Here is a 1,153,433-nt window from a genome sequence, read left to right on the forward strand (position 1 = left end):
GCTGGCAGGCTGTGTCAGCAAAGTCTCACAAGTTTCTGCCTGTGCTGACTCTGCCTGAGGATTCTAACAGGGCAGCCATCCCAGAGCCTCGTCAGTTGTGTCATGTTTGGCTGCGGTTCATCCTGTGCTGACACAGACTTGAAGATGTGTCAGCCGTGGCAATGTTGGCTTCTTGGAGTCTCACATGGTGCTTGTGACCAGGCTGCAGAAATTGCCAAAGAAAGCCTTGCACATCAGTTATAATTTTAAAGAGAGGGAGAGAAAATTGCACAGAACTGCTTAAGCAGGCCACACCCTTGGAGAAGCAGCGTGGAGCCGGGCTGACTGGGTTTGAATCCCAGCTCTGTCATTATTCCCTGTGTGATCCTAAATAAGTTACTTAAGTTACTTGCCTCTCCATGCCTTCCTTTCCTGATCTGTAAAGTGAGGATCATAGGACCTAACTCTTAGGTCTATTATGAAGACCAAAGGAGTGAAAATTTGTAAAGCAGCTGGAACAATGCCTAGCACATGGTAAGAATTACATAAATGTGTGAGATTAACATATACACACTACTATATATAAAATAGATAACCAACAAGGACCTACTGTATAGCACAGGAAACTATACTCAATATTTTGTAATAACTTATAAGGGAAAAGAATCTGAAAAAGAATATATGTGTGTGTGTGTGTGTGTGTGTGTGTGTGGTGTATAACTGAATCACTTTGCTATACACCTGAAACTAACACAACATTGTAAATCAACTATACTCCAATTTAAATAAATAACTTATAAGTAAATACATTTTTGTTTGTTTCACCCATTAGAAGATGCATCCGAGTCCTAGTTTCTTACATAGAAATGGGCCTTTAAATTCTTGTATGGCTTCTCATAAGATTTCAGTCCTGTTTTGAATTCCCAATATAAAATGCATCTCACATAAATAAGAGCCAGTGTAGCTCATTTCAGCTGATTTCTACAGTACCATCAATGAACAAGGCACTGGGCTTTGCAGAGTGTGGCATGGCAGGTGAGCCACGATGCCCGCCCTCAAGGACATTATAACCTACTAGGAGGAATAAGAAATGATATGATCTTAATCAAGTCACATAACCTCTCTCTCTGAGCTTGGTTATGCATGTCCCTGTTTATAATTACTCTCAGAGGTATCTTCCAGCTTTAACAATTTATAAACCAAATAACTTAAAAGGCTGAAAGCAATAAACTACAGGAGAAATACAAAGTATTATGAGGGCCCACAGGACGGAAGATTATTTGTTAATGTTTCTCCAGGTTTAGTTATCATATTACACACTGTCTCACCTTAAATTGTTGGTCCTTCTGTACTAATTCAAATTGTTTAAGGCGTGGTGATTAGGCCTGGGAAGTATTCTTTAGTACAAACCAGTACAATTTAAATCATGAGGTATTTTCAATTTTTAATTCCAGAGCTTTCAGTTATAGAGTTTATGGAGCAGAAGTTCTTTTCTTAACAGTGACAGGGAACGTTTTGCACCTGGCCTAAGCCATACAGGTCTCTACCTTAGGGAGTCTACATTGCTCTGACTCTGGCTCTCGCCAACTTATGCAAGAGCTCTGGCCCACAGTAAACTCCCTGTCTGGGGCATCCTCAGGCAGGGTCTCACATGTGCTCGACCTCCAGCCTACCCACCACTGTCCAGGCTGCTCCCGCAGACACTGCTGTTAATCTGCTCAGCTTTGCTCCTTAGACTACCTGCTGTGCTTATCGGGATATAGCCGTCTCCCCGTACTCAGCTGGGACCAGCATCTTCAAGGCATAATGTTCACTGCGATGCTAATAACAGTTTCACCAAACACCCAGGCTGCCTTGTGTTGCCTCCACCTGGAGGACCCCTCCCTGGAGGTCCCTCAGACGCCACAGTCCCACACAGGTGCGCTCCTTGTCTGCCAGGTATCAAAGTTTGTGTTCATTATAGCACAATGGGAGGAAATCGGCGCTCTCACTCATGTGAAAAACTATTAGAATGGTCCCCAAAAGGAATGTGTCTTGGGTCCAAAATAGTTACAGAGTTCTTTTGGGTGTTAGTTACACCTTGCTCTTCCCCTCAAGGACCCAAACATGCTGTCAGTGATTCGGGGATAATCAGCACCCTGCACTAGCTGGGGGTACCCTTCCAACGGGAAAGCCCTCGCCAGCAGGCCCAGCTGGCCTTGACAGGCTTCTCGTTTTAGGATGAGACCTCCCTGGGAAGGCCCTTCCCTCTGCACACAGACCTCTGTCAGGACATTCACCAGTTCCCCCACATGCCTAGATGTTTCTTAAACTTGACAGTGAACACAGGTTAAGTCCTTTACCAAGCATCTCCTCAATCCTCAGGAAATAGCCTTCAAATGATATTGCTCAAGCTTTGAGAAGAATACTTGATATAAGTCAAATCTTCAGGTAAACCTCTAGAGAGGCAGCTGGACAAACTTAAGAGGAAAGAAAAACGTAAAGGAAGTGTGGCATCTTGCTAGTTATTCATCCAAAATCCATTCTGCCCTTCTTCCAAATTATGAGAGTTTAGTAGGGCTTGCGTTTGCCCAGCCAGGACAAAATTACCCAAGCTCCCTTGCATCCAGGAGGCACCACATGGCTGAGTTCTCGCCAACTGGACATGAGTGAAAGTGAGGTGGGTAACACTTGTGCCATTTGCTTAAAATGCAATCTATACTTCCCTCCCCCTCCCCCCACACTGAGAGTAACCAAGCTTCAACCAAGGGAAAATGAAGCAAAGATGTGGAAAGGAAGGAAGGAAGGAGGGGAGGGAGGGAGGAGGGATGGAGAGAGAAAAAAAGAGTTACTTTCTTAAGCTCCAGAGTCTGTAGACTGAGATGAATACCTACCACAATTGCTTGTTTAGAGACAATGTTAACAATACTGTATCATATACTTGAAAGTTGCCAAAAGAGTAGATCTTAAATATTTTCACCACACACACAAAGGTAATTACATGAGGTGATGGAGCTGTTATCCATACTGTAATAATTTTACAATATATATGTGTGGCATATATATATTGTACACCTTAAATTTACACGTTATATGTCAATTAAATCTCAGTAAAATTGGAGGGGAGAAAAGAGACAATGGTGGAGGCACACAAGCAAGATCAACAACATTAGTGTAAGGATATCTCTTGAGAGAAGAAAACCTCTTTCCCTGTGAGCTGAATATTTACGCTATTGGTTCTCAAACTTCAGTGTGAGTGTGAATCACCTGGGAAATTTGTTAATGTAGATTCAGAAATTCCATCCCCTAGGATTCTGATTTCAGTCAGTCTTTGGTGGAAGGCCGCCACCACAGCTGCAACATCAAACACCCAAATATACTTTCAATGGCTGGAAATAATAGGATCATTTATTATCTCCCAGCCAAGCTTTACTTCTAAGATGCTCTTGTGAGAAAATAACATTTCCTATATTTTCTTATAAAAAGTATTTTCGACAGAGTATGAATTATTATTTCAATATTTTTATAATTTGCTTGTTTACAGTTCTTCTTGTGATCAAAACTACAAAGAAATGTCATTCAATCATCTCCCCAAATTGTTCTACATTCCTAATTATAGAAGCCTAATTATGAGGTTCCCTCCACCTCTCTCTGCCTCAATGACCGAATCATTCATGGAAAATAAAACTGTGTGATGTTTAAGACCTTTTGATATTAGAACCATGATAATATGATATTAGTCCATATTAGAACCAGAGACTTGACAAATCATAAGCTTCCTATCTAACCACTTATTTTGGTACAACTTATTTATAACTCATCAATAAGATTGCTGCTGATTCGGTACTTGTCTCAACTTCTAAAGTTCATGGTAGAGTAGATTTAAGCCATCACTCACCCAAGGCAGGGTCCTACAAGTTACCTCGACCAGGCTTTCTCAAAGTGTGGTACCTAGAGCAGCAACAGCATCACCTGGAAATGTGTTAGAAATGCAAATTAAGCCCCAGCCCAAACTACTAGGGGTCTTTTCAGGTAGTTCTGTGGCTCAGGAGAGTCTGACAGCCTCACCCTAGACTTCTCTCTCTTTTCTGCTTTTTCTGAACAGTAAGCGTAGCCCATCACTGTACTTCCCTATTTTTCACGTCAGTCCCATTCTTTCCCATATCCCAGTCCAATCCCTTATCATATTTCACCCACGCTATGGAAGAAGCCTCTGTATGGTTTCCCTGTCTTTAATCTTTGCTCCTTCTGCATCCAGCCTTCGCTAAGAGTCAAGAGCTAGCCTTCCAAATGCTAATTTGCACATGAATTTTCCTAACTAAAGTTCTTCAAATGCCTGCAGAATAAAATCCAAACGCCTTAACTTGCTGTCATAAAAGCCCTTTATTATCTGCCCCACCTTCAAGGCCGTGTACCTTGAAAAGCAACACTCCTTTCCCCATTCTCATGTCTCTTGACCCTTGCATATATTGTTCCCTATGCTTGATATGAATTACTTAAACCGGAAACTTGGATATATAAAATAATATTATTCTCATCTATTTACTAAAGCAGAGTTTCTTCTTAATCTTCCTCACTCCAACTACTGCCCTCATCTTATGCACAATGTACAGCAAAGCAAAATTCTATTTATTCATATAGACTCAGTAAAGTCTCACTTCCTCTGAGCAGCCTCCCATGATCACTCGCAGCAGATTCAGTTGCTGTGTCCTTTTAGCTCTAATGCACTCTCTAAAAGAGCTATTCTAAGGCCTCTCCTGGACCATTACAGTGTATAAATATGATGTTCTTTCTATTAAGTACAGGGACGATGTCTTGTTCCTCTCCAGCACCTTTGGACCACAGTACATGGTCCAAAGACACTAAATGATATTGTTGCTTGGTAAAACCAATGAATGAAGGAAGGAATAAATGAATATCAAACAATATGTGGTAAGGAAAATAGCTTGGGCCTTGAAGTCATTTACAACCTGGATTTCTATTTTCTGCTATATTACTTTCCAGGTGGCAAACCAGTGACCAGCAAGAAAATATTTTCCAAGGATGTGTCTTATTTGGTCAGCACAGTATTTTAAAACAATTTAAGTGATTTGAGTTGAGTCATGTACCCCCTCTCCAGTATCTAGTCCCCACCATCCATTTTTGTCTTGCTTCTACCAGACTCACACATTCATGTTACCATCTGGGCTCATGAAGGCATGTGAGTCAGCCACCAGCCTTATCTGCTTTTCTGGACCTTGATTCTCAGCTCCTATTTCTCAGCTATAGCTCTTGCACTCCATCCCAATTGCTGCCCAAGTCCTCCCCTTCACCTCCCACTGGTAGCCTTAGATAAGGTATGTATACATTCCAGAACCCTCAGCATCTCTTTGGCACTCACCTTGGGCCTCTCTGGCTGAGTTTTTAAATCCACTGTTTCTCTAATTGGATGCCTTCTCACGGTCCCAGTTCAGGGTTCTCTTCTCCTCCAAGGCATGTAGGGTGATCTTTAGGGCACAAACACCAGCTCTGACACATTCAAACTGGGTGACCTTGGAAGAGTATTTCTAAGCCTCAGTTTCCTCATCTGTAAATGGAAAATCATAGCTTCCTTGTAGATTTGCTGGAAGAATTAAATAATGAGAAGGAAGAAGTTAAAACTCTGAACGTATAGTTTTGGCAAACTAGAAGGTCTTTATTAAACTCTCTCTTCTACAAGTTGGTTAAACCAACACTAGCTCCAATAGCATAACTAAAGAGGTATTTATTAGTGAGCTGCTCTCGTGTGTTAGTCTGTTAAAATACATTATTCGATGAATCGTTACAGAACAACAATCATAAACCGAGTTAAGTACTATTAGTCCCATTTTACATAAAAGGAAATTGAAGCTCAGAAAAGTTAACATGTTTGCCCATCATAATAAATGTTGTACATCAGTAAGGAATGCTTTTGGCTACAAGCAATGAAAGTTTTTTTTTTTTTTATCACATTATAAGGAATCAGAAAGCTGATAACCCCAGGATTGGGTCAGTGATTCAACCAGATAGGGGTGCAGGTTGCAGTCCTGGCATCTTCTTGTTCTCTGCTTCTTGGTCAGAAGATAACTACAACCATTTTATCCATTTACAGATGCAATACAGGAAGAAGTTGGGCTGGTGGCAAAAAAGAAAATGACTTTCTCCTCATGTTGTTCTGTCTTTTTTAGGAAAACATTTCCTAGAAATGCCCTGGAGCCTTCCCCTTACAGCTTAGTGGACAGAACTGGGACATACAACTTCTTTGGAAGAGAGTCTGGGGAAGCTGGAACCTTACTTTCTCAGCTGCTCTGTGGGAAGTTGGGGAGAGGAAAGGAAGCTGGGAAAGGCAGTTGGGTGAGCCAAACACGTGTCTGCCACAGGTGGATTGGGAGAACAAGGATTCCATGCAATCCTGTTAGGTTTCGAAGGCTACATCCCTGTCACTAGTCTATACTATATCTTGTTACATGAATGTAAACTATTTTATAGGAATTTAACATGTTAGTAAAAGAAATCCAAACTGTTTCTATTTCCATTCTGAACTCTTTCAAAAAAAAGCCTGATTTCTCTCTCTGGTGACCTATGATAAAAATGGCATGTTATAAATAAACCATTGTACCTTTACGGAATAGAGATACTAACTTTCTTGAAAATATGTTTTCCCTTTGATATCAAAAATATAAGTGATGTTATAAAGCAGGAGTCATCAAATTGACAACTGACTTCAGATAAATTTAAATTGGAGGAGGATGGATTCTATGCTTTTAAAAGATCCATTTTATATTTTTGATCATAAATTCATGTAACCTAGGTAACATGTTTCCACTACATCTTTCAACCAAATATGTCTTCAACATTTTCAAATTTCAGCCAGAATCTTATTCCAAAGGATTTTTGTGTTTGTTTGAAGACTACAGTGGCATTTCAATTTATTTTAGCAATCCACTGACATTTATCAAAATGTGAATATATAGAAGACTAGAATATTTCAATCAAAATTTTTAACGATACACATTTACTTATTAAATCAATTTCACTTTTGAAATTTAATTCAAATCCAAGTTTTATTTCAGTTAAAATTGCTAGTCACTCAGTTTTGCAGGAAATAATTGTATTTGATTTATTAAAGGCAAAAAGAAATGAATGTCTGTTTATCTAAACATTAGCAAAGAGGTTAGGTTAATTACTTTAGGGCATAAGAGAACAACCTCCTCTTTTAGTCTAAAAACTCACCATGATTAACTATACTAGTTGTCAATGATGGAGTAGTTTCTCTGGTTTAGTATTTCCCATTTTGATTTATGGAATCACCTTTTCTCTGTTATGAATATGTAAGGAAGGGGTGGGTTATAAATATTGTGCTCAGATTTGTCATCTAAAAACAAGACGTTTATATTATAAAAGAGCACTAAAGCTATTTTACCTGCAGGGGTGCTAAAAACTCTGCCATTAAAGAAATAAAAAACCTTCAAGTATCTGATAGAAACAGTTTATACTGGAGATGGTTACAAAATACTGACTGAAAGCCAAGTATGATTAGATTATTGACCTCAGAACTGCCTGATGAGCGGTACTAGTATAAGGCTGCATTCATTAAAACTGCATTCAGCTCTTTGCAACAGAAAACCAACTAAAAGTAGCCTCACTATATAAGAGTGTATTGTTTCACACAACCAGAAGTTGAGAAAAAGCAGTCGAGGGCTGGAATGGCACCTGAGTGATGTCATCAGGGGCCCAGATCCCCAAATCTTAATGTACAGGCCTTCATCCTCATGGTCACAAGGTAGCAGTTTTGGCTGCCAGGTAATCAGTCTCATTCCAGGTAGGATGAAGAAGGAAGGGAGGTGTGAGGTCTGACCAGTAGTCCTAGGAACACCACTGTGAAATTTTATAACATAATTTTAAGACCATCAATTCTAGTCCCCTAATTTTTTCTAGTGAAAAAAAAAAAACCTCAAATGCTTTGTGAGATCAAATGGCTTTCCCTAGGTGGCCCAGCTAGTTATACTTAGAACAAGAATAAGTCCTTTTAGTCCTTGGGCTAATGTCCCCGCTAATTGTACCCGCTCCCTCCCCCCTCAACTTTCTGGCTATTGGGTAGGCTTCCTTTGGAATGCTAAATAATGATGGCACTGGAGACCACGCTATATCCTGAAGGAGAAAGGTAAGGAGAAGGTTGGGTCACTGACTTATGAGAACTTTTACCATATGGCTACCAGACCAGCAGAGCATCCTCCTCTATGACCCCATCCTTCTCTATCATCCAAAGAATCAGCTCTTGGCTCCTTGGCATCAAAAGACAGAGCATAAAGAGATCTTGAAGAGAGCAGTGATCACAATTATGATGACCATGGTGGCGAAGGTGGTGGAGATTATATGGTGAAGGGAGTGGGAGATGAGGAAAGAGGAGGAACGAGGATCCAATTCATTTGAACATGGAAAGGTTCTTAGTGTCTATTTTTCTTAGCTTTGTGCACCACATCAAAGCACAGAGACGAACGCAAAGGTCTTATGTGACATCCATTACTACATAAACAGAGAAGAGAGCTCATAATTATCATTGAAATTATACAGGTGGCCTAATACTTTAACCACTGCCAAGCAGATTAAGTAGTTCTGGTTTGACTGAGATGAGTACTGAATTCTTGTTGTCAAAGTAACTGGGTCACGCAGCCCAATAGGATGACTATCGTCTGAGAGTGGAGCCATGTAGTCAGAATTCTACTTGAAGAGGCGGAAACCCATCCTGCTATGTGTGACGGCAGATGGCCTCAGCATGCCTTCATGCTTGGTCAAATGTTATTAATCTATGACCAAAGAAGCAGGTGGCAACCGGAGACCGCATGATTTCCTTCACAAGTCACCCGAGCCACAGAAAAGCATGAATTGTATCAACGTGTTAGACTCTCCATACTGCTTATTTTTAATAATTGTACTTTTTAAGCAAATGGAAATGAGGAACTGACATTTTATCACCGTTTTCCTGATGTCTATGAAGGGCTCCATAGAATATTTAAGTGAATAATCCCTCACTCAAAGACTCACTGTTCAAACATAATTCTAAAATAGGACATTAACTCCACATTTAAAGAAAAATTCATTAAATCTGAGTAGTTCATTGCCATGAAAGGCATGTGATTATATTTTATAGCATGAATACGAGTTTCCCCAGTATAAAGCATTCAGCCAAACATTTTTCAGATTAACATGCATTAGAAATGCAAATTATTCTAAATCAAAGACTATTTCCTTTGTGGTTCACTTCTGTGCAGCCCTAGATATCACCCTAGGGCCTGATACATCAATATCTCCCTGAATCTTCCTGGAGGAAGGGTCCTAATAGGCCTCAGCAGTTCACACTGGTATATTTCTTAAAGCAGTTAAAATACCAGCATCGCAAATTAAAACCTTAAATTTATTACCTACAGTTATTAAAATGCCATTGTCAGATGTTACTCAGCAACATCACAACAGCTTTCCTTTCATATTATTATTTGTATTACTTAAAGCCATTTAAAAACGAAATCCCATTTCAATTTATCTTTGTGTTTAGATTGGTGGTCTAGCTTAAAAAGAAAAAGCAGAAAAAAAACCAAACAAACCCTCAATCCCTTTACAAATGAAAATTGCCTTCTTGTGTTCTGAACTAATTTAATCTGAATTGTTACCTCTGCAGAAGTTGCATTCCAAAGAGAGAAATCTCATCCCAAGAGCTACAGGGTTATCTTACTGATGCGTCTGGTGCCCTAATTCATGAGACTCTGAAACTCTGGACTTACCACTCATAGCTCACGGCCAGCAGTGGCTCCCTTTTATTCAATAAATTCTGCAGTGGCAAAGCAATATGATAATAAGCTCAACCCAGAGGAGCGTCCAAGATAAATACCGAGCGACGACATAAACCTTTAGGAATTGGAAAGGAGCAGCTGTTGGAGATCACGGGAAACTTCCTGGAGTTGAAGTTTGGGAGGTAGGAGGGAGGGGAGTTGGAGAGACAGCACCTTTATTTCACCCAGTTTGCAAAGGGAAAACACAGCCTTCCAAAGCAAACAGCTCTGAGTCTTAAGTGTAACGTGTTTTTTTTCCCATGTGCATGATGCCCTAAATCTGTTTATTTGTGTTTCAGACTCACCTCTGCAAAAAGAAACACGTGGTTGTTAAACTTTTATATTTGGAGCAAAATACTGAATGCTCTCTTAGATGAATCCACCCAATATCTGTTTCTCTGTTATGTATCAACAGAAGGCTTCCACATGGATGCCTTAGCTCGCTTCTTTTCCTCTCCCCACACAGAGCAGCCTTATATTTGGGATTTAGAAACCAGGCCCTGGCAGGTGTTTTAAACAGTGTCAACACTTCTTCAGTCTATAGGGGATTAGTTCCTTGCACTCTGCCTCTATAAGCTTAGCTCATAACACAGGCAATTAGGAAACCCCATTTAACCAGATTGTGGTAAAAGATTCCATCATAATTTGCTTTCTAATCTCAACTGGATTGAAGGAGGACACATGGAAATCACTGTGAAAATTTTCCCCAAACCTAGACCTTGAATGAAGCGTCCCAGGCAAGTTTGTTCCTGCCTGAATGTTTGTTTCGTAGCCCTTGCTTGTTTCTGTCCAAATAAAGCTGTTGGACAGGTTCGTGTTTAAGAGCCTTGGTAAACTCCGCTCTTAGCAGCAATTCCAGCACCTACTAAAGATAATTCAGACCCACACAAAGTGCACGTGAAGGTGAATAATTGCGATGTTTCCGCCTCCTGTAGGCAAGATAAACAATTTATCATTATGATTGATTAATTCCGTGAAACTACTGAAAACATGATGAACTCGGAAGCAGCTTAGATATTAAGTTAGGAGATATGTGTTGTGCTTTAGCTACCAGGGTGAGAGTATTTTCCCCCCCTTTTTAATTAAGGAAGTCTACATGCACCCATGAATTCAGGATAGTCAGGACTACAGGTCATGGTCTAGAATCATCTCTGTCCTCACCCTTGCCTGTCACCACAGCTTACAGTAAAGGTGCCTTCAACAGAGAACGAGGAACTTAAGCAGACACCAGATGGGTCCAGCGCATCTAGGAGAGCAGATTATGTTCACTGGTTAACAGAAGATCAGTGAGGTTGTAAATATGATGGGAGGTGGCTGCTGAGAATTAGGACTGTTAAATCATCTGCCAGATGCTGGTTCTGTAATCTCGGACGCGTCCTAAGTAAGGAAACTGCTAGTTTCCTCATCTGTGAAAGGTGGACAACAATACCTTGTAAGCTTGTTGTCAGGAATAAATAAGCTGGTACACAATGTACTCAGCATGGTGTCTGGTTCACAGAGGGTGCTTTACAAACCTTACCTTTCCACTAAATCAGAGAACACTCCCTCCCTGTAGTAGGCTGAAAAACAAACCCTCCAAAAGCTATCCATATCCTAATGCCTGAAACCTGTATATGTAAAGTATTTGCTACAAAGAGAAATATGATTAAGGATTTTGAGATGAGGAGATTTTCCTAGATTATCTGCGTGGGTCTTAAATCCAATCACAAGTATCCTTGTAAGAGAGAGGCAGAAGGAGACTATATACACAGAAGAGAAGGCAGCAATGGCCACAGAAGTAGAGATGGGAGTGATGCAGCCGCAAGCCAGGGAAAGCTGGCAGCCACCAAAAGCAGGAAGAGACAAGGAGGGATTCTTCCCTAGATCTCCTGGAGGGACGCAGTCCCGCTGACATCTAGATTTTGGCTAGTGAAACTGATTTCAGATTGTGGTCTCCAGAACTGTGAGAGAATAAATTTCTGCTGGTTTAAACCACTAAGTTTGTGGTGATTTGTTACAGAAGCTATTGGAAACTAATACCATCCCTAACTTCTTCAATGTCACACACTATGGTACCAAATAGTGTTCACCCTCCTTTTAAGGACACCAGCAATTCTTTTCACTGTCCACAAAGACAACCATCTTGTTTATGTCATGAAATGAAGCTCACTTTGGTTGGCACACCCAAATAAAAAATGTCTGTTTTCCCTTTAATTGCATACATTTCACCTCAAAGTAAAAAAGAAAACCCTGGGTAGTTTGTGATATACGACACCATAGGTTGTGCTGGTTAGGAGGCATTTATGCATGCTACACAACTGGATTCCAACTGTGAAAGCCCACCATTTGTTTGCCCCCAAGCCCTTCATCATTAGGGTAGCTCCAAAAGTACTCCAGAACCTCTGGTTGGGTGAGACCGGACCAGCTTGTCCTGGGGAGAATAGTTTCTCCTAAATTGATATTTCTATAGTCATCAAAAAAATTTGTTGAGATGATATTAAGTAATATAGCAGATGGTCTTCAGTGGTACATGGACACAGAGTTAGTCTCATTGCCTTTTCAACTCTCTTTCAATCCAATTCACATCAAGGAGGAAGTCTAATGGTATTTATATTGATTATGAACTCCTATTTTATGGCAAAGATTTCTCTTTTTTAACCATTTATGAAGATCATACAAATGTTCCCTCTTAAACAAATGTATTTAAGTAAACATAGTGAATCAACCTAAACAAAAGTATTCAATAAATAACACTACAGGTGGTCATAGTGAAAACTGTCCTCCAATGCTTAAAGTTTAGGACATACCACCCTATAAAGATAGAAACTTCTATAAAGTCCATGAAGGACTGCACCCAACCCCAAAGTTTCCCAGACCATAATAAGTCAATTAATATCAAACCTTAACCCCAGGTCTGTCTAAGCTCCAAACTGCTCTCAAGGAGTTCCAGTAGATTCTGCCTGAGAATCCCAAAGTGTGATTGAGTGCTTCTTTTCACCTGGGAAGCACCCTGGGCATTCATAACATCCTGCTGAGTCAGGCTCTGGCTCATCTGAACTGCTCTGTCCACCCACTCCCTGGACCATCTCCTTAACAGTCAAGAGAGTCTTTGTCGAGGACAAATCTATACAATTCTTAAGTTAAGCAACTGTCTTATATGATCTTACTATTCCCTATCCTTCCAAAAATAGAAAGGTAATTGGCTCTCACATTAGCCATCAGAATAAACTGGGTGGCATAGAACACCACTGTGTTCTAATGATCACTTTAAAAGAAAAATGCAGTTCAGTAACCTTAAATAATTTGAGTCATGTAATTACAGTAATTTTCACATAGAAAACAAAACAAAAGCACTTAGATAATTTTGGTTGAGTCATACTTCACTCTGGTTAGTGGAAAATGATAATAATACGTCTAGGGTTTATTTTTCCCCCCATGTATGATGACAAAGCTATACTCCAGTACCTTTAATGTGCAGAAAAAGAAAATTACTTCAGTCTTTTGGGTACTTACATTACATTCACATGTGCAGGAAAATTCTTCTACCTTACCTCCTCTATAACAGATTCAGCTTCCCACCTGAGCCCCGCCCACATGACGGCAGAGAAAATAACTAGATTTTACTGCGATAGAGTAACCCCAGGCCAAGCCCATCACTGATCAGCTTAGGTCACACGATCATGTTTGGTAAAGGCTGTTCTTCACCCTTCTCCCTTCCTTCCTCAAGTTGGCAGTGGGTATATAACAGAGAATGACATGCTCTTGGAGCAGCAGGCATGTCATATACATATTTGTACTCCCTGTGCAACTCTCCTTATCACCGAGCCTTCTAGCATCTCCTATTGAATAGTAAAGATTAGTCCATCACTTAACTGCCTCTTCATTTGATCAGGATTACACAGGTTTCTCTAGTTGATTCTTGTTGGTGTTCGGGGCATCCTGAGGTCTGGCCCAGGCAGTTTGTCCTATAGACCCTGGTTATAGGACCACTCCACTCTGAACAATGACCGTCACCCAGGATATGACACCAGATTGTCTGTTTTCAGATCACTGCTTACTATCTGTGACCTTAGGCAAGAAACTGAATATCTTTGTGCCTGGGTTTCCACATCTATAAAGTGGAAGGGGGATAATAGTATCTACCTCTCAGAGTTTCTCAAAGGATGAATTAATAAAGGTGAAATACTTTGAGCAGTGTCTAGCACCTACAAGTGCTATATAAGTAGTTCTTACCATGACTGTCACTGCTGTGCTAGGAAGGTGTGCAGCCAGATCGCTTACTTCCACCTCCCGCGGGAGCTTGTGAGGACCTCCAGATTCTATTCAGATCACACACCAGCCAAAGGCAGCTCAAAGGGCTAACCTCGGTGGTCTTCCCATGCTATGCTATGGGGCATTCTCAGTTGTGAGGAGATCCAGGTCAGCACGATGGCAAGCTGTGAGGCAGCCTTCTCTTAGAATCCCAGAATGAATCAAGGGGAAACTCCACCCACGTCATTCCCTTTGGTTTGTCTAATCCCCGTGCCCAGGCCAAAGCCAAAGAAAGGAGCTGGGCTCAGTCTCACTTGTCTCTCTCATCTCTCGCCCTCTTCCTCCTCCAACAATCCTTCTGAATGAAACTCTCTTAGGAGCTTTTCTGTTACTTTTCTTTCCTGTCTTCCTTCCCTTGCACCACACCTTCCTCTTCCAGACTCTAGCTTTTTTGGACATGACACAGTGGTGGACAGAGTGGAGGAGAACTTACCAACGAAGAAACGCACATCAGGAAGCTTTCAAAAATATCATACGTATCTTACACTAGCTTATAACCTAAAAAAACAGCAAGAATTGTCTTCCAATACTCAGTGATGGAAGAAGAAAAGTAAAAACAGCCATATTGGATTGAGAGTAGCATTCAGAGAAGTAGTGGAAATTTACTGTATTTCAGCTCATGGAAGTGATTTCCTGAAGAGAAGCCTTCCAGCCTCTCCTTCAATGATATTTGGAGGAGGAGGAAACCTTTTAAGTCGAAATAAAGTGTGTTTCCAGGTAATTATAAACTAAGGTTTTCTGGGAAAATTGACCATAAGATGGATCTTTCAAAACTACAGTGAACAAAACAGGAGACACAGTACCTTAATGAAAAACAACCTGAAGTCAGGGTTCTTTTCTTTTTAAAAAAATTTTTTGGCCATGCCCTGTGGCACGGCGAAGCTTGAGGGATCTCAGTTCCCCGACCAGGGATCAAACCCACGTCCTCTGCAATGGAAGCACAGAGTCCTAACCACTGGACAGCCAGGGAAGTCCCTCGTGTTCTTTACAGACACTGTCAGCAGGAAATGCCAATTTCTAGAGCTCTTGATGAGTAAGCTTTTTTTTTTTTTTTAAATGTAATGCCAAAAAAAAAAAAGTCCTGAAAAAGGAGAATCACTTGGCTCTTTGCAGAGGTCTCCTGTGAAATATAAAGGTAAGACACACACAGAGGTTCAGGATCTGCCTAGTCAACGCTCTGCCAATACCAAGAAGCAAAGCATGCTGTTCTACTACAAGGGAAGTGCTTTGGGACTTCCCCAGGCTACTCCTACTAAAGTATAAAAACAGAGAATATGCCATAGAATATATAAATCTAGAAATACAGACATCTCCAAACTTAATAACTGTAAATCACCATGAGAACCACTTGTCAACAAGCTGCAGTGTCTCCTAGTAATCAGACAACTGCTGATTGCTTCAGGTATAAACTGTTTTGTCTCTTCTATTAACACTGAAGCCATAAGCACATTATTTCATTTTCAGAGGCCTTATGTGTGTGTCCACGCACATGATGAAAAGGTTAAACTGGCTCAGAGTCGGAAAGAAAACTTTGGTAACTCTAATTGTGTTGCCCATTTCTGTCTGCAAGGTCATTCATTAGCTGCAATTTTATGAAAGCGGCAGGCCTAACTCATTAAAGGTATTGGTGTTTTTTAAATGGAAATGGTTCATAAAAGTTTAACAGAAGAAAAAAGCCCTGGAGGCATGCAGAAGTTTCTTCATTAAAAGAAAATTAACCCTGAATTTGGAGCACTGTGATTTAATGAGCAATGCTAATGCTTGCCCAAAATATACAAGATCAAAAAGGTACCATATGGCTTGATTATAGGCAGTAATTAGGATAGAATTGGGAAGGAATGAAATCATAGAATTTTAGACCTAGAAGAGTTGGAACAGGTCATTTCATCTAATCTGTCGAGTTTCTCCCTCCCAACCACCCACATCCCTTTCTCCCCACACACATTTTACAGATGAGGCAACCGAGTACCAGAAAAATTAAATTTCTTTCTCTAGGTTACATACTTATTAAAACTGAAAGTCCACATTCCCAATTCAAAATACAGGAAAAGGCAAAAGAAATTCTAGTGTAAATGACAATCTAGAACAAAAAAAATTGTATTATATAAGATAAAGATGCTAATACCCTTAATATGTAAAGAATTCTCTACTAATCAATAAAAAAAGTTAAGCAGCTTAAGGGAAAATAAAGGACGTTAATAGACAACTTAATGAAGAATTCATAGGAATTCTTGATAAATGTTCAATCTTAATAGAATGTAAAAAAATGCAGTTTGAGACAATAAAATCACATGTTCAACTATCTACTGATAAAGATTTTTTTTAAGGTTAATATTCAGTATTCCTGAGGGTTAATGAAAGGAGTCCCTTTATATGCTGCTGATAGTCATGAAAACGGTGCATACTTTCTGAACAGCAATATGTCAAAATCCTTAAAAATATTTCTGTCCTTTGACCTATTAACTCAATTTCTAACCACTTATCTTAAGGAATTACTTAGAGATGTACACCAGTAATTATGTAAAAGGATGTTTATTGCAGTGTCATAGCAGTGAAGAGTTGGAATCTAAAAATCAATCTAAAATCCAGTAATAGGGAAAAGACAGTCTCTTCAATAAGTGGTACTGGGAAAACTGGACAGCCACATGTAAAAGAATGAAATTAGAACATTCTCTAGCACCATACATAAAAATAAACTCAAAATGGATTAAAGACCTAAATGTAAGACCGGATACTATAAAACTCTTAGAGGAAAACATAGGCAGAACACACTTTGACATAAACTGCAGCAATATCTTTCTGTATCCACCTCCTAGAGTAATGAAAATAAAATCAAAAATAAACAAATGGGACCTAATGAAACTTAAAAGCTTTTGCACAGCAAAGGAAACCATAAACAAAATGAAAAACAACCCACGGAATGGGAGAAAATATTTGGAAACGATGCAACCGACAAAGGATTAATCTCCAAAATATACAAACAGCTCATGCAGCTCAATATCAAAAAAAAAAAAACCCAATCCAAAAATGGGCAAAAGATCTAAATAGACATTTTTCCAAAGAAGGCATACAGATGGCCAAAAAGTACATAAAAGGTGCTCAACATCAGTAATTATTAGAGAAATGCAAATCAAAACTACAATGAGGTATCACCTCATACTGGTCAGAATGGCCATCATCAAAAAGTCTACAAATGATAAATGATGGAGAGGGTGTGGAGAAAAGGGAACCCTCCTACACTGTTGGTGGAAATGTAAATTGGTACAGCCACTATGGAGAATAGTACGGAGGTTCCTTAAAAAACTAAAAACAGAGCTACCATATGATCCAGCAATCCCACTCCTGAGCATATATATGGAGAAATACGTAATTTGAAAAGATACATGCACCCCAATGTTCACTGCAGCACTATTTACAATAGCCAAGACATGGAAGCAACCTAAATGTCCATCAACAGGTGAATGGATAAAGAGGATGTGGTACATATATACAATAGAATATTACTCAGCCATAAAAGGAAAGCAATTGTGCCATTTGCAGAGGCGTGGATAGACCTAGAGACTCTCCTACAGAGTGAAGTACGTCAGAAAGAGAAAAACAAATATAATATGGTATCACTTATATGTGGAATCGTAAAAAAAAATGATACAAATGAACTTATTTACAAACCAGAAACAGACTCACAGACTTAGAAAACAAACTTATGGTTACCAGAGGGGAAAGGCAGGGGAGGGATAAATTAGGAGGCTGGGATTAACATATACACACTACTGTATATAAAATAATCAACAAGGACCTACTGTATAGCACAGGAACTCCACTCTATATTTTATAATAACCTATATGGGAAAAGAATCTGAAAAAGAATATATATATATATATATATATATATATATATATATAACTGAATCACTTTGCTGTACACCTGAAACTAACACAACATTGTAAATCAACTATACTCCAAAATAAAATAAAAATTTTAAAAGAAGTAGAGCAATAGGGATTGAGCAAATACATTTTTGTATATTTGTATATTTTCAATTGACTACTACCCAGTAACCATGTTATATGACAAAGTACATTTAGTGTCATAAAAATGTTTATAAAAATATCAGGTTATAGAAGAAAAGTACAGTGTGATTTAATAAACTGGTCTACCAATAAAAATTAAATGTATGGAAAATAGTCACCAAAATGTAAAGCACTATCATCATGAGTGATTTTTTCTTCTTTATTTCTTTCTTCATGAGTGATTTTTTCTTATTTCTTTTTGATATTTGTTCAAATCTTTACCAATGAACATGCATTACCAAAAAATAAAATCTTATCTACAAAGATAAATCTCACTTCTTTATCAACATGAAGGTAGAATTTTATAATCTCTAGGAACCCGTCCAAGGATATCATTTATAGTTCAAATTGGAGCCTTCAGAAAAACACACTCTGTTGAATTCTGCTTCAATGAGTAAGACAAATGCTCACATACACCAAAAAAACCTAACAAGGAATATTTTAATACTGCATTTAGCCTTTTGGAAGTATGGAGAGTGGGAAGAGGACCAAGTGTTCCTTTAAATCTTTTCTTTAATTGAAGTAATATTATAACATTATATTAGTTTCATGTGCACAATGTTATTTTTTACTTCTGTATATACTACAGCATATTCAAAATCAAAAATTTAGTTTCCATCATCACCATACAGTAGACCCCCTTTACCCATTTCACTCTCCCCCTCCTTACCCTCTGGTAACCACTACTCTATTCTCTGTATCTATGTGTTTGTTTGTTTGTTTTTTTACATCTTAATTGGAGTATAATTGCATTACAATGGTGTGTTAGTTTCTGCTTTATAACAAAGTGAATCAGTTTCTGTGTTTGTTTGGTTTGGTTTGTTCATTCATTTTTTTGTTTGGGTTTTTTTTTATATTCAACATATGCATGAAATCATATGATATTTATATTTCTCCATCTGACTTATTTCATTCAGCATGATACCCTCAAGGTCCATCCATGTTTTCACACATGGCAAGATTTCAACTTTTTTATGGCTGAGTAGTATTCCAGTGTGTGTGTGTGTGTGTGTGTGTGTGTGTGTGTGTGTGTGTGTGTGTGTGTGTGTGTGTACCACATCTTTATCCATTCATCCATCGATGGGCACTTAGATTTTTTCCATATCCTGGCTACTGGAAATAATGCTGCAATGAACATATCTTTTCCAATTAGTGTTTTTGTATTCTTTGGATAAATACCCAGAAGCTGAATAGCTGGAACATATGGTAGTTCTATTCTTAATTTTTCAAGGAATCCCCATACTGTTTCCCATGCTGACTGCACCAATTTACATTCCTACCAACAGTGAGCATTCCCTTTTCTCCACATCCTTGCCAACGCTTGTTAATTCAGGTGTGAGGTGATATCTCACAGTTTGATTTGTATTTTCCTAATAATTAGTAATGTTGAACACCTTTGCATGTAGCTGCTGGCCATCTGTATGTCCTTCTTGGAAAATTTTCTATTCAACAACTCTGCTCATTTTTTAATCAGGTTGTTTGGTTTTTGTTGCCATTGAGTTATATATTTATATATTTTGAATATTAACTCCTATTGAAAATATGATTTGCAAATATCTTCTTCCATTCAGTAGAAGGGCTTTCATTTTGTTGATGGCTTCCTTTGCTGTGCAGAAGCTTTTGAGTTTGATGTAGTCCATTTTTTAATTTTAATTTTTGTTTCCCTTACCTGATGAAACTTATCCAGAAAGATATTGCTAAGACCAATGTCAAAGAGCATACTGCCAAAGTTTTCTTCTAGGAGTTTTATGGTTTCGGGCAGGTCTTACATTCAAGTCCTTAATCCATTTTGGGTTGATGTTTGTGCATGGTGTGGGATAGTGGTCTAGTTTCATTTTTTTGCCTGTGGCTGTCCAGTTTTTCCAACACTATTTATCGAAAAAACTTTTTTTTTTTTTTTTTTGGCTGCACTTTGTGGCCTATGGGATCTTAATTTCCCAACCACAGTTCGCTCCCGTGCCCCCTGCAGTGGAAGCACAGAGTCTTAACCACTGGACTTCTGGGGAAGTCCCCAAGACTCTTTTCTCCATTGTATTTTCTCTGGTCCTTTATCATAAATTAATTGTCCATATATGTGTGTTTATTTCTGGGCTCTCAATTTTGTTCCATTGATCTATGTATCTGTTTTCGTGCCAACACTATGCTGTTTTGATTACTGTAGCTTTGTAATATAGTTTGAAATCAGGGATTGTGATACCTCTAGCTTTGTTCTTTTCGATCAGGATGGCTTTGGCTATTCAGAGTCTTTTGTGGTGCCATATAAATTTTAGAATTTTTTTGTTCTATTTCTGTGAAAAATGTTGTTGGGATTTTGACAGGGATTTGCACTGAATCTCTAGATTGTTTTAGGTAATACGGACATTTTAACAATGTTAACTCTTCCAATCCATGAGCATGGGATATCTTTCCATTTCTTTGAGGCTTCTTCAATTTCTTTCAACAATGTCTTATAGTTTGCAGTGTACAGGTCTTTCACCTCCTTGGTTAAATTTATTTCTAAGTATTTTTTTATTTTTGTTGAGATTATAAATGGAATTGTTTTCTTAATTTCTCTCTCTGTTAGCTCACTTTAATGTATAGCAATGCAACAGATCTTTGTATATTGATTTTGTACCTTGCAATTTACTGTATTTGTTATTTCTAATAGTTTTTTGGTGGCGTCTTTAGAGTTTTTTATTTGCAAAATCATGCCATCCACAGAGAGTGACAATTTTACTTCTTCTTTTTCAATTTGGATGCCTTTTATTTCTTTTTCTTGCCTAATTGCTCTGGCTAGGGCTTCCAATACTATGTTGAATAAGAGTGGTGAGAGTGGGCATACTTATCTTTTTCCTGATTTTAAAGGGACAGCTTTCAGCTTTTCACCATTAAGTATTATGTTACCTCTGGGTTTGTCATATATGGCCTTTATTATGTTTCTTCTATACTCACTTTTTACTGTAAATAAGGGTTGAATCTTGTCAAATGCAGTTTATGCCTCTATTGAGATGATCATATGATTTTTATCTTTCATTTTGTTAATGTGGTGTATCATGTTGATTGATTTGCAGATGCTGAGCCATCCTTGCATCCCTGGGATAAATCCCACTTGATCATGGTATATGATCCTTTTAATGTACAGTTTAAAACTGAGCCTTCAGAAAACCACACTCTCTCTGTTAAATTCTGCTTCATTGAGAATAAGAGAAATGATCACACACACACACACACCCCTAACAGGGAATTATTTTAATACTGCCTTTAACCTTTTAGAGGTGTGGGGAATAGGAAGAAGGACCCAGTGTCCCTTTAAATCTTAAGCATGACTTTGTAATTTCCATTGCTGAAACAGGGTCATGGGTTTAATGTCTTTAGCACCTGATTAATTAGTAATCAGGATAGAGTTAGATAGTTTTTATGCTTCAGAGCTGGTAATTATCATTCCTGACACAGAATTCAACTTTTGGAAGGCAGCAGGCACACTGCTGTCACCATTATACTCTGCTCCACACTCCAAATTTATTTTAAGGTTCTGTTTGGAAAAAAAGAAAAAGAACTCTTGTGAAGATTTTACCTAAAGCAGCCTCTTGGAGTCTTTTTTTTTTTTCTTTCATAGGATCCCTGTATTCATAGGTGATGTAATTAATTTTTTAATGAAAACAAAGAAATTGTGGGTAGCTCAGGGACATATTAAACATTTTAAAAACTCATGTTATGATTATTTAAAAGCAGGGCTGGATTTTGAAAAGACTATTGTATTTTAAGAAAGATTCCTAAAGTATCATAGAAAAATAAGAAAATCTGGCTTTTTCCTTTTCAATTTTAGCATTGTGCCTGTAATCAAATGTGTGTCCAAAATTGTCTAAAGCCATGATTTATCTAGGGCCTATTAATTAAGAATTAGTTTGGAAAAACATATGTAATAATTTAATTGATACTCACATTTGGAATGTAAGTAACCAAATTACCAACTATAATAAGTCCATTTTTCCACTGTCAATGTTGGATGCCAAAAAAAAAAGGTGAGATAACCACGACAGAAAACATCTTAAAATTCCTGTAATGAAAATTTATCACAGCTGATACAGCCATATATTCATGAATAAACACACAAACAAGAAAACAGACAAATACAGTGCACTGTGACAATACTATATGCATGGGTGGTCCTATCTGTGGTGAACCTCTAGAGTGAGGTGCTATTCTCCTATTCTAATTACAGTACCATACCTTTTGTGCTCCTCTGACATTTGCTGTTTTCTTTTTTTAAAAATATTTATTTATTTAGGCTGCACCGGGTCTTAGTTGTGGCACGTGGGATCTTTTAGTTGCAGCATGCAGATTCTTAGTTGCGGCATGCATGCGGGATCTAGTTCCCTGACCAGGGATTGAAGCCAGGCCTCCTGCATTGGGAGCGGGGAGTCTTACCCACTGGACCACAAGGGAAGTCCCAGCATTTGCTGTTTTCTAGTTAGAATTTTAGGATACGGGGAGCCAGGTTTAAGAGACATTTCTTTTTTAAGTAGTGTTGTTACTAACTCCAAGCACATACTGCTCACCGCACAACAGGCCCATAAATTGAGAGGTGAGGTGTTGGGGCAAGGAATAGCGACTTTATTCAGAAAACCAGCAGACCGAGAAGATGGTGGACTAGTGTCCCAAAGCACCATTTTACCTGAGTTAGCATTCAGGCTTCTTTTATAATAAAAATGTGTGTGTGTGTGTGTGTGTGTGTGTGTGTGTGTGTTTGGGGGTGCTGGCTGTTGCAAACTTCTTGATTCCGGCCAGACCCCAGAAGGGATGTGATAGTCCTTTGTACTTGCACCTGTCCATGTAGGTCTGGTCACAATGTTCCTGTAAACCTCCAAGACAAATGCTATTCTCTGTTCTGTAACTTTTTATCTCTATATGAATGAAAAGTGCTATACCTTTAAAGGCCAGGACTGGGAGGCAGAGCCTTGAGAAAGGGCTATTACGTATATTTCAGGCTACAGGCAACAATCCTTTACAAAGGTGCAGAGCCAGCACAACTAAGCATGGGCAACAGAGCACAAAGGTTAGAGCTAAAGGAATAGATCCACTATGGAGTCAGGTTTGTTCTTCTCTGTTACAGTGTAAGCAATGTAGGAGTCTATGTGATCCAAAAGTTCTTTTATAAGAGTTTAAATCCATTGACTCTGGAATAGGACATTTCCCATTTCTTTCAGTTGCTGGTGCTCTCAAAGGAAAGAAGGAAGTATGTCTGATGCATAAGTGATGTCTTGATGCTCAGAAACAGAAAAACAAGTCCCACGCCAGAGCTGCAGGTGTAGCAGTGATACTGCAGGAGCCAGGCAGTGGTAGGAACATGCTAATGAACAGCACAATGACCCTGTGCCTTTGTGTAGGAGCATTAGACAAAGAGCATATGATAAATAGGTTGTATTGGAATCTAGCATGATATTAATGATTGCTCTTGAAAATGCTGAGAAGGCAGTTAAAAAGAATTCTTGGAAGTCAAGTTATTGGGGAAATGAAGGTATCAGAGACATACCGAGGTAGTTAGCATAGTTCGCCAAGTATGTCCAGTTTTCCATGTTCCAGGAATCTCCAGGTGTCCCTATGGGTGGAGTCATATGACTATTTTGGTCAATGAGTCATAAGCCCAAATGAAGTATGTCATTTCCAAATCAGAGCATTTAATAGCCAGTGGGAGACACTCAAGCTTTCTTTTTTCCATCTGGCATGGTGGCTAGCTGCATTCAAGGTGGGCAGCCACTCTGTCAGTCTGAGATCCTAAAGAGATGATGAATCCAACCCACTCTAGACCCATAATACACATTATTGAATGAGAAATAAATTTGGGTTATTTGAAACCACAGATATTTGGAGTTGTTTGTTACCTCAGCATTACCCAATATTCTGACTGAGACATAATTGACTTCCAAGTGGATTTGGCCTAATGATAAAGCTTTTAATGGTCTTTCAAGAAATCAGATATAAATCATAAAAGTCATAAAAAGACACAAAGGCCATAAATATCCTAGAATGGTTAGAAGTGAACAATGTAAAATGTACAGCAAAGCAGACTTGAACAAGTATATTTCAGGGAAAAAAATAATTGGAGGGAAGCAGTGAATCAAGAGCTACAAGAATAATCCTCATAAATAAAATTTTCCTTGTGTTTGCTACAGTTCTTCAAGCAAAGTAAAAATAATTCATAGAATAATTTCTTATCATAAGCACTTGTAAATAATTTCCTTGCTTTTGGTACATTGTCCTATACATAAAATGCACCATTCCATTATTCTGATAACACTGTCATTTTTCCCTGTGAATCAGCAATTGAAAAGCTAAAGGCTCATGTTTTTATTATATAGACAATATAAACACACTGGCAACAAATTAATCATTCATCCTAAACCAACTTATTTCTCAAAAACATGAGATTAAAAAATAAAGTAAGAAAATAGATTATATAAATGTCCATAAAACATTTAATTCTGCTTTTCCTTGTTAACAACAAAAATTCTCTGTTGATTTTGATAAATAAAATGTGTGCTACTTAAGTTATGTGCCTTCATCATAAAAGCATATTTGAACTATGATACCTATGCTATCCCCATTTCATAAATGAAGAAAGGGAGGCTCAGAAACATTATAAAGCAAACTAACATGAATTTAGGAGTCCATTTTTTAGTATTATTTGAAGTTTCTAAGGACTTGACATTCACTTGGTCATTCAATAAATATCTAATGGGACCCTCCCAGGAATCACACACTGGGTTAGGTGCGCAGGACACACTCTAATTGGGAAGGCAACCATCAATGAGTAAGTAAAAAACAGAATGGAACGTCCCAGCTTGAAGTACAGCAAGGGAGCTGTGGGGGTAAACAAAGGGCCTGCAACACAGGTGAGCGGGGGCAGAGGAAGCCTTCCTATTGGTGATGCATAAAAAAGACTGGGCTACAGGGGGCTGAGGAAGAGCAAGACAAGAGAAAGGTTTAAAAAAAAAAAAAAAAAAACCTGAAGCAAGAGAGAGCATGGGGCCTTGGTCAAAAGATTGGTGTCCTCAAAGGCAAATGGAAAATGGACATTTGAAACCAAAGAGGTAAATTTGACAGGATTCGGATCTTGAAGCTCCTTTTAGACCACATGAAGGGACCTGTGTCTTTGGTTAAAAACCAGAGAACCATTGAAGGATTTTAAGCAGAGATTGCTGTAATGGAATCTGAGTTTCAGCAAGGTCATCCTGACTATGGTCTAGAAAATGGATTGGACAGGACAAGCCTGGAAGCAGAGTGCATGACTGGGAAGCATTTTAAGTAATTCTAGTTCGGTAAACTAGGACAGTGGCAGTAAGGTGGAGAAAATTGAACAGTTTGAGAGAAAGACAAGAGAATCAAGAGAATGTCCACAGGTCAGAGGATGGGAACTACAGTCAAGGACATCCCTCCAATGGCTCTGGGCTCACCTGCCTGCCTTAGGAGCCTGGCTTCATGATTAACTATTGGGTGACCTTGAGGACCTTCCCCAACTTCTTTCACAATAGTTTCCTCATGTAACAAATAGAGATAAAAGTAGTACTTACCTGATAGATTGTTGTGAGGTTATCAGTTCCATTAAGGCCTAAAACATAGTAATCTCCCAATAAATATTAGCTATTAGGTTGCAAATGAAATTAAGCAGGATTAGGACTGAAAGTATCCACTAACTTATTGACTTTGGGTAAAATAACTCTATCATTGGAGGGCAAAGACTGATGTCAGCTTGCAGTGACTTAAGGAGTAAAAGAGATAAAGAAGGAGAGATGGCGAGTGTGGATAAGTCTTGGAAGAAGGAGGAATAAGAGGCAAAATAAGGACTTTTAAAACCAAAAATTTTAAGATGATATCTGTGTATAATTAAGTGCTGATAGGAAATAGAAAAATAGAAAGGGTGACACTGAAGTTTCAGGAGAGAAAGGGCATATGTGATGGTACAAGTCCCATAGGAAGGAGAGCAAAATTGAGATCCAGAGCACAGCTGGAGAAATGAGCCACAGAGGAAAGAGAAGAACACTCTTTCAAATTCAGAAAGACTAGCTATACTGTTTTTCAGACAAACTGTTTACATATGGGCAATCAACAGAACATTTTTGTTCAATCTTATCACAGAAAAGAGGACACTAACATACATGGCACATATGACTCAAGATAAAAAATCACATAATGTGAGCAAAGTGAATGAAGCAGGACTGTAGTTTCTTTTAAGCCCCTCATTGCCAGACTGTACCCTGGTCCTCTGGATGTCACTGACACAGCCACATTAGGTCACTGTTCAAAGAGTCCTTGTGAGGTCAAGACGAGGGGACAATGACGGACTATTGAGCAGCCAGGAGGATTCAGCAGCAATTTAGCAAATGATGCCAGACCAAGAAATAATATTCATGTGTCCAGAAATTAAAGTCAGAGAGCAAGGCTTTATAATATAAAGAGAACAAAGGATATATTTAGATGCAGTGAAAGGCTAGGACAAGAACCAAGGTGGGAATTCTTGCATGAAATATTTACCAGTATGGAATATTTAAGTTTCTATATTTGCCAAAAAAATATTCTCCCAGGCTCTGTTACAAAGCCAAAGCCCTTAGGAAGCCCAGGCTCACAATGCCTTCCAGGGTCAGCATTCTATCAAGGAAGATATTAATTGAAACTCAGGCATGATCACTTGCAAGGCTGTTGGTAATACAGTAATGAAAGAGCCACTGGTATGCAATTGATTTTTAAGACGACAGTAAACATATGTCAAACCTCACAGTCTTATGCATGACTATTTCTGATTCCTCTGTAAGGCAACATATTAGAAACCTACTTGAGTAAGTCTAATTTATATTTTGCAGAAATTTTTCTAATGAATCACACTCTGAAATATGAGGAAAATGTAAAAATATCCTTTAAAATTATAGTAAAGCACAAAGATAATAACAGTGCTTGAATTTTAAAAGATCAAAGAGATAGCTCATTAGAATAACAGGAGTATTATAGATAATTTTTTTCTAAATATTAGGTACTTTTAACTGTAAACCAGTTTGGAAGTCAAGTTAATGATATGCTTCCTGAATTATTTAGGAATGAAAAGTACTGATATCTGCAAACTCTTTTGAAATGCATCAAAAATATTAGATGCTTTGTTCGATGGATAGAAGGATGGATAAATGAGATATGTAATAAAGCAAAAGTAGAAAATGTAGCAAAATGTTAATGCTAGAAACTAGGTGATAGATATATGATTGCTAACTTTATAATTTTTCAACTTTTCTGCATGTTTTAAAATTTCGTACTAAGATGTTGTAAAAAGTACTTTTATAACTAATCACTTTACTCAAGTTCTTGGTTTCATCAGCTACCATCCTCTCGAGGGCCTTGTTTCATCAATTATGAATTACTTTTGGTCTATCTTATACCACTTTCTCATTTTCTCCCTACTGGTTCTTAACTTGATTTCAACACTTTGAATAGATTGTGTGCGTGTGTTTTGTAAAAACAGAAATGTATTCCAATTAGTCTTATAGAAGAAAGGTTTGGACTACGCACCATTTGCAAGTTACAAAGACCTAACTCAATCTGACTCAAGCAAAATGGAGAATTCCTCACTTAACTCAAAAGTCTCGCTACAGAGGTGGGGAATCTGGAAGCCTCAGGCAAAACTGGATCCAGAAGCTCAAATTATGCTGTCAGGAATCTACTTTTTTCTCTCTCTCTGCCTTTCTTTTACTATGTTGGTGTCTTTTCAGCCACTGTAAAATTATTTGAGAAGCCGTTATATGAGAGGTAGGGTCACAATATTGTTAGACATATTCCTTATAAAAACCTCTCTTATTCTGGAAAATCCCACCCTTGAATCTTTGTCTCCTTATTACTTGCCACGCATTTTGGAAGCTCCATCTATACTCATTTCCTTCTTCCTCACCTCAAAACCCCTCCATGGTTCTCTGCGACCTGGATTCTGCTGTCATGGCTTCGTTGAAACTGCTTTTACAAAAGTAACCAATGGCTTCCATATTGAGGAAACCAGGGGAGACCGTCAGTCCTCTCACTGGTCCTCTGGGCAATATCTGACCCTATTGACCATGCACTTCTTTTCTTACTTTGGATTCTCTCAGTCGCAGACCCTTAGACAAGAACTTGGGTTCAAGAAGTTTATTTGGAAGATGATCTCCAGAAACACAATTGAGGAAGTATCAATAGAAAAAAAGTGAGATGGGGAGGAGAGAGATGCTAACAGAAAGGCATTCATTTAAAAAGGCCATCATCAGCTTCATTTTCACCTGGACTGTGACAGCAGTCCCCTAATGGGTCACCTTGCCTGGGTTTTGCTTTTCTAAATCCATCTCAACATGCATTCAAGGAAATTTACCCAAACGGACACCCCTCCCTTTTCAGCTTTCCAGATCCCTACCAGATAAAATCCAGCTGCTTAGCATTCGGCACAAGGCCTCCCAACACTTCACTGTTATTTGCCTTTCTTATCGCTTCTTGCTCTGGTCTCCATCTGTAGTTTTGGACTCTAGGACTCAGCTACTATGGGACTCCCAATAAGACAGGCTCCTTCACAGCCTCTTGTTTTTGCCTCTGCCTAGAGCACACCTCCCACTCTCTGTGCCTAAAATGCCTTATGCATCCTTCATGACTGGATCAGGCAGCCTTGCTCCACGACATCCCAGTGCATTTTGGGCAAACCTTTACATTGGCACCGTGTATTATTATATCAACATAGTCTGTTCCCTTTTTCCATCTCCCATAATAGACCATAAGAACCTCAAGGGTAAAGGCCATTTACTATTCAGTAGGCACTTAATAAATATTGAACTGAGCTGTAAAAATACTAGTAGTACCATTCCTGACATCTCTCGACTTAAGCATATAAAATTGATTATAATTTATTGGGGGACATGAAAGTACAAGCACTGTTTACTGAGGGAGTGAGGAAGAACTCAGCAAGGAGGTCTGCTTTACTCTAGTATGTTGGAGCTAGCCAAGCGCCCACGGCATAAATTGCTGGAGCTGGTGAAGGGGAGAGGCCAACAACCCCACTCTGTGCTCCTTGGCACTCTCCTTGGTGAATTGGCTAGGGTTTCCAAGATCTGGATTGGGCTTCAGCCCCTAGGCTGAAAATTTGCTTTTATTAATAGGTAGAGAGAATTTAGGCTGCTGTTTATCCTACCTACTTTAACTAGATGTAAGCTTCTACCACAAAAACGGGTGACCCGATCTTACTTTCTTGAGATTCTCAAAACAGTCTGTTAATAAAGAACTTTTTGTCAACATTCATTATTCATTCATTCATTGAACTAATATTTTGTTTCATTTTAGTTAATTTTTTGAAAAAATATAATATGAACATGGTATGAATACTAAACAGTAAAAAAAATATATAGATCAGTGCTATACAAAACATCGCTCTGCAAAGATGGAAATATTCTATTTCTGTGTTAGCCAATATTGTAGCCACTATGTACATGACACTATGAAGCCTTGAAATGTGGCTAGTACAAATGAGGAACCGAATATTTTATATTTTAATTAAGTTAAATGTAAATAGCCACATGTGACTAGTGGACAACGTATTAGTGTAAAATAGATAGTAAAACCTCTCTTTCCCAATGTTCCCCCTCAGCCACCAAGTTCCTCTCCTCAAAGGAATCCATTATTATCAGATTTTTGAACGTATTTCCAGTGATACTCTACACATTTACAAACACACATAGATGTGACTGTGCACAAATAGCAGCATAGAAAGTTATACAAACCACTTGGAATTCTGGTTTTTCCCTTTAGATATTTTACTAACATTTCCACATCAGAATATAGGATTGCCTCATATAGGAGTACTGTACAGTATTCCTTTTTGTGACAGCTAGTTCTCTTTTCTTGGATATTTTACTTGTTTTAATATTTTTCTGTGAAGACAATTTATAATAAATGTTTCACACGGCCCCACGGCCATCCGCATATTCCATGATTCACTAGACGGACTCTCAGCTCTCAGAATATGGTGGTTCTCACAACCAAGGTTTATTACAGCAAAAGGCTCAGCAAGGGAAAAAGACACAAGCAGAGTCTGGAGAAATCCATGCATAGGCTTCCTATGTTCTCTTCCTCCTGCGAGGGGACACACAGAGTGTGTTCCTTCCTTCAGCAGCAAAAAATGTAGTAACATGCATGCAGTGTTTCTGCCCAGAGAAACCCATTAGACACTCAGTACAAGATTTTCACTGGGGACTGATCACATACGTACCCCCTGCCTAGCCACTACCAAAATTCCAAATTTCTAGAAGGAAAGCAGTTGATTAATGTCCCAAGTGGGTATAACAGCCTTATCACTTAGGAAAAGTTTTGCATCAGTGCAGGTAACTATTTACCAGCTGGGTTCTCAGATGCCAACCAAGGGCCACCTTGTAAGCAAGTCCTTCTAAGACAGCAGCCTCAGGCTTGCTATGTTAATTCTTTTCTGCACCATGAATATCTTTTCACGTACCTGAATTTTCGGATGTGCAAGTATATCTGTAGGATAAATGCCTAGATGTAGAAACGCTGCATCAAAGAGCATAAATAACATTTCTAATCCTGATAGATACTGCTGAGCTGCACCAATCTACACTTGCACCGCCAGTGTATGTGAGTGTTTCCCTAAATCCCCACAAACACAGTGAAACAAATATTTTTAAAAATTTACTATGTACAAGGCAATATTCTAGGCACTGGCCATAGAGTGTTAAACAAGGCAAAGGGTTCCTGCTTATATTCTGTTTGAAGGAAGGCAGGGAAAAAATAAGTAAATAAGTGAACAAAAAAGTTTAAAATAATGATAAATCATAAGAAGAAAGTAAAATAAGATCACATAATATATGGGGGCAAAGAGGACTATTTTGGATTCGATAGTCAAGGAAGTTCTCTCTGATCAAATGATCTTTGAGATGAGATCTGAATTACAAGGAGACAACTACCCCAAGACTGGAGGCACAGGCCTACTAGATAGACGTAATGGAACCATCCATAGGCCTCAAGGCCCAAACAGAAGGAAGGTCACTATGGCCAAAACACAGTGCTGGACCAAGGGGGAGAATATCTCAAGTTCAAGCCAGAGAAGACAGCTGGGGCTTTCTATGTCAATGCAAGAAGTTTGGGTTTCATGCTGAGTGTTGGAGAAGGCAGTCTCATGCATATGCATGTTGTCTGCAACCCCCTCTCAGCCACATAACAATGGGCCATGAACTTGCAGACCTGCCTTACCAAAAGCAAGAGTCCTCACAACCTCACAGCTCTCGATGGGCTTATGACCTTATGTGAGAATATCTTTCCCTGTTTCAGACTCAGTCATGTACTGCTTTGTTCTGCCTGGGTGTCATATGACACCCAGTCAGCCCCACTACTATATCTGTTACCTGCAGGGGGAGGACAGGGTCCTTCCTCTGTAGCACAAGAAGGGTGCGTGCAGGCCAATTGCCCTGCATGAGCTGCTAGGAGGAACCTGCTGGCCATGGGGGTATGACACTCATCACTGAAGCTGATCTTGCTCTGTCTCCCCTCTAAGTGAGTAAAGCGTTGTTTCATCCAGTGCCTGACAGTGTTGTTTTCCCTGGACTCTGCTACCAAGATGCCAAGGCAGAAGTGCAACAGATACCACTTGCTCAAAAAATGCAATGTGAAACTTTTGGAAGATTTTAAGTAGGAGACAAGAGTGATCAGTTGACAATTGTGTAAAGAGTTTTGAGAAAAATATAAGAAAAAGAAGAAAAATTTGGAAATTATAAGGTGAGAGATGATGGTGATGAAACTACAGGTGTAGCAGTAGGGACAGAAGAAGTGAAGCCAGCAAGAGTTGCTGAGAATTTGGATGTGTATATACGGGGGACTGAAACCAACATAATCTCTGCCCCTGTGTTAAAGGATCCTGGAACAGGCATAATTTCTTTTCTCCATGTTAAATAGTAATGAGAACAAGCATAAAGTAACAGCTAACTGCTTGAGGAAATACTAGCTTCTTAAAGACAAGACTATAGAACCAACTAAATAGCTTACTCGTCAAGACTAACAGCTTCAGGGTGGGGGGATGGTGGTGGGATGAATTGGGAGATTGGGACATATATACACTAATATGTATATACATATATACACTAATATGTATAAATACGACATATATACACATATGTATAAAATAGATAACTAATAAAAACCTGCTATATAAAAAAATAAAATAAAATACAAAAAAAAGACTAACAGCTTCAAAACTATAGCCTTGACATAGCTACCAAACCAAAATTATGTTATAAACTCTATCTAATCTCAACGAGTTTCTTGCCTTAGAAGATTCACCTTAAAAGTTACTCAGTCCACGCCCTAAAATCCTGTAAATATCCTCCCTGACTTCAGAGACATTGCTAAAATGTCAAGGTGATCTTCTTATTCACTACAGAGATCTAATAAACTCAGCTGTTCTTGATCAGCAGTTTTTTTTCACGTTTTCTTGTAGTGTTAAAGGCTCAGAATATGTTGGGAGAAAGGGAGAAAGAAGCAAAGAGAGTCTCATGGAAGATTACTATCCTATCCCTATTACTGTAAGGTTTTCAGAATCTCAGTGTGAGATCCCAGTAGAATGAGTCCTAGATTAAAATTCAAAATGCTTAGTCTATGGCAAACCCATCGACTTAAACCTCTCAGTGCCTCAAGCTCTTTTTTCTACTAAATCATGTAAAAATAAAAAATTAAACTCTCGTCCACCTTCAAAAAGTGTGAAATTATATATGTAAAACACTGAGTATATTGAGGGGAAAACTGAACTTTATGAAGGAAAGGAACTGTATTATTTTCTTTCTTTCTTTCTTTTTTTAAAGTTATACTTTTTGTTTATAACTTTATTTACTTATTTATTTATTTTTGGCTGCGTTGGGTCTTCGCTGCTGCATGTGGGCTTTCACTACTTGCAGTGAGAGGGGGCTACTCTTCGTTGCGGTGCGCAGGCTTATCATTGCAGTGGCTTCTCTTGTTGCAGAACACGGGCTTTAGGTGCACAGGCTTCAGTAGTTGTGGCTCGCGGACCCTAGGCACGCCGGCTCAGTAGTTGTGGCGCACAGGCTTAGTTGCTCCACAGCATGTGGGATCTTCTCGGACCAGAGCTTGAACCTGTGTCCCCTGCGTTAGCAGGCAGATTCTTAACCACTGTGCCACCAGGGAAGTCCCAGAACTGTATTATTTTCTGATTGGAGTGGAACTTTTAACTCACATTCAACCAACTCTCCCTTTGAAGTACAAGATGAGATTTTCTGATTCCTTAGGAAGTGCCTTGAAACCAATTATGTTTTACAAGAATTTAGATTCTATCAAAATAGGTGACAGAACTAGCATCTGGGTGTTAATTTTCTTTCAAATGGTAGGAAACAGATTATAATCCCAGAGCCAGCAGGGCCTTAGAAACAGACATAATCCTAAATTACACAGAATAATGGTACATAAAACAAGGAGCAAAAGTATCTGCAGCTAGCCATACAACACTTTATTCCAGTTATGCAAATTCAATTTTAAAATATTGCTTTTTCCAAATGAACCCATGCTTGTTATTACAGACACATTAAAGTTTTGCTGACTTTGAAATACAAAGGAAATCTTTGTTCAAAAGGGGAGGAAATAGCTATACTTCTCTCTTGGTTTGAATTTTCTTTTTCAGTATTTCTCATCAACTATTTGTAATTTCCTTATACATTGCATGGACCAGGTGCTACACAAACCAGTATAAACCGTTTCAGTGAAAACACGATAGTTGCTCAGAAAATGAGAGCCTATAAACAGTATGTTGTGGTATATCATCTTGCAACATCTAAATATAGGGCAGGGTCAACTCCTGTAGGTCACTAAATAGAACTGCTGGCAAATCCAGATAATTACTTTTTGTATTTTTCCCCCAAACATTTGCACCACCTGTCTTCATGTCTGACCTGTCCAGTCATTTCAAGCAGTTCACAAAGAGAAGAAGGAAAAAAACCTGGCAAGCCCATATGCCAAACTAAATCATATCCAGGAGACCAAATGCCTTCTGAATCCAAGAAATGGCTATTTATAGACCTGTAATTAGTGATTAAAACCCCAGGGAGTATTTTGTTTTCCTTTTAACCTTAAACTCCTCTTAGCTTCCATGTATTCTCATACTAAATGTGATGCTGCACAGCTCTGCCATTTACTGGCAAACAACCTAGTAATTATTGTGAGAAATGTGCTCTTCACAGTATGTCTAGTTTGCCTCATGTTTTTAGTGGCCAATTATTCTTTAAAATAAGATCAAAGCCTAATTTTTCATGGTCAACCATCAGGAAACTCAGTAATGTAGAAATTCGGAGATACATTAAAAATGAAAAGCAACTTTTCATTAGTAGGGATATTTCTGATATCTTTAAGCTGAAAGAGAGATTTAAGAAATGGGTGTTCAAGTAGGAAAAACAGAGCCAAGCTCACTATATTCCCATAGATTTAATAACTGAGGAGTGAGTAATGTTAGATTAAAAGTGTTTATCATCAATTGTTCTGAATATTAATGAGTGAAGGCCTATATATTTGCTTAATTAAAATTTGCCCAGGGACTTCCCTGGTGGCGCAGTGGTTAAGAATCTGCCTGCCAACGCAGAGGACACGGGTTCGAGCTCTGGTCCGGGAAGATCCCACATGCCGTGGAGCAACTAAGCCTGTGCGCCACAACTACTGAGCCGGCATGCCTAGAGCCCATGCTCCGCCACAAGAGAAGTCACCGAAATGAGAAGCCTGCACCACAACGAAGAGCAGTCACCACTCACCACAACTAGAAAAAGCCCGCACACAGCAAAGAACCAATGTGGCCAAAAATAAATAAATTTAAAAAAAAATTTGCCCAATATAAACAGACACCTCACTTCTAGCATTGAAAAACAAAGATCAGAAAACAAACAAACAAATAAAAAAATGATTAAAGATGCCATGCAAAGAATTCCAAATAATTTATGTAGATACTCTGTCCTCAAGGGGGAACACCATACCCATTGCTTAAGTATGGGCTGCACATAGTAACTTCTTCCAAAGAGCACAGTATTTTCCAGGAACAAGGGGGAACAAGAGAGTAACTTTAAAGTCGAGAAACTTGACAAACACCACCTCAGCCAGGGGATCACAGTCAGTATCAACGGTGTAACTCATGTTGATAGTATTACCCTTGATATGATGTGATGAGAATGGTACTTCAGCTCTGGATATTACTCCTCCGAACACATAATCACAGTCTAATGAGAAAAACACCAGCCAAATTCCACTAGAGGGGCATCCTACAAAACACCTGAGCAGTATTCCTCAAAACCATTAAGGTCATCAAAAACAACAAAAGTCTGAGAAACTGTCACAACCAAGAGGACCCTAAGGAGACATGACTACTAAGTGTAATATGGTATCCTGGATGGATTCCTGGAACAGAAAAAAGACATTAAGTAAAAACTAAGGAAATCTGAAAAAAAAATATGGACTTTAGTTAATAAAATATCAATGTTGGTTCATGAATTATAAAGAATACACCATACTAATATGTTAATAATAGGGAAAACTGTGGGGTATGGGGGTACTTTCTGAACCATTTTCTCAATTTTTCTATAAATCTAAAACTGTTATAAAAGATAAAGTATATTTTTAAAAAAATAATAATACATGCGAGCACATTTAGCACCCAGATCTTGGTTTCTAGTACCAAAGACTCCTTGGAGAAGTGGCTGATCCTTGGACTAGGGCAGGAAATAAAACCTGGAGCATGAAAGGAAGAAAGTGCTCAAAAATAAATAAATAAATAAAAATAATGAGTATATGTCAAAAGGATATATGAGCTAACTAAAAGACCTCCTAATGGCCAAAGATGAAAAAAATTAATCGTTTAGCTTTTGCCACTGACAAAGGGGAAAGGAAACTAATATTGACTGTAGGCTGTTTATGAACCAGGCAATATGTTAAATGCTGAGCATTCATGCTGCATTTAATCTGAGGTACCACTTCGCGAGGTAGATGTGATTATCGCAACTTTACAAACGAGGAAGCTACAGGTCAACGAGTTATGTTACCTTGCCCAAGGTCACACAGGTTTCAAAAACAAAACCAAGAGAGCAAGCAGCCCCGCCTCCCATGGGGACACGGCCTGAGGAGAAGGGGCGGGAGCTCTGAGACTAGGGTGGTGCCAAAGAATTGGCCTAATAGATGTGCCATTAAAACAGAGCTTCGGGGAGGAGCTTCAAGATGGCGGAAGAGTAAGACACGGAGATCACCTTCCTCTCCACAAATACGTCAGAAATATATCTACCTGTGGAACAGCTCTTACAGAACAGCTACTGAATGCTGGCAGAAGACCTTAGACCTCCCAAAAGGCAAGAAACTCCCCACGTACCTGGGTAGGGCAAAAGAAAAAACAAAAAACAGACAAAAGAATAGGGACGGGACCTGCACCAGTGGGAGGGAGCTGTGAAGGAGAAAAGGTTTCCACACACTAGGAAGCCTCTTCGCGGGCGGAGACTGCGGGTGGCAGAGGGGGAAAGCTTCGGCGCCGCAGAGGAGACCACAGCAACAGGGGTGCGGAGGGCAAAGCGGAGAGATTCCCGCACAGAGGGTTAGGGCCGACCGGCACTCACCAGCCCGAGAGGCTTGTCTGCTCACCCGCCGGGTCGGGTGGGGCTGAGAGCTGAGGCTCGGGCTTCGGAGGTCGGATCCCAGGGAGAGGAGTTGGGCTGGCTGCATGAACACAGCCTGAAGGGGGCTAGTGTGCCACGGCTAGCCGGGAGGGAGTCTGGGAAAAAGTCTGGAGCTGCCAAAGAGGCAAGAGACTTTTCCTTGCCTCCGTGTTTCCTGGTGCGCGAGGAGAGGGGATTAAGAGCACCACTTAAAGGAGCTCCAGAGACGGGCGCGAGCTGCAGATAACAGCGCGGACTCCAGAGACAGGCATGAGACACTACGGCTGCTGGTGCCGTCACCAAGAAGCCTGTGTGCGAGCACAGGTCACTATTCACACCTCCCCTCCTGGAAGCCTGTGCAGCCCGCCACTGCCAGGGTCCCGGGATCCAGGGACAACTTCCCCAGGAGAATGCACGGCATGCCTCAGGCTGATGCAACGTCACACGGGCCTGTCGCCACAGGCTCGCCCCTCACTCCGTACCCCTCCCTCCCCCCAGCCTGAGTGATCCAGAGCCCCTGAATCAGCGGCTCCTTTAACCCCGTCCTGTCTGAGCGAAGAACAGATGCCCTCAGGCGACCTACACGCAGAGGCAGCTTCATCCAAAGCTGAACCCTGGGAGCTCTGCAAACAAAGAAGAGAAAGGGATATCTCTCCCAGCAGCCTCAGGAGCAGCGGACTAAAACTCCACATTGAACTTGATGTACCCTGCATCCGTGGAATACCTGAATAGACAAGGAATCATCCCAAATTGAGGAGGTTGACTTTGGGAGCAATGATATATGTATTTTTTTCCCTTTTTTACTTTTTGAAAGACTGTATGTGTATGCTTCTGTGTGTGATTTTACCTGTATAGCTTTGCTTTTACCATTTGTCCTAGTGTTCTGTCTGTCCATTTTTTGTTTTATATTTTTATTTTTTAATTTTTTCTTAATTATATTTTATTTTTTATTTTAATAACTTAATTTTATTTTATTTTATCTTCGTTCTTTTTTCTTTCTTTTTTTTCTCCCTTTTATTCTAGGCCGTATGGATGATAGGCTCTTGGTGCACCAGCCAGGCGTCATGGCTGTGCCTCTCAGGTGGGAGACCAAGTTCAGAACACTGCTCCACAAGACACCTCCCAGCTCCATGTAATATCAAATGGCGAAAATCTCCCAGAGATCTCCATCTCAACGCCAAGACCCAGCTTCACTCAACGATCAACAAGCTACAGTGCTAGACACCTTATGCCAAACAACCACCAAGACAGGAACACAATATCCATTAGCAGAGAGGTTTCCTAAAATCATAATAAGGTGACAGACACCCCAAAACACACCACCAGACGTGGACCTGCCCACCAGAAAGACAAGATCCAGCCTCATGCACCAGAACACAGGCACTAGTTCCCTCCCCCAGGAAGCCTACACAACCCACTGAACCAACCTTAGCCACTGGGGACAGACACAAAAAACAACGGGAACAACGAACCTGCAGTCTGCAAAAAGGAGACCCAAACACAGTAAGTTCAGCAAAATGAGAAGAAAGAGAAATATGCAGCAGATGAAGGAGCAAGGTAAAAACCCACCAGACTTAACAAATGAAGAGGAAATAGGCAGTCTACCTGAAAAAGAATTCAGAATAATGATAGTAAAAATGATCCAAAATCATAGAGAAAATGCAAGGAACGCTTAACAAGGACCTAGAAGAACTAAAGAGAAAACAAACAGTGATGAACAACACAATAAATGAAACTAAAAATTCTCTAGAAGGGATCAGTAGCAGAATAACTGAGGCAGAAGAATGGATAAGTGACCTGAAAGATAAAATAGTGGAAATAACTACTGCAGAGAAGAATAAAGAAAAAACAATGAAAAGAATGGAGGACAGTCTTACAGCCCTCTGGAACAACATTAAACATACCAATGTTCAAATTATAGGGGTCCCAGAAGAAGAAGAGAAAAACAAAGGGACTGAGAAAATATTTGAAGAGATTATAGTTGAAAACTTCCCTAATATGGGAAACAAAATAGTTAATCAAGTCCAGGAAGCACAGAGAGGCCCATACAGGATAAATCCAAGGAGAAACATGCCAAGCCACATATTAATCAAACTGTCAAAAATTAAATACAAAGAAAAAATATTAAAAGCAGCAAGGGAAAAAAAACAAATAACACACAAGGGAATCCACATAAGGTTAACAGCTGATTTTTCAGCAGAAACTCTGCAAGCAAGAAGGGAGTGCCAGGACATATTTAAAGTGATGAAGGAGAAAAACCTACAACCAAGATTACTCTACCCAGCAAGGATCTCATTCAGATTTGATGGACAAATTAAAACATTTACATACATGCAAAAGCTAAGAGAATTCAGCACCACCAAACCAGCTTTACAACAAATGCTAAAGGAACTTCTCTAGGCAACACAAGAGAAGGAAAAGACCTACAATAACAAACCCAAAACAATTAAGAAAATGGTATTAGAAACATACATATTGATAATCACCTTAAATGTAAATGGAATAAATGCTCCCACCAAAAGACACAGATTGGCTGAATGGATACAAAAACAAGACCCGTATATATGCTGTCTACAAGAGACCCACTTCAGACCTAGACACACATACAGACTGAAAGAAGGGGATGGAAAAAGATATTCCATGCAAATGGAATTCAAAAGAAAGCTGGAGCAGCAATACTCATATCAGACAAAATGGACTTTAAAATAGACTATTACAAGAGACAAAGAAGGACACTACATAATGATCAAGGGATTGATCCAAGAAGAAGATATAACAATTGTAAATATTTATGCACCCAACATAGGAGCACCTCAATACACGAGGCAAATACTAAAAGCCATGAAAGGGGAAATCGACAGTAACACAATCATAGTAGGAGACTTTAACACCCCACTTTCACCAATGGACAGATCATCCAAAATGAAAATAAATAAGGAAACACAAGCTTTAAATGATGATACATTAAACAAGACGGACTTAATTGATATTTATAGGACATTCCATCCAAAAACAACAGAATACACTTTCTTCTCAACTGCTCATGGAACATTCTCCAGGATAGATCATACCTTGGGTCACAAATCAAGCCTTGGTAAATTTAAGAAAATTAAAATCGTATCAAGTACCTTTTCCAACCACAACACTATGAGACTAGATATCAATTACAGGTAAAAATATGTAAAAAATACAAACACAAGGAGGCTAAACAATACACTACTTAATAACCAAGAGATCACTGAAGAAATCAAAGAGGAAATAAAAAAAATACCTAGAAACAAATGACAATGAAAACACGATGACCCAAAACCTATGGGATGCAGCAAAAGCAATTCTAAGAGGGAAGCTTATAGCAATAAAAACTTACCTTAAGAAACAAGAAACATATCAAATAAACAACCTAACATTACACCTAAAGATATTAGAGAAAGAAGAACAAAAAAACCCCCAAAGTTAGCAGAAGGAAAGAAATTATAAAGATCAGATCAGAAATAAATGAAAAAGAAATGAAGGAAATTATAGCAAACATCAATAAAACTAAAAGCTGGTTCTTTGAGAAGATAAACAAAATTCATAAACCATTAGCCAGACTCATCAAGAAAAAAAGGGAGAAGACTCAAATCAATAGAATTAGAAATGAAAAAGGAGAAGTAACAACTGACACTGCAGAAATACAAAAGATCAGGAGAGATTACTACAAGCAACTATGTGCCAATAAAATAGACAACCTGGAAGAAATGGACAAATACTTAGAAATGCACAACCTTCTGAGATGGAACCAGGAAGAAATAGAAAATATGAACAGACCAATCACAAGCACTGAAATTGAAACTGTGATTAAAAATCTTCCAACAAACAAAAGCCCAGGACCAGATGGCTTCACAGGTGAATTCTATCAAACATTTACAGAAGAGGTAACACCTATCCGTCTCAAACTCTTCCAAAATATACCAGAGGGAGGAACACTCCCAAACTCATTGTATAAGCCAACATCACCCTGATACCAAAACCAGACAAAGATGTCACAAAGAAAAGTACAGGCTAATATCACTGTTGAACACAGATGCAAAAATCCTCAACAAAATACTAGCAAACAGAACCCAACAGCACATTAAGAGGATCATATGCCATGATCAAGTGGAGTTTATCCCAGGAATGCAAGGATTCTTCAATATACACAAATCAATCAATGTGATACACCATATTAACAAATTGAAGGAGAAAGACTATATGATCATCTCAATCGATGCAGAGAAAGCTTTTGACAAAATTCAACACCCATTTATGATTAAAACCCTCCAGAAAGTAGGCATAGAGGGAACTTTCCTGAACATAATAAAGGCCATAAATGACAGACCCAGAGCCAACATCATCCTCAATGGTGAAAAACTGAAACCATTTCCACTAAGATCAGGAACAAGACAAGGTTGCCCACTCTCACCACTATTATTCAACATAGTTTTGGAAGCAATCCAAAAGCAATCAGAGAAGAAAAAGAAATAAAAGGAATCCAAATTGGAAAAGAAGAAGTAAAGCTGTCACTGTTTGCAGATGACATAATACCATACATAGAGAATCCTAAAGATACTACCAGAAAACTATTAGAGCTAATAAATGAATTTTGTAAAGTAGCAGGATACAAAATTAATGCATAGAAATCTCTTGCATCCCTATACACTAATGATGAAAATTCTAAAAATGAAATTAAGAAAACACTCCCATTTACCATTGCAACAACAACAAAAGAATATCTATGAATAAACCTACCTAAGGAGACAAAAGACCTGTATGCAGAAAATTATAAGACACTGATGAAAGAAATGAAAGATGAAACAAACAGATGGAGAAATATACCATGTTCCTGGATTGGAAGAATCAACATTGTGAAAATGACTATACTACCCAAAGCAATCTACAGATTCAATGCAATCCCTCTCAAACTACCACTGGCATTTTTCACAGAGCTAGAACAAAAAATTTCACAATTTGTATGGAAACACAAAAGACCCAGAATAGCCAAAGCAATCTTGAGAACGGAAAACGGAGCTGGAAGAATCAGGCTCCCTGACTTCAGACTATACTACAAAGCTACAGTAATCCAGACAGTATGGTATTGGCACAAAAACAGAAATATAGGTCAATGGAACAGGATAGAAAGTCCAGAGGTAACCCACACACATATGGTCACCTTATCTTTGATAAAGAAGGCAAGACTATACAGTGCAGAAAAGACAGCCTCTTCAATAAGCAGTGCTGGAAAAACTGGACAGGTACATGTAAAAGTATGAAATTAGAACACTCCCTAACACCATACACAAAAATAAACTCAAAATGGATTAAAGACCTAATTGTAAGGTCAGACACTATCAAACCCTTAGAGGAAAACATAGGCAGAACACTCTATGACATACATCACAGCAAGATCCTTTTTGACCCGTCTCCAAGAGAAATGGAAATAAAAACAAAAATAAACAATTGGGACCTAATGAAACTTAAAAGCTTTTGCACAGCAAAGGAAACCATAAACAAGGCAAAAAGACAACCTCAGACTGGGAGAAAATATTTGCAAATGAAGCAACTGACAAAGGATTAATCTCCAAAATTTACAAGCAGCTCATGCAGCTCAATAACAGAAAAACAAACAATCCAATCCAAAAATGGGCAGAAGACCTAAATAGACCTTTCTCCAAAGAAGATATACAGATTGTCAGCAAACACATGAAAGAATGCTCAACATCATTAGTCATTAGAGAAATGCAAATCAAAACTACAATGAGGTATCACCTCACACCAGTCAGAATGGCCATCATCAAAAAATCTACAAACAATAAATGCTGGAGAGGGTGTGGAGAAAAGGGAATCCCTTGCACTGTTGGTGAGAATGTAAATTGATACAGCCACTGTGGAGAACAGTATGGAGGTTCCTTAAAAAACTAAAAATAGAACTACCATATGACCCAGCAATCCCACTACTGGGCATATACCCTGCGAAAACCATAATTCAAAAAGAGCCATGTACCAAAATGTTCATTGCAGCTCTATTTACAATAGCCAGGACATGGAAGCAACCTAAGTGTCCATCAACAGATGAATGGATAAAGAAGATGTGGCACATATATACAATGGAATATTACTCAGCCATAAAAAGAAACGAAATTGAGTTATTTGTAGTGAGGTGGATGGACCTAGAGTCTGTCATACAGAGTGAAGTCAGAAAGAGAAAGACAAATACCGTATGCTAACACATATATATGGAATCTAAAAAAAAAAAAAAAAAGTCATGAAGAACCTAGGGGCAAGACGGGAATAAAGACACAGACCTACTAGGGAATGGACTTGAGGATATGGGGAGGGGGAAGGGTGAGCTGTGACAAAGTGAGAGAGTGGCATGGACATATATACACTACCAAATGTAAAATAGAGAGGTAGCGGGAAGCAGCCACATAGTACAGGGAGATCAGCTCAGTGCTTTGTGACCACCTAGAGGGGTGGGAGGGAGGGAGACACAAGAGGGAAGTGATATGGGAACATATGTATATGTATAACTGATTCACTTTGTTATAAAGCAGAAACTAACACACCATTGTAAAGCAATTATACTCCAATAAAGATATTAGAAACAAACAAACCAAAACAAAACCAAGTTTTGAATCCTGTGGTTGCCCAGCTCCTGAGTTCATACTTTTTGCACTATCCAAATATGCCTCTCATTCAAATTCAGCCTTCATCCGATCTTGAAGTTTAGTCCTAAATTACGTAAAGTTTTCTTGTGAATAGCCATTAAAGTTTTTAAAAAATTGGATGGGCGAATGGAGCCTATAATTAGAATTTATTATTATTATTCCTTTAGTGACCATGATGTACGAATTACACACACACACACACACACACACACACACACACACAAATACACACGTGTGAAGCCTAGGAAATGATAAAGATATCTGTTTCAGGTACCCAGAGCTTAACCGTTCTTGGAACTTTAATTTGCATCCCAGAAGTGGCATCTAACACTTAGTCTGCCCCTTAAAAAGCAGAGTGTTTCTGCTTCTTTTCTGCTTGCTTAGCCTCCAGGAGAACCAGTTTCTAGTACAAACTGATGAGCAAACGGCTAATAGAATCTCCATGTGACCTCATCAGAGGAAAGAACCCAACATACTTTGTAAGGTTGCTCCCATCAAGTTGCCACCCTGGAAAAGCCAAAAGGGATCTAGTTAAACAGAGCATCACTAGGGAATGCCCAGTAAAAGCAGAAACCAGCATAGCACACACACCGCCCATGTGGGGGTTACATCCCTCTCCACACATGTCTACTCCCACCTCCACCTCCTGTCCCCACCAGCCACATCACGTGGTGCTTATCATCATCATGGGTTGGCTTATCACCCAAAGGCCTCAGCATCACACTGTCCCAGTGACTGGTCACTCCTACATTTAATTAATACTTTATTACATAGCTTTCGTTGAAGTTTGTTTCTTCTTTGTGGATAAGTAACCCACGTTGGTTGTCTGGGTCTATAGGAGCTTTATTTATATACTTTCTTCCTCCAGCCTCTTTACTTAGTGGTTCATTCCAACAACACTTTCAAACTCTAACTCGAACATTGTCTCAGGAATTGTGTAGCTTGGAAAGTTAAATCCTAGACGATGATCAGGTCTATGAGTTGTCTCAATGTACTTTTCTGACTTCGAGAATGTAACCTTTCAGACCCCTATTTTTCTTCCAAATTATACTCTTCATCATTATTCAATTAGTCACTTCTATGTGTAGGTCGTTTTCATTATATCTTTGTCAACAAACTTTTAAAATCTTCTTAGAATCCAGCCATGTTATTTCCTTATTTTCTTTGCATAAACAATCCCTAAGTCATTGAAGAATAGATTAAGAGGTTGAAAAATATCTGACACCAATATAGGTAGAAATAATCTTATTAAACTGAGAAGGTAGCCGAGGTCTTCCAAATTGGGCTTTCAGACTCTGGGAACGTTTTATGAGGCCACAGCTCAGATCCAAAAGGTTTGATGTACAGTAAACCAATTCGAGTTTCTGTGTCAAAGAAAAAAACCTGCCATTCAGTATGATTTGCTGGGGTAAGGGGTTGGGGGCTAGTATTAACTTTATTTAGTTAATCTAATCTTTATTAGATTACTAATCTTTCTGTAAAAAAATTTATGAGAGTATTTTAAATAATTTATTTTTCTTTCTTAAAGAAAAAAATGTATGGCTAACTTCCAAATAAAATGTATATTTTGCCTGCCTTAAAGAAATTAACAACAATATGAGTGACAAAATTTTAAGCAGAGTTTGAAAAATATTATTTCTAATATTTTCCCACAGTTAACAGTCTGGGGACATTTTCTCTTGTTAGATAACCAAGAAGCTAACCCTGTACAACATTCTGGCAGTTTGCCTCTCTGGACAAGGGTGGGAAAAGCAAGTATTCAAATTCTGGGAAAAGCCATCTCCTAGGAAACCCCCATGTTTACGCTTCTTCGGGGAAATTGTGTGAGGGCAGGACTCTCCATGTCTAGGCAGGTGACAGGCAGAAAGAGCTTTCAGAGAAGGGGTGTCCAAAACCCCTCCTCAGCGAATGCTTCAGGCAGGCACTAGCTTATTCGACTTCTTGTAATTAGATGTCTGTGTAACTGCCCAAAGACACATGCTACCACAAAGAATGAAATCTCTAGGAATTTAGCCCTTGGATTTAAAGGCTGGAAGGGAGAAATGGTCAAAAAGAGAGAGGGCATTGAGGAAAAGGCAGAACCAGTTGCAGAAAGAATGGAGCAAAGCTTCTCTCACCTAAAAAACAAAAAAAAAAATCAAATTTTAGCACCCAGTGTTTCTAATTAAATTTGGATTATTTCAAAGACATTCCCTTTCCCATCACAAACTGTTTTAGAAAGGATTAAGCATGATGCTAAAGAAGAGATCTGGGGTTCCAAACCGTTGAACAAACAGCACCCTTTTAGTATAATAGGTCAAATACGAGCCTGGCTCCCAGTATAGAAAAACCTGGGAAATGTACATACTGGGTCTAACCATAGTTAACATTAGATTTTGTACAAATGAGGGTGGAAGAAATAGCCAGAATGCACCATAGATATAATTATATCCTTGAATCCCATTTAAGAGATCTGCTGTAAGCTCTTAGGGAACCAATCTAGAAGGATTAAAAAAAAAAAAGATTAAGATTCAGTCTTTTTTCTTCAAGGAGTGTGTTGTCTGGTAGAGTAATAAAGAAAGCCCATTCTATGATCAAAGCAGTAATGGGGGCTCAGGGAAGGATGAAGCCCATATAGCTAGGATTAAGAGTAGATGTTTTATTGATGAAGCATCTTTGAAATGAGCTATGAAGTAGGAAGAGCATTAAGTTTTGACAGGTAGGGATAGTGAGGAATAGTTCCAGGCAAAGGGGCAATGGCTAAAAATTAATAATAACAATAACAAATAATAGTGAGTTTTAAGTACATGGAATTGGCAATTTGTTTGGAGCAGTGGTTAACAAAGTGTGGTTCCTGAACCAGCAGTATCAGCATTATATAGAAACTTGTTAAAAATGTAAATTCTTCCAAAGAAGATATTCAAATGGCTGAGAAATACATGAAGAGGAGCTCAACATCACTAATCATCAGGGAAATGCAAATCAAAACCACAATGAGATAGTATCTCATAGCTGTTAGACTGGCTATTATCAAAAAGGCAAAGGATAACAAGTGTTGTCAAGGATGTGGAGAAAAAGGAATCCTTGGGCACTGTTGGTGGGAATAAAATTGGAGCAGCCACTGTAGAAAACAGTATGGTGGTTCCTCAAAAATTTAAAAATAGAACTACTATGTGATCCAACAATTCTACTTCCGGGTACATATCCAAAGGAAATGAAACCACTATCTCGAAAAGATATCTGCACCCCCATGATCACTGCAATATTATTTACATTAGCCAAGACATGGAAACAACCTAAGAGTCCATTAACAGATGATTGGATAAAGAAAATGTGGTGTATACGTTTATAGTGGAATATCATTCAGCTATAAAAGAAAAGGAAATCCTGACCTTGTGACAACATGCATGGACCTTGAGGGCATTATGCTAAATGAAATAAGTCAGACAGAGAAAGACAAATTCTGCATGATCTGAATTATGTGTGGAACCTAAAAAAACCAAACTCACAGAAACAGAAAACAAACTCGTGGTTTCCAGAGGCCAGGGGTGGGGGATGAGGGGTGCAGGGAGGAGGGATCACTGATTCTCCTCTGGTAATGGTTTATATTCCTACTTTCTTATTTTAACTCTCCTGTTTCATAAACATGTTACTTTTACAGGAAAATTAAAATTCTTTTTTTTTTTTCTATTTTTTTGTGGTACGCGGGCCTCTCACTGTTGTGGCCTCTCACGTTGCGGAGCACAGGCTCCGGACGCGCAGGCCCAGCGGCCATGGTGCACGGGCCCAGCCGCTCCGCGGCATGTGGGATCTTCCCGGACCAGGGTACGAACCCGTGTCCCCTGCATCGGCAGGCGGACTCTCAACCACTGCGCCACCAGGGAAGCCCTCAAATTCTTTTTTTGAGGTAGCTGGAATCAAACATGCACATAAATATTTCTAAGTTGGAAACAACAAATGGAAAGCTGATTATTTCATAGCAGATGGCATCATAATTAAGGGATGTTAGTTCTCAGAGACTAAAAGATTTTAGTTATTCTTAAAGTAACTTAATGTATATACTATAAAAATATGCAGGAATAAATATTGATATGAGCCAAAAGTATGGCTACTCTGACATTCAGTGCCTAGCTGCAGTAATTTACCCAAATTTTCTGGGGTGGAAATCAATAAAAGTTTTCAGTGGTGACAAAGCACCCTTAGCTAGCAAGCTGATAACAGAAGAATATATAAACTACTTAAAGAATGTGTTACACTTAGAGAGAGGAGGGCAATACATGGTAGGTTGAGGAGTTTTAGCTCTGGGCATGACAGGGCTCCCACTGATCCCACCTGGGACATTTGAGGATCTAAATAAAGAATAATAGTGATGGAAAATAGCCCATTAAATAGAATAGAAATCCATGAGTTCAAAACTACATAAATAAATAAATAGATGGAAAGTTTGATAAGAAAGAATATTTCAGAGTCTCAAATTACCTTTGCATAAATTACTTATAAACTGCAAGAAAAGAAGAATAATTTTATGGTAGAGAAGCCTAGCAGACACCACCTTAATCAAGTGATAAAACTGAAGATCACCAGACATAGGACAATTCAAAATCACAAGCCTCCTGATAGGATGTAATGAGAACACCATATCACATCTGAGAGAGCCCCTCAAAGATGCTTTCCTGGTGGTGCAGTGGTTGAGAGTCCGCCTGCCGATGCAGGGGACGCAGGTTCGTGCCCTGGTCCGGGAAGATCCCACATGCCGTGAAGTGACTGGGCCCGTGAGCCATGGCCGCTAAGCCTGTGCGTCCGGAGCCTGTGCTCCGCAACGGGAGAGGCCACAACAGTGAAAGACCCGCGTACCGCAAAAAAAAAAAAAAAAAAAAAAAAAAGATCCTTGAATCTCATCATTAAAAAAAAAAGGGCTTCCCTGGTGGCGCACTGGTTGAGAGTCCGCCTACCGATGCAGGGGACATGGGTTTGTGCCCCGGGTCCAGGAAGATCCCACATGCCGCAGAGTGGCTAGGCCTGTGAGCCATGGCTGCTGAGCCTGTGCGTCCAGAGCCTGTGCTCCACAACGGGAGAGTCCACAACAGTGAGAGGCCTGCGTGCGGAAAAAAAAAAAAAAAGACAAACCCAAACTGAGGGTGTTCTACAAAATAACTGATTATTAAAGGCATGAAACTCAAGGGAAGACCAAGAAACAGTTATTGACTGAAAGAGATTAAAGAGACATGACAACTGAATGCAACATATGAGTCTGAACTGGATCCTTTTACCCTAATTACATTATTAGGGCAACTGAAGAAATGTGAATGGGATCTCAGCTTTATTAATTTATTTTTTATTTTTTAATTTTTTTGCAAAGCACAGTATTTTTATTTCTTGCAGATTTTCCTTTCTAATGGTGTCTAATATAGGCTAATATTAACATTGATCTTTTCTTTTGAGGGAAGGGATCTCAGCTTTAAATGTTAACAATACTTGGGGGATTAGGAACCAAGATGGCGGAGTAGAAGGATGGTCTCTCACTCCCTCTTGCGAGAACACCAGAATCACAACTAGCTGCTGGACAATCATCGACAGGAAGACACTGGAACTCACCAAAATAGAGGCCCCACATCCAAAGAAAAGAAGAAGCCACAATAAGACGGGAGGAGGGGTGCAATCACAGTAAAATCAAATCCCATAACTGCTGGGTGGATGACTCACAGACTGGAGAAGACTTATACCACAGACATCCACCCACTGGAGTGAAGGTTCTGAGCCCCACATCAGGTTTCCCAACCTGGGGGCCGGCAACAGGAGGAGGAATTCCTAGAGAATCAGACTTTGAAGTCTAGTGGGATTTGATTGCAGGACTTCCACAGGACTGGGGGAAACAGAGATTTCACTCTTGGATGGCACACACAGAGTAGTGTGCGCATCGGGACCAAGGGGAAGGGGCACTGACCCCAGGGGAGACTGAACCAGACCTACCTGCTAGTGTTGGAGGGTCTCTTGCAGAGGCGGGGGGTGGCTGTGGCTCACCATGGGGACAAGGACACTGGCAGCAGAAGTTCTGGGAAGTACTCCTTGGTGTGAGCCCTCCCAGAGTCCGCCATTATCCCCACAAAAGAGCCCAGGTAGGCTCCAGTGTTGGGTTGCCTCAGGCCAAACAACCAACAGGGAGAGAACCCAGCCCCACCCATCAACAGTCAAGTGGAGTAAAGTTTTACTGAGCTCTGCCTACCAGAGCAACAGTCAGCTCTACCCAAAACCAGTCCCTCCCATCAAGCCTCTTAGATAGCCTCATCCACCAGAGGGCAGACAGCAGAAGCAAGAGGAACTACAATCCTGCAACCTGTGGAACAAAAACCACATTCACAGAAAGATAGACAAGATGAAAAGGCAAAGGGCTATATACCAGATGAAGGAACAAGATAAAACCCCAGAAAAACAACTAAATGAAGTGGAGATAGGCAACCTTCCAGAAAAAGAATTCAGAATAATGATAGTGAAGATGACCCAGGACCTCGGAAAAAGAATGGAGACAAAGATTGAGAAGATGTAAGAAATGTTTAACAAAGACCTAGGAGAATTAAAGAACAAACAAACAGAGATGAACAATAAAATAACTGAAATAAAAACTACACTAGAAGGAATCAATAGCAGAATAACTGAGGCAGAAGAATGGATAAGTGACCTGTAAGACAGAATGGTAGAATTCACTGCTGCGAAACAGACTAAAGAAAAGAGAATGAAGAGAAATGAAGACAGCCTAAGAGACCTCTGGGACAATATTAAATGCAACAACATTCACATTATAGGGGTCCCAGAAGGAGAAGAGAGAGAGAAAGGACCTGAGAAAATATTTGAAGAGATTATAGTCGAAAACTTCCCTAACATGTGAAAGGAAATACCCACCCAAGTCCAGGAAGCGCAGCGAGTCCCACAAAGGATAAACCCAAGGAGAAACACACCAAGACACATAGTAATCAAATTGGCAAAAATTAAAGACAAAGAAAAATTATTGAAAGGAGCAAGGGAAAAACGACAAATAACATAAAAGCGAACTCCCATAAGGTTAACAGCTGATTTGTCAGCAGAAACTCTACAAGCCAGAAGGGAGGGGCATGATATACTTAAATTGATGAAAGGGAAGAACCTACAACCAAGATTACTCTACCCAGCAAGGATCTCATTCAGATTTGATGGAGAAATCAAAAGCTTCACAAACAAGCAAAAGCTAAGAGAATTCAGCACCACCAAACCAGCTCTACAACAAATGCTAAAGGAACTTCTCTAAGTGGGAAACACAGGAGAAGAAAAGGTCTTACAAAAACAAACACAAAACAATTAAGAAAATGGTCATAGGAACATAGATATCGATAATTACCTTAAATGTAAATGGATTAAATGCTCCGACCAAAAGACACCGGCTTGCTAAATGGATACAAAAACAAGACCCATATAGATGCTGTCTACAAGAGACCCACTTCAGACCTAGGGACACATACAGACTGAAAGTGAGGGGATGGAAAAAGATATTCCATGCAAATGGATATCAAAAGAAAGCTGGAGTAGCAATACTCATATCAGAACAAACAGACTTTAAAATAAAGAATCTTACAAGAGACAAATAAGGATCAAGGGATCAATCCAAAAAGAAGATATAACAATTATAAATATATATGCACCCAACATAGGAGCACCTCAATACATAAGGCAACTGCTAACAGCTATAAAAGAGGAAATTGACAGTAACACAGTAATAGTGGGGGACTTTAACACCTCACTTACACCAATGGACAGATCATCCAAACTGAAAATAAATAAGGAAACAGAAGCTTTAAATGACACAATAGACCAGATAGATTTAATTGATATTTATAGGACATTCCTTCCAAAAACAGCAGATTACACTTTCTTCTCAAGGGCGCACGGAACATTCTCCAGGATAGATCACATCTTGGGTCACAAATCAAGCCACAGTTTTAAGAAAATTGAAATCATATCAAGCATCTTTTCTGACCACAACACTATGAGATTAGAAATGAATTACAGGGAAAAAAATGTAAAAAACACAAACACATGGAGGCTAAACAATATGTTACTAAATAACCAAGAGATCCCTGAAGAAATCAAAGAGGATTTCAAAAAATACCTGGAGACAAATGACAATGAAAACAGGATGATCCAAAACCTATGGGATGCAGCAAAAGCAGTTCTAAGAGAGAAGTTTATAGCTATACAAGCCTACCTCAAGAAACAAGAAAAATCTCAAATAAACAATCTACACTTACACCTAAAGGAACTAGAAAAGAAGAACAAAGAAGACCCAAAGTTAACAGAAGGAAAGAAATCATAAAGATCAGACCAGAAATAAATGAAATAGAAACAAAGAAAACAATAGCAAAGATCAATAAAACTAAAAACTGGTTCTTTGAGAAGATAAATAAAATTGATAAACCATTAGGCCAACTCATCAAGAAAAAGAGGGAGAGGACTCAAATCAATAAAATTAGAAATGAAAAAGGAGAAGTTACAACAGACACCGCAGAAATACAAAGCATCCTAAGAGACTAGTACAAGCAACTCTATGCCAATAAAATGGACAACCTGGAAGAAATGGACAAATTCTTACAAAGGTATAATCTTCCAAGACTGAAACAGGAAGAAATAGAAAATATGAACAGACCAATCACAAGTAATGAAATTGAAACTGTGATTTAAAATCTTCCAACAAACAAAAGTCCAGGACCAGATGGCTTCACAGGTGAATTCTATCAAACATTTAGAGAAGGGCTACCACACATCCTTCTCAAACTCTTCCAAAAAACTGCAGAGGAAGGAACACTCCCAAACTCATTCTATGAGGCCACCATCACCCTGTTACCAAAACCAGACAAAGATACTACAAAAAAAGAAAATTACAGAACAATATCACTAATGAATATAGATGCACAAATCCTCAACAAAATACTAGGAAACAGAATCCAACAACACATTAAAAGGATCATACTGTATGATCAAGTGGGATTTATGCCAGGGATGCAAGGATTCTTCAATATACACAAAACAATCAATGTGATATACCATATTAACAAATTGAAGAATAAAAATCATATGATCATCTCAATAGATGCAGAAAAAGCTTTTGAAAAAATTTAACACCCATTTATGATAAAAACTCTCCAGAAAGTGGGCAAAGAGGGAACCTACCTCAACATAATAAAAGCCATATACGAAAAACCCACAGCAAACATCATTCTCAATGGTAAAAAACTGAAAGCATTTCCTCTAAGATCAGGAACAAGACAAGGATGTCCACTCTCACCACTATTATTCAACAGAGTTTTGGAAGTCCTAGCCACGGCAATCAGAGAGGAAAAAGAAAGAAAAGGAATCCAAATTGGAAAAGAAGAAGTAAAACTGTCACTGTTTGCAGATGACATGGTACTATACATAGAGAATCCTAAAGACGCCATCAGAAAGCTACTAGAGCTAATCAATGAATTTGGTAAAGTTGCAGGAATCAAAATTAATGCACAGAAATCTCTTGCATTCCTATACACTAATGATGAAAAATCTGAAAGACAAATTAAGGAAACAATCCCATTTACCACTGCAACAAAAAGTATAAAATTACTAGGAATAATCCTACCTAGGGAGACAAAAGACTTCTATGCAGAGAACTATAAGACACTGATGAAAGAAGTTAAAGATGATACCAACAGTTGGAGAGATATACCATGTTCTTGGATTGGAAGAATCAATATTGTGAAAATGACTATATTACCCAAAGCAATCTACAGATTCAATACAATCCCTATCTAATCACCAATGGCAGTTTTTATGGAACTAGAACAAAAAATCTTAAAATTTGTATGGAGACACAAAAGACCTAGAATAGCCAAAGCAGTCTTGAGGGAAAAAAATGGAGCTGGAGGAATCTGGCTCCCTGACTTCAGAGTATACTACAAAGCTACAGTAATCAAGACAATATGGTACTGGCACAAAAACAGAAACATAGATCAATGGAACAAGACAGAAAGCCCAGAGATAAACCCACGCACCTATGGTCAACTAATCTATGACAAAGGAGGCAAGGATATACAATGGAGAAAAGACAGTCTCTTCAATAAGTGGTGCTGGGAAAACTGGACAGCTACATGTAAAAGAATGAAATTGGAACACTCCCTAGCACCATACACAAAAATAAACTCAAAATGGATTAGAGACGTAAATGTAAGACTGGACAGTATAAAACTCTTAGTGGAAAACATAGGAAGAACACTCTTTGACATAAATCACAGCAAGATATTTTTTTATCCACCTCCTAGAGTAATGGAAATAAAAATAAACAAGTGGGACCTAATGAAACTTCAAAGTTTTGCACAGCAAAGGAAACCATAAACAAGGCAAAAGACAACCCTCAGACTGGGAGAAAATATTTGCAAACGAATCAATGGATAAAGCATTAATCTCCAAAATACATAAACAGCACATGCAGCTCAATATTAAAAAAACAAACAACCCAGGGCTTCCCTGGTGGCACAGTGGTTGAGAGTCCGCCTGCCAATGCAGGGGACACGGGTTCGTGCCCCGGTCCTGGAAGATTCCACATGCCACGGAGCGGCTGGGCCTGTGAGCCATGGCCGCTGAGCCTGCGCATCCAGAGCCCATGCTCCACAACGGGAGAGGCCACAACAGTGAGAGGCCCGTGTACCGCAAACAAACAAACAAACAACCCAGTCCAAAAATGGGCTGAAGACCTAAATAGACATTTCTCCAAAGAAGGCATACAGATGGCCAAGAGGCACATGAAAAGCTGCTCAACATCACTAATTATAAGAGAAACACAAATCAAAACTACAATGAGGTATCACCTCACACCAGTTAGAATGGGCATCATCAGAAAATCTACAAACAACAAATGCTGGAGAGGGTGTGGAGAAAAGGGAACCCTCTTGCACTGTTGGTGGGAATGTAAATTGATACAGCCACTGTGGAGAACAGTATGGAGGTTCCTTAAGAACCTACAAATAGAAGTACCATATGACCCAGCAATCCCACTACTGGGCATATACCCTGAGAAAACCATAATTCAAAAAGAGTCATGTACCAAAATGTTCATTGCAGCTCTATTTACAATAGCCCGGAGATGGAAACAAACTAAGTGTCCATCATCGGATGAATGGATAAAGAAGATGTGGCACATATTTACAATGGAATATTACTCAGCCATAAAAAGAAATGAAATTGAGCTATTTGTAATGAGGTGGATAGACTCAGAGTCTGTCATACAGAGTGAAGTAAGTCAGAAAGAGAGAGACAAATACCGTATGCTAACACATATATATGGAATTTCAGGGGAAAAAAATGTCATGAAGAACCTAGGGGTAAGACAGGAATAAAGACACAGACCTACTTGAGAATGGACTTGAGGACATGGGGAGGGGGAAGGGTAAGCTGTGACAAAGCGAGAGAGAGGCATGGACATATATACACTATCAAATGTAAGATAGATAGCTAGTGGGAAGCAGCCACATAGCACAGGGAGATCAGCTCAGTGCTTTGTGATCCCCTGGAGGGGTGGGATAGGGAGGGTGGGAGGGAGGGAGACGCAAGAGGGAAGAGATATCGGAACATATGTATATATATAACTGATTCATTTTGTTGTAAAGCAGAAACTAACACACCATTGTAAGCAATTATACTCCAATAAAGATGTGAAAAAAAAAATAAAGTATTTGCAGGAAGAGGGAAGGAACGGGGGAGGGGGAGGGAGCAAGGAGGAGAGGGCTAACAAACAGGGGCCCAGGACTAAACCTGCAAGTGGGGTTAAGAACACAAAGCCGTGGAACCTGCAGGGCTGCAGAGAGGAATTCAGGCACTCTGAGAACCTTCATCCTTAAACTTCACCTTCTTCATTCAGGTACCAGTGTTTGCCTAAGCCCAATGTGTTTTAAAGACAGGCAGTGAGCTGAGGGGTAAGTAATTCACCACTGTAGGTAAACCTTGTGCCCTGCCTCAAGCCATTTCAAATAACACAGATGTAGTAAGGCCATCTACACATCAGCATTGATCAGTTCATTGAATTAGAGGTCAACTAGCAGAGAACCAGAACAAGCCTCTGTGAAATGAGACAATAGTGTCCTGCACACCGTGGGGTGCTCTCGATGGACCCTGATGCCTCGTGTGGGAGCAGGAAGTGAAGTCAAGGGCGGGAGGTGTTGCTGAAAGCAGCCATAGCATTCTGTCTGGGAAGGGGTAGTACCTGTGACTCGTGTGCCTCGTCTGTCAGGAGATTCAAGGGTTTCACAGTTTTGCCATGAAAGGAGCATTCATGTATGCTCTGCTGCTGATCACATCCCAGTTTTGCTTCTTCAATGATTTCAGCCTCACCCCCCCAGCCCGGCACATCTCACAGCCTCACTTCCTTTCCTTCCTTCACGCTCCACCTTGTTCCCGAATTAACTTTCAAAGGTCTGGTCTGACATCTCTTACTTTGTAATAGTGTCTAAAGTAATAGTGTCTAAAGCCACCATAACTCTGCTATCAAATCACACAAGCAAAGAACTCAGTGCTGGGGGAGGAATTTCCAAGAAGCAGCACAAAAATCTGTACTATGTTTCAAACTGCCACTTTAAAAGACATAATGCCCTATGTTTGTACAGTTCTTTACACATTACAAGCACTTTCCCATGTTTACCTCATCTGATCTTTTTGAATCTTACGGGTAGTGTCTTCTGGAAGCTGAAGCTCAGAGAAAGGAGATAACACAAAATATTTAAGACTGAACGGGGTGTTTATGATGTGCAGACACTGCTCTTAGTGTTTAGGTGTGTGAACCCACTTAATGCTCATGACAACCCTGACAGGAAGGTACGGTAATTACCCAGTGAGGGCATGGGGCACCAAGAGGCCCCATGGCTTAGCCAAGATTGCACGAGCATGCACAGGAAGCGGTAGGAAAGCGGGGAACCCAGCCAGACCACGTGCTGAGCACACAGGCTTGTCCTCTGTGCTCATGTACCTCCCTCTGCGTGAGTGGCAAAAACCAGGCTGTCGATGCCAGGGCTTGTGTACCATCTGTTGGTCCAGGTCATTACTACTGTTAGTGATGGTGCTGAGGAGGTGTGTGTGGGGGGTGAGTTTTAATAAAGGTAGATGATTTATAATCTTGTCTTTCTGAATTTTTATATCCTAAAACTAAGCACACGGACACACACACTTTACTTGTATGAACTGATGACAGTTTTTTTTTTTTTTTAATAATTGAAAAAAAGAGTCAGACTGATTACTCTTTGGAGAAAAGGGTACCGTGTTTCTTCCCAACTCCCCTCAAAATAGGCTTCACAAAGGAGATGCACGAGATGGAGCCTGAATAGAGTGGCTGTGCAGGTGGATAGTAGGGGCTGGGGGGATGGCTGAGAGAGTAAATACATCAAGACATGCTCATTTTGCTTCTATTATTATATGCCTCACTCTGGTAGCTATAAAAAAGACCTTTCTGAGGATATATCCCTCAAGGAGCTTGCACTGTCTAGGAGACAAGCCCTACAGATATAAAATAATTAGAGAACACCACTAACACAAGTGCGAGAGTGTGCAGTATTGACAAGTGATTCCCATCCTGGACATGAGGATCTAAGGCCAAGTACAGTTTATTGTGCACAAGCTCTGTAGTGCTACATGGCAGACTGTAAGGATCTTTGTTTTACATACCAGTGTGTGTGTGTGTGTGTGTGTGTGTGTGTGTGTGTGTGTGTGTGTGTAGGGCAATGGAAGGTATATGATCATATGATTGTGATTATACTTTTCATCTCTATTGATTGAGAATATACATATATATGTGTAGATGAATTCAAGAACACCTTGGAATAAGGATCTTGCACCTATGGGTGCAGGACCTGCATGCTTTAAGAAAAAAAGCAAAATGAGTCAGGAAAGATGGGAGGTTGTGGGACTTAGGATACACAAGAAGAACTAGTGAAATGTGGATTAAAAGAAGAGATGTTCAAAGCAGAGGGAATACAGAGTTAAGGCTCAGATGACGGTATCAATTTTGAATTTGTGGGGCCAGTAAGGAATAATGTCATTTTTCAACTCTCCGTTTTTCGTGGCTTTCTCTTTTCGTAATCTAATATAGTTAAGTAAGAACCTACTTGGAATGGAATTGTTCCTTATAATTTCATGGCCAAAGGCATCATGAAAATTATTCAAATTGCTGTTTTTTCCATTGCAATGTATCTAGATCACTTAGGTAATTCACAGTAGAGATGTATGGACTAGGCCAGATCATCTTCAATACATTCTTTCCATTCTTACTGGTAGAGACATTCTAAAGTGAAAACTATAAAATGCCACATACTGATCTCAATAGCTACTCAGATCTGGTTAAATGGATCTTAGCCCTCTAGAGGGGAACAAAGGCAGCACTCCATTGAATACCTGGGTAAGCAGGCTGTTTATTGTACCATTGTCCTGAGAAGTACCAGTGACTATTTCTGATTTTCCAAAGAACATGAAACAATAGTGGAAGGAATGTTCTTAGAGCATAGGGCAAACATTTTAGCTTTATAGCTTGACATCTGAGATTACACCCAGACAACATCCAGTTTCCTATATCCTCAGGCTAATAATATTTTACTTCCTAAAAGGCCTGTGTTGTTTCCCAGCTTCAAGACAAGGTTCCCAAAGAGAAAAAGAGATGTTAGACCCTTGATGGTGTCCCAAGTGATCCAGATAAATGAAGACAGAGCTAGAGGTGGAGAAATTATGTTGTTTCACAAGAGAAAGTAGGATGGGGACAGAAGGAGGTTGTATCAATCAGCTACGGTTGTAATGACATTACATATGTAATGACAGACATGTAATGACATGAATAACAAAGCACCCCAGAACTCAGGGGACTACACCATGAGCATTGCTTTTTCTTGTGCACAAGTCTTTAGCTTTGCAGCCATGACTGCTCTAGGCTGTGGGTTGGCTCTAGAATGCACGTTGGGACCAGATCCACTCTAGATGTCTTTCATCTTCCTTAAACAAGTGTGGACAAGTGACTGCCTGAAGCAAGTTCTTCCTGATACTCAGCAACCTGGGTCATTACCACAAACCAAAAATCAAATGTGAGAAAAACCTGGACCTTCTAAAGAATCTCTTGAGATGCAAGAAAAAGAAAAAAATACCATTCGTGACCTGGGAAATATGGTTCTCTCCAAACAGCCTTCCTGACCTCACACCCTTGCTCCTACTTCCCATGTATACCTTCTGATGAGCTTCTGAATTTTCTCTACTCCTTCAAGTCCACTGATACATGGCTAAACTCATAATACCCCCAAAACTTGATATTAAAGGAAAGAGGCAAAGAAAGAGAAAGGCCACATTTAGTAACAAACAGAAGACCCTACTTTGTAAGTTACTCATTCTCTCTACGCCTCAGTCTCTACAAAATGGGACTTTTGACTGTAGACAATGTTGGCAGCCTAAAAGCAGTACAGCAACTAGATGCAGGGGAATGGAGCTGCAAAGTCTTGAGTGCCTTCCTGAGAGACATGCTAGAATTAAACAACTTTAGCAACATCTTCTCCTTAAATAAAAATCACCATTAAGAGAGTTTCTAAAGGCCAAGCCTGAACCCAAAATAAATATGTTAATAGATACTTATTGGGGGCTTCCCTGGTGGCGCACTGGTTGAGAGTCCACCTGCTGATGCAGGGGACACGGGTTCGTGCCCCGGTCCGGGAAGATCCCGCATGCCACGGAGCGGCTGGGCCCGTGAACCATGGCCGCTGAGCCTGCGCGTCCGGAGCCTGTGCTCCGCAACGGGAGAGGCCACAACAATGAGAGGCCTGCGTACCACAAAAAAAAAAAAAAAAAAGATAAATACAAGGCATCAACGTATTAAAGAGGCAAAGATAAAATGCTACGGGAGTTCAGAATAAGGAGTACTACTGCCACCTGAGTTGAGAGCAGAGAAAGGGGTAACATGGAAAACTTCACAGGGAAGATGGAATTGAACTTGAAGATGGAATTTGAACTTCAAGCACAGGATAAGTCATGCCCTGCAAAGTGAAGGAAGGTGAACAAAGTAGCAAAGACATGGGGAGGTCATGGGTGGGAAGAACATTAATTCAGCCTCACTGGCACAAAGGATAAATCAAGAGATATAGTGAGAAATGGGGTCAGAGGGGTAAATTGAGGCTGGATATGGAGGGTCTCAAGTGCTACACAGAAGCGTCTTATTTTATATCATACACCCAACTGACAGGAACAGGAGGATGATGAAAAAAATGGACAGGTGTGCGATTTTACAGTAAGTGAGGCCCAAATGAAAATATCAGTATCAACTTTGACTTCAATGTCACAAAGAAGCAAAACCTTTCCACACATTTTGAAAAAATCATTACCATAAAGAACAAGTGACTAAAAAAAAAAAAAAAAAAAAAGAACAAGTGACTTAGCCTGCCTGAAGTGGGATCACGGTAAAGAATTTTGCATTTCATTTAGCTTTATAAATACGTATTTCTCCACTTGCTTTTAATCTGGGGGAAAAAAGTTCTCCAATATCCTTCTCCATGAAAATGATAAGATTTTCACATCTGGTGTCTATCTGTAAAGAACACAACATATTCAAAACTTCACTTAGCTTGGAGTGGGAGATTTAAGTCCTGGATTGTATCAATATCAAAGCTCTAAGCTGCACGTGATAGGAAATGTCAACTCAACTAGCTTAAAAAATAAATAAGGGGCCGGGAAGGGGCCAACCGCCTGGCTGCAGCACCCCGCTGCCCCAACCCCAACCTTCTGCAGGTCTGTAGGTTTCAGTGAAGCAGCGAGAGAATCGGGAGGAGGAGACAGCAAGGACAGCCCAGAAGCAATGGTGTCGCAAGAGGAACAAGCAGTAAAAAAAATCGCAGCATGGAAAATGCCAACCAGGAGGATGAAAAAAAGGATGAAAAGGAACAAGATGCTAATAAAAGAGAGCCTTTGGTCCTCCCTTTGGAAGCTGGTGAATATCGTGTACCTAGAGGAAAGTTCCATGTTAGGCATAGAACTTTCCTAGGCAGTTCCTACGCAGTTGCATGTTAGGCAGCCCATCCTGCAGTATATACGGGACATGACTCAGAGGCTTGGAGAACCACAGGCAAGGATGAGAGAGGAGAATATGGAAAGGATTGGCGAGGAGGTGAGGGAGCTGATGGAAAAGCTGAGGGAAAAGCAGTCTGTGGGCAGTTAGCACGGACCTCCCTCACAATGACCATCGTGATGAGTTTTGCCTTATGCCTTGAATCCTGATGTTTTTCCCTGAAGTTAATAGGGAGACACACCTGCTTCCTTAACTTACATGTTTGTGACGTACCTTTGTTGTAAACCTTTTGGTGTTACTTGTTTCTTGCGGGTCTCCTATTTCCAGCTTCTAATTGAATATTGTGTTTTTGACCCAATCTATAAGTTTCTGTCAGCAGGAGAATTTTACTTATTGCATGGAAAGATGTTCATTATGTACTGTGAAGTTAATAAAGCAGTGTTAAAAAAAAAAGTAGGGGCTTCCCTGGTGGCACAGTGGTTGGGAGTCCGCCTGCCGATGCAGGGAACACAGGTTCGTGCCCCGGTCCGGGAGGATCCCGCGTGCCGCGGAGCGGCTAGGCCGCTGAGCCTGCGCGTCCGGAGCCTGTGCTCTGCAGCGGGAGAGGCCGCAGCAGTGAGAGGCCCGCGTACCGCAAAAAAAAAAGTAAATAAATAAATAAGACCAACAAGGACCTACTGTATAACACAGGGAACTATATCAATATTTTGTAATAATCTATAAGGGTAAAAGAATATGAAAAAGAATATATATATATATCTGAATCACTGTGCTGTACACCTGAAACTAACACAATATTATAAATCAACTTACTGCAATTTTAAAAAATTAAACTAAATTTTTAAAATAAAGATGAGTTGGCTGCACACTGAAAAACCAGAAACAAATGAAGAAAATAATCACTCTTAAGCCAAAAAGCCATTGGTTAATGACTCAGGTATATGTTTGCATGTTGAGTTTCCCCACACCTGAGAAGATAACCAAAGTCATGGGCTGAGAGAGGGGAGAGGAGAGGGGAGCAGAGACTAATTAAGGGGGCAGGAGAAGGTGACACTGACAATCTTAAACTCACAAGAGCAGTTGGGTTATCCTCACTGCTTCCATTGAGGGGCATCAAGAAAAGAGTGGAAACAATAAAAGAAATGCTTGCAAAGATAAAAACTAAACAAACAAATAAATAAGAATTACTGCCTCATATAACTAGACATCCAAGGCAGAAAGTTTCCAAAATTGGTTAATTCAGCAACTCAGCAACATGATCCAGAACCCCAGTGATTTCCCTTTCTGCTCCGCCATCCTCAGCATGCCACTCGCCGTAGGGCTAGCTCCCCTCGTGGTGACAAGGTGGCTGCCTCAGTTCTAGGCAGCAAATCTCAATCGGTAAAGCCCAGCTGAAAAAAGGAGGGCATCAGTCCTGTGTGCTTTCATGAGCCAGAGAACTTTTACAAGAAGCCCCTTGAACAGACTTTTCCTCTCATTTCATTGGCTAGTTGCCAGGAAGAGTTCACATGCCTATTCTTAAGGCTGAGACTAATCAGGATTAGCTCTGGGTCACTGAGTCAAGGGCAAAAACCTCAACAATTAGGATCAGCCACCAAGGAAGAGTAAACGGCCTCGGGTTGGCAACCAACAATGCCTGCTGTATAGCCTCCCACTACATGCTGGATGACTGTGTATGACCTTTAACATCTCTGAGCCACGACATCCTCATTTGTAAAATGAGGAATTTCATAAATTCCACATGTTACTTTTCAACTTCCTGTTAATTATCTTTCATGAAATGTTATCTTTCTCTTCCAAATTTTCTTCTCTTTAGTTGTAGTTCTTGTTTTTGACTGAAATTTAGGAAGCCGGTGGTTTAATGCTGCAAAGGCATTTCAGATAAAATTGAGATGAACAGAAAAAAAGTGGTAGAAAAAATATGCAGTTCATACAGAAAAAGGGCTGATTTTATATATATAGACATATAAGAAAGAAGGTTCCTTCAAATGGGAAAGAAAAAAATCAAATTAAAAAATGGGTGAAGTTCATAAACAGATCCTGAAAGAAGAAATACAAATGATTCTTAGGTATCTGAAAATGACACAGTTCAGTTATAGTGAGAACCATTCACATTAAAACTACACCGCAAAACCATTTCTCACCTGTTAGACTGGAAAAGGTCCAAAAGTTTGGTAATGCCCTCCATGGGCAAAACTTCAAGAAAGCAGGAGCCGCGTGTGTCTCCTATAAAATTGGAGATGGGGAGACTCCTCTGCAGGGTAAGTAGCTGATAGCTCTCCACATGACAAATGCACATGCCCTCTGGGCCAGCAAAGCCAATTTGAAAATATTGTCCTATATTGTTATCTCTGGTAACAAGATAATTCACTGCAAAGTTATTTTTTAAAACAAAATACTGGAAACATCTCAATATCTGTCAATAGAGGATTGGTTTAAAAAAATTAAGTAGTATACTGCATACATACAAATAGTATGTCTGAGGAAAAGCAAAAAAAAAAAGGAAGACTGAGGTGGTCATACATATACTGATGTGAAAAATCTCAAAGACCCACAGACCAAGAGAATGCACATAGTATGATAATATTTGCTCAAGAGAAGTGGAAAAATATATACTATTTTTGCTCGTATTTAACTATCTCATGAATTGCTTAGAAACTAATCACATTGATTCCCCGTGTGGAAGAAAACTTGACAACTGGGAGACAGAGTTGGGAGAAAAAAATGTTTTCACTGTAAATCATTTTATATTTTTTGAGTACTTAACTATATAGGTACATTGCCTATTCAAAGTTAAATAAAACACTTTAAAAATTATTATGATAGATGCCTCATAAAACTAAAAAGTTTGCTTCAACATCTATCTCACAAAATGTAACAATAATCATCATAAGCTGGAAAAAAACTCCTGCAATATAAATTTCTATTCAGGAAAAAGTACATTTTTTAATTTAAAAGAATATATAAGTAGACTTAAGAACAGTATTTGCTCATTGATTATTGACTTCCTAAAAACATGCCTGTGGGGTGGTTGAAGTTGGTTTATAACAGTGAGCATCTAGAAATTGATTGTGTATAGAAATCCAAACTTTGGTATCCTGCCATCAGCTGCTGTGGTAGCCATGTAATTCACTCACTAGGAGCCCCCTCAGGGCAGGAGAGGAGCCAATACATTTCCTTATTTCCTTGTTCATCTGCCACAAACCAGCAAAACATGACTAGACCCATGATAAAGATCAACCCTCAGCTTCACCTGTATCATTATGGAGATTGGATTTTCTTTAAAGATGAGAATCAGGACCACATTTTAAGCAAGTGCACATATCTATTTTGAACACTGGGCAATAAGAAACTTCCCTGATTTGAACTATAGCAAGCTATTTGGGGAAACTATAATAGTGGGAGTACTGTCCAGAATAGTCTAGCCAGCCACTGCCAGAAACAAAACTCCTCTTTGTACATTTCTGAGTGCATCCCAGCAATATAATTTTTTGACTTCAGAGCCTCCTTTACATCTTTCATATCCTATTTACAAATAAATTCATTTGTAAATTATCGACATTGACTTCTTTAGTAATAAATTATATATAAAAGCTACACAAGAAACAGCAATTTTTTTTTTTTTTTTTTGCGGTACACGGGCCTCTCACTGCTGTGGCCTCTCCCGCTGCAGAGCACTGGCTCTGGACGCGCAGGCCCAGCGGCCATGGCTCATGGGCCCAGCCGCTCCGCGGCATGTGGGATCTTCCCGGACCGGGGCACGAACCCGTGTCCCCTGCATCGGCAGGCAGACTCTCAACCACTGTGCCACCAGGGAAGCCCAAGAAACAGCAATAATTTTAAAGATCAAGAGATAAACATATATAAAAGTTTTAATATTTCCTTCCTACAGTCCAGCATCATGTTCTCCTTCTGGTGCACACACCCTAACAGAATATCAAAATTAAATAATTTAGTAATTTTGTCAGAATTTTCATACTGTTAGAACTTTTGTTGGTGAATGTAATTATAATTAATATCTGTATCTGAACCAATAAGATGACTTATTTATCCAAAAAAAAAAAAAGATTTCATGATCCTGAACTACACAGAAGGCTGTGTCCTACATGTTTTAAATTAAATAATGATTAAGAACTCCTTATCCTTGTCCTTAAGGAGCAGAGAACTTAGTAGGGATGTTGCAATCCATGTTTTTATGTAAAATCTGCATTACCAGGAACTGATAACTATTATATACTCAAATGATTTGCAGTTTAGAGGTAAGATTAAAGGGCATCTCAATAGGAATCTTCAAGAAAGACATGACTGAAGAGGCTAGGTTACATCTTGGCTTTCAATCACAAGAAGCATTTCAACCAGTGGAGGTGGGTGTGGGCGGGTCATGGTAGGCTGCCATGCCATTCTACATGGGGAGAGAGGCAGAAGCAATATGGTAGAATGATGAGGGGTGCTCAAAGAGCAAGGAGAGGGCTTCCCTGGTGGCGCAGTGGTTGAGAGTCCGCCTGCCGATGCAGGGGACACGGGTTTGTGCCCCGGTCCGGGAAGATCCCACATGCCGTGGAGCGGCTGGGCCCGTGAGCCATGGCCGCTGAGCCTGCGCGTCCGGAGCCTGTGCTCCGCAACGGGAGAGGCCACAACAGTGAGAGGCCCACGTACCTCAAAAAAAAAAAAAAAAAAAAAAAAGCAGGGAGAGGTGAGCTGGAAGTGTGAACCGGGAGTCAGATTGTGGAGGACCTTGAATTGCTGGCTAAGGATTTGGGTGTTTACTTAACACTCATTAAGAAAGCTCTGAAGAAGATGTAATGGAATTGAAAGAATTCTAAAATAAGAGTTAGGACACCTGGTTCTAGTGCTACTTACAGTTATCTGATATCAAGAAAATTAATCTCTCTAAACCTCATTTTCTTTCCTAGATGAAAGCTTCTTTCATCACTGATATTCTATAATTCCTCAAGGACCTTTGAGCTTGCCTTAGCATAAGCTGGGATCTGGTTAAAAGTATATCATAATAATCCAGAGGCAGGTAATGGTGGTCTACACTAGGGAGGTGGCAATGGTGTCCACAACAATGGAACAAGGACTGCCCTGCTACAGGCTTTACTTAAGAAATTGTCCAAATAAGACTGGAAAGGAAGAAAGAATATGAATGACATTGCCAAGATCTTACCCTGGGGCATAGTGAGTAATTGGAAACAGGGGGACAGGAGAGAGAAATGCAAGAGGATTAAAAAATTGTTAGCCTACATTATCAAGACAATTTCAGCACCATTAACAGAGGGATTGGGATTTGAAAAGGAAAATATTCTAGAAGTAGGAGGTGAGGACAGTTTGCAGCCTATTCAGTAGGTAGGAGATTGTCTGGGTCAAAATCTCCAGCAAGGAGTTGTTAAATTGATATGATAGATTTGAGAGTCATCCCCCCAGAAAGGGAAAATCCAAGATCAGAATTATAAATAAATGTTTCCAAAGAGTTTATAAAGACATAGGAAAACGCTCAGGAAATATTCTCAAGGGGGAAAAGCAAACAATACATACATTTTGGTTGCAATGTATGTATATATAGGTTCACAGATAAAAGGTAAAACCAAAATAATCAAAGTATTATTATTCAGTCTACATTATGAATATATAAGCGAATTTTATTCTTTATAATGTTTTCTCCCAGTGTTCTATAATGAACATACATTATTCTTATAAACGGAAAAGAAAAACAGTAAAAAAAGAAATGCAAAAATAAAAGTGATGATCAAAAAGTTTCTATTAAACCTTGATCAGATTTTTAACACAAATGTCTCTGAAAAAAAGATCTGTCTCAGAAGTGCTTATACTGACTAAAAATCACAGTTCACGAAAGTCCAGTGGGACACAAGGCAAGAATTAATTTTCTCAAGACTACATGGTTCCAGTTATAAACAATGGGCTATTTATTCTCACATTCCTAGTAGAATCAGGCACATTCTACCTGTCTTCTTCCATAACAGGCGTCTGTATTCTTAAAAGAGAAATGGAAATATATCTGGACATGGAGAAAACCTTTGAGGGAGAAAAGATAACTCTAAGTGTCAAGGTAGAAAACTTGAGCTTCAACAATACAGGACTGCCCCATTCAAATCACTCTATCACCAAGCATTAAAACTGAGACTTCAGTTTTAATTTTATGGTTAATACATGTTGGCAGCATCTTTTCTCTTAACCCCCGACAAAAAACTGTATCAAATATAGGAGGAGTCTTAACTGAAAAAGAGACACTGTTATTAAATCTAGAATTAAGCAACCTAATTTGTTGGGTCTGATGTAAGCAAAGTATAAAAAAAAAAGTAAATATATTGGCTTTGTCTACTCAGAAACTCACATTTATGCTAACATTAACTATAATTAGCCTAGAGCAGAATATAGCAGATAATCAACAAGATACAAGATTCCAGGATTCCTCTGAAATTGGTTAGTATTTTTCCTTCCTAGCTATCTGGAAGGGAGCTATTTGGGTTACACCAAGTGGCCTGAGACATTCATTTCTCCTAATGAGAATTCTCCTAGGGCCACTTGGATAAGGATAAAAACATAACTGACCCATGTGATGTCATGAATAAAAAGAACAGACAGTGACAGGAACAAAAGAGAGGTCATTCCTTATGTATCGTTTAGGTGGGAGGTAATTAAGGTGCTAGGTGCTCATCTGCAATTTCTTAGCCCAATGGGAGAGATCACTGGGTCAGCCTAGACTGCTGATCCCACATCTGGAGCGCTAGAGAGTAATGTCAAGCTGAGGACTGAATCTAGCTTAGAGCAAACCTCCAGAAAGAACTATAGTTGCACCATAAATGACTTTCTAATATCCTCTGCTTATGATCTCACTAGGGTACCAGAAAACAACATAGCATATTGAAAGGAACACAGGTTTTGAAACTACAAAGACCTGGATTTAAATTCCAGTGCCACCATGTGACACTTACCATATGACCTTAGACTAGTCATTTAACCACTTGGAACCTGAGTTTTTGCATCTGTAAAAATGGGGGGAGAAAATTTTACAGGGGATAATCATGATAATTGAGATAACCACCTACAAATACAGTAACTGTATCAACTCAATGCTAATATAGCAAATTGCCTTGTAACAAAGAACTCTTGTATTAGTCAGGTTCTCCAGAGAAGCAGAACCAACATACCAACATGAGACAGATGATATATATATATACATACATACAGATACATAGATAAATATATAAGCAGATAGATACATGGAGAGAGAGAGAGAGAGATTATTAAAGCTGAGAAATCCCAAGATCTAAAGCAAGCAAACTGGATACCCAAAAGAGCTGATGATACGGTTCCAGTCCAAAAGCCAACAGACTTCAGACTCAAGAAGAACCAATATTTCAGTTTGAGTCCAAAGGTAGGAAAAGACTGATGTTCCAGCACAAGTAGCCAGGTAGAAAGTGATCTATCTTACTTGCCAGGGTGTTAGCCTTTTTGTTTGATTCAGGCCTTCAACTGATTGGATGAGGCCCACCCACAATGGGAGGACAATCTCCTTAACACAGTCCAATGATTCAAATGTTAATCTCATCCAGAAATACCTTCACACACATACCCAGAATAATTCTTGACCAAATATCAGGGCACCCCATGGCCTACTCAAGTTGACACATGAAGTTAACCATCCCTACAAAATCTTAGTGGTTTACAAGAGGAATTCATCCTCCTTAGACCAGTGGCTACCCCAGGCATGATCTCACAACAATGGCGGACATGCGTGAGAACATGTCCATTTCATGTACAAGCACATTTAAGCATCTGTTCACATCATGTCTGTTAACATCAGATTAACTAAAGCAAGTCACATAGCAAATCCAACATTTATAGAACATGGAAATATACCCACCCCTGGTAGGAGAAACTGCAAAGCCACAGAACAAAGGGCTTGAATACAGAGAATGGCAAAACCTGTGGGCAAATAATACAATTTACTATGGTAACCCATGCCAGGCACATGTTAGTCAAAAAATTTTATTTGTGTGCCTTTCCCACTCCCTCCACCCCAGTTCCACTTGCTGTTTTCCAAGAATTTTCCCATTCCTCTATGCAATGTTCTACATTGAATACAAATATAATGTTTTAAAGAATTAAGATAATGCTATTAATAAGAAAATGCTCTTTCACTCTATGGAAAGTTTCACATACCAGGCAAGATGCTTCCTTAACTGACCCACAGTACCTTTTAGTTCATTGCCCTGAGAAGTTTTACTATCAATTAGGAATGTACAGTGTGTATAAGTAATTTACATCCTATTCTTCAGTGTGTCCTACTTGCCTGTTTCAAATTTCACCTGCTGTTATTTTGCTCAATTAACTATGCTTGTTCCACAATTATATAATCTATTTAGTATGTACTGAGAGCCTTTAAAGCTCCTTTCTCATCTTTGCCCTGACTAAGTAATTTATCATTTGCCACGTTAACCGTCGGGCCATTCAGCCCAGCTTGTCAGAAACTTCTTTGAAAATATGAACATTTCAAGTCCCAGTGTAGAAGGCATGGATGTTGTACAATTAATTTCTTCTCATGCTGTGACTTGCCTTTTTCTCTTCCTTGTTTTGCTAATCTCTCAACTCATTTTTAAATCCATGATAGAATTTTAAGTCTCACTACAATGCTGCCAGTTTCTTTGTGTACTTCTTTATGGAACAAATATGAAGATCTTATCAAGATATCAAGAGTCACAATTACTTGAGGCAACATGAAAACCACTCATAAAGAACTGAAGGGTTCATGTGGAATTTTAATCCTTAGAAGCCAATGTTTAACAGGAAGATGGGTATTTAACCCTTAAGATGTCTTATTTCAAAGGAAGATCACTACATTTATTGCCTCTTCTAGGATCTATCAGGCCCTGTATGGATATGTGCTCACTTTATTTCACTTTAATTCTCACCACAACCTTACCAAATTGTTACTGTTATTTCTGCTTTACAGATTGAAAAAAAATGTGTTAACCACAAGGACCCGACCAGGGTTGTCAGCAAAGATGTGAAATTCCTAATGGTTGATTTCAAAGTCCGTCTTTCCTCTAAACCTCACTTAATAGCTCTTTCTCATTCTTTTGTCTATGACTCTTAGTGATAAAGAAAATTTCTCACCATTCCATAGCTATATTGGGTATTATATTTCAAAAATAAATTGAAGCAAGAGGACAAAACACCAGGTTTTTCAAACTATATTCTTCCCTTAAAAAAGAAAAAAAAAGCATATATATATATATATATATATACACACACACATATATATATATATATATATATAATATGACTCTCTATGGCAGTGTTCCCCTCCCAATTTGAAAATCAATCCTTTATAGTATTAAAATTAGTTCATGAAAATTATCTCCCCTATACCAGTCTCCAAATTCACTAGGCTTATTTACTGTTCTCACCATACAGTGACTCCGGACATTTCTGGTCTGATATTCCTGTTAGTAAAAAATTTTGCATATCCATCTCCAAAGCAAGTATATTGATTTATACATTATTTACATGGACTATTTTGATCCATATGCTAAATTTTTCATAAAGCTAATGTTTTTCTTGTTTTCAGGAAACAAACTTAATTAGAAGTTTTAGTATCTTTTCCTCCACCTCCAGGTGGGAGCAAGGGTAGTTAGAGACCAGTGCTGAATCATAAGCTCCTTGAGGTCCTCAACAGTGTCTCATTTGCCTTTAACTCTTTGAGACTGAGCCCAGACCTGGACCATGCTAGGCATGGAATTGAGGCTTGTAAGATGAACAATGGATGATGGAGCTGACTTTTTAGGAAAAGATCAGAGCCAAGCCTTTGTTGTACTTCTCTAACTCCAGAAAAATATCTTTTGTCAAGAGCACATCGGGGGAAAAAAAAAAATTAAAGAAAAGAACACATCAGGCCTTACATTCTTTCCTCAAATAATCTGAATTTTCTCATGAAATGAATCTGACTTGCCGCCATAACACTCAAATCTCCACTCTAAGATGAAATGGTTCCTAGGAAAGGGCACTGGCGTGAGACTTCGGGATTTGAGTTTCAGCCCTTTTACTGGCTTAACTTCATGCCTTTGCACAAGTCAATCCAGCCCTCTGAGTCCCTTTTGCACCAACTATTAGAGAAGCATGGAATGGATAATTATGAATAACACTGCAGCTATACCCATCTAAATAAAGACTGCTTATACTTTTTTTTCTAAAAAAAAGTTATATTGTGTATATTCAAAGATTTATATTATATAAAAACCTTGAAAAATAGTTACTTGAACTAGTCTGAGACTGAGAAAAAAATCCAAAAGCTGTTCCTTCTTCTCTGTATTCCTCAGTAAACAAGCAAATGATGCCCAGAGGTGAGTAAGGATGTGGCTAGGTCCAAACACAGTTAAGGGTTGTAAGAGGTACCATCCTTCAGCAACTCCCCTGTAAACATACTGTGTAATAAATTCCCAACTGTTTCCCTATGAAGCCTACCTTTGTGGTAGAGTCTCTAGGGAGAGATAAAGACAATCAATCTAAGGCTAACGGGTGATGCAATAAGAACCAAGTCATATATTTATTTGTTCTGGTCTGTTCCTGTTCAGGGAATGGATGCAACTTGATTAAATTACAAAAATGCTATTATAGGAAAAGACAAATAAAGGAGCGTTGGGGTTAGGGGAGGAGAGCCTCTTTCTTAGAATAGCTGAAAATTTCCATTTTCAAAGAAAAAACATTTATTTATATAATTAAATATATCATGTAAATCGTTCTGCCAGACACACATTGTATCTAAAAATCACCTCTTGGGGTTTTGTCAGACTCTGATGTTTCAAAGCCCACACTAATGTGAAAGATTGAAATAAGTTATACTGAATAAATAGAAAATTCTACCCCCAGATGGCAATTTTCTGTCAGAGATCTGCCTTTTATCTCTTGAATTAGATCTAGTTGCCTTCCTGGAAATAAGCATTCTTATCAGAGATTGACGCAGTTTCAATACAAAAGAAAAAGTTCAAATGCTCTAGAGTTTCACAAAGCAACCTTCTGACTTCCCAATATTTATTACTTTGACAGAAAGTAAAGTGTACATTTTAATGTGTATTCAGCAGGATGAAAATAGAATCCTTAATTTTTTTTCCTTCATGTAATGGTTTGCTTAAGGAAACTCCACAATCAAATGTTCTCTGTAAGAAAGGCTGCTTGCTGGACAATCTCCTGGCGAATAAAGTGGATTGGGGAAGTTTTTTTCCTTCACAGGAGCAGTTATATGGCTTTTTTTCTCATTCTTCAGTGTTTCCCACCTAAGACTCAGAGCAAGGAATGCCTAAAGCCAGATTTTGAGCCTCTACTAACAGCCACGTGATCTCAGGGAGGTCATCTGAGTGTGGATAAGACAGCATTATCCCCTTTTTATAGCTGAGTAAATTGAGGCTCAAAAAAAGTAAAATAACTTGCCCAAATCCAGATAGCTAGCAATGACCAATGTCTGTTTACCCCAAAGCTCACTACATCATGCTAGACTGTGGACAACCTGCTGATATCCTGAATGCTCCAGTCTTGTTTTCATCTCAACAGTGATGAAATAAAATAGAATTCCTCCAGACACTCCTGTTATCTCATACAAGATTAATCCTTTACTCTTGATTTGACTTTACATTGTGGGCATTTTTTAAATATTTAAAACCGAACACAACTTTTTTCCTCTGAAAACAAATCCAACAAAGCCACATGTCCTTAATGAATCATGCACCCACAAAATTTTTAAAACCAGGCAAAGTGACTTACCCAGATGTATAAAGAAATCCACTCTAGTAATAACTTTCTCCTTAAGAATTTACAGTGTCTTCATATTTATCATCTCATTCCTTATAACACCTTTCTATAAAACCTAATTACCACATTTCATGATTAGTCATAGTTTCCAAAGACTGCTATTTCTAAACTAGCTCATCCAAAGAAACTACAGGAGGAGAGAAAGATTTATTTCATTGTCTTAGCCTTAGCACAGGTTTTTCCTAAATAAAAACAACTGGGGCTTCCCTGGTGGCGCAGTGGTTGAGAGTCCGCCTGCCGATTCAGGAGACGCGGGTTCGTGCCCCGGCCCAGGAAGATCCCACATGCCGCGGAGCGGCTGGGCCCGTGAGCCATGGCCGCTGAGCCTGCGCGTCCGGAGGCTGTGCTCCGCGACGGGAGAGGCCACAACAGTGAGAGGCCTGCGAACCCCCGCAAAAAAAACCCCAAAAAACAACTGAAGAATGGAGAGTATTCGTTCTAGTTGAATGTAATTCTAACCAATACCTATAGCCCACTAGCTTTTCACAAAGTGCTTCCTTCCATTCTCTCACTGCTGCCTGCTCCCTCCTTTCCCTCAAAGAAAATCTGGACAGATTCTAGAGTCATAATTAAGTAAATTTCTCCATCATTCTCACAACATACAATGCAGACACACATGTGCATGCATGCACATACCTTTTTATTTATTTACTTATTTATTAGAAAAGCTACAATAAGATATCTTTCCTTACTAAAGGCTGGTGATTCTGCAAGCCCAGGCAAGAAGAATTTGTGTCATTTTCACTACGATTCCACAAGCTTTGAATTTCTCACAATTTTCTTTGCTTAAAAACTAGTGAGTAAAGCAACACATACAGTTATATAGAAAAAAAAAAATTACTGCTGTCCATGCCTTTAAACATAACTAGACTAGTAATTAGACTCTGAATTTGATAATGAAATTAGCCTTAGGAGGTTACACGGGTACTCATATTATTCAACATGTCCTTAGCCAGCTCAAGCATAAATTTTCATGGCATTTAATAGATATTCACTGCACCAAGGGCAAAGGGATGGAAAGAGATATCCTCAGAGTCTCAAATAAAAGTAAAATGACACTAAGATCTACCCAAATGCACAGTTGTGGCCCCGCTGTTGTGGATCAGATTCACCTGGAGTAAGAGGCCTTTTTATGGTGTCCAAATGTAACCATTTACTGCCTCAAAGCCTGGTTAACTACACCTTTGTACAGGTTATCATATGAGTAAAACAAGATTTTCACCACTTGTTATTTTATCTTATTATCATGTAGAAGATCACATCAATGCATATTACCCACACTGGTATCAACTCATCAAGTAATGTTTGCTCTTACTATAAAACACATATTCCATCCCTTTGCCCAAAAGCTGTCCCTGTGATTCAAAAGGATTCTTAGAAAAAGAAATGTAATCCAAATTGGAAATGAGAACCATCACTGAGTCTCCAACTTTTCTCTTAAGATGAAAAAAATATGAATTTAGAACTATCTTTATTACTTCTCTTCCAGACACCTATCAAATAGGACATCAGGGAGAAGCTGCATAGATGCCTCACAAGAGGAACCTCTCTGATTTATACTTATCATTGTGCTTATCACCAGTGAGTTCACAGGTAATACACAGCTCCCCTCTACATGTAACACGTGGTGCTGGGCAAAACCCTGTCCATTTTCCTAAGACATGAGTTAGTTTGCTAGGGATGCCATAACAAAGTACTACAGATTAGGTGGCTTAAACTAGAGAAATTTTTTGTCTCACAGTTATGGAGGCTATAAATCCAAAATCAAGGTATCACCAGGGTTGGTTCCATCTGAGGGCTAGAAGGGAAGTATCGGTCCCAGCCCTCTTTCCTTGGCTTGTAGATGGCTGTATGCTCCCTATGTCTCTTCATATTCTTTTACATCTATGTGCATCTCCATGTCCAAATTTCCCCTTCTTATGAGGACACCAGTCATGTTGGATTAGGGCCCACCCTAATGAGCTCATTTTAACTTAATTATCTCTGTAAACACTCTATCGTCACATAAGGCCACATTCTGAGATACTGGAGGTTAGGACTTCAACATATGAATTTGGAGTGGACACAGTTCAGCCCATAACAAGACACTGCTACCTAAATATCATGCACAGTTTAGGAGAACTGTGTCACGTTTTATGCAGTAAGTTACTGATTTTGATCATCACCAAATTTTTATAAGAAACTGTTGCAGATACAGGAGATCCCAATAGCATAGGCACCCAAATTCTGCCCTCAAAAGCTAACCAATCTGTGAGAAACTGGACACATACAATGTGAGATAGTATTACGATGAATAGTGAGATAGAATTTTATAAACTGAAGTACATTCTTTCATTTACTTTTGATCTTAATTATACATTTATCAGTGCAACCAAACTTGACGTGCTTGAGCAACCACAGCAGCAATCACAGCCATGACTTAGAGTGAGTAGAGGCCAAGTACAAACAGAAAAACCACCCGGAAATTGCTTTTAAGTGGAACAGGCCAGTATCAGAGCTCAATGTACAATAATAGATCAACAGAACCTTTGTGTCTGGTTTAGTTGCTCTGCATGCTAGTTTCGACACTTGTGCTAGCAAGAGATGCAACTGCCAGCTGTTATACGGGTCATCTTATTCAGTTTTCCCAACACTGAGGCATGTATTGTAAATTGACAAATGAGGACAATGAAGCTCGGGCGCCCTTCGTTGACACGGCCAAGGTTATACCACAACTTGGCACCCAAAACAGGTCTAGATCTTGAGTTCTTTCTGCTTCTCCCCCACTGCTCTGCTTCTCATAAAGTGGGTAATGAGTGCAAACCTTGCATGGATAAGATTGCTTTTTTTTTTTTAAACATCTTTATTGGAGTATAATTGCTTTACAATGGTGTGTTAGTTTCTGCTGTATAACAAAGGGAATCAGCTATACATATACATACATCCCCATATCTCCTCCCTCTTGTGTGTCTCTCCCACCCGCCCTATCCCACCTCTCTAGATGGTCACAAAGCACCGAGCTGATCTCCCTGTGCGATGCAGCTGCTTCCCACTAGCTATCTATTTTACCTTTGGTAGTGTATATATGTCCATGCCACTCTCTCACTTTGTCCCAGCTTACCCTTCCCCCTCCCCATGTCTTCAAGTCCATTCTCTACGTCTGCATCTTTATTCCTGTCCTGCTCCTAGGTTCTTCAGAACCATTTTCTTTCTTTTTTAGACTCCATATATACGTGTTAGCATATGGTATTTGTTTTTCTCTTTCTGACTTACAGGCTCTTTATGACAGACTCTAGGTCCATCCACCTCACTACAAATAACTCAATTTCGTTCCTTTTTGTGGCTGAGTAATATTCCATTGTATATATGTGCCACATGGTTTCTCAGTCAATCTGCACCTGCTCCAGGCAGCTGTCTCGTAAATGTGTTTTGTGGGTCACGAGGCCTATCAGTGAAAGGCTGTGAGTGAATCAATAAGAACAATTTAAAATGAATGCTCTACCAGTGTTGGGTCAGGAACTATCTACCTATCTTATTACATGAAAAATGTACTTATAAATTCTATTATAGACAGTCAACTAAAAAAACAAACAAAAATAAAACAAAAAAAAACACCCCAGCATTCTTTGGAACCATTTCTGTTCCCACAGCCTTGATACCATGTTTACAAATCTGTTGCTATAGTTTCATGCATTCGCACAACAGTTTCCTACGTGTATGGGCCTTGTTGCTACTATGATGAATAGACACAGAATCAGAGCAGCTGTGGAGGACAGAGAGAAATATAATGGAACAGTCATTAGAGTAGGTGAGCTTACACACTGGAGATTCTCAAACCAGAGGAGTCCTGTCCCTAAGGAGACCTCAAAATCACCTGGCGTGATAGACTGTCCCCAGATGATGACAATGATCCCTCACATCCCCATGTTCTTTCACTAATGTAATTGTGCCTTTTTCTCATCAAGAGGTGGTGTCTATTTCCCCTCCACTTAAAGCCGGGCTGGCCCTGTGACTTATTTTGACTTTGGTGCTTTCTGAGTTTTGGATCTCCATCGTAAGAGAACTTACAACTTCTGTTTTTACCTTCTTGGAAGCCAGACACCACGTAAAGAAGCTGGGGTGAATGATGAATTACCATGTGGACAGAGAATGCTCCTAGCCCCCTAGGCATCCTCAAGAAGGCCCCAGACATGATGGTGTGGGTGAAGCCATCTTGGACCTTCCCACCCCCCCAGCTGCCAGCTGAATGCAGCAACCTAAGTGAGGCCAGGGAAGACTAGCAGAAGAACCATTGTGCCAATCCACCAATCATGAGAAATTAAATGGTTGTTGCTTTAAACCATTCAGTTTGGGATTGGTTTGTTAGAGAAATAAATACCTGAAACACCTGAGAGCTTTTCTGAAATACCCATGCATCCCTAATTTACTCCCTTGGACTCTGATGTGCTACTTACCTTCCCAGGAACTTGAGATTTATCAAGTAAGAATCAATGATATGATCTTTTCTTGCTTTCAGTTTGTTCAAGTGAAGATAATTAGCCACAGTACAAGCCAACTTGTGGTAAGTGTCATAATTTAGGGGCACGAGAATTTTGTACTTTATCAGAAGTGCACCCCACTCTTGTCAAAAGAATTGAGAATTTCTACTTTAAGGAACAATTAAAAATAATTCTCATTCAACAACAACAAAAAATAATCACACTTATTTTTAACATGGGCAAAAGACTTGAATAGACACTTCTCCAAAGAACATATACAAATGGCCAGCAAGCATATGAAAAGATGCTTAATATTACTAATCATTAGGGAAATGCACATTAAAACCATAATGAAATAACCACCGCATACCCACTGAGATGGCTAATACCAAAAAAAAAAAGCAAAAGATAACAAGTGTTGACAAGGATGTGGAAAAACTGGAACACTTGTGTATAGTTGGTAGGAATTTAAGATAATGCAGCTACCGTGGAAAACAGTATGGTGGGCCTCAAAAAATTAAATATAGAAATTCCATATGACCAGCAATTCTACTCCTGGGTATATATCTGGAAAAAAAGGAAAATGCTAATTCAAAAAGACAGGTGCACCATCATGTTCATAGCAGCAGTATTTACAATAGCCAAGATATGGAAGCAACGCCAAGTGTCCATCACAGACAAATGGATAAAGAAGATGTGATACATATGTATAGATATATACATATACATCATGGAATATTACTCAACCATAAAGAGTAATTAAATTATGTCATTTGTGGCAACATGGATGGACCTAGAGAATATTATGCTTAGTGAAATAAGACAGAGAAAGACAAATACTGTATGCCATCAATTATATGTGGAATCTAAAAAATAAAACAAGCAAATGTATATAGCAAAACAGAAACAGACTCACAGACATAGAAAACAAACTAGTGATTACCAGGTGGAGAGGGAAGGGTGGAGGGGCAAGTTAGGGGTATGGGATTAAGAGATACAAACTACTCTTATAAAATAGATAAGCAACATGGATACATTGTACAGCACAGGGAATTATAGCCATTATCTTGTGATAACTTTTAATGGAATATAATCTGTAAATATACTGAATCACTATGCTGTATGCCTGAAACTAATATAATATTGTAAATCAACTATACTTCAATTTTAAAAAGAAAATACTCCATTGTAGAGTAGCACTGACATATATACACTACCGAATGTAAAATAGATAGCTAGTGGGAAGCAGCTGCATAGCACAGGGAGATCAGCTCGGTGCTTTGTGTCCACCTAGAGGGGTGGGATAGGGAGGGTGGGAGGGAGACGCAAGAGGGAGGGGATATGGGGATATATGTATACATATAGCTGATTCACTTTGTTATACAGCAGAAACTAACACACCACTGTAAAGCAATTGTACTCCAATAAAAATGTTAAAAAAAAAAGAAAGATAAACTCCTAAAAAAATTTATATTCACTCAAAAACCTATCCATGACTATTCATAATTGCAAAAACTCAAATACCCTTCAACTGATGAATGGATAAACAAACTACAGTACATCCCTACTATGGGATGCCTCAGTTTTCCCAGGGCAAATGGAACCATATGAAGAGATTAGTTCTGAGAAGATGTGGGTAGAAACACAAAGATCTCAGTTTTGTGCAGTATTTCTTTCTGACACATATCCCATCGAACACTGTGACCAGGAAGCTTCCCGGCAGAGATGAAAAGAGCAGGTCTATGCCATACAGATAATGGGCAAAATAAAGGATGTGCTCCATGTGGTTTGAGCTCAGTCTATTCTCAATCACATTGGAGAAATGAGACCTAGGTAGAAGTAAAGAATGAATAAATGACCAATCTCTGCCCTCAAGAAACTCCAAGTTTAGGAAGGAATTGATCACCAACAAATGGCAACTGTCCAATATAATAGATGGAGTAAGAGTAACATGTAGTGAGCCATGGAAATATAAGGAAGGGGATGATCCATGGAATCAGGGAAGTCCTAAGAGAGGAGACGACAGCTGGATTTCATTTTTAACAATCCTGTTAAGCCACCAAGGAAATGGAACTTAAAACCTTGAGATACCACTTCACACATACTAGGATGGCTGATAAAGAAAGACAGATAATGACAAGTTTTGGTGAGGATGTTGAGAAATCGGAACCCTTGAACACTGCTGATGGGAATTTTAAATGGTGCAGATACTTCAGATACAGTTTGATACTTCCTCAAAAAGTTAAAAAGTAGAGTTACCATATGACACAGCAATGTCACTTGTAGGTATATAGCAAAAAGAAATGAGAGCATATGTGCACACAAAAACCTGTATACCAATGTTAATAATAGCCCCTAATAGAAATAACCCAAATGTCCCTCAACTGATGAATGCATAAATAAAATGTGGTACGTCTGTCTATACAGTGGAATATTATTTGGTAATAAAATGAAGCACTGATACATACTACAACATGGATGGATCTTGAAATATTATGCAAAGTGAAAGAGGCAAGTCACAAAATGCCACACATGAATGATTCCATTTATATGAAATGTGCATAATAGGCAAATCCACAGAGACAGAAAGTAGATTAGTGGCTGCCAGGGGCTGGAGAGAGGAGGAATGGAGAATAACTGCCAGTGGATATGAGGTTTCTTTCTGGAGTGATGAAAATATTCTAAAATTGATTATGAATAAATTAAAGGCCATTGAATTGAACACTCTTAATAGGTAGATTTTATGAAATGTAAATTACATCTCAGTATAGCTATAAAAAAGTTCTGAAGGAAATATGAGAAAATTCTAATGTTTCTTAATCCTTTTGGGGGTTGGGGAGTAAGTTTAAGTTCATCAGAGGACAGCAAGGGAATCGAACTCCAGGGTAGAGAAGAACGTGGTCCAAGGCACAGAGGCATTAAAGAGCATGCTGTATTGAGGGATTAGTGAGAAACCCAGTATGGTCCTAGAAGGGTATGGAAAGTATGAAGTGGTAAGAGCTGAGGCTGGAAAGGGGTTTTCATCTTTGGAATTTGCATCAAATTCTGAGTTTGCCCTGAAGGTAACTGAGAACCATGAAATGTTTTTAAGCAAGAGAGTGAGTCATATTTTAAGAATATTTGTCTGGCAGTGTGGAGTGAATTGTTGAGGTAGTGACTGGAGGCAAGAGAGACCAGCTGGAGGGTGGCTATGATCATCTTCATGAGACCTGTCAAGGACCCGACATGTGATAGTAGTGAAGATGGACGAGAGGGAAAATATTTGAAAGCTAGTAACAAAAACTCAAAAAGACCAAAAAAGTCACTTATGATGCTAAGATTTCTAGGTTGGGAGAATAAGTAGATGCTGTTAGCAGTTTTCCCCTTTATAGTAAAAGCCAGCAAATTTGGGATGCAGTGTCCATGAAAATGCACCAGTGGGATCTCCTGCTGCAAGGGCATAAGGACTGAAGGCTCAGGTGCCCTGAATTCACCAATGTGTTAGCACCAAGGCTGTGCTTCCCCTGGGGTGCTCTCAGCCAATGACTGATGTGGTAGGAGCACTAAGGCGGGTCCCTTCCTGCAAAATGTGGCCCTACTCTGAGAGGCAAATTTAACTCAAGGACTTCTTACTGAAACGAATGGTGCTGCAGTATGAGGCTCCCTCTCCCCTTCACCAGGGTCAGACCTGCATGGCTCTGACAGCTCTCTCAGTCTCTTCCAGCTCCCTCCCATTTTTCCCTTACAGGTTGCTCTAGACTGAATGTTTATGTCTCTCCAAAATTCATATGTTAAAATCTTAAGCCCCAATATGATGGTATTAGGAGTCAGGACTTTTGAGGGTGTGTGCTGCACCCACTGTTCACCATAGCCAAGACATGGAATCAACCTAAATGTCCATCAACAGATGAATGAATAAAGAAAATGTGGTGTATATATGCAATGGAATACTACTCAGCCATAAAAAAAGAATGAAATAATGCTATTTGCAGCAACATGGATGGAACTAGAGATGATCATACTAAGTGAAGTAAATCAGAAAGAGAAAGACAAATACCATATAATATCACTTATATGTGGAATCTAAAATATGACCCAAACAAACTCATCTACAAAACAGAAATAGACTGACAGATATAGAGAACAGACTTGTGGTTGCCATGGGGGAGGGGAGGGGAGGGAGGGGTGGACTGGGAGTTTGCGATTAACAGATGCAAACTAATATATATAGGATGGATAAATAACAAGGTCCAACTGTATAGCACAGGGGACTGTATAGCACAGGATACTATAACAAATATCCTGTGATAAACCATAATGGAAAAGAATATAAAAAAATTCTATATATATCTGTAACTGAATCACTTTGCTGTACAGCAGAAATTAACACAACATTGTAAATCAACTATACTTCAGTTTAAAAAAAAAAAAAGATCTTTAGGGGTATGACTAACTCCATTTTGTCAGCTCCATCTTAGACCCACAGTCCTACCCACTCCCTTCTCTATGTAACTGAACTTTAGCCTACTCACAAGGAATGTGCCCAAGGCAGATAAATTCCCCATCAACTTTTACCCTTGCCTTTATCTGATATGAAAACTGGAAGAGTGTCTTTTTCTGATACAGATGGTTAATGGTCATGAGACCCCTGGTGAGGAAGGAAAAAATCCCAGTTCCAGTCAGTACAGACAGGCTTCTCACTTGATAGTCAAATACTATTTTTAGTGTTGGTCCCTTTAAAACTCCCTGTACCCCTTTCAGTGATGCGCAGTGCAGCTGCGAATGCCTCTGGATCTTCTGTCTGCCTGCCCCATTTTTCCTGCCTGTATGTAACTTACCCACAACAAACTTCATAATTGCACTTTATGGAGTTGCACACTCAGTTTTTCAGTCTCAAAGTTCCTTCTCAGTTCAGAGAATATTACTCAATATCTCTGTCTCACAACAGGAAGATTAGAGCATGAGGGTGAAGCCATCATGAATGGGATTAGTGCCCTTACAAAAGAAAAACCCAGTGACCTCCCTCACCCCTTCCTGCATGTGACAATTCAGTGAAAAGACAGCCATCTGCAACCCAGAAGACATTTCTTACCAGAACCCAACCGTGCGGGCAACCTGATCTCAGACTTCCAGCCTCTAGAACTGTAATAAACCTCTGTTGCTCATAAGCCACCCAGGCTTTGGTGTTCTGTTACAGCGGCTCACACTGACTAGGACAGGAGCTGGTACTGAGAGGCGGAGGTGCTGCTTTAACCAATACCTGAACGTGTGGAAGCATCTTTGCAACTGGTAGAATCTGGAAGAGCTTTGAGGTGCATGCTAGAAAAAGCCTCCATTGCCACAAGGAGACTGTTAAGGGCAATGGTGCTGAGAGCTTATAAAGGAGAGGAGAGCTCCAGGGAAAGCCTCAGTCTTCTTAGAGATGACCTAACTAGCCATGAACAGAGTGTTGGCAGAAAGGTGGACAGTCAAGGCCATCCTAACGAGGTCTCAGATGGAAATGAGGAACATGCTATTGGACAATGGATGAAAGGTGATCCTTGTGATAAAGTGGCAAAGAACTTGGCTCAATTGTGGAAGGTAGAACTTGTGCGCAATGAAATTGGATAGTTAGCTGAAGTGATTCCTAAGCAAAGTGTTGAAGGTGCAGCTTGGCTCCCCCTGACTGCTTATAGTAAAATGTGAGAAAGGAGAAGTGACTTTACAAAAGAATTGTTAAGCAAAAAGAAGCTAGTTTAAGTTCTAGTTTTAAGATCTGGAAAACTCTCCGCCTGTGGATATTGCAAAACATGAGAGCGTGTTGGGAAGGGAACACTAGGGTGTGGCCAAGTGACCATCTGATGAAGATTTTAGTCTGAGTGTGAACCATGGACTTAGTCAGCTATCTCAACAGAAGCCAGGTGCTATTCTCCAAGCCAGTGGAAGAATGACCTCAAAGTCAATTCAGAGAGCATCAGAGTTGCCAGTCGACCACAAGCCCAGAGGAAGGAAGGAGGGTCGGGGAGCAGAAGGGACCATATGATTTCAAAGTCAAAAGACTGGCGCCTGTGGGCCCTGGTGCAGCATGGGCTGCTTCGGCTGCCCCTCTGGAGGACACAGGCAGCCAATTTGGGCATTTTCCATGTGGGCCCGAGGGACATGGTTGCTTCCACCTGGATTTCAAAGGATGAGACTTGTCTAGCAGAGCCTCTGGCACAGGACCCCAACCTGGGAGAGCCCCAGGGTCTGGGCAGAAAGCTGCTACAGGGCCATCCCACTGAGCCATGGGGCAACAATGCCATCATAGTTGGGCCTGGAAGGCAGAGCATTGAGCCAAAGAGAATTATTCACAAACCTTAAGTCCTCATAGCGTTTGCTGTGGAGTTTGGACTTAACTTGGAACCAGTCTATCCTGTGCTTGTCCCACCTTTATATTTTGGAAGTACACAACTTGTTTGGTTTCACAGGTTCACAGCTGGAGAGGAATTGGCCTCATAATGACTGTACCTTGAGTCTCACCCATATCTGATTTAGATGATACTCTGACAAGACTTTGAACTTTATACTTCAGTTGATGCTGGACTGAATTAAGACTTTTGGAGCTGTTGAAATGGAATGAACGTATTTTGCGTGGACATGAATTTTGGGGGACCAGCAGTGGAATGTTGTAGATTAAATGTATGTGTACCCCCAAAATTCATATGTTGAAATATTAACCCCTGTATGATGGTATTAGAAGTGGGGGTCCTTTGAAAGGTGATTAGGTCATAAGGGCAAAGCTCTCATAAAGGAGATCCGTGGCCTCATAGAAGACAACCCAGAGAGTTTCCTTTGCCCCTGCAGCCATGTGAGGATGATGAGAAGTAAGTCATCTATGAGCTAGGAAGTGGATCCTCATCGGACAACAAATCTATCGGCACTCTGATCTTGGAGTTCTCAGCCTCCAGAACTGTGAGAAATAAATTTCTCTCGTTTATAAGCCACGTAGTCTATTGTATTCTGTTATAGCAACCCAAACAAACTAAAACACAGGTGTTTTCTCCAATAAATTTCTTGCAATCTAATCCCATCTTGGTATCTGCTTCTCAGAAGATCCAAAATAATAAATAGAGGAAAAGAGATGAAAATAATGCTCCTTATTCCTTTAGCCTAGTCTCATTTTTTTTCATTGAAATTCAACATTCACCCAACAAATATTTTTGAGAACTTATACAATGATCCATAGAGTAATTGAAATCAAATACCACAAAGGATTTCTTGGTTATAGTTGTTTTCCAAGGCTCTGTGATTTTGTATTATGTATTTATGACCTGGCCTTGGTTCAGTAAACTTTTTATAGAGAAAGATCATATAAAAATAAACATTGTATAATACTAAGGGAACAAAAACAAAGTTAAAACTTTAAGGTTTCCCCAAAGATTTTAAATGTATTTATGTACAAAGAGAGAGAAAAGACTAAAAGAAAATAACAACCAAAAAAATTAATGTTGATTTCTGAGAGGTAGAAATTATGAATTATGGGTTAGAATTATGAGTAATTTTCCATGTTTACTCTCTTCATGATATTTTTTAATTATCCAAAATTTCTGAAACAAACATTTTGGTAATGAGTAAGATGTCTATTTTTTGAGGTCACCTATAGAAAGAGCTAAATTCTTTGAGGCAGATAAGAAAAGATTACTTTCTAGTATCAGAGACCTTGGTTAGACTCTTTTAGTGTGTCACCATGGGAATTAAAATAAAAATAAGAATTGCTATGATATTTTCTTAAATCTAGAAAGATCCACATATAGTGTTGAATCTCCTAGATTATCTGAATCATCACTCTGCAGCTCTATGTATATGTTCTCATAAGTCTTACTATTAAAACCAGGTTTAAGAGCTCACCCTTACAAACTGTGCTATAAACTATGAAAAACCACTCTCTTAAATACAAGAATAAATATGCCCCCAATGCTCATTTACACTGAAAAGATATTTAAATTCAACATAATTCTTGAAAGAAAATTTAGGGGCAGTGATGTCTGTGCCTGAGGTGCACTTCAGTTCCCTTTCCACTACACCATTGTTTTTTTTTTTTTCCTTCTTGGTCTTCTTCATAAAAACTCATCCCTTCACCCTGGCTGCTATTTTTGCCCACAGCAATAAAGTCAGATGTGGCATAAGCCTGTACCTAAAAGATAAAAAGTAGGGCTTCCCTGGTGGCGCAGTGGTTGAGAGTCCGCCAGCCGATGCTGGGGACACGGGTTCGTGCCCCGGTCCGGGAGGATCCCACATGCCGCAGAGCGGCTGGGCCCGTGAGCCATGGCCGCTGAGCCTGTGCTCCGCAACAGGAGAGGCCACAACAGTGAGAGGCCCACGTACTGCAAAAAAAAAAAAAAAAAAAGATTACACAGTATTCAGTTTGAAATACAGATCTCTGGGCCAAAATCTCCAGCTTTAAGCTCTTGCTATAATACACTGGACCAAGACTGCTGTGTCTAGGTAGCTCTCAGTGAATGGTGAGAGCCATTTGATTTTGTGAGAAGGGAAATAAATCTGGAAAATACAGAGACTATTTTGGAGGAACCAAGTAACCTTTTACCCATTGCTATGAATTTCACTAGTGTTCTCAGTCTCCAATTAGTATATTAAAAAAAAAAAGGGAAATGCTTTAGTTACACAAAACCAACAGGACTTGAAATGTAAGCGATCTCATTTCACAATACAGAGCAACAATGGCAAAAATAAAGCAGATCATTATTACAATATTCTATATTAATTATTCACATGTAATATAACAATATTGGACTGAGAATTAAAGAAAGCCAAGTTCTAATCTCAGATCCACCCTCTACCAGCTGTACTAATTACAGCAAGCAAACTGAACTTTGTCAGTTTCCTCATCTACAAAATGGGTTTAATAATACCTGCCCTGTCAACCTAAAGGAATTATTTGAGATTTGAATAAGAAAATGGCATAAAAGTGCTTTGAATATCATGAAGCATTACTTAAAGTAAAAATGATTATTACTTCCAAATTATTAATGTATAGCACATGGGAAATATAGCAATGTGAATTTCTACTCCTCAGCAATGTCAGATAGAATGCCCTCTCTCTCTCTCTCTGTCTCCCTCTGCCCGCAAACACACACACACACATACAAACCAACCCTTATCAAAGCCAGCTATGAAGAACAACTTGGGTGATAAAAGAAATAATATTTTGTTTTGTTTTGTTATTTTTTGCGGTACACGGGCCTCTCACTGTTGTGGCCTCTCCCGTTGCAGAGCACAGGCTCCGGACGCGCAGGCTCAGCGGCCATGGCTCACGGGCCCAGCTGCTCCGGGGCATGTGGGATCTTCCTGGACCGGGGCACAAACCCGTGTCCCCTTCATCATCAGGCGGACTCTCAACCACTGTGCCACCAGGGAAGCCCAGAAATAATAATGTTTAAGAGCACATTAAAAACATCTTTAACTCATTAAAGAAAAAAAAAACTGTGTTTTCTGTTCTTAATATTTAATATGATTTCAGTAGATAAACTATTTCTTTCTTCTTAAATATGCATATATGAGAAAAAATAATAAAATTAGAACCTTACCATATACTGTTCACCAAAATTAAATCTATGTGACCAAAAGAATGAATTTTTAAATTTAAACCAACCAGAAAAATATTGTGACTAATCACTTATATGAAGAGGAAAAACTTCCAAAGCATAAAAGCACAGATAAAAACCATAAATAAACCACTGAAAAAATTTAATAATAAAAATTAAAACTTTATGCATATTAGAACAATACCAGAAACAAAAATTAAAATGATAAATGACAAACTGGGAAAATATCTATAACATGTTAACAAAGGATTGGTATACTTAACATATAAATAACTCAAAATCAATAATATAAAGATTACAGTCAAAAATTTGCTATGACAGTTCACAAAAGAATATAGTCAATAAACCTATCTTTTAAAGGTCAATTTTCACCATAACAAAATCTGTAAGTTAAAATAAAGCATAATCATTTTTCTCCTATCAACTTGATGAAGATTTCAAGAAGGCCAGCACGACTATAAATGGCTGATGGGAATTTAATTTGTTATAGCATTTCTGAAAGGTCCTTTGTCCGTATAAATTATTTCACTTGTTTAAGATAAATTTGCTGAGTGCCAATAAAACTCAGATACTCTGCTGCAGACTGGAGAAAGAGCAAGACATGAAAAAATTTCCTTATTATCTGGTGGGGGAAACTAGCATTAAATTGTTTTACAAATAGCTGCAGTAATGTAGTAATGGTGTGAGATGATGACTGGAAGAAGGAAATGGACTTGAGATCTATTTTGGATGTAGAAGTCATAGACCTTGATGTGAGATGTGAGGTACCTGCTATCAAGAACAGGTTTCTAGCGCGAGCAAGTGCTCAACTATACAACTGGGTAGATGGTGGCTTTTTCACTAGTAGGGGCAAAGGAGGAACAGGCTGGGAAGGGGAAAAGGTGATCAGGTGTGAAGATGGTGGGTGTGACATGCCTGAGAAACATCCAAAGATGTGAGGAAACAGATTAGAAAAGAGATCTGTATGGGAAATAGAAATTACTGAATTGTCAACATAGAGTTTACATTTAAAGCCATTGTAGTAGGTAAGATAGGCTAAGAAAAGAGGACAGAAGGAGAATGGGATATTGCTGTTGAAACTGCTGAGTTGTGGAGAAAAAGAGTTTTGTGGGTGCAATACTTCTGAGAAGTCAGGTAAATACAAGAATGAAAAGTATCTTTGGGATTGGTATTTTATTAAAACCGTTTCAACCACTCTATTTCTAGGAAATTATTCTAAGGAAATAATCAGAGGAGCACAGATGACATTAGGTAAAAAATTGTCACAGAATTCTTTATAATAGGAAAACAATCTAAATGATTGAAAATAATTGATTAAATTATATTTCTTCTATAAATAGAATGCTATTAAGTCATTTTAAATGTTTTTGAAGAATGTATAAGTAAGTATACAGGAAATCTTTCAGGATATTTTTTAAAAAGCAGAATACAAAAATACATAGCATGATTTCAAATTTTGTAAAAAAAATCACAAACATAGGATTCCACACAAAATATTTTTGAAGACAATATATCAAATTCATCTCTGTGCAAAGTTATGGATGATTTCTATTATGTTTTTTAGTTTTCCCAATATTTCTCCTGTGACTGTGTATTACTTTAATAGAGAAGAAACTATAAATTATACACATGTTTTAATAAGAGGTTGCCTATGCACCTCTGAGCACCCTATAGTTTTTAGTGATAGAAAAACCATTTTTCACAATTCAAATATGTTTCAAATAATGTATCTAACCAATCGAAGATGTTTTTTATTTTTATAATAAAGGTGGAAAATATTGATCCAAAATTTTTTTTCACATGTCAAAAATCCAGAAATAGCGAAATTAAAGCCACCAAATCAATAAATAGTAAATAGTAAGAGTTGATTGTGTATGTAAGAACATTTTGCAAGCTGGGAACTTCCTAATTCCAAGACTGATATGAAGCTCAGGAGCATGAAGTTACAAGAGGGACTGTAAAGTGGAAATGAGAAAGTTGTTAACCTTTACAATGATTGATTATTATAGTGAGGGTTTTCAGGCAGCAGGGTATTGGTGAAAAGTAATTATCTCATACCTTTTTAAGGAAGATGACTTGTTGTTTTTATGATGGTCAGAGGCTTTTACAAGAAATGACCTAAGTTAAGTTTTGCTTATGTTCATAAAGCAAGCTAGATTTAGTTTTGCTTATGTGGCTTAAATGGTTTTGTCTGCTTGGGAAAGTCTCAAGTCTGGTCTCCATTTTGTATTGAACACACAAAATAAATTTAGGTTACAGGGAAAAGACGGGAGAGAATGAATGAGCCATGGGACAATCAAGGAGGAATACTAGAAAATAAATGATCTCCAAGATTTCTTACAAGTACCAAACCCTAGGCTCAGAAAGGCCAGCCCCTTGTAGGAAGAGCTGCAGAGAGATGGTGAAGTTTCACTTCTTCTAAAGCCAAGACACCTGCATCTCTATTTCTTTAGCAGATTATGCTGCTGACACGGCTAACTGGATAAAAAAGAGACCCAACATTCCCTCCCAAAAGTTAAAATTCTATATCCCTTTCTTTCTAAAGTGATATAAATGAAACTAAAACAACAATAACAACAGACAGAAAAGGACAATAATTGATCTAGATTCTTGGTTTCAGAACTCAACGTTCAAATCCATCACCCATCAAAATGACACTTGGGGAGGAGGCTTAGACATGTAGATAATAGCTTCCAACTAAAAAATGAAAGAGCAGCACAGTAGGTTTTGAATGGGTCATTGAGTTCCTGTCCTGGAGCAAGTCACTCTGCTTAAAAAAAAAAAAAAAAAAGTCTGTTCCTCACAATGTTACCATGCTTTCAAAATCAGAATTTAAAGTTTGTGATAAAAGACAATACCTACTTGCAAAAAAAAAAAAAGTATAGTAAAACAGTTATAGAAAATAAGTCTCCACTGCACTGCTCCCACAAGACACATACACCCCTCAAAGGGATGCCTACCTTTTCATTGAGGACTAAAGAAACATTGAAATCTCGGTGGCAAAAGTTACTGCAGGTATACAGACAAATTTTGAGGTGAGAAAACCCAATATTCTGTTTCTGAGAATAAGAAGGATTTACAAATGCCATACTTTTGGAGCACATTCTCATGTACTTTTCTCTTTTCCATTGAGCTGTATGCCCTCAAATGTTCTCTAACACTACTTATTACAATACAAACATCTTGTTTCTACTTCAACCTACTTTAAACTAAGGTTATCCTTTTTTTAAAATCTGCTTTACTTGCTTTAAAAGAAATTCTTCATTGAAACAAAGAAAAAAATAATCCACAGCTATAAGTTAATCTTTAATAACTTTGAACATAAAGATTAATAAGGAAAATCAGCTTTTTAATGGAAAGCATCTATTAGCACAACTAAGTTTGAAATGTGTTAGAGTATCTTGCTTAGTAATCTTACTGCCTCCTTTATTAAAAGCCTATCATTTTTTAGCTATGCTTGACTTTCTGCCTCAATCCTTAAGAGAGATTAAAAATCTACCTTCCATTTTGACAGATTAATTTTGCTAACTTCCAACTTTCAGAGTTTCAGAAGTTTTCATTAAAGTGTACTGTTAGCAGAGCTTTGTTAAAATAATTTACTCAGCATCTCTCTTTATTACTATGGGCTCAGTTTCCAAATAGTCCTCTAAATTATACCTGCAAAGTATGATAACCTTCTCAACAGACAAAATTGCTTATTTTCTGCATAATTTTTAATTTCGACCATAGTAATACAAGAATTTATCTGCGAGGGAGATGCAAGAGGGAAGAGATATGGGAACATATGTATATGTATAACTGATTCACTTTGTTATAAAGCAGAAACTAACACACCATTGTAAAGCAATCATACTCCAATAAAGATAAAAATAAATAAATAAATAAAAATAAAAACTTATCTGCAATTTTAGAAGTCTTTGCCAACTTATTAGATCCAAAAGAATTTTTTCGTATCGTTCAAGACCTGATAGATATTTAAAACTTTAGTTTGATGTTTAAGAGGGAGAATATTTATTTTTTTGTTTCACTTGCTCACTAAATATAGACTAGCTCCCATACACAGACTAACTAGACCAGGATTTCCAAACACAAATGCCTACCAGTGTCAAGAAAGTTGAGAATATATGAGAAATGCAGAAGTGCCCTGCACAGTAAGAGGATATGACCCATTCAGAGCAGACAGCTGCCCCTCAGCACTAGCCAACTTTTGCTAGGAGAGAATATTGACCAGATGAAACAGAGCTTTTGATTCATCAAAGGAAGCCAGAAATTTGCATTTATATATCCATTAGCAACTAATGTTTAAAAAAAAAAACAACTCTGAGAATTAAATAAAACAAATAAAAAATGTTTGTGGCCCATATCCAGCCACCATTTTGTTACTTCTGGCGTAGGAAATCCCTACAAGAAGTGCAAGTCCCTCTGTACCTGCTCCTTTAAAGGTATAAATTCTCCTGTTTAAATGTAATTATACTATCTGAAAGGAAAAATATTAATAATAGTCTTAGTTTATAAAATCAGAAAAAAATTAATCTAAAACTAACAGAAATGAGGGACTTCCCTGGTGGTCCAGTGGGTAAGACTCCGCACTCCCAAAGCAGGGGGCCGGGGTTTGATCCTGGTCGGGGAACTAGACCTTGCATGCATGCTGCAAGGAAGATCCCGTGTGCCACAACTAAAACCCGGCACAGCCAAAATTAATTAATTAATTAAAAAAAATGAAAACTGCAATGGATTGTAGCATGAGAAAGCCTAGATGTAGATGAAGCAATGGTCAGGGATTTTTTTAATGCAAGGCTAAAGGCTAAAGGCTCAAGGCTCTGCAAGAGTCCCAAGGAATAGGGACGAGGCTGCAAAGCTTCAGCGATTTCTAAAAGTTGGAAGAGGCCAGCTCTGTTCTCAAACAACTATTTCTATTGGCAATTTAGTGTAATAAGCCCCGCATCAATCAATCAACTGACTAAGTACAGTACAGGGGAAGAGTTGCTAACTTTTTTCATCCACCATGCTAAAATTAAACATTATGCAAAGCATTCAAACATTTAAGAATCATATTATTAAACCACCACCAAGTCCTGGCAACCAAGACACAACAAGAAATCAAAGCAAAAGAGGAATAGTAATAGTATAGCAGCTGGTGTTTCTTGAAAACCAATTTGTTTATAGGTGTTGGGTAGCAAACTAGAAAGTTCTCATAGGATTCAAAAGAGGGCCAAATATTGAGGTAAGTGCACAGCCAGGTTCTAAATTACATATCCCAAGTACCACGAGACCAAAACACCTCACAAGTCAATTACCTCTGTTCTGACCATGTTCACTCTTTTGTTTCTTCTGATGATGCACAATATTCTCATGCTCCTTCATTATGGCACTTACTGTAAGCTGCTACTGTGATTAACTGTCTTTACTTGAACAGCTGGAGAACAGGAAAAGGTTATGTTATTACCACTAACATACCTAGCAAGGGCCCTGGTAGAAAACAGCAGCTCCATAAACTTTGACGTGAATCTAATGGACGATGGTGTTTCCCTATTGCTTCCTGGTAGCTCCCTCTTCAACTATTCCCCAGCGAACATCTGCTCTACCTTCTTATCTGGCTCTGCTGCCAGCCTTATCAAGAACCATCTCACTTCTCCCAACAGAATCTGTCATCCAGAAACTGTTTACAAAGTTTGCTTTTCATAATACCCTTATGCTGGCTCTAACTTTGCGTCTTGGTATTGAAAATGGTCTTTTAAAAACTAGCTTTTCCTTCACATTTTACAAATTATTCCTGATACAAAATTCTCCCAACCTCTTATAAAACCTGAAAACTATCTTAATGTAGTCAATAACCTTCCTGAGACTTTATGATGATGAAGACTTGAACTCTGTCAATTTACCTCTGAAGTTCCTAGTATTGCAAATTCCTGCCTCTTCAGAACTATTATTTAACTCTCTCTTAGGGCATGATTTGGTCCTTAATCAGTATTGACTCTTCTTTCTGACAGTTCAAAGACACCTTCATCCTTATAGCAATAGACAAGGTTTAATTTCCTTTCTCTCTGCTAGAATAGCTACGAGAAATGGCATTGCCAAAAAGTGAATGCGATTCGATTCTCCATTTGGCTGGTGAATCCACATGCTCAAGTGGGCGTCCCGAAAGTCTATCGGGGATCTCAGGAGAACGCAAACCTATCTTGCTTGAACAGGCCCTTGACAAAAGAAAACCAGTGCTTCTCAAACTTTGGTGTTCATATGAATTACTTGGGGATCTGGTTAAATGCCCATTCTGGGTCTTGCAGTCCACACTGACTGCACCCTGAGTACCAAGGATCCAGACAAGGTGCCTTTTGAACTCTTCCTCTGACACTTTTTCACTTTTCCTTTTCTCCAAAGCGCCCACCCAGTTTCTACACCTACTCTTGGTCACACTGCAATAACCCACACAAGTCTGTACTGACTGGCCCACCCCAGTCCCTCATTACTCTCTGTGCGATTCCTATAGGGACCTGCCCTAAGCAGGCTGCAACATTGCAAGAGAAAGCTAGTCAACTGACTCACGTGAAATGTTAATAGCTGCTTTCTGAGCTATGCTTTATTTTACAAATCTCTACTTCATCTAAGAGCAGTGAGAGGAAGATTCTAGAGCAAGGGTGGGGGCTTTCTCTAGACTCCTTAAATCCCAAACCATTGAAGCTACCTAAACTCACCTGTGTCAGCTGGCTCACTTCTGCTCTTGAATGTTATTACTATACTAGAATTTTCCATTGTTTGGTATGGCTCAAGTTCACCTGCCTAGAGTGACTCTGATTCTCCTTATCTTCTCCTAACCCCCAAGTGGAGATGCTGTGACAGCTTACTCAAGAGCTGAGACTGTAAAAATTGTTGAAGTGCTTCTGAAAGCCTATCAGACTTGGCAATATTACAGGGATGAATCAGACACAGAGGTATGTTCAACTTTCAGCTGAAATGAGAATGTCTGTATCTAAATTCCATTAAGCCTGGCACCTTTCAGAGAGTTCTCCAACAGGAACAAAACTCAAACATAGTGTCTGCAAGCCTGCCAAGTTCCCCTAATCTGAATAACCTTCAGTTTAGGGCTGGCCTATATCATTGACTTTAGAAAATTACCTGTCATTTCATTTTGGCTTCTTGTGTAATTTAGGTTTTGTTATAGTCAACTTGAAGTATCATTTACAACATAATATTAAGATTCTTTATGGTCATTATTTTAACCTCCATAAGCATACATGCCCATGGGTGAGAACGAGAAGAGATTTTAAAGTTGAAAAATTTTTAAATATTCATGATCAATTGCTCCTGTACCAACAAAGAAGAACCACCAGCCCCCAATTTTAGGTGTATTTGTCCCTGAGAAATGTTTTCAAGCAGAGGTGAAGGTTGGGTTGTCTGTAAGCTGGTTGAATGTGCCCTGTCTCTTTTATAGATTAACCAACAACAGAAACAGAAAGGAGAGGTCAAGTCAACAAGAGGCGAAGCATATCATTAGGTGATGAAAAAAAAGAGGATTACCAGAATGGGAATCAGAGACAGGAAGATATTTGTCTTGGATTTCCTCCTTAACCCACTAGCATGATTCTCATTACAGCTCCTGTATTTGCTTCTTTAAACAAAGACTATCCTAATTATCCTAATGATTTTTTCAACAATCACTTAGAAAAGCACTGCCTTACTTTCCCAATTAGGCACTAGGCAAACAAAAATAGGAGCTGATTTTACAGAACTGACAGAATGAAGCAGCCACAACCCAGGGTCAGCAGAGCAGAGTATTGACAGACACAGACCAAGAGCTTCCTCTCCTGAACTCCTAAAGGTACATGTAGTGTTTCCTAGCATTTCCTATTTTGGAACTCATTGTTTCCTTCTCTTTGAGTACAGAAAAGCCTGACACTAAAAATCTGTCTGAAAGGGCATACACTGGGCAAGGCAGAGCAATGTGAGGGGTCCTCCCGTAATCCTGAATATGTCTAAAGCTGAACGGCCTTAAAAGCTGGCATGTTCAACCTCACAAAACCCCTATCACCTATGTGACTCTGATTTACCAAGAAAACCCCCAGCTAACGTCTAGGCTCTGACTTAGAAGAAATAAGCAGGAAATCATTAGTTATGAAGCACACACAGCAAGCACGTGCTGGGAAGTTCTATAAATCCAACTAACTCTTAAGTTCCCGAGTGAGAGCTATAATCCTGGGAGGGCCTCTTAGCCTCCCACCAGCAGCCTTGGTAGGGTATGAAAAAAAGGAACAATGGAGCCAGTGCAGGTTGTAAATCTACTGTGATGGATTCCTCAGCGACCTTGAAGCTGGAGAGATAGCTCTACGGTAGAAGGCTCTGGAAGCCTGCAGCCTGCGGCTGATGGCATAGCAGCTAGAAAATGTAATCCCAGAGTCAGCAGCAGCTTCTACTAAGTGTTAGTTTTCTGCAGGTGCCCACTTATCATCCTTAATAAGTGCCTGTGAGGTGTCTGTCATGTTCACGGTTTGGTCAGACAGAAAGAAAAATGTGTACAGCAAGGTCCTTTCCCTGTTATGCCCTTGTTTACTTTATCCATAAACACCACTCAAACCCTTGGCCCACAGGAAATCCTCAGTGAGCATCTGTTGAAAAGGCACATAGCCCAGAACTGAGAATGGGAACATTTCAAGAGATTAAAGGACAGGAGCCAACAGATTCACTTATAAATTAAAAAGAAAAAAATGGGAAGAAAGAGTTGTAGACCGAGGTTGGCTTAGTGAGTTTGGAAACTAATCAAACTACCATCAGTATCATCTGGATTTTAAAGACCTGGCATTTTCAGAACTTGCCATCTGTTAATTATATAATGCCCAAGTTTTCCTTTCTGAAAATTACCAATTCATGAAATAAAAGATGTTCTAAATGTTATGAATGAAAACATGTATTTCTCCTCTACTCTTGCACTAACATGAAATCTGGCTTCTTCTGTTTGAAAACACAGTTACCAAAATGCAGCTTTACAAATATTACCAAAATGTTTTACTTTATATCACTTCATCAGAAAGTGGGCATAGAGTAAAATAACAGAAATCTTCTATATTTCTCAGTGAGTAAAGGCCATTATATACCCAAGGCAAGAAATTATTTGCCAGAGTAAACTATTAAACTATTTTATGACTCAATCAATTGTCAACAGTATAACGCAAATATTTTAGAAGGTTTGATTACATAAGACTAGCTCACGAATGAGAAGTTCAAAGTACATTTATTTAATAAATGTAATAAGCTCTTGCGAGAACACCAGAATCACAACTAACTGCTGAACAATCATCGACAGGAAGACACTGGAACTCACCATAAAAGATACCCCACATCCAAAGACAAAGGAGAAGCCGCAATGAGACGGTAGGAGGGGAGCAATCACAATAAAATCAAATCCCATAACCATGGGGTGGGTGACTCACAAACTGGAGAACATTATATCACAGAAGTCCACCCACTGGAGTGAAGGTTCTGAGCCCGACGTCAGGCTTCCCCACCTGGGGGTCCGGCAACGAGAGGAGGAATTCTCAGAGAATCAGACTTTGAAGGCTAGTGGGATTTGATTGTAGGACATTGATAGGACTGAGGGAAACAGAGACTCCACTCTTGGAGGGCACACACAAAGTGGTGTGTGCATCAGGACCCACAGGAAAGGAGCAGTGACCTCATAGGAGACTGAACCAGACCTACCTGCTAGTGTTGGAGGGTCTCCGGCAGAGGCGGGGAATGGTTGTGGCTCACTGCAGGGACGAGGACACTGGCAACAGAAGCTCTGGGAAGTACTCCTTGGCATGAGCCGTCATGGAGTCCGCCATTAGCCACACCAAAGAGCCTGTAGGCTCCAGTGCTGGGTTGCCCTCAGGCCAAACAATCACAGGGAGGGAACTCAGCCCCACCCATCAGCAGACAAGTGGATTAAGGTTTTATTGAGCTCTGTCCACCAGAGTAACAGTCAGCTCTACCCACCACCAGTTCCTCCCATCAGGAAGCTTCCACAAGCCTCATAGATAGCTTCATCCACCAGAGTGCAGACAGAAGAAGCAAGAAGAACCACAATCCTTTAGCTTGTGGAAGGAAAACCACATTCACAGAAAGATAGACAAGATGAAAAGGCAGAGGGCTATGTGCCATATGAAGGAACAAGATAAAACCCCAGAAAAACAACTAAATAAAGTGGAAATAGGCAATATTCCAGCAAAAGAATTCAGAATAATGATAGTGAAGATGATCCAGAACATCAGAAAAAGAATGGGGGCAAAGATCAAGAAGAGGCAAGAAATGTTTAACAAAGACCTAGAAGAATTAAAGAACAAACAGACAGAGATGAACAATACAATAACTGAAATGAAAAATACACTAGAAGGAACCAATAGCAGAATAACTGAGGGAGAAAAGTGACCTGGAAGACAGAATGGTGGAAATCACTGCCACGGAACAGAATAAAGAAAAAAGAATGAAAAGAAATGAAGACAGCCTAAGAGACCTCTGGGACAACATTAAACACACTGACATTCACATTATAGGGGTCCGAGAAGGAGAAGAGAGAGAGAAAGGACCCGAGACGATATTTGAAGAGATTATAGTCGAAAACTTCCCTAACGTGGGAAAGGAAATAGCCACTCAAGTCCAGGAAGCACAGAGAGTTCCAGGCAGGATAAACACAAGGAGAAACATACCAAGACACATAGTAATCCAACTGATGAAAATTATTAAAGACAAAGAAAAATTATTAAAAGCAACAAGGGAAAAATGACAAAATGACAAAAATGACATACAAGGGAACTCCCATAAGGTTAACAGCTGATTTCACAGCAGAAACTCTACAAGCCAGAAGCGAGTGGTATGATATATTTAAAGTGATGAAAGGGAAGAACCTACAACCAAGATTACTCTACCCGGCAAGGATCTCATTCAGATTTGATGGAGAAATCAAAAGCTTTCCAGACAAGCAAAAGCTAAGAGAATTCAGCACCACCAAACCAGCTCTACAACAAATGCTAAAGGAACTTCTTTAAGTGAGAAAAACAAGAGAGAAAAGGAGCTACAAAAACAAACACAAGGAGAGGGGGAAGATGGCGGAAGAGTAAGATGCAGAGATCACCTTCCTCCCCACAGATACATCAGAAATACATCTACACGTGGAACAACTCCTACAGAACGCCTACTGAACGCTGGCAGAAAACCTCAGACTTCCCAAAAGGCAAGAAACTCCCCATGTACCTGGGTAGGGCAACAGAAGAAAGAAGAAACAGAGACAAAAGAATAGGGATGGGACCTGCACCAGTGGGACGGAGCCGTGAAGGAGGAAAGGTTTCAACACACTAGAAGCCCCTTTGCGGGCAGAGACTGCCGGTGGTGGAGGGGGAAAGCTTCAGAGCCGCGGAGGAGAGCACAGCAACAGGGGTGCGGAGGGCAAACTGGGGAGATTCCCGCATAGAGGATCGGTGCCGACTGGCACACAGCAGCCCGAGAGGCTTGTCTGCTCACCTGCCGGGGAAGGCAGGGCTGGGAGCTGAGGCTCTGGCTTAGGTCAGAGCACAGGGAGAGGACTGGCGGCGTGAACACAGCCTGCAGGGGGTTAGTGCACCATGGCTAGCCGGGAGGGAGTCCGGGGAAAAGTCTGGACTTGCCGAAGAGGCAAGAGACTTTTTCTTCCCTCTTTGTTTCCTGGTACACGAGGAGAGGGGATTAAGAGTGCTGCTTAAAGGAGCTCCAGAGACGGGCGCAAGCCGCGGCTAACAGCGCAGACCCCAGAGACGGGCATGAGACGCTAAGGCTGCTGCTGCCGCCACCAAGAAGCCTGTGTGAGAGCACAGGTCACTCTCCACACCTCCCTTCCGGGGAGCCTGTGCAGCCCGCCACTGCCAGGGTCCTGGGATCCAGGGACAACTTCCCCGCGAGAATGCATGGCACACCTTACGCTGGTACAGAGTCACAACGGCCTCTGCCGCCGCAGGCTCGCCCCGCACTCTGTGCCCCTCCCTCCCCCCCGGCCTGAGTGAGCCGGAGTCCCTGAATCAGCGGCTCCTTTAACCCCGTCCTGTCTGAGCAAAGAACAGACGCCCTGCGGGGACCTACACGCTGAGGCGGGGCCAAATACAAAGCTGAGCCCCTGGGAGCTGTGCGAACAAAGAAGAGAAAGGGAAATCTCTCCCAGCAGCCTCAGAAGCAGGGGATTAAAGCTCCACAATCAACTTGATGTACCATGCATCTGTGGAATACCTGAATATACAACGAATCATCCCAAATTGAGGAGGTGGACTTTGAGAGCAAGATTTATTATTTTTTCCCCATTTGCCCTTTTTGTGTGTATGTCTATGCTTCCATGTGAGATTTTGTCTGTATAGCTTTGCTTTCACCATTTGTCCTAGGGTTCAATCCTTCCTTTTTTTTTTTTTTTTAACTTAAAAAAATTTTTTTTTCTTAATAATTATTCTTTTATTTTAATAACTTTATTTTATTTTACCTTACTTTATTTTATTGTCCTTTATCCTCTTTCTTTTTACCTTTCTTTCTTTCTCTCTTTCTCTCTCTCTCTCTCTCCCTCTCTCCCTCTCTCTCTCTCTCTCTCTTTCTTTCTTTCTTTTTCTCCCTTTTATTCTGAGCCGTGTGGATAAAAGGCTCTTGGTGCTGCAGCCAGGAGTCACTGCTGTGCCTCTGAGGTGGGAGAGCCAAGTTCAGGACACTGGTCCACAAGACACCTCCCAGCTCCACGTAATATCAAATGGCGAAAATCTCCCAGAGATCTCCATCTCAACACCAACACCCAGCTTCACTCAACGACCAGCAAGCTACAGTGCGGGACACCCTATGCCAAACAACTAGCAAGACAGGAACACAACCCCACCCATTAGCAGAGAGGCTGCCGAAAATCATAATAAGTCCACAGACACCCCAAAACACACCACCAGACGTGGACCTGCCCACCAGGAAGACAAGATCCAGCCTCATCCACCAGAACACAGGCACTAGTCCCCTCCACCAGGAAGCCTACACAACTCACTGAACCAACTTTAGCCACTGGGGAGAGACACCAAAAACAACGGGAACTACGAACGTGCAGCCTGCAAGAAGGAGACCCCAAACACAGTAAGATAAGCAAAATGAGAAGACAGAAAAACACACAGCAGATGAAGGAGCAAGATAAAAACGCACCAGACCTACAAAATGAAGAGGAAATAGGCAGTCTACCTGAAAAAGAATTCAGAATAATGATAGTAAAGATGATCCAAAATCTTGGAAATAGAATAGAGAAAATGCAAGAAACATTTAACAAGGACATAGAAGAACTAAAGATGAATCAAGCAATGATGAACAACACAATAAATGAAATTAAAAATATTCTAGAAGGGGTCAATAGCAGAAAAACTGAGGGAGAAGAATGGATAAGTGACCTGGAAGATAAAGTAGTAGAAATAAATACTGCAGAGCAGAATAAAGAGAAAAGAATGAAAAGAACTGAGGACAGTCTCAGAGACCTCTGGGACAACATTAAATGCACCAACATTCAAATTATAGGGGTTCCAGAAAAAGAAGAGAAAAGGAAAGGGACTGAGAAAATATTTTAAGAGATTATAGTTGAAACTTCCCTAATATGGGGAAGGAAATAGTTAATCAAGTCCAGGAAGCACAGAGAGTCCCATACAGGATAAATCCAAGGAGAAACACGCCGAGACACATATTAATCAAACTGTCAAAAATTAAATACAAAGAAAACATATTAAAAGCAGCAAGGGAAAAACAACAAATAACACACAAGAGAATCCCCATAAGGTTAACAGCTGATCTTTCAGCAGAAACTCTGCAAGCCAGAAGGGACTGGCAGGACATATTTAAAGTGATGAAGGAGAAAAACATACAACCAAGATTACTCTACCCAGAAAGGATCTCATTCAGATTTCATGGAGAAATTAAAACCTTTACAGACAAGCAAAAGCTGAGAGAATTCAGCACCACAAAGCAAACTTTACAACAAATGCTAAAGGAACTTCTCTAGGCAAGAAACACAAGAGAAGGAAAAGACCTATAGTAACAAACGCAAAACAATTAAGAAAATGGGAATAGGAACAAACATATTGGTAATTAACTTAAATGTAAATGCATTAGGGGCTCCCCTGGTGGCGCAGTGGTTGAGAATGGCCTGCCAATGCAGGGCACACGGGTTTGAGCCCTGCTCTGGGAAGATCCCACATGCTGCGGAGCAACTGGGCCCGTAAGCCACAATTACTGAGCCTGCGCGTCTGGAGCCTGTGCTCCGCAACAACAGAGGTCGCGATAGTGAGAGGTCTGCGCTCCGTGATGAAGAGTGACCCCCGCTTGCCACCACTTGAGAAAGCCCATGCACAGAAACGAAGACCCAACACATCCATAAATAAATAAATAAATGCATTTTAAAAAATGTAAATGGATTAAATGCTCCCACCAAAAGACACAGACTGGCTGAATGCATACAAAAACAAGACGCATATATATGCTGTCTACAAGAGACCCACTGCAGACCTAGAGACACATACAGGCTGAAAGTAAGGGGATGGAAAAAGATGTTCCAAGCAAATGGAAACCAAAAGAAATCTGTAGTAGCAATTCTCATATCAGACAAAATAGACTTTAAAATAAGGACTATTAAAAGAGACAAAGAAGGACACTACATAATGATCAAGGGATCGATCCAAGAAGAAGATATAACAACTGTAAATATTTATGCACCCAACATAGGAGCACCTCAATACATAAGGCAAATACTAACAGCCATAAAAGGGGAAATTGACAGTAACACATTCATAGTAGGGGACTTTAACACCCCACTTTCACCAATGGACAGATCAACTAAAATGAAAATAAATAAGGATACAAAGGCTTTAAATGATACATTAAATAGGATGGACTTAATTGATATTTATAGGACATTCCATCCAAAAACAATAGAATACACATTTTTCGCAAGTGCTCATGGAACATTCTCCAGGATAGATCATATCTTGGGTCACAAATAAAGTCTTGGTAAATTTAAGAAAATTGGAATTGAAACAAGTATCTTTTCCGACCACAATGCTATGAGACTAGATATCAATTACACGAAAAGATCTGTAAAAAATACAAACACATGGAGGCTAAACAATACACTACTTAATAACGAAGTGATCACTGAAGAAATCAAAGAGGAAATCAAAAAATACCTACAAACAAATGACAATGGAGACATGATGACCCAAACCTATGGGATGCAGCAAAAGCAGTTCTAAGAGGGAAGATTATAGCAATGCAATCCTACCTTAAGAAGCAGGATACATCTCGAATAAACAACATAACCTTGCACCTAAAGCAACTAGAGAAAGAAGAACAAAAAAACCCTAAAGTTACCAGAAGGAAAGAAATCATAAAAATCAGAGCAAAAATAAATGAAAAAGGAATGAAGGAAACAATAGCAAAGATCAATAAAAGTAAAAGCTGTTGCTTTGAGAAGATAAACAAAATTGATAAACCATTAGCCAGACTCAACAAGAAAAAGAGGGAGAAGACTCAAATCAATAGGATTAGAAAGAAAAAAGGAGAAGTAACAACTGACACTGCAGAAATACAAAAGATCAGGAGACATTACTACAAGCAACTCTATGCCAACAAAATAGACAACCTGGAAGAAATGGACAAATTCTTAGAAATGCACAACCTGCCAAGACTGAATCAGGAAGAAATAGAAAATATGAACAGACCAATCACAAGCACTGAAATTGAAACTGTGATGAAAAATCTTCCAACAAACAAAAGCCCAGGACCAGATGGCTTCACAGGCGAATTCTTTCAAACAATTAGAGAAGAGCTAAAACCTATCCTTCTCAAACTCTTCCAAAATATAGCAGAGGGAGGAACACTCCCAAACTCATTCTACAAGGCCACCATCACCCTGATACCAAAACCAGACAAGGATGTCACAAAGAAAGAAAACTACAGGCCAATATCACTGATGAACATAGATGCAAAAATCCTCAACAAAATACTAGCAAACAGAATCCAACAGCACATTAAAAGCATCATACACCATGATCAAGTGGGGTTTATTCCAGGAATGCAAGGATTCTTCAATATATGCAAATCAATCAATGTAATACACCATATTAAAAAATTGAAGGAGAAAAATCTTATGGTCATCTCAATATATGCAGAAAAAGCTTTTGAAAAAAATTCAACACCCATTTATTATAAAAACCCTCCAGAAAGTAGGCATAGAGGGAACTTTACTCAACATAATCGAGGCCATATATGACAAACCCACAGCCAACATCATCCTCAAAGGTGAAAAACTGAAAGCATTTCCACCAAGATCAGGAACAAGACAAGGTTGCCCACTCTCACCAGTCTTACTCAACAGAGTTTTGGAAGTTTTAGCTACAGAAATGAGAGAAGAAAAGGAAATAAAAGGAATCCAAATCGGAAAAGAAGTAAAGCTTCACTGTTTGCAGATGACATGATACTATACATAGAGAATCCTAAAGATGCTACCAGAAAACTACTAGAGCTAATCAATGTATTTGGTAAAGTAGCAGGATAAAAAATTAATGCACAGAAATATCTGGCATTCTTATAGACTAATGAAAAATCTGAAAGTGAAATCAAGAAAACACTCCCATTTACCATTGCAACGAAAAGAATAAAGTATCTAGGAATAAACCTACCTAAGGAGACAAAAGACCTGTATGCAGAAAATTGTAAGACACTGATGAAAGAAATTAAAGATGATACAAACAGATGGAGAGATATACCATGTTCTTGGATTGGAAGAATCAACATTGTGAAAATGACTCTACTACTCAAAGCACTCTACAGATTCAATGCAATCCCTATCAAACTACCTCTGGCATATTTCATGGAACTAGAACAAAAAATTTCACAATTTGTATGGAAACACAAAAGACCCCGAATAGCCAAAGCAATCTTGAGAACGAAAAATGGACCTGGAGGAATCAGGCTCCCTGACTTCAGACTATACTACAAAGCTACAGTAATCAAGACAGTATGGGACTTGCACAAAAACAGAAAGATAGATCAATGGAACAGGATAGAAACCCCAGAGATAAACCCACACACATATGGTCACCTTATCTTTCATAAAGGAGGCAGGAATTTACAGTGGAGAAAGGACAGCCTATTCAATAAATGGTGCTGGGAAATCTGGACAGGTACATGTAAAAGTATGAGATTAGATCACTCCCTAACACCATACACAAAAATTAGCTCAAAATGGATTAAAGACCTAAATGTAAGGCCAGAAACTATCAAACTCTTAGAGGAAACCATAGGCAGAACATTCTATGACATAAATCACAGCATGATCCTTTTTGACCCACCTCCTAGAGAAATGGAAATAAAAACAAAAATAAACAAACGGGACCCAATGAAACTTCAAAGCTTTTGCACAGTAAAGGAAACCATAAACAAGACCAAAAGACAACCCTCAGAATGGGAGAAAATATTTGCAAATGAAGCAACTGACAAAGGATTAATCTCCAAAATTTACAAGCAGCTCATGCAGCTCAATAACAAAAAAACAAACAACCCAATCTAAAAATGGGCAGAAGACCTAAATAGACATTTCTCCAAAGAAGATATACAGACTGCCTGCTAACACATGAAAGAATGCTCAACATCATTAATCAGTAGAGAAATGCAAATCAAGACTACAATGAGATATCATCTCACACCAGTCAGAATGGCCATCATAAAATAATCTACAAACAATAAATGCTGGAGAGGGTGTGGAGAAAAGGGAACACTCTTGCACTGCTCGTGGGAATGTGAACTGGTACAGCCACTATGGAGGACAGTATGGAGGTTCCTTAAAAAACTGCAAATAGCACTACCATATGACCCAGCAATCCCACTACTGGGCATAGACCCTGAGAAAACCATAATTCAAAAAGGGACATGTACCAAAATGTTCATTGCAGCTCTATTTACAATAGCCCGGAGATGGAAACAACCTAAGTGTCCATCATCGGATGAATGGATAAAGAAGATGTGGCACATATACAATGGAATATTACTCAGCCGTAAAAAGAAACGAAACTGAGCTATTTGTAACGAGTTGGATGGACCTAGAGTCTGTCATACAGAGTGAAGTAAGTCAGAAAAAGAAAGACAAATACCGTATGCTAACACATATATATGGAATTTAAGAAAAAATAATGTCATGAAGAACCTAGGGGTAAGACAGGAATAAAGACACAGACCTACTAGAGAATGGACTTGAGGATATGGGGAGGGGGAAGGGTAAGCTGGAACGAAGTGAGAGAGTGGCATGGACATATATACACTACCAAACGTAAAATAGATAGCTAGTGGGAAGCAGCCAGATAGCACAGGGAGATCAGGTCAGTGCTTTGTGACCACCTAGAGGGTTGGGATAGGGAGGGTGGCAGGGAGGGAGACGCAAGAGGGAAGAGATATGGGAACATATGTATATGTACAACTGATTCACTTTGTTATAAAGCAGAAACTAACACCATTGTAAAGCAATTATACTCCAATAAAGATTAAAATTAAAAAAACCCAAAACAATTAAGAAAATGGCAATAGGAACATACATATCGATAATTACCTTAAACATTAATGGATTAAATGCTCCAACCAAAACACACAGACTTGCTGGATTCAAAACAAGACCTGCATATATGCTACCTACAAGAGACTCACTTCAGACCTAGGAACACACACAGACTGAATATGAGGGGATGGCAGAAGATATTCCATGCAATGGAAATCAAAGGAAAGCTGGAGTAGCAATACTCATATCAGATCAAATAGAATTCAAAATAAAGAAAGTTGTAAGAGACAAGGAAGGACACTACATAATGATAAAGGGATCAATCCAAGAAGAAGATAAAACAATTATAAATATATATGCACCTAAGACAGGAGCACCTCAATACATAAGGCAAATGCTAATAGATAAAAAAGAGGAAGCTGAGAGTAACAGAATAATAGTGGGGGACTTTAAAACCTCACTTACACCAGTAGACTGATCATCCAGACAGAAAATTAATATGGAACGAAAAGCTTTAAATGACACAATAGACCAGATAGATTTAATTGATATTTGTAGGACATTCCATCCAAAAATAGCACATTACACTTTCTTCTCACGTGCACATGGAACATTCTCCAGGAGAGATCACATCTTGGGTCACAAATCAAACCTTGGTAACTTTAAGAAAATTGAAATCATATCAAGCATCATTCCTTACCACAACACTATGAGATTAGAAATAAATTACAGGGAATAAAAAGTAAAAAACACAAACACATGGAGACTAAACAATATGTTACTAAATAACCAAGAGGTCACTGAAGAAATCAAAGAGGAAATGAAAAAATACCTAGAGACAAAGGACACTGAAAACACGATGATTCAAATCCTATGGGATGCAGCAAAAGCTGTTCTAAGAGGGAAGTTTATAGCAATAAAATCCTACCTCAAGAAACAAGAAAAGTCTCAAAATGAATAATCTAACTTAATACCTAAAGGAACTAGAGAAAGGAGAACAAACAAAACCCAAAGTTAGTAGAAGGAAAGAAATCATAAAGATCAGAGAAGAAATAAATGAAATAGAAACAAGAAAAAAATAGCAAAGATCAAAAAAACTGAAAGCTGGTTCTTTGAGATGATAAACAAAATTGATAAAACTTTAGCAAGACTCATCAAGAAAAAGAGGGAGAGGACTCAAATCAATAAAACTAGAAATGTAAAAGATGTTACAACGGACACCGCAAAAATATAAAGTATCATAAGAGACTACTACAAGCAACTCTATGCCAACAAAACGGGCAACCTAGAAGAAATGGACAAATTCTTAGAAAGGTATAACCATCCAGGATTGAACCAGGAAGAAACAGAAAAAATGAGCAGACAAATCACAAGGAATTAAATTGAAACTGTGATTAAAAATCTTCCAACACACAGAAGTCCAGGACCAGATGGCTCCACAGGTGAATTCTAGAGAAGAGCTAACAGCCATCCTTCTCAAACTCTTCCAAAAAAACTGCAGAGGAAGGAACACTCCCAAACTCATTTTACGAGGCCACTATCACCCTGATACCAAAACCAGACAAAGATACTACAAAAAAAGAAAATTACACACCAATATCACTAATGAATATAGATGCAGAAACCCTCAACAAAACACTAGCAAACAGGATCTAACAACACATTAAAAGGATCATACACCATGATCAAGTATGATTTATCCCAGGATGCAAGGATTCTTCAATATATGCAAATCAATCAAATGTGATACACCATATTAACAAATTGAAGAATAAAAATCATATGATCATCGTCATAGATGTAGAAAAGGCTTTTGACAACATTCAACACCCATTTATGATAAAAACTCTCCAGAAAGTGGGCATAGAGAGAACCTACCTCAACATAATAAAGGGCATATACGACAAACCCGCAGCCAACATCATTCTCAATGATGAAAAACTGAAAGCACTTCCTCTAAGATCAGGAAAAAGACAAGGATGTCCACTCTCACCACTGTTATTTAACAGTGTTTTGGAAGTTCTAGCCATGGCAATCAGAGAAGAAAAAAAAAAAATAAAAGGAATCCAAATCGGAAAAGAAGAAGTAAAACTGTTACTGTTTGCAGATGACATGATACTATAAATAGAGTATCCTAATGATGCCACCAGAAAACTAGTAGAGCTAATCAATGAATTTGGTAAAGTTACAGGATACAAAATTAATGCACAGAAATCTCTTGCATTCCTATATACTAACAACAAAAGATCAGAAATAGAAATTAAGGAAATAATCCCATTCACCATTGCAACAAAAATAATAAAATATCTAGGAATAAACCTACCTAAGGAGGTAAAACACCTGTATGCAGAAAACTATAAGACACTGATGAAAGAACTCAAAGATGACATAAGCAGATGGAGAGATATACCATGTTCTTGTACTGGATGAAACAATACTGTGAAAATGACTACACTACCCAAAGCAGCTTACAGATTCAATGCAATCCCTATCAAATTACCAATGGCATTGTTTACAGAACTAGAACAAAAATTCTTAATATTTGTATAGAGACACAAAAGATCCCAAATAGCCAAAGCAATCTTGAGGGAAAAAAATGGAGCTGGTGGAATCAGACTATACTACAAAGCTACAGTAAGCAAGATAATATGGTACTGGCACAAAAACAGAAATATAGATCAATGGAACAGGATAGAAAGTCCAGAGATAAACCCATAGAATTAAATAAATTCTATGTAGCCCTATGGTCAACTAATCTATGACAAAGGAGGGAAGGATATACGATGGAGAAAAGACAGTCTCTTCAATAAGTGGTGCTGGGAAAAGTGGACAGCTACTTGTAAAAGAATTAAATTAGAACACTCCCTAACGTCATACACAAAAATAAACTCAAAATGGATTAGAGACGTAAATGTAAGACTGGACAGTATAAAACTCTTAGTGGAAAACATAGGAAGAACACTCTGACATAAATCACAACAAGATCTTTTTTGACCTACCTCCTAGAGTAATGGAAATAAAAACAAAAATAAACAAATGGGACCTAATGAAACTTAAAAGCGTGCACAGCAAAGGAAACTATAAACTCTCAGAATGGGAGAAAGTATTTGCAGACGAATCAATGGACAAAGGATTAATCTCCAAAATATATAAACAGCTCATCCAGCTCAATATTATAAAAAACAAACAACCCAATTCAAAAATGGGCAGAAGACCTAAATAGACATTTCTCCAAAGAAGGCATACAGATAGCCAAGAGGCACATGAAAAACTGCTCAACATCACTAATTATTAGAGAAATGCAGATCAAAACTACAATGAGGTATCACCTCACACCAGTTAGAATGGGCATCATCAGAAAGCCTACAAACAACAAATGCTGGAGAGGGTGTGGAGAAAAGGGAATCCTCTTGCACTGTTGGTGGGAATGTAAATTGATACAGCCAGTATGGAGAACAGTATGGAGGTTCCTTAAGAAACTAAAAATAGAATTACCATATGACCCAGCAATCCCACTACTGAGCAAATACCTGGAGAAAAACATAATTCAGAAAGACACATGCACCCCAATGTTCATTGCAGCACTATTTATAACAGCCCGGGCATGGAAGCAACCTAAATGCCCAGTGACAGATGAATGGATAAAGAAGATATGGTACATATATACAATGGAATATTACTCAGCCATAAAAAGGAATGAAATTGGGTCATATGTGGAGACGTGGATGGATCTAGCGACTGTCATACAGAGTGAAGTAAGTCAGAAAGAGAAAAACAAATGTCATATATATGGAATCTAGAAAAATAGTACAGATGAACCAGTTTTCAAGGCCAAAATAGAGACACAGATGTAGAGAAAAAAACGTATGGACACCAAGGGGGAGAAGGTGGGGGTGGGATGAATTGCGAGACAGGGATTGACATATATACACTAATATGTATAAAATAGATAATAAGAACCTGCTGCATAAAATAAATTAAAAAATAAAATTAAAAAAATAAATGTAATAAATATGTATGTTGACCAATAAAATATTAGAGGTAGATTAGATTTTTGTTTTTTAAGTATTTCCATTGCAAAACAGAAAAGTAGCTCTTGCTATCATATATGTTTTGCTGTTCAGCATTCTCTGTTGGTAAAGTAAAACATTACCCAAGTATGATGGCAAGTCCTATCCTAGAACAGGTGAAGCCAAGAGTCGACAAACTTATTCTGTAAGAAGTCATACAATAAATATTTTAGGCTTGCAGGCCACTTAGTCTCTGTTACAATTACCCAGCTCTGCAGCTACAGCATAAAAGCAGCCATAGACAATACATTGAAGAATGAACATGGCACTGAGCCAATAAAACTTTATTAACTAAAACAAGTAACAGACTCAATTTGACCAACAGAACATAGTTTGTTAACACCTGAGTAAAGCCAAACCCCACTGTAAAAATCGGATCCAACAATGTCAAATTTTACCTAATATTTCTAGTATTTGGCATTTATTTCAACTGCATTTTCTAACTGTACTAAACTCATATTTCCACAAGTATGCAGAAAATGAAAAATTCTGATTAAGTATATAATCAGGTTAACATTTTTTTCAATGTATAAGTATTCATTAAACTAGAACGTGTCACATAATATTGTGCTAATACTAGATTATATAGAAAAATTGCATGAAAAGCAAATAGTATTCTGCTAAAACATCATAATCAAAGCACCTTTCAGGATCTTAAAGTAGTGCTGAAATGTATATATAAACAAACTTCATTATATAACACTGTTAAAATATAATTTCAAAAAAGCAAATCGTGGCTCTCAAGCAAACATAAACACACGCTGAAGGTTTTATTTAACTCATTATGGAATGAGAGAACTGGTTCAAGGAACATTTGAAAGGGTATACGTCGGCAATTTAAGAAGAAAATATTAGGATAAGATTACTGGGCTAGATTTAAAACTGGTTAATTGACCAAAACTGAGGTTATCTATTCCACTGGACAGAAATTATTTGCATATTACCTGACATAAATTTACAAGTTAACCTTTGTCCCACAGAATTATATATGGCCAAGTTAATAGAAGCCTAGCACTACACTGAAAGAATACCCAGTAATCTCTTTTGCCTATTTCCAAGTTTCAAATGATTTTTCTGGCAATATTGGAGATCAGCCTATATCTACTCTGAATGTATAAAATATCTTAAAATTATTAAATAAATTCTATGTATTACCTTGTTGTCTCATTTTTTGTTTTGGTATAAGAGTAGAGGATAGAATTAGGAAAAAGGTGAGCTTCTCTGCATCATAGCACGATGGAGACTCAAAAAAATTATGACAACAAACAGCCTTCTCCCAAGCTGTCCCGCACTAAGCCCTTGGTTGTGAGGACTGCACACCCGTGTCCTTGGGCTTTACTGTTCCCAGAGTCTGTATTCACATGGCCAACAACGGACAGCTGAATGGAGGATGGGATATTAGCACCATAGAATAACTGCAGCTGTTGCCATCATGTTGGAGAAACATTTTCTGGCATGAAAATATTTTCATAGTTTATTCACAGGTGAAAAAAATTAAGCTACTGAACAATGTGCATAGGCACTTCTTTCTGTGTGTGTATTTTCCTGGTTTTTTGCATTACTTTTATAGCTTTTAAAGTTTAAGGTTCTCTCCGTATTCCTTAAATGTGGTCTGTACATAATAATGGTTTTCCAAAGAGCACAGTATGGAAAGGGAGAAAATAACTTTACAGTGAAGACACCTGACAAACACTACCTCAGCCAGGTAATCAAGGTCAGTAACAACAGTGATCATTCATTCATGTTGACACTATATACCCTTAATATGATGTGATGAAATGTCACTTTACCTCTGTGGTCTTCCTCCCAAAAACCCATCGCCCCAGTCTAATCATGAGAAAAATTTCAGAGAAATCCAAATTGAGAGACATTCTACAAAATCCTGGAATTGTACTACTCAAAATTGTTGAGATCATCAAAAAGAAGGAAAGTCTGAGAAACTGTCACATCCCAGAGTAGCCTAAAGAAGACATGACAACTAAATATGATATCCTGGAACAAAAAAGGACATCACGTTAAAAACTAAGGAAATCTGGGGACTTCCCTGGCAGTCCACTGGTTAAGACTCCGTGCCTCCACTGCAGGGGGTGTGGGTTTGATCCCTGGTGGGGGAACTAAGTTCCTGCATGCTACGCGGTGCAAAAAAAAAAAAAGAAAGAAAAAAAAACCTGAGGAAATCTGAATGAAGAACAGACTTTCATTAATAGTAGTCTATCAAAATTGGTTCATTAATCTTAATAAATGTATCATACTAGTGTAAGACGTTCGTAATAGGGGAAACTTGCATGTTGGACATATTGGAACTCTCTGAACTATTTCACAAATTTTTCTGTAAAGATAAAATTGTTTTAAAATAAAACTTACATTAAACTTTTTTGAGATTTATGAGTCTCTATTTTTTGTATCATTATTTTTTCACTTCAATCTCTTCAAAAATTTTCATCCATGTTTCCCCTTCATAAAGTGAAGGCATATTCACTTTAAATGAGGAAGGCATATTTTGTGAATTTGTGCTTCTATATTTTCAAAGCTGCCATCTCAAGTCTCAAAGTCTCTTTTCTCAAAAAGAGAATACTTCTATATGCATCACACCACAAATTTCTCCAATATCGCTTTAATCATTTCCTTTAAGAGAATCCTCTGCACAAATATGAAAAACTGTAATAACTTTGATATAATGAGACTTAAAATTCTTCATACGGCTCGCATGATTTATTTCCTATCACATAAACTATCTTCTGTAATAATAGTTTATTTTATGAATACCACCCTAATGCCTCAGTTAAATCAAAGCAGCTGTATTGGTAAGGAAAGAAATGGTAAAAATATTAAATGTGGGCCCTGCTTTATAAACATTCCAGTATAGTCTAGGGTGACAGAGGAATCTAACAGGTAATCTGGCGGTCAGAACTGATTTGTGTCTTAAACTTTATCCCATACTTACTGAGAGGTCAAGTTATCTGTGTGGTCATTTTTAAGTATAAATAGTATGATATACATGTGTAAATTAACTTTATATTCCCAGGCAGCTCATTAGTGGTTGAAAGACCCCAGTCAGAAATCTACAGGACAGAGGTGATTAGGAAGCCCTTCAAATGCCTTTATTGAAATATGCGCCAGGATATTTGTTAATTAATATAGAAGGTATTTAGAAAATAATTTTCATGCGCAAAATAAATTGTGTTCCATGGTGTTTACCTGGACTAAAATGATTATACAGATTCCACCACCCTTGAATGAAGTGAGCACAAAAAGCCAGCAAGCCCCACACTCTAAACCTACTGCTCCGTTCGTTAGGGGAACCACTGACAAAAACCACCCGCCCTGGCCAGGCATGATAGTAACCACTTGCATGAGTTATCTTACAACAGGAGGTCCTGGTAAGGAACACGGAACTGACAAGCTACCACCAACTGAAAGAATTCAGGAAACGTCAAAAGGAGAGAGGAGATTCCAGTCCATATGTCCTACCAACTTCCCAGAATCCTTCTCGCTGGAATTTATCTTAGCTGAACAATGCACACCACCAGAAAGGACCCTGAGTCAGAATGATTGGCCAGAGACAACCTGGAAACTAACCCCATTACCATAAAATGTGAGACTGTGAGCCACATGGCAGAGCAGTTCTCCTGGGTTCCCTCACCCTGCTGCTCTCCGCCCAGATGCCCCTTCCCAATAAAGTCTCTTGCTTTGTCATCACATGTCTCCTTGGACAATTCATTTCCGAGTGTTAGACAAGAGCCCACTCTCATACCCTGGAAGGGGTCTCCCTTCCTGCAACACATGGGGTTCTGGGTTCTTCCCACTTCGCAGGTGACCTGTGGCCTGACCACTCCAGAGTTAATGTCGGGCCACTAAAACGGTGGAACATGGTTTGTGTCCATGTCAGAGTGAATCTTCAAAGTAGGAAGAACTAAGATTTATTGATCACTTACTGTGAGTCGGGCATTGTTCTAAGCTTCATACACACAGAAACTCATGCAGTCTCTCTGAACCCCCCTAAGATACGCAGAGCTATGTAGCACAGATGAAGAAACAGAGGCACAGAGAGGTTACATAACTCACCGAAGGTCTCACTGCCAATCAGTGATGATAATGAAAGAAGCCCTCCTAGCCCATGGAAGTGTATTATGTCCTATATTTTAAAGGCCTTCCCCGGACAGGCCTTCCCCCAGATCCTCTGCTGTGGCTCCTCTCTGAAGTACCTAGATAATAGTATTTGATTGCACATTTCCTGAGTTGTTTTGCAGATGTAAAAAACCCCCCTCTCCAACAAATGCACAAATGTTAACTACTTGACAACCTTGAGCACATAGCCCCAAGCCTCCTAGAGCCTAAGGACTGATAATGTTAACCCCTGTGACACCACCCTGCTGCCTCACCATCAGCCAATCAGAGAACTGTGCACAAGCTGATCACATACCCTGCGAGCCCCCCTCCCTCACCTGACTTTTAAAAGTGCTTTGTCGAAACTCTTCAGCGAGCTCAGGGCTTTTTAGGGCATGAGCCACCTCGTCTCCTTGCATGGCCTTACGATAAACCTTTCTCTGCTCCAAACTCTGGTGTTTGTTTGGCCTCACTGTGAGTTGGGCACATGAACTCGTGTTAACAAGAGGAGTGTCCAATAACTTCAATAACCTTCATACTTTGCTCCTAGGCTTATAACCACCCATACAGTGAGCCCCTACCAGCTTCCAGATTTCCTCCCTCAAGGATGGTAGGAAAGTTTCTGAACAATTACTTCGGTATAAGATTAAATATTCAAAGCATTATTATTGAAGTTCCTAAACCCTGAGGAGGTCACAGCTTGGAAATAATGGCCAGTGGTGGCCATTCCACTTACAGTAAATGGTACAAAAACGAATCCCCAGAAAAAGCCTTCCTCTGCTGTCCATTCCTTCACCTTTAAATGGTAGGAAGTAGATCAAAATAACCTCTCTCAAGCAAGCCTAAATTACAAAGAACAGTAGAATAGAAAAATTATTAGTCTAGCAGGAAGCAGTGAGTAGATGTTGAAATTCAAACAGGTGTATTGTAAGCAATTCTGTTTTAGGTTGTAATGTAATCTCTCTTCCATAGATGAGAATTATTATCCTAAAAAATATTATCCTAAAACAATTTTATCCTAAAAAAAAACTAAAAGCCTGTTTGGATAATTACAAACATAAACTTGTTGAATTACAAATGATGTTGAGAATTCTTTAAGAATCTTAAAAACTGAAAAGGAGCACTCCAAATATATTTACCATATAAAATGTCTATTTTTAAAAAGTATAAAATGTATTGAATGTAAAGTAGAATATTTTGACTGAATATGACAGTTGATTTTTTTTAACCAGAAGGACAGGACGACACTGAAAGTTTGTGTACGAAAATTTAAAAGTAGTCTTAAATAATTTTTATTTGTTTACTGTAAGGCCAACTGGCCCGAGGCAGGGGAACACAATCAGATTCACAGGTTGCATCAGACCGAAATTCTCCGGACCACCCAATTCGAGAAACTGCCCTGGAGACATTCCGGACCACCCACTTCCAGGAACTGACCTGGGGACTTTGAACCCAGCCCAGCCTTCCCGCCTTTCGAGGGGCGGGACTAACTGTCCCCCAGGATACCCGAAAAGACCACCAAATAAGGAATACCCTGCGCCCTCCCAGATTCACCACACCCCTTTCCCTTCTTCCCCTATAAAATCTTGCCCAACCCTCGCCCGGGTGCGACTTCTCTGGCCCCTTTCTCTCGGACCAGTGAACCTCGCCCGGGAGCGCTCCCTAATAAAGCTCACTTGAAGCTTTCCTCTGTTTCGCGGTGCCGTTTGTTAAGATCCGACCTTACATTTACAAGAAGAGTCTTAACACTCGAAAAGAAAAAGCTATCTGTGGTCTGATAAAGGCCAGCAACAAGCCAAGTAACTGTTACTAGGCTTGAGCCTGAGGCCAACCTTTGAAAGTGAATAAAAAGAGAGGGAGGATGACTTCCCTGTAGGTCGAGTGGTTAAGACTTCAGGCTTCCACTGCAGGGGGCATGGGTTCCATCCTTGGTTGGGGAACTGAGATCCTCCCATATGCCGGACTTCAGTTCTAGAAAACTGGGAAAGAGGTGACCTCATTACATCCTTTTCTTTAATAAAATATTCATATTTTATCTCACTTTTCTTTCCAAAACATTCAATTTTGTGGAGGTTTTGTTGTTGTTGTTGCTGTTTTAAACATCCCTGTTGGGAAAAATATATCTAATATATGGAAATAGGCAAAAGGATGAGTGTGTGTCCTTTCATTGTTCTCCTGGAACATTGTCTAATAAGAGTCAGTGGACTAGGGGAGTATTCCTTTGTTTGACTTACTATTTACTGTTGATTAAAGTTCAGACAGTGTAAAGTTAGCTATTAACTTGCAAAATACATATAAGTTGCAAATGATTTTGATCTGGTAGAGATGTAAATAATGACTGCCCTATAGAAAATACAACCCCAGAGATTAAAGCTTTATATATATATATTGTCCTGTTTTGCACCTAATTTAGTGCTCTTATTTCAGCATTCTTTTTCTGAATACTCCTTTGATCCAGCTTTGCCACCCTGTTGGTTTCCTCTTTAATGAGTTAAATATATCTTTGACTCATTCTATATTTATATGAGAATTATGTTTTTAACTATCTACCTATTTTTTATACTTTGACATCTTTATCAAACCATAAGTTTTAAAAACATTGAATAATAAAAATGAAATTTCTATTGATGTACATGAATTGTAAGGAATATAATTTTATATTGTACTCTAGTTACAAGAGCAATTACTATGAGATATGAAATTGGAAATCTCAGGCATAGCATCTTTGTTTCCATTCAAGAATTTGAATTTCTGCACTAAATCTGAAGAGCTAACGTTTTATGTAAAATATGACATTTCTTTCATTTGGAACGAAGTGCAATTGAAATGTGTTATAATTATAAACCTGGGTATTCTTTACAAGTACCATTCTAACAAGACCCTGAGAGAATCTGAAAATTATATGAATCCATGGAAAAGTTTCCACTTGAATTTCTTGAGTATAAAATCTTCCACATTTTCCAATTATTTTTAAATCAATTTCATTTTATTTGGATATACTCTTGATAGATTTTAACATTCTTAGTTGAGTTTTAGAAGTCTGAATTCATAAATCCTAACATAATATCTAACTGTGTTTATCCAAAGGCTTCTGAAAAAATGGCTGTTTATTAGAATCATTATTAAACTAAGGATACCAATAATATATGTGTAGTAAGTATTTTTGACCCTTTATTCCAGACAAGGCCTGAGAAACCTATATATCCATGTTTTGTTCTTTGATAATCACATGAGTTGTAACATATGAGATGTTGCCTTGATATCCCTGGAGCAAAATGGAAGACTTTGACGGTACTGGGTCAATACGATCTTAGTTGGGAGATTTGGATTTGGATACCGTAAATTTGGTATAACAACGTAAGTCATGAGATGCTGAGTCCTTAACGGGATGTTATATATTGTAAAATAAAATAGGAATTTGTAGCTCAGAAAAGGAAGCAAAATAAGATCAGGAGATGATTTAGCAGAGTTTAAAATATATATAACTAAATACATAAAATATATAGATTCTGATATTCTAGAAATTCAAGAATACTTAGTAATATTTTAATATATGATTTACTTTTATGTTTTTATTAGGGATGATGATGTTATTAGGGATGATGATGTTATAGACAATGTACAGAATTTTGAAAACTGAGCTATTTGCATTCTATCTCAAGTAGAGCAGATCTTTCTCTCTCCTAGTTGACAATAGGCCAAAAAGTAAGGAAGCTTATGAGGTCGTGTCAAAATTACACCAGGGCCAATCATAACGGAGCTCCCATTGGCCAAAATTGTAATCGTCTGGGCATCAAAAGGAGAAAACTGGCTGAAGTTGACTCATACTTTAAATCTGAAGAGCCATAAATCCATAATGATACATGTGTGGGGAAAAGGCTAATGTAAAATAACCTGAGAGAGAAGAACTAAAAAATATATTTCTATCGTTTTGTACTCAATCAAGATGGTCTTACTGAATCATTTATTATATCAAATGATTAATAAATAATTAATCATTATTAATTATAATGATTCACTATAATCATTATAATTATAATGAAGCAAATAAACGTAAAAACATAGGTAAAAGGCATTTTCTGATTATGGAAAATAGCAATAAAAGACTCCATAAGGTATGACTTGGGGACAGATAAAGCCACATAAAATGTACACATTCAACTAAAATAATGTTAAATATTTTTAAGAATTGTATGATCTGAAACATGTAAAAGAATACACAATTTCACCAGGTCCCAAGACTTTACATTTCTCAGGATACCAGAGTGAGGAGACTGACCTGAGTGGGAGCTGCAGAGTTCTATGGGGACATAGAAGAATCAGGAAATAGGAAGAACTGGAATGCAGGAGAACGGGCTACAGGATCACCACCCTCTTGAAGACAGAGGATAATTGACATGAAAACCATAAGTGGGACTCAGCATACTCCTACAAAGCCTACCTGGTTGGTGTACCACAGTATACAGTGATGGTTAATTTTATGTGTCAACTTGACTGTGTCACAGGTACCCAGATACCTGGTTAAAACATTACTTCTGGATGTGTATGTGGTTGGGGAAGGGGGGTGGTACTTCCAGAAGAGATTAACATTTGAAATGGTGAACTGAGTTAAGCAGATGGTCCTCCTCATTGTGGGTAGGCATCATCCAATTGGTTGAGGACCTGAATAGAACAAAAAGATGAGGAAGGCAGAATTTTTTGTCTGATTGCTTGAGCAGAGGCATCAGTCTTCTCCTGCCCTCAGACTGGGATTTACACCATCGGCCCTCTGGTTCTCAAGTCTTAGACTTGGACTAGAACTTACACCATCGGTCCTCCTGGTTGTCAGGGCTTTGGAGTCAGACTGGAACCACACCACTGGCTTTCCTGGGTCTCCAGCTCATGCATGGCAGATTGTGGGGCTTGGCAGCCTCCATAATTGTATGAGCCAATTCCTTAAAATAAGTCTCTTTATATTGACTCTGTTTCTCTGCAGTACCCTAAGTAATACCACGCTACAACAAGGAAGTCTGAAAGAACTGCATGGAGACACAGGACAAATAACCTCAGGACTGTGTTATGAATTTGAAAAGCCGTTACACTAATAGTGGCTATAGGATTCATTCCTTCTTTACCTCACTTACAGTTGTAGTTTGCTGCTCCCCTACAAGACGTTCCTTCTAACCCATCTCTCAGACTTCACCTTCCCCAAGTATCTCTCACAGTGAACAATAAGAGTGCTTGGAAAGGCAGAGTTAACACAGTTAATAAAAAATATGTAGGTATAAATGTGTGGATTTTTATACCCAGAAAAGAGAGAAAATGATGACAGAATCAGAACCTCTATAATCAACAGAAGTTTAGTATATGTTCTAAAATTTTAAATCTCAATTCATTTTTAAAAATCCTTAATTTTTCTGTCTGGAAGCAACTTCATGAACGCTTCAATATCACATCACTCTTTGTTCTTCCAAAATAAAACTTGACCCCCCCCCATTCTTTGCAATAGATATCTGAATTTCTTTTCAGTACTGTATTTACTTTGTTTACTATGTCTCACTTGTTTCAAATGTATATTTCATTTTTTAAAAATTCACATTTGATCTTTACTGTTGATATTCCCATTTTCAAAATATATACTTGAGTCACTTTTAATGTCCTAAGAATTGAAGTGTCTGACTTCTGACTGATAGATGTTCCCTTGTTTCTTCCTGCATGTAAATTTTATACAAATAACAAGTCTTTTTTCCAAAAGCCTTCTATACTCTTTTCCCCTATCCAAGGCAGAGCCTGGGGATAAAACCTAGTATCTCATTGATCAAGTGTCTGATGACAGGAAGTAGGGTGTTTAATTAAGATTCAAGAATAGGTTCTATGGTATCTCTTTGCTAATAAGTAATGCCTTGCTTCATAGAATTTGGCCAAAGACTTACTTTAATTCTAATATACCCCTCAGACAGGGTGGTAAGAGATAGATATGGACTAAAACATCCTGAATCACCAGAAGCTCCTGATATTTATGGAAAGAACTTAGCAACTGCTGAACAGCTCTTGTCATAGCACAAGGCTATTTCACTATATGAAACATTAATATTATTTTTTATTGAAATATAGTTGATTTACAAGGTTGTGTTAATTTCTGCTGTACAGCAAAGTGATTCAGTTATGCATATATATACTTTTTAAAATTCTTTTCCATTATGGTTTATCACAGAGTATTGAATATAGTTCCCTGTGCTATACAGTAGGACCTTGTTGTTTATCCATTCTATGTATAATAGTTTGCATCTGCTAACCCCAAACTCCCAATTCATCCCTCCCCCACCCACTTCCCCCTTGGCAACCCCAAGTCTGTTCTTTATAAACATTAATATTCTTACTTACTAGCTCAAAATTAATAATGAGAACTCAGACTTTGTGTTTTGTAGATAAAGCTGGACACAGTGATTTTTTTAAGCTACCTTTGTATGCAGTTTAAAAATAAACAGGCTAAAGCCTGTCATTTTATCAATAAAATATCTTTAAACTTAACACATATTGATTTCTAATCATGCAGTCCAATTTCTTAAAACTGCAGATGCCTTTGGAAAGTCAAAAGACTCTAGTTCTACCTCTTTCCATGCTGTTAATTATCTGTGGGCAAGTAACTCAGATGTTAATACCTTTATCTATTGTTCCTTTTCTTCAGAGTATTGTAGTAAAGATCAATGAAGAAAATATACTTGACAATGCTTCAAAAAAGTTAAAAGCAAATAAATCAGGCTACAGTTGTCAACCTTTTTTCTACTGTGAAATAAAATTTGTATTTTATGGCAAGACAAAAAAATTTAAACATAAAAAATTTTCTCTGCCCTTTGGCCTCCTCTTTCCCCTCTACTGTGCGTTGTGTACCTGCATTATGCATTCACCAAACCTCCCCCAACAGCAGAAATACTGGCTCAACCATAAAAAGCATTCTTCTAGCCTTATTCTCCTAGCATCAACAAGACAACTCCTTAAAAGATAACATTCCTTTTTTGATCTTAGCTCTGGATTGTGCAAACTGTCACTTAATGTACAGTCCTCTGTCTCAAAAAACTTAAATAACTGTGCCTTGACTTCTAAAGGGCAGAACAGTTCTCAGACCTCTCTGAGATGCTGTTCCCAGGTTATAACCCTCAGTTTGACTCAAATAAAATTTTCCATTTCTTTCTTAGATTGACTGATTAATTTTTGTTGACACCACCAAAGAGTACGTGATAGATGATGTTGACATACACTATCCACTCCTATGGGAATATTTATATATTTTACAAACATTCAAACAACACTTCCTCTGTTCCAGGCACCCTTCTAAGCAATTTGGAAATAACAACTCATCAAATCCACAACTCCCTATGAAGTCGGCGTCCTTATAATGTCTATTTTACAGATGAGGAAACTGAGGCACAGAGAGGTCATGTAACTTGCTCAAGGTCACACAGGAAGATGAGTCGAAGAATTAAAATATAAACCTACTACACTATGACTTCTTACCTATCACAGGAAACGGTCTCTAATGAAAATAAAGTGAATCATGATGCAGTTTTTGTTGTTTGCTTTTGAGTTTTTAGCAGTTATACAAAGTCACATGAAAAATAAAGTCAGCTATTTGAAGACCCCCAATTGTACTTTTACAGAAAAAATAAAATTAAAAAAAAATAAACTGAACCTTAAAAATCTCAATTTTTAAAAATCAACTCTTCTCTCCCCACCTTGGGTAATAATAATAAGACACCCACTTGAGAGGCATATGGCATAGGGGTAGAGAGGAAAGTTTCTGGAGTTAGACTTCAGAACAGCTTAGCACTGACATTCTTGAAGGATCTTGTAACTGCTGTTCATGAGTATTTAAGGGTCAAAGAATAATATTTGTGATTTTCCTCATTCAAGACCTGTTGCTGAATCATTTCCCACAGATTCAGGACCCCCAGTCTCTCTTTTGTCTGTTCTACATGGGAGAAAAAAAAGGGGGGGGCAGAAAAATTGCTTCTCAGATAACATAAATTTCTGGGTTCTCTTTTTTTTCTTTTCTAATCAGAAAGCATCACTTTTACTCATAAACAAATAAAAGGAGACCCTTCTTCCCCAGCAGAAGTTTTACTGATTGCTGCAGGTAAGGTATTTAGTGAAGTTTAGTAACAATGGATTTCCTCTTCAGCTAGAGTTGCCACTGGCTGCAATTCCGTTTTACACATATTTCAGCAAGGTAATATTTCAGAAATGATGCCTCAGTATCTTGTATCCTTAACAGAAACAAAGAGCTTTAAACACTGCAGCAGAAAGAGTAATTTCACAGTTATTTTTATACAACAAACATTCCTGGTGGTAAATGCCTACTATGTGTGACGTCCTGCACTCATCGGCGAGACCAATGTAAGTCATGGAACATGTCCTAAAAGAGGTCCCATAGCAGTGGTGGAAGCAGTCAGAGGAGTAAATAATGACAGAGTAATGTGATTTGTGGTCTGACACAGGCAGATAAAATATTGTGGAAACACTGCAGGTGAACAGCTCCATCATCCTAGGCAAGCAATGATGGGATGACCTTTAGTTTTGCCTTGAAGGGCAATAGATTTTAATAGGTGGAGAAGGGAGGCAGAAGGTGTCCATATTTCAAGAAGGAGGAACAGTATGAGAAAGGGCTAGAGGGATCAAAGGCAATAATTTGTTTGTGGAACTGATGATCATTCTTAGTGGCTAGAGAACAGCACCCATGGGAGAAGGCTGGTGAGAAATGAGGCTGCTGAGGAGTATGGGGGTGACTTGTGAAGAACCTTGGAGGGCATTTTAAGGAGTTTACATTTTATCCCCATAGACAAATAGGAGAATTTTGTTTGTTTGTTTGTTTTGCTTAAAAGTAAGCCAAGTAACACTTCTAAAAAAAGAACTGTGGTTTTGAAACATCACTCTTGTTGTAATGTGGAGGTTAGAGAAAAGGAAGAAATTAGAGGTGGGAACACTGCTAGAGGAGTATTGGGATAATCCTAATGGAAGATAATAAGAGAGTAGCCAAGGAGATCAAAAAGATGATTTGAAAGCACTTCATGAGGGGACTTCCCTGGTGGTCCAGTGGTTAAGACTTCGCCTTCCAATGCAGGGGGTGTGAGTTCGATCCCTGGTTGGGGAGCTAAGATCCCACATGCCTCAGGGCCAAAAAACCAAAACAGAAAACAGAAGCAATATTGTAACAAATTCAATAAAGACTTGAAAAATGGTCCACATCAAAAAATCTAAAAAAAAAAAAAAGCACTGCATGACATATTAATAGAATCAGTGGGAGTTGATGACCATTTGATTAGTTGAGATGAGAAAAAGGATGACACACAGGTGTGTGGTCTGGATCATTAAAGTAGGGAGTATAAAAAGAGAAAGATTTAATCAGAAAGTAAAAACTGAAAACATACCTGGTACTCATGCTCTGCCAGAAAAGGACAATGAGGAGTACTGAATCAGAGTCTCTGAAGTGGGTGTTTGAATGCAAAGCACAGAAAGATAGGAGTAGGTAGCAGAATCAGAAGCAGAGAGACACCCAGAGTGAAAGCACTTAGAAGAAGCTATACATCTGTAGAAGTCATGAGGTGGTAGAAGCCACAGGGTGTCAAAAACCATGCCACCAAGAGAAGGAGAGTGGAAAGAATTCAACTAATAAAGGCAGGAGCAATAAAGGCAGAGATGGTGCTCGATGGGTTGCTGTCATGTGAAGCTCCTCCGAAGTAAGGATGTATAGTTTCTAGAGCTGCCATTGTATCTCCAAGAGTGCTGGAGGTCAACTGCAGGACCACCGCTTTGCCCAATGAATCCTGACCATTCAGCTGTTCCTGGTCTTCCAGGATTGCACAGGGAGCTCTCTATTCCTCCACTCTTTCACATGTATTCTGAAAATAAAACCTCTGTCACCTGAATCAGCATGAGTTTATTTGTTGTACACTGCTTTGTTTTGTCTTTATGCAAGCTTATTACAGAAAAAGACAGTGAACAATGCTTTAATTGACTTCAAACCCATGGCATTGGATTATCTTAGCAAGCATTGTACCTCTAGAGATTTGATACAGTAATATAATTACACCATTCAAGGACTATACCCTTCTTAGAAGTTAATTTCTGAAAAAAACTCATAAATTTGTGTTTGGAATTTCATGATCATAAGGGTATCATTTTAACGCTAATGAAACTTCAATAAACAAAAGTTATCCTTCAGACACTGTATATGGCTTGTCCATTTACATATATATCTGCCCATAAGTTCTAATTCCTTTTCTTCTCATGTTAGATCAGAGGTAGCTGTAAGCTCTGAGGTTTTAATTGAATCAAAATTAATAAAGAACTTGCTGCAGCAAAGTACAGGACAGATGACATGGTTTCTTCAACAAATGAATTACAAAGAAAAAAAGAGAAATGATATTAAACCCATAAGAATAAGAGAGGCTTGAAATCATACTAATCACAATGTGTGAGCTTGATTTAAATAATTTAAACAAATTCAAGTAAAAATATAAATAAATACATAAAAGTTGGCATTTATGAGACCCTTGGAAATTTGAACACTGACTGGATTTCGATGGCAAGAAGGAATATTGTTAATTATATTTGTTTGTGATAATGTTTTGTGGCTGTACATAAAAAAAAAAAGAATCCTTATCTTTTAGATGCACAAACTACTATCTAGGATTTGCTTCAAATAATACAGGAGGGGGAAAAGAGTGAAGACATAGATGAAACAAGATTGGTCATGAGATAATTGTAGAAGCTGAGGATGGAGAGATTCATAATACTATTCTGACTCCTTTAACATATATTTTGAAATTTTTCATAAAAAATTTTTTTTTAAATTAATAAAGATTTTGAGCATCTGTTCTTTCTGAGCCTTGATATTATGTAACAAAAATGAGATAATTTTGTCTTCTTCCAAATGTGTGTTTATGGATATGTATATATGAAGATATAATTGGAAATAGAATGCCAAAATATTAATAGTGACTATATGCATATGGTATGTGCTTTAGACTGAGTGTTTGTATCCCCTCAGAAGTCATATATTAAAACCTAATGCCCAATGTGATGGTGTTTGGAGATGGGACATTTAGGAGGTGATTAGATCATGAAGGTGTAGCCCTCATGAATGTGATTAGTGCCCTTATAAAAGAGGACCCAGAGGGCTCTCCTGCCCCTTCAGTCAGGTGAGGTTACAGCAAGAAGGTGGCTGTCTATATACCAAGAAGCAACAAACACTGAGTCTGCTGGCACCTTGATCTGACATTTCCCAGCCTCTGCAACTGTAAAAAATAAACTTTTATTGTTTGTAAGTCATCCAGTTGATGGTATTTTTCTTACAGCAGTCAGAATGGACTAAGACTACATGATTCTGAAAGAACGCTTTAAAACTTTTCTGCTTATCTGTATTGTGTATATATATATTTCTGTTCCTCCCACAGTGGGTATATATGATGTAAGAGATTTTTTCTTTCATTTTGCACAAATATCCATAATGCCTGAGATAACAGTTGAATCATCATGCTGAAATTACACTGCTCAAATTGGTAGATATCCCTGAACTGAAACACATACAAGTTGAGAATTACTGGGCCAATCAGAAACCTGCTAGGGACTAATACTTTCAGCCACAGTTCTCTCTTGTTCCCTGAATATCACGTTGATATTGTTCTAACTGCTTTCAAATGTATACTTTCTTCATGATTTACTCTAAAATACCACATTCTCAAAAGTCAAATTCTAATTTTTTGGCCCAGAATAAAATCTTTTCCTTCTACTTCATATTTCAGGTATCAAATTAATTCTTTTGGCAAGTTGAAATTCCAAAGATCTACAAATTTACAAACATTTATTGAATATCTATTCGGTTTAAGATACTGTGCTGAGTACTACAGGAAATAAAAAAGATGAACGACACGGCAGTCCTGCCTCTACATATATATAATCTTTTGTAACATTTTATATGTTTATATATATTGGCCAAACCAATATATATGTATATATATAATCTTTTGTGATATTATATGTAATATACATTGTGTGAGACTTCATATATATATATATATATATACACACACATACACACACATATATGTATCTCTCTTTTTTTTTTTTTTTTTTTTTTTTTTGCGGTACATGGGCCTCTCACTGTTGTGGCCTCTCCCGTTGCGGAGCACAGGCTCCGGACGCGCAGGCTCCGCGGCATGTGGGATCTTCCCGGACCGGGGCACGAACCCGTGTCCCCTGCATCGGCAGGCGGACTCTCAACCACTGCGCCACCAGGGAAGCCCGAGAGATTTATATTTTTATCATATATTTTTTATCATATATTTTTTATATTATTTCACACTCACTGGTGAAGGGAAAGGACAAAAAAAAGCAGTCCAGTGGCACACAGCATACAAGAATCTTAAGTGAGAGATGAGTCTGGAGAAATAAATTAGGGTCAAACCATAGGTGGCCTTGGATACCATATTGAGACTTCTATGCAGTTTAAGAAAATGAAGCCAAAAAATTAAATTTTACTCAGATGCAATTTTATTGGTATCACAATGCTCTCTAAATGTAACCGTCTATTTAGTTACCACAATCAATACTATTGAAAATTTTACTAAAGTGGGTCTCTCAGAACCTTTGGGACCCAACGCCCCGGCTGGATCAACTTAGTTTTCCACTGACACTGTGACTGTAGATAAAACTCTTGGGAATGTCTACGTATTTAGGAAGTAGACAAAATGGGAAGAAAAAGTGGATTACTTACAGGAATATCTGTCAAATTTCCTTTGAGGTTTTTGCTTTAAAAAAACCCTCTTTTCCTATCCCATGTCTTCTCCCTGGTCCTACACATGCTTTTCCTTGACCTCCCAGTTCACATTCCTGCATCTACACTGGGATCTGTATAGTCACTGGGCACAGAAGGCCAGGCCTAACTCTAACACCATATTCTGACATGCTTCCATACTAAGCCTTTGTCTCTAAGCTCATATGAGAAAGAAATACTCCCCCTCTCAGGACATTATTTTTATACTACCAATGCCCCTGACGAATATTAGATTAGTAAAATCCCATTACCATACATCCCAATGGATAGAAAGGAAAGCATCATACATGATCCTATCCTGGGTAGACTGAAGGAACGCTCTCAGCCTGGTCTGACTACATTCATTGCTCCCCAGCAGACCCAGCTTGGGGCAGAACAGAAAACCCCAAAGTGATCACTTTATGATCAACAGGTTTCAAGAACAAGCAATTTTACAAAGCAGCCTTAGGCAGCAATATATACAAGTGTGTCTAAAAACAATGGGCAGTTTTAAAATAAAATCCAAATGTCAGGCATAAAAATGCATTTTTCTTACTTTACTCTGAAAGGATGCACCAGGGAGAAATTCAGCAAATAAAACCTGTTGAAAATATGAGCGTTCCTGCAGGCTTATTTCCAGTGGGACATTAACACAGGCTTGCAGTAATACCTCTATTAATGAAGAGGATGTGTTCCAATGACACACTTATTCATCAGATATTTCACAAGCAAGACAGAAAAAATACAAAAGATCTAGGTATTAGCTTCAGATCTTCATGTAGGGGGGTAAAAATATGACATATAATACAGGAGAATATGACAAAATACTAAAGAAAATAGCATCAAATCTGTGGAAAAACATAAAACAGACCTCCTATGAGTCAGTGTTGAAATAAATGATGAGAAATCATGCTAAAGGATTTTAGGAAAGAAACCCAATATTAACCCTGTAGTTAAGAAAGGTGGAAGGTTTGGGGAAAAGTTGATTGGAAAAGTTTCACCAGGTGACCTGTTGAAGGGCAGGACAGCCCAGGTTTCAGTAAGACCCTGTAGCAAAAGACACAATTTCATCCAGCTTCAGCCACCCCAGTAAGTACCATTGGTGACCCAGTGGAGGGAGGGGGAGAGACAGGGAGGAGTAGTCTAGGGAAAACATTGAAGTATCATTCCTCCCCTCCTATTTGTATTTATTTATTTTTTTCATTTTTTCCCAGTTTTATTCAGATATGATTGATACACAGCACTATATAAGTTTAAGGTGCACAGCACAATGATTTGAGTTACATAAATCATGAAAGGATTGTCACAATGTTTAGTGAGCATCCGTCATCTCATATAGATAACAAAATTAAAGAAACAGAAAAATAAAAATTTCCTGTGATGAGAACTCTAAGGATTTACTAAGAGTTAACAACTTTCACATATAACTTACAGCACTGTTACATTTATCATGTTGTACATTACATCCCTAGTACCTATCTATCCTACAACTGGAAGTTTGTACCTCTTGACCACCTTCATCCAATTCCCCTACTCCCCACTCTTTCGCTTCTGGTAACAACAGATCTTATCTCTTTTTCTATGGGTTTGTTTTTGAAGTATAATTGACCTACAACACTATGTTAGTTACACAATATAGTGATTCAATATTTCTATACATTTCCAAATGATCACCATGATATGTCTAGTCGATATGTCACTACACATAGATATTACATAGTTATTGACTATAGTTCCCACAGAGTACACTTCATACCTGTAACTTGTTTATTTTGCAACTGGAAGTTTGTACCTTTTAATCTCCTTCATCTATGTCTTTCCTCCACCACCCCCCACCATCTTTAGTAGGAGTAACGCTACTTTCACAATCTAGAGACCACATGATTTGAATTGCTTACATACCTGCTTCCCAAGGTCTGATATTCTTTTAAGAGGAAACCAAATCTCTCCCTTCACAATTAGAATGTATAGGTATAAAACTTAAGTTCGTAAAACAAAGTGCCATTGAGGGTAAAATAATCATTAAATACAGGAGTCAAAAGAAATGTCCACAAGGGCCAGCAGGTGACATAAATGAGTGAAGCAGCTGAGGAGGGAGAATGATGGAGTTGCTGTAGAGGGCACGTCTTGTCTGCAGGGGACAGACATCTCCCAGCTTCAACTTTGGGTGGCCAAGGGAAAGTCTGGATGGTTACAAATGTTGCAAGAGCTTCTTATATTTCAAGAGAGATGCTGACCCCTATTTTTATGTAAAACGTTTGTATTTTCAAAACATTGGTAACTAATTCATTCGAGCCAACAAAACAAAATACTCTGTGAGGGCAAACAAAAGTTTTGCCAGACAAACGCAGGATATAGATTGCCATTTTGTAATTTGCTCATCAAGAGGCATTCAGTCAACGAGGAAAGCTAGTGGAAGTGAGAGTTATTAGAGCTTCCTCTTTTGGCAAAGTTGAGAGTAAAGAGCACAGGAGGGCATTGGTTTAACGGGGTGAGGCATATTTTGACGGCCTCACAATTTTGCTCCTTGTAGCTCTGGCCACCCGTATATAGAGGGGACAAGTGGAAGCCGTGTAGTGCCATCTGTCAAGCCGGTTAACCACATACAAAGTTTTACTTCCCACAGTTTTAATACTGCCAGTTTCGTGATAAAGGAGACCAGTTCCCAGAGTTTTCACTAATCAAGGTATCACATTATGGTTTTTGGCACGAAGCGTATTTATGAATCACATTAAGTTCCATCTATAAGGATGATTTTTCCGAGATGCAGCAGACTGAGTGTGGTTTTGGATTCTGCAGCCCGAACATCAACAAGGCATTTTTATTTTAGGAATTAAACTGTAATCTGCAATGCAGCAATAATTCACCACAGAGCTTTGGGCAAGGAGCCTGCCTCAAATTGTCAGTCCGAAATGTTATTAACACATCAGCTACTAAGGTCACCAAAAGACAGTATAGAAGCTTCTTGTACTGTTTTTAGATGGTGAAATACATAAATCACTTAACTGGTGCACAGAACTTGCTTTAAACAAATTCAACATTTGCTATTAATCGATTTCAAGGAAAGCAGCAGCTGATGAATAGTTCTTGGGATAGTAAGAATTCTAGAGCTTAAATTAGATAGCAAGAATCACCCACAATGATACCCCAAGGTATTCACGTACCTCTGAGTAAGAGGAACATATATATGTTTATAGATATGTGCATGAGGTAGCTATATAGTGTGTGTGGAGAAACTGTTCTCTTGGAAAAACTAGAAACATTCATATGGTCTCACTAGGAATTTTTTAAAGCTGGTACTGCTTGGTTACATGCTTTTTGCACTCTGTTGTAAATTTATTTTATATATAAATAAATATTATCTCATTACCAACCATCTCCATTAGAATCTAGCAGACCATGAAATAGGCTTGGCAAGATCAAGCAAAGCACTTAGGCCTGGAAAAACATTGTTTTGGCTTCTAGCTTAAGAACTCATGGAGAAATAAAATTTTACATAATAGTTTGAAGAACATACACTATATAATCCTTTCCAGTCAAAGGCATTTCTAAAAAGGAAAGCAGATTATTTATAATTGTGAAAAATAAATGTTTCTACCTACGTCTTCGTCTACCTTACTAGTATTTCTAACTTACACATTTTCTGACAATCCATGTTTAAAAAAGTATATTTTCTGTAATACAAAAATAACCCAAGGGGGACTTCCCTGGTGGTGCAGTGGTTAAGAATCTGCCTGCCAATGCAGGGGACACGGGTTTGAGCCCTGGTCCGGGAAGATCCCACATGCCGTGGAGCAACTAAGCCCGAGAGCCACAACTACTGAGTCCGCGTGCCTAGAGCCCGTGCTCCACTACAAGAGAAGCCACCGCAATGAGAAGCCCACTCACTGCAATGAAGAGTAGCCCCCTCTCACCGCAACTAGAGAAAGCCGCGTGCAGCAACGAAGACCCAACACAGCCAAAAATAAATTAAAAAAAAACAAAAAACCCCAAGGACAAAGCATCCTGAGATTTAAATCTGCTAAATTAAAGACCAAGTAAGTGATCAATCCATTCCCCGACTTGTTTTGAGCACATAACTTCCAATGATAATGTCATTAAGAATATTATAAAGTTCAAGAGCAACTCAGTGGCCACATCCTAGATGCAATTCTGAAGTGTTGCTAAAATGTCAATGAATCAAGTGTATATTCCATTAATTAGGCAAATGATGCCCTATGATAATGACTGCAAATATACACAACCAATTATGGTTATAGGCATTCATTTAAATTTTTATTTAAATTGCATAAATTTTAGCACCTTTCACAAAGTGCATGTGCCGAGAGCCCGAAGTTCAAAAGGAGCATTTAAGTACCCTCCCAAAGAAAAATTAAAGAGCTGTAATTTTGCCCAGCATTGAAAGTAAGCGGGAAATATAGCAACACAAACTTTTGCAGCACAAGTTCTCTTGCCAAGTTTAGGAACTGGCAAAAGCCCAGGAAGGTTGGCACAGCGGGAACAGTCAGTTTTGATTGGCAGAAGGCGTGCGTTGAGAGGCACAGCAAAGCACACACAAGGGCACTTGTATTCTGGCTCCTGTGAGCCCCAGAAAAGAGGCAGTGTAAGGACCCCAGGATGCTTACACAGCAGAAGCCATCAGTTCTGTGGCATGCATGAAACATACCAATATTTTTATTTAGCAGAACGTGAGAGTTTTAAAAGAACTGAGCTTATGCTTGAAGAAAAATGAATTCATCTGTTAAGTCATTTGGTCTAATACAGTGTTTATATCACTTATTATAGGATGTAGATTTTGGATGGCCATATTTCAAAGTCATATATATTTTTCACATCCTCCAAGGGATTTCTAAAAAATCAAGTGTATTTAAATATTAACTATTTAATTAGAGGACTTTATTTTAAAAAAAGTAATCAGTCTTAAAGTTCAACTACTTGGTGGTGCTGAGGCATCACTGTAGAGACTGATGGCTGGAGGGGAGGAATGTAGGTTTGTAGGGAACGACCTGGATGGGGCCTCTTGGACTCAGGGAATCAGTCTTGGCAAGATGGTAGAGGGGTGGTGGGATGCATTAGGAACTAGGTGACATTACTCATAAAGCATTTGTGTCAAAAATGTATCAATACAACCTGAATCAAATCACTCCTAAAGATCAAACTTCTGGTTTATAGAAAAACAGGCGCTGGAAGAACAAGCTAAAGCAGCATCACCAGGAAGCAATTAAACAAATTCAAAAAGCAGGTGGTTTTACAAGACAACTGGCCTAGTCTCATCAACAAGTTAATATCATGGAGAGGGAAGGAAGTAAGGGAGGGAGGGAGGAAAAAGTGGGGGTTGTAGATAAAAACAAACAAAAGACATCACAACCAAAAGCACTGTGTGTCCTTCGTTAGGATCCTGGTTTCAGTAACTGGCTATAATAGACATGTTAGGGACAAGACAGAAAATTTGAATATGGGCTCAGTACTAAATAGTGTAAGGCAATTATTATTATATCTTTAGCTGTGATAGTAGAATTGTAATTATGCGGGAAACTGCCTTCATTTTCTAAGAAATTCATTCTGAACTATTTAGAGATAAAATGTCATGATGCCTATAACTTATTTTAAAAGATTTCAGAAAAAATAGAAATATGGCAAAAGTTTTAACAATTGTAAAATCCCAGCAAGGGGTGTATGGGTGTTTATATGTGGTATTCTCTATACTTTTCAGTATGTTTTAAATTTTTAATAATAATAAATATAAATGAAACAAAACAAAGTTATTTATCTTTTTAAAGTTACTTCTGTTACTTTATTAACTTTAGAAATTCAAAGCAAAATAGTCACTATATTGCATTTAACTATCTCCCTGTCCCATAAGTCCTAATGAATAATTTTTGATCTTCTATTTATTCACACTCTTTAATGCTTTTCAAAAAAGCAGCAGGTTTCTGGGCCTTAATTCAGTAAATTTTATAGAACACTTAAGAGCATATCTTATTCTACTCCTCTAAAATACAAGTTAAAAAAATAAAGTATTTTAAAAGATAGCATGTCACTCAATACCATCATCCAAAAATGACCACGGCTAATATTAATATTCCAGTCTTTTTTTAGAGTACCATATATTTTGATATACTAAAGATATTAATATATCCAAATGTTTATTCTGCTTTTTACATATATTGTAACAGAGTCCAGGTATTGGTCTCTTTCTAAATATTACTTTAAATTTTCTTAAAGCAATTTCCCAACACAGGGTAGATTTTATAACTACAGTGCACCTATGCATAAGGAAGAATTTTTTAAGTCAACATTTAATTATCTTTTCCATTAGAGAAAGTCCTATTAAAGAAGCCACAAAGAGGAAAACCACAGTTAGCAGACAACCATCAAGCTATATTATGACTAGATCACAGCCCCAGGGCTCCCCACTGCCTACATCCAGTCAGAGATGGGGGCAGAGACTCTTTCCATTCAAAGCTGCATAATACTGACATCCAATTTCATAACTTTAAACAACTTGAGGCAATATAGCCTTGGGGATATGCTCTTTCAGAACGGAATAACTGAACTGAGATAGAAATATTTATAGAAGACTTAGCTGGACTGGAAGAAAGCATGGCATGGATATTTGGACTGAGAGTCAGGGTGAAGGTAAAAAAGCAAGAGAAGGGATTGAATTGGAGAAGCGTTTGAAAATGGGCATCTCTGGCAAAGACAACATAAGCAAAGGCGTGGGGATGTGCTGAGTTTGTATCAGAAACCAAGCTATAGCAGAGAGTATAGTTTGAGGAGATTTAAAAGACAATTTCTATAAGTACTATTAGACTGATGATAAAAGACCTTGAATGACAGTCAAGTTCAATTGGATTTCAAACTTCAAGTCATATACAGTTGCTGTGAGTTCTCAAGCCAAAGAGAGACACAATAAAAGCAATGTTCTAGTTAGATTCATCTGGTCAAAATGTGCAGTATGGTTTGACCTGGAGGTAAATAAAAGCTGGGAAAGAGTGACGTGCTGGTAACAAAAATGAGTCAGCAGAGGGCTGTAGCCATGGCACTAGGAAAAAAGGGACACTGCAAAGGAAGAGTAAGCAAGATTCCATGGCTAATTAAATAAGAGAGATAATGGAGAGGAAAAAGTGAACGATGACTCATGGACGTATCCCTTAGTGACTGGGAGAGAGGTATGCCACCGATGGAAAAGAGGGGTGGGGAGATGGGAAGAAGAGCCAGATAAGAGGGAGGCTTGACTCAGGATATGAGAGTTTGAGCTGATAGTGGGACATGCATATGAAAATGCTCTATAGGCTTCTGGAAAGATGAACCTGGACCTAGAGCGAAGAGTAAAACTCTGACAGTAAAGTAATGTGAAGAGTTTCATGAGTGGATTGTAGAATCCGGCATCTTAACTAGCTATATAGGACTCCTTGTACAGGCCAGTTACTTAAGTGGTCACTGAAACAAAAGTGAAAAATAGTCTTCATTCACTCACTTATTCAACAAATACACACTTATTTTCATCATGAATGGCATACTACATTTACTCTTCATCAATGACATTCTAATCCCATTCCCATTAAGAAGGTTTACAAGTAAAATTCAAGGTACATTAAAGTCAATTCAGTATAACTAGGGAATGTGTGCTGTCCTCCTCTATGTTGGCAATTACTTGTGTATTGAAAAATTGAGACGGATTGTTTTCATATCATAGAATTTATCCGTGTGACTCTATCTCCACAATTTGATAACACATTCATCCTTTTAAAAATACCTGTTAGCAAACTTAGTCTTAAAAGGCTATTACATCTGGAGTCAAAGTTATATTAAACCCACTTATAAAAAATTCCCTGCCATGATCTTTGCTATAACTGTCAATATTACTCAGCTCCCATTATCCACGACATGATTAAGTCCCACTGAGTCTATTCCAATTCTCTTACATAGTTATTCATGGTGTTTCTGCTATGTCTCTAACCCACATAGGTATGAGGTCATATAATTCACAAAACTGTCAAAAAAAAAGTGAATCAAAAGGACATTAGCATAAGGGCTTAATCATTCAAAAATAAGTGGTGGTAGCTAGATGAGCAAGTCAAATGCCTTTTCAGAGCTCTTTCCCAGGGTATCAAATTCCTGATTTTCTTTATACTATGCCATGGTCTAAAGGTCTTACCATATCTTTGTTAACATTTTTGTGCATAATGTTAATAAAAAACCAATATGTCAGAAATAACCATTTCTAATATAGGTCGTTAGTCAGCTGATATTAGCTGGAATGCTTTCAGCTGCAAATAAAAATATGATTTAAGCTGTCTAGGATAAGGATATGTATTGGCTCATAAACCTAGAATTCCAGAGGAAGACACAGTGAAGGTTTGGAACAAGCCAATAAACTCCAGTCCTATTTCTCTGTAATTCACTCCACTAAATCCTCCACTGTGAATTAATTTCATCCATAGATTAGCTTCTGCATAGTGGAAAAAGAGCTGTGGCAGTTCTGAGCTTTTTATCTGCACCACCATGATGACCAGAGAAAGCAAGGATATCCCTTTTGAGTGGCTCTTTCTTAAGAGCAAGAAAATTTCTTTCCCTGAAGCACTTAGCAAACCTTTCTTTACATCTCACTGGCACAAACTGGGTCACATCACATGTCCATTTCTGAAGCAATCACTGGCAAAGAAGAGGGATTATTTTTGTCAGTGATACGAATCCCCAGAACTGAGAAAAAGGGTCTTCTTACCCGAAGCCCATGGGATGCAGGGGGACAAAGGGGAGATATTAACAAAAAAGGCAGGGGAGGGACTTCCCTGGTGGCTCAGTGGTTAAGAATCCTTCTGCCAATTCAGGAGACATGGGTTCGAGCCCTGGCCCGGGAAGATCCCAAATGCCGCGGAGCAACTAAGCCCATGCGCCCCAACTACTGAGCCTGCGCTCTAGAGCCCAGGAGCCACAACTACTGAACCCACGCACAACAACTACTGAGCCCACATGCCACAACTACTGAAGCCCATGCTCTCTAGGGCCCACATGCCACAACTACTGAGCCCACGTATTGCAATTACTGAAGTCTGCACACCTAGAGCCCGTACTCCACAACAAGAGAGGCAATGAGAAACTTGCGCACCACAAAAAAGAGTAGCCCCCGCTCACAGCAACTAGAGAAAGCCTGTGCACAGCAATGAAGACCCAACGCAGGCAAAAAAAAAAAAAAAAAAGGCGGGGGAGGGGGATTGTTAGGAAGAAATGGATGCTCTAACAGACCAAAAGCTCCGCCACTGGACATTATTATTATTTTTTTTTTTAGGTAGGGAATTTTTGGTGTGAGGTAAAAAAGAAAATGGACCAGAAGCTATTTGCCAGTTCTCATGGTTACCCACTCCTCCCAACTGCCTCAATTTTTCTTTTGAATTTTTCAAGATACTTTGCCCTGTCATTGCCCCCCATTTATTAGTCTAATTGCAAGTTTAATTTCTCAATAAGATTAGTGACTAGGATCCAATATACTGGGACTACTTCTTCCTAGTAATTTTTTTCACGTATGTATTTTTCTTTCTTCTATTTTTAGAAATATTAGTCAAGTTTCTAATACTTGAGGGAAAACTCATCAAGAAATAAAGATTTTCTGTGTATCACTTCCAATACTAGATCATTTGAATACTTTTTCGGGGTGGGAGTATGCGTGGTATTTTTAAGACACCAGCAATTTATCAAAAGAGATCTCACATTATCACTGCTAGAGTAAAAGGTAAACATTTTAAACACAATATGCTTGAGCCTGGTCAGATTGAATCTTCTCTCTGTCTCCCATAAACGCTTCTGAAAGGGTGTAGTTATATCTATTACCTTCCTTGTTCTCCCACTGGTATGAAGAATTAGTCCTTTGGTCCCAAATCTGAAATGTATTACAAATAATAGCTACTATTTATTGAGCATGTAGGAAGTTATCTAAGTTAGTCCTCATATCAATTCTGCATGGTAAAAATTTTGCACTTACTTTATTCCCAAGAAAACTGAGGCCCAGAGAAGTTAAATTTCACAAAGTTTTCAGACTAATGATTGGTAAGGTCAAGAGTCAAATAATGTCTGGCTGATTCAAGGTACATCATGTTATTTTCATTGCATCAAATGGATCTTAATTCTAAATTCCCACCAACAATTTTTTTTAATTAAAAGCCTTTTCTTTTTTTAAGAGCAATTTTAGATTCACAGCAAAACTGAACAGAAACTGAACCAAAAGTACAGACTTCCCTTATACCCCCTACCCTCTCAGATGCAGAGCTTCCCCACTATCAATATCCCTCACTGGAGCAGTATATTTCTTTCAGTCGACTCACTCTTGATGTCATACATTTAATGGGCTTTGATATACATGCAATTCAAGTACACGCAACTGTGGTATCATACAGAATAGTTTTACTGCCCTAAAAATCCTCTGTGCTCTACCTATTCATCCCTGACACCCTCCTACCCCTGGCAACCACTATTACTTTTACTGTCTCCATGTTGCTTTGCCTTTTCCAAAGTGCTGTATAGTTGGAATCATACAGTACGTAGCCTTTCAGATTGTCTTCTTTCACTTAGTAATATGCATTTAAGTTTACTCTGTGTCTTTTCATGGCTTGATAGTTCATTCCTTTTCAACACTGAATAATATTCCATTGTCTGGTGGTACCACCATTTATTTACCCATTTACCTACTGAAGGAAGCCATCTTAGCTGCTTCCACGTTTTTGCAGATATGAATAAAGCCGCTATAAACATCCGTGTGCAGCTTTTCATGTGATATGTTTTCAATCCCACCAATTTTCAGTCACTGCCAGCCCCAACAAATCCATTTAAACTATACCAATTGTCACAAAGATTTCCTGCAGGCTTGTCCTCTGAGTGGACTTTCCCAGGGACATAAAGAATTCTCTAAATCCAAAAGAAAATGTTTCAGAAGTATAGATTAGCAGTTAATAATATTTTATGAGAGAGTTTATATCAAAATTATACAAATGCTTAATATGGACTTCTCAACACAAATGGAACTCCTGAAATATTGTAAAAATGTAATTTGATGAATATTATTAAAAAAGATTAGTTTTCACTGTTCTTCAATTGGTAGAAATGAAAGTCTCAATGCCAAAGTAAAATAATAAAGAGGAATTATTTTCCAGGAATCACATATTTGTATCCCATCCATTCTTGACACATATTTTAGAGTGAACATATAAAGAAAAAAGAGAAGGCTGTGGAAGCAAACACAAGAAGCTTATCCTCAGAGGCCTTAGATCCTGTGCTCCCACGGGAAAGGTGAAGGGTGTGACATCTGCAGCGCTAGAGAGCAATATAATTAATTCCAAATCATAAATTTCACTGAGAGCTAATGTCCAATATGGGCTGAAACAATCATTTTAAAACAAGGACACATAAAATAAATTCCATTTTCAGGACAATTTTAGGAGTTTAATATGAACCCGATGAATCATGTTTAACACATATAAATTTTTATTGGTAGAGTTCATGTTATTTTAGATCTTTTTTTTATTATACAGACAGATCTCAAAGATATTGTGGGTTTGGTTGCAGACTGCTGCAATAAAGTGAATAATGCAATAAAGCAAGTTACACGAATTTTTTGGTTTCCCAGTGCATGTAAAAGTTGTGTTTACACTATACTTTAGTCTTGTAAGTGTCCAATACTATTATGTCTAAAAAAACAATGTACATAACTTAATTAAGAAATAATGCTGTTGTTTGGGGGTTCCCTGGTGGCTCAGTGGTTAAGAATCTGCCTGCCAATGCAGGGGACAAGGGTTCAAGCCCTGGTCTGGGAAGATCTCACGTGCTGCAGAGCAACTAAGCCCGTGCGCCACAACTACTGAGACTGCACTCTAGAGCTCACGAGCCACAACTACTGAGCCCGGGCACCACAACTACTGAAGCCTGCATGCCTACAGCCTGTGCCCCACAAAAAGAGAAGCCACTGCAATGAGAAGCCCGTGCACCACAACGAAGAGTAGCCCCCATTCGCCGCACTAGAGAAAGCCCACACGCAGCAATAAAGACCCAATGCAGTCAAAAATAAATAAAATAAGTAAATTAAAAAAAGAAAAAGAAATAATGCTGTTGGAAAAATGGTGCAGAGAAACTTGCTTGTGACGTAGGGTTGCCACAAACTTTCAAAGGTGGAGTGGAGAGGCTAGACAAGGGACCCACACTTGTGAGGCTGTAATGAGCTGCCCCAAACCCTCTCTGTGGTAGCGTTAAAGAAAGTAAAGTAGGAAGCAAAAACCTCCATACCAGAGAGGACATCCTTGCCTTAAATCGTTTCTGACAAATCTGCTGTCAAATCTTTGAAATTTATTTTATTTTCAGAAATAATGTAATATTTTCAATACTAATTTCCAAACCATAAAACAAATCAAACAAACAAAACATCTTGATGCTAGTTAAAAATTTCTGTGAGGTGTTATAAAATATTGAATAAACATTCAAACTGTGAACAGTACAAAGACAGTTATGTCTAAAACAACAAAGTTAAAACTGTACTATATAATCTTAATAGAATAAATACTAACACTTTATTTTTTAATAAAAAAATAATTTTTTAAAGTTGATTTGCATTTCTCTAATAATTAGTGATGTTGAGCAGCTTTTCATGTGCTTCTTGGCCATCTGTATGTCTTCTTTGGAGAAATGTCTATTTAGGACTTCTGCCCATTTTTGGAATGGGTTGTTTGTTTCTTTAATATTGAGCTGCATGAGCTGTTTATATATTTTGGAGATTAAGCCTTTGTCTTTTGATTCATTCGCAAATATTTTCTCCTATTCTGAGGGCTGTCTTTTCGTCTCGTTTATGGTTTCCTTTGCTGTGCAAAAGTGTTTAAGTTTCATTAGGTCCCATTTATTTTTCTTTTTATTTCCATTACTTTAGGAGGTGAATCATAAAAGATCTTGCTGTGATTTATGTCAAAGAGTGTTCTTCCTATGTTTTCCTCTAAGAATTTTATAGTGTCTGGTCTTACATTTAGGTCTTGAATCCATTTTGAGTTTATTTTTGTGTATGGTGTTAGGGAGTGTTCTAACTTCATTCTTTTACATATAGCTGTCCAGTTTTCCCAACACCACTTATTGAAGAGACTGTCTTTTCTCCATTGTATATCCTTGCCTCCTTTGTCATAGATTAGTTGATCATAGGTGCGTGGGTTTATCTCTGGACTTTCTATCTTGTTCCATTGATCTATGTTTCTGTTTTTGTGCCAGTACCATATTGTCTTGATTATTGTTGCTTTGTAGTATAGCCTGAAGTCAAGGAGTCTGATTCCTTCAGCTCCATTTTTTTCCCTCAAGACTGCTTTGGCTACTCGGGGTCTTTTGTATCTCCATACAAATTTTAAGATTTTTTGTTCTACTTCCATAAAATATGCCATTGGTAATTTGATAGGGATTGCACTGAATCTGCAGATTGCTTTGGGTACTATAGTCATTTTCACAATATTGATTCTTCCAATCCAAGAACATGGTATATCTCTCCATCTGTTGGTATCATCTTTAATTTCTTTCATCCGTGTCTTATAGTTTTCTGCATACAGGTCTTTTGTCTCCTTAGGTAGGATTATTCCTAGGTATTTTATTCTTATGTTGCAATGGTAAATGGGAGTGTTTCCTTAATTTCTCTTTCAGATATTTCATCTTTAGTGTATAGGAATGCAAGAGATTACTGTGCATTAATTTTGTATCCTGCTACTTTACCAAATTCATTGATTAGCTCTAGCAGCTTTCTGGTGGCATCTTTAGGATTCTCTATGTATAGTATCATGCCATCTGCAAACAGTGACAGTTTTACTTCTTCTTTTCCAAGTTGTATTCCTTATATTTCTTTTTCTTCTCTGATTGCTGTGGCTAGGACTTCCAAAACTACGTTGAATAATAGTGGTGAGAGTGGACATCCTTGTCTTGTTCCCAACCTTAGAGGAAATGGTTTCAGTTTTTCACCATTGAGAATGATGTTTGCTGTGGGTTTGCCATATATGGCCTTTATTATGTTGAGGTAGGTTCCCTCTATGCCCACTTTCTGGAGAGTTTTTATCATAAATGGGTGTTAAATTTTTTCAAAATCTTTTTCTGCATCTATTGAGATGATCATATGGTTTTTATTCTTCAACTTGTTAACATGGTGTATCACACTGATTAATTTCTGTATATTGAAGAATCTTTGCATCCCTGGCATAAATCCCACTTGATCATGGCGTATAATCCTTTTAAAGTGTTGTTGGATTCTGTTTCCTAGTATTTTGTTGAGGATTTTTGCATCTATATTCATCAGTGATATTGGTCTGTAATTTTCTTTTTTGTAGTATCTTTGTCTAGTTTTGGTAACAGGGTGATGGTGGCCTCATAGAATGAGTTTGGGAGTGTTCCTTCCTTTGCAAGTTTTTGGAAGAGTTTGAGAAGTATGGGTGTTAGCCCTTCTCTAATTGTTTGATAGAATTCACCTTTGAAGCCATCTGGTCCTGGACTTTTGTTTGTTGGAAGATTTTTAATCACAGTTTCAATTTCATTACTTGTGATTGGTCTGTTCATAGTTTCTATTTCTTCCTGGTTCAGTCTTGGAAGGTTATACCTTTCTAAGAGTTTGTCCATTTCTTCCAGGTTGTCCATTTTATCGGCATAGAGTTGTTTGTACTAGTCTCTTAGGATGCTTTGTATTTCTGCGGTGTCTGTTGTAACTTCTCCTTTTTCATTCCTAATTTTATTGATTTGAGTCCTCTCCCTCTTTTTCTTGATGAGTCGGCGTAACGGTTTATCAATTTTGTTTATCTTCTCAAAGAACCAGTTTTTAGTTTTATTGATCTTTGCTATTGTTTTCTTTGTTTCTATTTCATTTATTTCTGCTCTGATCTTTATGATTTCTTTCCTTCTGCTAACTTTGGGTCTTCTTCGTTCTTCTTTCTCTAGTTCCTTTAGATGTAGGGTTAGATTGTTTATTTGAGATTTTTCTTGTTTCTTGAGGTAGACTTGTATAGCTGTAAACTTCCCTCTTAGAACTGCTTTTGCTGAATCCCATAGGTTTTGCATTGTCGTGTTTTCATTGTCATTTGTCTCCAGGTATTTTTTGAAATCCCCTTTGATTTCTTCAGTGATCTTTTGGTTATTTAGTAACGTATTGTTCAGCCTCCATGTGTTTGTGATTTTACGTTTTTTTCCCTGTAATTCATTTCTAATCTCATAGCGTTGTGGTCAGAAAAGATGCTTGATATGATTTCAATTTTCTTAAATTTACCCAGGCTTGATTTGTGACCCAAGATGTGATCTATCCTGGAGAATGTTCCGTGCGCACTTGAGAAGAAAGTGTAATCTGCTGTTTTTGGAAGGAATGTCCTATAAATATCAATTAAATCTATCTGGTCTATTGTGTCATTTAAAGCTTCTATTTCCTTATTTATTTTCAGTTTGGATGATCTGTTCATTGCTGTAAGTGAGGTGTTAAAGTCCCCCACTATTATTGTGTTACTATCAGTTTCCTCTTTTACAGCTGTTAGCAGTTGCCTTATGTATTGAGGTGCTTTTATGTTGGGTGTATATATATTTATAATTGTTATATCTTCTTCTTGGATTGATCCCTTGATCATTATGTAGTGTCCTTCCTTGCCTCTTGTAACATTCTTTATTTTCAAGTCTATTTTATCTGATATGAGTATTGCTATTCCAGCTTTGTTTTGATTTCTATTTTCATGGAATATCTTTTTTCATCCCCTCACTTTCAGTCTGTATGTGTCCTTAGGTCTGAAGTCGGTCTCTTGTAGACAGCATATATATGGGTCTTGTTTTTGTATCCATTCAGTAAGCCTGTCTATTTTGGTTGGAGCCTTTAATCCATTCACGTTTAAGGTAATTATCGATATGTATGTTCCTATGACAATTTTCTTAAGTGTTTTGGGTTTGATTTTGTAGGTACTTTTCTTCTCTTGTGTTTTCCACTTAGAGAAGTTCCTTTAGCATTTGTTGTAGAGCTGGTTTGGTGGTGTTGAATTCTCTTAGCTTTTGTTTGTCTGTAAAGCTTTTGATTTCTCCATCAAATCTGAATGAGATCCTTGCTGGGTACAGTAATCTTGGTTGTACTTTCTTCCCTTTCATCACTTAAAGTATATCATGCCACTCCCTTCTGGCTTGTAGAGTTTCTGCTGAGAAATCAGCTGTTATCCTTATGGGAGTTCCCTTGTGTGTTATTTGACGTTTTTCCCTTACTGCTTTCTATAATCTTTCTTTGTCTTTAATTTTTGCCAGTTTGATTACTATATGTCTCACCATGTTTGTCTTTGGGTTTATCCTGCATGGGACTCTCTGTGCTTCCTGGACTTGGGTGGCTATTTCCTTTCCCATGTTAAGGAAGTTTTCAATCTCTTCAAATATTTTCTCAGTCCTTTTTCTCTCTCTTCTCCTTCTGGCACCCCTATAATGCCAAGTTTTTCCATTTAATGTTGTCCTAGAGTTCTCTTAGGCTGTCTTCATTTCTTTTCATTCTTTCTTCTTTATTCTGTTCCACAGCAGTGAATTCCACCATTCTGTTTTCCAGGTCACTTATCCGTTCTTATCCGTTCTTCTGCCTCAGTTATCCTGTTATTGATTCCTTCTAGTGTAGTTTTCATTTCAGTTATTGTATTGTTCATCTCTGTCTGTTTGTTCGTTAATTCTTCTAGATCTTTATTAAACATTTCTTGCATCTTCTCGATCTTTGCCTCCATTCTTTTTCTGAGGTCCTGGATCATCTTCACTAACGTTATTCTGAATTCTTTTCCTGGCAGGTTGCCTATCTCCACTTCATTTAGTTGTTTTTCTGGGGTTTTATCTTGTTCCTTCATCTGGTATATAGCCCTCTGCCTTTTCATCTTGTCTATCTTTCTGTGAATGTGGTTTTTGTTCCACAGGCTGCAGGATTGTAGTTCTTCTTGCTTCTGCTGTCTTCCCTCTGGTGGATGAGGCTATCTAAGAGGCTTGTGCAAGTTTTCTGGTGGGAGGGACTGGTGGTGGGTAGAGCTGACTGTTACTCTGGTGGGCAGAGCTCTGTAAAACTTTAATCCGCTTGACTGCTGATGGGTTGGGCTGGGTTCCCTCCCTGTTGGTTGTTTGGCCTGAGGCAACCCAACACTGGAGCGGCCTGGGCTCTTTTGTGGGGCTAATGGCAGACTCTGGGAGGGCTCATGACAGGGGGTACTTCCCAGAACTTCTGCTCCCAGTGTCCTTGTCCCCACGGTGAGCCACAGCCACTGCCCGCCTCTGCAGAAGACCCTCCAACACTAGCAGGTAGGTCTGGTTCAGTCTCCCCTGGGGTCACTGCTCCTTTCCCTGGGTCCCGATGTGCACACTACTCTGTGTGTGCCCTCCAGGAGTGGAATCTCTGTTTCCCCCAATCCTGTAGAAGGCCTGCAATCAAATCCCACTAGCCTTCAAATTCTGATTCTCTAGGAACTCCTCCTCCTGTTGCCGGACCCCCCAGGTTGGGAACGTGAAGTGGGGCTCAGAATCTTCACTCCAGTGAGTGGACTTCTGTGGTATAAGTGTTCTCCAGTCTGTGAGTCATCCATCCAGCAGTTATGGGATTTGATTTTACTGTAATTGCGCCCCTCCTACCATCTCACTGTGGCTTCTCCTTTGTCTTTGGATGTGGGGTGTCTTTTTTGTTGAGTTCCAGTGTCTTCCTGTTGATGATTGTCCAGCAGCTAGTTGTGATTCTGGTGTTCTCGCAAGAGGGAGTGAGAGCACGTCCTTCTACTCTGCCATCTTGGTTCCTCTCAAATCTTATCTTTATTAATCTATAGTGTTTTTTTTTTTCTTTTCTCCTTTAGTTGGTTTTAAGATTTTCCTTTCATCACTCCTTCTAGGTAATTTAATCATAACATTATTTGGTGTAGTTTTCTTCATGTTTCTTATAAATAGGATTCATTGAGCTTCCAGGATCTGTGGGTTTAAAATTTCAACAACTCTGAAAATTTTTCAGCCATTATTCATTCAAATATTTTTCTATACCCCATTCCCTTTCTTCAGAGACTCCAATTACAGTCATAGGAGGCTGCTTGAAGTTGTCCCAAAGCTCAATGATGCCCTTTTCTCTTCTTTTATGTTCTTTAGTCTCTCAACCATTCGTTTTGGATACATTTTATTGTTATGTCTTCGAGTATACTAATCTTTTTCTTTCCTGTAATGTCTTATCTATTATTTATCCTATTCAGTACATTTTAAAATCTCAGTCACTGTGGCTCTCATCTCCAGAAGTTTGATTTGGATCTTTTAAATATATTCTATTTAGCTTTTTGAATATAATTTAATCTGTTTTAATGTCCTTTTATTAATCCAGTTCTGGGTCAGCTTCAGTTGATTGATTTTTCTCATCATTATAGGTCATATATCTCTGCTTCTTTAAATTCCTGGCAATCTTTGATTGGATACCAGGCATTATGATTTTTATATTATTGATGGCTGCATGCTTTTGTATAAATATTCTTGAGTTTTCTTCTTCAACACAGTTAAGTTATTTGGGAAAAATTTGATCTTTTTAGATTTTGCTTTTAAGATTTGTTAAGTAGGACTAGCGTAACATTTAGTTTAGGGCTGATTAATTATTCTCTACTGTGGAGACCTTTCTGAGTACTCTACTCAGTGCCCTGAATTGTGAGATTTTTCCAGTGCAGCTGGTGAAATCAGGCCCTCTTCTTGGCAGTATGTGAATACCAGGTTCTATTACCTCTAATCTTATTATTATTTTTTTTTTGAATAGTTCTTTCCTTGACCTTAGGTAGTTTCCTCCCATGTAGATGTTGATTAGTACTCTACTGAATACTAGAGAAGGATCCTCAGCAGATTTCCAAGATTCTCTCTCTGTGCAACTCTCTTCTTTCAACACTCAGCCCTGTGAACATTACCTACCATAATGTCTCTGAACTCCCGGCAGCATCTCCTTAACTCAGGGAGTCCACCGTTCTCTGCCTCCATTTCTGTTTTCTGTGCCAAGGCCTAAAAACTCTCTCAGGCAATAAAAGAGGCAATGGTAGGGCTAACTTCATGTGTTTCCCATCTTTCAAGGATCACTATCTTTCATTGTTTATGTCCAGTGCCTTAAAAACTATTTTTTCATATATTTTTGTCTTATTTGTTTAAAGCAGGGGGTTAAATTCAATCTCTGTATTCTCTCTTCGCTAGAAGCAGAAGTCTGGTGAGAAGATCTTGAAAGAAACTAGATTTGGGAATTGTACAGTCAGAAGAGAAAGGAACCTGTATCTGCCTACTCCCTTCTACTCTTCAGTGGGATTTGGTGTTCTGATAGTCACCATTAACTAAATTTTCTTGTCTCCCTAGACCCCACCTTCACCAATTCTCAGAATACCTCAGCCTTAGGGAAATGTGCTCTTAGGAATGGGGGATATATACTGGACCTAGATCCTACTCCTCTGTATAGGAGTTGAGTTTTTCTGAAAAGTCAGTGGAGATTCACCCAGCACAGTTTCAGCAGAACTTGGAACAGAGGATGCAAACTTGAGATTAGCACATGGCATTTAACCTGTGAAGGCCTGAACTTTTTTAATGTGTTTTCACACCAGCCCTGAGAAGCACACATGATCCGAAGGTGCAAATTCCTCTAAGGGGAGAACTCAGGAGGGACTAAGCTAAAATTTCCCCTTTTCTAACACATTCTAGAATAAGCAAATCTTAATTGCATTACTTAATTTCCCCAAGAAAGAATATAAATAATAGATTCATAAATATAGGGAGAAGAGACTATGGTGAAAGCCACAGGTTACTAAAGTTAGACTCATTTGTTTAGTTTGAGATTGCTGAAACTGACATTCAGAGAGCAAAGTTTCCTGGCTGTGCAAAAACAAGTTTATTCTTAGACAAAAACAATTAAAGAAATGATCAATACATAAAAAATGATTTTCAGCATATAATATAGACAAACTTGCAACTTATTTTCAATGTAATGTTACCAAAACCTGCCATTTGAGTTGAAGTTCTAGTGAAAAAGTTAATCCTCAAGAGTGACCAGCTTCCCTGCCTTCTTCCAAATTTCACTCCAACTTCCTTCTTGGAGAAACTCCTCTTGCTTATGTGGACATACATCTTATCCTTTCATGAAGTTCATTCCTCAGAATGACAGTCCAAAAGGAAGAGCATAGGACGTTGTTTGAGTCCTATGATATTAAAGATATCGACAAACTTTACAAGGAAAACCATAGTATCCTAACACCAAAACTCAAGCTTGCCTTCAGATATCCTACCTTTTCATAGAATCTAATTCAAAGCTTTCAAGTGTATAGAGGTGATTTAAAATAAATTCTTGCTTCATTAACACCCCCCCCACCCCGCCCCGCCAAGGTCTCTATTAGAAATTCAGTGTAATGGCTGCAGCCACTTCTTTCTTTCCCCAAACCACCATTTGTCTTTCCCTGAATCTGGGAGATAGGCAATAGCTCTAAAACAATAATATGTAAGGGTTGGCTGAGCCCTTCCTCACAGAGCATAGAGGTATCTGATGTGCCCAAGGGCCCTTTACACTCTGAGCACATAATCCCCTCTCCTATACTAAGATTGAGCCCCAAACCAGCTGAGAAGTCTTGATTTCCTAATCTTACTGAAGCATAGGTATAATAAATAAGTACCTTAAGCCTCCAATAGGTGGGAGGGCAGATTCTCCTCTGATAGGACAAGAAAAATCTTCACTCTGCTACAGAATCAAGCTATCATACAATCCCCAGCTCTAGCACTACATACTGCTCCTAGCTCCAATTCTACAGTAGCAATATATGCTCCTAGTCATTTATCCAACAGATATCTATTGTGCACCTGTTATGTGCTAGGCATTGTGCTAGATGATAGAGACACAAAGGAGAACAACTCACAAAAGGCCTCTGATGTCACAAAGAGTGGACGAAGGTGAGAACAGATAATAGATGAGTAAACAAACAAGACAATTTCAGAAAAATAAATGCTTAAGGAGATAAAACAGGGTAATTATGAAAGAGTACTTTAAATGTGGTATAGGGGTTTCATTAAATAGAGTGGTCAGGGAAGGTCTCTCTGATTAGGTGACACTTGGGTTAAGACGGAAGGCAAGCCAAGCAAGAGCCCAGGGAAGAACCTTCTCTCAAGTAAAAGGGCAGGAAGGGTAAGGAAGGCCCGGTAAGATCCTAACCAAGCTTGTGGTCCTTTTCTGGAGCCCCTACCTCCCAGACATCAGATCTCATAAACACTTACTTTCTGACCTGCCCTACTATGACACACCTGTCCTACCCCCAAACTCCTTTCATGTTGAGCACAAGCACTAAAGATTCCCAGCTCTATCAAAACAGTCACCATTCCAGGTCCAACCTTCTGCTTATGATCAACACTCCAAGAATTGCATTAGCTTTACCCTACAAGTCTATGTAGACATAGTCTTTGGGTGTCTTCCCAGCCAGGTGTTAGATCTGTGCTCAAAGCACAGTTACAGGAAGAAGCAGAGATAAGAGATGGGGAGAAATTGATGTTTTCCAGTTCCTGGAGTCACTCCCTTCCTGAAGCCTGACCACAGTCATGCTGTCGGCATATGAGACACTTATAATAAATACATTTTTAAAAACACAAGCTAGCTTGAGTTACTCTCTATTACTTACAATCAAAGAATATTAACCATAATGCTCTCTCCACTTTTCCCTCTACCATGCAAGTATTTCTATCTAATGCAAGTTCTGAACTATGCACCCCGTGATTTAATACAATGATGTGTGATCACACTTTCTCAGGCATTTTCATCCTGATGGTAGAGAAGTTTCACTAGACAGTCTGTCATTTCTTAGATGCTAGTGGCTTGTACTGTTTTCCAAATATAATACTGGTTGCATCTAGCCTTCAAATTGCCCAGCTGCTACTTATTTCATATCTTTCATCTGATGGCTATGCACTTTGATAATAATGTGTTCATTTTCCTGGTTTTGTCATGTTTACATATTTTTCTTAATATTCACTTTGACATTAGAGTCTTATTTTTTCCTATAAATATTTTAACAAATCTTCTTATAATATTTGCCTTGATATCACTGAAAGTTTCAAAATGGGTTCTATTGTAGCAAAACACCCATGCTCTATTCTTTGATCAGTAATTATGTGTAAAAGAAATATCACGTTTTCCTTCTCACTTGTTAATTTATTTTTTTAACTCTTTATTTTATATTGGAGTATAGCCGATTAACAATGTTGTGATAGTTTCAGCTGCACAGCAAAGGGACTCAGCCATACATATAGATGTATCCATTCTCCCCCAAACTCCCCTCCCATCCAGGTTGCCACATAATATTGGACAGAGTTCCCTGTGCTATACATTAGGTCCTTATTGGTTATCCATTTTTAAATATAGCAGTGTGGACATGTTGATCCCAAACTCCCTAACTATCCCTTCCCCCCATGCTTCCCCCCTGGTAACGATAAATTTGTTCTCTAAGTCTTCTCACTTGTTAATTTAGTTCAGTATATTTGTTAGGTATTATAGACTACATCAATTCTACTCTCATGTACAAATACATAATAAAAGCAAAATCAGGAATAGATGCTAATCAGGAAAAGAAGCACTGGAAACTATTTCACAAAAAATAACTTAGAATCTGTTCCCAATAAGAACAAGTTTTCCTGAGAACACAAATTCTGTTTTTTAGTAGCCATCACCATTTTTATAATACTTATAAGGAATAATTCCAATAGAACAAAGAATTGTTGGAAACAATTATTGGAAAGATTCAGACATTTAAGTCACTTTTTTTCTTAGTATAAACAAGTGATCCTTAGTTACTATTTCTAAGATGATTTTAGTAATCCATCTACAATTGATTTAATTATGCCAATAAATATTTTAATTAAAAGATAAACCACACTTAGATAAGTGATGTCTAATGGAAACTCTAATTTCAATTGTATAGAAAGAGACATTGGAGATGTGATGTGTTCGTATTTTGGTGTTCGAAGCCCATAGTGGGTATGTAATAGAACAATCTAGTAAATAGGCAACCCCATTCAGATATAATAGATATATTTTCAAAGCATTAGACCAGCCCATTTACCCCATTCTCTTTGAAATGCCCCCTGACACACTGGGCTGAAACCCTGGCAGCCATTTTTGCAAGTGGAAATAAGAAAATAAACAACTAAAATATATAGTACTTAAATGATAAAAAGTGCCATGGAGAAAAATAAACCAAGGAAGGGGCTCAGTCATATTCAATGCATCTTTTCCACAGGGGCACATTCATGTTCTATTTCAAATGTGAATATGATTTTGTGTTACAGATATTTAAGAGAAATTTGATGAGACTCTTAATATTTATGACCTAATAGAATACATAGCTATTTAGAGACTTAAAAAATGTGTCAATGGGGGGCTACCCTGGTGGCGCAGTGGTTGAGAGTCCACCTGCCGATGCAGGAGACACGGGTTCGTGCCCTGGTCCGGGAAGATCCCACATGCCGCGGAGCGGCTGGGCCCGTGAGCCATGGCCGCTAAGCCTGCACGTCCAGAGCCTGTGCTCCGCAACGGGAGAGGCCACAACAGTGAGAGGCCTGCGTACCGCAAAAAAAAAAAAAGTGTCAATGGAACGCAAGTTTATAATGCTTTAAAAACAGTTCCTATAAATAAAAAAGTTTTACCAAATTCCAGAGAATAGCACTTATTTAGCAACAAGATCATCCTCCACATTCATCTCCATCAATACCACACATCATCCCAACAAAGAACAGGCCACACACACATGAATGTCTATGAAAGCAAATATATTTCATTAAGGTACTAAAATCACTCACAAGAAAGCATGGAAAAATAGGTCTAAGAAAAACTTTATCCCTTGGTCTTATTACTTTGGGCACCAACCTGTTTCTCACGCAAAGTCTGCTAAGACCCATTACAGTTTACAAAACACATCTAATTCTCCAGCAAGCTTTTAATACAATCCACTTTGCCTCACACTCTAGTTATTCGTGTTCACTTCCCATCATACTGACAGACTTCCAGTTCCTTAACGGTGTAATATTTATTGAAAGAATATTTTAAAATATTTAACAACTTTTTAGTAACTTGCTCAGTATGACTTATCCAATGATATAGTAGATATTATTTCAGAACACAGAGTAGTTGTTATTTTAGACAGGACTTTTTGAGAACTCAAGATATGATGTATAAGTGTATAATGAAGACCACAGTCAATTTATATCAACTTGAAATTATAGAAAACTGCAGCTGAAACTATCCTTAGGAATAATTTAATCCTATTTCCCTTTAAGAGGAAAAAGTTGAAAATCAAAGAGAAAAAAGTGATTTTCCCATCTGCACTTTGATAATAATGTGTTTATTTTCCTGATTCTGTCATGTTTACATAATGCCTGAGAAAGTATGGTCACACATCATTATATTAAATCACTGAGTGCGTAGTTCAGAACTCGCAATAGATAGAAATACCTTCCCATCATTTCCCGTCCACTAGTGAGCTGATTATTCAGCTCACTAGTGGTACGGAGAGGCCTCAATCAAAAATATTCTGGCATCTAAATCTTATCTTCTTTCTCTAAAACTTGGCAAATGCCCTCAAACTTAAAAGTTAATACTCTGAATTATAATTCAGCAAGCGGCATTTTTTAAACTATTGGGTAAAATATCCTTAAAATGCTTAAATATGCTCTGAGAATGTATATCCTTAAATTTACCCATAGACACCACTAGCTTCATCATAGCAAAACAGCAGCATTTAAGTCTTCTCTGCCGCATGATATTTAATGGAAAAATATACAGCCTTTGCCTTGAGGTTGCAGCCATCCTGACCTTGGTGCCCCATGGTCTAAGATGAAGACATTTAGGTTGACATTGTAGTAGCTCTCAGCAAAGAGCATCTACTCGCAATTCCAAAGAGCTAATTCAACCTTAAGGATGAGGCATTTTCTTATGTTATCCTTCAGGTTTGACCTAGCCTCAAAGACAAAGAGATTGATTATTCACAGTGACTCAGCTCTGGAGTGGCAGCAAAGGAACTAAAAAGTGGGTACAGATGGAATTCAAATCTGGAACATTATAAGACAGAAAGCGTTCTTTTAGGGCCATGCTTTCCATATGGAAATTACATTGAAAGCTTTTGTCTAGGACTGCCTCCTTGCATCCTACAGAGTAAAGCACACAATTAAGATTTTTTTTTTCCCTCAGTAGAGATCAAAGAAAATGTCCTAAACATTCTTCAACCAACCTCAGTGCTGACCAGACACTCACATTTATTTACAAGGCAGCTGCTCAGAGGAAAAAGGGGGAAACTCAGCAGTTTCCAAAAATTTTAACTTACAGTAAACTAAGGGACTAGTGGTTAACTATGATGAGACAGCCCATTCTGATGTCCCTTTATATCACTTTAAAGTGGTAAAGATGCGGCTTCCCTCGTGGCGCAGTGGTTGAGAATCTGCCTGCCAATACAGGGGACACGGGTTCGAGCCCTGGTCTGGGAAGATCCCACATACCGCGGAGCAACTGGGCCCATGAGCCACATCTACGGAGCCTGCGCGTCTGGAGCCTGTGCTCTGCAACAAGAGAGGCCGCGACAGTGAGAGGCCCGCGCACCGCGATGAAGAGTGGCCCCTGCTTGCCGCAACTAGAGAAAGCCCTCGCACAGAAACGAAGACCCAACACAGCCAAAAATAAATAAATAAATGTATAAAGTGGTAAAGATGAACCTGCTCTCCTAAAGACTTCAAATGTAAACAGACAGAAAAAAAACTAATGAATGTATCCTACTTTTTCAGATTAAGCTTTTCCCTCCTTTAAGAATGATTTTTCAACAGTACCCTGTTTGAAAACAGTCAGGCTGAAAATTGTTCCGTCATTTCTTCTTGGTCTTGTTGAAGAGCGTGGCGAGTAGGTGAAGGATGAGTTTCCATGGCCACAACTCTTCTTCTTTTTCGTTTCTCATACATGTCACTCTAGGTACATCCACAAATAGAAATGCCCTCCAAAGAAAGGACGTGGGAACACGTATGAGCATATATTTTGTTGAGCTCAAGGCCTGATACAAGCTAACTTTTTCGTGTCAAAATATAAAATAGTGCAAGGCAAGTATTGAAGATCACATCACAGGCATATATTTTTAAAAGCATCAAGCTGTCAGAAACTTGCCAAGAGGAAACAAATATCACACACACAGAAAAAAATCTTGCCAAAAACTTGAACAAAGTTGAAAGATCTGCAGACCCATAAAATCTTTTGCCAGTAGCACTAAGTATAACCTGAGGTGGCATGTAAACTCAAAAGCTAATCTCATGTGATGGGTCATCTCCTAACATGTGACTTGAGAGTATTTTAAAAAGGAACACAAAACAGATATGAACATTACTTTTAGCAGTTGTCAAAACTCAGAATTTTTGTTAAAACCAGACATACAGGGTAAATAAAAAACTGACGGCTTGAATTCAGTTTTTTAATCACTCTTTTTATCCCTATAGAATGCACAAAAAAGACAGTAAGTAAATGCTTCTTAATTAGTAAAAACACTATGGGGAAAGAATTGCTGGGAATTTCAAATGGGACCCAAATGACTAAACTGTTTTCTTAAGGGGGTTCTTCATCCAAAGGTATGACATAAATAAATTTTTCTTCAGGGACTGCATCACCTAGATACGCTTTTGACAGTCTGGACAGCTTGTCAGAATACCAAAAGCATTGCTAAAGATCTAGAGACCTTAACAATTTTCCCCATGATTGCCAAGATTCATCTAGATTTTAGAGACGGTAACAGCATACTTATAATTCAGAACTTAATTTTATGAATTCAGTCAGAGTAAACAGATCATTTTCTCAAAATCAGACTGAAATACCTGTACTTGAAAAAGTGTGCATCACAAGAAAAAATTAGAGTCAAGTGAGAAATTTAAAGATGCTTCTATACATTTTTACTTTAAATTTTTATTGTGGTTACCATTAAAAATGAAATGAATCCTTTTTTTAAAGGTATTGCCTCATGCCTTTATTTTATTTTCTACTCCTTTTTTTTTTTTTTGCGGTACACGGGCCTCTCACTGTTGTGGCCTCTCCCGTTGCAGAGCACAGGCTCTGGACGCGCAGGCTCAGCGACCATGGCTCACAGGCCCAGCCGCTCCGCGGCATGTGGGATCTTCCCGGACCGGGGCACGAACCCGTGTCCCCTGCATCGGCAGGCGGACTCACAACCACTGCGCCACCAGGGAAGCCCTCTACTCCTTTTTAATATTTATCATCCTACCATGATGCGCATAAAAAGCACATCCATTTTAAATAAATCTTAACAAAGTAATATGAGTAAGAGACCCTGAAATATTGGTGATATGGACTTAAATCATGAAAGATTATTGAGTGGGAGCAGATCAAATGAGAAGCTCTGTGTCAGCACTGTCCTAGCCAATCTGACCTAGCAGGTCCCCGCTGTCCAGGCTGATACTGGAGAGAAGTAGCATAAGCATTATATGTAAAGGTGCAGTCATCAGTATCATCACCATCATCATCTACATACAAACTAAGGTGAAAAAGAACAGAAAAGATGGGAATAATCAGAAAGTGTTGAAAGCTTTCAATTTTAAAGCTGAATCCAGAAGTTAAAAATAAAGTTACTAAGGGATAGCAGAGAAGCTATCATGGCTGAGGAGGTGCTGTGAGTTAGAAGCTCTACCTAGCCATGTATGTACACAAATGGAACCTCTAGCAATCTTTTGATGTTCTAAAGATCCAACACTGGGAGTCCTTATGAAAGTCATACATGATGGAGAAATGTGAAATCAATGGCTTGATTTCACAATATTTGTTTATAGAAATAGTAGTGCTATTTATCATGTGACCTGCAATGATTTAATTTGGCTGATATGATATAGCTGTAAAGAAAAAATTTTGCCTGCCATAACAGTTCTACAAGGATCAAATTATTAGCCACTGCAGTCGCCCATTGACAGTGCACCCTGAGGGGAATTCAGGATGGAGAAAAACAGGAAGTATTCTGTGCTTTGGACTGATGGGCCTCTAGATAGTTAAGATACATATTTAAGGAAAAATTTCAATGACCCCAGATTCTTGCATCTTCCCATACATAGAAAAGCACTAAAATCTTTAACTTGAGATGTCCATTCTTTGTGATTAGCAGTAATCTCTTGATGTTCGACATTTTTTTTTTCCCCAGCAAAATTGTATATATACGCTGGCTCCTCACTTACCTCCTAAGAACAGTTTCTCAGAGCTGTCTGAGAGGCTGTCTCCTGGGCTATAGTCCTCAGTAAGGTCCCTGAATAAAACTTAACTAACAACTTTTACGTTCTGTGTTTTCCTTTCAGTTTACACAGCCTACTGGGAACAGTCTAAAAACTTAGGTGGGGTACTACTGGGCATATACCCTGAGAAAACCATAATTCAAAAAGAGTCATGTACCAAAATGTTCATTGCAGCTCAATTTACAATAACCAGGACATGGAAGCAACCTAAGTGTCCATCGACAGACGAATGGATAAAGAAGATGTGGCACATATATAAAATGGAATATGACTCAGCCATAAAAAGAAACGAAATTGAGTTATTTGTAGTGAGGTGGATGGACCTAGAGTCTGTCATACAGAGTGAAGTAAGTCAGAAAGAGAAAAACAAATACCATAGGCTAACACATATATATGGAATCTAAAAAAAAAAATGGTTCTGAAGAACCTAGGGGCAGGACAGAAATAAAGACTCAGATGTAGAGAATGGACTTGAGGACACGGGGAGGGGGAAGGGTAAGCTGGGACGAAGTGAGAGAGTGGCATGGACATATATACACTACCAAACATAAAATAGGTGGCTAATGGGAAGCAGCCGCATAGCACAGGGAGATCAGCTCGGTGCTCCGTGACCACCTAGAGGGGTGGGATAGGGAGGGTGGGAGAGAGACACAAGAGGGAGGAGATATGGGGATATATGTATACGTATAGCTGATTCACTGTTATAAAGCAGAAATTAACACACCATTGTAAAGCAATTATACTCCAATGAAGATGTTAAAAAAAAAACAACTTAGGTGGGGTAAGGTGTAGAACCTCCTTGAATGTTAAAAAATACTCAGGCTGTATCAGTGTCTGGATCATTTATCTATTGCTGCTAAACAAAAGTATCTAACACTTAATGACTTTAAAAAATAAGCATAAATCAATTATTTGCTCATGAGTCAGTGAGTCAGTTTAGGCTGGGCTCAGCTGAGCAGTTTTTCTGTTGCTTTGGCCAGGTCACTCATGTGGCTGCAGGTATTAGGTGGCTCAACTGAGACAGGATGGTCTATGATGACCTCATGGGCATGTTGATGAAAAATTAATCAGTCGATCTAAGAAAGAAATGGGAAATTTTATTCAAGCCAAATTGAGGATTATAACCCGGGAACAGCATCTCAGAAGGCTCCGAGAACTGTTTCTGCCCATTAGAAGTCAAGGTACAGTTATATAAGTTTTTTTGAGACAAAGGGTTGTACATTAAATGACATATTATGGGCAGCTTACATAATCCAGATCTAAGCGTCATGGTGGCCCTTTACAAGATCAAGAAGGAATGTTATCTTTTAAGGAGTTGTATTTTTGATGCTAGGAGAATGTTGCTCCTATGGTTGATCAGGTATTTCTGACAATGAGGGAGGTTTGGTCAATGCACAGATCCACAATGCACAGTAGGTGGTAGACAGGAGGCCAAAGGGGAGAGAAAATCTTTTATGTTTAAATTCTTCTTGTCTTGCCATAACATGTGAATTTTATTTCACAGACATAACTGGCAGCGGGTACTGCCTGTCAGCTGAGTCACATGTCTTCAGGCTGTGTTCCCAGGCTCCTTCACAGAACAGCAGCTGTGCACCAGGAGGGCAAGAGCAAAAACTGTAAGCCGTCTTGAGGCCTAGGTTCAAGATTACACCATTCTGCCATAACCCATCAGCCAAAGCAAGTAACAAAGCCAGTCCCAGATTCAAAGAATGGGGGAACAGAATCTACCTCTTCATGGGAAGAGGAGAAAAGCCACACTGCAAAGGAGTTTGTGTACAAGTGGGATGGATTACCTTCCACAATGTCTTTAATGCATTTTTCCTCACGCATACCTGGAGGGACAGCTCCCAATATAGAAAGAAAAGGAAAGGATAGGAAAGGGAAGGGAAGGGAAGGGAAGGGAACCTGGCATTTAAATAAATGATGCTGACCTTAATAACTTTGGAATATGTTTTGTCTGGAAACTGTTAAGACTGAAGACGAAAGGAAAGGTGCATAAATACTGTACTTAGATTGATAAAGTTGTTTCCTGTGGAGGTTAACATTTCTGAAAGTACTCTACATATATACTGAGATTGAGCAAATAAGTAAAGGCAGGACAGGTGGTGGGAGCCAGGTTTCTCCCTGTTGGAGAAGGAGGCTACAGGCTAACAAGAGCGGCAGGCTAGAATGAACCGTGTGGGCTTGGATTAAATTTGGCGACATCAGCATGAACTCATGTTTAGCTTAGTATAGATACAGATGGATAGATATATGAATAACTATAGATATGTGTGTATACATATGTGTACATGTATGTTAATACACATACATATATTTCCTAGCTCTCTCCACTGAAAAGGCTTAGGAGCAATGACACTCCCGTAGCAACAGGCACAGCAAGGGCCCACCTGTTGCTTTCTGTACCATTCTCCAATTCAAGAACCAGTGATCTTTGGAGAAATGGCTGATTCTAGGGCTGGGGCCAGGAATATACCAGATGAACCTGGAGTGTTTTGTAGTGCCAGAAAGTAAGGAAACGCTGAAAAAATAAATGATGTGGTCATGTCAAAGGAACACAGGAGCCAATCTGAAGAGCTCCCAATGGCCAAAGCTGAAATAATTCAAGCAATAAAACAAATAATAGGGTGTTGGGTTATAGCCCAAAATATAAAATACATATTCAAGAGTCTGTGCTGATATAAATGAATGATTGAATAAATAAATAAATGGGGGAGAAGACACAAATCTCTCATACATGAGAATGCCAAATAATTTATGTAGGTACTTCTCTGAAAGACGCAGCTTAACTCCCCACCCCTCAAGTATAGGCTGTGCTTAGTGACTTGCTTCCAAAGAACAGAATAGGAAAGCGAAAAAAAGTAACTTTACAGTGGAAAAACCTGGCAAAAACTACCTCAGGCAGGTGATCAAGGTTAACACCTACAATGATAAGTCATGCTAGTAACATGAACCCTTGGTATGAACAGGAACCTTAATGAGATGAGAATGGCACTTCACCCGTGTGGTCATACTTCCCCAAATCCCCAAATCCCTGTATAACCATGATAAAAACATCAGACGGTACCCCTCAAAACTGCCAAGATCTTTAAAATCAAGGAAAGTTTGAGAAACTGTCATAGACTAGAGGAGGCTGGGGAGACATGAGGACTAAATGTAATGTGATATCCTGGAACAGAAAAGGGACATTAGGCAAAAACTAGTGAAATCCAAAAAAGTATGGAGTCCAACTAATAATGTACCAGCGTTAGGTCCTTAGCTGTGACAAATTTACCATTGTAATGAAAGATGCTGAAGATAGGGAAACCAAGTGAGAGTTATACAGGAACTCTCTGTACTATCTTTGCAACTTTTCTGTAACTCTAGAAGGCTTAATAAAAAGCTTATTAAAAAACAAACCTGGCTCCTACTCTCTGGTTTAAACCTTACTTACATCTGCTTTCCCAACTTTCCATCCTACGATCTTGGACCTGGAGTCTCTTAATCTGCCTAACCCTTTGGGTTAAAGTCTGGATGACCCATTGATTTTCAAGTGAAAAACATAATATATATATATATATATATATATATATATATGTTTAAATATACATATATATATATACACATATACATGTGAAATGCACACACACATACATATATGCATATCTACACATATATAATCACATTGCAGAGATACAAAATAGAAATATACCCAAAGTAAAAATACAACAAATAACCACTTCTAGCAGCCCTCTGCATAGCCCATTAGGCTTTTCTGAAATAAGAACAAAGTTTCACATGCTACTGAGAAAACTACTTTCTTCACAATGTGTATTTATGAAGTTTAAGCGTTAAAGCCCCACATAAGCATAGACCCCTTCCAGGTATCTGAATCTATCTTCTTCTTAAAGAAATTGTGTAAACCTCAGGCCCTACATACCTGGATTCACTCACTTCCATGTGAATAAGTGTATCTCTGCATTATCATTTTAAGTGCCAGAAAGCATCATAGTATTTGACTGCATGGACGGACCATCCTCTTTTCAATTAACCCCTTAAAGAGATGTCTAGCTTTTCTAACTCTTTGGAATATCACTCAGTATTTGCGCTTGGGTGTTGAGTTAGCGTCTCTCTAAAATGCTTCCTCTGAGCCCTGAAGCCCTGCGCTCAATCCAGGCTCCTAGCTAGTGTTCCCGTCCTTGGTGCCCCTGGCCCCTAAACGTCTTGAGGGGAGAACTGGGAGTAAATTTGGGACCACAGGATATAAGTGCAAGTTCTTGAGAAGGAAGTCAGTGAGAGGAAGCTGTGTTTGGAGACTGTTATTATGACAATCATTTTATCAACAAATCAGTATGGTGTGTGTGTGCTTTGCAAATGTAACTCTCAGAGTAACAGGAAAAAGAGAAACTGTGACAGTAGCAGTTGCAACCCCAGGGGCATAGGATCCCTTGACATGGCTCTTAGGAGACACAATCTTTGAGCTATAAGTAAATAAATAAATAGGAAATAGAGGGTCTGCTGAGAGGGCAGGGATAGGGTATGTGGGTGGGTACACTTTAGAAAGGTACCCCCATAAGCTACCTTTTTTTTCTCCTGTGAAAATAGGAGGCCCGTTATGCAGGAAGAGACAGGAGTTTGATGTTGAAATATGAACTAAGTCGACAGAGGAGGTTATAAGAAAGTAAATTCATACCAGCAGCACAAGGGATGGTTTAAGTTTGGGAATGAAGCCTTGTACGCCACTAACCAGACACCAGACACAGTGAAAGAATCGCACAGCTCCCGGCAGGATCACAACAGAACAACAGCCAGTCCCAGGAAGGGCAAGGCAAGCCTGCAAGGAAGAGGGACCTCGCTCTTTCTGACAACGGTAGGCAGGAAAGGGCGGTAGTTAAAGAAAGCATTTCAAATGTGAAACTTTTAGGGCCAGAGCGGCACAGTGAAGAGGGCTGGGGGAGGGGGCACATCCCATCTTTGAAGTTCACTAGCTCTGTGGCCTTGGGCAGACACTTAACCTCTAGGACCATAGTTTCCAGTATGTAAAATGGAAATAGCATACCTCTCTTTCTTTCAAGATTAGATATAAAGTGTTAAGCACAATGCCTATCACTTAGTGTGTGCTCAAGGGGAGTGGTATTTAAAATGTTGTTAATAGACCTAAATCATTTGCTTCTTCTCTCTCTCTCTGTCTCCTTTTGGTAGCTTCTTCTCTCCCCAAGCTCCAGGTCATTTCTGTGGTTTCTCAGTCTCTCCTTTCTTAGGCAGAGCCATTGAGCTCTTTCCACCTGCTTTTTCAAATTTAAAAAGATGAATTGTTCAGTAACTCTGGGCATAGGCTTACTCCTTAGATTTATTTACAACGGCTAATATCTTTGTTTCTAAAGATACAATTAAAGAACCTCTGGCTGCTTTTGCACTTCATAAGACAGACACCTGTGTGGACACTGTTGCTCCCAGTTCCCTCACGGCTGTTGCTGCACCCTTACCAAGTCTGGGACAACAATGGACAAATTTCTGTTCATCTCCATGGTGTCAATCAGATGTTAAAGTTAAAAGATATGTGATAGTTTGGCAATTTCTGAAAAGGTTAAAAATAAAATTCCCATGTAACCCAGCAATTCCACTCATGTATATACCCCCAAAATTGAAATCAGGGACTCAAACAGTCACCTGTAGGCTAACATTACTTTCAGCATTATTCTCAATAGTCAAGAGATGGAAATAATCCAAGCGTCCACAAGAAATAAATGGATGGGGAATTCCCTGGTAGTCTAGTGTTTAGGACTTTGCGCTTTCACTGCTGAGGGCCCGGGTTCGATCCCTGGCCGGGGAACTAAGATCTCACAAGCCATGCAGTGAGGCAAAAAAAAGAAATAAATAAAAAGAAATGAGTGGATGAACACAATGTGGTATAGACATAAAATACAATATTCTTAACGAGGAATACAATTCTGGTACGTGCTACAACATGAGTGAACCTTGAAAACAAGTGAAGGAAGCCAGACACAAAAGGACAAATGTTGTATGACTCCACTTACATAAAATATTTAGAATAAGCAAATTCATAGAGACAGAAAGTAAATTAGAAGCCTGGGGCTGGGGAAAGGGGCAGTGCAGAGCTGTTGATTAATATATACAGAGTTTTGTGTGAGGTGATGCAACAGTTTGGAAATAGACAGTGGTGATGGTTGTACAATATTGTGAATGTAATTGATACCACTGAACTGTACACTTAAAAATGGTCAAATGACAAATTTTGTTTTATATATTTTACCATAGAAAGAAGAGTCATGGCACATTGGAAAAAAAGCACTCTAATTCATCAGTTAGAACACAAACATTTCTTCAAATTTTAATATATCTGAAACCAACATTTGTTTTACAATCTCAGCGTCTTATGTGTGCTGTCTACCAGGCTGTAGTTGTGAAATGAAGCCATTGCCTGCACATGTTCAAATGTGGTTGATACTCCCATTGTTATTGGAAAGGTGCAACCTCAAAACACTAGGGTTGACATACTATTCAAGAACCATTTAAGGAGAAGAATGAGACTTCTAGTTTTTTTTTGTCTGAAACCCTGTTACTTCTATTGGTAAATTCAAGAAAGTCCCAGCATCAAAACTTAAAGAATTGGTGGCTATGGCTTGGAAGAAAATTCTGGAGACAGCACCGAAGCACTCTTTGGAGAAATGTGGCTGCACCAATGTTCTTGGTGACACAGAGGATGACATACAGTGTGGAAAAATGTGTACAGCAAGGGCTCTGAAAAGTAAGTCAAGAGAGTGGATGAATTCTGAATATAAAATGTTTTGCAAATACCTTAGCCAATCTATTTTGCTTATATTTTCCCTCTTAAGTATACCCTCAAAAAGTCTAAGCAAGCTCTTTCAGTACATATAAAATAAAAATTCTAAGTGATAAGACTCACTGTGACACAGCTTCACTAACAGCGTTTTATTTTGTTTTTTAAGCTTACTCCCCTTAGGAGTATATAAAATAATGGTATCTCACAAGCAATGGCACCTCAGATTTAATCAATGCAGTAGTTGTGGTAAATAATCAAAGATTAATATCTTTAATAAGATGAAGCACTCCTACAAATCAATAGAAAAATATCAACCAGCTTTTAAAAGTGGTCAAAGGATAACAGCAAGCAGTTCACTCACAAAAAAATTAAATGGTTATCAAACTTATTGGAAAGATGGTTAACCTCACTAAGGCTGGAGCTGGGGTGCTGGGGGAAGACATTAACTCATGTTTCCAAGTGGAAGGACTGCCTGAGAGGGGCACTCCTGATCTGTCTTCTCCCCTTCTCCAGTGACTCATCTAACTGGTGAGTTGGGAAAGGGAACTGGACATGTGCGGTCAGACACTTTCTCTTTCCTTAAGGGGTATGACTGTCTTCTGAATCACAAACTCTCTGCTTCTCCATGTATGTTTTCCAAGGAGAGACTAACAATGGCAGAAGGTCTGTCGTTTTTCAACTCTGCCTGTGATAAAAGTGGGGAAGATTAATTCTAGGATATAGTATCCAGAAGACTATTGTTATCATGGATATAGGCCGTGCTGTCCAACAGCTTTATATTGATAAATAGCATAGGTGATGTTCTCCATCTTCTTGATTCCTGCATCTGCCTCTCAATTTATTCTAAATCAGGCAGGAAGGTAAGAGGGTGTTATTAGTTCTCTCAAGCTTCATCAACTAATTATAAGGAATAAGGGGAACAGTATTTTGCACATAATATTCGTAAAAATAAAAATAAATAGGGAATTCCCTGGTGGTCCAGTGGTTAGGACTTGGCACTTTCACTGCCAGGGCCCGGGTTCAATCCCTGGTTGGGGAACTATGAGCCCACAAGGTGCACAGCACAGCCTATATACATACATATATATATATATATATATATATATATATATATATATATGTTATAGTCAGTGTTGGCAGGCAGTAAGAAGCGTATTCTCGTACAGTTTTGGGGAGAATAAGTTGGCAAGCCTTTGGAGAGTTTGGAAGCTATATTTCCATATTTAAATATGCATACCTTTGACCTGGCATTCACATCCTACGGAAGTACTCATATATGTACAGTGTTATTTGTATAAGGATAGTCAAAACAACTGTATTTAATAGTGAAAAATTGGACATGATTACAAAAATAAAGTATGTTGTTTTTTTTTTTTAATTTTTTTATTTTGGTACGCGGGCCTCTCACTGTTGTGGCCTCTCCCTTGCGGAGCACAGGCTCCAGATGCGCAGGCTCAGCGGCCATGGCTCACAGGCTCAGCCGCTTCCCAGCATGTGGGATCCTCCCAGACCGGGGCATGAACCCGTGTCCCCTGCATTGGCAGGCGGACTGTCAACCACTGCGCCACCAGGGAAGCCCAAAGTATGGTTATTTTTATGCAGAAATACTATGTAACAATTTAGAACAGGAGTTGGCAAACTGTGACCCGTGGGCCAAACTTGGCTATTTTTGCAAATAGAGCTTTATTGGAACACAACCACGCTCCTGAGTTTTTGTATTATCTACGGCTGCTTTTGTGCTATACAACTGCTATACAATGACAGAGTTCAGGAATTCCAACAAAGACCACATAGCCTGCAAAGTCTTAAAAATGTTTGCCAACCCGATTTAGAAAAATGAAGTAGATTTAGACTGATAGGCTCTGAGTTCTACCAAAAAAAAATCCAGTTGAAGACTAGTATGATGCCTATTATGTAGTTAATGTGATCTCCATTATGTAAAATATCTGCTTGTATGGCTACATAAATGCAATCCAACACAAACAGTATGAACAGCAGTTACTTATTTGAAGGAGAAGAGCTGGGGTAGGGGAAGAGGGGTGATTTTAATAGGTATATATTCATGTGTTACTTTTGGAATTCTTATACAGGCATCAAAAAGGGCAAAGAAAATGTCTGGATCCATCCAGGGATTTCTCTCTTTGCCTTCTAGCCTCCCTAGCCCTTTACTAAATCCTTGCTCTAGACTCATGTTCTGCCAAGCCAAGAAGAAAAACTCTTCATCTTCTTCTGTACCATTTTTACTGGTACTGCTTCCTTCCAATGAGGAGGGTGTGGAAAAGGGGCTTATTATTTGATTATGAATAAGTTTGCATATTTTGCCATGTCAGTCCCATTATGTTTCCTCTTTTCAGAACTGTTAAGACTTAAGTTACATATACTATACTGGTTTCATTATTTTTGATCAAAAAAGATTCTAAGTAAAACCATGAGCTGAAAATAAATAGCCATACTTTAAGTATCATGGTAACTGATATTTTTTACCTTTTGATATTTCAACAAAAGATGCAAAAATTTAGCTTCAAAAATGATCATTAATTTGACAAAAGTCTTGGAACAGTCCCCTCCCCAAAAAAAGTTTGTGATTTTTTTTTTCCCCCTGCGGATTATAAATTATTATCCTGTGAAGCACAAGAACCTGGAAACTTAAAATTCTCATGCTGAATCATATCTTTGGCAATTTCATCTAAACCACAGGAAGTTTTCTAAAAATATCTACTGCCTTTCCTCCTGCTAAAACTAGTTTAGAGCCTTAAGTTATAAAGAGGTAAAAGTCATGGGTGCCTGTGCACTTCCAGCTAGCAAGAAGCCAATTATTTAATCCTTGAATGAAGCCTCTTCTTTCTCTCTGGGCAAACCATCAATGTTTATTTGTTATTACCATGTACTTGTATAGCACTTCACAGCTTACAAAGTGTTTTCCCATACATTACTGCATCTGGCCAGTAAACTTGTAGTAAGAGTCAAAAGAGGAAATTCTGTGTTACTTTAATGTGAGCACTATCTCACAGATGTTAAATGATTTGTCTAGGGGAACAACTGGCAAGTGTCAAAGAAGAGATTCAAACTCTCTCAGAAACATTTAAGTGTACATTTTTAATAATTCAAAGATGTCTTTCTTCTCTTTTTCACTGCCTTTTCTCAAATGACATCAGAGAAACATTTCTCCATGGGGGACATGTGAGTATTAAGTGTTTGAGATTTCTATTTGTGGCTTTAACAACAAAAAATGACTTTTAAAAGAGAATATTAGTTTCAGAGGAAGATAGAAAAGAACTATACTCAAAACTTCATTACAGGGCTTCCCTGGTGGGGCAGTGGTTGAGAGTCCGCCTGCCGATGCAGGGGACATGGGTTTGTGCCCCGGTCCGGGAGATCCAACATTCCACGGAGCAGCTGGGCCCGTGAGCCTTGGCCACTAAGCCTGCGCGTCCGGAGCCTGTGCTCTGCAACGGGAGAGGCCACAACAGTGAGAGGCCTGCGTACCGCAAAAAAAACCAAAAAAACCTTCATTACATCTGCGTACACCAGTATCATTACTAGTTTCATGAGACCAACATCTGCCTGTAACTTCTAATTCTTACCTTATTCTACTTCCACAATATTTGAAAATAAGTTATGTCTGAAAATCATTACATAGAAGGACCACAAAAATATAGTGTCCCAGTAATAGTGGGAAAAAAAAAAATCAAAGAAACTCAAAAATACAGGAGTTGATTAAAAAAAAAAATTCTAGAAGGTTGACTTTTAGAATTGTTAACGAGACAACTGAAAACACCTTTCAAAGCAAGTCTCAGGAAATAATTTGGGTAACCCAATATTACGAAGTGATTACTTAAAAAACGTAAAGATAACCTACATGAGAAGTCCTTAGGAGACTGTAAGTATAATTAATTTGTGTAGCTAAAAAAAAAAAGAATACATATTACAAGAAACTAAAACCAATAATCAATGTCTTTAAGTATAAAAAAAATGGAAAAATGGTGAGACCACTCAATGTCATTGGAGAGCCACTGGTTTTGTTTCAGGATTAAAGTGAAATACAGAGAGCATTGCTTCTGCTTGTCCTGTCTTCATCTAACAGCCTACAGGTGGCCTCTTTCAGTATTCTGAGTCACCGGAACACCGGAGATATACAACTAAAAGGAAAAGAAATTAACAAAATCCCAAGCCTGACTGCATAAATGTTGAGCTTATTTTAATGGTCTGTCACCTTACAAGGCCGACTTTCTTATAGGTCTATATAGTCTTAGAACTTGGGAGTATAAGGCATGATGTACAGCTTCAAGTTATCTGTAGGATAAATAAAGGTGAAAGGGAAAAAAAAACTTGAAAGGCTGAGGTAGATCCCTAGAGACAGAATAAATTAGTAAACTCATGTTGGGAAGAGTAATCTAATCTATATAGATCTATGAGGCCTAACATTTCAAGGTCAAAGTAGAAAAGATCTTATCCTTGTATTTCTCTCACTCTCTACTCTTCTCCCTGCAACTCTCTCCTGACTTTTTTTTATCTTGTATTTTTTAAAAAATTTTTTTAACATCTTTATTGGAGTATAATTGCTTTACAATGGTGTTAGTTTCTGCTTTATAACAAAGTGAATCAGCTATACATATACATACATCCCTATTTCCCCTCCCTCTTGCGTCTCCCTCCCACACTCCCTATCCCACCCCTCTAGGTGGTCACAAAGCACCGAGCTAATCTCCCTGTGCTCTGCAGCTGCTTCCCACTAGCTATTTTACATTTGGTAGTGTATGTATGTCCATGCCACTCTCTCACCTCCTCCCAGCTTCCCCTTCCCCCTCCCCTACGTTGTATCTTAATTGGGATTTTTCTACTTCTTGCCCTCACAAATCTTCCCCTCCACTAATTTATTAAAAATTGAGAATATGGATGTAAACGTTTTATGCAGTTATATTCATATGCTCTTGTCCTCAACTATATGCTTCTGGTTCTTAAAAGTTGCCACATGGTATAGGAGAAAGAGTGTTGAAGTCAACCAGAAAATCAATGTTGAGCCACAGGTCTGCCATTACCTATTTTTGTGACCATGGGCAAATAACTTTTCAAAAAAAAAGAACTAAAATGTCTTTATCCAAAATTTAGACATATAGACAAATTTAGACAAAATTTAGACTTAGTATAGGTAGTTTTATGGTTTTTCCACATATTAAGGCAAGTGCAAAATTAAAGTAGATGAGGTTACTCAAGACATCCACCTTTTTGTTTAATTGTTGAAATTTCTGTTTCCACTTGGTTTTAAAGTACATTTGTTCAAATCGGGATACAAAGGTGACATTTGCATTTACTTTGTTACTAAAGTCTCTTTTAATGTATAGGGTCCCCCTCCTTTTCCTTGCAATTTGTTAAACAAAGCCAAGTCATTTATCCTGTAGAATTCCCCATGTTCTGGATTTTGTTGATTGTATTCCCATGGTGTTCTGTAACATGTTCTTTTGTGCTGTGTTCTTCCCATTAATGGGTAGATCTAGGGGCTTGATCAGATTCAGGCTTTTTTTTTTTTTCCCCTGTCAAGACACTTCATAGGTGGTGCTGGGTACTTTTTCATTGAGCTGTATTAGAAGACACATCATTAAGATTAACCAATGAGTTCATCAGGTGCTGCCATTCAGATCCATTCATCCAAAGTTCCTCATCAGCTTTTCAATTAATAGCTTCAGCTGCCACTGATGTGCATTGCCTAGCTCTTGCCAATTCATTAGGAATTTAAAAATGGTGATATTCTAACAATACTCCTTCTGCATACTAACTAGAACAATTCTACAAATTCTTCCCCTCAGTTATTTGATTATCCTGGGGGTAAGGCAGGATAAATGCTTCTTTCTCTCCAGGTTTCCAGTTTTCAGAATAATTCCTCAACATCTTTCCAAAGGTAACTGAATTGTTTTGTTTTTGTTCACGTTTATCATTTTGAATGCATAGGTTACATATTTAATGAATTTCATCGCATTTCAGTTATTATCCTTATTTATCATATTACTCCATGTATATATCGCCAGTGGTTTAAAGTCCCTGCAGTTGGATCTTGAGCTTCTGAGAAAACATCTTTGAGTTTCCCAAAGCTCTCTTGCTTTGGTGATATTGAGGTATTAAGTTTTTAGATGTGAAATTTTTGTTGGAGGAGAAAATGCCTAATGTGCATGGCTGAATCAAATGATATCTCTCGCAAAATAAGCTGGGGCAAGTAGGCTGGGGTATAGAGGAAACAAGTTTGGCCACCCGTTGCTCACTTTTGAAATTACTATAACCACAGTTTATTATTGTTCATTATATTATTCTCTTGTATACATCTGAAAAATTCCATAATTAAGTTCTCTATCCCATTTTAGTAGTAAAAGTTTAAAAAGTCACCAACTACTACAGAAAAACAGAAGAAAACAAACACCTTATGTTCGGATCACACCCAACCAGATAGTTTCTGAAAATTATATCAAAATATATGCAAGAGAAAAAAAAAACTTATCTATATAACCCCACTTTCCTTTCAAGAAAAAGCTGTATATTTGAAGTTAAGAGACAGTCTGAAAAGTGTGATTCTTAAAGTATTCTTTATTAAGATCATTAAAAGTTGTAGAAACAACTTTATATTATAAAGGCACAGGGAGACAGTTCTGATAAAATATTCAAATTAAGCAGTAACTTACAGTACAAAAGACAATTTTAATGCACATACAAACCCCAAATGTCTGATTCAAAAATATTTTACTGCGTCTATTAATGGGCAATGATTAAAAATATAAATTGCTGCTGTATAATAAATATCTGATAGTGAACATCTTGATAGCAAAGTGAACAAAATATTTATTGCTTTTCACATACATATTTTTCCCTGTAATTTTAAATTCCTAATTCTTTTACTATCTTCTCCTCAACTTTTCCAAAGATAAAAGAAATTACACGTAATCTCAAGGGGGAAATGGTAGTTATAAAAAACGACCTCAAGTTGCAATCACTGCTGGCAGTGTTTTCTCACTTCCTGTTCTGCAATCACAATCACTCTTCCCAAAAGTAAGATAAATGTCTGCTAAACCACAGAAAGACAACTCCTCTAATGACTGGCATTCTAAGGTTTGTAATGAATACTTATCAAATATAAAAGGTGCTCCATTTTGAAAATGTGTATTTTATTTGAAGTTTTGAGTAAGAGGCGAATGTTTGACACGTAACTTTACCTACTCCCCTCAAAAGTTTTCCAAAGTTGTAAAGTCAGCTTAGTATGTAATGTACTGATGTATAAAAATTAACCTTACAACGAAGAGATCTTACCCTTCTTCCAGTTTTTAAACTGGGATTAACTTTATTGATTTCCTCCTGCTCTTTTTGTAGCAACCCAGTTGTAGATGGTACAGGTAGAACGTCCATCACAACAGTAAAATAACATGAAAGCATGATCCCAATTTAATGAATGCTCTTTCAACTTAAGAAATACCCATATTGAAGTCTTTGATAATCATTTTAAAGTTACTTAACCGTATGTCACGTTCAGACAGTGTGTAGCAGCTAGTAATGTACCTGGCACAGAGTTGATGCTCAATAAATAGTTGCTGAATGAATGAAAAAGAAAAGAAAAACTTGGCTTTGGTTGTGCATATTTAATCACTTTCTGATTAGAGTAAGGTCAGTCTAGAACTAAATACCGCACACTACACCAAACTTTGCGGTAAACAAAAGTTGTAATTTCAAACAGGAAAATATCACCTACGTTAGTGATAGCCAATTTATATATATATTGTAACTTTAAAAAACAGCCCACAGAAATCTCACACGTTTAACTTTTACCCATAGACTTAAATTTGATGTTTTTTATGGTTAACAATTGGGTAATGAAGATCAAGTTGGACAGACTGGCTAAACCTGTCTGCTTTATAGTAAGAATTATTAGTCCATCAATAAATAAAAAGTTATGATGCCATATTAAACTCAAACAATGACTACCACATTGACTTTTGCAAAACTACCAATGAATAAGAGGTACATCTTTTACATATGTTTGCAAGCAGTAGCTTAACTTTTCAATGTAAAAGAATAATCAGGAAGATATGAATTTAATAATGACAGAGTCGAAGTACTGGAAGTAGGATAGTAAAAATAGGTAGATGACCAATTTTAAAATCTAACCATAGGACTAGGTCTAATATTTCTTTGGCATATGCATTACTATCCTGGAATAGTTAGCATTTAAAAAATACTGTTTTTTTTTTTCCCCTCAATCAAATTAACATCAAGGTATAGATTGCTAGCCTTTTAAGGGACAAAAATGACATTTTGCAACATATGCCAAAGTTCATGTTTAGAGTACACTTATAATTTATTGGCATAGAGGGATGTAACTGTTAAACAACCTTAAATGATCTCATGCAATGGTGAAACCACAGAAAGTGGGAAGAAATGTATTTACATAATAAAATATTCAGCTTTCTGAAAAAACAGTAAACCTGGGAATCCTGCCCTAACGGTAAATGTGTACCTTACAGCACTGAATGAAAACTAGCCCAGACATAAATGAATACCTATAGTAACCTGAATGTGTAAAATTTAATTAAAAACATAAAAATGGGGAAAAAAAAAAACAAACCTACACATGAGAAGGAAAAAGTAGCCTATAAAACAGGCCAATCTAACTTGACATTCAAAGTAAATACAAGAGATTCACAAAATCATGATCATAACGCAAACTAAGTCAAGTACCAAGTACCCTTTGATACACAAGCCAATATAACTATCAGACTCATTTCCAATAGCTTAACAATACTCATTAATCCAGTCAGGCATTCAGGGGGTAAAGCGGTTAACGATAGCTCAAGCCTCCAAAGTGTAAGAACAAACTTATTTGCAGAAGCATCGTGATTTTTTGAAATTATGTCTTACTTTGATGGATATTAACATTAAGATCTATCAGTGCAAGTTTATCATCCTCTGAATGTATTACTTCCAAATTTCATTTTTCCAGATAATTTTTGGTGGTTTCGTTTTAGCCAGTGCTATTTAAATGAAGAAAAGCAAAGAAAACTTCACCATAGACTACCTCACATTGTTACTTAATTGTGCTAGATATTCACGCAGTTCTTTTGCAGCCTGGAATCTGCCATAGCGCTTCTTTGGGTTGGCACACTCATCCAGCAAGGCCTCTAGTCGGCCATCTTTGGCAATTTCACTTGGTGGATCATGAAGCAGTCCTCCAGAGGTGCCACGCCAGGTGGCATGTCTAGATAAGAGGTTCTGACAAACAGCATAATAATTGTGGTCCACAGTGGCACGAGCACAAAGAATTTCTTTTGAAAATGATAAGCAAGCTTCCTTATCACAGTCATCAAATTTGCTTTCATACCATACATCCCAATTTTCAGGTTTATCTGTGAAAAGCGAAAAAGGAGAAAGAGAAAAATACATTTTAAGAGAGTTTTCATTGTTTCCCAAAATGTAACATTTGACTAACACAGTATTTGTTCTTAAAATTGTATAACATTAAACATTAAACACTTAAATATATTAATTTATATACAAACGTTTATTAGGAGTCCACCAATGCCAGGCAGAAGGATCAGAAAAGGTCCCTGCTACTAAAAGGTTCAGCGTAGAGTGAAACTCTCCATGATACAGAGAAAGTGCCACACAGAAGTATGACATAGTGCGACGTGAGTACAGAGGATGCAGTACCTGTGCCTGAGGCTGCAGAAAGCTGCACAGAGGAGAACAACTGATTTAGGTCTTGAAAGATAAGCAAGTCTGAAAAGCAAAGAGGGGATACAGCATGCTAGGCCCACGGTACAGTATGTACGAAGGCATGGATTTAAGGGATTGGTCCGGCTGGTTCAGGAAACAGTAAATTCACTGTGGCTAGAGCATGGGACAGATAACTGAGGAGGAGGTACAGATAAGGCTAGAGAATAGTTTGTACCTTGGATGGTCATGACCATGATTTGTCTAATAGAAATGTAAATCTGGGCTGAAGACTGGAGGGACTAAGATGGTCTAGGAAAAAAAGCCAGACTGTAGAAACATTTGAGAAAAAAATTAACAGGGAAGTGTATGAGTAAAGTCTGAGGTTCTAACTAGATGACAAGATAGACACTATTAACATAATGTTAATATTTTATACATAAATACAGAGTAATATAAAGTAGCTGTAAGGTATTCAGGGGAAAGGTTCATTCAAGAAACTAAAAGGCCACTGTAGCTGAAGCATTAAGTGCAGTGGAGGGACGTTAAAAATGAAGCAGAACAGCTCCAAGTCACACAGATTATTCTCTGGTAAGGAGTTCGAATTTTACTCGAAGAACCATGGGAAGTCATTAAAGGCATTAAGCAAAGGAGTGCTAAGATCAGATTTATGTTTTAAAAAAGGAACTACCTGAATAGAAGGAAACCAAAGGAGGAAAGAATTTCAGGAAGTTGTTACTAATCAGTCACTTCACGAATTTGCCAACTGGGTGGTTGCAGATGGTAATGCAGTCAGGTTTAATGGGTTGAGAAATGAATGGAGGCTGAGGAAGCAGAGACAGGCAGTAAGCAGTACTTTTAAAAATGCTGGGAAAGCAGAAAAGAATCTTATGCATACTTGTTTTGGGGAAGGTAAGAAAAATTGGATTTTAAGGAGGAGGGTAGAAAGTTGAAGATAACTGATGCAACAATTTCTCAAGGAAGGATCTATTCTGTTTGAAAAAAATGAATGTGTATTGTTTTTACTAGTTTAGATGATAAAGGGAAGGACATTGAGGGAGTTGCCACAACAAAATCACAATTTCCCTGTAAAGGTCATTTACAAGAGTTCAGAATAGAGGGTGAATAACTAAATATGGCCTTTTGCAAAGTGTCTATTTAGACAGCCCTACCATGAGACATTTGAAAAGAATTAGCCAGAGCTAAAGTAGCACTGGAGCTCACTGTATGAAATGAGAGAATACAGAAGCTATATTGTATTCATTCAAGGTCAGGAATTAGTTGGTATAAAACTGTAACATGTATTCCAGGAATGCTCACATCAAAAAGAAAAAAAAATTTCAAAAATATTATTTTTATGAATACTGGAATAAAAGTGTTTTAAAGTTTAGGCAAGTTGCACAACTCTGAATATAATAAAACCACTGAATTGTACACTTTGAAAAAGAAAAGCATGGTGTAAGCTGCTACAACATTCACAAATGTAGGAAGAGATAAGTAGGAAATGAAGCACTCCAGAGCATGGTATCCACTCTCCATGAAAGGATGTACATGGCAGGTCAAGAAATAATCAGAAAGTAGTTTGGTGAGTACGGAATCAGATCAAGGCACTGAGAAAAATTAAGTATTTAACAAGATCAAGCTGATGTAAAAAGTATAAACCTAATAGACTGCTGTTACATTCACTGCATTCCGTAGGTGCCACAAATTTTTGGTCTCTTCATCAACAGACCCCCATATGACATGAGGGGATTAAGAATACAAGACCTTCACCATGGAATAACAACCCTTCGGGATTTTTTTTACTAAGTACATTAGTTATAGAACTACAGGCTTTGTCCCTGAAACTTTAAAATTCCTATGACACTTAATTTTCAAAACACTTCAGCCATTGTGCCCACCTATCCTTTGAAGAGCTCATAAATAAACGGAGAGCAAAGTTTTGGATGAGACGTAATAATGTCAAACCAAAGTTAAGAGTTCTGCAGTGCTAGGAATCATCTAAATGGTTAAAAAGAAAAAAAAATCACTGAAGGGACCTCACAGAACAATGAAACACAGAATATCTCTGTAAGAGACTCCACAGAAAAATATGGACTCCACAAAAGCAGTAGAGTCTCTCTGGTGGCCTTTAACTATATAAAAACTTAATTCTGCATTAGATCCTAAACCACAGCATAAAGCATGAAAAAGACGTGTACACACACACACACACACACACACACACACACACACACACACACACACGGTATATCTGTGTCCATTTGAACCTGAAGGATATTTTCTAAATAAGGATAAACTGTGACTAAGAGTACAAGCGTAAGTATAATAAATCAGTATTTGTTTACTGATACTGGTCAAATAAAACAAAGAAAGATGCAAGGTTGCCCTCTAAGGAGAAAATTAAAAGTTTGCTTCACATAAATGTAAACATTATTTTGACACAGAGAAAATCTAAAAGTTATAATACTTACTTTGTCTAATTAACCTTTTGTCAGCAACCAAAACATTTTCAGCATCCACAATGATCACCTTCCCATCTCTAGGACCAACTGCAAAATTGTCAAAGCTGACGTCCAGGAGGTAGAGTGCAAATTCAAAGTCATTGTTTGTCAGCTGCTCTGCTATTTCCATTAATTGCCAAGCGAGGTCAACTCGTTTCTCCCATGGTGCATTAAAGTAACTCCACAGTTCTTCTCCAACATAATTTACAGCCACCATTCTTCCACAAGCTCCAAGATATTTTGCAAATGGCCAACCTTCATCAGATGGAAAACTCTACAAAAGAATTATCTTATTATAAGAGATTCTGATGAAGATATCCTAGGTCTAGCCCAGATCCTCCGTAGGGATTTCTACTAGGTATGAGCTTGGATTTTCTTTTTATATTCAATAGTTCAATAGAGATCAACTTTTTTTTCTTTCTTTCTTGAAGTATAGTTGATTTACATTCAGTTATACATATATACACATTCTTTTTTTAAATATTATTTTCCATTATGGTTTATCTTAGGATACTGAATATAGCTCCCTGTGCTATACAGTAGGATCTTGCTGTTTATCCATTCTATATGTAATAGTTTGCATCTGCTAACCCCAAACTTCCAGTCCATCTCTCCCCCACTCCTTCCCTTCCCCTTGGCAACCACATGTCTGTTCCCAATGTCTGTGAGTAACTTTATTTCTTCTTTAACTCATACCGTTACCATGGATGTGAAAATTTTTAAACAGATTACACTATAAAGCTAAAATAAAGTAAGTCTTTCTTATCAAAATCTCAGAACCAAATTGATCAACAAGACACAAGACACCTTCTTTATTACCAGATCTAAAAGTATGTATGCTTTCCTTTATCTTTTTGACTCCTGTTAAGTACAATCAACCAATCCTTTCTTCTGAATGAACAGGACTACTGTAGGCCTATTAGCCAGCAAGTGTTTACCAGGCACCAGGCACTGTGTTATGCTGGAAGAGTGAACTACACAGTCTCTAAAATAAAAATTTTAGAAGAAAAGACGTGTAACAAACAATAATTCTGTGTGATAAGTGTTAGTTACTAAAAGGTGGTACAGGTCCTAAGAAAGTCTTTAATAGGGGCCTTATCTAGTCCAGAGGAAAGCAGGGGTGGAATTCAAGAAGGATTCTTGGGAAGTATCTTCTATCTATACCCAAAGGTTGGTAAAGAGCAATCTGATAACCTATCAATACAGTCTCTACTCCAAGTACCTCTGGTCCCAAGTTAAGTCTTGCTTCCCTTTCCAATGCCATCACATTGTCTATTCACCTTAACCCAACTTCAAAATTATTTGTTCTCCTAATCTGGGCAAGATTTTCTAATGGATTTTGTAACTACTAGGAAGATTAACATCCTAAAACAAAAATCTTCCAGGATCATCAACAAGTCATTTTCAACCTAAGTAAAATGGCAGGCTTATTCTAAGGTACTCACTCTCCAAAGCTAAAACACCCAACTACAAGATGAGCAATGCAGTGCAAAAGGGTGATAAGTATTGTTTTAAACAACTTTTTGGAAGATCACATGACCAGAGGCGTTTTTTAAGAGAAATTTTTCAGTCTAGTACCTTTCCTTAAGTTGGGGGAAGAAATTATATAAAGATGATGTTTACACAAACTTCAGGGGAAACAAAGCAAAACACTACAGAATATAAATGTAGCCTACTTCTATTGCTAAAAATTGAACAATCTGCATACGAGAGCTGGAGATGAGGCTCTTCTTGGGCCTCTCAAGAAAAGTAAGTAATTTTACCCTGAGCTTTTATAAAATTGACAAAACTCAATACCCTTACATTAAAACTTTTACCAACTTTAAAACAAAAAAGATTTTTAGAACCAAACTTCATCCATAATTACCTATGTTCATTTGTGTTTCCTTTCAACACTATCAATGTACAATAACTGTATTTGTTCTTGGTACATATACCTTTTTTTCTTTTAAATTTTAAGATCTGGAGTTTTGTGATAAAATACTAATTATGTAAATTAAAAATTTAGATATGATAGCATGAATCTTTAAATATAGTAAATGAATTGATTCAATTTTGTTCAGAGACGATATCTACTGATTCTTTAATAATTAGAGGAAAATGCGTTTTTAATTTTATTACCTGAGATTTTAAAATTTCTTGTGGGCAATGGGAAGAGTGACAGATTGCTCATGTCCAATGTGACATGCAAAAACTGCTAACCATATGTTATTTTCAACCTTTCCTCCCAACTTAAAATACCTCCACAAACTTGAAAATTTATTTAGACAAAATGATTACAAAAGATTTAACTATTTCCCAGTATTCATGTATAAAACCTGACATATAAATGAAAGCACTGAAAATACATAAATATGTGAGATTACATAGTTTTGTCATGCAAAAAGTAAATGAAAAAACTCCTCCATACACTATTGGTATATTATTCACATGCCATATTGTAGAACAGATACAAACTTATCTTTGTGAAAATAAAATGGTCTTTGACAACAGGAGAAAAGGGAACCCTGCCAACCTCTGCACATGTACAAATGCCTCCTTGTTTTTGGAGGCTTTCCAACTGGCAAACGACAGTCAGATATACACTTCATTACTCAAGTCCCTCATGGAAGACGATAAAATATATGAACAAATGTCATACTGAGCAACTTTACATTCATACAGTAATTTCTGACAACGTTAACGGAAATCCTGTTATACCTCATTTTAAGAAGAGCACTACAATTCTTTCATACAGTTTGCTACCTAATCTTTTGGAAGAACTTTAACAAATGAATTCACATCACTTGCTCATGAGAAGAATGTTCATTGTGTAGTCAAAATAGTCAGACTTCATTAATGAGAACAGAATTCTATTGAGCATTCTATTGAAAATGCTTCAAGGAAGCCAAAATATTTATAATTTGTATTTAAAACAATTCTGGCTTAGGATCAAATTACCATGATGAAGGAGAGTTTGAGAGACAAACTTTTAAGATGTTACTGCTTGGATTTATTAAATATATCAAGCAATAAGAAACACAACTTCTGACTTCCTGACTACCCAACTTGCACGGTGCACAAAACCACAGTAGCTAAGATAAGAAGTATACTGCTGAGGTCCACATTTTTTTTCTTTAAACAAAATCTTAAAATCAGATTTTCAAACTGCCTAGCACAACAGGCACACAATTTAAAGTAACCTGAAATAAAATGCGTGTATTTCATTTTTATTTCTATTTTTACTTTTTTTTATTGAAGTATAGTTGATTTACAATATTGTGTTAGTTTCAATTGTAAAGCACAGTGATTCAGTTATACATATATATCCTTTTTCAGATTCTTTTCCCTTATAGGTTATTACAAAATATTGTGCATATTTCCCAATGCTATACAGTAGGTCCTTGTTGGTTATCTATTTTATATATAGTAGTGTACACATGTTAATCCGAACCTCCTAATTTATCCCTCGCCCCCCCCTTCCCCTTTGGTAACCATAAGTTTGCTTTCGAAGTCTGTGAGTCTCCTTCTGTTTTGGAAATAAGTTCATTTGTATCTTTTTCTTTTTTTTAAAGATTCCACATACAAGCAATATCAATATGACATTTGTCTTTCTCTGTCTGGCTTACTTCACTTAGTATGATAATCTCTAGGTCCATCCATGTTGCTGCAAATGGCATTATTTCATTCTTTTTTATGGCTGAGTAATATTCCACTGTGTATATATATACATCTTCTTTATCCATTCATCTATTGGGGGACATTTAGGTTGCTTCCACATCTCAGCTATTGTAAATAGTGCTGCAACGAGGGGTACATGTATCTTTTTGACTTTATGGTTTTCTCTGGATATATGCCCAGGAGTAGGATTGCAGGATCATATGGTAACACTTATTAGTTTTTTAAAGAACCTCCATACTGTTCTCCATAGTGGCTGCACCAATTTACATTCCCACCAACAGTGTAGGAGGGTTCCCTTTTCTCCACACCTTCTCCAGCATTTATTGTTTGCAGATTTTTTGATGATGGTCATTCTGACTGGGGTGAGGTGGTACTTCATTACAGTTTTGATTTGCATTTCTCTAATAATTAGTCATGTTGAGCATCTTTTCATGTGCCTTTTGACCATCTGTATGTCTTCTTTGGAGAAATGTCTACTTAGATCTTCTGTCCATTTTTTATTGGGTTGTTTTTTTCTGATATTGAGCTGTATAAGAAAATGTGTGTATTTTACAGGATTATTTACTACTGAAAAAATGTGTACAAACACTTTTCATGTGAAGAAAAGAGACTTTCAACCTGGAATGTTTTAAATTCTAATTGGATTGGAGGCACTCCGATTAACTGTTCAGGGCTTTTCATCAGGCTTGAATGTATATGACATAAAGTGTAGTATGTGAAGTTTTTATAACTATTAGTCTAAGATTACACAAAGGCACATAATAGTTACAAAACAATATATTTACTACTCTATTACTGTTTTTTTTTTTTATATTGGGTGGGTGACTACCCAAAGAAAGTCTACAGAGTATTATTACCAATTTAAAAATTAAAAATGGAAATTTAAGTATCACGTCAAACATGCTTAACTCTAGGATTTAAAGCAACATTAAATGTCTTCACTGTTAATTTACATAATAAAAGGTACTGTGAATATGAAACCTAAGATAAATCATCATGTCTAGGTATCTTTTAGCTTAAAGCCAAGGTTTCGGAAACAAACAAAACCACTAGGATCATCTTCATTTTATGAGAAAATAAAATGAAGGTGACATAAAACATATATCAATAAAGAGAAAATTTATTTTATACTCTTTAAGGTACATAATATTTCATAAAACTTCTATATTTAAAGTGTAAAACAGTATATGAACAGAATAATGGACTTGATATCACAAGTCTAGCTTTTGAGTTTCACCTTCACCTCTGCATCTCACTAGCTGTGTGATGGTGGCAAAGCCAAAACTTTTTAGAGCTTTAGTCTCTTCCTCTGTAAAACTGGAATAATATTTGCCCCATATTCATCAGGGCAATGTAAGATCAAAGAAAAAAGTATGAAATGTACAATTTACTACTGCTTTATAAAGAATTGCTTACCAAAACATTTTTATACTGCCTGTTTAAATCTTCCTATTTATATAAGTCCAGACGTTCATCAATAGAGGTGCTTGTTTGCAAACTGCCTATTGAAAAGGCATCTATAAATAATCAACACCTTCCAAACGTAGCCAAGAAACACTGAACTAGAAATCTATCTTCACTGTCCTCTAGTAGTTTTTAATTTACAAAGGAATGTATAAATTAGTTACCAAACTTTAAAAAGGCTCAATGCTATGAGAAATGTATAGGGCATCCACAAGGACTAAAAATATAAAAAATTTAAAACTTGGTAATATGTATAAACACAGCATTGTAATTTGATTTTCATTTATAATAGGTAAGCACCACAAAATGGCTATTTTATAGCCATTTATTATCTCACAACATTCCATTAAAAGGAATATAACTTTCTAGTTCGCCTAAGAAGGAAATGTGTTACAAGACTGGCTCTTTTTTTTTAAATTCTAAAAGCTGACATAACTATCACATATCTATTGATCAAAACCAAATGTCATGACACTTTATGTGACCAATAAATGGGATGTGAAATCTAAGAATTCTAGATTTGGAGGGTACCTGAGTTGTAAGTACAGTTCAACTTTATCAGCATAGTTTAAGTGATTTGCCTCAAGTCACACAGGTAGTTAAGAGGTGAACTCAGGCTAATACAACCCCTCAATCCAATATCCCTGTTTCAGAAGTTTTCAGATTTTGGAAAGGTGACAGTACGTATATTTCATACTCATATTATGCAATGCCTCAAGGAGAGTCTGGGGTAGCACCTCACAAGAAAACATATTACACTGCAAAAATACTATAAGCTTATTCATCCTAAGTGGGATAAAGCACATAAATTACCTTGTGTTTTCACATTTGTTTGTTTTTAATTTGATGAAACCTACTTTTCTTCAGATTTTTAAATTTGGAATTACAGATAAGGGATTGTAGGTCAACCCACATTTCATTGAGTACTACAAGCAGCTGGAGTAAAGGTAGTGAGACAGTTACTGTAGAATGAAAAAATACAAATCTTGAATTAAAAAATCCTAGATCTAGCCTAACTCCATCATGAAATGCTAAGTAAAGAGCTGTAAATAAAACATAGTCCCTATTCTAAGGAAGGCTTTTTAGCCTGAGTTAGGAAGATGATTATTAAACATGTGTAAGTAATAAATTATGGAATTTGTTGCAAATCACAGAAAAGTATACAATATGTTGGGAAAGAAGAGTAGGGATCTATTTTAGATGGTGTGGTAAAGGGCAGCCTCTCTAAGGAAGTGCCACTTAGGGAGAGATCTAAAGGATGAGTATAATACTACGTAGACTGGGGATGAGGCAGTTTAGAATGCTGGAGGCATATGTTAGAGCCAGAAACTGTCCTCTCAGAACTGAAAAAAAGTCCAAAGCAGCTGCAGTGAAATGAGGAGGGAATTGCTTGAGGTAATGGAGTCTGGAGAGGGAGGTAGGGATCAGACTTCTGTAAGTTGGGACTTACAGAACAAAACACAAATTCCTCAACATGGTCCACATGCCATAAAAAAACAAAGTATGTGTCCAAGCCTTAACATTCAGAAACATCTTACTTACTGGAGTTAGTCAATATCCTGTGGTATATAACATCATTCCGAAAAACAAGTTTTTACAATATCACAATATCCTTTCATCAACAGCCATTGTCCTACCAGATTAATTACATCATTTTATTCTATTATGTCAGAACACAATCCTAAAAAAGGAGATATGGGATGTATAAGAAAAACTGATAGAACAAAGTAAGGTCAGCTCTAAAGAGTTTGTGTTCTATTATCTTTTTCTCTCCTTACATGACCAAAAGTAGTTTGCATACTAAGTTTAAAAGATCTGAATTCCTTTTATACAAAAAACATAAAATATTTTATAGCCATTTATTATCTCACAACATTCCATTAAAAGGAATATAACTTTGCAGTTCGCCTAAGAAGGAAATGTGTTACAAGAATGGCTCTTTTTTTTTAAAGGAGAAAATTCCTAGTAAAAAGACACTGACTTGAAAAAAAAATCCATTAATAGTCAAAACATGCAATCTAAAATCTAGTTAATAGGTTTTCTAAAGAACTGGCATTTCTACACGTACACGCAAATTTAAACTTGAGAACATTTTTAGAAAGTAAATTAACAAAAGCATAGAAAATGCTTAAAGGTTCCATTTGAGCTTCAAAATTATTTTTAAAAGCCAAAATTTGAACAAAATCCCATTGTAGTAACGCATGTTGTAACAGCTGTTCATAGAGATTATTCAAATGCACTGGTGACAGACTAATGTGTTCACAGTTTTGTGAACTGTCTGGAGGGAAAATATAGTAAAATTACTGGGATGATTTAATGGTTACCTAATTTTTGATAAAATTTCTCTAAGACCTCAGCTTCTTAATTTATACTTAATTTATACATCGCAAACACTGTAGAATCTTAATAATCTCAAGATTTTCAAGTCACAGGATATGTTCCATTTATTTCATTAAATAATTTTCTGAATGCCATTTCCACCCACCTAGAATTCCAACAATATTAAGCAATGCCTTGAAAATAGCATGGTTGTGTTATTTCACTGAATATCATGTCCAACAGCTGTATCTAAAATTGGAAACTAACGTCAAAACACATCAAAAACAAAAAATCTACTAAGTTTAACAGAAATAACTCATCTTTTAGAATGAGTAGCTTAAGAAATGCTCTCCCACACCAAAAAAATCACTTGGCCACAAATTTTAAATGTAAAATTTTAAATATTTAACTAGTCTCAACTGACTCTTTCTTACCTCATGAGAACCAGCAACTGTGATCCATGTTTCTAAGTTGAAAGATATACCTAGAAACACTATACTCAAATATTTACTTTCAGTAAAACAAAATGTCAAATAAAGAAAGAAAGAAAAAAAGATATAAGCAGCTTCTTTTGAACCCAATAACCTACATTACTTTCTTTAGTCAAGACCTGATTTCTTTAAAAAGTCTGCCAATAGAACAATACTAACTTCCCCCATTCCCTTTAACTGAATTAACACAGCCCTTCAGAAGTAAAGCAAAATACCTGCTAGGAACATACTATCTCTGCATTAAATACTTGGTGCCTGGTTTTAGATTTGTATTCCCGTTGTCTTAACTATATCATAGCCAAAACAAAACTCTTGGTTCCCCCTACTCCAACAGCCATTCCATCTCTGGGCTTCCTCATCAACAGTTGCTCGGACCAAAAATCCTGGAGGTATCTTATTTTTCTCTTTCCCTCATACTGTAACCAATCCCAATCATCAAGTCCTGTCAGCTATTTCTCCAAAACATATTGGGTCTAACAGCTTTTCATAACCTCAGTTGCAACCACCTTAATACAAACCACCAAGCTTTCTCCTACAAACCAGTGCAAAAGCCTTTCTGATTGATTCCTGTCTTATTTCTTATAACCCATTCTCCACAAATCAGGCCCTACTAAAAACACTTCTACTGTTTCCCAGCGCTCTGAAAACAAAATTCTAAACTCATTAAGCATGTTTCCAAGGCCCTAAGGGATATGGACCTTGACTACTTCTATGATCTTGTGTTCTACCATGCTTTGCTACTCCCATGCTTGATCCTGTTGGGGCCTCTGAATTTTGTCATACCTCTTACTTAAAATCACTCTGCCCTCAGAACTTTGCACCACTGGCGTTTTCTCATCATTCGCACCTCAGCTAAAATGTCACTAAATTCTGACTACCAAATTTAAAATTCTATCCCCAATCCAATTCTCCATCATAGGAATCTGCTTTGTTCTTTTCATAGCATGTAAAATCTAAGATTACCTTGTTCTCTATTTGCTGCCCACATCTAATGCCCCAGAAAGCAAAGACGGCACAAACTGTGCCCTGGCATGTCATCTTTACTGTATCCTAAGGGCATATAGGTCAGTTCCCAGTACTACAGAGCAATGCTACGGAATTCCTGTCAGATCTTTTCAGTTCATAGTTAAAATTCCAAATAAGCACCTTAATTATGAAGACCCTTAAACATCAAACTTACCTCAAATGATAAATCTAACATTCTGTCTCAGAGTCTAAGAATGTCTAGAAATAACCCAGACTTAACCTCTAGTTTTAAAATTATCATTCATCAATGTACTAAACAAAATTATTAAGCTTAATAATGATTTACAGAGAAAAATTAAACTACTTGCTTTGTATTAGTGAATCCTTACGAAAAACCATGTTTCGTACAATATTCACTCTATTCATCATATGGGACAAATCCTTAACCCCCTTTTAATTACTATTCCAAAAAAACTATAGCCTGAAGCAGCAGCTACATAGGTATTTATGATGTGTGTATGTGTATGTAAGGGTGGTGACATTTGAACATTTGCCACAGGAAGAGTAAAATTTACATATTTCTAAGATATCAACACAGTGTACTAAGGAAGTTTACTACAGATGTCTAAAACTGGAATAAGCTTATTTGCAAAGTAATAATATACTGTAAAAAACTTCACAAATAAGGATATTTTGCGTATATTATCTGAATAATCCTATCTCCTGTAAAATAATCCTTTTGGGGCTTCCCTGGTGGCGCAGTGGTTGAGAGTCTGCCTGCTGATGCAGGGGACATGGGTTCGTGCCCCGGTCTGGGAGGATCCCACATGCCGCGGAGCGGCTGGGCCTGTGAGCCATGGCCGCTGAGCCTGCGCGTCCGGAGCCTGTGCTCCGCAACGGGAGAGGCCACAACAGTGAGAGGCCCGCGTACCGCAAAAAAAAAAAAAAATAAATAAATAAATAAAATAATCCTTTCGATCAGTATTAACATTCCCATTTTACTGATTAGAAAAACTCAGGCTCTGAAACATTAAGGGACTTGTTCATTGCCACCCAACAGCTTTGTGGTAGTACAGAACGTTATCTCAATACTGTCCTCACCACACCTCCTGGGCCCCCCCAAACCCCCACCTCCCAAATCTATGGGCAAAATCCCATTTATCCTCAGAATTCAATTCCTCTGTGAAATCTTCCCTGGTATCCATTCTTATGAAGATACACCCAGATGTCCCTCCCTAAATAAGTCATCTGACAGGGTGCACAATATCCTTTTTTTTTGTAGGGTTTATTATGATAGCATAATAATTAATGGTAATTAGTCATTTATATACCTACCTCCTACACAGCTAAGCTACTTAGTAGCTGCCTAGAAAGGTTTCAATCCAAATGCCTTATAACAGACTATTTAGCAAATGAGGAAACAAAATTCAGTTCTTCTGACTCTAAGTCCAGGGCTATGTAAGTCCAAAGAGCTTCTGGGTATTTTACAGATAACTTCCTCCTATAATCTACAAAAAGACATAAAAATTGGATAAAAAATTTGATTACATAATTTAAAACCTTTAAAAGTCTATGACCAGGATGAATAACTATCCTCATCTTACACCAATAATTTACAGTCTCAAGACAGTTTACGATCATGTACTAAAGTTCACTGCATGTATAGGAAAAATGCAGGGCTTATATTCTAAGCCCATGTTAGTTTAATATATACAAAATGAGTGAGTAAAGAAAGAAAACGTGTCAGCATTCTGTGAAGAGTCAGCAGCAATAACTGCAATATAGGAAGTAGACCAGAGACATAAGCCAGAAAATCAGAATAAAAACCAGCCTGATGAGCCACTGAGAAACTGACCACCTATGTCCAGAAAGTAGATCCCCCAAAAGTAAGCTTTCTACCCCCCACCAACATACGTGAGGAATATGTGCTGATGCAAGCAATGGAAATATGAGGGAAAATAGTTCAAAGATTAGACAAAAGTACAGAAAGGATCTCAGAACTAATAATAGTCAAATGATATGAACATATCCAGAAAATAGGCTAGGGTGTCAAATGATTTTGCTCCACTGATCTGGAAGTGGTGCTTTCCTATGGGTGACTGTCTGTTTCTATAATATTTCCAAAATAGAAGTCTCCTTCTTTTTTGGACCTGAGTTACACAGATTTTATTATTTTTGTTTGCTTTGTCAGGAAGCACAATCAAGTGTCAATGAAACCTCAGATAAAAAGCAAGAAAAACAGGAAAAAAAAAACCCTCTAGAGTTAAGCTCATTCATTTATTAGATAAAAAGTGCTCTACTCAAAACTACCTAGTCAAAACCATCTCTGAAGCCTAAATAGGGGAGTGCAGGAGTGTGGTTACTACAGCAGCAGCCAGGAGGAGAGAAGGGGGTAGCCCCTTAAACTGTTGCTTGAAAAGAAATTCCCGTGACAAAGTCTGGAACATCCTTTCCAGGTGCCAATACCCCACAAGACCCTTAGCTACCTTTAGCTCCAGATTTGTTTCCTTTAAAGGCAGTCTCGAATTTTGATTTGTTTTAATCTGATTTCATGTGTGTAAAAATTTGAGGCTAGGAAGACAAGCCTGAAAAAGGACTATCTATCCTGGCCTCCAACCCATAGCAGGGATCAAGTACAAAAACGCCTAACTCCCTTTTATAAGAGCTTAAACCCACCAGTTTAAAGTCAAGCTCAGAAGAATAATTTCTCAAGTCGAGAGTTTGAGAGTCACAGGATGTTGGGGCTGAAAAGAATTTAATCCAATAGTCTTACTTTATAGCTAAGTAAAGGGAGTCCCATAAAAAGTTTATCAACTGGTCCAAAGTAAGACAATTAGATAAATGGCCATAATGTTTTGTTTACATCAAAAACTGCATCTTAGTGCATCTTAAAAGTACATTCTTTTCCTATAGAAATTATTTTTAAGGACAAAAACAACAACATTCACTCAAAGTTTAATTATAAAATTCATCTTGTAGGAATGGAATAAATCAGTGTAATTAAAGATATGGTTGATAATCAGAAGCAAAACTATTTTTAAGGTGATTCATATTCCAAACAAGCTTCAAAACCACTAATCAAATGCATTGGATAATTAAGTCACTTACTTATTTAATATCTAAGCACTCTAATTATTGAGTGCTTACTATGCATGAGGCACTACATAAAATGCTTTCAATGTATTATGTCATTTATAAGAATAGAAATGGAAAGTTTAAAATCTATAGCTTAAACAATGATAGTTACACACTGTAAATATTAAAGAAATCCCATTAAAACCATGATTCAGAAAATTTAAGACAAAGTTCTATAAATATAATAAGACAAATTCCCACCTCCTTGCCCCAAACAACCAAGAGCTTTCTTATTTCTATAAACAAGACCATCTTCACTATCTCCAAGTCATAACGTCAGAGAGACAATTTGGGCCTCAGGAAATCCAGACAGCATTTTTCTCCCTTATACACACAATTTTTATAAATTCAAGGATAAGTAAGTACAAATACTGGTAGAAATTTTATCAATAACAGAAAATATCCTACTATCTTGCCAAATACTTCAACACCTCAATTTCTGACTATTCCAAAAATGCCATACGAATATTACAAAGTTCCTCTCCACATTTTTTTCCAGTAAGATTAGCATACTTGTAATTAAAATATACCTCTGGGTGAAGTAAAAATGTGAAGAGAAAAAGTAGAAAATAAAGATTCTAGCATTATCTTGTTGCTTGATGCTTATAAAAATTTTTTAGAAGATAATTCTATGGCAGAACAACTTTCCTTAGAATTAGATAAGCTGCTGAAGGCTAGTAAAACTATCTAACAATGGGAAGAGAGTTGTACTTCTGTATCATTTCATATTGGGAAATCTATACTACAAATCTGTATAGCCTTACATAGGTAAGGTATGTCCAAAACATATCTTGCAGACATTTAATACCATTCATGTCTCCTTTCAAGGCATAATAGAAACTTCAGTTTGTTACTGTTTCTTAAAATCAGAAGATGCATGTTTAATGGGTTAAATTAATATATACTTTTCATTTTTTTCTTTAGTACCTTATCAAAAGAGATTCTTAAATGTTTATTTTTGGAAGCATGTTTCCTACATGGGAACTTTTCTTAAGAATAGCTTGATGAATTCGATCCAAAAGACTTTTTCTCTCAAGTAGTTAATCTGGGGGCAATATAAGAAAAATCTAGTTTGTTATCAACTGTCCAAAAATTCAATAAGTAGCTCCCTCTCCTGGAAAAAAAAAAAACAGAAAAAAAAAAAAAGCAAGTTCCTCTTCAAGCTATAAAACACACACTTGTACCCTTAAAAATAGTTTTTAAAAATACATGAACCCCAAAATATATAGAGAGCCAAATCTGAGTTTTTCTACCATTATCAATTACTATCCCAATACTACCATAAACAGCTGTTAACAGTTTCACAGAAACCTGTATAAATACTAAAATTGTGTATGTCTGTCTAGCTAACAAAAAGTAATGAACATCATGATGTGACTTAGTGTTTAACAATCTTTGTACTTGACCAAAGAATTTTGAGATTCCTTTCACTTCACTGGTTTTATACTGTCATCAAATTTTAATTATATTGTTCATACTTAACTCATTAGTTTTTACCAAAGATTAAGTGGTTCTATAAAGTAAGTAGCAGCTCTATGAAGACCTTCTATTTAAAATAAGTCTTCTTATTCTACTTGTTTGCTCAACAGTTTAAAAAAAATACCAATGACTGACTGGTATTAAAGACCCCAAATTTGTATTTCACACAGCATGTAAACAGCTATAAAACTAAATTAAAATTTCAAGTTACAAATACCACAGTCAACAATGTTGATACAGATATTTCCTCACATACTGAAAACAAACTCTTATCCTATAACCCACCTAGCCACCTGCTCACTGCAATTGTGTCAAGTAAGCTTAAATTACAAAAATATAACTGATTTTTTAAAAGTTTTTTATCACTAAAGATGAAAACAGAAGAAAAGTTTAAGCGAAGAGTTCATCAGAAAACAAGATATACGTACACTTGACTGTCTCAACTATAAAGTAAACTGAATATACCAAGACAACTTCAAGTTTCAAAAACATGTAAGTTTCCCAAATAAAGCAGATTTACTTTAGTGCAAATCAAATGTCAACGTTTCTCATATTAAAATGCATACATTTATAGAACTGGATATACAACGTTCTTAAAATATTGGTTCTAATATAAGTAGAGTTAACTGATAAAAACCTTTCAATATGAAGCCACTATTTTAGTTGCAGAAAATGTGTATTACTAAGATAGCTCTTTACTAAATTGTTGGGTCCCAGAGAATTTGAGAGACTATCTGCTAAGCAAACCATACTGCTAGAGCTTTCTCCAGGGACTAACCTTGCTAACATAAACATCTATTTCTCACAGAGAAAAAGCAGCTTAAATGGAAAAAAAACTTTCAAATCAAATGTGCGTATCATAAGTATGGACTTAAAATTTAGAGGCTGACTAGTTTTGGAACTACCGAATAATGTAATTTCTTCGAGGAAAGTTTAACCAGTTTTATATACCATTCACTGTTAAAGAGAAGCATTTAATATACAATCTGTACTTTAAATGACCCGTTACATACATCCTAGGACGACTTAAAATTTACTACGGTTTTGTTGGAGGCAAAGTATTTATTTTGTGTTAAAATTATTTGGCTGAACTAATCAAACGATGCTGGCTTCTCTTAGTTAAGCTGGGCAGCGGAGAACTTGAGAAAAGCCAGCAATATAAATGAATACTGCACATTCCTATTGATGCACTTTAGAATTTAAAAAAATGCAACCCTGTAAAAACCCCCCAGCCATCAGTGACATTCTTAGCAGCGCCGAAAGGGCGTGAAGTACTCAAAATTACTTGTGATTAATTCTACGTCATGTTTTTTCCCCTTTGTATTTGAAATACAGCACAACTGTTATGGAAAATGAGCAAGGTAACTTTCCCTGCGGTTATCGGGCTAGATCAAAACCCCAACAGTTGTAACCACTATCCAAGGACACTGCACTAAAGGCGAGTGGGAATGTGGATAAACTCAGCAACTTTTCCCAAGGTAAACACAGTTTTGAGAGGTTCTGTTTTCTTTTTGGCTGTCACCACCAGTAAAAAGATCCCAACCTACTCCCCTAAACGGCTCGTTTGGTTTCAAAATAAAGTCACGAGAGAACCAATAAGTCAGCTAGAAGAGAGATGACTCTCCTTTCCCTGTTTTCTAACCCTGGCCTAACATTTCACCTTCCTGCAGCCAAATTACCGCATGAATAGAGCAGGTCACAGGATCAGGATGAAAATGTCCGTCTTGGCCTTAAAGCCTCGCAGCCCCAAGTCCAACGGGCCTTACTTTTTCCTCTTTCTAATTCCACCCAAAGCACGGCTCGCAGACTGACCCCACCCCGGACCCCGGTGTCCATTCTCTGACCTCATCCTCCCGAGTCTGTCCCCAAATTGGCGGCCCCAATGATGTGCCAGGTGAATGAGCTAAGGAATAAAACAAAGACAGACTTTGGGGCCGAAGTGAGGCCAGCCGCGTGGGGTGCTGAAGACGAGACCAAACGCGGTACAGAAACACTGGAGAACTAAGAAAGGTCCAAGGGCTCGTGAACACACTGCGCCGCGGAAGCGCAAGCTCCGGCGGATCAAAGCAGAAAGGCAGGGAGGAGAGCCGAAAGAAACTCGGCGGAGAGACATTTTGCGAGCGTACAAGACGCGCTCCCTCTGGCGTTGAAGGATCCGCAGTCAGACCCGAGATGCGCCCGCGCCCAGCTGAGAAGAGCAGACTCTCCAGCAGCCGGGTCGCACTCCGCGATCCCTCACAGCGCCAGGGGTCCCCCAAGCGCCGCCCCCTCCCCACGCCCGTCGCCTCGCCTCGCCGCGCCGCGCCGCACCGGGTCCTGACCCGGCGACGGGCGCGGGAGGGGCCGCTTCTCCGGACTCCCGTTCCCCGGGCGGCCCTCCCGGCAGGACGCCCCCGGCCCGGGCTCCGCGCCTACCTGTAGCACCAGCGGCTCGGGGTTGAAGGCCAGGGTCAGCAGCAGCTGCATGCGCTCCGAGTCCTTGAGGTTGCGGAGCAGGAAGCTGCCCGAGTCCTTGGTCTCGGCGTAGCGGCGCACCAGGCGGTCGAGCAAACGCTGCGAGGGGCAGTGCACCAGGTCGGACCAGCCCTCCACCGCCTCCGGCGTGAGCAGCCGCACGTCGCCGTTGAGGCGCGCGAACTCGGTGCGGGGCATGGCCTGGAGCAGGTCGCAGCGGGGCCGGCCGGTGGCCCGCTTGCAGATGCTCTGGTCGAGCTGCGCCAGCTCGCGCTGCGAGCCGAGGCGCTTGAGGACCACTCGGCGGCGGCCGCCCTCACGGGGCTCGCCGTACTGCGCGAAGTAGACGTTCTTCACGTTGAGGAAGTCCAGCAGGCGCAGGCGGCCCCACGCCTCGAACACCACCTGCCCGTTGAGGAAGCGGCGGCACCAGCTCGTGCCGAAGCACGCCGGGCACTTATTGAGCTGCAGGAAGCGCCGGTCGGCCAGCTCGTTGCGCTGCCAAGAGGCGAGCAGCGACGGCGAGTGCAGCACCATCAGCACCAACAGGCTGCCCAGCGCCGCCAGCTTCAGCGAGCGGGACAGGCGGCCCAGCTTCGGAGGCACCAGGCGCCACATCCCGCCCGCCGCCCGTCCGCCCGCTCCCGGAGGGCGAGGGCACCCCCGGGGCGCCCCCGCCGCGCCGAAACCCGGAGAGTGACTGGCAGGGGCCCCCGGGCGAGAAAAGGAGCGAGGGCGCAGGCTGGGGCGGAAGGCGGAGTAGGTGTGTTAAGAAAGAGAGAGAGAGAGACGGGGAGCGGGAAGGAGCCGACCGGAGCAGGCTGCGACTTCTCCCAGTCACTAGTCTCCACAACTCTCGAGCTCCCTCCTCCGAGCTCCCCGCCCTCCGACTCCGGCGGCGCCTCCTCCAAGCCAGTCAAGTTATGCAGCAGCGGGAGGGGGAGGGAGCTCGGGGACCTGACGGCCGCGCGGCCGCGTCCGCCCGTGTGCGCGCACGCGCTCTTGTTGCTTGGGGCGCGAAAGCTGTTGCGCTGGTGGCCGCCCGTCGAGCGAATGGGGTCTAATAAGAGGAAAAGAGGGACTCACGGAAAGGGATGAGAAGCTGGAATGTCTCACATCGAAAAGTAGCAACTGTGTAGGAAGGTGGGAAGGATGAGGTGCCCGCACGTCTCTGACGCCGTATACCCTAGTTCGTGCGCGAAGGCTCTCCTGAGGGAGGGAGAGGGGGGCCGGAGGGCGGGGCTGGCGGGGCGGAGCGAGCGCGTCGTGCACCGCCCGGAAAGCGTAAGCGCGGGCTCCCAGGGGCGGCTTTGGGGGGGGCGGGGCCCGACCCTATGGGGGCGGAGCTCAAGCTTTTTTGGAGGCGGGGTAAACTCGCGAGCTCCTGTGCTGTAATTACTTTTAGCAACAGTTACTCTTTTATGATTGTTGACTTTTACTGGGGCCTGTTTTTGCCATTGTGGAAACAGTCTTCTAAGGGGTAAAAAAAAAAAAAAAGAAAGGAACTGCGGAAACCTATTGCAACCCCTTGCCTCCGCCCGGCGCGCGCGCGCGGGCTGGAGGCAAGGTGGGCGGAGCGGCGTGTCCCCCGAACCTTATACGGGTGGGGCGCGCGCCCGGGGGCGGGGCGAAGCGAGGCCGCGGCGGGAGCTCGAGTTCCCCCTGTGCCCGCACACCTCTCACTCGCGGGCGGCCCTGCGGAGAAAACGTGGGAAGAGGCGTGAGTTTTGGCGGGACTGTTTGGGGGCTTCACCTTTGGCGTCTGTCACGTTTGTGGAGGCAGCTTAAATTATCCTGCGTGGGCACGGAAAAAACGAAGTCTGCAAGGCACCATGATAAAAAAGGGAAAGAAGAATGTAGAGGGAACTGACGCGGCCTGGTGTCGCTGGGAGGTCTGCCCTAGCCATTGCGAAGAAGCAGGGACGGGCTTTTGGCTTGCTCCCCGCCAGCTTTCCCAGCCCTAGCCGTTTCCTTCAACTCGGGGAAGACAGTGTCCCGGCGCCTCCCCTGAGCATCTCTGAGGCGCGGGCGGGCGCCCTCGCCCCTCCCCGCGAGCTGGGGCCTGCCTTGCGGGACGCGCGACGCGTTGCTGTGGCGGTAGCCATGGGGACCCGGGGCCGCCTGGTGCGCCACACGGGCACCTTGGCTCAGATTCACGTAACAACTGCAAAAATAACTCGGAAATGCTGAACTACAGCGCCTTGTTTTGGTGGAAGTTTTAGGGGACCCAGACTCTAAAGTAGCTGGAATATGCTTTTCAGTTTTAGCGCTAGAATAATTAAAATGAGGATTAGTTGTTTTTCTGATGGACAAGTGATTCCTGATGTGACATTAAATATCTGGGTTTTAACTGAGTTAATGATAGGGATTGGACAATGATTTTTAGAAGAACCATTAACTGGCCTGTATACATGAACTCTGGAAGGCTTAATGAGAAACATCTATACTGGATTATCAAATTTATTTCTCCATGTTGTTCTCAATAGCTGTTTAATTGTAAAAGGCAGAGCCATTCTTTTGAGAAGTACTGTTGAAGTCAGTGTTTTGACCTTCATGATATAAGAATTCAAACTTTGAAAAAGAAAAAATAAACACCTTTGGGCTTCCCTGGTGGCGCAGTGGTTGAGAGTCCGCCTGCCAATGCAGGGAACACTGGTTCGTACCCCGGTCCGGGAAGTTCCCACATGCCGCGGAGCGGCTGGGCCCGTGAGCCACAGCCGCTGAGCCTGCGCGTCCGGAGCCTGTGCTCCGCAACGGGAAAGGCCACAGCAGTGAGAGGCCCGCGTACCGCAAAAAAACAAAACAAAACAGAAAACCTTTGTACAATTCAATAAATGTATTCAACACAGAATTGACTTTTAAATGGTGTTACATTGACTACAGACAAGTTGGACAATTTGGTCTTCCAATTTGTACAAAGCCTGTACAAAGTGCTTAAGAAATGTGATAAAGCTAAGGACTTTTTGAAGCCTTTGGCAGTAATTGGATTTAACTTACCTTCAAAGCATCCCAAAACTTCATAAAATGTAAAATGAGCAATATCTCAAATCAGGATTTCGTAAGAAAAGAGTTTGGTGCGATTGGTCTGGAGATGTCAGCTCTGCTGAATTGTCTAGGCAAGTTATTACTAAATGCAAATTTCTTATCCCTAACATCTTTTCTACCTGTCATTTAGATGTGTTCAATTAATAGTAGATAATTTATGTGGAATTGCTTTGAAACAATAAAAGCACTACATACATTTTTATAATTTTATTTAGAATGAATGATTCCATTGGCACTTTTGCCAGTGATTAAGCTGAGAGGATTGAGGAGCAGTGAGACACTATTTACGGGCCTTGTAACAGGATTAAGGAAGTACTGCTTCTATGTATAGAAAAGATCTTTGGAGTTCTTAAGCTATTTTCAGTCTCCAAATCTTTGCAATTGTATAGGCATCATTTGAAGAATGGAAGTGAAAAAGATTACTAGCCTATATAAGTTGAATTTTGAAAAATATTTGTATCTAAATATATTACATGTGTTCAAAAGCCTTGATACTCTTTCAGTTCAGTTTTCTAGACTTTTACAAAGAAAGATAGTCTTCAAGAACTTAATACATTCCTCAAGGGGAAAAAAAAGAAGGCTTAGAGCTATATGAGATAAACTCAAGAGTGTTCTAAGGTACCTATTAGGGTTTGGGAAAAGATCTGTAAATGAATGTTAATGTACATTACCCACCTATCCTATGAACTACTGAATGCCTTTGGCTAATGGATTGTGAGCTAACATCCAAAGTTCCTCCCCAGAAGTTCAAATAATGATAAATAATGTAATTTCCAGTACATCATAAAATGTAATTTTACAATCACTCACTCTTTTAAATGTATGCAATGGGATTAAATATAGTATTTTGATACCCATCATATATTTTTAAAAAATGAACTAGCTCTTTGATAAAGTTTTACATTGCATTGCTATTATATTCCCTACAGCAGTGGCACTCAATTAGGGAATATTGCCTCTCAGTGGGGTGGGGGGACATGTGGCAATATCTGGAAACATTTTTGGTGTCATAACTAGGGAGTAGGGGCTATTGGTATCTAGTGGGGAGAGGCCAGGGATATTGCAAAACATCCTACATTGCACAAGGCAATTCCCAACAACAAAGAATTATCCAGCCCAGAATGTCAATAGTGCTGTACTATTGAGAAACTCTTAACCTACAAAATGCCACTGTTAGGTAGTAAGGTTTTACGTATGGAAGTTTTATTGGTTATTGTTTTCTGCAGCAAAAAAAGTGTGTATATTTACATTTATTGCGTATCTTGTGATCATAATGTTCTGAACGTTGTCAATTCAGAGAAATTTTTTATCATTACAACTGCTATTAGTATACAGCTGATCAAAGTATAAATGTCACAATTTTGAGTATTATAAAAAGTAATATTTTATTGAAATATATTTCTTAGGAGATTGGGTTTTTTTATCATTTAGGTAAAGTTTTCATGGATGAGTATTATTTATTGCTGTAATCTGACAGAGTTCAACATACATTCTTTTTCTCTTTTTCAGTTTTAGAGATATAAAGGCCAAAACATCTTGTTCATTTAAGCTGAGAGGAGTAAAAGAATATTATAAAGTAATGTCATTCAATTCTTTATATTCCTTCAATGTTGTGTGCCAAAAATCATTACTGACAGTGATCTATCAGAATATTCTTAATGACATATCAATTAGGTTCTCCAGTTTAGTCTGGTTAAGAAGCAAAGCATTGGAATCTCGACTTGGAAAGTGATTCCTTACTGAGTCATTAACTTTCTCATTATTGACTGTTTAGTCCCCTGGTAGTTATGTCCTGGGACAATGCATCATAGTAAATTTAGGATGCAAAAGAGGTATTCCTTTTGTAAAGGCCAAAGGGGCAATTCTCTGTGTACATAAGTACCCCAAACGGTGTCTGATATAAGTGGTTGTTTATTAGTAGTTGTTGGATGGGTGGATAGATGAACAGTTGAAGCAATGAACACTTTAGGATTAAATATTATTGTAATAATCCAAACTAGAAATGACAGCTGATAGCAAGGAAGCTGGTAAGAACATTCTGGTTATATTCCGAAGACAGATGTAACAGAATTTACTCAAGGTTTGGATGTGAGAGAAGGAGAAGCATCAGCTATCACTGCATAGTTTTTGTCCCAAACTACTGGAAGAGTTACCATTTACTGAGATGGGGGAGATTGAGAGGAAAAGAATGAGGAAGATACAAGTAAAATTTTCCATGTCCATTTACCTCAGTGCCACATTTGTGTTTCTAAGCTTAATTTAGCTGTTGAAACCTGTAGCTACCTATCAAAATATGAATAATAATAATATATATTACTTTCAGTCTAATTAAAAGACCTGTCATTTTCCCACAAAATGATGGGGTCTTTTCCCTGTTTCCAACTCCAATACCTAAAATTCAAACACTTGACAATGTTAACTGTAACTCTTCTACTAAGTAATGTTAATTATCTCATTTATGTGTATTAGATGTACCATAAGAACAGGTTTTGTAGTTAAAAGCTGTTCAGTGTTTCAATAGAGTTTTAAGCACATTTTATTGTATTTTAAATCAATGACACTATACACAGGTGTTTTTAGGACAAGTTTAATATCAAACAGTTGGCTTCATTGGATGTAAAAAATAGACTTCTCAAACTAATAAACCTCAAAACCATGACTTTGTTTGAGATAACTGAATCATATAGTTTTCTGACTTGGTCAGAATAATTCAAATTAGCTCAACTGCAATTTATAATTATTGATGTATATTAATTCAGATTAACATGTAGTGTTACATAAGAGTTTTCTACCTTGACTATGCTAATCCAGAGAGGCACATTTTCTCTTAGTAAATTTTTAGTACTTCTGGTTTTTTCCCAGCTTTTTTCAGCAAAGAAAGTAAGATATGCAAAGACAAAAAAATTAACACCATTTCAATGAGAGATCACTTACACACCCAGTTGTCAAGAACTTTTGAAAAGTTAAACCAAAACTTATGTAAATTAGCGTTTTTATTATCTACTTTATGAGTTGGCATACATACTGGAAGTGCCTCTTATTCAATTCCACCCAAGTACAAGATTCTGAGGGTTTGGGTTTTCAGAGTCCAGTGGAGAGACAGGTACATACATATTAACTTTATTACATGTTTGAGAAATATTGAGATATAAGTAAATATTAAAGATTCATAAATAAGGAAGAAATTCCTTATTTATGAATTTGTGCACTAGGATAATTTTGCTTCTTTTTCCCTTGACAGTCTCTTTTCCTCATAAGCCTCACATTTTATGTCTCCTACCCCTCTGAATCTACTGGCTTATGCACCTGATGTTCCTGCCACCTCTGCTGGATGCTGGCAGCTGCAGCCCATTGCTCCTCTTAAGCAAGCATGCCAGAAAGCTGGGAGAACCACAACTGCCCTTTTCAGAACAACAGAATCTTCTGGGTAGCTACCGCTCGGACTACTTTCTAAGTAAGGATCCCTTCACGGAAACCACATGTGTAGGTAAAAGATCTGCCGTAGTCTTCAGCCTAATGGCTGTGCCCGTCATAAAGGTCAGCCACAGCTGAGGAAGGCCATTTATGTTTTGCACTTGGATATCAAATGTAGTGTGTATTTAGTATTCAGAATTATGTTGTTGATGTATATCGACGTTTTTGGTTTTTTCCTTATAAAAGGGTTTATAAACCCTGTAGGTAAATAATTAAGAATCCCATTTTGGGGACCCAAAGATTCTGGTCACCAATTCCTGTGTGTGGGGTGTATGTGTATGGGAGGGCATTCCCCACATCAATAAGCAATTATCTGACACCGGCTGGATATCCTACAATTTGACTCAATTCTGACACTGTACGTCTGGAGAGAGCATCAGATTCCACAGGTTAAGGACTTAGTCCCACAAGACTGCTGTTTACTTCAGAAGAAATTTGTGAGCCCAGGTTGTTACCTGTGCTTCTGATAACCAGCTACAAATCAGAGGTTCCCTCGACCCCCTCTTTGGGTTTCAGGTTAAGGGGTCCATCCTACAAGACTCCCCTTCCCACTTCAGAAGCCGGTCGTGTAAGTCCAGGTTATCACCTATGCTTCTTACCATATGCTCTCCTTGGGTTGGGTTAATTTGTGAGAGTGGCTCACAAAACTCAGAGAAACGTTTTACTCACCAGATTACTGGTTTATTATAAAAGGATATTACTCAGGAACAGCCACATAGAAGAGATGCGTAGGGCAAGGTATGGGCAAAGGGCTCAGAGGTTCCATGCCCTCCCCAAGTGTGCCCCTCTCCCAACTCTCTACATGTTCACCAACACAGGAGTTCTCTGAATCCCATCCTTTTGGAGTTTTATGGAGGCTTCATTACATAGGCACAGTTGATTAAATTATTGGCCATAGGTGATTGATTCCACCTCCAGTCCCTTTCCTCTTGCCTCTCCCCTCATCACGGAGAGGGACTGAAAGTTCCAATCCTGTATTCTAATTGTTTCCCCTGGCAACCAGCTGCATCCTTAGGTGCTCTCCAAAAGTCTCCTCATTAACAAAAGCCAGCTGTGGTGGAAGGGGGCTTGTTATGAATAACAAGATACCCACTTCACCTTGATGGCTCTGAAGTGATTTAAGGAACTGAGGACAAAAGACCAAATATTATAACAAAAGGTGCTCACATTGCTCTCTGCTCAAGAAATTACAAGGGTTTGGAACTATGGGCCAGGAACCAAAGGCAAATATGTATTTTTTTATTATAAATCACTATGTCACAGGAACTAACTGTAGAGATGTCTTATTATCCAATATAATCTAATTACAGAGTATGGCCAATAGAACTGAGTTCACAATAGAGATATACTTGATTCACTGGTCTATCCAATTTGACAGATCATTTACTACTTTTCTGTACTTCTTATGCTGCCTTATACTTTCTGTAGAAAGTAGAGGGGATGCAGAAACAAAGGAAAAACAGTATAGCAAGAAAAGTAATGATAACCTAAACAATAGTTCAGTGAAAAAAAGGAGTCCTAGTTCCTCCTCAAAGGATATACATAACAAACTGATGCTTTTTCCCTTTTTTTCCTTTTTTTTTTCTTCCAGGAAATAGTAAAGCTCTGGTTATTTTTTGAGAAGTTGCTAATGAACTGAATTTGAGTCTGCTTGCCTGCCTTGTAGCAAAGCCAATCTACTGACACTAGGTTGTGGTTAAGGAAACTACAGCATTTATTTTCAGGGGCCCAAGCAAGGAGAAATGGCAGCTCATGTTCAAAAGACCCAAACTCCCCAATGGCTCTCATGGAAGGGTTTTTAAAGGCAGCATTTGGGATGAGGGTTGCAGCTCAGGGATTTTCTTCTAATTGGTTGGTGGTGAGGTAACAGCATGACCTTTCAGGAATCTTAACCGTCAGCCTTCTGGTTCCAGCCAGTCTGGGGTCTGTGTGCTCATGGTCAGCATGTAGTCCACCTTCTTCCATCTGGGTAGGGGGTCTTAGTTTCTGCAGAACAACTGGAAGATATGCATCAGATCGTTATGTATCTCCCTGGAGAAGGAACTAGAACTCTTTTTTTTTCACTGATCTATTGTTTAGGCCAGGGGTCCCCAACCCGCAGGCGATACCTGTCCGCAGTCTGTTAGGAACTGGGGCTGCACAGCAGGAGGTGAGCAGGGGGCAAGCAAGGGAAGCTTCATCTGCCACTCCCCATCGCTCGCATTACCTCCTGAACCATCCCCCCCATTGCTCACATTACTGCCGGAACCATCCCCCTACCCTGGTCCATGGAAAAATTGTCTTCCACAAAACTGGTCGCTGGTGCCAAAAAGGTTGGGGACCACTGGTTTAGGTTATCATTACTTTTCTTACTTTACTGTTTTTCCTTTGTTTCTGTGTCCCCTAACTTCCCTAATTAGTAACTATTTGAGTCTGTTCTTTGGAACTCAGGGAAGGCCTAGGAGACTAAAGTCTTTTTCTGCAAACAAGAACCAGGAGACATGGAGGGGTTTTTGTACCTGGGAGGGGCCGGAAGGATCCTGCTCAGTTTCAAAGTCAGGGATTAAAATCTTAAATCACATCAAAGGGATTAGAAATATTACATAATCCTTTATTATAACTAAGCTTCCTTTAAGATTTGCCTGATACTTAGAAAATAGGACTGAAATAATTGTATAAGTAAAACATGTGTAGTGATCTAATTAATGATAAAAAATTATTAGAACTTGGGCTTCCCTGGTGGCGCAGTGGTTGAGAGTCCGCCTGCCGCTGCAGGGGACGCGGGTTCGTGTCCCGGTCCGGGGGGATCCCACGTGCCGCGGGGCTGCTGGGCCCACGCGCCATGGCCGCTGAGCCTGCGCGTCTGGAGCCTGTGCTCCGCAATGGGAGAGGCCACAACAGTGAGAGGCCCGCATACCGCAAAAAAAAAAAAAAAAAAAAAAAAATTATTAGAACTTGTTGACAAAGTAAAAATAGCAACTTAGTGGATTAAACTGAAATGTAAAAATAATTTATATATTTATAAATGTTATATCATTCTAACATAAGGTAGTACCTAGTTGCAGCTGTTTGCAGACTCAATAGTAAATACAGTAATTGACGTTCTAGAATGTATTTTAAAAGAAGCTTTAAACTCTATATAAGGGCAGATTTTATTTTATTTTATTTTTGGCCACACTGCGTGGCTGGTGGGATCTTAGTTCCCCCGCCAGGGATCGAACCTGGGTCCTGGCAGTGAAAGTGTTAACCACTGGACCATCAGGGAATTCCCAAGGGCAGATTTTAATTCTTTTTTGGACTTGGTTTTGATTCCCAAGTCTTTAAGACACTAGTACTTAGTATGGAACTGTAGATAATGAAAGACAATTTAAAAAACAGTTAAGTAATCTTCAATATCAAGAGAGAAAAACTAGTTCAGTGTTAAAGTCTTAAATACCAAAGCAATGACCAACAGTAAATAGTAAAAACTTTCCTATAAAAATCATTAAATCGTAGCATGTATGTTTATTCATTTTTTGGAATGTTTGTTTCTACCAAAATGACTACCAGTGAATTACATTTTCTTTACATTGTTTCCTCTCTTAAAACTGGAAGTAATTTTAGAGAAAATACTAAGAAAAAATTTATTTTAAAAATTACTTTCAAATTCCACAGGTATTTTTAAAAGTCACAGTTCAATGTGCAGGTTAATCCTCAGCAAGACTCTAGGTTAGCCTTCTACAGATCTCGGCAGTGCTTTCTATACATTATTATATCTCCTCAACATCATTATATCTTGCAAATTATAGAAAACTTGGCATCCTTAAACACCAAATTCCAATTCCCTAATTTAGTGTGACTGCTGATTTCTGTTTGGGTACCCTTTCATATGATGCAACCAGGAAACTCCAGAAATAAGCTTGGGCAAAATAGGGCTTACCTTCCTTATTTCCTTTTTAAAAGGGTCATTGATCACTGTCCTGTGCTGACATTGCCCAGAGTCTGAAAACCATTGTTTCATATATTTTGTCCAATTTTCTATTTGTTATGGCAGGAGGATAAAATCTGGTCCCTCTTACTCCACCATAGCTGGAAACTAAACTTACTTCAGAGTGTTTCAAAAACTTTTTTGAAATTAAATTCCTTGAGAAGGCACAAACTTTCCAGTTTTACCCCTAAACTACTCACCACTAAATATAGTTTCAGAATGAACAGTTTCACACACATTTATGTCACCTGCTTGGTCTCTAAAGTTGGCTGAGTTTGCAACTGATTTCTGTGTCACCTTTCCAGTCAGCTTTCTCTTCTTAGAGTTTTCTTCTTTTACACCACTAGAGCTCCTACAACTGTTCAAAGAAAAAGGACAAAAATAATACACAGGGCCATCTAGATCCAAACAGAAAAGGATACTTTTGCCAAGGAAGCCACAAAACTTGTAGAAACCTGATACCTAGGTACGTTTGATTTACAAAACAAAACTCTTAGCTGCTCTAAGATATTTACATTCAAGATTCTTGTGGTTTTCTCAGGAACAATAGATAGATGACTTGATTTAGTTTACAGGCCCACTTTGTGGCTTTCTTAGAACAAAGAAACAATCTAAAGGTAAAGTTAACCTCTTAAAAGGCAGACATACTTATAACATTTAAATGGCATTTTTCTCAGTCTGTATTCATCAAGGATTCAAAAGCATCTTGTAGTCCAGTGTGTCACCTTTTTGCATAAATGTGGTATAATAGAAAAATATTTGGTCTTTGTCCCCAGTTTCTCACACAAATCCAAAATTTCTGGAACTTCCTTAGTGGTAAGGCAGGCCCTTAGATGGCTTCTGGATGGGTTCTGGTCACCAGAAAGAGCAATCCATGATTAGAAGCTTGGAACTTTTGTTATCTGAAAACAGGTTCGCCTTTTAGTGAGTGCCAAAAGACACAAACAAGCCAAAGAGCGGGGTAAGGATTTATTACTTGCAGCAAGTAACGAGAACACCAGGGATCTTTCCCAAAGCATTCTTCCCCAAACAGCAAAACTGGGGAAGTTTTAAGCTAAGGGTACATTCATATTCATGAAGGGGCTTGTGCAGTGTATGCATATTCATGAAGGGGCTTAAGCAGAGGAGAATTTAATATTGAATTGAAGCAAAGGTCAACCAAGTCCAAGCTTTAGTTGATTAAAGTCCTGAGGGTCAGAAAAGGTCAACATCATCATTCCTTAGGTTCCACCAGTCTGAGGTCTCAGCATGTAGTTACTATCCTCCACCTGGGTGTGGGCCTTAGTTCCTGTGGAACTCAAAGAAATGTAACAGAGTGTTCTGCATATCCCTTGAGGAGGAACTAGGACTCTTTTATCGCTGAACTATTGTTTCTTGACTGCTTTTCCTTTGTACCTACATTGCCTCACTTCTCTTAAGATCATTAATTACTGAGACCTGTTCAAGGGCAAACAGTGTGGCCAGGCTTGGATCACAAAAGGACTTAGGCCAAAAATGGTTTCTTTTATGTCTAAAAAGCCATGCCTGGTTCTCTTTCTCTGGGACCTCCTACCCTATCTGCTTACACTTTCAGCCCTACCCTCCAACCTCCAGGAAGGGAGAGGGGCTGGTGATTGAGTTATTTACCGATTATCAATAATTTAATCAATCATGCCTACTTAATGAAACCTCCTTTAAAAACCCTCATCAATGGAGTTTGGAGAGTTTTTCAGTTGGTAAGCTCATTGAGGTGCTGGGAGGGTAACGCATCCAGAAAAGGCATGAAAGCTTCACACAACTACCCCCATACCTTGCCCTACACACCTCTTCCATTTGACTGTTCCTGAATGATATCTTCTATAATAAACCAGTAGTCATAAGTAAATGCTTTCCTAAGTTCTGTGAGTTGTTCTAGTGAGTTACCAAACCTATTGAGAGGGTTGAGGGAACCCTTGAATGTTTAGTCTGCTGAGCAGAAATGTAACTATTTTGGCACCCCATTTGTGGCCAGTGTTTCTAGTGGGGGCACTCTTGTGGAACTGAGACACTTGTGGATCCTGATGCTAACTCTGGGAGTTGGTGTCAGAATTGAATTGAATTGTTGGAAACCTAGTTGATACAGGAATTAGTTGATGTGAATAAACAGCAAGTATTTACTTTTACAGTGACAATTGTTATGGGCTGAATTGTGTTTCCCCAAAATTCATCTGTTGAAATCCTAATCCCCAGTATCTCAGAGTATAATCATAGTTGGAAATAAGGTCTCTAAAGAGGTAATTAAGTTAAAATGAGGCCATTAGTGTGGGTCCTAATCCAATCTGACTGGTGTGCTGGGGAGGTAAGACTGAAAGTGAAGCAGATAGTGTAGGGGGGAAATCCTTGGAGAAAGAGAACCAGGCATGGCTTTCTTGACATAAGAGAAGCTATTTTGGGCCTAAACAGGCATGGCTTTCTTGACATAAGAGAAGCTATTTTTGGCCTTAGTCATTTGCTTTTATAGAAGAGGAAATTTGGACACAAAAACTGACACCAGGGGGTGTGCACACACAGAGAAAAGACCGTGTGAAGAGGCAGCAAGAATGCAGCCATGTGCAAACCAAGGAGAGAGGCCTCAGAGGAAATCAATACTGTTGGCACTTGATCTTAGACGTCCAGCCTCCAGAACTTTGAGAAAATAAATATCTGTTGTTTAAGCCACCCAGTCTGTGGTATTTTATTATGGCAGCCCCAGCGAACTAACACAATTTATTACTCCTTCTTCATTTCTGCTGATTTTATATGCTTATTTCAGGCCTGAATCTTTAGCCTGGAAATTTTAGGAGCACATTAACTACTATCCCTATCTCACGCTGTCCCAACCCAAGGATTTGAATCATAATTTTTGAGCTTTAAAGCTCAGCACATAAAAAGCCAAAAACTCAGCACATAAATCATATATCAGAATTAATAGTATGAAACATCAAATGGTGGAAAATTGAGAGCACAGAACAAAAATACAAGTGGATGGAAAGCATAAAAGACAAGATCAGGGCTTCCCTGGTGGCGCAGTGGTTGAGAGTCCGCCTGCCGATGCAGGGGACGCGGGTTCGTGCCCCGGTCCGGGAAGATCCCACATGCCCTGGAGCTGCTGGGCCTGTGAGCCGTGGCAGCTGAGCCTGCACGTCCAGAGCCTGTGCTCCGCAACAGGAGAGGCCACAACAGTGAGAGGCCCGCGTACCGCAAAAAAAAAAAAAAAAAAGACCAGGGAACTGAAAGACACATACAGAAGACCCAACAGTGAGTAACAGGAGTTCCAAAGGGAGGAAGAGTAAAAGATGGAGTAGCATTTCATATAAAAAAATATAGAAAAAATGTTCCTGAACTAGAGAAAGACATTCATCTGCAGAATAAAAGATCTCAGTCAGGCAGGATTGATGAATGAAAACATTGTTGTGGAAAATAAGACCGTAGACTCCAAATTTTAAATAAGACTTTGTTATTTACTAAGAATGACATTGCAGAAAAGGAGGGGAGTTCCCATCAGCTATAGCAAAGCAACCATAACTAATGTCTTAATACATCAAAATTATCATGGTTTATATTACACAGCAGTACAATGAAAGCCCAATTCCAAGAATTGCATTATAGGCAAAAGAGAAGAAAGGACCTCAGTGACAATGAGAAAGGAAATATCAGCAGTCACAAATGAGCAAACAAAAATGACTACCTGAAAGATATGCCAATATCATGCAATTAGAAAAGGTCATAGAATCTATTCATTAATATCTTAAGGACCTGTCATTTTGTTGAGGTTTCAACTTTCTTTATTCACATGCTGACTTTTAATACTATCTTGTTATGGACATATTAGAAATAATCTTAAATTTCTAAGTTCCAAGGATAAAGAAAAAAGTCTGTCTTCCTTGGTAAAAGAATAAATCATGAAGGAAAAATAATCAGACCACCGTTTACTTACAATAGGAGAAGCAAGAGGAAAATTTAGTATCATTTATATTGAAAAAAAGGACTATGACCCAATAACGCTAATATAACTAAGATATCATTTAATTGTCAATTTCAAAGAAAGTTGTTTGGAAATATGTGAAGATTGATAGAATATATCACTCAGTAATACAACTGAAGAAATAGTAAAGGAAAGGACTGTAATCAAACCACAAACAAATGAAAGAAAATACAGCCCTCAAGACATGGGAAGATGGACTAGATGAAAGAGTGATGAGCTCTGACACATGTTACCTGAAGAGAAATCTAAACAGAGATGCAGGCTGAGTATGTATAATATGAGTACAGACTGTTGATTCTTGAAATAGAAGTGGCATATGTGAGGAATCCCTGATAATAGACTAACTAAAGGTAATTATCAATAAAATATGCTAATAAATCCTTGGGGGTGGGGAGAGGGGAAGTAAAAGTATTCTAAAGGGCTCATCCAGTGAAGGAGCAGAGCACCTAAAAACAGAATTAATTGGTTTCTTATTTTCATATAACCCTTTCATATGGGTTTCATTTTGAGTATATGAAAATGATAATCACCAGTTGAACGGAAAAGTATAATAAAATTTGCTGATTATAAAGAGGAAAAATATAAGTAATAGTAATGATCAGAGAGGGAACTAGTAAGGGAAATATTTAGAAGGAAAAAAGGAAAATGTTTAAAAATGCAAACAGGGCTTCCCTGGTGGCGCAGTGGTTGAGAGTCCACCTGCCGATGCAGGGGACACGGGTTCGTGCCCCAGTCCAGGAAGATCCCACATGCCGTGGAGTGGTTGCGCCCGTGAGCCATGGCCACTGAGCCTGCGCGTCTGGAGCCTGTGCTCCGCAACGGGAGAGGCCCCAACAGTGAGAGGCCCGCGTACCGCAAACAACAACAAAAAATAAGAATGCAAACAAAGTATAAGGTGAAAGGAATAAATCCTAACAAATGTTTAAATTCCCCATTGTGTAAAACAGATTCTCAGATTGAGTTGATAAAAACAAAACCTATCAGTGTATTCCTAAACACACACACACACACACACACACACACACACACACACACACACACTTAAAGCAGTGAAGAAATATTGGAAATAAAAAATAGGAAAAGAGATAAGCAACAGCATACAAAAAAAATGGAGGAAAGGCAACATTCATGTCAGATCAAATAAAAAGGTTAAAAGTACTAAGATAAAGATGATGCAGTGATAAAAGTCACAGATTACAAAGAATATAACAGTTATAAGCCAGTTTTTAAGGTATTATCTCTCAGCTTCAAATTGACCCTTGTATATTTTGCTTTGTGATGCTGGAACTAGACCTCTGGAAATTGCACTTCTGATTTGTCAGCTTGCTCCCTGTTAAGCTCTGGCGATAGGGAGAAGTATAGGGTGATCATAGGCCAGAAGGAGGAGGAAAGAAACTCTTCTTTTTCTCACTATTTTCTTCTTGTTCCTATTAGCATCACCCCAATAAAACTTCACTGTGGCACTAACATTTCCTTTCAGCAGCAGCAGTTGACTGTAGTGTGCAGTCTTTCAAATATCATGCTGATTATGCCCCCTCAGGGAAACCAACACGAATGTTGCTCCAGCCTCTCTTAGAGCTGGATCCCAACTCCATGAGTCCCCTCATCTGAACTCAGAAATGCCAGCACCAGCCAAGCAATAAACACTTCTCCAGTTTCCCAGTTCTAGATATGGTAGTTGCTTCCTGCAGTTTCTAGCTCTGTGATATTCAAGAGTTCTTTTTTTTTTTTTAACATCTTTATTGGGGTATAATTGCTTTACAATGGTGTGTTAGTTTCTGCTTTATAACAAAGTGAATCAGTTATACATATACCTATGTTCCCATATGTCTTCCCTCTTGCGTCTCCCTCCCTCCCACCCTCCCTATCCCACCCCTCCAGGCGGTCACAAAGAGTTCTTTTTATGCTTTTTGGTTCTTTAACATCTAAATAACTTTTTTATATTAAGTCATCTCACTTAAATAACTGTGAGATTCTGAGAAGGTGGTAATGGAGATGGTAGCATATGTTTGAGATCTTTTGAATCCCCATATAAAAAGACATTGCAACTAGATGACAAAGCCAAAAACAAACAACAGGCTGGCTGTCCTCACAAACCCCAGAATACAATCAGGTGGGACAATAGTCATAAGACCTGTGTCTTATCAATGTCTATGTAGCGGAAAGCAGTGTGAAGCCAAGGGACATCTGACAGAGCTGAGAACAGAAAAACCCCACATAAACTAAAAGTATTCACTGGAAATCATGGCAATTCAATTTGAGAACAGCAGCTAAAACTGGGAGAGGTGTAGCATATTCCAGTAATCAGACCTAAGTCTTAGAGTTGGTTCATTCCCATAAATTCTCATACCTGAGACTAGGGCTTGCTTCAAGTACAAGGTCTCATACTGAAGAGAAACTGCTGGGATGACACAAAATTGTTAAGCATGGGAACAACTAAGACAAAGGAAAAAGAAGATCCAGAGAAAAGGGAGAAGGAAACGGAGCTGGTAACTGCACCAAGCAAGCACTTATAGTTTTACTAATATAATAAACTATAGAAAAGGGAGCTCATGAGAAGTTAGAAAAGCTATCTGAACCAAATCTAAGAAATTATGCAAATTAAATCCATGTAAAAATGAACATTGGAAAACTACTGAAGTCAAATAACATACAAGTAACTATAAGAAAAGATGACAACAAGGAACAGAATAACCCTGCAGGCAAAGAAAACATACTAGAAAGACATGCTCAACGTGTATGCAAACTGAAACATACCATTTCAAAATGAGCTAAGAGACTTAATGTTGCTTAATGAAAAGATACAAGATATGAAAACAAAAATTAGAAAAACTCAGAAATTAGCTAATAAAGCTCAAAAAACAAAAGAAAAAATATTTCAGAACTGAAGAATAAATTAGAAGAAAAACACTTAACACACACACACACACAAATACAACAAATAATGCCTTACAAGAAATAGTAAATTAAAGGGAGGGAGTTTTTTAAAAAAAAATTAAGAAATAAAAAAAGATTTGAGGGAAAATGACAAATATTGAAGCTTTAAAAAGAAGATTCAGCATACGGATATAGGAGTTCCTAAAAAAAGAAACAAGAACATCTAGGGAATAGAACAAATATTAAAAACTTGCTGGGGCTTCCCTGGTGGCGCAGTGGTTGAGAGTCCGCCTGCCAGTGCAGGGGACACGGGTTTGTGCCCCGGTCCGGGAAGATCCCACATGCCGCGGAGCGGCTGCGCCCGTGAGCCATGGCCGCTGAGCCTGCGCGTCCGGAGCCTGTGCTCCACAATGGGAGAGGCCACAGGAGTGAGAGGCCCGCGTACAGCAAAAAAAAAAAAAACTTGCTGAAAAATATTACTGTGAAATACACATTAAAAGAGCACACTTTTACATGAGAATATCCAGAAGAACTAAGACCAAGAAATATTCTAGTAAAGGTATTGGACTTTAAAGGAAAAGAAAAAAAAATCATTGGGAATCTAGGCAAAAGAGTACATATTTCAGAAGGGCATCAAAATTATCAGATTTTTTAACAGCAATGCTTTATGCAGGAAGAAATGGAACAACATATTTAAGATACTTAAATATGGGATAAAAAATAAGGATAAAATAAATGAGCAATTGTGATATATTCTAAATCTCTCATTACTTGTGACCTTGAGAATGGGGATCCTCAGTGTGAAAAGAAAGATGCAAAATAAAAAAGGTTAATTAAAAACCCTGTAGTCCTGAATTTGAAAAATCCTAGAAAAAAAAAATCACCAACCAGTGATTTTTTATAGCAACCCTAGCTTCCAGACTACTCTTTTGACATATCATTTTCTTTTGAAGGAAACCATAAAGGCTTCTTCAAGATATGATTGATTCCAGGTCTACAGCAGAAAATATGCTAGAACATCTTGAAGTATTATATAGCAGAAAAACAATCAGAAATTACAAGGGTCATGTCACAAGGATTCAGAAGTCAAATTGAGACTCTAATTGGCCATAGTTTGTATAAAAATTGCAATAGATTGAAGCCAATCAGATATGTTTAAACTTGTGAGTTCATAATAATATTAAATAATATTTTTTAAAGATTTCATTGGTCACTGTGGTAGGCCTCCAGAGATATACAGTTTTTACTGTATATGGAAAAAGGGTCTTTGCAGATGTGATTAAGAATAGTTAGATGGTGGGACTTCCCTGGTGGCACAGTGGTTAAGGCTCCACGCTCCCAATCCAGGGGGCCCGGGTTCGATTCCTGGTCAGGAAACTAGATCCCACATGCATGCCGCAACTAAGGAGCCCTTGAGCCACAACTAAGGAGCCCGCCTTCCTCATCTAAAGACCCAGCACAACCAAATAAATATTAAAAAAAAAAAAAAATAGTTAGATGGGGAGATTATTCTCAATTATCCAGGTGGGTCTTAAACATAATCACAAGTATTCTTATGAGGGAGACAGAGATTTGACTACAGACAGAAAATAAGAAGGCCCTATGATGGAAACATTGTCAAAGAGCGAAGACGGAGGAAGCACCTGGACATGGGATTCTCACCTAGAGTCTGAAGTGAGTGTGGCCCCACTGAAACCTTGATCTTAGCCCCATAATACTCATTTCAGACTTCTGGCCTCCAGTATTGTAAGGGAACAAATATATGTTGTTTTAAATCATCAAGTTTGTGGTAATTTGTTACAGCAGCCATAGGAAACTATTATAGTCGCAAATCATTATCTTAAAAACCAATGAAAGGAAAACAGCAAGCATTCATGTCACCCTACCTAAGTGAACCATACCACTTGGTAAATAGTAAATAAGTTTGTGTCTTCTTATAAACTTATTTCAGCTAATAAAAACATTAGGCTATCACTATTTCACAAACACCAATGAATTAATGAATCTAGGCATTGAACACAAATGGCTGCACACATCAAAACTGAGTGAAAACAATCTATAAGTGCCTTCAGATGAAAATTATAGTCTTACCAAAGGGATAAAAAGGTAGTTTTATCAAGCTTCTGGATCCCGAAGACAGTTTGCAAGAAATAGAAAAAATAGAATATTTGAATTACACCATGAATACGTAATCAACAAAATTCATACTGTGAGAAACTGGACGGGACAAACAGCCCAGTTCTTCAACAGATAAATAGTAAAGAATAGAAAGGAATGAAGGGAACACCTGTATATAAAAAGAGACTTATAAGACAATTCAAGTTAACAAAAATGGGTAAGGGTCTAGGGGTGCCCACTTCAGTGATTGAAAACCATAAAAACTCCAAGGAAATGAGTATTTTAAAAGTTGGGAAACTAGATATGGGTGGGAGGGGGCTGTGAGAGGGAAACAGCACACAGAGAAGCTTCTAGGATGGCTGGTCAATTTCTGTTTCTTGGCGAGAGCAGTAGTTACAAAGGTATAGTCTTAGACTGTTTGGGCTGCTATAACAAAATACCACAACTGGATAGCTTATAAACAACAGAAGTTTATTTCTCACTGTATTAGAGGCCAGAAGTCCATGATCACAGCACTGGCATGGCTGGATGAGGGCCTTCCTCCAGGTCACAGAATTTTTCTTGTATTCTCAGTAGGCAGAAAGGGCTAGGGAGCTCTCTTTTGCCTCTTTTATAAGGCACAGTCCCATTTGTGAGGGTTCTACCCTCATGACTTAAGCACCTCCCAAAGGCCCCGCCTACTAATACCATCACCTTTGGTGATTAGGATTTTAACATATGAATTTGGGGGGGACACAAAAATTCAGACCATAGCAGGTATTTAACCTTATAATAATTCACTAAGATTCATTTTCTTTTGTGTTTTTTTTCTGTAATTTTATTTTATTTTACAATAAAAAGACACAAAAAAAAGTAAGTAAAAAGTACTAGACTGGCATACAACTAAAAAACTGGACAAAGTATAGGAAACAACTGTTTTCAGACTTCAGAAAACAGGCAGCACAAGGCTGTGATTCTAAAGAGAAGGGAAAGTACTTAAGTGAGTCCAGCAATCATTCTCCCTTTCTAACTGGAGGCACTTTCCAGAATGAAAAGCAGGAAGGTAGAGCATAGACAGACCTGGGATATATTTGAGTTCAGACCAGCCAAAGTGTAGTAACATTAGTGAACAGTCCAGGCATTCAGCAGAGACCCCAAAAGGGTACTACCTTAGTAACAAGGCTAAATTACATCCACATTAAGGCTAGTCTAGCACCTCACAAACAAAACTTTTTAAACAACCTCAAATGGATGAATAATTGTGTTACATAAAAAATGTCAGCATTCTTTAGAGGAAAACTAAAAATCCAGACTCAACAACATGAAAATTATCATATTCAGCATTGAATCAAAAATTACTAGACATGCAGGAAAAAGCAAGTAATAACTAGGAATGCAATTAGTTAATAGAAACAAACCCATAAATAAAATAATATTAGCAGACACATTCTTTAAAATAGCAATTAGAAATATTTTTAAGGAATTATAATGAGGAAAGAAAGTTATGAAAAGAGAACTAAAATGAACTTTGAGACCTGAAAAATATATCCAATATGAAAGAAAAAAAAAAAATACAGGAAACAATAAATGGGCTTAATGGCAGATTGTCCAGTGTAAAATAAAGAATCAATGAACTTAAAGATATAGCAATTAACAATTGTTTAAACTAAAACACAGAGAGCAAAAGGGCTGAATATAAATGAACATATTCACTCTGTGAGCTATGGGACTATATCAAATGATCCAACTTAAGTACAAATGGTGTTCCAAATGAGGGGAGCAGAAATTTTTTTGATGAAATAACAGTCAAATATTTTTTCAAATTTTAAGAAAATTATAAACTCACAATCCCATGAAGCTCAATAAGCCCCAAGTAGAGCAAACACAAGAAACCATACCAAGGGACATAAAATCGAATTGTTGAAAATCAGTGATAAAGAGAAAAATTTTAGTGAACCAAAGATTAAAAAAGGGGGGGGGGGCATTTTCCATGCTTTGGAATTAATAAGAGTTAAAATTGACTTCTCATTAGAAACAATGTCAGCTGGAGGGCAATGGAAAAAATCTTCAAAATAATGAAAGAAAAGGAAAACTATTGATCAGATTCCATATCTAGTTAAAATATCCTTCAAAAATAAAGGCAAAAATAAAGACATTTTCAGACAAAGCTAAGAAAATATATCATTAACAGTCCAGCACTACAAGCACTACAAAAATAAAGGAAGTTATTTTTGGCTAAATAAAAATTTAGATGGAAATTTGGATCTACACAAATATTCTTACAGTCCAATTAAAAGGTAGAGATTTTCAGACTGGATAAAAAGGCAAGGCCAAACTTTATGGTGTCCACAATAATCACTTTAAATATAAAGACAATTATAGGTCTTTAGTCGTAAAAAAGATAAAGTGGCTATATTAATATAGGACAAAATCAATTTCAGGTCAAACAATATTACCAAAGTGAAGAATGTCATCTCATAATAATTAAAGGATCATTTAATCAAGAAGACATAATTCTAAATGTGTGTGTGCCTAATAATGAGCTTCAAAATGCAAGAAGCAAAAACTAAGAGAACTGAAAGGAAAAATAAATTAATCCATAAATGTTGTTGAAGATTTCAACACAGTTTAGTAATTCATAAAATAAGTTGCCAGAAAATTTCTCTAAGATTATAGAAAACATGAATAACAATAGCACCCTGATTGTCCTAACTGGAGTTATAGAAAACTACACCCAACACAGAATACATCTTATTTTTGAATGGGCAGGAAATATTCATCAAGATAGATCATATGTTGAGCCATAAAAGAAGTTCCAATAAATGTAAAATAATCAAAGTCATACAGCATGTATTCTGTGACCACATGAAATTAATTTAGAAAACAATGACAACATTTATCTTGAAATAAATATCTAAATATTTTAGAATTAAATTACACAGTTCTACATACCCCATTGGTCAATGAATAAATAACATGGTAAATTAGAAAAAATGTTGAACTGAATGAAATGATATTATTTTTGAACTATAATGAAAATAACACATCAAAATTTGTAGGGTGCAACTACAGTAACTTACAGGGAAATTTATAGCTTGAAGTGCTGATACTAGAAAAGAGGAAACATTTAAAAACCAATGATCTAAGCTTCTATTTTAAAAAGTAAAACAAACAAACAAAAAGTTAAACCCACCATAAGTAGGAGGAATGAAATAAGGAATAGAATAATAAATTAAGTGGAAAATAAACGATAGAGAAAATCAGTTGAACAAAGAGCTACTTCTTTGAAAGGATCAATAAAATTGATAAACCTCTTGCTAGACTGATCGGGAAAGAATGAAAAAAGACAAAAATTACCAAAGACAGGAATGAAAGAGGAGAAAACGCTATGGAGCCTACATACATTAAAAAAATAGTAAAGACATATTTTGTTAAAAACTATGACTACTTAGATAAAATAGAATACTCTGAAAGGCCAAATTAAAACTGGCATGGGGGGAAAAACATGTTAAGTCTCCTATTTAAAAAATTGAAATCGATTATTTTAAAACTTCCCTTTTACAAAGGAAACAGCAGTCCCACACGGTTGGATTGGTAGATTAAAACAAATATTAAAAGGAAAACATCACTAATCTTATACAGACTCCTTCAGAAAATAGTGGTAATGAAACTATTACCAATATCCAATTCATTTTATGATGCCAACATTATCCTAATACCCTAAAACCAGACAGAGACATTGTAAGTAAACAGAACTACAGACCAATATCCCTTAGGAACATAGATTCAAAAATTCTTATCAAAATATTATAAATTCAGCAATATATAAAAATAATACATCATAACTAAGTGGAACTTATTCTAGAAATGCAAGATTGATTTAATTTTCAAAAACTACAGATACTTAATTTGAAATGGGTCATTGATCTAAACATAAAAGCTAAGACATCATAGAACTTCTGGAAGTAAACTTAGGAGAAAAATCTTCACAGAACTGGAGTAGAAAAAAGTTTTTGAGATAAAACACCAAAAGTTCTCATCATGAAATCAAAAACAATGATAAATTTGGGGAATTCCCTGGTGGTCCAGTGGTTAGTACTTGGTGCTTTCACTGCTGTGGCCCCAGGTTCAATCCCTGGTTGGGGAACTAAAATCCCACAAGATGCAAGGTGCGGCCAAAAAAAAAAAAAAGAAAAAGGCTAAATTTATTTTATCAAAGTTAAAAACTTTGTTTTAAATGCTTTTATTGTAAATTTTATAGTTTAACAAATTATTTAATAAAATATATTTTATGAGGTAAGGAACTAAAGTAACTGGAGAACTGGTTACAAAGGTTATTGAGAGAGTGGGCATGTGGATTCTGAGATCTAATTGTCTGAATATAAATTGCAGGTACTAATGAGGAGAGCATCCTGACTCTGTTAACATCCTGAAGTAATTCTTCATACCAGGAAATTACTGCAGCTTTTAAAACTATTTGGCAGGGTAAGACCACACTTCATCCCAGGGTAGAATGTGAGAGCAGCTATATGTTTTAAGACTAGTTTGAAATCTACTAATATTCTTTTTTTAACATTTATTCTATGATTCTGACTTTCCTACTCCTTTTCTCTTTTCCAGTTTCTTCTTAATTATTAGCTGTTGGTTTACAATGCTCACCCAGTTTATCCTTACTTGTTTTTCCTTGCTTGATGTTTTTTCTTCCTTAAATGACATGTAAAGATGCCAAAAGATCTCATGGTGATAAGTGCCCCTCTTCTTTTCTCCTGTGCTTCCCACCCAGGGTTGTTTTATTATCCATTTTCTAGGTGTAAACCTGTATTACTATGTGTTTTGTTATGACACAGTCACAGTCTTGGTTCCTTTTGGAGTGGTTTTAATAAATGAGTTATTTTTAGATTTTGTAATAGTATCTTTGTTATATTTTTCCAGTTTTATTGACATATAACTGACATACAGCACTGCATAAGTTTAAGGTGTACAGCATAATGATTTGACTTACATGTTTGTGAAATGATTACTGCAATGAATTTAATTAACATCCATCATCTCATATAGATACAAAAAAAAAATTGTGTGTGTGTGTGTGATGAGAATTCTTAGGATTTACTCTCAACAACTTTCAAATGTGCCACAGAGCAGTGTTAACTATAGTCATCATGTTGTATATTACATCCCTATTACTTGTTTATCCAATTACCCTCACAGCCCCACCTCTGGTAACCACAAATCTGATCTCTTTTACTATGAATTTGTTTTTTGTTTTTGTTTTTAGTTCCACATATAAGCGAGATCATATAGTATTTGTCTTTGTCTGTCTGACTTATTTCACTTAACATAAATGCCTCAAAGTCCATCCATGTTGTCACAAATGGCAGGATTTCCTTCTTTTTATGGCTGAATAATATTCTATCATATATATATATATATATGTGTATATATATATCATAATTTCTTTATCCGTTCATCTGTCAATGGACACTTTGGTTGTTTTCATGCCTTAACTATTGTAAATAATGTTGCAATGAACATTGGGGTGCATGTATCTTTTAGAATTAGCATTTTCATTTCCTTCAGATATATTTCCAGAAGTGGAATCGCTAGATCATATGATAGCTCTATTTTTAATATTTTTAGAAAACTCTATACTGCTTTCCATAGTGGCTATACCAATTTACAATTCCTCCAATAGTGTGCAGGGGTTCCCTTTTCTCTACATCCTCACCAGCATTTATCTTTTATCTTTTTGATGATAGCCATTCTAACAGGCATGATGTGCTATCTCATTGTGGTTTTAATTTGCATTTCCCTGATGATTAGTGATGTTGAGCACCTTTCCATGTACCTGTTGGCCATTTGTATATCTTCTTTGGGAAAATGTCTATTCAGGTCTTTTGCCCATTTTTAATTGGATTATGTGCTTTTTTTACTCTTGAGTTGTATGAGTTCTTTATATATTTTGGATATTAGCCCCTTATCAAATATACAGTTTGCAAATACTTCTCCCCATTCTGTAAGTTGTCCTTTTACTTTGTTGATCATTTCTTTTGCTGTACAGAAGCTTTTTAGTGATGTAGCCCCACTTGTTTATCTTTGATTTTGTTGCTTGTGCTTTAGATGTCATATCCAAAAAATTATTGCCAAGACATATGTCAAGGAGTTTTTTTCTTATGTTTTCTTCTAGAAGTTTTATGGCTTCTGGTCTCATTTTGAAGTCTTTCATCCATTTTGAGTTAATTTTTGTCAGAGGTATAAGATAGGGGTATAATTTCATTCTTAGAAATATTCGATTTTCCCTGTGATATTTATTGAAGAGACTGTCATCTCCATTGAGTATTCTTGGCTCCCTTGTCAAATATTTGTTGACCATATACGTGTGGATTTATTATGTTTCTAGGCTCTCGATTCTGTTCCCTTGGTCATGTGTCTGTTTTTATGCTAGTATCATACTGTTTTACTTACTTTAGCTTTATGAGATAGCTTGAAATCAGGAAGTGATGCCTCCCACTTTATTCTTCTTTTTTAGGATAACCTCTGCTCTTTCAAACACACGATTAAGAAAATGAAAAGGTAAGCCATATTGGGAGAAAATGTTATATCTATCAAATTTTATATATGTGTGTATAATTATACATGTATAATACACATAATATATATTTATATTATATTTTATATAAAACTATATGTATTACATAAATATGTAAAAATATAGGTAGTCAACAAACACATGAAAGAATGCTCACTATCAATAGTTGTCAGAAAAATACAAACTGAAATGCAAATGAGTTATTACTACACATCGTTTCACATGGCTAAGATTAAAATAACTAGAAATAACAAGAGTTGGCAAGGATTTGAAGCAACAGAAATAAATAGCCTGAATTACCTTATTCCAAAAATAAAGAGAAAATTATATAGAAATTCATCCCAGTTACAATCAGTGCTAGAAGATGATACAACATTATTTACATTTTCCTCAGGAAAAGAAAGAACATCAGAAGAATTTACTACAAAACCAAATTATTATACATGTTTAAAGCCAACAAACAGAGTTTTCAAGCCTAAAAAATCAGAGGATAGATTATATTCATTTTAAAAAGAAAACCGTTGAAATTTTAGGAAGAAAATAAGCTTAAAACTAAACCAAAGAAAAAAGATAACCTTATAGTAAACATTAACAAGTTAAAAGAAGAAAACAAAACAATTTGACAAAACTAAGAACAAACATAGCTATCAGATCAATAAATTTAAATTAAAAAACTCACCTAGTGAAAGAGGAAACTCTTAGGTCAAATCATAGAGCTAAACCCAAGTATAAGCTGTAGATTCAAGAGATTCATCTAAAACCAATCTAATCCAGAAAGGCTGAAAACTAATAGTTGGGCACAGACATACCTGCAAATGCCAACAAAATGAAAATAGGGGATATTTGTGCATGTATCAGTTTTTTTTGCAGAAATTGCTAGGTGTTTATCAATCCCACTTCTCCTTCCACATAGGAATACTGCCTTTCCCGGCCCAAACTGCAATATGAATATGGCCTTGTGACTGGATTCTAGACAAAGTAGTGTGGTAGATGGGATACATCCACTTCCAGGGTTGACAGCAAAATGTTTCATGCAGCCTTCTCACTTTTTCTCTTAGCCAGCTAAAAGCAAAAGATCCAGCATAAAATTCTGAGAGGGTCATAGTAGGTGGCTTGAACTAATTTACTCTTTTCTAAATATAAATATATAAAGATGATAGTTTATACTTATTCCTCTAGAAAATATGGTCCTCCACACCAGAAGATAGCATCTCTGGGGGTGATTTCCTAGTTCTGGGGCCTTGATCTGCTCAAATCCCAACTATCAGATATCCTTAAGCTTCAAGGGAAAGGTAATGTTGAAATATTGCTGGGTAGTGCAATATAAAAACCATTGTTTTTAATGGAACTATAGCTGATTTACAGTGCTTCAGGTGTACAGCAAAGTGATTCAGTTATACAGTTATACATATATAATATACAGATTCTTTTCCATGATAGGTTATTAGAAAATATTGAATATAGTTCCCTGTGCTATACAGTAGGCCATTGTTGTTTATCAGTTTTATATATAGTAGTGTGCATCTCTTAATGCCAAATACCCAATTCATCCCTCCCCCGCCTTTCCCCTTTGGTAACTATATGTATAAAAACCGTTTTTATTCACCTACTTTCCACCATGTAAAGGTTCTAAATCATCAAAGCTTTGTCCAACTATTAATATTTTCAAGTCAGTCCAACCATTTGATGAGAATGATCTAATTCCTAGCATGTCCCTTTGTCTAAATAATTTCTTTTTTTATGTTGTGTACTTACTCTTGACATATGGTTATGATTTTTGGTTCTTCCAGCAGCCTTTTCATGATCTTTTAACTAAAAAGTTGTTGCTAGCTTCTGGTTACCACTTTTGTTACTGAATATATCTTTCTTGTTACTATCTCCTGGAACCACTTTTCGAATCTCTCCTTTAACTCAGATGCCATGATTTTCTTTCTCACAAAATGGAATTTTGTTTTTTCTCTTGAAGTTCTAAAGAATTTCTGACTATGATATTTATAGATTTTTTTTCAGATTTTCTGGTGGTTGTTAACTAGTGATAAAGTACTGAATTATATCAATGTATTAAAATGTGTTTTGAGCAGTAAAATAACACCACATTTTAGATTTCAAAGTCCAATTGAACTGCTCTAAAATCTCAGCCTTAACCAGATCACTGTTGACAAAATGATGGATGTTATACTCCTTTAAAAGTTTCCTTCTGATATTATTTAAAATTTCCCGTTTCCCTTTTCCCATCTATCTGGAGTGTCTGTACTTCTTTGGCCCAAATCAAATATTGCTCTAGGAGTTGAGACAACATAAATGACCTCTCCTGTCTTGTAGACCCTTGGCTTGCATAAAGTTTAAAAGTACATCCTTGGACGTTAAATCATCCTCTGTTACTTATAAAACTGGCTCATGTTCTCCAAGTCTACTTGCCAATGTTGTTACATATCTAGAATCTTCTAATGTTGTCTTAAATGTTGTCTTAAATCTTCTAATGTTGTCTAATGTCTTAAAAACATTAGAATCTTCTAATGTTGTCTTGAGAAAAATAAAATGTGCTTTATTGTGGAGAGCATGAACATTTTTTTTTACTTAAAGATTGTACTACCTGATTCGATTTACCTTCTTGTTCCTTCTTAACTGCTTATGAAAGACAGGAGACATAGCCCCTTAGCTAATAGTTCCTAGAAAATAGTAAATCTTTCTAAACAAGTTCTGTGCCCTGTTAAATCTAGAAGATTTATTAAAACAGTGGCTGTCTCACTTTTCTAAGGCTGCCATAATAAAGTACCACAAACTAGGTGGCTTAAAAAAATTACCCAAAAATCTATTGTGTCACAGATCTAGAGGCTAGAAGTCCAAAATCAAGGTGTCTGCAGGGCTATGCTCTCTCTGAGACATACAGGGGGATCCTCCCCTGCCTCTTCCTCACTTCTGGTAGTTTACAGCAATTTTCAGCATTCTTTGGCTTGGAGATGTGTTGCTCCAGTTCTCTGTCTTCACATAGTTTTCTACCTGTGTCTGCTGTTGGAAGCATTCCTCCCTTTGAAACTCAGACCTGTAGATCAGAGTGTAAGGTTGCAGGTATAGGGAGCAAAAATTTTGCTAGTGGATCACTAGGAGTAATAGTAAGTGGTGCCACTCTCATATTCTTCAGGAGGCTATTCACATCTGAATCAGCAGCCAATATATGGTATTGTTTCTTCCATAGCCAGTATTCACAGGGCCAGGTATCAGAGGTAGAAATGGGAATGAATCCTATTGCTGTTTAATACAACTGTTTCCATACTAAGTTGACCAATAATAGTGTTTTGATGATTAATTAAAATTAACTATCTTAAAAAAGCTTTTAGCAATATTTTAATCACTAATGTAAACACATAATTATATATTGCTTATACTATAAATTTTGAAAGAGAGCTGAGTTGAAGTTTATTTGTGCCTTATCTGAATTCTTCATAATTTTCTCCTTTCTCCATCTGTCAGTGTTGACTCCTTAATCTTACCATCTCAAATTCCTCATTTATCCTTATCAACGATAGAGAGGAAAAAAAAAGATAAACTCAGTCACCTTAACAACTCAAGAAAAAGAAGTAAACTAATAACACGAGAGAAGTTAAAAAAAAAAGAGGTAAGATTTTTAGACTTATATTTTTGAGTTTAAAACACTTTGTGACTAATTTTTCACAGCAATGTTATCGTCATTGCCATCTGCCTTGAGTTCTTAAGTACTAGATGTGTGATATTTATTAATAGAAAAGAATGTGGACAGTAGTCCATGATTTATTTACAGTTTCTTTCATGTATAATTTTATTATTTATGAAATATTTTTACACACACTATTTCACCTAATCAAAAGCCCTTAGAAGTAGATTTAGAAGTAGCCTTTTTTTCAAATAAGAAAACTAAGTTTCCAGGCAGCTAAACAATTTGTGTTCAGTCATATAACTAGTTTAGTGGCAAATAAGAAACTCAAAATCCTTTTTTTCTACTAAATTCAGTTTTCCAACAACATTACAAACTGAATATTCTCTAGTGAATATTATAATAAAGATTAGTTGGTATATTAAAATTCTCCTTTTAATCTATCAAAAATTATGCTACTTGTATGAACCCCATTCTAAAAGATATAATGGTATAAAAAATCTAATTTTTATTTATAATTTACTTACTATTTTAAAAATACCACTGGATTGTTTGAATATTAAAATGTGTGATAAAACAATTTCAAGAAAAAAGCAGTTACAGCTGAAAATTATCATTCCTTAGTCATGAGAGGTTTTTTTAGTTATAGTCTAAAAAGGCCTCATGCATCATCCAATATAATTTTCACAATTACTTCTTGTGTTCATCCCAGGGACATTTAAAAAGTTATGGGGGCAATGTTTCCTTTTATGTACACTTTCTGTAGTAAAGGATTATAAGTCATCAGGTGCCAGTGTAGTTGAGAAGGTCATGGGTATAACTCCTAGAAAAAGTATTTCACTTTGAAAGGAAATGACTGCACCACTTTGTTTAAAAACAGTACAATGTGTTAAACTTGAGAAAAATGGTACACTTGCATGTACTGGTGATGATCTAATTTATATCTGCAGCCTTGATTGCTTCTCTGAGCCCCATACACACATATCTGCCATTATGACCTATCCACTGGGATGAGCATTAGGCACCTCAAGTTTAACCTGGCCCTAACAGAACTCTTGTGTCAGCCTTTTAAGCCCCATCTTTGTAGATGGCTAAAATCTCAGACAGTCTTATTTCCTCTTTCCTTCACACCTTACATCCAACCTATCTGCAAGAACTGTTGGTTTATTTTCAGAATATATCCTGAGTCCGACCACTTCTTGAAACCACTACCCCTGCCATCCTAGTCCAAGTTGCCATTATTTCTTATTCAAACCACAGCAGTAGTCTCCTAAATGTCTGCCTGCTCCTGCCAGACCATTACCCTACCATCCAGTCTCTACACGGAAGCCAGGGTGATATTTTTACATTGTAAATTAGACCATATATGTTGCCCCATAGCCCAGAATATGGCCCAATGTCTTTACCTTGGCCTAAGGGCCTACATACCCTTGTCTAGCCTCATTTGATATCACTCTCCCCATACCATTGCTTCAGCCACACTATCCTTCCAACTCTTCCTACAAATACACCAAGCTTTCTCTGGCTTCAGGACCTTCCTACCTGCTATTTCTTTTACCTTTCACTGGATATTTTTGCAGATTCAGTCCTTCACCTCATTCAGGTGTCTGATCAAATGTACCCCTGAGAAGCTTTTCCTGATTGCTTTATTGTACAATGCTACCCTTCTCCACTACTCAATTTTTTTTTTTTGTATTCCTTGGTTCTTTTTCTTCAGAGGAAGTATTTATTTTTTGTTTCCATATTAATTGTCTGTCCCTCCTGTAAGAAGAGTAGCTTTGTCTTTTTCATGGCTTCATCCCCAGTGCCTGGTACAATGCCCAATGCTTAGACAGAAATAACTATTTTTGAATGAATGTATAAATGCATTTATTTAAATACTCATAGTTTTAAAATTGAGGCAAAATAGTTTAATTTAAAAATGTATAGTGCTTGCTTAAAAAAGTTATATTGCTTTGGAAAAATCTCAATTAGTTAAAATTGTATGCAGTTTGCTTCTATGAAAAGAGTTGATATGCTGAGTGAATCAAGCATTAATGGACACACCTGGTGGCAGGTGCCGGTATTGCAAAAATAAAGACTAAAACCAATTTGTCTCCATCTACAGCAGTGGTTCTCAACCTTGGCCATACATTAGAATCACCTGGGGAGGTTATACAAGTCTAATGACTAGGATGGACCCCAGAACAAGTAATTCAGAATCTTTGAGGGTTGTATCCAGGGCTCTATTAACATGTTTTTAAAAGTTCCCCAGCTGATTACAATGGACAACTAAGAATGAGAACCACTGATCTATAAGGTAGGGGATTTTTGCAAAACTATTCCCCATGCTGACAATAGTATAGGAAGTATTCAAATACTTGTTAAATGAATTAATGAGTGAGTGAATGAATGAATGGATGAATGTAAAGGGTGTTGATAGCCAGCTGAACTCTTGAAAACCATTCAAAGCCAGATTTAGCAAATGAAAATACCGAATTCCCATTTAAACTTGAAATTTAGAGGAACAAGGAACTTTTTTCAGTAATCCATGTCCCAAATATTGTAGGTGGGGCATACTTATACTAAAAATATATATTTATTATTTGCCTGAAATTGAAGTTTAACTGGCATCCTGTATTTTATGTTGCAACCCTATCTATTGATGAGGGAACAGTTAAGCTTCTCTTGTAAAAATCAGCATGTTATTAAAATATTTAAAACAATTCACTGTTTTTTTAAAAAAATTTATTTTATTTATTTTTGGCTGCGTTGGGTCTCCGTTGCTGTGCACAGGCTTTCTCTAATTGCGGTAAGCGGGGGCTATTCTTCATCGCAGTGAGCGGGCTTCTCATTGTGGTGGCTTCTCTTGTTGCAGAGCACAGGCTCTAGGCACGCAGGCTTCAGTAGTTGTGGCTCGCGGGCTCTAGAGCACAGGCTCAGTAGTTGTGGCTCACGGGCTCTAGAGCACAGGCTCAGTAGCTGTGGTGCACGGGCTTAGTTGCTCCGCGGCATGTGGGATCTTCCCAGACCAGGGCTCGAACCCGTGTCCCCTGCATTGGCAGGTGGATTCTTAACCACTGTGCCAGCAGGGAAGCCCAACAATTCACTGTTAAAGTGGTAATTTAATCTCTCCTATCTTCAGCTATAAAAAGCTACCATAGAAACAGTCTATTATCCTTAGGAATAAACTTAATTTTGCACTGTTAAGCTATTGATAGAATAATCATAAAAATGAGGTGAGTTCTTGTGCATTATAGATTTTCCAAATGAACTTAGAATTTAAATTCTTCAGTATCTATTTTCAAGCTATCAAATCTTGTACCATAGAGTAAGAAAAGCAAAATTCAGACACTTTTTAAGACCTATGAAGTACATTCTCAGCATGACTTCTAAATCAGGGGCTACATTAAGGTGCTGTGTCTTGAATTCTCCACAGGTCCCTAGGAAGTGTGAGAAAGAGAGGAATCCTTCAGGCTATAGACTTTATTTCTCTCTAGCTATTTTCTGCTCATTATACTGACTAGCTAAAACTAAGATTAAATGATAATAATGAATAATACTTGACTTTAATTCTGGAAAAAGAAAATTATTGAAACAAATCAGTTGAATAATTTGTCATGCAAGCAGAAGTATCAAGGACATTGCCTTTTTCTTGAAGGATCCGTGAAAGTTCCAATCCTTTGTAAATGGCAGATAAACACCTTTCACCAGAAGGTGGCATGCCCATATGTTCAGAAACTCTCCAATGAATGGGTGACCCAAAAAAGGATCAATTACTGTTTGATTATCAGTGTGGAAAGAATAGAATGATGAAAAGACAGAACAGAAAAGGCTGTTCACATTTGTAATGTTTTCTGTCCCCAACTGAAGTGCACAGTGTGGACTGGTTTCTATGCTTCCTGCAGAATTTGCAGAAAATGGCTTGCTGAGAGTTAGGTGGTCAAAATTTTTGATTTTCTTGGAACACTACCTTTTATTGTTTGAAGACATCTTCTTCAAAACTTGCCCAAATGTTGTAATAAAAACCAAACTTTTGCTGCACTTTTCTTGGTTATATGCCATTTCTTTGCAGATATGTTAGCAGGCAGCCATCCCTAAATCCAATGATGGATTAAAAAAAACAAAACTAAAAAATCAGGAGGGGAAAAGGTCTCTCTCAGATAGAAGTTTTAACCTGTTTATCCCACAAGTCTGAGACTATTTCGGCAAGGGCAAACTCAGACAAGCTATATATTTTCTGCATATCGCTCCGGCTGACAATCTGAAGTGAGAATACAAGAACATAGGAACTCAAGTTGATTTTTCTGACATGGACTGCATATGGCACTATGCTCTTTCACAAACATTACTGCACCTTACTTTCTCAGAGCTTGAGATGACATAATTGCAGGCTTTATCACTTTTCAGCAACACACACGATTTAAGATATCTGATGCAGATGTGAACATAACTTTGGAATTCAAAATTTCAAATTCTGTTTCTTAGAAGGATTGTCCTGGGAAAGTGGATTCAGGTGTGGAGTGCTTCGTGCTTAGCTCTATTTTGACTTTTACAAGTTGTCCTCATATTTACTTTGCAATTCAGTACAAAGATAGATGCTCTCAATTCAATAGGTTATACCTGAAACTATTTGATTCCCTAATTACATTTGTCAAGTTTCAAACATATGCATAGGTGTATCTTTTTAGTACATTGATTTTATGTTTATTTTTTTAAACTGATACCTATGGTAATAATAATAATAGCTACTTTTTGCTGAGGTAGTACAGTAAAGGTTAAAGGCAATGGCCCTGAGGGGTTTTCTTCTTGGGCTCTGACCCTAGCTCTGTCTCTGATTAGCTGTGTAACTTTGGCAAACTATTTAATCTCTCTAAACCTTAAGAGAAAATAAATGCCAAGTCTCCAGCATGTAGTAGGCAGTAGATGGTTGGTAGCTGCTCTTCTAAGGGTAGAATTTGTAAACTGGAAGTTAACATTTCAATGAGCTCATCTCTGAAGGACAGATAACAACAGTACTTACCTTTATGGCTTTTGTGAGGATTAAATGATGTAAAGTATATGACATACTGAGTTTAGTGGCCTGCGCATAGTAAGCAAGTCAATAAATGGGAGCGATTGTTTTATTGTTATTATTATTCTTTTTTCAGGTACCATATACACTATATCTATCACCAATAAAAATATTATCCCCATTTTATTAAGTAGAAACTTTGGCCCAAACAGCCTAAAAGGAATTCGAGCCAGCAGTCAAACCCCAGGCTGGTTCCAAAGCCCCAGACACTTTCATGACAATCTATTTGGCTCTAACCAATGGCTATTCTGACATCAAAAGAGCTGACATTGAGCAACCAAGGAACAAGTTTTATTTCAATTTAATTGTTCAGAGATGGTAAATTCCTCACACCACTTTGCTGATACTCTACTATATAGTTACTGAAAAGTACATTGTTTACTCTAAGTTTTGAGGCCTTTTTAAAAAACATCATAATGATATTATCTTCTATCATTCAGACAATGAGATTACAGAGATTTCATAACCGAATAAGATATAAAGAAAAAGACAATATCATATTCTTTAAATTCTCCAAAATCTCTGACAGAATTATAGACTTCTTTGTACTTCTTGGTGCATTTTAAAAGAACAAGAAAGCCAATGTGAAGTATTTTGTATAAGGGTGTTATATGAAATTATTATTTTTTACCTCTAATGCTTAGTTTTGACTGCTAGTGTTTACAAAATGCGCCTGGCTAAACATAATGAGTCAATCAGTTGGTGTTCCAGATGTTTGGGGGAATATCCAGATGTTTGTGATCTTAAAAAAGGATATTTTCAAAACAAACATTTTATTTTCCTACTTTTCAGCTGCATGTGCTAGCCTAGCTATTATCAGACTTAACTATAATTTGCTTTTTAGTGTAAAATAACCTGAATCTTTTCACAGAGAAAATCTGATTTCAAAAATATAAACATTAAGTCACTTTGGAAACACTTTAGAAAATTTGAGTGGAAAGATTGGCAAACTTTTTCTGTCAAAGACTAGATAGTAAATATTTTAGGCTTTGCAAGCCTAAAATTCTTGAAACTATACAGCTCTGCCTTTTGTAGAGTTGATAGGTGTGGTTGGATTCCAACATAGATTTATTTACCAAAGCAAGCAACAGTGGGCTGCATTTGTTTGGCCTAGGTCTAAACACACCGAAGATACTAGATATATTCTGTTTTGGGTAATAAGTAAACATCTGTCAACATAAATTCGGGAGAAGAAATTTCAAAATGGTAGCATCTATCACTGTTTAGTTGGCCTTGAAGATGTGTTGATTATGCTTCGTTTTCCCTCACTTCCTTGTTCTCCCTTCTCTGCCCTCTTCTGTCTCCTGGGAGGCTGACCTTAACAGACATCACCACTGGACATTTGGGTGACACCAATAGGAGATGAGAAGCTAGAAGGAGGGAGAAATTCTTGCAACTTTGGAGTGCCTCTCCCAGACACAGATAATTCACTGCCTACCAAACCTGACTGCTGTGTTCTAAGGGAAACCCATACTGTGCACAAATCTTTCCCCTCTCCTCCAAACACAAGTGTCTTGCTTCTCTATATATTCTCTCAGGGCAAGCTTCCTGCTGATTGTCACTTAGAAAACAGCTGATAAATCTGCTAAGTATTGACTAAACCCAGGGTGTGTGGGTGGTGGATGTCTCTTTATTAGAGGACTCCAAGAAATGCCTTAAAAAGTAAATAAGAAAGGAATTTATAAAGATGGTACCAAAAGCTGCCCTGTGGAAAATGAGGGCAAAGGAGCCATTCTGGCAATTCCTACCGTAGAGAAAATTCATTATTCGTAAGTTCAGCCTTGATACTGGCAATGAACCAAGACTTGGAGGCACAGGTTTGTTGTGTCATCTCACCTAATGCCATTAGGGCTTAACAAGTGGTGTAGTTTTTATTCACGTTTGGTACCACCTTTACTACCATTCTAGAGATACTTTATTTTTTTCTTTTAAGATTTTTTTTTTTGATGTGGACCATTTTTTTTTTAAATGTCTTTGTTGAATTTGTTACAATATTGCTTCTGCTCTATGTCCCGGTCTCTCGGCCCCAAGGTATGTGGGATCCCAGCTCCCCAACCAGAGTTCGAACTCGCATCCCCCCACACTGGAAGACGAAGTCCCAACCACTGGACTGCCAGGGAAGTTCCAATTCTAGAGATATTTTAAATTATTCTCAATTGTCAGGTGTTATACTACCCATGATATAATTGAGAGATGATGAAGTAGAACTAAAGAGGTGATTTTTTTCATGGTATCTTAATGACATTTAGAGATATTACTATTTTGACTAGGTATGTGTCTACAAAGAATCTGTTGGGAAAAAATCTCTTTAAAACTCTTTTAATGAGCCACTTGTACTTTTATAATTCCTGAAGTCCACTTCCTGGAACACTAATTCCTATGAGTCTCTGCAAAAGAGTCATGTTATAACCTGCTCTTAAAGGATCACAATGCACAGGAGAAGATTAAAGCCTCTGGGAAGTATTGGCAGTAACTAACCTGTTTAGCTTTCTTCACTAAATGTTTCCCAAGCTTACTTAACCATGACATTTTATTTTGAACATGATTTATTAACACTCCATGGAACTTACTTTAGGAAATGCTGGTAAAAGGTATTAAGATATTTGGGCTTAATCACTAGGAAAACTGCTACTATTTCACTTGATTATTTTTGTCATCAATTGATTTGAATATTTATTTAAAATTGTTACCTTTGAACAGATTTATAAGGAAAAAATAATAAGGCATTTCCCAAAATTTCTGGTAAATAACTTTTGCCTGCCTTGAAGTGTTAGATCTGCTGAAGTCAGGTCACCAATAGTGCTTGAGAGGAAGTACATCTTACCTGTGTCCAACGTTCAACTCAAGTATCACCTCCACTTGGAAGCATTTCTGACCCATGATCCGGTTACTTGCTTCCTCCTTTGCATTTCCCTTACCACTGTTACTTGCTCCCTCCTTTGTGTTTCCCTTACCATGGCATTTACTAATTGTATTTATAGTCTGTGGCTTACTTATCTAATCCCACTCTTCATGGATTATAAAATCCTTGAGGGTAGAGACTATAATTAATCTTCTTTGTTCCTAATATCTAACACAGTACTTGATTTTTAGTAGATGCTTAATAAAGTGGATTTTTTGATAATTCTACATGGTTTGAAGCTGCTATAGAAATAATTTGCATTCTCACTAGATATTGAAGCAGTGGTGTGCCAGAACTGGTATATACCAACTCATGAGAGCAGGTGGTCAAAATTGGAGGAATTTTGCCAGCCACTTGATTTCATATTAGTACCTTGATATCAGGCCATGGTGAGAGTATTTACAACATAGAAATTGGCAAAAGCTACAAATCAAGGCTTTTTCATTTTCTTGGAGAGCCAGTTGTTAAACATTTACCAGCATACCACTATATATGATATCTTTTATCATTTTTTTCATTAAATGGTAATTTAATAATAATAAAATAAAATAAATTTTAAATGTTTTAAAAGTAATGATTTTTAAATGAGTTGTTCTGTCTCCTCATTTAGATTGCAAATTATCTGGGGAAAGGGCCATTACTTTCTTTACCTTTATTGCCCCAGTGCCTAGGAACTTATAAGCACTGAATAAATAATTGTATGTGGAAGGATTGATGTCCTAAACAGGCTTTGTGTTTTGAGGAGTAGGAGTGGGAGTGTCAAAAAGGAATGAAAAAAACAAAATCATGTTTTGAGTTGATCCTAACACTGAATTTTGTGTTCAGAATTTTGGGTGTACCATATATTATTTTTTCCTTCTGATTTTGTATTTATTCTCAAAATTTAACTATATTGAAAGAGTTATATTACAACCAGTGACATAATCATAGCCACAAGATTATAATCTCAGGGATACAGGATTTTATGGTGGTTGGACTACAGACAAAGATGTATTTTCACTGCTGCAAAACTGCAGCAAAATTAGCTGGAGTTGCAGGATTTCCTTATTTACCATTTAAAAAAAACTACCTTAAAAGACTGTTAATTTCCAGCGATATTAATCAAGCTCAGGAACTAATTTATTGTGTGGAATGTGATGAGAATTTCAACAGGAGTTTTAGACCATACATGAAGAAAATGCTGCCTCTGCAATGTACCATGTAGTATTTCTGCTCATGCTGTTACAGATAAAATGAACCTTTGAAGCCAAAAGCATCTAAATCTAGGATTTCACCTAAGCAAAATACATATTCTAAAAATATTTTAAAATAAGATATCTTTTATATACAGTAAAATATACAAATCTTAAAAGGAAAGCTTGATGAATTTTCACAAACATAAACCGCTGTTACCATCACCAGATCAAGATATAGGCATTTCCACCCTGCCAGAAAGTTCTCTTCTGCCCCTTCCCTGTTGATACCCATCCTTCTCATATTATCTTTATGACTTCTACCACAATAGATTAATTTTGCCTGTAAAAGACATATTTTATGTCTATTTTTTTATTGTTAACAAATATATAAAATGGAATGATTACTGTTTGAGGACTAGTTTGGGACAAATGAATATAAAACAGATTAGTGATTATATATTTATTAATAATAATGATTAGATATCACTTTCAGGCATCTAGCCATGCTTTCTTAAGGTGATTTTTAAAATATCTTTAGGAACCTCTTAGGACTTGTCAGTTAGCTACTACAATTTTATTTACTCTTTGCCTACAGTTCACTTAAACAGCATAGCCATTCTGTATGAAGAACTTTTCATAAAAAGAAACATTTTTTATTCTTTGAGCTCATTGTTAGAGGACCAAGAGACCAAATTAGACAGACAATTCTGTCAAGAAGTTTATGATCTAACGTCTATAGGATGTACATATCTTTCATCATTCACCACTGCTTGCTTTATTAGGCTTTCTCTCCTAAGTAGTATGTTTAAAGCCAGCTGAGGATTGGAATCTGGTTCTCCACAACACTTACCCTATGGTTAGTTCAGGCTAGTCAAAAGAAAAAGAAAAGATGTTTCCTTTGACAGTGGGCCACAGGGATGTAGCCACAAAGCCAAATGCTCTTGCTCAAGTGGAACATTGTAGGCCCTGAACATATGGTTTCTGGGAGAAGCCTGAAGGATGTGATTTTCTGTAATGTGTCTGCGCAGACAAGATGGACTTCAGAGGCTGGAATGATAATAATTATACTTTGTATGGTCTAGAGTTTTCTTGCTTTCCAAGTTGCTTTTTTTTTTTTTTTTTTTTTTGTGGTATGCGGGCCTCTCACTGTTGTGGCCTCTCCCACTGCGGAGCACAGGCTCCGGAAGCGCAGGCTCAGCGGCCATGGCTCACGGGCCCAGCCGCTCCGCGGCATGTGGGATCTTCCTGGACCAGGGCACGAATCCGTGTCCCCTGCATCGGCAGGCGGACTCTCAACCACTGCGCCACCAGGGAAGCCCTCCAAGTTGCTTTTGAGAAGGGGCAGAATGTGAATGGAATAAGTTCCTCAAGACAGCATTCTTATGGTGCTGCTTTCCTGGCCTGCTCTCCAACTCTGAACACAACAATTCTGTCTATAATTGTCAGCTGGGGTCCTGTCTAGAGATGGACTATACCCTCTGCAACTTTAATCCCTTCAGCAAATATTCCATACTGCCTATTGCTGTTGGCAGTCAGCATCCCACCTCACTATTCCCCTGGTGGAGTGTAACAAAAGCCTCATGAAAGAAAGGTTAATGATTTCTATATCTTCCCTTTACATTTAAAAAAAAATTATTAATCTATCCGAGAGACTCCTGTTTTCCTTCAAAGATATTTCATTCAGCCTAGTCCCCTAATATCCCAAACTTAAAACTGAAGTTAAAAAAATTTAATCTGAAATTTTGCCTAAATACAATTTCTCTTTTCTCCTAATTATTCTTTCAAACTTAATTTAAATGAACTCAATTAAACAAATATCTCTTGGGTTCTATTGTGTGCCTGGCACATATCCTAAGTCTTGGGGAAGCAACAACAAATAAGAAGCTCACAGTTTATTAGGCAGAGGTTCTCAGAGTGGCTGGGGTTACAGAGAAAGGGCAGACCTGGGAACATTTTTCTTTTCTTTCTTTTTTTTAAAAAATTCCCAGTGAATGAGAATTTTGAGAATCACATGTAGTGAATATTGTGGTGTGACTTTCTCTCCAGCCTCTATTTTTCTTTTCTTAGAAACTTCCCTGAATTTTCATTTTGGTAGACACAATGACTTCATACACCCCTGGCTCTAGGGTGAGGCATGAAGTTCAGGCTTAAAGTAGATTTTATATTCTCATGTTTGGATCTCAGTGATTGGTTAATGGTTGTACCACTGTAGGAAAGCCAGACTCAGAATGAGGCTAATACATTGAAGACTGAGACCTAGAAAGGAATGATTCCTTGATCAAACCAATCCTGAAGCCCACAGAAACCCTAGACTTTCTAGTTTCATTAGTCAGTAAATCCCTTTTATTTTTAAATTTGTTCTGTCTTAGGGTAAATATTAAGCTGCTATAACAAATAGACCAAAAAAAAAAAAAAAAAGGAAACCCAGAATTAGTTGCTAAAATAAGATGGTAGTTTATTTCTTTCTTATGTTATAGTTTGACTTGACCATCTAAGGCTGAGGAAGCAGCTCTGCTCCATGAGGCTGTCCAGGGACCAAGAACTCTCCATTTTATTCCTCTGCTATCACTAGGGTTACCTCTTTTTGGGGAATAGTTGAAGCTGGGTCACTGCCATGTCTATACCCCAGCCTATAGGAAAAGGGGAAAGAGAAGCTGGAGAGATATATCCCCAGTGTTTTCAAGACCAAAGCCTAGAAATGGCAAACGTTATTTCTATTCACATATTGGTCTAAATTTAATCACATATTGGTCTAAATTTAATCACATGGTCCTATCAAGCTACAAAGCAGACTGGGAACTGTAGTCTCTATCTGCATGCCTAGCTAAAACTTGATTACTAAGCAAGAAGGGGGAGATAGATTTAGGAGACAACTAGCAGTGTGTCACACGGTTTACGTCTAGTTTTCTGTTACAACATCAAAACTTCTGAGACATCATTATGATAAGAGGAGAAATTCATGTTAACATTTTTATGTAGTGAGGTAAATATTATGGAAACACAAAAAGCAAAGCATTTTTCCCCCCTTAGATCTTGCTTTAAGGATAAAAATTACAGATCTATGCAACTATTTGTAGGGCACATTTAAGCCATTAGAAGGTTCTTGGGGATGTCCAATAATTTTTATTTGATCCTTTGTCTCACAGTTCCCTCTATCCTGGTCTATTACCTGCTTTTCATTCAGTTTTCTGCTTTACTTCAAAGTACAGTCTCCAAAATGGTCTTTTATTGAATATTTTGAATTGTCTTTCTGAGCACATACAAAACTAAAAATGTTTTCCAATTAATTGTTGCTTTTATTTGTTCAAACAAGAGTACGGAAAAAGTCAATGGCATTTATAGAAAGGTACTTCAACCAACCAAAAGTTGGTCAATATTTTTTACACTCATTGGGCCATCTATGTGTAAAATGGCTCATTTTAGTAATATAATTTCATTTAAAAATCACAATAGTGGAATGTTTTAGTTAAAACCTGAGGAAACAATATTACAATTTTACTTGAAAAAATTTACTTCCTTTTAAAAAATGGTAGCATCCAAGAGCTTATAGATTTTTTAAGTAGGCTTTATTTTTTTTAAGATTTTATTTTTTTAGAGTAATTGTAGATTTACAGCAAAGTTGAGAGGAAAGTCCGGAGTTCCCATATACTCCCTGCTCCTACACATGCATGGCCTCCCTCTTTATCAATATCCCCCACCAGAGTAGTACATTTGTTACAATTGATTACCCTGCAGTGACACATTATAAGCACCCAAAGTCCATACTTTATATTAGGGTTTGTTCTTGGTGTTGTACATTCTACAGGTTTCAACATATGTGTAATGACAAGTATCCACTATTGTGGTATCATACAGAATAGTTTCACTGCCCTAAAAATCCTCTGCACTCTGCCTGTTCATCCCTGCCACCCTCCTACCCCTGGCAACCACTGATCTTTTTACTGTCTACATAGTTTTGCCTTTTCCAGAATGTCATATAATCGGAAACATACAGTATGTAACCTTTCTAGGTAAAGCTTCTTTCACGTAGTAATATGAATTTCAGTTTCCTTGAGATCAAGAGAGCTCAAATATAGCCATCCCCTTTTTTTAATAGTCCAGCTAAAAATTTTCACTTGAAGTAATGTTTTTTCCATTTAAAATATTCCGATTCCACACCAGATCTAAAGTGAGGCTTTTAAAAGCTTTGGGGATTGATTACTAAAGTTTCTCAAGGAGCTGTTTTCTCCCTGTTGACCTCCACTATTTTATTTTCATACTTAATCTTGAAGATTTGCTTTCCTACTAAGGGAATTTCCCATGTAGCATCACTTCATTCTCTTTACAAATCCTATGGTTTATAGATACAAACATACACAAATATACATTTATTTACAAATATGTAAATAATTTTAAATTTTAAGATTTTAGTACATTTAAAAAATGACAAGAAGTTTCCCTTTACCCAACACATCCTTAGCAATTAGGCCTATGGCTGTTGCCTTTTTTATTCATCTTCTGAAAAGTCTCTCTTAAAACAGTTATTAGTGCAGCAATAAGATGAGTTATGACAACAAGTAACAATACCTCCATTATTTGTTAAAGAAAAATTTAGTAAAGAATCACAATTATTAATCAGTTAATGTTTTATTTGTTTACAAGATGCTGTGTAATGACTATATTATATATTGTATTGGCATGTCATTAAATTTAATTCATATTAATACAGAGGTAAAGAAGTAGAACTGTAAAATAAAATATTTATATTATCTGTCTGAATTCCAAGTTGAGATACTCATTTCATGCCATGTATTATTTGTTACCAATCAGAAATCATAACGCAGCATAATTTTATGTCTGGGAAATTGCAGAAGTTTGAAGAAAAATATATTTCTTCTTAAGTTGTTTTCCTACATTGACATATAATTCTTAAATTCACACAACATTTTGAAAGAGGTCTATTCATCTGTAAAATAGTTCAAAACATATACTTCCACTTTACAAATTCACTATTTCAATGTCAATGACAGATGCATTAAACAGTGGTCAGCAGTTTCAATGGTCTTCAAAGTAGGGCACCGCCACACCTTAATTGCTATGCAAATTGGTCCAGTGGTGTGTGGGGAGAAAATGTTAGAACATATATTTCTTGTTAACTTTTGAAAATCTGATCCATTTAAAATGGCTATTTTTATGAATTCTTATAATATATACAATATTAGTACAGGAACACATCTTATAAATAAATAATGGATGTACTGCTTCTTTTTTCCTAATAGTATTGCTCAGTTTAAAAATTTTGTAGACACTGTCTCTAGATATAAACTTCATTGTTCTCTTTTGTATGACTTTTACCTCATACAGTGCTTGACACAGAGTAGAGATGCTCAGTAAATATTTGTGAATGAATAATTAATCAGAATGGGTAGAGAAGGGCCCCATGCATTACTTAAATCTGGGAATGCCATGGAAACAGGCCCAATATATAAGTAGGCAGAGTAAATTTTTTTTTTTTTTTTTTTTGCGGTACGCAGGCCTCTCACTGTTGTGGCCTCTCCCGTTGCGGAGCACAGGCTCCGGACGTGCAGGCTCAGCGGCCATGGCCCACGGGCCCAGCCGCTCCGCGGCACGTGGGATCTTCCCTGACCGGGGCACGAACCTGTGTCCCCTGCATCGGCAGACGGACTCTCAACCACTGCGCCACCAGGGAAGCCCAGAGTAAATGTTTTCCAGACCTTTTTTTCAGGACACTTAGACTTAGTGATTGCTGTGATACTGCATTGCCCCAGGAAGCACAGAGCCTTCTAAAATGCATTCCCCCCCATTTTTAAACTTTATGCAGAACAAGAACAAAAATAAAAATAAATAAACATAAGTGGTTGATAGGCTAGAATTCCGTTAGGACTTAATGAAGAGGAGATTAGGGAAGAATTTACTCTTGACTCTAAAAATGTGGAAAGGGAGCAAAATGAGGTGTTGACACAGATACAAAACCATATCTTCTGCTAATGTTCAAAGCCTAAACCTTAAGAAGGAATATAATTTAAGTTTGTTATAGATCTTTATACCTTTAAGTTTATATAGGTTTCTTAGAGTCTTTAAAATTAAGTAATAAGGAGAAATAGAAATTTAGGGGAGAGTTCTTTTTAGAAAGGAATGAGTGACTGCATAGCTTCTCATACAGAAATTATAGCCCTGCTGTTTAGGAGGGAATGGGAGTATTTTCTCAGGCACCTGCACTGTGGTCCTCAGCAAGGTGTAGGAAAGGAAGGAAATAAGATTGCTTATGTACAGTTAAACTTGATGATCAAAGCAGAGGACATATGCAAAGTAACTAGAAAGACAGGAGTCTTGGCTGTCCCCAGACTGAATGAATCACCATGTCCAAAGAAAGGCTTGCCAATAAGGTGGGGCTGTTCAGTCAAGGAGCACCCGCTGACCTAGCAGCTGGACTTCATAGTGTTTGATCTCCAGTGAGTCCTGGTATAGTTACGGATGCAGGGAATATTACCAGTGAACTTTAAAGGGTGTGTTTTTGCTTTTTTTTTTTTTTTAAAGCAAGACCTTCCCCCTTCTGAGGTTCAAGTTAGTGTTTCTGCCTGATCTGATTTCATCCCAACAAGGAGCCTTCTGAACAAAGGTCCTTTTTCTGATTTGGCTGCTCACTTACAAGGAGAAAAATATACTGATTATATGAATTTGGGTTTTTCCTGATTCCTGTGATAGTGGTTTCTTAAACTAATTAAGTGGCTTCTGATGATGTTTGGGGTTCAAGCTGAGAAGGTGACCATGCTGAAGAGCCCAGCAGTCCAATCTAAGAGAGTTCTTACTCTGCATGAACTGGTGTCTTCTTCTAGCTCACATTCATTTTAGGAACCATGAATCTTGCTCAGGTCTTATCATTCCTCAGTGAGGATAAAAGTGAAATATTTGGCATTGCAAAATGTTGAAAGGCTGGACTGAATCCAGGATTTGTCTGTCCGATGAACCAGCCTTTGCTTAAAGAACTTAGCTTGGCTACCTCTTCTGTGCTCTCTCTCCCTTACCCGGGAAGGAATTTGAACACAAAGCACCGAGTCCTTTCACCTCTGTGTAAAAGAACAAAGAAACTACAAAAAACTTGAAGAATAACTTGGACATGTGTTATGAGTTTTCTTAAAAGGGTGGCACAGTTATTTCACACTGTGCATCATATAGCGAGCCACCCCCCCACACACATATCTATTAGCAGCTCTCCTTCTCCACGTTTTCACCCTTGAGAAGCTATTTAAAAATGAGTTTCTCTCCCCAGCCTTTCTCTGCAAGTAGTTCTATCACCCACATAGCCTGAATTTCAGTCCTCAGCCCAGACCCTTCCAAAATCCCACCTAACATCTGGCTTGCCCTCTCCTGAGAATAGTGCATTCCTCATGCTGAGCAGTCCCCTGAGATGCTGGAGAAAAAAAACCTCTTACCTCAGCTCAGCAGTGAAAACAAAAACCTCCTTAGAAATAGTCTTTGACATGATGTGTCACTTTTGTGTTAAAAATAAGCAAGTATCAGATGGATGATTTCTTACCTTAGCATAGGCACAAATTCTTTAAAAATATGAAAATAGCATATTGAGAGATTGATTATTCAAACCTTTGAATTTGGTAACAAATGACCCTATCACAGGAAAAAAGAAAAGGGCTTTGAAAAGAATTCCAAGGGCTATTTGAAAGTATTTAGTAATGAAGAAATAAAAGAATTGTGTTTTTTTCTTTTTGCGGTACGTGGGCCTCTCACTGTTGTGGCCTCTCCCGTTGCGGAGCACAGGCTCCAGACACGCAGGCTCAGTGGCCACGGCTCACGGGCCCAGCCGCTCCGTGACATGTGGGATCTTCCCGGACCGGGGCACGAACCCATGTCCCCTGCATCAGCAGGCGGACTCTCAACCACTGCGCCACCAGGGAAACCCAGAATTGTGTTTATTTTTGATATTACAGAGGTAATTGCTAGAAAAACCTTCCTCTTAATCTCAAGCCATTACCCAGGTTACTGTAGTTTTATTTTTTTATTTTTAATTTTTATTTTTTGAGTTCATTCAGTCAAAATTTACTGAGCAGCAGCTGTGTGCCCAACATTGGGAATACAGCAGTGAACAAGATGGACACGATCTCTGCCCTCATGAACTTACAGTCTAGCAGCCAGCCAGCCAATTACATCCATAATTTTAACATTATTATTGTAATAAGTGCTCTGAAATAGGCATGGTGCTAAGAGAAGATTTAACAGAAAGTCTTGACCTGCATCAAGAAATCAGAAAAGGTCTCTTTGAGGAAGAAACACTTAGGATCAGCAAGGTGGGAAATGGAAGAGTGTTGTAAGCAGGGAGAACAGCCTGTGTGCCGGCTCTGAGGCAAGAAAACCTTTAGTGAACAGAAAGCCAGGGAACAAAGAGGGGTGATGCAAGGTAGAGGCTGATTTATGCAAGGTCTTTGTATTTAGGACTTTATTCCAAAAGCAACTGGAAGCCACTGAAGAATCTGAAGGAGGAAAGTTAGGTGTTTAGGTTTGTTTTTCAGAGCTCACTCTGCTGTGTGTGGAGGACAGAGTGGAGTTGGGAGGACTGGTTAGGAAGTTATTGCAGCAGTCCCAGACCAGAGGTGATGGTAACAGCTTCGAGAAAAGAAGATGGATTCCAGAGATGTTTAGGACATAGAATCTACTTGGAGAGTGACTGGGTGTGTGAGGAGAGGGATGTGTTTCTAGCAAGAGGTACTAAAGTAGGAAACCCTGGAAAAGGGATGAGTTTGGGCAGGTCCCATAGGCACAGGCCCTGTGGCTGGGGTTACAGCAATAGCATATTTGGTTCTCAAATAGTTTAGGGTTTAGTTAAGCAAACGAGATACACATGAAACAACTGCAGGTGGATACAGATGTCTCCACCTCTGTCCATGACGTTCATAGTCAGCCCCTCAGCACACTCCTCTGCAGCCTACCCAGTGTCTCATAGGGGGCCACCTTCCACAAAGGTGCGCTCACATCTCCCTGCTTTTTTGCCGCTACTGTCAAGAAATTCACCTGTGATTCTCATTCCCCTTCCCTGCTTAGGTCATAGGGGACCAAATCTGGCCACTGCCCTCCATGGTTGTCCTCTTTTGAACACCAGAAGTTTTCTGACTTAATTAGCACTTCTCTTTACATCACCTCTGTCAAGCCCCTTCTTGTAGAGTCACCATCTGGCAAAGTCGACCCTGTCTTCCTCATCTTCCCTTCAGAGGCCCAGGCTCATCATGAATATACATGCTGTTGCCTCCTTTTTGCTCCCCCTTCTAAATAGTCCCAATCCAAAAGCCCTTTCCCACTCTAATTTTCCTGGAGTCAGTATATACCCACCTCTTTGCCTCAGAAAAGTCAGAGGAAAGTTTTGCTATGGGATTAACCACGAAGTAGCCTCAATAGCTATGACTCAGCTGACACATAGCCTTCCCTGTGTCCTCTCTGCCACTGCAGAACTCTGCTATGTCCCTTGCAAAGACAATAACTAAAAAAACAAAACAAAAAAGCACAACACCACAGCTGACTACACAATAGGCCTATAGGTTCCCATTGTGCAGTGAGCCTGGACATTGAGAAGAACATAGACTTTGGAATTGGGAAGACCTGGGTTTGCAATCTGGTTACTAACTGGTGTGCCTTTTGTGCTATTATATCTTACTAAGCTTCAGAATATTTATCTGTAAAATAGTGGTAATGGTATCTGTCTTATGGGTAGTTGTATTAAATGAGGTATATAAAGCACATAGCATAATATCTAGCCTGAATTACCTGGTGACCATTCACTTCCTTCATTCCTCTTGGGCTTCAGCTGCCAAATACTATTCAGAAGAGAGATTAGCCAGTTTTATATGGCCAGTGATAGACATTTCCTATTCCTGTCTTTGTAAATCCCGTCTTCCTGCAGCCACCCCATTTCCATCATTGCCAGAAAAGTTCTTCCATCCCTCATCCCTGTGTTGGACTTCTCTTTCTCTTACTATTGAAAAGTTCTGCCTGAGCTCTCTCTGACTATCCTCTTCTACATCTCCCTGATCTAAGATACTTTATTTTCTTGTATCAGTCCTAAAAATTAATTCACTTCTAGCATTCTTCCTAACTTTCTCAGAGTAAATTGTAATTAACCCGAGGAATAGGACCTTTACACTTCAGTCGGGCATGGGAACCTCAAGCCAGCTCCCAGAGCAGAATGGAGGTCTAGGTCCAGGTACTGCCCTCCCCGCTCCATCCCCACCTCTTTTCCTACAGGGCACAGAAACAGCTAAACTCAAAATATGTCTTGAGCCTACGTGAGCATACATCTCCCTTTCTGTAGCTCTGTGAGGTCACAGAGTACAGCAGTACTGCAGGTGTGTAGAGTGTACTATCCATATTGAGATAATCAAATTCTTCCTCCTCATTCCAGATGCCATTCTCTTCCAGGGTATAATCCATGTCAGGTTCTCCCCTTCATATTTCCATGTGTAGCTGGCAGCATGTGCAGCATAGGGGAGATAGCTGTGTAGGATTTCCCACATTGATTGATTCCCACATTGATTGATTCCCACATTGATTCCCGGGCCCCCACCTCCGGTGTGTGCTCTCGCGATGTGAGCGTGTTAATGATGCAGGTATTCCGGGTCTTGGCGGACAGCCGCCCCACCTCGTAACGCGACCCCTGCCACCAAGGCTTCCCGAAATCATTGGCCCAGTCCGAAAGGGGCAGCTGAGGAGGCACGTGCAGAAAGCAGCCCCGGGGGGTGCGGTATCTCAGGGAACCGGTCAGCGGATCTGTGTGCTTTGCCGATGTCTCTGGTGTCTGGATCAAACCAGTGGCTGATGTCCTGGCCCGCAACTTCCACGATGGGTTTCGGCAGCAGGTCTCCCTTGTACTCCTGTAATAACGGCGTTAGGTCGTACATGTTTCCCAGGTAAGACAACCCAGAGGTCTTCCGGCTGGTTATGTTGGGCCACCTCTGCTGGCGTGAAAGAGTGACGCTGAAAATAGTCAAAGTCTGGCCCGGCCACTAGGCCCGGCGTGGCATGGCTCTTGCTCTACCTGTCACCGACTCCTTTAGTAGCTTCCTCGCTTTTCAGCACGCAGTCACTGCTGCATCCTCCCTCTCGTCCAGGAGCTAAGGTGAGCGCGTTTATCCACTCCAGGTTACTGTATTTTTTAAAAATATATTTAATTTGGAGGTCTTTTATATTTCTGACATTATAACTGTACTATGAGTTCATTGTACACAATTTTTTCCCCCCAACTTTAAAGATATAATTGACATATGGACTTGGAGATACATGTATATATTGCAAAATGATTACCCCATAGCATTAGCTATTGCAAAATGATTACCCCATAGCATTAGCTAACAGCCTCATCACATTACATAATTACCATTTCTGTTTTGTGGTGAGAATACTTAAGATTTACTCTCTTAGCAACTTGCAGAGGTCCTTGTATTTTGTTTTTATAGTATTCTAGGGAAAACCACTTGGCTAGACTTGGCCCAGTGTCAAGCCATGTGATGCTACATTTCTTGGAACTTCATTTTCTTCATCTGTAATGTAGGATTAATATTTGCCCTGCTATGGAGGTTAAATGATATTATTAATATATGTGTAATAAGGAAAATTTTAACAACTGATACCACAGTCCTTCCTAGGGAGAAAGTTAAGGGACAGTTGCCTATATGCTAGAACATAAAGTGAGAGTTTGAGTTTTTTTACCCTCAAAATTATTTATCCCTCCAAAAAAGACAGCAACCTTACCTTCAAATCTCATAGGACATTATTTCAGTAGTATCATGTTGGAGGACAAAAACTATTTGCGGGAAGATCAGCCTGAAACCACTTCAATCAATGTTAATTTCAGTTGTTTATAAAGGTCACTCAAGAGAATTGGTTACAAAAAAGGACACAAGGAAATTTAACCCAGCTGTAATCATTATTCCCCAGTACAAGCTCTCACTTGCAAGTGTTGAATGTCATTGTAAATAAGGCTTAAAGGTCAATTTAAAAAGCAGAAAATTAAGTGGTTACATTATGGAGAACATAAATAACAGGTTGATTTTTATGGCTTGGGCTGACTGGATTCAGTATGCTGTACTTCAAATTAGTTAGAAAGAAATGAACTTCATGTGTTTTAGAGAACTGTGTTAGATGACTCAACAATGTCTCTATTGATGGCAAAGACACCTATGTCAAATATGAAGAATTTGTTTCCCCCAGTTCTGTGGAGCTCCTGCGCTCAAGCCCTGCTGGCCTTCAAATGCAACTGCTTTGGGGATTCCTTCTCCGGATGCCAGACCCTCAGACTGGGGAGCCTCATGTGGGGCTCAGGACTCTCACTTTTGTGGGAGAACCTCTGCAGTCTCTTCAATAAATGGTGCTGGGAAAACTGGACAGCTACATGTAAAAGAATGAAATTAGAACACTCCCTAACACCATACAAAAAAATAAACTCAAAATGGATTAAAGACTTAAATGTAAGGCCAGACACATAAAACTCTTAGAGGAAAACATAGGCAGAACACTCTTTGACATAAAATTGCAGCAATATCTTCTTTGTTCCACCTCCTAGAGTAATGAAAATAAAAACAAAAATAAACAAATGGGACCTAATTAAACTTAAAAGCTTCTGCACAGCAAAGGAAACCACAAACAAAATGAAAAGACAACCTACAGGATGAGAGAAAATATTTGCAAGCGAAGCGACCAGCAAAAGATTAATCTCCAAAATATACAAGCAGCTCATGCAGCTGAATATCAAAAAAACAAACAACCCAAACAAAAAGTGGGCAGAAGATCTAAATAGACACTTCTCCAAAGAAGGCATACAGATGGCCAAAAAGCACATGAAAAGATGCTCAATGTCACTAATTAACAGAGAAATTCAAATCAGAACTACAATGAGGTATCACCTCACATGGGTCAGAATGGCCATCATCAAAAAGTCTATGAACAATAAATGCTGGAAAGGGTATGGAGAAAAGGGAACCCTCCTACACTCTTGGTGGGAATGTAAATCGGTGCAGCCACTATGAAGAACTGTGTGGAGGTTCCTATAAAAGCTAAAAATAGAACTACCGTATTATCCAGCAATCCCACTCCTGGGCATACATCTGGAGAAAACCATACTTTGAAAAGGTACCTGCACCCTAATGTTCATTGCAGTGCTATTTACAATAGCCAGGATGTGGAAGCGACCTAGATGTCCATTGATAGATGAATGGATAAAGAAGGTGTGGTACATATATACAATGGAATATTACTCAGTCATAAAAAAGAACGAAATAATGCCATTTGCAACAACATGAATGGACCTAGAGATTACAATACTAAGTGAAGTAATTCAGGCAGAGAAAGACAAATATGATGTCACTCATATGTGGAATCTAATTTTTTTAAAAAAGAAAAGAAACAAATGAACTTATTTACAAAACAGAAACGGACTTACAGGTATTGAAAAGAAACTTATGGTTACCAAAGGGGAAATGTTGCAGGGAGAGATGAATCAGAAGCCTGGGATGAACATATACACACACTACTATATATAACATAGATAACCAACAAAGACCTACTGTGTAGCACAGGGAACTCTACTCAGTATTTTGTGATAAGCTATATGAGAAAAGAATCTTAGAAAGAATGAATATATGTACATGTATAACTGAATCACTTTGCTGTACACCTGAAACTAACACAACACTGTAAATCAACTATACTCCAATTAGAAAAAAAGCAATATAGGTCCTCTATAATGCATTCTTTTAAGTATGATTGTGTGATTAAATTGATAAATTCAATAATGTAAGAAGACATATGACGGGTTCTTCTATATCAATCATTTATATACATATTTAAGTTGGCTAAAAACTCTTTAAAGGGGATCTTCTCTTTTGGAAAATCCATTCTTGGGTCTCTTATGTTCAGGCCTATTTAGTATCTTGGTGAGTATCTTGTTGGAGAACTTGTGACTCTGGAGATGGAGAGACAAGTTTGTTTACCCCTGAGGGAATGAGGCAGGAAGAGACAGAAGCAGGAAGCTAGAACCTACTGAAAGTATGGGGCAAGAATCTCCTTGGGGAGGACCTTCTGGATGGCAGAGGAGTAAGACATGGAGATCACCTTCCTCCCCACAAATACGTCAAAAATACATCTACATGTGGAACAACTCCTACAGAACATCTACTGAAAGCTGGCAGAAGACCTCAGACTTTACAAAAGGCAAGAAACAACCATGTACCTGGTCATGTGGCTGACAGGGTCTTGGTGCTCCAGCCAGGTGTTAGGCCTGAGCCTCTGAGGTGGGAGAGTCAAGATCAGGACATTGGTCCACCAGAGACCTCCTGGCCCCTCGTAATATCAATCGGCGAAAGCTCTCCCAGAGATCTCCATCTCAACGCTAACACCCAGCTCCACTCAACACCCAGAAAGCTTCAGTGCTGGACACCCCATGCCAAACAACTAGCAAGACAGGAACACTACCCCACCCATTAGCGCAGAGGCTGCCTAAAATCATAATCAGTTCACAGACATCCCAAAACACAGCACTGGACGTGGTCCTGCCCACCAAAAACACAAGATCCAGGCTCATCCACCAGAACACAGGCACCAGTCCCCTCCACCAGACGCCTACACAACCCACTGAACCAACCTTACCCATTGGGGTCAGACACCAAAAACAATGGAAACTACGAACCTGCAGCCCGTGAAAAGGAGACCCCAAACACATAAGATAAGCAAAATAAGACAGAAAAATACACAGCAGATGAAGCAGCAAGGTAAAAACCCACCAGACCAAACAAATGAAAAGGAAATAGGCAGTCTACCTGCAAAAGAATTCAGAGTAATGATAGTAAAGATGATCCAAAATCTTGGAAATAGAATGGAGAAAATACAACAAATGTTTAACAAGGACCTAGAAGAACTATTTATTGTTCACAATAAATGTAAAATTCTCTAGAAGGGATCAATAGCAGAATAACTGAGGCAGAAGAACTGATAAACAACCTGGAAGATAAAATAGTGGAAATAACTACTGCAGAGCAGAATAAAGAAAAAAGAATGAAAAGAACTGAGGACAGGCTCCGAGAACTCTGGGACAACATTAAACACACCAACATTCAAATTATAGGGGTCCCAGAAGAAGGGGAGAAAAAGAAAGGGACTGAGAAAATATTTTAAGAGATTATAGTTGAAAACTTCCTTAATATGGGAAAGGAAATAGTCAGTCAAATCCAGGAATAACAGAGAGTCCCATGCAGGATAAATCCAAGGATAAACACACCAAGACACATATTAATCAAACTATCAAAAATTAAATACAAAGAAAAAATATTAAAAGCAGCAAGGTAATCCCCATAAAGTTAACAGCTGATCTTTCAGCAGAAACTCTGCAAGCCAGAAGGGTGTAGCAGGGCATATTTAAAGTGATGAAAGGGAAAAACCTACAACCAAGATTACTCTACCCAGCAAGGATCTCATTCAGATTCAACGGAGAAATCAAAAGCTTTACAGACAAGCAAAAGCTAAGAGAATTCAGCACCACCAAACCAGCTCTACAACAAATGCTAAAGGAACTTCTCTAAGTGGGAAACACAAGAGAATGAAAAGACCTACAATAGCAAACCCAAAACAACTAAGAAAATGGTAATAGGAACATACATATTGATAATTACCTTATATGTAAATGGATTAAAGGCTCCAACCAAAAGACATAGACTGGCAGAATGGATCCAAAAACAAGACCTGTATGTATGCTGTCTACAAGAGACCCACGTCAGACCCAGGAACACATACAGACTGAAAGGGAGGGGATGGAAAAAGTTATTCCATGCAAATGGAAATCAAAAGAAAGCTGGAGTACCGATTCTCATATCAGACAAAATAGACTTTAAAGACTATTACAAGAGACAAAGAAGGACACTACATAATGATCAAGGGATCAATCCAAGAAGAAGATATAACAATTGTAAATATTTATGCACCCAACACAGGAGCATCTCAATACATAAGGCAAATGCTAACAGCCGTAAAAGGGGAAATTGACAGTAGCACAATCATAGTAGGGGACTTTAACACCCCACTTTCACCAATGGACAGATCATCCAAAATGAAAATAAATAAGGAACACAAGCTTTAAGTGACACATCAGACAAGATGGGTTTAACTGATATTTATAGGACATTCCATCCAAAAACAACAGAATACACTTTCTTCTCAAGTGCTCATGGAACATTCTCCAGGATAGATCATATCTTGGGTCACAAATCAAACCTTGGTAAATTTAAGAAAATTGAAATCATATCAAGTATCTTTTCCGACCACAACGTTATAAGACTAGATATCAATTACAGGAAAAAAAGTGTAAAAATTACAAATATATGGAGGCTAGATAATATACTACTAAATAACCAAGAGATCACTGAAGAAACCAAAGAGGAAATCAGAAAATACCTGGAAACAAATGACAATGAAAACACAATGACCCAGAACTTATGGGATGCAGCAAAAGCAGTTCTAAGAGAGAAGTATATAGCAATACAATCCTACCTCAAGAAACAAGAAAAATCTCAAATAAACAACCTAACCTTACACCTAAAGCAACTAGAGAAAAAAGAACAAAAGACCCCAAAGTTAGCAGAAGGAAAGAAAACATAATGCTCAGATCATAAATAAAGGAAAAAGAAATGAAGGAAACAATAACAAAGATCAATAAAACTAAAAGCTGGTTCTTTGAGAAGATAAACAAAATTGGTAAACCATTAGCCAGACTCATCAAGAAAAAAAGGGAAAAGACTCAAACCAATAGAATTAGAAATGAAAAAGGAGAAGTAACAACTGACACTGCAGAAATACTAAGGATCATGGGAGATTACTACAATCAACTATATGCCAATAAAATAGACAACCTGGAAGAAATGGACAAATTCTTAGAAAAGCACAACTTTATGAGAGTGAACCAGGAAGAAATAGAAAATATAAACAGAGCAATCACAAGCACTGAAATTGAGACTGTGATTAAAAACCTTCCAACAAACAAAAGCCCAGGACCAGATGGCTTCATAGGCGAATTCTGTCCAACATTTAGAGAAGAGCTAACACCTATCCTTCTCAAACTCTTCCAAAATATAGCAGAGGGAGGAACACTCCCCAACTCATTCTACGAGGCCACCATCACCCTGTTACCAAAACCAGACAAAAATGGCACACAAAAAGGAAAACTACAGGCCAATATCACTGAAGAGCATAGATGCAAAAATTCTCAACAAAATACTAGCAAACAGAATCCAACAGCATATTAAAAGGATCATACACCATGAACAAGTGGGGTTTATCTCAGGAATGCAAGGATTCTTCAGTATACACAAATCAATCAATGTGATAAACCATATTAACAAATTGAAGGAGAAAAACCATATGATCATCTCAATAGATGCAGAAAAAGCTTTCAATGAAATTCAACACTCATTTATGATAAAAACCCTCCAGAAAGTATGCATAGAGGGAACTTACCTCAACACAATAAAGGCCATATATGACAAACCCACAGCCAACATCATTCTCAGTGGTGAAAAACTGAAACTTTTTCCACTAAGCTCAGGAATAAGACAAGGTTGCCCACTCTCACCACTGCTATTCAACATAGTTTTGGAAGTTTTAGCCACAGCAATCAGAGAAGAAAAAGAAATAAAAAGAATCCAAATTGGAAAAGAAGAAGTAAAACTGTTACTGTTTGCGGATGACATGATACTATACATAGAGAATCCTAAAGATGCTACCAGAAAAGTACTAGAGATAATCAATGAATTTGGTAAAGTAGCAGGATACAAAATAAATGCACTGAAATCTCTTGCATTCCTATACACTAGTGATGAAAAATTTGAAAAAGAAATTAAGGAAACACTCCCATTTACCATTGCAACAAAAAGAATAAAATACCTAGGAATAAACCTACCTAAGGAGACAAAAGACCTGTATGCATAAAACTATAAGACACGGATGAAAGAAATTAAAGATGATACAAACAGATGGAGAGATATACCATGTTCTTGGATTGGAAGAATCAACATTGTGAAAATGACTCTACTACCCAAAGCAATTCGCAGATTCAATGCAATCTCTATCAGACTACCAATGGCATTTTTCACAGAACTAGAACAAAAAATTTCACAATTTGTATGGAAACACAAAAGACCCCGAATAGCCATAGTATCTTGAGAGAGAAAAACGGAGCTGGAGGAATCAGGCTCCTGACTTCAGAGTATACTACAAAGCTAAAGTAATCAAGACAGAACTATAGATCAATGGAACAAGGTAGGAAGCCCAGAGATAAACCCCTGCACATATGGTTACCTTATCTTTGATAAAGGAGGCAAGAATATACAATGGAGAAAAGACCGCATCTTCAATAAGTGGTGCTGGGAAAACTGGACAGCTACATAACAAAGAATAAAATTAGAACACTCCCTAACACTGTATACAAAAATAAACTCAACGTGTATTAAAGACCTAAAGGTAAGGCCAGACACTATAAAACTCTTAGAGAAAAACATAGGCAGAACACTCTGTGACATAAACCACAGCAAGATCCTTTTTGACCCACCTCCTAGAGAAATGAAAATAAAAACAAAAATAAATAAATGGGACCTAATGAAACTTAAAATGTTTTGCACAGCAAAGGAAACCATAAACAAGATGAAAAGACAACCACTAGAATGGGAGAAAATATTTGCAAACGAAGCAACTGACAAAGGATTAATCTCCAAAATATACAAGCAGCTCATGCAGCTCAATATCAAAAAAACCAAAAAACCTAATCCAAAAATGGGCAGAAGGCCTAAACAGACATTTCTGCAAAGAAGATATACAGATTGCCAACAAACACATGAAAGGATGCTCAACATCACTAATCATTAGAGAAATGCAAATCAAATGCAAAATCAAAACCATGATGAGGTATAACCTCACACCGGTCAGAATGGCCATCATCAAAAAATTACAAACAATAAATGCTGGAGAGGATGTGGAGAACATGTTACCCTCTTGCACTGTTGGTGGGAATGTAAATTGATACAGCCACTATGGAGTACAGTATGGAGGTTCCTTAAAATCTAAAAACAGAACTACCATACAGCGTAGCAATCCCACTACTGGGCATATACCCTGAGAAAACCATAATTCAAAAAGAGTCATGTACCACAATGTTCACTGCAGCTCTATTTACAATAGCCAGGACATGGAAGCAACCTAAGTGTCCATTGATAGATGAATGGATAAAGAAGATGTGGCACATATATACAATGGAATATTACTCAGCCATAATAAAAAATGAAATTGAGTTATTTTTAGTGAGGTGGATGGACCTAGAGTCTGTCATACAGAGTGAAGTAAGTCAGAAAGAAAAATAACAAATACTGTATGCTAGCACATATATATAGAATCTAAAGAAAAAAAATGGTTCTGCAGAACCTAGGGTCAAGACAGGAATAAAGACGCAGATGTAGAGAATGGACTTTAGGACACTCTCTCACTTCATCCCAGCTTACCCTCCCCCCCCCCATGTCCTGGCATGGACATATATACACTACCAAATGTAAAATAGTTAGCTAGTGGCAAGTAGTCGCATAGCATAGGGAGATGAGCTCTGTGCTTTGTGACCACCTAGAGCGGTGGGATAGGGAGGGTGGGAGGGAGACACAACAGGGAGGGGATATGGGGATATATGTATATGTATAGCTGACTCACTTTGTTATTACAGCAGAAACTAACACACCATTGTAAAGCAATTATACTCCAATAAAGATGTTAAAAAAAAAAAAAAAAAGAATCTCCATGGGGAGAAGGGCCAGTGCACATTCCCAGTAATGGAGAGACTGAAGGACAGGAAAGAAGCAGAGAGGAATATGTTCATATGAAATTACTTGTGTGCTTCAAGATAAGCCCTTCCAAATCTTCCATCAGGCATAATCTTCAGAAAATTCTATACACTTTCACATGCTTTGGGAGAGCAAAATTTTCTGGGCGACTCAAGAGGGGCATGTTTTGCATCTGAGTTAACACTGGGACTGGGTCAGAAGGAACCTGGAGGCCAACATGCCCTTAAGAATATAGATTATTCCTTGTTCTCTTGCCTTGTACTTGTGGGAAACTTGAGGAAGGCTCAGAGATGTCACCAAGCAGAGGTCAGATCAGTCTCTCCCAGACTCCATGGGAAGGGGGCCCAGATGACATGTGGACCATAAGCATGAGAGTTGGCAACACTAATACTTCATAAAGTTAAGACTATGTTATTATTTAATTTAATTATTATTACTTTGTATCGAGCAACTTGTATCAAAAATTTAACTACTTCTGATACAAATACAATGGAGTATTTTAAGTGTCCTACTCTGACTTAAAAATATAATGTTTCAGACCCTTTGTATTTTTATAACTCAGATTAATTTTCTCTTACCTCATTTGAGGCCTATTTTCAAAGAAAAAATATATTTGAGTAATCGATTGTTAACTTGGAAATAAGTACTTTATGAAATAAGAATCCGTGTTTTTATTGAAGTAAAACCTGTCACTGAGTGAGTTTGAATCTTCCTCACTTTGTTTTTTTTTTTTTTTTTCCTCACTTTGTTTTTACGTGAAATGTAAGTGTTCTTGCTAGCGTCACACAGTTGCTCAATTTTTCTGTATTTGATTTTATAATTTAGTTATTACCTTCATTTTACAAAGAACCACGTTAGAAGTTCAACTTTATTATTTATGTTACCAGAGAGCTTTTCCCAAGAATATAAATACTAGGAGTAGCAAATTCTGGCTCATAGCTCAGATGAGACCTTGAGGGGACTTCCCTGGTGGTCCAGTTGGGTAAGAGTCCATGCTCCTAATGCAGGGGTCCCGGGTTTGATCCCTGGTCAGGGAACTAGATCCCGCATGCATTCTGCAACTGAAGTCCACATGCATGCCCTAACTGAAGTCAGCATGTGGCAACTAAGAAGTCAGCATGCTACAACTAAAGATCCCGCATGCCGCAACTAAAAAACAAACAAAAAAAAGATTCTGCATGCCACAGTGAAGATCCCACATGCTGCATCTAAGACCCAGCACAGCCAAAATAAATAAATATTGAAAAGAAAAGACCTTTAGGAAAATTACTTTTAAAAATTAATGGGGGGTTTCCCTGGTGGCGCAGTGGTTGAGAGTCCGCCTGCCAATGCAGGGGACACGGGTTCGTGCCCCGGTCCGGGAAGATCCCACATGCCACGGAGCGGCTGGGCCCGTGAGCCATGGCCGCTGAGCCTGCGCGTGCGGAGCCTGTGCTCCGCAACGGGAGAGGCCACAACAGTGAGAGGCCCGCGTACCACAAAAAAAAAAAAAAAAAAAAAAAATTAATGGGAAAAGCATTAGCTTCAAGAATCATAACTTTTTAAAAGTCAACAAGATTGAATAAAATATGTTCTAATTTTATTCTCAAATGATCTTCATATATTTCTGGTTTCCATAACAATAAAAAAGCTTTCATCCTTTTTGTTAAATGAAAGTGGCATTTTATAGGCTTTGGTAAGGAAAGCAGTTATATGAAGTTACTTCGGTTAGTAAATTTTGCTAAATTGGTCAGTCTTGTTTGAGCCATTTAACTTCTTACATCATTTTAAGTGTGTTATCTGTTTTGAAAGCAGGCATCTAGCTTATCCTTGAAAAAAAATTAAGTTAAAATCTGAATATGCTTTGCAGTTTACTGTCCTGTGCAGTAAGGACTTATTTTTGAGGATGTTTAAGATGGAGGAGTGGGGAGGAACAGGATGCCACTTTTTTAGTCACAAAGGATTTTTACTGTGATCCTTGTGTTTCTTGTTATCTTGGATCTATTTCTGTAAAACTTGTAGCTTTACAAAACTTGTAACTATTTTCTAAAAAAGAATTTGAGGCCTAACTGCTGATATGTAATTATAGCAGTATTATTATGTCTTTTGGTATAATCCACTATAATCAAAGCTGTGTACTCCCTGATTATATATCCAATTGTTCTACCAACCATGAAACAGTTGCTAGGAATGTTCTTGAGAACCAATTTTGCTTCTCCTTATCAGTCCTTCATAAAATCTGCTTCTGCATTTACTGTAAAATCTTGAAGGCCTTGTCTCTCAGAAACTCATGATCTTCCATACATATAAAGCTTCATGTGAGGAGTTTCTTTTAGACTTTAGTTTTGAGGTTCCAACTTTCCATACTGAAAGAAAATGAGAGGTCAGAGAGGCAACTCGACAGAAGCAACTCAAAAAAGAATTAAAAACAAAAATGTCCTTGGCCAACCTTGTTTATATTTTTGTTCTTCCCACTGGGAAACTCATTTGTTCATCCCTGAGGACCCCATATTATTCTCGGGGTTGGAGTAGCATTTGTAATCCCAGTTTCGTCTGTTGCACACCCCATTTCCTGTGCCTATAGCTGACATTGTTAGTTAATTTGGGTATTAGAATCCTCATGACCTCAGAATCCTCATCAGTAAACAGGATTGGCAGCCCCTCCCAAGCGATCATAGTTGGCTTGCAAGATAAAATCCATATGTCATCTTTAGTTTAGAAGGTACGACTGACAATTCCCTTTTAAACGCTTTTATTGATGTTTGTGTGAAAACATTGAAACCTTCTTATTAGATTTATAAATGATGTCATGGTGTGAAGATTGATTGTTATGAGAGCAGTTTAGTGTTGTGCAAAGAACAGTGGTCTGGGTACAAGTCCAGACTTTGACCTTTCTGTGTGACACTGCACAAATTACCTTCCTTCGTCTGTCTGCTTTTCCCTTTTGTAAAATGGCTATCATAATGTAGCAGTTAAGTCTGCAGTTAGAATCTAATTTAATACTGGATGTGACAACCTTTGTAAAATGTCTGATGATATACACATGGAAGTCAGTGTTATTTTTATGTTTTCTTTGAAAAACTGTGAAACAAGCATATGTTTTGCTCTTTTGTCTTAGTCTGTTAGGGCTGCCATATCAAAGCACAACAGATATTATCTAAGTAGAGCTTCAGTCAGACAGACCACTCACCTCTAACAGACGGCTGAAGCAGTTCAGTCCATTAGTCACAAAGAGCTGGAAAATTTCCCTCCTTTCCTATTCCCCACCCCTCCTCTTCCCTGTCCCCTCTTCCCCTTCTTTTTCTTCTCTTTCTCCACTTTCTTCCTCTGCCCCAACTTCTTCTCTTTCCTCTAGGATGTTTTAAGGGAATATTTGGCTAAAGATTAGGGAAGATTCCCTTCTCCATGCCAGGCCTCAAATAAATTAATAAACTCTTTTTATACAGCAATAGATAAAAAAGTTCAAAATGCCAAGGGACAGTCATCAGTCAAGGTTTTGAATAAAGTTGCTTATTTATATACTTAAGAAAAGGTGAGGTAATAGTCAGATGTCACCTGCACTGGTTTCACAGCCCTGACAGATGAGGCTTTGCTTCTTCCAACTGTTTCAAAGATCTGAGAAACCTATCCTAGGAAGGAGAGATCCAAAGGGGGTCATCCATGGTCAAGATCCATGGCACAGTCTGGTCACTCTTCCTGCTGCTTCAGAAGAGGTATCTCTCCCTTTCAGACCCAAGAAAGATAATTGACAGTGAGGAAATCATCAGTAACTTTCCTGTTCTCATTTGTGGTGATGAGAGGCCACCTTTCTTTTCTCTCTGACAAATTTACAAGGTCAGAAGCATGCAAAATTGCTGAACAAAGGACAAGCTATAAAGCATATTATGCTTTGCTCTTTGCCCCTTGTTTTCACTTATGTAAATTACCTTGTGGGAATGGGCCAGGTTAAGCTTGCCGTGTCAGGCTTTCCTAGAGAGTGGATACCCATCGCATGTGCTCAAAGACTGTGCAAGATCAGGACAGTCTCTCTGTGTGCTTTATGAGATTAGGCAATAATCTGGAAAATGAAAGAAAAAGAAATAGAAACATCCCATTTAGAGCTGTGTAACAATGGAATAGGTTCCTTCACAAAGCAGTGAAATTCCTGACACTGTAAGTATTGAAGAAGGGGTGGGTGCAACTTTTAGAGACATGTCAGTAGAGTTCTCCTCTACTTTGGCTCAAATGACATCTGACTGTTCATTATAACTCTAACATTCATGGATCTTCTGGTTCTGTATGACATCTTAGCAGGGGACAGAGACCACAGGCAATTGAAATATAGAGAAACAGTTGAGGAAAACAATATTGAGTATGTAGAGTATAAGATTATATGAGTTATGACTGTAAGTGCCAGTTCTGGCCACAGAAATTCATCAATACCAACACACAAAGGCTGCCTACTGTCAGTGAGGGCCACCTTAGCTTTCCAACACGTAACGTATTAGGTTAGCCTAATTTGCATATGTCCAATAATACCGAGAGTGTGAAGAGAAGTAATTCTGGGTGAAATAGTCACAGAATAGGAGCACCTCACCACAGAGAGCAGAACCCCAGGCTTCCATGGCTGGATGGCCTTGCTTCCTCAGCAGGGAGCCATTGCTCTGTTTTCCACACACTTGAAAGTTGAGGCTCTGGATCCCACTTGACTCTGACAATACAATTTGCTCCATGACAACAGCCAGACAATTTCCTGGGAGAGAGAAAGCATTCATACCTACAATGACCCAATGAACCAATGGACCAATGCAGCTACCCACCTAGAGACCTCACCCCTCAGGAATGTATGTGTGATGGAGGGAGGTACACATATTAATGGAAATGGCTCTACATTTGTAATTCTGTAACAACTCTAAGAGAAGTTAGATTCCACTTAGTACATCAAGGCCATGGATGTTACACTGTCACTGTACATCTGACCCACCAGGAGCTTTTAGGGAGTAGTTTCAATATCTCAGTTCTTTGGGGTTTTTTTCCAGAGAGTCCCCCACTCCAAGATTAGACTCTTCTGGAAATGAGAGGACCCTATTGATTATATTAACCATGGCAAGTACTGCTCACCCCCAGACCCACTCCTGTGAGGCAAAAAGGCCATCATTGATGGATCTGGGGAGTCCCACTCTGGCTGATTCTGACGATGGTAGGACTGAACAGAGGCATTAGGAACTTTTGTCTTGCCAGTGGTGGGTGGAGTTGGATTGGACGTAGTTTTAGGTTCAGGATTCAGCAAGCCTTGGGCCTCCACGTACTGAAAGCTCTGGCCTTCCATGCTGGTCAGTCCCTGCACTAAGGGTCTGGTCAAAGTCAGTACTTTTTCTGCCTCAATTTTCTGTTCAGCTTTCCAATTCTCTAGGGGCCTATATACTTAAACCTGGGCAGAAAGGGCCCCCACCCTGAGCCCTGAACTCTGGACAGCCTGAATATCAGACATATCAAACTGCAAAGATTATGAGAATGTTTTTTGGATGTTTGGTAACTGATGGAACAAATGGGAGTTATAAGAGAGGAATTTATGAGCTGAACTGGGCGTCCATCCAGCCCAGAAGATGCAGGGCTGAGAACCCTCGCCTGTAAATGTGGTGGTGAGGGTGGGAAGGGGTGGGTAGAATAAAATCACAGCCTCTGCCTTGGGGAACTAGGGAGAGGGAGTAGCTGCTTTTTATTTGAAGCTGGCTGCTATTTATTCAAAGTGGCATCTATGCAAACTGGATTCCATAGATAACTGTACTCCCTCCTTCTTTTTTGGGAAATGCTAAAAATTCTGAGAAGAAAAAGTTCATTGTGGGAAGGAGAACTGGGCCCCCTTCAACATTCTGGGGATCTTTTCTGGATCACTGGGCCTGGGCCCAGTTTCTGCACTGCCCTGCCCCACCCCAGCTAATCTGTGCTGGACCAGGAGAGAGGCCTCATCCTTCAGCCGTCAAGGCTCTAGGGTAATACCTGGGATACCGGTGGGAGAGGAGGTGCCTTGGAAGAGAATGTGGACCACACACTACACTTTTGCCAGTCCCTTGTGCTGGGTTACACGAGGGGGATTGGATTCTGCTTCTGAGAATCAGGTCATGGTCTGGGATCTTACTCAGTAAACTGATTATCTGGAAGGACAGTGCTACTCCCTGCTCTTCTGGGTTTGAGCTGAGTTGCCTAGGAACTTATGCTGCGATGTCCTTCCTCCCTAGAATACCCACCATCATAACATCACCACCACAGCTACCACGTTGGGTCATCCTGGATAACTTAGTTAGCCTGAGCTAATCCCCAGTTTGCCTTGGGATGTTGGATATTAAGTAAAATCAATTCTCCCTTAACCCCATTTCCTCCTAGGCCTGATTCCCTGGTGAAAAAAGATTTCAGGCCAGGTGAAAACTGGGGGTTAGTCACTGTAGTTATTTTTCTGGGGCTGCCATAGCAAAGTACCATAGACTGGGTAACTTAAACAATAGAAATTTATTTTCTCAAAATTTTGGCAGCTAGAAATTCAAGATAAAGGAGAGTTGGCAGGGTTGGTTTTTCCTGAGGCCTTTCTCCTTGGCTTGCAGATGGCTGTCTTCTCACAGTGTCTTTCCTCTGTGGGCCCCCATCCCTGGTATCTTTCTCTTATAAAGACAGCAGTCATATTGGATTAACATCCACCCTAATGATTTAATTTTCACTTAATTACTTCTTTAAAGATCATATATCCTAATACAGTTACATTCTGACGTATTAGAGGTTAGGACTTCAACATATATAAACTTTGGAGGGGATGCAGTTCAGCCCATAACTGTCACTTATTGACTGTGTGACCTTGGAAAAGTTATTCAATCTTTCTAAGTCTCAGTTTCTACAGTTATAAAGTGGAGAAAGGCATAACCACCCTATGAAGTTATTATGAGAATTAAATATATAGTATATGTAAATAACCAAAATGATCCTTGGCACTCCAGAGACCCTGGGATGCCAGCTTGACTACTGTGGGGTGCCTGAATGTGTGATTAACAACTCCGCTAATTCAAATCACTCATACTATGGTGCCTGTGTGTGTATATGTGAATATGGGTAGGAAACACATGACTTCTAAATACCCACTTATGGGCTTCCCTGGTGGTGCAGTGGTTAAGAATCTGCCTGCCAATGCAGGGGACACGGGTTCGAGCCCTAGTCTGGGAAGATCCCACACGCCGTGGAGCAACTGAGCCTGTGTGCCACGACTGAGCCTGCGCTCTGGAGCCCGCGAGCCACAACTACTGAAGCCCTTGTGCCTAGAGCCCGTACTCTGCAACAAGAGAAGCCACTGCAATGAGAAACCCACGCACCACAACGAAGAGTAGCCCCCGCTTGCCGCAACTAGAGAAAGCTGGCACACCGCAACAAAGACCCAACGCAGCCAAACAAACAAAGTTTACCATTAAATAACCATTCATGTATGTGCCTTTCTAGTGTCTGACACAAGTATTTATAATTTAGTTTGAAGAAAAACCCTATACAATTTCAGAAATGAAAGTTACAGTCAAATTCAGGTGTTAGAAAATGAAGGAAAGCCTGTTTTCACTTTGGTGCAGTTTTTTGTTTTTCTTAATCTTTCGACACTTTAACTTTGGAGTAAAGCAATTCAAATTATGTTCCCTAATGGTCTTTGGTGTGCAGTTTACAAATTGAAGAAACAGAATGAAACAGAAGAAGGAATCTACCATTGGTATAATAGGTTTCATTTTTCTTCTTTCTCTTTTAACATATTGTTTTTGAAGTAGATCCCCCCAGGAATAGAATTTCCTTCATGAAAGTTGAAATGAAACTGAAGAGCTCTTCACAAAGAGAAGGCTGTGTGATTCCAAATATGGTTTCCATTCATCTCCATAATGAGGATGAATTTTCTGTGACATCACTGAGAAATGTGGGCACAACGACTGGGGTTATCAAATAGGGCAAGGTCCATCTCAAGGAAAAACAACAACAAAGAGAAAATGACCAGCAAGAGAATTTGCTTTTCCTTAGTGCCCTTTGCCATGCAGAGCTGGTAATTCCCGGAAGCTCTGGTCAGAGGCTTGTCTGGGGACAGGGCTGAGCTGAGTCCATTCTAATGCAGGTCTTCAGAACAGCTTAGGAGGAGTGGTCAGGCCCAAAGGGCCCCTGCACCCTGAATTCGAGGGTGAGGGAGAGGTGTTTGGGCCTGAGGAAGAGTGTTTCACTCCATGGGCATAAGCACATGGGGGAGGCAGGGAAAGGAGGCCTTGTACTGCTACTTTGATGTCTTTCTGTAAACAGCCTGAGGGTATTTTCAGGACATCTTGAACTTGTTTTTGGAAGTCTTTTCCCATTGTATCCAGTGAGATAGTTCTGTTGCCCTGGCAGCTAGTCTGAGATGTGCAGGTAGCTTTCTAAATGCCCTTATGCTTTCTGTCTATTTTTCCCATCTCCTTGACAGTCCCAGACCCAGGCCTCCTCACTGGTCTCCCCAGCCTTTCTCAAATCCGTGCTTCACACTGCAATCAAAGTGTCCTATAGATAAAGCTCCAAATCCTTTCTATATCATGTAGCAATGCCAGATAAAATACAGGATGCCCAGTTAAATTTAAATTTCAGATAAACAAAGAATAGTTTTTTCAATACTTGGAACATACTTATGCGACAGTGTTACTTGTTATTTATCTGAAATGAAAGCTTACCTGAGCATTCTGTATTTTTATATGCTAAATTTGGCAGCTCAGTGCCCTGCATACTCTGGCCTAACCTTGCTTTAACCTCTTTGGACTTTGAATATTACAAGTTTTCTCTGTTGCTCAGCTGTTTCCAACTCACCCAATAAGGCTGCTTAGTCTGGATTCCCCAGAGCAGACCCTGTGACAAGGACTGGAGGGAAAGCACTTTATCAGAGAAGCAGAGAAAACACTGGTAAGGAGTGGGGAAATGACACAGGAAAAGGAAGCCACTGCCCACAGTGGGGGATTGGAGCTAAATCCCTGGGGAAATTCTGGGAAACATAAAACACACTTAGAATTATCCCACCTGAGGGAAGAAGGAACTGGGGTGTTTTCATATTAGCTGCACCACTCTGTCATTGGTTGAGGGCTGCTCTAGGGGGTATTAGTCCTCTCAAGCTTTTTACCAGCATTTCCCAAGAAAGGGAAGAATGGCCTTCTGCTGCCCTGGAGGAAAACTATCAGGTGGAGATGCAGATATAGGCAGGTGAAAGTGCCCTGAGAACAAGGCAATTTTCAAGCCAAGGGACATAGACAAGGCAGCCACAGCCCTGCTGTACAGATAGTGCTTTTCCTCTTCTAGGTCTCTTTTCTTTGCTACTCTTAGACTCCTCTCATCTCCCCAACGCCTTTTGTTCTATTCCCTCTGTAGTGTTTAATCTAGATGTCACTTCTGGAGGAATTTTTCCCACCCCCATGCCCACCCACTCTTACACCCAAAATTCAAATGCTCCCCATATCCGTGTGCTAACTTCTATTACAACTCTTAGTAATTTTCTTTTCTTTTCTTTCTTTTTTTTTTTGTGGTACGCGGGCCTCTCACCGCCATGGCCTCTCCCATTGCTGGGCACAGGCTCCAGATGCACAGGCTCAGCGGCCATGGCTCACGGGCCCAGCCGCTCTGCGGCTTGTGGGATCTTCCCGGACCGGGGCACGAACCCGTGTCCCCTGCATCGGCAGGTGGACTCTCAACCACTGCGCCACCAGGGAAGCCCTTCTTTTTTTATTTTTAACTGAAGTATAGTTGATTTACAATATTGTGTTAGTTTCAGGTGTACAGCGTAGTGATTCAGTATTTTTGCAGATTATACAAGATAATGATTATAATTCCCTGTGCTATATAGTATATCCTTGTTGCTTATCTATTTCATACATAGTAGTTTGGATCTTTGTCTCTATCTCTTTTATAGAAAACAAACCACAAGTTTGTTTTCTATATCTGTGAGTCTGTTTCTGTTTTGCATATATATCCATTTGTATTATTTTTTAGACACATAAAAGTGATATCATAGAGTATTTGTCTTTCTCTGTCTGACTTATTTCACTAAACATAATATTCTCCAGGTCCATCCATGTTGCTGCAAAAGGCAGTATTTCACTCTTTTTATGGCTGAGTAATATTTCATTGTGCATATACACCACATCTTCTTAATCCAGTTATCTGTTGATGGGCACCTGGTGCTACTTTTCAGCCAATTTAGTAATGAGTATGTGTCAAAGTTTCATCACAACTTTGCTGCAAGGAAAAAGTCTATGAGTGTGTATGCTGGTTAAAGATTCTTTCTTGGTAAGGAATTTTATAGTCAAAAGAATGATTGGGTAGTTATTGTTGAATCAGATCAAAAAGAAAAGAATATTTGGTAAAATTTTATCAAACTTTTGACTGACAGTCATCAGGATGATGGGTTACTTGATTCCCCAGAACAACTTTTTATCTATTAAAATTTGTAGGGATATTATTTAAAAATTAATCAGAAGTAATACTTTCTCCCAAAGGGACATCATGAATTACATAACTGGTTGTGTATGGTCAGTTTTTGACATTCTTCTGGCATTTTGTGTACTGGAACACCTGTCACTTGAAAGATATTTTTTTATAGACCTTATTTTTTTTAAAGCAGTTTTAGCTGTTTTGACATCAGTCCTGAGGAGGCTTTGAGGAAGCTTTGATGCTATAGTTGCTTCTGTCCTCCACACGAGTTGGCACAAATGAGAAGACCAGTGTGAATGTTGTAAGCTGCTTAGCTTTACAGCCTAGGGAGGTGACACAATTGCAACAAAATAAAAGAAATACTTTGTCTAGCTTTTCATGAGTTATAGTGTGTATAAAGACAAAGATAATTACACATTTCTTTATATTTTCTTGAGAATAAGAAAGTTGTAACAACAACAAAAAGGATCACAAAAGTGGCAATAAATGTTGTCATCTTTTTATTCTTGTTCATCTAGTATTCAAGAATGAAATATTGATAATGTACATTGCAATATTCTATAACTTCTTATTTGGGTATATTTCCAGAAGTTGATGTCTCTGAAAGCAAAAGCACTTAACAAGATCTATAAATGTTAATATTAAAGTATTGTATAAGTCAGCTCAGGCCACCATAACAAATACCATAGACTGGGTGGCTTAAACAACAGAAATTAATTTTTCACAGTTCCGGAGGTTGGGAAGTCCAAGAACAAGGTGCAGGTAAATTCAGTTCCTGGTGAGGACTCTCTTCCTGGATTGCAGACAGCTGCCTTCTAGCTGTGTCCTCACATGGTAGAAAGAGAGCCGAAGGATCTCTTTCTCTTCCTCTTCTTTAGGGCTACCAATCCAATTGGATCAGGGCCTCACCCTTACAACCTCATTTAACCTTAGTTACTAACTAAAATCTCTATCTCCAAATACAGTCACACTGAGGACTGGGATTCAATTTTATGAATTTTGTGGGGGCACAGTTCAGTCCATAGCAGGTATGTTTTTAATATCAAGAATAATTAGAATAGGAAGGGAGGACAAACAAAGACAGGGAAGGGAGAGAAATTTTTCAGGGTGTGAAGACATAAACATTGGTGTCTTGCTTTTTCAGTTCCTGAAAGGGGTGCCCTTAAGTTTATGCTACAAACAACCATTAACTAAGAAACATTTCCGGGTAGGCTGTCCCACACAAAGGTATAAGCTAGCATCCTTCTCACAAGTTTCCACAGAATTCTCGGCTAACTGGCATTGTTATAGCAACCAGAGTGCCAATGGAAGCAGTCATGGTCTTCATCACCAAGTATCACTATGGCAACAGGAGCCTCTGGAAAGTAAAAGAAGAAAAACCCTTAAACTGTCAGCTAGAATCAAAGAGGTTTGTGAAGGAAAAAATGTGGAGGCTGAAGTGAACATGAGGCTGAAGGAAGGGGCAGAGCAAAGAGAAATGATTGTACAGATGCTGAACAAACAAGAGAGCAAGGAAACAATAAGCAAAACAGAGGGCAGAGGGGCTTCCCTGGCGGCACAGGGGTTGAGAATCCGCTTGCCAGTGCAGGGGACACGGGTTCAATCCCTGGTCGGGGAAGATCCCACATGCCGCAGAGCAACTAAGCCCGTGGGCCAACACTACTGAGCCTGTGCTCTAGAGCCCGTGAGCCACAACTACTGAGCCTGCATGCCACAACTAGTGCAGCCCGCACACCTAGAGCCTGTGCTCCACAACAAGAGAAGCCACCGCAATGAGAAGCCCATGCACAGCAACAAAGAGTAGCCCCCGCTCACCGCAACTAGAGAAAGCCCATGCACGGCAACGAAGACCCAACTCAGCCAAAAGTAAATAAATAAAATAAATAAATTAAAAAAGAAAACAAACAGAGGGCAGAGACATGGCTCACATAAGAAATAGGAAGGCAGGAAGAAACATAAAATGGTAAAGATAAAATGGTGAAAAAGTGTTTCCAGTGAAGGATTTGTAATATTTATTGATTTGAATAGCCCAGAGATAAACATAGGATATTAAGGTCTATACTGTTGGAAGTATCCAGCACACTACCATTACTAATAAAGAAATATTTAGAATGAGGCCACAAGATAGTAAGAAAGGGTAAACCAATTTATGGAGTGCTGGGCTTCCCTGGTGGCACAGTGGTTGAGAGTCCGCCTGCCGATGCAGGGCACACGGGTTCGTGCCCCGGTCCAGGAAGATCCCACATGCCGCGGAGCGGCTGGACCCGTGAGCCATGGCCGCTGAGCCTGCGTGTCCGGAAGCCTGTGCTCCGCAACAGGAGAGTCCACAACAGTGAGAGGCCCGCGTACTGCAAAAATAAATAAATAAATAAAAATTTATGGAGTGCTTTTGGCATAGAATCCTTCTGACTAGGAATTCTTGTAATACTTGGTGTTCAGAGGCACCACATTTAAATATGGAACTTCCTTTATCGGACAGTGTGATTGCTTCAGACAAGGGCATGTTGCCATTTGGTCCATTACAAATATATATTTCCTTCATTAAAGTATCTTAATGGATGTTTTCTTCCAAGAGAGAATTAAGGTAATTACTCTAATACTATTAAAAAGTAAGTGGCAATGCCATTTGGAATAAAACATTTTCACTTAATGTTTTCTGTTTTATTAGTGCTCAGACAGATTGAAGTTTCTCATGAACCAATATTAATTTTTGTAAATGGAAAATATCTACTTTATGAAAAGATGCCACTAAAATGTTGTTACATTTTTTTAGAATTAAGAGAAGATTTTTTTTTTTTTTTTTTTAAGAGAAGATTTTGAGAAATGAGAGATTAAAGAAGGAATGAAAATAGAGACAGGGAAAGATGTGATAGGTGCAGTCATAAAGAAATAAAGCAAAAGAAAAATAACAAAAGCTTGAAATTAAAACATAGAAATAAAACCAGCAGTCTGGGTTCTTTGCATAAATCTGTACTTAAGAATTTAAATAGAATTTTAATTTTTTCTGTTTTCTATTTTAATGACAATTATTTCTCTCAAGCACTGTATTTCAGGTGTCATTTGCTAACTTGGCAAGGGGTGGTTTGTGGCCATTTCTCTTCTGCTCAGAAAAAGTCAACTGGTTGACACCACAGATGAGCAAAACTCTTCAGGAAGGTCCACATTTTCAGTAGCCATTGACCCCTTCTGACCTGTTCCCACCAGAAGTACAGACCAAGCCCCAGAGCATATCACAGGACAAATATCCATCTGGTCTTTGGGATCCTTCCCAAAAGCTTGGATGCCAACAGCGATTATGCCTCTTTGTCAAAGTCTGTGATTCAAAAACCAATGCAAAGCTTTTTCCTGGATAATACTCTCAAACAAGTTGCATTTTTCTTTTTAATATTACAGCTATGTTTTAATTTTTCCATATTTTTCTACCAACACATACACCAAGCATCATAATTTATAAAATATGTATAAAATTCAATTAAATGAATAAATAAAATAGCCAATTTCTAATATTCTAGATACTTAAGAAATGAAACAAAAAAGTGAGAGAACATGCAAATAGAAGTCAAATTATGGATTATATCTTAAAAAAATAAAACTTTGGGCTTCCCTGGTGGCGCAGTGGTTGAGAGTCCGCCTGCCGATGCAGGGGACGCGGGTTCGTGCCCCGGTCTGGGAAGATCCCACATGCCGCAGAGCGGCTGGGCCCGTGAGCCATGGCCGCTGAGCCTGCGCGTCCGGAGCCTGTGCTCCGCAATGGGAGAGGCCACAGCAGTGAGAGGCCCGCGTACCGCAAAAAAAAAAAAAAAATAAATAAATAAATAGAACTTTTTGTGAAGTATAACATATAAACAGAAAACTACCTAAAAATCATATTGTAAATGCATTGCTTGATGAATTATCACATAGTGAACATACCTGTTTAATCATCCAAATCACGATATGGAACACTATCTTATATATTATAATACACTATATTATAATATAGTGGAATAAATTTTACTGTATTATTTTCAATGGTTTTCTAATAGTGTAAGAAAAGAGTTTTGATATATTTTGCAACCACATCCATTTACATTGTAAGATTGGTAAGCAAAATGAAAATATTCCATTCCAACATCTAAGAATTTTTTGTACCATATGCGTAGAGAGACCCCTGCTGGAATAATTTTTTTTTAAAGAGAATGTCTAAACCAGCCCAAATAAATTGTATGGGGAAAAAGAAGAGCTGCCACTAGCTCTTACGGCACCCTTGTAAAAATTAGAAGAAGGTGCCCATTTTTCAGTACCCCTTACTTACCTTTGCCAGGAAATTGATCTAATCTAATTTGTTTACTTACGTAAACAAATGAACATTTGTTAAGTGCAGCCCAGGGTTCTGGATGATGAGTTGCAGTTCAACAACAGACCCAAGAGAAACTGAAATAGAGAAGTTATTACTCATAGGTCCTGGAGGAAGTGCCCAGGACATCTCAAGGGGCCACATGGGGAGGTCAAGTCAGAGAGAAAGAGACAGGACCTTGGGCACATGCCTTTATTAAGCACTGGTGGAGTGCTTTGGGGTTCCCAAGTAAGGGACAGATTGACCAATTCAAACCAAAAGAGCTGCGTTTTTGTGAGTCCATGAAGGTCTTATCTAAGGGGTGCATAAGGCAAGCAGGCACTGGGAGGCAGGGGGCTTGATCACGTGGGCTGTTGGGGAAGTCTTATCGGGAACTGACTTCCGCTTCTGATTCTACTGGCTGCTATCTGGGGCATGTACTTGTATGCCAGGGCTAGTGTCCATTTAAGGTTACTGCAGGCTGCTTGGCTGAACAAAACGGATGCTGAGGCAACAATGCTATGGAGTAGCTTAGCTAAACTCTTGATACCTTAGTTAGTTAAAACAAAACACTTTATGTCTATCTGCCAGAAGAAGTGTTGTAATAACTCTGTGGTGTCCGCAGTGGGAATGATTCCCCTTTGTGTGTGGTTCCCCTATACATTACAGACCTGCATAACCGTACACAGCATCTGTGGTCACGAGAGAAAGATGCAGTACATTAGCATACCTTGGAAATCCCCAGAAGTATTTGAGAGTGAGAACCTGCTAATCAGCACAGGTTAGGACTGGCTAAAGAGAACATTACCACTTGTTTGCATGAATGAATGATGTTTTTAAACAATCACACACAGTGTATATTTTCACCATACTGGACAGCAATATAGATGACTACATAGACACTATAGTCTAGTGCATCTACAGTTACTAGAAAGTCCCCTTTGAAAGCAGTCCAAGACTTTTCCCCAGACACTTCTTTTAAAAAAAAGGATGAGATGTCTGGTCACCTTGTGCAAATCCAAAGAATTGGATCCTTGCTGAATCTGGCTTAATCTTCCTCTGTCCTGAAAGATGTAAGATGTCCAGCATTTTCTATTTATACCTGAAACCATCTACTCCTACTTTTCAGGCAGCAAAGAACTGGAATGCTAACCGAGACAAGGGACCAATGCCAGGGCTACGTGTGAGAGCTAGCTGGTTGGCCTGTGGACTATGAAATGCAAAGGAGAAATGAATTCTGAATCTGGGAATGAGGGAAGCTAGTAAGAATGGGTAAATCTGGAATATTTGGTCTAATGAGGAAAATGGGAACAACAAGCGTATCAGAAGCAGAGAGTCTAGAACAGGTGAAAACTGATTTGGCAGGGTCAGGAGGTGAAAGTGGAGGAGATACCTCGGGGTGATGCTGCATAGAGGGAAGACACCCCACATGGGGAAACCCAGGGGAGGGGAGGGAACTACAAAGGCCAAGCCGGTTCAGAGGGGAAATGTGTCACCTCTGTGACTGTTCAGAATCCAAACACTTTTCCTGTTTGGGGTTAATTCCAAATAGATGAGAAGCAGGACCCCCACCTCTCACCACAGCATCATAGGTGAGGCAGAAGTGCCTTTTCCCAGCTCACTGGCGTGGGACATGAGCATTGTAGCCCAATATCAACCAACCGACTGCTCCAGCCTGGAAATTTGAAAGTTAAGGTTGTGACACTGACATAACACTTGTTCCCTCAATAAAAGGGCCTGGAAGAAAACCCTAGATGCCAAGTTTTTTTGCTTGCCAGGGAAACAAGAGTGAGAAGGAAAAGGGAAGTGAAGCAGAGCAGGAGGGAAAGAAAATACAAAGTGATGCATTACAGATCTGGCCACAGCTTTTCAAGAAGACACCATTGGTAGCTCAGTTATGTGAGACATGACCACAGTATGTGCACGGAGGTCTGTCTCAGAACAGCCCAGCAGCAGCAGAGAAGAGGAAGAATTACCTGTCAGCTTCTTCCTATCTTCCATCTCCTGTAGATCAAAGTCCTCCTCATTTGGGTGTTAAATCTCCTGCACTTTTTGTGATAACCTGCCCTCAGGGGCAGCTCTGGGGAAGGCTCAGTATGTGTGGACAGATTGGACTGGCCCTGGAGCTGCTTTGGACATACAACACCTAATCCCATCTCAGCGGAGACTGATAAGGTAGATGGTAATAGGAGATGTGATGATGTTTGCAGCAAAGGTTTAGCACCATAGAAACAGCATGCTCTGTCTCTGGAGCTGTGTGTCTAGGAAGCCAGGCAAGTGGCTCAGGCCTGAGAGCATGAGGGCCCAGCAGCTCTGGTGTGTTACAGAAAGTGGCTCTGGCACTAGGAAGTAGTCAAGGAAACCACTGAAGATTATTTAAGGCCATATCTCGTGTCCCAAGGTGGCCATGCCAACAGTGACATTATAACAACTGTCCCCATGATTAGGCAAAAATGTAAATGCGCAATCATTTTGTAGCTTGCTGTGGATCCTTAAGATACTAGATTTCCTTCCAGTAAGTCAGCTGTCAGCATAAATAACCAGAGTGGAGTTTCCTGGCTTACATCAGAAAACCTTGATATCCATCGTAGCCAATTATCCTTTGGTTTGCAAAATGCATTACTCTTTACTTGCTCTGGATGGAGCGTGTGTGTTAACATAAGCATATATGTTGGGCTTGAGATAGGTAAAACTAATTTTATGGCTCTAGAACAAATCACCAATGAAACATTTTGAAAATTATTTCAAGTTTTTAAGATACTACATTATAGGGTATGGGACTTCGCTGGTGGCGCAGTAGTTAAGAATCTGCCTGCCAATGCAGGGGACACGGGTTCCAGCCCTGGTCTGGGAAGATCCCACATGCCGTGGAGCATCTAAGCCTGTGCACCACAGCTACTGAGCCTGTGTTCTAGAGCCTGCGAGCCACAACAACTGAGCCCGTGTGCCACAACTACTGAAGCCCACATGCCTAGAGCATGTGCTCGAGAAGCCACCGCAATGAGAAGTCTGCACACCGCGACAGAGTAGCCCCCGCTCGCCGGAACTAGAGAAAGCCCGCGCACAGCAGCAAAGACCCAACACAGCCAAAAATAAATAAATAAATTTATTAAAAAAAAAAAAAAACTATATTACAGGGTATGAAGAAAGGAACTAGCATTTTCTGGAGCTCATTTAATTCACCGTGTACCTTATGTATGTTATGTTATTTAAGTGTCGGAACAACTTCTATGATAGGCATTAATCAGAGACACCACAGAAAGTTTCGACATAGCCAGAGTGGTTCAGGCACTCCTTAATTGCCATTTCTTAGAAATGTAAACCTCTGTTTTATATAACATTCTCTCCCTCTGATATCTTTATTAATGTTTTTGTTCGTATCTTTGAATTTTTCTTTGCAATACTTCTAACATAGTAGGCCCTCCAAAGGTTCAGCAAATGGAGTTGGAGTTATATGCCATATACTACCAAAAACTGCCTTTACAGAGTACGTAAAAAGCTACTTTGTATTCAATCTGCATATTGTAGCAATGGCTTTTCATTTTTTTATGGACCATGAACAGAATAGCAATCTTGATGTCTCATCAAACTTGTTAAAAGGAGAATTTACCTGTCTGTATATGTCTGTGCGTGTATAACTCTTTTGTTTTGGAAAATGACAGTGACTGTGATTACTCTCTGCAAATCACTTAAGTGACTGCTGTATAATTAGCAATCATTTCTACATTGTACACACAAAGATGCCCACTTGATTTTAACCCACTGCTGCTGTTTGTTCTTCTCACTGTAGATGGCAACCCACCACTTAGATTTACTTTCAGGCAGATTATTTTATCAGATGGTTGGCATCTCTTGCCCCAACAGCTCCTCATGGTGCCACACTCGTTCATTTAGTAACTATTTATGAAGCACCTGCTGTGTGGGCTTTGGTGTTATTGGGCTTCAATGAATTCTAAGCATTGCCTTGATTTTTCACATGGGACCTTGATTTTTCTATTAGTTACATGAAAATCTAAGTTGCTATAACAAAGAAGCCAATAAACTAGAGGATTAAAGAAAATTATTTCTCTTATCTAGTGGCCCAGGGTGTGTTGCTGAGCTGCTCTGCACCATATGACTATTCAGGGACCCAGCTTCCTTCCCTCTGGCTTCCACTGTAGGTTGTCACCCTCATTTGCATGGTCAAAGGTGGATCACAAGCACCAACCTGTTCCAGTTCACAGAAAGGAAAAGTGGGAAGGAGGCTATTTATAAGGCCCAGGTCTGGAGTGACATCATTTCTGTTCACACTCCATTGTCACACCTGGATGCAAAGAGGCCTGGGACTCAGTAGCCCATAGCTAAGTGGCCACATATGCAGGTACAACTGCATTCACGTGCAGAAAGGGAAGAGTGGAAATTTGTCTGTTACAGCCTCAGGACAGTCAGGGCTTCTTATGCTTTGCACTTTGTTTTTGAGCAGGGTAAGTCACTGCCTTTTTATGATCACAACTGCAGAGCTATCCTGAGGCCTCACTTTTGGAAATAAAGGGTTTTTGTTTGTTTGTTTGTTTGTTTGTTTTTTGCGGTATGTGGGCCTCTCACTGTTGTGGCCTCTCCCACTGCGGAGCACAGGCTCCGGACACGCAGGCTCAGCGGCCATGGCTCACGGGCCCAGCCGCTCCGCGGCAATGTGGGATCTTCCCGGACCGGGGCACGAACCCGTGTCCCTTGCATCGGCAGGCGGACTCTCAACCACTGCGCCACCAGGGAAGCCCGGAAATAAAGGTTTTGATGACCAGCTTCTCTAGAATTTCATGCTGGTCCAGGAAAATGGCATTTTTCTTCCCCATAGTTGATGTAGCACCTTTCCTTCATCTATTATCTCACTTTCCTAGACTCTTCCTGACCCCAGATCACCCCAACTCTACCACATCTCATTGTTCCTGGAACTTGCTTGCTCAGAAATCTATTATCGTTAAAGTTAATCCTTGTGGCCAGATAATTTATTAAAATATTTACTGAGATATTCATTTGTGTTTTTGTTTTCCAATTTCAGAAAAATCAGAGAGGTGCTTATGTTTTTGTTTTTTATTCTCTAAAAGTTTTTGAGCATCTATTTATTTAATTGAGATATAATTGAAATATAATATTTTATTAGTTTCAGATGTACAGCATGATTCAATGTCTGTATGTATTGGGAAATGATCACCACATTAAGCTTAGTTACCATCCTTTACCACACATTGTTACAGAGGGTTTTTTTCCCTGTGATGAGAACTTTTAAGATCTACTCTCTTAGCAACTTTCAAATGTGTAATATGGTATATCAAACTATGGTCACCATATTTTGTGTTACATACCCGTGAGTTTTTTACTTTATAACTAGAAGTTTGTACCTTTTAACTCCCTTCACCAATTTTGCCCACCTCCCATGCCCCACCTCTGGTAATCACCAATCTGAAATCTATCTATGAGCTCGCTTGTTTTTAGATTCCACATATAATTGAGATCACACAGGATTTGTCTTTCTCTGTCTGACATTTCACTTAGTATAATGCCTTCAGGATAAGATGTTATTCTTTTTTATGCTTGAATACTGTCTCTTTTATATATACCACATTTTCTTTATCCATTCATCCATCGACAGATGAACAGTTAGTTTGTTTCCACATCTTGGCTATTGTAAGTAATGCTGCAGTGAATATGGGGATGCATATATTTCTTTTTTTTTTTTTTTCACGGTACGCGGGCCTCTCACTGTCATGGCCTCTCCCGTTGTGGAGCACAGGCTCTGGACGCGCAGGCTCAGCAGCCATGGCTCACGGGCCAGCCGCTCCACGGCATGTGGGATCATCCTGGACCGGGGCACGAACCCGTGTCCCCTGCATCGTCAGGCGGACTCTCAATCACTGCGCCACCAGGAAAGCCCCATATATTTCTTTGAGTTAGTGTTTTCAATTTTCTTTGGATAAATACCCAGAAGTGGAATTGTTGGATCATATGGTAGTTCTATTTCTAATTTTTTGAGGGGTCTCCATACTGTTTTCCATAGTGACTGCACCAATTTATGTTCCCACCAACAGTGCACAAGTGTTCCCTTTTCTCCACCTCCTTGCCAACACTTGTTACCTTTTGTCTTTTTAATGATAGCCATTCTAATAGGTGTGAGGTGATGTCTTATTGTGGCTTTGATTAGTACTTCCCTGATGATTAGTGATGATGAACGTCTTTTCATATGGCTGTTGGCCATCCGTATGTCTTCTTTGGAAAAATGTCTATTCAGATCCTTTGCTGTGCAAGACACTTATGTGTTATGTTGAGTGTTTATTTTTTGATTATAGCCAGGCCTATTCCTTCCGTGGCCTTGAGTTGGAGTGGGGTGCTATATTGAAGGCTAAAACCAGAAATTACCTAAGTTCTTGCTTTCAAAACTTTGAGTTAATTGAATGCATTGTGCTAGGTCAGTCTTTCTCAAAATGTAGCCTCAAATCAGAGTCACGTGGAGGATTTATTAAAACACTTCCTTCTGGTCGTCTACATCGAGATTCTGATAATTTCCATTTCTAACAAGCTCCCCCAGTACTGCTGCTGCTGCTCTCAAAATCACACTTAGAGAACCCCCGTGAGAGAGGTAAGGTAGGAAGGAGAGTGTCCTAAGAATACTTCAGAAGCAGCATAAGAAAAGAAAACAATTTCCTCAGGCTGAGAAGGCGTCAGAGGCCCCAGGGACCTGAGACCTACTAGATGTCAGACAAGGGCTTGCATCAGAGTCTCCTGCCTTCTTCCAAAGAGGAGCAGTGCCCCTGCCATCAAAGGACACGTGGGCTTTGCTAACGCACATAACAAAGAGGGACCGAACTCCTGGCTGCTTCTCACCCTTTGAAATGTTCCTCTCTGTGTAAGATCCCCAGGACTTTCCCATGACCCTGATGAGTGGACCTAATAATGCTGAGATTGAATTTTCCAACAGCTCTGACCAATCAAGATGGAGATTGAATTATGATTTGAATAAAGAAAATGACATTCTTGCACATCTGGGGCTACAGGGTAAAATTCCAACATGCTTCATTGACTAAGTTGCTTTCAGGGATTGGCTTAGGGCACTAACCCTTCTCTTTATACCTGTACATCTTTCCAAGGCCACAGGGAGAGTACTTCAAAAGGTCACTTATAAGCCCTGTGATTTAGCTCTGGAAGAGGACTGGGGCAGGAGGCCAAGATCATGCCCATGACTCTGCCCATCCAGCACTGCCAGCACAGCTGTTTTGAGGTTATGAGCGAGGGGACCTGGTACCCCAGTTCAGCTGACCTCCATTTTATCTAGACCTTAGGGCTACACTGAGCTGCTGCACTTCTATAAACATGTTTTCATTTAAGCAACAGTGGAAAACTTTTGCAAAAATTACTGTTGTTCCTCAATTCTCCCAAACAAAAGGCCATTTTGTATAAATGGCCGAGATGTTTAAAACAAAAGTTCTCAATCAGAAATGTTTACTCTCCAAATGTTATAAACAAACTTTTTTTCCATACACTTACCCAAATAACGTGTTTATTGGGACAAAGTGTCTTCTGAGAAACTTGTCAGGGAAATCTCCAGAGTATCTGGAATATTTCATATAATGCTCTACTTTGTCCATTCAAAATTACCCTGCATTTTGGCTTTGGCCTGTTCTTTATTGACTGAAGTTCTAAGCATAGCCAAGAATAATGTCTGTTTTCTGAATTATTTTCTGGCCATTTTCACAGAAACATGAAAGGAGTTGGTCATTATACTTAAAGGACCTGAGAGTAGAAAGAGAAGGTGATATAAATAAGGTTTATAAATACTTATCAGGTATTGACAGTGAGATAAACCACTGTGAAAGAAAGTGGAAAATGTCCCTATTATTAAAGTGTGGTGTTCACACTGGATCATTAATTCATATCCTGCTGTGTCCAGACCACACAACTATTTGACACAGAGCTTGCCAAGTTTAGTCTAAGACTAAGCTTTACATTATTTGTGCAGTGGCCCCAGTTCCTCACTTTCTGCACATAGATGAACTCTGTCAAGTCACATAATATATGGCTCTATTGGGTGTTCTATTAGGTGTGGCATAAATGGAATACAACATGCAGCACCCCTTCAAAAATGCAACACTAGATTATTATTTATCTATTATTATAGATTGGGCCTGATACAGTTTTGGTAGTTATAGAAATTGATAGCTATAAAAATAATCAAACTGCATACTGGGGACTGGTATTGCTTCACAGTTCTAATTTCAAAATAAATTAGTAAAAATATCAGCTTTTGCTGCTGTAAATGCACCATGGGATCCAAAACAGGAAAGGGATACTGTGTATAGGGGGCAATTCCAAGTCAGCCTCTATCCACTGTCATTTCAGGTTCTGTCTTTTTTGGTTAAACTGTAGAGAGTTCTTATATTTGCCATTTGCTAAGATGTAGAGAATTCTTAGACACTGTGCTAGGAAATGTGCATATATTTCTCATTTAATCCCTACAGTAATGCTATGAGGTTGATACTTGTTTTAACTCAGACTGGCATAACAAAATACAATAAACTGGGTGGCTTAAACAAGAATTTATTTCTCACAGTTCTGGAGGCTGTAAGTACAAAATCAAGGTGCCATCAGGGTTGATGTTTGATGAGAGCTCTCTCTTTGGGTTGCAGACAGCCACCTTCTCCCTGTGTCCTCACATGGCCTTTCTTTGGTGCATTTGGATAGGGAGAATGAGCAAGTTCTCTGGTATCTCTTCTTATAAGGGCACTAATCCCATTATGAGGGTCCCACCCTTATGACCTCATCTAACCTAATTATCTCCCAAAGACCCCATCTTCTAATACAATCACACTGGGCATTAGGGTTTCAATATATGAATTTTGAAAGACAACATTTCAGTTCATAGCAGCACTATTATTATTTCCATTTTATAGATGGAGAAATCAAGCTCTGAGAGGTTCAGTTAATCAGTGGAGGAGCCAGGAATTGTACCCATTCCATCTCCAAATTCTGATCTCTGGAAGACATATGACTTTCATAGAGCCATCCTTGGGACAGTATCACTGGCTGATGTCAGTATCACCTAATCCCCCAGGCCTTAGCAGCTTGTTCTATAAATGAAGTTAAATTTCCACTAGATCTCTCCTTTCCTGCTCATTCAGGATCTCATCCCTTTCAGATTGCAGCCCTCCAGTGCTTCTGGGAGATGGCAGGCAGATACCTCCTATGGGCAACTATAATTCAGCTTCAGTAAGACTGTCTCTCCTAAGGTACCTGTCCTCTCCATCCCCAAATACTATACTTCACACCAAGCTTAGATCCTGGAACCTTCAAACTTCATGACTTCCTACTGGAAATGTTTATTGAATGTCTTCTGTGTTCCTGGCACTGTGCTTCATTTACCACCATGGGTGAGACAGAATATAACTAGTGAAGTATTATATACATAACTACAAATTATGGTACGTGTTTTAAAGTTTCAAACCTGTGTGTTACAGGGGGAAAAGTATATCTTTCTCCCTCTTTTTATGAATATATTAAGAAAAAAATCTAAAACAGAAGAAAAGGCAACAGGTAACTGTGTGCTTTATTCAAAATCATACTAGACAAGTGATTCTCAACCATGGGCAATTTTGTCCCCCAGGGTTATTTGGCAATATCTGGAAACACTTTTAATTGTTATGACTGGGAGGGAAGGTGCTACTGGTGTCCAGTAGGAAGAGGCAGAGATTCTGCAGAACATTATGCAGACCACAGAATAACCCCTCCATGACAGTTATCCAAATTATGCAGCCCAAAGTGCCAGTAGTGCCAAGGCTGAGGAACCCTGTACTCTAGAGCATTGTCTACCAAGCCTGATTAAGGGTCAGCTGTTGCTCCAGGGGACTATAACTTTGTTTGACTTTCTATTTACTATTGATTTTCTTAGACTATGTAAAGTTGGATGTTAACTTACAGAAGATTGATAAACTGCCAATGATTTCTGTCTAGTACAAAAGTTTTACTGTCCTAGTAGTCACTGACCATTTTTTAAAATCTAACTTTGAAATTTATTCCAATATTCTTTTTTTTCCTCTGAATATATATACAATTGATGTTCATTGTTTGTGGTAGTTATGTTCTATAAGGTCACTCTGAACTCTGAATTAGTGAATACTGAACCATTGCTCCTGGAGGGAGTACAGGGTTAGGTTCCTTCGAGCTTCTGGTCACATTTTAATCAGTATTTAACCTTGATTTATATGTGTTTCTGCTTAAAGGGCAACTTATTTGGTATATGCTGTTGATTCATTAACATTGAGCTCACAGCCAGCAGCACGATAATTCGTGCTTGAACGAAGCTTATGTAACACACAGAGTTTCTCTGTGAGGCATATCACAGCTTTCTTGAGCTTAGAAGCAATAGATAGAATCCCAACACTGCATGTAGGACTTATTTTGAACAGTAAAATCACCAAGAAAAATGCAAAAATGCAAAAAAAGTGGCAATAAATAGACCTCAAAAAGGACACTTATTTACAGTATGAGAGCTGAAACAAGAAGGCAGAGCATGCAGTTATTTGACCTCGGCTGGGAGCTTATATGTTGGGAGACTCAAATTTTTTGCCTCTCTGCACATGACCTCTGTGTGGCCTTGAACACTCCACAAATGACCACGAAAGTGCTGCAAGGCTTGATTTTGGAATTACAAATAAATTTTGGTGAGTAGATATGCAAATATGGAATCTGCGAGTAATGAGGATCTATTGTATTAGTTTCTCATGTTCTATTTTGAACCAGGTTTTCAAAACAGATGTTAGTTCCTTCATTACGGAATTAAAAAATTATTTGACACATGCTCACTATATTGGTATAAGAATTATGTTTTTAGCTTTTTGAAAATTAAAATAGAAAATTTAACCCTTTTTAGGTGTCAAAATTTGTTATTTAGATAGACAAGTGCCCAGTGTCTTATGACGGTTTAGGGTGGTAGCTCTTCTGAGTTTATTTTAGGGACATGAGTCCCTCCCAGTCAAGTGGGGACTGGACCCAGAGACAAATGTGCATGGCAGATGACTCACTGTGTTCACAGTCTTCTCTCCCTTCAGGTGTTCCTGGCTAAGCCCCCTGTGTCTGGCATCTACTTCCCTCAGCATGAGTTCTCCCTCAGGAGGCTCTTAGTCCTCAGGGAAACAGGCTGCTACTGAGCCCACTGCACAATTTCCAGAAATGCCAGGCTAAACTCAATCTGGGACCCCAAGAGACAGGTGGGAAGCTGGTCTTTGAGGTCACAGCAAGGGTTAGCTGAAGTCAGGAAAGTTTCAACAAAGTTAAACCAAAAAGAATCTGAGAGAAGAGACTCTCCACAGAGTGAATTCTCACTGAAGGGACTGGGGAAATTCTCTTTCATAATAGAACTTTCTGGAACCTAAAGAAATAAGGCCCAGGGCCTGTAGCAAAATAAATGTGTAGCAACTTTCACATACAACTGAAAGTTTATCAGAAAATTAACATGTAAGAAGTCTTTGAAAGTAGGAGGTGCTACATTATATTAATGGGGCTGCTGAGAGGAAGGCTGATGTCTTGAGAACCAAAAGTAACTTTACAATCTCTGCATACCTAGAGTCCATGTGAGTTGTATTTTTAAACACTATTATACATTTTTTGCTTGGGGAGTTTTAAAGTTAAAAATAGTATTCAAAAAACTCAGCAAGAGATAAAGTAATATTTTCCTTTTTCTTTCCCTTCCCTTCCCTTCCCCCTTTTTGTCTTTAGCAACCTGAATCATCCTTATAGCCTTGTGAAAATTACTGGGGTGGGGGGGGTGTTTTCATCATTTACAGCAGTGGTTCTGTTACCGACCTGTCTGAGTCTGGGTCGGCCCCCAAGAAGCATTCTTCTGCCCAGTGTCAATCAAGTAAATAGAATGAGATCAAGCTCCATTCAGAAGCAAAGGAAAGCTTTATCCTTTGATCAAAGAATGGAGAGGTGCGAGCTTGACTCTAGAGTACGTGTTCGCTAGAGTACATGTTGGCAGGGCTTCTTTATAGGGTTCTCTGCTACGGAGGGAGGGATGGATGGAGTTCCTATGGGTCCTTGCAGCCATGTTGCTCACAGTGCTCCAGACTGAAGTATTGGGCACAGCATCTCTGCACACAGCATGCAGTGGCCACCTTGAACTGCAGTGTTGTGGGCAGTGCTTCTGCACATGGTCTGCCAAGTTGGGGTATGGGGCGCAGTGGTTCTGTGCTGGGGATGCTAATCCATAACTTAAGTGTAAGATTTTATCCCCTAGATTCCATCTTTTTTTTTTTTTTTTTTTTTCTGTGGTTTTCTTTATTTTTGAAGATGTTGGGGTAGGAATTTATTAATTAATGTATTTATTTTTGCTGTGTTGGGTCTTCGTTTCTGTGCGAGGGCTTTCTCTAGTTGTGGCAAGCGGGGGCCACTCTTCATCGCGGTGCGCCGGCCTCTCACTATCGCGGCCTCTCTTGTTGCGGAGCACAGGCTCCAGACGCGCAGGCTCAGTAGTTGTGGCTCACGGGCCTAGTTGCTCCGTGGCATGTGGGATCCTCCCAGACCAGGGCTCGAACCCGTGTCCCCTGCATTAGCAGGCAGATTCTCAACCACTGCGCCACCAGGGAAGCCCCCCTAGATTCCATCTTATTCCCCCCACCTCAGTCCCCAGTGGGCTTGGTCTGTGACAGTTCTCAACCAGGAGTGATTTTTGCCCTGTAGGGGACATTTGGCAATGTCTGGAGATGTTTTTTCATAAGGGATGGAAGGGTGGTTAGGGAGTGGTCCAAAATATCAATAGTGCCAAGGTTTTGAAACTAGTCTACCCAGGGGTCAGCAAACTTTGTCTGTAAAGGACCAGTTAGTAAGCATTTTAGGCCATACTCTGTTGCAACAACTCAACTCCGGTTGTAACATGAAACTAGCCATAGACAACATGTAAATAAATGAGTGTGGCTGTGTTGAATGAAATTGTATTATGAACACTGTTAAATTAATTAAGCAAGGAAGTCATTAGGCTGAGGTAGCCCTAATGCTGTGACTGCCTACACAAGCAAACCCAAATCTAAGCCTATAAATACCACAAATGTACAAAATTGAAACCTAAGGCCAACCAATCGCAAACAGCCAACTAGGCTTTAAGGTGTACCCATCACTAATTTCCTTTCTTTGCTTCCACGTTCTTTTCTATAAAAGTCTTTCCTGAGCTCCTGTCAGCAGAGCTGTCCTTACCACTTCTGGTTTGGCAGTGCCCCATTTGAATCAATTTTTGTTCAAATAAACTCTTAAAATTTTTAATATGAATCAGTTTATCTTTTAATAACATTGAAATTTGAATTTCATATAATTTTCATATGTCATGAAATATGATTCTTCATTTGATTTTTTTCTTTTTCAACAATTTAAAAATATAAAAGAAAAACCATTTCTAGCCTGCAACCCATACAATAAAAAGTATTGGGCCTGATTTGGCCCATGGTCCCAGTGAATAGAAAGGTTTTTGCTTCCATCTCTTTTAAAGGAAGCACAGTACTTTCATTCAGCAAAACCATTTATTCTTTTTTTTTTTTTAACTTACAACATTTTACAGTATGATTTGTGTTGTGTGATTCAGTGATTCAGCTAAGAGGAGCTGTGTATGAAGAATAGCCCTTTTTATGTAAGCAGTGCTGTTGTGTTCCAGTCATTAAGAACTGAATTTTTAATAGGCTCATGGACTGAGGAAAATTATTCTTTTTCTTAAGTGTTTATGATTTGCTTATTTAATCTTTGTCCCCTTTTTTAGCCTTCTTGTCTTCTTTCGGCTCAGTACTGGATCTTCCGACTGAAGCAGACCCAATTTTCTGTGGGGCTGAAATTTCACCAGGGGTGAGTTCATTCAGATTCAGGGTCATTTACATTTCAAGTCTGCAATTTGATCTGATTATCACTGGCTGAAAAGAAACACTAAGGGCTTTTTAATGTGGGCTGAACTGGATAATCCATTCCAAGGGCTGGGTAAAACTGGGAGAAACTGGGAGTCTGGAGGCTAGTTGCTTTTTATTTCTCAGCAGGGGAATATCATGGGAGAGTTTTATAAACATTTTCCAAAGAACAACTGAAAAAAGCTTGAGATTTTTGCTGAAGAACGGAGGAGGGAGAAACACTTCCTGCCAGGGTGAAAAAGAAGGAAGAATGGAAAAGGAACATAAAGGAGTTATGGTGGAACAGGCTGAAATATGCCTAAGGGTGAAGGGCATAGTTATAGTACTTCCAGTACTTTCTCCTTTCCTAAGTGGTGTAAAGAGTATCTGAAAAAACTTCTAGAACTGATAAGAGTTTGCTACAGTGCCCAGATATCATATAAAATATACAAAACATTAATTTCTCTAAGTTTACCTATTAGAAGACACGATATGGAAACAAAGGATCCCATTCTCAATGTCAACAAAAGACATAAAATAGCTAAGAATAAGCCTATCAAGAAATGTGTAAAGCATACATGATGAAAACTACAATATTTTACTGAGAGGTATAAAGAAAAAATTGAATAAATGGAGAGACATTTTACCAGTCAGGGTTCTGTCAATGAAGCAGAACCATTACGAGTGATGAGAGTCAGGGATTTATTCAAGGATTGGACCTTACACAACTGTGGGAACTAGTTGAGAAATCAAGGTACAGCAGTTGTTTCTGCATTTGGTGCTGGCCTCATGTCAGCAGAGCTGGCAAATGGGAAAGAAAGATGGTCTTAAGTGGGGGAGAGCAGGGAAAGACTGGAAATTGCATTTCTTCTTCTTATCACCTCCAACCTCAATGTGAACCTGGCACATGAAGCTGATTCTGAGAGCTGGAGGAGGAGGTCCGGCATTAACTGGTAGAGCCATAGGTCCAGATGCTGCTTCATTTCTTCTCTTCAAATCTTGTACACATTTCTCTTGGCCAACGCTAACAGAACCATACAGGAGAGGAAAGTGAAGCATAGTTCCAGCTTAGCTAAGTTGACCCTGTATAAAGCAACCATACATACTTTGTCTCTGGATGATGATGATATTGGTGATGATGATGGTGATGATGATAATAATAATAACAATAATAATATAGCAAATATATACCATTAACTACATGTTAGACACTTTTCTAAGCATTTTACATTTATTAACTCATTTTAACTCTCACCACAACTCTCTGAAGTAGGTATGATTATTAGCCTTATTTTATAAATGAGGAAACTGAGCCTTGAGACTAGCTTGCCGGTGGCCACATAACTTGCAAGTGGTAAAGCTATCATTTAAATCTGGACAGTTTGGAAAGACCGTGCTTTTTAAAATGTTGGGTCTCGTCAGGGACTTCCCTGGTGGTCCAGTGGTTAAGATGCCACTCTCCCAATGCAGGGGACCAGGGTTCAATCCCCAGTCAAGGAACTAGATCCCACATGTCACAACGAAGATCCCACACGCAGCAATGAACATCCTGCGTGCTGCAACTAAGACCCAGTACAGCCAAATAAATAAATAAATATTTTTTAAAAATAAATAAAATGTCAGTTCTCATAAGATTAATGTATTTTAATACAATCTCAGGTAAAATCCCAATGCGCTGAGTATTGAGAATTTGTAAGATTTTTCGAAAGCTTTTCTTGAAGCCTAAACATGCGACTACATACAATAAAATTCCAATAATTGAAATAGCACATTTCCATAAGAATCAACAAGGAATCAAATATAGCTTTAAACAGAGCTTAATATACAAACGTAGAAAAGAAGATCTAGAACTTGACAAATGCACCCTTGCAAAACTGGCTTCTGGGTGGGGAAGAATCCATTGAGACCCCCATCTCCCTGTCACTCACTGTGACTGTGACGTTGGAAGAGGGGAGGCGACATCACTTGCATACTTTCCCACTGCCATCCTGGGAAACCTGCCACATCAGCCCCTTTTTCTCCTGTGTACTTGAGAGCTGCCCTAGGCAGATAGGTCCCATCATTTATTCAACCATTTTTAGGTAACAAGTCACTCTAGTCACATTCAGTCATAGAAGTAGGAGTGGTAAGGGGCAGAAAGTTCTAACTGACAGGCAGAGGTCCTCTGATATTCTCTGCCCCTGGCTGTCACAGATGTTTAAAGTTGGATTCTTATTATGCAAAAGTTTTTGGGGTGGGGGGTGGTTACCCTAACAGGCCCCTGCTGGATCCATTCCACTGCAGATCCCCTGAGGGGCAGAGTTCCTCCTGGCCTGGTTCTTGCCTCCCACCTTAGCCTCTCCTGAGGGCTGTTTTGCCTCTTTTTTCATAACTCTTGGGCAATGTGTAAGGTGACCAGCCACCCTGGTTTGCCTGGGACTGAGGGCTTTCCCAGGATATGAGACTTTCAGCGCTAAAACTTCGACAGGCCTGGACAAATCAGGACGATTGGTCACTGTCAAAGGTCCCTTTTAAACACCTCTGTACGACCATGCCTGTCTGCATCGGCTCCTAAGAAATAAGCCCTTTTGTTTGTAATAACATCCCAAACACAGCCTTCTGAGGCCGTGGATCACTACTGGTAAGTGACCTGAGTCTTACTCTGGTCCACTGTGTTCCCAAATACCAGGGAACTATGCACTAGGCTCTCACAGTGGCCTCCTAGAAGCCCCCAACTGGGATTGTGGTGAAAGGGAAGAGTCCCCAGTTTCTCCCTTCAGACTAGGTGTGGGACCCACACTGACAACTCTCTCTAAAGAAAGCTACCCTCCCTTGGCTTTTTCATCGTCTGTCCTTGTAGGCCTTTCTCTACAGTTGGCTAGGGGCCACACACTGGTGTTTGTCATTTCTTTGCAGTGCTGCTGAGTCACTGAAGTTCAGGCATCCCACTTTGGAATGTAGAAGCACCTGCCATGCACTTTCTTTTGTCATGAGCTTTTTAGGCTTCAGAAAAAACTGTGATAAAAAGAATTAGAGTTTTAATATCATGTTTCATAAACCAGAAAAAAAGAAAATTTCAGGGCAAGAGAGGATTATGAAGCATTAAAATAATTGATTTGATACATGGAATTGTTAAGTATATGTACATCAAAAACTGTATACAAATTTAAAAGTTAAATGACAACCAGGAATATATCTCCAACAAAATAACAAATAAGAAGCTAATAAACATAATTATGTAAAAAAAAAAACACTTTTACAAATAATAATCTAGAGTCCACCTCTCACCGCCTATACCCCACCTCCCCTGTACAAACCACTTACCAATTTCTGGGCCCAAAAGCATAGCAATTTAGGCTAACGGACGCCTCTCTTGTCTGCCTATGTGCTATTCACTACCAGCAGTAGAATGATCCTTTAAAAATGTAAACAAGATCATGTCATTGCTCTACCTGAATTTTCTTTATGGCTTTCCTTACATTTAAAAATGAAATCCAAAGGCCTTACACGCCATGGTGCAGAAAGCCTCATGCCATCTGGTTCTGGATGCATTTCTGACCTTATTCACACCATAGCCCTCTGTGAGAGCAGGAACTTTATCGCTATCACTCAGAACAGTGCTTAGCACAGAGCGGACCGTCACTAAATTTTTTTTGAATGAATGAATTAATGGATGGATGACTAGAAGAAAAAAGACCAATGAATTATGACGAGTTTTTTTTAAAGAAAGGATACAATTCATCATTGGCTAGTTGTTAAGGGCACTCTCATATACTGCTTGAGGACATGTATATTTAGACAGTATTTGGGGGAATAAAATAGTCTGAGATCAGGGATGCTGAATCCTCCAGCTCCGTTTTTCTTTCTCAAGATTGCTTTGGCTATTCGGGTCTTTTGTGTTTCCATGCAAATTGTAAAATATTTTGTTCTAGTTCTGTGAAAAATACCAGTGGTAGTTGGATAGGGATTGCATTGAATCTGTAGATTGCTTTGGGTAGTAGAGTCATTTTCACAATGTTGATTCTTCCAATCCAAGAACATGGTATATCTCTCCATCTATTTCTATTATCTTTAATTTCTTTCATCTGTGTCTTATAATTTTCTGCATACATTTCTTTTGTCTTCTTAGGTAGGTTTATTCCTAGATATTTTATTCTTTTTGTTGCAGTGGTAAATGGGAGTGTTTTCTTAATTTAACTTGCAGATTTTTCATCATTAGTGTATAGGAATGCAAGAGATTTCTGTGCATTAATTTTGTATCCTGCTACTTTACCAAATTCATTGATTGGCTCTAGTAGTTTTCTGGTAGCATCTTTAGGATTCTCTATGTATAGTATCATGTCATCTGCAAACAGTGACAGCTTTACTTCTTCTTTTCCGATTTGGATTCCTTTTATTTCCTTTTCTTCTCTGATTGCTGTGGCTGAAACTTCCAAAGCTATGTTGAATAAGAGTGGTGAGAGTGGGCAACCTTGTCTTGCTCCTGATCTTAGTGGAAATGTTTTCAGTTTTTCAATGTTGAGGACAATGTTGGCTGTGGGTTTGTCATATATGGCCTTTATTATGTTGAGGAAAGTTCCCTGTATTCCTACTTTCTGGAGGGTTATTATCATAAATGGGTGTTGAATTTTGTCGAAAGCTTCCTCTGCATCTATTGAGATGATCATATGGTTTTTCTCCTTCAATTTGTTAATATGGTGTATCACGTTGATTGATTTGCGTATATTGAAGAATCCTTGCATTCCTGTGATACACCCCACTTGATCATAGTGTATGATCCTTTTGATGTGTTGTTGGATTCTGTTTGCTAGTATTTTGTTGAGGATTTTTGCATCTATGTTCATCAGTGATATTGGCCTGTAGTTTTCTTTTTTTCTGACATCTTTGTCTGGTTTTGGTATCAGAGTGATGGTGGCCTTGTAGAATGAGTTTGGGAGTGTTCCTCCCTCTGCTATATTTTGGAAGAATTTGAGAAGGATAGGTGTTAGCTCTTCTCTAAATGTTTGACAGAATTTGCCTGTGAAGCCATCTGGTCCTGGGCTTTTGTTTGTTGGAAGACTTTTAATCACAGTTTCAAGTTCAGTGCTTGTGATTGTTCTGTTCATATTTTCTATTTCTTCCTGGTTCAGTCTCAGAAGGTTGTGCATTTCTAAGTATTTGTCCATTTCTTCCAGGTTGTCCATTTTATTGGCATAGAGTTGCTTGTAGTAATCTCTCATTATCCTTTGTATTTCTGTAGTGTCAGTTGCTACTCCTCCTTTTTCATTTCTAATTCTATTGATTTGAATCTTCTCCCTTTTTTTCTTGATAAATCTGGCTAATGGTTTAGACAGATGTAGAAGTTTATTGTAGAGTTGCTCTTAATAGCTTTATTGGAAACAATCTTAAATGTTTATTAATAGATCAGAGGCTGGATAAATTATACTACATCCCTACATTGGAATACTAAGCAGCCTTAAAAAGACTGAGAAGGAGGACACCTTCGAGATGGCGGAGGAATAAGATGTGGAGATCATCTTCCTCCCCATAAATACATTAAAAATAAATCTACATGTGAACAACTCCTACAGAACACCTACTGAACGCTGGCAGAAGACCTCAGACTTCCCAAAAGGCAAGAAACTCCTCACATACCTGGGTAGGGCAAAAAAAAAAAAAAAAAGAAAAAACAGAGACAAAAGAATAGGGATGAGACCTGCACCTCGGGGAGGGAGCTGTGAAGGAGGAAACATTTCCACACACTAGGAAGCCCCTTCACTGGCGGGGACGTGGGGTGGGCAGAGGAGAAGCTTCGGAGACATGGAGGAGAGCGTAGCAACAGAGGTGCGGAGGGAAAAGTGGACAGATTCCCGCATGAAAGATCGGTGCTGACCAGCACTCACCAACCTGAGAGGCTTGTCTGCTCACCCACCAGGATGGGTGGGGGCTGGGAGCTTAGGCTTGGGCTTTGGAGGTCAGACCCCAGGGAGAGGACAGGGGTTGGCTGTGTGAAGACAGCCTGAGGGGGGCTGGAGCGCCACAGCTTGCCAGGAGGGAGTCTGGGAAAAAGTCTGGACCTGCTAGAGAGGCAGGAGACCTTTGTTTCGGGGCTCACAAGGAGAGGGGATTCCTTCCCATTGTGCCCACAGAAGTCAGAGCACCGCCTAAGCGAGCTTCAGGGACAGGCGCCAGCCGTGGTTGTCAGCTCAGACCCCAGAGACGGGCATGAACCACTAAGGCTGCTGCCACCAAGAATCCTGTGTGCAAGCACAGGTCACTATCCACACACCCCTGGGAGCCTGTGCAGCATGCCACTGCCAGGGTCCCATGATCCAGGTCCAGCTTCCCTAGGAGAACACATGGCGTTCCTCAGGCTGTTGCAACATCGTGCCAGCCTCTGCCTCCTCAGGCTTGCCCCGCATTCCAATCATGACTACCGTACCCCTCCCCTTCCCCAGCCTCAGTGGGCAGGAGAGCCCTAATCAGCCACTGCTTTAACCCGCTCCTGTCTGGGTGGGGAATAGATGCCTGAAGGTGGCCTACATACAGAGGCGGGGACAAAACCATAGCTGAACCCCAGGAGCTGTACAAACAAAGAAGAGAAAGGGAAATTTCTCCATGCAGCATCAGGAGCAGCAGATTAAATCCCCACAATGAACTTGATAAAACATGCATTTTAAGAATACCTGAATAAACAAAAAAAGTTCCCAAAATTGAGGTGGTGGACTTTGGGAGCAACTGCAGACTTGGGGTTTGTTTTCTGCATCTAATTTGTTTCTGGTTTTATGTTTATCTTAGCTTACTATTTAGTGCTTATTATCATTGGTGGATTTATTGGTTTGGTTCCTCTCTTCCTCAAATCAACAAATGCTAAAGGAACTTCTCTAGGCGGGAAACACAAGAGAATGAAATGACCTACAATAACAAACCCAAAACAACTAAGAAAATGGGAATAGAAACATACATATCAATAATTACCTTAAATGTAAATGGATTAAAGGCTCCCACCAAAAGACTCAGACTGGCTGAATGGATACAAAAACAAAACCCGTATGTATGCTGTCTACAAGAGACCCACTTCAGACCTAGGGACACATACAGACTGAAAATGAGGGGATGGAAAAAGATATTCCATGCAAATGGAAATCAAAAGAAAGCTGGAGTAGCAATGCTTATATCAGACAATATAGACTTTAAAATAAAGACTATTACAAGAGACAAAGAAGGACACTACATAGTGATCAAGGGATTATTCCAAGAAGAAGATACAAAAATTGTAAATATTTGTGCACCCAAAATAGGAGCATCTCAATACATAAGGCAAATGCTAACAGCCATAAAAGGGGAAATTGACAGTAACAATAATAGTAGGGGACTTTAACACCCCACTTTCACCAAGGACAGATCATGCAAAATGAAAATAAATATGGAAACATAAGCTTTAAAACACACATTAGACCAGATAGACTTAATTGATATTTATAGGACATTCCATCCAAAAACAACAGAAGACAAAAACAACACTTTCTTCTCAAGTGCTCATGGAACATTCTCCAGGATAGGTCATATATAAGGTCACAAATCAAGCCTCGGTAAATTTAATACAATTGAAATCATATCAAGTACATTTTCTTAGCACAACACTATGAGACTAGATATCAAATACAGGAAAAAATGTGTAAAAAATGCAAACACATGGAGGCTAAACAATACACTACTAAATAACCAAGAGATCACTGAAGAAATCAAAAAATACCTACAAACAAATAACAATGAAAACACAATGACCCAAAACCTATGGGATGCAGCAAAAGCACTTCTAAGATAGAAGTTTATAGCAATACAATCCTACCTAAAGAAACAAGAAAAATCTCAAATAAACAACCTAATCTTACACCTAAAGCAATTAGAGAAAGAAGAACAAAAAAAACCAAAGTTAGCAGGTGGAAAAATCATAATGATCAGATCAGAAATAAATGAAAAAGAAATGAAGGAAACAATAGCAAATATAAATAAAAGTTAAAGCTGGTTCTTTGAGAAGATAAACAAAATTGATGAACCATTAGCCAGACTCATCAAGAAAAAAAGGAAGAAGTCTCAAATCAACAGAAGTAGAAAAGAAAAAGGAGAAGTAACAACTGACACTGCAGAAATACAAAGGATCATGAGAGGCTACTACAAGCAACTATATGCCAATGAAATGGACAACCTGGAAGAAATGGACAAATTCTTAGAAAAGTACAACCTTCTGAGACTAAACCAGGAAGAAATAGAAAATATGAACAGACCAATCACAAGCACTGAAAGTGAGACTGTGATTAAAAATCTTCCAACAAACCAAAGCCCAGGACCAGATGGCTTCATGGGCGAATTCTGTCCAACATTTAGAGTACAACTAATACCTAACCTTCTCAAATTCTTCCAAAATATAGCAGAGGGAGGAACATTCCCAAACTCATTCTACGAGGCCACCATCACCCTGATACCAGTACCAGACAAAGATGTCACAAAAAAAGAAAACTACAGGCCAATATCACCGATGAACATAGATGCACAAATCCTTAACAAAATACTAGCAAACAGAATCCAACAGCATATTAAAAGGATCATACACCATGATCAAGTGGGGTTTATCACAGGAATGCAAGGATTCTTCACTATACACAAATCAATCAATGTGATACACCATATTATCAAACTGAAGGATAAAAACCATATGATAATGTCAATAAATGCAGAAAAACTTTTCTACAAAATCAACACCCATTTATGATAAAAGCTCTCCAGAAAGTGGGCATAGAGGGAAGCTACCTCAACTTAATAAAGGCCATATATGACAAACCCTCAGCCAACATCATTCTCAATGGTGAAAAACTGAAACCATTTCCGCTAATATCAGGAATGAGACAAGGTTTTTCACTCTCACCTCTATTATTCAATGTAGTTTTGGAAGTTTTAGCCACAGCAATCAGAGAAGAAAAAAATAAAAGGAATCCAAATCGGAAAAGAAGTGAAACTGTCACCGTTTGCAGATGACATGATACTGTACATAGAGAATCCTAAAGATGCCACCAGAAAACTACTAGAGCTAATCAATGAATTTGGTAAAGTAGCAGGATAAAAATTCATGCACAGAAATCTCTTGTGTTCCTATACTGTAATGATGAAAGACCTGAAAAAGAAATTAAGGAAACATTCCCATTTACCATTGCAACAAAAAGAATAAAATACCTAGGAATAAGCCTACCTAAGAAGACAAAAGATCTGTATGCAGAAAACTATAAGACGCTGATGAAAGTAATTAAAGACAATACAAACATATGGAGAGATATACCATGTTCTTGGATTGGAAGAATCAACACTGTGAAAATGATTCTACTACCTATAGCAATCTGCAGATTCAATGCAATCCCTGTCAAGATACCTGTGGCATATTTCACAGAACTAGAACAAAAAATTTTACAATTTGTATGGAAACACAAATGACCCCGAATACCCAAAGCAATCTTGAGAAAGAAAAATGGAGCTGGAGGAATCAGCCTCCCTGAATTCACACTATACTACAAAGAATGAAAAATGTAAAAGAATGAAATTAGAACACTCCCTAACACCATACACAAAAATAAACTCAAAATGGATTAAAGACCTAAATGTAATACTGGACACTATAAAACTCTTAGAGGAAAACCTAGGAAGAACACTCTTTGACATATATCACAGCAAGATCTTTTTTGACCCACCTCCTAGAGTAATGGAAATAAAGACAAAAATAAACAAATAGGACCTACTGAAACTTAAAAGCTTTTGCATGGCAAAGGAAACCATAAAAAGACAAAAAGACAACCCTCAGAATGGGAGAAAATATTTGCAAACAAAGCAACTGACAAAGGCTTAATCTCCAAAATATACAAGCAGCTCATGCAGCTCAATATCAAAAAACCCAAAAAACCCAATCCAAAAGTGGGCAGACGACCTAAATAGACATTTCTCCAAAGAAGATATCCAGATTGCCAACCATCACATGAAAGGATGCTCAACATCACTAATCATTAGAGAAATGCAAATCAAAACCACTATGAGGTATCACCTCACACCGGTCAGAATGGCCATCATCAAAAAAATCTACAAACAATAAATGCTGGACAGGGTGTGGAGAAAAGGGAACCCTCCTGCACTGTTAGTAGGAATATAAATTGATATAGCCACTATGGAGAACAGTATGGAGGTTCCTTAAAAAACTAAAAATAGAAGTACCATATGACCCAGCAATCCCACTACTGGGCATTATACCCTGAGAAAACCATAATTCAAAAAGAGACATGTACCACAATGTTGCACTATTTACAGCAGCACTATTTACAATACCCAGGACATGGAAGCAACCTAAGTGTCCACTGACAGATGAATGGATAAAGATGTGGCACATATGTACAATGGAATATTACTCAGCCACAAAAAGAAACAAAATTGAGTTACTTGTAGTGAGGTGGATAGACCTAGAGTCTGTCATACCGAGTGAAGTATGTCAGAAAGAGAAGAACAAATACTGTGTGCTAACACATATATATGGAACTTAAAAAAAAAAAAAAGTGATTCTTGTGAACCTAGGGGCAGGATAGGAATAAAGATGCAGGTGTAGAGAATGGACTTGAGGACATGGGGAGGGGGAAGGGTAAGCTGGGATGAAGTGAGAGAGTAGCATTGACATATATACACTATCAAATGTAAAATAGATAGCTAGTGGGAAGCAGCTACAGAGCACAGGGAGATCAGCTCAGTGGTTTTTGAACACCTAGAGGAGTGGGATAGGGAGGGTGGGAGGGAGGTATAAGAAGAAGGAGACATGGGGATATATATATATACATATAACTAATTCACTTTATTATACAGCAGAAATGAACATAACACTGTTTAGCAATTATACTTCAATAAAGATGTTAAAAAAAAGACTGAGAAAATGTACATATATACATAATGATCTCTAAATATAAGTTAAAAGGGCAAAGTATTGAAAAGGGGCTACTATATGTATAGAATAGTTGAAGGGGAGGTCTTTATTTATGTACAGCATTTTCTTATAGTAGCAAAAAATAGCTCAGGAAACTGATGGCATATGTTGTCACCTGGAGGTCTCGGGTGTGGAGAGGGAGTGACATTTTTCACTATATTTCTATCTATCTACACAGATATAAATACACAAATTAATTTTTGTTTGAATTTTGGACCACACAAATATATTATCTATTTAAATCTTACACACACTTTTGTTTATAAGTAGCAAACACTTTTAAGTAACTGTGAGCTGTTTCTACTTACAACACTTCTGACATAAAATGCATGGTGTTCTTCCAGCACCAACAAATTCTCCAACTCTTCAGCCATCAACTGGGTGTTCTACAATTCATTTTAATTCTGACACTAACTACCCAGCGTTAGCACAGACCCCATAGATTAAGGGCTCATTCTCAGGGTAGTACTGCCCCCACTTCAGACACCAATTGTATTGATAAGTTCCGGATCACCTTACTTCTGACCAACCAGTTATAAATTGGGGGTTCCCATGACTCCCTCCTCAGGTTTGATAATCTGCTAGAACAGCTCACAATACTCAGGAAAACACTTTACTTACGATTACTGGTTTATTATAAAGGGTGTAACTCAGGAATCACTCAGTCATTGGCCCCTGTCCCTTTCCTGTAGGTTAGGCAATGGCACTGAAATTTCCAACCCTCAAGTAGTGCCTTGGTCTTTCTGGCAACCAGACCCCATCCTGAAGCTATCTAGGGGCCCTCAGTCAGCAGTCATCTCATTAGCATACAAGAGACACCCTTTGGCTCCAGAGATTCTAAGGGTTTTAGGAGCTGTGTGCTAGGAACCACAGACAAAGACCAAACATATATTTATTCCATCACAGTAACACGATATCACTTTACAGAGGATGTGGCAGATTATATTTTCCAAAGGTCGCTACATCAATGTATCCCATCTCACGAGGTCTTCTTACAATATGATGCTGCCACTCCTCTTGAATCTGGGTGGGCCTGGAACCATGTGATGACTATTTGAATATCAAGGTTAAGTCATAAAAGGTGATATAGCTGCTCAAGTCTCTCTTTCTCTCTACAGACGCTTGCCCCTGGAATCTAGCTACATTGTTGTGAGGAAGTCAAGTAGCACCTTAGAAAGATTTTGTAAAGGTGTTTCCACCCCAGCCCCAACGGAGGTCCAGGTGGCAGCCAGTACCGACTGCCAGACTTGGGATTAAGTGAGCCAGCCCCCAGCCTTCAAGCCACCTCAACTGGTGTTGACTAGAGCAGAGACAAACTGTCCCCTCCCAGCTCTGCCCAAACTGCAGATTTATAAGCAAAATAAATGATACGTTGTTTTAGGCCACTAAGTTTTGGATGGTTTATTGTCACACAGCAATGAATGAATAACTAGAACAGAGGAGAAGTTGTTGGAAGTTTTTGAGAAGACCTCTGAGGCACTTTCATGAAATAAAGGCAGGGATACAGCTTGGTGTCGGGCACAGCTAGAATCAGATTGGTCACTTCCACAATTTCCTCTCTCTATATCAGTTTCTCCCCATCCGTTGGTCATTGCTGCTTCTTTTTTCCTGGATATCATTCTCTTAGGTCTTTTGGCTTCATTGGCATGGTATGCTTCCCCAATTCCCAATTCCTAACTTGGCCCTTTAAGAAGAACTAAGCCTCTTTTCTTAGTTACAGGGTTCAATATCCTATAAACAACTTTGGACCAATCAAATGTGCCTAAAGGGAGGGTCCTATAATATTTGGCCCTAGGGGCTCCTCCAGAGAATCGGGGCTATTTTCTGAGAAGAGAAAATTGCAAAACGAGTAGTCCTCACTTTTGACTTTGGGGGAACTCTTAGGAAAATAATAAATTGCTTTCTGCGTGAGTTTAAATCTCAGAATCTCAAGCAAATTGTAGGTCTAATTTTATGATGGGAATCAGTGTCAAATAGGATTAGCTGAACAGGAATTCTTCTAATGGTACCATCTTGGATCTTCAATAAAAATCATCAAGATCAATTGATTAGGGAGCCAGCAGGATGTTAATAGTTAATCAAAGGGGAGACTGTGAAGGGCAAATTTATCCAGTATGGCTTTAAATGTAAACTAATTTTATGGAGCAGCAATACATTATAGTTGTTAGAAACCTGGCCTCTGGAGCCAGATGGCTCTGCTCAATGTGGCTCCACCACTAGCATCTTTATGACATTTAGCAAGTAGTCTCTCTGTGCCTCAGTTTTCTCGTCCGAACACCGGCGCTAACAACATTTCCTGCCATACAGGGTTATTGTGGGTTTTAATAAATTACATGCTAAGCACTAATAATAGTGGCTGGCACAAAATGAGTCCTCAATGAATAATGCTTTTATATTCCAGACATCAGATCAGATATCCTGTAGAATTTATCCTAAATTAAGTCTTTGTCACTGGAACTTACAATCAAGTTAAATTCATCAAGTGTGAGCAAGTCCCAGCCAAAAGTTAGATGCTAATGGGAGATTCCTTTCTATCGCCCTTTGGTTCCTGTCTCCGTCGATATTTGGGAGTGGTGGGATGTTACGGATATGGTAGATTGGCCTTCAGCCTTAGTTCCAAACTCCTCCGCACGTGCTTAGAGTTACGCAGAGACTGACATACTGAAACCTACCTTTCCTAAACTTCCACACAGCTGGTATTCTGGGTACAGATTAACTCTTTAATCTGACGCACTTATGCAGAGTCTTTAAGGTGGACGTGAGACGGGTGCCATCTTCCTGTTGCTTTGGATCTTACTGGCAAACATCATTGTGAGGCTTTTGAGATTTTTCTGGATCCCTTCACTAGCTCCATGTGTGTTGAGAGGCAGCTGTGATGTGGAGGGCAGTGGCTGCAGCTTCTTGATCCCTGGATCGCAGTAGGTGGCAGTGGGTTTTGAGCTCAACCAACCCAAACGTCAACTCCTGAAGCCCCACATTTCCGAACGTGTCAGAGGTTGCAGCTGTCTTGGAGGGCTTGTTGCATGACGTTGTTTGGGAGTAATTCCTCCAGCCCCTACACCACTAACGGAAGCACCCAATTTCCTACACTGTATCCTTTCAGCTCCTTTTCTTGCAGCCACACTCTGACTGATTCAGACAGGAAGCCACAGAAGTTATCTTCCCCATGGTAGTCCTCTGTCAAGTGATTAATTTTTCCAACTTATTCCATGTGACCTTGCTGAGCTAATGGAGGAGAACAAGAAAAGGAGGCTGCGGGCTAAGGAGTTGGATTGCTGATAAAGGATGATTCCTCAAAAAATAACAGACAAGTTCATCATGTGCCCAAGGGAGAAAGCCATTCCTCTGCTGCTGCACTGTTACGGGAGTGCACTGGGGTCATGTAGTGAGGGTACCTGGAGTAGTCCTCAGTGTGATTGCCCCCAAAAGAATTCCAGTTGATTTTACAATTTATTGTTAGATTTTTCCACTTGAGCAGAGCTATTCGGATCTGGTTTAATCTCCTCTGCTGTGCCACCTTGAAAAACTGACTTTTTAATGCCTGTCATTTTTCATCAACACTAGCATTGGGTTCCCCAAATGTTCTCAGCCCCTTTCTTCCTTGCCACAGAGCATAGAAAGCCATACACTTACTGCCCTCCCTTCTCTCGCCCTAGCAGGGATCATATGATCCAGTTCTAGTGGAACTCTGGAGTAGCTTCTAGAAAAGCTTTTGTTTTCCTTATTTAAAAAAAAAAGATATGATTAACAGACTCCCTCCTTCCTTCTCTCCTACCTTAAAAATAAATATGGTGCCTGGAGTCATATAGCAGCCATTTTGTAAACATGAGGTGACAAGTCAATTCACCAAAGACCATAGAGGGAAAAAGACAGGAGTTAAGATCTTTGGTCACACAATTGAGTCTCTGCATTTGCCCTGAATTTCTTACCCCTGGGCTTTTCCTTAAGTGAGAATAATAAACTTCTATTTATTTAAACAAGTATTTGTAGGGTATTCTATTCCTCGTAGTCTATAAAATTTCTATACAAGGTGTTATTTATATCTCCTGGAGTTTTGTGGGGATCCAACAAGATAACTGGTGTGGCAGTACTTTGAAAAACTATAAAAAAAGAACTAATTTTAGGGCTTCCCTGGTGGCGCAGTGGTTGAGAGTCCGCCTGCCGATGCAGCGGACGCGGGGTCGTGCCCCGGTCCGGGAGGATCCCGCATGCCGTGGAGCAGCTGGGCACCTGAGCCATGGCCGCTGAGCCTGCGCGTCCAGAGCCTGTGTTCTGCGGTGGGAGGGGCCACAGCAGTGAGAGGCCCGCGTGCCCCCAAAAAAAGAAAAAGAGAACTAATTTTAAAGTCCTGTTTTTAAGGGAATCAGATGTTTTCTGTGTAGCTCAAGGTAGAGGAAATTTCAGTGAAATGATAAGTGATTGAAATAAATATGCCACATATTCCTTTCAACAACTCAGATGAAGGCTTGCTTCTCTCTTAAATTATTAATAACCCCATTTAGTACTTTCAAAGTGCTTTGCTATCATTTGATATTTAATCCTCAGAATTTCCCTAGCAGATTGTAAAATCTCATTTTACAAGGGTAGAAGTGAAAACAAGGCTTTTCAAAGACTTTCTCAGAGACATATATGCCTGTGGCAGACTCAGAACTAAAAATCAAAGAATCTAACAGTCCGGTGTCTAATTGGCTTTCTCATGTAAGTTTGATATGCAGGACATGACACAGCCCAAGGGAGCCCTAAGCCCTAAGCATTTAAGGTTTCATAGTATATGTATATTCAAACTAAGATCCAGCTAACCATGTACTTTATCCTCTTTATCCTTGTGAATAAAATGCCTTTATGCACAACATTAGAAGAGGACAAGGAAATAATATTCTCTACCAGTAATGAACTTAAGTCTATTTACACACTGCTCTATACTGTGTAATAATTTTGTGTGCCCCCCACCTTCATACGTTGGACCTAATCCCTAATGTGATGATATTTGGAAGTGGAGCATCTGTGAGGTGGTTAGGTCATGAGGGTGAAGACTTCATGAATGGGATTAGAGCCCTAAAAAGAGAGACCCCAGAGAGCTCTTTAGTCCCTTCTACCACGTGAATACAGCAAGATGGCGGTTTTTGAACCGGAAGGAGGTCTCCCTAGATACTGAATCCACTGGTGCCCTGACCTTGGGTTTTCCAGCCTCCAGAGCTATGAATTTCTGTTGTTTATAAATCACTCAGTCTATGACAGTTTGTTATAGCTACCCAAACTAAGACACACACTGAAAGCATCATCCTATCCTGGCATAAAAGAAATGAGGTCATATTACTTTGTTATTTTCCTGATGTACATTGTTATAAGCAGTAAAAAACTGTTTTACATGTTGTAAAAAACAGGGGCAAAGTAAGGAGAATATCTAACTGCCTAAACAGGAAGTGGATTCATGCTTTAAAAAGGAAGTGAAGAAAAATCATCGGTGATCAAAACTTCATTCAGAATTGTGCTGCTGAGAATCTCCCTCCACCTTCAACCCAAGAAAATGTTCTGGTAATTTTAATAATGTTATGTTCAATGAAAAGAAACTTGGCCCTTAATTAATGGTGTTATTTTCAAGAAAAAATTTATCCATATCAAAGCCTTTTATCCAAATTCCGACTTAGTAAGATTTACATGACATGAGATCAAAGAGAGGAAAAGGAAAAAAAAAAGCTCAAACAGAAATACAAAAAGGTCTTAATTAAGTCTATATTATTACTATCTTTATTTTCAAATCCAGAGATGGATGATATAGAGATTTCCTTCCCCAGCTCTACTACTTCCTAGCCATGGGACTTTGGGCAAGTGGCTCTCTCTGTGTTTAATGTCCTCAAGTGGTAAATGGACATAATGATAGTACCTACTTCATTGGGTGGTTAAGCGGATTGTATGAAATGGTATTGTAACAGTAATGTTAGCTATTAGTATTGTCTGTAAAAACCAGGAAACAATAAGCACAACTAAGTCAGGGACACCTACGACACATACTACAAAGTTGCAGGACCTATGTCAAATACATTTTGTAAAATACTAAAGGGTAGATTGTTGAGAGGTGACAAAGAGCACACTTTTGTCCAGTTCTGCTATTCCTAAGGGCAACAATGGTCACTGGATTCAAGAGGACATAGCTGAATTTGAGGAATGAAGAAGGTGGTGTTCAGCAAGAAACGGGGATGTTCCTGAGCAGAAATCCACTGTAAATGGGAGAAAATTATCACAAATTATTAACGGATTATTACTGGTCACAACAAGGAGCAGATGGCTTCCCAGAAAGCCTAAATAGTGGAACTCTGATAAACCCTCTGGATTCTTGTTGAGGCTTATGAATGTATGGGAAGAGCACACACCCTGGGAAAATGAGAATTTTGTAAGATATTTAAATCTCTGCCACCTGATGTTCTAAAGGCTGTTGTATATGTACATTTTATTTGTTAACTACCTCTTTTTCTTTTTTTTAACAAATAAGTTTTTTAAATTTTATTTTTAAATTATTGTTTTTATTACTGTTATGTTTTGGACCGTGCCGTGTGGCATGCAGGATCTTAGTTTCCCGACCAGGGATTGAACCCGTGCCCCCTGTCATGGATGCATGGAGTCCTAACTACTTGACCGCCAGGGAAGTCCCTGTTAACTACCCCTTCTGCAACAGTTTTATGATAATTAGAACAGGGGAGTGAGGTAACAATCTTGCCTATTTTAGAAAACAGATATTTTCAGGATGTAGCGTAATTGGATTGGGGGAGAGATAGGAAAATGAAGCCAGAGAAGTCAAGTGCTTGAAACTGGAAGAATTAAACTGGGTAAACTCCAGGAAAGAAATGTGCATAACATACTTGTCAGGCCAACCCTGACTTCTAAATATTGTTACTGCCAAGAGCACTGAGCACAGGGCAGGGCCCTTCACCAAGTGTCCTCAGTGTTCCAAGAGCACCTCTAGTGTTTCCTGTCTGCCTCCCAGGTGGCTCAGTCTCTCGTGAGTAAGCTACACTGAAAGGGGAAATACAATGAAAGAAGGGTGAGGAAGAGAAGACAACAAGGAAAAAGAGGGAACCAATGAAGAATACAGAGGAGCAAGGGAAAGTTAAGAAGGGAAAGAGAAAGGAAAAGAAGGAAGAAAGTGAGATAATATGGAGAAGAAAGAGATGAAAGCATGAGAATGGGACAAGCATGGAATCACAGAGACATCACTAGGATGCTTGGACTGGAGTGTTGAGCTAGAATCGGACACAGGAATGGAGAGAGGAGACACTGTGTCAGGAGGAACTTCTTGAGAGTAGAGGAGGTAGGAGAAAATGAGGTTAGAGGAATAAGAAAACACTGTGTGTTATCCTAGATGTCTGGATTAATAATCATCTTTATGTCTATTGTGTCAAAGCTCTTAGTGACATTGTGGGCAGAACCACATCCAATACTGTTTCAGAATAATGATGGCTTTTGGTGAAGCAGAGTGTATGAAGGGGAGGAGAAATTGCATGAATGATGAAGGAAGAGATAGGAAGCCAGTCCTGCAAGACACCACAGGGAGACACTAATGCTGAACCCCTGGAAATGAAAGTGATGCAATGCCTGTGAAAATTAGCAGGATGTTTACTATCTTTCTGCACAATTTAAAAAAAAAAGAAAAAAAAAATGATAGCACTGGCTACACACAACTGTTTCTTAAAGAAGAACATATTGGCGTCCAATTTATCTGAGACTGGGTGTCGCCTTGAGAATCTGGCATGTGTGTTATTACTTACATGGGATGTTCCATACCAGTTATTTTACCAGTTTTAAACCAGGCTTTGGCACTTTTTCATTTGTATATTTGCTCCTTTTACTTTATGAGATGAGTCATTTATTACTCTATCAATTCATACATCTATCAAGATATCTCTTGGACCAGTCGTTCTCAAACTATAATGAGCATCAGAACCATCTGGAGGGCTTGTTAAACATAGATTTCTGGGCTCAACCCCTTCAGAGTTTCTTACGTATGCAGTGGTCTGGAGTGGAAGAACTTTCATTTCTAACAAGTTTCCAGGCCATGCTGGTCCAGACCTTGCTTAGAGAACCACAGTATTTGATAAATAATAGAGTGTTCCTACTGGGTGCAAATTCTATTACTGCAGAGATATTAAAATACAAGATTGTATTTCCAAGGATGGAACTTTTAGAGTTCAGAAAAACTGTGAGAAGCATTACTATACAAAACTATCAATTATATTATTTTATCAATAGTAAAATCAAAGAGTTCTATGACTTTTTTCAGGAAAGTTTCTGAATTTGTGACTTTCTCTGATTAGATGACTCACTTGAAATTCTGGCCTTCCCACTGTAGTTTCCTCAATTTTAAAACCTCACACTTAAGAGTTGTGAAGGAAGTATTACACCTGAAACTAACACAATATTGTAAACCAATTATACTTCAATTAAAACCAAAAAGTTGTAAAGAAAAATTTCTCCTCTTCTTCACATGATCCCATCTTGGCCCAGAGAGAAGGACGCATTCACCAATATTTCTGTCCTCTCAGAATAGTTCTGGTGAGAAAGCTTGTGCCCCTCCCTCCACCTGCTGTGGACAGAGCGTGATACTCACTGGGCCATATTGGTTGTGAGGACTGTGCCCATAAAAAGAAGAGGGGGCCACCTTAATCTCTGTGACCCCCCCTGGGCTCTCAGGTGCAAACAGGCTTACCTGCACTTCTGTGGCCAAACAGTAAGCCCACCTGGGTAGCGCCCTTCCATGGGCATCAGTCCCTGCTGGAGACATTACACAGTGTAGCCTGGTCCTTGCAGCTGACTGGGTAAGTGGACACAGAGTCCTATCTGCAACCTGGACACAGCCCCAGGGTAAATGTGCAGATCCTAGATCTAAGAAAACTTCAGGTCAAAGCTGTAGTCTCCAACATGTTTTAGCAGAAGCCCTGCTAAACCATTCATACAATTGGCTATCTGTTCTTTAAGTGTTTGCTTTATCAGTCAGCACTCTGAAGGGGAGCAGAATAGGATTTTAGATCTAAAAGACCTCTAAAATAGGCTGGGAAGCAAGTATATACATAAGATGGGCATGTGGGCAGCAAAAGGCAACCTAGGGAGACTGAGGATCTCAGTGTAAGACTCAGTGGTCAGCTTGGGCTGGGGCAGCTCACAGTGGTTTATTGTACAGCCATAGCTGGTACATAAGGCACGGGATGCTCAGAAGCAGAATTCTGGTTAAATGCCACCTCAAAACATGTGGTCTTCACCCTGTGAGGCCTTTTTAGACATTTGTAGAAACAATGATTGCTACTTTCATAGTGTCTTTTTTCTCCATATAGTGCTTGGGGCACAGGACACTAATGTGTTCATTCTGACCTCCAGTTTGGTAGCATCAGGCCTGAGTAGAAGCTCCAGATGAGTTCCAAATCTTACAAATAGTCTCTTGGGCTCATAAGGCTCCATTATAGGATTTTGGAAATATACAACCTCTACCTTTGGGTGGTAAATTGGCTCTGAAATGGGTATTTTAGCAATTCTGCTCATCGGTGTGGATTTATCCCAACTACAGCTTCAACCATGGAAGGGTAGTGCAACAGGCAAAGAGGAATATGGAATTTCTCCAAAGGAGCTATGTCACATTTTTAAGCTGGAGTAGAGTTCAAAAGAAAACCAACCTCATTATGAACCAAAGGCTAGTAGGAACAATTTCAAGATTTCCTTCCAGGAAACTCTTTCATTTGGAATTTGGTTTGCTTAGCGATATATTGAGGAAAGAAAACTGGAAAGAGGTTTGATCTTAAAATGAAAACATCAATGAGAAAATGTAAAAGCAAAATGAAGGCATACACGCTGAGAGTATAGATAGAGATGGAGAATGAACTTTTACCTGTGAAGAAAGGTTGAATTCTTGAAAAACGATGTAACTGGGAAAAAGGGAAATATTTTAGTTGTTACTCAATCAAGGAGTTTGGGGAGCTCATGAAACCAAGTAAAGGAAATGAGATTGAGAGAGCTAACTGGGTTAATTCTCCCAGTGAGAGCCCAGATAGAGAATACTGTTGAGAGTGAAACTTTCCCTTCCTCCCCTCCCCTGCCTCCCCATCCCTTCCCTTCTCTTCTCTTCTTTTCCTTTCCCATTCTTTTCTCATCCTCTTCCTTCATATTTTAAAAAAACATTTTAATTACAGAAATTTCCTAACAAACACAAAAGAAGAGAGAATAATATGATGAACCTCCATGTGTTCATCTCTCAGCTCCAGCAGTTATAAACATATGGTCATTCTCATTTCATCTATACCTCTCCATTCCTCCCCCAGCCCCTTATCCCCTGCTGGATTATTTTAAAGTTAATTTCAGACACCATATAATTTCATTTGTATTGTCTTAAAGAAATAAGGATTTAAAAAGCAAAATTTAACCACAAGGTTCTTTCATATCTAAAAATATTGATAATAATTCTAGGAGCTAATAACCTATTATAGCAAAGTTTCAGGATACAATGTTAATATGCAAAAGTCAATTGCTGTCCTACACACAAACAATGAACAGGTGAAATTTGAAATAAAAAATGCAATATCATTAACATTAGCACCCCCCACTAAAAGAACTACTTAGGTATAAATCTAAAAAAAAAATGTATAAGACCTATATGAAGAGAACTATAAAACTCTGATGAATAAAATCAAAGAAGAACTAAATAAATGGAGATATATTCCATGTTCATGAGTGGGAAGACTCAATATTGTCAAGATGTCAGTTCTTCCCAACTTGATCTGTAGATTTAACCAAAATTCCAGCAAGTTATTTAATGGATATGGCCATGCTCATTCTAAAGTTAATATGGAGAGGAAAAAGTCCCAGAATAGCCAAAACAGTACTGAAGGAAAGGAACAAAGTTGGGGAACTGACACTACCCAACCCAACTTCAACACTTGCTGTAAAGCTACAGTAATCAAGATGGTTTGATATTGTACAATATGGGGAATATAGCCAATATTTTATAATAACTATAAATGGAGTATAACCTTTAAAAATTCTGAATCACTATATTGTAAACCTATAACTTACATAATATAGTACAGAAACTATACTTCAATTAAAAAAAATAATTTGGTATTGGCAAATAACAGATTAATAGAACAGAACATAAAGCCCAGAAAGGCCGCTCATAAATATAGTCAACTGATTTTTTCTTGAAGTTATAACTCACATTTTTATTAATAATATTTATTCATTTTAACAATATTTCTAAGTTTCAAGCCATGTAATTTTTTGGTTTTATGTTCAAATGTAGACTTTTCACTCATACCTTCCGAGATGAGCTGCATAAATCAGTTGTTAAAAATACTAGATTCATCTGCTCTGACAATATTCCCTGCTAATCTAGTCATTTAAAGATTTAGCTTAACTTCTAAAACTAAAACATACTGCACCTTTCTTTGTGAAATAAGAACTAGCCATTTTATTCAAGAGTACTGATGTCCGACTATAGATAATTTTGTTACAAAATTGCCATTATTTAGAAACAAGACCAATAAGTCAAGGACAATCATTAAGTCCTACAACAGAAGTGTGAATTAATAAATGTAACTGAGAACCACTAAGCCAATGAATAATGACCATATCATATACTTCGCTCAGTTGTTTTAAAAATCATTCAGCTGTACTTGTGACTGACAGATGCCACTAGCATGACGTCAGGCCCAATATGCATACATAATAACTTTGGTTGAACACATAATTATTATAAAGTTATTAAATACATAATAACTTTTACTGTGTCCATGTGCAGAAAACAGTTACCATGGCAGGCCTGACACTGTTCTCTTTAGAAAGGCCTGCTTACAAGGCTGGCCCTTAGCTGGCATCAGAACCTGGATTTGGGGAGCATTCCCGCCATTCCCTAATGATGAGAGCTGCTCACTGCGCCTAAACTGTCTGGGTAAACCACGTGGTTTGTGTTCAATACCTGCTTTCCTTCTGGGAGTCTGGAATTTTGGTACATGCTATGCAGAGGCTGCCACGTGACCGACTCCCAGTTAAAAGTCTGAGGACTGAATCTCAAACGAGTTCCCCCGGAGACAACAGTTCACACGTTGTCACAATTCAACCATGGTGGAATTAAGCTCACTTGAGTGACTCTACCAGGAGAGAGCTCTAGGAAGCTTGCACCTGGTTTCCTCTAGACTTTGTCCCATGTGCCTTTTCCCTTTGCTGGTTTTGCTCTAATAAATCTTAGCCATCAGTATGACTATATGCTTAGTACTATGAGCATATGAAAAGTTGCTCCATGTCATATGTCATCAGGGAAATGCAAATTAAAACAGCAATGAGATACTACACACTTATTAGCATGGTCAAAATTTGGAACACTGACAACACCAAATGCTGAGGAGAATGTGGAGTAATAGGAACTCTCATTTATTGTTGGTGCAGCTACTTTGGAAGACAGTTTGGCAGTTTTTTAGAAAACTAAACATATTTTTACCATATGATCCAGCAATCCTGCTTCTTGATATTTATCCAAAGAAGGTGAAAACTTATGTCACACGAAAACTTGCACATGGATGCTTATAGCAGCTTCGTTCATAATTGTCAAAACTTGGAAGCACCAAGATGTCCTTCAGTAGGTGAATAAATAAATAAACCGTGGTACATCCAGACAATGGAATATTATTCAGTGCGAAAAAGAAATAAGCTATCAAGCCATGAAAAGACATGGAGGAATCTTAAGTGCATATTAGTAAGTGAAAGAAGCCAACTGTATGAGCCAACTATATGACATTATAGGAAAAGCAAAATTATGGAGATAATAAAAAGATCAGTGATTGCTAGTGAGGGGCAGGGGGTGAGGAGAGGGGAAATATGAATAGGCAGAGAACAGAGGATTTTTAGAGCAGTGAAAAAATTCTGTATGATATTATAATGATGGATATATGCCATCATACATTTGTCCAAACCCGTGGAATGGACAACTCCATAAGTGAACATTAAGGTAAACTATGGACTTTGGGTGATTATGATGTGGGTGACTATGATGTGTCAATGTAGGTTCATACTTGGTAAAAATTATACCATTCTGATGAGCGATGTTGATAATAGGGAGGCTATGCCTGTGTGTGGGCAAACTATATATCTCTGCACCTTCCTTTTAATTTTTTTGTAACACCTAAAACTGTTCTAAAAACTGTCTTTAAAAATATTAACAATAATTCCCTCATATTATGTGTATATTATTATCCATATATTCATGGACATTTCATGGAAGTGCTGTATTGGGTGGTTGCAGAAAAATTGGGTACGGGGACTTCCCTGGTGGTGCAGTGGTTAAGAATCCACCTGCCAATGCAGGGGACACGGGTTTGAGCCCTGGTCCGGGAAGATCCCACATGCTGCGGAGCAACTAAGCCCGTGAGCCACAACTATTGAGCCTGCGCTCTAGAGCCTGCAAGCCACAACTAATGAAGCCCACACGCCTAGAGCCTGTGCTCCAAAACAAGAGAAGCCACCACAATGAGAAGTCCGCACACTGCAACAAAGAGTAGCCCCCGCTCGCCACAACTAGAGAAAGCCCACACGCAGCAACGAAGACCCAATGTAGCCAAAAACAAATAATTTTTTTTAAAAAGAAAGAAAAAGTGGACAACATTTATGATAGAAGGACTGGAAAGATTAGCAGAGAATACATTAAACATTGTTTGATGAGTCCGAAGGTAACATAGTCATTTCAGGTGGCAAACTCATATGGCCATTGTCTGGGGGAAGATGTCCAAGAAAATCATAGGGTTAGGACTCTGAGCAAAGATTTAGGGAAGATGAGGTACAGTGAAGGTGAGCCTGGTAGGTTTAAAAGAGATCAATTCCAGGCCAGGGTCAGGTGCTAGGCTGATGGAAGGTACTTATGGGTAGAATTATCAAGCTTGGGATGGTGAAGGTAATTGGATATGTTTGAACAGTGAACACATTTGGCTGACCCAGAACTGACTGATTTCATGTAGGGGATCCCAGAACAACTGTCTGGTTTAAAAAAAAAAAAAACTCAGGAACTCTGATCCAGCAATAAGTGCTACCCAGGAGGAAAGAAAATTCAAAGCTCTGCTGAGCCTGCAGAGTTCATGGAAGAAGAGAAGGAAATGGAACATTAGGGGATATTAAACTGCTGTAGGAAAAGATGAAGCTGAATGAATAGTTCTGCTACCAATGATGTGGGAAGAGAGACGTTCAAGGTCTGAAAAGTCCAAAAGCCAAGGAAAGGCAAGGTTTGGGGGGAAAGGACGTGAAAAAGAACACAATGGTGCTTATTTAGAACTATCCACAGAGAATTCAGTTAGGGGTGTACTGAGGATAATTCTTTAAATGAGGCCATCCCTCAAGTGATAAGAGGGAACTGCATCTATAAGATATGGTTCCTTAGATTAAGGTTAAAGGAATTCCAGCTCCAAATCTGCTCCAGCACAGGCGAAAATCCTTTTGAGTTTCTACTGGGGATGCAGAAATAGAGAAGGAAAGAGGTTGACTTTACATAGAATGTTAGGTCATGAATGTGCTTAGAAGGGGATGGAGGCAGTATCACTAGACAGAGTTCAGGCTCTGAGAGGAACTGGATCCTCCAAAAGCAGCAATCAAGAAGGAAATAAAAATATAGTTAATTTTTTTTATTGTGGAAATTTTGAATTACACATAAAAATAGAATAGTATAACATTCCCATTATGCAGTCACAGCAACCATAAAATTATTGCCATTCTTACTTTAACTATTCCTTCACATGATTTTATGGTGGAGTACATGAAAGGTCCAGATGTTTATTATTTCATTAATAAATAGTTAAGAGGTTTTCAACATACAGGACAGACACAGAGCGGACCAATGAAGCCTTGGGTTAACCCAGAGTACTAGACTAGAGGTGTCACCCCTGCACATTTCAAAGTTTTAGAAGAAGATACCATTTTATTTTATTTTTAAATTTTTTTATTGAACTATAGTTGATTTAAAATATTGTGTTAGTTTCAGGTGCACAGCAAAGTGATAAATTATATATATATATGTGATATCTATCTACATATATATATATATATACACTCTTTTTCAGATTCTTTTCCATTATAGATTATTATAAGATACTGAATCTAGTTCCCTATGCTATACAGGAAATCCTTGTTGTTTATCTATTTTATGTATAGTAGTGTATATCTGTTAATGCCAAATTCTCAATTTATCCCTCCCTACCCTTTCCCCTTTGGTAACCGTAAGTCTGCTTTCTATGTTTATGAGTCTGTTTCTGTTTTTAAATAAATTAATTTGTACTGTTTTTTAGATTCCCCATATAAGCAATATCATATGATATTTGTCTTTCTCTGTCTGACTTACTTCACTCAATATGACAGTCCCTAGGTCCATCCATGTTGCTGCAAACGGCATTATTCCATTCTTTTTTATAGCTGAGTAATATTCCATTGTGTATATATACCACATCTTCTTTATCATTCATCTCTTGATGGACACTTAGGTTGCTTCCATGTCTTGACTATTGTAAATAGTGCTGTTATAAACATAGGGGTGCATGTATCTTTTTGAATTTGAGTTTTCATCTTTTCTGGATATATGCCTAGGAGTGGTATTGCTGGGTCTTATGGTTATTCTATTTTTAGTTTTTTAAAGGAATCTCCATACTGTTTTCCATAGTGGCTGTACCAATTTACATTCCCACCAACAGTTTAGGAATGTTCCCTTTTCCGTACACCTTCTCCAACATTTATTATTTGTAGACTTTTTGAAGATGGCCATTCTGACTGGTGTGAGGTGATACCTCATTGTAATTTTGATTTGCATTGCTTTAATAATTAGTGATGTTGAGTATCTTTTCATGTGTCTGTTGGCCATCTGTATGTCTTCTTTGGAGAAATGCCTATTTAGGTCTTCTGCCCATTTTTTGATTGGGTTGTTTGTTTTTTTGATATTGAGTTATTTGAATTGTTTGTATATTTTGTAAATTAATCCCTTGTCAGTTGCATCATTTGCAAATATTTTCTCCCAGTCTGTAGGCTGTCTTTTTATTTTGCTTATGGTTTCCTTTGCTGTGCAAAAGCTTGTAAGTTTGATTAGGTCCCATTTCTTTATTTTTACTTTTACTTCTTTGGCCTTGGGAGACTGAGTTAAGAAAATATTGCTATGATTTATGTCAGAGAACGTTTTGCCTATATTCTCTTCTAGGAGTTTTATAGTGTCATGTCTTATATTTAAGTCTTTAAGTCATTTTGGGTTTATTTTTGTGTATGGTATGAGGGCGTGTTCTAACTTCACTGATTTACATGAGGCTATCTAACTTTCCCAGCACTACTTGCTGAAGAGACTGTCTTTTCTCCATTGTGTAGTCTTGCCTCCTTTGTCAAAACTTAATTGACCATAGGTGTGTGGGTTTATTTTTGTTCCATTGATCTATATGTCTGTTTTTGTGCCAGTATCATGCTGTTTTGATTGCTTTAGCTTTGAAGTATAGTCTGAAGTCTGGGAGGATTATGTCTCCAGCTTTGTTCTTTTTCCTCAGGATTGCTTTGGCAATTCTGGGTCTTTTGCGGTTCCATACAAATTTTTGGATTATTTGTTCTGGTTCTGTGAAAAATGTCAATGGGTAATTTGATAAGGATTGCATTAAATTGGTAGATTACTTTGGATAGTATGGCCATTTTAGCAATATTAATTCTTCCAATCCAAGAGCATGGGATATCTTTCCATTTCTTTGAGTCATCTTCTATTTCGTTTATGAATGTTTTATAGTTCTCAGCATATAGGTCTTTCACTTCCTTCGTTAGGTTTATTCCTAGTTTTTTGTGTGTTTTTTTGACGTGATTTTAAACAGGATTTTTTTTTACTTTCTCTTTCTGATATTTCATTGTTAGTGTAAAGAAATGCAACAGATTTCTGTATATTAGTCTTGTATCTTGGTACCTTGCTGAATTCATTTATTAGTTCTAATAGTTTTTGTGTGGAGTCTTTAGGGTTTTCTATATAAAGTATCAAGTCATCTGCATATAATGACAATTTTACCTCTTCTCTTCCAATTTGGATACCTCTTATTAATCTTGTCTGATTGCTGTGGCTAGGACTTCCAATACTATGTTGAATAGTAGTGGTGAGAGTGGTCTCCTTGGCTTGTTCCAGAATTTAGTGGGAAGGCTTTCAGTTTTTCTTTGTTGAGTATTATATTGGCTGTGAGTTTGTAATAAATGGCTTTGATTATGTTGAGATATATTCCCTCTATACCCTCTTTGGTGAGAGTTTTTATCATGAATGAACGTTGAATTTTATCAATTGCTTTTTCTGCAAGAAGATAGCATTTTAAATGCCTCTCTCTAATGGTGAGACAATATATCCAAGTGAATCTTCCCATCGTTGCAGGAAACACGGTATGACCATTAATGGGCAATTTCTCCCTTGTGGGTTTAAATTTGCTGGAAATGGCCTCTGGACCACATGCCCAGATTGATGTCTGTCAGTTAGCCTGAAACCAAAATATTTTATCTATAACTGTGTTTTCTTCATGTGCCTGTCTTTCCCTAGGATAAAACTCTCAGCAATGTTCTGCAGATAACAAAAATACAGAACCAGACTGTACTGTCAAAAAACTCTGGACAGATAATTTTGCTTGGGATAATGCTCTGGTGGCACAGGAGTTGCTTGCTTGTATTTTCTAAACTTTGTTAGAATAAGTCTGGTGCTGTGATTCTCAGGCACAGCAGAATGCATGAGTAATTTGTAATTGGGTAAATTCAGCTTTGTAGCTGCTGAAGAAGCTATAATTATTCCAGTGCTTCAGAGATGGTGCAAAACACTGCAGCTGCTAAAAGAAAGCTGGCCACATCAGAGTGAGATGAATCCATTAAAACCAGAAAGAGACAGAAAAAAAAAATTGAATTTAGTTTACAAGAAGGGGAATTTGATTTAGAATATTAGTACTTTCTCTCATAATTTAACAATCAAATAATTAATATTCAAATTTGGGGTATTTGAGTGTTGTTTGTATGATTTTTTTTGAGTAGTTTTATGCTGGCACATGGAACTTTTATACTTTTTTTAAGCTGTGAGTTGCACAATGTGGATCAACACAACTTACCAAAAAAAAAAAGAATTGTATAGGAGTGAGTTTTCTTCCTTTGGTGTGTGGTGGAGTTAAGGCAAATTTAATGAGTTCTTATCCTTCCTCACAGGTTTTGGGAGCAATAGTTAGACCACTCAACACACTGTCCCAGGTGTATTCAAAAGAAGCATCCTCTTGAACACAGGAGCATGATTGCTTAGGTACAGTGCTGATTTCCATTCTGGAGTGGGTCAGTCTGCTCCTGGTTGATCACACGCCTGGCAGTGAAGTCTAACAAATACCTGGGGAGAGTTTATGGGGAACATTTCTGCTCCTATCACCACATTTCCACACTGGTTCATGCAGGAGAAAACTTCTACCTATGCTTCTGACCTTTTGCAAGTGCCATGAAGGAGCTGCTGCTTCACTCTTGATCCCTTGGAACAAGAATGTTCAGTGGGTGATCTAGGCATCACCCATGGGCTGGGCCACACCTTATTAGAGGGGAGTTTCCTGGGCTTAGGAGCAGAGAAGTCTGAACCGTTTCTTTCTCTGACTACTACAGTCAAGGTGAGCCCAGAAGGTTAAGGGGTGGTTGAAGCCCTAACATTCTTTCTTTCTTTTTCCTGCTGTGTCTCTGCAGGAGACCTCCTTAAAACAGGCTGAGTGCATGGATGTGGATTCTGCTCTGCTGATAAGGTCTTACATCATTAGGTGTGTCTCTGAACGTGCTCTCCTCAGCCTCTTTGTAGATTTGGGATGAGGTGGGAGACTTGTGGTCTAAGCCACCTTCTCAAACATAGTTCACAAAAATTTTATATTTCGGATGTGACTGTTTTGTTCAGTTATTTGTTTTGTGTGTATTCTCCTTTGGTTAAGATGGTGGCAGGGAGGAGCTGTGAGGTTAGGCTGCTCATGGAGCCTAACAATTCCAGCAGAACAATTCCATTTTTCACATGGAGATGAATCTAGCTATTATAGTAGATTTTGGTGGAATCCAATACTGTTTCTATCTCAAATTGCTGACAACCAATTGATTCTGCTCTTTCCAAATTCAATATTTCTTAATTAGAGTGCCTTAACAGACAAGGTTTAAGTTGAAAGTAGAGTTAGAAAGGCATTTTTGTTTTAAAAAAAAGATTCTTCATTTAACATTTAAAAACTTATATAATTTATAGTCCCTCAATTTTGAAGCCCAAAGGTACTGAAGAAAAATTCTTCTTTTAACAAGGATACTAAGAGTGAATAAATATTCAAAGTTATCTATTCTTTTAAAAGTAATTTCGTTGAAGAATCTGGGAACCTGGAAGACCTGCTGTAACGTAATGTTCTCTGTTACGGCTTAATTGAGATTTATAAGCCCTGATGATATTTTGGGGACTAGTTCTTCCACCACCCAGTGTCTAAGAGACATTTCTGTCAAAATCTGCTTGGCATTTATGTACTTCACTTCAGGAAAATATTTCCAAGTTTATACAACTTCATGTTGTTGGGAACTCTGTCTTCTCTCCTCCTATGTACATTTCTCTAACTGGAGAAATATGCAGAGACCAGGGAGAGGTGAGGGGCATGGTGCCTTTCTTCGTTAGTTTATATAAAATTTTAATAATTTAATGGAGAAGTGATAGGGCAAACTATCAATATATTTCAGCTAATGAGGTCAGAGTTATTAGTTTGTAAGACACAGAAGAGAAGTTATATCCTAAGAGGAATGTGAATTTATCTTGTAGACACTTAGGAGATCAAAGGAATGAATTTTCTCAGGTCTTTGATCACAGAAACTTTGCATTAAAAGTATCAGTAGATGCAGCTTGGAGTGTCAGTTCTCCATCTCATCTTCCCTGTCCTTGGCTCCAGAGCTCATACTTCTTTCCGGCTCTGAAGTCTCCATCTGGGGTTGTGGGGAGGTTTCAGCCACTGTGGCCAGCCTGCACTGACCCTGCCTCGTGAAGAACTGACTGAACAAAATGAAAAGGCAGTGAGTGAAATTTTTCTCACAACTTACCCTTCAGTATGTTCAAGACAGAAGAGGGGACCAATGGACCGAAGCTTGTTACTTTTTCTTTAACTTTTTAAAAACTGAGATATAATTGACAGGTAACATTTATTATTTCTTACAGTGGTACCCTCTACAAAAGAAAAAGGGTGATATGCTATGGATAGAAGTCTAGGAACAAAGAAAGAGAAGAGGCAGAATTAGGAATCAAGGGATATTCATCTGGGACCCTCGTCACTCTGAGGCTTTAGCTGTGAGGCCCTTTGATGGCACAGGGATGACATGTCTAGATCACAGGCAAAATGCCAGCCTTGCCTCTCTTCAGCTCTGTACAGCTTTGGGACCCTTCAATGAAGCAATGCTTAAATTAAAAAAAGTGGGATCCAGTATATGTTTGCTGGGACAAAGCCAGCAAGTGGCATCTGGTGCAAGTGTAAGGCGATTCCCCTTTTCTCTGGTCATCACTGGTTTGGGGTCCTCATTATGTACTTGTGTACATCAAGGATGAACAATCTAGAGATAAGACCTCACCTTGGAAAACAGTAAGGTCTGTACCCCAGTTTTCCTTCCTCAGAGCATGGCTGGAACTTGGTGGGGCAGAAGAAGGACGAGATCCTCATTCATGCACACGTGTTTCTATATATGACTTGTTTAATGAAATTACACAAGCCCTCTCATTCTCACTAGTCTTCAGTGAACTTTATTTCACTTTGCCGCCATAATGAAGAGCAGTGGAAAAAACATGCCCTTGGGGGTCATGTCCTGGGTTCATGGTCCTTGGTCCCATAGACTCAGAGTCTGAAGAGGAAAACCAGGTATTAGGCAGTGAATGTCTTTGGGACTTAATACTGTCCAAGTGTTTACATGGAATTTAACTTTCTGTGAAATTTTTGAACTTTCATTTCTCTGTGGGAATCTACTAATGGGAGCAGTTCATATTGTTCAAATCAGGGACATTTTTATGCTAACATGTGACTTTTGGAGGGTAGGGAAAGCTAAGATGTGTTAAAAGATAAACTGAAGCACATTAACATTTTCAAGAGTTCATTTGGGCATGCGTCTATTCAAACTGGGGCAGCACCAAACTGAAAGTGATTAGCATCACTCCACCAACAGAAGCTTAGAGAGAAGTTTTTGTAGAAAAGATAGGGAAACAAAGCAAGGGCAGTATCTGATTTGCTGTAGCGTTCATGGTTGCCTTATTTGGGAAATCTTAGTTGGCCGTTTGTGATTGGTTGTTCTTAAATTTCATTTTCTTGGATTTGAGCACATTGACTCTGGCTTAGGTTTGGTTTGCTTGCATAGGTGACCAAGGCATTAGCGTCACCCCAGTCTAATAGTTGCCTCATGTAATTACTTTAACACATGGATTTATGGCAAGTTTGAAAATAGAATAGGGGGTGAATCTTCAGTTTAGTGCATTGTGTGACCTTCAAGTAAACTTAATTACAGTCCGGTCCTGGTCTATTTTAGAACCTTTGGGGGCAAAATATGAAACTGCCATCTCACTGGTCTCAGAGAGGGATATGTGTCAGGAGAAAGGCCAAGTGAATGAGGAAATAGGATCTTCCTCTAACCCAGGGCCTGAATTGACTTAAGTATTTTCCGTTAAGCCCGATGGTTGAGAGAGAACTAAGACTGGTCAGAGTGGGGGCTCTAGGGAACAGGGAAGAGGAACCCTCAGCATCTCTCCTCACCCCAGGAAAGTTTCCCTTCTCAATCCTCTGAGCCCACAATCTCCACTGTCCTCTCCAAGAGCAAGGAACTCTCAAATGATTGGCTAGATTATGAAACACAGTCTATGGGTTCTAACTGGTCACATTCACTAAGGGTGGGGTTATTATGCTACACCAAGTTATTTGGCTTGGAAGTCTCTTCTCTTCAAGTTTTTCCTTCCATGAGACTAGATGGGCAAGCTGAGTCAGGGGAATTTCACTGCATAAGCTCGGCCATCCTGTTTTTCTCTTTACTTCCTTCCTCTTACTGGCATGTTGTATCTTTCAGCAAGAACCTTTGACTCAGTGGCCAATAGGTGTTAAGATCTGAATTAAGGGACAATCAAGAATTCTTCTTTGGGAGTATTTAAGTTTTGTATTTAAGTTTTGAGATCCCAACTTCGTCAGAGCCCTAGTACTAAGGTTTATGTCACCAGCTAATAAAATATTGCCTTAATTTTTAATAGATATTCTTCTTTTTGTGGATATCTCCCTCAGGAATCTCATAAAGAGCAGTCATTTTTGATAGTACAGGATTTGTAAATTTGGAGAACCTTGGCTATTAGGGTGACCAGTTGTGCTGGTTTGCCTGTGACTGAGGAGTTTCTGGGATACAGGACTTTCAGTCCTAAAACCACAAAAGTCTCTAACAAGGCAAGGTGAATTGATCATCCCAGCTAAAATGCCATCTTAGTGCCACTAAACCCTGTGTGTGAATTTAACCCTTACTGGCTGTGCAACCTTGGATATATTACCAACCCTCTCTGAGCCTTAAGTGCCTCACATGTAGAGTTTTTATGACTATTACATTAAATTAAATTTCCCAGCATATTTCCTGGTTTATAGTAGATACCAAAGTAATATGTGCTTCTACTTAGTTTTCTTATTTTTCTTGGTACCTAAGAATATTAAATGATATTCTGAGAAGAAAACACAAGATAGGAGGAATTGAAATACTTTTCTGAATGGAAGAATTGGAAAAGTTTCCTAAACCCCCTTTTCTTTTCAGCTTCCCATCCTAATGTTAAACAGTATCAGGACTGGACAATAGAATGGTGAATGTATTCCATTCCTGGAGTGAACCAGGGGCCACATGTTCAAATGACTGTAGGGGTCATGCAGGGAACATAAATGAGTGAAATAGAATGAATGGGACTTGTGGCAAACAGGAACCCCCTCAGCCTTCACAGGTTGTGGCCACATGGGAAGAGGGTCCAGTGTGCCAGATCTTACCAGTTTTTTTCTAGAGAAACCATGTGTCTGATATTTTTATGTGAAATATACCTTTTTTCATATGTTGACATCAAGTTTAGGACTTTTAAAAACAGTGTATTAGCCAATCAAAACATTCCATAGGTCTTTAATACTCTCACTGAGTTGCTTCATTGGGTAAGAGCGTGAAATTGGATGTCGTAATAAGACAACCGAAGAAAGTTTATTCTGGCCAGATGGAATAATCATCATTATTAAAAGGAAACCAAAGTAATTAAATGGTGACTGAAAAGAAAAAGAAAAAAAAGATAGGAAATTGCCACGTTTTGAAGTTGGGTTATCTTGTAAATCTAACAACTCAAGACTAAACCTGTGGGGTTGCAAAACTGTAAAGGTAGAACCTGCTAGCAAAGCTTCATGAAATGCTTGCAAGCATTATCTGACAGATTTCAAAACAGTTTGAATATTAGTCATCATGGATATGTCTGCCAAAAAGGGTAGTGTGTTAAAAGAACATCTGCAACCCACATAAATACCCCCTGCTGACTTAAACTCAGGAAATCAGCTTCAAAAGTTGCAGAAGGCAAAGAAGCTGAAACAGCAGAATTTTATATTAAGTGGTAGATAGACTTTCTCTGTGGGTAAAACTGTTATTGAGGAGCTAGTTTAGCCCCCAATATATCATGTGTTTGACCTCTAGCTTTTGGTGACAAGATATTCTGAGGCTCTATTTGGACTCATCCTACTCAATGAATCACTTACACCATATAAACTGAATACTAATTCCGTCAAGTATGGGTATACTAGATGATTATTACAACCCCTGAGTTATAATAATATCATGAAATGATGAAGAACCTCACTTAACCCTGTATCTAAATGTATCATAAGACCAATAAGGCAAACGAATCATAACAATTACTAAGAAAACAGCAGAGCCTATGGTAGCGTTATCTTGATCTTTTTCAAAAAGCATAAGAATCTTAATTCAAACAGAACTAACCTGCCAAATGCAAGATGATCTGAAGAATCATCACTGTCTGTGCCCTGGAATTCTGGAAACTTCATTGTTGGTGGCAGACTATTCCTCAGTGAACCACATTGTTTTGCATATAGGACAGAGGAGGTTTGTGATCTGTGGCAGATTCTGTGGGTCCTGAATGTCTGGACCAGGAGCTTTACAAAGAGAAATCCACAAATGTGGCATTACTGGGAATGGCTGTATGGTTCCTTCCTTCAAAGACACGTCTTTAGTTTCTTTTCTTTTTTGACTCAACATATAAAAACAGCACACAGCTGTAGAGATAGGATAAAATTCTTTTTGTCTTGTGCTTTCATTTATTCTTGTTAAAAGAAAAGCAATTGATTCAGAGTTTAAACACTGCTCTTGTGACTACCAGTTATATAAAACCAGAGGGACATTCATAGACAAAATTATTTCTTGCTTCTAAACTTAAAAAAAAAAAATCCTTGTGAAATCATTTTCAGTCTGTCCCCATCACATTGCTAGGCTTTGGTTGGAAAGGAAAAATCTCGCATGTGAGTGAGGTTATGATTCAGGAATTGGCTTTTTGAATTTAGAAAATGTTGGTGATGTAAGGTGATCTGCTTTATTATTAATCTACAATTCACCTGTTATGCAGCTTAAGAAGACTTGTTCTAAACGATAAGATCATGACTCAAGATCTCAGAATGACTGATAGCAGGTTTGTCCGATATGAAAGTTAATTTCATGGAATGAATCATTTAAAGACAGTAAGAGTTGATGATGAAACCACACTCTGGAGTTTGAAAAGAGACGAGGCTGCTTTAAGAGAGAAACAGGAAGTTGTAACTAGAAGCCATCTGAATACTAAGCCAAGGCAGAATGCTCATGAAGTAGCAACTTAAGTGGCTGTGTTATCCTGAAATCCTCAGGCAGCCAGACCGTCTTAGGCAAACCTTGATAAAACAGTCCTTATCCAGGTTTTTATCTAAGGAATCCCGAGTAGACTGGAGAATGGAGAGACAGCAAAGGTTCATGTCAGAGAGGGACGAGTATCAGTTTCAACATCAGGGAGCGGTGGAGCTGCTTGTCTTTAATTTTTTGCTCATCCTTACCATTTTGACAATCTGGTTATTTAAAAATCATCGATTTCGCTTCTTGCATGAAACCGGAGGAGCGATGGTGTACGGTGAGTGCAGAAACTGTAGGATTGATGTGAAACTTGTTGCTTGGGCGTAATTAGAGACTTGTGCTCAGATGGCAAAGTACTGAAACTGGAGAAAACATGCTGATTGAAATGTCATTAGCTTGATGAAAGGTGCTGCAGCATAATGAATGCTCATCTCTATCCAGATGAGCTGCCAAAATTTGCCTTGTCACAACAGTAACTGTCACAGTCATGTTCTCACGCAGCACATAATGCGAGGCTGTCGACAGATGCCGGTCCATTGTCATGTGGGGAGACAAACAGGGCTAGCTGTTTGTTTTTGTAATGATAGATATTGGGAAGTCACAGAGAGCAGCCTTCTTTCACTGGAGGGGCTGATGGGCTTTATAAAGTTCTAGAAATAACATCACTTAAACATGTATTGAGTAAATCCTCTTACATCCACTAGTTTCAAGAAGAAAACTTGCAGAAACGTATGTATTCCACCCCTACTATTGGAGTAATTTTGTTCAAATCTATTTTAATTATATGAGCATGTTTTATTTTCTTATAATACACAAGTTTCTTTATGCAGTGCTCTTCATTTCTTAGCCTGATTTCATAATTTCTAGTTTATAGTTATTATTAGTATGATTTACTATGTATCTTCTTTTTTGGAGGGAGGGACAAGGTGTGGAAAAGAATTTAACCTTTTGAGCTCCAAGGTATTGTTCTTTCTGTGCAACTTACCATGTCATTCCTTTCAGAAAGCTTAATAAAATGTGACAGAGATTTTCCAGTATGTACTCTCATCTTTTAAAGTAAAGTGTAAGACACTGGTGGTTTTAAAACTGATCTGATTTATGAAATAGTTTGCTTTACCACTCTTAGCCTGATAATGGATAGGAACTTTGAACACAGTGGAAACAGCTGAGGCATTGTTATAAGTCATAGCAAAGAATATATTTTATATTTCACTTCCCTTATTTTGGAAGTCCTAAAAGCCTTTTATACCCCCGAGGTTCAGGGAACAGGATCCGTGCACATTTTATATGCTAACCATATGATGTCCTGATGATAACAATGTACAGTCATGATTTGAGCCCATAAGAAATCGGATGCCTTAGCTGGATCCCACTGTGAGATACTTGAGCTAGAAGGCAGAAGTTTTAGGCTAAGCAGTGTAATTTCTTTCAGGAGACTGATGTGCTGGTCCATTCAGAGCACAGTTAAGTTCCTTTCCATTGAGGGACTTAAAAAACATAACAAAACTCTCATTTGAGGGGAAAAACTTACAATCAGGTTAAAGAGAAATGGTCAGAGAGAAGGGAAGTGACACCAGCTGATGTAAAGCCCTCGGCGCCAGTCACTGCCCTTCTCCACCATCAGTGGACCAGGCTTTCTACTGACTCTTCTAATAAATAATCAAAGAGGATATAGGCTGTAATCTGAGAAGTCAGAAACAATGTAATTCTTGGCATTAAATTAAAGGGCTATATATAGTTTAGCAAAACAACACTGGTTTTAAAATTATGACCCTTTATTAGAGGGGAAGATTTCTTCACAGCCCTGAATTTGATTGAACTATGACTCATTTACCAATTTCAGCTTATCTATGATGGAGACACTGTTTTGTAAAACTTTTGATTAAATTTTGGTGACCTATTAAAATTCAGACATACTTTGTACTCATGACACATAAATGTAACTTTTACTTTTTAACATGAAAATTCCCAGATTAATTTTTAATCCTTAAAAACTGCATGAAATACTTTTAAGTTGTGGTTGAAGTCATAAAATATTAGCACATTTACTGTGTAGCACAGGGAACTATATTCAATATCTTGTAGTAAACTATACTGGAAAAGAATTTTAAAAAGATTCGGTTTTATATATATGTGTGTGTGTGTGTGTGTGTGTGTGTGTATGTATATATATGTAAAACCGAATCACTTTGCTGTACTCCTGAAACTAATGCAATATTGTAAATCGACTATACTTCAATAAAGAAGAAAAAATATTAGCACATTGAGCAATAGTTGAGATAGTGTTTCTCTAAATTGCTATTCTTAAGGCAGTTTAAGCTTAAGGTTTGTGTGGGATTAAGTGGAGCTGTCTGATTTCTGTCCTTCTTTTATAAATTTTTTTATATGGGAGTTATTGAAAGCAAGTTCTGAAACACTGCAATGTATAAGGATTATAAAAATTATGGAGACATCCACATATATGTATAACTATCCCATTACTAGAATTTTTAGTATCCTTGAGTTATCTTGAGCTGTATAACTCAGTGAAAAGACTTTTATTTTAGTGTTGTTTAGTTTTTTTTTATTGGCATAGAATTATAATTGTTGGAATTTAAGGAGATCTTAAAGGTTATTTTCTCTAGCCGCCTCATTATACAGAGGAAGAAACTAAATCTCAAAGAAGTGAACTTCCCCTAAACTGAATAGCTACTCATGGCGGCGTCCATGTGATTTTACTCATCCACAGGTCTGATAAGGTTCATGTTCATCTCAAAAGAGTTCTCACTGATAATCTCTGAAAATAGTCCATATGGATAGCACTGGTGACATCTCATATTTCTTCTTCAGGGATGATCTAAATGTTATGTCTGAAATATTTATTAGGGACTTTCTGTCAGTGATGTAATAAAATCGTCTGAAACTACAACAGAGAAATAAGAGGGACATTCAGATAAACCTTTTGTTGTTGTTGTGTTATTGGAGTATAGTAGCTTTACAATGTTGTGTTAGTTTCTGCTGTACAACGAAGTGAATCAGCTATACGTATACATATATCCCCTCCCTCTTGGACCTCCCTCCCACCTCCCCCCACAACCCACTCATCTAGGTCACCACAGAGCACCAAGCTGAGCTCCCTGCGCTATACAGCAGGTTCCCACTAGCATGGTAAGGGGAAGGGAGATGCCAAGTGAATGAATCTCCCAGTAGCTGTAACTGAATTTGAAATTCATATATTGGGAAGGAGTCAGAGATTGTAAGTCCAGCTTCCTCATCTCACAGGTAAGGAAATGAAGACTTAGAGATATGAAGGTCATGTAATTAGCCACCGAGCTGGGCTATCTCTATTAAGAGATGCTGAAGATATTTTAAAATAAACAAATTCTTTCAATGATTGTCGTAGAGAGAAGATGTATCTGTGAGATCCAGATGCATCCTCATATTGTTAATGCTTTCAAGATTAGTCAGATAGATTCTATTTTCCAGAAAGTCCAGAAGAATGAAATTTCAGAGTAAGACCACATAAACCCCTTCATCACCAGAGGATGGAAGCCATGGCTCTTGTGAGAGTTCTGCCAGGGGCCTGGTAATAATCAATGGGGAAGAAAAGAAACAAAACTATGGTTCACGTTGAACTTTTAAAAGTTTTTTTTTATCTTAAAGAAGATGAACACTTGAAAGTAAACTGTACTTCAGTCATCTCCATCTTACAGACAGATATGCTTGTAATGAAACATCTTCTAAAATTGCTTGGTCCTGTACCTGACGCTTATCAGTGAATTTGACTAACAGTTCCCCTACTAGACTGACTACTGCTCTTACTCTCGTCAACTCTTTGTATAACGTTTCATTTTCCTCTGCATCAAGGACCATAAATATTTCTCTAAGGCCCTGGATTTCCTGTTTCAGCCCAGCCAGCCTTTTGTCTTTCTGTCACTATTCTGCCGATATGTGTCAGTTATCCTTTAGAAGACACACTAGATGTTGATGCATTTTATCTATATATGGGGAAATCCAATTAAAAAATTTTAGGGAGCAGGGTCTTAGGAAATGAGCAATTAAATAAAAGTGAGGAGAAATGTGATCAAACAGAACATTTAACTGCTCTTTTATAGTTATTGTTAGGAACAATTTCCAAGTTGTTAACCTTATATTATATGAAGTGTTGTAGAGGCCAAGAAAAATCATGGGTGGTGTCTGGTTTGACTCTGGAGTTCCTTGGAGATAATTCTGATACTCCAGATACAAATAATCTATCTTTCTTGGTATCAAGGGTCCTAGGATGCTTTTAAAAATTAGTGGCAGCATTTTAACAATATTTTTGCCTCACCAGGAACAGTGGTTGGTAATTGTGTCTCATGACATTCTACAGCTCTCATTATTTCAAAATCAAAGGATTAGAATCCATAACTGGCTTAAAGTATAAGCCATGATGATATTCACTTAAATTGGACTAAAAGCTTAAGAGACTATTAATGGTCAAAATATTGACTGGCAGCAGATGGTGCACTTAGCGCTGCTAACTTAGGGCCCTGTATCCATTGCTCGTTGTTCATAAAAGAAAAATTGCTCCTTGTTCCCTGATAGCATTAACAATTCCATTACACATCACTGGGGGCTCCCTTACTTTGTAGGACATTCATAATGCCATGCATTTGAGGGTTGGGATCTGAGTTTAGGGACAGAACAATTTAAATCTCTTAGAATTCTACCTTTGATTTCACAGCCTTATAATATAAGGGACAGTCTCCAAATACAAGGGGAAATCTTGCTCACTGTTTAGTGGGCTGAAGGGAAATTTTAAGCCACAAAGTTTAGATTTTGAATTCATTAAACTATATTATATTAACCTATTAGACTATGTCTGATGCTCTAAGAATATATTTAGCGGTTTCAGAAGGCCAACTGAGTTCACTCAACGGCCTGTTTTTCAAGATTTAAAGAAAACATAGTTACATAGTCAAGCACTAAGGTTTTAAAAGCTATTTTTCTTAAAAAAATCATAAGGCATTAATTTTATCCTAGCACTGCTTGGAGGTTCCTCAGGATAAAATTGTCTTGGTGGACACGGTGTGGCTCTCCCCTACTGAGGCATTTTACTCTGCTTCAGTCCAGCCCTGCCTCCTTGACTGCCAGGCCCATAGGAGATGTTGACTTCACACCCTTCTCCCTGCCTGGAAGGCCCTCCTGAGGCTTTTTACTTATGCAAATATAGCATGCTTTATGGAGAAAGCATTGGATGCTCTCTTGGGGATTTGGGTTTTTAAATCCTTATGATTTTCTTTTTTTTCAGTAGCTAGATGCATTACTTTGGGCAAGCAATTTAATCTCTAGCCCTAGTTTTCTTATCTATAAAATGAGGAAGAAATGAAATAGAAGATTTCACTAACCTTCCTTCCAGCTTCAAAAGTCCTTCAAGGGCTTCCCTGGTGGCGCAGTGGTTGGGAGTACGCCTGCTGATGCAGGGGGTGCGGGTTCATGCCCCGGTCCAGGAGGGTCCCACGTGCCGCAGAGCGGCTGGGCCCGTGGGCCGTGGGCCGTGGCCCTTGGCCGCTGGGCCTGCGCGTCCGGAGCCTGTGCTCCGCGGCGGGAGGGGCCGCAGCTCTGAGAGGCCCACACACAGCAAAAAAAAAAAAAAAAGTCCTTCAAAATTCAGGCTAAGACTGACATTAGCCATCAGGCAACTCTCAGCCACTCCAACTCAAACCAGTAGCTTTTCTTCCCAGAACCCTACCAGCCTATAATGACATCCGAGTCTTTCTCCCAGATGGGATTTTAATTAGTGTTATTTTACCATTCTAGTTTTTCCAGTTCTGCTCTGATTTTCTATGGAATGCTCAGTAAATCCTGTTGAATTCCTGTTAGAAAGGCACAGAGAGAAAGTTATACCATCAGAACAGTGAGGTCTGGCTGTGGATTTGGGGATCTGTGGATGCATGTCATATGAAAACCGGAGTGGCTCTGATTTAATTTGAAAGGATCTGCAGGAAAGGTAATTAGGGTTAAGAGCCTAATGAATTAAACTTGCTTTCCCTCTTGAGGGAAAAAGAGGTTGGTTTTAAGAAGCTTCGGAGATCAGGGCCAGGTTTTCCATGCTGTAAAGTGTTAGCCAAAGAAAGTTTGAAAAAGTGGAAAAAATCAAAGATGTATAGCTCTGTGTAGGTTTTTAAAAGTTGATTTTAAGAAAATAACCTCCTATGTATCCTGCTGTGCTTCTGAATCACTAAGGAGTTGCAGAGGAAGCCCATAGAGCAAACTACTGTGTTGCCTCAAAGGATCCCATCTCAGACTCTAAAGGCCAATGATTGTGCACATCAAGAAAATGAATTTTTGATTTAAACTGTTTATGGAGATATTATATATAGTCTAAATGGTTAGGCAAGTGGTAACATGATAAACTAATATTTGCTAAACATTTATTATGTCAAAATAACATAATAAAAATAACTATAACAAGTAGCAATAATAAAAATAGCTAACACAAATAGCATTTACAGTATGAATTATGCTGTCATAAGTACTTTACATATATTAACTCATTTAATCCTCACAACAACCTTTTTTTTTTTTGCGGTATGTGGGCCTCTCACTGTTGTGGCCTCTCCCGTTGCGGAGCACAGGCTCCGGACGCGCAGGCTCAACGGCCATGGCTCACGGGCCCAGCTGCTCCGCGGCATGTGGGATCTTCCCAGACCGGGGCACAAACCCGTGTCCCCTGCATCGGCAGGCAGACTCTCAACCACTGTGCCACCAGGGAAGCCCAACAACCATTTTTTATGTGGCGAAACTGAGGCACCAAAAATTAAGTAACCTGCTTAAGGTCACACGTACTAGATACCTAAGCTGGGACTCATACCTTGGCAGTTTGGCTCCATAAGGCCACTGGGTATCACAAACATGGGTGTGTTTGTGTGTGCATGTGTGTGTTGCACGGGGGAGGTATTGTCATTTTTATGTTACAGATGATGAAACCAACACTCAGAGACATAAAGTGACTTGCTGGTAACCACCAGGGCTGAACTTCAAACCCACGATCATAAAACCCATATTCTTTCACCTGTATCACACATTTAGCCCTAGAAGTGTTGCCGTTACTTAATAAATGTCTATTTTGTGCCAGGTGATAGTACTTTAGAAAGTTTATAAAAGAAAGACAGAGATTGAAAGATCTAACTACACATTAACCCTCATGGCTAATCATCACCATATCCATGCAGAAAAGGTCTGAGGATCTTCAGTTTGTATATAAGGAAACAGAAACAAAAAATTTACAACTATGGCCAAGGCTGCCCACAATAATTGGGAGAAACACCATTTTTGGAAGCTAGTGCTCTCAAATTCTGGCCACAGTTGTCTTCTCGTCAAAGTCTGCTGTTGGTATTTAACTCTCCCAGGAAGTTAGGAGTGCGGAGAGGTTGGGAAAGGGAGGTGGGTCGTTAAGTTTTCTTTTCACCTTGAGGCCTCAGAAACATTATACTGTCCATAGCCAAAAGCCCAGCATGGGAAAGACAGTGGGGGCAATATTGTGAAAGCACATCCACGCCAAGCAGCTGGGTTGAAATGTCCCAGTGAGAGTGATGAGGCTGACCCGGAAACACCTGCCCCAGCATCAGGGAAGGCGATGTTGCAAGTCCACAGTGATTCTGGTTTTAAATGCCTGTGATTGTCAGAATGGGTGGGGAAGGAACTGCAAATGCCTTATTCATGTGGAGTGTGCAAAACTAGGCTTTCATCTAACCTTAGTTTAATGGAATTAAATTTTTGGAAGAGACTGAAGATAAAATTACTTATACCTCTGGGCTCTCCAAGCTTGATGAAACCTGTGTGCATGAACCTGAGGTGACATGGATTTTGATGGAGTTCTATGACTGTGATGGCAGTCGTATTGGTAGAAACTGCTGTCTTACAAGACAGTGCTTCTCACAGTAGGGTTCCAGAAGCATCAGCATCACCTGAAAACTTGTTAGAAATGTATATATGTGGCCCCCGACCCAGCCTTATTAGGTCAAAAACTTGGAGTCCAGCAAAGCAGTGTTTTAATGAAACTTTCAGAGGTTTCTGATGCACTAAAGTCTGAGAACTACTCCACTAGGAAAATGAAACATCCAGTTTCTAGTTTTGTCTCCTTTTCTCCTATCTTTTTTCTTTCTCACTTCATTACCCTGCTGTGATGAAGAGAGAGTTTGGGAGACAATCTCCATGTATTGGAGAGTCCCTTCCTCTTTCACTATCTAGAATACTTTGTGACATTTCCACCTCTGGTTTGAGAAAAAATAGACTGTTCTGTGTAAACATTATAAAAGAAATCATTTTGTTTTAGTCAGTATTTATCTAGGTAGATATCTCTATATTTCTTTTGTAAACTTTCTAAGATGATTTCAAGGAAGGGTATTAGCTACGTATAAGCTGTGGCTGAGATAGTTTCTAGAGAAAAGTTACCTATAGTGTTATGTTAGGAATCCCGGAGTGCTGTGAAATGTGTGTGTTTGTGTGTGTTGTATGCACAAGTGTGTGCATGTGTGTGTTGTCTGGTATGCACCAAGGATGGATGTGCACATCGGGCAGCCTACCATGGTGGAAGATCTCATGGTTGGGACTCTGTCATTTCACATATGACTCTAACCTGTGAGAAGATAGAACTTTGAATGGATGAAGCATCCCAAGGTGGAACAGCTTCATGGACCACTTTCCACCTTGGAATATCATGGGATACTCTTGTGGGCAGATGCCCCAGACAGACCTGTTCTGAAATCGTTATGGGATGCTTTTCTTCAGCAAAGCAAGTTGGTAGTGAGCCAGCACAAAGCAATAAATTATGTCCCTTTTAGCAACACCCACACCTTCCTTTAGTCCTTTGAATTTAGAAGGTTGGTGGGAGGGCAGAGAGAGAACAAAAGCCCTAAATAGCCAGAAGGCATTGTATATTTTTACTTTTGGTTCTATCCCTGACTAATCTCAGTGTAAAACTAAACTGCTAAAGGAAAATGTTAGGGAATGCATTTAGCATTTGAAACTCAAACCCATATCATCCCTGTAAATCAGTGTTCTGACAAAGGCTTTGATAAGATGGTAGAGGTGGATAAATATCAAGTAAACAGTTAAAAATTGTAGCGATAACACGTAATATCTAATATTTGTGAATACTATCTTACAGTTAAATGGTGTCCACCGATTTGGCTTCCTTCGAATATTTATCACACCCTTTCCTTCTTCATTTCCACATTTGGATCCCTAGTTCATATTTTTTAATCTGAGTGACTGAAATAACATCTTAGATTCCCTGCCTTAAAGAGTCTCCCACTATAAAAAGTCTTAAGAGTGGTAAAGAACACTCTTCCTTGGCTTTATTTTATTCCTGTCATCTTGAAATTCCTCTTCTCAAATTCCTTTGTTAAATTCTTTTTCACATAAATAGACACTCTTTCTGATGTTAACTTCCTCTCCATGTTCCCACTGTTTCTCAATTCTCTTTTCTCTCTTCGGATAATTTTCTCCAAACGCTCTTTCCTCTGCCCCGAAACAGAACAAATCTGCCTCTTCAAAAGGAGCTCACTCTGTTCTTCCTCAGGATCTTCTTGGCAACCATCTCTCCCTCTTGAACACCCTCACTGGGGTCCTTGATCTCAGGTGCCCTAGTGGGCCACCCAAACTGCTCGATGTTCCCGATTAGCACCCCACTTATTTATTTCCATGTGCTTCTCCCTATAAAGTCCACGCCCTCTTCTCTCCCTTGCAAATCCAGTGCATCCTTAGGAAGCTCCTCTGCGAAGCCTTCCTTAACACGTTAGGGGGTGGAGTTAGTTGATCCCTCCTTTAGGGTTCTTTGGGACTTTGTACATTCACTCGTTAAAAAAAAAAAACGGTATCTGTTAGGATGTGTTCCACTGCTAGTCACAGGAACCCTGACTCAGACAGACTTAAGCAACATGGCAATTTATTATCTCCCATAACTAGAAGTCCGGAGAAGAGTAGTCTTCAGGGCTGGCTGATTCAGCAACTGCTGTTGTTTTCAAGGATGCAGGTTTCTTTTCCTTTTCTCCGCTCTGCCATTCCCAGTGCTGACTTCAATGCCGGGCTGGGAGCGAGGTGGGCATGGCAGTTCCTGGTGTCCTGACCAGGCACAATAATAGCCTGAGGAAGAAGAGAGCTCATCTCTCCTCGGCCCCTCTTTTAGGATGTCAAAACTTTTCTAAGAAGCCTCCTAGCAAGCTTCTCTTCACATTTTATTGACAGGAATAGAGTTACATGCCTTTTAGTACCAATTATCAGCAAGGGGAATAGAAACACCCTTGGAACTGAGAGAGAGGTCACCTTACCCCGAGCACATGTGGGGAGGGATGGTTAGCCGAAGAAATCAGCGTTTTGTTGGGAAAAAGAGGAGATAGATGCTGAGTTGCCAATCAGCAGTGTCTGATACCCTTATTAAGTTGAAATATCATATTATGTAGTTTAAGGATTTATCTTGTTTTTTTCAGTAAGAGACAATACCTCATTTATTTAGATCATTCTTGGTAGCCACTCCATGCATAGAGAGTGAAAGAACTACAAAACTCAGTTCTTCAATCTTCATGTATTAACTACATTTTCTTGAGGCTCCTAAATTCTCTCCAGTGTCACGTGGCATTTAAATATACCTGTGTGATAGTCTGATGCATGTGTATAGGAAGAGAATCTGAAAGGAGCCCGCTGGAGTGTGCCATGCAGTGTGGCAGTGTGCGTGATAGTGTGTGCACACAATCACTGGTCTGAACAAGCCAAAGAGATTTCAACATGTTGTGTTTAAAAAACCATCCTGTTATCCATTTCGTTATATATAAATATGATATTATATATAAAAGTAAATCCCCATCTATATTCCTCTGAGAAAATTCTCTTTAGGATAACATTTCAGCATCATGTAGAATGACTAAATAAGATGCAGGGGAACTGGTTATGGAATGCAGGCTTAATATAAGAAGACACTTAGGAAACCCTTGTACCTTATTCTCACTGGAAATCAGGATCATAGGATTGGGCAGAAGGAAGAGGCCTGGTAGGATTAAAATATTTTAATATTTTATGATCAGGGCCATATTTTATTCATTTTTATAATTCCCACAAGTCCTAGAGCAACGCCTTCCATGTCTGTAGCATGAAAGCAGAAGGAGGGAGGAAGGGAGTGGGGTTTTCTCATATTTTCAAAGTGGAGAATGGAGGGCCAGTCCAGAAAGAGGAGGCTCATATTTCTAAATGTTTCGCATTTGAGTGCTCGTGAGGCTCTTTCCTCCTTCCTTCCTGCGTCCCTCCTTTCCTCTCCCACAGACATCACCATGTCAACTGTATGTCAGGCATCCGCTATGAGAGTTATATTGCAAGCTCTGTAAGGACAGGAACATCACAACATTTGGTGTGATGCTCCTTACATGTGACATTTTAAAATGTTGGTCACTGACTAACTACATAAACTCAGAGGATCCTTTTCTTCTTGAATCCAAGGGAGTTTGTGGACTTGGAGAAAGTTGGGTTATAACTGCCTAAAGTGTTTGGCTTTTCTAGAGAAAAAAGAGATGAAGAATAGCACAGCTTCTGCCCTAAACAGTCTCATTATTCAATGGGGGTGACAAAGCCAAACTCTACAGAGCAGTGCTGAACAATATATATCTTTATATGAAATGGGGCCAAAAAGGGTGTGGTGCAAACTATAAGTACTCAAAGATTAGGGAACTTAGTGAGTACAGGCTGCATCAGAGCACAGGTCCCCCAGCTGGGACTTGAGATGGACTTTGTAGGATTGTGAGGACCTTAGGGGTGAGGTCTGTTGTCCAAGATCTGTCTTGGGGGTTTGTGTGCTTCTGGGGCAAGGTCAGCATTCACTAGAAAGCAAGTTCCCGCTGCTGTCACCCTAGTTGCCCAGATGCTCAAACTTGTAGACCCAGGGGATGCATCTGGACTAGAGTTTCTGCTTGGAGAAGGTAATGCCACCAGCCGGCCAAGTGACAGAGCTCAGCAAAGTGTCATGCTTGTGAGGATACAACCTGGGGTCAGGGCTATGCACACATGTGTTTGTGGTATTGCTTTGCTGGGACAGGCTGCCTCCTTTTCTCCTCGGGCAGGTAGGGTTCTGGTTCGTGGCTTACCAAAGAGAGTACTGGTTTGTGTCCATAAGTCATGGTAGACAGTCCCCTCTTTTCTTCTTCTGTGCACAAGTGGTTGATGCTCTGTTTACCCTGTATCTTTGTGGGAGTATAAAAATAACCCCTTTTCATTAGCATTTTCTTCCTACTAGCAATCCTACTTTATCTGTCACCTGCTGTCCTGCAATACTGGGCTGGAGTGTGTTAACTCAACATTCTGTGTTTGTGTCAGCATACAGCTAAAGCTCTGAGTGGCTGTCAAAAGCATTATGAGGCTCAATGAGTAGGTGTCTGGCCTCCAACATTAAGGATTTTCTTGTTGCTGCTACTGCACACAAATGCTGGATGCATTTCTTAACCGAGTGCATGGTGAGGCTGCAGCTTCCCCACTGGCCCTTGTACTGTGCCAAGATGTTGATTCCTCTCAACTCTTGGGATTGGGGAGAAGGAGGGCCAGGGCCTTCTGTCTAGTGTGTTAATTTGGGTCCTCCAAGAAGCAGATGCTGGAGAGAGATTAGCTGTGCAAAATGTTTATCGGGGGAAAATTCCTTTGAGGAAAAATGGGGAGGGAGACTGCCGATGCTGGGCCAGCTATCAGGTCTCGGAGCAGCCCAACCAACCCCTGTGGAGAGAGGGAAGGAGGGGAGGCTGCGTAGGAAAAGGTTTAGGCTGTGGTGCAGTTCTAAGAAAGGTTGGGCAAAGCTGATGCGGAGTCTTTGAGCCATGGTGACCCTTCAGAGGAGTCCCATATCCCTGTCTTAGTGCCCCTGCTGCGATCAGTCATTGGCTGGGTTCAGCACGACTGCAGTCATGAATTCCAGACCATTGGTCAGACTACACACTCCTCGTAGTGGGAGATCTATCTGCAAGGTGCATTTTCATGGCTATTACATCTGGTCACCTCTGGCAGCGAGGAGATTACTCCACTTACTCCAGTGTGCCGTTCTCGAACGTTGGAACCAGAGATGGTACAGAGGGCCAGGCACGGCCATTTAGCTTTTGAGGCATTGTATGAATTTAACCACAGAAACCTAGGTACTAAGCACTTGTTATTATGACAAATACTTGTTTCCCCTGCTTGAGAAAAAATGGTGGACACTACATGTTTACTTCTTGCTACCACACTGAAAGCATATTGCAAAAATAAGCGGCTCACGGCTCACCCTTTGGGAATTTCAGATATTACCAATACAGGTTCTCTCCATTCAGGCCCTATGCATGTAGTACCTTGTTTCCCTTCTTTATATTCCACTTAGCAGAAAGCAGAGGTCATAGTATCATCCATGGTAATTGCCAAGTAACTTTTAGAAAACGAGTCCTTCCTAGGATTCCACTAGAGTGTTGGAAAAGTGATGTTCTTACACAGGCACCCTAAACCATGTGCAGTGTATGTGGTGTGTCTTCCCTTCTCTTTCCTGACTTGTTTTATTGTAGTCATTTGACACTGCACATGGAAGCCTGCCCACTGTTCTATGATGGGTCGAGTGCTCGTGGTGGTTACATACCCATCACTTATTTTTTCTTGCTGGCAAAGGTTAAGATAAAATATTTCTCACTATTATGGGGGAGTGGGCCAAATACTAAAGCAGGAACAAGTAAGGTAAAAATATTTTTGACAGAAATCTGCTTTCATTCTCACCTATTACTCTAGCTCTCTACATTACTGCCAAAGTGATAGATCTTATATGAAAATCTGACTGTTTTACTGTCCTGCCTAAAATCTTTCAATAGTTCCATATTACCATTGGGTTAAAAATAAAAACTTCTTAGCATGACAGAGGAGTCTCTTTATGACCTGGCCCCTGTGGTCTAGAGTTTTTCTCTCTCTTTGTCTCTGTCTCTGTCTCTCTCCACCTATTCTCTTCTTACTCCACTGCTGATTCCCTAAATCCATCAGATTTCTTAAATTCCTCTGTATTTATACATTATATTATTAGGTTATCCTAGTGACTGTTAACACAGAACCACTCACATTTCAGTGACTACACAAGTGAAGTTAACTTTTCACTCAAGTAACAGTCCAGTGCAGGTTTTCCTGGTTGGCGGATGGCTTTCCCCTACCTGGTGTCTCAGGGACGCAGATTTCTTCAATGTGGTGACTCTGTCTACCTATACCTATAGGGCCTTTGTTTCTGCCCCATCCATATGATAAATGGGGAAAGAGAAGGGAGAAAACTCACCTACTTCTTCAGGGCTGTGGCACACATCACTTTTGCTTATGTTCCATCGGTGAGAAACTAACCAAATGCCAGAGAGCTGGAAACACAATCTCTGGCCAAGCAGCCACTTCCTGACAACTATTCTACACATTGGCAAACAAAAATCCTAGGGAACATTTATCTGTCTCTGCCGTAACTCACGTGCTGCCACCCACATGTGCAGCCTGGATCCCAACTCATTCCCTGATTCAGGTCATCTGGACAAATCTTATGTGACCTTTTAAGATTCATCTAAAGCTTTGCATCATTCACAGAGCTTTGGAGTGTCTCCTCTTTATACTCGTATAACACAGGGTACTTACCAGCTGTCGTAGCACACGTCACGTTGTATTATAATTGTTTGCTTATGGATCTTCACTTTATAAACTTCAGCTCCTGTAGGACTGGGACTGTATTTTTATTTTAAGTCTATAAATGTCTGAAACAAAATGTGCACCCAACAAATGTTTTACTGAATAAATGAAAGACCATTAGATGACTAGATTTACAAAAGAGTGGTTAAAACCTCCAAACTTTGATGTTTTAATGAGTGAACGGTGGATTTATCCTAAAACAAATACATCAATCCTAATTTTAAATTGAGGAATGTGTGGACCTCTAAAGTTTCTTCGTGATTTTGTTAATAAATCCACAATATTAAGAGAGTTCACATTTATCAGATTACCATGAGCATCCTAACAGAGTCTGTAAACTCAAAAGTCAAGGATTGTCACCTGAGTTCAACTCTTTGCTAAGGGAATATTGTATCATTAGAATGCATTTGGCTGCAGGTAAGCAGAAACTTGATTTTACATTGTTTGAAAAATTAGAAAATGTATTATGTCACATAACAGGAAGTCTAGAATTAGGGTAGCTCCAGGATAGGTTGATCCAGGGCTCAGTAAAGGCATCCAGGACCTGGGTTCTGTCTATATCTCAGTCCAACCATCCTCAGTATATTGACTGTGTCCTTGGACTATATCCCCTCAAGGTCACAAGATACCTGCCAGCAAAAAGTAGAGAAACATATTGTCTTGATCATATCCTGAGGGAGAGAATAAGAACACTTGTCCCCTAACCACAGTATATAAGTGCAACCTTTTAGTCTGATGGGGCTGTCTCAGATATGTGCTGATCTGTGGACCAGAAACTTTCTCCAGGGGAATTCCATCTCCTGACTGATTAGATTACAGTATCTCTCATGGAGCCAAGGTTTTCTTGAGCACTTGGATGGATAGAAGAGGTGGGTAGCTCTTCTCTCCAAAACCTGTGGGTCCATTAGGAAGGAAAAAAGGAGAAGTATTAACAGTGTCCATCGCAAATATTTTAACAATACAGTCTGTTGAGCTGGTATCTATGGAAGAGTGAACAATTTTCTAAACCAGGCAACGACCCTTTCTCCTGCCACCTACACAAGTTACAAATCATATATTTGAAAGCATCTAGTAATGAACATTTTAGATTACATTTCTCCAGTGCAATTATTTATTCTTTATTTTAGGCCTTGTAATGGGATTAATTTTACGATACGCTACAGCACCAACTGATATTGAAAGTGGAACTGTGTATGATTGTGGAAAACTGGTCTTCAGCCCTTCAACTCTGCTGATTAATATCACTGACCAAGTTTATGAATATAAATACAAGAGAGAAATAAGCCGGCACAACATCAATCCTCATCAAGGCAACGCTATACTTGAAAAGGTAAGGATCCTCCCTCTCTGGTCACATATTTTTGTTTTCCTGTATAAATAATTGCGTCATATATGAGCCACCATAAGTAACGCATCCATACACATACATATGCCCTTTTTCAGCACCACACTAATGGGGTGATTTAGCTAAGTGGTTAATGCCTTGATATACTCTGATTTTAAGCTCAGTTGTCTGTATTTTTTTTCTAGAAGTTGGAAAAATAATGCTTTTTATTATAACTGTTTTGCAAGCCACAGTTACATTAGGTAAAAAGATAATAGTAATTAAGCTGACTCTGCCTTTCATGTTACTTGATTCAAGTTTTCACAATTTTTTTTTTTTTTAATTTTTGGTTGCATTGGTTGCTGCACATGGGCTTCCTCTAGTTGCGGTGAGCAGGGGCTACTCTTTGTTGTGGTGAGCGGGCTTCTTGCAGTGCCTTCTCTTGTTGCAAAGCACAGGCTCTAGGCGCGCAGGCTTCAATAGTTGTGGCATACGGGCTTAGTAGTTGCGGTGCTTGGGCTCAGTAGTTGGGCTCAGTCATTGTGGCTCGCGGGCTCTCAAGCACAGGCTCAGTAGTTGTGGCGCACGGGCTTAGTTGCTCCACGGCATGTGGGATCTTCCCAGACCAAGGATGGAACCTGTGTCCCCTGCATTGGCAGGCGGATTCTTAACCGCTGCACTACCAGGGAAGTCCCACATGTGTGTTTTAAGTGTTGTTGTATGTATTACCAGCTGGCTATGCAGTTTAAATCTCCCTTAAGTCAAAAGGAAAATGGAGGAGAATAAAAATATTTTCACTTGCAAGCCTTGATCTAGAATGGCTGACTTTTAGCTGCCAACACAAAACATTGGCCACTTGGCTGTTTATAAATACACTGACACACAGTCAATCTCAAGAGATCTTGACTCCATCAGTTTAGTTAGGGAATCTTAGATTGAAAAAAAGAATTGTGAAGTTACTCATCTTTTAAAAATGTTTTTATTATTGCAAATGCGTGAATTGCTTCAGTTATTAGGAGGGAAACTTTCTTCTACTATCAGGACTCTGGGTCAGAAAACAGGTGAGGTTACCTTCTGTGGTGTCTTGTGTGTGGATCAGTCTTTGGAATAAGTGAATTTGTGTTTAACAACACAAGTACATGCTAAGAATCAGGATCTTACGAGATTTATTCTAGATCGTTTTGTGTCAGAGCCTAGAACTTCCTTGCTATTATGGAAGTGCACTTTATCAATTTTATCCCATATAAATTTAGTTTTCTTTTAAAATACACATTTTTTTTTTTTCATTTCAAGAGATTTGAGACAGGAGGGGAGATACATGATCTGGATTTTTCTTCATTCAAGATGAGTAATTTCTAGTGTTTTTTTTCCCACATTATCTTCCACTAGCACATTCTAGATTAACTTCCTCCTAGCACTTGGTGAGGGCTCAGGAAAGTCAAACTGATTATAATACTCGCCTAAATCAGACTTAGTAAAGTGAAGTGAAGCACAAAAAAGCAAATTAAATAATGTGTTTCTGAAGTAAACAGGAGCAACTTCTAGATCTGCTATTTTGGATGATCTCTGCCATGAGATTCTTTCTATATACATGAATAATAGAAAACTATCTATCTTGAAATAATTTTTTAAAGTGACCTTGTTAGCGGCATAATTTAAACACTGTCTTCAGTTTTACTTTGCTTAGTATCAGAACATAAATTATTTCCCTCCTCATTCTCTTACCTATTTTATCTGCATTTCTAAGCAGCACTATTTCTCCAAACAGGTTGACCACCACCACCACCCCCGTCCCAAAGATGCTGATAATTATCTCTGTTTTATTTATAGCAAATTGTTCTCTAACAGGATAGCCTACAAACACCTGATCAGAAATTTTGTTACTGTGTTGTTCACCTATTGACTTTTTTTATTAGCAGCCAAACTCCAGTGTTTGCTTTTGAAAAATTAAGGCAAGAGATGGAGAAAATGTCTAAGTTTCTGGGGCCTTCTTGATCTTTTCATTGGGTGGATTATGAGTTCTGCACATGAAATGTTTCAATGACCTTGAAGGCTCAAGTATTTTATAGACTACCTTCTAAATTGTGTGACTTATTGACTCACAATTAGCGTTTGTTCCTCGTGGCATCCCAGGTTGGCAATAGGCAGCTCAGTACCCAGGGTAAATCCTCCAGCTCCTTGCTGGTGGAGAAAGGGGCATCCACTGGTACCCTTACCATATTAGACAACTTTAAGTGGAAAGGATCATTTTTATAAATGGTCAGAGTATATCTTAACACACATTTGTTGCTTAAGTGCCAATTTTGGGGGACCCTAGTTAGTCTGCAAAAATGAAATGCCCATAGTCTGTATTTGTTACTGGGAATTGTCCACTGCATGCAAGTATTCATATCAATCGAGCAATTAATTTATGTCAGATGCAAAAGAATTCCAAAAAAGGGCCTATTTATTGGAAGGCTTATAGGGAGGTAACATGGAGTAATGGGAAAAAAATTCAGGACCAGATAGATCTGCCATCTATCCTGAGTAAATTCCTTGAACTTCCTAATCTCCAACTTTTTTATTTGTAAAGTGGGGAGATTAGAACTATTTTGTAGGATTGTTTTAATGTTTAAATGAGATGATGTATATAAAGTACCTGTCATAAGGCCCTTTATGTTGCTGTCACTGCCTCTACTACTACTTCCACTGCCACTTCTAATACCACTGCCAACACCATCACCACTGCACTACCTCTAAGACCAGTGCTACCATTGCTGCTACTAATATTTGAATGCTTAATATATGCCAGGGATTAATAAAATATGTGTATTTTTTTCCATTTATTTAACATCCCTTGGGGAGATAAGACCAATGTATAATATACGTTAGTATATAATTCAGTTCTAAATTGTATCATATAGACAATGAGAATTATGAAGCTTTATGGATTAGTTGTCATAGATACTTGAGCTTGTTAGGGAGTCTTCCTGGAGGACGTGGAACTTGAGAAGGGCTTTGAAATGTGGCTATGGCTTGAATAGGCAGCAGGATTGAGTTCAGAAAGATGTGGGCAGGACTGGAGGGTGAGGCTGCAGGAAGTGATTATCTAGGTGAAAAGGGAAGAAGGGCTTCATCAACGCTTTGGATCAACAGAACCTGCTTGATTTATAGGAACACTGTGAAGAGAAGAATCTAAGATTCTAAGGCTTCAGGTCTGGCTGGGAGAATGTGGGAGTCCTAGGATAGAGGCAAGGGAGGAAAGGAAAATTTGTAGAAGAGGATGGGTGAAAATGACTGTGGATCTGCATCTGGAGAGAGATCATCTAATTTAGAGCAAGATAGAGCCCTGGGCTTCCCTGGTGGCACAGTGGTTGAGAGTCCGCCTGCCGATGCAGGGGATGCGGGTTCGTGCCCCAGCAGAGCGGCTGGGCCCGTGAGTCATGGCTACTGAGCCTGCGCGTCCCGAGGCCACAACAGTGAGAGGCCTGCGTACCGCAAAAAAAAAAAAAAAAAAAGAGCGAGCCCTGACTTGATTAAGTTGAACTCCATCATTTTATAGAAGAGTAAAAGAAGAACTTAAGCCCTAAAATTGATTTAAGTCAGTGATTTTCAAACTTGTCTGAATTTTGGAATCATTTGAAGCTGCAAAAAATCCTGATGCTTGTGTTCCACCCCTGGAGTTTGTCATTTTACTGGTTTGGGGTGCCACCTGAGCTTTGGAACTTTTCGAAGATCACCAGGTGATTCTTTTTTTTTTTTTTTATACAGCAGGTTCTTATTACTTATCTATTTTGTACATATTAGTGTATAAATGTCAATCCCAATCTCTCAGTTCAACCCCCTCCCCGCCCCTGCTTTTCCCCCTTTCACCAGGTGATTCTAATGTGCAGACAAGTTTGGGAACCACTGATTTTGGTCCTGTGTTGTGTTCAGGTGAATATAGTGAGGAGAGAAATGCCACTTTTCTGCTTCTTCTCCTCACCTCCACTGCTGCAGATCTATCAGCCCCTTTTATACACAAAGTACTTTTCTTGCTTCTGGACCTCTACACATGTTATTCTTTTTGCCTAAAATGGTCTTACTCCTTCTCTTTGGGTATCAGCCTCCTTCTTATCCCTAGAATCTTGAAATGCCATCCCTTCAGAGAGGGCTTGCGCTGTGATTTTCTCACACTGTATCCCCTCTCTCTCTTTCTCTCCTGCCCTCTCTTTTGTTTCAAAGTACTTAGCACCATATGAAATTTTATATGTATTTTCTTGCTTATTAATTATCATTCTTACATTGTTTGATGTCCACTAGACTGTAAACTTCACAAAGGCAGGGATCATGCCTTTTTTATTGACCAGTGTATCCCCAAAGATTACCACGGTGCCCGATGCATATTGCTGCTAAATAAATAGTTTGTGAATGAATGAATGAGTAAATGGAAGAATCTGAGAGCTTGGTGGAGTATATACAGCTAGACTATTTGGAAGTTATCATCTTGGAGTTGGTAGAATAGTGTCCTGGACACTTAATGGTTGAAGAGATTAAGATATTATCTAATCTTAGTTGTGTACATATAGATATAAATTCATATCCAGAAAAATTACATGGTAGGTCCAGGGCCCCACTACTGGTCAGAGGCAGAACGGAGACCCATAGCACTTTACTCTGAGTCCTGAGTGATGTATCATATCCCACACCATTGGACAGGCTCTTGAGTGGCCCTGTGGACAGAGAAGGACTGAGGCCTGGGCTATCTTACGCTGAGATGGGTGGAAGGAGGTGAGGACCAGTGCTGGAAAGAGAAGAGGATGGTCAGAATTACAGAAAGAGGTCTAGCACCATGGTGTTACAGAAGCCATTGGTGCGGCTCCACTGGGACCTTTTTCTTTGTGGTACAGATTTAAGGGAGTATTTGGCCTTTGTTTCCAAAAGTTACAGGATGAGGAGATGAGTTTTACTCTCAGAAGAATGTAGTTTAAGGGCTTGGATGAAATTTCTGACTTCAGGATTTGAAGAGGCTGAAATAAATTCCTGTGCTATAGAATCATCTCTTGGAATACTTGTAAGAGCACGTGCATTTCTGAAACGGTTAGGCCTTGATGTGTTTGGAAACAGCTCTGGGCTTGATGGCTCCCTGAGTTTCTTCCAATAAGAAGGTATAAAACTGGAAAATGTGAGAGCTGTTGGCACGTATATATGCAGCAGTGTACTGTGCTTTTATGCCACATTATAAACATATAAAAATTTCAGGAAATACCATATGCCAAGCTTCTTTTGGTCATGCTCAATGCAGATAAGGAAAAAATATTTTCGCTTAAAGATATGTGAAAACAGTATTTTTCTATATGTTAGGAGCAGCTGATGATCTCAAAACAACCTTCTGAGAGAATAAAACTAGATCGTGTTGCTTTGTATCTATCCAGTTAATGTTTCCAACACTGTTTGTCAAACTGTTCTGTGGATCTAATGTATCCTTAAGTAGTTTTAACTGAGTGGGGCCTATATTCTATTACACAGTGGCTTTACAGACATTAATTTGTTACAGAGTATTTAGGCATACTAAAATGTCTACTAAGCATTTCTGAATTTCATATCAATAGGAAGTTTAAATCTTGCTCTTGAAGAGCAGGAGATAAAAGAACTTTCTCCATCACTCATTCATTCATTCATTCTTTCAACACAAGTGAACTGAGTGAGTCTCATCCGTTTCAATTCTGAAATAAAGAACGATCTCAAAGAGTTTATTAGTAAATTGGGGAAAACACATCATATGAATAAATGAACAAATACACCACAAGACAGCTATCAAAGGAGTGGGTCAGATACCACAGACATTCAGAGGGGGCAATATTATTTCTTGTTAGGGTGACAGGAAAGATTTCAAAGAAGGATAGCTGATTAACTCTGGTGGTGATATATGTAGTGTGTGAAGGTAGGAGAGTCATTCCAAGCAGAGATAAAAGCATGATATGGTGGTAGAAAAAGGGGTAGAGAGTATTCCAAAAAAGAAAAACATTTCTGATAATTTGAAGTACGGAAGACCAGTGAAACATAGTGTGGGAATAAAGGCAGATCTTGGTTATGGAATCCCTCAAATGCCAGGCTGAGTAATGCCTTCTCTATTGGTAGTCAGTGGAAGAGTGCAATGTTGACAAAAGGAAAGAAATAGTTAGGCTCCTGTGTACAAGGTAGAGAATGAAAGCGGAGAGACAGATGAGGCTAAGCTTGAATGGTAACCAAGAGGCAGATGGAAGAGAAGCAAGGAAGGAAGACGCTGTAGAGTTTGGGCCAATTGGGCACAAGGAGGAAGAGAGTATAGCTAATTCTGCTACCCTCTCTTGTGGGTTCACAGAGAGTGGCAGGACAGAAATGGAGACCTTAAAAGTTAAGGGAAGGAGCTGGTTTGTAGTGGAAAATCATAAGTATAGTTTAAAACTGATGAATGAATTTGTCTCATCATTAATTTATTTATCATTGACTTAACACATTATGCTTTTCCACATTGAGTTGGAAAGGTCAGCAGACCATTTGGCTGGAAAAGTCTTGCAGACCCAGTAGGTTTTCAAAAAGTTGTCAGCACAGTTAAATTTATACTTCCTATAATTTATAAGTCAGTTGACTGTAATGTGAAAAGTCGAAGGAAACTACCCAGTGAAATGTTTGCCAAGTCTTCACTTCCTGTGTGACAAGTGACACTATCATTTGGTAAGGAAAGTTACCATTTGGTAAGGAGTAAGTTACACTGCTGAGTAATCTGTCCTATTGTTGCAGTAAAGAGAATTACCAGGCAAATAGGTCAGACTGAAGCTATTATCAATTGTGTTGATAATACTGTATATTTTTGAGATATTTTAAGGAAGTCCTTATAGCCACAGCTAATTATATGACTTTAAAAAATAATTTTGTATTTGCAGTATCAAAACATCAGTGTCTTAATATTTTTCTCCCTGTCCAACTTTTTCTGATGGTGGTTTTGACTGTTTGTCGTTCAGAGTCTTAATACTCACATATTTATTTGTAAATTATTTCTGTTCTTTCCAGTCTTTCTTTCTGCTTGATTATTCTGGCTCAGAGGCAAGCTCTTCTAGTAACAGGAACAGCTTGATCAGAAGGAGTCATCAGACCATGAGATAAATATGTGCAGTTAGTGCTGGGACACTTTTGGAGAAGATAAAGAAAAGACAGGAAAGAAATCTCTAAAACTGTTCTAGGCACAATGAGAGAAGCAAGCATCACGATAAACCAGCACTTTGGGTTTGGAGAAACATTTGTAGGACACTATCAATTATTTCTCCATTCTGTAGAGAACAGGGATTCATGATTTATGTTTCTTTATCATGACAAGTCTTGACTCTTACACGTGAGATTATCCTGGGGGATCTCAAGCTTGGCAGAGCGTGGGATGAGGCTGTTTGGATAGACTTAGCTACTTTCATCATAAATCTTAGTTAAGAGATCTGTTGTTAATAAAGAAAGCTGACATTTTAAATTTGCTTTATCTGTTTTCTTCCACCTTTGTTCAACTTTCTTCGTAGAACGTTGGCCTGAGAAATGGTTTCAGAAATGTCTCGACTCTAAATATTCCATTAAATTTTTTTCCCAATTTTACTGAGATAAAATTAACATATAAAATTATATTAGTTTAAGGTGTACAACATAATGATTTTATATAGATATCTATATATCTATATCAAATGCAAAATGATCATCACAATAAGTTTAGTTAACATTCATCACCTCATGTAGTTACAAATTTTTTTGTGATGAGGACTTTTAACTTTGTAACAACTTTCGAATATACAATACAATGTTATTAACTAGAGTCACCATGCTGTCCATTATATCCCCAGGATTTATTTACCTTATAACTGGAACTTTGTATCTTTGGACCACTTTCAACCATTTTTCACACTCCTCATCTCTCAGGTCTCGCAGCGACCAATCTGTTCTCTGTTTCCATGAGTTCGTTGTTTTTCTTCTTTTTAGATTCCAAGTTAGTGAGATCATACAGTAGTTGCCTTTCCCTGTCTTATGTCACTTAGCATAATGTTCTCAAGGTCCATCCATGTTGTTGCAAATGGCAGGGTTTCCTGCTTTTGTACGGTCGAATAATTCAGTTGCATATATCTCTATATATACACCACATTTTCTTAATCCAATTATCCATCAGTGGACACTTAGGTCATTTCCATGTCTTGGCTATTGTAAATAATGAGACAATGAACATGGGTGTGTGGCTACCTCTCGAAGATCCTAACTTCAATTCCTTTGGATATATTCTCAGAAGTGGGATTGCTGGATCATATGGTAGATCTATTTTTTAATTTTTTGAGAAACCTCCATATTGTTTTCCATGCTGGCTGCACCAATTTTCATTCCCACAAACAGTGTGAAAAGTGTTCCTTTTTCTCTACATCATGGTCAACACTTGTTAGCTTTTGTCTTTCTGATAATAGCCATTCTAACAGGTGTGAGATGATATCTCCTGTGTCCTTGTGATTTTGATTTGCATTTCCCTGGTGATTAGTTCCATTTGGTTTTAATTTAGTCATTGAACAACATAGATTTTCTTTAGTCATTTAGTCATTCAACAAATATTTATTGATTGGACACTAATCATATGCCAGTTTGTTTTAGATGATGCAAATACAGTAGTGAACAAAACAAAGTCCTCAGTCTCATGGAGCTTAGGTTCTAGGGGAGAGATAGATGAAGTACAGTTCAACATAAGCATTCATAATCTAATGCCAGGTGGAGACACGTGCTATAAAGAAAGGTTAACAAAATGAGGGGATGGTGAGAGAAGTGTATTTAGGTATGTCCTGCAGGGAAGGTCTCATTGAGGAGGTGAAGCTGGAGCCAAGATCTGAATGAAGTTGGAGTGAGCCACGCAGAGATCTGTAAGCAGAGAATTTCAAAACAGAGGGCAAAACTAAATAAGACTAGATGCCTTTGCTTTCTGGAGGTCATTTTCTTCCCTTGCCAGTTCTTTGCTATATTTTTCATCAACATCCAAGACCATTTTTGTCTATACAAAAAGTTCTGGAAAAATTCTATTTGTTGTGGTTGAGAAGGGTAGAGGAGAAGAAGAGAGACGTCCACTTGGACTGGGCAGTGAAAATGCAGAAAATGTAGAAATAACAGAACACTGTGCCCCAAAGACAGGCAGGCTCTGCCTAGCATCCTGGCAACTTTTGCAGTCTGGCCTTCAGAAGGCACAGTCCAGACACGAAGGAGTTATTCTACTACAGTTTGATTGTAACTTGGAGCACCCCCAATGCAGGGTTAGGAATTACCCTAGACAGATCTATGTGGTAGAGTTTGGATTAAGCCCTTGCCACCTGGAAGGCAGCTCGGCTTTCTAACACAGGGCTATGGAGGCAGCACTCAAAAACTCTTAGGACTTCCTTTCTTCTGCTTCACAGATCATCACTCAGGACTCATGTTCTAAGGAAACTGACCACTGGAACATTTATTTGTGGCGGGGATTGCATCCCAACCAGCTGTCTGATTTTATTTCTTAACAAAAAGCCTAGCTACTCAAAATAATGTAAAAACTGTTGGTGGCAATGGTCTCTTGGAGTGTCATGTGATTAGAGCACAGATTGGACTGATATCTCTCATACTCACTCTTCGCATGTGAAAGTGTATGAGTAGGATGAACACTGGCATGGTGCTCTTTCTAACATGACAAAATTTGATAAGAGGAGAGCAGCTATGGAGTAAAGGGATAGCTTCTCAGATTCCTGGCTTCAAGCCTGAGAAAATATCCCAGACCACCATGGAGAGAAACAACTGAGATGCCCACCCATCTTCCAATCACCTCTGCCTTCTGACTATTGCCTGGTCTTGGACCATCTTAGCACGTCCATTTGGTCATCCATTTGCCTGGTTCCAGAAGGGACTTAAAGTGGTAGCACAGACACATTTTTAGGAAATATGGGAGCCAGCATGGCAGACCACACCGTGGACTAGCATTTTGGGGTGCCGTGTAGCCATCCACTTAGCTATCAAAGGACAGGTTTTCAAAGCTATTTTGGGGGGATGGGGGTGGCTGAGGGCTCTGAAGCTATTCTCTCCACTTCCCTATCCTACTCAGTTCAAGATCATGGCGAAATATATTCCATGGGAGGCCAATCTTAAAAGAATGACTTATACCTTGTTATTTGATTCTATTTTCTGTAATTATTAATGTCTTGTATTTATTGTGTGTTAGAACAAAATATTCCTCCTAGGTGATCTTTCCAAAAAACACCAAAATGTTATTCTTTTAAACATCAACACATACGTGCTGGGAACTGGCGTGTATGAGGCAGCATAATATGGTTAGAGCCCCACGCTGCAATCAGAATACCTGGGTTTAAATCCCTGGTCTACCTTTTTTTTTTTTTTTTTTTGCGGTACGCGGGCCTTTCACTGTTGTGGCCTCTCCCGTTGAGGAGCACAGGCTCCGGACGTGCAGGCTCAGCGGCCATGGCTCACGGGCCCAGCCACTCTGCGGCATGTGGGATCTTCCCGGACCGGGGCATGAACCTGCGTCCCCTGCATCGGCAGGCGGACTCTCAACCACTGCGCCACCAGGGAAGCCCCCTGGTCTACCTTTAACCTGATCTTTAGCATGTGACCTGACTGTTGGTGCCTTTGTTTCGTCAAATGAGGCAATACTAGTACCAACCTCAAAAGGTTATTATGAGGACTAAATTAAATAATTCATGTAACCAGATAATATGTTACAGCATTAATAAGTCCTCAGTAAATATTAATTGTTATTATTAGGCACCAGCTAACTGCTAAGTACTTTAAAACACTGATTTCCATACTTTGATATGTGCATCAGTAAAACACTATTATGTGTACCTAATATATGCCTATTTATTTACAAATGAGATGAAAGTACTATTGTACCAATGTACTGTGTATATTAAAAAGCAGTATCAAACTAGAATTTTTTAAAGGATGAGATAAAAATAAAATATAAAAAGTTTTTTGCACACTCAGGTGGATCACCTTGTTTACTTCCTAACATATGTACACCTCAACTTAAGGACCAATAGAATAGTTCATATTTTATTAAAAGTTTATTTTTATTTTAACTATTTTTGATGTTTCCTGAAAAATTCTGCTCTTCTCTGAAATCTTACTATATTCTGAGTCTCAAAAGCACCAGTACGTACACGGGCTCTTGGCCTGAGGTAGGGATGCTCTTAGGGGCTGTTAGCTTTGTGAGAACATTCAGTCCCACCCTAAGTGATCCCACACTGCCATACTTCAGTACCTAGTTCTGTCGTCTCAAAGCTCCAGCGGGTGTTCTCCTACTGTATCTTAGCTGAGTTGTAAATTAAGATTTATATCGATGATGTTGGATTAATGTCTGTCTCCTCACCAGACTCTAGGCCCCAGGAAAGGAGGAGGGACCAGGTCTGTCTGTGGTCACACTGTATTCCCAGCTGACAGCACATGTCTGCTGGTGCCTGGCACATGGTTGATACTCTGTGGACCCTGGCAAGTGAGTGGGTGATATAATGAAGTATTCTTCTCTGCTTTTCAGTTGCAACTTCTCACTGCTACTGTCCTGTCTTAGTTGTCAGCCATTTTATACCCAAGGATTTATCACAGATTTCTCCTCAGAGTGAAGTACCAGGGCTTTGTGATGGCTTTTTGCTACTCAGAGGGTTGAATTGCTGGCAGTCTCATCTCCAAATAATTAAGTAAGGATAGAGGGAGAGGGAGAAAAGGAGGCTGGGTACAGGAGAGACAAACAGAGGGAGAGAGAAGGAGGGAGGGAGAAAGAGAGATTTCTCATAAGGCTTATAGTCTCAGTAGATAAAACTTAACATGGATCTTTCAATTTCTTTCCTCTTTGCTCTATTCCTTCTAAAACAGTAAACTGTGGCGAGAGTGCACATTTATCATTGCTGGGCTCCAGTGAGTAGTTATATAAGGTTCCATCCAACTGCATTTCCTGGTTCTTCCCAAAGGTCATTAAGAAGCTCCTCATTGGTAGCTTATACAGCCTGAAGGTAGGATAGGCATCAGTGGCACAGGAAGGGTGGGGACCATCAAGAGAGGTGAGAACCTTAAGGAAGCTGTGCATCTAACTGGCTTGTCTCCTGATGCCATGTGAGCCCGTCCTGTGTTAGGAGTCTCCCAGCTGCTTCTCTCAGATCCATTTTTAATTATAAGGCTAACTAGACATGGTCTGATTTACAGAGTTCTGCCTCAGGTGGAGGTGTTTGAATCGAGAATGTCTACAAATTCAGGTTCTCTTCACTGCTTCTTTTTTATTTTGTTTTGTTTTGGTTGTTTGGCCATGCCGCACGGCATGCAGGATATTAGTTCCCCAACCAGGGGTAGAACCCATGCCCCCTGCAGTGGGAGCACAGAGTCCTAACCACTGGACCACCAGGGAAGTCCCCCCTTCACCATTCTTTCTGACTATTGGGTTCCTAGAGGACTCAGAGGTGGAGTTTAGTGGGATGGTTAAGTGCCCTTGAGATCAACACCTTATGAATGGAAGAGGAAGAAAGCCTGAGAGGGCCAAGGGAGAAGTTAAGCTGTGATGCAGGCCCAACAATTTTGTCTAACTCCCTGGGAAGCTCTGGAGTTAGACTGGCTCTTCAGAGTTATCCGCAGTTGAACTGAGATGGCCTGGACTCTAAAATACCAAATCATTTTGTCTTTGGATGTGGGCTACTCTGGGAAGGGCGTGACTCTGTGTGAGCTGGCTCTTTTCAGTCTTGGCAATCTCTGAAGAGGCTGACAGTATTCTAAGCAGCAGAGGTGACAAAGCCTTCAATGAAGGAAAATCCCCGTGTCTAACACATTGACCCTTGTAGGGGAGAAAAATCTTTCTTTCTGCCTGTCTAGATTTTTGACTAGGGCCCTTGTAACAGAAGACAGATTAACAAGAGAAAGACAAACAGAAGTTTATTAACGTATTTATTTCATGTATACCTGGGAGAAATCTAGGGAATGAGTAACCCAAAGAGATGGCTTAGAATTCAGGCTTCAGTACCATCTTTAGCTAAAATAACGAAGTGTGTAGGGGAGGCAAGTTTTAGGAGGGTGACCAGGACATGTATGGTAAAGAGGGTAAGGTTATTATGCAGACTTAAGTCTGTGCCTTTTTTATTGATAAGTTTCATATGATTTAGAGGCATCCTTCTCTTCCTAGAAGGAAACACCCTTACAAACAGACGTTTCCTAATGTAAGTTTCCCTTACAAAAGGGTAACTTCTAGTCTGTTTTCAGAGCTTCTCCTGTGTCTGCTGTTTCTCAAAATAATCAGATCAAAATAATTCTAAGGCCAAAAAGGCATATTTTGGGGGATATAATATATTCTGGTCTCCTATACCTTCAATAGTCTGAGAAGCTTTATATAGGTTATGTGTGCAAGTAGAGTACCCAAATGATGAGTTCAAACATAGTTGAAGTAAAATAATGCAGTGGAGTACTGAGAGTCTGTGCTCTGAGAGCTGATTATTTATTAAATATCCAGGAATCTGCAAGCCAGTTGATCAAACATTGGCAACTTGAAATGGGCCGTGGTAGGAGTATTTAGACTACAGAAATTGTCAACTGCTGCAAATTGGGGCTTGTAGGCTTTTTTTACTCCAGAGAGATGATTTACTAGCATACCACTGAATATATGCCTATACCATTGCATTTTTAGGAGAACTGAAAAGATCCACACACCACATGTTTCATCTCACAAAAAAGTTCTTTCTCACATGGTGATTGTCTTAAAATTTCACTATTAGAGCTTCATATCTTCAGCTTGAACTGACTACCTCTAAGGTGATATAGAGAAATGCGTAAGGTTTATGTCTTTGTCCTTTTGGGCAGCTATAACAAAAATACCATAGCCTGGATGACTTAAACAACAAATATTTATTTCTCACAGTTTTAGAAGGTGGAAAGCCCAAGATCAGGTCACCAGCATATTTGGTATCTGGTCAGAGCTAGCCTTCTGATTCATAGATGGCTATCTTCCTGCTGTGTGTCCTTATGTGATAGAAAGAATGAGAGAGCTCTCTCAGTTTTCTTTTATAAGGACATTAATCCCATGTATGAGGGCTCTACCCTCACAATATGAGGGCTCTACGCTCACAACCTAATCACCTCCCAAAGGCACCACCTCCTAATACCAACAACTTAGGGGTTGGATTGCAACATAATTTTGAAGAGATGCAAATATTCAGTCCATTGCAGTTTTGCAGTTACACCTAGGGCTGAATTCTACCTCTGCCACTTTCAGCATTGAGACTTGGAGAAGTTAACTTCTCATATTTTTCTTTATCTATAAAACAGGGATCAGTGATACCCACTTTAGGTTTACAAAATAAAGGAGAAAAAGTTATTTAGTGTTAGGTGTGCTGTAAATGTTACTCTGCTTCCTTAACATCGGCTCTTGGCAAGCATGGCTTTCCTCCTTGGGACAAAGTTTGAAGTAGGCATGTTGAAGGAAGTTTGGTGTTGTTTTTTTAATGCATCATTTTTAAGGTGAATGCACTGTTTGAAAAATACATCATTTTAATTTTAAATCAAGATGTATGGTATCATTTTCTGCTGACTTCAGCACCTCCCCCCTACCCCACTTCCCCCAAATCCCTTCAAGCATGCCTGCTATGACTGTAGTCCTTGCTGACTCAGCCCTTTCCTGTCCAGCTTCCCCAGGCCAGTTGCTCTGTGGTGAGGTCTTGTGACGGGGAAGCTGCAAGCACACTTCAAAACTAAGGACCAAAAAGATAATGCAAACTCAGAAAAATTGTAAGGCAAAAAAGAAACTCTGTGGGACTGTGATGCTCCTGTATATTCCGAGGGTTGGAAAACACAGTTTCTTTGGCTTATAATATAAAAATTGGCCAAGATTAAGATCAATTCCAGATTAGGGGGGAAATCATTCTTGAGGCACAGGTTTTCAGTTCTGTTGGATGTCTTTCCTTTTGCAACCCTCCCCTGGGTACTGAGGAATGAATACTCTTGGTGAGATGGGGGACCAGGCCCTTCTCACACACACCTATTATTTTCTCTTCCCCTGCTGATCTGTAGCCAGGGAGTCCCCCTGTTGTGTTAATACCACAGCTAGTGGAGGTAAAGGGGGGTAGGCAACCCACACAGCAAAGGGCACCAGCAGCCAATCCAAGCTATATGTAGGGAGTTAAAAGGTCAGGAGTCTGGGTGTCTAGGGTCGGGAGTAGGAGACCATATCATTTGATTTTCAAACTGGAACTCTTGAGAGCTAAGTGAGGCATGATAAATAATTAGGCCAGGACAACAGGTATTACCTGGGACTGTTCTGGTCAAACCAGAAGGTATGGTTACCTTAGTAAAGGGTCACAAAGGTAACAGAGGTAAGTTCATATGTCAAGAATCTTATGCAGAAACATAGGAGACTGTCTGCCCATCGGTGTCTAGGTGCTGTGGCAATGATCTGGAAAATGTGGGTGGTCTTTATGTATTTGAAGCTCATGAGGACACATCCAATAGTGGAGTGGATAACCTGAACCCATAGGTGGATGGCAGATGGACTACTTTAGTTAAGAAGGTGGTCCCTGGCGTCATATTACTTGGTTCAAATGCTGCTTACCAGCTGTGTGATGCTGGATGAGATGATTAGTTTTCCTATGCTTCAAGTTCCCCATTTGTAAAATGGGATATTCCTAACTATCAATACTTTGTAGGGTCATTGTGAGTTGCAAATGAGAACATACATGTAAAGCACTTAGAATAGTGCCCGGTTCATAGTAAGTGTTCAAGGTATATTAACTGTTAGTTTTGTTATCTTTATTGTTATCAACAAAGCAATGGACTCACAATCAGAAGCTAAGGTTTGAGTCCAAGTCTTACTACTTACAAGGTGTGACTTTGTGAAAGCCACGTATCTCTCTGAGCCTTGGTTCCACCTCTGTAAACATGGGGTGTTCACAGTACTACAAGGAAATGTGGTCTAAGTGTCTGGCCAGGACAAAACTCAAAAGGTTGTTTTAAAGAAAAAATGAGAGTCTATGTATGAAGGCACTTTTAAAACTGTAACAGCCTTATGGAAATGTCAGGGTTTTTTAAAATTATTACTTATTATTGTAATTAATTGACAAGTGGCAACTGTAGTAGTCTATAAGTAAGGAAGACAGACCCTGAGCTTCAGCCCTGCCTGAATTATAATGACTGTGCATTCCCTTTTCCATGGTAGTTATTTCCATTTTAGTCTCACCATTATTCCAAGAGGTGATCAGATATCGCCCCTGTGTTTCAGAAACTGAGGCTCTGAAAGCTTATGTGACTTGGTCAAGATTAATCTGTGACCCAAATGGTCTTAGGACCAAGTCTTCTGACTTTGGGTTCAGTGTTGTTTCCACACCTCCGTGTTGCCAAACTAAATATTTAGAATTATATGAATGTTTTGTTCTCAATTCTCCACTTCAGTTTGCCTGGGTTTATAAACATTACCTACCTCCAATGAAATACCAGTGCTTATATCTGTCATTTTTGCATGTATAATGTTCACAATAGTGTATTTCTAGAATTTTAATTACTTGAAAAGTCATCATAGTTTTGTGAGAAATCTCACAATTTCTCAATGATAATTTATAATTATTATTACAAATAAAATATATTTACATATATATTTTACATATTTTTCTATGTGATTTAAATCAGATGGTCTCTCAAACTTTGCAACTTGCTTTATTTATTTATTATTATACCCTTACCTTTCCTCAGGCTTTTAAAAGTTTAGGGTAAACAGCCAATTATAAAACTTCAGGAGAAAATATATTTATGACATCAAGATAAGAGAAGATTTTTTTAAAGAAGTTACCAAAAGCTGAATCAAAGTAAAAATGGAATAAGTTTTACTACATTAAAATGAAAAACTTTTGCATGAAAAGACACCACTGACAAAGTTAAAAAACAATGTTAAAAAGTTTAAGGGGGTGAGAGAATAGAAGAATGTATTTGAAGTGTAAATAACCAAAACAGAATAGTAATCAGGTTGTGTGAAGAACTAATAAACAAGAAAAAGTCATACTGGGTAAAAGGTATGATCCAAAAAATCACTAAAGTGATGTCACAAAAGACCAATAAACAAGGAAAATATGCTTATTTCATTAGTAATGGGAAATGCAAAGAAAACAGTAATGTGGTAGCAGCTCATATATATCTTACTGGTAAAAATTAGAAATCTGTCAATACTAAGTGTTGGTTAGAAGGTAGAGAAATACTCCTATACTTTCCCGTGGAGTGTAAATGGTGTAACCACTTTAAAGTTACTTCAACCTACTACGGTTGAAGATTCGTATACCTTATCATCCAGCAGTTCTACTGCTATGTATTTTCCTCTTTTAGAGAAATTTACACATGTATGCAAAGGCTTAAGTACAAGAATATCTATTGCATTATTTTTAGTCATAGTGAAAATAGGAAAATACCTAATTGCCCTAATTCTCTTATCAGAGAAGGGAAAAAACAATCGTGATATATTCATCCAACAGAAGGCTATACAGCAGTTTAAGCGAATAGACAAGATCCACATGTATTAATGTAGATAAATTGTAAGAACGCTTCTGAATGTATAAAGCAGGATACAAAAGGCTAGTTATGGCTAAATTTCTGTAAAATTTAAAAATACACAAATAATACTAATTATTTCTATGGATACATGTATATGAAGTATAAGAATACAGTCATGGAAAGAAAACACTTTCTAACTTCAGGGTATTGGTCACTTCTGGGGAAGGGTCTTCAACTCTGACACATCATTTAAAACTTGTTTGAAGCAAAATTAAGAATATAAATATAGTAAAAAGAGAAACAGCTCTGGTTTAGGATTTCAAAGTTCAGTGGTGCCTCTGAGTGATACTGTGATTTTCCACATGTCCCTTGAACTTTCTGGGGGACAACATTAGGTCAGGGTTTCAAACATTTTTTAGCAGAGGAACACTTCATTCAAAGAAAATCTGAAAATCCTTCACAATGTGTGAAACAGGTGAAATCAAAACTGCTCAGGCAGAACCTGGAGAGCAGAGCCAGGGTGGATGCAGCGCAGTTGTCTCCACTTCCCATCACCACCACTCCCTCCGTGGAGCCCAGGGATTGGCAGAAATCAGTTTGCAGACCCTTAAGTTGGGTGACGTCTAAGGCAGCTTCTCCTTCTGACAGCCTGTGTATCTGTGGCACTCTGTATTTCTTAAACAACAGCCTACAGGAGGTAAAGCCTATTTCTCTGATGAGTCCCTGCCACATATAAGAGCTCTGTAGGAAACCATCTGGAAAAATGGAAGAATGCTTTTCACTGTGAATAACTATCTCCTAACCTGGCCGTTCCACAGATTTGAATGTCAAGAGCAGGATTTCTCCCCATGTTTAAAAAACAGTAATTCATTATCTTTTTGCTGCTTGTATGGCTTCCTTACCTGCCTAAACTTATATCCTTACCATTCTTTGTCCTGATCTTACTTACTCTAAGTAAATATTGTTGAATGAATGGATGTCTCCTGGGTTTGGTCCTTTCTTTCCATTCTGTCACAGTCACCTTCATTCACATTGTCCTTACCTTGTGCTCATTTTGGTTCTTGACAATGGTTTCCCTTCATCCAGGCTAAACTTGAGGCCCCTTCAAACTAATCTACATGAGACACCTTTTTTTTTAAATGACTTTAATTTATTTTTTAAGTAAGTAATACATTCATGTGGCTTAATGTTCAAAGGGTACAAAAAAGGTAGGTTGGAATCTTGAAGACATTATTCAATATCATTTCTTTTGCCCATCTGATTTTTAACTTGATAGTATTTATTAAAAAAAAGACTTTTTGTTGTTGCAGTATAGTTGCCCATCTGATTTTATAGCTAGTTGAGACATAGATACAGGAATGAGAAAGACAGAGAGCAAAAGCTAGGTAAAATAATGAGTCTCAGTCTGTAAGCTGGCTTGCTCGTCTTTCACCCCAGAATTAGAAAGACTGACCCACCCAGCCACGGACCCAGCTGGACAGCATGAGCCTTCCCTAGGTCTGGGAGGAGCCGGGGGCATCCACTTTGAGCAAGCAGGCCGGTTCCAACACAGAGAGAGAGGGAGCTGAGATGCACACACTCAGTTCGTTTACTCCAGCTTACCAATTAGACTAGTCACTCTCTGTTTCCTAGGGAGAGTGAGTGAAAGGTGGGACCAGGGCCAGGAGTGTTAAATCCTGTACAGCGCTCCCCAACTGGTGTGCTGATGGGATACAGGTGTGTCATGAGATATCAGTCCCTTCATCCTCAGGCTGAGGATGGTCAGAGTCCTAGTCTCATCTTTTCATCCCTGAGTAGTCTCATCAGGACCCTAATTTCCCCACAGTTTACCCCATTGACCCAATATACTCATTTTGTGTGTGTCATGATGGCAAAAATGCTGGGATGCCCTGCTCTAAGCAGCAGTCCTCTCTGTATCCATAGATATGAAGCCAGGGCAAAGAAAGTCATCCCTGACTAAGTACATACAGAAAACCCCTTCTCCCAACCCCCGTACTTCCTGCCACCAAGTTCTCCTCCCTGGCCTCCCCAGAAGCAACTGATTGTGTATATATATATATAACACTTATATATATAATATGCAATAGACGATAGTATATATATGCATATATACACACACATATTTATAATATGCAGGTAAATATTCTACACGTCCTCCTTTTCCACACAAATCATGGAATAGGCCAAATGCTTTAACAAACTACCCCCAAATCTCTATGACTTAACACAATAAAGGTTTATTTCTTGCTTGTGTTCCAATCCAGTGTGACCTTTGGGCCATGAGGGGACCACTGTAGTCTTCTCCAGGGGCCATTAATCATTCCCACCTTCCTTTAATCTAGTGGTTCTGCCAGTCGCTAGTATTTGGGACCTCTGCCAGATGTTCTACAGGAGCTAACAAAGGCAGAAAGACAGAGAACATGGAAGATTTAGGGGATTTTTAGAGACCAGGGTTGGAAATTATTTATATTACTTCTATCCATATTCAATTGGCCAGACCTTTGTCATATGGCCCCACGTGACTACAAGGAAATGTGGTCTAAGTGTCTGGCCAGGACAAAAAGAAAATGGGGTGTGGTGAGGCAATAGCAGTGTTTGTTACACATGCCAGACAGACTGTTCTACACCTTGCTTTTTGAGCTTGACAGCAAATTTTAGAAAGCAACCATATCAGTTCATAGACAGTTTCCTCAGCCTTTCTAACAGTTGCATAGTATTCAGTTTTACAGATTATAGTTGACCCTTGAACAACACAAGTTTGAACTGCGTGGGTCCACTTATATGCAGATGTTTTTCAATAACAAGTACTGCAGTACCAGATGATCTATAGTTGGTTGAATCTGCGGATGCAGAACCGTGGATAAGCAGGAACTGCAGAAAGGGAAAAACCTCGTATACAGAGGGCCAACTGTGAGTTATACCCAGTCTTCGACTGCATGGAGGGTCAGCACCGCTAACCCCTACCTTGGTCAAGGGTCAGCTGAATATTGTGATTTATTTAACCAGTCCATTTTTCAATCATCCTCAATGCTTTCTTTCTTCCCATTTATTCATCTGCAATGAATACTCTTGCCCTCATGTCATTCTACACATGTGCAAGCATATCTGCAGGATAAATTCTCAGGTGAGGTGTTGCTGAATCAAATGGTATGGATTTCTGGGCTTTCCTGGTGGTGCAGTGGTTAAGAATCCACCTGCCAATGCAGGGGACACGGGTTCGAGCTCTGGTCCAGGAAGATCCCACATGCCGCGGAGCAACTAAGCCCATGTGCCACAACTGCAGAGCCTGCACTCTAGAGCCCGCGAGCCACAGCTATTGAAGCCCGCACGCCTAGAGCCCGTGCTCCGCAACAAGAGAAGCCACCGCAATGAGAAGCCTGCGCACCTCAACGAAGAGTAGCCCCCGCTCCCTGCAACTAGAGAAAGCCTGCGTGCAGCAACGAAGACCCAGCACAGCCAAAAATAAATAAATAAATAAATTTCAAAAACAAAACAAATGTTATGGATATTTGACATTTTGATACCATTTGCTAAATTACTCTACTAAAAGGTTATACAAATTTATACTCCCAATAGCCATTTTGTTGTTTAATCCTGCTGTGCAAAATATCTCTACTTTCTTCCGTGTTTGAATGAATATAGTTTCAGTTCATTACCGCTGGGTTAGAGAGGTAAATAGTCTGGGCAGTATGCATAGCCAGGCCTTAACCTCCTCCCACATCACTCAGGAGGTCTACATTTTCTACTTCTGTTCCCCAAGTGCGCCTTGTGCCTCCAATCCTTAACCCATTCCTTCAGCGATTTCTTCCATTTCAATTCAGGTATAGTGAGCCTTTCTTGAGAAACAATCAATGTCAGGTACCAAGTAGAACACTTTACACCTCTTATTACATCTAATCCTCAAAAGCAAGTCTAGGAAGTAGGCATTTGCATGCCCATATTACAAATGATGAAACTGAGCCTCAGAGAGATTAAGTGGACTAAGCTTATCTAATTAGTAGGCGGTATATTTTCATCAGATATTCTGAATTTGTTCTGCATTCTCCCCCTCTGGTGCTTTTCATACCAAAACTTAGGGCAGAGGAAAGGAAACACACACCCTTGAGTTGTCTCTATGTATATCCCAAAGCTGTCTCCCCCGAGCAAGCCAAGTTTTCTTTGAATTCTCATATTTACATTAACAATGCATACAGGTTTTGATTTTCGCTTTTAAATATATCTGCATTTTAAAAATATTTAAAATATTTCAAACTGCTTGCTATCAAGTATAACTGAAACTCCAGGAAGCTGCCAGTTTCCCTTGTGGCTTGGTGAACCCTGGCCCACTGCTTCCAGGGCAGACAAAGGAGCATGGTTCTGTATGTTGGTGTCCCATGGAGAGGCTCCTACCCAACCTTCAAAACCCAGCTCATACGCTGCTTCAATATCAAGCCTCCCTGCAGGGTTAGCAAGCCCAGAGTGGTGTCTCTGTTCTAGAGAACCATGAACTACAACGTAACCCTGTGCCTTGTACTGAAAGTACACAGCGTCTTTCTTTTGACTATAACCTTCATGGATTCAGTCCATCTATCATATATCTTCAAGAACTTTGCAACAGAGAAGAGGCTTGTTAGATTTCTAATGAACAAAGCATTGAAGATAAGTGAACGCATTATTGTGTTAACACTTTTCCAAAGGAATTGGGAATTGCGAAAATAATGAAAGCCTACTTCTGAGTCCCAACTTCTCTTAAACACTCCTAAGTCTTGCTTTAAGTAGTTATGTTAGCCTGGTTCTCCCTTGGAAATCACACATTTAGCTTGCCCATGTAGATATACTCAATTTCCAGCAATATCCCTGACACATTCATTGACACTGGGCACGCCATTCATTTCTTCTCCTGTCTCTGGAAAAAGGGGATAATTGCATTTGCCAGTTACCACTCAGGAATGCTGTCAGAGTTGATGAAACTATGTTTTTAAAAGGCCTCTTTGGGAGTAATATGCCACATAAATCACAGTCCCCTATTAAAGTGGTTCTTTTAGTGCTTATTTATTTAGTAGTTGCTAGAACACTGATATTTCTTCCTAGATAGTTCATATTGAGTTGCTGGAAGCCTTAATACTCGGGACCAAACAGAATTTTTTTTTTTAAATTTATTTTTGGGTGTGTTGGGTCTTGTTTCTATGCGAGGGCTTTCTCTAGTTGTGGCAAGCGGGGGCCACTCTTCATCGCGGTGCGTGGGCCTCTCAGTATCGCGGCCTCTCTTGTTGCGGAGCACAGGCTCCAGATGCGCAGGCTCAGTAGTTGTGGCTCACGTGCCTAGTTGCTCCGCGGCATGTGGGACCCTCCCAAACCAGGGCCCAAACCTGTGTGCCCTGCATTGGCAGGCAGATTCTCAACCACTGTGCCACCAGGGAAGCCCCAAACAGAATTTCCGTATCTATAACCTTCTGATGAGAATTAAACTTGGTACCTTTGCTTTCTGCTTTTGGAAGTTTTCAAGTTGATTATCTCTATCAACGTGTCCAGGCCATTCCTAGCCAAATACCGGTGCATGTTTGAGTTAATAGGTAAAACTACTGCATCCTTGTAGTAGTTGAACATATTGGTATTTTTCTGTCTCATATTATCTGGTATTTTAAGAATTGAATCTCAGTATTTAAAAATCTCACAGTTTTCATGAAGCATCCATAATTCTACCACCTGAGTCTCAGGTCAGTTGCTCCAAATTAGCCACTCCTTATATGGGACAGTAAACCATCTAAGAATTGAATGGTCTGAATTTTTTAATTCTAGTAGCTGTCTATAAATGTACAGTCCAACAGTTACTAGCCACAGAAAAAAAAATTTCAGTCCCTCAGTTCCAGTAGCTTGCAATTCAATTGCTCAGTAGATCATGTGACCCATGGCTCCTGTATTGGGCAGGACAGTAATAGAATATTTTCACATCACAGAAAGTCCTACTGGACAGTGCTGGTCTATAAAATTTGTATCTTAAGACTAATGTATTTAGCTGAAAGATTTTTAACTTTCTGCTCTTCCCTTTCACACCTGTCTTAGGTTTTTTCTCCCCTCATACTATAATGAAAAATTTTAATTGTTTGGGCCTTAAAAACAGTCTCACCTCCAAGGCCATGATTTGAACACAAAGTCTGAGGAAAATGACATGTGGAATCGCCATCTGGAGGTTGGTGCAGCGGCAGATCCAGCCATTTCTGAGAAATTGTCTGGGTTTGGAGTTACTCCCAGAACTCTGATTTAGCAGTTCCTAAGCTTATAGCAAGTCTGAAAGGAACACAAATCTGTTTTGTATATACAAATAAATCCTCGTACACTGCATGCCATTCTCAGCCTGCCAGTTTCATCTGGCTGCTCCAGAAAATATAATTCAATAACACATTAGTTAACCTGCATGCAGGGAATGGGGCATTCTGATTATTGAAATGTTCTGGTTGAGTGATTAACCTGATTTTTGCAGAAAAACTGCCGAGGCGAGGGATATTTCTGTCCAAGATGTTGTGCCACTGTAATTCTCTCTTCCAGATGATCACGGCTGCATTGCTTCTCTCCTCCAGGACTCAGAAATACATCTCTTTGCTAAAAACTTTCAAATATGCAGTTGATACACTCTCAAACAGGCCTCAAAAATAGATCAATAATGGTGTTTCAGATAATCTTAGAAAAAAGAGTAAACTTAGAAGGAAAAGTAATATCTTTGCCCAAATGTTACACAGTTGTAACACTCAAGAGTTCCTAACAATAGGGCAACTTCTTCAAATAGTATAACTTCAAAATATTAATTCAGATATTTCATTTTCTTTAGTAATAAATACTTAAAGGTGCTTATTAGATGTTAGGCAATGCTGCAAGGGCTTTGTAAGTATTAATTCATTTAATTTTTATAACCACCTTAAAATTAGGTACCAGATTATTGTATTCATTTTCAAGATGAAGAAACTGGCACAGAGAGTTGGGGATAGGCCAAGCTGATCTATCTGAATGCTCACTGGTACAAGAAGTTGTAGCATCAATGAGGGAATAACTAGGTTTATGAGAGGGTGCCCAGCTGAGTTAGGTGGCTCCTACTTCCCCCGCTTCCCCTTTCCAAATATTAGAAGAGTAGAGTTGAGGGGCCAGTATGCAGAAAAGCGAAGAGGGACTCTGGCAATGCTCAATTAGGCCCAAAGTAAAAAATGGGAGTTAAGAAAGGCTTTTCTTAATTTTTACTTAAGTAATTCTTACCTGTAATGTGTAAGGTTGTTAGGGATATATATAATTCATTCCATTTTAATAGATTTGTCTCTCAAAGGCAATTAATTTTTTTTCCAATTTAGCAAATATATATTGAGCAATGGGCTAGCACTGGGAGGGATGAAAGCAACACAGAATTGACTAAGGCATCATTGTGATCCTTGATGGCTTCCCAATTTAACTGGGAAAACAGTCAAACGGAAACCAATAATTGTGTAAAATATGTTATGAAACACATATGCTTCAAGGGAGGGTACAAAGTCCTGAAAGAGCATAGAAGAAAGAATAGTCAGTTTTGACTTGGGAAATCAAAGCATGTTTCAGAGAGGAGTAGCTTTTGAGATCCAGTTTCAGAGATGAGTAAGAATTCAGGCAAAAAGGGGGAGGAAATTAGAAAGTATAGTTGTGAAACCCATACATCTCAAAGATTTTGACGAGTGCTGTAATGGTAAGAAGGCTTAGTGGTGAAATAATGAATGGCAGTGAGTGTGTGTGTGTGTGTGTGTGTGTGAGAGAGAGAGAGAGAGAGAGAGAGAGAGATTGAGAGAGAGAGAGATTGAGAGAGAGGGAAAGTGTGGAAGAAGAGAATGAGCCTAAGGAAGGTTTTAAAGATTAAATGAGTTAACATTTTCAGACTACCCAGCAAATAGCAGATATTGGATTCAAGAATTTCTCCATCTCATTTCATTGCATTTCACACCAAGGAATTTTTTGCCAAGTTTATTTTAACATTTAAGTAAAAGCCAATAAACAAATACTAGAAAAATCCAGTTTCACTTTCAAATGTGTTTTTCCAGAGTCCAGAAAATATTTTGAACTTCAGAGTGGGATAAAGTGGGAAAAGTAAGACTAAATTTCTAAAAATGTTTTATTTGGGAAAACCTTAGATAAATCCTTGTCAGAGCTAAAATGTTGGAACACTACCAATCTCCTCAAGCAGAAAAAAATAAAATAGAATAAAAACATTGAAAATATGAGGAATGAATAACTAATCAAAGTAAAAGGAAAAGGTTTTCTTTGCCTAGAGAGGTTTCATTGAGGTTTTTTTGATGTTCTTATTAGCTGCAGAATAAAGTTTTACATTTAAAATATTTCTAGTTGTATTCAATTATGAATTTCTAAGTTTGCATTTTCTCTTATTTTCATCTTTGCTAATTTAATATCATGTTAATATGCCTCAGACAACCTTAGCAAGGGTGACTGTAACAATTTTTTTAAACTTATTTTTAGTAGCCCAAAGGAGCATCTTCTTAACTATACTTTTGTCTTTTCTGGCAGATGACATTTGATCCAGAAATCTTCTTCAATGTTTTACTGCCACCAATTATATTTCATGCCGGATATAGCCTAAAGAAGGTAAATATACAGTGATTGTTTTCTTCTTGTATCATTAAGTAGAGTATTTTGCCAGCACTAATGAAAACAATTATTTTATTTTATGGGTTTGCCTATTTGGTAAGAATATCATTATCTTAGATCATATGTGATACAGATTCAAATCTGACATGCTTAGAATTCTTCTAAATCCTGCTATGTCCAGTATACTAACCGATAGCCACGTGCCATTGAAATGTGACTAGTCTGAATGGTGTGCTTTTTCTTTTTTGTTTGTTTTTTTAACTTTTATTTATTTATTTATTTATTAATATTTGGGGCATTTTAATCAGTCGTTTTTCTACAGTTATCATAGAAATAGATTTTTTGTGGTTTTTGGCTATTTATTTATTTTTGGCTGTGTTGGGTCTTCATTGCTGTGCGCGGGCTTTCTCTAGTTGCGCAGAGCAGGGGCTACTCTTTATTGAGGTGCATGGGCTTCTCATTGCGGTGGCCTCTTGTTGTGGAGCATGGGCTCTAGGCACGCGGGCTTCAGTAGTTGTGGTGCTCGGACTCAGTAATTGTGGCACCCGGGCTTAGTTGCTCCATGGCATGTGGAATCTTCCCAGACCAGGGCTCGAACCCATGTCCCCTGCATTGGCAAGCTGATTCTTAACCTCTGCACCACCAGGGAAGCCCCTGAAGACGTGCTTTAAGTGTACAATATGCACTGGATTTTACAGACTCAGTATCAAAAAATAATGTAAATTATTTCAATAATGTTTTATATTGATTTCATACAGAAATGATAATGTTTGAATATATTGGATTAAATAGAACATTTTATTATCAACATTCATTTTACTTTTTTTTTGCGGTACGCGGGCCTCTCACTGCTGTGGCCTCTCCTGTTGCGGAGAGGCGCGCAGGCTCAGTGGCCATGGCTCACGAGCCCAGCCGCTCTGCGGCATGGGGGATCTTCCCAGACCGGGGCACGAACCCATGTCCCCTGCATTGGCAGGCGGACTCTCAACCACTGTGCCAACAGGGAAGCCCTCATTTTACTTTTTAAAAACTTATTTTAATGTGGCTACTAGAAAAATTTTAAATGACATATATGGTTTACATTATATTTCTACTGGGCAATATTATTCTAGATGATTATAACCAAAGAGTTTGCTGTTAATTACATTGGGTTTACCCATCACCCATTGGGTGAAAACTTAAGATTGTTTTGCTAATACTCAGCTGTTGATGCTGATAGAGACAAAGTCTGGTTTTGCAGTTTCTATGCACTTGCAAAACATTACTTAGGTGCAGCCTGAATGCTCACATTTCCTAAATTAGTAATTCACATAGAAGTTTAGGTGCTAGCATCCCAAGTGCTGCAGAGTGAGGTTCTGGCCTGAATGAGTTTTGAGATGCAGAGGTAGTGCAGTTGCTTTTCTGCTGCCCACCACCCACTCCAGAGATTCCTAGGGCTCTCCTCCTTTGGCCTATGGGCTCCAGCAGCCTTTGCTTTTTCAGCACAGACCTGATTTTCTTGTGTACTCCAGGCTCCCTCTTTCTGTCAGTTCTGGCTACTTAGATGCCACTTACAGAACTGGAAGGGAGTTTTCCCAAGCAAGCATTTGAAAAGATTTAGAAAGCTAGACTTATTCCAGTCATCCTTCCTCATCCCCAGCCCCAAGACTAGGTATCATTTTGTGTGATTCATTAGAATAAACTGTTGTAGGTGATTAAGGTTTTGTTTCACCACATTCAGAAGAACTGTTAAATCAGAGATCCAATAAAAGTCAAAAGACAACTTAAATTTTTTTTTTTTTTTTTTTTTTTTTGCGGTACGCGGGCCTCTCACTGTTGTGGCCTCTCCCGTTGCGGAGCACAGGCTCCGGACGCGCAGCCTCAGCGGCCATGGCTCACGGGCCCAGCTGCTCCGCGGCATATCGGACCGGGGCACGAACCCGTGTCCCCTGCATCGGCAGGCGGACTCTCATCTACTGCGCCACCAGGGAAGCCCAACTTAAATCTTTTAGAATAGTATATTTAAAGTGCTAAAGGGGTTTCAGTGACAACAAAACTTCTGAAAAACTCTGTCTTCCTTTAATCATCCCAGAATCCTGCATGGCCATTGCTCCAGTCCCTTCCCTCTCTCTCAGGTCCAGCCAGTTCTGGCAGTAGTTATTTTTTCCCCTATTTTTTGGAAACCTCTGTCCTTTTCTGTGTAAATCAGTTAAGCCTTATTTGTACAATAGGGCCAGGAACTGATGCTCCAAAAACAAAATTTGCCTAAACAGTGAGGGAAGGGTGGGGCAATTTATTGCATTTATTTTTATTTCCTGTTAACACTAAGAAGAAAAATGCTGACGTACTATATAAAATGTATCTTTTTCTCCCCAGAGACACTTTTTTCAGAACTTAGGATCTATTTTAACATATGCCTTCTTGGGAACTGCCATCTCCTGTATCGTCATAGGGTAAGTGACATTCGGAGCTCAAGTTCCAGAAGGCTGTAGGGCCGGTGCTCTCGAAATGTGGGAGGAATCTCACATTTCCTGGACTCACACTGACTGGGTGAATTGTCTATTTTTTTCAGTATATCACCTCTTTACATATTTTTCTGACTCAATTCCAAGGCTTGCATGTCTTCTGACAAACACAAGTCTTCAAATCAAAGCAAACTAGAATTAGACTGTTGGATTTTCTCTGTGAGTTTTGAACTTCTGACTTAGGGACTATGGATAATTTGGTTTGAGTTATATGAAGCACGTTGACTTTTTTGGCTTAAATAACGCAGATATGCACATTGCATTCGTTTTCCTTCTTCTTGGCAGAACCTTACCTATATATAGTTGATAGGAGTAAAATAGTAGCTATACATTAAGAGTTTTCTTTCTAAGGGAAAGTTTACAAGAGAGCAGTCTGAGACAGACATCTCTAAATATTAGCAGAGTTGTTTACTGCTGGGATACACTGTAGGACACAGTGTATTTTTTTTTTCTCATTATATTTTATTGGTTATGCTGCTAAGCCCCAAGTCTAACTATACAGACTCTGGCTTGCAGCTCATCATAAAACAAAATGTGGTACAAAATAGTGAAGCCACTCCAATTCACTCATAATCCTATCCAATACGTTAAATCTCCACTGCAGAAAACATGTACAGCTGCTATGACTACAAAGGCATGGATGTCTTAAATTGTCGATACAGCCAGTTCTACCCTGGAATTTTACTGCACACAGCTGTTATATCCCTAACACAAGAAACTGAGGCTAAAAACACACATTAGTCACTCATCCAGCCTTTTCCTTACGAAACATTTAGTGTGTGTCACTGGAAGGCTAACATTTAGTGTGTGTCACGAAACATTTAGTGTGTGTCACTGGAAGGCTCTCATTACTTGGACCTGAAAGTGGGGAGCGGGGGGGGTATTTTGAATTCTCTGTTAAATTTTTATTGATTCAAGCCTAGAACAACTCAGGCTACATTATATGAAAATGTCCAGCATGGTTAAGGCGGTGAGGAAGCTGAAGATTTTAGCACCTGAAGGTGGAGGCTTGCAGAGATGTAGACTGGGGAGCCTTATAAAATCTGGACAGCTAAGAGATCTATCAACTGTTTGTGATTGAGAGTCACAGTGGATTTGATCTTTCTCAAAGCTTGTTCAAGGGCAGGCTTCTCTGTTCTGTGGGTATGCCATAGCTAAATATCCAAATTTCAAAGCTGGCAAGGGCCTCAGAGATCTGTGTAATTAAAACCCCTCCTTCTGGAGATGGAGGAATGTAACATCTTGAAAGGCTAATTAATTGTTTCAGTCTCACCATCTATGAGAAGTAGGACCTTGGTCAGGACAAAATTCAGAACTTCTTCTCTTGATCCAGTAGCTCTTTCCATCACCCACCTCTTCATTTAGCAATTTATCTTGAATTTCTATACATACCTAATATTATTCCTATACATTGACACAAGACTCTGAGATGTGTGGACTCTACAAATGATTGATTATCAGTTTATAGCAAGATTGATCTTTAGCAGTTCTATAATATGGAAATCTGAGATTTACAGTAGATGCAAATTCTAAACTTGTGGACAATGCTGTCAAATTATGGCATAATCTGTTTCATTATTATTCTGTTTCCTTTGCATAACTGATTTTAAGTATATGTAAGTGTATGCATTGATATAATACACTTTACTATTATTAAAAACCTATACATCTAGTTTTAAAGCACAATAATGTATAGTGTGTGTGTGTGTGTGTGTATGCTTGCACTTGCGCATTGTATATAATTGACTTGTTCTTAAAATTTTCAATTCAAGAGATCTAGTGATATGTATTTACTGGAGTTGAGAAACTCTTCTAATTGATTTTTAAGGCTGTGATCAATAATTTATAAAGAAAAGTGATTTGAATAAAAAGTACAGCCCTGGCAAAACTTTTAGAACCATGTTCCTTGTTTGAACAACAAAAACTTGTAGGGTGCCTACTTAATGTGGGTCATTAGGTTAAAGTGCAGAAGGGTTAGATAGGATCTTATCCAGCAAGGTAAGGGAAACCCTTGAAGAGCTTTAGCTTGAGCGTGACAAGGTCAGATTTATCCTTTAGGAAGGACATTCTGGTGGCCATGTGAAGTGGGAAAAAGGCAGCAAGGGGACCATTTTAGAGGCAATTTCCAGGCTAGGTTGGAAGTGATGAGGGCCTAGTCTTAGGCAGTGGCAGTAAAGGTGGATATGGAGCTATCAACTTGTGGAAATCTTGAGAGAATGAGGTCATCCGGGGAAAGTAGGTGGAGTGAGAAAGGAAGGTACTTATACAACAGCACTAGTTGAAGAAAGGAAGAGGTGCCCACAAAGGACTAAGTACTGGGCCCAAGAAACAGGAAGCAAGCCAGCAGGGAATGTATCTGGAAGTTAAAGGAAAAGGTAGATGGAGGGTGGACAGTGTCTAACACAGGAGAGGTCAAGTGGGATAGGCGTAGGTCCATTGGATTCAACCCCTAGGAAATGATGGGCGACTCCACACTTTTGCTATGGACAGAAATAGAGGAAGAGTATTGGTAGGTTCAGTTGTTTGGGGTACTGTACAATGAGAAACAATCATTTATTTTGATGCTGTTCTCCAGATACAATCAGAATTTTTGAAAGAAAGGCACACACTTAAATTCAGACCAAACAGACACTTTCATAATTTGGTGACTCCTGTTGTGAGTCACTCAGACTTACACTTAAGTCTTAGAAAATGACCAGTTATATTTTCTGATAAATTAATGGTGGTAAGAACAACACAACAAACATTTATTCAGTGCTTAATATGTACCATGCCCTTTTTAAAAGTACTTTACATGGATTATTTCATTTAATCCTCCAAATAATCCTATTAAGTAGATAATGTTATTATCCTCACTTAACAGTTGAGACAGCTGAGGTTCAGAGAGAATAACACAGTGTAAGTAATAGGGCTGGTATTAGTAACCAAAGAATTTGGCTCCAGAGTCAAATTCTTAATGCCAAAAAATGTGCTTTACTTCTATGTATTGGTATCACTAAAAAATAGCATTTAGAATATTAAACTAAAGAAAAAATGGTGTAAATCAGTCAGTATTTACGAACATGCCCCTTGTTTCTTCATTTATCCCCTTAAAAGTTCTCACAGACATGAGAGATTTTTATTAGGGAACCGTATCTAAAAGAAATCCACATTTTTAAGGGGAAGAAGGGGGAGGCCTGAGTTTATGCAGTTCTGTTTATAAAATGGGCAAGAGGAGGGATTCAGGACAGTCAGTTAGATTGGACTCTGAGAATAATTTTATAAAGGAGGCAGATTCTGGGTAGTCATTTAGTGAAGAGGGATGAGGTAGTTGGATTTTCCATACTCTCAAGTGCACTAGTCCTGGTGGGTATGGGGAATATTGTGCAAGTTTCCAAGTTAGAGAATAAGTCTCACTGAGCAATGTAAGAGAATGTGGGAACTAAAATACTGGAGAGTCAACTGGCAGATGGCCATGAAGCCCAGGATCAGAAATATATTATATTTTTATTTTTTAAATTTGTTTATTTTATTTATTTATTTTTGGCTGTGCTGGGTCTTCATTGCTGCATGCGGGCTTTCTCCAGTTGCAGCGAGCGGGGGCTACTCTTTGTTGTGGTGCACGGGCTTCTCATTGTGGTGGCTTCTCTTGTTGCAGAGCATGGGCTCTAGGCACACGGGCTTCAGTAGTTGTGGCACGCGGGCTCAGTAGTTGTGGCTCCTGGACTCTAGAGCGCAGGCTCAGTAGTTGTGGCTCACGGGCTTAGTGTCTTCACGGCATGTGGGATCTTCCCGGACCAGGACTCAAACCCGTGTCCCCTGCATTGGCAGGTGGATTCTTAACCACTGCACCACCAGGAAAGCCCCAGGATCAGAAATTTATGAGAATGTGAAGGTCACAAAGAGTGATTTTGGAATATGAATGAAAACTCAGCTAGTGGGTCGTGGTCTTCTTTAGGTAAACACTGTAATCAAACTACAGGTTGGTTTTAGAGCTGGATTCAGAGACTTTAGTAATTTAGATCATTGGGTCCATTTAAATGAAAGAGTTCTTAACCTTTATTAACTTCATTTTGTTTCAAAAATTAGATGTAAATCATCTTTCATATTACATGGGAAATTTTAACAGTATCCTCCTGGCAATAAAGTCAAAGAAACCTTTAACCATTTTTTTATAGGATGGATTGTTCTTAAAGGATCAAACCATCTTTTCTAGTTTTCTCCCCCATTTTATCACTTAAGAAATATTTTAAATACATATCTGTTTTTAAATAAAACCCATGTGTTTGAATTATTTTGCTATTCATCTCCTTCATCTTTGGGGACTATTCCTTTACCTTTGACTTCATGTTTCCACTCTATGGCCACACAGATGTGTCATCACAATGACAACCTACCTAATGCTTACTGTCAGCACATACATTTTTGTTTTAAGAACTCATTAGTACCCATGAAGTGCTTCTTTTTCAAGAGCAATGAAAATGATACCCTTTTAGCTTCTCTGTTAATGAGGAATTAAAACAAATGCCACAGTTTCAAAAATATTTGGAAAAAAGGGACATGGAAGACTTCCCTGGTGGCTCAGTGGTTAAGAATCCACCTGCCAATGCAGGGGACACGGGTTCGGGCCCTGGTCTGGGAAGATCCCACATGCTGCAGAGCAACTAAGCCCATGAGCCACAACTACTGAGCCTCCACTCTAGAGCCCATGAGCCACAACTGCTGAGCCCGTGGCGTGCCACAACTACTGAAGCCCACACGCCTAGAGCCCATACTTACAACAAGAGAAGCCACTGCAATGAGAAGCCTGCACACCGCAACGAAGAGTAGCCCCCGCTCTCCGCAGCTAGAGAAAGCCTGTGCGCAGCAATGAAGACCCAACACAGCCAAAAATAAATAAACAAATAATAATTTAGTTAGAAAGAAAGAAAGAAAGAAACAAACAAACAAAGGGGACATGGATCTAAATGAAGAATGGGGTGTTAATGTTAAAACTAGCTCACTTTTTAAATCGCATCCCATGTGCCACACACTGACCTATGCTTCTATCTCATTTTATTCTCATAATGCCCCTATGAGACAGGTACTATTATTATCCTTATTTCACATACAAGGATGCTGAGGTTGAGACTTGTTCAAGGTTACACAGTAAGTAAATGGTATTAAATGGCATAGCCAGTCTGACTTTAGAACAGACACACTTAGAATCTCCTTGTCCTCTTCCTCCTCCTAAGATGACGCGTTACATTTCCTGTAGTGTTTTGCAATTAATAACTATACATGCCAGACAAACCAAGTCCTCAATAATTTCAGATTCTTGTATTTATCATTATGACTAGCAATTATGAAAAATCTGAATGTTTAAGAATGAGCTGTGGGACTTCCCTGGTGGCACAGTGGTTGAGAGTCCACCTGCCGATGCAGGGGACACGGGTTCGTGCCCCGGTCCGGGAAGATCCCACATGCCGTGGAGCGGCTGGGCCCGTGAGCCATGGCCCCTGAGCCCGCGCATCTGGAGCCTGTGCTCCGCAACGGGAGAGGCCACAGCAGTGAGAGGCCCGTGTACCACAAAAAAAAAAAAAAAAAAAAAAAAAAAGAATGAGCTGTGAATATAATTGCAAAGTAGAAATGGAACCTGTCTTTTCTTACTGGAGGTAGTTGGAGGGATGGTATGAATCCATTTGACTTGCTTAGAATTGCTGGACTCTGTGTAACTCACTCTGGAAAACTTGGATTCAGAAATGTGAGGTTGTTTATATTATTCATATCAACATTCCTCAGGAATGTTGATTTTCCTGCTGGGCTCCTTAATATACCACAGAAGCATGCCTGACACTGCCCTCTTGTGTCATCATGCCTGCTGAGCTGGGGACCTGTAGGTCTAAGTGCCCATGGCTCTGGTTCTAGAATTGCTGTTGCTCTGTCCTTAAATGAGATACTGTATGCTGAGGTTCAGAAGTCTCAAAAGGCTGACTTCTAAGCCTGGAAGAAGGAACAAGGGTCTAGAACCAAAACCTGAGGAGGTTTAGTTCATAAATGGAGGCCGAGTGATACCTCAGTGCCTTAAGCTCTAACACTGGGAAGAGAATGATTTAGAGCAGTTCTTAATTCCTAATCCAGTTCTTAATCCAGGAAACACAGACCCTTAAATGGTTCATAAAAGGACTTCAGGGTGGGGCATTCAACCCCCTTAAATTGTCCATGAATTTTTCATGGGAGAGAGTCTGCATAGATTTCACTGTTTCATCAGCTTTGCTAAGAGATTGAAGTTGACAAAGAACAAGTATGTTTTTCAAGAGCCTAAGGAAAGAGAAGGTTGAGAAAGGAAGGATTTCACATATCTCCATATTTAATTAGAACTGAAGAATTCTCTAGACTGCATTCAGTGTGGCCATAAAGTCTGGAAATATGCATGCTATTATCTTATCATGTACTATAATGTAATAACAATAAACTAGCTATTACGTATTTGTCCATGGTCCCCAACTTGGTGGCCATTCTGTATCCATGCCTAAGAGTGGAAGTGCCAGGTGGTAGGGTCTGCAAAATGCTACTCATTTTTACAAAATAATGCAAAATCATTTCCAAAGCACTAGTACCAATTTTTCCTCTTAATTTTTGGCAATCTAATAGGTGTGAGGTGAAATTATACTGTGGTCTTTATTTGTATTTCTCTGATTGTTAATGAAGTTGACTGTATGTTCATATGATACCTCACCAAACTTTCTGTCCATTTTTCTAATGAGTTGTTTTACCATATGTTCATTAATTTGCCTGATTTCTTTGTATGTTCTGCATGGTAGTCTGTATTCAGTTACATATGCCTCAAATATTTTCTTCCAGTTTGTGTCTTGTGCTTTTACTTTTCCATGATGTCTCTTAATGAACAGAATTTCTTAAATTTAATGTAGTTAAATTTATAATTTTTTCTTTTATGGTTAACATTTTTGTATTTTATTTAAAAAATCCTTCCTTACCCCAGAATCAGAAAGACATTTTCTTCTAAAGTGTTTTAAAGTTTTGCCTTTTGCCGTAAGTCCATTTTCCAGAATCGATTTTTGTGTATAATATGAAGTAGACATCCAATTAAATTTTTCTTTCGCAGAGGGACAGCCAATTATTCTAACATCATTTATTGTCTAGTCTCACTTTTCCCCAGTATCTACAGTTCCTTCTGTACTATGTGTTGTGGTTTCTGTTTCTAGACCATTAATTCTATCTTATTGGTCTCTAATCTATCCCTGCACAAGTACCACACTGTCCTAATTATGATGGCTTCATAATAAGTCTTTATATCTTAAAAAGAAACTCTTCTTCATGAGTACCTTGTCTATTATTATTTCTTTACTCTTGAATATAAATTTATTCCAATGTATATATTTATGAGTATATATTTTAACATTTATAAATACATTTGTATATACTTTGTACATATTTGTATAACTTATAACTCTATTTCTGAGTGTTTTCCTTAGGGACCCCCTTGTACATGTGCACCATGCATAAAAATATTTGTAGCAATTTTATATAATAATATATATATTATCATATATAGTTATATATATTATTAATATATATATTATATGATAGCAAAAACTTGTAAACAACTCATATTTCATTAAAAGGAGAAAAGAGAAATAAATGTATTTAATATTATACAGCAGTGAAAAGCAAAGAAATAAAATTGCTAATGACAATGGAGGTGAATCTTGGAAGCATAAGGTAAGATCAGTAAATCAAGTCCCGTAAGACCTTTTCTATAATGTTCATAAATGACCAAGATTAAACAATGTTGCATAAGCATACATGCATATAGGTGAGAATGCATATATGCATATGTGTAGTAAATAAGGGAATTAAGAACACAAAATTCAGCCAAGTGGTAATTTCTGGGAAACAGGGAAAAGAATGGAATGGAAAGAAACACGTAGAAGAAATAAGTTACTGGTGATATTCTGGCTCATGGGTTGGAGTGGGTTTCCAGGTATTCAATATACTACTATAATTTATAACTTGCATATATCTTCTATATGTTCTCTTGCATGTGTCAATTGTATTAAAAAGAAAATAAAAGGGAAAACAAGTTGAAGGAGCTATTTAATAGATTTATAAATATAAGCAGCTTGATTACGTTGCTTACTTCCATTTCTGGGAAACTCAGACTCTTCTGTTGTTTCTCTTTGTGTGTGTTTTAATAAGAGCAACTCTGGTTGGCAGGCAGTAGCAGAGATGCAAAGGTGCCAAGAGTGTATTTGCCAGCATCCCCTGGTTAATTCTTATCAACCACAAAGCCCTCTGTTTTTCCTCTCTCTTCCCTTATCTATCTTCACCTTCTCTCTTCTTTCTCCCCACTCTCTTCCCCTCCATCCCAACCGTGTTTTTCTCACTGTCCCCTGAGACTCTGTCTGGGCTGCTGCTCTCTGAGACTCCATTTTCAGTAGGCTGCAACACAGCAGAGCTCGGGAGGCTGTGTTGAGTCAGCCTAGAAGGCCCCATCCCTCCTCAGTGCATTCATTTACTCTCTAGATACGGAGCTGGCACAGTAATAGCTGTCACTGATGTCAAAGAGAAAAATAAATGTGCTGCTGCCCTGACACAGCCAAATGAGAAAAAAATAATCTCTAATCTGTCAAGTACAGCCCGAGCTGCTTAGCAGTGTGGTTTCTCATATCCATATCACAGCAGGCACGGGCTGTATTTCTGGCAGCAAAGAGGAGAGTGAAGTTTATGAGGAAAAGAAACAAAAGGGAGGGAGGGAGGGACTGTGGAGAACATCAGAGATGTAGTTTGGAGGTAAAGGAGGTGAAGCTGTCAGAGTGCCATATGGATCTATGCATTAGTTACCACGTTACTCCTTGTATCACAGCCTTGAAGATGTCAGGAATAAGAATGACAGCACAGGACAGAGAAAAGTAAACAAATTCTGAAAGATTCAAAAAGGAAAGCAAATAAAACCTAACTCCGAATTAGGAAGAGAAATGCTGAAAATCATGTAGAACGAACAAAATATGTGAGATTGTCGACATGGAAAAAGAAATATATAATAATAAAAAAAGTATAAAAATAATTGAAACAATCTATTCTGAAAAAGAATTTACCTGATAAGTCTTATTATTAAATAATGTATTCTAAAGATTCTAACTATGGGATTCCTTTTAAATGAAATATTCAAGTCTTGGAATTACCTAGTTTATCTTCATTCTTCATTACCCTTGGACACAAAGTCAAACGTTTTTCTCAATTTGACCAAAATCTGATGGAGAAGATTTAAATGTGGCTCCGCTTCTACATGCACACACACACACCACAACCCTTGCGGACAAAAGGTAAAAAAAAGTAAGGAAAATAGATCAGTTATCTGTTGCTGTGTAACAAACCACTCCCCAAACTTAGTGGCTTAAAACAGCTATTTTATTAGTTCACAATTCTGTAGCTCAACAATTTAGGTTGGACTCAGATGAGCAGTTCTGTGGTTCTCATCTGAGGTCACTCATGTGACCACAATCATCTGGGGCTTGACAGGGATTGGGTGGTCTAACATGGGTTCACTCAAATGTCTGGTGACTGATTCTGATTATTAGCTGGTTGGTCTGGGGACTCAGTTCTGTTCCATGTAACCTCTCACCCACCAGTAGGCTAGCCCTGGCTTTTTTCCATGATGGTCTCAGGGCAGCATTCCAAGATGATGAGAACCGAAGTGCAAGACTCTTAAGGCTTGGTCCCAGAAGTCTTGCAATATCACTTTCACTGCACTGTATTGGTCAAATGATCACAAGAGCAGCCAAGATTCAAGGCATGGGGAAATAGGCTTCAGCTCTTGATGCAGGTTGTGATAAAGTCACATTATAAAGCGGTATGCATACAGGGATGGGAAAATTATTGTGGTCATCCTTGCAAATATTCTACCACAGCAAGGAACTATAAAATATCTTCAGAGATATCAAGGTAAGAGCTGGCATTAAAAAATGGGACTCAAAACTTGGTGTGAAACCTATGGCTACGAAAGGAAAACATGATGGAGAATCAAGTTGACCTTAGAAAGGCTAACTCACCAGCCTTCTCTGTTAGACTTCCCGATGTTCTGAAAAGAGTAATAATGAATCTGTACCCTGATGACTTAAGTGACTTTCGAAGAAGTATCTTATAACATTCTATGTTTGGATATAAAATTTTATGCAAAAATATACAAAAGTTCAAAGGAAATAAAGTAGAGAGCATGGCTCACTAAGATTTTATGCTACCAAAGCAAATGACATTCGTGGAAAATTGAGCCCTGCTCAGCTAGAGTGGAGAATTATGGAAGAGTTTTATTTCATTTGAGAATTTCAGTTGCTCTGTTTCCCACCAGTGATGCTGAGAATGTGGAAGCAAAGGTGTGGCCATGTTAGCTGTAAAGGCAACAGCATCCTTGCTGAGGAGGTTTCTTTCACGACTGCACATCCCTTGCCAAGGGCTGTCATAACAAACCTCATTTGCATCCACTATTGTCTGACTGGTTGTGGTGCTTTGGGAAAGGGTGGAGCTCTGGAGACGACTAACGCTTGATCTTGGCAGCTTATTCATTTTGCCTGAACAGTTTAAGAAGAAATAAGGTTAAGGAGTTATGCCACATGGCCTTTATTGTATGTTTTCAGGGCCTTGAAAATTACCTTAAAAATGGAAACCCATGAATCTTTCACTAAACTATAAGCTACATTGCCAAAACTGTCCAACTTACCTGTGTGCTCCTCCCCATTCTCCTTCCCCCCCATCCCCAGAGGTAAATCTTACGCTGATTTTTATTTATAGTCTTTCCATGAGCTTTCGAACTTTATAAAAACAGTATTATACTTTATGTCATCAAGCCATTTTCTTTATTCCCCCCACTCATGACTTTTCTAAGATTCATCCATGTTATGGTTTTCAGCTGTAGCTCATTCACTGTCATTGGTAACATGCAAATGTGAGAATATTCCACGCTTTACTTATTCTCTTATTGATGGAGTTGCTTCTATCTATGAATATTCTTTTTTTTATAAAGCTGCATTTATTATTGTTTGTTTGTTGTTTTTAATTAATTTATTTATTTTTGGCTGCGTTGGGTCTTCGTTGCTGCACGTGGGCTTTCTCTAGTTGCGGCGAGCAGGGTGTACTCTTCATTTCGGTGTGCGGGCTTCTTATTGCGGTGGCTCCTCTTGTTGCAGAGCATGGGCTCTAGGCGCACGGGCTTCAGTAGTTGTGGCACGCAGGCTCAGTAGTTGTGGCGCACGGGCTTAGTTGCTCTGCGGCATGTGGGATCTTCCCAGACCAGGGATCGAAACTGTGTCCCCTGCATTGGCAGGCGGATTCTTAACCACTGCGCCACCAGGGAAGTCCCATCTATGAATATTCTTGTACAAGTCACCTGCGGCTCTTGTAAAAGATTCTTTAAACAATGAACTTGAAATGGAATGTGTGATACCACATTGTTTTCCAAAGTGGTATCCCTACCAGCTGGTGTGTTTCCATTGCACCACATCCTCACCAGTGCTTAGTATTGTCAGACTTCATGATCAATTTGTCTAGCCCTGTGACAGTATCACACTACTTTAATCATTGTTGCCTTCTAGTAATTAACTCAATATTTAATAGGAACAACCTTACCCTCCTCCCCACCACACACACCCTACAATATTCCTTATGAGTGTCATAGCTCTTTGGATCTCTTTATTTTACTGTAAAAATTTTAGAATCATCTCATCAGATTCTTTGACTCACTGTGTTGGTATTTTGATTAGAATTGCATCAAATCTATAGATCAATTTAGGGAAAGCTGACATATTTATGATATTGCCTTTCTATTCTTAAAATCTGATATCTCTTTTTACTTACGTTTTCTTTAAGTCTTCCAATAACAGTCTTGCACAAATTTTACTAAATTTATTCCTAGGAATATTGTATTATATTATAAATGGTTTTATTTTCAACATTTCATTTTCTTAGTGTTGCAATTTAGCAGTCTTTGAAAAGCAATAAAATGGCCCACTTCTAGCTGGCCTGGAGCTTACAGTCTGTGAAGGGAGGCATTCATGAGGGAATCACATAAACACATGGAAAAGCACAGCTACAGAGAGTGTGAGCAAGGAGAAGTGAATGCTGCAAAGAGATCAGAGACTTGGAAGATCTGCTTGAGGCTTGGGTCTGGAGTGATAAGAGCTCTGATGGGGTAGGTAGAGGGAGCTGTGGGAGCACAGTAAGGAAGCCAGGAGAGGCTTCCAGGGAAATGACTTCTAACCTGAGATCTTACATTTATTTCAAAGGAGGAACCCAGGAAAAGATCTGAGAGAAGACATTTCAGGCAGAGAGTATAGCACGTGGGAGGCCAGCAGCAAGGTGAAACTTTAGTTCTGGCTTTTGTCCAGGGCCAGAGTATGGACAGGAAGCAGTAGGAGATCCACAGGGTGAGGGCAAAATTTTTTCTGGGAACTTGAGACCTTGTTCTGGAGTTTGGACATAACTCTGTAGGCTGTAGAGTGCTCAACAGGAGACAAGCACTTTTAAAATTTCACTCCAATTGGAACATGAAAATGGATGAGAGAAAGTCAAGGTGGGAAACAAGAGAGCAGCTAGGAGGTGATGCTACTTTAAACCTGGAGACTACTTGGTTGGATCTGAGAGCTGACTGGGAGATGGAACTGACAGGACATGGCCATTCGTCAGATTTAGAGGAATAAAGGACATCATGGGTAACTCAATTTTCTGGCTTCAACCATAAGCTCACTCTGAATTTGACTGTCAAATCTAGCACAGTTTGGACCTTACGTGCTATCCCCTTCCATCCTTGTCTTATGTTCCCTAATAGAATTAACCTCTTGGGGGCTTCCCTGGTGGCGCAGTGGTTGAGCGTCCGCCTGCCGATGCAGGGGACACGGGTTCGTGCCCCGGTCCGGGAAGATCCCACATGCCGCGGAGCGGCTGGGCCCGTGAGCCATGGCCGCTGAGCCTGTGCGTCCGGAGCCTGTGCTCCGCAACGGGAGAGGCCACAACAGTGAGAGGCCCGCGTACCACCAAAAAAAAAAAAAAAAAAGAATTAACCTCTTGGTAATCATGCCCTTACTTTTAGTAAAAGTCAATAACTATATTGCCAAGTGAATCAATGAATTAATGAAAAGATCTGAGAAATGTATATCCTTTGGTTGACAAAGAGGTAGTAGAAGTAACAAAAGTTTCGACAGAAGCTAGCTTTTTGGTTCATTTTTTTGGTTCCTGGCCTTGAACTGACCATTCTGCATTTACTATCTCATTTAATCTTCACAACTAACAGCAGAGATGGATAATTTCTGTTGTTCCCTTTTTGTAAGTGAGAGGTATGAAGCTCATATTGCTTAAGTAATTTTTCCAAGGCGTGACTGACTCCAGAGCTCGTACGCTAAACGCATCCTTACAACTTAAGTTGCATCTTTGTACCTGCAGCAACACCTGGAGTTTCTTAGAAATGCAGAGTCTTGGGTCTCATCCCAGACCTCCTGAGTCCTAATCTGCATATTAACAAAAGCCCTAGGTGAATTTACTATGCTGCACTTCCAAACGGGTAGTGAGATTTAATACCTTACTTAGGGATTTAGTAAGAACAGACTATAGGAATCAAGATGATTTTAACTTGCGTTTAATTCATATTACCCAGGCATCACTGAAACGAAACCAAATCAATTAATTTCAGAATTTATATCCACAAGATTTATATAGCTATCTGTGTCTGTGCACATATCTGAGTCAAATATTGTATGTGTGTTACGTAGAAGGTAATTGGTAGTTTACTGTTAGTGGGGCACATAGAGCCGTCTCAGTGAGAAATGCCCAAAGTTCTGGTCTAAGGGTTTCAGCAGTATCAGTGTGGGAGGTACTCTACCTGATTTAGCAATTACGCTCTGATGTCATTAAAATGAAATGGCCCCAATAAAAGGAATAGAAGTCAATCTTAACCACAGCTCTGAGATGCTTTATTGCTCTATTTCACCCTTACTTACTAATTTCCTCTGCGTGAGAGGCAGCTATACAGGTTTCCAATAGGTAAGCTACATTATCAACAGAATCATGAATATGAATGATGACATCATTTTTTTAGCATCAATGAGCAAGTTTAAACTTGAAGGTCATTGCTACTGGGTGATAGGTACCTACTATCTATTTTTATATGATTCTTGACTATTTGCCCTGTGGTTGCATCTCCTTCCTCCTTGTGATTTCAACATCTATATGAATTTGACCTGCTTTTGACTGGATTTTTCTTGGCAACTCTGTTCTAGTGCTTGGTGAAGTGGATTACTCAGTCTTTTCTTTAGCTTCTCAAGGATACCATATCACTTGGTCCCCCTCTTCAAATAAGGTGTACAACTATGAGAACTATCAACTCTAATGATGATAATTGCTTGCATTTATTGAGCATGTACTTTGTGCCAGCCACTGACATGGACTTTACACACATTAAATTCATTCATTATCACAACCCTCCATTTAAAGATTTTTCTCATCATAAGAATATACATTTCCATATTTTTTACTAAAACAATTTTTAATTTTTCCTTAGAATGTTAAAAAGTTTTTCAAAATACTTTTATAAACATTCTTACTTATGGAATAGACTCTTGCTGGAATTTTGTTAATATACAGTAGAAGCTTAGGGTTCTTAAGTAAGAATGTCCACAAAGACAAAAAATGAACCCCAATGTAAACTACAGACTTTAATTAATAATAATGTATCAATATTGGATTATGGTAGATGAAACTGGAGGAGAGTGAAGGGGTATATGGGTAACTATCTTGAGATTTTGAATACTTTCTACTCAATCTTTCTGTAAACCACTCAAAAAATAGTCTATTAATTAAAAAAAGAATGTCCACTTTATAAAATCTTTTACACAACCTCTTTCTTTGATAACATATAGAATATACCAGATATTTCCTATGGCCCTAGTGGTCCGATATTGGATGAAAACTAGAGGTTCTTATCCTTATCTAAACCTAGGACTGTAACTCTTTTGGGCTCATGGACTCCTGAAGTCCACTTAGCCTGTTTTAGTGGTAGCACCTTAGTTGACCAGTTTGGCAATGGCCCTACTACACTTCGTCTCTATCATAGTACCAGGGGTCCTAAGAATAATAGAACTAGAAGCTGAACTCTTTATGGCTGATGGGAAACCTTCCCTCTGGTTAGCCTCCATTATATGGTGGCCACCTCCCCAATCCCTTAGAATAGGTGTTATGAGGATGATGCTTTCTTAATTGCCCAAGTTAAATCATATTTCTTCTATTTTACAGAATGGATATTAGCACTTGTGAGTTTCTTGCTTCTCCTCTTTCAGTGTCCAAACTACACTATTGACAAACTCATGATTGAATAAAACTTTTCATGAGAGTGATCATAATGTATCATCAATCCCTAATTGGCTGTGATTCACTAATCACATTTCGCAAGATCATTTTCTCCATGGCTATGATCATAATATCTTCATTATGTTTTTTGGTCGTATGTAATGTGCCAACATTTTCTTCCCTCCAAAGTACTAACCATAATTTAGTCATTTGTTACTAATTGATTCTTTCTCTCTGCGTAATACCTGCCACTTCTGTTTCAAAGTTTACTTATGTGTTTAGTTTTTCCTGTTGATTTTGTATAGCTTGGCTTCTGTTATTGAGCTGTCCCCTATCCAGGTGACCTATGGCTTCTAACATATGTATATGTATATGTAATAGATAAATTGCTTACATGATTGTGAAGGCATTGCTTTTAATATGCAGCAAAAATATATCTCTTCTAGGTCACAAATTTAAGACTTCTACAGGAATCAATAACCTGATTATTTAACAAGTCATCCACTGTGCTTCACAGGGCTAAATACAATTACAGCCTTATCCCAGCAGAGAGAAATTAAGAGTATAGGAAAAGGTAAGCATTATCCTCTAAGGGTGGAAAGTAGATGGAGACTCATTTGGAAGAATGTAAGTGGCTATTGTGGATGGCACATGCCTTAGGAAAACATTTTACTTTCAAATGGCCCGTTTTCATAGAAATGATACCCATGTTAGAAATACGAGCAAAGTGTACTATTCTCGTAGTCCCTTGCCCTCCTCACAAAGTGTATTCATTTGCATTTTACCACAACCATACCAGACAGGCAGAGGCAGAAATTATCCTACTTTATACATAAGAAAACTGAATATTAGAGAAGTTAAATTACTTCCTAAGATACTTTTTTTATTAGTATTTGTCAAAACTGGAAATAATATCTATTTTTTCTAATTCCTAGATCTCTTCAAATGCTTTACATCCTTGGTTAAGGGCTATCCCACTCTTGAAATCTATCCTCTTGCTGATCATTCAATACAACAAGTGAAATTTGAGACTTATAATAGACATGATAAATAATAACAGTGTATTACGTACACTGCAGGTATACATATATACATATGTATAATACATACACATATGTACATTATATATATATATATATATATATACATACCTACGCATGCACACACACGCACACACAGACACACCACTTTCAATTTTTAATTAAATTTTTTTACATCTATTATTTTAACTGCCAATCAAGACATCCCTGAGCTAGATCCAGAAATGAATATAAATCCAGTGAGATTGTTTAGGACACTGGAGGTGTAATTTCATGTCATTGCAAGAGTCCTACATTAGAAATAGTGCTGTGTTCACAGAATTTTGGAGAACTGTATTTAGTTGATCTCTAGAGGAAATTACATACACAGGGCATGCAAGTCAACCAGCATTAACTCACTCAATGGCAGCCCAAATTATACTTTTTAAGAGCTGTGTCTCTAATCTTAGATTCAACTGTTCTATTACTTCCACTGATGTTCAGTTTAGCTTGGCTACTTCTAATGAATAATTCTTTGTAAGGAAATCGATTTTCCTGTTGGGAAAAAGTACAGAAGTTTCCCCAAAGGTTTTTCTCTCTTTCCTTCTAAATTTAACTAACTTTCCATATATCAGGTTATGAAAATACAGCTATTTTTAAAGATATTTTCTTACATAGTTGCCAGATGATTTCCAACCCTCCTTTTTCTCTTCCTCCCTGCCTCCCAGATGGATACGTTTACAAGGGACATAGTTAAGCACGGATATACAGTTCCAAAAGCCGTTCTCTGACTCCATTCCTCCCATTTTGAAGAATTTCAGCATTCAGTAATAGTTATGGGATTTTTGTTTTAAAGTTTTACAAGATGAAAGGGACTTTACTTAAACCTTGAGTTATTCATAGCTATTTAGATACTTTGAAACATATTTTGAGCAATGTTAGTACTCTTCAGGCAATGAAGCTATGAGAACATGTCAAGTTTTTTACAACCTTGCTGTAAGAGGAAAGGCCATGAGCACAATGCTACTGAGAGTGTTATCTGCAGACTGGTGCTGGTCTGTGAGCTGGGTTCTATTAGATTTGGAAAAATAATTACAAAAACTGAGAATAAGCATTTAGGAATATCCACAGTCATTTGATATCTGTTGAATTTAATAATAAAATATTTGGACTTGCATTTTGTGTAATGTAAAAATACAATTTATGCAGCATTTCATTTTTATTGCATTTTACAAAAGTATCAGTGGCAGTAGTTTGGAATTAATAATAATAATAATTAATAATTGATTAATGCTCCTTCATCACAGAGAGTTTGAGAAGCAGTGCTCAAGGAGGTCAATTCAAAAATGTCCTTATGGTAGGGGTATTTCATAGAGGAAAAGAAAATGGTTAGGTTATGGTTTAAATGGCTAGGTTATGGTTTAAAAAAAGTTTGGTTAAAGCCCACTAGGTGGATAACTAGTTTCTCAGAACAAATCTTAATTCCATTAAAGTTCATTGGAAAATTACTTAAGCATTTTTATGAGATGACAGTTTTTCAAGAAGGAGATTTTTAATTTAAGATATATATAAAAATATAACTCAGATAAACTTTGCTTCAAATTTTCTTTTATTGGAGTCAGGGAGGAAAGGCAGGCAGTTCAGTTGTATACTTGAAATCTAACCTGACTACGTTTCTTCCTGATGTAAACTTTCCATATTGAGTAAATTTCTTTGAGGCAGCTGGACTTCAAGTAACTCTGGCTATCTAGTTTTTAATAAAAATGGCTGTTTTCCAAGATGGGTCCAGTAGAACTGAGATTCAGGCATGATCTCTGTGATGGGTACACCAACACCAGCCTAGTATTTTTAAGAAAGAGAGAAGGGGGCCAAGGAAGAGGTGATAAAAATGCCTTTTGGTGGCCTCCTTAGTCCCCCAAAGAACTAAACTAATGCATCTTTCACCAGATAGATATTCAATTCCTGAATGTTATGAGTTGCTTCCCCAGAAGAAAATTTTTATATTGAAAATATATCTTAGCATTCTCTTAAGTGAGTTTACAAAATTCTTATGATGGGAAATGTTCAAAATTTGCAGTCTTTCTAAAATAACAAACATATGTAGGGATAGATTTTCCTCAGTTGAAGCAACATTCCTACCATGGTGTGAAATTCATTCATGTTGAAGGGGAAAGTATTGGTAAAATATTGCTTCAAAACGTTACTTATAATTGAAAAGAATTCTGATCTAGAAAAATATCCCCCCCTCTCAGATTTTCAAATTTTAACATCTAATAATATTTGTAAGACTTTTTGTTTTATTAATTTGAATTTTAGTCTTTTTTTTCCCTCCAGTTACACGGTTTTTAAAAATCCATAAGTCTGTAGAAGAAGTTATAGTTATGGGAAATAGCTTTTATTTTACATGGCATATTCCTGCTTTATCCTTTTTAAAAAATGGGGAGAAAATAAATAAATAATTATATATTTTAAAAATAAATAAAAATAAAATAAAGGGGGGGAGAAAACATTACAAATTATATTCCTTAGAATGGAAGAGTTGACTTTATAACGCTTTAGAGTTTGTTTTCATCACCTGCCTTGCTGTTCAGATTTTTTCAGATGTTCACATGTTTTCTTACTAGTTTACAACTTCACTGGATAAGTCCATTAAATCACTATGAAGAACATCTCAATAGGGGGAAATTCCCTTAACAAAATCTGGTTTGAAGAGATGGAGAAAAATTATACAATTGCCACAAAGGTATAAATAAAAGATCTAATGATAGTCTTTATACCTATTCCTTTTGAAGGATAGGAATAATATATAGCTTATTATTACATGTATTAAAATCCTTTCAAACTGCCATTATATTAAATAAACACATGTTTTGAGAAAGCAGAATAGTAAATTAGTTTTTTAAATTGTGATGTTTTAGATTTAAAGAACATACATTTAAATTTTGAAGGTGATAGATTTTATTTAGAACATGATAAGGATGTGTATATTTTCTCAGTGTCCCGAGAATTTGCATGTAAACTAGATTCAGAGCACAAAACAGATTGATAAAGCTACACCCCTTGCTTTTTAACCACTAACACCCACACAGAGTTGAAGCCAGATTTTAGCAGTGTTTAAAGGCACCGTAGAGTGTTATCATAAGTTTACATTTCAAGATCATTTCAAAGTTACAATCTTTTGCCTATTGGAAAGAAAAGTTGGAACTTCAAAAAAGTCTGTTTCAATAAGCAGATGTGAAAAGCCATTTTGGTAAAATTATTTGTGGATTTCAGACTCAAGGCAAACCCTAAATATGTGAAGAATAGAGTGTGGATTATATTAAAATGGATGTTAAACAGGAGGGGGCAACTATCACCACCTAGGAAGCTGAAACTCCATTCCAAAATCAACAGAATGAAATAATTATACACAGTAAACGATACACCAGCTGTAGCTCAGCAGCCATTGGCTTTTATACTGTGCCCTCTGGTGGGAAAATTTATAAATCACAATTTTAACAGTTTCGAACTGACTCAACAAGGTTTATTATTTCTTATTTCTGGGCTTTATGTATAATCAAACTTTAACCTAAGGGAGAATAGGTACTGATTTTTTGAGGCAGAGCTGCCTACGGCATCAACTAATCCAACCTCCCGGTTTTACCTGGAGATGATAAATAATTTAGTCAGGCTTAAAAAAAAGTGAACTATTTATTATTCAGTTCTCCTTTGTCCCAGGAAAGTATTAATTATTGAATACCTCTTAAGTGCCAGACACTATATAATCATCATTTCATTTAACCTCATTAACTCTGAACTCAGTCCAATACTTTCCCTCTTCATTTCCCTGTTACCTTAAGGTCTTCCCAGAGCTAAAACCTCATCTCCAGTCTACTCATATTTGCAAATACAGGTTTTAAATGTTATTTGCTTCCTCTCCTCTTTCAGAGAGGGCCAAGGAGGGGCAAGACCAGCAGGGTAGGGGTGGGTCCCAGGAGGTGCTGCTCTCTTTTGACTAGTGAGACCTTGGGGTCCTTCACACAAGTCAGCAATGGGACTGGGAAATCCAACTCCAGGTCACCTATCTGGGGCCAGGTGGGGACAGAAGTCCATGGCAGTGGGCCACAGTAAGGCTTGTGAAGCTGAAAAAGCTGAGGTGAAAATGAACCAAGGAGGCAGGGGAGAGGAGGGTCCTGGGGTAGGGGTAGGGGATGGCTGGAACACGATGGGGCATTTCCACCCAGCCTTGGGCTTGTCCACATATGCTAGGTCAGTTTGAAAGGCTCAGAGTTGGCAAATATGTACATAATATGAACATTTTTAGAATTAGAAAATGTTGCAACAATATGTAGTTCAACTTTTGGTTTTTTAAAGGTTGTCTTCTTTCCTTCTTTATAATATGATACATGATACACATAATAATAATATAATAGCTAACCTTATAGGCCATCTTTTATGTATGTATTTTGTTCCAAGCCTTTCCTATATCTTAGTCCATTCAGTCCTCACAAACACCTCACGGAGTGGATGGTGGTGTTGTCCTCAGTTTGCTGGTGAGGAGACCACAGCCCAATGGGAATAGGAACCGTGACAGATGTCACATGGACAGTACGTGTGAAGAGCTGAGGTTCAAACCCAGGCCAGCCGGCTTCAACCTATGCTCCTAACCAATATGCCATGCCTATTATGAAGCATAATAATAAATCAAGCACCTATAAACCCTTAGCTCAACCTTAGAAATGAAAGGCATCACTGGTACCAGTGAGGCTCTCAACCAGTGAAGGTTCCTTTCTCAGAAAGGCTAAGTGACTGTCCCACAGTTGGTTATTATATCTTGCTGAGTTTAACACTCAGCCGTTGAGTTTATATGGATGCTACGTGGTAGCAAAAGAAGAAGTTTACTGGTTGATTTATTATTTATTAAAGCCAAGAAAACAGAATTTTTGCCTTATATGTGGGGGTCAACCCCTCCACCCCTTACTTGATTTTAAACAGACCTGAATCTTTTATTGCATTTACATTTGGAAGACTTTTAGGCTCAGAGAGTTACTCATTAACTAATGAACCAATTAATTAACCAAACATATGTAAAACACCTACTAGGTGGCAATCACCATGCTAGGGACAGTGTGACGATCAGTGCCACACTGAAGTGGCTTGTACTGGCTCACAAGAGCCAATGGTTAATGTTTCAGGACTTTTGTGAGTCAGTTGTCAAACACATCCATTATTAAAAACCATTAAATTATGTGAATATACAAATATATAAATTATATTAAAACAAAGTTAATAGTAAAAACATCACTTCTTAATTTTTGCTACATTTTATTATTCATACTTTTGAGGTTATTTACAAGTGTATCTGTATGGTAGAAATACAGTGTAAGAATGTGCTAGCAACTGTGCATTTTTTCCCAACTCTACTTCAGAGATCTCACATTGGTAGCTTGAAATTGGCTATTGTGTATTTACATCATAGAAATTGGCAAAGGCTATAAATCAGGGCTTTTCTTCTTAAAGAGCTAGTTTTTGAACATGTAGCAGCACACCACTAGATACAGTGAAGATTAATATACAACTAAAAAAAGAATTCTTGGTCTAATGGAACTAGTTGTTTGAGCAATACACACACTCAAAATGTTAAAAAAAAAAAAAAAGAAACTGAACAAAACAAACACCAAAACCCACCATGGTCTCCAACAATGATAATTTTAAAGTATTACCTTTCAACATAGTTAAAATCAACTTCATTTCCATATTTCTCTGGAATTTGCAGCTGGAAATACAGAACTGCTGCCACACTTCTGAAATTGGAATCAGTTGGGCAGGACCTCTTGGGGGCAGTGGTGTCTCTATAAATGTTTCCAGTCACAGCTCCAATCTGACAGTTTTCCACAAACTGGACTTTGGGGCAACCAATAAGCTTGCTAATTAGCACTTCACAAAAGTGGTCACAACTCTTCTTTTGAAGTGAAAAGGCTGTTTGTAGTATTTAACTAATAGGGGTTAAGTGCTACAGTTCCTTCCAGAACCTGCTTTCACTTCAGGTTACAACTAGGCAGAGAGAATGCTCGGAAACAACCACGGAGTCCCTGGGCTTACAGGATAAACTACATATGACCCAACCTGGAGTTTGAGGCCCTTCTAACTAGAACCCTCCTTCTCAAATATCTGTATTTGATTATACTGACTGTCCTTTAATCCACAAGCTTGAGTGTACCAGAAAGAAACTTTTCTTTACTTTTTTTTCTGTAACTAAAATTTGTTTCTGTTTTGAGGCTTTAATATTCTGTCTGGGTGGCTGAAACGAAATCTCTCTCCCTGGGATCATGTCCAATACTAGGAGACTTTGGAGCCCCAAGGTATCAGGGTGGGGGGCTTCCTGGATGTTATCAGGGCATGCTGGCATTCACAGAGACACCATAGTCTGGACTTCAGGCATTGGTCTACACATTTCATTTGTATACCCTTCCTTGTCCTGGCAGCAAAGTCTCGCCAGGGCTTCCGGCAGTCTGAGTCATGAGTGTGCCACTCTGGGACCCATGAGAAACATTCTGCTGCCCCTCCACACACACATTCGGGAGCTCCTCTGAGTCTGCCTTGGACCCATCTGCCTAGGCTGGAAGCCCACCTGTGGCTCAGCTGACCATCTGGCCATCCTTGAGCACTTCTTCTTCTGTTTCTGCTACCCAGACTGGAGGGTAGTCTGGAAAGAAGGCTGCTTCTTCCTCTCTGTCAATTCAAGAAGGGGAAGTGGTCACTTCTCCAAGTGATAACAAGAAGAGAAAAGAGTCTGAGTGGTTTCCACTACTTCCACAGCCAAAAATATGACAAGGAATGGCAACAGGAGTAGAGAGGAAATCATAATGTCTTATTAACCAAGTCCACCCCAATGTCAATAAAATTCCTGTTTATAATTAAGGAGTTTCCTGGGTTTTCAATGACAAGTTAGCCTAAAAGTGGACAGTTCCGTGTAGAGGATAAATTCCCATTCAGTCTCTTTATCCTTGAGCTTGAGATCTCAGCCTTTCCCCCATGACACCTACTCTCTGCAAGGTCAGGGTGTCTGTCTATGTGTATGTGTGTGTGACTAATAATGACAGTGTTAATCTGAAAAAGCAAGCTTCACTCAGTCTAGTCACTCCATCACTTCCCTTCTTTGGTACATGCCATGCACCACTTGCAGTTGAATCAGAATCCCACCCAACACGTCATAAGAAGGAAATAAATGTCATAAAGAATACCTCCTCATCCTTAACATGGTTGGCACTCAATGAACATTGGTTCTGTGTAGAGGAGACTCCTTTCCCAGTTCCCTACAGATGCTCTCATCAGCCATTTCAATTCAGCCCTGTTATGAGATCCCTTTGCTTCTTTGCATTGTTGTGTTGTATGAACTGAATATTTGTGTCCCCTTCCTAAAATTAATATGTTGAAGCCCTAACACCCCAAAGTGATGGTATTTGGAGGTGGGGCCTTTAGGAGGTAGTTAAATTTAGATGAGAACAGAAAGGTAGGATCCAATGATGGAATTTGTGTCCTTATAAGAAGAAGAAGAGAGGCCAGAGCTATCTGTCTCTCTACCAATGTGAGGACACAGCAAGAAAGCAGCTGCCAGCCAGAAAGAGGGCTTACATCAGGAATGTAATCTGCTGGCACCTTGATCTTAGACTTCCCAGCCTCCAGAACTATGAGAAATAAATATCTATTGCTTAAGCAACCCAGTGTATGGCATTTTGTTATAGCAGCCAAGCTGGAATATTATATAGTGTGTGCTTAGAATCAGGGCACCAAGTGGAACATAACAGGGGAGGCATTTTCCCTTCTACAGACCTTTTGATCTGATCTTTGCCATTTTGATAGGTGAAAAAAAAAAAAGCTTATAGTTTTCGTTTACATTTCTCTTACTGTGAGTAAGGCTGAGCATCTTTAAATTTGTTTAAGAGCCATTTATATTTCCTTTCAGTGAATCGTCTTCTTCATAATTTTTATTTATTTTGTCTTCTATTGAGTTGTAGGAGCTCTTTATACATTAGTGAGATTAGTCTACTGTGATGTGAGTTGCAAATATTTTTCCCAGTTAGTCATTTCATTTTTATTTTCAGGAAAAGTTTTTCCCATATAATTGTTGTTATCAATACTTTATTTTGTGGCATTTAGATTTTTCTCACAAAGGCCTTTCCCAATCTAAATTTTATTAATTTTTTCCCGCATTTTCTTCAAGTGCTTTCATGCCTGTTTGTATTTGTAGTAATTATTTGGTATATCTTCAATATCTGGCATAAAAGTTATGATGTAAGGCTCTAACTTGATCCACCCTCCATCCAACCACCCCCCAACAAATAGTTATTTATTCCTATGGTATTTGTCGAACACCTCATCTTTTGCCCACTTATTTTAAATACTATTTTTGTCATATACTATATTTATACGTTTATTTGGGTCTATTCCTGAACAGTATAGTCTGTTTTATTGATTGTTTTCTTAAGCACCACTAGTACCTCACTGTCTTTTTCTTCTTCTTCTTCTTAATTATTATGGCTGTAAAATACGTTTGCATATATGAAAGGGCTAGTGTCTCTTCCTTTTTTCCCCAGAATTTTTCTTACTATTCCTGTTTGTTTATTTTCAATATTAACTTATTAATCACCAGTATAATCTTGCACCAAAATCATCCAGAACTAGGTGTTTTTACTAGGATTGCATTAAATTTATAAATTAACTTGTGAAAAATTTGTATGTTTATGTGGTTGAGTCCTCCTATTCGAGAAACAAGATATGTTGCAAGTAATTTATTCTGAATGATAAAGTATCCATAGAGGAAATAATTTATATGCTTTATATAGTTAGAATGACTCTCAGGCTATCCATAAACATTCATGTTTACTTGCATGCAGCTATATCTTCTCTTGAATTGGGGAAAAAGAAACCAAGCTTGCAGCTAGCTCCCTAGGAATTCCACACATCTCTTGGCATATCTTATCTCTGTACTCAAGGGTGTGTATTGTTCATGTAAATATCATCCATCCTTGTGTCACACTGGGAGGAAAAAGGTTTTGAATTTTAGCCAGAGCCTATGCTCCTTATCTAACAGAGATTGCTCTGCTTTCTTGACCTTTTCCTGGAGTGCTACCTTTTCAGATCAGTATTGGCCTAACTCGCTGCTATATTTTTAGTTTTTGTGTGTTTGTTTGTACTTGTTATTCATTAGCTTACATGGAATTACAAGTTAGCACAGCTTGCTGGAAATTTGGTGGCCGCAAGGCTACTCTTAGAAGATAGCAAAAAAGAACATTTGTAATAGTGTGGAAAAGAAAGCGTTCTCAGTTTCTAGTGTTTTCTTCTGATTTTGCTTTTGTTTCAGAGGAATACCTTAGGTACTGAAGAATAAAACATTAAAAAGACTAGGCTGGTATCAGCAACTGAATTCAACATGGGCTTGTTTTCACTAATGTTAACATGGATAAGGATTGTATAAATCCACTGAGGGGAATAAAGAGAAGTGTTGGTTTCTGGGCATAGGATAAGCATGATGCAGAGCAGGGGCCAAAGCAAGTTCAGGTTGTAGTAAGAGTTGAAGAAGCCACTCCTGTATTTTTAAGATTATAAAATACAATTTATTTTCATTTAATTTGACAGCTCCTTGCCTCACCTTTAATTACCAGTAGTAACAACATTTACTATCTACTATGTGCCAGTTGCTAAGTATTTTACTTACATTTTCTCCTTTAATCTGATAACTCTATCATGTTGTTTCTTTCCACTCTGTAGATGAGGAAATCTAGGCTTGAAAAAGTTAAATAATTTGGAACTTGAGTGAATGTTTAAACACGTAACCACTAATCCATGCTTAACCTTTTATAACAGACTAAAAAACCTTATTATTTTTAATTATTCATATTTTAATGTGAAACATTTACTCAAAGTGACAAAATATAAACATTTGTACTAAATGTTGCATAGAGGTATATAATCTTGTTTTAAATAGTGTTAGTACTTTGGAATTGGAAACTTTACCAAGAAATACCATTTCCCTTTATTTACCACATTTTACTGAATGGAGACATATTCATAGAGCATTAACATGCCATACCATTTATTCAGCAATTACTTTTAAAGCACCTATTATGTATATAGCACTGGATATCTTAGTAACCTCACTGTAAAGAATCTGTGTCTTTTTTTTTTTTTTTTTTTGGTGTATGCGGTCCTCTCACTGTTGTGGCCTCTCCCGTTGCGGAGCACAGGCTCCGGATGCGCAGGCTCAGTGGCCATGGCTCACGGGCCCAGCGGCTCCGCGGCATGTGGGATCTTCCCAGACCGGGGCACGAACCCGTGTTCCCCGCATCTTCAGGCGGACTCTCAACCACTGTGCCACCAGGGAAGCCCTCTGTGTCTTTTTGTACACATGAGTAGGAGTTCTTTCACCTGAAGTAGCCCTTTGGTATCTTAAACACAGTTCCTCCTGTGTTTGGTTAGATGAGGTACACTCCATCCAGTTTCAGTACCTCATTAAATCGTGTTCTATTACTAGATTCACATGCTCAGAGGAATGTGGTGCATCTGATTCCAAAAGAACCATGTTTCATTCTCTTAAAAAAAATAGAACAACCTTTTTCAGCATCTATAACTTAGGGACAAAATATAGGGCAGGGTGTTGTCAAGATTAAATGAATTAATATATAAGAAGTTCTTAGAACGATGCCAGATACATTTTGTCCCCTCAGTCAGTAGTGTTCTGATTGCTTATTATCACAGCCATCACTGTTATATAGGTAGAAATGTTTATATGATTTTTCCTCCTGAGAATCATTGAGAGAGGAGCCCTTCAGGTGTGTAAACTTAGTGTATAGCAGTTAATGGGTGAATATTGCATGCAAGCAAGAAGAGGGGGTGGTGTGAAGAATAAGAGGGGAAAGGAAATGATAAGAAATGTGGAAAAGTCCAGCTGGAGGGGGTAGAGCAAACAGGGTGGTTATGGAGAGTATCTCTATAGCTGTCATCTACTTACCTTTAATTGCCTGGTACAAACTTTGCAACAAACAGAGCAAACATGAGAATTCATACCATCTCTCTTCAAGAGAATGTATTTTGATCATTAAAAAATTCTGAGGAAGTGAGAGACTGGAAAGATATAATTACTGTCTGTGTAGTTAATTCTAAACCATTAGGCTTCTCCTTTATAATCATTTAGTTATAAGATAGAGAGGCATCACAGAAATGCATGAAGTGATAAAGATGATTGGGAAACCAGACATCTAAATGGCCATTTCATTAAGGAAATAGGCGGTTACTTTTAAACATTCCATGATTTTTAAAAAAAAATCATGCTGTAAAGGACGAAGGAAGATTCATACTTACTGTTGAAAAAATTCTAAAGCTTTTCACCTCTATAAAAACAATCAGCTAGTTGTTTGGCTGGAGGCGTCCCAGCACTGTTGCCTGCGGGCTGTTGGGTGCTGCCAGGTCTCAGTGCAAATGAGCCAAGAAATTAGCTTCCAGCAGCAGTGTTCCTGCAGCTGAATGTTCCACAGTGTGTCCTCCACCAGTGTTCACATTACCAGGGTGAGCCACAGCTGCACGCCCTCTGCTCTCCCAGAGACTCTCCAAGACCAGAAGGATGGTGGTTCTCAAAGCGTGGTTCTTGAAGGAGACCTTCAAGATGGTGGAGGAATGAGACGTGGAGATCACCTTCCTCCCCACAAATACATCACCAAAACATCTATATGTGGAACAACTCCTACAGAACACCTACTGAACACTGGAAGAAGACCTCAGACCTCCCAAAAGGCAAGAAACTCCCCATGTACCTGGATAGGGCAAAAGAAAAAAGAAAAAACAGAGACAAAAGAATAGGGACAGGACCTGCACCTCTGGGAGGGAGCTGTGAAGGAGGAAAGGTTTCCACACACTAGAAGCCCCTTCTCAGGCAGAGACTGCAGGTGGCGGAGGGGGGAAGCTTCGGAGCCACTGAGGAGAGCACAGCAACAGGGGTGTGGAGGGCAAAGCGGAGAGATTCCTGCACAGAGGATCAGGGCCAACCAGCACTCACCAGCCCGAGAGGCTTGTCTGCTCACCCGCCAGGGCGCATGGGGGCTGGGAGCTGAGGCTCGGGCTTCAGAGGTCGGATCCCAGGCAGAGGACTGGGGGTGGCTGCATGAACACAGCCTGAAGGGGGCTAGTGCGCCACAGCTAGCCGGGAGGGAGTCTGTGAAAAAGTCTGGACCTACCAGAGAGGAAAGAGACCATTGTTTCGGGGTGCGCAAGGAGAGGGGATTCCTGCTCCGTGTGCCCACAGACAGCAGAACACTGCTTAAACAAGCTCCAGAGACAGGTGTGAGCCACGGCTATCATCTTGAACCCCAGAGGCAGGCATGGACCACTACCGCTGCCACCACTGCCAGCAAGAATCCTGTGTGCAAGCTCAGGTCACTACCCACACTCCCCCAGGAGGCTGTGTAACACACCACTGCCAGGGTCCTATGATCCAGGGACAACTTCCCCAGGAGAACACACAGCATGCCTCAGGCTGTTGCAGCATCATGCCAGCCTGTGCCACTGCAGGCATACCCTGTGTTCCAATTATGACTACCATACCCCTCCCTCTCCCCAGCCTCAGTGAGCAAGAGAGCCTTATCAGCTGCTGCTTTAACCCCCTCCTGTCTGAGAAAGGAACAGACGCTTGAGGACGAACTACATGGAGAGGTGGGGGCAAAACCAAAGCTGAACCCCAGGAGCTGTGCGAACAAAGAAAAGAAAGGGAAACTTCTGTGTGCAGCCTCAGGAGCAGCAGATTAAATCCCCACAATCAACTTGATACACTCTGCATTTTAAGAAGATCTGAATAGACAACAAAAGTTCCCAAAATTGAGGGGGTGGACTTTGGGAGCAACTGTAGACTTGGGGTTTCTTCCGGCATTTGATTTGTTTTTGGTTTTATGTTTATCTTAGTTTAGTTGTTAGTGCTTGTTTTAATTGGTGGGTTTATTTATTGGTTTGGTTGCTCTCTTCCTTTTCTTTTTCTCTTTTTGTGAGTGTGTGTGTGTGTGTGCGCGCGTGCATGTGTGTGTGTGATTTTGTCTGTTTAGTTTTGCTTTTAACGTTTGTTTTGGGGTTCTGTATGTTCATTTTTCTTCTTCTTCTTCTTCTCCTTCTCCTTCTCCTCCTTCTTCTTCTTCTTCTTCTTCTGTGCTGTGCAGCTGGCAGGGTGTTGGTGCTCTGGCCAGGTGTCGGGCCTGAGCCTCCGAGGTGGGAGGGCTGAGTCCAGAACATTGGACCAACAGAGACCTCCCAGCCCCATGGAATATTAACTGGTTAGAGCTCTCCCAGAGATCTCTGTCTCAACACTAAGACTCAGCTCCACCCAATGGCCAGCAAGCTCCAGTGCTGGATGCCCCATGCCAAACAACTAGCAGGATAGGAGCACAACCCTACCAATTAGCAGAGAGGCTGCCTAAGGTTATACTAAGTTCACAGACACCCCAAAACACACCACCAGACATGTCCCTGCCCACCAGAGGGACAAGATCCAGCCCCATCTTCCATAACACAGGCACCAGTCCCCTCCACCAGGAAGCCTACACAAGCCACTGAACCAACCTCACCCACTGGGGGCAGACACCCAAAATAAGAGGAACTGTGAACCTGCAGTCTGGGAAAAGGACACCCCAAACACAGTAAGTTAAACAAAATGAGAAGACAGAGAAATATGCAGCGGATGAAGGAGCAAAGTAAAAACCCACCAGACCAAACAAATGAAGAGGAAATAGGCAGTCTACCTGAAAAAGAATTCAGAGTAATGACAGTAAACATGATCCAAAATCTCGGGAATAGAATGGAGAAAATACAAAAAATGTTTAACAAGGACCTAGAAGATCTAAAGAGCAAACAAACAGTGATGAACAACACAAAAAATGAAATTAAAAATATTCTAGAAGGAATCAGTAGCAGAATAACTGAGGCAGAAGATCAGATAAATGACCTGGAAGATAGAAGAGTGGAAATAACTGCCACAGAGCAGAATAAAGAAAAAAGAATGAAAAGAATTGAGGACAGTCTCAGAGACCTCTGCAACAACATTAAACTTACCAACATTCGAATTATAGGGGTCCCAGAAGAATAAGAGAAAAAGAAAGGGGCTGAGAAAATATTTGAAGAGATTATAGTTGAAAACTTCTCTAACATGGGAAAGGAAATAGTCCATCAAGTCCAGGAAATGCAGAGTCCCATGCAGTATAAATTCAAGGAGAAACACACCAAGACACATATTAATCAACCTATCAAAAATTAAATACAAAGAAAAAATATTAAAAGCAGCAAGGGAAAATCAACAAATAACATACAAGGGAATCCCCATAAGGTTAACAGCAGATCTTTCAGCAGAAACTCTGCAAGCCAGAAGTGAGTGGCAGGGCATATTTAAAGTGAGGAAAGGGAAAAACCTACAACCAAAATTACTCTACCCAGCAAGGTTCTCATTCAGATTGGAAAGAGAAATTAAAAGCTTTACAGACAAGCCAAAGCTAAGAGAATTCAGCACCACCAAACCAGCTCTACAACAAATGCTAAAGGAACTTCTCTAGGCAGGAAATACAAGAGAAGAAAAAGACTTACAAAAACAAACCCAAAACAATTAAGAAAATGGTAATAGGAACATACATATCGATAATTACCTTAAATGTAAATGGATTAAATGCTCCAACCAAAAGACATAGACTGGCTGAATGGATACAAAACAAGACCTGTATATATGCTGTCTACAAGAGACCCACTTCAGACCTATGGACACATACAGACCGAAAGTGAGGGTATGAAAAAAGAAATTCCATGCAAATGGAAATCAAAAGAAAGCTGGAGTAGCAATTCTCATATCAGACAAAATAGAGTTTAAAATAAAGACTATTACAAGCGACAAAGAAGGACACTACATAATGATCAAGGGATCGATCCAAGAAGAAGATATAACAATTGTAAATATTTATGCACCCAACATAGGAGCACCTCAACCCATAAGGCAGTAACACAATCATAGTAGGGGACTTTAACACCCCACTTTCACCAATGGACAGATCATCCAAAATGAAAATAAATAAGGAAACACAAGCTTTAAAAGACACATTAGAGGAGAGAGACTTAATTGAATACACTTTCTTCTCAAGCTCTCATGGATCATTCTCCACTATAAATCATATCTTGGGTCACAAATCAAGCCGTGGTAAATTTAAGAAAATTGAAATCGTATCAAGTATCTTTTCTGACCACAACGCTATGAGACTAGATATCAATTACAGGAAAATAAACTGTAAAAAATACAAACACATGGAGGCTAAACAATATGCTACTAAATAACCAAGAGATCACTGAAGAAATCAAATAGGAAATCAAAAAATACCTACAAACAAATGACAATGAAAACATGACGACCCAAAACCTATGGGATGCAGCAAAAGCAGTTCTAAGAGAGAAGTTTATAGCAATACAGTACTACCTCAAGAAACAAGAAACATCTCAAATAAACAACCTAACCTTATACCTAAAGCAATTAGAGAAAGAAAAACAACAAAAAAAGAAACCCAAAGTGAGAAGAAGAAAGAAATCATAAAGATTAGATCAGAAATAAATGAAAAAGAAATGAAGGAAACAATAGCAAAGGTCAATAAAACTAACAGCTGGTTCTTTGAGAAGATAAACAAAATTGATAAACCATTAGCCAGACTCATCAAGAAAAAAAAGGAGAAGACTCAGATCAGTAGAATTAGAAATGAAAAAGGAGAAGTAACAACTGACACTGCAGAAATACAAAGGATCATGAGAGACTAGTACAAGCAACTATATGCCAGTAAAATGGACAACCTGGAAGAAATGGACAGATTCTTAGAAAAGTACAACCTTCCAAGACTGAACCAGGAAGAAATAGAAAATATGAACAGACCAATCACAAGCACTGAAATTAAACCTGTGATTAAAAATCTTCCAACAAACAAAAACCCAGGGCCACATTACTTCACCGGTGAATTCCGTCAAACATTTAGAGAAGAGCTAACACCTATGCTTCTCAAATTCTTCCAAAATATAGCAGAGGGAGGAACACTCCCAAACTCATTCTTTGAGGCCACCATCACCCTGTTACCAAAACCAGACAAAGATGTCACCAAAAAAAGAAAACTACAGGCCAATATCACTGATGAACATAGATGCAAAAATCCTCAACAAAATACTAGCAAACAGAATCCAACAGCACATTAAAAGGATCATACACCATGATCAAGTAGGGTTTTTCCCAGGAATGCAAGAATTCTTCAATATATGCAAATCAATCAATGTGATACACCATGTTAACAAATTGAAGGATAAAAACCATATGATCATCTCAATAGATGCAGAGAAAGCTTTTGACAAAATTCAACACCAATTTATGATAAAACCTCTCCAGAAAGTAGGCATAGAGGGAACTTACCTCAACATAATAAAGGCCATATATGTCAAACCCACAGCCAACATTGTTCTCAACGGTGAAAAACTGAAACCATTTCCTCTAAGATCAAGAACAAGACAAGGGTGCCCACTCTCACCACTATTATTCAACAAGCTTTGGTAGTTTTAGCCACAGCAATCAGAGAAGAAAAAGAAATAAAAGGAATCCAAATCGGAAAAGAAGATGTGAAACTGTCACTGTTTGCAGATGACATGATATTATACTGAGAGAATCCTAAAGATGCCACCAGAAAACTCTTAGAGCTAATCAATGAATTTTGTTAAGTAGCAGGATACAAAATTAATGCACAGAAATCTCTTGCATTCCTATAGACTAAAAACAAAATATCTGAAAGCGAAATTAAGGGATCAGTGCCATTTACCATTGCAACAAAAAGAATAAAATACCTAGGAATAAACCTACCTAAGGAGACAAAAGACCTGTATGCATAAAATTATAAGACACAGATGAAAGAAATCAAAGATGCTACAAACAGATGGTGATATATACCATGTTCTTGGATTGGAAGAATCAACATTGTGAAAATGACTATACTACCCAAAGCAATCTACAGATTCAATGCAATCCCATCAAACTACCAATGGCATTTTTCACAGAACTAGAACAAAAAATTTTACAATTTGTATGGAAGCACAAAAGACCCTGAAGAGCCAAAGCAATCTTGAGAAAGAAAAATGGAGCTGGAAGAATCAGCCTCCCTGACTTCAGACTATACTACAAAGCTACAGTAATCAAGACAGTATGGTACTGGCACAAAAACAGAAATATAGATCAATGGAACAGGATAGAAAGCCCAGAGACAAACCCATGCACATATGTTCACCTTATCTTTGGCAAAGGAGGCAAGAATATAAAATGGAGAAAAGTCAGCCTCTTCAATAAGTGGTGCTGGGAAAATAGACAGCTACACGTAAAAGAATGACTTTAGAACACTTCCTAACACCATACACAAAAATAAACTCAAAATGGATTAAAGACCTAAATGTAAGGCCAGACACTATAAAACTCTTAGAGGAAAACACAGGCAGAACACTCTGTGACATAAATCACAGCAAGATCCTTTTTGACCCACCTCCTAGAGAAATGGAAATAAAAACAAAAATAAACAAATGGGACCTAATGAAACTTTAAAGCTTTTGCACAGCAAAGGAAACCATAAACAAGACAAAAAGACAATCCTCAGAATGGGAGAAAATATTTGCAAATGAAGCAACTGACAAAGGATTAATCTCCAAAATATACAAGCAGCTCATGCAGCTCAATATCAAAAAAACAAACAATGCAATCCAGAAATGGGCAGAAGATCTAAATAGACATTTCTCCAAAGAAGATATACAGATTGCCAACAAACACATTAAAGGATGCTCAACATCACTAATCATTAGAGAAATGAAAATCAAAACTACAATGAGGTATCACCTCACACTGGTCAGAGTGGCCATCATCAAAAATCTACAAACAGTAAATGCTAGAGAGACTGTGGAGAAAAGGGAAACCTCTTGCACTCTTGGTGGGAATGTAAGTCGATACGGTCACTATGGAGAACAGTATGGAGTTTCCTTAAAGAACTAAAAATAGAACTACCATATGACCCAGCAATTCCACTACTGGGCATATACCCTGAGAATACCATAATTCAAAAAGAGACATGTACCACAATGTTCATTGCAGCACTATTTCCAATAGCCAGGACATGGGAGCAACCTAAGTGTACATCGACAGATGAATGGATAAAGAAGATGTGGCACATGTATATAATGGAATATTACTCAGCCATAAAAAGAAACAAAATTGAGTTATTTGTAGTGAGATGGATGGACCTAGAGTCTGTCCTACAGAGTGAAGTAAGTCAGAAAGAGAAAAACAAATACCATATGCTAACATATATATATGGAATCTTAAAAAAAATGGTTCTGATGAACCTAGGGGCAGGACAAGAATAAAGATGCAGATGTAGAGAATGGACTTGAGGACACAGGGGGTGGGGAAGGGTAAGCTGGGACTAAGTGAGAGAGCGGCATGGACATATATACACTACCAAATGTAAAATAGATAGCTAGTTGGAAGCAGCTGCATAGCACAGGGAGATCAGCTTGGGGCTTTGTGAACACCTAGAAGGGTGGGATAGGGAGTGTGGGCGAGAGATACAAGAGGGAGGATATATGGGGATACATGTATACATATAGCTGATTCACTTTTTTATACAGCAGAAACTAACACAACACTGTGGAGCAATTATACTCCAATAAAGTTGTAAACAAAACAAAAACAAAAAAACAAGGCTGCACTAAAAGTCCCCTAGTACAAAAGAGGAGAAAAAATAGAACATATTTGTTGAGGGTCTACAATGTTCATTCCAGTGGGGTTGAATGCTACAGGTATTTAAGAGTGAGATGAGTCCCTGGCCACAGGGAGCTTTCTAGTTGAGGTTAATGAGATATTTGCCCGTGAAACTATCCTTCCTCTCCCAAAACACGATAGTCAGTTAAGGTAGCCTTTGAAGTCAATTTATTTTTTCACTTTCTTGCACTCTCTCTTTTTCTGTTTCTGTTTCAGTAACCAAATCATATGAAGGGCCGTGCCAGCTCATGTGTGTATATCACAGGGAAGGAGTAAATAGCTTTACTCAGTATGGAAAATTGCTTGTAGCTGGGAGATCATCCACATCTTCAGAGGTCTTATTGCCCAATCCTGTCTGAAGATACCCTGGCATGAAGGCATGAATAACATGCATGAAGTTTGGCCTTGTTATTGTAGTCAAACATCAATTCTTTCACTCTGTCCCCTGCAGAAACTTCTGGAGATCCAATCAAGGGGCTTACCTCCTGAATGAGACATATGCTCTAAACCCCTAACCATCTTATTAGCATAATTCTCATGAAGTATTCTTCAACTCAGACACACTCAAATCATAGTGGTATTAATGCTACAGATACTGCTTTCTAATTGCATACAGTAATTGTGGGCATGACTACCATGCATTGTTTCTCAAAACAATGAATTGGTATACTGAGATAATAGGGTTATGGGACATGTGGAAGGAGCTTTGGAACTCTTCTAGTCTATCCCTCCACTTACAGCTAAAAAAAACCAAGACCTACGTGTAGAAATACAATTTGCAATTCCTTAATGGTTAAAGCAATCATGCCGCTATTTTTATTTTTATGTTTTTTGGTTTTGTTTTTTATTTTATTTTTTAAATTAATTTTTATTGGAGTATAGTTGATTTACAATGTTGTGTTCGTTTCTGCTGTACAGCAAAGTGAATCAGTTATACATATATCCACTCTTTTTTAGGTTCTTTTCCCATATAGGTCATTACAGAGTATTGAATAGAGTTCCCTGTGCTATACTGTAGGTTCTTATTAGTTATCTATTTTATATATAATAGTGTGTATATGTCAGTCTCAATCTCCCAATTTATTCCTCCCCCGACTTTCCCCCTTGGAAACCATAAATTTGTTTTCTACATCTGTGACTCTATTTCTGTTTTATAAATAAGTTCATTTGTACCATTTTTTTTGGATTCCACATATAAGCGATATCATATGATATTTGTCTTTCTCTGAGTGACTCAGTATGACAGTCTCTAGGTCCATCCATGTTGCTGCAAATGGCATTATTTCATTCCTTTTTATGGCTAATATTTCACTGTATATATGTACCACATCTTCTTTATCCATTCCTTTGTCGATGGACATTTAGGTTGCTTCCATGTCCCGGCTATTGTAAATAGTGCTGCAATGAACATTGGGGTGCATGTACCGTTACAAATATGTTTTTCTCTGGATACATGCCCAGGATGGGATTGTGGATATATGGTAGCTCTATTTTTAGTTTTTTAAGGATCCTCCATACTTCTCTCCATAGTGGCTGTAACAATTTACATTCCCACCAGCAGTGTAGCATTTATTGTTTATAGATTTTTTTGATGATGGTCATTCTGACCAGTGTGAGATGATACCTCATTGTAGTTTTGATTTGCATTTCTCTAATAATTAGGGATGTTGAGCATCTTTTCATATGCTTTTTGGCCACTTGTATGTCTTCTTTGAAGAAATGTCCACTTAGATCTTCCACCCATTTTTTGATTGGGTTTTTGTTTTTTTGATATTGAGCTGCACGAGCTGTTTGTATATTTTGGAGATTAATCCCTTGTCAGTCACTTCATTTGCAAATATTTTCTCCCATTCTGTGGGTTGTCTTTTTGTTTTGTTTATGGTTTCCTTTGCTGTGCAAAAGCTTTTAAGTTTAATTAGGTCCCATTTGTTTATTTTTGTTTTTACTTTTGTTACTTTAGGAGGTGGATCAAAAATGATCTTGCTGCGATATATGTCAGAGAGTGTTCTGCCTATGTTCACCCCGCTATTTTTAAATATGTGGTGAGGTCAAATCCTGTGTGGTAGCCATTCTCTTCCATCAGAATCCCTTCCTTCCATACACATTCACTAAGCATGGTCATATTGGTTCTGGCCTTGTTGCCTGATACTATATCCTTTTCAACTTTCTTAAATGTCTGCTTATTTTCACCATGAAGTACTTTTTCACTTTTGTTCCCTGTAGCTCTCATTTTTCAAAATCCCAAACTACAGTTCTTCTTTGCTCTCAGATGACTATTTTTCAATAAGAACTTCCTCTGGTTAACCCCTAAGCCATCCCAAAATTTAGTGTGCATCCTCTATCAGTTATCTATTGCCTCAATGACAACAGACGTGGCAAATAGATGGAAGGGTGAGGAATTGGGGCCATTAATGCAATCATTACACCAAAATATGACAGGAAAGTAATTTGAATTTGGCTGCACAGAGCCCAGGGTGACCATGAAACAGATTTATGTCAGTGATTTATATCAGCAATCACAGGCTTATATTTTTCATAGGTAGCAGTCTTTATACCAATTGACCACGGATGCTTTTTGTTTTTGGAGTAAAGGACAATTATTGTATAAATTATGTGTTGGCCATGAATAAACAGCTAGTCTATTGAACAGCATAATTATAACAAGATCCCTACTGAACCCCAAATGCCCCACATCTTTCTAGGCAGCATATGGATAGTGTGACAGACTCATAGGATATGAACTCAGGGATCCCTCTTGGTTCAATGATCTCTCAAGGATCATTGGTAATGAACACAGGTGCCAGAAACAAAATACCAGACGTGATGAAGAGAAGATGGAAAATTCAGCAAAGGAAGTCTTAGCCTTTCCAGATCACTGAGGTGGACACATGAGGTGGTGACTATGCACCTAAAGATTTTCCAGAAGTTACTCTGAGAGCAGCAGTTAGCACTGCTTGTGGAAGTGGAACTTGCATTGCATATGTTTTTCCTTTCAAAGGGAAAAATGATCAGAAGTGGTCTATCTCGAAAATTACATGCTATCATTGAAATTCATTCAGTTGTCTACACAGATATAATCTGTATTCATCCTGAGAAGTAGGTGAGAGCCGCATGATTTATTATGTCTCTTTAATCTATCTGAGAGCACTCACATCACCTTGTTAGATACCTTATCAGCAACTTTCTCCATCAACCTTTTGATAAGAATTAATAACTAGGAAAAAATGTCCTTTCCTGAGCAACAGTCCCTTTCTTTTCCCTACCCATTCAGAGTGGATTTTTTATAAAGCAGTGTCTTCTGATATGAGCTTGGCAAAGGGAAAGAGGAAGAACCCAAGTACCCTGCTTATGATATGACAAAGGATGGCTTTCATGGGTCAGAGATCTTAGTTGAAAAAGATCTCTTAATAGTAACCTAGGAAATGTGAACCCTCCCACTTAAAAAGAAGCAATATTAGGGCTTCCCTGGTGGCGCAGTGGTTGAGAGTCCGCCTGCCGATGCAGGGAACACGGGTTCGTGCCCCGGTTCGGGAGGATCCCACATGCTGCGGAGCGGCTGGGCCCGTGAGCCATGGCCGCTGAGCCTGCGCGTCCGGAGCCTGTGCTCCACAACGGGAGAGGCCACAACAGTGAGAGGCCCGCGTATCGCAAAAAAAAAAAAAAAAAAGAAGCAATATTGACTTATCATATCAGACTCTCAATAAATACATTTTGTGTAGAAAAAAAATCACTCGTCTGACTTGATGGCCCCATCCTCAAATTTCTTAAGTTTTAGAGGTTTTACAACAGAGTTATCACCTTAAAGATTCCACTAGGTGGAGATCCTGAGCCACACTCCATGCTTTAGGACAAATATGAAGAAATGTGAAAAATATTTTATTTTGCTTTTTACTTCATTTTTCACAGCTTTTTTCTTCTGAAAGATTGCGGAGTGGAACTATTTATTGGTTGGTATATTAAAGAAAATCTGGCATGTACAAACAAGCACTCCAAAGATTTTTAGTAACACGTATCGCAGGAGGCTGAATTGATACCAGAAACTAGGAGTACAAAATCCATGATGGTGTTTTTTTATAAAAGAGAAGTGCAGGGGTTTGTGCTTTGTTTTAGAACCACAGTAACCAAATCCCACGTCTATTATTTGAACTTACCTGTTTATAAAGACATTTACCTTAAGTCAGATTAAGAGATTTTTTTTTGAACTCAAGATTTCTTTGTTCAGTAAAGAAACTAGTAAGATAAAGTCAAGTTAAACAAAAGAAGTAGGTGGATGTAAATTTCCAAAGCTTGTAAACTAAATGGCTCTGGCGTTAGTGACTGACACAGATATCTGAATGTCATTGCGGGTTGAATCTCACGCACATTATCTGGGTTCTGAAGGAAGAGGGTGGGGAACTCCCTTGGCTCACAAGAAGACTCTATGAATTTCCAGTTCTGATCACTGTATAGGAAAGCCAGTAGAAGCTGCCACCAAAAGCCCCAATGGGAGGCTAGCCAGGTTTTCTAGAGGCACCTGAGGACGCTCCAAAATGTCAAGAAACCATTGGAACTAGTTCTGTCTCCTCACCTTTTTTTTTTTTTTTCAAATGGGACCCAAAAGCAGAGCTCTGTAAATGGCAGAGCCTGGACCAGAACTCCCCATCCAGTGCCTGGCCATTCTACTGGATACTTCTCATGTGAATGGATCTGAGTTCCTCAACCTTAGGTCGCCTCTTAATGTTTTGAAACTTGTAAAAGCCACAAAGCCTTCTCAAAGAGGTGAAATGTAAAGAGCTTTAAATCAGGAATATTAGCTGACTCAAGATCCAGTGCCAACACTGCCACTAAATTGTGTGACCTTGCTCTTTAGGCCTCAGCATCCTCATCTGCAAAATGAGAATGATGGAGAAGGTCTATCCGTTCTATCTGTGTTTAGTCACAGGCATACTAATTGCTCAGGCAAGTTCAGGTCAACTTGAGAAAATAACCATAGGCAGTATCCTTGCCTCCATCCCCCTCATAAAAACATAGTTGATGTGGGAAAGTTGCTTTGGAGATCATCACGCTATTAAAGCAATCCATTGCAAAGTTTTATTTGCGAGTATAAAAGTTAAGCTTCTATAAGGGGCTATTTTAATTATTTATCAGGGATTACAGTAGAATTCCATTTTAATGAAATTGGTAGACTATCAAAAGAACCCAAATACCATTAAAATTAATGTCTACTCTACAAATAAAAAGGGTATTTATGATATCAGATGTGGTGGTGGTGGCTGCTATTGTTATCATTTTAAAAATCATTTCCATAAAGCAAATATGTACTGTACACTCTGTGGTTATTTTGTTCTCAGTCTTTCTAGTAGGAGATGGAGGTCTGCTGATGTCTGCGATATTATTATTTTTCTAAGACTAAATCTCAGAGGGATTTAGGAAAGGGTTTCTTATCTGAAAGAAGACAGAAAATGTTGATGAAAGGGATAAATGCTTAAGACAGTAAAATACAGAAGAAGAGATAGAAACTACAGATTGGAGGTCTCTATGTTATTTTAGTAACATCTCTGGTTGTAAGTGACAGAAACCAACTCAGAGCAGGATAAGCAAAAAGGGATTCTTACTATGAGGATAGAGGGCATTTTACTGAATCTAATGGCAGGAAAGGAGCTGGCCTCAGTTTGGCCTGGAAAAAAGGAGCTGGACACTCACTAAGGACCTAGGAAATGCTCCCTTTCTATCTCTTTTCTGTGTCCTTCCACTCATTCCCCATCTTCTGTCTCTCAGTAGACCTGAAGGGAAGGAGGCAGATACATGGTAGCCCCTACACTGACATTTCTCAGCATAAAGGACCAAACTCACTGGTTATTTCTATCCCAATTCCAAACTATTGGGGCGGGGGAGAATCTGAAGGGATTAGTTTGGGGCAAGGTGCCTACCTTGATTTGAACAATTCTGTCCTGGGGAGGGGATAGTGCATGCAGGGCTTCTGGGGTCCACTCTTGGTGGGGTAGGGATAGTTCTCAAGGGGTCTGTCATCCTGGGAATAACAGAGAGTGTCAGATGTGAAAAGAGGCAGTGTCACTTGACAGTTAAAAGCAGGGATTTGGAACCAGATGTCTGCCTTCAAATTCCCCTTAGTACCCATGTGACAGAGTTGAGCCAGTTATTTAACCCTCTCCCCCTTAGTTTCTTCAGCTGCAAAATGAGGATGCCCATAGTGCTGAGATGAAAGAAGCTAATCCATGTAAAGTTAATAGAACATTGCCTACAGCTTAACGAATAAACTATCAACTAGTTGTTGATATTATCATGATTATTAAAAAGTACAGATGTTTTAAAAACATATCAAGAGTTACTTTGAATCAGTTTCTGAGGCTGTAGGAACTTGTTAGTGACCTCTTATTTTGTAATCCTCCCTTCCTTGTCAATAAGCGTGGACATTACATTTAAAAGCCCAGCTTTATACCAAGGCTTAGAGGACTCCTTCCTCCCCCCAACCCACCCCCTCCCCCGTATCCCCTCTCTCCCCTGCAACACACGCCCAGTCTGCTAGTCTTTGCTTCTCTGCTAGAACCAAGCTTAGTGTCAGTTATACCTCCTGACCTTTCCTTACACTGGTTCTTCCACCCTGCTTTACCTATGTCTGACACTCTTCTATTCTGAACTTTTGAAATTGTCTGACACCTATATTCCCACCCCCACCTTGGTTCATTTTCTCTTCTCTGTTAACAGTTTTATTCCAAACATCTTCAAATCTGCATATCCCTGAGACCTTTTTTTTTTTTTTTTTTACCATTTTTAAAAATGCGAGGGCCATTTCTCCATCGGGGGGAACCCTACAGTCATCAAGTCCTTATAGTTTACAACATTCTCCACTCAGAGGAAACAAAAAACTGAACTTTGAGAACTGATGCCAGATTTACACAGGATATTATAACATGCAATCATCCAAAAGTAATTTCTATTTATGAATGAAACACTATATCAATAGGTGTATTAACTAGGTTGACTGGTAAATGAACAATTACTTGGGAATACATCTGTCTTACATGAGTTTTTCATTTAAGGAAGCTAATTATATCCATAACAGCAACCTTGAGTTACTGTGGGCTGTTGACCATGAGTTGGCAACGGCCTCATTATGTAGAACTGGATGTTATAAATGGTGGTCATTAAGACAGGATTCTAACTTAATTTAGGGGCCAAAGATATAAATGCAAAGTTTCTCAAATTGGGCATTCTGGGAAAGTTCCAAGGTGATGGAAGAGGATGAAAGAGAGCAGCTTTGAAAAACTGTGTGGTGGTAGCAATAAGAAAAATCACTAGTCCAGCCTCCATCTCCACATACTTTCCCTGCTGTTTCCTTTGCCTAGTGACTGTATTGACTTGCCCTTGATCATTTTCTCTTCCTCCTCATCTCATTATCTTCATATTTCCTGCCAACCCCTTCATAGCACCCTTTCTAATTCGATGTAAGACAAAGGAAAGGGCCTGCTATTATACTGTTTTTTGTTTGTTTGTTTGTTTTTTGCGGTACACGGGCCTCTCACTGTTGTGGCCTCTCCTGTTGCAGAGCACAGGCTCTGGACGCGCAGGCTCAGCGGCCATGGCTCAGGGGCCCAGCCGCTCCGTGGCATGTGGGATCTTCCCGGACCAGGGCACGAACCCGTGTCTCCTGCCTCGGCAGGTGGACTCTCAACCACTATGCCACCAGGGAAGCCCTATACTGTTCTTTTTAAATCCTGAAAATCATTTTGTGAAGAAGGAAAAACACAAGGTGAGATATGAACATACCAAGAGGCAGAATAGTTTAGGCATGGAACTAGACACTAGTTCCCACCTTGGAGTGGGGGAGGGGTGGGAAACACATATTTGAAATTTGTGGGGTGGTGGGAACACTTTCAGTTGCCTGAATGGTGCTATAGCTTTTGGTTCCTGGGAGACCCGGAGGACCATAGACTTGCAATGCACAGCAAAGTGCTGCACAGTGAAAGTTGGTTCCACTCCAAGTGCCAGTAGTTCCACTGTTGAGACTTTAGTGGCGTGAAATATATTGATTATTTAGATCAGGGGTCACAACATAGCCACTGAGCCAACAACTGTGGTCAACAGATGTACCATATTTTGTCTGTCTTGAGGCATGTTTTATAAAAATTTACATTTGAATGGTGGGAAGGCACATTCTCCATTTCCCCATAAGGCCCACCCTCTGTGGTTTTTCACCACTTCATTCATTTATACCCACACTTCCAACCTGAAGGCATTTAAATTTGCCCAGTGATTTTGGTTCAGGTGTCACAAATCTATATCTTTGAAAAGAGAACCCTGAGTTCTCCCTGTTATTGGTTTGGTTTTTTTCTTCCTCGAGCACATGTAAACTGTTTGGCTCTGTGGACCTGATATTGTTCCAGGGGACAGTTTCTGGGATATCACAAGGAAACTTTATCCTCATTTGTCTTGTACCCTGATATGCATCTTTTGGTTCATCCTGCATTTTACCTAAGTTCCTGTAGAAAGCATTTGTGTTTTATTACATTTGCTTATACATGATTTACACCTTTTTAAAAAAGACTTTGAGGCAGCTTACAGTAACAGGACAATTAAAAATAGAAACAGAACCATTTAAGAGATCAATTAAAAGGAGTAGAACTACCAGGATTAATTTGTTACTTCACTCAGACATTTAACTCTGTGCTTTGGATTAATCAAAGAATAGACTATAGAGTTCTCTTGCCCAGTTAATGGAAGCATATACACCTTTGTTTGGAAGGACAGACCTCTTGAACTGACATTGAAGTCTGAAAATATTTCATTGCAGAAGTTCTTATAGTGCGATAATTCCTATTAATATGTTCAACCTGTCTCTATTTATTGTTACAAAAATGGATTATCCATTCAATAAACCAACACTCTCCCCAGAGTGCCTTAGTTTCTGAAGTGTGAAGGTGTGGAGGACCAATGAGTGCTTTTGAAAATAAGTACTTTTGAAAATCTTTGGAGGCTTAACATACGTAGGGCAAAGATTATAAGGCAAATGGATGTTTGTGCTAAAATTTGTGAGGCAATTTGGAGCATAGATATTTTTAAGAAAGCACACTAAAAATACGGTACTAGAATGAGATAGTGTATGGAAATGACAGCAATAACTCTCTTTTCATGCTAAAGCCCTTGCCTGGTGAGTCAGTGGCTTTAATTGGTTTATTCCAAGGATTTATAAGGGCTGGATACTGCCACTATTCTGTGAAGAAGAGCTTTTCTTTCCTGAATACTGAGGTCTAATTGTGGGATTGTGGCCTTCATGTTTTGTGACCATAGGTGCAGAAAGGCCTGTAGATATTTTCTTTTTATGAGACAGTGTGATGGATGAAAAGTGATTTGTTTGCTTTTGTGTGTGTGCAGAGAGGAGGAAGAAGACCCGATTGGTAAGAAATGGTGCTCCACCTGCCATGGTGTTTTAGAGACTTGGGCCCTGGAGTCCCCACTGCATTACCTAAGAGGCGCCACTGATCAGGTTTCTTACTGGAACCTCAGTTTCCTCAACAGTTATATCCATCATCTTTTCTTTTTTCTTTCCTTTTCTTTTTTTCCCCATTTCTTTTCTTGTTCAAGGAAGTTCAAAGAGAAACTTAGAGCCAAATTGCTTTAACTTAGTTTTTAATATCCAATACAATTCTCTCCCACTCTTTCCTTGGTATGTTTAAAAAATTACATACACACACATGCATGCATATTTGCATATATAATAGATATATTTGGCATAATATATATTATGACATTATATTCTAAGCAACTTCAAACTATTTTTGGAAGTCACAGGAGTATATACTTTAAATACACTATGAATTATGAAAATGAATGAAACATTATGAAAATGAAACACTATGAAAATGAATTATGATTTTTTTTAGTGCTTTTCAGCAATCCTGCCATATTTCTATCTTACGCCTGACCGTTTAACAGGACACTTCTATGTCCTGTCCACGTAGGAGCCTCACAATAAATATTTCTTGAACATCTTGAACCCAATGCTTCTAATACGGCTCTAACACATTTTCAAAACAGGTCTTATAAGTTTTACTATTAAATCACCATGAGCAAGGTTGCATACTGATTTAGGCAGTCCCTCTTTCGCTCTGTCCTCGAATATAATCTGTAGAGCTCTTCCTTGCTCTGAGATACCTGTGAACATGTTAAATGCTTGAGAACACACTTGTGGTCATTTTGGGGAGTACTCTTTTGAGGGAATCAACAAATCTTATAGATGTGTATACCAGTGCGGATCCAAACGTGTTCACCTTGGAGAAGCCAAGGCAGTGAGCCTTGGCAACCTATGAGAGGGGAAGTGTCTTCAGTTCATTCTAGGGTGCCTTGGGGGCAGCTGGAGAGAGCCCGGCAGCCCACACTGCTCCCTGAGAAGGGCCGGAAGCTCCTAGATCACCCATTGTGCAAACACCTGTTCACTAGCAAGTTGTGGTTATAAGATTATACGTCCATAGCAAGGTTTTGATGTTGCTGTAAACCACTCAGACTCAGCTGTTATAATTTATTGAAACATCCGTTCCCCTCAAGGGAATTATAGGCTGATAATTACCATTTGTCCAGGTGCCATAAACAACAAGTCAAGAGACTTTGGATTTCTCTATGGCAGAACTAAACACTAGGCTCTAATGGGGGGAGAAAGCTTTTGTAAAAACTAAACTGCTTAACAGACGGGAACCATGCCATCCAGTTGGGGTTCTTTTGATACACATATTCCCTCATCTCTTGTCTCCACCCACCCTTGTCTTAATCCCTGAAAATTCCTTTTTCTGGAGGAGCTTCTGTGATAACCAGCTTTCCTTTTGACCATCTCAAGAAGGTTTTGTTTTCATCGCAGGCTTTGTCTTAGGACTGCGGGCTCAGTTTCCGCCCCTCTGTTTCCCCTTGTCACTTTCCTCTCCTGGCTCCTGCCTCTGACTCGTCCTTTTCAGTGGCTCGGCCTTTTCAGTCGCTTGCTCACATGGGGAAAATGTCTGTTCTCCTCGGGGACCCACTGAGGCTTCCATATCAATAAAGCAAATTGATGGCAGCTTTAACACATTTCCCAATTATTGTCTGCAGATGCTTTTCAGAACAAACAGTCCCCCAAACCCTTCACACACAAGAAAAAACACTCCCCTGGCAAAATGATCTTGTTGGGAGGTTGAAAAGGAAAACCTGACAAAGGAAGAATAGAAAATATTCATTGGCAGGAGCTTCCTGGCCATAGACCTTAACTCCTGTTCAGAGGGATAAGAGCAGGAAAAAATCCCAAAGCATGATAACCTGACCCTGGGGTTCCCACATTGGAACTAAATTTTACTGAGACAGGGTGGCTGCAAGAACACTTTCCCTTATTTTATCAGCTCAGTGGTTACATTTTTCTGTATTTTCTATTTCTTCGGTCTCACTTTTCCCCTATTCTGGATTCAGGTGGCTAATCCTGACAGCTGGCCATCTCTTTTCCATACCTTTGTCTTAAGAGTCTCTCAGACGTGATTTCTGAAAGGTCTGTCCAAAACTGTGGAGGATATTTGGGTTCCTGGCTCCTAGGAGGAGAAAGAGAAATCCTGAGACATCCAGACATACCTGATTATAGGGAAAGATTCAGCACATGTCTTGGTCTGTTCCCTGTTGGCAGACAATATCTGCTAAGATATTTACTTTTTCTCTTTATCAAAAATCTTTCTTCTTCAGTATCCCTTTTTCCTTCCTCTCTCCACATAAAGAATTAGGGCATCTACCTAGACAAAACTATACTTCGAAAAGATACATGCACCCCTATGTTCATAGCAGCACTATTTACAATAGCCAAGACATGGAAACAACCTAAATGTCTATTGACAGTTGAATGGATAAAGATGTGGTATATATATATACAATGGAATGTTAGCCATCAAAAAGAATAATGTCATTTGCAGCAACATGGATGAATTTAGAGATCTATCATACTAAGCGAAGTAAGTCAGAAAGACAAATATCATATGATATCACTTATATGTGGAAGGTAAAACACGATACAAATCAACATATCCATGAAACAAAAACAGACTCTGATATAGAGAACAGATTTGTGGTTGCCAAGGGAGAGGGAGGTTAGGGGAGGGAAGGATTGGGAGTTTGGGATTAGCAGAGGCAAACGATTATATATAGAATGGATAAACAACAAGGACCTACGGTATAGCTCAGGGAACTATATTGAATATCCTGTGATAAATAAACCACAGTGGAAAAGAATATGAAAAATAACATATATATATATACATATATATGTATAACTGAGTCACTTTGCTGTACAGAAGAAATTAATACAACATTGTAAATCAACTATACTTCAATAAAATTTTAAAAAACGACTGACTCCTGAAAGAAAAAAGAATTAGTTTCAAGATACTTTCTTATATCTGTTATAACTACACACCATTCTGGGCAGCACCGGTAGATATGCAAGTGGTCTCAGCAAGGCTGAAGGCCTGAGAGGACTAAATCCCCTCCACACTCAGCCATGTCCATGTACAGCGAGGGGCCACAGGGGTTTGAAAAGCTGCCGGGACTGCCGCAGTGGAGTACAGCATCATCCCTGGAAATCCTCTAATGTTGCCATGTGTGGTCACCACTCCAAAACTCAGCTGTAATAACCTGTTAGGGTCCTGAAGGGCACCAGGAAGGAGCAAAGGCCGGTGCTTCATCAGGCCCAGGGGACGGCCTCCGTTGGCTTCCTTTCTTTTCCTCTCTTGGAGGAAAAATTCCACCTCGTTTTTTTCACCCATCCAAAGAAGGGATTGGAGCTCTGTATGGCTGCAGTTAACAGAAAATGGGGCTGGTGGGCAGGGGAAAGCAAGCTTTCAAATGATGTTTGGTATGTCTGCAAAGTTCAGCTAGTCTGCTACTTCCCGGTTTGCATGCATGTGGAGTCAGCAAAGTCATACATCTACATCTTTCTTTTTTTTTCCACATGGGCCAAATCCTAATTTCAAGGAGACAGAAAAGCCTTCCAAATGTGGCAAAATACAAAGCAAAACTACAGCCAAGGGGCAGATGTGAGCTTTCTAAAAGCAGAGCAAAACTTATTGGAGCCATTCTGCTCAAGGGAGTGGGGAAAGAGAAGGAATGAAGGCCTGAACTTCAAAGAAATGTAAATAAAACATTCCTCCTGCTCTGATTTTAATCTTTTTCATTGGCCGCTTTCTGTGAGGGGGTACCTAAGTGAGTAGATTTGCCTACCCCTTCAACAAATCAAAGGTTTTCAGAACAGGATCATCAGTGGGGACTCCTTACCCCAGGAAACTGTAATTGGAGGTAAATATTAATTTTAGAGGAAGGCCTTTGAGCCCAGGAAGTGCAGCAACAATGTGCCTCCGAGGAGCCACTTCTTTTCTTTTCCATATCCATTGGAAGCAGATTGTGGGAGCAAGGCTTATCTCCCATTTTTATCCATTTTAACAATGCTCTGCCTACTGCTAGTTAAACTGCCTTAAGCTCAACACCAAAAGCTCTTTTCAGAGCATCTGGCAGACAACTTAAAAAAAAAAAAGAAACGGAACCTTTTCACACAGCTCTCCCAGTGCCTTTTCATGTGTGCAGACAGCCAGGCTTTTGGGGATAAAGACATCACCAAGTATTAGGTCTACACTTATTCTTCTTTAAAGTTGCTGCCATACCCTTGCCTCTACCTTCTGCCTTCCTACAACACCCACCCTCACTCCCCCGAGGTGGGTAGGCCTATGCTGGCGGCTATGATGGTTTTTCTTTGCATGTTGGTCAGTAAAGCCCAGTGAGGATCTCCTGTGTTAAATCATGTCTCACCTTCATCACGTAGTGGTGTCTAAAGTCCATGGTCTCATCTGGAGACTTACTAGACCACCTATGGTGAAGGTGATAAAAAGGAGAATTCAAAACAGACGGGATGGTGGCCAGATTCTGCTAGAAACCTGTGAACAGTTTGTGTCCATATCAGCAGGGCTAAAGATGGGCTGCTGTTCTCTCTGCTAATGAGACAGATCCCTGGACTGCCATCTCCCATCCACGGTAAGGGCAGGAGAGGTGCCCACTCTGCTGCTGCTGCTGAGGAGATTTCTGAGAACTCTGGAGTTTATTTGCAAATCTCTGAACATCACTTTGAAGTAAGGGTTCTTTGAAGTAACTCTGAAGCTGATTCTGAAGAGTTTGATGAGTGTCTGAGAGGTGATTAAATAGACTGTGGATGGAGGAATAGTCTCTCCTCCCAGACCTAGTTGTCCTTTCCTCTCAACAGCGGGCCATGTTGGTGAGAACAGATTTTTCAATAGTGAGACTCACTGAGGAGGCCCCAGGCTCTGGTCCAGAATCCGCTTGACTAAACTCAGCCTGAGGAGAAAGGAAAACATTGCCTATTTCATTTTAGTCTCCAGTGTGACCTACGTCTCCCCCGTACCTCCAACTACTTTCTTTCACATCCTTTTATCATTTGCCTATTGACACCATGCCCACCTTGTTAATGACTGTGATCAGTGTCATACCATTTAACTTCTTTTTCTTTTTTAATTAATTTTTATTGGAGTATAGTTGCTCTACAATGCTGTTAGTTTCTCCTGTACAGCAAGATGAATCAACTATACATATATCCCCTCTTTTTTGGATTTCCTTCCCATTTAGGTCACCACAGTGCATTAAGCAGAGTTCCCTGTGCTATACAGTATGTTCTCATTAGTTGTCTATTTAATACATAGTATCAATAGTGTGTATGTGTCAATCCCAATCTCCCAATTCCTCCCCCCTTTCCCCCTCAGCATCCATACATTTGTTCTCTACATCTGTGTCTCTATTTCTGCTTTGCAAATAAGATCATCTATATCATTTTTCTAGATTCCACATAGATGTGTTAATATACGATATTTGTTTGTCTCTTTTTGACTTACTTAACTCTGTATGACAGTCTCTAGGCCCATCCACGTCTCTACAAATGACCCAATTTTGTTCCTTTTAATGGCTGAGTAATATTCCATGGTATATATGTATCACATCTTCTTTATCCATTCGTCTGTCAGTGGACATTTAGGTTGCTTCCATGACCTGGCTATTGTAAATAGTGCTGCAGTGAACACTGGAGTGCATGTGTCTTTTTGAATTATGGTTTTCTCAGGGTATGTGCCCAGTAGTGAGATTGCTGGGTCATATGGTAGCTCTGTTTTTAGTTTTTTAAGGTACCTCCATACTGTTCTCCATAGCGGCTGTATCAATTTACATTTCCACCAACAGTGCAAGAGGGTTCCTTTTTCTCCACACCCTCTCCAGCATTTATTGTTTGTAGATTTTTTGATGATGGCCATTCTGACCGGTGTGAGGTGATACCTCATTGTAGTTTTGATTTGAATTTCTCTAATAATTAGTGATGTTGAGCCAGGAAGAAATATAAAATAGGAACCGACCAATCACAAGTAATGAAATTGAAACTGTGATTTAAAATCTTCCAACAAACAAAAGTCCAGGACCAGATGGTTTCACAAGTGAATTCTATCAAACTTTTAGAGAAGAGCTAACACCTGTCCTTCCCAAACTCTTCCAAAAACTTGCAGAGGGTGGAACACTCCTAAACTCATTCTATTAGGCTACCATCACCCTGATACCAAAACCAGACAAAGATATTACAAAAAAAGAAAATCATAGGCCAGAATCACTGATGAACATAGACGCAAAAATCCTCTACAAAATACTAGCAAACAGAATCCAACAGCACATTAAAAGGATCATACACCATGATCAAGCAGGGTTTATCCCAGGAATGCAAGGATTCTTCAATATACGCAAATCAATCAATGTGATAAACCATATTAACAAAGTGAAGAATAAAAACCATTTAATTCTTCTGGAAGGGAACTTCCTGTCGTTTCTGTCACAGGCCAATTCCTTAGGAAGCCAACTCTGAAGCAGAGGTTAGTATGCAGAGATTAGGACGTGTTCTCATGATACAGCCCTGTGGAAGGAGGTAGGGTGAGGCACAGTGAGAAGCTGAGCTACAACGCAGTCCCAAGGAAGGCCCTAGCTGACCCCAAGGGGATGGGAGACCCTCGAGCCAGGACCACCCTTCAGAGTTGCCCCAAACTGACACAAGGAGGCCAGGCCTTTATACCCTTTACAGCACTGGATCTAAGCTGCCTTTGGAAGGAAGTATGACCTTATACAAGGTGAGTCTCTTCAACCAGGGCAATCCCTATAAGGGGCTGACAGCAGCAGGGGAATAAGTCCTGCATTCCTGAAGGGAGATGAGACCATGCATCATATCATGTACTACAGTCTCCATGTTAAACTATTAGGTGGTCCTTCTAGGAACATCCTACTAGTGATTTTAAGGTGATATATGCTTAGAAAGGAGGGTGCCCTCTGAGAGTGCGCATCCTCCTGCCCACATATCAAGAAGCTGAGGGAGGTGTGGCAAGAGCAGCCACCACAACTCATCCTGCAATGCCAGACTGGGGTCCCCGCCAGCCTGGCTTCAAAAGCAGAACTTTCCATAATGGTGACTTCCGATCTTATCGAAGCAGCATCTGATGTGCATCTCCTCCAGCAGCCCTGGAAACTGGTTCTGCCAGTTGGAGAGGAGAGAGCCAACAACTAGACTCAACAGGAAGCCTGAATTTCAACACAGAGAAAAACATATAAATATTTATCTAATCACATAATTAAAGGAAATCCACTGTCCCTCCCTGTACAGTTGCAGTCTAAATGGCCCACTTCATTAAAATGCAAAAGTTTTGTGAAATACTTAAAAATATTTCCTGAAAAGACTCTTTCCTTCATGGATTTATTTTTTTAAAGAGGAAATATATAAATATATTTATATGTAATATTAATATATTTTATTTAAATAAGAAATATATTTTATTTAACTATATATTTTACATGCCATATGTAGTCATATATATGACTACAATTTGCTTTTACCCTGTACCTTCTTCCCACTTTCCTGTAGAGTAGTTATCGGTTATTGGTACTTAACAAAGACATTACCAAACAACATTATGAAACATTTTCTTCTATGTTATCATTATAGGATAGCAGGTAGATTTGTCTACACAGGTGGGGGAAGCGGAGAGCTGAATTATTCAACGACTTTGATTAATGTTTATGTCAGAGCAGGAACTAATGCATCAGTAATGGGGAAGTTCAATTAGTACTTTAATTAATTAGACTCCTGTTTTTAGCTCTATTGTGAAGAATAATTATTTGTTAGCTTTGCTTAGGACCTGGGTGAAGGCCTTGATTACAGGTATTACAAAAAACATGCCACTGAGTTTGGGGCTCTTTGAAGAAATGTGAAGCTTGTGAAAATAGAAAATGTCAGTGAAAATTTAAACACATTGTCATTTACTAAGCCATTAAAGGCTCAATTGAAAGTTAGAACAAAGTTCAAAATAAATGGATATAACTGAAGATGGTATTGATGCATTAATTGTCTTCTATTTGAATTTAGGGCCACTTTTAACTGCAAAATCAAGACAATACAGTATCATGCAGTTAACCATAAGCTGACTTACTTTTATCCTTACAACGATAAATCTACCAACAAATATTAAGATCATGAAGGCTTAGTCTTACCAAAAAATGGAGTAGCACCTACAGAGGAGCCTGCATAATTTACATTTCTCCCCCTACTCACTGCTAGGGTTTAATCATATCTGAAAGGCAGAATAATTTAGATGCCTAAGCATCGGCATATAGATTTTCCTTTTGTTCCTTATTTTAGTCTGACCAGTGGTTCTGAAACTTTAATGGTATACTCAAGGATTACTGTACAGAAATCTGTTCTTGAAGCCAGGATAGTTATACCTCATGGACCAATAAGGGGCGTTCAAGGGCAATTTTGGCTATCTGAGAATTATAAGAAGAAGCAAATCAACTATTGAGCCACTTAGGCCTTGAAATCAACTAAACATCAAAAGTGTTGTCCCAAAATGCCATTCTCCTCAACTCTAGCTTTAAGATGTAACACAAATATTAGGCTTCTGATAAACTGTTAAGCTTTATGAATGATTTGCTTTTCACTTTTGAATGAAGTAGAGAACATTAAACATTAGTCCCATAAAGTAGCATGCTTAATCTTTGGCATCTAGGAATGTTTTCCTAAGTGGGATAAAAGGAATTCCAGCTAAGTCTCCAGACGTAGAGTTTTTAGCCTAGCTCTTTAATGCTGCAGCATTTTGCTGTGGGTTGTCTTTCAAATTACTGTAGTGTTTCTAAAATGTGATGTTGCAGTTAATTTTCTTCTTAACTTGAACCATGGATTCATTTTTTCTAAAAGGAAAAAACAAAGAATAAAGGAAGAAAGCATCTTGATTGTGTGTGATAAAGAATGACACCATAGCTATCTGTTCTAAACCTCCTAACAGTTTCAATTCCTGCAAAACAAGGCAAAGAGATTTATGTAGGCTTTATGAGTATCAATTTAAAAGAACAAGCAAATGAGTAAAACCATGTGTTCACAATATTTATAGTAATAAAATGCTTTAAATTTTTAAATAGGCTGTACTTGCATCCATAAAATGCTTGAAAGTCTAGAAAAAAATATTTTAAAAATTAAGTTTAGTTAGAAAATATATATTCCATATTTAACTGTTTTCTATAAAAAATGACAGTTTTATTATTCACATGCTTGTATAATTCTATTATGCACATCTTTATTATGTTTGGGTTTTTTTGGTCTGCAATTTTAGTTTTATTCCTGTCTTCAGTTAGTACCATCCTTTTTTTATATCTTCTTTTACCCTTCTTTCAACTATTTTATATAGTTGAAATAAATCTTTCATATTTTACATTACCCCTTTAAGACTTCTGAAATCTTTTTTTTATAAAGAAAGTGTATATATATATGTGTGCATGTGTGTGTGTTTGGGAAAGAGGATAGTGGTAGCAAGCAAGGAAGTAAATAAACAAAGACATCTTAAATATATATATATAGAGAGAGAGAGAGAAAGAGAGAGAGAGAGAGAGAGAGAGAGAGGCATACATGGCCCTGCACCTCTTACACGGCTGTACTTGAATAAACAAATGAATGCAATCAGGAAGAAAGCTGTTCTTAGACTTCATATATATATTAAATGTATGTAATTAACTTACATATTCATTGGGATTTTGGGATATGCTTCTCACTTGCAAGAAAGAAATGATTGATAAGATGTGACCCTTGCTTTAAGTCAGCTTGTGGTCATAGGAAAGGACAGAATAGTATACAAGCTATCACTGTTCCATGAGATAAGTTCTGGAAATACTTGTGCTTAGGCCTGAAGGAAGAATAGGAACTCTCCATGAGAAAGGTCCTCTCTGTTATCAAGGCAACAAAATGCAAAGCAGCAAGAGTAAAATAATCAACTCTTGGAGCTTCATTGAAGGAATAGGTTCTTTCTGTTTATGATGGGAAAGAGAAGCACTGGGGTACCAGATAAAGCATGAACATTCCTGAAACAAGTAAGAGGTAGTGAGGCCAGGGGATCATAAATCACACATCCTGTCAAAGGGAAGGGGGTGAAGAAGACTGGCATTTATTAAAAATCTCATGTGAGGGCTTCCCTGGTGGCGCAGTGGTTGAGAGTCCGCCTGCCGATGCAGGGGACACGGGTTCGTGCCCCGGTCCGGGAAGATCCCACATGCCGTGGAGCGGCTGGGCTCGTGAGCCATGGCCACTGAGCCTGCGCATCCGGAGCCTGTGCTCCGCAACGGGAGAGGCCACAGCAGTGAGAGGCCCGCGTACCGCAAAAAAAAAAAAAAATCTCATGTAAGATGGGTGACGGATTCATTGAACCCTCAGAGCAAGCCCTTGACAAGTGTTCATTCAGGATATAGTTACAGAGCAAACACTATGCTAGGCACTGAGAATACAGCAGGGAAACAGTCAGCAAATCCCTGCCCACACGGGGCTTCCACTCCATTAGGAGAAACAGACAGCTAATACAGAAACAAACAAGTGAACATGTGATAGAATGAGCCTGGGAGTGGCACTCAGGAAGTGATAGTTGAGCTGGGAGGTACTTGGAAGAAGGGGTCCAGTCCTGAGGCAATGTGAAGGCAGAACATTCCAGGCAGATACAAAGGACCCTAAAATGGAAATGAATAGAGCATCTTCAAGGAACAAAGGAAGGAAGGTGGGTCTACAGAAAGGTGAGCAAGGAGAAGCAGGGAGGAGAGGAAGTCAGACAGGAGCCACACCCCAACTGTGGGCTGTCCTGGAGAGTTTGACTCTTCTAAGTGTGGTGGGAAGTCCTTAGGTAGTTTTCTGCAGAGGACTGATGCCAAAGAAAAACCAGAGCTGCACAGTAAAGTGGTCAAAACTGATTTTAACCAGGAACTATTGTAATGGGGGAAAGAGACCTCAGTATAGAACTGGGCTCAATTCTGAATACAAGGACAAGAGGGGATTTACAACCAATGAGCAGGGTGAGGGTCAGTGGACAAAAAAATTATTAGAGGAAACATTAGGGCTGAAGGGGGGATTCTGGCTAAACTAACTCAACAGGCTTCTTGTTGAAGGCAGGCCAGGGTGATCAGATATTGAGGGTGAGGGATTCTCCATAAATTGACTTAGAAGGATTCTTGCTCTTGAGGACAAGGACCCCAAACAGGGCCTAATCGAAAAGGGGCAAGGGCCTGACTAAGTTTGACAAAGGTGAGAGTCTTTGCCAGTGACATGATCTGATTGTCTTATTAAAAATATCTCTCCAGCTCCTGGGTGGGGAATGGGCTTTGGGGGGTAAGAGTAGAGACTCTGAGGTCACTGCAGTGGGGCAAGTGACAGGCAGCTGAAGCCCCATGAACTTAAAGAATGTGCCACCAGTGGTGGAGCACAGATTTGATGCCAAGTCTGATTCCAAAGCCCCAGTTCTTTCTGTTATTGGATCCTCTCCCCTGTTGGTTGTAGTAATGTGCCAGGAACTTGTATTATACAAGAACTCTGATCAAGGAGCTCAAGAACATGGAATGCTCTTTAAACTAGCTATCAGACACTAGGACTTGGGCAAGGAAGAGGAAATCACAAGATGTCAGCTTGGTAAGCCCAGACCTATTCCTGGGTCTATAACATTTGTGGGGACCAGGACAAGAGCATAGACGGACACCCACATATCATAAGCCTACATATTTAAAGGTAAAAGGCAGGCCCAAAGACTGCTAAATAAATATGTTCATACTTATACCTTGACAAATACACCTTTATAATGACCTGGAAGGCCAGCTCCAATTTGGAATTCTCAAGACGCCAAGTTCAGTGCCAGAACATAGGGGCAGTGAGAGTGTGAGTCTCTGGTCCCTGGCTGCCACCCACTTTGGCTCATCTCAGCCTTAGGAAAAAGGCCCATAGAATCCCAGGAGCTGGCTTGGCACCATTAGTGGCAGGGGATCCTGGAGTCTCAGAACAAGAGTGTGGCCTGGATAGCAGGATTATGGGTTCAGGGCGGCCACATCTCATTGGCCCATACACATTCCACCCTGGGGAGAGGGAACATCTGGACAAGGTCGATAGTTGGGTCTCTAGGGCACAGGATCTTGGACAGGTGGTCATTTCACCAGGTCTGAGAGCAGTGCTGTCTGTCCAGTGAGCTGAGAGGTAAAGTGGGATGCTGCAGAGGACAGAAAGCAGACCAGATCCCCAAGGAGAATTCTTAAAAAAAAAACTCAAAGCATAACATTGCTGTATTGGTTTCCTGTGGCTGCTGTACAAATTACCACAAACTTAGAAGCATAAGATAACAGAAATGTATTTTCTCACAGTTATGGAGGCCAGAATCTGAAATCAGTTTCACTGGTCTAAAATCAAGGTCTTAGCAGGGCTGCATCTCCTCTAGAAGTTCTAATGGGGAATCCATTCTTTGCTTCCTCCAGCTCCCGCAGGCTGCTGGCAGTCTTGGCTTGTGGCTGCCTCGCTCTGATATTCAAGGCCAGCATCTTCAAATCTCTCTGCTCCATCTTCACCTGTCCTTTTCTCTGTGTGTTCAGATCTCTCTCTTCCTCTGTTTTATAAGGATATATGTAATGGCATTTAGGACCCACTTGAATAATCTAGGATAATCTCCCCACTTCAAGATTTTTAACTTAATCATAGCTGCAAAGTCCTTTTGTCTGTATAACGTAAGGTTTACAGGTTCTGGTGATTAGGACCTGATATTTTCTGGGCTCACTGTTCAGCCTACCACTGCACTGTCTTTGTCTGATGGTTCAAGTTATAATATTTGGTCCAAAAGAATTAAAAATATTACTCTTGAGGGAAAAAGCAATTAGCTTTGTCACATGATTTAATATAGAGAGATAAGTATTTTCATCTTGGGTGTTGTCAACACCATCACCAGTGAAGACAAAAATTTTCTATTTGGTCATCTTTTTCCATGGTTATGGAGGAAAACTGATAGCAGATGAAGAAGAAAGCAAAGATTTCTAGCCAACTGTTTTCCTATTTTGTTTATATTAATCAGCACTATTTTTATTTGGAATGGACAGGTGGCAAACCACGCTACCTTGGAAGGAAATTACTTGAGCACTTTAAAATATTGGTGAGTGTACTCAGATAGGCAGGGCTTGATGACAAGCTTTTTTCCTGAGAATTTGAGATAGGAGTCTTGAATTCAATTCAACATATTAATTAAACACAAAAACATTTATTGAGACACCGCTAGATGCCAGGCCCTGGGCTTTGGAAATAGAAAGGTAAATTATGTCCTTCAAGAACTCACAATTTAGCATGTGAGAAGAGACACAGAGACAAACAGTTAAGAAAATGAAAGTACAATGTGGTACGTGCTATGAGAGGGATATGATGGAAGTGCTGAGGCTGAAGGTTCAGGAGGAGAAAAAAGAGAACATAGGAAACTATTGGACATTCAAGGAGCACCCAGTAAATACTTGAATGAATGGCTACTGCTGTCTCCTCCGTAACACCTCCTGCACCTGCTCCGAGTTCAAGCCACCATTTCTTGCTTGAATCACTCTCAGACCTTACAAACTAGCCCACCAGATCTATTCTCCATGCAGGAAATCCATGTCTTCTCTGCCTAAGACCTCTAATTGTTTCTCAGCATATTGGGAATGAGATTCCACCTGCTTGCTATGGCCTAAGTGACATGGTTTACCCTCTGCCTACCTTGCCTACCTTTTTTTTTTTAATTTTTTATTGAAATATAGCTGAATTACAATGTTGTGTTAATTACTGCTCTACAGCAAAGTGACTCAGTTATACATATGTATACATTCTTTTTCATATTATTTTCCATTATGGTGTATCACAGGATATTGAGTACAGTTCCCCGTGCTATACAGTAGGACCTCGTTGTTTACCCATCCTGTATATACCAGTTTGCATCTGCCTACCTTTAGAGTATTGCTTATGGTCAACTTTCTCCAGCCACGTTGGCCTTCTTTCTCTTCCTGGAAAGTCTGAGCTTATTCCTGCCTCAGGACCTTTGCTCTTGCAGTTTCCCTTGTTCTACCTTAACTTCTCTTTTCATCCAGTCTCTGCTCAGGCGTCCCCCTGATAGAGGAATTCGTCTGATCACACACAGCAAGTATCAATTTCCAAAGTGATTTCCTGTGTTTATTTTATCTCTTTTCAATTGAAATGCAATTTCCATGAGGCAGGATGTTGTTAATCTTATACATTTTATCCCTATTGGTTGTCTCAAGCTAGATGTAAACTTTGACCCCTGCCATGATATGAAAACTCTAAATCTACACTGCCCAAAGTCAGGACCTTAATGAAGAGAATTTCCAGAAAAATGTACAGCAAGCCCTAGTGTTCTAAGTATTGGTGACATTATTATCCCAATCCTTTAAGTAGGCTTAAGAGTTAATCCCATAAAGGCAGTGTTGCACAGCTGTAAAGTTTTCATGAAGGATGGTTTTAGTGTTCTTTGCAGACTTCTAGGCTAGTCATTGAGCTAGAATTATGACACAGGAGTAAAAATGGTCTTAAAAAATAACAGTATCACTTTAAAATGAGAACAATCCAGGAGATACAATTGTGAAGATTTGAATTAGTTATTTGAAAATCTCTCTTTTTTTCTTTTTCTGGAGGCTTTTTTCTGTACTGTAACAATAAAAATATCTATAAATGCTTTGCAATCAAAGAAGCTTATTATAAAAACATATCTTGGTTGCTTGAAAATGCTCACTGGTCAGTATTTTTCATTTATCAGTCTCTATGCCGTGTTTTGTCTGGAAGCTCCATCTCTTTCTCTCTCCTGTGAGTTATTGCCTGAGCATCAAACTAGTATATTTTGTATGCCAGTCATATTAAATTAGAAGTTAAACAGAAAAATCTCCTTTGTGTAAAGGTCAAGCTCTCTTTAAAAAGCTTTTGGCATTCAAAGTCGAAGCAGTAAACAACAAAAGACGATGGCAGAGTTGAACAAATGGGGCTTAACTGGCCATTAGACTTGGACTGATTTAAAAACGAATGCCTAACTCTGCATTCTGGGTATCCACCAAACCTAAGGTAATTCCTCTTAGTGGGCTCACTTCAGATAAGTATCTTCTAATTCCTTTCTCATTAAAAACTTCCTCTGGATACTGGCACAGTAAATACCTGGTATAAAAAGCTACCCCTGGCTCACACCCCTTTCCTCTGATTCTCCACTTAATCAGACTTAATCATTATTCATTTGCCTAATTCAGGAAACATTTAAAGCTGTTTTTCACTTAATCATTTTGACTAAAAAAGCTACAAGACCAGTGGAGATTTTTTTAAGCCTTTTAAAACCTTTAGAGCATAAAATGGTGAATTCTAATTATTATCTAAATAAGACAGGGGGAAAAAAAAGTAACAGGAAGTTCTTTTTAATGGTGAGATGAACACATGCAGGGAGGGCCTGGGTAGGCTGGGGAGTGAGTGGATGGGGCCCTGGGGAGAGGGGGAGTCAAGTTTTCTATTATTGTGGCTCAGCTCTGAAGTGGTTTTGAGTTAGGGACACCTGTGTGGGAAATAACTATGTACAGGTAACTGTCATTTCTGATTAGCACAGCCTGGAGTCCCGTGATGAGGGAGACGCATTCAGGGCCTGTTAGAGATTCGGTCTCCCCAGGCAAGAGGTGCCATGAGGGATGTCTTTGGCGGGTGTGAAGTAGCCTTTGCCAGTGTTCCTGAAGAGGACTGGGGCAGCAACAGGTTTCTACCAGCTGAGCCGACGTCTGGGGACACCGGAGCCTAGGGCACAACGGGAACATTGTGATGCTCTAAAGCAAAACAGAACTGGCGTTAACCTGGAGGCATTAAAGACTCTGGACTTTTCAAAAATTACTTTGAACTCTATACTGCTGGTGCCTGGGATGTGGTTAAGTATTTAACTGATGGTGCTACTATTATTACTATTGATCACTACCTGCATCCACAGAATCAGAATTCTTCAGGCCATCTAAAGCCTAGGTGGTCATCTGGTCCAGACTTCTGCCTTTAGGGGCTTAAAAGTGTCAGAATATATTAAAGTTGAACTTCGCACTTGCATTCATGTCTAAAGAATTGTTCAGCAGAAAAAATATTCTCCTCACCCTCATGCTTTCATTCCCGAAATAATTAGGAATGCCACAGGAACTAGCACATACCAAGGCATCTATGCAAATTACAAGCATATACCAATGCCTTTCTACAAATTACACAAAGTTGACCCCTCTGAAGGGGTGCAGTCTATTACCTGGGCCATGGGCTGTGTAAGCAGAGTGGGAGTTGGGCTTCAGCCCCCAATCACCCTCCTAAATTGGCATAAATTGGCAGGAGATGAAGAGAACCTCCTGGGAACAGGCAGCAGGCTCTCTTGGAGAGCTGTGATACATTTATCTTAACTCTTTAAATAATAGGCTATATTTTAGAAGTTACAGATTTACAGAAAAAATTGAGCAGCTGGTACAGAGTGTTCCCATTATGTCTCCCCATACTCCCCCACCCATGCAGTTTCCCTTATAATTAACGTCTTACATTAGTGTTGTTAAATAACAAAAATTTTAAAGACCTAATTGACTTTACTGAATGATTCATGAATCGGGTAGCAACCCCTCTAGCAAGTAGAAAGGATCTCTGAGGAGTTGTACAAAGTGGAAGCCTTTTATAGGCAGAGGGGGAGGAACAGTAGGTTTCAGGTTTAGGTGCCCCCTGCCTATGGGGGATGGAAGGGCACATGTGGCAGATTACCGCATTGGTCCTGACTAGAACTCCAGACGGACTGGCTAAGACTACATTCCTGGGAGAGGTTGTAGCTGCATTTAGGGTAGGTATTAAGTCTTGATTTGCTGACATGAGGCATACCACAAGTGACTCTATTTGGTCCTGTTGTTTCCTTTTTAACTGTTGGGTAAGTTTGTTACAACAAATGACCCAATATTGTTACATTATTATTAACTAAAGTTCATGCTTTCATTCAGATTTCCTTAGTTTTTACCTAGTGTCCTTTTTCTGTTCTAGGATCCCATCCAGAATATCCCATTACATTTAGTTATAATGTCTCCTTAGACTACTCTTAATTGTGACAGTTTCTCAGACTTTTCTTGATTTTCATGACTGACAGTTTCCAGTACTGGTCAGATATATCATAGAATGCCCCTCTACTGGAATTTGTTTGATATTTTTCTCATGATTAAGACTGAGGTCATATGTTTTAGGGAGAAAGATCACAAAGGTAAATTGTCATTTTCATCATATCATATCAAGGGTACAAAGTTTCAACATGATTTTTGACTATTGATGTTGACCTTGGTCACCTGCCTGAATTAGTGTTTGTCAGGTTTCTCCACTGTAAAGTTACTCTTTTCCCCTCCTTCCAATTACTCTTTGGAAGGGAGTCACTATGTGCAGCCCACACTTATGGCATAGAGAGTTATGTTCCTTTTCCTTTCCATGGAGTATCTGCATCGATTTTTGGAATTCTACATGGAGAGATTTGTCTCTTCTCCCCCATTTATTCATTTGTTCAATTATTTATTTATTTCAGTATGGACTCATGGATACTTATTTAATATTTTGGTTGATAATCCAATACTACTTTATTTTATTGCTCAAATTACTTTAGCTTTGGCCATTGGGAGCTCTTTCAGTTGGCACCTATACCCTGTTGACATATTCCCATCACTGTGGGATTCCTTGAGTGGGGGTGGGTCACTTCCTTACTTTCTGGGGCTACAACATGCTCCAGGCTCAGATTGTATATTTTCTGTCCAGAGCTAGAATCAGCCATTTCTCTAGGGAACACTGGTTTCTTTTGTTGGAGAATGATGTTAGAAACCAAATCTGAGGGCTATGTGTACTCATTGCTACAGGGTCCTCTCTTTTAGGCCTCTCGGCTGACAGAGCAAGGAAATACATGTGTGTATACTGTCTACATGCATATATCTATAAATATCTCTCTATATAACCTTCTGAATCTATATTAACTTAAACATGAATTCTTACCGAGTCTCCAACTCTATTACCACAAGGGTTGTTCTAGCCTCCTCCCCTTGCTGACCTATAAATTTTCTCTCCAAAGGGGAGAACCATTTACTTATTTAATTTTAATATACATGTATAGCAGTATCAGAGTTTTTAACCTCTACCTCCATGGAAAACAATTTTATCAATTGAAGTATTTATGTGCAGTTCCTTTTGCCTTTAGTTTTAGGTCAGCCTTTTCCTCCTTCCTCCTTTAGTGAGTTGTTTCTTACATTTGTGATATAGCTAGATACTCTTGTCAAAGTCTGCATTCTTTCCAGAGATTCTCTGAGGAGATGTGATAATTTAATAAATTAATTAATCTCATATTTACCAAACATATCACTGATATGCATTTATTTTAATTTGTACTAGAAAAAAGTATATAACTAGACTAACAAAACTATGATTTCGTGACAATTATTGATTAGGACAAAGGTAAATATATTTAATTTTAAAACTGGGTCATATTAATGAAAATTGGCAGTGACGGGGAAAGGCTGAAGTGTGGGAAAAACTGAATTAATTTATGCACAAGGCCCATCAAAATCATACCTATATCTACTTTTAATGCATAGCTGACTGAGAATCCTGCTTCAACTTCAGGTCCTCAACCGACAACATTCTCAACAGTTCAAAATAATCTGGTGTTCTCTCTGATCTAGTCTCATTTAATTTTACAACACATGAGGCAACAGTCAATTCATAACTTTGGCCAACTTCTCACTAAGTTCACAACTTCTTCAAATGCTATACTCTAGAGAATTCCAGGATCTCCAAATGGAGGAAGCTGGATTTTGTCAGATCTTAAATAAGACAGTCCTGGTTGACAACACTAATGCTCTAACTCACCTTACAGACACCCAACCAAGAGAAATAGCATCTCAGACGGAGCATAGGTGAGACCAAGATACCTGGACAAGGATAGGGATAGAGATTTAAAAAATAGACAAAACAATCTTAGAGGATTTATTAAACACAGATTTCTAGGTGCCACCCCAAAGTTTCTAATTCAGTAGGTAAAGGTGGGTCCCAAGAATTTGCATTTTTAACAAATTCCCAGGAGATACTGAAGTTTGGGGTACAGGGACCGCACTGTGAGAACCATTGGTTCAGGTGTTCAGGCAGTGGCTTAACAGAAGCAAAAGAGCAGATTAACCCTGTATATGTTATTATAGAAAATATCATTGCTTGAAGGCAAATGCCACTTTAAGTATCTAAATGAAATTAAACTTGAACTTTGGAGCTTCCTTAATTTTATTGTGGTCACTGATCACAAGATCAGGTAAGGTTAGTAAGGAAATATTAAACCTGAAAATTTAATAAACGTGACAATTATCAACATCATCATCTTTGTTTCCTTTCATGGCAGATTTTAAGTAAGTATTAAATAACTATTCTCTTTGGGTTTGACCTTTCTAATCAGGAACATTTTGTTGTTTTTTGGGGGGTGGTGGTTAATAGGAGCAAGAGGTTTGGGCACCAAGAAATTTCTTTTACTTTGTTTAGTTTGGAAATATACCTCAAATTTGCTTCATGTTTCATTTGCTCATTATTTTAAAATATAAGTATAAAAATCTTAAAGAAATCTGTAGCCTGAAATACAGTAACCGAATTTTTAGGAGTCTCTCTTTATGGTACAATGTGAAATGCAGATAAAGCTTGAGAGCATTATTTAAGAGTAAAAACTGGAATTTGTCTCAATGTCCAATATTAAAAGACTGTTTAATATATTATGGTAAATAAAATGAAATGTTGTATGACTATTATAAGTGTGTAAACGAGAAAGAAAATTATGTACTATTTGAAAAATAGCAATTTGCAACATTTTATAAAAGGTATGGGTCACAAATGGGTTAAAATGCATAAAAGTTAGATTGGCATAAAATGTGCTAAAGTTATATACAATTTATCATAGGACTTAAAAGTGCTGCCTCTGGATGCAGACTGAATGGACATAAACCTCAGCTCTAACACCTTCTAGTCATGTGGCCTTGAATGAGTTTGTTAGTCTCTTTTTGTTCTCCACTGTGAAATGGGAGTTGTGGTACAATGGGGAATATATATTTGGTCTTTTTCCTGGCTTCCTGGCACACAGCTCCTAAAATCTTTGGAATTTTCAGAGTGATAGGAGTGTCTTTCATTATTTGTGATAAGCTCCCTTCAACTATACCTGCATTTATGCTTATGAGGTGACTCTTGCAGGCCTCTAGATAGCTTCAGGACAGGGGTTGATTGCCAGAAAGACCAAGGCATGATCAGAAAGAAGGCTGGAACTTTCAGCCCTACCCCATGACCTCCAGGGAAGCAAGAAGAGCTAGAGATTAAGTCAGCCATCAATGGCCAATGATTTAATCAACGATGCCTATATAATAGAACCTCTATGCAAGCCCTAAATGATGGGGTTCAAAGATGTGTTCCAGGTTGGTGATCACATCAAAGGGCTGGGAGAGTGGTGTGCCTTTCCACCCCACCCCCTGCCCCTGCCGACCCACTGCCACTATACCTTGCCTTATACATCTCTTCCATTTGGCAGTTCCCAAGTTGTATCTTTTATAATAAGCTGGTAATAGTGAGTAAAAAGTTTTTACATGTTCTCTGAGCTATTCTAGCATGTTACTGAACCAAGAAGGGGCTGTGGAAACTCCCGATTTATAGCTGGTGGGTCAGAACTAAAAGTGGCTCAGGACTTGTAACTGGCATTTGAATTGAGGGCAGTCTTGTGGAACTGAGCCCTTTAACTTGTAGAATTTGATGCTAACTCCAAGTAGATAGTGTCAGAATTAAATTAAATTATTGGACATCTAGTTGGTGTCCAGATAAGTGGAGAATTGGTTATTGATGTTGTAAAATGCCCCAGGAGTCATATTATTATTTAGCTATAACACTAACGGTTCAGTTGAGAAAACAGATCCACTCTAGGTATTTCAAGCAGAAACTATGTAATAATATTTGGGGGTTTACAATACTGTTGGTAGGGCTGGAGAGGGAAGTCAAGAGGGTGGCCATTAGATTTTACAGCTGTGTCCCAGAGATCCCATCCAGTGGTGAGGGACTATAGGACACCTTGCTGTTATCCCAGTTATGCCTGTGTCCTATGGCATGTGACTAGAAAGGGATTCAGAAGCCCCTGAAGACTGATTTCTCCTAAGGCCCACATATCTGCCACTGCAGGAGAAAGAAGAATGAATTCTGACTCCCTCTTGTCTCCCAGATCTAGTGCTAGAGTATTTCAGTAAACAGCAAAATATAAAGTACATGCAGAACCTAAGTGGTAATGGAGTCTAGGACATGTAGTTCTTGGTCTTCCAGCCCCTGTGATAAAGGAAAGGCACAAAGAAGCATGGGAATATTATAAGCTAATCACTTAAAATAGTTTTAAAAATCCAGCATACTATCTCCTAGGATTTTGTGGGGATTAAGTGAGAAATTCATGTAAAGCATTAACAGAGCATGTGAACACATTTTAAGTATTGAGTTAGTGTAAACATTCTTGATGATGATGATGATAAGGTCTTAGAGGGTGAGGGAGAAGATGGATAATGTCTTGCTCTATACTTTTCCCCCACTTTCAAATTTTCTACAGTAAAAGCTTATTATATATTTAGAAGAAAACTAAATATCAACATAAATGCTAGGAAATCATATTTTCTGTAGGTGTATATAAAAATATTAGTATAGGACAGCATATTAGAAGAAATCGTATATAAGCTCATAAGCAAAATATGTTTTCTGCACAAACGAAATACATTGACCTTCATCCTGCACATGTTTGAAACTTGAGATTGAAACATGCCATCAGCACAGTCTTCACTAGCTTTGCCATTCATGGGAGTTTTAAAACTCCCTTTAGTGGGGTTCTTATTTTAGGTATTGAGTGAATTCTGAATCAAGCCTTTATTTCTGTGATTCAAACTTAATTATTCTACCTGCTGTCTTCCAAAAATAAAAGTGCATCCAATTCCTGTGAGAACATCTTGGTAAAAATTGGAAAAGGCAAATGACTAACAGGAAGAACATCAAATGTACCTGGAACATAAAGAGTAATAGGAAAATGAAAAGAGCTAATTTTTCAGTGAACCCAGGGAGACAATTCCAGTTAAAGGACTAATTAAAATACTGGGGCAGAAAATGTTGTTTTCATGATGAAATGATGTGAAGACTTAGATTAGAAAGCTTGGTACTTCCAGAGCAAATCTTAAAATGCGACATACTGCCTTGACATTTTTAATGTGGCATGAAGTCTATTGAGTTATTATTACCATAAATCTTTAATAATATAAAATATTATAACTTGGTTTTTTAATCAAAGAATATTATTAGAATGACTCAATATCTGAGCTTTTCTCTACTTAGTGTATTAAAAATAATTCTTTCAAATGCTCCAATTATGATTGTCAGAGTAAGTGGAAATTAATTTATTTAGGAAGTAACTGCATTCTTAATGTTCCCTACCCACTGACTCAGAGCTGATTAATACTTTACAAACCAGATGTGATTAGCTGGCAGCCTGGCTTGGAAGAGTCATCTCATTACTGGCCCATTATCCTGTTAGCCCTTTGCTCAAAAACTGATTAGTGAGCCAATTAACTACCTTCTCCTTAGTGTGCAGGAGCATAGAATTGTGGTGTGTTTGTCTTTTACAGATGTCACCTACCATAGTCATTTATTGTGAATATCCTGAGAATTAAGAGCAAATCAGACAGATTTCTCAGTCTTAGACCTTCTTGCTATTGGTTAAAACAAACCCCAGAAATTTAGATAAAACTTGAAAGAGGGAGTAAATAGTTGCTTCCACAGAGCCCCCTATTTAGGGTGTACTCTGTGTCTCTTCAACATTTATTGAATATCCACTTCCTCTAGCACATAACTTCTAAGAGGGTAGGATTTTTACCTTGATCACCTTGGAATCCACATGCTGAGATGTAGTCACTGCTCAGTAAACATGAGTAAATGAGCAAATGAACACTTGACAGGATGCTCGTGCATAATGGCAAAGAGAACATTGTTCTTACCTTTAGGGAACTCCCAGGCTAGAGGAGAAACAGACACATAAGCAAATAGCTATACGGTAGTGGGTGATGAACTATTATAATACAGGTGCAAGGAAGAACGTGAGTCAGGGAGAGACTAAATTTTGTGTCAAGAGCAGGGGGTGGGGTAGGAGCAGAGCAAACTTTCCAAGGATGGAGATGCATAGACTTTAAAGAATCGTTAGGAACTCCACAAACCCAATGAAAGTTTCCAGAGAAAGAACACAACATATATAAAGGTATGGATTCCTGGAAGAGCATCCTCTATTAAAAATATCTCAAGGAAAGTTGTCTGCATAACCCACTAACTTTTGAGATTTCATGTCGTGATTTTCAAAAAGAAAAATGACAAGGTATGGGAAAGAACAAATAAGTTGCCAGGAGAGTCTGAAAGAGGCACATTAAAATCATTGTTGCAGAAACTAAGGCTCAGAGGGCTAAGTAACTTGCTCAACGTTAGACAAGTAGCAAATGGGAGATCAGGGATTTGAATTCATCCCTCTTTACAACCCATGATCTTACACACTAACTCTTGGCAGTATCTGTGAGGCATCCACTTAGTTAATTTTTTCCTTGAATTATTATACCTGAGAAATTAGATTAGTTATTCAAAGCCCTATTTGGTGAGCATGAAGTCTTAAAGAAGGAAGCCTATAGTTTGAATGTTTTTACAGAGTCTTACTTTCCCTTCCGCTTTTCGCAGGTTCATTGCTTCATTCATTCAGTCAGCAGTTCATAGCTCATGTATGCCAGGCACTGTGCTGAGCATTGACTCTGTAACACTCCTTACCTTGGGCTTTGTGGGACAGACCGTGAGAAAGTCTTAATTTCCAACTTTACTTTCTCAGGCTCACTGGAGTGTTCCTGCAAATCTAATTTTACAGATAGCATATCTTTTAAATCTAGGATTCCAAGGTTGAACAAAATATTACTTGAGTAATTCCTAGGATTCCCCAAAGGGTAGGAGTTCTTTTATTTGAGGCCTTTAGAGGTCTGTTGTCTACTTTTCTGCTTCACATTATTGATTGCAGAAGCTTTAATCATTATTAAGCTTTTCATTTTGGTAGTTGGTCCTCAAAAGCCATTCTAGTGATTGCTTTCTCTTTGAGGAATGGGGAATTTTATTTTACCAACAAGACAAGAAGTGTGGCTCTCACATGTATTAGTGTTTATTTTGTCAGGGGTTGCATTCTGTGTTCTAGTGAACAGGCCCTTCCTTCTACATAAAGCAAGCGTGTGACTCTGAGTACATTAATTATTGTCATTTGTTAAATGGATCTGATTGAACTGTAGCCAGACTGACTGATGCATCTTTACTAAAGTGCATGTGACAACACAATTCACAATCTGATCATCTTTATTATGACTTAACCACAAGATACTTCACCAGGGATTTTCTTTAGCCATTTAGAGAGGGAGAGTAGAGGACAGAGCATGGCCATGTTACTCCACCTTAGTTCACCTCCCAACTCTGGCACCTCTGTGACCTTAACACATTACTGAATCTCTCCATAATAGAGTCTGCTCATCCACAAACCTCCCCAGGTTTTTTTATGAAGGGTATTTATGAAGATAAAAGATAGTAGCTATATGTAAAGTAACCGGAACATAATCAGTAATCAATAAGTGCTGACATTATTTCCTAGGAACCATAGATGTTTTACTCATCAGTGTAACAGCACATGTACATGGGAGCACATGAGAACATTGGAAAAGGGTTAGAGAAGAACCACAAGATTAATTTGAAGGTTGAAGAATGAGCTTTGGAATGGAAGACTATAGAGACTGAGGTTAATGATATTAGAGATGAGAAGGAGGGAGACAAGTTATTAATGGTGTTGAGCAATATGGTTATTATCCCAAAGATGGCAATTGGCTGTTTGCCATATAACTGAATACAAAGTAGGATAATTGGAGCCTACGATACAGAATGGTGAGTAGGGGACAAGTAAGTTGTTCCCATGATATTTGCACACACTAGACTCTTGGATGAAAACATACATGAATTAATGAGCAAATGTGGAATCATTTCCTAGTATTTATGTTTCTTGAACATTGGGTTATTACTGAGAGGGGTTGAAAAACTCTTTGGTGAAATGAAAAGAATGGAGATGTAATTAAAGAGGGGCCTTCAACTGTCTTGATAACGTGTTATTTCTGAGCTGGGTGGGTATGTAGTTACTATAGCTGTATGTTGATTTATTCCTTACTTTTCTGAATATGTTAAATATTGCATAATAAATTTTAAAATAACCACACCCACTAAAATAGATTCAGATGTCTTAGAGGATGAAATTCTTTGGCAATGAGGCTTAGTGATGAGAAGGAATAACAGGAGAAAAGGATACCAAAATGCTCGTTTTGACGGCACCTGTGGAATTTGCTGTACTAGCTACCCAGGATTCAACATGCAGGGGGCTGGGCCCCAGATATACATTGTTCCACTGCCCTTGTGGTAGTTGCCCTGGAATCGAGGCTGCAGCAAAGGCAGGAGAGAAGGGTATTCTGCTGCTCATAGCTCCTGAGGTGGGCCCAGGAGAAGCTGGGCTAGTTCTGAGCATGTAACATGACAGGCTGCGACCTCAGGCTTTCCCCTTGGCGGTCGGTAGTGGTGACAGCTACCATCATGATTCTATGTGTTTTTCTATTATCTTAGCACAAATTTAAACTAGTGCGCAGAGGTAGTTAAGTGTTGAGTGAATGAAAATAGGGCATCTTTCCAAATGCTGAAAAATAAAACTGTAAAGAAATATGAACAATAACAGTTTTGAGTATTATTGACTCAAGTAGACAGACTTTCCTCTCTCTGTTTCCACTGGGCAGTTGCTTCCACCTTTGGTTCCAATTTGGTCCTTCTCTCAGAGTACCTATTTGGAATGATCTGTCCAGTGGTCAAAATGCCTGTAAATCACAGGTGGTTACTGTGGGATTCCTGGGCCCTTACAAATGGAGGACAAAGAAGAGACAAATTATCCCCCTTCATTCCTTCCTCTGAATTGTGAGCCCCTAAAGAAGGCTTCCTACAGCCTTGTGACCATTAGCTTGCACTCCCCTCCCCTCCGCCCCCGATCCCTGTCAAAATCCTCCTTGTGGCCATCCTGAGTGTAAGACCCATGAGTGGTAGGTAGTAGGGACAGTGTTCCTTCATTCTTTATTTTTTAATTGTGAAAAAAAATTTGTAACGTAAAAGACCATTTTAAACATTTTTAAGTATCTAATTCAGTGGCATTAATTGAATTTCCAATGTTGTACAACCATTATCACTATTTATTTTCAAAACTTTTTCAACATACCAAATAGAAACTTTGTAACCATTAAGTAATAACTCTCCATTCTTCCCTCCTCCAAGCCCCTGGTAACCTCTAATCTACCTTCTGTCTCTAAATCTGCCTATTCTAGATATTTCGTGTAAGTGGAATCATACAATCTTTGTTCTTTGGTGTCTGGCTTATTTCACTTAGCATAAGTTTTCAGGGTTCATTCATGTTGTAGCACGTGTTAGAACTTCACTCCTTTTTATGACTTAATAATTTTTGTATAGCATAAGCTACATTTTCATAGTCCTGGGTCAGCCATACAAAGAAATAAATAATACATAATCTGTGTTCTCAAGATGGTCATGATGCAGGGCAGGATGAGGGAAGGACTCATGGAAAGTGGAAAACAAACAAGTAAATCAGTCATCATTGATCGTACCATGTGCTAAGTATGTGCACCATGTAGCAGGGCTGCAAGTAAAAAAAAAAAAAACAACAACAGTTCAGAATGCCTTGAACAATAAGTGGATTTACTGTCTCAAATAACCAGACATCTGGAGTTCTCACAGTTGGTTAACTGAGCAACTTAAATCCAGGCCAGTGTCCTCTCATCTTTTTGCTCTGCTATCTTCAGTCTCTTCCCACCAAGCTAACTCCCCTCCTCGCAGTAGCTGTGAGGTTGGACAATAGCTGAAACAGTTCCAGGCAGCCATTTCTCACACACAAGTGACCAGAGCTGAGAGGGGGACTCTATCCGTCTTGAGTCTCCTTTTAAGAGCTAAGGAACATTTTCCACAATACCCACCACCCCTAGCAGATTTCCCCTCGTGTTTCATTGGCTTAGATTGTCCTGCTTCATCCCCGGGCCTGGCATGCGGCCTCTCACCCAGAGTGCACCAAGGGAGGCTACCTGAACAAACTCAGTGTTCTGCTAGCAAGAAAGGTGGGAAGGAAAGGGCCTAAGGTGAGCAACCGCATCCCGTTACATCCTGGGACAGAAGTGCTCACGGGGTTTCTAAACAGCTTGCAGAGTAGGAAGGGCTTAGATAGGATCTTCTCTTATTGATGTTTCATTTCTCTGATGCTCACAAACTGGTTACTTACGTCAAATTCTTCTTTCTTTTGTAACTAATAGTTGTATTTCCAATATTGAAGTTCGCATGCCTCTTGAAACATGTTTAAAATAAAAAATATATGAAGAAGAAATAAAAATAAGACATAATTCTACTATCCTGGGGTTTATTTTGTATATTTCTTTTCTTTTTCCATAAATTATAGATATATATAATCTGTCAAAATCGCAGTTATATAAGCCATGTAACTTGATGTTTTCCATAATTCAAATCACCATTATGCCTGGGGGCAAAAACAAAATCTTGACTAGTTACATTAATCTCAAATCAATTCAAGGTTTTAATTAGTCAATCCGAGTTATCCTCAGTCAGTTCAAGATGTTCTCTTTCTCTTTTCTTGGGGATTCTCTAAATTCCAGGAGTCACAGTGTTGGACTCCTGGAATTTAGGAGAAAAATGGAAAGTCAGGACATGTGTTATTTCATTGTCCTCTGTCCACAGTCCATGGCTAGATCTGAATCCTGGGTAGCTTCTCATCTTTGGTTCAAATAGTTGATGACCATGTCCTCATTGTTTGTATAGCAAGACCTCTTGGCTCTGCTGGCTATCTGCCTATTTGCCAAGAATCACACCACGGTATCTAGGAAAAGTTGCCTTAGGCCTGTGTGTGTGGATACCTCACACCTCTGTTTCTACCTGACATCTCTCAAGGCATGCTCCACCAGTGACCAAGGTGAGGTAGGTGCCCTCACTGGGACCTACCTAGAAAACAATCCATACAGCCTATGCTCTCAAATACCCCAAGTCTACCCGAGGAGTGGCATCTATCCTCCCATCCCCACTCCCAACATGCAGCCAGGGACGAACCAATGTGTAAAGTCTTTTCTTTCCCCTCCTCCCATCCCCATCTCTTCTCTCTGTTTAGCCTGGAAAACTGTCCCTCATCTGGATTTGGTGCTGAGGGTAGAGGGATTGGAAAACCTGGCATATGATTGAAATCATATCCTTCCATATCTATTCATTATGACTGAATCCTTCAAGGCCTTTGCTTTTGACATTCCAAACCTAAGCTTTTGAGAAAAACTCAAAAGACATTTTCTCTCCAATGTTTGTCGATTTTAAAGTTCAAAATCTGAGAATTATAAAGCCAAAAGCTGAGCCAAAGTGAAACCTGAAAGAAGTAATAATAGTTCATGGAACAGACAATTAGGGAAAAAATAAAATATCCAGTTGATGTAGAGAGTATGGCAAAGTATTGTCTTTACTAACTGATAGGTCAGTTGAGGGTTTTGATAACTTTTTAGCTCCGTTTCACCATTCCAAGTGCTAGTTACCGCTCAGCATATTCAGTCGAAGACAGCCATGTGGTCCGACTGAACTGGTTCTAGTGATTATCATGTCATATTCTACCACTTTTCTTATCTCTGATCCAAATTTCCTTTCTCTGGAGTTCACAAACTGGTCATTGTTACTTTCTGTGAGTAACAAAATTCCTTTAGAGGAGATAACTCAGCGGTGCCTTGAATTCCCAGGAGGTGTGGCAAGGGAGGAGGTTCATGAAGTATTTAGATGGACTCTAGTGAAGCATGGATTTGTCTATTGTAAAATTGGACATTAAACATTTAAGCAAAGGCTTTGTTAATTAGAAGTTAAAGTGGTCAGAGGCTGTCCTTAAATCCCCATTCACAATTCCCATGTGTCTCTCTGAGACATTTGCACATGCAGCTGAAGGCAGTGTTGCCTAAAGCTCTTTCTTTGAGGTTAACACCATAAACACACACTTTCATTTATGAGAAAAGGGTCATTAATGGTACCTGAGGGATCTCTGTCACATAAGGAGAGAATGATGAAGAGCTGCCCCACTTTGTAAACTCTCTACATTGTCCATGATTAGGTCACAGATTACATGCAAATTAAGATATTTACAGATAATATGCGAAATAGAATTTAGGAGGCCAGATTAAGGGACTTGTGGATTTTTGACAGAGAGGCATAAACCGCCACCAAGTTTCAGAGAAAGTGAAATATTTTAAATTCATGGCACCGTGTGCTTATCTTTTGAAGTGTGAGATCTGGGCCTTCTGTTGTCGTCAAGTTCATCCTCTGAATCAGTGGCACATGCTCCAGTAAACATCAAGTTACAGCTCCCAGTCACTAACCAACACAGGGTTCCTGGAGCAGATCCAATCCTCAAGAACAGAAGCCATGTAAATAAACTCTGTTCAGCAGGTCATGCACTGAGAGGGAACCAGACTAAGACATCAAGGCAATTCCTGGGCATATTGCTATAGCTGAACAGATGGCGGGCAAGAGAAGTGCTTAAAGGAGCCACTGGAGCACAATTTCAAGTGATGTCTCACATCCTTTGACAGTTGGAGAGTGATAGAAGCAAACAGATCATGGGGATGTGTTACCACTTGGAAAGGAATGATTTCATTCAAAGATGACTGGAGCAAAATACACAGTAGGATCTCCTCAGAAAAGGGCAAGGTGATATGGAAAGGTGACTGCAACTTGGGCACCAAGGACCTATCCTGGGTCAGGAGTGTAGCAAAGGGGACTTTTTCGCATCTTAAGGGTATTATATTCATTGTGGGGCTCTGCATCACAAGTCATCTTAACAGTAAGAATGCTTGATATTACAGGAGGACAGGTATATTCAAGCACTTCCTAGCTCAGAAGTGTGTCTGAGGACACATTATGTGGTTGAGCCTACAGGTGGGAAGATGAGTGAGAACAAACTGTGGAGTACGAGAATCAAGACACTGAGGGAATGAAGTGAGGGCTGACAACAAGCAGGAACACTGTCCTCATCCCTTTCTAGACCTTGCACAGGCCAGGAAGGAGCAGTAGAATTCAAACTCAAACTTGTTTGGGTATGCATATTGAATAAGGGAATCAACTGGGAACTTCGGCTTGAGGAACAGATATCTACCCAGCATCCTCTCTTCCTACCCTTGCTACCAGAACTCCTATTTTGTTTAGGCATCTACCCATTATCCACATGGCTCTGAGGATGGTGATCGCTTCCCTAGTTCAAGAGTAAATCTCTGTAGGCATGACTAGGCCCCTTGCCAGAGATTGGTGGGCATGTGAACTAGTTCTGGCCCATGAAGCTTGTGGGGAAAGCCTCTGAGGGGTTTCCGGGAAAGGTTTCCTCTCTCCTAAGGGGAGATAGCCCTTTCATCTCTGAAAGTAATTGTGTCTATATATAAGGGTTGGAACAAGATATTGCAGCCATGCTGTGACCACAAGGAAACGGTCTATGTTGATCAGGTGAAAGTGGCTGAGCTGGAAAATTGCCAATATGAATCAAGGTTTGTGGGGGTTTTTTGTCACTTGCAACCTATATCATCTTAAGTGACAGATTTTTTTTTAAGTCATGCTAACTTTTCTGAAAGTTTAGTAGAGGTCTGGGGGAGGGGAGGTGGCTTAGTCTGCAAGGCTCTATCTTCTGCTCTGTCCATCCACCCATCTATCCATCCATCCATCCATCCATCATTTATTATGTGCTTACAGTATACCAGGCATTTAGATGAGCATTGAAGGTATGAATATGAATTGGAAATAGCCCCTTCCCTGGCAGTGCTCATAACCCTATTAACAGATGGTATGATATGTCTTGTAAGATAGGAATGTACAAAATGTCTTGGTAGTCCAGAGTGGGTAGTGATGAGCTCTAATCTCCAGGTCGGACGTAGAGTAGGACATACAGAGACTGATTAGAACTTGCCCAGCAGAAAGTATGTTTCAGGGAGTAGGAACTGAAAAAGCGAAGAGAGGTAGTAAGGAAAGCCCAACTGCTTCACCCCTAGATGTAAATCCATTCAGAAAGGCAGGCTACGTAGAAATGGACTGTCTGCATCATAAGAGAATCTCAGAGAATGGTGAACAAAAAAGGAAGACAGTTTACTTATTTAGATGCTGCAAGGGAAAGAAGGTAGGTTTGAGGAATGATGGAAGATGGGTTATAAGACTAATCCTTGCTCTTGAGTTACACAGTCATGCCAAAGTCTCCAAAGTACCTCCCTTTCAAAGGTGGTCCAACAGTGAGTATGCTCCCTGAAGTTTTTGTGATCCTCTTTCTGGTTGTGATTGTCGGAATTATATAAGGCCACCACACTTGGCCTTAACATGTGCACTTCGATTCTGAAAACATTTATGTAATCAACCACTTACTATATGTGATACAGTTTGAAGAAAAAGATACGGAGATAAATGCCAGGATTCGTATGTAAGGAACCCACAGGATAGAAGAGAAAACACACACAGAACACATACCTATTATACAATAGAAAACATTACCATAAAAGTATGTACACAGGTGAAATCCTTGAGGGATGCAATGGGGGGAGCTTGGCCATGTATAGAGAGTAGATAGTATTTCTGTTGATTCTGAATGGTAAGTAATAGTAGGAGTTTCCAAGTTGGGAAGGTACTTCCAGATAGAAGGACCAACAAAAAGAGGGAACCCCAGAAGAAGAGGCCATCTAAGGTGAGAATCTTCTAGGGTGCAAGAAGGTACAATGAGGTGAATTGCGGGGGTGGCACAGAGAAGTGGATGAGAGAGCGGTGTGAGGTGACAAGATAGAGAGGGCTTATGGACCAATAAAGGTATTGTATGCAGTCTTGAGGAGTTTGAATTTCATTGATTATATGTATGTTCAGTGTCTCCCATGTGCCCAGGAGTTTTAGGATCCACAGATACAATTTCAAGTTTTAATCCCTACTCTCCAGTAGGCCTGGACCAGTGGGAGAGATAGACGCATGGACAGGAGTGAGGAGAGTTAATGTTTGAAGAGCCTTGACCTTGTGCTAGCACTCTACCTCAATTATATGATGTATGCCTCACAACATACCAATAATAGAATATTATTATTCTGATTTTACAGAAGAGGAACTGAGGCACAGAGAGGTCAAGTAACTTTTCCAAGACATCACAGCTAAAATAACAAGTAGTGTGGATTCAGACTCAGATCTGCTGTATTCCAGAGCCAACACAATAATGTATAAATTTGGAAGCTCAATAGAGTGGCACTTAGACTGAGGATCAAGGAAGTCTTCCTTAGGGAGATGATGTATAAGCTAAGTTTTAAAAAGTAGAAGGAGTTGTCTAGGTGATGAAGGAAGGACATTCCAGGCAGAGGGAAGAGCATGAACAAGGGTGTGGAGGTAAGGAACTGCCTGGTGGTAGAGGGAATTAGGTGTTGGTGTCACATACGTTATGAGGCAAGAGGGGAAGGAGATGAGTCTAAATATGTAAGCAGCGACCAGATTTTGGATGCCTTTATATTATAAGGATAGGACATTGACCAAAAAACATTTTTCAACCATGTCACGATCATCAGCTTCCTGCAAAATATCTTCACCACGTCAGTTATTGGAACCATAATCTACTCGATTAAGACTAGACTTTGATAGTCATCCTTGATTTTTCCATACCTCTACCCACTTATCCAATGAATCAAGAGTTAATTGAGGCCATTTCTTCCTTCTAAATATATCTCCAATATTCTCCCCGCTCCATCCTCACTGCCACTTCCCAGCTCTGAGCAAATCATTCTTCACCTGGATATGGTGAGGGCCTCCTTCATGACCTTGCACTTCTGCTTAGCAGCCACAGCAACGTTCTAAAAATGTAACTCAGACCACCTACCTCCTCATCCCTGCTTGAAATCCTCCTGTGGATTCTCCTGTATTTCAGATGAAATCCAAATACCTTACCATGGCTGTCAAGGCTCTGCTTTCCTCTCCAAGCTTACCGCACCCCTCTGTCCCCTTCATCCATTTTTCTCCACTTCCTTCAAGGTCCTAGAATACGCTATATCCCTTGCCTCGAGGTCTTTGTCCATGCTGGTCCTCCTGCCTGCAATGATCACCTTCCAGATCTTTACATGACTTCCTCCTTTCCATCCTTCAGATTTCAGCTTAAACAGTGCTTTATTTGATTCCTCTATCTATTCTCCTCCATCCTACTTTGATTTGTTCTCCATCATTGATATTGTGGTTTTCGTAGCATCCTCACCACAAGAAGTCACCATGCTATTTGCTCATTAAATATCTGTCTCTTCTTTTGTTCTGTAAACTTGCAAGAGGACAGCACCATGTTGGTTTGCTCACACCTTACCCTGAATGCCTGGCCCAGAATAGCCACAGTCCTTAGAAATGTGGCTGTCTCCCATTAATTGTTTAATAACAGCTCCATCAACTAATAACTGAAGACTTAAAAACAACTTTAAGGGACAGTATGAGATATAGAGGAATATGGAGAAGAAATAAAAATTTGTGCAGGAAATATAGGAAAGCATGAGGATAAATTCAATTTAGGAGGCATGGGGACATGGTAACTCCTCTGGACAGCTCCTGGCACAAAATAGTCATCAATAAATATTTGTTAAATAAATTAATATGAGCTAAATAATTGAATCTATTGACATAGATGAATAATCCAATACTAACAGACCTCATAGAGGCAAGTAGAAGTAATAGCCCAAGGTGGGTCACTGTCTAAAGCATTTTCTTCATCTGTGAAGGGAAAGCACTCAGTGAATTAATCTGTTTTATTTTCTCAGCTGTCTTTTTTTCTTTACTATACAAATTTGAAGCCAAGATATAATTTGTTACGGAAGATGAGCCTGCTAGCCATAAAATTTTGGCAGGAGAGAAGCAGAAGCCTTTTCCCATGGTAGTAAATAAAATATGATTCACTAAGAGTGATCTAATAATAGTGAGAAAAACAAGTGTCAAGGCTAAAGAGTGGCGAGAGAATCTTTGGTCCGCATAGGCTAATGCATGGATAGGGATATATTTTAACTCTAAATTTTATAATTCAAACACCACAACAGGGCTTCCCTGGTGGCACAGTGGTTGAGAGTCCGCCTGCCGATGCAGGGGACACGGGTTCGTGTCCCGGTCCGGGAAGATCCCGCATGCCGCGGAGCGCCTGGGCCCGTGAGCCATGGCCGCTGAGCCTGCGCGTCCGGAGCCTGTGCTCCGCAACGGGAGAGGCCACAACAGTGAGAGGCCCGCGTACCGCAAACAAACAAACAGCACAACATACCAATCCAATCACTGAAGTTGGATTTTAAAACGTAACAATGGTTCCACTGATGCCCCAAGTAGCACTTACAGAGAAAGCGTTTAATAACGCAGATTTTCTTTACTGTTCCCCTTTTATATTTGGATAATACGCAGTCTATGTTTGAGCTACCTTGGTTAGAAATAAAGATAAGATTTTAGACAGTTGTATCCTCTTCTCAAAGTACTCAGAAATTGTTTTTTTATTCCTGCTTATCAGACAACAAATATTTATTGAATATCTGCTATGTACCCGACAGTGTTAATTAAAGTTTGTTGCTCCTTTGTCATGTTAAAACTCTAGACCTTTTATTGTTGTTTGCACTATAATTAGGGAGGCAGCTTGTATTTTTTTTTCTTTGAATTTATTTTTTTATACAGCAGGTTCTTATTAGTTATCCATTTTATACATATTAGTGTATACATGTCAATCCCAATCTCCCAGTTCATCCCACCACAACCACCACCACCCCCCTGCCACTTTCCCACCTTGGTGTCCATGTTTGTTCTCTACAACTGTGTCTCTATTTCTGCCCTGCAAACTGGTTCATCTGTACCATTTTTCTAGGTTCCACATATATGCATTAATATACGATATTTGTTTTTCTCTTTCTGACTTACTTCACTCTGTATGACAGTCTCTAGATCCATCCACGTCTCTACAAATGACCCAGTTTTGTTCCTTTTAATGGCTGAGTAATATTCCATTGTATATATGTACCATATCTTCTTTATCCATTCATCTGTTGATGGGCATTTTAGGTGGCTTCCATGACCTGGCTATTGTAAGTAGTGCTGCAGTGAACACTGGGGTGTATGTGTCTTTTTGAATTATGGTTTTCTCTGGGTATATGCCCAGTAGTGGGATTGCTGGGTCATATGGTAATTCTATTTTTAGTTTTTTAAGGAACCTCCATATTGTTCTCCATAGTGGCTGTATCAATTTACATTCCCACCAACAGTGCAAGAGGGTTCCCTTTTCTTGGCACCCTCTCCAGCATTTGTTGTTTGTAGATTTTCTGATGATGCCCATTCTAACTGGTGTGAGGTGACACCTCATTGAGTTTTGATTTGCATTTCTCTAATAATTAGTGATGTTGAACAGCTTTTCATGTGCTTCTTGGCCATCTGTATGTCTTCTTTGGAGAAATGTCTATTTAGGTCTTCTGCCTATTTTTGGATTGGGTTGTTTGTTTCTTTAATATTGAGCTGCATGAGCTGTTTATATATTTTGGAGATTAATCCTTTGTCCGTTGATTCGTTTGCAAATATTTTCTCCCATTCTGAGGGTTGTCTTTTCGTCTTGTTTGTAGTTTCCTTTGCTGTGCAAAAGCTTTAAAGTTTCAATAGGTCCCATTTGTTTATTTTTGTTTTTATTTCCATTACTCTAGGAGGTGGATCAAAACAGATCTTGCTGTGATTTATGTCAAAGAGTGTTCTTCCTATGTTTTCCTCTAAGAGTTTTATAGTGTCCAGTCTTACATTTAGGTCTCTCATCCATTTTGAGTTTATTTTTGTGTATGGTGCTAGGGAGTGTTCCAATTTCATTCTTTTACATGTAGCTGTCCAGTTTTCCCAGCAGCACTTATTAAAGAGGCTGTCTTTTCTCCATTGTATATCCTTGCCTCCTTTGTCATAGATTAGTTGACCATAGGCACATGGGTTTACCTCTGGGCTTTCTATCCTGTTCCATTGATGTATATATCTCTGTTTTTGTGCCGGTAGCATATTGTCTTGATTACTGTAGATCTGCAGTATAGTGTGAAGTCAGGGAGTCTGATTCCTCCAGCTCCGTTTTTTTCCCTCAACACTGCTTTGGCTATTCGGGGCCTTTTGTGTCTCCATACAAATTTTAAGATTTTTTGTTCTAGTTCTGTAAAAAATGCCATTGGTAATTTGATAAGGATTGCATTGAATGTGTAGATTGCTTTGGGTAGTAAAGTCATTTTCACAATGTTGATTCTTCCAATCCAGGAACATGGTATATCTCTCCATCTGTTTGTATAATCTTTAGTTTCTTTCATCAATGTCTTATAGTTTTCTGCATACAGGGCTTTTGTCTCCGTAGGTAGGTTTATTCCTAGGTATTTTATTCTTTTTGTTGCAGTGGTAAATGGGGGTGTTTCCTTAATTTCTCTTTTGGATGTTTTCATCTTTAGTGTATAGGAATGCCAGAGATTTCTGTGCATTAATTTTGTATCCTGCAACTTTACCAAATTCATTGATTAGCTCTAGTAGTTTTCTGGTGGCATCTTCAGGATTCTCTCAGTATAATATTATGTCATCTGCAAACAGTGACAGTTTTATTTCTTCTTTTCCAATTTGTATTCCTTTTATTTCTTTTTCTTCTCTGATTGCCGTGGCTAGGACTTCCAAAACTACGTTGAATAATAGTGGTGAGAGTGGACATCCTTGTCTTGTTCCTGACCTTAGAGGAAATGGTTTCAGTTTTTCACCATTGAGAATGATGTCTGCTGTGGGTTTGTCATATATGGCCTTTATTATGTTGAGGTAGGTTCCTTCTATGCCCACTTTCGGGAGAGTTTTTATCATAAATGGGTGTTGAATTTTGTCAAAAGCTTTTTCTGCATCTGTTGAGATGATCATATGGCTTTTATTCTTCAATTTGTTAATATGGTGTATCACATTGATTGATTTGTGTATATTGAAGAATCCTTGCATCCCTGGGATAAATCCCACTTGATCATGGTGTATGATCCTTTTAATGTGTTGTTGGATTCTGTTTGCTAGTATTTTGTTGAGGATTTTTGCATCTATGCTCATCAGTGATATTAGACTGTAGTTTTCTTTTTTTGGTGACATCTTTGTCTGGTTTTGGTATCAGGGTGATGGTGGCCTCATAGAATGAGTTTGGGAGTGTTCCTCCCTCTGCAGTTTTTTGGAAGAATTTGAAAAGGATGGGTGTTAGCCCTTCTCTAAATGTTGGATAGAATTCACCTGTGAAGCCATCTGGTCCTGGACTTTTGTTTGTTGGAAGATTTTTAATCACAGTTTCAATTTCATTACTTGTGATTGGTCTGTTCAGATTTTCTATTTCTTCCTGGTTCAGTCTTGGAAGGTTATACCTTTGTAAGAATTTGTCCATTTCTTCCAGGTTGTCCATTTTATTGGCATAAAGTTGCTTGTAGTAGTCTCTTAGGATGCTTTGTATTTCTGCGGTGTCTGTTGTAACTTCTCCTTTTTCATTTCTAATTTTATTGATTTGAGTCCTCTCCCTCTTTTGCCTAATGAGCCTGGCTAATGGTTTATCAATTTTATTTATCTTCTCAAAGAACCACCTTTTGATTTTATTGATCTTTGCTATTGTTTTCTTTGTTTCTATTTCATTTATTTCTGCTCTGATCTTTATGATTTCTTTCCTTCTACTAACTTAGGGTTTTGTTTGTTCTTCTTTCTCTAGTTCCTTTAGGTATAAGTTTAGATTGTTATTTGAGATTTTTCTTATTTCTTGAGGTAGGCTTGTATAGCTGTAAACTTCCCTCTTAGAACTGCTTTTGCTGCATCCCATAGGTTTTGGATCGTCATGTTTTCATTGTCATTTGTCTCTAGGTATTTTTTGATTTCCTCAGTGATCTCTTGGTTATTTAGTAACATATTTTTTAGCCTCCATGTGTTTGTGTTTTTTACATTTTTTTCCCTGTAGTTGATTTCTAATCTCATAGCATTGTGGTCTGAAAAGATGCTTGATATGATTTAAATTTTCTTAACTTTACTGAGGCTTGATTTGTGACCCAAGATGTGATCTATCCTGGAGAATGTTCCATGCGCACTTGAGAAGAAAGTGTAATCAGCCATTTTTGGATGGAATATTCTATAAATATCAATTAAATCTATCTGGTCTATTGTGTCATTTAAAGCTTGTGTTTCCTTAGTAATTTTCTGTTTGGATGATCTGTCCATTGGTGTAAGTGAGGTGTTGAAGTCCCCCACTATTATTGTGTTACTGTCGATCTCCTGTTTTATAGCTGTTAGCAGTTGCCTTATATATTGAGGTGCTCGTATGTTGGTTGCATATATATTTATAATTGTTATATCTTCTTCTTGGATTGATCCCTTGATCATTATGTAGTGTCCTTCCTTGCCTCTTGTAACCTTCTTTATTTTAAAGTCTATTTTATCTGATATGAGTATTGTTACTCCAGCTTTCTTTTGATTTCCATTTGCATGGAATATCTTTTTCCATCCCCGCACTTTCAGTCTGAATGTGTCCCTAGGTGTGAAGTGTGTCTCTTGTAGACAGCATCTATATGGGTCTTGTTTTTGTATCCATTCAGCAAGCCTGTGTCTTTTGGTTGGAGCATTTAATCTATTCATGTTTAAGGTAATTATCGATATGTATGTTCCTATGACCATTTTCTTAATTGTTTTCAGTTTGTTTTTGTATGTCCTTTTCTTCTCTTGTGTTTCCCACTTTCAGAAGTTCCTTTAGCATTTGTTGTAGAGCTGGTTTGGTGGTGCTTAATTCTCTTAGCTTTTGCTTGTCTGTAAAGCTTTTGATTTCTCCCTCGAATCTGAATGAGATCCTTGCCGGGTAGAGTAATCTTGGTTGTAGGTTCTTCCCTTTCATCACTTTAAATATATCATGCCGCTCCCTTCTGGCTTGTCGAGTTTCTGCTGAGAAATCAGCTGTTAACCTTAGGGGGAGTTCCCTTGTATATTATTTGTCATTTTTCCCTTGCTGCTTCCAATATTTTTTCATCTTTAATTTTTGCCTATTTGATTACCATGTGTCTCAGTGTGGTTCTCCTTAGGTTTATCCTGTATGGGACTCACTGCACTTCCTGGACTTGGGTGGCTATTTCCTTTCCCATTTTAGGGAAGTTTTCGACTATAATCTCTTCAAATATTTTCTCGGGTCCTTCCTCTCTCTCTTCTCCTTCTGGGACCCCTATAATGCGAATGTTGTTACATTTAATGTTGTCCCAGAGGTCTCTTAGGCTGTCTTCATTTCTTATCATTCTTTTTTCTTTATTCTGTTCTGCAGCAGTGAATTCCACCATTCTGTCTTCCAGGTCATTTATCCGTTCTTCTGCCTCAGTTATTCTGCTATTGGTTCCTTCTAGTGTATTTTTCATTTCAGTTATTATATTGTTCATCTCTAGTTGTTTGTTCTTTAATTCTTTTGGGTGTTTGTTCTTTAGTTCTTCTAGGTCTTTGTTAAACATTTCTTGCATCTTCTCGATCTTTGTCTCCATTCTCTTTCCAAGGTCCTGGATTATCGTCACTATCATTATTCTGAATTCTTTTTCTGGAGGGTTGCCTATCTCCACTTCATTTAGTTGTTTTTCTGGGGTTTTATCTTGTTCCTTCATCCTGTACATAGCCCTCTGCCTTTTCGTCTTGTCTATCTTTCTGTGAAGGTGGTTTTTGTTCCACAGGCTGCAGGATTATAGTTCTTCTTGCTTCTGCTGTCTGCCCTCTGGTGGATCTTCTTTTTTTATTATTCATTTTCTTTTTTACAATTACTCAGGAGTTTTTTGGGGGTCGGGGTCTTTTATGTTTAAAATCTTCTGTGATTCATCTCAATCCTCAAGTGATTATTAAATAGTCCAACTGATGAAGTAAGTCCAATTTTGAGGCACTGGGATGAGTCCTTTATACTTTATGCTGGAAAGATGGATTCCTTGAGAATTAAGTAAAGATAACTGCTATCTTTGTTATTATATTTCCAGTCAACCGTATTGTCCCAGAGTGTTTTCCTTAAGCATTTTAGAAAGGAGGTGGATATTTTTTCCATCTCTGAAGACCTTATTCAATTAACTGGGTCGATACTTTTTAAAATTCTGACTACAAAAGCCAGAGTTCACCTCTCCTTGCCTCCTATCTGAATATACTTTTATTATAGTTTATTCATAGACAAGTAGCTTATCCACTGAAAAGACATGTCGCAGACTGTATTCAGGGGCAAGCACAAATCTAATGATGTGGTATCATTATGTGTGATATCTATGTCTGATGATCTTTTCTTTTACCTTTTAAAATGAACTTTATCAAGGTGTAATTTTCATACAATAAAAGGCACCCATTTTAAGTGTACAGTCAGATAACCTTTAACAAATGTATGCCCATTTAAACACCACCTCAATCACTATGAAGGATGTGTCCATCATCCCAAAAGTTTTCATGGTGTCCCTCTGCAGTCAGTCACCCTCATCCTCACCATAGGCAACATTGATTAGCTCTGTATTTCTAACTTTCTCCTAATCACTGGGCAGGATAAAGGACAAGACACATCTCCTGCCTTCAAAGCCCTTATGCCATAATGGGAGAGGGGAAAATGGACACTGAAGAAATTCAGCAGCAAGATAGTAACATACTCAAGAATCATGGGGGTTGGGGTTGGCAGTGCTGGGATGAGAAGAGGCGTGGATTAAGCAATACATATAAGGCCTGGGCTCTTTCTTGTACGGACTCTATTTCTAACCCTCTGTCTTGGTTTTCCCAACTATAACATGAGGAGCTTGAACCACCTGACCTCTAAAGGCCCTTCTGGTGTCTTGCCTTTATATTTTACTTGTGAGGAGTGAGTGCTCAAGTCCGTGGGACCACCACTGGTGTGGAAGTCTGTAATTACTCTGTGGTAGGTAAAATGTCTGACTTCACTCACCAAACACATTTTCATAAAAGTTAATGTTTTTGGTGTTTAGCATATTAGGATCTTCTCATCAGAAGCAATCAATGGAGTTTTATTTCAGTCTATTTAAATAATTTGAAATAATTTTAAGGAGCTACTTTTTGGTTCAGTTTGAGAAATATGTTAATTGATGTTTTCTAGCCAGGATATAGCTGCAAGAGACTGTCCTCAGTTGTCCATCATCTCCCCTGCTGGCCGGTCTCCTTTACTCAAAGGTGGCTTTCCAAAAAATTAAATCTCCAGAAAGTTACAACTCAAACAGGAAATGAGACAGCAAGTGAAGACAGAGGAAAAGAGATCTCCACAGTGGTCTTCAATTCCAGCAAGGGTAAAGCTTCCATCTCCAGTAAATAATTGGGCAATTATTTAGACATTATTCTAGCTTCTCTGACCATTAAGGGTGTTTTATTTTTCTTCATTAGGCTTCACATACTTTCACAGGTTAAACTTCTCAAATTCTAATCGCCTGTGAATGTTGTTAAAATGCAGATTCCAAGCCAGCACGTCTGGGGAGGGGCCTGAGATTCTGCATTTCTAACACACTCCCAGGTGGTGTGGATGCTTTTGGACCAAGGACACACTTGGACAGGTGACTGAGGTGGTGAAGTGTTAGATGGGTCACCTTTTCTGGATAACTGACCTACCGACTGCTCTACTTCAACTTATTTATGTTATAAAAGGTGCATAATTTAGAAATGTCAACTTATTCAGGGAATATTCTTCCTGTGAGTCGAGTCCAATATAGAGAGTTGAGTCCAATATAGAGGCAGCCCTCTGAAAATGTCATTGAAGCACACATTTTCCATTGGGAAACCAACCCATTAGTCTAGCCTTCTGACTAGAAAATGTTTCATTCTTTGGATTAACATGAAAAATATGAACATTATCTCCTCCCTAAAACCCCAGGGACCTGTATACAGGAAATAGAGGCCCCATCCATCACCATCCTGGCCTTCTGATGGACTTAAACTTGAGGCAATGGCAGGTTTGGGTCTTTCTACCCAGGACACTTTTTTTTGGAGTTTAGCTTCTAATTCTCTGTGTGCAAGCATCTGACCAATTTTTTCTCCTGACTGTGGTTTTCAGGAACACAGGGTTTTTTTGTTTTGTTTTGCTTTGTTTTCTGCTTATTGGTTTGTTGATTTCTAAAAGCAATCTTTGTTCCATCAATCACATACCAGGAAGACATATTATTTTTATCACATAAAGAAGGCAGATACTGAAACTCAGAGCAGATTTATGTGTTGTTGGGTTTATTTATCTGTAGGGGTACCGGAACTCAACCAGCCTGCAGGGTTGACTAGCTAGGAGTGAAGTGGACAGTAATCATCAAACTATATAGTGAGGAGGCTAGGGAGAAAGTTAGGAGACAGTGAAGTTATTGGTGTTCTGAGCCCTGTTTGTACTCAGCAAATATTAAAATACCAATTTTCAAAAATAATTGGTCCTTAGGAATAGAGAATGGATAAATAAACAGAAAATGGTCTTGGAAACATAACACAGAGACTATTTACTGGCCACTGAAGACAAAATTGACCAAAAATGCAAAGGAAATTGGAGGGGAGTTGGGGAGTGAAAAGAAAATGTCCTCTTCCCAAAGAAGGGGAACAAAAGGAAAAAAAAGTTAAGGCCAGAGAATTTTTGACCAAGGAGAGAGAGAGGGGAACCTGCATTCTACGTGGTTCTGCAGTTTGTGTGAGACTCCAGGAAGCCAGACCTTCGGTACACTGGCTTGGCCCTAGGGTGTGCCATCAGTTTTATTGATGACTACGACTCATTTTAGCCTGCAGAAAACTGTTGAATTCAGGAAGAAGGAGAGTGTTACCAGGTTTACACCTGGCAAAATTGCACCTTATTTCCCCATCATACCCCCCACCCCTCCATTCATCAGATTCTTTAAAACTTAACATGATACTGCTTTCCTTCGTTCACTTAAAAAAATTGTTTTGGCTCACAAAAATCTTCGTAAAGGCCATGTTTTCAATAATACTTTTGTTTTAGACACTGACTTGTCAGATTGCTGAGACATAAAAGCAAACGTTCCGTTTAAAAAATGTTTTTCTGGGCTCTTCTTCATCTGGTCTTTGTCTGATGTCCATCCAACCCTCGGTGTTAAAGGTCACCTCAGAAAGGGCTGGCCACTTTCTCTCCTTGTGCTGAGCTGCTACTGTGTGGGGATTTCTCGCCCTCCTCCCTTCTCCTCAGTCTCCACCACCGCTGAGCCGTACAACCACAACCACCAGTGATTCAGTGCCTCACTTCTACCCAAGGGACTCTATAAAGCCTGGGCTGCTGGGAACAAGTTAGGGGGATGTGGCTGGAGGGGAGTTACCTACCTCCACAGCCACTGTAACAAGGCCTCTCCCCGGGACCTGGGATGGATGATCGAGGCACACTTTCAGCTCTTCCCCTCCACTCTCTTCTTTTTATTTATTTATTTATTTATTTTTGGCTGCGTTGGGTCTTCGTTGCTGCACGCGGGCTTTCTCTAGTTGTGTCGAGCGGGGGCTACTCTTCATTGCTGTGCGCGGACTTCTCACTGCTGTGGCTTCTCTTGTTGCAGAGCACGGGCTCTAGGCGCACGGGCTTCAGTAGTTGTGGCACGCAGGCTCAGTAGCTGTGGTGCACGGGCTTAGTTGCTCCGTGGCATGCAGGATCTTCCCGGACCAGGGCTCGAACCCATGTCCCCTGCATTGGCAGGCGGGTTCTCAACCACTGCACCACCAGGGAAGCCCCCCTCCACTCTCTTCTTATTAACTACCTCCTTCTCCAGAGATTCCCTTCCTACACTTTCACAGGCATCCTCAGATTCAGAGAGTGGAAACTCACCCCTTCTTTTTTTTTTTCAGTTAGACATTGGATTATTTATTTTATAGTAGAACATACCTTTTCTGCCTCCTCTTTTGTTTCTAACTCAACAACATAGCTTAGAGATCTTTCCATATTAGTGTATGAAGAAGAGCTTCCTCCTTCTATTTAAAGTCTTTGTGGATGAATTCTAATTCATTTAACAATCTTCTGTTGATAACATGTTGATTGTTGATAACATGATAACGTGTTGAACTCATTTTAGATACTCAGTATTGTGTAGGTGCTGGGGATACATTGATGAGGACAAAAAATAAAAGAGCATATTTCCTCTCCTCATGGAACTTGAATTCAATGAGATAGACATTAATAAAAGACCTACTCAAATAAATGTAGAATCATAACACTGATAAGTGCTGAGAAGAATCTAATAGCGGGAATTTATATAGTCAGGGAGTAAAAGATAGCTTTTCCAAAAAAGTGGTAATTGAACTGATATCTAAAGAAAGAACTCACCACTTCTGTTTCTTTACACCATGCCATTAAGAGGATTAATGAACGGAAGTTGCTAGCATTTCTCCTCCCTCTGTCTGCCCACATGAGGGGTTTCTGACTTGGTCCTCTCCTATAGCTTCCTCCCACAAGCTCTGAAGATGTGGCACGTGATTGCAGCAGGTGGGAGATGTAAGGGAGGATTTTGAAGAGGTATTGTGGGGACATTTTTAGGTTCAAAAATTATGTCTGATGACCTGGACTTTGTTCTTGTAACAAAGATAAAGCTTAAGGAAAATACTTAAGGACTGAACTATACATGGGTTATAGCCTCAAAATATTAAATCAATTCTTCCTATACCTAGACAGCTAACATTTTCATTTACCCATTCTTTTGCCTTCCTAAACTGGACCTAGAAAAGACTTGAACATGAGAACCTAAGAAGGCACTTTTTAATGCTCTGCGCATTTTCCCGTTGAAGGCTACATATGTTCCTCAGAGACAGGGGTGGAAATGAGGGGGAAACTGAGGCTGTTGGAAGCAACAGAAGGTGGAGGTAGAAAGGGATACTGGCTCTTTGCAGTTATCCCTGCAAGGGTGTGAACGGACACCCATAGGCCTAGGAGACCTAGGCCTAAACCTTTTGAGGAGGCTTATACTGGCAGAAGAGCCTGATTTCCTGACATCTCTGTATGTCTGGCTTGAATTTAAAAAAGTAAAACTCCTCACCTGCTCATTTGTTCTTTCCTCAGCAAGTGAGACCCGAGTCGTTGGCAGCCAAATGCATCCTCCTCAGGTGGCCTCCAGCCTCACAGTTAGTCTTGACTTTGATTGCTGGGCAAAGAACAGCAAAGAAAAACCCTGGGCCTAGGTAGAAATCTCTTTTGTTTTTTCAAGTCATTTGTCATGTTTATAGCTATATGGATAGAACCCTTGGAATATCTGCCTCGTAATTCCAGTAGAGAACCCAAATGTGGCACATTGGTGTGTGTGTGTATCAGAATCTTTACAAATATCAATTGGGTTTAATTTAGAACATTCATTTGGAAGCCTTTTAAAAATACTGCCAGTCATTTGGGGTTAGGAATTACAGCCAAGCATGAGAAGAAAAGTAGATTATTTATTTAATTGTATAATTATTGGGCGTCTACTCTACAGTAGGAGCAATAGTAGAAGCAGTTTTTCAGGAGGGAACTTCAAGGAGTCTCCATGTAGGAGGGCCTCTGATCCTCTGATTGAAAGTATTACCATGTTTGACCTACACACATACGGGTGGCTGAGTGAAAAATGGAAGGTGATATCCCAGAATGACAAGAGGGCATACACAGGACTAGGATTGGAGATAGTTCAATACAGCTACCAGAGTATTCCGTTTTTTTCATTTATCATATGTGTTTTCAACAAGCAATTATTCAGCACCTGTTAAAGGCCAGGTACTGTGCTAAGTATTGAAGATAAGAGAAGAATTAAATATGGTGCCTGCAGAGGGCATACACAGCCTAGAAACAACAAGTAAACAAATATTACCAAACGACAAGATAAGCTACATCTACCATGGAATCACGGATAGGAGAAAGAAGGAGAGAACACTACCTTGGAAGACCCAGTGTAAACGGTGGACAGGTCCAGATGGCTTCCCAAAGATAGCAGCCCCTGAATTAAAACTTGAAGAATGAGTAGCACTACTTCAGGGGCTGTCCAAGGGTGGGAGTGGTGGAGGTAGAGGGTATTCCATGTGAAAGAAACAGCAAGTACCAAGGTGCAATTTTATCAGCCTGACATGTTATTCAACAAGGAACATCACACACATATTTGCATATACTTTATTTTCAAGTAAAAATAGGGACTCGTATTTCTCCAGTACCACGTCTTCCACATTGTTAAGACTCTCACCATCTCCCTATTAGGAAAAACAAGCAAATACTCAAATAAAATAGTGACTAGATTAATTAGGGCAAAGATAATTAAAAGCTGAAGATCCAAAACTGTCTTGTAAACTAATTTCTCCCATTCCTGAAAGGGCTTATTTGAAAGCTAAAGGATATGTTTTGGTTGCCTGTGTTTTTATTAAAGACACAAGAAAAGGGACTTTTTTCCCAAGTAAAAACAGGGTTTAAATTTACAATTTACTTCATCATCATCAAGCATCATGCCTGTGCATCTGGTGCCCCTGGGCTGCTGCAGCCCAGATGTCTCCCCATAGGAATGGAGGTGCCTTGAGGGAGCTACGAGTCCTGCCCAAGATCTTGTAAAATAGAAGGTGGCAAGTCACCTGTCTGTAGGAGGAAACTCTGAGCCCTTTATCCGCCATGGAATACAAATTTCCACAGTTAGAGCCTCTCAGTAACGTGCACTACGTTCTATAAAGAAGCAAATGCAAATTGAAAGAACACATTAAGAAATTAATGTCCATGAACACATTAGCATGGATTTTCAAAACTCTGTTTAAGATTCAACAGCCATTTGTTTGGCTACCTGCTGTGTAACAGCCTTCCAAGTCGGTATTGTTATCCTCATCTTACAGAGAAGGAGACTGAGTTTCTGAGAAGCTGAGCTGTCCTAGTTTAAATAGCTACTAAATAGCAGCGCTTGGAGTTGAACCCAGAGTTTATGACGAGTCAAATGCTCTTTCCCCTATATTCAGTTCTCACCTTTAAACTCAGAGAGCAGGATCCTAAGGAATGGAATTCAAGATTAAATCATTTTTATAAGACGAGAAGTGATAAGGACATTTTTAATCCATGAGATACCACCAGCGTGGGCTGAGCCAGGTGAGCTGCTGCAGGGCTGGGCATGGGCCACTTGTAGGAGAGCTATGAAGGGCTGGAGAGCCATAGCAGAACCTGCCTGTCCAGGTGGTAAGTGGGAATGGGCTGGGAAGGAGTGGAGCCCAGGTATTTCACCCCATGAGGGGTTCAGCTCCAGGTGAGAGGTGCTGGTACAGCAGGGACGTAACTGAGCCTGATCCAGTCTCACTGGCACTTTGCTGCCTGTGCTTTTCATTCAAAGCTCTTGATTCCCTAGCAGGGGCAGAAATGTTCACTCTGCAGGCACTCTGTTGGATACCATTTCAACAAAAACAAGAAAGCATTATGCAAGAAAAACATTTTCCCCTGAGTTTCTTCTCAAATATGTGTGTATATGTGGGAGAGAGAAATATGTGAGAAGAACAGAAAAATGTAAGTAAACAGTGCAAATCAAACCAATAGGCGAGCTTGCACATCCCAAGATGGCAAGGAGCGAAAAGGAGTTATTTCAGCTTTATATTGTTCTCTCTGAATGTTTCTTTTTTGTTCTTAATGTTCTCAAGTCAGAGCCTTGTAAACTTGCCAATTCCTAAGAAATGGCTCAGCTGGACTGCGCTATCTTTTGTTTCCTTCTTCTTAGCTTCAGTCATTCTCTTCTCCCCTGTTTAACTCCCCATACCCTATTTGATGTTCAACTTCTGTGGCTTGAACTTTCCATCGCCATCTGGATCCTTCAGTCATCACTGAACATGATTAGCTGCTTAATTCTTACCCCTTGAGAATGTTACATCCACACTGTGACATGTGGACCTACTAACCCCGCCACTGTTTATTCAAGTAATCATTTTTCTGTCTTTATCTGCAAGTGGATAAGGCCACCTTGCCATAGAAAACGTGTTCTTTCTGAACTTGTCTGCATCCTTAATACTAGGGATATAGCTTTCTAAAATGGAGAAACGTGTTGATAACTAAAAAGACTTGACTGGAAGCAAAATTCTCTTTAAAAATACGGGGTGCATCTCAGTTCAGACTAATATAGCAGAATTCACAGACACAAATGCAGAGGGGGATGCAGCAGGGGATGTAAAGATTGAAGCCAGCCAGATGTAAGAGTAGCTCAGACTGTGGTCAGGTAGGGAAGCAGGCAGCCACCACTCAGTTCCAATGGGTTGCTTCCACGAGGGAAACATGGTCCAACGTTGCTAGATCTTCTTATTTTCCAAGAGAAGCTCATAGTCTGAATTTTTATGTGTGATCTTTTACTGTTAGCCACTAATCCTAACAATTTTCAAGGCATTCCACTGCCTCTCAGCAGCCAGATTACAGTCTCTGTGGTAGGTGAGGAATGAAATAGAGGTGCCATGCTGAGATAGTGCCACTCACTGGAAAATGCCTATCATGTGTGTAGTTTGGGACCTTGCTCCTTAAGTGTGGTCCATTGATCAGCAGTATTCCTATCACCTGTATTCAAATAGGAATGCATTAGAATTCAGAATCTCAGGCCCCACCTGAGACCTACTGAATCAGAATCTGCATTTTAACTAGGTCCCTAAGTGATCGATCTGTGCATTACAGATTAAGAAGCATTGATATCTGTATAAGGTGATGGTTAGTGTAAAGACAACTTTGATGTTCTGGAAAGGGGCTCTACCATGTTCACCCACCATGGGAGGCACCGGAAGAGGCTTATTAAGCTCAAGGAGCTACAGCCGGTAAAGCAGCTGAAGGCTGTGGTTCATTTGCAGTCCTCTCTCCCTCATCCTCTTGCTCGTCCTCCTTTGCCCCATTCCGGGTCTCACCTGTTGTGGTTGGAGAAAACATGGCTGTTGCTCCCCATAGATCTCCCAGACATCCGAGCCAACAGCAAAAGAGCCACATAAAGGGCTTTAGCAACCTCCTCCACTTCCACTCTGTAATTATCTCTCCTTTTTCTCCCTCTGCCTGCTGCACATTGCCTCACGTACCATCTCTCCCTTGGTCATCATCTTGCTTGGTTTTGTTTGTTTGATTTTGTTTTGTTTCGTTTCGCCTCAGCCTTTGTCCATCACCCTTTGAGCTGACAACCGCATGCTGGACTGATTTCCTAACCTCGACCTTGTGCTCTCTGATGATGCTTCTTCTGAGTGTACTTTCTCCTCTCACAGCCACATAACAGGAGAAACTTGCCAGAGTTCAGCATAGGCTCCGGGGCTAACCGTGGCCACTCTTCGCTACTTGGCAGGAGTCTGGAATGAGACACTTTAATTAATCTCTTATTTTTTTTTTTTTTTTTGCGGTACGCGGGCCTCTCATTGTTGTGGCCTCTCCCGTTATGGAGCACAGGCTCCGGACGCGCAGGCTCAGTGGCCATGGCTCACGGGCCCAGCCGCTCCGCGGCATGTGGGATCTTCCCGGACCGGGGCACGAACCCATGTCCCCTAGATCGGCAGGCAGACCCCCAACCACTGCGCCACCAGGGAAGCCCTAATCTCTTCTTTGATATGAACTGATAATTAACAAGCAATGCTTAATAAGAAATTAAGTATGTGGGTTTTTTGTTTTCTGAAAAATATTGATATTTGGGTCTTGAAGGAAAAACACCATTTCTCTTTTGAAAATAACTCAAAGCAACACCTATGTCAACTCCAGCCAAGTTGCCATGTGGTGGCTTTGTGTGCAGTAACAGAAAATGACTTACTCTTTGGGGTATAAACCTCACATTTTGAAAATGCATTTAATTGAAGATATTCTCTTTGACAATCTCCTTGTGAAAAGGAGTTACAAACAATTTTTTGATGTCATAAAAAATTTTTTGATGTCATACCTTCCCCAGATTTTCTATGACAATTAGAGAACAGTCAATGCTGCCCTCACTTCTTGGCCTTGTAGTGTGGAAGTTTTTGGTTTGTGATGGCTCTGGTCTGACTGGGGCTCTTTCATTCCTGGCTTGGCCTTCCTCTCCACCTATCCCTCTTCCCCACTCTCACCAACCTTCTTATTTGATAAATAATTATTGAGCACCTATGTGTAAGTGTCCTAGGGATTTGGGGATGGCTAATACAGGATGGTCCTTACCCTCATTCTAGCAGGAAAGACAGGTATTAGACAGTCTATTATACAATTAATCATTTAATTCTATGGTGAGTGCTATGAAGAAGAGAAGGCATGACAAAAGCTTCTATTAGGCAGATTGGACTCTTGCAGGACGGTCCAGAATAGTTTCATTGAAAGAGTGATGTTTGAGGACTATTTAAAAGATGTGGGCGGGGCAAAGAATAGACATAAGGGGTAGTCTGGTTTCCCAGGGCTGGTAATAGTGGGACACAATTATCTGAGGGGGGAAGTGATGGAGAGGTATTAGAATCTGAAGAGATCTGTGTGGACAGGACCAACTGAATTTAGGTGTGACCTTTATTGAAGGACAACGAGCACATATAGACCCTGAAGGGAGAGAACTGAAAGCATAAAGAATAAATACCCCAACCTTAGGCTTGTCTGCCACTCTGATCTCCTGCCAGTGTCCCTTCACCCCTTTGACCTGTTGGTCAAATCGAACCAAAATCCAGAGAATAGGAGAGCTCACTGATAGAGCTCATACTCGTCAGCCTCCTGGAGCACAGAGCAGGGTGGAAAGGATGGAGAATGGACCTGGAAAGGAATAGCCACCACAAGGATTCTGGCATTTAATCTAAGAGCAATGGGAAGTCACGAAAAGGCTTTGAACATGGAGCTATATGGTCAGATTTGTGTTTTACAATGATTCTGGCTACACATTGGTGGGAAGTGAAGGGATACAGGGAGACAGTTTCAGCAAGCATAGAGATATCTGGAGGAGATGTGGCCTAGGCTAGACAGAGGTATTTGAAACCAACTCAAGAGGCAAAAGAGCAGTTTAGTGATAGATTGCCTACAGGAAGGGGCATGGGGAGGAGGTAGAGATACGTCTAAGATGACCTCCAGTCTTCTGGGTAGGAGTTGCTGCCTTTGCTGAAGAAAAAAGAAGAAAAAAGTCACTGGAATAACCCCAGGGTTCTGGAGAAGATCCTATGTTCAGACTCAAAGCTAGTGAGTTTGAGGCGCCTACAGGTCCTCCTAGAAGCCAGAACAGGAGCCTGGATATTAGATAAGGTAGAGAGGCTGCTAGACATCCTGTTCAGTGTCATCTGGGAAATAAAAATGAGTTGTTCCCCAGTCTTGGGGAATTCAATGAGTTTTGTGAATGTCTCCTCCCATCTCCTGGGAAGGTTGAGGTATTTGACACAGGCAAGGATAACTTCATCTGTTTGCATTCTATTCCAAAGTAAGCATTTGTGAAGGAACTACTGTCAAGTTAGGAAAAGAGTGCTGGTTAATAAAATCAGTTCCTGGTGCCAGACTTGAGGTCCTGTCAAATCTGTCTTTATTTTTACTTTGATAACTGACTGAATGCTGGAAAGTATTGTCAATTACGAAGTTTCCCATCTTCCTCTCTTGGTCTTTGCTTTTTATTTTATTCTTCAGATTTTTATAAAATCATGAAATTTTAGAGTTTGAAATCACCTTAAAATTTATTTAGCTCCACCCCCTAAATTCACTCCCTCAAGTACACCTGTATCCTTTTCATATAATAAGCCAGCATCCTTTTTGTAGAATACTTAAGGGATGCTTAAATTCCTACAGGGAAGGAAACTCACTGCTTCCCACCAGAGTGGATTCCTACCACACTGTGGACAGTTCTTCAATAGGCTGATCTGACTCTTTGTAATGTCCTGGTTGTCTGGAGGAACATGGATTAAATTCTCTTTCTCCCTTCCAATGACCATCCTCCAATTCTAAACTCTGGGTACCATGTTGCTTCTTGGCCTTCTCTCAGGTGGCAAACCCAGCTCTACATCTCCTGCCCATCTAACATGTCTCTAACCCCTCAGTATCTTAAGAGCCATTTTCCAATGGGGTGTTTCGAATAAGAAAATATTTTAGCTGAGATCAGACCAATTTTGAATACAGTGGAATTAGTATGTCTCAAGGTCTGCACAAATATACTTTCATCGATACAGATATCTTTCCCCTCCACTACTTCTTTTGCCATACATCTGTCTTCTCTTATCATCTTCTCTTGTCACGTCACTAGCTTTGGGAATTTTGTGATATTTGTTTGAATATTTTCATTATGTGGGTGAATAAACCTATTAAGCTATTCGTGACCTCCTGGCAAGCTTCTCTTCACCATCTTCTGCGTGGCTACTTGCCTGCTTTTTTCAGGGGCGCCCAAAATTGGATGCGGTGGGGTCAGGGGAGGTGGTCTCTCAGTTGTGTGCTGTGCTGACAACACTAGATCTGGTTGAAGAATCATTTAAAGGAGTAATCTCTTTGCCAATGAGGTCTTGGCAAATGTCTATAATGAAATTAGATGAAAATGTATGTTTCTATGTTGAAAACAACCTATTAAAGGCTTCTCTTGATAACTCCAAATCTGAGCCTTTCTCAATTTGCTGATTCTTTGAGGGAGGTGATCTCATAGGCTAAATGGCCTTTTGTGTTTCTCAACAAAAGTAAGAGCTGGAATAACTAAATAAGCCCTTGGGTCATTCAGTAGTGGTTCTCTGGTAATAATATTGTACAAAAGGAGGACTATTATTATACCCATTTTATGGACAAGGAAACTGAGGAAAGGATGAGATAGACAAGTTGCCTAAAGTCAAAGAGCTAGAAAGCAGCAGAGGCATCTACCATAACAGACTTTAACAATCCGTTTACTTCTCTACATACCTGAGTAGACTCCTCATTATCTTTTTTTTCCATTTTATGCCTAGCACCTAGCAGGGTTCTGGGTCTATAGTAGGCACTCAATTAAAAATGTACTGTATGGCTTAATAAATAAACTTGATTCTTACCTCTCCCTCTGAGCCTCATTTTCTGTAAAGAAGAAAGCATTTACTCCTTCTATTGATATGTTGAGTTTTTAAAGATGAAATTATGCTTGATAATAGCAGGTGCTTTGTTCTTCAGAGGTATAGAGTTGTTAAGAAATTAAATCATTAACTATTGGCCCATTTACTTGGGTGAGTCCTCTGTAGATGGTTCATACCACCATGTCTGTCTTACAGCTGGATTAAAAGCCCATTCAATTCAAATCACATGGGGACATGCCCAACTGTCTACATTTCAGTTCAGTGCCTAATAGTGTAAAGCAGTCTGTATGTCAGGTAGGATGGGGATTAGTAGACAATAAGTAGGGGCATAGATGAAGAGTAGTTGTATCAATTGTCTGGTGCTGTGTAGACCAGATAGGTGGGTAATTGTCAGAAATGTTCCTATAGGTTGGTCAGGCTGGCCCCAGGTAGATCTAGCCCTGGAGTCTGGTCATTTACTATTATGACAGGGACACTTGGGAGTAACAAGATTTAACAAACCAAATGGCCTTTTTTTGGAAATGCTTGTGTTGCTGGGTTGATGGGGAACAGCAGTAGTGATCTCAAGGCTCAGGATCTATAGGGGAATACATAATTTCTTTATGGCACTAAGTATTTTATTGTTTTCTTGTTCTCTAAATCATTTGGGTGATTTTTTTCTATATTTGATTAGTTGGTAAACTCTTTTATTAGTAGAGAAGCCCATGAGAACAATCTGTCTCTGATAATTGATTTGAAATATTCCAAAAGAAATTCACTTTACAACTACAAAGGAATTTCAAGTAAGAAGTTGTATTACATGCATCAGAAGCAAAACAGACCATTGGAAACTCTCCATTCTAGATCAAAAAGTTTTCAAAAATATATTGACATGGTTGGAAAAGAAGAATCAGGGCAAGGAATTAATGTTTGATTTTCGTCACTCACAAGATGTATTGTTCATTCTATCTTGTCACCAATAATGATAATATATTTTAAAGCCATCAGTCAAACAGTGAATAGTGTAACATCCTACTTTGGGCTAAATATGTTTTAAACATCTACATTATTTATGAGCTTCATACTTGCTGGAAAATTCATCTGATTGGGGAAAATCCTGAGAGTTGCATTTTCTGGTTATTTACATTCTGTTGCAACCAGCAGTTGGCTTTAGGGTTCCAAATGGTACAGCTGAAGAACATAAATATGCTTTAGGGAATATGAAAAGGGATGAGAAGTTTTCTGGGAATAATAGATTAGGCAAATTATATTCAAATCACAGGTTCTATTCCCTTTGCTGAAATCCTAGGCAGCAGAGCATCTGTGGTATCTGCCAGTTCTGGTAAAACCTCTTTAGGAGAAAACTGGCGTTCCAGTCCTGGCTCCCCTACCAGCCGTGTTCAGTGTGACTTTGACCAAGCCACTAACCTAGGTGAGTCGTGGTTTTTATATTTTTAAATAGGGATTCTGAGTTGAATAATTTTTTAAGTTGTTTTTTTTTTTCCCCAGATCTAAACAACTGGTTCCAAAGTGTTTCAGTTTCACATCTGAGGAAAAATGGTGGAGCAAATGCTGTGAGGTGGTAATAGGCTGCTAAGCTCCTTGGGACGGTTACCTTATCTGTGAAAGTAGGATAATGGAGCTTGACTTTATCCACCTCCCAGGAAGGGTGAGAGCAAGTGAGGCAACAGTCATGCATGTGTTTTTAAAGATGAAAAGTAGTGGCTAAGGGCCTAACTATACAGGGCAGCAGGCTCCTCTCTTGCTGCTTTAGCCGGGATGAATTTCATAGTTAGAGAGATTTTGTACAAGCTCATTTGTTGTTAATCAAAGATTATATGTATATATGTGTATACATATATGTGTGTGTGCATGTGTACATTACACATGCACACACACGTACATACACGTATTTGTACTGCCAATCAGAGCTGCTGAGTTGATATAGTTCAGCCCAAAGCAAAGAAATGGGTTTTTTTATTTAACAGGCATAGTATTCCTTTAACAGACATGCAAATTTCTGCTAAGAGTAAAAAAAAAAAAAAAAAAATTTAAAAAGAAAAGCTTGAAGATACGCTTTATCACTTTTGAAGACTCAGTAAAACTTTGCAGTGGCCAGCCTCAGATGTGATGAGACCAAAGCAGTCACCCAGCTCTTTCCCTGTGTCAGTGAAGGGTGGGTCTCTGTACCTAGGACAGAAGTCTCCGCGGAGTTGTAAATCAAAGGCATAATGGAAGTCTGTTCAATTTTACCTTTTACTGGGAGAGACATTCTTTCACTCCCTCTTCCCCACCTCTTTTTAAATTTTATTCTACAAAGAGCTCCAGATTGGAACTGAGAGGTAACAGTACCTTGAACCTTCATATGTTATTCAATAAGCCTCTTCACTCATCCACAAATCAGCAGGGAGACCAAGTCACCAGGCAGTGGGTAGTAAGTATTAGGTGCTTATCTGTATGTGAACCTGTGTTAATTGCATCTCAGGCAAGCTCCATGTGTGAATTCAGAGTACTGCCTAGGGTTTACCATTAGAGCCAGAATGTATACAAGAGCCTCAGTGATTTTGCTGAGTTAGCAGCATCCTCCTTTAGGGTCTCCTACTCAAAGTGTGCCATGGGACCAGCAGTATCAGCACCTGGGAGCTCATCAGAAAGGCAGAAGGCAGGCCACACTCTACTGGCTGATCCTTAGGTGACTGGTCTGGACACTAGAGACATGATGTGATTTAGAACACTTGTTCTAGATCTGGCTGCATAGTGGAACAGTGGAAGAACTTAAAAAAATACTAATGCCTGTGTCCCACCTACAGAAATTCTGATATACTTGGTCTGGGATGTAGCCTGGGCATCATGATTTTCAAAGCTCCCTATGTGATTCTAATATGCACCAAAATTGGAGAACCGTTGAATTAGACTATGTAGTAATTCATAGTGGAAGAATCCATCTCACTAAATTACCCAACTTTCATTGTCCACACCTCATGTGTTGCCACCCAGTTGCTTTGGTGGCCCATGTTAACTTTTCCTTAGTGACCACCCCTTTACATGACTACAACTCGCGTCTGACCCCATTGGTCCTTCAAGAAATATGCACCTCCAGTGCTTTCTTCCCTCAGACCATAGTTCTCCTTTCCTCCCCTGAGCTATCCCTTTAGCTTTCTTACCAAACTTGTTATTTTTCACTTAGTAGTCCAGTTATTTACACACTTAGCTTGTCCCTTCTCTAGGAGCTATTAGCTCCTAGAGGGCAGAAGCCGTATCAGATTCATCTTTGTAACCTTTAGTATCTAGCAAGGTTGGGTAATATGTGCATAGAATTGAGATGGGAACAGAGAGGGAAGAAGGCAGAACAGTCCAGATGCGCTGTCTTTCTTCAAATTAGTCAGGTAAGATAGGCACACAAAGAATGCATGAGTGGAATGTAGGATCTGGATGAAATAAAGAAGAGAGGTTTGTTAACACATGAAAGCGTGGACAGTGGGGATACAAGTTGAAAGAGGAATGGCAGCAAGAGAGCAGTGATTATATCCAGTAAGTATTAGGCATGGTTTTCTGAAAGGAGAAGGCAGAGTGCCCAGGTTGTAGAGAGAGCTGAGATGACTCAGAGCACTGTAAGGGCCACGCATCCCTGGCTGCTGGCGTAGGCTGACAAACTGCAAGGGAGGTTGTCATTTAGGGTACCTGATGCTTTTAGTGAGTGTGACTGACTCCCACATTGCCTTCATTGTTCCTCTCAGTCTTCTCAAAAGCAATCCTATTTCACCCCTGGATGAGCCAGCATACTCCCAGAAAGTGGATCTGAGTAGACACACAATTAGGATGCCTGGTCAAGTTCTCACCTGTGTCTAGTTCACCTTTCAGTAGATCTCAACATCTTACTGCATTTCAGCATTGTGACTTCTGCTCATTCCAAATTCATGCTTGGGATTTATATCACATTTCCTCCAAGAACTATGAAGCACTTAACAGGAGGGAAGCTTGTTTCCCTGCAGGCAACTATGTAGGTTGCTATAGGGCCTCTGGGGAGGTCCAAGAAAGTGACAGGTTGACAGGCAAGTGAGCAGTAGAGTATGTGGAAAAATTGACTCACTTAACTTTGTTCCAAGGATCCCAAGGTCGCAAAGCCTCAGACCCCAGCCATGGTTAAAAAACAGTGCATTTCATCACAACCTCCTCTCTGCACCCTTTCCATTCTTGAAAAGACATGGTGACCATGTTTTCTTCTAGGCCCATAGGAAGCCTGATTTAGAACTGACTTAAAGGGAAAATCATGGAAGGTATGGTGCTTTCCAAACCCTCTTACAGCCAAATTTGATGCCGAAAAGCAAGGTCTTCAAGGCATTCCTAACACTTAAAAAGCTGGTCCCATTATGTATCATGCTAAAAACATTCTTTCAGAAACAAAGAATATAGTAATTGACTTTTAAAATTTGGGAAGCCAAGGCAAAGATATCTTAAATTTTCTACACAGTGTCCTATACTAAAAAGTAGAAAGGAACATACATTTAATTCTCATTTCTATCCTTAGCTGGATTTCCTCGTCTGTAATATAAGATTCCTGATGGCTGCCCAACTGGTGTGTGTGTGTGTGTGTGTGTGTGTGTGTGTGTGTGTGAAGATTTAAAAAATATAGAAAATGCACTCACATGGGAGCTCTACAGAGTAGGAACTCAAATGTTCATAGGTTCATTGCCTTCCTCCTTCCCCCATTTTTATTCCTAATACTTTTATTCCTTAAAATTTCAAGGCCAGAGAGCCACCTACCCAATGACAGTTCAGCACCTTGAAAAGAATTAAAGTTCCATGGGGTTGGCAGCCAAGAAGAAAGTAGGAGAGTAGAAGCCATGGGGGTACAGTTGTCTTGTTGATGGCTTTCGCAAACAAAGTTTTTGAGCGGTCAAATGTTCCGGCATAGAATTTCCCAGCCCTGACACACGCATTTATGCCCCTGACAGTGAACCCTCCCCTCATCTCTCCTCTTCCTCCTACCCCCACCCCCTTCCCTAACCAGCCTCCTCTTTCCACTTAGGGACAGAAAAGTTGGATACAACCTTTCCCTTCCTCTAATCCTCTCTCCCTCTACCCCTTTCAGAGGAAAGAGGATTAAGGGCAGGCAGTCTGCACTCTTCCTAGTTGCTGGTACAAGATAATCTGATAGAGGAACTGGACAGGAGCTCACTTGTCACCATAACAAAGCTGAGTGGGGCTTCACCCGATCCCCTATTTTCTTTTAACATGCCCACAAGCCACCCAGTTGATTCCTTCACCCTCCTCTCCTCAGCTTTCACTAAAACAGAAGGAACAAAGTCTTGGGACTGGTGGGAAAACTAGAATGGGCCAAGGGGTCATCTAGTGTATGAAATCTTAGCACCTGACTCAGCTACAGCAGGACCCACAGGCTTCGTGGGCTTCTTGGGCCGAGCAGCCCACTCTGGGTGCTGAGATAAAGGCCATAAATAGAGTCACAGTTCAGTCAGGACAAGCCTTTCCCCGCCATCTCTGTAGTGGGTGGCAGATGGCATGTGGTTTCCTGGATTGCTAAAGGAGAGATTTCATTTTTTGGCCATTGTATTTTTATTGATCCAAGAAGAAACCACCTTCAGTAGGAACAGTTTTGCATTCTAGGGGAAGAAAATCAGTAGTTTGGGCATCTCACATATAGATAGGATATTGCTGGCAGTCTCCTTACTTGAGTGTATATTTCAGATTCATCAAATATGCCACCTTCCTCTCAAAGCCTTTCCTGAGTCCCCAAGAGAGCTGCTTCTCCTCTGCGAACTCAGTGCATTTGATCTGCAACTCACCTAGGACACGTAACACTTTCTATCACGTATTCTGCTTTTGTAGGTGACTTGTCTCTCCCTCCTGAGGATGGAAATCATGCCTGACTTATCTTTGCATTTCTCATAAGCCTTAGTAAAGGCTTTTATGATATTAAATACTATATATATAAATATATATATAGAGAGAGAATTTACTATCATATATATGTATGAGTTTATATATATATTAACATATGTGTGTGTGTGTATACACACACACACACACACACACACAAACTGAAAAACAGTAACAAAAGAGGAGAATCATTTCTTTGATACCTAGGAGCAAATGATCCTACAGACCCTTTAAGGCCCATATCGTTTCCCCTAAAATCAGACTCACCATCTCATGCCACTACTCTTGACAAAGCAGAATTCTTATTTTGTAACTCCTGTTTGTGAGCACCCATGAGATGTGAGCTTCTTCACAGCTTCTTCCCCACATCTTTAAGATCAACTCAAGTCTCACCCTAAACCCCCTTCTGGAGACAGACCTGATTTCCCTCATAGCCAGACCTCCCAAAAGGATGGGTATGTTGCCTGTCTCAATTTCCTCATTTTTTCCATGGGCTCTTCAACCCATTCTAATCTCACTTTAGCTCCCACATTCCTAATGACATTAAATGAATGGGCTCGTTTGGCAATATTCAATCCTATGTATCATACCCTCCTTCTGGAAACACTCTTCTCTTGACTCCTGTGACACTCTACCAGATTTCCACTCATGTCTCTGTTGACCGATTCTTTGTATCCTCTTTTCCTCATCATCTCTACCTCATCTTCAAATGCTGGAGTTCCCAGGCATCAATCGTGGGCCCTCGTCCACTTTATGTTCTCTTCACATTTTCGTTCACACCCAACTCTGAATACCCAACAGGCTCACCAGCTTCTCAATCTCAACATTTCTCAAGTTGAACGTGTAATCTTTCCTATAAAATAAAGTCCCCCTTTATTGTTCCCAGCTAATAGAAGTGTGGACATGTGCAATCTGTACTTCTCTCCATAGGACTTAACCACAATACTGGTAAAATAATAAATTAGCTAGTAAACATCTGGCTCCCCCAATAAAATATAAGCTCCCTGAGCGGAGGAATTATGTCTGTTGATACTTATTTGTTGAATGAATGAGTTAATGAGCAAATTAATGAATGCATGAGTGAATGAATTTGGCTAGAAGACCTTCCCAATTCCATCCACCCCAACATTAATAAATTATGAGTTCTCTCATGAAAACAGAGAGCAGATAGGTGGCTGCCAGGGGCAGGGGGCAAGGGGGAGGTGGGAGAAGTGAGTGAAGATGGTCAAAGGGTGCAAACTTCCAGTTATAAGATGACTGGGGATGTAATGTATATCATGGTGACTATCGTTAATAATGCTATCTTGTATATTTGAAAGTTGCTAAGAGAGTAGGTCTTAAAAGTTCTCGCCACATACGAAAGTATTATAACTGTGGGGTGATGGATATGCTAACTAACCTTATTGTGGTAATCATTTTGCAATACATACATATATCAAATCATCTTACTGTATACCTTAAACTGACACAATGTTATATGTGAATTGTATCTCAGTAAAGCTGTAAAGAAAAAGAATTTATGGGGCTTCCCTGGTGGTGCAGTGGTTGGGAGTCCGCCTGCCGATGCAGGGGACGCGGGTTCGTGCCCCAGTCCGGGAGGATCCCGCATGCCGGGGAGCGGCTGGGCACATGAGCCATGGCCGCTGGGCCTGCGCGTCCAGAGCCTGTGCTCCGCGACGGGAGGGGCCGCAGCAGTGAGAGGCCCGCGTACCGCCAAAAATAAAAGAATTTATGACTTCTCTAGTGGGGTATTGCTCTTGAATGCATGCCCCAGAAAAAAAAAGAAACTGTGAGATTGAAACTATCCGTAAAATGTGAACAAATAAATAAAGATGCTTATCCAGAGGAAATGTTTGAGTATAGAAATCAGAAATTTAGGTGCAGATTATAATCTTTGTTTTGCTATCAGAGCCTGTTGGTGCTGGGCTTTCCCACTGCAGAGTGAGGTCCATGTAATGGTCTGTTTCACAAGCTTTCACAGGCAGGAATGTGGCTCTTCTGACAGTTAAGAGGCCTGGTCCACACAGCTGTTTCCAAACTGACAGCAATTCCCCTTGCGTATCTCTAGCAATTCAAAAAAACTGCTTTTTCCAGTAGATCTATTCATAGCTTGATCAAGACTATTTTTAAAAAAGAAGATGTATTCTTTTTAAAAAATACTGAGAGAGACTAAGATGGCATACTTAAAAATCATCCAAGCAATTGAGCCTTCTGGAACTTTTTGTTTTGAAACATTTTTGCAACATGCCTTTAGGTGTGGAACTTTAATAGTGTGAAACAAGCTCATGAAATTTAAAATCAGTACGTGTGTCACAAACACTCAATAAAGTGAGTATGTGGAGCATTGTGTAGGACATTTCTTCAAATTCTCTTTTACCCAATGCCTTCTATAAGTGACATGACTGCCATCCTGTGAAACTCTACTCTTTGAAGGCGGGTCATGGATTTGCACCTTTGTATCCTCTGTAGCATAAGCACTCTGCTTTTTAAAGAATAGCACTAAGTGGATATTTGTTGAAATCAATGTTATCAGCAATTTTGCTTTTTATATGGCAGTTCTGCTTCTGCCCATCCCTGTGACCTGGGCTGTCCCTAAGCACAGGCTGACCCCAGAAGGACATCTCACTTGGGTCCACCATCTTCACAGCATTGCGTGCACTGGAATTCACTGGCTTCCCTCTCCCCATCAGACCACATCTTTCCTGTATCCTGAGCCATCTGAAATAGTTTCTGTGAAGTGCTGATAGAACATACCACCCTGTGAGAATGTGGTGGTTGCTAATGGGTTCATTTATTTATCCTCCCAGTTAATACAGTTATAATTAGTTAGTTACAATAATGTAGCAACAATAACAATAGCTAGTTATTTAAAAAAAGTGCCTGTCACATAATAGATACACACTAATTATTGACATTATAATTATCAGTGACAATGACCATTGTTATTGGTAATAATAACAAAATGATCATACTGAGCTCATACTACACTGGGCTTTTTCTGTTTTTCTTGCTTTTTAAGGTATTATCTCAAGGAAGATATTGGAATTATAGTTATTTTGTGTCCAGGGGTTGACTTGGAGTAAACAAATCATTTACTTTCTTTTTTTAAAAAAACAAACTGTGTGTATAGGGGTATGTGTATATGTGTGTGCATGTGTGTGTGTGTGTGTACATGCACATGTGTTTCTCTTGATTTCAAAACAATTCCAAATCTCTATAGAATGGTGGTTGTGTATGCAGGTTTTGACATCCAACTGCCTGGGTTCAAATCCAGCTCTGTCATAAGCTAACTTCTGTGACCTTAGGCAACTTATTTACCCTCTCTGAATCCTGATTTTCACCCTTGTAAAAAGGAATAATTATAGTACCTAACTCAAGTATTATGAAGATTAAATGACATAATGAATGTCATGTCACATAATAGCACTCACTAATGTACATTGTTATTTTTTTATTATGACTGTTATTTAGAAAGAACTGAAAATGCAGAATAGGAAAAAAGAAAATAGTCACATGTCACTTTATAACCACTATTAACATCCCAGACTATATGCTTCTGACCTTTTTCTGTTTATATGTGTGCTTAAATATATTCAATTTTTATAAAATTAGAAATTATTATATATTACCACTTTATAATTTGCTTTATCAATTTACTTTTCTATGCCTAATATACACTCTTGTATATAGTATTAATAGTTGCATATTAGTTCGTTATATGTGTGTTCTGTAATTTATTCACTGGACATTTAGATTGCTTTGAATTTTTCACTCATGAATAGTAATAATCTGAAATAAACTAAATAACTTCTGGTGTGTATTCAGATTAATTTCTTGGCAAAAATTCATAGAAAATCATTTAATAAGCTACAGAATATAAAAAATTTAATACTTTAAAAATAAATTGTCAAATTGGCTTTTATAAAGACTTTAATTTTATTTTCATCAATAGTATATGAGGCTTCTAGTTTCCAAGTAATCTTCCCAAGCCTGGGTAATATATATGCATGCATATATTTTTTTTATCTTACCCAATCTTACCCTGGCTTCTGTAGGGCAATATGGGGCAAGTCATTTTAATTCTGAGGCTCAGATTCCTAACTTGTAAAATTAACTAATGGGTATAGAATTCAGAAATATAGTCATAGGTCATAAAGTTGATACTGATTCCAGAGCCTATCCATGCCCCATATTGGAAGTGTAGCTCAAATGAGGAAGAACTGTGGTGAAGTCAGGTTAACACCAAGTGAGGCTGAAGGGATGACTCTCGGAGAGCATTTCCCTGGTAATGTTGTGACTGTCCAGAAAGTCTCAGTGTTCATCAGACAGAGGGTGATGCGGATAACATATATAATTAAAATCTATGATTATATTTATTGCCATCTGCCTTGCTGTAAATGACATGCTCCATAAGGACAGGGATCTTTGTCTTGTTCACTGATGTATTCTAAACACCTAGCACAGAGCCTGACAATAGTAGGGGTTCAGTAATAAATATCTATTGAATAAACAAGCTGAATGACTCTACTCTTAACCTGTCCAGAGGCTGCATACCCTGGTAACCAGCAGAATGCCCTCCCCAAGATAAGTGTAGGTGAGCTGCCATGATTGAGGCCTCTTCCCAGAAACAATTGCTGTGTCGCATGACACAGGCTTTCTCAGATATGTTAACACTTGCAGCCTAGTTAAGCTTCAGCCTCCCCTGCTAGAATCCACACACTTCACAGCAATATTGGGTCCCTGCTCGAACCCATGTGGTTGTCTTAATAGTTCAGCTCATGGGTAGTATTATCTCCAAGTTCTTGGGGATACTCCGTTGCTGCACCTTTGTCCTATATAGAACAACCACCTTATGGACTAGTTAAGAGTATACTGTATGAGATAACATATAATGTACAATATGGAACTGTTCATGTAGGCAATATGATGTAGGAATTAAAAACCTGGGATCTGGAGTCAAATTTCTCAGTTCAAGTCTGGGTTCCACAATTTAATAGCTGTGTCACCTTGAGCAAGTTACTTGATCACACAGTGTTCAGTTTTCTCATCTGTAAAATGCAAATAGTACCTACCTTGTAGGATCAATATGTGGATGAAATGAGTTAAAACATGTGAAGAAATAGATATAGAAAGTGAATATTACCTATTTTGATAATTACTATTAGCAGTCATAATCTCATTGAGACTTTACTATGTGTCAAAACCCAAATTTATATTACCTCAGATAATCCTTAAAACAGCTCTGTAGACTAACCATAATTCTTTTCCCTACCTCAGAAGGTTTTAGTAATGCCCTAAAATCACATAACTAGTAAGTGGTAGAAACTGGATTTAAATGCAAGTGTGTCTGAAATATTCTCTCATAGAGAAATTTTTCATAAGAGAATTTGAAATATCCACATTCTCATTGTCATTAAAATTTCAAATATCTGATTTCTAGTCTTTTTAGTCATGCTCACAACCCTAGAACATTTTTCAAGAAACTAATTTAAATACGTGTGAATATCTAAGCAACAGTCTATCGGTCTGAGAGTCAGTGGTTTCTAAGGACTCTTACAGTCACTTTCAGTGATTCTACCGTGGTCCAGTTCACCAATTTTTGTGTTTCCTCCACTAGGATTTAGAAAAATCAGTTAATTAAATACAATTTAAAAGCTATAGGGTGGCAAATGATGACCAAAACAGATAATTTGCATTCCATGGGTTTGGTAAACATAATCTCATGAAAAGAATGGCTTTCTTTGCAAGATCAAAATGTAACCATTTCAAGATTCATTTTCAACTATGTGTTGAAGTTACAGGCGCTCTAAACCTAACAGTGTTTTCTCTACCTGGTGTGGAAGTGTCCTGACACCACCAGTAGTAGAGACTCATCTATTGTAAAGTAACTGGTTGACTGAGTGCCCTGTGAGTGGCCAGTATCCTTCTCATCACAGTGACAGACTTGAAACTTGAACCCTTTGCAGACACCCTAGCAGACAAAACAGTAAAACTGAAAAGCAATCCATTTACAGATGTCAACCCAGCCACTATATTTGTGGGTATGATTTGCTATGCCATATTTCACAGATAATTTTTTATATCCTTGAGATTTGTTTTCACTGAAGTACACTATAAAATGTTCTTTTACCTTTTGCCAGGTGAATAAACTGTGATATTTGGTACAGTGTAGTGAGGACTAGCATGGCTACAAATAGGCAGAATAGTGGTAATTTGTGCCTCATGCTTATTCAGGAAGCCCATTAGAATGTCAGCTATGTTGATGTTTGAAGATCATATTTTTCTCTTCAACAGGTTAATTATGTATGGCTTTGTGAAGGCCATGGTATATGCTGACCAGCTGAAAAATGGAGACTTTCATTTCACTGACTGTTTGTTTTTTGGTTCACTGATGTCTGCTACAGATCCAGGTAATTGCCCAAATGATATGTTGCCTTCTTTCTAAGACTCAAACATTTAAATTGAATTTTTCTCTGATGACCATCACCCGAGTCTACATAATATTCCTTATTCCTTTTCACTTGCAGTTGACATATCTGTTAGTGATTACAAAAAAAAAGAAAAGAAACAGGTGAATATTCTAACACCTCTCAAAAAATAGTTCTGAAATCAATTTCAGTAATGGGAAAGACTCTTTAAAATTCATTACTGTTTATTTCTGTAGAATATGTAGCCATTTTGAGCTGTGGTCCTTAATTTCTCTCTATTTAACTTTCTTCTTTCAAAAATGCTCTATTGGGGCTTCCCTGGTGGTGCAGTGGTTGAGAGTCCGCCTGCCAATGCAGGAGACACGGGTTCGTGCCCAGGTCTGGGAAGATCCCACATGCCACAGAGCGGCTGGGTCCGTGAGCCATGGCTGCTGAGCCTGCGCGTCCGGAGCCTGGTGCTCCGCAGCGGGAGAGGCCACAACAGTGAGAGGCCTGCGTACCGCAAAAAAAAAAAAAAAAAAAAAAAAAAAGCTCTATTGAATTAAATGGTAAAAAATAATTTTTAAAATTGTTTACTATGTAACGTTTTAAACATATTAAACATAGGGAGAATAATAAAAAGAATTGTCATATACCCTTAAAATTAGCAAATTATGATGATTATCAAATATGGCCAATGTTTTTATGTATACCCTTCTACACTCCTTCTCACTATGACTGAATTATGTTAAAGCAAATCCTAGACAGCATATCATTTTATTTGTAAATGTTTTGAAAAATGACCATTGTCATAATGAAACCTAAAAATATTAATAATCTTTTTTAATATTATCAGAGAGCTAGGCTCTCTTCAAATAGCCCCAATTGTCTTTTTGTCATTGTCATTATTACTTTGTGTAGTAGTTTGTACAAATTAGGACCCAAATAAGGGCTACACATTACAATTGGTGGATATGACTATTGAGTTTCTTTTCATCTATATGTTCCCCTTCCATCTTCTATTTTTCTTGTCACTTATTTGTTGGAAAAAAAGGCAAATTGTCTCATGGTTGAATTAAATATGGTTGCTTAAAATGTTCCTCTAGCTTCTGTATTTCTTGTAAACTGATGGTTAAATCTAGAGGTTTAATCAGATCAGCGTTCATCTTTTTTGGCAAGATTACTTGCTTGGGGCTTCCCTGGTGGCGCAGTAGTTGACAGTCCGCCTGCCGATGCAGGGGACGCGGGTTCGTGCCCCGGTCCGGGAAGATCCCACATGCCGCGGAGCGGCTGGGCCCGTGAGCCATGGCCGCTGAGCCTGCGCGTCCGGAGCCTGTGCTCCGCAACGGGAGAGGCCACAACAGTGAGAGGCCCGTGTACCGAAAAAAAAAAAAAAAAAAAAAAAAAGAGATTACTTGCTTGCTATGAATCTCTATAGCATCACATCAGGAAGCACATACTGTTTAGTGCCTCACCTGTCAGCCTGATCCATCACACTACTGAATTGCTACTCTGGCAAAGACCACCAGAACACACCTGTAGTTGAACAAGATGTGTTTATTACATGTTGTAATGAAGAGAATGCTCACCAGAGGAACCATGGGACATCTCAGAGAGTGTTAGAAAGGACTTGTTATAGGACTTGGGCTTATGCTTGGTGATTTTAGGGAAGGCTTAAGGAATTGGGTCTTTGCTCTGGATTAGATGCTGTCAGAAAGCATGAGTGATTGAGCATTTTAGTAAGTCTTATCCGGCAGGAGGAAAGACTGAATAGAGACTAAGGCTACAATTTGTAAAGAAGCCGGGCCACTTATAATAGCCAAGATAGGGATGTTGTGGTTTGGACAGTGTTCATTTTTTGTGTTTAGATGTGATTACACAGTAGGCTTGTTTTTGTCTTGATCCATCATGGTCACAGAGTAAACCTGTCTGATGTTTTCTGTGAAATTGTTTACATTCAACAAGCGAACAACAAAGCCCAGCTGATAGTACCAGGCCAGCTCCCGGATACTAGGGGCTGCTCTTCTCTTTCTTAGAATGGCCCTCTGACCAGCAGTATTGGCACCATGTGGTAGCTTGTTTTAAATGCAGAATCTCAGGCTCAACTCCAGAACTACTGAATCAGGTTCTAGAATTGAATATCCTCAAGTGGTTTCTATGCACAGTAAAGTTTGAGAAGCTCTTAATGTTAGACTTCCCCATTTTAGCTAATGGCTTTAGTACCTGTTGATGGTTATGCTTAGTCTAGAATTTGTTAGGGCTTACAAACTAGTGGTATGCTAATTCTGTCCTGCATTTTGCATGTATTAGCTGGTACTCTCCTGAAAGAAGCAGTTTTCCAGATCAACTTTTTGAGTACCCTGTGATAATTATTTGAACAAAAAATCAGGATAAATTATTTATTCTTTTTGTTTACTTACTAATGTTCTAATTTTCAAAATAATGAGTTGTTTATCATCTCCCACATATGATCAGGGAGGTGGTTTGGGGCTTTTTTAAAGTATCATATCAACACATGGATTTAAACATAGTTGATATGTTTCAATCTACTATTGTAATTATACTTTTTGAACAAAATATTCCATCTTTGACAACTGGGAGCCTCTTCAAGTTTCTCCTATATCCTTTTGGCACAAACCCAATAGTCTCTCGTAGATTTCTTGTTTTGGAGCAGGACTAGATGTTCCAACCTTCTTTTGTATGTTTCCTGTACCCTGACTTAGAACCAGACATTTCTCTAAGAAGACTTGGTTCTTTCTAAGCGGGAAATTTATTTAGAGAACAAAATGTGGACACTGGGTGTTTTCATTACTATTGTATTGGTCATTGTTTCTACATATTTTTATTTGTTTTGAAGGAGAAATAATATCACAAATTCATATTAATATTGTTACTTCCAATTTAGGATTATAGAAATTTTACTTAACTGCCTTGAATTTATTTTGCATTTAAATTTTTCTTCTGCCTACTTTTCTTCTTTCTATTACATTAATATAATTTCTTACTTCCTTTAAATGTATATTTTCAAATTTACAGTGCACATATTATTACTAAAAATATGATTATTGAAAACTGCTTAGATTACATTGTGGTTCTTTTTAACCTTTGTGTATATGCCACTAGGATGAACAGTTAAAAATTACTCTGTTTTAAGAGCTCTTGAAACAATCCTCTGTGTGGGTAAGCCACAAGTCAATTATACAATAATGTTCATTTGTTTCATTTTGCTTTTAATTGTTGTTTTAAACTTAGATTAAATATCTACAGAATTCCAAAATGAAAACCATAGGACAAAAGAAGAGAAATCTAACTTCTAGACCTGTCCTCTCTATCCTAATTTTTCAACCATTTTGGTTGGTTTTTAGTTTACGCTTCTATTTTTATTTTTTTAACATCTTTATTAGAGTAAAATTGCTTTACAATGTTGTGTTAGTTTCTGCTGTATAACAAAGTTAATCAGCTATACGTATACATATATCCCCATACCCCTTCCCTCTTGCGTCTGACTCCCACCCTCCCTATCCCACCCCTCTAGGTGGTCACAAAGCACCAAGCTGACCGCCCTGTGCTATGCGGCTGCTTCCCACTAGCTATCTATTTTACATTTGGTAGTGTATATATGTCCATGCCACTCTCTCACCTCACCCCAGCTTATCCTTCCTCTCCCCATGTCCTCAAGTCCATTCTCTACGTCTGCATCTTTACTCCTGTTCTGCCCCTAGGTTCATCAGAACCATTTTTTTTTTTTAGATTCCATATATATGTGTTAGCATACGGTATTTGTTTTTCTCTTTCTGATTTACTTCACTCTGTATGACAGACTCTAGGTCCATCCACCTCACTACAAATAACTCAATTTCGCTTCTTTGTATGGCTGAGTAATATTCTATTGTATATATGTGCCACATCTTCTTTATCCATTCACCTGTCGATAGACACTTAGGTTGCTTCAACATCCTGGCTATTGTAAATAGTGCTGCCGTGAACATTGTGGTACATGTCTCTTTTTGAATTATGGTTTTCTCAGGGTATATGCCTAGCAGTGGGATTGCTGGGTCATATGGTAGTTCTATTTTTAATTTTTTTTTTTTTTTTTGCGGGGGTTCGCGGGCCTCTCACTGTTGTGGCCTCTCCCGTTGCGGAGCACAGGCTCTGGACGCGCAGGCTCAGCAGCCATGGCTCACGGGCCCAGCCGCTCCGCGGCATGTGGGATCTTCCCAGACCAGGGCACGAACCCGTGTCCCCTGCATCGGCAGGCGGACTCTCAACCACTGCGCCACCAGGGAAGCCCTATTTTTAATTTTTTAAGGAACCTCCATACTCTTCTCCATAGTAGCTGTATCAATTGACATTCCCACCAATAGTGCAAAAGGGTTCCCTTTTCTCCACACCCTCTCCAGTATTTATTGTTTGTAGATTTTTTGATGATGGCCATTCTGACTGGTGTGAGGTGATACCTCGTTGTAGTTTTGATTTTCATTTCTCTAATGATTGGTGATGTTGAGCATCTTTTCATGTGTTTATTGGAAACCTGTATATCTTCTTTGGAGAAAAATCTATTTAGGTCTTCTGCCCATTTTAGATTGGGTTGTTTGTTTTTTTGTTATTGAGCTGCATGAGCTGCTTGTATATTTTGGAGATTAATCCTTTGTCAGTTGCTTTGTTTGCAAATATTTTCTCCCATTCTGAGGGTTGTCTTTTTGTCTTGTTTATGGTTTCCTTTGCTGTGCAAAAGTTTTGAAGTTTCATTAGGTCCCATTGGTTTATTTTTGTTTTTATTTCCATTTCTCTAGGAGGTGGGTCAAAAAGGATCCTGCTGTGATTTATGTCGTAGAGTGTTCTGCCTATGTTTTCCTCTAAGAGTTTGATAGTGTCTGGCCTTACATTTGGTATGCTTCTATTTTTAACTCTAAGCAAACAAACATGAACACGCTCGACTATATACTACAGCACACATGGTTCATCACCTTGCTCTTCTTTAATTAACAGTATTTTGAAGAGTAATCCATAGCAACATATTAAGAGTTTTCTCATTTTCTTTTATAGCTGCAGAGTATTCCATAGTTTATTCAACCAGTTGCCTGTTAATGGACATTTGGGTTTTTTGTCTTTTGCAATTATGAATGATGTTACAGTTAATAACTTTAAAATTAATAGCTTTCCACATTTTGCTCCTGTTTCTTTGGGATAGATTTGTAGAAACGGGTTAAAAGGTATTTGTAATTTCCTAAATGCCAATTTCCTCCCCATAAAGTTTGTACCATTTCGCCTTCACACCAGCAATGTATGACAGTATCTGTTCTGTACAGCCTTGCCAGTGCAGAATTCTGTTACAGTTTTGGGTTTTTGCCCATACAATAAGTGAGGATTTGTATCTCTCTGTGGCTTGACTTAATATTTCTCTTAATATGAGTAATATATGTTTAGGGAACATATGCATTTTTTTTTCTGAAAAGCAGATGTTTATAAGATGCCCTTTTCCAGTAGGGTTGTTGATCTTTTATTTTTCATGCTTCTGAAGTCCTTAATATACTAGGGATATTAACCCTTTGTCTGTAATATAAGTTACAAATATATTTTGCACATTTTTGTCTGTCTTATTTTGCTTATGGGATGGGGGAGGAAAAAGCAGTTTTTAATGTATGATGTTGACCTGCTCTCTGGAAGAGGATGAAATGAAAGTATGTCTCAGATTTAGAACCTGTGGTGTCGATTAGAAGATCAGAGTCCCAGGGTGGTGTACAGGGAGAGACTGTTCCATCTCCAGGCCTAGAGAAGACCTGGCCGCTAAATCATTGCTGGAACATTTCATGCTACCATCCCCCAAACCCAGGGAAATGCAGAAGTCCCTTGGCATCCACGGAAATGGGGCCTCAAGTAAATTATTTTCAATCCATCAGTGATTTCTAGTTAGTTCAGGTTGTTCTCTTCTGCCATATATGGATACTTTGCTTTTCATGGTCAGGTCCCATTTTAGGTCACCTGTGCACAAATCTGCATTTTGAAAAGCACTGCATCCATTGTTTCTTGGTCCCCATGCTAATGGCCAAGTTGTTGCATTTTATGGAGTGATTCAGCCAGCTCCAAGTGTGTGGTGTTCAAGCTTTGCTCCTTCTGTGACTAGTGATATTCCTGAGGTTATGTTTACATGACACAGGAAAACTGACTGAAATAGAAAAAAAATAATCTAGCTCAGTAAGATGGTTATTTATCTACATTGTATCAAACAACTGAGCTGACTGAATTTTTTGAAATGCAGAATTGACTCACAGCCATAACGAGAATCCTGGGAACCAAGTCCACTTTCCAAGTCTGGCACAGACCAGCTGTACAACTTTGGGCACCACTTAGCCTCTCTAGATTTTATGGGTTACTGAAAGTGGAAGATATGTGATCTCATCTTTTCCAACCCCTTCATTTTACAGATGAAGAAACTGACTTTTCATCTGTAAAATGAAAAGTTTCGACTAGAGGCCTTTCCAGCTCTAACATTTGGTGCTTATTTCTGTGAGACTGTTTTTTGTTTTTTTGTTTTTAATTTTATTTTTAAACAAGTTTTTGTTTCAAAGTAGTTAAAAGTGAACCCAAAGCCCTCCACCCAGACATTTGGGGGTTCTTACACCAACTCAGCAAATGTTAGAGAAGGTCTCACATAGCAGAGACCCACACGTGAACAGGAATACTTAAGCACCCTTTTCTTCTGGGAGCTAATTGTTATATTAAAACACACTGAACCTACTCTCTGCTAAATTGGTGCTATTTAAGATCTTCAACAACCTTTAAACACCTAGTTAATCTTACCCTACAATTATTCATTTATTGCCTAAGTTATTGTGACTCACTAATTTATGAAAGAGAACCTGTGCTCTCCAGGTCTGATTTTTCATGGCCTTCTTTAAATTAATTCTCTCCCATTTAGCCTTAGCTAAATCTCAGCGAGGTATTATTAACTATTCATATTTTTCTTTTACAGTTACATATTTAGACTTAAATCTAATTCTTCCTGCACGTTTCAGACTCTCTTCAGCCAGTTTTCAGTTTACCTCCAGTTAGGGTGATTTAGATATTATTTGATTGATTTAGTTTCCTCCTTTCCTCACTGATGAAGATCTTGCTGCTGATGTAAACGTCATCAGCATCCCTTAACAGAAAGAGTGGATAACTAAAGGCAGAGCCCCCAAAGAGACCATGTATGATAAACTGCAGGGTATGGGAAGAGAGAAGTACTTGCAGGGCTTGATCGATAAACACACATCTTCAGGTGTGTTTAGACAAGGAAAAATAGGAGAATGGGGGAGGGGAGAGAAACAATCAACAAAATGGTAATAGAGTAAGAGACCCAACGACTGGAAATAGATGCTATAGTTAATATCCCTCTTTTTACAAATGGCCAAAGCCCATTAGGAGTCTCTCCGACTTCATACTATCCTCCTGTCTCTTTCATCACTGACTTGGGTCCCAGTTTGGTATATTTAGATTATCCAAGATAACGATTTTTATTATTAAGACTGAAATATCCCTTTATATGGAGTGAGTGACATAGAGAGGTCCTTAAGGTATGTAAAGATACTTGGGAATCCCACTATACCCATGTGCTATTCCTTAAACACACCAGTCTTTTTTTTATTATTATTATTCAAGTATAGTCAATTTACAATATTAGTTTCAGGTGTACACCATCGTGATTCAATATTTTAATATACTCCATTTAAAGTTATTACAAAATAATAGTTATAGTTCCCTGTGCTGTACAATATATCCTTGTTTCTTATTTATTTTATACATATTAGTTTGTATCTCTTAATACCATACCCCTATCTTGCCCCTCCCCCTTTTCTCCCCACTGGTAAACACTAGCTTGTTCTCTATATCTGAGTCTGTTTCTGTTTTTTTATATACGTTCATCTGTTTTATTTTTTAGAGTCCACATATAAGTGATAACGTGGTGTATTGGTCTTTCTCTGTCTGACATTTCACTAAGCATGATACCCTCTAGGTCCATCCACATTGTTGCAAATGGCAGAATTTTATTCTTTTTTTATGGCCAAGCAATATTCCATTGTGTATATATACCACATCTTTATCCATTTGTATGTTGATGGACACTTAGGTTGCTTCCATATCTTGGCTATTGTAAATAATGCTGCTATGAACATCGGCGTACATGTATCTTTCGGAATTAGCGTTTTCATTTTCTTTGGATATGTACCCAGCAGTGGGATTGCTGGATCATGTGATGGTTCTATTTTTAGTTTTGGGGGGATCCTCCGTACTGTTTTCCATAGTGGCTGCAACAATTTACAATCCCACCGGCAGTGTACTAGAGTTCGCTTTTCACCACATCCTTGCCAACATTTGTTATTTGTAGAATTTTTGATGATAGTCATTTTGACAGGTGTGAGGTGATATCTTATTGTGGTTTTGACTTGCACTTCTCTGGTGATTAGCAACATTGAGCATTTTTTCATGTGCCTATTGGCCACCTGTACATCTTCTTTGAAAAAACGTCTATTCAGGTCTTCTGCCCATTTTTTAATTGGTTGATTGTTTTTAGATGCTCAGTTGTATGAATTGTTTATACATTTTGGATATTAACCCCTTATTAGCCATATCATTTGCAAATATTTTCTCCCATTCAGTAGGTTGTCTGTTCATTTTGTCAATGTTTACCTTTGCTGTACAAAAGCTTTTAAGTTTAATTAGGTCCCATTTTTTTATTTTTGCTTTTATTTGTTTTGCCTTAGAAGACAGATACAAAAAAATATTGCTAAGAATTATGTCAAAGAGTGTTCTGCCTATATTCTTTTCTAGAAGTTTCCTGCTTTCCAGTCTTATATGTAGTTCTTTAATTCATTTTGAGTTTATTTTTGTATATGGTGTGAGGAAATGTTTAATCTCATTGCTTTACATGCAGCTGTTCAGTTTTCCCAGAACCACTTACTGAAGAGACTGTCTTTTCTCCACTGTATACTCTTGCCTCCTTTGTCATAGATTGATTGACCATAAGTGTATGGGTTTATTTCTGGAATCTCTATTCTGTTCCATTGATCTATGTTTCTGTTTTTGTGCCAGTACCATGCTGTTTTGATTACTGTCGTTTTGTATAGTCTGAAAGCTGGAGTGTGATACCTCCAGCTTTGCTCTTTTTTCTCAAGATTGCTTTGGCAATTCTGGGTCTTTGTGGTTCCATATAAACTTTAGGATTATTTGTTCTAGTTCTGTGAAAAATGTCATGGGTATTTTAATAGGGATTGCATTAAATCTGTAGATTGCTTTAAGTAGTATGGATATTTTAACAATATTAATTCTTCTAATCCTCTAAGAACATGAGATATCTTTCCATTTACTTGTGTCATTTTCAGATTCCTTCATCAGTGTTTTAAAGTTTTCAGAATATGGGTTTTTCACCTCCTTGGTTTAATTTATTCCTAGGTATTTTATTCTTTTTGATGTGATTTTAAACAGGAGTGTTTTCTTGCTTTCTCTTTCTGATAGTTCATTATTAGTGTATGGAAAAGCAACAGATTTCTGTATATTAATCTTGTATCCTACAACTTTACTGAATTCATGTATTAGTTCTAATAATACATGAAGACTGTTTGGAGACTTTAGGATTTTCTGTATAGAGTATCATGTCATCTGCAAATAGTGACAGTTTTATTTCTTCCCTTCCAATTTGGATGCCTTTTATTTATTTTTCTTGTCTGGTTGCTGTGGCTAGGACTTCCAATACTGTGTTAAATAGAAGTAGTGAGGGTAGGCATCCTAGTCTTATTCCTGATTTTAAAGGAAAGGCTTTAAGCTTTTCACCACTGAGTATGATGTTAGCTGGAACACACCAGTCTTGCTGCTGCCTCCAGGCATTTGCATTTGTTGTTTCTCCATCCTCACCTTCTTCAGGTCTTTTCTCAAATGTCACCTCAATCAGACCTTCCCTAACTATCCTATCAAAAATCACACCCTTCTTCCCCCCAACACAGTTCGCCCCAAATCACTGTGCTTCCCATCCTTTTTCCTTGACTTACATTCTTGTACAGCACTAATCACTATTGATCTACTATTTATTTTATTTCCTTATTGTTCCTTAGTTCTTTGTCCCTCTGAAAGAGGAGCTTTTTTTTCTATTTTTTCTGGGTTTTTTTCCTATCTTTTCACTCTTATATTTCTCGTATCTAAAACAGTAGGTTTTCAATAAATGCTTGTTAAATTAATGAATTAATAAATTTGTGGAAGAAACTGCTAGAGCAAAGTGTGGAGCTTGAAAGGGTATCTATTCTCAAATGTGAAATGTGAAGCAGCTGAATATCCCAGCTCACACTTGGAGATAAGGAGTCTCATGGCCCCAGGAGGGACAGTGACTCAAGATGAAGGTGGAACTCCTTGCACATAGCTGAACTTCCAGCATAAGCTGAGTGCAAATATTAGTTTCTGTCCTCCAAAAAAAAAAGATATATTCAGCTAAAACAAAAATAAATGTGTCTTTCTTTTTGTTCAACCATGCAGCCAATATTTCTTTCCCCCTATTCATCGGTGGTCAGTAGCTTAACACTTTCCAGAGAGCACCAAGCCATAGATTGTAGACTTGCAGAAGCAGTTACAATAGTGTGGGGTTTTTTTTCAGGTTGAAAGATGTCCAAAATAGGAGGTTCCTTTAGGAAAAGGAAGAACTCAGCACAATACATTAAATATTAATCACCCAGAAGATGACAGAAACTCATCCTGGTATTTACAGGACTGACATTTCTTCCAAGGTCTCAAGGAAGTCATTCATTCAGGAAAATGCACAGTGGGCTGTGCATTTTCTCACTTCATCAATTTCCCTGTTTCCTATTTGGATTAAAATGTCTTCATTTTATGTGATGCAACTACTTTGAGACTCAAATACAGCTGTGCTATTTTGAACTCCAGAAGTATTAGTCCAGTATTTAAAACTAGAAAATAATTCTTACTTTGTAGACTTGTCCTATTTTGTCTCAAGAAAATTAATCCAGGTTGTCCTGTCTCAGGCAACCTCAAATAGGGCTTACTTGAGCATTGCTCTGTCCAATGTGATGGCTATGAGCCACACGTAGCTATTGAAGTGTAGCTAGTCAAAATTGATGGGCTGTATGTATCAAATACACCCTAGATTTCAAAGACATAATGTGAAAAAAAGTAAAATATCTCACTGATAATTTTTATACTGACTACATTTTGAAATAATAATATTAATTGAATATTGAGTTAAATAATATATACACTACCAAACATAAAATAGATAGCTAGTGGGAAGCAGCCGCATAGCACAGGGAGATCAGCTCCGTGCTTTGTGACCACCTAGAGGGGTGGGATAGGAAGGGTGGGAGGGAGGGAAATGCAAGAGGGAAGAGGTATGCAGACATATGTATATGTATAACTGATTCACTTCGTTATAAAGCAGAAACTAACACACCATTGTAAAGCAATTATACTCCAATAAAGATGTTAAAAAAATAAAATAAAATAAAAATAAAGAAGAGGGCTTCCCTGGTGGCGCAGTGGTTGAGAGTCCGCCTGCCGATGCAGGGGACACGGGTTCGTGCCCCGGTCCGGGAAGATCCCACATGCCGGAGCGGCTGGGCCCGTGAGCTATGGCCACTGAGCCTGCGCGTCCAGAGCCTGTGCTCTGCAACGGGAGAGGCCACAACAGTGAGAGGCCCGCGTAGCTAAAAAAAACAAAAAACAAAAAAACAAAAAATCTGTACATTTATATGTGCAGATTATAGATAAGGAAATTCTTCTTAACAAGGAATGGAAACCTGGAATCTACAAATAAAGAATAGACATACTTGACTATATAAAATTGTTTTAAAACAATTTTTAAATTGTTAGGGAAAAAACATTTAAATATAGAGAACAGAGTATTATTTTCTCTAATATACAAAGACACTTAAAAAGGACAATCTGGCAATAAATAACAGAAAAATGGACAAAGACAATAAAGAGACAATTCATAGAAGTGCAAATCCTCTTGGGCCTCAAATGTGAAAAGTTATTCAAACTCATCAGAAACCATAGAAATGTAAAACAAAGTAACAGCATATCATTTTACCCCTAGAAGTTTGGCAACAACTGTTAACACCAAGTAACAGTCATTGCTGTCAGGGAGGCAGGGAAAAGTGGACACTTACACATTTCTAGTGGAAATTTAAATCATCAACAGACTTTTGGAAATCAATTTTGCAACAGCTATTAGAATTTAAAATACATAGCCCCTTCTCCCAGCCATCTGACTCCTGGGAAGTTATCCCACACAAGTAGAAAGACTGGTTCTTAAGGATATATGGGCAGGGATGTTTATTGCAACATCTTTTTAAGTGGAAGGGAAAAGAAAAAAGAAGCAAAGTGAATCCTATCCATAAGGGAATTGTTGGATAGGTTCCAGGACATCTACACGATGTCATGTAGCCATTAAAAAAGAAAATTAGTGCTCTTCCAGCTGACTTGAAGGCTTTCCAGGAGGCACTGTTGACTATGTAAAGCAAAATGCAGAACAGTATATATATGATTCAAATTTTTTAAAAACAACAATCATTCCCATGTATTTATGTATATTTATGTATATAAATGTATTTATATACATAATGTACATACATAAATACATGGGAATGCCTGTATTTGTATTTACATATACATATATATGTATAAAGCAGGACTCATGGGGTATAACTGTAGAAACTGCTTTTTTTCCCCCATTGCTCTTTTAAAAGTATTCTTTTAAAAGACTACTCCTTTCCCACGTGGATGAAAACTTTTGGTCTTTAAGTTGCAATCAGAGTCTCAATTCAGCAATGAATATGTCCAGTATCATGTAATATTGCATGTTTTCAATTTAATTTAAGACTTTGCCTCATATCTCCCAGCCCGTTGAAGGCAGGTTGGTTGGGGTCTTCTTTCTCACATGCCTCATCTACCCCTTGCTAGATGCAGTTCCTGACTCCTACAAGATGGAGGCAGAGATGAAGTAAGGAAATTTTTTATTTGATTAACAGTAAGCCACCATTAGAGCAGCTGGACAGCCACATCCCATTAGATTTCTCAGGCGAGAGTCAACCAATATTCCACTGTGTTCCCCAACTCCAGGGGTCACATCTTAAGCTGTCTGACGGTCTAGGCAAAGACCCTTTTCATAGGCTTGAGATGAGGGAGTGTGAGATTCACAATTCACAAGTAGCGGAACACCATTCACAAATCTTAACTTGCTAGGCTAGAGTCTAGAGACCCTTTCACATTCTTAAGGTAGGTGAGAGGTTTAAAGGAATCATGTAACTGGTTTTTGGATAAGTACTTTAAAATTGTGCATCTCACTGTGGAAAATGTTATTTTTTTCTTTTCTCCTCAGTTTAAACTTCTGATTTAATCTGTTACAAATGTGTGTGTATGTGATTAATATAAAGAGAATTTTCGTATGAAGAGACATTGGTGGGACGTGTACTTATTGTAAAGTTAGGTTACTTTGGAAGGAAAAGAAGAGATGGGGAAAAGGGAGACATGTCAAAAAGGAAAAGAAAAAAAAGACTATTAAAACAAAGCAAACAAAAAGTATATAAATATAATGTGACATTTACATATTTATGCATTTATATGGAAGCACATCTATGTATGCAAAAAGAAAACTTCAAAATGTCATAGAAATGGGAAAATTGATGAATTTTTTAATGTCATGTTATTAAACCACTATAAAGTGTAATTAGAACATCTTAAAAGAAAATCTTCAAACTCGATATGATATTATGCATACTATGGAGTAAAAAAAAAATTCAACGACTTTGCATATTACATGTAAGTCACACATCTTGACTTGATCTGGCAGCTAAAGTGTGCTAAGGATCCCAAGTGCTTGATGAAGCCCTGGACCCTGGGTGTTGGCTTTCATAAGGAGACTACTGGCTCGTGTTAATTGAATTTACAATATTCACTCTGGCATTATCCTGTCTGGAGCCCAAATTAAATGCATGGATAATTCATTTGTTGAAATTAGAAGCCAGGAGGAATATAGATACAAAGCCTAAGTCTCTGCTTTGCTAATACTGAGCCCAACCATCTTCTTGACAAGTGCTGTAGCACCATGTTATTTTTGTAACAGGGCATTGGGAGATCTAAGGTCTAGTTCAGTTCCTGCTACTAACTCACAGGGCAAATTCGGGTGGCCACTTAACCTTTCTAGGCTTAGTTTCCTCATATATTCCTAGAGGAATTAGATGATTGCTGAGGTCACTCACTTCCTGTTCTCCATTAGTGATTCTCCAACTTGAGCGTATGTAAATCTCATTTGGAGAGTTTGTTAAAATGCAGATTACTGGGCTCTGCTTCCAGAGATTCTGATTCAGTAAGTCCAGGTGGAGTCCAGTACTTCAATTCTGACAAATGTCCAACTGACGCTAATGATGCTAGTCCAGAAAGAAGCCTGATGAACATAAGAACTGATGAGTGAAATATTTGCAATCCTGAGTAAACATGGTGAATCATAGAGAGTGAAGTAGGCTCAGTACTGATGTTTTTAGGTTGAGGTAAATATCGGTTTACGCACTTATAGGATATGTATGTAATTTCAAGGGTGGCAAAAATGAACTTTTTAGGATAATTGTAGTAAAGATAAATTCTCACCACCATATGTGTTCCCTCCTCAGAGAATGTGAACTATAAATGTCCTAGTTCCCAGGAGATTGCAGAAGTATAGAAAACCTCGGAGACTTCCACCTCTGGGAGGTGGTGACCTCCCTCCTGAGACACACCTGACTGTCTCCTGGCAGGGCAGCCTCCATTGCCCAGCTTTCCCAGCATGTGCTACCTAAAATCACAGCTAGGTGTCACTCTAATTCTGGGGCTAGCTGGTCTCAAGTGGAAAGCTAGAGTGAGCCAGGGCACTGGGGAATACATTACCAACTCCTATGTTTGTGGGTTAAAGCATTTAAGAGATCGCCTAGGAAATTCTCCACATAAAAGGATCACAGTTAGGGATGGATCATAAACTTTCAATCCCAAGAGGAATTGCCACTAAAAATAAAATAGGTGTGTGATGGTATAGGAGAGTTACCTAAAAATGAGGTCAGGACGGGGCCTTCCAGTGGCCAAATTATCCTGGATATTGAAAGTATATGTTCATTAAGGCAAGATTAGTGTCATGGGTGAATGGAGAGCCACATTTTAATGATTTAACTTCTCTGAACTTCATTTTCCATGTCCTTAAAATAGATACTGTAAAAACAAAACATCAAGTACCTTCAATTTCTTCACAGAATTCTTGTGAGATCAAAAGAAATGTTGTTATTTGTAAATTGCTAGGTATTATTATTAAACAAATTTTTACTCACAATGAGTTGTTCTAAGTCACTTTATTGACTTTTTAGATGACACTGCCAAAACATTTGTTTATAATTGAACATGAAATTGCCAAGTATCCACTCTTTTCTTCAGTAACCATGAGGAAACAGTTGTTGTCTCATGATATTTCATTACTTCCCCATCCGCTTTCTAGGTAAATCCCAAATGTAAAAGGATTAAAAAGAAACAACAATTAAATTGTATATATCTTTGTGTGGATTCTCTACTTCTTGTAGCATCCAGCGTACATTATTTATTTATTTATTTTTATTGACGTAGAGTTGATTTACCGTGTTGTGGTAATTACTGCTGTACAGCAAAGGGATTCAGTTATACATATATATACATTCTTTTTTGATACTGCTTTCCATTATGGTTTATCACAGGGTATTGAGTACAGTTCTCTGTGCTATACAGTAGGACCTTGTTGTTCATCCATTCTATAAGTAAAAGCTTACATCTGCTAACCCCAGCCTCCCACTCCATCCCTCCCCCAAACCTCTCCTCCTTGGCAACCACCAGTCTGTTCTCTATGTCCATGAGACTGTTTCTGTTTCATAGATAGGTTCATTTGTGTCATATTTTAGATTCCACATATAAGTGATATCATATGGTATTTGTCTTTCTCTTTCTGACATACTTCACTTAGTATAATAATCTCTAGTTGCATTCATGTTGCTGCAAATGGCATTATTTTGTTCTTTTTATGGCTGAGTAGTATTCCATTGTATATATGTACCACATCTTCTTTATCCATTCATCTGTTGAAGGACATTTAGGTTGTTTCCATGTCTTGGCTACTGTGAATAGTGCTGCTATGAACATAGGGGTGCAAGTATCTTTTTGAATTATGGTTTTGTCTGGATATATACCCAGGATTGGGATTGCTGGATCATATGGTAATTCTATTTTTAGTTTTCTGAGGAACCTCCTGTTTTCCACAGTGGCTGCACCAACTTACGTTCCCACCAACAGTGTAGGAGGGTTCCCTTTTCTTCACACCTTCTCCAGCATTTATAGTTTGTAGACTTTTTGGTGATGGTGATTCTGACTGGTATGAAGTGGTACCTCATTGTAGTTTGGATTTGCATTTCTCTAATAATTAGTGATGCTGAGCATCCTTTCATGTGCTTATTGGTCATCTGTATTTCTTCTTAGGAGAAATGTCTGTTTAGGTTTTCTGCCCATTTTGGGATTGGATTGTTTGTTTTTTTGTTGTTGAGTTGTATGAGCTGTTTGTATATTTTGGAAATTAAGCCCTTGTCGGTCCCATCATTTGCAAATATTTTCTCCCATTCTGTAGATTGTCTTTTCATTTTGTGGATGGTTTCCCAGTGTACGTTATTTAAATATTTAAAATTCAGAGTAGTTTCCCTGTGCTTCCAGATGCTGCTCCTGGAGTCATATCAGGCATTGCAAAATGTAGTAGAAAGGCTTGAATACCAGCCTCTGTTTTGGATTATATAGATCATGGAATAATTAAGAACGAGTGCTCTAGCCTTTTATCCCCTCCTCACCCCATTCTAATACTACCACAAATTATAAAGCCAAATTCAGTTCTGTGTTTGGATTGGTACTTCACTGCTCTTTCAAACGAGTTCTACTTCTCTAATTAAAGGCTCCTTTTCTTCATAATTTGACTGCCAGTCCACACCTTGAGTCACTGACTGTAGCTTATCCCACGTAATGTGTGTCTACAATCACCACTGACCAAAGCCACCCTCTGAGTACATGGGCACAAAATATGACTTCTCATCCTACAGGGTGCCCAAGGGTAGGGTTTTACCTGTAACAAATTCTCCAGCTTGGCAAAATGATTATTATTGTCTCCTCAGCATAATCAGATGGAAGCACTGGACAAATGAACAGCATTGAGTTTTCATCTTTTCTATTATTAACACTTTGAGGAAATAAGGGTCTTCAAAAATGAAAGGTGGTTTTATATACCATACTTGCAAGTCACTATTTTCATTTAACATTTAAGTTGTAAGGGGAAAAATGCCACGTTTATCCTTTAAAGTTTGCTGCAGTGTAACTATTCCAGAGGCACATGAACTATCTTACCTTTGATCGTGTTGATAATCCGAAGAAGACCCTTTCTATTTGGGGTTACTATGGTTACGGCTGCACGGGTGATGTGTGAGCTACACTGCTGTTTTGATAAAAATAGGTATTAACTACCAATCATAGTGCTTCTCATTTCACAGTAGTTCTTGCAGAAGAACAGCATATTTTTTTAGCAAAGGAGGAAAAGAAAGAAAAAAAGTCTTTCCAAAGCACGAAGGAACATCTGCATAAATAATGGTGATTGGTCATGTGTATAAAAATATTTTAATTAAATTCTTTTTAATTAAACAAGGCATTTTGCTGAATCCTTCTCTGTTATTTGCACCAAGCTTAGCCTTGAGGAAGACGGCTGATTAATAGACCCAAGAATCTATAATTAAAAGCAGAACTGTTATTTTTGGAGAAAAGCCTCTCCGGTAAGGGTGACTTAATTGGGCTGTCTCTCATATTTTTTCATTCGTCATTGAACTCTCTGGTTAGAATTTTGATTTTTTTAAATTAATTTATTAATTTTTGGCTGCATTGGGTCTTCATTGCTGTGCGTGGGCTTTAGTTGCAGCGAGCAGGGGCTACTCTTCGTTGCGGTGCGTGGGCTTCTCATTGCAGTGTCTTCTCTTGTGCAGCATGGGCTCTAGGTGCACAGGCTTCAGTAGTTGTGGCACGCAGGCTCAATAGCTGTGGGCGCAGGCTCAGTAGTTGTGGCTCGCAGGCTCTGGAGCACAGGCTCAATAGTTGTGGCGCACAGGCTTAGTTGCTCCGCAGCATGTGGGATCCTCCTGGACCAGGGCTCGAACCCGTGTCCCCTGCATTTGCAGGGGGATTCTTAACCACTGCGCCACCAGGGAAGCCCTGATTTTTTTTTTTTTTTTTTTTAATATTGGAGGAATGATTATTAACATTGTCGGGCTTCCCTGGTGGCGCAGTGGTTGAGAGTCCGCCTGCCGATGCAGGGGACACGGGTTCGTGCCCCGGTCTGGGAAGATCCCACATGCCGCGGAGCGGCTGGGCCCGTGAGCCATGGCCGCTGAGCCTGCGCGTCCAGAGCCTGTGCTCCGCAACGGGAGAGGCCACAACAGTGAGAGGCCCGCGTACCGCAAAAAGAGCTATAATACAAACAAAAGAAATGAATGAAGACCACAATTAAATATTGAAAAACAATAGTGAAGAGAGTGTGTGATCAAAGGGACCTAAAAAAACAGAACTAAACAATGAAAAGTCTTCTGATTATGACAATGTTTGCTCAGTGGCCATGGCTCACAGGCCCAGCCGCTCCTCAGCATGTGGGATCTTCCCGAACTGGGGCACGAACCTGTGTCCCCTGCGTCAGCAGGTGGACTCTCAACCACTGCGCCATCAGGGAAGCCCTATAGCTTCTTTTTTTACAGTCATATATATTGTTCTTTTTCTTCTTTGGTCCTCTCTGCCTCTGCATTTCAGAGTTTCAGAATACACCAAGTTTGTGGTTTCTCAGCACTGGTGTTAGCAGCATTCTACACAGAAATTCAAGAGAAAACTGAATAACTTTCTATCTGCAGACAAAAAAAATAAGATGTAATTTACAAAGCAGTCTCTTCAGCACCAGAACTGGCTTTGAGAACAAAGACAACATTCATTTAATATCTCTTAAGCAGCATAGGAAGAGATTGAGATGGTTTGATTCCCATATTCCAAAAAAAAAAAAAAAAACCTCACATACAGTATAAGGTTATGTCCCTAAATCATTTGCCTAGTTATCTGTAGAGAAACTTGGGTGACTCTACTTCTATTGTGTAATATTTGGTAGAGAAGTACTGTATTAGTATTGCTGTGGAAGAAGGCAAGCAGTGAGGGATCATTCGGGGTCTTTTCATACGTTTTCATCGAATTCCAGGTAGAAAAAAATTAAACCTCCGAGGAAGTCAGAGGATATTAGACCAGCGTACTTCCCATAGAAGGTAGCAGTCTTCTAGAGACTGCAGACAGACCAGCCATTTTTACGAGGCAATCTGTGCTTCAAACCTGTACACAGTGTCATTTAATAGTATTCGGTTGCATTTTTTTGTGTCTGTCCAATTCCATGTTAAACACACTGGGATAGCATCAGTTGAAAAGTCTCTACATAAACCCAGGTCTATAAAACACCATCATATAAACCCAGATTCTATTCTTGAGCTAATTTATCCAGAAATAAAAAGAACAGGTTGAATTTATATTATGAAATAGCTTCCACTCGCAGTATTTCAATTACTTTCATGTAGTTTTCTTGGGTAGAGAGGATCCATTTCTTAGATGAAATAATTGAGGCACAGAAAAATGTTGGGTTTTTCTTAAGATTTTATAGTAAGTCAATGAAAGATTGACACGAAAGCCAGGACTTCTATTTTCTTAGATGATTAGACTATGTTTTCTGTAAGACACTAACATCTGTATGATCAAAATGTATTATTGACTTCAGCTAACGTGCAGCCAGCTCTAAAATCAGTAATGTCCTTATTCTAACCATCAACGCGTCTGTTAAGTCAAAATTTAGAACCCAAAGCCACCAATTGGTAGCAAACGAAAACCTCCATCTGAATTTTTCTACCTGGAGAGTATACCATTTAGTGATAACAACAATTAACTAAGTGTGTACACATATATCATATAATTTGATCATCACCACAGCCAGTCAATTATCTCCATTTTAAGAAACTTAAGATTATAAATACTTAAGTGGTTTATTTAAGTCTACAAGGGTCATAAGTGGCAGAGATGGGAGACAAAGGGTATCCAACATTCTTTGTCCTACACCACTGTTATTTCTCAAAATATGATAGAACAGTGATGTGCCCATTAGGCTTAGCACAAAATGAAACCTAATAGTCAAGTTCTCACTTTATTGTTGGTTTCATTTAACAAACATTTATTCGGCACCTGCTATGCTCTAGGTATTATAGGAGTGACTGAGGGAGGGAGTGAGAAGCAAAATACTGATCCTGCCCTCAGGAAACTCCAGTCTAAAGGGGGATATAAATATGACAACTGGCAGTAAGTTTAAAACATAAGACAGAGGTAGTCAGGCAGCTTTGTGAACTCGGAGGAAGGGCCCCACGAACTCTTGTATCACTCTGGTGGGAAGAGGGTCCTGGGAAGGCATAGGACCTCCTTCAAGACAGTATTTTGCTTGATTGAAGAAGACAACATGTCAGTTGGAGGAACCACAAACCATGTTTCTCTCCTATAAGAGGTGGCCGTATGAGTAGGTTTTTTAAAAAAATTCCCATTCAGGCCACAGATGGCATGACCTGCTCAATACTAGCAAAATCTTCCTAGGCTCAGACTCCCTTTGGGGGTGTCCTGGCTTGATAATTCTGGGGGCCAGGGTCAAATCGAGAGCACACACTCTTGCTATTATAACAGCTCTCTCCTCACTTATGCAGAGGAGTCAAGCTCATGATCATTTGTCTTTGACACTATTATGCCCCTGTTGCTCTGCAACCCCTGATCTCAGTTCCCACCCAGGCTCCATCGGCATAATTAGGAAAATATGCACTCTCCACACCCAGAGTCTACAGTTTGGAGTTTAGGTCTGAGAGCCATAGAATTTTAGTTTTGGAAGGACCTTAAAGACAAGCTCGCTCAATCTCTTTTTTAGACAGGGACCTTGAGACTCAGAAAGAGAAAGTAAATGTACTTTGGGTAGGAGTAGGTGTTCTTTCCAAATGCAGAAATTCAAGGGGTAATTTGTGAAAAATGGAAGGAGGCAGAGAAGAGTTTTCGTCACTTCTCTGCTTGATAATATCTATTTACCTCTCTTGAAGGCATTTTTGAGTATCAAAGGGGAAACACACAAGTAGAAGGTGTCATTCCATTTTATAATGGACAAACCCTCTGATGGTTTTGATGACATGAATAATAGCATTAATGGTAACCACCATTTACTGAAATACAATATGCCAGACACTTTACATAAATTATCCCACTTAATCATTCTCCAAAAACCTACGAGGGAGGGAATATTTTTATCTCCCTTTTGCCAATGAAGCTTACTGAAAGCTTAGTGAGGTTAAGTAACTGGCTCAAGATCACCAAGTTCATTTGCATTGCAGCTGGGATCCAAACAGAGGTTGGTTTGACGTCAGAGTCAAGTTCCCAACCATGATGTCTACCTCCGAACAGAGTTGTGAATAGCAAGGTCTTGGCGCAAAGGTCTTGCTTCAGCAATTGGAAGCCTAGTTATGGAAAGTCAGCTCCACAGAACAGAATTAGAAAAGATAGTGGGTGACAACCAACTATATAAATGCCCGGGATATTGAGAGTGGATAAAGCAAGACTCCAGGTGTTCTGAGGATGGGGTTTCAAGAATACACTGAAAAACCATTTGAAGCAATTCAACAGCTCCGTGGACAGCTGGGAAACAGCTGTGGCTGACAGACCTCTCTGGCTCACTGCTTTGGGGAACAGAATGGCTCTGCTTAAACGAAAGCAGTTCATTCTCAGCAGCGCTCAAAGACAGACCTGCAGAACAGAAGTTTTGAAAGTCAGTGTCCAGCCCACACTTTCCAATTATGTGTTAAAGAAGATATTGCATATGGGGGGAAATTGGATTCAGAAATTTCTTGGAGAGTGTTTCCTTGAACAAGAGCACCCTCTGGCTCCCTTTAGGGTTTGGCTTGACTGACTGAGGTCAAAACCATGGGGCAATGAGGCAACTACTGAGTCACACTGAAGGCAGCACTCACTCTCAGAGTCACATAAATGCAGCGTCAGCACTTGCACAACCTGAAAGTGAGCACCTCCTGAAGGGTGAGATGCCTAAGGAGCCAGGAGAGCACCCCAAGTAGCAGCCTGGGTTGAGTGCCCTTGCTCTACGAAGCCTCTCAGAGGCTCCTGGGGTTAGGATTCCTTGAAAAGTGGTTTCCCTCCTTCTAGAACACAGCCAAGAAAGGACAGGGACTGACCTTTTACCTGGGTACTATAAAAAAAAACACATTGTAGTGTTCAATGTATTATTTTGAACTGAAACAAAAACAGCTTTTTATAACAAGTGCTATCAGGTCAGTGAGTGGGCAAAGAAGTCATTGACCACAGTGGGAGGACACAAGAGAGGCAGGAGCCGGTCTGATCTTCAAGGAGTTAGCCATATGGCGCATGACCTTCAAGTTTCATTCATTTGTTCACTCATTAGGTCAACAGAATTAACTGCCTGTTGCTTGCCAAAACGATCAAAGGCATCAACAAATATATAGATGAATAACCGATACCAGTGATGACCAACATTTTATCCAAGGGGACCAATTTAAAGAAAAGTAAAAATGCTTGCAGGCTGTTTTTTGGGAGGTGTTTTTGTTTGTTTGTTTGTTTTTTAATACTGCTTTCACATAAGAAAAAACATTTACCTGCACCTGAACTTCTGCCTGCTTATATTATTTTCCAATCCAGAAAGGATTACTGTAGAGGACTAAAATTTCAGAGATGACAAAGCTAGTTCACACTGCAGTATCTGATGTAATATAGCACCTCTTGAACTGGTTTCTTTTTCTTTCCTTGACTGACCTTGTAAACCACTGAACTGCAAAGTGTGGCTTGTCTCTTGAAATTATATCCTATAATGCCAGAGATTTTTCCATTGTAAATAAGATAAGTCAAATTTTTTAACACAAACAAAGTGTTTCTGGGTAGGTGATGATGCCATTCCTTGAGATTGGTCGTTCAAGGGCAAGAGCAGCCGATTGACAAAGGCTGGTTGGGGGATAGGGAATCTATAGCACATCCATGCCCAGTGCCAGGCACACAGTGATGCTTAACAAGTATTTGTTCCAGTAGAAGAACTCCAGGTGGAGTTGTCTTGGCAGTGGCTAGATACGGGAGTCTGTAGCTGAGGGAGAGGAAGAGATGGGCTGGAGATTGAGATCACTTAGTGTGGATGAGATTGCTCAGGGAGAGCTGGTCGAGTGAGAAGGGAACCGAGGAGGAGTTCCTGGGCAGCATCTGCTTGAGTTTACCCAGGAGAGAGCGAAAAAGAGACAAGAGGGGTTGAAGGGAAATTAGGTGAAGCTTGTATCCCCAGCACAAAGGAGAGCACTTGGAAAGACAAGAAGTGTCCACAGTGTCATGTCACACAGAGGGCTCAACAATCTGGAAGCCCAGGGAGGAAGTTCTGAGAGAAAGGGAGGAGGTGAGGGGTCCTCACATATGGCATCCTGGGCCGTGGGAAGAGACTCCAGGTTCCATGCTGTATCTCCTTATTAAGTTTGGCCAGTTTTTAAGATGGTTTTTACCTTTCTTATTCTAAAAATAGTGCATGCTTATTGTAAAAAAAATTATAAAATACAAAACAAAGTTCAAAGAAGAAAAATAAAAATTATCCTGAGAGCTGCTTTATGACTTTTGGCTTGCTCGCTTTAGACTTGGCTTACCCAGTTGTGTTAACTTTCCACCCTGGTTTGGAAGACATCATTCCCACTTCAGCACCAATTCTTCACAGTGTAGGTCATATAAAATAAACACTGGAAAATAAAGTGATCTGATGAGCTATACAGTAATACATTCTGAGTAAACGAGTGATCTGTTGTGTGTGATGATCGTACCAAGGGTGACTCGCATGGGTAATTAATTAGCACAGAGGGCCCCATACGCACAAAGATTTTCAAACCCACAGCCTTCTCATCGGTCCAGGTTTTCCCTTGCTAAGCATGAGCTAAAAGATTTGTCTAAGTGACTTCGTTTCTACCCATGGTGGGGTAGGGGCCGGGAGGACTGAAGGGCCGTTCTAGCTACATCCCCACTCAGTAACTCATATATTGAAAAATCAAATGCCTGGAAGTTTAGCCATTTTGTAGTTCCTATGGTGGGAGGGTAGCAGAGTGTATTCGTTTGCTAGGGCTGCTATAACAAATTACCAGAAATGTTGCAGCTTAAGACAACACAAATTTATTATTTTACAGTTCTATAGGTCAGTAGTCCAGGTTGGCTCAACTGGGGTCTCTACTCCAGGTTTCACAAGGCCAAAATCAAGGTGTTGGCTAGTTGGGCTCTTACAGGGAAGCTCTAGGAAGAATCCTCTCCCAGGGTCATTCTGTTTGTTGGTAGAATCCAGTTCCTTGCAGTTATAGGACTGACGTTCCTGTTTCCTTGCTGGCTGAAAGCTGGGAATACCTTGGCTTCTAGAGATCTCCCTCTGGCCCTTGCAAGTGAGTCCCTACATCTCAGAGTTAGCGATGAAGTGTTCAATCCTTCGCACCCTTGGAATCTTCCTGACTCCCTCTTTTTTTCAGTCTCTCTTCTGCCTTGCCTTCAACTGCATCTCTGACCAGGCAAAGAAATTTCTCTGCTTTTAAGAGCCTGTGTGATTAGGTTGGATCCACCTGAATAATCCAACATAATCTGCCCATTTTAAGGGAACCTTAATTACATCTGCAAAGTCCCTTTTGCCATGTAAGGTTATATACACACAGGTTCCAGGGGTTAGTGCATGGACATCTTTGGTGGTGGGGGGGGAGGGCAGGCATTATCCAGGCTACCTCACAGAGTGATGACATGAATGATTGGACACGTGGTATGATCCCTCTCCTCCTGTCCCTTTTCCCCTCTCTCTCACATAGGCCCAGTGTGGACTCGTCTCAATATTACTCTTGTTCACCCTTAGCAGCTTGTCTAAACTGCTTAGAAAGCAGGAATATGCACCCTCTACTTTGAAACCTTTCTGTAATGTCCCTCAGGGTCTTGATCCACAGATTGGGCAATGATGGTATAAGATACCTGCTTGTTTCATATCTTTTTGTAGCAAGAGAAAAATTTATTTGTGAAACCCACTTATCTTAGGATCATGACTAACACTACCATCTTTTTTCCTACAATTGTTACTTTTCATGGGTCACAGTGATATTTTTACCTTCCATTGATGACCCATCCAAGCTTTGTCTGCCTTATGGCTCCACTGAACTTTTCTCTGAATCTATTTCATGATTTGTAGGCAAACCCTTGCCTACTGTGTTCATTTTTAAAATGGCAAAATGCTTGTCATAATCCTGATTGGAGAACGCTTGTTGATGACAGGGTGAGTCATCTTCACTCAGATATTGAGCATACTGCAGAGATTCCCCATTAAACTGCACCATGGCTCATTAAACCCCATTGGTGAGAAAACTGGGCCTTATTTTAAATGTTTCTGTCCTGTGCTAATGTTAAGTTTAGAATATTTCTGTTGCAGGTACCTTTGGGAAAAATTTTTAAAGCACCAGCTAAAGTGCCAACAGATTTCAGCCCATAAGTTCCCAAATATGGAATCTGGGAAACATCCCCCCGACCCCTGTATTTATTCTCAGGTTTCTCCCTTCCTAATCTTTAAATATCTTTTTTTTCTTAATACCAAACCTTGTGATCTTCTGATTACCTTTTTATATTCTCAGTAACTGCTAAGGACTGTACTCCTGGTTTTAAAGCAAAAGAGGAAGTAGATTCTTCTGGAATAACATTCAGCCATGTTTGAAGTCAAGGAAAGGATGTATGATCGTCAGTGTTTTTATTATTCATATATTGAAGAAATAATCTCTGTCCACAAAGCACTTACATTCCAAAAACGGACTTAAACAAACAGAAACACTCACGACAGAACTGTGATTCCAGAAATGTGCCAGTGGAATTAATATGAAAAGAATAATTTTCCTCATGTGGGAGTTTCAGAAATCCTCTACCTATATGCCAGCTGGTTATAGTGTGGCAAAAGATATTAAGATCTAGGGTGGCTTTCTCAACAGGAATCCAAGAGAGTTAAATTCTACAGAAAATGATTTGAGCAACTATTTTCTCATTTCTCTCAAAGACGATGCTTAGCCAGTATCATTCTGAGTGCAGAGGATGTAAATTAATTCATTACGTACAACAAATGTCTTTGGACAATGGTTCTCAAACTTTTTGGTGTCACAACCGCTTTACAATTCTTCAAAATTAGGAAAGACCTCAAGGAGCTTTTTGTTTATGGGTGTTACATCTATCAATTCTTACCATGTTAGAACTTTAAATTTTTTAGCATATTTTCATTGATCTATTTAAAATAGCCATCATAAACCATTTATAAGCTAAATGACATATTTTTATAAAAATAAATTTATTTCCAAAACAAAAAAATTTACTGAGAAGAGGGACATTGTTCTACATCTTTTCAAATCTCCTTAATATGTGGTGTAGTAGAAGACAGCTGGATTCTCACATCTGTTTCTGCATTCAGTTGCACTCGCACACATCATATAGCTTCTGGAAAATTCCACTGTACACAGATGACATAATAAGAAGGAAAAACTCAAGTGACATTGTCATATTAATCTGAAAATGGTTTTGACCTTGGGGAATCTTCCTGGATAGGTCTCAGGAACTCCCAAAGGACCCTGGACCATACTTTGAAACCATTGCCTTGGGACATTAGGGCTTGTTTCTCCCAAGGATCCCTGGTGAAGAGGGCTTCAATAGTGTGCTTGCCTATGGTACTTTCTCCACTCCTAACTCGGTACCAAAATAACATATCATATTGATGACCAAAATAAAATTGCAGCGTTTTAGGGTTAAATCATCCATGATGATTTGTGTACCTTCTGATTTAGAATAACCTCAAAGAAGTAAATCTAGTGGTTAGCTTTCTACATCTGGCATAGTTTCTCTGACTTATTTCAGAAGGGTTAGGTTTTCTAGTTGTAATTCTAGGATATGATTAGCAAAGCTTGACCGGCCAAACCAGTACATGCACTGATTCTGCTGCCAAGGCTTCACTGAGAAGGTTTAGGCTCAAAATAATTCCAGTATTCGAGCCTGTACTAGGATACCTCAACTTTTTTGGAAGCCTCTCCTTGAAATCTCACTCTGTGTAATATTTCAGAAAAGTGGGAAGAGTTACAGGAGAATTTCTTCTATAGGAATCACACGAGTAACAAGAAATCCCACATTTCCCCAATAATCACTTGTGGAAATGCAAAAATGTTACCTTATTTATGAGACTACCAGGGTTCTCCACCTGTCAGGCCTGACATGGTTCAGCTGCACAGGCCAGAGACGTTTTTGATTCTCCATGTGTCAGGGACAAGTGTCACACATACTGATTTGCACAGAAAACCACAGAGAGCACTCTCCAGGGAAAGCCAGCATTTTGACAAGGCTCAGTGATGACTTAGAGCAACAGGGGTAGGAACTGCTGTGTGATGTTTTCCATAGACCCATATCATTTGAAATTTAAATTCCTTGTAAAACACCAAGAAAATATGGGTCAGAGAGCTGCTAATGGAGAGTCTAGGGAAGGGACTGTCACTAAATCACCCTGAAGACTTAAAAGTGACTGAAAGAGGGCTTCCCTGGTGGCGCAGTGGTTGGGAGTCCGCCTGCCGATGCAGGGGACGCGGGTTCGTGCCCCGGTCTGGGGGGATCCCGCATGCCGCGGAGCGGCTGGGCCTGTGGGCCATGGCGGCTGAGCCTGTGTGTCCGGAGCCTGCGCTCCACAATGGGAGAGGCCACAGCGGTGAGAGGCCTGTGTACCGCAAAAAAAAAAAAAAAAAAAAAAAAGTGACTGAAAGAGCATTAGGAAAGAGGTTAGTTCAAAAGCTAGCAGTAAAAAAAGAAAAAAAGCAAAACATCATCTAAGAGTCAACACATTGAGGTACTGATGGGGTCAGCCAGTCATTATCTGAATTTTTATCTCCAGGTATGGTTTTTACACTTGAGATGAGACAATAATAGTTTCAATGCTTTAAAGGGGTTCCCCTCTTTTTCCTCTCTCTTCAACTTCTTTATCCGCTTATTCTGCTCAACCTGTAATTTAGAAATTGAAGAGAAAGCCTCTCTTGGCTTTCTGCTCCATAGGCTTCACTTGATCACCAGCTTCTCAGAAGTGCCGTCCACTCCACTGCCTCATTCATTCCCCCAAGACCCCTCGCTGTTTGATTTCTGAAACTATTTTCTCAGATATCTCCAGTGAGTCAATGACATTTCTCAACCATCCACTGCTCTTACCTGGGGGTAGTTATGTGTGTGTGTGTGTGTGTGTGTATGTGTGTTTGGGCATAAAGTTATGTGTGCTTGTATTCCTTACTACCAATTTGGGAGACAAAGCGGATATTTCTCCAGCTAAAAAGTCAAGTAGAAAGAGGATGTGTTGGGGAGGGAGGGGTCCTGAGCCCCAAGCGGAGCTTCCAACCCATCACTAAGCGATGGGTGCAACTACAGCATGACAAAGGCAAATATGACTGAATCCCCTGATAAAATCAGAGGCTTAAGAAATTGGATTGTGTCTTCTCCCCTTCTTATCCACATGGGGTCTAGAATGTTCTCCTCATACTGTCACAAGAAGGCTTATCTAACTATGCATTGCTTTTCAGCCCAGCCTCGGATCTAGGCTGTCCTTACAAACCCAGCAACACGTGGGCAGAGCTTGTGTGAGCATGTCCACAGCTGTTCCAAGAGACTCCCTCCTGGGAAGGTGACACAGAGTCTTGGACATTGTGTGTGAGATTGAGCCCTGCCAACGAGCTAATTAAATGTGTTTTTTAAAAGCTCTAAGCTTAGCAGCGAGAGTGGGCGGCTAATTTCCTGACTCACCTATTCAACTCATTTGTGGTCCTAGCAAATACTTCCTCTTGTAGGACACACTGCCTGGCTCTGTTTCCAAGCCGTTCCATTTCTTCACAGGGTAAATAGGAATGCACAGAGTAATAGCTTTCTCTCTTGTGTGGGATAACGTTTATGAAGTGGAGTTCAGTTCTTTGTGCAAAAGGAATTGTGGGGGCTTCCCTGGTGGCGCAGTGGTTGAGAGTCCGCCTGCCGATGCAGGGGACACTGGTTCGTGCCCTGGTCCGTGCAGATCCCACATGCCGCAGAGCGGCTGGGCCCGTGAGCCATGGCCACTGAGCCTGCGCGTCCAGAGCCTGTGCTCCGCAATGGGAGAGGCCACAACAGTGAGAGGCCCGCGTACCACAAAAAAAAAAAAAAAAAAAGGAATTGTGGGAATGTCAGAACAGTTTTGAACAAAACTGGATATTCAACTAAGAGCCTTTCCCTTCTAAGGCCCAGAGCTCTCACTGGAAAAGTGCAGAGTCCATCCCAGCCCAGGGTGGACTTCATAACTGGGGATGTGGGGAAAGAAACCCTGGGCCTTACATCCCTATTTGTGAGCCTAGGAAACCTGTGTGTCTGGGAGTCATCTTCAAAGCTTGGAAAATCAACAATCACAATAAAACAACATCCAATATTCAATAGAGCTTCCATGATAGAATTTTCTAATTTAAAAATTACTTTTATTCCACAAAAACCTAGCAAAAGGAAAATGTTGCTAATTAAAACCCCCAATGGAAGTCTCTTTGTTTTGATTAGATGCAGGGTCTTGACTATCCTAGCAGTAGACAGAGGTTACTTAGCAGACGTAATTGTTAGCCCCTCCTACGACCGCCTGCAAAGGCTAAGGGTGGTGGCAAATGTGAACAGCTACATGCTAGTAGAGAGGACATCTCTGCCGTTCTGCCTGTCGTGATCAAGGATCTACTCAGCTAGAATAATGAAATTGACTCTATACCTAGTAAAATGGGAGCCGGCTAATTGTCATGCCAATTCATGACATTTTATATCTGTTGTCTCTTTACCTCAGAGCTAGTTGTTGAATTCAATTCTCCTTTCCCTAGGATAATTTTTAGTAAATAAAACTCTATGCATGATGAATATGGTTTTCAGCCAACTTGTTCATGCTTAGGGTCAGGTTTGGCAAATATCCCACGCATATGTTTCATGCCTTTTTTTCTCCACGTACCCCTTAGCTGTAAGTGTTCCCCAAGGATCTCTCATGAACTCTTTTCTCTTTCTATATACTTTGCCCAGGCAATCTCAGCCACTCCTGTGGCTTTATGTTCCATCTACATGCTTATAACACTTAAAATCTTTCTTCTGCTTTAACTCTGTCCAACTCGGCTTACAGCCTTTTATTTCCAGCTTTCTTATTGAAATCTCCATTGGAAATTCTACCTGGCTATTTAAGTCAACATGTCAAAAACCAAACTTACAAAATGCCCCTGTCTACAAACTAATTTCTCTTATGCAGCCCATCTACCAACTGCCCAGGGTTGAAACCAAGATCACTCCTTGCTGTCTCTCAAGCACCAAGACCCACCAATTCTCCATCCCAAATATCTTGTGGGTATTGTCCCCTCTGCTCTATCCTCCCTGACGTTATCTTTTATTCATTCACTCACTAAAGGCTTACTATATTCTAGCACCGTGCTAAGGGCTAGTGACACAGAGGGAAGATGAGAACCAACGAGTAAGTAAGATGCAAAGCACGGTGGCCACTGACCTATCAGAACCCAGGGTGGGGGATGTTCAGGGCAGAGCAGGATGTGCAAGAATTTGGGAGACTGAATCTAGGACTCTTCCTGTCTTGGTACAACCCATCTCTTGCCAGAACATTTGGGAAAGCTTCTAGCCACACGTCCATTCTGCCCTCTGCCCTGCTGCCTGAACTTAATTTCCAAAGTTTAAATCAGATTGTGTCATTGTCTGACTAAAACCCTTCCATTATAGCAGGACAAGTGCCAAACTTCTTGATTCTACTTACAAAACAGTCCAACTCAGCTTTTTCTCCCCCCAGCACTCTTTTATACAACACAGTTACTAACCTCACGGCCCATGAAATAGGAAAAGAAAGAGCAGAAATGAAAATGCCCACTCTGCCTTAAAAATTTACCATCAGTGTCATTTTCAACCACCCTCTTTTCCCCTTTGGCCGTCAATTCAATGGATCATTTTCCTAATGATTGCTGTTCACACTTTGCATGACTGCTTCAAGTATCAAGACACTGAATAGTTTTGATGACCACAGCTAATCAGTGTGTGATTATTTACTGCCCTGGTGTACTCCCAAAGGCTCCATACAGATATGAGGTATATAGTAGCCATGCAGCAGGCTGCCAAAAATGAATCCTTAGGTCTTGCTTTTAGGAACATTGAGTCCATCTTTATAGATGAGTGTGATCTCGAGAGAATGAGAGCCAGGTGCCGACTACCTCTCCCTTCACAGGAATAAGTCGCTGCAACAACATTCATTCATTCATTCACTTAGTCGTTCATGCATCAAACAGGAGTGACCCAGGTCTTTGCTGAGGGATCAGGGGTGTGGAGGGGAAATTTGAAAGGCTTTTAAAGATTGAATAAAGGTTTTTTGTTTTGGTTTGGTTTGGTTTTTTGGGGGAGCAAGAAGTGTGTGTGTGTGTGTGTGTGTGTGCATGTGTGTGTGCCTGTGTGTGTCTGTGTTTACGTATTTAAGGAAGGAGGGGAACAGTAGCACTTGGATGGGAAACAAATAGCTGCTCTGGTAAAGTGAATCAAAATGCCAAGGTAATTAAAAAATGACACGAGTTTGGGAAATTATGGCAAGTTCCTTGTGGCTTGAGGGAGGCAGCAAAGGGTGGTTAGGGGGTGGGAGTGGTGCAGGAAGAGATACTGGAAGGTAAAGAGCATGAAGATTATAGAAGACTCGTACCAAGGAGCTGACTTTCTCTTGTAAGCAGGGAGGAGCGAGCCCAGAGAAATCTCTAAGCAGGGAAGTGAACAGTCAGATCGTTCTTTGATTAAAGGTTCGGTGCGTGTATAGTGATGGATTTGAGAAGATGAACATTTAATGAGTGCTTTATACAGGTGACCACAACCAAGGACAAGTCCCTGGCTACGTCCCAGCTAACTCTGCGTATCTGTGTGTCTTCCCTAGTGACGGTGTTGGCCATTTTCCATGAACTGCATGTCGACCCCGACCTGTACACACTCTTGTTTGGGGAGAGTGTGTTGAATGATGCAGTTGCCATAGTCCTTACATAGTAAGTACCAGAACTTGGCCTGTGCTTCTTTGACCATGTAAAATATGCTTCTACTTGGTGATAATTCCTAGTGGCTTTAAGAGTGTCTTTTCTGTTATGTCATAGAGATACAGTCAATTTCTAACTTTTAAGGAATTATTATCACAGAAGAGCGCCAAGAGTAGGAACATTTCATTAGCCACTTAATTTCTAACACCTTAATAAGCTTCATGTTTCCAGCTTATTACAAGATACTACTCAAAGGGTAACATTTTTTTTCTCGGTGTATGTATTTAGCTGATTCACTTAGGCTTCCTAAAATGCACATAAATAAGCTTTCTTCATTTCAAATCAATATCATTTAATTTTTTTCCTTAAGTCACTTTCCAGATAATAGACTAATAGAAACCGTTGTATTTATACTAATTTTGGCAAATTGGAGATGGAAGTTGAGAGTCAGAATATTCTTTATTTATCAGTGCAAATGTAACACATTATAGAAACACACACATTTTAAAATCATCATGTGACAAGTCAAAATGATGGAGCTTTGTCTGCTAAGAGTTAATGTAATTTTCCCTTCATCTTTTCCCCTTTAGATGCTTACCATTTATATTTAATAAATGACACTTTGGTGGCTTTCACTATGTCAGAGGTCTCTTCTTGGTTTTAGATTAAGACCAGCATTTTGGGCAGCAGTCAGATACCCTAGAGGAAGGTAGCTATCTAATAATTAAATGTGACAACAAGATTCAATTCAGGGTTTTAATTACTTCAAATGCATTTGAAAATGTATTGCAAAGTAACAAAGGATTTTTAAAAGTCAGATCGCCCAGAGGGGAGTAGGAAACAACAGGGCAGCCCTATTCTTTTTTTCTGCCAGCTGACATTTCTTAAGGCTGCCACCCTAAAGTTACCACTGAATTCAGCAACTTTCAAGAAAGAGTCTCCAAAAACACTTATATTTTACCTGGCTACTGAGAAGTGCCTCTCCTGCATTAAAGGAAAATACCAGTGAGTGCAAATTAAGAGCAAAAGCCATGGCAGATTCACAAATGCCAAAGGATGCTTTTAAAGAAACACCAAGAACAATTAATTAAAACATCAGGGATCTTTGTCCAAGATATACTAGTATTAAAGGAACATTTGGAGGAAAAATTTTTAAAAATCTGCTGAGTCCCTCATCTTCACTTCCTGAGCTGCCATGTTGTAAAAAGGCCAAGCAAAGCAAAACGACTAAAGCACAAATGAGCCTTGGGAAAGAATCATGCAGCTACAGCCAAGGAAAGGTTTGGCCTTTCTACTTTCAGCACTACCGTGCACAGTAGTTTTCCATTCAAAATGCAGACTCCAAGGATGAATGTTGACACTGTTGAGCACAAGCCTGGGGGGCATTTGAAACAGTCCATTTAAGATCTCCCCAGGTCAATATGTGGTTATTACTGGTAGCGCCTCTTCTACTCCCCTACCCGTGCGTTGCATGTCTTAATAAAATGTGTTTCCCACCATGGCAAGATCCTTTCCTTTCTAGGCACCAGACACTTGCCAGTCTAGCTGAAATCTTGTGCTTCCCAGCTTTGGCATTTCAGGTGTTGTGCAGAGTGACCCCAGTGAGTTTCAACTTTAAAATAAAGATAATTCTAAATTAGGAATACTTGACACGGAAACTTCCACACATTCAAACCTGCAAGCTCGTGCTTCCACCTGGTGCATTTGGACTCCACCAGCCTCTTCCAGGAGCTCTACTTAGCGTTAATGTACAGCTGTCCCTCTGTATCCGCAGGGAATGGGTTCCAGGCCCCCTGTGGATACCAAAATCCACAGGTGCTCAAGTCCCTTATAGGAAATGGCATAGTACAGTCAGCCCTCTCTATCCGTGGGCCCCATGTCTGCTGAGTCAACTCACTAAACCTCGGATTGTTCGATGAGGAACCCGCGAATACGGAGGGCCTCCTGTAACTAGGTTACCCTGGGTCTAGCTCTCTGTCCCCCTGTGCCGTCTGTTGACCACTTCTTCTTTCACCTTACACAATCCTCCATGTGTTTTACTCTTCACTTTTCTCACTTGCTTCTTAAACTTAGTTTGCAGCACGTATGACAATCTCTTTTTTTTTTTCACATCTTTATTGGAGTATAATTGTTTTACATTGTTGTGTTAGCTCTGCTGTATAACAAAGTGAATCAGCTATACATATGCATATATCTCCTCCCTCTTATGTCTCCCTCCCACCCTCCCTATCCCACCCCTCTAGGTGGTCACAAAGCACCGAGCTGATCTCCCTGTGCGATGCGACAATCTCTTTTTATACATCTACTTACACACACATTCCCTCTCCTTTAATGCTGCATCCCCAACTATCTTCCAACTATCTTCTAGTTCCCATGGAAGAACCCTATTTAACAGTTTTCCATGACTTTCAGACCAGGAGTTCAAACATTTGTCTCTCCATTTTTCTCTTCCTTCACTCTAACTTCACATAGTAGCCAGACACATCTCTCTGGCTTGTAGCCTCATGCCTTTCTTCACAGGCGCAAAGCTCTCTCTTCCCAGGTCCTGCTTCTGCCCCATCAAGTCTTTCACCATGTACCTCAGTCTCCTCCTCTGGGAACCACTAGCTCACATGCTAAAGTCCCTCCTCCACCTCCATATGTGCCCCCACCGATTCCTTGCTAGCTCAGCCATGAAATCTTGGCTTTACACGTATATTTGCTTTTCTAGATAGTAACTTTCTGAAGATGGAGACTTTGCACTTGAAACGTATATTAAAAGAGACAATGAAAACCTCCTTTGTATTTTCCCTTTCTCAGTTCCATCTTCGTGTGGTTTTGAAGTTCAAGAATAGAGGTAGAGCTTTTATTGTACCATGGAAAGGAAAAGACACATTTTGATGTGAAATCAAGTACAGTAAATGACCTAAATCATCAGCCACTATGGCCTTGGCAGTGACTCCAGAGCCTCTTTGGAACAGCCACACACTTTCATTTGTCTTTCCATCTTCTACAAGCAAATCTCCTTGCTTAAGAACCATCCTCTTAGTATTTAAAAAAGTTTTATTGTTAGTTTTTTGACAGTAATGTGCTCTAGGATTCCTCATTCACATACAAAGTAATTTAGCCACATTTTAGATTAAATCAGCTTTTCTGTGCTAATCTAAGAAGCGAACTAATTATAATACTTTTTCTTAGGTTAAATGTGCTCTGAATTTCAGACAACTAATTTATCATTGAATTTGATGACCATAACTCTTGTACACAGTGGCATGTGGTGGGTGGTGTCCCTAAGGCTTAAAATGATCCAGAATTATCTTAAGATAAAAGTAACTTTATTTAACAAAAAAGTTTTGAAATTAGCTTTTCTCTGATCCATGCTATTATTTCAAGTATATGGGGAATGTCATACCCAAATATGTATGTGTATTGGTTCATGAATGAATTCCATGGGATGGACTTGCACTTCTAAAGATTGTGTAATAGACTGTGAAGGAAGGCAAAAGATATAATGAAGACATCTTGAAAGGTGTGTGTTTTTGAATCCTGAACAAAGACATTACTTTCAGAGGCACCATGGTAGGGTAGAAAGAGCCCTAGGTTTAAGTCAAAAGTGGTGGTGTCAGGATTGTCACGAATTAACTGTACAATTATTACAGTTGACATGAAATCCACCCAAACTGGAGTAAACACAAGGGGAGTCTGTGTTGGCTGATGTAACTGAACAGCAGGAGTAGAAATGGCTCAGGAAAGGATCCAGTGAAATGAGTTGAACTCTCACCTCGCTCAGCTTCTTCAGGGTTATCTCCCTCACCCGGTCACTCGTTGCCAGCGAGTCCCAGGGCTGCATCTTTCTTCAGGAGGTTAGAGCAAGAATCTTTGTCCCATTATTCCCAACATAAATCTTAGTACACCTTATAGATTCTGACGCTATTCCAGACCCACTTGTGGCCAGGGAAATGTGCTTCCTTTACTGTCTCAGGTCTAAGTCACATTGTTCATAAATTCAGGGCAGTAATTGGTTTTACTTGGAAGCACATGAATGAGACTGGGGAAAGATGGGATTCTTGCTCAGAGTAATACTGCCACAGAAAAGGAAAAGTAGATGCTGGTCAGAACCAAAACAAAACAGAACAGAACCTAAAAGACCACGACAGTGACTTCAAATGGCCATAAACTCTTCATGCTTGTTTCCTTACCTATAATATGTAAGAATAGTTGTTCTGTATACAGTACAAAATTATTCTGGGCAATAAATAAAGCAATATATTTGGAAAGGCTCTATAATCTATATAATCTACATAATCTATGCTTATAAATATATATACTTATTATAATTTATATAGTCACGTATATCAATACCTTTCGTTGTACTTACACAGATCTCTCTGGTTTCATTGTTATGACTAAAGATAGACCTGCTTCTAGTGAAGCATTCCTTCATAAATATGGCATTTTACGATCCAAGGAATAGAGAGAATAACCATTTTTACATGTGATTTCCCCCATTAAGAATGAACCACTTAGTTAAGGTACACTGTCTAAAGAACTAGAGGTTGAAGTATATTACTTAAAGTTACACAGGTACTCACAACCAAAACTGATATTACTTGTGGAAGTTAATTGGAGGAGGAGAGAGAGAAAGGCAGGGCTAAGTTACCTAAAATGTCACATCTCTCACAGTAAGAAATCAATATGTATGTGTGGAGTTGATAAATCAAGAAATGGAAGTATATACATATTACTTAGAGTCATGGGCAGCCATCGGAAGAAATAAAACCGTAAATGTCACTAGTTGGTTGAGTAAATTATAATATATTAAGATCATGAAATCCTACGCAGACATTTGAAAAATGATAGAAAAGGAGTGTTGATGTTAAAAGATATTCACAATGTATTTTTTAAGAAAATAGGAAGAATGTTAAATGGTGTATACTCTAAGATCTATTTTGGTTAAAAAAAATCACAGCCAAATTCATGTGTGTGTATGCATGTGGGTGTATAATTAGAACACATTATTATTTATATACAAAATCAGAGTGTTAGGTGGGATCATAGGTGATTTTTAATTTCTTCTGTTTACTTGTATATATGTATTGGAAATAGATTAAACTACTTATGATCGACTCTGGTCCAAAGAATCCCCCATTAACATGCTTGATAATTGGCAATCTTCATTTAAATGCAGATTCTACAGAGGTTTAAGTTTGAAATTTTTTTCTACCCATGAAAGATGAGAAAGAGGATGATGATTTGTTCTCAGCCATTTATCTGCGAAACTGAAATATTGCCAGTACTGTACTGAAACATCTTCTTGTAAAATAATTCCACAGTATACAAATGCCTCCAGATTTTCTTAGAGATAAAATAAGAACCTCATTAAACAGCTGGCTCCTGGATGATAATAAACACGTACTAGGTGCCTTTATTTTCTGTTAAGCAAATGCTTACAAGGAAATTTAATATAGATTATTGAAAGAGATGGAGAAATGGACACCATTTTCTCATTTTAAATAAGACTGTTATGCTGCTTAGAGGCTCTTACTAGAAAATGTCATTTCAAGTGTGATACTGGTGAATGCTTGGCACTTAAGTGTGAGTGACATTTTGAAAGACCACATTTCTTATAGTCCATGCATCTTAAGGGAAATTTAACATGGAAATTAATGGGATGGCTGTGAGACTCCAAGTACCATGTGACTAACAGGAACCTTGAGATGTCATCCAGCCATTTGACAAAAATGTACTGAGGACCTGTATGTGCCGGACTCTATGCTGAGCGTTGGTAATGTAGATGGATGGGCACAGTCACTCATCCCTACTCTCAACAGCTCCTCACCGAAACGAGGCAAACGATAGCTAAAGCAGGATTTAATATGTGCAACAAAAACTTGCCCTATAAATTATCCCAGAAAATAGCTATATAGGGATTGGTTCTAAACATATTTCGTTAAGGAAATCTATTATTTCTCTTGGTACCATCATCTCTAAGTAGATTACAAGCTCCTTGAACGAAAGACATACTTTTCTCCATCCACCATGACATGCAGCTAATTATCTGGAAGTTTCTCAACCTTTCAAATACAGGTGGGGACATTTTACTAATCCTCTCATTAAAATACATTCCAGAGGATGGATGTTTAATATTCTTCATACTGCTTCTTCTAAATATATGAAACGCCTTATTAGTTATCCTCACTAGCGCTACTTCTCCCATTTTACCCGTAGCTGTAAACATAGAGGTGATAAGGAGATGTCTCCTTTTGATGAGAATGAACCAAAACTGTTATTACCACTGGCAAATATAATATTTCTCATGAATCTGCTTAACTTAAAAACAAATTTCTTATATCTTGACACATCTTTCTGAGGGTAAGTCACTTTGATATTTGCCTTGGAAACTGATAATCAGCATAAAATACATTTATTTTGATGCCTGTCTAGATACTGCTGGGATACATAATTAGAAAAAAAAAAAAGAATTATGGTCCTTTCTGCTTAAGGACTCCTTGCCCTAACAGTCAATCCAAGCCAACTTCATTTTTTGGACACCAGGTGGCACCACCTAGCAGGAATGGGACAGCGTCCTGGCATCTTTAAGAAGCTACTGGGAGGCAAAGCCCAGCTGACCTCCAGCATAGCTCAGAACGCCCAGCGTTTGCTGCCCACACCCCTGCCTGCTGCTGCGGCCTTGTTTGCTTTTCCTTGTTCCTGATCCCTGGTTCCTGTTTCCTGGCTATGACTCTGGCATCTCCCCTACCCTATCTTTTCATGTCCCTGTTCAGATTACTGGGAATTGACATTGACTTTATCCTGTGACTCCAATCCCTTGCCTCTCAGATTAGATCTGACGTTTACTCACTGCTTCTCGGGAACTCAGAACTTGCTTTGCTTCATTTCAAACCACACACTACAGACTGAACTGCCAAAAATAAATAAATAAAAGAAATCCATATTGGTACTTCCCCGGTGGCGCAGTGGTTAAAAATCCGCCTGCTAATGCAGGGGACACGGGTTTGAGCCCTGGTCGGGGAAGATCCCACATGCTACGGAGCAACTAAGCCCATGCACCACAACTACTGAGCCTGTGCTCTAGAGCCCACGAGCCACAACTACTGAAGCGCGCATGCCTAGAGCCCGTGCTCCACAACAGGGAAGCCACCGCAATGAGAAGCCCGTGCACTGCAATGAAGAGTAGCCCCCGTTCGCCACAACTAGGGAAAAGCCTGTGCGCAGCAATGAAGACCCAACGCAGCCAAAAAATAAATAAATCAATAAATAAACTTAATAAATAAATAAATTAAATTTTTTAAAAAAAGAATAAAAAAGAAATCCATATTGATGGTTTCTTATCTTAATTCCATTTATACTTTAATTTATTGGTGTATAAGTCAGATGTAAGTGCCAGAAACCCAATTCAAGTTAGCTTAAGCAAAACGAATTCACTGGCCTATTTAACACGAGTTGGGCTGACTCTGGGCATGCCAGGATTTAAGGATTCAAATGTGGTTGTCTACTCTTTCTTTTTTCTTGGCTCTGATTCCCTCTGAGTGCTAGTGTCATTCTTTCCTAGTACAGACAGATGACTGCACAGATAGATGACTACGAAGTAGGAGAGAGTGACCTATGGCATCTCCAGGCTTATATTGTTCGAGTTCAAAATAACACTTAATTCTCCCAATATTTGCATATCAGCCATAGAGAAGGACTCCTATTGGCTCTGCTTGTATCAGAAGATCACCTCTAGGCCAATCACATAGTACTCTATGGAAATTAAACATGGTGATCAGCCAGATCTGAATGATATCCCCATCCTTGTGGCCAGTGGCATGGAATCTTTTATTAGAAGAAAGTGATTGGAAGTCAAGTTTAATCCCAGAACAACAACTACCATATTTCACAATAATGGAATGTTCAGAACATAATGAATTGAAATGAAGCACATAGGCCCTATGCATTTACAAACTTTAAAAAATGCTTTATCTATCTATTTTTGTTTTATTTCCATTTCTCTAGGACATGTGTACACTACCAAATGTAAAATCGATAGCTAGTGGGAAGCAGCCACATAGCATAGGGAGATCAGCTCGGTGCTTTGTGACCACCTAGAGGGAAGGGATAGGGAGGGTGGGAGGGAGACGCAATAGGGAGGAGATATGGGGATATATGTATATGTATAGCTGATTCACTTTGTTATATAGCAGAAACTAACACACCATTGTAGAACAATTATACTCCAATAAAGATGTTAAAAAAAAAGTTTTATCTAAAAAGGCAAAAAATCTTTGCTAAATGTAGAATTAATTTGAAGGAGAGAAAAGGAAATTCCCCAGGTGTACAAGGCAAGAGTGGGAAGATACCACTGTCAGTAGCCACATGATTTTGTATAGGATATAAACTCAGAGGTTTTGGAGCTGGAGTCCCACTTCCATGTGGAAATCAGAGCGCTTTCTCTTGTAGGCTCACTCATGATAATAAACTTGAGCAAAGCTCTTTGAATAAAGCCTGGATTCTCAAAGTGGTCCCTCCGTCACAGACTCTGTCCATCAGCCTTAAAAAATGTTGAGGAAACTTGTCATTTATCTGGATTTTGCATCAGAATCCCTGGCCTGGGAAGTTGTGTGTAGGAAATACAAGCCAATGAATTAAGATTAAAAGATTTTAGGACTATTGAAACATCTGCCCCAGCATTATTTCCCTTTCCTTATTTCTAAATATGCTAAACTTCTCTGAAGTGATACTATCTCAACCCAGACTCATGGAAATCCCACAGAAAAAAAAAACAACCCTTCCTGAAAGTAAATTCACAATAAAAATTTACAAGCCACAAAAGGAAATAACTCCACGGTGAAGAAAAGTCAGAAGATAAAAGTAAATCAGAAGAACAAGCACCCTAAGGAACTAAACAAAAATTATAAAATCTTCAGATATGTTATAAAATAAGCATATTAAAATGACTAAAGAGATAAATGGAGGAACAGAAAACAAGTTAGGAAAGAATAATGCAGATATCGACATTAAAAACTAAACGGATGAGATAAATGTCCTATTAAATGCAGCTGGTTAACCAGAAGTAAAGTTTGCAAATGACCCAGAATGCAGAGCAGAATTAATCTGTGGCAATATTTGAAGAGATAATGGATGATAATTTTCCAGAGTTGAAGAGAAAAACTGAAACATCATATTATGTCCAGAGCTGGAAAAATTAAAACTAACCCACAGCCAAATATATTATAATGAAATATGAGATCATCAAAGACAGAGTGGAAATCTTAAAATTAACCAGAGAGGAAAGATGAATTACTTACAGTGGAAAACAATTTGGACAGTAGAATAATATGTACAAAGTTATGAGGGAAAATAACCTACAAACGAGGTTCTAAATTCAACTAAAATACTATTCAAGGGAAAGAATGAAATAAAGACATTTTCAGGTAAATAGAGTTTACCACTCATAGATAATCAATTATAGAAATAAGAAACTGAACTCACAAAGACTTGGGAGACGAGGAGTGGTGAGCAAAGATATTGGTGAAACAATCATAAATCTAATAAGCAATGACTGTGGTGACAATAATGATGATTAATGGGGAGGGGTAAATTATGGAAGAAACAAGCACTATATTATCCACTACAATATTCAGAGATAGTGAACATTGAATGATAGTGAACTGAGAGATGATGGATGGTATGCAGAAGAAGTGGAGATACAGCAGAAGAGCTGTTTTAAAGCAATCCAATTTTCACTCAAGTAGCCGTATTTATCGAAATGTTTCTCAAAATGGTGCAAGAGTCTGACAACAAATAATCTTTTTCAGTTTGGTTTAGAAATGCTGCAATCAATTTATACTTGCTCTGAAACTTTAGATAGTCTTTAATAATTTCAAACTATACGAGGTATGTCTATACATTAGGAAGCTGGTAAAGTATCTTCCCTGGGATCCCTCCACTTTTCTGTTGAAGATTATAGGCTGTATCCTTTGTACCTCTAGTGTCTCAAGTGTGGGACTCGTCGTGTTCTCTCTGGAGGCTGTCCTTCATCTTTCTCATTGTCTTCCTACTTTTGCTTACTCTCTGTTCTGATTTCTTCATGTTCTCTTACTGTCAGATTTATGATCCACACTAGGAATTCATCTATTCAGTTCTTGCCAATTCCTGAGAAGAGGTTACTTCCATGGGTGGAAAGCAGGGGACGTTTTCTACCACACCAGTTCTTGATATGCTGTGTGATGGAGATTCTTTTAAAAGTTGTTCTTTATGTGCACAAATGACTGTGAGCTAATGTTTTAGGCAAAAAGCCAGTCTTGAGAGAGAGTTGAAAGAGGTAGTTCTGTCTTTTGATGTACATTGTCACCAAGTCATAGTAGTGCCTTATTTATTTTAGCCCCTGTTTGAAATTTTGGCTCTCTCTCTACACTGAAGAACCTGGTGATGTTCTCTTGTTTAGGCCTGGCATGACCAGCCATGTACTAAGAGAATGATTTGCACAAAGCCAAGTATGCATGAGGCAGAGGTGGACACCAGGGTGCTGATATAATAAACACCAGGAAGTTACTGACCCATGGACCAGACTCTCCATGCTAGCATGATCAGCTCATTTTCTTTCTGTAGTCAAGCTACTTAGGAAGCTGAATCATAATCAACATCCACTTTATTAATTCACCACAGGAAATTACTGTCACCGGGATTTCAAGTACCCCAAAGATCACATGATAAAAGCAGTATTTCCTGTGTGCTGACCTGCATATAAAGACAAATAATATCCAAAGGGTTGTATGCTCCGCATGGGGACAGAAGAAGGGTAGATTGATGAATCAAATGTTTATCTGCATCTTTCACACAAAAGGTATTTTTTTCCCAACAGAACTTGGAATTTTGAAGTGGTAGGCAATGGCAACCACTCCCCAAATCCATACCAACGTTTAAGACATTTAAAACTATTCTACATTTGTTAGGATAACTAAACCTTGCTCTCTCCCCACTAGATAAACCTGGGATGGTCAGTTGCAGTGTTTGATTCTGTGATTCTCAATTCTTCTATGACTAGTCCGTCCTTCTTCTGATTGATACATTGCACTTTTGTCACTACACATGAATGCCTTTGTCTCTGTTTAATGTCCTTTAATACCTGGTAGGGGAATTAATAGTGATTGTCTCTCCTTCTCTGTGTTGTGACCAGTGACATACATTCACAAGACAGTGGCCTAGTGATGGAGGATAGTTCATAACTAGGTATCAGGGACATCTATGAGAAGAACCAATCATGGCTTTGGCTTCACGTGAGATAAGATTTCCAACATTGCCAAACTAGCTTCTGTTCATAACAAGATCTAAAACACTACACATTAAACTTTTGGAGAGGAGGTCATAAACTTCTTTTTAGAATCTGTAGAAAGCTATGGCTCTCATGTCAGAGAGAGAGAAGTGTATCTAAACAAAAAAAGACAAAACTTTATATTTCAGGAGCTCTGGGTTAAGATTTTTTTTTGTCCTAAAGCATATTTCTTTCCAATGTGTTTAAGCTTGACTTCTCATTCTGAACAACCAAGAAAATGTCTTTTATTTTAGGTGATCAATTCTGAGATTTTTCCCAAGAAAAACATTTCCAGAGAACAAGGGGTCAAATCAGTATGTGATCATAATTTTAGTCTAAATTAAAAGCTCTCTCTTGGCCTGGAGAATATAATCTGTTCATGTTATTTGGGCTCCATAATGAATTTACATGGCAGGCTTATTGCAGATTTTATGTGGGCTCTGCATTCCTGGGGCATGTAATGCTCTGGGAATCTGATTAAAACTTTGGGAAGGAGCAGCTAGTCAGCTATAGTGGGTGAACTCAGGACCCATTTTTCAGAACATGACCATAATGGCTGATACCCTGGCCTGCTATTAGATGATAAATGAACTGTCTTTGAATGCCCAGCTCCTGTGTTAATAGCTTTAAAAGATCGGTTGTGTATGGAAAAGAAGTTGGGAGCTCTTATCAATTTTCCTGTCCCGGGGATCCTCAAATACATCATTTTTTTTCATTGCCAGAATGACAGGCAGTGTTGAAGGGAAAAGGAATAAATTATTCCAGTATTTACATTGCTCTTCATGGGTTAACATCAAGAGTTTCTCATTTCAAAAGATAGTGGAGTGAGTGCCCAGTGAATTCTTTTATGAAGTGAAACACATAAAATCCAGACCACATGCTTGCTGGCATTATCCTATAGTGTCAGAATCGTTATGTAATTCCATCTGATTTTTCTAAAGGTACTTAATTCAACTCAGTATATGAAAGTCAAATTCTGGAGCCTGTGCCAATTAGCTTATTTCCAGAATGACAGCTAAATTGTCAACTTTGATCTAATGCCATTGATTATGCTATCCCTGATGCCATTACATTAAATCCTGACCCCAATATATTTGGAGGTTTATCCTTTTTTATCTTTAACCCCATCCCCACCCTCATCTGCCTACTTTGTTTTTATGGACATCAGAATATCTTCAAAGCAGAGTTAATTTTTCATTATGTGACTATTGAACATTTAGATTTTTAGACATTGCCTATTGTTCTAACAGCAGTCTGCTTTTAGCCTTTTCATCAGCATGTTTGTAAGAATAAGTTATGAAAAATAAAAAATATACACACGTATGCATTCAATTTCGTTTTATTAGGAGTTCTGGTAAAAGTTTTGGTGGAAGAATTTTAATCTTAGAACACACCTCATGTGTGGATTGTGTGTTTTACTTTTTCCACGAAGAAGCGAAGGCTGGGCTGGGAGTCTGGATGATGACTCTATCATTTACTGGCTTTATCCCATTGAGCAAGTCAGTCAGTTTCTGCAAGTCTGCTTTCTAATTTCATCAAGATGCAGCCTCAGTATACACATCTATCCCAATTTGAAATATAAAAATCTGTTGGGATTTTAGAAGTGAGATTGCACTGAAGATATAGATTATGAAAGCAATAAGATCAGTGTCGTGGGAAAACAAAACTCTAGAAAACCAAAGCCCAAAACATGTATAATTATTTACTAAGATGGGGTAAAAGACTATATCCTGAAGACAGGGATAAGCTGAAATTTTAAAAGTAAAATCATACAAATTTAAAATATTAAAATTAAATACTTAATAGATGAGCTGATATGATTGTCTACTTAAAAATACAACCGACTCAAATGGAAGAATTTAGAGAGCTCAGAAATCTGGCTGGACAGAAGACTGACGCACAAAAATCAATAGCTTTTCTAGACTTCAGTAACAACTGATGATAAAATGTCATGGGAAAATTATTTTGTTCACGATAACATTTTAAAATCTAAAATAATTAGAATAGCCCTAAATAATAAACCTATAAGATATGTGAGAAGAAAAGTCTTAACTTCAGCGAAGGACAAAAAAGACAATCTCAATAAATGAGGAGCCCTACTACGAAATAGGATGGGAAGATTCAATATTGTAAAATTGTCAGCCCTTCCCCCAAGTAATCTGTACCTTCAGAATAATCTGCCTCCTCAAATCCCAACAGATTTTTTAAGGTGATTCTAAAGTTCACATGGAGCTTCTGCTTAAAACAGGAGGATGAGATATTTATTCTACTAGACGCCCTCAAAACAAACTAAAATTATTAAAAACATTGAAAAATAGGAAATTTTCATAGCAAATGAAACATAGAAACAGTCACAGCTCCAAACCACAAACTATGAAATATTTACGTATGAAGTATTGCTGCCAAATAATGTGAAATCTTGAACAAGAGATGGAAAGATGCTGAGCCAGGTCAATTCCTCTCAGATTTGACAGCATATCACATCACTGACAGGCCTAGCTAACATTCCGTTGTTTAGAGCACAGATAAGATCAGGCTGGATGGGCCAAGGAAGAAATGGAGGAAAATAATCTGACCCTTCAAAATGCCAAGATGAGTAGAAATCATGCTGACCTACACTCTAGTTTCCCAGCTAGGGCATTGCAGGAGGCTGTTTGCATGGGGGCGGGCAGGAGGGAGGGAGGCAAAAATTTCCAAACCAAAACATATTTTATCTGTAACTTATGGATCTTTTCTCTATGGCACTCAATTTGAATGCCATGGACTGCAAAAAGATGTGTTCCCAAAAGAAAGAAAACAGATATAGCAACAAATGCTTGAGACCGACAACTTGGGGCAGTTTTTCAAACATGACTCCCAAATTCTTTGACAGTCCTCCCATGGGGAGGTGAAGTCTATGTTCCCTCCCCTTGTCCCCGTAAATCTATAAAATGCAGAGGAAGGGATGCTGTGCCAGTTTCCAGGCCCAGGCCTTAAGAAACTAGCAGCTTCCACTTCCTGTTCCTTGTGACACTCCCCATTGGAACGCAGCGACCTTACTGTGAAGTCAAGCCTCTCTGGGGAGAGGCTGGGGAGAGAATGACACCTGGGGAGAGAATGACAGCCAGCCTGACTTCCCAGACCTTTGGGTGGTCCATCCTTGAAGCGGATCCTTCAACCTCTTTAGAGCTGCCCCACTGATACCACATGCAGCAGAAATGAGGTGAACCTGCTGAGCTCCGCCCAATTTGCAGATTTGTAAACGAAGCAACTGATTGTTGTTTTAAACCGCTAAGTTCTAGGGTGGTTTGTTTTGCAATGATAGATAACCAGAACAAAATCCAAATTAGGACTGCAATTGGCTTCCGCTTACTCAACTCTATTCCACCCATTTCCCTGTATCCCTGCACTATACTATTATTTAATAAGTAGCCAGTCTCTTTTAAAGATGAGTAATAATCAAAAGGGAGGGAGTGGGACATGTTCATCAAAACTGCAAAATATTTTTTTTTTTTTACTTAAGCCAAAGAAGAGCCCACAATCCCCCAAACAAATTTACCAAAGTATTAAAGAAAAGTTTAGACAAAGAATTCTCCATTATTATGAAGGACAGCGTGAATTTTCTCTCTCTCTCTCTAGATGTAGATATAGATAGATATAGATATATCATTAAAGATTTCACAGAAGAGACATAAAAAAATCAAGGGAGATTAAAACTGTGCCAGCAGAGCTGAAGAGAAAAGTTGGAGAGATAAATAAAATCACTTAAGAGATAAAAAAGACTTTAGAAGCAACAAAAATAGAATGAACTTCTCTGAAAGCACTGTTAGGGACATAGAATATAGATTTGAGGAAATAACATGAAGCAAAGTAGAAAAGAACAAAGTTATAGTAATGACTATAGGGAATACGGTAGAAGTGGATGGCAGATAGTTGAGTATCTTTGAAGAAGAAAGCACATGGAAATTATTTTAAAACATAATAAAACAATATTCTCCTGAAATGATGTAATAAGTGGATGGAAAGACTTAAAGGACCCACCAGATGCCAGGAAAATTTCATTTGGAATCATCAACACGATGAGACAATCTGGCAAAGTTATTGAATTTCAAGTTTAAAGAAAGAATTATGAGGACATCTAAGCAGAAAATCCAAGTCACTTACAAAAGCAGGAATAATCAGGTTGGCCTGGGACTTGACCAAGGCCCAAGTGACATTCAATTTCAGAAGATGGAAAGGCAGCACATTTTTACTTCTGAGGGACAGAATGTGAAACCCGAGCCAAATTGTTCTTCCAATATAAAGGCAACAGATTAGATGTTTTAATAAATAGTGTGGGTCAATGGGCTATTCCTTTGGGAGACAAAGTTAAATGCCTAATTCATATTATTCCTAAAAAAGAAACTCTAGAGGGGTTACAGAACAAAATGTTAAGAAATAACTATAAAAATACCAGGAGCTATTTCTATAATTTTGGAATGTTGATGGTCTTCCTAAATAACACTCAAAAAAAAAAAAAAACCACTCAAAACTTAAAAACAGTAAAATTAAAAATTAACCAATTTATACACAAATTTTTAAAAGTAAATAGCATAAATAGGAGACAAATAACAGACTAGAAGAAAATATTTGCAACATCTTTACAGTCTTAATATTTTAAATACACAAAGAACACCTACAAATCAATATGAAAAATTTTCAATACAAAGTTGAATAAAAATATGAAAAAATAATTTGCAGATCTCTGTATGTGTGTATATACACACACACACACACACACACACACGTATATAGCCAAGTAAAATGATGTTTATTTACAAATGCAGAAAATACAAATTCAAATGAGACATTTTACATCCATCTGATTAGCAAGATTTAAAGAGTTTTGTCATGTTCAGTTCAGTGTTGGCAAGAATGAGGAGAATCAGGTGTTCTTATACACATTTTTGTCAGTATCACTGAACATTTTAAATGTACTCAGTTAAGCTGCTTCTAGTAATATACCTCAAGAAATATTTCCTTATGCAGACAGAGATACCTATATAGTCATCAGTATAACGACAACAAACATGTAAACAGCCCAAAATGTCTCTTGATAAGGAAGAGATTAAATATATTGTACTATATACAGCATTGACATACATACACTACCATATGTAAAACAGATAGCTAGTGGGAAGCAGCTGCATAGCACAGGGAGATCAGCTCAGTGCTCTGTGACCACCTAGAGGGGTGGGTTAGGGAGGGTGGGAGGGAGGCTCAAGAGGGAGGGGATATGGGGATATATGTATATGTATAGCTGATTCACTTTGTTATACAGCAGAAACTAACACAACATTGTAAAGCAATTATTCTCCAATAAGGATTAAATAAATATATATATATTGTACTACATACAAACTAGGGAAGACTTTGGAGCCTATAAAAAGTAGAAGACATGGAAAAATCAACATTTTTAGTTACAAAATAATGTTTCTGAAAAGTGCATGTTGTATAATAGCATTTATGCAAAAATGACATTTGTATGTAAATGCATATAAACATAAGGGAGTGGCTTTCACATTTTGCTCTGTACACTTCTGCATTGCCTTAATCTTCAATACAGAGGGCGTATTTCTGTTTTACTTCTGTAGTAAATGCATTTTTAATGGGAAAAAAAGTGCCTTACCTGCTTACTTAGTAGAGGTTTTAAGTTGTGTTTATTGCTACATTCTGAGCACCTACAACTGGCAGAATAGTTGGCCATCTGTAGTTAGTAGGCCTCTGTCTAATGAATGAATGAATAGGGATTTGGTGAGAATCCAATGGGAGGATGGTTGTAAAAGGCTTATACAAGCACGGGTATTTGTGTGACAGCAAAAACCTGATTTTAAATTATAAGAGTGAAACCCTAGAAATGTGTGTGTCTCGGATGCCAGAACAGTTGATTGAAAGTTGAAATCTTTGGCCAATTCATTTAGATCATTTTCGAAGTTCCAAATTCCTAACCATATAAGAATGTTTAAGACGTATTGGATGTATGCATCATGAACTTGACTCAGGAAAATATATTCACATAAAATCAAAAAAATTTGCCTTTGTATTAATGATAATACAGCTCTAAGGAGTTTGTGAACAAAGCAGGTAATACGAATTTGTGATGGTCCAGGACACAAGACAACAAAAAGTGGTGGGGCCAGTGACTAAGTGGAGGATGCATGCCCTCCAAAAGTACTTTCGGTTCAATTTTAATTTTAAGCATTGTGATAGCCAAGCCTAGCTGGAGGGGGCCAGTTTGTGACCCTAGGTGTAAGCGACATAAGCAATCCACTTCCATTAGAATCTTCTCATTGCCATCTGCGTTTCAGGCTATCCTCATTTCTACCTTAATTCTTTTGTGCCTGCTCTTTTATCAGTTAGGAATTCCCTCCCAAGTCTTCTGTGTCCAAATGGTTATTGTTTTGCAAAGCTGAGATTACATCCTACCTCTCCAACAAACACTATCAAGAACCTTCCAGCCATAGATTCCTTTCTCTGAACCCCCAGGGAAGGTTTTATTTGGAACCATAGCCTCTCAGAGTGAGACTGGGCATTAAAATTCAATCAGTGCAGTTTCAGATAAGGCTGCCTTCCGTCGTGACCAGCAGGAGGTCACTCCACCCAGAGCTGGTGATCTGGAGGGAAAGCGTGGCAACTCCGGGGAGCAGCAAGTGCTTCTCTCCACTCACCTCCTACCTGATTCCCTGTATCTGCAAATCATCGGTCCTGGTCTCACCTCTGGGAATCCTATAGTAACTAGAAGCTTGGTTTTGTTGGGCTTCCCCAGTGTTGACTGGCAAAGTTTTTTGTTTTCTTTTTAAACTCTGAATTTATTGCCCAGATATAAAAATCACGAGAATTAACATAAAAACCCAGATTTCTTATTACTTTTGAAAAAGCTGTTAGCTGTACTAATATTGGGAGTGCATAGATAACATCTCCCCTGACAACAATTAGCTGGCATTAGGAAACGGCTGCCCCCGCTTTTAATCCGCGCAGAATACCCCAGTTAGTCACAGTTCCCACCACTCCATGTTGCCCCTAAACTGAGCTTCTGTCTCTATCAAGGGAGGAAAAGGAAGAGTAAGGCTGTCCTCCCTCACTCACATTGCCTGCCAGACCTCTGTGGAAGTTTGAATTTGCCACCTTAGCAATGAAGACGAACACCTCCTATCAAACCTATCAAAAAAAATTCAATGTCTTCTTCTCTGCAAATCCCTATTTCTGTTCTACATACGACATAGTTCTGATTTCATTCATCATCCTAGTTGCTCTACTGTGAACGAGTTTGCTGCTATGTTTTCAAAAGTGCATTAGAATTTTTGACCCAAATGCAGGGATTATTTTTAATCCCTACTAAATTTCGTCTGGATTTATGCAAGGCACTTGGCCTCTCATCAGAAACTTGTGGAATAATATGGAGAAGTTAGAGTTAGTAAGAAGCAAAATTAAATAATTGGGTATTGATTTAAGTAGCGATAAAAGTCCGTATTTCTAGTAGCTTGGCAGAGAGCTCGATTGAGGGATTTATTCTGTTTAGTATTTTTATCGGTGACTGACATGGAAGGACAGATTGCAGACTTGTCAAATTTGCAATTGATATGACTCTAAGAGGTATAGCAAATAGACTGAATATGATATTGAGATTCCAAGAGAGAACAACAGGCTGGAGAAATAGACTACCCTATGTATTTAAGGTTAGTTTGACGTAGCTAGTCTCTGAATTATTATCATATCATAATCATCCTATCAGATTGTTTTGTTTTGGGCTATTAATTGATGAATACACCTAGGTAAGAGCATTTCCAAAGAAATATACTTTAAGCAAAGGTCTGTAATATTCATAAAATACATTGGAATATGAATTGGTTTTTTAATTTGCTCAGATAAGCAAATTAAAAACTGAGCCTTAAATCGGATTCTATTTCTTCCCCTTAGATTTTCACATAGTGAACTCAACTCATGGCTTGAAAGCTAATCTCTGATCATTTTTCCTGACCTGCATTACCATTAATACAATGGATATTATCTGAAAAATCTCAGATAATTGTCAAGGCAGAAAAAAATTGCCTTAGCTTCTATGATGAGAGGGATGTCTCTGTGCTCTTACCCACAAGAATCACTCCTTTCCCCCAGATGAACTGATCTTCAGAGCAAAAACACAATTCACTGCAGTAAAAGATATTTGTGGTTATCCTGGAACTTTCCAGATGGTTACATTTCTAGAATTTATCTTTTTTTTGGACCTTTCTCGCATCCAGAGCATCTTTGCTATTCTTGAGGCACACTGGATCAACCAAGTGGTTGTTTTGTGTTCATGTCTTTGTGCCTTTTGCCTTTTTTCTCCACTTGAGTTGATTGGTTTAGGGAGTTATTTAAACGAGTATGAATTTTCTCTAGAGAGTTCATTTTACTTCTCATTAATTTTGAGGCATTTTATTGATGAGCAGCCCAAAGACAATTATCCTAAAGGATAACAAAAGGTTGTCTGTCAATTTCTTTTTTTTTTCTTTTTTTTTACCGTGGCCAAGTTCAGGATAAATGGTTATTGAATTCAACAAATACACATTTTTGTTTTTTCATTGAGCCTCATATTAGCAGCTAAGGGAATAAAAATGGTATAGTTGAATTTTCTTCCATCCCCATGCTAAATATGATTTCACTGCTGCTGTGCCCTGTCGTCCTCAGCTGGTACTTTAGACTTGTAGGTCCATGAGAGTAGAGAATGCTTCTGTCCTGCTCACCATTTTACCCCCAGTGCACAGGGCCTGGCTCATAATAGACACTCAGTGAATACTTGCTGAATGAATGAACATCTCGGGGCCTTTGAACCCCTTTGAACCCCCTATGAACCCCTTTTTGTCTGGAATTCTGTACCCCCCACCCATACCTGCAACAACATCCCACCATATGCCACCCTATTCCTTTCCTGGCTGGCTCCTTTTCATCTGTTCAGTCTCAATTTAAATAGAGTGTCTAGAGTGAGCTTTGCTTGATTATCCTATCTAATATATCTCTCCCCTGACTCACACACACACACACACACACACGCACACGCACACATGCGTGCACACACACACACATGCACACACACACATTTATTTTCTATACTGGTAGAGTTGCCAGATTTAGCAAATGAACATGTAGGACTCCCAGTTAAATTTGGACTTCAGATCAGCAATGAAAATTTCTTTTAGTATATGTAAGTTTAATACTGGCAACCCTAAGTATGGTGCCCTGATCATAGCACTTATCATGATTTGCAATTATATATTCATTTATTTACTCATTTATTGTCTCTTATCCCCTACTATGATGTAAACTCCATGGGGGCAAGGACCATGTCTGTTTTCCTTACCAACATGTCATTATCACTCAACACATTTCTTTGCACTAGTAGATGCTTAATACGTATTTGTTGAGTGAGTTGATTGGAGATCAGATGAGCTATCAAGCTTAATAAATGATTTTTCATTAATTGATTGGTGAGTTGCGTAGACAGACCGTTTATTGCTTAGTGCTTCCCCCCACCACATGGTGACTGATTGCAGTCAGTTACATTAAAAGAATATTACCAGGGAGACACAAGAGGGAAGACATATGGGAACATATGTATATGTATAACTGATTCACTTCGTTATAAAGCAGAAACTAACACACCATTGTAAAGCAATTATACCCCAATAAAGATGTTAAAAAAAAAAAAGAATATTACCTGTTTTTTTGATGACATCACCAAAAAAGTGGCCTAAGTGCAGGTGATCCAGAGGAAACAGAAATGGTCATGAACTTACCCAAAAGAGATTTTGATTAGTAAACCACTGATACTGAAGCTCCTCTGATGCTGGTATTTGTGTCTGTTTTAGTCTTTTTAGCAAAAGAAAAATACTTAACTAAGCTACATTTTGTTTTGTTTTGTTTTGTTTTGGCTGCACCGCACTGCTCGTGGGATCTTAGTTCCCCCACCAGGGCTCGAACCCAGGCCCACAGCGGTGAAAGCATGTGTCCTAATCACTGGACCACCAGGGAATTCCCTAAGCTACATTTTAAATTTTTAAATGTATTTTACTTTTTTGTTTTTGCACAAGAAGAAATTTTGAATGCATTAATCTTGAAGAAAATAAGGTGGTTTAACTACGACATTTCAAAGACATATTTGAACATACTCTTTGGGCCTGATTTACGTCATCTGCAAAATGACTGTTAATGAAATGCTTGTTATTTTATGTGGTGTAACTCTGACATCCCAAAGTACAGTTCAGGAGATAACTTAGTTCAGAAAATGATTGTTCTAACAGAAATAATCAATTTAAGTGACTCAAATAGGTCTCTATATTCCATCTAACTAACGATGAATGTTAAAGAGTGAGCTATTATGTTATTCTCTCTACCCTTTTATCCTTCCATCTCTCCATCCCCATCCATCTGTCCCTTAGGGAAATAGCTTCTGCCCCCTAGGCTCTCACATTCTAAACAAGACCATCTTCCTTCTAAGAGGTGAGAAAGTAGTGTTTTCCTAAGAGTGTGTAGGAAGGATTAACATATTCTTAGGGAGAGCCCCAGGGTAGAATACAGACTACATTAGATAAAATAAATAAAATACAGATACATTAAATAAATAATGGCCGGTCCTCCCGACAGCTCACAGTTTAACTGGGGAAGTAAATGTTCTCCACTGAACTTGCATATTACCAGCTTCCTGCTAATTAAAAAGAATTTTTTTTCTTATCTATTGAGTGTTTAGTACATGTTATGTATTCATAAGTGATTTGCATACACCATTACACTTAATCCTCCCAACAATGCTATGTGATAGATACTTCTTATCCCCATTTAATAGATTAAAAAAAACCTAGGCTCAGGGATGTTAAGCTACTTGCCTAAAACTCCTTAATTAGAAAGTGGCAGAACTTAGTAATGGAGCCACTGCACAGATAGTTAGTTGGTACAATTTGAAGTGTTATAAATATTATAGAATAAATGTCAAAAGAAAGAGGACCTGCAAGAGAAGGACCCTCCCTGAAAATGAACTGAAGTATCATGTCATGACTCCCAGACACAGGGGCCACTGAAAGGAAGAGGGGTTTCCCCACTCTTGCTGCTGTTCCATGACCAAGGCACAGCTGTGACAACCCAAACACTGCCTGGGTTGAAGCCCCACATCTGCCACCTCCTAATGATACAGGACAATTATTCAATCTATTTGACCAGCATTGTTGTCACCAACAGCAACTTTTATGAAAACTTAATGAGATGGGCTTTCTGTTGACTGTAAAACACCATGAAAGTGGGATTTATTATTTGGTCTCTTCTTTTAGTGGGTCAGAAGTTGTTGAGATACTGAGAAAGAAAAGGCCATTCTTAGAAGTGCTTCACCTCAGTTCTTCCTCAGATCTCTGGCCATGTGGGTGGCCCTCCAGAGTCAGCTGCAGGGTAGTGAGATTAAGGAGGACTCGTCTCTCCTCTTACCCAAAGCTATTGCCCTGTTAAAATGAGGATCTGTGTGCCTTTCCTCGGGATCGACACAGCATGGCACCGCGAGATGAATTTTGATCTGGGGCAGTGCAAAATGTCACACACATGCATGACACTAAATAAAAGGCTCTGTAAAGATTTTAATATTTGAATGCTGTGCATGGCAAATGTGTGTGCATTGTGTATAAAATGAAAATTTTTGCAAATTTGAAAATCCCATTTTTAATCAGACAAGCATAATGGTTCTAGTTTGCTTCCAGTAAGTTTCCTTTCTAAATATTAGTTACTGTTTCAAAATGTGTTTTCTTTCTTTTTTCTCCATACACAAACAAAATTACTCTGCTTAGAGCAGTTATCACAAGTTCTCTCCAACAGGGAGCATTGTCTGAGATTTTGCTTCAGAAACTGTCATCTTTACAGTGACAGCATTTTCTAGGTTTCCTTTTTAACCTCTTTGCTTTTCCCCTTGTCTTCCAGTTACTCCTTGTGGACTTTCTTCAGCACCTCTCTATAATACTGGTAAAATATAGAGCTTAGAAAATTGCCTCAGCTACTCTTCTGAATGAATTCGACAGAGGTGTGTGGGTTGTTAAGGAAAAATCCTTTCTCTTCTGTAAGATTCAGTTCACTGTTAATGATGAACTTGATTGGGGAAGCTACCATTATTTTCAAAATTCAGGATGCTGTGGTTTGAGTTCCTTTGATGTGATGCTCCATGGAAACTGCCATGTCTTCTCTCCTCAGAGAAACAGCTTAAACCCTCTGTATCTTTCATTCTCCATTTGGTCAAAATCTTTAGAAAATGCTATTGAGTACTTGTTTTTTCTTCAAATAAATAACTGTTTTGAGATTATCTCTCCATTCACAAGTGAAAGTAGCATTTCAGTTCTCCTTACTATTAGGTGGGAATAGATCCTTATTGGAAAGCTCGTGAGGGTCTTTCCAGCAGGCAAGAAGTGACTCGTCTGCTGTGCATCTAAGGAGGCTGAGAGGAATGGTAAGTCTCCTTTCATAGTCCTAGGTTGGCCCTGAAGCAGCTGCTCTTCCACCATCAGAAACCATGCTTGGTTTTGGAGGCAGAATTAGGAAGGAGTAGAAAGAGGCACGTGGATTTGATATTATCTTTGAGCCCCTGTGAGGTCTCTATATCTATCTGTATCTACCAGACTTTCCAAATCCAGGATGTACATTGGACCCCAAGGCTCCCAACAAAGCCATTTCTCCCTTCAACTACCCTAATATTCTACACCTACCTATAATGGAAGGCCACTGGCCCCAGATATATTTTTTATAGTCTCTTCTGAAGAGTTTCTCTGCCCCACCTCAATGCCTGTCATCCCCAAAGCTCCTGATACATAAGCTGTCTTGACCCAAGGTCGATCAGTCAGCCATACAAAGGAGGCCTTATGCCTTATTGACTTTAAGAGTTTGTTGACAATCCCCAAGTGGGTGTTCAAAAAATGGTCAATGCTAACGCTTTTCCCCACACCATTCTAGTACAAGTAGCAGTGGTGGGCTTTTGTCAATCTAATATCTCCTCTTTGTAGCTCAGTCCCAGCTGTACTCTTGGTTGCCTTGTAAATATTCCTAATACTGATTGCCTCTTTACTTTCCCTCTGACACCAAGTTAAGGCCTCCCTCAACTCTTTACTGGTCTTCTTCAAAAGCTTCCTAACTGGTCTTACTGCCTCCAGTCACTGTTTCCATTAGTTCATTCTTCATGGTGCTATCAGAGTATTGTTCTTTTAAAGGCCAGTCTCCTCAAGTCAGTTGTCTCTTTCAAACCTTTCAGTGGCTCCCTGGCACCTCAGGATCAAGTTCAAACTCCTCAACAGGGCATTCCTAGCTCTTTACTGAATCACTACTACCTTTATTTCCAGCTTCTTTTGGAGTTTGTACACTTAGATTCCTGCAGGGCAGAGGTAGATAGACGAGTGGATTAGGCTGGGAGTGGAAGGACAATGGGAAAATGGAGAGCTCATGCCCATGCAGGGAGTTGCCCCTACTCAGCTCTAATTCTTTTTTTTTTTTTTTTTGCTGTACGCGGGCCTCTCACTGTTGTGGCCTCTCCTGTTGCGGAGCACAGGCTCCGGATACACAGGCTCAGCGGCCATGGCTCACGGGCCCAGCCGCTCCGCGGCATGTGGGATCTTCCCGGACCGGGGCATGAACTCGTGTCCCCTGCATCGGCAGGCAGACTCTCAACCACTATGCCACCAGGGAAGCCCTCAGCTCTAATTCTTGCTGTGCAGAAAATTACATCCAAAATTGTTAGAACTTCTGATTTTTCAAGAGTAGCTAGGAATCTGGATATTTTTATGTGTGATCTCAATTTTAAATGTTGAAAAGATTTCATATTTTCTTTTAAACAAACAAAAGAACAATGTATAGTCCAAATAGAACATGGCAATCAATTGAAGCCCATAGGCCATCAGTGAATAATCTGCTCCCCTGCTTCCATCCACTCTAATCCAGGGTTCTGCAAACTTTTTCCTGTAGATTGTCAGATGATAAATATTTTAGGTTTATATGCCATATGGTCTCTGTGGCAACTTAACTCTGTCATTGTTGTGCAGTGTAATCTTTTGTACTTCCCAAAGTGTCTCAAACTCTTTCCAATTTGCCATTTCTAATATGTTTTACAGTATAAAACTGGATAATGAACTTCTCTAAACTTCTTAGAATTGTGTAGATAGTAAGGATGAATGGAAGCAAAATACTGTACTGAAAAGAACACAAACATTAGTCAGATGAAGAGTCAATTCTTCCTTCTTTCACTCACAATGTACAGCCTTGGGGAAGGTACCTAATCTCTCTGAGATGTTTTCCTCATCTATAGAATGGGACTAATTTTACATATCTCATGCAGTTGTTGTAACAATGATGATAAATTATTTACAGCATCTAATACATAATAAAAACTCAACAAGTGATGCCTGCTACATTTATTTTACTATTACTATTGGCTCTGACTTATCTCCTGTGATCATTTTAACACATGGACTTAAGCTTTTGTAACCTATTATTTTTTATTTCAAATGTCTGGGCTTACAGCTACCTTTTGAAAAACTGAGATTGTCATAAAGCCAGATAGTATCTGAGGGAACAAGTACCCCATCTGACACATAAAAAGATCCCATGACTGTAGAATCTGAATTGATAGTTCCACCACCCATCATGGGAGTGGAAAGTTTTCAATGTCCTAACCATGGTTTATATCTTTCTTATGCTAATAAAGAAACCAAAAAAACCCCACAAAAAACCCAAAAGCCTTAAATTGTCCTGGATCCCTATTGAATGCCACGTGAGCAAAGACATGATCCAATTATAGCACATTGAGAGAGCAATTTCTCCTGGTTTTATTAGGCAATCAGTAAGATGTACTCTTATTGTCTGTTGGAGGACTGTGAATTAAAGTGCCTGGAATCAGAAGAGAGCTCTGCGTAGTCTATTTTCTCCCAAGCTAGAGGTGTCTCTGAATAAGCTTTGTGGTTCATTAGAAAGGAGAGTTAGAAATGATTGAGAGCCAGAAAGACTGATCAAAGAACTAAATATACAGCTTACCAAATGATACGTAGCAAGAGTGGAGGGAGGGGGAAAGGGGATCAGAAACTGATACAAGCATACCACAAATGAGTAGAACGACTTTTTTTAGAGAGAAATTGAGCCTAGGAAACTATAGTGTTATTCCTCAGAAATGACATACTCATCACATGACTCGCTGAAGACTCCCCCAAAGCAAACAGTGGAATAACCCAGACTCATTCAAGCTATTGGGTACTGCTCTGGAGCAGATGGGCGATGGAGAACGCAAGCAGAGGTAATGCTCAGAAACTATAGGAGGAGAATTATAAAATTTGAAGAGGGGAAAGATATACTATTGCATAAGAAACTCATTATTAAAAATGTTAATTCTCCCCAAATTAGTTTTAAAATGTAATGCAATTCCCAAAAGTAACATGACCACTTCTACTAAAACTGGATAAAATTATTTAAATTTTGTATAGGAGAATAAATGAGTTACAGTAATGTCTAAAGCAATCCTGAAAAAGAAAGCCTAATGGAATGATACAATTATAATTATTGCAATATGGTACCAGTACAGGAATAGACAAGTCAAATAAAAAAAATAGAACACTCAGAAATAAACAGAGGTGTGTCTGTGGACATGTATGCACACTTGTTTTATGTTTAAAGTAACATTACAATTCAGTGAAAAATGAAAAAGAAGATGAAGTTGGGACATTTTGCTGGCTAATTATAAAAAGACAAGAGGAAAAGATTATAACTCTACTGTCATACCTTACATGAAAACAAATTCCAGATGGCATGTAAAAAAATGTACGGAAAATCACCAGAAATACTAGGTTTACTACAACTTAACGCTAGCTAGTAGCACTTCATAAATATATTTGTGGAAGATTTTGTGGCCATAAGATTTAATTGCAAACTTTGAGAGGTTTTGATATATTCTGAAGACTGGTTGCCAAGTCTTCAAACATATTAAAATTACAGAAAGTTTCACAAATTCTTTATGATTCCATGCTTAATTTTCTTTTTAGTAAGTTATTATCCATAACTGCCAGAAGATTAATCATTTGCTATTGACATTTGGAATTCTTTTTACACACTTTTCAATTTTAAGATGTTTTTTGAAAAGAAAGAAAAAAAGAAAAAAAACAAGCATACCTTGGGGCCCCGCCCCTCTGCCCCCTTAGACATTAATCATGTGACTAAGGACAGCACAGCACACAGAAGGAAAGGTAATTGATCACAGTAAAACGCCTTGCCATAAGAAAATGTTTTGTTAACTTTTCAGTACTTCCAGGAGTCAAGGAATCAAACTGAGAAGAAAATACAAGTAGTATATTACTGGGAGACTATTGCAATCCGCACAGCTGTTTCCAAATTGTTTGTCACATATTTCAGCCCCTGCTGTGTTAGTTTTTTTTTCTTTTTTTTTACATTAGGAAAAAAAAATCCATATTGGTTTGATTTAGCTTTTTTAAAGTGCTTCAGGTTTCTAAGGCAGTTCTTTAAGTAAGTTGCTATTGAGGTAATTCCTTTTGTTTACATGTAATATTCAAACTGAAATCACAGTCATCCTCTCTAAGTGTCAGCTGGAACATTTCAGTGCGAGGTGTCACAGAGTTTGCCCTTAGGGATGTATGAAAATGTAACTTGGTGCAAATTAGCTGGGAATTCCCCAGCATGTCATTTAAAATCTGCTCAGGACAGTTGCAGGTATTTTGGTCTGTTTTTCTATAAACAAAAGGATACTATGAAATGGAGGTTTGATAAACAGACAGTTCTGTCGGAGAACCTTGAAATCACCTCAGGGAAGAAATTATTTACCTCTGTATTCAATCGGCTTGCATACTGGTGGTCTGGCATCCTAACAACGTTCCTCTTGCAAACCTGTCAGAGCACAAGGGCACCGCCCTGAAGGTCAACGTGATTGCAAGCCAAGCCAGATCCTTGCTCATTTATGTAAGAGTAGCCCATGAGTGAGACAGACTGTCTGAAGGCAATAGGATTGCATAGGATTTGCTTCCACCTTGCAGACAATATTTCATTTAACTGGGCTGCGCTCATGCAAATTTACATGGGTTCAGGGTTTGAGACTTTGAAACAGGCCAAAAATGCAAAGTTTAACTGCTGTGCTGCTAAATATAGTGATACCTACCTCTCTTCAAGCTTGCTCTGTCAATGGTAATCACTGTCTTGTGCACGGAGACAGGGCCAATGCAACTCTGCAATGACGCACCCCACGTGGGGCAGGTTGGGATCCAGCCTTGGGTGAAGTCTGGCACTCATTATCTGTCTTTTGAATGCTTCGAACATTGACGATTGACCTAAAGCTTTGACTTACAAGTATCCCCTGCTTTAATCTCCAATTGCTTCACATCGACCTCTATAATATCGTTGTCTTTAACCTCTTGATTTTTTTCCAACCAAGATCCACTCTGAGTCAACCCACTCTGTATTTTTCACTCATGCTCCCAGGCCCTAGAACACTTCCTGGTCATCTTGCAGGACAGGATCCAATTTAAAACAACTTTAAAGACCAACTGGCTGCAAACAAATTGATCTATCAATACAATATTTTTTTTCCATAAATCGATTCCATTCTGGGTTTTTTTTTCAGGTAGCAGTTCGATTTTTGAAGTGCCCCAGATCACTTTTAAAATGCTTTGTTTGGGGCTTCCCTGGTGGCGCAGTGGTTAAGAATCCACCTGCCAATGCAGGCGACATGGGTTCGAGCCCTGGCCCGGGCAGATCCCACATGCTGCAGAGCAACTAAGCCCGTGCGCCACAACTACTGAAGCCCGCGCGCTGTGCTCCGCAATAAGAGAAGCCACTGCAATGAAAAGCCCGCGCACCGCAACGAAGACCCAACGCAGCCAAAAATAAAAATAAATAAAATAAATTTATTAAAAAATAAATAAAAATGCTTTGTTCTCCTCTGATCATCTCTTTTTGACTTTTTACTGTTTCCTCCAAGTCTCCCCACCCCACCCCTATATACCCCAGAATACAAGGGGAACTAAATGTTCAAAAAAATGTATTATTGATAAGTTGAAAAAACCTAAATACTCAACAGTTGGGGGTTACACCCGCCATAATTGTTTGGAAAAATTTTTAACGGATTGAGGGTAAAAAAGTGAATGTTTCCCTTCACTATATCAAGACTTTATAACTTTTTGTATAAAGGTCATGAGGCAGTATATGAGGAGACCACAGAACAGGCCTAACAGCTGAGTAGACACACTTGACTAAGAATTAACTCAAACTTTATAAATTAAAGAAAAATATCTAAAAGGCCTAAGTCTGAAAAATTTTAGTATTTTTCCTTTTCTGTGTTTTTCTTTTCACCTATAAATAAAAGTAATTTAGGCACTACAGAAGAAAATCATAAATTGCAGACAAGCAAAAAGACGTACATCAGAAACCGCACCATGATCCAACCTAGAGACAACCACTATTATAGATATACCATTTCTTTGCTCATACATATGAATAACATATACATATATACCTTATTCAGAAATTATCTCATACCATACTTAGTGTTTGAGAACATTTAACCAATCATCTATTGTTGGATATTAGTTTTATTTGTGAGTGTGTGAGTGTCTTTTGGAAAATTTTTACTATTACAAATAAGTACAGTAATAATTATAGAAATAGATATTGAAAACTTAAGAAAGGAAAAAGGAAAAAATATTCTGGAAATTGACAAAAATATTTCACAGTGAAACATTATAAATAAAACTGAAGGAGCACCCAAGTTACCTATTTGTGGGGGAAAAAAAGTGTTTTTGATAGTTATTTTCAGCAATTCATTCTTTTGACTAAATTATCTTGTATAACAAATTTCTCGTGAACTAGTTATTTCCTATCACCAAGTCCCTTTATTGGTTCCCATTAAAGTTTTTTGCTGCAAGTGACTGTCTCTCATGAGGAGAGTGGTTCTTCCTGAGCCCCAGGTGTTCTGCCATTTAACGTTTCAGATCTATTCCTTGCTCCTTAAACCTCTGATTCTTTTACCCTCCTTCTGAGTTTCTCCTTCAGGCATTGATTTATAGTAATACCCAAGTCACTGCTTATAAATTAACTTTTACACAGTCAACCAGACCTTAACATATCATCGTTCCTGCCTTTACCTTCTTAATCTTTTCATGTGTCTCAGATAAACTCTCCTTCTTGTTAGAGTGACTGACTTCACTTGGATTCTCATCCCTTTGTGTCCCTTTTAAGACTTTGTTTCTTAGCTCATCTCTTCCTCTGTTTTGCTGTAGCTCTGCTTCTGTATCATCTCCTTTATTTTTTTCTTTCAGCTATGCCATTATTTTCCCCTCCTTAAATAGTAGTTTTGCTTGTCTCTACTATCTATTTTTACCACGAATATATTTTTCTTCTTCCTTGCATCACCAATCTAGTAAATGAATTGTTCTACTCTACTTTCTCATATCCCTCCTTAACCCCTGTAAACTGACTTCCATCCCATTGACTCAACAAACCTGCTTCTCCATTCCTTTTGTGCCTATTCAAACTGTGCTTTCCAAGAATTCAGACTTCTTCTCTGAAGCATCAAAAACTGTTTAACCACCTAGTTTTTAGGACTCTCTCCACTTCTATCCATTCTCAACTCTGAACTAACCTAGCTTTCCATCTGTCTTTCTCTAAACCACCTTTTGTTTTGTCTTAACTGCATCTTTCTCCTGGTCCCAAGTTTATGAGGCTTAAGTCTCTGTCCTCACCTCCATTTCTCTCTTGGCATTTACTCCCTTCAATAACTTATCTCTTCTCATAGTTTCACATCCATGCTCTATTTCATCTTTCCCTTATATTTTCATGGAGCATATCCTTCAGTATGCTTCTGCAAAGGGAACATAAAGAGCAATTATTCTGAGACATTGCATCACTGCATAGTAAACATGGCTTTACAGTTGGCCCTCCATATCCACGGATTTCACATCTGCAGATGGAAAATATTTGGGGAAAAAAAACTTTCGAAAAGGTCCAAAAAGCAAAATTTGAATTTGCTGCAAGCTGGCAACTATTTACATCACATTTACATTGTATTAAGTATCATAAGCAATCTAGAGATGATTTAAAATATACAGTTATGGAGTGGGATAGGGAAGGTGAGAGGGAGATGCAAGAGGGAGGGGATATGGGGATATATGTATACGTATAGCTGATTCACTTTGTTATACAGCAGAAACTAACACAACATTGTAAAGCAATTATCCTCCAATAAAGATGTTAAAAATAAATAAAATAAACAGTTATTATGCAAATACTATCCATTTTATGTGAGGGACTTGAGCTTCCGTAGGTTTTGGTATCCACAGCGGGTCCTGAAACCAATCCCTTGCAGATACCCAGTTTCAACTGTATTCCTCTCTCATGCTTGGGATGATTGTTTGGCTGACTATGGAATTTTAGGTTAGAGGTCATATTACTTCAAAATTTTCAAGACATGTTTCATTGTCTTCCAACTGCTGCTTTCAGAAATCCACTGCTGTGTGACTTCCACCCACTCGTTTGTGCTCTTTCTTTTGGCTCTCAAAGAATTACTTAAACATTCTCTTTATTCCTTTTATTTGAAATACCACAATAATGTATCTGAGTATAGTGCTCTTTTCCATTCATTGTGCTTCATATTTGGTGAGCCCTACGATTTAGAAACATACTCTGCAGTCTGGGAAATTTTCTCATACATTTTCTCTCATAATTTCATCTTTTCTCTCTCCTTTCTTTTTATGGAGCCCATTTTGTAATGTTGACCTGATCATCTCATTTTCTCATCTTTTCTCTTGTACTTTTCAATTCTTTATCATATCTAGCTAAACATCTATCTATTAATATAAACATTTTCGAAGAGATTTACTCAACTTTATGTTCCAGTTTTGAAATTTTCATTTCAGTCCTTGTATTTTTCTTTCTAAAAGTCCTTTCTTGTTTTCTGATTGCTTCTTTTTCTAGAGTCCTATTCTTGCTTCATGAATGCAATATTTTCTCTTGCCTCAAAATACTGATAATAGGTTTTGGAAGATTTTTTTCAGTACCTTAAGTTGTGTCTGTTTTCTGAACATTCTTTTTTTTTTTCCTGTCTTTTCAATTTTGTTCTCTGTTTTTCTCATCTCTCTAGAGAGGCTTGGCTGAATATCTATATTTAAGAGTAAAGTGGGGAGAAAAAGCCTAAGAAGGCACAGGATGTGGGCTAGGGGCAAGTCTTGACTGTCAACTGGTGAGCCTCATTGTAGGGTAATTGGGGAACCTGGCCTTTATTTGGGGGCACCTCCAAATCTAAGTACCTGTGAACCAGTCAATGTCTACAAATAGTCCTTCTAATGGGAGGTGTAAGTAGATTACCAACATGCTGAGAGTACTGCATGGAAAAGGATCTAGGGGTTCTCACAGTTTATGGTATGGACTCTTATTTAACCCACCTCTATTCAGTTCTGTATCCCAGTCTTCCTCCCCTGTGCCTGCTGTCCCCAGTCCAGACCCTCCCAGCCTCAATTTCTTAAGTAAATCCTCTGGAGATGGAGTGCACAATAATGGCTGACAGCTCAGAGAAACAGATTGGATTTTTTTTTAAATAAATTTATTTATTCATTTTGGCTGTGTTGGATCTTCATTTCTGTGCGAGGGCTTTCTCTAGTTGCGGCGAGCGGGGGCCACTCTTCATCGCGGTACGCGGGCTTCTCACTGTCGCTGCCTCTCTTGTTGCGGAGCACAGGCTCCAGACGCGCAGGCTCAGTAGCTGTGGCTCACGGGCCCAGTTGCTCCGCAGCATGTGGGATCTTCCCAGACCAGGGCTCGAACCCGTGTCCCCTGCATTGGCAGGCATATTCTCAACCACTGCACCACCAGGGAAGCCCCAGATTGGATATTTTAAACTTAACAAAATGATGCTAAAGTTTATCTGGAAAAATAAACATTCAAGGAAAATTCTGAAAGTCCTGAGTAATGCTGAGGTACATGATCTACCAGATCCTAAAATGTATTGTGAGGCTATAGCCATCAAAGTTTGGTGCTGTGAAGGAAAAGGCTGGCAGCCTTATGGAAGACTAGAGTTAGAAAAAATCCAAGCAAACACATGTGGGAATTTTGGATATGATAAAAGTGGCTGTTCATATCTGTAGGGAAAAGATGAATAACAGGATGTTTATTGCATTGCATTATAAACATTGTTTATACAAACAAAAAATTAAAAACAACCTAATTGTCCACCAATATGGAATTAATTTAATAAACGTGATCACTTCATACAATATTTGCAACTGTTCAAAAGAATGAAATCATTATATGTGAGCTGATTTGGAAGATATCCAATATATCACTTAAGTTAAAAAGCAATTTATTGAATAATACGAATGGTATTTTCTCATATTTTTTCTAAAAATAAGAGAGGGTATATATTGCTAATCCATACATAAAAGTTTTAGAAGCAGAAGAAATATTAATAGTACTTCTGGGAGTGGGAATTGGGGCCTGGAGAGGAAAGAAAAGTCTTTCACTTTTCATTTTATACCCTCTGCACTCTTTGAATTTTTTTTTCAGTTTTTTTCCCATGAGAATACATATCTTGTATAGCTAAAATTTTGTTAAAAATTAATAACTACAACATTGCTAGCTTGCTGTCCAAATACTAGATTGTGAAACAGTTTTTAAATGTAATTGAAAAAATATTGATTCTAGGCTGGCTTGCCCTGTAACAAATTGGCCCATGAGCTGGGATTGCTTCAGGCTTGTCATCATCCCATATTTTTGCCTACACCAACTCCAACTGCCAATCATCATGCTTTCTTGCTTGCTTCTTAGAACACTCTCTCCACAATTTTTATTTACTTACTCTGTTGCAACATAAAAGTTTCCCAGACACCTGTTCTCTTAGGTCATTTGCTACAGTTGTAGCAGATCTGTACCTGGAACAGACTGAGAATAGACTTATCTTCTCCCCTGCTTTAACTCCCTGGAGTGTGGAAATAGGTCAGATAATGGAGTTATAGATCACCACCTACAAGGGACACAGCAAACCATGTTCCAGCATAGATAACCAGAGATTTTACATGATTTCACATTTCTTTTGTTTTAGAGAAAATGTTTAAAATGATTCAACTATGTAAAAGTATACAGAAAAAAAATATACGCATTACTCAGATTTTTTTTCAAAAGATTGATATTACCTTAGAACTCTTTTTAAAGGAATAAAAATACAGCTACTATTGTAGTCCTGTTCCTTCCTATTCTCTTCCTTCCCCCAGCTCCCTTCTCCCCGAAGGTAACCACTACCCTAAAATCAGTGTTTACCCTTCCCGACCATTTTTTATTATGCCCTATGTCTGTATGTATCTGTATACAACATATAACATTTCTGTAAATTTTATGTAAAAATTTACATAAATGGTATTATACTTATTTATTTCAATTAGATTGCATTCAGCTGCAAGTAACAGAAAAATACACTATAAGGTAGTAAATAATTGAGTATTATTTGTCTCACAAAACAAGAAGTCTAAGGAAAGGTGGTCCTGTGGTGATCCAGTGGCTCAGTGATGTCATCTGAGATGATAGTGATGTTATCTGTCATCCTGCCCCACTGTCGCAGTGGGTAACTCTTCACCTGCTGGTGAGTTGGCTACGAAACCTCAGGACTTCACGTTCCAGGGAGGACAAAGAGGGAAGGCAACAGCCTTTTCCTTGTTAAGTTTTGTCATTTTATTTGGGAAGGAAAAGACACCCAGAGAATTTCACTACATCTCATTTGCTAGAACTGATACACCCTTCGCTACAAGAGAGGGCAAAGTATTGAATATTTTTAGCTTTGCAGCTTTCTTAGTAGAGAAAGTCACTGGGAAAAAGGGGAGCTATTAACTTTTAAGTAGCTAGTCATGATGTCTGCTAGGTTATTTTTTTAAAAGTTACTTTTTCCATTTGCCGTCCTGTTTTTTTTCAGCTTATCGATATAGATAATTCTAGATATAATCCATTCATGTTAACTACTGAGTAATAGTTCATTATATAAATATATCAACATTTATTTGAGTATTTTCCTATCGATGGACCTTTAAGTTGTTGCCATATTTTCACTATTTCAAAAATGAAATCCTTGTATGTATATATATATATATATATATATATATATCTTTGTACTCATGTGATAATTGTATATATAATACATATAGATTACATAAAGATGTAATATATAATACATATATTACATACTATATTATATATAGTATACTATATATTATTATTGAATACATATAAAATATATCTTTAAATAGTGAAATAGGACGATAGATCATGTCATTTTCATCTCTGATCACACACACACGTGTGTGCATACACATACCTTACTTTGTGCTTTCGATGTAAATGCTTTTCTATGTCTCTTCTTTTCTCCTTTGCTTTTTCATTTGGAATATTGACTGCTCTATGTCCCTTTTATATTGTCATTGTTACACTACTGTGGAGTGATTCATTTCAGTTCTTTTTGTTACCTTAGTCATTATCCTTAAATTTTAAATATATAATTCACATAGCATTCATAATTAACAAAGTCTGATATAAATAAATATCTCTAGCATCATCCTGGATAATACGAAGAAATTAAAATGCCTTAACTCTTCTTGCTTCTCCCATCATTCATGTTATTAATTGGCTAGTATTTTAATTCCACCTCATTTTTAACCATTCAATAATAATTATTGTTGTTACAATTAATGCTTATTTTGGTTCATCTTCATGGTTAATAGTTTCTTTAATTAACATTGCTTCATGAACCTACTCTTTCTTCTGTGTCCAGTTTTCTTCTTTCTGAAGCTTCTTCTGTAATGATTCTTTTACTAAAGATGTTAGATTAGCAGATTATCTCAGTAATGGTAATTTAACAGTAAATTATTAGCCTTTGGCTTAAAATTTTCTTTATTTTGTCCTCACTTTTGAAATATAGTTTATCCAGTTATAGAATTCAAAGTTGACAAATATTTTCCCTCAGAACTTTAGACATGTTAGAAAATTGTATTTTGGACTTTGTTGGTATTGATTAACAATATGCTCTATAAGCGTTATCTTTTTAAAACGAATCTATCTTTTCTGTCTGGTTGATTTTTGGTTTTCTCCTTATATACTGTAATTGTGCAGTTTCACTGCAGCAAGTCTAAGTATGCATTAATTTTACTTTATTCCACTCAGAATAATGATTATTCAATTATATAAAAATTCTCCTAGAATATTGTCTCTCCCTCATCTCTTTTCTTTCATCTGAAACTGCTATTAGATATATATTGGATCTTTTCAATTTATTCTCCATGTGTCTTATTTTTTTTAATTTTTTCTCTCTTTATGTTACTTGAGTGATTTCCTCAGATCTTGTTCTCTAATTCTCTTTTGAGCTGTGCCAACTGAGTTTTTAATTTCATTGTCTACAGTTTACTTTCTAGATTTTGGTCTGTTTCTTTTTAAATTTGGCTATGTTCTTTCATTATGTTTTATATTTAACTTACCATTAATCGTTTTAAATGTAACTATTTTGAAGGGTTTTTCAGACTGTGCTGCTATTTCTATTTCTTTTTTTTTTTTTTTCTTTTTGCGGTACGCGGGCCTCTCACTGTTGTGGCCTCTCCCGTTGCGGAGCACAGGCTCCGGACGCGCAGGCTCAGCGGCCATGGCTCACGGACCCAGCCGCTCTGCGGCATGCGGGATCTTCCCGGACCGGAGCACGAACCCGTGTCCCCTGCATCGGCAGGCGGACTCTCAACCACTGCGCCACCAGAAAAGCCCTATTTCTATTTCTTATGGTTCTAGTTCTCCCTTTTTTAATTTTTTAGTTTTCTGCCTCTCCCTCATAGTGGTTTCTCTTTTTACACTATGTATATATTTTCAAATTTTTTTGTTAAACCAAGTTAGAATGAAAAGTGAAGGATATTGATTTAAATTGTCCTCCAAGTCGGTTAAAGAAAGCACACAAACTTGTCTTTTGTGAAGGTTTTGTTTTTTTTAGTAGCATCAAGTGGAGCTGATTCTTGCCTTCAGTTTTCCTTTTGTTTCTTACTCCTAGGGATTTCCACTTCTTTATTTCACATTCAGCTATGAGTTCAAAAAGTTGTTATAATTCACGTTTAAGTCTATATACACTAATACGGGAAGAAACTCTACATTAGTTTAGTTCTACTGGTTGCATGAACCCCCTATTAATGACTTTCTGAGGACACTTAACTTCCTTAACACTGCTCTGTACTCCTGTCAGCACTCAGTGATGTCATAAAGTTATTGAAAACAAATACAAATCTTAAAAGTGGTTTCTGAACAATTTTTTAATATGTGCTAAAGATAATACCTGCTAATATAATTTTCTAAGGCTGAAGTTACAAACACATGGTCCACTGCTCATATCCCATCTTCAGACACATTTTGTTTAGTCCACACAATGTTTAAAAGTTTATATTAGTTTCCAACATTTAAAAATTAGACAATTTTATATAACGGTTAAGATTTTTAGTGTCTCCTACAAACAAAGTAACCAAAAAAATGCAGTTCCTCCTGCATGCCTGTGCCAGTACTGAAAGATGGAGTTCTCACCCCTCTCCCTTGTTTCCATAGACAGTTAGTTCCTTTACATTATAAGTATGGCCTTGCAAGCACCTGAGTTTGTAACTTCTGGTCTAAGGAAGTAAAAAATTTGTGGAGTGCCACAAAATACATCACCATTCAGCTCCTAATAAATATGTAAAGGGCTGATTAATCTGGTTAGTTCGCTTTAGTATGTAGGCACTTTAACTCGCTAAGGTCAGAAAGATGATCTGCTCTTTTGACATACTCCAAGGGAAGCATATTTATTTGGGGGAGTAATCCGAGGTCCTGTAAAGAAAACACAGACACTAATTTTAGTAAATATAAACAAAATGGGTTCCAGTGTGATTCAGACAAGCAGAAAAGAGCAGAAAATCGTTCATTTTTGCTTCGTATTTGTGCATTTGTATCTTTGTGAGGTTTCGTGGTTTCTTTGGAAGCAGAGCCTCCAGAACTTTCTCTAACTCTTGTTTCAACCAGTGGGCCCCTTGTTGGAAACTTGATAGAATCTGTGGGTAATTAATAAGAATTGGACATGTTTCCAATTTTAAATTATTCCTTCTTTCTAGTTTTGCAAGAATTCAGCAGTATCACAGCCAAGTAGGGGTGCTGTAAACTGTTATGAAATAGCTTTATTATTTCCTGGTAGGTTAGCTATTTATTAATTTGGTCAGTACTCATGTGGAAAAAATAGGCTTTATTGTGTTACAACCTCTTCCATATAAACTGTGTTCCCAGATACTCAGAAGCATATTACTTGTTTTTATTTGTACCCCATACACTTCCACCTCCACTTCACCCCCACTTGAGCTGCACTAAGCTCCTCACCATATCCTAGATGACTCTTATTTTCCCGGAAACATAACGCCAGCCTCTCCCTCTTTGTCAGGCCCAGTTTTGATTTTGTCTCAAGTCAGGAGTCATTTTCTCTGGCTAACATTTTCATCCTGCTTCATTCACTCTGTGATGAGCATGACCGTCATTTGATTTTATGACTGGTTCTCCACATAGCTGTTCAGTACTAGATTTTGAGCTTCGTAAAAGCAAGCCTTACTTCTTGTCTTATTCGTCTTTGTATTTCTAGGGCCTGGTACCCTGCTTGGCACCTAAGAGTTACTCAACAAACTCACAGTATCTTGAATTAGACTTAATTATGTCCAGAAAGGAGTTGAGTTAGTTTACGGGACTAAGGAATATTTACTTTCAAAAAGGATAATAAGTAAAAGATGAAAAGACGTCTCTTAAAGGAAACAAGAAAATGAGTATCTGGCACCACTTAGTTACTTAATTTAGCACTAAATTCTGTTCAGAGCCTCCTGGCGACAAAGTGAAAAGGGAAGTACATCAGTTTATATAGTTCTTCGAGCCAGCTAAAGAAAACACACAGATCATCTGCCAGTGTTGTTTGTTATTGAACTCCATGAGAAATAGGGCATAGGGTGACATAGTAGACAATGTTCTTGACTACAGTCTTATGAAAGACACAAAATTATTCTTCATATTGACCTTCTCAGATCCACCCTCTGCCAAAGCTAAAAGTAGAGCAATAATCCCTAACTAAATAAAGCCACTATTATAAAAGCTCTTTAAAGTTGTTTCCTGATGATCTGATGTGAAACAAAGTTAGAGCTTAAGTGACTGTTAGTTATCCATTGCTGGGGAGCAATTGCCCCACAGCTTTGCTGCTTAATATGGCAAACATTCACCTCACCATTCCTGAGGGGCTCTTGAGGCCAGGTGTTCTGGTTCGAGGTCTCTTGTGACTTTGCAGTTAAGCTGTTGACCAGAGCTGCAGTCTCTGAAGACTCAACTGGGACTGAAGGCTCCACCTGCAAGCACATTCACATGGTTGTCAGCAGAACGTTTAACTTCCATGCCGCACATTCTCCTTCACAGGGCTGGGCATGACTTGACTTCCCCGACAGAGAGCAATCCAAGAGAAAGGTTGAAAGATTATGATGTAGCACATGTGAGAGAAAGAAAGAGCAACCAAAATGGAAGCCGTGGTGACTATTTCAGTCTAGTCTCGGAAACGACATATTGTCACTTCTGTTGATCACACAGATCAGCCCTGGTACAACGGGAGAGGGGACTACACAAGGGTGCGGATACCAAGTGTCAGGGGTCATTGGAGGCCATCTCAAAGGATGGCTGCCAAAGCAACCGAAGAATGTTTGGTTCTCATGTACTTTAGATGGTCCTTCTGGAATCTCACATGTGAGCACTTATAAGTAGTGCATGAAGACCATTCAGATTTGACTTCTGAGGTTGCAATTAATGAGAGATTTATATACTTCCAGTCTCGGGAGATTAATGTACCTGGTACGGGGTGAAAATGTGCAGACCTGATGCTCATATTTCTTTCCTACCCCTGCAGTGATAAAGCCAACAGGTTCCTTGAAAGAAATCTGATTATGTTTAATTACTCAAAAAGGCTGCACATAGATTTCTGCATGTAAAATATGGAAGAAAAACTCTTGGCTTTAAAACTTTTAAGCCATGTGAGGTCACAGGCATTCTCAGCCACAGGTCTTAGAAATGCCAGTTCACATGCTTGACTTTCAGTAGGACTGCATCTTAAATGGTCCTCGGGGACAGAGCTAAAGAAGGGAACTGTCTTAAAATGTGAAAGGGACTCTTGCAGAAAGCCAGGTACTGTTACCCCTATTGTACAGGGGGATTAAGTAATTTACCCAATATTACAGAGCTAAGCATCAGATATATTCAGCCAGGAAAAAAGATTAAGTGCTCTCATTTTAGACTACATGCAGAATTGTCCCACTCATATCCATATTTCCTTTAGCCTTTTAAAAGGATTTATTAACCCATTAAAAATGAATGAAATATTAATTAAAAGAAGCACAAAAGCTAGTATTAAATAGAGTTAAAGTAATGTATTTGAATATTAAGAATTTCTAGCGTGTAAAAAAAATTGCTTTAATTCCTTTTATAGGCAACTAGTAAATGTTTGTAGCAACTGACATGATACACAGCTGGCTTTCCTCACCGGGAAGAACTTCTTAAGGGGCAGACTTTAGCTAAGATCTCACCATTGAGATCTTGAGAGGTGTTGACCTAGAGTCTTTGGATCTGAGTCAGAGCCTCCAGCCCGGGTCAGGAGCACGCACGGGAAGGAGGCCCGTGACTATGGGGCTGGCTACGTACCGCTGGTCCCACAATGAGCAAGCCAGCCATTTTTCAAAGCAAACTGGTCCAACAGGGCTCCTCTCTCCCCTGACTCTTGGCTGCTTTGAAACATTGAATAATACAACAGCAAAGTTAATTTTTTATATGATAGTGTTAAGGACGAATAAAGCCTGCAGGAGTAATAAGTTTTTAAAAATTGAAGAAAGGCATTGTCGAAAAATTTAAAATAAATAAGAAAGAGAATACTGGAAAGCTGGTATATACAGGCTGGAAATGTAATAGAGGAGAATTTCTCCAGGAAGTCTCCCCAGCAGGGCCTCAAGTCTTAGCCAGGGGAGTGTGAGAGCTCAGAGGGATGGTGGTAAGTGTTCGGGGTGCAGGAGGTGGGGATGAGTGTGGGAGCCGTGCGGGATGAGGGGAGGGCGAGTGAGAGGGTCTGGGGCCCAGCGAGGGTGTTTCCTCCAGAAGAGTCTACAGAGGGAGCAGTGCTCCTGTGCAAACACGTGGACACATCCCATCGAGTTCAGGCATTTTTCAGAATATGTAGAGCTGGGCCTTCCTTCTGGGTGACTTCATATGAGAGCTAGATAATGGGTTCATTAAATAGCCCCCCAAAAGGTGTGCCTTGCAGCCCTCTGGGCTTGAGAACCTAGGAATTAGACCACCTGGTCTGTTAGCTGGAGTTTTGCTCACACCATGGCATTGGCCCCAAACTTCAGCAGACCACTTGGGTCCTCTTCGTGAATGGAAATAACGAGAAGCCTAGTCTAGCTACATGTCTTCTGTCGGGCATCTGATTTAGAGGATTCCTTTAGCGATAATTACATTTCACCATTCACAAAGTCTTCCTACGTCTGTTGTACAATATGTTTCTTATGACCACCCTAAGAGATTAATAAGGTAAACTAACGTAATTATCGTTCCCTTTTTTCCAGTGAGCCAACAGAGGCAAAGAAAAGTAGTGGTAACTCCCCAGGGTTACATCTGTAACCATCATGTTGCATGTGCTATGCATTGCCTCGTATCCCATTGAATCCTTACTGCAGTCCTGTAAGTTACTGTACTTGGAGAGCTTGAGTGACTTGCCCAGTAAATTGCTGCCTCCAGGGTGATAGAACTTACTCTCAAACCCAGAGAGTCTGGCACCAGCCCTCCTATCTCTGCACAGTGAAATTTGAAAGCAGTGGTTAAACTGCAAAGCTATAAATTAGCAGTACGGAGTGGGAGGGTTAAATACATGAATTTGGAGAATTATTTAATACTGGATTTGGAAACTGTACATAGGTACATAAAATTTTAAATCAATCCTTGGAGGTGGTATGATACAGTAAAAGAGCAGAGGTTTTGAAGAAAGGTGTCCTGAATTTAAACCCTGGCTTCCCCATTCACTGTTTTTGTTTTTGATAATTGTTTTTTTATGTATTTTTTTTAATTTTTATTTTATATTGGAGCATAGATGATTAGCAATGTTGTGTTAGTTTCAGACGTACAGGAAAGTGATTCAGTTATACATATACATGTATCTATTCTTTTCCAAATCCTTTTCCCATTTAGGTTATTACAGAATATATAGCAGAGTTCCCTATGCTATACAGTAGGTCCTTCTTGGTTATCTATTTTATATATAGTAGTGTGTGTACGTGTCAATCCCAGACTTCCAACCTATCCCTCCCCCTCACCATACCCCCCCACCCCCCCAGCCCGTAACATTCACTGTTTAAATGGATTTGACCAAGTCACTTCTTAATTTCAATCCCCAAATCTACAAAATGGAGCTTTTGCCACAAAACTTATATCATTGGAATATGATGAAACTCAGATAAGACATTGTCTATGAAGCCACTTTATAATTCTAAATTCTAATCTTTGTGTGGGGAGGGTCACAGATCATTCCCCATCTCAAAAGATTGATTGTTGATTTTCATATTTATTTTCTGTCTCTTTGCCTCCCCCCTCTATATTCACCTGTGGCATCTACAATAGTGCCAGGCACTTAGTAAGCCCTCAGCAAATATTCATTGAATGAATAAACATGAAAACCAGTAGAAATAATCATACTGGAATTTAATTAAAGAGAAGAAATTTTGAAAAATAACTCCCCTACTATCATTATTGAGACTGTTTCTCCCCTCAGCGTCCCATGTCTAGGGGAAATGAAATGTGTACCTAAACAAATACACACTTGCAGCATTTACACTTACATCCCCAATTGCCACTTTCTTGTGCTCAGTTAAAATAAATCACACAGAGCTTCCTCCCCATATTGTTTTCTGATCTTCACCAAGCTCTGCCAAGAGCTAGAGGGACAGCCCAGTGGGTCTCTTCTCTCAGCCTTGGGCACAGGGAAAAAGAGGATTTGAAGTAGTTGAAAGCACTTGTGAAAAAAAATATTTCAGCCTTCTGGTCTATTTGACAACCTGTGTCGCCCATATTTCATTACCTTAGCTCCTCTCGACGACTATGAAATAATTTCCCAATTCTTTCCTTAGCCGTGGTTGCTGATCAACATATGTGTTTCCATACTGATCAGTTCTTTTGATTTGCTGGGAGTTGAGTCTGGGGACAGTCATCTCAAATCCACTGAGGAACAGGAAAGGCACCAATCTCTGTACATCATTAATATTTTAAAAGCTAATAATATTTATTAGCTTTAAGGATTGACTTACCAAGGTTAATATTTAAATCTGATAAGTTAATGAGTTCTACTTTTGTTTATTTTTTGCACGCTTAAAGAATTCTAATCTGTCTAGAGGAAACTTCTCTGTTTTTGCTGCCTCTCAGGGCAGCAGGCTATCTGCAAGTAGCACTGGACTGATAGGTAAGAGGCCAAGAAAATGATAGTTGGGACAGTTATTGATTAGCTGCATGACCCTTGACAAGTGACTTCATTCTCCATCTTTCCTTTGGTTTCTGAGTTTAAAAAAAAAAATGGAAAGAGCCACTGATTTCCTACTTTGTGACATCGTGAGAAGACAAATGGAATATTTTGCGACACTGATTTCTTATAGGTCTCGAGGGACCCAGACGAGTTTGTCTGATTTCTATTTTATTATACACTTCATTATGGATGACACTGAACACTTCAGGGCACTGTGAAGGAACTTGGACTCCTTATTCCTCACAGCCTTGTCTGTGGTCAGCCTCAGCGCCATTTGTATTGCAGTAGTACAAAGGAGAGAAGTGATATTTTGCTGGGTCACAGAGAATGTCAGTGACAAGTTAGGACCAAACACAGGCAATTGTTTAGCTCATAAAGCCCCACAGCTTCCCGTGGATTATTTGTGGGTTGCATCTGAACCTTATGTTTAATAACAATAACCGCCACAAAGATTGCTGATTACTCAGATGTTAAGCACAGCCGTATTTCTTTGCAAACAAAGGCCCTCCTCACAGAATAAAAGGACCAATTATGCTTTCCAAGTAAGGTCCTTTTATTATTAGATTCCTGGGCATTTGGTGACTTATACCATTTATAATTCAATGCTCTTAGTGATAACAAAATAGCTGTAACCAACTGCTTGATAAAATACAGAGGATTCCAGAAACATAATTATGTTTTTTAAGAGTTAAATAGTGATATGAGACAGGGAATATAATTTCTTTTCTAACTCTTTTCCTGTGAGGCATATGGTAAGCTTTCCTTTCCTACTTTTCTGCCAGAGTCCCACTGCGCCTGTGTGACAACAAGAACTGTCCCTTCAGGTTAATGAAGGGATAACTAGTTTGAATCTTGTTTAGAATGAGGGATTGAGGCCACCAACATTTTGAATCTACTCACATAATTTTCAGCATCTGATTTGCTAAGCAAATCAAGGCCTTAAAAACAAAAAACAAAACAACAAGCAAAAGGGTCCTGCTCCCTGAGAAACATAATGTCATTGTTAAAGAAATGGCAGCTCCACACGTATCTATGTGTCTTTATTGATGCCTACTGCACCCCACACAGAGAAGACCAAACTTTTTGGCTCTTGAAGGACCAGGACAGCAGCAGGCAGCACACTCTCCCCAACTGGAAAGTGGGGAATGATTTTAAATACATTGTGTTGACTTTCTTGCAGCCTTTTAATAACACATAGGTAGGAGGCCATGGAACTTCAGATAAACAAGGACTGAGTGAGTGTCAGTTGAGCTTGCTTCTGGAATGTTCTGGGGTAACGTTGAGATTTGGGGGATGAGGGTATGTTTTGGAAAGGCAGCTACTGGAGAAAATTATGTAAACCTGGTGCTAAGTATCTGCCTGAGAAAACTGGGTATAAGTTGAACTCTCATCAGCTTTAAGTTACCCTCCGATAGGCCCTGATGGGAACATAGCTACAGCCCCATCTTTAGTTCTGCTTAGACTTATACGCATGTCCCTCTTATCACAGCAAAAGACAGTAGCATCATTACATCTGGACGTGTTTTATGATTCCTCCTGGAAACAGCTGTGTTGCCTGTCTTTGTGTGGATACAGTTTTTAAAAAATGAAAATCACCATGGCAACAGCTGCAGCCACTTATTACAGAGCAGTGGAAGTGTTGCTGGTATTTCTGAGGAAAGCTATGCTCTCAGAATAATGTGCCTCTTACAGTGGAGTGGATTTTTCCTGCTAACATTTCCATTTTTAAAAAATACAAAAGTATGAGAGTGTGTTTAAAAGAAATTTAGCAGGGAACTGGAGAGCTCAGGGAATTGGTAAGCAAGAATGGAGGCTTTCATCTGTGGCCCCTGAGTTAAAGTCCAGCTGTTTGTTGCTAGCTCCCAAAAATGGGATTCTAGGGAGAGCAGTGCTCATTATTTGTTTTTAGCTCCATGGTACCTAAATATGGTACTCTAAATAGAATTGCTTAATAGCAATGATAGTGATGATTAGAATTAATTGAAGCCAGTTTTCTGCTTCTTTTAGCACCACACCTTCCTTAGAACTTTGAGGAACCTCTGAATTTGGGGCTGTAGGACCCAATGTGCTCCATCTCGGCCAATAAGTGTAAAGTAGTTTAAGAGTAAATTTCGGTTTTCTTTTAACTCAGCTCTGAGATTAGTGACATATTTCATAGGCTCATGCTAAATGTTCTGGCACTTTCTCTATGCTAAGCATTAAGAAGTAGAGAAAGGGAAGCTAGCAAAGAAGATTGCCACGACATATGTTCAAGACTTTGTACGTTATGGGGGGAGCATCTGCATGCTGAGTTTTGAACAAGTGTTTCATATTCCCTAAGCATGATGTCACATCATTTTAATGATCCCATAGACCATGTTCTTGATGGAAGCAGCCAGATAATTCGACAGGAAGTGTTTAATTCTAAGGAAACAGAAAAGCAATACCAATTTGGGGTACCTCATGGAAATAATAAAACCTCCAAAAGCTGTGGTCTCTAAGACTACAGATAAATAAGCCTTGAGCATAGCACAAACATCCGTCAAAACCCAAATCCTTCGCTCACTTCCAAAGAACTCTGACACCTGATGAGGTGCTTCAGTTGTGCAGGGGTGTGTGGCTACTTATGTCTCTGAATGTGTGTGTCTATGTGTGTGTGTGTTGAGAAAAGATTAGGATTTATATGATCTGCTCACTCTCTCACAAAGTTCAAATCCCTTAGATAAAAGTTATTCCATATATTTTTCTGGTTGTTGGACCCTAAAGTTTTAGAGTGTATATTTCACCACCAAAGTTATACTTCATCTGAACTTGGTTAAACTGTGTTGTGCCATGGTTTGTTTTCCTCCCATCACTAGGAAGAAACAGAGAAGCCCATGGAGAAAGTTTTTGCCCTGGGCTATAGGCAACATTGCAAAAAGGCCCCATCTCATCCTATTCCAGGAAACGAGACTGAAAAACAAAAACTTTTCCCCTGTTAAGCCCAGCCACTAGGGATTGTTTTATGTTTATTAGAAGACAAGGCAGCATATTAGAATCTATCGTGCAGCAAGCCGTATGTCCCATCTCTCTCCTTTCTGCTGCCAAGTTTGTTTCCCATTCAAGCCAACCAAGCAACTGTTACACATAGTAAGCCAGAATTTGGGATTAGAACACCATTTGATGGACTCTCTCCAGAGAAATCTTCAGTGCTTGTGATTTACCCCTCCCCTTATTTCTACACTCCACCCATACCACCTGAACCCGTGCATTCATGGCATTGCATCATATCTTACTTGAGAGACTCAAGAGGAAGGTGACTCTAACAGTTTTATTTTCACTGAACTAGGCAAAAAGGGAGGACGTGCTGATTTAATCCTGATGCAGGAAAGGGAACACTGAGAGGAATGCAGCAGTAAAGAAGGGAGATAATCATTCTCTTCATAAGAAGTCAATACATTTTCCTGGATCTGGTAGCCTCAGGCAGATGTTTGATAAGAGTTGTTGGTTGAGAAGGAATCACCATCTGGCATGAAATGCATCTTAGTATAATTAATTTCTCATTTAATAAATGTATTCCATTTTGCTGGACCACCCTGAAGCCAAAGGAATATGATTCTGTTGGGAGGATCTTGGATCTGAAAGGTGGATCAGATCCACATTTGCTGCTGTGCTTAGGTCACAAGGAACCACTACCCCCAAACCTGGTGTGTTCAAAGGAGAACTCATCAAGGGTTGCATTTTTGGGTGACATCTGTCTTCAGGTCTGCTTTGGTGGTGTAGGCTTCCATCACTGGGTACTCCGTTTGGTACTACATTCCATTCTGATAGAAAAATAATGTTTTGATTATCCATAGAATTTAGCAGCAGCCCAGGACAGATATGCTACTTCCTGCCCGATAACAGGCAAAACATTGTACCTTTCAAACACAAACATTTTCTTAAGCCTAGGGGAAAGTCTGGAGGAGAGCTGACCCTGTTCAACTTCAGTTTCAGTAGCCCTGTGGACCTTTTTTTTTTTTTTTTTTTTTGTCTGCTGGTTTGCTATTAAATAAACACACAAAGGAAGAACTAAAGAAATATGCAGATAGATACTTTAAAGACCTCACCTCACCAGTAGAGATTACCAAAGGGAAGGACTTACCTACTGGGACCAGCACATATAGCTACCCTTTTGTTGATGCACACTTGAGGACGGTTTACTTGGGAGGGGGCCGTAAGGGAGAGGCAACACAGGAGGTTTAGAACTGGGTTCTACCGCTGGTCCTACCATTTACTTGCCACGTGTCTTTGGCCACGTAGCTTAACCTTCCTCAATGTCATCAGTTTCTCCTTGTAATATGTAGATAATATTATCTCTCCTGTGGGGTTGTGGGAACGATTACAAATAATGTATACAAAATGATGATGACAGTTCTGGCTTGCAAGAGGGCTTCAATAAGTGGCAGCTATTAGCATTGCAATGTGGAAAGCACAAAGTCCAAGAGGATTTTAACACTGAATATTTTGCAGGAACATACCATATGTGCTTTCCAAATTCAGTATTTAAGACTCTAAAATTAAGCTGGCATTGCACGGACTGATCACTCAATTTACCAACAAACTTTTTTTTTTTAAGAAGATGTTGGAGGTAGGAGTTTATTAATTTATTTATTTTTGCTGTGTTGGGTCTTCGTTTCTGTGCGAGGGCTTTCTCTAGTTGTGGCAAGCAGGGGCCACTCTTCATTGCAGTGCGCGGACCTCTCACTATCGCAGCCTCTCCTGTTGCGGAGCACAGGCTCCAGACGCGCAGGCTCAGTAGTTGTGGCTCACAGGCCCGCGGCATGTGGGATCCTCCCAGACCAGGGCTTGAACCCGTGTCCCCTGCATTAGCAGGCAGATTCTCAACCACTGTGCCACCAGGGAAGCCCCCAAACTATCTTTTTATATCTTACTAGTTTATTTTATTATGGTTTGAAAAGCCAGAAATTATTATTTTTTTCTCGGTCGTCATTTTGGTAATTTACTGAGTCCTTTTTTTTCTAAATCCAGAAGTTTGAAGGCAAAACGTTTTCAAAGTAAATAATTTAATAGAAGCAGCGTTCTCTTTCCTCTCCACTGCCACCTACACAGACCGGTTGGTGCCAGGGCCAAAGATTGTCATGCAGTCCAAGGCAGAAGATGGTAGAGGTGCTTGCCTGGTTCTCTGAGACCTTCCATTTCATTACATTCCCCAAATTCTGGCATTAAGTTTGTGGGGATTATCATACTTTTCCTGTGATGAAGTTATCTGGGGCTTCACCATCACACTCCATACAGCATCCATGGTGCTGTAATCTCTAATTATGCACTGACCTCCTCCTGATGATGTTTCATTAGCATTAAGTGATAAAGCAGGCTTTTCACACACAAAAACATGGATTTTGCTATTTCTCTGCATAAGATTTTTTAGAGCTTCTCTCTCTCTCTTGCTCTTGCTATCACTCTCGCTCTCTTTCTCTAACACACACATACGCACACATGCACACACACACAAAATGGATATGAAAGCAGTACAATCCTCTGTTGTTTTCATCTAAATGGCATTCTCCTCTTCTATCACTGGCTCACCTCTGTTTCCATTTGGATGCTTTCTAGCAATGGCCCTGAGGCATGTTTTTAAAAACTGGATTTTCCAAGAAGGTGGTAATAGGTTTTTTGTTTTTGTTTTTAACATCTTTATTGGGGTATAATTGCTTTACAATGGTGTGTTAGTTTCTGCTTTATAACAAAGTGAATCAGTTATACATATACATATGTTCCCATATGTCTTGCTCCCTCCCACCCTCCCTATCCCACCCCTCCAGGCTGTCACAAAGCACCGAGCCAGTATCCCTGTGCCATGCGGCTGCTTCCCACTAGCTATCTACCTTACTACGTTTGTTAGTGTGTATATGTCCATGACTCTCTCTCGCCCTGTCACAGCTCACCCTTCCCCCTCCCCATAACCTCAAGTCCGTTCTCTAGTAGGTCTGCATCTTTATTCCTGCCTTACCCCTAGGTTCTTCATGACATTTTTTTTCTTAAATTCCATATATATGTGTTAGCATACGGTATTTGTCTTTTTCTTTCTGACTTAATTCACTCTGTATGACAGACTCTAGGTCTATCCGCCTCATTACAAATAGCTCAATTTCGTTTCTTTTTATGGCTGAGTAATATTCCATTGTATATATGTGCCACATCTTCTTTATGCATTCATCCGATGATGGGCACTTAGGTTGTTTCCATCTCCGGGCTATTGTAAATAGAGCTGCAATGAACATTTTGGTACATGGCTCTTTTTGAATTATGGTTTTCTCAGGGTATATGCCCAGTAGTGGGATTGCTGGGTCATATGGTAGTTCTATTTGTAGTTTTTTAAGGAACCTCCATACTGTTCTCCATAGTGGCTGAACCAATTCACATTCCCACCAGCAGTGCAAGAGTGTTCCCTTTTCTCCACACCCTCTCCAGCATTTATTGTTTCTAGATTTTTTGATGATGGCCATTCTGACTGGTGTGAGATGATATCTCATTGTAGTTTTGATTTGCATTTCTCTAATGATTAATGATGTTGAGCATTCTTTCATGTGTTTGTTGGCAGTCTGTATATCTTCTTTGGAGAAATGTCTATTTAGGTCTTCTGCCCATTTTTGGATTGGGTTGTTTGTTTTTTTGTTATTGAGCTGCATGAGCTGCTTGTAAATTTTGGAGATTAATCCTTTGTCAGTTGCTTCATTTGCAAATATTTTCTCCCATTCTGAGGGTTGTCTTTTGGTCTTGTTTATGGTTTCCTTTGCTGTGCAAAAGCTGTGAAGTTTCATTAGGTCCCAGTTGTTTATTTTTGTTTTTATTTCCATTACTCTAGGAGGTGGGTCAGAAAGGATCTTGCTGTGATTTATGTCATAGAGTGTTCTGCCTATGTTTTCCTCTAAGAGTTTGATAGTTTCTGGCCTTACATTTAGGTCTTTAATCCATTTTGAGCTTATTTTTGTGTATGGTGTTAGGGAGTGATCTAATCTCATACTTTTACATGTAGCTGTCCAGTTTTCCCAGCACCACTTATTGAAGAGGCTGTCCTTTCTCCACTGTACATTCCTGCCACCTTTATCAAAGATAAGGTATCCATATGTGCGTGGGTTTATCTCTGGGCTTTCTATCCTGTTCCATTGATCTATCTTTCTGTTTTTGTGCCAGTACTATACTGTCTTGATTACTGTAGCTTTGTAGTATAGTCTGAAGTCAGGGAGCCTGATTCCTCCAGTTCCTTTTTTCGTTCTCAAGATTGCTTTGGCTATTCGGGGTCTTTTGTGTTTCCATACAAATTGCGAAATTTTTTGTTCTAGTTCTGTGAAAAATGCCATTGGTAATTTGATAGAGATTGCATTGAATCTGTAGATTGCTTTGGGTAGTATAGTCATTTTCACAATGTTGATTCTTCCAATCCAAGAACATGGTATATCTCTCCATCTGTCTGTATCCTCTTTAATTTCTTTCATCAGTGTCTTATAATTTTCTGCATACAGGTCTTTTGTCTCCTTAGGTAGGTTTATTCCTAGATATTTTATTCTTTTTGTTGCAGTGGTAAATGGGAGTGTTTTCTTGATTTCACTTTCAGATTTTTCATCATTAGTGTATAGGAATGCAAGAGATTTCTGTGCATTAATTTTGTATCCTGCCACTTTACCAAATTCATTGATTAGCTCTAGTAGTTTTCTGGTAGCATCTTTAGGATTCTCTATGTATAGGATCATGTTATCTGCAAACAGTGACAGCTTTACTTCTTCTTTTCTGATTTGGATTCCTTGCAATAGGTTTGAATAAAAATCTAATGAATACATTTAATCCAGAGGAGACAGTGAGGTATAATTATTGAATTTCACCCTTTATCTCAAAGACTTTGTAATTTCTATATAACCTTAGTCCCATTTAAGTAGTAAAGTTCAACACTAGCTGATAGCATACCCAGTTAGTGGTGGGTAGAATGGTAATACAAAATAGACCTGACCAAAGAAATCCAAAAAACAAAAAAAACAAAATGAGAGAGCGAGAGAGACCCCTTACCATAAAAGGAGCAGAGGGGAATTATCCCAAAGCAGCCTTCCCCACCTGCCACTTGCCCTCCAAATAGGAGGGGCCGCATCTCCAGCACCTCCTTCTGACCCACCCTGGCTACCAGTTTCTTCCCTTACAAACAATATGAACAATTCACTAGTTTTTAACCCATCTTACAGAGAGACATCTATATCCCAAATGCTTTTTATTACCAACATGTTACTTATTTCATAATTGAGCCATCAAGGAACATTTCTCTCCCAAATTCCCTGTTTCTCCCATGTGCTCTCGTGACATATAAATAAAGACAGTAGATCTTTCGAAGATCTTGCCATGGGTGCACTGAACAAGGCCTGGGAGCTGTTGTGTCTCACACATTCTGATTGACCTAAGGAGAGCCAAGCCCTGGTAGTGGTGGTGGTGATGGTGAGTGACTTTGGATGTTTTGAATCAATAAAGTTGACATAAGCTAAACCCTGAAGAGAGAGTAGGATTGATTCAAGCCACAGTTAATTTATGCTTCACGATGTTATCTGCTATACTTCCTCTGTCATTTATTCCTGTGTAAATACAACTCTCAAAACATCCCCTTTCTCTCCAGATATACTTAGATGTCATTATTTACTGACATTCTCCCGTGCATTGCCTGCTAGCCCACAGCTGCCATATACGACCCCTACCCGAGCAGGCAGTGAGTGAAAGGCCATGGCTTAAGCACGGGGTTTCCTCCATGACCCCACTCCTGTTTCTTGTACCTTGGTCTGGTTATCTGATTTTGTCTCTTATCTCCCCTTCTGTAGATCACTGTTAGCCTCAGCTTCTGACCACTCCCTCCTTGTTGTGCCATCAGAATTTGTGTACCCCTACTTCAGTGGTATTTAACCTTTTTGAGGTCATGGAATAAATGGTGAAGGTGTATGAAAGTTAAGGACTCTCCTTCCAGCAAAGTGCTTGTGTGCATTTAAGTTGGGTTCACGTCCATCCCTGGACTCCCTGAATCATTGATTCCCTGGCTGCCTTGCTGGTTGTATATATACTCATTGTGGCTTGCTCACCTGGGTCTAACTTGAAGTGTTGTACTCACCTGCCTCCACCTCAGTCCTCCACCAAGCCTTCCAGTCTGCATTTTCCCCAGCCTCTGACCTATTGTCCACCTAGATGTGCAAAACCTATCTTCTTGAACCTTTAAGACTGCTTCAGGGCCCAGGGCTCAGGGCCCTAGCCCTAGGAGGTTGTGCTCCTTCACGGCTCAGCAATGGCCTTGGTAAATGAAGTGTTCATCCTGGTGCTTGGCATCTGACTCCAAGTCTTAGTAACTATCTTTATTACATGGGTGGGAAAAACCTATTAATTGCTTGAGTTAGAAATCTCTCGATTTTTACAAATTGTATTCGTTTGAGATTCAAATATACTGTGAAGTCTACATTGTTATTCTAGATAAAGCTGTATCCTGAAGATGCAGTATCAGAGATGACTCTACTGTGGAACTTTAGCATTCTGCAATATATACTTTATAGCAACTGCTAGACACATATAATGTAATTTAAAAGCATTATGTGAAAGGAAAACCCTCTTTGGTAAGATTTGTTGGTCCACAGCTCCCATGCTTCAAACATAAAATCAAAATCTGTAGAGGGGAGGCAACATACCTATGTGCTTTGCCCCCAAAGATAAACTTGTACTCAAGCAAAATTATCTGCAACTCTATTTAGTTGCAGCTCTATTTAGGGATGCAGATTCTCAATTAGGTTGTGATTTGGGGCCCAGATGCTCACTTAATTGCTAATAAATAGAAGCACAGGAGAAGGATCTGGGAATATGAGTTGATCAGTGCAAATATTTTCTGGGAGTTGGCTTGTCACCAGGTGAAACTCCATCAGGCTGTCTCAGGAAGCTGTTTATAACAGGAGTGAGTTTTGTTTAACACAGGAATGAAAGGCACCCAGATTAGGAAAGCTTTTCATAGGACATTGTCTATGAAAAGTCCTTTGACCCAGCCAGAGGAAGCTAGTGTGTCATTCAGCCCCTCATCTCTCTGTCCTCAGCCCACAGCATCTGTGAAACACTGCAGGCCCCAATGAAAGCAAGTGCCTGTTTTCGGATTCTTTTTATCTCTATGTAGCGTGCAGTGAGCTGTGAATTGGTGATCGCCATGAAAGCAGCTCCATCGATTTCATGATTTTTCCTTGATTGTTGCTGACCCACAATTCTATACAACTTCATTAGATACTTTCTGTTCATGAACATTTTTGCTTCAGGTATAGCAGCGGGATTTCTGTGGTATGTCTACCTTGGTGTCCCCTTCTCCAGCAAGGCTGCTGGAAGTTAAACTCTGCTGGATTTGTAAAACAGCCGTGGATCTTTTGGTCTTAACTGTTATTAACAATTTACATGCATCTTCTTTTTTGATACCATCCCGATAACCTTCTGCTTTACAGACCTCATTAAGAAAAAGATGAATTCAGTACATGATCTAACTCTAAATGTATTACTCATTCCACCTCAGAAGACTCATAATGTTCTGACACCTTAATTGGAATTCCTTGAATGCCTCTACAGTCTTAGAAGAAGAGCTCAGTTTTTATTGATTTCTTTTGAGCAAATGGTGAACGATAATCATTCCAACAATAATATTGATATAAATAACAGCAACAACAATAATAACAGCTCACACTTATGGAGTGCATTCTATGTTCCAAGTAGAAGCACTGTACACGTATTAACCCAGTTAATCCCCACTCTATGAAGGAGGCACAATTGTTATTATCATCATTTTTTAGATGAAGACACTGTGACACAAGTAAGTAATTACTATAAAGAGACAGTAGTCACCATATGGCAGCACAGCATGAACAACTGCATGAGGTGATGTGAGGCCTGAGTTGGTGCTGCCATGAACATCAAGAGACATGAAGTGTACATAGTTTCATAACAAACTCATTCGATGTGGAGAAGAGCCCTCCATGAAGAAATCCTGGCCTCCAAGCAGCAGTAGGTGGTCAGCAAAACTCCTCATATCGAAATGAATATATTCATTAATGCAGTTTTTTTCTTACAAATTAGTACCAGAAGTCCTAAAATCTTAACCTTCTGTGAGTAGTCTTTGCCTCTATCCTATGAACGTGAAACGTTTGTTGAGTTATTTATCTGTGTGTACACTCAGGCGACGGATGCAAGTGTTTTCACGTCCCAGTCTACATTGCACACGGGCTTTCACTAGTGAGACCTGAGTTGAATGGCTGCCGCTCCAGTTACTAGTGAGTTACTTGGGGCAAATGATTTACCATCCCTGAGTCTGTTTATCTCTAAAATGCAAATACTTTCTTCTTCATTACATGTTTGGAAGGATCAAATGAGGTGAGATATATAAAGTTACTTCATTTCTCTAAGCCGTAGTTTCCTCATCTATAAAATGGAAATCATAATAGCACCTACTTCAGGGGGTCACTGTGAGGGTTCAGTGAGATAATGTTTATAAAAATGCTTAACATAGAGCTTGACACATAGTGAATGCTCCGTAGTAACAAATACAGCGAATAATCTGTATTTTGAGTTCTCAGTAAATGTTGGAGCACCTGACCCCCTTCTCCATTTCAACCTTGGGGATTAATATTTGGTCTTTCTTACACCTGTTAATGATTATATTTTAATTTTAACTAGATTTCCATCTTTAGTGGCAATTAACCTACTTTTCTATATCTTTTTATATCTATTATGACTAAAAGTTTCACATATTACAGTACTCTTTGGAGCTAAGATTTCATTAGTGAGGATTAAAGGAACTGAAAAGTTGGAGAAAGGGTTCAAGTTCCCATTAGATCATGAGAATTAGCGTCTCTCTCTCTCTTTTAAATAGGTTCACAGTGGTGGGATTCAAATTCCTCTTTCTGCTTCAGAAAAGAAAGAAAGAAAGCAAACAAAATAAGAAGAGTATTTGCGAGTTACTTTTATCTTTAGGACTATCTCTGATTCACTTTCCTCTCAATATTAGGTGCAAGAGAAAATTTCTCAAAGCCCGCAGACTAATCCAATTCTGACAAGACTTTTCAGGCTGAATCGCAAAGTAATTTAAGATGTCCTTTCAAAGAAAATGTACATATAATTCATAACAAACCTCCTTTAACTCTTCTTCCCTTTTAACCAATTTTAAGCTCAGAGCTCTCTTTGTCACTTTAAAGTTGGAACTTAATGGACCAGAGCCACTTAGGAATCTGTCAAAGACTTTATTCCGTGCTGAAATTTGTAACTGTTCTTGATGTCATTATCAACATGGCTCCCACCTAAATCATCGGTGCCTTCACTGCATCCCCACTGAAGTACCGCCCCTTGCTCGCTGAATACTCAGCCATTTCCAATGGCAGGATTTGGGTAGCCCAGAAAGCCAAGTACCCTCCACCCCTCTCTTGATAGTCCTGGAGGAAGCTGGAAATAGGTAGGGAGTCAATGACCCTGGGGGCGGGAGGTTCCTCGAGGCCATATTACCCAACTGTCTAGTGCATGAATTTTCTCCATAACACTCTGACAGGTAACTCTTTCATTCTATGTTTAAGTATCTCCAGCGACAGAGAACTTGACTTTTATAGAGCTCATTTCGTTTTCCATCAGATCTAAGAATTAGGAAATTCTGAAATAGAATATAAAGCTGAAATCTTTCACCCTCTGATGTTTCACTCGTGGACTTTACTTTGCCTTCTGGAAACACAAAGAACGAGGCCAGTCCTTCCTCTGCATGACCACCTTTCAAATGCTCACTGTAGCTGTTTCTGCTAAACTCATCTATCCTTTAAACTCCCCTCCTTCCTTACTTCTTCTTCCCCACCACCCTACTCTTTCTCCTGTGGTCTGCTATGGTGTGTCAGGCTTCGTTCAGATGGTGCCACCCAGACCAAAGAAGAAAGCCCCGTCTGATCCAGCCATGGGGGAGGACAACGGGACCATGCTGACTCGTGTCCAGCTTCCTCTACTGTTATTAACATAGCCTTCACCTGGAATGTTCTATACCATGCTCCCCTACCCCAAACCCTCCAGTGGATGCCCTTTCACCCCTAGAGGAAAATCCTAAGTCCTAAGAAAGTCCTGAAAACTTCCACAAGACCTGGCCCCAGCCCAGTCTCCAGCCCTGTCTCCTACCACTTTCCCCTTGCCCATTCCCCTCCAGCCACACTGCCTCTGCTTCAAGGACTAGAAAACTCTCCCCTCTCTTTTCATGCAGGACTCCACTTAATAATGTTTTTCAGAGAAGCCTTTCCTGACCATCCTAAGTAAAACAGCACCCTCATCACTCTCTATTCCATCCCTTCACGCTGCTTTCTTTTTCTTTTCTGTCTCCTCTGCCCTTAAATCATATGTTTACTTGCTTAGCTATTTATTATGTTGATTTCTCCACTGGAACGTAAGGAACATGAGGTCAGAAGGTTGTGTTCCCTGCTGGATCTTTAGTGTCTAGAAAAATGTCTGCACATAGTAGGTGCTCAAGAAACATTTGTTGTTAGAATGAATCCATTAATTCAGCCTGAGATCATATTATTCTGGGGGCAGCCATGATATACTAACTCATACTTCCCACAAAATTCTCCGTGTCTTGTGGTGCCAGACGTCAAAATGGCAAAGTGATATTTGTCAAGGATTTGGAAAAATCACTGTTTGGTGTGAATTTGGACCCTAAGGGAGCGGTCATTAACTAAACAGTCCTTCAGAAGCTGCAAGAGTTCATTAATGTGCCTCCTGAAACACAGCCCTTGACCCTGCAGGGCTGTTGCCCTTGGGAAGGTGAGACCCTGTGGTTCTAACTCAAGCTCAGTGAACTTCTGGCCAGAACAACTTATTATTAAAAGGCAACTTTTCTAACTTCCCAGGGTGCCTGGAATGCCCCCAGTTCCTGAAGTCATTATGCTTTACAGCAGGTTCTCTTGACAGAACTTCATCAGCCTTTGGCAGGACATAAGCCAGAATAATGGGCAAGCAGATGCCAGAATGAATTCCAATGTGTTCACACAATTCTTGGCCCCATAAAATCAATTCCTTATTCATAATTAAGCAACTTCTTGAGAAAGCGCAGGTTGGTAGAGTTATTAAAAGGTAAATAATAGATAAGGATCCACTTGTTTCTTTTTGGGGGGGAGATAAACAATTTTAAACACAAAATAGCACTGTAATTAGTTTTTCTTCTACTTTCTTCCCTGTGAAACTCAGGGCCAACCAAACAGAGCAGCTTTTACAAATTTCCATCACCCCTCTATGTTGCATTTCTCCTTAAAATGTATCCTTCAGAGCGGAATGACAAGGCAACTCTAGATAGATGGGGAGGAAAGAAACTAGAAGCATCCGGACATAAAGGTCACAAGATGCATCATCCTGTGGGTTTTTGCCTGTTTTCCAAACTGGGTTTAGGAAGCAGACCTGAAACAAAAGTTGCTAAATGCCTCCCTACTAAAAGGAGCATCAGCGGTCCCCAGCACTTAGAACCACACACCTCCCAACAGGCTTAATTGGCAACAGAATCAGCCTCATTTCCTCCAATTCCTACCCCATCTCCTTGGTCTCAAAACAGTGTATGAAAGGAGTGGGAAAGAAAGGGGGTCCTCCTTGGAGAGACTGCAGTGTTTGAGGTATGAAGCTGTCACCCCTCCCCGTGAGGGAGCTTCCTCTCCCCTAAGTCAAGTGGAAGGAACGCCACTGGAATCACCCCAATAGATGGAGGCTGCCTGCAAGAGGAAGGCTGCCAGCTTGTCCCCAGGGGAGGAACTGCAGAGGGGCTGAGCCCCTCTCAAAATAGAGCAGGGAAGGAGGTTCTTGGATGTGTCTTCTTGGAGTGAGAGAGCAGAAGAACACAGGGACTGCCCTACAGATTTCTGGAAGGAGTCAGCTGGAGTCCTCTGTGTCAGCAGGACCTGAAGGCTCCCTAGTTTGCTGTGTTTGGGGAGTGGGCAAGGTGAGCCCTCCTAGAAGAGTGCTCCATGGTCCATGGAGGGTGCTCAGGGGTGCCCCAACTAAAGGGGACTGGAGATCAAGGGAGGTGTGAGAGCCACCGAATTCCCCAAGGGGCCCTGATCCAAGCCATAGAAAAGGGCTGGGAATATATACAGCTGGCAAGGCAGAAGGAAAACTGAATGGTCCCTGTGAGGGGATTCTTCATAAATTGGAGGTGCCACCATGTCAGCAGGGGCTTCCAAGAAACGGACCAAGCAGGGACAAGAGTGAGGCCAGGGACCCTGTCCATTGTGGCCAAACAATTGGCCACAAAAGGTGGAGAGCTTGGCTCCCCATCACTCCTCCATGCCTCTAACACCAGGGGGCGCTGGTGCTCAGGAGGGAGGTGGAGGGGAGCATTCCTGAGCACTTTCTTTGTTTTTTTTTTTTTTGGCTGCATAGGGTTTTTGTTGCTGTGCGTGGGCTTTCTCTAGTTGCGGTGAGCGGGGCTACTCTTCCTTGTGGTGCGTGGGCTTCTCATTATGGTGGCTTCTCTTGCTGCGGAGCACGGGCTCTAGACTCACGGGCTTCAGTAGTTGTGGCGCACGGGCTTAGTTGCTCCGCGGCATGTGGGATCTTCCTGGACCAGGGCTTGAACCCACGTCCCCTGCATTGGCAGGCAGATTCTTAACCACTGTGCCACCAAGTGCGCCACTCCTCCCTTTCAAGTCATCCTGCCTGCTGTTCTAGAATATTCTGCAGGGAGAAGAAGAACCTTGCTTTGAAGATTTAGGTTTTAAGCTGGACAGCACTAAGTTGTGATAACCGAAAGGAACTGAATAATGGAATTTGACCAAGACATCATTGATGGAACTATACACCCAGCACAAAGAAGGATTCAATACAGTACAGTTGGAAGAATCAAGAGCTCTGTAATAAACTGGTCCTAGTAGTTTAAATTTTTTTGTTAGGGATTAAAGATTTGGCAGAGAAAATGGAAGGTCCTTTTTGTATATCTTTGGCTATAGTAATCATCTTCCCATCTTTTTCTTGATTACATTCATAGAAATTCAAAAAGGGATGTGATGTATATGCTTAAAACTTTCCTTTTAAAATTTTAAAGTGGCATTGATTCATGTTAACAAGAGAAGTGAGACTGGACTGGGAGATAAGAGAAGCAGGTTGTCCCAATCAGGCACCCAGAATATTGAGTAGATTGTGGGAGTTGGGAGGACCTGTCAGAGGCGAACATCATTATGAACGAAGGCTGCCCAGGAGCTTGAGGTTGTTGAGTAGTTTCTGTGAGGGAAAATTATGGGGAAAATATTTTAGCAGTAGCAGTAAAGAGTAACAGGAGTGGGTGGTGATGGAAGCTGGGTGGTCTTGAGAAAGATTGTAAGAATCAGGAGAGCGATGACTCCGTAGGGTCCAGAATGGGAAGATGGCCAGAGTTTTGGAAGGGATGGCATTGGCGGCAGTGATGGTGTTCCATTTATAGAATACTTTCTATACATTATCTCATCTTCACTCTCAGCATGATTGCAATAACTTCTTCACTACTTCCTCTTCTTTCGTTTCCTCCTCGCCTCCCTTCTCCTTCTTCCTCATGGCTGGCATTTATTGAGCATATGTGCCACATGCCATTCTACACAAAACAATTTGTATGATCAAATGATCCCTGATACCAAGAGATTCTAGACCAAGGACCAGTCAGAGTGTGAGAGAGACAGGTGATGACATCTCAGTTCTGTTTTGGTTGAGGTACTCATTAGACATCTAGTTTGGGATACTTCTTTTAGAACTAAACCAATCTCTCAGTTTGAGAAAGAGACGGAAAGACAGACAACACAATGACGAAGAAGAAGGAGAAGAAGAGGAAGGGGGAGGGGGAGGAAATGGGTTATTTGAAGAAGGATGATTAACTTAAGAAATGCTTATCTAGTTCTTACTATGTGCCAGGTACCATTTTGAATGCTTTATAAACATTAACTGATTGACTTCTCATAGCAACCTTCTGTGATAGGTACTATTATTATCATCCTCATTTTATTATCATTTTTTTAATTATCATCATCATAGGAAACTGAGGTGCCTATAGTCTAAGTAACTTGGTCAAGTTCACACAGCCGGTAAGTGGCAGAGCTGAGATTTCAACCCAGATCTCAGATTCAGATACTATGCCCTTAACGCTACCTAAGTTGCCAGGGGGGTTCCTGTAGGAACATCGTAAAGATGAGAAGATGGGTTGTTGAGAAACACTGGAGTTTCGATTCTGTCTGTGAGTCTTAAACGATACAGCAAAGGGCTTCCCTGGTGGCGCAGTGGTTGAGAGTCCGCCTGCCGATGCAGGGGACACGGGTTCGTGCCCCGGTCCGGGAAGATCCCACATGCCGCGGAGCGGCTGGGCCCGTGATCCATGGCCGCTGAGCCTGCACGTCCGGAGCCTGTGCTCTGCAACGGGAGAGGCCACAACACTGAGAGGCCTGCGTAACGCAAAAAAAAAAAAAAAAAAAAGATACAACGAGCAGTGTGATCCTTATTCATGTGGCTATCATCAAAGGAATTTAGGATATTTCATCTATTTCAAAAATTTTGAATAAAAGATACGCATATTTATTTCTGAGACTGTATGCAATACACTACCATCAAAATAGTTTTTGGTGAATAATCTGTTCCTGAACAGAATGATTCAGAATCAATAACCTGGACTTATATCCAATTTATCAGATGAATATTTAAACACCACTGTGTATTTCCGGTCATGTCATTTTCAAGGATATCGGTTCTATCCAACTCAAACATTGTTTTCCAGAAATCTGCAGATCACAGATCTATCTTCACCAGCATGTGCTGTAAACAGTGCCTCTTCAGAGTGGTGTCCCAAAGGGCAAGCACCACACAGATAAGCAGAAAGTCCAGTTCCTCTTCCCTGCCTCTCCCCTCTCTGATATTTGCATCCGCTAATGGTTCAAGCATCTCCCTTGGTGCACGGGAGGAGGTATTTCCTTTTTAAGTCCAAAGTGCCGAAACCGTTAGAACATGATCTTCCGTCCTTTCTCAGGTTGAAGTTAGAGAACTCTACAGATGCTACCCAAACCCTTGGTCATTTCCGAAAACACCCTCTGCAACTGCTGCTCCATAATCCAGAGACTTAGTGTTGAAGCTGAAAACCAGAGCCCAGAGAGATGCCTCCTTTCCAGGGCTTAGAGCCTGGAGGAACAACTTCCTAAAATCCTGGCAGTCAGGAGAGATACAATGTCTCTGGGACATAAGGCCCCTGCTTTCTTTGCCTCACTCCTCACCAGCAGCCAGAGGGCTTTGCCTGCAGAATGTCCTCTGCTAAACTTGGGGAGATGTGACTCAAGTTCAGTCTCCTGGCCTGTTCTTGTCCTGGAGCACATCCCTGTCCAGGCTGCTGAGGACGCTCCTTTCCTCCTTAATCCACGGACCCAAGAGCCCCGCGCAAAATGTGACAACCTACTGGCGTCACTTCTATGGCCGTTTCCTCCCTGGAGACCCTGATGTTCCCATGCAAAAGTGACTTTTCCCTCTGCAGCAACCTAGAAGCACAGTGTTCTGGGAGGGGACCCACACCCCATCGGCCCGTAGTTGGAACCAAGGCCTTGTTCAGCCACAGCGCTCTGCCCTCTTTCATTGTGAGCCTGTGGAAGTTCTTAGCAGAATGATGATGATCATGGCAGTGATGGTGATGATGGCCAGCATTCACTGAGAGCCTATTTTTTGTGCACATAATCAGCACTCAATGAATGGCCCTACAACCTATCAGATAAATATATAGGCTTTGTGGGGTTTTTTTTAATCTTAATCGTTTTTTTTTTTGGCCACATCCTGAGGCATGCTGGATCTTAGTTCCCCAACCAGGGATCGAAACCGTGCCCCCTGCAATGGAAGCATGGAGTCTTAACCACTGGACTGCCAGGGAAGTCCCTCTTATTTTTTTTTATAGGTTTTTAAATGTACCTCATATTCTCACACATTTCTGTGGGATACGTAATGTTATGGCCGTTTTATAGACTTTGAAACCGAGCCTGAGTGATGGAGTAACTTAACCAAGGCCATACAGCCAATAAGGATGAGATCTTTGAGGCTCAAACTAAGAGTCTCAAGTGTTAACTTCAAGTTTGCATTGATAACCCTAAAAGTACCCACAACATGACTACATATAGTCAATGCCTAATAAAAACTCTTGTAGATGATGATCCATTTGAAAGATGACTAGCTTTTGCAAGCCTCTTCTCCTCCTGCATTTCTTCCTTATTTCCTTCCTGCTTTCCAGTCAGCCTGCCCTCGTTCCCTCAACCTTTATAGAACCTGCCACGGGTCGGGCATCAGGCTGTGTCCTGGGCATAGAAGCAGGACAAAGACCCAGGCCAGGCCTAGCAAAGCTGAAGTCCAGGAGCAGAAGGCAGGCACGAAAGCAGGTTTCCAGGAGGAGCCCTGCGTCTCACCTGCTAGTGGGATGGGAGAGGAGGGCTCTGTTGCCCCATGCAAGGTGCTCCACACTCTCCTGGCACATGGGAGAGTGCTTCTCGTGTTCCATCCACACATGGAATCCAAGGTTCTGGTGCCTGAACTCCTATTGCCCTTAGAATCAGAACCACACTCACTCAACGGTCCTGATGTGGGTTCATGTTTGCCTCCCAACAAGATCACTTTTTCAAGGGAGAAACAAGAAATCTACATTTTGAACTTAGTAGCTATATGATCTTCATTTCTCTGACTCTTCGTTTCTGTATTTTATTTTTAAAAAGGAGGGGGGAGAAAAGAAAGAAAAAGACGGATGACCATATACCTGCCCTAATTACCTGGCAGAGATGTTATAGGATCAAATACAGTTATAATGAAGGCATAAGAGGACTAAATATTACATAAATGTGAGGGCTTTTGTATATTCTTAAGGTGGAATTTAAAGCTCTGAGTGATGCCAGCTACCTGCCTTTACCCCTCCACCAGTGCCCACATATGTGCTGCCAGGCTCCAGCCATCACTATATAGTTCCACGTTGAAGTGCCCTCAACTCTCCTGCCTCCTTGCCTTTGCTTCCACCCTTTCCACTACCTGGAATGCCTGCTTCCCATCACTGACTGTTGACTTGATCAAATGCCATCCCCTCTATTCTAAACTAGTGCCCCTTTCCTCATTTGCCCCATTAAATGTTGCACATCTCTCACAATCACTCTCAGCACTGTGACTGACATGAGCTAGCTGTCTTCTCTATCTTAGGCTTCTCCGCCTATGCCTTGCATATGGTCAGTAAAATGTTTGTTGACTCAAGTTCTGCTTCTCCTTTCCATGCCCTTCCCTGCCTGCCCACCACTCCCTGCATCGAATCCATCACCTGGTACATAGCAGGTACCCCATGCATCTCGACTAACATCCTGAAGTGCTTTAGGGCTGGCAAATCAATGAACGAGTCTCCATAGGTCAAGGAGAATTAAGTAAGCTCTTCCCTTCAGTTCAATCAGATCTCACAGGGAAGGTATGAAATTTGACTTCACCCTTTTGGGTGGGGATCAGAGCCCAGGAAGAAAACAGCATCTCCCAAAATGCAGACTATGAACCAGTGGAGATACCCAGATGATTTTAGGTGACACAAAGGGGAACTTTGTTTTTCAAATTTAATAATTACATAATCTCATGTGTATTAAAAAGCAATATATGAAGCAACTCAAAACTATGATTTCGTAAATATTATTTAATAAAAGCTTTTGCATTTGAATAAAAATGAGTTGATTTAAGAACAAACATTACATAAGTAATGATACGGAATATGGCCAAAAGAAGTGATGGCGGTGCTTCAAGCTAGGGAAGCATCGGGACAGAGAAAACACTTCCAGCGAGTGCAAAGGTGAAGATGGGGTTGAAGAGATTCCTGTTCTAAGGATCAGATCTGCTGGGAGCAGCCTTAGGAATTAACAGAATTATTTACAAAACTGTGTTACTGTGCAAAAACCTTTGTTTGAAAGACAGATAGCAACTGGAATGTTTCCTCATCACTACTGTTTTTTTTTACACACGCAGCCATGGGCACCAAGTTTCCGAATGGCCATGGGGTTTTACACCCTTTCCCAGGACTGTCAGCTACAAAGGACCCAAATATGGGTTTGCTTTTCCTTTTTTTTCTGCAAAGCACAACACTTTACAAAAAGAAGAACACTTCAAAGGCAATCCCTTTCTCATATACATAACAGGGCTCCATTTGAGATCCACATTCATCTTCCTTATCCAATTACATGATCAAAGCAGAAGTGTTTGAAACAACCTAATCAAAAACTGGGCAGAAGACCTAAGTAGATATTTCTCCAAAGAAGACATACAGATGGCCAACAGGCACATGAAAAGCTGCTCGGCATTCCTAATTACTAGAGAAATGCAAATCAAAACTACAATGAGGTATCACCTCACACCAGTTTGAATGGGCATCATCAGAAAATCTACAAACAACAAATGCTGGAGAGGGTGTGGAGAAAAGGGAACCCTCTTGCACTGTTGGTGGGAATGTAAATTGATACAGCCACAATGAGAACAGTATGGAGGTTCCTTAAAAAACTAAACATAGAATCACCATATGACCCAGCAATCCGACTACTGGGCATATACCCAGAGAAAACCATAATTCAAAAAGACACATGCACCCCAATGTTCATTGCAGCACTACTTACAATAGCTGGGTCATGGAAGAAACCTAAATGCCCATCGACAGACAAATGGGTAAAGAAGATGTGGTCCACATATACAGTGGAATATTACTCAGCCATAAAAAGGAACGAAATTGGGTCATTTGTAGAGATGTGGATGGATCTAGAGACTGTCATACAGAGTGAAGTAAGTCAGAAAGAGAAAAACAAATATCGTATATTAAAGCATGTATGTGGAACCTAGAAAAAGGGTACAGACGAACCGGTTTGCAGGGCAGAAATAGAGACACAGATGTAGAGAACAAACGTATGGACACCAAGGGGCGAAAGTGGTGGTGTGATGAATTGGGAGATTGGGATTGACATATATACACTAATATGTATAAAATGGATAACTAATAAGAACCTGCTGTATAAAAAAATAAATAAAATTCAAAAAAAAAAAAAGCAGAAGTGTTTGGCCTACTTTGAGGGTTTAAAGATATCCAGGGAAAAACTAGAAACATTAAAACTACCTTTTTTATGCCACACATTTTCCTGGAGGAGAATTGGAACCCACTCTCCCTGTTCTCTCTTAACTAGTCTTTAGACACAAAAAGTCAGGTCAGGGAGTTAACGTACTCTCATCATCCAAGTCACAAGAGATTCAGTTACATCTCTGTAAAATCCTATCTAATCTCAAGTCCGTGTGTCTGGTGTACTGCTTGCTCTCTAAGAGCTACAAGGTGCCTCCCAGCCGCTGAGAAACTATTGATTTTGTCTGATTAGCTTTAAAGACCTTGTATTAAAATAAAAACTGCAAAAAAAAAAAAAAATCTGAAAAGTTACTTCATTAGTCTCCCGAAAGCTACTGGTTCTAGCACATCTGTTCATTTTGATGCTACAATACGGAGCTCATGTTTCCTAAAATAGGACACACCTTGTCCTTTACATTAACACTGTGGGATTTGAGGCCCTGGTTACAAAAAGAAAATAGCAAATATGACTTCCTCAAAACTATTTAAGTGAACAGACTGCCTATTGGTGGATTGACTTTTCTCTGTGGATATAAATCTGTTGGCAGCCATCAGAATTGGGGTATAAACGATGACCTTAGGCAGCTGCTGCCATTTGTTTCAGTGGGAAAATGAGGGGTTTGTCTCTCCCCAGGGGTTAATACTGTGATGCTCTGAACGTCCTCTGGGCTCTGCTTCTGAAGGGTTACACTGGAGAGGAGCAATGTTTTGTGGTTTATGACAAGATCACAGCAGAATATTTTGTACATGCTGTGATTTGTATCATCCATTTGTGCACAGGCCATAAAAGTGCACTTTTTATCAGGAACATTTGTGAATATTTAACAGCACTGAAGACATATGGGCCCTAAATAATTCACAGTTATCTATCTCCTCAGCAGATTCCTTATACGCCTACCATGTTTTAATGCCTAGTTTGCTCAGAAACAATATTCCTTACGACCCTTCCTATATAAAAATGTTTACTGATGGGCAGCAATATATAGATACCATGGGATTGGGTTGTAAGGAAGCGGAAAGCTTTCTGCCTTCTCCACCTCTCCCTGTCCTCATCCGTTTCCCCTGAAAGCTTCCAACCAGCACCTAACCTCATAGGAAAACGTGCCCTTCCCAAAAGTGGGTGCTAAATTCTGACTTCTGGTGTTTGGGCCATGAGATGGGAGTCGCTGACTAACCGTCACCCTCTTCTCTTTTCAGTTCTATATCCATTTACAGTCCCAAGGAGAATCCGAATGCATTTGATGCTGCCGCATTCTTCCAGTCCGTGGGGAATTTCCTGGGGATCTTCGCCGGCTCATTTGCAATGGGGTCTGCGTATGCTGTTGTCACGGCACTGATATCCTTTGTCCTGTGTGGAAAGCTGGGGACTGTTCAGAGCAGTCAACTTCCCCGGAATGTTTCTGAGGACTGACAAATTCCAGGCTAGGAAATGGTTAGATAGTCTCGTTCGAGCGCAGTACGGCACCGCTGGAGCCATCTTGATTCCGAGCCACCCCTCGAAGCATAGGTCGGTACCAGTGGAAGAGGGGCCCAGGCTCTTTTCCTGTCCAAGGCCAGTTCTAGCACGGCTCATACTGTCTGATCCTAGGATAGCAACAGTCTTAAAAAAATTCCCACCTAGGAATATAGGTGACCAGGGGGTATCAGGCTTGGATATATTAAGGTCAAGAGGAAGAACTGAAGATCTAAGGTCAAGAATAAAGCATGATTGACTGGGAATGATAAACTAAGTGTTCTCTGCCTCCTTTTCAAACTTGTATCAAGCACTAGTTCACAGGGTTGGCCAAGCCAAAGATGACTGTGAGTTTAAACGAGCATGCATAGCTCTTTTATGGAAGGGGAACAACAAGCCAAGCAGAAATGATGTTTGCCACATCCAGGCAATTGTGTCATCTTACTCCCTCTTTTTCAGCAGAGAGGTGGGAGGATGGGTAAAGTTCCTAGAGGATTTGAGCCGGGGAAAGAAGCTGGTCTGGTGAGCTCTTCACTCACAGCAGTTGGATGGGGGCAAAAATAAGTCAGATTTGAAGAGGAAAGCCAGAGAAGGCTAATGTCAAGTGTTAACTGAGGCTACAGAGAAGAGGCAGAACAAAGGACCAGAGACCTTGGGGGGGAAAGAGAAGTAAGAAAGGAGAAAGATGTAAGAAGGGTCAGGGATCAAGGCAAGGAAAGCAAAATGTTGGGGTCTCTTTTCATGAGGACTAGCCTAACAGTTCACTGAACAACTGCTAAAAGGCTAGGTTCTACTAAAGTTTTCTAAGATAAGTCAGAAGATGAATAAAACATGGACTCTGCCTTCAACTAATGACGAACTTAGAAAGACAAGCTCTACAGTAAGAGTTGGATGGAAAGTGAGTGCTAAAGCTGCAGAGCCACCTTAGTAAGATTATAAAAATTCAAATGATGATGAGGCCACTGTGTCTGGGATAGTCCAATAGACTCTTGGCCAATCTTATGATTCTGGAAAATCATCTGAAAAGCAGTATTTACATGCAGAGTAGGACCTGGGCTTGACCTGAAAAATGGGTAGGATACAGGCAAAAGCCACATGATAAGAGATTCAGGAGAAGACCAGCATTCATGAAGGTGTGGCGGAGGGGGCACTGCCGTGGCACATGGCAGTTGTGCCTGAAAGGACCTGAGGGCTCAGGCTGGTGAGTGGTGGAAGATGAGGGGACACAGGTGGGATGGAGTCAGCTTGTGGAGTATCTTGGAGTGTTATTCAAAGGAGCCTGGGCATCTTTCTATAGTCCACAGAGAGGGACACAATGAAAGTCCTGCTTTTAAAACATAAATAAGGAACTGGTATGTAGGGTGAATGAGAGAAGGAAGATTAAGATCAAGGAAAACTGTGATGATAACCTGTGGGGGGTGGAAATCGGGAAGGAGGCCAATGTTTAGAAGAAGCTCTAGGACTTAGTGATTGGTTGGTACTAAGAGATAAGGAAGAGGAGAGAATCAAAAGACCACCCCAAAGTCATGTCCTGGAAACCCTGGAGAATATCAATTCCATTGACAAAAGTAAGTCGGAAAATGTAGGGCTGACTTCTAACTAAAAATAATGATTAACAATCTACCCAGTACTATAGACATGTCAGGCCCCCTACTACTTGTTTTACATGCAATAACTCATTTAACCTTCACAATGGTCATATCTTTTTTTACTGGACACTGGAGCTTAGAAAGGGTAAGCTATTGCCCAAGGTCATACAGCTTGGAAGTAGAGCCAAGATCAAACCCAAGGAGTGAAACCCAGAGACAGACCATGCTCTTGATCACTACTCCCTGTTGCCTCTTAATTATTAAGTGGAATGACGATGGAGGTCACATGTTGTTTGGAGTAGAGTAATAGTAATGATCACAACATTTAGTGAATGTCTAGCATGGGCCTTTATCTATATCTTCTTATTCGAATTAACCCTGTAAGACACCGGGTTACACAGGAGGAAATCGAGGCTCAAGAAGGTTAAGTAGCTCACTCTGAGTCACATATCAGTAATAATGGACATGATATTAATTATGTCATCTTACATATGTTCAGAACTGTACCACGTGCCAGCCATTGTCCTTAGTATTTTGCATAGATTATCTCAGATAGTTTTTATAAGAACCCTGGCAGGGAGATACTGTTATTCCCCCAATTTTCAGCTGAAGAAACTGACATATAAGGTTAGGCAACTTGTCTAAGTCCACACAGCTAGGACATTTCAGGGCAGGGGTTTAAAACCAGGCCTTTGGTCCCAGGGACGGCACGAGGTGGAATGGCTGAGATTGGAACTTTCTTCTGCCCAGTGTGCAAGGAATGTATGGACACATAAGTAAACAAATTGATAAGGAAGGTAAAAATTCCTGGAGGTTGGAAGTCTGCTCTGATATTGGATCAGATCTGGGGAAAGGGGTGGAGAAAAGGAAGAGACAGGGCCTCAGTAATAGTGGCAACACCTGATGGCCTTGGGTCACAAACTCAGGCTGTGAAGGAGACAGGGGCACAGTCCATTCCTCCACCATAACCACCTGGATACCTTGTCCACAATGAGGCAGAGGCTCCTCAGATTGTGGGCCCCTGGGCTCCGGACAAGCTTAGGGCTTGACTCAGAACTGAACAACTTTCTGGAGGCCATGGAAAGAGAAGAACACTTTACGCCCAGTTGGTATTCTGCTACTCAAATCGGCCTGAGCCTTCTCTTTACAACAAACTAGAAGAGGGAATTCGGAGGAACAAACCCCATTAGAAACAAAGCCTTCCCTCCAAGTAAGAAGAGGGGACATTGGAAAAGGGTCAAAGGGCAGCCCATGTCTTCCTCCAGATAAAGAATTGCTTCCAGATCCTTACTGAATCTCTTTCCAGAAAAGATGTTTTACAAAACAAATTTATTTAAATCACACTAATTGAAAAACTTACACATCCTTTGTTATATACCAGGCACTCTTCTGAGTGCTTAACATATTGTAAGTGGTTTATGTACCTAGGAGGTAGGTTGCACTATTATGCCCATTTTCAGACATGGAAACCAAAGCGCAGAGTGACCCGTCTAAGCTGATACCATGAATATGGGCCCAGGTAGAGTTGCCTTCCAGAGGCCACACTCCCAACCATGACATGATCCTTAGTATTTTGTGCTTTCTAAGACTTTACAAAACATTTTTAATATCTTCATTGCATGTTACTCTGCACATTGTATGAGTAGGTATTATTCTCATTGCCAGTTCACCTAGGATACAAATAAGGCTCACAGAGGTTAACATACTGCTCAGAAATCACACAGCCAGTGACTAGCAGAGCCAAGACTCAAACCCAGATCTACTAACACAGAGGTCATACTTTTGGCTTCCTTGCCCTGCTGCCAAACATCTCTTAATATGGAATCTTCCTTACACTTTGTTGTAGAAACATAAAAATGCAATAGCATTAACATCTCTTTACCTGTCAGGGCATTTTCCGCCTAGTGGTGGACACAATTACAAGGTAGCCCTTTCCCATCCATCACTAACTCCTAATCATCTCCCCATAGCCCATTCTCTGCCTGACTCAGATCACTGTGCCTTTGTTCTATTTGCAATTTATAGACTATTGACCAAGTGTCATCCTGGCCAAAATGAACCACTGCCCGCCAAAGGGCATCTTGCTTGACCTAGAAGCAACACCCATTTTCCTCCATCCTACTTTTACAAAGAGAGTCCGGGCAGCTTCCCTGTCACTGAACATACATGCTCCTCCTGATTCAATTTCTATCCCCAAGAGAGAAGGCTCTTCAAAGTGATCTGTCCACAGACCAGCACTCCCTGGGGAGCAGTGGCCTCCTTCAGTGTTGACACACTGGCAGCATCTCACCCAGCCTCACTCCCCTTGGCTTTGTTTTCCCAGATCTGCCAGTATTCTGAGGGGCACACCCCAAGGGCTGAGTCCAAATTTAAGAAGTTTTGTGTCTACACTGAGCTGATTTTATCCTCTTAGTAAGACATCTTTTTTATCTGAACACCAGTTTGCATTTTTATAGGAGTTCAGCCCGCAATGAAGCATGATTCCTGCTGGCCTTCAAAGTCAAGTCTCAGTCAGTTACAGCCAGCTCCGAAAATTAGTTCTCTCATCTAAAACACAACCAGTTTTTTTCACAGCCAAAAAGGAGATTTATTCATAAAAGCAGTTGTTATTTCCCTTAACGCGTCTTTGTCACTTGACCAAATTTACCAAACTGTGTGAGTTCCCTATGCTGGAAACGGGCCTGTTTTTCCTCCTGTCTTGGAGCGCCTTCCTGTCTGCCGAGGCCGCTGGCCTAACAGGTCAGTGTTTCGTCCAGCGCAGCAAACTGGATGTGTGAACACATGTGTTCCCCCCACCTCTCCCCATGCCCCCCTCCCTGACCCAGCCGGAGGTGAAATGGAGGCCCTTTTCTATGGGTTTGTGTCAGAATCAGCCTCTCCTGGGCACCCTGGGGGGAAGAAAAACTATCATCCATTTATCCAACAGCTCAACTGGAAGTCTCCAAACTGCCGTTTCCTCTCCTCTCCTTGCTGGTCAGGAAGGGGATGTTGAAATCTATGATTGACTGGTATACTGAGGTGATGGCTGACTTTACAAATAAGAGTCTCTGCTCAGAGTGTGAAGGGATGCACAGCCGCTTTGTGGGAAAGGGTGGTGACTTTCCATTGGCTGTTAACAGCAACGCCCACGAAGGCAGCCTCTCCTGGTGTGCTCATCTCCACACACGGACCGTGTTTATAAATCTTTGCATACACTCCATGGCAGGCCAGAAAACAAGGCGCTAACTTGGTGGCTTCACGGTTTAATTAATGTCTCTTACTGTAGACAGTCTGTATGTAGAGTCCTCTGAGATGGAGCAGTTGATAGAGAGAGGCAGTCCCTAAGGTCCCAGGTGCCACGCATCCTGTATCTGGATTGCCTTTCTGCAACAGCGAGGGTTTGTGCTTGGCTAGCTGCAACGATTGGGTACTTTTCCATGTAGAAGAATCAGTGTGGCTCTGAGCAAAATTTCAAAGCTGTTTCTCTCCTTTGGCTTAGTTCCTTGCTTCTCCTGGGTTTCAGTCCTGGATCCCTTGCTGCTCACTACATCTTAATTGACTTTCAAGTGAGATTCCCCCACCCCCCTCCGAAGTACTAACTGGGAATAAGGTATGCATCCCTGGGTACTTGCATTTTAAAAGGTGGTACTTTAAGTGTAAATAATAATAAAAGTTGATATATAGTGAAAGCAGACCATGAGCCAGGTGCTGGCTAACTGCCTTTCATGGATTTTCTCATTTGTTTACAGAAGGACCCAAAGTTAGGGACTATGCCCAGTTTACTCAGCCAACAGTAAGTGGTGGAGCTGGGATTTCAAATAAGGAGATCTGATTCTAGAGCCTGGGCTCATGGGTACCAAGCATTGCTACCTTGAATGAAATTCTATCTATAGAATATGAGGCAGGCCCGCAGGAGTAGGAACATATTTAGGGCCCCAGAAGCCTGCCTCGTCCATTTGCTTCTAGGCTGGTTTGGCCTCTCCTGTGAAAGCCATGGCAAATCTTTTTTGTAATGATAATCTGTGGCTCTGGGCAGCTGACCCACCTTACTTCATAGCCATGGGAACCAAGCTATTTCCACAGGCTTTGAGGGTGTCTGTTGCTGATACAGACAGCCACCTGCCAGTTATTATCACACTATAATCAAGACTGCATTACCAGAGTCCACCCTACCAGGCCCAGTATCATTCCAAACCATTCTAACACAACATCCATTATATTAGAGCCTTACTGTTTTATTAGAAAGGTTGCTAAAGAGCTTATGCATTACAAAGAAAAAGGATACTGGTGTCTCTTAAATGAAATAATGGAGGAAACAATTTACATACGTCATTCAGAAAATTGTGGTTCCCTTTCCTCCACATTCCATGCCCTTTTCAGCACTTACCATATTGTAAAATGATGTGAGTAATGTTAACAATAAGAATACATATTTGACCTTCTGGAAAGGTAAAGAAGTACCTTAACTCACCTGATATGTTTTAGTCTACTGTTGATCATTTTAATAAACACACAGACACACACTTATGCGCACATATCCCAATGCTTAAGATTGTTTCTGTTTGTGAAGATTGTCTATTTCCTGATCCAATTCAGCAATATCTTGTTTTCTTAAATGTTTTTAGGGTTATGGTCCACGTATAAACTCTTAGTTTATCTGTGCCTTGTGCTTTTGCTATGCTTTTGACCTGATATCCTTATTGGATACCATGCAGATCACTTCTAAGGAGCCAGCATCATGGGGTGGGTGGACACATGTGTGGGCCTTGATAGCAGAAAGACCCAAATGTCCATGTCTGCACCCAGGGGAGCGCTCATCCAGAAGAGTACTCCAGATTAAGCAACGTGCCCGAAAGGCATTTGATACAAATCAAACTTCAGGTGTGAGCGTTTTGTACCGCCGAAGACCAAGCCTGCTAAGTCCAAATTACTTATGTGTTTGTTTGTTTATTATTTAATCCTTGCCTATTTCTAAATTGGCTTTGAGACAACTCATAACCTGAGCCATGCATATCATGGGACCATTTAGTTGAGGCTAGACACTCAAGTGCTTTGGGATAGAGTTTTTCTACAAAATGAGGCAGCTGTTCATTGCTGTGGTTTGGCAATAAATATAGCTCTGAGCTTTCTGGCAGCCAAAGCCAAAAGGGAAACATGATGAGTTATATAGGAATAATACAGTACTATAAAAGGAAGTCACAATTATTTATAAAAATGGGCAACCTTTTTTTCTAAAACTTTAGGGGAATTTATCACACACATCTTTATGTAAGGGCCTTTGAGCATCATAACAGACAATGTATTGTTTTAGGGAAGATGGAGATCCATTCTTCATGTAATCATTTCTCATATCAACCTTCAATAAACTCTGATGGTGTGGAATTAAATTATATTCTCTGAGGATATTTCATGCAGTAAGAAAATCTTTTTATCTCTAATCCACAAATAAACTAATATAACGCAAAGCTAAAATCTAGAAAAATTTTCAGAAAGTGCTTAACGAATGAACATATGACAATGAATGTAGTGAACTAAATGAAATGAGCTATTAAATAGTTTATGAGTAACTGTAGTGGTAACCAGCCATCCTGGGGCCGTGTATGGGTTCACTGAGAACAAATCATGTAGGACCTAGAAACGGTGTTTACACACAATGGGTTCTCAGCAGAATTCCCCCAGCCCTGACATTGCTAGGTGAGGGCTCAAGGGTGCCCATCAAGGGAGCAGGCCTCTAGGCCTACCACCCCTACTTCACCCCTCTTATTGGTTCCATAGATTGGGTTTTCACCTAAGATTTCATTTAAAAAAAAGGATTTCTGTTGCTTTAAACAAAATATATCTGTTTTAAGAATATATTTTTTATTTTTTCTTACTACCAAGGTAAGGCATATACATTGTAGAAAATTTGGAAAATGTAGATTTACAGAAGGAAATAAAATTAGAGTTACCTGTATTCTCACTGCCTATTAATAACTATTGTTAGTATTTGTCTGAATTGATCTAATTATATTGCAAATACATATACGTAATTAAATATATACATGCATACATATAGGTAATTACATTTTTATTTTTAAGTAACTTGCTTTTTTTCACTTAACAATTTATAGTGAATGTTTTTCATGGCATTAAATATTCTCCTATATTATTAGTTTTAATTGCTGCCTAGTACTATATCATATTAACTTGCCATAATTTATTATACTAACCTTTTGATTGTTTATAGCTTTCAACATTGTTAATATGATTGCAGTGGTAATCCTTATAGCTTAATGTATGAACTTCTATTTATATAACTGACTAAAAATAAAATTCCTGGGTTAATAAGAATGCTAACATTTTAATGTCTTGGAAAAATTTATCCAAGTTATCCTCCAGAAAATTTGCATTCCTTTATACTTCCACCAGCGATGTAAGAGAGAGCTCATTCACTCACATCTTCATCACCCGAACTCATATTCACCCCTGCTAATTTGATAATCAAGTTCCATCTTATTCTGATTTAAATTCATTATATTTTTACTGAGGAAATCATTTTAATTATATGTCATTGGCAATTTTTATTTCTCCCTTGGTGAACTACCTGTTTATGACCTTTGTCCTTTTTTCCTATTGAAGTGCTTATTTTTGTCACGTTAAATTTTAGAAGCTCTTTATCTATTAAAAAATATTAACCTTTTGACTGTCATGTAGGCTATAAATATTTTCCAATTCATGGCTTTACCTTTTAAATGTTATGCTTTATTTGTTTATGTAAGGAAAATGTTGGTATAGACATTTTCAAGTTTCATGTGGTTAATTTTATCTCTTCCTTTGAAAGCCCAAGATTTTATTGATTTCTACTTATAAAGCCCACTGTTATTAATAATAATGTATACGTTTTTTTAATATTCGTCCGGTTTTATTTTTGCATTGGAATCCATCTGGAATTTGTCTTGCTATGAGGTGTGAGATATAGTAGGGATTTGATTTTCTTCCTAGATTGTTATTCACTCATCCTAACACCCTTCAAACTTAACCTATGAATTTACAATATAATGTCCATGTATGTAGGTACATATATGTGTATATATGTTCTGGGCTTTCTGTTGTTCCACTGAACTCTTGGTCTTTACTGTTTTCATCATTTCAACTCCATGGTTCCTTTTAATAGCAATTTCAAGAGATTCTTTGCTATACTCACATATTTATATTCCAGAATGACTTAAAATAACTTTCTTATGTTTCAAGCAGAAAATAACTTTAGGATTATGATTGGGGTTGTATTAAATTTTTAGATTAATTTGACGAGGAATGGTGTTTTCACAGTGTTGAGTCTTCCCACAGAGGAATATGTTATGTCTCTCCATTTATTCAACTCATCTTTTATGGCCCTTAGTAAATTTTTATAGGTGTCTTCACATTAGACCTACAAATTTCTTGTTAAGTACTTTTTAAGCTATTTTATATTTTGGCATACTATGATGAATGGGAACTTCTTCCATTATAGTTTCTGGAAGGCTATTGTTTGTTTATGTGCATCTAGACCTCACCATGCTATTTGATTTACTCTCTGCAGTTCTGAAATATAGAACCATAGCTGATGTGTAGAATTTGGATTGATGGGCCAAAATTATATTAGACTATCAGGTTTGTGAGGACTATATCAACACCAGCAGTGTGGCTGAAGCATGCTAGGCATTCAATATCTTTTGAGCAATGGAATGAATGATTTTAGCTTAACAAAATGAAAATTTTCTAAAATCTGAATAACAGACTGTTTTATGAGTTAGTGAGTGCCTTATGCCTGATAATATTCCTGTAGATTCTACTTTTTTTTTTTTTTTTTTTTTTTTGCGGTACGCGGACCTCTCACTGCTGTGGCCTCTCCCGTTGCGGAGCACAGGCTCCGGACGCGCAGGCTCAGCGGCCATGGCTCACGGGCCCAGCCGCTCCGCGGCATGTGGGATCTTCCCGGACCGGGGCACGAACCCGTGTTCCCTGCATCGGCAGGCGGACTCTCAACCACTGCGCCACCAGGGAAGCCCTTGTAGATTCTTTATGTCCACCGGTCAGGATATTTCAGAGCAGATTCATACATCAACTAAAGGATATATCATAAATTACGTTGATCTGCAATTTCACTTCCCTAACTCTTAGGTTAAAATGGAGACGTGGAGACCTTGGGAAACAAGAGCCTAATCTATAAGAATATGGTGGGCATATGTCGGCTTTGGCTGCCCAGCACCCGTTCTCCCTTTCACTGAGAATAGCATCCTGATGTTGTTTGGGGAACTACCCCTCCTCCATCAGATACCATCTTCTTAACCAAGGTACCCCACCCTCCCCTGCCAAAGAGAATAGGGGCATCCGAAGCTAGGTCAAACAGACACTCCTTCCCTGTGATACGAACTTTTAGGAGGGAGTTAGAAGTATATACAACTGTTGGCACCCAGACTTTCCAACAGCAAAACCCTATTGGGACCCTCTCCTTATTCCTGCCACAGATCCCTGGAGCTGCCTTTATGCCTCTTCCCTCCAATAAATTCCTTTCTGATTACAGTTGCCAGAATCAGTGTTTATTGCTTGCAAACAAAGAAATCTAAATAGTACCAGGGAAGGAATAATCTATGAGGTATTTCAACAAAAGAAGCTGCATAACTTGGTGACAATTCAGAAGGGAAGAGAGGCTCACAGACAGCACAGCCTCTAGGCTAGGAAGCTTGGGACAATCTCATGCCAGGTGCATACTGATAGACAAACAAAAAGAACCAAGCTTACAGAGACCGTTTGCACAGTCTTCATTATTCTTTTTCGATTCGCCTCCTTATAAGATTCATCATGAACACTTCAGTGTGGTGGGCGGGGCTTGCTCATGACCACATTTGCTGCTTTCACTTTTAGTTGTTACTAATTTGATGATGATCATTTGATTTATTTTGATCATCTTTTACTTCAAGGGCCACATTTGCAGCCGCCTCATCTCAGTCTCTTAGAAATTGCACCTGCAAATGTTCAATAGTCACACAGAAGCACTTAGTTTTATGGAAACAAGTGGCTTTTAGACATGCAAATGAAGGTTGGCATTTCTATTACCCAAAGGTCTGATGCTCTGCTACTGGAAATGTACAAGTGCTGTCTGAGAAAACTTTTATTTACGAAGACTGGGCAGAATATCAAATGCAAGTGAGAAGTCTTTCTAGAAGATAAGGGTGTGTAGACAGAAATGGACTTTAGGGAGTCCTCACAAGCTGGGAGAGCATAGAAGGAAGAGAATGTATATGGAAGTTTCTGCCCTAATTACAAAATCAGCCACTAAGGGGTATGTCTCGGATTTCTAGTTCTTCTGCTAACTTGCAGAGGGATAGGAATGTCACCCTGTTAATTGGTATCTCAGTTTTCTTTACTGCTGAGGTAAAAAGATTTTATTATTTTGTAGTGGAAGGACATGGCACACATACAAAATGTGGCTTTTGAATAAATACATGACCTGAGGTATTCTCTCTGTCAGGTACCTGGTACACATGCATACCTGATTTCTGATCACGTAGAATTTTTCTTGGCCTGTTTTCTAAAAGTCATTAGGTTACTGAGCCATTATTTTAAATTGAATATTGAAAATAATTCAGCAGTATTATTTATAGCATAATCTCTGGTGGCATTGAATCCTGTCATAGAAGCTGCTTTTCAGTTTATAAAGATAACCAAAAAGCACAGCTGGACAGGTGGTTTGAAAATTCATTTTTATAATTTGTTTCCTAGCTGAGACTTTGGGGGTCAGGTTTTTGTTTTTGTTTTTGCGGTACGCGGGCCTCTCACTGTTGTGGCCTCTCCCGTTGCGGAGCACAGGTTCTGGGCGCGCAAGCTCAGCGGCCATGGCTCAAGGGCCCAGCCGCTCCGCGGCATGTGGGATCTTCCCGGACCGGGGCACGAACCCGTGTCCCCTGCCTCGACAGGCGGACTGTCAACCACTGCGCCACCAGGGAAGCCCTGGACGTCAGGTTTTTGCCAGAAGCAAACTTTCAGGGACTGTCATTAAACACCCAAAGAGTAAGATTTCTAATGGCAACATTGACACTGCATCTAATGAATTCTCTGCTTCCAGGCACTGTTGTAACAAAGGCAGCTTCCATTTTTAGGTTCCTGGGGCATATTTTATGTCAGCTGGAAGTGAAGGAGGAGGAGGGAGGCCGTTGGCATCCCTCACTTTCTCATACAAAAAGTTAAACTGTATAGCCCACTATTTACTCAGCTTAGAATAGTTTCCATCTAAGAAAACAAACATGTAAAAATCTGAAAGAAAAAAGTCCTGATTACTGTACTAAGCAATGCTATTGGGCTTTGTAGTCCGACTCTAGAGAGTAAGAGACTCTGAAAAAAATTTTGAATGTAGAAGGGTAAAAACAAATGCCGCTCTGGCTCATTCACTAAGGAATTGACCAACATGTCTGAACGAGAGAAGAACTCAGCACACACAAACATGAAGCACAACATAAACAGTCAATTCACCTCAATGACGTCACCCAGCCTTATTCCCCCATTGGTCTCAAATGACAAGGGCCTAATTACATTGTCATGATAAGGAAAAGCTGACACCTGAAAGCTCAGGTCCTGCTTATCTGTCCGGTCAGCTCTTGAAAGGCTTTTGTAGAATAAGTAGTTGGGAAAAGGGGAAACTGGGAATGTCTTTCTTTTTGGCAACAGACGAGGAAAGATTTCCAAATGAAATGACTATTACTGGACACGTTGAGACTTTACTTGATCTGAGTAAGTAAGCTGGCTCATTACTTCTCATCTCCATCATCTCTCGACTTGGCGAATACTTGTCTGAAACTCTTAAGAAGGCTTCTAGTTCAGAGATAAATATGTTCCATTTGGCTTACCACTGATGCATTGCATGACTGGATGGGAAATATATTTCTCGATCTCAGTAAATAAAACAAATCACCAGGAGGGACTTAGTTTAAATTGTTTCTCAAATCAAATCTGGCCAGTTTTAGCTTCTAAATACATGTCATTAGCTGACATCTCAGCTTCAAACTGTTCTTGCTTTCATATTGACAGGACCATATGAATCCAACTTAATTAGCCAACAATTCACCAACAAATGAGGTGCACTGAGTGTTTTCCAAGCCAAAAATAGAGCCAGAGGCTCAAAATATTAGACATTCAAGCTGTAGCAATAGACACCCAAAATTCTCAAGGGGATTTATTAACTAGCTTGCTGAACCAAGGGCAAACACGCAAAGATGCCATCTCAATAAACACAGGTGTAAAATACATCTCCTAGCATGATAACTCATTAACTCACACCTGCACTTTCTTGAACCAAGTAGCTCATCATTTCAATATTCAAACAATCTTGCACATGTAACTTGAGTAGTGGACAAATTTACCTCTGCTTTCTTCACTGTAAATGTTTTCTCCTTTACTTAACATCTCCTCACGGTGCCAGCAGCCATAGGGAAAAGAGAAAGTTGCTCATGTCCTGCACAGGCGTGTAGGAAACAGTGAGAGGCCCGCGTACCGAGAAAAAAAAAAAAAAAAAAATTAGTCCATTTGAAAGTCTTCTGGATTCTATACACGTGTGGAACTTCTACATGGAAAGGTACAGTGGTCAGTTGGACATGGATATCTGGGATGAGGCTGCTGACTAGCGATGTAGGTGACATTGGTGTACATGTATTAAGCGACTCCAAGGAAATGAAAACTGAAAAGGAGTAAACCTGACAGTACCAACATTTGAGGTGGAAAGCCAGGGATCTAAACAAAAGGATATTTTTCTTCTCCTCCAGACCTCAAGTTAATTTGCATAAGTACTCACTACTACATTATTTAAGGAATTTTTTGTTTTAAATGGAAATTTATAAACCTTGCAACACAGACAGGAAGTAATCTTAAATGCATGCCTACCCTCTGCACTGGAGGATCTAGAAAGAAGAACATAGATTTGTGCTGTTTTCTATATTGATATTCTTGTATCCCACAGACTCATCATTCATCTGCCAACCGTAGCATTGCCAAATATAGTAAACTAGACAGTAATTGTATTCTTTGCAAACTTGGAATCCTTCATATTCCCTGAAGGAGTTTTCCATTTTGTTAAATCTTTGACTTCTCAGTTCCAGGTTCACGTTCAGCAGTGGTGGTAGGAAACCTGTCAGAAATGTCTCGTTTTACTAGATCAAAAATAAATAAAAGTGTGGCATGGAAAAATAACCCATCAACCTTAAAACCCCTCAGAGTGCCGCCTGAGAGCAAGACACATTTTTTTCTTTCTCACTCGCTCTTTTTCTGTGTTCCGATGATATAATCAATATTTCCTGTCCCAAAACGCAATATTCTCCAGTCTTAGAAACCCCTCAAGTCTGCATTTAATGTCAAAGAAAATCATCCTCCATGTGACAGATGTTTATTTTTCAGCTTCTGTATCTGAAGTCTTCATCAACTTTTAATGAGAAAAGAACCACTGAATAATGTTATCAGTAGCAGAGACCGTACGTGACAATAGTCTTGAATAAGAAAATTTAAATGTTAGAAGAAAATAGACTCTGCCACTAATAAATCCAGATAAACATCTATTTGTATGTGAGGATCAAAAATAATTTCTCCTTCGTTCTCTTTTTAGAGCAGCTAAATATTTCTTGAAATAGAGATTCATTACTTTGACAAACCTGCATTTGAGTGTCTGATGTCTACTGGGCACTGTTATGGGATTGGGAGCAATACAAAGAAGGAGGTCATAGACCCAGCCTTTGAGGAAATCTAGGTCGAGAAGGTAATCTAGTTGCCAGGAAGTCCACATGAGGCCGTGGGGGTACCATGTAATTCTTCAATTCCATATATGCAGTCCTTGAAGCAAATGTAAAAACAGCAGTTCAGATCACAGACACTTAAGATGGGAAGGTGCTTAGAGATCATCTAGAGCAGTATTTACCACAGTTTCTTAACCCTTATCATAAAAAAATAAAATAAGAGTTTTATCATGCACTTATATGCACATGAGCATATTTTTTTGCCCACAATGGTACTTACTTACCTTAAAATACACAAAAGTTCTAATTAAAAGTTATGAACCTGAAACTATCACATTATTAATCAACTCTACTCCAATATAAAATAAAAAGTTTAAAAAAATTTATGAAGTTCTTATATTTTCTTCTACGCTTCAGTGGGTTTCTTGCATACCCCAATCTAAAGAACACTAATGCAGACCATCTTCTTTAATTCTTTGAGAAGAAAACAATGGACCAGGCAATGAATTTGAATTGCATTAGTCATTCAACTAGTTAAGTGTCTGAACTATGCCAGATAGAACCCAGGTCTCCTGACACCCATTGTAGTACATTTTTTCTTACATAATTTACAACCACACAATGAACCTTGATGTCATGTAAGCATAGGTTTGTGTGTGATGTGTGTAAGCATAGGTTAATGTTACTAAATATTGTATATACACAAGCATTAGTAACACTAATGCTTTCTGAGAAGGTCCAGAAGTGGGAATCATGGAGAACAGTGTAAATGGTGTTCTGTTAACCAAAAGGAGCTAATTGTCCTCTCAAAATTGATCTCTCTGGGGCTTCCCTGGTGGCGCAGTTGTTGGGAGTCCGCCTGCCAATGCAGGGGACACGGGTTCGAGCCCTGGCCCGGGCAGATCCCACATGCCGCGGAGTAACTAAGCCCGTGTGCCACAACTACTGAAGCCCGCGTGCCGTGCTCCACAATAAGAGAAGCCACTGCAATGAGAAGCCTGCGCACCGCAACGAAGACCCAATGCAGCCAAAAATAAAAATAAATAAAATTATTAAAAAAAAAATTGATCTCTCTGGAAAGAATTTACTTGCCAGCAGAATCATTATTCTTCCCAAAGAATTAAGACATCCTCATGCTGTTTCCTAAACTTCTTTGCCTGCCAATAATTTGAATTTAACTGTATACCTCTTTGTGGTTTCTCATACAGCTCTTTTAGTTAGTGTCATGAAGTATCGGTTCTAGTTCTTATTCAAAATTGCACAAATGAGTCCTTGCAGACAGCTCTTCAGCGATCTTGCCCACCACTGAAAGCTCACTGTGCAAACTGATAGGCAATTTTGAGCACACACGTGAGTCAGAAACTCTTATTATTATTTTCTCTAAGCCACTTCTTAATTTCTTTCAGAGCTCCTTATCTATTTTAGTTCTCAGATATTTTTGAGCATGCTCCCTCCCTGTGGATCTGGATGTATGTACTTGGTTCCACTTGTCATTGCTACAGGGCCCCATAAATACAACTTGAAACCCAAACCTTAGACATGCAACCCTTGTAGTTGCATTTAATGACCGCTTGTGTTTTTCAGAAGAGGTGGAAGCAGAATGATCAGATTTTACCTCAGTTAGGAAAGAAAATGCAGTAATGTTTGCCAGCAGAAGATCAACATATTAGATGTTTCATAGTTCTATTTTATGGATACTAGGACTAATCCAGCATGTAAGAGAAATACTTTCATACTTATAATAATTAGTTTGATCATTTTAAACATAGAGCATATTAGATGTTTCTTCTAAGTTTTGAAATATTTGGAAAAATGTAATTAATTAATTCAACGTGTATTTATTCCCTAACCTATAACAGATTCAAACCCAAAGTGTGCAGGTAAACTGCATGTTCCTGGGACATGCCACATAGTTTCCTAGCTTTCACCCTTCACTCACATTGAATTCCCTACCCCCGACCCTGCACCTCCAAATTCTTCTTGTCTTCCAAGACCTAAATGCCTCTGTGTCCTTTAGGAAAACTTTCCCCATCTCTCTCCCACTTTCCCCAGCCCAAAAGAAATCACTCCCTCAGAATTCCCATTTTCTTATCCCCTACTTCATTCTACCTGCTTTTAGATATCTCTGTGTATGTGTTGTCTCTGGTAGGAGACATAAAGCTACTTGAGGTCTAGGACTGGGTTTATTCATCCTTGCATTCCCCATATGCATAACCCATGCTTTCCTCATTGAATATCTCAGTAGATAGATAGAACTTGCAAAAATCGGATACCTTAACTGTAGGATTACTGAGAATTGTCTAAGTTTGGATTTCTAGGAGTGAGGCACACATTTTCACCTGCTTTTCCTTGTTGCAGGAGTTGATGTGGAAGAGAAGGCAACAAATAATGATTAAGGACATAAAAGGTGTGAGATGTGCTAGATGTTTTGTATTTCTTCCCCCAGCAACTTGTTGAATAGGAAATGTTGTTGTGTTTAGACCTGTAATGAGCTTCTCTGAGTCATTCCTTCTCTTCATGCCTTCCTCCTTTCACCTATATCTAGTAATTATAGCAAAACCTTATATTTACTTCTTAGTGTTTAGTTTACAAATCATGTTAAAATCCATTGTATTGCTTTATACTTAGAACAGACCTGTGAGACAGGTGGGCCCTATCCAAATGAGAAAACTGAGTCTTAGGTGGGTGAAGCCCTTGGCCAACATCACCCATTACATACCTGCAGCCACGACCAAAGAACGGCAGCCTGGGGAGGATGGACACCTGAGGGACCCCAAGGCCTGAGAGGCATGAACCATATGCTTATTAGGAATGTTCTCTTTGGCTGTATTTTTTCATTTTTATTTATTACGTTTTTAATTCTACTGTCTTTGGTTCCATTTTTATGTCTTTTGTCTAGATTCTTTAGGTAAATAGTCCATTTATTTCCCTTTTTCTTTCTAATAGAATGCATGTAAGACTATAACCTTTCCTCTGAATAATCCTTTGGTTTTATCCCATTGGTTTTGATAAGAAATGTACTGTACACTTACTGTCATTTATCTCTACATAAGCTAAAATTTCAAATTTGATTTCATCTTCAACTCCAATTTTATTGAAAAGAATACAGTTAAAAATCTCTAATGGATACATTTATGTAGCTGTGCTTTTTGTTAATTTCCAGTTTTATAACATTTTGATCAAAGGATGCAATTTGTTTGTTTTGTTTTGTTTTGATTTTTAGAGGAGGAAAGAATTTTTGAACTATTTGATAGTAAAATATATCATCAATTTATTCCATGTTAACTAATTTCTTTTATATTCTAGTGTTGCTCAGATTAAAAACATAAGTTTAAAATAAAGAAAAAAAATGGTAACTCCTCAAACACTCTTAATAGATAATTGTTCCATGACCCTAAAATTATTTCATGGAATCATGTCAATTCTAGAATGTCACAGAAAGAAGAAATGGAGAATAAGACACGAAAATATAATTAAAAACATTTTTATACTTAGCAAGAGCTGCGAAAGTAAAAAAGGGGCACTGAGGCAACACAGAGGTAGTCACTGCAAGAAGCAAGTGTGACCCCTTGGACTAGAGGAGCAAAGGGAAGAGAATCTAGAAGCTCCTAAGAAGGAACCACGGAGCTGGGACTCAGACCTCTGAGGACACTGCCTGACTGCTGCTGCTTTCTCTGAGGGGGTCCCAGGAGGCTGGTCTGCAAGTGAAGGAAAACAACAAAAAACAAAAAGAGAACACAAAGCTGGGACCAACTGCCAAAGCTGTGGTGAAGAACCATTGCTGAGATGCAGCTGACAGGACCAGCAGGCAAACAGGAGGGAGCAAGGCCTTCTCTCCCCTCCTACGTCCTACTCTCCTCCTGGGGCTCTATACTGACAGAGCCCATCAGGCAAAGGAAGGTGTATTCTGGAGAACCCCAGCCTCAGGATCACAGACCAGCACAGGAGGGTGGGCTTGGGGCTGAGACACTAGCTCACAGCCTGGCACAAGGAACACTTAGTGCCCCTCCCCGTCCTTTTTACAACTGAGAGTCTGAGATCCAGAGCATGCAAGAGAGTGGTCTAGGGCCTCACATAACAGTGGTACAACTAGGGCTAGCAGGCACAGGTATGTAAAAATATAGTGGCAATTAAAATATACTTTTGTAAGGTAGAAAACTGGCAACTGTTAATTTGTGTGAGTGAATTAATTACCAAACTATAGAATTATGATTATGTATGCTAATACTAAGGGTCAGATCAGCTTTGTTGTTTTATTTTAATTACAACACCAACACTCTGGTCATGTAGGCAGACTCTCCATTGTTTGCTGCTTGTGTGACATATCTGTAGACAAAACTCAAAAAGTATTAGCAGAAACTTTGCCTATTAGTGTTCTAATGGGAAAACCAATGGAGCTACTGGAGAAAATATCCTCAAAGGAGATGTCCAGCCAACTCAGGTATATAATCTTCATCATCAAATCTCTGACTCTTTCCCTGAGACATCAGAAATGATATTTTTTAGATGGCTTAAGATTACCTTAAAACATTCCTGGAGGGTCTAATACAGGCAGAAAAGTACAGGGAGTCTGTGGAATTTTGAATCTTAGCTCTGCCACTTTCAAGGTGACCTTGAGTAAATTACTTTGGTTTCTTGTTACCTGGTGATAGGAATGTTCATTTATTTATTCAGCAAATATGTGGAGTGCCTACCATGTGCCTGACATTGCTCTAATGGCTGGGGACCAGTGAATCACTCTGCACTCCCTGAGCTTTCCACTGCAGTGCAGAAAGGCAGAAAATAAACCTATAAATATATAAAATGTTAGGTGGCAGTAAATAATATTACAAAAATAGGTCAAGGTAGGCAAGTAGAGAACGACGAGAGGGATTAGTTTTATAGAGTGCATAGCAGAGGCCAGTCTGATAATGTAACATCTTAAGGAAAGGAGGGAGCCATGTGGGTGTCTGGAGAAGACTTTTCCAAACAGTGGGAACCAGACATGCAAGGGCCCTGCAGTGGAACCTGCTTAGCGAAGACGAAGAGGGTGTGTGACGAGGTGAGGGGCGGGGGGGCATGGGAAAAGCGGAGGTCAGGGAGCCGCGGGGAGGGGAGGAGGAGGCAGGACTAGATCCTACAGGGTCTGTTTGTTATGTGTTTCCATTACAGAGCTGGGAGCAGAGGACTGACATGATCTGACCTGTCTTAAAAGATTCACTAGCGCTGCTGGGTGGAAGGTAGACTGTGGAGAGTCAACAAGGGAGACAGGGTCGGAGGTGCAATTAGGAAGCTCTTGCTGTAATCCAGGCAGAAAATGATGGTGACTTAGAAAAGGGTGTCAGTGTGGAGGTGTTGAGAGGTGATGGCGTGCCGGGTAGGTTTTGAAGGACCAGTCAACAACATTGCTGATGTACAGAGAGGGGAGAAGTAAAGAGTGTTGCCAGAGTGTTTTGTTTTGTTTTGTTTTTTGGTACACGGGCCTCTCACTGTCGTGGACTCTCCTGTTGCAGAGCACAGGCTCCGGACGTGCAGGCTCAGCGGCCATGGCTCACGGGCCCAGCCGCTCCGCGGCATGTGGGATCTTCCCGGACCGGGGCACGATCCCGTGTCCCCTGCATCGGCAGGCGGACTCCCAACCACTGCGCCACCAGGGAAGCCCTTCCCAGAGTTTTTTGCCTGGATGGCAGGAAGAATGGAGATGCTATTACTGAGAAGCGGAAGAGAGCGGGAAGGGCTGGTGAATCGTGTGAAGCCTGTCGTGAGATAATAAATCAATGAAATAAATGAGATGATGTGAATAAAACTAGTGTGTTCCTTGCCCACAATAAGCATTAAGCCAATCTTACGGCCCTTACCTATCCTTTATTCTTTGTTACTTCTTTTTGTTCTCAGAATGCATTTGTGCACTACCCACATGCCCCTCCCTTTTTATTCACTACTTCTCTGCAGATCAATATATAGTCAAAACATTTCCACAACAGTGGGAGGTCGGCTAAACCTCACCCAGAAAAACTTCCAACAGACTGCTGAATCAGCAGAGGTACATAAATTGCATTTTTAAAGAAAGAAAGAAAACTACTTGATGACAAAACAACATGCATGGCAATCCTTCTAGTTCCTCGAAGTCCTTGAAGTACTTCAGTACCCCCAAAGTTTCCCTGGTACTGGTTGTTTTTTAATAGAAATTCTGTGAAGAGAGAAATATAGTATTTCATAAGCAGTTTTTTCTTTGAATTTCTGAAGAGAGGCTAGAAAACTGAAAAGTTACCCAAAGCAACTATATAAATGCTTACTGCATATATTATTTCTTGGCACAATTTCCTAGTTGTTTGTATTATTTTGCCTAAAAGTTTGAAGCATAATATTAAAAGGAAATAAGTGATGTAAATGTATTAGACAAATATATCTTAGCAATATTTTATCCAAAGCCAATGCCCAAAATAACCAACATATAAATAGAAGCATACAGTGTACATATAAAAAATATGCTTGTTTCTTTAAAATTCTTTACTGCAGAATTTTTATTTCATTTGAAATGTCAGTATTCAGTTCACATATCTCTATGCTCTTAAGAATCATCAGCATTTAATTTATGAGTGTTTTTAGTTGGAAAGAGTCTGCTGTTTAAAATTCAATTCAATCCCCTCGGTTTGGGTTGAAGACTACTTACATCGTGTGTTTTTCCCAAAGCCCTCCTCTATGCCCAATTTCCCATAGCTAATCAAATCTTTAATCCAAGGTAGAATGCAGCCCCTACCACTTCCCCACCCCAGCTCAGGGGCAATAACACAGAGAATAACAGAGCGCAGGGACAAATAACACATTTGTCCCATGGTTGTTCCTCCTCTGTCCCCAGGCAGCATCTAGTGTATGTGTGGCTTCATGTAGCATTTGAAACTGGGTATAATGATGCCTTAAGAAATAAATCCTGCAACCAGCCGAGAGGCAGCTGGGGGCCCACTGTGGATAAGAAGCACACAGGAACAGACCAGCTTACCTTCGAGGAGTGTGTGCCTTGGATATGTTCACGAGATTATCCAGCATTAGAAAGACAAAGCCCCCAGCTTTGCCAAGGAGGTGTAGAGGCAAACAAGGATCTGTTTCTGGGCTTGGCAAGTAGGAGTATTGGCAGAGGCAACTGAACCCTTGTAGATGTCTTAGGTTTATGACTCGTGGTTTTTAATACTAAGTTATGGAATGATAGGCTCCTGAAGGTACACAGTGGAAAGCAAATGTCTAAGCAAATATGCCAGCATTTAGTATAAAATGCAGCAGAGTATTTGGCACTAGCTGTGAGAGGCCTGGAATTGACTATACAGTCTTTTGTTCATGGGTTTCCAAGTATAACTTTCCTAACACATGACCAGAGAATCATTTATTCCCCAGGAAGAATCTACTTCTTAACGCTTTTCTTTAACTTTAATCCTGTTAAGTTCCATGTTTAAAGTAAGCAGCCAGGTTTACCAAAGGTTTCATCACCATAATTATTAGCAATTTTAACTCTACTGATGCCAAGTCTGTTTTCCAGCTGGGATAGCCCTACCCCTTTGACTTAGATGGGAAAGAAAATTGATTTTGACTGGTATGTTTTTAAATTTCAGGGATAGTTGCTGTTCTCTTCTGTGGAGTCACACAGGCACATTACACCTACAACAATCTGTCGTTGGATTCCAAAATGAGGACTAAACAGGTAAAAGAAAAAACTCACTACAGGCTTTGTCTCTTTTCTCAGTGTAATGGTTATGTGGCAATTCTGGCCGGGCACTTGGAAAGAATTTCATTAGTAAAGGAAGGCAGTAAGCTGAAGGCTTCGTTATAGGTTGGATATTTATAGATTTTTTTTTTTTCTTCAGGATAACTATTAACAGTTCTCTTGGTAAGCAAAAATATAGTTATAATAGTCTCTTCCTCCTGAGAAATGTGGAACGTAGCCTGTCAGTCTTGAAGATGAAAGGCCCACCGTCAGTAATAATTCGCAGTCACTTACATGTCAAAGCATTATAAAGCATGTGAGATTGGGTAGTTTTATAGAAAGAAGGAAATGAAGAAGGATAAGGAAGTAATGTTTGGTCTTTAATTGGGTACTTTTGCTTTCAAGTAAACTCAACTGCCAGTTGTCACATAAGCAGAATGTGTCTCCCATATGCCAGGAACACATCTGTTTTGATATTGGCGCATAAACACTCAGATTCCTTCCACAAACATTTGCTGCATCACCACTGTGTGCCAAGCACTGTGCTTGGTACAAGGAATAAAAGGGCAGATAATATATGAACCTGCCTTTAAGTGCTTCATTATCAAGTCTGTTGAGGAGGATAAAGATGTGCAGTGAGCAATTAATTATCCACAGTGTGATAAGTACTGAGATAGAAATGTCTATATAGGTTGTTTGGGGAGAATTCAATAGGGCCTCCTCCCATGGTTAGGCCTGGGAAGGTGAAGAGAAAGTTTCCAGAGATGATAGCCCAATCTGGAGCTTGAAATACAAATAGAAGTTAATTAGGTAAAGATGTGGGATCCAGTGGGGGATGAGAAGGTAGCAGGAAGGGCATTTGAAGCCAAGGTTGTATCATGGACAAAAGCTCTGAAGCAGTTTACTGGAGCACTTTAAATAGTTCTATGTGGCTAGTGAATGGGGTAAGGCTGAAGTTAGTGGAATATAGTATGTGATGAGACTGCACACACAGCCAGAGACCAGCTTATTGAAGGACTTTCATACCTTGTGAAGAAGTTTAGACTTTAACCTAAAGGTAATGGGGAGTGGCTCTAACAACAGAAATTTATTGTGTTACACTTCTAGACGGTAGAAGTCTGAGATCAAGGTATAGGTAGGATTAGTTCCTTCTGAGGGTTCTGAGGGAGAATCTGTTCTATTCCTTGTTTTTACCTTCTGGTGGTTTTCTGACAATCTTTGGTGTTCTTTGGCTTGTAGACACATTATCCTAATCTCTGCCTTCATGTTCACCTGGCATTCTCCTTGTGAGCATGTCTGTCTCTAAATTTACCCTTTTTATAAGGATACCAACCATACTAGAATAGGGACCCACCATACTCCAGTATGACCTCATCTCAACTTAACTAATTACATTTTCAAGGACCCTATTTCCAAATAAGGTCAGATCCGGAGGTACTGGGGGTTAGGAATTCAACATGTGAATTTAGAACGACATCACTCAGCCCATAACAGGAAGTCATTGAAGTGTCTTAGGTAGAGTAATTTTCGGATAATTGAAGTTCCATTTTAGAAATATCAACTGACAGACAAGAAGAGCATGGATCAAATGGCACTTGTATCAACTAGCTTGTGCTGTATAACAAGCAACCCCAGTGGCATTTAACAGTAAACACTTATTTATCGTGCATCTGCAGGGCTTAGCTCTTTTGATCTGGGTTGATCTGGGTGGCTCTACTTGTCTCAACTAGGATGATTCACTGTCTGTGGGTTTGGTGGGGCTCTATGCTAGAGTGGGCTTGTCTGGAGCACCTTAACCAGTGCCCCGTGTCTGTCATTTTTCTCCTGGCAGAAGAACAAACCCCCGTGTGCCAGTTCATTTCAAGCTTCTGCTTGCATCACATTTCCTAAACATCCTATAGGTAAAGAAAATCACATGGCTGAGCCCAGGGTCAAGGGGCTGAGAAGGTCACTAGCTCACAGTGGGAGAGCACTGTAAAGTTACATGACAAGGAACATGGATATAGAAAATTATGAAGACTAGAACCAAATTATTGCAATCTATCCCAAAATGCAAATGGAGGTAGATAGGCTCCTATAATAAGCCCAGTGATGCTGAGAACATCTGATGTTGGGGCAGTGGGAGTGGAAAAAACCCAAAAAGACATCTAAGCAAACCTGTGATTGGCTAGGCATTCCTAAACAATTTTCGAAGACTTACCTTAAAGCTCTGTAAAATGGCTATTGTTTTCATCCTTCTCTCTTTGTCATGTCCCAAGCTCAGCTGGACCTGAGCCCATCTCCTACCTACCCAGCAGGGACTCTGCAAGGTCACCCTTATCTCTGTTCATCAGAGGACACAGAAGATGCAATTACAGACATTTTAAGGAGCCCCACTTTTAAAAAATGAACCAAAAAACTGATACCAGTACCTAGAAACTTCCGATACATATTCTCCTAGGATCCTTTTAATTATGGAGACTACTAGCATTCTCTAGAACTTAAAGGGAAATATCTTGGGCTGGTTTTTCCTGACCTCATATGGTTCTCTGAGCATTTGTATTCTGAAAGGCTGAACTCTGTTTAGAGACTTGCACTTTTAAGTCACGCTATCTAGACTACTCAGCAGAACTTCAAAGATAACTCATCTCATGGCGAGACAGCAGCCCAGCACCTAGGGGAGACAAAGCCAAAATCAGTGCCCCACAGCCTTCTGTTCTCCTCTGAATGGCTTGACAAGCACTCCCTGATGGGCTGCCAGCATCCATTTTTACAGCAGTCTCCTTTAGGGAAGGAGATTTTTACAAGTTCATTCCTTAACATCCAGATAATTGCATCCCTCCAGTTTTGCTCTTCCCATCGCCTTCTTTCCTGGGTGTCTGGTTCATAGTAGGAGCTTAATGAATGCTAATTCCCTTCCCTTCCCTTCTCATACCTTTCTCACTTTTTTTCTTTCAGGATCTCTCATTTTCTATTTATTTTTTCTCGCGATATATGCATACATAGCAATTGTGCATATTTATACATGAATATATATGCATACATCTACACATATATTCACCACTCTAGCATATAGAGTCCGAGGTCACCATTTGAAAAAAACAATGAGATCAAGTACTTTAATGAACTTCACAGATCAAAAGCCCTTGGCCACATCTGCACCAATGTAGCAAGCAAAGTTTAAACTCCATGTGGGAAACCAATTATAAATTGTAAAGAAAAGCTGAGGCAGGTATTATAGAGATTGCCACTGTTTCCTTTTGAAATGGACAAAGGTTTAGAAAGTATTATATGACAACACATGGTTACAGAATACATTATCTTCCTCTGCATCTCCCTGAGTTGTGTTCATTGTCAGTGGGAGAAATCGCCTCTTTGCCTCTGTCCCCAGGACTGTTTAATGGGAGTGAAGGAAGTCAATTAGTGAAGTGTAGGAAAAAATCAATGAAAATCAACTTTGTGTTATAAAATCCTTAGTTATGGGCTTCCCTGGTGGCGCAGTGGTTGAGAATCGGCCTGCCAATGCAGGGGACACAGGTTCGAGCCCTGGTCTGGGAAGATCCCACATGCCGCGGAGCAGCTTAGCCCCTGCTCCACAACTACTGAGCAATGAGAAGCCCGCGCACCGCAACGAAGAGTAGCCCCCGCTCACCGCAACTAGAGAAATCCTGTGTGCAGCAAGGAAGGCCCAACTCAACCAAAAATAAATAAATAAATAAATGTATATATTAAAAAAAAATCCTTAGGTAATATGATTTACAAAAGAATTTTATTCCTGGACTGTGCCTAGATCAGCTAATGAAATGGCTATGTCTGGATACAAAGACTTTTGAGAATTAATATATCCTTTGTAGCTTCAAGAATTAGAGTCCTTTTTTAAACTGCAGATTTACATTAAAATATGTCTTGTAACTGATAATGACCATCTAGATGCCGGTGAATTGATTTTCACTCCAATCCATGAAGAAACATGTAGCATCGCTGTGTGTTAGGCACAAAGCAGCATAATAGAGACGTTCTTGTGCTGTTACCCACCATGAGGACTTCTATTTTCATAGCAAAGCCCTCTAGTAAAGAGTATATGAACATACGTGGCAACCCTTTCCCTGGACTCAAAGCCGTTTGCTTACTTTAGGGTGTGCACATCTAGCTCTAGAGACAGACAAATACTGCAAGCCCTGACTCTTGACCTAGAAACTGAGAACCATTAGAGATACTCGAGATGGACATCAGCACACGACAGTCTGTGAGCCTAGAGGTCTCACCCTGAAGCGTCCAGAAGACCGCATACCAACCTCCTGACCCCACTCACACATGTCCAGGCCTGCCTCCCAACCCCTTCCTCCCTCATGCCCTCACCCGCTAGGCAGGCCTGGGAGCTGATAATCTGGGCCAGATTCCAGGGTGTTTCCATCAGCTGTCTCTTCCTGGCCTGAAGCTAACTTGCAAAACCATGTACTTCTCTACCATCCTTTTTTTTTTTTTTAAAGATTAAAGGGTATCCTTTAATTTTTTCTCCAAGGTTTTGGGTATTTTTTTTTAAATTTATTTTATTCAAGTATATTTGATTTACAACGTTGTGTTAATTTCTGCTGTACCGCACAGTGATTCAGTAATACATATATGTACATTTTTTCATATTCTTTTCCATTATGGTTTATCACAGATCTACCATCCCTTTTAATTAGAATTTCTCCTTCCCTTCCTGCAGTTTCCACCTAAAAATTACTTCTACAGATACACATGGGTGTACAATGTTAATTTAAATAATTAACATCTATTATGCATTAACGTGTACAAAGTACTTATTTAATTTTTACTTACTTCTCTACCTAAGTGGTAGCTCTTCTTATTATCACTGATTACCTTCATTCATTCATCTAACATTTTGTGAGAGCCTATTTTGTGCCAGCCGCTCTTCAAGGTGCTGGGATACAAGAGTGAATCAAAAAGAATTGCTAGTAGAGGAGTTTGGAGTAATCAAAATAAATAAGCAAAACATACAGCGCATTCACGTTAAGTTATAAGGCCAATGATAAAGCAAGGAAGGGAGGAAAGAGTGTGTGTATATGGGAAGGCAGGGTTGCTACTTTAAACAGCGTGGCCAAGGAAGGCCTCAAAAAGAAGGTGATCCTTGAAAGAAAGAAAAGAGGGAGCTATGTGGACATTTGGGGCAGAGCTACCCAGAAATTGGGAACCACGTACACAATGGCACCCTGGAAAAAGGTGACCATTGTGGCTGAGGTGGAGTGTACCAGGGGAGAGCATGAAAGACAATATCAGAGCAGTGACAAGGGACGGGTCCTGGAAAGCCTGAACAAGGTGGGAAAACACCAGAGGCTTTTAAGTTCAGGCATGGCATGATACGATTTAAATTTTAAAAGGAGGGAGGTGTCATGTATTAGCTGGAGAAGATTGCAAGATAGCACATTTGAGGGACAATCGACAACCAAGTGCTGATTTGTTACATTTGAGATGTGTATTAGTCCACAAAGCAAAGCTGTTGATAGCCAGTTGGACAAAGAATTCTGGAGTTCAGGAGCGAAGTTTAGGCTACAAGTATAATTTTAGAAGTCACCAGGATAGAGATGATATTGAAAACATGAGGCTGGATGAGATCTCTAAGGAAATACTAGAGGAGAGATCCAAGAACCAAGCCTTGAGGCACTCCAATGGTGATAAGAAGAGTCAGGAACCAGCAAAGGAGACCTAGAGGGAGAAGCCAGTAGGGAGAAGGAAAACCAAGAAAGTATGGTATCCTGAGAGTCAGATGAAGAGTCTCCAAAGGAGCATGATGAATGGTGCCAAATACTGCTGAAAGGTCAAGTAATGTGAAGAACATGAACATCATTGATGACACTGATAAGAACCCTGGAGTGTCAGGGTAAAAGCCTGAATGTAATGGGTTCAAGAGAGAATGGAAGGAAAGAAATTGGAAACTGTGTGTATAGACGAGTCTTTCAAAGGATGGGGAGCAAAGAAATGAGATGATAGCTGGAGGGAAAAGTGAGACCGAAAGACAAATCGTTTTATTTATTTATTTATATTTATTTTTTTGCGGTACACGGGCCTCTCACTGTTGTGGCCTCTCCTGTTGCAGAGCACAGGCTCCGGACGCGCAGGCTCAGCGGCCATGGCTCACGGGCCCAGCCGCTCCACGGCATGTGGGATCTTCCTGGACCGGGGCACGAACCCGTGTCCCCTGCATTGGCAGGCGGACTCTCAACCACTGCGCCACCAGGGAGGCCCCGTTTTATTTTTAAGATGGGAGAAATAACAGTACTTTTGTATGCTGATGGGAATAATACAGAGTAGAAGACCGTGTGTTAGAGGGTTTGCCAAGACTTATGAGTGGCAGAGGGAAATTTTTAACTTAGATTTTTTGACTTGTAGTTCAAACTATTTTGCTTTTTACTATTCTTTGATTAGTAAATGGGTTTAGTAGCAACTGGGGGGCTTAGCATCATTTATTCAGTAAACCTTGAGTGGATGGAGTGGATGGATAGATGAATGAGTGAGTGAATGAATGAATGTTTGGCTATCTTTATTATCCTTTCAGCTACTTAGTCATTTATCTTATATTTAATTCTGTCATCTTTGAAAGTCTTTCAGTGCATTTTAATTTTTTTATTAAAATATAGATCGAGATGGACATAGATGTTTTCGTGCATTTATTTTTGAAAAGCCAGATTCTTTGCCTAGCATTTATCGGCAAACAATGACATCTTCATTACAGCACATTCTTTCCAGATGCTTATTTTATTTCCATTCCCTCCAGATGATATTTTGAGTGTTTATCACCATTGAATGGAAAAGCAGCAATGCAAATCCAAATTTAAATTTCCAATAAAAAAAAAAGACAATGGGAGCCAAATTAGATGTGCTGTGCATGAGTCTGTAAAAAAAAAAATTCAAGAAAAAGAACAAGAATGTGGGGAAATCCAGGTGATATGGTGAAAAGAACACTTAAGCGAGAGTCCGGAAAGCTAGTTTGCTCATTATCTCTACAACTAATGGTGGGGCCTTGGATAATTAATTTAACACCTGTGAGCTTCAGTTTTCTCATTTGTGAAATGAATGATTGAACTATATGACTGGGTTTTGAGGAGGATGCTGTAAACCTAATAATTCTCTGACTTGACATAGAGCATAAAACACGCATCTGGTTCCCTCTTCCAGACTGGAATGGGCAGGGATCACTTGATTACAGTGCAATGCATAAAGATGAGAGAAGCAGTCAAAGTTTGCCATTGCTCTTGTTGACAAATTGTTGGGCAGACCATTTTAATAAGCTGTCAAGTCAAATCCAAGGATGAAGCTGTAGAACATCAAAGTCCTTGATTTATCCTGGAGTGAAAAGTTTCACTGACGGCTGGGTACTTTTTCCTGGAAAAATTCTCTGTTCCTACCTGAGTGATTGTAATGGGTTCTTCAAAGACTGCCTGCTTCCTTGGGGTGGAGAGAACAAAGCTTACATTGCTACCACTCAGTGTCAGGGTCTGACTGAAGGGCTTCCCAGCTTTTCATTTCAAGCATGGTCTGAGTGTGGACTAAGCACCACCTGGTTGCATGGCAGACACCATGCTAGAATCCAGGGAGACAAAGGCAAAAAAAAGGCAACCAGGGGACTGAATTGCTCCCTGGAGGCAATGTGATTGTGGGTTGGGAGTTTTAGAGATGGCTATAAAGATAATTAGGAGATTATCATGCAGATTTCATAGGAAATGAAAACAAAGAGAAAAGAGTATGCAAAAGCAGAAAACTAAGAATGATCTTGACAAGTCCTAGAGACAAAGAGATAGCGCACTCTGCCTGGAGCTCAGGTTCCCTTGGGGAAGTAGATAGGGGTGGGTTTGGGCTGCTGGTGTAGGTTGTGGAGCAGGAAAGGGAAAGGTGTGGGAGCAGGTTGAGGATTAAAATGGAGAGGTGAGTTCAGGTGGACATTTTAGTGTCTCATTGTGCTACGTTTAGGAGAACTATATTCTTTTTTTTTTTTTTTTTTGCGGTACGCGGGCCTCTCACTGTTGTGGCCTCTCCCGTTGCGGAGCACAGGCTCCGGACGCGCAGGCCCAGCGGCCATGGCTCAAGGGCCCAGCCGCTCCGCGGCATGTGGGATCTTCCCGGACGAGGGCACGAACCCGTGTCCCCTGCATCGGCAGGCGGACTCTCAACCACTGCGCCACCAGGGAAGCCCAGGAGAACTATATTCTATAAGGCTCATACTTGCTTAAGGCTTTTAGACATAGAGATGATGATAATAATCAGATTTGTGCCTTACAAAGATAATGAAGGTAGGATCATGAAGAAAATGACATCAACCCATGATATAAATCTCCCTGCTCACCACACTTCCTTTTGATAAATGCTTACATATGCAACGTCTAAATTTATCTTAACCTTCTGTGGCTCTAGGTATACTTTTGTCCTGTCTGATCTCTTAGGATGTTGTGGTCTATATGAAAAGTTTATGGAAATTTACCATTTAGTTTTGTCTTGAACTTAGGAGTTGCTGAATTAATAAATAAATAAATGAATGAGTGAATGAATTATGACCTTTAACATTCCAAGATAAAAAATAGAGAGGGGAAACAATGTATGCTAATTAATAGTTTTATTTAATTCTGATATGATGCATTAATTTAAATGTAATGAGTTGGATGTACAAAGCAAATGTCTAGGGTAATCTTGAGATATTGAAAGAAAGATCAAGTATAATTCCATTGCTTGTTTCCTGCAGTGTGCCTCTGCCTTATTGATTTGCATTACAGTGGTTTTTGATTATGGTTTTGTGCAATTTTTCTCCATCACTTTTAACAAAAGCAAGCTCGTTTCATCCCAGTTACCTGTTCTGAGGCACAGAGTAGAGAGAAAGTCGGGGGCAACAATGCCCCTGTCTCCCTGGCTTCTGAGAAGTAAGATCAAAGATATCTTCATAAAGCATAGAATTGCCATTTTTAAAAAACTCTAATTACATTTCTTTTGTCAAGATTTCTACCACTTTTCTTCTTCCCTTCATTCAAAGTACGTTTAAAAATACCATCCTAGAAGGGTTGAATTCATAAATGATGGCAAAGTGCTTAAATTTCTCCTTAGCTAAGCTGGTGATTCTTTCCAGTGAAACTCATTATATTGTATAAAGGACATTTAGTAGTTCAGCTAATAAGTGTTTTCTTTTAAATGCTAATGAGAGTGGAGCTCCCACATAATGGCAAGAACACACTGTACTTTCGGTGCCCAGAAAGAATTATTGTCTGTGAACCCCTAGTTAAGAAGCCATATGCCACAACCAACCTGGATTAGAGTAGGGGCCACAAATGACCCTTAGGTGCCCTCCGTAGTAGGTATCTCCTATATGCCAGGTACTAGGGCCCAGGGAGAAATAAAGCCAAGGAAGACATGAGATGTGCTTTCCCTTGAAAATTTTTCACGTAAGTTTTCTTGTCTGATAAAGTTGTAACATAAAGGTACCGTAACTTCTTGATTAAATTTTAGCTACTCTTTTAACCACACATCTGTGTTTGTTTATCATAGTATATAATTGCAGTTGAGAATTTTAAGTCATAAAATCTAGGTGAGAATATAAAGATAAACTTTTAAACCCAGAATTATATTGGAGGAAACTGAAGCCCAAGGAAGTTCGATGGCCTGAGGGGTAGAGTCAGTTCTGCAACCCAGGGGCCAACCTGGGCATAGACCAATGCTCAAGGGATATGCCCTGCAAGCTAAAAATACCCAATACCCACCTCCAAAAAGCAACCTTTGGTGTATTACTTATCTATTGCTGTGTAATGAATTACCCTAAAATGTATCAGTTAAAACAACAAACTTGTACTATTTTGTATTGTTTTTGAGGGATCAGAGCCTAGGAGCATCAGCTTAGCTGGGTAGTTCTAGCTCAGGGTCTCACATGAGGTTGCAGACAAGCCGTTGGCCATGGCTGCAGTATCTGAAGACTCAACTGGGCCTGGAGGATCCACTCCAACATAGCTCACTCACATAGCCATTGGCAGAAAGCCTCAGTTCTTCACCATGTGCCTTCCATAGGGCTGCTTGGGTGTCCTCATGGTGTGAAAGTAACTTTCCCCCAGAGCAAGAAGAAAGCAGCAATGCTCTTTATTAACTACTCTCTGAAGTCACACACTGTCACTTCTGCCATATTCCGTTTGCTAGAAGCAAGTCACTAAGACCAGTCCACACTCAGTGGGAGGGGAATTAAGCTCCCCCTCTTGGAAGGAGGAGTTTCAAGAATTGTGAATATATTTTAAAACTACCATGGAGCCTGAAGCCATTTTGGGAAGTGATTTTTTGATTATGGTTTCAATTTCTTATATGATTGAATACTTAGGTTTTCTACTTCCTCAGTCAACTTTACTTTCCTAGTAAACCATCTATTCTCTCCAGCTTTTCAAAAATTTTAATAACAACAATTGTTGAACACTATTACCTGGCATTATAAATATATATTTCACATAAATTATTCCAATTAAAATTCACCAAAAAATTCAGGAGGTAAATAATAATATTAGTCATATTTTACAAGCCTTAGAGAAGTTAAAAAGGTCACCCAAAGGATAGAGCTGTGCACCATAACCCATTATTATTTTAATGTCTTTTTCGTATATTTGATTGTAGACTTTTCCAGTAGACAGTGATGTGTATGTATTTTCTCCCTTCTTTAATTTATGAAACTGCATATTATACTGATCATTTTAAGAAATAGCACTTGGATTTGTTTATCTATTCTACTACCATGTTCTCTAATTCATTCCTTTCTCCTTTTATCACTGTCATTTTCTTCCTCTCCTTGGGCTTCGCTTCTTCCTCCCTGTCCCCTTTGTAGATGACAATGAACCCAAGTAACCCTGTCCTTGCCGACCAACACTCCTCCCTTTTCTCTTCTTTTCCTTTCTCAGCCTTAACACTAACCAGAGACGGCCTTGATAGGTAGAACCAAGAATGACTTTTCTTTTTCCACCAAAGTATCGATGCTGTCACATCTCCTATCCTATTCACCTGTGACAGATATTTTATTCCATTTTGCTGCTGTTGTTTTCCTCTTTCTTCAGGATTCATCAGTTCTATATCTGAGTCACCTGCCAGGACTGTCTATCTCTACCCAATAGGCAACATTTTGGGGATCCATATTAACTCACCATGACATTTCTTGCCAACAAGATTCAAAGCCTTCTCTTAATTTTTGTCTTATCTTAACCCTAAGAAAGTATACTTACCTCATTCAGCATTTTCTAAATTTAATTTTTTAACTACGTTTTCCCCAAAATAATGGCTTTGTATTCTTTACCACTATGTAGAGCTTCAGTTTCTCAGAGAGATGGTCCTCTCTCTCTCTCTTTCTCTTGCCCTTTGTCTCAATTTTTTCTCTCATTTCTTTCACCTTTAGAAAACAAGAAAAAAAATCATTATTAATGCTTAAGTATTAACATATAAATATATATGATCCATGTCCTTCTATGTATGAGTCTGATTCACTGCTTAATGGGAAAAATTTATCTCAATAGGTTTTAAGAGATCAGCTGGCCTGGTCCCCATTTTGATGACATTCAAGACAGATGGTTGCTCATTATTACCTTAAAATTTCTAAGGATGGCAATGACATAACCCCCTTGAACAGCCCATTATAGTTTTATCACCCTGCTTGACAGGTGCAGGTATGAAGGGCTTCAGTCTCATAATGGCATTTTGGGATGATAAATGGAAATTACTGTAATCTTTCTACTCATTTTAATTAAATTTGATTGATGCAGCACAGAAAACATCAAGGCTGGATGCATGCACCAGAGCGTGTGTTTGTTAAAGAATCTGCCAAATTTAAGGATGCCATTTCCTTGAAGGTCTTGAAAGATGCAGCAAATGGATTTAATAAAATGTTAAGTCTTTGTGCAATTCCTTCAGAAGAGAAATTGAATTGCTTCTGGAGGCACAGCTCAAAAATCCAAAAAATCTCATCAGTGGAGAGATGATACAGAACTCCAAATTACCCGAAAGGAAAATCTAATAAATGAGAATAAGACTTTGGTTTTAGGAAAGTCACTTAATGCAATTGTTCTGGGTTGCATTGAGAAAGAACTTGATTGGAGTCAGCAGTGACCGATCTGTTCTTGAGGGAGAAGAGAATGTCCCTTATTATGGACTGCTTTAGCAGTGAACACCCAAACAGCAAACTATTCCTGATGTATTTTTCCATTGGTTCCAAGATGTTAAAAATTATGCTTGAAAACATACTTCTTTTCCCTTTTCGTACTGTGCCTTGTTCCATTCCAATTAAATTTTCAAGGACAAACTAGAGGGGCAAAGATGCCTGATGGAAAAATAAAGGAATTCTTCTGTTGAGAAAGAATGTCTAATCTTTTCTGACATTATAGGTAACTGAATTTACACAACTCTTCTGTTCCCCAGAGATCTGTGAAAATGTGGTCCTTGGGACTCAGATCTGGAAAAAATGTTATTTTGGGTTTCTAGGACAATGACTTCAGACCTCAGCACTAGTCATCCTCTGACTTGCTTTTCTTGTCTAAAGATGCTGCTCTGATGATAGCACAGGGACCTACAACATAGGGCCGAGGTAGATCTCTTGGCCAACTAGAAACAGACAGGCAGAGAAGGGCTCCAGGTAGCACGTGGGATGAGATGAGAACAAGCTGAGTTGCACTATCATGAGTTCTGACACAGCAGGTTTCTGGAGAGTTACTGTGAAGTTCTATGAGCAGCCTCTGGGTTCTTTCCTAGGGTCACAAGGCGAACTATATCTCAACTGTTTATTCCTTCTGCAGGTGTTCCCAATGGTGGTTTGTAGGCTAGTGTGATAATGATTCAATTTTATGACACTGCCTGTACTCAGTTCTGGCATAAATTAATGATTTACACCACCCTCTTAGGGAAAACACCACCATTCTTCCCCTTTGTGCTAATCTGTTGTTTGGTTTTTGGCTTGCTTTTATAGTACCAAGTGGGGGCAGGTAGTCTACAGGGGTCTTTTGCTTCATCCAAGTTTATTAGAGACAAAAGAGTTTGAAACCATCTAACCTTCCAGGGAAAAGTAGTCTGATTTTAAAGGAACATTTCTGGCTTGTTTGGCCCTACTGAATGTTTCATGTAATGGCTGGACTGTTGCTAGGACTCAGATACACTGGCCTGTGGAATAAAGCACCATTCCTTAAGGGTCTTCCCTATGTTCTGGGCAAACAAGTACCTTATTAAAGGCTCTAGAATGTTTCCAGGCACTAATACAGGCATCTAGCCCTAGTTCCTGATTTGTCCAAGGTCCAGACAACCCAAGGGAAGGAGCTTGAATTTTATCCCTGATTGGGCTTCAGGCATGTAGTGATATATGTATGAGGAAGGGGTTAATGACAGAAGCCAGACACAGAGAGGAATAACCAAACCCTTAAGTGGGAAATTCCTATAAATGAGAAGGGGTCTAGTAGAGCCTGAGGGTCAGCATCTTTTTGTGGGACTTTGTGAGAATGGACGTGGCCCTCCTAACCCACCCACCTGCTGGCCTGCCTATACTCTGAGGACAAGAGCACTAATTGGTAAAATGGGGAGAGGGGGAGGCAGCATTGTGTCCCTGCTGGGGCCCTCCTCTCTTCCCAGAATGCTGGCTGGTAAACTAGAAAGAATTTAAGTGGGTGTCCAAATACCTCTACTAAGGGACCATCTCTAAAAGAACTGGACACAAGGAAATGAAGTTGGAGGGAGAGATAAGCGGCAAAGACCAGGAGGCAGGCAGAAATAGAGCTTCAGGTGCTGGTGGCAAAAATAACAGGGGCCCCCAGGAACGGGGCTGTCCTAGAATTGCAGGCAGCAGGCAGCTGCAGTGCAGGCGGCATGGAGAGCACAGTCAGCAGCTCGGAGTACAGCGAGAGTAGGTGGGCGCAGGTAGCGTGGCTGTGGCTGAGCCGCGCAAGCACGTGGGCAGCTGGAGCTGAGGCGTGGCGAGTTCCAGACTCTGGTCATGCGTGCCACCCCCGCTCCCTCCTCCTGAAAGCCCTCAGAGCAGGCGTTCTCAACCCTGGACTCTGTTAGAATGACTGAGGAGCTTTCACAAATCCCAGATGCCTAGGAACTCTGATTTAGTTACTCTATGGTAGAGGGCTTTGGGCTGCAATATGTATTTTTTAACTCTACCTAAGTGATTCTAATGAGTGACCAAACCTGGGACTCTAGAAAGACACTGGACAGGGAAGGGCTGAGGTTCTGTCATTTGACAGGTGGGGTTTTGATCCAGCAGATAGAAGCCAAACTGTCCAGGTGACTTCACGTGGAGTGGGAACTGCACGCCGGTGGGCTTGAGGCCCTTCTCCAACCAGGCTGCACCCTGGAATTACCCAGGAGTTGTGCCCGGTGCCTCCCCCGGGGATTCTGATTTAATTGGCATGGGGTGGGATGGACCAGGCAGCAGAGCTCTTTAAAGCTCCTTGGGTGGCTTTAATGTACAGCAACGCTTGACACCAGTGACTTGGGGGACATTAACATCACTCATGAGGTTCCCCTTTGGGATTCCCATAAACATTCAAGAGAAAAGGAAACTCTGGAAGGGATCTTACATTCTGTGTGAGTAGGTGGTGGTTCAGAGCCATCAGGGTTTAGATGTTTGTACAAATGCCTTTATATTTGCAGTCAGGATGTTTCAGGGACATTACCCAGATAAGTATTTCCACAGTTCTTAGATCTGGGAAGGCAGTCAGACTGACAAGCCGAAGAGAACAATTGACAGACCCCCTTGTAGGGTGAGTTGCTCACCTGTCCAAAGCAGACAAATGGAGGTTTCACTTTAAGATTCACAGATTCACTGTAGTGATCACAGATTGCACAACTGTTGCACTACATACAAAATGGTCCTTCAACTAGAATGAGCTATTTAGGGGTATTTATTTTCACTTCTTTCATCTTTAACTTGGGAGAATGCAGATTTGATTAATATTTATCGAATATCTAATAGGTACCAGTCACCGTCGAAGGTGGTTTACTGAAAATTAGTATATTTAATCTTCATGACAACAACTGGTCAGTTAGGTCTTAAGAGCAGCTATTTTACTGAGGAGGAAACTGGCACACAGAGAGCTAACTCATTTACCTGGGGTCATACAACAAATAGACCTGGATGGGTTTAGGACAGATTCCAAGTTCAGGGTTTTTTTTCCCACCTCACCAAGCTGCCTTTCTTCCACCTCTACTTATTGACTTAAGAGTATCCCACAGTTTAACTTTCATTTCCAGGTTTAGTTTCATAGGAGCACTTATTTGTGATGAATTTCTTGAAATACCTTTGGAAAGTTGCTAAGTATACAATCCATCTGAATCTAGGCTTACCTACAGTATCCCGTACTATAGATAATTCTGGGATAGAGAATTTTTTTCCACCTAAAATTATTTGAAGCCTCAATAAATAATATCTTTTTAGAGTCAATACTCTTGAGAATGTTGAAATCAAATCTCTAATTTCTTCAGCTAAGGAGGTGGTATTTTTAAATGACAGTGATTCTAATTACTGTACTCTACCATGTATGAATTGAGAGAAAACTTGCCATGTCTATTTCTCAGAACCTGTGGCTAAGGCACACTTTGATAATTTTCAGAACCGTACAAAAGAAAGTTTAATGTTTTCTATATGATGAGGTAGACGTGTAGAGAAGAATCAAACGTGTGTCTAAAGTTATAATCTATGTGCAATTATTGTACATGGTTAAGAATTTTAGATCCCCAACTAGGGATCTAACCCGTGCCCTCTGCATTGGACGCGCGGAGTCTTAACAACTGGACCACCAGGGAAGTCCCAAGAATTTTGGATTTTTAACATTCTCAAGAGCTTTCATCTTAGAAAACCTTATTCTATTCACTGAATCCTCCCCCCACAAAGAAAACATTTGTGTCATAAGTTATCAGTACTCTGAAAGCTCATATCACCATAAGGAACATACTCAACTACTTGGAAATAGATAGAAAAAAATGCTGTTTCCAAAAGCATACATTAGTACTTAATTTCAAGCAATTTACACCATGTTTTTCAGAGTTAAGCAAAAAAAAAAAAAGTAAATTCATTGACAATGTTCAACTGGACATGAAAATAAAACACCCAGGTATCATTGGCAGAAAGTGATAGGATTGAAGCTGACTCCAGGTTCTGCTTCTAACATGAATCTTTTGTTCAGAAACAGTATGTGCTAGTTGATTTTGTGATATAGAAACTTATATGACAGAACACTAAAGTCTTCTAAGCTGCCTTAAGACTGACTTGCTCCAATCTCTATGCTCGTCAATATCTTAATTTTACTTTGACTTGAATGTATATATTCTATGCCTTCTCAGCACTTTTAAGTGCTTTTAAGTGATTCTTTCCTAAGTGTTTTCCTTGGTTGTGATTTATTATGATGATTTAAGTGGTGACCTACAGGAGTTAAACTTCAGATCTGCTTTTAAAAGAGAGATGATTCCATTTCTATTGTTCATCCGAATATTCTAAGGATTTAATGATTTATGCAATCAAAGCTCCTTTTTCTATCATTTTTTAAAAGGCCTCCCTCAACCTAGAAATTCCGTTTGAAAAGAAAATGCTTTTTGATTTTAAATTGCAACAGAAGCTTCAGCTTATGCCACAGAACACAAAAGTGACTTTTTTAAGCCTTTTTTTTTTAAGTAAAATGTTAGTTGCACCATTAGTTTCCCAATGACTTAAGGGTTGCAGTTCAAAGAAAACCTCATGCCAAACTTATTTATTCCAAATATGTTTTTCTGATCCCACTGTCCAGCATCCCAACTCTTCCACCTGTTTCCAAATGTCAAGCCAAACAACCACTAGGGTTGATAAAGAAACACTTAAATCTACCCTGCTGGTCAGCACAAAAGACTCAGAGGGACGCCAGAACCCCTAGCTCCGCCCTAGGAGTAAACCCGAGCTCTGTGGACCAAAAGAGTCTGGGGTCCCTAAATGAACCCATGATCTTTAACGTGAACAAATGATCCTCCTGCTAAAACATGCCCAGCACCTGCATCCAAAAAACATCATTGCCTGACCCTGGGGGTGTAGTTCCAGGGTTCTGGGAGAGGTGCCCAAATGCAGTGGGCTCCTGGAGAAATCTGTTACCACAGGAATATTGAGAAATCCAGTTAAAAAATTCACACTTTACAGTCAGTCAACTTCAAAAAGTCACGCTTTCCCTTTCAAACTTTGAACTAGGTGAACAGAGAGATGATTTGATTTGTGGTTCTGCTGCACAGAAGTTACACATCATTTAAAATAATTTTTTAGAATTTATTTTCAAATGTTTAAAAGCACCCATAAATTATTTTTGTGTTTTATTGACTTTCAGATTTACTTGATTCTTGAAACATTATTATCTTTTAATTACTATGAGCTTGTCTTGAGTTTCAAAGTATCATCTGACAACTGATTTAATTTTCAATGTGTAAAATATGGGCTTTCTTCCCACAAACATAACTGTTTTTTTTTTAAGTGAAATCTGGGCAAGATAATTATTACACTCAATTTTTACCAAATGAAATCTTTAATGAGAAAAGCTTTTTGCTATAGCTTTGTGAATTGTTCCAACTTGCAATATATAACTCAATTTATTTGTAGATGCTTATGTTAAAAATTTCATTATATTTTAGACAATAGGTTAGGTGGACTAAACCCAGACATTTATTGCTTTACAGGAGAGATCTACACTATTATTTTTTGAAAAATATGCATAATAGCTCTTCACAAATGTTCACCTCATTAAAAAAGAAATGCCATTTCACTTTAGCTACAAAGACCTTTCCTTGACAATGGGACGTTGGCTACAATGGTCTGTTTGAAATATTTTTCTCTCTCTCTCAGATACATTTTTAAAATACCTCTACCTCCAGATGATTGGAAGATATATGATGTTTAAATATGTAGGGTTTTTTCCATGGTTATGCATCAGTAACACAACAAAGGTCAGCTTTGCTATGTTTTGCATGTGATATGCTCGTATATCTGACTACTTCTACCTGTTTAGCCTCACTTACTGCACCTTCCCAGATTTCAGTGTGTTTGTCCTTTACAAAGCATCCTCTGCTGGGTTAGAGCCATGACTTTTTGAATTATTAACATCTGCACAATGCCTCCCAGAAGCGAGAGAATACAGGTACTGAATTATCCTGTGTGTCTCCAAGTCAGTCTTCACACAATCTTGGCATCTGGGAAGCAGAGAAGGTAGGGCAACTGACACTGGACATGGGAGACCCATGGGTCTGCTCGTGCACTTGTGGTATCTCCCTATACCAAAGATTCTTTCTTTTACTTTTATTTTGTGTGTGTGTGTGTGGTACATGGGCCTCTCACTGTTGTGGCCTCTCCCGTTGTGGAGCACAGGCTCCGGACGCACAGGCCCAGCGGCCATGGTTCACGGGCCCAGCCGCTCCGCGGCATGTGGGATCTTCCCGGACTGGGGCACGAACCCGTGTCCCCTGCATCGGCAGGCAGACTCTCAACCACTGCGCCACCAGGGAAGCCCTTTCTTTTACTTCTTACTATTTTTTAACTTACTATGTCATGGGCGATGTTCCAGGCCACGATATAGATATCCTTCATTGAAATGAGGCTTGTGGATATATGTTGAGCAACAATTACCTAGATCATTTGGTCTTGTTTTTTCCTACCATTTCTCATCATCTACACCCACATTTTGTATTTTATAGAGAGTTAAGCTATAAAGAGGAAATGAGAAGGAACCCAGTGAAGGAAGGTTTGCATAGACTGCCTCTTTTCTAAAGATTTTTCAGACAAGCTTCCCACATGTCATGTCCTCCCTGGTTTACTGCACTTCCAGCAGGAGGACGGACTGTGGACCACTTGTAGTGTGGGTTCTTTCATCCCCTCTTCTGAGTCCCAATCCCCAAGGACAAGAAAAGGTGCCCTTACTACTCTTTTGAAGAGAATCAAATAAGTAAAACTCAGCTGAATTCACTGTGGGCTCAGGAGAGTCCAGAGCAGAACTCTCAGGAAAAGAGGAAGTTTGGGGATTGCAGTTTGCCTTCCTTGCCAAGAGAGCATTCAAAATCTCAAGAGGTCGGTGAGGCCAGGATACCCAAAAGGAGGCCTGAGGGGGTGAATCAGGTTCATTCATGACTGGGGATAATGATAGCTTCTACTTCACGGCATCAGAATCGGTAACAGAGTTCACCAAATAGCTGTTGATGAATGAATAGAATTGTGGTGAGGATTAAATAAGTTTTCACACACTCGTTTTTACAGCGTTTGTGGCACTTATATGCATGTTAGGTTTGGTTTTGGTTATTTTGTTTTTGTTTTGTCTTATTTGTTTTCTGAGTGCTAGAATTAGGACTCGTATTTACATCTTGCAGTTCAAGCTTCTGATCTGTAATAGAATTATCTTATTCCATGAAATCAAATTTAAAATGCTAGAAGAAGCTCAGTTGACATAGGCAAATCATGGATCACATTATAGCAATTTTTTCAATGAACTTAGGTAGAGCAGCAACCAATCTGAAGCTGGTTAGATCAGAAAACAGGTAGTGGGGAACGCATGTCTTGACAGAGCAGTGAGAGGCCATATCTGCCGTTTAGCTGCCTGATTCTTGTCTCTGTTTGCTGTGTGCTGCAACAACTATTTGGATAGTGTTTTCAAGACTTCTGACAGACTTGAGAAAATGCATGGGCATTTTTCCATCTGGTCAGTAAGGGAAAACCTTGACCGGATAAAATAACTTGGATGTTCTACCAACCATGATAATTCAGTTGCTTAGTGGCCACTTCTTGTTTATTAGCCACAAACCTCTCCATTCCTCAAAGGCAGGTATTCCTTCCCTTCTGCTTGCACAGTGTGTGTCATGGACTCAATAAATGCAGGCTGAAATAAACCATAAAGCTTAAACGAGGCTGCAGCTGCCTTCCAGGCTCTAAGAACAGGTGATACTCAGGCTAGACTCTTGGCAAGCACGACCCCAGATTTCTCATTCTCACTCCTCCATCCTGGAGTCATGGGGGGTGGCATCCCTTCCTCCCATAATAAATTTAAAACGAAGTAAGGCACTCCTTGGACAGACTTTTCTTTTGAGAAATTAGCTAAAAGTACAGCATCAGATATAGCATCCATTTTTTTTAGGCTTCCATTTTTGAATTCTTCACTTTTTAATATATATCAACTACTTTATACTTTATAAATACTATGCAAATTTATATAAATATCAAATACTTTATATAAATCTCAATCTCTCCCTTGAAGCCAGTAACCATTCATAGGTCACAGAGTCCTTGGAATTGAAAGCTACGACTTCTATTTTCTTCTCTGTTAAAATGTACTTCGAGTTTTCTTAAGAGTTAAAAATCCCTGCTCTAGTGTGTTCAGTTCATCCAACATATAAAACTATCCAACAAAACAGTGTTGGATCCTTCCAAAATCCACTCACAGATCCTTTTATGGGATGACATTCCCCAAACAAAACTTCAGAATGCCCTTGTTTTATCCAAACCCCTAGAGAGGATTACATATCAAAGACAATTAAAACTTTTTAGTAGAAATGGGGCCAAAATGCTTCAGATGAATAAGAAATACTCTAGGTCTTTTCCAAAAGCCAATGAACTTGGACTTTTTCTCCCTCCTGTGTTTTTATAAAAAAAATTTTTTTAAGTTTAACTTATGTTTTTCTTAACTATCTCAGTGTTGTGGTTTAGGCCATGGAAGGTTGACTTCCTTCCAGAAAGGCATTTCCCACCCTGAAGTGAGATACTGTGACTGTTGCTCCAGAGGCTTCTGGATCTGAACTTCAAGGAGTTAGGTTCCCCCAGGGGTCACTGCACCCTGTTCAGACGCCCTCTCTCCTCCCACCATGGCCCTGGCTCTCTCCTCATCTTGAGGATGCACATGTTCTCCTTCAGGCTTTTTTTCTTTTCCTTTCGAGTTAATGCTCTTGGTGGCTTTATATTTCCATTGTTTCATGTTGTTGATTTTCCCCACTTATGAATCATGAGGATTAACCAAAGTCAAGCTAAAGTCCTGATTTACCACATAGTAAATACTCAAGAAACCTTTGTTGACTTGTATTTCTTTTAAGCTAAAGGGACAAGTTAAAGTAGAGAAGGCACCTTCTTCTCCTTACCCACTCCTAGCCATGTTAGGACTTTTTACTCTGTTGGACCACATGAAACTGTGGCTATTTGATGTTTTCAACTACAGAAATGGCAATTTCATATGATTCAACTAACACCATGCTGCTAAGCAGCTGGGCATTCTGTTTGCAGAGAGTTCCCACACTCATTACTAGGTGACCAACCAATGGTCCTGGTTAGCCCAGCACTGAGGGGCTCCCAGGAGATGAGATTTCAGTGCTACAACAGGAAAAGATGCCAGCAAACTGAGACTAGTTGGTCACCCTAGTCGGTATACTACAGTCAAATTCTGCTTTCTGTGATTTCTTATTTCCTAAATGTGTAAAGAAAAGAATTTCCAAATTTATCATAAAAATATAATCATCAGTAAGATTTATTGAAGACCCACCATGCACAGACACCTCAGTTAATTTGTTTAATCCTTCCAATAATTCTATGAGGTAGGAACTCTTCTTATCTCCATTTTACCAGTGGGTGAAAGGAGGCACAGAAAAGCAAAGTTGCCTGACTGGGGTCACAGAGCTTGCAGTGGTGGAGCAGGGAGCTGAGCGCAAAGAATCTGAATCCAAAGTTAGTGCTCAAAGGAGAAATATTCACTTCTCCCTTCCTTGGGTGTCTATGGTTTCTGCAAAGTCTGCTGATGAAAGTGGTCTCTGAGGAAAAGGAATGGATATAGTTTTCTCCATCCCTCTCCAGCTTTAGTCTTCTTTTTTTCCCTCCCACTTCCACACCCTGGATATTTACTTTCGTTACAGCCGCTTAGCCTTGGTCATGCTACTGCCTCGCCCCAACCTGGTAGCATTCTCGTCACCTTGTCCCAGGTGCACACGTCCGGCTCTTAACATGAGGTGCCACCCTCTGTCCACTAAGCCTGTCCCTCGCCTCTGCCTGGACCACCACTCCCTACAAAACAGTTTCATATGTGGCCCATACCACCCCTTGGCTCTGCTCCCACTACTAAGGGGCAGAGGGGAGGAGGGCTAAGCATCAGGAGATGGGCCTGGTGCTAGATCTTGGAGAGTGTTGAGTCTTCAAAGTCATGCTAAGCAGTTTGGCTTTTATTTGACAGACAGTAAGGAGGCAGCTAAAGTTGACGGGCAACGGCAGAAGCACACTGTGTTTTAGAAAGATAAGTCAGAAGGTGGACTGGGGCAGGGAGTCTCTAGGATTGCTTTCATTATATGAGAGCCGGCAAATTCTGATGCAATAGCGCTCAGCGTATACTGTGTGGCACCGAGACAACTAGTCAATTAGATGAAAGAAATCATCCTAATCCAGTTACATCAGGCTTGTGATCATGTTCCCTGATTTTCACTCTCCTAAACCGACAGAAAATGCTAACGATGAAAAGACACAAGTGGTCAACTTTTGTCAAGTGTCAATTGAATACTATTTGCTGTACTGGATCCTCCTGTGCTCCAATACGGCTAATATGTTTAGTTAAAATGATAGTCTATTAATCTTATGTTAAGGCATAAAAAGGAATGACAGAACATATTTCATGCTATCTATGAAAAATGGTGAAAAGCAAAAATGAAAATGTTAAATCTGTGAAGAGGAAACAGGTCATCACTGTTCTGGGTATATTTGTGGATTCCAAGTAGATTTGCCTAAAACTGCATGGAAGGAGTTTCAGAACTGGAAATGTAAAACCCTACTTTAAAATAAGAAAATATCTCCCCAAATAACCCTGGTCCCTAATACGGGGTAGATCTGCTTGAAATGAATGCAACAATTGTCCGTGTCCACATCCATAGTTCCGCAAGGGTGCCCAAGCCCTTCACCGCACAGGAAGCTTGATATATATTTCAACACATAAGATAACTTATACTTTGCACTGAGACTTCCTTGCTAAGTTCAAGATCCTTACAATGGCTGCCAACTCCTAATATTTCAAAGACTGTCTACATTAATATCTTTCAAAGCCCCAAACCTTGGCAAGGAACAAAAATTGTTTTGAATCTGCTTCAAGAATTAATATTAGAGAATAGGAGGTTTTCCTCTCAGCAAATTGAAGCTGAATAAATTGTTCTCCGTCTCCTTAGAAATGGAACTGATTGCTGGAGGTGAGCACGGCTGGGAGGGGGCAGCATGCAATGCTGGGGAGGGGTGTGTGTGGGCTCAGAGGGGCCTTTGTTCTCTTAAATTATTGGCAGATCGGTTTCTTTAAACCCAGTGTAGATGCTAAAATACAGGAAGTAAGTATATTAGCTTGGAGTTACATTAAAGACAGCTGGAACTGCTGGACGATTACTGCCTATTTTCTTTGATTACTGCGTGCCCACAGAGCAGCCTGCTCCCAAGCATTTCTGGGCGGTTGCTCACGTCCTCGCCACTATGACAGGTGAATTGAAACAATCCTGTGTAGACCTGCATTCGGGCTATTCCTTGGAACAAGACAACAAGCCCAAGAGACATTTCCTTGTGGCGCTTCTGACGACTGCTTTGTCACTCCCTGCCCCATACAAGCAGGGATTCTGTGGTTTGATGGTTTGGTGCCGTTCCCCCTGTGGACTTAAAAGACCCAGACTTCAAAGCCACCTGCCAAAAGCTTTTGGTAATGGCTTTGACTTTGTTATTTTTTCTATTTATAAAAATAACATAATTCTTGTAGTATACCAGTAAATATAAAACAGAATAATGAGAGTAAAAGAAAATCTTACTGCCTAAAAGCAACCACTGTAACTGCTAATACTTTGGCTTTTTTTTTCTTTTTTCTTTTTTTTTTTTTATGCTGATCTGTTGCAAGCTGCCTTTCTTTCAAATCATCTCTTCTCTTTGCCTTTTAGAATATCATTATATTCCCAAAGAACCAACACAGTGTCTCCATTCCTGATCAGAACAACTAATATTTAAACTAGTATTTACCCACAATTCCAGGATTTACAAATGTATGCTAAGAATTCATTGCATATTACCTGAACTTGGTATTTTTTTCTGCTAGTATTTCTTAGCTATTTTAATTTAGTCAAGACTAAACTGTGTGTGTACAATTTTGTATCCTGCACCATCTACTTGACAGTTACACACTAAGCATCTCCCTTTAATTTTAAGTCTTCTTCTTTGTTTTGTCATTACTGGCCAAAGAGATGTATCTAGATCCATCTACTTTTCTGCTCTTACCACCTGTGGATTTTTATCATTTCATTCTTTCTTATTTATATATCAGATTAAATCAGATGCCACAACAATTTATTGGCACCATCTAAGTGAAAGGGTATGTTTTAAAGGGATAAAATTGTTCTTCATTATAGACCCAGAAATATGCTCTTAAGGCTGTAATGACATTTGAATGCTAATTCCTAAAGTAAAAGAAGAAATGGTTCCCCAAGAGACTCACAGAGCAAAGAGAAGATGGTAGGGAGATTTGAAGGATGAGATTCATATGCTACTTCAGCATTCTAGAGAAAGCATCCACCACTCATCTGACAGAGCCAGGGTCCTTACTTGTCACTTGCTATGTGATCTTAAATATGGCACTCAACAATCTGAGCCACAGAGGCTTCATCTGGGAAATGGGAGAAATAATACTTACCTCACGCAGGGACACTATTTAGCATGTAATCGACGCTTGTTGGAGCTCTGTCCTTACTATGCAAGATGAGGTCTTTTTCATAATGGATTTGTGTGAATTTAAACAATATAAAAATAGACAAATGACATTTTCAAAAGCCTTAAAAACAGAAGAACCAGTTCCTTAACTGCATCCTCCTTTAGCCAGCATTTTTTAGAACAGGTAGCCATATTTTGCCTAGGCTGACAATTTCTTTTGACATCTGTATAGCATTCAGTATACTTTGTTCATCTTGGTTGAGTATGGATATAGGTCTCAAGAAATCTAATTCCATTCATTGGTCATAATGATGGGCACTCTGGAAACCCAAGCGATTAGTATAGATAGAATTCTAGGGTCTTGTTTCAGAAAATATTATGCAAAAACTGATTTTAGTACAGTCAAGCATTTTTGAAGCAACTATATACGTATGAAGAAACAATGTGGCCACCACACATTCTTCCCTGATTATTAAAGCTGATCCACTTTCTCCTCTTTCTGCCCATTCTCCAATCCCATGCCACCCTTGCCTTCAGCTTGACTTTGATACCTGAGACTGTTAGCTGGATGGGGAATCTATTAACCTTGATCCCTCAACTCAGTTCAGCCTCTATCCTTTTCCTCTCCTGTGAGAGCAGGGACTTGGATCTCCTTAGGGACTTCAGTCATCTTCCTCCCCCCTGTGTCTTCAGCCTCTCGATCCCTTCTAGCTATTTCTCCTCAGCCCAGGGTTTTTCATCACAGACAACAGATACATTCTTCAATCCACCTCTTTACTTGGTTTCTCTGAGACAGTCAGTCCCCTCCCGGTCTTCCTCCTTCTTTCTGGTCTTCCCTTTTCAGTCTTCCATCTGCTCTGCTAAGGCATCCATTCCCTGGACCACCCAGGGAATTCCCTGGTGGTCCAGTGGTTAGGACCTGGCACTTTCACTGCTGTGGGCCCAGGGTTCCATCCCTGGTCGGGGAGCTAAGGTCCCACAAGCCACACAGTGAGGCCAAAAACAGAAGGAAAAAAAAAAAAGGACCCCCTCAATATCATGTCCTTTCATCATATCAAAGAAATGTAACATTGTTAGATTTCATTGTTTGACTTGGGTAAAGGAGACGTCTATATTCAACTCTTTCTTCTTTTTACATAGCTTATGTGGCAGAAGTCAAAATAAATATATGTACCATAAATATTTTGTTTCTTTCTCATTACCTTCTTACCTTAGCTATACACAATACACACAATCTTGTCATGATTGTTTGTCTTTCAACGATGAATAATTGAGAATCCCTATGTGCTAGACATTGAGGGGATTACAGAAAAATATAATGATAACAGTTACCCTTCATTGAGCCCCTCATATTTGCCGGAAGGTTTACATAACAACAATGTTGCACAGTAAGTATTAAATTCTCCAATTCTACATGGAATAATGTTGAGGCTTCAAGTTTTCAACTTCACACAGCTTGCAACCAAAGAGCTGGGATTCAAGCTGTGTCTTTATAACCCAACACTTTCTTTTTATGACTCGATGTTAAGTGTAACAGTTCCTAAGAGGTACAAATTACTAGGAGGGGTGATTACTGGGGTTAGCTTTGAGTTTTGATAAAATTAATTATATGGGTTTTTAAAATTTATTCATTTGCTTTTCTAAAAATTAAGAAAAATATGAAGTTCTGCACAGTTTGAGTTTTGTGAAAAGTAAAAATAAGTCACTCCTATCCACATTTTTCATTTTAATTTAGATATCAGTTTTTTCCTACCTTATGAAATTGTGCATTTTGGAAGCAAAGATAAGCATTATATTAAAATACATTCAGAAAAGTTAAATGCTGGCCTTTCGCTGGTCACGCCTAAGAGCTGTAGAGTAGGAATTTTTACATGATTCAGGACGTGTTGAAGCTGTGTCTCCCTGACAGTTCATTAATTATTGACATTTTCTCTTTTTCTCTCCATGGAATTCTGGGACTGGAAGAGACCCTGTTATGTAGGCCCCATAGGAAAATAAGCAATGACCTGAGAACCAAATGAAATCCGGGCAGGCCCAATGAGAATCAGGTGTGGGTAACGAGAGGCAGGCAGTTGGCCTAATGGGAAACTTTACAGATCCTGTTTCTTTCTATGACCCTTTTTCTATTTTTCAGGGTAATCTTTTAGGTTGTGTTTTACTGAATTTTTAAGCATATTTTCACTTATGCTTTTTTATATTCTCATAAGTTTCTAATGTAGTGAATATAATGGCATGAAGTGGCAAGGTTGTGCCACAGTGTAGGTAAATATCCAGGGCAGTGTTAAAGTAGCACAGGGAAATCCTTGTTAGATCTGGTTGTTTCTTTGCCACTCCGGTGCCCAGTCTTTTCTGACCTTGGAAGCTGGTTATAATTGGAGGGAATACTAGATGCTTCAGGTCTTTCTTCTAGGTCAGGAAAGGCAAGAAAGGATGATATATGAAGACTCAGATGAACTGACAATATGATGTAGAGGTGGAGTTTTATGGCTGTTTCCAAAATCAATGGACACGAAAACTGGGACCAATTAAATACCTGTCATGGGCATACCAGGGAGAACTTGTGGTGCACATACTAGGTTTTGACCATTTCTATGTAACAAGACTGTAAATTTCTCTATCCAACTATTATTTCCTTGAAAATAAGAATTATGTTTTATTTCTTATTGTATCCCCAGTGACTAGCACATCTTTAACATAAGGCAAACAATATTTGGAAATAAATGGGAATTGAATTAAGAGGATACAAATAATGATTTTAAACTATTTTCAAGTCTAATTTCCGGGCTAGACTTGTCTCCTAAATAGTTCTTACATGTGAGCTACTATATCTACAATATCTCAGAAAACATTGGTGGGTTCTAAGTGGGGAAAGATGTATCCCCTGAGAAATTTAGACTTCAGGCTTGACCTTATGAGAGTTTATGGTTTAAATTTATACTGCCTATGATATCCACAATACCCAAACTTAAAATATAAATTAAAATGTGGTCCAGGTTGGAAATATGCGTGGAACAACTGGTAAAAACAAAGCATCTTTGGCAAGCCACATTCTAGACAAAGGCCACAAAGTTGTCACCAAAAAAAAAAAAAAAAAATTTACTTTATTTTCTCATTTTTGCTTCCATCTTTTTTTTTTTTTTGCGGTATGTGGACCTCTCACTGTTGTGGCCTCTCCCGTTGTGGAGCACAGGCTCCGGACGTGCAGGCTCAGCGGCCATGGCTCACGGGCCCAGCCGCTCCACAGCATGTGGAATCTTCCCAGACCGGGGCATGAACCCGTGTCCCCTGCATCGGCAGGTGGACTCTCAACCACTGTGCCACCAGGGAAGCCCCAAAGTAAATTATTAAAATGAGACACAGACAGATCAAAGCATTTTAATTTAAGTTATTGAAAGGGCGTACTAACAGAAATTCACTTTACATAAGATATGTATGTTATAATAGAATGCATAACTTCCAACCCAGTGGGAAATAAAGAAGGAAAAAAGTCAATCAATACAAAAGCAGGCAGGAAATGGGAACAACAACAACAACAAAACCCCCAAAGCATAGAAGAGTCAGAGTAATTTGAAAGCAGACAGTAGAAATAAAATCAAATACATTAATAGTGAACAAAACTGTAAATGGACTAAACTCATGAGTTAAAAGGAAGGGACTGTCAGATTTAACTTCAAAATTTTTTAATTGAAGTATTATAGTATACATAGGATAAATACATATAAGTGCACAACTTGCTGAATTTTTGTGAACTGAACTCAACTGTGTAAACAGCACCCAGGTCAAGAAGCATTATCAGCACCTCAAAAGCCTCTCTAATGCCCCTTACAGTCACCTCCCTGCCCTTCCCCAAAAGAGTAACCACTATCTTGACTCTAACAGCATAGATTAATTTTTCCTTTTATTTCAGAAGACTTCTAAAGTACAAAAAATAAACAAAGGAAAAGTTCGATCTATTTGACTTCACTAAAATAAAGAACATTTGTTCATCAAAAGACATCATAAAAACAGGAGAAAGGCTAGTGATAAACAAGAGGAAATATTTGCAATTTGACATATAACTACCAAAGTATCATATATTCCAGAATATATAAAGAATTCCTACAGATCAATAAGAAAAAGATAAACTACCCATTGATTTGAAAACTAGACAAAGATATTAGATATTTCATATGAGAAGAAATCGTAATAGTCATCAATATATCACAAAATGTTCAAATCAGTGGTCACATAAGGAATTCAAACCATTCTACTAGGTTGAAAAAAATTAACATATATAATTGAGTGGTTAAGAGTACAGATTCTGGAGTCAGCCTAGCTGGGTTCAAATCCCAGATCCACATACATAGTTATTTGGTCTTGGGCAAGTTACTGTACTTCTTTGGGCTTTGGTTTCCTCATTTATTAAATGAGGCTATTAATTCTTCCTACCTCGTAGGGACATTAACCTCATTAGGATTATTTTATTTGTTTAGGCCAAAATCTTTGTGTCATCTTTGACTTCATCTTTGGCCTTCAGCAAATCATCTCACTTCTATTTTAAAAATATATTCAGAATGTTCTCTCCTCTCACCAGCCCCATCACTGCCACTGTAGTCCAGGTTCACTGACATCTCCCACCTGGACTATTACAATAACCATCAGACTGGCCCTTCTACTTCATCACTGGCTTCTATTTGCAACACAGTAGCAAGAATGATGGTGTTAAAGCATAATCAGAACCATGTCACTCTGTTGCTCAAAACCCTCCAGTGCCTCTCATCTTCCCCAGTAAAAGCCAAAATCCTTCACTAAGTCCTTCAAGTTCCTAGAGCACCGTGTTCATGGCTCTCATTCTGATCTCTTGCATTCTGCTTCTCTGTTCCAACCACACTGGGTTCCTTGATATTCTTCAGAGCCTTTGTGTTGCTGCTAGCTCTAATCGGGCTGTCTCTCTCCCAAATGTCTACCTGGCTTGCATTTTCACTTTTTTTTTAGATCTTTACTTTGTCTTTACTTTAAGTCAGTAATAGTTTCATTGGACACTATCTAAAATTTCAACATCCACCTTGATAATTATTTTTCAGCCTCCAGTGAGGGGAAACCAAAAGCCAAAACTAATCCGGAGCTATGGAAATTTCTGGGACAAAGTCAGTGAGAAGAAGGGGGTGGTTCAGCCAACACACTGAATAACCCCACTTTTTCCTACTTACCTTCCTGTCTCGGCCACGTGGCACGTCAGATCATTTCTGACCTCTGCACTTTCACTCTCAATATTTCTCCATCAGGTTTTGCCCTCTCCTGGGGGGAGGGGGGTTCATTAACTCTAGCCTTCATTCTTGCAGGCAAGAGTATCAGGACTTCTGTCTAACAGCTGTGGCTCTCATCTCCCTGGCAGCAGAGTGAACTCCTTGGAAGGGAAAAAAAACCTTGCTATTTTATATCTTTCTTCCTGCTTTATTTTTTTAACCTTAGTTCATATCACTAATATGCTATATATTTTAGTTGTTTATCTTGTTTAATGTCTCCTCTACAGAATTGAAGTTCCAAAAGGCAAGTGTTTTTGTCAGTTGTGTTCACTACTGCATTTCCAGCACCTAGAATAGTGGCTGGTACATAGTAAGTCCTCAATAACTTTTTGTTGAGTGAATGTATAAATGAATGAATGAATCAGTGAATGCCTAGTTTGGGCAAGAGTGTGGAGCAACTGGAACATTTACACATTGCTGGTGGGAGGGTAAATTTGAGAAGCAATTTGACAGTACCCATAGAGCAAAAGATCGATGTCCCTTCTGACCTAGTAGTTCCACTCCAAGTAGATACTCTCTGGTTAAGTGCTTCATACCTGCATCAGGAGACAGGTACAAGAATAGTCAAAGCTCCACCGTTTATAAAAGCAAAGAACTAGAAACAACCCAAATGTTCATCAACAGTAGAATGGATAACTGCATTTCCATTTCTTATATCATACAGCTGGGAAAATGAATGAATCAGAACTCTAGCAAAACAACACGATGAATCTCAAAAACAAAATATTGAGCAATATATTCAATGTGATTTCATTTATATAAATTTGAAAAACATAACAATAAATTTGAAAAACATAACAACAAAATAATATATTGTTTAGAGATATTAAGATTTGCAGAAAAAGTATAAAGAACAAGGCCATAAGGTACACAAAATTTAGGATAGTGATTACCACACAGACAGAAAGGAAGGGATGGGATCAGAGGAGCAGAGAGCAATTCTGAAGTATAAAGGCCATGTTCTTTTTCTTTAACAGTATGGGGAATGTGTAGACATATGTTATATTATCTATTTTTATATTTTATAGTTATAAGTATTCCACATCGTCTACTCTATATATAACAAGAATAATTTTAAACAAAAATCTAAAGAAAATGGTTAAGGAAAAAGGTAGGCTATTCATTGAACAGTAATTCCAATTGGTCAATAAACATGAGAAGTTGCCCAAACTCTCTATTAATCAGGGCTACAAATAAAACAATAATAATATAATATTCATAAGATTGACAAAATTTTTAAAAGTTGACCAGGCTAGGTGTTTTAAGGTTTTAGGGAACCAGATATTCCAATAAACTACTCATGAAAAGGTAAAAAATATACTAATTTAGAGGGCTATTTTGTAGTATCTATTAAATTAGTCATATGTAAACCTACAACCAGCAAATTTTTAAAATGATACTATATTTTCCTTCAGCATATTTTCAAAATAATACTGTTTTTGAAAAACATGTACAAAAAATATATTTTAATGAGAATACCTTTCTAGATAAAAAATAGACTACATGGGATGGATGTGGGAGGGACCAGGAGGAATAGTCAAAGGGGACTCTATCATCTGAAATGTTCTAATTATTTCTAAGCATATTTATGTATTGTTTGTTTAATTGTATTTAATTTTACCAAAGAAATACAATTAAAGCTGCACATCAAAATTTGCAACTAATTAAATGTAGTATTGAAATGAAATTAGAGCATTTTTATCCTTTAATGTTTATGTTAAAAACTACAAAGGGGCTTGGCCCGTGAGCCATGGCCGCTGAGCCTGCGCGTCCGGAGCCTGTGCTCCGCAATGGGAGAGGCCACAACAGTGAGAGGCCCACGTACCGCAAAAAAAAAAAAACTACAAAGAATTTAAATTTAATGAGTAAAAATATCAGCTTAAGAGTTAAGAAAAGCAACAAGCAGAACAAGTCCGAAGAACAAAATTAAGTAAAAAATAAAGGTAAAAGCAGTAAAAAGGAAAGAAAATAAATGGAAAGCAAAACTACAATAGAGAGGATCAACAAAGCCAAAAATTGTTTCTTTGAAAAAAACCAATAAAATGGACGATCTGGATAAGGCAAAAAAACCCCAAAATTAACAATGTTTAAAAAGAAAAGGAGAACATTACCATGGGTGCTGTGGAGGTTAAAAAGATAAGAAGATGTCATGCACAATCGATGCAAATAAATCTAAAAACTTAGGTGAAAAGAACAATTTCCTAGAACCATATAACTTACCAAAACTGTTTGAAGGGGCTCCCCGTTTTTTGTTTTCCGTTCCCCTCCCCCTCCCTTCCCCGTCCCGGAAGACCAGATCCTGAGGAGACAGCTGCAGTGGCAGCTGCTGAGTTCTCGGTGAAGGGTTTTCATTTCTCCCATCCCCTTCTCTCCCCACCCCATCCATTAATATTATTCTTTTGAGGATTCTTCATTGTCAAGCTGCCAAAGTGGAGAGTGCGATGGTAGAAGCGGCTGCTTCTCGTTTCAGTGCTTCTTCGGGCGGAGGAGAAGTAAAGGTGCACCTCAGCACTACCCCAAGACTGCTGGCAACAGCCAGTTCCTGGGGAAAACCCCAGGGCAAAACGCTCAGAAATGGATTCCTGCATCAAGCACTAGACGAGATGACAACTCCGCAGCAAACAACTCTGCAAATGAAAAAGAACGACATGATGCAATCTTCAGGAAAGTAAGAGGCATACTGAATAAGCTTACTCCTGAGAAGTTTGACAAGCTATGCCTTGAGTTCCTCAATGTGGGTGTAGAGTCTAAACTCATCCTTAAAGGGGTCATACTGCTGATGGTGGACAAAACCCTAGAAGAGCCAAAATATAGCTCCCTGTATGCTCAGCTATGTCTGCGACTGGCAGAAGATGCACCAAACTTCGATGGTCCAGCAGCAGAGGGTCAACCAGGACAGAAGCAAAGCACAACATTCAGACACCTCCTAATTTCCAAATTACAAGAGGAATTTGAAAACCGAGCCAGAAACGTTGATGTCTGTGATAAGCATGAAAATCCCCTCCTCCCCGCGGAGGAGGAACAGAGAGCCATTGCTAAGATCAAGATGTTGGGGAACATCAAATTCACTGGAGAACTTGGAAAGCTTGATCTTATTCATGAATCTATCCTTATATGTGCATCAAAACACTTTTGGAAAAAAAGAAGAGATTCCAATTCAAAGATATGGGAGAGGATTTAGAGTGCCTCTGTCAGGTAATGAGGATAGTGGGACCTAGGTTAGACCATGAACGACCCAAGTCCTTAATGGATCATGCCCGAATATGCTCCTTGATGTTAAGTAAGGAATTGCCGCTGCAGGATACTGTAGAGTTGAGAGAACACCACTGAGTTCCTCGCAAGGCTTTTCTTGACAGTGGACTAAAGATGATCAATCAAATCCGTCAAGATGCATTAAAAGATCTAGGAGTGTTTATTCCTGCTCCTGTGGCTCAAGGGATGAGAAGTGACTTCTTGTTGGAGGGACGGTTCATGCCACCCAGGGTGAAAATGGATAGGGATGCACTTGGAGGACTTGCTGATATGTTTGGACAAATGCCAGGTAGTGGAGTTGGTACTGGTCCAGGAGTTATCCAGGATAGATTTTCACCCACCCTGGGGCGTCATCGTTCAAATCAACTCTTCAGTGGCCACGGGGGACACATCATGCCTCCCACACAATCGCAGTTTGGGGAGATGGGAGGCAAGTTTATGAAAACCAGGGGCTAAGCCAGCTCTACCATAATGAGAGTCAGGGACTCTTATCCCAGCTGCAAGGACAGTCGAAGGATATGCCACCTCGGTTTTCTAAGGACAGCTTAATGCAGATGAGATTAGCCTGAGGCCTGCTCAGTCTTTCCTAATGAATAAAAATCCAGTGCCAGATAACTGTGATTCCTCCTATAGTGCACAACCACCACGCACTCAGACACCACCTCTGGGACAGACACCTCAGCTTGGTCTCAAAACTAATCCACCACTTATTCAGGAAAAGCCTGCCAAGACCAGTAAAAAGCCACCACCATCAAAGGAAGAGCTGCTTAAATTAACCGAAACCGTTGTAACCGAATATTTGAATAGTGGAAATGTAAACGAAGCTGTCAGTGGTGTAAGAGAGATGAGGGCTCCTAAACATTTTCTCCCCGAGATGTTAAGCAAAGTAATCATCCTGTCACTAGACAGAAGTGATGAAGATGAAGAAAAAGCAAGTTCTTTGATCAGTTTCCTCAAACAGAAAGGGATAACCACAAGTGACAACTTCATACAGGCTTTCCTGAATGCACTGGACCAGTGCCCCAAACTGGAGGTTCACATCCCCTTGGTGAAATCATATTTAGCACAGTTTGCAGCTCATGCTATCATTTTGGCGCTGGTGAGCATTTCAGAACTAGCTCAACCGCTGGAAAGTGGCACCCGTTTTCCTCTCTTCTTACTTTGTCTTCAGCATTTAACTAAATTACAAGATTGAGAATGGTCAACAGAGCTTTTCCAACAAAGCAAGTCAATATGCAAAAAATGCTCCCAGAAATTGATCAGAATAAGGACCGCATATTGGAGATCTTGGAAGGAAAGGGACAGTTTCTTACTCCCACTCCTCCAATTGGAGAAGGAACTGTTAAAGCTAAATAAAGTTGGATCCATCTCCTCAAACCATATATAAAGTGGATTAAAGATAACATCTCTTCCAAACTTCATGTAGATAAAGGATTTGTGAACATCTTAATGACTAGCTTCTTACAGTACGTTTCTAGTGAAGTAAACCCACCCAGTGATGAAACAGATTCTTCCTCTGCTCCTTCCAAAGAATAGTTAGAGCAGGAAAAACAACTGCTTCTTTCCTCCAAGCCAGTAATGCAGAAATTCCTTCATGATCACGTTGATCTACAAGTCAGTGCCCTCTATGCTCTTCAGGTACACTGCTACAATAGCAACTTCCCGAAAGCCATGTTACTTCACTTTTTTGTTCACTTCTATGACATGGAGATTATTGAAGAAGAAGCTTTCTTGGCTTGGAAAGAAGATATAACCCATGAGTTTCCAGGGAAACGCAAAGCTTTGTTCCAGGTGAATCAGTGGCTAACCTGGCTAGAAACTGCTGAAGAAGAATCAGAGGAAGAAGCTGACTAAAAAAACCAGCCAAAGCCTTAAATCATGCAAAACATACTGTTGCTATGATGTAACTCCATTTGACCTAACCACTAGGAAAATTCATTCTGCTCTAGCATTTTCACAATATTTAAAGCAGAAGCAGGTCAGTTAGGATTTCTTTCTGCATAAGGTCTTTTTGCAGTGTAATGTCTTAATCATAGTCTACCATCAAATATTTTAGGAGTATCTTTAATGTTTAGATAGTATATTAGCAGCCTGCAATAATTACATCAAGTTCTCAAGCAGAGGCAGTCTATTGCAAGGACCTTCTTTGCTGCCAGTTATCATAGGCTGTTTTAAGTTAGAAAACTGAATAGCAACACTGAATACTGTAGAAATGCACTCTGCTCAGTAATACTTGAGTTGTTGCAATATTTGATTATCCATCTGGTTGTTACAGAAAAATTCTTAACTGTAATTGAAGGTTGCTGCCGTAATAGTATATTGCCTGTATTTCTACCTCTAGTAATGGGCTTTATTTGCTAGATTTTAATATCCTTGAGCCTGGGCAAGTGCACAAGTCTTTTTAAAAGAAACATGGTTTACTTGCACAAAACTGGTCAGTTTTGAGAGATCATAAATGCCCTTGAAGTGGTCTTTGTGGGTGTGAAACAAATGGTGAGAATTTGAATTGGTCCCTCTTATTATAGTATTGAAATTAAGTCTACTTAATTTATCAAGTCATGTTCATGCCCTGATTTTATATACTTGTATCTGTCAGTAAACATTGTGATACTCGGAAAAAAAAAAAAAAACTGTCTGAAGGGGAAAAAGAATTAAGTAGACCTATAATCATTAAAGAAATTGAATCAGTTGCTAAAAATCCATTCACCAAAAAAAAAAAACAAGGCCCAGATTGTTTCATAGGTGAGTTCTATCTAACTTTCAAGAAACAGATCATTCAATTTTATACTTACCTTTTAAGAAAAAAGATAAAGGAGGAATGCTTCCCAAGTCATGTAATGACACTATTAAAATACTCCTGAAATAAAAACCAGTCAATGGCAGTAATAAAAATGAAACGTGTATGCCAATCTCACTTATGGACATAGATACAAAGATTGTGAAAGCAATATCAGCAATCCAAATTCATCAGTGTAAAACAAAAGTACGTTATGACTGAGCTGGGTTTGTCCCAGGAACGTAAGTATGCTCTAATATTAAAATATTGTAAGTATAATTTACCACATAAACAAATGAAAAGAAAATATCTCAGTAGATTTAAAAAAAGCATTGGATATGAAAGATTCAACAAATATTTATTTTAAAAATTCCTGGCAAAGTATAGAAGGGAAGAATTTCCTTTATCTGATAAAATGTATCTGGTAAAAAGCCATAGGAAACATCATACATGGCAGTGAACCTTCAGAAGTGTAATCCCTTTTAAATTGTTTAAGTATTCTTCTTTTGATGTATGTTTTGGTTGTCTTCCATATCTTTTTATTTTAAGGAATGAACATCTTGATGTAATCTCTGTATACTTGTCACATTATTTGCTTAGGAAAAATTCCAAGAAGTAGAATTGTTCAGATCAAGGTTTTACGTCTTATAAATTTTATTAAATTTTTCCTAAATTTCCATGAAGGAAGATTGTGCAAACTTACAGTGACACAGGCAATTCCTTAGAGTTCCCTTTTTATTCACTTTGTTTATTCAATAGATATTTATTGAGCGTTATGATATGCTAAGCTCTCTGCTGGGAGTTGGTGTTCAGTGACAAACACAACAAGTGTGCTAGGCGCCCTTCTGAAACTTACAGATTAGTTTTGGGGTCATCTGTATATCTTCTTAAAATTTATTTATTTTATTTATTTTTGGCTACGTTTACTTGGGTCTTCATTGCTGTGCTCGGGCTTTCTCTAGTTGCGGCGAGCAGGGGCTACTACTATTCATGACGGTGCACGGGCCTCTCATTGCGGTGGCCTCTCCCATTGCGGAGCACAGGCTCTAGGCACATGGGCTCAGGAGCTGTGGCTCACGGGCTCTAGAGAGCAGGCTCAGCAGTTGTGGCGCACGGGCCTAGCTGCTCCGCGGCATGTGGGATCTTCCCGGACCAGGGCTCGAACCCGCGCCCCCTGCACCGGCAGGCGGACTCTCAACCACTGCACCACCAGGGAAGCTCTGTATATCTTCTTTAAGAAATTGCTTGTTTGTGACTTATCTATTTTTCTGAATTTTTGGTTTGATTTTCCAGAAGTCAAAATTCTAGGATATTTGGCATCTGAAGTATAAGGGGTACAAGGAATGAAATCTCTTGGGGTACAGTAACTTTGTTTTCCAAACCAAAAATAGAATAGAGGATAGAAAAGCACAATAGTACTTAGATGGGGACAAAAGAACAAAGTGTCTGAAAATAGGTCGGTCCTCAAAAGTCTGAAATATACGATTTCCTCACCCATGGAAAGGGAGGAAGTTCCACACGCAGAGAGGCCGAGGGCATAGGCCATAGACAACCTCATATCCCCAGTTTTGCCTTGAGCAGGCTTTTCAGTAGTTTGACTCAAATTAAACTCAGAAACCCCTATGGAGGAGAACACTTCAATACCATTTATCATTCTCAATCAGCAACTTTAACTTTAAAAATAATACAAAACTCAGTGATGACAAGATAGCAAACTAGCTTCAGCTGCTGGCTCCTTCTTCCCAAATGAAACCTGGAGAAACTACATGATTGAGAGAAAACATGGAACCAAGCAAGTAATAAAAACTATAAGAACACCTGGAGAGGCCAGAGGTGGTCAAAGTGGTATGAAGGATGGCCACACCTGCACAGCAGCGAAAGCAGGAGTCGGAAGAGAGAATCAGTTAGAGATTTTAACTTCTGCATCTGCCTCTTGCCCTTATTGTTTTGGGGTGATCTTCGCCCGCCTCATTGCAATAGCCTAGAGCATCCATCGTGGTAGCCCTGGAAGTAGCATCTGGGCAGTGAAGAAGTTGATAAAAGTGAAGGATGACCAGTTGCCCTGCCTTTGAGCATCCTCTGTCCTCCATCTCCTGTGCCTCCAAACCCTCAGGATGACGGAAAATGACCTAGAGAGACTCTGCCTCTTCCCAGTGTTGCTATGTTCTAAGGGTTTAAGGGTGAATCCCTGACAGTCGAATTGCCAGAGGAGTGAAACCAATTCAGTTTTGGGGGGTGATCAAAAGTTTGATGGTGCTGAGGGCTTCCTCCACCCTGGAGCTCATCCCCGCGCATCTCCTAAAATTCACTGAAGGAACTCTAGTATGTGTCCCTCGTAACATTTCCTCATAACATTGGCAGACAGGATGGACCCCAGGAAGATATGGGCTCACAGGCCAAAATAACAAAATGCCCAAAAAAGCACAACCACTTAAAACAGAGACCAAAATCTGGACATAGACCACAGAAGCAAAACTATTGGAAACGGCAAGCCAACAATTTAAAATATGCATAATTAGTATCCTTAAAGAGATAAAGAAGAATATTAGTCATTTGGAACAGGTACAAGAGGTTGGAAAAAATAATCAAATGGAAATATTAAATACAAAAAAGTGTTAAAAGAGAGAAAAACAGGCACCACTTTTATCTAAAACAAAATTAGCATCAGTCAATTAATGGAAAAGTCAGTTAAAGCAAGGAATCATTTTAAAATGACACAAATGCCTCCAACATTTAATCATCACTTACATAAATGCATATTAATTTGCCAATCTTTTGATAAAGATTCAATGCTTTTTCTTTGAATCTTAGGGTTCTAGGATGCCTTTCTTGCACAAAGCACACCCAAAATATATCTACCAGAACTTCCAGTTTCTATTTCTGTGTCTTTAGTTCAGAGCCAAGAATTAAAGACATCAGCAAAGCATATACGTTAAGAATTTTTCTGTATTTAAACGTTTTATAGTTGTCCTGCTCACCACTAATTTAGTATCATTTTCTATGCAACTAAATTTTACCAAGTTTTTTCTACATATTTAACTTAGTTTTGAAAAACATCAACTCTTTCTTTCATAGTCACACTTAATCTACGTAGTTAAATTAGCAATTACAAATACCAATTTAAAGCAAAGATAAACAGACTTTGGAACAAGTGGAACTGACTCTCATTAAGCCTAAAAATTCATGTGGTAAGAAGGAATGGAGGGTTAAACTAGAGAGTAGAGACTGATTAAGATCTTCTAGTGCATATCTACAGCTGAGTCTTTCCCTCGGTATTTGAATATGATTTGTTTTGCATACAAACTCATTCTGAACATCATCGAAAATACACATGTAGCCCAAGAGAACTTTCTGAGGGATCTTTGTGTGGTAACTCTGAAATACCCAAAGAGTTTGGAACAAAAATAAAATTAGCTCCAAACCACCAAAGTAAGTCAAAGCTAAAACTCTCATACAGAATCGATTTATGCATGCCTGGTTTTTACGTGAAAATATAATTGCCTTCCTTGGAAACAAAGAGAAATACATGCACGTACTGTAATCATTCATAATTTTTGACATTTTACTTATATTGTCAAGGGTGTGCAGTAGCTTCAATACAAAGAGGCTTCAGGGAGGGGGGCTTTATAAATCTTGCTGAAAAAGAAGCTCAACAAAGTTAATCGGTGTAAAATAAGAGTTTTCTGGAGTTCAGTACAAGCACTGACAATCTACATTCACTACATTTTAACTCTCCATTACAAAGAAACAAGGCAAGCAAACTTAATTTTCATCAGCTATTGATTTAGTGATATTCGTGCCTTCATAAAAATCATTTGCAGCTGTTTTCTAATTACATGGCATTATTCAATTGTCATATATTTTTGTCTCATTTTCATTGATTTCTCTGATTTATAAAGACTCTTTCGCATGTTCCAATTTCTTATCATGTTTAGCACAATGTTCTACTCTAAGCTTCAAACCTTCTATTGAATGCCTTTCCATAATCTAATCCACCATAGTTCAGAAATTGAATTCAAAATCTTCTTCCTAATTAAAATGCTTTTTAACCCTTCATTGTGATATTTTCTTTGTCAGTCAAATCAATGAACTCTTTAACCATCTGGAAAACAAAAAATTAAGAGTTTGAATATTACTATTTACGTATAATATAAAGTTGTGTTATATACTTGTATCAGACTTAAAATCAGATTGAAATACATAAGAAAAAATATATACCTCTTTACATTCTAAATTGTGAAAAACCTACCTCCATGTATTGTACAAGAGATGACCTCAAAGCAAAAGGAAAAGTTGAACAAAGAGTTTGGTCAGGTTAGATAGCAAATCAGTTGGATTAGTCTTCAAATTACTTTCCCTCAAAAATAGGAGGTGGGGTAAGGGTGGTAAAATAGTTTTTTCTGAGAAGTTCTGGTTACTGTCGTACCATTACAGTAAATTATTCAAAATTATCTCATTCAGAAAGTTTATCAAAGGAATTCAAACATGATAGATGCACTAACATAAATGCCAGTGTTTATTAGGTGTAACATAACATGAAGCAAAGAATCTCTGGAAATTTTCAAGCTAGCTTTACAACTAAGTGTTATTCCAAACACATGCTTCAACTTCTCAATCTGAAATACTGAGGCAAAGCCTTTCTCAGTGAATACTGGTTTGGTTCTAGTGTTTTGCATTTGTCCTGATATTCTATGCATTACATTGTGAAATAGCTGATCATAAAACAACATTGAGTAATGTCCTTAATCCTAGGCATTTGTAACACTTTCATCAAGGAAATGGGATGGCAGGAAGAAGTCGAACACAGCTCACAGTGTTTGGGGCTCAATATACTGTATGTTGCCAGTGCCAAATCTTCATGTAGAAAGAGCACAATATTCTCATGGTGGATGGAGCAATATATCCTCAGCCATGTTGTGGGTGGTTGTCACTCAGATCAGTGGCAAGGGCTGGGGTATTGGTATTCAACTCAGAGACCTAAAGAAATGACATCATTAGAAATCTTCCTTTTTGTGTACATTCTTCACACTCCCGCTCAAGAAAGAATTCAGCATAGGCTAATTATAAAGATAAAAAGACACACAAGATGAATAAGAAAACAGATTAAGAATAGCTAAATGAAAAAGTAGAAGAAATGGGATATTGACCTTTAAAATTTTTGATAATGTGTGAAGTGTGAATTTTTTTATACCAATGCTTAACAATATCGATGTTTCTCTTGGTTTTTTCATTAAGAGATTTTTTTAAAGCATGGTTTTAATTTCTTCAAAGAAAATATATTGTTTCAACTAGCTAATTTATTTGTTGGCCAAACCACGGAGAAATTATGTTATGCCGTCTCCTTTTTTTTTTTTTTTTTTCCCTGAAGTCCAGTACTATTAGATTTGCTGAGAAGATCCTTCTGGAGAACACTTATTTGAACATAATTCTGGTTACTCTAGCCCCCCAAGCCTTTGCAGGTATTCTAGACTAGAGGCTCCACATGCCAACCACAAACTCCTAGCAAAATGTTTACTTTCAAGACTAACAAGACTGTAGGATGAAAAATGGCATTTGCTGCCTACACTGTAAAATTGCCTAAACTGCAACTCTTCTGATGGAAATCCCCTTTCTGCTGTTAGAGCAAAGCAGTATGGAATAAAATGATACCCTACTTGACTTATTTTTTTATGAGCTAAAGAAGTAGAAGTAGGAGAAGTAGTTGAAAGTGATAGAGAATGAAATTTCAGCTCAACATAAGGAAAGATTTTCTTACAGTTACAGATGTCTAAAAATGCCATTTGCTTCCTTGGTAAGTGGTGAGGTTTCTGCCTTTGGCTGTGTTCAGTTATAAGCTGGAGAGACCGTTAACAAGAGTGTTGGAGCAATCAAGCATTGGCTAGATGTCTGGACTACATACATCACAAGGTGACTCTACCTTTGAAATTTGTGTTCCTATATTCTGGTGTGCCTGTGTATGTGCATGTGTGTGTGTGTGTGTGTGTTTAAATTCATCAAAATAGATCTAAGGCCAGTCTCATTTGGTGAACCAATATTCCTGATCAATATCATGATAATAAGAACTTTGAAGTTGCAGACTTGAGAAGTTATTCTTAACGTAATAGTGTATTAACTTAAATGCAACCTTACAAAACTCTACACTTTTACCTTAATAGCCCCCCAAAAAGGAAGAATAAAAACTGGAAAACCTCCAGAAATAAGAACACTATTATCAGTGTTTACTGGCTAAAGTAATTTAGCAAATTCATAGAAAATAACCTTCCCCTTAAGTTATAAGCTTAAGGATTTCAAGAAAATCTGGCTATAGTATGTATTCAGTTTAATGAAGCTCAGTTCCTTGTAGCTGTAACTACATTTATTTCCTATATTAGCTTTACTTACTTAATGATGCCTATTCATCTTCATAAAATGTGTTCTGTTGTGTTTTTATAGGCTGTGCTTTTGAAATTCTCATGTTTTTAAAAAGTCTAATTAAGTTTAAAAGAAAACAATGAAAGATGCAGGGGACAGGAGAGAGCTGGGTAGCAGCCAGGAGTGCATAAGGAACCCAAGAATTCTCAAACAAAGAAATATTGAGTGGGCCAAAAGTTTCATTTGTTTTTTTTCCTGTAAGATGGCTCTAGTAGCACTTAGCTGTCTTTAACTTCATTCGAAACAATTTTGTTAGATTGTATGTGACAGCTGTCATATCATGTCAATTTTGTTAGATTGTATGTGACAGCATGCATTTTAAAAAGACATCAAAATTGGTGAATTTTTGTGTAGCCATTTTAATATTGAAGGTGGAAGAAAAATAGCAACACTTTCAGCATATTATGCTTTCTTATTTCAAGAAAGGTAAAAACGCAACTGAGATGCAAATAAAGATTTGTGCAGTGTATGGAGAAGGTGCTGTGACTGATTGAACATGTCCAAAGTGGTTTGCAAAGTTTCGCACTGGAGATTTCTCGCTCGATGATGCTCCGTGGTTGGGTAGACCAGTTGAAGTTGATCGCGACAAAATCGAGACATTACTTGAGAGCAATCGATGTTATACCACGCGGGAGATAGCCGACATGCTCAAAATACCCAAATCAAGTATTGAAAATCATTTGCACCAGCTTGGTTAGCTCAGTAAAGGAGCTCTCTGAATCTCCTTTACTTCAGGGCCTGTATAGTCCTAACCTTGAAGAATCTGATCTTGGATTTGCAGTCCACCTCCTGCAAATGGGGCAGAGACATTGCATGAAGTTTGTCTTATTTTAGGCCATAGATAGATACATAGATACCTAGATACATAGAGATATCAAGATATATATATGTATCGTAATATACATATAAAACCATATACAATCATTATATAAGGCACAGTGAAAAGTCCAGAATTTCTCTAAGGGGAAAGGGGTGAATGGGAAGGAGATTTGTCTTGAAGTTACAAATGCATGGCAAGACCTTTGTTTTTACTTTTTGTACTTTGAGAGGAGGGAAAGTGTTGGAAGAATCAGCTTGGGTGAGCAGATGGTAATAGACATTGCGGGGGGATAAGTATCCCCTACCTCAAGTCACCCCCTGCATCCACTAGTTGGGTACGAGGAAATTTACCTTTCGGGTTTCTTTACTTGAAAAACAATGTGGTCGGAGTCACAGATATCTTCCCTAGAAGATATCTAGGGAAGAGTTGCTCTGATGATCAAACAGGATGTATATATGTATGAAACTATACTTTTCAGACTGTAATGTGTTACAGATATTCACCAATACTATTATTACAAACTCCTCGCTGTCCCTGAACCTGAATCTTGTCTAACGGAGAGGCAGCCTCATCTGGCAGAAGTGGCATGTGCCTTGGACGAAACTCGGGACAACTCAGTTCTTCCCTTTATTGAGCTTTACGTGGGCAAATGCATTACTATGGTTGAGTGCAATTTCCCCAACTGTAAAATAGAAATAATATTATCAATTTATGAGTTTTCTTTTCATAATGACATGAATTGCTAAAAATGTTTAAAGTAAGCAAAAGCCTTTAACTCATTCCCTAGCACAAGTTAAGTCCTAAAAAAATGAGTCCCATTAGCATTATTACTATTTTAGAAGTAGTAATACTGATATTATGACAGTGTCCTAAATCTAGAAGAGGATCTCAAAGGATTGCACTTGTACTTATTTGTAACCATAGATCTTCGGCTTTGTAAGGAGAGGCTTCACTCTGGGAACCATGACCTTGACTGGCAACAAAGCTTTCAGATCCCTTATGTCCTGGTGGTAAAGGTCACAGGTCTTCAGCACAATTCAAGTCCTATGCTACCTGTAGAGCCCACAGGAATTATTGGGTTCACCTTGAACAGATTTCCTCAGGACTTGGGACTAAGCAAATATTAGAATCCCAGGAGCAAAAGTTTATAATTTTAATAGAATATATTGTAATGTTTGTTTGCAAATCCCCCAATATAGGAATAAAAATTGTTTACTTGTACTCCAGTTTTTTCAGAATAGTTATAGATATACCCAATAATGTGTAAAAAAATGAAATCTGAGATATTCTCTAAAGAAGGCTCCCAGTTAGGAATAAGGGTAAATTTTATTAACAAACAAAAAATTAATCCCAGGACAAAATTATGGGGAAAATAAAAGAATATAGTTAGTTCTTTCTTTCCTTTCACTTTTATTATAGTTTTGTAGGTTCTTTAACATCCCAATTAAAATGAATTTCAGTGCATTACTTGGCCAAGTAAATGAAAGTCAATATGTTGAAACAAACTTTAAGTCAAATAAAAGCCATACTGAGGAGTTCATGTGAATTTAATTAGTATTAGTAAAGCAGGGTATAGTGAACTGCTGTAATATTTCTGTACATGAACCACAGTAATATGGTTGTTTCATTCTTTTACTAATAGGAGAAAAAGTCAATCAGAATTAGTAATAAACATATTTTATAAAACAGATATGACTTTTTCTTACTTTCTAGTAAGTACAGTAAGTAACACCAACTGAAAAACATAGTATCAAATAAGTCTTTAGAGAACACGGTTTGCTGACCAGATTATGTTGTTTAACATGTAAATTGTTACCATGAACTTTCTGAGTTTTTAAACACAGATTGTCCTCTTATGCAGTTTAAATATTTCCCTAGTCTTGCTTGCCCTATTAAACGTGCTTTTTTGTCCTGAAGAAAAGCTCTGCTAAGCAAATATTACTTTTAACCTGGGTCCCCTCCACAGGCTCCCAAACTGTGAATTAAGGGAAATAAAACAAATGTTGCTTACTGTACTGGATAAATAAAATGTTGACTCAAGTTATTTTTCATTGACCCTGAGTGGGAAGGAAGTAGATTTGAGGTTATTCATATTAAATACTGAATTAACTAGTTTGACATTTATTATTATTATTGGTTTGGGGGTGGAGTTTGTTCTTTTTTTTTTTTCCAAAATTGACCAGTAAATCTATTCCCTCAGTAATTGACTACTCTGGGCCAGACTCAGGCAATGAAGGTTTAATGGTCAAATTGGTTGCTTCTGTCAGCTTGGCCTTAAGGTACATTCTCTTTCTGAAACACGTCTTCAGGAGATTTTTGCATGTGAAACACAAAGTTGAATTTGCCCACACATTTTCATTAAGTGCCCTGAGAAGGAAGTTATTATGAAGCCTATTCATTCAGAGGAATGTTGTTACATGATATAAGTAGACAAAGGAGTGCTAATCAGTGCTGCTGCCTTGCTATGAAGGGAATCTTTTTTAAAATGCTAACAACCATCTACAATTTAAAATAAGTGAGTCTATTAGATTGTCAAAGGTTTTTTTAAAATTGATAAAAATTAATTTTGGCAAGAGTGTGAGAAAGGGCGGCCTCTACACCATTATTAGAGATGTAAATTGGTATAATCTTTCTGAAGGGCAGGCTGGTAGTATGTTGAAAAAGAAAAATTAATATATATCCTTTGACAGAAGTAGCCCAGATCTAGGAATTTCACCTAAGGAGTAATCACTCAGCTAGGGAGAGAGATTTGTATAAAGATGCTCAGTGCAGCACTGTTTATAAGGGGAAAATCTGGAACAACCAAATGTCTAATAATGGGTAATAATAGATACAGTGAAATAAAATTGGGTATGAAGATACAAAGGGATATTGTGCTGCCATTAAAAATTGTTCAGTAGATTGAGATTTATTGCCATGGAAAGAGGCTTGTGAAATATTACTGAGTTAATTAAAGTAAATTATATAAAAATACAGTCAGATTTATGTAACATTATGCATGTTGTCTATATAATCTATAGATCTGTGAATAAAGAGATCACTGAAAAAGATGTTCCACAAAAAGATAAGTGCTTTTTTTGGTTGTTGTTTGTATTTTCCTGCACTCAAGAACAACTTTTAAAGAAAATAAGAAAAATATTAGATAAGAATGCTTGATAACTTCCTGAAAGTAAAAAGATGAAGAGTTGGAGCTTAAGCAAGGCTAAAGAAGGAAAACATTTGGGAAGTATTTTATTCCACTTTAAAATTTTTGTTATAATTTAATTCAGTTTTTTAAGCTATGAAAGTAACATGTTCATGGTAAAAAACAAAATTTAATAGGAATGTCAAACGTCTGTAAAGTGGAGTGCAAGTTATGTGTATATGTATATGTTAATACACGATGGATTCATACGTGTACAGACATATCCTTTGTTTCCTTAACTTACTTTTTTTTTTTTAATGTCTCACAATCAGAAGTCCTAACTCCAGCTAATAACTGCTGAATTCATCACACACGTTTCTGAACCAAACACGCTGGGCTGAGCATGGGGAAAGAGGTGGACCCCAGAGGCAAATTGGGGTATGACCACTAACAAGAGGCTGAATGGATCCTAATCAGCAAAATGTCCCCTCTAGAGTAAAATACACTTGGGATGGGGACCGGAGAAGGAGAAGCCCTATGAATTTAACCTTGATACGTGATTATTAACGTCAAAAACTGGATAGCTGCTCTGGACTGAATGTCTCCCCTTAACCCCCTTCAAATTCATTTGTTGAAGTCCTAATCCCCAGTGTGATGGCACTTGGAGGTGGGGCCTTTGGGAGGTAATTAGGTCATGAGGGTGACGTGCTCATGAATGGAATTAGTGCCTTCAGAAAAAGACACACAAGAGAGAAGATCTCTCTTTCTCTCTGCCATGTAAGGATACAGCAAGTAGGCTGCTGTTTGCAAACCAGGAAGAGGACCCTCACCAGAACTAAATCAGCCAGCACCTGGATCTTGGACTTCCCAGACCCAGAACTATGAGAAATAAATTTCTGTTGTTCAAGGCACCCAGTCTATAGTATTTTATTATAGCAGCCTGACATGTTATGGCAGATTAAGACAGCAGCCAAATCTCACTTTTTGAAAAAGTAAAGACATAATGAGATAGAAAAGTGTCCCCCATCTCCTACATTTCCCCCTATATTTTCAAGCTGTCTGTGGTTATTTGAGCGACGGTGTTTGTTTTGATGGACTGGCCTAGAATGTAAAGTGAGTACTCAGGGTAATTGACGATCGCTAACCCCTGCAGAAAGACCATCCTGTACCAAAAGAGCTGTGTTTTTTTTTTTTAAATCCATCCTTTCTATTACTGGTTTTAAATAATGCGTCTGACAAGATTCTGCTTTTCTTTCTGTCAGCTGTCGGTGAACAGGTATTGGGCATTATTTGTGGCGCTGTAAATACATTACATGAAAAAATAATGAGTCCTTAAAAAATCAAGAGAAATGTCTCCGGAGACGCCTACCTAACATGGTGATTTATGTAGGTCTGGGAAAGAAGTTTCAGAACTTCCAAATGAATAGTCTGGATCATAAACTAACATCTCTTCTAAATCTGCCTTTGCTGTAGCCCTTGGACACATTTCCCTTTCACTTCTAATCTGGAAGTTGGAGAATGTTTTTCTTGTTCAACTTCAATTGTTTAGTTAATGGTCTAAGAATAACTCTTGGGGCCATCCCTCAGCATAACATGTTATTACTCTATCCCTCTGACTGAATGTGATGTCTCGATTGTGTTCTTGCTGAATTAACTGATCCCTGGGATTAATCATTTCCTTTTTACCAGCTAGAGATTGCAGACGTTTAATGGATATACCTACGTCAGTCAGTTTAATGAGTCGCATTGTCTGAAGTTTGAAATATACTGATTATTCTAATTTGAAATATAATCGACATTCGTCCTCACTACAGGTTTCTAAGTTTTCCAGGTTTGCCCTTCCTGCCTGCCTGAGGAAGGTAATTTAGCTAAAGCTTTTTTTTTCTTTTTTTTATTTAGCTCTTCAGGGTCTGGGAACTCACGTGTATCTACTAAACAATTCTTGCATCGTTCACTATGGTACACGTTAAGCAAATCGTGTCGTTTCAGTTTCTGCAACAGGGACTGTTCTTTCATCCTAGTAGGAATTGTTCCATGGAGGATCATGCCAGTTAATCTCACCCTGGGGTACCTCTGGCAGCCTTGCAGTTGGAAAGGAGGGTGGGATGTTGACACGGCTGCAGCATCTGTCACTGGGTAGAGAGCCAGGGTAGAATCAGCTGACCTGGCAGGATAGGCAGGGCCCCTACACCCTGCCAGAGGCTGAGCAAAAGGCCAAAGGATGGCCTTGCCAGTTACAGGAGGACCATTCAGTCACCAAATAAAGTCACAAGAAATTAAATGGACTCAAAGCTGAGTGGTAATTGATGGGTTTTGTTTTCTGTTTTGTTTTCAGTTGTTTGAATTTATGAACTTCTTGGCTGAGAACGTCATCTTCTGTTACATGGGCCTGGCGCTGTTCACGTTCCAGAATCATATCTTTAATGCTCTTTTCATACTTGGAGCCTTTGTATCCTTTGAAATACAGAACAATGGGTGATGAGAAAAGAGAACAAACTACTTACCGTTAGTGATTATTCTGTTAAATTGTTAAAGTAATTTCCTCAGGTTTACTGCAAAGCTCAAATTCAAGGCAGACAAGTAATTCTAATTAGGGGTGGAAATTATCCTAAGAAATTGGGGCCTTTATTAAATGTTATGGTTCAGGATAAAAAGTTTGGAAAATACTGAGGGAAGTAAGGGGGAAAACCTAAAAGAAAATGACATTTTTTGAAGATTCAAAATATGTTTAACTCAAATTATGAATCATTTATATAAAGAGTATGTCAATCCATTTTTTATATTTAATCTGCATTAGAATGTATCAGAAGACAGCCAGGATTTAGAACTTCAGAAATACTTTCAGTGCAAGATAGTAAAATCTTTTTTTCCAGTGAGGACTTTGAAAAAAAGATAGTAAAGATCAAGTGAAATTAACATGATAGATGTGCTTTCAATGTCTTAAGCTCTGTGCACATGTAAGTTTATTTTAATAAGCTAGCCCCTTTCCTGTAAGTAAAAGGACAGGTGAAATCTAGACTTCAGTTTTAATGCAGAGGGCTTTTCTAGCTCTAGGTCTGGGGTATAAGCATTCCCAGTAGGAAGGGATGTCTATCAGAAAGGATACTGAGCCACTGCGCATGTCCCCAAGGACAGTCAGCAGCTGTTGTCCTTGTTCCCACCTGGAAAATGGGCAGATGCCCCCTAGGATCACAGGCAGACGATCGTTAACAGCCAAGAGAGCCGACTCCTCTCTGGAAGCCAGGGTCCAACTAAGCACCTGCACCTACCTCTTGTTCTCTTTTCATTGAGCAGTCAAGTGAATTTTCAAATTCCATCCGAAACCTGGATCCTAGAAGGAAGCTCCCTCTTCCCAAATAACTCCATCCCATTTGAGGACAAACTAGAATAGACAGACTATCAGGGAAGGAGTCCAAGATGTCAAAAGAGGAGAGATGACTACCACAAATATTTTCACAGATTTTTAACCTAGAAAGCTTGGAGTTTAGTGAAACACCTCTTAAAGCAGAAGTTGTATTATACATTTAGACAGGCAGTTCCTCTCAAAATTAAATCCATTAAAAGAAAAAAAATAAGTGAAACTTGCTAGGTTTAAGGAGTATAAACTGATGGAAAGTAAGATGATAATCGTGAGCTGAAGCACATTTATCCTTTCTAAAGTGCTGCTTGAGAGGACGATGCCACAGCCTCGGAACGGTCTCTGCCTCACATTTTGCAGCAGAACTGAGTGTAGAGTCAGTTATCAGCAGCATAAATATGATGAGAAAATTTACAGCGATTGAAATGGTATTGGGTTAACAATTTTAAACCGAGTATATGTTCAAAGAAGACAGAGTTCTCTACTGTTTCTGGACAGGAACTGACATTGAAAAATGAATTTTGGAAGCAAGTTGGACATACATGTATTGACATGTTTATTCCTGTTTTCTGGGTCCTAATATAGAGAAGCTTAAGGACATAATATTTAAAGCTCAAGAACTCTCACCCTTATTGCAGCAACATTTTCCTCAATGTTTCCCTGTGCTTATCCACAGCTAGCAATTTTTGTAGCCAGAGCATGCAACATATATCCCCTCTCCTTCCTCCTGAATCTGGGCCGGAAACACAAGATCCCCTGGAACTTTCAGCATATGATGATGTTTTCAGGTATGTGAACTACATTGTGTGTTAGTGCACGTCTTCTCTTGTAATTTCCCAGTACTTGGAAAACCATGAGGATACTTAGAGGCCTTCTGGGGAAGCATAACTTCTCTTTATCCCATTGAACATACTGCCATGTGGATATCCATAAGTTCTGAACAACAATGGGACTTTTTTTTTTTTCCAGAAGGGAAATGAAATTAAAGGGAATCTTGTTGGAATGGACTCAAGGTTCAGTATCTGCCGGAAACTGGCCTGGAATAGGCATTGGACTTTCTCCCCTGACTTATTTCAGATCAATTTTCACTCGGGAGAATTTGCATAATTTAATAATTTCATAAATTGCGTACTTGCAGTTAAATAGTGTGTAAATGGTACCATTTTTGTTCAGTGTTAAAGCTCCTTCTCTTTAGAACCCCTGCTCCTTCCCTAATGCCAAGCTCCAGCAACTTCTTATGGTTAATACAAAAGCAAATCATATCTAAGTATGCTCAGTTATTAGTTGAGAAAACAAGTATTAATTGCACTCTCACCAAATGCCAAGAGCCGTTCTAGGCACAGGTGGATGAGATGGACAGGATCTCTGCTCTCAAACCATACCTGAAGGCTCTTTTTTTCCCAAAGAAAATAAACAAAATGAATTTGCTGACCCTGAACTACCCTGGGGATTCTGTTTCTCTCTGTTCAATTAATTTTCCTACCATCAGCCTTTTCTTGTTTGGAGACCTTTCCCCTTACATGCCTTCTATGTATTTGTGCACTTATATTACACTCAGAGGTAGTTCATTGGAAGATGCATGAGCGTAAAACAAAACTGCTTCAGAATAGAGCAAACAAAATTTGGGGTATTCAGGGAGATATGGAAAGAGTGAGGAAAAACTATCATTTATTGAATATCTGCTGTTTGCCACTCACTATATATCAATCCTATAAAGCAGATATTAACCCATTTTGTATATGGAAAAACTGAGGTTCAGGATCTCAAAGAGGTCAAGTAACTTGGCCAAGGATGAACTCATCCTTAAACCCAGGTCTGTGAGACTTCACCTCAAACCCAACTAAGTGTCCCAAATCCACATTTCTAGAAGTAGTAGTAGGAATAAAAGGCTTGTTTCACCTTCAGGTCCCTCCCAGCCTGTTCCACACAGTAAAGGGTGGGAGCTCTCAGGCTGAGAATGAGTCATTTAATCAAGTACTGGCAAATGGAGACCCAGAGTTTAAAAATGCCCTTCTGTAGGCCTCTGACAGTGCTTCTCTACATTTCCAGACATGCCGGCGGGGTGAGAGAGGGAGTCATACAGAGGATAATTCGTACCGATAGGTGATCTTTGACTTAGAGCAGCGATGAACTTTGGTAATGATTGACTCCATTGTGGGAAAGCAAAAGGCAAATTGGATCACATAAATAAGAAGTCGGCACTGGGTTGCACTTTTGCAAAGCATTTCTAGGAGTTGGGAAGCACTTTTCCTTCGTTCCCATCAAAGTATCAGTAGCTTTACTCTGGAGAATGGTGGTTTATTTTTAAAACTTGGAGATTATATTTTAAACAATGCTTTTTTTTCCAAAGAAGATTGTGAGAGAAGTGCAAGGTTTAGATAGCCATGTTGGGATGTGAAGTGTCTGCCCAAATAACCTCGTGGCTTTCTGGATTCGGCACCTTCTGTGCTTGCTTAGCTGTTGGATTGGAGCTGCATTAAAAACCGAGGCCAGCAGTATGGTGTGTATGACCAGGGGATGTGCGGAAGCCCAGAATTCGGTGATACCTTTATGATATCCTAAATCAGAGAGTCAGCAAACTATGGCCTTTGAACCAAATCTAGCCCACAGGAATTTTATAACTAAAGTTGGAACACAGCTATACCCCTCTGTTGACATATTGTCTGTGGCTGCCTTTTGTGCTCTAAGAGAAGAGGCGAATGTTGCCACAGAAATTGTATGGCCCACAAAACCTAAAATATTTACTATCTGGCCCTGTTCTAGATCATCTTCATCCTCTAGAAGAAAAATAATAACCTCATCACTTTAATGGGATTGGCATTAATAGTTTAATTCAAGGGAATAGCCATCTGCTAGTTCCTAGCATTAAGAACATTGGATTTTCCACCAAAAAGCTGTCTTCTTAAAAATGAGGAGATTGTAATGTTATAGGGTTAGGTAATGGAATCATAGATGCTCAACTCCAAAGTCACTTTATACCTTTCTAAGACCTTTTGTGGGTAATGTTTTGAGACTCATAGCCAGGGCAAGATAAGATAGGCGCTCTTGGTCTCTTCCTGCAGATTAAAAAAAAGAAAGAGAGAGAGAAAGACATGGAGAGTTTTTGAGTATCTTGCTCACGATCTGACAACTCATAAGAGATGAAATTGAGACTTGAACCCAGGCCTCTTGACTTTGAATTTAGAGCCTTTTCATCTGTCTTGACACAACTTCAGATTTACCCTCAAGGTCATGAGAACAAAAGTTAAATCAAAACCGTGCCCTTCCTAGCCCAGGCCAACTCCAGCATGTCTTAACATGCCTCTCATGCAAACCTGACCCCGATCCTGTTCACAGTAAACCACACACGTGGGTGACACCCCTCCCAGCCCTAGGCTCAGGTTCTACACTGCACCCACTGACCCCCTTCAGAGTGTAGGAAGGACCAATGGAGTTTACCATGTGCGGCGCAGTATTTTTCTTCAAAAGAGAATGGTCCAGACTGGGCTTTGATTTTCTGCGTGAATTCTGATATGCCATACCTCACTCAGGACCTAAAGTTTTAAATATATTTGCCAGGAAGTACAGAATTTAAAAGGTCAACATAAGGTAATGTAAGCCTGAGGAGGAAGTGAAAAAGCAGATCAAATAACACACTGTCTAGCCTTTTCTGGGTGTGTGGGTGCAACAGCTGCAGAAACCAGAAGAAACAGCCAAACCCCTTAAAGAATATTTGCATTATAATGTAGTTTAATGTTCTTAATTATGTCTAGAGTGGTTTTGGTCATCCAGTAAGAAGGATAAGTTTGGAAGCTCTCTGGTGGAAACCACTTGTCCATGCTTCACTAATAAATTTAGATGGAGCCTTTCTTTACATAACTTAAAACATTTTTCAAAGAGTCCTCTGGAGAAGATAAACAACAATGACCCTCGATCTAAAATGGGAGCGTGAATTTATTTACACAATCCCTCAATCAGTCACCCAGCTACTCATTCAGCAGACACTTCCTGACAGGCTCTCTTTGGTAGGTATTTGGGTGAACAAAGACAGCGATGAGAACCCTGCCCTTAAGGTGGCTTGCAGCCTAAGAGAGAGAACTTGGCTTTGGGCCAAGCTTGGTTCCCTAAGCCGCTGCACCACAGATGTTTCAAAGACCAATCAAATAAGAACCAGAACTTCTGTCTTAGTCAATTACACCTACTATTTGACAAAGCCTTTTCCATCACCTTTACCCTCACCTTGTGCATGCCTTTTTGCACTGGGCAGGTAGAGAACTGGTGATGTATTTCAAGCAGAAGTGGATTTACTTGTAAAGTTAAAGAAGCTTCAGTTTTAAGCTCCCCGTGTCCCCCTTCCAAGACCCTGGGATGGGCGCTAGCAGTGTGTCCTAATGGTATATAAAATTTGTGAAAGGTGTTTTTGTATCATTTTTCTTAAAGAGGATCCAAAAATGTGTAAGTTTCAGGCCCCATAAAACCTGAATCAGACCTGTTTCCAAATCTGGATGCACCTGGAGGTGACAGTTTGCAGAGGGATCCAGCTGCTTATTACTTACCTCCTGTTGGGGAGCACACACTACCGGCAGTGAGCATTGGAGCAAGGCGTGGAGCTGTGTAGATGGCTGGGGTACAGCAATGTTTTTGAGCAAAGCACACATTGTTCATTGATGACCTTACTGCCACTTCCACCACCCTGTGCCCTCCCCCACCCCCGCACCCCCACCGTCTCCACCTTTGGCCTCTAGAGCCAGTTAAACTGAGCGAAGCAACTGTCAGGACCCAGATTGAATTTCTCACCTAGCACAGACCCTACCCGATTGGTTTTGTGTAGTCTAGTAATCCACACACATCAGCCTTGGAACCTTAAAATGAGGTCTCAAGGTCAGGGGCAGTGTGGTCTCTCTGCCTCATTTGCCTTGAGAAGCTTTTAATAATGCAATTTCTGTTTTTGGTAGCTAGGTTTCAGTTAAGAGTCAGTTGGGGAAGTCTACCCTGAGACATTTTCAGACCTTCTTTAAATTCAAGGCCAGGAGTTCACAACTGCTCTGCTGTATCATGTGACACCCGGAACAAAGGGCTTAAGAGGACCGCTAAGCTCCCCTGAAACTGTTCCTGTCCCTCTCAGCACAGCCCTAGTTAGTGCCTGGGGTGAGCTGCCCTGCCCAGTTCTCAGCTCCCTTGAAACCGGAGAAGCGGAGCTCTGTGGTTTAAATTAAAGGAGGAGATGTGCTTTGCACAAATTAGCTTTCCTATTGATGTGGTGCATATTACAAAGATCGGGCCTCTTGTTTTAATTCAAATCCATGTGCTGCAATTTTGATTTAATTTAAAACTAAATAAGAGCCGGCAATTGCTTGAAGGAGAGGAAAAACCAAGCCCAGTTGAGCCCCGGCAGCCTTCCTGAAACCACTGTGGCTGGGGACTTTAGCCTACTGGGCTTCAGAGGCTCCATGCAGAGCTGCTGGGCTGATCCGGATGGAACGGAGGCCCTGAAGCACCCGGGCAGGTTCAAGGGCCCCAACGGTGGGTCACAGGACATAATTCTCCAATTTGTCCATTTCTGTTGCACTTTGAAGAGACATTGCACCCCTGATGTGTGCTATTGCATAAACTAGGAAGGGTTTTTAACCGGGGAAATGTGACCTCAGTGTATGGATATAATATAAAACCTCATCCAAGAGTTTACATAGCCATAAAGACAACAGCACCAAGGGTGGCCAGGCTTTGCTGCTAATGTTGCTTGTCGCTCATTTGATCGTCCCCAGCACTCATTGGCATTCAGACAGCTGCTGGCACCAAAGAACCGAGAGAAAGGCCTGGAAGTAAAACTTTAAGAAAACGTTCCCATTAGCATTAAGTTTTTTTCCCCTTAATGGTAAAAAGACTGCCATTACTATTCAGGTTCTAGGAAATAGTGTATAGAACCTCAGTGTTCTACAGAAGGACAGCTTAAGGACCACTGCCCAGGTGTAGGTGACAACCTTTCTCAGTGTCTTTTTGGTGAGCCACCAATCAGGCCATTGTCAGAGCCAGTCTGAGACTTTGACCAAGAAGTGGGCTTCCCAGTTGATTTATCAGTTATACCCAGGAAGAAAACATAAGTGGAATTCATGAAAGTGAAGAGTCCAGGTTGTTTTTTCAGCAGTGCCTAGGAACAGGACTCTGTGTCTATGACCACCCAAATTAATGGAACGCTGTTAAGCCACCAGGACTGTCCCACAATAACGACCAGCCACCATGTAAAAGGGACACTTCCATGCTTCATTGATCCTTCAAACCCAAAAGTGTGGTCCAGGGACCAGCAGCTAGGACATCACTTGGGGTCTCTTTAGAAATGCTGAATCCGAATCTGCTTTCTAACAAAATCCCCAGGCAATTCGCATGCATGTGACAGTTTGAGAAGTGCATCCCAGAACATAATCGAGATTCGTGGTTTCTGTTCTGAACCTCTCTCTTCAATCCCTCCCTCCCACCTTATTCTGTTTTGCTTTGGACCCCCTTGGGTGCCAGGCTTGCTTTTTTTTTTTATTTTTTTAGCATTCAAGTTGAAGAACTTCAATTTTTATTTTGTGGTGTTGTTTTTTTTACATCTTTATTGGAGTCTAATTGCTTTACAGTGGTGTGCTAGTTTCTGCTTCATAACAAAGTGAATCAGTCACACACACATATATGTTCCCATATCCCTTCCCCTTACCCCTCCTTCCCACCCTCCCTATCCCACTCCTCTAGGTGGTCACAAAGCACCGAGCTGATCTCCCTGTGCTATGTGGCTGCTTCCCACTAGCTATCTATTTTACGTTTGGTAGTGTATATATGTCCGTGCCACTCTCGCACTTTGTCACAGCTTACCCTTCCCCCTCCCCATATCCTCAAGTCCATTGCTTCTTGTCCTTCCCCTTGCCGTCTGATCAGCACAGCAATGTTTACCCAGTTACAGAATCTCCTCCAGTTCCTCGAGTATGTGGAATTCTTTCCCTGTTCACTCAGGCTCTCCATCTGTCTGGACCCCTTTCCACACACACACCCCCACCCCTCACTCTTTTACTCAGCTAATACCTTTTATCCTTCAGATCTTGGCTTAGACATCACTTCCTGTAGGAAACCTTGTAACTCCTCAAGTCTGGGTTGATGTCCCCCTCCTCTGTTTCCGTAACACCCAATACTTCTCCTCTCCTAGCACCCATCACATTCTACCATGATTTTTGGTTTGCCTGCCTGTGTGCCCCTCTAGACAGGGAGCTTTGTGAGGCCACATACTTATCTGTTTCATTCACTCTGTACCTCAGCACCCAGCCCACTACTTGAACCTTCCACAAATAATTGACGGATGAATAGGCAAATGAATGAACAACCTACAACAATGTCAATGCAACTAAAATTGTACATTTCACTAAAATGTCACTTAAGGACTATCCATTCCTGTTCTATCAGCCTGGGAACTTCTGAATCCAGAATTGACCCCAAAGGCAGCTCTCAGACCATGTTTGCCCAGGTGGGAGCTAAGCAACAATAAATTTAAGGAAAGAGATCAACAAATAAAGACTTTTGTTTTTGAAATAAAAGAAAATATTTTTTACCTACTCACTTCTGGCTAAAAAACCCTTCCCTGAGCATTCATAACAGTAAACATTGTTAATACTTCCTCAACAGTAGCATTCGGATATGAAACTATTTTTCAAATCTTTGCTTGCTTTGTGTTGGATGGATGTTTATGATTTCCAGTTGAAGACCTAAGATCTCATTAAAAACCCTGGGACTTTTATACGAGCCAAATGATTTGAATCAAGAATCAGGCTTGGGGCTTCCCTGGTGGCGCAGTGGTTGAGAGTCCGCCTGCCGATGCAGGGGACACGGGTTCGTGCCCCGGTCCGGGAAGATCCCACATGCCGTGGAGCGGCTGGGCCCATGAGCCATGGCTGTTGAGCCTGCGCGTCCGGAGCCTGTGCTCCGCAACGGGAGAGGCCACAACATTGAGAGGCCCGCGTACCGCAAAAAAAAAAAAAAAAGAATCAGGCTTGACTTCAGCTCAGGAAAAAGATTTCTTTAAATGTATGTACTAGGGTTGTCTGAGAGTCTGAGTCTTCTAAGCAACAGGACTGTTTCTTTTCTTGGCTTGCGGGGATCTTAATTCCCCGACCAAGGATCGAACCCCGGGCTTGGCAGTAAAAGCGCCAGGTCCCAACCCCTGGCTATATGCTTAACTCTCTCTAAACCTCAGCTCCCGTGGCTATAAAATGGTACTTACGTTAGACGGTCAGTGTGGAAAACCAGAGTAGAAAGTGTATATAAAATGCCTGGCACAGGGACCGCCACTTAGGCCACATTCGACAGTTGGGAGTTTCCATCACTCTCTTTAACCACCCGAGAGGAGATAGCCGTTAGTGCTTCACAGAGACATGATTCATATAAACTCACAACTGCTCTCGGAAAAACCTCCTGTCGGAGATTAAGGTTTTTATTCTAAGTAAGGTTTGACCTTCAGATCACTGCTGAGGACCTAGTCTGAGGCCAATGCTAAGTGCTAGTGACATACCTGTGGAAGGTGAGATCCGAGGCTCCACCCCCTCCCCTTCATTTAAGGACAATTGCTGATACTCTACTTTTAGTTGCAGCAGTGACCTACTCCTCGCACTAAGATGTGAAACGTTGTCAACTCAAAGTGAAACTCAAAATACCAGTTTTTGTGAGGAAAATATATTGGAGCCCCCTCTGGGACAAGTTGACACATGCAAAATGCCACCATCTACTTAGACATTTATTGAGTGTGAAAAAGTGGCAAGGCCTTGTAGATTACCCAACCGCACTATAGAGAGAGAGTAGCCAATAAGAACACTCTAGCCCCTGAGAGACACTGAGTAATGAAAGGGGACAACCCAGAACACTTGTCACCTCTCCCTGTATTTCAAGGATAAGGTCTTAGATACAGAAAAATAAATAATCTTATTTAATTTGGGAACTTTCTGTGTGCATTTCAGTTTTTCAGGAGTGTCACAGATGTCACAAATATCTGACTGATAGTTTTAACCAAGCTAACCTGTCCACTGAGGCAAACAAAAGGACCACATTGTTTTTCCCTGTTTTCTGCCTGAATTTGCTTACTAATTGCTTGCTTGTTTTGGGCATTAGGTAGACATAACCTTAGAAAACTATCAATACACACGAACCAGGCTCAAAAAATAAGTCTGTCTGTGCCATGCATAAATCCCTCTAATTCTGCCCTCAGGTTCTATGGATAGAGTTCAGAAGAAGTCAATAGGATTGACTCTAGTAAGTTCTATGTGCAAATGAGCAAGAAGCATTTACATTTAAAAATGCCTTGTGCTAAATTTCCATAGGGCCATTACATCATTTAGGAATTATCGGCACTTGCTCTAATATACTGGGGACATTGCGGTGCTGTTTGGGCAACCAAATCCTTCACAGACAGACCAAACCTCTGTGAGTAGGGCTGGGTCCCAGCCGCACTGCCCAGCCTCCCACTGACCCTCTTCCAAAAGTTAGAGACCTGTGATCGCACTTGAGGGCAGAAGGAGACACCAGAGGTGCCCTGCCTGTGAATAACAGCCTTCCTCTCCCTTTACAGGATCCTCAGTCCCACTCACCGTCCACTTCCCTCAGTGCCTGAAAAATGTCACTAGACCTTCCTGGAGCTGTTTTAAATTCCACAAGTAACCGTGAAAGCACGCATGTTAACTATTTTAAAAAGCACGCCCTTCAGGAGAATTGTGTGCTACCCTTCCCCAGCAGATTTCTTCCTTCCAATTGTTTTCTTCCTGGCAGGAAGCTCATTTTGGCTGCGTGCGGAAATGGGGGTTTTGACTGGAGAGTCAAAAACCGATCATTTTAGAGTCGGGTGTCTGGGACTGGGATGGGGAGGGCAGCATGATGGCAGTAATGCACGGAAAGGGGGAGAGAGACAGAGACACCGAGACACAGAGAGAGAAGGTGCAGAAAGAATTGGGGAGGGAGAGCAAAAGGCAAAACATCTTTTTCAAAACGTTGCCTCAGGTTGATCGTCCACCTGGGAAAGGGGAAGAAAATTTTCTTCTTCGCATCTTTCCTAAAAATTCAAATTATTAAGATAATCATGATTTTTTTTTATCTTTGTTATGGGTTATATATTCAATGGGGGGAATGAAACAGATTGAATAACAAGCCATACCATGTACTGTGTAACCTTGGCTACCCCATCCTTCCCTGCCCATATTCCCTCATCTGTTAAGAAAATGTTCTGTGATTCTACAGGGACATGTAAGGGAGAGAGATGTAGGTTTGGTAGATGTAGACAGCCTTATGATAGGCTAAGCTACTAGAACACACAGACTCCTAAAATTCAGTTGTTGAACCACAGTAGTAAATCCGCTCTCATTCAAGTCACAGGTAGGGTTGATATTAACATGAGGGTGGGGGAAAGATGCCTCTCCTCCAGGTGGTGATTCAGATATCACCAGGCTCCTTCCATCTTGTGGCATCATAATCCCCTAAGTCAAGGGTTCTAAAAGTGTGGTCCCCGGACCAGCAGTATCAGCAACACCTGGAAACTTGTTAGAAATGCAAATCCTCAAGCCCCACCACAGACCGACTGAAATCAGACACTCTGGGGGTGGAGCCCAACAATCTAAGGTTGAACGGGTACTCCAGGTAATTCTGATGTAGGTAAAGTCTGGGAACTACTGCTATAGGGATTCATCATGATTTATAACTGGCTGGTGGAACAATGGGAAAGAGAGACTGGGGTAGGTCGCTTTTCTTAAAAGCCTGGGCCCAGAAATGACACGTATCACCTCTGCTCTCATTTCTCTGGTGAGAACCAGCTGTATTCCTAGCTGCAAGAGATGCTAGGAAATGTAGTTTATGCAGTTATAACAGCATAGCATGGATGATAAAAATAGGTTCCGGTGGACAGATAGCCATCTTTGCCAAAATAGCCCTCTGCAGTAGGAATATTTTTAGCGTTGATCCTATGGGAAAAAAAGCAATCCAGTGTCTAAACTAGGGTTTCTCAAACCAGCAACTATTGATATTTGGGGACTGATAATTCCTTTTTGTGGAGTCTGTCTTGTACATGGTAGAATATTTAGCAGCACCCCTGGTCTCTACCCACTAGATTAACATTAGCGCCTCCCACCTTCCAGTTGTGGACAATCACAAATGTCCTCAGACATTGCCAAATATTCCCTGGGGGACAAACTCACCCAAGTTGAGAACCACTGGTCAAGTAGGAAACTTATAAGTTGACCTTTGAAACACAAGCTGGCCGTAAGTTGGGTACTGCTCACAGAAAGTTGACTTTCTTCTGATCTCTGTTAGCCTTTCTCTTGAAACCCTCCATTGAAGATTTCAGCTAGTGGCAAGGATTATTCCACAGTTTCCTACCACATCTACCTTCCCTACGTAAAAATAAACTTCCAAAGACAGAGGCATCTACGCATGTTGACTCAGAGCTGTGACAGAGCTAATCCTATGTACAATTACCCTTCCTGGCTGCCTAAGGTGTCCAAAAACAAACTTCATTTTATGCAAAAATACATTGAAGTTATGTCGCATTCCTTCTCAGTGGCCTTAGGTTTAAATGATTCAAGTTCAGGAAGAGAGATGAAGGAAAGAAAGTTCTGCTTGTCTAACACAGACTTAGTTTCCAGAAAAACTCAATTTATTTTTGAATGCAGAGGCTTTTTCACTGAAACAATCTGTTGGCTTTGCTTCCATGTGATAAAACGACGTTGAACTGAAAATGGGACTGTATAACAAGGTTGTACTGTCCTGGAAAATGTATTTTGAAATCAGACTGACATTTTTGCTGAAAGTAGTTACCTTTTGCAAGGTCATGGGACTTCAGCAAAGGTAAAAGCAATACATAATTCTATTGTAGACTCAAACTAGGGTTTGATTTATCAGACTGATGAGAATGTGTTAAATCTTTGAAATCAACCCCCTCACAGTACTTGAAATGAAAGGAAAAAAAGGTATTGCAATGGATTATATCCCAAATGAAAAGAAAGGCAGCAAAATAACTTATCTAAGGGATATTTCTTTTAAAGAATGGGTCAGTTTCTCAGGGACATTTCTGCATCCCTGTCCAACTACTGTTCATTTTCCTTTGGATTCCAGTTGTGTTTCAAAGGCAAAATATGATCTTTCCCTCATCCATTCACTCATGCATGTATCCAATGCTTAAGGAATGCCTGCTATATGAGAGGCACCATCCTAGCACTGGGCCTGCTGTCACTGAGCTCACTGTCTTGCGGAGGGACACAGGTCTTAAAGGCTAAAAAATAAACATATAATTTCAGATGGTGATCAGTGTAATAAATGACATGTAAAAAAGGCCTGGGTTCGAGTGGAGGGCACTTAGATGGCATGGTCAGGGCAGCCTTTCTGAGGACTGAAATGAATGAGGAGCAGCCAGGGCTGGGGGCCGGCAGGGGGGAGACTGGGGAAGGGGGCGAGGGGAAGCCTGGGAAGAGCACTGGAGGTGCGAGAAGCAGCACAAAGTCCTTAAAGCAAGAGAAAACATGGTTTAAAATCAACTTTATCTTCCCACACTTTTCAAACTCCAAACTTTCCTCCCAACTCCCCACTGTCTCCAGTAAAAACGACTCTAACCTCTCCCCTGAACTCCAGACCCTTAGCTCCAACCACCGACTCAACCTCTGCGCTTGTGTGACTACTAGGGATCATAGATTCCACATGGCTGGGATATAACCCTTGATCTCCCCCAGACACCCCAATGTGCTCTTCCCACAGTTTCCCCCAATTCTTCCAGTTGTTCAGGCCATAAGTTCTTGGAGTTCTCTCTTCTTCTCATACCCGTCATCCAACGCATCAGCAAATATTGTCAACCTTTGACATTTTTCCAGTACTTACCATGCTACCATCCTGTTCTGATCCACTTCCACTTCTTGCCTGGATTATGCAGCAGGCTTCTCACTGACCTCCTGCCTCCAGCCTGGAGATCTGTTTTTCATAACAGAGCCAGAGTGATCCCTTTAATCATAGAATAGATCCTAGCGCTACCCTGCCAAAAACCTTCCTGAAGTTTTCCATCTCAAAATAAAATTCAAAAGCCTTGCTGTTCAAGAGCCCAGCATGATCTGGCTCGGTTACCTCTTGAGCATTATCTCCTTCCACTCACCCCCCACCTCCCGCCCCCCATTGATTCCATTCTAGCCACACCAGCCCCTTTGCTGCTATGCGAACATATCAGGCATATCCTTGCCTCAGGGCCTTTGCGCCTACTGTTCCAGAAGCCTGGAGTGCTTTTCTTCCGGACACCCACATGGCCTCTCCCTCATTAGAGTCTATGCTCAAATGTCACCTAACCAAAGTGGCTTTCCTAACCACCCTAAACACTCCAACCCTTCACATAAATACATCCTCTATCTTCTTATCCTACTTTTGTTTTCTTCACAACAACTTACATATTACTTTTTTTTTTCCTTTTTTAAACTAATCTGGAAGCCCCTTTAAGGCAGAAACTATCTCTTGTTTTCTGCTGTCCCCTAGAGCCCGAATGAATGAAGGAACACATGAACGTCACCACCTCATATCTCGAGAGTCTGAAGCCACTGTAATCATTCAATTCAAAAGCGTTTACTGAGTTTCATGTTTTGGATACTATGAGAGATATTAAGTTGTGTAAAGAAGTTGTAATTCCAACCTTTTAAAAGATTAATAATTGAGAGTAAAGAATAGATCATATTAAACTACTGATTCATCTCAGACTATCATTTAATAATATGAGTGGCATGAGCAATGTGTTTTATAGGATTTCCAAGAAAGAGCAATGTGGACTGGAGTATTTCAGGAAAACTTCATGGGGGTGGAATAGAGGCAGAAAGAAGTGAAACACAGGCTTAACGGTGGGATCATGGCGTAGGGGCAAGGATAACAATTGTTTACTGAGAGAAAGAAGACCACCTTGTTGGTATGCAAAGCTCTCAGTGGACAAGAGGAGGTAGACCCGGAAAGGGGAGCAAAATTCTGATTGAAGTGTTTCTATGGGCTGTAGGAAGCCACTTATTGTTTCTGGGTCAGATCACCACCTCAAAAAGCTAGATTCTGAGGAAACTGTTCAGAGGGACGTTGATAGTCTGGAAGGAAGAAAGGATGGAGGCTGTTAGGCCAAGAGACCAGGGTATTGGTCAGGGGCACAGTCAGAGTGTGAGGTGATGGGCCTTGGACCAAGGTGGTACAGAGGGAAGAGAGAGGAGCCCGAGCTTTCAGGTAACTCATTCTCTGCTGAATCCAAATCTCTAGAGTCAGGACACTAGCATGAGTAACTCATACATTTTTAAGTTTCACAGTTGATTCTGATGTGCACTTCTGGCTAAAGACCACAAGCTAGTCTTAAAACCTCCATTTAGTGATGAGACAACACAGATTCAGATGAGGCTAATGATCATGCCTCCTGTCGGGCAGGCCTGAAAACAGATCCCAGGTCTCTTGACTCTCAGTACGAGGCTTTAAGGGTCTCAATAAATAATAAAAGGGCAGAAGCCAAACTTGAAGAAACAATTACTCAACCATTCCATCGAACTAAGAGATATCAATCACTTTTCCATTTGTAATCATGAAGAATCAGAACATTCATCTGTTCATTGACCTTTTATGTGCTTGGCATTGCTCTACGTGTGTGGATAAACAAAGAGCCAACCAATTACAGTGTAATGTCATAAGTCACCTGATAGGCCAAGCACAGTTTGTACTGGGAATGTCAGTTAGCCTAACCCAGGCCCAGACCTCAGTGGAGGCTTCATAGAGAAATCAGAGGCTCAGCAGAGCTCTGAAGATCATTGGAATTAGGTGAAATTTGGGTGAGGGTTATAGAAGAAAGAACTAGAGAAAATTTGAATGGGGGAAAAATGATTCGAGTATAGAAAACCACATGTGCAAAGACCTCTTTCACCCCACCATTGATTTCAGTGCCTTAAACATTGCACATTTGTTGACAATGGCCATGATTTGGGCCCTCATGAAATTTAACAATCTTACCTTTTTCTTCAACAGACTATACATGCAAAGCATACTCTTTATACCTCTAATATACTTTATCATAATTTACCTGTTAAGAGACTCATTTTTGTAGAACCATGAGCCCTAAAATAGAGGAGCCCAAGCTTCCTCACCATTGCATCCCCCCACCGTGCCTTGGGTAACAGGTAGCACAGAGTGAGTGCTCAATAAATGTTTAGGTTTAGACTCTTGCTTTGCACCTTCAATGCAAATGCCTTAGGGGGTACTTGTATTCTTGTGATTTAAATGTAGCTGTAATAGACCTTCACCCTGTTCAGAGCACATTTGCAAATTTATAACAGATTTAAGTTTCACTTTTGTTGTTTAAAGATAAACAGGAAGCTGCACTTTTTCTGCAGCAGGGGTCCTTGACTGAAAGCTTTCCTTGGTTCAATAGTCTTCTATTGTTATGAATAGAACATCGACATAATTAACATAAGAATCCCTTAGAGGCCAATTTTAAATGAAACCACATTTAATTTCAGGTAATTCTTTTATTCCACAAGATGATGCTAACTTTCCAACTGAGTATGTGAAATATGTCAAGTCTCTGAACAGTAAACCCATCTAAAATGAGATGGAATAGTCTATAACCCCCCAAAGTATAAAATTATGTCCATTAGTTGGCCAAAACAAAGAGAAAAAGAAAGGTCAATCCAAAGAATCAAAGTACCCATTGAACAAAATAAAACACAAGTTTTGATAATGAGTTCTGAATTTCCTGGTCTGTAAGCAAAATGGCATGTGTTCTTGGAAAATAGTGTTTTGCTAAAAGAAACTCCTAAGTCAATACTAATCTTTAATTTCTAGTATTTTGCTGGTAGCCTAAGTAATTTATTTCAGTCCTAAAGTCCTCTGTTTCCCAAATCCATGGTGTGAAGGAGATAGGATAAGTGTGCCCAGCGCCTCCACATAACAGATAATCAGTACATATTGCTATGGACTCCCCTCACATAGTGTCCCCTTCAAATCCATAAGTTGAAGCCCTAACTTCCAATATGATGTTATTTGGAGATGGAGCCTTTGGGAGACAATTAGGTTTAGATGAGGTTATGAGGGTGGGGTGCCCTATGATAGAATTAAGGAGAGACACCACTGAGCTTGCTCTTGCCTGGCAAGCAGGTAGCCTTCTGCAAGCCAGAGAGAAAGCTCTCACCAGACCTGGCCATGCTGACGCCCTGATCTTAGACATCTCAGCTTCCACACTGTGAGAAATATTTTCTGTTGTTGGAGCCACCCAGACAGTGGTATTTTGTTACGTCAGGCTAAGACACATATGTGCTGAATGAAGCAATGAATGGCCATTGATTTGACAATTGTCTAGGTGCCAAATGCGTGATCAATAACTTTGGCATCATAAAGGATGAATGGTATGTAGGCAGTTTTTCTCATCTAGAGTTCTAAATGAGCTTCACTTTGTCTGCTTAGTGACCTCACCTTTCTCAGTTCCATGCTTCCCATGCTACTAGGCCATCTCACATGTGGCATGAGCCATATTTGCGAAAAGTGGCCAGGGCTACAGACAGATACTCTCTTCTCCAAAAACACACTGTTTCTGTGTTTTTTTAGGTGACCATTATATGGGGGAGGGCTCCTCTTATAGAGCCATCTTGAAGTTGGTTCTAAATATCAATGTTTCTTAATATTCCACAAGTACAAGGCAGTGGCTGCATTTTTCTTTCTTCTTTTTTTTAAAGAGATCTCTACATTGCATCTCCTGTAAATATAGAGTTTTATTTATAGGATACAGATTTTTTTAGAAGTCAGAATAACATATATCTTTTGAGTATATTTTTAAACTAAGAACTGCTCATGTATAGATAATTTAGATTTAAGAGCCTAGTTATGCTAGTTTAACATAATAACAATACATTATTAAACATATTCAGGAAGATAAATGATTATGTCCTTCCTTGCCCTTGATAACTAACATGAACTTTACAATAAACATGACGTAGCAAGTTTTAACTTTTATTCCAGTCTCTATTTTTCTCTTTCTCACAAAATTCAAAGTAAAAACAAAAAATGAAAAAAACAAAGCCAAACACACACACACACACAAATATTCAATATAATGAAAACAAATACTTAGAGTCTTATCACTTAATATTTCTAATACACACCACTTAACTGGAGTAATGCTTCTTTATGGACACTTCTGGAAATGTGAGCTTGAGGAAAAGAGAAAAAGAAAAGATCACTTTCTATCTCCAATCTTGTCCTGATTAAACACTGCTAGGAGCTTTACCTTAACCTATACATTTTCTCCTCAGATATAGAAGGCTGTTGGAAAACTGTTTCTTTCAGTTCTCATTCCCTAATGACACCATTTGTATTTCCTGGAGAGAACATTATTGAAATATTCTCCAGTAATAAGGGTTATTAATATCCCCACTCTCTTGTCCCCAGCTGGGTCTAAGTGCATGAACGTCTCTGGTGTACTCTTCTTGAGTACAGCCATCTAAGTGTTCAGAATTTCTGATGAAAAAATTTTTTTTTCTTTATTAATATCTACTTCAAATGTTATCTTTCTTATCTTCAGGCCATTTCCTTGTCTACATGGAGATTTAGAATAATTTTCTTCCTCCATTACATTTTGTTCCTTGAAGGTAATTTTATAATCAGAGTGCATGTTCCTCTCTCTTTCTGAGGCTTCCTTCTTTCAGGCAAAATATATTAAGTCTCTCTAGTCTAATCCTCTGGATCTTGTGTTATGCCCCTTGTCTCTTGTATATTCTCAGTGTAAAGATGAGAAAGGAGCATTATATTCTAAGTTGCGAAGCCAAGGGTAAAGACCAAAGTAGTTATAGTTTTTCTCATCCTGACCTGTATCCAATTTCTAAAAGTCTCTTAATGTATGAATAAAGATTTAGAAAATTAGAAACCTAGATGATATTAATACAATAAATATTATAAAAAATGGACCATTGAAATTTTATGTATGTGACTTAAACCTTCCTATAAAAGTAGCAAAAATCACTACCTTTGACTTATACTTGCTATCATTATAAATGTTTATTTGCCCTGTTACGTGGTGTAACAGAGCCTGTAAATGTCTTATAAGTCTTGTGTTACCCAAGAGAGATTTTCAATTTTAACTTTTTTATTTTACTACTTGTGCTTTTATTTACTTTTCTTCAAAGTCTACATCTGTTTTTATAATGTCATCACACTTTGATTTGAAATTGTAGCATTTAATCTTCTTTAACATCTTCTTGCAAATATATTTAATATGGCTTCATAAAAATTCAATTAACATATTATTATTAAAGAAGAAAAATAGACAAAAGAGCAGGTTTTAATAGGTCAGTTTAGATTATAGACTTTGTCAAAGTATGTTCTCAGGCTGGAATAACTCTTAAATGTCATTTAATCGTTTATTAATTTTCAATGGTCCATAAGCTTGGTTTTCCTTGTTGTCTAACACACTTGATTTTCTAAAAGTATTTGTGCCCAGAAAGATTTTTTTTGTAAATACAGACAATATTCTTTTAAAGTTTTATGGAAAGGCAAAAGATCTAGAATATTTAAAAGACTTTTGGAAATGAAAAATAAGAATCACTCTACCCGATTTTTTTTTTAAATAGATCCTTATTGGAGTATAATTGCTTCACAGTACTGTGTTATTTTCTGTTGTACAACAAAGTGAATCAGCCATATGCATACATATATCCCCATATCTCCTCCCTCTTGAGCCTCCCTCCTACCCTCCCTATCCCACCCCTCTAGGTCATAGCAAAGCACCAAGCTGATCTCTCTGTGCTATGCTGCTGCTTCCCACTAGCTAACTATTTTACATTTGGTAGTGTATATATATCGATGCTACTCTCACTTTGCCCCAGCTTCCCCCTTCCCCACCCACCCAGTGTCCTCAAGTCCATTCTCTATGTCTACGTCTTTATTTCTACACTCCCACTAGGTTCATCAGTACCATTTCTTTTTTTAAATTCCATATGTATGCGTTAGCATAAGGTATTTGTTTTTCTCTTTCTGACTTACTTCACTCTGTATGACAGACTCTAGATCCATCCACCTCACTACAAATAACTCAGTTTCATTTCTTTTTATGGCTGAGTAATATTCCATTGTATATATGTGCCACATCTTCTTTATCCATTCATCTGTCAATGGGCATTTAGGTTGCTTCCATGTCCTGGCTATTGTAAATATAGTGCTGCAATGAACATTGTGGTACATCTGTTTTTTTGAATTATGGTTTTCTCAGGGTATATATGCCTAGTAATGGGATTGCTGTGTCATATGGTAGTTCTATTTTTAGTTTTTTAAGGAACCTCCATAATATTTTCCATAGTGGTTGTATCAATTTACATTCCCACCAACAGTGCAGGAGGTCTACCCAATACTAAGTCCTACCATATACCTACAGTAATCATGACAGTGTACCATCAGAACAGGAATAGACACATAGATCAATGGAACAGAATTGAGAACCCAGGAATAGAGCCACGCAAATACACCCAATTGGTTTTTGACAAAGGTACCAAAGCAATTCGATAGAGCAATTAAATATCCATAGGCAAAAAAAAAAAAAAAAAAAATCCTCAGCCTAAAACTCGCCGCTTATACCAAAATTAACTCAAGATGAGCATGGACTTAAAGGTAAAATGTAAAGCTAAATAACTTTTAGAAAAAAATTTAAAATATAAGGGAAAATCTTTGGGACCTAGAGCTAAGTAAAGAGTTCTTAGACTTGGCTCCAAATAGATGATTTATAAAAGGAAAGATCAACAGATTAGACTTTATCAATAAAAAGCTACAAAGTGGGAGGAAATATTTGCAAACTATATATCCAACAAAGGACTATTATCTAGAATATATAAAGAACTCTCAAAATTTAACAAACATCTAACAATTCAATTGGAAAATGAGATAAAGACACAAAGAGCCATTTCACCCAAGCAGGTAGATAGATCATAAATGAGCACATTAAAAAATGTACAATACCATTAGGAAAATGGAAATTATAACCCCAATAAGCTATCAAAATGGCTAAAATTTAAAATAATGACAACACTAAAGGCTGGTAAAGGCAGAGAAACTGGATGACTTATCTATTGCTGCTGGGAATGTAAAATGCTAGAGCCATTCTGGAAAAGTTTGGTAGTAATTTCTTTTAAAAACATGCTATAGGGGCTTCCCTGGTGGCGCAGTGGTTGAGAGTCTGCCTGCCGATGCAGGGGACACGGGTTCATGCCCCGGTCTGGGAAGATCCCACATGCCGCGGAGCGGCTGGGCCCGTGAGCCATGGCCACTGAGCCTGTGCGTCCGGAATCTGTGCTCCGCAATGGGAGAGGCCGCAACAGTGAGAGGCCCACGTACCACAAAAAAAAAATAATAATAAATAAATAAAATAAAATAAAAAAATAAAAACACGTTATATAAAAAAATAAATTAAATTAAATTAAAAAAGAAATATAATGTTGGACACGTGAAATGTTATAATATATACAATGTTATACATATAAATTTAAATAATGTTACTTCAATAAAATTTTTAATTAAAATCAATTAATTTAAAAAAACATGCAAATACCATATAACTCAGTGATTGCACTCCTGGGCATTTATCTCAGAGAGCTGAAAACTTACATTCATTCACACAGCAGTCTTATTTGTAATAGCTAAAAACTGGAAACTACCCAGGTGTCCTTTAACAGATGACGGTTAAACAAACTGTGGAATATCCATACCATGGAAATACTACTCAACAATAAAAAGGAACAAACTATCAATACATTTGGCAACCTGGATGAGTATCCAAAAATTATGCTGGGTGAAAAAAAGCCAATTACAAAAGGCTACATATTTCATGATTCCATTTATATAACATTCCTGAATCAGCAAAATTATAGAAATGGATGATTGATTACTGGCTGCCAGATGTTAAGGAGTTTGTGGGAGAGAAGTAGGTGTGAGTATAAAGGACAACATGAGGGATCTTTATGGTGTTGGGAATGTACTGAATCTTGACTATATCAGCGTCAAAATCCTGGGTGTGATGTTGTACTAGACAGTTTTGCACGATGAGACATCACCGCTGGGGAGAAAATGGGGAAAGGGCACACAGTAAGTCCCTATTATTTCTTACAACTGCATGTGAGTCTACAGTTATCTCAAAATTAAAAGTTTAATTTTAAAATATAATTGTGTTTGTCAGTAAATTGTAAAGATAAATTCAATGAAATGAGAATGACACTCGTGCAGATGTTTCTTTTCCTTCTTTGGTTTTTCTCCATCAGGTTTGCGAGGAGCGATAGCTTTTGCCTTAGCTATTCGGAACACAGAATCTCAGCCCAAGCAAATGATGTTTACCACCACTCTGCTCCTCGTGTTCTTCACAGTCTGGGTATTCGGAGGAGGAACAACCCCCATGCTGACTTGGCTTCAGATCAGGTGAGTGACACTGCTTAACAAAGGAAATCATTATGAGGCATGGCTGCACTGTTTCTGATGTTGCTGACTGGTCAAGAGTACAATGGCATGTCTGTACACTAACTTTCCCTGGGGTCAAGTTGACCTTCATTCACAAGGTGAAACAGTATGACCTATCACCAACAGAACTGACTTTTCCAAGAGTTCTAGAAATCTCAGGATGATGTTTATAGTCTACAGTCCCTAGAAATGAATTTCTTTATGAATTTTTCCATTCAATCATATTTACTGAGTATAACGTGATAATCTATGGAGTTCACAAAAATGAGTGAGACATGAGTCTTGTCCTCAAGATACTTATGATACAGTAGAATTTATAGAGAAAAATCTATAATACCAAGAAGAAAATGAATTTGCTTTGTTTTTAATTTGTCACAGCACTTAGGATAGAATTAGAGACACAGGAAATGCTTAAATGTATTTGATTATTCAACCATATGTTTGGCCAGAGGGATGCTATAGACACAGATTAGACAATTTCTTAAAGGAAAATCGGGTCAAGACTTCAGTTAGGGGCCATCCAGTAAGCCGTGCTTGGAAGATGATTGCTATTAACCCAAAGTATGCAGGTAGTAGAAGATTTGATGAAAAATGAATAGCTTGTACCAATTGTGAAAAAGTAAAATGTTGTTGTCTTTGTTTCTTTGATCTGGGTCCTCATTTTCACATCCCAGAATGTAACAGTGCTTTCGTAAGTCACGTTTTACTTTCCAAAGCCATACATCTTGATGATCATGCAGCCCCTCCCTGGTCCCCACCCATTCTCTGTGAGGCAAATCCATACCCACCATCTCTGACAAGAAAAGATCCATCTGACTGGGAGGGGATTTCCAAGAAGATTTTTTTCAGGCAAGGACTCTGTTATTCCAGCACCAATGTAGTGCTTGGCACATAGTAGAATGGAATAAATAATTGCTCCATGAAAAATTGAATGAATATAACCACGCATGTAAATTCCTTTTGTTAAGGCTTTACTGACAAATATCTATGCATCTGACAAATAGAAGCAGAAGCAGGACTCATGAGTTTAGGGTAAGAAAGCTTATGTCTAAACTGGGCCAAGTGGTTACGCATTAAATGCAATTCAAGGAAAAAAGGACCTCTTCAAGTATTGTGACTATTGCTAAAACATAAAAGGGCTTTGACCAAAGGTTGAAATGGGGAATGTTTTGAAATACTTGTTGAACTATTTTCTAGGCATATAAATGTGACCTTCAATTTCTTTCACGGTGGTAGCTGCTTATAGGCTCCTCTGGATGAGCACGAATATTTTATTAAACGCTATGGTGTTGAGTCTCCTGTAAACTGATAGTAAGATAATGGTGTGTTCGGGTTTCGGGAAAATAAATTCAGTAGGTGGATCCATGCGTGGAAAAATTAGGACTTGGAAAGCAGAAGTTAGAGGATACCAATCCTCACAAGATAAATGTATTGAATGCTCTATCAGGTAAATTCGAATATTCAGAACGTAAAGTGGTGCTTTATTTCAGAACATAAAGTGGCAACATTTTCTTAAAGTAATTCAAATATAACTTATTTTCTACTATTGTCTTTCTTTACTCTGAAGGATTTGTCCCAAATCAATACACGTTTTACCCTAAAATGTTTACCTAACTCTACTGTAGTGTTTTCCAAAGGTATCCACTGACCTCAGATAGATGTTATATCTCATGCAGTCTCTTGATATCCAGATCAGTAGGGACAGGGTAATAGAAAATGGGGCCTTAGGCAGATTAGAATGTTTATCAGGTTATAGGACAGGGACTAATAAAGAAGGATAGTAATGTCAACTATAACGTCCACAGGTGAGGGGCCTGGAGGTCATCTTAGGCCAGTGCTATTATGGCCTGCTGGGAGGCACAGCATGGAGTTCCCAGGTCATGGAGATGCCCCAGTGCGAATTGGCTCCAAATGGCCCAACTGATTCAATGCCAGACTTGTCCACCAGCCAGGAGGGGAGAAGAGTAAAAGCAGGACTGTGATATATTTAAGGAAATGAGCTGACAGGGCTCTGGTCCAGCAGGCCAGGTGGAAATCCCAGCTGGGAGCTAGAGTGTTAATCTGAAATCAGGGCATAAACCCAGTCAGAGAGACAGAGACCCAGTCATGAGGAAATCAGAGGGGATAACTGAGCTTTATAGGTATGTGTGTATCTAGGAAGTCAACCCAGGTAGACAGGATACAGGGCAGCAAGACCAAGTTAAGACAAAAGGCTCTCAAACTTTAATGAACATCAGAACCAACTGGAGGGCTCATTAAACGCCCACATTGCTGGGCCCCTGCCCCAGAGTTTCTGATCAAGTAGGTCTGGTTCAGGGCCTAAGTATTTGCATTTTAACCACACTCCAGGCAATGCCGATGCTGCTTGCTCTAGGACCACATTTTGAGAACCACTGGTTTAGACTTATAACCCCACATAGAGATGGGGCTAATATTAAATACTGTCAGATCTGGCTGGGGTTGCCCAGGGCCCCACACCTGAGCCTCAAGTTTAAAAATTTTAGCACCTATGCTGGAGGGAAGCAGGGGCTAACTTGAAGAGAAAAATTCATTGTGCATTGATCAACGAGAAGGAAATAGAGCACAATAGAATAAACATAAAAGAATAGGATCATAAGTTAGTATGTGTTCAAACACACACAAAAGCACGACATAAATTTGGTTTGACCATGTTATAGTGATACCAGCATATGCTCCACTTCCACTGTGGTTTTTAATGCTATCAAAGAAATCCTTCATTTCATTATCACTTTTAAATGATAGTTGTCCATAATTTTTTTTTTTGCGGTACGCGGGCCTCTCACTGTTGTGGCCTCTCCTATTGCGGCGCACAGGCTCCGGATGCGCAGGCTCAGCGGCCATGGCTCACGGGCCCAGCCGCTCCGTGGCATGTGGGATCTTCCCGGACCGGGGCACAAACCCATGTCCCCTGCATCGGCAGGCAGACTCCCAACCACTGAGCCACCAGGGAAGCCCCTTTTTTTGATTGTTTTAAATTTGTACATTTTTTTTTCCTCTTAAGTTATTAGGTATGTACTTGAGTTTATTTATTTATTTTTTAATCCCTATAAAATTTGCCATTCAGCTGAAAACTACCACAGTAAGATGCAGATTAAACGTTTTATGTAAGGTAGAAATTGATAATATTAATATGAATTACACTTTGATAGAAAAACTTTAAAACAGCAATGACTTCGTGCTTAAAGAGACTCAGCATGGTCTTAACATATGAAACAAATTCTCCATTGGTTAAGTTTTATCCTAAGCACATTCAAATTTCTTGTCCTAAAGCTGTTGTTTTTTTAATAATAACAAATATTTTTAATGCAGCATTTGAAATAAATCGCGAACCTTTGTTTCTTAAAATTCTAGAGAAAAAGAAAAGACTCCCCCAGTATTATTTTGGAGGTTTTCATGTAAAAGAAAGCAGAATGGTTTCTCGATTAGAATCCAGATCTCCTCCCTTCTGTGAATTACATTAATACTGGTGGTGAGGAAAACCCAGCTCCCAGTCTCCGAGGACTAGCTCTGCTGTTAGCCAAGAAACAAGAGATCAAAGGTGTCAGGCTTTGCCCTACAGAGGCCGGTAAACAGTATTGTCCACCAAATAATTACACATGCCTACAAATACACCTCAGGAACCAGTGAGGCAGAGCTCTCCGGCAGTGGTAAGTAATCTGGGACGGTAACCCCATCCTTAGTTTAGGGTAGGGTGTCACATGGAGTTAACAGAACTCATGAGAATGGAGCCCATACCACAGTGCAAACCTTTCCTGGCTTCTCCCAGATAGGAATGCTGGACCCATCTCTTCGAAATACCTCAACCACAGTGCAGAAAGCCTTGCACACAAGAGCAATTCAGAACTTGTATTCCAGACAATATGAGAAAGAGCCCCCCAGCAAGATGACTTCTACAGTTTCCAGATTTTTGCTTCGAACATCTCAAAGAGTAACAACTAGCTTTTATTGACTATTTACTCTGTGCCAGATAGTTAGAAAATAAAGTGCCAGGCATAAGACCTCCCTGTGACTCAGCCTCTAATCTATAAAACGGGGACGATAGCAGTAGCTACCTCCTAGGGTGGGTGAGGCCTTGCAAAGTGGCCCAGGGTCACCCCACTGTCCGGCTACAGAGTCAGACTACAAGGCCAGGCAGCCTGAGCCCAGGGCCTGCACTCCCAACTGGTTCATTCTTCTGCTGCCCCAAATAAATGAGCTAATTCCTGAAGCCTGCAAACTACCTTGATTAACAAATTCTCTGGGGAAAAAGAGATGTACTTTTATAAGCAAGACAGGCCAGATAAAAACAAACACAGGAAATCTTCATCCCTCACGAGTGATGGGGTTGACCTGCTAGTGCCGCACAGAAGTTTCTTGCTGCAGATTTTTTTCCTTGACCTAGAAAAGTTAAAGGTAAACAAGGCCAGCCCTGATCTCAGGTAGCCAAGCAGGGACGTTTGCCTTCCTCAATTATAGGAATTTGGAATTAGAAGAATTTGTTATCCTCAGGCTCATTTCCCAACCCCATTTGGGATCCCAAGTCAGCCTGCTGTCAGCCCCTTCCTCAGATCAAACAAAAAATCACACATACTGCCCTGTGTCCATTGCAGAGTGAATAACTTTTAACTAGTGCAACGTCTCCACTACCATTATTTTAGTTAAATATTTAAAATTTATTTTGGGTTTATGGCCCATCCTATTTTATGTCATCCTAGAATGATTCCTTTATCATATATACCCACTGGCTACAAAGTTTATAACAGCCACCATGGGAATGCAAACAGTGGTAAGGAGAGAACTGTCTTTAGTAATATTTTTTAATCTTAACAGTAGAGTTAAATACACCTGCTTACATACAGACTTCCTTTATTGCTGAGGTGAGGCAATGTCAATTTTATATAATGGAAGAATACATATAATCAAGTTCCCTTCATATCCAACTGTGTTCTGCCTGGTTTTCTTTCTAGCATCCAAAGTCTCATGCATGCTTAACAATTTACTTCACTGGTGTATTAACATAGTAGATCAGTGCACACATTCTGGAGGCAGACGGTATGGGGCCCAACCATGCCTCCCTCTCTTACTAGCTGTGGGACCTTGAGCAAGAAATTCAACCTCTCTATGCTTCAGTTTTCTTATTTGTAAACTTGGAACAATAATAATACCTACCTCTTTAGATTTTTATATGGATTAAGTATTGCATGTATAAATTTAGGGCACAGAGTAAGCGCTCAATAAATGTTGCTGTAACACTACCAAAAAGACCACCTATGAGCCTTTTCTTATCCAAACACTCTTCTTCTGCCTATGGAATATATATACACACACACATACATACACATAAAGTGTTATTAATTAATTGTATTTATGAAAGCATGGTTTACATGGGGAATAGAAAGAAATAGCCTCTGAGGAGCTTAGTTCATTTTTTGTAATGATTAGATTAATCAGTTTTACAGGCAGCTCCTATTTCTGCATTCAAAATGATAAACCTCTTAAGGAAAAATGCTCACAAAAAGCGTTATATTCATCCAACAGCTCAGAAAGATTCTTTCTAGAACATGCTTTATTTCCTTCTGAACATGATAATCTTTGCTTAGGATCTCTTCAGATATTTCATTTGCACCGCTTCATCAATGTGTATCAACTCATTATTTTGCATTGACTGTGTACCAATTTGTACATTTTGTCTCAATTTTTATTCATTGGCAGGTCCGAGAAATACCCTTTGTCAAGAAACATGGAAAACCAGTTTACTCATTTGAATGTAAACTTGTACTTAATATCCCCTACCTCTGACCCCCATTTAAAATTATGTTCTACTTTCCATAGGCTCTTCTAAAAAATGTTTCACAACTCCAAATATTTATTGCTTAAATCCATCTAGTTTGACATATTTTATTAAAGATATTGTATAACTGTAGTAACCTATTGTTAACCTAAATATATCCTAGGTTTTTAACAAGCAGGGATTAGCAGCTCCTAAATTTGCCTCCAATGCCATCTGGGTTCTTTAATATGCTTTCTTTCTATGTACTGAATCTTGCCGGTTTCAGAGATAATAGTCTTTATGTTCATAACTGCCAGCTATCCTCCACTAGGCGTGTTCTTATTTATCTTCTCCAACATGCTCTTGAGAACATCGATGTTAATAAGCTTCACCCATTTATTAAGTTTACCAAACAGTGAACATTCTGCTCTATCAAAGAGAATTTATTAGCTTGCTACCATAAAGTATGATCAAATATAGGTGCCTTACTTTAAGTAATAGATGTATCTTTACTTTGGGTAATAGGTGAAGTCTGAAAAAAAAATATTTTAAATGCAATAGATGGAACTTGTGATCCAAAAGACTATGGAGGGGTTCCAGTTCTGGTCAAGATGGTGTAAGCACACTTACTCCCCTCTGTCTCTTCCAACGAATGCAACTAAAATCCCTGGCCAGAATGAATGTAGCAGTCATCTAAGGACTCTTAAAAGAAAGTGGTAGCAGATAGATTGGGGAAGGAAACCAGAATTCAGAGTACTATTAAAACAGTGATGAATTTCCCATTTTGTTTTCCTCTCTGGAATCTCTTGACCTGAACTCAAAGGCAGTTTAAAAGCCAGAACTGCACAACAAGGAAGAACTGCAAAAGAAATTATCTGTTTTGGACATAAGGAACAGGACAGAGGACTGTTGTGGGGCAAAAGAGTCGGGGAAATCCCCTCTTTTGTTTGTTGTTATCATTTACTCCATTCTCATCCCAATACCAGGCAAACCTGAGGCAGCAGTGGTAATGATGGCAGCAACAGTTGGGTGGACCCCAAATTCCCAACCAGAGGAACTGAGGTCCAGAGGCCTTGGGAAGAAGTCCCACTGCATTTTTTTCTCTCTTAATCTTATCATTGCTTGAGCTTGGAAACAGGCCCAATATTATGGAAAAATCATGAGAAACATGTAGCAGTGTAGGGAAACGGAAGCCCAGGGCTTTGGGAAGCCAGAAAACGTGGAAGACATTGTGGAGTAGAGGGAGCACAAGAAAGTGATCCGATAAAATTGTGTATAAACTTTTGCGCTCGCCTCCAAGCTATGTAAGCATGTATCTGAGCCTAAACAGCACACCAAAGTGTGAGACATGAGCTACAAGATAGAGCATCACTCAGGTCCCAGACTATATACTGGATGGCACAGGACATATACTGGATGCAGGACATGTGTGGATCATAGATCAAAATGTAAAATATAAAACTTCTAAAAGGAAACATAAGAGAATAATCTTCATGACCGTAAATTAGGCAAAGGAGTCTTAAATATTGTACCAAAAGCATCATGTACAAAAGAAAAAAATGATAAACTGGACTTCATCAAAATGAATATTTTTCGATTTGCAAAAGACACTGTTAAGAGAATGAAAATACAAGCTACATACTCACACTTAAAGAGAATGCATTGCTGGTGGGAATGCAAAATGGTATGGCCAATCTGTAAATCACTTTAGCAGTTTCTTATAAAGTTAAACATACAATTATTATAGGACTCAACATTCCCTCTTCTAGACATTTAGCCTAGAGAGCAAAATGGGGATAAAAGGATCTGTCTCTGAAGATTAAATGTGTGAACATTAAATAAGAAAATACATGTTAAAGTCCATTAAGCAGAACTAAGCACTCATTAGTAACCTTATTTTACTCACAGCTTTTATTAGAAATGTCAGATAAATTTTAATAGTATTTTCAGCATATATTGAGATAATCACATAGTTTTTTCCTCTACGTTATTGATGTGATGAAATATATTGATAGATATCCTGGTATTGATTTTTTCCTACAGTTCTGCTATCTATAACAATAACTGAGGTTAGTCTATACTTTTCTTTTTCTTTTGAGGGGTAGAGGGGGCTGTCTTAATTGGGTTTAAATAGTGTTAAGGATGTACTACATTCATAGCATGAGCTAAAGACTTTTCTATTTTTTCATGGCCTGAAATAGCATAGCATAGAAATGATCAGATTTTTAAAGGCTAGTTAGAAGTCAGCTGTAAAACCATCTGGTTCCTGGAGTTCTTTTAATGGTGGGTTTTTAATCACCCTTCTAGTGTCTCCTATGGTAATTGGTGTATTCAAATGTAAAATTGTCATTTCTTTAAACTCAAAAATGGTCAAGTATTGTCAATTTCATATAGTTCAACTAAAAAGGATATCCATATACAATTTACCTAGTTTTATCCACTGTTAATAATATGCCTGTTTTGCTTTCTTGCCTTTATATATAAATATATATCACATATATACATATATATATATATCACATATATTAAATGTGTTTTTATTTATTCTTTTCTTTTTCACTGAATCATTTCAATGTAAAAACAGACACACACTTCTTATCTAAATACTAAAGGATACAACTTTGAAAAACAAGGACATTCTATTAGGTAACCAAAATACCATTACTGTGTCTAAAAATATTAAAAACAATTAATAATTTTATCAGTACATACACAAATTTCCCCAGTTATTGCAAAAAAAATTATGTATAGATGTTTCTTAATTCATGATCAAATCAAGATTATGTATTATATTTGGCCAATGTTGGGTTTTTTTTTAGTCTCTTTAAACCAGTTTCTCTCGTTTTCTTCCCCATGACATTGATTTTTAGAAGAAACCAGGTCAGTTGTTTTGCACACTATTCCACATTCTGGACTTGTTTGTTTCCTCCCAGCATCCATTAATATGTTCTTCTCTCTGCTATATTTCCTGTAAACTAGAAATTAGGTCAAGGCTCGAAATTCAGGTTGAACCTTTTAGACAAGTATATTCATTGGCAAATGCACAAGTCTTTCTTACTCGTTAGGGGTATGTTTCAAGTACAACTGTTGGACTGTACTATTCCACACGGTACCTGGTAGCCCCATGTCTTTTGACCATGTGGATGTGGCTAGTCCGAACTGAGACTTACCCTGCTGTGTAGTGAACTGTGTCCTCTCAAAATTCACATATTGAAGCCCTAATCCCCAGTGTGAGTATACTTGGAGACAGGGCTTTTAGGAGGTAATGAAGGTTAAATGATATCATGAGGGTAGGGTCCTAGCTGACAGGGCTGGTGGACTTGTAAGAAGAGAGATCGAGATCAATCGCTGTCTCTCTGCATACATGCTCCATGGAATGCAATGAGGACACAGGGAGAAGGTGGCTGTCTGCAAACCAGGACGAATGCCCTCAGTAGAACTTAGCCATTCTGGGACCTTGATCGTAGACTTCTAGCCTCTAGAACTGTGACGAAATTAAATGTCTGTTGTTTAAGCCAAAAAGAAAAGAATATTCATTGGTAATGCTCTATGCTTAATAATGTGTATTTCAAAAAAAAAAAATTAATAATGCGTATTTCATATCAACAGGCACGTAAGGTCAAGTTGTCCCACTCTCGGTGATGCTAAGTTTGTTCATATGGTTACAGCGCTAACCCCCATTGTAAAAGTATAGTTTTACCTTTGGAATTAGTTTTTAACCTATGGGGCAATACTTGAGCACTGTGTGAATCTCCTGTCTCCAATCTCTCTGTAAGCCACTGTTTTTAGCATCCATTGATGATCCTTTTCTGATTCAGTGATTACATTTGAGATGATTCAGTTCTGACTTCCTTTGATAGGTAATTTTTTGACAATTTCTTAGTTTACCAAATGATCACAGTTTTGATCACCTTTTTAAAAATTTATTCCTAATTTATCAAATTATGAGAATGTTATCAGTAATAATTCTACTTTTAAAATGTAAGATTTTCGGGACTTCCCTGGTGGTCCAGTGGTTAAGACTTTGCCTTCCAATGCAGGGGGTGTGGGTTCGATCCCTGGTCAGGGAGCTAGGATCCCGCATGCCTCGCAGCCAAAAAACCAAAACATAAAACAGAAGCAATATTGTAACAAATTCAATAAAGACTTTAAAAAAATGGTCCACATCAAAAAAAATTTTTTAAATAACAAAATATAAGTTTTCTTTGTGATCAAGTACATGACTGATTTGGGTGTATATTCCATGGACATGAAAAGAAGTATATTTGCTATTTTTAAGAAAAAAGTTATGCACATATGTATTGAGTTTCTTGGTTATGTTACTCAAATTCCCTATATCCTTATCTATATTTTTACTAGATGTCAGATTCTGAAAGAGGTACATTAAATTTCCCACTATATTTTTTTTTTGTAGTCAAGGTTTTGCATTCTAATTTTATACAGTCTTTCACATATTTCTGATGTGTTGTGTGTAGTACACCATTTTATGATAGGGAATCTTCAAATTGTCTGGTATGTCTTTCTCATCCCAGAAATGAAACTTAAAATGGTTGTATCCTTCTTATATGTTCATGCCCCTCTTCTATCCTCTAGTTCTCATAATGTGGAATCTTAAAAAGTAATACAGCAAAGTCATTTTCATTAGCACTAGACAGTGGGGACTCCCTATTTCCTCCATTTCATTCTAGCTATAAGTAAGCAGTGAGCTAGTAGATTTCAGTGTTTTGATCAACATCATTTCATTCCCTGAAGTCCTTAACTTCTCTTCAGAAAATAAAGTCTTATTTTTTTTAATCTATTATAATCTTTTACCTGCTAGTATGCACTTTAAACCTTATGGTTTAAAATGTGTAAAATCCAAAGAATTACAATAAAGCTCCCATTTAGCATCTACCCTGGAGATCAATTGCAAGCCAAAATATGGGATTTTAACTGGAGTTTTTAAAAATAAGTGTTGAATTCTATCACACAGAGTCACTTGGAAGAAATTGCTTAAGACAGGGAATTGCCCATTAGAGGCAAAATATGCTTTCATGCAGATTTCACTGTATTCGGTACAAGGAATGTTTGGAAGAGTCTTAGCTGTTCTTTTCTTTTCTTTTTCTTCTTTTTCTTAATGGGCAGAGTGTTCTATGCTTCCCAGTGCTAGATCTGTAGTGCAGAGTATAACTGGCCAGTTATGAAGCAACACTCATGTTTGGAGATGGGGGTGAAAAGCATCTCAACAGTTGACTTCTCAGTGGCACTGGCTGCTTATTTCTTATTTTCTGCAGGATTCAAAACGTACCTCAAAGGTCACTGCATGTCCCCCTGAGCCTCTTTGTCGCTCTTTCTCCTTGGGCACAGCACCCACACATGAGTCCCCACCAAGCAAATGATCATCTTTGTTTGGAAAGTTCCAGCTAAAATGCTGGGAATGGGTTTGGTTCAGTCCATTCTGGGGCCACCACAGCCTGGGTTTCCTCACTTGCCCCTCTGCGTGGCCCTCCTGGGGCTCTGCCAGGGAGTGCAGCTGCCTGCCTGCAGCCTCTGTCCATGTGGGTTGCAGTTTATTCTGGTCTAGCCAGCAAAATAATCCCACCCTTCTCTTTTTTTTAAATTTTACTGTCGCCATGGATCTACTCATTTTTATACAGCACTCTTAGCATTTCAAAGGGCTTCTCAGAGAAAGGGAAGAAAATACAAATGTTTGAAACAGTAATCTTAATTCTATTTTTCATGAGCCATTACCAGGCATTTAAGCAGGTGTTTAATTTTTATGAATATAAACTAATATATGCTTATTATATAAAATTAGAAAACTAAAAAATTATTTTAAAAAATGAAATTCATCTGAAGTCCTTCTATACAGAGATAATTACTAACAGTAGTACATTTTTCTATTGACTTTTTAATGGAAATCAATTTTTTTTAAACAAAACTCAGATCTGTTCTTTTTTTTACTTAAAATATAGCATGATAACTTTCCAATTTTATTAGCTATCCTTTGAAATTATGTTTTCAAGGACTGAATAACAAAATCATATGAATATGCCAAAATTATTTGTCTACATCGGCATTAGATTAGACTAGATTTATTTTAAACTGTTATAAATGATGTAATTATTTCATACATACTTGCATAAAACTTTTAGTATCTCTGATTTGTTTTAGAATAAAAATGAAATTAAGGAGTCAAGGGTAGAATATTTTCTACAGCTCAAAATATATTTTGCCAAATTGTTTCTAGTAAGGTCAGGTTAATTTAAACACGAACAATGTAATCTATTCTCTCCTTGGTGACTTTCCAACCTGTTTCTTATAGTCCAGGATTACTGCATGTTTTGAGGATGCCTAACAGTTTTCTAAAATTTTATCCTGATTCCAGAAGCTCATTTCTTCTAGGTCTTCAGGAAGATGTTCCTTTTTCTTCGTTCTATAAAACATCTTGGTAAGCTCTGTGTGATTTTTCTTGTCTCCAGTAGTATTTGAATATGGAGAAAGATTTCCAGACCTGGTATTTGCCAACAGACAGGTATGTGGATTGCCCCAGGCTCCCCTAAACAGCCATCTGGTTGTTCATCACATTATTTTCTGGGAGCCATAGCAAGCAAGTCAATTTGCAACATCTGTAACCTAGGCTCTAGGATCAAGCAAATATTCCTCTTTGAAGCTATGCCCTATGTGTAGAATTTTCTGTCATCCTCACTTCTCAGTCTTGAGGCCCTCTGAACCAATGCTGCACACTCTGCTCCTGTCATCTCCCCACCTGCACCCTTGGCTACCACTTTACTTATGGGACATTTATACCCCTGGAATGCAATGTGCCATTGCAAATGCTGACCTCTGTCCCCCATCCTTTCCTTCACTCATTCACAGTCATTCAGCAAATATCTATTGAGCTTCTATTCTGTGCCAACCACCAGATAAAGCATAGAATACAAGAAACCACAGTCCCTGCCTTTGTGAGGGTGACACAACACCCCCAACTGCCACCTTGTATCCCACCCTATGACTTTCTTCTCTAGGTGGTTTGGTTGATACAAGTTCTCTAGGTTGGGGCAGATAGTGGGGCGAAGAACATAGTGTGTTTCACCTGTCTTGCAGACAGGCAAGGATGCTGTATTCCATGAAGTGGGGTAGGGGTAGGGATAGGCCACTGGTTGCTCTTCTCAAAATAGCTTATGATTATTATTTTTTTCAACATCTTTATTGGAATATAATTGCTTTATAATGTTGTGTTAGTTTCTGCTGTGTAACAAAGTGAATCAGCTATATGTATACATAGATGCCTATATCCCTTCCCTCTTGTGTCTCCCTCCCACCCTCCCTATCCCACCCCTCTCAGTGGTCACAAAGCACCGAGCTGATCTCCCTGTGCTATGCGGCTACTTCCCACTAGCTATCTATTTTATATTTGGTAGTGTATACATATCCATGCCACTGTCTCACTTTGTCCCAGCTTACCCTTCCCCCTCCCTGTGTCTTCAAGTCCATTCTCTGCATCTGAATCTTTATTCCTGTCCTGCCCCCAGGTTCATCAGAACCATATATATATTCTTTAGATTCCATATATGCGTGTTAGCATACGGTATTTGTCTTTCTCTTTCTGACTTACTTCACTCTGTATGACAGACTCTATGTCCATCCACCTCACTACAATTAACTCAATTTCATTTCTTTTTATGGCTGAGTAATATTCCATTGTATATATGTACCACATCTTCTTTATCCATTCATCCGATGATGGACACTTAGATTGCTTCCATTTCCTGGGTATTGTAAATAGAGCTGCAATGAACATTTTGGTACATGGCTCTTTTTGAATTATGGTTTTCTCAGGGTATATGCCCAGTAGTGGGATTGCTGGGTCATATGGTAGTTATATTTGTAGTTTTTTAAGGAACTTCCATACTGTTCTCCATAGTGGCTGTACCAATTCACATTCTGACCAGCAGTGCAAGAGTGTTCCCTTTTCTCCACACCCTCTCCAGCATTTATTGTTTGTAGATTTTTTGATGATGGCCATTTTGACTGGTGTGAGGTGATACCTCATTGTAGTTTTGATTTGCATTTCTCTGATGATTAGTGATGTTGAGCATCCTTTCATGTGTTTGTTGGCAACCTGTATATCTTCTTTGGAGAAAAGTCTATTTAGGTCTTCTACTCATTTTTGGATTGGGTTGATTATTTTTTTGATATTGAGCCACATGAGCTGCTTGTATATTTTGGAGATTAATCCTTTGTCTGTTGATTCATTTGCGAATATTTTCTCCTATTCTGAGAGTTGTCTTTTTGTCTTGTTTATGGTTTCCTTTGCTGTGCAAAAGCTGTGAAGTTTCATTAGGTCCCAGTTGTTTATTTTGTTTTTATTTCCATTTCTCTATGTGGTGGGTCAAAAAGGATCTTGCTGTGATTTATGTCATAGAGTATTCTGCCTATGTTTTCCTCTAAGAGTTTGACAGTGTCTGACCTTACATTCAGGTTTTTAATCCATTTTGAGTTTATTTTTGTGTATGGTCCGAGGGAGTGTTCTAATTTCATTCTTTAACATGTAGCTGTCCAGTTTTCCCAGCACCAGTTATTGAAGAGGCTGTCTTTTCTCCATTGTATATTCTTGCCTACTTTATCAAAGATAAAGTGACCATATGTGCGTGGGTTTATCTCTGGGCTTTCTATCCTGTTCCATTGATCTATATTTCTGTTTTTGTGTCAGTACCATACTGTCTTGATTACTGTAGCTTTGTAGTATAGTCTGAAGTCAGGGAGCCTGATTCCGCCAGCTCCATTTTTCTCCCTCAAGATTGCTTTGGCTATTTAGGGTCTTTTGTGTTTCCATACAAATTGTGAAATTTTTTGTCCTAGTTCTGTGAAAAATGCCATTGGTAGCTTTATAAGGATTGCATTCAATCTGTAGATTGCTTTGGGTAATATAGTCCTTTTCACAGTGTTGATTCTCCCTATCCAAGAACACGGTATACCTCTCCATTTGTTTGTATCATCTTTAATTTCTTTCATCAGTGTCTTATAGTTTTTTGCATACAGGTCTTTTTTCTCCTTAGGTAGGTTTATTCATAGGTATTTTATTCTTTTTGTTGCAGTGGTAAATGGGAATGTTTCCTTAATTTCGCTTTCAGATTTTTCATCATTAGTGTATAGGAATGCAAGAGATTTCTATGCATTAATTTTCTATCCTGCTTCTTTACCAAATTCATTGATTAGCTCTAGTAGTTTTCTGGTGGCATCTTTAGGATTCTCTATGTTTAGTATCATGTCATCTGCAAACAGTGACCGCTTTACTTCTTCTTTTCTGATTTGGATTCCTTTTATTTCTTTTTCTTCTCTGATTGCTGTGGCTAAAACTTCCAAAACTTTGTTGAATAATAGTCGTGAAAGTGGACAACCTTGTCTTTTTCCTGATCTTAGAGGAAATGGCTTCTGTTGAGAATGACATTGGCTGTGGGTTTGTCATATATGGCCTTTATTATGTTGAGGTAGGTTCCCTCTATGCCCATTTTCTGGAGAGTTTTTAGCATAAATGTGTGCTGAATTTTGTGGAAAGCTTCTTCTGCATCTTTTGAGATTATCATATGGTTTTTATCCTTCAGTCTGTTAATATGGTGTATCACATTGATTGATTTGCATATATTGAAGAATCCTTGCATTCCTGGGATAAACTCCACTTGATCATGGTGTATGAACCCTTTAATGTGCTGTTGGATTCTGTTTGCTAGTATTTTGCTGAGAATTTTTGCATCTATGTTCATCAGTGTTATCAGCCTGTTGTTTTCTTTTTTTGTGACATCTTTGTCTGGTTTTGGTATCAAGGTGATGGTGGCCTAGTAGAATGAGTTTAGGAGTGTTCCTCCCTCAGCTATATTTTAGAAGAGTTTGAGAAGGATAGGTGTTAGCTCTTCTCTAAATGTTTGATAGAATTCACCTGTGAAGCCATCTGGTCCTGGGCTTTTGTTTGTTGGAAGATTTTTAATCACAGTTTCAATTTCAGTGCTTGTGATTGGTCTGTTTATATTTTCTATTTATTCCTGGTTCAGGCTTGGAAGGTTGTGCTTTTCAAAGAATTTGTCCATTTCTTCCAGGTTGTCCACTTTATTGGCATATAGTTGCTTGTAGTAATCTCTCATGATCCTTTGTATTTCCGCAGTGTCAGTTGTTACTTCTCCTTTTACATTTCTGATTCTGTGGATTTGAGTCCTCTTCCTTTTTTCCTTGATGACTCTGGCTAATGTTTTATCAATTTTGTTTATCTTCTCAAAGAACCAGATTTTAGTTTTATTGTTATTTGCTGTTGTTTCCTTCATTTCTTTTTCCTTTATTTCTGATCTGATCTTTATGGTTTCTTTCCTTCTGCTAACTTTGGGGTATTTTTGTTCTTCTTTCTCTAATTGCTTTAGGTGTAAGGTTAGGTTGTTTATTTGAAATGTTTCTTGTTTCTTGAGGTAGGGTTGTATTGCTATAAACTTCCCTCTTAGAACTGCTTTTGCTGTATCCCATAGGTTTTGGGTGGTCATGTTTTCACTGTCATTTGTTTCTAGGTTTTTTTTGATTTCCTCTTTGATTTCTTCAGTGACCTCTTGGTTATTTAGTAGTGTATTGTTTAGCCTCCATGTGTTTATATTTTTTACAGTTTTTTTTCACTGTAATTGATGTCTAGTCTCAGAGCATTGTGATCGGAGAAGGTACTTCATATGATTTCAATTTTCTTAAATTTACCAGGGCTTGATTTATGACCTAACATATGATCTATCCTGGAGACTGTTCCATGAGCACTTGAGAAGAAAGTGTACTCTGTTGTTTCTGGATGGAATGTCCTATAAGTATCAATTAAGTCCATCTTATTTAATGTGTCATTTATAGCTTGTGTTTCCTTATTTATTTTCATTTTGGATGATCTGTCCATTGGTGAAAGTAGGGTGTTAAAGTCTCCTACTATGATTGTGTTACTGTTGATTTCCCCTTTTATGGCAGATAACATATGCCTTATGTATTGAGGTGCTCCTATGTTGGGTGCATAAATATTTACAATTGTTATATCTTCTTCTTGGATTGATCCCTTGATCCCTTGATCCCTTGATTATGTAGTGTCCTGCTTTGTCTCTTGTAATAGTCTTTATTTTGAAGTCTATTTTGTCTGATATAAGAATTGTTACACCAGGGCTTCCCTGGTGGCGCAGTGGTTGGGAGTCTGCCTGCCGATGCGGGGGACACGGGTTCGTGCCCCGGTCTGGGAGGATCCCGTGTGCCGTGGAGCAGCTGGGCCCGTGAGCCATGGCCGCTGAGCCTGCGTGTCCGGAGCCTGTGCTCCGCAGTGGGAGAGGCCACAGCGGTGAGAGGCCCGCGTACCGCAAAAAAAAAAACAAAATAAAAAACCAGAATTGTTACTCCAGCTTTCTTTTGATTTTCATTTGCTTGGAATATCTTTATCCGTCCCCCCACTTTCAGTCTGTATGTGTCCCTAGGTCTGAAGTGGGTCTCTTGTAGACAGCATATATACAGGTCTTGTTTTTGTATCCATTCAGCCAGTCTGTGTCTTTTGGTTGGAGCATTAAATCCATTTACATTTAAGGTAGTTATAGATATGTATGTTCCTGTTACCATTTTCTCAATTATTTTGAGTTTGCTTTTGTAGGTCTTTTCCTTCTCTTGTGTTTCCTGCCTAAAGAAGTTCCTTTCATATTTGTTGTAAAGCTGGTTTGGTGGTGCTGAATTCTCTTAACTTTTGCTTGTCTGTAAAAGTTTTAATTTCTCCATTGAATCTGCATGGTATCCTTGCTGGGTAGAGTAATCTTGGTTTTAGGTTTTTCCCTTTCATCACTTTAAGTATGTCCTCCCACCCCCTTCTGGCTTGCAGAGTTTCTGCTGAAAGATCAGCTGTTAACCTTATGGGGATTCCTTTGTATGTTATTTGTTGCTTTTCCCTTGCTGCTTTTAATATTTTTTCTTTGTATTTAATTTTTGATAGTTTGGTTAATTTGTGTCTTGGTGTGTTTCTCCTTAGATTTATCCTGAATGGGACTCTCTATGCTTCCTGGACTTGACTATTTCCTTTCCCATATTAGGGAAGTTTTCAACTATAATCTCTTCAAATATTGTCTTAGTCCCTTTCTTTTTCTTTTGTTCTTTGGGACCCCTATAATTTGAATGTTCATGCGTTTAATGTTGTCCCAGAGGTCTCTGAGACTGTCTTCAATTCTTTTCATTCTTTTTTCTTTATTCTGCTCTGTGGTAGTTATTTCCACTATTTTATCTTCCAGGTCACTTATCTGTTCTTGTACCTCAGGTATTCTGCTATTGCTTCCTTCTGGAGAATTTTTAATTTCATTTATTGTATTGTTCATCATTATTTGTTTGCTCTTTAGTTCTTCTAGGTCCTTGTTAAATGTTTCTTGTTCTTTCTCCATTCTATTGCCAAAATTTTGGATCATGTTTACTATCATTACTCTGAATTCTTTTTCAGGTAGACTGCCTATTTCCTCTTCATTTGTTTGGTCTGATGGGTTTTACCTTGCTCCTTCATCTCCTGTGTGTATCTCTGTCTTCTCATTTTGTTTAACTTACTGTGTTTGGGGTCTTCTTTTTGCAGGCCACACGTTCATAGTTCCCATTGGTTTTGGTGTTTGCCCCCAGTGGGTAAGGTTGGTTCAGTGCATTGTGTAGGCTTCCTGTGGAGGGGACTGGTGCCTGTGTTCTCGTGGGTGGGACTGGATCTTGTCTTTCTGGTGGGCAGAGCTGCATCCTGTGGTGTGCTTTGGGATGTCTGTGAACTTAGTATGATTTTAGGCATCCTCTCTGCTAATGGATGGGGTAGTGTTCCTGTCTTGCTAGTTGTTTGGCATGGGGCGTCCAGATGGAGGAGAGATGGAGATCTCTGGGAGAGCTCTCTCTGATTGATGTTATGTGGGGCCGGGAGATCTCTGGTAGTCCAATATCTTGAACTTGGCTCTCCCACCTCAGAGACTCAGGCCTGACACCAGGCCAGAGCACCAAGACCCTGTCAGCCACACAGATCAGAAGAAAAGGGAGAAAAAAAGAAAGAAAAAAAAATTTTTTTAATAATAAATTAATTTTTTTTTAAAATAAAAGAATAAAAAAAGAAGAAAGCAGCCAAACCAATAAACAAATCCACCAATGATAACAAGTGCTAAAAACTAAACTAAGATAAACATAAAACTCAGAAGGAAATCAGTCACAGACTGCAAAACCCAAGTCTACATTTGCTCCCAAAGTCCACCACCTCCATTTTGGGATGATTCATTGTCTATTCAGGTATTCCACAGATGCAGGGTACATCAAGGGGATTTAATCCACTGCTTCCAAGGCTGCAGGGAGAAATTTTCCTTTCTCTTCTTTGTTCACACAGCGCCTGGGGTTCAGCTTTGGATTTGGCCCCGCCTCTGCATGTAGGTCACCCTTAGGCCTCTTTTGGGAAATCTGAGATCTTCTGCCAGTGTTCAGTAGGTGTTCTGTAGGAGTTGTTCCACATGTAGATGTAGTTTTGATGTATTTGTGGGTAGGAAGGTGATCTCCACGTCTTACCCCTCCACCGTATTGAAGGTCCCTCCTCCAGCTTATGATTACTGAAAACTCCTGTGAGATTCTAACACTAGCTTGCCCGTTATTTTAGGTTTTCAATGGTATTGGAGTTGTTTCCTTTTCTGGGCCTTCAAAAGCATTTTAGTAGGAAATTAGGAGGGGTACCATTAGGGACTGCTAACGTGAAACCATTTGAAACAGAAGTCACACAAGGCATTTGCAAATTTCGACTTGCTCTGTTTCCTTTATTCAAGGTAAACTTTGAGGCAATCATTTTCGCAGAAATTTTTTGTTGGCAACACAACAAAAGTAGCACAAAAGTATAGAAATAAATATATTTTGTAAAGCTACTGATGATTATTGATAGTATAGTTTTGATTTTTTTGTTTTGCTTAATATTTTTGCCTCCAATCCTGAACACAAACATCTGGCTGTGATTTTGTTTTTTTCTGTCACTGAGCCAAATCCTGTCTAACTCAGTAGGATACTAAGGTGAAATGAAAATCTGGCCTGTGTTTACATCCTACAGTTAGCTTCTCTTTGGATTGTTCAGTGTGTCTCATAACTTCTAATACATGCTATAAAAATAAATAGCAACATCGTAATTTTGTCTTCTGCCAAGTGTATTTGTGATAGGTGGGGCTTGCGGGGGGATATAGAGGTAGTTTCAAGCATGTGACGCACATCAAATGGAAATGGGAAAAAGGCAGAATGTTGCTGATGGTAGCATTCTCTACCTTAGACCATGAGACTTCCCTTTGTCTCCTAGCTTTTAGCATCATGCTTGGCACTCAGAAGGCACTCAGGGCCTTTGAGGGCTGCGCAGAGATAATCCTCAAGTTCCCTAACCCATGAACAACCCCACTCTGCTAGACAAGCTCATTCGTACCTTCTCTCCTGCCCACAAGCCCCCATCACCTCTTCCCCAGCTTTCTCTTTCCTTTGATGATCTTCTCGATTCACTAAGAAAACAGAAGCAATCAGAAGATCATTTTCACAAGCTCCCCCTTTATCTACCTACTTCCCTGTATCAACGCCCTTAAACTCCACCTTGTTGTATTACAAGGGGCAAACTAATCTTGCTCCAATTAAGGCTCATCCTCCTGTTCGTGTGTTACTCTCATCCTCTCTCACTTACTGGAAGACATCACTCCAGCATTTATCTCTCTTCTCTCTCATATCATCATTTGCCCCCATTTGCCCCCTTCCCTAAATAATTTAAAAACCTAGTGTTATCACTCTCATCTTAAGTAAAAACAAAAAACCTTTCCTGCCCACACATCCCCCTCCAGCTATAACCTCATTCTTTGCTGTCCTTTATAGCAAAATCCCTCAAAAGCATTTTCAAATCACAGTATCTACAAATCCTCTCCTCCCAATCTCTCTTGACTGTACTCTGATATTGCAGTGGCCCTCATCGTTCTGCCAGACTGTCCTTACCAGTCTTTTTTCTTTTCTTTTTTTTGGCTGCGGGGCTTGCAGTAGTTCCCTGACCAGGGATCGAACCTGGGTCCCCTGCAGTGGAAACGCGGAGTCTTGGACCGCTGGACCACTGGACCACCAGGGAAGTCCCTGTTCTTACCAGTCTTGATGCTCCCCTGCATGTTGCTAAATCCAATGGTCAAGCCTCACTTTTCATTTTATTGGACGATCAACAACATTTGACTCAATTGATCCTCCTTTTTACTTGAAACTTCCTTCTTCACTTGGATTCTAGGACATACTCCCTCTTATTTTCCTAATACCTACTGTGCCACTACTTAGCTAGTCAGTTTTTGCAGCAGGGACAGTAGCCCAAATATCTCAGTGATCTGCAACCACAAAGGTGTTTGCTGATGTCTGATGTTTGTTGTTCAAGTTGTGTAAAGGCTAGGCGTCACCTACCTGTCTGCTTGACTCTACTGGGCTCTACTTAGCTGCAGCTCGGCTGGGCTTGACTCCTCTTGGCTGCCGGTTGGCTGCAGCTCTGCCATCTGTTTTCTCATCCTAAAACCCAGGCTAAGGAGCAGCCTTATCTGGAACATGCTTCTCTCCCACGACAGGAGAAAGGGCTGAAACTTCCAAAGTCTCTAAAAGCTTCCACTTGGACGTAGTGTGTATCATGTTTACTCACATTCCACTGGGCAGAGTAAATCTGTGAGTCACATCATGTATAAGAAAGGGATAACACAGATGAAGCTTGCCCCTCCCCTTAAGCCCCTGAGACGAGGTTCATTGAGACCATTGACAGGCTTGATGAATGTCCCCAGAGGATTGAGAGACCCAGTGTCAGACCTGCTGCCTGACTCACCTGGAGAAATCTAAAGGGCCAGGAGCTGGCTGAAACAGCCTGCAACAGAGTGAGAGCTACAGTTTAGGAAACTGATGTGTTTCCACTGAGAACGCATCTAAGGAGCATGTTTCCTATTGACGGATCATGTGGTGTAATAGGCTGATCCTGTTGTGTTGAGTTGTCGTAGACCTGGCCCTAGAATGTCACCTGGAGAGGCCAGAGATCACAGCGGAAGAAAGCCAGGACTATACAGCTGGTTGTTCAGGGGCAGAGGGGTGGATGAAATGCACAAACCATGTAGGAAACCACAGGTTAGAGAGCCCTCTGGGCTTCCTGAAGAGCCCTCACAAATGCCCACACCAGTCAACTTCCAACATCTGTCACAGCCAAAGGGAAATGGCACCTTAGTTGTGCCAGACAAATGAAACCTTTCTTGCTATTTACTTCTCCTCCTTCTCCTGTCCCCTAACCTTGGAGAAGCCAAGCTAGCAAGTAGGAGTGGAGTGGGAAACATCAGGAGGATCAAAAGAAAGATGGATCCTGCAGCAGGCCCAAGCTGGTGAAGGGAACTCACTTGGAATGAAACTCAGATTCTGATATTATTACATGTGACTGAACATAGTTATTACCTGAGACTATTTCTGTGATTACAAGTGACCAGAGGACTCTTTTTTAAATTATTTTATTTCTTTTTGAATAGGAAATGCATATATAAAGTACAAAATTTGAAAGATACCAAAGAGTAAATAATGAAAAGTAAGTCTGCCCCACCCATATGTATAACATACTATACACACTCTCTTTTATAGTGTATTTTATTCAAGTAGAGTTGATTTACAACATTGTGTTAATTTCTGCTGTACAGCAAAGTGCTTCATATATATACATTCTTTTTTACATTCTTTTCCATTATAGTTTATCATAGGATATTGAATATAGTTCCCTGTGCTATACAGTAGGACCTTGTTGTCTATCTATCCAATATATACTAGTTTGCATCTGCTAATCCCAACTCCCAATCCATCCCTCCCCCACCCTCCTGCCTTGGCAACCACAAGTCTGTTCTCTATGTCTGTGAGTCTGTTTCATAGATAAGTTCATTTGTGTTGTATTTTAGAGTCCGCATATGAGTGATATCATATGGTATTTGTCTTTCTTTTTCTGACTTACTTCGCTTAGTATAATAATCTCTAGGGCCATCCATGTTGCTACAAATGGCAATTTTCATTCTTTTTTATGGCCGAGTACTATTCCACTGTGTGTGTGTGTGTGTGTGTGTGTGTGTGTGTGTGTGTGTATATATATTGTACCACATTTTCTTTATCCATTCATGGGTCAATGGACATTTAGGTTGATTCCATGTCTTGGCTATTGTCAGTAGTGCTGCTATGAACATAGGGGTGCATGTATCTTTTTGAATTATAGTTTTGTCTGGATATATGCCCAGGAGTGGGATTGCTGGATCATATGGCAACACCATTTTTAGTTTTCTGAGGAACCTTCATACTGTTTTCTGTAGTGGCTGCACCAATTTACATTCCCACCAGCAGTGTAGGAGGGTTCCCTTTTCTCCACACCCTCTCCAGCATTTGTTTTTTGTAGACTTTTTAATGATGGCCATTCTGCCCAGAGTGAGGTGACACCTCATTGTTTTGATCAGAGGACCATTTTTTAAGCTATCTGAGAGTAATAAAAAGTCATAGGACCAGCCCCACAGAAGGAGTCTGTAGAAGCAGAGGTGTGTGTGTGTGTGTGTGTGTGTGTGTGTGTGTGTGCGTGTGTGTGTCTGTGTTGGGAGGAGGGGAGGGAGGCCTGAGAAAGCTGTTTTCTTTCTTGCTGCATGAGCCACATTCGCTCCAAGGGCTCTTGACCCCTGGGCTCGTTGCTTCCATCGGCCTGGGTTTTCTCCATACTAAGAAGTTACATCACGACTTCATGGTGTCTTCACTGACATCTTTCATCATGAGGCTCCAGGAGGCCAGAACCTTAGTTTACAACTGGCTGCCCTCACACTTGACCCCGTATACGTAAAGGAAATCTAGGCATCTGGCCAATTCAGGACCAAAGAATTTTGCAGTGGGGGTGTTGAACTTCATTTCCTTTTTCATTTATAAACACGGTTGGAGCTGATTCCAACGTGTTTTTAGGAAGTCAGTAAAAACATTTAGGCGTAACTACTACTGTTTTATGAAATTTCAGCTATTGTTTTCGCCTTGCCTGTGCTTAAATCCAGAAATAAAAAGCTTGGTGTGGCCGTGGGGGAGTGGAGAGGCGTTATGTCATTACAGCACCTACTTCAGGTTCAGGAAACTCTGAACCCACCATCCGTTTCCTACTTTACTAAGCGAAGGAACGCAGTCGAGTGTGTGACCAAGGGTAACATGATTCAGGTTAAGAACTGGGTCTGTGGAATTTGTTTCCTGGCCAAGAGAACTACAATTCAATTGCTGCTAGAGTTAAGTGGAAAATATATACTTTTGCCTTCATTAGAGCTATTGTTACTTCTAAAGACTTGTTGAGAACAGAAGCTCAAACTCAAACATGATAGCATGGATTCTAGTTATTGGAAACGAAGAGAGCCCTTGGGAATATTGCCTTCCACTCCCAGTTCTACCCATGCTCCATGTCTGACCTTGGATATCACACCTCAGTCCTTACACTTGAAAGAGAAACTATTGCTCATTAGCACTCAACACTGGGCAAATTAAAAAACGCTCATTTAGACACAGGTTTGACTAATGTCATCTTATCCTTATGTGGATTTATTGATCTAGTTCTTCACTTCTTAAAATGGTACCCTTCACAGAAGCATCTTGGGATACAGGCAGCACATTAAAACAGTAATTAAAATAGATAAAACATTGCAAAGCAGCAATTAAAAGAGCAGCAAATAAGGTTCCATCTTAAAACACTATTATGCTTAAAACCTGAAAACAATGCTCACCTCATCAGTATAGGAGGCACCTACGCAAGCAGTGCACAGGAGACTTGGGGTGGCTTTGAGAAATCATACACGGGAAGCACATGATGATAAAATTATCCTAAACCTTGCTTCAAAATGTAATTTTCCATCCCTCCCCACCTCTGCCCTACTCTGTTCACCTAGAGGGTGGCTTGCTGTACATTGTGCTTTCACGTGTCTGTTCAGCCAGAAAGGGTTACAGAGGGTTCAGAAACTCCTTTCTTTCCCAGAGACTGTAACCGGAGTCCTCAGTCATACTTTACACGGCTTAAAGGGCCGTTGATGATGCTTAAGTACTGGAAACAAAGGATTATAACCTCAGAGAACATTCTACCAACTGAAATAGGAAAAGCCTTGTCCTTCACCACCAGCTCCTACCTCACCGGGTCCCACAAACCCACCCAGTTTCCTCACACGACCCCGCGGGCCCTCGCAGCCCGTCACACACCTAACCCAGCCGACTAACTGGCCTCACCCAGCCTGTTTCGCTTTCCCCTGTTAATGAAGGATACTTGAAAGATGTGGCTTTTAGAAGTTAGGATTTGCGTGGGTAGCAAGCAGTTTACAAAAGCTGATCACGCCGCCATTGTCTGGCTGTTAGGCCTGTGAGAGCTCGGTGAACATTCCGAACTGGGGAGTTGAAAGTACATTATCTCCGTTATGTTGAACCAGGGCGCCAAGATGCTGTTCTCCAACAACACACTGAGTCCTTTCAGAAACTGCTCTGTAGGAAGTCCAACTTGCTGTTTGTGTGAAATTGTCACTGCATGTCCATTTTGGTTCATATGGTACTTAAAAGGCAGCGTTCCCCTGTGCCAGCGCCTGCCTCTGCAGCCCTGGCTCCGGTTCCACCCTCCCACCTTCTCTCACTCTAGCGGGGCCAAACCTCTCAGGATGCTCAATTCAGTGAACAGAATTCCCAGTAACAGCATCTTTAAATCTATAGTTCTGGACCAAGCTCTGTAGAATACCAACCCACAAAAGTTATGCCAGGCTTAATTTAAAGTGTCTTCTGTATGAACATATTTAAACAGTTTCAATTTTGCCAGCAAAGCTCCTTTGGGGGATGTACCGTTCAAGTAGTTTTCTACCACAAAGCCCTCTGTGATCATTCTGGGAGTTCTCATCAAAGAGAGAAAGAGCATCTTGATGTTCAGTGAAGACCCTGCCTTGGGAAGCAGAGGCTTGCTGAGGCCCTTGGCGAACCCCTCCAGGTTCCTAGGGCTCATTTCATAAAGAACTTCATGTACCCATGGGGATGTGTCCCCACTCTGTCAACAATAAACAGTAGGGAAGTCTCCCAGAATTCAAACCACATTAGCATGGTGGCGATTAAAGAGATCATTAGAATGCCTTAAAGGACCTTTTGATTTCACAGGACACATGAAGTCGCTGTGTTCTCAGAGCTCGTAAAATCCTTAGGTGGGTCTCCCCTGCCGAGGAAAGCGGCAAACCAAGGTCAAACACACTCTCCACTAGCATCAGCCTGTGTTCCCCTTGTTTCCTGCACCATTCACTCCATCTTAACGGTCCCTTTCCTGCTCTAAGCACAGTTTGAATGTGGCTTAAGTGAGCATGAAGACAAAGCAACTTGCATTGGCTAATTCTGCTGCCCTGGGAAGCCCGTAAGGTCAGGGGCAGGCTGAATTTGGCACCAGGGTAGCCTCTGAACTCCTGAACCCATAGAGCCACTGTGGGCTTACCTTTAAAGCCCAGACATAGGTGCCAGAGCTTTAGAAGAGCCACCTCTGCCCCTAGCAGGACTGGCTTCTGCTTCGTCCTTGTGGCCACAGCTGCCCCTGAACTGTCTCCTCTCCTCAGAGCCAGGGTCCCTGCATTCTCTGCCCCACCCTCTCCTTTTCATCACCTGGTATTTATTGGGGGCTCTGGGTGGGCGACACAGAGGAATGGCATGGTCCAAAAGGTCGCCCCTTACTAGGGGGACAGATTACACATGAATGCCACATGACTCCACAAACCAGGAAGTGACAGGTAACCCACTGCGAGGTCCTTCCTCCATCCTCTGCCCCTGAACCCCCAGAGCTCAGGCTGCCTTTCTTGCCTTAGTTCTTCTTCCTACTCCACTTTCCACCTGGTGCTGATTGTGGTGACTTCTTATCTGTGAACCTTTCCTGATCCCACGGAGAACTGACCCTGTGCCTCCACTGGACTCTCAAGGTACAGCGAGCTTAACCAGAGGCAGTGCGAGGCTGTGGCTAGGAAGATGGGCTCGGAGGCCCAACTACCAAGGTACTAAATCTTAGGTCTCTTTAGTGTGTGACTTGAAGCAAGTCTTTCTGTGTCTCTGTTTTGTCATCTGCAAAATGGGACAATAGCACCTACTGCACAGGGTTATTGTGAGGGATTAACTAAGTAAACAGAAAAGGCTCCAAACAGTGCCTTGCAAGTAATAAGTTCCTACAATTGTTGTGCATTATTACTGCTGTCACTCCTGTTAGGCTGTGTTATTCCCTAGGATATAGACACTGCTCATTTAACTTTATATCCCCACCCCTTGCAGCTGTGAGTAGCACAGAGTGGGCAATCACACAAGGTTAACACTGTACAAATTGAACAACTGCATAAATGACTGAATCAACAAGCAGAAGGACCTTAGCAAGGACAAAGGAAGCAGCATCTTGTAGCAATAGCCCTGGGCTTGGAACGGGGAAGCCTGAGTTCAGCCAGCGGCAGTGTGACCTTCCTCAGTCAAATGAGCCCCTGAGTCCTCCAGCAACCGCGTTGCTGAAGAAAGGCGGTGGGTTGTGGCTCTGAAGACTGGGGTCCACTCCCTGATCAGAGGTTCAAGATCCGTGTGGCTCCAACAATCTCAACTTTGGTTTCCTCAGCTGCCAAAGGCAGGTGCTGGACGGACCAAAGGGCCCCAAACCCTGTGGGCCATTCCAGACTAAGGGCTTGTAAGATAGTGTTCTTACTCTTCCCTGGGAGACCAGTTCCGCTGTCTCGAGTGGGGCTGGGGATCTGCATTTTTAAAAACTCCCCAGGTTTTAAATCTCATGTGTTTGTGAATCTCAGACACATGTTTCTGAACAACTAAGCTAGACGATTTCTCAGGCTGGAAGGCAGAGATGGCTTTCGGGCTGTACCCTGGAGTGTACTTCTTTTGCAGAATTCCACCACACTCCCTCCCAGCCCCTACCTCGCGTGTGCGTGCGCATGCGTACACACACACACACACACACACACACACACACACACACACACGCATGCGCACCAGGGGGACACTTGGTAGAATCCGTCTCCACCCTGCTCCAGAAACACAGAAACTTGGGCACTGCCAAATCCCACATAAACCTCTGCTCTGTGAAGGGAATGCAGAGTTGCTACTCTGAAGCCACCATTCTGCAGAGACTGGGCCTCCCGCCCCCGGCCCCTCCCCACAGCTCACACCTGACGAGCAATGGGCTGAATTACCACCTGCGACTGATCCATGCGAGTTCTAAACCGCATGGACCTGTTTAATTGTTTTGCTTGTATAAGCACATTTTGCTTCATCCATTTGTCAAGCTGAAGGAAGGTTGTTTTATAAAAGGGGGTTTTGTCCCAGCCTGGCCTTTCCTTTCCTCATCTGCATTATGCTTGTGTCATATTTTCCCTGGAGGGCAGGAAAACAATTTAGTGAAAATGAAGGATCCATTGATTTACTATTGAAAAAAGAAATGCCAAGCTAACAGTTCCCCTCTATGATTTTCTACTGACCATAAGAGGGAACCCAGCCGTTTAACTTAAAGACAGTGTGTTTCCTGGTGCACCTGGCTCTTACATCCTTCTGTACCGTTCATGCTGTTATGTTTATGACCTTGCTCTTGATTGAAATTATTTCTTGAACACTCCTAAGAGCTATTTTTCTTCCCTGGACAGAAAAGATGTTTCTAGTAAGTAAAACCCTTTCATTTTTTCCTCCTCCAATTTGGTGACTAGGGGGTGGGGAATCTTTCTTTCCCTGAGACCGTATCAGTGGGATCATAACACGCCTCCCATCATTTAGCCACAGATCTCCCTGTGTACAGAATTTAACTTGACCTACTTTTCTGCCTGTTGAGCTGCCTCGGGCCTCGAATGTTCTTCTAATAGAGATCAGCTGTTTTTCTGGGTTAAAGTCTTAGATCTTTAGCTCAATACAGTATCCCAAGTCCTCAAAGGAAGCAGGTTGCACGAACCATCTGAAGGTGCTGAATATGACAGGACCCGCACTGGGCATCCCCTTCCTCTAGCCACCCTATGTCCACTGATTACCATCCTGAAATCTGAGCCTGAGGCCAAGGACCAGGGTAGCTCTGGAAGTGACCTGTTTCATTCTGAAGGCAGGGGGCCTCACAAGTGAATGTGGGAAGGAACTGGAATTCGAAATCAGGAAAATGTGATTGCTATAAGGGACACTGTGTCTTTGGACGCATGATGTCACCTCTGGGGGCTTCAGTGTCCCTTCCAGTGCTAACAGTCTGCAATTCCTTCATTCAGTTTTATTGAGCATCTGCTAAGCGGCAGCCTCTGTGGCTGGAGCAATAGTGGGGAACCGAGTCAGACCCAGTCCTGCCATCAGGAAGCTCCGAGTCTGGTGGGAGGAACAAGCGGAATCAAGTGTGAGATGATAATACTCTGATTAGAGCTGTACAAAAAGGGCACACAAGACTGAAACATGACTGGAGGATCTAGCTAGGTGCCTGGCTATACATAATCCAGGGAGTGGAGGAAGGCCTTTAGAAGGGAGTGACTTCTGAGTGAACCCATGAAAGGTGAGTTAACTAGGAGGAAGGTGGCTCAGGCAGACCCAGGCAGACAGAGCAGCAATGCTACCACAGACTCGGCCAAGCATCCCAGCTAAGGAAGCTCATTTCCCCGTGACAAGCATTTGCCTTCTCTCTTTTTGATCTGTTAGGAAACACACCAGCTGACCTCTGCATTGGAGCTGGTCAGCCAGAAAGCACTGATGCTAATTAGTCACAAATTACTGTCCATGAAGAAGAAATATTTTATTTTGCTATATTAGACAAGAGTCAGGGCAGCTGTACTTCTCACTGTTGCCTCTCCCATCCGCGCCGTGAAGAAAGCAAGGGAGAGGCCCTTGCTTCTGCTCTGATTTTCACAAATCATCTGCCCAAATCGCAAGGGGCTCGACGGAACAGGACAGTAACTCACCTCTCATTTGCTGATGGACCGAACAAGGTCTGACTGAGGCTGTTTGCATTTATAGCACTTTCCACCTGAAGGCCTCAAGATGTTTTGTGAGCGTGACAGGTAACAGGGTGTCACGTGAATGCTAAGTGCTCTCATATTAAATGTTCACAGGCCAGGGTCTGGCTCTCTAGTCACCTGGGGTGGGAGAGGGGCATGCCCGGGATGGGGTAATGAGCTGAGCCTGTCAGCTAAGATCAGACCCTGTGCCCACCAGTCTCTCACCACAGACACCGAGTGTGAGCCTCATGCAGCCTTGAACCTACTTCTCCCCATGGAGGAGGGAGCCCCCATGGCCCCTGTGTCTGAAGAGGTACTGTGAGGGCTGATTGACAGGAGCTTGGAGCACGAGAAGGGCAAAGAGAGACTAGAGGTAAAGCAGGAAAGGCCTGCCTTGAGGATGAGGGAGGGTAAGGAAAAAGGGCCTAGGGGGTTGATTACAGTGACATAAAGGCTGGCACAATCATCTTAAAGGTTTAGCGTCAGGGTCTGTGACTTCTCTTTCTACACGATTCCTTCCGGTCCTATCTCCAGCCCCACTATGTCCCTCGAGGGAGGAAAGGATGTAACATGTGTGGAGCAATCCTGTTTTGTATATAATTATGGTAGTCCTCCAGGTGTATTAGTGGTTTGACTAAGCGGAGTAGAGAGATGGATTCTCATGTGCCATTTCAGACTGAGTGGCACTTAAGCTGGGACCCTTTGGGAGAGATCTAAGTGGGGCTTCCTGTCACCCCTCAGATCCTGCCACTCTACTGGGTGCTCTGAAATCTGCCTGAGGCTTTCATGTCCCTGGCCCTCTCATTCCAAAGCCCTTATCTCTTGGAAAGCTTGATTTCATTGATTATTACTTAAAGATAATTTACTGAAAGTCTAAGGTGTCAGGCAATGTGTTAGACTCAAAGTGAAGACATTTTCCCTTGCTTTGACTTCTGAGTTTCCCAAATTTTCTGTAATGAGTCTGCAAAGTTTTTTGGACAGTAGGATTTGCTGTAGAATTATAATTGAAAATGGATATGTAAGCTAAGCATTTATTAGATACATAAGCAAATTATTACTTTTTTTAAAAAATTACTTGAAACTCTTACTTTAAAACCTTGACTTTACTGTCTTCTTCATCAAGAAAATACAAGGTTATTGGACTCCAACTTTCTCATTATCTACAATGCCTTTCCTCCAACTCAGAGAATCAGGTGCATTGGGTTTATAATGGGAAAAAAAAACAAAAAACTTCTTTAAAAAGCAAAGACACAGTCATGCCTTCTGTCCTCAAGATGCTTACAAGATAGTCAGGAATAAAGACAGTGAAGTAGAGAATGGACTTGAGGTCATGGGGAGGGGGAAGGGTGAGCTGGGATGAAGTGAGAGCGTGGCATGGACGCATATACACTACCAAATGTAAAATAGATAGCTAGTGGGAAGCAGCCACATAGTACAGGGAGGTCAGCTCAGTGCTTTGTGTCCACCTAGAGGGGTGGGATAGGGAAGGTGGGAGGGAGACGCAAGAGGGAGGGGATATGGGGATATATGTATACATATAGCTGATTCACTTTGTTATACAGCAGAAACTAACACAACACTGTAAAGCAATTATACTCCAATAAAGATGTTTAAAAAAAAAGGTAGGAGAGAAAAGACATCCCCAAATAGAATTTTTTATAATGCAAAATATATGAAATATTATATTAAACATAAGACAAGATTGAGAGGGATAAATATTTTAAAAGGTATCTTGATAAGGTCTAAGGGATGCCAGTAGGAGGTGTTTATTCCAGCTGAAGGTTGGGAAAGCTTGATGATGAAGAAGCACAGGAGCCATGCCTGAAAGAAAACAGGGTCCAGAGCCGTAGTCAAGGGCAATATTGGGTGACCACAAAAGGGGTTAACATGAACGGTAGGAGAGAGGTCAGAAGAGGCTCATGGGATGGACCACATGAAGCCCAGGAGACATAAAGAGATGAGTGTAAGGCTGACAGAGCTGGGTGTGGAGAGGTCATGGAGGGTGCTGGGGACCAGACTGAGGGAGATGATTCTATCATCACAGGCATTGAGATGATAAGGACTCTACCCACATCCAATTGGTCCAGCAGCAGAGGTTATGGATTGGGGTGGGGAGAGATGGAAGGTTATGGAACTGACTCCAAATGAGATGAGATGAATACCTGACCTAGGGGAGTAGCTGTGGGGATAGGGAGAAGGGGCAGGCACAAGAAGCATTTTCAAGACAGAACCAGTAGATTCTGGAGAAATAAGGATTTTTCTTCCAACCTGTGCCCTCAGATTGGATGGGGCCAGCAAGAGGAGGCCAAGGTGGTTAGTAGTTGCAATAGAACACTGGAAAGGAAAATTACAGCACAACACAGAGGCTGGAAAGGAAAAATTACAGGATGTTCTTCCATGAGAGCTTCTCCAGTTCAGAGGCGCTAGAGGAGATGCCAGCATAATGAAAGCTAAACATAGGATTTCCGAATAAGCAAGAAAGTTAACCTATAAAACTTCTCTTTCCTTTCTTGCCTCTCTCTCTCTTGTAAGTCATCAGTCACTAAATATCTATAAAGCAGTCACATTATTCAAAGAAACACAACTTAACACCTAGTTCCTGTTCTCAGATGACTCTCAATATATTTGCAGAGATAGAACCGCATCCACATGTCAACATAGCATCATATACTGTAGTTCATGATAAAGGCCACCTTGAAAAAGATGCTGGAACTTGAAGCAAACTTGAAACATTACGTAAATTAGAAGAAACTAAGTATGTGCGTGTTGGGGAGAGGAATGCATGTATCATAGTGTAGTGCTACCATGTGCCATATGCTTTTTATCTTATTATTGTGCCCATTTTTTTAAATTGGAGTACAGTTGCCTTACAATATTGTATTAGTTTATACTGTACAGCAAAGTGAATCAGCTATACGTATACATATATCCCCTCTTTTTTGGACTTCCTTCTCATTTAGCTCACCACAGAGCATTGAGTAGAGTGCCCTGTGCTATACATTAGTTCTCATTAGTTATCTATTTTATACATAGTATCAATAGTGTATATATGTCATTCCCAATCTCCTAATTCATCCCATCCCCCCCTTTCCCCCTTGGTATCCATACATTTGTTCTCTATCTCTAAGTCTGTGTCTCTATTTCTGCTTTGTAAATAAGATATCTATACCAAGTTTTTCAGATTCCAGATATATGAGCTAATATACGATATTTGTTTTTCTTTTTCTGACTTACTTCACTCTGTATGACAGTCTCTAGATCCATCCACGTCTCTACAAATGACCCAATTTCGTTCCTTTTTATGGCCGAGTAATATTCCATTGTATATATGTGCCACATCTCCTTTATCCATTCATCTGTTGGTGGACATTTATGTTGCTTCCATGATGTGGCTATTGTAAATAGTGCCACAGTGAACATTGGGGTGCATGTGTCTTTCTGAATTACGGTTTTCTCAGGGTATATGCCCCATAGTGGATTGCTGGGTCAGATGGTAGTTCTATTTTTAGTTTTTCAAGGAACCTCCATACTGTTCTCCATAGTGGCTGTATCAATATACATTCCCACCAACAGTGCAAGAGGGTTCCCTTTTCTCCACACCTTCTCCAGCATTTACTGTTTGTAGATTTTTTGATGATGGCCATTCTGACCTGTGTGAGGTGATACCTCATTGTAGTTTTGATTTGCATTTCTCTAATGATTAGCGATGTTGAGCATCCTTTCACGTATGTGCTGGCCATCTGCATGTCTTCTGGCAGAGCCAGGAGAGCCTGCCCCGAAGGCCCTCTGCAGCACATCACCCTCTAGTGAGGCAGAGATCAGGTAGGAAGACACCTAAATGAAAACCTGATGTGCAAAGATAAGGAAGACACAGGCTATCTAAACTTCAAAACCATTGAAACACTAAAGGTTTGGTATGCAACTCCCCACTTACTTTACTTTATGGGTGGTTTTAATCAAGGTTTCTGAGAGACTGCTGCTGCCAAAAATCTGCATATTTCCTCAAGATGTGGGGCAGGGTAGGACAAGATAGAAACACACGAGTAAACAGAGTATAAATGAATTGCTTTCTGGAGTGTGTATGAGAGTCAGACAGGTTTAATCCTTGTGTGGTTCTATATGCCTGCCTCCTGGGCTTCATAGGGTTAAGAGACACCAACCTTTTATAATATCAGCAGATCTTGATTAATCTGGCAAATGCTATAAATCAAGGGGCAGTGTGAAATTGGACACTAAATGTATTGGACGTTATTATAAAAAGAGAAATTGGATAATTTCTACTCATTCCTATCTGAAAATGAAAAACCGCCAGGGTAATGAATCTCCTTGATCTGCTGAAATGCCTATCAGTTATAAAGTACTTTTCCATCAAAGAGGTAAGCAGAGTCAAAACACACAATACAAATTATTCACCACAGTATTTTTGAATACAAGTAAATAAATCTCCATGATGCTTGTGCTATAATCCCCCCACCCCCCAAAAAAGACCAAGTGACCCTCTCTTTTAAAAAAGCCATAAAGTCAGAACCAAGAGGTGCTCTTGTTGCCCTGACACATTTGAGTGAAGGGAGGAAACCTCTGCAGTCATTACGGGAGCTGTCCACCTTTCCAGGGAATCAAGAGCAGACTTATCAAGACGGAATCCTATGATCAAGTCCAGTTAGACATGCATGAAAAGGAATGCTGTCTCAAGGGTTTTATTTAAAGTCTCCCTTTCATTGTTAAGTTCAAAGAAATTACCAGGGCTGTACCTTCATTCCCAAGGGAGTTGGTTGATGCTGTCGCTCCAATCAGATTATGTCCTGGATGCCGATTTCCAGCCGTAGTCAAAAAGGCAAGAGTGCCTTCAGATGAGATAAAATGTGGGCAAGACCAGCCAGCTGGCCTCCATCTCAAGGAATAAAAGCCCTTCAAATACTGATTCCTGGGCAGCCTGCTCATTGTAATAACATCTTTCTTTGTGAAGTTCCTCAAAACCTGGACCCAATCTGTCTCCCTTTCTGTATGAATTATGGATGGGATTGTAATGAAGGAGCCCTCCAGAAATTAATGTTTTAATTCTTATTCTTCCTTGATATGATAAATATACCCTCTGCCTATTAGTGAGACTAGTCTAAGTAGGGTAACTGGGATGGTAAACAATGATCTAGCTGCAGACTCTGCAGGAGCCAGGACCGTAGCTCATTCCCACCACATCCCTAGGACCTGAGAGGGTGTGACACATGGTAGGTCCTCAGTGCCATATTAATCGTAAACGAATCAATTTATTCATACACTCAACAAATATTTATGGGCAAAGCACAATTCTGGGCACTTGAAATAAGTCAGCTATCGAAACAAGACAAAAATGCCTGACCTCAGGGAGCTTTCCTTCTGGCAAGAGGAAGTAAACCATAAGCAATTAGCACAATAAATAGGTAAATTATACAGTATATTAGAAGGCGGTGAGTGCTATAGAGAAAAATAGAGCAGAGTAAGGGAAACTGGAGGACTGGATACAGGGGATGGGGTTGGATTGCAGTGTGAGTTAGGGTGGTCCAGGTAGGTCTAACGAGAAGGTCTCTCTTGAGCAAACACTTGAAGGAGGGAGAGAAGGAAGAGAGCTCTGGCAAAGGGAGCCGCTCATGCAGACTGTAGGTGAGAGCGAGCCTGACACATTGGGGCAGTGTCTACGGGCCAGTGTGGGTGAAGAATTAGAGTTAGAAGGAGACCCTGGAGAAAAAATGGGGGCAGGAAGGTCGTACGGGGCCTTACAAGCCATTGTAAGGACTTTGCCTTTTACTTTGAAAGAATGAGGAGTCACTGGCGGATTTTACAAAGAAGAGGGATATATCTGACTGGTGTTTCAAAGGAACCTCTCATCCTGAGAATACACTGTAGGGAGGCAAAGGTGGAGGCTGGGAGTCAAGTTAGGAGGGAGTTGAAAGAATCTAAGCAAATCAGCAAATAATACCTGGTTTTGTGTGTCGTGGCGATGGTACGAACAAGGTTAGAGTGTAGAGCAGGGTGTGCGACCAGTTCCCCGGAGGACTTCTCAGGGCTGTGATATTTGGATCAGAGGAATGGGGTTTTGAGAAGGGAGGGAGGTGGCAGCAGGTGAGACGGGAAAGGTTTTGTGGCGTCGGATTGTGAAAGGCCTTGAATCTCAAGGTTGTTACTTGTTTTGAGACCAGGAAAATACCCAACTACGTAGCTTACACCGATAGGGTTACACCAATAGGGTCTTCTTTGTCTCACATATTAAGAAATCCGAGGATCTGTCCAGAACTAGTGCAGAAAATCGATGATGACAATGGTGACTCAGGCTCTTTCCATCATCTCTGTCATGTTAGTTTGTTGCAGTCATAAGAGACTGCCACAGATCCGTGTCCTTAGAAGGAAGAGGGGGGAAGAGAGAGTGTATAGCACATGAATCTGTCACCTCCTTTATTTAACCAGGAGAGCAGATCCCCTAGAAGCCCCATCCAACAGCTTCTGCTTATGGATCTTTGGCCCAACTGGGTCACATGACCATCCCTACCTGGAAGACGGTTGAGCAGAAGGGCGGGTGGACCAGGTGCGTCCATGACTAACAGCGCTGCCACGAGCTCTTCATGCAGCTGATGCAAATGAAGAGGATGCTTTCCCAGAAGGCCACGTGCAGCTGCACGTTCTCCACACCCCTTGTAAGCAGGTTCAGTGAAAGGAGAGTTGCCTAGAAGCACCCACTCCCCGCCTTGGCTGTCGTTGCCCTGCTCCCTCCACAGGGGCCCAGGTGGGCCAGCTGGGGCTTCCAGGTCCTGCCTTTCCTGTGTGTCTGTGAGCATCACTGACTCAGCCGTGGGTTGGGCTCCTATGCTGCCTTTGGGGTCTGCCTCTCAGTAGAGAAGAGGGATGTATGCGTGTATATAACACTCAAAATTTCCCTAAGCCTGCTGAGCTCGCTTGTGTTTTGCCAGAAGAGGCTTCTGTCCTGTCAGCCTAAGTGATGTAGCAGGAAGGCACCCGTGTGAGGGCACCCGTGGCTGTGTGTGACTGAGCCACGTTATGAGTCTGCAAAACTTGATCTCAACGGCCGCAACCAGCTCTCCCCGAACCCAGGGGACTGCTGCCTATCTCTCTTCACCCTCTTTCCAAATCTATTCTCCTAGAGGCTCTGATGAAGTCACTAGCCCTGGAGTATAAATGACTCATAAGACAGAAAATAACCCCTCCCCTAAGTGTGTCCTTATTTTCGTAACTGCCAAGCCCCTGTGGCTCAGGCCTAAGTGTGGCATGAATAGGGCATCAGAGCATCTGGTTTCTATTTCTAGCTCTGCCACTCACTGCCCAGTCCATCAGTATATCTTGCGGGCTTCAGTTGCCTCATCTGTAAAATAACAGATTTGGAGGAGATGACCTCTAAGGCCAATACAGCCAAGTAATGAACCCAGAACACCGTGACTCTGGCCTCTGCTGGGCCTTAGTGGCCATCGTGGATGCAGGCTTTGTCCTACACACTCTCTGACGACCAGGACCACAGATACTCTGCTTCTCCCTCTTCGGGGGAGATCTCCAGCCAGGTGTGCAAGCCCTTCCTCCCAGACCTCTGTCTGACTTCCTCTAAAAGTAAGTATCTTGGTGTGGACAGCCATGGGGAGGAGCTGCCTCTTAGTGTCATCCACTAGACCATCAACCTGTTGAGGGCAGGGATGTGTCTGGGTCACCATGGTACCGCAGCATCCAACCCAGTGCTGACACACAAGAGGCATTCAACAAATGTTTGTAAAGATGAACTGCCCTAATTGTGGTTAGAAAGGTAGCAGCGATAGACCTCTTCCTCCACTCCTCTCCGTGCAGATAGACTCAGCGCAGCTTTGAATTCTACCTTTACCTGCCTTCTCTCCTCTCTTCCTAATACAAGTCAATGCCTGCTTTACATACAGCCTTATTAGGGAGTCCCAAGTTGACCCCTTACCCCAAACATCATCCAGACATCCTCCCAGCCTATACAGCTGCCCGAGTCACCACTTGAATCAGTCCCCTAATTTAAAGGTATTATTGCTTTGACTGTCCCATTAATAATAACAATAAATACCTCTAACAGCTTTTCAAGTTTTCCAAGTGTCCTCATTTATTCTACCCCGCTCTCTTGGGAGAGGTAGTTTCTCAAACCGACATCAAGCCGTGACTTCTAAGAGTTGAGCTGACAGCCAGCTGAGAGACCCTGGGAGGAAGGTGCCTCAGGAGACATGTGGAGAGAAATATCAGCGTTAAGTACCAGTAGCCGGGCAGGGAACGAAGATAAAAGGTGGAATATCAGGAGCTAAGACACATTTCACCAACATCACACCGTTGCTTTGTGCCAATTAAGCACGAAATGCTGGGCTCAGCTGTAGTAACTATGTCCAGCCCTAAGTTTTCTAAAACCATCATTTTCTACCCACCCCTCCCTCCATCCCCATCATCATGACATAACACTTGTCCTTGTCCAACTACGTGACCTTCTATCGTAAGTGGCCTCAACTCCTATTTTGTAAAAGGATAGGGTATGGGTAAGAAGTACCTTACTTGATCGTTATTAGAGACCATTTACTCGACACAAGATGCCCTGATGCAACAGGAAGAAGATCCAAGAATAGATTTCAATACCTAAAAAGTAGCCTAAATTTGTAAATAATAACAATAATAGTTTTAAATATGCGGCAACGTATGGTGGTTTCTTTTCTTAGAGTATGAGACCACATAAGGAGGTATGGGTAACTTCAATAACCTTATGTGCATGAGTGTGTTACACAAGCATAACTTTGCCATTATTTCCGTGGATATTTTCTGGACATTTAACCCACTTCATGCTTTAGCCTGGTCCATAGTAAGCAAATGTGTATTCCCCAGGAATCTCATCAGTGCGGATTGTCAATCAGTATATGAAGACATTGCTTCTCAAATCTCTTTTACTTCATTTTTATGGATTTAAAAACAAACCAATGAACAAAAAGCTTCGACCTTGCTTCAGCAGTCATCATGTTTTGTAGTTACTAGTAGACTATAGTGGCTGAAAGCATGGGCTCTGGGGCCAGCTGCCTGGGTTTGAATCCAGCTCTGCCACTTGCACGTTCCATAGCATCTCCCTTTTCTGTTTCTAAACCACCTCAGAGGGTCATTGTGAGGTCATTAACTGAATTAAATTGTGGACAGTGTATACAGTACTTTAAACAGTGCCTGGTACATAATCAGTGCCCTATAAGTGTTAGCTTTTATAATTATGAACAGTCATCCATTGTTACACTTAACAGTTTCCATTTCTAGTGCCGTTTTCCAACATGGCATTGCTTATTATCTAAATTATTAGCTTCTTTCAAACAGGTTGTCCATGTGAGGGTAATCATAAAATTTCTATTTGACCTTGAACAAAATTAGCTTCTTGTGTGTTCTGCATGTGTGTGTGTATTTGAAAAATATTAAGAATATGAGCCTACATTGAGATAAAAGAATTTATTTAAGGATGAACAAGAGGGAAAAGGTTGGGGGAAGGGGAAGGCAAGAAAACTGCTGCTACATTTCCCAGAAATGAAGAATCAGTGAACTCCCAGCTGAATGTTTTAAGAAAGGAAACTGATAGGTTTCCACAAGATGCTTCTTATAAACCCAGATCAGCTTGGAAATTTCCGGTGGCTTAATTGTGAGGGACCAAAATGGTTCCACACTAGTGACTGAATCTAAAAGAGTTGATTAAAATACTTTTTTAGTAGTTCATATCCTTGAAAGTAAAGTCCCGGCTATGACCTGAGCCAGTAACAGCCAGTGAACAGCTAATTACATTATAAAGTGTGTTTTTTAATTGTTAATTATAATAAAAGAAGCAACAACCCAACAATAATTTGCCAGTCCGTGCATCTGTGAAGTTTAAATGGGAAAATTGCCTCTTGTCTCAGCAAGGATGTAATTGATTCTTGGGCACTTAACAATATAATACCAGTTGCTGCCTGTTCTTCTTTCTTCCTTCAAAGAACTGACACTATTATGTCACTGATATAAATGGAATCTTGAAGGTGCATCAAAAATTCTCTGCCTTGGGGCTTCCCTGGGAGCGCAGTGGTTGAGAGTCCGCCTGCCGATGCAGGGGACACGGGTTCGTGCCCTGGTCCGGGAAGTTCCCACATGCCGCGGAGTGGCTGGGCCCGTGAGCCATGGCCGCTGAGCCTGCGCGTCCGGAGCCTGTGCTCTGCAGCGGGAGAGGCCACAACAGTGAGAGGCCCGCGTACCGCAAAAAATAAAAAATAAAAATAATAATTCTCTGCCTTTTGAGAAGAAGAAAATAAAAAAGCCAATGTGGCTCTTTAGTTCAGAACACGGGCATATTCAAGTGGACATCCCAGGGTCAAGGTTAGAGTTCAGCCCAGCTGGAGGTTTTCACTCTTTTCCAAGGGGTGAGGTGGATCCCATTTTGTCCTGTTAGCAGTGGTCATTGTGAACCTCTAAAATGTTTTAAAGTAACATTTTAAAAGACTGCCAAATGAGAGAGCAAAGAGGCTTTGTCAGAGCCCATCGGCTCTCATGTCAACCAAAGCTAACTGAAAAAAAACTCAGGGTTCTTAAAACTGAATGTCATTAGTGGAGACGGACCCAAAAAAAAATATGCATTGAAGATAACTAGCAAAATACTAGTCTCACTCCCCACGCCCACACTCAGCTTCTCATATTGTGTTATTCCTGCTCAGTATTAAGTATCCAAAGGGCAGAAAAGGAATAATTTCAAAGAATCAACATCAAAGTGCAATCTGTGCTTCCTTCCCAACCAGAACATTGTTTTAATTTCCATTTTTTATTTCCATTTTTAACTGAATTAGCCAGTGTTGGTAGTGGATACATTTTAATCCTTCATAATAGGCCATGCATGTATATTTTTTAAACTGCTTAAGAAACATCTTGTCAATGTGATAATCACTTTTTCTTCATAGTAATGCCTAGATTATTCCTAACACAATATCTTGGCCTGATAGGATAATTATGTATAGTTAAAATAAAAACTAATCCCCATTGGGCCCTACATCAAAAAGTATATATCCAAAGATTACAAACACATCTGTGTTATTTTAAACTTTCTCAGTCTGTGAAATCTACAGCCATCTGCCTGTATAATAGGATTGACCACATAACACATGCTTTCTAGCTGAATTCTATTTCTAGCTGAATAAGTCAGAAGGAGTACACCAGATCTCTGTCCCTGGCATACACCTTGAAGGGAACATGGATCACAGAGAACCATATCATTGCCTACCATGTAAGAAGAACAACCAGTGGTATTAAGCACTGATTATAGACCTCACGATATCAAGTACTTTATGGTTACTAACTCATTTAAATCCACAAAGAATCTATGTTGGTACTTTTATTATCCCCATTTTACAGACCAAGAAAGTAAGTCACAGATAACTTAGGCCTAAGTTCACATAGCTAGTAAGTGGCAAAGCTGGAATTCAAATCCAGAGCCTAAAGAATGTTTTTAACCACTTTACTATAATTTCTGCATGTACCACCTGTGTTCCATTTTATTGTTGTTTTTGTTCTGAGATTTTTATTGTTGGGGGAGATAACTTTTTATCTTGAAAACAAATACAATACAAAGATCTTTCTTTTCCTGAACCATCTGAGAGTAAGTCGTTCACCTGATACATCTTACCTTGAAATATATTAGCATGTAATTCCAATAAACCAGATATTCTCCTACACAACCACAACACAACCACCAAGGTCAGGAATTTAACATTCAAAACATTTCTTCCATCTAATTCTCACACCCCATTCACATTTTACCAGTTTACCACTAACGTCCCTTAAAGCAAAATCATGTGTTACATTTATTTGTCACATTTCATTGGTCTCATTTAATCTGGAACAGTTCCTCAATCTTTTAACTTTCATGACCTTGATACCTTTGAAGATTACAGGCCAGATCTTTTGTAGAGATCCTTCCTTTGGTGGGTATCTGATATTTCCTCATGATTAGATTCAGATTTTCATCTTTAGCGGGAATATCACAGAAGTGATGCTGAGTTCCTCTCATTGCATGCTATCGGGGGCTCATGATTTGGACTTATCACATTGCATTTTACCCTCCATAATTAACAAGTATTTTTGTGTGTGGGGGGGGTATTTTGAAGCTATGTAAATATTCCAGTTCTTATCAATTTTCAAGTCATTCATTTATTTATGAATACCAGCATAGACTTGTGCTTTTCTACTTATTCAGTGGATTATAATGTATTACTACTATTTTGTATTTTGATATTCCAGTTGTCTTCAGTTTGCCTATTGGGAGCGCCTTCAACCTGTCTGCTTCGTCTTTTTTAATTTTCCTATCATTTTTAGAGCACTTCCTTGCTAATTGGCACAATAAGATATTCCAGGCTCATCTTGTACCTTCCCTGCTCCAGCCCTGGCATCAACCATTTCTCCCAGGATCCCTGGTTTCTTTTAATGAAGAACGGTATTTAGAAACCAAGATGTGGTGTTGGTGTGCTCATTGCTGCTTCAAAGCTGGGCCCTCTAGGTAGAAAGAATTAGGAATTATGTGTATACGTGAAGAAAGAGAGATTTACATATATGTTCGTTTCTATTCTGGTGTGGCTATATATACCTTTATATATGAGTTCATACCAATGCCTTCAAAACTAGTCTAATACCGTTCTAGTTTCTCCCTTTCCATATTTCCATCTCTGACAGCAAGAAACCTAACAGCCTGTGCTCTTAACCATTCTACTCTATTGTCTGCGCCCCGGGGTTCAAGGAAAAGGAAGAAAACTGCACTGAAACTTGGGACTGAGTCCCGGGCCTCCTCTTCAATAGCTGTATGATCTTGAACAAGTCACTTAACTGCTCCGGTTTGCCATTCTTCATCTGTAAAATAGCTGTGACCATAATACCTGTTTCAGGAGGACACACAGGATGGAAGTCAGAGTAAAAGGCCTGTGGCCAGACTGGCTCTGACACCCACTAGCTGTGTGAACTTGAAAAAGTGACGCAACTTCTCTGAGCCTTGTTACTTCATTTTTAAAATGTAAATAATGCTACCACCAAGCTCCCAAGTGGTTGTGATATTTAATTGTATGCAAAACTATTTGGCAGAGTGCCAAATAATTAATAAATAATTATTCCCTTCACCTTTCCCCTCACCACAATGTTAAGTAATAATAATAATAACAAAAATAATACAACTATAATTATACCTATATAGAGTTAAAAAATGGGCAACGAAGTTAAAATGATCATGTAATTTCTTAAGTATGGTCTAGTGAGATAACCTTCTAAAAGAGCAATTGAGTATAATAAGTTGCATTTTTATGGCATTTTCACCCTCTCTGAATATTTCCAAGGTGCGATAGAACTCGGAGGAAGAGATGACTGCTCCAGCAATAAAGGATGCATTTAAGACAGTTTTACCATAGAGTTTTAACTCTGTGTAATAATAAATAATGATGGCTTTGGGTTGATTGAATGCATATTATACTAGGAAATTTGCAAACTCATTGCTAATCCTTACAACATCCCTGCAAGGAAGGTCCATTTCATAGATTAGAAAACTGCAGTTAGGAAAACTTAAATGTCTTCCCAAGGCTGCACAGCCAGTAAATGACTGGGTCCAGATTGGATCCAATGTGTGAGGGGTTCCAGACCCACCTTCTGTTCAGCCCACTGTCACATTACTCGTCAAGAGAAATATGCCCAGGACGTGACCCCATCCAGTTGATTTGTGGAACTCTGACTGTGCCCCACTTGGCCAAAGAGGCAAATTAAAATTGCTAACAATGAGCTCAGAACACCACCTCCAGTTCCCAGCATTCCACATTCCCCTTGTTCCGGAAATTCAAGAGCACAGTGACTAAAGTTTTTGGCATCTTGTTGCCAGAGTATTTCTGTAACACAACCAGAAGAGTTGGCGTCTGCTCAGGGACTAAAAAGGCTGCCATTGAGAATGAAATAAATTCAGCACCATTGACCTGTTCTTTTTCCTTATGTAGTTTGTTTTTCACAGGATCTTGTGTCTCTGGGGGTTTCCCTGTATCCTTTGTTGTACTTTCCCTGTCCATTTGTCTGATCCCCAGCTAGACTGAGTTCTGGGGATGCAAGGAGAGTGTTTTGGTCATCTTTATCTCATTCGTGCTAAAACAAGGTAGGCCTTTCATAAATATATGTTGGCTGGTTGGAGAGATGGTACTGGTCGTCTTTATCCTTAACGATGTCAACAGCAGGGAGGTACATGCAATGTGAGAGGAAGGTAAGGAAAGAGCCTAGTTAGAGGCGGGTAGATCTATTATAAATTTTTTCAGAAAGTAAATATTTTAACTTCTTTTCAAGGGTGCCCTAGAGAAGCATAGAGGTACAAAGCATGGAGTCCAGAGCAAGGCTGCCTGGTTGAATCTTAGCTCTGATACTTCCTCGCTGTGTGACCTCATGCAAGTTACTTAAGCTCTCTGTGCCCTACCTGAAAAATGAATGAGTTCATATGTGTAAAGTGCTTAGAACAGTGCCTGGCACATAGTAAGTGCTATAGAAGTATAAGCTTTTGTTGTCATCTTGTGCCTTTGTTGCTTTGGCAAGAAGAGATTAAGACCCTGATAGGGTAATAAAAAGAAAATACAGTACCCAAAGCCACATGAACTAAGAAAATGAGTTCTTTGTCCAAAGCATTCTACAAATTAATTACCATAAACTGGTAATTTACACATGTGGTCTCAGGGGAAAGGGACAAGGAAATGAAAATGAAGCTACAAGAAGGTGAGAAGATTCTAGAATATTTCCCTTCATCGTTAACATAGTATATTATAAACAAAACCAGCACAATCGTCATGTATAAAAGCAGGTGTTAGTGCACAGTGGACACACAGCCCTGCAAACGAGGACAGTCGATCAGAAGGCAGCTCCACACCTTCTCCCTGCATCACCCGGGTTGCTGGATGTTGGAAGAAACTCACACAATCAAGCCTCTGTTTTCACTTTAAATTCATGATCTCAAGCTCAAATTGGCACTCAATATTCCTCAGCAAGCTTGCTAGGTTTCTCTAGAAGGTTCATTTTCCCCCTCTCTTAGACATCTAACTCATTCCTTCTCCAGCCTTCACAAGCCTCCCACGGCCCCTCCTCCACGCTGCCCATCAGCTGATGACCTTGTTTCACGCTTCACTGAGAAAACAGCAGCCAGCAGGCACACACCCTCTCACCCTCCACTACCAAACCTGCCACCCCAACTTTACTTGCTCCCATCTTCTTCTCCCGATACAGTCAAGACCATTTTCCTTTAGAAGCACATGCCTTGGACTAGCTGAGCTGGCCATGCTTCAGCTCCAGGAACTGCCATGGGTCCCCTGCTAATGAACTCAAGGAAGAAGAACAGAAAAAAATAATAAGAACCAACATTAAGTATTTACCACGTGCTAAGATTTTTTACACATATTAACTTTCTTGACTCTCCACAGCAAGCCTACAACGTGGATGGTGTTATTGTCCCCACGTTACACATAAGAAAACAAAGGCACAGAGAGGTTAAGCAATCTGCCCTAGGTCACGATACCAGTAAAGTGATGAACCCAGGCGTCTGGCTCCAGAGACTGAATTCTTAAACCAGTACAGCCTCACCATGAAGCATGGGTAGCAGAAGTGGGAAGAAGAGGCAATAAATCATGAATTTTTATGTCAACCTTTTTGTGCTCAGAACAGACCCTCCTGCTGGGTCTGCTTCCTTCTTGAGGGTATTGAGTAGGAATTAACCAAATAGAATGCCATGGTAGAGGAGCACAAGAAATGCATGTAATGAAGCTCCTTGCACTGGAGAGTAAGTCTACAGAATCCTGATACTCCTTCCTCTGAGAGTCTCCCATTGTCGCAGCCTCTGTGACCATCACACAAAGCAAAGATGTGCTCTTTCCAAAGCTAGAGTCCCTCTGGGCCTTGGAAGCTACTCTTTCACAGGTCAATGGCTGTGTGGTAAGAGTCCTTAGGAGAGGCATCTTAGTCTGCTCAGGCTGCCAGAACAAAATACAAGAGACTGGGTTGCTTAAACAATAGAAATTTATTTCTCACAGTTCTGGAGGCTGAGAATTCCAAGATCAAGGTCCCAGCAGATTTAGTTCCAATTGAGGACCTTATTCCTACCTTGCAGATGACTGTCTTCTGACTATGTCCTCACATGGCCTTTCTTCAGTGTGTGCAGGTAGAGAGAGAGACCTTTATCTCTCTTCCTCTTCTTATAAGGCCACTAATCCTATGGGATTAGGACCTCACCCTTATGTCCTTATTTAAACCTGAATTACCTCCTAAAAGCCTTATCTTCAAATACAATCACATGGGGGTTAGGGCTTCAATATGAATTTTAGGGGATCCAATTCAGTGCATGGCAAGGAGAATTTCAGAGCCTTCTGCTACAGTTGCTACTGCCCTGAGAGCACAGAAACAGGGTCACGCAGCTTGGAAGGAGCCTCCTAACCCAGTAGAAGGCTTGCCCCTTCTCCTATCTAAAGCAACCTCTCCCCTGAGCTCTGGATTCTATCCTGTCTCACTTCTCAGATCTTCCCTCCTTCAGTCCTCCTCTCCCTTTTTCCTGTACCATCAATATCTCCCTTTAGACTGGAAGGCTAATATCAGCATCCCAAATGTTCTCCTATACCCCATTCCCCTGTCCTCCTCCAGTAATGCTACAAGAGTCAAGGAGTAAACTTAAGCAAGATGTCGTTTAGACTCTTTTTTCAGGCTAGCTTCTATGAAGAAATGGCTTGATCATCAACTGTAGTGGGTATCTGATATACACATTTTTTATTTATAAAATATTATAAAATATAAAGTTAAATGTGTGCATGCACACATATATATACATACCAACATACATAAACATATACATGTAGATATATACAAGTATACACACATACACAGATATGTACAGATTTACACACATATACTCCTCCACACAAAAAGATATTCACATATACACAGACATATATACAGATATACACACATATATAAAAACATATACAACTTTACCCACATAAGCACATATACACGTACACATACAAACACACACATGTAGTCTTGAAGAGGTTGTGAAGAGGAAAGGAGAAATTGGAATGCAATTATAAAAACAAACGGTGTAAAGGCCAAAAAGAAAGGAAAGATCAGACTGAATCTCTGCCTTTCCGCTGAATGCTAACTATTCCATTTTCAGCACATTTTTCAAGAGTCTGCTATGTGTCTGGCCCTGGGTGAGGCACTGGCCCTTGCCTTTAAATGGTGCATTTAAAGTGACAGTGTGCTAAATGGGATTCTTAAAGGGGCCAATAGGCTCCTTTCCAGGAAGAGCTGCAATATATTCTCACCAAGAGAATACATCTTTACAATAAACACACGCTCTGTTAATAATACAGGTCTCTGTATTTTAGTACCTTCAACTTGGCTTTCTAAACTAGAGCAAGAAAGTGGTACCGTGAGACCAGCTACTTCAAGGAGCCCCAGGCAGGAAAATGGTTAAACTAGTCAAGGTTAGACTGTTGATTATCCAATTGTGTCATCTTTGCTCATTCCCAAGTCACACAGAGGTCTGGTGACAGGTGAAGTGTTCTTCAGAAAGTTATGGTTCTCTCTGAAGTGGGAGTCTGCAAGCAGGTGGAAGTAGGGTGAGTCCTGCTTCCTTATAATCAGCTGCCTTGGGAAAGGCACCTCCCAACTCTTCTTGTGCATTCTGTAGGCCTTCTTAACATCATGAATCCTTCCAAACTTCCTGAAGTGTCAGAGGCATTTCCCCCTCAAAGCTCATCTTTGCAATGGTTCATGGACGACAGACAGGTATTCTGAAAAGCACGAACCTCTGGTCTTTCGCCGGCCATCTTCTACCTGAGTAAGCTGCATACTTCCAGGCAACCGAGGAGAGGCTTTGCGTGACATGCAGTGGCTGTGACTGACCACACACCCTGTTACCCGCATCCCATCTCTCTCTTTACAATAACACCTCGGTGGGGTAGGAGAAAATAATTGGAAGTCCTTCCCATGAGATTCAGAGGCCTTTTCTGAAGGTGCAAGTCTGTAAACTGATGCTGAGGACATCAGTCCCTCTGTTAAACTCCAGTAGATCTTAAGGACGCTATCTTTCACCAGTAGTTAAAAAAAAAAAAAAAAGCTCAGGGTTGCTCCACCAATGTCTAGTTTAATCGTTTTCCATTGTCAATTCAGCACTACAAATATTGGGCATCCATTTCATGGAAGACACTGTGAGAAGAGATCAAATAAGACAGACCTAGAACCTGCCCTCATGTTATTTAGGGTCTGGGGTGGAAGAGGGAGAGAGGGTCATTTAAGAAAAGGCTGGTTGGGACTTCCCTGCAGTCCAGTGGTTAGGACTCGGCGCTCTCACTGCTGAGGGCCCGGGTTCGATCCCTGGTTGGGGAACTAAGATCCCACAAGCCACGCGGCATGGCCAAATGAAAAGAAAAGGCTGGTTGTATGAAGTGTTGCCACTGAGGAACAACTAGGAGTGATAGGGTCACAGAGGAGGGAAGCATAAATTCCAACTGAGGCTTCCTGTAAAAGGTGGTATCTGAATCAGAGAATGAAGAGATTGCCGGAAGTCAGAGCAAGGGGAAGTGGTGGGACTTCCTGATGAAGGGAACGTGCATGTCAACACAGAAAGGGAACACACGGCATGGGTCTGGAGAAAGCGAGGAGTCAGGTATGAAAGAAAACAGAGGGGGTGTGGCCTGGTTCAGTGCATCCAACTTAAGGAAGGTTCAGCTCGTAGGGCCTAGGGCTTGGATATTGTGCTATAGGAGAGGGGAGCCACTGGAAGGTCCTAGTATTGCCTACACTTTAGGAAGATAGCTTGGAATCTGAGAAGGGGACTGCCAGAGAGAAAGCACGGCCTTGTCCCCTGTCCTTCTCAATAGAAGTGAGACTAGAGCCAGAGTCCAGAGGACACAATGAGGGAGAGCATGCTGGGGCCTTCAGGCTCCACGGCAGTGTTGACTGGAAAAAAAATGCACAACGTGAGAGCTGTGAGTTAAAGTTTTATTGGGGACAAAATGAAGACTATAGCCAGAGAGATGGCATCTCAGAGAGCTCTGAGGAACTGCTCCCAAGAAGTGGTGGGGAGATCAGTGTATATGTGATTTTGGTGAAGGGGGATAAATGCGATCGCACAAAAATGTGCGACCAAGCGCACATTTTTGGCAGAAGGTTGCTTCTAATCTCGTGAAGGTTACTGCTAGTCACAAGGAGCAGACGTCACCGTGAAGGATTTTAATGCTTTTCTAGATATGAGGAGATGCAGGAATTTGAGCTCATAAATTCTTCTCCTGAAAATATCTAAGTACCCGAAGGCTTGTTCTGCCAGTTTTTTCCCAGAGCACAGAGGGCCTCATTCCTGATCTCTACCCTGAACTCCTTTCAGGGGGTGTCGAAGGTCAGCAGCTGCAGCGGCTCATACTTTAACCCTGGTAGAGGCAGATGGCAAGTGCCAATTTGTAGTTGGCAGCCACCAGCAAGGCCTGGTGACCAGTGGCAGACGAGGAGCCATAAAGTGAGGACCTTGGATTTTGCGACTCCCCAGAGAAGCCCATCTGGCAGATGTCTGTCTGTGCCCTTGGAAGGGGGCCGTGTCTCTCCCGGCTACAGGTGTGGAATTCAAAGAGGTCACCGATTTATGCTCACCCTCTTGGACCTACGTGGGGCTTCCCTGATGGGCTGGATCTGTTCTAAATAGAGTTCGATCAGCACCTCAGCGGAACGTAACTCTTTACCTGCTTGCTGGCCGCCAGTCCCTAAAAATGGGCACCGGCGTGCCTCCTGCCCCGTGCTCTGCCATCACTGATAGAATTCCCCAACGGGCTGACGGGGACACGGGTTGAGGGAGCACACAACATCAGTAGGTAATGAAAAATTACAACCCACTTAAGGGGACTCTGTAGACAGAGGGAGAAAGACAAGGCTGAGCAGTAAAGCTGGCAACTTCATTTACATTAGAACTAATGGAAGAGAGAGAGAGGACATTAATAACAGTAATTAGAGCAAGATCTAATTAGAGCACAGAAAGACTTTCTGGAGACAAGAATGATATTTCTGAATTTTAAAAGTTCAGTAGACAAATTGAAAAAAAATGAATGCTCACTGCTGAGAATAGAATTCATGTTCTGGGAGATCAAGTTAATGAAATATCTCAAGACACAGAGAACTAGTCCCACAGTATAAGTCATGTGGAATGAGAAAAGAGCCCTAGAAGACACATCCAGAGGACCTACCGTGTTAACATATGAAGTAACGTGTGCAGAGCAATAAGCCAATAATGGAAGAAAATATTCCCTAAACTGAAGAAATACTTGGTCCTTCAGACTGAAAGCGCCACTGAGTCCTAGAGAAGATGAATTAAGAGGGGAAAGCAACAACAATAAAAACCTGAAACAGACTCTAGTGAAATTTCTACCTTTCAAAGATAAGGAGGAAATATTACAGACCTTCGGACAGAAAGAACAGGTCACTTCCTCATCACCTGAAATACTAGAATCTAAAGAACACTGAAATAACACCTGTATAGAGAAAGAAAGATTATTATTATTTTTTTTTTTTTTTTGCGGTACGCGGGCCTTTCACTGTTGTGGCCTCTCCCTCCGCGGAGCACAGGCTCCGGACGTGCAGGCTCAGCGGCCATGGCTTACGGGCCCAGCCACTCCGCGGCATGTGGGATCCTCCCAGACCGGGGCACGAACCCGTGTCCCCAGCATCGGCAGGCGGACTCTCAACCACTGCGCCACCAGGGAAGCCCCAAGAAAGAAAGATTATTAATAAAATCAGATTCTGATCCTAAAATCTTATCCAGCCTAAGTACCATTCACCTGAGGGAAAGGAAAGAATATCATAGTCCCCATCCTTGAACAACGTGGAGGTTAGGGTTGCTGACCTTCAGTGCCGTTGAAAATCTTCCTATAACTTGTAGTCTACCTTCCGTATTCAAGTTTCTTCCATATACGCAATTCTGCATCAGGGATTCAACCAAACACGGATGAATTATATAGTACTGTAGTATTTACTACTGAAAGAAAAAAATCTGCATATAAGTAGACCCATGCAGTTCAAACCCATGTTGTTCAAGGGTCTACTGTATAATGTAAATCAACAACAAATGCTTACCCAAAACAAGTATAATTACCTGCAAATTAAGAAACGTTCTTTGGCATAATAGGCAAGTCCTAGCAAAAATGTGACATTATCTAGAGAGTAACAAAAAAGTATACATTTCATACCAAAGAGTACAGGACGCAGCTAAAACTGTATTCAGAAGGAAAATGTAAAGCTTTAAATGCTTTTAGTATATTAGAAAAATTAAAATGAAAGTAAAGAGAGACTGAAGAGGGCTTCCCTGGTGGCTCAGTGGTTGAGAGTCCGCCTGCCGATGCAGGGGACACGGGTTCGTGCCCCGGTCCGGGAAGATCCCACATGCCGCGGAGCGGCTGGGCCCGTGAGCCATGGCCGCTGAGCCTGCGCGTCCGGAGCCTCTGCTCCGCGGAGGGAGAGGCCACAGCAGTGAGAGGCCCGCGTACCGCAAAAAAAAAAAAAAGAAAGAAAGACTGAAGATAAATAAACTGTACCTATTCAACTTAAGAAATTAGAAGAGGGATAGCAAAGTGCAGAAGAAGACAATTCTGGCAGCAATGCCCTGAGATAAGGGTGGAGATAATTCTGCAGCAAAGTGATGAAAGCCTAAAATACCGAAGCAGCAGGATCAGAAAGAAGAGCTGGATTGAGAAGCTGTTCTGGAATGAAATGATCCTGGCATTTGGAAGCAGAAAATAGGAAGTAAAAGGAGTCAAAGAGGAGTGAGAGTTGGAGATTGGCTCATCAGGTGAAGGTGATACTATTAGTAAGACAGAAAATGGAGAAGGAAGAATAAGTTGGAGAGGGAAGACATGAAGTTCAATTTCAAATACATAGCGTTTGAGGTGCCTGTGATGGGCAAGGCACTTTATGAGGCGCTGTACTCACCCAATCTGAATATGCCCCTGCTCACCCAGATGCCTCTGTCACCAGTCCAGGGATGCAGTTAGCATATAAAGGTGATAAATAATCAGAAATATATATGTTTAATATAGACTGATTCCAGAAGTGCCCAGCCAAGCTCTGGAGTGAGAGAGAAGAGAGCTCCGTCCTCTCCAGCCCTCTCTGCTACAGTTCAGAGGGCTCATCCTAGGGGGCTGGGGATGGAGGGTGGGGACAGAGAGAAACAAACAAGTCAGCATCTCCTCATTATTATTCCTCAGGGCCTCTTTACTCAGCTCTAACGTCCTACTTAGGGAACAAGTGAGCTGCTCAAGAGACTTCTTCCTAAAGTAATTAAACACAACTTCACAGTTGTAACTCAGTGACTATTAATACAGCTTTAGTACTTCAGCTCAATTTATGTTTTCTTTGTCCTTCTTTCCTTCTGCCCCTGCAGTCCAGAACCCTAACAACACATCACTGAGAAATCTAGATCTTGGGAATCAAATAAAAGAATCACTGGTCAAGATCTCTTAATATTCAGATAACTCTGGTAACAAACGTCTGGATTCCATCCAAGTCAATCTTCCTGCATAGCTTCTAGAAAAGCAGCAAGTCGATGATAATATTTGCTTGGGGGAAAATAAAGAGCCAGGCAGTGAAGCACCCAGGAAAGACTTTTCTGTTCTGTGCCTCTACTTAGGCCAGCTTGATGGAGAAGGATAGGTTCAGGCAAAGTATATTTGCTTAATTCTCTACCACTGATTTGTGCCACGTTAATTTAGTCTTTTGGTGAGGTTTAACCTGTGAATGAAATGGAAACATTGAATATTGGCAGCTGACTTTATTTTTGCTGTTTATTTTTTTTATTGGAGTATAGTTGCTTTACAATGTTGTGTTAGTTTCTGCTGTGCAGCAAAGTGAATCAGTTATACGTATACATATATCCCCTCTTTCCTTCCCATTTAGGTCACCACAGATCATTGAGTAGAGTTCCCTGTGCTATACAGTAGGTTCTCATTAGTTATCTGTTTTATACATAGTAGAGTATATATGTCAATCCGACTCTCCCAATTCATCACACCCTACCCTTCACCCCTTGGTAACCGTAAGTTTGTTCTCTACATCCGTGACTCTATTTCTGCTTTGCAGATAAGTTCATCTGTACCATTTTTCTGGATTCCACATAGAAGAGATATTATACGATATTTGTTTTTCTCTTTCTGACTTCCTTCTGCATGACAATCTCCAAGTCCATCCATGTCTCTGCAAATGGCACTATTTCTTTCCTTTTTATGGCTGAGTGATATTGCACTGTATATATGTGCCACATCTTCTTTATCCATTCCTCTGTCGATGGACATTTAGGTTGCTTCCATGTCCTGGCTGCTGTGAATAGTGCTTTGGCAGCTGACTTTAATCAAACCTTTCTGGTCCTTCGTTTGAGGCTGTGCTTTGTTGCTGAGAGGCTAAGTCACTATTCTGGACTCCCAGAGATGCTTAAAACATGGAGAACTCAGTTTGGTCCTCCAGCCATGAACCTGTATCTGAGAACATCTGTGCAGTATCCCAAGAAGTGTTCTTCCATGTTCAGGCCATGGAAGGTCAGATAATTATTTTTACCCACCACTTTTCAGTCAGAAGAAATAGCAGGATATCACACTATTTACAGTTGAAGTCTCTAAAGTTTGTCTTTGAGTTAAGAACATTAATGGGCACAGTGGCCTGACCTCACATCCAAATGAGCCTGATTCATGCCCAAGGAAAAATAAAGGCACAGATACCCAAAGTAGTTCTGAGAACCACTGACATGTCACTAGAGAAAAATGATATTCCTGAGCCCAGAATTAACTTGCCTCATTTGTAGGAAACTGTCAAAATACATCTGGGCAGGCATTCTCTTTTCTTTTTCTTTTCCTTTTGTGTGTGTGTGTGTGTGTGTGCAGCTCTTTTGTAAAGTCAGTCCTCATTTCTCCTGGCTGGTGATGCTTATCAGCAGCCCAAATAAAATGATGGCAAAATGGCCTGATTCTTCATCTTTTTCTAAGTTGCACCTGTCTCTGTAGAGTTACTAGTAGTACAAATTTGGAAATTCAGGCAGAGTCTTCTTTCCCCTCTATGTGCTAAGATTATTTTTCTCATATAGTAATGGTGTTTTTGTCTCTTTGCTGAAAATTTAATAATGCTACAGAGAAGGGGTCTTTGGTAAGAAGCTTTCAGATTTGGAGGTATAAAACATTTCATCGGGAGAACTTCACATGTCTTAGAAAAAATCCAGAAATCTGAAAGATACCGTTCAAGGCAGTTTCACTTAGGGTCATTTGTTGAAGAATTGACTGCCATTGTGCTAATCTGTTCATGTCTTTGTGCTTTCTTTGATGACATTTTACACATCAATAGGATACAGTGCTGTTATTCTCATTGGCATCATTCCTGAACAAGCTTTACTAACATGATTAGCCATGTCATCCCATTTATCATTGAGCACCCTGATTCTGTCCTAAAGCAGGACCTGGGACCTTTAACTTTGGTTCTCTGATACCCAAAATGTGGTCCAAAGGCAGATAGCATCCATATCACCTGAGAGCTTGTTAGAAATAGAGAATCTCAGGCCCCCCACACACCTACTATTATGGACTAAATTGTGTCACCACCCCAAATTCATATTTTGAAGCTCTAACCCTCAATGTGACTGTATTTGGAGATAGGGCCTATTAGGAGGTAATAAAGGTTAAATGAGGTTGTAAGGGTGGGGCCCTGATCTAATCAAATTAGTGTCCTTATAAGAAGAGACACCAGAGAGCTTGTGTTCTTTCTTGCCATACACACAAAGAAGAGGTCATGTGAGAACATAGTGAGAAGGCAGCTATCTGCAATCCAGGAAGAGAGATCTTACTAGTAACCAAATCAGTCACTACTTTTATCTGGGGCATCCCAGACTCCAAAACTGTAAGAAATAAATGTCTGTAGTTTAAGCCACCCAGTCTATGGCATTTTGTCATGGCAGCCCAAGCTGACTAAAACCCCTCTGAATCAGATTCTTCATCCTAACAATATCTTCAGATGATGAGTATGCATATTAAATTATGAGAAAGACACTGCTTAGTTAACCTTGATCAAGATGTTATTTAAGCCCATTCCCTGTTCTGTCTTTTTCCTATGGAAAGAACTTGAGTCCCGGACTGGGATGGACTTTGAAATGAGCCTTAGGCTTGGTTAGGCCCTGACTCTTTGATTCTAAAGACTCCTGCCAGCCTCAATTTGCCACGTAATCTCTGAAATGAGATTCCTGGTTCTCTGGTTAAGAGGGAAGAGGTGCTCCTTGAAAAACCCTACACATCTGTGAGCACAGAAAGCTACAGTCCTTTTTCAGGAGGACCCTATAAGAGGGTCAGGAGGGATTGTATGGTGCAAAATTGAACCAATAGCACAATTCTTTAGATTATACCAGAGGCTTCCCATCCTACAGGTACATTTATTTTTATGTGGCATCAGTCTGCTTTTCAGTCTATTTGGGGGGTCCATCACGTTTACAGGGCTATGTTGTTTGGAATCACATTTACTCCCTTTCAGAAATCTGAATATTTTTCCATTATAGAAGGTAATCAATAAATACTTGTTTCTTCCTTCTTTCTCCTTGGTATCAGTAATATTTGATGAGATAGGATGCATGACCAGAAGAACATTATCATTGGACAAATGTGTCTTTCTCAAAAAGAACATTACAAATAGGAATTGGCATCTCAAGTGACAAATGAGCAAGAGATACATGTTACTACAGGAAGGTACCAGAAAAATCCAGACCCAATTCTGGAGTGGGAGGAAAGAAGGGCTCCACCCTCTCCAAGACTCTCTTCTACCACAGTAGTGGGAGCATCCTTGGGCAGATGTGCCACCTGTTTTTGTATGGCTCATGAGCTAATAATGATTTTTATATTTTTAAATGGTTGAAGAAACATTTCTTAAAGAATAATATTTCTTGACATGTGAAAATTATTGGAAACTAAAATTTCAGAGTTAGCAATAAAGTATTGGAACACAGCCACACTTATTCGTTTATATATTGTCTATGAGCGGGTTCATGCTTCAATGATAGAGTTGAGTAGTTGCAACAGAGTATGGCCTAAATCACTACTGGCCTCTTACAGAAAGCATTTGCTGACTGCAGTTCTAGGGGAATTGGAGTGGAGGTCAAGGGACAAAACCTAAGTTGTTTCTAGATAGGTTTTTGGACAGTCGGTGATAATCTATGGTGAACATGATTATGCTTTTAGATTAGGTTTTATTTGAAATGTCAGTTGGGCATTTGAAATAAAATCAATTCCCGGGAGTAGGCTTTTGGTGCCAAACAGTATTATGACTTTTACATATTGCCTAATTGTTCTACAAAAGAGCTGTAGCAATTTCTAATACCACTGACTGTTTAGCCATGTCTTTCCTGAGTGTTATGAAGTATGCCTTCCTAAAGCCTGAGATGTACCTAATTGAGCCTATCATTTTTTTCCCTTCACATTAGTAAAGTTCAGGATAATGTGCCAAACCTTCCCTAAATTTTCCATTCTTTCTTTGTCATCACTGTTCTGATTTCTTGGTCAGTATTAACAGCAAAATAGAAATCCCTCTTGTTACTTTCCTTTTCTTCTGAGTAATGATAATGAAATTGTCAGCAGGGAAAACCAAGAAATAATCAGATGCCTTATAGTTAAAAAAAACCTTAAACTTCCAACAGATATCTGGAGGACTGAAGATCTAGCTGTAGGAGCTCTTCTCTGTACGGGTCTGTATACAATACTAAGAGGGTATGTCAAGGCCTTTACCTGGCCTCGAAGTTTGTGTAATACTCCCAGGATATAATCCTTCCACTTCTCTTTCATCCATGCAGAAACACTCTTCATCTCATTTTTCCACTAAGATTTGTTTATTTTCACTTAATTATATGCTTTAAACACACACACACAGTGCCATTCCTCTATTTATAATGTTTCTTTTGAGCCAGACCTATTTTTCCATTAGTCTTAGTCTAGTCATGCATCTTCCTCAACAAAGATTATTAATACCAAAAGGAAAGAAGGAAGAAGAGAGTATTTATTGAGCACCTAATGTTTCCTAGTAAATACATTGGGTATTTTGTCTTCATCTCTGAATATGATGTTAATTCTGCAGAGCAGGTTCTATTATCCTCTTTTTATAGATGAATAAACTAGAATTTATAGAAGGGATGTTTCTTGTCCATGGTCACACAGCTAAAAGGAGTGGGGCCAAAATTCAAACCTGGGTCATCCTGGTTCTAAAACCATTAGGCATCCTAGCACATCCCTTTGCCTAAAGTGTGATACACATGCATGCAGGAGTATTTTAAGAGGTACAATGACGAACTTTAAATTTTTTTAAGTTACACATTTGTGTTTAATCCCTAGTACAATAGGAAAAATATTCATCACCATTTACTATCTAGATAAATATGCTTTTGTTTTTTATATTTTAAAACATTTTATAAATAATTTTCAGAAAAATAAAGGATACCATATGCTACCGCACATACATGGAATCTAAAAAAATGGTACTGATGAACATAGTGGCAGGGCAGTAATAAAGATACAGACGTAGAGAATGGACTTAAGGGCACACTGGGGGAAGGGGAAGCTGGGACGAAGTGAGAGAGTAGCATTGACATATATACACTACCAAATGTAAAATGGATGGCTAGTGAGTAGCTGCTGCATAGCACAGGGAGGTCAGCTCGATGCTTTGTGACAACTTAGAGGGGTGGGATAGGAAGGGTAGAAGGGAGGCTTAAGATGGAGAGGATATGGGGATATACGTATACATATAACTGATTCACTTTGTTGTACAGCAGAAACTAACACAACATTGTAAAGCAATTATACTCCAATAAAGATATTTAAAAAAAGGATAGTGAAAAGCAACTTTATTCAAAATTTTATTAAGAATACAAACACATAAAACACAATTTTTGTTATATATTTTTCCTCCCTTTCTCTCTCTAGGTACATAAATGAGAGAGAGAAATCTGAACTGGGCAACATTCTCTTAGTTCAATTAATTGCTTGTCAACTGTCATGCATGCACCTAGAACATATTACAGATTTCAAACATATCACTAAGAGGATCTAGCTTATCATTACTTATGGGTCTTCTTTTTGCATTTGCTTTATGAAAATGGAAAATGTAAAGACTTTTTAAAATTTTGATTAATCATAATTTCGTTGAAGAGGCCATATTTTTAATTCCACATTACAAAACATTTCCATTTTAGATTTACAAACAGCAATTAAAATAATAATGTCTATTGAATTGTTTTAATTTTCTTTCATTCATCTTTGTATATATATCTGATTCAGCATTTGTCTACTTACAAATCATATCAAATAATTTTGCCACAAATGCATCATAAAAGATAAAAAAATAATGGATATGTCCTTTTAGAAACATGGGATAATTCAAGTTCTTGTTGCAAAATATTACATGATAAAGTTCTTCCTGTTCAATGACTAAATTGATGAAAATGCCATATTTCCTTTGTGCTCTTAGAATTATATTCATCTTTCATGGATTCTGGAGTTTAAAACAATTCATCTAGGATATTGTTATTGGAAGAATTATGGTCTAAGATTTTGCTAATACAATCAATTTGACCATCATCCTTAGAGAATAGAGTTTTGCTGTCTCTTTGCATTTGTTTTCTCATTTGTCTAATAATTGTGAAATGTCTTCTGTTGTAAATTCTACTCTTTTTATCATTATGGGTGAGAAATGAAAAAATTCTGAATTCTCAATTGTGTCCAAAGAAAACTAAAAGCAGACTACAACTACAAAGAGAGTGTCTTCTATCTTCCCTTACACCTTTTCAACAGGTAATGCAATATTTTAGACAACATAATAAGAAAGCTAAAGGATAATAAAATAATGATGACTCATATCACTAGTGTATCTAGGTGATCCCATCAGTTTTCTTGTTTTCTTCTTAATTTAGTATTTTATAGCATCATTTGGAATAATGAGTGATGAGGACATAATTTGTAGGATGACAGAATAGCAAAATTTTTCAAGATAGGAAAAATAAGATCACTAAGATTTTAAAATATATTTTAGCTTTTTAAAAGGGTCCAGGGGACCTATGTTAGAATTATAAGAGAAAAATTGGTATTATTTTATTTTTTTAATATGTATGATTTCTCCTTGAGCTTTGGAAGACTTATAAGAAAGAAGGAAAATATCATGAAATAGCAATACTTACGAATAGAACTACTGAAAAAATAAACTCAAAAACTAAAATTAGATCCAATGAATGCTGATGGCATACTGAGAGTAAAGGGATATATAAAATACATAGCTAGCATATCAAACCATAATTTCATAGATATTATTGCTTAAGATAGACTAAGCTTGTAAAACATCAATTGAGCAGGACTTCCAAAATGGAAACAGACTTTACATAATTTGTCCAGGCAATCCACTAAACAGATAAACTAATACAAAATAGCAACATCATCATGCCCTGGGGGTGGGAAAGAGGGCTGATCACAATCCAGAATTGGTACAATATAATGTCCAGTTTTTGACAAAATATTATAAAATATGGAAAGAAACAGGATATTGTGACCCTTGTACAGGAAAACAACAACAAGTAAGCAATAAAAGCTGCATTTGAGGGAGCCCAGGTGAAGGAGACAAAGATTTCAAAGCAGCTATTATAAATATGTTCAAACAACTAAAACCATGAAACCATTTTTTAAAAATTAAAGGAAAGTATGATGACCATGACTCATCAAATAGGGAATATCAATAAGGAGATTGAAAAATGGAAATTCTGGAGTTGAAAAGTACACTTGCTGAAATTGAAAATTCACTACAGGGGTTCAACTGAAGATTTGAACTGGAAAAAGAATCAGCAAACTTGAAGATAGGTCATTAGAAATTATACAATCTTAAAACCTAAAGAAAAAAGAATGAGGAAAAATGAATAGATCCTCTGAGACACCATTAAGCACACAAACATGCATGTAGTGAGAGTACCAGAAGGAGAGGAAAGAAAGGGGCAGAAAAAATATTCAAAGAAATAATGGCTGAAAACTTCCCAGGTATGATGAAAAACATTGATCTACACATTCATGTTCAATGAACTCCAAATTGGAAAAACAAAAAAGAGCCATATCTAGACATATCATAGTCAAAATGTTGAAAGTAAAAGACAGAGAAAATCTTGAAAGCAGCAGAAAAAAATGTCATCACATAGGAGAGAATCTCAATGACATTACAGCTTCTTATCAGAAATGGTAGAGTGCAAATGGCACTGGATAGCATATTTAAAGTGCTTCAGGAAGAAACCTGTTAGCCAAGAACACTATATCTTTCAAAAGTGGGGAAAACATAAAAACATTCCAAGATAAACAAAGACTAAGATAATTTGTAGCCAACAGACCTGCCTTACAAAAATTACTAAAGGAATTCTCTAAGTTGAAAAGAAGTTAAGGCTAGACTGTAAGTTAATCCATATGAAAAACAAAAGGTGCTGGCAGAGGAAATCATGTATTAAGCATAAAAGACAACATAATTACATATTTATTTTCCCTTCTTCTCTTAATTAATTAAAAGACAACAAGATTAAACAATATAAAATTGAATTATGGGGCCTATAGCATAATAATCATACAAAGGGGAAAGGAAGAAAGGAAGCTACCTATAGTGAGCAAGGAAGTGACATGAGATGATAACTCGAGTCCACGGGAAGAAATGAAGCATACCAGAAATGGTAAATCAGAAGATTAATAAACAGCTTTATAAATATATTTTTCTGCTTTCTTAGTTTCTTAAAAAGACATAAGATTATATAAAGCACCAATTATAATGCTATATTTTTGTGCTTGTAACATATATAGATGTGATATATATTGTGTTAATAATACACAAGAGGGGAGAGGGAATAGAGTAGAACAAACTTTCTATATCTCACTGGAATTAACTTAGTATAAATCTGACATAGAGTCTGATAAGTTAAAATGTATATTGTAATCCCCAGAGCAACCACTAAGAAAATTACTCAAAAATATTTTAAAAGTTATTAGAGGAATTAAAATGGTACACAGAAAATATCCATTTAATACAAAAGAAAGCAATAAATTAAGAACAGAAGAATAAAAAACACATGAAAGATATAGAAAAAAGTACCAAAATGGCAGAGGTAAATCTGACTATATCAATAATTAAATCTGAATGAACTAAACAATCGAATCAAAAGGCAGAGATTATTGAACTAGATTTTAAAAAGACAAGATCCTACTAGATTCAAAGATACAAATAGGCTAAAAGGCAAAAGATGGAAAAAGATACACCATGGAAAGAGTAACTGTAAGAGAACTGGAGAAGTATACTAATAGCAGACAAAATGGACTGTCTCACACACACACACACACACACACACACACACACATGTTGCTAGAGGACTCCTTTATAATGATAAAAAGGGTCAATTTGTTAGGAAGATATAACAATTATAAACACACGTTCTGAACAATAAGGCCCCAAAATACATGAAGCAAAACTGACAGAATGGAAGAAAGAAAAGTTAATTTAAAGAAATAAGTGTACAAGTGGCTTTCAGTAATGTAAAAAAATCACAAAGGGACTAAGCAAATTACTAGAGTTTGAGAAATACCACCTCACGCCACATTAAGGCTATATTGTTCTCAAATTTCAAGTTCACTCTGCATTGTTATATCCTGACGTCTCAGACAATAAGTATCTTCCACTAATCTTTTCATTTTAATCTTTCCCTCTCCTAAAAGTCCATTCTCACCAAAGGATAAAAAAGATTTTATAATCTCCCCCATCATTGTTCATTTGCTTATTTAAGGTAGGCAACATACAAAGTTGAAACAACCTAAATTTAAAAACTGATCTAAATCTTGTTTCTATTACTTACAACCTAATTGCCTCTGCCAAGTAATCTCTATGGGTCTTGGCATTCTCATCTTTTAAACGATGTGGTAGAATGAGACCATCTGAGGTCTCTTCTGAGCCTGATGTGAACTGTTTCACAAAGCTTACCATTAGGAGGTCAGCAGGATCCTGATTGCTGAGTTGGTGAGGTCCACCTCACTGCTTCACTGGGTTACAATTTCAGCTTCTAGAAAGACTTCTGCAAACTCTTAGCATTTCTACAGAATTCAGTAGTTTATGCAGATTTAATAAAGCACACTTTGCCTTTGGTTGTAATAAGTGGATTCGGTTCCGAAACACTTTTTTTTAAATTTTTATTTTCTATTGGAGTATAGTTGATTTACAACATGGTGTTAGTTTCAGGTGTACAGCAAAGTGATTAAGTTATACATATGCATGTATCTATTCTTTTCCAAATTCTTTTCCCATTTAGGTTATTACAGAATATCGAGCAGAGTTCCCTGTGCTAAACAATACGTCCTTGTTGGTTATCTATTTTAAGTACAGCAGTGTTTATTGTCAATCCGAAACTCCCAGTTCCTCCTGTTTAGGTCCTGTCTGTGGTATGATATGCACTCCTAATATCTGCAGTCAGCACATTTCCCTAGTGAAAAATCTAAGCCAGCCTAGGGCTGAGAGCAGTTTATGGCAAGCCGGGCATGAATATGCAGGTGCCCTAGAGAAACAGTTAAAAACGCAATTTTAACTTTTAAGGCTGGAAACAAAACTCTGTTTAAGATTTGTTTATTATATTCATGAATTCCTTAAGAAATTTCAAGTGCCTACAAAATTCCCAGTTCAAAGTAAGAACTTACTGCAGCTGCATGCTTACAGATGTGGAATATTTTATACTAGCCCGAGTTTAGGCAGAAAACAAGTAGCACGTTCAAACTGACTCATTTAAAGAAAGTTAATAAAGGGAATGTTTACAAAGATATGGGCTGGCCTAAGAAAACCAACCAGGAATAGTGCAGTACCCCAGGACTCGAAGCAGTGGAGAGAAGTAACCACCCAAATGGATAGGGAGAGGAGTATTGACCAGGACCTAGAGAGAGAAGCTGTATAGACAAGGCTGCCAATGAGGAGCTGAGGCTTTGGGAGAGGGACACAGACAGCCGTGGTGACCTAGCAAGGAGGGAGCTTAAGGAATAAATACCCTGTCTTCACCCTCCTCCCTCCTTCCAATATCCTGCCGGTGCTTCCCTTTGGCCAAAACCAATCTAACGTCAGAGGGCGAGAGAACACAGTTAATGTTGTTCACAATGGTGAGCATCCCGGAGCCCAGGACAGCGTGGAGAAGGTAGAAGGGCAAATGGAAAAAGTCACACATTTCCCAAATCCAGGGGTAGGGCAGCAAAAACAATTGTGAGGTTATTTTATCCAAGATCAAGACAAGAGTGAAGCAAGAAAGGTACCTAGGATGCAAAATTTAAGAAGGTGCTGAGTCTCAGGATCAGGCTAAGGTTCAGCACTTTCCTGACCTGGAAAGAGGGGTCGCCTAGTCCCAGGCCTGATTCACCCAGGAACTTAAGAGTTGTTTGCAATACAATTAAGAGAGGGAATGTACTACCTTTTAATCTGGAAGTATAAGAAGAGCTTTTGTTAAAAGATTTTAAAATATCTCTTTAGAGATTTAAAAAATATCTCTTTAGACTTTCCACCCCCCACCCCCACCCCAAGGTCCAGGCAAATAATACACTACTCATACATGAAATGTCCAGAGGCTAGTGTGATTAACGGCCTGGCATTGGCATTGAGCCCTGCATTTTGATTATTTTGTAGGGGTGTGTCATTGATTCCAACTGCACATTTTTTCACATCTTAACATTGCTGAAGTCAATCTTGTCTTATAATCAATGATGTCAGAAGTACAATTAGCAGCATTTTTCTTCTTAGAGGTATACAGAGTAATAGTGTGCCGTATAATTGATGGCATCTTTGATTTGATGAAATTCAGTGTAAATACTTCGAGCATGTATCTGGATTTAACACAAACTTAGGGTGTAATAATGGCCATGGTATATCTTCAACCAGGATTTCATGAATGAATGGATGAATAAGTGAGTGAAGGTGGGAATGAATGAGAGAGTCCTCCTGTCCCAGCTGATACTTCCTTTTAGGGCTTGGATAGTGTGGTGTCAGGAAAAATACTAGCTCGTATACAAAAGTTTAAGCTATCATCACGATCTTCTGCAATGATAGGCTAAAAAAGCCTGAATGTTTCATTCACCATGAGCATTCACTTAACTCTCATTGTTTCATTTTCTGCCAAGTTGACACTAATTCTGTGTCCATGCTGGGCACTTTCTGTAGTCTTCACGACAATCTGAAACCGTTTTACAGCAGATTTTCACTCACTCTTCTCATCTTCCTCTTTCTCATCTGCTCTAAGATAACTTCTTCCCAATGGCATTTCATTAATTCTCAATTCACATCCCTGATTTTAAGCCTTTGATTCTAAAATCAAAGTGCAGTTTTCAGTGTAATTCTAGCATTAACCATGAATTCTTTTACTTTAAAGTTTAAAATTTTCATTTCATTTTAACACAGTCCTGCATGCAGGCATGCACCTCAGTCTCATGGTTAATAGAAGCTGGTTTGGCCAGAGAAAACATTATTTTTCTAGCGATTTACTTTAATCCCTCTCTGCAAGAAACTAACATTATTTTCTTCTTTTTGATGAGTCATGCAGTAACAGCTTCCTAGCTTAGCCATTACCTCTTCCTGTGAATTTCCCTTTTAAAATTGACATTTACTCATTTATAATGCTATATTGAGACTGGTATTTCTGACTTAACTCTCTTCTGAGGATAAGGAAGAAGTTTTCTCATTAAAAAATTAAATATGTATATCGGAAGGCTGAGTATTAATTGTTAATAGCATCACATGGCCTTAAAAAGTGTTAACCACCCCAAAGGAGAATAAGATTTCAGTTGTTTGCAGAGATTGTGGCTCACAATCTACTTCCAATTTGGGGCTTAAGTAATGATTTGGGCAACCATTATTTACCCCAAAGCTGTTTTAATTTCAATTTTAGTGATTTATTAGTGTTGGTGAAGCAATTTTCTATGGCTATTTTTTCATGTTTTATGTCCACATGGTTAATAATTCTGTACTATCTGTAGAATGTTGGTGATGGATAGCCAGAAGCAACAGATTTACTGGTGCAAAATTATCATAGGACCCAGTTGCAAGTGCTTTTTAATGGCTAACTTAAAGAAATGGGTTATAAATCTTTTCTTAATTATTATTATTAAAATACATGGTATTACAATGATAACTTAAGATCCTCTTCCCCACCTCCATATGCTTTAGATAAAACAGGAATATTACCGAATGCTTATTCTAACACTCCTTAAGCACTCAATATATATTAGTTGCTACTGTTAGGTTTACATTTCCAGGTGCCTTTTCACACTCTGCCGCCCTTACTTCCACGTTCCATGATGCCCTCTCTCAATACCTTGGTGCCCTTTAGGCTTTTGTTCTCACCTCTTCCTGCTCTCAGGGATAAGCCTAATCCGGTCACTTGTACATTGTGTGAATACAAGTCCAAATATGGCCTCTACCAAGCCCTTGCCTTTAGGTCTAATCTTCAACTGGGAATGAAGCACTTTTATCTCATGTTAAGGAAGTTCAGGCATTAGAAGTTAGAGAAAGTCACGATTTGGGGAGGTAGCCTTCTCAAAACACCTTGTAGATTACCTGCCCTACCAACAGGTAAAGCCAACTTCGGATGAAGAATTCAGAACCAGCCACTGGAATTATACCTCCTGCAACAGCTGTACTATAGGTAAACATCCATCAATTTTGCAAAGCTTTGTTGTTCTCCTCTTAGGATAATTTCCAGGACATCGTTCCCCATAAATGTCTCCTGGCCATCATTTACTTTGGCTGGGTCAACTTTTCTCCTGGGTTATTGCTTAAAGAAATTTAATGGTTCCCTAAATGTATGTTTCATGTATTTCCCCCTTATCGTCAAAGTCCATTCTTGATTTTTGTGGGTGATTTCTCATGGGGATAATATGCTCCTTGCATCAAGAGGACACATCTCCATCCAGGCTCCTTCCCACTGAAGTCTGAGCACATCAGAGAACAGCAGTGTGAAGTCTTACTCTGAGATGGCCTCTAGACCAAGGCTACATACCAAGTGTGGTCTTTCCTGGAGAGCAGGGATTAGGCCACAGGTCCACCTTGAGTTCCTTAGAGGCTGGGGTGGTTTGGAGTGAGGGAAGGAGTTGCAATTCCGGTATTGCCATGGGAGGCTATTTGACTGTGAAGGAACCACAACAGTTTCCAAGTTTTAAATTTTCCACTTCTCACTCAGACAGCTGACAGTCTGGGATTTATTTTCAACCACTCTTGGTTTCACACCAACATTTAAAGCAGGCTCCTACAACCTCTTTATTTCCGGTAATAAAATGTCTCTCTTTTTTCTCATAAAACGTCTTCAGTTTGACATTGAGAAGACGCCTCACCTGGTAACACACTAGAATTTAAACAAGCTAATCCACTTGAAAGGATGGCTTTTCTTGAAAGGGGATGAGCACTTGGCTCTGATAAATCCCTAATTGCCCAGACGGGGCACCCAGAGTGAAGCCTTAGGGAAGAAAGACCAGATGCCTTGCTAAGTTATTACATCTGTCTTGCCACCAAAGTGTGTCAGTGCGCTTGCAGCTTAGGTCAAAAGAAATTAGTCCGTGTATTCAGTCTCAGTCCCTTTTCTAATTGGCTCTTATCTGTAGCCTGAAATTAGCTTACATCCTGGGAAAACTAAACACTCCAAACTCAAGGGACGTTTTGCCAAACTTAAAGAATAGGATATAGATCTGGTTTGTGTCTGTGACATGTACTTGTTTATTGGTGTTTATTTTTCAAAGAAAATAACGTTTTCAGCATACTTATATGTTCCCAAATGTATTTCTAAATTGTCAGAGATTATAAACACGAGCCCAATGGCTCATCTATGCATCCAGAAAGCACCTCCTCTTCTCAGTGTTTACACTGTAAATAAGCCTCGGCTGGAACCGGGAGTTACATGGAAAAGGGACTTTAAGGCCAGGTGACGAAGGGTGAACCATAACTCCCATGCTGGAGACACTCACAGTTAAATCTCTATCCAGAAGGCCTAAGCAGCAAGGATAACATCAACAAGAAGCACAACAATAACAGCAGCTACCGCTCCTGAGGACTTCTTGGTGAAGTCCTGCGCTGAGCCCCTTACATCCACCAACTCACAACAAGCCCATGGGTAGTTACTATTCATATTCCATTTTATGGAAAGGGAAAGCGAGGCACAGCTTCTTGCCTATAGCCCCACAGGTAAATGGTGGGACCAGCTTGTCAGGGTGTCTAACTCCTAATGATTAGGCTATATGGCTTGTTAGCTGTTACCTAGTATTTTTAGTAAACTGTATCAGCAAAGAGTTAAAGAGAGATCAGACCCTTCTCTCGTCTGATCAGCCTGACAGTGACCCAAGGAATCTGTTCCACATCCATAATCTCCTAAAAAAAACAAAAATCATGCGGGAAGCCACAGGACACCAGGACAGGAATGTCACGTGAACACTTGATCTAGCCATTTTCAATTTAGTGATCAGCCAAGTCCCAGGGGTGGGAAAGTATAATCTAGCAGAGCATACAGGAGACCAACAGATGACAGTGTGTCCATGCACTGGTGGAAACCCAGAGGGACAGCTCTGCTCTCAGCAGCGTCCCCAGACTCACCAGTATCTTACTTGTCTATGGAGTTCACAGTCATGTCAAATGCTTCACGTCCCTAAATTATGGAACCTCCCTTTCTCCCTTCACTTCATTGGCAGATATCTTATCACTCCTCAAATTCAATGCCACTGTGCGCTCTAAATCCAGTCTCCTGATAGAAGTGTAAACCGTCTACCAGTTGCTGACCAAGGGACTCACTGTCACGCCTCTGACATGATCCATCATTCTTTGCTTAAACCATCTACCAGTTACCGACCAAGGGACTCGCTGTCACGCCTCTGACATGATCCATCATTCTTTGCTTAAAAGCAAACAAGAAATGGGGAGGTGGGGTGCTTTTCTTGATTCTGGGCCCACATTGTCTACATTTGGGTAATTCCCATGTGGTACTGTCTGTCTCATGTAACAGATGTTAATCCAAACGGAAATTTTTCTACCTCTATTGCCACAGCCTTCATCCAGAAAATGTTCACCTCCTCTCTTCAAGACTATGATAAATTACTCTCCTGAGCCTCTTTCCTTAGCCTCTCTGTAGCCTTTCTTAAATAAGATGTCCAAACTGTCTTCAAATACAGATTGTGATACACCCTTCTCCAGCTTCTGTGAGCATTCCCAGTCCACTGATCTTGGCCTTGAAACACCCATTTTCCCTACCTTATTCCTTGGATTTTCCATTTAGTCTCAACCTCCACTTCAGACAAGCAGATAGCTAAAACTCTTAAGGAGGAGGGGCTACTTTTCTTGAGCTGATACGAATGTAGCGGGCTGACCTTGGAGAAATATGGGAGGAAGTGATAAATTAGGAGATTGGGATTAACATATACACACTACTATATATAAAATAGATAACTAATAAGGACCTACTGTGTACCACAGGGAACTCTACTCAATGTTCTATAATAACCTATATGGGAAAAGAATCTGAAAAAGAATGGATATATATATATATATATATATATATGATTCACTTTGCTGTACACCTGAAACTAACACAACATTGTAAGTCAACTATACGCCAATAAAAATTTTATAAAAAAAGAAAGAAAATCCACACATATGCCTCCCGTATATGGTTAATAGCAGGGGTGAACCATTCAGGTGTGCTGAGTTAAAAACTCAGAATCATCTCGGTAGTTTCCTCTCCTTCCCTCCACAGTCAGTCCATCACATACCACCACCACCACCCCCCGCCCCTCCATGTACACCTCTCTCAAATCCATCTCTTCTCTACCACCAGTGTCTTAGCTTAGACTCTTGGCTGGACTCTTGCAGTCGTCTACTAAATGACTTCCATGCCTCCAGTTTCTTAATATCACAATTTTGCCACCAGTTGTTTTTCTAGAACATAAATGTCATTATTTCAACTCCTACTGCCTACAGGAAAACAGAACAAAACAAAAAACACTCTCATAAGCATAGCATTCAAGATCCTTTATAATTTGGCCTCAAATTACTTTCTGATCTCACCCAGAGCAATTCTGCCCACCTCAACACGCATAGCCCTCGCAATCTACTCACACAATTATTTACCATGTCCTAAGTCTACTTCATTCTTTTAAATTTCTAGCCCTTTTGCCCATGCTGTACCTTCAGCCTGGAGTACACTCTCCCAACCTCTCTTTCATTAAATCCTCATGTGGTGTGGGTCCCAGTCTATTGATAGACTCTTCATTTTTGGGTTTTTTTTGTTGTTGTTTTAACTTGATGAAGCTATTTAAATTTTAATACTATTCTAAACTCCAACTTATATTCAATTAGGTAGTTGAATTACACTCTTCAATTTATATTGCAGTGTGCGAAGAATGAAAGTTCATTAGCCTGGCTGTGGAATATGGTTTGGGGATGATTTTTTTTTTTTTTTTTTTTTTTACCCAGCTCCTCTTTGAAATGTGCCCAATCCCTCCAGAACCCATCTTGGTTGGGCGCTTTGTGTGTGTGTTCCAATAATTCTGTGTACAGTGCCTACCTCACTGTACTCGAGTTCTTTGCTTCCAATGTCTGTCTTTGCCGTTAGATCTGGAGTCATTGATGGCAGCAATCCTGTCATTGCTCTTTATAGCTTAGCATCTATCATTTATAGACAATCTACTCTTGGCTTTAACCTATTTACCACTCAATTTGGGGTACATCCGTTTCTTGCTAATCACACCAAGAATATCAGTTAATGTTTCATGAGTGTTTCCTAAGTGGCAGCCAATATTTTACACACTTTATATGTATTAACTCATTTTATCCTTATAATAACCCCTACATTCATATATATATATCCCCATTTACAATTGGGAAAGCTGAGGTTTAGAGAGATTACGTAATTTGTCCCAAAGTTACAAGTGTAGTAAATCATAGAAGTGAGACTTGAACCCATATAGCCTGGCTGCAGGCTCCTAACTCATCTAGCTACCGCGCCGCGCCAGAACTACAAACTGAACTGAGGTGAGTCTTTCCAATTACGTTAGTCCATTTTCTTAATTCCCCAAAATAAATTGAAAATATTTGAGTGATTATATTAGATTGATTTGGGTCATACACAAGCCCCACTACTATTTATTCAAATAATATAGGGTGAAAATGGGGTAAAGTACCGGATTTGGGCCCCTGTGGGATGTTCTCATGGCTACACAATAGTCCGCAAACCTCAGCGGGTGTCTTTCAGACTCCTCCATTGTCCTGCTGTATTTATTGCACTCAATATCCAGTCGCTCTTCCCTTACTGAAAATGTCATTTTTTACATTTAGCCATCAAATACAGTTCTTAGAGGAAATGGTTTCTCCTCCCTCACCACCTGGCCCCTGTCAGCGGGGGTGGGGTGGGGGGGGCGTCAAAAAGAACCAAACCGAACGTAAGACTATTGGAATTCACACAATGAGACTAAGCCCTGGTAATATTTCACTCCCTTTCCGGAGGTGCTAAGTGATAAGGATCAGAATGGATTTTGTTGGCTTTAATGGGAAAAGCGAGCCTTTTGTTAGTTACTTACCTTGCTTCCCCTCTATGAAAACCCCCAACTTTGGAGCATTCTTTTTGCCGTGGTTGGTTATGGGAGCATCCTGAGACTTTAATATGTCTAATAAAACTCACCAAAGAATGGAGGTGCCATGGAGTTGAGGTGCACGACGGTGCACAGAGTTGTGTTTGGCTCTGAAAACGGCGCTGGCTGCTCGCCGTAAATGAGGAACCCGGAGGGAGGCATTGGAGGGCACAGCTGGGAATATGTGCAAAGCTCGTTTTCATTTCCATCTGAATACCACAGAGGCGGCCTCGACTTGTTTAAAATTAAAAGGTACATCAAAAATGCAAAACATGGTATAAAAATTTAACCAGACTCTTTAATTGCTTTTTACTCCTTTACTGGCTCTTCAATTCTCTATATTTTTAGAGCTTTTCCTGGGCTGTGCAGTTGTTCCTCCACCCACCCTTGGCTTCCCTTTCTAAAGTTGCACGCACCTTTGTGGTTATTTATCCACCACCTGTACCTATTCTTTATAGTAAGATACTGTTTCCTTTGCACCTGCCTTCTCTTTGCTCTCTTTCTGCTCAGTTCTACACTTTCCTTCCTTCCCCTTGCTCTCTAGACACCTTCCTTTCCTTCTTTGTTGCCCTCTTACCTCCCTAGCCTACCAGTAAATTGTAAATGAACTCCAATCTGGGAAGCTTGGCCCTCTGTAAATAGAAATGATGTTTTACTGTGAAACTGGAAATTCCTGCTGTGCACTGGTCACTCCCTATGGCTCAGCTGTAACTGTTAGTTTATACCTGAGGGTTGCCCAATGCAGAACCAGGGACTAGAAGGGTTGAGCAGGGAGCATGGCAGTACTGAGCTCTGGCCCCATTGATTTTTTAAAAAGTACTGATAATAATAAAAATAATAACATGGACAATAGCTGCTAACATGTCTTGAGAGCTCAGTGGGTACCAGGCCCTAAGCTAACACTTTACGAGTACTTTCTCATTTAATCCTCGCCACAACTATAGGAAGAAGGTTCTGTCATTATCCCCACTGTACTAAGAAGGAAACCAAGGCAGTGAGTGATGCAGGTCACACAGTAGTGACAGGCTCTTCACAGTGGGGTTTCACTCACCCCTCAACAACCACAGGGTGATCCTGAGTCCTGGGATTCCAGCCAGGGCTGGCATATCCTGAAGAGCCCTGGCTAGCGCCACTTGTCTGGCTGGCACCAAAGAGGTGAACACAGGGTGGGCCAGGGACACAGCAGGACAATCACAGACACCCTGGAAGGGGTTCTGTCGGGAAGCAGAGAACAGAGTCGAAGGTGTATGGCTACTTGCCATCCAAGTCAGTGAACACTGTAAGTGATGGGGCATCTGAACCAAGGCAGGGCAACAAAATGCACGGTCCACAGTGGTGATCAGAAGAGGAAGGGCAGGAGAGGGAATTTCAGGATGGGAGGCGGGGCATGACAGATGGCCAGTGATGGCCAGCATGGCCCAACCACCAACTAGAGTTTGGAGAGACGGGATTCAGTCGATGGAAGAGGCACTGATCCAGGCAGGACCAGAGCTCAGGGGCCCAGTTGGGTACTGAGGCTCAGAAACAAGGACAGGTCCATTTGCCAGCCCTGGAACACTGCGTCTAGATCAGCTGAGCAGAAAGGGTGGTACGAGGCTGTGGGAAAGGTGCTGAAGAGCCTTGGATGACACCTAAGGAGGGTGCACGTCATCCCATACACCTGTGATCTCACCTGGGAGCTGCTGTATGTATACACCTGTGGTGCCACATGCCAGGGTTCATTGTGTCTTCTTTCTAATAATCTCTCAAGAACCCACCGTATGTAAATGATCTCTTATGCATAAAAGTGAGTGGATTCAAGGTTAACCCTTTAGGGGGTTACTTTCACACTCTGACTTGCTTTCTTGAAGACGAGAGTAAGAGACACAGACACAGCTGGCATATTTGCTTAACCCTGGGGATGCTGTGTGAAGGTGCCATGCATGCTGATGCCAGTTTATACATCATAGTGGAGAAAAGGCAGAAAATTGCCCTCAGAGGAGGGGATCGGTATGTGGGTGTGCAGGGTGTGGCAGGAGACTACTGTGTTGTCTTGTAAGCCCTTCTGTAATGTTTCAACTGTATTATTTTGTTACGTATCTGTGTGTGTATTATAAACTTGAAAAGAAAAAACATGTACTAAATTTGACTCTCAGGCTATCAGTCCCACACTAAATTAAAAAGTAGGGGGTGACAATCCAAAAATGGGCAGAAGACCTAAACAGACATTTCTCCAAAGAAGATATACAGATTGCCAACAAACACATGAAGGGGTGCTCAACATCACTAATCATTAGAGAAATGCAAATCAAAACTACAATGAGGTATCACCTCACACCGGTCAGAATGGCCATCATCAAAAAGTCTACAAACAATAAATGCTGGAGAGAGTGTGGAGAAAAGGGAACCCTCTTGCACTGTTGGTGGGAATGTAAATTGATACAGCCACTATGGAGAACAGTATGGAGGTTCCTTGAAAAACTAAAAATAGAACTACCATACGACCCAGCAATCCCAATATCTCAGGCATATTCCCTGAGAAAACCATAATTCAAAAAGAATCATGGGGCTTCCCTGGTGGCGCAGTGATTAAGAGTCTGCCTGCCAATGCAGGGGACACAGGTTCATGCCCCGGTCCAGGAAGATCCCACATGCCGCGGAGAGGCTGGGCCCATGAGCCGTGGCCGCTGAGCCTGCGCGTCTGGAGCCTGTGCTCCGCAACAGGAGAGGCCACAACAGTGAGAGGCCCGCGTACCGCAAAAAAAAAAGTCATGTACCACAACATTCATTGCAGCTCTACTTACAATAGCCAGGACATGGAAGCAACATAAGTGTCCATCAACAGATGAATGGATAAAGAAGATGTGGCACATATATACAATGGAATATTACTCAGTCATAAAAAGAAATGAAATTGAGTTATTTGCAGTGAGGTGAATGGACCTAGAGTCTGTCATACAGAGTGAAGTAGGTCAGAAAAAGAAAAACAAATACCGTATGCTAACACATATATATGAAATCTAAAAAAAAAAAAAAAAGTTCTGAAGAACCTAGGGGCAGGACAGGAATAAAGATGCAGACGTAGAGAATGGACTTGAGGACACGGGGTGGGGGGGGAAGGGTAAGCTGGGACGAAGTGAGAGAGTGGCATGGACATATATACACTACCAAATGTAAAATAGATAGCTAGTGGGAAGCAGCCACATAGCACAGGGAGATCAGCTCGGTGCTTTGTGACCATCTGGAGGGGTGGGATAGGGAGGGTGGGAAGGAGGGAGATGCAAGAGGGAAGGGATATGGGAACATATGTATATGTATAACTGATTCACTTTGTTATACAGCAGAAACTAACACACCATTGTAAAGCAATTATACTCAAATAAAGATGTTAAAAAAAAAAACCAAGTAGGGGGCAAGCATAGAGACAATATTCTAACATATTGTTGCAGGTAGAAAATCAAGGCAATCTAAATGGCACATACAAGAATTTCAAAAAGAAAAAGAATAGTAGCCAGGGACCATTTAATATGGGCATAAAGAGGTTCACATACCTCTTGGAAATCATTATAACAAGTGAGTGTTAGATTTTATGGGGCCAGTGGCGATACTGAAACCTCCAGTAAAGTTCCGAGTAACCCCATCACACTCTGTTTAAGGAAGCAGCGGGCCAGGTAATATATTTTAGCAAGATTGCTAGAAAAGCAGGCAAAATCATAAGAGAAAGAAGGTGTAATTCTTAGGTGCCTTTCCTTCATAGCACCTCAATTATTATAGCATAGAGAACAAATGTATGGATACCAAGGGGTTAAGGGAGGAAGGGGGAGGTGGGAGGAATTGGGAGATTGGGATTGACACATATACACTATTGATACTATGTATAAAGTAGAGATCTAATGAGAACCTACTGTACAGCACAGGGAACTCTACTTAATGCGCTTTGGTGACTTAAATGGGAAGGAAATCCAAAAGGGAGGGGATATATGTATATGTATGGCTGACTCACTTTGCTGTACAGTAGAAACTAACACAACATTGTAAAGCAACTATACTCCAATAAAAATTAATTAAAAAAATAAAACGAAAACAATTATAAGAAACTTTTCAGATTTTTCTAATTAAACGTACCTAACCGTTATGCCCTGTGAGGGCAGGGACCACATCTGCTTTGTTCCCCACTGCTGCCCCAGGAGGGAATAACTCATATGCAGTCTCTCTTTCTTCAAGCCTCTTGAGATGTTTAGTCTGCTCTAGGCAAGAGGGCTGCAGGCCTGGCCCCAGGAGCAGACCCTGAGCTTCCCTGAAACGGCAGGAGGGAGGAGATGTATTCTTGCTCCGAGGAAAACAGCCGATCTCTCGGGCCCCTGAGATGCTTTTCACCGAGTCCCACATAAAACTGAAGCACTTAATCCACTGCTACCGTTCCTCCGCTCCATCTGGCTTCTAGAATAATTGAAACTAGAAATGTCTGCTATGACTGCTGCTGGGGAGAAAGGCCTCAGTGCTGCCTCAAACTTTAAATGTTGGGTTTCTTGTGAAATTTGATTTCTGTTCTCTCTAGTTTTCTAGACAGAGAACTAAAAAAAAAAAAAAAAAAAAAAAAGGCCCTAAGCAAATGCAGCAGTGGGAACTTCAGGACCCTCAGTTCAATTCACAGCCTGCATGGGTGCCTGTAGCTTCTGGTGTTGGGAAAGGGGTTAGGGCTCAATAATAAAGGCTCCTAGGGGCTCCCAGCATCCGCCAGACAGCTCAGATCCACCAGAGGCTTGAAGGTGGCCCAGCCCCACGAGAAAGGGGGCCAGGGTGCCTCCAACTGGGACCCCACTATTCATAGAGGTTGGACTCAGGCCACCCATACCCCAAGGTCACTGTCTAGACCCACCTTGAGAGGCTGGGCCTTAACTCCCCTCCATTCTCTCTCCCCAACCCTTTCCTCCTTTCCCTCCCCCTCTCTTCTTCTATCCTCCCCCCCTCCCCCCTTCAACTCTCCCAGTCCTCTCCCCCCTGCCCCTCCTTCCTCCCCCCATCCCTACACTGCCCCCTCCCTCCCTTCTCTCTTCTCTTTCCTTCCCGCTCCTCCTTTCTCCTTCCTGACCCCCTTCCCCCCCCACCTCCTCGTCCTGTCCTTCTCTCCCTCCAACTTCAACGAAATAGATCAAATAGCTCTTTCTACTCTAAGAAAATCAAAGGTTAGTCCCCAGCAGAGGCCCTTTCTAGTTACCTGAAGGCCAAAAGGTTCAGCACACAATAAATAGCCTCCCATTTCACCCTCTGGGTTAGAGAAAAGGGGCTATTCATGCCCAGAGGACACTAATTTTTGAAGAATCAGAGGTATTTTAAACAAACCACCTCTCCACCAGTGGCTTTCCTTTCACAGGCTAACACATCTGCAGGCCTGGTAGCTTCTAACCTGCCTCCCCTCCCCACATCTAGGGACCAGAACAAGGGCACTGCAGAAGTGTTTACAGGGGCCGGAGTGGAAGGAAAGACGCTAAAGCTCTAGAAATTGTGACGTTCTCAGGAGAGGCTCTGGCGGAGCCCCAGCCAGGTGGCTGAGGCCCTGAGCTGCACCCCCGTGCCGCCCACCACAGGCAGAGGCCCACCCTCCAGAGCAGAGGAAGTTCAAGCTCCAGGCCCTCACACGCTCCGGCCCTTCCAAGGCCCTGGGAAGAGCCCCAGCATTGTGTTCCCATGGTCCTATGTTTTCGTAAGATTTGCAAAAGGAATATATTTTAACCACTGTTGGGTTTGATCACTGTTTCTTTGTGCTACAGTTTCCCCTCCGTCATGCTTCTTGCCTGGTCAGATGGCTCTGGAGTGGCCCTGGGCAGCTGTGGGGTCCGACCAAGGGGAAGCCGAATTGGGAGCGCATTTAGATTGTATTTAGTGGGATGAGGCTGTGTGGTCTGCAGTCACTTCTGTGCAAGGGCAAGTCACTGCTGGCCAGCCTCCTGCAGCGACAGCTTACAGGAAGCGTGTCACGAGGCTGGATGGAAGATGAACATGTCCTATGGTGACTGGCTTCACAAGTCTGGGGGTAGTGGAGGATAAACAAGGCTTCAAATGCACTGAGCCAGAAACTAGTCTGTGGAAAATTCTTCCAGTCATGAGATGTGTACAATTCAAAGTGGAGGATTCTGTTCTCATTGAGGCCCTGTCAAAACGGAAATTCAGGAATACGTACATTCAGTGATGCAGCGTATACACTGATAAGCGTACTGGGTATTGTTGACGAGAATTGCATGAAGTGAAATTTATCAGAAATCTTGTCTTTTCGGGGTATAAACCTTTAGCAGTACTGCACACAGCAAGCATGTCTGTAAGGAACCATGTTTTAATGCCTCCCAATTATTAATAATTGTGATGACTCTGCTAGAGGAGAGACTACCTTGTCCTCCTATTCTCTATTTTTTCTTTTTTCTTTTTTTTTTTTTTTTTGCGGTACGTGGGCCTCTCACTGTTGGGCCTCTCCCGTTGCGGAGCACAGGCTCCTGACGCTCAGGCTCGGCGGCCATGGCTCACGGGCCCAGCCGCTCCGCGGCATGTGGGATCTTCCCGGACGGGGGCACGAACCCGTGTCCCCTTCATCGGCAGGCGGACTCTCAACCACTGAGCCACCAGGGAAGCCCCCTCCTATACTGTCTTATACAAAATCATTATATCATATAAAGAGAGTAACAAAGTATGCAGGCAAAACTTAGGAGGAAAAGGTTATTTTAGTGGTATGTCAGGCAGTAAATTAATTCGAATATTATGTATTTTATAGATGTTGAGATGTCTGTTGCATTTGCCGATTTTAAAATTATAAAATGTGTTATAATTTATTTTCTCTTTCTCTTTAAAGAGTCACTTTCATCCCTAATTTTGTATTTGTATTTTTGTATTAATTTGCTTAAAGAGAGCCCCCCAAGTTGTATAAGTCTCAGGCCCCACAAACCTGGATCCTCCCTACTGCCAGCCTCCATGAGCATCTGGACAAAGGATCTGTTTTTCTTCTGTCCTGGGGAGCCTGCTGCAGCCTGGGCCACCACATTCCCAGAACAGTTTTGTCAGTGAGTCCTGCAGGAATAACAGATGGCCTTCCTTCTAGGATCCCTGTTTTGGGGGCCATGGAGGTCTTTCCTGAGCGCTCCTGTCCCAGGTTCTCAGGCTTCTGCTCTTGCTGGGAAAGACAGCAGCAGGGAACAGCTGTGGATGCCCGATCTCACCAGCTGTGCAGAGGCCCAGCTGTACAAGTTCTCCTCTTGCCATAAATCTATTTGAAGTTCTTTCGATTCAGGGAGAGGTAGGAGGGTTTTCTGGTAAACCTTTCGTCTGATTCATATTGTCTTTGGTTCACGTGATCTGACCCAAGAGACTGTGTCATCTCATCTGCAGCAAGGCCCTTACCAGTTCTCTGTTCTCTTTAACAGGGTTGGTGTGGACCCGGATGAGGATCCAAAGGAGCCCTCTTCACACCAGGCAAGTCAAAGAAGCCGATGCATAGAGTACAGCGATATGAGGTCTTGTGTTCCATAGCCAGGAGACTCGTTCTAAAGGGGGCTGGCCTCGCAGATAAAATAAATCAGATGACTATAAAATACGCAGGCATTCAGGGTGTCGATAACCTTTGCATAACCTCTAGAGTGCTTAGAACTAGCATACACTCGTGCCTTCTTTGTGGCTGCAGGAAGCCTGGAAACTGCAGTGTATGAGCAAGAGCACAGCTCTTGGAATCAGGCAGCCTGGAGTTCAAATCCCTGCCCAGCAACTTGCTAGCGCCGTCATCTCAGTGAAATGTACCTGATGCATGTTCAATGCATGTTGGGCACACAACAGATGGGCCTGCTTCTCCTGCATGATTTCGCATTTACCAGGTCCAGGTATACAGAAATACAGAAACATTGAAAATCTGCAAAAGCACAGCCTGAAAATCCTTAGGGAAAATTATTCAGAACAACGTGCTTTCGCCTTGAGTAAGGGAAGTGTAGTCTCCGCAAACTCTGGACTTGAATCTAACATCAGAGTAAAACCTGTCATTGGCAATTTTGCTTTGGTCATTTTTAACTCAGTATTTAAAGCAAACAATTGTGTAGAAATGTTGCACCTCTTGCTGAAATTGCAGGTAGACGGACATGATAGAATAACATCTTAAATAAGCGGTGCTGCTTAATGAATTGTGTCCTGATCATATCTGGATCTGAAGAGGGTCCATCTCTCTTTTATTTCATGGGTTTTTTTCCTACAGTCCCATCAGTGAGGCACAGCTGGTTAGTGCCGCCAGGCAAGATGCTGCTGCTTTCCTGGTTCACGTAAAGAGGGAAGGCTCCTATGCTCTACACAAAGGGCTGGAAAATGAAGTTGGCAATGATCCTGGCTCATATGTACTTTGAATTTTTTTGTCACGTGTGTTCCAAGCCCATGCTGGTGCTGTTTTCACAGACTTTATTGCCCAGGAAAGACACTTAACTGCAGGACTGAGCCCAGCAGGGTGTCAGCATACTGGGATTAGGGCCAGAGTGGTGACCTTCGAAAGGGGATCAAAGCCCGTCCATCTCCTTACACTGGTGGGCTGTAATGAGTCCTTAGGAAGGGCTGGTACAGATGTTCACAGAGCATTTTATCTCATATAGATCAACTAATCCATTCTTCTACTTTCACATAGAACTTTTATCTAAATTTTGTCCTTCTCATATCTTTTTCTTTAAAAGAAAAGTGATAGAATAAGAAAATTCATCAAAGAAAATTCTTCATCTTCCTCTAACTGCCTAATATTTCACAATTACATATAATTATTGGTAAGGTTACCTGCTAGCTTAACTTTTTTCTTTTGTAATTTAAATGTACTTTATTTTAGCTCATTCATACCATTGTCAATTTAGTAATTACTCTTACCTGAAGATACTTAAACCAGTAGAAAGTATTTTTGTTGTTGTTGTTATTAGAGACATGAGATAGTACAACATAGTACAGTGAAAACTACGTGGTATTTGGATCTTGGGCAAGTTTTTTACATCTTTGAATCACAATTTTCCTAACTGTAAAACGTGCATGATAATAATGTCTACTTCTCCAGGTTGTTAGAATTATATTTATGAAAACTACCTAACTTAATCAATTTCATTAAAACCATCTTATCTCGTGAAGGATTTGATGAAGCAGCTTACACCACCACATATGATAAAATAATAGTAAAATATTTTTTAAAAACTTTAAAACTCAGTTAAAAAAATTAATGAAAGCAGAAACAAAACCAGAGGAGTAAAAAGAATCATGAGTAAGCAGATCATAAGGTCCTATGTACTTGCTAAAGTTGAACCACAAGTAAGCTTTCTGGTAACCAAAGGGGGGGAAAAAGGAAATGATAACCAGTAATATACTAAATTACTATAATTAGAGGGGAAAATTATACTCTGTCCTCAAGCTGTACAGAAGTTCACAGGCCACAATTTCTCGCTTGGGGCTTCCTGTAGAGGACACATAAAGAGTTATCTAACTAACCCTGGTAAAATTTGCATGGTTCCTACTGATCTTCTGCCGCTATTGTTTTTTAAAAGTGTCCTGGAAGTGTTCTTATTCATGATGGTTGACTACCGAGGTAACTACGTTTCAGAAAAAGGCTTTTTCCACCTTGGAATAATTCTTATGTTCAATGTCAAGTACGGGAAATGGTGGGGTCAGGCCAGAAGTAACAAACCACAGCGTCCATGCAGCTGCCACTTGACCTGGACAGAGGGGGTTTTTTGGTACTTTCCAAACTATGTGTCAAGAACCTGTCGGCCCTCATTTTGCCTGACGACTCTTCGCTTATTATCAACACCTGTTGCTCTGACTAAAGACTAGAAACCTAATTCTTAGGTGGATTGCATTTTTCCACTCAGCTTGCACTTATTAAATTGGTCTTGCATTAACAAATAGGATAATCTTTGCACTGGTCAACTTCTGAAAAAAAGACCTTACTCTTATTTGACCAAAGCTAAAACTTTCAGATAATTGTGGCAATTACTGATCATATACTCTCAAAATCAATAATAAGCATATGTAATGACATATACTTTTTTTTTTTTTTTTTTTTTTTTTTTTTGCGGTACGCGGGCCTCTCACTGCTGTGGCCTCTCCCGTTGCAGAGCACAGGCTCCGGACGTGCAGGCTCAGCGGCCATGGCTCACGGGCCCAGCCGCTCCGTGGCATGTGGGATCTGCCCGGACCAGGGCACGAACCCGTGTCCCCTGCATCGGCAGGCGGACTCTCAACCATTGCGCCACCAGGGAAGCCCGACATGTACATATTTTTAAAGGAATTTCCTTTTTCTCTGTTTCTGGAGAGTAAAATAACCTTTGGGAAATATGAACTTGTGGCTGTGACTAACCAGCAATGTCACAATTTTCCTTTTTGCCTTGTAGTACCTTGAAAGTGTGAATGGTGTTACACTCTTACTCATACCAGACCCAGAAGCTTTAAAAAGAATGTTCCACAAGCAAGTATTAAACTTTAAATATATAGTCTATGCAAATGTGCCACTTTGAGAAATGGAAGGTATCGCAGTTGTGATTTTATGTCTCTTAAATGTTAAAAAAAAAAAAAAGCCCTCAGACAAAATTCCACCACCCCACCCTCGCCCCAACAAGAAGTTGTCCTTGTAATTGATTCTGTGTCCTTGGCGGCCCAGCGTTACAAAGGTGAGCCGTGCTGGAGCGCCACGCCCCCCTTAATCTTTCAATAGAAAATTCCCGCTACCCAAGAAGGGCTGCCATGATTGCTTCTTTTCTTCCCTTCTTGCCCTTTTTCATGATCATCCTAATATTTGTGGAGTACTGACTCTTGTTATTAACACTGTTCTAAGCACTTTATCTGTGTTAACTCATTTATCTTCCAAGATAAACCTATGAGTGGGTACTGTTATTATGCTTCTATTTTAAATAAGGAAACTGTATACAGAGAAGTTAAATAATGTACCAAAGGACACATAGTGAAATTCAAACCCAGAATCTGGTTCTAGAACTTCCACTCTTAATTGGTGAGCATGCGTCTATTCGTTCATTCATTTATTCATTCATACAACCCACCCGTGTCAGGCACGAATCTAAGTGTGAGGAAGATGCAGCAGTTACCAATTCAAAGCCTTCACCCTCACAGAGCTTACGCTGTAATGGGGGACACTGGGAACAAAACGGTAAACAGCTACATACTATATGTTTAGAGAATGGGAACAGTAGAGCAGGTACAAGGGTGGAGAACAATGGAGGAGAGGCTGTGGCTGGCCAGGGCAGGCCTCTCTGAAGAAGTGGCATTTGATCAGAGTCCTGAACGATGTGCAGAAGTGAGATGTGTATGTGGGCTCTGGGGGGAAACAGTCCAGCCAGAGGGAACTGCAAGGATGAAGGCCCTGGCCTCACAGCGGGTTATGGTGCGCTCCACGCGCAGCAAGAAGGCCAGTGTGGCTGGATCCCAGTGGGCAAGGTGGGAGCCAGTGCAGGTGGATTCAGAGAGACCGAGAGGGGCCAGATCACCGGCCACGGTGGTGATTCTGATTTCATTCTAATGTGTGATGGCAGCATAAACTTGCAGGTTTGGAACTTAAAAGTAATGGAATCAACTTTTTTAAAAACTCATTTTTCTTCCATTTCCGACTCTGCCAACTGTTACAGTGAGGCTAATTTTCATCTTTTCTAACATAATTTTATTTTGAACACTATGCTGGCTTCTCTATGTGCTCTCTTAATGCTAACTTCCACGTTTATTTTTGCTTCGAGAAGTCCCTTCATTGAATTCTGGTTTTGGTTGTCATGTATGCTTGTGTGTAACCTGGGTGGATAAGTTCTGGTCACCACAGCTCAAGAAAGTCAAAGCAGAGCTGAGAAAGGTCCAGAGAAGGGCAGCTTCAATGAGCAGAGGGAGATTAAACGAATTACGATTTCTCCAGCAGAACGACTACCACTACGAAGGGATACAACAAAGTGTCTGTAAAAATATGGAGGGTATGAGTCAGGTGAACAAAGACTTGTTTGCCAAATCCCAGAAAACCATAACTTAAAACACCCTTAAAACTGAAAGAGCTCATTTGGAGAAGAATAAAAGTATGTGTTCTTCTGCACAATTGATACTTAAATGCTGGAAATATAAGTAGGTTCAAGAGGGAAAGAGATTAGCAGATGGTAGGGTCATCTAGTCAGTAAATAAAATTTAATTTTGCCTTGTGAATATTTTCTAGATATTGCTAACAAACCTACAGAAAACGGAATAAAGATTCCCACGTATATGTTCCTCGGATCTAACAATTATCAATATTTTTCCATACTATGTCCCCATGCTGTTGGAGCTGGCCTCACAGAATGTAAATTCCATGCTATACCAACAAATATTTCAGAAATAGAACAGTAAGCTCTAAAACTGACCTGACCCAGATGAAGGTTTTTTTTATGTTATTGTAACTAACAGTACTTTGAGAAAAACAAAATGACTATTTCAGAGCAAGTATCTTGGGTTTTCCCTTGGCCAACACTGAATTTATTTTGGTTTTACTTACGGCTTATACACCCAAAAGTATACACCCTCCCCACTACATTTTTACTGCTTAAGACTAAATTCTATATATATATATATATATATATATATATATATATATATATGGAATAGAATATAGAATCTATATTTACAGGTTCTATAATTACATGCTCTAGAAAACAGAAATAATGAGGAAGAGGAAGTGCAGGAAGATGATAGCCTCAATTTAGCAATTAGGCGCCGTATGTAAAATCACATTTAATCTTTACCTTGACCAATCGAGACACATATTATAAACCCCGTTTTATAAATGATGAAATTGAAGTTCAAAGAATTAAAGTAACTTTCCCAAGACAACAACAACAACAAAATTCCAGCCGCTTCAATAACACCCAATCTCCAATTTGTAGTTCTTCAACTCAGTGAGACTGTTGCTCTCAGCTTGAATTGTTCTCTGCTTGGACTCTAGCTCCTTGTACTACAGTTGGGAAAGGGCAGAAAGAAAAGAGAATATAGGGCTTACCTCATTTGTCCTTTGCTGCCTGTTGCCCAATATCTGAATTCTATCATGTATTTATGATACCAGTTATTCTTACCAGCCATTATGTATTTTGCAAGTAGTTTTGTAGGGGGAAACATTGTTTTGTTTTGTTTTCAGACAAAAATATAATACTGTATACTCAAATCACAAGCCTAAATATAGAACCCTTATCTTTGCTACGGTGTTTGTGGTTTGGGGCAGTGTCACTGGGAAACGGCATGAGCTAGGATCTTCTTGTTCCAAGGTGCATTTTCTACTCCAGTGCCTTTTACATCTAGAATTTATAATTCCAATATGTAATTGTATCAGCCCTCTATTGCTGCTGAACAAATTATCCCAAAACTTAGTGGCTTAAAATAACAAACGTTTATTATCTCACAGTTTCTAAGTGTCAGGAATTTGAAAGCAAATTAGCTGAGTGTTTCTGGCTCAGGGTCTCTCATGACATTGCAGACAGGATGTCAGCCAGAGCTAGTCATCTGAAGGCTTGACTGGGTCTGAAAGGTTCACTTCCATGTTGGCAGGAGGCCTCAGTGCCTTGCTGACTATTGGCAGGGAGACTCGGATGCTTACCACATGGATCTCTCCATAGAGTGGCTTGGGTCCTCACAATATGGTAACTAACTTCCCTCAAGTGGTTCAACACAGACAGAAAGGAGGAAACCACAATGTTTTTTTATGACCTAGCCTTGTATATCACCATCCCTTCTGCTCCATTCCATTGATTAAAAATGAGGCATTATGTATCGTCCACACTCAATAGGAAGGGAAATTAGTCTCCATCTTTTAAAGGGACAAGTACCAAAGAATTTGTGAATATACATTTTTTTTTTTTTTTTTTTGCGGTACGCGGGCCTCTCACTGTTGTGGCCTCTCCCGTTGCAGAGCACAGGCTCTGGATGCGCAGGCTCAGCGGCCATGGCTCACGGGTCCAGCCGCTCCACGGCATGTGGGATCCTCCCGGACCAGGGCACGAACCCGTGTCCCCTGCATCGGCAGGTGGACTCTCAACCACTGCGCCACCAGGGAAGCCCCGAATATACATTTTTAACTCACCAAAATATTATATTTACCTGAACCAAACAATTTATTTTTCCCTGGATTAACTTGAATCTCTTGTACGGACAAAGTTATTTGAAGCAGACTTTTTTTTTTTTTTTTTTTTGGTAGCTAAACCATGAGTTTAGCCCATCTGGTAGTGTATCTGTGATGTCTACGTTTCCTCTTGGCATTTTTACGCATCCTTATCTAGTTGTTTCCTTCATTCTTTCTCCCTAAGCATGTATTTTGTGACTATACCTTCTTGGGAACGTTTATGAATTTATCATAGTGTGAGGAAGGTGAAAATATTTGTATAAAATACTCTCTATGTGGAGGCTAAGAGTTAATTTTACCTTTTAAAACATAAATTTGAAAAAAATTTCCTATTGACTCTCAATTGTATCATGTCCCCCTTCTTCAGAATCTAGAAATCGTTCTCTTTAGGGACAGAGAATCCAGTCTTCTCCTTGGTAATCAGAAAATCAAGGCAATAAACTTGAAATTATTACATGAATACATTCCACGCTGGGAGGTGGCAGGGCAAAAGTACTGCTGTCAAATCCCATTCACACTGACTACTTGAAAAAGTGCTCTGGAACCCATAAGGAACTCTACAGATTTGTTATGATAATTATCTGTCTTTGTCATCATTCTGTACAACCTCGACTGACATTAGTATTGAATATGAAATCTTAGAAATAGGAAAATCTTCTCTCTCTTAATCCATTGAATCCCCGTGAAGTGAGAAGCAATCCCATATGACTAGCCCAGAGCAGAGTTCCTCCGGTTCACTTAGCAAAGGCCCCTCCTTTGAATATTGATAGAGGAATATATTTACATTTGCTTAGTTCTTTTTCATTAAGGTTAATACAGCAAGCAATTCCCTCTTGCTTCAGTGTCTGTTTTTTAAAGATTTCTGGCCAGAGCCTTTGTTTTCTTTCAGGGATCCAAATAAGAATAAAACAAAGAGTACCTTCCAAATTTTCCTGTTGCTCCCTCTCTAGGGTGGTGCTAGAGGGGTCACTTAAAAGACAATTACTGGGCTTCCTTGGTGGGTAGGATTGAGGAATCTCAGCTGGTAAATGACAATGTCTTCTCATCAGACACCTCCCACCTGGGAAAAGAAGCCAAAGATACAATGTTTTCTTTGAATACTCAGGAAAGTTAAGGAAAACCCAAGAACTCTTTCTCAAGGAAGTTAATAAGTCCATACATCATTCTGGGTCCTTAGCCCATACTAGTCTGTGATGTCACCAGCCCATAACACCATTCTTAATCAAAATCTCCCTACTGGGCTTCCCTGGTGGCGCAGCGGTTGAGAGTCCGTCTGCCGATGCAGGGGACACAGGTTCGTGCCCAGGTCCGGGAAGATCCCACATGCCGCGGAGCGGCTGGGCCCGTGAGCCATGGCCTCTGAGCCTGCGCGTCCGGAGCCTGTGCTTCGCAACGGGAGAGGCCACAACAGTGAGAGGCCCGCGTACCGGAAAAAAAAAAAAAAAAAAGACAACTACTCACTCCTTATCGTGCTCAGCCACTTCCCACCCTCTGATCTATTCCCTTGTTTCAGGAGAAAAAGGAAAGATATCAAATGCCCCAGTCATTTTTACATTTTCCCAGAAATGGAGGATAATAAAGGAAACAGAAATTACACATATATCAAACACTCTGCTTCTTAGAAGTAGCAAGGGCAAATAAAAGCTAACATTCATGCCCTTGGATCTCCAGTTCCCATTTACAGCTGTGAAACATGAGGCTCAGCTCTGGAGAGTGTATCATTATTATTAAATGGTAGACAGTAGAGAGTCAGAACTCAAATCTTGGTCTTCAGTTTCTGGATCCTCTGCTTGTTCCAACATGGATGCCACTGCCCCTCTGGCATCAAAGAACTCAAAAAAAGAAGACATATTGCTAGCAATAGAGACTATCACCAAGTTCCAGATTCTTCTTCTGATGACTGCTTATATCCCTTGTCCTTGGGTGTGATCTGATCACTGCTTCAGAATAATCCAGGTAAATTGATGCTACCTGCTGTCCTCTGCCCATCTGGGCCCTCCCAGGGGCTTGCCCTCTGCGCTGCCTCATCGGATACCTTCCCTGTTCCAGGGTGACTGCAAAGGCTGGCCTTCCCTTGGCACATTTATCCTCAGCCCTCAGTGAACAAGCAGAGCACACAGTGGACTAACTCATTTATTTCTATTCATTTATTGATGGCCTTTCATAACTGAGTTATTAAGTCATCAATAACTTCAGAGAAATAAATGAATGGATCCAGAATTGGGCCAACAGCTATTTAAGACATACACTGAACATTTTATCTCAGATCAGCAGAAAAGTCAATGCTGGGTCATCCATGGTATTTCCCTTACCTGGAAAAACATTTTCTATGTTTCATTCTAATTGGAACCCAGTTTATTTCTCTACAAAGCAGTAAAATGAATAACATCTCCAGTATCCCAAGTAAATTAAAGTTTGAAAAATAGATTACAAGTGTTAACATTTTTTCCAAAATGCTACCTAGTATGTGTTGCTCTCATCAGCTGGCAAAAAATAACCTTGGAAGATTTCCCAGAAATAGAGTATAAGCTCTTTCAGGAGTGCCTGTACGTTCTGATATATTCCCCTCAGGAAATAAAATAAAAAGGAGAGGAAAAAGGGAGTAAAAGGCAGGGAGGTTTTCCAAGACCTTCAGAAATCCCTGAAACCAGTATTTAGGAGTCTAGAGAAATTTCTAACACTGAAGTTAAGTTTCTTCAGGGACACTTTCCAACCCCTCAGCGTTCACCCAGCTGAGGGGAGCCATGCATTTTCATTACGTTTGGGGGGATATATAGCTGCTGCATCTCAACCTTCAGTATCCCGACCTCATCTATTCAGATACCAATTTGCCCTAGTTTGCTCTTCACTTACACCCACCTAGATGACAGGAATCAAGGCTGCTGCTGAGAGGCCACAACTGTGCTTGGAAACCTCTCTGTGTGCCAGTTGCCTCAGTTTCCTCATCTGTAAAATAGGAATAATAATATATGAAAAGCACTTAGAACAGTGTCTGGCACATGGCATCTATTCAAGGAGTGCCAGCCGTTACTGTTGTTGTTGTCATTAATGAAAAAACAGTATTTTCCATACGATTAGGACCTCAGAGACCAGCCAATCCAATTTCCTCAATTCATTTTACAGGCGAGGAGACTGCAGCCCAATAGCCTATCATACGGTGTGTGTGCTTTCCGAATTTCAAAGGCTGAGTGAGATACAAGCAGAAAGAACAGCACCTTTGGAGTCCTTTAGTCCTACGTTCAAATTCCAGCTCTATAGCTTGCTAGCTATGTGACTTTGGACTCAGCTCTTCCCTTCTCTGGGCCTCTCTAGGTCCTCACCTGTAAAATAGGTATAATGCAACCTATCTTGAGGGTTTGTTGTGAAAACTGAAAAACAATGACTGAAACAGTTAATGACTGGATAATGTGACCAGCGCCTTGCCTAGGAATGAATGAGCATTCCATAGCTGGAGAATATTATTACAAATGTCATTCAGCCGGGCTGCTGTGGAGTGGGTGCTAGAATCCTGGGCCCCTGACTGCCAGCCAAGCTCAACACTACACAGCCCACCTTAACTTAGAAACAAACAACCAAACAAAAAAACAGGAATTTGCTTACACTCCTTTCTATTAATTTTCTTCAATGACTGTCTTGTCATCAATAGATATTGTCAGCTATCAAAATTACCTGTGCCTCTGGATGGATAAAATGTGTAACTCCTTATTGTTCTTAAGGAAAGAAAAAAGAAAAGAAGAGAAAAGAAAAGAGAGAGAGAACTCCCCAGGGCTAGCCCAGAGCGTTACTACCTAGTTTAGTTCAGGGATAACAGTTTTACTCTGCCAGCTGAGCCCCAACGTGCTGACCTGTTTGAGAGACAGTGACTCAGAAACGACTTGCAAATGTTGCAAGATGATGAAGAAAACACTAAGTATAGCAGTGACTTTGCAAATCTGACACCTTTCTTGGGGTAGAAATAGCTAGAGAAAGGTTCAGGGACAGATGGAAATTGAACTGGACACCTTGGTTTCCCTTTTGTGGAAATGCCATGGGTACATTCTAGCTCTAGATAACAGGGCATGGCACTCTGGGTCTATCAGAAAACAGATCTATGAAACTCTGACATCATCCATGAAAAGATCATAGATGTCCCACTGTGGGACTTGGGAATGGGGCATGTGGTCCATGACCAGGTAAGTTTGAGAAAGGCTTCCCTCTCAAAGATTTACAATGCTCATTTACAAATGAAAGATTCCAAAAATTTCTGAATGTAACAAACCTGGTTAACACTCTCAAACCCATCCTTTCCTGAACGATCGGCACAGAATTTCCATCAACATCACGTAGAACAGTGGCATACTTAGGAACGCCTTTTAGGAAACTGTTCAGTGTTGGAAATCAGAGATCTTAAAACAACCAATGAGAAAGGCTGCCAGTTTGGGTTTTCATTTTATTGTGGAGTGTCTGCTTCAACCATTTTAGACAAAGGATAAATGGCGGCCTAGAAAGGGAGGGACCACACTTAGCATCCTTGTGTTCCCCTTTTGTTTGTGGGGCATGGAACTGCAGCGTCTGCTTCTACATGTGTTTCAGAGAGCAGAATACAGCCTTTTGTGTTCAGTTATTTATCATTACCCATCAGTGGAACTGTCTGGAAAGGGACAAAAAAGTAAATAAACAAAGTAAAGTAAATCACCTTGGTTTCAACTAAGGGCTGGCTTTGGAGCAGCCAGTGGTTTCTCACTGTCTTCCATGCCTCATGATTTCTTGAGAATGTTCACATTATTACTGGACTGTGAACTCCTGATACAATTTGGGCATGGAAACCGAGGGCCCAAACAAAGCAATGAAGTCCATGTTAAGATATAAATGCTTTTAATGATGAAGATAATTACAACTGATTGAAGTCTGGAATTCTCTTAATATGCAAAATGAGATACACAGAAGAGGTAAAAATGTCCCTGAATCTCCTTCATACCACATTGCAATGTCCATTATCATCTCTCTAAAGTTCACAAAAATTTTTCACCTTTTTCTCACATTTTCATCCTCTACTGTTACATAAACACCTATCAAATGCTTTCTCTTTTGTCCTTTTCTTCCTCCCTCCCACTGTGGTCCTTTGAGGAAAAAAAAAAGAGTGAGTGAGCATGGGGTCGGGGGAGACAAACACATTCATTCAGTTATTAAATTATTACAGGTTCTTAACCGGAATATCTATTTCAAAACTTAAGAATCGAAGGGGGAAGATATCAAAAATTAACCATAGGCTTTGGTAGTGATCTATCAAAAATAAAATGAATGAAAACTAGTTTAACAATTATTAGACTGTTATCCCTTTAGTCTTGACCTTTTGGTAAATCGTAAATAAATACCATCCAAATCTGACAGAAATAACTGCAAAATCCCCACAACAGCAATCTGACAGAAATATCATGTTCACTGGTGTCAACAAAGTGGCATTTCTTAGCTGTTTAATAAAATAGGAATTATGAAAAAAAGTAAACGTTGAATTATGCCACAAGAACCTCACCCATATGGCAATATCCATGAGCTAATCTGCTTGGCAGCAGGTTCAACATTTAGATGAAAATACCTGTATCTGGAAAGATTTTTTAAACGTGGTTAAGTTTAATTTGGCTTGACACATATTCTTATAGTTAAAATATATTAATATTATATACATACTATGTATTCATGTTGATATTATGTCTCAATATTTATAGTGATCATTTATCCAATGCCTTTTTCTGTTGTCACTCGCTAGGAAGCAAACAACTCTGGCAAAAGCACGACGAAAACAGAGACTGCCTGGCTCTTCAGAATGTGGTACAGCTTTGACCACAAGTATCCTTTGATAATGATAATCTCCCAGGTCCTGCTACATGGCAGACACTGACTTCGAGCACTTAATCATTGAGGTCTGCGCTGCTGCTCTTCAAGAAATGCAGAAAGGTAAAGCGAATTCACGAGCAAATTTAGCCAAAAGAATGATTTCGAAACATAAAAAGCTGTGTAGTCCATACTTAAGTGTTGCAAAGAGCTAAAGTGAAATCTCTCAGAGGCAAATGAATCTGGTGTGCTTGTGGCAATCTACTATTTCCTAATGCCCTATGATAAAATCATAGAGTCCTGAAAAACTGATCTATTTTACTAATTTTACTGTTCATCCCTTTGTAAAAATCTTACTTCTGGTGGAGTCGGCTAGGGTGACAAAGCTCCTTCACCCTTCTGCCAGGAACACATTTGTCTGTTTTTGTTTCATGCTGTAAAAAATGAAGGGGGAGGGGAGAGGGAGGATGAATAGTCCAAGGAGAAGAATAAGTCCGGTCATCACACTGTGAAATAATACTACTTTGTTTTCCAGGAAACACTTGAGTAAGCTTTTTCTAGTGATGGGCAATTTTAAAATTCTAGCAATCAGTGTAAACAGAGCGGCTCAGATACACCTTGCCATGCGACTCACAGAGCTGAGAAGTCAGGCCTGAAGGACTTTGCCATTGTGAGTTGCAGTAAGTGGTCCACCTCTAATCCCAGGCAAAAGCGCCACAGAAGAAAGGAAAGAACTGTGCTGAAAATTGAATGTGTTGGGTCTTTGTAGTTAGTTTTCCACAGTCACAAATCCCTCTCCTTTCAGGGAGAAAATGTCAGTCACTGGGCGATTTTAAAGCAGCTCAGCAATGATTAAAGCCACAACAGATCAGAGAGAAAGGAAGAAGAATTAAGAACAGGGGAAAGAAATTCAAAGAATAAGATGAAGAGGAGGTAAAAACGGAAAGGGGAGAAGAAGCAAGAGAAATACAGGGAATTCACAGCAGGAAGGAAAGGAAAGCAAATTCGAGGAATGACTGTAGAAAAAAAAATAAGTAAGAGTGAAGTGACGAGAAGCCCATTGAAGATTGCAGAGATAAGCAAAAGTAAAACAAGGTTAAAATTAGAAAGCAATTCTGAAATAGTAGAACATTCCAAGAATTATGAAATGAGATGTGGAAGGTAGAGGCTTTTTGAGGCTACAGTTTTGCTTTTCCATACTTCTGTTATCTATGGGCAAATACCTTGCCTCACTCAATCTTGCGCTTTCATGGACAGTGTAGGTTGCCACCACCCTAAAAGTGGTCCATCTTGGCCATTAACTGCCTCTTGGAGGTTCTGGTACCTCACTAACCAGTCACTGGTCTCTCTGAGGGAAGCCAGTTCTTAGCAGGTTACGCTGGTTTGTGTTCCAGTTTGTTTCTCTTCTGGAAACACAATTTTCTCCTGCCATTGCTTAAAGTATCTGATAACCAAATTTGGAGGAAGTTATAAAAATGTGGCTAAAGAGTACATATAAAGGCTGCTTGGTTATGACAAGATGTACAGTAAGAAAGTGTCTTTTGGGGTTCCAGGACCCGATTTCCAACTTGTGGAAGGGGGGCTTCCCCACCCATCCAAGCAATGCGCCAGGTCAGTGTCCTACAACTCAACTCAATTCTGACACTATGTCCCTGGAGACAGGGTCAGATCTCACAGGTAAGGGCTCAGTCCCACAAGGCTGCCCCTACCACCACCACTTCAGAAGCCAGCCACAAGCCCAGGTTGTTACCTATGCTTCTGATCTATCGGCTACATGTTGGAGGTTCCCGTGACCTTCTCCTTGGGTTTGATTGATTTGCTAGAAGACCTTATTACTTACTAGATCATTGGTTTATTATCAAAGGATATAACTCAGGAACAGCCAGATGGAGGAGGTGCATAGGGCAAGGTACGGGGAAAGGACATGGAGCTTCCATGCCCTCTCTGAGTGTACCACTCTCCTCGAATCTCCACCTGTTCACCAACCTGGAAATTCTCCTAAACTCCATCCTTTTGGGGTTTTATGGAGGCTTCATTGCATAGGCACAACTGATGAATAATTAACCATTGGTGATTGAACTCCATCTCCAGCCTCTCTCCTCTTCCCTAGAGGTGGTGAGGGTGAGAACTGAAAGTTCCAACCCTCTAATCTAATGGTGGGTTCTCCTGGCATCCAGCACCCAACCTTAGTTAGGGTCCAAACGTCATCATTAACATAACAGAAGGATGCCTTTTTGCTTTCATCACTTAGGAAATTCAAGGGTTTTAAGAGCTCTCTGCCAAAACTGGGGATGAAGACCAAATTTCTATTTCTTATTATAAATCACAATATCACAAAATGGCAAATCAGAAATTAGATAAAAGATGTTTTTGTTCAAATTCTGACAGTGTTGTAAGGAATGCTTTGCATTGCATTGCAAAATGGAAAAGATAACTTGGAGACAAGAAAATGTAAGTAGGAACCCACCCAAATTTTTAGCTTAGAGCAGTGACACTAAATTCAGATGATGTCATAGTTTTTGTCTCACATTTCACCGGGGGGTTATTTCCATATGATTATGGACAAACTAGCAAAAAATGAAAGCAGACTTACACTCTCAGTAATATCTCTTCTCATGGTAATTTGTCCTCCTGTGCATTCATCCTAGAAATTGCGGGGCTACCATCACTGCATAAATATATTTTCACTTAGACAACAGAGTTTTTATATCCCAGTTATGCTCTGAATTCATACCCAGAGTGTAGCAAACCAACCAGTTTCCACTCTGTAAACTCTTGATTTATCCATATTTTTAGAGAAAAATTATCCCCTTGGCATTTACCGTCATCCTGTTGGCCACCTAGAACCCAGGCGATGTGCCCCATGGACCTCATGGGTAGACTATGCCAGCTGCTGTCAATGTAGGGATGATGCCCCCAACTCCGGGGTCAGATTGCCTGGCTGAGGCCAAAAAGAAAGTGTGAGGCTGAAAGAAATGGATTATGCAGTTTGGAGCTGTTCAAGTTTCATTTTAGTAAAATTGCATCATGCAAATGAGGCATCATAAAGAATTACCGACAAAAGAAAAAGAAGAATAAATGAGCCTTCATATGCACCTTTGTAAGTCAGGATTCTCCAGAGAAACAGACACAGAACCAGTCAGGAGTACACACACACACACACACACACACACACACACACGCATACATACATATACATATAATACACATACACATAGGTTTACTTCAAGGGATTGGCTTATGTGTTTGTGAAGGTGGCAAGTTCAGAATGTGCAGGGCAGGCTCTCAGTCTAGAAACTCGCCAGTAGGAGCTGAGATGCTGCAATCTTAAGACAAAACTTCTTCTTCCTCAGGGAAGCCTCAGTTTTGCTCTTAAGTCCACTCAACTGATCAGATGAGGCCCACGCACCTTATTGAGGATCATCTCTTTAAAGTCAACTGACTGTAGATGCTAACCACACCTAGAAAATACCTTCACAGCAACACCTAGATTAGGGTCTGATTGAATAACGAGGTAGCCTAGTCAAGTAAACATGTAAAACTAAGTGTCACAGTATTGACACTGTGTTCACATATTCACATTGAACTTATGCCCAATATTCAGACCCAAGGATACAAAGATGCTCTTAACTCACCATCGGTATCAATAAAACAAGTCACTATGGCTCATATAGTTTTGTTTTCTTTTTTTCATAGCATAATTAATACATATGCATTCCCATAAAAATTTCCCAAAACCTACAGAAAAATAAAAATAATAAACATTCCTTAAGGATGAACCACGGCCAAGTACCGTGTTGAGTGCTTTACGTTATAATTTCATGTCACCTCCACAGCTCTGTAAGAGGGTGGCTCCAAGGGTAGAGTACCACACAAATGGACTGCTGATTGTCTAGGCCTCTGACAAAACAGCCTGTGCGGGCTGCCCTGGTGGCGCAGCGGTTAAGAATCCGCCTGCCAAGCTAGGGGACACGGGTTCGAGCCCTGGTCTGGGAAAATCCCACATGCCGCAGAGCAACTAAGCCTGTGTGCCACAACTACTGAGCCTGCGCTCTAGAGCCCGTGCTCAGCAACAAGAGAAGCCACTGCAATGAGAAGCCCACGCACCGCAACAAGTACAAATAAATAAGCCGGAAGCCTATGGTGCCAAAATTGACGATTAGTTAAGATTTCACTATGATTCCCTGTGGGCAGCAATTCTGAGTCTTGCGGTGCAAAGCAGAAATTGAGAAGGGGGCTATGAGAAAGGGAACCATGTTACTGAGCACCAGTGCTTTGCCATCGAGAACATTCTTTCATTTAATCCTAATAACCACCCTTTTGGTTTCATTCTCACAAAGACTCTCTTTGAGATGGAAGAAACAAAGTCTCCAAGAACTTAAATAACTTTCTTAGGTTTCCATAGCTAGTGTCAATTCCATGATCCAAGCCCGGATCTGTCAAAATCTAAATTAGGGACTTACCCGGCAGTCCAGCGGTTAGGACCCTGCGCTCCCACTGCAGGAGGCTTGGATTCGATCCCTGGTCAGGGAGCTAAGATCCCACATGCTGCACGATGCGGCCAAAAATTAAATAAATAAATAGACTTTGAAACACTTCAAAACAAAGACCGTAATGACAAAGAAAGGCATTACATAACGATAAAATCCATAAATATACTTAAATGAACGCTCTCACTGACCACTCTATGTCCATGATAGCTCTTATCTACACATATACCCCACTTCCATACGTCCAGAATGTCACTATTAAAGCAATGACTGTTATGACTGCTTACATTATGTCCTACAGAGTTCACATCCCAAGCAGCTGTTGAAGATATAGGAGGTGATAAGGTTAGGGGTCCTGGTCGGTCACCCTAAGAACACCACCATAAAGGAGTCTCCAAGTTTCTGAATCACATTCTCAACTTTTCAAAGGCAGAAAGTTCAATATGCCAAAGACTCCAAGAATGGTTTCGTTTCATAGAAACGGATGGACTCTAGCCAAGCTCAGGGAGGCACAAGTAGAAACCAGACATCAAATTCCTAAATCATCATATGTGTCCTCATGGGGAGGGGTATTCTTTCCCAGCCCTTAGAAGGGTCAAGTCGCAGTGTGGTCCCCACTGTCCCTCCGGCCCCTTCTCTCCCTGTTGCTCGCTGGCTCACCCTGCTTCAGCACCCCGGCCTTCCTGAGATACACCAAGCACATTCCTGCTTCAGGGCCTTCGCACTGTTTCCTCTTCCCCCTGCTTGGGATGCTCTTTTCTCAGACATTCACAGGCCTCCCTCCTTCACCTCTTTCATCCAACTTGGCAGTGAGACTTTCCTGGCTCCATATATATATATATATATATATTTTTTTTTTTTTGCGGTACGCAGGCCTCTCACTGCTGTGGCCTCTCCCGTTGCGGAGCACAGGCTCCGGACGCACAGGCTCAGCGGCCATGGCTCACGGTCCTAGCCGCTCCGCGGCATGTGGGATCTTCCCGGACCAGGTCACGAACCTGTGTCCCCTGCATCGGCAGGTGGACTGTCAGCCACTGCGCCACCAGGGAAGCCCCCCTGGCTCCATATTTAAATTAGCCGTCCCAACAGGAGCACTCCCTCTCCCCTTCCCCGCTTCATTTGTCACCATTATGCTTATCACCATCTGACACTGTACTTTATACATTTGTTATAATATTCTCCCCCAACCAGGATGTATGCTTCCTGCGGACAGGGATTTGGGTCTGTAATCAAAGCGTACAACAGTGTTTGGCATATAGTGGACACTCAATGAATATTCACTGAATGAATGAATCAAGCAAGAAAGCAATATTTTCTATCCAGGGCACATTTACTCTAAAACGATATAGCAGAAAAATCCAATGAATTATCTGAGGGTTGCTAAGTGAGTCTGAAAGCAGAGCAAGGCAGAGGGGATAATCTTAGTGTTTTTCATCCAGGCTGCCCTTAGGCACCAAAAGGCACACCCCGGGTGCACACCCACCCCTCCCCCAGCGGCAGGGTCCCTCTCCCTGGGCAGGGACAGCCACCACGGCAGAGCTGGATCCCTGTTGCCTCACTGACCTCCTTCCTATGGTTGGTCCATCCTTCCTTAGATTTAATTCGTACACCTGATCTCATATACTCAAGCCTGGCTCTGGCTTAGAAGCCATTCTCTGTCTGGGTGACTGTATCTTATCTCACCGATTGTGTGTTGATTTTATTTGTATATAGAAATCAGAATTTAGAGCCACCTATCATCCTCACTCACAATCTCTTTTAATGAGAAGGTTAGAAATTGATGCCCCCTTATTCAGATTTTAAGACATCAGATAAAACAGTTTGCTTGGATTCGCAGTGTTGCAGCTGGTATAGGAATCGTAGGTTGCCTTATTCGTAGGTGACTAATGATGCTGCTGGACTGTCTACTTTCTACAGTCTCTATCCATTCTATCATTTATCATCTCTCCCCTTAAGCATGCTTCCCTGGTGGCGCAGTGGTTGAGAGTCCGCCTGCCGATGCAGGGGACACGGGTTTGTGCCCCGGTCCGGGAAGATCCCACATGCCGCGGAGCAGCTGGGCCCGTGAGCCATGGCCGCTGAGCCTGCGCATCTGGAGCCTGTGCTCCACAACGGGAGAGGCCACAACAGTGAGAGGCCCGCGTACCGCAAATAAAACAAAACAAACAAAAAACAGCATGTTTATATATTAGTTCTACAAATGTGAATGACAGAGGATAAGAATGACTTCTTCCAAAATAAAAAGGGCAGCCTAAAATCATTTTTAGCGCTTCCTGTATGCCGACATCAACTGAAAATAAGGAGTTATCCTGTGGTTGCCAACATTTTACAGAAGTGTAAAGATAGCACAAAGATAACAATGGACTGGCAAGTTGACACAGTCACAGAATTACAAAGTCACATGGATGGAGACTTCCTTCCCATCACTGGCTTGAAATGAATTGTGCACTGAGATGTTACCAAGAAAATGAAAGGCCGTGGCAGACGTGTAGATGTTGCAGCTCTTGAGTTTTCCATTAAAAAGTCTGGCAAGGAAAGTGGCAGATGCCAGGCCCCTTCCTGAACCAAAGTGTGACAGATTGCATTCCAGGAAAAATAAACGTGAACATCCAGATCACTCAGAATGATCCTTGGAAACAAGTATTTCATGGATTTAAATGTAACGGCATTGTAGTCTTTAAACAACAACAAAAAAAAAAAAACAAGGGAAAAGAACCCTTTCCTCCTAAAACTTGACAGAATTCGTTATATCCCACACAGTCATGCTTATTTTAAATCATAGGTATGAATATTGTGAGCAGCAATTTCCATTTTAAATGATGATCACTGCATTGCATTTTTTTCTTATTCTGACTAGCTGAAGCATCTATGAATTATTTGTTGGGTTGGTACTGTGGCCTTGTGAATGACTTGAGTTCACTTAGCAAAAAAACTCTCAGAGCAACAGGGGATGTTAGTTCTGTGATTCCTGTTTTATCGATGAGGCAACTGAGCCCCAAGGAGGGAAAAGACACACCCAAGGTCAGTGATGGACTTGGAGGCAGCATTCGTAATCAGCAAAGAGTGGGCTGTGTCCACCTGAAGAATCCACGGGTTGTGGTTCGGGTAGTCCATCCAGTGAGCTCTGGTGGCATTAATATGTGTGTGATGCTCTTATTGTTAAGTGTGCCTGGCATACAATTGATAGTTCGAAGTGATAGCTTCTTGGGAGGCTCATCAAAATCTTCACCAGTCTGGAGGCAGGGTGTGTTTTACTTTAAGTAGAAAGTCAGAGGGATAGCAGAGGATGTAAGTAAGATGCCTTTTGTTCAACTTATTGAGTACCTACTATGTGCCAAGCAATACAGGAGGTACTGGGGCGAACAGCAAACAAGGTAGGCACGGCTGACTCTCATGCAGTCTTGCTTATTTGATTCATTCAGATGAGTCATGACCCCAAAGCCCCTTGAAATGGCAGGTGGCCCTCAGTGTAGGAAAGAGAGACCTTGGCATCTCCAGAGTTGAATGGGGGAACTCTTTAGGGAGCCGTGAATTAAAATAATTTGTAACCCTCACTTGCAAAATGTAACCAGATAACTCCACAAGCGGTTTCAGAAAGCACCAATATTTCAAAATATTTGAAAGAAACATAAGCAATCAGCTTTCTAAAGACTCTCTCTAAATACATCCCCAGTGGTATCCCACGTGAGGATGTACATGGCATTATAACTGCTTCCCTCCTGGGAAGCTGGCTATAGGGAGGAGCTGAGCTTGCATGGGGCAGTAGTGCAGCCGGCACTCCCCCCCAGGTGGTTAATCCATTGGGTTTGCAGCTTGACTTTTGGTCTTCCTTGTCTTCACAAATGCTAGTGTAGAAAGACCTTGTAGACAGCCCTTGACTTAGCACCTAAGTGAAATGAAATTAAAATTCACTAAAAGAAAACACTAGCTTCCTGGATCCTTATATTCCTTGACTGGTGAGAACCGATGTAGGGGGTGGTATCCGTGCCTTGAAACATGAGCTGTCTTTTGTTCAGGTCATAACTTGGGTCTTCCATGGTTTCTTCATCCGTATAATGGGAACAATAAATATTATCTTCTGTTTTGGCTAAACCCATTGGAAAATTTAGCTATTTCTTAAAACAGCTTCCTACTGATGGTAACTTGTTCACTTATCTCTCAGAGCCAAAACATGTTTAAACCAGTTAAATAGTGCAATTTTCTTAAGACCCTGTGGCCTAAATATGTTGAAACATTCCATAACTGGACTTAAGCTCTTCTGGAGTCCTGACAAGTGACTACAAGCATGGCATTGTGAACTGTTGCCCAAACATGTTAGATACTCTGCTATGAATGTGAAAAGTTGTGGCTCCCAAGACGATAACTGAGTTTTCTACAATAATCCTAGGATTCTACAAGAGTTTTGGCATCCCTGATTTGTTTTGCCTTTTCCCCTGTAAAAGTTTTAATAATATTTCTCTTAAATTAGAATGCTTTCTCATTTCATCTTCACTGTAAGCAAACAATATGAAAATCTGGATTTACACAAACAGGAAATCAGAAGATGAATCCTCCGCTTCTCGAATGGATTCATAAAACAAATTCCTTTAAATCCAATTTAAAAAATCTGTTGAGCACTTTCTCATTGCAAAGCACTGTATTAGACTCTCCTCTTTTCTCTATTTATTCACGTATTCATCACATGCTTATCAAGAGGCTACCACGGGCCATGTACTATACTAGGCAGTAGGGATACAGCTGTTGACAAACCCTCACAGAGCTTACATTCCAATCTGGTTCTGTCTTTGAGTTTCTGACTTACAGATGTCTTTTCAGGAAATGACTTTGGTATAAAGAAAGGTACACTTAGACATTCCAGTATTGGTTTTCATCAAATAGAGGGAAATCTGGCTCAGTGGTCAGGATTTATTGATTTGCTACTGTAGCCTACCCACTTACTAGTTGTGTAACTTTAGGAAAGTTATTTACCCTCTCTGTGCCTCAGTCTCTCAGCTGCAAAATGGGGATAATACAAGTCCCTACGTCATAGGTTTGTTTTGAGGATTAAATGAGTTAAAGCACTCAGGTAAGTGCTCAACAATGTGAGCTTTATTATTGTCATTATTACCTGTTGATGTCTGCTTCTCTTAAAGGGCAGCATCATGTAATGTATTTGGTATTCGTTGTCATTTATTATTTCTGAGTGACCAAAATATCTATGGTCTTGTATGCTTGTAATAATTTTTTGTTGAAACAGCCATATTTTAATACCATAGGAAAGTCTTCAGTCTCCAGAAACAAAAGATTCCACTCAGGCTATAAATCAGACACAATTCTTCTGATTTGATCTTGAGTAGATGGAAGTAGCTGGGTGTTCGGCACTTCCTTGTGTCTCCTGTTCTGCACATGGGATTGTTTCATTTACAATTTTCCTAAGTTACAGTACTTCGTCCCATAGTATTTTTCTGGAAATAACACCACAGAAAGCAATTTTCGCTTGACAGAAAAGTGCAACCATTTTCCTGTCCAGCAATGGAAGCAACACAAGCCTTTGATGATAATTATTCCTCTTGCACATTCTTGTGATAAAGGAAATCTTTTAATTGCACCTTTCAGGTAAAGCCATCATGTTTTGTCATTAGCAGTGTGATGTTACATTTGAAGATTTCTAGGTCAGTACATACTGAATCATTTTATTAGAAATAAAGGAGAAGGAAATAATGTTAAGACTGACAAAAACATATGTATTACCTTAATGTTGCCAGTTTTGAATTTAGTTTCAATATTTCTTCCCCATGGGAAAAAAAGAGTATTTTGCTTAAATTGTCTTTAATTGCTACTTGGTCATTCCTTCTCAGCTGTAGGATACAAGGCATTTACAGGCTGCCAACAAATTCGGGAGCTACCAGAGACACCCTAGCAGCAGGAGCCTTGGCTGCCGGTCTCACATATTCTCACCTGACAGGGAGAGAGAGGCCAAGTCTATCTCGTGGACAGCAGTCCTCAGCCCTTGTCTGATTGTGAAGCTGTGGTAGACACAGTACAAGGCATGTGGGCAGACATGACCCCACCCTAATTAAAGTTCACTCCACAAGGTAGATGGTGATAACACCTTCTCAACGCATAATAACACCTTCTCAACGCATAAATAAGAGCAGGCAAAGAGGTACCTGCGCTGGCGGTGAATGGAAGAAGGGATTACAGGAGAAATCACTACTGTTCTTCTAATCATGTGGGAAAGAGTCCATGGAGGAACTGGGATTTCCTAACATGAAATTAAACAATGGGAAGTGAGAAAGCATTCTGCGTGGAGGGAATACCATGGAGGATGGTCCCATGACAAGTGTGGCACGAATAGCTCAGAGAAGCCTGAGTAAGGCTGCCTGTAAGGCACAGAATTGGGAGAAGAGAAAGCAGGTGGTCTCCAGAGAACTATAGTGTCAGCCTTTGAAGAAAGGAGGAGACTCTTATTCCCTACACCTAGCGCAATCAGAATTCTCTCCCACTGGTATTAATTTTATTTCTTTGTTTTGGTCACTCAGATGGCTAAAGGTAGGGCAGCGTGTCACAGGCTGAAGAGCCTTTAAAGTTTCCTTTCTGTCGCAAATCTGATTCATCTGTCTGAAGTCATTTATCAGGTACCTACACATTTAATGTTTCCAGAATTAACATTTAATCTAAATATTATATTAATATTTAATATTAATAAATTAAATATTTAATTTATTAATATTAAATCTGGAATAAAACAAGTATTTTGCTTAAATTTTCATTAATTGTTTTAAATGACTTTAGTTTTAATACTTCTTTCCTAGAAAAAAAATATGAGCCTGTCTTCTGGCTTCTGAAGTCACAGAGATAAATAAGAAATGGTGGTTGCCCTCAAGATGCCAGTAACCTAACGAGGTAGAGACAGCAGCCACCAATGCACTAAGAACTATATAAAAGTTATGAGCAAAAAGCATTACGGAAGCCAGAGGCGGGTGTAGCCAACGCACTCACCAGCTTTGGAGAATCAGAGAAGCCACACAGAAGTAACTTAGAAACCAGGTGGAGAAAAAAAGTAAGAATCCATAAAGAACTGGGCTGAGGATGTGAATGGCATTTTGGCAATAAAACAGCTCAGGCAGAGCTTCCCTGGTGGTGCAGTGGTTGGGAGTCCGCCTGCCGATGCAGGGGACGCGTGTTCGTGCCCCGGTCCGGGAAGATCCCACATGCCGCGGAGCGGCTGGGCCCGTGAGCCATGGCCACTGAGCCTGCGTGTCCGGAGCCTGTGCTCCGCAACGGGAGAGGCCACAACAGTGAGAGGCCCACGTACCGCAAAAAAAAAAAAACAACAGCTCAGGCAGAGACACAAACAGGGTGTGAGGTATTTGGAAAATGGTAAGAGATTCAGTGCAGCTAGATCAGTGGGAGGTGAAACTAAAGAGTTCTCATGTGGACAGATTGCGCTGGACCACGTGTGTCACGGTCAAGAAAATGGATTTTATCTTACTGACAGCAGGATACCAATGCCGCGCTTTAAGCACGGAGTCACACAGTCCGGCTTGTTATAATGAAGAGAACTCGTGGCTATGTGGAAGGGGGCGGCTGAGAGAACAATAAACTTAGGATGATTCTGGACAGTTGCTCTCAAAATCACCCACCCGTTTTCTATGTGGATAAAAATGAGGACAGGAATGTCCTCATTCTCCTTTGAAAAACATTTGGGAACGCTCAATATGTGTTTCGAAACACAAGCGTATTAACATAGAAAGGTATCGTTTCATTAAGAGATTGATTTTTTTTTAACTTCCACTAAGGAAAATCCGGTGGTGAAACGATTAGGGTCTACCAGGAGGTTTTCTGGTTCAAAAGCCAACTCAGTCTTTCAGCTCAGCTTCTGGTACAGCAGTTACCTAACCATGGTCAGAAAAGGGAGCACTTCTGACAGAGGTTTGAACTAATCTAACAGAAAATGTTGGATTAAAAATCACTTCCAAAGAAAAGGCTGCTTTTTGTTCCTAAACTGATACACTCGAACACCACCAGCCCTCAGGCTACGCTCAGCCCTGGGGTCAGCCACTTGCCAGTGGTAACTGATGATTTTAAATGGAGGGGAAGAAGCACAGGAGAGCTAACCTTTCTCCAGAGGAAACAGACACATCCTCAAAGCATTGCCTTTGACATTCCTTAAAGCCATTTCCTTGGAATTCCTGGAAGTAAACCAGTGTGTTGAGTTTCACTGACCTGTTGCTTGTAAACATAGCCAGAGCCGATTTCCAGCTTATACATACAGCCTTTAATAGCTGGAACAGGAAAGGCCATAACTCCTTTGTCCGTTTCCTCACTACCCTTTCCCAGCAGTCGCAAACACCTCTTCCTACATCCCTCAACACCAGGAGCACTTGGGTTGCAGGTGCCAAGCCCTTTGCCTTTCCCTCCCCTGCTTCATGTAGACGCAGATCATGCTTGGAGCTTCCAAGAGCAGCGTGCCAAGGCTGGCTGCATGCACTGCAGCAAGAGGGGACCCTACTCAGAAGCAGGTATACCACATCTTGAACAGCTCTGGCAGCATAAGCCCAGAAGCCTGGTCTTTAGCTTGACCAATTCTTTTCCCTTTACTTTTTTTTTTTTAAATTTTTACTCTCAGTCTGAAGTCCTCAGGCCTTCTCTGAACTGTAATGTTTGGAGATGAACATTATGGTAATTGGTAATAGTACAAGCACTTTGCAAACATCAAGTGCTTCATAAAGTTGAAAAGATACTAACTTCATTGACGGGTTTATAGGCCTGAAGGCCCTCAGACTCACTATGCAGATATAAACAAAAAATTTTATTACATTTTTACTATTTTTAAATTCTAGCTGATTTCCTGCTCTAGTCAAGATTATGACGAGCACAAAAATCTGCTCTCAGTCTACAGATGTGCCTCGTTGAGAAATCTTTCTCCCCAGATCTCTGACACTCTCTTTCGAAGATGATCCACTGTGAAATGGATGCATCCCGTTCCTCTATCAATTAGCCCCCATTAAGGATGGCTCTCCTTGCATAATCTCACGTGCATGTGGAAGCCAAAAAAGTCAAACTCATAAAAGCAGAGAGTAGAATGGTGTTTACCAGGGGCAGAATTGGGGGAAATGAAGAGGTGTTGGTCAAAGGGTACAAAGTTCCAGTTATGCAGGATGAGTAAGTTCTGGAGATCTAATGTACAGTATGGTGATTATAGTTAATAATTCTGCATTCTATACTTGAAATGCGCTGAGAGTAGATCTTAAGTGTTCTCACCACCAAAAAAAAAAAAAAATGTAAATGTATGGGGTGATGGATTTGTTAATTAGCTTGATTGTGGTAATCATTTCACAATATATACATACATCAAAACATCACGTTGTACATCTTAAATATATACTATTTTTATTTGTCAACTATACCTGAATAAAGCTGGGGAAAAAAATCCCTGTTCTTGACCTTCCAGCAAGTAGAAGCTGGTGCTCTCCAGCTGAGGCCCTTCCTTCCTGGCCTAGCCTTTGTGAGAGGTGTTTGTGTTCCTGATAAGAATCACAGATTAAACCCCCAATGAACATAGTTCTCTTGCTAGCTCAGTCTTTTACAAATCTTTGAAAATGTTGTCTAGGCCATTTAGAATGACAGATTAAATTTAAATCAGTTTTCTAAACTGCTGACCAGGACTCATTAGTCCTCAAAATCAATTTACTGGGTTCCTAACTAGTACTTTTTAATAATAATAAAAAAAATAGACTAGAGAAATATGATAATGCATTGCAGGATTAGAAATACTGTATCATGAAACTTCTTTCAGGGGTGTGTGTGTGTGTGTGTGTGTGCACACTACTTTGTGATATAAAATGTGTTTCTTAATGGAAATCCTAATCAAAAAGACTTGAAACCTTGATCTATGCTGGCCTCAAACCCTTATCCTGGAACTCTCAGGCCTTTTCACCTAATTGCTTTAAGTGCCAGGGTAGCTGGGTGAGGAGCTGTAAGAGCATATGGAAGAGAGAGCCATTGACTCTTACGGTTTATTTTGGAAGAGTTCATGGTGCTAGTGGATTTGAGCTGGACTTGGAAAGAAGGCAGAACTTGACAAGTAGAAACTGGAGGGAGCCAGAGGAAAGGCAGAAGAAGGAGAGAGAAAAGCAACCCAGAGCTGTGGAGAGAGGGAATTTGAAGATCTGGCTCCTAGGCCTGCCTCTCGGCTGTGGAACCTCAGGCTCTAGGCCTGCTCAGAGCCAATATTTTCTAATCTGCTATCTGCCCTGCTTAGTAATTACAATTTTCCAATGGAATAAGGTAAGTGAAACCACTTTGAAAACTAGGAAATAAAAAATAAGTTTTTCCAGGCAAAGCAAAGGTCACACGTGAAGGTGAGACTGTACCTGGGATAGACGGAGGATGGCAGCTTGGCACATGTAGGGCTGGCCATGAGAGAGGAAGGGGCTAAAAAGCTGTGTTTAGGGAAATCTGTAAAGCTTTTGAGTATCAGGTGAAGGTGTCTGGATTTGATTCAGTAGATAATGGGGAAGCGGATGATTTGTAGACACAGGAGTGAGAGAATCCTGTTTCAGAAAGATTGGTTTAACAGCATTGATTAGGGAGAAGTCACAAGGGCCTAAATGAGACTAGTGGCAACACGACTAGAAAGAAAAGGGACAGATGCTAGAAAACCCTGGCCCCAAATCCATAGAATCTGATGCCGTGGTACTGGGGGTATTGGGGCTGCAGAGAGGAAGGGCCAGGAGGTGCAGTTATTAGGGAGTGGTGGGCTGTGGGTAGCTGGGGGTGTTCCAACCCTCTGCTTCTGCCAGTCACAGAAACAGGAGGCAGGAAGACTAGTCTCATGGGGAGAAGCGGTTGGCAACCCCACAGGTGGAAACCTATTTATATGAACCTGCTCTGTGTTCTTGCTGAGCCTGTTCTTTGGGAAAAACAAACCACTGGCCCAGTCTTGCCTTGCAAATACAGTTCTCTTGACCTCTGAGTGAACTTAGTTTTTTCTCCTGAGCTGCTCTCTCACAGGGAGATGCTCTGCAATTAAAATTCTACACTTATTCAACATAGTTTTGGAAGTTTTAGCCACAGCAATCAGAGAAGAAAAAGAAATAAAAGGAATCCAATTCGGAAAAGAAGAAGTAAAGCTTTCACTGTTTGCAGATGACATGATACTATACATAGAGAATCCTAAAGATGCTACCAGAAAACTACTAGAGCTAATCAATGAATTTGGTAAAGTAGCAGGATACAAAATTAATGCAAAGAAATCTCCTGCATTCCTATACACTAATGATGAAAAATCTGAAAGTGAAATTAAGAAAACACTCCCATTTACCACTGCAACAAAAAGAATAAAATATCTAGGAATAAACCTACCTAAGGAGACAAAAGAACTGTATGCAGAAAATTATGACACTGATGAAAGAAATTAAAGATGATACAAATAGATGGAGAGATATAGCATGTTCTTGGATTGGAAGAATCAACATTGTGAAAATGACTATACTACCCAAAGCAATCTACAGATTCAATGCAATCCCTATCAAACTACCACTGGCATTTTTCACAAAACTAGAACAAAAAAATTCACAATTTGCATGGAAACACAAAAGACCCCGAATAGCCAAAGCAATCTTGAGAAAGAAAAATGGAGCTGGAGGAATCAGGTGCCCTGACTTCAGACTATACTACAAAGCTACACTAATCAAGACAGTATGGTACTGGCACAAAAACAGAAAGATAGATCAATGGAACAGGATAGAAAGCCCAGAGATAAACTCACACACATATGGTTACCTTATCTTTGATAAAGGAGGCAAGAATATACAGTGGAGAAAAGACAGCCTCTTCAATAAGTGGTGCTGGGAATACTGGACAGCTACATGGAAAATAATGAAATTAGAACACTCCCTAACACCATACACAAAAATAAACTCAAAATGGATTAAAGACCTAAATGTAAGGCCAGACACTATCAAACTCTTAGAGGAACACATAGGGAGAACACTCTATGACATAAATCACAGCAAGATCCTTTTTGACCCACCTCCTAGAGAAATGGAAATAAAAAGAAAAATAAACAAATGGGACCTAATGAAACTTCAAAGCTTTTGCACAGCATAAGAAACCATAAACAAGACCAAAAGACAACCCTCAGAATGGGAGAAAATATTTGCAAATGAAGCAACTGACAAAGGATTAATCTCCAAAATTTACAAGCAGCTCATGCAGCTCAATATCAAAAACACAAACAGCCCAATCCAAAAATGGGCAGAAGACCTAAACAGACATTTCTCCAAAGAAGATATACAGATTGCCAACAAACACATGAAAGAATGCTCAACATCATTAATCATTAGAGAAATGCAAATCAAAACTACAATGAGATATCCTCTCATACCGATCAGAATGGCCATAATCAAAAAATCTACAAACAATAAATGCTGGAGAGGGTGTGGAGAAAAGGGAACCCTCTTGCACTGTTGGTGGGAATGTAAATTGATACAGCCACTATGGAGAACAGTATGGAGGTTCCTTAAAAAACTAAAAATAGAACTACCATACGACCCAGCAATCCCACCACTGGGCATATACCCTGAGAAAACCATAATTCAAAAAGAGTCATCTACCAAAATGTTCATTGCAGCTCTATATACAATAGCCAGGACATGGACACAACCTAAGTGTCCATCAACAGATGAATGGATACAGAAGATGTGGCACATATATACAATGGAATATTACTCAGCCATAAAAAGAAACGAAATTGAGTTATTTGTAGCGAAGTGGATGTCTGTAGTGGATTTGTAGTGAAGTGGATGTCTGTCATACAGAGTGAAGTAAGTCAGAAAGAGAAAGATAAATACCGTATGCTAACACATATATATGGAATCTAAAAAAAACAAAAAAAAATGGTCATGAAGAACCTAGGGGCAAGACGGGAATAAAGATACAGACCTACTAGAGAATGGACTTGAGGATACGGGGAGGGGGAGGGGTAAGCTGGGACAAAATGAGAGAGTGGCATCATGTATATACACTACCAAACGTAAAATAGATAGCTAGTGGGAAGCAGCCGCATAGCACAGGGAGATCAGCTCAGTACTTTGTGACCACCTAGAGGGGTGAGATAGGAAGGAAGGGAGGGAGGGAGACGCAAGAGGGAAGAATATGGGGACATATGTATATGTATAACTGATTCACTTTGTTATAAAGCAGAAACTAACACACCATTGTAAAGCAATTATATGCCAATAGAGATGTTTAAAAAAAATTCTACTCAAAAAGAGGGAAAACACTTATTTTAGTATTTTGTGAAAATTCGGTCTCATCAATCTGTCTTCTATTTGTAGACTTTGCTTAAATTAAACCTCAGGTTAACTTATGTTATGAATACAGCCCTGATACCATATCCTACCAAGTCAAGTTCAAACTCATTAGGTTGGAGCAGCATGGAGGATGAGTCAAACAGCTGGGTTTAGATCTTTGCCACTTACTAGCTGTGTGACACTGCAGAATCTACTTGAATTCTCTGAACCTTAATTTCCTAATCTGTAAAATGGTGATGATGACCATGACAATAATACCTATCTTTCAGGATTGTTGTAAGATTCAAAATGTTAAACACACACCTAGAAAAAGGTCTTAAAAAAATAGGCCCTCAGTAAAGGGCTGCTATTGTTATTCTTACTCAAGGATATGAATGGATGTGTTCCACACTCCTTCCTAACCACACACTACAGCTTTTCCCTAGTTCCACAAGATGAGGCTTACCCAGCCTCTGCTCAAAGAGAGGGGCTTCCGGGACTGACCTGGCAGCACCTATGTCTGCAGGAGAAAAAAGGTATCACTGCCCCTCTGCTTTAAGCCCACCTACAGGCTCTTTAGGCAAAATTACTTTGTTCCAGCTCAACAGTGGTCCAAAAATGCCAGGTGTCCCTCACTGGGAGTAAGCGAACAGAAATAGGACTCCTACATGTGTACCACTCAAGTCACCCAGTAGCCAGGGGTTGGGGGAAGACAGGATTCCCATGGCTGCAGTCAGCTGAGACCTGGGGCAGCTGGCTTCCTCCTGCCGCATGATCAGAATAATCTTTGGGGAATCCCATCTGGCCATGAAAATAACGTGCCTGTTTTTCTATCATAAAATATGATTGCAAGCATTACATCCAAGCAATTATTGATGTGAATAGAGTGCTCCTTCTGAGAAAGTCAGCTAAACCAGAACTCAGAGAGTATGCAGTTGGGCCCCAGAGGTCACAAAGCAGGAAAAATATGGGTCCTGGCTTTGCAGGCCATGTGAGCTTGAGGCAACCACTCCCAGCCCCAGTCTCCTTAGCTGTGAGGACCTGGAATGCCCCTGCCTGTTCTTTAACGAGGAGACCACTACCCCAACACAGAGCACTCCTCGTGCAAGTTCAGGAACCCGGAGCTTTGACAACCCATGATTCCCACACAGTACCCCCACTATCTTTATAGGCTTGGAAATTAGAGCTTATTTTTTCAGTCTTGTATGTCTATTTATGCTTCCAACCAACACCATACTGCACAACGAAAGTGCTTAAAACAAATTCTCCTGTGAGAATTTGGCCCCCCAAAAAGCCACCTTTATGAAAAGGAGTATTTATTCTCCCGTGGTTTTGAGTGAAGAAAGGAAAGACATTCCTGGCTCTCTGTGGCAAACTTGGAATCTATTTTTCAGAAATAGGGCACACTTGTCATGTTTTTATCCTTGCAGACTTAACAAGATGTACCATCCCATTTGGATGGCATGTAGTAAATAAAGGTACTTTCTTAGACTCCCAGGAAGTAAATAATTGACATAGTGACTTTCTATGATTCAATCACAGGAAGCATATGTGAAAATGAAAGAAAGAAATGAAATAAAGTCCAATACGCTGCCATCAATAGCTGCTTACCGTCTCATCCAGCTTCCAGCAAGACCTGGTTTTACCCTATTTCTGCTAGAAACAAAGGAAGAAATCTTAATCCCTTTTGACAAGCCATGAACTCACCTTTTTTTTTCTAACTGGATCCTCTTCATCATCTTGGTTTCGAAATAATTCTTTCAAGACAGAGTTAGAAATAGCTGCCCTGCTACGTCTGGCTGTGGATAAGAGTGGGCAGATGGGCTTCCCTGGTGGCGCAGTGGTTGAGAGTCCGCCTGCCGATGCAGGGGACACGGGTTCGTGACCCGGTCCGGGAAGATCCCACATGCCGCGGAGCGGCTGGGCCCGTGAGCCATAGCCGCTGAGCCTGCACGTCCGGAGCCTGTGCTCTGCAACGGGAGAGGCCACAGCAGTGAGAGGCCCGCGTACCGCAAAAAAAAAAAAAAAAAAGTGGGCAGATGACAACGGTGGTGGCCTCTTCGTTCTCGCACAGAGCAGGAGGCTCCTCTCTCTTTACACGTAGGGAAACTGAGGCTCAGCAGAGCTGGGACTGAAACCCTGGGCATGGGACACCCCCATCCAGGGGCTCTTTCCCTATCTGTGTTTTATCGCTCTGGACTTCAGCTGGGAGTAGCTGCCGTTTGATTTCTGGTTTAACCGAAAACACCTACAAGTGCTTATAACAAATTCTCTTCGGAGGAATTTTGAACTTCACTTTTATTCCTTCACGTATCTGTTTCCTTGAGTGAGTTTCTTGATTTCCCCTTTTATCTGTCTCATCATTCCATTTGTTAACGCAAACAAATGCTCCTTTCCCATGCAGCCATCTGATTAAACCATACATAAAGTTGCTTCTCTATTAAAGCCCTAAATTAGTTGCCATGCTTGGGAACGTTCTTGAACCAGTACATGACCAAATTCAATGATGAAATATATCTTCGATGCTCCTTGCTGAGAAAAACGCTATCCATTATCTCATAGGCTCACAGATGGGCACATTCTGCGGTTCTAGCAATTGCTTCAGTTATGTCCCCTACCAGGTCCAAGTTCATGTCCTTGGATTGTTAGATGCTTTTTGTTTATTTGAGGTTTAGCTGGTGAGGAGAAATTCCGTTTCCTTTCATTTGCTTTTCCGGAATAACTAGTCATTTTCCTTTCTGGAAAAAAAGAAAAGTTAGACTTGCCCTTGGCTGTGATATTACTTATTATTTGGTGAAGGAAATTGACAACAGTCATCTGAAAAGTTTTGTGGAGATTGAATGTAATGTTTTTTTCTCACGATTTTTCTCTTGTTTTCTAATAGCTAGTGTTTTCTTTTTCTTTTCATTTTATTCAAAGGTTTTAATAAAAATAATATAATACAAAAAGGCCACAGAGTGCTGAGAAAGAAATGAGACTTTAGTATGATTATTTTTAAGTGTATTTTTTACAACATCAAGTATCAGTTTTCTCTTGCAATTGGCTCAGCACTCATTTTGATGAGAATAATGGAAAAATTAAATGAGGTTCCCCTTTGAGTAAAGTTATGCTTTTCATCCTCTCTCTCCACTTTTTTTCCTCGTCTGGTCTCCAGTTCTTTGTACACAGTGGTGTTCCTTTACCCTTAGCCAAATGAAAAGAGAACATTTTTCCCACAAATTTATTATGCTGAGAGAGTTTTAACTGGCATATAGGGAGAAATCTATATTCAGATAAGAATTTATACAAGTCTGAGCTTGTCTTTGAAATCCGTTTTGTCTGTGCTTGGACCTTCCTACAAATTTGAAGGGAGAGGGAGTAGTTAAAATTGGATTTAGTTCTCTTTTGCCCTTTAGTTTAATCAAAAAGAAATTCTTTATATTCAGTGAACTTAAATATCTATAACTTTAAATAAGACATTATTTTTCCTCCTTCTGTAGACAAGCTATATTAAGGGGGGCATATGCATAGATGAGACAATTCTTTCATGTGACAGAGACTCCAGTTCACTAAGGTCTATCCTTTCCCCACTTTTCTACTTACCTAGATTGGAATCCATGCTCCACCATTTCAATAACACCTTTCCAAGCACTCTAGATTCCTTTGTCCACTATCCTTTTGGTACACCCATCTGACAAAACCCCAAGCCGTGGTGGACCCAACTCTCTGCTTTTGGGGGAAACTGCACCTGAGTTGCTGAGCCCTGTTAGAGTTACACACCTGGGAAGACTTCTTCTCCATTAAACTGTTGAATACCAACCTCAAATGGATCTGTACTGCTCAACTCTCCTACTTCACAACTCTCATAACTTTGATCTTTAATTACTCTTTCAAACCTATGTCTGCTCTCCTGAAACTTCAACTCTCCAACTTTCCCATCTTTTTTTTTTTTTTTTTTTTTTTTTTTTTTTTTTTGCGGTACGCGGGCCTCTCACTGTTGTGGTCTCTCCCGTTGCGGAGCACAGGCTCCGGACGCGCAGGCTCAGCGGCCATGGCTCACGGGCCCAGCCGCTCCGCGGCATGTGGGATCTTCCCGGACCGGGTCACGAACCCGTGTCCCCTGCATTGGCAGGCGGACTCTCAACCACTGCGCCACCAGAGAAGCCCCAACTTTCCCATCTTGCTCTCAACAAATGAGCTCCCCTCCTAATAGAGAGAGGAGGCTAATGGAGAATAGAAGCCATTAGATGGGAACTCCTCTCATCTATCTGTCAAACGTTCAAAACAACCTACTTCCACACTTTCTCTTTTCTTATATTGTCAACCACTCCTTCTCAACTAAATCTTTTGAACTGACTTGTTAAAAATGTTTATTTTGGAGTATAGTTGATTAACAATGTTGTATTAGTTTCAGGTGTACAGCAAAGTGATTCAGTTATACATATACATGTATCTATTCTTTTTCAAATTCTTTTCCCATTTGGGTTATTACAGAATATTGAGCAGAGTTCCCTGTGCTATACAGTTAGGTCCTTGTTGGTTATCTATTTTAAATATAGTAGTGTGTATATGTCGATCCCAAACTCCCAATTTATCCCTCCCCCCCAAACTTAAGAAGTCTTAACCATTTAACACCAACTACATAAATAAAAACTTTCAGTAACCTCACAACCCCTTCATCAATCATCTTCTTTCAGCTTCCATTTTAAAGTCTAAATTCTCAGAAAAAAATGACTATAATCACTGTCTCCATTTATTCTCCTTCTACTCAGTCCTCATCCCACTCAGTTCTGGCTTCCATCTCAACCACTTTACTAAAGCAGTTTGTTAGGTCCACAATGACCCCCAGATCTCTAAACCATACAGATATTTTTCAGTTCTCTTCTGACGTGTCTTTTTTTTTTTTTTACATCTTTATTAGAGTATAATTGCTTAACAATGGTGTTAGTTTCTGCTTTATAACAAAGTGAATCAGTTGTACATGTACATATGTTCCCATATCTCTTCCCTCTTGCGTCTTCCTCCCTCCTACCCTCCTTATCCCACCCCTCTAGGTGGTCACTAAGCACCGAGCTGATCTCCCTGTGCTATGCGGCAGCTTCCCACTAGCTATCTACCTTACATTTGGTAGCGTATATATGTCCATGCCACTCTCTCACTTTGTCACAGCATGTGGTACTGTTGATGGCTCCCTGCTTGTCATGCTCTTTCCCTTGTCCTCCCTGACTCAACACTCTCTTTGAGTTTCCTCCTGTCACTCTGGCCAATCGTTTTCAGGCTCATCTTTCTGTGTCCTTTAAATGCTGGGATTAATCAAGATTCTATCCAAGGCCCTCTTCTCACTCTGTTCTCTATTCCTAACTGTCCATCTATACTGTTGGACTAAAATAACAGGGAAACAGAGATAAGTCACAAATTTAAACCTCTGTCAAACTCCAGGTACGTAGATGCAACTTACTTGATAGCCCCACACATATGCCTTAAACTCAGGAATTTCCCCTGCAAACCTAATCCATGTCCAGTGTCCGCTCTGTACTGTTAACGCAGACAAAAAACTCAAGCATTTTCTTGGATTCCCTCTCCTTTATCCAGCTGTTATATAAATCATCTCTCACCAGTTTTACTACCTTCAGAATTTACGTTCAGGATAGCTTAGAATGTTCTGATTGTTATTGTTTGGTTGAGTTTTTTAGAAGAACTACCTAACACCTTTTTTTTTCCTCCAACACACTGAAACAAGAATTATAAATGGGAAATGATGTAAGTGTAAATACTGCGCAGGATCAAGTATTTTTTGAAAAAAAAAAAAAAATTACATGCCAGGAAATATTTTGTTTTTTTAAAGAAAAACAACATTAATAGTGGGCATCATTCTTGTCACGTTCTCGAGGTCAGAGTCACTAAATTACACAGGACTGAGACACATTCTCACAGCTACACCCAAAAATTTCAAGAGGTCTAAATGGATTATCATATCTTCTTAGATACATACATTTCTTCCATTTGGAGGAATTGTAAAACAGAGTATTAAAGTTCATTTTCTGATCATAAAATCTTTTAAATGGGCCTCCTCATTGTATTGGATTTCTCAAGAGATCTGTAACTTAGCCTGTAAAAGAGATGTCTTAATATATTTTAAAATATTATCTTTGGTTCTAAGCAGAAAGCACTAAAGACTTAAAATGAACATTTTACCCTGTTTTCTTTTGGTCTTGACTGTTTTTACACTAGGAAAGAATGATACATTCTTCTGCAAAACCTCCTAAGAATATAGAACTAAATGCATCAGAATATTGCATTGTTTGGAAAAATGAAAGAGGTGTATTTTTGCAAGTAAACCCTCTACCTATATTGAAAGCTCAGTATTCATAGGAATGTTGATAGGAGCTTTCTCAAATAATATGCCTCCCTCTGCCAAAATACAAAACAACCTCCATCAGTTAATAATGAGCATGACTAATTATTAACCTGAACAACAGATGACATCAGAGAAAACGGGCATAAATTATCCCAAAATGAACTGTGAATGAATCTGTCCACTTAATGAATCTAATTTACATGATTCTTCTCCCTGCTGTTCCCTTTGTAAATAATCTTTCATTTAAATAATTTCCAGCCCCAAAGCTGGAATCATTATTCTGAGAATTATGTGGGTTTGGTGGGTAAGCCATTCCTTCAGCCGTAACTCGTGAGCTGTTCAGATCATTGATCAGTACACCTGGCTGTAAGTTTAGGTATAATGTTGCTCAGGTAGTCAGCTCAGGACCTTTTTCAGAGCTCAGATCACAGAGAGAGAACTCATGGGAACTCATGGGACCTAGAACCAGGCTTCCAAGGCAGCAGTGTTGGGTAAATAGCCTAGTGAAAATGTATACCCTCTGTCATTTTTAACTTATGAATAGCAGACAAAAGTGCTTCCTTTTATATGTAAACATGAATCATCTTTGACACCATCAGAAGAATCAGTGGTAGTCAGGCCACTTTCACAGCCTTCCAGGTTCCAGCAGACCCTTTTAATTCATGCTGTGGGGACACAATGGGGACTCCTGCAGTTTTCTCTTTACAGCACCTTTTTTTTTTTTTTTTTTTTTTTTTTTGCTGAATCCAAGACCACATTATGAAGCCATATCATTGATTTGATCGACTACCACTTGTGGCAGTTCTCTCTTAACTGTTGAAAATTATTTTGTTTCCCTCTTAACATCTTGCTAAAACATCTCATTCTGAAAACTGGCTTACTGTTGCCCTTCATTCCCACACTTTGCTTAGAAAAAGAGAAGAATTTTAAAAGAATGCCCTCCTGTTCCTGTCACTACAAAGTGAGAAATCAAAAGGAGTTTAATATTTCCTGTCACACATGTACTCATGTGAGCCTGATCACACAAAATTAGTCCCTTCATAATAAAAAGGGAGAGAACCAAGGAAAAAAAGCGTTCATAACCTCTTCTGGTATTAAGTCTATGGGATGTGCTACACATTCAAACCATCTATTAAGGTCAAAACCATTATCTCCTTCTCTGTGTGTCTAAACTGCCTGTATCAGTCATTTCAGCGGATAAAAGAATAAAGACTAGAAAATAGAATAGTTGCAGATTTGAGAAACGGTCAAAAGTGTCAGTGCCATGAATGGCACTAATACCACTTGTATTATTACAGCCATTTTTATATTACTAGCATTTGAGGATTACATTATGTAGCATTTGAGGATTGTTTTGACAATGTGTTCAAAGAGAGATAAGATAGAAAGAAGGAAGAGTCTTTTCACAAAGAGGGACATGTTTGTGTGGCCTGTATATCCCGGCTTGAACGTGCACTAGACATACTGTACCCAACCTGAGTGATTAAACAGATCACCCAAAAGGAATTCTTGCAGCTAATTTTCAGTCTGCTTGGTCTTTTGAAATAACGTGATATGCTATGGTCTCCACGGGGGCATGTGTCTGCAGCATTGCCAGATTTTCACTTGCTCAGGTTAATCTTGACAAATCCAGTTCCTGGCAGCTTTGTGGCCTTGAAGGTTATTTTATTTGTGGCTACTTATTTGCTCTAGTGGCTACCTAGATAATCGCATTGGGTGGGGTGTTTTGAATCTAAGGTAGTTCAATGATCAACAGGAATACATCCCCAAAAGCTTTGTAAGTGGCCTCAGGAGGAATCTCCCAGCTCATTAAGTTCTGGATGAGGGCCTTCTGGTCATAAGGAAGCACACGTTCTGGTGTTTGTTTCATTGAGAGTTCCCTTCCTAAGGGATCAACAGGCAGCTTCCAGCATGGTCAGCAAAGCACTCCGATGTGCTAAGTAAACTCTGAAACTTGGAACCACAGTTTCCACATTCACCTTTGCCTGCCTCCTACTAAGGTGGCAGGGGAGCCGGGCCCTTCCCATGACATGGCTCATAACACAGCTCTACATCCAGACGCGGATTCGTCAAGAATCGGTGACATTCAACTCTCAGGGCCCTTCCGTCAAGGGAGCCCCTTGTAAAGAATCTGTCCTTATTTTATACTCAAAGTTTACATTCTCTTTGTTAAGGAGGGTCCCCCAGATTGGATAACCTTCAGGCGCCACAAAATCTGGATCCACTCCTATTCATTTGAGTAAGCAAGACACAGCAAATACGATCTATTGTGAGCCTTATTGTAATAATATGTGTCACATCACTGTGAAAGATTTCAATCTCTAGCACCCATTTAGCACCATTTTCTGCATTATTGGAGCAGTTTTGGTAAAATAATATATTTTCAATATACTTCCGCGGGGCTCAAAAATTCCTCAGGAAGTTCAATCCTCAATTTGGTATCTGAAACTAATGTTATTCCTCTCCACATCTCTCCCCAACCATCTTGCACAGCTTCTCCTGCTCATCACACTATGGCAAGTACCTTGTCACCTCCTGAAAAGTGTGCTTAAATTCACAGGTACCCAGTCATGTTTTTTTCCAGGATGTCCTCCAATACCTTTCATTCTTCAGTCTAAATTTGCACTGTACAGCCAATGACCCAGAATGACTCTCTTGCCCTCCTTTGCCACTTGGTACAGTTATGAATTGATGATTACGTTGAAATCTCACTCTGGATCCCCCAAACCACCCCAGACCACATATCCTTAACTTCAAGCATTGGAGGCTCCCAAACTGGTCCCATCTCAGGCATACGTTCTCATGACCAAGACTTCATGGGAGCTCGGCACCTGTAAGCCTTCTGCTCCAAAGGGTCTGCACGATAGAATCACTAAAGAACAGTGACAAAAAGCCTAATGAAGGAAAATTACCTCCCAGTCATACCAAATTAATGCTATCCTGAGATAAACCCAGAGAAAAGAACTGATTATATGCAATATAAGTGCCAAAAGGCATTTGGGCAGATTTTTCAGCCTAAAGGATAGTGGGAGGGGCAGTCCTAAGAGTTTTGTTAAGGATTTCTTAAAGAATTTTCTTTGAATTAAGTACCCTTTTCAGCTTTAATTATGATTCTGCTACCAGCAAGAGTGGTAAAGTTCAGATGATCCAAACTGCACAAAATATGTAGAAATGAATAAAAACTTTTGTCCTGATGACTGACAAATTTCAATAAATTCCTCATCTCTCTTTTTTACATTCCTCATACCAAGCCATTCATACTGTCATCTTAGAAAGAGCAAATGAAAGGGCACCTGCAGACAGGTTTTGGGATCTTAAGAGAACCTTTACTGAGTGGAGATAAGATCTGAACAGAAGACCTTTTCTGAGTATATTCTGAAATACAGACAGATGAGTATAGTAAGGGCAAATAATTATTATGAATTGCATCTGGAAAAGGATTGGTGCCCCCTTTCCAGAAGCAATCTTGAAGAGGGTGCAAACAGAGAGCCCTGGGAGAGCTGCCAAAGCCCAAACCAAAACCTCATTGACAGTGTCTCTTCAGACTCTGCTATAGAATGGTTGAGATAGGAACCCATCTTGGTTCTCCGCTGAGCAATCCCAACTGCTCATCAGTAACTGTTTGCTCACCATGATAGCCTCTAGGACTACCACTGTGCCTGGCACATAGCAGGTGTTCTAGTAAATGTTTAATCGGCAAGTAATCAGAAAGGTCCTTCAGTTAAATAATAGTAAAAACACGAACGTTTTCCACAAAAAGGCTTGCTCTATTTCAGGCTGGTGTTGGGCATTGGCTTTTGACCTCTGCCCACTGCTTTATTTATGTATTTGCTTTGCACTTAATTTTTCTGGCTTAGCATGGTTGTGCACAGAATCTGGAACCTAAGACCGTATTAGGCCATTCAAGCACGGAATTATAGTTTGTTGGCTGATAATACGCAAGGGTGCCTAGGAGACTAAGCAGGATGTAATAGTGCTGAGGGCTTCTAACAGGAATTTAATCAACCGTGATTCCAAGACACTTATTATTTTGTTTACAGTGTCACGATGCACAAGTTCTCACGTTGTGTCTTTAGTGCTCTTTAGAGTTCTCCTATGCATTAGTCTTTGACCTGATTGCTTTTTTCCATGTCAGTTAACACCTTTTTGGGAGCTGTAATTGTATGTAGCACACACCATAATTCAGGCAGCACAATTCTTTTTTTCTTTTTTTTTTTTGCGATACACGGGCCTCTCACTGTTGTGGCCTCTCCCGTTGCGGAGCACAGGCTCCGGACGCGCAGGCTCAGTGGCCATGGCTCACGGGCCCAGCCGCTCCGCGGCACGTGGAATCTTCCCAGACCGGGACACGAACCCGCGTCCCCTGCATCGGCAGGCGGACTCTCAACCACTGCGCCACCAAGGAAGCCCAGCGCAATTCTTTTACAGAAGCAGTTGTCACTCCCAGAGTCGTATTAATAATTGTGAGAAAACAGTGAATTGAGCAACGGTTGTAAACATGAACCTAATGATCAGAACTGAACACAGCCAAGCTCGGCTTTGGAACAGGAGAGGAAATGATCAGAGTCGTGTGATTGTTGAGAACTTCAGAGAACACCTCAACAATCTGCTCTTTTAGTGACAACTGTCATTCACCAGGCGCAACAAGGGTTTTCAATGATGGGCCAGTGCCATATGATGGAGAGCCTTAAGAACAGCAGTGAAAAGGATCTGAAGAATCATTTATTCATATTAGAAACAAAGTAGTATGTCAGTGCAGAAGGAGGGCATGTGACATAAAGGAAGGCAGGAGGGAAAAGGAATTCTGTGCACTGAGCGAGAATCAAGCAGCCTGGAACACAACTGGAGAAGATCCTCATCCAAGGCTTGAGCCGAGTAGGTGAGCAAGAGAGCTGGAAACTGCATTTCTTCCCTCCAGACACTCAGCTCCTATGCGGCAAATTGTAATTAATTACAAAAGCCAGAGATGACAGCCAACACACGCTAGCAGTGAAGGAGGCTGGGGGCACCTGTCCAAGGAGCAGTGTGATGAGCCTCCACACCAGGAGGGGGCACTCATGAGCAGACTGTGAGACAGAGCAAGGTGGCATTCCAGGGATGCACAAATAATCATCGATGATGATTGAGAGTGAAGCCCTCGGTGGCAGGTAGTGGCGTAGGGAAGCCAAAAGTCCGTCCCTCGGGCTGTCAGGTGACACAGAGCCTTGCGTAGAAGGCATCAGTAAGATTTAAGTTATGGAATCTGAAGGTTTCCAGCATTCTTAACCACTCCTTGGTTATCCAACAAGGCCTAATAGGGAAGAGATCACATGGCATTCTTTTGTGTTATTAGCTAAGGTGGTGTGACTTGTGGAACTTTGAAGGTCTTTGGATTCAAGACACATGGGTTCAGACCCCTGTCTCTTTCACTTAATAACTGAGTGACTTGGCCAGGTCACTTTTCAAATCTCTTTCGTAATCTTCAAAACGGGAAGAAGCTATTGTCATAATGGCAAAGTATCAAGCACTATACCCACATGCATGATTATTTTAATCAATTGGCAGCCTAGACATACAATCCTCAGGCTGCTTTAAGTCATTTTTTAACATAAAGGTGATGGATTACCCTGGACCATTCTGACTGTTTTCCTCAACCCAGTGGCAGCTATGAGTGGAAGCAAACACCTGTGTAAGGCCATCACCTGGTTTGGGTGCAGTCAGGTGTGCCATTATTTTTAAAGAATCTTTTAAAAATATGTGTATGCATGTCCCAAGTTCTGTACACACACTCTAGGCTAGGAATGAGTTAAATGATTAAACAGAGCTGACTGGCTCCCACCTGCTCCCTCTCTCTCTCTCTCTCTCTCTATGGGTTTCACAAAGGTGTTTGTTAATATAACACTGCCCTGTCTCCCTGTCAGGAGCTCCAGTCTGACACAGAAAAACACAGACCAAATCAGGCCAAAGATGTTTACAATGCCTTTCCCTTTGCCACATTTTTTGTGCAAACTGAAAGATTACAGAAAACTGGATTCAGTTTTATTTATAATGAAGCCTCTTAGAGTGGATTTAGGCACAACTGGATTGACAACCGTAACACTTTGACACTGCAATAAAAAATGAGAGCTCTTTTCTTTCTTGGAACTCTGCAAGACCACTACGGTAATGTGGCCAGTTTTCAGCCTGGTACAAAAAAATACACACTCCGTACCTCTCCAAAACCACATGAGTATATGTTTTAATAGGGCTTTTTATTTAAAGAGACATCCATATTAGTCTCTTGTATAATATATAAAGGTCACTTAATTGGCGTTCAAGGATCCCTCCTTGCTTGAGAGAAAAGCAAAAAGCATGTGATTCTCCTTCATGGGGTCATGACTGCTTCCACTCTGGCCCTGACGAGAAGCAGCAGTGGGTTCTGACTTTCAAAGTACCCACTCCTCTGCCAACAGAGAGGATGTAGGTCTAGGAAGAAAGGGATGTGGGTACAAGGCCAGGGTCTCCATAGGCTGGAGATTCCTCTTCCCACTCTTTAGTTTCACAAGAATCTTCATCAGGGTTTGTCAAGCTGTCTCTAAAGTAGTAGTTTCTAAGCATGGAGGCAGCTCAGCATCCCCTGAGGCACTGATTAAAAGTTCAGATCACTGGTCCTCCCCCTGCAGATTCTGATTCAGGCAGCCTGGGTGTAAGGCCCAGGGGATCTGTATATTTAACCAGTATTGCAGGGGATTCTGCTAGAGTAGGTCAACAGGAAAGCTTTGGGAAAGTCCAGAAGTCCTCTGAAGGAGCTGCCCTGTCAGATTCCAATAGAGCCTGACTACTGTGCCCATTTTACAGAAGAGAACACTGAGGCTCAAAGTCACAAAGTAAGTAAGGGGCCAAACTGGCTCATGAATCAAAATCTGTTAGGTTGCATAGTCCACACTGTGACCCACAATGAGATAGTCCCTCCAGTGCAGCGGGTGACTGAGTCTCATGCCACTTCCTCTGCTGTGGCTTCTATTCGTTTTCCGCATGTCAGCTTCCAACAGCTGTCTACTAATATATGCTGTTGAAATGTAATAACCAGGATTGTTAAATCAGAAACCTTGACTTTAAACACATTTTAACTCCATGGTCATGGTATAAGGGCATGTAGGTCGATCCAGATCTCTCCTGAGAGTCAAGTTCATGGGCTTTGTGACACCTCTTTTCTGCTATGTTCAGGTCACTTTTTCAGACATGCACAGGGTCAAAATTGAATTTCCAGACAATTAAAATTAAAAGAAGTCCAATTGATCGACACATGCAGATGCTTACCCAGGGATGTCTTATGTCTAGTTCAGTGCTCTTCACACCAATTATAGCCTTTTTGTTTTTCAAATATAAAATTAGTAAAAGCAAAACTGCTCGGGTTGAAGATGGGATGAACATCCTAGAGCCTAGAGTCCAACCCTCTCTCCTACCTTCTTCTCCTCCCCATGACATCCACTGAGGTCCCTCCCATACAGCAAGGAATCTTGGGGCTCCACAGAACACAGCTAGAAAGCCAAGGTCCCAGGGTCTCCTTGCAATTAAAAAAAAAAAAAAAACAGACGCTAACGAAATGCATAAGATTTTGTCGAGAGAGTAAAATGTAACAAATGAATAAAACACCCCTTACTTGGCTCCGTTGTTAGGAATTAATACAATCTGATAATTGAAGACTTTAGACAAAGTTAGGGACTTCTGCACTCTGTGGTGTGTTCCTCTGCTGGCGGCTTTTATTACCAGGGCAAGCCATGGGGCTCACCTAGCTGCAGTAACATGCTTTCCTCAAGCCCAACCTTCATGGCCAATCACCCAGGCCAGGAAGCAGCCTGCTGGATTGTAGATGAGATACAGGTTGTCAAATTCAACTCATGTCATGGCTGCTGGCTATTCTAGCTGTCTCTGTTGTATAGAGAGAGATAATAGAATTGAAGTTTCAGACCAAGTCAGAACTTAGTGCTTCCTGTGAATCACTAGTTTCCAGCTTATTAGTTCTGAAATGATCTGGATAGTTAGGTAGCCACGGAGCATTAATTGGTTGCTAAATAACAATTGGTTGGACAAATCCAAGTTTTATATACATTTGCAAAAGGACCTAATGTGTCTTTTAATTTTAGAGGTTTCATTGTACTATCTGTTCACAGGAATCACAACCAAGCAAACGCAGCTAGTCAGGGCAATGATGTGATGTGCATACAATGAGGATTTAGGCCAGCCAGGACACAGAGTGAAAGATAGTTCCTGGTGGGTGGGAATTACCTTGTCCGGACCAGAGGGAAACACTGATGTTCCCATCAGTCCTCCATAAAAAGACTACAGTAGGTGTAAAATAACCCATTTCCTTAATGCCATTTGCAGCAACATGGATGGACCTAGAGATTATTATACTAAGTGAAGTAACTCAGACAGAGAAGGAAATACTAGATGATATCACTTATATGTGGAATCTAAAATATGACACAAATGAATGTATCTATGAAACAGACCCACAAATATAGAGAACAGACTTGTGGTTGCCAAGGGGGAAGTGGGCTGGGGGAGGGATGGATTGGGAGTTTGGGACTAGCAGATGTAAACTATTATACATAGAATGGGTAAACGACAAGGTCCTACTGTATAGCACAGGGAGCTATATTCAATATCCTGTGATAAACCATAATGGAAAAGAATATGAAAAAGAATGTATATATATGTATAACTGAATCACTTTGCTATACAGCATAAATCAGCTATACTTCAATAAAATAAATTTTTTTAAAAGTCACCCATTTCCTGAGCCACAGGTCCAGCCCAGCCTACTTGACAGAGCAAGAGGCTCAGGTTTTAGTTCCCGAAAGTGAACTTGATCATACCTAAGAGTAACAATACACTCCTCAACTGCTCTTATTTCTTCTAATGTATTTCCTGCGTTTTATATATGATTTAAATTAAAAGTCCTGAAAGTAACATGGAGGAGTGAAAAGAATATAACTCTTGGCATCAGAGTACCCTGTGATCATAAACAAGTTACTTAAGGTCTCTGAGATGTGGTTACTTCAGCTGTAAATTGGGAATAATAAATACATATTTACAGGATTAATGTGGGGATCAAGTGAAATGATACATCTGCATATAAGTTAGCAAACACATAAACACACAGAAGACTGCCAAGAAAGCACAGTCATTATTAGTTATACTATTTGAATAAAGGCCAAACAAGGGTAAATCCTTTCCCATCTTCCCCACGTCATCTTCTCCCCTCTCCAAGATCATCATGAAGGAAGATAAAACCTATTACGTTTCATAAATGTTCCCATTAACTAGTACCCAGACGAGTGGATCTCAACCCTTGGGCACACATGAATCATTTGGGTTCATTGGTTTGGGGTGGGACCTAGGTACAAGATATTTTTAACAAGCACTCAGGTATTTCAATGTGCACCCGGGGTTGAGAACCAATGACTTTTCTGATTCAAGATTCTGCCCACTCCAATCCATTCTCTAGTGTACTAGTAAAATAGGCTTCCCAATAATCAAATCTGACCTTGTCATTCCTAGATTTAAAAACCTCAGAATACTTCCTTTGCCTGCAGCAAAGAGAGGGAATATACTTTTCCTATGTGCCAATCCTAGCAAGGTGGAGGGGGCTTCCTAAAGCCCTGTGCAGAGAAAGATTCCATGGGTCGGCCTGGGCTCAGCAGGAAAGAACGCCATTCATGGCGGACTGGGGACATCTGCCATGAGGGTAGAAAGGGGGAAGCTCTGGGATTGCCATTCCCAGTATATAGAATAAAGCTGAAACTCTAACATGACATTGAAGATCCTGAAGGGGTTATTTCTCTAGTTCCACTTCCTGTCTATGAAGCCACAAGCTTTATCCACGATCAATTTCTTATTTTCTTATTTTTCCTCCCAAGCATGAATCCTTAAGTCTGTGACTTTGCTCCTACTACTCCTTTGCTAGGAAAGGAAAGGGCCTTGCCCTCCTCCCACCCCACCAATACCACTCCTTAGTCCACTAATCCATCTTCAAAATTCAGGCTGAAGGTCACTTTATCAATTTCCTATGACGACGCCAGATATAATTAGTCTCTCTCTCCACCTCCATCCTTGCGAAGCATTTTCCCCTATTTTTATAACTGATTTTGTCATAGTACCATATGGTAATTTACTCTCTGTTTACATATGCAAGTCCCCCAATATACGATGCACATCACTACTGCTCAGTAAATGTCGAAGAATGAATGAATGAATGAATGAACGGACTCCTTGGTGGCAGATACCGTTGCTTACTCATCTTTGTTTCCCAATGCCCAGCTAATAACTGACGCATAGTAGGAATTCAGAAGTCTGCTGAGTGACTGAGTCAGTGTCTAAAGGCTCTGCTGCCATCCATATGGCGCAGTGATCTGGGCTCATTCTGAGTCACAAATCACGATCTGCCAGAAAACTTCCATCTGGAGAGATCACTCCCCTCAGCAGCTTTTCCTTTCAGTCTTTAGGCCTGTTTTGTTCCTTATTCAACAGGAAATAATTGAATGCTAGCACTGGCTCAAAAATAACTCGGGAAGCTATAAAAATTGTAAAAGGTCTATTAGTAATATTGTGCAGGGTGCTTTATGGCAGCCTTGCAGAGAGCCATCCATTTAGTTCCCAGGGTTTCTTTATGCATTTCTGTTGCAGGTGTTCTTCTTATCCAGGTGGTCAAGGCAGCCCACCAGCCCCTCACAACCCTCTTGTGTGCAACTTGGCCTTGCTGACTGCTCGGTGCAGCGAAACTGATCAGCTGTCTATGTGGAGTAAAGGGAAAGTGCTCAGGGTTTGCTCAGGATTACCCTTAATCAGTTAACGTGCAGAAGAAATGCTGCATCCGTTCTTTCTTACCCCATCCCACCTGACACATAAATGCTGTACTCTCTCCACTAACTAAAGGTGAAATTCTGCTCCCAGAGAATTCTTTTGTAAGCACGACCATGCTGAGATACACAAAGAGTTAAGCTTTCTCGATTCCTTGTGGTTTACTCATTTAAATCAGCATCGCTACAGAGCAGAAACTATTTTGGCTCTATGCATAAGTGGAATATCTAATATAGAATTACATTATAATGAAATATGCATTAATGCAGGCTCATAAAGTGCTTTTCATGTTCTGTGGACATCCAAAAGTTGAAAATGCCTATAATCTTATTTTAGTTGCTGCTCAAGTGATGATTCATCAGGTTAATACACTTAATTAAAAGTCACATTTGAAGCATTCAAAGGGATAGTTAGTTCGCTATTGGCATTTGCTGTAACACAGTTAAGCATTGTGGAAACAAGACAATGGGATGTGTCACTCCTACGAACAGAAGGAAGACCTTTAATGATTTTCAGGAAACAGCATGTGCTTGACACCCAAGGAAATGTAGCTAACTGTATCCTAAAATATTAGCCATTAATAATAAATTTGTGCTTAAAGAGACACTCTCAAAATAATACCCAAACTACGTTTAGATGAAAATTAATGAAAAAGAGATATGTCCACGTGTCATTTATTCCACAGCTCAGGTCTGATTAGTTGACTGTTGGTCACAGTCGTCAGAAATGGGCCAAGACGGTCGAGACTGTCCCTTTTGGCTTCTGATGACCTACCTGTCCCCAGGGTTGAAGGTGAGACTTGAAACTAATTAAGTCCACTCCCCACCGCTTGGCACTGAATTTAAAATAAAATGACTGAGCTCATTCCGTTCACAAACATCTTGACTTCCCATTAATAGCGCTTTATCCTTTTCTTCTCCTGCCCTCAAGTTCATGTTGGCTTAAAACGCAGTTGGGCTGCCCTCTGCTCACACGGCTCCCACTGATGCTGTGCCGTCCCGCCGATGGCCCTGGCCAGCCCATCAGGTGGCACACATGGTCCCTCACCTCACCATCTGTTTCCTCCACCTCGGACTCAAAGCCTGGCGTGGCGGGTCATAGCCCAGTCAAATTCCACTTTTCCTAGAATTGCACCTCCAGCATTTTTGTAAAAAGTATTTTGAAAGCTCTTTCTCAGGATTTCCTTCTAATTACCCTCCCTCCTATATTACGGAGAAAAAATCCCCAGAGAGCCAAGCCTGCAGGTACGGGGGCCGAAGAAAAGCTGAGGGGAAAGGGAGCCGTGCCCAGGGACGTGGGCCCCAGACTCCTGAGGTCCCTCCAGCGAGGACCCCGTAGTTCCCGCGGAGGACGGGACCAGCCCTTCCCGAAGGGGAACAGCTGGGAGGCTGCGCAGACGAATGGAAGAGAAAGGGTGCTCCTTGGGCCGGGAGGAGACCCGAGACCCCGCCAGGCGGGCACCGGGAGGCAGAGGGTCGTGCACACAGGTGTGCCCAGCTTCTCCCGTGTAACCACCCTCCCCCCGAAGAATCTGATGGGAAATCAAAATTGTTTCGCTAATCAACGATTTTAAATTTCATGTCAATAGAGATCCACTGCTGCCAACACACAGGGGAGTTTCCTTTACGGGGTCTACAAGTTATTCATTTTTTCCTTTTGGCTATTTTGTTCCTCCTGGCTTTACTGAGTACCCTGTTCTGCCCCGGGCTCAGTTTCTCACCTTTTGCATCAACTCCCCTGCCGCCACTTCCACCCCAAACGTGCGCGCGCGCGCGCAAACACACACACACACACACACACACACACACACACACACACACACACACACTTCAAGGGACAATAAATTACTAGATCCGTAAAAGGTTGCCCTAAATAGGAAACATTCCTTATACGGTAGGATTTTTTGTCAGCATTATGGAGCAATGTGTTGTTTGGGTCACGGCTATACTGAGGCTCAGAAACAGGTCCTTGTTCTTAAATGGTTGGACTCTTGAAAGTCAGCTGTTGGCATTCCTGACCCTTTTAGAGCAAGTGCCACATGCAGAGATCAACTTGAGTGGAAAGTTTGGGGCCCACATCAGGCAATAAGGTCATATTTTCAGGGTGCTTTGACGAGAACTTTAAATGGGTCATATGTGGTCAAGCAAAGTTGATGCAGAGTACTGAAACAGCACAAAACAAGCACACTTGCAGACAGGCAAGAACAGCATTATCAGCAAGGAAAAACCCAGGTACTGTTCTCACAATCTTTCCGGTCCATAACAAATACGGTAATGGGGGAACAGATCAAGCTAATCAGGGAGAACAACCCAGATATCCTCCAGCAACTAAAGCTAACTTGTGCCAGAAACAGGAGAGGCCCTGTGTACAACTTGTGGAAGCTGGGAAAGTTCCAGCAATGGTGACAATATTACTTCCAGGTGGAGAACTGGATGTTCTGAAAAAGAGGATCTCAGGGAACTGGGCTGAGAATACTGTGTAGGGTTTTGAATCAGGGAGATGAAGGAAGGGGCATGTGTCGGACATGATCGGGGCATCTAGACTCCAGTGTTACGTCAGCACCCATTTAAGATGGCAGAGTTCACCTGATTCTTTATGGCTCACTGTTGCTGTGTTTTCAGGCTGTTCAGAATGGTTCTGTGAAACAATCTTTAATATCATGAAAGATCTTGAAACCACTTTGTATTTTTTTTTTTTTAATTACTAGACTTTACTTTTTAGAGCAGTTTTTAGGTTTACAGAATTTTGAGCAGAGTTGAGCAGAGTTCCCATATACTTCACCACTCTCTGCCCATCGTTTCCCCTATTATTATTTTGCATTCGTGTGGTACATTTGTTACAACTGATGAGCCAATATTGATACATTATTATTAACTAAAGTCCATAGTTTACATTGGGTTCCACTCTTTCTGCTGCACATTCTATGGGTTTTGGCAAATATGGAATGACATGTACCCACCATTACAGTAAGATATGTAATAGTTTACTTTTTTAAAGACAGCTGAGACTCTGATTTCTAGATATCTATCTATTATTGATTAAAATAAGTATTATTGCAGGCAAGAAAAACAGATAGTACTTGTACAAGGAGCAGAAACGTTTATGTAGAAAAACTCCCTCTGTTGACACACATTGCAATCAGGAAGAGAGGAGCCTTTCAGAACCTTTCTTTTCTTAGTAAGAATAGCTCATCCAGGTTTGCAACTTTTTTGCGGTACGCGGGCCTCTCACTGTTGTGGCCTCTCCCGTTGCGGAGCACAGGCTCCAGACGCGCAGGCTCAGCGGCCATGGCTCATGGGCCCAGCCGCTCCGCGGCATGTGGGATCTTCCTGGACTGGGGCGCGAACCCGCGTCCCCTGCGTCGGCAGGCGGACTCTCAACCACTGCGCCACCAGGGAAGCCCCAGGTTTGCAACGTTTAGTGGAACGTGAAAGCTGGGGATTGGACTAGTTAGTGCTCAAAGAGTTTAGAATGGATTTGGAAGAACTGGCACTGCTTCTCACAAAAGTTATTACATGTACTTGATTTTTACTCTAGATAGCTTGGAAAATCTAGTTACTACCACATTCTGGGGCAGTGTGCAAACACAAAAATTGTGTGATCAGAATGTCCTGTTAATCCTGTGTTACATTCAGAGTATTACCCTCAAGTACACTGAACATGAAAGATGTTAGAGGCTGTTTCTCTATCTCCAGTAGGTGACCACAGATGTTTGCGGAAGAACTAAGAATAATGAAGGGGGGGGTGGGGAACAGAGGAAAATACTTCTGAGTTCTAATGACAGGAAACAAGAAAAGCCTCAGGGCCCAAGAAATGGAATCAATCTACTAGTAATAATAAGAGGAGATGGAAAAAGTTAAAGAGACAAAACCTCTGTTTCCTTCTCTTGAATTAAAATTCATAGTTGTTCCATATGGCGCTGTAGTGAGGAACTTCTTTCCGCACTGTCTGATCCAGTGTCTAAGTTGGTTTTCTTCTTTATTCCCCACATTTACTAGTCAAGTTCCCTTACTGTTCATTCGCCCCACTCTACCTCACACCCACAAGTCTACTTTTATAGATTTTTTTCTTTCATTGTGGGAGGTTGTGATTTTTTAAGAGAGGAAGTTTAGCTCTCACTTGGATTTATCATTTGCAATTTTTGGAGACTTTAGACTTCCTTCCTCTTTCTTTCCTGTCTGAAAGAGCTTCTGCAAGTGAGAGTTCTAGTTGAAGTTCTGGAAAAATGTGTTTCCAGCTCTCCACTGTACTCTCAGAATACTTGCAAGGACCCTTTCTGAGCTTTTTCAACTGAAATTATCCTAAAAAGACTTATCTCTGAACCCACGTCTGCTGACAGATTCAAGGGGATCATGACTGCTGATGAAAAAAAATTACTTTATTTCACCACAAGGTAGATGAGTGGCCTCTATCACCATTTGTAAGAACTGTGAACACAGGCAAGAGAAAATGGACCCCTGAGGCAGAGACACACGTGACTGTTGATTTAAGTGCGCAAACATATAACACCTTATTGATTCTACGAGTATTTATTTAGTGCCTACTAAGCGCCAGCCTCTGTACCTGGGCTGGGGCTAGAAGACACGGACCCTCTTACGATGTAGCTTGCAGCCTAACAATCTAGCAGGGGAATAAAACAAATCAAACAAGTGGAATAATTACAGAGTCGGTCATTTTTTACCGTGATGGAGAGGGACCATAGTGGGGAGAAGCTACGTTACAGGCAGTCGGGGAAGAGCTTTCCTTCAGAAACTAAAAATGAGAAGGACCCAGGCTCTTGCGGAGCTTTGAGAGGAGGGTTCCAGGCAGAAGGAACGGCACGTGCAAAGACTTGTCAGGGAAAGAGCTTAGCATGTTTAAGAAACAGAAGGGCAGCCAGTGTGGCTGAGAGAGAGGATGACTGAGGAACAAGGTCCCAGGGAAATCTGGTGAGGAAGGCAGATCCCGCAGGGCCTGGAGGCTGAAGAGGGTAGACTTTATTCTAAGTGAAATAAACATGCATCAAAGAGTTTTAAGCAGGGCAATCTTGGGATCTAATTTACTTTCTTACAGATCACTCCGGTTATGCTGTGCGGAGTGAGTGTGGCATCTGGGAGACCAGTTAGGAAGCAGTTGTATTAGTCCAGGCAAGAGACAACGGTGGCCTGGATGCAGGGAATCGTGGTGCCTTGAAACTAGTCTGGAGGTGGAATCACAGGACTTTCAGGCATTGGTATGGGGAGTGGGGTGAGGGAAAAGGAGGAATCAAGACTGACTTCCCAGGTTTCTGACTGCAGCCACCATGCGACTGGTGATGTCATTTACTGAGAGAGGGAAGACTGGTGGGGGCAGGGAGGAATCCAGAGTTCAGGTTTAGATTAGTTAAGTTTGAGATTGGCCAGTGGAAAAGGTAAGTAGCCAGCTGGATATATGCATTTAGAGCTCAGAAAACATATGGAGATATAATATTTGTTATATGTGATTTGTTAATCTCTAGACACTATTTAAAACCATAGATGAGATCACCTAGAGAGATGGTGTTTGGGGGAAGATAGGAGGTCCCAGGACAGACCCTCCAGGAATACCAGTTTTTAGACTTAAGTAGAGGGATGGGAGTCTGCAAAGAAGACTTCAAAGGATAGGCCCATGAATGGCAGGTGGGGAGGCAAGAGGGTGCAGAAACCTGAGAAGTCAGGTAGCAGGGTGTGTGGAGAAGGAGGGTCACTGTGCCAGGGGCTGAGGGACACAGAGAAGCGTCCTTTGGAGTTAGCACCACAGAAGTCATTGGTTGACCTTGACTAGAGCAAATTCAATGGAGTGACAGGGGCAAAAGCTGGCTGGGGCTAGATTGAGGAGTGAATACAAATGAGAAAGTGAAGGTAGTGAGCATAAATTAACTCTTCTGAGTATCGGAGCTCTAAAAGGAATCAAAGAAATGGGGCAAAATATGGAGGAAAGTTAAATATGGAAGATGCCAGATCACATTGGTCTGTAGCTGATGGAAATGATTCGGGAGGGAGGGAGACAGCAGTGCTGAAGAGTGAATAAAAAAAGACTTCCCTGAAAAGGTGTCAGAGGATGGACTCCCAATCCCAGGAGGAGGGACTGGCCTTTGAGGGGGCAGGGCAAACACTCAGAAGAAAGAAGAGCAGAGGAGGAGAGCGCAGGCCAGACGGGTGGGAGTTTGATGGTGGGAAGGGGAGGGGCTCCCGTCTGGTACAGCTTCTGGTTCCTCTTTATTTTCAGTAGAGTACGTGGCGAGGTCATCAGCTGACAATGAAGGTGGGGCAGGAAGCTGAAGGGGAGAAAGGCAAGTCATTTCGGGGAAGAAAAGCAAATCTTCTTAAAAAAAAAAACACAATAGGGTCATCTAGCACAGTTAAGTACCCAGTTGAGGTTTGTTGCCACAACTCAGGTCAATGATTTCCTCCAATACTGTTCCGAGAAAAGATCTTTTTTCCTTTCTCCAGAAGAAGCCTCTTTACTTGCCACAAAATGTGTCCCTGTTCAGGTGCTAACACTAAGTCACATCAGAAACGCCTACAGAACTAGAAACTCTTTGTAGAATGAAACCCAAATGCCCCACAGGTACCTGGGAAGAAGAGATACCCAGAAAGGCCGACAGAGGATGAAATGGACGTAGGGAGAAATTTCTTCTAATCCTTCCTCCGCTCCTTCAAAGTATTCATCTCTCCAATAATTGGGTCCAAAGACAGTCGAAACCTCCTTTCATTGCACATCCAAGATTTGTACGTTTTTTTTCTTTTCATTATTGTGAGCTTTTTATTGAATTTTCTGTGAATGTTCACGTGCAAGCGAATACATAAAGCACTCACAGAACAGTTGCGTGCACGAAGAGAAAACCAAGTGGTATCAGAGCTTCAACTACAAGAAAATAGATTCATCCTTCCTAAAGCGAAAACATTAAGCAAAACTTTAAGCCAGGACACATTTGCAGTGCCTCAGGACGGACTGAGGGCATGTCAGCACATTTCAGAACCTGCGCGAGTGATGGCTGACACACCCTCTGTGTCTGCCCTGAGCTCATCCTATAGACAGAGACCAGGTCTGAAGGATTCGCTTTAAACAGTTGCTGACAAGGCACCAATAAACAGTCCATTACTGTACCTTTTGATGCCGCTGCTGATAATCCTGAGTGGCACGAGGCCACGGGCTTTCAAAGATTTGAACGCACTGCAGAGCCCAAGGGGATGTCTTGTCCTATGGAACAGGCCAAGGCCGTCCGGGTGTATCTGTTCCTCTCAGTTACTCCTGCCCACAGCACCTTCACCCTTAGCAAAGGTAAGGAAGCTTTTGATCCTGATTTGCACGTGTGGCACATAAGGCAGGTCCCTGGTCTTGGGAGCCTGCAGTCAGAGACAGAGGGGACACGAAAAGGACAGCCAAGCTGACCCTGCCGGAACATAACCCAATCTGACAGTAAGCTCTGTCTGAACTGAGGCCAAGGGAGAAGTTTTGGGTTATGGAGGGTGAAGAAATGAGAGACATAATTGACTATATTCTGCAGATCTGTTAACAAACCCTTAGCAAGGCCAGTATTTCAGGCACTTCCTGGCGCTCAAAGCTCTCATTGCTTAAGCCCTGTGCTGGGTATTTTACGTGCATTTTCCCATTCAGTCCTTGCACAAACAGTCTTTTATAAGTGAGGAGAAACTAGGGTTGAGGGAGGTTAAGTGACATAGTGACATAGCCAATAAGGACAAATTCAACCAGGGCCAATGGAGAGCAGGCTTGGAACTGTTCTCTCCACCGTGGAAAAAGGAGAAGTGATAGAGCCTGGCTTTTATTTATTTATTTTTTGGTCAGTGAGAAGAGACAGAAACACATAAGAAAGAAAACAGCAGGTCGTCCATAATCTGACCAGCCAGAGTAAAGGATCTGGGGAATTTTTACATATTTTCCATAGAAGATTTTTGATGACATTAAGAAGAGTAAGCTGACAGCCGTGTTGGAGGTGGGAGAAGTAGCCTCTAAGAGGCTGCCCTGAGAGCCTTAATGCAGATGAACAGAGAAGCAGCTACTATTTACTAAGATCCACACTGTATCAGCACCACCCGAGGGCCTTTACGTTTACACTGTCCTCACTCAGCCCCAGGAGACAGGTATTGCTTCCAGAGATGGAGGAATTCACCCAACGAGGGCCACACACTAGTAAGAGGAAGGGCCCCGACTGCAGTTAAAGTCCAGATTGGTCTGACTGCAGGGTGCTTCCCACCGGGCTATACTGGTGGAGCTTCAGGGAAGCAGGGAGGCTGTGGGAATGGAGAGAAAGACCCAGACCGGGCTCACCGGTTGCCTGGGGAGCGTTACAACGACCCCACGGTGCTCCCACTTGTTCAATAAGTCTCATTCAAGGAAGGCTGCTGTGGTTTCCCTGACCCCATCTCTGTCCTTTCCCAGGGGAGCGGGAGTTTTAAGTTGAGCAAAGGAGAGAAGTGATGATAACAGCAAAGAACAGCACAGGAAGGAACTTTCAACCTGGACTGTCACCTCCACCACCAAAAACAGACTGATAAATATAATGCAAAGAGAAATGGATACATTGGGACCAAGTATATGGGGCCAACTAAATAATTGGAAGATTAGGTAACCATTTTCTTAGGCTGCCAAACTGAAGACTAACATAAACCAGCTTCAAGAATCCATTTAAAAAATATTAGTTTCCTCAGGGTGCATACGTATCATAAATGGATCCATGTGCCGGAAACAAAGCAAACACAAGCATCTTTTATGATTACAGCTTGTGAGGACCATGTCAGGCACTCTGGTCTGGAAGACTTCTTCTTTCTGTTAATCTGTAGGCAATCTACTTTGCACTAATTAACACCCTAAAAGTAAGCCTTGGAATTTCTACTTTGAAAACACACACACACACACACACACACACACACACACACACACACACACACGAAGGGCCTAGATCTACTGAGGAAGAAGCAGTTCACGGGCAAAATGAGGTACAGATTCTGACTCCTCTTGCCCTAGTTATATTAGTCAGGGCTCTTCAGAGAAAGAGAATAAGCAGGAGATATCCATACATATTTACACACTGGGGAGAGCAATCTGCCTTACTCAGTTTGCTGATTCAAATGTTAATCTCATCCAGAAACACTCTTACAGATACACCCAGAATAATGTTTGACCAAATTTCTGGTGATATTAACCATTCCTACTGGGGAATTATGTAAATCAAGGAAAAAGTCAGCTGAGATCAACCAAAAGGTCAGGGCTCCTCCACTAACTTCCCAAAAGCCAGAGGCCAGGACTCCTCTTCTGAAAAGTCATTGGAAGGGCCAAGCAGCTTCTCCTTTTGATAAGCTGAGATGAAGAAAAAGATGGTCCACCTAGGGCAGAGCAGGAATTCCTAGCTCGGGATCCAGGGCCTACAGCATCATCCAGATGTTGTATGGTTGTCCACCTAGAGAGACTTCATAACATCATCAGACTCTCAAAGCGTCTGCCCCCTAAAAAGTCTGAGAGTCGTGCTCCAGAGTCTTCCTAAGGAGCTAAAAATCATGATCAAGAACCACTGACATTCCAAAATTACTTAAAGTTCTAAATATTCCTTAGTTACAAGAAGGAATATACTTCAGAGCAATGGATGTACTATTTCAGCTGACTCTTTGGACCTCAGTGATCATGATTAATGTGAGGGGAAATGTCCTAGAGCATACCTGACACACAGACTGCAGTGCCCATAGCGGACCCATTTGTCTCACCAGAAACAGAGAATATAGATCACGCAGAGTAAGAGCTTGAAGCTCCGAAATGAAGGGCAACCTCTCAATAGGTGGCTGGTGGTATCCATGACGGTGAACATGCCAAGAGGAGCTAACCCGGGGAGAAACACCTCCTGGAACGTGAAGGACTTCAGGGGGGCCATATCTGAAGACCAGACAGACCCACCTGGGTCAGAGGGCTCCTGGGCACAAAGGGAAGGCCTCAGTAAATTTCACACACTTCCCTTTCTTCCCCTCCGTATCTCTTACCACCACTCTGACAGAGCTGCTATGATACTGCCTTGCCCTGCCGTGGAGGCCATAAGGAAACTGAGCTTCCAAGCAAAAGCGAGCAGAGCTTCCTGTCTCATTCCCCAAAGGGTCTCTTGCTGATCTGTCATAAGCTTCATGGATTGGTTTCCCAGGGTTGTTGTAACAAAGTACCACAAGCTGGGTGGCTTAAAGCAGCACAAATGTATCCCCTCACAGTTCTGAAGGCCAGACCTTGGAAATCAGTGCGTCAGCCGGGCCATGCTGCCTCCAGAAAGCCTTGGGAGGAATCCTTCCTTGCCTCTTCTAGCTTCTGGTGGTTGCTGTCAGGTACTCTTTGGCTTCCTTGGCTTGTAGATGCCTTGCTCCAATCTCTGCCTTTGTCTTTACGTCGTCTTCTCCCCGCGCATTTGTGTCTCTAGGTACAAATTCCCCTCTTCTTATAAAGACAACAGTCATTGGAGTTAGGGCCCACCCTGACCCAGGATGACCTCATTTTAACTTGATCACATCTGCAGAGACCCTATTTCCAAATAAGTCCTATTCACTGGTACGGGGGATCAGAACTCGAATATGTATTTTGGAGGGGATACAATTCAACTACAATACTTCAAACACAGAAACTTCCTCTTCTTCTAAACAGGAGTTTGTTGTCATTGAAGTGGTAGCGTATAGAGGATAAGCAGTAAATTCATCCAAGCAGTATTTATTGAGCAACTACTATACACCAGGCCAGTCCCAGGCACAGAGTGGCCATCCAGGTGGCAGAGAACTGTGTGGACCTCCAATGACAGACAACTCGTGTTTGCAGGGCGTCATGGCAAAGACCTTGAAGCAGTGGTGCTAATGAATGATACCTCCCCACAGGGTGTGGGTATATTAATTAGTTAAGGTTTGTCATGTGGCTTGAAGATCAGAGCTCTACCTACTGTAAAACTTTTTACGGCAGTTCCCAAGGAGTCAATTCCCTTAGAAAAAGAAGCCACCTCCCAGGGCAGTGGCTGCTCTCCAACTGATGGGATAAAATTTTTCCCATGTTTTCATCTGTCAGAAAAAAAAAGGGTTTGTTTAATTAGCAGGCAATATTTTTCTGGAAACGGCTTCTGTGAATTAGCAAAGAGGCTACAACTCCCAGTGTATTATTATCATTTTTCTTTTCCCCCATCTGACATTTGCAGTCTGTCGCAAGTCACAAATTCCTAAAGGATAGATATACTGAGGGGAAAGCTAAGTGGTGAGAGTAACAAGCTACTAAGGATTTCTGTTGCAACTGAAATTTAAGATCTTCAGGAAACATCTGCAAGATTATCGGGGCAAAATGGTAGCAGAGAGAGTAGAAGCCTGGAGGAACTATGGGTAAATGACTTCCTATTACGTGTTTCTATTTTCCTAACTCTGAAATGGGCTGATAGTCTTCACCTGTCCCTTTGCTTCCCTGTCATATTATTTGAGTTGGTCCTGTGTCCAACCTGTGTCCACTGCTTGTACCTTACTCTCAGGCAGGCAACAGAAATGGGTATCACAGGCTAAGTAAAGACCAGGAATGACAAGTGAGGCTCCACCCCATGTCTGGGAGAAGGGGTGGGAACCCTGGCAAGTCCAAGGCTCATGCCCCATAAAGGCCAGCCATTTGGGACTGATGAGTTGTTTTGGTTTCTTTGGTCCAATGTGTGCTTCTGGAGGTGGCCTACTACATTTACTGGCTAATTGTGAGGTCTGTGTGTAGTTACAAGTTCTGCTTGACTGGGTTGTGTATTCTGAAGGAGCACATCACTTTCCCTCTCCATGTTTGTTTCTTCGTGAGAAAAGGGCACCTAATCACATTTCTCTCGTATGTACTTCACAGGGCTAATTGAACGTTACTTTGAGTTCCTCAGAGAAATAATACAAAAATGCTGCTTATCTTTCTTATTTGAAAGATTGCAATAATGACAGCTTCTTCTCAATACAATTTTAATTGACTTCTCATCTTCCCTTTGAAATATCCCAGTCTTGATTTGTTGAAAGAAGGGTGAAATGCGTGCAGGAGTATTTATTAGTCAGTGGAGAAACAACCTTAGGTAGAGTTTCTAAAGGTAGATTGTCTAATAAAACGTAAAAATAAAAAGATGACTAGATATCAACATCCAGCCCCACTGCTGGCGGTTGTAACAAACTTCTCGAAATCCCGCTGGGTGGCATAAGCCTATAAAGAGATTGGGATGGGAAGAGAAGGAAGAAATGAAATACAGAACATATCAATTCTCTAGAAATAATGAATTTGGTAGAAACTGCTTTCTTTAAAAGAAAGAAAATAGATGTCTGCTTTCTCCAGTGCCCAGAATGCCTACTTCTTGGAAAACACTGCTGGGAAGTGTGGTTCATCACATCTCACCTGTTCCCCGCATGTCCCCACCCCTCCCCCTCCCCAAGCCCCACCAAAGACCTCACATCCTCCTGCTGGCGTGGGAATCAGGAGGATTTTGACTGAAGAGAGTCTTTTAATCAGTAACACTGAAACATCCAGCCCAAGAGAAAATGGAGGGACAAATGGGGTGGGAGTTGTCCCCGCCTTGGGCTCCCAGGGCCCCCGCTGGGCTCTACCTGGGCACGAAGCATCATGGAGCCGGCTCCATGGAGGGTCACCTACACCGCACACCACGAGCCTGACCCTGGCTGGACACAGGGGGCTGGCAAGCTCTCGCCTCATTTCTTTTCTCCTTTAGGCGCAGGTAATCAGTGCCTTTAATCACTGAGAGGTCTGCATGAAGTTGGTTGTTTGAGGGGAGATCATTTATTTTTCTCTTGGAAGAGATCTGCAGGCGAGATTTATCTGTGTTGGTAATAATGGTTCACTCTCATCGGGTGCTGGCTACGTTTCAGGCCCCATTCCTAGCACTTCGCACATACTTAGTCCTCGTGACAACCCTAAGACCAGAACTAAAATCGACTCTTACGTTCACCACTTACTATTTGTGTGATACAGTGCCCACGCGAGCTACCTGACCTCCATGAGTCTTGATTTGCTCATCTATGAGATGGAAATAACGATCATTTCTTTCCTGGGAGGGTTGCTGGGAGAATTAAATGCAGTAACACTGGTAAATTGTTTTAAGTGCTCAATATGAATTTGCAGTTAATATTGCCAGCGTCATTCTTCTCTATACCTTGGTGCATACATTGTATCCTGCTGATTCCCAGCAGGGCTGATTTTCTCACTGTCTGTCCAAGTCAGATGGTCAGGGTTCTATCAAATGTCGAGAGTGCATTACTTCGTATTTACACACCTGATATGGGGTCAACTAGGCATTTTATTAATATCATTGTGGTATCAACATCAGTGCAGTCTTAAGGGCCCATCTCCAGAGCAATTGACTGCATGGAGTGTTGTCTGCTAGGCACTTTGTTGCATACCAGCTGTCCTGGGAATGTAGAAGAGGTCCTCTTGCCGCTGAGTTTGGTAATAACTTCCAGCCCTGTGTGCTCCCGAAGACTCCTATCCAGACCCTCTCAGATCACTGAGCACAGGACTTGAAGTTGCCTGTTTACTTTTTGTCTCCTCACCAGAATAGGAGAAAGTCTGAGAGCAAGAACTATGTCACAATTACCTAGCAAGCTCCTTGACATGCAGTAATTGCACATCGTAAATGTTGGGTGGATCGATCAAGAAAATGAAGTAAAGCTGGCAATCCCCTTTGTGGTCTCGTGAGTGGCAAGTGGTTTTCAATGTTTAAAGACGTGGGAATGTTTCCGCCTGTGCAGTTTCAACAAACTGCAACGCCCTCCAGCGCCCCAGCATCCCTCAGTGCTGGGTGCCTCAGCTAAGTATAACCCAATTTGTCTGGCTCAGACACTCAGATACCTATCCCAGAACCTTCTGGATAGAGCTTTGGGCGAGGGGACTTAGGTGTCACCATCTCCCCTCGCTGCCTCCTGGCTTTTTTCATCAGCTAGAGGTCCTTCCTGGCCACCATTGGAGGCCTTTTCTCTCCATCCAGATCCCAGGCTCCGTCTTCTCCAGGACCTTCCACAGCACAGGGCCGTGGGATCACGTTCACTCTACCAGCACACAACGAATACGCATTTTAGCATTACCCCAGGGAACCTTTAAACCCTGGGTTTATTTTAGCTCTACCCAAGTGGGAATTCTTCCAATTAAGGAAGATAATATAAAAGCCTAAAACCGGTACAGACAACAAGTGTTATCAAGTCTCCTTGACCAAAGGACAAGCAACCCCCTGGGTCTTTAGTATCTTATGGTTCCTGACTCATGATCGCCACACGTGGTTTTAAACAAATCTAGGTAGGAAAGGGACTAAGTGGCATCTCTGTTCTCCTTGGAGGTGACATGGATGTTGTTTAGGGCCAGCCGTGTACCTACTCTATGAGCTAAGCAGCGGAGAAAAGAGGAGTGGACCGCTGGGTTTTGTTTTCTCAGGCCGCACAGCAGTACATCAATTCTTGAAACACAAAGAATGCTTTATAGAGCCGAGCAGAAGAGAATCTTCCCAGATGGAGTGTGTTGCTGCTAGAGGCTCTCGCCACCCATCAGCCCTGTCAAGACGAGCCAACTATATCTTTGCAAAGATCTAATTTGAGAGAGATCAGGGCTCGGTAATGTGTGGCCAGTACAATGGGAATAAAATGTGACTTCCATTAGTTAGATGACCAGAAGATGTACTATAACTTGTCTTTGCTGGGGCCTTACAGCTGATGCGTTTTAAATTTAATTTATTCTCAAAAATTGATTTTCTTTATTTGATTTGCCGCCTCTATCAGGCTTTCTACGAAGACCGCCCATGGTATGGTCATTAATAACCCCAGGCTCTCTGAAATTTCCTTGAGTATCACACCTTGAGGTTATTTGTTTCTATGAATTAGACTCTTAATTCTCTAATAAGAACAAATCAAAAAACCAAACAGTATTTTACGTTTAACTTCCCAGGTGCTGAAGGGCTAATGGAAATGGCACTGCCCACCGGCCTATCAGCTACTCACCATTGAGGGCTGTGATAGAGTCCAAGGGCTGCTCTGAGGTTCATCTCCAAGAGTGTGGCTCTTGCCCTAGAGTAGAGTGAGGCTAGCCTGGCCGCCTCCGTCTCCGGCGACATTTTACTTCCAGCTTTGCCGACGGTGCCAGGGCATTTGCTCAGGACCAGTTAAAATTCGTGACAAGCAGCCAGCAAGAAAGAATTGGGATTCGTTTTATCTCTGTAATGTAAGGGGAACCGTAGCCTCTAGAAGGACTGTCCGGTAGGGGGAAAGCAGGACTAACAGAGATCTCTCTGGTCTTCAGCTGGAGAAACTTCTTTCCTTCAACCCATTTAGAATGACTCATTTCCATAGAGTTTTGTTTTAAATTCTGAGTCCATTTGTAGTGATACTTGGTAATCAATTTTAAGTGGAAACAGCTGCTGTGTGTCACTCACACAGTTCCCCCTCAAACCCTGGAAAAGTAGAATTCAAACCATTCTCTCCTCACCCCCAAGTCGAGGCATCATGCTCATGCACAGGGCTCAGTCTGCTGGGTTCCTTACCTCTATTCCCTGGGGCCAGCCCCTCTACGGGGACAGGTCAGAAGGAGAAGGGCCAGCAAAATGTGGGGAGAGGTAGGTGAGCAAGGGGAGTGTGGGGTCCTGACAACATATGGAATAGAGCAGTCTGTGATCTCAGCAGTAAGGAAGGAGGCAGTCATGTTTCTCCTTCCGCTTGTCCATGACATATTTATTGAACAGCTACTATGTGCTAACAAACTATGCTACCTGCTCGGGATGGAAATGAGAAGATGCAACTCCTGTTCTCAAGGAGCTCATGGTCCCATGGGGAGACAGGGGCTTAAAAAGTCATAATTCACAGAGTTAAGTCCCATGATGGAGGTGGGCACAAGGGCAGTGGGAGCTCCCAGGAGGGTTGCTGAACTTACTCTCCACCCCTCCCGAGCACACCCACATCTTCAGTCCCACAAAGCGGCAGATCTGGCGGCATGGTCAGCTCAGTGCATTGTGAAGGCCAGCCTCCCAGGCAGGGCCATTCTCCAGGACAGTCCAGGAGAAGAGACATGCTGCCTTGCCTCTACCAAGAATGGAAGAAAGGGAAAGACCCAAGTGTGCCCCCAAAAGCCAAGAGGTAAAAAGAGTGTGAACTTTCACTCCTTCATTGCTCTCAGGACATGAGTTTCTCCATCTGTAGGATGGGAATAACACTGAGAACATTTGGGGAGGATTCAGGGAGAAAACAGAAGTATTGGCATTCTGGTGAGAGAGCGTGAAGAATCTCACGACAGGCGGCAAGCAGGTCCCGGCTGTAGTGGCTCTGGGTCTGAGCATGGCTGTAGCTTAGAGGACTCGGCCAATCCCAAACCAGCTGGGCCCTGGCTGTGTTCTGTGGAGCTATGTCCCTATGGCTACGAGGGGACCAAAAAATTCAAGGAGAGACAGGGACAGGGAATTCCCTGGTGGTCCAGTGGTTAGGATTCTGCACTTTCACCTGGGTTCGATCCCTGACTGGGGAACTAAGATCCCACGAGCCACGCGGTGTGGCCCAAAAAACAAAAAAAGAAGAGGCAGGGACAGGATGCAACCTTGGGCATGGAACCCTTCCCCATCATTGGGCCCCTGCCCTCCTGGAGTGTGTAGCCTTAGAATCAGTAAGACGCTGAACTGCAGCTTTTCTATTCACTATGGAACTGAGGCTCCGTTTCCTCAAGCACAAAGCTAGCACCGGCCAAAGCCACCTTGAAGAACCATCCTGAGGGTTAACTGTGAGGGTCCATGTGGTCCACAGTAGAAGATCAATTAATTCTAGTTTTTAAGGTTTTTTTTTAACCTCCTGACCCTTTGCGCTGTTTCCTATGTAATATTATTAGCTTTATCGAAGTCTCACAAGACGAATTCGTTAGCTCTCTTGCCCAGAGAATGACCTGAAAGGGGATATTTGAAAAAAGAGGAGGTATAGTCTTAACAAGAGCTTGTTCTCTGGGATGGAGGATTCACTGGGGAGCTCTCTGAGTCAGCAGCATAAGGCATGGGTTGTCACGGAGCACGAGATGCCATCTTGGTCTGAGCACTGATCGGAGGTGAGAGGGGGTTAACGTCAGTCCCCAAATGTCTGATATTATTAGAAAATGGTAGCCAGCTGCACTGAAACAAGATGCGACATGAGGAACTCAGTTTCAAAAGTGAGAAGACCTTCTAGGAAGGTGGGGTTGCTACCCCAAGGAATGAGTTGCCTGAAGGCAGGTGTAGAATATTACTTCTCTGCCAGCTGCGGAAAGCAGGGTAGGTTTTCATCCACTAGAGAAAGGTAGGATGATGGAACAGATGACTTAACTGGGTCCCACCTCATCCTCAGGCCTGGTGAGCCAGGGTCCAGTTTGGAAAGCCCATGCTTTTCCGCCCTGGTGTGACATCAAGCAGCTAACCTGCTTCTCTCCTTTGGGGCAGATTCAGAGAGAGTCAGATGGAGGTTGGAGCAAAGATTTGAGAGCAGCCTTTTTCCAGACAAATATGCTCGTGCTTCCAGAAACAGCATGGCCAGACCTTTTGTAGACGTGCTTTTTTTTTTTTTTTTTTTGCAGTATGCAGGCCTCTCACTGTTGGGGCCTCTCCCGTTGCGGAGCACACGCTCCGGACGTGCAGGCTCAGCGGCCATGGCTCACGGGCCCAGCCACTCCGCGGCATGTGGGATCTTCCCGGACCGGGGCATGAACCCATATCCCCTGCATCGGCAGGTGGACTCTCAGCCACTGCGCCACCAGGGAAGCCCTTGTAGAGGTGCTTTTGTGACGTTACAATTGAGGGTTAACTTTTTGGCAACCGTTTCTGTGTTTCCTCCAAAGTTCATTCCGGTTCCTTTGACTTGCTGTTGGATTGAGCCCTGTTGCAATACATTTTCAACCATCCACCACGATTCCTCACCCACATGGCCACACATCAATCCTTGCTCAGCAAATGACAGAAGTAGGTTACACCGTGTCCTCTGACATGGAGAGAGGGCAACTGAGTATTTTCCTGGGGTGTTTTGACTCTCTGTAACTTAAAGAAGATTTAACAGGCCAAATGGTCAGCATTCAGATTTTGTTTCTGCATGAAGATTGGAGCTTAATGCTTTTTTTTCACCTTCTGGTAGACAAAAAGCATGTCTCTCATCCCTCAAAAGGACTAACTCATCTAATGTTTTTGTTTTGCCCATGGGGTATGGAAGTATAATATATTTTCAAATTATTTTCTAAGGCTGAACTTAGGACGATCTCAGAGAAACTAAAATACGGAAGGGCTACCATCACTCTTCAGTCTCATAATGTTTAGGGTTGGTATTCGGTACACAGGGGAGCAAAGTCAGCCAGAGCAACAGGTAGAGACAAAAGAACATTCGGAACATAGTTCCTCTCCCCACTAATTATGTCAACATAACTAGAAGAGACATTTTTTCCCAATATTTAAATTTTATGTAATAAGACCTGACATATCACCTGCTTCTAATACAACTTTACTTGTCCTAATCTCCCCCATTACTGTTGTTTAGTTCTGCAGGGTAAAAGGTGTAGTTATCGTTAGTAGAAGCATCTAACCTGCCTGGGAGTGAAGTCTGCTTTCACCAGGGTCCTAGAGAAGAATTTCTCATAACCTGGAAAAGTTGAATTGTTTTAAAATGGAAAGGAAATTTTGAATTGGAATAAAAAGTCCCTGGGTCAAGCCCTACATCTGCCACTTAATTACTGCCCTTGAGCAAATTCTTCCCTATGTTTTTAATTTCCTTATCTGTGAAAACGGGAACACATACCTCACAAAACAGACATTTAGAGCAGATGAAACACTGTGCTCTCATTAACTGTTAAGTGCTATACAAATGTATAATACTGAATGATATTTAAATATTTTTTTTCCATTACATTTCCCTACTAACTGTAAGAGAAGGTCATAACCAATAGGGAAAGCAGGCACATTAATTTATTAATGTAGAATATTTATGATCCCAAACCAAAATAATATGCCATTTCACTTCACCAGCCATGTAAGGTCTTCCCTAGGTAGGCCCAGATTATCAAAACCTGGACCATCAGTATTGATTTTTGTTTCTGGCTACCAGGAATGTTTCACTGTCTTTTCAGCTCACTTGAGACATCCTTCCCTTTATTGCAAAGTATAACCCCTCCTACAAGAGAGAGACCAGGTAGCTAAGAAGAGTCCTGGCCACTAAAGACAAGGCAGTTGACCAGGGCCAATTAGAGCACGATGGACTTGCTTTTAAAGAAACGACCACCATCTCCCACTGACCGTGAAGGGTAGGTAAGAAGCCAGTTTTAGTCTTGGCTAAACTGGGTGGAAAAATTTCTCTGGAAATCAAGTCGTTTACACAGAGAACTTTCACAAACTCTGGTAACTCAACCTTTCAGGGTGCCTATTTTCTGATCTCTAAACTACGTGAGGTCTAAGGACATCTGACGTCCTCCCAAATAAACAACCCGGTTTGACTTGAGGACATTCTTAGCCCTGAAGGATTTTAGGCCCAGAATATCTTTCTGGATCTGAAATTTTCTTCTGATTTTCTATTCATGAACATTATGACCACCTGTGCTTATTAGTGTCTCCATGATCTCATGAGCCTGTGAGACACAAATTCTTGTGGTTACACCAATTCTCATCACTTCCCTCTCCTGCATACACAGGATTTGCCCCCGAGTTTTCTTAGTTCCTCTAAGGAATGCTCCATCTGCCTGCACAGCTATAACTACCCCTACAACTCTATAATCCCTACAACTAGAAAACATCCCTTGTGTCAGGATGGGGGCAGGAAGCAGAAAGTATCCATTTCTGAAATTGGTGGAAACCTAGATTCTAAATAGGGATTTTTTTTTTTTTAAGTGCAAGACTTTCTGGGTTTGTTTTGTAAAGACCACACCACCTCCACATTTCACTCCAAGCTTCTCAGCCCTCATTCTGGCCTGATGCCGCTGAAAATTTCATAGCAGCCCCAGACTTCTGTGACTTTCTTCTAGAAAGGAGATTATTACACAGCCTATGGAAAAGGGAGAGAGTGCCCACTGGAAACTGTTCTTAGTTTACAAACCTGATTCACAGGCTGGTTCAAACTGGTTGGCAAATCACAGTTCCTTAGAATTTCAGCCTTTGGGCTTCCTTTCTAAGCTGTTTGAAAATGGAGGAAATGGCATATGGCCTTAAATCTCAATGAAAGTTGAGAGTGGCACAGAAAACCCTTTCCCTTTGTCTCTGAAGTATCTGTCAGTTCAGGACCACTGCAGCAGAAGAAGGGCAGATTAAACTAAGAGAAGAGATAAAATTACAGTCTTCACTCCCACTAAAACAATACATGTTTAGTCTGGCCCTGAGCCAGTTCATGTGAAAAGTACAACCTTAAATTTAAAAATATATCACTCAAAAAGGAGCTGGATCCATTGTCCAGCCAGGGCTCCCTCAGTGAAAGAACCAGCACAAATGGGAGTGGGTATGATTTTTGGAAGTAACAGGATTTCCAGAGACAGAGACTTTTTTTTTTTGTCTCTGACTCTCAACCTTGGGAAAAGCTCAAAAGTTTCCAACCACTAGGCACATGACCAGATGCCCCATGGAGTGGTCTACTGGGAATTCACATGGACCAGACCCAGGGAATGACTGAGAACATTCTTTCCTTCTTTTCAACCTTTTCTTTTAAGGGAATGATTAGATATCCCCAAAAGACCAGTGAGATAGAGAGAAACAAAAAGTTAAGAAGATATGCTTTTATGACAAACTCTAGGTCCATCCACCTCACTACAAATAACTCAATTTCATTTCTTTTTATGGCCGGGTAATATTTCATTGTATATATGTGCCACACCTTCTTTATCCATTCATCTGTTGATGGACATTTAGGTTGCTTCCATGTCCTGGCTATTGTAAATAGAGCTGCAATGAACATTTTGGTACATGACTCTTTTGAATTATGGTTTTCTCAGGGTATATGCCCAGTGGTGGGATTGCTGGGTTGTATGGTAGTTCTATTTTTAGTTTTTTAAGGAAACTTCATACTGTTCTCCATAGTGGCTGTATCAATTTACATTCCCACCAACAGTGCAAGAGGGTTCCCTTTTCTCCACACTCTCTCCAGCACTTATTGTTTGTAGATTTTTTATGATGGTCATTCTGACCGGTAGATAGCTAGTCGGAAGCAGCTGCATAGCACAGGGAGATCAGCTCAGTGCTCTGTGACCACCTAGAGGGGTGGGATAGGGAGGGTGGGAGGGAGACACAAGAGGGAGGAGATATCGGCATATATGTATACATATAGCTGATTCACTTTGTTATACAGCAGTAACACAACATTGTAAAGCAACTATACTCCAATAAAGATGTTTTTAAAAATTAATTAAATAAATAAAAGAAGATGTGCTTTTAAAGGAACATCTGTTTATTCACCCTGGAGTACAGAAACATGAGAAGAAAGGGTCTGGGAATCCTACACTGAAGTGGGAAGGGAAGAAACCCTCATCCTTACTAAGTAGAAATTACTGGAGAAATCATGAAACTAAGCCTGGGTCAGGTGGCCTGCATTTGAGAAAGTAGGAACATACTTGAAAAAAATATCATCTGGTGAGCCTAAAGGAAAATTTACTTTTTTTTTTTTTTTTTGCTTTTCTACTTCTTCTTTGTTTTTATGAAAACTTTTTCAGAAGAGAATAATTGCAAAATATGCTTATAAAGATGTCTTCTGAAGTTTCCTTCACCAGGAAAGAAACAGTATAATCCTGTGGAGGAGCAGGTCTTGATTCCTACCCTCCTCCATCTCATTATACGGCCCCAGGAGAGGCATGCAGCCATCCCAAGCCTCAGACTGCTCACGCGTAAAATGGGTTGACCTTTGAATTAGAGGAACTTTAGAAAGAATACATGCCCTGATTTATGTATTCAGGGTTGCAAAGACTCTTTGATATGAAATGAACTTGAGGGCCAAAGAGAATCTCAGCAAACCCAGGGAGGGAGAAATTGCTTTCCAAAGAACATTAAGACTTTGCTCGTATGCACAAATGTCACGGAGTTGGCCAAAACAGATTTAGAGCTGGTGAGCTCTTCAGAGGTTTCCTGCAATCCCCATGTTTTATAGAGGGAAAAATCTGAGCCTAGAAAAGATGAAGTGACTCACAAAAATCACCCAATTCACATTACCATCAAGGTAAGAATTCAGGATTTGTTTTGGAAAAGGCTGAGCAGGCCAGGGGGAGCCAGGCCAGACCACAGAAACAATCGCCTCCACGTTCTGGACATTGTCCCTGGGCCATGCAGCATGCTCAATGCTGTCGATGCTTTGGGCTATGGAATCCCCACACCCTGGATGATAGGCGTTATCGATAACCAGCAGTAGCTTCATGGGCTAGAGACCAGTGGTGTCGCAGACAGACACCATTCAGAAGGGCCCCGGGCTCTGCGATCGCCATCTTGAAATTCTTAATTTTTGAACAAGGGATCCCCCATTTTCATTTCACACTGAGCCCCACAAATTATGTAGCTGGCCCTCATTATCTCCATGTTACAGATGTATCAACAGAGACTTAGAGAAATTAAATGGCTTGCTCTTGGCCCTAGCCGCTCACAAAGATAGGGACACATGTACAGAGTCAGCAGGCAGTGTGAAGGTGACCAAAGGGACTGGCTAAGTGGATGCTGTGCTTTCAAAGCCCCTTTGGGATTTCCCTTCCTCTGCTGGCCTCAGACATCTCTGTATCCTAAGTTGGATGACTAACCATTCCGGGTTGCCTGGGGCTGTAGGGGATTCCTAGGACATGGGACTTTCAGTGCTAAAACTGGGAAAGTCCAGGGCAAACCGAGATGAGTTGGTTACCCTACTATGCAGTCGCAGGCATGGGACTCTGGAGGCTTCCCAGACCTTATCAGTTGTGCCATGTCCTGTGCCCACTGGGCCACATGTAGGTCCCCAAAGACAGGGCTCACCCAGAGGACAGGCTGGAGACCATAGCAGAGGGTGGGCAACCAACCAGCTGTCATTGTGAGACTGGGGACCAGGCAAGTGAATGCAGAGGAACCAGTCTATTTGGGAACAGGCAGGCTTCAGTCCATATTCAGAGACCCAAGCCAGGCTCGAGACAGTGTGGGTGCAGACAGCCAGGAGCAGAGGGCAACAGGCTGGAGCAGAGCCCTAAGGTGCAGGCACAAGGGATCTTCAGCTGACTCACTCTGTGACATTGGGGAAATCACTTACTTTGCTGAGCCTAACTCTCCTCATGTGAAAAATAAGAGACACAGTACATACTTCGTGAGGTCATTGTCAAAATGAGACATTAGATAGATAGATAGATAGATGATAGGTAGATAGATAGATAGAGTGCACAGTTCAGTATGGTCACCCTGAAAGTCTCAATTTATACTTTAGTTCCATAAATATCTAAAGAAGCCTATTATGAGCCAACCTCTATGGGAGGGACTAGGGTACCTTCAGCTCTTGTGGGACTAACCAATGGTGTGCTAATAAATGTTTAACAACCAGCTTTCTGGAGAAAAAGTAAAAAATTGCTTTGTCACATGTGCCAATTTCCATGGTATAAATATTCCCACCATGGCTGATATCAATCTACCAATGTGAGGTCACCAAATACAGAGTTGGGAAAAGTTGTGCTGAATCTGCTCTGGGGAACCTATGCCAGCATATCACTGAGCTACCATCTATTAGAAAGAACAAACTATAGCACTGAAAGTTTTACAGAAGAAAAAGGAGAGCAGGAAACAATATAACTTTGGACAAAGAGCAGGGAAGACCTCCTTGAGGAAGAAGATTTCTACTGAGACCTGAAGACATAGATGTGAGACCATAGACATGACCAGGGGAAGGACACAGCATGTTTGCAGGCCAGGAGGAAAGAGAGGGAGGAAGAAAGGAAAGCATGTTTGAGAAAGAGCTGGAGCAGGGAAAGACAAGGTGGTGGAGAAGCAGAGACCAGACAGTCAGACAGTGCAGGGGCCAAGTTCACCAGCTTCCAGAGCTGGGTGTTAAGGCAGCCACGGACATAGTACTTATATTTTAGAACCATCACTCTGGCTAAGTGCGGGCAATGTGTCTACAGGCAAGCGGGCAAGCAGGGAGACCAGGCGGGCCATGGCAGTATCCCAGGTGGAAGATGCTGGCGTCCTGGGCCAGGTTTTATATATTTGTGTTAACAGGTATTTATTGAGCTTGTGCCATATACATATACCTGTGCAAGGTCCTGGTGATTCATCAATGAGAATACTGCCCCAGACTTCATGGATCTTCTAGGCAAGTGGAGAAATTGTTTTAAAAGATCTAATAATAGTTAACTCTGGAGTGTTTACTGCATGGCAGGCATGGTATGCAGTACCATTTTACATGCATTGCCTCATTAATTCTCAAATAATTCTAGAGGGGAGCCCTAAATGTTACCCTTGCGTGAAATACTAGGTCATAAACTGAAAGCAGGTAGGTTCATGGTGCAGGTGCCTGGGTTTAGCTGGAAGGCAGGGGGATGCCGGTGTGATGGCAGAAAGAGGCCGGGTCCTCCAGGGATCCAGCAAACACCTGCCTTCTTGTCCAGCACCCCTGCTGCGCCTCCCCACAGCCTCCCTGATGGTGCTTCTGAGGGGCATTAAAATCTTTCAGAAAATAATAAGGCTTGAGTGGGACAGTAAGGAAAACAATGCCCATGTTTGTCAGTGTCTCAGAATGTTTTTAAGGAATTCCACTTTTATGATTTTTCAGGTCATACGTGCCAAAGAGAAAAAAACAAATGTTCATAATCTGAGTAAATTACCGAATATACCACAAAAGGAGGTTTTGTTAGACTGTTTTGCTCACTCTTAAATAAATATGACTTTGAAAAATAGCAAACATTCTTCTTCACCACCTGACAGCTGAGAAATTGAGACAAGCCAGGAAGGAAGCCGAGGAGATGGTTCTATGACTTGAGCTGGGTTTTCTGCCAATCCACTTCTGGTCAAAAATATATTTCTTTTTATCTTCAGTCATTTCTTTTTTATGGAGTGACGGACAGTTAGTTTTGATCAGAGGCCTTAAATAGAATTGACCGTCATTGACCGGATCCACCAAATTTGCCAAAACATTTCCTTGAGACCAATCCACACTCTAGTATTTATATTTTCCTTTGCAGCCCCTTCCCTAGACTTTCTCTTCCTATCAATTCACTTCCCCCCAGCAACCCTGTCATAAAGAAAGTGAAATCCAAATAGTCGTGAACTTTTATGAAGACAACAAAATTGCTTTCAGACTTCGAGGTCAGATAGACCTGGTTCCAGTACCGGTTTCCACCATTTTCAAGTTGTGTGACTGGGAAATATACTTAACTTCTCTGAACCTCAGTTTCCCAACTGTAAAATGGCATTACCTACCTTATATGGTTGTCAAGAAGAATAAACGAGGTAAAGAATATGAGGTTCTTAGCACTCAGTGTATCTATCGCTATTAGCATCACCATCGGTAGCCACTGCTGCGTAACAAAATAATCATGATTCAGTGAGAGGTTTAGAAGAGGAGACAGGGGTCACCTGCTGGAACAGAGTTAGAAGCAGCAGAAAAAAGGCCTAACGGAGCTTCTCAAAAAGTTGGCCTCAACTCTCCCTTTCCCTATCTACCCAAATGGCCCACAACAGTTGGCATTAGGATTCTTGAGCACCAAGATACTAATAAAAAAGCTGTGACTTTGCCTTGTCACTTACTGAGCAAAGGAAAAGGGAATTTTTTTCTTAATCCCAAAAATCTAATTTTGACATCTGGTCCAGGATCAGATATCAAAATATAAAATATTCTCCAAAGCTGTTATCTATAGACCCAGATCAATTGGTTGACCCTGTTATAAAATTATAAGCAGAGCTGAGTGGCCACCAGCAGGAGGAGCTAGAATGCCAGTGTGTGTGTGTGTGTGTGTGTGTGTGTGTACAGGGTAGTTGTGACCTAAGGGTGGGGTTGCTCTTCACCTGGACTTGCAAATAGTCAACCCTTAAAAAAAATCTGTGTGTTAATTCAAAAAGACACATGCACCCCAATGTTCATTGCAGCACTGTTTACAATAGCCAGGTCACGGGAGCAACCTAAATGCCCATCGACAGACAAATGGATAAAGAAGATGTGGTCCATATATACAATGAATATTACTCAGCCATAAAAAGGAACGAAATTGGGTCATTTGTAGAGATGTGGATGGACCTAGAGACTGTCATACAGAGTGAAGTAAGTCAGAAAGAGAAAAACAAATATCGTATATTAACGCATGTTTGTGGAACCTAGAAAAATGGTACGATGAACCGTTTTGCAAGGCAGAAATAGAGACACAGATGTAGAAAACAAACGTATGGACACCAAGGGGAGAAAGCCAGGGGTGGGGTGTTGATAGGATGAATAGGGAGATTGGAATTGACATATATACACTAATATGTACAAAATAGATAACTTATAAAAAAATTTTTAAAATCTGTATGTAAAACTAACGCATTTAATGTCACTGGACTTAAATTTTAATAGGAATACTCTAGAAGGAAGGCGAGGATGTTAAACCAAAGCTTTTTAAAAAATTACTAATAGAAGATGTACTTTGAATGTCTGTGGGAACATTCTGGGAAGTCATTATTGTTCACATTATCTATATTTAGAGAAATCTCAAAGAACTCAGCCTTATCAGCAGTGATAATAGTAATTTATTGGCTGGTCTGAAGATAGACCTTGGGTGTCTCATTCACGAGCCAGCCTTGGCTGGACTTTTATCAAGTCTGTCAACTTGAAACCAAGTTCTTGACCGCGGCCTGAATGCCACCAAGATGAAGCTGAGTGTAAACAAGGTATAAACATCCCCTCTAATCCCAAAGTGCCTCTCTTGCAGAACTCCAGATGACTAAGAGACTTTGGGTTCCTCTCTCAGTTTCATGTCTTAGACACAGGAAGCAGTTTCTCCCTGCTGGAGTTGAACAAAGGCACTTCCCAGGCACAGTCATTAAGGTGGCTATTTCCTGGGTGTCTCGGCCACCAGTGATTCAGAAGATGAACCCCAGAAATTGGATTTTCAAAGCTCTTTATCATTTCTCTCCTCCCTGAGGCCATCTGTCTTTGGCAGAAATCTCACCTATGTATAGGAGACAGGAAAAGAAGAAAAACGCTGAAGGAATTCCATTTTGTTTTCATAAGCAGACCTGGAATGAAGTTATGTTGAGGTCACAGACCAAAACCAGTAGATACACCATCCAGTGGCCACTAACAATTGACTGTAGTTGCTGTCTTCCCACGGAAATCTAAGAGATCACTGAGTCCTCTTTCCCCCAGTTTCCCTCTTTCCAGCTGACAATATAAATATTTTCTGGAAATCAGTGCCAATAAATGCCCAATGGAGCAGTTTTTGGTTCCGCTTTCTAAAAACTAAACTAGTATGAATAAAGTCTTTCTGTTAAGAAATGAAGCAACTAGATTTTTTAAAGTATCTCTTTAGGGGCCCAAGGGGCATTCTCTGAACTGGCCTGAATCTAGTCCTTTGTGGCTTTTGAAGGTGAGATGGGCCTAGCAAGTTCTGCACGGAAAATCTCACAGGTCACTCAGACCTGAGGTCTGGGTAAAGAGATCCAGGTTTAAGCACAACAAAACGGAGTCAAGTTCTGGTTCTGCCGTCAGCTATGTGACATGGAGCATGTCATTTATAAATACCCCTCTGAGGCTAAGTTTGATCATATATAAAAAAAACTAAATAATAATAATCATTCAAAGTAATCATTCTCAAATGCAAATCTCACATCTCATCCTTGCTTCGAACCAGACACTACCTAGTTCCTGTAAAGTGATATCTGGTTCTGAGCCTGGCATTCAAGTTCCTTCACGACCCCATCCTTCCTCCCTGTTCTAACCTCATCTCCATCACTGGGTCCCCTCTTAACCACCTTTCACACAAACGCTCCAGCAATATTGGAAATCACACTGCTTCCCACCTCTGCTCCTTTGCACACGCTATTCCTGCCCCAAAGCAGTTCTTTCCCTTTGTTCCACCCCCCACCCCCCCGCAAAACCATCTGGAAGAGGGAAAACATTTGCTCATCTTTGAAAACTCAGTTCAAATATCCCTTTTTATGAGCAACTTCCGCCGAACACCTCTGTATACACACCCCTCCCCGCGCACACACACGCACGCACGCGCACACACACACACACACACATCATCCTCGCAGAGTTGCTGACTGCGACACAAGTCTTGCTTTATCCCACCGGCCCTTTTCTCCAACTCATCTGCCCAGGACCCCACGGGCACCTTTTTCCAAACTGCGCAAAGGCTGCGGATAGGCTGGCAGTGACCCTGGAGGAACGAGGGTCCATGGGGACAGGAAGGCGGCTTAAGAGTCCGTGTGTCACGCTGGCCGGCAGTGCCTGGAAGTCGGCAGGGGAAATGACTGGAGATGCAACGGAGGCTCTGGGGGCGGAGGGGCAGGATGCGGTGGCTGGAAAGGGAGGGCCGGAGGCGGCCAAGGAATCATCCCGGTGTTAGCAGTGGCTGTCTGGGCTTAACCAAGGTGGATTTGTAAGGTAGCAGGGACTGTGCTCTCTCGCAGAGGATAATTGAAAACAAAGAGAATTATGCAGTTTGAGAATATCCAATTCCAGGAAACGTGATGAACCCTGACAGTGGCCCACTTCATGCCCACCGGTTTGGCTTTTCCCTCCAGTCCTGCCTCAGTCAGACCTGAGCCACTCCTGTCTGTCCTCAGCGAGGGGACCAGCTGTCCTGGTCCTGGGAGGTTCTGTCCCCATGACAGCTCCCCCCCTCCCCTGCCTCCTTCTTCCTACCTTCACTCCCTTCCTCTACCTTCAACTGCCCGAGGTCCCTTGTCAGTCACACCTTTACTTCTTTCTCTCCGGTCATTTTCCCCTTTTTCTCTAGCTGTCTCAGGGGCCCCTTCATCCTCTCTGCCCCTCACAAACTTCACTCAGGCCTCCTGGCCTTTCCTGCCTCTCATTTACTGAGCTTTTTCAGCCCTTCACGTCATTCCCTTCAACATTTATTAGCATCAATACCTTATTTTTACCTACTTTTCCCATTAAATATCATGTCGTTTCTGTTTCCTGGAATCCTTTGGTTCCTCCGTACTGTCCGATTTTACTTCTTCCTGCCACTTCATTCATTTGTTGGACCAGCACTTCTTGAGCACCTACTACGTTCCAGGCAGTATGCTAAGCGCTAGGGAAACAAAGATGTATGAGCCTGTTTCATAAAGCTAAAGTATAGGCAATCATCCAGAAGAAGCACGAGCCAGGGGACCGAGTGGACCACTGGAAAGTTGTGGGACGTTTCCGCTTAGGGGGGTCAAGGAAAAGACTGACCCTGCCAAGCCTGCAAAACCACAGCTTTTCAAAAACCATTTCTGCCCTCTTGCTGATTTTTCTGAATCTCTGGGGTATGTTAAGCCTAAATTTTGTGTGAATAGAACAGGAAGCAATTGGTACCCTTAAAAGAGAAAGAGAGATAGAATACTACAGTTTAAATGTGACAGATTTTCAAGACACACGAAGTAGGCATTTGGCATAAATGTCCAAATGTAGTCAGCAAATCAGAACAATTCGGGAGAAGTGTAGCAGGAGTGTTTTTGAAGCCGCAGCTGACCACACACCAGTCCTGTGGTCACTTTGTAGGATTAGCCGGGTTTCGCAAATGAGAAAATATGGAAACGTAAACATGAAAAGATTTTCCAAGGTCACGCTGAAGGTGGTGATGGAAGGAATTAGGTGCTGAATGCTCTCTCTTGAGCCTATTTCTGAGCTACTGTACAACACAGCTTCCTGAATACAGATGTTAAAACAATTTTTTGCCTTTAAAATAAGAGTAAAAAATATTCTTATTTTGGCCATATTTCAGGGCAGATCTCCTGGGGAAAAGGGGGCCCATTTGAAAGGAAATTAATTGCTTCAATCTCCTGGACTACAAGTCAATCTAACTTCTCCCTTTGCCTTACTAAAGAGTGCTTTGGACTTTAGAAAGAGGTTCTCAAACTTTACTGCTCATTAAAATACCCGGGAGCTTTTGAAAACCTTAATGCTCGGACCTCACCCTGAACCAAATCAAAATCTCTGGGAGTGGGACCCAAGCATCATTATGTTGTAAAACTCTCCAATATGTAGCCGGCTTTGAGAACCAGTACTGTCAAAACTACATGTTGGGATCAGCCGTGGAGTTTCAACCATGACTGATGTTTGTACCCCACCCCAGAGACTGGGATTTCATTGGCTGGGAGTGTGGTCTGAGGTTGTTAAAGGTCCCCAAATGATTCCAATGTGCAACCAGCGGGCCTCTCACTGTTGTGGCCTCTCCTGTTGCGGAGCACAGGCTCCGGACGCGCAGGCTCGGCGGCCATGGCTCACGGGCCCAGACGCTCCGCGGCATGTGGGATGGGGCACGAACCCGTGTCCCCTGCATTGGCAGGCGGACTCTCAACCACTGCGCCACCAGGGAAGCCCTAGCAAGCTGTTTTAACAAGCTCTCCAGGCCGTCCTGATTTTGCTCTTTTGAGAGCCAGCACACTAAGGCAAGTAGCCCCAGTGGCCCTGCCAGTGTGCTTGCCCACAACTCCTGTGCTTGAGCCCCTGCCACAGGAGGGGACCCTCTGCAAAATAAAGATTTCTTAAGGGGCTTAGCTTGGAACGAACCTGAAATTTACATGCTGATTGACTATTTTAGGGCCTTCTTCACCTCTCAGGAAAGAACTGTAATGCTCTAGAAAAGAGAAAGAAAATGATGGATAACAGATTAAATATTAAGCACTCTTTCCATGCCTTCAGCTCACTTTCTGCTAGGGCAAGAAACATGGGGGCATCAGAAAAAGAAAAGAGAACTGGCAGTTCTTGAGCACCGACTGTATGCCAGGCATCAGGCATACAGCAATACAGCCTATATACCCTGCTCACCTATCATCTCATTTAACAGAGTGATCCCCGTCTGAGAAATAGGGAAACTGAGGTTCAGAGAGATGATGTGACTTGCCTAAAATCACAAAGTGGCAATGGTAGCCCCAGGGTTTTTCCAACAGCCTGTGCTCCTGTATTCCTTACCCTCCAGCAGGAAAGGTGAAGAGCTTAGGGCGCACTCAGTATCTGGAATGATTGGGTTTCAGAATTCTCACAGCAAGCTCCCAAAATAGATCCGCCTACTCAAAGCCCCGGGATGCCGAGCTCAACAAACCTCTTCTGTGTTCTGGCTGCACTATGGAAGCTGCTCTCAAAGCATAAGAATAGATCAGCCATGGAAAGTGAAATAGTTCAGCTGTGCTTGAGCACCCTGAAACACTTAGAAATCTATTCTTAACCGGCAGCGAAGGTTCCAAGTTAGCAGGTCCTGCTTTGCCAATGCCCTGCTAAGCAGCCTTGAGGTTCACTCTTCAGAAGACCAGGGAACCTCTTTGCCACACCTAGAACCTGGGAAATGAACTCCCAAGAGAAAGGAGCACAGGGAGATAGTGCTGGTGAGCCATGTCCTCCCTACATCCCCAGTAAGAGCTCACGTTCATGCCATTAAATGCAAGAAGGTTCTGAGCTATGATCTGACGAGTCGAACAAAAAGGACACTGGCTAATTCAATCGCAGAATGAGATGGACACCTGCTTAAAGGTTAGCATGGGGTCGTGGATCCATACAGATTTCCTTTGCTGTCTGCTTGCCTCAGCACCTGCCCAGAACAACCTCTAAGCACCCTCTTCCCGATCGCCGTGTTTATCCACAGGATGGACACACACTGGTTAACCTGAACCCCAAGAGGTGGGAAGCCCTTCCAACACTTGGTCCAAAGAGATCAGTTCTATGGAGAAATAAGCAGGCAAAACAAAAATTGCCTTTCAACCTTTCTCATTCATGCAAGGAGAAAGCCATTTTCCACCCTGCGTAATTTTATTTGAATTATACGTTTTTGCCAAAATGCAGGTCAGTTATTTCTGTAAGGGCCTCCATGGGCCATTTTCCCTCTTGTTTGAGGTTAAGTCAGGGACTCTTTGAAAACCTGCATCCAGCCCAAGGGTTACCGCTTACCTGTCACTACAGGGACTCCAAATCCCACTTCCCATTGTACCTTCCAAGTAAATACACCACCACTGTAGCTGAGTCTTAGATTGAAGTCAAGAAAAAAGTTGTTCAGACATTATTGGGCAATACCGTATTATTAACAATTGTAGGGCCTTGAAACAGGAGTGATGATGGAAAGATCTAAAATGGTAGCCACATGCCAGAAAGTGTGGGCGCCTCATCTCCCAGTGGGCAAAGAAGGGGTACCATGAGCAGCTGTGTGAAAGGGGTGTTGGGGAGGCAGAGGCCTTTGCGTGTTTTGCTCAATTGCTCCATTTCGTATTATGAAAAGATGTTGCTATGTAATTACAGTAATGTTGGAAACGGTCTGAAGCACAATTAAAAATCACTTGACTAAAGGAAGAATGAAAGAGAGCAAAAAATGGTCTAGAAAAGGGTGTAGGTGATTTGAAAGGTTAGCTATAAGATGAATGTGAGAGGCTGTTGGTACACTGTCAGTTTTAGCATCCTCTGTGAATTAGTGATGAGGGCAAAATTTCTTTAAGAACTGTTTTCTAAGAATGTCTTAGAGTCAGTTAACATTTATTGAGCCTCATCTCATAAACTTTTTTTTTTTTTTGCGGTACACGGGCCTCTCACTGTTGTGGCCTCTCCCGTTGCGGAGCACAGGCTCCGGACGCACAGGCTCAGCGGCCGTGGCTCACGGGCCCAGCCGCTCCACGGCATGTGGGATCCTCCCGAACCGGGGCACGAACCCGTGTCCCCTGCATCGGCAGGCGGACTCTCAACCACTGCGCCACCAGGGAAGCCCTCATAAACTTTTAAATTTAATCTTCCCCAAATCGTTCATCATTCCCACATAACAGATGAGGAATCTGAGGCTCAGAGTGGTTAATGCATTAACCTGAGATCACAGAACTGATTAGTGCCATGGTAGATTCTTGAATGCAAGTCTCTCTTCTTTTAGCTTCTACTGCTTTCTGTATCAGGAAACCCACCTAAAAGTGCCTACAGGGACAAAGCAGGCAGGACAAATAAAGGGAGCTGCCAGGTTTGAGGGGATAAAAAGAAGTAAAAGCAATCGATACATGGCTTCAGTGTCAGGGAGACATTAGGGATTGTTAGGGACTATGGCAAAGTGGAAAACTGCTGACAACATCTAAAGTGAACAGCTGGTACTCAGAACCAACTGTTTGTTACCTTTCAGGAGTGCAGACTCAATTGCCACATCTGCTGATTATTCAGATTTTTATATAAAGTTTATATAAGGTTTAATGTTTGCTTTAATGTTAGCTCAAAAAAAATCTTAACCTCAGATGTTTACCTGTCTCATCAACAGGCAAAACAAAACCTATCTGCAAACTAATTTCCATTCATGGACTTCCAGAGGTGACTTCAGCTTTTTCTAAACCACTCTCAAATCATTAAACTTTATCACAGATAGGACTTCAATCAATGATCTTCTGATCAGCTCCTCCATCTTGTACATGTAAATATGAATCCCCATGATAATGTTATTTTTGACATATTTCTATCTATTTCCTACATGGGACATGTGTAGAAAAAACATGTTGTCCGATCAAGTTTAGAACCCCAGTCCTGCTAAGCAAGAGCTGTGTAACCTTAAAGCAAGCAACTCAACCTCTCTGAGTATTCAGTTTCTTCATCTGCAAAATGGAGACACTGACATGTGAATTATAAAATCGAAATAAGATTTAAATTAGGCAATTATTAGAAGTTATAGGGCACAAGGCCTGTCAGAAAGAGCTTGGGCAAGGCCCTAGGGGTTGCCAATGCCCACCCTCCACCCGTCTACCCTCCCTCACCTGAAAATTTCTTTTCTTTCAGTATTTGGACAACCCACGTGGAATACAACGGATTTTCTCAAAAAGTTAATGTAAAATAGAAACTGGAACTTCTGCTTTTGTCTGAAGCAGACTCTTCCACCAGATTTCTGTGCTTCCTTGTCACACACTTACTGGGCACCTTGTTTGGCAATAGTCTTGCTTTATTGTTTAGTATATATCTGAAAATGCACAGTACGAATTTGAGCCTTACCCTACTCGTACCAGATTTTTCCTTCCAGAGTAGAGGAAACCCAGTTCCTTTCTGCTGTGCTTCTTTCCTGGTAATCTCCTTTACTACTCACCTAGCTCATTTCACTTCTGACACTTCCGATCACCAGATGTCAGGGTATCCTGCAATTTAGCTCAATCCTGACACTACCTACCAAGAGATAGCGTCACATCTCACAGGTAAGGGCTCAGTCCCACAAGGAGGCTACCCTTACCCCCACTTCAGACACCAGCCACAAGCCCAGCTTATCACCTGCGCTGTAGATAGGAGGTTCCAACGACTCCCTCCTCAGGTTGGATTAACTCATTAGAGAGGCTCCCAGAACTCAGGCAAATACTTACTTACATGTACCAGTTTATTAAAGGATATGATAAAAGATGCACATGAACAGCAGATGGAGCCATACATAGGGCAAGGTCTGGGAGGGTTCCGAGCACAGGAGTTTCTGCCCCTGTGGAGTTGGGATGCATCACCCTCCAGGTACGGATGTGGTTACCCACCTGGAAGCTCTGCAAACCCCCTACTGTAGGGAATGTATGGAGGCGTCCTCACGTAGTCATGACCAACTTTTAACTTCCTTTCTGGCCCCTGTCTCCTCTCAGGACCCAGAGTCACCTCATTAGAACAAAACATACTCCTAGTACTCTTATGACTTAGGAATTTACAAGGGATTCAGGAGCCCAGTGTCAGGAACCAGGGTCAAAGACCAATACATATATATTTTTTTTTTTCTATGATCTCACACCTAATATAAGTGTTTGTCAGTTGAAAACAGGCAGAAAACCAAGGCTCCTACATCTCTTCCCCTTTCCCCAACAGTTGCCTAAATTCAACGTGTTCTTTCCCACTGTAAACACCAACAATTAAAAGAGAGGGTAAGCAGTTGGGGTTTCGTTTTCTTTAGTTTTGTTTGAGGTTAAGTGAATCCCACAGCAATGAAAAATCAATATTGTATTTGGCCAGATGGACATTATTAAAGCACCTAGATTAAATGGAACATAAATAATAGTCCATTGATTTTTTAATCCAATTTTTTGTAATTTAGTTTACAAGAAACAGTTATTCACAACGCACCAAGTGCTTGACTTGGCCGAGAATATTCTACAACATTTTATATGAATTTACGTTTCATCATCTCATATTATTTGTTCTATTTGTTTTTACAGATGTGTGTAAGAAAAGAGTTTTATAAATTTTTTTTTTTTTTACTCTCTGGTCCCTAACTGTACGCCTGGCTTTAACAAGAAATACCTCCTGCAAGGGTTACGGGCACATTCAAAACACTGACTTGTGCTCAAAGATGGAATTCTTCAGTATTAGTAAATACTGTAGGAATCATATTTTAGAATCTGATCAGGGAGATCAAACTGCCTTCTGATTCTGAGACTACCCAAGGCGTAAGTGTCACATTATTCAGGAATTTCCAATTCCAAGCCAAATAGACTCAGATAAGCTCCCGTGATTGACAGTAACATACTAAAATTCACAGCCGCCAACCTCAGTCTCAGATCACATTCAACAACAGAAAGGGAACTTGCACAATGATGTGCAATCCTCAGGTGGGTTCCATTTTCAAGGTTCTCTCTCCCATAAGCACTGAGGATCTTGAAGGCACTTATCGGGAAAATGCCGATTACGCCAATAACAGAACAGCTGTAGAATGATAAACGGCATGAATTAGTCTCCCCTCCGGAGCCATTTCCAAAAGTATCTGCTCAGGGCTTCCCTGGTGGCGCAGTGGTTAAGAATCCGCCTGCCAATGCAGGGGACATGCGTTTGAGCCCTAGTCAGGGAAGATCCCACGTGCAGCGGAGCAACTAAGCCCGTGCACCACAGCTACTGAGGCTGCGCTCTAGAGCCCGTGAGCCACAACTACTGAGGCCTGCACACCTAGAGCCTGTGCTCTGCAACAAGAGAAGCCACCACAATGAGAAGCCCACGCACCGCAACGAAGAGTAGCCCCCGCTCGCCACAACTAGAGAAAGCCCGCGCAGCCTAAATAAATAAATACATTTTTTAAGTATCTGTTCATGGCAGGTTTCCTGTCTAAAGGTGCAATTGCCAGATTAACTGTATGCACGTACTATTGATTTTGGGCGTAGTGAAGCCAATTTATACTAAAATAACGTGAAAATGAAGAATACACGCAGATGCACATATCTACCAGACCACTTGTTAAACCCTGCCTGAACCAGTGCATGCAAGTAGGTCACTGAAAGTCAATGCAAACCAGGGCAGCTCCCCTGGCAGGAGATATTAACCTGCAGGAGGAATCTTGCAGACAAGTAATACATTTCAGCCGAGCAGCTGTATATTTTATTTATGAATTGATATAAGCATAGAGATATATGGGAAGAGGAATGCATATTATATATATCCTTAAACACACTCCAAAATAAAGACAGATGAGAAGAGAGATTTATACCCACAAGTTCTTCCATTTAAAGGGTCTCTTCCCCCACCTTCACCCCCAACTCCTCCAAAAAAAAAAAAAAAATCGGAGCTTTATTTATAGCTCTGGGGCCTTATTGCACTTAAGTGTCTTCTATGTTGCCCCCCAGCAAGTGTAGCATTAACCAGCCCGGGTCCCCTGTCTCAGTAAAGACCACCCATGCTGCAGCCAGAGCACTGCCATCAAGGCACAGAGGGATCAAGGGATTCACATATATCACTTGGTCCAAAAGCCCAGGGTCTTACATTTTGGAAAAGAGGTCTTAAAGGGGGCAGATTTCCCTTCCTAGGCATCCACTTGGATGTATATACCCCATTGTAGACAGTGGAACACGTGTTTGCTTCGAGTTATGGAATGAGAGGTCAAGAAGGAACCTTCTAGATCATCCCATCCACAGCTCTCATTTTACAACTCTGGGACATCCCCCAGCCACATAGACACAGGGAAACACAAGTAGGGGACCTCCATGTGGCCAGAAGGAGGCAGAATGTAGTAGCAAGAACATGGGTTCTGGACCTAGGCCAAGTTGTGTTCAGATCACAGATGTATAAACTGCACCAAATCCCTAACCTTTCTGATCCTCAGGTTACTCACCTCTACAATGGAAATGATAGTATAAATCCACAAGCTGTCATCAGTAGTTCAGAAATCTAAACTTCCCTGAGAAGCAAAAGCATTTCCTAATTCATTTGGTAGCAGAGTCAGCCCAGACTGAACTTACTTAGAGGTAAACGCCGACCTGAAGGGACGAGGCTACATATTGTCATTATTAATCCCATGGCAGCCGAGCACCAGGCCAGGGGCCAGTCCAGGGGCTTCTAAGCCAAATGGAAGCCCTTAGGCTCTGTGTCCTCATCCCCTGTGCTCAATGAAGAGCTTCTGCTGTTTCTAAGCCCCCGGCTCCTGCCTGCTGTTCTGGGTGGTAGCAGGTTAGGCCAAGAGGCCGGCTCTTCTTTATAGGAGCAAAATCTAAAAGTCTAAAGCATTCTTTAGTAAGGTAGAGGGACAAGTCAGATTGACTCATATTCTAAAAGCTTCAAGTAATTCATTTCCCTGCAGATGGACCCTCCTCTTTCCTAGGAGAGTCCCTTTGGCCTCACCGCCACTGGCTTAGAGCAGCCCTGTGGGTGACAGGCCCTCCCACTGGACTCACTTGCAGCCCATACTGGCTCAACTGCAGAGTTTCAGGATGGCATTTTCTGACTGTTTTTCCCCTTTTAGATTGGAAAAAGGACAGTGGAAAAGGAGAAGATTCAGCTTGTAGCTTCATGAAATTTTGTCATTCTATAATAAATAATTAATTTGGAAGAAGGAATAGCATCTCAGAAGGAAACAGAAGTTACACTGCCAAAAAATTCTTCAAGACAGACATTTAAACCTGCTCCAAAGGAGCAGCGTTTAACTTCTGAGCACCATCTTTTTTTTTTCCTCCCTCATTGGGAGGTTTTCAGTTGGGTTTGTGCTTTTCTTTCCTGATGTCTCAGGAACATCAACAGCCTCATCCTCTTCCGTTCTGAACACTGACCCGTGAGGCCCCCTCTGGGCGATGGACAGAACATTTGGCTTTGGTGCACGATCAGGGCCAACCTCCCAAGTGGGCAGAGCGAGAAATACAACATACCTTAGTGGGGCAGCAGGAGCCTGCTTGAAATCAGTCCTGCCACCTGGCCTTCTGCCACTCGAGTTGCTCTCCCTTGAGGCCAGAGGGTGTTAGCAGGAGCCATCTAAGCAAACACCACTGAGTGAGACTAAGCTTCACCAGCTCAGTGTTTTGGTGAACAGACAATGACAGCCAAATCCCATGGGGGAGGTGGGATGGGAACAGGGTATGAGGCCAAGGAGGGCACGGCTCAAAGCGTGACAGACAAGCTTCACCAACCTCATCGCTTCTCCGTGTCATTTTCAGGCAAGTCGGCCTCCTCCCCTTCCCTAGGCCACCTGCAGGGCCAGCGTGGCAGGGTGACATGGCTTCCCCCAACCCCAAGCTCTTCTGTCTTCCATTGAGTGCATGGTGTTCCAGTCCGCATGCAACAAACATTTTTTTTGAGTGTCAACTGTGTGCCAACTGGTCTAGGCAATGGGGAGAGATGAGTAAAGTACAGGCCTGGCCTTGAGGGACTCAAAGCTTTCACCTACATAGAGACGGCCTGGCAACTTGATTTTATTGGTTCTCAAAGCAGGTTCCATGGAACATGAAGGCTGGGAGATGGGAGAGGTAAGGGGGATAGGTTCTGTGTCTATCTGAACTTCAGAAACACTGCTTATTTCACAGTGAGCTTTAGCAATAAAGAGACATGCTTAATTTCCGTGACTCATTTGGCCCAGAACCCATTTATCATTTAACATGTCGCAACATCCTAAGGTGCTTATCCACCAGGAAACACACTTCAAGACCCGACCCATCTGCTTCATTTCAGCCAGACGTGCTTTGGAATTAAGAATTTTGGGAGTGTTAGCAAGGAAGTCTAGTACATCCTTTCTCTGTGCTCTTTGTGATGGCTGAGGGCCTCTTCAGAGGAGAAACAGAGAGAAAATCTAGGTCCATTAGACATCAAGGCCTACCAGCAGGGTTTGGGGACAAATGACTTTACGTCAAACTCTGGAGTCTGGGACCACATAACCAGACTCATTTGTTTCAGTCATTTTCATCCCTTCTTTCATTCATTTAAAAAATATGTATTGAGCACCTACTATGGAAGCAACTACATTGAAAACTGGGCATTCTCTGTCACCAGGGACCTTGTCGTCTGCCGGCCAGGGCGGGGAGTGACCTGGCCAGTTAATAAGCAATTTGAAGGTGTGATAAATGCCATGACAAGGGTGACCATACAGCCTGGGTTTGCCTGTTGTCTGTGCATAATATGTACAAGTGACCCTGTCACTCTCATAGGTGTCCTTGTTCTGACATTAGATTACAACGTCCCACTAGTTACACTGGGTGCAGGTAGTGGAAGTCCAGAGGAGGGAGGGTCAGGGGAAGCTTCTGGGAGGAACTGACCCTTGAGTCCTGAAAACTGAGGAAGAAGAGGAGCCATGGACAGTGGTGGAGTCAGCACTCAGGTGGAGGAAAGAGCAAGTGCAAAGGATGAGAAAAGATAGGACTCAGCACGTGTGGTTACATTGAAGAAGACAGGTCTCAAAGAGTCCAGTTGTATCAGGCTAAGGAGGTGAGACTTTTCAGGGCCATGGGAAGCCCTTGATGGTGTTGTAGGCACGGAAGTATCATGATCTAGTCAACATTGAAGAAGAACCGCTCTTACTGTGACTGGGAGTGGAAGTGGGGCAGTGAACTGGGGTCAGTCGGCAGAGCCCCTAGACCAGTGAGGAGACTGTTACAGCCACCCAGGGGAGAAGTGCTGGCAGCCTGGGTGAGGACTGCAGCTGTGGGCTGGAGAGAAGTGGATGGATGGATGGATGGAATGATGGATGGATGGATGGATGGATGGATGGATGGATGGATGGATGGTTAGGGAGGTCTTTGGCAGGTGGAATAGATAGAACTTGGTGACTGATGGATTGATTGGCTGTGGTGGGGATGGAAGAAGAGAGAGTTGAAGGTCAACCCCATGCTTGAGCATGAAACTGGAGGATGGAGTCTTCTTCAGTGAGACAGGGAGTATAAGGGGAGGAACAGGTCTTAGGGAGAGGGAGACAAGGAGGTCGATTTGGGCCAGGAGAAATGTGAAGTGTCCTTGCCGTGTCTTGGCCTTTTCAAGAGCTTCAGGGCTGAAAGGGTAAAGACAAGGGGGCATCTTTAAAAAACGATTCACAAACATTCTTGAAACTGAATGAAACAAAAAGCCAAGTCAAAGTGTACCAGAGCAGCCTTGCTACTGGCACAACGTGTCACTGGCTGTTGGTTTTCTGGGGGGCAGTGAATTGAGCCTCCAACACCAAGCTCATCTGTTTCACTCTGAAACAGAGCAGGTGTAGACAAGGGCCCTGTAAGCATCACCTGGCCCCATTCACCCTGAGCACAGAACGTTCTGCTCCCAGCCTGTGCTACCACTGAGAGCCCCGCTGATCAAACCAGCAGTTATCAAGTGATCTCAGTCCTTCTCAGGCTGAGGCAGGTTTACAGGCTGACGGTGGAATGCTCTCGAAGCCATTTGCCAGCCCCCTGAACCATCTACCAACAGTGTCAGTTCTCTTGCCACTGCTTCCTCATCATCCCTGGGGCCATTGTGCATGTTGGATGAGGGCAGAGGCAAAGGGGATTTGGTTTGCTTTTGGCCAGAGAAGATCAGAGCTTAAAATTGCCAAGACAGCACTTGGATCTTCCAAGACCATTTGAAGTTCTCTACTTGATTGTCCCATCATGTTTGCCTTTAGGTTCTTGGTTCAGGGTTTATTCATATTATTCATCTTGGTCATGGTCTGAGAAGTTAAAGTGACTGCATGCCTGTAATTGTCCTACTCTTTCTAAGCAAAGAACAAGAAAAATTACTTCACGTAACATGGCTGTCAATAGGGCTCTGCTTGATAGTGATGCTGTAGCCGGGTTTGCCTCTGCAGCAGTGATGAAATTATCCCACCAAGAACTGTCCAGTTCAGGGGCTGGAATGATCCTGTTGTCTGAAACCCTGAGCCATCAGCGGATGTATTCGTCACCCCCAAAAGCCTCTTGTTGTAAACCAGAGGGCCAACCTTTGCAGGCAAAGCAAGAAAATTCCAAGTTCAAGTTTCATTTCATAAGTGTTACAGTGACCCAAGGCCAAGGTAAACCTTTTAAAGAAAGCCTAAAAAGAATTCTTGGCCTTGAAAATGCAAACAAGGAGAACCTGAACAGCGTATTTATACTTTACTTAGCAGTCCCAGGAAACCTATGAGCACTTGGATTTTATGAAGTGTGATGTGTTCTGTGGTTTTTGTTATAACAGGAGTCTACGCTTAGCTTTTTTCCCATGCTGTCTCTGTGTATAGCTGGAATCACAATCATCATAATCAAGCATTTAAGCAAACAAAAATAATCATTTGAAAGCTATTTTCCATAAGCTCTTTAGTTCTCAATTCACTACAACTCTGTTCAGAAGGAAATGTTCCATTTGTTTCCTATTGTAGTACTTACTGTCAGCAGTAGAAGCAGAGACCAGTTCTCCACCTATGAAGTTAATTCCATTTCAGCTTTTCTGAACAAAAACAAATCAATCAAAAGCCTCAATTTGTTTTTCTTCCAGGAAGACATTTTGGGGGGACAGGCCAGAATCTACTGGAGAATAGCACCCTAGTGATACTTAAGAGTAAGCACTTGGCATAATTTTAAGCCCTCTGGAAAAACCAAATAGTTTACCTCTGGGACATTTTTTAATCTCTAAAATCCCCTTTGGCATCCACATCATGCAAATTCTCCTCTTACCCCAGGCCATTCCTAACTAAAGTGCAAAGGTCTATAGGTACAACGATTCTATAAACTAACTCACTATTATTCCATCGCCACTGAAGGACAAGGTGCTGAGCAGAAAATGGGAAAATGATTGTCCTGGGCTGCATGAATAGCAGCAACGGGAATTATTCCAAACCCAGGGGGAATAGCTACACAGTCAGCTCCTTCACCGTGTCGGCAAAGAGAGTGAATTTGCAGGGATAACTCAAAACAATGGGCGATCTGCTCCTGCTTCGTATTTCCACTTCAGTCACCAGTGAATCACAGAAATGAGACGCGAGATCACAAGAGAAGCTAGCAATGGTAAGCACAGGAAGAGAAGCTCCCAGAGGATAAAGAAGAGAGAAAAGAATTTTTTCCCTCTGGTCCATTGCACCCTTTGATGTCTGCCCCTTAACACGCTATTTTTTGAGTCATCCAATTATTCATAGTTTGCTGTATTAGCACTCTTCTAAATTGGCAATGCAAGACTTTTGCCCAGGGTATAAGCTGGCCAAGCCTCAGGTCAAACAGAGACTAGGAAACGGTATCTGCTTTGTTGCCTCGTCCAGGTCACGCCAGCGGCCCCTCTAGAGCTGCCTGGCCGGGCATTCTTGGGCCTCCCCTGTTTGCCAGTGGTTCTCACCCATTCCCCACCAGCCCAGCTACTAGGACAGAGAAGGGGTTGAGAGATGGAGAATTTTGCTGACACCTACCTTGTGAGGTCCAGAAATAGGGGAGCCACATTTTGCTTTAAGACTTCTCTTGTCGTGGGCTATGGTGACTCAAAGGTGACCTGCATCGGCACCTGCATTTCACAGTCTAGCAGACACTATGAAGTTTTATTCTAAAGAGTTTGGAGTTAATCCGAGTTATTTACTTCCTGGGGGAAACCCCAGAAGATGCCACTGTGATGGTTATCTGAAGTCACTGAAATCTGGTGTGATTGTTTCCACCTCCCTTTATATCCAGACAGAGCTGCATCCCTAAACTGGGAAGAATCAATGGGAGAAAAAGAATGTCCGTCCACAGCACAAAACAATGCAGCCTTAGCCTGAACAAGAACACCCTGTGAGGCCCTGGCCGAGAGGAAAGTTGGGAGCCGGAGGGAATGTCACCAGGCTATAAACCTCGGTAATCGGCTCGAGACCGGGCACCGCCTATACCAAGAATGCCCTGGCCTCCTTTCAAATGTCAGATTTACTCCAAGGGCTCTGAATGGCATCAGAAGCCCTTGGCCCTGAAGGAGCCAACAGAAAGAGCCGTAGAATGCCTGGCTTGGCCTCCTCCAAATCCTCAAGAAGGTCGCAGAGCCGCTATGTCTGGCAACACTGTGTGCACAGGCCCAGGGCCTGGCCGAAGCTCTCAGGCAGATCCTGGGAAGGTTTATCGAGACCCCGCTGCTTCCTACCCCTACCACCTCCAGAGCACACACTTGCCTTCCTTTGCAAACACTTAAAATCAGCCTCAAAAAAAGAAGCTCAGTTAGGAGAAAATAACAACTACCGTTCAATCAGCAGATGGCACGTGGAAGGTGAAAATTCCCCAACTTCCAAAGTCACCAACTCTTGAATGTCCTTGGTTGAAAGAGAAGAGAATCTTTCAGTTCTGAGGACATTACTAAACTCTGTATCCAACCCCTCCCGGGTTCTGGGTTATTAAGTCACATCTCATACTCCCTCAACTGTGTATTCAATTCCTAAAAGGCTCAAAACACTACAGCTCATGAATAGAACCTCAAAACTATACGTAGTAGAAAGAAAGGGAGGAGGGTGAGACAGCCCAGTGCCTCTTCCAGGGTGTCTCTGCTTTCCTCTCCTTCTCTTATTTTTCAAAACTCAAGGAACCAGGGATACGTGGGACAAACTATTAAAACTCCAACCATTGCAAATGGAAGTCTGCCCCACGGCAAATCTTTTCACACCAATAATTCCGTTCCTAACCTAAGCCCATTATCATGCCACAAAGTTCCTGGGCCACAGTCACCTACTGCGTTGATGGCCTCAGGTATGAATGGTGCTGAAGCAGGCTCAGAGAACGCAGAAAATGAAGGTCTTTTCTAAGAGGCACCTCTGCTGACTTTTTCCGAAGCCAGAGATGTGATCGTCGTGCTCTGAGCTCCAGAGTCAAAGCGAGGGGAAGTGAGGCTGGCAGTGCAACAGCTCAAGTGTGCATTCTGGCTTCACCATATCCTAGCTGAATGGCTTCAACTCCCTGGGCCTCAGTTTCCTCACCCATAAAATGGGGATAATGATAAAACTACTTCCTAGGATTTAAGGAGATTATTCACGTAAAGCACTTAACACAGAGTTTCCAATATACTTAGTGTTAATAAATGCTGGACACCATTAATATTGCAATTCTGAGCCAGAGGGTCAGAGAGGCATGAGCTCGCTGCTTTTGATTCTGACCCAGGTCAGAAACTCGACAGTGTTGCATAGAATGTGAAACTGGAGGGCAGGAGTAGTAGGAACTCATCCGTACAGTAGAAAGGCCCATTGATATCAGCACGTCTTTACCTTCCCTGCCCTATCTGTAGTCAATCAACAGGGATCTCAAGGGTGTTTGGAAACTCACGTAGAGCCAAAGGACGCAGCCAATCTGTATCGCTCTTTTTTTTTTTTTTTTTTTTTTTTTTGCGGGTACGCGGTCCTCTCACTGTTGTGGCCTCTCCCGTTGCGGAGCACAGGCTCCGGACGCGCAGGCTCAGCGGCCATGGCTCACAGGCCCAGCCGCTCCGTGACATGTGGGATCCTCCCGGACCGGGGCACGAACCTGCGTCCCCTGCCTCGGCAGGCGGACTCTCAACCACTGCGCCAGCAGGGAAGCCCTGTATCGCTCATTTTGTCAGCAGAAAGTTTCATTGGATTGGCAGATTACCCATACATGGTCACTTCGTTGTGGGGTGGGGGAACCCCTGAGAGCGTAGCCAAAGAGCAAGGACCCTCCCATCCTTGCAGAGTGGTTCCCATGGACTTCCAGTTTTTGTCTCGCCACCAAGGTCCTATTAGATTAGGTGAAAATCTCATAAGGTCTAGTTTCCTTACCAAATTCCAGTTCCTAAGATTCAGGTGGAGCTGGAAATGTCCTTGAAGTAATCATATGTCTGAGAAACTGCCACTATTTCTCACCCATACCCCTACTGAATAGGACAGGGTTGTAAATGAGGGAGATTTCTCCATCCTGCTAAAATATTTAGAGAGGAATTCTGACTGAAAGTCACAACCAATTCAGCCTTCCCAATTCCTGAGGGTGATTTCAAATTGGTTTTCAAAAGAGAGGCCAAGAACCAAATCCCACAGAAGTTTCTGGAGCTGGCATTAAATGAACCTTTCACAGAACTCCTAGCAGCGGCTGGATATTAACAGGGAGAAAAGAACAATTATCGTTTGGCACTCCAAGTGCCGTTTTATGTCACTTTAAAGAACGAATAGACTTCCAGCTCCACTCAGCTGTCTTCTCACAATTACAAAGCAATGGTAAATAATTGTGGCAAATGGAAGGTTTGATTTAGGAGAGTGAAATCGTACAACGACTCGGTGCTTTTTCTTCCTTTTCTGTGGCAAGCGGGACAGCTCCTGCCACTGGTTTGGCTTATATCCAGATCTGTGACTTAACAACAACAACAGAAAGACCCTGGAACCGTTTATTAAAGCAGACACACAAAAGCACAGCAAACCTCCCGAAACATTTTTTATTATTTTTACAAGGAGAGAAGAATCATATCACGTGGCATGGTTTAATTGGCCCCCCAGTGGTTTTATTTAGCCAAAAGATCATATTTGTCCACGCCAATAAAATTTTTGAACGGTTTTAATAGAAAGTACGTCTTTCCATTTTCTCAGCGCACCGGTTTCAGAGGACGCCACCTGAGCTCTGCTCCTGAGAAGATGTGTTGATACGGTGGATATGTAGGACTTCTCTCCTTCTGCACCCGTAATTCACTGAAAGGCGGGGGGCAGGTTTTATACTCGCTCTGAAAGGGGTCTAGAGCCCGGGTAGGTAAGACTTTGATCTAGGGCCCAAAGGCATCTTATCCAAACATGCATTCATTTAATCTTGCAACTCAAGAGTGACAGACCCTTCCAAAGTGGTTTGGGAGGACCAAGGGGACAGGGCTGGGGCATGCAGGAGGCACTCGCAGCTATGCCCAAGGAGCCAGTTATCTGTGATACCTGGTCTCGGGAGAGCAGCTTTGCCTCTCAGAGAGGCAGGAGGGATGAGGTAAAGCATTCCTAATGCAGGCAGCCTCCTCTAGGGCTCTCCAGGGAGCGAGGTTCTGTGTACAGAAAAGCATAACAGCAAACAAGAGCTGCCCTAGGGAGATCCAGATGGGCTGAAATCTATGGCTGTGATTTTTCCCACCTTTCCTCCTGTGGCCAGTTCAGCCCTACTCATCCCTCACACCCTCATCCCAAAGGCCCCCGTCCAGTGTCATTTCCCATGATTTTATGTCTTGCCAACTAAATCCCAAATAAGGTTCGGGTTTCAGATAATACCCTTTCCCAAAGAATTTGCAAGTTAACAGAAAACCTGAAATCCTTTTCAAGTCTCAATTCAACTCAACAAACATCAATTGAGAGGACTCATTTCTAGCTACTGGACATTAAGCACTGCAGACACGAAAAGGAATGAGACAATGTTCCTCCCTCAAGGAGCTCACAGTCTTACAGGGGAGGAGATATATAGTCAAATAGTTCTTATATATCAACATAAATATGCTCAGAAAGTTGAGTGAAGGCCTGTGGGAGCCCCAGGAAAAAAAATTCCCTAGTTAGGATACAGGGATGGTGACAAAGAAGAATTTGAGCGGTATATCCATTAGGATTATGTTTTGCTGCATATAACAAAAATTCAAAAAAATATAGCTTAATCAAAATAGAGGTTTCATCTCATGTAAAAGAAGTCCAGCATTAAACAGTCTACAGCTGGTAACAGAGTTCTATGATGTCATCAGTATTCCTATGGTCCTCCTATCTTTCTCCTCTACCATCCTTAGTATACAGATTCTATCCTCAAGTTTACCTTATGGTTCCAAAATGGCTGCTGGAGCTTCAGACAGCGCATACAAGTGCCGGGCAAGAAAGGAAAAAGGACAAAATTGAAGCTCTCTTTGCAGAGTTTCTCTAGAAATTCTACCCAACAAACTTCTTCACTTCTTCATTGGACACTTAATCTGCTGAGGAAATAGAACCTCTTGCTATCATAAGGGAGAAAGGGAGACTGGATATTGGATAGGCAAAAAGCAATTATTCCATAGGCTTTAAAGAATAAATGGGCCTCCCCCAAAGATATTGAGGAAGGATGTTCCTTGTAAAAGAAACAGAGCATGCAAACATAAAAGTCCGTATAGTATTTGGTAAATATGGGAACAGTGAGTAGCCTACAAAGGCCTTCCATGTCTTAGTAAATCAACCTTGTTTTTTTTTTAAATTTATTATTATTATTATTATTTTGGCTGCGTTGGGTCTTCCATTGCCACACACGGGCTTTCTCTAGTTGTGGAGGGCGGGGGCTACTCTTTTGTTGTGGTGCGCAGGCTTCTCATTGCAGTGGCTTCTCTTGTTGCAGAGCACGGGCTCTAGGCGCGCAGGCTTGAGTAGTTGCAGCACGCAGGCTCGGTAGTTGTGGCGTGCGGGCTCTAGAGCGCATGCTCAGTAGTTGTGGTGCACGGGCTTAGTTGCTCCGCGGTACGTGGGATCTTCCTGGACCAGGGCTCAAACCCGTATCCCCCACATTGGCAGGTGGATTCTTAACCACCGTGCCACCAGGGAAGTCCCTCAACCTTATTTTTTTAAGTCAGTGGATTTTCTAACTTTAGGGTATGTGTTGTGGTTATTGTTGTTCATAGGCAGCCTTTTATTTGGATGGAATTTTATGAGGAACCCCAAGACAAAAAAGCTAAAAGAGAGCAGCTCTGGCTCAAGGTAGGATGGCGGGAGGAGAATTGAACTTTAATCATCATAAGGTAGAGAGTGGTACGTCCTAGAAGAGGAGTAAATAAAAGATCAATGGGATTTCAGAGACGGTGACAGTTGAGCTGTGTCTGAAAGGATGTAGGATTTCCAAGTGCCAAGGTGAAAAGAAAAGCTGTTTAAATGGAGGGAACGGCATATGCAAAGGCCCAGAGAGACAGTGATACGTAAACAGGAATCAGTGCCCAACTACATTTATCAGAAACTAAGGATTGTGGAAAAGTATGAGGAATAGGGTTGGGAAAGTAAGTAGGATCAACAGAGGATGATGAAATTCAAGTATCTAGTCAAGGACACAGCCATGATGGAGGCCTCTGATCTCACCGCTTGACAGTACAGTAGCAGCAGTCATGCGATTGTACTCCAAGTTCTTTCAATAATAAGCAGGATACACTGCTTATTTGGGTTCTCAGCGCACATAGGACTATTGATAAAATGCAATATATATGAGGCCTGAATCTGGATCCACGTACATCCAAAAGGCAAAAAAATGTCCCACAGAAAGGGTAGATGCACTACTCAGTCACCTTTGGAACTAGTCCCTGGTGCCTCCCCACCAAAACTATTGTAACCTAACTCTCTAGGTCCCAAGTCACACAACCAAGTAGTCCTTAAGTCAACCAATCCCCAGTATTTGGAGCCCTGAAGAGAGACGGTACTGGTATGTGCTTGCCCTCCTCTGTGGCGTTCTCTCTCTACCTAAACTTTGGGGCTGTCGATGTGGCAGATGCTTTGAAAAAAAGATTTGCAAATTGTAGGAGGCTACCCATGGTGGGTCATGGAATCGTTTCAGTAACGCAGGACCAGCATTTCTTAAAAAAAAGAAAGAAAGAAATACACAAGAATACCATATTAAAATAGGATAGACTATCCTGTGGTAACAGACACTTCCCAAATCTCAGTGGCCCAACAAACATTTTTATTTCTCTCTTACTTAAAGGCTGCTAAGGATGCAGGTGACCCTCTAGGGCAACAGACCTCCATGAGGCAACTCAGCGATGCAGGCAGCTTTGATCTGTGGCTCCACCACCTCAACCTGAGGCCTCCTGGGATCACTGTACCAGGGAAAGAGTGAGCTGGAGGTTTGCTGGCTTCCTATGTTTCAGCGTAGAAGTGACACTAGTCACCGTGACCACAGCACATGGGCCAGAATTAGTGATATAGCCCCACCTACTTCAAGGAAGCCGAGGCAACTTCTTCAAAGATGCTGATGTACCTGAAAGACGAGGAGACCTGGATATTGGTGAATCCTAGCAATGCTCAGGAGAAAGATATATAGAAGACAGACTGAATGGGATGGGATAGGATACGATAGGGTAGGGTAGGATAGGATAGGATGGAGAATAGGACAGAGAATAAAAATAGGAATAGACCCAAGTGCATCACAGCAGTATTTTTACTTTTATGACTCGGCAGATGTTAGGACACGTACTGAGAAGCAATTATAAAATGTATTTCCAGGTAGGGGTTAGAGGGGGAGAAAAGTTTGAAAGTGACTGCATCTGAGAGAAAAATGTGCCTGGAAAGCAGAATGAGATTATTTATGACATGTGACCCTGTAACAACAAAGGGCTCTCCTCTTATGTCCTCTCAGTCAAAGGCAAAGGAGTTTCTAATGTGTCCTGAACGGGGCTTCATTCCATAGCTTCAAATAACCCAGTGTCACATACCCTGATTCCCATATGCGTAACTAACTCAGTGGGTTACAGCAGTCAGCGTTGCTGGTGTGTGTGTGTGTGTGTGTGTGTGTGAGAGAGAGAGAGAGAGAGAGAGAGAGAGAGAAGGAGAGAGACAGAGCGACAGAGATTTGTCTTTCTCAATAGTAAGGAGTTCGATAAATGGCCAGGAAGAGACAGTGTCTTCAGAGTATAGGAAAGTTGGATTGGCCTCAAGGACAACCAGAGCCCAGAGAAACAAATACAACGATGAGAAAGGGCTGCTCTAGGGCGACCTTAAAAACCCGATGCCCAACATGAAAACACCCCCCTTCTGAGCGAGTGCCTCACTCCCGTGGAGACAGGTCGTTCCTGTGTCAGGAGCCTTGGAATGTAAGTGCTCCATTGAAACCCTGCTGACATGAAACAGTGAGCAGATCCTCCCTGGACACCAACACGTGGGGCACAGCTCCAAGAACAGAAGGGAATCTTCTGAGAGAAAGTTTGCAGTACCTTCCTCTGGGCTCCAGCAGCCAGCCGAAGAAATATTAGGAAATCCTTGGGGCACAGGGAGGGGTTTTCATGAGTAAATTGACTTGGGGATATTTGGAATATGTTTCTAATACATACAACTCCTCAAAGGACACAGTGAAAATAATAATAACATTAACTAATGTTTGCTGAGTGCTTATTATGTGGCCAGACCTGTGCTTAAAAAAGTATGGCGCAGTGGTTGAGAGTCCGCCTGCCGATGCAGGGGACACGGGTTCATGCCCCGGTCCGGGGCAACACTTCCCCTAACAACCAGAAGGCCACGAAAAGCCAAGACCCACTCCATGTGAGTGTCAGCAGCGTTCTTCTCCAGAACTGTCTTCTCTCGAAACAATGAGCCAGATGCAACCTCCCATATGGTGCAAATGGATTTAACTGCGTCTGATAGGCAGCAAAGATTCCTGGAAATCTGTGATCCCATCCTGTGCCCAAAGGGAAAAATGTTAAGGCCACAGTAGTAGGAGGAGAAGCAATGGTGGTAAGAGTGAAAGTAATACTATTGTCATCATTGTTATTATTGCACTGTGCAGCTCATAGATATTGTACCTCCACATCCAGAGTTCTTCAAGAGACAGGATGCCGTTCTGCGCTGCATCATTTAGACCAGTGGTTTTCAGGGAGTTCTTAATATGCAGATTGCTAGGCCCCCACCTAAGGGGGTCAGGGTCAAGGGCCTGGAAATCTGCATTTTAAGAAGCCACAGTGATTCTGACGCAGATGAGCAGGTGACCACACTTGGAAAAAACCCAGGTTTAGACTTTCTTTTGTATTTAGATCCAAGGCTGTGGATCAGATGAACTCTCAGGTTTCCTCCAGCTTCATGATTCCAATATTTCCCCCTGTTTATCTCCTGTCCACTTGCCCTACTTACACTGGCTGCTTTGGTATCCTACAACTGTCTTCTTTCCTTTAACCTTTCAGCAAACTCCACTGCCCTTTCTCCGTCCCTGGATTGTCTATCTGGAACCGAGAAGCCCAACAGAATTAACATTTGATAGTTAGATCCTATAGATATCGCTGATAAAACCAACTCCCGGTACAAATAAGATAGCAAGCACATCATTTTATCGGCCTTTAGTCGGCCCTTGTCCTTAATACTTAATCACCAGAGTTTCCTAGCTCAGGACCTCTAGGGGAACATGGATGCATTTCAAGGCATCTGGGAACTCTCTGAAATGTCACATGAAATTTTACGCAAATGATGAGCACACAGGCATTCTTTCAGAGATGCCAGTCCAAGGCCAGGGAAGGTTGGGAATCATGGCTCCAGGTACCATCAGCTCATCTGGCTGGGACATAGGAAGTCCATATCGATAAATCTAAGCCACATTGGTTGAATTATGGACAGTCCCCAGTTAGCTTAGGCAGTTCAGACAGAGCACAATTTACAAATCTAACTAGACCACATCCCCATTCATTAGTAATGTGCTGGATACTAATCACCAAAGATAGAAGATCAAATAAAATTCAGTCCTGGAGGATTCTGGGAAGATGGCAGTGGCATCAACAGCAGTCTCTCAATCTCTCCAAATCCCTACATAAAAATAGGCAGAACACGGCTTGCCTGGTGGTGCAGTAGTTGAGAGTCCGCCTGCCGATGCAGGGGACACGGGTTCGTGCCCCAGTCTGGGAAGATCCCACGTGCTGCAGAGCGGCTGGGCCCGTGAGCCATGACCACTGAGCCTGCGCGTCCGGAGCCTGTGCTCCGCAACGGGAGAGGCCACAACAGTGAGAGAGAGGCCCGCGTACTGCAAAAAAAAAAAAAAAAAAAAAAAAAAAATAGGCAGAACAATTTTAAAAAGTAAGTAAAAAAAATTTTAAGTTTAAAAAAAAATAGGCAGAACAATTAGGTAACAAAAACAAAATCCATGGACACATTTACAGCAAAACTAGGGGCAAGTTTTCTCACAAACTCCAAATTAAAAGTGAGGAGAAACAAACTACCAATAGTACAAGTGTCCATTCAGGAGGAAAAAGGAAGCAATAGTGTAACATCTGAGGTAACATCTGAAATCAGGAGAACTGAATGGCCAATAGTATTTCCTGGAAAGTGTAGTTGGACCAATTTGATAAACATCCCTAAACCTGGTGTTGGGGCAGGGAGTGGGGGATGTAGTTTTCTCTAAGAGGGATAAGTGGAAGGTCCCAGGAATAAGGACTGAATGGGCTGTCGAGACCCCTGAGAGCTCTCAAAATTGTACACGAGTGATGAGCACACGGGCATTTTTTCAGAAGTCTCCCTTCAAGGTCAGGCCCTACACTCAGGAGAAATGACCTTGGAGTGGAGTTAAAATTGAGCTGCATAGAGACAATAGTGATAAAGGAAAGACAAGGTCCAGATCAGTTGGGGGTGGGGGGAAGTGTGGTGGGCACAGGAAACAGGGCAGGAAATCTCAGAATGCAAGCCACCATGTTTACCACTATATAAAAACAACAGAAGAGGGAACCCTGTGAAGTCAGAACAGCTTTCCTGAACCCTACCTTATTCTATAACTTTAGGAAAACTAATTTTACATAAGAACGAACAACAGAAAAGAATAGAAGTCAAATCCCATAGAGACTTATTATAAGGAAAAAAAAACAAATAAGAAGATGAGGAGCAGAATAACATCTCTACAAATAATGAAAACATGCCAGAAAGATGTGCCCATAAATAAATCAAAACTATACCATGCTATATTAAAGCAAGTTAAAAGACCTTAAAAAAATGATACGAGAGGCTTCCCTGGTGGCGCAGTGGTTGAGAGTCCGCCTGCCGATGCAGGGGACGCAGGTTCGTGCCCCGGTCCGGGAGGATCCCACATGCCACGGAGCAGCTGGGCCTGTGAGCCATGGCCGCTGGGCCTGCGTCTCCGGAGCCGGTGCTCCGCAACGGGAGAGACCACAACAGTGAGAGGCCCGCGTGCTGCCAAAAAAAAAAAAAAAAATCAAACCAAAAAAAAAAAAAATGATATGAGCTATGAAAGAACGAAATAAATCAGAATTAGAAAAAAGCTCTGGAAACAATTTAAAATTTTTTAAAAATTATTTCAGAAATGAATAGTAAATTAGAAAGACTACAAAAGCAAATAAACACAATGGATAATACCTTAAGAGAAAATGCAAGTGAAAAGAAAGAGAAGTTTTTAAGTCAAAAATAAATGAAGAAAATGATTAAAAAGATTCAAGAGAAAGTGACAAATATTGAAGATAGGCACAGGAGATTGAACATCTAGAAAACAGGAATCCCTGAAAAAAGAGCAAAGCAAGGAAACAGAACAAGTCCTAGCTCAAGAGAACTTCCCTGAAATACAACACACACGTTTAACACATTGGGAACTACACATTGAAAGAGCACACCATGTACCTGAGGCTATCAACTAGGAACAGCAAACATCAGAAAAAAATTAGTGAAATTAATGAAAAATTTTAAAAAGTCCTTCAGACATTTAGAGGAAAAAAATGTGATTTATAAGGGAGAGAAAATTATATTTTCATTAGACTTTTCAGGAGCAACTCCTTATGTTAAAAGAAAATAGAAACATATTTAAGTAATCAAATAAAGAAAGTATAAGCCAACAATTTTATTTCCAGAAAAACAGTTTCAATATATAAAGGGCACTAACTCTTATCAATATTCGAGAACTCAGCGAATGTTTCCATGAGTCCTTCCTAAGGAATCTACTAAAGAACAAGCTTCAAAGAATCAAAATGACTAGAAAGATATTGACCTGAAGGTGAACATTAAATGTACAGTTACCTGTAGTGCTAAGATTACATGAGGGCTGAGACAGAGTATAGAATGTAATGGTTATATATTCTGACAATGTAAATATAGTACAACTATGAATAGTTCTACTATAGATTTTCTTTTTTTAATGAGAAGTTAGAATGGAGGAAGGATAAGCAAACATTTTTAATATATGATGTAATTATTACAGTGGTAGTATATTATGATTATGAGACTACTGTAAGTATAATACTATGGATAAAACAAATGAGTCATTGTGGAGTATTCTAATTCTATCATCCCCTATGTCCTTGAGAATCAGAAGTTCTTGAACTTGAATTGGAAGTATCCATAGGAACTCATGAGATATATAATCAGTGGTGTGGTGAAGCTGGTTTACAAGAGCTGGTAAGAACAGTTTGTACACATTTGTCCCAACTCCACATTTAATGACTCCATGTTGGTATATTGGAATCAGCCATAATGGGAGTATTTACACCATGAAAATTAGGAAATGCTACAACTCTGCCCTTTTTTTACGAGAGTCAGTTGTTATACATTTGCCAGCACCCCATTTTATATTGCAACCTTTGGTGCCCAGGTTGTGCTGTTAAAGTACCCTTTCTCACTGGAAAAAAAAACTCAGAGAAGTTTGGAGAAATAGCTTCTTTGAGGTCTGAAACAGAAATGTATAAGATGAACCTACAACTTGCCATGCAGATGACAAGGAAGCTATCAAAGATACTGGCATCGTGTCAATAGGACTCAGAAGCCGATCTGAAGATTCCCATTGACCAAAGAGCTTCAGTTTGAGCTTCAACAGTGATAAAAATTGCAATCAAATTCATTTAAATTCACCATTACTTTATGGTGATATTTAAACAAAGAATCAGTCATTTTCAGAGGGTCATAACCAATCATTATCTGGAAAACTAGTAAATGGAATAAATCAAACATTTATCTTGCCTTTCCTGTATTGACTATTCCACTGAATATCCCAATAGGACAAATGAAAAGTGTCTCTATATAAAAGTATTCTACCTAATAAAATAATAAAAAGATAAAATTAGAATTTCACTGTTTGCACACCCCAGTGAGCAAATAGATATAGTTATTACACATCAGTGGCTGCTAAAATCACACAAAGAGAGACAACCAGATATGATGTGCCTTCTTTAGTCTTGCAGAAGGGGTAGAATAAAGCCTGAATCTGATCCGGTCTCTGGATCCAGCTGGCCATTTGCAGGAGATACGAAGGGCAGAGGAACATGCTGGGCTGCACATGAGTTTGCAATCAGCAATTCAGACCATGGAAAACTCCACAGGTCCAATGGCCCAGGTTCTTCAGCAAATAAATTATAAAGAAAAGGGTGGAAGAGGAATCTATAGATTAAAAGACATAACACATTTTTAAAAATAGGCAAGACCAAACTGTAGTGTGCCAGAATGTACATTTAAGTGACAAAACTGTAATTAAAAACTCAAGGAAGTGACTTGTATAAAAATCAGGATAGTAGTTACTTTTGGAGAGACGAAGAAGTTTTGATTAGGATGAGACACCAGAAAAGGGCTTCAAGGGTAGGCGACATAGTTCCGTTTCCTGGAATCTGGAAGGTTTCCATGCCTTATAATGATCCATTAAGATACACATTAGATTTATGATGTTTGATGTATCACTTTTTCATTTTACAATAAAAAGATTTTATTTTATAAGCTCCCTCAAGGAGCTTAGAGTCTAAAGAGGAAGATGGAGATGTAAACAATCAGCTTTAAGACAATGTGATAAATGCTGTCAGGCAGGTATGTATTATACATGTTGCTCCGGATCTGCCATGGAGCTGAAGCAGTTCAGCGTGGCAGATCTAAGATGGCTATTGGGAGGAAGGGACAAACCAGCCTGGCCTTGAAGGGAGAGCCATTCTCCAAACAGACATGTGAGTAGCAGAGCTCAGAGACCAGGCTGAAGGGGCTTGCAGTCACTCCTTGCTATCTTATTCCAGACAGTTCTGCTTACCCCTCAGGGTGTTTATTCGGGCTTCCTTTCTGCCCTAGCACTTGTCCAGGGCAATTTCCTTTAAAATGGTAAAGCTTAGGATAGTCAACCAAAAAGGAACACATGTTCACCCTTGTATGTGAATAGCGGGTTTCTGCCTTTTCCTTGTTTTTCTTTTTTTTTCTAAATTGAAGTATAATTGCTTTACCATGTTGTATTAGTTTCTGCTGTAGAACGAAGTGAATCAGCCATGTGTATATATATATCCCCTCCCTCTTGAGCCTCCCTGCCACCACCCCGTCCCACCCCTCTAGGTCATCACAGAGCACCAAGCTGATCTCCCTGTGCTATACAACAGCTTCCCACTAGCTATCTATTTTACAAATGGTAGTGTATATATGTCAGTGCTATTCTCTCACGTCGTCCCACCTTCCCCTTTTCCCCTGTGTCCACAAGTCCGTTCTCTACATCTGTGTCTCTTTTCTGGCCTGCAAATATGTTCATCAGTACCATTTTTCTAGATTCCATATGTATGCGTTAATATACAATATTTGTTTTTCTCTTTCTGACTTACTTCACTCTGTATAACAGACTCTAGATTCTTCCACATCACTACAAATGATGCAATTTCGTACTTTTTTATGGCTGAGTAATATTCCATTGTATATTCTTGATAGCTTGTTCTTGAAATAGAGTGGCTGCTGCAAAGACAGGACCACACCTCTACGTTCTCTGTGTGTGCCAGTGCAGAATGGGAAGTCCTCCCTCAAGGTAGAGAGAACAGAGTGATAAAACAGCTTAAAGAAGAGGGCTTTTGGTTGGACTCTTAAAGCCTTCCTCCAACCTGAACCCCAAATACACCTCAGCAAAATTTTTCATCACATACTTAAGCAAGATGGCAAGACAGTGTGTCAAATTACAGAATCCAACATATCCTAAGGAAGAAGGAGAACACACTCAATTCAATTTATTAGCCCACATTTCCTGTGAAAAAGCATAAAGGGTGTGATTTGTATATTGGAATCAAAGAATGATGGGGTGTGTACAATTTGGGGCTATCCTCTACTTGTTCTGTTCATGGATGCTGAGTAAATACCAGCATGGGGACTCAGCAAGTCCATAGCAAATGGGATCTGGTTTCCTGCAGTAACATATGGGCTTGGAGGGCAAGGTCAGCTCCCACTCTGGGATGCACTTACCCTTCCCTACTCACCTGCCATTGATCCCTGACCATCTCTGGTAGCAAGTCAGCCCTGGAAGTTAAATGCGCTCTGGAAAGGGAGGTAAAGATAGTTTAGAAGAGAATCGAAAAGCCATCTGATTACACATTTCTTGATCTTTAAAATGGGACTATAATACCCACCTACAGTTGTAAAGAGAAAATAAGGTATAGAGAAATGTCTTATAAATAAAAAGATGCAGGGTGTATTCCTAAAAAGATAAATGTGCTTTCCTTCTCTACACACCTCTGAATTAACAAGAATTTTTTCCTGATAACAAGACCATTTATCAAGCTTATACATACAAACACATGCAAATGCTCCCAATAGGCACAAAGTCTTCCTACACAAGCCAAGATGCGATGCTTCGTTATTCCACTCTCATGTGTAACATCATCAAGACTGTATCTTGTTGAGCCAAGTTGCTGACCCATCCCCCAGGGACAAGTTGAAACAATTGGCTTTAGTCAGGTCTGGGTTCTGGGCAAAATGGGCTTATCTTATACCTATGCTCACCCTAAAAATGATGGCTTTATGGACATAAGAGGCCATGTTCTTTTTCTTCCTATTTAAGATCTAAATCTCATATGGAGGGCAATACTCTGGAGAGAGACCACTGTGTTCCATACTTGCCTGATCATCAGTTGCCTGGGCCATTGAAAATTCAGAGTCCCAGGCAACTTCCCAGACCTGCCAAATCAAAATCTCCAGGGCAAGACTCGGACACCTGAATTTTTAACAAATGCCAAGATGGTCTTCACGATGAGACATGTTTAGAGAAAGCCAAGATAGAACATAGCTCTTCAGGGTTCTGAAATCAAAGACTTTTCAAGAAGTCCAGAAACAGGGGCATGTTAGTCTTCTCAGGCTGCCATAACAAAATACCATAAAATGCTGGCTTAAACAACAGAAACTTATTTTATCACAGTTCTGGGGACTGGAAGTCTGAGCTTAGGGTGCCAGCACGGTCAGGTTCTGGTGAGAACTCTCTTCCAGGCTTGCAAACAGGCACCACCTCACTGTGTGTTCACATGACCCCTTTGTGGACATGTGGAGAGAGAGAGAGCAAACTCTCTGGATTCTCTTCTTATAAGGACACTAATCCCCTCAGGAAGGCCCCCCCCTCATGATCTCATCTAACCCTAATTACCTCCCAAAGGTGCCATCTCCAAATACCATCACAGTGTGGGTCAGGGCTTCAACATGTGAATTTTGGGAGAACACAAACTTTCAGTCCATAGTACAGGGCAATGGGGCTTACTCCCTTCCAAGGGGCAGATGTTTTTTGTGGAGCTGGATCTTTGCTTGGGGTTTCTGCATCTGACCAATCTATGTAGGACCGTGTTATGAGACGCATAGGCAGGAGCAAGCTGTGCACCCATTGGTTTTGGCAACTTACAAGGGACAAAACATGAGGACTTAGAATAATCAAAACAGAAACTAACAAAAGAGAGAAATCAATGTCACCACTATTTTGGATGTTGGTTCAGTTAAGCACTAAATTTAGCTCTGGACCTGCTGATAGCAGATGCATTTTCTCCTTTGGCCTGAGTTAATTGTCTTTCCTATTTCACACATGTTAAATTCCAGGTAGAGTTCCAGCTTTTACTTACATCTCCTGAAACAGACTGCTCTTCCCAAACTTATGCCCTTTAAAGATGAGAAAAGTCATTGTTCCCCCCCCGCCCCAGAGCTTAACATTTCATCTCAATGCATTTCGAGCTTATTAGAAAAGCAAAACTAGCTGTACCAGAAATACCCAATGGGGAATCTCTCTCTCTCCGAACATATACTAGAACCTGATAAGAAAAATAACACATTTTGCAAAATCGGCAGTTGGGGTTTCCTGTAGATCAAAAGAGTTTTTTTACATTTTAATAATTCAGGTAATCCTGGAGATCCAGCCACTTTCCAGATACTGCTCAGCAATGAAGAACTCAGAAAGTCACTGAGTCCCCAATTCCAAATAAGTTATCCAATTAGATGAGACTTGTTACTCAGTGTCTCTATACCAGCAGGAATGTGCCCAACATGCTGGAAATGTCTGGGGTCTCGGGCCCAGCTCTGCTAATAACTAACTGGCTGTGTTCCACAGAGCAATTCTTTTACTCTCTTTGAGCCTGTTTTCATCATTAATTCAACAACTATTTCTTGAACATCTAAAATGTGCCGAGCATTGTATCCAGCTGAAGGAGACAGCCCTGCCCTCAAGAAAACCACCATCTAGAGACAAGGGAGCTTTCCATTCTGTAATGTAATTGTTAATTTCCTTGTGTGGGTACTTCAGTAGTTTAGCGCATAACATAAAAACGTGTGAGTATATGAAGGAACAAATGAATGATTGAATGAGTGAAGCACAAAGTTGTTTTCTAACCACTTTATTTTATGCCATTACCACATGATCCCCTTTCTCTAATAACCTAGGCCCAAGAGATCCATCTCTGACTTGACCTTCCTTAGGCTTTTATCCTCAGGAAATCCTCATTTGTTGGCTGTCATCTGCTCCCTTCATTCTTCCCTTGACACAGTTACCCAGAATCCACCTCCATCACTCATAATACCCCTGAATATTTTCCTAAACTATAAATTCAACAAACATCCACTGAGCACATTATATATGGCAAGCATTGGGCAAACCAAGACGTTGGAGAACGTAGACTCTGGTCCACATCTGCCGTGTCTGCGGATGGTGCTTACATGTTCTGTTCACTTTTGCCACACGGTGTATGTGTCCTTCCTTTGACTTGCCGCTACTGAGACTCCAGCACAGCCAGAATGGCATCATGAGTTTCCTAGAAGAGTCTTGTGTCAGCAAATTCTCCCACCTCTCACCTACTACCTGACGCCAGCCCCCGCATACAACAATGTTTAACCCAAATAGCTATTTTTGGCGTAGGAGCAACTCAAATCTTCCAACCACTAACTAGCCTGTGACTCCCAATGCCACAGCAAATGCCAGGAGTGCCACTCTCTCACCTCTACCCTCATATCATTTCCTCTCTGTTATCTGCACAATAATTGACACACCACTGTCTCCAGAAAGTATTGCTTAGAAAATAATGTTGTTAAATAAAATAGCATTTGAATGGCATGTGAAAGTGTAACACCTCTTTTCCATGTTATTTCAGTTAATATCCATGGCAATGCTTGAGGCTCACAGGGGTCAATCACTAGACCACAGGTCATAGAGTCGGTGAAGGGGCAGAGCTGGCAGCTGTGCCCAAGTCTTCTGAGTCGAAAATCCCAGAGCTTGTCCAGAGGGGCCAGATGGTAGCCCATTTGGTCCAGGCCTCACAGTCACAGAAAGCTACAAAGGAAGTCATTAAGTGTTAGCTCCAATAACAAGACACATAAAGTTGAAGAGATACCTCATCAGGATGAAAAGAAGAAAATGTGTCTTGTGCAAGTTTAAATTTGTGTTTTCCTTTTGTAACATGATTTTGGCATTGTGATTTTTCATGATATTGAGAACCTCAAACAATGGAAGTTGCCCAGGCCTCTTTTAAACAACAGACCTCATTTTTATTTACACAACATTGCTAAAAATATTGCTTACTTGCTGTCACTTTTCCATCTGGAAATAAAATTGGCTGGATTTTCTTTGATTTATACTTCAGTTGTATAATATATATATATATATATCGTCCACCTCACCTCCCTAAAAAAAAAAAATTTCCCTGACCTATGCACACCATAAAACCTAGTAAGACCACATGCCCGCTGCCTGAGAGGGTCTGCAGCTCACCAGCAGGGGTGCTGTCTGCAAGCTTTTCTCTCTAGAGAACCAGCTGGTCACATGCACGATTGTGCTCTGATAAATTACCTTTCACTAGGGGATGACAGTGGTGGATTCAAATAGCAAAGGGAGCCTCCGGATTATTTAAAATCATCATATCTCTAGGCTTCAATTCTTTCATCCATAAAATGAAGGTAATAACACTCTGTAATAAAAATTAATGGCAAATCATCAAGGACTTTCCAGAGTTGTAGATAGACTTACAAGATGTTGCAGAGAATGCCAGGCTCTGAGCTTTAATATCTTCCCGGTCCTTAACTGAGCACAACAGCTGCTCATCTGAAAAGAGTCGTCAAGTTTTCTATTCGCAGTTGCAATTACAGACGCTCTTAAACATCTTTTCAGTCGCTCTCCTCACGTCATAACTAGGCTGTGTTCGTGAGCCTCACCTGCTTTGTGCCCACTGTGGTGGTGAGTGATTTGAAGCCAGAGGCAACCAGATTCCCGGCCCATGTGGGCTGCACCCTCCCTCTGTCCCACACTCTCAGAGCATCCCAGGCATGACAGAATGTTGTCACCGTCCAGCGGTGGGTGGGCTGCGGTAGAGCCATCGCCTAGATTACCTCTTGTCTTCAGTGCCTGGGGGTGACTGTACATCCTCACAAGCCGATGGTAACTGCCTTCCATTTTGTTTTCCTTTTCCCTATTTATTAGAGCATTTCAGAAAGTTGATGAGGTGACCTATTCTCCAGAAAAGGAAATAATACAAAGCTTAAAAGCTGTTTCTGATAGAATGGTGAAATAATTTCACTACTTTTCTTGGAGGAAAATAAATAAATAAATAAGGCGACCTGAGGCAGCCTCTAGGGATTTCATTATCGCTAGATTGGAGGAAAGCATAACGGCTTTAGATGAACAGGTTTTACTTTTAAGTTGTTAGAGCACTTTGGGATGAAGAGGGGGGAAGGACAGGTGCTAGACAGTAAAATAAACCCAGCTTATTTACATTATTTCGTATGGAGATGCATTGATGTATGAAGTATAAAGTGACTGTGTTGAATAGTGAAAATAAAGTATTTTGGTAAACAATCTCTGTTCACTACCCAGTCCTAGAATGAGTGAACGTTTTATGAAATACCTCTTGCTTCTTTGTGACAATTACCTCTGGTTTAAGATGTGTGTGCGGTTTTAGGAAAACAGTCTCGTATGCTGCTATTCAAGTCATTCAGGTCGAGGCGCCATTTCTCCATCATCAAAGACCACGAGGAGGGCTGGGAACGTGTGTGGAGCAAAGAATATAACTAGGCATTTCTGCGGGCCAAATTACCTCCTAAATGAGGGAGTAGGCGATTTAAATGTAAAAATAACTGTCTCTTTCGCGGCATGCAAATGTTTGTGCTGTGTAAGAAACTAAATCCTGGCTTCCTCTTGGCAAGTATTCCCTAACAGGCCTCGCAGATATCTGAAACCAATTTTAACCCACTCTGGTCCTCCGCTGACCACAACATTACCTGAATGGTGCGGCCCAATTTCCAGACTGCTCACCAGTCCTCAGGCCTATGGGGTGAGTAAATATCCCGAGAGGGACAGGCATGGTGAATACTGATGAGCCCGGGAACCTCAGAGCTATTCTTCCCAGCATGAGGAGGAAGCGTTTTTAAAATTCACGGCACCAAGAATCATCTCTCTTCTCTTTTCAGTTGTTGCTAATGTGGGCTCATTCTTCTTTTTAAAAATGCAAATTTTTTATTGTGACCAATATTTTTAACCATAAGATGAATTTAGAAACTATAAAAGAAGGAATGTGCCCTCACAAAGTGCTGTGTTTTGAGATTTAGAATATCAGGCCTGTGCTTTATAGCTCAAGGGGGTGGAATCAAAAATGCTGAGAAGCAATTAGAATCCTTATCAGTAAATCAGAGTGTCAGGGATTGGCGAGGAGTAGAATCTTGGAGTTTGTGGCACCCTTGGAGGTTGTCCAGCTGGCTGACCCCTTGTCTAAACAGAGAAAAAGGCGTCTCAGATCTCAGACGTGCTCAGGACACCACAGCCTGAGCCAGCGGTTCTCAAAGTGTGTCCTCAGACCGGCAGCCTCAGCATCACTTGGAAACTTGTTAGAACTGCAAGTTCTCAGGCCCTACATCAGAACTCTGGTCTCAGGGGCCCAGCATCTGTGCTTCACCAAGTGATTCCAAGACAGGCCAAAGTTGGAAACCACTGAGCTGGTCTTCCAAAAACCAATGGAAGAAGAGTTGAGATTTTAATTCCTTTCTTTAAGGGAAGCTCTGTCTGAGGAAAACTTTAGTGGCCGGATCTAGTTCATTTCCGCTATTATCTGCTATGGTAACTTCCAACCCTTTTTAGCCCTGTGACACTCATCCCAAGAAACATGCTGTGAGGATATACTTTTTAGAGAAAATGTAACAGACATTGAGTTTTAAGAATTCTGTGATAGGCAGGAGTGTTACAAAACCTACATTGAGAATCATTCCGTACTCTGAGGTCACAGGATTCTGCAAACTCCTAACTCCTCTCACCCAGATTACGTATCCATTCAAAAAAATCCACTGCATTGTATTTTAACTTCCTTATCCACAGAGGTGCTCAATTAGCACATGTTCTCTTACCCACAGGGAGGGAAAACGTGACATCTGCCATACCAGCAACGTCAGCCGAGACAAGACAGGGCAGTTAAAAAAGGAAAACAAACATCCTAGTTTCTAACACTGTAGGACTGCTATTGTTTTCTGCTTTTATCAGGAAGTGACCTCTCTTTCTTTCCAAAACCAGGAACAGCTCAAAGAGGACGATGTAGAATGTATTGTAAACCAGGATGAACTGGCCATGAATTACCAGGAGCAAGCGACCTCACCCTGCAGCCCTCCTGCAAGGCCGGGTCTGGACCAGAAAGCTTCACCCCAGACTCCAAGCAAGGAAAACATTTATGAGGGGGACCTTGGCCTAGGAGGCTACGGACTCAAGCTTGAGCAAACTCCGGGTCAGTCCCAGCTGAATTAATGGGCGTGAACAGCACCGAGGTAATCACAGGTAATGCAGGGATCACTGAGGAGCAAGCCAAGCCGATGAGGCTGCGTGGAGGAGAGGCTGGAAGATGTACGAAGAGCATCAATTGGAGAGATTCAAAACCTTATCACGTGTATCCTCTGGTGCCTGCAGAAATGAGAATTTATTATCATCCCTCTATATTACGCAACTGCATTTAAGTTTTGACAGCGCCATTTTTATTAATGAATTGGGTGGGGTGGGAAGGATGCAGAGGGGAGGGAGGGAGGAGTCTAGCTGCTGGGAGGATGAAACAGATGTGCTGTGTCTGCAGGGTGTTTCTTTTCTGTGTGCAGCTCTCTGGGCCCTTCACTCAGATTTGGGATTCTATTCCCTTCATTAAGGAGAGTTTAAAAATTAGAAAAAGAGGGCTTCCCTGGTGGCGCAGTGGTTGAGAGTTCGCCTGCCGATGCAGGGGACACGGGTTCGTGCCCCGGTCCGGGAAGATCCCACATGCCGCGGAGCGGCTGGGCCCGTGAGCCATGGCCGCTAAGCCTGCGCGTCCGGAGCCTGTGCTCCGCAACGGGAGAGGCCACGGCAGTGAGAGGCCCGCGTACTGCAAAAAAAAAAAAAAAAAAAAAAAAATCAGAAAAAGAGTTTCTGAGCTTAAATGTGTGTCTCCTAAGCTGGAGGGAATGCCCGGTTCTTCAGGAAGTGAGACGTTTTATATGTTTAGAACCTAGGCTCCCACTCGCTCCGAATGACCCACGGATATTTGCCCACATAAGTGCTTGCTTGATACCGCTGTTGACGGCCTCACAGAGCCCACGCCGCCTGGGGACCCGCGGTTCTCCGCATTCACTTCAAGTTGCTCCTCCCGTTGCTTGAAGCTGTGGGTGACAGCTTTGTTGTACTCCGCACTAAATGCAGTGCCACTCTTCACCTTGGTAGGACCCCTTCCAGGGACAGCGGGGTCCTCTTCTCCATACCATGTTTCAGCCTTCCTGTCCTCGCTTGCATCTGAGTCACTTCCTGGCTCCATGGCAGGTCCCTCTGTCTGCTGAGTGATGAGATTCCTTAGCACAGGTTCCTCTGCACGCAGCAGGATTCGGGACAGGAACCCTGACCTGTCCTCCAATTCCAGCTCTCACAGCTCAACAGCAGTGCAGGGGCAGGAGCGAGAGCATCGGGGCTGAGGATGCGCAGAGACCACACGGAGGAGACAAGGACGCAGCATCAGGAGCATTTTTACAAGGCACGGCTCATGGCCCATGGCGGGGAGACCAACGCAATAGCTTTTAATTTAGCTGCGCAACTTTTAAGCCATTAAGATACCTCAAACACAGCTTCTCTTGAAATGCAAATGTTAATATCAGACTCCTAAAAAAGCAGACCCCAGTCACAGGTGCCCAGGCTCTGATGAGTCTGTACCTGGAGGTAGGTAGGAATGACACCTTCCTGGGGCCCAAAGCTTGGAAGTAACATAGGCTTTGCTGACCAGTTATTTGGCTTTAGACATGAACCATGGTGGTGCCGGGCATGCCACCATGCAGATTCTCTTGCTTTCCAAACAGTAGAATCCAGGGACATAAATTGTTTTCTCCTCAGCTAAGTATAACATGGTCATTCCGGGTAAATATGGCAAATGGCAAAGCAGGAAGTTTTCTAATTTGACTTAATCCTAATAAAATTTTGTTAAAAAGCACAATTGTTTTATTTATGTATTTAAAGCCATCTTCTACTGTCTACGCCAATTGGCAGTGCTAAGCCCTTGCTCTCGAAGTGCCAGGTGAAGGGGGACTGAAAAGTGATGTAAGGGCGATGCTGGGGTCCTCTGGGCCAGGAAGAGCCATGGGGGCTACTGGCCTAGTCAGTGACACGTGGAGAGAGCACAGCGGGCTGGGAGGATGTGAGAAGGGAAGGCGGAGTCAGGCAGAGGGAGCACCTCCTCCTTTCACACTGCAGGGGACCAGAAACTTCGAAAACAGGGGAGGAGGTGCTAGAGGAGAAAGGACGGAAGGAAAGGTGGGAGACAGGATTCATCTTATTTCTGCCTTTATCATGTGAAAGGGAGGGATGAGAACTCAGTGTTTTGTTTCTTTTCCTCTGCGTGGAGAAAGACACATCAGGGAAGGAGAAGATCCCCCCAAAACAGACAAACGTTAGTGAGGGAAGGAGTGGAGAGAAGGGAGAGAAATATGACACACTGGATGGAAATGAGGCGGGGGGCGGGGGGGGGGGAGGTAGGGGAAGATACACCGTCTACACCCAGTACCAACTGGCTAAGAGGGCAGACCAAAAATAGCCTCCTGGCCCACAGGCAAAGCCCTCTTCCTGCTTGGAAAAAAATCTCTTTGCATCTGAACATCATGAACCGTTACCCACAAGGAGAATGAGGGCTGTTTAATCTGGACTGGACCACTTATCCCAGCTGACTCCAGGTAGGTATGATATTGTGAGTTTGAGGAAATGTGTGTCCCGCCCAATTGGACAGGGTTCCAGCTTCAAGATGTGATAACCAGCCTCTTTCCCTCTGAATCAGACCAAGACCAGAATAGAGGCTAGCTAGTGTCCCAGTTACCAATTCATAAAACCAAATTCCCTTTCTGCTCCTGTTGTGAAGAATAATAATTTATCATCTTAAGAAATGCTCTGTGCTTTGATTAGCAGCATCAGGATGGTGGAATTCAAACCTATTATTTACTGCCAGTTTCTAATGAATAATGAAGGCAAAGGAGCTTTATTCAAACCATTAATGCTTGCATTCATTATTAGAGCTTTAAACAGGACCCTAATTAATTCACCTAAGGTTCTTCCTTGAACTTCTTACTGTGTATACATCACACTCACATACACACACACACACACACACACACACACACACACACACACAGAGTTCCTTTCACTGTCAGGTCCCAGCTAACGTCTCTGTAGTGTTCTCCCTGGTACTCGGCACACGTCTGAGCAAGTCCGAAGCCTGGTGGCAAATGCCATCGCGGTCTTCATTCATGAAGTTTCTGGAAACTTCTTGGGGGAGAACTTAATGATATAAATGGAAGCTGAAAATTCAAATACCCTTTGACTCACCAATTTCATAAGCAAAATTTTTATTCCAGATATTTGAGAATTGTATACATATAAAGGATATTTATTAAAACAACTGAATTGCCATCCTGGTTAAATAAAACATGACACAGCCATCTCATGAAATAGCACCATAAGTACTGATACGGAATGATATTGTTAAACAAAAAGAGCAAGGTGCAGAACAGATGGTGTGCTGTCATTCTGGATGTTGAAGAAGAAATTGGTAGTATGATTGCCTCTTAAGAATTAAAGATTTCTCACTTTTGCAGCTTTTGGGTTTTGTACACTGTAAAAGCACTATTTATTCAAAATAATAAGAAGAAGATTCCTATGAAGCAACACATTAAGGTACTGAGTTGCAATAGGAAGTAAGGACTGGAAAAGCTATTTTACATTGCAATCTTTGAGACCTTGAGAATACAAAGTATCGCAACAATAGCACCAATAACTTCTGGTTTAATCATTTGCATCATTCAACACACATGGATGCAAACTATGTAAAAGATCTTTAAAATTCAAAGACATGTGACTCAGTCCCATCCAGCCCATATCAAGTAGAGACAGACAGCTAAAAAATAATGTCTCCTTATAAGGTATCAAAACATACGATAAAGCTATAGTAACCAAAACAGTGTAGTATTGACCCGGAAATAAGCAAAGCGATCAAGAAAATCTACTACAAAGGACAGAAGTTGACTCATGAATATGTTTAGAAACTTAATACATAAAAAAATGTCATTTCAACTTGGGGACATGGATGAATAGAATATTATTCATTAAATAGTATGGACCAGTAGACTTTCAATTTGGAAAAAGAAAGAAAATTAGGTAATACCCTCAAACATCATAAAATTAAATTCCAAGTAACTTTAACAGCTAAATGTAAAAAATAAAGCTACAGAATAACACAAAGTATAAAATAGAATATGTAAATAACCTCGGCATATGGATGGTCTTCCTGAGAAAGATAAAAACCAAAAGCAAAGAATGATACATTTGACTACATAAGAATACAAAATTTCTTATAATTAAAGACACAATAAGCAAAATTTTTTAAATGAAGTGGAGAAATATATATATATATATATATATATACTTTTTGTTTGTGCGACTAAGGATCATTCTTCAAAATATACAAAGAACTTTTACTGATGCATGAGAAAAGAAAAAAAAAAACTACCAAATAAAAAAATATATCAAGAAATGTAGAATCAAATATGTATACCTCCTATCCAGACTTCTACTTTTAGGCATCCCTGTAGAAAAGAAATACTTGGCATTTATGCATAAGAAAGTGTACAAAATGATATTCATTGTGACACTGTTACTTCAAAATACTGGGGGGAAAATGTCCATCAATAGCAGAGAAGTTGGACAAAGGATTAATCTCCAAAATATATAAACAGCTCATGCAGGTCAATATTAAAAAAAAACAAACAACCCAATCCAAAAATGGGCAGAAGACCTAAATAGATATTTCTCCAAAGAAGATATACAGATGGCCAAGAAGCACATGTAAAGCTGCTCAACATCACTAATTATTAGAGAAATGCAAATCAAAACTACAATGAGGTATCACCTCACACCAGTTAGAATGGCCATCATCAAAATGTCTACAAACAACAAAGGAGAGGGTGTGGAGAAAAGGGAACCCTCTCGCACTGTTGGTGGAAATGTAAATTGATACAGCCACTATGGAGAACAGTATGGAGGTTCCTTAAAAAACTAAAAATAGAATTACCATATGATCCAGCAATCTCACTACTGGGCATATACCCAGAGAAAAGCATAATTCAAAAAGACACATGCACCCCAATGTTCATTGCAGCACTATTTACAATAGCCAGGTCATGGAAGCATCCTAAATGCCCACTGACAGACGAATGGATAAAGAAGACGTGGTACATATATACAATGGAATATTACTCAGCCATAAAAAGGAGTGAAATTTGGTCATTTGTAGAGACGTGGTTGGACCTAGAGACTGTCATACAGTGTGAAGTAAGTCAGAAAGAGAAAAACAAATATCGTATATTAATGCATATATGTGGAACCTAGAAAAATGGTACAGATGAACTGGTTTGCAGGGCAGAAATACAGACACAGATGTAGAGAATAAACATATGGACACCAAGTGGGGAAAGCGGTGGTGGTTGGAGGTGGTGGTGTGATGAATTGGGAGATTGGGATTGACATGTATACACTGATGTGTATAAAATTAATGACTAATAAGAACCTGCTGTATACAAAAATAAATAAAATAAAATTCAAAAAAACAAGATAAAGTAATGGAAAAAAGATTGCTAAGCAAAGCAATTTAATTCTTTCTATTTGAAATTTTTTGAGAAATGTTAATGCCTGCATAGCACACCATCAATAAAACTCCTTTTAAAAGGTTAAAAAAAAAATAGCAGAAGAGTTAACTAAACGGTATTATACCCATACTCTGCAGCAGTTAGTTATACTCTATGTAGAGATGGACCCATACATATGCATTCACATGGAAATATTTTCAAGACAAATTGTTAGCGAAAAAAGAGTCTGGGATGATCCACAGCAGACTGATAACAAAAAGGGGAGTGGGAATAGGAGGACTGAATCAAGAGAGCCTTTTGGTTTATCCGCATTACTTTTAGTTTTAACAATGATACCATTTTCATTTATGATCTGTTCTTAGAGTGGCTCTGGCTTCAAGATGGGGGTGGGGAGTGAAGGTATGGTCAAGCAAGGCTTCAAGGAGGAACTAACATTTGAGTGAAGTCTTGAAAGATGAGAGAATATGACCAAGCAGACATGATGGGTGCTGGCCCGTGGGGCAAGAGGTGTGGTGGATCATTAGAATACGGAAAAGGCATTCCAATCAAACGGAACAGTCTGGGCAGAGACAAGTGGGTATGAAGCAGCCTGGCACATTAGAGAAACTATAAATTATTCCACATGGGGCTTGTTTATGTGTTTGAGTGTGAGAAAATGGAAGAATAAGAGATCATTCTGGAGTTGTAGATCAAATGAAGTAGTCTGGGTCATGATCCTTTGAGAATGGGGAGCTACTGAAATATTTTAAACAGGGAAGAAAACTACATGTATTGTGAGGAGACAGAGTGCAAGTAAGACTGGGAGTTGGTGCAATAACCCAGTTAGGATGCTGTTTTACTAGCCCAGGAGAGAGATGACAAGAGACTTAACTCAGGTGGAATCAAGGAGGATGGAGAGGGCGCACCTTCCAGATGGATTTCAGAGTGAGAATCTACAAAGCTGGTAACTGATTGGCTATGGAAGGTGAGGAAGCCCAGAAGGATCCCAGGTTTGAGGCTTAGGTGACAATAGGTTGATGGCTCCATTCACTGAGGGTATTAGGAGGAGGAATGAGGAAAAGCCAGTGGATTCAGCTCTGGACATGCTGAGCCTGAGGTTCCCGTGTAGAGCTTCATGGAGCTCTCCAGAGGTTTACAAGAATCTGAAGTTTAAGGAAAATGTCCAGGCTGGAGGCGTGTGTCTGGAGGGATGAGATGTGCATCACAGCTTCACTGAAGAGTTTCTCAAATGCCACATGACCTTCATCACCTCTCTCTAACTCCTGCAAAGAAATTCTGATATGCCCTCCCCACAAAAGGACCGTGTCAGAATCTCCAAGAGGACAAGCATGTTTTTCCTCAAAAGGCGCCACAGATGATTCTCACTCAATCCCTGGGGAGAACCACTGACAATAAGAAGAAAGAGAGAATCGGACAGAGGCTAAGTGCTACATTCAGTGGATAGACAGAGTGTGCACCCGTGAAAAGAGCCTGGATGAGCCCTCACGGAGAATTCAAGAAGCTCTGGCATTCCAGGGACAGGGAACTAGCTCAGAGAAACATCGATTTCTACCGTTACTGTTCTAGCGGTGGTGTACGACGGCCCTACCTCTCCTCAGCTGTGATAGCTTTGCTTGTCAACTCGGCTATGATATAATCCCCAGTCATTCAAACACTAATCTAGGTGTTACTATGAATGCATATTTTGTAGATATGATTAACATCTATCATTAGTTGACTTTAAAGGAGACTAGGCTAGCTAACCTGGGCGGGCCTGATTCAATCAGTTAAAGGCCTTCAGAGCAGAACTGAGGTTTCTGAGGAGGAGAAGTTCTGCTTGTGACCGCAGTGTCAGCTCATACCAGAGACTTCCAAACTGCCCACTCTGATGGCCTGCCTGCCAAGATATGCCCTCCCTCACCTGATCTCTCTCCCCTCCCTCTTCCTTTCCCCTCTCCTTCCAGATTGGAACAGAAGGACAAAGGCTATAAGAGCAATGCTCACACAAAATAAACGAAACAGGTAGATTATTTGATCAATTCCAATGTTTTTGAAAGGAGCACTTCAGGGATTTGTTTCTGAATAAACCACCTTCTGTGCTGTATTCTCATTTACTCATAGTGCTGCCCCAATCTCTTATCCCTGTGTGTGGAGATACGTAGCACAGTTCAAGGATAACTGATGTTCAAAGGATGATTCTGAAGCACACTCTTGAAGTACTTGTGAGATTAGCCGAGAAGCCTTGAGGTGTGTTTATCATTGAGCGTGGGCAGCCGTTAGGCTAGGTTTGGGGAGGTTGCAAGGATAAGACACCTGCCTATGGAAGGTTCCATCGTCTTCCCAAATATTGTCCATCAACCTGTCATTCCTTCAGTTTCACAAACATTTATTAGAGGCTTACAATATACTGCTGATAATCCAGGTTAGGAATTGCCAGTGTCAACATCATTAATGGGGTCAGTCAAGATGGCACAGATGACTAATGATGAGTCCAGACAGCACATGAATTCAAAGACATCTTGGTTCATTGCATCACCTCAACAGGCAGACTGATTCGTTTTAGCAGCGAGTACAGAGGAGAGGGGAGATCCACCAAGCCAGCCTGGAGGTAAAGGAGGGGATTGGGTCATCTGCACCTTGGCATTACAGGAGGCAGCTTCTTTGCAGATCATCCTCCTCCTCTGTGCCCCCTCCCCACTGGGAACTGGTCAGTGGGAGGAGAGCAGCTCAGCAAGGACCAAACACAAGAGATCAGATTCAAATGCCCCCTACTTCAGGATGTGGCCTAAGAAATGCAGTCATACTGTGAAACTCACCCATCCTTTTCCTGGTCTACAGGCAGCCTTCAGTTAACCAAAATCACCAGGTCCCCCTCCCTGAAACCCCACTGTCCACTCATTATCTTGCAGATGGCCAGCATTCGGGATACGCTGACTTAACAGAACTGAGCTGAATTCAGTCATGGCTTGGTAGAGCTTGGTTGTACCTGGCACCATGCCTAAAGGGAAAAAGGAAAAATGACAAAAGGAAGAAAAGGAAACAAATATTAGTTGACCTTTTGATATGGGCCTCGCTTTTCCAGATACAGTATCTTATTTTATCCTCACAACCACCCTGGGAGCATCACATTTCAACTCCCGCTTTACGTGCGTGGACCTGAGAGAAAGTTAAGTCTTGGCCTAAGATCACGCAGTTGATTCATGGCAGAGGGGAGTTTTGAACCCAGAACCGTATAGTTCGAAAGACCATGACTTCTTCCTCAATTATACCAGGCTGCGGGCAGACTTAGCACAAGTCTGTCAAGATGCGCTAAGAACCCTTGATGCCCCAGCACCAGGGGCAGAAAACCAGACAGATGTACCTCAGCTTCATGCGGTTCACAGTGATCAGACGAGTGTTATGGTACTAGTACTGGCTGAACATTGGAGGGACCGGGAGAGCTTTACAAGCTCCTGATGCCTGGGTCCACCCCCTGTGATCCTGACTTAACTGCTCTGGGCTGTGGCCTGAACGTTAGGATTTCTTAAAGCTTCTCAGATGATTCTGTTGTGTAGCCAAGGTTGCAAACCACTAGATGAAAGGGATTTTGGAGGAGGAAGCAATATCACCCAGTTGCAGAAAATCATCAAAGGGGAAGTGGTGATTGGGATGGGCAGTACAAGCTGGGAATGTGGAGCGGGGGGAACAGTCTAAGGAAGGGGAAGAGAAGGGCAAGCTGTGACGGCAGGGGCCGGAGGGTGCGTCCCTGGCATCCTGCTTGCTGGGGCAACAAGGAACCACACAATGGCTAAGAAGTAACAGAGGTGATGAGGATGCTGCCCTCATTTGTGCCTAATTCTCAATCCTCAGGCTATAACCACGTGCACGGCCGAGACCACTGTCCAGCTAGAAAAGCACCAACTCACAAAACTTGTGAATCATCAAGTTCTAGATCCCCAGCAGGCAACGCATTTGGGAGCCACAGCTGCTGCCTGAACAAAAGAAGAAAAAATAACTGCTCCCTTCAAGCCCCCGTGACCATGCAACGTCACCCACCAAATCACTTCAAATTGTCTGCTTTTCATACCACTGGATCCAAAGATACGAACTGCATCAAGAGCTGGTCTTGGTCTCCAAGTGCATCCTTTTCCTGGTGAAACCTTGACCAAGAGCCAGCCCTGCCCCTCCACCCTCCCCCAACAGTCTGCGCCTGCTAGAAATGAAGAGATGACTCTTTTTTTTTTTTTTGGCTGTGTTGGGTCTTCGTTGCTGCACGCGGGCTTTCTCTAGTTGCAGAGAGTGGGGGCTACTCTTCCTTGCGGTGCACGGGCTTCTCATTGCGGTGGCTTCTCTTGTTGCGGAGCACGGGCTCTAGGCGTGCGGGCTTCAGTAGTTGTGGCTCGCAGGCTCAGTAGTTGCAACGCACGGGTTTAGTTGCCCCACGGCATGTGGGATCTTCCCGGACCAGCGCTCGAACCCGTGTCCCCTGCATTGGCAGGCGGCTTCTTAACCACTGCGCCACCAGGGAAGCCCAAGAGATGACTCTTGATACAGTCAGGGATTGCATAGGGTGGAAAACTCTTCTCTCCTTCCCTTCTAGGTTCTCTGGCTGGTTTAATAATTAAATTGACGTAAGACAGATTCACAGGAGAAAAACAAATTTCTTACATATGGGAGCCCCATAAAAATATGACACCCCCCCGCAGTCAGGCAATTGAGGCTTTTATAGCATCCTGAGCTAAGGAGAAGGGAGTAGGGATCTGGGGCTTCAAAGAGGAGGAAGACAATTCACAGGAAGATGGGAAGAGCCAACGTTTGGGAACAAATGTTTGCCTCGCCACGCAGATGAGTCTTTTGGATATAAAAATGCTCTCTGGCAATAGCTCTCTTCCTGGTACAGACCCCCTCTCTAAATTCTTTTAGGAGTTAAAGGGGAGGTAAAAAGCTCTACCTGAGCCCGCTGGGCCCCGATTGTCTTCAGGCTGAGATTATCCACAAGCCCAAGTGACGCCTTCTGGGGTGGCTTATTCTGCTCCCCCTCAATTGCCCGTTCAGCTGGCGTCGTTGCCATCGTCGAAGGCCTGCAAGGCTGCTGTGCTTATTAGGAGAGTAACCCCGCCCTCCTGACACCTATCTTAAGAAGGGCTGTCTAGAGCATCACTTCTCAAACTTTAAAGGGCGTTTGATGCTCTGAGGACCGTGTTACATACAGATTCAGAGGCTGAAGGTCTCGGATGGGACCTGAGGTTCTACATTTCCAGCCACTCCTGGGTGATGCTGATCTGCTGGTCCCTGGACCACACTTCAAGTAGCTGGAGGCCAGAGCAGTGTTTCTCAGGCTTGGGATGCAATTAACAGGCAGTCTTTATCTGTCCAGGGGTCTGCAAGCAGCTTGGCAGCTTCAGAAATGAAGTGACAGAACCATTTGGTTCGCAGCCAGGGCACTCATATGAAATGTAATATTAACTGTGATCTTCCCAAAAATTCTTCTATTTTTAAAGTTTGTCCGTATCTGGTAAGGATAGTATCACTCAATTTTCCCCAGCTACTTCTCAGTTAGCTAATCCTTCAGTCATCTAATCTTCAGTTTCCAGGGCGCAACTCATCTTAATTAATACATTTTCTCCTTATTTGGGCAAAACGGCTATGTTTGTCCTATATGCATTTTTGTCCTTAGTAGTGTGTCACCACATTCCCAAAGATGGATCAATGGCTCAAAAGTAGTTCATTGGAGCATAAAAGTAGGGATAGAAATAATCATGTAAATACTATAATTCAAAATGTTATACACGTAGGTAGCAAACAAGACTCGAGCGAGAGCTTGCTTCCGCAGTTCTGGTGTCTGACCAGGCAGGTGAATTCATCGAATGACAACTGCACACAAGCAACACAAAGGAAAAGTATCTGAAACTCAATTATCAGGTCACCCCTCCCTCGAAGAGCATCATCTCTTTAAAAAACTTGTCAGAGGAGGGCATAAGCTTTTACCTCCACTTCAGAGAACAGAGGGAAACTTCTTTTCCTTCTGTGGTAAAATCTTTCCATTTTTCTACAACAAATACAAAATAATACATTCCAGTACAAAATTAACAAATTTGGCCCAAAGTTGAAGAAGAGTTATAAGCCACAGAAACACCATTCAAAGTTGTATGCCTGGGCTTCCCTGGTGGCACAGTGGTTGGGAGTCTGCCTGCCGATGCAGGGGACACGGGTTCGTGCCCCGGTCCGGGAGGATCCCACATGCCGCGGAGCGGCTGGGTCCGTGAGCCATGGCCGCTAAGCCTGCGCGTCCGGAGCCTGTGCTCCGCAACGGGAGAGGCCACAACAGTGAGAGGCCCGTGTACCGCAAAACAAAAACAAGGTTGTACGCCTAACAGCAAAAAAATGGGTCAAACTATACTTTTCGCCAAAATGTTTGTTAACCCAGTTTAATTATAAATACTCCGCTTAGAGGGAAAACAAGAGTAAACTTTAGGACACGATTTTCAAGGTGAAACGTCTTTGTGATCTTGTGAGTTTGCGAGTGGGTATTTCAGTTTTCACTTGGATAATACCACCATTGAATAGAATATAAATCAGCTCTAGGCTTATGTGAAATAAATAAATGAAGTAAAAATTGCCCTGCAAGTTTTTGTTCTCTTTGTTACTAAAAACCTTTGCTACAGAAAAGACTCTTTATTTTGGAAATAATTGTTTCGTACCTGGTGAGGTAGACCAGGAAAGGTGTGCTTGGATCCTACTGACAAAATACTGTTAGGTGGCCGGAGAGGGCTTTGACAAGCAAGCAGAAATGTCCATCCACACATTGCATTATTCAGAGAGAACCTCTCTGGTCACCAGTATACCTCTTGACCTTTATTTATTCTACAAATACTTAATGAGCACCTACACTATGTCAGGCAGGGTTCTAGGCGCTTAGGATACTGAGTGAACAAAACAAAGTTTCCTGCCCTCTGAAACTTACATTCTAGCAGAAAAAGAAAGACCTTAACAATGACTGTCCGGTAGATTGCTGAGTGGTAGATCACTGAGTGATAGCACCATAGGGGAAGGAAATAGAGCAGTGTAAGGGAGGTTGAGATTACAGAATGAGGAGTAGCATGAAAGTTGGGATTTTAAGTAGGATGATCAGAGGTGGCCTCTCTGAGATGATGGCATTTGAGCAAAAACCGTGGAGATATCTGCAGGGAGAGAGTTCTAGTCTTGTCTGGAATGTTTAAGGACAGCAAGGAAATAAGTGTGACTAGAGGAGAGCTAGCAAGGAGGAGGCTTGTGGACGATGAAATCAGGAGGAAATGAGTAGGGCGAAGAGGTCATCCATATGGGTTCTTGTAAAAATTTTCGTTTGACCCTTAGTGAAATGAGAACCGATGGCATGGGCAGCCCATAACTGACAAAATCTGGCTTCTGAAAGGATCATTCCATCTGCTGTGTTGAAAATAGACTCTAGGAAGGTAATGATAGAAATAAGGTATTTTGGTTAACTATTGCTACATAACAAACAAATACAAAAATCTCAGCAATACAAACAGTAAGCATTTACTTAGCTCATGTGTCATGAGTCATTTGTTGGTGGACGGGGGGCATGTCTGTCATTCCAGGCTGGGTCCCACTGGGGTGGTCACCGGTCTAGCCCTGCTGTGCCTCCCAACCCATCCTCCTCTGGGACCAGCAGGCTAGACCTGGAATTTTCTTTTCAGGAGAATCATTGGCATACAGATGGTAGTTTTCTTTTAAGCCATGATCTTGATTTAACAATAAAAAGTGGCATATCAAATCAAATTGTGGTCACCAAGTATAGAGTTTTTCCACGTACCACCTAAAGCATGGACGGGGAGTCCTCTGTGTTTGACTCACCAAAATATCCTGAATGTCAAGGAGAAAGGGACTCACATAGTTTTTTTTTTTTTTTAATGGATAATATGATTTTTTACTTCATGAGTCTGGATTCCAGTAGGAACCATTTCTGTAACCAATCATTTCAACTGTGTTGTTCAAGTTACATATCACACTTGAACTTTCAGTGTCTTAAACAGCCTGCAACTCTCACTTCAGAGCTGAAATGCCATCATTTTTAATATTGGAAATGAGACATCTGGATTTTTAAGAAACAAACAGTGGTACAGACAACTCCATCCCTGGAAGTAGCTATTTTCCAAAACAATTTCTCTTGACTTCTGATAGAGAGAAATATATGGCTTATCAATGGGCATATTGAAAACCCATATCTGAATATTACAAAAGAATATGAAGAAAACTTACAAATAAAACCAAAGAAGAAATAAGGAATTCATTCACCATCATCTTCCTTGTTGAAACACCCCCATTAGTAGGACGTGTTAATTGACAAGGGGGCTGATGGGCAGAAAGACAATAAGAAGGCACCCCGTAATCTGAGGTTCTTGTCCTTCCTATGCAGATATCCAGAACTATCTGATAGAGTCACCCTATATGTCCCTCCATTACCAAACACATAATTATGAATAAGGATTTTCAAATTTAGGAGAAATACAAACCAAAAGGCAATAGATTATAGGGAAACTCATCTGTGGCTCAAACTCTCTCCCACTGAACAGATACGTATTCGGATATGGACACATTAGTGAAAGATGGTAAACTATATCACGTCTCTCACCGGAAAACAAACAAACAAACATTGTTTTCCATTTTGAATGCAGTTTTCACTTTACAATTTTAAAAATTGTGTGGCATCTTTTTTCTATGAAAATGGTGGTCCATGGGTGTGTCAAATGTCTGATAGGTATTCTGGTAGGCTAACATTCTGCGAAACACATGCCAAGAAGCTGCAAGTAAACCCAATTCAGTCACTCACCTACCACCAGTCAGGTTATACTAAGTACTTTTGATGGATAAGTTCGGAAGAAGTAGGGCAGGCTTTTCATTTGAAGGAAAAAAATGACTCCCAATAATTCTCAGTCCACAATACCCAGCGGTGCCAATAAGCCAGGCCAGTTATAAGAAAGATGACATAAGTACAGCCATAAAAACAGTGACCCATCCACATTAAAAAGACAAAACACACAACTCCACTTAGCAGCTCAATTAAGGTGACCTCTGGCCATCACACTTATTCCAATGACAGCTCCTCCCACCAACACCCACTAGCCTTGGCTTTCTCCTGTGGCCTGGAAATGATGGAGGGGGCAGAAGGAATGATTCTCTCTCTCTGTCCAGGCATCAGCATTTCATAAGCGCTTATGGTGGCTTTAACCTCAAAAGAGTTCCTGCTCTGAGGGGTAAACTTTTCTCCACCATATGTAATTAGCCCAGTGATGCATCTCCCACACTGTGCTGATCCTCTGGAGGACAGCATTAGTAGGTCAAGTTCAAGTGAGGAAGGCAGGTGGCACAGCTGCAGAAGATGAGAGCAAGCCCTCTGTGGAGAGAGGGTCGCAGCCCTGAGGGTCTCTGAGCAAACACTGATGCCCTGGGAGACAGGACGATAGTTTGAACCTTACAGTGTGTGACTGAAGTGTTGACGGGAGTTGGGGATGGGGGACAGGGAGCACATGTGCTGGTGTAGTTGTTCCTCCCGTTCAGCCTTTCACAGGAGTTCTGAACCAGGGGAGAGAACAGCTGGTGGAGGTGGGAGAGAAAAGGAAGCAGAGAGGGCGACCAGAAGCTCTACTATAGGCGCAGTCCCCGAAGGACGCCCGGGGCTGTGGGTAGGGGGGAACACTTGTTTCGACATCAATGTTAATTAAACACAATTACAAGAAGTCCCACCCAACCACAGCTGAAATCGCAATTGATTAAAGGAGAGTAAGAAATCTGGGTCCTCAGCCAACCCAAGCTGAGTGAGCACGGCCACCCTGAAAACAGGGATGCTGGGATGGAAGTGTCCTCATCAGTTGAGTTGCACCTGAGGGGTCCATGTGTTTCTTTGTTTTTCTGTTCTAGATTGCTGAGAAACAGGGGGATTAAGCCCTGCTGCAGAACAAAGAGAACCACAACTCAGGTTTCTCAAGTTCTGAAGCTGAGTTTATACGCTTTTGACAGTTCTGATCCAATGTCAACACTTACAATCCCCTCCCCGTACAGGAATCTGGGGGGAAGATGAAAACACATCCTGACTCCCTCACAGGTAGCCTGGCAATGCTAAGGGGTCGGTTTCCCATGAGGAGAATCAGCAGCCCCACTCAATGCGGAGACAGTACCACACATGTGGATAAAACATGCGAGTGACCATAGGACCCAGCAAACATTCAAGAATAGACTCGCCCTCCGAGACACCACCTGTAAAACCCATACATAATGCATGAGTTCAGCCATCTGTGGAAATAAACCCAGAGACTGTAAGTGTGTAACTGAAAAGATTGGGAATATTCAAAACTCCAATCAAGGGGACCAGAGTGTAATTTTAAAGAAACAAAACCAAACTGTAATTGTAATTTAGAAAAATCAATCCTAATCAATTATATTGTACCCAGTTTAAGAACAGTCTCTGGAACTCAGGGGGCGTGGATGGCCTGGAGCACACAGCAGGGAAGCCCAGAGACTCCATCACTGACAGTGTTTATTCAGCTCTGTCAGGCTAGATGGGAGAGATCCCAAAGCTGGCATCAGCAAGGAGGCATATCCTGCCATGGCACAGGGCTGACACACCAGGCCTGTCCCTGGAAGAGCCCTGGTGGGTTTCTGAGGGCCTTTGGGGGCCACCACAGGTGTGGAGGAACCTCCACCCCTGATGCACCAACTTCCACATACTAGACTTCCCCAAACATTTTTTTTCTTCTTTTGAAAACTGTCCTGAATTAAATGTCCCCAAACTCTGATATATTAATACCTCCCTTTGCTCTGACTTCATGTCTACCAAGGAAGCTTCTGATAATTCTTCTTCCTTAGACTCCAAATGGCAAGTATCAATACCAGTTGGCAGCATTCAATACGCTCAGTTATGGATGTATAAAATCCAGCTGAATCATCAGTCTCTTCTTAGTTTAATTGGCTCCGATAACACCCAAGTCATATCCCAAGACAAGTCATCCTCCTGTCCAGCTGAAGCCCAGTCCCGTGATGAATTCACCACCCCCGAGGCCTTCAGTAACCCAGTAGAACCTGGCCTTCCACCACTATCTTCAAATTACAACATGTAAGTGTGAATTAAATGGTTAACTTTGTATCCATCAACTGACGAAAACTCTTCTATCACAGTAAAACCCAGTGAAAGAGCAAGGGGACAGTTTTTACGGGCCGCTGCTGTGGCAAGGGGAGCGATTGTTAGTGCAACACAGGAAGCAAGTGGAGAGTTGAGGCCTTGTAAGGAAGGGGAGCGTTTTTGAGGATGCACACACACCAAAAGTTATCCTCTCCCCTCTTCAAGCCAGGAGAACCCTTGAAACCCCCCTCCCCAGGTGGCTCAGGGGAAGTCATTTGTACACCTTCATGAACACCAGTAAAACAATGTGCGGCATGTGTTTGCTAAAGGCATTTGCTGGAGGAAAACAAAAAAGTCCCTCAAGCATCTAAGCTATGGTTTGGAGCATTGCTGCTGTAAACTGCCACAAATTCAGTTGCTTAAGTCAACACAAATTTGTTATCTTGTAGTGCTAGATGTCAGAAGTCCAAAATCAGCCTCACTGGCCTAAAGTCAAGGTGTCGGCAGAGCTGGTTGCTTCTGGAGGATAAGGAGGAGCGTCTCTCTGCTTTTTCTGTTTCTAGAAGCTGCTGTGTTCCGTGGTTCATCACCCCTTGCCCGCATCACTCCAACCTCTTCTGTGATCGGATTTCCTTCTCCTGACTCTGAGCCGCCTGACCGTTCCTCTTAGAAAGACCTTGTAATTGGGCCCACCTGGATAATCCAGGATAATCTCTCCATCTCAAAAGCCTTAACTTAATCACACCTGCAAAATCCCTTTCATCACGTAAGGCAACATCCACGGGTTGCAGGGATGAGGCGAGGACCTGGATGTCTGTGGGAGCCATTTCCAGCCTACAACAGCATCATAGCCATAGGTGGTGTTGAAAGATAAAATATTTAAAGTAAGATATTTAAAATTTTAAGAGTTTGATCAAAAATCTCTTCTATTGGGGCAGCACCAAACCAGAAGTGGTTAGGAGCGCTCTGCAGACAGGCGCAGTGGGAAAGACTTGTGCAGAGAAGGTGCAAAAGCAAAGAAAGGAAATGATTTGATTGTCTGTAGCGTAAAGCCTGGTTGGCTGTTTGTTATTCGTTGTCCTTAGCATTTTGTTTTGTTTTGTTTTTTTGCGGTATGCGGGCCTCTCACTGTTGTGGCTTCTCCCGTTGCGGAGCACAGGCTCCGGATGTGCAGGCTCAGCGGCCATGGCTCATGGGCCCAGCCGCTCCGCGGCATGTGGGATCTTCCCGGACCGGGGCATGAACCCATATCCCCTGCATCGGCAGGCGGACTCTCAACCACTGCGCCACCAGGGAAGTCCTCATTGTCCTTAGCATTTTGGATTTGTAACCTGGAGGCATTTATGGGCTCAGATGTTGGTCGGTTTACATAGGTCATCAAGGCGTTGGAGCCAGTCTAATGGCCTCCTTGTTTAATTAATGTAACAGTTGGGACAGGAGTAAATGGCACAACTGAAATGCAATTGATAAACCTTAAAGACTGAGCTCCAAGGGGCTGCATTCTAGAAGACAGAGAACTCTTTGTATCTTGGATATCGATTCTGACTGAGAAAGGAGCTGCACATCTGAAAGGGGCTGGCATGGATCCATGTGGGACACAAATCACCACAGGACATTAGCACAGACCAAAAGAACTCCCAGGACTGGCACAACCTAGGAGAGAATACTAACAGCTCCCGGCAGACATCCCGAGCCCCATTCAGCTCCACATTTACCAACTGGTAATTACACTGATGCTCAAATTAAGGAGTATCCAGTATGTTTAGGGTTTATTTTACAATATATAGGCTAGATGACAACTGTGCTCTACATTGTGCTCTTAATTATACTTTCTTCTTTTCTTTATAAAGTCCCAAGTAGAAAACTCCTTTAGATCTCATCAAGCAAGTAAGCTGACCAGAGATCCCAACTAAAGTTTGTGGTCAGTATGCCAGGGCTTGGGTCAGGTAGCTCAGGTCAACACTATCTGTGACTTATTCCTGTTGACTGCGCGTCCATGGCAAGAGTCCCTCCTTAGCCCCAAATATCTCCCCATCCAGCCCCATCACAAGCCTATAATGAAGATCTGCTTCCTATCAAGCTTGGCTTCCAACTTGAGTCTGTCTGGATTCAGATTTGCCCGCTTTTTAGCTACATGACAGTGAACTTAACATTTCTGAACCTTGGCTTCATCATCTATAAAATATAGGTTCTAATCTCTACCTTGCAGGTTTTTATCGTAATGAATAAAGTAGAATTATAGCTAACATGAGAACATAGCACTCAATAAATTGTAGCTGTTTATTATTGTTATTGATATTTTTTCCCATCTGTGAAACAAAGATAATAATATACACACAATTTGTGTAAGAATTAGGTAACAGTATGTTAAGCACCTGACACAGGACCCGGCGTGTAGAAGATGTTCAGTGACAATTCATTCCCTAACCCCTCTTTCCCTGTGTTCCTCACAATCACTCTGCTGGGTTAACTGAAAAGAAGAACTATTGGCTCCAGAAAAATGCTGTCAAAATGTAAACTTTTCAGTGGGAATGTAAATTGGTGCAGCCACTATGGAACACAGTATGGAGATTCCTCAAAACACTAAAAATAGAGTTTCTATAAGATCCAGCAGTCCCACTCCTGGGCATATATCCAGACAAAACTATACTTCAAAAATATACATGCACCCCTATGTTCACAGCAGCACTGTTCACAATAGCCAAGACATGGAAACAACCTAAACGTCCATCGACAGATGAACGGATAAAGAAGATGTGGTATATCTATACAATGGAATATTACTCAGCCATAAAAAAGAATGAAATAATGCCATTTGCAGCCACATGGATGGACCTAGAGATTATCATACTAAGTGAAGTAAGTCAGACAAAGACAAATATCATATGATATCATTTATATGTGGAATCTAAAATATGACACAAATGAACTTATCTACGAAACAGACTCACAGACATAGGGAACAGACTTGTGGTTGCAAAGGGTCAGGGGTGGGGGAGGGATGGAGTGGGAATATGGGATTAGCAGATGCAAACTCATATATAGAATGTATAAACAACAAGGTCCTACTGTATAGCACAGGCAATTATATTCAATATCCTGTGATATCCATAATGGAAAAGAATATATATGTGTGCGTGTGTGTGTATGTGTGTGTGTGTGTGTGTGTGTGTGTGTATGTATGACTGAGTCACTTTGCTGTACAGCAGAAATTACACAACTCTGTAAATCAACTATACTTCAATAAAATAATTATTTTCTAATGTAAACTTTTTACCTGAGACAACCCCCTGACTGGCTCATCAACACAGACTCATTTCTTAGATGAGCTTGCCACTACCACTGTCCAGAGAGCCTGTCCCTAAGGAGACAGGAAAGACTAGTTTTAATGGGATGGGCCACTAAGGTGTGTTAGGAGGCTATTCACTTAGGGACCTCTTATGAAAGGATCCTGTGAGTGACAGAAACACAGCTTTAAGAAGCTTAAGGAAAGACTATGTGGGATGAAAAATCTGTTGACTAATAGAAAAGTCCAGTGGACATAGCTCATAAATACACCCAGATCCGGATACTCCAAAGGTGTTGTCAAGAAGTGTGTCATGTTCCACCCCTTGGCTTTGCCTTCTTCCATTTTGTTTCTCTATTTCAAGAAGCTACCCTCTTCAGGGTGGCCCCTGGTTACCAGCTTAGCAAATGCAATGGACAGAGGGAGCCTCTTTCTCAAGAGTTCCAACGAAATCCCTGGGCTGGAATTCACTGGACCAACCCGGGCAAGGTGACCAGCCCTATTGAAGTCACTGAGGCCAAAGAGATGGAATATGCTAATAGCCAGGCTGAGGGAACATGCTCACCTTGGAGCTAATATATGTGCATGCTGGGAGGGCGGGTGAGTCACAGCTCCCTCCTGAGCTCCATGGACTGAGTGGGTGATGAGTAGTTTGCCAAAGAAAGAGAAAAGTGCCAAGGTTAAAAGAAGAAGAAGTAGACTCTGGCGAAGCACAACCTTCCAGGGAACTTAAGACACAGGGGGCCTGGGTTCACTGAGCAACAAAAGGTCCCCAGCAAATACAGCAGACCCCAGAGATGGGAGGAGAGACACATAACTTCCTAGCAGCTCTTCTGCTTACAGTTCTTGCCCTGTCTGCCTTTGATTAAGTAGATTACCACATCCCATCAGCCTTTCCAGTCTCTGGAATACCCATGATTCATTTTCTTTAGAGCACTCTAGAGGATCTTACATTTTCAGAGTGTGAATCAAGGTCAGAGGTCAAAGCCAGACAAATAGCCACTCAACCTTGCCACCCTGTCCTGGACAAGCAAGGAAGAGGGCAGAGAGCTGGTCATTAACCACTTTGCTTGAGAACCCTTGTCTCTCAAAAGATGCTGTAAAATTGGGTAATAAAAACAAAAAAGAATCTTAGATATCACGAAGTTTGTTGATCAGATCATTGTGCGGGTCCCCGCTGAAGCTGGCTACACTGAAAACAGACATTTGTTCCTGACCCCAGGAGTCCCAGTTCCTAATCAGTCCTAATCCCTGGCAGTTCTGCAGTTTCCCTCCCCAGTTACCAGGTTCTCTTCTCATGAAGAACTTTATCAATGGCTTCTGGAAAAACTAAATAAATTATAGCCACTAGTCCCTTTTATCCATGGCTTTATTTCAAGGACTTCTGACAGGTTCAAGAGGCATAATTTTACTCAGGCCAGCTTGTTCCATTCAAATTCTACCCATCCAGGTGCTTCAGAAGACTCTTGAGTGATTCACTTTGCTTTGTCTGTCTCAGCCTCGTTACAGAGAAGTTATATCATCAGTCTGTAATTCCCAAGGATGAGATTTTTCCTTCAACATCTGCAGAGTACAATAAAGGTGGCTTAACTTAAAAATAGAGCGAGGTTCCAACCCGTTTGGCCATGGCTCTACAAGCAAAGCCCACGTTTAAGGATAAAAGCAAATCGGCAAGATAGCCGAGAATATTCGTTCTTCACCCTGGTTATACGTTAAAGTCATTCAAGGAGATTTTTTTAAATTACCATGCCAGAACCTCACCCTAAACCCATTAAATACAAATCTCTGAGGTTGGGGCCTAAATTCTGGAATTTTCTTTTAAACGTGAAGCGAAGTTAAGAACTACTGCTTAGAACAGCAGTCCCCAAACTTTCCGGCACCAGGCACCGGCAAGAGTGGTTGGGGGGAATGGTTCAGGCGGTAATGCGAGCGATGGGGAGAGGCTGTAAATATAGATGAAGCTTCGCTCGCTCACCTGCTGCTCACCTCCTGCTGTGCGGCCCAGTTCCTAACAGGTTGCAACTGGTACCAGTCCACGGCCAGGGGGTTGGGGACACCTGGCTTAGAAGATGCTGGGGTTCTTAAGGAATGAGTCCAGATCATCATTTCTGATTCATCTGCAGGCTGGTGTCACCTGGGAAGAGACATCTACAAATGTCCTAGGAACTGTGTGTCCCGTTCATTGTGTCTTGAATACCTGAGGATGATGAGCTTAAGAATTAAAGGATCCTGAGGTCAGCTTATAGGAGGGCAAATCTGTGCTTATGCGGAAGAAAACTGTCTACTCACAAAGGAAGACACTGACAGATAAAGGAAGCCTGTCCCCTAAGCTACAAAGGATCAGACCACCAGGGTACAGTTAGCAAAATCTGACAGTGACACCGTGTCTAGGCCTGGGTGTTTGTTCAGACTCTGACACTCATTTGTTATATGACCTTGGATAAATCTATTAACTTCCCTTGTCAAGTTTACCCACTTGAGGAATAGGCATGGCCTTCTTGGCCCTTTAAAGATCCTTTAAAGAAACAAAAGGCATTAGCTCTCATCAAAAAGTAACTTTTGACCTATAATGAATGAATGAAAAAACATGGGAGAGAAGGACAATTCCTCCTGATAAATGCTACCTTAACTTACTCCCCATTGCTTTACTTCTCTATTTACAGAAACAAGAGACAAAACTACTGGAAATGCACCAAACTAGATTAATGACATATTAAAGCTCCCTCAGTGCGCTGAAGATAAATGTTTTGAAAATTAGGCTGATCAGAGCTACTCAAGAGTTGAAATATGTTCAGGGTAAATCAGAGCGTCAGAAGTCTCAACAATCTCTTAAAAAAGCATAAAACCCCACAAGCTTTCAAAGAGTACCCCCTATCTACAGATGAATTCGTGCCTTGTCAAAATTTCTTTCTTGTTACAGATAAACAGGAAATAAGGGTAGAAAGTTATTAACCATGACAAGCCTTCTTAACAATAAAAACCGATACAAAAACTAAACAATGATATCCAGTGAGAAAGACCAGGGTCAGGACTGACTTACAGATGCAGCTTAGCCTTCATTCTTCCAAAGTCCTCAGTACTCCAAGGTCAAGTAGCTGAGAAAGTGGACTTAAACTCTTTATGTGATCGCCATTGTCAGAAGGACAGAACTTGGGAAGCCGGCTGGTTAATTCCTCCCAGGCTGGGGATCTGACCCTAGTGGGCAATGTCATTTGATTCTGGAGAGCACAGGAAGCAACTAGGGTTCTCTCCGTGTGCAGATAACCGAGATGGAATGCAGGCAATTCATCTCATGATGCCATCCCCTGCGGCAAGCACCAAGATGCAGACATACTACCCTGGAGAACCATCTACCTTCTTGTTTTTTTTGTTTTTTTTTTTAAGTTTTGTTTGTTTGTTTGTTTGTTTGATGTGGACCATTTTTAAAGTCTTTATTGAATGTGTTACAACACTGCTTCCGTTTTATGTTTTGTTTTTTTGGCTGTGAGACATGTGGGATCTTAGCTCCCTGACCAGCGATTGAACCCACACCCCCTTCTTTGGAAGGCAAAGTCTTAACCACTGGACTGCCAGGGTTTATTGATTTATTCCCATCAAAATGATTCATCTCCTCCTTCCTTCTTCTGTTCACTCTTTCAGGAAACATACTATATTTGTACAGTGTGCCAGACCTAATGCAAATTATGGTGGATACCAAGCTTAAAAAAAAAATTCCCTTCATTCAAGGAGTGTGGTAATGTAACCGAAAGTGGAGTCTGGCTGCTCACCACTCAAAAGCCATTAAAGAGGCAAGGTTGGTGGAAAGGAAAGTTTGCTTTATTTTGGATGCCAGCAACTGGGGGTAGGGTGGACTCCTGTCCAAAGGCCAACTCCCCCCCACTGACAATCAGTGGGCAAGAGCTTTTATAGACGGAGGGAGGGGGTCACATGCAGAAACAGCACAGTCAGCTCTGACAGTCATCTTGAAATTGGTCATCAGTGGTCTGATCAACATCATCTTGATTGTTTTAAGCACAATTAATCTTCAGTTCCAGGGTCAGTTTTTTCCCATTTCTTTGAGGCTAATTCTTGGAATTGTGGCAGCTTATGTCATGGTTACAGTCTGGTCATCATGTAGTTAACATCTTCCACCTGGCGGGGGTTTTAATGTCTATAAGACAGCTCACAGGATACGGCTCAGAATATTATCTATAGCCCTTGAGGAGGAACTCAAGGTTCTTGACCTTGCTTACTGACTAAACTATTATTATTTAGTCTTGTTGGATGTTTTCCTTTGCTTCTGCATTTTCTCACTTCTTTGATTAAACTTCTTCTTTGGCTAAAGTTTTTCCACAGACAAAAGGCAGGCGGAGGACATGGGGAGGGGGGCAAGGACCATAGGTTCCTGCTCCATTTCAGAAAGAGCTGCGATGAAGGAATGCCTAGGATGCAATGTGCAATGTGAGGGGAACGAAAGCCAGATTTGAGGGTTTAGTCAGGAAAGGCTTTATGGGAGTATCAACTGAGATAAAATAAATAACACAAAGAAAAATAATGGAAATTGCGTTCCAGGCAGAGGGAAGAGTTTATGCAAAGTCCAAGACATGTCCATGGATCAGGAAGAGTGTTTCAAGCAGTCCAGCACAGCTGGAGTGTGAGGAATTTAAAGACAAAGGGAAAGAGATGGGATGAGCAGGAGGGGTGGACCAAACCACAGGCTTTTGGAGGACCCCATCAAGGAGTTTGGATTTTACACAGAAGGTAACATGGAGTCACCAAAGGTTTTAAACAGTGTCGTGAATGGATAAGCCCAACACAGTGAAGGATGGATTGGAAGATGGAGAAAATGGAAATGAGGAAGCCAGTTGGGAATGCTCCTTGCAGAAAATGGTAGAAATCAAGGGGCACCAAGGCAGGAGTGAGGACAAGAGAAAGTGGGTGCTGGGATGAGCTGATGGCTGCCCTGGGTGACTGGGAGATGGTGGTGAGAGAGAAACCATGGAGGAAAGCGTGTTTGGGGAGAGTTCAGTTTTAGTGTCAGTTGCAAGCTGGGTCCTGTCAGCAGGTGAATGTGTAAATCTGGGGCTGGGATGAGAGGCTTGACGACAATAGAAATACAAAACTGGGGATACAGGGTGGAGGGAGATGTGATTGCCCACAGAAAGCGTGCTTGTGAGATGCACACGTAGTCAAGGCGAGAATCCTCTCTGGAAACAGAGGGGTTGACAGTGATGGACTCTGTAATGACTAATAAGAAACTTACAGCCCCTCAAATGCATAAAAATAATACACCAGTGCTGGCTACCATTTGTTGGACACTTAGCAGGTGCCAGGCAGTGCATGAGTGATCCCATATCATCCCCAAACAATCAGAGACATGTCTCCCATTTCTGTCCTCATTTTTCAAATAAGCAAGCCTAGATTTGTGGAGGTTAAGGGACTTGCCCAGCGTTATGCATTATAAGGGAAGGAGCCGGGTTTTGCCACCAGTTTTATCAGAGTGCGGAGCACAAACCGTTAACCTGCGGTGCAAACCCCACTTACTATTTCCAGAAAGAAAAGAACTATTTTTTTCCTCTGCTCCTTACCAAGAGGCGAAATTTTGCAATGCAAACATTAGAAGAAGAAACAATGATTTGGGGGCGAGGAGAACTGAGAAGGAGGGCGTGGATTACTAAAGCAGAAACAGAAACTGCCTCTGCCCCAGCCTGCCTGTGCTGGGGGCAAAAAGGGCAGCCTAGGGAATAGACCTCAGTGCAGTCCTTCCTTTCTGAAGCTGACAAGCACACGCTGACATGTTAGGATGGTTTGTGAACACAATGCAGAGTGGGTGGGCCAGGGACTGAGATGCTGAAAACAACAGACTTCAAGGCAGAAGGGAGCTTGGCCGAAAGGGCACATTTTTTTCAGCGAATCATCCGAACCGAGAGCGCCTTTTCACTTGCTTGACATCAGACAAGATGGTTCTCACACACGTTTTTTTCCTTTCTTTTTTTTTTTTAATTGATCATCTTTTTTTTAACATCTTTATTGGACTATAATTGCTTTACAATGATGTGTTACTTTCTGCTTTATAACAAAGTGTAGCAGCTATACATATACATATATCCCCATATCCCCTCCCTCTTACGTCTCCCTCCCACCCTCCCTATCCCACCCCTCTAGGTAGTCACAAAGCACCTAACTGATCTCCCTGTGCTATGCGGCTGTAGCCGCACTAGCTATCTATTTTCCTAGCTATCTAGCTATCTATTTTACATTTGGTAGTGTATATATGTCAATTCCACTCTCTCACTTTATCCCAGCTTACCCACCCACCCCCACTCCATGTCCTCAAGTCCATTCTCTACGTCTTCATCTTTATTCCTGTCCTGCCCCTAGGTTCATCAGAAGGCAGTCTGATCTTGGGTCTGGTTTTGTTTTCCACGATTTGCAGTGTCCAGACCCAGCCACAGCAGGAGCCCAACCTTGCCTCAGAGGGGGTCCTGGAGGAAAATTGTGCCCATGAGCCCCTTTGCCAGAATCCCACCCAGGGCTTGGATCCCATCATTTCAGGAACCGATTTTTGTTTTTGTTTGTTTTTTAATTTTATTTTATTTTCATTTTATAAGTTTATTTATCCTATTTATTTATTTTTGGCTGCGTTGGGTCTTCGTTGCTGTGCACGGGCTTTCTCTAGTTGTGGCGAGTGGGGGCTACTCTTTGTTGTGGTGTGCACGCTTATCATTTCAGTGGCTTCTCTTGTTGCAGAGCATGGGCTCTAGGCACATGGGCTTCAGTAGTTGTGGCCCTCGGGCTCAGTAGTTGCAGCTCGCAGGCGCTAGAGCACAGGCTCAGTAGTTGTGGCACACAGGCTTAGTTGTTCCATGGCATGTGGGATCTTCCCAGACCAGGGCTTGAACCCCTGTCCCCTGTGCATTGGCAGGCAGATTCCTAACCACTCTGCCACCAGGGAAGTCCAGAACCGATTTTTTAAAGGTGAGTGTTTTTCTTCACTAAACTCAAGCTCGCTCTCTCTCTCTCTCTCTCTCTCTCTCTCTCTCTCTCACACACACACACACACACACACACACACACACACACACACACCCCTCTTCCTTTCTAGCCACATCTTACTGCCTTGGCAAAGAGTGCAGTGAAGCAGAAAACAAATGCAGGAAGTGACAGACGACACAAGCCTTTGTCCAATTAGCAATAAGAAAATCACAGGCTCCAGTGGTGACCATTCATGTCACACAGCCAGCTCAGCAAAGAGCCCTGCTCCACGTCTCTCTGATCTAATTAGAACCACTCAGGCCATGGCTGCCCAGCCAGTCTCTACATTTTTAGTCCACACAGGGCCCATGCCCGAGTTGGCCATTAATGAGGGACATGAAACCATCAATAGCTTTGATTAAGCCACAGACTACCATGCTATTTAGATGTGCCATATTTCGCAGATTCTAAGACAGGCTTCCCCGCCCTCCACATTTTAACATCTTTTAAAATCAAAATGTGCCTTAGAATCAAGGCAATCACAGGATAGTCGTCATGGCCTCTGTGTGGCAAACTTGGTCACAGCTGTTCATGCTATCATACTTTCAGCTGAGTTCAATGCATGGCTGCAAGGACGGGTGTGGAGGTTCACTGCCTTTAAAAGGCCCTCCAAAGATTATCCTATATTTTGGCATTTGAACAATGAGCTATTGTGGATGCAAAAAGAAACAGAGGAAGGGGCTGTAAATTTGACATTTGTGAAGCAAGTATTTGTTGCTACAGGAAAACCGCCATTCTATACTTTCTCACAAAGCAACAATCAACTTCTTTCAAGACCTCAAAAAGGATGAAATCTACAAGAAATGAAGCAGTTATATTCGCCCCACATCCAGCAAAGCAACTGAATGCAAGAGAAATTGACAAATCCTTCGGAAGAGATGAAAGAAATTTCAAAGCAGCACAGGCTAGTATGACCAATCAAGGACCATGCAGAATGACTGTTAAGACATTACGTAAGAGTTTAAAATAACTTTTTCTATCTTAGAAGTTCACTAGACAATGGTGAATCTTGTAGTCTATGGTTTCTTAGGTTTGATGAAATATAGTATGTCCAGAATAAGTTTCACCCCCAAGAAAACCCTTTAAAGTGCTTGAGAATTTGAAAAAGATATGTTCACATTTCAGGAGAGGGCAGCCACTGCAGACATTGATGAGAGATAGAGACAGGTCTGCATACCCAAAAGCATCACCCGCCCTACAGCAGTTGCTCTTGCTTCTCATCTCCTGCCCTGCCTTCCTTGCTAGCAGAACCCGGAGTTGATTCAAGGCTGACAGGGCCCTGTGCTTCAGAAGAGACTTGTTCCTTCTCCACCCCAGAGAAGCTTCATTAATCAATCCCAACATCATGATTGCTTCTCTTTCCCATTTGTTGTTTTAGCGGTGACACGTGACCCAGTTCTTACCAATGAGATGTGAAAATATGGGAGTGGGAGGGGAGGGAAGACTTCTAGGATTAAAAAAGATGTGAGACGGCAGACAGAAGAAGCAAGAAGAACTACAATCCTGCAGCCTGTGAAACAAAAAACACATGCACAGAAAGAAAGACAGATAAAAAGGCAGAGGACTACGTATCAGATGAAGGAACAAGATAAAACCCCAGAGAAACAACTAAATGAAGTGGAGATAGGCAACCTTCCAAAAAAGAATTCAGAATAATGATAGTGAAGACGATCCAGGACCTCGGGAAAAGAATGGAGGCAAAGATCGAGAAGATGGAAGAAATGTTTAACAAAGACCAATAAGAATTAAAGAACGAACAAACAGATATGAACAATACAATAACTGAAATGAAAACTACACTAGAAGGAATCAATAGCAGAAGAATTGAGGCAGAAGAACGGATAAGTGACCTGGAAGACAGAATGGTGGAATTCACGGCTGCAGAACAAAATAAAGAAAAAAGAATGAAAAGAAATGAAGACAGCCTAAGAGTCCTCTGGGACAACATTAAACACAACAACATTCACATTATAGGGGTCCCAGAAGGAGAAGAGAGAGAGAAAAGACCAGAGAAAATATTTGAAGAGATTATATTCAAAAATTTCCCTAACATGGGAAAGGAAATAGCCACCAAAGTCCAAGAAGCCAAGACAGTCCCATACAGGATAAACCCAAGGAGCAACATGCTGAGACACATAGTAATCAAATTGGCAAAAATTAAAGACAAAGAAAAATTATTGAAAGCAGCAAGGGAAAAACGACAAATAACATACAAGGGAACTCCCATAAGGTTAACAGCTGATTTCTCAGCAGAAACTCTACAAGCCAGAAGGGAGTGGCAGGACATATTTAAAGTGATGAAAGGGGAAAACCTACAACCAAGATTACTCTACCCAGCAAGGATCTCATTCAGATTCAATGGAGAAATCAAAAGCTTTACAGACAAGCAAAAGCTAAGAGAATTCAGCACCACCAAACCAGCTCTACAACAAATGCTAAAGGAACTTCTCTAAGTGGGAAACACAAGAGAAGAAAAGGACTTACAAAAACAAACTCAAAACAATTAAGAAAATGGTCATAGGAAAATAGATATCGATAATTACCTTAAATGTAAATGGATTAAATGCTCCAACCAAAAGACACCAGCTTGATAAATGGATACAAAAACAAGACCCATATAGATGCTGTCTACAAGAGACTCACTTCAGACCTAGGGACACATACAGACTGAAAGTGAGGGGATGGAAAAAGATATTCCATGCAAGTGGATATCAAAAGAAAGTTGGAGTAGCAATACTCATATCAGAACAAACAGACTTTAAAATAAAGAATCTTACAAGAGACAAGGAAGGACACTACATAAGGATAAAGGGATCAATCCAAAAAGAAGATATAACAATTATAAATATATATGCACCCAACATAGGAGCACCTCAATATATAAGGCAACTGCTAACAGCTATAAAAGAGGAAATCAACAGTAACACAATAATAGTGGGGGACTTTAACACCTCACTTACACCAATGGACAGATCATCCAAAATGAAAATAAATAAGGAAACAGAAGCTTTAAAAGACACAATAGACCAGATACATTTAATTGATATTTATAGGACATTCCATCCCAAAACAGCAGATTACACTTTCTTCTCAAGTGCACATGGAACATTCTCCAGGATAGATCACATCTTGGGTCACAAATCAAGCCACAGTTAATTTAAGAAAATTGAAATCATATCAAGCATCTTTTCTGACCACAATACTATAAGACTAGAAATCAATTACAGCGAAAAAAACATAAAAAACAGAAACACATTGAGGCTAAACAATACGTTACTAAATAACCAAGAGATCAATGAAGAAATCAAAGAGAAAATTAAAAAATACCTAGAGACAAATGACAATGAAAACACAATGACCAAAACCTATGGGATGCAGCAAAAGCAGTTCAAAGAGGGAAGTTTATAGCAATACAATCCTACCTCAAGAAACAACAAACATCTCAAATAAACACTCTAACCTTATGCCTAAAGGAACTAGAGAAAGAAGAGCAAACAAAACCCAAAGTTAGCAGAAGGAAAGAAATCATAAAAATCAAAACAGAAATAAATGAAATAGAAACAAAGAAAACAATAGCAAAGATCAATAAAACTAAAAGCTGGTTCTTTGAGAAGATAAAAAAAATTGATAAACCATTAGCCAGACTCATCAAGAAAAAGAGGGAGAGGACTCTAATCAATAAAATTAGAAATGAAAAAGGAGAAGTTACAACAGACACTGCAGAAATACAAAGCATCCTAAGAGACTACTACAAGCAACTCTATGCCAATAAAATGGACAACCTGGAAGAAATGGACAAATCCTTAGAAAGGTATGACCTTCCAAGACTGAACCAGGAAGAAACAGAAAATATGAACAGACCAATCACAAGTAATGAAATTGAAGCTGTGAATAAAATTCTTCCAACAACAAAAGTCCAGGACCAGATGGCTTCACAGGTAAATTCTATCAAACATTTAGAGAAGAGCTAACACCCATCCTTCTCAAACTCTTCCCAAAAATTGTGGAGGAAGGACCACTCCCAAACTCATTCTATGAGGCCACCATCACCCTGACACCAAAACCAGACTAAGATACTACAAAAAAAGAAAATTACACACCAATATTACTGATGAATATAGATGCACAAATCCTCAATAAAATACTAGCAAACAGAATCAAACAACACATTAAAAGGATCATACATCATAAATCCCATCAAGTGGGATTTATCCCAGGGATGCAAGGATTCTACAATATACACAAATCAATCAATGTGATACACTATATTAACAAATTGAAGACTAAAAACCATATGATCATCTCAGTAGATGCAGAAAAAGCATTTGACAAAATTCAACACCCATTTATGATAAAAAACTCTCCAGAAAGTGGGCGTAGAAGGAACCTACCTCAACATAATAAAGGCCATATGCAACAAACCCACAGCAAACATCATTCTCAATGGTGAAAAACTGAAAGCACTTCCTCTAAGATCAGGAACGAGACAAGGATGTCCACTCTCACCAACATTATTCAACATAGTTTTGGAAGTCCTAGCCATGGCAATCAGAGAAGAAAAAGAAATAAAATGAATACAAATTGAAAAAGAAGAAGTAAAACTGTCACTGTTTGCAGATGACATGATACAATACATAGAGAATTCTAAAGATGCCACCAGAAAACTACTAGAGCTAATCAATGAATTTGGTAAAGTTGCAGGATACAAAATTAATGCACAGAAATCTCTTGCATTCCTATACACTAATGATGAAAAATCTGAAAGAGAAATTAAGGAAACACTCCCATTTACCATTGCAACAAAAAAGAATAAAATACCTAGGAATAAACCTACCTAAGGAGACAAAAGACCTGTATGCAGAAAACTATAAGACACTGATGAAAGAAATTAAAGATGATACCAACAGATGGAAAGATAGACCATGTCCTTGGATTGGAAGAATCAAACTTGTGAAAATGACTATACTACCTAAAGCAATCTACAGATTCAATTCAATCCCTATGAAATTACCAATGGCATTTTTTACGGAACTAGAACAAAAAATCTTAAAATTTGTATGCAGACACAAAAGACCCCAAATAGTGAAAGCAGTCTTGAGGGAAAAAAACGGAGCTGGAGGAATCAGACTCCCTGACTTCAGCCTATATGATAAAGCTACAGTAATGAAGACAATATGGTACTGGCACAAAAACAGAAACATAGATCAATGGAACAAGTTAGAAAGCCCCAACATAAACCCACACACCTATGGCCAACTAATCTATGCCAAAGGAGGCAAGGATATACAGTGGAGAAAAGACAGTCTCTTCAATAAGTGGTGCTGGGAAAACTGGACTACATGTAAAAGAATTAAATTAGAACACTCCCTAACACCATACCCCAAAATAAACTCAAAATGGATTAGAGACTTAAATGTAAGACCGGATACTATAAAACTCTTAGAGGAAAACATAGGAAGAACACTCTTTGACATAAATCACAGCAATGTCTTTTTGGATCCACCTCCTAGAGTAATGGAAATAAAAACAAAAATAAACAAATGGGACCTAATGAAACTTCAAAGCTTTTGCACAGCAAAGGAAACCATAAACAAGATGAAAAGACAGCCCTCAGAATGGGAGAAAATATTTGCAAACAAATCAATGGATAAAGGATTAATCTCCAAAATATATAAACAGCTCATGCAGATCAATATTAAAAAAAACAACCCAATCCAAAATTGGGCAGAAGACCTAAATAGACATTTCTCCAAAGAAGACATACAGATGGCCAAGAAGCACATGAAAAGCTGCTCAACATCACTAATTATTACAGAAGTGCAAATCAAAACTACAGTGACGTATCACCTCACACCAGTTAAAATAGGCATCATCAGAAAATCTACAAACAACGAATGCTGGAGAGGGTGTGGAGAAAAGGGAACCCTCTTGCACTGTTGGTGGGAATGTAAATTGATACAGCCACTATGAAGAACAGTATGGAGGTTCCTTAAAAAACTAAAAATAGAACTACCATATGACACAGCAATCCCACTACTGGGCATATACCCAGAGAAAACCATAATTCAAAAAGACACATGTCCCCAGTGTTCATTGCAGCACTATTTACAATAGCCAGGTAATGGAAGCAACCTAAATGCCCACTGACAGATGAATGGATAAAGAAGATGTGGTCCGTATATACAATGGAATATTACTCAGCCATAAAAAGGAATGAAATTGGGTCATTTGTAGAGATGTGGATGGATCTAGAGACTGTCATACAGAGTGAAGTAAGTCAGAAAGTGAAAAACAAATATCATATATTAACGCATATATGTGGAACCTAGAAAAATAGTACAGATGAACTGGTTTGCAGGGCAGCAATTGAGCCACAAATGTAGAGAACAAACATATGGAGACCAAGGGGGAAAGCAGCAGGGGGGTGGAGGTGGTGGTGTGATGAATTGGGCAGTTGGGATTGACATGTATACACTGATGTGTATAAAATTGTTGACTAATCAGAACCTGCTGTATAAATATATAAATAAAAGAAAATTTTAAAATTTTAAAAAAAGAAAAAGAAAAAAAGCATCCAGGTACATTTTTTAGATTTATATTAGTTGTGACTTTATTATGTAATAATAGAATTTTGAGACATTTTACAATTAGCTTGCTTTTGAATGTTACTTACATATGTAAGTGCTTCGTGTATTTGATTTTGTCCTAGTTTTACTATTTTTTTATTGCATCTTTTCCTACTGGGTCAAAAGTTAATTGGTGCCTCAGTTAACACTATTTGGATTAAGCTTTTCTGAATAGTAATAAAATTTTTAAATATATATATATTTTTCAAAGAAGTTGAAAAAGCACTAATTTATTACAACCTGAAGTGGAATCTGCTAAGATGTCCTACAACTGATGGTGATAAAAATACATGTGGGGCAGAAAAATGTTTAGAGAAATTTACAAATTTTACATTTTAAATTTATTAAAATGTAAAATTCTAAAAGTCTATCTTTATTCCTTCTACTATTTATCAGCACTTGTGTAAAATATTTATGTGTTATTGAAACAGTACTCTCCGTGGGATATTTTACTTGCTCTTATGGACTTAAATATCATCAGTTCCATGAATTTTTGTCAGAAGTAGAAGGTGAATATAATGACTTGTCCTACCTTATAGCAGCTTAATGTCTTAATGGTGGTAAAGTTACATTTTAATTTTTGGAGCTTAAGACTGAGACTGAATTTTTTCTGAATGAGAATTGTCCTCAGACACTATTAGTGAGTACTGAATGATTTTGGAATTTAGTTTTGCTATAAACTTGCCAATGTTTCTTAATAAATTCAACCTAAACTTACCAGACCAAAAAAAAAAAGATTCTTGAGAAGAAAAGAAAGGTGCCTTTTCTACCTCTGGGCTTGGTGATGCCTGGAGCTATTGCAGCCATCTTGCAAGCAAGAGGAAAGAAAACTGAAGGACAAAGAAGACCTAAGACTGAAGGACTTAGTCTAAGGACTAAGGACTTAGTCTAAGGACTAAGACCTAAGACTGAAGGACTGAAGACCTAAGTCCTTAATGACGTCACTGAACCACTTTCTTAACCAAGCCTAAAGACTGGTTTCTGGTTATATGAGATATTAAACACCTATATTGTTCAATCCATTGTTAATAGTTGAGTTTTCTGTTACTTTCACCCAAAGTCATGTAATTGATACACTCCTGCCTCCCTACTACTGTGATGACGTCACCTTCCCTTCTAGACTACTTGAAATTCCCACTTGGGATGAATCAATAGAAGTATGGACTCTGAAATGAGGGATATGACAGTCCTTGTCAACTCTGAGCTGGACTAGTCAGTCAACATCTACAAGAGTTTCTTCAACTCTAGGAAATACCCATTTACTGGGGGCAGGAGAACACATATTAATAAGAACCTGACAAAATAGAGCTGAGGCCTGTCCAAAGGAGAATGAATAATACTTGTTATTTTATTGAGTAGGTTTATTGGATGAATAGCAAGGATTATAAAGTGACATCAAAATCACGTGACAAAGGGAAAGCTGAAAAATATTTTATTTTAGGGAAAAGGAAGCCTTGTTTCGTATAGGGGGGGAGCGTGTCTTCAAGGAACTGAAGGGGCAGAGTGCGTGAGAGGGATGACACTGTTTCTGGGTGGACCCAGAGGGTAAGAATAGAATACACTATTGTCACTCATTCATTCATTCATTCATTTAATAAAGATCTACCAAGTTGCCACCTAACAGCCAGAACTTGCCCTCATGAAACTTATGGGCTAGTGGGGCAGATGGATGATAAGCAAACAAATTGATTATTACAAAGTATAAAATGTGCAAAGAAGGAAATGAAGCAAGGTGCTGAATTAGAGAAGAGGAGCAGAATTCTAAAGTAAATAGAGCAGTAAGAGATGATGTTTCTAAGGCAGTTATGTTTAAACTGAAGCCAAAACACTGAAAGAAAGACACTATTCAGAGAACAAGGGGAAGAATATTTAAGGTGAGGTAACAACAGGAAAAGAAAGAACAGGAAAATGGTGGGAGGACCCACACTATATAGGGCTTTAGGCCATTTAAAAGTCTGAATTTTATGTTAAATACAAAAGAAAAGCCTTTAAAGTTTTTTAAAAGTAGAGGGATATAATTCAAGTTAAATTTTTAAAAGATCATTGGCTGTGGCCTGAAGAATGGTTTGAAGAGAGGCCTGAGGGAAAGAGCAGAGAGCAGTTAGATGTTGTCCCTGTTCAAGGGGTTGCTCCTGGGGGCTTGGACAGAGTGGTGGCAGTATAGAGGGAGCGAAGGGGACACATTCAAGACATACTATTTTAGTTGTAATAGGTAGGACTTGCTTACAGGGGGACAGGAAGAATGAGTGAAAGCAAGAAATCAAGGGTGAATCTGGTTGAAACAAATTGGTGGACAGTGATACCATTTATCAAGATGAGGAAGAAGGCTGGTGAATAATCTGGGAGGGTGGGGAATGGAACATTCAGTTTTGGTTTGGGGGTTTTTGTTTGTTTGTTTTGTTCTGTATAATTGATTTACAATGTGTTAGTTTCAGGTGTACAGCAAAGTGATTCAGTTATACATATATACATATATATTTTTCAGATTATTTTCCCTTAAAGGTTATTATAAAATACTGAGTATAATTCCCTGTGCTGTACAGTAGGTCCTTGTTGATGATCTGTTTTATATAGGGTAGGGTGTGTGTGTTAATCCCAAGCTCCTAATTTATCCCTCCCCACACCTTTCCCCTTTGGTAACCATAAGTTTGCTTTCTATGTCTGTGGGTCTGTTTATGTTTTGCATATAAGTTCATTTGTATCATTTTTTAGATTCCACATATAAACAGTATCATTTGATATTTGTCTTTGTCTGGCTTACTTCACTTAGCACGATAATCTCTAGGTCCATTCATGTTGCTACAAGTGGCATTATTTTATTCTTTTTATGGCTGAGTAATTTTCCATTGTATAAATATACCACATCTTCTTTATCAGATGGTCAAAAGGCATATGAAAAGATGCTCAACATCACTAATTATTACAGAAATGCAAATCAAAACTACAATGAGATATCACCTTACACCAATCAGAATGGCCATCATCAAAAAGTCTATAAATAACAAATGCTGGAGAGGGTGTGGAGAAAAAGGAACCCTCCTACAGTGTTGGTGGGAATGTAAATTGGTGCAGCCACTATGGAGAACGGTATGGAGGTTCCTATAAAAACTAAAAATAGAGCTACCATATGATCCAGCAATCCCACTCCTGGCCACATATCTGGAGAAAACCATACTTTGAAAAGGTACATTCACCCCAATGTTTATTGCAGCACTATTTACAATAGCCAAGACCTGGAACTAACCTAAGTGTCCATCCACAGAGGAATGGATAAAGAGGATCGAATGTTCAGTTTGGGACATGTTAACCTGAGATGCCTGTGAGGTAGCCAGATGGAGGAGTCAAGATGGCATTTGGATATATGGGTCTAGAGCTCAGAGGATTGTTCAGAGAAGGACCTACAAATTTGGGAGCCTGCAGATGCTAATGAAAACCATGGGGAAAAAAAACGGATGAATAATGTAAGGGAGCAGTATGTAAGGAAATGGAGGGCTTAAGAGCATGCTGTATTAGAACTTAGAGATTGGGTAGAGATGGGTTATCAGCCGAGTAGAAAAAAAAAAAAGCATCAAAGAGCAAAGCCAGAAGAGTGTTCTAGCATGGACATCAACAGGGTATCTCAAGAAGGAGTGAGCAGTCAGCTATAACAAAATCGTCTGAGAGGTCAGTAAACCGATGACAGAATAAAGGAGACATTGGATTTCTAAACTAGAGGTTGCTGGTAATCTTGACAATGGACCGACGCAGACAAAAACTACATGGGAGAAGGCTGACCAGTGAACGAGAAGCAAAGAATTGGAGACGGCTTCCAAAGACAACTCTCTCATGAAGTTGGCTATGAAAAGTCTCAGGAGATACAAGGAGAAAATAACAATAACAAGGAGTAAAGCTACCATTGATGGTACCCACTGTCGGCAAGCAAATTGTCTCCAGTCCTTACAAGAACCTAGGTGGTAGGTATTATTATGTTTTATAGAAAATCAATGAAGTTAAGAAGCAAGTCCAAGATTATACAGTATGGGACTCATTTTCTTTGCTGTGTAACAAATTACACAAATAGCAGCATAAAGTAACACACATTGATTATTGCAGTTTCTGAGAGTCAGGAGGTCAGGAATGCTTAGCTGGGTCCTCTGCAGAGCTGAAATCAAGGTGCCAGTCAGAGACGGGTTCTCATCTGAGGGCTTGAGAAGGTTCCACCTCTAAGCTCTCTCAGGCTGATGACAGAATTTATTTCCTTGTGGCTGTAAAACTCATTACAGCTTACTTCTTCAAAGCCAGCATTGAAGATAGAGAGTGGTCTGAGAGGGACATGGAGTCTTATACATCGTAGGTATGGGAGTGACATCACCTTGGCTACATAGCATAATGTAACCAGAGGAGTGCCAACCCATTACTTTTACCACACTCTGTTGTTTAGAAATAAGTCACAGGGCTCAGCTACACTCAAGTAAAGTGAATTACACAAAGGCATGAACACCAGGAGACAGGCCTCATGGGCTCATCTTAGAGTCTGTTCAACTCACACAGTTAATAACTCTCGTGGAATTGGAGACCACTTCTATCCTATTCCAATATCCATTCTCATTTAATTTAGCTATGAAGCCTCAAAAATATAGTTTCTAAAAAGGTAGAGCCTTCTGAAAATGGAATGTACTGACCGCAGAGGTCCTAACTTCTCTGTCACTAAAGATGTCCGTGCTTAAGTGGGACAGTCATTACATGTGGATGTGACTGAAGGGGCTTCCACTTTAGCCAGAATATCATGGAGCAATATGGGGATTTGGGGAGCAGTTGTCGAGTTAGGTGACTTCCAAGGTGTTTCTCAAACTTGCAGTTTTGATAGAACACACAGAACTTGCAGTTCTGATAGCACATCATAGAGTCCCAGAATGTGATGGTTGAATAGAGTCTTTGAGATGAAGCCCAGCCCCTGCATCTTACAGATGAGGAAACTGAGGTTAAAGAAGCCAAAACTTGTTTCAGGCTCAGCGAACACTGTTGGTGACAGAAAATAAACGGACGTAATACCTGTCTTCAAGAAGCTTACAATCTAATGGGGAGAAATCAGTAAAAAAGTAACATAATAGACAATAAACAAGTCCTATGATGAAATATAATTTCAGGCACCCCGGAAACGTAGAAGAAGAGAAGAAGCTCAGGAGGGGGCAAGTTGTGGGAGCAGATGATGGGCTTAGATTCAGACCTGTGGACATTGAGTACTTAGGGACATCCAGGTGATGATGTCTGGTCCAGGGCTTCTCAAACCTTAATGTTCACACGCATTCACCCAGAGACTTTCTTAAAATGCAGCTTCTGATTCCACAGGTCTGAGGTGGAGCCTGAGATTCTGCATTTCCAACAAGCCCCCAGCGGGTACAGATGCTACGTGTCCTCAGACCATAGTCTGCGTAGCAGTCTAATAAAGCAGTTGATAAACTGTTCTCAGGTATTCACTCTCCATTCCTTTCCCCCTCATCCCATTGTCCTCTCTCTGAAAAGGGAAAAGACCGGAGACGTCTGCCAGAATGAGGAAGAGGGACACAGAATGAGGGGATTTCCAGATAGCAGCACCTCCACCAGAAGCCATGGGATACAGCCACATTACCTGGGAAGGGAAGATGCCTTTTAGTTGATGTAAAGACTTCATCTACTATTTCTTACCTTCAACTTACATTTACTAACTTTCCTTTCTAAGGGAATACAAAAATGAATGACGCAGCCCACCGGTGCAAGAGCTTAATGATGCAGATCAGCGAGCCTGATAAGCCAAGAATTGTGGCCTTGAGGGCAAATGATATAACAGGCTTCAGTGCAGAGGGTGGAAACCAAAAGGAAATAGGGAGGGGGTAAGATACTAAAAGACACTAAAAGGAGAATCAGGGCTGAATACCGAAGAGGCTAGAGCTAAAAGACAATCTCCTAAGATGTCCTTTCCCCTTATCAAGATAGCCCATGACCCACTCTAGATAAGAATAAGTTACAGACATTCTGAGTCTACAATCCTCTGAGACTATTTTCTCCAACAGATGCTCTCAGTCCAGTGCTCATGTCACATGAGTTCTTCAGGGACCTACAAAAATGTTTGAGGCCAGAATATAAAATCATATCATCTCACACCAATCAGAATGGCCATCATCAAAAAATCTAGAAACGATAAATGCTGGAGAGGGTGTGGAGAAAAGGGAACCCTCTTGCCCTGTTGGTGGGAATGTAAATTGATACAGCCACTATGGAGAACAGTATGGAGGTTCCTTAAAAAACTACAAATAGAACTACCATATGACCCAGCAATCCCAGTACTGGGCATATACCCTGAGAAAAGCATAATTCAAAAAGAGTCATGTACCATAATGTTCATTGCAGCTCTATTTACAATAGCCCGGAGATGGAAACAACCTAAGTGTCCATCATCAGATGAATGGATACAGAAGATGTGGCACATATATACAATGGAATATTACTGAGCCATAAAAAGAAACAAAATTGAGCTATTTGTAATGAGGTGGATAGACCTAGAGTCTGTCATGCAGAGTGAAGTAAGTCAGAAAGAGAAAGACAAATACCGTATGCTAACACATATATATGGAATTTAAGGGAAAAAAATGTCATGAAGAACCTAGTGGTAAGACAGGAATAAAGACACAGACCTACTAGAGCATGGACTTGAGGATATGGGGAGGAGGAAGGGTAAACTGTGACAAAGCGAGAGAGTGGCATGGACATATATACACTACCAAACGTAAAATAGATAGCTAGTGGGAAGCAGCCGCATAGCACAGGGAGATCAGCTCGGTGCTTTGTGACCACCTGGAGGGGTGGGATAGTGAGGGTGGGAGGGAGGGAGACGCAAGAGGGAAGAGATATGGGAACATATGTATATGTATAACTGATTCACTTTGTTATAAAGCAGAAACTAACACACCATTATAAAGCAATTTTACTCCAATAAAGATGTAAAATAAATAAATAAAAGCTAGCTCCCACCAGTTAAATAAAAAATAAAATCATTGACTCTCAAATGTGAAAAGAAACCAGCAAAACATAAATTAATAAATGTTTATTGCCAAAATACAACATTATTTTAACCTCGTTAATTGTTCAGTTTAGTATTCATAAAAATTCCATTACATCTGAAAACCATTTGTAAGTCAGATTTGCTCACTTTGCAGAAACTCCTGAGCAGGCACAATGATTGCTAAGAAATCCTAGCAAATTGTCAATTAAATAAGTTTCCAGTAGCCAATAATTTCTAAAGAAATCTTTGGCTTATTTTACAGCAAAATAGTTCTTTCTAATGCAGGCTTTGGGTGTGTATTAGTACGTATAATGTCTGAATGTGGTCTGAAACCTGGTACTGACCTTAGAATGTGACAGTTCTTTGTGAAAAACTATAAACCAAAAAACAGAGATGGATCTCCAAGTGACAATAATTGTCCAGGTGCAAATTATATAATTTTGGGGGTCTCACTCAAAGCAGTCTAAGGACAAAAGAGATGAACTCATTCATTCATTCGCTGAACACTTTCACTGAGCACCTACTATGTGCCAGGCACTGTCCTAGGCAAAGCAATACAACAGTAAAGAAATTAGATAGAGCAGCAAGGAGCAGTGTAAGGTAAGGTACCGGGAGGTGGAACTCACTAAGCCGTGCCTGCTGCACCCACCAGAGGCAGGGCCAGGTGAGCCCCACAAGAGGAAAACAAAAGGACCTCCAGGATGCCTGCCGTGGAAGGCCACCTTGCGTCCTCAGAGAGAAGGAAGGAAATTCACATTGATTAAGTGCCTACTTTGTGCCAGACTGTGCTGAGTGCCATGTCATTCATTCCTGTTGACCTCTCCCCACAGCTCTGTGGGTCTCTTAATTCACAAATGAACAGCAAGGAAACTGAGACCTGCCCCAGATCAGACAGCTGGTTAGCAAGTGGGTCACTCAGGACTCAAGCCCAGGTCTGTCTGACGCCAAAACCACACTTCTTCCCTCAGACACCCTTGCTGCGGGGCAGCCTGCCCTGATCACTGCATGCTCGGCAAGTTCCCCGAGCTGGCACTGTTGGTGAGAGCCAGAGACAGGGCAAGGTTGGCGGGGGTGGGGGGTCACTTTAGTGCTGTGCCTCTTTGTCACTTCCTGGGCACAGAGGTCCCACCCAGGGCCCGGCTCTGTCAGAGAACCCCTGACAGAAGCCTTGAAGGTTCTGGATGTGCCCGGCCTCTGCCCTTAAATAAACAGCTCTCTGGCCAGGGCAGGGTAATCTGGCATCTGGGGAGAATGCCACCCCTGCCCTCGCCAGCACCTCTAGTCGTTCAGATGGTTACCTGTGGCCGCAGCAATGCATCACCTCGGGATCCGAGCTCAGCGTCCTCTACATCCGTGAGCAGCATGGCAGAGGGCTCCTTCCCTTCCTTGAGGTCCTCAGCTCAGGTCAGCTGCTCCCCCAGCAAGCCCCAGGCCTGAGAGGACAGTGCACTGTCCTCTCCCGGGCTCTCTGCTCAGCTGACCTCTCTTCTCTCCTCCCCACACCCACCGCTCCTCAGGTGATGCTGAGCCCTCTGTTTCTCAGGACCAGATGCCAGAAGCACCAGGAATAGGACGTCTTTCAAGGGCGACTATCTGATGGGCCTTCATCCTGTGCAGGATGCTGGGGAAACGGTTAATGACCCCACACCTGTCTTGGGCATCCCTTAAAAGTGGGTGAAGAAAGCAGTTGGCCTTCTGTTTAGTTTCCTGGCTTTCATCCCCTTTTCTTCAGAGTATTAAGTATGAAGGAAGAGGCAGCGGTAATTACATTTCTTTTCCCTCTTGCAAAAGAGCGGCTCTAGAGAGTTGGGGGCAGGGGGTGGTGGGTGTCCTAGACATGATATTTGGACTCTTTCCTCCTTGGTACCTAAGATAGAAGTCAGTCTTCCTGTCCTCCTAGGGGCTGCAGGTACCACAGCAAAGACCTGGCCAGAAGCCAAAACTAATCAAAGCAAGGGAAAGCAACAGCAACAGCAATGGATCCCAGCCAATGACAAAAATACTCCAATATAAACTCTCTCTCGCTCTCTCTCTCTCCAGTTGGCTTTCTTTAGCAGATACCACCAGTCGCCTACTCAGTATGCCTTCTCTTTGTCTTCCTTCATTGTGTTCAAAGCCTCCACTCCCTTGCATCTAGGCAGATGGGAAGATGCCAGCTTCCCCTTCATCCTGTGAGGACTTTGGACAGAGTTGACTCCAGATACAGTGGCCAAAGTAGAGTTTCAAAATGTGAAGTCCATCCATTGGAAGAGACCCTACAAGTCTCATTCCTTTAATCTATTTGGGATTTATTTTTATAAATGATACTAGATACGAGTCCTCTTTAATTTTGTTCCAGATAGATAGCCTGTTGCACACATTATTTATTAAATAAATCATTCTTCTTCCATTGAATCGAAATACCACATTTTCATATGTAAAATCATCCTAGAACAGGCAAACTATTATATATAGGATGGATAAACAACAAGGTCCTACTATATAGCCCAGGGAACTATATTCAATATCCTGTGATAAACCATAATGGAAAAGAATATGAAAAAGAATATATATATATATATATATATGTGTGTGTGTGTATAACTGAATCACTTTGCTATACAGAAGAAATTCACACAACATTGTAAATCAACTGTACTTCAATAAAAAAATTTTTTTAAATCCTATAAAATGAGATCTATTTCTGAAGTGTCCATCTGTGTTTTGATCTATATGGCCATCCCTAGGCCTGTATCATACTGATTTATTATGGTGGCTTTTTAGTTAAGCAGATGCCTCCTTACTATGCTTCTTTTTATACTTTTGCTGGCTGTTCATAGGCATTTTTTCCTCCATATGAAATGTAATATCATCATAATCAATTATTCCCCCGAAATCTCTCATTGGAATTCTAATTGAAATTGCATTGACATGAGTAATGACATAATGGATTTCGTTTGATATTAACACTTCCAATCCAAGAACATGAAAGTTTTTCCAGTTATTCAGATGTTGATTTACATTCTTCCATCTCATACTATCATTTATTTTACAGGTTCTGTACCATTCTTATCTATATTTAAAATTTTTGTTGATGTTATCAATGAAATGTTTTCCCATTTCCATGTCTTATTTCTAGAATAAAGAAAAGCTTGTGTCCCACATCACCAAATTCTCTTATTTCCCCTTCATTCTCTAGGAAAAAGTCTTTTCCTAGAAATTTTTAAAACTGGAATTTCTTGGTTTTTCTAGGTGTAGAATCATATGATCAGTTTACCTCTTTTTTCTCCATTGCTTATACTTACTACAGTAAGTAAGTCCCCTACATATGAACGAGTTCTGTTCCGAGAGTGCGTTCATAAGTCCGGTTTGTTCATTAGTCCAACAAAGTTAGTCTAGGTACCCAACTAACACAATCAGCTATATAGTACTGTAATAGGTTTATAATACTTTTCACACAAATAATACACGAAAAAAACCACAAAAAATAAAACATGTTTAATCTTACAGTACAGTACCTTGAAAAGTACAGTAGTACAGTACAACAGCTGGCATCCAGGGGCTGGCATCGAGTGAACAGGAAAGAAGAGTTACTGACTGGAGGAGGGAGAGGAGGTGGGAGATTGTAGAGCTGAAGGATCCTCAGCAATAGGAGACGGAGGGCAAGATGCAATTTCACTCACGCCTGACGTTGATGGAATGCATGTTCGCAGCTTCAAAAGTTTGCAACTTGAAGGTTCGTATGTAGGGAACTTACTGTATTTTATTCTTATTTTGTCTTAGTATATACAACAGAACCTCCAAAATAATATAGAATGATAAAGGTAATAGTTGGCACGTCTTTTTCCTCCCACTGTTGTGGCCTCTCCCATTGTGGAATACAGGCTCCGGACGCGCAGGCTCAGCGGCCATGGCTCACGGACCCAGCCGCTCCGCGGCATGTGGGATCTTCACGGACCGGGACACGAACCCGTGTCCCCTGCATCGGCAGGCGGACTCTCAACCACTGCAGCATCAGGGAAGCCCGGCACGTCTTTTTTGAATTTCATTGACTTGCCTTCATCATTTCAGTACATAGAGTGATGTTTCCTATTTTGTTTTCAAAAAAGAGTCTTTTGTTTTAATTGAGGTATAGTTGACCTATAACTATATTAGTTTTAGGTGTACAACATAATGATCCAATATTTGTATATATTGCAAAATGATCACCACAATAAGTCTAGGTAAAATCTGTCCCCGTACATAGTTACAATTATTTTTCTTGTGATGAGGACTGTTAAGATCTACTTCTTAGCAATGTTCAAATATGCAATACAGTATTAACTATTGTCACCATGCTGCGCATTACATCCCCATGGCTTATTTATTTTATAACTGGAAGTTTGTATATTTTGACCCTCTTCACTCATTAATCATATTTAAATAGCTTTTCTTAACTGCCATTTATTTAGAGGGTTTTTTTTTTAGGAATAACTGCTGCAGTTGTTTTTAATCAAATTTTTTTAGCATTTATTGCTCTGATCATATTTGCTTTTCTCTTATTTGCTGATATAGTTAATTATTGATAAATTTCTTGATAATTTAGAGGCAACCACCCTTGCCTTTTCTCCTTGGTTATAATATACCATTCACTCGGTACTTTGCTGTATTTATTTGTACATGTTAGGTAGGCCAATTACATCTCCTGATCTTGGAGAAGTGGCTTTATATAGGAGACCTCCTGTGGGACCCAGCAGCACACTCCCCGCTGGTCACCAGAGCTTTATGCTCTAGAGGTGCCCCTCATCTGGGTTGTGTGGGCCTTTCTGTTGTGGTAGGGGTGACTGCTGTGGACCCACTGGTCACTGAAGCTGGCACTCAACCCAGTTAGCTGCCAGGCCCTGCCTCGTGTGGTGGTTGCCAGCCTCCTGCTGGGCCAGGCCAGGTCCCCGTGCAGCTGGCTGCACAGCCCAGAGTGTCCAGGGCTGATGACGGCCCATAAGTGTGTGTGTGGCGGGGGGGGGGACTGTGTCCCAAGACTGGTGCTGGCCTGCCGGTGGGCAGTAAGCCCCTGGCACTAGTAGGCTAGAGGAAGGACTCCAAAATGGCACTTGTCATCACCAGTGTCCTCAAGATAGAATGAGCTCCCCCAAAATAGCTGCTGCTAGCATCTGTGTCCCTAGGGGGTGTCCAAATTGCTTCCTGTCTCTCCAGGAGGCTCTCCAAGATCAGCAAGGCTGTCTGACCCAGGCTTCTTTCAAAGTATTACCTCTGTGCTAGGACTCCGAGCATGTGAGACTTTTGTGTGCACCCTTTAAGAGCAGAGTCTTGGTTTCCTACAGCCCTCTGGCTCTCCCGTTCGCAAGCCCTGCTGGCCTTCAAAGCCAGGCATTCCGGGGTCTCATCTTCCCGGTGCAGGACCCCCAGGCTGGGGAGCCTAATGCAGGACTCAGACCTCTCACTCCTTGGGGAGAACCTCTGTAATTGTGATTGTTCTCCTGTTTGTGAATTGCCTGCCCCAGGGGGATGAATCTTGACTATACTGTGTCTCCGCTTCTCCTACCCATCTCTTTGTGGTTTCTTCTTTGTATCTTTAGTTGTGGAAAATCTTTTCTGCTAGACTTCAGGTCATTCTCATCAATAGTTGCTCTGTAAATAGTTGTAATTTTGGTGTGCCCATGGAAGGAGATGAGCTCAGGGTCTTTTCCTACTCCACCATCTTGGCCACATCTTTCTCTATAAATATTTAAATGGTTATTTAAATGCCTACGTAATAGCCTCGATTTACCTCTCACAGAGCCTAAAATATTTACTACCCGGCCTCCTAGAGAAAAAGTTTGCCAACCCCTGGTATTTTTTTTTTAATAGATCTTTATTGGAGTATAACTGCTTCACAATACTCTGTTAGTTTCTGTTGTACACCAAAGTGAATCAGTCATATGCATACACATGTCCCCATATCCCCTCCCTCTTGAGCCTCCCTCCCACCCTCCCTATCCCACCCCTCCAGGTCATCGCAAACCACCGAGCTGATCTCCCTGTGCTGTGTGGCTGCTTCCCACTAGCTAACTATTTTACATTCGGTAGTGTATATATGTCGATGCTACTCTTACTTCACCCCAGCTTCGCCCTCCCACCCCATATCCTCAAGTCCATTTTCTTTTCTTTTTTTTTTAACCTCTTTATTGGTGTATAATTGCTTTACATTCAAGTCCATTTTCTATGTCTACATCTTTATTCCTGCCCTGCCCCTAGGTTCATCCGTACCATTTTTTTTTTTTAAGATCCCGTATATATGCGTTAGCATACGGTATTTGTTTTTCTCTTTCTGACTTACTTCACTCTGTATGACAGACTCTAGGTCCAACCAACCCCATTTCTTGATTTTCAGATAGGTTGCTGATGATTTGCATGTAATATTCTCTTACTGTTTCAATCTAACTTCTCTGTTAGTTCTCTGTCTTTTCTTACTCCTAATCCTGTATATTTTTGCTCCCACACTTTTGTCCTTAATCAGGCTCATGAAGAATTTATTTATACATTACCAATCTTTGCAAAAATCTCGTTTTTCCATTTATATATACATTCTACTCTTTCAGTTTTCTATTTCTATTTTTCATAACTTTAACTTTTGGCTGTGTAACCACATTTCATCATTATTTTGGACACCGCTAAAAAAATAAAACTCTTCGACATTATCTAGGTCTAGGACATAAGGCTTTCTTATCACTTAGAATGTTTATTCTTTACTTATTGGAAGAGCTCTTTGAAACTCATTAGGCATAAATTTTAATCATATTTCTCTTATGCATCCATAAAAGAAAAATAAAATCACTTAAAGTACTTCTAAGATGTCTTCTGATTGAGAGACCAGCTCTTTTAAATCATCATCCACTCAGTCATCAATGTTCCAATTTTTCCACACAATTCTGTCCTCCGTGCTGGTGACACAGCATTTCCTAAGAGCGTCCCACAACTGTTTCCAAGATTTTCTTCCGAATTGCTGATACTCACTCTTCAAGTTTTGATGCTAGCTCTCTCTTACTGGAAGTGTCATTCAAAGTATTTCAGACATCAACCAGTATTCATAGCCCTTCTTCAAACAGTGCTTAAATGGTTTTTTGACTGACATCTCAAGGGATTTCAATCATGCCACCAGGAAGAACAGCCAAGTTCTTACAGGCACAGGTAATAACAAGGTCACACTGCTACATGGTCAAAAGAAATTGAGGACATGTTCTGATTTAAGAGATATCAAGGGCTTCTCTGGTGCCGCAGTGGTTGAGAGTCCGCCTGCCGATGCAGGGGATGCGGGTTCGTGCCCCGGTCCGGGAGGATCCCACATGCCGCGGAGCGGCTGGGCCCGTGAGCCATGGCTGCTGAGCCTGTGCATCCGGAGCCTGTGCTCCGCAACGGGAGGCCACAGAGGGGAGAGGCCCGCGTACCGCAAAAAAAAACAAAAACAAAAACAAAATGGAATAAGATGATCTTTTTTGGTAACGTATAACTAGTTTTATAAATTTTTGTGGACATACACACATATGATATTTATCCCAAGAAAATGAAATTAAAATTAATGAAAATAAAATCCACTAAGAATTAAAATCAGTTTGATAATTGTTTCATTCAATTCCTCATTTTTTAACTTATTTTTTTTCTACTAGCTATGAAAGCAAAAAAATTAAGAAACTTTGAGAAGCCTGGAGTTTCTGGGTAATATGGAAACTTAAGTGGGTCTGCGGAGTGAGGTTCTTTTGTAACCACATGGTCAAGCAGAGCTCAGGTGCAACCACAGCATTGGAAGTCGGAACAGAGGTATTTCTGTGGGCTTGTGACTGACAGGGTCATGAAGAGAGCTTCTAGGATCCTGGTAATACTCCGGCTTGATTTATTATTATTATTACTACTCACTCGGTTACATGGACATATTCAGTTTGTGAAAATTGTATGATTTTTATACATTTCTTTTTATGTATTATTCTTTTTTAGAAGTTTTTCATTTTTTAGTGTAACCACAAGGTAAAATTATTTAATGCCAATTCTTCTTTCTTTCCCTAATCCCTGCTCTCTTCAACCAATATTGATGTACCAGAAATATTGATTCCACCTTTAGATCTGTTTTGGGAAAACTGCTTTATGTTTTTGCTGCTTGCTTTCTTCCTAGGTCTTTTCCCATATATTAGTCAGGATGGTTTAACCTACAGCTAACCCAACATTTCTAAGGCTGAACTTGCTCACACAAAGCCCTATACAGGTCAGGAGAACTTCCTCTGTCTTGTTTTCATCTAGAAAACTTCAGAGTAGCAGAGAAAGAGGAATCTGGAGAGTCTGCCGGGCTTTTAAGAGCCAGGACTGCAAGTGGCTTACACCACTTCCGCCCTCATCAGACGGCCAGAAACCAAAAACTGCAAGGGGGCCTGGGGAAAAGGAGCTATCGTTCCGCTCCTGGTGACGTGACTTAACGGCCTGAAAGAGCATGTTCCATGTGTCAACCCTGCAATCTTCCCAGCTGTTCAAGATCTCTCTTAATCCTGCAAACCAGCTCTTAAACTCATGAAACTGGTGTCTTAATCCCTTTTCCTTCATCATAAAATCAAATGATGTAAGTAAACATTTTGCTTTGTTAAGAAAAGACCTGTGCTTCCTTTTCCAGTAAGCAGCCTGAGGTGACCTCTAAAAACTGTTCTCTATTCACTTGACCCAGAAACCCCCACAAAATCATGCAAGTCAAGAGGTTCAAATCTTTGTGTTCACTTTAAGCACACTCGTGAAACTGCCCAGGCCGTTACGGGTATGCATATCTGAAAAGCCGCCAAGTATCTGAAGGATGTCACTTTAAGGAAGTCATGTGTGCCATTACGTTGTTACAATGGTGGAGTTGGTAGGTGTGCCCCAGGCCAAACAGTGGGGCTGGACACAGGGTCGGAGGCCCAAAAAGAGTGCTGAATTTTTACTGCACATGCTCAAAAATGCAGAGAGTAATACTGAACTTAAGGGCTTAGATGTAGATTCTCTGGTCATTGAGCACATCCAGGTGAACAAAGCCCCCAAGATACGGCACAGGACTTACAGAGCTCATGGTTGGATCAACCCATACATGAGCTCTCCCTGCCACACTGAGATGATCCTCACAGAAAAAGAACAGATTGTTCCTAAACCAGAAGAGGAGGTTGCCAGAAGAAAAAGATATCCCAGAAGAAACTGAAGAAACAAAAACTTACTTACGGCCTGGGAATAAATGCCGCAAAAAATAAATGCAAACAAAAGTAAAAAAAAAAAAAGAAAAAAGAAAAAACTTGTGGTTACAAAGGAGAAAAGGGAGGGAGGAATAAACTAGAGATTTGGGATTGAGAGATACACAATACTATACCTAAAATAGACAAACAACAAAGACCTGCTGTATAGCACAGGGAACTGTACACAGTATCTTGTAATAATCTATAATGGAAAAGAATCTGAAAAGAATATATATATATATGTATAACTGAGTCACTTTGCTGTACACCTGAGACATTGTAAATCAACTATACTTCAATAAAAAAATTAAATTGAAATTGAAAATTGAAAAAAAAGAAAGCAATAGGATTCCAGTGCTTATTTCTAGTTAGGTTTGAAGTGGGAAAGGGAGAGTTTTAACCATCAATTTTTACTTATTTAACACCTCTCATTTTTCTTGGGCATTCCTTAACACTTGTCCAATTTCACCTTTGATATTCTCATGGAATCCATATATGAAAAGAATCATCTTCTCCTCCTACCTATTCAAACACATCCTGTGAGGCCTAATTTTTGCCCTGCTTGCTAGATGAAATTGAAGAAAAGTCTCATGGTTTTATGGTCAATCATCACCAATAAGAAAAAAAAAGAGAATTTTCCAGCTATGTATAGTTCATGAAAATAGTCTCAGTTCAATAATTAAAATATCCAGTCTTACGGAAGAGTCACAAGATTCGATTACGTTTAGAATGACATCTTCTTCCTGTCAGACATGCTTTGAGAAGGAAATAGTTGTGGTCAGCTCCTTTTCTGTTTCTTCATCTTGGGTTTCTGTTCCCCTCCAATCCCTAGGCTGCGTTCACCTCTTCTAGGCTTAGAGTGCAGGGAGAAGCCAGGGGCAGAAATGTTCTTATTAGACAGAGATTGTCATGAGCTGGTGCATGGAGAGGATTAATGCCAGCAAGCCTGGAATAAGGCTGAGCGGTTTTACACAGATATGAGATGCTGACATGCCAAGGCATGATTAATAGTGTCACTTTATAACCATGTGTCTGAGGAGTTTGGGGTGGTTTGTACAAGCTTGTCAGCATCTTTATGGATAACAGTGAGGCTGATGATTTGCACCTGGTCTTGGTGAGAGCCCCCCCACCAGACTTGGACATTGGAGCTGACTGCATAGCAAAATTATACCCATGTGACCAGCAGAGTATGAGAAACCCTGGCCCAGACTCTCCTCTGGGCTCCTGGTTTCTAAGTATTCTGTGCACACATCAGTGGTTCCTGAGCTGAGAGAGCAGGGGCATCCCACCTCAGCCCTTACAGAGGAAGACACCTGGAACTTGGGCTGTCCTGACCCTTTGCTGTGAGGCCGCCCTTGGCTGCGATGTATGTCCTGGCTTTAATGCTGATGCTCTATTTCAGCCTTTTCCTGCAATGAACTGTAGATTGATAAGCGCTGACTATTGAGGTCCCGCGAGTCTTCTTTCGCAATCCTACCCCACCTGCCACCGTAGTGCTGTGACACCAGCACTTCCTAGGACGGGCAGCTGTATACAACTGACTCTTTGTTTCAAGGGGCACTTATGTGGGTTCTTCAGAGACTCCTCAAAGACTGGGTTTCTCCCACAAACCTCACCCAGCAGGACCCAACCACACTCTCTCCTGACCTCACTTTGCCCTTTCAGGCAACCTTTCTGGTTGGCAGCTAAGACAGCCCTCCTGGGCAACACCTAGTCAGAAGGAAACATATGTTCTTTGCCCCAGTCAGCCTGGGGAGTGAAAGTCATCCTTATGCAGCATCTTTTCACTCTTCTCTTGGTGAAACGAAACAACAACATTCTCTTACCTTTCTGATGTCTTCAGCGTGACTCAAACATCAATCCATTGGGACACATGTCAAACTCACTTGTGGTCCCACTGAAGACCTTCTCCCTGGGCTTGAGGTAAAAGAAATATGTTCCACCTTTCCATATAAAAATCTTCTAATCTCCATTCAACCCTTTTATATCCTTGATGCTGAGGGGATAAGAGTCCCACAATGGTGTTAAACACTTTGTTGCAAGTCCTACATGGTGGTGTCATACCCCACTTTGTAATGTAAATTAATATCATGGTCTTAAAGCCCTGGCCAAAAGTGACACCAAAAAAAAAGTTTTATTTTAACGTCCTATTACACTGCTATAAGTGGAAAATCAGGATTTGAACCCACACCTAGCTGATTCCAAATTCCCTATTCTTTCTATTATGCCAGACAACCTCCAAATTCAAATTCAGAATTCCATTTAGAATTTATTTAGTACTTTTTGAATAATCTTCATTTTGGTCCTGGAAAAGATGTCCTTTCAAATGTGTCTGTGCCACATCCTTCTCTTCTCAGTGATTTTTGTCCATTTTACCCAGATATGGAAAACCAAAGGAAGCTATTAGTTTCCCTTTCCTTGGTCAAGTGGAAAAATTTAACTATCATCTCTTCTCAATGAATAGTGCCATTTTAACTATTGTCAAACTATAGTCTTGTGGCATCATTCTTTCCTTAGAAAAATAGGGAGGTAGGGCGGAGTACAAAAAGAAAAAATATCTTCTCGACAAATGCTTAGAAAAAGAATTTGAAAGCTTTTGCTGCTGGTTGCTGACTCTGAAGCCCAGGATTTCCAAATTTTCATTTCGAACTGGGGCCGTATCAACAAATGTGCAAATCTCTCTGCGTCCTGCAGGTGATGTTGCTGTATTCATTGCAGGCAGTAAATTCATGGCTCTCTGACACCCCTTCGCACTCTGAGTTTTGGTCATGTGGTCAGCTGGTCAGAAGTCGCTAGGGAGATGTCTTTCCACAGTTTAATTATTTCCCTCACTCATTCTGTCCACCTTGTCCCACAGTTGCTCCATAATAGAAGCAAATAGAGAGATAATGTTGTATGAAACACAATAGTTCCTCTCTTTTTACTACAAAATAATCAGTCCTCCTCAGTAGCATTTACTCAACCACATAAAAGAGCCAGCAGGACCTCTATCTAGAAAGAAGTTTGTAAGAATAGCCCCATATAGGACTTCCCGGGTGGTGCAATGGTTAAGAATCCGCCTGCCAATGCAGGCGACACATGTTCATGCCCTGGTTCGGGAAGATCCCTCACGTCATGGAGCAACTAAGCCCGTGCGCCACCACTACTGAGCCTGTGCTCTAGAGCCCGCGAGCCACAACTACTGAAGTCTGCACGCCTAGAGCCCATGCTCCGCAACAAGAGAAGCCACCGCAATGAGAAGCCTGCGCACCACAACGAAGAGTAGCCCCCGCTCACCGCAACTAAAGAAAGTCCTCACGCAGCAATGAAGACCCAATGCACCCAAAAAAAAAAAGAATAGCCCCCCACACATAAGTCTCTCAGGCAAATATAGCATCCTGCCACAGCAGAACAGCAGGCTGGGTTTCTGTTCCTGAACTTTTAACCCAAAAGCCTTCCACTGCATGGTTTTAATTAGCACCTTCATGTTAGCTACTCCTATTTCAGGAAGACTTGAAATAATTTCTTCTATAAATTAAAAAAATGTTTTGATTGTTATAATAAGTTAAAAAACAAAAGATGTTGAAAGTGTGAACAATTTCTCTCTACCCCACCTCTTAGGAAATCAAAGTTAGAAGCTTGGCCATATACTTTCCCACTTTTCTTGAAGATCATTTAAACATTTCAAGCATATATGCATACATACAAGGCAAATTCTTTCACAGATATTTTAAAATCATATCATACTATACACATGACTCTACAACTGAAATTTTTTTCCTCCTTATATGAGGTATTAATTGGGCTACAAGTCTGACTGCAGGTAACAGAGATCCAAGTTAAGAAGACAGAAGTTTCTTTCTATCTGACTTAACAGTTCCTAGGTAGATGGTCAAGGGGCCTTCTGGAGCTCTGTCCCATACCGTGGGCCAGGCACCCAGAATTTTCTATCTTGTTACCCATTCTCCCCAAGCAGTACCCCTCATCCACATGACCTAAGTTTGCCATCACAGCCACGTTCAGGAAATAAGATGAAGGAAAGAAGGGAGGAAAGGACATGCCCAGAAGTTGCCTATCTCACTTCTCCACATATGTCATTAACCAGGGCCTGGTCATGTGACTACACTTTGCTACAAGGAAAGCTGGGAAATGTAGTCTTTTCCCCAGGCAGCTATGTGGCCAGCTAAATTTCATGGAAAGGGATAGACTTATGGGGGGGGGGGGGGGTAATGCACAGACTTTACCCCAGATAAAGCTCTTACTATAATACATATTGCTGGTTTTAATAACTATTCTTTTTAATAACCAATCATTCTTTTTTTTAATTTTATTGATTTAATTTATTCATTTTTGGCTATGCTGGGTCTTCGTTGCTGCGTGCGGGCTTTCTCTAGGTGCAGTGAGCGGGGGCTAGTCTTCGTTGCGGTGCACAGGATTCTCACTGCAGTGGTTTCTCTTGTTGTGGAACATGGGCTCTAGGCACGTGGGCCTCAGTAGCTGTGGTTTGCAGGCTCTAGAGCACCGGCTCAGGAATTGTGGCACACAGGCTTAGTTGCTCCGTGGCATGTGGGATCTTCCAGGACCAGGGCTCGAACCCCTGTCCCCTGCACTGGCAGGTGGATTTCCAACCACTGTGCCACCAGGGAAGCCCCCAATCATTCTTTTTAATAATCGCTCAATTCTCTAAAGTGTGGGTGATCATAGTTTTTCCAACCATCCTCCTATTTCTGAAAATGAGTCCTACTTCCAGTCTTCTGTTGTTTTCTCTTTGCCATGACAAGCAAGAGTACTTGAATTTGAGTGGAGATTTATCAAATATATTTAAACAAATGTGTTGCATTTTTACCTCTCCTGGACTGACAGGTGAGGGGACTGTCAAGTCTCTCTTCTTCTCTATTAAAGAACATTGAGAAAAGATGAAGAAACTCATGTGAAAGGCCCTCTTGTTGTCCCTTGTCTCTGGGGGTTGGTTATTCCCTTCTCAGTGCAAAGAGCTGTTGAAGATCACACAAATGGAACTAGACATACGTACTTAACTAAGAGGAGGCTGCCTTTAGGGAAGAACAATGACTTTGCTTATTTTCTTCAGATAATAGGTTGTGAGCTATATTCTGGAAGGTATACCCTTAAGCTTAATTTAGCCTTCAAAGCTGAGGGTTTGTACCTATGGGATTCCTGGCAAGAAAACCACTTTGGGTTAGAACAGGGATTCTCTGTAACCTGAATACACAATGGCAATGCAGTCCTGGGGGTAAATGAAAAGCAAAAAGGAAAAGTGTGGGAGGGAGAGAAGGGAGAAAGGGAGGGAGGGAGGAAAGGAGGGAGGGAGGGAGAGAGGAAAGAAGAGCAGAAGGGAAGAAGGAAGAAAGGAAAATCAAGCAGCAATATCCAGGCACCAGAAGTATGTTCAGGAAAATGGGTCTATGCTAGTTAAATCTTTTTGGTTTTAAGTCACAGAAAGTAACTCAAGTTGGCTTAAAAATATAAGATAGGGCTTCCCTGGTGGTGCAGTTGTTGAGAGTCCACCTGCCAATGCAGGGGACACGGGTTCGTGCCCCGGTCCAGGAAGATCCTACATGCCACGGAGCAGCTGGGCCCGTGAGCCATGGCCGCTGAGCCTGAGTGTCTGGAGCCTGTGCTCCGCAACGGGAGAGGCCACAACAGTGAGAGGCCCTCGTACCGCAAAAAAAAAAAAAAAAAAAAAAAAATGATATAAGATATAGGAATAAAGATATAAGAATTCTTATAAAGATAAAAGAATATTCAGGAAGCAAAAGGAAGGTGGGATCTGGAAGCCAAAAGGAGGAAAGCTCTGTGGAATCCACTTCTCTTTTCCCTCTGAAGGGCCTCTGATGCGTCTCTGTGCATATGTGATCAAAGGGTGAATATGTCTCAGCTCCCAAGTCTCTGTCCTCGCGCTTCAATAGAGCAGCCAGGACTAACTGTGTCATAGCTCAGTTCCAAGTTCCAAGGAGAAAAAATATGGTTGGTTCAGCGTGCATCAGTTGCTCACCTTGGCTCCAATCAACCTTGGCCAGAAAGACAGCATCAGGAGAATAAACTTGGAGGGCAGGACAAGACCCCTGTGAGGACAGGAGTCCTTCTCCATGAAGTGTAAGCTGCGAAGGCAGCCAGGTACCTACTCAAGTTAAAGGCCAAGCCAACTACCTACTCAGGCCTCTTAATAAAGGAAAGATAAGACCTTCTACCTCAAATAATATAAATTGTAGTGTGATCCTTGCTGTCTCTGGACATGTTTCTTGGATTCAAGATTCAGATTACATAGTTAAGGATGAATTAGAACTGACGTAGCAGTTCTCGTCCACAATCTGTGCAAACCTCAGAGTTCAAACCAATAGATCAGAAAAAAGTCATTAGGGATTGCACAATCATCTGAACTCTAGTCCCTCCCCCAGGAAGGAAGGTTTGGCGTTTTCTCACCACATTCAGACCCAACCATCAGGAAAGTCATTTCAGCCTTAGGCATATAATGACCTACCTGCTCCTGGGAAGGTATAAACCAGTACAAAAATGACAGAGTCGTTCAACGTAGGAATGTAGTTCTCACATACAGCATGGAGGAGAGCTGCTTGGACCAGAGAAGTGAAATGTCCTCCAGGACCCACGGCATACACCTTGTGGCCACTCCTGTAGGTCCATCCACATGCCTCTATAGATAAAAAAAAAAAAATGCACAACGTGAGAGTTGTGAGTTAAGTTTTATTGGGGGCAAAATGAGGACTATAGCCCAGGAGACAGCATTTCAGATAGCTCTGAGAAACTGCTCCGAAGAGGCAAGGGGGAAGGTCATATACATATGATTTTGGTGAAGGGGGGTAATGCAATCAAACACAGAGTTTTGCAGAAAGTTGCTGCTAGTCACAAGCAGCAGATGTCACCATGAATGATTTTATTGCTCTTCTAGACAGAAGGAGATGCAAAAAAATGGGCTTATAAAATCTTCTCCTGAAAATATCTAACTCTCTGCAGGCTTGTTCTGCCAGTTTTTCCCAGAGTACAGAGCGCCTCTTTCCTGGTCTCCACCCTGAACTCCTTTCAGGGTGTGTTGAAGGTCAGTGGCTGTAGTGGCTTAATCCTTGTAGAGGCAGATGACAAAAGCCAATTTTTAGTTGGCACCTCTTTCTTAGACCTCTTTGTTCCCAGTCTGCTAATCTTTCTCCTGCCAGGCCTCTGACCAACGAGTCAAGTCGTTTGCCACTGCCCAGGAGTCCATTCGTATGCCTGCCTTGAACCATTTCTCTTTCCATAAAAGTATAGACCAGATGCAACACTCAAAATTCTGCCCTTTGAGAGGGTCTAGGTCTTTATCAGTTATGCTAATTGCTGCCATTTCCCCCAGGATGTTATATTTTTTTATTTACAATTGTTTATTTCTTGCTGAATAACAAATTACCACAAAATGTAGTGGCTTAAAACAGCAACTATTTTATTATTTAGCACAATTCTGTGGGTTAACAGGGGCTTAACTGGATCATCCCTCTGTTGATCTTGCTTGGAGTCTCTCACGCAGATGCAACCAGATGGCAGCTGAGGCTGGAATGTCCAAGATATCTTCATTCACATGGCTGGCATCTTAGCAGAGAAGGCTGGCAGTCCACATCATCTCTTCATGTAGCTACCTAGAGCATCTTTACATGGCAGCCAATCCCAAGAGCAAGCATTCCAAGAAGACAAGCCCTTATGTGCAAATTCTTATCAAGCCTTTGCTTGTATCATGCCTGTTTATACCCATTTTCCCAAGCTCAAACTCAGTGTTGGAGGGGACAACTCAAAGCTGTGAATACTGGGAGGTGTGGTGCATTCAGGGCCACCAAAGTTACTGCCTGATTGACCATTAGGAGGAGAGCAGCTGCAGCGAAGTCTTCCACTTGGCCTTTTCCACTACAGCATCTCTTAGCTTAGAACCAAGGAATCAATATGGCGGTTCTGCAAACTACCAAGTATGTCTGTTCCAGGGAAAGACCTTTGGATGAGTCCATGAACTCAACGTACTCTGTGAGTTAGACTATGCTATTGAAGAGGAAGGGACCCCAGGTATTAATATCAACTCTGTTGCCAACAGTCTTTGAAATGTTTGGGTATTCCCCTTTATCCAGTGTACAGTTAACTGGGTAAATGATTGGAATGCCCTCTGGGGCATCATTACCCAGAGGAATTATATCATATTCACTTGCCATGGTGTTGCAGGGTCCTTCCTCCTACGGACTCTACCTCTCTTTCAGTCGAAAAATTCCAAGTCCAAAAACAGGCTCAGGCCTGGAAACTAGACAAGGGACATCATGAATTTTTATTACATTAGTTCCCTCAACTTCCTGATAATCTAGCCTTGATGGTTTTTGATTGTATGGATTGAGCAATCCTTTGTGGTTGCCCGTCTATCTCACCTGCAGCGATGCTACATTTTACTAACCACCTCCATAGCTCTCAGTGGGTCAGGTTTTCTGGCTGTCACTTTGATCTTGCCATTAATTAGGATTATTGTGCCCTCTCACTTCTGAGAGTGAAGTCCTGTGGAGCCCATCAGCCCCATTGCTGTCACCAAACTAGGTGCTATAACAGCATCACCTTGTGTTAGCCCTGGCCTTCAGAACACAGCCACCACTGAACTGCTCAGTGAGGCTGGTATCCTTCTGACCTTATTCTTCTGGCTTTCTCATGGAACGCCAGAAAGTTAATTGGTACTTTTTTATCCTTACTTAGTGTATTCTCTCTAGCATCCTCAATTCTCTGAGCCTTTGATCCCTTCCACCATCTGCCACAGTTCTGGAATTTCTACTTCACCTAGTGTAGAACATCACCTTCTTTAAGCTTCTAAGAGCAATGTGCTAGCAGCGTGTCAGCCTCATCCCCCAGGGTCCTTGCCAAGGTGTTAAATCATGTATCCTGTGAGAGTGTTCCCATAGCCGTAAACTTCCCTTTAACCAACCTTGTATCTCCTCTTCACCTTCACCCCCGCTTGATCCAGCCTCTCATTCATACTCTCCCAGTTCTGGGAACCACGTGCTGGCCAGGTACTGCTACTCCCTCTCCTCCCTTAGCAGACACAGCACTTCTCTGGACAGGTTATACTGTGGCTTAACTCTAGTTACTGGTCTAGAGAAGAGGTGGAGATAGATCCTGGGGATGGCGGGCATGGTTGATGTATTGTTTTTCAAGGCAGAGACTTCCTCCTTGTCTTCAAGACAGGAGTACACTAGTCTTTAATAGTGAGGACTCTGACCATTTCTACAAGCTCAGAGACTTTGGGGGACTCCAGGGATTGAGTTTAATTACATCAACCCAGATGGCCCCATTCCAAGTCTCAGAGTCCTACACCTTTCTCCTCAGAACCCTAAACTTGGGGTGGCAGACTTGCCATGTTTAAGAATTCAACCTCTTCTGGAGCACCATCACTCTTATAATTAAGTCCTAGATTTGATGCTGACTGTTCTCTGCCCTTTGGCTATAGGAAATGAGAATCTCTTCACATGCGGCCAGACATGTGGGCTGGCTCTGCTTTTCACACTTCATCTGAAATTGGTGATTAATCACCCTCAGCCTTTCCTTCTCTCAGTAGATTGAGATCTCCAACCAACCACCATCCAATTCCATAATCCTAAGAAAGTTTACTTTCCCTGAACCTCTCGACTGCTGAGGTATTGCATCTTCCAGTGAATTCCCTTCCACCAGTACCCCATCCTTGTTCACCACCAGGGACATTTTAGCAATTGCACCACATATCAGGGGGCTACCACCAATGATGGGGTCCTCATTGCCACCTGATCAGTGATCCAGCTCCAAAATTCTACATTGGATGCCACTTGCTAGGACTATGCCTGGCACAAACACTTGTAGGTGGGCTTCCTGGAAACAAACTCTGAACTAGAGGTTTGTTAGGGTGTCTTGTTGGAAAAGACTCCTGTAAGCAAGTGAGGAAAGCCGAATGGGGTGGGGGGAGTTGAATTGTGATGCATGGAAGCAAAGCCTAAGTCAAGCCCATGGGGAGCTCCAAAACTGGAATGGCTCCCATACTGAAGATTTAGAATATCGAAGCAAGGGGATCAGCCTTGGTACCACTACACCAACCTGTCTTTGGGGCAAGGCAGCTCCCTTTGCCCAAGGACAGTTTCTGCTGAGCCGTCAGCAAGCAACATGCCTACCCACTGGGAAATGAGTGCCCCAGTCATCAGGGGAGGAGCTGGAAGGCACATCACAGCATCCACTATGTAACCCGAAGAAGAGAACTTACCGCACAAACCTAATCTTCTAAATGCACTTATTAATAAGAATGAGATTCTAGGAATGCATAACTACGTTCCAATAAGACTTAAAGACCTGGCCGATATACAATAATGGCAGAATAGTGAGAAAGACACCAAATATCAAAAGCCTAAAAGCTCAGAAATCTAAAATCTCATGACTAGCAAGAGAAACAATTAAAAAGTGGACCCAGCCAGGGCCATTGACCAGGGTTCTGGTTTAAATCATCTCGAACTTAAAAAACAGGTCCTACATCCACACCAAGGATCTGCGGATGCATCTCAGAACTTGGCATCTAAGTGGGTCTGGTAAACTTACTGCCACCCTGGGAAGGTATAAGAATACAGATGAGAATGAGGATACAGATTTGGATAGAAACAATAAAACAGTGAAATCAGTAGTGTAAGTATGAGAATAAGGGCTGCAATCGTTGTGATATTCTGTGTGTTCTACCTCCCTCTTGGGTGTTTAGAGCATTTAGGAGAATCCTGGTACATAGGACTTGTAAAGGTATACTGTGTGAAAACATTTAATCAAATAATTTTCTAAGTGTGTGGGGGGGAAAATATCTTCTCAAACTCCTAAATTTTGACTTATTAGCTGTGTTGAATAGCATGCAAATATTTAGAAGAATATTAATTATTTAATTATGTTAATGCTTATTGTTTTATAACGTCCAAAAAGTTAATAAATTGAACATGAAAGGAAAGCTAGGTAGTAGCGAGTATTCCTCTCCAAGCAAAAAAATGTCCTTCAGATAGTAAATAATAGAATCAATAGAGACAATGTCACAAATTATTTCCCCAGGGTAGGCATAGAATATATAATTTGATATATGCTGGTATTGCTATAACCATAAAATTCCCCATATTCAAAAGACACAACCCAACAAAAGACAGTTCAAAGCTAAATATAAGTAATTGGGTATCATCCACAGCTGTCACATTTTTCTATCCATCATGTCTCATTTGCCTGACAATTGTGGGCTGAACCTACACACACATAGGGATGAAATTCTCTTGGTTGGCCATGACACAGGAGGAGCTCTTTATCTGCTTCTCAATCAACCCCTTCTACCCTTTGTTCTTCCTAGAAGGCAGCAGAGAGAGTGTATTCCAGGGTCCCATCGAGTGTCAGCTGAAACTGGTCATTATTGGAGACTCTATGCAAACTTATGTCCACTGAGAAGGTAGCTCAATTTCCCTGGGTAGGAGAAAATCAGAAAAATCAAAACAAATTCAGACTGATTTTTGTGTGAAACAATAAATAGAAAACACAAAACTACTGACACTTCAGAGAAACCGAGAACCAGGCAAAGTTTCAGATTTTAAAACCAGTTCCTTCTCAAGTGTGTTTTTAAGTACTCGGGCTTCCAAAATGCATGCTGTCAACTTGAAACGACTCTCCTGGAAGTATTCAAACAAACCCCAACGAGCTTACTTCCTTTCCTTTGTGAAGCATTTAAGCTCTGCACCTGCAATGGGAACCCTCTGTCTCTGGACTCATAACCTCTCGTGGAAGTTTTTAATCCGCATAGAATGTAGGTGTGAGAGCTTTCTGGCTTAATTCAAAGCCACTTGGACATCAAAAAAAGTGAGTGCACAATGCCTACTCTGTTCTTACAGATTTGTTTGTTTTTGGGGGGGTTTTCTCTTTTGTTTTCCTTTTCAGCTCTTGATTTCCTTTTCATTTTAGGTTGAGTTAGTATTTACTTTTCAAGTCACTTTCCTGAGCCAGCTTGTCAGCAAACATCAGGAAAGTTGGCCTGGAGCTGCCCTAGCGAGAAAGGGAGAGAGGGAGAGAGGGAGAGAGAGAGAGAGAGAGAGAGAGAAGAGAGAGAGAGAGTCCCAGGTGGTTGAGGCTGAGCCCAACTGCCATCCTGCAGCACTTCTTTCTTCCCAACAGATCCACAAAACACGGAGACTGTTGTCCCCCGGAGAAAGAATTTCCTTGTTCTCCAAGAAGACTTTCCACCAGGTGCTGTGAAGGGGAGGAAAAATCTCTGGTCTCCAGAGGCCTGGATTCCAGCACGAGCATTGCCTCTAGCTGGCTGTGTGACCTTTGGCAAGTCACCTTCCCTTTCTGCGTCTGAATCCTCACTGGTAAAATGAAGGCACCGGATTAGACCGTGTAATAAGAAATCTGACTCTTTTATGATCAGCAGTTGGAATTGACAGCTTTTAACCTCACCCTCCCTCTTCCCCTTCTGCCCCACATCTGGAAAAGCTGAAAAGAAAGCCCAGATGTTCCCTCCGGGGACTTTCTAGTCACTCAAGCCTCTGCCAGCACATGGGAACCCTCACCCCAGTCCCATTCCCGAAAGGCCATAAAACCCCCAAGCCAGTCTCCTATCCCTCAGCTCTCAGGGTATTTTTGGAACTGCCTAGGACCTACACTGTTCTCCCCAGAAAGCCTCATTACGTGAGTAGCAAACCTTTTCATACCCTCTTCTTATGTGGCATAATCAGTCTCAATCTCTGAACCACATTTGGGGTTGAAGCCCATCCAGCTTCTACCAGGTGGTCACAGCAGACCAACTCTGAGATCTTTGTTCTAAGGCAGCACTGTCCAGGAGCAAAGAAACGCGAGCTGTGTGTGGAAATTTACAGTTTCTAGTAGCCTTACAAAAGGAAAAAGAAACAGATGAAATCAACTTTAATAATATAGTTGATTTAATCCAATATAGCCAAAATATTATCATTCCAACATGTAATCAACAGAAAAGTCTTAAGGAGACATCTTAGCATTATTTTTTTCCACACCCAAGTCTTCAGACTCTGGTGAGTATCTTGTGCTACAGCACATCACCATTTGGACGAGCCACACTTCAAGTGCTCAAAACACACATGGGGCTAGTGGCTACAGTTCTAGGCAGTGCAGTTCTAAGAGATCCTAAAGAAGGCCCTAGATTCCTGAAACTATTGTTGTTTATAAAAAGTATTACCCTATTCATCCAAACTCAGATGCCATCCATTGCGAGATGTTATTTCAAATACCATTAAAAAATTGTAATTATAAATGCCATAGATTGTCAAATGAATTCAAAACTCAGAGATATTAACTTTTTAAAATGTGTACCTTAGAATTGATTTTAAAATATGTATAATATATATACATATTATATATAGTATGTATATATATACTTTATAACTGATTTTAACATATATAATATATTTTATATATATATATATACACATACATACATACATACATACTAGCTTTCCATTAAAGGCCTGACATCCAAGAAAGCTGTGAGGTGAGAAAATCAATGTCTTTGGTGCTATTACCCATTTCCTACAAGATTCTATCTCTCCCCTTTGACCCTCTCCACTTAATTCCTGCCAATCCTTGTTTTAATGATCGTTAAGTGTTGAGTGAGTGCTCATTGCTAAGCACTCATTGTATCGTAGGAATCCTTGATGTGACACTTGTATTTTCAAAGAGGACATCTAAAATGAGACATTTATTGAGCCCCGTGCTATGCAGTGAGCTCATCTAATTCTTCCATCAATCCTGTGAGTTAAACATTATTTTCATTTCCATAGGCAAAAAAAAAAAAAAAAAAAAAAAAAAACAGACTCAGAGGGGTTAAGTGTATTACTTAAGGTCAAACCGTATCTAGATACCAAGTTCGGCTTCCAAACCTAGGTCTGTCTAAGAGCCCAGGGATTTTCTCTATAACCAAAAAAGGAGATGGAAAATGTGCGATGACAGGTAGGGTCCCAGAGGGCAACTACTTACCTACACCCCTTCTTAATAAGACCTCCTCACGCCTTTGCAGAGGCCTAAGGCTGGAACTGTCAGGGACCCCTCCATCAGAAATACCATCAGATGCCACCTCTGGCCACTGCATTTGGCCACCCGCGGTGATTCAACAGGTTTCCTCCACAAGACTGCAAGAAGCGCTTGAAACCAAAAATCCCCTTTAAACAAAACATGCACTACCCTGAGCTCCAGGGAAATGCCTCAGTGAGCCGCTGCAAATGCACACACAAAATGAAAGGGCCACATGTGCGTTTTTGGAGGGGAGACTCTGCACAGTTGAGTGGTCGTGGCCCATCACTCAGGACACCAGGGCTACACAGCTGCCATTCTCAGGAGCCCAGCAGACAGGGCTGGGCAGACATGACTTGTTTTTCTTCTCCACACTTGACAGCAGCAGCCTGAAGACCTCAGTCAGGTCTGAAGCGCTGCCTGGCAAGCCAGCCAGATTGAATTCCAACCCAGCTCAGTAAGCTGAAATGTGAGAAGGGGATATTCTTCAGGATAACCAGGGTCAAGGCAGTGCATGGCATAAGCAATGTTTCAAAACACACGGGCAAAGAACCCTTCAACTAAATCTCTCAGCTGGAGGTGTGGGTAGGTTTCAAAACTGCTTTTCAGCACTATTTAGCATTGATAAGCTGTGTATATCAGGGAGAAAGCAAACAGGAGTAGTTGGATGCCTTAACAGAGAAATAAGACAGTGCATAAAACATGGTCCAGCCTCTGTCACTGAAGGGGATTAGCAGCGGGCCATCTTATGAGAGGATTTGCTCTGCCACTTGGAGCTGGGAATCAGGACATTTCATACATTAACCTTTCTTAGACACCACTATAATTTAAAAATACTTCACAAATGCCTGGCCCATAGGTCCCTACCAAAAATCCATACTGCGTTGTTTTTGTCATTATTCTCCAATTTCTAGGTATTTGGGATACTCAGAATGAAAACTGCTGCTCTAGGAGCTCCAGTGGTACAATCGGTTAGCGTGCGGTACTTACACAGAACTGCTGCTCTGAAGTCTAAACAAGCCTCATCACGAGCCAGGCCCTCACACCTTCCAACGCACAGCCTCAGTGTGGACTCTAGGAGCCAGTGTTACCCATCTACCCACTTTGCAGGGTTGGGAGACCTGAGGCAGGGGACGACCGTGGAGGGGAACATGCTGGCATTTGGCCACCTCCATCTGACATGCTTCAATAGCCCCGGCTGCCCAAGGGTCAGAAGAGAGCCAGTGGAGACCTGTCCATGGAGCTCTCCCACCAGCCACACATCTCACCTCGGCTCACTTGGGGAGGGGCGGCACCCAGGAAGAGCCAATGGCAAGATCCTGAAGGGTAAAAATTCAGGCCAGTGCATTGCAGAGAAGGCCTTACCAGCTTAATCCTAATGGATGGAAATGGGAGAGAGGGGACAAACAGGCTTCATGTTTCTATAATCCTCAGACCAAAATCAAAGTTCACTCATGCGACTACTTTCCCTAATGGCGATTTCAATACTATGTATTAACTTTAATAATAAAGGTAATAGATGCCACTACAGATTGCCTGCACTGTGCCAGGCCCAGTGCTAAGCATTCTGCAGACCTCATCTTAGGTTATCTTTATTGCACTTGCCACTACCTGAGATTATCTTGTTTGTGTCCTCATTAACAATCTATCTCCTTCACACGAATGTAGCCACAATGAGGGTTGGAAGCTTATCCATCTGATACAAAGCCATTTCCCCAGAGCTGAGAATGGCACCTGGCACACAACAGGCCCTCAATAAGCACCTATTGCGTGAGTGATATTATTTTCACAAGAATTCAGTGATGAAAACCTTTTTTTAGCCTAAGAAAACAGAGAACAACTCAAAGTTTGACAGCTAATAAGTGGCAGAACCAAAATTTGAATCTAGATCTTTAGGACCAAAACCTATGCTCTGGGGCTTCCCTGGTGGCGCAGTGGTTGGGAGTCCACCTGCCGATGCAGGGGACACGGGTTCGTGACCCGGTCCGGGAGGATCCCATGTGCCGCGGAGCGGCTGGGCCCGTGAGCCATGGCCGCTGGGCCTGCGCATCCAGAGCCTGTGCTCCGCAACGGGAGAGGCCACGGCAGTGAGAGGCCCGCGTACCAAAAAAAAAAAAAAATCCTATGCTCTGAAATATGAAATCTATGGCTGAAGCTCTCAGAAAGCCCAAACAGGCTTAAACAATGAGGAAAATGTTAGCATAGCAAGAAGTGCAAAAGCAGAGGTAGTTCCAGGATTGAGCATCTTCAGTGTTGAGCCTCATCAAGGACATAGATTCTCCTGGTCCTAGGATGTGGCTTGTCCTCTTTGCTCTCCTGATGGTCCTAGGATGGGTACCACGGGTGTAGGCTTCATGTGCAGACAACAGCATCCAAAGGTAGCATGGAGAACCAGTCTGTCCTTCAAATCTTATGGAGAATAAGGGAAATTTTCCCAAAAGCAGCCCCAGCAAACTCTTCTACTCACTTAATTGACCAGAATTGCATCTCCTGACCATACCCAACCTAAACACATAGTAAGAGAAATGAGATGGCCACAATTGCCTTAGACAAATAAATACTCACCCTCAGGAGTCAAGAAAGGGCCACAGCCTCTCCTTCAGGACATACACGTGGACGTGGACGACTGGGGTTCTGAGCGTTATAACTGTTGCTTAAACAACTTCCTTAAACGTAGTGGCATAAAATAATGATGCTTTAATCATTCTTACTGATCATTTAGAAAGGTACAGAAAGGACGGCTATTATGTTTCACAAGGTCTGGGATTTCAGATGGGACAATGAGGACGGCAGAGTTGGGTGGTGGACAGCATAATTATCTGGAGGCTTCTTCACTCAAATATCTGGTGCCCAGGTGGGCATGACTCGAAGGCTGAGCTCAGCTGGGGGGGGGGTCAACCAGAATGCCCACACAGAGCCCCATAGTGCGACTTGGGTTTCCACACAGCATATCGGCCTCATCGTAGCTGGACTTCTTTCATGGCTTCCTGAGCTCCCAATGTGAATGTTCCAGTGAACAGGAGGGAAGCCGTATCACCTTGTACGAATCAGCCTAGAAAGTCATCTAGCATAACTTCCACAATAGTCTATTGGTTGAATCGGTCATAAGGCTACCAGACTCAAGGAGAGATTACAAAGACCCTATCTCTCAACGGAAGGAGTATCATTAAAAACATTGTGCCAATTTTTTAAAACCACACTGTTAGCAAAAAAGGAGTAGATAAATAAGAGCATCTGCCTTCGGATCAGAAATAAATTTCATTTTGAGAAAACAATCCCAGAATAACCACAAGTTTAGAAAACTAACAACATCTTGCAAACCCTTCCTAGAGCTGATTCTTTATTCAGCAGTGAGGCTGCAAGGCAGACCACCTACCCACTGACTTCATCTACAATTTAGCAATCAGTAAGGCAACTACTTTTCAAAATATATGAAGAACACATTCTCTGCTCCCTAGGAGTTGAAAAGTTTAATGAGAAAAAATGAGCTGGTTTACAGGTCCTTTTCTTTAGCGTTTTCCATTGGCTGGAAGTTCTGCATGCTTCCTAGCTAGTTCTGCCGCTCATATAAAATGGACTCTTGTGCTGTGTTTGCTCTAGCTTAGCCATCTGTAAAATAGAGCTAGCCATCTCCAGAGGAGCAGGTTCTTGTGACCCCTGTTCTCTATTTACAACCGTCTGTAAGGTCCTTGGAGACTGTGCTGTTTAAATGCAAAATGTTGCGACTATCATTTCATTATTTGAGAAACTAAACAGCACGTGGATGCTTATGTCGCCACGTTGCTAGGTTACCGACAGATCTCCCTGTCTTCACTGAAATGTCGAGACTCGAGACTCGCTGCAGCTTTGCACCAGGGCAGCCTTTCTCAAGCTGAGATGAAGGTGGGAGAGAGAGGTGGTTGACCTAGAGTCAAACTGCTGTGGACATCACTGGGAAGAGAGGGCATTTAGCCACCAAGTACCATGGCAGTGTCCACTTGCTCTTTGAATCTAACAACCCAGCCTGTAGTATCAATGCTAGAGATGGCTCAACACCCAACCGATGCGCTTAACCCTGACAAAGTTGAGATTGCCTCTCTGAAGGAGCCAAGTCCATATGCACTTCATTTTCTGGAGAGTAAGGGATGAGATAATCAAAGGTAACAAGCAGGCAATAATACCTGGAACGTCTTTCATATGCTCAAGGCATGACATTGCCTTTCTGACACATTTGCCCACATTTTTTAAAGGGAGGAGGAAAATCATATGCTATTAATATGAGCCATTAAAAATCTTCTTTCCGGGGCTTCCCTGGTGGCGCAGTGGTTGAGAGTCCGCCTGCCGATGCAGGGGACACGGGTTCGTGCCCCGGTCCGGGAAGATCCCACATGCCGCGGAGCGGCTGGGCCCGTGAGCCATGGCCGCTGAGCCTGCGCGTCCGGAGCCTGTGCTCCGCAACGGGAGAGGCCACAACAGTGAGAGGCCCGCGTACCGCAAAAAAAAAAAAAAAAAAAAAAATCTTCTTTCCGGGGCCGAGTCATCTCCTATTGGCAGTCCCAAGGTGGGTGCTATTGGAAATGTCTAAAGGAAGATAATTTCTCCCAGATATGACATTTCGATACAGTGACAAGTAATTACACATAAACACACACACACACAAAAGAAGGAGCTCTCATCCAGCGTACCTCCGGGTGAGTGCTATTTATTGAATATGCTCTACTGCTAAAGAAAGAAAGAAAACTTTGCAGCAGCTTTATCCTGGTGAGTCTTTGTCTCTTTAATAATGACTTAAACCTGGCAGCAGCATCCCCACTCTCAAAAACCCAGGGATATTTTCTCCCTGGCCATGTAACCACGAAGAGTACTTTTAGAAAGTTCCAAAATGATCTCATCAATGGGGATGTGATATTCAGTATTCATCCGAAATCCTCTACCCATCTGTTTCCTTCTAGAGCTGTACGGGAGAAAAAACAAGGAAACCAATAAAGTTGTTACAAATGAATAGGGGAAGGAGGGAAGGACAGAGGAAGGGAGTGAGAAAGTAAAAAGGAGACAGATGGAAATCAAGCTGTTGGAGAATTCTGCCAAGACAAGGCAAGGACGGGAGTGGAGATGGGTCTTCCTCGGAAAACCACAAAGTTCGCTCATTGGTCACCGAGGATGTACTGGTCACTTGCTGTGTGCCAAGCCTGTTCCAGGTGCTGGGGAGCCACAGCGGAGCCCTGACGGGGATGTACAACCTGGCCAGAGAAACCAGTAAGCACACAAGTCAATGCACATTTACAGACGGGTGTGAGAGCCAGGAAGGAAACCCACAGGATGCCACGAGCAAATACAAGTGGGAGAGCTGAGTGAGACCTGCAGGTGGTGGAAGGCCACCCTCAGTTGGTGACATTTGCTCTTGAGAAACACTGGGAGCCTGTGGAGGGCAGCGGGAAGAGAGGCTGGCGTGGAGCTTGCGGGCTGCTCAGCATGAGGACCAGACCTCAAAGGCAACCAGAAGAGGAAGTGGAGCTGGTCCATTGCCCTCACTGCATCTGGACCGAGAAATTCCCAGGAGCTGCAACCTGTGGGCTGGCTCTGCTGCCTCCGCCCCCTTCCTTTCCCAGGGCTCCCAGGGCAAACAAGCCTTCTACTTGCAGGATGGTTTGTAAACACTCCCTCTTTCTTAGGTCTAGAATGAAGTCAAAGACATTTGTCTGTTTGGTTTTATAATTTGGCATATTATCCTCTCTTTCAATCCTTGTCACTTCTCATAGCATTTTCATCATTCTTTTATCCACGTGAACACCCTCCTCCCTTGGTGTGTAATTAAATGCTTCCCCAGAATCCAGTTGTAAAGGAGGCTTCGCAGTAAGCTATTTTCCAAAAAGAAAAGGGACAGGATCTCAATGTGTACCGACAAGGTGAATTTATCTTTTTAAAAACAGAACAAAGGAAAAGAAAAGGAAGGTTCTGGAGTTGGGAGAAAACATTTATTTCTCTTGATGTTGGAAGACTTCCTTAAGAGGACTCACAGAAACCTCAAAAAGGGCTACATGAATTAGCTGCAAATTAAGTTAAAATTATATAAACTTTGAACACTGTCTCTCAGTCCCTTGAATCATTTTTCTTAATGCAGCATGGTCACAACTTCCAGATGCTGGTAGCCTGGACAGAGATGGGAGGCAACATTCACAAGAACTGGCTGCATTTATTCATAGTCACAGCTGCCATCCTGCAATAAACATTCTATATGCAAATTGCCTCAAGTGAGTCTCCAGAAATTGACTCGTTTCTTACACTGTAGCTTAACACCAAAAGAAATTGAAAACATTTTTATGGCTTACGTCCATAATACATTCCTTCAGTATGTGCTGTGTTTTTATCTGCCAATATATTAAGCTCTTCTTCTAGTGCTTGCTTAGGCATCACCAGTTCATTTTTTTGTGACAATGGGAAAAAAAAGAGCTTTCCAAAATATCCTTCTAAATGAGAACTATTAATGGTCATCACCAAACTGAGTTCAATCTTCCACTGTTCTTGAAACTGAATTGTTTTCAAAAGCAATAGGAAAAGTTGTGCAGATTCAAACCGTTTATGATGTGGAAATTAAGCCCCATTTTTCTAGGGATGAAGGATCTTGGGTGGACCTGTAGCTTTGCTCTGAGTTATTCTGTCCTTACCATAAAGCTTTGGTCACTTCGTTGCAACAGAATTTCCATAAAAACTTTATAATCCAATTAATGAGATCAAGCAAAGCCACTGTCCTTCGTGTTTTCTTTTTAATGGTGAGATGAAGATGACTGTGTTTTTGTTTTGTGGGTTCCAGGGGGTATTAAATGCTTGGTCATGCTAATAGAAGCCTCATTTTCCTCCTAATCCGGCTGCTCTTAAGAAGAGCTTGGCAGGGACCTTCAAAGCAGCTCCATTTCTTTTGTTTCGCTTCCCTGGAGCTTTGCAAAATGGTAACAGTGCCCACGGCTCCAGGCCCCTCCATGAGGCCCCCCTCCTCCCACTGAGAGCTCACATCTCAACCCTGCTTTGGAACAGCAACAATGGCCTGGTAAGATGGTTTTAAATTTGTTTTTATCACAGCACTGAAAGCTAGAAAATGTAAGAAATGAAACTAATTCCATAGTGTGCACAGTTCTTCTCTTTCTTACTGACTTTCATGTAAGGAATGGTGGGTGGATGTGTTCAAAGTTCTGTGCAGGCCTGTGATGCCAGTGCAGGGAGCTAGAGTAACATTCTCCTCCTGGCGGGGGACCACTTGCTGTACAAATTTTGCATCATGATTCAGGGACTCACAGATGCTGTTGCTGGAGAGATCTTAGAGAAGTCTTTATCAAGCCTTCCTCATTTTACAGGTGAAAACACAGAGCCCCAAAGATGCTCATTACCCAAGTCTACACAGCCAATTGGTGGCAGGGCTGGAGCAGGAATCCAAGTTTCCTGATTTCTGTTCCCGGGTCGCTTGGGTCAAATCACATTTCTTCATGATTTTATGGGTTTATCAAAGATATTACACTGTAGATAATTTACTGAATATAACAACAAGTTAGCTATTTGAATAAATGAGAAGATAGATCATGCTGGGCAAAGAAGCCTGGGTAATGAGAAGATGCTACTTCTCTTCAAATTAATTTATAGGCTTAACACATTAGATTAAGTAGACTGGGGATAGGAAAGAGGGTGAATAAATTATTCTGAAGTTCATATGAAAGAATAAGTAGGCAAGAATTGCTTTTAAATATTTGAGAAAGGTAAGTCATTGAATATTCACTACCATTTATAAGAATATACTGTAAAAATACAATAATTAGAACACTGTAGTAGCACTTCAGTAAGCAGATACAGTGATAGGAAAGAATTGATATCCTTGAAGCAGATCCCAACGTATGTAAGAATTAAGTATATTTCAAAAATAACATTTCTATTTGGTGGATAAATAAAATATTATTTGGTGGATGGTGTTCGTACAGTTGGCCATATGTTTAGCAAAACAATAACGTTAGATCTCTATATCACGCTTGCAGAAAGGTAAATTCCAGATGGTTTAAAGATTTAAATTTCAAAAGTGCCAAAGAAGTAAACCCATTAGAGAAAGGATTCATGCAAAAAACTTAAAACTTCTCTATTCAAAAAAAAGTCCTGGGCTTCCCTGGTGGCGCAGTGGTTGAGAGTCCGCCTGCCGATGCAGGGGACACGGGCTCGTGCCCCGGTCTGGGAAGATCCCACGTGCCACAGAGCAGCTAGGCCCGTGAGCTATGGTCGCTGACCCTGCGCGTCCGGAGCCTGTGCTCCACAACGGGAGAGGCCACAACAGTGAGAGGCCCACGTACCACAAAAAAAAAAAAAAAAGTCCTAAACAAAATTAAGAAGAAATTCAGAGACTAAAAAAGTTGTTTGAATATGTATACATATATGTATACACATACATATATTTAAGAATTCTTCTCTTCCATATACATGTATATGGAAGAGAAGAATTCTTAATCCATAAAAGTCTTATAAATAATAGAAGAGAGGCACACTAACAGAAAAATAGGCAAAAAGATCTGAGCAGGAAAAATTACAAAAGAAGAAATGCAAATAGGATAGATAGATAGACATATTTAATTTCGGTAAGAATCAAAAAAACACAAAAGAACATTGAAAATCATGTTCTTCTATCATGCTGATAGAAAATCTTTTTTCCCATTCTCTTTTTTTAAAAGATAACATCAAGTTTAGATGCTAGGGAATTCTTACACACTAACAGAAAAATGTATTCATTGATACTATCTCAACAGATGGACAATTTGGCAGTATGTACCAAAAGCTTTAAAATGTGCTGAAACACTTTGGCCTATATCTGCCATCCTAAGAATTAATCCAAGGAACTAAGAGATGGGGGGCCGGGGGAGCTGTATGAACGAGGATATTTCTCATAGTATGACTCATATTAGAAAATCTAGAAATGCTCCAAAAATCAAAAGTAAAGAATAGGCAAATAAACTGTACTGTAGCCATGTGATAAATATCATGCAACATCAAGGATCATGTTTTGAAGAATATTTAAAGACATAAACTATAAATTTTTCTAAAGTCAAATAAAAACTGTGTACATCATATGCTATCTATTTCTCAAAAAACTGGAAAGGTATACAGTGAATTTGTAACCTTTTTTCTGGGTGGTAGAATATTGAGTGACATTTAATATTTTAAATTCTGAATTTTTCAAATTTTTCACAATGATCTTATATTCACAAGAGAAAAATGTTATTAGTAAAATAATACAGAATACCAAGTTAGGAAGAGGCCAGAGCTGGTCCAGGGGTAGCATGCCCATCCCCTTCGCTAGACAATATAGATGTAAACAGTGGCTCTATATTCTGAGTCCTAGAGGTCTGCTGTGCTCTTAATGGTTATGGCTGGGAAGTGACTTTGTAGGTGCCCAGGGGCTGGAGGAGACGGTTCTGATTTCTGAGTTTTGAGAAGGGTTTAAACTCACAACCACCAAAAATCCTCTAAATTGAAGCAAACAAGATGTCCTTCAATAGTTGAATGTATAAATAAACTGTGGTACATCCAGATGAGGACTATTATTCAGTCCTAAAAAGAAATGAGCTCTCAAGTCATGAAAAGGCATGGAGGGACCTTAAATGCATATTACTAAGTGAAAGAGGCCAGTCTGAAAAGGCTACTATACGATTCCAATGACGTGACATTTTGGAAAATGCAAAACTATGGAGAAAATAAAAAGATCAGTGGTTGCCAGAGGTTGGGGGGAGGGAGTAATGAACACGTGGAGCACAGAGGATTTTTTAGAGCAGTGAATATGCTCCGTATGATACTAGAATAATGGATACATGTCATTATACATTTGTCCAAACCCATAGAGTGTACACCACAAAGAATGAACCATAATGTAAACTATGGACTTTGGGTGATAACGATGTGTCAGTGTCAGTTCATCAGTTGTAACAAATGTACCACTCTGGTTTGAGATGTGGATCATGGAGGAGGCTACACATGTAAGGAGAGAGGGGGGTATACGGGAAAGCTCTGTAACTCTCCCTCAATTTTGCTATGAACCTTAAACTGCTCTAAAAAAATTTTCTTTAAAAAACCAAACCAAAACAAAACAACCCTCTAAGGTTCCCTTGTACACAATCAGCCACATTAAATACTAACCCATGCCAGAAACTCCACTTATAAGACAGACTCCCCTTCTGCACATCTATCCCTCAAGCCACACGTTGACTTTTTATGTCTTTTTCTCTTAAATCTTCCCACAAGACTCACTTTATTCTGGCTTCACCTGGATAAAAATACAAGGGGTTATATACTGACCCCGGAGGATGAGTAACTCAGACATTTTTTTTGAAAGAGGAGGATGATATCAGTTATAGAAATAGATCTAATCAGCTCCAAAAGAAACTTACTTTAGTGGCCCATAGTAGAAAATCTAATCCTTTTATTACAAAGAGAAATAATCAGCCAAGCCTCAGCAAACAGTTAAGGAAATCAACAGCATGAAAGAAACTCTAAGGTAAACAGAGTAACTGATTACCAAGGGTGCATAGAGAGATTCAAAAAGACACCACATCCATGAAAATTGAACAGGACACTTGAACATGTGCAGAGACAGCTACAACCTTTCAGAAATTAAAGGAGTAATTGTTAAAAGAAAAATCATACAAGGGCTAGAAGACAAAGTCAAAGAAAGATTGTACATTATAAAGAAGCAAGAAACAAGAAAGGAAAGATGGAAAAAATTTTAAAAAAGAAAAACGTAAGCAACATGGTAGATTTAACTACATTCTGAGGATTCCAACACCAATCCAACAGGAGTTCTAGAAGGAGAGGGGAAAAAAAAGAACTGGAGAGAAGAAAATCATCAAATAAATCATAGAAGAAAATTTCCTAGAGTAGAAGGAAGCACAAGTCTGGGATGTACCAATTACTGAACAAAAAGGCCCGCACCTAAACATATTCTTATAAAATTTTGAAACATCAAAGATAAAAAGAACATAAAACTTCCAGGGGGGAAAAATATCTTCAAAAGAACTGGCATAAAACTCCTCATCAGATGCTGGAAGATAGTGGAGCAATATTGGCAAAGTTTTGATAGATTATTTCCAACCTAAATTTATAACCAGCCAAACTATCAGTCAAGTGTGAGGGCAACATAATGCAAGAACTTGTTAAACATACAATGACTCAGAAATTGTACTTTCCGGTTACCCATTCTGAAGAACTTACCTGTCATTGCATGCCAGCAAAAATTTAAATGAAACAAAAGAAAGAGGAAGATATGGACCAGACCAGAAGTACAATAAAAATAAAATGTCAAGATGACAACCGTGCAGCAGTACTAAACCTGAAAGTTTAAATTGAAACAGGATGTCAAACCTTCCCACAAAAGGTCTTCAATTTAGAAAAAAATATTTACTTCAATAACAGTGTAATTAAGAAGTTTGATATGCTTACTAATTGGGTAAAGACATCACAAAGTGATTAAAATCTCAGTCTCCAAAATTAGACTGCTTGGTTCAAATTACAAACTATGTGGGTAACCTTGAACAGTTACTTAAATTCTCTTTGGTTCAGTTTTCTTGTTTGAACAATAGGTATAAAAATAATTTCTACTTCATAGGTCATTGTGGGTATTCAATGAAATAATACATGCAAAATATTTAGTGCCTGGCCCTCAGTAAGTTTTTTATTGTTATAATTTTTGTATCAACAGAAAAAAAAGGCAATTAGAGATTTTGGAAGAAACAAAACAAAGCTGTCAAGAAATGTCATATGTCGAAGCAAATTAGACCGCAGGGTGACTTTAGCAAGTAAAAGAGTATGGAGTGGAAAACAGAGAATTAATTTGACCTTGAAGTTTGGATTTTTCTCCATTGCATGTCATGGGTTTGGTAATTTGGGATTATTTTTCCTTCTCTACAAGTCTAATCAAACTACTTGGTTCTACACTGAATAATATTTACATAATCATAATTTCCAATTGCCATTTAATAGTATTCAATTTTAAGAAACTAACCTATCATCGAAGCACAGAAGACTTAATTATAGTTACAGATCAGAATATAAATGTAATAAACCTTGATCATGTGAAAGTAATGACTGAAGCTAAGAGGGGAGGGGCCAGAGAAAAGGGGAAGGAAGTATCTGTGTATATTTTCTCCTCTTCCATAATGGGGAGACAAGAAATAGTGGTTTATGTGTGCTATTTATGGTTATAAAGTTAACCAAAAGAAGACATTTCAAACAATAATGTAACCTTAAAAAATGGACAAAGAAGAGGAGAGAAGTGATGGTAATATGATAAATTCTACAAACTTCCAAAACCAACTTACTTCTTGGGAGTGAGAACCGGACGGGGGTGAGGGGGTTGGTGTCCTGAGAACAGACAGATGGATAATTTTACTTATTTTATGCCTTGACGCTATTTGAAAATTTTCTCATGTGTTTGAACTACTCATATTATTCAATAAATTAAAAAGCACAGGTCCAGTTAGTTAATAAATATTTAGATACATACTCTGTGCCAGGCCTCATCTAGGTTCCGAGAATCACAAGAGAGAGTCCTTGGCCTCAAAAAACTAACATTCTGGGCTTGCCTGGTGGCGCAGTTGTTGAGAGTCCCCCTGCCGATGCAGGGGACGCGGGTTCGTGCCCCGGTCCAGGAAGATCCCGCATGCCGCGGAGCGGCTGGGCCCGTGAGCCATGGCCGCTGAGCCTGCGCGTCCGGAGCCTGTGCTCCGAAAGGATAGGCCACAGCAGTGAGAGGCCCGCGTACCGCAAAAAAAAACAAAAAAACAACTAACATTCTGGTGAGGAAGATTAACAATAAACATGGAACTTGATGAATAAGCAAATTTTAGATAGTGATTGCTATGAAGAAAATGGAGTAATCTGATATAGAGTCTACAAGGGGTCACATGAAATCTCCTTTATCTACAGTAATCAAAGAAGGCCTCTTGGAGGAGGTGACTTGAACTGAGTTGTGAATGATGCTCTCAGAGCAGCCATGTGGGAAGTAGCACATTCAAAGGGCTGAGACTGGAAGGAGCATGTTCTCAGGCCTCTAGAAAGGCCATCTGGTTGGAACGGAGTAGGAAAAGGGGACGTTGAATATAGGAACTGAGTTCAGAAAGTTTGGCAGGAGCCTTTTCAGCCATGATTAACCATTTGATTTTGTTCAATTGCAATGAAAAGTCATTAAAGGGATGTAAGTAGGAGAGTGAGATAGCCTGATATTCTCCTTAATAAGCTGTCTCTCACTTTCTTTAATTAGTTTGTCATTTGAATCAGGCAGTCTGATGCAATTCACTGTGATTTTAACCACGTAGTGATGGCTTTACCCAACTAGTAATAAAGTAAGTTGCTTTATGAATATTGCCAGGAATATTGCCAGGCAAGAATATTTTAAAAATCTTGCCAGGCAAGAATATTCAAAAAATATTGCCAGGAATATTGCCAGGCAAGAAGGAAGGGAAAGAGGATAAGGGAGGTACAAGCCCATTCGAAGGAGAAATTGCAATGCTGTGTCATAATTAAATTGTTTCCAAGGATAGTGTCAACAGTCTTCCCCCACCCCTTTCCACATGCTCTTTTGCAGTGTAATCTTGCCATTCACCACAAGAGACACAGTCTATTTCCCCTCCCTTTGGATCTGGGCTCACCATACATTTTGTTTCAGACTAAGAAAATGCAGCAGAAGTGATGCTGTGTAACTTCTGCAGCTTCTAGCTTTGTTAATTGCAATACTCACTCTTGAGATCCAACTGCCATGTAAAGAAGTCCAGGATGGACACTTAAAGTGCAGTATGAATTGAGAGAGAGAGAGAGAGAGAGAGAGAGAGACCTGCCATCACCACCAAGGGTCCAGACATGAGACAGAAGCCATCGTGGACACTCCAATCTCAGTCACCATCTGACTACAACCTCATGAGAGACTCCAGCGGATGCCACTTGGAGCAGAAGAACCATCCCATCAAGCCCTGCTCAATTTCTGACCCACAGGATTGTGAGCGAATAAAAGGCTTGTTGTTTTGAACCACTAAGCTTTGGGGTGATTTGTTACACGGCATTATGTAACTGAAACAGGAAGTGCTCCCCTAGCTTGTTGCCATCGTCCACCAAAAGGAAATGAGGATTTCAGGGCGTGTTATTATAAGTGAAATAATAGAGTCAATGGAGTTGTTGGATTTTAGGCTTCCATGAGGCTGAGGAATTTCTGGAGTGGGATCACTACAGTAGAGGGTTGGAAAAACAGGAGTTGACAACTTGACCAAAGCCAGACAATATTTCACTGTCCCTCAAATCAGCTCTTCTTCTGAGGGCCATTTACCCTCAGGGGAAACTTGGGTTTCCCCTGTAATACCCTCAGTCTCTTCTGTCACACCAGACCAAGTCACTGATTCTTCAGTCACCACATCTTTTGCGTTTGTTCCCTGTATTTCATTCCTGAGTTTAGTCCTCCTCACTTCTGCTCCTGGAATATTGGGACACATTCCTAAATTGTTTCTCTGATTTCTTCCTCTTCTTCTCTGATCCAGCCTGCTCAGTATTGGAAATCGGTCCTCCTAACATGTTCTCAGGCCAAGCTCCTACTAAAAACAACTCCAGTGATTCCCTATTGTATGCTAATTAAAGTTTATTAAAATTTAAAAAAAGAAAGAAAGAAAGAAAAACAGGGGTTGATGCCAGACAGGAGGGAACTTGAAATCCATATTTGGAGATAATGCCGTTGTAACTGAAGCAAAGCTCGCAGGAGTGGGCAACTGTGGTAGAACAAGGAAACCAAGGAGATTAAGGAGCAGAATGGCCAGGGTGTCAAGTGGGTCATCTGCAGAGATGTTAAGGTTGCCAGGAACATCAACAGGGCAATAGCTTAATATAGTATTTAAGGACACTTGCTCTGGAGCCCAACTGTATTTCCAGCCCTGACTCTGTCACTAACTGTGTGTGATATTTGATTACTCTCTGCACCTCAGCTTACTCATCTATAGAATGAGGATGATAATAGTACCCGTCTCATAGTATTATAGGAGTTAAATAAAATAATGTTTTTAGAGAGCTTAGAAGAGTTCCAGGAGAAAAGAGAGCACTTGGTAAATGCTAACTATCATTGTCATTATCATTGGCAGTAGAGATAAAGACAGCAAAGCAGATGCTGGAAGCACCAAGGACTTGCTGCTGAATGACAGCAGCAAGGTGGGGTAGCAGGTGGTAACATCTGACGCTGTGCTTCAAAGGAGCTCAGATCTTTGAAGTTAGAAGCAAGAGCAATGATTAATTAGAAGCAGTAAAGGGGGCTAAGGAAGAGACTTACCCTTTTTCCAGTCTTTCAGATCCATGGGGTATGAAATCAAAGTCTCTCCTTGAGAGGACTGTGGAGGAAGCAGAGTCCTCAGGGACAGCCAGGTTCCAGTTAGAGTGAGAAGGTAAAGGGAACATTTTGGGGGAAAAATGACAATTTATGTCTGATAAAGACAAACCAGGAGCTCCAAAGGGCATAGTGGAAGGATTTGGACAGATGCAAAGGCGTGGAAGAAGGGTCATATTTTAGGATGTACAGAGCAGTGTAGGGATAAGGCAACATGCAGGTAGTGAGGGGTTATCAGATGGGGAGTAAGAATTAAGGCAAAAATATTCATGATCCACAGGGGGTTGGTCCAAGAAGTCTCTCAAGAAGAAATATGGAAAGATCCAGAACAAGCTGGCCATTCTTATGGCTCAAAGTGGTGCGTGGGTCTAGGGGATGGCAGAGGCCTCCTCAGAGCTGCTCTGCTGAGCAACTCAGTTCCTATGCAAGTTTTGAAAGGTACAAGCATGGGGGGATAAAGGGGGTCTTCCCATCTCTCCCTGGCTGGAAGGGTGAAGAATCAGAGCATCTATCTGCGATCTATTCTTGGAAGCCCAGAGGGTGATTATTCTCTTCCTGGGCCTTAGAGGCTAGGTCACCTGACCCTGGGTGATTAAAGTGTATTAGGTGCTAAACATGTCCCATGGCAAAAGAGGAACCATTACTGGTCTTTACAGTACATCTCAGTCTGTTTGGGCTTCTATAACACAAATACCATAGATTAGGTGGCTTATAAACAAAAGAAACTTATTTATTGCAGTTCTGGAGGCTGGGAAGTCCAAGATCAAGGAACCAGCAGATTCAGAGTCTGATGAGGGCTTACTTCCTGGTAATTAAACAGCTGTCTTCTCGTTGTGTCCTCACATGGCAAAAACAAAAACAAAAAAAAAACAGGAAGCTCTCAGAGGTCTCTTTTATAAGGCCACTAATTCCATTCATGAGGGCTCCACCCTCGTGCTCTAATCACCTCCCAAAGTCCCACCTCCTATACCATCACACTGGAGATTAGGTTTCAACATATGAATGTTAAGGGCACACAAACATTCAGTCCATGTTTCAGTACCTTAATGCAAATCAGGAAAAGACACTCTCTCCCATCAGATGCACCCTCCAAGGTACCTGGCTTGACCAGCACACAGTGCTTTATAGAAAGAAAAGTCCTCTGCTTCCTCTGAGCAAGCACAGCCTATAACAAGGACACCAAGCCTGACATGGGCTCAGCCAGGTGTCCCCCTTATAATGCACAACCTGCACGTAATACATGGTGGCATAGGCTGGAAGCAGACTAAACGTCAGCTGCACTGGGTTCCTGTGTTGGTTCTAATTATGCAAACCGGAGTCAATCACTTCACCTCTCTGAGCTCATTCATCTTTAGGGGTCTTATTTGGTTTATATGCCAAATGAATAGGTTGGACTAATTCAATTAATACATTTTTTTAATGCTGTAATGTGTCTGGCTGGTACTGGGCACCAAAGACACTGAGATGAATTAGATACCCACAGTCTTTGGGGGAGGACAGACACTTAAACAGCTAGTTCCCACACTGTAAAGCAGGTGTTATGACAAAGGAGTGCACAGGTATCTATGGAAGCAAAGAGGAGTCCCTGTGTCTCCCATCAGACATGTGACAAGTCCTGGCCAATGAGAAGTGAGTAGAAGTGAAGTCTGTAATGTCAAGCAGAGACAGTGACAAGCTCCCCCACTCCCACCACCCCCGCCAATTCTCCAGTCTCATCTCATCCTGGTACAATGCTCTCGGGGAGGCCTCGTGTTGAGATGGTGAAACCATATAAGACCAAAGCATCCTGGGTCCCTGAGGAACCACATGACAGATGGCTGCCGGGACCCACAGTGGACTTTGTATGAGCAATAATGAAGCTTAATCCACTAAGACTTTGGTGGTTATTTGTAACAGTGACAAAACCTAGACTATCTTGACTGATGTTGGAAAAAGGTAATTAACAATGGATGATGCCTAACTTGCTTTCCAAAATGGATAGGTCTGATGAACTGTTGGGCTTTTGTTCAGCTGAACGTCTATGCAAAACTGGGGCCAATGTTGAATTGTTCAGGATAACAGAGGAAGGCTGGACATGTTGTCCCCACAGCCCTCAATCTCTTCACTCAGATTTCCTCCAAATAAACGTGATGCAAATCATTTAATTTTTTTCCTTCGGGGACCTATCCTCCCACACTCTCAGTTCATATGAACTAGCTCCAGGATGGGGGGTGGTGTACCTGGCCAGTTGCAGTCCCACATCTTCTTGGCCACAGTGGGAATATGAACCAGGCTAGGCCAGAGAGAAGAACCCAAGGTATCTTTCTGGAGAATCACTGGGGGAGAGGTTTCTTTCCGAAGGGGTGGTCATATGAATGGATGCAAGGCTGGAGCTGCTAGGTTGACTTTACCATGGCATGGAGAGAATCTTCCTGAAAATGAAGACAACTCAGTGGAGAGCAGAGTGAAGAAATGAAGAGAGATGGTGACTAGATGATCTTGTTTCTCCTGTGCAGGATACCCACATCTGATAGGCTCACCATGGTGTGGCACAGGAGCCGCTGACCCCAGCTTTGGTCCTCGGTGCTAAGCACAAACTCTGGCACCTAGTTCATGGCCTCCGCCCACAGGAATGGAAATGAGGCCAAAAGCTCAGGTGCTCCGGACACCACCACCCAGCCATGTCTCCACACCCTCATTGGCAGGAGACAAGAGGGGGCTCCAAAGCTCTGTGTGTCCCTGGGAAGACCACACACACCTTTCCCGCCCCCTCCCACCACCAACACTCACAGCCTCAACATCGCTGTCTGCTGTAGAGACCATCTGGATCCCCGTTTGCCAGCCTCTACAGACGCGTTACTCCAGGTCATCCCTTATACCCCAGCCCTCATCCCAGACATCCTCTACTCTGATTCTCCCTCCCATCCCTCCCCAACTCCTGAAACTCTCCCACTGTGTCCTCTGAAGCTCACTGAACATCCACAAAATCCCACATCGCAACATCTTTTCTAAACATTTCCATCACCTCCCTGCTCCATCTGAAACCACCTGTCATCTGAGGACACTGCCTCCCCTTCAGCCCTCAGGCATTGAGAGCTATTTTCTGTCTCACGGTCATCATTTCACAGGGCCTGGAGGTGGACTGGGTGACTTGCTTGCTTCTCACTGACATCTCACATCTCCTAAAATTCTCCCAGCTTTGCACAGCCAGCTATCAGCCTAGACGTCCACTACCTCTCCTGCTGCCATGATCTCAAGACCCTCGTCACACTCCCTCATTATTTACTGCTCTTAGCTACAAGTACACAAACTAGCACCTGCCTGTCTTAATACTCGCTGATTTCAAGATCCATGGAAATGAACCTTCCAGTATTCTGGCTTCCCAGTTCCTAGACCTACCCTTCTTTCAATGATCTGCTCCTTCCCCGCCACCACTGCTGACCTACCTCAACTGCTCAGTCACATGGTCGCCCTAAATCTTGTCAGTATCAATAACTACATGCTCTCTGCAATCTCACTTTAAATCTCCTGCTGCCCATTCACCAATTACATCACTACCTCTGGTACCCCAATTGCAACAACTCTTTGACCCACCAGGATAAAATCTATTGATCTTACCACTTTTATTGTTCAGATTCTCACTTCCCTCTCTACATAGCTTAGAATCTATGGTTCACCATTGTAATCATTCCCTTGCCCTTTCCTCCTTTCTTCTTATTCATCTGGAAAAAAACACAGCCCTAGTTTAACCTCATACCCTCCTTGATCCACACTCGTACACTCCAGCTAGATGTGGCTAGAGAAAAGCACACAACCAGCCTGACAGGTCCCAACTTAAGTTCAAGACCATTACCTACAGCCCTTCATGCTGCCACCACGTTCGTTTCCTGAGTCCACTCACTCTCCTCACTCCTAGATTTCTCCTGTCTCCTCTCTTACACCCTCCAACATCTCCTCCCCATCTTCCCTCTTGGTTACTAACGACTTGGCTTCCAATTTCTCTGAGAATATAGAATCAATCAGAGAAGAATTTTCACATGCTCCTACCACCCACCCATGTGATCCTCTATTTTGTGCCTCCCTTCTCCCTCAGTGGACAAACCATCCATACTTCTAAGACCAATTTCTCCCCTTGTGCCCAAGATTTCCCCCTCCTTTCTTGCCCACTCAAAGATATTGCTCCACCATTTACCCCATCTTTTCTGCATCATTTTTTTCCTTTCTTGGCTAGATTGTTTATATCTGCATATAAACTTGCCCTAATACCAAGTATCTTTTAAAAAATAAATCTTTTAACTCTGCTCCCCATGCCGTTCCAAAATTCCACTTCACAGAAAAAAATTCTCAAAGGAGTTTTGGTGGGTTGTTTCGTTTTTTTTGTTTTGTTTTGTTTTGTTTATCCACTGCTTCCAATTCCTCTTGTTCCCATCTCTCTTGAGCCTACTCCAAACAGGTTTTCTGCCTCTCTACTTTGCCAAAACAGCTCCTTTCTACTGAATTTATTCATCTGTTGTTGTTGTTGAATGCATGAATCCAGTGGTCAATTCCCAGCTCTCATCTTACTGGAACTGTCAGCAGCATTTTTTCACAGAAGATCACATCCTCTTCCTTGATACACCTTTGTACTTGGTTTCCAGGACTTCACCCTCCCTTGGTTCTTCTCTGTCTCCTGTGTTCATGCCCATCTCATGTCCCTAACTTGGGGCTCAGGCCTCCAACCTCTTCTCTCCTCTATTTACACTCACTCCCTTGTGATCTCTTCTGATTCATGGTTTAGAAAACAGCAAGAATCCCAGATTCGTGATCTCCAACTCAGACCTCTGCCCCGAATTCTAGACTTATATGTACATCAACCTACTCAGTCTCACCACTTGGGTATCTACTAGGCATCTCCAACTTAACTCGTCCAAATCCAAGCTCTTGATCTGCCCTTCCCAACCCTTCCCCCCACCTGCTCCTCCTACTGTCTTCCTATCTCAGTATGTGACAATGGCATCCTTTCGGTTTCCCAGCACAAACACCTCGGCATCATCCTTGAGTCCTCTCCTTTCCCCACGTCCTGTATCCAAACCATCACCGAATCCTGTAGCCTCTGCCTTCAAACACTTCTCATCACCTCCATGGCCACCATCCTGGCCTCAATACATCATTTCTTGCTTGGATTATTACAAGAGCACATAATGGTATTTTACCTTCTGTCCTTGCCTCCTGACAGTCTATACTGCACATCAGCTTCTTCAAGTGTAAGGCCTCTGACCCGAGAGACAATACTATACTGCATTTGTAAAGTATGATAGTCCCTTTGTCACTTTGTTTGATTTCTTTCCTGAAGGGCTTTTATGATATTTTATAATGCCTTTCAAATACCATGAAAAAGAAAAGATGTTAAGAATTCTATCTGGTATGTTTTAATAATTTTTCATAGTTTCAAAAACAGAAATTTACGAATTATCTTCTTTCTGTTACATTATTGGGAATCTCTGGTGGTTAATTGGTTAATTACATTTAAGAAATTAGAGAAATTTCAAAGTATGTAATATAGAAATGAATTACGGTTGGATTAAAATGTCCTTTATTGTATCATGAAAATAAAATTAAATGTAAGGCCTCAATACCATGCCTCTGCTAGAACTCTCCAATGGCTTTCCGAGTAAGTACCAAAGCCCTAACAGTGCCCTATAAGGCCTTACATGACCTGGCCACCTGTCTGACTTCAGTTAGTACCCACTTCCCCCTCACTCTTTCTGCTCCAGTCACACTGGTCTTCTCCATCCTTGACCAGGCCAAGCACACACGCACCACAGGGCCCTTGCACTTACTGTTCCCTTATCTCTGGAATATGTAAATGCCTTGCTTCCACATTTCCTTCAACTCTGTCCTTAAATGTCACCTTGTTAGAGAGGACATCCCTGACCCCTTCCCACATGAAATAGAACAGTCATCCACATAAATGCTATCTCCTCATCGGGCTCCGATTTTCTCCATTAGTCTTCTCATCCTCTAATAGATTATATTCACTTTGGGATTTTGTTCCCTGCTACATCCCTGGCATTTAGAACTATTCCTAGAATGTCAATATTTGTTGAATAAATGAATGAATTTGAACCCTCACTCCATCATATTCTATGTGCATGACCTTAAGTATGGGGCTTAACCCTCTCAAGTTTCATCTCTTCATCCATAAAATGATATCAGAACCTATCTCATATTTCTATTGCTAAATTAACGTAATGTGTGTGAAGTATCCTCAGCTATGCCAGAATTTGATAGGAGCCACATAAGGAGTTGTTATCACTGTTGTGGTCGTCACTGATGTTGCCACAGCAAAAGGTGGTCAACAATTCAGTTTTCAGAGCTCCTCAGAAAACCCTTCTGACCCAGGTCTAGAAACTTCAGGGGCCAAACACAATCCCCATGCTTGCCCCGTCCCAGCAGACCTTCAGCCAAACATCCTTCAGTCCACCTACAAGACTCAGGCTCATGGGCCCCCCAGAGCCCTCTGTGTAGGAACACTTTTGCCCAGGGAGAAAATAGCTCACCTGTGAGACACCAGTCTTGTCTTCCAGGACACCAGGGTGGAATTCTGTGCAATGAAAGTCATTTATTAAATAGACCTCTAGTGCCATTGAAAAGTGAATTCATTTTGCACAGGTCACAAGTTCACTTTCAGAGAGCAGTTTCCTCCCTGCCCAAGCAGGCCCGAGTCTAATGGGCAATTGAAGGGCAGTACCCAGGGTCCCTGCAGACAGTGGTTCCCGACCGTCCTGGACTTTGGGAACTCGGTTGAGGGAGAGAAACAGGAAGAGCAATAATGACCATGAGAAAGGGAAATTGTTCTCTATGTTGCTCTTGGGATTGTTGGAACCAAAACGTTGGGGTTGAGGTGACTACCATCAGGAAAGGGTAGGGAGAGAGGACAAAGCCAGGGGCTCAACACCATAGTCAGAACCAGGTGTCCAAAATGCAGTGAACTTAAACCTGACTGTTTTGAGAGAGAGAGAGTGTTTGGCAGAGAAGGGAGCATACAATGTTCTTAACAGTATTCTCAGAATGTGTTTGGGAATTCCAGTCCCCAGATGTAGACAAAGCATGAAGTGATATGACGAATACAGAGTCTTTGATACATGACAAATCTCTATATCAAGTTCTCTATCTCCCTCCCTCTCTCTCTCTCTCTGTCTCATTTCTTTGTTTTAAAAAGATCTTTTCACATATGTGTGCGCACTCCATAGCTGTTCTTCTCAGATAAGTAACAGCATCTCTCACCAGATCTGGATTTAGAATCTGCCCTTTTTGAGCATTTAAAAAATCACTCTAAAATATCAAACAAAGCAAGGCTATTTGAGGAGACATCCACAGCACACATGGGGAGGGCAAGTGAGCTTCTCCACAGTACTTCCCAAGCTTACATCTAGAGCTGACTAAGATCAGGAAGAAATCCAACAATGTTATTCCATGATGGGAAATGTCAGTTTAGCAGATTATCATAGACTTAAAAGGTGAATTTCAGACAGTATAAGCAAAAAGACAATAGTCTGTTTCATTGTTTCACTTCTTGGTCATTTTTTTCAGCCCCTTTTTGCTTGCCTTCTAGAAGCCTCAGAGCCAACACTTTGATTTTAAGGAACCTGATGAAAATTGTACGACACTGGTGCTATAGGATGTTAATAAGAATTTTGTGAAAAAATAAACCTTTGGTCAGTTTAACTTGGTAAATTCTAGGCTGAAAAAAGTTAAGAAAGTGTCTTTCCTGAAGGACTTTTCTGTACCTTTAATATGTGTGTTGTGAATCTCAAATATATGTATATAGCATGTGAGGTTCTCCAAACTTATTTGATGATGGAAACCTTTTTACAGGGAGAATCCTATAAGGGCATTCCTGCAAGGAACACATTTTAAGAAATGTTAATTAGATCTTTCCCTTTTACTGTAAGAGAATTCATTAATGTTTCTTTGGCCCAAAGAAACATTAAAGGATTCTCTAATGGTAAAAGTCTAATCAACAGTCTTTTTAGGGTGAGGACTCATCTACTAGGCACTTTTGAAAATCTTGGTTTAATTGTTTGATAAACACTTCAATTCATGGTATGGAAATCTGAACCCCACAGTAGTGGAATTATTGTAAACTCAAGCCTCCACTGAATGCAGACAGCCTGGTGTAGTGGTTCAGGGCACAGACTCTGGAGCCAGACTTCCTGGGTTTGAATCCCAGTTTTAATCTGATTTATTAACTGTGCAGCCTTGTGTTAGGTACTTAAACCCTCTGTGCCACACTTCTCAGCTGCCCCATACGTGTAATGAGGACGATAATAATAATAGTACCTACTGACAGCATTGTTGGAAATTTAATGAGTTAAAATTTTATAAAGTACTTAGAATGGTAAACACTAAGCTTTTGAAAAGTAATATGTGACATAAATTGTTTCAAACTTTCAGGAACAAAAGAGTATACATACCCTTTGAACCAATAAGATTTATCCCATTGCCACACCCCATCTAAGAACTGTCCCATTTTCAATGTGAAAAAGAAACGATGGAAATTTAAGTTAGACATTTAAAAAATATTGACTGAAAAGTTACACAGTATTCAGATGTGAAATGAGAGATTGTTCAGTTTGAGATATTTTAGAGAAAAACACGGGGCATGAATTAAACACGACTTAGCCCAAGTCCACCAAGTCTTCAGGCCTAGGAACATTTATATTTATTTTTTTATTTATATTTATATTTTGTTTTTTCCTCATCAAAGTTTTTTTTTTTAATTTTTATTTTATATTGGAGTATAGTTGATTTGCAATGTTGTGTTAATTTCAGGTGTACAGACAAGGAAGGTATGCAGACAAGTGTGTCCAGGTGCTTTTGTGTACCCTGGGCAATAACATTTTTAAGATTCTGGTATTTTAAATTGCTGAATTGAAACGATAACTACTTCTGTGTCATAAAACCATACTGATATCAATGCCACGAACCCTTCATGAGCAAGCAGATTTTCAGGATATGACTAGATTTGGGGTTTTTTGGTATATTGATATATATACCTTGAGAAATCTGTGTCCCACCGCAGCACGCTTCTTCCCTCTCTCGGGCCTGCCAATGTATGCCCGCTCTCCCCTGGTCTATCTCTTCCTTCATCATCACAAATGCAAGATTCTGCCTTAAAATAATCCTTCAAAACTCCACGGAGCACTCCAGTCTCATAGCCTCATATTCTCCCAAGTTGGTTTCAACGTGCTTCGAAATAATTTTCTGTCTTTAAAGACATGACTGAAGATCTTTTGGGTTCTCTACCCTTGGTTTGGGAAAGGTACTATTTTTTACATTTTTTTAATTGAAGTATTATTGATTTACAATGTTGTGCCGATCTCTGCTGTACAGCAAAGTGACTCAGTTATACACGTATAGACATTCTTTTATTTCTATTCTTTTCCATCATGGTTTATTACAGGATATTGAACATAGTTCCCTGTGCTATGCAGTAGGACCTCGTTGTTTATCCATCCGATATATAATCGTTTACATCTGCTAATCCCAAACTCCCAGTCCTTCCCTCCCCCACCCCCTCCCCCTTGGCAATCACAAGTCTGTTCTCTATGTCTGTGAGGCTGTTTCTGTTTTGTAGATATGTTCACTTGTATGATTTTTTTAGATTCCACATATAAGTGGTATCATATGGTATCTGTCTTTGCCTGGCTTACTTCACTTAGTATGATAATCTCTAGGTCCATCCATGTTGCCGCAAATGGCATTATTTCATCCTTTTTTATGGCTGAGTAGTATTCCATTGTATGTATGTACTTTATATCACAAAAATCTAGTAGGCTGGAGCTCCAAATGAATCCTGTAAACTCTCTTCAAATTCATTACTGCTTGCAAAACTGAGTGTTTGGGTGTTGTGTTTGGTTGGCTGCCTCCCCTCGGGTCCATCTTGGCCCTTCTCTCTGCAGCTCTGAGTCCTGGAGACTGACTCCCATGGGCTGGATCAACCAGGATCCACTGCTAGCTGGTTCTTGGGTGGGTTTGGCCAAGGGAGACACCTTAAAGCAAGGCAGGAAGAAAGAGAAGACAGGGTACATTTTCCTGCTCCCTCCCTGCCCCAGGCCATGTTTTCTGGCAGTGGCTGCATCCCTCCCTGACTGCAGCTTGCACGGAACTGAAGCAATGCACTTTGTATTGCTCTGTGTCCCTCCAGATCTGGGGCAGTAATGGCTCTGCCGTTGCTCATCTCTGGGGGCCTCACCATCCCTGATTGTTCCCTTAGCCCTGTCTATACCCCTGTAAGTAGCCTCATCTTTTTGTTTGTTTGTTTTTTGCTTATCAAAGTTTTTTTAATTTTTATTTTCTATTGGAGTATAGTTGATTTACAATGTTGTGTTAGTTTCAGGTGTACAGAAAAGTGCATCAGTTATACATATACATATATCTACTCCTTTTCAGATTCTTTTCCCATATAGGTTATTACAGAGTATTGAGTAGAGTTCCCTGTGCTATACAGTAGATCCTTGTTGATTATCTATTTTATATATAATAGTGTGTATATGTCAATCCCAAACTCCTAATTTATCCTGCCCTTTCCCCTTTGGTAACCATAAGTTTGTTTTTGAAGTCTGTGAGTCTGTTCCTATTTTGTAAGTATGTTCATTTGCATCATCTTTTTTAGATTCCACATAGAAGTGATATCATATGATATTTGTCTTGCTCTGTCTGGCTTACTTCACTTAGTATGATAATCGGCTCATCCATGTTGCTGCAAATGGCAGTATTTCATTCTTTTTTATTCTAAGCAGGCTCTTCTTTTCAGTCTCTTGAACTATGTGAATGGGCTTCTGTTTACTGTTGGGATCCTGACTGATACAGAGCAGTACTAAAAATATAATACTTTTATGTAATTATTAAACAAAAATAGCATGTTTGCAGATACACATAACCTCAAAGGTAAGAAAAAAACAATTATTGTTTCTACTCAGTTCTGCCACCCTGGTGAGCAAGGGACCCTCCTATAGGGAGTTATGCCTATTGCAGATAGCTTAACTCTTAAAAACCATAAGTGGGCTTCCCTGGTGGCACAGTGGTTGAGAGCCCGCCTGTCGATGCAGGGGACACAGGTTCGTGCCCCGGTCCGGGAGGATCCCACATGCCGCGGAGTGGCTGGGCCCGTGAGCCATGGCCGCTGAGCCTGTGCGTCCGGAGCCTGTGCTCTGCAACGGGAGAGGCCACAGCGGTGAGAGGCCCGCGTACCGCAAAAACAAACAAACAAACGAATAAAACCATAAGTAACATTCATGATTCCTAAATAAGTTAAAGTACCTCAGAGACAGCTATTTACCAAATATTCGAAATGTTTCAAAATGTATAAATTAATGTTCTCAAAAAAAAAGAAGAAAAAGCTTATGTTGAAATCTTTAATTTAGACTCTCACAAAATTCATCAACTCTAGCAAACATGATGGGTCCTTCCTTGCCCTTGCTTCCTCTCTCTACCTGCAATTCTCCAGATCTCCTTATGGTTGACTTTTTCTTATCATTTAGATCTCAATGGTGACCCACCTTGGACCCCAGCATTCTAATTTAATCCTGCACATAACATCTTTTACTATTTGGTTTTGGGGGGGGGTGTTTGCTATTCATTTGTTTGTTTGTGTACCTTCTCCCCCACTAGGACATGAGCTCCATAACAGCTGAGACCTAGTCTATTTTATTCACTGATGTATCCTCAGCATTTGTACCATAGTAGCTGCTCAAAAACAAAATCATTGAATGAATTGATGAATGAATTGGCATTTCAAGAAAGATAAATGAAAGAAAATACTGTTTCTGACCTCAGGGAAGTCATAAATGAGGAGAAAGAAACACACCTGAAAATGTATAATGTAAGAGCATGTTGTAATAGAAGAATACACAGAGTACCACTTCCAGCTACAGCAGACTATGTCATAGCAGAGCAATCATCCCCCTGAACAAACTACAAAGATGTGCTAAAATGAAAAAAAAAAAAAAATCTGTTTGAAGACATTGGAAACTCTTAAGGAGGCCAGGATTTGCAGGAGCCCAGAGAGAGGAGAAACTCACTGAGGTGAGCCCAATATTTCATATCACTTTTCTCTTTAGAATATTTTCTGATTCATACACAGTGTGTGTGGTGGTTGAGAAGCCAAGCAGAAAGCAACTGCTGAGACAAAAAGGCTGAGCAGAGATTTCACCATCTCACAAAGATAGGGAGACAAAAATTGGAGTTCAGAGCCAGCAAGACAGCCAGGAGTTAAAAGGCCAAGATGCAGGGAGGAGGGAAGCAGAGGGGTGAACACAACAATCTGAGCAGCATTTACCCTTGAGGCATTTACTGATTCATACAAAGCACCTAAGGAAAGGCAGATAGTGGTTTCTAAGACTATAACAAGCTAGGCAGAGCTATCAGCAGCACCAGAGCGCTGGAAGATTTTTAAAATTCTCTTTGGAAAGAGAAAGTGTTATTATAGTTTCTACAAATTTTTATATGCATATCTGGCATTCAATAAAATGTTTCAGACATCCAAGAGAGATGACCAAGAGGGGGGAAAGACAGTAGAAACAGACCTTCCCCCCTACAGCAATCCAAGGAGTTATTTAAATTCTTTAAAACTCCTGTGATTTATAGGTTAATAAAAATAGATGGTAAGATTGAGAATTTCACCAGAAAATTAGACTCTATAAAAAAGAATCAAATGGAAATTCTAAACTAATATCAGAAGTTGAGAACTCAATAAAGAGATAATAGATTAGACACAGCTAGAAAAAAGACTAATAATTTGGAAGATAAGACAGTGGAAATTATCCAGAATGAAGCACAGAGAGAAAAAAAAGATGGAAAACATTGAAAGAGATATAGGGGACCCAGTAGAAAAATCTAACATATGGAATTAGAGTCCCAAAGAGAAGAAGGAAAGAAAGGGGTAGAGCAATATTTGAAGAAATAATAACAAAGAATTTTCCAAAGCTGAAAAAAGACATTAAGCTACAGATTCAAGTAGCCCCTCAAGCCCCAAACAGGATAAATACAAGAAAAATATACCAACCCACATCACAGGAAACTGCTAAAAGCCAAATGCAAAGAGAAAAATCTTGGAAGAATATGCAAAATATTATTGTCACATAAAGGAGAAAAATAGTTTTGCTTTAGAGGATCAGATATTCACAAAGGAGGTAACAATTCATTTATTCATCCATTCAACAAGGAGAATTCATTGAGCAGTTAATACATATCCATCACTAATTTGAATCTTTTAAATAAAAAAAAAAGATAAAAATGACATAGTCCCTGCACTCCAGGAGCTCAAATCTGGTGCACAGGAGAGATGGAAATGTAAACAAAGTCTCCAGAAAGCCTGCCAAGAAGGGCTGTTTTTAAAACAGAGAACAAATGATGCTTGGACCAGATGGGGGTGAGGGGCTAGGGGAAGATGCAGGATATTTGCATGTTGTCTTGCTGGAGGTTCCTGTGGGTGAAAACAGCCCAGGCAAAGTCACAGAGGACATATCATTGAGCAAAGTGAGTTGTCTTTTGGAGCTCAGTGTGGGGAGATGGTGGGGAGTTGCAGAAAATGAGGCTGAAGAGTTAGGTTGGAAACAGATTCAATAGGCAGTGGCAGAACCACCGCAAGTTTTTCAGCAGAAGAAGGGCATCACCCAAGTCATTCTTTAGGAAGACAACCCAGAGGCCTCATGAGGGTGCTTTTGAGAGGGAATCGATGGCAGCCCATGAGACCAATTAGGACAATTCTTTGCTGTCATGACGCAGGTAAGCAGGAACTATGGCAGTGGAAGTAGAAATGGAAACTGGAGAGCGTATTCTGTAGACATTTCAAAGGCAGAATCAATAAGACTCAGCCACCATGGATTGATTGTAGGACACAGAAAAGTAAGTCAAAGTTGACTCAGGCATGTGGAGGATGTCAATGGTATTGATGCAAATATTGCTTGGAGATAATATCATGAGGTCACTGTTAGCTTGATGAGTTAGAAATTTCAGTAGGACTTTTCTGAAATGTTTATTAGAGAGCTAAAAAGTTCAATCTGGAGCCCAGAAGCAAGATGAGGAGCTGACACCGAGCTGTGAGGGCCCAGAAGGGGAAGACTGGCAGAGCAAGAGCTGAATAAAGACCAGCGACTCCAAACTGAACACGTCTTGGGAAATACGGATTATCCTAACAATATATTCTTGCATTTCTCATTCTCAGATGTGTGAAACTATGTTAATTGAAAGAAAATCATTAAGATGCTCCTTACATAGGAAAACTCTATGAGAAATAGATATATTACTCTTCCTATTTTATGTTTTCCTCAGCCTTTTGCTGAGCCACATCCCAATGTTTTCTGCTTAAACAGCAGAAACATTAATGAAGTGGACTGTAGTTAAAAGTGCTTTCCTATTCGGCTGGTTGAAAGCTTCAGTATGAATAATGCCACAGGCCGGGGGCTGTTAAAGGCTACATCTGTGCCATGTTTTTAAAATAATGTACATCAAATTAAGAAAAACACCACTTAAAACCGAGATGAAGTTTCCATAATATTAACCAATTACTTTGATTTAAATATATATACACATATGCAGAGACTGTGTACTGTCACTGGGGAAATTTTCTCTCTGCTCTCAGTCAGTTGGTCCCTCTCATTTCAGATAGATTTATGGGTAAGAATATAACTTTATCAGTGAGATTAGAAACACTTTTGCAGCCCCCATGTTATTGCAGAAGACTGAAGTTCAGGTCGAGAGTAACAGACTTCCTCTGCTGTAGAAATTCTCTCACAGGGTTACACCGGATGCAATTTGAACTTTTGTGTTTTTCAGCTACTTGTGGTTTATTTCTTGAAAAGTCTGCTGATCTGATCTAAGTCCCATGAGGCCTACAGAGAAGGAACCTAAGTTAATGTTCATACATTTGGTCTTTGGAGATGATTCCCCCAAATTACTTTCCTACACCCGCTAAAACCCAGCACCCTCTGGTAGCTACTGCATAGTGGATCTAATTAGAGAGTAAAACAGTTAATAGTTACCAAGCTCCTCCTACATGTTCAACACTGCTTCATATGACAGGAAGCAAGGGAGCAGTGGAAGAGATGAGCTTTGAAGCAAATGAAAGACAGACGTTATTAAAGAAACTAACCAAAAATGGCTATAATCAAGGGCTGGAGTAGTATCAAGTATTAAATGCTGTAGGATCTTCTGTAAAGGGGTGATGTGTGTAGACTGTAAAACTCTGCAGGCTTCATGGAGAAGGGAGAATTAACCCTGGAAACACTCGTGTGTCTCTCACACGCTCTTTAGTCTGGGTACATGTGTACTGCACTTTGCCAGCCAGCCAGGGAAGAATGAAATATCCTAGACCTGGTTTTGAGACCAGACTGAAAACTCAAACCCTCTTCCTCAAACATTGGAGTAAGCGGTCAAAACTACAACTTCCCTCACTCCCAAGCCCACATGTGCTGCCTGCCCCCATCTTACACACACACGCGCGCACACACACACACACGTGCGCACGCACACACACACACACACACACACACCCCAACGTGGGTGCCTGAGAAGGCATGAAGAGATAAATCAAGGACAAAGGTGTAATGTTCCTTATATGCTGGAGGTCTGTAGCCTTATGTGAATAGGGATGTTGCAGCCTGATTCCAGATCAACCTCACACAAAATTGTGGCACGACGGAAGCTGGTCCACAGAACGGCTAGTTCTACACCTCCTCCAACAGCTCTCTTTTAGCCTCTCTCTGGAGTTTTTCACCTGCAGATTTAGATCTCATGCGTTGTCATTCACCAAGTATTTACTGAGTCCCTACAAAGTTCTCTACATGAAGTAGGTAGAACGTGTGTACCGCATGAAGGGACGGCCAAGAAGTATACAATCTGTCAGGGGAGCAGACAGAAAATTCTAAGGCTGGCAGGGAATACTGTGTGCTAGAATTGTGTACAGACCAAGCTATAGGGTGATGTAAATATTATGGCTACAGACACAGGAATTTTTTAAAGCCTTGTGGTGCTAAGATCTGCAGGGAAGGGAGGAGGGAAGTGCTCATTAACCAGTGAACACATAGAATTTGCAAGCAAAGCCCTCTGAGAATTGCCTTGTGGTCAGCAGGGGAAGGGGACCCAGATGACACTCAGGGGAGAGGAGATCTCATTAGACTGCATAAGAGAGGGAAGGGTAAACCCTAGAACTGTAAAGAAAAAAATGAGGGGGCAGGAAGGCGATTTGCTGATGATACACTTGAAAAAAGTCTCAGTGTTTGTCGGATAAAATTTTCACGAGCTTTCATTTTGCTGAAACTTTACTTCTCTCTCTCTAACCCCTGATGTGCGATGTTATCAAAGTAGGTGCTGGTTTCTGCATTAAGGATCACTAAGGGAGAGAAAAATGAATTAGGAAGCTCAAGGAAGACTTTTTGTAGGAGGTGGCATCCGAACACAGCCCAATGGGTAGACTTTTTAAAGACAGTGATGGGAGGACAGCAGGATGGGAATCCATGGGAAAAGTGAGTAGCACATTCAGGAAGATGCACGGACTCCGGAAGAGCTGTAATATTGACTTGTGGGGTAGGATGGGAGAATTCAGAAGGAGTCCGGTCCAGAAGAGTAGCCTGGCACTAGTTCTGAGAGCCCCTGTGGACCAGGCTAGACTATTCAGACTTAATCACATGGGCACTGGGGAGCCACTGAAGGCTTCTGAGCAAGGATGGGGACTTGATCCCACCAAACAATTCCCCAAAGCCACTAATTAATATTGCCTCAGGTGCTGCCCTCCTGGAAATATTTGTATTTCAATTTAAAACTTCCTGGACCCCCTGTACAGCACAATACAATATTGTGCAATATTCTGTAACAACATAAATGGGAAAAGAACTTGAAAAAGAATAGATACATGTATATGTATAACTGAATCACTTTGCTGTATACATGAAACTAATACAACATTATTAATCAACTATACTCCAATATAAAATAAAATTTTTTTTAAAACTCCATAAAGGCAAAAAAAAATGTGTTTGCTTATGCAAAGGAATAGGTGTCAAATGAGAGAATATCTTCAAGGGACGTATCTTGGGACGGCACACACAACTAGTCCTCAGACAACCCCTTCCACACCAGGATGGTCTTCCTCGAGGCTGGGAGATAAAGGAGTTCTAGCCCCAAGTCTCCCTACACTTTTTCCCCTGAGACTCCCAGGTCAGGTGATGGTCACGGACAAAACATACTCCCATGGGTGTACCCAGGCTCACGTGGGAAACCATCTCATGGAACAGTCTGAAGCAAGCAGGGTTCAAACAGGAAACAGCTTTGTTTTCCTCTAGCTGCTGCCCTCAGATCTGCCTTATCAGACCGCCCTCCTCTACCCCTTGCCATACTTGACCGATCCCATAACTTTCCTGTCTCTGCCACTTCTAAGAACAAGCCTCATTTTGGCCATCAAGACTCCCTCTCAAGCCTGGTCCACTCAAAATCAAAATATCAGTCCCATGCAATTCAAGGCTCAACCTCCTCTCCTTCAACCACTGATACCCTGTCCCCTCAAGCTTAGCACTGACCTGCAGAGGCTGGAGAGCTGTCTGTATCTCCACCACCCTTTCACACCTCCTCCACCTCCACCCAGTTCTCTTCTGGGGTAGGAGCAGGGAAAGGGGGATGGGGCAAAGTGGACACACCTGATCAGTGCTTTTGTGATTCAGTGTTGGTGCCCTGGGGGAGCCCCCATCCCAGGCTTGGAAGGAAGAGCCAAAGCCACGTTGCTCATTTCCTTGATGATCCTTTTGAAGTTCTCATCTTCTCTTCATAGAGGTTGGAGGTGGTTCTTGGGCTGAGGTTCACTGGGCTGGTCTGACCCCTTCTCAGTAGGGGCTTCAGGGACATGGCTAACAGCAACTCCCTAGGAACTTATCACCCAATCATGATTGGCTTTGGGACTTTAGCTGAATTTTTCAAGATGGCAGAAGTGCCATTCAGCACCTGGTGGATACGCAAGTTACCACTCGCTGATTGTTACAAGACCTTTCTCTCCCACTCATTCATGAGACCATATCACATGCAAGTCAGTGAGAATGCAATGGTTAGACAGAAATCCCTGAATCTACTCATTTAGTTTTTAAATACATTGTTAGTGAACTTGGATGCTATAAGCACAACTAATAACAAGTTTGTTTTGACACACCTCATGACTGATGTTCTGCAACATAAATGGAAACTTTCCTTGTTGGGGACAACTATAATCTTATTCCAAGATGAAGGACTCAGTAGAGAGAGAGTCATTTATGCAGATATGTACGTTCTAAGATGCCAGTGTTAAGTCTTACTTTGTATTACTAATTTGCATGACATGTGGGCAGGTAAAGGAATCCTGGCTAAGTGCACCTTGCATTTCTTTTTTGTTTGTTTGTTTGTGGTACACGGGCCTCTCACTGTTGTGGCCTCTCCCGTTGCGGAGCACAGGCTTCGGACGCGCGGGCTCTGGACGCGCAGGCTCAGCGGCATGTGGGATCTTCCCGGACTGGGGCACGAACCCGTGTCCCCTGCATCGGCAGGCGGACTCTCAGCCACTGCACCACCAGGGAAGCCCCACCTTGCATTTCTGATTCACCTCTCTGACTGAGGCAGGGAGGAAAGTGATGGAGAATCACGAGAGTGGAAAAGGACCATGGCAGAGAGCAAATGGTATAAAGGCAGTATTGATGGTTTCAAATATGCAGCCCTCACGTACACTTTGTAACATTTTCCAGCCACTGAGTTGTGAATACCTTTGGTCTCTGTGGCCTAATTTGTGGTGAACCAACATTATAGGAACAGCCTGAGAGCCTGACCCAAATGCACCAGTGTTTGGACCCCAGTACCCATTCTCTCACCTTGGTCCCTTGCTGATGAGGGCCTTAATCTTCACAGTGATTTATTAAATCACTACTGCATCCATTAACCTCTGCTTCTGTAGGCAGGCAGAGGTCGGTAAAGGATAGCCAATTTTTGTCAAGTTTTCAGTCTCCATTAATGAAAACCTTTACAGTCACAGGCAAGTCAATCAAGCAACAAATATCTAAGAAGCACCCACTAGGCACAAAACCCTGCAGGCCCACCCCACCCCTGCCCCTATCACCCCAGTTCTAAGGAAAAGTACAAGCTAGTCTACCTTTAAGACTAGAGAGATTGGACCCATCCAGTGACACTACAGCTCACAGTATATTCCCTTTAGGAATGGACTTGAGTTTGGTGCGGGCCAGGAGGGAAGAAAAGAAAGGCGAAAACTCACCAAGAAGTGGAAGAGACGCTCAACTGACAGTAAGAAATTAGGAACGTTGAAGAACTAGGGTTCTTAAGAGAAGACAGGTCTAGCAATATAGTGGTTCTAAAATTAGGAAGTATGACTCATGCACAGGTCAGATTCACCCATTCAACAGATTGGGTTGAGTGACTTCTAAGTCCTCATTACTCAAAGCCTGGTCCCCAGACCAGCAGCATCAGCATCACCTAGGAACTTGTTAGAAATGCAGGCTCTTGGGCCCCATCCCACAAGTAGTGAATTAGAATCCACATTTTAACAAGATCCACAGGTGACTCATAGGCATGTTAAAGTTTGAGGAGAACCGCTCTGAGTGCCAAGCATTGGCTACACATATATCTACAAATGGAGATCAGGAAATCTGTTTGAACAGACCATTCTGAGCTACTGAGAAAGCACCAGTCCTAAGCTTGTCCTTCTCCTCTACAAGTCTAGAGAATTCTCAAGTGGTCAGTAACTCCCACCTGGCACCCAGTTCCTTCAGTGGCAGTCACTGACTGCTAGAGCTGATGCTTTAGAATTCAAGAGAGTCCTCTTTTCAACCACTGAGACAGCAGGAGGAATGCTGAATTAGAACTCAGAATGCATTTTTCCCATTAGACAGTGCTTGTTATCTGTTGTTATGTGCTGGCATTATTTATACTTCCAAATTAATTTATAAATTATTTATACTGCCAAAAATAATCCGTAACAACTTGCAGCAAAAAAAAAAAAAAGATATATTCAGTAAGGTTATTCAAATGCAAAAAAAAAAAGTCAGACATCAGGTAGAAAAAAGAAGAAGCAAAAGGAAATGCTTCAAGCACCATGAATATCATGGTTATTTAAACTAAGCAACAGTTATAGCTTTGGGGTTGCTGGTAGCCAAAGCAAAAAGAGAAACATGGTGAGTTCTGAAATTCTCATTATCTGAAACACACATTCAAGGGAGGTAAGAGCTATTTTTGTAATGCCTAGAGATCAGTGTGAGGTGGAAGAAGTTAAATATTTAGAGAAAGAGAGGTTAAAGAAGCAAGTCTGACTCCAAAATCTTCAGACAAAAAAACAACAACACACAAACACTTCAGAGAGCCATCAAGAGTAAACGTTTTACATTTTACACACAACCTTCGAACTCTGCCTAAAACTCTTCAGGATAAGAACTGTGTTTCCTAATACTTTTGTCCCCCTACCAAGGCACTGAATACAACCTGCAAATTCCATACTACTGAAAATCTATTTCCTTCATTTCCTCTCCATTACAGACTTAGAACTTAAAGCACTGAGACTTTCAAAACACTTTCAAGTGTTATATCTTGTTTGATCATCACAACGACCTTCTGAGATTACTTCCTCCATTGCACCATGAGGAAAGCAGGCCCAGGAAGTTTACAGCACTTGCCTAACCTCACACAGTGGGTCAGCCCTGGAAGTTCATCTGGAATCTACATCTGCCAACACCCAGTCTGGTGTACTTGACACTACAAGTTGCTCATTCTTGGAAGTCAAGATTTAATTCCAGTGAGCAGCCTGAAAAATCTCATTTCCAGCTACGAAACAGCAGGTTCTTAGGGAAAGTAACTCTTCAAGACAAGAGGGAGATGGATCTGTAATATCTTGCAAGGCCAGTGACTCCCTGTAATTAGGAAGCTCATTCTTAAAAGGGTCAATGGGAGAGGGCTCTCCGTCTAAAAAATTCCTGCATCCATGCACTTGATACCTCGGCTGAAACCCTAAGAAGAGGTTTTAAAGTCTAAAATAACTCTGAGAAGGGGAGGGGAAAAGATAAGTCTACCATAATCAAAGAAAAATAGCCAAGATGAATGAAAGAGACCTCTGCTGGGAAGGGCCATTCAGCAACAAGCTTGTCTTGCCAGAATACCACTCAAGAAAAGGTGTCAACTCAAAACTGAAACTGCAGAAAAACAGCGGGAGGATGAACTGGGCAATGGGGTGGGCTGCTCACCCAGGGGATGACCACAGAGGTTCAGAATACAAATAATGTGATCTCCACTGCATGGAGAGCCCTGGCGACACTAACTTCCAGAAGGAAAGCTTCAGTGTCTCCCCGCCAGGAAAACTGAGCCAAGAGCAAATAAACCTCTAGTTCCTTCTCGCCTCACCACTAATCCACCACTCGGGCAAACAAATTTGGACACCTGGGGCTCTGAATAACAGATACCAGCTCAAGATGCTGCTTGAGGGCATCTGTGAATCTGCTCTGTGGGCTGTTTAGTGACTAATCATATTTCCCTTTTTGTTGCTGTGGCTAGGAAGCTCAGAGCCCAATTTGTAGCCTACCTCGAGCAAGGGCTGAGAACCAAATGGTGTCTATTTCCTTCCGGCTTTAGGTTTACATTTGTTTCCTACACCATTTTATCCAGTAGCTGACTCTTATTATAACCGCGTTAAACTGACTTTGGAATGAGGTGGAATAAAGATGAGAAATGAATAGGAAGGAAGGAGAGAAGGAGAAAGGAAGAAAGGAAGGGAGGGTCATGATTTTCTCTGTGTGTGTGTGTGTTTGAGAGAGAGAGAGATGAGGGGAAAGAGAGAGAATGTGTGTGAGTTAAGAATTCAGGTGCAAATAAGCAAATGGGACCTAATTAAACTAAAAGTGTTTGCATAGCAAAGGAAACCATAAACAGAACAAAAAGACAACCTACAGACTGGGAGAAAATATTTGCAAACCATGCTACCGATGAGGGATTAATTTCCAAAATATACAAACAGCTCATACAGCTAAATATCAAAAAAACAAACAACCCAATGAAAACATGTGCAGAAGACCTAAATAGACATTTCTACAAAGAAGATACACAGATGGCCAACAGGCACATGAAATGATGCTCAATATCACTAATTATAAGAGAAATGCACATCAAAACTACACTGAGGTATCACCTCACACCAGTCAGAATGGCCATCATTTAAAAGTCCACAAATAAATGCTGGAGATGGTGTGGAGAAAAGGGAACCCTCCTACACTGTTGGTGGGAATTAAATTGGTGCAGCCACTATGGAGAACAGTATGGAAGTGCCTTCAAAAACTAAAAATAGAACGACCATATGACACAGCAATCCCACTACTGGGCATATACCCAGAGAAAACCATAATTCAAAAAGATACATGCACCCCAGTGTTCAAGGCAGCACTAGTTACAATAGTCAAGACATGGAAGCAACCTAAATGTCCATCAACAGATGAATGGATAAAGAAGAGGTGGTACATATAGACAATGCACTATTACTCAGCCATTAAAAAGAATGAAATAATGCCATTTGCAGCAACATGGATGGACCTAGAGATTATCAAACAAAGTGAAGTAAGTCAGACAGAGAAAGACAAATATCATATGATATTGCTTATATGTGGAATCTAAAAAAATGATACAAATGAACTCATTTACAAAACAGAAAGGGACTCAGAGACATAGAAAACAAACTTACAGTTACCAAAGGGGATAGCGGAGTGTGGGGGAGATAAAGTAGGAGTTTGGGATTAACATATACACACTACTATGTATAAAATAGGTAAACAACAAGGACTTACTGCATAACACAGGGAACTGTACTCAATATCTTGTAATGACCTATAATGGAAAAGAATCTAAAAAAATACATATATATAAATAACTGAATCATTTGCTGTACACTTGAAACTAACACAACATTGTAAATTAACTACACCTTAATAAAAAAAAAAAAGAATTCAGGTGCATCATTGTGGGTAACAATAATCAAATCAGAACATCTACTAAAAGTCCCCTGTGAGTCCACAGGACCCTGCTAGGCAAAGGAGATGGTTGGCAGAGCCTCTGACTTATTGGGGCAGCAGACCAAAACTAAAACTACTGGTATTGTTGTCCATGCCTGTAATACCCACAGCCACCATTCCTGAGAAGTTACCCTGTACTGTGCCCTTTACCACATTGTCCTTTTTTTTTCAGGAATAGTTTACATACAGTAAAATGCACACATCTTAAGTGTTCAGCTCAGTGAGTTCTGACAGTTCTACACACTCATGCAACCACCAGTCCTGTAAAGATAAAAATCATGTCCATCACACCCCAGTGTTGCTTTGTGTCACTTTCAAGTCAGTTCCCTCCCATGAAGACAACGATTGTTTGATTCCTATCGCTATAGATTCATCTAGTTCTGTCCTAGAATTTAGCATAAATGGAATCATGCTGTATGTTCTCTTTTGTATCTGTTTTCTTTCACTCAACATAGTGAGGTTCACCCATGTTGTTATGTATCAGTAATTTGTTCTTCCTTATTGCTGTGCAGTATTCAATCACATGGATATACCATAATTTGCTTATCTTTTCAACCTGTTGATAGATATGAAGGTTGTTCCTGGTTTCTGGCTATTAGGAATGAGACTGCCATGAACATGCTTGCACAAGCCTTTTTGTGAACATAGGTTTTCATATCTCTTATCTCTTAAATGAATATCTACAGGTTTAATTACTGGGTCATAGAGTAGATGTATGTTTAACTTTATAAGAAATTGGCAAACAGTCCTCCATAGTGGTTGCACCATTTAAATTTCAACCAGCAGCATATGAATGTTCCAGGTATTCTACAACTTGGTGTTATCCGTTGTTTTAATTTTAGTCATTTTAATGGATATCTAGTGGTATCTCATTCTGATTTTAGTTTGCCTTTTCCTGATGAATAAAGATATTGAATATCTTTTCATGTATTTTTAGTCCATTTGTATATCTTCTTTTGTGAGTTTCTCTGCTCAAATCTTTTGTCCATGTTTTTATTGGGTTGCTTGTCTTACTGTTGAGTTGTAAAAATTCTTGGTATTTTCTGGATACGAATTCTTTGTCAGATCTATGCAGATACATGTATTACAAATATTTTCTCCTAGTCTGTGTCTTGCATGTTTATTTTCTTAACAGTATCTTTTGATGAACAAAATTTTTTAATTTTGATGTGGTCTAACTTACCAATTTTATCTTTTATGATTAGTGCTTTCCACAACTTGACAAAGAAATCCTTGACTAAGATATTCTCCTATACTTTCTTTTAGAAGATTTAGCACTCTGATTTTATATATTATGTCTATAATTCATCTCAAATTAGTTTTAAATGTGGACTTGTAGAGGTCGAGGCTCATTTCCCGCTGCAGTGCTATCCAATTGTTCCAGAACAGTTTGTTGAAAAGACTTTCTTGTCTTGCATTGAAATGACTTGGCACACCAGTCAATTACCATGATATCATATTTAATCTTCACAATCCTGTGGTGCATTTTACCTATTTTACAGACTAGGAAGAATATGTGTGTGTGTGTGTGTGTGTGTGTGTGTGTGCGCGCGCGTGCATGTGTGTGTGGAATACTACTCAGCCATAAAAAAGAATAAATTCTGCCATTTGCAACAACATGGCTGGACCCGCAGAGTTTTATGGTTAGTGAAATAAGTCAGACAAAGACAAATACTCTATGTTATCGCTTATATTGGAATTTAAAAATAAATTAGTGAATATAACAAAACAGAAACAGACTCACAGGTACAGAGAACAAGCTAGTGGTTACCATTGGGGAGAGGGAAGGGGAGAGGGGCAATATTGGGGTAGGGGATTAAGAGATACAAACAACTATGTATAAAATAAATAAGCAACAAGGATATAGTGTACAGCACAGGAAAATATAGCCATTATTTTGTAATAACTTTAAATAGAGTATAATCTATAAAAACATTGAATCACTATGCTATACACCCAAAACTAATATAATATTGTAAATCAACTATGCTTCAAGAAGAAAAAGAAAGTAATAGGTAAATTCCCTTCAAAAATAGTTAAGTCTCCAGAAAACTGTAGCTTTGTCATAAATATGAAACATGTATGTGCCACTAAACACAGAGAAATTAAAAAAGAAACTGAAGACTGAATCATGGGGCACTGTTGGAAAAGGAGGCTTCTAAGGAGTCCCAAAGATATAAGGTATTGAGCTGAGCTGCTGGCCACAGACGCCCACACTGGAAGCTCAAAGGGCGCCAAGAAATGCAGCTAAGAAGCCATGCCCTCGTAGGGCAGGGTGTCTGAGGGTCATAAAAGCCACAGCCCACACAGGGAGTGAGTGTGGTTACTGAGAAGTCAAATTAATTCTTCAAAACAGCCTGCCCCTCAGAAGAGATGATGGAGCAATTTCCATCCCAAAGACACTGTCAGCAAGAAATCATGGGGTAATCAGAACTAGAGGCTAAGGTTTCTAGGGAAGAGGTAAAGCAGCCTCTAGAGAAACACAGAGGTGATCAATCATGAAGACAGAAGGCCAGTTGTCCAAGAATTCAAAAGGCATTAAAAACAAAATGTTAGAGAAGCAAGAAGAACTACAATCCTGCAGCCTGTGGAACAAAGACCACATTCACAGAAAGATAGACAAGATGAAAAGGCAGAGGGCTATATACCAGATGAAGGAACAGGATAAAACCCCAGAAAAATAACTAAATGAAGTGGAGATAGGCAACCTTCCAGAAAAAGAATTCAGAATAATGATAGTGAAGATGATCCAGAACCTCGGAAAAAGAATGGAGGCAAAGATCGAGAAGATGCAGGAAATGTTTAACAAAGACCTCGAAGAATTAAAGAACAAACAAACAAAGATGAACAACACAATAACTGAAATGAAAACTACACTAGAAGGAATCAATAGCAGAATAACTGAGGCAGAAGAATGGATAAGTGACCTGGAAGACAAAATGGTGGAATTCACGGCTGCAGAACAAACTAAAGAAAAAAGAATGAAAATAAATGCAGACAGACTAAGAGGCCTCTGGGACAACATTAAACACAACAACATTCACATTATAGGGGTCCCAGAAGGAGAAGAGAGAAAGAAAGGATCAGAGAAAATATTTGAACAGGTTATAGTCAAAAACTTCCCTAACATGGGAAAGGAAACAGCCACCAAAGTCCAGAAGTGCAGTGAGTCCCATACAGGATAAACCCAAGGAGAAACACGCTGAGACACATAGTAATCAAATTGGCAAAAATTAAAGACAAAGAAAAATTATTGAAAGCAGCAAGGGAAAAATGACAAATAACATACAAGGGAATTCCCATAAGGTTAACAGCTGATTTCCCAGCAGAAACTCTACAAACCAGAAGGGAGTGACATGATATACTTAAAGTGATAAAAGGGAAGAACCTACAACCAAGATTACTCTATCCAGGAAGGATCTCATTCAGATTTGATGGAGAAATCAAAAGCTTTACAGACAAGCAAAAGCTAAGAGAATTCAGCACCACCAAACCAGCTCTACAACAATTGCTAAAGGAACTACTCTAAGTGGGAAACACAAGAGAAGAAAAGGACCTACAAAAACAAACCCAAAACAATTAAGAAGATGGTCATAGGAACATACATATCGATAATTACCTTAAACGTGAATGGATTAAATGCTCCAACCAAAAGACACAGGCTTGCTGAATGGATACAAAAACAAGACCCATATATATGCTGTCTACAAGAGACCCACTTCAGACGTAGGGACACATACAGACTGAAAGTGAGGGGATGGAAAAAGATATTCCATGCAAATGGAAATCAAAAGAAAGCTGGAATAGCTATACTCATATCAGATAAAATAGTCTTTAAAATAAAGAATGTTATATATATGGAACCTAAGAAAAAAAAATGTCATGAAGAACCTAGGGGTAAGACGGGAATAAAGGCACAGACCTACTAGAGAATGGACTTGAGGATATGGGGAGGGGGTAGGGTAAGCTGTGACAAAGTGACAGGGCCATATATACACTACCAAACATAAAATAGATCGTTAGTGGGAAGCAGCCCACTAACTTTCTCCAGAAAGCAGCAGAGCACAGGGAGATCAGCTCAGTGCTTTGTGACCACCTAGAGGGGTGGGATAGGGAGGGTGGGAGGGAGGGAGACGCAAGAGGGAAGAGATATGGGAACATATATATATATGTATAACTGATTCACTTTGTTATAAAGCAGAAACTAACACACCATTGTAGAGCAATTATACTCCAATAAAGATGTTAAAGAAATAAAGAATGTTACAAGAGATAAGGAAGGACACTACATAATGATCAAGGGATCAATCCAAGAAGAAGATATAATAATTATAAATATAACAATTATAAATACATATGCACCCAGTATAACAATTTTAAATATATATGCACCCAACATAGGAGCACCTCAATATATAAGGCAACTACTAACAGCTGTAAAAGAGGAAATCGACAGTAACCCAATAATAGTGGGGGACTTTAACACCTCACTTACACCATTGGACACATCATCCAAAACGAAAATAAATAAGGAAACAGAAGCTTTAAATGACACAATACACCAGATAGATTTAATTGATATTTATAGGACATTCCATCCAAAAACAGCAGATTACACTTTCTTCTCAAGTGCGCGTGGAACATTCTCCAGGATAGATCACACCTTGAGTCACAAATCAAGCCTCAGTAAATTTAAGAAAATTGAAATCATATCAAGCCCTTTTTCAGACCACAACACTATGAGATTAGAAATGAATTACAGGGAAAAAATGTAAAAAACACAAACACATGGAGGCTAAACAATACATTACTAAATAACAAAGATATCACTAAAGAAATCAAAGAGGAAATCAAAAAATAACTAGAGACAAACGACAATGAAAACACGATGATCCAAAACCTATGGGATGCAGCAAAAGCAGTTCTAAGAGGGAAGTTAATAGCTATACAAGACTACCTCAAGAATCAAGAAAAATCTCAAGTAAACAATTTAACATTACACCTAAAGCAACCAGAGAAAGAAGAGCTAGCAGAAGGAAAGAAATCATAAAGACCAGAGCAGAAATAAATGAAATAGAAACAAAGAAAACAATAGCAAAGATCAATAAACTAAAAGCTGGTTCTTTGAGAAGATAAAAAAAAATTGATAAACCATTAGCCAGACTCATCAAGAAAAAGAGGGAGAGGACTCAAATCAATAAAATTAGAAATGAAAAAGGAGAAGTTACAACAGACACCACAGAAATACAAAACATCCTAAGAGACTACTACAAGCAACTCTATGCCAATAAAATGGACAACCTGGAAGAAATGGATAAATTCTTAGAAAGGTATAACCTTCCAAGACTGAACCAGGAAGAAACAGAAAATATGAACAGATAAATCACAAGTAATGAAATTGAAACTGTGATTAAAAATCTTCCAACAAACAAAAGTCCAGGACCAGATGGCTTCACAGGTGAATTCTATCCAACATTTAGAGAAAAGCTAACACCCATCCTTCTCAAACTCTTCCAAAAATTTGCAGAGGAAGGAACACTCCCAAACTCATTCTATGAGGCCACCGTCACTCTGATACCAAAACCAGACAAAGATACTACAAAAAAAGAAAATTAGACACCAATATCACTGATGAATATAGATGCAAAAATCCTCAACAAAATACTAGCAAACAGAATCCAACAGCACATTAAAAGGATCATACACCATGATCAAGTGGGATTTAACCCAGAGATGCAAGGATTCTTCAATATACGCAAATCAATCAATGTGATACACCATATTAACAAATTGAAGACTAAAAAGCATATGATCATCTCAATAGATGCAGCAAAAGCTTCTGACAAAATTCAACACCCATTTATGATAAAAACTCTCCAGAAAGTGGGCATAGAGGGAACCTACCTCAACATAATAAAGGCCATATGTGACAAACCCACAGCAAACATCATTCTCAATGGTGAAAAACTGAAAGCATTTCCTCTAAGATCAGGAACAAGACAAGGATGTCCACTCTCACCACTATTATTCAACATAGTTTTGGAAGTCCTAGCCATGGCAATCAGAGAAGAAAAAGAAATAAAAGGAATACAAATTGGAAAAGAAGAAGTAAAACTGTCACTGTTTGCAGATGACATGATAACTATACAAAGAGAATCCTAAAGGTGCCACCAGAAAACTACTAGAGCTAATCAATGAATTTGGTAAAGTTGCAGGATACAAAATTAATGCACAGAAATCTCTTGCATTCCTATACACTAATGATGAAAAATCTGAAAGAGAAATTATGGAAACACTCCCATTTACCATTGCAACAAAAAAGAATAAAATACCTAGGAATAAACCTACCTAGGGAGACAAAAGACCTGTATGCAGAAAACTATAAGACACTGATGAAAGAAATTAAAGATGATACCAACAGATGGAGAGATATACCATGTTCCTGGATTGGAAGAATCAATATTGTGAAAATGACTATACTACCCAAAGCAATCTACAGATTCAATGCAATCCCTATGAAATTACCAGTGGTATTTTTTATGGAACAAGAACAAATCATCTTAAAATTTGTATGGAGATACAAAAGACCCCGAATAGCCAAAGCAGTCTTGAGGGAAAAAAACGGAGCTGGAGGAATCAGACTCCCTGACTTCAGACTATACTACAAAGCTACAGTAATCAAGACAATATGGTACTGGCACAAAAACAGAAACATAGATCAATGGAACAAGATAGAAAGCCCTGAGATAAACCCACGCACCTATGGTCAACTAATCTATGACAAAGGAGGCAACAATATACAATGGAGAAAAGACAGTCTCTTCAGTAAGTGGTGCTGGGAAAACTGTACAGCTACATGTAAAAGAATTAAATTAGAACACTCCCTAACACCATACACAAAAATAAACTCAAAATGGATTCGAGACCTAAATGTAAAACTGGACACTATAAAACTCTTAGAGGAAAACATAGGCAGAACACTCTTTGACATAAATCACAGCAAGATCTTTTTTGATCCACCTCCTAGAGTAATGAAAATAAAAACAAAAATAAACAAATGGGACCTAATGAAACTTCAAAGCTTTTGCACAGCAAAGGAAACCATAAATAAAATGAAAAGACAGCCCTCAGAATGGGAGAAAATATTTGCAAATGAATCAATGGACAAAGGATTCATCTCCAAAATATATATGCAGCTCAATATTAAAGAAACAAACAACCCAATTCAAAAATGGGTAGAAAACCTAAATAGACATTTCTCCAAAGAAGACATACAGATGGCCAAAAAACACATGAAAAGCTGCTCAACATCACTAATTATTAGAGAAATGCAAATCAAAACTACAATGAGGTATCACCTCACACCAGTCAAAATGGCCATCATCAGAAAATTTATAAACAACAAATGCTGGAGAGGGTGCGGAGAAAAGGGAACTCTCTTGCACTATTGGTGGGAATGTAAATTGATACAGCCACTATGGACAACAGTATGGAGGTTTCTTAAAAAACTAAAAATAGATTTACCATATGATCCAGCAATCCCACTACTGGGCATATACCCAGAGAAATCCATAATTCAAAAAGACACATGCACCCTAATATTCATTGCAGCACTATTTACAATAGCCAGGTCATGGAAGCAACCTAAATGCCCATCAACAGACAAATGGGTAAAGAAGTTGTGGTACATATATACAATGGAATATTACTCAGCCATAAAAAAGAACGAAATTGAGTCATTTGTTGAGACGTAGATGATCTAGAGACTGTCATACAGAGTGAAGTAAGTCTGAAAGAGGAAAACAAATATCGTATATTAACGCATGTATGTGGAACCTAGAAAAATGGTACAGATGAGCCGGTTTGCAGGGCAGAAATTGAGACACAGATGTAGAAAACAGACATATGGACACCAACAGGGGAAAACTGCGGTGGGGTGGGGATGGTGGTGTGCTGAATTGGGCGATTGGGATAGACATGTATACACTAATGTGTATTAAATTGATGACAAATAACCTGCAGTATAAAACAAACAAACAAACAAAACAACTAACACTAAACTTTCATTGGGTTATTTGTATGGAAATATGTTAATATAAATGTTTCAGACATTACATGAAATTTCTAAAAATCTTATATGTTCTGGTATAATAAGTCATAATTCTAGTTATTACCTTAAAATGTATATCTCAGAAATAACTAAATTTCCTTGTCAATTGCATTATTATGAACTTTCATCAAATCTTTAACCATGGTCATTTTTAACTCTCTTGTCATTTACAGACAGTTCTGGATGTACTCTGATGCTTTTGCAAATATGTTCCTATAAAAGTGTTTCATCTTCAAGGAATTCATGGAAAAGACTGACAAGTACAGGTTTCTGGTAACTGACTGTACTGCTGAACTGAATGAATAAGCATTTTCAGAACTCTAATGGAAAACTGATAAACTCATAAAAGTGCTAACAAAAGATCAAGATGAAAAAAAATTAATTACATGGGACTGAGTGAACTGATGAGGATGATTATAATTTTTGTGACTTTGTTTGAATTTAAAAAAAAAATCCCACAAGGACTCAGAGGCAAAAAATATACAAATCAATTTTCACTGCATAGTAAAAGCTGTTACAGTGGAGGATTACTGGACTGAATGTCAATATTATGATATAGTATGAGTGTGTTTCGTGTTTGGTAATTGCAGTCATTGTTGCTTTTGTTGTGGTCATCCACTAACAATGCTTGGTGTCAGTCTATTTATCTCTTGTAAAAATAAAATACAGTGTGTGTGTGTGTGAAATAATTAATTAATTAATTTTTTAAAAAATGGTGGAACTCATGACAAAGAATGAAATCTAAGCGGTAGAAAGAGAAACACTCATATGCAGAAGCCAATGAAGAGTTTAGCTTTAAAATCACTTTCATGGGTGAAAAACAAATATCGTATACTAACACATATATGTGGAATCTAGAAAAATGGTATAGATGAACCTATTTGCAGGGCAGGAATAAAGACGTAGATGTAAAGAACAGACATGGGGACATGGGGGGTGGGGAGAAGGGGAGGGTGGGACGAATTGGGAGATTAGGACTGACATATATACATTACCATGCGTAAAATAGATAGCTAGTAGGAATCTGCGGTATAGCACAGGGAGCTCAGTTTGGTGCTCTGTGACGACCTAGATGGGTGGGATAGGGGTGGAGGGTGGGAGGGAGGTCCAAGAGGGAGGGGATATACGTATACATATAGCTGATTCACTTCGTTGTACAGCAGAAACTAACACAACATGGTAAAGAAATTATACTCCAATTAAAAAAAGAAAGAAAAGAAAATCACTTTCATGGGATCTGTGGACCACTCCTACCATCAGGACACAGTCAAACGTTCCTGTCTCCACAAGCAAAGCAGAGAATTCAGCACATCCCTGGGAAACTGGGGACAAAGGATTCAGGTTTTTTAAGAAAGGGCTGTCTGTTGCTCTCTTCATCCGAATTATTAGAATGTATCTTCAGTGTTACCTTTAGAGCTCTACAAATAGAACCTTGCAATTAAAGACAAGGCTTACCATTTCAGTAGCTCCAGAGAAGGTTAGATTGTTGAATCCAATCAGTTTAATAAACATTTTTTTCTAAAAAATATCCTGAGGTCTTTGTAATCTTTTATTAGTCTCTGAAGAAAACAAAAGCAACATAGAGTTTCTCCCCAGATACAAGGCAATTTGGTTAAAATATATGTACAAACACAGGAATTCAATTACCCAGACAAATGAAAGGAAGAACAGGTAATTCACAAACTGTCATTAAGCCACGTAATACCAACAGCCACCATTTATTAAACGTTTACTGTAGTAGGGCAGGCCCTATGCCCAGCACCTCCCATACAGGAACTTAATCCTCAAGAAATTCTGTAATCAGGACTTCCCTGGAGGTCCAGTGGTTAGGACTCTGTGCTTCCACTGCAGGGAGCAAGGGTTCAATCCCTGGTCTGGGAGCTAAGATCCCACAAGCTGTGCAGCGCAGCCAAAAACTAAAACAAAACAGAAATTCTGTGATAATAATAACAATGGCAACTTATGTAACTTATTTTATTTGTTTGTCAGATCAAGCCTTGGAGGGAGGCACTATCATTATCCCATTTTCCAGACAAGGGAAGAATTTAAAGACATTAAATAAATGTAAAGACACTAAATCTATTTCCCATGGTCATATAGCTAGGGAGTGTGGACCACGGAATCAATCCAAGGGTCTGATCCCATTGCTTGTGCCTTTGACTACAAGGCCTTCCCACGTTTTACAGATGAGACAACTGAGCCCTAGAGAAGATAATACATCAAAGAACACACAGTTGGTGAGTGGCCACGTCAGGACTTGAATTCCAGTCATCCTAATTCCAAGTTTCCACGCTCTGCAACTTGGTATTGCAGTAAATTGACTTTCACACCCAACCTAACTTCTATTTGCATTTTATTTGAGGATTTCATAAAATGTGGGGAATCCCAGGGCTTCAAACCAACACCCAATTCCACAGTAAAGGACTGTCTCAAGAGAAGCTGGGTGAACGTCCAAGTGACACACCCTGACCATTTGCTACACTCCACCCTGAAGAATGACCCAGAGCACATTTTGGACAACAGCAAAGCCAACCATGTGTCACCATCTGACTCACACCCTGGCAGGGAGGGGAGAACTTTGTAGGATTTACAGAGAATGCATGTAGGGAATATGGGGAGAGACAGCCTATTGCTCAACTTTTTTTTTATTGCTAAATTAACTTAGAGCTCACAATAGATGGAAGAAAGATGACCATATCACAGAGAGTACTGGACTTCTGTTATTGGTTGTTTACCCCCCTCTCCCCATTGGTGGGTTTCTATTCAAGGTGCTCTGCCTTCCCACAACCAAAGGTGGGCATGTGGCCCAGGCTAGACCAATAGAACACTCCCAGAAATCGAGTCTTGTGTGGAGAGACACAAAGAGAGATTTCTGGAATTGATTCATTCTGGCAGCCATAGCCTGGACACAGTGACAATTGGTTCCTGCTATGGAGTTTCCCAAAGCTTCTAAGTCCCTGTTGTTCTGAAACAGGGTCCAGCAGCTTTCTCTTCCATTCTGTGAGCAACCTCATATCCTCCAGCACATTCCTTTTCTGCTTAAGGTAGCTAGGGGTGTTTTTTCCTGTTGCCTGCAACCAAAAAAATCGTAACTGAATCTCAAGTTGCCCAAGGGGAGGCATCCCTTGACACTGGTGAGTCTGAGCTTAGAATCCACTACAGAGATCACAGGGTGACTGTTACTGGACAGCAAATGAGTGGAGAAATGGGGCTGTCTCAAGAGACAAGAAGATGAAGGAATAAGCTCTAATTTTGTTGGGCTTCTAGATAGTTTTTAACCCCTGAAATTCTCTGTCCCTTCCATGATTCACACCTTTTACGGTTACTCACCATTTAAGCCCATAGAGTTATTGTCCTGTGAGAAGTAACTCAGCTGTCTAGAGCATGATGCTAATGAGGGCAGCACTTCTGACGATTTTTGTGGGCTGGTTACCTTAGTTCTGAGTCACAGCCAAGAATGGCCCTCGAAACCCGATCAAAGCTCTTTTGACATTTCACGGGGCTGGAGTAATGAAGCTGATGGACAACACTTATCACTGCCACAAATTCAGGTTCAGCTCGTATTTCTTAAGACCCTGAGCCATGCCAGGTAGTGCATTAGGCACTTCACATGCATTATCTCACTGACCGTCAAGCCAGCACTTGGGACAAATGAATCCAAGTATATTACAAATGAACGACATAACCACAGTGAAGATGGTGAGGAAGGAAGGAACTGAGCTAAGTAACTCTGGAAAACAATATCTTGACTGGATACTACAAGGCTAAAGACAGAAAGAATGTATTCTAGTTGGTAACTTTGTTTCTCACGGGAGTATTGGGTTAGCAATTTTGAAACCATTTTCTATGTATGCTAGAGTTGAACATACAAGAACATATATTGCTGATAATGAGAGCTAAATTTCCTACTGCTAGAGGAAAACGTTCCAAATAAGGCAAGAAGGAGGGTAGAATAATCCCTGTCCTGCTAGATGGGAGTGGGAGGTAGCAACGTGAATTTACAGCTATTTTTGTGTGTGTGGTTAAAATATTAACTACATTAACTACATTCACACTGTTGTGCAACCATCACCACTATCCGTCTCCAGAACTCTTCTATCGCCCCAAACTGAAACCCTGTACCCATCAAATGACAACTTCTTATTGTCCCATTGTTTTTTTATTGTAGTGTCTTTGGTTTTGCTATCAAGGCTCATGGCTAATTGTAATATATATACAGCTACAAAAATACAGAAGGAAATATAGATGTACGCATAGGTTAGTAAACACACATGTGTGTCGTAGCTCAGTGTGTCTCCTGAGAGAGTCTAGAACTAGTAATAGAGACTTCCCTGGCGGTCCAGTGGTTAACACTCCACATTTCCAATGCAGGTGACAGGGGTTTGATCCCTGGTTGGGGAACTAAGATCCCATGTGCCGTGTGGTGTGGCCAAAATTTCTTTTAATTTTGTAATTAAAAAAAAAACTCTAGGGCTTCCCTGGTGGCACAGTGGTTGAGAGTCCGCCTGCCGATGCAGGGGACGCGGGTTCGTGCCCCGGTCCGGGAAGATCCCACATGCCGCGGAGAGGCTGGGCCCGTGAGCCACAGCTGCTGAGCCTGTGCGTCCGGAACCTGTGCTCCGCAACGGGAGAGGCCACAACAGTGAGAGGCCCGTGTACTGAAAAAAAAAAAAACTCTAGGAGTAGTAATAACCCAGTAGCAATGAGCACACCTACTACCCTGATCTTGGTTTCTAATACCATGCTACCATGAAAGGAGCCCACGCCCCTTGGAGAAGTGGTTGATTCCAGGGCTGGAGCAGGAAGAATATAAGATGGCCATTAATCTGCATTGTATCTAAAATCCTGACTAGCTTACAATGAAAGGTAGAATAATTTGATGCCCAACAATTATGTTTTGTGACTGGTTATCAACTGGCTGCTTAGTAATGTCTATCTTTTCAGTAAATCAAAGTAAAACTCCATTCTGCTATTTAAAAAAAAAAGATGAACTTGGAGCATCTCACACTCGCAGAAAGTTAAAAAGCGTTTTTTTACAAAAAAATAAGAAGATAAAGGCATGCTACAAAGCACAGGAGCCAACCCGAAATAGCTAAAGCTGGAACAATGTGTGCAACAATATAAATAGCAAAAGTATTGGATCATAATCCAAAGATTAAAATAAATAGCCCCCACACCATTGTAAAGCAATTATACTCCAATAAAGATGTTAAAAAAATAAATAAATAAATAGCCCCTGAGTCTATAGTGAGATAAATAAATGATTGAATGATTAAATAATTAATAGACAGAAGAGAAGGGACAACACTTCCTTACTGAAGAATTCCAGTAAATAAGTGTAGGAGGAATGAGAGAAATAGGAAATCACTATTAGAACACCACCATAGTGCCCACTGGAGGAACAACCCACTGATAGTTGTTAAAATTAGTGAGTGAAAATTTAAGGAGAAACAGGATATTTCCATAATCTCAAACTATCTCCCCCCAAATAAATATTTATTCATTTCAAAGGTAAACGTGGTCATTGCACAGCAGAGAAACCACCTTAGCCAAATGATCAAGGTTAATATCACTAGTGATGTCCTTATGACATCATGTACCCTCCAACATGTCCCACTGACAAGGGCACATCGCCTCTGTGGTGTTCGTCCCAATAATGCATAGCTCCAGTCTACTCACGGGAAAATATCAGACAAACCCCAACATAGGGACATTCTACAATATCTCTGATCAGTATTCTTCAAAACTCTCAAAGCCATGAAAAACAAGGAGAGACTGGGGGATTGTCACAGGTCTGAGGAGACTAAAGGGACATTATGCCTAAGTACATTCTCACTGAATTCTGGAACAGAAAAAGACATTCTCAGAAAAACTCAGGAAATTCTAACATCATCTGTAGTTTAGTTAATAGTACTGTGTCAATGTTAATTTCTGAGTTTTCATAATTATACTACATTTTTATAGGATTTTAAGGGATGGCCTGATAAAGGGTATATGGAACCTGCTGTACTACTTTTGCAACTTCTAAAATTATCTCAAAATTAAACGTTTTTTAAACATCTGAAGAAAAATACAGGCACACAGAGTGAAAACTTTGAGAGTCCTGAGACATCATCTTTTTTTTTTTTTTTTTTTTTTTGCAGTAGGCGGGCCTCTCACTGCTGTGGCCTCTCCCGTTGCGGAGCACAGGCTCCGGACACGCAGGCTCAGCGGCCATGGCTCATGGGTCCAGGCACTCCGCGGCATGTGGGATCTTCCCGGACCTGGATACGAACCCGTGTCCCCTGCATCGGCAGGCAGACTCTCAACCACTTCGCCACCAGGGAAGTCCCTGAGACATTATCTTTCTAGGCAAAGAAGGCACACTTTCATTTTTCATGAGTTAGTAACTCACAGTAGGAGTTCACCACTTCTCCCCGCTAGGAGTGTAAAGCCCTAAGGGGCCGTTGATGAGGCAATGGATTTAGGAAGCACTGTGGCACTGGGCTGAGGCAGATCTGAGTTTGAACTTTGGGAATTTGTCAGAGGAAAGTTGTTTCACACCTCTGAAATTCAATAAGATCTTTCCAGAGTTGACTTGAATATTAAATGAGGTCATGCTTAAGAAAGCACTTTATCCATAGTAGGTATTAAGTGAATTTTTCTTTTCTTTTCTCTTGTTTTAAGCATGTTAGAATACAAAAGGAAAACAAGATGTGCTCCCTTTTACATTAGGGCCTTATGATCTAGATTGGGACAAAATGTACACAGGTGTAAAATAATGACCAAAGAATGGCTTTACCCTCTGATATAATCAAATGCTGCGTTCACCTGAGAGTGGGACAGTGTGTACCAGAGCACAACCCAACAAAGGTAGAGAAGGGAGAAATGTGATCCAGCATCCCCTGGGCAGCCTTCAAGAGCAGTGGGACTGTCCTGACCGTGGCACGCACCAACAAGGAAAGGATGGGGCTTGTGGGGCACAATTGAGCTGGAGAGGGGAAGAAGCAAAGGCATGAAGACAGGAGTACATGTGGGTAGATGCCAGCCATTTTCACTTATTTTTCCATTATTCCATACATCTGTCGATGGACATTTAGGTTGCTTCCATGTCTTGGCTATTGTAAATATTGCTGCCATGAACACTGGGGTGCATGTATCTTTTTGAATTAGAGTTTTCTTTGGCTATATGCCCAGGAGTGGGATTGCTGGATCATATTGTAGCTCTATTTTTAGTTTTTTAAGGAACCTCCATACTGTTTTCCATAGTGGCTGCACCAATTTACATTCCTACCAACAGTACAGGAGGGTTCCCTCTTCTCCACACCTCAGCATTTATTACTTGTAGACTTTTTGATGATAATGGCCATTCTGACCGGATTGAGGTGATACCTCATTGTATAGTTTGGATTTGCATTTCTCTAATGATTAGCAATGTTGAGCATTTTTTCATGTGCCTGTTGGCCATCTGTATGTCTTCTTTGGAGAAATGTCTATTTAGATCTTCTGCCCATTTTTTGATTGGTTTGTATAGGTATTTTTAAAAGAAGATGTTGGGGGTAGGAGTTTATTAATTTATTTTATTTATTTTTGCTGTGTTGGGTCTTCGTTTCTGTGCAAGGACTTTCTCTAGTTGTGACATGCGGGGGCCACTCTTCATCGTGGTGCGCGGGCCTCTCACTATCGCAGCCTCTCTTGTTGCAGAGCACAGGCTCCAGACGTGCAGGCTCAGTAGTTGTGGCTCACGGGCCTAGCAGCTCCGCGGCATGTGGGATCCTCCCAGACCAGGGCTCGAACCTGTGTCTCCCGCACTAGCAGGCAGACTCTCAACCACTGCGCCACCAGGGAAGCCCTGTTTGTTTTTTTTGCACAAAAGTGGTTTAAGCAGTGGAGTCCTGTGATCATAGCATGGAATATCAGGCAGGATTCTGTTGCAGGAAATCAAAACCACTTTGGCAGTTTTAAGTGGAAAGAGAATTAAGTGCCTATAAAATCATTGAAAGGACTGGAGAATTGGGCTCTAGGCCATTCTATTAAAGGGGCTGTAAATTGGTAAAACCTTTTTTCAAAAGCTGTTGGATGGCACTTATCAAAATTGTACATGTATACAGTATTTTTTATTTTTATTTTATATTACAGTATCATTGATTTACAATGTTGTGTTGGTGTCAGGTGTACAACAAAATGATTCAGTTATACATATACTTATATCCATTCTTTTTCAGATTCTTTTCCCATATAGGTTATTACAGAATATTGAGTAGAGTTCCCTGTCCTGTATAGTAGGTCCTTGTTGAAAATATACATATAATATTTGATTTAGGAAATCCATTCTAGAAAACACTCAGTTCTAGAAAAATCTATCCTAGAAAAGAAGATTATGTATAAACACAAAGATATACAAGGTTGTTCATGGCAGCATTTTTTTCTACCAGCAAAAAATGTTTTTCCTACTTCCTAAATGGAAGAGGTTAAATTAAGCATGGTATGGAATACTGTGCAGTTGTTAAAAGAAAATATTGAGCCTTTATAGAAAGATCTTCCAGACAAACTGTTAACTGAAAACCAAGTCACAAAGCAAAGTCCACAGTACATCCCATTTATGTGTTTAAAAGTGCATGGACTGAACGAATGCAGAGCAATGCTCACAGTGCTTGTCTCTTGGGGCAGGAAGCAAGAGGGTTGGGGGCATGCTGTCAGGGAGGCTGTCTGCATATTCCTGCATTGTTTCCCTCTGAATATTCCTGCATTGTTGGAGTCTTTTATGAGGACTATACGTTCATGTATTACTAGTGTGGTAAAAACATGAGCAATCGGTCACCTCCTCCAAACCTCTCCTTAAAATGCAATAAAGAAAACAACCCTGACCTTAATTCAGATACGATAGGGATGGGTGAGGAGTGCCATTCTTCTCATACAAGAAATGGGCTGTTGTCCATCTCAGGTAGAAATGATGACTGAAAGGGAACACCTATCCGTTTCTCCTAATTTTGTTCTAATGGGTTGGGTGGTGGAGGGAGGGATGGGGATTTACTTTTTACTTCACGTGCCAGTTATGGTTGTAGGTCTTACCAAAAGGGATGTATTGAAAGGATGGAGGCACTCTGAATCCATTGGAAGACTGAAGATGTAAGCTTGGAAAACAGACAGAAAAAGGCAGCCTGGGCAGCCCAAGAACATAGACAAGTTCCCATCCGGCCAGGGTATTGTCAGGTCACCCCAAGGAGAGCCAAACGCACCCACCTCTGCCTGCTACAACTTGCTCCAGTGGAGCTCCATCCTTGCCTCACTCCCTGAAAATTCCAAGCCTTGATGGAAGCGTCTTATCTGCCAAGCAAGCAAGGAGTAAGGAGTAAAGAGTATCTTTCCTTCTCCTTGATTTTGTCATGAGCATCTGGGCCCTGCCCATCCCCAAGACTCCCACGAGCAGAGGCTTGTCTCAAATAAGAAGGGTTCTTTGATGCTGAGAAAGCCAACAATGACGACTGTCAACCACACTTGGGTAGTTCAACTCAGATTCTGCCTGATGATGGAAGAGATGCCCCACCTGCCGGTCCACTTGCCTTGGTCTAACAAATTTATTTGCTTTGGATTTTCCAGGACTTCAAGTCAGCTTAGCACTTCACAAACCACGTGAGGGAGGGAGGCTCCAGAGAGAAGAGGCGCCTTCACTTCTGAAGACGGCACCAGTGGCAGCATTCACGAGATGAGTATTTACTGAGCTGAGGGGCAGAGGGGGTGACCGATGCCCTGTCCCGCAGCCTTCAGCTGAAACTATGAGCCCCGTTTCAGGTGCCCTATTGCATCAGGAAATGAGGCCAATGATTGGGAAGTGTCTAGGCTGGCTGGCTGGCTGCAAGTGCTGGGGGGTTGTATCCACTGGCTTCAGCAGGCTGATAGGTTATACTGCAGAAAAGAGTTATTCAGCCTAGACTAGGGAGACAGAAAAGCAAATTCAATTGAGGTTCATAAAACTTATGAAGCATATGCTGAAAAGTGCCTCAGCAACTCTCTCAGCCTTGTCCCATAAATAACACAAGGACAAAGGGAGGAAAAAATGAAATTGGAGACTAGGAAAAACATCTCTTTGACACAACCAGGAGTTTAGATGAGGCATGCTCCTCTGGTAGGCAGTGGCTACCAGAGCACACACACAGCATAGCAAAACGTCTTTGGAGAGTCCCATTCATATGATTTTTTTTTTTTTTTTTTACCACTTTCAGCTTTTGCAGGTATTGGCACTTCTTGATTTAGAATGCAATTATACGTTTATTGGAAAAGGAGGGACTCGGAAGGTGATTATTTCCCGTGTGTAACAGCCATTCGTAAATAACCATACTCACTTCTGCATTTCACCCCAGCCTGTCTCCACGTGACCCTCATCACTTCAGGAAAGGAAATATGTGAATTTCTTTAATCTGGGCAGATGTGGACACAAACAAAGAGGAATCTGAAGGTTTGGTCACATCTTCGCAGACATCAGAGTCCCTACTTGCTGATAGCTAAAGGAGCGGGCATAGGCTGTTCCCGGCACTTTCTCGCTTTTACACGGAAGAGTGGGTAGTGGGGCACCAGACTCCGAGCTGTAACTGCACACCAGGAGCCTTTTGCCTAAAACCACGTTCCTCTTTCTCATCCAGTAAACGAGGAGCTAAAACAAGGGGGTTAATTGAGATAATACAATCACCTCCGAATGTATTGGCTGTTGAATTTCTTTTTTGAAGGGCCAGGAAAAGCAATTAGGACTACACTGGTCTCTCTCGGGCCATTCTCATGGCTTTAGGTCAAGTCACTCCCGGTCAAAATGAAGAGATAAGAACTGCCTCTGAAATCATTAACTGCAGAGAGAGCGATATTTGGGTGGCAGAAAGAGTCAAGAAGATGCTGGGGGACGTGACCCAGAGGAAAAGAGTCAGGACAAGAAATCAGGCTAAATGGGGGCAGAAGAAACCCTGCCAGATCTGGAGATGTAAGCGGCCTGTCGGCGTCCTCACAAATGATTGCTTCAATTTCCATTTTGTTAAGGAACAAAAGACATAGGAAGCCAGAAGCCATAAGTTAAGACAAAGCAGTAGCTAGAAAAGCCAGTTCTCCTACAGAGAACTAGACTGTATACTGTTTTCATTATCTGCTCATATGCCCTCTGTTTTCACATAAAATCGAGTGCCAATTTCCAAACGGGGAAATGTATTGCTGCCGGCTAGCCCATTGTTATGGAAGCTATTTGTATCAGTTAGAAATATGTGCAGATGCAAATAAAAGAAACCTTGACTACCAGGGACTACCTTAAACAGATAAGGATTTATTGGTCTAATGCATGAAGCAATCTGGGGGTCTGCAGTCTCGCAATAGTGCCAAAACTCAACACTGGCATCAGGATTCCAGGTTCTTCTCTTCTTCCTGTCCCACAAGTCTTGTGTCTTAGGTCTCCGTTCTCATGCTTGTTGCCACATGGCTCCGAAATAGCTGCTGCATCTTAAGTCATCACATATACATTCTAGGCAGGAAGAAAAGAAAGAAACAGAAAGGAGAAGCATTGCATCCAGAAAGTGAATGCTTTTCCAAAACCCCCTTAGCAGCATTCTGCTTACACCTCAGTGACCAGAATAGTGTCCCATGACCACTCTTAGCTGCAAGGGAGTCTGAGAGGTGTGCGTTTCTAGTGGGACACATTGCCAACCCCACACAAAATGACCATTCTATTAATAAAGTTAAAATACATATTGGATAGGCAACAGCAGGGCCACCGCAAGAGTTGAGCTAATTATACCATGTACGATCACAGGCACCAGCCCAGAAAATTAGTGGGTCTGCTGTACAGTTCCTGTGCTGTAATCTGCTGATTACAACTGTAATCTGAAGAACACTGGCATTTTATATTAATGTATAATGCTGATAAGTGTGTAGTATATGAGTTAGTCTTGTCAGTAGCTCAGTTTTCTACATCTGTGAAATGGGTCTAAGCGGAGTTAGAATTATCTGCTGAGGAGAAGGGGCAAATAGCCCTCCTAACAGTGTGGAACATGTATCTGATTTAGTTCTCCTCCGCCGCTGCCTAGAGTCTACCATTTGTGATGACGTGTTCCCATAATTACCAAGTTTCTAATTCCATTGAAAGGAGCGGCTGTGGAACAACATAATATCTCAGGGAGATCCTGACCACAGGATTATGTCACAGGTGAAACTCTCGTGAAAATTCGTCTTTCTCTACCTCCAATCCTTGATCTAGACTCTAAGATCACCCTACATCCATCATATGTCACATCAAATGTCACTTGTTCAGAGAGGCCTTCCCTGGCCACCTTCCCTAATACATGTGGTGTTTCCTTGTCCTCTACTTTCCTGCCTGCTGCTTCTATTACATGTCTAAAAGCTCCTCGAGGGCAAGTATTCTGCCAACACTCTCTCCTGTGCCTGGACCAGTGCCTGGCATAGAGAAGATGCTCAATAAATGTCAGTCCAATCACTTCTAAGTAAACATTTATCAAATATTACCAGACATGATTCTCAGTGCTTTACATACATTCATTCATTTAAACTTTACAACAACCCTATGAGGTAAATGCTGTCATCCCATTTTCAGATGAGAAAACGGAGGCTCAGTGAAGTTAAAGTTGCACAGTAAACGGCAGAGCTGGGACTCAAAGCCAGACAGTGGCTCCGGAGCAAAGACGTAAGCCACTGCTTTATTCTGCCTCCAGCTTGTAGAAGTTTCCACCACACAGTGGGATGGGTTGTAACAGGGCCTGTCTACTGTTCAGGGACTTCATTCAGTCCTTCAGTTATCCTTACTTCTTAATCTTTTTCTCCCCTCTCCCCGCTGCTTGAAGTGACCCCAGGCCTCATTTAACGCATCATGAATTCGGCACAAAATAGGCACTAGTAAACATTTATTAAAAACTGTATGACTGTCCTTAAATGCTCGGGAGAGTCATCGTTTGTTGGAAATAACCTATATTTTTAAAGCCAACTGTGAAAATAGTTATCTTTTTCTGCTCAGGCAATTTCAATAAGGACAGATATAATTTGAGTACCTACTTCATGCCAGCAATGTGCTGGATGCTGTTCGTACGTTATTTCTAATCCTTTCAACAATCCTGTAAAGAAGGCAGCATTTTTCCATTTTTAAATTGAGAAACAGAGCCTTCAAGAGTTTCAATGAATTGTCTAAAGTTGTGTCATCAAGAGCGGGTGGAGGATTGGTATTCCTATTCACCAAGTTTCACCATCTTGTGAAAGAATGAAGTGCCTTCCCAGGCCTGAGATCTTCACCAGGAAAATCTGAGAGGCAGTAAACATTCAATCACAGTCTCAAAGGAAATAAAGATCCAGAAAGCATCATATGATCCATAAGAGAGTTTAACAAACAGAACAGTTTCATCCTAGTTTAAAAGGTGCTATATTTCTGGGCTTCCCTGGTGGCGCAGTGGTTGAGAGTCCACCTGCCGATGCAGGGGACACGGGTTCGTGCCCCAGTCCGGGAGGATCCCACATGCCGCGGAGCGGCTGGGCCCGGGAGCCGTGGCCGCTGAGCCTGCGCGTCCGGAGCCTGTGCTCCGCAACGGGAGAGGCCACAACAGTGAGAGGCCCGCGTATCACAAAAAAAAAAAAAAAAAAAAAAAAAAGTGCTATACTTCTTCCAGTAATTATGCCAAGAGGAAGGCATTTCTGAAATTTCCATAGAGCCAATTCACAAATCACACGAGGAAAGGAGCATTATGACTTGGCCACCTCATCATATAAGCCCAGCTTCTCCCGGAGAGAAAGCTCACCTTATTCACAGCCCCTTTCCGCAAAGAATTTTTAGCTCTAATCCAAAAATCAAACCCACCTTCAAAGGATGAAGATTGGCCCATCACTGGAGATGATGACGAGGTTCTAATTACCTGCAATTTACAAGGAAGGAAGTGAAGGCTCAGAGCTTGACTCCATGGCCTAGGGTCATTTATTTTGTCATCAGCGGAGCTCAGACTTGACCTCTCATCTTAGGACACGAAACCCTGTGCTTTTCCTCCATTTCTAAGCGGAGCTTCATGGTCCAGGACGGGATACAGAAGCCGAGGAGACAGAGGAAGAGAGAACTGGTGGTGTCATTGGAATCAGCCCATCGTGGCTCAGGCTTTGACGGTGGAGGACGCCATCCCCATGTGTGTTAAAAAGCCATTGATTTTACTTCATAGTCACAACTCCTGAGATGTCATTACGTGAAGGCTTGGTGGTCCTTATCCCCAGGGAGAAAGTATCATCGGGCCCTCTCTGCAGAATGTATTCCCCTGGACACCGGGGCGTAGAGAGTTCTAGGATTTCTGCTCATCTCCTCAGTCTAGCAAATGGTGGCATTGAAGGACCTTCTGAATTCCACAGATGACAAGCCACCTATCACGATGGTATGGAGGCTGCCATGGGCTCTGGAGTGAGACGGCCCAGGGTTCCATTCCCATCTCTGCCAGCCACCAGGTGAATAATTTGTTTCTCCCAGCAATACAGTGGGGTAGATGGTGCGCTTCTCAGGGGTGGACATGAGGGTTGGATGAACTCAGGATGCAAAGCCTTGAGCTCAGCACAGGCACTGAGCAAGCTTGCCATTATTTCAGCTGGAAATGGAGGGTCCCAGGGGAGCGACAAGCCGGGCAAAGAAAAACACCCAAGAGCAGCTTGCTTGCAAAGCAGCCGTCCAGAATCTAAGTACACACTTTCAATTTTTAAAACGCACGAAAATACTGTCTTTGTTGATACCGTTTCTAGCATTGAAACATTGTGTAAGAGACACATTTCCATAAACGCGGTCCCCTTCTGTGCGCATAGGCTGCTTCCTTCACAAAATATAATATTTCCCACTCTCATGCTTTTAGCCGAAGATTAACTCGTAGCAACTTAAAAGGTCAAAGCTGAGATGAAACTGCGTGTGTTTTAATCTCCAAACAATGAAAATTGGGCCAAAATTTCAAAAATAACAAGCCCTGCGGGTAGACTATATATTCATGAAGGGTTTCCCGTGACATACGAACTGGTCTTTGGATAACCAGCTTTGCATCGGAGCAGCAGGTGTAACCTCTGATGAGGCATTTGCCATGGTACAGTGAAGGCTGATGCTTTATCGAAAAGAAGCAAGCAAACAGAAAAGAAATTTCACAGGCTCCACAACGTTCCACAGTTGAAATGAAGGCTGTCTCCGGCGTGGTGACCACGATGATTTATTCAGCCAAATGTTTAAAAGAGATGCCCTGGTATGTTCGTATTGATTGGCCTGAGTTTTGCTGACAGAAAGTGTATCTACTAACTCCATCTCTGGGTAGCGGGGGCTTGGATTTGGGGATATAAATTCCACCAGCGGGTACCATAAACCATCCTGAAAAAAACGAGCTCCACTTTGCACAGAAACAAAACGCATTCTTTTCCACGTGGCTGTTCTTCAACAAGAAATAATGAAGGAAAACAGTGCTGAAACGTGCTGTGCAATTCTTAATGGCATTTTAATAGTTTAAATTAGGAGCAAAAGGCCGCTCGGCATGTGGTTTTACATAAACATTGCCCTTTCGTGATATTAATTGGGATGAGGAGAGACGAGCTAGGAGAGAGACATCAGATGGCAGGGCTCAGAGCTGGCTTACTCCGGGAGGTGGCCAGTGGCACAGATTCTCCTCTGCCCCTGAGAAGCCACAGCCAGACCCGGATGCCAGAGTAAAGCAAATCCTATCGGCACCCCTGCATTATGAACTGACTTCCAGTGTGAAGTACACTTGGCACGCAGCTGACAGCTTGCTGGCCTGGACACTGCAACTGCATTATGTAATTGTTCAGCTAGGGAAGAAGGCTTGGAAGTAAGTAAGAGGCAAATGACCCTTCACTTGCCACCAAAATCCATCTTTTCTAATCTCTTACAAAGAGGGTGATCATAATAATAAAATTCCAAAAGACAGGCAGCTTACAGGGGCATGTGGATTTACAATGTGGGATGTACCTGAGACCACAGCATACAAAGGAAAGAGGTACATATTTGTTTCTTCCAGGTAAAGTTGACGGTTCTGTGTACAAATTGACACAAGCATTGTGAACATGTGGTAAGTTTTCACCATTCCTATTCTAAACCAGAGGGATATGCTCACGACCAAAACAGACAAGGTCCCGGCTCCCAAGGGCTTCCTATTCTAGGCCCCCAAGTGTCAAGTAAACAAATCAACCAACAAAATAATATCAGGTCATGATGAGTGCTATGAAGAGAATAAAACTGGGACAGGAAAGAGAGTGCCTGTGTGGTCAGGGAAGCCTCTCTAGGGACGGTATATTTAAGCTGAGACCTGAATGGCCAGAGAGGAACAGCCATGCAAAGATCTCAGGAAACAACATTCTGGGCAGAAGGTACCACAAGTGCAAAGGCCCTGGGGTGAGTCTGTGCCATGTTCCTTTCCTTTCACCATCAAAACGGGTCCATGTCATGTTAGATATTCTCACTGCAGCATTTCTTGAACAGATGGCCTAGCTCTCCAGGGTAGAACATGCGCATGTTTCTGACATAGAAAATGAGCACCTTTTTGAAGAAGTGAATGTAATGTTAAAGAATCATAAGGGCACAGAATCCCAGGAGAGTAGGAGAACATAAGTGCTGTTTTCAAGGTGCAAGAACTGGTTTGCAGAACCCCCTCTGAACCTTCTAGGGGCAATTACCAACAGAAACGATACATGGACTCAAAATGTATGTGGGGCTGGGGGGTGGTTCTGAGAAGGTGTTTAACAAGCACCAGGTTGTTTGTTAGGTTTTTAAAAATTACTGAGGAATAGCATATCCTGTGGCCAAATTGGTTGATCTGGGTCGGTCTCGCGTTTTCCTCTTCCCCACGATTCTCATGATGGCAGCAACACCTGCCCTCGGGGGTAATCTACGAAGGAGAATTGGAGCTGAGGACTAGCCATTGGAGCAGTAGCCAGCTGGAAGAGGAGTCTCTGTGCTGGGGTGAGAGAAGTTGACTTTCCCTCCATCAGGAGCTCTGAATGAAGAAATGATGCTCCCAAGTGGCTTCAAAATGGTATCACAGTGTGTCTCAAAAGGCTAAGATGGAAGACTTGAATGGACCTTATTTTTTCAAAATACAACTTTAAGGGAAGAACTACCCATAAGAAGGCACTGTTCTGTTGAAATAGTCCCGTGAGGCACACAGGAAGTAATAGAGATATCTGGGTGATCTTTCAAGGCTATTGGGGGTGTCCTTCTCCTTGGAAGGATGGTACCATGGTCGAGTCTGGTACACGACCTATTCAGATGTATCTCTTGAACAGCAACTACTTTTATAATCACAGCCTGGGTTTGATCATATCAGGAACTGCTCATCTTTTGGGGAACTAGCTCTGGACAACAGCCACACAACAAAGTCTTTTTATAAGAATATAATTCGTCCTAACTTCTCTTTTGAAACCTTGTATTTTTCCTTCTTAATCTATTATGTGCCACCAAATACATCAAATACAATGTAGAAAAGTCTTTGACTTTCTGGATAAGAAGAATTAGGTGTTTCGATTTATATGATTGCTCTAACCGCATTACCCATGTGGGAAATTGTTGGCTAAAGCAGCATGACTGAATCGTGTTCCAAGGGTTTCCTCACTGCACTCCTGTTTGATCTATAGAGTGAATTTGCTTAGGAATCCATCGAAAGTGAAATAGAGACATCCTTCACCAAAACAGACCAGCATTAGCTTTTGCACTGGGAGATTTGGCCTTAGAGTTCATAAATTACCTGTTGACTATGCATATAACTACGATATCCATCAGGAGAAGGAGTATTAGCTATGCTGATTTGATAGCTATGCTCACATCTGTTTCCATCTCACTGGCCAGAACTTAGACATGGGCAACATCCAGTTGCAAGGGAGGCTGGGAAATGTAGTCTTTATTCTGGGCAGCCATGTAGCTATGCTGATTTGACCATCTTGGCAAATGTATTACAAACTGGGAAATTGAATTTCGAACTAAAGCTGTCTCTACACAACAGCACAATTATTTAAAAAATGAAAAATGTAGTTAGCTGATTAGGATCTAACTATGCCAAACAACTAGCCAAGCTGACTTTTGCTCTACTAAATTGACCAGTAGCTTGAGCAAATGGGCTGAGTTAACCAGGGGATAAGGCATTAAATAGATCTAGTCTATTCACACCAACACATACATGTATATAATCAGAGTTAGATTATCCATAATCTATTTGCTTTTCAGCTCTAGTAGCAATAAATTTTGATGCTCACAGGCAAAAAGATGAATTGTTAGAACAGTAAATATTCAATAACTATTTGTCAAAAGATAGTAAATAAACATAAATACGCACACTGATATTTCTGTGTGGCTTTTATCCCAATATCTCACAGGCCATAAAACTAAGTTGAAAAGAATGAAAAGTGGCAACATGCAACCATGCCCCCTTGTATAGAGGCTTACACTTGTTCTAGTTGATGACCCGATCTACCACTCAGATCTTAACTTCTAAACACCATTTTCCAATAAAAGAAATCATAGCTTCTTGGAGAAATGGCTGATTCCAGGACAGGGAAAGAAAAGAAGAAGATGAACCTGGACCATCTTATGGTGCCAAAGAGTAAGAAATGCTCAAAAAATGATAGAGATATGTCAAAATGACACAGGATCCAAGTGGCCAAATCTGGAACAATTTCAGCAATAAAGTAAATAAAGATAGTAATAGATAATTGCCCATAGAGTAAAATAAAAGCCATTAATCTATACAGATATAAATAAACAATTGAGAATAAACAAATAAATGAGAATGAAGGGAAAGCTCTTTCTTGCAGTAGAATTCTAATGAATAAATGTAGAAAGAATGATGACAGTAGAGAATTTGACAAATACCACAGTAATAATTGTTTCTGGCAAGAGTTATCAATGGGTGCTAAAATTAATAGGCACGAGTATGAGAAACAGGATGTTTACATGGTCTCAGAGTATCTCCCCCTAAAATATCTACTAGTTACAGAGGGGGACATAGTAACGTCCCAAAGGAGAAATTTGTCCGACACCACCTGAACCAAGTTTTCAAAGTTAATATCCCCAGTTATGGAACAAATCAATCTCAAGTGCCTCCTGATACGTTGCACAAGAAGGACACAATACCACTTCCGTGATGTTCTTGTCAAAAACGCATAGCCTGTATTCAGTCATCATGAAACCTGGACAAATCCAATTAAGGAACATTCCACAGAGTAGCTGGCCAGTACTCTCCACGAAAGGTCAACGTCATGAATGACAAAGACTAAGGAGAAAGCTGTCACAAATTAAAGGAAACTAGGAGGCATAACAACTAAATGCGACATGCTATCCCGGATTGGATCCTGGAACAGAAAAGAGACATTAGATGGACAATTGGAGAAATGTGAATATGGTCTCTAGATTACATAACAGTATGGCATCAATGTTAATTTTCTGGTTTTTATCATTTTACTGTAGCTATGTGAAATATTAACATTTGGGGAATCTGAGTGAAGGGGATAGGAAAATTCTTTGTACTATTCTTGTGACATTTTGTAAGTCTGAAACTATTTCAAAATTAAGCATTAAAAGATAAAATGTTTATAATGGTTCCCATTGGGGTTGTGGTTGGAGCTGGTAAGCAGGGGGCAACTAGCTTTGTATAGACTAAACTGTGTGGTCTGGCAGAGAGCTAAGGAGTCAGCCACCAACAGGAGGCAGCAGTGACTTGAAAGAGCAAGGTCTAGATCAAGTCTAAACCCTGCACTAACCTATTAACCCGAACCTACACCTTTGGCCACCCCTATTTATACCCACGTATGTTTCAGCCCTCACCCTGCTTCCAACTGCTCTCCAAATAGAGAACAAACTCCTTAATGGGGCTTTGAACAAGGTACTTAACCTCTTCATTCTCCATCTACAAAATGGGGCCATAATAGCAGGTAGGTCATAGGGCCGTTGTGAGGGTTACATAACATAACATGAAAAGCACTTAGCATGGTGTCTGGCACAGAGAAAACTCTTGATGAATGTTAGCTGCTCTAACCATCCTACTCCTTTCCATCATCATCATTATTATGATTCTGCTTGCCAAGTCTTACAAACAGCCTCACTAGGGTCTAGTTCCATGGGAGTGGGCACTCTGTCCAGCGTGGTGACCTCAGTAACTCCAGCTTTACATGGTCCCTCCACAGAGCAGATACTCAATAAGGCATGCTACTCAAATGGAAGAAAGAAACATCTGGCACAGCTTCCCTCTGGAATTATTTTGAACAGAAATACAGTTGTTGTCACAGAGACCCAAGAGACCAGTAACTTAAATAAGAGAGAAGTTTATTCTTCTCTCACATAGTCATCTGAGTATGAGTGGCCCATAACTGTAAGATGCTTCCAGGAACAGGACCCTTGGGGCAGGGCCGTTCCCAGAAGTCTCATGACCTCATTCACATTCCTGCCCACAGGAAGCAGGAAAGGGCAGGAGGAAGGACACACTCTTTAAGGGCACAGCCAACAGGATATACACTCACTTCTGTTTCCATCTCACTGGCCAGAACTTAGACATGGGCAACATCCAGTTGCAAGGGAGGCTGGGAAATGTAGTCTTTATTCTGGGCAGCCATATGCCTTGCTAGCATTTGGTGGTTCTATTACTGTAGATGAAGAGGATGATGCTATTCGGAAGCCACTAGCAGTACTTCCAATCTCGCCAGCTTCATCTCTCCCACTGTAGACGCCAGCACCACTCCACTTCTCCCAGGCCTTTGCACCCACCGTTCACTCTGCCTGGTGCCCTAGCCTGGCCTCAACCCCACACCTTTTAGAAAATCCTGTTTCACCTTTCAGACCCCTGAAGAGACGTCACTTCCTCTTGGAAGACTTCTAGCACCCCCATCACCATCCAGTAGAGATTAGGTCCTCCTCCCTCCGTGCAAGTCTTTCACTGTCCCTGAACTTGTCCTACAGTGGCACTTGTCACACTGTACCTAAACTGTTTATTAGTCTGTCTCTCCTACTACAAAGTACACTCCAAGAGGGCAGAGAATATGGTTGTCTGTGTCCCTTGCACATTACAGTGCTTTAAATTTCTGCTGAATTATTAAGTATATATACTTTTATATATTTGAATTTCCAAGTCACTGTTGCTTTGCCCAGTGGAAGAATATTCTTGGCATGAACATAACCACCCTGGACCCAGGCAGGTAGTAGAGAAGATACCAGTGAAATCAGACCCACTGCTTAAGAAAGAAAGGAATCCAGATGCTGTGGGCCCCACAGGACCCTGGCAATGTTTGTCCTGCTCCCGACTCCTGTTTCCATCCGGCTGACCTGGAGGACGACAGAGCCCCATCACCAATGCCTCCCTCCGTGAAATCAGCCAGACTGGGGGCCGTCTCTAGCTCAGGACAGCACAGGCTCACTTCCTGGGCAAGGAGCATTCGGGTGGCAACATCAGGACTCTGCTGGTTGAGGTCACAGCACAGATGGCTTATGAACATGAAAAGCCTGTTTCATGTTAAAAGCCTTTGACTGTTTTTTTTTCCAGATTAATTCCTTCGGTGCCCTGCAAGCTGTACACAAAACTGTATGAGCCAAGGAGAAACGGCATTTCAACCAAAACTCTAAACGTCCTTGCTTGATACCATTTCCATGAGTCCCAAATCAGTGTCTTAAATACATGTGTGTGGATTCAATGTTTGTTTGAGGTAGGAGAGAGAAGGATATATCAATAGTTCTAGGCTGTTTGCTGTCCAAGTTTCAACAAAGGGGAAGAGAGAAAAATAAGCAGCTCAGATGGAAGAATAAAAACTTACCATTTGTGAGTGTCTTAAAGGTTTCACTGGAGGGTCCTTCATTCACTCCTCCCAGCCGTCTACCTTTAATCACTACTTTGGAAGCAAGACAGAGAAGGAAATTGGAAGCCTGGTCATCCCTTGGTCTGGGGCATCTCTCTGAACAGAGTAGGGATTGCGGGCTTCTGGGAAACCAAAGGAAAGTCCTAGAAGAACACAGCTAGCAACATCCTCCAGTCAAAATTTTGGATTGTGGATTCAACACTGTTTTCTGTTTCTAGCTTTAGCTTTGGGGATAGGAACAATGTGTTTCTGCTCTGTCTCCTCCTTCGTGCAATTATGTATTCAAAAAATAATAAAGAAGGTTACCGATTGCTAAGGGTGCTGTAGTGAAGGAAACCTAATCTTAAACCTAATCCTAACTCTCCTTCTACTACCGGGCTTAGAACCCCGGCTCACCGTCCTTTCCTCACTGAGCGCCGTTTCCCTCACCCCCAAATCAGAGTTTTGAACATGAGTCTGTCAATGGAGGGCTTGCTTTTTTTTCTTGTGAGGAAGAGTTCTTTCAGTATTAGACATCAAGCCCTCTAAACGTTGGGCTGCAGCAGAAGTTTCACCTCCTTTAATTTTCTTGCCGATGATAGAAGATCAATAACAAAACAGGGATCAGAATGGTCCCCAGCTGGTAAATGACAATGTCTTCTCATCAGACACCTCCCACCTGGGAAAAGAAGCCAAAGATACAATGTTTTCTTTGAATACTCAAGGAAAGTTAAGGAAAACCCAAGAACTCTTTCTCGAGGAAGTTAATAAGCCCATACATCATTCTGGGTCCTTAGCCCATACTAGTCTGTGATGTCACCAGCCCATAACACCACTCTTAATCAAAATCTCCCTACTGGGCTTCCCTGGTGGCACAGTGGTTGAGAGTCCGCCTGCCGATGCAGGGGACACGGGTTCGTGCCCCGGTCCGGGAAGATCCCACATGCCGCGGAGCGGCTAGGCCCGTGAACCATGGCCGCTGAGCCTGCGCGGCCGGAGCCTGTGCTCCGCATACGGGAGAGGCCACAGCAGTGAGAGGCCGGCGTACCGCAAAAATAAAATAAAATAAAATAAAATCTCCCTACCTCCTTGCCTCTTACTGGTTGTTCAACAGGCCAGAGCGATTTGTGTGTACTCCCTGGATAACCAAATCTGTGCTCCATGGCCGTCTCCCGTCGGTGAACACAGAGCTATGACATGAAACAGTAACAGTTGTCACACACAGGCAATGTCTTTATCCTTATTTTTAAGTACATAATGCTGTGGAAGATGACAGGTTTGCCAATATTTTTTTCAACCTGCTCAGAACGTCACCGGATATTTTCATAATGACTTGAGGACTCAATCTCTAAAAAGCCAACATCCACCTGTGACTAAGTTTTCAATGTGCACCTTTATTAACAATGGGGTCACTGAAGTCCCCCGCTCACACCTCTGATTAAGAAAACACGTAAATAAGTCCTCCTAAATCATTCCTTGTCAGCTGATTCTAAATGGCACTAAAACAGAAATAATTGCTTTCCTCTCGCATCCAGATAGGACATTTCCATGCAAACTGTTCATTTGATTCAAAATAGGTATGATACATGATGATGATTCAAATAGGAAAGTAGATCCTAATTGGGTCTCTGGATAAACAACTTGAAGTTTTCTTTAAAAAAAAAAAAAAAGAAAGAAAAGAAAAGAAAGCCTGAAAAAACAAAAATCCCTCCATAATTACCCAGACGTAAAGAAGGAGTTGTGTGATGTTTTCCTATTTGTGGCAGATCGTTAGGTCTATTCTAGGTTTTCAACTTAGAAGGTAGTTATGTCGGTCTGAAATGAGAACAACTACAAACTCTTTAACTGGGAAAAAGAGTTGCACGGTAAGATCTTGGGCTCTGGGCTGAGACTGCTGGCTCTCCCGGTTGCTGGCTGTGTGACCACGGGCAGGTTACTGTATCTCTGAGCCTTGTCTGTGAATGGGGCTAAGAGAAGTGGCTACCTTAGAGGCTCACTGGGTGGATGACGTGTATGCATAGCACAGTGGCCAGAACAGTACACTCAGTTGAGGTCAGCAAATTATTATCATCCTCTGAAGGTCAGAGGCAGGAGGATCTTTTCTACCCGTTCACTGTCAGTATGAAGTTGCTTTTGAAAAGTGAACCAACCAACCACCAGTTGGGCAAATCTAAAAGGGCTGGTACCTCTCCTGTAGGAAGAAGGCATTGCCTGCACCAGCTGGCTGATAGGTACACTCAGGCCCTAGGCTGTTAGGTTAGGTACCACCTGGGAGGTGCACTCACGCCCAAGGGGGGTGTTTTCCCCCTCTTTGCTCAGCTTTGTTATGTTAAAGTGCTGTCTGTCCCTAAAATGGCTTCCTTTAAAATACATGTATACACACAAGCATATACATGTATGTATCTATATAGATAAATGGATATAATGTATACATAACCATCTATTGCCACGATCTTGATTTTCCCCACACTCTGAGGCTTCAGCCTTAGCAATGAGAGCTGGTGTGGCCAACTGTCCTGAGCTCTTACCCCATAAGTGTTCCTCCAGGCTATGGCCGGTTGAGTGTGCTCCACAGTGTGTCATGTTTAGGTTGTGGTGTCCTTGCTCTCTACCATTTATTGGAGCTGTAAACAATGTTGGCTGGCAAACATTGTGGAAATGAAGGTACTTAACCTGCCACCAAGAAACGAAGGATGAGTAACATGTTGGATATTAAAATGTAAGTTACCACACTGGGCAGCTCTCATCAGAGTGGTTAGGGCATCATCTCTAGGCCATTAGGAACTCCTGGAAGTCCTTAGCTATTAGCCTCAGGCATCATCACATCACAGCAGCCCAGATAACGGATACACAGCTGACTCTCAACTCTACACTGAGCAATGAAAGCCAAAAGTCTGAAGTTATTTCTGAAGAGCAACTGCCAATGGCAATGCCAGGACCACGTCTCCCCTGGGGATAATGCTGAGTCAGTCATCACTTCCTCATCCTGGAGATCAAACCGCAGCTAGGAAGCATATGACTGTGTTCCTCGCCTACCCCCAGCTTGAAGTCTCCAACCAGCCATTTTTAAACAAATTGTTAAGTTACAGAAAAGAAATGACTCATTCTTTCTGCCCTGTGTCAATCAAAAGTTACGCACATTATTTACATTACATGTACATATGTATGAAGCATGCATATATGACCCTTAGAGGAGACTCTAAATTTACTCAAAATTCATGTTATGATTGGGTGTAAAGCTCTTATGGTAGAAATATACTCTTATTAACTGAGGTGAGCAGAAATCAGAAAAAAAGAACAAGATTGACATTGTCATTTTTAACCAGCATCTAATCTTTAGCGGGTCTGTTATGTCAAGTTTTCTTATCACCTGAAAACATGCTAAGAAATGAGACTATCCATCATTTTTTCTGTTATTTATACAATGCTTGTTTGCCTTTGGTCCTTCTAAAAATGCACACTCAAAGAGAGTCAAAATCAAATTCTGGAGTCAGCCACGGGGCTAAGATGCTGCAGGATGGAAGCCCAGAATTCATTTTAACGTGTAGTATTCCCTAGACTGTGACAGAAGTCAGGTTTCAATTAGCTTTCTTCAGGCTCTCCAAATCAAGAAAAATCTAGTGGGTTATTAACATATTCATAAGTAAACAAATGTTTGGTCCTTTGACAGGTGGCCAGGATGTGGTGCAGGGGGGGATCCAGGTATCCCTGGTGAAGCCATGGGGGCCTTTCACGTCCCTCGCTCCGTGGGACTGGACTAGCTACGCATGCTGCTCCCGTCTTTCTGAGCATCTTCATCTATACATTTATGGACGTGAGCAAGATGCCTGGCATGCAGCCAGAATTACTGAACTGCGATGGTGCTCCTCGTACAGAACCACTCCAGGCTGAATGTTAGCAAAGCGAAATTGCCTATAGGTCGGCCACAAACTTGAATGTGAACATCGATCACCTGGGAGCCTATTAAAATGCAGATTCCAATCCGGCAGGATAGAGAGGGGCTGATGCAACTGTCCTGAGGACCCCACTTCCCTTCACAATTAAATAAACATGGTTTGGAGGCATTCCAGGCGCCAGGCACTGTGCCTTCTCCTAGAAATACAAAGATAAGACAGGGGCCCTGCCTTTGAGAAGTTGGTGTCATAAGAGAGACAGCTTAAAACACTCTGGGAAAATTCAGCCGTCGTTTGGATTCTTTGCATCGCAAGCAAGAAACACCCATCCAAAGTGGTTCAAGTGAAAAGGGAATGTAACTGTCTCCTGGAATTGTAAAGCTCGGGTGAGGTGACTTCAAATCTGGTTTGATGCAGGGCTAAAATGACATCACGAATACCTAGTTTCTCTTTCTCCACCAGTACCTGGTTTCTCTCTCTCAGTCTTTTCGCTCTGCTTCCTGTGGTTTGGCTCTTTTCTCTTGGAGGCAATGTGGTTACCAGGCCATATTTCTTCTCCTCTTAATAAGAGTGCCCGCTTATCCCAGAAATCTCAGCAAAAATCTCAAGGTATCTCATTGGCTCTAATTGGGTCACGTGTTCAACACTTAACCGATCACTGTGTCCTGGGAAGTCAGACTTCCACCATGGCAAACACTAGTGTTTCGGGTGGAGTTAGCCCCAGCAGAACCACATGCATCAAAAGAGCAGGACGCATGGATTCCCAAAAGAAAATCAGCGGTTGGATGCCAGGCCGCCAAATGGCCACCGTCACCACAACAGAGGCGTGATAGAAGCATGTGCATAGAGAAAAACACTGGCACCTGATAAATACTGTTGACAACGCATGCGCGCGCGCACGTGTGTGTGTGTGTCACCAGCCACAGGCAAAGCACACACAGTGCCCAATCTGGAAAAGACTGCTGATTGGTTTCCTGGGGGCCTTTAACACGACACTTCTCCACCTCTACCTCAGCAATGGTGTAGTTCAGTCACTCCAGAAATATTTCATTCATTACTTTCCGTGCAGGAAATGAGAAGTGAAAAGTCTGGTTTAATTGTCTCTGAGATTAGAGTTAAATTGGAATATAGACCAGAATGACACATCAAATATTTTAAAGCCAATACAAAATACTGTGTTTTATTTGTCCTCAAAGAAAGGAGGCACTGGTGTAAGCTGGAACAGAAGCTTCCACAGGCATGAACATAGAGTTGCAGTAATGAGCTAGCTTGTGCGTTGGGACATGAAGAGACTAAGCAAGTTGTAGAAGAGGACAGTGTCAATTTCAAACACCAGGGATAAGTGCAAGATTTGAGCGCCCAGATCAACGACCATGGCCTAGACCACCATTATCCATGATTTGAGTGTCCACGCTGGGAACCTATCTGATATCTTAGACTTTTTCATCGCCTTAACATGTTCACCTTCAATCCACACAACTACCTTAGCCCTTGACTGAGAACAACTGCACCATCTTAGAAATATAGGATTCAAGAATTCCTGACTGCTACTTTTTCCCTATCCTTTACCCATCATCCAATCAGCCATCTTTTCTACACCTGACCTAAAGCAGCAGAATGTAGTTATAGAAACATGCAAACTTTAAATTCATTACCGCCTTAAATGCCCCAAAGAGCAATGATGATGATGATGTTGACGATGGTGGTGATATCATTATCACCTAACATTTATGGAGTATCATTATCAGGCAGCTTTACTGTTGGTTCTGAGTCAGTAAGTACATAATTCTCTTTGGCTTACTTTAGCTCAGTATTTCTCAAAGGAACCACTGTTGGCATTTGGAGCAGGACCATGCTTCATTACCTGGGACAGTCCTGTGCACAACAGAATATTCAGCAATACTGCTCCCAGCCCACTAAATGCCAGTGTCATGGCAAACACACACACACACACACACACACACACACACACACACACACACACACACACACAGTTGTCCAAAGGCTGGCCCTCAATCCTCCCCACCAAGTAGATTGAAAGGACAGGTGAGAACCAGCGGCTGAGTGGAAAGAGTACTCATTTGGACCTCAAAACTGACATTTACTCTATGTACTTTGACCTTGAGCGAGCCACTAGCCTCTCTGAGAGGCAGTTCCTCCTCCTATAAAAGATGGGTCATAATCCTACTTCTGCCTGGTGGTGGCAAGTTTCCAATAATCTAATAAAGTATTAGTGAGAATATTCCGTGTATTCATTAGGATTGTATTTCACTGTGAGTAACAAAAAATCGGACAGCAGCAGCTTAAACAATTAGGTGTTTATTTTTCCTACAACACAGTTGGTCCACAACTGGTGTGGTGACTTCATGATCTCATCAACATCCCTGGCTTCTGTCTTTCTGCAAGTGGCCTTTACCTTCTTGGCCACCTCTCAGCCACAGCGTAGAGTCTCCCCTTCCAGATTCAAGACAGACAGACAGACAGATGGATAGACAGAAAGGAGGGGGGAGAGCAGGAAGGGAGAAAGGGAAGAAGGCAGGTAGGAAGACACAACAGGCAAGAAAAAGTTCTGTCTCAATCAGAAACATGACACTTACCTAAAAGTCCCCAGCAGATTTCCATTTACATCTCATTGGCTGTCGCAGGATCATTCCTACCTACAAGGGAGACTGGGAAATATTTTTAGCTGAGCATATTGCCTCCTAAGATTCTGTGAGTAAGAAAGAAGGGGATAATGGATAGCGGGTAGGAAACCAGCAATACCTGTCGTACTTAGTAAACTACAAAGTATTACAGAAGTGTAAGGTGGCGTTATTATTAAAACCTGAATTGAAAGCACATCACAAAATGCACTGTCTACATGAATTTCATTACCTGAATTAATCCCCATCACTTAAATAAGGGAATGTTCTTATTTACATCCAACGAGCATGGCTGCCCAATTCACTAATAAGGTATATCGCTGCCCACATTTTAACATAGCAATGCAGAGCGAACCACCTTTTGTGTAGTGGGCTCTGAAGAAGATTGGTCCCAATTATTCAAGGTAACAGGAGATAATAAGAAAGTATGTAAATGAAGATAGAAGACTTTTCTTGGTTTAAGGCCACCTGGAATTTATTCACCTACTTTTGATCATTGCACCCTGATTTTCTTGTGGAAAACCACTTTCCCACATTGTGTGCAGGTTGGTGGTGAACTCAGGTGGCCTCGGCCTGCAGTGGCCCCGACCAGAGGTTGAAGCCAGGCCACAGCAGAGTCAGCACTGAATCCTAACCACTAGACCATAAGGGCCAGTGGCTAGTGACAAGGCCCTGGCTTGTCTGCTTTGGAGAAATGAATTTCAACAAAGGGACAGAAAGCAGTAAAACAAGTAAAGTGTTTACTAGGAGGGAAAAAGTACCTGTGAATAGGCACACACCGGCGGGCTCAGAGAGAGAGTCACGATTTGTGGTAGTTTGAATCACTTATATGGGGCATTTCTGCCAGGTTTCCCCTGGCCAATCATCTTGCTTTGCCTGGCTCTGAGTCCATATTTGGTTTATCTCAGGGTCCCCCCACCCCATGCACACACATCTCTTAGCCAAGATGGATTCCAACACAGAGGACTGTGGGAAGGTTGACACCACTTATTATGGGATGGTGTCCCCTCCCTTTTTGACCCCCAAGGAGCCTTTCTGCGCATGTGTAGTCAGGAGGTCTCCTTGACCTCCAGAATGAGAAATATGTCGTCTCTTTTATCTTCTATCTCGGCAGGACTCATCTCCTCCTGGCTCCCGCCATTATCTTTATCTTGGAGTATCTGTCCACAGGAGACAGACTTCAGCTGCTCAGCCTGGGGCCCATCTATCTCCTGCCTCAGTGGGACTGTCAGTCAAGGTGCCCTGCTCAGGTGCCCCAACCTCAGCCAGTGCAACTCTCTCTTCCTAGACGTTGAATTCTGAATGTGTGAAGCAAGGCAATTGAAAGAGAGAGAAAGGGAGAGGGAGAGGATGAGAAGAGGGAGAGAGGGAGTAAAAAGGAGTGGGAGGGAGTGGGGGAGGGATAAGGGGAGGGAGGGAGGGAAGGAGGGAGGGAGAGAGGGAGGAAATAAGGAAGGAAGGGAGGGAGGGAGGGAAAAAAGAAAGAAACAAGAAAGCCAGTGTATCCAGCCTTGCTTTTTAGCTGTTCTTCAATTCTGTGGCCTCCCAATATATTTTCCAGTTAATTTCCTGTTTTGCTTACTGTAATTGAGTCTGTTTTTCAACCAAAGAACCTTGACTGGTGCCTATGAGAATGACACTTGCAGACCACCCAGAAACTCAGCTCTCTGCTTTGGATTCAACCTCATCTCCTACTAAAACTTGACCAGAATCCCAAAGGACACTTCTTCTCTGATTCCCAGACATTCTATAGAGATATTGTGAGACACTGGAGTGGCCAAAAAACTGGTAGGCGCCAAGGAAATAAGTCTTAGGGCAAGGATGTGTCAGGAAACCAAGAGCTGTGATTTCTAGTTTGTGCGATTTCTCTGACTAGAGACACAGAGGACATCTTCCAGCCTCTCTGCACCTCGATTTCCACACCTGTAGATGACTGAGCTGTCTCTATCACATCAACCTTTACGACATGCCAGTATTTCCTAACTTCGCTAGGTCTCCACCTGCCCACTGAGTCCCTACCTGCAAAGCCTTAGAGTCACAAGCCATATATCCACCTCCTGGACATCCCTACTCCTTGAGCAGTGCTCACACCCTCTCATCCTTGAAATTTTAAATAAGATTGCCCAGAAGCTCCATCTCACAGTGGGAGAGAAATGTCCTTCCCTGCCCAACGCCTCCAGGGAGTCCTGGGGTAAGCCCACACTCCCACAGGTCAATTCTAGCTTGAGTTCCTGCTTCCACTGAATTTGCAATTGCCTCCCTGCCTTTCACCTCCTGTAGTTTTTTCACCCTATGTCATCCTGGGTGGCACTACTCTGATCCCTTCAGCCTGCAAAGCACCACCCACTCAAGGCAAAGCATGTAGCAGCCTTGCTGAAGGCTTGGAGTAACAGAGGCTACTACACACTGCAGCTGAGGAAAGCAAATACCTCCAGGCTGAACATGGCTCTTCCTGTTACTGGCCATTCCCTTCTCTTCCAGGAACATCACTGCAGGGTCTCCTCCTTGGGCTCCAGCATCCCATCGTGTTGCTTGTATCCTCCCTCTACCTCTTCCCCTCTCCTTTCAAACTCTTTCTCCCAATCCCCAAATTTCCTGTTCAGATTTTCCACGCCTTCTTCCCACCACCAAAAAGGCCTATTACATGTTTTGCTAAACAAAGGTCATTCCAAGAGGAATTCTGACCAACAATTGCTCCTTTCTTTCTGCTGCAAAAAACGCATCTCTAACAATACTGATAACACCTGTTCCCTGGATGAAGGCATAATGCCTCCAGCATTTAGGAAGCATTTCTCGGAAAGCATTTGGCTGGAATAAAAAGCTTTGCTATTTTGTTCATATCCCTTATATGGAAATAGCGTGACCTCTCATGTACCAAGCAAAAAGAAAGAGGCTCTGTCACTTAAATAGCTGCATGACCTGAGGAAAATTAAGCATCTAAACCTATATTTCCCTTCTGTAAAGTGGAGACACTCATCACAATGAAAAAAAAATCTATTTCTTTGTGTCTATATGAGATGATGGACGCTCACTAAACTTATTGTGGTAATTATTCCATCATGTATGTAAATCAAATCACTGTGCTGTACATATTTAACTTATACAGTGCTATATGTCAATTACACCTCAATAAAATTGGAGGGAAAAAATGGAGACAGTAATACTTATTCCACAGGATTGTTATGAGAATCAAATAGAATCATACATATAAAGTACTTTGCACAGTGACTAGCACATAACAAATGCTCTACAAAGGGTAAATGACAGTATTAGTATTATTATCACCATCACAATTAGGGCATTTGAAAGTGAAACTAAAATGGTGATAGAAAGTTATAAAAAGCACAACACATCGAGAAGTCACTTGGGAAATGTAAAAATATAAATGAAGACTTAACCTAAAAAAGTGCACTCAGAGCTCACAGCCTGGAAGGATACTGGTCTCACCAGCAAGTATGGCTGGTTAAATAACAGGGCTAAAAACTATAAATGTGAGTGCCCGTTCTTTCAGAAAGAAAATGTGCTTCATTTCTATTTTTCTTTTAGAAAGAAATAACATAATACCCTCCTTTATCTAAAGATGCTGAGCACAAATATGAGAACATCAAATATTTTAATTCCTCCCAGGAGCTAGTTCAGTCCTAGAGAGAATAAGAGTTTGCCAGAGTAACTGGGACATCTGAAAATGGAAATGTAATATTCAGACCTCCACATTGTTCCTTGAAACCTTTCCAGTCCCTGAAAAAGTCAAAAGATGATCATACCAGTCATGAGCTCCACATGTCAAAATAAATACATGGGCTCAGCCTATATTACCGCAATACATTTTCCTAGTGGGCCCTTAAAAATTGTATCATTTCTACATGCACCCCCCAATGTTCATAGCAGCACTATTTACAAGAGCTGAGATAAGAAGCTGAGATATGGAAGCTGAGATATGTCGATCAACAGATGAATGGATAAAGAAACTGTGGTATATATATATATATATATTCCATTGTGTGTATATCTATCTATATTAGAGATAGATTCTGTTGTGTATATATATATATTCCATTGTATGTATATCTATATCTATAGATAGATAGGTAGGTAGATAGACACAATGGAATACTACTCAGCCATAAAAAAGAATGCAGTTTTGCCATTTGCAGCAACATGGATGGACTTTGGAGGGCATTAGGTTAAGTGAAGTAAGTCAGACAGAGAAAGACAAATACTGTATGAGCTCACTTATATGTGGAATCTAAGAAATACAACAAACTAGTGAATGTAACAAAAAAGAAGCAGACTCACAGATACAGAGAACAAACTAGTGGTTACCAGTGGGGCAAGGCAAGTGGGGAGGGGCAGGTAGAGGTGGAGGAGGGGGAGGGGCAAACTATCAGGTGTAAGGTAGGCTCAAGGATGTATTGTCCAACACGGGGAATAGAGTCAGTATTCTGTAATAACTGTAAATGGAAAGTAACCTTTAAAAATTGTATTAAAATTTTTTTAATATGTAAAAAGTATACATATATATTACGTGCATGGGTAGGACCAAAAGAATTGTATCATTTCTATTGACTGTAATTCAGTTGTTACCTTTCTTTGGGGGGCTCCAATTTATTGTTCCTCTGTTTCAAACATTAATATGGAAAGACCACATTTGAGGCCTTCCACAGGAGTTTTTGGAATTCCTTTTCGTCCGTATTGATTTGTCTGGCTTTTTCCGCCTTCTGTCTGGCACACATATGAATCTCAGACCATGGTGGAATGTCACATCCCAACTCAAAAGCCTCTGACAGTGTCTGCTCCCCTCAATCCCTTCTGCTGCGGTGGCTTCTTGGGTGATCTCTTTTATTTAGCACTCCACTTTTTTTTTTTTTTTTTTTGGCTGTGCCGGGTCTTAGTTGCGGCAGGCGGGCTCCTTAGTTGTGGCATGCAAACTCTTAGTTGCAGCATGCATGTGGGATCTAGTCCCCTGACCAAGGATCGAACCCAGGCCCCCTGTTTTGGGAGCATCGGAGTCTTAGCCACTGCGCCACCAGAGGAGTCCCCAGCGCTCACTTTTTAAAGATCTACGAGCAAGATGCTGCTTCAGTGTTGGGGAGACACACACACAGATAGGATCCAGTTTCTTTCCACTCGAAGGACCATGACTAGAAGAGGAAGTGGATTATAAACAAAGAATCCCAATCTGCAGGGATACATACCGATGGATCTATGCACGAGGCAGTCAGAGGGAATAGGAGACAGAAAGACACGTCTGCATCTTGGAGCAGGGCTGATAAATAAAAGCTTCAAACATATCTAGGCTCTTAGATAATGAGTAGGAATTTACAAAGTAGAGAAGAAATGGCAGGCAGGAGAGGGTAAGAGAGGGCAGAGAAATTTCCCCAGAGAAGAGCGGGACATCCCACACTTATAATGAAATAAACTTAGCCAAACAGACTGGGCACAATAAGGAGGCTTAGCTGATGGCTTAGCACACCCTGCACCTTTACTCCTTGCGTTCACTGTAACTTGACCTGCTGCTTTTCTATGCATAGACTCTCCCTCTCTATTATACACGAAGCAAATGCAGAGAGTCCCACAGTCGTTTCAGAAGGAAGGAAATATTGTTGTCAGCAGAAGTTGCTAGTATCCCCACGCTGAGGGCAAGGAGGTAAGCTCTGCATCCTCATGGAAGACTATCTGACGTGTTCTTGCCTGAAGGATTCCCCTGACGGCACAGGCTATATATTTATTTATTTATTTATTTATATTTATATATATTTATACATTTATATTTATATAAAGTTATAGAAAATAACTTCTTGAGCTTAAGAAGTAAATACTCAGATCAAATGGGCTTGATGAATACTAGACAAAATTAACATAAAGAGACTAGTTCTTGTGGTAGTTTGAAATTTTAATATTTCATAAAAAGAATTCTGGAAGACAGGACGAAAACAAAATAAAACAAACAAAAAGAATAAACAAGTTAGCTACAAGGGAAGAAAAATCAGGACCAGAAGTTAATAAAGCAATATTCACCCTGAACAGGATTGGTCCCAAGTTGTCTCAAGCCCAACTGATGACTCAGAGGGCCTTGTCAATCACTTGCTACAGTCATCAAGGATTATTTGTCATGTGCACACTCACCTCCTTAGAACTCCATCATGCAGCGTGCACTTGTCTCGCTAGGATGTCTGTGCTTTAATTATAGTTACACACGATACCCTGCAGCCACTTTCCAAGAAATTGTAGGCCACTGTTATTTATTCTCTCCTATAATTAAGCATTTCGTTTCTGTATCTGGATGCAGGACTGGCTTCATGGTAAATACCCGTACAGTTTGTGGGCCCTACACTCAGAGGGGCCCATGCTTGATTTAATCCTCTGCTGCTGCAGAATTGAAACGCTTAAGAATTTTTTAACAGGAGGCCCTGCCTTTTCATTTTGCACGGAGCCCCACAAATTATGTAGCTGGTCCTGTCTCGAGGATTCACTGCCTCAAGGTGAATTTCTATCAAGCCCTGTCTACACACTCAGGATGGGAGCCATTACTGAATGGTTCTGAGTATAGCTTTTGGTTCCAGTGATCATTTTCACAGTCATTTACTTGGCAGGGTGACTGTCACCAACCTGAAAGTTCAAACAGCCCCAGAACACATTTGATGTCTGATTACAAATAACTGGCTTGGTCAAAAGTTAAGCTTCGGCCTTGGCCATCCTCTCTCATCCTGCCAGGTATACAGACAGGCCCTATTTCTTCAAGGCTCCTTCAAGTTTATAAACAATACCACCCCCAACACTGGTTCATAAAGTTTCCCATTCTACAAACTTAATGTGTTATTCAGAATTGAACCATTTCCTTAGCATAATTTGATGAAGGGTGTGCAGAATTGTATCAGATGTAATAAAAGTCAAGCCCTGTAATTTCAATTATTAAACACTTGTACCAGAGCCCATACCCAAGCAGCTCAGTGGCTTGTACTTGAACTGCAAAAGTAGCAGCTGGATTGCCAGAAAGAAGGGAAGGTATGGAAACCAACTGTGTTCTTAGCCGTGACGGATTTGAAAGGGTCCTTCTCAAGGTGAGTGACAAATGGGGTCTATAAGCTGTGCATTTACCTTGGGACATCCCATCACCTACCTCAAGCCGTTCTGCAGATTGCAACGGTCATTTTCTACCTGTCCACACTGGATCCTGACACAGAACTGTCACTGGTTCTGATAGAATCCTCCCCCACGAGCTCTCAGAGGCCTGCGATCAAGAAGTGTCCCTCCCCACACACCCATTAGCTGGTATAAAAACACTCTCTCTTCCAGACCTCAAGACAGTGCACAAACACACTTGTATGTGCAGGCGGGCATGTGTGCTGTGTGTAGTGAGGGAAGGGAAGGAGGTCAGGGGAGGGTGGTAAAGTGACACCTCATCTTTATTCACGACTACAGATAAGACACGCCTTTTTACTTCCCTCTTAGTCTTTCTGAAGTCATCTCTAGAGACTGGGCTTCCAACATGTTTATTTCATTGTCCAGACCGAGGGAATATTCATTTAACGGCCTCACTCAGATTCACAGTAATTTCAAACAGACAGCGTAATTCAGCCACAACTCTCCACTGAGCAACAGCAATCCTGGACAGAACTGGCCACGGCCAGGCAGGGGATGCATGGGGACAGGCAGCCATTGTCTCGTCCACTACCCACAATAGGACTCACTTCCTGCAAGTAACTATTCTCTGCCTGGGTGAAATTCACAGCACTCGAAACCATAAATAAATATCACAGGCTTCTGCAATCATGAACAACATCCCTTAGGTACCAGGGCAGCATTTATTCTGCCGGCATGTTCTGATCCCTGCCTTTTATCTTGTTCATGCCGTTGGAAAAACAAATAATAAAAATAGAATTCCTCATTTGGAGACTTTTACCTCTCCATGTTCAGAAATTCTAATTCATCAGCGGGAAATATTGAACTAAACACAGATCCTCCTGGAAATCTTGAAGGTGTTCCTAGTGCCTATGCCCCACATCTAAATAGAGCCGAAGGCCCATTCTCTTCAGCAAACTTTGAAGAACAGCCTGGCACTTTCTCCAAACAGGTAACTCGTTTTGCCACTCTTTCCCCTCTGAGCACTTTCAAAATTGGATAGTTACATATTTCACTCACTTAATAAATAGTTACCAAGTACCCACTGTGTAGTAGACACTGAAGGGTACAGGATTTGCCCCCATGCCCGCCCACAGGGTACCCACGGGTCAGTCTGAATGAGGCCTTTGAGTGCCCCTGAGCTCCCTGAAACTCAAGCACCCAGCCTGAGCTGCTGCCCTTGTTCCAAATTCATATTTGTTGGCTAAATGCACTGAGTCGACTTTGTTTTACAAATAGAGCTCTCTAATTAACAAAGGGATTCCAGAGTCAATGGGGTAAATCAGGCGTGCTATCAGTCAAGCAGAATTTGAAAATAAAAATCACTCTGATAACCTGCTCTAAAGAATATGTCCTCCTGCTGATGGACATATTGCCAAGTTGGGAACGGTGAAAGGAACTCCTTCACGTTTGCTGCTTCAGAAATGGTCACAGGGTCTGTCACAAATTGTTGTGGCACAAGTCTGCTTGCTCCAGGGGCTGACAGAAGCTGATTAACACCCAAAATTGCTTCTCTCCTTCTCAGACTTGTAGAAGGAGAATGTCACTGATATGACGATCTCGGCTGTTTGTGGGAACTACACCTGTCTCACTTTCCTAGAATGCAGCGAGGTACAAATCTTCAGCAGCAACAATTTACCCTGTCAAATTCCCGAGCCCAGGAGTGGCAGAGTGGAGAGAAGGCAGCTGCTACAAAACAAGGATATTATGGGCGGAAACCTCGTTCAAACGCAGCAAGGGGAGAACTGTTGGTGTTTAGCTTAAAATTTCATTGGAGCAGAGACCGTGAACGTGCTGCAGGCTACAAAGCCTCTACGTGGCATCTCACATTTTTTAAATACAAGATCCAAAAACATCGTGATTCCACTTTAATGCAATCAAAGTCCTTAGCTATCCAGAGAGAAGAATGAATTCAACTGCCTAAAGATCCTTCACTCAAACACTAAGCATGACTTTTACTGTGATTAAGTGAAACGAGTTGATTCTAATGTCACATGAAATTTGTTTTTAAATGGTTCTTTAATTCAGAGTGGTTGCCTTTTAATGACGCTGCCTTAATTTCCCGCTAAACCGGTTTCATCTCTAGTCATCCAACATTAATATTTATTTTGTTCATTTACTTTGAAAGTATTCTTAAATTAAAGTTGTTACAAATATTCTACTGCTGCTGAAGATAATTCAGCATAGGCGCTACCGTGAAAATATCATAGAAACCATGATCAACGTGTTATAGCCGTAATCTGGATTAATAAACACAATTACTATAAACAATTTTAGTAAATTAAGAAATAACCATTCTAGAATGTGTTATAAAATCCACCGCTAAATACATCCCTTTTTTTAACCTCTGTGCTTTTAAACTCTCGGAATTCTTAACAGTGTAGTTAGATTTCACATTGTAATAAAAATTATACTTCAAGTATTTCCCATGTACATATTCCTTTTCATTATATTTGCCTTAAAATGAAATCCTCAGCATTTAACCTATACAGATTGGCTTGCACAAATCTCACAATAAATTACAGTAAAATAAAATTATGATGAACTTGAACTTGTATCGTATTTAATGTAATATACAACTACACTCTCTTCTTCCTATTTAGCTCCATAACTTCTTATCATAATACAACATTCTGCAGAACGCTTCAGTACAAATGGGCTCAGGACAGCAGCAACACCATTACCACTACAGGAAAATTGCAATGCTTTTTTCCCTGGAAAATACCAAATCTCAAAATCCAACATACAAACTCATAATTCATTTTCATTTCCTCTTTCCCATAATTTATTTTCATATCTAAAAGAAGCTCGTGGTTGAAGACTTATACTGTCAGCAACACGTAGCTTCTTTGCAATTTTTTACTTTCAGAAAACATAAAAAGAAAAGCAATGTACCCCCACAAGCAACCTAAGTAAACCATTATAAATTCACATTCTCTTTTGCACTAATTTGGGTGGGCAGCCAGGAATAAGGGGGATAACCTGTGGGTGCCCTTACAGTTCCCAGATCAAACTTCCCTTTTCATACGCCTCCGTGGACTGTGTCAGAGGCAGAAAAACGCTCCAAACTCAAATACTTCTGTCACTTTTCTAACCAAAGAACTTGCTACCGTTGCCAACAAAACGTTCACACTAATTTTTGAGGTTTGTGTTCTTATCATCAGAAGTTTTTTGAACTACATACTTCTCTTTTTTAAAAAATTCTTTTTCTGAACTAACCTCAGGACCAAAACACTGGTCTCTGCTTCAAGGTTTCCCAGTGTTAACTCAAGAGTAATCAAAACCGAATGCCTTCAGATCCTCAAGGGGTTGCTTCTTCCTTTCTGTGCTCCAAGTGGAACAGGAAAGTAGCGCTGTGCTTTTTCCTCCACTGCCCTGCTTGCTTTTTGCCTTTAGAATCTGAAGATTTGTCCCCATTCCTGGGCACCTGACAGGCTGTGATTTACATGGGAGAACACAACTCCAAGGCTCTTATCAAGGAGTCTGAAGCTGCTCCCACCCATCTTAGCTGTTTTCTAGGAAACAGACAGGAAAAGGGGGTGGGGGGAGGAGAAGCAGATTCTGTCTGAAGCTGCACAGGACAAGGAACACAGGCAAATCCAAAGTAATGGAGGCAAATATAAAAAAGAATATTATTTATTATTTTCTTTATTAATACTCACATATAACCTTTGCTTTTTACACAAAAGTCTACTTAGAAGAATGCCTCCTTGGTTTAGCGTGCCCAGTGGGGCTTTTGCTCCTGGACCACTTCCCCTTTCTCCACCCTCCCACACCTCCCACCCTACCCCCGACATCCAAATGACTCTTCTACGTGTTCACAGATACCACGAAAATTTTGGAAACAAGATTTGGGTTACTGGATCTTGATTTAATCAACATCCCACTTCAAAATGGAAGGCAGGTAGGGGAGAGGGTAGGAAAAGGGAGAAAAGGCAGGGGAGAGAAGAGGAAGGGCGGCGGGTCAGCACTTTCAAGCCTTGCCTTTTCTGAGATGTGTGTGTATTGTGGCTGTTCCTTGAAATTCAATGACTCAAAACACTGACAGTAAGTGCCTGTGTGGTTATTTATATTATGTATCTATAACAGAATGTGTGGGCTTCCTCAGTTTGGATCTGGGCTGTTTTTGTTGAAACACACCACAATCCTTCTGTGGGTGTCCCCACAGGGAGTCTGGTCTCCCGGGAACCCGTCTCAGAGCCGGGGTTTCCGGAGCAGGGTCTTGCTGAGGTCTCTGACCTCTTCAGGGCTACTGACCCGCTCGTAGCCCAGCACGGCCATGGGCTGGTAGCAAAACTCCTCCACCTGTTTGATCTGCTGGAAGGTGAGGGCGGTCCGCCAGGCATTGGCGGCCTGCGTGGCGTTGCGTGCTGACACCACGAAAGGCTTGGAGGAGGAGCCTGAGCCACTGGTCATGTTGAGGGCAAACTGCTCCATTTCAGGGCTCACCAATAGCCCCACAAAGTCATACACCCTCCGTAGGGTCTTGACGGGGTCTCCCACCAGGTCCTCGTACCGCACCACCAGGTAGTGGCCTTGCAGCCAGTCAGGGGGCTGCAGGGCCGTCTGCAGCGTCTTGGCCATGCTGTGGCAGATGACCTCCATGGCGCCAAGGGCGTGGTAGTCTGCAGGCCCACCCATGCTCTCCTTCTTGGCGCCCAGCTTATGGCCAGCGGCCTCCAGGAAGGGCATGCGGTGCGCTCGGGGGTCCCGGCTGCGCACCACCTGCAGGCTTTCGCGGATGAGACCATGGCGCGAGCGGATGCGTGAACTGGCCACGGCGCGGGGATCCCGCACCAGGTGAATGACCTTGAGGTCCAGGGCCGGGTCGCGCAGAAGTGGCGCCAACACGGCCACGTCGAAGACGCGCACGCCCTTGATGACCAGAGTGCGGTACTTGCGGCACTCCTCCTCGAAGCGCGCCAAGCGCTGCGGGGGGCACTTCTTGCACACGCGATCGTCTACCAGCCCAACGACTTCCTTGCGGTAGGCGGGGCAAAGTGGCGACGAGCACACCACCTTGTTGGTGGCCGCGCCGAAAATGCCCAGCGTGGTGAGGTTGCGCCCCCCGCTGCCAGCGGGACTGTACAGCTGGAAGACAGAGAGGTCGCAGCGGTAGAGAGCGCTCAGCATGTCCCGTGCCGCCCCTTGCAGGGAAACGGCGTCCCCTGGGTACAGTTTTTGCCACACGTGCCACACTGGCTCGTAGAGGAAGAACACTTCGGGGTTCTGGTTGAAAAGCTCGCCGAAGAAGGACGAGCCCGAGCGCCACGTGGTGAACACGTACACCAACTGCCTCTTGTCCCCGCCATCCCCGCTGCCCCGAGTGCCATTACCCGGAGGGGCTGCGGCCCCCGCCGCCCCCGCCCCAGCTGCCGGAGCCGCCCGGACGGGGGCGACGGGAGAGCGGTATGGGGTACGGGGGTCCAAGCGGGTGTGTGCGCGGGGCTGCACGGCCGGAGGAGGCCCCGGATGCCCCCAGCCGCCCCCAGCCGCCCCCGCCGCGGCACCGAGCGGCCCGTCGGGGCTGCACTGCTGCAACGGCTCCTTGTGCCACTTGTAGTCCAGGAGGTTGAGCATGGTGAGCACCAGCAGCAGCGCGTAGCCCGCGCACAGCACCAGCGCCTTCCTGCGGAACACCTTCATTCCGAGCGGGGACGGGGGCCAGCGGCGACCCGGGCGCCGGGGCCACGGCGGGAGCAAGGCGCGCGGCCCGGCGGCAGGCGCGGCCGCGAGCAACCGGGGGGGCGCGCCCGCGGGCAGGGCTCGCGGCGGGCTGCGGCTCATCACAGGCACAACCCGGGCCGGCAGCGCGGCGGAGGCGGCCCTGCAACCCGGGAGGAGGACGCAGCGGCCCGGATTCGGGCGCTGGGACTTGGGCCGCGACTCCGAGGCGGGCGCGGCAGCAGCGGCGGCTGGTCCCCGGCGCCCAGGGTTGGCTCTCCCATGGCAGCGGCTCTGAGAAGGACCTGCGAGGGGAAGCGGAGTAAGCTCGTGCGCCCCAATCCTCCTCCCCCTAATTAACGCCCACCCTCGGGTCTGCCTGGCTACCCCGCTAACCTGGAGCCGCGGGCGCTCCCCGGAGCGGCCCGGGAGCACGGCCCGGCGGTCAGTCCTGCTGTCACTCGTTCCTCGCCTTCTCGAGCGCTGTTTTCCGCCCGGGGTCCGCGCGCCTCCGAGGGGGCCGAGGGACTTGGCAGCCCAAGCCCTGGGCAGAGTTTGCGGGCAGCGGGCGCCCTGCGGCTGGGGAAGGGAAACTTTCACCGGGCCCGAAGCCCTGCTCTGCGCTCCGCTGAGTCCAGTGCGCCCGGCTCCATCGGCGTCTCCGCCGCCCTCTCGGGACTGTAGCTTCCTTCCTCGCTCTGGCGGGGTGAAGCTGGCCGAGGGAGGGGAGGGGGAGGGGGCTTATACGGGACCCAGCTCCCGGCAAAGCGGCTCCGCCTCTCTTGCTCTCGGCCTCCGCGCCCCGAATCTTCCCATCTCTCTGGTGGTGGTAGATGGGGCGCAGCGCGACTCTGCAGCGGCGGCGGCAGCAGCTGCTTCTTCCATCACCCGAAGGATGCCCGGGCGGGCATTGCCGGCAGCCCCCGCCGCTCCTCAGCCTCCGACTGGCCCGGAAACCCCCTACACTCACACACACAGCTCTAGGCAAAGGAGCCGGGGTCCGCAGCGCTCCCTTGCCCGCCTCCCCCGCAGCACCAGCCTCTTCGGGTCAACTAGGCACCGGGGCAGAGAAAACCCCGCCGCCGCCGCCGCCGCCGCCGCCGCCGCCGCGCGAAAGCCGGCGCCGGGGAGGATGCTGCTACCCGACTCTCCCTACGCGGAGCGGCTGCAACGCGCTCCGTCCAGCCTCTGCGCGGCTCCTGCCAGCCGGCGCCGGGTTGGTGCGCGCCGCCGTCTGTCGCTGCGGCTCCTCCCCTTCGGCGCGCTGCCCTCCTCCTCCGCGCGTCCCGCGCCCGCCCCCCCGCTCGCAGCGCCCAGCTCCCGCCGCCGCCACCTTGGGGGTTGGAGATGCGGGTTCCGATTTACAGCGGCGCCGCTTGGGCCGCCGTCCGCGCGGCGTAGGCCGTAGCAATCCGTGCGCCAAGCGCCAGGGTACGGGCGCGGGGTTCGGAGCGCTCGGGCGTCCCGACCTCTGGGAAACTTGGATTCTCCGTGCCGCTACCGGGCTCAACCGCACAGTTTTGCTCTCGGAAAAGAGTTGGTGATAAAGTTTGGGCAGAAATACCCCAGCGGCCTCCCACTCCGCTCTCCCCCCGGGGTCGGCACCGCCGGGCCTCTCGGGGACCGAGGACGCACCCGCGCCCCGGAGCGCTCCGAGGAGGCCGAGCGCGGCTCTCAGGCTCCCCACTCCCGGCTTGTCCCTTCCAGCTGGCCTGAGGCTTCTCCCTCACCGAGGAAGTAATAAATCTTTCTGACCCCTGGGTCAAAGAAGAAGCTTCAGTTTTCCGGAGGTGTGTGCCAGCGGGGCGTCTTCTCCCCGCTCTACTCCACCCATGGAGAGGGCCTCTTCGGTTTTATTAGCCCCCAGCAGACGCTCTCCCCACCTCCGATCGTAATGACGCGTCCGCTGTGACTGACGTCCTCAGGAATTGGGGTGATGGGGGGTCGGGGGTAACTCTTTGTTCCAATTTACAGTAAAATACTTGTTTTGCTCCTTGGTGTTAGAGATGAGATCAAACGATTTCACCCTAAAGGAAACGCAGTTTTTGGAAGTAGATCATTTTTTAAGTTAAGGTTTAAGTACTTTTTTTTTTTAGGATAATGAGGAACAGCCCTCCCTCCCTCCCTCCCTCCCTCCCCTCCTCCTCTCTCTTTCTCTCTCAATCTCTCACCAAAAGAGACTAAGCCGTAGCTCAATTTCATCCGCAAAATGGGGACAATTATAATAGCCTCCAGTAATTGAACGGTGATGGGGAGCTAGACGCCCAGATGATTAAACCCCACTCGAGTCCTGGGCTGAATCGCTACGAACTGCGACCGGTCTTGAAGCTCACGGGCCGCTGGTAACAGACTGATCTCCTGGAGACGTTTTGCAGCCTCCTGTCCTGATGGAGTTTTTAGAAATTTGACAAAGTTAACTGCGAATTTATGTTTGTACTATTTGGGGCAGCCTTTCTCAGCAAGATTCTTCTAAATTAAAAAATGTTGTTTGCGCCATTATTCTTCAGTGAGTCTTACTGAAGTACGAATCTTCGGAGTGCAAGGAGTGCACTTAATTCCATTCTTAATTCCATTCTTAATTCCGAAAGTGACTTAATTCATATGAGTTTTCAGGGTAGAAATATGTTCCAAGAACTTGACCTAGCCTCATTTTCCAGAAAAATCCATAATGCCACGGGTAGAGTTCAGATAATATTTCCCCCCCCTCCCGTGGTTCTGATAAAATGTAAGGGTGAGACGTTTCTGGGACAGATTTTGTGCAAATGGAGGGAGAGTAGAGATCGAATTTTATTCACAGCTTTCTCAAGCAGCATGGCATTTCCCCTGGGAGCGTGTCAGGACAGACAGACGTTTTTAATCCCTGTTTACAGACGAAGATGATAGTTTAATGGAGTGACTTCCCATCTCTCCATTTCTGGGCCCACCCACTGCCCTTCCCCCTACTGTCTCTACCCCTCTCCCTTTTTCCCTCTACCCTTTACCCACGAAACTGAAGTGATATTGACACATTAAAAGACTGGTGGAAGAGAGGGAGTTAGGGAGGCAAGAAAACCTCGACGTCAGTATTCAGCCTGGTTCCAAGAAAAATAATGTCGAATATTTAAAATTTAGTCCCTGGCTTTGTGGTTACTCAGAAAGCCCCTGAATTGCAGTTATTTGCTGTAAGGACCCTTTTCTAAACAATTGTTTGCATAGAAACAGTTTTGTCTGCCATTCTGTAACACTTTCCTGAAGTTGGCAAAATAGTAAATCCATTTGCTGGACACCCCCACCCCCCGCCCCAGTGAGTGCTCAGCTAGCATCAATTTACAGGTTCCAGCATCTCCACCCTCTCCTTGCTTGCAAATGTTTAAACCGTTTTGCACAGTGTCATGATTAATTCCAGCCTTCGTCACAACTAATGACACCCAAAGACTTGATAATGCCTGTCTTCCCACGTGGGTTCAGGATGTCCTTTCATTTTCAGCCACTTATCCCGTTAGCATAGCAATGACCCAGACCTATAAGAAGTCACATAATTTTGTTGTCAGAGGAGTCAGGCCACAGGGCTGTCCTTAATTTCAGCTCACTGTTGAGTTTATTGCAATTCAGAGTCTTTTCCACGAGGCTCCTCAGTCCATCCTCTGCGGTCTGGACTGTGGAAAGGAAACTGCTGTTGGAAAATTGCTGTGGCATTTACCTAATCCTGGACAGATAGGAGGCCAAACGTTCTGAGGTGCTGTAGGCCCAGGGCCCAGCCTGTGGGATGTGGCAGAGAGATCTTCCCAGACCTTCCTCCATAGTCTGTCGAGAAAAGATGTAAGGCTGGGTTACCTGGCCAGTTTCCATCCAGGCCTGTCTGTGTCACTGTGGACCCACAAGATTCCCCTCTGGGGAACGCCTGCCCCCTCCCCCGTCCCCCCACCCCCACCCCGGGCACCAAGATAGATTCAGTCAGTCATCGTTTCAGCGAATATGCATTGTCAGGGGAACTTGAGTACACAGAATTGGATTAATCATAATCCTTGATTTAAAACACACTGTTGTCATTTGTCCAAGGGTGGCTCTTTTCTTTTTTATATGATTTTAAATAATATAATGAATACTCATGAACCCACTACAGAGCCCATGAACCTCCAGAGGTAACCGCTCTGCTTAATTGAGTTTAAAAGCTGAAATGAAATGGTCAAGTTTGGGGTGGCGGGGAGAGACACTTGCCTTAACTGTCAAAAAAGAAAATAACCTGAATCGTCTGACAGCTGTGAAGAACTCTTTTTGAGTTCCCACCTTCAAATTCTAGTACGTAGCCACCAGTCATCCTGAGGAACTCCAGCCCAGCCTCTACAACAGCACCGGTGACCTCACCGCTCACACCTCTCCCTGGCCTTATTTATCACCAGCTGGATGAGAAGAACCCACAGGTTCCCACCTGTGTCTTTCTCCTCCACAGAACACTCTGCTACTCACTTCACTTCTGACACTCCAGGTCACCAAAAGTGTGGATTCTTTCCCCAACACCAAGCAATTCTGTGGCACCCGCTGGGTGTCCAGCAACTTTACTCAATTCTGACACTCTTTGCCTGGAGATAGTGTCAGATCCCAGAGGTTAAGGGCTCAGTCCCACTAGACTGCCCCCCACTTCTGATGCCAATCGCAAATCCAGATTGCCACCTGGGATTCCGACCAATCGGTCCTAAGTGAGAGGTTTCCCACAACCCCCTCCTCGAGTTCACTTAATTTGCTAGAACGGATCACAGAACTCAGGAGAAGTTTACTTACGTTTATCGGTTTATCATAAAAGGATACGATAAAGTATATGGGTGAACAGCCCGATGGAAGAGATGCACAGGGCAAGGTATGTGGGAAGGGGCACGGAGCTTGCACACCCTCTCTGGGCTCACCACTCTCCCGGCACCAACACATGTTCACCGGCGAGGAGTTCTTTGAACCCCCTCCTGTTGGAATGTATGGAGGCTTCTCATGTTGTCATGACCAATGATTAACTCCATTTCCCTCGCTGGAAGATGGGGGCTGGGGCTGAGAATTCTAAGTGTCTAATACGGCTTGTCCTTCTGGTGACCAGCCCTTATCCAGGAGCCACTCAGAAGCCCACCCAGAGTCACTCATTAGAACAAAAGATGCTCCTAGTACTCTTATCACTTAGGAAACTGCAAGGGTTTTAGGAGTCCTGTGCCGGGAACCAAGGACAGAGACCAATATATGTATATTTCTCATTATCTCACACTAACACTGATTGGGCTGCTCACTCATAACCCCTGATCTGCTGGGCTCTTTTATTATTATTTAATTATAACCTCCCGTTCGAAAAAAAATAGCAGGAATGTGAGGTAGCCCACAGAGATAAACACAAGAACAATGATCAAAGGGGAAAATAACATGAAGCCAGGGGTATGGTCTGTACAACAATTCATTTCATGAGGTCCTGTGCAATTGCGAGAGGTGAGTCCAAAAATTGGCTCTGAGCTTCCTAGTAGGCATTGTAAAGAAGGAAAGTTGCTCAGGAGATTGACAGCTTTGCCTGACATAGAGAACTAAGAAAATAATTTCTCTTCTCTGTATTGTAAGACTCATTCATGTGATTTCTTTGTTCACTGCTTTTTTCCTAATACTAGCACCCTATCTGGCATATAAGCGTTCAATAAATATTTGTTGGCTAATTACTGTGGGTCCTTAAAAAGGAATTACGCAGCATGGAAAGTGTACTATGTCCTTAAATATGTCTCCACGATCTACAATTTAAAAAACTATAGAGTTGGGGCAGTAGGTGCTGGTTCTTATAAGCCCAGTCAATGCAATCTAATGTCATAATATCAATGCTCAGTTCAGGAAAGGTAGACTAGTGTGGGCTACATCTACCACTCTGATGGTCTGGCCTGATGGCTCATCTCAGCACGCTGCATTAAGCTATTTCTCATGCCCAAGTGTGTAGGGATGAATCCCTTCTAGGAAGAGGCTTCTTGGAGAAATGACTGCCTGGAAACAAGAGACTCAGCTTCTGTCAACTCTTTTCACATCTCCATGCCAAACATCTCCCAACAGCAGTAAGAGCTGTGTCTTGTGCTACCCTCAGCTAGAAAGTGGTCTTGAAGCATTTGGAAAATCATTTCATTTCCCCCTCCCCACCCCCACTCTCCCCCTCAGTTGCCCAGGACTTGTGAGCTATGAACACACTAAATGGAGTTGAACTGGGAGTGGGCAGCGTGCCTTGCTGCAGCCACCAGCCTCATCCCCAGGCTGGAGCTCCAGTTTGCAGGAATTGCTCCTTGGAGCAAATCTGTTCTCTCCATGGAGAGCCTGTCCCCCAACAGTTGGATGCCTGGAAGTTGGACCTCCCTATAGGCCCTGAGAGATGGCCAACTGCCTCACCGTGGACCTTCTGGACACATCACTCACCTGGCCCCAGTCGGTCAGGAGCAATGACTTTCACTGTATTTTTGAAACACAACATTTGAAAAACCGGAGAAGCTTTGCCACTGGGGTTTTAGTCCATGATCGGAAGTACTTTAAAAATAATCAACCAGTCACCAAAATCAACTGTCATGAGGAAGCAGAGATAATGTCACACTGGTAGAAACTCCGTGGGACATCCACATGTCTGTGCAGTAATAGAATTCTGCTTAAAACAAACAAAGAGCTGTCTAGTGTAATACCCCCATGCCTTCCATGTGACTTCTACCACAGGTAACACAGTTCTGATAAAAGGCCGTCAATTGGAAAACCTTCTCTTTATTGACAGAAGAAATTAAGTTCCTTGAGATGGAGAAACAAGATATAGTGGCTCATGGGGCTTCCCTGGTGGCACAGCGGTTAAGAATCCGCCTGCCAATGCAGGGTACAGGGGTTCAAGCCCTGGTCCAGGAAGATCCCACAGGCTGCGGAGCAGCTAAGCCCGTGTGCCACAGCTACTGAGCCTGCGCTCTAGAGCCCGCGAGCCACAACTATTGAAGCCCGCGTGCCTAGAGCCCGTGCTCCACAAGAGAAGCCACCACAATGAGAAGCCCGCGCATCACAACAAAGAGTAGCCCCCTCTCGCTGCAACTAGAGAAAGCCTGCGCACAGCAACGAAGACCCAACGCAGCCAAAAATAAAATAAATAAATAAATTTATAAAATAAAAAAATAAATGAAAAAAAAAAAGATATAGTGGTTCATGTACAGAATTTGAAATCAGCCCTGGATTCAATTCCCTGCAAGTTTACTTACTGGTTCTATGTTCCCAGAAAAAGTATGTCATCTCCTTGGGCCTCAGTTTTCCATCTGTAGTAATGGGATAATAATAGCCGTCTCCTCGAATGGCTAGTAAAAGCCAGGGCAAGTGCAGGAGGAAGACACACAGCGTGGCTCCGAGCTGTTAGTAAATAACAGTCCCTGCCCCCCACCCCAGGTGAAGGGCATCTTCTCCTTGACGTCCCCTGGGCCTTGCTACTCAAAATATGGTCAGTGGATTGGCTGAATCAAGGTCACCTGAGAGCTTGTTAGAAATGCAAAATCTCAGGCCTCCCAACGGCTTCCATCAGAATCTGCATTTTAACAAGATCGCTGAGTGACTGGTCTGCACATTAGAGTTTGGGAAGCCCGGTAGCAACCATTCTGGTGTTAATGAATGAACACCTAAATAAATAACTTAAGGTCACGCAGGTGGGTGACTGGTTTTTTACTCCCTTTTCTGTCGCGCAGGATTATCAGGTGGCTAGTACAGGCTCCTTCTGGAGCAGTTGCTAGCACACATATTAATAAGAAATGCTTCCTCCCCACCGTCCCCACCCCAGGTACAGCCCCAGGCCAGGGTGCGCAGCCAGCGGAGCAGATGCTGGAAACTGTGCAGAATACAACCTGCACAACCACACGAGAGAATGTTCTTGGCACAAAAACAAGTAAAAATAATACAAATTTCCAGAACTAGTCCTTCACTCTCAACTTCTGTATTTACCTAAAGCCATAGAAATAGCTGCTTTGCTGACATTAAATAGAAACAAAAAAAAGAAACTATGCCCGCACTTGATTACGGTAGCAACCCATAGCGACATCAGTTTTTTCTGAAGAAAGATGAGTGCTTTGGGCATGTTGTGAGTCTCAGGGTACTCAGCGCCATGCACAAAAGCAAATTCTATTCCGGGCCAAGTTATCTCCGTCCTTGTAACTTATAGACAAACTATGATGCAGAGAGCCAGTGATTTTCCATGGGTCACCTCCATGCTTATGAGAGTAATTTCTATGGTGTGTCGCTGAATGCAGGGGAATGTAGAATTTCATGCATACATTGTTTTGGCAGTCACAAGATAGAAAATCTAACCGGGGAAAATATCGGAGAAAGAAAGTAGGTCTTAACCTAGATAGTTTCATTCTGCATCTCCTCCGTCTATAGTTGGTCTTCCCCCCTCCCTGCCCCACGCCCCGCTTTCATCTTCTATGGCAGCTTCTGAGTTCTGAATTCCCAAAGTTTTAGGTCAACTCTTTATACTTTGGCTCAGATCTTGCCCAGTTACACGCTGAAAAGTGGGATGCAATTTTGGCTCAGAATGTAACGTCTCATTAGTTTTCAGATGATATATCCTTGTCTTTCGACAGATTTCTCTTTTCTCAGTCACGACGTTACAAGTGGCTTTACTTCCTTCAAAGGAGCAACCTTTTGGCTTAAGCATGGTTTCTGCCACTTCCATTTTGAGAGCACAAAATGTTCTGTTGATCTGTTGAGTGTTTCTTTTCCTTCGCCTTGTTAGCTGTCTATTTTTATGCAAGATTTCATTGTTAGGACACAACTTTTTATGCAGAAAAGTTTCTTCTGCAAATCCGTGCCCCACTTACAGTTTTGGGAGACAATCTACATTTTAATGCCACAGGTCAAATTCCAATCCAATAAATGTCTAAACTCCTAGCCTTCGTACAAAATACATCATTCTCTTCATCTCCAGCCAATGCCCCACTTCTCATTTATTTCAGGATCTAATTGACTTGATGAAATTTTACTACAACATAAGAAATTAGGAATTTATTATACTAAACTCTCTGTTTTGATTTTTATGACAAACATCTGGGTTCATCCAGATTTATTTTTCCATTATCGTTTTAATGATGGATGTTTTGTTTCTTTTTCCCTCAAATCTCCTCTGCCCAGACCATAGTGGTCATGGCTTTATACTCATTATAGAGAAGCAACGTTCAGCTATTGCCACTGCCTGGACTCTGTACCCAGAGAATGAAGATATGATGGACAGCATCATAGCATATGATGATGTGCTGGACAGAATGGCAGTACCAACAAAGTGGGAATAATGGTCACTAATGACAGAAGAAAGCCCTCTCCTTCTGGTGAAAATTAATCCTTCTCAATTAATATGCATGGCACTGCTCTGCAAGCTTTTGGATCCCTGGCCTGTTGAACTCTGTCCATAATGACGTGAACGCCACAACATCTTCCCCTATTTGCAGCATTTTTGCCGGTGTCACCACATCAGAGCACTTGGGTATCCATGGCTCAAGTTTTGCCCTTCTGCCTGGTGTGCTGTGTTGGAGAAGAACCCAAGAGAGATGGTGCCATTTGGTATGTTTTGGCTGGACGACATTGTTTCTGCACACAGCTGCATATGTCCAACCACATTGGCCATCACCTTAAGTATTTGTGGCTATTATGAAACTCCCATATCACTCAGGCAGGCAATTGTTTACTTATGTTCTGCGGGAAACCCTTAGAAATATGTACTCAATAGCTGCAGATGTGCCCACAGCTTTCCCACAGTCCCAGCCTGGGTCAGCAATCTTTTACATCCTTTTAAATAACCCACTCAGAATATCGCCTAACAGATTACTATCCATCTGGTAGTTCAAGCCAAAGTGCTGAATATGCACTGTGTGCTTTGGGGGTTCACATTTAGCCTAATCCCATGGTTCCTCCTGATTCGAAAAGTCTTTATTTACCGGCAAGACTCCCCACATCACCAATTCTTGCTGTCAGTAGAAGGTAGATAATGTCATCTGTTTGCATAATCATGGTTCACTTTCAAAGCACTTTACAGAAGCTCGTCCTTATAACCTCCCACCAGAGAAGGATAGAAATTTCACAAAGACTGGAAATGAGGCACTAATTTTACCCATGAATAGCTAGGTCCAGCAGAATTTTAGCATCCTTATTTCATCCTGTCCTCCAGGGACCCAGTACTGGATGCCTAGCCCTGCATGAGGCTTATATAGAAAGCATGAACAGAGAACTCATAGCAGATCTTCTCTCTCCATCTTCCCACATCCAAGCATTCTCCTCCCAATCTCGCCCACAAAAACACCACCAAACCGGTAGCAAACATGTGTATAAGCCTCATGGGCCACGTGAGAGTGCTGAAACTGATGTTAGCCGGGATTGCAGTGAAGACACAGGAAAGTGGAAGCAGCCCAGCCATGTTGCAAGTTTATGACCACAAGAGGGATGCTGACTCAGTGCTCAATGGGCTCTGACCTCCAGGTCTGTGTTTAGTCTCTAGATTCACAGGCCCTCTCAAATTGTGGTCCAAGGACCTGCTCAAAGTGAGGTTTAAACACTCCCCTCCTCCAACCCACAGCATCATTATCTATCTCCAAGGGCAGGGTCCTGGAAAAGCTCTCCAGCTGATTCTGATGCACTTAAATGGGGGGACCACTGTCAACTGCAGCACACGCCTTGACCCTCAGGCTTTCAGTCATTTCCCCCGTTTTGCAAGGCCCTTGGCTCCAGTGCTAGTCCCCATCCATAGATAGGCTGAAAAGCCTCCTCCAGGGAGCCTTCCATGATTACTACAGGAAGAAAAGCAGCCAATGCCCAGAGCTCTTTCTGTCTGTAGCTCATGTCTGAAGCACTGAGTTAGCGGAGCAGATATGTATGTGCGTGTCTTACTTCTCCTCTGGCAGTTTACCAAACCTCATTCATTCCTCTTCCACTTTCACTCCTTGTCATGGCCAGATACCACCTGTTTTATTGTTTATTTAATATTTTATTTTATCTGATTTACTGTTCAAGAGCTAAACTGTATTTATTTTAGAGAGAAATTGTATATCACCACTATAGATGGAAAACCATTATCAATTTTTACAAATGAAAAGTAACCAAATATAAATGTAACAAAAAACAAAAGAAAGTTATTAAATTCAATTAGATTATAGCCTTTCTTTGTTTTTGGTTTCTTTTTTGTTTTGTTTTTTTGTGTTTTTATATTTTTTGTTGTCCTGTTTTGTTTTGTTTTTGCTTTTTTGTTTTGTTTTTAAAAGGAGGGGGAAATTAGTAAGTATTAAAGACAGACCAGCCCCAGACAAAGATTGAAAATTATTCCTCATTTTCCTGAAAACAATCTGACATACGATGAGTGGTAGGGTTCCTAGTATTTAAGAAACACCGTGTCAGAAATTGAAGTTTCTCAAAGACAAGGACTGTATTTTATGGGAAATGTAACAATTTAAAAGTAGATTGCCACTGAAGAAATCTGTCTGAACGTTTTATAATACCATCATGTACATCTTTAAAACTGCTTTAGGACTTAGCACAAGTGCCTTGCTTATGGAGGCAATGAACAAAGATTGAATATTTGTTGAGTGAATGAATGAGGGAATGTACAAACATCTTGACTGTAAAATTTGATTTTACAACTTTCCTCCATTTAATTACTCCATTAACATTTAGGGGTCAAGTTCAGGTTCTTCCTGGTACAATGCAGATTCTACCCCATGAATTCCTTCCCCTGTGTGGTGAGTTCCTGATTTGCATGTGATTAGATTAGGGTCAGAATGCTCATTAACAGAGACTGAAGTGGGGTTTTTTGTTTGTTTATTACACTTTCCATCCGGCATCCCAGATCACCCCATTCACTTATGTTAGGTCATGAACCACACGGTTTATTAGAGCCACTGACTGGTTTCTATGTTCCGGTTTTCGTTTAGGATTGTATGTCTAATATTAATCCTCCAGTTTCTAGCTTCTCCGTTGCTGAGGGCTTTTGTTTATGCCTGTGCAACCCAAAGCAGTTATGCTCAACCTGCAGCCCTGGCTCCAGCTCACTGAACAACTTCATGCTATTTCCTTCTTAACTTAACAGTAAACATTTCCATTCCAGGCTCATGAGCGTTGCAAAAGATGCTGGCAAACTCCATGCACCCCAAATCTGATAATTCCATTGAAACGCTTCTGTGAACTATATACATACATACAACTGGCTTTTGTTGTTAAGGTTTAGAGTTAAGAAAGACCTTTTTAAAACACTCAATTTGCTTTTAAGTGTATCTCGTTCTTCTTTTCAGAATAGTATATAATCAATTATTTTCAAACATCAAAACCACATGAGTACCACACACATACAGTTACAATGAGAAGGGAAAACACATTCTGCTTGCCATTACACTCGGTATTTCTATTCATACAAAAGATTCTTATATTCAGCACATACTTTCTGAACAGCTACTAGAGGCATGAGGTCAACATTATACCACCACCTAAATTAAATCACAAAACATATAAATGGTCCTTCTCCATGCTAAATCTTGTTCTGACCTGCTTTGGGGGTGCACATTTGTATCGTGTTTTCTAGAGTGCCATTTGGGGGTAACATATGTAAATCCTTATAAATGTTCTACTCAGAAGGTACTGCTTTCATTAGTGACAAACTTGGTTATTCGGATTAACATACCCACTTACTGAAAGTTCGTGGTGTCAACTGAAAAAAAAATGCACAGCCTAAAAGTTGAGAATTATGTTTTATTTGGCAGACAAAACTGAGGAGTTAACCCTGGGATGCAGCCAATAGATAGCTCTGAGGGACTGACTGGAGGAAGAAAGGGAGGGAACTTCCCCGGTAGCCCAGTGGCTAAGGCTCTGCGCTCCCAATGCAGGCAGCCTGGGTTAGATCCCTGGTCAGGCAATGAGATCCCACAGGCATGCTGCAACTAAGGAGTCCGCCTGCCGCAACTAAGACCCGGCACAACCAAATAAAATAAATAAATAAAGGAAGGAAGGAAGGAAGGACCCAAGATACATAGGAGCTTTTGCAACAAAACACCAGGTAGTTGGAACATCAAAAGATTACTGCTAATTAAAGAAAACCAGCCACCTCAAGTTAATGAAATTAGCACTTTCCTAATGTATGGGAAGATGCAAGAGTCTGGGCTCATTGAAATCATTCCTTTGATATGTATCTCAGCTAGCTAGGTAAGGTCACTATCCTGTGCTTTCCCAGCCCGAGTCCCCTCAGGGTGCACCATAGGGGGTGACTTCATGGGCAGACTCTTTGTCTCCATCCTGAGTTCCCTCAAGGCTCACCGTCACGGGCGGCTGTAGTGACTTGATGGCTACAGCATCCTTTATTTACTGAGAAGGCAAGCACCACTTTTCATTCACAGTGGATATACAGTGTAGAGGACCAAGCAAAGCCAAGCAAACCTCAAAGAAGAACAAGTAGGAAGACTTGCTGTTGCAGATATCAAGACTTGGTATAAAGCTCTCATTGTTAAGACAGTGTGATATTGGTGCAGGAACAGAAAAATCGAGCATGGACTGGAATAGACCAGGTAGCTCCTTCACAGACTCATACATATATGGACCTGAGCTGTGACGTAGTTGCCACTGCAAAGGGGTAGGACAGAGACAGTCTCTCAATAAATGATGCTAGGACAATTGAATGTCCATATGGAAAAAGATGACATTGAACACCTATCTCATACAATACATAAAATTCAAGCCCAGCTAAATTACAAACCTGAATGTGAAAGGTAAAACACTAATGCTCTTAGGAGATAACGTAGAAGAATAGCTTAATGATCTCAATAGAGAAAAAAAAATTGTAAACATAAAAAAACACTAACCATGAAGAAAAAATATATATATGTATGTAACTACATTAAAAATAAGAGCTTCTGTTCAGCAGAAAAATAGCATAAAGGAAATGGAAATACAAACCGTGGAATGAGAGAAGATATTGCAACACATGTAAGTCTCAAAGTACTTCAATCCACTTTACACAAAGAATTCTCACAGCTCGGTAAGAAAAAGGCAGGTGGCCTAATAGAAAAAACTGCAAAAGATTTGAATTGGCTCTTCACAAAGGAATAAACTGAAATTGCCAATATACACGAAAAGATGCTCAATCTTATTAGTAATCAAGGAGATGCAGTTAAAGACCAGAAAGCAATATTACTACACACCACGAAAGTGCTAAAAACATAAAAAATCTGGCAGTGCCAACTGTTGGTGAGGAAGGGAACTCTCATTCACTGCTGGTGGGAATCATAAACTATTGCTACTTTGGAAAAAAGTTTTGACATTATCTAATAAACTTGAAAAAGTTCATTGCTCTGACCCAGCAGTTCTACTCATAGGGCATATTTGCTAGAGCATCTGTGGACATGGGCACCAGGAGACAGACCAGAAGTGTTTATAAAATCCAAAACATCAAAACAGATCAATAAATTATATGGTCAGACAATGGAATATGACATGAAAAGAAATGAACTAGAGTATAAACAAAAACATGAATCTTACGACACTGTTGAGTAAAAATGAAGCAAGACATACAGTATTGTCTCATTCCTATGAAGTTCAAGAACAGGAGAAATTACACTATGTTCTTTACATATTTTTTAATTATATATTTTTTAAATCAAGAAAATACTTTCCACGAAAGTCAGTAGTGGTTACCTCTGTGGAGGAGAAAGCAAATGATGATTGAGAAGGCATGTTGGGGTGCTTTCAAGGAGCTCACGATATTACATTCCTTAACGTAGAGGGTGTTTGTTATAATGTATATTTTATGTACTTTTCTTGTGTGTGGTATATTTTATAAGAGGGAGTAAAATGAGAAGAAGATAAAGCAAGAAAAGGAAGGAAAGAAAGGAGAGGGGGATGGAGGGGAAGAGAAGGAAAGAAAGAGTGAGGGAGGGAGAAATGAGAGCCATCAAAGGCAGAAAGACCGCAGCTGCAGAGATGCTGGACCACAGACAGGCTGGTGACCCAGCTTTGATCGTGCAGTTAAGGACGGTCCCCTAAGGGATGGCAGAGCAAGATGGAGGGAGCATGGTCCCTGAATGACCATGTGGAGCTCAGCTGGCCCCCAACCTCCCAGCCCACCAGCCTGGGCCACAACCTCAGAGAAATAAATGTCCGTCTTCTTAAAGCCACTGTATTTTGAAATGTATTTGTTACAGCAGCATTGCCTTTTACCATAACTAATACAGTTGTCTACATTGCCAATCCAGAGATTTCACATAAAAATTCAGATTTCTGTTCAAAAATCAGAAGATCTAGCAACACTGGAGTTGTATTCTCATAAGGTAATCTTCCAGAGCTTAGGGGTGGCTGTCCCCTCAGTGGGACCATGTGATGGACAGCTCACCAGAGCCCACACCTGGTGCACTTCATTCGTTCATGGCACCTGCCTAGCTTTGGAGAAATTTGCAATCCCAGCATCAAATGCACTTTTATCAATCCGTTCTCCTGACCCAAAGATTTCGTTCGCTCCCCACTGCCAAGATTTGCCTCAGCCCCCTCAGCCCAGCATGGGCAGTGCTGCATTCTCACCCCTCCTGTGTTACCCCTGCACTCCTGTACTCCCGGAGCCCCACTTCCAGGCCCTGACTCGGCTGGTCGCTCTGCCCAGGAAAGACACTCTCCTCCTCTCTGCTCAGGTGACATCCCGCATAAAGCTCCTCGGTGTCCAGTGACCTGGTCATGCTCTAAACTGCTAAGACACAAATTAACTGTGTGTGCTTCTCAAAAGATCATAGAATGTCAGAGCTAGAAAGAACGGTAATAAAAGAAGAGAGAGATGTAATGAGAGCGTTTGAAATGAAAAAACTAATTCATGGTCAATTTCTGGATGGAAAAACCTAGACTCCCCAACACCTAGCCCGGGGAGAAGGCGGAAGATGGCGGAAGAGTAAGACGCGGAGATCACCTTCCTCCCCACAGATACACCAGAAATACATCTACACGTGGAACAACTCCTACAGAACACCTACTGAAGGCTGGCAGAAGACCTCAGACCTCCCAAAAGCCTGTGGATGAAAAGCTTTTGGTGCTCCAGCCAGGAGGCAGGGCTCTGCCTCTGAGGTAGGACAGCCAACTTCAGGACACTGATCAACAAGAGACCTCCCAGCTCCACATAATATCAAACGGCGAAAATCTCCCAGAGACATCCATCTTAACACCAGCACCCAACACCTAGCCCTTTTCACTCCATCTCATTCATTAACTTCTCCAAGCCAGAGTTTTACAAACATTTTTTAAAATCACAACTCACAGTAGGAAACCGATTTTCCATTACAACCCTGTACACAGACACAGACACACACACACACACAAAGTCTTGTGCATGTGTGCCACTCACGAAACATGAGAGGTCCTCTGATATTTTCTAGTCTGTTCTACTTTTTTAATACTGTCCTTAACCGCTGAATTATTTTCGTGACCCATAAATTGTTTGTAACACAGACCAAAAAACAGTCTGCTCCATGATTCCTCTTTGGCCAGGTGGCAAAGAGCTCTGCTTGTCTCCAATGCTGGATCAACCGCTTAGGGAGCTCTGAGGCCTTGGGGAAATTGCCTAACTTCTTTGAGTCTCAGTGTTCTCATCTGTAATATGGGATAATAATGTCTACTAGGTTGTCATAAGAGTCAAGATAGTGTATATAAGTATTTTATCACAGCACCTCAGACATAACAAGTGGTCAATAGACAGTGGCTTTGTTGTCAGTTTTTCTTTAACGTTTTTGTATCCTTCTTCAACTGCATGGCAATTTTCATTAGAATGTCACGGCACCCAGAGAGCTGCTGTGCACCCGCCAGGATCTCAGTGAGTGCATCAGGGACAGTGTCCTGTCACCTCCTGGATCTTTGCCTTGAGGTCCCAACTTCAGGAATCAACTGGGAGAGTTCAAATGGAAATCAGGGGATGCGGAAGTGTGGGAAGAGGGGAGGAGAAGAGGCAGAGTTTTCCCTTCTCCGATGTGTGTGATGACCGGCCACTGTCCTCCTAAACACTGATTTAGAGGCTGTCAGTACTGCAGTCTTCAAGGTGATCAGGACAGAATTCCTCATGTGGGGACCAAAGGAGATATTCCCTGGCAGCCGCAGGAAGGATGGGTTAGAACAGTGGTACTCAGTTCGAGGAGGGCAGCTTTTAGAATTTACACACACACACACACACACACACATGCACAAAGACACGTGCACACACATACACACGCACACACTGAGTTGTCTGGTGAGAGTAATAGTATAATGTGGTACGACAGCTCCATTTTACAGATGAGGACGCTAAAGTCCACAGAATAACTGGCTGACGGTCACAAGCTCGCCCCGATCCGCGCCCGGGACAGGGTTCTTTTCTCAGCCAACGCCTTTTCCCCTGTGCAACCGCCAGCTTCGTGCTTCCAAGCGTCCCTCAGATGCCCACTCTGCCTCTCTCCCCCGGATACAGTCAGGTTACACATTGGTTTTGGAAAGTCGTGACCGCTTAACCCTCTGTTCCTGTTTTCCATAAGAACCAAGGCTGGTTTTGGTTATTTTTTGTTTTTGACATTCTCTGGGGGAAGTAACATTGATGATGTGATATGGAAGTATAACCAATCTCCTGGCCTCTCCATAAGCAGCCCCAAAGCATCAACAGTGGAAACATCTCTACTGGTGATCTCTTCTGAAGGCATTGCAGTTGGCCATGTAAAAATGGTCTTTCTTCCCATCCTCACGTTTGCCTCATTTGATTCCGGAAATCAGAAAATAACTGCTGACCCATTAAAAAATGGTTGAATCACTGACTGATGAGAAACCAAGTAATTTCATTGGCAGCTCGCTCTGCTGGCTCGCCATCCAGCCTGGGGAAACACCGAATGTTTAGGCCCTAAAGTACAGGCCAGGCCCAATCCACTCAGTCTGCAAAATGCAGGAATTTCTCGTATACGGGAGGCTGAACAACAGCCTGGCCTCTAAGTTTCTAAGCTTTTGTCAGTTTAAGTTAGGACTTTAATGCAATTTTAATAAGTAGTGATTTTATTTTGTATCTAATGAAATCAACGGAGCGTGAAAAAAGACATCAGAATTTGGAAGATAATGAGTCTGTTAGCTCGGCTGCCAGCGTCGCTGAGCGAGAGGTACAGTACTTGAGGTACGAAGAATAGCCCGCTTCAGAGGAGGCTTTTATTAGCTTCATTAGGTGGACATCAAATGAATGATTTCATAGCAGATCTAATTAACCAAAGAATGTGCAGAGGCTGCATCTTCTTCCTGATAATTGGGCATCTAGACGCAAGGCATATTAGCTACCTTAGAAATTCAGCATACAGATAAAACGGATAGATTCTTTGTGGGAAAGTGTTCCGTGCCGGGGATCTTTTATAAGCAGAATTTTGAACAACCCGGGATAAACACTTTCTAACCTTTTGGTTAGACCAAGGACACTGAAGCCACGTTGAGAAAGCGTCAGAATACTTGGGAGTCAAGAAACAGGAACAGAGTCTGACCATCATAAATGAAAGCTATGGGGGTGGTTGGGAGAGAGGGGAGGGCAGTGGCACAGGAGAGAGGAAGGCGGAAGTCCAAGGCTCACAAGGGACAGAGCCAGTCCGGTCTGGTCAGGGGACAGGGGGTGCCCAGGAGACTGTGTTCCAGCCTCCGCCAGGCACAGCCCCGCTGGAGTGAATGACGCCAAGCATTTTCTGTCCCTAGGTCAAATCAAAAAGTGATTCAAATTCCAGGGAGGGAAGTCCCTTCATCCTGCTTGGGTCCCTTGCCCACCTCGTAGCAACTGGTTCAGGTGCAATGATAAAATGGGTACGGCACCATCAAAAAACCCACCGTCCACTCTTGTTTCCTTCTTTACTGAAAACTGCCTCTGCAGAAATATTCATGGGTAGAGTATTTCACCAACTTTATTCTGAAGGTGGAAATACTTTTGTGTCTTTTGGGCAGACTTGGTTCTTTTGGGGAAATCTTGTGTTGTTTATTGGTTTGATGTTGGAGTCTTTTAGGAGGAAGATTACATCACAGAGGACATTTAATAACACTATAATTGTCCAGCTTTTAAAAATAAATCTGATTTAAATAGGTTAAAAGTACTCTGATCATCACAATCTACTGATTACCTGGACCCAAAAGAAATTCCTTCTGGGTCACATTTCGAAGACCTCCTCATTTAACCAGAAAGTTCAGAGCCAAACTTTGGTCCACGGACGGAAACTGTGTTGGTTTTAGCCTCACTCCATTTTTATATATTCATGCTTGTTTTTCTTGTTTGTATCACTCCTTCCTAAACTCTACCTACTTCCTTTTACGCCATATTATTCGCTTTTTGTATCCTTCAAGGGTACCTTAAATATGATACAGAACCAGCTGGGAGGTGATGATGACGAAGATACAAATACAATATACACACACAACAGAATGTTAAGATGGGCCTCTTTCAGTCTCAGGTTTGGCCAAAACTCCATATGGTCAGGAACAAATGAATAGGTTGAAGGATACAATATACATTATGATATCGAAGGCTTGTGTATTACTGTAATATTTGTCAACATAGCTCTTTTAAATGTCAAATAAAACTGAAATTTATAAAATTTAAAAAAAAAGAACAAATCAATAAGTGTCAAGTACTCTCCACATTTCACAGGTTGCTACTAGACACCCCCATACAAGACTTGCAAAAGAGGGGCTCAAAAATGGCAATCTTTAGCCCAATGCCACCTTGAGGGTACTAAAGGGGTGAAGCTGAGAGATGATGGAGAAAGCTCTTAGAGAGATGAGAGAATATTTCTCTCCCTCCTCCTATGGGAAGAAGTCAGAGGCTTGTAAGGGACAAGATGAGAGAATAAGTGGTTTCTTAGTCCTCGGCACTCCTACGCTCTCAACACACCAGAAACTCACAGTCGTTTTTTTATGAAAAAGATGCTTCGGTTGTCCTTTTTTATTTCCTTGACTATACATTAATTTTGGTGGTTTAGCCCAGTAATGTTAAATAACTAAGGAAGTTGGGTTTTACCTATTCAACTTCAGATCATTATTTCTTGTAATTTATTTGTTTTTCTCTTTTATATTCTTTTCCATTAGGCTTTATTACAGGATATTGAATAAAGTTCCCTGGGCTATACAGTAGGACCTTGTTGTTTATCCATTCTTTATACAGTAGTTTGCATCTGCTAATCCCAAACTCCCAATCCATCCCTTCTCCATTCCCCAGTCCCCTTGGCAACCACAGGTCTGTTCTCTATGTCTGTGAGTCTATGAAGGCACCGTGGAAGATGAGACCAGCTGGAGCATTTCGGAGAGTGGTCAGAGGTGTGCCTCTGAGGAAGGGACGTCCAGGACACCAAGATGGAAGGATGGGTGGAGCTGGCCAAGCACAGGCTGGGCGAGAGTGCAGGAGTGAGATAGGGAAGAACGCTTGGCATATTCTAAGTCTGTGAGTCCGTTTGTGTCACAAACTCACAATCTTAACCCACAGAGTTGAGATCATAGGAATCAACTCTTCACACAGCATTGGTGCCAGGGTCCCTGGATACAAGTGTACGGAGATTTCCACGAGAAAGCCTATCATGGAACGAAATGAAAACTCTTACCTGTAATTGGACCAGAGAATTGGTCTACATCTAGCAAAACGCCACTCCACCAAGATGCCCAGGGAATCTTCGGATTTTGTTTCTTGATCTGGGAGCTATCTGAGTTTTCCCTTGTTTGCATTGGGCCTGCACTGGCCCTTTGAGGCGAAGGACTGGACAGCTCCTCCCCCTTTCTCAGGCAGCATGCTGACAGAGTGCACTGCCCTGGGGCTGACAGGTATGTGCAGAGTCTGAAGAGGGAAAGGGGGAGGGAGAAAGTAGAGGAGCAGAATGGTGGTGGGCCCAGGAAGCAGGGAAATGTCAAGATATAACCCTTAGAAAAGCCTGTGAAATATCTTGACCAGGTCCTCAAGCCGGAAATCGAGTGGTGAGGTCCTTGCCTGACTTCTCCAAGGCTGGGAGGTTCAGCAACCTCGCTCCTTCATGAACTGCAGTAGCTAAATGCAGGGCTCTCACGGGGAACCGACTCAGTTCAACTAATTGGTAAACGCTTCGAGATCGGGTGTTTCTACATCTCCTTAATGATAGGTTGTACTGAATGTTCGATACATGTTCATAGATGCGGTAGGAAGAATGGATTGTGCAGTTGAAACAAGTGGTATGAAATTCTAGCAGATCAATGCACTCTGGGTTAAGTGTTTTATTACAATTACAGAAAAACTAAGAGATTCAAAGAAGGGACTCCAAACAAACTGTTCCTTAGTTTTCTGAGGTTATGCCTTGAGAACATTACCTTTTCTGAAAATCAAAAACACAGCAAATGCGATTCTTTTTCTCCAGTTGTTTAATTATGTTTTGTTCATCCCTGGGATTGTGCCTGATAACTAGAAAAATGAGAGATCAAGGCATCTCAGGGCCCCTTATTAATTCTACACACCAAACATTCCCCAATAACCCTATATAATACACCACTGACAATAAATATTTTAGTCTGAGAAATAAATATATTTAATTATAAATGTATGGTTTAGGGATAAGCTAGCTCTCAGCTTCTTAAGTTTTTTATTATTTCCCAGAAATTTCCCAAAGATAGATGTTGAAGAACTTTTCAGAAAGAATTTTTTTTTAATGAGTTATCAACTCAATAAAGAAATGGGCAAAAGATATGAACAGATACTTCACCAGCAACCAAATCCCTTTCCCATATTCGGAATCTTCCCCAACATGAGTCCACTCCACTAGAGGAGCCAAAGGGGGGCTGAAATTCACATTCCGCAGCTCTGTACGGAGGGCCCAGGACTCTGACAACAGTTCTACTAACCAGCCTCGCAGATGCAGAACAGATGAGAATCCAGCCCAACGGCTGTCTGTACCCTTAGCACCTCTATTCCCACTCATGCTGTGCGCCTGGCTCACTGCCGTCCTGGGGATTCTAGGAGGTGCCCAGTAACTGTTTTCCCCACTAATCAGCACTAGTCAGTTTCTGTTGCATCCAACTAAAAACCCTGGCTTATTTGGCAAAGATGTGGAGAAAAGGGAACCCTCATACACTGTTGGTAGGAATGAAAACTAGTATAGCCACTATGGAAAACAGTATGGCGGTTCCTCAAAAAATTAAAAATAGAACTACCATACGATACAGTGATTCCACTCTGGGTATTTATCCAAAGAACACGAAAATGCTAATTCAAAAAGATATATGCACTCCAATGTTCATAGCAGCATTATTTACAATAGCCAAGACATCAAAACAACCTAAATGTCCATCAACAGATGAATGGACAAAGAAGATGTGGTACCTATATGCAATGGAATACTACTCAGCCATAAAAACGATGAAACCTTGCCATTTGCAGCAACATGGATGGACCTGGAGGGCACTAAGCTAAGTGAAATAAGCCAGAAGGAGAAAGACAAACACCGTATGATGTCACTCATATGTGGATCTAAAAGACAAACAAACAAAATAAATGAACAAGCCACACCAAACAGAAATACACATGTAGATGCAAAGAACAGAGTAGTGGTTACCAGAGAGGAGGGGGCCATGGGGGTGGCGGGGGAGAATAGATAAAGGTGATGGATGGAAACTAAATTTCTCATGGTGAGTATGCTGCAGGGTATCCCGAAAGAGAAACATAAAGTTGTACACATGAAATTTATATAACATTATAAACCAATGTTACCTCAACAAAAAAATTAAAATTAAAAACAAAAAAAAAACTGACTCGTTCATTTTTGAACAAGGAATGTGAGAACACTGTGCTGGGACAAGACACCAGACCTCAAATGTGCCTCTGTTTCCCACCTAAAACATGGAGCTACTAACACCACTCTGTTTCACTGAATTCTTGAAAAGAATAACTTGTAAAAATGCAAACATTTTTTAAATTAAGTAACATAGACAAAACACATACGTGGACATGTTTTTGTACCAGCATGTTTTATTAAAAGGAATGCAAATTTCAAAGCTAGAGGAGAAAACAAAAGCCTCCATACAGAAACGCCGCACAGAATATCCTTGTTCTAGATCCTTCAGGCAGTAAGTGGAAATCCAGCCCGCACTGCTACCTGACTGGACTTCAGAATTTATGGAGCCCCCTAGGAGAAGAGACGGGTTTTTTTCACAGACCCAACAAAGCCATCTAAAGCTTTGAAAAGCATCCCACCTAGCCATAATTCCACCTGTGTGTCACAGCATCTCTGTGTTTCCCTTCCCTGTATCTTTTTTAAGCTGCTGAGATAAATACAGAGCCTCAGTCTCTTAAGAATTCATCTGGTGGAGGCTTTTTCTTCTCACCAGCTGTAACCTCCAATTGTAGCATCCCAGGTAGAGGCTGGGGACATGGTAATAATGTCACGAAGAATGAGCCCAGAAGGAAAAAAAAAAAAAAGAAAGCAGCAAACACAAGAAAACCTTGCACATCAGAAGCCCATTCTTAGAAGAAAAGGTCACTTACAGGTAAAAATAAAAAAGGAAATGAGCATCTGGAGACTATTGCTTCATTAAGACTTTCTTTTAAAGCCTGTAAGGTCAAGGTACCCACAACCTTTAGAGAATATCACACACTTTGATTTGCAAATCCATCCAAGGACATCGTGTCCCCTCTCGCTGCACATGTGTTGCAGACAAGGAACAAGAGGCAGCCCTGGGTGACCCCACGGGGAGGAGGGAGCCCCAGGGAGTGCGGGACATCAGACCAGAACAAGCTGCTGGGACCAGAGGTAACATTTCCTGCCGGTGTCAATGACTTGGAAAGTCACGTCTATTCCACTGAGCCTTGTTCCTCTGTTATGATGCTCTGAACCCATCTTCTTTTCACAACTGCAGCTTAGGGACAATTCTGTGAATCAGTCTGTCACCAGCTCACCCTCTGCACATCTCTAACAGGCACAGATGGGGCTGCAGCAGCTGGCTGGAGGCAAAGAGAGATTCCTTTTAGGGGAAGGTGGCTACCAAAAGATTGTCAAGGCCCGGGCCCCCAGAAGGGATCTGCAGACCTCCTGCTGTCTGCACAGAACCAGACCCCGGTCACAGGGCCCGAGGGGCAGAGAGAGGACCGCTGGGCTCCCCCTCAGAGGCTGACTTTGTTCATCCCTCCACACTCCTGGAGGGAGTGCCCAGCAGACGGACAAACTCACAAGCACTCGTAGGATTAAGAGGAAGGAAGACAGGGACTTTCCTGGCGATTCGGTGGTTAAGACTCTGCACTTCCAATGCAGGGGGTGCAGGTTTGGTCCCTGGTCGGGGGACTAGGATCCCACATGCAGGAAAAAAAAAAAAAGAGGAAGACAGGCGGTGGCAGGGTCCAGCTCCAACCTCTCCCTGCACCTTTGAAGTCATCAGCTGAACGTGGTGCAAGAGGCCTGGGGTGCCCCAGCTCCCAGAATAGGGGATACCGGGAGCCCCAGCTTTGTCCTCAGCCTACAGTGCCCCTCGCCCAGGCACAGTGAAAGGCCCCAACTCAGTCAGAGATGGGCACTCCCCTCGCCTGCATTCAAAACATGTGCAGCCCAGAGCGTCAGCCTCTACAAGTTCAAATAGCTTCGGCTCTCCCTAGCCCAAGGAGATGTGGAGGGGGCCGTGCAGACCTGGACTCAACATAGGGCCCAATACGTGCCTGTAATTTCCATTCTATACAGTCCGTCCTGACTCTTCAGAGAGTTTAAACCATTCGTGTTAGCAGTTTTCAATATTATTCCTCGATGAGAGACAACTTTATTACCATCTCTAGCTGCCCTTTCTAATTCTAATAGTCTCATATTCCGTGCATCCCAAGAGGCCCCTTTCCTGACAAAGATATTTACCTTAGATATGTGCAACTTCCAGGAGTCTAAAAGACGATCATAAAGCTATTAGCGAATGCAGTGGTTTTTAGCTTCTCCAAAGCAGAACGCACATAATTAATATGTCTTTTAGGATATTCATCTCCGCCTAGCTTTCCTCTGTCTCCCTATGTGAGGAGGACTTCTTATAGACTTTATCTTGGATCCACCAGGGGACCACAGAAATGAGGTCTGCATAGCATTTCATTAGCCCAATAGATTATGTTCATGATGGAGAGGGAGAAAAAGCACACTGATACCCCAGGAGACTTGTCATGGTCCAAACCTTTTCCCTCAGGCTGAAGCAGGAGGGAGAAGCCCCAGCCTGGGCAAGAAAAAAGGCAGGCTCCCTCATTGGGCTCACTTCTGCTTTTCAGAGGCCAGAAGGTTTAGGCTATTCTGGAAACCAGCTCCAAGAGGAGTCCTGAGGACCAGAGTTGGTCTAGACGGGGGTTCTCATACTTCAGGGCCCATCAGAACCCCTGGAGGGCTGGCGGGGGCATAGATGGATGGGCCCCACCAGAGTCTCTGATTCTGTTCGTCTGGAGTGGGGCATTAGAATCTGCGGGGTTTTTTTGGTTTTTTTTTTTAACATCTTTATTGGGGTATAATTGCTTTACAATGGTGTGTTAGTTTCTGCTTTATAACAAAGTGAATCAGTTATACATATACATATGTTCCCATATCTCTTCCCTCTTGCCTCTCCCTCCCTCCCACCCTCCCTATCCCACCCCTCCAGGCGGTCACAAAGCACCGAGCTGATATCCCTGTGTTATGCGGCTGCTTCCCACTAGCTATCTACCTTACTTTTGGTAGTGTATATATGGGGAGGGGGAAGGGTGAGCTGTGACAAAGCAAGAGAGAGGCATGGACACAGAATCTGCGTTTTTAACCAGTCGCCAGGGATGCTGCCTCTGCTGGCCTGGGGACCACACTCTAGAACCAGTGGGGTTCCAAGATGGGTCACTGGTTTAGGACACTCTAAGGGGGCCAGTGGACACAGGTTCTGCGGGGCGCCCCAATCCAGCTTCTCTTCAGGGCCCCCCTGCTCACTGTGAGCCCCCCTCCTGAGGAGTCCAGACATCCCTGGACTGGCCCAAGTCCCATTCGCTTTGACCTCAGGGCCAAGGGCTGTCCATGCAGCACCCCGTCACCACGAGGACAAGTGCTCACTGGCTCTGCCCCTGTTTCCTCCTTCGCCAGGACCGGCTACATAATTTGTGGACCCCAGAGCAAAATAAAAACGGGGGGCCCCTTGTTAAAAATTAAGAGCTTCGGGGGGCTTCCCTGGTGGCGCAGTGGTTGAGAGTCCACCTGCGGATGCAGGGGACACGAGTTCGTGCCCCGGTCCGGGAAGATCCCACATGCTGCGGAGCGGCTGGGCCCGTGAGCCATGGCCGCTGAGCCTGCGCAGCCGGAGCCTGTGCTCCGCAACGGGAGAGGCCACAACAGTGAGAGGCCCGCATACTGCAAAAAAAAAAATAAATAAAAAAAAAAAAAAAAAAAAAAAAATTAAGAGCTTCGGTACAGTGACAACAGAGCATCAAGCCAAGCACGCACCCTTCTTCCCAGGGCTTGGTCCCTGGGCCCCAGGCGGCAGGCAGGCAAGTCCTGAGTCTTTCTCTGCCCCATCCTCCTGTCTCCCTCATGCCTCCACACAAAAATCCACCCTCCCTCCACACCACGCCCCACGTCCTTGACTCCACAACTTCTGTCCCTCAAAAAGGGGATATTGGTATATTTTTTGGAGGGAAACTTAAATACCTGTGAAAGTTATAAAGTGTTTCTACACTTTGACATGGCACTCCCACTCCAAGGGGTTTATTTGTCCTGCAGTGTATAGATTCCTTGAAGTGGTCTCCCAGGGCTCAAAGGATGTTCACTGATATGGTGTCTGGAATCAAATGTTTATCAATTGTAGTTAAAGAATGAGGCAGATTTATAGGTAATGACAAGGAAGTATATTCAAGATCTAGTTAGTATAAAAAGCAAGTTGAAAATGGGTGTGTGTGTGTTAGCACATGAATAGAAAAAAAATCAGAAAATCGAAACAATACATTGTTAGCCATTGCCACCAGGAATTTTCACTCTTACACTCTAAATTTTAAACTTTTAAAGTTACTTCTTTTATTATTTCTGAGCTTATGTAGCACTAAAAAAATACTTAAAACCCTCACCAAAACTGTTTTCATCCAGAAACCTTGACCACCAGCCAGGCTGCTACCTCCCCGCTCCCCCCTCTTCCTTTCAGCCCTGTCCCTTTTCTCTCTTCTTTTGCACGTCCCAGCCCCGTAACTCTCCACTCGCTGCCACGAAGCCTCTCAGGTGCCTGACTGAAGCAAGACCACAGCTGAATCTGCTGCATCTAAATACGCGCAGTACTTCCCAGAAATGGGCTCCTTTAAAAACCCAGTGAGGATATTGAAAGGAGAAGCAGCATTTATAGAATGTCTTTCAGACCTTTTGCCTTATTTAGCTTTCACTCTGAGATATGCATGTATTCTTTCTTTAATATTTTAATTTTATTGGAGTATAGTTGATTGACAATGTTGTGTTGGTTTCAGGTGTACAGCAAAGTGATTCAGCTATACATATACATATATTCATTCTTTTTTAGATTCTTTTCTCATATAGGTTGTCACAGAATATTGAGTAGAGTTCCTTGTGCTACAGTAGGTCCTTGTCGGTTATCTGTCTTATATATAGTAGCGTGTGTGTTTATGGATGCATTCTTATTTTCACATTTGGACTTCGGATATGGAACAGGACACCCACCCGACACCTCAGTCAAAAGCGTCTCAAGGTACACCCCAAATTGAATCTTTATCTTCACTAAGGGCCTCCAGCCTCCCCACCTCCTATGACTCTAAACCATCCCTCTGTCTCCCTCTCAATCCTGAATAACAGTCAGCCAGTTGAGGTATTAGGGTAAGTGATGCTAACAGCAAACTCCCAAATTTCAGTGGCGTAACACAGAGGTTTATTTTTCACTCAACTAGGTCCAATGTGGCTGTTCCTTGGTGGCAGATGGCTTTCTGCTTGGCCATCCAGGGTCCCAGGTACGTACATCTCTGCCTTTTTTTTTTTTTTTTTTTTTGCGGTACACGGGCCTCTCACTGTTGTGGCCTCTCCCGTTGCGGAGCACAGGCTCGGGACGCGCAGGCTCAGCGGCCATGGCTCACGGGCCCAGCCGCTCCGCGGCATGTGGGATCTTCCCGGACCGGGGCACGAAACCTGTGTCCCCTGCATCGGCAGGCGGACTCTCAACCACTGCGCCACCAGGGAAGTCCCCATCTCTGCCTTTTCCTTCCTTTGTGTCCTCAGCACAGGAAAAGGGAGAGTATGGAGGGCAACAAGGGAGACTTTATGTCCAGGCCTGGAAGGGAAGAGTAGAAATCACATCATCTGGTCACATTCCAATGGCCGGGATTTGGCCTCATAACCCCACCTAACTGTGGGAGCCTGGGATGAGTGGTTGTGTAGGCAGATGATGGCCCCAAGACGTCCCCAGAACCTGTGTTCTATGTTCCATGCCACAAGGACTTCGCAGGTGCGATTCAGTTAAAAATCCTGCTATGAAGAGATTGTTCCGGATGACATGGGTGAGCCCAGTGTAATCACAGTGTCCTAAGAAGAGACAGGCAAGAGGGTGAAAGTCAGGAAAAGGAGATGTGAAGATGAAAGCAGAGGTTGGAGTAACGTCCTTGAAGATGGAGGAAGTAGCCCAAGCCAAGGTGGTGCCTCTAGAAGCTGGAAAAGACAAGGACACGGAGTCTCTCTGCAACACCTGGATTTTCGACTTCTGGCCTCCAGAACTGGAAGAGAACAAATCCGTGTTGGGTTAAGCCACTAAGTTTGTGGTCCTTTGTTACAGCAGCACTGGGACTAATACACGTGGTCCAGCTGTGTGCCAAGGAGGAAAAGGCAACAGACGCTGGTAAATAATCTCAGCCTTGTCCCTCGGTGGGAAATCCATGCTACCCGTTCTGCTGCTGCCATGTCCGTCCAAGCTCCCTTTGTTCTCCTGGCCCCTGGCTCTGGCTCCCCTCCCACTGACTTTACCTCATGCCAGTGTCTTTCCTTCTCAGCTGCCAGAGTGGTTTTCCTAAATTATAGGTCAGATTGCAACACTTCTTTGCTCAAAACCCCCCGTAGTCCCTAGAGAAGAAAGTCCAAAATTCTCTGCGTGGCATTCCAAGTCCGGTAACGTGGCTTCTCTCTGCTTTTCCATCCCAGCCTCTTGTGTCTTTTCTCCCGTGAGGGGGAAATCCTGGGGCTATAAGGGCACATGACTAGAGTTCAAAAGATGGGGTCAAAGGGTGCTGGCAGTTGGCCTGGGCTCACCCCTTTCCTCACCCTCAGCTTCCCCTCAGGCACCACCTCCTAACAAGAGAGAGAGAAAGCCAGGGGAGGGCCTTCCAGATGTGAGGAGCGGTTTGAGAAAAGATGCTTCACATCCCGATAAATACAACCCAAAGGCGTTTGTTCTAAGTCTAAATGATTGAAAGTGCAAACCCCAAACAAATGTTCATCTGTTCCCTTGGTTACCCGAATATATTGAAGCCAAATTCCTCAGCCTGCGAGGCTGGACAGTCATCCCTGCCATCAAGCCCCGATGAAATGCCTGAGGGTCCACCAAGGAGACTAGGAGCTTGGAAAGATTCCAAGCCCATGCTTGTAGCTGAACTGTTCGTGAGCATGATGGAGACAAAGCTCAGGTAAGACCGAAGGGGAGCCACAGTCGCGTCCACTCTCAGCCCTACTGGCCCTTCTCAGCCTGGTGGTTGTGTCCCCTCCCCCATCACTCCCTAGGTAACACCCCCCCTCCCACCGACTCTGGGCTGTGCCTTATGCTCTGTGCCCCTTTTCCCCAAGCCCTGTTGTTTCTAAGTGACAGGGCACTGCAAGTCAGTTAACCATGAAATATCACAGACTCGTAGAATTTTTAAATACGCGTTTAAGTAACTTTGGAAAAGGGGGAGAGCAGAGAGAAATCACCCGTAAGTCTACTAACCTACTGCTCTCATTCTGATATATTCAATTTTAAACATTTTCGTATGCATATTTTAACATAATGTCATAAATACAATTTTGCATCTAGATGCACAGTCCTCCCAGGCATTATTTAATGGCCTCATGATACTCCTTCCAGTAAATTCTCCACAATCTACCAAACTGCTCCCCCATTTTTGGATGTTCAAGCTATGTCTAAATTTTTTTACAGTTTGCAAATAAAGCGTTGGTGCATGCATCTTTTTCCAGATACATATATATTTTTTACTATTTCCTTAAACCAGATTTCTAAAAGTGGGATTTCTGGGTCAAAGTGTAGGACAATATTCAGGGTGTGGTCAAAGTGCATTTTAAAAAGTTGTACCAATTTAAAGTGCAGTGAGCAAAGGAAAAGGATATCAGGTATGGAAATATATTTGTATTTCATATAAATATTTTAAAATCACTTCAAATATATTTTTGCTACTGTAATTAGCAAGAAGAAAAAAATAGCATTTTGGAGCTGGAAGGAATCTCGTACAACCCAGTGGTTCCCAAACTTTGCTGCAAATCAGAATTACCTGAGGAGTCTTTTAATAATATGAGTTCCACTAAAGCTTGAGAAATGGCTGTTTTAGGTCTGGGGGTAAAAAATGCACAAGATGAGTCTCAAGACTCTGTCATTTCAGAAAACAAGGAAGCTGTGAAAGACCAATGTCATGTGTCAAAAAGACTCAGGAAGCAATGGATAAAAGCACATCAAACATGTTAAAAATCCATGAGGTTATAATGATGCTAATAATGAAACTTTAATGGTCACTTTGGAGGGTGGTAGTGATACTTCCTGCATCGAGATGATTTTGCAAACTGGAAAATAAAGGGAAGGAATCAAGCATTTAGACTGCCTTTCCTATCTGAACTGTACTGTGCCTGAGCAAACAGTAGATGAGGGGAAGTGTCTCTGTATCATCTCAGCTAACAAATGGAAAGGGAATGATAAATTTAGGACATCACCATATGCAACCATAATGGATTAATAGACATAGGCAATGGCCATCAGTGGCGGCTAATGTCACAAAAAGAGACACAAGTAGACATTATGTGCTCCTAATGGAAGTGCACACCACCTCTTATGAAGTTTCCTTGCCAAAGTTTTTGAACCCAAGGCATCAAACCTCTAGATCAAATGACTGCTTTACAGAGAATAAACCTGGTAGGAGGCAGAGGTGCCGTCAGCCAAATCCAGACTATGGGAGAGTCTTGAGGACAAACAACCCAGCTTTAAGGGGAAAAAAATTAAAATGAGGGACACCAATGGATTAAAAGTTACTTAAGAGATACATTAGCCAATCATAATGCAGGATCCTTACTTGAGTTTCAATTCAAACACACAGGAAAAAAACACATTTTTTAATAAGACAATTGTGGATTTGTGAACACTGACAGGATTTTTAATGATATTAAGGGATTACTGTTAATTTCTTTTCTGGTGTATAATGGCATAGTGGATATTTTTAAAGTCTGTATCTTGTAGAGAAACATTGATACTATGTATAAAATAGGTAACTAATGAGAACCTACTGTATAGCATAGGGAACTCTACCCAATGCTCTGTGGTGACCTAAATAGGAAGGAAATCCAAAAAAAGAGGGGATTTATGTATGCGTATAGCTGATTCACCTTGGTGTACAGTAGAAACTAACACAATCTTGTAAAGCAACTATACTCCAATAAAATTTTTTTTTAAATATGTATGATTAAAATAACATGTCTGGGATTTATACAGATTAAAGTGGCTGTGAAGGGATAATTGTTGAAGCCGGGTGATGTAGTCAGGGGGTTCATTATACTATTTTTTCTACTTTTGCATATGTTTGAATTTTCTAACTTAAAAGTAAAGCCATGTATATATATATATATATATATATATATATATATATATATATATATATCAGGTCTTAAGTCCCACCTCAGACCTGCTGAACCAGGATCTCAGAGGTGGGACCTGGAATCTGAGTTCTGAGATCTCCCCAGTGATTCTGATGTGGCTGGTCTGTGGTCTGGTGTTTGGGAAACAGTGGTTTGACTCACGAGGACCCTGAGGCACAAGGACAGCACATTTCTTGCCCAAGTCACACAGCTGGTTCATGGAAGAATCCAAGTTGCCTGACTCTGGCCCAGGATCATTTTCAGAATAAGAGGCAGCCTCTTGAATGCAAATGCCTTCACTCCTAAATGTATTCCCCTCTTAGGCAACATGATGCTTTGACCCAGTTTAAATACACGTGGCCAGAAGGCACCCTGGGAAGTGTCTAGAATCTTTCATCACTCTGTAATCATAGTCCCATGGGGCTACCTGATCCGTGAGGACCTCAGTGTCTATCATGGAGAAGAAGAGGACTTTCGAGCCACATCTGCACACAGGAACTCATATTTAAGACCTCTGATGTTAGAGGGCAGACAGCAGATGAGAAAAGAACTACAATCCTGCAGCCTGTGGAACAAAGACCACATTCACAGAAAGACAGACAAGATGAAAAGGCAGAGGGCTATGTACCAGATGAAGGAACAAGATAAAACCCCAGAAAAACAACTAAACGAAGTGGAGATAGGCACCTTCCAGAAAAAGAATTCAGAATAATGATAGTGAAGATGATCCAGGACCTCGGGGAAAAAATGGAGGCAAAGATTGAGAAGTTGCAAGAAATGTTTAACAAACACTAGAAGAATTAAAGAACAAACAAAAAGAGATGAATAATACAATAACTGAAATGAAAAATACACTAGAAGGAATCAAGAGCAGAATAACTGAGGCAGAAGAACAGATAAGTGACCTGGAAGATAGAATGGTGGAATTCACTGCTGCAGAACAGAATAAAGAAAAAAGAATGAAAAGAAATGAAGTCAGCCTAAGAGACCTCTGGGACAACATTGAAAGCAACAACATTCGCATTATAGGGGTCGCAGAAGGAGAAGAGAGACAGAAAGGACTTGAGAAAATATTTGAAGAGATTATAGTCGAAAACTTCCCTAACATGGGAAAGGAAATAGCCACCAAAGTCCAGGAAGCACAGAGAGTCCCAGGCAGGATAAACCCAAGGAGAAACAAGTGAGACACATAGTAATCAAACTGACAAAAATTAAAGACAAAGAAAAATTATTGAAAGCAACAAGGGAATTCCCATAAGGTTAAGAGCTGATGTCTCAGTAGAAACTCTACAAGCCAGAAGGGAGTGGCATGATATATTTAAAGTGATGAAAGGGAAGAACCTACAGCCAAGAATACTCTACCCGGCAAGGATCTCATTCAGATTCAACGGAGAAATCAAAAGCTTTACAGACAAGCAAAAGCTAAGAGAATTCAGCACCACCAAACCAGCTCTACAACAAATGCTAAAGGAACTTCTCTAAGTGGGAAACACAAGAGAAGAGAAGGACCTACAAAAACAAACCCAAAACAATTAAGAAGATGGTCATAGGAACATACATATCGATAATTACCTTAAACGTGAATGGATTAAATGCTCCAACCAAAAGACATAGGCTCGCTGAATGGATACAAAAACAAGACCCATATAGATGCTGTCTACAAGAGACCCACTTCAGACCTAGGGACACATACAGACTGAAAGTGAGGGGATGGAAAAAGATATTCCATGCAAATGGAAATCAAAAGAAAGCAGGAGTAGCAATACTCCTATCAGATCAAATAGACTTTAAAATAAAGAATGTTACAAGAGACAAGGAAGGACACTATATAAGGATCAAGGGATCAATCCAAGAAAAAGATAAAACAGTTATAAATATATATGCACCCAATATAGGAGCACCTCAACACATATAGCAACTGCTAACAGCTATAAAAGAGGAAATCAACAGTAACACAATAATGGTGGGGGACTTTAACACCTCACTTACACCAATGGACAGATCATCCGAACAGAAAATTAATATGGAAACAAAAGCTTTAAATGACACAATAGATCAGATAGACATAATTAATATTTATAGGACACTCCATCCCAAAACAGCAGATTACACTTTCTTCTCAAGTGTGCACGGATCATTCTCCAGGATAGATCACATCTTGGGCCACAAATCAAGATACAGTAGATTAAAGAAAGTTGAAATCATATCAAGCATCTTTTCTGACCACAATGCTATGAGATTAGAAATCAATTACAGGGAAAAAAACACAAAAAACTCAAACACATGGAGGCTAAACAATACGTTACTAAATAACCAAGAGATCACTGAAAAAATCAAAGAGGAAATCAAAAAATACCTAGAGACAAATGACAATGAAAACACAATGATCCAAAACCTATGGAATGCAGCAAAAGCAATTCTAAGAGGGAAGTTTATAGCAATACAATCCTACCTCAAGAAACAACAAACATCTCAAATAAACACTCTAATCTTACGCCTAAAGGAACTAGAGAAAGAAGAGCAAACAGAACCCAAAGTTAGTAGAAGGAAAGAAATCATAAAGATCAGAGCAGAAATAAATGAAATAGAAATGAAGAAAACAATAGCAAAGATCAATAAAACTAAAAGCTGATTCTTTGAGAAGATAAAAAAAATTGATAAACCATTAGCCAGACTCATCAAGAAAAAGAGGGAGAGGACTCAAATCAATAAAATTAGAAATGAAAAAGGAGAAGTTACAACAGACACCACAGAAATACAAAGCATCTTAAGAGACTACTACAAGCAACCCTGTGCCAATAAAATGGACAACCTGGAAGAAATGGACAAATTCTTAGAAAGGTATAACCTTCCAAGAATGAACCAGGAAGAAAGAGAAAATATGAATAGACCAATCACAAGCACTGAAATTGAAACTGTGATTAAAAATCTTCCAAAAAACAAAAGTCCAGGACCAGATGGCTTCACAGGTGAATTCTATCAAACCTTTAGAGAAGAGCTAACACCCATCCTTCTCAAACTCTTCCAAAAAATTGCAGAGGAAGGAACACTTCCAAACTCATTCTAGGAGGCCACAATCACCCTGATACCAAAACCAGACAAAGATACTACAAAAAAAAGAAAATTACACACCAATATCACTGATGAATATAGATGCAAAAATCCTCAACAAAATACTAGCAAACAGAATCCAACAGCACATTAAAAGGATCATACACCATGATCAAGTGATTTATCCCCATGATGAAAGGATTCTTCAATATATGCAAAGCAATCAATGTGATACACCATGTTAACAAACTGAAGAAGAAAAACCATATGATCATCTCAATAGATGCAGAAAAAGCTTTTGACAAAATTCAACACCCATTTATGATAAAAACTCTCCAGAAAGTGGGCATAGAGGGAACCTACCTCAACATAATAAAGGCCATATGCGACAAACCCACAGCAAACATCATTCTCAATGGTGAAAAACTGAAAGCATTTCCTCTAAGATCGGGAACAAGACAAGGATGTCCACTCTCACCACTATTATTCAACATAGTTTTGGAAGTCCTAGCCACGGCAATCAGAGAAGAAAAAGAAATAAAAGGAATACAAATTGGAAAAGAAGAAGTAAAACTGTCACTGTTTGCAGATGACATCATACTATACATAGAGAATCCTAAAGATGCCACCAGAAAACTACTAGAGCTAATCAATGAATTTGCTAAAGTTGCAGGAAACAAAATTAATGCACAGAAACCCCTTGCATTCCTATACGCTAATGATGAAAAATCTGAAAGAGAAATTAAGGAAACACTCCCATTTACCACTGCAACAAAAAGAATAAAATACCTAGGAATAAACATACCTAAGGCAAAAAAAACACCTGTATGCAGAAAACTATAAGACACTGATGAAAGAAATTAAAGATGATACCAACAGATGGAGAGGTATACCATGTTCTTGGATTGGAAGAATCAATATTGTGAAAATGACTATACTACCCAAAGCAATCTACAGATTCAAAGCAATCCCTATCAAACTACCACTGGCATTTTTCACAGAACTAGAACCAAAAATTTCACAATTTGTTTGGAAACACAAAAGACCCCGAATAGCCAAAGCAATCTTGAGAAAGAAAAACGGAGCTGGAGGAATCAGGCTCCCTGACTTCAGACTATACTCTAAAGCTACAGTAATCAAGAGAGTATGGTACTGGCACAAAAACGGAAATATAGATCAATGGAACAGGATAGAAAACCCAGAGACAAACCCATGCACCTATGGTCAACTAATTTATGACAAAGGAGGCAAGGATATACAATGGAGAAAAGACAGTCCCTTCAATAAGTGGTGCTGGGAAAACTGGACAGCTACATGTAAAAGAATGAAATTAGAATACTCTCTAACAGCATACACAAAAATAAACTCCAAATGGATTAGAGACCTAAATGTAAGACCAGACACTATAAAACTCTTAGAGGAAAACATCGGCAGAACACTCTTTGACATAAATCACAGCAAGATCTTTTTTGCTCCACCTCCTAGAGTAATGGAAATAAAAACAAAAATAAACAAATGGGACCTAATGAACCTTAAAAGCTTTTGCAAAGCAAAGGAAACTACAAACAAGATGAAAAGACAACCCTCAGAATGGGAGAAAATATTTGCAAACAAATCAATGGACAAAGGATTAATCTCCAAAATATATAAACAGCTCATGCAGCTCAATATTAAAAGAAACAAACAACCCAATCAAAAACTGGGCAGAAGACCTAAATAGACATTTCTCCAAAGAAGACATACAGATGGCCAAGAAGCACATGTAAAGCTACTCAACATCACTAATTATTAGAGAAATGCAAATCAAAACTACAATGAGGTATCAACTAACCCCAGTTAGAATGGGCATCATCAGAAAATCTACAAACAACAAATGCTGGAGAGGGTGTGGAGGAAAGGGAACCCTCTTGCACTGTTGGTGGGAATGTAAATTGATACAGCCACTATGGAGAACAGTATGGAGGTTCCTTAAAAAACTAAAAATAGAATTACCATATGACCCAGAAATCCCACTACTGGGCATATACCCAGAGAAAACCATAATTCAAAAAGACACATGTGCCCCAATGTTCACTGCAGCACTACTTACAATAGCCAGGTCATGGAAGTAACCTAAATGCCCATTGACAGACGAATGGATAAAGATGTGGTCCATATATACAATGGAATATTACTCAGCCATAAAAAGGAACAAAACTGGGTCATTTGTAGAGATGTGGATGGATCTAGAGACTGTCATACAGAGTGAAGTAAGTCAGAAAGAGAAAAACAAATATATATTAACGTATATATGTGGAACCTAGAAAAATGAACCGGTTTGCAGGGCAGAACCTAGATGAACCGGTTTGCAGGGCAGAAATTGAGACAGAGATGTAGAGAATAAAGTAAATAAAATAAAATTCAAAAAAAAAAGACCTCCAATGTTATTTCCAAATGAGATTATACACGGAGGTCATAAACATTTTCCTCCTGGATTCACAGTCCAACAATAGCAAAATCTCCTGTATCTGCAACATCTTTTCTGAATGTTCCTATTACATTCTGCTCAAATGAAAACCAGAAGGCAGCAGGAACATTCAGAAAGGAGACTGAGAACATTGGGGATTTTGTTTCTGTTGGCCCGTGAATCCTGAACAGAACAGGGAATATTCAGCCTGAGGTGTATTAGAATGTTGGAGGTGAAGGGTGACGTGGGAGTCTGGGGCTCCTCATGATAACTGACATAACCCGGGCTGAAGGATTGGGAAAATTCAGTCTTGGTGGAAGAAAGAAAAATAATGGTCGAATCAGTTGTGAGAAGCTGTGAGAACGGAAAGGGAGAGAGGGAGAGTTGGGTATCTGCGGTTTTCTTTGGACCACAGGAGATGTGAGGACCTCTTCTTGACATTTGGTGATGGGGGTAGAGGCTTAAGGGAGGTTCACTGCTGATCTGACCCCTGTTGTTAAAGGGGCAAACCCACACCAAAAGCACTGGCTCCTTCCTGGCCCAGAAGCTGGGGGTATCTCATAACTGGGTGCATGGTGAGGGGGGTAGGAAGCTTGGGAGGTATGGTTCCCCTTTCCACCTTGCTATCTACCACGCTTAACGTTCAATATTGCTACTCTTTAGCTTAATCAAACACAAGATTTGGAAGATAAGAACCTTAAGGTCCAACTTTTTATTGACTCAGTGAGGGAGGATCTCGCAGTATTCCATCTCGAGTCATCTGGGAGGAGAAGTTTCCTCTTAACCACATACCAGGATATAGTAGAAAAATGGAAACCTGCCTAGGTGGTCCCTGGTCTGGAAAAGAGGACACACAGCATTGCTTGGCTTGATTTTTTCATGTACCAGAGGTGTCTTCCTTTCTATCTCCCCCAGCCCCCTTCTGTAACACATAACCATACTCAGACACGTATGCACATGGAAAACTAACTTGCCAAAATTACACAAAAAATTGAAAACAGCTAAAGCCACCCAAAAACTTACATTTATTATATATAATTTCTCTCCCTTCTAAAGATAATATAAAATAGTGATTTTTTTAAAAAAAAACTGAGTTACAATTGATTCATATCAGGAGTATTTGGCCTTTTGCCTCGGATGTCAGAGGAAATTAGTGTGGCTCTAGGGATATGGCTGCCACACGGTATGGCTCCTGCAAGTGGAATTGCTTTAAACTTACACGTTTCTTCAGATGACTGGACCAGTTACCTCATTCATCTATATAGCCTGCCAAAATCACCCTCTGTTTTATGGATTCCAGAAATCTCCCCAGCTGGAAGCAAGTAATTTCATCCAATTTGAATTAATTTTTTAAATTGTACGTCACAAGTTCCCAATGGTGGCAAAGGTGTGGTGAAATACCCATCCCCCAACATTACATAAAGTCTAAAATGGTACCTATTTGGAAAGAAAGTTGGCAACATGCATCACATGAGCTTTAAAATGTTTACATTCTTTGACCCAATTATTCCATATCTGGGAATAACCCAAAAGGTTTTTTGAAGAATGAAAACAAAAATGTTATATACATGGTGATGTTCATCACAGCATTGTTTAGAAAAAAGTGGAAACAACCCAAGTTTCTAACAACAGGGTCTTGGCAAACTACCGTAAAGGATTGTTTGTAGCCATTAAAGTTATATATTTTCTAAAAGCTTATGACTGGAAAGCTAGGTCCATCAGGTGCCCCCTTCCTGGAACCCAAACCTCCAGGAGAAGAACAAAGAGGCTGAAGAAGGCTGGAGCTGTGATCCTTCCTGGTGGGGGCCTGGCCAGACTGCCCACCACTGTGAGTCCAGCTCCCTTGCCTGCTGCGCTCTACATCCTGCTGAATTGAATTCCTTTTTGCTTAATTTAGCAAGAGATGGTCTCACTGACTTGTGCCCAAGGACACTGACTAATCTAACCAACCCATCAATCAGTTCATCAGACTCCAAAAAATAAAGTTGCCCAATCACAGTTTGAAAGTGTTTTCCAAAGTATGTTCAGTGGAACTTTAGCCCTCTGAGATCAGATACGTTTGGGAAATGACATAACGTCTCCTGCCTGGGCATACATAGTCCATAGTCAAGGTTCTGAGAAGGACTTCTGTAAAGAAGCCTATTTAGCCTGGTGTTTCTCAACTGATTTGACCACACAACTCCCTTTTCCAAGTAGTACCTATTAACACCCTGCAGTGCAGTAGGCAGTAGTAGCAGCGGGTGGCAGTGAAGGAATGCTATGTAGTCTACACAATTTATAATTTCCTCATATACCAGCAACAGGGGTGCTGTGTCCTGATCTGGTTGAATTTGTTTAAGAGAGGTCAAGTGAAGTTAATCTTAAAGTGAATGCTTAGCCTCTGCTGGGAAGAAAGGAATCATAAGATCCAAGAAAATGATGAGAGGAGAGGTTGAATTATTAGAGAGCTGCTATGTGCTCGGGGCAATGCCAGATACTTCACTTACACGATCTCATTTAATTTTCACAGCCAAGAACTTCCTAAGTTCCGTTTCCCCTCTTGCCTCTCTGCACAGTGGCCAGTGATCTGAAACTACATCACTCCCTTGCTTAAAACTGTCAAGTTCTTCCTAACCTCACCTCATTCCACGCCTTCCTTTCCTCACTGCACTGGAGCCACATTGACTGCTTTCCATTCCTCATCACACCAACACTGTTCCTTCCTTAACACAGCCATACTTGCAGCTCCCTGGGCCTGGAGCACTCAGTGCCCTATCTTCACACAGCCAGTCCTACCTTATTACTCAGTTCTCAGCTCAAACATTACCACCACTATGAGGCCCTCCTTGACTACCCTATCTAAAAGAGGCACCTCTCATCCACTTTCTGTCTCACTGCCCGCTTTTTGTTTTTCAGGACCTTGAAGCACTGGAAATGATCTTGTTTGATTTTCTGTCTGGCTCCTCCCATTAAGATGTAAATTCCACGAGAAAGACCTTGTTCTATCATCACCATATACCCCCTGCGCCTAGAACAATGCCAGGTGTGCAGCAAATGCTCAGTTTGTTGATGAACCCTATAAAGGGGATGGTGCACTTGTGCTGATAAGGAAAGAGGCATCGTGACCAAGGCCACACAGCTGGGAAGTGATTGGAAGCCACGTTTTGCAACGAAGCAAAGTTGAAGAGAGGCTTTGGAGTCCGGGTATTGTATTATATTGTTTGGCCAAGTTCTGCTCGGCTACAAAATACAAAGAACTTGGTTCTCAAGGAGGCACTCGGCTTTTGTAAACTTTCTATCAAGCCCTGTAGGAGCTAATCTAGAGTTCTTAAAGATGATCAAGGTCAGAAATTCTTCTTTAGAAATCACATTCCACCCAAAATATCCAAAAAGCTCTAAGGTCTTGAGGTCTGACAACTAGACTCATTCATACATGAGATGAAGGAAGTGATTATGTCTAATATCTTGTGTCTTCGCCTCAAGTCTTCCTTCTTGCCCTGGGCAGTGTTTTGGTCAGAGGTAAGCATCTGTACAGATCAACGAGAAATATCATTTTAGCCATGATCAGATATTTTATCATGTTTACCTTGTTGTCTTCAACACATTCTGCAAGGAAAGAACTAAAAACTTCAGAGAAAGTGGGGAGGGAAAAAAAAAAAGCACTACAAGGCAATCAGAAGAGGTAAGGAGGTCAGGCAAGTCCTCTATTTTCTCCAAAAGTACATTATATCCTCCTCCATATTCAACAAAAGGGTCTGTTTCAACAGAGGTAAAACACCTTCCACGCAGACATGAGGAGTTTTGCAAGGTCTTCAAGGGCCTTTGGATCCCCAATGGGTGCATGTAAGGACATCAAGATAAACTGACAAAAGGCCAAAGTCTAGGATAAAGAGGGGTAGGTACTAGTATACTCAGGCACTAAAAATAACTTGAAGGCTTTTTTTCCTTTATTCCAAGGACGTATGAGGTACAAGGAAAGCCATGATGTGATCTCTGTAGCTAAGTACTTTGAATTCCATTGTGATAGGCTATGGTACCTGAAGAGAATCATTTGAACTATTCACTGAGTAGGACAGTATCAGTGTATGTGCCGTGACTGTTAATCATGAAGACTATTATAAGATAAGCTGTTCTGGAAACACACGGAAACAGATCTAGTAGAATTCTGCAACTTGTTGTGAATGGTACCATAAGCTCTGAAACATACAGCAGGCAGAGTAATTCTTTATCTTAGCACCAAAACTTTCTCTCGTTCTTCATAAATTGTTAGTCACCATTTTATTATGTAATAGAAAAAGAATACATTAGATTTCATAATACATGCAAATGAAGAATATTCTGACAGGTTTCGACAAGTTCCACGTCAGTCAAGAGAACAGGTAAAAAGATGATTCCCTGCTTAAAGACGTTCTCTAACATATGCCTACTATTTGAGTAAAATTAAGCATGCTCTTAGGGCAATCAATTCAGCATTCAACAGGTACTTGTAGACGCTGATGCCTCTTGAGAAGTACTTGAGCGATACTTCTGCTTTGTGGCACACATATATAGTATTTGGCACAGACTCGGACATGCTGCTGCTTTTTCTGGAGAGGACACATTCTTAAAGTAAGATGGATATATCAGGAGAAGTTAAGGATAAGCACCCTATGAAATACATAAGGTACATATGTGATCTTGAAATTTAGAGTTGAAATTCCCATTAGCTAAATGTTGTGATTAGAGACTATAAAGATTAGAAAACCTACTCAGAACACCTTTTCGTTTTTGATACCACACTACACCCTGTAAGGGAGGCCTGTATTAGGCCCAGATAGCTAACTTTCCCAGAAGTGAGTGAAGAGTTTGACACATCCTTTATTAAAACTTTAGCATGGGGGCTTCCCTGGTGGCGCAGTGGTTAAGAGTCCGCCTGCCGATGCAGGGGACACGGGTTCACGCCCCGGTCCGGGAAGATCCCATATGCCGCGGAGTGGCTGGGTCCGTGAGCCATGGCCGCTGAGCCTGCGCGTCCAGAGACTGTGCTCCGCAACGGGACAGGCCACAGCAGTGAGAGGCCTGAAAACTTTAGCATGGCTAAAAACCATCTGAAAAGCATCTTCCTAAATGCTGTTTAACAAACTGCTCACACTCAATAGCTATTGCAGCAATGAAACAAAATATGCTGAAAGAAAAATCATCTAATAGCAACTTCATGTAACAGGACTATTTAAGCTGCTTAAGGTAGCCAATGGATAGTGAGGTACTTGTTTCGATTTCAATGTTTCAGCTATATGGAGAACGAAATAGTGTTTTTAAGCAAAGTTTTGCTCTTCTAGATTCATGTTGGTGCAGCTGCTGAGAACTCCAAAGATCATTACAAATGTCCTGAAAGGTATTTTACTACAAAGCCATTACTTCTGAGTAGAATTTAAAGTGTAATTTCCTTTTCAAATTCTATATAGTTTCAGCTCTCCTTTCTAAAAGTAGTTTTAGGGTACATTTCTTATTTCTGCATAATCTGAAAATACAAATCGTAACTTGCAAATATACACAAAACACAGGAGTTCAATTACCCTCACATCACTAACCCTCTTTTTGGTCTTCCCTCATGCTGTTCTCTGTCCACACGTTCTGTGAATATCGCATACTGTTGCTCAGCTCTGGTAACTGGTATAGCTTTTGTTTGTTTTAACTTTGAACTTGGTCAAAGAATCCAGCGAGTGCTTCATCCTATTTTATACTATTTTCCAGGCTCTTTCCACCATATACCCTATTTAAGCTGTTTACATTTGGATTTTGCTTTATGAGCTTCCTTTCAGGAACTTTGGTTAGTGGAATTCCATAATAATAAATGACAATTTAAAAAGTATCTTTAAAAACCTGCTTAATGAAAATGTTTTTCTCAAAGGAGATCAAGAATTAAACGTCATCTATAAGACTTGACAGCAAATTATGAAGTGATATTCAGTGTGCAACAAAGCAACATATCCCCAAGTGTAAGTCCACAAAATCTGTTAACTAAATACAAATCAAGTACACAAATGTATCTTTTAAAGGTACCAGTACTACAGAATTGTAGTGTTGATCTATTTTTAGTTAAAAGATGTTCCCATCACTAGTGTCCAGGAATACTGTAAGTTTATTAAACTACCACCGCATGACAACTACACGTCAGTCATTTACATGTGATTTCATCCTTAAAATAAACAGGCAAGGTTATTGCCATCTTATAGGCAAGAATAGATTCCAAAGGATCACACAGCTAATAGTGGGGAAGAGCTGGTATTCAAGTTCAAATAAGTTCAAATATAAGGCCACAGACCAGCCTCTTCCTCTTCCTCCATTATGCTATGCCACATCTCATTTAAAAATCAAAAAGTAGGGCTTCCCTGGTGGTGCAGTGGTTGAGAGTCCGCCTGCATCGACACGGGTTCGTGCCCTGGTCCGGGAAGATCCCACATGCCGCGGAGCGGCTGGGCCCGTGAGCCATGGCCGCTGAGCCTGCGTGTCCGGAGCCTGTGCTCCACAACTCGAGAGGCCACGACAGTGAGAGGCCCACGTACCGCAGAAAAAAAAAAATCAAAAAGTAAGTTCTTTATTCCAAACAGTTTCATGCTCTGTGTTTTCTAATAGGAAAAAATAACTAAAAAAAATTAAAAGTTTTTTTTTTCCTTTGTGGCAAAATGAGTGTCTAATCTAAACACTGAGTATACTAAATGCCAGAATTTTAGTTTCCTTTTCATCAGGCAATAAATAAGCTAAAAAAGCATTTGAGTATGGTCATTTATATTAATACACTACAATTTCAAAATCACATATGCTTTGAAAGTGTATTTTGCACCCCATGCTATGATATGTTGATGTGAAATCATATCATACATAATCATTTAAAGAGAACACAGCACAAAAGTGATAAAAAAAAGTCAGTGGTTGGCATATATACTTGGTATTACTCTGTTTTCTTTTTTAAGTTTTTACTCAAAATAGAAAATGCTAATGTGCCATTTGCAGAAAAAACTTTTCAAATTCTATAAGAAAATATAGAAATTTTAAAAGAAAAAGTAGGCTTTAAAAAAGAACCAATGCACATGCTACCACATGGATGAACCTGAAGGGACATTATGCTAAGTGAAATATGCTAGTCACAAAAAGACAAGTTCTGTATGATTCCACTTACTTGCATGCAGTATCTGAAGTAGTCAAACTCACAGAAAGTAAAAAATGGTGGTTGCTGGGTGTGGGGATGGGGGAGTAATGTTTAATAGGTACACAGTTTCAGTTTTGTACCATGAAAAGTTCTGGAGACAGGTTGCATAACAATGTGAACATACTTCACACGACTAAACTGTACACCCAAAAACGGTTAGGATGGTAAATTTTGTTATGAGTATTTTACCACAATTTAAAAGATTTTAAAGGAACCAATAAATTATTTTTAATGTGATAATGATACTGTGGTTATGTTTTAAAAAAGAAAACACTTAGAGACATTTAGAGACTAATAACTTGGTATTTGCAGACCGATGGGTACTAGGAATGCTCATCCTATTATTCTACTTTCATATATGTTTGAAAATTGCCTCCATAAAACAGAACAAACTCTCTTTAAAAAGTGGAACCGATAAGGAACTAAAATTTCCTTATCAAAAAAATCATCTAGGGCTTCCCTGGTGGCGCAGTGGTTAAGAGTCCGCCTGCCGATGCAGGGGACACGGGTTCGTGCCCCGGTCCGCGAAGATCCCACGTGCCGCGGAGCGGCTGGACCCGTGAGCCATGGCCGCTGAGCCTGCGCGTCCAGAGCCTGTGCTCCGCAACGGGAGAGACCACAGCAGTGAGAGGCCCGCGTACCACACACACACAAAAAAATCATCTATCATGACAATATTTTATTATGGTTTAAACATGTAAAATGTAGTAACATTTTAGCTATAACTGATAAATATGACACATCACTTATTTCACTTGGGATAACGCTGCTGAAAACTAGATATGGTTTGCTGGGCTTACATTAGAAAAACTGTATGGAGAAAATTACATGAACAGTCTAAAGTTTGCTATGAAAACAACGTATTTTATTAAAGTAATTAAAAGTCAAAAAACAACAAAAAGGAAATTCCACAACCTTTGTTTGCAACTATATAATCTTTATGTAGAAAAACTATAAAGTGACAGTCTGGAAAGCAACTCCACAATAAACTGAATCCTTACATCAAGAGTAATTAATTATGGAATCAGTTCACCCAAAAGAAATTGTCTTGCTATAGAATATTTCAGCTAAGCTGATTTCAACTGTATTATTCTCATTTCTGAAAATTTGTCTTTCCTGATATTTCAAATCACCAAAGATATAACGTACAAGACCCTGTTGAAGTCAAAGAATAAAACACAAAAATACTCCAAGCACAATTACATATAAAAATGAATGAGGGCATTTATCTACAGATCTACAAAACTATATAAATAACCAATTATACATATAATCCGTGTACACTGACGCTCCATGAGGTGGTACTGAATAAACACTGAGGCATTGAATTTTCAACACTGGAACATGGCTCACTCTGGACAGCAGCGCATTCCCACCTTCTAGTCCAGCATCACACAACACATCCCCTGGGATCTGTATTTGTGTATCATCTAAGTCCTGGGAAGTTGATAACAAAATAAAGAAAAATGCCAAAAGGAAAATGAATTAAATACTCCCTAAAATCTATTCTAAAACATGCATGTGGAATATGAAGAAACCAAGCACTTCATGAGTTTTTACAGTCATATGTTCCTTTAAACTTACACTAGTGTCTTCATTAGTACCTGCACTGAATTTTCTGTAGCTTTTCCATTAATATATAATAGAAGAGGAAAACAACAAAGCAAAAAGAAGCTCTTATTTTCTTAGAAAAGTGGTACTATTTATTTTTAAAAACAACTTTCTCTGCTAAAGAAATCACACTGTTGTGGTCATCAGAACAGGTTAAGTCACTTGGACAATACTTATTTCATGTCATTTTTAATAATCATATACTATTATCATGTCCATGTAATTTTTTCAGAACTTATACCACAATGGAGGCAAATATGAGCAGAATATTTCTAATAAACTGTATTAGCTCACGATTAGAATTTCTTTAAAATATTTTCAAGTGCTCAAGAATATTAAAGTTTGTGGGAAAAAATGTGAAAGTCATAAGCAAGTATTTCCTCCCTCTAAGATCCTTTAATTGGGATAAAAGTCTCAGGAATGGTCTGCAATAAAGAAAAACTAGGTCAGTGTATAGTACTTTCTGCAAACTTTAGCAGAAATGCCAAGAACACTCTGAGCCAAATAAAAGTGATCTTTTGGGTCAGGGCTTTTTGTTTTAGTTCTTTAGTCTCTAACTTCTCAACATGTTGCAGTCCAGAAGTGCCCATAAGCTTATTAACAGTAATAAGGAAATACAAAGTCAAAGAAAAGATTCACAAACATGATTTACTTTCTCTCACCTGTCAAAGAATGAGAGATTAAGTGGTATTAACCTGGTAAGGAATCCCTGTGCATGTTAAGAGAGTGAAGGGTTTAAGCCACGCCCTTTATAAAAAGAGTAGCCATCAGAGGATTTCCTCCTACATGTAGCTGTGGTGGAGGATAACTGTCTATCACAGAGCTGAAACAGGGTATTTCCTATAACTGGATGGCCACACCTACAAACATTTTAGTCAACCTGTAGAAGTTTTGCTATCTAATTAAGTGTTCTTTAGACAGGAAACAGGAATAACATGCTATTTTAAAAATATGGTAGAGAATATCTCCTCCCTTACAATCACCAATTTCTGACCGTTAAGCTTTCACAGAATCCATGGAGAATTAAACACACTTACTCTGGATATTTTCTCATTAAGTTGGAAATAACCTATCTAACAATACCATTTGCAATTCCAGGGGAAAAAAATCCAATACAATCTAATACGAACATTAGCAAACTTCACAGAATACATATTCTACCAAGCCTACACAATCCCCACCCATCACCCAAAAGGAAGCCAGTCTCACCCACTCTAAGATAAACGATGTTCGTTATATCTGGACGCAGATTAAAAGAACTGCTATGTCCCACTGCAGTAGAAAAAATACTAAATATAAGCACCCGAAACTGACCTAACAATTTCTACACACTCCTGCTTCTCCAGGATATTTTTTTAAAGAGAGAAAAAGAAGTACTCCTTGCAACTTGACTGGCAAAATCATTTCCTGACTTATCATTTCTAAGCCTATACTAGATACCAATGAATGACAGAGTGCCCACAATCACCAGCAACTCAACATTGTTATTTCTGCAAAGAAAGGTAATTATATAAAATTCCATTCTCCCAGGCAATGAACAGGGGAGAAAAACATGCTCTTTAAAAATGGTTATATTTGTAGGTTTTTAAAAACCAGCACCAAATGTTCATGTTTAATTATTCTGAGCAACATTTAGTAATTAACACCCTAACAATACGGACAAACAAAAGAGTGCATGATAAGGGAATAACTTTCAAGCAATATTGCATGTTGATAAGAACCACTAAGTAAAATAATCTGATTGGCTCATTTCTACAGCTATTGTAGGTCTGCCCAGTTTGGCAATAACATGCCTCACTGCTCAGCTGATATTCCTACTCCTCAAATCATGAGTACAGCTTTTTTATTTTGTGACTAGGCAAGACTAAGTAAAACAACTTGAAAAGGTATTTTTAAAAAAACAAGCTAACTCAAAACAATCCATTATTAGAACAGTTTTCTACTCTATTAAGAGGGGGAAAAAAACATCAACCATTGTATAAAGTGCCTAAATGAAAAACTGAAAGCAAGATTCACAAATAGTAGTAGTGTCAGTTCAAGTCTACATAACCCTTTATTACATTATAGCAATATTATATTCAACATTACACAAGTTTTCTTATTTCCTCCTCATACTGCAATTTATTACCACTGTATTACAGATTTCAACTCTGCAAATGGTTTAAATCAACTTTTTGCACCTTTAATTTACAAACCATTGGATGTTAAGTTTCCTGAAAATTATTTTATTTTTAAATTTTACTTAAAGCTAAACCTAAAACTAAATTCTTTAAAAACAAACCAAAAAAACCCAACAAAGGTGCTTTACACTGAACCTTGTAGAAATATTCTGATACCAGTGTTTGAAAGACAGCCTACAGAGGGCTGTAAAAGGGTAACCTTCAAAAAAAAATTCTATGGCCAACTATTATTAGAAAACTTTTAAGTAAACTTTTCTAATGAGAGAAGATGAAATCGAAAGATGGAAATTTAATTTTTCCCTGAAAATAAGTAGTTGCTCAGGACACAGGTTAAGTCTATTGAAACCATATTGCTTCTCTGAAAAAAGAAAAAAATATTCTATCCAGGCATTGCATTAACAAAAGACTACACCACATTTGCCTAGTCTTTTGATCTCTGGGTACTAGTATTACTTAAGGGAACCTTACCAAAGAAACTGGTTGGCAAACCTACCAAATGTGAGTCTCAGGTCCCTAAATTTTGACAGTCATCTTAGTAAATATAAAACTTTAGCTACCTGAACAATGGAGCTTGTAAAGTGCATTAGGTATAAGAAACACAGCAGAAGTGCTAAACTCACTTAAGTAGGACTTTAAGGGACTTGATGTCATCGATAGGGCAAAAAAACAACGTTATAGTTTTCTGTTCAGATTTTATTTGAAATCTAATTCAAATTGTCAAAGCTACAAAAGGGGGGAAGACATCTGTATTATTTTTTGCTAAGTCACAACAACCTAAAACAAAATATTACTACTGCCAGCAGATCCATTATACACATTTTTGATGAAGTTCATTAGCACAATAAAAATCTCATCTTGAGAAACAGCCACAATGAAAGTAATTTATACAATATAAAACAACGACAGGTCTACAGATGCAGTTACTTATGAGTTTACACATGCATTCACAAACAAAGAAAAACCCCAGGAATGCTCTTTCATTAGATTTTTTGTTTTTTTGTTTTTTTTTTAAAAAACAGACCGTTCAGGCACAAAACAAAATCGCATTTCCAATAAGTGACAGCATCTTAAAAATTTATGTCAGTGTTTGTTTTTCTTTGACTTTTTATGAGACCTGTGTGGAGATCGGGACTGGGATCTGGATTTCTTCCCTGATTTTTTAGGGGATCTAGACCGTGATCGTCTAGACCTTTTAGGTGTCCTTGAACCAGATGGAGATCTGAGGAAACAAACAAAAACAATTTAACCAAAGTACTCATGTGATCAAAACTGACTATCCTTAAATTATCTAAAGTGATCTTTAAGAGAGCACAATGAAAGTCACTGAAATAAAAAAGGATGTAAACTTTCCAAGTTTATGCTTCGCCTACCGTGTGCACACACACACACAGATTTTGTACTTCCTAGGCGCTGCATCAGTGATCATTGGTGGTATGCATGCTTAGAAAGACAGACTCCTGAGCCTTACTACTGCTCTACTGAATCAAAATCTCAAGAGGCAGGGACTGGGAATTTGCATTTTAACAAGCTCCCCAGATTATTATAAGCCAAAGTTCAAAATGGCATCCAAGATCATTCACAAACTTTTAAACGCAGCAGCTTTGCAGCCTATCTTCTTGTAGGGAAAAGAACCAACTACTGCAATATCATTTGAGGAAATCATTTAAGACAGCATAACTCTGTAAGTGCTATTCATGAAAATTACCAAAACAAATAATTATATATACATATATATAATTTTCATGAACATGTATATAAATATATGCACAAGCACCATTTAGAAAAAGAGACTTTGTTGTATAAAGATTTTACTAAAAATGGTTACAATAAAAACGTTTTAGGATAAAAAGCAGTTTTAGCTCTCAGAAAAATTCTTCTATAAAACACTAGATAAATAAAACATTTCTGAACCACCTTTCTGGAACTAGGAGGAGAAAGGTATATAACACACTAAATTAAACACTGAAGAAATGGTATCTATGTCCATAAGTCTCTACCCAAGAACTTGCTAATAAGATCACTGTTGGGTGGGGAGGGAGAATGTATTTTTCTTTCAGCCTTGACAAAAATCAAAGAATATTCTATAGAAGCTAAAGAACAGAAAGGAAAGGAAAGCAGCTATCCCTACTCCACAGGAAACTGATGTTTAAAATTCTTGGCTGGTCTTTCCTTGTTGGAAGCTTTCTTGTGCTTTAGTCATGACAAGGCTGGGGTGGTGAGATGGGAAGGAAGATTCTAAAATGAAAGTATATCTGTTTGGTTTTCTAAAATCCTTTAAAAAATGGCTGCCAACCAAATTATTTTCAAAAGCTGGTGGAATGACAAGGAAACTGGCATTTCAAATATTACAAAAAAATGACTTGCGTTTACCTTTTGGCCTTTTTGCTAACATCTCTAGGAGAATCTTTGTGAGATGACCTGGACCGTGAGCTCTCTTTATGAGATCTTTCTGAACGCTCTGATCGCTCCGATTTTGGTGATGGGGATTTCACTCGTCTACCACTGCTACTGCGAGATGGGCTAGGGGACGTACTGTGTCGCCTTTTCCTATGGAACAAAGCCCCCAAAACATTCCATAAGTGAGCAAAGGATCAGGTATTCATTTTCTTTCTACTAAATTAGCTTTTAATTCCTACCAGCTTACACTATCTTTATTTTCACTAACCTTATTAATGTTATTTTCCAACAACATTCAAAGCCTTTTATACTAAGAACAAATAAGTCTTAAAGATAGGTTGATCTAGACAAAAACTGAATTCAACTAAATTAGATTCTGTCCTGCTCTAAGAAAGATTATTGGAACAATGGACCAAATTTCATAAAGGTCTCTGATTAGACAATCGTGTTTTTTAAAATGTTAATTTCCTGCTCTTGAAACCTTTTGTTGTTGTTTGATCTTGAAACTTTTACTGTAGTTAAGTATGAAAATGGGGCATCATGTAGGCACACTACTCTTAAATGATTGGGGACGAGGGGGGAAGGAAGAGGAAGAAGAAAATAAAGCAAAAGGAGAAATATTTTAACATTGGGGGAATATGGGTGAAGGATATCTGGGAATTCTTTATACTATTCTTGCAACTTTTCTATAAATCTGAAATTATATCAAGATAATAATAGAAAACAAAAAAGTGATAGATTTACTACTTAAGCAATTAGTATAACTGTTATTTGTAACTATATGTAGGGTGACTGAGCCAAATTTTTTTCTTGGCATTTGTTTGGTTTTTATTAGGAAAACCTCAATTCTGTTAACTGAAGTAATTTTCTCTACTAATCAGAGATTTAGGAACTGTGCAAGTAAGGAATAAAAACTAAAAGAGAAATGATTTTGATTAGAATAAAGCCTTAAAGTGAGGACCAAGTCCCTATGGCCTATATACACAAACTCCCTTTACAAACAGGACCAGGAGACTCAAGTTTACAGATATCAGCCTCAGCACAGAAGAAAAGCTTATATTGGAGGCAACAGGTAAGATCTAGCAAGTTGTTTAGTTATTTAAGCCTTAGGTTTGATACCTAATACGGTAACTGAATTCTTGCACCGAACTAAGGCTAAGGTACCATACGAACCATGTAAAGGGATGATGTCCCAGATAACTAAGCCAAGTGCCAACTGACTGCCCCATTTCTCAGCTAATTCTGCCTCCTGCAGGCAGAGGCCAAACATGTTTACCACACACACAAAAATACTTTTCCAGTTTGTTGGCACCAGTGATGAAAATATTACAAAATGAAACATGATTCCAAATCCTGAAACCAGTATAGGCATTAAATGAGAAATGTTATACCTTTCTTTCCTTGTTGGAGTACACTCATCCTTTTCCTTCTTGTCTTTGGATCGAGATTCCAATTTTTCTTTATCCTTCTTATCTCTTTCTCGTTCTCTTTCTAATTCTTTCTCTTTCTCCTGTTGTTTTTTTTTTAAAGAGAAAGTATTTAGCCATTAAAAACACCAACCTGGTTAATCTCATTTATGAAACAATACTGCCTCTTCTAGTTAACTATTTTTTAAATTACTACTGAAGGTATAACTATTTTTTTAAAATACCTACTCTTCCAGAAAACCAGTCATTTCTTCTACTCTTCTACTTATACTGAATAATAATAGTGATGCCAATGACAGCAGCTAAACATTTTCTGAGTGCCTACCACAGGCCAAGCAATTAATAAACAATTTTCCATATACCATTTCATGTAATTCCTCGAAACATGCCTAAGAATAGCATTATCCTCATTCTAGAGATGAAAAATGAGACTCAGAAAGGCTAAGTACCATGCCTGTGGTCATACAGGATGGTGAAGTCAGGATTTGAGCCAAAGCTCCAGAGCCAGGGCTCTCTTAGCTACTACCTAGAGTGCTGTCCCTCCACTTGAAAACACAATTGGAAAAAGCTAACAGAACAATGACCTTTCCAACTCAGACTGCAATAAAATTGTCAATAGTGATTCTAATGGTACAGCAAGTTGATTTAATCAAAGGAAAGCCCTTACAAAGTAATATGTTGAAAAGGAGAAAGAGCTATTCACAATACTCGTCCCTCAGAAAATACTATACTATCAGAAAATACTATTAAAATACTATTAATACTCAATACTAATACTATTGAGAAACAAGTACCAATCATATTGGAAATGTTAAATCCTAATTTATAAAAGTACAAACTGACTACATGACTATATAATTATGTAAACCAAAAAATAACTTATTTGCTTATCCCCAACTGCTACAACTGCCACTTCTCACTTGAAATTATGATTTCTATTGATAATTAAAGGAGTGGCTATAGACAATGAACCCACAAAGCCAACTTAGCTTTCCACTGACAGGAATTAAATTTCTCTATGATTTGTGTGCATCAAGGAAGCTAACTGATATCTGATAAAAAGCCTGCGTCAGATGCTGGCGCATGTTCTCCATAAGGGCCAGGTGGTGAATATTTTCTTTGTGGGCCACAACCGGTCTACTCTACCGCTTTAGTCGCCACAGTAGATAATACACAGATAATAAGTGAAGGGGTATGGCTGTGTTTTAATAAGTTTATTTACAAAAATGAGGTGATGGCCATAGTCTGCTGACCCCTAGTATGTACCTTCAAAAAGTACATTCTTCCCTCCAATTACAACGATGGAATGCAAGGAGACTAAAATGGTAATACATGTATTACTACATTAGACCCAGTGGGCATCTCAAGGTGTAGTCTTCCATGCAGATCAAACATCTACCACCATCTCCAAAGGGACTCATGGGGTTCAGACACATAACATCTTTTTTTAAAAAAAAAAAAAAAAAAAAACTCATTTATCTTTTTTCCAAATACAACATACTGAGCACAAATTTAAAAAGTGATGCTGAGGAGACTGACTTCCTCTGGTGACCTGTAGGATACATTTTCCTGATTGACACTTTCATAGGAATCAGACTACAGTTAAAACACTCAAGATATTTTAAACATTTTAATTCAATAATAAAGAGTTAATATAGCTATTATCTAATTCACAATCCCGCAAAATTGGGACTTATCAACCCAGTTTTACAGAGTAAAAGCAGGTTTCAGTGACGTGCCTGGGAGTGCACAGCAGACAGTGGCACCAGGGTCCACAGTGTTGTACAGCAACAAGCTGCTTTACCACACTGTTGTGCTCCCGTCACCATTAATAGGTTTGTATGATTTTAAGCTCCCTTCTAGTTGTTTCTATTTCTCTCTATAATCTTTTATTTGTAATGACAGTCAAGATATAGGTAAAAATTAATAGCAGTCCCGATAAAATTCCTAGGTTCTTTCAACAATTATCATGTAGGCCTCCTTGTTCTAAAATTCTCTGTATACCCCTGAACACTTTTTTATGTATAAGAATACGAGGTCCCTCAAAAGCTTAGAATTCACAGATGAGATATTCTACCACTTGCTGTCCCTCCTTGGACACAATGGAAAAGGAGTCCTAAATGAAATTCCCAAACCCTAACACCATCTCTGACTCTGTGCTACTTCTCAGGGTTCTTGGTGTCTCACTGTCACAAATGTGACTCTTCCTATAGTATCTTCCAGTTCTGAAAGCATGTTCTTAGCAGGATTTCATGCTCCACAGGTAGTATCAGGAATAAAACAGTGTGCTGTTGCCCTAAGACTGCTTTCCACGCTGAAATAACTGTAAAACGTCAAGTTTCAAACATTCCAAATTAGCTACCAATATTCAGCATGTAGACAAAGGATATAATTTAAATATTCTTTTCCTTAAATATGCCAATATATCAATATTGTAGGCAGTCAAACAAGTAACTCTGGAAAATGCATATTACTGCGTATACTTATTCCGTACTCGTTGAAGAAGTTTATCTCTGTAGTGTTCTACTTGTTCCTGAAAGCTCTGGCCTGGTTTTTTAGGTCTTTTTCCAGATTCCAATTCATCTTGAAACTTCATAACTTTGAGCTGTGAAATAACACATATTTAAAATAAATCTTTTTATCACTATAGCTTCTCAAGGAGTGCTTTGCTCCTTTAAAAAAAACTCTCTTCTTTGAAACAAGTGTATAAAAACGAAAAGCATAAGTATAGCAACATAAAACATAAAAACATACAGTAACCGATTAAGGACTCAGTCAAAATATAACATCAATGTGTAACTCCCTCATCGGAAGGCCACTTGTCAGACAAGCCCAACTATGCAGAATTCAAGTAATCAGACATTGGTCCACGTGCTCTCTGCACAGCCACACGAGATGACTTGACAAAAATGACTGTTTTAATTTGTGGTAAATCAGTTTAAGAGGTAAGCATCCAAGAGTCAAACAACAGACCTGAATGCTACTTTGGTGAAAGAAAGGCATTCCTAGAGCACCTTTTGAAGATCATTATAAAATCCCTAGCTACAGTTCCTGCTGATGTGGCCTAACTCAGGCACAAGCACAAGTCCAGGGCGCCCAGAAAACAGGTCACAAAGGGTCCCAACTCAAAAGACAGTAGCCCATGGAATGGCTTGTTAGCCATCTATCCCCTGGCTGCCCTGGGACAGTGCCAAGTATATCACCTTTCCCCTCAACTATTCACTCTTTCCTCAGGGATGAGGGCAGAAAAGGGATCTTTCTACTTCAACAACAAAGAAGACCCTTCACCTGGCTCCCCACCTAGTGTTCCACTCCTCCAACCCTTATTGATAGAAACGGAGACAACAGCACAATGAGAAAAGAAAATGCCAGCCTAGGCACTGCTCTAAGCAGAATCTGAAAGATTAAGAACTTGCTTCCAGTAAACACTGTAATTTATGGCTGCGTGTTTTCTAAGTGCTTTGCAGAGAATGTCAATATTTTATAACACAAATCCTTTGGTTTTTATTAATCCCGTGGTAAAAAAAGATTCAGCTATAGACATCTTTATTACGACACATGTGGGGAAGAAAAGAGCTTTTAGAAAGAAAAACTACACAATAAATATACATTATACATACTATATATCCTATAGTATATAATAAAACTAATTAGAACTTAATTCTTTATTTAAGGGTTCTCCAATAAAAAGGTACTCACTGAATTCTAAATTCAGAAACTGACATTTGAATTTAGGGGCAGAGAAGAGAGCGCGCATGAATAAAGCTCATGAGCCCTGAGTTCTAGTTCAAATTTGCCACCAGTTGTGGACCTTTACTCCACACGACTAAATCTCAAGAGTAAATAAGGGAGAAGAATAGATAATTCTATAACAAACCCAAGATCTACATTTTAAAATCAGGATTTGGCTCACGTCCAAATCCCAATTGCGATAGGGTAGCCACTACGAGAGTAGGATGAACCACCGCTGAGTATCTAACAAAGAGAGAGGCCAGATTCTCAAAGAACATATAAAGTAGGGAAATGTATATATATAAGGTGTGTTGCTATGTGCACCTCTGTGTATGCATATATAGCACAAATCAGTATACACATATACAGTGTAGAACCATCCAAATTAACAAAAGTTGTATCACATGGTTTTCTTTCAAGTCAATAAGAAAACAGAACATTTAGAAACAGTCTGTTTTGGCATTTATAAGAGGGTAATTCAATTATCAAGAAAATACATTTTTTATTGAACTCAATCTTTGTTTCTACTCCAATAGATCCATCAGGTCAGTAAGGCAGAGTTCAGTAAGACTGGGAGAAGTTCTGAGAGTTAAGGGCCATGTGCAGCTTGAAAAAGGTCCACAGGTGAGCACATTCACTGATAACACAACATCTTATTCCCCTACAATTTTATAAAGAATGTATATGAATATACCTCAGGAAAAATGAATCAACTTACTAACTCTGAAAATCCCTCCTCTCTACTTAAAATTGACATCACACTGATTCTGTGTAAGGCTGAAACAAAACGTTTTCTCTATTAACTTTCTGGCTTGGTGATATCGAGAAAGAGGTGGGCAAGAACTTGTACCAGCCCAGCAGTGAGTAAGTGGAGAAGTGGAAATTAAGGTGGTAGGTATTATAAGTTAGTAAGAGGAAAAGCACTGACAACCAGTAGGCATATAAAATACTGTTAAATGAACGGACAGAGTATTAAAATTCACCCTCACGTACACTTTTGAGATTCTGGACTGACTGCTACACGACTGCTAATATTTACTGGGAATGTTCTACCACCTTGGGGCAAGATATAAGGAAGGCTCCCATTATACAACCCTCCCCTCACTGACGTGTCTGAATACCTTTGGTAATTTTAAAAAGGCACTATAATAGAAAAGGGAATGGAGAGAGAGAAGTCTTGAGAGTTTGGATTCCCGCAATAAGTTATTCCCCTTCTTATTGTTAAGCCCCAATCAACATCTACTCTCTCCCCATCACTCGTGCAGACACTGAAAATGAGCCTACTACAGTACCACGTATACATAACTTGAACGTGTCAGAAAATATCTCACTTTTTTTGTTACATACTATTTATGCTCAACATGTGATGGATTTCATAATGCGAGATATAATCTATTCATTACATCAATATCTGCAGAGGATCTCCTATGTGCCAGGCACTGGAGATATGATGATGAACAGACAACAGACATGGTCCCTTACTCTTGCAGAAATCACAGCCTAGTGGGGAACACACTAAACAAGCAAGCAAGAAAAAAAAAAAAAATACACACACCACAACACATGTAAAATCGTAACAGAAAGACAGAAGAGATGCTTGAACTAAGAGGCCTGAAGGAAGACAGCTGGTATGAAGGTTTCCAGGCAGAGAGGGAACAGTATGGACCAAGGTATGATGCTAAGAGGAAGCACAGTTTGGTGGGAAAAGTGAAAGAAGGCCAGTGTAGTGTAGTTTAAACTTCAATGCAATACTAACCTCAATTTCACGGAGTTTAGCTCGTTTTTCCTCACTCATTTCAGAGTACTTAGAGAACTTGGACTCAGTCATTTCTTCTTTGATTGGATTAGAGTACAAATGATGTTCTTCAGATTTGGAACTTTGAGTATCTTCTTCATCTTCACTTTCTTCTTCTTGACTTTGGAAATAAATAAGCAGAATACGTTGTATGTCACGACAGCAAGGAAAAAAATTACATTTTACAGTACAGCTTTTTGATTTTTCACTGCCTTAGAGCTTAAATAATGTTAACAAAACATAAGAGGACAATTCATCACTAAAACATTTTTTACTAAATATCTGATCAAATAACAATTTTATAAAACTCTTATGTTTCCTCCATAGAAAAAATTTGAGCTTCAACATAATCACACTTCTAAAAATTCTGCTTATGTTAATGTTATTTCTGTGGTTTTCATTCTGCCACAAACTTTCCTTGCAACAGTTAAATGAAATGACTAATCCATCAGTGATTTCTGCATACTTCATAGTTCAGAGTGATTTCATGATGGTTAATGTTTAAAAAGCCAAATGTTTACCCTTCCTTCAGCAGAGCCTGTAAGCTAGAGAATACATAAGTTTGAGTCACAGAGTTTCTATGCAGCAAGTAAAAGACCTTATCTAATTAACACATAACCCTAAGAACAGTGTATTAATTTTAAATTTTAGCACACATTAGTATTCATGTCATAGTTGATTTATGAAAGTTGTATTGGTTCTATGTCAGATAAAAAGAAAATGATAAACTAAGTGACTACCATAGCTAAGGATACAACAAAGAAAAATTCTCCTGTCCTTCCAGAAGCAATCGAGTAGAAACAGACAGGGGAGCAACTATGACAAGCTGCTCATCATTGCCAGGATAGGATTAACAAATGTTCTTCAATGTTCTTGAAGCACAAAGAATGATGGGACTTAAAAAAAAAAAGGTTGTATGCTCTGGGACTGGGCCTTTTGAGTGTAAATGTTGGATCTGGGCAAAACAAGTCTTCCATGTACAAACTCAAAATGTTTATGTATATACAAACAAAATTCCTCATAAACAATACTGTGATATGAACATTACTGGCACAGCCTAGAATATATGCCATTTTCCCTTAATATTTGAACCTGATAAGCCCTTATATATTGGTATTTGAGTACTAACTACCCTCTACCATGAATAAGAGGAGTTCTTTTAGTATATATTTAAAACTATTCATAATAATATAAAAACAATTATAACCAAATCCTTTCCAAATAAAATTTTAATTATTTTAGAGTCACACACTGAATGAGAAAAATTTAAGCAAGGTAGATAAAAATAAAGAGACTACTAGCTTTTTAATTTCTCATTTAAAGGTCCTTTCTAGAATACTAATAAAATACTTTTCACACTTTATACTCTCAGAGCCCCACAAATCATTAGTAGCACATATAGGCACAACTCAATACAATACTCAGGTGACGAAAAAAAGAGGAAAAAGTCAAAACCAACGATTAAAAAACATATTCTTTTCGGAAATAAACTTTTACTTAATATTTCTCATTAATTTGTCAGAAACTTCCTAAATGCAGTTCTTAGCTAATTTTTTAGAAGAACGAGAATTTCTTGTTTTATGGTGCAAAATAGTTTTACAAGTGTCTCAGATGCTTTTAGTGGTTAAAGTGTGTGTGTGTGCGTGTGTGTGTGTGTGTAAATACAGATTTACTGAAGGATTATTCTGGAAAGAGTTAATCAACAAAGATGCAACACAGCTAATGAAACTGTGTTATCTATTCAATGGAGATTACTTAACCAATTCCAGCCTGTTATTTACAATTTTTTCAAAAAAAATTTTTTGCAATTTGAAATATTCCTTGATAAACTTCCTTGTACACTTATCTGAATGCTTGCTTTCAACCACAGATGAATACAGAGCAGATAAACATATGGACTAACATGGAATAACAAAACCCATGACACTTGAGTGAAAAACATGGGTCACAGAATAGTATGTACAACATTACATAATTTATGCTTTAAATAGATATGCATGTTTTTATACATACAGAGAAAGAATATAGGTGGCTAGACACTAAACACTAATCATATTATTTAAGACTTTTAAAATGAACTACACTACAATTTGAGAATTTAAAATACACACATACTTTACAGCTGCTATTTAAATTTTGTAAGGCCTGAGTGATCTGTTCTAATTGGCTTTGACTTTAGCTCTTAGTTACCAGTTCTAGGTTCAGATCTCATCACAGCCTCATCTTGCTCTTCTTGTAAAGAACTGGAAATTCAAGACTAAACCCATACAGAATTCATTACAAACGAATTAAGTTACTATTGGAACTTTTCTCCAAAGCATTAGTAGTGCTATATATATTTTTTAATCACCCTTCTGCCGCAAAGACAATAATTACTAGTGTCAAAAAGCAGCTCCAGGGCTTCCCTGGTGGCACAGTGGTTGGGAATCCGCCTGCCAATGCAGGGGACACGGGTTCAAGCCCTGGTCCGGGAATATCCCACATGCCGCGGAGCAACTAAGCCCGGGAGCCACAGCTACCAAGCCTGTGCCCTAGAGCCCGCAAGCCACAGCTACTGAAGCCCGCGTGCCTAGAGCCCGTGCTCCACAAGAGAAGCCACCACAATGAGAAGCCCGTGCACCACAACGAAGAGTAACCCCCGCTCACTGCAACTAGAGAAAGCCTGCGTGCAGCAACGAAGACCCAATGCAGCACCCTGACCTGCCCCCGCCCAAAAAAAGCAGCTCCTTGGTAAAAAGGCATTTTGGATTCAGCCACTAGAGGGCAGCAGTGAGGCGCAAGAAAATTTCAAGGACCAGAAAGCAGTAATATGTGAAAAAGTATTTTTCCCTGTTTTCAAAAAGTTATTTTCATGTTATCATGACTTATTTGGAGCTCCTAGGAAAAATCAAAAATATAAATTATATTTTCAGTGATCCGTGCTTCACTGTATGAATGTACAATTACCATCAACACAAAAATGCTTTCACATTTCAAACATTAACATAAATATCAAATTCAATGCAAAAAAATTAGCACCTTTAGAAACAAAACCACTTGAACAATATTTGGGTTCTGCAATGGCTTTTCTACCCTTCCCTTCCCTTAAATAATTATTTTATGAATACACATACTCATTTTAAAAAGCAGTGATCCTACAATGGTGAGAGATGTTACTAATGATGGGACTGCAGACATAAAAATGAAAACAAACTGGACTGTTTCCAATTCCTGTACTCCTAAACAGCCTCAGAGAGGTACTTCCATCAACGAACCACATCTATATTTTGTAAACATGTTGTCATAATCATTGCTGACTTGTTCTGATCACACTGTTTCTGGAAAGACATCACCATTGCCAAGTTTTCTTCCTCATACCAAACTGTGTTTCCACAAATGCTGATCAATCATACTGCCTTAAATCTAAATGCTAACACCCACTTATTGAATCCACACAAATGCTCAAATTGTGCTGGGACACAAAGGGACTTTTCCTTTTGTGCACTCTTCCATATGAAAACAATAAAAGAAGATTTTTAAAAAACCCAAAAACCAGAAACCTCTGCTTTGATGCCATCTCTTTCCCTATTAAAAAAAAATTAACTTTTTTTGCAATGATTTTTAAAGGTGTCAAGTGGTATCTTAAAAAAAAAAAAAAACTACCAGCATAAACTTGCAGGAGAATTTGGGAGCAGGAATTCCTATAATCACATTCAGTGTTAAACTCAAAATCAACCGGGGGTAATTACCAAAGAGCAAAACTGAAACTATAATTTCTCCATAAAATAAAGGTAAAATGGTTTTTTTCTTTTAGTTATTCTTAGTTCTTCTGAGGTGTTAACATTTAAATAACATAACGGTCATAATGGTCATAATGCATTATTTTTCTTAGCAATGCACAATCCCCCCCAAAAAGGAGCATAACCTCCCCATTCACATTTTAAAAAACACTTTTTGTGGAGCCAAAACAATACTTGATGACAAAGATTTAAAATAAATGCAGTCGACCATTTAGTAACTACAAAGTAAGAATGTATAACCTAGCATAGGAAAACAAACTCAAAAGCAAAGTGAAACCAGATGCGTCAAAACCAGAAAGCAAAAGCTCTTTATTCACTGGAAAAACAATGAAGAACTAAAAATGATCCTCTTAAAACAAGTTTTTTTAAGAGTTAAGTTTTCCTCTTCACTATTATTTCAAGCATACCTCTTAATGAAAAAGGGAGTGTATATGCAATAAGAAACTGAGTATATTCGAAACTTAGATTCTTACTTTTGATTTTCTTCTTCTTCTGATTCTTCATGCTGGTCAAATAACTCCCATTTAGAAGTTGTTACAGCTGAATGGAAGGAAAAAAAGGATGTAATTCCATAAGGTAAATCAGCATTTTTGCAGCAGCACAGTAGAAGCCCAGCTTTAGAACTGAAAGTTTATATTACAGAAGTTATCTACATTTATCTTTTCTTTGAATAGCCATTTCTATGTACTAAATGTATTTCTTTCCTCACACCTACACTATAATTTTATTCAAATTCATGAGGTGACAACTAATGTTGTCATCCTTATTTCTATGCTAGATGGTAAGATTTATTTCATTAGAACCTACAAATACTAAATTAACAATTACAGATTATAAGCGCTAGGATACATGTCCAAACAAGTATGAAAGACAGGTCTAAACTGCATCTAAGAAGTCAAGCATTATAAAAGAGACAAAGCTTTGTTTTTTCTGAAACTGACCTCTAAGTAAACTTCCAAATAGGTACAGCTTCCCATCTACATTTTCTACTGAAATGGCTTAACCTAAAAGGTTTTTAGTGATTTCTCTGATTACTCTTGAAGCATCCAAACTGAAGGATCTAAGAAAATTTAAACAGCAACCACAATGAAAACTTAAGCCACTAGACATAAAATATGACAACACTGGGTCTTAAGGTTGAAACATGTTATAAAATACAAAAGGAAAATGTACACACACACAACGATTTGGTAAAATTTTAAGTACTCAAGTTTTTAAAGCTTTGTATTTATTGTATTTTTACTTACCCTGTGCTTCCAATTCAGATTCATCTACAGCTTCCCATTTTGATGGGGCAACCTTAAATATAGGCTCATTCTTCTTTGAGTCTTCAGTCGCATCCACTATTGAAGAAAGATGAGCCATTAATTCTGACTACTAGAGGATGACTTAAGGAGCTCATGAGTATTCACTTATTATTAAAAAGTAAAATTAAATAAGATCACACATGGACTAATAATGACAAGGATTATATAAGATATAATCCTTGTCAAGAACAAGGATTATGACTAATCCAACTCTCTGCACCTGAGGTCCAATTTTTAAATATAAGTATAAATATAATTTATACATACGCATATGCACATGTGTGTGTGTGTGTGTGTGTGTATACACACACACACACACATACTCAGAACACAGAGGTGGTTATTGCAAGCAAATGGAGAAGCTGAGGAAGTAAAAGAAACTTTAGTGCCTTTATCTAATTATTGTTTAAACTGCAGAATTCATATATTATTCAATATTTTAACATATAATCCAAATGTACTAAAGATTATGTATACTTCCTATTTCCAAAAATGATTTCAGGCAAACAGGAAAACTGAATCTATAAGTTAGGAAAACTAATAATAAAAATAGAACTGATAAAACCAAGCACCTGGGATTATGCATACAATTGAACACAAGATTTTGCCTATAGTTTCCTAACAAGACAGGAAAAACCTGCTAATATTGTAAGAGGCTGACTGTCCCAACAAATAAATGTGACCAGAAAGGAAACCTTTTACTTGGCACAAATGTATTACTGGGTTGTTCAATTCTGAAAAGTCAGAAATAAAAGACAGAAAAAAGTTAATGACTGACAATCTTACTGAGAAATTATAACCTTTTTCCATATCAGCATGTGTGGAAATTAAAGAGGCTTGGAATCAAACTTATTAGCTAGATTTAATGAGTTTGAAATTTGAACTTACAAGGCACTCCATCAAGATCATCATCAAGGCTCTTTATAGGGACTCCATCAAGGTCATCAATGGGAGTAGCATCAATAGGAATTCCATCCACATCTTCTAGAGGTGCACCATCAAGCTCTTCCTCAATGGGGGCACCATCAAGGTCATCTGGTACATCCTATAAAAACACATACTACTGTAACATTTTCTTTTGCTTGCTAAAGTCATATTGCTAAAAGATTAACTTGCAATCCAGTATAAACCAACCAACATTCCCAGGTACAATGTGAGGATATAATAAGAATATATTTTTATCATCCAGCTGACAAAGACGCATTCATCTGTGCAATATTTATCAAATAGTTACCAAGTACTTAATTACACCAGGTACCATGTGAGGCACTGAGGATACAATGATGAGCAAAAATGAGCCTTGGTGCCCTAGTCCCTCCTGTCACAGAGCTTAGTACAATTAGGGGGTGGGGGGGACAGGGGGGCAGAGAAGGAGCCAGACAATCAGATAATCACAACAATACACGATGACTGCTATAACAAAGAGGTGCACTGTGTTATTAGAATGTGTAATAAGTAGGTTCCACCTAAAGAGGTCTGAGAAGGCTCAATGAATTTATGCTCAAACTGAGATCCAAAGTGTCTCAGATAAAGAAGAGATGTTCCAGAAAGAGGAAAGAACATGTACAAAGATGTATGGTAGGAGGAAACATATTTAAGAAACTGAAACAAGGACCATGTGGTTGGAGCAGTAAAAGTGAAAATATGATAGCTGGATTAGGATGGTAGAAATGAAGATGATGGATTTAAGAACTATTGAGGAGGTTAAAAAAACAAAAACAAAAACACAGAATGGTGATGAATACAATCTGCTACCACTGTGGTGCATCTTTTCAGGTATATGTTTACTTACACAGCTATCTTTAATTTAACAAAACGAAATCATGCTATATACATTACTCTATTACTTGGTTTTTTCCTACTAATATACTATAAATCCTTTCATGTCATCAAATAAAAAAGTCACCAATTTTCACATAAGGACACAAAACAGAGAATTCCTGTTACATGTAATTTCAAGTCCTGGGCTCCAGCAATCCCAGCAACAAAAATCCACTGTTTAGTGGTAAGCAGTAGGCATTTTCCACAAAGAAATGTTACATTTGTAACATATGATACCTCCACAGCATTCCAGAAATAAATTTTAAGATAATCTGACAAATACACTGAATACCTACCTCTGTCTCCTTTTCTTCAATAATATTTACAAGTCCTAAGAAAATATTTTGTAGTTTGATCAAAAATGGTTCTGGATAAATTGCCCAATCTTCCCATGCTCTAAAGCAGGTCATTACCCGTTGCTAACAGGAAAAAGACAATGAATTATCATTTAGGGCAATAACTATCCAATGTCATCTCATGATAATGACCACCACAATTTGCTAAATTTTCCTTTAAACCAATATTCTTTTTTAAAGTTTAAGGGAAATATCTATTCATCATTACAATATTTTTTTAAAAAATCAGTATTACCTCCCCATTAAAAGAGGAAATAAACTAAGAATAAATGTAATAAAAAAATAAACAGTAACTGTTTGCTCTCAGTCACCTAAGATCAAGGTCCCATACCACTGGTGGTACACATGAGGCCACATTCTGGGAAACACTAGCTTAGAAACTTATGAAAGCTGGATATCAAGGTAGCCCACATTTTGATCTGAATTCCTTTATGGTCCGATGAAGTACTTCTTGATTCTGGCTAACACTTCTCTCTGTCCCCTCCTTAAACTTTTCTATAATCTCTGTCTTATGGTCAAAATTTGAGGTCAAAAAAAATTTTAATGGAGTTGTTTGTCTGAATCCCCTAAATGGGTAGGGTCACTGGGCATCTTCCCAAGCTAAAAATTTCCTTAATGAGTATTCTTCCCATGAAAGTGTATCTATTTTTTCAACTATAAGTAAGGTATTCTGTTTGGCTTTTCTTAACATTGGTCTACAGCTTGAGAGTTAATAAAAAATTAACAACTGAATATACTTTCAACATGAATAACTATATTCCTAATCCAGCCAAATAATATATACCACTACAAAACAAGTGATCTTCTGAGTGTTTTCTGTGAAAAGACCAATATTTAAAATGTTTAAATAAAACCCTTAAAACTAAAACAGACACCCAACAAAACACTAGACATATTTTAAAATTTCAGACTTTTTTGGACACTGAAGGTAAAATGGCAGTAAATTTTAAAACAATAATTTCTGAAACATCTAAGTTATGTCTTACACTTACTTAACATACTCTTTTAGCCCTCCAATGTGCTTCCCGGCGCCTACTTCCCATTTAAAACACTAGGGCAAAAATACCCAAACAATAAACGTACCTTAAAGTTTTCAGACTGTAAATGGCCTTGAATTGTACGATAGGTAGCATTGAGGTCTGAAAATATCTGACACAACTTTGTTTCAAAACTGAAATTCAAATAATATGTTTTTTACAATAGAATGTGTTTAAAAATCCTTATCTACTTCAACATGCTAGCCAATGAAAACCACTCTGGACTTTTAATTTTATAAATAAATTAATCAAGTAAATCTTTAAAAATAAGAATTAGGTATTTAAACTCTAAAACTATAACTTTAACTCCTATTATTCTGAATTTTTCTTCTGCAAAATCGCATGAAGAGCCTTAAGAACTAGTTCCCTTAATTAAAAAGGAACTTTTACATCTAGGATACCTTGAGCCATCTAGTCCAACCTCTTTGTTTTATAAAATAGGAAATAGAAAAGGTAAGTGACCTGTCCAAGGCAAAAGAAGGAATAGCAGAGCTAAGATTAGGGCCCAAACCTCCAAATTTCCCTTCAGAGCCAGTTCCTAAAGAAAAGCTTCCCTAATTCATAAAATAAACACCAAAAAGGAACTGTGGGGAACTGAGGAAGAGCTATATATCAATATACAGCAACATAATTTCCTATTGCCTAGGAAAACATTAACAATGAACTACAACCAATACAATGATGATCAGAGAACACTGATTCTATAAATAGTTAATGCTCCTTTGTTTTCTTCCTTTGTTGGCCACTATTTCTAGTGTTTCAGCTTATTTATTACACAAGTGGCTAAATACACAATAGGAATAAAGTGATTTTTAACTCTTCCTATTTGTTCTTTTATTAATAGTTAATCAAGAAACTGATAGAAAAACTTTCAAAAGATTATAATAATTTACCTTAAAGTGGTTTACTTCAATGAATACAATCCAATTTTTAGAATATTAAACAAACTATGAAGAAGTTCAAATTATTTCTTATTATTGAGGGTATTAATTAACAAAACTATCCTCTTTTCTGAGCTCCTTACCCTTAAATATTTTAGTTCAGGCATATCAACTTACATCACTATACTTACAATTTTCTATAATAGGAAGCATTGGCAACTTTGGCTGAAGAGTTGTACAAAACATCAGAAACCAAATATAATCTGGCAATCTAGAATACCAAAAGATAGCATAAAATGGATTAAAAATAAAAACCAACAGCAAAAAACATTACTAAAAATATTTCCATATTGAAATTTTTTGAATCAACAGCATAAGGCCAATGTTCAGCCATAATTTAATAATCCTAACTAATGAGAAGGGTTTTAAGAAATTCAGTATCACCACAACCATGACTTGGACAGGGATAGAAGTTGTAACTCATTTACATTTCAATCTGTTGATAATTTGTGTGTTAATAACTAAGATAAGTTTCCCAGGCAGTAGGAAAATGAAACTCCACGAGAAAGATTTCTTCAGTCAACTTCTTCATTCAAAAAGGAAACCAATTTCAATTCAAATAGAAGTCAACTATTACCTCTCCTTTACTTAACTGAATGTTCCATTAGGAGAAAGTATTCCCATACCTTTTTGGGGAGGGGTGTCTTTAAGATGGACAATGACTCGGTAATGCAATCCACTATTTCTTCAGCAGCTTCAGCATTATTAAGACAGAAAACCATTGCATCTCCAATATCATTTTTCCTTGGAGTTAACCCCCGCAGAATTTCTTCTAATTTGTCCCTCTGTCTGAATACGAATTTTTTAACTTATAAGTATTTATAAATACAAATTTCAAATGCCATTATACTTTCTGCTCGCAAGTTAATTTCTTTAAAACCCACTCAGATAAAACTCTGAAGACTAAATTGTGTTAAGTCTGATTTGTGTTACATATTCCAAATATGTTACCTTTTTTTAAAGAATTTATATGGGGAAGAAAACTATCCCAGGAACTAATAAATTATTTTAGTGACTTTTAGTTTACAAATTAAGTAAATTTAAAATTATAGGCATTTTTTCAAGAGTCTTCGCGAATGTCCCACTCCTATTATCCTATTACACTGAAGAACCTTCATGGTCTTCACTCTCCTTTGAAGGAAGTTTGTTACTTTAGCACTTCTGCATAGGATTAGGACAGGATACAAAGCAAGGGTTGACAAACTTTTTCTGTAAAGGATCACAGAGTGAATATTTTAGGCTTTGAAAGTCATAGTCTCTGTCACAGTTACTCAGCTTTGCTGCTATAACACCAAAGCAACCACAGAGTACATGTAAAAGGATAGCTATGGCCATGTTCAAATAAAAATTTATTTACAAAAATAGGAGGTAGCCAGATTTAGCCTATGGGCTGAGTATGCAGATCCCTGGGCAAAAGTAATGATGAACATACATCTTCAGAAGCAAATATACTCTCAAATGCTATAGTTCTCTATCAGCAATGCTCTCACAAACAATGCATCAATGCAACTAGCATTAAGATTTATTGACAGTGAAGTATATAATCCTATAAGCTAAAAATTATTTTGGCCTTTTTTTCCCCTTCAGGTATACAGAATTTCCTCTAAACATTTCAACAGTTAAATTTGTTTTTGCTTCTTAAACCAGGCTAACTGCCCTGAAGCAGTGCTGACTGAGCACTAATAATAACATGTTTCCATGGTGGCCGCACACGGCACTTCATGGAGCAGCTTTGCAGTCACCCATTTGACTTCACTAAGCCATAAAATAACTTTACCTCTACGTTGCATTCAAAGAGGCAAGAGTTCTAAGGGCCATGAAATAATTTCTATAAGAATATATAAAGTATTCCACTGCTGGAGTACCATCACTTAAGAGATCATCAATAATTTTTATCAGTAGGAAGAGGTCAGGTTGAGTAGGACACACACTTATAATACTTGGCAAGATTTTTAAAATTACAATGCATATGTTAAGAGATGTTACTATTTTAAACAATCACAACTTTTAAAAACCATTTTATTTTAGGGTTAACACATCTTATTAAGACCATTAATTAAAGTGACCATTAAAGCAACTTTTCTGAATATAAAACAAGAAAGGTAAAAATCTTACTCTTCCTTAAGTGCTCCCTTTTTACTAGGCTCCTCTACAAAAGCTTCTGTTTCCTGCTCTTCTGACATCCCATGCAGATATGGATTTAACGGTGGTGGCCTCCAAAAAGATCCGTTTTTGAACATACGAAAATCTTCCGTCCGCCACTTAGTCGGAGAATCTCCCTAGTTAAGTGTCCAGAATGTTATTAGAAAGATCTAATACCTCAGAGTCAAAATTAAAAAAAGTAGTTGATTATACTTGCCTGCAGAATAGAATAAAGCTTCCACCTATAGTAAACATGGGCTGGTGTCTGGTTTTCAAATAAGAATCTAAAACAAAAACAAACAAAAAATTAAACATTGGATTCTTTAATGGAGAACTATCTTCAAGTAAATATGAACAAATGAGAAATATTATTTGTCTATTTACTTCTAAAGAAAACCAAAAGCAAAGATCCCTGAAGAGAAATCCTCACTGACTACCATCTATCCCCTTCCTCACCCCAACCCCAGACTGCCTTTGTGACTGACACTAATACTCAGAAGGTATGTATGCATCTTGCTGAGTCTTACAATAAGTTTTATTGAACACTATGTGTCAGGTACTGTGTCGGGCAATGGAGAGATCTTCCCAAAATATAATTTCAAAAGCAGTGTTTTTTGTTTTGTTTTTTGCGGTACGCGGGCCTCTCACTGTTGTGGCCTCTCCCCTTGTGGAGCACAGGCTCCAGACGCACAGGCTCAGCGGCCATGGCTCATGGGCCCAGCCGCTCCGCAGCATGCAGGATCTTCCCGGACCGGGGCACGAACCCATGTCCCCTGCATCGGCAGGCGGACTCTCAACCACTGCGCCACCAGGGAAGCCCAAAAGCAGTGGTTTTTAAATGACTTAAGTAAATTGCAAATGAAGTGTTAGATATAACTATTCAGAAGATAAGTAGTTTCTTATAAACCTCATTTATTCTACCGTATTTTGCTTATGAAAGACTCTTTCATTGAAAAACACAATGAAAAATATTTTCCTCCTAGAGAATGCTAAAAACAAAGCTATTTAATTAATCAAACCATGGAAATCACTGGAAAATTGACCCAGGCACATTCTAGTCTAATTATTAAAACTGCCTTCTCACCCCATTACGAAAATAACCTCATACTTTTAGGACTTTTTTCTTTGAGTATTTTTAATTTTAAAGTATTTTTAAAAATGCACATCTGAGGATACACAAAATGTGGTATATACATGCAATGGAATATTATTCAGCCTTAAAAGGTAAGGAAATTCTGACACATGCTATATACCAAGGATGAACCTTGAAGACATTAAGCTAAGTGAAATAAGCCAGTTTCAAAAGCACAAATAAGGTATGACTCCACTTAGATGAGGTACCTAGGGTAATCAAATTCACAGAAAGTAGAATGGTGGTTGCCAGGGGCTGAGGGACCAAAGGAATGGGGAGTTATTGTTTAAGGGGTACAGAGTTTCAGTTATGGAAAATGTGAAAAGTTATGGTGATGGTTGCACAACAACATGAATGTACTTAATGCCACTGAACTGTACATATATAAATGGTCAGTTGTATGTTACATGTAAATGTTATTACCACAATAAAAAAAATGCACACCTGAACATAGGATTGTTGATCTCTCTGTTCATAATCATAGCTTCAAACATTGGCCCTTCACGTACAACAAACTCTATCATTCGATGTATCAGGGCGAGCAAATTCCTACAACAACAACACAGTTAAAGAAAATGGATTCAGACCTACCACTAAATAAAACTACACTTGACCTAAGTTACTATAATTGTGCAGAAAAAGATTATTCTGCTGACTAATACAGAATTTTATACCAAGAAAGTAACCTGGAGCATAGTTAATACCTTGTGCATTAAGAGGGAGTGGGGCAATGGGGATAAGGGAGTGGGAGGGGAAGGGAAGGGAAGGGAGGGTGAGAAACCACAACACAGCTTCACAGTAATAAAGATTTCAATGTCTAAATACCCACTTAATTTTACTTTCCAAATGCAAAACATTAAATTATGAATCACAACTAACTGGAAAGCTGCAAATATATAAAATCAGTAACTTAAAGCTTACATGTTATCATAACCATCTAAAAACTTACACACTATCTCAGTTTTAAAAGAAAACATTCCTAAACCAAGCACTTTTGTAGTGATATTGAAATGTTATATACATGACTATAATTTATAAAAATGCACAACTATTAACAAGTTTAAGGTCTGAGTTAATAATAATAAAAAAAAAATCCATCCAACTCCTGTGCTTTTCTGGTACACATATAGCAGATGGAGTTTTTATTGAATCTGACCTTTAATGAGGCAACATCCCTTTGGACCACACTTCAAACTAGTTCACATAGTTCATGACATGTATAATTCTGCCTGTGTGTTCTGAATCAATAAAGCAATTATATTGCCAAAGCCTTAAACGAATGGAGTCCTGTTTCCAAAATATTCTGAAATAAGGGACATTGGTGATATGCCCTTCCCATTTTTCATAACAATTACTTCCCAATATTTAAGCCAAAAATAAACATATGTAACTTTTTAGTCGTCATTTTGTTGACTGGGCTTATACAAAGTCTTTATTTTTAAAATCTGATACCTTATTAGGCTCCAAACACAATTTTAGACATTGATTACAGTGTCAGGCAAAAATGATTCAGCTTATGACAGCTACTTCTGATTTCTCATTTCACCAGTCTCCACCATATAGAGTTGGCAAATAACAAATGGGAAAAGCAAAAGGATATTGGCTCTTGGTACAAGGCACACACTAAATTACACCTTTAGCATTCCCAGCTCAAATTAAGTTCATATAACTGCTAGAATATAAATAAATATACAGTTATAGAATAAGACATTTTTTTGCTCTATAAAGCCCTGCTTCAGAGTACATGAACAGTAAAATAATTTATCTCATGCTGATTATAATTATTTTCTCAGTTTTCAAACAAACCTACTTAAGTGGACACTAAAATCTCTACATAGTGAAAAAATGAATTTTTTTGACCTCCTAAAAGAGGTCAAAGAAAAATATGAAGGTTTAATAAATCTTTAACAGAGGGAAAACTATATATTAAAATTATTAATTCAACCTCAAACTGTTAAAGCAAAAACCCAAAAGTATCAATTTTAAATCTAAAAATTCTTTCACAGAAGTACTAATTGGTCTGCAAATATGCAGGTCTTGATAACCAAATGAGAATGTATTCTCAACATCCATGTGGTTAATGACATTGTTTTAAAAGAAGGGAGATATGGTATTGATTCAGTCCCAAAACTCCCACTGGTATATGTCAAATTAAAGGGAAATTTTATGTATCATAATATATAAAATCAATGACTAGGTGGACAAATACTACACATCCAGAAACTTGTATGAATTAAGTCAAAAGCAACTTGACTTGCATATTAAAGATAGATGAAAAATGATTTAGCAAGTTTAAAACAAAGGATTCATTGTAATGGTGAGTCAAGACTTTACAGCAAAATGTACACTCAAAATTTTGTTTAGAAATAAGCTGAGCCACATGTAAAGCTAATACTGGATATATGCTTTTTAAGTGATGCCAATATACTACTTTCCTGTGAGTGCTTTACCAGTGGAAAAAAAAACCCACTATAGTTTTAAACAGGCTTGTAACTGATATATCTATTTTTAGAAAATTTAAAGTTTAAAAGAAGTTTTAATATGTTTCATGATTATTTAAAATCAAAATCTGACAATTAACTTTAATTCAAGATTCTTAAGAACTGTAATCACTCTTTTTTCCTTAAGGATTATGTGCTTATTTTTAAAAAGGTGACTTTTCTATCAGAATGAAACAGTGTAGTACAAAAAGATGGTATAATTTAAAGTGCATTATTTTATTTTAAAATGGTAATTATCTTATTCTGGGCAACAACAACAAAAATTGTCTCTCAGTTATAATAAAACCACATTTATTGGAGTCGATCGTACCAATGTCTGGTCAAAAACTGTATACTTTCCCAATCCATCCCATGATGTTTTCCTGGTCCCCCGCTGCCGCAGACAGTTCAGCTGGTGTTGCTCACCAAGGCCAATGTCAAAGAGAATTTGGTATTCTTTTGTGTTATTATTCAACCAGTGTTGTGTTCCTGTGTTTGGGAAAAGGCTTAGCTTGACTGAGCAAGAGCATACCTACAGCATGAATTCTTCCGCTTTAACATTATGTTGAAAAAGAAAAAAAGGAAGAAAGGAAAATAAAAGAATTCCAAACACCTTTGTTATCATGAAAAAAGTTTCTAGTTATGGTCAGTGTTCATGAGAATAATAGAAATTCCTTCTTAAAATCATTTAGGAAAAATAAAGGTATGCTTTCAGTAAGGAAAACTCAAACTAAGGTTGCATATTAAACACAGACAATTCAGAAACCAAGGAAAAAAATAACAGATTGGGTCAAAATGTAACATTATCTAAAATTTAAGATACATTTAAAACACCTATTTTCCCATCCCAATAGTCTAATGTTATTAGACTAACAACTCCAGATTAAATCTATTAAACACATTCTAACTACTAAAGCTACAAAACACCCTACATTGGTAACAATAAAACAAAAAAGATAATGACATAAAATTGCAAAGTATACTAAAGTTAGTTAAATTTCACATATCCCCCCCAAAAAGTACTGGGAAGGAACCATTGCTCAGTCAAGATACTACCTTTTCCTCAACACCATTTTTTTTTTTTAATTCAGAAGGGGATATTGTCTATATTTAGATCAGTAATAATAAAGAAAAACATGTACCTTTCTGTTGGGATAACCACTTTGACTATGGCTTGCGACAGAGTCTGTATATGAAGTCACATCAGATAATAAACATAGAATATGTGAGTATTGTTAACAAGTAACAAGCAAAAATATACATATGCATTGAAAATACTACACATCTAATCACAAGTTTTGCAGGCAATCACTGCATTTGAAGTAATTATACACTAAGCAATTACATAAATGCAAATGGATGTGTTCAGTGAACAGTAAACGTTCACCAAATGCAAAGAATCAGAACATTCCTGCCAGAATGCACATCAATGCACTGAAATAGGTACTACACTGAGAATTATCAGATAAAGATTTTAATTTGTGAAATCATTAACTGTTTGCCTCTGACCATACAGTTTGCTACTTTGTTCCCAAGCCTTTAAAACCAGCCCTGTCATTTTAAGTGTAATTAATTCATAATAGAACCAACAAATTCTTATAACTTGAAATTAAGTTGGTTTTATGTTTAATAAAAAGAAAATACTCACCCTTTGCTTTTACTAGAGTAGCTAACTTTTTAAAAACCATATATGCTCTCAAATATTCTAATACCTTAGATCTTGAAAACGAAGTTATTAGCTAGCTGCCATCCAAACAATTTAACTATTTAGGAGTCTTTCTAACTGAAAAGGCACTTAACCAAATACAAAGTATCACTTTCTCAAAACAAAGTAAATTTAGATACTACACTTAAGCAAACCTGGATACAACAGTGGACAAAGGAAAAAAAAAAAAACTTAATAAGTGGTCAAAAAAGGAATGATAGCCACAAATAAAAATATGACCTAGCATCCCAATACAGGGTTTCCATGGGCTAAGGCAGGGAACACATCTAAGTTATTTCATTTTCTTTAAGAGTTGCCAAACAGAATTACACACACACTTTCTATAAATTGTTGAAAAGAAATACTACCACAGATTTAGTATTTACAAATTAGATGCGGCCCTATATACATTTTTTAAATTACCTTCTCAAAATCCTCCTTGTTTTTAGGTGGTGGTAACATGGGAGCATTGGGGTTTTTTAATCGCTCTCTAGGCTGCGCATTAAAAGGCAGTCCTGACGGAGGTGGGGGAAGCGTATGTTCCATCATGGAAGGCGGAATGTATATTGGATGTGGAGGAATAGGCACAGCTTTACCCCAACCTAACTTCATTTCAAAAGACATAATCATCTTTCCTAAAAGAAAGAAAAGAAAAGTCACCCTGGTAACTCTCAGAAGAAAATAAGGGCTCTCTGGTGATTTAAACTAATTTTCATGTTTAACCTTTACCTTTCTGGTCCATTTTTCCCCTCGAGTTTTTATAAATACTTTTCAAAACCAAAGCAATATCTGAGTTCTACAGATGGGCTTCCTTACCATTTAAGTTTTTTAAAGCTCTTTCAGCATCTCTTCTGTTCATAAAGGCCACAAAGCCACAATTTCTCTCTCTTGCCCTTTCTTCATCAGTTCTGGGCCACATAATTTTCACGCTGGCCAGGGGCCCAAATCTTCCAAACTCCTGGCACAACATTTCTTCATTCATCTATTATAAGGCATAAGATATTTTTGGTAAGCAAAGAGGAAAGAAGAAAGAACTCTATGCAGCACAGAGCAGTTTTTGCAAAATGAGAAGAGATCTATCAATGCTACAGCTTTCCATTCAAGTACTGGGACCTCTACAAGGGTAAAATCCTGCCTTCATGGGGCACGCGCAAATCTTTTCACACCAGAAACATTCTGTTTTACGTAAGTGGCCGGGTGAAGAGGCTGGGTGGCTGGAGAAATCAAAAGCACACCTTTACCTTCACTCTTCCTCCTTCTGAGATCCTGCACCTAAAATACGCTTTCTACAGCAATGGTTTGTTCAGCATTTAGCAACCTTTTTCAGGCAGCAATGATTACCACACTTAAGTCAAGGAGGAAATATTTGTTGGCAATTAAAGAAATAAAGAATCTGGTCACTTTTTCTTTTTCCAGCACCCAGCTGCCAGTGTAATCAAGAACAGAGAAAACAAAAAAGGGTAAGTATGCAATGAGGTCCAAAATATATATTATTATTTAAAAGATCTTATTATGCAGAGCAACCACTACATTCCCCATAACAATTAAGAATGAAGCAGGGAAAAGAATTAAAATATAAAAGACAAAGCAGAAATATTAGTTTGCTATTATTAAGATGAAAAAAGAAAAAATCCATAAGGAAGTAGGCTATGCATCAGAAAGGGACAGTCTCAAAAGAATATTGTCTACCACTGGTCATATCCTGATAAATAAAATCAGCACCTAGCAAAACATTTCAAAATCAGAGGACAGTCCAGTTACAGCAAGAGGAGACAGGGACTTCCCTGGCGGTGCAGTGGTTAAGAATCTGCCTGCCAATGCACGGAACACAGGTTTGAGCCCTGGTGTGGGAAGATCCCACATGCCGCGGAGCAACTAAGCCTGTGTGCCACAACTACAGTGCCCTGGTGCTGCAATTACCACATGCCTAGAGCACGTGCTCCACAACAGAGAAGCCACCACAAGAAGCCCGCACACCACCACGAAGAGTAGCCCCCGCTCACTGCAACTAGAGCAAGCCTGCACACAGCAAGGAAGACCCAACGCAGCCAAAAGCTTTTAAAAGAAATAATAAGAAGAAGAAAAGCAAAGCTAAATAAATGTAATTTTTTAAAAAAAAAAAGAAAAGGAGAAGAAAAAAAGAGGAGACAAGCTCTTAGGAATTGTAGCAAGAAAATTCGGCCCATACCGCTAAGGCTCAATTTCACAAGATAATTTTAGAGACTTATCTAGTTCCACCAAATCTGCTTACTTCAGATTCTTGACTTCATTTTTTTTAATGACTGACAAAGCAGTTTTCCTACAAAAGTATACAGCATATGAGCCAACATTCATCTTACTTTTCTAATATTACCTGTGGATTAATGTTTCCAAGGTATAAATTAGTAGTGCTTGGATCTCCAACATCATGTGAGCCAGGTGCATAATCATCGAGAACTAGGACAAAGAGAAGAAAAAATTATAACCTGCAAAATACACAGTTTGGACAATTTCTATGAATTAAAAAAAGCAAAAAACTGTATTACCACCAGATGATCTATTTCTTCTTGAAGGAGCATCCACTTTAAAAGGGGGAAAAGAAAACAATTCTTAGTTTTTGGAATAGTTCGTCACAAAAACAAACATTAAAATAAATGTCACTTACTAGAACGACGCTGACCATCAGAATCTGACTGAGGCGGCTCAAATCGACTTAATCTGCCTTTTGTTTTATGTCTCTCATCACGCTCTTCTTGAATTCTGTTGAAAATATATATAATCACTAATAACGAGCCAAAATCTGTTTGTTCACATTTAATAACAGAACTTATCCAGATATCATCTTGAAATAACCTGAAATATTTGTGTGTAATGCCAGTACTGACAACCAAGATTAAAGAGTCCCTCAGCTACAAGTCATGAGCAAACTTCTGATATATCAAGCAGTGGAATATAAAGCCCACTTCTAAGGTGAGAAGGAAATTCAACATTAAAACCACTTAATTTGTTCTTTCTTAGATAAAGGTTGACCACTCCTCTCAGTGACTATATTGTTTCCACTGCAAACAGGACTCCGGACATTAGTTAAATCAATTTAATTGCATCCACATAACAGAAGCAACCTAGATGCTGGACAAAATGCTAATTTCATTTTCAAACATAACCCACAAAATAATCTAAAACAGCCTCATGGTAAGCCAGTTAGTAAAAACAAATTGGTAGACTACATTCTTCATACCTGCATCTATAAGTATCAGCTCAAAATACCTATGAGAGCCATTCTCAACACTATAAAACTTACTGTTTCAATTCTTCTTTGAAGAGTTCCAAATTGCTTTTTTTCTTTTCTTTCTCGCCTTTCTTCAGTGGCTACGAAGGATATGATAAGTTATACTTCAAAGAAAACAAGGTTAAACAAAACTAATGGTTCGATAATCAGATCACTTTAAATAAACTTTTATTTTAGTGCCAATTATGATCTAATTATTTAAATTAAAAAGAAAGAATGCTTCTGTTACCACTGAACTTTCCATCCTATTTTCTAAAACTGAGAATTTAACACATTATTAAAACAACAAGCAGCAGTCTTAAAGGAGCCACCAACTCTATCCCCTGCCCCGCCCCTGTCCCAAAGCCTACAATACTTAGGCTGGAAAACTGTTGGAAGGGTACTGGAGGGAAAATTAATAAACATAAGGTAACTGAACTGCCACGTAAATAACTGCCATGAACAACTACCAAAAATATGCACCCTTCAAAACAATCACCTTAGAAGGAAATGAATTACTGAAACAAACAGTAACACCGCTGGAATTCCTCTCTTAAAACTGCTTCCAGGGCTTCCCTGGTGGTGCAGTGGTTGAGAGTCCGCCTGCCAATGCAGGGGACACGGGTTCGTGCCCCGGTCCGATATGCCGCGGAGCGGCTGGGCCCGTGAGCCATGGCCGCTGAGCCTGCGCGTCCAGAGCCTGTGCTCCGCAACGGGAGAGGCCACAACAGTGAGAGGCCCGCGTACCGCAAAAAAAAAAAAAAAACTGCTTCCAAAAATGCTTTTGGAATCCCTCTTTTGAAAGTGCCAAAATAATTCAATGGGGGAGAATAGTCTTTTTAACAAATGGAAGTACGGAAATTGAATATCCACCCATAAAAAAGAATGAAGTTGGACCTCTACCTCATACCATATACAAAAATTAACTCAAATCGTTCACAGACCTAAATATAAGACCTAAAAACATAGGAGTGAATCATCATGAGCCTGAATTCGGCAATAGTTTCTTAGATATGACACCATGAGAAACAAAAGAAAAGGCAACAAAAACAAAAACCTGATAAACTAAACTTCATTAAAATTAAAAGCTTTTGTTCTTCAAAGGACACTAACAAAAAAGGGCAAAGCCAACCCACAAACTGGGAGAAAACAACATAGCTGATAAGAGACTTGACTCTAGAAGCTGTAAAATACTCTTACAACTCAACAATAAAAAGACAAATAACTCAATTAAAAAAATGCATGAAGGATCTGAAAAGACATTTCTTTACAGAAGACTCCAAGTGGATGATAAATAAAATGATGCTCAACATCACTAGGCAAGTGCAAATCAAAACCACAATTAGGTACAACTTCACACCCACTAAGTTGACTAAAATAATTTTAGCAAGTGGTGATGAAGATGTAGAAAAATTGGAACACTCATATACACTGTTGATGGATGGGACTGTAAAGTGGTACAGCTACTTTGGAAAACAGTATGGCAGTTTCTCAGAAGATTAAACAATTAGTGACCATATGACCAGCAATTCCACTCCTAGGAATATAAAAGAATTAAAAATATATGTCCACACAGAAGCCTATACATGAATGTTTTCAGAAGCATTACTCATAATAGCCAAAAAGTAGAAACAACCCAAATGTCCATCAAGTAATAAACGGATCAGCAATATGAGGTATATCTGCAAAATGGAATGTTATTCAACCATAAAAAGTAATAAAGGACTGATATATATACCAAAATGTAGATGAACTTTGAAACATTGTGCTAAAAAAGCTAGACACGAAAGGCCATATGCTGTATGATTCCATGTGCATGAAATGTCCAGAACAGGCAAATCCAAAGAGATAGAAAGTAGATTAGTGGTTGCCAGAGGTTAGGGATGACTGAAATTAAGTATAAGGTTTCCTTCTGGGATGATAAAAATGCTTCAAAATTAGAGATTAGTGACTGTTGCACAACTGTCAACATACGTTAAAAAAAACACTTAATAAAGCTGTTTTTTAAATTGCTTTCAGAGCTATTTTAAAAGTCATACAAGAAAACTCAGTCTCACTATTCAGCATAATCACATTTCCTCAAATCTGGCTCCAAATGACAAGACCCACATCTACCTACCATCCCCCATGAAAAATCCCACTCTCAAAACATAAAGACTTTCTAACACCGAGAATATTTAAAGGAAAGTGTCACTAGTTCTGATAGTAAATCCAAATAAATTCCAAAAATGTTCCAGGCAACAGACACATTGTTGGAGTACACAGTCTTCCAAAGTAATTGATACTACACATGCTGATATTTAAATACCCAAGTTCAGCATTGCTTAAAAAGACAATCCCATTATTTTACATTTATGCCTAAACTATAGTTAACTTTCAACTTGCAGTATGCTGTGAGTAACAGCAAATGTTCACTGCTCAACAAACATAAAAAGAGTATCATCTATGTGTCCTAATTTATTGTCTCTCATCTAGGAAGGTTAAGCATCAAAACTCAACATCTACTACCAAAATAATTAGAAACGAGAAACCAAAGTCCTGCTTACAGTGGAAGTACAGAAAATATTATTGGCAGTGTCATCTCTGAACATAAATGGTCACTTATTTAAGTATGACTTACAGGTTTTTTGGTTTCTATCACAAGAAGAGATGGTGGTCTTTCATTGGATGACTGATTTGGAGGATTTTTTTGATCTGCAAATCTTGAAGATGGCTTATAGATTTTACCTCTTTTTTCATCTGTTTCATGTTCTTCTGAAATTTAAGATACTAAGTTTCAAAACTAATTTCACATTATGTGGATTTTGTTTACTTACTATTTTTATTAAAAATAAACACAACTTAGTAAAATGCTTTTAGTATTAAGATATATCACTAGTGACAAAATATGAAATTTAATTCAAATATTATTCAAATATTACTGCCTTACTCTCAGAACTACTAATTTAATCATTTTATAGTAAAACTATAAAACCTGTAAAATGGTACAGCTACTTTGGAAAACAGTACAGCAGTTTCTCAAAAGGTTAAACAAATAGTTACCATATGAGTAGCAACTCCACTCCTAGGAATATACAGTAAAACTATAAAATACTTGAAAATGTTTGCAAAGTTCTCTGCCATCTTGAAACCTGAAAGGTACTAAAACATTTTTTAAACTTATCTGGCTCCAATTTGTCATTAATCCACATTTGGCCATTAATTTTACTAATCATTATCACCACTAGAGGGTGCTGATAGAAAGGAAACATGAAACTCAAAAGCAATTCAACCAAGACTTTTTGGGTTTGCTCAAGGACTATAATATTCACACTAACCTTTAGCTGCATTAACAACACCTCCGCGCACAAACGTTTTCACTTTATTACCATCACTTCCTTCAAAGGCAGCAAGAAATTCCTCATAAATTTCAGCAGCCGCCTTTTCATCCTCCTAAATACACACAAAAATATTAACATCACTTGATATAAAAATTACTGTACATACGGTGAAACTCATCCAAGAATAATGTAAACAAAACCTCTCCCTCCAATGGGGAAAGCAGGTTATTAAGCAACCTTAACAGGCAGTAATATCTAATGCTTAGTAGATATTTAACATACTAATTAACACTGGAATTAAGAGGGGCTTTGCTCCTCTACAGGTAATTTGTGGAACAAGAAAAGGACCCACTAAGTAAATCTGTTCAGAGACAATTCAAGGGTCCAACTGTATGACAACAGACTACACAAAATATATTATTCTATTAACGTTTATGACATTTCTAAGGCACAAAAATTTAACTCTGAATATAAACATTTCCTTCACAAACCACTGAAGACATGAGTATTAGAAGTCTGAAGAAGCAATATCTCCAGACAGTTGGCATTAGAGGAAAAAAACCTCAAAATTATAATTATATGTAATTATAATTACAATTATAATTATTCTAAATGTCCCCAAAACATGCATGAATAGGAAGGCCAACAGAACAGAAAATATAGAAATAAATCCAATAGCACGTGGAAATTTAGTATTCAATAAAAGGGGCCTCTCAAAACAGTGGAGAATAGAGGGACTTCTCAATGAATGATGGTGGGATAATTTGATAGTTATTTGAAAAAAAGATAAAAATGAACCAATTCTTCACATCACATACCAGGAGAAATTGCAAATGAATCACATTTAATTTTTTTTTAATGTAAGTATTGGGAAAAACATGAGGAAATTCCTTTAAAAGGTTGGAGTAAAAAAATGTAAACTAGGGGCTTCCCTGGTGGCGCAGTGGTTGAGAGTCCACCTGCCGATGCAGGGGACACGGCTTCGTGCCCCGGTCTGGGAAGATCCCACGTGCCGCAGAGCCATGGTTGCTGAGCCTGCGCGTCCGGAGCCTGTGCTCCGCAACGGGAGAGGCCACAACAGTGAGAGGCCCACATACCGAAAAAAAAAAAAAAAAGTAAACTGAAAAATCGTAAGACTGATAATAAATCTGACCATATAACAAAAAATAGTTTCTGCATGGAAAAAAAACACCAGAAGCAAGATAAAAAGGCAATCAACAAACTGAATAAGAACACTGTACCTTATGTCACAGACAAGTGTTACAATATACTTAATACAGGAGTTTCTAAAAACAGAGATATCCTACTAACTTAGAGAAATATTGGTTTAGATATGAGCAGACAGTTCACAAAATCAAACACAAGAAAAGTTGTTCAACCTTACTTATAAAAGAAATGCAAATTTAAAACTGCACCAAGATACAATTTTTCACTTAGCAGATTGGCAAAAGTCCTTCAAAAATAATGGCAAGGCTATGGGGAACCAACCTCTCAAACACTGCTTATAAGGATGCAAAATGGACCTGCCCATATATACGAGAGACCAATTTAACACTATCTAGCAGAATTACAGCTATGCATTTACCATTCAACCCAGTAATTTCACTTATAGAAATATACCCTAAAGATACACTAGGAATAAACCCATATGCCTAACACTATCCCTAAGTGCACTACCGGAAACAGCCAAAGACCAAAACACAAATGCCCTCAATAGGCACTGTAGTGAATGTAGGATTTCAGTGAATAAACTATGGCATATCTATAGAGCTATATAAAAAGAACAAGCAATATTTCAATATACTTCCAGTAATCTCTGAGATATAATGTTAAGTGAAAAAAGCAAGGTGGAGAAAAGTGTACTGAATACAGCAAGCTATTGTTCATCTAAGAAAGAGCAGGCACAACATACACTTATACAAACTTGCTTATACAAAAAGAATAGACCAGAAAACAATCAAAACTCTTACTTACACAGAAGAGAGGAAATGGTGGAGGGGACAGGGATAAAGCTGGACTTCTCCGAATATATCTTGTGTTATAGACTTAACTTGGGGTGGGAGCTGAGAATACCCTGGAGGACAAGAGTCTCTGAAAAACATTTCTCTACTGTCCATACACTTAGCGCCTCCGTAGACACACTTATAAAGATAACTAAAAATACATTTTAAGCATTACCTTCTTCTTTAATTCTTCTTGCTCCTTCTTACTTAAAGTTCGCTTAGCTGTACTCATTTTTCCAATACTGAATGCTTTAAGTTTGTTTTCTAGAAGAGGCTGTGAAAAGAAATAAAAAGCATACCTTTACATACACATTCTCAATTTAACTTGTTATTATCCTCAAGGCTAATAACTTACAAAAGCCATTTTTAAATACATAAAGTAAAAATACAACACAAAGAGAGACACAAAGGCTTAGAACTCATTCAACCTACTTGGCGGCAAGAATAAAAGCACTTGAGGAAGGAAAGTATCGATGTTTCTGGGCAAAAGAAGCAGTGATAGAAAAAAGACATTCAAATACGGAGAAAGAGGCATCTATGTTCAGTAGCAGGAATCATTACCATCTAGAACCCCCAATTCAGGCACAAAAATCACATCACTTCCTTTTGTAATTCAGTAAATTACCTAATTCTTCATCAACAAAACTGATGTTTACGAACAAAATAATTTCATTTTCATTGCTGGGAAAATATCACATACTGTGTTCTAGGTTTCACACAAGTAAACAGTCATCAATTAATTTTGAATATGAGAAAATAGTATTTTAATGAATTCTTCATTTATGTAACTTAGAAGCAATTTCCTTGTAAATATGGTTTGAACAAATTGTAGACTTTTAATTGTTCAGTTATTTATTTGAATGATAATTTTGAGTCATAAACTTTTAAAAGAGAGGAATGTTTATTAAATACAGCCTAGAATGCTTCAAGATGGCGGAGTAGAAGGCTAACTGCTGAGCAATCATCAACAGGAAGACACTGGAACTCACCATAAAGATACCCCACATCCAAAGACAAAGGAGAAGCCACATTGAGACGGTAGGAGGGGCACAATCACAATAAAATCAAATCCTATAACTGCTGGGTGGGTGACTCACAAACTGGAGAACACTTATACCACAGAAGTCCACCCACTGGCGTGAAAGTTCTGAGCCCCATGTCAAGCTTCCCAACCTGGGGGTCCAGCAACTGGAGGAGGAATTCCTAGAGAATCAGACTTTGAAGGCTAGCGGGATTTGATTGCAGGACTTCCACAGGACTTGGGGAAACAGAGACTCCACCCTTGGAGGGCACGCACAAAGTAGTGTGCGCATCGGGACCCAGGGGAAGGAGCAGTGACCCCAAGGAAGACTGAACCAGACCTACCTGCTTGTGTTGGAGGGTCTCCTGTAGAGGCGGGGGGTGGCTATGGCTCACGTGAGGACAAGGACACTGGCAGCAGAAGTTCTAGGAAGTACTCTTTGGTGTAAGACTTCCCAGGGTCCACCATTAGCCCCACCAAAGAGCCCAGGTAGGCTCCAGTTTTGGGTCGCCTCAGGCCAAAAAGCCAACAGGGAGGGAATTCAGCCCCACCCATCAACAGACAAGAGGATCAAAGTTTTACTGAGCTCTGCCCACCAGAGCACACCCACCTCTACCCACCATCAGTCCCTCTCATCAGGAAACTTGCACAAGCCTCTTAGATAGCCTCATCCACCAGAGGGCAGAGAGCAGAAGCAAGAACAACTATAATCCTGCAGCCTGTGGAACAAAAACCACATTCACAGAAAGACAAGATGAAAAGGCAGAGGGCTATATACCAGATGAAGGGAACAAGATAAAACCCCAGAAAAACAACTAAATGAAGTGGAGATAGGCAACCTTCCAGAAAAAGAATTCAGAATAATGATAGTGAAGATGATCCAGGACCTTGGGAAAAGAATGGAGGCAAAGATCGAGAAGATGCAGGAAATGTTTAACAAAGACCTAGAAGAATTAACGAACAAACAAACAGAGATGAACAATACAATAATTGAAATGAAAAATACACTAGAAGGAATCAATAGCAGAATAACTGAGGCAGAAGAACAGATAAGTGACCTGGAAGACAGAATGGTGGAATTCACTGCCACAGAACAGAATAAAGAAAAAAAGAATGAAAAGAAATGAAGACAGCCTAAGAGACCTCTGGGACAACATTAAATGCAACAACATTTGATTACAGAGGTCCCAGAAGGAGAAGAGAGAGAGAAAGGACCCCAGAAAATATCTGAAGAGATTATAGGTGAAAACTTCCCTAACATGGGAAAGGAAACAGCCACCTAAGTCCAAGAAGAGCAGAGAGTCCCAGGAAGGATAAACCCAAGGAGAAAGAGGCCAAGACACATAGTAATCAAATTGGCAAAAATTAAAGACAAAGAAAAATTATTGACAGCAACAAGGGAAAAATGACAAATAACATACAAGGGAACTCCCATAAGGTTAACAGCTGATTCCTCAGCAGAAACTCTACAAGCCAGAAGGCAGTGGCATGATCTACTTAAAGTGGTGAAAGGGAAGAAACTACAATCAAGATTACTCTACCCCGCAAGGATCTCATTCAGATTCGACGGAGAAAGCAAAAGCTTTACAGACAAGCAAAAGCTAAGAGAATTCAGCACCACCAAACCAGCTCTACAACAAATGCTAAAGGAACTTCTCTAAGTGGGGAACACAAATGAAGAAAAGGACCTACAAAGACAAAACTGAAACAATTAAAAAAATGGTCATAAGAACATACATATCAATAATTACCTTAAACGTGAATGGATTAAATGCTCCAACGAAAAGACACAGGCTTGCTGAATGGATACAAAAACAAGACACATATATATGCTGTCTACAAGAGACCCACTTCATACCTAGGGACAACATACAGACTGAAAAAGATATTCCATGCAAATGGAAATCAAAAGAAAGCTGGAGTAGCAATACTCATTATCAGACCAAATAGATTTTAAAATAAAGAATCTTACAAGAGACAAGGAAGGACATTACATAAGGATCAAGGGATCAATCCAAGAAGAAGAGATAACAATTATAAATATATATGCACCCAACATAGGAGCATCTCAATACATAAGGCAACTGCTAACAGCTATAAAAGTGGAAATCGAGAGTAACACAATAATAGTGGGGGACTTTAACACCTCACTTACACTATTGGACAGATCATCCAAACAGAAAATACCTAGAGACAAATGACAACAAAAACCTCGATCCAAAACCTATGGGATGCAGCAAAAGCAGTTCTGAGAGGGAAGTTTATAGCAATTCAAGCCTACCTCAAGAACAAGAAAAACGTCAAATAAACAACCTAACGTTACACCTAAAGGAACTAGAGAAAGAAGAACAAACAAAACCCAAAGTTAGCAGAAGGAAAGAAATCATAAAGATCAGAGCAGAAATAAATGAAATAGAAACAAGGAAAACAATAGCAAAGATCAATAAAACTAAAAGCTGGTTCTTTGAGACGATAAATAAAATTGATAAACCATTAGCCAGACTCATCAAGAAAAAGAGGAAGAGGACTCGAATCAATAAAATTAGAAATGAAAAAGGGGAAGTTACAACAGACTAAGCATCCTAAGAGACTACTACAGCAACTCTATGCCTATAAAATGGACAACTTGGAAGAAATGGACAAATTTTTCAAAAGGTATAACCTTCCAAGATTGAACCAGGAAGAAATAGAAAACATGAACAGACCAATCACAAGTAATGAAATTGAAACTGTGATTAAAAATCTTCCAACAAACAACAGTCCAGGACCAGATGGTTCCACAGGTGAATTCTATCCAACATTCAGAGAAGAGCTAACACCCATCCTTCTCAAACTCTTCCAAAAATTGCAGAGGAAGGAACACTCCCAAACTCATTCTAGGAGGCCACCATCACCCTGATACCAAAACCAGACAAAGATGCTACAAAAAAAGAAAACTACAGACCAATATCACTGATGAACATAGATGCAAAAATCTTCAAAAAAAATATTAGCAAACAGAATCCAACAACACATTAAAAGGATCATACACCACGGTCAAGTGGGATTTATCCTAGGGATGCGAGGATTCTTCAATATACGCAAATCAATCAATGTGATACACCATGTTAACAAACTGAAGAAAACCATATGATCATCTCAATAGATGCAGAAAAAGCTTCTGACAAAATTCAACACCCATTTATGATAAAAACTATCCAGAGAGTGGGCATAGAGGGAACCTACCTCAACATAATAAAGCCCATATATGACAAACCCACAGCAAACATCATTCTCAATGGTGAAAAACTGAAAGCATTTCCTCTAAGATCGGGAACAAGACAAGAATGTCCACTCTCACCACTATTATTCAACATAGTTTTAAAAGTCCTAGCCACAGCAATCAGAGAAGAAAAAGAAATAAAAGGAATACAAATTGGAAAAGAAGAAGTAAAACTGTCACTGTTTGCAGATGACATGATACTATACATAAAGAATCCTAAAGATGCCACCAGAAAACTACTAGAGCTAAGCAATGAATCTGGTAAAGTTGCAGGATACAAAACTAATGCACAGATATCTCTTGCATTCCTATACACTAATGATGAAAAATCTGAAAGAGAAATTAAGGAAACACTCCCATTTACCACTGCAACAAAAAGAATAAAATACCTAAGAATAAACGTACTTAGGGAGACAAAAGACCTGTATGCAGAAAACTATAAGACACTGATGAAAGAAATTAAAGATGATACAAACAGATGGAGAGATATACCATGTTCTTGTATTGGAAGAATCAATATTGTGAAAATGACTATACTACCCAAAGCAATCTATAGCTTCAATGCAATCCCTATCAAATTACCAATGGCATTTTTTACAGAACTAGAAAAAAAAATCTTAAAATTTGTATGGAGACACAAAAGGCCCCGAACAGCCCAAGCAGTCTTGAGGGGAAAAAAGCGAAACTGGAGGAATCAGACTCCCTGACTTCAGACTGTACTACAAAGCTACAGTAATCAAGACAGTATGGTACGGGCACAAAAACAGAAACATAGATCAATGGAACAGGATAGAAAACCCAGAGATAAACCCAAGCACCTGTGGTCAACTAATCTATGACAAAGGAGGCAACAATATACAATGGAGAAAAGACAGTCTCTTTAATAAATGGTGCTGGGAAAACTGGACAGCTACATGTAAAAGAATGAAATTAGAATACTCCCTAACACCATGAACAAAAATAAACTCAAAATGGATTAGAGACCTAAATATAAGACCAGACACCATAAAGCTCTTAAAGGAAAACATAGGAAGAACACTGACATAAATCACAGCAAGATCTTTTTTGATCCACCTCCTAGAGTAATGGAAATAAAAACAAAAGTAAACAAATGGGACCTAATGAACCTTAAAGCAAGGAAACTACAAACTTTTGCAAAGCAAAGGAAACTACAAACAAGACGAAGAGACAACCCTCAGAATGGGAGAAAATATTTGCAAACAAATCAATGGACATAGGATTAATCTCCAAAATATATAAACAGCTCATGCAGCTCAATATTAAAAAAAACAAACAACCCAATCAAAAAATGGACAGAAGACCTAAATAGACATTTCTCCAAAGAAGACATACAAATGGCCAAGAAGCACATGAAAAGCTGCTCAACATTACTAATTACTAGAGAAATGCAAATCAAAACTACAATGAGGTATCACCTCACACCAGTTAGAATGGGTATCATCAGAAAATCTACAAACAACAAATGCTGGAGAGGGTGTGGAGAAAAGGGAACCCTCTTGCACTGTTGGTGGGAATGTAAATTGATATAGCCACTATGGAGAACAGTATGGACGTTCCTTAAAAAACTAAAAACAGAATTACCATATGACCCAGCAATCCCACTGGGCATATACCCAGAAAAAACCATAATTCAAAAACACACATGCACCCCAATGTTCACTGCAGCACTATTTACAATAGCCAGGTTACGGAAGCAACTTAAATGCCCGCCGACAGACGAATGGATAAAGAAGACATGGTACATACATACAATGGAATATTACTCAGCCATAAAATGGAACAAAACTGGGTCATTCGTAGAGATGTGGATGGATCTAGAGACTGTCATACAGAGTGAAGTAAGTCAGAAAGAGAAAAACAAATATCATATATTAACACGTATATGTGGAACCTAGAAAAATGGTGCAGGTGAACTGGTTTGCAGGGCAGAAATTGAAACACAGATGTAGAGAACAAACGTATGGACACCAAGGGTGGAAAGCGGTGATGGGTGGTGGTGGTGTGATGAATTGGGAGTTTGGGATTGACATATATACACTAATATGTATAAAATGGATAACTAATAAGAACCTGCTGTATAAAACAATAAATTAAATAAAATTCAAAAATACAGCGTAAAATATTAATCTGCAGTTGAAATCTGAAGGTTTCTCTCTCACCTACCAAAATGAGAAGTTAACCAATTATGAAATTAAACTATCAATCCCTTGGTTATTAAACAGGCTTGCCCTTGGCAAGATACAAAATGGAAAAGTAATATTGCTGCAAACTACTTCAAGGTTACATTAAAATCCCTTTAAAAAAAACAAAGCAGTTCATAACTCAAAAGTCAATACTGGGTTTCACAAACACACTCAAAGTAAATTTTTTCCCAAAATAGAAAGGAAAATGTTCTGCCATCATTCAGCACCTTTGATTTCAACTGCTGAAGTTTAAACAAATGGTAAAATTACATACAAATTCAATAAGAAACATAATTTTACAAAGTAAAATTTTTGTCCTCAATTTTATTTATATCCTAAGAGCCAAACTTAGACACCTAAGAGAGAAATGGTTAAGAAAATTATGGAATACTTACTCAAAAAATATAATCACCCATTAAAGTTTGTTTATAGAGTTTTTCCTAAAATCAAAAAAAATTAGACCTGAAGAATCTTTTAAAATGTGTTCCTGTAAAATGGACCTCAGCAAAGTAAAAATATACTTATGCTTAAAAATATTAAACAAGGGGCTTCCCTGGTGGCGCAGTGGTTGGGAGTCCACCTGCCGATGCAGGGGACACGGGTTCGTGCCCCGGTCCCGGAAGATCCCACATGCCGCGGAGCGGCTGGGCCCGTGAGCCATGGCCGCTGAGCCTGCGCGTCCGGAGCCTGTGCTCCGCAACGGGAGAGGCCACAACAGTGAGAGGCCCGCATACCGCAAAAAAAAAAAAAAAAAAAAAAAAAATTAAACAAGAAAAATAAAGTGTTATCAATATCAATACTGGCTGGTAATGACTGTCCTCCTTATTATATTTTCCAAATTTAACCACGACAAGAAAACATTATTTGAAATTTAAAAAAAGACTAAAAGAACACGAGAGTACTTTGCAGATACAGGCAGTGAAGATGCTCCTTCTCTGGGTGCTTGCAGCACCCTGGGAACTGCACTGACTAGAGTGAACAGCACCTGCTCCTGTTAGCTTCCCAGGCTGGGACTATGTGTAAGCTGAGAACAAGAAATGTGTTTTAATCACCTGTGTATTTCCAGTGACTGGCCTCTGGCACTTGGTTCAGTAAATGTTTGGCATAAGGGGAGAACAATAAATCTATTAACCATTTTACATTCAAAACACTCCTTGGTTTTTTAAAATAAAAATAAAATTTTTAAATGAAACATATCTTACATATGAGCTAAAAAACATTTCCTTAGATGAGTTTGAATTTCTTGTTAACCCAAATAGAATAATGAATGCTATTTTCAAATAGTACAAGATGAAACAACAAGCACAAAACCAAGATATTCAACTACCAAATTCAATCAAGGGCAGATCAAAATCATTATCTATCCTTTCTTATCTTTATCAATACTTACTCTTGAGAGATTCTGATGAGGAGAGTCACAAACGTTTTCACGGGTACTTTCATTCCTATAATTATGCTTTCTTGGGCTCTTAGGTCGTGTCCGACTTGGCATATCACTATCTGAGGGTCCAGATGCATCCATCTTCGAGAAAAGGAAAACGAGTTTTTAAAAATCATATATGTAGTACTGAAACTAGAATCAACCCAAATGTCCAAATATTGACAAACTTCATTTTACACTATCAAAATATTTCACTAATTATCCCTTAATACCTCTGATTTCATCAGAAAAGTTCTTAAGTACAGGAAGTTTTCAATAATTCTAACTTGCACTTGAAAGATCAAATTTTATATCACTAACAAATAGTTGTTTTCCTTAAAAGAACAGGTTAGTTTCCTTCATTTTCAAGAAAATATCTGCCAAACACCCAAGTCTGACTAACCACAGTTTGTCTGTCAGTTGTACCTTCAAGTAAAAATGGTATTCCATGAAAGAAGGAGCCAGTTTTATTCCACAACTTAAACAATCCCACAAGTAGTATACTTTTCCTCAAGACAAACACCACACTTTGGCAAGCAGAAGTGCCTTATATGTGTCTCCCATTTCATCACTCAGAACGTTAAAAACACTCATACACAAGGACAAGATTTAATATTAATAATTTTTACTGCTTCATCAAGAACATTCTTAAGTGAAACTAGCATATTTTTACTGTGTCTGGAGGGGAAGAACACAATGACTACTAGCACATTTTGGCGACATTGCCTTGATTCATGCTAAGGTGCCAACAATTTACCCATCAATTGTTTTTGCACCATTAGTGCAAATGTCAACACAGTGATGGCAAATGATGTCTTAGTGTTATTACAAAATAGTTCTGAATTCAGCCACCCTGAAAAATTCTCAGCAACCCCACGGGTCTGAAGACCACACTTTTAGCACTGCTATAATAACACATGTAAAGGAAAGTTTATCGCAGTATTATTCAAAATGTCAAAAAGCTTGAAACAAATCGTCTATGCCCATCAACAGAGAAATAGCTTAATAAATAATTGCACCTCCCCCGTGGAACATTAAGATACCATTAGAAAGACTAGATTAGAGCTGTATCTGTTGACTTGCAGGGATTTGCAATAGGTATACTGTGCACTGTGAAAAGAAATGTGTATAATGCAAAACTTGTTAAAAAAATGTATAAGCACACACACCTATGTATGTACAAAATTTTACAAGCACAGTAAAAAAGGGAAATATACACACTTGGTTTCTAACATGGTTTGAGGGGCCAACTTACGTAAATAACAGAACACAAAAAAAACACAGAACATCTAGCAAAAAAGGTTAAAGAAAATATGCACATACAACGCAATCATATTTATTTATCAAGTAAAATCATAAGGGACATATCAAGTAGGGATATATACAATAAGAAATTACAGTTTAAGGAAAAAAGGCAATGATTGCCTTTTATACTCACATGGGCATCTGAAGATCCAGATGAATGAACATCTGATGATCTGGTCTGCAAGCATTAAAAATAAAAGCCAACATTTAAATAATCAGAAAATGTATTATGCTAACAAAACAAGTATTTCTTGTGTTACACAATCTTTCCAAACTTGTAGCAATTTCTTCTCAGCTAATAAAACCAAACAAAGGCAATCTCTGACTTACAAAAAAAAAACTGTGATCCAAAATAAATGTGTCAGTCAAGTTCAGTCTTCAAATAATGGCACTTTCCAATAAGGTCAAGTGTTAAAGTTTCACCTGATTTTGTTTTAATTGATCTAAATTTCAGATTACATATGGCATATAATAATTTATTTGATTTTTCACTATGCAGCTAAGGATGAAGAAGCCAAGCTATAACACTATTAACTAAATAAATAATATGTGGTATCTTTCTGAAATTTTAATTGGAGGCCCAGAATTTAACTCTGGCACTGAGTTGTTTTTATTTTTCAAGGTATTGGGTAGTGAGATTTTACTTATTTTATATATATATTTAAGTTATTAAAAGTGAAATCAAGAATCTTGAGATCACAAGTACCTCATCGATCCTAGCTCCCAGTTCTAGATTTCAAATGTAATGCACAAGACAATATATTCATTTTTAAGAAAAAATTGAAGATTTGTATGATGTAGAAAAAAGCCAATAAGATTCCCATGGGTCCACACAGTACTGCTTTACTTATCTTGTTGAAACATAAGGCTAAGAACAGCTGACCGGATTTTCATACTGAATCAATTTATTCCTCTGAACTCCATACTGGACCCTAGGCAAAATCAGCCCAAGACAACCAAGCACTGAGCCACCAGCCATCTCCATTCTTTCTACCCATCTTTTTTCTGTCCCCAACTTTTACTGTGTCCCTCCTATTTCACTTTCTTCTCCCTGCAAACCTTTCCTAAAAGGCAAGGCATCATGAAGGAAATTTTTTTATATTTAAATTTAACCCTGTGAAACCTACTTTGAATCAGTTTGAAATGCACCCATTTGCAGACACTTAAAAAATACAAGACAATAAATAACTCCTCTTAAAAAAGATAAAAAGGGGGCTTCCCTGGTGGCGCAGTGTTTGAGAGTCCTCCTGCCGGTGCAGGGGACACGGGGTTCGTGTCCCGTTCCGGGAAGATCCCACATGCCCCGGAGCAGCTGGGCCCGTAGGCAATGGACGCTGAGCCTGCGCGTCCGGAGCCTGTGCTCCGCAACGGGAGAAGCCACAACAGTGAGAGGGCCGCGTACCGCAAAAAAAAAAAAGAAAGAAAAAGTTCCGTCAAGAGACTGAGTGAATTGAGGAGGAAAAAAAATTCAATTGCCTTCTAATATACCAGTGTTAACCTGCTAGGTAACAAAAATAACAGGGTAATCGTAATAGTGAGAAAAAACATAGAACAACTAGAAACCAACTAAAGAAATATGTACCACCTGTGCGAAGAAAATACAAACTTCACAAAAGGGTTGTTATTCAAGTCAACTTTTGAAAAGATTCATCACATTCCTAGATGGGAAAACTCATTATTAAGACAAAGTCAACTACACCTAAATTTATTTATGCATTTAATGCAATTTCATTCCACAGCTCAAAATCCTAAAGGGAAGTCTCTGCAAGGGGACTAGGGGGATTGCCAAAAATAATTCTGAAGTTCACCCAGAAGAATAAGCACTAAAGAGCAGATAAGAAAGTGCTAGCCTTTCTTTCATCTATGCCACCACATCCAAATCATCATTTCTAGGATTTAAAAATAACAGCATGGCTTAGGACGATGCATCAGCTGATTTCAATTAACCTAAGATGGTCATATTTAGTGCAAACCAAACATTTTCCACTGATACGCTACACAGCATCAGAATGAAATTTTAGGCTTGAGAACAGTTAAAGAGATGGAAACAGTTAAAGAGATGGAAATAGTAGTGAATAAAAATTTTAAAGGAATAACCAACTTTTAAAGCTAATGGTCCAGGTAATCAGTAAACGTAACACTACTTCTGAAGAGTCTCTCCCTCTACTTAACCTGGAACTGCACTATGTTATTTGTCTTGGGTTTGGGTTTTATGTTTTTACTGAAGAACAGTAAATTAGTGATGCTTAAAGATCTTCTGAAGTCCACAGCACAATCCCTCATCCAAATGAAAAGACCCAAAAGCAAGAAATGAAAAGGCAAAATAAGGGAGATTTGAGGCAATAAAGAAGCAGACACAAGAAAAACTTATCTCAAGTTTGAGAAAGCAGATATAGTACAGATGTGGGGAAGGACAGCAAGGGAAAAAAAAAGGATCATACTGATGGCTGCTGAGGAGATAGAGGTGAAGCCAACTAAACGATACCATAAAATTTTTTTTTCCAGCTGCTCCTACTTTACTTCAATTGAAAAACCGCCACACCTGAGTTTTCAAATTAGCAAGCTAACCACAGCAACATTCCTCCAACACCTCCACTCTGCCTAGTCTGCTCTCCATTCCCATCTGCCTCCTTCCTCCTCACATCCTCTAAAGCATCAACTTACATTTCCACAAGTTTAATAATCACTCCCATAGGAAGCATATCAACACTTTTATTGTGCTGAGATGACTCCCAATTCCTTATCTTCAACCTTGGTGCCTCTCCTGGGTTCCAATCTGTTCTTAAACAACTTCCTGGACATCTTCACCTGAATATCTGCAAGTTCCTCACATCCTATATATATAAAATATAGTTTCCTCCCAAACTAGCTTCTCCTGTTGACCTTCTTACTTCTAACACCGAATGGTAACTTTCAATCAGTCATAATACAGAAGTAGTAAAATGTTAAGAGCACAGACTCTGGAATCAGACTTCCTGTTTTTAGCACTTACCAGCTTTGTAACCTTGGGCCTAGTTCCTTCACCTGTAATGCTGAATAGCACCTGCCTTATAGGATTGTTGTGAAGGACAAAGACAGGTGAAGCACTAAGAACAGTGTTTGGTACATAAAAGTGCTCAATGAGTGTTAGCCAGCAGCATTATACCAAGGTCATCCTGGACTACTTCCCTCTCCCCCATAACCAACTGAGTCAAATTCTGTTCACCCCACCCCTACTGAAACTCTTCTCTGGGGACCCTTTTTACTAAAGACACTATTGTGGTTCAGATCTTCCCTTTATTCAACCCATTTACTGGGCAACCACTTACTGGTACTGTGCCTTACATCAGATATAAATGTTCTTAGGAGCTAATAAATAAGAGAGACAAGTAAAACAGTGTGGCTATACCACCAGAGCACAGAGGGCAAGCAAATCTTAGTGGGAGTGGGGACGATGTCAGAAAAGCTTCCCAAAGAGTATCTGAGGTGAGATTTTGAAGCAATCTTTAATATTTATCAGCAGCACTACAAAAATCTTCAAACTAATCCTCCTCAATCCCAAATTCTTCCTAAACTATGTCTCCAGAAGAGCTTTCCTAAAGGACTTTCCTGCCTTGAATCTTCCATGGCTCTCTAATTTTATTCCATAGGTTTTAAAGCCGCCACAATTTAGCTCAAACTTATCCTTCCATCTCAGAAACTTTTATCCCTATGCAAATGTCCTATATACATTGGCTAAACCAGAACATGTATCAATCCATTTGCCAGTGATTTATTTTCTTTACCTCACCCATCTCTTTTTTATACCTCTATGTCTACCCTTCAAAACTCTGTTCATTGTTCAAAAGACTCAAACTCCTCTATTCCTGAAGCCTCCCCACCCCACCCTCCAATCAACCAGCTGTCATTTCTTTCCCTAAAGTTTTAGACGCTTCTGATGGCTCTGCTTTGAACTATCATGTGTTGACTCTTTTTCCACTAGACAGCATGTTCCCCAAAACTGATTATCATCTTATTTAATTTTTTCTTCCTCAGAGTCAAACAAAATCTGGCAAGTGACGGAGCCTCAATAAACTTGCTGATGTACCAAGTTGGAACAAGTACCTACACAACAAAATTGCACTTCTCACTATCAACATACTAAGCTGTCCACTCACCAACAAGTAACAGCTACCTAGCTGAATACCACTTTCCAAGACAAACCAAAGTCTACCTCTCAAAAAAATTCATCAAATCTATTGAGTTAAATAATAAACCTGAAATTATCCTTAAAATTACATCCAAAACACTACCAACACATGAAAAGTTGTAAGTACATTTTGAATGATCTGTAATCTAAAATGAGGAAAGCCTGGTGAAAAAAATTAAGTGCTCAAGGAAGAGACATCTAACAGTACCAAATAGCCTCAACTGCTATTGGCAAATGCATCTTGCTTTAAAAAAAAATTATTTCAGCAAAATATCTAGCATGTGGCCAATCTGCAATAAACTGTTAAAGCTACTTAACAGTACAAGAAGCAAATTATTTGTAATATTAATATTTTTGAGTTTAATATCCTGTAGGAAGTTTTGGGCTCTTTTTTGTTTTTGTTTTTCAAAAATGATGTTCTTTGTAAAAAGTGATAGAGAGGCATGAGTCTTCAACTTGCATACCAAATGAGCCCTCCTCTCATTTGCCTTACTGGCAAATGAGTATTTTTTGTCAATTTATTATACTTTCTAGGAAAAAAAAAGCTTCAGGAATAAAAACTAGAAGAGAATAAAAACTAGAAGAGAATAAAAACTAGAAGAGAATAAAAACTAGACTTTCAGGGCTTCCCTGGTGGCGCAGTGGTTGAGAGTCCGCCTGCCGATGCAGGGGACACGGGTTCGTGCCCCGGTCTGGGAGGATCCCACATGATCCCACATGCCGCGGAGCAACTGGGCCCCTGAGCCATGGCCGCTGAGCCTGCGAGTCCGGAGCCTGTGCTCCGCAACGGGAGAGGCCACAACAGTGAGAGGCCCGCGTACCGAGAAGGAAAAAAAAAAAAGCTAGACTTTCAGAAAACAAATAATTCAATCCAATAAGATAGAAAATTTTTAAAACCATATTAATAGTCATATTCGAGCACCAGTGCTACAAATACTCGAATTTCTAAAAGACACCAATCAAGAAAATAAAAGTTCCTAATGCCTCTCTCCACCCCAAAACACAGCCTTCCACCCAGAAAACTAACCACCTTATATTTTAAGATAAGACTGTTATCTTATCTTACATCCATATCATAATAAAGATTCAGTTTAAACTAAAACTGGAGAACAAGAAGCCTAATTTTTCAAGGTTTGTGTTTTGTTTGGAGTTTTTGATCATATTTAATTCTTACATACCTTCAGGTACCACCAAAAAAATGTACACAAGCAGTAATATATACCTAAGGATGATAAGTCTTGAATGGATACTCATTATAACAATACGTATTTCGTACAACTGAAATACTTTTGTTAATCAGCAGTCAATTAAAATAGTTCCCACACCAATTTAGCACTGGGTGTCCAAGGAAGCCAGCAGTATTTCCTACTTAGCTCATTTACCTCTCTAACCCAATTTTTGACACTATGGCAAAAAATAAGCACTGTCACAGAGTGAAATAACAGGGCACACAATTCCATTATATTAGTAGTACTACCAGCACAGGAGCTGCAGAGGGAACGAGAATACCACATTCTCTTCATATCCTCATTGTGCTGAGCAAACAACTCTTACGATCAAAATAAATTAATTTTTATAAATTATATAAAGTTTATATATTATATATTTATATATTAAATTTAACATTTTAAATTACATAATAACATTTTAAATTATATAAAGTTTATATATTGTATATTTATATATTAAATTTAACATTTTTCTAAGCGAACAATCATAGGCTCTTTGCCTCTCCTCCCAAAATCAAAGCTACAACATGGTACCCCCTCCCCCAAAGCATCATTTTAGTCTGGTGATACAAGAATAAATGCACAGGAAATTTTTAGCTAATTCCTAAAACATTTACTGAATTTCTATATTTGTCAGGCTTTAAAATAAAAAGTACAGCAAAATTACACAGAAAATAAAGGGTCTCTTCATCAGGGACAACTACACATAAACGTTAAATCATTTGACTATACAAACTTAAAATGTAATTTTTAAAGCTAAAAGAAACTGTAGAGGTTATCTAATTTAATCTCTTCATTTTGTAATTAAGACACATCAAATAATTTTGCCATTGTCAATAGCAAAAACCCTATTATACATTTTATTTGTTAAATTACCTCAATACCTTAAATTACCTCAATTAGCTCCACTTTTTTTTACTGAGGTATAAATGACATACAACACTATTAGTTTTGGGTATACAACATAACGATTCAGTATTTGTATACACTGCAGAAATTTCATCACAATAAGTCTAGTTAATAGCCATCATCAAACATAGTTACAGAGTTTTTTCTTCTTGTGATGAGAACTTTTAAGATCTACTCTCTTCTTAGCTTTCAAATATGCAATACAGTATTATTAACTATAGTCACCATGCTGTACATTACATCCTCTTGTACATTTAAAAATTAACATTTTCCTCAGGGTCTAGAAATACGATTAACAAGCATCCCTACCCATAGCAATGGGAATTTAACTACCAAAGAGTAAGAATGAACATGAAACTAAAGAATATTTTACTCCATCTGTATGGTAGAATATGTCACTCATCTGCACTCCCCAGAGGAAGAAATCAAAACAGAGATCAAAGGCTAGAAATTCCAAACACTGTCATATTAACCAAAATGATCTTATACTCTCTCCAATAAATTCTGGACTTGTGTTAGAAATAGAAAGCAGTAATCTGAGCAGTCATTATGATAACTGATAACAGATTCTAAATCTCAGGATTAGAATTTAGCCTGACATTTTGAAAAGTAAGTACTTTTTACTTCCTCTAAGAACAAAGGGGAGAGGAAAGGAACTAAGTTTTTTAATGTACTTTATAGATATTCACTCATTTAACCCTTACATCAACCCTGCAGAAAAGGGATTATGTCCATATTACAAACAAGGAAATTGAGACTGAAAAGTTTAAGCAATTTGCCTTGATATCGCAAATATAATTTATTACCAAGTCAGGATTTGAATCCAAATACCTTTTGTTTGTTATCAAAATCCATAATCTCTCCACTACATCACGCACCCTCCTGAGATATTTTACAGACATCGGTAGGAAATCTCTTAACAGCATCAACTGATTATAATCTAAAGCAATATAAACTAAAAAGATTACTGGAAGATCCAACAATTTACTTACAGGGAACAGGCACACACTCACAACCGTGAGAAGTACTACTAGAGAAGGAGGCCTGAACATATATATACATTAATATGTTTCCAACGTAAGCCAAAGCCTCAAACAGAAGACACTTAAAATACTACTTTCAGTAGAAACAAAAATAGTGAGGCTTGTGCGTGAATTTTATGGATGCACTAGCTTTAGTAACAGTTCCCTAATAGTAAGCAGGGCTGTTTTTGTCAGAGTCCGCTGAGGAAGCGGGCAGTCATGTACCCAACCTGGTGAGCCCCTCCTCACCAAGGAGAAATGTACTGGGGAGGGGAGAAACAAATAAGGAGTGAACGCAGGTTGTAAAGCAGCCAAGACTGGCCCTCTACCACAGTTTCTACATAACTAAAAGATTTCTGGTAAATCCATTACTAATTACGAACTAATTATAAACATCATTCACCAAATGGCATAAAGACTATGATTTAATAGAAACTGAGAAAGCAAGTGTATAATAGCTTACGTTTCCCAGAACAAACTGTACACACAAGACTAGACCCCTCTACCGTAAACGTAACTTCCTCATAACCTACTTACTATCATACACACTCTTTAAGACGTAAGCCCTTAGAACCTTTAAGTATTACACTTCTTGCATCAGCATCAAAAAGCTTAACAACTACTTCGGGCACTATTACTTTTAATATCGTGTTGGAGGTGAAAAACTCAAAGCAAAAAACGATTAAGTGACCCGTCCAGGACGGCAATTTAGGACCTGATGCTAATCACAACCTAACTAACGCTAAACGACTTCTACAGCTCAGTGGTTTCACAATACGTGCACACGGTTCCCTGTAAACTCAAAAGCAATGTACTAATCTTAGGTGGCTTCCAAGTCTGTGAAAGTTTTCCTTTCAGAAGAAGCGGAAGACCCCGAGTCCTCGAAAACGAACCCTCCAAAGAAGGGCTCATTTTACACTTCCTCTTATGTGAGCTAAGACCACGTGTAGAGCGTAGCATTAACCTTGGCGAGGCATCACCGCAAAGGAGAACTGCACTTCCCACCCCGCTTCCTTCCACTATTGGTCCTCCCCTCACAATTTGCGGCCCTAAAGATTATTTATTCCCTGGAGGACGTGAAGGAAATTGAGCGAGGCCGAAAGCGTGCGAGAACCAAACCCAAAGAGCCGAGGAAACAGAGGCAGACACTTAAGCACCGGGAAGCGATTCCCGCCTCTCCCAGGCTCTGTCCCGCGGCCTCAGAGCTCAGTAAGCTGAAATACAGGGGCGCGTTTTCCCGACTTCAGACCTCAGTCTAAATCACTGATTTCACTCCAGTTCTAAGCGGGAGCCGAACTACTCACGCCACCCGCCCTGGGCCCGCCAGTCTCGAGCCGAATCCAGGCTGGGACTAAGGGGAGATACCAGGCCTCTCAACCTGCGCACCACGGTGCGTCTGCGCCCGGCCTACCACCGCGACCAGAACGCGGACCCCCACCCCAATCTCCTCCCTCTGGCCAGAAGCGTCTGTAGTCCCCAGACGACAGTGATACACTCACTGACTTACTAAGTCCTCTAAGAAATTACCTTTGAACTGGCCTTCTGAGAGCCGCCTGGCGTTTTGTCCGCCATCTTCAGCTTTGCCCCTCCTTCGGCAGCGGCAGCAGCGCGGGCGAGTCGAGCGCCGAAAGACTCGATCTCAGCGGAGCCCGCCTGAGGCGCGTGCAAGCCCGAATAGTCGACTGCCGACTTGGCGAAATTCAAGAGGAGCTTCGCCACGTGACTTCGGTGCTGGTCATTTCCCGGGCCCGCCCATTCCGCTGAATATTTGGGGGCGTCTCTGTGGCGTGTCGCGTTATTGGGCCCGAGAATTTAGAGAATCTTCTCGTCCTGGCTTTCAGGGCCGGTCGATAGTTCACTCTTTTTCCAGCACCAACCGTTGGTAGGTGCGAGCCAGTTGCACTTGCTGGGCGAGGAGGGAAAGTCTTCTTAAAGAAGAAGTGCGTCGTCAGCTGGGGAGGAGCCTTTTCTTCAACTCAGAAAATAAATCTGGAGCCGACCGGGGTCCGGCGCTCCGTGGACAGAGATGGTGTTCGCGCCACCTCTGTCGCTCACACCCTAGTGGGAAAGGCAAACTTGCAGTCTGTTCAAGTTAATTTAAAATAGAGTGGTGTCCGGAAGCGGAGGAGGGAAGCTTTTGACCCAACCTGAGGTTCCGGCAGTGGGGTTATCGGATAGACTCTGGGTCAAAACGGCTACATGCAGAGAGAGGGTGAATGAAAGAAAAATCATAAACAGATGGTATTCTAAATCTAGCATCCATGTAAGTTGTGTGTCATTTAAGAATTACATTTTACGGTTTTTTCATTTTTAATCACATAAATGGAGGGGAGCGCCATAAAGCTTTCTGTACTTAGCTTTTTGGGTTTTGGTTTTTTAAATTCTTAATAGGATCTATAGTCAAAGAAGGAAAGCTTGCTTGAGGTCATTCCTGAGCCAAACCAGGCAAGGAAAATGGAAAGGGCTTTCCAAGCAGAGGGAGTCGTTGAAATAAAAGCCTGGTGGCATGAATCAGGACAGCCCAGTCACGTTAAGCAGTCCCGTTTTATTAGACCAGGTTTTGGGAATCGACGTGGCTGGAGAAGTGGTTGGGAGCAAGCTCACACAGGACCCTGAGGTAACCAGTGTGCTTAGGGAATTAGAATTCTATTCCAAGGATGAAGAGCGGCCCTCAACACAGTTAAGTAGGGCTGTGATGTGGTCAGATTTTAAGTTTTAAAAGATTGCTCTGATCACTGGGGGAAGGGAGGAAGAAGGGTTCATGACCTTCTCCTGAATTCATTTATTCAAAATATTTTTGAGCCCGTTTTGTGTGTAAAAGCCTGCACGAAATGTTGAGAGGCTTACAGAGATGCCTAAAACACATTATCTTCATATGATTTAAGATTTAATGAGAAAAAAAAAGATTTAATGAGGAATAGGGGAGAGAAGGGAACAGCAAACTAACTAACGCTGTAGAATTCAATTTATGCTGCAAGGAAGGGTCATTAGCTGTGGGAACCCTGAAAGAATTAATTCTAAAGGTAGGGGTTGGGCAAAGAGTTGGGGGGAGGTTTCACAGAGAAGGATGCGTTTGAGCCAACCCTGAGGAAGTAGAATTTTGTCTGTTGGATGGTGTTGGGGGGGAGAGGGAGGGGAAGTTGGCGTGGTGGTGAGGGAAGCTGGATCTGACACATGGAAAGACTAACAGTCATATGTGCCAGGCTGAGGAATCAGCAGGCCAGGTAGGGCTCCTGTTCTGTGTGAGGGGATGGGGGTAGAGGAACAGACAGTAAACAAATAAGCAAACAAGGAATGGTCAGAAAGTAACAAGTGCTACACTTGAAATGGAATGATGCTTTAGAATCTCCAGTCCTGCTGAATTTATTTTCGAGCCCAGCTTTTTTTCACTTCTGGGCTTCTCCCCCCTACCCTTGTCCTGACTGCTAATCGAAGCCTAATCAATTTCTTTTTATACTCTTATTGAAGATATCCCTTCCTCCAGGAAGACTTACAGACCTCCCTCCCCTACCAAGCCTAAGAAAGAGACTGCTTCTGTTACCATAGGAACCTGTTTCGCACTCAAGATGCTCATCGCACCAGATCTTCATTGTCTGTTTACAATCTAGGATTAGAAAATGAAATCATCAGCTGAGATGAAGGGAGAATTGTGGGCTTGGCCGTGCCAAGTCATGTTCTGGCAATGCTGCAGGCTGACTTTGTCACTGTAAAGTGAATATATACATACTTTTCATTTAGATCCCTAAAGTCCTACTTCACGTAAAAATCATTTTTATTAAATGTTTACTCCTAAAGACTTGAACATAAAGGAACATAGACTTCTTCTCTCTCTTCTTTTTCATACAGTAAAGCCCCAAAGGAAGTCAAACAAATATGACCTGACTAGAAATGGTACATAAGCTTTTATTAAGGCTTAATTAAGTACACTCTTAAAAACTCACAATCACGATTCAGAGCAGAGTTCTCCTCAATAGGTACATGTTAAGTTGTGGCCCTGTTACTCAAGCCACAAATCAAGGAGGATGAAAGGGCATGAATATGAATATGAACGGAAGTTTACAGAACCTGAAATTTTTAATTAGATTCACAATTATTATTGCCAAGTGACTACACATGAAGAGTAAGAAAATCATACAATTTACTGCAATTAGTATTACTTTTTTACAATCACACTGAACCCATACCATTCTTCTCTTCCTGGCGTGTTGGTTGTCTAGTCCTACACCTGTCATCTGTTTGCAAGGGTTCTCCCCAAAGCTACATTTGACCGAGATTACAAAGTAGTGCCAGATGCAGTCCGCAGAGGTGTTGTGTTTGGCTCAAGCAGGGAGGGTTTTTTCTTTGAATTTTGATCATTTTTTAATTGGGAGACTTGACTTTTTTCTACTCAGGATTTCCAGTTTTTCTTGAAAAATGGGCAAGTCTGGGAACAATCCGGTGGAGGTGAGCCACAGGGAGCTCTTGGGAAGGGGGGTCCAGGGCTTTGCCACACATGGTGGACAAGTGCCCCACACAGGCCTGCTTGTAGGCCTATGAGTTATCTACTTCTCATGTACAATGTAAGTCTCAGCAGGGGTAATGATCAAAATATTTAACAATCAGTCCCCCGGCACCAAGAACAGACTTACCTGTTAGGCACAGAGGGCGCAGTGTCTAGGGCCCATTTACTTTTAAGGGCCTCCCAAAATGTTTTAATTTCTTTTAAAATAAGGGGGGGGAGGGAAAGATGGAATGGAGAGGCTGAAACAATAGCAGCATTTCACAGTACACGCAGTGAAAGGTAGAGACCTTAAAACTGATTGCCCTCAGGCTAACATCTCCTCTAGTGTGCCAATGAACCGCTCCTACTTGGTGGCCCTTTCTAGAGAATGTTTAAGCAGCTCTCCCTGCTCTTTAGGCTTCAGGATATAGGTTGGTGAAAGGACAATCCCATGCATTTGTTCATTTGGCAGTTCTGAATTTCTAGCATGTGCCAGGTTCTGCAGAAAGAAGATAAAAGGGAGGAAGGGAGAGCTAAAAATCCAACTTAGCTTATCTGCTGAGAGATCCTAGCCGCTTCTAGGGATAGGTAACAGCCTCCAAGGAGGGTGTGGTCTGTGTGGACTGGAAGATTCTTTCTGATTAACCTGATCGCCTGCCCCACCCCACAATGCTACCCTGACAAGTAAAATTTCAGTGGCAATAACAGCTTCTCCCTTTTCTCCCCCCCCCCAGCAAAAAAAAAGTACTTATTGATGATATATAGAATTCCTTTGACAATAGTAATTAGCAGTGGAATTTTTTTTAACTACAATGCCCAGGATGTAGGGAGGTAAGAAGTATATAAAAAACAGTGTCAGGGGCTTCCCTGGTGGCGCAGTGGTTGAGAGTCCGCCTGCCGATGCAGGGGATGCGGGTTCGTGCCCCGGTCCGGTCCGGGAGGATCCCACATGCCGCGGAGCGGCTGGGCCCGTGAGCCACGGCCGCTGGGCCTGCGCGTCCGGAGCCTGTGCTCCGCAACGGGAGAGGCCACAACAGTGAGAGGCCCGCATACCGCAAAAAAAAACCAAAAAACAAAACAGTGTCAGAAAGCATATAGCCCAAGAATGGTCTGGTAACATGTTGAAGATAATAAAAATTGCTATTTTAGCTTTGATCCTGGGGAGATTACCCTTACTGTGTAGCAATTATTGTATCAACAATATAGTAAAACCTAGGATGGTCCAGATAGGGTATTGTGGAAATGGGTGTTTCTAAGTTTGTGTGTGTGTGTGTATGTGTGTGTGACAAAGGAGGACTGAAGGTGCCCAGCGCAAGTCACAACAACGAGCAGAGGGCAACATCTCCTAGGGAGAACTCACTTGCATGGCCTGGCAGTCCAAAGGGGGGCTTGGCTTGGACCGCCAGGTAATATAAAGGCTAGGTGGAGAATGAAGTTAGGGAGAGAAAATAAAACGAGACTTTTTCTCTGATCAATTTCATTTGGTTGCCAACAACAGAAGCCCAGCTGTAGTGGTCTTAAGCACATAAGACTCTCCTTTCACAGTGCTATCATGGTAAGTCTTTCTCTTAAGGAACATGGCATACTTTTCTTCTTTTCTAAGTTTTGTTCTGTTTCCTTTGTATTGACTTTGCACATTTCTTGTTACCCTAATTCTTAGTTTTTTAAATTTTTTGTTACTGCAAATAGGATGTTTTTCCATTATTTATATGTGTCCTAGGTAATTTTATATGTTGATTACTATGCATGAATGTTGTACCTACCACTTTGCTGAATTCTTTTATTGTTTGTATAGTTTTTCACATTTTCTTTTGGACTTTCATTTCATTGGCAAATAACTATAAGTTTACTTCCTCTCGTCCCACCTTTTTTTTTTCTATCTTTTGTGTAGTAACATTAGCCATGCATCCAGCATAACAATAAGTAAGAATGGTACTAATGGATATCCCTGTCTTGTTCCTGACTTTGATGCGAATGCTTTTAGTGTTCTTACGAGGATGAGGCTGACTTTGGGGTTGTAAGTTGAATTATTAATTAATATATATTAATTATATATTAATTATTTAGCCAAGCATGGAACTGAAAATACAGAATTTTTAATTCTCATAGATAACTTGGGGACCCTGAGGATATGCCAAAGACTGCCAATGGTCAGACAACCCCATGACAGAAACACTATTACAGGCTTGTGTTAAGAAACCCCAGGACACCTCCATGACTTGGGAAAATAAGGGAACAGAGTAGAAATGTCCTGCTCTGTGCACCAGGGAGAATGGGCAGTGGGGTGAGCAGATTAGAGGGAGGACGGGTAGAAATCTCTATTAACTTCCTGTTGCTGCCAGAGCAATTACCTCAAAGTTAGCAGCTTATAGCAACACAAATGTATTATCTTATAGTTCTGTAGGTCAGAAGTGTAAAATGTGCCAGCAGGCCTGTGTTCATTTTGGAGGCTCTAGAGGAGAATCCATTTCCTTACCTTTTCCAGCCTCTAGAGTTCACCTACACTCCCTGGCTTGTGGCCCCTTCTCCGTCCTCAAAGCCCATAGCATAGCATCCTCTCTCTTCTCTGACCTCTGTTTCAAACTTATAATCTTCTCTCCAAGTCTGCCACCTCCCTCTTTTAAGGTCCTTCATGATTACACTGGGTCCTCCACGGCAATCCAGGATAATTTCCCATCTCAAAAACCTTAACTTAATCACGTCCACAAAGCCCCTTTGCCATGTAAATTAACGTATCTGGAGTTTCCAGGGATCAGGGTGTGGACATCTCTGGAGGGCTATTATTCAGCCTACCACAGGATCTAAAATGAACTTTCTTCATCTTAGAAGAAAGCTGGCAGGCACAGCTTTGATCCGACCAGAACACTAACATGGGAATGGTCCTAATAAATACAGTCTTCTCAAAGCAACTGAGCTCTGAAATTGTTATTGGGGAATTAAAGGGGTAGAAGGTATGGTTCCAGTGAAATGGCATGAGACAGATCCCTGTTGTCAGAGGACTTACAGGGCATAATGGAGACAGATGTGTCACAACAAGTGTAATAAGATTGAAATTTTGGTCCGATTTGTTTACTGCTGTGTCTGCAGTGCCTGAAACAGAGTAAGCATCGTGCAGGCACTCAATGACTATTTGCTAATGAATGAAATCCACAGCAGAGGTGGTTTTTTGGGAACACAGAAGACTGGTGCTGCATAAGAGGAGTCAGGGAAGGCCTCGTCAAAGAATCTGTAGAACTTTTGGGGGTATCTGTCCTGCTCTTAAGAGGTCACTTCTGGGGCTAACTCCCAGGAGTTACTAGAGGCTCTCAGAGAGCAGGATGGAGACCTTAGCACAATGTTATCTCATTTTAAGAAATTGCAAATTTTGCTCATTTTAAACAGACTGAAAAGTCTCCCTTCCTGTGCAAAGTTTGAAATAATACGAATCTCTTCTCACCCTCAATTTAAAAAACTCTTTTCGAGGGCTTCCCTGGTGGTGCAGTGGTTGAGAGTCCGCCTGCCGATGCAGGGGACACGGGTTCGTGCCCCGGTCCGGGAGGATCCCACATGCTGCAGAGCGGCTGGGCCCGTAAGCCATGGCCGCTGAGCCTGCGCGTCTGGAGCCTGTGCTCCGCAGCGGGAGAGGCCACAGCAGTGAGAGGCCCGCGTACGGCAAAAAAAAAAAAATCTTCCTAGTGTCCTTTCATTGAGCAGTTGTGCTAGCTCCAGTGCTGAAAGAAAAAAAAGTGCTAACGAAATAATGTAGAGGGGGAAGTTAAGTACGATAAAACGATGGTATACTGTGTTGCTCATTGAGGAGGGAAGAGTTCACAAAATCTTAGAGATAACAAACATATTATAGATGACATTAGAGGTAATACCTTTTCAGTCTGGCTTGCTCTGTTTCTTGAGGAGGACAGGGACAGGGCTGAATCCCAGAACTTATTACTGTGCCTAACACCCATAAGCAAACAATAAACGTTTGTTGAATAAATAATAAATGAACATGGAAGATGGCTACCTTGTAGCTCCCAAACATATATCCCCTCACCCTACACAGAGACTAACAAAAAGTTCCTGAAACCAAATTTCAAAATCACAGCCGTGAGTTTCTGAATAGTCCAGCTCGGATCAGCTGCTCATTCTTGGTCTAATCAGCCGCGCCCAGGGAAACAGGGCCACATAGTACAAACGGCTCCCAGAGGCTTACAGTGTGATGGAATGAAGATTTCATGTCGGGTGTGGGGTTGAGGGGCCAAAACTAACTGTAGAGTGTATGAATACTAGGTCTCAGGCACATATACAATTTGTTTTTCAAGTGTTTGGAGATGCTGCTGTGACTGCTAGGATACAATTTGGTTCACTGTGGTCAAATACACATAACATACAATTTGCCATTTTCACCATTTTAAGGGTGCAGCGGAGTGGCATTAAATCCATTCATACTGTTGTGCAAACTCTCATCCATCTCCAGAATTTCTTCATCTTCCCCAGCTGGAACTCTGTACCCGTTCAACACTAACTTCCCATCTCCCCTCCCCCCACCCCCGCCCCCCACCCGGCACCAGGAAACCGCCATTCTACTTTCTGTCTCTATAAATTTGACTACTCTGTATACCTCATATAAGTGAAATCAAACAGTATTGGTTCCTTTGTGACTCGCTTATTTCACTTAGCATAATGTCTCCTATAATGTAGCTGTGATGTAGCACGTGTCAGAATTTCCTTCCATTTTAAGGCTGAATAATATTCCATTGTATGTCTTTAGCACAGTTTGTTTAGCTGTTTACCCATCGATAAACATTTAGGTTGCTTCCAGCCTTCGGCTGTTGTGAATAATGCTGCTATGGACACTGTCAGAGCATTCTTGAATTCACAACAGCTCTTTGTCATTTATACATACCAGCAATCAGTGGTCTTAAAAGTATACCTACTACCAAGTGGGGATCAGCAGAAAAACTGGCAGTGTGGGTGCCCTCATGCTTGACATCTTTTTGAACCTTAGAATAGGAGTGTGTTCAGAGTAGAGGGATCAGTGTGGTGGTGGATCTGGAAATCAACTCCTGCGAAGAAGGAATGATACAAAATAAAGTCATTGGCCTGCAGGAGAGCAGACTGAAGGAAGCTACAGGAGCTGAGGGACAAAGACCTTTTCCTTGTTTCTCCCTAAGACAGATGAGGAAGCACTGGATAGAGGCACGAAACAACAAATTTCTGATTTCAACTCAATGTACAAAATACTTTTTAACCTCTAGAACTGTTTACCAGTGGAACAATCTACCTTAATGAAATAAGTACTTCTCTATGAAAATACACAGACAGAAGCTGATTGTAGAAAGGGTTCCAGAATTTGGAAGGCAGTTGGAGGAGAGCTATATCTGGGTTCTAAGACTTCTTTTACCCCAACATTCCCTGTCTTTCAAATGCTTGAAACATCCGTAGAGAAGACAAAACAGCCAAAGCTGTAAAGTTTCCAAAGTAAATAATTACTCATTATAAACTTGATTCGATATTCATGAGTGCCATGTCCACAGATGCAGCTGGAATCTGAGAAGCTAACTGTTGAATGCTGTTAGCGGCCCACACAAACCTCAGAGAGGGAAGCATTATCTAAGATTATAGTGACGAGAGCCAGACATGATCAACAGGTACACTGGGACCTCAACTCAAGAGTCCTTGCTCTTGTTTGTATATTACACTAGGAAAATACCCTGGTAAATCCAAATCAAAGTAAACAAATAGTGTCCCCCCTTTTGTGACTAAAAATTAATGACTCCAATTAGTCTCACTATTAGACTTAGGTTTCTAGTTTTTCTCCTGCGATTTCTCTCTTCTCTTTTCATTAAAACTTGTGGCAAAAAAAATGCCTCAAGAAGCTGTGGAGAAGTAGACAATTCTTCTGCTTTGGGGTTTGGATGGCCATTTGGCCATAGTTACTAAAATGTGAAGTGAACATACCCTTTGACCCAGCAATTCCACTTGTAAGAATGAATTTTCCTCCTGGATGCTTTCTCACTCCAGTAAAGAATATGTGCAGCAAAACATCAAAAATGCCCTGACCGTCCATCACTAAGGGACTGGTTCATAAGTTATGGCACATCCATAGAATGTTCAGTGTGGTGCAGGGCCAAAATGCTATGCCAAGAAGATCTTTATACACTGACTTGGAAATTGCTCCAAAATACACTGCTACATGACAAAAGCAAGGCAGGAAACTTTATGCTTAAAAAAAAAAAAAGCCATCAATAGATAGAAATATGTACACATGTGAGCCAGGCAGCTTCTAAGATGACCTCCAATGCCCTCCAGCCCCTGGTAACCATGCCCTGTGTAATCCCCTCCCCTTGAGCATGGGTTCAACCTAGTGACGTGCTTCTAATGAACAGAATACAGCAAGGGTGAGAGGATGTCACTTCTGAGATTCGGTTAAAAAAACTTTGGTTTCTTGTCTTCCTTGACTTTTCTAGCTCTTCTCAACTGTTGGCTCAGATGAAGTCAGCTGCCATGCTCTGAGGGGCCCAGTGGAAGGGCCCACGGGACATGAAGCTGAGGGAGGCCTCAGGCCAAAATCCAGTGAAAAAATGAGGCCATCAGCCAAACAACCTGTGAGGAACTAAATCCTGCCAACAAGGCCTTGAACGAACTTGACAGCAGATGTTCCGGGGTGGAGCTATGAGGTGACTGCCTTCCCAGCTGACAGCTTGATGACATCCTTGTGACACACCCTGAGTCTGAGGGCCCAGCTAGGCCACTGGACTCCTGATCACAGAAAATGTGAGATAATAAACGTTTGTTGTTTGAAGCCACTAAGTTGTGGTGTAAATTGTTACACAGCAGTAGATAACTAATACAAAATGCTTGTTTGTTACGCATACATACAGTTCTTTAAACACTGGCCACTGTGCTCGCCATCAGGAAAGGAAATGTAAGATGCTGGGGCTCAGAGGCGGGAGGAAACTTACTTTTTAATATAGACCCTTTGGTCTATTTCAGTCTATTGTTTATTCAACAAATGAGCAAAGAGACAAATAATGACATTTTTAATATCCTCCAATAAACAATCATTCCAAAGACCCATTTCTAAAATTCTCATATGAACGTTTTTTCTATATCGACATACATTAGCTAACTCACAAAGAAGCGTTTTCATACTTTGTTTAACTTGAGCTCATATCACATCACTTCTCACAGAAAAAGACTCTTTCCTTTCACCTCTTTGGAGGAACAGGAAAATGCCTTCTTTTCAGCCCCATTCTCTGTGTCCTGATAACCTTGTGCTCCAGCCACACCAAGGGTTCGAGCTCCCCCTCGGGGGCCTGTTTCTGTCTCCACCTCTTTTTTTTTTTTTGCTGTACGCGGGCCTCTCACTGCTGTGGCCTCTCCCGTTGCGGAGCACAGGCTCCGGACGCACAGGCTCAGCGGCCATGGCTCACGGGCCCAGCCGCTCCGCGGCATGTGGGATCCTCCCGGACCGGGGCACGAACCCGTGTCCCCTGCATCGGCAGGCGGACTCTCAACCACTGCGCCACCTGGGAAGCCCTGTCTCCATCTCTTAACGCACACCTCCTCTCAACTTGGAATACTGTTCCTCCCAGGCCTCCCCTGGATAATTCCTATGCACAACACCCAGCTCAAGGCTCTTCCTCTGACACCTTAGCCCACTCCTGCCCCAACCGTTCTCATGCCCTTACCTGATAATCCAGCAATTCTGTTCCCGGATATGCATCCCAGATAAGTGGGTCTCTCAATCCTTTGGGCTACCCTGTACTTTACACTTAGTCCCAGGCAGGTCTTCACCCACTGTCATGTCATGTTTCTGTCTTCCCTACTAGACAGTAAGCTCCTTGGAGATGAGAGGGGATGGGATAGAAGGCAGGCATATGGGAACTGTGGTACGATATGCCCTGTTCACTCCCCTACTCCCTACCTCGAGCAGGGGCAAGTGCATGTGGTTAGCCCATATAGAGGTCACATCCTTGACTTAAATTCACAAGAGATATTTGAGGACTTATACTTACATCACCTTAGGAAGCACGTATAGGATACCTTTAGCTGCAACTGACAGGAGCCTCGTCACTTGTGTGACTTACACTGTAAGGAAATTTTATTATTTCACTCATCAAGAAGTTCAGAGGCAAGACTGTCCCAGGACTTGTTAATTTAGCAGCTCAGTCTCATCAAAGACCCAGGTTCTTTCCATCACTCTGCTCTGCCACCTTCAGTGGGTCAGCCTGCTCCTCAGGCTAATTTCCCTCACAGTCACAAAATGGCTACCACAGCTCCCAACATCACACCAGAGGAAAAAGTGTTCCTTTCTTCCTGAAAGCTTGTATATCATTTTTTTTTAAGAAGAAAACTTCCTAGAAGCCACCCTATCAGACTTTCTCTTCATGTCTTACTTGCCAGAAATGGGTTGATGCTCATACCTAAACCAACTGATGGCAAGGGGAGTAGAATGACTGTGATTGGCTTATATGCAGCACCTGGTTGACTAGGGTGTGCATTATCTGAATTAAAAAAATTTTTTTTTCTTGGCTGCCCTGCGCCTTGCAGAATCTTAGTTTCCTGATCAGGGATCGAACCCAGGCCTGCACGGTAAAAGCACCAAGTCCTAGCCACTGGACTGCCAGGGAATCCGCAATCATCTGAATAAAATCTGAGTTCTGCTGAAAAGGAAGAGAGTGGGTAATAACAACACTGTCTCCTACATTGTGAGGACCTAGGTTTCTGCCTTTTTTTTTAACTTTTTTTTTTTTTTTTTTTTTTTTTTTGCGGAACACGGGCCTCTCACCGTTGTGGCCTCTCCCGCTGCGGAGCACAGGCTCCGGACGCGCAGGCTCAGCGGCCATGGCTCACGGGCCCAGCTGCTCCGCGGCACACGGGATCCTCCCAGACCGGGACACGAACCCGTGTCCCCTGCATCGGCAGGCGGACTCCCAACCACTGCGCCACCAGGGAAGCGCTTTCTTAACTATTGAGCTAAATTGCATATACTATAGTTAGAAAACACTACATCACTCCCAAGACCTGGAGCTTTACTTTTAAAATTATCACATAAGTGACCTAAATCTAGCTCAGAATATGGAGTTTTAAAACTTTGAGCATTGGTAGTACTGAGTGAAAAAAAAAATGAGGCAATTAAACCTAGAACCATGCCAGTGTTTGCCAAGAGACTGAGGTGATGAATTTTTTCCCTTTCCCAATTGGTCAGGACTCTTCATTGAGCTTAAAGAGCAACCAGACCAGGAGCTGACAAGCTGGGCATGTTGTAGAAAGGAAAACACAGGCTCTCAAGCCAGATTGACTTAGTTTAAATCCTAGCTCCATCATTTAAGAATATACATGAACTTTAGGCAATGAAATTAAATTTTCTGGGCCTCTGTTTCCTTATGTGTAAAATACAGATAATAATACTGACCTAGATCATCACAATCATGGTAATAAAGTCACCTCCAAAAGTTAAAAAAATAAAAACATAATACTGACCTTGCAGCTTTCTGAGAGAATTAAGTGAGAACCTGGAGTGAAAGCACGTGGCTGGGACTTCCCTGGTGGCGCAATGGTTAAGAATCCGCCTGCCAGGGCTTCCCTGGTGGCGCAGTGGTTGAGGGTCCGCCTGCCGATGCAGGGGACACGGGTTCGTGCCCCGGTCCGGGAGGATCCCACATGCCGCGGAGTGGCCGGGCCTGTGAGCCATGGCCGCTGAGCCTGCGCGTCCAGAGCCTGTGCTCCGCAATGGGAGAGGCCACAATAGTGAGAGGCACGCGTACCACAAAAAAGAATCCGCCTGCCAATGCAGGGGACACAGGTTCGATCCCTGGTCCTGGAAGATCCCACATGCCACGGAGCAACTGAGCCCGTGTGCCACAACTACTGAGCCTGCACTCTAGAGCCTGCAAGCCACAACTACTGAGCCCGCGTGCCATAACTACTGAAGACTGTGCACCAAAAGCCCGTGCTCCAACAAAGAGTAGCCCCCGTTTACAGCAACTAGAGAAAGCCCATGCACAGCAGTGAAGACCCAACGCAGCCAAAAATAATACAAACAAATAAATTTATTTAAAAAAAGAAAGCACATGGCTGAATGCCTAGAACATAAGAACAAAATATCAAACCTCCTGCCATTGTAAAAACAAAACAGAACAAACAAACAAAAACAGTGTTATATTAGCACAAGACTGAAAGATTGGCCAGTGGACTAGAAGAGCTAACGTAGTGCCATTTGCACATGAGAACTTAATACACAACAAAGGTGTCACCACAACTCAATGGGGGAAAGAATGCATTGCTCAACAGATGGTGTTAGGAGAACTGACTCATTATGAAGAAAAAGAAAATCCAGTTTGGTACATGGGACCAGGGTGGAAAATGCCCTTTTCACCTCTTAACTAGCAGAGTGGTTTCAAGATGAATGATGGTTCTAATTATCTGAGGGAGAACTCTAAAATTAATGGGGGAAATTGTAGTAGGATGTCTTTATGACCCTAGGAGTTAAGAAGCATTTCTTAAATAAACCTTGACAAACCTTGACAAACCTTGGCAGAGAAAGACAAATACTCTATGGTATCACCTATATGTGGAATCTAAAAAATACAACAAGCTAGTGAATATAACAAAACAGAAACAGACTCAGATATAGAGAACATACTAGTGGTTACCAGTGGGTGGGGAGAGGCAATATAGCGGTAGGGGATTAAGAGGGACAAACTATTATATATAAAATAAGCTACAAGTATATATTGTATAACACAGAGAATATAGCCAATATTTTATAATAACTATAAATCGAGTATAACCTTTAAAACTTGTGAATCACTATACTGTAACACCTGTAACTTATATAATATTGTACATCAACTATACTTCAATTAAAAAAATTTACAAACACAAACCATAAGGCAAAAGCTTGAGGCATTTGATTACGTAAAAATTAAGGAGTTTTACGTAAGGTAGATAGCTAGTGGGAAGCAGCCGCATAGCATAGAGAGATCAGCTCAGTGCTTTGTGACCACCTGGAGGGGTGGGATAGGGAGGGTGGGAGGGAGGGAGACGCAAGAGGGAAGAGATATGGGAACATATGTATATGTATAACTGATTCACTTTGTTATAAAGCAGAAACTAACACACCATTGTAAAGCAATTATACCCCCATAAAGATGTTAAAAAAAAAATTAAGGGGCTTCCCTGGTGGCGCAGTGGTTGAGAGTCCGCCTGCCGATGCAGGGGACACGGGTTCGTGCCCCGGTCCGGGAAGATCCCACATGCCGCGGAGCGGCTGGGCCCGTGGGCCATGGCCGCTGAGCCTGCGCGTCCGGAGCCTGTGTTTCGCGACGGGAGAGGCTGCAACAGTGAGAGGCCCGCGTAACGCAAGGAAAAAAAAAAAAAATTAAGGAGTTTTATTAAACAAAGCCCATCACGGATAAAAAATAATAGATTACAGAATAGTAGAAGATATTTATAGTGTCTAAAAATGGAAAAGGATTAATATCCCTAATATACAAGAACAAAAAATCAAGAAAAGTCAGCAATTTCATAAGAAAAAGGGGCAAAGAATATGAACAGGCAATTTAAGAAGAGGAAGCCCAAAGTCCACCAGGCACATGCAGAAATATTCAATTTTATTAGTATACTTCTAAAAATCCAAATTAAATAAAATATTATTTATACCTATAAGATGGATAAAAATAAGAAAGCTAGATTATGTCAAGTGTTGGTGGGAATATGAGATATGTCGGGGGGGAAATATCACTTATCTATTGCTGCATAGCACAACACCCAAAACTTAGTAGCTTAAAACAACAAACATTTTATTTAGCTCACAATTCTGTGGGTTTGCAATCTGGACTGGGCTCTGCCAGGCAGCCTACTCTCTGGTGCCACTACTCTCCACTCACTCCCATGTCTGGGGCCTCAGCCAAAGTGTCTGCGGCACCTGGGTCCTCTCTCTGCCTGGTCGCTCATCCTCCAGCAGGCTAGCCCGGGCTTGTTCACATGATGGTGGAAAGGTCCCAGCTCAGCAATAAGAGTTGCAAGAACTCTCAAGGCCCTAACTCAGAACTCAAATAATGTATTTTCTGCCATGTTCTACAGTTCAAAGTAAGTCACAAGTCAAATCAGATTCAAAGGGAAGAGAAACAGTTTCCACCTTTTGATGAGAATTTGTGAATACGTTTTTGGCCCTCTGCTATAGGAGGTACAGATTAGATCATCCATTCTGGAAAACAATCTGGAACTTTAGTCAAATTAAACATATTCATATTCTACGGCACAGCATTTCCATCCCTCAGTATATATCGCAAAGACGTTCTCACTCAGATTCATTAAGAGACAGCATTATCTGTGGTAGCAGGGAGTTAGAGACAATTGGTTATCCATCTCTTGGCCAGTGGATTGTTAAAATGGTAGATATGCATCATGGAATATTATGCAACAGTTAAAAACAATGGATGAAAAGTACACACAGCAATATAAATAGATCTCAGAGACATCTGCTGAAGCAAGAGAAAAGGAACAGAATGAGAGATATACTGCAGTACCACTCAATTAAAAATACATGTACACAAAACAATTATATATATTTTGCAAGAAACATACACACAGATACACATTAAACACATAATAATAGTTGCCTTTGGGGGAAGGCTTAAAGGGAAGCGGATAAGGGAAGAGGAGATAATAAGTAAACCATTTAAGAAATCAGTCAGTCACAAGAGGAACCCTACCCAGACGACGATGGCAATGCACCTTGTAATGAGAAGTACGATTATTTGAAACCTCTGAATCTGAGATCCAGGATGAAAAAGATGGACATGATACCTCCTTCATCTCTTCCATTCCTTCCTGTACTAGTGTTCCTTTCTGCCACTAAAGAATTGTCAACTTCAGAAAAGGCAAGAGCCAAGAGAAAGGAAGGGCTAGCCCAGGGACCAAGTCTATGTAAGGGCCTCTTTCATAGGTGGTAAATCCAAGAAAATGTGGCATGTTAATATCCTGTGCATTTTTGCCAGAGTAAAGGCATTGGAACTGGGTGTTCTTCCTTGAAAAGAAGTCCACATCTATTCTGTTTTCCTTCCACTGACATGGGTGGAATTGTCAGTCACCTCCATCAAGACAGCCCCCATTCACCCCACTCTGAGCTGAACTTTCCATCCTGTTGGACAAAGCTGCTCTCGGAAGACCACATCCCAACACTCCTTAGGTTTCCAGTCTTCTTCAAAGAGACCCTGGTTTACCATCACCAGACCCAAGGAAACTTTGTAAACAAGGGCTTTGACCATCGAATCACCCTCTGTGACACACTTTCTGAAAAAATTCAATGACTTTTGTTCTTAGATCACTTACTAAAAGCAGGCATTCTTTCATTAACCAATTCCAATGGCTTTACTTTATGATGCATCCTTTGTTTCCTTCCTGGGCAAATTAAAGTTAGAGTTAGTTTTCTGCTTCCAATCCAATTAAGTTATCTTTCTAACTAAAACTTTGGAAAGTCACCTTTGATCTGTGTATTTGGCTCCAGAGAGATGGATGGTAAAGCAAGTTAAATATGTTTTGATCGTTTTCTTCCTTAGCTACTATTTGTTTCTGATTTAAGAAATGTACCTACTGTTATGGGCTGAATATCTGTGTCCCCCCAAAGTCCACATGTTAAAATCCTAAACTTCAATGTGATGGTTATGGAGGTGGAAACTTTGGAAGGTGATTAGTTAGGCCATGAGGGTAGAGCCCTCATGAATGGAGTTAGTGTGCTCATAAAAGAGACCCCAGAGAGCTCTCGCGTCCCTTCCACCATGTGAGGACACAGTGAAGAGACGCTTGTTTGTGAACTAGGAAGCAAGTCTTCACTAGATACCAAATCTGCCGGTACCTTGATCTTGGACTTCCCAGCCTACAGAACTATGAGAAATAAACATTTGTTGTTTAAATCACTCAGTCTATGGTGCTTTTGTTGTAGCAGCCTGAATAGACTGAGACATCTGCTATGTTTATGTTTCTCATAGCTTTTTTGTCTTTCACTTTAGAACTGAGTTTTCACTCATATTTTTAAAACACAGACATTCTTGTTTTATTAATTTATTTTTTATTGAAGTATAGTTGATTTACAATGTTGTGTTAATTTCTGCGGTACAGCAAAGTGACTCAGTTATACATATGTACATTTGTTTCATATTCTTTACCATTATGGTTTATCCCAGGATATTGAATATAGTTCCCTGTGCTATACAGTAGGACCTTATTGTTTATCCTTTCTATATGTAATAGTTTGCATCTACTGACCCCAAACTCCCAGTCCATCCCTCCCCTTAGCAACCACAAGTCTGTTCTCTATGTCTGTGAGTCTGTTTCTGTTTCATAGATAGGTTCATCTGTGCCTTATTTTAGATTCCACATATAAGTGATATCATATGGTATGTATTTGTCTTTCTCTTTCTGACTTACTTCACTTAGTATGATAATCTCTAGTTGCATCCATGTTGCTGCAAATGGCATTATTTTGTTCATTTTTATGGCCGAGTAGTATTCCATTGTATTATATATAGGTACCACATCTTCTTTATCAGTTCATCTGTTGATGGACTTTTAGCTTGTTTCCATGTCTTAGCTATTGTGAATAGTGCTGCAATGAACATTGGGGTGCATGTATCTTTTTGAACTATAGTTTTGTCTGGATATATGCCAGTGGGATTGCTGGATTTTATGGTAATTCTATTTTTAGTAAAACACAGAAGTTCTTGATTCTTGAGAAAAGAAGGGGCTGGTGAGTTTGTGAGTGTTTTCTTTAACCACTAGAGGGCACACTACATCGGGTATTTTGGTTTTATTTCACGTCTATGTAATTTTAAATGTTTATTTCAAGAGTACTCAAAGAATAAGAGGAAGAATAAGAGAACTTTGATTTTTCAATGTGAATATTTCTTTTTTTAGCATCCTTATTGAGGTATAATTGCTTTACATTGTTGTGTTAGCTGCTGCTGTTCAATGTGAATATTTTTAAAAACCCTCATTAACAATAAGCATGAAGAAAGGGACAAAATAAGAGGGAAAGAAATCAAAATCCTTGAAATCTAAAAATTGGTAAATCCAGATACTGTACTTGACAATCAAATAAATAAATACATACAATTTTCCTTTCAGTTGCTAAGTAGTAAGAGGGTAAATCTAACTCTCTAGAAAGCAAAGAGAGAGTTGCAGCACCCGGAAAGAGGTAAACTGTGAAGTGTAGGCAAAAGATGCTCTGTGGTATTGTGATAAGAGGTAATTCCCTACTTAAAAAGTCATTAGATGTTTTATTTGGTTTTATTGGATTGACAATATATATGGGTCATAAAAAACTTAAAGGTACAAAATACTAAGTCTCTCTTCTTCCCCCAATACAGTTCCCCTCCTTAGAAGCCACCATTGTTACTAGTTTCTTATACAACCTTCAAATAAATCTATACATGTGTAAACATAGAACTGAACAAATATATTGAGCTCCACCCCCGACGGAAATGGCAGTGTGCTACCTACACTGTTCTCACTTTGCTTCTTTTCTTTTTTCTTTCTTTTTTTTTTTAACTTAATGCTATTCTCTTGGAGATCCTTCTCTGTACGTTTGGATCTGCTTTATATCTGCCTTACTATTTTTAGCGGCTGCCTGCTATTGAAGTTACATGATTATTTTATAATTCTATTGAAATTATACTCATCATGTATTTCATCACTCTCTAGTAATGAACATTTAAGTTATTCCCAATTATTTCTTGCATAAACATTATTGCAGTGAATACTCTTTTACAGAGGTTATTTTGCAGTGTGTATATTTGTAGAATAAATATCAGGATTGAGTCAAAGCAAATACACAATTAAAGGTTTTTTTTGTTTTTTGTTTTTTTTTGGTGGTACGTGGGCCTCTCACTATTGTGGCCTCTCCCGTTGCGGAGCACAGGCTCCGGACGCGCAGGCTCAGCGGCCATGGCTCACGGGCCCAGCCGCTCCGCGGCATGTGGGATCTTCCCGGACGGCGGCACGAACCCGTGTCCCCTGCATCGGCCGGCGGACTCGCAACCACTGTGCCACCAGGCAGCCCACACAATTAAAGTCTTGATAGACACTATCAATTTGTCTTCTACGAAGGTTGTACTAACTAAATTCCCATAACCCTGTTTTCCTGTATCTTGCCCACACAGTTTATACTTAATTTTTTTTTAAATCTTGACCAATCTGCTATGTGAAAAATATCTCCTTGTATTTTGCTTTGTGTTTCTCTTAATATAAGTGAGCTGAGCATCTTTTTTACATATTTAAGGAAAGGCTAGTCTCAATTAGGGTGAACTCTACTATATTAAGGGATAGGTTGTGGAGACAGTATCACCCAAGTTAAGACTAGAGGGGAGTACACTTTCACAGGGAAAAGAGAATCTGGAAAGTCCTGAGCTGACCCCACAAACAAAGCCCTCGACATCACCCCAAGCCATACTACTGCTTTCTAGGCTGGGACCCCAGGCCGTCAGCCGGTCTCGTAGGGGCCCTTCCTGTCAAACTGAGAGAAGACCGGACACCACCTGGGACCAAAATGTACTAAAGCACCTCTTATCCCCACAATCCTCAGCCTTGCTCTGACCTGACCTCCCTCTCAATCTTTTCCCCTGCACTTTTTAGATCAACTCTGTCCAACAGAAATATAATACAAGCCACACATGTAACTTAAAATTTTCTAGGAGCTACTTTAAAAAAGAAGCAGCTGTAATTACTTTTTTAAAATGTTATTGAAGTATAGTTGATTTACAATATTGTGTTAATTTCTGCTGTACAGCAAAGTGATTCAGTTATACATACATACATTCTTTTTCATATTCTTTCCATTGTGGTTTATCACAGGCTATTGAATATAGGTCCCTGTGCTATACACTACGACCTTGCTGTTTATCCATCCTGTATATAATAGTTTACATCTGCTAATCCCAAACTGCCAGTCTATCACTCACCTACCTTCCCTCCCCCTTTGTAATTACTTTAAATAATATTTTTATATGATGTAATATATGCAAAATATTATAATTTTATGTAATCAATATTTAAAGTTATTAATATTTTATATTCTTCTTTGGGGACTAAGTCTTTGTAATCCAATGTGTATTTATGTTCACAGCACATCTCAAGGGCTCAGTAGCAGCATGTGGCTGGACTAACATTGTCCAGTAGAGCTTTCTGCAATGATGGAAAGGTTAGATCCTTATTCCCATAAATACCTTCTAACCTCCTATATATTCAGTCTTTCCCCAGAGCACTTTTTTTCCTCTTCTTGCATCATTGGGATCCAGGTCCTCTCCTAAGGCCACTACACCACCCCTGGGCGTCTCTAGCAGAGGCCACTTATTCTTTTATACCTCAAACTACCAGAATCGGTTCCTCATGCAGCTTCAGGCTAGCTCCGTGTTGTCCAATGTGATAAACACAAATAAGCATGTGGCTACCTAAATTTAAGTTAATCAAAATAAAATTTAAAACTTCACTTCCTCAGTTGCACTAGCCACATTTCTAGTGCTCAAGGGCCACATGTGGCCAGTGGCCTCCATATTGGACAGTATTTCTCTTCTATTTCCCTTCCACCACCAGATAAAGCCAACTCTCCTTGGAGACCATTCAGCTCTAGAACCTCCAGCCATGACCTCGTGGGAGTCATGGAGCTGCCTCTCCTGATGAAGACTTTCAGAGGGTCTTTCAGCCTTCAGAGCTGCCCCATGCTGTCCCAGCCCAGCTCCCAGCATCACACTGGGGCTTTTTACCATGTGTGTAGCTCTGGGTAACAGCTTGACTGAACACGTCTGGTACCTCCTTAACTCCAGCCTCACCTTCACTACATTTCAATCACCTACTCCCAGAACCCAACCCTTAATCTGGTCATCACTTGGCAGTACTCCACCCAAGATATATTTTTTATTCCTTTATTTATAACGAATTCATAAATAATGCATACTACATTCTTCTTTTTGAAAAAGAATTGACCCATACAGCTAAAAGGAACGTTGCCTTTGGCCAGCCCACCCCTAAAAATCAAGCCCCCCTCTTGCGCCCTTCTCCAAATCCCCTGTCCTTATATTTCTAAACCTTGATAAGTGTCTGCATGTTGTTTTGCAGCATGCTTGTTTTTCTTAACAATTTGTCTTGCAGACCTTTTCATGTCAGAATATGCAGACCCACCTCTTCCTTGTTTTGTGTATGTAGGGGCGGGGGAGGTAGTATAGTCACATAGTTAAAGCCCCAAAAGTATTTATTTATTTATTTTTTAGCCCCGTGGCATACAGCATCTTAGCTCCCCGACCAGGGATCAAACCCGTGCCCCCTGCACTGGCAGCACTGAGTCTTTTTTTTTTTTATATAAATTTTATTTATTTATTTATTGGCTGCGTTGGGTCTTTGCTGCTGCGCGCAGGCTTTCTCTAGTTGCAGCGAGCAGGGGCTACTCTTCGTTGCAGTGCGCGGGCTTCTCATTGCGGGGGCTTCTCTTATTGCGGAGCACGGGCTCTAGGCGAGCAAGCTTCAGTAGTTGTGCCGCGTGGGCTCAGTAGTTGTGGTGCGCCGGGCTTAGTTGCTCTGCGGCATGTGGGACCAGGGCTCGAACTTGTGTCCCCCGCATTGGCAGGTGGATTCTTAACCACTGCACCACCAGGGAAGCCCAGAAGCACAGAGTCTTAACCACTGGACCACCGGGGAAGTCCCCCCAAAAGTATTTGAAAATGTACAGTGACGTTTTCCTCCCCATTCTTCCTCCTCATCTACACCATATAAGTTTCATAGGTAATCACTGTTGTTAGTTTCTTATTACCATCCGTTATTCTTCATGCATTTCAAGCAAATATGAATATAATTCCTATTTTCCTCCCATTTTATGCACTATTCTGCCCCTTGAAGTGACTTTACATATCTTGAAAACCCTTCCATATCAGAGTATTGAGAATATCTTCATCCTTTTTTCAGCACCATGGTGTTCCACTGTATGGCTGCACCATAATTTAATCAGCCCCCTGGATGGATGTTGATGGAGTCCTGGGTGGTTTTCAATGTTTACTATTACAATGAGTGCTACAATAAAGAACTTTGTACCTGTGTCACTTTCCATGTGGAAGTATACCTGTAGGGTTAATTTCCAAAAGGGAAACTGTACAAAGGGTTTTTTAATTGCTAATTTTGATAGATACTGTCAAATTGCCTTCCACAGGTACTGTACCAATGTATACCCCCATCAGCATGTATCTCAGTGTTTCCAACTGCTGCATAATGTTCTGAAGACGATGATCTCCGGTATCCGCAGATAAGGAGCACCGGCTGTACAGAAGATATACATTGTAGGCCCTTTTCTACTGATGCAGGACATTAGGTTGTTTTCAGTTGTTGTATTTCAAAGTTGCTTCAATAAACGTCCTTGCACATGCTTCCTTGTGCATGTATTTCTCTGAGATAATTAAAACAAAGAGCAAAGGAAGCAGCTGTGCAAAGGCTCCAGGGTGGAACAAAGCTCAGAGTGATGAGAAACGGGAAGAGAGCCACTGTGCCTGGAGCACAGGCACGAGGCTGGAGTCCTGAGGGCACATGTTCACAGGGGCCCGTAATTGGGCCAGGAGGCCATGGGTAAGATTTTGGATTTTATTCAAAGATCAAGACTACCTGCTTTACATTTCAAAAGATCGGTCTGGCTGCTGCACGAAAAATGGTTTCCAGGGAAAGAGTGGAAGCAGAAGACCAAGAAAGGATGAATGTCAGAAGGCGCACCAGAGGCCTGGCTAAAGTGAAGGAATAAATTCCTAGCAGGTTGCACCAAATGGGAAGTAAATGGAACAGGAAGTGCCCTGCTCCCAACAGAGGACTCTGTAGAGGGCAATGAGGGACACCTGGATCCACAGGGGGACACAGCCTCTGCCCTCAAGGAGCTTACTCTCTAGCAAGGGATTCAGAGATTAAGCAAATAATTTCAAGGGTAGACAACAGTCCACACACAGTGTGACAGAGAATAGAGCTCTGGCTTTGACCTCAGATCGCTCCACTGCATTCAAAACACTGCTCTCCCACTTACTAGCTGTGCTACATTCGGCAAGTATCTCTCTCTCTTTCTCTCTCATCTGATTTCTTTATCTGTAAGGGTTAGTCAGAGGATTAAATGCAATCCTTTTTGAAAAGCACCTAACACTGGTAAAAAGGAGGTACTTAATTATATTTGGTAAATGCACAAAAAAACACATTCCCTTTTCTCTGCCATCTGTCTTCTTGTGCCCCTGCTGCCTTTCCAGGCAATCTTTTTGGTTCTAAATTCCTGCCACCCCCTTCAACTACGGAATGCGGCTACCAACTGAGTCAACCCAGCTCATTAACCCTTTGCGTGTGGTTTGCCAGAATCAGGAGCTGCCAAAGTAATGCAAATTAATAGTGTGCCCTCTATTCTTTTCCCAAAGTTATCCTTTTTAAATTGTAAATATACTCGAAACCGTGGATGGATGAATTAATTTATTTGATTAATGGATACCAAATTACTATGGCTAAGTTTATTGTTTCAGACCACAGCTCCACGGGGACATTAATAAATGTGATTGCTTTTGCTAGAATATTCGTTAATCCTGTGGTTTAGTGTGCTGATAATGGAACATGCTGTTCCCCTGACTTTTAATGAGTGCGCTCCACTGACTAGCAGAGAAGCAATGAAAATAATTTTATAAATGTATACACATTAAGAAGAAAAAGGTAGTTTTTAAATCTCCTTATGCTCTCAGAACATGGCACAAAGGTGCTCTTAAATGTAATTTCCTTTTCCTATAGGTTTTTACCTATAGATTTTTTTAAAATTTAAACTAGAAATGTGAGGAACAGTGCTCTTAAATTCTGAAACAAGGTGCGTTATTCCTAGCTATTGGGATTTTAAAAGACTTTCTTTAGCTTGGAGGCCTTAATTAACATGATGTGTTTTGTCAGTTACGGGGTTTTACCTTCTTTGTGAGTATATAATTCAAAACTGACCAATTAATATGATGATAATAGATATTGTACCTTAGTTGATGCAGGTCACTGAATCAGTTTACAACTGAATCAGATTCAGTCCGTTTACAACAGATATCCACAGTTGTAAAGTGAAATAATGTTATTTACAAAATCACGGGAGCTTTCCACTCAAGGACAATAGATTGCCAATGCGTCAATTCAAATGTTAAGACTCAATTGTGTACTCTTTCCTACTTTCCTCTGCCCTCATACAAATCTATGTAAATCAAAGCATGCGAATGCAGAGCAGCTTTTTCCCCCTTGTTTAACAACACGAAATTAAAGGATTCTGCTTCAAGAGAGTGGACCAAGCATTTGTCTCCTGTTGTTCCAGAGACAATCTGTATAGATAATTGGGGGGCGGGGCGGGGCGGGGAGAGGGATAAAATTAAAACAACAAAGAGAACAGATAAGGAAGTCACCAATGGACAATACTTTCTGGAAGACAATTCAGATAAAACAGAGCAGAGAAAGCCAAACCCCGGAATACACCAGGAAGGAGGATGCAGATCCGGTGAGAGAGAACCCTGACAACGATGTTTAATGAAGAGACCATATTTAAATGGCTTAGCACGTTGTAAGTGCTCAATAAATGTCAGCCATCGTGTCATGACTCAGGAACTTGCTTTTGTTACTCCAGATCAATACATAACATGGAATGTATTCTTTGTAGACATAATAGTCCATCTCTTGTTCATCCATTTCTCTATTTGAGAAAACTTCAGATTATTTCCAGTGGTTTTTTTTCTTTTTTGGGGGGGGGGATGGTCTAAAAAATTGGTGTACCAAATTCCCTTATACACCTATCCTTTAATTATTTGTGCTCTCATTTCTATCGGCTAGAGTTGCAAAAGTGGGATTGCTGGGTCAGAAGGTGTGTGGAAGTTTAATTTTAACTAATTAGCCAACTGATTTAACTTTACAAAGAGTTGTAGCAGACACACTCTGGCCGGCAACACTGGGCACCACCTGTTTCTCTATCCTCCAGTCAGAGCTGGAGGATAAATTTACAGATTTTTGTCAGTCTGTTGGATTAAAAAAAAAGTCAACTCAGTACTATTATAATTTGCATTTCACCGGCCTAGTGTAGCTGAGCATCTTTTCAGACATTTCTCAGCTATACAAAGTTCTTAATTTGTGACCTGATCATTCATACCCTTTGCCCATTTTTTCTTTTTCTATTTTCTTATCAGATTGTAGGAGTTCTCTGTATTTTAAAGATATTAATTTCTTGTCTGTCCTATACTGACTTTTTTTTTTTTTTTTTTGCGGTACGTGGGCCTCTCACTATTGTGGCCTCTCCCGTTGCGGAGCACAGGCTCCGGATGCGCAGGCTCAGCGGCCACAGCTCACGGGCCCAGCCGCTCCCCGGCATGTGGGATCTTCCCGGACCGGGGCACGAACCCGTGTCCCCTGCATCGGCAGGCGTACTCTCAACCACTGCGCCACCAGGGAAGCCCCTATACTGACTTTGATTACCATTTTTTCCTAGGCAGAAGTTTCTAATTTTTATGTTGTCAAACTCATCAGATTTTTCTTTTATGGCTCTGGGTTTTCTGTCTTCCTGCAGGCTGTCTCCCTCAAACTGAGATTACACAAATACTTTCCTATATTTCCTTCTGTTATTTTTATTGTTTTACATTTGAAACAGATCTTTAATCCCTCTGGGATTTTTTGTTATTTATTTATTTATTTTGAGGGGGAGAATACAATCTTTTTTATTGAAGTATAGTTGATTTACAATGTTGTGTTCATTTCAGGTGTACAGCAAAGTGATTCAGTTATACATATATTTATATTCTTTTTCAGATTCTTTTCCATTATAGGTTATTACAAGATACCCCTGTGCTATACAGTAAGTCCTTGCTGTTTATTTTATATACAGTAGTGTATATCTGTTAATCCCAAACTCCTAATTTATTGCCCCCCCTTCCCCTTTGGTAACCGTAAGTTTGTTTTCTACGTCTATAAGTCTATTTCTGTTTTGTAAATAAATTCATTTGTATCACTTTTTTCGATTCCACATATAAGTGATGATATATGATATTTGTCTTTATCTGGCTTACTTCACTTAGAGAATCTCTAGGTCTATCCATGTTGCTGCAAATGGCATTATTTCACTCTTTTTTATGGCTGAGTAATATTGCATTGTCTATATGTACCACCTCTTCTTTATCCATTCATCTGTTGATGGACATTTAGGTTGCTTTCCATGTCTTGGCTACTGTAAATAGTGCTGCAATGAACACTGGGGTGCATGTACATTTTTGAATTAGAGTTTTTGTCTTTTCTAAATATATGCCCCCTTCTGGGCTTTATTTTTATACAGTGAGAAGAAATAATAATAATGAGCAACAATAACAGCTAAAATTTACTGAGCAATTTCCATATGCCAGGAGCTCTGTAAGAACTTGATTCACTTCACATAGATAAGAAAATTAAGGATTAGAGAATTTAAGGAACCAGCCAAGTTTACACAGCTACTAAGACACAAAAATGAAATTTTAACCCAAGCAATCTCACTCAAGACCTTATCCTTCCAAAATCCAGATGAACAGTTAATTGTGCTAATCCCATTTAAGAAACATCCTTCCCATTTAACTGAAACACACATTTCATGGCACAAGTTCTCAAATATAGCCTGACTAGTCTATCTCTGGATTCTATTGTAGTTGCGTCACATCTATATTGTTTTGATTTTCGTTGTTTTATAGTACGTTTTCTCTCTCTGGTAAGGCGAGTACTCCCTTACTACCCTTCTAAATTTATCCAATAAATTTTAAATATTTTTATTCCATACAAAGGTTTAAATCATTTGTTCAATTTCAAAGAAAATATATTTTCACATTTTGATTTGGATTGTATTAAATATGCCTATTAATTTGTTCAGAAACTGACACATATATTAAATCTATCCTTGGACATGGTGTAATGCCCCATTTATTTAGGTTCTTCAAGAAAATGTTAGAGTTTTTAAAAATAAAATTCTTGCGCCTTTATCATTGAATCTGCTCTTTCTGTCACTGTTTTGAATGGGATTTTTCTCCCATATCTAATAGACAACTGCTAATATAGAAGAAACAATGATTTGGGCATATTTACCTGGCATTCAGCAACTGAGCTAAAATCTCTAATTGTTCTAATTGGTTTTTAATGGAGTCTTGAATTTTCTAGGTATATACTCACACCACTGCAAAAAGTTTATCCTCTTTTCCAATATTTATACCACTTGTTAACTTTATGGAAGAGTCCCAAATACATTAGTTAAAACTTTCAAAAAATGTTGAATCGTGGTGAATGTGCCTATCCCAGCTTTGTCCCTGATTTTAATGACAGTAGCTTTGATTTTTCACTCAATAATGTGATGTTGACGATTGTAATTCACAGTTATTCGCAAATTTAAGTAGCTTCCTTTTGTTCCTATTACATTTGGAATTTTTATTAGAAAACCTACTTTGTCAAAGTTTTTTCATCTACATCACCATAATCACATAAATTTTAACCTTTAATGTTATAATATTCTTGACAACGTTGATATATTTCCTAATGTTATAAAATGATATAATTCTGGAATAAGCACTACATAATTATTCCTATCCTTCCCAAACCATCCCAGACCATGGAAAAAGACAGAAAGCACTTTATTTCACTGCATGATTTTACCATATCCTTAATACCAAAACCTACTACAAAATACACAACACAAAAATGATGGAACAATTATACTTATGAAGATGGGGATAAACAATTCTAAATAAAATATTAGCAAATTAAATCTAGCAGTGTGTTAAAAGGATGATAGCAAATGATGTGAGAGTATAATGAGAAGACATAAGAGATTCAACAACAAAAATATACTAAAGGATTTTGAAAAAAAATGGCTAGATATCGAAAATTAATAATATTGAAAATCAATAGCTATTCTATATATTAACAACAACCAGTTGGAACTGGAAATGGAAAAGAAATCCTATTCATGCCATAGTTTTATGTTTTTAATAGATTTTTTTGGAAGAAAAAGTATTTTCTGTGTTATTTGGGGATTTGTGAAACATAATCTTGCAAATGGAAAGTAAACATGGGTGGGGCCCTGCATGTGGTCTAACGATTAATTCACGAAAGACCATTTAGAGATAGAGCCCTGGCTGCACGGCTGACTCATCAGATCTTCATTCCCTCAGCCAGAACCCGTGCACCAGCCAAATTCAAAATAATCCTGCAGGTTCCCTAAAAAGTACTGATTAAATAGCATTTCACAAGAGAATTTCTGGAAGTAACTTCCTTTTGTTTGGGCTGGTCTTTACATCAGGGCAAGGCTGATGTTCACTTTACGTCTGCTAAATGTTGTGCTGTCACTGCTATTAGAGAAAAGAAAGAAAGCTTCTTGGGTAGAAAGTCCCCTGGAGAAAAAGAGCCGGGTTGTCTCATTGATTTCCTATTTCTGGGAATACATTCATTCATTTATGAATTTAACAGGTATTTCCTGCACTTCAGGTGCTGTACCAGGTGCTGGGAATAGAGAGGCAGCACAGCTGGACAGGGACCCACCCTCATGGAGCTTACAGACACATTTGGGATGAAATTGTGATGTGCTCACCACTTTCCTTTGGAACAACCAAACGGAGAGCAGTTGGTGAATGAAGAATCGGTTATCTCCACTTCTAAACGAACAAATAGGATCTTTTATCATTAAAAGACCCGATAACAGTATAGTACAGTAAATTCTGTTACTACACATAGGAGAGACCTTTTCCAGTTCAGTTCTGTATCCTGTTTCCCTCTACCGTATGTTTTCTAAGAATCAATAGAAACAGAAGCAGCATTTCTTCTCTGCCTTCTCTCTCAGGCTGAGGTCAGCCTTGGGCCGAGGCCAGCATAAGTCAGCTTGCCCAGCACCAACTCTTACCTCTGCCTCGAAGCCGGCCTTGCTAAAACCTTGATGCACACATGAAGTGTGTCTATCCAGGGTCCAGGGCAAAGATGGGGTCATGTCCCTGTGGAATATGGGAGATGAGACCTATGTGGGCATTGAGGAGGGAGATCTCAGAGGTTTTTGCAAAAGAAATTTGTCAATCATGTCAGAAGCCACCAGACTGTTCATATATTTGATCTCATAATTCTGTTTTGGGGAATTTATGGCAAAGAAACAATGTAAAATAAAAAAATGGCCAAAGATATTCTCATAATAGTGCAATTGGTAATTATGATAAATTCTTAGCATCCCCAATACTTCCAGTGGGGAACTGTGATATAATCTGGATGAAAGATTACAGAGGTATTAAGAATGGAAAGGATGTGTACTATGTTAATTCATGGAAATATCTACATTTAGAACAGAAGACGGAATTCACACATGGATTATAATTATGTGAAACATCTGTAGGAATATTGAGAAAGATTAGAAGAGCATTTAGACTATTTCTAACGGTTTAGAATTTAATTCGTTTTTTTCCCCAGAATTCTCTATTTCTAAAAAAATGCTTTTATGCAAATAAAAATAAATGGCAACTGACACATCAACATACACAAGCTACTCTTGCCAGACTTAAAAGGGAAGCACAGAAGCAGTCGTCTGCCTGTTGGGATTTGTCGGTCTGCCCACCGCCAACCTCTCCAGGACTGAACATGAGAACAGGTGCTGTGGTCTCCCCACCTCCTGACGGATCGCCCTGATGTCAGCTACTCAGACTTACAAGTGTGCATCTCAACTCCTCCAAATTTCTGGTTGCTGTGCCGTGTCCCTCCTCAGGCTAGCTAGATGCCTAGCTACCTGCCCTAAGGCTGCCTGCCTGCCTGGACTTATCTGTCTTCATGTGTTCACGCGTACTCCTCGCACTGGCTTCCTCCTGGCACCGTCAGGGGAAACTGTTCCCCTAACACTTAACCCATCCCCCTGCATGTATCTGGACCGTGCCCAGATGTCCACCCCATTACTAAAGTTCATCCCTTTATATCTCAGTGGCTTTTTATTTTCAAGGATCTCTACTAAAAAATAAACACTCTTGAAAGCTCTACCATCTTAAACTAGTGTTTTGTGATATCTGTGGCTGTGTTTCTTTTTCCTTGACTAAGGTTTTTGGGGGGAGGGCATAGGAACAACAGTAACAGCTACACTTTATTGATACCTAGTCTGTATCTAGCACTTTTTATGCATCAATCTTCCCAACAAACTTGCAAGACAACATTACTGGTTCCCTTTGCAGATCAGAGAGGTTAAACAACTTGCCCAAGGTCACACAGTCGATATATAACAAAGCCATGTTGCAAGGCCAGGCCATATGATCTAGCAATTTCACTCCTGGGTATATATCCAGAAAAGATAAAAACTTTAATTAAAAAAGATACACACAGGGGCTTCCCTGGTGGCACAGTGGTTGAGAGTCCGCCTGCCGATGCAGGGGACGCGGGTTCGTGCCCCGATCCGGGAAGATCCTACATGCCGCGGAGCGGCAGGGCCCGTGAGCCATGGCCGCTGAGCCTGTGCGTCCGGAGACTGTGTTCTGCAACGGGAGAGGCCACAGCAGTGAGAGGCCCGCGTACCACAAAAAAAAAAAAAAGATACACACACCCCAATGTTCATAATAGCACTATTTGCAACATCCAAGACATGGAAACAACCCAAGTGCCCATCAACAGATGAATGGCTTAAGAAGATGTGGTATATATACACAATGGACTATTACTCAGCCATAAAAAAGAATGAAATTCTGCCATTTGCAACAACGTGGATGGACCTGGAGGGTATTACACTTAGTGAAATGAGTCAGAGAGAGAAAGACAAATACTGTATGTTATCACTTATATGTGGAATCGGAAAAATAAAACAAACAAATGAATAGAGCAAAACAAATAAGACTCACAGATGTAGAGAACAAACTAGTGGTTACTAGTGGGGAGGGGAAGAAGGGAGAGGCAAGATATGGGTAGGGAATTAGGAGGTACAAACTATTACATATAAAATAAATAAGTTACAAGGATATATTGTAAAGCACAGGGGATATAGCCAATATTTTATAATAATTTTAAATGGAGTATAATCTATAAAAATATTGAATCACTACCCTGTACACCTGAAACTAGTATAATATTGTCAATCAACTATACTGAAATTTTAAAAAAAATTTTTAATTAGTGTTGTGGTCCTAAAAGCTCTTTAAAATTTGCAAACCTCCAAGCATTTTATTTTATTTTATTTTTTTTTTCTCCAAACATTTTAAATCAGAGTTTCAGGAAAAGGATCTGTTAAGTTCTAAAAGCTCAGGCCATGGGGAAAGAGGGTGTAAATTTTTTATATCTCTGTGGCACTATATCCACGCTGACATTTGCTTCTTTATCTCAGTTAAGGTGAAACCATGGTGAGACAATCCTAAATAGCTTGTGCAGAGCTGCCCGGGTGCAAAATGATGCTATTAATAGAAGAGATTTGAGGAATTCTCTTTGATACAAACTACTTTGTTAGAATTGACCTTTAAAATTCAAATCAAAGCACTGGTAAGTCTTCCTATCATAATAGCCCACGTTATATGTTGTTTCTTTCCAGATAAATGACTTGTCCACCGAGTGAACAGGACTCTTTCCAGAGGTTCAGCTGAGGGGAGTGGTGAGAGTGGGGTGGCATGCCTCATTTGGGGGTTTTGCTGTTAAGGTCCCCAAGTGATTGATTCTGAAGTGCAGACACCACAGCCCTAGTCACAGGTTCTCAGCCAACAGCTTTCGTGTTTTCTATTTTTGGTTTAGCTTTTCTGGGTTGTGGAGATCAGTTAATTAGAGAAGAGTCTGCTTGAACAGGGTCAGTACAAATGTTCTGAATTGAGCCTAACTCTGGACTTAGAAAGCCTTGGAAATGGGTGTTTTTAAACATTTCACAAATGTTAATTAAGTGCCTTCTATGTGCCAGGCCCTCTGATAGGTGCTGGGGATACAGCAGAGAGCAAAGTTCCTGCCCTCACAGAGCTTATATTTCAGGAGGGGAGAAAGAATGAAGAAGTATATATCATGCCATATATTACACAGTGTCAGCTAGAAAAATATGAAGAAAATAAAGCAGGGCGAGGAGGCAAAGAGTGACGGGGGCTGTCATTTGAGATCGGATGGGTGGCAGAGTTTTCTGAGAGATGGTGATGTTGATCAGAAAACTGAATGAAGGGACAATGTCAGGGCAGAAGGCATCTGAGGCAGAGAGAAACAGCAAGTGCAAGGGCCCGGGGGCAGCTGGCAGCCCAGCAGTGAGTCAGGGAAACGTACCCTTTCTTCTGGGGAGACAGCCCACGGCTGGGCCCAGAGTGTGGCCGGCAGATTACAGGCTGCCTGTCAGACCTCCCTGCCCCTGCTGCCAGGCTGTGGTGCAGGGGACAGCTTGCGCACAGCCACACGGAGCCTCTCCTGGTGGCGCACGCTTTTAGAGGGACAGCAGGAAGGCTGGTGCAGCGGATGAGAGAGAGGATTGAATGAGGGAACATGGTAACTAGCAACCTCTGTCTTAAAAGATGAGTGGTGTAGATTAAAAATCCCTTCCTTCCGTGAGCTAACCACCAACCACATGGGACAGGATTTAGGAGTCCCCCTCCCCCCGACAAGGGACTCCCCTCCGTCCCCCACTGGGGCGATGATTTTCTGCCATCAATCATGAGGCTGACATAGAATTTAAGAACCACATCAGCCCTAATACAATACCATTCCAATTTGGAAACTAAGGCAGCTATTTCCATGCCCCTCTCACACAGAGAAATCCTCTCCTCCCTCCCCATCATTTTACTCCTTCTTTTATAGTATTTGTACCATGCTTTGTCTCTCCTGAGATAGAACATTCTTCCCAGCAAAGTCAAAAGATTCTTGACGTAAGTGTAAAATCACTACCGGTTTTTAAATTACCAAATAAAACAAGAAAAATAGCCTTTCCTCACCCCTTCTTCCATCTCTAATCCCCCTTTTTATGAGATTTTCATTTCCTACTTTATTTCTGAATTGTTTAAAATGTCTTACAAATTTATGGTTTTGACAAGCCCACATCCAATTACTCGATATTTGTTTTAATTTTGTTTAATAATATGAGAAAACAAAGTGTTGTGTTGACATCTACCAGACCTGGAGTAGCCTGTCTCCCCTAAGTTATTGCAAAGGAATTTGATGCCAGTAGATAGAATATATGTACATCACTGAAGGACCTGTTAGAAATGTTAATTGAGGATTTCCGATGCAGTCTGGAGCTTGCAATATGAGATAGAATTGTAACCCGAAGAGTCATTCCATTCCCACCCCACTTCCCTTCCAACACTGACCCAATTAAATAAAGTTACTATAATCAGGAAGCTTCCAAAACATAGGAGTGGACATTCATGCAATTTAAAGTGGAAAACAAAGTCAGTTCCATACTCTTGCATTCAAAGCTGTTAATTAGAAGTGGCTGTATCAATTTACATTCCCACCAACAGTGTAGGAGGGTTCCCTTTTCACCACACCCTTTCCAGCATTCATTGTTTCTAGCTTTTTTGATAACTGCCATTCTGACCCGCCAGAGGTGATACCTCATTGTAGTTTTGTTTTGCATTTCTCTAATAATTAGTGATGTTGAGCATCTTTTCATGTGCCTCTTGGCCATCTGTATGTCTTCCTTGGTGAAATGTCTATTTAGGTCTTCCTCGGTGCTTTGTGATGACCTGGAGGGGTGAGATAGGGAGGGTGGGAGGGAGGCTCAAGAGGGAGGGGGTATGGGGACATATGTATGCATATGGCTGATTCTCGCTTTGCCGTGCAACAGAAACTAACACAGTATTGTGAAGCAATTATACTCCAATAAAGATCTATTAAGAAAAAAGAAGAAAAAGAAGAAGTGAGCCTGGGCATTGGTACAGTAAAGGAGAAATCAGAGAACAGAGATGCAAGCCAAGGGACAGACAAACAAATAATCCAGGGATGACAGTTCTCTTTGAGATGAACAAGTGTGGATGACTCATGACTCTGTTTTCCATAGTTTTCTTGCCAGATGGTGCTTAACCCTCACCCCAGCCCTGACCTCCGTGGGTGGGGTGCAGGTGTCTGTCTAGCACATTACTTAGAAGTAAAAACATCAGAAGCTTAATGGTGTTTGAAGCAGCATTGAAATGTTCCTTGTTTCAAAATGGCTGCGTTAAATAAGTAATCACAAAGTGGTTGCATTAAAACATTGTGGACCCATTTCCCCTCCAAGTGAGAAGAGGGATGATTCTGACTTCTCTTTGTTGTGCTCCAACTTGCTCCTCTGCCTTTCCATGCCTTGAGCAATAGGTACAAGCTATGTGCATAAGTGGTGTTTATTATTGCTTGCTAAATAAACAACTGGCCTGTCTCCTGAATGCTCACTATAGATTTACTCAATAATCCCTATCCAGCACTGGGTTATCTCTAATCAGTGAGTTAAGTGTGTATGAGAATGAGGTATCTAGAGCGGAGTTTGGTGGAAGTTTGGAGGAGCAGGGAAGGGACCAAGAATAAAACAAAACTAATGCATTTTGACCATAGAATTCTCAGAACACATGGCTTAAAGGAAACATGCCACTGGGTGACCAAGGGACTACGCATGTTCCTTAAAAAAACTCCTTGTTGGGGCTTCCCTGGTGGTGCAGTGGTTAAGAGTCCGCCTGCCGATGCAGGGGACGCGGGTTCGTGCCCTGGTCCGGGAAGATCCCACATGCCGCAGAGCGGCTGGGCCCGTGGGCCATGGCCTCTGGGCCTGCACGTCCGGAGCCTGTGCTCGGCAACGGGAGAGGCCACAACGGTGACAGGCCTGCGTACCGCAAAAAAAAAAAAAAAAAAAAAAACGCTCCTTGTTCATTGTATAGAAGTGAATTAAGTGTGTGGAGGAAAGTCCTATTATTGGTAACCCCACATTCTTGTGGTTTTCACATGAATGGGGCACAAGGTGAATGTAAGATCACACTCTTTAAAAAATCAATATATGTAAGATACAATACCTTCAATTAGTTTTGTGATTGGTCCCAAGATAATTATGTTGATAAATATTTTCAACAAATAGACACTGAACCTCAAAGAAAAAGAAAATCATTACATTAAAAAGCTAGATGTAGGGCTTCCCTGGTGGCGCAGTGGTTGAGAGTCCGCCTGCCGATGCAGGGGACACGGGTTCGTGTCCCGGTCTGGGAAGATCCCACATGCCGCGGAGCGGCTGGGCCCGTGAGCCATGGCCGCTGAGCCTGTGCATCCGGAGCCTGTGCTCCGCAACGGGAGAGGCCACAACAGTGAGAGGTCCGCGTACTGAAAAAAAAAAAAAAAAGCTAGATGTACAAGTACATGAAAAGATGCTCAACGTCACTAATCATCAGGGAAATGCAAGTCAAAACCACACTGAGATACCACCTCACACTTGTTAAACTGGCTATTATCAAAAAGATAAGAAACAACCTGTACTGGAGAACAGGAAACCCTTGTGCACTGTTGATTGGAATGTAAATTGGTACACCCACTGTGGAAACAGTATGGAGGTTTCTCAAAAAATTAAAAATAGAATTACCATACAATCCAGCAATTCTACTCCTGAGTTTTTATCCAAAGAAAATGGAAATGCTAATTCGAAAAGATATCTGCACCTCCATGCTCATTCCAGCATTATTAACAATAGCCAAGATATGGAAACAACCTAACTGTCCATAGATGGATGAATAGATAAAGAAGAGATAGATAGATAGATAGATAATAGATAGATAGATAGATGGATACACCAATGGAATATAATTCTGCCATAAAAAAGAGTGAAATCTTCCCATTTGTGACGACATGGAAGGCCCTTGAGGACATTATGCTAGTGAAAAAAGTCAGAGGAAGAAAATAACATATTCAGGGGCTGGGGGTGGGCAAGATGAGTGAAGGGTGTCAAAAAGTACAAATGTCCAGTTAAAAAAATTAATGTCCTGGGGATATAAGGTACAGCATGGTGACTACAGATAATAACACTGTATTGCATATTTGAAAGTTGCCAAGAGAGTAGATCTTAAAAGTCCTCAATGCAAGAAAAAAAATTTTTTTGTGACTATGTATGGTGATGGATGTTAACTAGACTTATTGTGGTGACCATTTCACAATAGATACAAATATCAAATCATTGTGCACCTGAAACTAATATAATGTGGCATGTGAATTATGCCTAAACGTTTTTTTAATTTCTAAAAAGAAAAAAAACGAAATGAAACCATAGCAGAATATTTTCCTTTCTGTATTAATCAATCACTGTAGTCAATAATATTGTACTAAATGCAAGGATCATCTCTGAAGTCACAGAATCTGCTATTGGCCTCTTTGTAGAGATCGAGGGTATGGCAAGCCCCCTGGTAACAACAGATGTTAATTGTTTACAGGAAAATGCTCTTTGTATGAAATGTACCTTCCAGCCATGGATAATCAATATGCAGCTGACACATACTGCACGCACACACGTCTTATTTGGCATCATTCCTTTCGGGGACTTTCTAACCAGATCCAACCAGTGACCACATTCAATGACACTTATGGTTGACCTTTAGGCCAAGATGTAACAGTGGCTTTTTTCTCATCAGTTGTGCTCATTTAATTATTTACAAAGTTCTCCAACAACAACCATTTAAAATGCTGAAAATGGAAGGGGAGACCATATGAGGTAATAGGTGCCTTTGCTGGAGATGTTCAAGGCTGGCTACACCATAGCCTTGCTGGGGACAGTGCCCCATAAAGGAAAGAGTGGGGAGTTTGGAATTAATAGTTTGACTCTGGCTCTGCCACCCAACTGCTTCACATCTCTGAGCCTCTGATTTCTTGTCTGAAAATGAGGAGAGTGGACTTACCTTACAAAGAGTATTCTGCGAATTAGAGATAATATAGGTAAAGTGCCTATCCCCGTACCTGAATACAGTGTATGATCAATAAACTGAAACAACTATGATAAATGGGAAGAGAGGTGGACTAGATGACCAACTCTGTAGATGACCAAAGGGTTACAGGACAAGTCTATTCTAAGAGTCTAACCTTTTAAAGAACTACAGTACTGAAAAGAATTGCCCCAATCACAAGGACGTGTTGAGTACTTACTATGTGCAAAGCACTGTGTCTCAAGGAAAACTGTCAATAAATAATGAGGAGCAGGGCTTCCCTGGTGGCGCAGTGGTTGAGAGTCCGCCTGCCGATGCAGGGGACACGGGTTCGAGCCCTGGTCTGGGAAGGTCCCACATGCCATGGAGCAGCTAGGCCCGTGAGCCACAACTACTGAGCCTGCGCGTCTGGAGCTTGTGCTCCGCAACAAGAGAGGCCGCGACAGTGAGAGGCCCGTGCAGCGCGATGAAGAGTGGCCCCCGCTTGCCACAACTGGAGAAAGCCCTCGCACAGAAACGAAGACCCAACACAGCCAAAAATAAAGAAATAGATTTTTAAAAAAATAAATAAAATAATCAGGAGCAGGCACTCAGTCATCTATCTTACACACTTGTATCACTGTTTCTGAAGTTAAATGAATGGAAGCCACCTCAAAGGCACCACCAAAAAAGTCTCTTCCCCAAAGGATAACTCTGAATTAGGGATAACTCTGAATTAGGGTGAATGTAACATGTAAATACGAGGATTTTACAGGAAGACAATCCGGGCTCTCGTCAGGAAACACAAAGGGCAGAATTGGGAGAAATAACTCCAGAATGGAGACTGCATTAGCTCAGGAAAGCTATGGGAGGGGCTGAAGGCTTGGGCAGGGCTAATCAGAGCCTAGGAACTGTAGGACGACAGACGGTGACTCCGAAACACCCTTTCCAGCAACCTGAGAGGCAAGAAAGGGGAGTCCATCCTGGATCTGGGACAGGGGATGGAAGCAGACCGGACAAACAAGGGCAATGGACTCCAGGGCAGAAGTCGTCAAACAGTTTCGATCGCGTGCCCTTTACCTGCCAGTGTTTAGATGCTCCCCACGACCCAACGTATTATTTGTTAAGTTACCTCCATGGGTTCCACGTTAAGCGTATTATACAACCTTCTCAGAGTATGGACGTTCAGAGGATGAGATCTATTGAAACAGAAGTTGCGACATCTTATTCTTCACCATAATCGGTCTTCTTGTGCAGCCCACTCTGGAGACCACTGGTAGAGAGCAGGTGAACTTGTGGAGAGAGGGGCATATGGAATCATCACTCCCGGCATAGAACCTCAAAAGGCAAAAACACCCTCAACAAGGCTCCCTTAGCTTTCCTTCAAAAGAGACCCCTGTTGGGAATTCCCTGGAGGTCCTGTGATTAGGACTCCACACTTTCACTGCCGAGGGCGCAGGTTCAATCCCTGGTCGGGGAACTAAGATCCCACCAGCCTTGCAGTGCAGCCAAAAAAAAGAGAGAGAGAACCCTGCCACCATGTCAGTAACCAGGCAGGAACGGTGCCAGGTAAGAACTCAATCTCCCACCACTCTCTCTCTCACTTTCAGCCCTCTACCCAGGCTTTGGATTGCACTTTGCCCTGAAAAAGTTGCCATAGTTACACCTGATGCCACTGCCAGAAGTTTTTCCACCATTAGGAAGCTGGGACCCTATAATCTGGTAGTGACCACATCTGACATGGAAGTGATTTTTTTTTAAATTTGTATTGAAATATAGTTGATTCACAATGTTGTGTTAGTTTCAGGTGTACAGCAAAGTGATTCAGTTATATATATATATATATATATATATATATATATATATATATATTTTCCTTTTTAGACTCTTTTCCATTATAGGTATATTGGAAGATACAACATATTACAAGATATTGAGTATAATTCCCTGTGCTATACAGTAGGTCCTTGTTGGTTATCTATTTTTTTAAACATCTTTATTGGAGTATAAGTGCTTTACAATGTTGTGTTAGTTTCTGCTGTATAACAAAGTGAATCAGCTATATGTATACATATATCCCCATATCCCCTCCCTCTTGCTTCTCCCTCCCACTGTCCCTTTCCCATGTTATCTATTTTATACATAGTAGTGTGTATATTTTAATCCCAAACAACATGGAAGAGTTTGGATGATAACATTACGACTGTTTTCAATTTGAGGAAAGAGAAGCACTTTGTTTAGACTGTATATTCTAAGGAGAGGGACCAAACCTTATAGAATTCTCTTCATACAGAGTCATGGGTGCATTTAAGCACTGGGTCCATAGTAGATTTCGTTTGGTTGGTTGATTGATTTTCTAGAAATGAGACTAGCAAAAAAATTACTTCCTCCAAAACCAGGTGTAGTATTAACAAATATCATAGCATATTTTTTTCTGCAGGCTTTACAAATATCTCATCATCTTTATTAGAGGACATCACATTTGCTTGGGAATTTTTATATATGCTTCATCTTATTACTGCAGCGAGAAACACAAATAAACTTATAGTTGGTCTGTAAGAACATCACCAAAGCAAACCACAAGGGCAAAAGCCATTTGTCCTGCTTGCTACAATGCCTACCTATGACTGCATTTTGCAGCCAGGATACCTCAGCATCCTTCGCAGAACTGCGAAAAACACATTTGTAGCCTTGGTTTGACAAGATTTCAGTTGGGAGAACTAGCTGGTTTCTGCCTCTAAACGCTGGCACTGGCTTTCCAATGTAATACCTGGTGACTCTTCTCTATCAGGAACTTGGTAGTTCTGGTTACCTTAGAGATGCCTTATCTCCCAGTGCACCTTCAGGGAATGGCAGCCAGCCCACTGCTTCTATCTGTTTAGCCAAGCCCAGGGGGATGGAATCGTGGTTCTCACTGACAAGAGGCAGTTAGTTTACTGGACTTAAAATAAACTACAAAAGCCAGCCTTTGTAAGGTTTGGGGAACACAGTTTTACATCTCAAAAACCTTAAGAAAAATTAATTCTATAGATTGGTAGTAATTAAGGAAAAATCATAGTTTTTTTTTTTTTTTTTATAAATAAGTTAGGTGAATTTTGCAGTTTCCTTACTTCCTTTTTACTTGGACTTGTCAAGGTATAGCCAGGACACCTGTTCTGGCTGGCATCAGAGAGCTTTCGGGAACACCACTTCAAGGCAGCAGCTGACTTTGTGCCTCATGTGCGGTGGGAGACGCGTGAGAAAAGAGAAAAGCAGAAGTCACAAAGACTTTCCGAAAGACATGAGAATGTTATAACAGATCTTTTGACTTTATAAAATACTGAGTGTTTTAAAGAACACCATCTTTTATTATAGCCGGTCTCATCACTCTTAGTCATCAAGATAAATGTTATTCCACCTAGCCAGAGTTTTTTCACTTTCATTTAGAGTCAATTCCATTATTTCACTTGATGTGAACTTTCTATTATTTCTCCCGATTATGTAAGTGAGCTGATTATGCAACTAAGAGGTTGGTAAATATGGGGCTTATTATAAGATCAACATTTTTCTACAGCTCAAGTTGTTTATGAAGTAACAAAGAGAATAGAAAAAAAAATTTTTTTTTCCAGTCTGCCCTGGATTCAGTTTTATCATTCCCAGGTTTGATTTATAAATGGCTGAATCTTAATCCCTTTTACAAATTAGCCTGGATCCTTAGTCCAGATGTGAAAGGAAATTAGGTTTTGCTTTAAAACAACAAGGCTGGGCTTCCCTGGTGGCGCAGTGGTTGAGAGTCCGCCTGCCGATGCAGGGGACACGGGTTCGTATCCGAGTCCGGGAAGATCCCACATGCCGCGGAGCGGCTAGGCCTGTGAGCCATGGCCGCTGAGCCTGTGCGTCCGGAGCCTGTGCTCCGCAACGGGAGAGGCCACAACAGTGAGAGGCCCACGTACCGCAAAAACAAAAACAAAAACAAGGCTATAGACAGTGGCAAAACAAAATACTAGTTAAGTAACTACGGCAAAATCTCACTTATTTAAAATCCATTAATAAGGAATTTGTGATAGTTCAGAAAGGCTCGAGACCCAAGTGTACCTTTGGTCTAGTTGTGTAAGAGTTTGCTAAAGCAGTTATTAATGGAAAACACTTTTTTCAAAGAGAAAGCGGAAACTTCTAAAGGGACTGTTTCTAGTACCTTTAAGTAATTTTAGACATTTACAATACTGAATGGTTTCTTAGTTATAAATAATTCTTATCCATAACTTAAGTCCTCTGAGCCACCACTAAGTAAATCTTCCTTGATGTACCTACAGGATTTGTTATAGTGATGAAGGTGGCCTTTCACTTATAAAATGAACATGAAAGGCTTTCCTCAAATCAGACTATCCTTCCCTACTAGTTTCTTCTGAGCAAATCAGGTTGTTGGATGTTCTGCTTTAAGTACACAAGATCCAGAAGCAGCTTGCTGGGTTCAAATCCCCCTTCTGCCAACTGGGCATATTATTCACCGTTGTGGTGCTTCCACTTCCTTACCTGCAAAATGGGAAAAATAATAATACCTAAAAAATTTTAAAACTGTAAAGCACTTAGAACAGTGCCTGGCTCCTTAAAGGTTAGCCCTTGTTGCCATGACACTATACAGCAGGTCAGTGATGCAAGTCAGACTCAGTCACATCCCCAAGGCATCACTAAGAGAAACTTCCGTGAAATGATAAACATTTCACAGGAGGCAGGTTTTTTAGCCCCTCTTTTCACAAGGCTTACGGGCATATTTTCACAGCGCAGTGCATCACAACTGTTTTCCATTCTTCAGTCTTCCTTTCTTCTGGGCTCCAGCCACCCAACTTAGCCTGCCAGGTACTTCTGCTAAATTATGCATAAGCTTTTTCCAAGCCACCCCTCCGAGTCTCTACGAATTCGTCTCCGTTCTCTTTTCAGTTAGGGCTAGAACGCACCTCCTCCTTTTAGTCCTCCGTCATCAACGGCCCCCACTTATGATCAGCCTTTGACTCAGGCGCAGCTCTGCTTGGGAACCCCTTCTTAATAAATTCCTCAGATCGTTACAGGCTTTCTGAATCGCCTGGTCTTCACCTGAAAATTTTCATTAAAACGTGGAGTTTGAGCAGCCCGCTCTGAGTTGTAGGACTTTGGGCTCCAAACAAAATTCCTAGTTAAAGACACAAGAACAGGAGCACGGGTGAGCTGCGGCCCCCGAGGCCTGGTGAGCGCGACCACAGGCCAGTTTAGAGGACCGTTCGTTTGGACCGGACAAGGACGAAAGGAGGTTAGTGACGCACCTGAATAAGTCCGCTAGACGAAAGGAGACAAACTAATGCTTGATATGGTGCTAAGAGTGAGGACCGCGCGCGCGGGCGCGCGCACACACACGGAAAGAGAGGAGCAGTCCCAGGTATCTGACAATGACACGCCCCGATCCAGACATGGCCTCAAAGGCCCCCGATTTCCGGAGCGCCCCCGCCCCCTCCGGAGATTACTGTCAGCGCATCCCTCCGCCCTGCCCCGGCTCAGGCGCGCCGGCTGCGCTCCTCTCCCCTCCCCCCGCGGCCGCAGCTCCCCGCCCCCAGCGGACGCGTTTCTCCAGTGTCCTCTCGAACGCCCGCGTGGCTGTCGGGTTTCGAATCCCCGCGCCGACCCTCGTCCTCGGCGCGGGCTGCTGAGTCGCGGGCGCAGCCTTTGGTCCCCCGCATCAATCATTAACGGGCCAGCTCGGGCTTCTGCGACCCGAGGGAGGGGGGATGGTACGGAACTCGAGCCCAGGGACAACTCTATCCCCCGAGGCCGCCGCGAAACACTAGCCAGAGAGGCCCCCGCCCTCCCCCAGTGCGCCCGTCCCTCCCTCCCTCCAGCGCCTCAGCTCCCACATCCCCGCCTCCCGCGCCGGGGGCGGCTGCTGCTGCGCCCGCACCGCGCGATGCCCAGTCACCGCAGCAGCGCCGCCGTCAGCCGCGCCGCCACCGCCGCTGCAGCAGCGCGGGCGGCCGAGAGCCGGTAGCAGGGAGCCTGGGGAAGGGGCCGCCGAGCCCCGTGCGCTCCTACCGGTCGCTACGCGGCTGCGAAATCGATGACTATTTTTATTTACTTATTTGTTTATTTTTTAGGAACGGCTGCTCCAAGGCTCAGGTCTTCTCGTGAACCTGCAGCGACGCCCCCGGCGCGTGCACAAAGGCTCCGACGGCAGCCGGCGGGGACTGGCGAGCGCGCCGGAGCCGGCGCCAGAGGTCGCCTGTGCGCGCCCTAGCCAAGCCCCGGGCACCATGCCGCGGCGCCTGCAGCCCCGGAGCGCGGGCACAAAGGGCCCGCCCGGCACGACCGCGGCGGCTTCGGAGGCCGCCTCACGCCCCCACCCCTCACCCTCCGGGGACGCTCCGGCCTCCGCCAAGCCGCTGCTGCGCTGGGACGAGGTGCCCGACGACTTTGTGGAGTGCTTCATCCTGTCGGGCTACCGGCGGCTGCCGTGCACGGCGCAGGAGTGCCTAGCCTCGGTGCTGAAGCCTACCAACGAGACGCTGAACTTCTGGACGCACTTCATCCCACTGCTGCTGTTCCTGAGCAAGTTCTGCCGCCTGTTCTTCCTGAGCGGCCGCGACGTGCCCTTCCACCATCCGTGGCTACTGCCGCTGTGGTGCTACGCTTCGGGCGTGCTGCTGACCTTCGCCATGAGCTGCACGGCGCACGTGTTCAGCTGCCTGTCGCTGCGCCTGCGCGCAGCCTTCTTCTACCTGGACTACGCGTCCATCAGCTACTACGGCTTTGGCAGCACTGTGGCCTACTACTACTACCTGCTGCCCGGCCTGAGCTTGTTGGACGCCAGGGTGATGACCCCGTACGTGCAGCAGCGCCTGGGCTGGCACGTGGACTGCACGGGCCTCATTGCCGCCTACCGCGCGCTCGTGCTGCCCGTGGCCTTCCTGCTGGCCGTGGCCTGCACCGTGGCCTGCTGCAAGAGCCGCACCGACTGGTGCTCTTATCCGTTCGCGCTGCGCACCTTCGTCTTCGTCATGCCCCTGAGCATGGCCTGCCCCATCATGCTCGAGAGCTGGCTCTTCGACCTGCGGGGCGAGAACCCCACGCTCTTCGTGCACTTCTACCGCCGCTACTTCTGGCTGGTGGTGGCCGCCTTCTTCAACGTGAGCAAGATCCCCGAGCGCATCCAGCCGGGCCTCTTCGACATCATCGGCCACAGCCACCAGCTCTTCCACATCTTCACTTTCCTCAGCATCTACGACCAGGTGTACTACGTGGAGGAGGGCCTGCGCCAGTTCCTTAAGGCGCCGCCGGACGCGCCCACCTTCTCGGGCACCGTGGGCTACATGTTGTTGCTGGTTGTCTGCCTGGGGCTGGTCATCAAGAAGTTCCTCAACAACACCGAATTCTGCGGTAAAAAGTGAGCCTCCGCCTTGGAGGAGGCTGCCGGCTCGCTCACCTGTTTGTTTGAAGTTTCTGTTGTTGGTTTGTTTTCAAGTTTTGTTGTGTTTCCTTCTTTGCTCGAGGAGGGTGCTGCAAAACCACAGGGAAAAAGTTCAGTGCGACAAGGGCTTTGGGAGAGTGCACTCAGTGCACTTAGGGCTTTGGGAGAGGGAGGTGGGGCAAGCAGGAGGGAGAGGGCGGCTGGTTCTTGCCCCTGGAAAAAATGCAGGTGGTGCCTGTGACATCCAGGGATTCTTCTAAGGCAGCGCGAATAGAACCCCACATAAACCCCCAACCAGTTCGATCTTCCAGTCGTCTTCTCTGCCAGAGGTAATAACGAGCAGCCCTTGTGAGGTCAGGCATGCAGTAAAGAGGGTAAGTAGACAGAATCCCTGGGTACTTCCGTTTCAGTGTGAGGAATGCTTGGATTTGTCAAAGAATAGAGCTTTGTAGGAAAAGAGCACAGAGACACTAACCCAGGGCTTAACCTGCTAGAAAATGCATGGAATGTGAACACACGTTAATTATTTCACAATGTTTCTTAGATGTTAGTTAAATAGTAATATATACAATGATTTTTCATAATTTATCGAAGCCTGTGATCTGCACTGAATTTTCTTTATCACGTAGTTTGGAATCTTGCAGCTCTTCTGCGTTGCATATACTTGAACTGGACATCAGGGCAAGCTGCTTGAGAGTTCTCAGCTACTTTTTTAAACAGTATTTTTTGAAGGCCTGTGTGTGTCATGATACAACTGTGAATTATTCTACCTTAGGGACTCTGGTTAAACTATCGGGAAGGAGCTAAGTGGATTGTATAGGTCCCAGATTGCTATTTACTCATGTGTTCCACAAAACCCATCCTGTTTTTCGGTTTTGTTTTTAATCTGATTCTCTTTTTCTCTACTGATTCAAATTGCCACTGGAATAAATGTGCCTTTTGAAGCAATGCCCAAATGACTGGTCCTCAAACATAGTTTATTGCATGGGGAGAGCAGTAGGTGTAAGCTTTTCTTACTTTATTGCAAATCAAGGTTTAACATTCTATTCAGGAGGGAAGGAGGAGGTATGGGTTGTAAGTTTTTGGTAGGACCAGTAGTGGCTTCCTAGGACATGCAGAGCATTTGGCTTCTCTTACAAGGAGAAGAAATCAGCCCACTAATGAGGCTGTGGTTCCTAATGCTGCCATCGGGGAAGGTGAAAGGACACTGTTCTAGACTGAGCCTGTCTAGCCTTGCTTAAAATTAAAATCGTAGTATTCAGCAGTAAATATGGCAGTTGTAATATGAAAGTCAGGAGTATGTTGCTTGAGTTATAGCTGAAAATTTTGAGTTAAATAAGATGACCTTTGCCTAGTTAAGCACTGAATTCTCATTTGGATCCAGACTATGGAAATGAATGGCGGTCACCCTAAATCGTTGAAAAATTAGGGAAACACGCTCCTGAGATCCTATCTGACAGCCGCGTTGGCCAGTGTTACTTAAGACATTTCTCATAAACGTTATCCTGGACTTGAGATAGCAGCTCTAGACTAACACAAACCACTGAGGTGGCTTATTTAAATACTTATCACACTTCTTGACACGTCCTTCGTCCTTCGGGTGAAGAGCCAGATAAGTCATTGAATGGGGAAGTCTTGACTTCATGGTATAATTTAGAGCAAGGACAGAAGGTAGATGAACACTTACCTCAGCACTGGTAGGCTGGTGGTCCTGCCAAGATTGCTCTTTTTGTTTATGCTTTTAATCACTACTGTACTTGTAAACAGATAGGCTCCGGCACAATTCCCTGGAGGAACCAGTATCCTTGTGTGTTAATTGCACACGGAAGTTAACTTTATATATGTCTATATTTAACTTAGGAGATCTCTTAACGAGATTGTAAATACACTTTGCACATTTGCTGATGGGTGTCAGTGTCTCATGTTTGGCAAAGTGCAAGGAGATTCCTGTTAGGTTACAGGGACTGAGAGCTGTGCCTGCCACGGATGTTAATCCTCAGCTGTAACTTAATTCAGTACATGTATTCAAGGACAATTGTGGCAATCAGGCTATTTCCACATGCAAACTCATTTGCATGTCATTGTTGTCTCTTCTAGAGCCCCCAAAAATGTTGGTTTGGAAGCTAGAAAAACAGGTTGAGGAGCATTTTGGATCTTCCTTGTAAAATAGAAGAAACTCTCTAGAGACAGCCTTCTAAAAAAGGTTGATGAGTTTGAGAACAAGAAATAAAGCCTCTATTTGTCATTTTAAATTTTTGTTGGCGATCTTCCAGGTCCTCAAAGAAAATTCTCTTCTTGCCTTGTGTCTTTGTCCTTAAGCAGAGGCCGCTTAAGGATAAAATTATACCCATATAATTTTCAAGTGATTATGATGCATGAGCCCAGTAAGATGACACACTTTTCCCCTGGAAGGTTTCAGCAAAGTGAGGACTGACTTTCCTTCCCTTTGCTTCTTCCTTCCTGCACGTTCCCTTTCCCATTCCATCTTCATTTTTATATACCACATACAGCACTGACAAAGGACATTCTAGTTGAAAACATTGGTTTGGCTTTACCTCATGTTTCCAAATAGGTACCGTATACACGTATACACTACATAAGACCGGGGTTGATTTGTGAGGCTATATATGTTATTTGCTAAATGATATCGGATTTCGGTCAAGATAAATGATGATATTTGAGAATCAGCAAATATTTACTCAGTCTCCACATTTGGAACTCTCCAGGTATATTATATATTTCAGGGGTAATATGACAATCAGAATAAAATCGCTTTTAAAATATTTTTTCACACTCTTCATTTTGCCACATCCAATTCAGTCAGTTTATTGTGTTCAGCTGTTAGAAATGTAGGACAGATGATAAGTAAGAATGCACTCCCTTATCTCTGTACAACCTATTTCAGCAGTAGAATTTTGAAGCCCGTTATGTAATGCATTTTATTTTTACTCATTAGTCATGATCTGGATGACATCTCAAGGAGCAGCATCAGAGAGTCATGCCTGGGAAATGAGGGTGTTTGACTTCCATGCCTGTCACCCTGTGGGTTGGTCTGTGGAACTGACTCAGGCTGATGTAGGCGGCTAAGGGGAGGTTCCTTTCTTCCCTGCCATTCTTGTATCTGCACCTTCAGGTGAAGAGGGTGACCTCGCAGAGAGAGGAAGTGAGTTCTTCAGTCATGTCATGACTGGCTTGTAAAAACAAACGTGATCTTTTCCCCTGGCCATACACTTTCTGTAAATAGCCCAGGAAGAAAGCCCAGGGCTTCAGAGCTGGCCAGAGTGGCCTTCCCATGTTTCCATTCATAAATCCTGCCTGTAAGTGATCGCAGTCAAAAACCATTTCACTTAATTCATCATCCTACTTCAGGGGAATCATTTTGAAGAATGCAAAATTTGAGGATGGAGGTGATTTTTATAACTTTTTCTGATTTGGTGCTGAATCTGAGAGCTAACAGCAATAACAAACAGGGATTTTAATCTTCAGATCTCTTCACAGCTTGATTTAATCTGCACAAAGCTATAGTGGGAGACAGGTAGGCGTTATCTCCACTTTAAGGTTATACCGTTGGTCCAAGGTGGCAGAATTAGAACGTGGAGACGGTTGTGTGCTCAATTGTGAGTGTTACTAGTTTGCATGGCTATGATGCCTGGCCTAGCACACCGACACTAATTGGATATCTATATATTTTCCCCCTTTCATTGATTACCTTATACTTGTAAAACAGCGAGATTAGAGATGACTATCCTTGAATTTAGGTTATAAAATTTTAAACAAAATGTTATCAGCTGCTTAAGTACTTTCTGTCATTTTGGATTGTTCTTCATCTGCTGAAGTCTGCCACTGCCGACTTCGCTCTGAGTTGATTTTCACTTGCTTGTTCATGTAATCCGTTTAGTGATCATTAGCAACCTTCTGCATGTAAGATGCTGGGCAAGGAACCAGCCATATTATTATAGCCATTACCCTTTTATCTGCTGGTGGAACAGAGGTGGGAGCACCAGAAAGGCCCTCTGGCCAGGGATCCCTGTCCCAAGCCGCTGAGTTTGGTTCTTTTCTCCTATTAGCCTAAGAGCCATGCATAGAATCTTATTTCAATTCACATGCTAATTCACCCACAATCGATTTCATTCCTTTTTTTTTTTTTTTTCTGTCTGCTCCTAAGCCTATGTGAATTTTCTTGGTAAAAATAACTAGAAAGTTTAATGCATAATCCAGGTGAAGGGAGAGCAGGCGTATGTACAAAGAGTTGAAAAATTTATCATCACTGCTAATTCATAAAGATCACTTTTGGAAGTTTCATGGTTTTAAACCACTGTGAAGCAAGGTTCATCCAAAGTGCCTAAACCGTGATATCATTAAGTGTCTGCATTTCACAGATAGCATATTTAAGTTTTTTAAAATGTCAGCTTAAATGCTTATATCTCCAAAGATTAGCTGAGATTACCTAATGTTCTTTAGCCTTTTTCCTCTTTTCAGGTCATTGTGTTGTAACCTATGAAACCTGTTTTAGAAAAAAATTGATCTGGAGAAAGCTACATAGAAAAAATACCAGATGTGAAAAAGATAGGAAGCAGGCATGGGAGAAGGGAGAACAAGGAGGATTAGCTTCACACAGTTAGAATGGGGCAAGCTGAACTATGGACAGTTTTGCCTGAGTTTTACATTTTGTCCCTAGAAAAGCGTGTGCACTCCCAGGGCATTAGTGCTCAGATAGGCAGGCGAGGAATTCTGTTTGGCAGCATGACCACATCCTGTAGCTTATGACCTGAGCACAAGTGCCTTGGTATATTTTGAGAAGCAGATGTACTTCTGGTTTACCGTCTTTAATTTGTCTCCATAAAATTAGGGCATAAGGCAAAAAGGCATGAGGGGATAGCATCAGCCAATTGTAAATCACGTTTTTTTTTTTTTTTTTTTTGCGGTACGCGGGCCTCTCATTGTTGTGGCCTTTCCCATTGCGGAGTACAGGCTCGGGACGCGCAGGCTCAGCGGCCATGGCTCACAGGCCCAGCCGCTCTGCGGCATGTGGGATCTTCCCGGACCGGGGCACGAACCCATGTCCCCTGCATCGGCAGGCGGACTCTCAACCAGTGCGCCACCAGGGAAGCCCTGTAAATCACCTTTTGATCATTTTCTTGAAGGATTGCCAATATTCTCTGACGTATATCACCTGACAAAAAGCGATCAAGTCTAGACAAACTGAAAAAGGCCGCAATCATTGGTGGAAGCTGAGTACTGCTGTATTCTGTTGTGACAGGCTGCATGTCTTCCTACTGAAGATTTTATTCCTTCAATATTATGAATAATTATTCTTAATTGTGAAAATGGGTGTCCACTTTTTAAAAAAAATTTATTTATTTATTTTTGGCTGCGTTGGGGTCTTTGTTGCAGCACTCCGGCTACTCTGTTGTGGTGCGCAGGCTTCTCATTGCAGTGGCTTCTCTTGTTGCGGAGCACGGGCTCTAGGCGCGTAGGCTTCAGTAGTTGTGGCTCACGGGCTCAGTAGTTGTGACTTATAGGCTCTAGAGCGCAGGCTCAGTAGTTGTGGCACATGGGCTTAGTTGCTCCGAGGCACCGGACCAGGGCTCGAACCTGTGTCCCCTGCATTGGCAGGCGGATTCTTAACCACTGCACCACCAGGGAAGCCCCTGGTCGTCTACTCTTCTTGGTCACTATTCCAAAAGCCAACACAAATTTTTGTCGTTGTTAAAAGGACAAATGTATTGCATTTCTGGTTTGCAGATTTCTAACCGGGTTCGTGGGCTTCTTTTGTTTCCAAACAGCTTCTTCAGAGCCTGTGAGTGAGTTGCAGAATTAGCGTTTACGGATAGGTCAGAGGCCGAGAACGCTCATTTGGCTGTTAATTGTGGCAGGATGTGACTTTTGAAAGCTCTGAACACATACCTAGAGGCAGCAAAATGCTCATTTATTGACTATTTAACTCAATGGAACACAGCTTTGCGTTTGAGCTTTTGAAAATGTTCTCCGATGTATTGTGCTTCTAAATGTAACGCACGACCTTTAATACGTTTTGTTCTTGAACAATCTCTGAAAGCTGTTCCAACCGTGGCATTTCTTGAATGTGCAGCGTTATTCTCCAGCGTGTAAAAGTGGCTGGCCACCTTTCTCATGCCTTATACTCCACCTAAAATATGCAATAAGCACTCAAGCAGGAGTGGAGGGGTCTTTGGTTGGGTTTTTAACCATGCTGTAGAGATGGCCCTGCCCCTCACAGCTCACCACAACATTGAGAAAGGACCCCGTGTAAATAACCCTTGTTTCCAGATGGAGTACAGGGACACATTAACATCATTTCTCCTTTTAGGTCCATCTCTAGTTAGAAAGCATGATCTGTTTGTAATATGCTGGATGCAAAAATGAAAATTAATAGGCAAAATTTTTAGAGAAGAATTCTAATTTTATATTTTAAAAGTTTATAATAGCAATTTATTTGTAAAAACCGGCCTTTGCACATAGATGAGAACCAGCGCTTTTTGGAAAGCCTCATCTTTGTCCTGGGAGTTTAATAACCTGGAGCTCTTACCCAAATGATAAAGACCTATAAGGTCTTGACAAATGTAAATAGTGTATAGTTTAAAAAAGGATAAAACAATTTTTTTAAAAGAAGAAAACAGGTCAGCTATGTTATAGGTGTGTCACAAGGCTAAATTTAAGTCTTTTTAAAATTCTAGTTAGAAACATCATTAAATTCACTCTCCCAGCAAGGCTTAGCGCAGAAGGTCTACTTTTCTACCAGGTTGGTCTTTTATGGAGGCTATGAGCAAAATTGTTCCAACTAAGCAACTGAGTACCAAGGCAGTAAAGAAATGAGGCCCAGTTGAGTTTGATGAGGGTTCACTTACAGTGGATAACATAGCCAGTAAAATGTATAGCCCTGGACACTCCACTCCTAGTTTCTCTGGAGCGGAAAGAAGAGTAAAGCCTCATGCCATCAATCCACAGACCAGGAAAAGGCTGTGTTTCAGGGCTGGGGGAGGACGCTGTGGCCGCTCTCTTCTCTAAATAAAGCACGTGGTAGCTCTGAACTCTCTTCGTATCAGCCTTCTCCCAGACCATGGCCATCACCCCTGAAGCCTTCACTTTCCAACTCAGCCTTGAAGACAAAAGGTTTCTAAAAAGATTCCATGTGTATTTAGGCCATCTCAAACCATCTGCCTTAGGAGGTTCATCCATTTCTAAACTGAGGATTTAAATACAATGACTGCTCAGATTTACAAGAATGTACAACCAGCAGGTCCCCTTTTGCGGTCAAGGGCATTAATTGAAGGGCCATACTCACTTTTTCCTCAGGTCAGAGGCAGAGGGAGGATTTAACAGTGACCAAATAGAGCCCTCGTTGTGTCAGTATTTTTTAAGTTCATTTAATGGTGATCATGGAGGAAGAAGGGAGTAAAGGAAAATGCAGGCATGAAAAAAGAAACTAATAGTTTCTAGTTTTTCCACTGCTTGCTAAATGAATTCTTCTTAGGCTACCTTAACTCCAGTCACCACCTAGATCTTAAACAGCTGTGTTTAGCCAGCTGGCGAGGTTTTCTCAGGATGTGTGGACGGGGGCTACGATGTGGTTTCAAATCGTTGGTGTATTCTGCCAGAAAAGGATTATTTAATCATAATCCCCTGTTACCTGATAAATTAAGCAAAATAATCCATAGAAATAACTATCACTCGGTCAGTTCTGTGCATGTAGCTGAACAAAATTGTGACTCTTTTCTGGTGTATCATGATTTGGGTTTTCTGAGACATTTGTTCCCTATGATCTTGAACATGAACATCTGTATAAATAACTATTCATTTTTTGCTGAAAAACAAATGTATGAAATAAGAATAAATTATTTGTAAGCATCGTGTTTAGGACTGCATTTGTACGCCTCTCTGCATGTCCAGAAGATATCCTTCAGCAAACAGATTATCCCTAAATTAATAGTATGTATGACACAAGCATCAGCAGGCAGAAGGGAAGAATGTTAAGTTTGTCCTGAAGAAGCACCCTTAGTATATTACATTTACAATTTTAGTTAAATGAAAAAGAAAATTCATGGGAATTCCCTGGAGGTCCAGTGGTTAGGACTCTGTGCTTTCACTACCAAGGACCTGGGTTCAATCCCTGGTCGGGGACCTGAAATCCCACAAGCAGCTCAACAAGGCATCCCCCGCAACAGAAAGACAAAATTCATGACTTACTTTGAAACCATATCTTCTAAGAAAATACTCATATAACCCAGGTAATGAAGTTTTTCCTTACACCTCACTATTTTTCAAGGGCACATGTGGTCCATGGACTTCTCTGCAAATACAGCCTGTTCCAGAACCCTGTGATCTGTGTAACTTTGCATCATCTCTGTCCTAAATAATACTAGCAAGGGAGATTCAACTTCAGTTCTTAAGCTGCTAAGTCTTTAACTCATGTTGACTCTTGTTTCAGGGGTTGTTAGGAACAGAAAAAATCAATTAAGCACGAAAAGGTTTGTAGGAAGAATACTAGGGAGTCCCCAGAATGCACAGAGCTGACCACCCACACCTCAGGAAGGAAAAAGAGTAGGACAGAGCTTGAGATTCCAGCTGGGAACTCCTGCCCCAAGCCAGCATCTTTCCAGGGTACTGCTACCAGAGAGAGGCAACTTCAGCTGTTTTCTGGCCCTGTTAATTCTGTCCCCAGTTCAGATTCCTGGGAGGGAGTATCTGATTGGCTTAGCTTAGATCACATGGACTCTTCTGATGTCAGGGTATGGGTACTTGTGATTTACAGCCCTTTTCAGAACCGCAGGGAGGGGAAGAGTCATTCCCCAAAGGAAGGGATGATGGGCAGACAAAAACAACTGCTGTCCACCTCGTCATGCGTCCCTTGGTTGTCTGGTACACAGTCATACCTCTGTAATCCCAGCTCCTGGGGAGTGTGAGGACAAGGGCAATGGGAG

At 40.4% G+C, this 1,153,433-nt stretch overlaps 6 protein-coding genes, 1 non-coding gene and 3 pseudogenes across 20 annotated transcripts; 6 read left to right on the top strand and 4 right to left on the bottom strand.

The window, feature by feature from the left end:
- Positions 1-60,360: 60,360 nt before the first annotated feature.
- Positions 60,361-60,679, top strand: LOC101272461 (protein BEX2-like). The gene is made up of 2 exons (XM_033402715.1): positions 60,361-60,488; positions 60,532-60,679. The coding sequence occupies exons 1-2, from the start codon at positions 60,361-60,363 to the stop codon at positions 60,677-60,679; spliced, it is 276 nt and encodes a 91-aa protein (XP_033258606.1).
- Positions 60,680-161,879: 101,200 nt separating this feature from the next.
- Positions 161,880-161,951, top strand: TRNAE-UUC (transfer RNA glutamic acid (anticodon UUC)). Its single transcript has one exon. It is a non-coding gene; the product is annotated as a tRNA-Glu (tRNA).
- A 5,514-nt stretch (positions 161,952-167,465) lies between these two features.
- DIPK2A (divergent protein kinase domain 2A) lies at positions 167,466-190,231 on the bottom strand. The gene is made up of 3 exons (XM_004278208.3): positions 189,030-190,231; positions 173,071-173,374; positions 167,466-170,289 (listed from the first exon to the last, which is right to left on the bottom strand). The coding sequence occupies exons 1-3, from the start codon at positions 189,684-189,686 to the stop codon at positions 169,958-169,960; spliced, it is 1,293 nt and encodes a 430-aa protein (XP_004278256.1). The 5' UTR covers positions 189,687-190,231; the 3' UTR covers positions 167,466-169,957.
- Positions 190,232-193,619: 3,388 nt separating this feature from the next.
- SLC9A9 (solute carrier family 9 member A9) lies at positions 193,620-850,304 on the top strand. 10 transcript variants are annotated; one of them, XM_049709809.1, is made up of 21 exons: positions 193,620-193,689; positions 195,355-195,567; positions 212,882-212,974; positions 215,016-215,059; positions 271,587-271,677; positions 276,189-276,271; positions 327,943-328,145; positions 354,132-354,209; positions 356,568-356,644; positions 466,440-466,555; positions 498,651-498,756; positions 565,921-566,064; positions 570,404-570,504; positions 588,062-588,150; positions 636,806-636,919; positions 638,505-638,616; positions 659,083-659,236; positions 737,073-737,125; positions 749,530-749,605; positions 846,689-846,794; positions 848,021-848,887. In XM_049709809.1, exons 7-21 carry the CDS (start codon positions 327,951-327,953, stop codon positions 848,246-848,248), a joined length of 1,749 nt encoding a protein of 582 aa, XP_049565766.1. In that variant the 5' UTR covers positions 193,620-193,689; positions 195,355-195,567; positions 212,882-212,974; positions 215,016-215,059; positions 271,587-271,677; positions 276,189-276,271; positions 327,943-327,950; the 3' UTR covers positions 848,249-848,887. The 10 variants fall into 10 exon arrangements, 7 of the variants coding, with proteins under 7 accessions (XP_049565766.1, XP_049565768.1, XP_049565767.1 ...); XM_049709811.1 differs by lacking the exons at positions 271,587-271,677; positions 276,189-276,271 and adding an exon at positions 218,547-218,691; XM_049709810.1 differs by lacking the exon at positions 271,587-271,677.
- LOC101282420 (cytochrome b5 domain-containing protein 1-like) lies at positions 238,272-252,985 on the bottom strand (annotated as a pseudogene).
- On the top strand, positions 620,037-623,969 carry LOC105748431 (eukaryotic translation initiation factor 4 gamma 2-like; annotated as a pseudogene).
- Positions 850,305-897,308: 47,004 nt separating the features above from the next.
- Positions 897,309-897,868, top strand: LOC101282673 (60S ribosomal protein L17-like; annotated as a pseudogene).
- A 99,541-nt stretch (positions 897,869-997,409) lies between these two features.
- CHST2 (carbohydrate sulfotransferase 2) lies at positions 997,410-999,721 on the bottom strand. The gene has a single exon (XM_004278210.4). It carries the CDS (start codon positions 999,574-999,576, stop codon positions 997,984-997,986), a length of 1,593 nt encoding a protein of 530 aa, XP_004278258.1. The 5' UTR covers positions 999,577-999,721; the 3' UTR covers positions 997,410-997,983.
- Positions 999,722-1,044,700: 44,979 nt separating this feature from the next.
- Positions 1,044,701-1,100,605, bottom strand: U2SURP (U2 snRNP associated SURP domain containing). Of its 5 annotated transcripts, none has more exons than XM_004278211.4 (28): positions 1,100,337-1,100,605; positions 1,091,615-1,091,659; positions 1,090,147-1,090,278; positions 1,082,445-1,082,543; positions 1,080,264-1,080,378; positions 1,079,567-1,079,700; positions 1,076,980-1,077,047; positions 1,076,344-1,076,438; positions 1,076,225-1,076,260; positions 1,076,053-1,076,135; positions 1,074,516-1,074,681; positions 1,074,123-1,074,334; positions 1,073,137-1,073,180; positions 1,069,959-1,070,063; positions 1,068,600-1,068,666; positions 1,068,356-1,068,519; positions 1,066,867-1,067,029; positions 1,066,372-1,066,451; positions 1,065,346-1,065,433; positions 1,064,203-1,064,325; positions 1,062,974-1,063,130; positions 1,062,026-1,062,121; positions 1,061,252-1,061,318; positions 1,056,961-1,057,120; positions 1,053,967-1,054,077; positions 1,051,437-1,051,555; positions 1,050,019-1,050,195; positions 1,044,701-1,048,867 (listed from the first exon to the last, which is right to left on the bottom strand). In XM_004278211.4, the coding sequence occupies exons 1-28, from the start codon at positions 1,100,379-1,100,381 to the stop codon at positions 1,048,729-1,048,731; spliced, it is 3,090 nt and encodes a 1,029-aa protein (XP_004278259.1). In that variant the 5' UTR covers positions 1,100,382-1,100,605; the 3' UTR covers positions 1,044,701-1,048,728. The 5 variants fall into 5 exon arrangements, with proteins under 5 accessions (XP_004278259.1, XP_033258662.1, XP_049565762.1 ...); XM_033402771.1 differs by having other exon boundaries at positions 1,076,228-1,076,260; positions 1,100,337-1,100,466; XM_049709805.1 differs by having other exon boundaries at positions 1,068,356-1,068,515; positions 1,068,596-1,068,666; positions 1,100,337-1,100,466.
- Positions 1,100,606-1,143,009: 42,404 nt separating this feature from the next.
- On the top strand, positions 1,143,010-1,152,131 carry PAQR9 (progestin and adipoQ receptor family member 9). Its single transcript, XM_033402774.2, has one exon. The coding sequence runs from the start codon at positions 1,143,341-1,143,343 to the stop codon at positions 1,144,472-1,144,474; it is 1,134 nt and encodes a 377-aa protein (XP_033258665.1). The 5' UTR covers positions 1,143,010-1,143,340; the 3' UTR covers positions 1,144,475-1,152,131.
- Positions 1,152,132-1,153,433: the final 1,302 nt, after the last annotated feature.

The sequence above is a fragment of the Orcinus orca genome, chromosome 5 (assembly GCF_937001465.1).
Source record: "Orcinus orca chromosome 5, mOrcOrc1.1, whole genome shotgun sequence".
NCBI classification, from domain to species: Eukaryota; Metazoa; Chordata; class Mammalia; order Artiodactyla; family Delphinidae; genus Orcinus; species Orcinus orca.

Coding starts and splice junctions, on each gene's coding strand:
- LOC101272461 (XM_033402715.1), top strand. CDS start 60,361: ATGGAAAATGCCAACCAGGAGGATGAAAAAAAGGATGAAAAGGAACAA. Junction 60,489..60,531: donor AGAGGAAAGTTCCATGTTAG/GCATAGAACTTT, acceptor GTTGCATGTTAG/GCAGCCCATCCTGCAGTATA.
- DIPK2A (XM_004278208.3), bottom strand. CDS start 189,686: ATGTGGCGCCTGGTGCCTCCGAAGCTGGGCCGCCTGTCCCGCTCGCTG. Junction 173,375..189,029: donor CCGAGCCGCTGGTGCTACAG/GTAGGCGCGGAG, acceptor ATTCTTTTGTAG/AGTTTTCCATCTGATGAAGG. Junction 170,290..173,070: donor CAAAAGGTTAATTAGACAAA/GTAAGTATTATA, acceptor CGCTTTTCACAG/ATAAACCTGAAAATTGGGAT.
- SLC9A9 (XM_049709807.1), top strand. CDS start 312,254: ATGGAGAGACAGCAAAGGTTCATGTCAGAGAGGGACGAGTATCAGTTT. Junction 354,210..356,567: donor CCGGATATAGCCTAAAGAAG/GTAAATATACAG, acceptor TTTTCTCCCCAG/AGACACTTTTTTCAGAACTT. Junction 570,505..588,061: donor CGAGGCCGCTGGCCTAACAG/GTCAGTGTTTCG, acceptor TTTAAATTTCAG/GGATAGTTGCTGTTCTCTTC.
- CHST2 (XM_004278210.4), bottom strand. CDS start 999,576: ATGAGCCGCAGCCCGCCGCGAGCCCTGCCCGCGGGCGCGCCCCCCCGG.
- U2SURP (XM_004278211.4), bottom strand. CDS start 1,100,381: ATGGCGGACAAAACGCCAGGCGGCTCTCAGAAGGCCAGTTCAAAG. Junction 1,090,279..1,091,614: donor CTGGATCTTCAGATGCCCAT/GTGAGTATAAAA, acceptor CTTTTCTCGAAG/ATGGATGCATCTGGACCCTC. Junction 1,063,131..1,064,202: donor TTGAAGAAAAGGAGACAGAG/GTAGGTATTCAG, acceptor GTGTTTTTATAG/GATGTACCAGATGACCTTGA.
- PAQR9 (XM_033402774.2), top strand. CDS start 1,143,341: ATGCCGCGGCGCCTGCAGCCCCGGAGCGCGGGCACAAAGGGCCCGCCC.